Source organism: Leucopleurus acutus (genome assembly GCF_964270905.1).
Source record: "Leucopleurus acutus genome assembly, chromosome: 1".
Classification (NCBI taxonomy): Eukaryota; Metazoa; Chordata; class Mammalia; order Artiodactyla; family Delphinidae; genus Leucopleurus; species Leucopleurus acutus.
Genome location: NC_139142.1, coordinates 86,084,969 through 87,226,241, shown reverse-complemented (window position 1 = coordinate 87,226,241; position 1,141,273 = coordinate 86,084,969). Strand labels below are relative to the sequence as shown.

General features: G+C 40.6%; 25 protein-coding genes and 1 pseudogene across 44 annotated transcripts; 11 read left to right on the top strand and 15 right to left on the bottom strand.

The window, feature by feature from the left end:
• Positions 1–35,417: 35,417 nt before the first annotated feature.
• Positions 35,418–56,078, bottom strand: TERB2 (telomere repeat binding bouquet formation protein 2; the record flags this gene model as incomplete). Its single annotated transcript, XM_082845334.1, has 7 exons — positions 35,418–35,560; positions 40,890–40,978; positions 48,977–49,062; positions 52,581–52,642; positions 54,877–55,016; positions 55,799–55,880; positions 56,015–56,078. 7 exons carry the CDS (start codon positions 56,076–56,078, stop codon positions 35,418–35,420), a joined length of 666 nt encoding a protein of 221 aa, XP_082701460.1.
• A 5,968-nt stretch (positions 56,079–62,046) lies between these two features.
• Positions 62,047–76,720, bottom strand: TRIM69 (tripartite motif containing 69; the record flags this gene model as incomplete). Its single annotated transcript, XM_082845300.1, has 5 exons — positions 62,047–62,588; positions 71,904–72,028; positions 72,111–72,133; positions 72,908–73,210; positions 76,379–76,720. The coding sequence occupies 5 exons, from the start codon at positions 76,718–76,720 to the stop codon at positions 62,047–62,049; spliced, it is 1,335 nt and encodes a 444-aa protein (XP_082701426.1).
• Positions 76,721–105,700: 28,980 nt separating this feature from the next.
• On the bottom strand, positions 105,701–113,517 carry LOC309959972 (E3 ubiquitin-protein ligase RNF4-like). 3 transcript variants are annotated; one of them, XR_014326108.1, is made up of 3 exons: positions 113,329–113,511; positions 106,842–106,992; positions 105,701–105,959 (listed from the first exon to the last, which is right to left on the bottom strand). XR_014326108.1 is itself a non-coding variant. In XM_082836511.1 (2 exons), the coding sequence occupies exon 2, from the start codon at positions 106,727–106,729 to the stop codon at positions 106,163–106,165; it is 567 nt and encodes a 188-aa protein (XP_082692637.1). In that variant the 5' UTR covers positions 106,730–106,992; positions 113,329–113,517; the 3' UTR covers positions 105,701–106,162. The 3 variants fall into 3 exon arrangements, 2 of the variants coding, with proteins under 2 accessions (XP_082692637.1, XP_082692638.1); XM_082836511.1 differs by having other exon boundaries at positions 105,701–106,992; positions 113,329–113,517; XM_082836512.1 differs by lacking the exon at positions 113,329–113,511 and adding an exon at positions 112,955–113,199 and having other exon boundaries at positions 105,701–106,992.
• A 15,012-nt stretch (positions 113,518–128,529) lies between these two features.
• On the bottom strand, positions 128,530–134,769 carry LOC309962257 (beta-2-microglobulin; the record flags this gene model as incomplete). Of its 2 annotated transcripts, XM_082839932.1 has the most annotated exons (4): positions 134,655–134,768; positions 131,025–131,300; positions 130,419–130,446; positions 128,530–129,053 (listed from the first exon to the last, which is right to left on the bottom strand). In XM_082839932.1, the coding sequence occupies exons 1-3, from the start codon at positions 134,719–134,721 to the stop codon at positions 130,433–130,435; spliced, it is 357 nt and encodes a 118-aa protein (XP_082696058.1). In that variant the 5' UTR covers positions 134,722–134,768. The 2 variants fall into 2 exon arrangements, with proteins under 2 accessions (XP_082696058.1, XP_082696057.1); XM_082839931.1 differs by lacking the exons at positions 128,530–129,053; positions 130,419–130,446 and having other exon boundaries at positions 130,993–131,300; positions 134,655–134,769.
• A 13,537-nt stretch (positions 134,770–148,306) lies between these two features.
• LOC309970685 (beta-2-microglobulin) lies at positions 148,307–154,359 on the bottom strand (the record flags this gene model as incomplete). Of its 2 annotated transcripts, XM_082853191.1 has the most annotated exons (4): positions 154,244–154,355; positions 150,492–150,767; positions 149,886–149,913; positions 148,307–148,522 (listed from the first exon to the last, which is right to left on the bottom strand). In XM_082853191.1, the coding sequence occupies exons 1-3, from the start codon at positions 154,308–154,310 to the stop codon at positions 149,900–149,902; spliced, it is 357 nt and encodes a 118-aa protein (XP_082709317.1). In that variant the 5' UTR covers positions 154,311–154,355. The 2 variants fall into 2 exon arrangements, with proteins under 2 accessions (XP_082709317.1, XP_082709316.1); XM_082853190.1 differs by lacking the exons at positions 148,307–148,522; positions 149,886–149,913 and having other exon boundaries at positions 150,460–150,767; positions 154,244–154,359.
• A 10,772-nt stretch (positions 154,360–165,131) lies between these two features.
• On the top strand, positions 165,132–173,026 carry PATL2 (PAT1 homolog 2; the record flags this gene model as incomplete). The annotated part of the gene is made up of 13 exons (XM_082845241.1): positions 165,132–165,174; positions 165,774–165,994; positions 167,410–167,552; positions 168,065–168,136; positions 168,365–168,506; positions 169,792–169,912; positions 170,010–170,107; positions 170,321–170,374; positions 170,475–170,602; positions 170,742–170,901; positions 171,407–171,547; positions 172,215–172,312; positions 172,873–173,026. The coding sequence occupies 13 exons, from the start codon at positions 165,132–165,134 to the stop codon at positions 173,024–173,026; spliced, it is 1,575 nt and encodes a 524-aa protein (XP_082701367.1).
• A 3,509-nt stretch (positions 173,027–176,535) lies between these two features.
• On the top strand, positions 176,536–253,841 carry SPG11 (SPG11 vesicle trafficking associated, spatacsin). The gene is given in 40 exon segments (XM_082845342.1): positions 176,536–176,782; positions 179,088–179,272; positions 180,134–180,358; positions 181,807–182,008; positions 186,471–186,608; positions 186,796–187,244; positions 188,769–188,914; positions 193,556–193,688; positions 195,506–195,661; positions 196,066–196,241; positions 197,906–198,082; positions 198,956–199,027; positions 199,331–199,458; positions 199,778–199,964; positions 200,636–200,847; positions 204,473–204,676; positions 206,004–206,110; positions 207,931–208,076; positions 209,254–209,415; positions 211,751–211,817; positions 215,711–215,876; positions 217,056–217,261; positions 217,519–217,627; positions 218,546–218,705; positions 219,081–219,353; positions 219,993–220,193; positions 220,953–221,060; positions 233,953–234,115; positions 236,299–236,513; positions 237,187–237,940; positions 243,634–243,773; positions 244,528–244,726; positions 245,148–245,285; positions 247,450–247,583; positions 248,360–248,467; positions 250,256–250,424; positions 250,891–250,979; positions 251,129–251,284; positions 252,085–252,236; positions 252,708–253,841. Coding segments are annotated over 40 exon segments (7,323 nt in total). The 5' UTR covers positions 176,536–176,552; the 3' UTR covers positions 252,889–253,841.
• A 152-nt stretch (positions 253,842–253,993) lies between these two features.
• Positions 253,994–275,464, bottom strand: EIF3J (eukaryotic translation initiation factor 3 subunit J). The gene is made up of 8 exons (XM_082845315.1): positions 275,324–275,464; positions 275,134–275,237; positions 264,762–264,819; positions 264,165–264,256; positions 260,603–260,717; positions 257,535–257,696; positions 255,352–255,425; positions 253,994–255,006 (listed from the first exon to the last, which is right to left on the bottom strand). Exons 1-8 carry the CDS (start codon positions 275,358–275,360, stop codon positions 254,875–254,877), a joined length of 774 nt encoding a protein of 257 aa, XP_082701441.1. The 5' UTR covers positions 275,361–275,464; the 3' UTR covers positions 253,994–254,874.
• Positions 275,465–285,696: 10,232 nt separating this feature from the next.
• Positions 285,697–357,029, bottom strand: CTDSPL2 (CTD small phosphatase like 2). Of its 2 annotated transcripts, none has more exons than XM_082845257.1 (13): positions 356,671–357,029; positions 338,325–338,534; positions 321,802–321,940; positions 320,124–320,273; positions 314,233–314,445; positions 310,143–310,221; positions 309,734–309,845; positions 306,887–306,973; positions 296,414–296,476; positions 296,230–296,309; positions 292,787–292,913; positions 291,244–291,339; positions 285,697–290,613 (listed from the first exon to the last, which is right to left on the bottom strand). In XM_082845257.1, exons 2-13 carry the CDS (start codon positions 338,508–338,510, stop codon positions 290,548–290,550), a joined length of 1,398 nt encoding a protein of 465 aa, XP_082701383.1. In that variant the 5' UTR covers positions 338,511–338,534; positions 356,671–357,029; the 3' UTR covers positions 285,697–290,547. The 2 variants fall into 2 exon arrangements, with proteins under 2 accessions (XP_082701383.1, XP_082701384.1); XM_082845258.1 differs by having other exon boundaries at positions 320,124–320,270.
• Positions 357,030–365,624: 8,595 nt separating this feature from the next.
• GOLM2 (golgi membrane protein 2) lies at positions 365,625–478,689 on the bottom strand. Of its 2 annotated transcripts, XM_082854405.1 has the most exons (10): positions 478,192–478,689; positions 433,877–433,931; positions 428,056–428,158; positions 426,251–426,341; positions 422,196–422,340; positions 421,762–421,842; positions 401,078–401,176; positions 399,395–399,565; positions 374,399–374,566; positions 365,625–367,701 (listed from the first exon to the last, which is right to left on the bottom strand). In XM_082854405.1, exons 1-10 carry the CDS (start codon positions 478,516–478,518, stop codon positions 367,631–367,633), a joined length of 1,311 nt encoding a protein of 436 aa, XP_082710531.1. In that variant the 5' UTR covers positions 478,519–478,689; the 3' UTR covers positions 365,625–367,630. The 2 variants fall into 2 exon arrangements, with proteins under 2 accessions (XP_082710531.1, XP_082710532.1); XM_082854406.1 differs by lacking the exon at positions 374,399–374,566 and having other exon boundaries at positions 478,192–478,684.
• Positions 478,690–490,210: 11,521 nt separating this feature from the next.
• On the bottom strand, positions 490,211–490,939 carry LOC309958138 (MORF4 family-associated protein 1-like; the record flags this gene model as incomplete). Its single annotated transcript, XM_082833781.1, has 1 exon — positions 490,211–490,939. The coding sequence occupies one exon, from the start codon at positions 490,937–490,939 to the stop codon at positions 490,556–490,558; it is 384 nt and encodes a 127-aa protein (XP_082689907.1). The 3' UTR covers positions 490,211–490,555.
• Positions 490,940–548,072: 57,133 nt separating this feature from the next.
• On the top strand, positions 548,073–889,487 carry FRMD5 (FERM domain containing 5; the record flags this gene model as incomplete). Of its 6 annotated transcripts, none has more annotated exons than XM_082854359.1 (15): positions 548,073–548,174; positions 843,847–843,951; positions 848,965–849,007; positions 849,237–849,315; positions 857,946–858,043; positions 860,206–860,329; positions 863,306–863,393; positions 874,395–874,483; positions 877,526–877,589; positions 878,205–878,296; positions 880,891–880,965; positions 881,526–881,594; positions 882,490–882,596; positions 888,191–888,534; positions 889,410–889,487. In XM_082854359.1, the coding sequence occupies 15 exons, from the start codon at positions 548,073–548,075 to the stop codon at positions 889,485–889,487; spliced, it is 1,557 nt and encodes a 518-aa protein (XP_082710485.1). The 6 variants fall into 6 exon arrangements, with proteins under 6 accessions (XP_082710485.1, XP_082710483.1, XP_082710486.1 ...); XM_082854357.1 differs by lacking the exon at positions 889,410–889,487 and adding an exon at positions 876,847–876,933 and having other exon boundaries at positions 888,191–888,768; XM_082854360.1 differs by lacking the exon at positions 889,410–889,487 and adding an exon at positions 888,714–888,761.
• On the top strand, positions 865,039–865,194 carry LOC309974583 (large ribosomal subunit protein eL39-like; the record flags this gene model as incomplete). The annotated part of the gene is made up of 1 exon (XM_082859244.1): positions 865,039–865,194. One exon carries the CDS (start codon positions 865,039–865,041, stop codon positions 865,192–865,194), a length of 156 nt encoding a protein of 51 aa, XP_082715370.1.
• A 6,657-nt stretch (positions 889,488–896,144) lies between the features above and the next one.
• WDR76 (WD repeat domain 76) lies at positions 896,145–960,342 on the bottom strand (the record flags this gene model as incomplete). The annotated part of the gene is made up of 15 exons (XM_082850331.1): positions 896,145–896,756; positions 902,992–903,045; positions 904,665–904,817; positions 905,411–905,628; positions 910,756–910,914; positions 919,690–919,843; positions 920,699–920,742; positions 920,843–920,944; positions 922,813–922,939; positions 942,828–942,883; positions 944,180–944,272; positions 956,935–957,345; positions 958,500–958,566; positions 959,983–960,191; positions 960,325–960,342. 15 exons carry the CDS (start codon positions 960,340–960,342, stop codon positions 896,501–896,503), a joined length of 2,121 nt encoding a protein of 706 aa, XP_082706457.1. The 3' UTR covers positions 896,145–896,500.
• Positions 960,223–972,839, top strand: MFAP1 (microfibril associated protein 1). The gene is made up of 9 exons (XM_082846269.1): positions 960,223–960,419; positions 964,147–964,366; positions 965,515–965,644; positions 966,157–966,344; positions 966,866–966,974; positions 967,077–967,237; positions 968,894–969,053; positions 971,840–971,929; positions 972,026–972,839. The coding sequence occupies exons 1-9, from the start codon at positions 960,341–960,343 to the stop codon at positions 972,206–972,208; spliced, it is 1,320 nt and encodes a 439-aa protein (XP_082702395.1). The 5' UTR covers positions 960,223–960,340; the 3' UTR covers positions 972,209–972,839.
• Positions 972,840–974,593: 1,754 nt separating this feature from the next.
• On the bottom strand, positions 974,594–975,928 carry HYPK (huntingtin interacting protein K). The gene is made up of 4 exons (XM_082839465.1): positions 975,708–975,928; positions 975,314–975,369; positions 974,911–974,962; positions 974,594–974,759 (listed from the first exon to the last, which is right to left on the bottom strand). Exons 1-4 carry the CDS (start codon positions 975,867–975,869, stop codon positions 974,664–974,666), a joined length of 366 nt encoding a protein of 121 aa, XP_082695591.1. The 5' UTR covers positions 975,870–975,928; the 3' UTR covers positions 974,594–974,663.
• A 557-nt stretch (positions 975,929–976,485) lies between these two features.
• SERINC4 (serine incorporator 4) lies at positions 976,486–981,192 on the top strand (the record flags this gene model as incomplete). Its single annotated transcript, XM_082850323.1, is given in 17 exon segments — positions 976,486–976,587; positions 977,061–977,108; positions 977,112–977,220; positions 977,223–977,236; positions 977,412–977,590; positions 978,063–978,142; positions 978,272–978,365; positions 978,622–978,833; positions 979,018–979,070; positions 979,074–979,113; positions 979,214–979,235; positions 979,237–979,338; positions 979,736–979,797; positions 980,125–980,289; positions 980,428–980,581; positions 980,776–980,851; positions 980,855–981,192. Coding segments are annotated over 17 exon segments (1,602 nt in total). The 3' UTR covers positions 980,945–981,192.
• An 889-nt stretch (positions 981,193–982,081) lies between these two features.
• On the bottom strand, positions 982,082–983,681 carry SERF2 (small EDRK-rich factor 2). The gene is made up of 3 exons (XM_082833574.1): positions 983,610–983,681; positions 982,904–983,012; positions 982,082–982,285 (listed from the first exon to the last, which is right to left on the bottom strand). The coding sequence occupies exons 1-3, from the start codon at positions 983,614–983,616 to the stop codon at positions 982,222–982,224; spliced, it is 180 nt and encodes a 59-aa protein (XP_082689700.1). The 5' UTR covers positions 983,617–983,681; the 3' UTR covers positions 982,082–982,221.
• Positions 983,682–993,041: 9,360 nt separating this feature from the next.
• On the top strand, positions 993,042–996,109 carry ELL3 (elongation factor for RNA polymerase II 3; the record flags this gene model as incomplete). Its single annotated transcript, XM_082834263.1, has 11 exons — positions 993,042–993,173; positions 993,410–993,445; positions 993,793–993,905; positions 994,035–994,236; positions 994,326–994,405; positions 994,541–994,616; positions 995,038–995,221; positions 995,305–995,347; positions 995,474–995,645; positions 995,875–995,919; positions 995,999–996,109. 11 exons carry the CDS (start codon positions 993,042–993,044, stop codon positions 996,107–996,109), a joined length of 1,194 nt encoding a protein of 397 aa, XP_082690389.1.
• Positions 996,110–997,941: 1,832 nt separating this feature from the next.
• On the bottom strand, positions 997,942–1,020,720 carry PDIA3 (protein disulfide isomerase family A member 3). Its single transcript, XM_082842607.1, has 13 exons — positions 1,020,442–1,020,720; positions 1,014,375–1,014,453; positions 1,012,603–1,012,720; positions 1,007,929–1,008,036; positions 1,006,398–1,006,527; positions 1,002,374–1,002,490; positions 1,001,937–1,002,062; positions 1,001,177–1,001,359; positions 1,000,242–1,000,350; positions 999,565–999,693; positions 998,924–999,003; positions 998,508–998,565; positions 997,942–998,295 (listed from the first exon to the last, which is right to left on the bottom strand). The coding sequence occupies exons 1-13, from the start codon at positions 1,020,606–1,020,608 to the stop codon at positions 998,182–998,184; spliced, it is 1,518 nt and encodes a 505-aa protein (XP_082698733.1). The 5' UTR covers positions 1,020,609–1,020,720; the 3' UTR covers positions 997,942–998,181.
• A 488-nt stretch (positions 1,020,721–1,021,208) lies between these two features.
• CATSPER2 (cation channel sperm associated 2) lies at positions 1,021,209–1,035,775 on the top strand. Its single transcript, XM_082852282.1, has 12 exons — positions 1,021,209–1,021,736; positions 1,022,248–1,022,421; positions 1,022,615–1,022,683; positions 1,026,077–1,026,249; positions 1,026,769–1,026,924; positions 1,027,200–1,027,324; positions 1,028,569–1,028,747; positions 1,028,961–1,029,060; positions 1,029,360–1,029,416; positions 1,032,483–1,032,673; positions 1,033,040–1,033,207; positions 1,035,415–1,035,775. The coding sequence occupies exons 1-12, from the start codon at positions 1,021,559–1,021,561 to the stop codon at positions 1,035,444–1,035,446; spliced, it is 1,602 nt and encodes a 533-aa protein (XP_082708408.1). The 5' UTR covers positions 1,021,209–1,021,558; the 3' UTR covers positions 1,035,447–1,035,775.
• A 5,775-nt stretch (positions 1,035,776–1,041,550) lies between these two features.
• On the top strand, positions 1,041,551–1,058,267 carry STRC (stereocilin; the record flags this gene model as incomplete). The annotated part of the gene is made up of 29 exons (XM_082855646.1): positions 1,041,551–1,041,596; positions 1,041,904–1,042,689; positions 1,042,779–1,042,803; positions 1,043,552–1,044,806; positions 1,045,775–1,045,837; positions 1,045,948–1,046,058; positions 1,046,230–1,046,396; positions 1,046,565–1,046,751; positions 1,046,868–1,046,983; positions 1,047,252–1,047,384; positions 1,047,758–1,047,940; positions 1,048,224–1,048,262; positions 1,048,430–1,048,597; positions 1,048,770–1,048,835; positions 1,049,316–1,049,441; positions 1,049,750–1,049,808; positions 1,050,635–1,050,758; positions 1,050,872–1,050,984; positions 1,053,197–1,053,332; positions 1,053,744–1,053,940; positions 1,054,132–1,054,222; positions 1,054,442–1,054,598; positions 1,055,206–1,055,375; positions 1,056,012–1,056,167; positions 1,056,930–1,057,072; positions 1,057,264–1,057,412; positions 1,057,642–1,057,739; positions 1,057,836–1,057,983; positions 1,058,179–1,058,267. The coding sequence occupies 29 exons, from the start codon at positions 1,041,551–1,041,553 to the stop codon at positions 1,058,265–1,058,267; spliced, it is 5,301 nt and encodes a 1,766-aa protein (XP_082711772.1).
• Positions 1,058,268–1,058,553: 286 nt separating this feature from the next.
• LOC309957877 (creatine kinase U-type, mitochondrial) lies at positions 1,058,554–1,064,679 on the bottom strand (the record flags this gene model as incomplete). Of its 4 annotated transcripts, XM_082833414.1 has the most annotated exons (9): positions 1,058,554–1,058,787; positions 1,058,986–1,059,111; positions 1,059,315–1,059,449; positions 1,061,296–1,061,419; positions 1,061,529–1,061,614; positions 1,061,760–1,061,981; positions 1,062,357–1,062,452; positions 1,062,654–1,062,852; positions 1,063,479–1,063,627. In XM_082833414.1, 9 exons carry the CDS (start codon positions 1,063,625–1,063,627, stop codon positions 1,058,674–1,058,676), a joined length of 1,251 nt encoding a protein of 416 aa, XP_082689540.1. In that variant the 3' UTR covers positions 1,058,554–1,058,673. The 4 variants fall into 4 exon arrangements, with proteins under 4 accessions (XP_082689540.1, XP_082689543.1, XP_082689542.1 ...); XM_082833417.1 differs by lacking the exons at positions 1,062,654–1,062,852; positions 1,063,479–1,063,627 and adding an exon at positions 1,064,629–1,064,679; XM_082833416.1 differs by lacking the exon at positions 1,059,315–1,059,449.
• A 7,544-nt stretch (positions 1,064,680–1,072,223) lies between these two features.
• Positions 1,072,224–1,117,197, top strand: PPIP5K1 (diphosphoinositol pentakisphosphate kinase 1; the record flags this gene model as incomplete). Of its 5 annotated transcripts, XM_082854305.1 has the most annotated exons (32): positions 1,072,224–1,072,370; positions 1,072,804–1,072,999; positions 1,073,445–1,073,535; positions 1,073,761–1,073,846; positions 1,074,146–1,074,300; positions 1,074,433–1,074,534; positions 1,074,997–1,075,158; positions 1,075,313–1,075,434; positions 1,077,103–1,077,204; positions 1,077,427–1,077,513; positions 1,077,631–1,077,706; positions 1,077,850–1,077,959; positions 1,078,045–1,078,127; positions 1,078,296–1,078,427; positions 1,078,583–1,078,704; positions 1,079,075–1,079,257; positions 1,081,475–1,081,616; positions 1,081,802–1,082,025; positions 1,082,346–1,082,473; positions 1,082,685–1,082,799; positions 1,082,969–1,083,076; positions 1,083,689–1,083,805; positions 1,083,962–1,084,126; positions 1,085,956–1,086,105; positions 1,086,752–1,086,842; positions 1,089,717–1,089,842; positions 1,090,560–1,090,622; positions 1,094,118–1,094,300; positions 1,095,776–1,095,913; positions 1,112,565–1,112,678; positions 1,115,347–1,115,618; positions 1,115,745–1,117,197. In XM_082854305.1, the coding sequence occupies 32 exons, from the start codon at positions 1,072,224–1,072,226 to the stop codon at positions 1,116,279–1,116,281; spliced, it is 4,629 nt and encodes a 1,542-aa protein (XP_082710431.1). In that variant the 3' UTR covers positions 1,116,282–1,117,197. The 5 variants fall into 5 exon arrangements, with proteins under 5 accessions (XP_082710431.1, XP_082710428.1, XP_082710429.1 ...); XM_082854302.1 differs by having other exon boundaries at positions 1,115,347–1,117,197; XM_082854303.1 differs by lacking the exon at positions 1,090,560–1,090,622 and having other exon boundaries at positions 1,115,347–1,117,197.
• Positions 1,097,941–1,098,848, top strand: LOC309960415 (forkhead box protein K2-like; annotated as a pseudogene). Its single transcript has one exon. The product of its transcript is annotated as a forkhead box protein K2-like (transcript).
• A 2,777-nt stretch (positions 1,117,198–1,119,974) lies between the features above and the next one.
• Positions 1,119,975–1,139,106, bottom strand: MAP1A (microtubule associated protein 1A; the record flags this gene model as incomplete). Its single annotated transcript, XM_082839178.1, has 7 exons — positions 1,119,975–1,120,130; positions 1,120,467–1,120,687; positions 1,120,844–1,128,959; positions 1,129,181–1,129,321; positions 1,129,600–1,129,682; positions 1,137,809–1,137,910; positions 1,138,869–1,139,106. The coding sequence occupies 7 exons, from the start codon at positions 1,139,104–1,139,106 to the stop codon at positions 1,119,975–1,119,977; spliced, it is 9,057 nt and encodes a 3,018-aa protein (XP_082695304.1).
• Positions 1,139,107–1,141,273: the final 2,167 nt, after the last annotated feature.

Below are 1,141,273 nucleotides of genomic sequence, written 5' to 3'. Positions count from 1 at the left end.
GATCTCAAAAACAAAATTGTTTTTTGGATGATGAACATGGATCAAGCTCTGGAATGCCAATAACGACAAAAAGGGAAGTGGCGGGGGGAGCGGGGGGCGTATTACAAGGTATAACAGGCAGTGGGATGGATTTTGCAGGGGACTTGCAGAGTTAGTCCTGTTTTTGCTTTGAGACACCTCCCACAAGGTGTGGCTGTGCTTGGCTTGTTCCCCAGGTTGTTCCTGCACTCAGCTCCTGAGCAGGCCTCGGAGAGATGACTGACTAGGAGTTGCCTGCCTTCGCTCATGCACCTGAATTTAAAATTCAGCCTCCCCTCCTTCTCTTGAGGAGTTTCATCACAGTCTCCCAGAATGTGTTTCCAATGAAAGCTAAAGATGGAGAAAGCCCCAGGAATGGCTTAAGAGCTGAGGGCTACTTGAAGTGGACACTTCTTGAGTTTTAAATTAAGAAAACAGAACACCAGAACCAAAGCAAGAGTCACTAAAATAATGATACAACTGCCACACTTGGAGTGGTATTTGTTTTCTCCTGAGCAATAGGACTTTGAAACTCTCTTGAAGGTTGTTGGCTGAGGACCAAGAGATTTGGAAGGGCAGGAGATACCTTCAAAAATATATTCTATGACTAGGGCCCTTTATAGAAAAATTAACATGGTGAGTTGATAAGGATTCTTAAGAAACTGACATTTTTAAAACAAAAAAGCAAGTTGTTATTATAGTATTTAAACTTGTGATATTTCTACATAATTTCCTAACAGAGACCAGCATCCACAATGGTGAGCAACAGGTTTTTTAGGCATTTTACTGAATAAGGGATAAAATGCTGGCTTTGCCTTTGCTGGTGGCCTGCTTAGCACAGCTTCTCTGGGCTTCTGCCTAACTTTCCCAAACAGTACGGCACTTTTAGGCACTCTCTCCACTGAATATAACTTCAACAACTTGTCAGTAAAATTCTGCTGTGAAAACGTATTTGGAATTTAAAAATTAAATCACAGGATGCATATCTTCTGGGGGCACATATCCAGAAAAAGGGACACATTAGCCCACGGAACATCCTATCACTGATACAGGGTTACTTCAGATCTGGAATTTTACATAGTATACCAACAAGAAAAATCAGTGTGCTAAGGCGCCTTAGTGTTCCAAAGATCAGAACAGTTATAAAACTCTGATTTCCGGATTTCTCCATTTGGTCATCAACTATTCAATTACTCAAACCTGGCTATTTATAACAAAAGAAAGAAAGAAACAACAACAAAAAAAAAAACAAAAAGAAACCATGAGGTTTCCTGCAGACCTTGGAAATAAGGTTACCAATGAGAGTTAAACTAGTAAAATCCATATGTAATGGATGAGATTAATGGGCTTCCCCAAGGAACTAGTAATATACCTGCCATTAGCAGATCTCAAGAAAGGATTAAGAAGGGTTAGAAAAAGGAACTAAGAGGGCAGGAATTTTAATCTAGAACTATCCAGGGGAGAGAGGCGCTTGGTGGTAGTGGTGGCCGTGCTGCTGGCACAGAAGAGTGCAAGCAAGCGGACGTGGAGTTAAAGGTTACTCCCACATGTCAGCTGAGGATGATAACTTGGACTTAGACAAATGGTAGAAGTAGAGATGGAGTGAAGAGGATAGATTTATTTTTGAGGTAGGTTCCATGGGACTTGGTAGGGGATTGGCTTATAGAAGTTGAGGAGAATGTAGTGGAAAGGTCTACTCTCAGATTTCTGACATGATTAACTGGAGGGATGAGATATAATTATCTGATATAGACAGCACTGAGGGAGGAGAAGGTTTGGGAGAAAGATCAGGCAGGTAATTTTGGATAGGCCAAGTCTGAGATGCCTATGAGACATCCAGGTGAAATGACCACGTGATATAAGGGCATGTTTAATATAAGGGTCTGGGAAAGTCTAGGCTTGAAAAGTCTAGACTAAATTTGGAATCACTGATATATAGACTATATTTAAAGCAATAAGAGAAACGAGATAACATAGTGAGAGGGTGTAGCATGAAAAAAGAGACAGCTCAGGTCTAAGTTTTGAGCATCCAACACTGAGGGATGAGGAAAAGAAAGAGGGACCAGCAAAGGATCCTGAGAATTAGTGAAGCCCTAATAGGAAAAGGCAGTGTTTTAAGAAGGAAGTGGCCAACTGTTGAATACTTACGAGAAGTCAAGGTAGAAACCAAAAAGTATCTCGTGGATTTAGCAACAAGGAAGTTATTGGTGATCATGGAAAATGGTTTTAGTGCAAAGATGGGAATAGGAGCCATAATAGGTTGGGATCATTCATCCATTCATTCAGTAAATATGTAATAAATACTACGACATGCCAGTTACAAGATGTTCGGGAGACAATGAACAAGACAAACACAATCCCCACTTCAGGGAGGGGAAGTTATTAAATAGATAATCACAAAAGTAATGACTCATCCATAATAATGGTAAAAGCTATGAAGAAAAAGGTAAGCATACCACAAAAGTGTGTAACAGGGAAACTCAGTCTAGCTTGAAAGCAAGGAAAGTTTGCTCCAAGACAGTGATGTATAAGCTGTACTTGAAAGAATTAGGTAGTCACAGCAGTGAGACAAAGGAGAGAGTGTATATTCCCTGCTGAAGGAACCACACACATGGAATCCTCAAGGGGGAGGAGACCATCATTAAATGTCAGCAGTGGGGGAGGGCCACATTGAGCAAGGGGACCCAACCCAGGGTTATATATAGGTCTTCCAGTGTTTCACATTGTTAAAAATGCAGAAGTGCAAGAAGAAATGTGAGAATGTCTGTGGCTGAAGACCTCAGGGAAAAAGCTGGAAAATTATACTTCTCTAAGGTGAGGAGTTCACTTTAAGGTACAAAGTCCATTTTGCAGCAAGAACAGGGAGCATAGCTTAGTGGTGGAAGCTCCAGAACTGGTTTGGTTCTGAGAATCAGAGAAGATGGGTTGAATAAGGAATCCTGTTGACAAGGAGGCAATGGGAAAGAACTGGTAGGTTCTGTTATAAACATCTCAACAGCTGCCTATCTTTGTGGCTGGGAGAAGTAGGAGCTAAAAGAGCTCTTATAGACAATCTGGGTCATAGGGGAAATTCCTGTTAGCCTAGAACTTAGCCTTGTCCTCTTCCTTCATGTCATGTCTACAAATAGCTGGTCAGGAATAATTTACTTCATTCAGAAATTACTTATCCATAAAGGATTGTAATAGGAACTATACAAACATCATACAGGAAAAAAGGAAAGGGAAAAAATGAAAAGAACATTCACCAGAAAAATATTGTTGGGGGGCAAATGAAACTTGTGATAGAAGAGTTTGTCATAAAACTGAGGGCATCTAATGTGGACATACTACACACTGGAGGTAAGGAGGGGGTAAATGAGGGGGTGGCAGCTTGAGTGGGATGAGAAGGGCATCCTCACAGGGGAGTGGTAGTAACATGGAGTGTCAAAGCCCTAGAAAGGTGAGGAGGAGTCCATCTGGGGGGAGCACAGCTCAGGGTGAGGTGAGGGAGACTGAGTATGATGAAGAGGATGACCATGAGGAGGAACCAGTGTGGGGTGTGGGAGCCTGGGTAAGTTGGGGACAGCATGTGCTTTGGTGAGGGGGCAAATAAGTAAATATATCAAGGATGATGGGAGCAAGGTTTCACTGTTAGAGAAGGAAGTTACAAGTATGGAAAGAGAGGGAATTCCCTGGAGGTCCAGTGGTTAGGACTCTGGGCTTTCACTGCTGAGGGCACAGGTTCAGTCCCTGGTTGGGGAGCTAAGATCCCGCAAGCCGTGTGGCGTGGCCAAAAAAACAACAACAAAAACAAATACAGAAAGAGAGAAAAACAGAATGAACCCTGTGTGGTGTTGGATAAAATTGAAGAGATCAGTGTGAACTTATGGTTTTCAATACAGACAGACAAATAAATATAAATATCTGTATGTGTACACACACACTCCATAGTTCTGTCTACTGAAAGAGCTTGGGAACAGTGATACTCAACAGCAAAAAGCACATGTAACACCAAATCTTGGCTTCTAAATACCATTCTCCACTAACAGAAACTAGGTCTCCTTGAAGAAATGACTTAATCTAGGGCTGAGAAAGGAAAAGTATGCTGAGAAAGGAACATACAGGATGAACCTGTGAACTTGTTGTGGCAGAAAGTAAGGAAGTATTCCAAGAATGATGAAATATATTAAAGGTCACAGAAGCCAGACTGAAGACACTTCTACTGGTCAAATTAGAGAAAAATTGAGCATAAAAATAAATAATAATAGTAACAGATCATAACCCATTGAATAAAATAGGAAACCACAACTCCATAATGATAAAAATTAACACTTTGAAAGTTTGACAAAGAATGGGTAGTTACATAATCCAAAGCACTTACCCACAAAGTGTTAATTAATTATACAGGGAAAAGAGTAACTTTATAATGGAGAAGACTGGCATATATCACCTTAACCAAGTGATCAAAGTTGGTACCATAAGGAATGGGGCAAATTGCAATTCTGTACCACTTGATAGGACACAATGAGAAGAAAACATTAGTAGTAGCATTACTACTGAGATATTCATGCCCAAAATGCATGAAATGAATCTAATAATGAGAAAGTATTAGACAAGACCAAACTAAGCAACATCCTACAATAACTGGTCTTTAATCTTTAAACATGTCAATGTCATGGAAGTCAAAGAAAGCCTGAGGAAATATTTCAGACTGAGGGAAACTAAAAAGATATGCCACTTAAATGCAACACAGGATTCTGAATTGGATCCTTTTGCTATAAAGGACATTATTGGGACAACTGGTAAAATCTGAATGAGGTCTGAGGGTTAGCTGATAGTAATACTATATATCAATGTTAATATCCTAATTTTGAGGCGGCATCATGTTGGCAATTTATACTCCATGGGTTAGGAAATAAAGTACTTTGTATTGTACTTGTAACTTTTCCAGAAATAAAAATTTAAAAATAAAGATGAAGGGAAATTTAATAATGCACTTGCCTTTATAAGAAAACAGCATAAAGCAGAGATGAAAAGCTCAGGGAAGCAATCCTGAAATATTAGAAAGAAATGAAATGTGAGCTGGAAGACCTCAGGAAGGAAAGTAGAATAAAACAAAAACATAAATTAAAAAAAAAAAGAAAGAAAGCAAAATTGGAAGTATCACAAAGGAGAAAGACCCTGCCAAAAACACAGCAAAGGACATAGAGGACAGGATTGAGGACAGTAAGCAAAATGAAATGGAAATGAGAAGTTTAAAGGGATTAAAGCTTAAATGATAGATATGAAAGATAGGCAAAAGAGATCCAATAGTTGCATAATGGATTTCCTGATAAAGAAAACCAAAATAACAGAACAGAAAATCATTTCAATGTATAATTCAAGAATATGTTCCAAAAATAAAAGAACATTTGAATCTACAAAGATCACACCATATCCAAGTTAAAGTTAACATGGAAAGGTCAACTCTGAGAAGCAGTTACTTGGTCTCACAGATAAATAAAGAATCCTTTTGCACCTAGGCAAATAATCAAGTCATTTAAAAGGGGGGAAAAATTCAGGCTTAGCTTAGACATTTCCATAGAAATATTCATTGCTAGAAGCAATGCCTAGGAAGTCCTCAAGGAAAGTAAGTGTCGCCCATATATTTTATACCCAGCCAACTGTGGTTTACCCAAAAAGGCATAGTGAGACACTTTTGAACATGCAAGAACTCAAGAAATATTGTTTCCATGAGCCTTTCTTGAAGTAACTACTAGAAGATGAACTTAAGCCAACCGAGTGATGAATGAGAAAACTATGGCAAAAAGAAAAGGGCTATAGAGGGCAGGAGAAGGAGAAGAAAAGAAAATATACTAATTTCAGGGACTTCCCTGGTGGTCCAGTGGTTAAGAATCTGCCTTCTAATGCAGGGGACATGGGTTTGATCCCTGGTCAGGGAACTAAGATCCCACATGCCACGGGGCAACTAAGCCCACACGCCACAAATAGAGAGTCTGCACGCCACAACTATTGAGCCTGTGCTCTTTGGACCCCACATGCCACAACAAGAGAGAAGCCCACGTGCCACAACAAACAGCCTACACACCACAACAAAAAAAGATCCTGCATGCTGCACTGAAGATCACATGTGCTGCAACTAAGACCTGATGCAGCCAAATAAATAATAAAATAAATTAATTAAAAAAAAAGAAAATATACTAATTTTATTATTTATTCAAATTAGGGAATTGATAAAATAATGACTAAGAAATGAAGATTAGGTGTATAAGTTATAAAGACACCCACTGAAACAAAAATATAAGCTTTCCAAATTTTCAGAAAAATAAAAACACATACCACATTTTCAGAGTTTTTAAAGAATCTATGAATAGAAGGCGTCATATCAAATAATGTGACAGAACTAAGACTAACTATATGTCAATTTGATAAATATAAATGGACGAAAATAATTTACTAAAAGAAATTTACTGAATCAAAGCAAAATCCAGTTTTATTCCATATACAAGGGATCCAAAACAAAATAATTTAGAAATCTTTGCAATTGCAAACAAGAAGAAAGCAGAGGTTGTAATTTTAACATCAGGCAAGGTTAACATCAGGACAAACAGGTGTTAAAGGTGACAAATAATAGTCATTTATACTGATAAAGAATGCAATTCACATTAAGTTTACAAAGTTATGAATATATGTACCAAAAAATATAGCATCAACATGAATATTAATTAAATCATAAAACCACAGGATATACAAGGAAAAACAGAAACACAGTAGTAGGAGCCTTAAAGACTTTGGTCTAAAATGCATAATTAATAACATAGATAACATTTTCTAAAAGAAAATACACTTTCCTTTAAGTATCTATGAATAATTCACAAAAACTGACCATATATTAGACCAAAAAGAAAATCTGTGTAAAGTACAAATGGTACAAATAGTATAGATAACATTTTCCAAACACAGGCAATAAAAAAAGAGGGAACCCTTTCTAATTTGTTTTATGAGGCCAGCATAACCTTAATACCCAAATCAGACAAGGACATTACAAGAAAGGAAAATTACAGGCCAATCTCTCTCATAAATATAGATGCAAAAATACTGAACAAAATATTAGCAAATTTAATTTCAATAATACATTAAAAGCATGTGTGGTTCTTAAAAGCTCAACATGAGTTGATATGCAGTCAGGTTTGAACCACTGTTTACGTGGTATAAGATGTTGTCACCAGGCAACATAATAGTAAATTTCCAATTGAAATGTCAGTTTGGAAGCTTGACTTTTCACAGTCATTTTTCATAGTTACTTCATATTATGTAGGAAGAGGCTGAACTTTGAAATCAGACTTATCTGCAATGGAGTCACAATTCTATAATTTACCAGTTATGTTATTTTGGACACGTTTGGACAAGTCCTAGAGTCAGTTTTTTCAGCTCTAAAATGAGAATAACACTACTCCATAATGATCATTTGTGGAATCAATGAGACAGTACTTATATGGACAGTATGTTGGGTTGACATCCCAGTGTATCCTCGAACTTAGGATAAAATCAATAAGATCCAGATAAAAGGGATGAGATCAGACACCAGGAGAAACGACACAGACAAAGGGATTATTTGTGAATGTGTAATAGATGAGTCTTACCCAGATCAAATTAAAGTGACATGGGTATACTGTCATTTCAGAAAAATAGGATGGGACTGGATTAGGTTAAATTTAAATCTAAATCAGTTGCGTAGTAATGTGAGAAGAAAAAAAAATGTGCCAGCAGAAGGGGTACTTTGCTTCCAAAAACACCCTAGAAAGATAGTTTCCTGACCTGAAAGTATGAGGAGCCAGTCTCTATAGATGGGACAGCCCCATGACAGATGTAGAGGCATCAGGCCACAAAGCAGGCTGGCATCAGCCACTGGAACCATCCCCTCCCCCACTCCCTGGTTTCATGCTTCTGAAACCATCTTCTGGTGACGTTTTGACTTCCACACAGATTTGCCCACAGGAAGGGGAGGTACTGGTGAGCCAACAGTGTATCCAATCAACTCCCTTAGAGCTGTATGGGTGGAAATCTAAACATCCTAGACCAGGACCTTGTCCACCTCACTTCCCCTAGTGCCTTGGAGTTGCTGGTGAGGATACTTGGTTACTGTTTGTAGTTTCCATCTTTTCCTCCCACCCCAATCTACTCAAGTTACATGAAAATAAGGAGGGAAGAGGAGGCTTTGGTGATTCAGGTTTCTGGGGTGGCTGCTACATGATTCATCAAAGACAAGGTTGTGATGATGATTTTTCAGTTACCAAATACTAACCAGCCCTTACCCCTTCTGAAGGAAAACAGGATTATTAATTTTTATATGGTCACTGCTGGTTCCTTCTCTAATGTTTTAGATAAAAATCTTGTATTAACCAAGCTCTTTCTCCTTCTCATTGCCTAGTTCTAAGCCTCTCTTTTCTTCTCTTTCTTCATGTTTCATTATCTCCTGGGAATGCAGTTCCAACATCACATACTTCCATTACCTTTCTTCTCCTTCACACAGTGCTTTTCCCCACTGTCACTCAGAATACTTATCACGTTGATCTTGTGGATACCTCTTTCTTCATAGTTCATTTCCTGGTTTGACCGTCTTCTGTTGAACGATGTCCATCTCCTACCCAGCCCCATGCTATACTGATTTAACCACAGTCCCAACATGCCAGAGAGACCAGAACATGCTGCATTAACAAAACACCATGTAGGACTTCCCTGGTGGTGTAGTGGTTAAGAATCTGCCTGCCAATGAAGGGGACACGGGTTCGGGCCCTGGTCCGGGAAGATCCCACATGCCACGGAACAACTAAGCCCATGCGCCACAACTACTGAAGCCCACGTGCCTAGAGCCCATGCTCTGCAACGAGAAGCCACTGCAATGAGAAGCCCGCACACCACAACGAAGAGTAGCCCCTGCTCACTGCAAGTACAGAAAGCCTGCCGCAACAATGAAGACCCAACGCAGCCCAAAATAAATAAATTTATTTTTTACAAAACCACTATGTATTCTTTATAGAACAAAATGAGAAGATGTTTTCCTGAAGAGTGGTTGTTCTAATTTCTACATGTCCCAGACACCAATATACCTGCTGACTTTTAGAAGATGAAAATAAACTTCTCAGTTTCAACTCCCTCCATCACTATGTCAGCTTCTAAGGGTGGCACAATAAGGATGTAGATTTTGTTCTGTTTGATCAGTATTGTTTGCACTTAATTATCTTCATGGTCTCCAGCTTTAGCAGTTACATCAGCATTGATTTGTTTTCAGTACATGCAGAGCACCAACCACAAGACAAGGTGCATGACAGACTCCCTTGTCCTGAAAAAGATGACAGTCCATGGGGAAGGATCTCCCTTCCCCAAGAAAATATGCATCAACTCAAATGACTCAAATAGAAAAGTAGGGTGGAGCGTCACTGTTATTGCAAGAGGAGTAATAGAAATGCTCCTCAAAGCCAGCCTGTGATAGAAGCCAAGAGCGTGGGCTCTGGAGTTAGTCTCTTGCATTGGAATTCCACTTACCATTTGATTTTAGGAACTATATAAGCTCTCAAACCTCTTCTCTGTAAGATAGGGATTAATATAGTTTCTACCTCATAGGGTTGTACTGAGGATTAAATGAGGTAATACATCATGAAGTGCTTAGCACAGTAATAATAATAGCTAATGTTTCTTAAGCATTTACTTTATGCCAATGTGGCAGGCTGAATAATGGCCCCCAAATATATCCAGGTGCTAATCCCTGGAACCTGTGGATGTTACTTCATATGGCAAACAGACTTTGCAGATGTGATTAAACTGAGGATTTTGAGATGGGGGAAATTATCCTGGATTAAATTGGTAGACAGTAAATGTAATTGTAGGTGCCCTTAAGAGAGGGAAGTCGAGGGAGATTTTACCATCAGTGTGAGGACTGAAGCAATATGTTACACTGCTGGCTTTCAGAATGGAGGAATGTGCCACCAAAGATACAGCTCTAGATCCTGGAAAAGATGAGGGCATAGATTCTTCCATAGAGCCTCGGGAGGAAGTGTGGCATTGCAGACACCTTGATTTTGGCCCAGAGAAACTGATTTCATACTACTGACCTTCAGAACTGTAAGAGAATAAATGTGTGTTGGTGTTGGTGTTTTTTTCCAGCTTTATTGAGATGTAATTGGCATATAACACTGTGTAAGTTTAAGGTGTACAATGTGATGATTTGATACATGTTTATATTATGAGATGTTTACCACAATAGGGTTAATTCAGCTTTAGCTCATCCTTTAGCTCATATAATTACCATTTTGTTGTTGTTATAGTGAGAACATTAAAGCTCTACTCTCATAGCAACTTTCAAGTATACTTCAAGTTACTTGCTGTAGTCACCAAGCTGTATATTAAGATCTCCAAAACTTATTCATTTTGATTTGCATTATGTTTAATATGCTGTTGAATTTGGTTTGCTAGTATCTTGTTGAGAAGTTTTGCATCTATATTCATCTGGTCTGTAGGGACATTGGTCTATAGGTTTCATATCCTGTAATGTCTTTTTTTTCTTTTTTTCTTAATTTGTCCGTGCGGCTTGCGGGATCTTAGTTCCCCAACCAGGGATCGAACCTGGGCCCCGGGAGTGAAAGCCCAGAGTCCTAACCACTGGACCGCCAGGGAATTCCCTCCTGTAATGTCTTTATCTGGTTTTGACATCATAGTAATGTAAGCCTTGTAAAATGAGTTTGGAAGTGTACCCCCTTCTTCAAGTTTTTGGAAGATTTTGAGAAGGTTATTAATTCTTTTTTGAATGTTTGGAAGAATTCACCTGTGAAGCCATCTGGTCCTGGGCTTTTCTTTGTTGGGAGGTTTCGACTACTGATTCAGTTCCCTTACTTGTTATTGGTCTATTCAGATTTTCTATTTCTTCATGATTCAGACTTGGTAGATTGCATATTCCTAAGAATTTATCCATTTCTCCTAAGTTATCCAATTTGTTGGTGTATAATTTTTCATAGTAGTCTCTTATGATCCTTTGTATTTCTGTGGTATCAGTTGCAGTGTCTCATTTTCCTTTTATAGTTCAATTTATTTGAGTCCTCTCTCTTTTTTTCTCGGTAAATCTAGCTAAAGGTTTCTCAGTTTTGTTTATCCTTTTTTTTTTTTTTTTTTGCTGCACTGCACAGCTTGTGGGATCTTAATTCCCTGACCAGGGGTTAAACCTGTGCCCTCAGCAGTGAAAGTGCATAGTCCTAACCAGTTGACCGCCAGGGAATTCCCAGTTATGTTTATCTTTTAAAATAAAAAACAACTCATTTTTGTTGATCTTTTCTATTGTTTTTCTATTCTCTATTTCACTTATTTCTGCTCTGATCTTTGTTATCTCCTTCCTTTTGCTAACTGTGGGTTTAGTTTGTTTTTCTTTTTCTAGTTCCTTGAGGTATAAAGTTAGATTGTTTATTTGAGATCTTTCTTTTTTCTTAATGTAGGCATTTATGCCTATAAACTTTCCTCTTTGCACTGCTTTTGCTGCATCTCATAAGTTTTGGCATTCTGTGTTTGTTTCAATTTATCTTTTGATTTCCCTTTTGATTTTATCTTTGACCCACTGGTTGTTCAGGACTCTTATTTAATTTCCATGTATTTGTGAATTTTCCAGTTTCCTCCTATTATTTCTAGTTTCATACCATTGCGGTTGGAAAAGATAGTTGGTATAGTTTCAGTCTTTTTTAGTTTGATGAGACTTGTTCTGTGACCTAATGTATGATCTTGGAGAATGTTCCAAGTGTGCTTGAAATGAATGTGCATTCTGTTGCTACTGGATGGATTGTTCTATACATGTCCTCTATGTTCACTTGGTCTAAAATATAGTTCAAGTCCAATGTTTCCTTATTGATTTTCTGTCTGAATGATCTATTTAAAAATTTTTTTTAATGTATTTTTGGCTGTGTTGGGTCTTCGTTGCTGTGCATGGGCTTTCTCTAGTTGCGGCAAGTGGCGGCTACTCTTTGTTGCGGTGCGCAGGCTTCTAATTGCGGTGGCTTCTCTTGTTGTGGAGCACGGGCTCTAGGTGCATGTGCTTCAGTAGTTGCAGAACACAGTCTCAGTAGCTGCGGCACGCAGGCCCCAGAGTGCACGGGCTTCAGTAGTTGCAGCATGTGGGCTCAGTATTTGTGGCTCATGGGCTCTAGAGCGCAGGCTCAGTAGTTGTGGCGCACAGGCTTAGTTGCTCTGCGGCATGTGGGATCTTCCTGGACCAGGGAGCGAACCCGTGTCCCCTGCATTGGCAGGCGGATTCTTAACCACTGTGCCACCAGGGAAGCCCCTGAATGATCTATTCATTGTTGAAAGTGAGGTATATAAGTCCTTTACTGTTACTGTATTGTTGTCCATTCTTCCCTGCAGATGTGTTAGTATTTGCTTAATATATTTAGGTGCTCCAATATTGGGCATGTATATATTTACAACTGTTATATCCTCTTGATGAATTGACCTCTTTATCATTATATAATGACCTTGTCACTTGTTATAGTTTTTGACTTAAATTCTCTTTTGTCTGATATAAGTATAGCTACCCCTGTTCTCCTCATTTCCACTTGCATGGAATATCTTTTTCCATCCCTTCACTTTGAGCCTATGTGTGTCCTTGAAGCTGAAGCAAGTCTCTTATAGGGAGCATATAGGTAGATCTTGTTTTTTCATCCATTCACTCTATGCCTTTTTATTGCAGCACTTAATCCATTTAAAGTAATTATTGATAAGAAAGGACTTACTATTGCCATGTTACTCATTGTTTTCTGGCTGTTATGAAGTTTCTTTCTTCCTCTCTTGCTGTCTTCCTTTATGAATTGATGATTTTCCATAGTGGTATACTTGGTTCCCTTCTCCTTATCTTGTGTGTAACTATTATAGGTTTTTGTTTTGTGGTTACCCTGAGGCTTCCTTGAAACATAAATATTACAGTCCATTTTAAGCTGATGATAACTAAACTTCAATCATATGCAAAAACTATACCCTTTTATTCCCATTTTATGTTTTATGGTTTTTGATGTCACACTATACCTCTTTTTTTAAAAAATTAATTAATTATTTATTTTTGGCTGTGTTGGGTCTTCGTTTCTGTGCGAGGGCTTTCTCTAGTTGCGGCAAGTGGGGGCCACTCTTCATCGCGGTGCGCAGGCCTCTCACTATTGCGGCCTCTCTTGTTGCGGAACACAGGCTCCAGACGTGCAGGCTCAGTAGTTGTGGCTCACAGGCCCAGTTGCTCCACGGCATGTGGGATCCTCCCAGACCAGGGCTCAAACCCGTGTCCCCTGCATTGGCAGGCAGATTCTCAGCCACTGCGCCACCAGGGAAGCCCTATACATCTTTTATATCATGTATCCACTAACAAATTATTGTACTTATAGCTATTTTTAATACTTTTGTCCTTCAACCTTTATATTAAAGTGGTCAACATACCACCATATTATAGTATTAGAGTATTCTGAATCCGACTATATGCTTGCCTTTACCAGTATGATGTTTATTTTCATATATTTTCCTGACACTAGTTAGCATCCTTTCATTTCAGCTTGAAGAACTTCTTCCAGCATTTCTTATAAGGCAGGCCTAGTGGTGATGAACTCCCTTTGGTGGTACCTGGTCTGGGGGTCATGGTGACTCACTGACTCAGGCCATTGGGGTCCACATCATCTACAACTGCATGGCCCTTGACAAGGGCTATTGGGAGTCCGCAGAGACTGCAAGGGCTGTTGGGGTCCTCAGCAGTGCCTCCAGATCCAGCAGCTATGGACCAGGGCAAGCAGCAGTGATGGCTGGAGCTGATAGTATGCACACAGTCAGCTGTGGGGGCCAGCTGCTGGTGCCTGTAGTGGCAGGGGGTAATTAAACACACATGTAGTGGTTGTGACCAGGGCAGGCAGCAAGGGCCAGGGCCAACTGTGTACACACTGACACCTGCAGGGGCTCTGGCTGTCTGTGTGCACTACCATGGCTGCTGGGTCTCACCATGGGCACATGGCAGTGGAGCCCACCTGGGATTGGACCAAGGGCACACAGGTACGCAGTTGGAGGGGCTAGCAGATGAGTGTTGTGGTGAAGGCCAGTGACAGAAGACAGGGCCTGATCCAGGCCTACAAGCAGCTGCATGGTCCCAAGTCATTGGTGTGCTGTCCGTTGGCTGCATAGTCTCCTCATGGACATCCATAAAATAGTGGAGTCTGGTGACAGGCGTCAGGCCAGTGGCATGCAAGTACACAGATGGAGGGGCTATCCCCAAGTGCATGCACAGTGGCAGGGGTCAGCTGCAGAGGTCTAGCTTGGCGTCTTGCATTCATGTGCTGCAGAGGCCTGGACCGGCTGCCAGGGTACTTCCCGGGCTCCAGCGGGCAAGGGGAGGGACTCAGGAAGCTGGCATTAGCAAATGCAACTACCTGTGAACAAAAGCCAGTGAAATCTGCAGGGGATCCCCAGCAGATGTTGGGGCTGTTGGTTTCTTCAGTGTTGAAAGCTGTTGGGGTCACCTGTGGAGCAGGGGTGACCTGGGAACTGTGGTTGCTCTGACTGCATGACTGCTACTGGAATCCCCACTTTTCTTCCCTATTCCTAGCCACCTTTATACATCTCAGCTTTGCCAGTCTCTGAGTGGAGTGAACTGAAGCAGGTCCTTCATGTGATTCCCCAAAAGGCTGCAGAAGCTGGTTGCTCACCCTGTTCTTCCTTTCCTGGTGAGTCCTAGCTGGAGAGTTCTGTCTTGGTGCTGAGCAATGCTAGCTTGGGTGATGGGTTCATGCAGACAAATGAAGCTGTCTTCCTTCCCTTTTCGTGTGGTTATTCTCAAGTGTTTTGTTCAGTAGTCTTAAGTGGACTCCAGAGCTCTCCAGAGCTGTGTTTATTCATGGATAGCTGTCTAATTGTTGATCTTTGTTGGGGAATGGAGGCAGGAATCTCCTACTCCATCTTGGTGATGTCACTCCCAAATCTGTGTTGTTTTAAGTGAGTAAGTTTGTGGTAATTTATTACAGCAGCCATAGTAAACTAATACAGCCAGGCATTATTCTAAAGGCTTCCCTTATATTATTTCACCCAACTCTCACCTTTTCCCATCTCCTCATCTGTCAGGGAGAAGTGTATTAGTAAGTAGATACTTACTGATTTACCACCCTCAGTTTGTCCCACTACACTCACCCTGTACTCACATGTGCAGAATCTTCCTGACTTTTATTCTGGGATAGGGAGAAATCTGAAGGGCCTTAAGCCTAGGGCTTCCCTCACACCACTCCTACACCAATCCCATAACCCAGGGTCCAGAATAAGGTGGAAAGAATTTGAAACAGGAAAAAAAAATTATATTTTCATTGACTTGTTTTGTAAATCTGGATTTTTACATTACATCTGTATTTACTATTTACCTTAAGGTGGATTATGGTATAAGACGGATCTGTCTTAGACTTTATCCATCAGGCTTTATTCTAAGTAATATCCCAGGTTTGAATGCACAGGATGCCCCCCCACCACACACACACACTAACCATGGGTTAGTTCTCCTAGGAAAACCTGTCCTTTATGCGGTTGTGGGAGGAACAGAGGGCAGCAGTAGTGCTGTCCAACCTCTGACATCTCTCTGCCTTGTAATTTTGTTTCAAGAGAATTCACTTAACATGCTTCCTTGAGGCTTCTGCATGGTGATTTCTGATGGCAGATTTGAGATTGCATGCTGACTTTGCCTTAGTTAATCTCTCTGTTCCCTAGATTCTTCATCTATAGAAAATAGGATGGTATCTATTGTCAGGATTATTATAAGGATTAAAATGAGATGACATAAGCGAAAGTATCTTGGACACGGCAATCATGGTGACTGGTATACTTACAGCCCTTGTTGAGAAAGAACTTGGGCAGCCTGGTTGGTCCACAGTTGATTGGACCATGTGTGGGCACCCAATTCCCCAAAGTCAGCTAGATCCACAGGCTGATCAGATACTAATGATGTAGCTTAGTGGAGAAAGTTCTGCCTAAAAAGTAAGGTGGCAGCAGGTTGCTCTCTACAATCTGAAATGGGAAGTAAGAAGAGAATCAAGAAATTAGGGGCAGGAACTGAAGCTAAAAAGACATAAGGAGGGAGGAAGTTGTGGGGCCAGAAGCAAGTTGTGGTTCTTGAGTAGGGCTAAGTTATGACGAAACAGAAACTATGAGTATACAAGAGTAGTGAGGTCAAGAGGAGATATCGAATGGATGCTGATGAAGTCAGGAGAGGTGGTAACTCCCCTAATAAGCAAAGTCTTAGTAGATGAGTCACAAACAGAAGAACAGTACAGTGAAGATCTATTAACTCCTGTCACTGAGATTCCTAGAGCCATCTTGCTCCCAGAAGATTCCCTGTTCTTGGATTTCCATGGTTCGCCTATCTTCCTTATTGCTACATGCCATCTTAAAATAAACTCCTGGGCTTCCCTGGTGGCACAGTGGTTGAGAGTCCGCCTGCCGATGCAGCGGACGCAGGGCCCGTGAGCCATGGCTGCTGAGCCTGCACGTCTGGAGCCTGTGCTCCGCCACAGGAGAGGCCACAACAGTGAGAGGCCCGCATACCGCAAAAAAAACCCAAAAAACTCCTATTACTTGAGCTGGACTATTAATCCTTATTTCTTACAAAAGAGCTTAATTAAAACAAAAAGAATCCATGTGGTAGTTTCATCTCATTTTTAAAAATGGATCATGAAACAGTGGGGCCTAAGGGAAACAGGAAACTATTCCTGGCACAGGGAATACCTTGGAGAGAATATTAAGGGTGGTGGGCAGAATCTGAAAGCATTAGTCAGAGGGCTGTGGGAGATCAGAACCAAAGGGTAAAAGCAGTAGGGTAGGGTAGGGCACTTGGGAACCTAGATGCCCATGATGGGTAGCTTTACTGTGTTATCAAGGGCTGAAGCTCCTCCACTAAGACTTTGTTGTTCTCACACCCTCAGGGTTTTATTTTAGTAATGCATATCATCTTAAAGTTCTTTAAAGAACAGTGAGCAATTTGATATAAGTGCCACCCTCACCTTGGGCAAGCAGTATACCAACCTAACTGATTAATGATCAAAGGCCTTGTTGTTATTATGGAAGACTCCACCAGACCAGCCCCTTATCTTTGCCTTTCAGAAACTTCAAGGAAGCTGCTTGAAAGAAACACAGAAGACAAACCAACTCCCTGTCATGTTTGTCCCTGTGACCTTAGTCACAAGGAAATGCAGTAGGGAGAGAACCAACTTTCCCATCTGTGGCCTAACTCTGCCCCAGCCCAGACCCAAGTGATGACTGAAGTCCCTGAGGGTTTGGATCCAGGTCAGGAATGGTAAATACCACTGGGCCTGGGTCCTGGTTCAGTATCAAAATCTGTCTATGTGTTTTCCAAATTTTCTAGGTTCCCTGAACCTGGGGAACAGACTTCAGAACAGTGCTGCCCAACAGAAGTATAATGCAAACCCTGTATCTATTTTTTTATTTAATTAATTCATTAATTAATTTTATTTTTGGCTGCATTGGGTCTTCGTTGCTGTGTGCAGGCTTTCTCTAGTTGCAGCAAGCAGGGGCAATGCTTCATTGTGGTGCACTGGCTTCTCAATGCGGTGGCTTCTCTTCGTTGCGGAGCACTGGCTCTAGGCACGTGGGTTTCAGTAGTTGTGGCTCAAGGGCTCAGTAGTTGTGGCTCACAGGCTCTAGAGCACAGGCTCAGTAGCTGTGGGCCACGGGCTTAGTTGCGCGGCATGTGGGATCTTCCCAGACCAGGGCTCAAACCTGTGTCCCCTGCATTGGCAGGCGGATTCTTAACCACTGCGCCACCAGGGAAGTCCTGCTGTATCTAATTTTAAATTGTCAAGTAGTCACATTAAAAAGGTAAAAAGAGGGCTTCCCTGGTGGCGCAGTGGTTGAGAGTCCGCCTGCCGATGCAGGAGACACGGGTTCGTGTCCCAGTCCGGGAAGACGGGAGAGGCCACAACAGCGAGAGGCCCGTGTACAGCAAAAAAAAAAAAAAAAAAAAAATGGTAAAAAGAAACAGGTGAAATTAATTTTAAGAATATATTGTATTTGACCCAATATATTCAAAATATTATTTTCAACATGTAATCAATATAAAATTAATTCTTTGTACTAAATTTTCAAAATCCACTGAATATTTTATACTTAGGTACATCTCAATTCAGACTAGCCACATTTCAAGCGTCCAGTAGTAGCAACATCTGGCTGGTGGCTACTGTATTAGACAGCTCAGGTCTAGAGTAACCTGACTTGCTTCCTCCTTCCTATTCTTACCTCCTATTCCCATCAGGTGCAGGGATTTGAGGGGTGAGCCAGAAAAGTTCAGGGGCCTTGTTGTCACGCTGATGCTATGAGTCCAATAGGAAAAACAAAGCTGCTCGTCTTCTGAGCCATCATCATCTATTCCAGTGTCCCCCTACCTTCCCCCTCCTGAAATCAAGGACTAATGTTCTCAGAGAATTTGGTCTATACTTTATTATAGTACCTATTTCACTTTGCCTTACAGTCAGATGTTTATGTTTCAAACTTCTAAACAAGATTACTAATGTCTTAATGGCATTTTTCCTATTCTCTGTAATCTCTCTTCACTAGGTTTAGCACTTAGTCTCAATAGGTGTTTGTTGATGAATGAATGAGACAATTCTTACAAGATTGATGAACATGCTTTATGGAAGCCTTCGTTTCATCTGGGACCTCCAGATTCATACAACCCATTTCCTGATTAAACAATGAAGCCACTCAGGGCACTGTTGGTCTCAGCCTGAAAACTGAGGGAAACACTTGCCTTTATCCTCTGGGGTCTCATATTCATGAATTCAATTTAACAAATAGTCCCTGAACAGCTCCCATGTTCCAGGCACCATGCTGGGTGCTTTGGGAGCTGCAAAGATGAGTAAAAAATATCCTTGCCCTCAAGTTCCTAAGTATCTAGTAGAGAGCACAAATAATTATATACAATAATTATACACAAATAATTATAATTTTAGATTGAGTAAACTAAGTTCTATAAGTAGAATAAATAGTCCTGTGGGGAGAGGGGGTAAGAAGAGGCACTTGCAAAAGCTTCATTCAGACTTATCCTTTGAGATGATACTTGAAGGTAGGACAGGATTTGAACAGTTGGAATGGAGGGAGGGAAAGAAACAGCTTTAAAAATTTGACAGATGGGAAGAAACACAATGCAGAGGAGGTATGGTGAAGAGACTAATTAAGACAAGGAAATGAAATGGACTCCAAAGAGCAGGGTGGAAGAAATCACAGGGCGGCAGAGAAAAAAAAACCCATTAGAGGGGTTAGGGCTCCATAGGTCCTTCTTCTTTTTTTTTTTTTTTTTTTTTTTGCGGTACGCAGGCCTCTCACTGCTGTGGCCTCCCCCATTGCGGACACAGGCTCCGGACACACAGGCCCAGCGGCCATGGCTCACGGGCCCAGCCGCTCCGCAGCATGTGGGATCTTCCCGGACCGGGGCACGAACCCGTGTCCCCTGCCTCGGCAGGCGGACTCCCAACCGCTGCGCCACCAGGGAAGCCCCTTTCTTCTTTTTTTAAAAAAAATTTTTATTGGAATATAGTTGATTTACAATCTTGTTATTTACAAGACAGAAATAGAGTCACAGATGTAGAAAACAAACCTATGGTTACGGGTGGGGGGTGCGGTGCGGTGAGAGGGAGGGATAAATTGGGACATTGGGATTGACATATAAACACCTCCTTCTTAAACTCTTGTTTAAGAAGGCAATGCTGCGAAGAAGAACTCGCCTGGAGAGGGAGCAAAGCTGGGAATTCCAGGTGGTGAGGTAAGTCTGTGTCACAAACTCAGAGCGGCGGAGGCAGGGACTAGAGGTATGAAGAGCCCTCCGACCAAGGAAAGGGAAATCTCCTAAAGAATGTTACACAACCAGATCTGAGCAAAGCCCCAGAGTGACAAAGTATGAGTAGAGATCAGATAAGGCAAAAAGAACTTTATGTGACGTGGGCGATATTCTAGCTAGAAAGTACTGAATGCCCGGAGATCAAGGAGCAGTAAGAACAAGAATCAGACAACAGCCTGGGAGACAGAAGAAGAATGGAAACAGCCATTGACTGGGTTGGAGTATAAATTACAAGTTCTGACAGCCTTTTCCAAGCCACTAAAGTCGAGATTCATGCCTGGAGGTGTGTAGGCAGTTCTGCACACAAATATGGCAGGAAAAATTGTACACTGAGGCAGGTGTACAAAAGGAAAGCAGAAAGAATCTGATTTAAGGACAAAACTGATTTACTTTCAATTTTATTTTAAAATTTCAAATGCATCTAGTGCCCCCAACCACTTTTACTTCAGAAACACGCATACTAGGGCACCTGCAGAGCACGTTTTTGCATTCAGTGATACACACCCAGAGCTGTAAAGGAGACTCAATGGCTAGCTTACACTGAGCAGGTGACAACTACTAGGCCATGGGCAAAGTGTTTTTACAGGCATTATCTCATTTAATCCTCACAGTGTTACCTATGACATTATGTTATTATCTTCATTTCTCATATGGGGAAACAGGTACATAGCTTGGCAAGATCACAACATTAGTAACTCATGGGGCTGTAGGAAGATTTTTATCTTATAAATTCATATTTTTTATAGTTATAAGACTAATCAGATTTCCTCTTTTCTGTGTGTCAGTTTTAGTAAAATATATTTCCTAGGAATTTAGACAGTTCTTTTTTTTTTGCGGTACGTGGGCCTCTCACTGTTGTGGCCTCTCCCGTTGCGGAGCAAGGCTCCGGACGCGTAGGCTCAGTGGCCATGGCTGACGGGCCCAGCCGCTCCGCGGCATGTGGGATCTTCCCGGACCGGGGCACGAACCCATGTCCCCTGCATCAGCAGGCGGACTCTCAACCACTGTGCCACCAGGGAAGCCCTAGACAGTTCTTTTAAATCTTCAAACTTACTGGCATAAATTTGGTCAAATTTATCTCATAATTTTTTTAAGGTCTATTGGGTCTGAGATGTATTCCTCTTCATTTCTGCTATTGGCTTTATATGCTTCTTTCTCTTTTTCTTAACTAGTCTTGCCAGAAATGTATCAATTTAATTAGTCTTTTCAAAGAAATATTTTCTTGATTTGCTGGTCCCTTCTATTATAGGTTTGTTTCTTACTTCATTAATTTCTCCTCTTAACCATATTATTCCCTTCCTTCTATTTTCCTTGAGGGTTTTTGGTGATTTTTTTTCTAGTTTCTTGAGATGGATGCTTATTAGATCGATTTTTAGCCTTTGTTCTTGTCTAAAGTGTGTATTTAAGACTATACAACTTCCTAAAGCACACATCCCACATGTTTTGCTTGCTGCATCCCACGACTTTTGTATTTTATTATCATTTAGTTTAAAATATTTTCTAATTTCCACTGTGATTTCTTTTTTGATGCATGGGTCATTTAGATGTATTTATATCTCTTATTATTCAAATGTGAGGGTTTTCCAGTTATTATTTTCATTGATTTCTTGCTTAATTGCACTGTGGTTAGAGAACATACTTTGACTATTTCAATTATTTGAAATTTGTTGAGACTAGCTTTATGGCCCAGCATATGGTCTGTAGAAGATTATATTTTCCAGAGATGGCCACAACAATATCCCAATGCCACATACCCTTTTGCTATGTGACTTTGCCACTGGCCCATCAAGGGGCAAGTCTATGTTTTCATCCTCTTTAATCTAGGAAGGCCTGTAACTAACCAGGATAAAATAGCTGTCCTGGTAAATTTTCCTTCCAGCTTCTTGGAAGATGGGCACCATGTTAAGAAGGTTGACTACCCTGAGACCACCAAGCTGTGAAAGACTCAAGCCATGTGGAAAGACCTGGAGGATGAGATACACTGAGAAGAGAAAGAGAGGGCAAGGAGCACCAAGATGCCAGGACACGTGACTAAAGGAGCCATCTTGGATATCTGTCTGCAGTCACATAGGAGATGCCAAGTGAAAACCACCCATCTGAGCCCAGTCAACCCACAGAACCTTGAAAGATAATAATAATAAAGATAATAATAATAAAAAATTGCTGGGAATTCCCTGGCGGTTCAGTGGTTAGGGCTCTGCGCTTTCACTGCCGAGGGCCCCGGGTTTGATCCCTGGTCGGGGAACTAAGATCCCACAAGCTGTGCAGTGTAGCCAAAAAAAAAATAATAATAATAAATTGTTATTTTGAGTTCTACATTTAATGATAATTTGTAATGCAGCAAAAGTTATCCAGAACATGGTCAATTTGTTTAAATGTTCTGTGCATATTTAAGAAGAATTAAGAACTGTAATTTCAAGGTGTGATGTTCTATGTGTCAATTAAGCCAAGTTCACTGGTTTGTATATCCAAATATATATCCTTAATGATTCAGTTTGCATTCCATAAATTACTGAGAGAGGTATTTTGAAAAGCTCTCAATATGATTCTGTATTTGCCTATTTCTCCTTTTAGTTCTATAAATCTTTGTTTTATTTGAGGCTAAGTTATTAGGTTAGTATAAATTTAGAGTTGTATATCTTCCTGGTGAACACAATCTTTTATCATTCTTACTGAAGTCCGCGCACCCAGAGCCCATACTCTGCAACAAGAAAAGCCACCACAATGAGAAGCCCGTATAGCACAACAAAGAGTAGACCCCGCTCACCACAACTAGAGCCCACGTGAAGCAACGAAGACCCGATGCAGCCATAAATAAATTAATTAATTAATAAATTAATTAATTTTAAAAATCAAAAAATAAACAGGGCAATCTGACTCTGTGCTCTTAGCCACTCCTTTTTATTGATATTGAGATGTGATGCCCTCTCCAGTGCAGAGAGATGAGTGCAAGTATCATTTAGGAGCATGTTTGCTTGGCATAATGAAGAATGCAAAGTAGGAAATAAAAAAGAACAGATGGGTATTCCAGGAAAGATCTGTATATTTTAATAAAAGTATTAATAGCTTAAAGTGGGTTCCCCTGGTATAGACTAGTAACAAGATGATAGATACATCACTGGGCCACTAGGCCCTTCATTTGAGTCCTTCAGGGAATCACCCATGTTAAATAGGAAGTTATGCTAAATAGTATTTCTGGGAATAATTTGTACCTAGTTAAATTTTATATACACATAGGTGTGGAAGGTCCCTTAGAGATCAATTATTCCAGACCACTCATTTATAGTATTAACAGTTATTATCTTTGGAGGTAGAATTCTAAGGGCCTTTTACTTTTTATATTATTTATTTACATGCCATTTAATTTTTTATAGGAACACATCGCACATAATGAGAAAAATAAAAGAGTTAGTCCTGCTATGACAATTAAATGGGAGAAAGAATAGTCTTTTCAACAAATGGTATTAGAACAACTGAATATCCACATGCAGAATAACGAATTTGTACTCCTTCCTCACACCATGAACAAAAATTAACTTGAAATGAATCACAGACCTAAATGTAAGAATTAAAACTATAATAGTCTTAGAAGAGAACATAGGACTAAACTTCATGATCTTGGTTTAGGCAAAGACTTCATAGATACAAAACTAACAGCACAACCAACAAAATAAAAATAGAAAAAGTGGATTTCATCAAAATTAAAAACTTGTGGGCTGCAAACAGTGCCATCAAGAAAGTGAAAAACCGGTCTCTGGCGTTTGAAGCTGATGCTCACAACAGTCGAGCTCCATGCCATAGCAACAAGAGGTGGCTATGAAATTATCACAAGACTATGGCAAATCATCTCTAGGGATCTTATAAGAACTTCTTATGAAACAAGATTCAAATTGGCTTATTCTAAGAGGTAAACATACCATAAGACCTCTGGATCTGTTGCGAAAATCAAGGATAGCAATGTTGCTATGCCATGAAATGACAGAGTGAAAATTTTCTTTGACTCTCAACTTTGCTTGTCTGGCCGTGTGGCTGACAGGGTATTGGTGCTCTGGCCAGGTGTCAGGCCTGAGCCTCTGAGGTGGGAGAGCTGAGTTCAGGACACTGGACCACCAGAGACCTCCTGTCCCCACATAGTATCAATCGGCGAGAGCTCTCCCAAAGGTCTCTGTCTCAACGCTAGGACCAAGCTCCACTCAACAACCAGCAAGCTCCAGTGCTGGACACCCCATGCCAAACAGCTAGCAAGACAGGAACACAACACCACCCATTAGCAGAGAGGCTGCCTAAAATCATACTAAGTTCACAGACACACCAAAACACACCACCGGACGCAGTCCTGCGCACCAGAAAGACAAGATCCAGCCTCATCCACCAGAACATAGGCACCAGCTCCTCCCCCAGGAAGCCTACACAGCCCACTGAACCAAGCCTTACCCACTGGGAGCAGACACCAAAAACAATGGGAACTACGAACCTGCAGCCTGCAAAAAGGAGACCCCAAACACAGTAAGTTAAGCAAAATAATAAGACAGAGAAATACACAGCAGATAAAGGAGCAAGGTAAAAATCCACCAGACCAAACAAATGAAGAGGAAATAGGCAGTCTACCTGAAAAAGATTTCAGAGTAATGATAGTAAAGATGATCCAAAATTTTGGAAAGAGAATGGAGAAAATACAAGAAACCCTTAACAAGGACCTAGAAGAACTAAAGAGCAAACAAACAATGATGAACAACACAATAAATGAAACTAAAAATTCTCTAGAAGGAATCAATAGCAGAATAATAACTGAGGCAGAAGAATGGATAAGTGACCTGGAAGATAAAATAGTGCAAATAACCACTGCAGAGCAGAAAAAAGAAAAAAGAATGAAAAGAACTGAGGACAGTCTCAGAGATCTCTGGGACAATGTTAAATGCACCAACATTCGAATCACAGGGGTCCCAGAAGAAGAAGAGAAAAAGAAAGGGACTGAGAAAATATTTGAAGAGATTATAGTTGAAAACTTCCCTAATATGGGAAAGGAAATAGTCAATCAACTCCAGGAAGCACAGAGAGTCCCATACAGGATAAATCCAAGGAGAAACATGCCAAGACACATATTAATCAAACTATCAAAGATTAAGTACAAAGAAAACATATTGAAAGCAGCAAGGGAAAAGCACCAAATAACATACAAGGGAATCCCCAAAAGGTTAACAGCTGATCTTTCAGCAGAAACTCTGCAAGCCAGAAGGGAGTGGCAGGACATATTTAAAGTGATGAAAGGGAAAAACCTACAACCAAGATTACTCTACCCAGCAAGGATCTCATTCAGATTGAACGGAGAAATCAAAAGCTTTACAGACAAGCAAAAGCTAAGAGAATTCAGCACCACCAAACCAGCTTTACAACAAATGCCAAAGGAACTTCTCTAGGCAGCAAACACAAGAGAAGGAAAAGACCTACAATAATAAACCCAAAACAATTAAGAAAATGGGAATAGGAACATACCTATCGATAATTACCTTAAATGTAAATGGATTAAATGCTCCCACCAAAAGACAGACTGGCTGAACGGATACAAAAACAAGACCCATATATATGCTGTCTACAAGAGACCCACTTCAGACCTACAGACACATACAGACTGAAAGTGAGGGGATGGAAAAAGATATTCCATGCAAATGGAAACCAAAAGAAAGCTGGAGTAGCAATTCTCATATCAGACAAAATAGACTTTAAAATAAAGACTATTAGAAGAGACAAAGAAGGACACTACATAATGATCAAGGGATCGATCCAAGAAGAAGATATAACAATTGTAAATATTTACGCACCCAACATAGGAGCACCTCAATATACAAGGCAAATACTAACAGCATAAAAGGGGAAATCAACAGTAACACAATCATAGTAGGGGACTTTAACACCCCACTTTCACCAATGGACAGATCACCCAAAATGAAAATAAAGAAGGAACCACAAGCTTTAAATGACACATTAAACAAGATGGACTTAATTGATATTTATACGACATTCCATCCAAAAACAACAGAATATGTTTTCTTCTCAAGTGCTCATGGAACATTCTCCAGGATAGATCATATCTTGGGTCACAAATCAAGCCTTGGTAAATTTAAGAAAACTGAAATTATATCAAGTATCTTTTCCAACCACAATGCTATGAGACTAGATATCAATTACAGGAAAAAAATCTGTAAAAAATACAAACACGTGGAGGCTAAACAATTAACTACTAAATAACCAAGAGATCACTGAAGAAATCAAAGAGGAAATCAAAAAATACCTAGAAACAAATGACAATGAAAACACGACGGCCAAAGCCTATGGGATGCAGCAAAAGCAGTTCTAAGAGGGAAGTTTATAGCAATACAATCCTACCTCAAGAAACAAGAAACATCTCAAATAAACAACCTAAACTTACACCTAAAGCAATCAGAGAAAGAAGAACAAAAAACCCCAAAGTTAGCAGAAGGAAACAAATCATAAAGATCAGATCAGAAATAAAAGAAAAAGAAATGAAGAAAACGATAACAAAGATCAATAAAACTAAAAGCTGGGGGCTTCCCTGGTGGCGCAGTGGTGGAGAGTCTACCTGCTGATGCAGGGGACACGGGTTCGTGCCTCGGTCTGGGAAGATCCCACATGCCGTGGTGCGGCTGAGCCTGTGAGCCATGGCCACTGAGCCTGGGTGCCCGGAGCCTGTGCTCCGCAGCGGTAAAGCCCACAACAGTGAGAGGCCCATGTACCGAAAAAATTTTTAAAAATTAAAAAAAATTAAAAGCTTGTTCTTTGAGAAGATAAACAAAATTGATAAACCATTAGCCAGACTCATCAAGAAAAAAAGGGAGAAGACTCAAGTCAGCAGAATTAGAAATGAAAAAGGAGAAGTAACAAGTGACACTGCAGAAATACAAAGGATCATGAAAGATTACTACAAGCAACCATATGCCAATAAAATGGACAACCTGGAAGAAATGGACAAATTCTTAGAAAACCACAACCTTCCGAGACTAAACCAGGAAAAAATAGAAAATATAAACAGGCCAATCACAAGCACTGAAATTGAAACTGTGATTAAAAATCTTCCAACAAACAAAAGCCCAGGACCAGATGGCTTCACAGGTGAATTCTATCAAATATTTAGAAAAGAGCTAACACCTATCCTTCTCAAACTCTTCCAAAATATAGCAGAGGGAGGAACACTCCCAAACTCATTCTAAGAGGCCACCATCACCCTGATACCAAAAGCAGACAAAGATACTATAAAAAAAGAAAATTACAGACCAATATCACTGATGAATATAGATGCAAAAATCCTCCACAAAATACTAGCAAACAGAATCCAGTAGCATATTAAATGGATCATACACCGTGATCAAGAGGGGTTTATCCCAGGAACGCAAGGATTCTTCAATACACACAAATCAATCAATGATATACACCATATTAACAAACTGAAGGATAAAAACCATATGATAATCTCAATAGATGCAGAAAAAGCTTTTGACAAAATTAAACACTCATTTATGATAAAAACTCTCCAGAAAGTAGGCATAGAGGGAACTTACCTCAAGATAATAAAGGCCATATATGACAAACCCACAGCCAACATTGTTCTCAATGGTGAAAAACTGAAACCATTTCCACTAAGATCAGAAAAAAGACAAGGTTGCCCACTCTCACCACTATTATTCAACATAGTTTTGGAAGTTTTAGTCACAACAATCAGAGAAGAAAAAGAAATAAAAGGAATCCACATTGGAAAAGAAGAAGTAAAACTGTCACTTTTTGCAGATGACATGATACTATGCATAGAGAATCCTAAAGATGCTACCAGAAAACTACTAGAGCTAATCAATGAATTTGGTAAAGCAGCAGGATACAATATTAATGCACAGATATCTCTTGAATTCCTATACACTAATGATGAAAAATCTGAAAGAGAAATTAAGGAAACACTCCCATTTACCATTGCAACAAAAAGTATAAAATACCTAGGAATAAACCTACCTAAGGGGACAAAAGACCTGTATGAGAAATCTATAAGACACTAATGAAAGAAATTAAAGATGATACAAACAGATGGAGGGATATACCATGTTCTTGGATTGGAAGAATCAACATTGTGAAAATGACTATATTACCCAAAGCAATCTACAGATTCAATGCAATCCCTATCAAACTACCAATGGCATTTTTCATAGAACTAGAACAAAAAAATGTACAATTTGTATGGAAACACAAAAGACCCCGAATAGCCAAAGCAGTCTTGAGAAAGAAAAACGGAGCTGTAGGAATCAGGCTCCCTGAGTTCAGACTATACTACAAAGCTCCATTAATCAAGACAGTATAGGGGACTTCCCTGGTGGTGCAGTGGTTAAGAATCCACCTGCCAATGCAGGAGACATGGGTTCGAGCCCTGGTCCAGGAAGATCCCACATGCTGTGTGCAACTAAGCAACTAAGCTCGTGTGCCACAAATACTGAACCTGCACTCCAGAGCCTGCGAGCCACAACTACTGAGCCCACACGCCACAACTACTGAAGCCTGCATGCCTAGAGCCCGTGCTCCACAAGGAGAAGCCACCACAGTGAGAAGCTCGCGCACCACAAAGAGTAGCCCCCCCACCACAATTAGAGAAAGCCTGCATGCAGCAACGAAGACCCAATGCAGCCAAAAATAAATAAACAAAATTTTTAAAAGTAAAATAAAAAAATAAAAATTCTAGAATTAAAAATTAAAAAAAAAAAGACAGCATGGTACTGGCACAAAAAGAGAAATATAAATCAATGGTACAGGATAGAAAGCCCAGAGATAAACCCACACACATAAGGTCACCTTATCTTTGATAAAGGTGGCAAGAATATACAATGGAGAAAAGACAGCCTCTTCAATAAGTGGTGCTGGGAAAACTGAACAGCTATATGTAAAAGAATGAAATTAGAACACTCCCTAACACCATACACAAAAATAAACTCAAAATGGATTAAAGACCTAAATGTAAGGCCAGAAACTATAAAACTCTTAGAGGAAAACATAGGCAGAACAGTCCATGACATAACTCACATCAAGATCCTTTTTGACCCACCTCCTAGAGAAATGGAAATAAAAACAAAAATAAACAAATGGGACCTAAAAAAACTTAAAAGCTTTTACACAGCAAAGGAAACCATAAACAAGACGAAAAGACAACCCTCAGAATGGGAGAAAATATTTGCAAATGAAGCAACTGACAAAGGATTAATCTCCAAAATTTACAAGCAGCTCATGCAGCTCAATTACAAAAAAACAAACAACCCAATCCAAAAATGGGCAGAAGACCTAAATAGACATTTCTCCAAAGAAGATATACAAATTGCCAACAAACACATGAAAGGATGCTCAACATCACTAATCACTAGAGAAATGCATATCAAAACTACAATGAGGTATCACCTCACAGCGGTCAGATGGCCATCATCAAAAAATCTAGAAACAATAAATGCTGGAGAGGGTGTGGAGAAAAGGGAACCCTCTTGCACTGTTGGTTGGAACATAAATTGATACAGCCACTATGGAGAACAGTATGGAGGTTCCTCAAAAAACTAAAAATAGAACTACCATACAACCCAGCAATCCCACTCTGGGCATATACCCTGAGAAAACCATAATTCAAAAAGAGTCATGTACCACAATGTTCATTGCAGCTCTATTTACAATAGCCAGGACATGGAAGCAACCTAAGTGTCCATCGAGAGATGAATGGATAAAGAAGATGTGGCACATATATTCAATGGAATATTACTCAGCCATAAAAAGAAACAAAATTGAGTTATTTGTAGTGAGGTGGATGGACCTAGAGTCTGTCCTACAGAGTGAAGTAAGTCAAAAAGAGAAAAACAAATACTGTATGCTAACACATTAATATGGAATCTAAAAAAAAAAATGGTTCTGAAGAACCTAGGGGCAGGACAGGAATAAAGATGCAGACATAGAGAATGGACTTGAGGACATGGGGAGGGGGAAGGGTAAGCTGGGACGAAGTGAGAGAGTGGCATGGACATATATACACTACCAAATGTAAAACAGCTAGTGGGAAGCAGCAGCATAGCACAGGGAGATCAGCTCGGTGTTTTGTGATTACCTAGAGGGGTGGGATAGGGATGGTGGGAGGGAGACGCAAGAGGGAGGGGATATGGGGATATATGTATACATATAGCTGATTCACTTTGTTATACAGCAACAACTAACACAACAATGTAAAGCAATTATACTCCAATAAAGATGAAAAAAAAGAAATTAAAAAAAAGAGTCCAAATATAGAATGGCAATTTCATAAAAGCTTAATTAAAAAATAAATTTATACATAAAAAGAAAAAGGAAATTAAAAAACAACTGACATAGTGGGGGGAAGTATTTACAATTTATATATATAAGTGACTTGTATCCAGAGTATATAAAGATCTCTTATAACTTAATAATAAAAAGACAACCCAAATTTAAAATGGGCAAAGGAAGAAAAACATAAACAAACAAACCAAAACAACAAAACAAATAAAATGGGCAAAGGACTCGAATAGCTATTGGTTGGCAAACTTGGGAGCTTCCCAGGTAAAATCTGTAACTGGTCCCCCTACATGGAGGGTAAGGAGAGACCAAAAGAAAAGGCAGACCACTGCAGATTAGAAGATGGCAGTTTCAATAAGCAAGGGAAGTGACATATGAGGCTTGTTTTGTGTGGCCACAATACGAGTAGATCTCCACACCCATCCACTGGAATCTGAGAAGTTTATAAAGAGTCCTTAACTGGGTTCAGTCACGTATATTGTCCAGATGGTCTCAACAACACATTACTCTCTCAAGGATGCGTCCTTTTTTTTTTTTCTCTTTTTTAAATTTTATTTTTTGGCCGCACTGCATGGCATGTGGGATCTTAGTTCCCTGACCAGGGATTGAACCCAAGCCCCCTGCATTGGAAGCACTGAGTCTTAACCACTGGACCGCCAGGGAAGTTCCAAGGCTGTGTCCTTGAAAGTGGCTCCCACTGTGGGAACAGTGGGCAGAACAAACATTCCAAAGATAGGGGATGGGATGGTAAGCCACTGACCCCAGGTCCAGCTCACAGGTCAACCAGTGGTCACATCCTCTTGATGACCAACTATATCCCCAACAATAGACATCAATGAGATACCACTTCACACCCACAAGGATGACTATATTCAAAAAGATAGATAATAACAAGCATTGGTGAGGATGTGGAGAAACTGGAACCCTCACACGTTGCTGGTGGATATGTAAAATGATACAGCTACTTTGGAAAACAGTTGGCAGTTCATCAAAATGTTAAACGTAGTTTCCATGTGATCCAGCAATTTCATTCTTAGATATATACCCAAGAGAACTGAAAACACACATCTACACAAAAACTTGTGCATGAAATATTCATAGCAGCATTATTCACAATAGCCAAAAAGTGGAAACTCAAGTATCCATCAGTTGATGAATAGATAAATAAAATGTGGTATGTCCATACAATAGAACACTACTTGGCGATAAAAAGGAATAAAGTATTGATACCTCATGCTATAACATGAATAAACTCTACATTATGCTAAGTGAAAGAAGTTTGTCACAAAAGAGCATGTGTTATATGATTCCATTCATATAAAATGTCCAGAATGGGCAAATCTACAGAGACAGAAAGTAGATTAGTGGTTGTCTAGGGCTAGCAGTATGGGTGTGGGAGAGGGGCATAGGTGTTGACTTCTAGTGGGCAAGAGGTTCCTCTCTGGGGTGATGAAAAAGTTCTAAATCCGACTGTGGTGATGGTTGCACAACTCTGTCACTATACTAAAAACCATTAAGTTGTACCATTAAATGGGTGAATTGTGTGATATGTGATTATATCTTAATAAAGCTGTTAAAAAGAAAAAAATTACTATTCCATTAAATTGATACAATATGATTTAAGGTGCCATTCTATTAATTCATTATTAAATACTGAGGTCATTTTCAGTTTTTCCACACTGCTGAGTAACAGTGTAACCAAATATTCCATTTGAAAGACTATTTTCTACTAAAGCTGCTATAAATCTAATAGGCATGTAATGTCACTAAGGTCATCTTTATAACTTCAAGATCAATACTTTACAGATGTAAAGAACTAGTTATCTTCCACACAATTATCTTCCATAAAACAAGGTCAGTAGCCTGTTCTTAAGCCTCATTTATGGTTAGTTTGGCAGTAAGAGACACAAAACTATAGTGCCTTAAACAAAGGAGAAGCTTATTTCTCTGTCACATAAAGTTCTAAGGCTTCCCTGGTGGCACAGTGTTTAAGAATCTGTCTGCCAATATAGGGGACATGGGTTCGAGCCCTGGTCTGGGAAGATCCCACATACTGCGGAGCAACTAAGCCCGTGCGCCACAACTACTGAGCCTGCACTCTAGAGCTCGCAAGCCACAACTACTGAGCCTGCGTGCCTAGAGTCCGTGCTCCACAACAAGAGACGCCACCGCAATGAGAAGCCCGCGCACCACAACAAAGACCCAATGCAGCCAGAAATAAATAAATAAATAAATTTATTTTTTTTTAAAAAAAGTCTAGAGGTAGGCAACCCAGGGCTGGGGTGGCAGATATCTCCACAATGTCCTCAGGACCCCAGGCTCCTTTTAGTTTACTGCTTTGCAAATCGTAGAGTATGCTTTTACAGTTCAAATAGTAGGTATCACATCTCCATTCCAAGCAACAGGATAAAAGAAGTAGGAAAAATGAGTGGAAGGAAAAGGGCAACAAAGGGGACGTGCCAGATGTCATTAAGAAAAGTTCCCAGGGAATTCCCTGGTGGTCCAGTGGTTAGGACTTGGCGCTTTCACTGCCGAGGGCCTGGGTTTGAGCCCTGGTCAGGGAACTAAGATCCTACAAGCCACACAGCGTAGACAAAAAAAAGAAAGTTCCCAGAAGCCATTTCTACTGTGCATCCATTGACCAAAACATTGTTACACAGCTATACTTAATTTCAAGTAAAACTGAGAATATCATCTTTATTCTAGGTAGCATGTGCCCAGATAGAAATTAGGGGTTCTGTCATCATGGAAGAAAGGGTAACAAACAGACATTCAGAAGTTAGTAGCAGACTCTGCCAATGACTCATAGCTTATCTAATGACATAAAACCCTACCAAAAGCTAGAAAGAAAAATAATCTGATCACGAAGGATGAAATAAATAAGATGAACTAAGAACTACAGACTAAATAAACAGTATGAGGAATGACTATGCCTAATAGTGAAAAGCATCATAGGAGACATGATTGCAGAAGGGCAGAGAAGTAACCAAAAGTTCTAGTGTGGGGCAGCATTTTAAACAAAATGGGAGCCAGAGGCAATCTATCAGATACAGAAAGGCAAATAAAAAGAAACAGTTTAAATGATCAATGAAAAAATCATACTGCTTTTCACTTCCCATTTATGTTCCTTAAAAAACTAAAAATAGAACTACCATACAACACAGCAATCCCACTACTGGGCATATACCCTGAGAAAACCGTAATTCAAAAAGAGTCATGTACCAGAATGTTCATTGCAGCTCTATTTACAATAGCCAGGACATGGAAGCAACCTAAGTGTCCATCAACAGATGAATGGATAAAGAAGACAATAGATTTTTAACAAAACAGTTTATCTTTGCCTATTTTATTTGTTCACATGCTTCTAATTCCTGAAAGGCTTATATTAGCAACTGATTTTATTGCTTCTGGTTCTATTTCAAGCATATATATTGCATCTGACCTTTTCTATATACACTTAAAGATATAATCACTTCTGTTTGGGAATCACTTTTGTTGTAATTTTTTATTTACTTTGTTAATACATGCATACTACTTATGTCAGAAAAATACCGGAACATTCCCAAGAAATCCCAAGTACATAACTTGGTGTAAATTTACTTAATCCTTTTAATCAATTCAAGATACACAGACAGGGGCTTCCCTAGTGGCACAGTGGTTGAGAGTCCGCCTGCCGATGCAAGGGACACAGGTTCGTGCCCCGGTCTGGGAAGATCCCACATGCCGCGGAGCGGCTGGGCCCGTGAGCCATGGCCGCTGAGGCTGCGCGTCTGGAGCCTGTGCTCCACAACGGGAGAGGCCACAGCAGTGAGAGGCCCACGTACCGCAAAAAAAAAAAAAAAAAAAATACACAGACAGGCTTGGTTTTTACATAAGAAACATAATCAACTGGATGTGACTAAGATAAAGTGTTCAGGAGAGATAATATTTAATACGTTTCAGGAAAAAGATAATTGATACTTAGGTGTTCAGAAGAATTTAACCACAAATATGAAGATATATAAGCAAAAGTTACCATATGGGAAAAACAGAACTTTCTCAGCTGATGCTGAGATTAGTGTTAAAATTTTGTATTATGAATTTGAGTCATGAGAGAAAGTCCGGGGCCCACATATACACAAATGATCCAAACACTAAAAAATTTCATTTTCTTTAGATAATTCTACAACTGGTATGCACTTCCCAGAAGAAAGTACAGTTTTAATAAGATCATAGCTTCACAGGTATGTCATTTACAAGTCTCCAAAATGTAATAAACCCACCAGATTCTACATAGCATGATCATATGAATAAAGATAAGAAGCTGCCTCTTGAAATCACTAAATCTCAACACTATTTCAGCTTATTTAAAAGACAAGCCAAGCATGCTTGCTTGTTTCTGAGTCCCCTTTGCAGATCTGCTATTATAACTGACACAGACTACAGCATATACCATGTGGGAGAGTGGGGAAGCACTGGCCTGGAAAATCAAGAGGGTTGTGTTCCAGTCTTGGTTTAGTTCCCAGTTAGTCACTCTAAGCAAGACAACTTCTCAAGGCCTTCATTTTCTCATTAAAAACAAACAGGCTGGACTCAGTATTCTCTAAGGTTCTTTCCAGCGCTGTGATTCTATGGCGCCTTTTGGGTTCATTTCAGAAGACATAACACTTGTTTACATTAAATCACTTCTGATACATTTATTATCAGAAACTGTCCATACATGAAGTCTGAATTATTAAAATGTTTTACTTTTACTTTCTTACATATTTTTCAAGTCCGAAACAGTAATTCAAAACTCAACTATCGCGTTCTAATTTTTTAGTCAAAATAAGATGACCAGAATCATAAAACTTAGCATTCACAACATTAACCCTAGAAAAAATATGCATAATTAATAGAACATTAAAGCCAAAAGAATATCTGACAGAGCGAGAGAGAAATTAAGACTTCTTATGAAGTATGTTTCATTGACAATTACTCCATAACAACTGTGCACTCAGAATTTGTGGACATAACCTTACAAGCAGGGGAAAAGTCCAGCCCAAATGTCAAAACACAGAGCCAAATGAATCTGAATTTCCTAAAGAGACATTTTGAGGAAGAATGAATTCTTTCTTCTCCATTTCCCCATCCCTCTGTCCCAAAGAGGAGAATTTAAAATTATGTACTCTTTTGGCAATATTTTACAGAAAATAAATGCCGAGATAGAAGGACAATATTTAACTTAGTATTTCCTCTTCAATTCGTTTTTTATAGCAGACATGTTAATTTCATTTTGAACATGGTATGCCAAATAACCTGAACTTCCAGGAATGAAGTCATGTAGCTCCCCAAGAAATTTCTTCATGGCATCAATTGATATATAACCTACAGAATAAAATATATATATAGGAAATTCTATCATATTATCTGCTTTTCAATGTCTTTGATTTATTAGATAAGATTCCCAAAGAATGTTTTTAGAAAAGAAGTAAAAAGAAGAAATACCAGTGAGAAGATTCTCCGTGAAACTTGATAATTATCAGGGAACACTTTCCTCCCCCCTTCACCACTATCCCCCCAGGCTTCTACCTCCTTTTAAAACACAGATTCTTGATTTGCCACTTTGACTACAGAGAGTGTGATGTACAGGTTAGGGATGGAACATAAAAGTACCTAGACCAAAATAACTGGGACATGTGTCTGGCTTAGAATGTAATCACTTAGAATTACCTATCCAACTAGCTACTCACAGCACAAACAGCTAGCTCATCTTCCCTAGTAGAGCAAGCGACACTTTCCTGCACTGCTAACACTGAGATAACAGTCTTTATTAAAAAATTAATAGGAAAATTGTTATCACTGCTTGGTCAACAAAGGTTACAGGTGTGAGGAATTCTGATGTCATTAATAATCTGAAATAGATATGAGAATCAAAAAGAAAACCTAGAATGGGGAGAGCTTAAGGACTCAATGACTTTAAGCAATATTTCCTTGATAGCAGCTGTTCATCTGAGTGATAATGTTTCATGTGTAATATATGTTTGTGGTTTATACTAAAGTTGAAACCTGGTTTAAAAGTAGATACTGTATGAAAAAAATTCTGGTAGAGCTCAGGGATGACTGAATTTAGACCACGACCATTATCACCAGGTTATCTATACAGTTTGATTGTTTATAATAATAGATAATAAATTCACAGTTAATAAATTAACTATGAAGCCAATCATATAAAATAGACTCGTATCTTTAAAGATATTTCAATCATAGCCATTTACTTCAGAAAATCTTTTAAAGCACAATTACTATACTCCATATTGTTCATGGTCTTTGCCTAACAGCTAGATTTCTATGTAAAATAAACTAGCACATAAAAATATTAATGTTTAATTAATTGCACATATACACTGTGTGAAGTTTCTAAAGATATATATGAGGATACAAAAATTTAAAATAATTACCATATTAATAAAAATATTCCTGTAAGTTAAAGAAGGATAGGACATTTATGCATAAAAATGGATTATTGTAGCAGTTTTGGAGTAGTTAGGACTTTAGGCTGAAGTTCACATACACCCAATTTAAACTAGCTTAAACAAAAGAGGAGTTTACTGGAAGGACATTGCCATATCAGTCAAACTATGAGGAAGGCAAACATATTGCTGGGAGTTGGAAATAACAAACATATTGCTGGGAGTCAGAAATAACTAGCACCAGCTCTCATGGCCATGTCACTAACCTCCAGTTTTTTCCTCTGCATGTTAGTTTCATTTTCCTCTCTTGACACAAGCTGGCTTTCCGTACATGGTAGAAAACATGCCCGCTGATAGCTCTTAAGTTTTATATCTTAGAGCTATGGTCACTTGAATAAGAATGACATGACTTGTTGCATTCCATGTCTAGAAATCCAGACAAAGAACTGTGATTGGCCCAGCTCAGATCAGGCATTCACTCCCAAACCAACTGTTGCGGGTAGGAGCAAGCTCATGTTTTAGAAAATGTAACCCAAATGAATTGGGAAGAAGAAAAGAGAGTTCTTAGGAAACGCATTCTTGGTGGACAATTCCATATGAGTCTGTGGTAGCCAGCCCCCCCCCAGATGGCCCTGAATGATCCCTATCTCCTGGTATTTACGAATTTGTGTAGTCTCCTCCTACTTTGTACTTGGGTTGGTCTATATGACCAGCAGCACTTGGCAGAAGTAATGATATGTCACTTCTGAGAATAGGATATAAAAAAGACATGGCTTCTGTCTGTCTTGGGCACACTCTTTCTCCCACTTGCATTTCACACTCTGAGGAAAGAAAGCTACCATGTTGTGAACAGCCCTATGGAAAAGTCCACTTGGTGAGGAGTCTAAGCCTTTTGCCAAAACCCAGCAAAAATCCAAGGCCTGCCAACAACCACATGCATGAGCTTTGAAATGGATTTTCCAGTCCCAGCTGTCCCTTGAAATAACTGCAGCCTGGCAAACAACGTGACTGCAACCTTATTAGAGATTATGAGACAGAAGTATCCAACTAAGATGCTCTAGGATTCCTGGCCCTCAGAAACTATGTAATAGTAAGTGTCCATTGTTTTAAACTGCTAAGTTTTGGAGCAATTTGTTACACAGCAATAGATAATTAATACAGTATCTACTATAAGTTCCCAAACTTTTAATTATCAGAATTTTTGTTTAAAAATTTTTGCCTGCAAGATAGTTATCATTATTAGTAATTTTTTTCCTTTTATTAATCACACATGTAGCTGTTAATCAGAACTTTTTATCATGGGTAATAACCAGTGATATCAGACCTAGAGGATTTAATTCCAGTCAAAAACAAAAAACAGACCAAAAAAAAAATCCGTTGATATTTTATGGGACATTGGTAATGCCTGTATATATTTTTGGTTGTCACAACTTAGGGGTCACGGGGGTGGGGAAAGGTTTCTGGATGGGATACTACTGGCATCTAGTGGGCACTGGCCAGGGTTGCCCTCTCCAACAAAGAATACCTGTCCTAAAATGCTGGCAGTTCCAGGACTGAGAAACCCTGTTCTACAGTATAGTCCAACTTGTACTTTCTAAAACCAAATATCTAATTAGTTTTATTTTAAGAGATTTAACATTCACTGAGTTGAACTCAACCCATTGTGAGGAAGAGACAGTCAAGGTATAGTCACAAAAATTGATACCACTGCCTAAATTAGAACTCTCATTCACTACATTTTCAATTAACACAAGATGATTTTCCCAACAAGAAGTTATTTCTTCCTGTACAAGCAGATGGGCATGACAAAAAAGGAAGGACTGTCACTTTACCTCAAAATTAAAGACAAATGAATTATCTTTTTTTTTTTTTTTTGGCCATACCATGCAGGATCTTAGTTCTCCAACCAGGGATCAAACCCATGCCCCCTGAAATGGAAGCATGGAGTCTTAAGGGGCATGGAGTCTTAACCACTGGACCACCAGAGAAGTCCCTGAATTATCTTTTAAAAAATGAAGCTTTCTTCCAAGAAAGTGTTATTTTAAAATTTAATTTAGAAATATAAAGAAGGAAGATAATTATTCAATTGCACAAATTAAAAAAATCAAAAATTTTACTTCTACTGATAAAATCAATACCAGCTTACCACAGGTTAAAATTATACTTTAAAGATTCTACTAATGATTATTTTTACAGTTCTTTTTTAGTTTGCTTTTATATAACACTGTCATGTCTTTTTGAACAGTCAGATGGCAATGAAACATAGAGCAACATTGTTACTTGTCCAAAACTAAGCATTTGTCTTTATTGTGTGGCTGATTTTAATATTTATCATTGATCTTTATAATATGTTATCAAACACTTGGTAAGTCCAAATGAACAAAAGATATTTAGTACCTGGTGATGGAGTTGCCTGAAGCAAAATCAATACCAGTACTATACCACAACCATGGTTTAAGGTACCTACATTTTATCTGAATATGTAGGTGTAAGGATAAATCTAGGCAGCAATCAGCTACTCCCAGTCTTAGTACTTAAGTACAGTTGACTCACCAGTAAGGTTGGGGTTAAGGGTGCCAACCCACCCTGTAGTCGAAAATCCACTTATAATATATAGCTAGCCCTGGGGATTCAAGGTTCCTCTTATCTGTAGTTCTACATCCACAAACTCAACCAACTGAGGATTATGTAGAACTGTAGCATTTATTATTGAAAAACATCCTCTTATAAGTGGACCCTCATAGTTCAAACCCATGTTGTCCAAAGGTCAACTGTACTTCTACTTAGTTCATTGTCCTTTGGAGTCAACAATTGCTCCTAAGAGTTCCAAAACTGACTTTTCTACTATCACAATTGGATAGAAGTTTTCTTTGATGTCTCCAACACTCAGCCCAAAACTACACATTAAACGTTCTTTTTGAAGTGCTTTTCTGAAAGCTATTTTACATCACTCAAATGAACAGAAGAAAAAAAATAATAAAACAAATGTCTAGACAAATTGGTTAGAAGGAACAGTAATATGAGAGAAGACATTTAGGAATTTGTGAACTAGCTGCAAGAGGTAGTTTTGACACTGCTAAATAAAGAGAAAATGATAAATGTACAAATGATTTTATAATGAAATGTCAAAAAGCCTATACTGTTTAATTGCAGTGTCTTAAAAACAATTTTTTTAAAACCTCTATTTTTAAAATTATCAATGACCCTGCTGAATACAACCCAGATCAAATTATCCAAATATTATTTCCTTATCTCACCTCACGTAGCACTATCCAAATCCCAATGGTCACTTTTCAACTAGTTCCCTTGTTTGCACCCTCTCAATGTCAGCCTCAGTTAGCTGTCTTCTCTTTATGTTGGGCACTAGGAAACCCAAATATGGAGTCCATTGACACCTGGATGATCCATGAAAGGGCTTCTGGGCATAAGTGAGCCTCTTTAAATTACATGTAAATTTGTGTGTTATGTTTGTGTGTGTGTATGCTTAGGGAAAGGGACTTATGTTTCATCAGATTCTCAAAGGAAACTATAATTAGAATTGTCCATACAATTAATCTTCCAAATTGGGACACTTAAGAGTAAAGCAGAAACTAACACACCATTGTAAAGAAATTATACTCCGATAAAGATGTTAAAAAAATAAAAAAGAGTAAACGCTAATGCCAGGACAACACGCATAAACTGGGATTGTCTTATGTAAACAGGGGTGTGTTTTCACCTTACCCATAGACCAGGATTTTTTTTTAACATCTTTATTGGAGTATAATTGCTTTACAATGGCGTGTTAGTTTCTGCTTCATGACAAATTGAATCAGCTATACATATACATATATCCCCATATCTCCTCCCTCTTGCGTCTCCCTCCCACCTTCCCTATCCCACCTCTCTTGGTGGCCACAAAGCACCAAGCTGATCTCCCTATGCTATGTGGCTGCTTTCCAGTAGCTATCTATTTTACATTTGGTAGTGTATATATGTCCATGCCACTCTCTTACTTCGTCTCAGCTTACCCTTCCCCCTCCCCGTGTCCTCAAGTCTATTCTCTACGTCTAGGGGCAGGACAGACCAGCATTTTAACACAGAAAATATGGAGCCTGTCTTTGGATTAGTTCTGCAGATTAATTTATTTAACGTGCGAATGATGTCTTCTATTAGCATGTATAATAGAGGGGGCTCTACTTTGTACAAAATATTCCCTTGTTTCTTCCCTACTTGGGTTGACTCTAAATTTTATTTTAAATTACCTGTTACCATGTTGTTCACTGGATAATTCTGAAGAGGGAAGTACATCTGCTTTTCTACAACTGGAGTCCTTATAAAATGCTTTTCTGTGCTATAAAATATAGAAACACATAGAAAGTCATGTTTATATTTTTTTGGACTTGTTTTACAAATGAGAAATGATTCCAGGCAATATATATAGCAATCTAATTGCTCTGTGATCAGACTTCAGTCTTACTGGGTGAAAACATGAACTACGAACTTCTTTGTGCTTCTAAGTAATACAAGGGCCCATACAGATATTTTTGGCTTTCTGGGCTGCTTCATAAAACAAATATTTACTGAGTAAATACAGATGTGGGTCTTTTTCTCAATATTTTTGAAAGTATAATAATGCAATAATACTTTATAATTAGATAAAAAACAGATATACATATGTAATCTCAAATATGTTAAAAGAAAAGGCTCCATTTTAAATAATCACAGCATTTATTATTATTCAGTGTTCAAATAATTGGAACTCTATTAATTCGTATTTCCACAGTTTAAAATAAATAAAAAATGATGTCTGGGAAAATCATGAGGTATACTAAGTGACTTCTGAGTTAAAAAGAAGAAAAGTTAAATTATTCTGAGTGTGGTTGTATAGTATATAATTAATTATATTCTAATTTTTAAAGAGCTAAGCAGTTTTCAACTAAAATATCCTATTTTCTAACTGCCAAATAACAATTTACTATATTTAGACTACATATAATCCATAGGTAATACAATTGTATGAAAATAAAAACCTTAATAAAAAATTGGAGTCATCCTTATTTTCCTAAAAATTCTAAAATTACACTGAGTGATAACAAAGGTTTTACTTTCAATTTGTTTAAAAGTTAGAGTTCATCTAAACTCTTCTAAAAGAAACCATAGCTCAGTTAGGATGAGATCCTACAAATAAAGCAAAACAATATTCCCAGAAAACTCAGGGACTAAACAAGGATACCCATTATCATTGCTATTATTTGTCATGGCTCTAAAATTTCTGGCCAAGCAAAAAGAGATGAGGGAGGGGAGAGAAAGAAATGGAAGAGATACCTAGTGAAATGGAAGAGTTATATAGTGAAACGGAAGAAGAAATAGTTTCATTATTAACAAATGATATAAACGTGTACCCTGAAAAGCCAAGAGAATCAACTGAAATACTTTTAGAATCGTAAAGATTCCAAGTGGGTAAATATAAGACAAATACCCTCAAATAAATGACTTTTCTATGTCAGCAATAACTAATGAAGGAAGAAATGATCCAATCCACAATAGCAACAAAATTCATAAAAATCTAGGAATAACATAATAAGCAGTTTCTGATTCTATCTGTAGAAAAATCAGGAAACTTTACTAAGATATAGAAAAGAAAAATAAAGAAAAACAAAAAAGCATTGTCTTGGATAGGAATACTGAAAATTATAAAGACATCAATTCTTCTCAACCTTTAATATAATTCTCAATAAAATCCCAAAGGGATTTTAGTGTTTAAGAAAAAAATAATTCTAAAATTCACATGAACAATCACATGTTAGAAGATCTAATAGGAGGCAAGAACAAATTTACAATAGAATGAAAAAAAAACCTAGGAATAATCTTAAAAGAAGTATAAGATTTATATGAAGGAAATATGAAAGTGTTTTTTAAGGGCCACAAGAGAAAACTTGAACAAGTAAGGAAAAAAATACCATTTTCTCAGATAGGAAGATTCAGCATCAAAGTCTCCCTAAATTAATCTATATTTTTTTGTAATGTCACTAAAAATAACAACAGAAGTTTTTGTTTTAATATGAACAAGCTGGTTCCAAAACTCAGATGGAAAAGTAAACCAGGAAGAATAGTTAACTAAGAAAATTTGGAAAAGAGTAAGGAGGAGGAACTAGCTCTAGATATTAAATCATATTATAAACAACTGAAACAGAATGGCACTGTTGCATGACAAATTAATGGAATCGAATATAAAGTCCAGAAATAGACCCAGATACTTATGTGGATTTAACCTAGGAAAAAGGTGGCATTTCAGTAGAGTGGGGAAAAAGATGAATTATTCAATCAATAGCCAAGAGTAGGTAACTATCTGAAAAAAAAAAGAAGGTAGATCGCCACCTCATATCTTACACCAAGATATATTCCAAACGTATCAAAGATTTGAATTTAAAAATAAAGAAATCACTAAGAAGAAACCATAGCAAAATAATAGTAATCTTAGAGAAGACTTTCCTAATTATGACATAAAACTCAAAAAGCCATTAAAGAAAATATTCATAAGAATGAATACATATAGTAAAAAATTTCTGAATGCAAAACCCAACATTTTTAAAGTCAAAAGACAAACATAAGCTAATAACTGTAATTTATTTCACAAAAAATTAATTCTCCTAAACGTAAAGGGTTCTTGCAAAAAAATAAAAGTCAATAGAAAAACGTGCAAAGGATATGAACAAACAGTTCACAGAATAGGAACTATAAATGGTTCTTAAACATATGAAAAGACATTCAACCTCACTCATAATGGCAATTCAGACAAAAAACTAGAGTAAGATACCACTTTATATCTATCAGATTAGGAAAGACCAAAACATATGTTAGCACACTGTGTTGGAGAAAGTATAGAAGAAAGAATGGTGACTAACCATCCCAGTTTACCCTAGATTGAGGGGTTTCTCAGGACATGGGCTTTTCAGTGCTAAAACCAGGACAGTCCCAAGCAAACCTGGATGGCTGGTTACCCTAGCCTGGAAAAGGTACTTAAATACACAAACAATAAGAATGTAAACTGGTTTAACCTCTATGGAGGGCAATTTGACAATGATTGTATCAAGGATACAAAATGTATATGCCTTTTGACCTAGCAATTCCCCTTCTAAGAATTACCCTAAAGACACTCGCACCCATGCAAAATGACATTACATGATCAATCACTGAAGCACTGTTTTTAACAGCAACTTAGAAATTACCTGAAAGTCCAGTAAAATAGGAGACTAGTTAAATAAATTATGGTAAATCCATACAATAAAATAGTACACAGCACAAAAATGAAAAAGCTCTTTATGTAGTAATATGGAATGATCTCCAAGGTAAATTATTAAGAGAAAAAAGGCAAGGTGCTGAACAATGTTTATAGAATTACTATTATTTGTGAAGTAGTATATGCATATATAAGAAACTGATAACATTGGGGTTGCCTCTGAGAGGGAAACTGGCTATCTAGGAGCCAGTATATTTCATAGTTCCCCTTTTGTGTATCTTGGATTTTGAACCATATGAATATATTTCCTAAAAAATAATTAAAATTTGAAAGTAGAAAAATAATAAGTAGGCATGAAGAACTAAGGAAGAAATTTTTAAAAGGAGAGTATCACACTGGTCAGAATGGCCATCATCAAAAAATCTACAAACAATAAATGCTGGAGAGGGTGTGGAGAAAAGGGGACCCTCTTGCACTGTTGGTGGGAATGTAAATTGATACAGCCACTATGGAGAACAGTATGGAGGTTCCTCAAAAAACTAAAAATAGAACTACCATACGACCCAGCAATCCCACTACTGGGCATATACCCTGAGAAAACCATAATTCAAAAAGAGTCATGTACCACAATGTTCATTGCAGCTCTATTTACAATGGCCAGGACATGGAAGCAACCTAAGTGTCCACCAACAGATGAATGGATGAAGAAGATGTGGCACATATATACAATGGAACATTACTCAGCCATAAAAAGAAACGAAGTTATCTGTAGTGAGGTGGACAGACCTAGAGTCTGTCATACAGAGTGAAGTCAGAAAGAGAAAAACAAATACCATGTGCTAACACATATATATGGAATCTAAAAAAAAAAAAAAAGGTCATGAAGAACCTAGGGGCAAGATGGGAATAAAGACGCAGACCTACTAGAGGATGGACTTGAGGACATGGGGAGGGGGAAGGGTAAGCTGGGACAAAGTGAGAGAGTGGCATGGACATATATACACTACCAAATGTAAAACAGCTAGCTAGTGAGAAGCAGCCGCATAGCACAGGGAGATCAGCTCGGTGCTTTGTGACCACCTAGAGGGGTGGGATAGGGAGGGTGGGAGGGAGGGAGATGCAAGAGGGAAGAGATATGGGGATATATGTATATGTATAATTGATTTACTTTGTTATAAAGCAGAAACTAACACACCATTGTAAAGCAATTATACTCCAATAAAGATGTTAAAAAAAATTCCCTGTGCTATACAGTAGGTCCTTGTTGACGATCTGTTTTATATAGAGTAGAGTGTGTATGTTAATCCCATGCTCCTAATTTATCCCTCCCCCCACCTTTCCCCTTTGGTAACCATAAGTTTGCTTTCTATGTCTGTGGGTCTGTTTATGTTTTGCATATAAGTTCATTTGTATCATTTTTTTAGATTCCACATATAAACAGTATCATTTGAAATAAATAAATAAATAAAAATAAGAGGAGAGTAATGAGTTTGGTACTTACTTGCCTTGTCAGGTATTAAAATACATAAAGTTATATAACTTAAAAGAATATTATGTTTATATCAAAATAGATCCATAGATTAACGGAATAAAACAAATAGTCTAAAAACAGATCTCCAGACATTAAACACAACATATGAGAATGGAAATCACATCAGTTGGAGATAGATTTATTCTTAAAAAACTGGTGGAAAATTCTTATTTGTAAGACAAAAATAAACTTCGATCTTCACCTATTACCATACATCAAAATAACTATCTGCAGAATTAAAAACCAATTTGATACCTGAATGGGAAAGGACTTTTCTGAACATAAAAGCGATAGAAGAAACAATAAAGGAAAAGTGATTAGTTTAACAATGTAAAAACTCAAAGCTTATATCTCTAAAAAATATAAGCCAGAGAACAATCTGAGGAAATAATGTGACAAACTGGCAAAAGGATAATATAGCTAAAAATGTCAGACAAGTTGATAAGAAAAGCAATAAGACTCCCAATAGAAAATGGAGAAAGGATAAAAACAAGTCACAGAAAAGAAAATGTAAAATGCTAATAAATTCAAAAAGATGCAAACCTACTAGTAATCAAAGAAAAATGCAAATTAAAACAAGACGCTGGGCTTCCCTGGTGGCACAGTGGTTGAGAGTCCGCCTGCCGATGCAGGGGACACGGGTTCGTGCCCTGGTCCGGGAAGATCCCACATGCCGCAGAGCGGCTGGGCCCGTGAGCCATGGTTGCTGAGCCTGCGCATCCGGAGCTTGTGCTCCACAACGGGAGAGGCCACAGCAGTGAGAGGCCCGCGTACTGCAAAAAAATCCCACAAAAAACAAGATGCTATTTTTCATCTATTAAATTAGCACAAGCCTTCTTATTAATACTCAATATACTGATGAGGATGTGGTGAGACCAACACTGGTGGCAGTTTTAAATTTGTACTTTTGAGGGAAGCAACTGACAATAGGCATCATGGCCTTTAAAAACACTCATACCTCATTAATACCGTAAATTCCACATCTGAGAATTTACATTAAGAAAATTATCAAGGGAATTCCCTGGTGGTCGAGTGGTTAGGACTCTGTGCTTTCACTGCCAAGGGCCCGGGTTCTATCCCTGGTTGGGGAATAAAGATCCCACAAGCTACATGCCACGGCCAAAAGAAAAAAAAAAATCTAAAAAGTAGAGAAAGATTTATTTTTAAAAAGATGTTCATGAAGGTGCCACAAGAGTAACAAATTGTAATTTTTAAAAAAAAATTAAAGGAAGGTGGTTAAACAGACAATAAGATTAAATGCCATATACAGCCATTACAAGTCATAATATTAAATAAGGTTTTTCAGAATGGGGAACTGCCCATAGAATATTAAATGGAAAATCAAGAGACAGACTATATCTGCAGTCTGACCTCAACTCTGCTTAATGTGTATGTCTATATAAAGCTAGCAAGAAATGTACTAATGTTGATGGTGGTTATCTGAGTGGTGGGTTTGCTTATAATTTAAATTTTCTTTATTCTTTTCTTTTTTAGTAGTTTTTCTTTTTTTAGCATTTTCCATCTTGACAAATTACATGCTTTATATTTATAATAAAATAATTAAGAACAAGAAAAATAAGCAAAAATTCATGCCATTTTCAGAAGATCTGGGAACTTACTGGGAAAGGAAAACAGCATAGTGATTAAGAGTTTGGACTCTGGATCAGCTAGAGTCGGTGTCAAATTATGTTCACTACTTAAATAATATTGGGTGAATTATTTAGCTCTCTGAACCTGTTTCCTCAATTGTGAAATGAGGCTAATGCTATTTAACTATCTTATAAGGTTGTGAGCATCAAATGAAATACTGTGAACTGCTTAGCTCACAAATGTCTTGTATTTGGCAAGTGTTCAAAAACTAGCTCACCACTTAGTGTTCACTATCACTAGTAGCATGCCAAAAAAATAAACTTCGAGTAGGGACAAAGTGTATTTTATCTATGTTTGCACTGCACCCTCTGGTGGTTCTACAAAGAAAAAGGCTCTAACTAGACACCTACTTTGTCTATTTTTGTTGTTGTTATTGGAAAATACTGGACATATTTTCCCCAGATTTGTAAGCCCTCTTTGTATATTAAGGAAAATAGCCTTTGTCAAATACTTTTTCAAGTGTATATTTTTCTTTTGTCTTGGTTTATGGTATTTTTATTTCCATGTGCAAGTTTAAAATATTTTTGGTAGTCATATTATCAATCTTTTCCTTATGCTTCTGCATTTTGCAGGACAACCATTTCTTTTTTCTTTTTTTTTTAATTCTTTTTTTTTTAAATTTATTTGCTTGTGCCGGGTCTTAGTTGCGGCACTCGGGATCTTTAGTTGTGGCATGTGGGATATTTTAGTTGCAGCATTCAGGCTCTTAGTTGCAGAATGCAGGATCTAGTTCCCTGACCAGGGATCAAACATGGGCCCCATGCATTGGGAGTGGAGTCTTAACCCCTGGACCTACAGGAAAGTCCCAGGACAACCATTTCTTGAAAAAAAAAAAAAACATATATATCTGATGTCTTTCCAAGTCAAGTGAATCACTGGGAGTTACTTTACTTTTTAATTTCTATTTCCCATTCTTCTATTACAAGGTCACTTAGGATAACCATTTTCTTCTACTTCTATTTCATTTTTCTTCCTCTCCTTACCAGCTTCTTATCTCAGAAACCATAACAAGTTCAAAGGAGTGCTATACATAGAGATCCCAAAGACCTAGAATATGGATACTCAAACCCAAGCGGTGGATTATCTAGAAGTCATAGGACCATGAAGCAATAGTTTACTAAACTTAAAATAATTAAATATAAAACTTTGTGTTAAATCAGATAATAACTTATTTCAAATTAAAGAAAACAGGAGGTACAAAAGGTATAAAAAATTATGGGAAAAAACTTAAAATTAAAAAAACTATATAAATTAAACTCATTAATTCTTATATTGAAGAAAGATCATTTTTATTTCAGCAGCTAAATACCAGACTTTCATATAGTTAATGCTCCCTATGAACATATGAAAACCACTGAACTGGAAAATACGGAATTAGGACTAGATAATGAGTAAGTCTGAAACAAGGGGGCCTCTCAGAGATTGGACCTAACACGATGGCAAGTCCATGTCTGTTTGTCTTTTAAGATATAATTTTAATTTCTTAAACCAAAGTAGCCACTTTACGAACAATTTGGGAAGGAAAGGGGGAAATCACCCAGAACTCCCAATCCTAATAAAATTACTGCTAATATTTCTTTCTTTCTTATTATAATACATAGTTTAAAAATAATGTAACAGTGATCAAAATATACATAAAATTTTTGTTTATTTTCTGCAAGGATAGTCTAGCATAATAGTTAAATGCATGCATTCTGGAATTAGACTGACCCAGTTCAAATCCTGCTTCTTCCCATTTAGTAAAAGTTTGTATGACTTTGGGCAAATTACTTAATCTATATATACTTGATCTCTTTTTCTGTAAAATGGCAATGGTGATAATGATATCAATCTCATAAGACGACTGTGAAAATTAAATGAGATAAACACACAGTGTTCAAAGGTGTCTATACTTAATTGAATATCAGTGAGGTATACAAATTCAGTACCTTTTAGATAATTCTTTTTTGTGATCTGTTGCTAGTACACTGCTTTCCCTAAGGGACTTTATTTCATTTGGTGTTACTTCATCATGCTGAGGAGAGCAAAAGAAATCACATTTAAAAAAATCAGCACACCAATGATGCAATCAATAATTTTTTTAAAAAAGTAAAGAAAAAAATTGGCAATATATATCAAGAGTCACAAAAATATTTATACATTCAGGTCCATCCCATCTAGTTTGGTGGGAAAAACTCACAAAATTTTGTACACACACACATACACACACAGAATTATATTATATATTTTTAGAGATAGTAAAGAAAGAAGACCAAGATTTTTAAAATATCAGCTGTGTTTGTATTAAATAGTAAAACTGACTGATTTTATTCTCTTTTTGATTTTTTGAAATTTTCCCTAATGTGGTCATATTACTTTTTAGTTTAAAAAAATAAGGAAACCAAAAAAAGTATTATTAATTTAAACTTTCTTAAAATCCTTGACTTGAAAACTCCTAGGCTTCCTGTGAGCTACAAATCAAAAATATGAAGTAAGCTGAAAATTAAGTTTCCCCTTAAAAATTAAAGTGGAGTATTTAGCTATGAAGTTACAAAAGAACTAAATGTATATTAAGCTTTTCCAAAAGATTATGTGAAAGTGACTGACCTCAGATACTGGTACCTATCACATAATATGTTTACTTAATATGCCATTAGGAAATTTCTATATTTGGGTCACAAATCCACTCCAAACAATAATAATGTTCCCCAAATTACCTTCCAGGTTTACCCTTTATAAAAAATATTTATTTCTTTATTTGGCTGCATCAGGTCTTGGTTGCAGTGTGAAGGCTTGTCTGTAGCTTCTCTCTAGCTGTGGCACGTGGGCTCTAAAGCTTAGTTGCCCGTGGCATGTGGGATCTTAGTTACCTGACCAGGGACTGAACCCACATACCCTGTATTGGAAGGCGGATTCTTAACCACTGGACCACCAGGGAAGTCCCCAGATTTACCCTTATTATTGCCATTGAATGAAGTACCTTCTACTTACATATTCCATGGTTACATTATTATAATTGGATAATACTCAACATCAATCAATATTTGAAAGAACAAAATCCTTTATCGTATAATCATACAATTTCTAGAGTCAACAGTCAGTACAGGCATGTGCTACTAATTTTTTAGTAGAAAGAAACATTAGATTGGATTGGAGCTGAGAAAATCTGGTTCCACTTTGCTAACATCTGGTTATGTGAACTAAGTCAGGTCTTTACCTTCTTACCTCAGTTTTCTCATTTCTAAAACAGAATGATTAAATTAACGAACTTTAAGGGCCTTTCGGTATACTCAATAATTATTATCAAATAATAACTATTCTACCACCACTCATGTCCCTGGAAACACTCTGACAAGTCAAGGATTAGATATTTGATCCTTAGTACAACATAGCCAACGATACTAAAAGAGCTATTATTTTCAGATGATGACGCTTTGGGAAGAAATAACAAGTTAATGAAAGGAATACAAAATGCATAAATTAATTGCTGGGCTTTAGACATAGAGATTTTCTCTCTTTTTATTTTGAAAAAATTCAAGCTTACTGAAAAGTTAAAGAATAATACAATAAGTACTATATACCTTTTGCCCAGATTCACAAAGTGTTAACATTTTTGCCACCCTGCATGCCCTCTCTCTCTCATTTTTTATTTTTGCTGGACCATTTGAAAATATTTGCAGATATTATGACATTTCACTCAATCTTTAGCATGCATTTTCTAAAAAAACAACAACATTATTTTATCATTTTAATACCACTATCATAATTAAGAAAATTAACATTAACTCAATATCACCTAATATATACATTGCATATTTAAATTTTTCCGACTGTCCTCAAAATTTCTTTTTTACATTTTTTTAAATTAAAAAATCCACAATCCATTCAAGGTTCATACATCACATTTGGTTCTTATGTCTCAATCTAGAACAGTCTGCCCTGTTTTTTTTTGTTTTTTTATGACATTGTTTTAAAGAGTCTAAGCCAGTTAGTTGCTTTGTGACATGTTCCATAATCTGGAATTATCTGAGTATTTACTCATGATTAGATTCACAATTTTGAACAAGAACACTACAAGATAATATTGTGTACTTTTCTTTTTTTGGCACCATGAGGTGGGCGAGATCTTATTTCCCTGACCAGGATTCGAACCGGGGCCATGGCAGTGAAAGTGCCGAGTCTTAACCACTGGATCCCCAGAGAATTCCCTATATTGTGTACTTTTTATTATATCACATCGAGCTGAACATAACAAGAGGTTGTTCCAATATTGGTGATGCTAAATTTTATCAGTTGGTTATGGTGGCGTCTGCCAGGTCCCTCCATTGTAAAGGTACAAGCATTGCTTGCCTTTGTAATTAATAAGTAATCATCAATGAAGTGATCATTTTAGATCGTGATTTTAACACCCATTAATGACACTTGCCTAAACCAATTATTTTACTGGGGGTGGTACAGTGCGAATTTTCTATTCTATCATCCTTTCTTCGTTTATTACCTTTTATTCTGAAAGGAAATTTTCCCTTATCCCACCCTTTCCTTCCTTCCTTCCTTGCTTCCTTCCTTCTTCCTTTTCCACCTTTGTTCCTCCTTTCCTTCCTCTGTTCTTCCTTTTTTCTTTCTTTACGCTTTTGGAGTATCACTATGGAATCACGGATTTTTAAAAAAATTTAATGTATGGGCTTCCCTGGTGGTGCAGTGGTTAAGAATCCACCTGCCAATGCAGGGGACACGGGTTCAAGCCCTGGTCTGGAAGTATCCCACATGCCGCGGAGCAACTAAGCCTATGTGCCACAACTACTGAGTCTGCGCTCTAGAGCCTGGAAGCCACAACTACTGAGCCTGCGTGCCACAACTATTGAAGCCCGCGCGCCTAGAGCCCGTGCTCCGCAACAAGAAAAGCCACCGCAATGAGAAGCCCACCCACCACAACAAAGAGTAGCCCCCGCTCGCTGCAACTATAGAAAGCCCGTGAGCATCAACAAAGACCCAATGCAGCCAAAAATAAATAAATTTATATTTAAAAAAAATTAATGTATTATAATCCATTATTCTTTTTGATGCTCAAATTATCCCAAATTTGGCTTCGCATAAAGATTCTGAAATAAGTCACAAGCACAGGCAAATTTGAGGCAGGATGGCAAAAGCTAAAAAACTTTCAGTATTGCACACATTTATTAAGGGGTATTATTCATAACATTTAACAAATGGTACGACACAGGAATTAATCAAATAGCATCTACACTGGCGGTAAAGAACTGGTAAATACTGTGTACCTATTACTCCCTTAATATTACTGAGATTTCCAAGTTTTTTCAAATTTTCAAGTTTTTACATGAATAATTTTATTCATACAAAAAAATCTCAATTTTACTAAAGTACTAGTGTAAAAATAATGTCAAACTAGATATGTTCAATAAAAGCATGTCCTTTAAGTTCCTTACTCTGGGTCATTGGTGCTAACATATCACAAGTAAGCATTTTTAAGATTACATTGCTTTCAAAATTTTTTGAAACTGTAGATTCTAATCGAGCACCTTAATTTACTCTTACCTTTTCTATCAGAGAATGTTGGTCTTGTTCCCAAATAAAACTACCAATTTTTCTTCTTATTTCTGTAGTAAGAAAAACAAATCCAATACTGTTTTTTAAAAAGTAACTTTGTAGAATTTTCTGAATTTTGTTTAGGTTTCAAATTTCTAAGTCAGTATTATTCCACTTGCATCAAAAGTACCTAAGATGCTTGTTTAAAATGCAGATTCTTATTGAGCCAGATCATTGAGGAGAAGCTGGGGAATTGCATTTCTAACAAACTCTCCAGATGACTCCAGTGCATTATGAGAATCATTGTTGTAAACTTTCTTGGCTGTAATACATATCTTCATCTGATGTCAGTGTCTTTAGGCCAAGCATTATAAAGAAGACAACTGTCTAGTCAAAATAAAAGGCATAGGGCTTCCCTGGTGGCGCAGTGGTTGAGAGTCTGCCTGCCGATGCAGGGGACACGGGTTCATGCCCCGGTCCGGGAAGATCCCACATGCCGCGGAGTGGCTGGGCCCATTCCATGGCTGCTGAGCCTGCGCGTCCGGAGCCTGTGCTCCGCAACGGGAGAGGCCACAACAGTGAGAGGCCCGCGTACCGCAAAAAAATAAATAAATAAATAAAAGGCATAAAATTCCTGAATCTGTAGAGTGCTTCAAGAATTTACTTTGTTAAAAAAGAGGTTGGATGAACAACATGTCTAGTGGGCGTGGTAGTACAGGAATTCTACAATGCTCAGCATGTCAAAGGACTATGAAATTATCTTAAATCAATGATCTCAAAAGTTTCCACAGTAGCCCACTCAAGGACAAAAAGTTAACATTCCTCTAGACCTAAGCTGTCCAATATAGCAGCCACTAGACTAGATACATATTGAGATGTGTGGCTAGTCCAAAATGAGACATGCTGTAAGTTTAAAATAAACAATGGATTTCAAATCCAGTATCAAAAAAGAATGTAAAATTTATCAATAATTTTTATATTGATTATATATTGAAATGATAATATTTTAGATACATTAGGTTAAATAAAATATTTCTTAAAATTAACTTCATCTCTTATTAGTTTTAATGTGGGTATTAGAAAATTTTAAATTAGTGTGTGGCTTACACTTGTTTGCCTCTCACACTTCTACTAGACAATCCTGATCTAGGTGAATAATAATGCATACTTTTCATTTTTAAAAAGGATCATGTTTTCATTTAAAACAATTTTTTTAAAAAAATTGAATGCATTTTAATGTAAGATGCTAAACACAAAGACTTAATAGGAGTGATAATTTAAAATTAGATCAGATAGTCATTCCACAATATAAGTTCCCTGAAGGTGGGTATTCTTTGATTTGCAGTTTTTGAGTAAATCAATTCTCCTATCCAGTCATTAATTTATTTGCATAACCACTTAGAACAATTTATTTTTATAAATTATAACTAGGTCTCACCAGGACATCAACTATAGAAGGAACCCAATCTTTGGGGTTTCCAAAGCTCTTCTATAGAAACATTTTTCAAGTTTTTTTGTTTTTTTTTAAATACTCTGCTCACTGGGAATTTTTACTACTTTCAGTCTGTCTTTCTAGGGATGGACACATATACATCGAAAAACACATCAAGAATTGGACAATAATGCAAGACCTACAAAAATGGGATATTTAAAGTTAGTCCATAAAAGATAGGTAGGATTTGGACAGAACAGGATAAGAAAGGGGGTTCCAAGCAGGGAAAACTAAAAGGACCAATCTCAGAAGCAATTTATTCACTTGCCCTTTACTTGATAGGGTTGCTGAAATAATTAATGTGAAAGTACTTTCAATAATATAAAGAACAATATAAATATATGGGTTTATTATCACACTGAATCTTGAAATATCAGGAAAAACATCCAGAAAAATAATGGTGAGATTCAAAACTAGCAACGAACATTTATTATATACTCACAGGTCAGACTACTTAATATATTATCTGATTTTATCGTCAAAACAACTCGGGAGGTGACAAAATTAGTAAGTGTTGGATCCTAGCCAGTGAACACTGTGAGGACAAGATCTGTATCTTACTCACCACTGAATCCCCAGCACCTTGGCTGAAACGTGGCACACAATAAGAGCTCAATAAGAGCTCAGTGAACGTGTGAATGAATGATAAAGCGAGGATGCACACCCAAGGCAATCTGATCCAAAGTACATGCTTTTCTATTTATATTAAATGATACAAAACACAAAAATCTCTGAGAACAAAGATCAGTAAAGTTGGGTGACATAGCTGGATTTGGCAGTCTAACAGAGATTAGATGAAAGATCTTTGCTAACCTTTTTGAAGGCATTCAGGAGGAAGAATAAAATGACCTAAAGCCACCGAGTTTTTTATTTCAGCATTAGCTACTGCAGAGAGATAGCAGGCGTGAAAAACTGTAGCATTATCTTCTATGTAATCAAGACTCTGATATATTCTAGGAGAAAGAAAGGAAATATTTGAAATTATGCAATGAACAAGAATGTATTCAACATTTCAAAACAGAATAAATGAACAGAAAGAGAATTATTGGTAGGTAATCAGGAGACTGGGGGTGGGGGAGTGAAGGGGTGAGAAGGGGATCAGCCAGGACGGTGATCAGACGTCTGTTTTGTAAACATAATCGGACCGCAATGTGAAGGCGGATCACGGGTGGACAGATTGGAGGCACAGCAACCTCTCAGATAGACTACTGTGATTTGGGGGTAAGAGGTAATTTACGCTGTATACTAAGACAGTGGCAGGAAGAACAAAGAACATTTACAGGGGCACAATCCATGGTGTTTGGTCATGGATTAATTAATGGATTAATGGGGATAGGGGTTATTATTCAAAAGAAACCACCAAGGTTTTAAGTTTAAGAACACAGCAGCTGGTACAGGTATGAGAGGCAATCAGGAGATTTGGTTTAAACATGTTGAATATGAGGGTCCTTCAAGGCGCCACAGGGATGTGGGAGATTCAAATGGAAACACACCACTGGAACTCGGGAAAAGATCTGAGGACCAGGTAGGAAGCCATGCCATTGCGGCAGAAAAGAGAGGAGAAAGGTTAGCTATTCCCGCGCCTACTTCCTCCCCGCACATCTAGGATTGGACTGAAAACTTGCTCGTTTCCAGTATCTTCCTATTATCAATATTTATTAGTGGACTGCAACTTCTATCTCCAACTCCTGGCGCCTCATGACCCAAAAGGTACTGCCAGGTGGGCTTCAGGTACCTCAGCGTGTCTGGGTGTGAGGCATCGCAGCTGAACAAGAAATCGGCGGCCCTCGGGTCACTGACGGTCCCCCCTTCGGCCACTGTGGAGGCAAGAGCACAGGGTAAGCCCATCCTGCGGATGGGTACCTTGGCCCATCCTGCGGCCAAGGTACCAGAAGGAGGAGGGGGTGCTCCCCTCCCCACCTCACCCACCCGCTTCTGCCCAGCTTCCTACCCCAGAACTGCCTCAGGTTGCAGCTGACGCTGCGGCAGAACCAAGCCCGCTGCCCTTGAAACATGGCGCCGCCTCACACGCCTCACAAGCGAGGACGTGGGGGGGAGGGGGCCAGGAGCCGAGATCACTGATTGGTCGGACGTCTGAAGCCAGCTCCATGATTGGTTCTCAGAGTAATGGGCGGGGAAAGCCTGAGGCGCAACGGAGAAGGTTCCCGTAGCTGCCAGCCTGTGCGGACCAGCTCGTAGTATTGTGAGGAGGATCCTCAGCTTCCCCAGACTCGGTGGAGGACGCAGGTCAGTCGTGCTTGTGAAATTTAAACCCTAAGTATTAACAAAGTTGTTGTGCTGTGTTATTATTTTGAAGCAAAACTGATTTTATCACTTCATCTATAAATGTTTCAGCTGGAATCTCTAAAAGATGAAGACGTCTTAAAAAACAGTACCATTGGGGCTTCCCTGGTGGCGCAGTGGTTGAGAGTCCGTCTGCCAATGCAGGGGACACGTGTTCTGTGCCCCGGTCCGCGAAGATCCCACATGCCGCGGAGCGGCTGGGCCTGTGAGCCATGGCCGCTGAGCCTGTGTGTCCGGAGCCTGTGCTCCGCAACGGGAGAGGCCACGGCAGTGAGAAACCCGCGTACCGCAAAAAAAAAAAAAAAAAAAAATCATTGGACTTCCCTGACGGTCCAGTGGTTAACACTCCGCACTTCCACTGCAGGGGACAGGGCTTCTATCCCTGTTCCGGGAACTAAGATCCCACATGGTACATCCCACATGCCGAATGGTGCAGGCAAAAAACAAAAAAAAAAAATTAAAAAATAGCAATTCTTCAATATAGTCATATATCACCTGTGTTCAAATTATGTTTTCTTTATAGTTTCCCCATCCCCCGCCTTACATAAGTTTTAATAAGCTATATTTTTCTGCCGTTGGGTCCTCTTAATCTAAAATTTCAAAAATATTGATATAAAGTTGACCATAAAACCTTCTATAATATTTTGTAATGTCTGCAGGCTCTGTGGCAGTGGTTCCTTTTCCATTTCTGATATTAGTTACTGATGTTAGTGCCTTCTTTTCATTTCTTAGTCTCACCAGAAGTTTGTCATTTTTTTTTTTTTTTTTTGCGTTATGCGGGCCTCTCACTGCTGTGGGCTCTCGCGCCGCGGAGCAAGGCTCCGGACGCACAGGCTCAGCGGCCATGGGTCACGGGCCCAGCCGCTCCGCGGCATGTGGGATCTTCCCGGACCTGGGCACGAACCCGTGTCCCTTGCATCGGCAGGCGGACTCTCAACCACTGCGCCACCAGGGAAGCCCGAAGTTTGTCATTTTTATTAGACTTTTCAAAGAACAAACTTATGACATTTTTTATATGACTCCCATATATTTCTTTTGTATATCCTTAATTTCTGCCCTTATAATTTCCTTCTACTTTTTTTTTTGGCTTTAAATTGCTGTTCTTTTTCTAATTTCTTGAAAGAGATGACTGATTTTCATCCTTTGTTTTTCTAATATGTGCATATAAGACTTATCGATTCCCTTTAAACTGTGTGCCAGTTTTTCAGATGTCATTTTTCATTATCATTCAATTCAAAATATTTTCAGATTTCCAATAGGAGTTTTTTTGATCCATGGGTTATTTAAAATATTTAAAAATTTCCAAATACATGTGATTAGTTATTTTGTTATCGATGTCTGGTTTAAATGAATTAAGGTCAAAGAATATAGCTTGTGTGATTATAATCTTTTTAAATTGTTGTAATTTTCCTTCTGACTGAAGTATATGGTCAGTGTTCTGTGTGTGTTTACAAAGAATGCCCTGCAGCTGTTGGATGTTCTCAGGTGTTGGGTACACTGTTCTAACATATGTTCATTGAGTCAAGTTTGTTAATCATATTGTCTGATTCTTCTATCAGTTACCGAGAGAGGCATGTTAAAAATCTCCTAAATTGTTTGTAGATTTATTAATTTATTGTTAATTACTGCTTTATCTATACAGAAATTATGTTGTTAGGTGCATGCAAATTTATACTTGTTACTTTTAGTTGATTGAACAAGCATTGAAATATAAAACGCAGAACTTTAAAACATGTAGAATAAAACATAGGAGAATATCTCTCTGACCTCTGAGAAGGATTTTTTTGTAAATGAGACACAAGTATTAAGCCATAGGAGAAGATATTTGCAGTGCAAATAACCAACAAAGGATTGGTATCCAGAACATATAAGTAACCCTATGAATCAATAAGAGACAATCTGATGCAAAAATGGGCAAACATCTGTATAGGCATTTCACAGAAGAGGAAACTTAAGTGGTTAATAAAATTATGAAAAGATGCTTCAACCACAGTGGTAATTAGGGAAATGCAAACTAAAACCAGGAGATACCATTATGTGTACCCACCTTACTGATAAAAACTGAATTGTCAAAGACATAGATTAATGGGAACGCCCACTGCTGGTGGCAGTGTAAATTGGCACAATAGAGTTGACCAACTGTTCAGCATTACTTACTTGAAGATGTGCATACCCTATGTACCAGTGCTTATCAGGTGTAAACCTAGAGAATTCTTGCTCCCATTTACCAGGTCACATATCCAATAATGTTAATGGCAACATTGTTGCTAATAGCAATAGCAACAGCAACAATTAAAAAAATGAAACAACTAGAACCAACTACTTACCTATTAACAGTAGTTTGGATGTTTAAATTGTTGAATTTTCATACACTGGAATACAACATAAGTTTGAATTTTAAAAAAGCTAAGGAAGGCGTGCAACATGATTCCATTCATTTAAAGTTCAAAGAACAGACGTAATGATACTATACTTTCTAGGAATACATACATATGTAGAATGGAAAAAACTAAACAATACATTTGTTGGAAAAACATACCTATGAATTATTTGCAAAAAAGAAAAATCCAGACACAAAATGTAGAATAGTGATTACCTCAGGGCTGGGAGAGATACATAGGGGCCTTCAAAGGTTTTGATACTGTTCTATTTCCAAAGCTAGATGGTGAATTAATGAGTGTTTGTTTCTTCATATTATTCTCCAAACTGTACATATACATTGCATACATGCTTCTGAATGTATTTTACAAGGCATTTTCCTTTTGAGGTTCTCACCTCAGTGAATCCCAACACACTGACTGGGGCCTCTTTATACTCTACTTCATTTTTTGGTTACTATCAGCCTCATCTCCTATGGCCTGAGAGAAAACAGTATATAAGATAGCCCCAGTCATGCTTCTTAGTGAATACTATTCAGAGTCTATTTCTAGCAGGGAAATCCCGTATTGGTGTTTCATAATTCATACTTGTTAGAAGAATTCCTGCCTTTTTTAAAATGTTATTTTATTTATTTATTTATTTACGACTGCGTTAGGTCTTCGCTGCTGCGCGTGGGCTTTCTCTAGTTGCGGCGAGCGGGGGCTTGTGGTTCACGGGCTCTACAGCGCAGGCTCAGTAGTTGTGGCGCACAGGCTCAGTTGCTCCGCGGCATGTGGGATCTTCCCGGACCAGGGATCGAACCCATGTCCCCTGCACTGTCAGGTGGATTCTTAACCACCACGCCACCAGGGAAGTCCCGAATTCCTGCCTTTAATTATAGTCTGAGTTCTAAGTAGAGGGATTGTTCAAATTACTCAGTATAGAATAACCAATTATAAAAATAACGAATTATCTGGGAAAACTGGGGGAAAATTTGTGTCATCTGTGTTAAGACAAGTACTGGAGAGCTGAGGTAGTATATCAGAAAAAGTATTAAGGTTGACTCCTACAGATAGTGGAAAATATGTATACACCTGTGGCCTGTTCTAATTCCCCTGGTGATCTGAATAAAACATTCATTTTTTCTTTCCCTTTTTTTAAACACAGCTTTATTGTGGTATAATTTACATCTCAAAAAGTTGCCCATTATAAGTTTACAGTTCATTTATTTCTAGTATATTTATATAGCTATGCAACCATCAATACAAAACATTCATTTTTAAGAAGTATATTTTCCAAATCTAGATTAGAATTTATATTCATTCCTACTCATCTTTCATTATGTCCAACTTAATCTGTCTTTTCCTTAGAATTTTCTCCAATTCTGGTGAATACTGACCTCCCCTTTCTTTGAACTCTGTAGCACTCGTCTGTCCCCAAGGACAGGCTTTAGATATCAACTATCTAGAATTCTGTCTATGGCTTAACTAGACCCTCTTCTTTCTCCCAAATTCTTTGTCACATTACTTGAAATTTTACAGTGCCTAAAATCCCACCATTAGAATTATTTACTTATTTATATGGACTGTATATTAGCTAGTAAGTAGTATTGTGTTGATGTTAAATTTTCTGAATTTGATAATTTAGTACTGTGATTATGTAAGAGAATACCTTGGTTCTTAGAAGATACTTGCCGATGTATTTAGGAATAAGAATTATAATGCCTGCAACTTAATCTAAAGTAGTTCAGCAAAAATAACATTAGTAATAATTATACTCACACACAAAATCATATGGGGTGGATGTGGGGGAGAGAGACTAAGAAAATGTAGCAAAATGTTAATAACTGGTAATGTAGGTGGAGAGTATATGGGAGTTATCATATAAATATGTAATTTTTCCTCTACATTTGAATTTTTTTTAAAGATTAAAAAAGGAGAGAAATCATTTTCCTTTAGTTCAGTGGTTCCCTGCCCTAGCCACACGTTAGTAAGCTTTTACAAACTACGAATGCCTAGGCCCCATCTGCTAGAGATTTTTATTTAATTGGTCTTAGGTGGGGTCCAGGCACCTGAATTTCTTTTATATCCCCCAGATGAACCTTTTTTTTTTTCTTTTTATGCTTCTTTTATATCCTTCGAAACATCTAGCAAGGCTCCAGGCACAAAATAGGTCCTTATTACATTCCAGTTAAAATGAATTCATTTTTCTTTTTAAAAGGTAGTTTCTTAAATGTAGCCATAACATGTCATGGCTGTTTGCCCACATCAGCAGCTATAAATGTATGTATATTGTATATACCAACACTACACAAATATTACCTGTAGTTGTATGTATCCTTCCCACTGTGACAGATAGGATAGAGGGCTTTTATCCTGCCCAAAGAGCTGTGCTAATTGTAATTTTAGAGGGCCATACTGCAGGTCCTAAGTACTGCACCCCTGCCCCCCATCTCTCCCAAAAAACCTGTCAGATATAGAGCATGAAGCCCAGTTAGATGGGACTTCCAAAGGAAGGGAAATAGGGGTGGTTTATCAAGGGTACTGCTGAGATCAATAAGCCTAAGAAGTTTAGGCTTAGAAAGAAGGAACAAGCTAGAGGATGAGTATATTGGAGAGGACACGATGAAATATACGGGTATTTAAATTATAGGCAGGAATGACTAAAAGGATATAGTCAAAAGTAAATGGAAATACTTAAATGTATTTGAATACAGAAAAACAAGTGCTCCATAGGTAGGTAAAGCAAGAAAAAGGGACTGAGAAAGAGTCAGAGATTCGCTGGACTAAAAAGTATCTTGAGAGAATTCAAGACAAGAGTATAAACTAGCCCAGAACATTTTATTCTTTAAATCTCTGGAACAGTTTTTTTTAAATTACAGTAACAAGTTCCAGAAAATAAATGTGTTGCAAAATGTATATTAAAAGATAATTAAATAGGAAGAAGAGCACACATCTAAAAATTAATCTATGGAGTCATTATGTTGGAGAATAAGGACAGTATGATAGAATTTCTGAGCACATTTGAAAAGGGTTCCTGAGCATCACAAACTCAAGTTGCATTTTGCTCCAGTTATAATAGGATGATGATCATGCTCATGAGAATGGCTCCTGTGTCATAGTAGACCCCAGAGAGTTAGAATGACAGCTTGAAAAGCTCCAGTGAAATCCACTTAGAACAGTGAGAACAGAATTCAATTTGTGATTCCTCTTTTCATTATTCCAGAGTTCCCCATAAATTGGGAAGAGAAACCAGTGAGACTGGTAAACTATTTCAATACCTCTTTAATAATGCTCTGAATTTATACAATAGTATGACAAATTACTGTGGATGTAAGATATGCAATGGTTCTTTATTCTCTCCACCATCATTAAGGCAAGGGCAGAAGTAGGGATAAAGTTTCTCCATGAAGGTGCTACTGAAGGTGTAAATGTGGGTCATAGTTTTAGCATTGTAGAAAGATACCTGCCCTCCCTCATAATCCAGGTATATGCCCACCTTGTTGAGATTGTTAGTCAGTTTCATACTACAGGAAGGCAAATCCAGAGCCTTTAGATCAGTTTGGTTCCTTAGTCTTAAAAGCCAGAATCCTTGCTCAGGAGTTAGAGGACAGCTGCCCTTCCGAAGGATGGATTCTCTGACGACTCCAACTGTCCATTTTGTCTTCTTTGCTACTTCTACTTCCCAGTACCACCTTCCAGATGTGAAGCCTTTTGAGCCCAGCACAGCCACACTTGAGTCAAACCTCTCTGGATCATCAGGCATTACCTGCTTCATGTCACCATGCCACACACTGGTTTGGTTTTTGGAGAGCACTAGATTTGGGTGAGCAGTTTTAGGGTCCAGAGTTAATGGAGATAGGCCTAGTAAGAAAACAAGAGAAAGCAGGGCATGGGGGAAAAGGGATGAATGCAGGTTCCCATAGATAGTATTCACATAGGCACCAGTGCTTTATCTCCCCATGCCATATACTCTTAGACAGGCAGGTAATTACTTATATACTTTATATTGTTTTGATATCCATGTGGCTATATTCTAGACATTTTTATATTTGTGGTAAAAATCAGACTTTACTCTGAAGCAATTATTATACTCTAATAAAAAATGCAAATAAGATAAATCTGTACTAATAAATATAAGAAAATACAAATGCTGAAAGGGTAAAGATTAGGTAAGTGGGTCCTAGGAAAGCTTTCTAAGGGCAATAAGCATTTTAGTTTTGATGTAACATCTATGAGATGTATCAGGATGCTTTGGGTAAAAAAAGGCAAAAAAGGAATGAGTTAAAAACAGTAGCTTGCATAAGAGAGAAGATAAGGGCTTGCCCGTTAGAAGCAGGTGAGACTGAGCTAACTGGCACAGAATTTAGAGGACAATGGTGATAAGTTTACATTTGGTTTAATAGACACTGGAACTTTTGAGGTCTGGAATGGTTGATGCCACTGATAATCAGAATGTGGTTCACAAACTGTGTAGTTGCCAGTCTGTGACAGGATAGTACAGAATTGAGAGTAAGCTCTTGGAAACTTTCATAGAATTCTGACAGAGTAATTTTGTCAGTTGATTTTGTTAAAAAACTGGGCTTGCACTTTGTAATCTTTGTTATTTTAATTCCACTTTTTCAAATAATTAATTTATATCGTATTCTACAAACATAATCAGTTTTAAAAACTGATCCTTTATCACAGGTAATTTGAGAAGTATTGGTTTAGACAAATCAATGGACAGCAGTATAAAAAAGAATTTCTAAATGAAGAGAGATTGGAAGCATATCAGCAAGAAGGTGATACAAATACTAGATGTGAGGTAATTGAACCTTGGCACAAAATTTGATACAGGAAACACAAAAACTATTGTATGTTCACATCATGGACACAGGTACAAATATGCATACATTTGTTGTTAATGGATTTACTTATACTTGGAAGGAAGATCAGTCCAGTCTATCTCTCTCTTCTCAGAAAAGCTTGAATCTTTTCCATCATCCCAAGGATTTTTTCTTTCTAACAAGAGGCTTTGAAGAATCCTGAAAAGTTCCCATATAGGCTGAATCTTCTCTCTCACACAGATCCTCATCCACTTTGGGTTGTTACTTTTTCCAGTATGAGAACTAGGATTTCTTTGGAGGTATCATAAAGAATTCCTGTCAACCTTTTAAGAACCAGAGTCTGCTCTCATCACCAAACCTCTGACACCTCCAGCTAGCTCAGCCGGCCTTGGTTTTGAGGATTCCTAGGAGTCAGCTTTGCATCCCTGCTTTTCTTCTTATGCCATGTTCAATCCAACAGTAAGTTCTGTCAGCTCCACATTTAAAATATATTCTGAGCCTACTCAGAATATATAGACAAATAACTTCCACAAATACCACTGGCTTCGAACTACTGCAATAGCTTTTTAACTGTTCTGTTTCCACTCTTGCCTATCTGCAGCCTATTCTGCCCATAACATGAATGAGATCATCCAGTTCTCCTACTCAAAATGCACTTATGCTTCCCATCACCCAAGGTAAAATCCAGAGTCCTTACAGAGCAAACAAGACATACATGATTTACCCACTTCTCTGACCTCATTTCCCACCACTTACCACCCCCTCGCCCCATTTAGTTTGGTCCAACCACCTTTGCCTTTTGGCTGTTCCCTGAACATACTAAGCTCATTCCTACTTCAGAGACTTTACACTTTTCTTTCCTTGTCCCTAAACACTCTTTCCCCATATGTTCACTCCTTCACATCATTCAGGACTTTATTCATGCAAGTTCAATAAAACGTTAATGATAGAATCTAGGTAGGTGTAGGAGTGTTCATTGTAAAAGTCTTTAAACTTTTCAGTATGTTTAGAAATGTCCACAGTAAAACATAGGGAGAGGGGACTGTTTGCTCAGAGAGGTTTTCTCTGGCCATTCTATCTAAAATAGCATGTTCATCTGTCTATCACTGTTTGTACTCTTATCCTGCTTTATTTTCTCTCATGAATAATTATTTACTGAGTATACCATGCTTTGTTTTCTTCACAGTAGTTATCACTATGTGAAATTATTTACTTGTTCATTGTCTCTTCCACTGGAGTGTAGTCTCTAGAAGGGCAGGGACCATATCTGTTTTGTTTCCTCATATATCTTCAAAATTTGGAACTGTTCCTAGGTATTCAACTAACTATTTGTTAAACAAATAAACGAACTTCAATTAGAGTTCCATTTGAAACCTTGACACTAATTAATTTCACCATGCTTCATATTTCCTGTTATCCTTGGCATAAGTGCCCAGAATGTAGACTCCTCTAATGATTTATTCTCTACTGTACTTTTATCCCCACTCTTCTGTTCTTTACCTCCTCTGCCTTCACCCGTCCTTCCACTGTTCCCACCCAACCCTTTCCACTCTGCCCTTTAGAACTACCTCCCTAATTATCTCTCCTGTATCCTCAGTTTACAGAATTCTCTCATCACCTCCTTAATTTAACATAAATCTGGCTGGTTCTTCCAAAAAACAAACTAACTAAAAAACAGCTTCCAGAAGTTCATGAGACTATTCATTTTCTAAATTCAGATGCCAGAGATCAGGTTGCCACCACTGCTACTTCCAGACCCATACTCTACTCCTCATCCTCATGTAAAAACATCACTCTTCATTTGAGACTCTTGTCATTCCATTTCATATTTCCCTCTATCTCTATTTGATGCTATTATGTACAAAGTTCCTGGTTATACCCCCTGCACTTTGGGTTAACCTTACTTCTCTACCCCAAATCCAGCCCATCATCTCAAGTGATTTTACTATCTTTTATATATAGCTACTCTTCTATTCTTGCATGTCCTTGACTTTACTGCTGGTGACTTTTGACTCCATTACATCCAAGCTGTCCATATCTATGACTATATTCTGGATCTTGTAGTCATCAGGAACTATTCATTCTCTAAAATCTTCAATTCAGATATGCCATACTCTTATATTTTTTGAGCTTTCTCACTCTCATCTCTCCCTACAACCATTACTTGACTTCATTAACATCTCTGGTCCCCTATCTCTCTTATTATCTCTCTTTCCTTCCTGGCTTAAAATCCTTCCCTAAACAGTTAGCAGTGATAGCTTTGTTGTCAATAGCCTCAACACTTTTATCCTCTTATGCTATTTCTGCAGCATCTGCCATGCAACTCTCTAACCTTGGATTTATTCAACTATTCAAATTAACACCCCAATTCCTGACCATTGCAGGAGGAAAATCACAAAATTGTGCATACAGGTACCACTACAAATTCATTATTTCCACTCTATGCTTGGCCATCAGCACTGCCCAGAACTCTTATATTTCCCAAATCAGATCCTCTCCAGTTCCTCACAACAGCAATTTCAAACCTTCAACTCCCACCTCAAACCCCTATTCCACCACTTCCCTTCTCACTCCCAGGCAGAAGACTTCATCTCCTGTTTCACAGAGAAGCTACAGTACATCTTATAGGAATCCCTCAATTCTTCCCACTCATACTGCAAACCCCACCCCACAGAATTGTTCACTTCTACCATCTTTATCTCCTTTCCGGTTTCAGAGGAAACTGTGGAAAGTCAATACCTCTCTCTGCTGTAGCTCTCACTCTTCCCTACTTCCACCAATTATTCCCTTTCTTATACTGTTGATTTCTGCCTTTCTACAGGCTACTTTCCTTCAGCATGTTTTCCATTCATACATCTTCCCTTCTTAGTGAAACTTCTCAAATGAGTGATCTATTCACTTCATTACTGCCTCATTCCAAATTACTCCTGAACCCTACTAAATAACTTCTACTCATTCCACTCTTTTGAAATTGGCCTTGCCAAAGTCACCAGTTGTGGTTTAAAATATCTCTTTTCCAGTCATTTTCTAAATTGATCTTCGCATTTGGCGTGAATGACCATTCCCTTCTCTTTGACAGTCTCTTTGTTTTAGATTCCGTGTGGACTTCATTTCCTGGTTTTTCTTTTATTTCTGTTGCCAGAATTCCTCAGTCTCTTCTGAGGCTTCATTGACCTTCATCTGTTGTTATTCTCTATAACATGCTCTCTCTTTGACTGTATGTTCTCAGTTTCCTTAGGAAATCTCATTTACATGAATAGCTTCAGCTACCCCCACTCTATATTGATTATTCCAGCTGTGGCCTCTCTCCTAAGCTCCAGTTAGAATAATTACCCATTTGAATATATTCACTTAGTTGTCCTGTAGGTCAACACAACATGGCCAAAACTGAACTCACCAGCACCCTCCAAAATCTGCATCTCCTTTATTTCCATCCTTGACATCACCTTTCTCTATCCCTTACCACCAGTTACTGTCCTGTATATTTCAGCTCCAGGAATTCTGTCTCCAGAATCTATTCTTTATTTTCCATTCCCATTCCCATGCCTCTGGCTTACATCTTAATAATGTTTCACCTAGAGGGTTGCTATAGACTCTAACTTGGTCTTCTAGCCTTTCCTGAGGAGCAGAAACTGTCTTTTATTTCCATATCCTTGGAGCCCAACTTAATGCTTAGCATGTAGTAGGCCCTCTAGAAGAGTGTGTTGAATGAATGAGTGAACTTTGCTGATATTTTACTAATACACACAAAACTAAAGGAAATATATTAAAATATTTTAAGTTAAACAATTCCCTACCCTGGAATACATGAAAAGCCATATTGTCCATGGTTGCTTTTTCACTGCAATGGCATAGTTAAGTACTTTCAACAAAGACCAAACAGCCCAAAAAGCCTAAAATATTTACTGTCTGACCCTTTACAGAAAAAGTATCAGCCCCTATCCTAAAGCAACAGCCTCATTTATGAGGCAGGAAAGAAGAAAATATGAATCTGCAGAATAAGCAAAGGCCTAGAAATAAGAAGTATAAAGTATATTTTACCAGCGTTTGACCATGGTACATTATTATTAAAATAGCCATATATTAAATAAATCCCATTTGATTTTCTTAAATGTAAAGTTGTACCAAAAAGAAAAAAATCAGTTTGTGCTTTAAATGATTGCTAAAAGTGAAATTTGATTTTACAGGCAAAGAATACAAGAAGAAAAACACTGTGATCCTGAGACAGCTAGAATTTGCAGGGTAGAGTAACACAGAGGAGGGAGCTGTACATAGACTTTCAAACATCTACAAAGGGATTCCCTCAAGGCTGTGGCTGAATATTGCCACATGCATGCGGTGAAACTCACTAAGTCCAGAGAGCAAATCTCCAGAAAGCAGTAGGCCTAATAATTTCTAGAGCTCACACAAGACTGGGAATAGTTTTCAATTCTGTCAGCCAGAATGGAAAAATGTTATAGTATGTAGAACATCAGACAGAGTACTCAGAAGGTTAATACCTTAGAAAATTGACAAAGTTAACCCTAGATTAAAGGCTGCTCTTGAACCACTCTCACAAAGCTTAAAGGCTCAGCAAAGCTTAAAGTGTCAAAAGGAACAAAGTTATTTCAAATAACTTCACTAAATGCCAAAGTTAAATCCATAGAGCTTAAAGGATTACAACAAAATTCAGCAAATAGCAATGTAAAACTGATCATGTTTGATAGCCAGAAGAGACAAATCTCTCATGCAAAATTCCAAATAATTTATGTAGATACTCCACTCTCAAGGAGGAGGGAGCATAACTACCTACTCCTTAAGTGTGGGCTACACATAGTAACTTGCTTCCAAAGTATACAGTATGGAAAAGGGAGGGGGGAATAACTTTACAGTGGAAAAACTTGACAAACACTACCTCAGCTAGGTGATTAAAGCCAACATCAACAGTCGTAAATTATGTTGACAGTATGTATGCTTGATATGATGTGATGAAAATGGCACTTTAACTCTGTGGTTTTCCTCTCAATAACTCATAACCCTGGTCTTATCATGAGAAAATCATCAGACAAATTGCAATAATGTGGCATCCTACGAAATACATGACCAGTATTCCCCAAAACTGTCAAAGTCATCAAAAAACAAGGAAAGTCTGAGAAACTGTCACAGCCAAGAAGAGCTTAAAGAAACATGACAACTAAATGTAATGTGAAACCTTAGATGGGATCCTGGAATAGGAAAATGACATTAGGTAAAAAAAGAAGGAAATCTAAAAAAACTATTGACTTTAGTTAATAGTAATGTATTAGTATTGATTCATTAATTATAAATCATGTATCACACTAAATATAAGATAATAATAATATAAACTAGGAATGAGGTATACAAGAAGTCTCTGTACTATCTTTTCAGTTTTTCTGTAAATCTAAAAGTATTCTAAAAAAATTAAGTCAATTAAAAATTTAAAAAAATACCAGCCATGCAAAGCAGCAGGAAAATATGACCTACAGTCTCAAGAAAACTCACGCAATAACAACATGTTAGAAATTACAATAGTGGTGGAATTAGCAAAGACATTAAAACAGCTATTATGTATATCTTCCATTTGCATGAGAATGTAGATGAAACAATAACATGGTATGGAGAGAAACTGAAGATATAAAAAGACCCAACTTTTTGAAGAAATGAAATGTATCTGAAATGAAAAACATCTTGAACAGGATTAACAGAAGATTAGACAGTGCAGGTGAAAAGATGAGAGAACTGGGCTTCCCTGGTGGCTCAGTGGTTGAGAGTCCGCCTGCCGATGCAGGGCACACGGGTTCGTGCCCCCGTCTGGGAAGATCCCAAATGCCGCGGAGCGGCTGGGCCCGTGAGCCATGGCCGCTGAGCCTGCGCGTCCGGAGCCTGTGCTCCGCAACAGGAGAGGCCACAGCAGTGAGAGGCGTACCGCAAAAAAAAAAAAAAAAAAAAAAAATGAGAGAACGTGAATACCAAGAGAAGCTATTCAAAATGAAGCACAGAAAGAAAAAAGGCTAAAAAATGCTGAACATCAATGACAAGTGAGACAATTTTAGGTGGTCTGACATATGTAAAATTAGAGTTCCAGAAGGAGAGAAGAAAAGGTGGATAGGTAAAAAAAGCTCTTGAAGAAATAATAGCTGACATTTTCCCAAACTTGGTGAAAACAATAAACCCATTGATCCAAGAAACTCAATGAACCACAAACTAAATAAATAAAAAGAAAACACACCAAGATCCAGCATAATCAAACTGGTGGAAACAAGTGACAAAAAAAGTAAATCTTACAAGGAGAAAAGAGATAGTACATACAGAGAAATGAATATAAAAATGATAATAGACATCTCATCAGAAACTATACAAGTAAGATAACAATGGAGTGACTTTTTATATTAGTGAAAAGAAGTCCATTAACCCAGAATTCTATATGAGGGAATATATCTTTCAAAAAAATAAGGTAAAATAAAACTGTGGTGGTATCCAAACATTGTCAAGAGAAAACCCAATATGTAGTGAAAGATGAAAAAAGTGACATAAAAATGAAGATTGATATTAAGAGAAACAAAAAGTCTTCTAGATCAGCGTGGACAGTACTCCATATGGATGAACCAGAGGCCAAAGGGAGGGAAAAAAAAGAAGCTGAAGGCAAAGCGAAAGAAAGAAAAGGGGAAAAGCAAAGCAAAGGCAGTAAAGGCAGTGAAGGGTTTGGCCTGGTAGACTCTTAAAAACAAAAAATGTCACATGGGATAGATCTTTGATTAGAATGTATACATTAGTTTCAGCTTCCACTAAATGAAAACTTTATTTCCATATTTTAACTTGGCCTTTTTTAATTTAAACGCAGCGTAACTTCTCAAATTTGTTTTGGGAACTTTAATAAGATATCTTTTTTTTTTTTTTTTTGCGGTACGTGGGCCTCTCACTGTTGTGGCCTCTCCCATTGCGGAGCACAGGCTCTGGACGCCCAGGCTCAGCGGCCATGGCTTACAGGCCCAGCCGCTCCACGGCATGTGGGATCTTCCCAGACCGGGGCACGAACCCGTGTCCCCTGCATCGGCAGGCGGACTCTCAACCACTGTGCCACCAGGGAAGCCCCCTAAAATATCTTTTTTGATGGAGTTAAAAAAATCAAAAAGATCAACATTATCAAGTTTTAGCAAGGATTTGGAGAAACCAGGACTCTCATTCACTGGAGGTGGGAATTAAGACGGTACCACCACTTAAGAAAAAAAATGTGATAGTTTCTTATAGTTAAGCATATACCTAACATACAACCTAGCAATCCCGTCACGAGATATTTACCCTAAAGAAATTAAAACACAAAGATTTGTAAACAAATGTTCAGGCAAGTTTATTCATACTAGCCATAAACTAGAAACTACCCAAACGTCCATCAGTTGGTGAATGAATAAGCAAATTTTGATGTATCGATAAAATACCGTGATTGATACATGCAACAACATAGGTGAATCTCAAAAAGCATTTTGCTAAGTGAAAAAAGCCAAACAGAAAAGACTACATAATGTATGGTTCCACTTATATGAGATTTTAGAAAAGACGACTAAAGTGAAATAAAGTAGATCAGTGAGTGTCAGTGGCTGAGGCTAGAAGAAAAGGATTGACTGCAAAGGGGTATGCGGGAACTTTCTGGGATGACAGAAATTTTCTATATCTTGATTTTGGAGATGTTTACATAAGTGTATACATTTGTCACACTCATCAAATTGTACTTTACAATTGGTGAATTTTATTCTGTGTTAATTATACCTCAGTACTGTTTTTTTTTCAGTGTCAGTTACCTGGAAAAATTAACAGGGATAGATTTGTGATTTTCATTAAATCAGTAACTACAAATAATAATGAGTCTATATGAAGTCTATAAAAAACTTTATTTAGAGCTTTATTTCTGTAATGATTTTTATAGATCTCTAAACAGTCTCCTAAGATGAGATAACTCCATGTTATAAACGTCAAGCACAAGAGGAACTGTATTCATACACACGATGAGTATGTACAGTAACCTCCTCCTCCAGGGCAGAGATGCCTCAGGGAGTTACATAACTGTTTTAGAAAAACATTAAAATATTGGTTGTCACATTTGATAGAACAATCAAACAAAATGGTAGGCTGAGAAGTAATTTGGACATCAGACTCTGTTTACCAGTACAGAGTCATAAATTCTTAGATGATGGTAAGAGAAGAAATTCAGTCGTACCAACTAGCCTTCTTTTGGCTAAACTTCACCCCTCCCTCTGTCCAGACTCTAATGTACTATTTAGGGCCACAGAAGACATCCCACAGATGAAACATAAAGTGGGAGCCCCAGGAACAAATAACTACTACCCACTGATACCTGGAGAGAGAGTAGACTGCATTTCCCTCCACATCATATACTGGATGGGACCTTTGAACAGGCCTGGGTTCAGCTTTCTGGAGATAAGCTCTCTGGGTGTCAGCACCCTCATTCCTTGCTCCAAGCTGCAGGGGACATAAATCATTTATTCTTAGACATCCTCCAGGGACTGAAGGAAGGGCATTAATACCACAGGGAAACACTTACCTATCCAAGAGAGGTGTGATGTCCTAGGAGAGGAAAGGAGAAATAGAAAGGTTAGATGCCTGTTCATCAGCTCCAGAAATTTCTTTGGTCATACTGGCCACCACCAGAATTTGATGGTCAAAACTGTGATCCTATGCAGATGGTCCCCATCCCATTGCCACCAACTCCTCTCATCCTCCATATGCCTTTTCTGATCTTCATCCTTCATCTATCCCAGGATAAACTGGCTTACTTTGCTCTGATTTTCTAGAGTTCCCTTTTACAGGGAACAAGAAAGAAATTAAGGTTAAGCTATTTTTGCCTACACTGCCACATAGTCTCAGGAGAAAAACACAGTAGGTATTCCAACGCCAAGGCCACTTTTCCTTTCTCTGGCTAATCAAGCTTCTGATCACTGAGGTAGTAACCAATGCCACTTTAGAGGTGAAGCGTGAGGAAGCAAAAATTGACCAACAGCTTTTCAAACAGGTCAATTTATGATTGCTGAGAGCCAGTAAAAGATACAACTTTTTGGCAACATTCTTACTTTTGAGAAATAAAGCTTCAAATTTCTTTATGGAGAAATATTAAAACATGCTGTTTTAATGGCATTTTATTATCTTCTTTTCTAGGAGTATGAAAGTAAAGCTTTCAACTGAGTATAAGGTAAAAGCAGCCTCCTGCTTTTCTCCCAAGGAATCTTAAAAGCACTACAGCAGTTTTTTTACCCTCCTGGAGGGGAAAATCTGCTTCTACACCGTTTCCAACCCTCTTTCCCCCTCTATTGTACCCATAGTCATGTTGGTATGGAGTCTCACTTTGAGAAAGTCGAAGGAGTTCTGCTGTTCCATCCGTGCCTGGATGCTCACCAACATCTCCCTGGCTAGGAGGCACTGTTCTTGAATGTGGCTCAGATTCAGCTCCATCTCCTCATTCAAGGCTTTCCCCTCTTCTCGGAGCTCATTTAAAGCGTCCTTTTCTTTGCTGTGCAGAAACTGATGCAGCTTTAGAAACTCTGAGGAGATGTGTTGCTGCAGATGTAGCTTGTTTTCCTGGAAAACTCCATGATCATCACGATGGTAGTTATTGAGATTGACACTTGAGGATGGGGGCCCACACCACTAACACTCATACAACTTGGGAAACATTATAACAGAAAAATGCATGCAAATGGCTGACTATCAACATTCAACTGTATGAAAAGGAGCCCTTTGGGAGACTTACTCTGTCTTTCCCAGCTAGTTTAATAGTTCAGCACGAAATAGTCAAAAGTCATCCTAGGTTCCTATTACAGTACTGAGGTGGTAACCAATGCCATATTAAATAAGACCATGGGGTTAATCAAACATTTTTAAATGAATGATAATTCCCTTTTATCCAGAAGTACAAACCAATATCTACCAAGTGATTCTGTTAGACTGGGTCCATATGAGGCTGGAAGAACTGTCCTTTTTTAAGAAATGAGAACTAGGGGAGATGCCATTCCTGCTGCCAGGACAATATAGAAAAAGCAAGAGATGGGCAATGTCTGAAGCACTGAAATTGATAACTGCTACACTGGCATCTCTTTTCTTAGGTGACCTCAACATCCTCATGGGTACGCCATCTGACATCCTGGCTTCTCAGTTCCTCATCATCATTTCTAGTGATTTTTACGTTTATCTATTCGTTCTTTTAGTCACATTGAGGATTTTATCATCCCCAGCAATTGTACCATCTCTAAAATTACTTTTTATGCTCAGTTACTCAGGAACCCCTATTGCAACAATTATTGGGTCTCATTGAAACATCCTGTTTATTGACCCCTTCATTTCCATTCATCAACTTCTCTCTCTTCGTGTCCCCTATTATCCAGCTTACATTCTATGGTCAGTCATTATAATTGCACTCTTAAAATAGTCTTAACTCTCCCTGTCCTCTAGGTCAGACTTTTCCATTTTTCCTTTTACCTATTTCACCACTATCTCTCAGTCTTATTTGTTGGTTCTGTCTCCTCTAACCAAGCTCTAAATATTAGATTACTTGATATTCTTCCTGGGGCTCTTTCCCCTTCTCATTCTACACTCTCTTTCTAGGTAATAGCCTCTCCTTTCACAACTTTAAATACAATCTATATGCTGACTTCTTATTTTCATCCTAGTGCAACTTCTGAGCTCCAGATTCCTATATCCAACTGTCTGTTTGATATCATCACTCACCTCTCACATCTAATCAATCCCCACATGCAGGTAATTTTTATTTCCAAAGCATATGCTGAAGCTATTTATTTCTTTTGATCTCTACTGCCTTTCTAGTCCAAGCCATCATCATTCTCTGGGATCACTGCCGCAGCCCTCTGCTAACCATTATCCTTGTCATTGTCTTTCTCCAATCCATAGTCCACATAGCCACCAGACTGATGCTTTCCAAATGAGATGAAGCCATGTCCTATTTAAACCCTTTAATGACTTCTCATTATTCCCTGGATGAAGTTCAAAATTCCTAACATTATCTACAAGGGCCTACATGATTGGCCCCATATCTGCCTTTTCAGTCTCATCTTGCTTACCATGATCCAGCTTAATTGGCCTTCTCTCTGTTTAACATAACAACTAACTTCCTGTCTCAGAACTTTTCCGTATGCTCTTTCCTCTTCACAGAACATTTTCCAGGCAATTTCCTTCATATTCACCTGACCCAGTTCACTTGGCTAAGGATAACACTTATCCTTTCAATTCTCAATTTTTAATAAGTGGCTTCTTCAAAGAACACCCAGTCTAGATTAGGTTCTCCATTTATATGCTCTAATATACCCTATATTTTCATTTATAGTAGTTACCACAGTTGTTTTATTGTTATTGGTGGGATTGTTTAATTAACATCTATCTCCCACCATGGTAGGAATATAGTGTCTAGTATAATACCTGACCCACTCAATAAATATTTGTTGAATGAATGATGTTGACTGTAATAGCTGAACTAGGAACTCTTACAACAAGAACAAGATTCTCTTGAGACATCATTTCCATCTATCCTTCTTCTTTCCCTCATTGTACATATTTCTTCTTCCAGATGCCAAATGCCAGAGAAGACACCCCTCTACAGAATAATTAATGAAGAAACAGAACTCCAAGTTTATTCCCCCAACCTAGGAACTGATTTGCCAAGTCTCTAACCATTAACCTCCTGTGAAGTTGAAAGTATAAGCAATAGTTTTATTTAGTTTTAGGGAAGCTAGGAAAGATCAAATCAGATGAGAAAAGCCAGCAATCTGAGAGACCTGGGTTCAAAGGTGCCTGGTATGTAAAGGTACCTTTCCACTCACATAGCTGAAGTTACAAGGAGGGTATATTCCGGTTGTATCTCATAACCCCTCTACCCTGCTCCTCACCTTGTGAGCAGCAATAGCATCTTTCTGCATGTTCCTCAGGGACTGAAGTTCCTTCAGGGTTGCCTCCAGTTGACCCTGATGGATAGTAAGCTCCTCCTGGGAATACCATGTAGAATTAACACAAGGTAATTGAGAGATAAAGGGCCATCTCCCCCAAAGCCCCAGGGTGTCAGGGGTAAAAAAAGCAAGCTCTTGTTACAAAAGTCTCCTTTAGCCTGTATCGTAATTCCTGTCTCTTCCAAAAATTGTGAAGAAAATTACAAGCAGCAGAAAAACTTAGTTTTATCCTCTTATTAGCTAACTTCAGGGGTTTGAAGAAGATAACAGAGCTCTATATATTTTCTGCTCTAGTTACATTGTTCTCACTCTCTATACTTTTACTTGCATTGTTCTCACTTAAAACACTCATTTCTTCCTTCTGCCCATCCAAATTCAAATAATTTTCCAGTTCAAGCTTTCTTTCACCATGCCTCCCCTGACTATTTCAGTTTTCTCTAATCTCCTCTGAAATTCTAAATATTTGTGAATTACAAATGTGACAAAAATTTAGCTCACAACAGTAGACTATCTTATATTGCTTTGGTTGTTTTATTCATTTTAAACTGGACTAAATTTCAAGACTTTTATAACAAAAGCAGTATCTTATATGTCCATATTCTGTACAGTGTCTAGTAGAATGCTGTCGTGGCAGGGTTTGGGTAAATATTTGATTGACTGAGGGAGTAGACCAGAGCTCCTTCACTGCTTTCCTATAATTGGCAACTATAGAAAAAGAACTTTGCAAGATATATTGTATTTTTTGAGCACTCTGAGCTTTCTAGTAATCATCTGAATAAAGGGGTGGTGTTGGAAGAGAGAAGAAGTCCAACAAAAGATTTTTCCCAGCCTTCCTAAGGAATTGCTCAAGATTGCTCAAAACCCAGGGCTCACCCACCATGAAGAAACGGACAGCATCAGAGATCTGCAGGAATTCGTTAGACTGCCCCACAGACAATCGAACATCTTTGCATTGAAAGCATATCAGTTTCCTGTCTGGCTTACTGAACAGTTTCAGGTTCTCTCCGTGCTCTGGGCACTGTGGATGGCCCTTGAATAGGGGTAGCTTCTTAATCTTCTCTACCAGCTTCTCCAGTACAAGGTTAAATGTACAGTTGCTGTATTGACATAGCATCTTACACTCAGGACAGAATGTTTCTTGTGCTTGCTGCTTCCAAAAGTTTTGGATACAAGACTGACAGAAGTTGTGGCCACAGCTTAGCATCAGTGGATCACAAAACCAATCATTACACAGTGGGCAGTGTAACTCCATAGTAATATCTTGTATCTGCACTTTAGAGGGTATCTGGGTGATGAAATCATTCACTTCAACGTAGTTGTCTGGGTCAATGTTGACAGAGGGGTTGGAAGATACCTTTGGAAAAGAACAGCTAAAATGAGTTTCTGTTTCTCATTGCCCATTTCAGCATTCCAGGATAGTGGGCTCTATTCCTAAAGGAGCTGAGAATTGATGCAGTCTGAGTAAAGGCACCATAATCTCTTCTTTGAAAGTGATCAATAAATTCATTGTTATCTAACATCATAGTTTATTACTACTCCCAACATTATTGAACTTTAATAGAGAACCAAGGCAGAAGAAGAATGAGTACTCAATCAAAGAAATGTATTTCGTTGTACATCGCTTCTTCCACCCACTTTCTCTATGTATCAGTTGAAAGGTTTACTTCCAACTTCTGTTCTACTAGTTATTACCTTTTTGTTTTGTTTTGTTTTCTGGAAGTCATATGCAAAGAATTGGAAGATCAGTCAGATTCCTCAGTCAATGGCATAATATCACCAACTATAATATCATCCAGGCCCTCCACCCATCCTTTTTATTTGTTTTTGTTTTTGTTTTTGTTTTTTGCGGTACGTGGGCCTCCCACTGCTGTGGCCTCTCCCGTTGCAGAGCACAGGCTCCTGACGCGCAGGCCCAGCGGCCATGGCCCACAGGCCCAGCCGCTCCGCGGCACGTGGGATCCTCCCGGACCAGGGCACAAACCCGTGTCCCCTGCATCGGCAGGCGGACTCTCAACCACTGCACCACCAGGGAAGTCCCACCCATCCTTTTTAAAAAACACATTACAGAAATAACATTTATACAGAAAAATGCAGAATCATAAGTGTACAGCTCAATAACTTTTCACAAAATGAACACATCTGTGTAATCATCACCCCAATCAAGAAACATTTTCAGCATCCTAGAAGCTCCCCATATGCCTGCTTCAAGTCACTATCCCTCATCAAGGTTGACCCCCATCCTGACTTCCAACACTATACATTAGTTTTGCCTGTTTTTGAATTTTATATAAATGCAGCCATGCAATATATACTCTTTTGTTGTTGGATTCTTTGGTCAACATTATATTTGTGAGATTTATTCATATTCTATATAATTGTGGTCCATTCATCCTCGTTGCTGTATAGTATCCATTGTGTAAATATACCATAATTTATTTCTCCATTCTACTGTTGATAGACTTTTAGGTAATTACCAGTGTGGAGCTATTATAAATAGTGTTGCTAAGAACATTCCTGCTCATGTTCTTTGGTGAAAAAATGTTATATACAGACATACCTTGGAGATGTTGCAGGTTGGGTTCCATACCACCACAATAAAGTGAATATCACAGTAAAGTGAGTAACACAAAATTTTTGGTTTTTCAGTGCATATAAAAGTTATTACTGTAGTCTATTACATGTGCAATAACATAATGTCTAAAAAATGTACATACCTTAATTAAAAAATACTGTATTGCTAAAATATGCTAACCATCATCTGAGCCTTCAGCGAGTGGTAATCTTTTTGCTAGTGGAGAGTCTTGCCTTGATGTTGACAGCTGATCAGGGTGGTGGTTGCTGAGGCTGGGGTGGCTATAGCAGTTTCTTAGAATAAGACAACAATGAAGTTTTCTGCATTGATTGACTCTTCCTTTCATGAATGATTTCTCTTTAGCATGCAGTGCTGTTTGATAACATTTTACCCACAGTAGAACTTCTTTCAAAATTGGAATCAATCCTCTCAAACCTTGCCACTGCTTTATCAACTAATTTTATGTAATATTCTAAATCCTTTGTTGTCATATCAACACTCTTTATAGTGTCTTCACCAGGAGTAAGTTTTATCTCAAGAAACCACTTTTTTCCTCATCCATAACAAGCAACTCTTCATCTATTAAAGTTTAATCATGAGATTGCAGCAATTCAGTCACATCTTCAGACTCCACTTCCGATTCTAGTTCTCTTGCTGTTTCCACCACATCTGCAGGTACTTCCTCCACTGAAGTTTTGAAACCCTCAAAGTCATCCATGCAGGTTGGAATCAACTTCTTCCAAACTCCTGTGTATGTTAATATTTTGACCTCTTCCCATGAATCATGAATCTTCTTAATGGCATCTGGAGTGGTGAATCCTTTCCAGAAGGCTTTCAATCTACTTTGCCCAGATCCATCAGAGGAATCACTATCTAAGGCAGCTATAGCCTTACAAAATGTATTTCTTATACGGTTAAGACTTGAAAGTCGAAATTACTCCTTGATCCACGGGCTGCAGAATGGATGTCATGTTAGCAGGCATGAAAACAGCATGAATCTTACTGTACATCTCGATCAGAGTTCTTGAGTGATCAGATGAATTGTCAATGATATTTTGAAAGGAATCTTTTTCTGAGCAGTAGGTCTCAACAGTGGACTTAAAATATTCAGTAAACCATGTTGTCAACAGATGTGTTGTCATCTAGGCTTTGTTTATAGAGCACAGGCAGAGTAGATTTAATGTAAATCTTAAGGGTCCTAGGATTTTCAGAATGGTAAATGAGCATTGGCTTCAACTTAAAGTTATCAGCTGCATTAGCCCTTAGCAAGAGAGTCAGCCTGGCCTTTGAGGATTAGAAGCCAAACATTGACGACTCCTCTCTAGCTATGAAAGTTCTAGATGGCATCTTCTTCCAATATAAGGCTGTTTTATCTACATTGAGAATCTGTTGTTTAGTGTAGTCACCTTCACCAATGATCTTAGCTAGATCTTGTGGATAACTTGCTGCATCTTCTACATCAGCACTTGCTACTTCACCTTGAATTTTATGTTATGGAGATGGTTCCTTAAACCTCATGAATCAACTTCGGCTAGATTCAAACTTTTCTTCTACAGCTTCCTCACCTCTCTAAGCCTTCATAGGAAGAGAATTAGGGCCTTGCTCTAGATTAGGCTTTGACTTAAGGGAACGTTGTGGCTGGTTTGATCTTCTATCCAGAGCACTAAAGCTTTCTCCATTATCAGCAATAAGGCTGTTTCACTTTCTTACTATTCACATGCTTATTGGAGTAGCACTTTTTTTTTTTTTTTTTTTTGTGATTTTTAATTTTATTAATTTGGATGGAGTAGCACTTTTAATTTCCTTCAAGAACATTTTCTTTGCATTCACAACTTGGCTAACTGGCACAAGAGGCCTAGCTTTTGGCCTATCTTGGCTTTTGACATGCCTTCCTCACCAAGCTTAATCATTTCTAGCTTTTGATTTGAGGTGAGAGACATGTGGTTCTTCCTTTCACTTGAACACTTAGAGGTCATTGTAGGGTTATTAGTCAGCCAAATGTCAATATTGTTATGTCTCAGGGAATAGGGAGGCCCAGGGAAAGGGAGAGGGACAAAGGAATGACCTATCTGTGTAGCAATCAGAACACAAACAACCTTTATCGATTAAGTTCCCTGTTTTATGTGAGTGTGATCTGTGGGGCCTCAGAACAATTACAATAGTAACATCAAAGATCCCTAATCACAGATAACATTATCTGTGATAATAAATAGAATAATAATATATAATAAATATAATAATATATAATACCTCAGATAATTAATATAATAACTTGAAAGTTTGAAATATTACAAGAATTATCAAAATGTGACACAGAGACACAAAATGAGCAAATGCTTTTGGAAAAATGGCACTGATAGACTTGCACAGCACAGGGTTGACACAGACCTTCAATCTGTAAAAAATGCTCAATGCTATTAATAGCATTCTTGTTTGTGTCTCTTTGTGAACATGTGTAAGCATTTCTCAAGGATCTGTACCTAGAAATAGCATTGCTAGATCATGGGATATGTAACTCTTTACCTTTACTAGATAATACCAAACTGTTTGCCAAAATAAATGTAGCAATTTACACTCTACTAGCAGAGGATGAAAATTTTGGTTGTTCCATAACCTCACTAACACATATTATTGTCAAATTTTCTATTTTTTGCCAAACCAGCAGGTATGTAATGGTACCTCAATATAACTTCAATTTGCATTTTTGTGATTACTAATGCAGTTGAACATTTTTTCATGTATTTGTGGATCCTCTTTTGTTAAGAGAAGAAGTGTCCATTTAAGTCTTTTGTTCATTTTTTTCTAATGAGTTGTTTGTCCTCTTATTGATTCAGAGTAGTTCTCTATATATTCCAGATACTAGTTCTATTTTGGTTGTGTTGTAAATATCTTTTCCCACCTCTCAGTATATGGCTTGTCTTTTCACCCCTATTATAGTGTCTTCCCATGAACAGAAGTTCTTAATTTTAGTGTAATTTGGTTTATAAATCTCTTCTATTTTATACTTTGCCTAGATTAAAGGTGAGTCCCTACAGAGAATATCTGTGTTTATTTCTGCTTGGAGATCCAGATTACTACCAGCCTCCACTATTTTATGTTAGTATTATTGGTTTCAAATCTCTAGATCATAAAGGGATTGTAAATTTTAAGCCTAACCCTGTATGAGGGCAAGCTTGTGGTTAAAAATTCTCTAGGGACACTCTTGTTTATCACTCAGACCCCAGATCAAGATAGTTAAGTTTTTTATTTTTTTTCTCTTTGCTACTCCTTCACTGAGGATGTAGCTCTTCAAATGTTTTACCTTTATTCAAGGTTCTCAGGTCCAACTACATACTTGATATGGGTCTAAAGATGGTTAAATCTGGGTTTTCCTGAGATACACAAAAGGTCTCAGTGCAGATACCGCTCTCAGTAACTCCAGCCCATCTCACTGCTTTCCAAGTATTCTTTGGAGTTTCTCTTTACTTTCTTTTACACTCAAGTATGCATTACAGAGGATGTTTGTTACAGCTTAACTGGCATTTCTAGATGTTCTATAGTGGTAGGTTTTCCAGGATAAATGGTTCACAGTTTTGCCAGAAATGGAACTTAAAATGTATATCTTCAAGTAATTTTTAAAGAAAGTCTGAATAGGGAGTGTATTCCATTGGAATAATTTCACTTCCAGTAGTAGTAACCCTATTTTGTCCTAGCATTTGAATGATAGCTTGTGTAGGTTTAGAACTTTCAGTTCCAAACCTTTCCCTCTGAGTACTTTATAGACATCTTCCATTATTTGCATTTAGTGTTACGGATGAGAAATCCAGTGCCAGTTTGATTCTCACTTCCTTTAGGAATGAGTTTATTTCCCTCTAGAAACTTGTAGGATTTTCTCTTTATTTGGAAATTCACAAATTTTTAGCAGGATGGCTCTAAGTTTATTTCGCTTTTCAGTATTTCTCAGTATTAAGTGATCTTTTTAGCCTAAACAATCAAAACATTATTTAGCTCAGATAATTCTTATTTAACTTTATTGGTTATTTCTTCCTTTTTATCTTCTGTTTTCTTCCTTTAGACTTCATATTAGATGGACATTAAATCTACTACATCTAACATCTTTGTCTCATAATTTTTATTTAAAGCTTCTTGCTCTCTTTCCCTCCACCACCCCTTTACATTCTAGAAGCATTCTTAAATTTGATATTCTAATCCACTAATTCAGTTTTGGCTGCATTCATTCTGATATTCAATCCTTTCTCAGAGCTATTTTTGGCTAGAAGGCAATCATGTTTTTAACTTCCAAGACTGCTTTCTTGTTGTGTAGTTATTCCTTTCTCAAATATTCCAGGATCAAGTTGTTCTCTTTAATCTCTATTGAGATGTAGATTAAAATTTTTTTAGTTCTCTTTTGTTTCCGGTAGTAACTCTTGTTTCTTTGTTCTGGTTATTTGTTCTGCTGGTGAGCTTGAGATTTCTCTTTCATATTGCAGGTATTACTCAAAATTTCTGATGATTCTTAAATATCCATTTTATAAATGAAAGCCTAGATCTATTAACATTGCAGTTCTGTGGGTCTCTTTGGCATATAAGAAGTTAGTGCAATAGTAGATTTAAGTGAATCAGTTGGAATGTGCCAACAGATAAACATCCCTTCAGTGTGTGAAGGTCCCACGTCTGTTGTAAGAATTTGAAGTTACCAGGAACACTGTCCTGTTCTCTCTCCAGCTTTCACTCCTACACTGAGAGCATATTCTGAATTGTTTAGAGAGAGGCTCTTGCCAGCTGTACCTGGCGCTAACACAAAGCTGGTTTACACAGAGACAAGAACTGGTCTATCTCTGCCAACCTCTCAATTAATACTCAGTTGAACTTTCTTTAGCCTTATTCTACTGTAAGCACAGCTGACTTTGAACTTAAAGTTATTAAAGTGTTTTGTCAGGATCTAACACTTCAACAGTCTCTCCTTCTCTAGAGTTCTGCCACAGATTTTTTATCAGTTTGGTTTCTATACCACTAAATCCCATTTTCTTTATATCATGCAAACATTCCCCAGTGTTCTTGGTCCACTCGTAGCAATTCACTGTGTTCTAGCACAGTTGTGGATTTATTCTTTGTTATATATATACTTTATGAAATTTGTATGGGATTTTTGAGAAGGTGGACAGTATGTGCAGCCTGCCATCTTGAACTGGTAGTTCAAAGTAATACATTTTAAATCACAGAATTTCAAGCTTTAGTACTCTTTTACTTTTATTTTTTAAGGAGACAAAAGACTGTATGCAGAAAATTATAAGACACTGATGAAAGAAATTAAAGATGATACAAATAGATGGAGAGATATACCATGTTCTTGGATTGGAAGAATCAACATTGTGAAAATGACTCTACTACCCAAAGCAAACTACAGATTCAATGCAATCCCTATCAAACTACCACTGGCATTTTTCACAGAACTAGAACAAAAAATTTCACAATTTGTATAGAAACACAAAAGACCCCGAATAGCCAAAGCAATCTTGAGAACGAAAAACAGAGCTGGAGGAATCAGGCTCCCTGACTTCAGAGTATACTACAAAGCTACAGTAATCAAGACAGTATGGTACTGGACAAAAACAGAAAGATAGATCAATGGAACAGGATAGAAAGCCAAGAGATAAACCCATGCACATATGGACACCTTATCTTTGATAAAGGTGGCAGGAATGTACAGGTACATGTAAAAGTATGAGATTAGATCACTCCCTAACACCATACACAAAAATAAGCTCAAAATGGATTAAAGACCTAAATGTAAGGCCAGAAACTATCAAACTCTTAGAGGAAAACATAGGCAGAACACTCTATGACATAAATCACAGCAAGATCCTTTTTGACCCACCTCCTAGAGAAATGGAAATAAAAACAAAAATAAATGGGACCTAATGAAACTTCAAAGCTTTTGCACAGTAAAGGAAACCATAAACAAGACCAAAAGACAACCCTCAGAATGGGAGAAAATATTTGCAAATGAAGCAACTGACAAAGGATTAATCTCCCAAATTTACAAGCAGCTCATGCAGCTCAATATCAAAAAAACAAACAACCCAATCCAAAAATGGGCAGAAGACCTAAATAGACATTTCTCTAAAGAAAATATACAGACTGCCAACAAACACATGAAAGAATGCTCAACATCATTAATCATTAGAGAAATGCAAATCAAAACTACAATGAGATATCATCTCACACCAGTCAGAATAGCCATTATCAAAAAATCTAGAAACAATAAATGCTGGAGAGGGTGTGGAGAAAAGGGAACACTCTTGCACTGCTGGTGGGAATGTGAATTGGTTCAGCCACTGTGGAGAACAGTATGGAGGTTCCTTAAAAAACTACAAATAGAACTACCATATGACCCAGCAATCCCACTACTGGGCATATACCCTGAGAAAACCAAAATTCAAAAAGAGTCATGTACCAAAATTTTCATTGCAGCTCTATTTACAATAGCCCAGAGATGGAAACAACATAAGTGTCCATCAACGGATGAATGGATAAAGAAGATGTGGCACATATATACAATGGAATATTACTCAGCCATAAAAAGAAACGAAATTGAGCTATTTGTAATGAGGTGGATAGATCTAGAGTCTGTCATACAGAGTGAAGTAAGTCAGAAAGAGAAAGACAAATACCGTATGCTAACACATATATATGGAATTTAAGAAAAAAAAATGTCATGAAGAACCTAGGGGTAAGACAGGAATAAAGACACAGACCTACTGGAGAACGGACTTGAGGATATGGGGAGAGGGAAGGGTGAGCTGTGACAGGGCGAGAGCGAGGCATGGACATAGATACACTAACAAACATAAGGTAGATAGCTAGTGGGAAGCAGCCGCATGGCACAGGGATATTGGCTCGGTGCTTTGTGACCGCTTGGAGGGGTGGGATAGGGAGGGTGGGAGGGAGGGAGACGCAAGAGGGAAGAGATATGGGAACATATGTATATGTATAACTGATTCACTTCGTTATAAAGCAGGAACTAACACACCATTGTAAAGCAATTATACCCCAATAAAGATGTTAAAAAAAACCAATAAATGCTGGAGAGGGTGTGGAGAAAAGGGAACCCTCTTGCACTGTTGGTGGGAATGTAAATTGATACAGCTGCTATGGAGAACAGTATGGAGGTTCCTTAAAGAACTAAAAATAGAACTACCATATGACCCAGCAATCGCACTACTGGGCATATACCCTGAGAAAACCATAATTCAAAAAGAGACATGTACCACAATGTTCACTGCAGCTCTATTTACAATAGCCAGGACGTGGAAGCAACCTAAGTGTCCATCTACAGGTGAATGGATAAAGAAGATGTGGCACCTATATACAATGGAATATTACTCAGCCATAAAAAGAAACAAAATTGAGTTATTTGTGGTGAGGTAGATGGACCTAGAGTCTGTCATACAGAGTGAAGTAAGTCAGAAAGAGAAAAACAAATACCATATGCTAACACATATATATGGAATCTAAAAAAAAGGAAAAAAAGTGGTTCTGATGAACCTAGGAGCAGGACAGGAATGAAGACGCAGACGTAGAGAATGGACTTGAGGACATGGGGAGGGGGAAGGGTAAGCTGGGACGAAGTGAGAGAGTGGCATGGACATATATATACTACCAAATGTAAAATAGATAGCTAGTGGGAAGCAGCCGCATAGCACAGGGAGATCAGCTCGGTGCTTTATGACCACCTAGAGGGGTGGGATAGGGAGGGTGGGAGGGAGATGCAAGAGGGACAGGATATGGGGATATATGTATACATATAGCTGATTCACTTTGTTATTACAGCAGAAACTAACCCAACATTGTAAAGCAATTATACTCCAATAAAGATGTTAAAAAAAGAAAAAGGAAAAAATAAAATAAAATAAAGGTACAATAATAGAAAAAAAATTTTTTTTTGCCCATGCCACACAGCATGTAGAATTTCAGTTCCCTGACCAGGGATCGAACCCACTTCCCCTGCAGTGGCAACGTGGAGTCTTAACCACTGGACCGCCAGGGAAATCCCACTTTAGTACTCTTTTAGATGCTGCATTCCTGGCTATACTCTAACTATACCACTTACATGACCACCTCTCTCTCTTATGTATAAGGCTAAGGGCCACAAATCAAGGGCAAGTTGTGGGGGAAAAAACACACAGAAAAAGTAAGGGGAAGAAGAGAGAAGGGCAGGAAAGAGTCTTTTCTGGCCAATTAGCACCCAGATTCTGAGTGATTTAAATAAGCCAGTCTTTTTTACTCTCAAGCTGATCTCTGGAGCCAACAAATATGCTCTCACTCTACCTAGACTCAGGTGTCCAAGTCCAAACTCAGTGGACCAAGCAGGCACTATCATTACCTAGTACTTCCCACCCCTCATTTTGAGAAGAGAACTCAGGAAGAAAATACCTTCTTTCTCTGTAGTTCTGAACACTTTGGGGATTTCAATTTGTAGAGCCAGCAGAGGCTTCAGATAGACTTTAAGAACATGAGTCAATAAAACAAGAGTAGCTTTGATAGGTCACACAAAGCATTAAACTGAAAAAGGATCCCAACCCTTCCCTTTTTTTTTTTTTTTTTTGCGGTACACGGGCCTCTCACTGTTGTGGTCTCTCCCGTTGCGGAGCACAGGCTCCGGACGCGCAGGCTCAGTGGCCATGGCTCACGGGCCCAGCCACTCCGTGACACGTGGGATCTTCCCGCACTGGGGACACGAGCCCACATCCCCTGCATCGGCAGGCAGACTCTCAACCACGGCGCCACCAGGGAAGCCCAACCCTTCCTATTGATTAATAGTAACCATTGCACACTTTTCTACAGAAGAACATTGAATTGGGCCTTTAGCAGCTGCCTGATTCATTTTATTTCCTCACTTGTACTAAATATGCTTAAGCTCTGAGTTTTAAATTTAAGTACAAAATGCAGTAGATTAAAATTTTCAGTTCAGTACGGACTTCACTAAATATGGCAGAGGAGGAAGTCAAGGGAGAACTCCAAAAAAACGACTAATAAACTTGCAAAAACTGTCAGAATCAACCTTTGCAGAACTCCAGGACCTAGTAAAAAAAAAAAAATATATATATATATATATATATATATATATATATAAAACAAGTAGGGAAAACTAAAGGAAGAAAGAAGCTGCCACATTGTAGTAAGAATGTACTGTAGTGTTTTCATTCACTTACCATCCCTCACTCTCCAAATTGGTGGCAGCCATGAAGATGGCAGTTGCACTCTTGGTGCAGTTTGCTAGTGCCAGAGGAAATATGTACTTTATTTTCAAAGAATTGTGGTAGTATTTTCCACTTTGGTGGCTCCCTCAAGGGTCAGAACAAGGGCTTGCCTTTGTTTTGTCCAACCCAGAGAGTTCCCAGGGCTGGGGCAGCTCCTGGGAGGTTTTTGCTGAATGTACTTAAAGGCAAAAGGATTGGATACAGCAGCCTGTGGGAAGGGATAATAGGACAAGCCCAAAAAGCCTTGGAAGGAAGTTAGAAAATAAGATGTGTGGGGCATAAGAGCTTTTAAAAGCTCCAGTGTGTACTGGGGAGTCAAGAAGCCCAAGTGCATGCCCAGGTCTGGATATGTGTACAGAAAATGCCTGAGAAGACACTAAGCTTTCACTTCTGGCTGACCGTCAGGCTCCACATGAGTGAGAAGTAAAGGCTTAAACAGAGTTGTAAGTGGCCTGGCTAAATGTTGAAGGAGTGCCCAACACAGAGCCAATTGGTAAAGACTGGAAGATTCAATTTTATTTTATTTTTTTCTCTTCTTGGGTCCAAGCATTTGAGCCAAATTTTGTCAGAACACTAGCTGACCACTAAGTTAATGGAACATAAGTTTCAGTGGCCACACATGACAGAGATAGCAAACTGTAAGAAAATAGTTTAGAAAAGTCACTAAGTGAAAAACAGCAACCCAAAATAAGCAGGAAAAAGAAAACCAGGTAGGGAGAATTTCATTTCCAGAGTTGCCACATTATAATATTCAAAATACCAGTTTCAAACAAAAAAGCCATGCAAAAAAACAAGAAAGTATGACCTATTCACAGGGGAAGAAAAATTGATAGAAAATTTCCCTAAGGAAACCCAGGATTTGGACTTACTAGACAAAGACTTTAAATCAACTATCTTAAATATGGTTAAACAGCTAAAGGAACCATGGACAAAGAACTACAGGAAGCCAGGAGAACAATGTCTCATCACATAGAGACTATCAATAAAGAGACAAATAATGAAAAGGAACCAAATAGAAAATTTGGAAATGAAAAGTACAATAACTGAAATTAAAAATTCACTGAAGAGTAGAAAGAGAAAAGAATGACCAAAATGAACAGAGCCTAAGAGACCTTTGGGACACTATCAGGCATACCAACATATGCATAATGGAAGTCCCAGAAAGAGAGGAGAGAGAGAAATGTGTGGAAACTATATTTGAAGAAATAATGGCTGAAAAGTTCCCAAATATGATGAAAGACATGAATCTATAAACATCCAAGGAACTCAACAAACTCCAAGCAGGATAAATTCAAAGAGATCATGCCAAGACACAGTATAGTCAAACTGTCAAATGACAAAGACAAAGAGAATCATGAAAGCAGAAAAAAAAAAAAGCAGCAGTTCATCATGTACAAGAGAGCCTTAATAAGATATACTGCTGATTTCTCCTTCAAAAACATGGAAGCCAGAAGACAGTGGGATGATATATTTAAAATGTAGGGAAAAAAATGTTAACTAAGAATTCTATATTCATCAAAACTAACCTTCAAAAATGAAAGAGGAGATAAACAAAAACTGATGGAGGTAATCACTAGTAGACCTGCTCTACAAGAAATGTTAAAGGGAGTCAGTCCTTCAGGCTAAAATAAAAGGACACTAGAAAGTAACTTGAAGACATGAAGAAATAAAGAACAATGGTAAAGGTAAACATAGGTAAATATAAAAGACAAAATTGTTGCAGTTTCTGGTTTTTAAACCCCTACATGTATATATGTCTACCGCGGGCCTCTCACTGCTGTGGCCTCTCCCGTTGCGGAGCACAGGCTCCAGACGTGCAGGCTCAGCAGCCATGGCTCACGGGCCCAGCCGCTCCGCGGCATGTGGGATCTTCCCAGACCGGGGCACGAACCGGTGTCCCCTGCATCGGCAGGTGGACTCAAAACCACTGCGCCACCAGGGAAGCCCATGCAGTTTCTGGTTTTTAACTGCTTTATCATTTAATAAATTCATAAAACAATAATTATAAGCATACATTAATGGGCATACAATGTATAAAGATGTAATTGGTGACAATGACAACATAAAGGGGGAAGTGGAGCTGGGAAGTAACAGAGTTTTTGTGTACTATTGAAACTAAGTTGGTATTAATTCACACTTGATTAATGTGAATTGAATTTCTAGCTTGCTTGTTAGAAAATTCAAATACTAATTTTAATCCCCTGAGTAACCAATAAAGAAAAATACTAGACAATATATAAAAACAATATATAGAAAAAGAAAAGGGAATCAAAATGGGACACTAAGAACAAATTTATTTGAATGCAGTAACAGAATTTAGAAACAAAAAAGATATTACATGTAGAAAATAAATAGAAAAATGGCATAAGTGAGTCTTTCCTTATCAGTAATTACTTTACATGAAAATGGATTAACCTGTGATTCAAAGGCAGAGATTGAGAGAATGGATAAAAAGAACATGATCTAACTATATGCTGTCTACAGGAGATTCACTTTTTTTTAATAGTTATTTATTTATTTATTTATGGCTGCTTTTGGTTCTTTGTTGCTGTGTGTGCCTTTCTCTAGTTGCGGCGAGCAAGGGCTACTCTTCGTTGCGGTACGTGGGTTTCTCATTGCAGTGGTTTCTCTTGTTGTGGGGCACAGGCTCTAGGCGCGTGGGCTTCAGTAGTTGTAGCTCACAGGCTCTAGAGTGCAGGCTCAGTAGTTGTGTCGCACGGGCTTTGTTGATCTGCGGCATGTGGGATCTTCCCAGACCAGGGTTCAAACCCATGTCCCCTGCATTGGCAGGAGGACTCTTAACCACTGCTCCACCAAGGAAGCCCAGAATAAATAGGTTAAAAGTGAAAGGATGGGAAAGATATTTCATACAAATAATTACCAAAAGAGAAATGGAGTGGCTACACCAATATTAAACAAAAATTGACTTAAGACAAAAATTGTTACAAGAGAAAATAAGGACATTATATATTGATAAAAGGGTCAATCTATCAAGAAGAGATAACAATTATAAACATATACACACTTAACAATAGAGCACCAAAGTATGTGAAGCAAAAACTGACAGAATTGAAGTTAGAAATAGGTAGTTCTACATTCATAGTTGTAGGCTCCAATACTAAGCTTTCAATAATGAATAGAACAACTAGACAGAGTATCTATCAGTAAGGAAATAGAGGACTTGCCACGGAGCAACTAAGCCTGTGCGCCACAACTACTGAACCTGTGCTCTAGAGCCCATGAGCCACAACTACTAAAGCCTGTGCGCCTAGAGCCTGTGCTCCGCAACAAGAGAAGCCACCACAATGAGAAGCCCGCACACTGCAACGAAGAGTAGCCCCCGCTCGCCACAACTAGAGAAAGCCCATGCACAGCAACGAAGACCCAACACAGCCAAAAATAAAGTAAATAAAATAAAAAAGAAATGAAAGTAGGGACATTACCACAGAATGTACAGAAATAGAAAAGAATTATAAGAGAATACTATGAAAAGCTGTATGCCAATAAATTGGATAACCTAGATGAAATAGAAAAACACAGAAATTACCAAAACCGACCCAAGGAAAAATTGAAAATCTGAACAGACCTATAACAAGAGATTGAATCAATCATTTAAAACCTCCCAACAAAGAAAAGCCCAGGACCAGATAACTTCACTGGTGAATTCTACCAAACATTTAAAGAAGAATTAACATCACTCCTTTCCAGACTCTTCCAGAAAATAGAAGGGAACATTTCCTAACTCTTTCTATGAGGGTAGCATTATCCTGATATTAACACCAGATAAAGACATCACAAAAAAAGAAACTGATTTTAGTTTTCTTTTCACAACATAGTGAAAAGGCAATTCACAGAATAGTGGGAGTGGGGGGCAATATTTGCAAATATATATACCTAAGGGTCTAGAATCCAGAATATATAAAGAACTCTTACAAATCAACAACAAAAAGATGCTCAATTTACAGATTAGCAAAGGACTTGAACAGACATTTCTCAAAGATAGACAGATGGCCAACAAGCACATGAAAAGATGTTCAACATCATTAGGAAAATGCAAATGAGAACTACAGTGATATCCCACTTCATACCCACTAAGATTGTTATATTTTTTCATGGAAAATAACAAATATTGGTGGGGATATGGAGAAATTGGAACCCTCGTATATTGCTGTTGAAAGTGTAAGATGGTGCAGCTGCTGTGGAAAACAGCTTGTCAGTTCCTCTAAAAGTTAACCAGAGAATTACCATATAATCCAACAACTCTCCTCCTAGGTATATACCCAAAAGAGTTGAAAACAGATATTCAAACAAAAACTTGTATGCAAATGTTAATAGCAGCACTATTTGCAGTAGCCACAGATGGAAACAACCCAAATTCCATCAGTTAATGAATGGATAAAATGTGGCATATCCATAAAATGAAAGGTTATTCAGCCATAGAAAGGAATGAAGCACTGATATCTGCTACAACAACATTATGCTAAATGAAAGAAGCCAGACATAAAAAGTCACATATTATATGATTCCATTTACATGAAATATCCAGAATAGGTAAATCCATAGAGACAGAAAGCATATTAGTTGTTGCCAGAAGCTGGGGGACGGAGAAGTGGGAAGTGACTTCGTAATGGTATGGGTTTTCTTTGGGAGGGCGATGAAAATATTTTGGAACTAGATAGAAGTGGTGGTTGCACAGTGTTGTGAATGACCTAAATGTCACTGAATTGTATACTTTAAAATGGTTAAAAAATAATAAAATGGTTAATTTTATGTTATGTGAGTTTTACCTCAATTTTAAAAGATTGAAGCTATATCTGACTCCAGAGCAAGAATTTTTATATTGACAGTATCCTGCATTGAAGAATGCTGTATTATAGCTACTATTATCAAAAAGTAGCCACCAGAAGTGGCTTTGAGCTCAATACCTAAGAGTCTGATGAAGTAAACATTGAATAATTCCAGCTCTGTTCTAATGACCATACTTGCTGGGGCATAGAAGTGGGTAAGATAGAGGCTCTGCCCATGAACTGCTCATATCTGGGTTTCCACTAACACTTGTGGGCCAAGGCAAAGTACAACTAGAAGTCCCTGGCCCATTCTTCTTCCCCTCCCAACCCCCTCACCCTGTGCCATACCTCATAAGCATGTGTGTGGAAAACCTAGCCCACACAACCAAGCTCCATACATGTACACACACCCCTACACACAACTGCCCTTTAGGCACACAGTTGCCTATGGGAGCTATGGAAGTCCTAACAGTGGACTCAGAATCTTTTGGACAGATAATTTTAGAGTCCTGGGTACATGTCATGTAATTTAAAGTAGGAGAGAGCATGGGCTCTGTGGTCTCATGGACTCTGTATCTTGTAAAGAGGAACGTAGTTGGAGAAGGGTCAGAGTGGGAGCCTTAAAGCATAAGCCAAAGGAAAAGCCCTTCATTGCCCCGGTCTAGGGGTGGTACTTCCCTACCCACTCCACTCACCCTTTTCTGTCTCATCTGAGCACCAGCCATGGATAGAACCTGTTTCTGCTCTGGAATTAGCAAGGAGAGGCTGGCCTGAAAGAAAGTCTGGTGTTTCATCTCACAGGTCACATCTTTACCAGAACTGAATTTCTGTAGCCTCAGGGACCCTGTGGGGTTTGTCTGACTTAGCTGTGTGGAAGACCTTGCTGTCACCATTGACTTCCCAGATTCCAGGAGTTTGGACTCTACTTCCTGCAGAGTTTTCTGCCAGAATTCCTGAAGTGACCTTGCCCACCTTAGACTTTCCAATGCCAGGATCCACTGCTCCCAGCATATTCCATTACCAGCTCTCTGTATTCTTACCTTTTCCTAAATGCTAAAGATGAAAAGCTATGATCCTGGGCTTCCCTGGTGGCGCAGTGGTTGAGAATCCGCCTGCTGATGCAGGGGACACGGGTTCGTGCCCCGCCGCGGAGCAGCTAGGCCCGTGAGCCATGGCCACTGAGCCTGGGGGTCCGGAGCCTGTGCTCCGCAGCGGGAGAGGCCACAACAGTGAGACGCCCGCGTACCGCAAAAAAAACAAAAAACTATGATCCAGGAGTATAAAAATGGGGACTGAGATGAAACCTCCTCAAAGTAGGAGGATCATTTGTATCAATATAATAGAGATAAGTACGTTTTAGGAGAGCATAATAGATGGGTCCCTGATGCATGACTAGGGGGTGTGGTCAAGGGAAATATATAGGATATCTAAGATGGGACTTAAAAGATCAAATCTTGGGCAGACAAAAGTGAGGAAGATTATTATGGGGGGAAAAGAAATGTTAAATGTACATACACTATTTTTCAATTTGCATATTGTGGCCTCTGAAGGATGAAAAACTTAAATATAGACTATTTATTCTGAGGCAGAATCCCTGAGGATTGGTCCATGGGTTAGTCTCATGCTCTTGAAAGGAAAACTAGAACTCAGAACTTGCTCTGACACTCAAGTCAGTGGTAGAATTGAGGGAATCCAAAGAATTCTAACCCTAAGACCAGCGCTGTCTCCATCTTCTGTACATCCCCTTGAGAATCTGAGTGTCCAGAACTCCTTATTCTTCATTTCTAACCCTCCATTCCCAGTCATAACTTTGTGTTTGCCTCTGTTTGTGAGCTTAGTTTCACTCATAGATCTATTCTAGCCAAGGGAACATGGCTAAAATTCCTTTGCCTCACCATCCATCAAATTCCATACTCATTGATGACTCTTTTGCTCTCTTTCCATACCTATATCTTCACCTCTTTCTATCCAAATTCTTTAGATTGAGTCCCTAGACCTTTACTCCCTAGTTTCCCACACTGCCTGTGTTCCTTACCCCTGATACCTGATCTTCCCAAACCGGGGTCTTGCCTGCCTGAACCGAATATAGCCATTTTCTCTTGGAATATTACCTCTCGTGTATTCTCTGCAGTCTTTCTGAAACTCCTATCAGACAAATGTCAGAGTCTCTCACTCTATCCCACATTCCTCTTAATTTCCTTCTCATATTCTCTAACTCCATAGTTCTCTGCGCTTTGCTCTGGACATTTCTCCCCACTCTTGTTTAATGGATGCTACTTATATTTTTGTTTCTTTAAACACTGAATGAGGTGAGTTCTTCCTGAGTCAGCTGTTTGCAAGAGACTTGCAAGAGGGTGGAGGCAGTACCATATTTAAGGCCATTTTCTTTATGAAATAGTATTTGCATGAGTTCTTATAGCCCTTGCTGTTTCCCATGATTAGCATTTCAGGGTTGCTTACAATGCAGAGTCTATGTCCTTCACTATTCCTCACCAACAGACTGCTTTCTACAAATATAGCTGTTTGTCCCTTTTCAGCTTCACCTTCCCTGTATCTAAGTCTTTGTGTCAAATGGGTGGGAAAAAAGCCCTTACTTCAGTCTGCTTGCCTGTTCTTATTGTTCAGTACAATAAGGACTTGTGGGTCTTGGGTCACTTTCTTTGGAGAGCTATGTCACTCTCACTTTGTATAAAATCTGCACCCTTAGGCATCCATTATCACATTCTTGTTTGACTTTCACTATATTGGGCAGTTCTTACTCATAGGTTGTAGTCCAGGCTTACAGGTGTTTCTAGTTACATCACAAATAAAGTTTGTCTATTTTTCATTCTCCTTGTAGTTTTGAGTTAAAGAAGGATGAATTTCTGAGAAGAGGAAAAAAAATCACTGTTTTTATTCTGCCGCTTGAAAACCAAAGCTTCAACTGTTTTTCACAATTTATCCAACCTTTTTATGTATTTAGAGAAGGGTTGGGGGGAGGGAAGGGGGAGGATATTTCAATATGTCCTCCATACACATCTTAACCAGATTGAGTAAATGAACTTTCAGCAATAATCAATATGGATGCCTCTCTTCAAAGATTGCAAGTTGAATTTCCTTCCAGCCACAGGAATGGGGACTCAAAGTCAATATAAACAGTGTTATAGAAAAGGCTATGCACTGTTCTTCGCACAACTGAGATTCACCCCCAATACCTACTCGATACATTAATCACAGTTGCTGTCGTTCCCATAGTTCATGCTAAAGGTCAAGCCTGCACATAGCTTGTGGCCTCCAATCCTTCTCCCGGGCCACAGGTGATTAAAATACAGGTGGGCTTCTGACTGATTCCATGGGCTGTTCAACAACTCAATGAAAAAAGATGATCTGGGCAAACCAGAACCTCTTGCAAATTTAGCTATGGAAACAAAAGAGAGAATCAGAAAATTGACAGTCAAAGCAAAAGCTTATAAAGATTTCTATGAGGTAGAGTTTGGGACAGAAAGGTCATGGCATGGAGAATCATAAGGAAACAGAATCTAAGAGATGAATTTTAAACAGGAGGCAAAAAAATGCAGAGGTGTAGGGTGGAAAGAGTCAATTAGTTGGTAGAGACAAGAATTACACATAGAAACAAATGTGGAGAGTGGCTCTGTTATGTTAACCACAGCACTGTCCTTTGGCTTTTCCTGGATTCCTGTACCTAACACAACACCTTGCCATAGTAGGGCCTCAACAAATGTGTTTAGAGGGATGGATGTTTATCCTCAGGATAAGTGAGGTTACCTCTTTGCTTAAGGTAACCTGTCTGAATCTCTGCTTTGTTACAGACCCTCTACCCCAGCACTCTATAGAAACTGTTTTCTTAAAGCTTGCCATGGAGTTTGCTAAACACTCATTTAATGACTTATTCTTCATTCTCCTCGATTTATTGAGTCTCTCCTTTGGCTCTTGTGGTGCAGTACTGTCCTAGTTCTCTTGCCTCTGACCACTCCCCTGCCTCAGCTGGTTTCTCTTCCTTTTCTTCTCTTCCTGAGTAAATAATCACCAAGGACTTTCTTCAGCTCTCTTCTAGTTCTATACTCTCTTTTTACCAAGTGAGCTATTCATGCCCATAACTTCATGTATAGCTGCTATAGAGGTGACTCCCAAATCTGAATCTCTGGGAGCCCACATCTCCGAGCCCACAACTGGGTCCTTGAAACTCAACACGACTTAAACAGAACGTGTCTTTCTTTGTAAATCAGTTCCTTCTTTTGACTTCCCTATTTCTATTGCACTATCAGTATCTCAGTTTTGAAATCTGAATTATCTTTGGCTGTTTTCTTCTTCATTCTCCATCGTCTAATCAGCTACAGAGTCTAGTTAATAATGCTAATAGAAATAATAATTGCTAACCCTCCTCTGCCTCAAAAATCTTCTGTTGCTCTCCATAACCTACCAAAATAAGTTTTTTAAAAGGGCCCCAGAGTTCAGAATTCTCTACAACATGTTGCAAACTCATTTCTAGTCTTTATTTCCTATGGTTCTGTTGTACAGTGAGAATTTTAAATTTACCATCCCTTTACATATTAATGATTCATTTAATTCCATTAACTAAAGATAACAAATGATTTTCTAAAAGATTATTCCTTTTTTTTTTGTACTTGGCTGAATGGAAGTGAAGAGGAAAAAATATGTTTATTCTCCACCCTCTCTCAATATGTGCTCGGAAGATCAAACTCAGAAAATTATGCCCATCAGGGAATATGAAAGGACAAAAAACATTGCATTTTAAGCCACTCAGACTATCTTGAAAACTTTAAAATTAGATGCATTCTGTATAAGATAAAACTTGTAGAAGAACCTGGCCAATTGAAGGTGATTTAAGAGAAAGTCTTGCCTACTAGAGCCAGTTTTTAATCCTTGTGTATGCAGTATCTTTTGGAAGTGGATGCCATTTAGGAACTTTATTTCATGTGTTTTATAAACACAAACAATAAATGCTGGAGAGGGTTTGGAGAAAAGGGAACCCTCCTACACTGTTGGTGGGAATATAAATTGGTATAACCACTATGGAGAACAGAATGGAGGTTCCTTAAAAAAGTAAAAATAGAACTACCATATGATCCAGTACCCCCACTCCTGGATATATATCTGGAGAAAACCATAATCCAAAAAGATACATGCACCCCAATGTTCATTGCAGCACTATTTACAATAACCAAGACATGGAAGCAACCTAAATGTCCATCAACAGAGGACTGGATAAAGAAGATGTGGTACATATATACAATGGAATATTACTCAGCCATAAAAAGAATGAAATAATGCCATTTGCAGCAACGTGGATGGACCTAGAGATTATCACTAAGTGAAGTAAATCAGACAAAGACAAATATGATACCACTCATATGAGGAATCTAATTTTTTAAAAAAATGATACAAATGAACTTATTTACAAAACAGAAACAGTCTTACAGATAGTGAAAACAAACTTTTGGTTCCCAAAGGGGAAATGTAGGGGGAGGGATAAATCAGGAGCTTGGGATGAACGTACACACACTACTATGTATAAGATTGATAAGCAACAGGGACATGCTGTATAGCACAGGGAACTGTAATCAATATTCTGTGATAAGTATAAGAGAAAAGAATCCAAAAAAGAATGAACATATGTTTATGTATAACTGAATCACTTTGCTGTACACCTGAAACTAACACAACATTATGCCAACAAAAGTAAAAAAAATTTTATTATTATTATTATTTTTTTTTTGCTGTACGTGGGCCTCTCCCGTTGCGGGGCACAGGCTCCGGAAGCACAGGCTCAGCGGCCATGGCTCACGGGCCCAGCCGCTCCGCGGCATGTGGGATCTTCCCGGACCGGGGCATGAACCCGTGTCCCCTGCATCGGCAGGCGGACTCGCAACCACTGCATCACCAGGGAAGCCCTAAAATTTTTTTTTAAAGTAGATAAGTGGGGCTTCCCTGGTGGCACAGTGGTTGAGAATCTGCCTGCCAATGCAGGGGACACGGGTTCGAGCCCTGGTCTGGGAGGATCCCACATGCCGCGGAGCAACTGGGCCCGTGAGCCATGGCCGCTGAGCCTGCGCGTCCGGAGCCTGTGCCCCGCAACGGGAGAGGCCACAACAGTGACAGGCCCGCGTACCGCAAAAAAGTAACTGGTGGAAATGATAACTCAGAACCTAAGGGCTCAGTGTCACAATCTCTTGTTGATGAACTTTAGTGAGGTTTTTTACCTTCCTTGTAGTAAATAAACATTTTCTTTTATCTGTACAACAATCAAGAAAACACTAAATTCAGAATAGCATTTATTTTTAGCTCCGAAGAGATCTTGAAGGAATTCAATTTAAAATGTTTAATCAACTCCACTTTAAGTATAAAATACCAAGTGTGATAGTATAATGAGCAAATCAAGTTATACATAATAAATTTTTTCAATCTAAAATAATAGTGATTACATTAATAAGGAAAGTACATTTTTGTATAGTATTTATTTTAATTTTTCTCAAAAGTTTTTGGTAGGTTTCATCACTTTTCTACCAAACTCTCTTCTCTAAATTCTCAATTATTCCAAGGCCTAGAGAGAGTACAGAAGCTATAAGCTGCCACAGGTTAACTATCCCCCTGAATTTTCTTTCATGCTGTAAAATCCATACCCTCTTCTTTGATCCAGTTTTCCACATTATGCTCCAGAAATCAGCTAAGTTAGAAAAAGGTAACTCACCTCCATGAAGCTCTATCATCAGGCCACCACCAGGGGACAGAGGCAGGCACTTGGACCAGAGCTCAATAGGCCTAGGATGGTTGCAGACCAGAAGTCTGTGACCTGTTAGTTTGCTAAGAATGGGCCCAGAGCATGACAGAAGGAGGGAAAGTTCAGGAGCTGGGAGGCGGGGAAGGCCAGAGTGAGGTCTGACAGATTCCGTGACAGTTTGTCAGTTGCTTTGATCATCATTAGCTTAAGAGAAAGAGAAACCCTGACTGGAATGGCCTACCTGCCCACCATTTTTTGTGAGGGAGGGGAAGGCAACTCATTTAGATCCAAGGTGGCAGTCTAATCTTAAGGGTCACATATCCCCATTTCTGGCCTAGGGCACTCTACGAAAGAGGAAATAATCATTATCATCTGCCTGGAAGTCTAACACATGAGAAATAACCACCTTATCCCTGCTCACGATTTCATCACAGCACTGAGACACCAGCTAAGTGGCTTTAATAGTTATTCCACCTCTCAGAGCTCACATTCCATTGAAACAGCTTGGACTCTGTCTCTGAGAAAGTAACAAATGCCTGGAAAACTTCAGACCATAAGGAAGCAAGATGAGAAAAGCTTCATTTCAAACAGCTTTCTTTAGCAGTTTTAGCTCATAGCAGTACATACCTAGACTGTGCTCCTGAGTGACTTATAAAGAGCCATCATGGAACCAGTTTTTCTTACAGTAATTCCTCTAACTCAATATATTTTCTTGAATGTCTAGCTCCTCCCTAGCTGTCCAGCCTTAATGCCTACAACTCTTCCACCAGTGTGTGGGATTGCCCAAATATGCTATGCTTCTGTGGCTTTGTACATGTTGTTCCTTATTCTGGGGATCTTCCCTCCCTAACCCCAATCATTATCTCTTCAGTAAACTCTTCCACAACCAGTCCCCCAAGATATAACCCCCTCACCCATCCCTTGTAGAAAATATTTTGCTGGCTGTCTACCACAGTTTCTCAACCTCAGCCCTATTGACATTTTGGGCTGCCTAAGTCTTTGTTGCTGGGGCGCTGACCTGTGAACTTTAGAAGGTTTAGCAGCATTTCTGGCCTCTGATCACCAGTATCACCACCACCGCCCCCCCCCCCCATGTTGTGAGAACCAGAACTGTCTCCAGACATTGCCAAGTGTCTGTTGGGTATATGGGAGTGGGACCCACCCCCAGCTGAGAATCATCACTTTACACATTTCTGTAGCACCCTAAACCTTTGTACATGCTTGTACATAATTATTTTAATTGTTTGATTGCATGTCTGCCCCTTCCCTAAGTTGTGAACAACTGCTGGGTTGTGCTGTGTCTTGCTTACCTTGACAGTACATGGCATTCATTGGATCAAATTCTTTGTCAAATAAATGGCTATGAAATGCTGATGATCACCTAGAAACGATGTCCCCAAGTAAAAAAAAATTTTTTTTGTTGCATCTTGAATGTCTTGTTGTTGGCTAAAATGTTTAACAATGTCTAGTAAAGATGATTGTATGAAAACCTGAAGTCTGCACATTCTTGAGTCTTTGGCCCTGGGGCAAGAGCAGTGGGCTAGAAGAGAGAAGCCTTGGGCTTCCCTGGTGGCGCAGTGGTTAAGAATCTGCCTGCCAATGCAGGGGACACGGGTTCGAGCCCTGGTCTGGGAAGATCCCACATGCCACGGAGCAACTGAGCCTGCGTTCTAGAGCCTGTGCTCTGCAACAAGAGAAGCCAAGACAATGAGAAGCCCACGTACCGCAACGAAGAGTAGCCCCCACTTGCCTCAACTAGAGAAAGCCCATGAGCAGCAACAAAGACCCAATACAGCCCAGAATAAAAACAAACTAATAAATAAATTTATTAAAAAAGAAAAAAAAGAAGAGAGAAGCTGTGTCTCCCACCAGAACAATGAGTAACTTTGGCTGATGTTTAACTCCTCTGGGCATCAGTTCTTCCACCATAAAATATGAGTTCCTAAGACTCCCCTTCCACCTCCAAAGTTTGTGATTCCACATCCTATGTAGCAAGAGTCCCAAATCTCACAAAAAGGCACTTCGAGCTTTTATTTCACTATTTAAAAACGAAGTTTTGTGCAGCGGGACAGTGATGTTTAAGAAACTACATACCAGGTTTTACCATATAATTGGTACCAGGAGATGGGAAACAAAAACAAAGTCATAAACCAAAGTTACTTTTCTTTTCCAAGCCTCAATTTTATCGTATATAAAATAGAGATGATAGGGAATTGCCTGGCGGTCCAGTGGTTAGGACTCCATGCTTCCACTGAAGAGGGTATGTGTTCAATCCCTGGACGGGGAACTAAGATCCCACAAGCCACATGGTGTGGCCCAAAAATAAAAAAATTAAAATAAAAATAGAGATAATAATACTTACCTCATAGGATTGTGGTGAGGATTAAATGAGATGATGTATGTAAAGTGCTTAACAGTACCTGGCACATAGTGAGCACCCAATAAATGGTCATAGCTATTATTATTGTTATTGCACTAACATTCGTATAGAAAATAGTTTACAAAACTAATGCCCCTTCAAATTAACTTTGTCTTGAAATATAACAAGAAATGTAAGTAGGTATTAATCTTCAAGGACTCCATGGAGCTGAATATAAATTAAAAGTTCAATTTTCCATCTTCTAGACTCCAAGGAAGCTACTGAGAAGTCAGTTATTTACTCTTTTATGCCTCGGCAGCACCTGGCAGATATTTCTATCATAGCTTTTATTTCACTGCATTATTTCTTTTATTATAACTATTTTCACATCTCTTCCCCACTAGCTGTGAGCTTCTTGGAGACTGTCTTATTCATCTTTTTAACTATATACGTCTATCACACTATCAGAATTTAATAAATACTAGGCAAATGAGCAGATGAATGAAAGAATTAATGAGTGGTCCATGCCCAGCAATGCACTGCACCTTCTCTTTTCTGGCTGGAGAATACAGCAGCTGCTACTTCTGTGACTTGGCCTCGTTCAGAGGAAAGGAAGAGAGAAATTTGTTCTCTAAAGGCTCTCATCTCAGCAGGGAAGCCAAGTGCTGTCGGTAACTGCTACCTCTATCTTGTGACACCATGCTGGCCGCCCCTCTGCCCTCCCTTTAGAGGGTCAGTGATGCTGGCAGAGTCATACCTGGGGCCACATGCCTTCTCCATGCCACTCCACAGGAGAAAGGACTATGCCCTGTAGGATCTTTTTGCCTGCTGAAAGCTAAGGGGGCAGGGAAGGGCCCATGTCCAATGCTGCCCTGATTAATGTTCCCCACACAAGAGGGTTATCATGTTAGAGCTGTCTGTACATAGTCCCTGGATAGTGAAACAAAAAACATTTTCTCAAAGTTGGAAATCCATCTGCATAATACCATGAAACTGAACTATGAAATTGGAGATGGAAAAAGAAAACATGTTTTACTTTCAAAATACTATGTACTAACAAATGTCTAAAACTGTGATAAATAAGGAAACCAGTAGGAGAGAACCATTGGGAGTGCCTGTGCATTTGTGCAAGTGCCGCTGCTGTTCCCTGCTCTTGTTGCAGGGAAACTACTGTTTTAGAGACAAGACACTGAGCCAATGATATCATTGAAACCTACTTCCCTGGGATAGTCATCTCAGTATGCAGATTTTAATATGAAATCAGTGGGATCTAATTGATATAGCTAAGGAAAGGATCTAAAAGTTTATCCATCTTAACAATTTTAGGTTCTCAGAGAGTAACTTGTTTCTTCTGGCAGGTGTGCTTAACATTTGCTGCAGGGATGAATTCAGTGTGGATCAGACAATAGAAAGACCAATCCTTGCTGAAAGATGCCTCTGACTTCTCCACTCTGTCTCTCTTAACCCTTTTCTTGAACAGCTTGATTTTAATCAGTGATTGATGAAATCCTCACATATTATAGCTCAAGAAGTTTGGCTTTAGTTCCCTGCCGTAACCTCAGGGAACATCAGGAAACAGCTAATTTAAATTGCCAGATTATCTCACTGTGAGGCTAACTTGTTCTAAGGCTAGATCAGTCATAAAGTGGATAAATTTGATTGTCCAACCTCTTCTAATCCATTTCTACTCTGGTCAAATGAGCTTCCACTTTTCCAGAAAGGTACCTGAAAGCTAAATCCAAACCGCCACAGCTGTTCTCTCAATTCCTATCATTGCTACCTCAGACCAACAGCCGTCTCCCAAGAGCTGCCATAGCTCAAAAGACTTGCACAGCCCTGCTGGCTGTGCTAAAATGAAACTGCTAACATCAAGGGCAAGAGAGTACCAGTGCATTACCACATTCTTCAGACCAAGGGTACTTTCATCCTTTTTCTTATACATTTCAGAAAATTCACTTCTATTTTGGGAGGAAAATCAACACCAGGACCTTTCCTTCCTGATCCTACCTCCATGTTTTCTCCCCAGTTTTCAAGCAGTATCTTCAACCCTCACTGATATCATGCTGAATCCTTAAGAATCCTTCTCTGGAGGCTCTTTTTCAGAGCCTTTAATGGTTCCTTAGCAACTGTAGAATAAAATCTAAACTCCATAACATAGCACACAATGCTCTACTCAGGATGTGGCCTTAATATTCTTTTCTAGCTTTAGTTCTTACTTCTTCCCACAGCCATGTACAATAGTCAGCCAACCTATTCACACTAATGTGCCTGTGGCAGCTCCCTTCCTTCAACTTTTGTTCTTACATCCTGTTGGGTTCCTGCTGTTGCCTAGATGTATGTGTGAAGTGCCTTGTACTGTGCCTGGAAAATAGCTATTGTTTAATAAATAGCAGGTGTCATTATTAATACCTTCTTGCTTCAATTCTTAAGAAAAATAAGTCATACTCCCACTAAAATAAACCCTTGACCCTTGCCTAATGCTTATATTCCAAATTTCCCTATCAAACTTTCCTCCCAGATGATCTGGGCTAGACAATGAAGTAATAAAAGTCAGTGTCCCCAAACATATCTATGATGATAGTAATCAAAAAAGTGGTTGCCTGTGGGGGATGGGGATAGACTAGATGGGAACTTTCTGGAATGATGGAATTGTTTTATATGTGTGTGTGTGTGTGTGTGTGTATGTATGTGTATATATATATATATTTTTTTTTTTTTTTTTTTCTGACAAAGCAAAAGACTTTACTGAGAGGGCGCACCCAGGTGGAGAGCAACAGGGTAAGGGAACTCAGGAGAACTGCTCTGGAATTGTTCTATATTTTGATTGGGGTGCTGGTCCTGTGAATGTACATAATTGCCCCAGCTCATCTAATTATACACTTTAAGATCAGTGAATTTTTCTGTCTGTAAAATTTATCTCAATTTTTCAGAAAAGTCAGAATCCCCTCTATTTTTTCCCTAAAGCAGAGGTCAAAAACTCAAATGTCTACATGAGTTTGGTAGATAAGGTAAAAATGTAGTGGACTGGGTAGAACACAATAGGGAGGGTCAAGGGCTGCTGGCAAGCTGGAGAGAGTATGCTCTTTTTCCAGATCACATGGGCAATATATGCAAAAGCAGAATCTGTATATTTAATAGGCACCTCTCAGGTGTTTCGATCATTAGCCAAGTTTGTGATACACTATGCTATGTGACAGAGCAATTAACAGTCTCCAAAGTGGAACACACAAGATGTCCTATTGAAATGCAGGAAGTTCTACATCTAATATTTAGAACTTTTTTCTTTTAAAAAAATTTTCATGTTGTTTTTCTTCCTCGTTTTATTTTATTTTAATAAATTTATTTATTTATTTTTGGCTGCATTGAGCCTTAGTTGCTGCATGTGGGCTTTCTCTAGTTGCGGCGAGCGGGGGCTACTCTTCATTGCGGTGCACGGGCTTCTCATTGCGGTGGCTTCTCTTGTTGTGGAGCATGGGCTCTAGGCACATGGGCTTCAGTAGTTGTGGCACGTGGGCTCTAGAGCACAGGCTCAGTAGTTGTGGCACACGGGCTTAGTTGCTCCACAGCATGTGGGATCTTCCCAGACCAGGGCTCAAACCCATGTCCCCTGCATTGGCAGGCGGATTCTTAACCACTGCGCTACCAGGGAAATCCCCTCATTTCATTTTAGAAAATACAAGGAAACCCACGGAAGGAAGTATACCCATTTATCTTGCATATCCTGTGCTAAGACAAGCAACTGAAGTTTGGAGTATGAGCTATTGCAGAGAATGCAGTGTGTAGAACAGACATTATGCTGGGATGGGCATTGCTCCATTGGCACAACTGAGCCTCCATGGAGGAAAGCAACACTGCTACAACCATTGAAAGTAAGGAACAAGCTTTACTGCACATTTCATCATGAGGGAAAAGGAGAGAGCACAGTAGAAATCATGTCCTCTCTAATTCTAAAGTACAGATGGAATTGTGAGTCCTTTGTGATTTTCTTCAAAAGAAAAAAGTGTGTGTGTGTGTGTGTGTTGGGGGTCTGTGGGAAGCAGTGATGAGGTCTTCTCAAGCCTGTGACCCAGTCAGGCTGCAGGAGCAGCTAGGATGGTGATGCAGTGATGTATTTGTTCAAAGAGAAGCAGACCAACTTGTTGATTAGCTGACCAGTATGGTGGAAGGCAGGCACACCTGTAAGCCTAGGATGAAGGGAGCCTCTCTCTGGTGTGGCAGGTCAGAGAGCACAGAACCACAGCTCTAGATTCCAGTGTGTCTAGGTGACTCCTCAGGCTGGTTTCAAAGGCCACCAGGAGTCCCAGCAGGACATGGTACCTGATTGTATACCTACCTCCACCTTGCTGGTTGGAGAGATGGTCAGAAAGGACTGACTTCCTTTTATTCCAGTGGAGTCAGGATATTCAGAAAAACCAGGAAGATATCACCCTGCCTGCTCCATTAATTAAAATAAAGTTCCCATTACTCTAAGCAAGACTCAGTATAATAGTTGCATAAACAAGAATGAAGTTTATTCATCTCTCAAGTAAAAGCCCAAACTTGTAGGTCGCTCTGGTTTGCAAACTTGTTGGTCTCTCAGGTTCCTTCCATCTTGTTCCATCATCTCTAGGATGTTGCCCTTATTTACATGACCCAAAATGCTCACATGTGGCCAATTAAAAATTGATTGTTATGAGAAAGAAAGGAAAATTTGCTTTGAGGACAACCACCAGTCTCTGGCACACTATGACAACCAAGTCCAGTCCTGCAGCATGAAACAAAACAAATCAAAAGGTAGTCTCATTGTGTGTGGGAAATGAAAAAAAAATTTATATACTCCAGAGAACAATTTTTAAAATCAGGCGTTTTTAACTCAGTGCACTGAATGCCAACAACCCACCACTTCTGCACAAGGACATGGAAGAATCTAGCTAGCTTGTCTGTCTGTCCTGAGCAACACAGCACACATCATATATAGATGCGGTGGTACAGATGGCAGCTGATTTTTTTCAAACAAACTGGGCAATTTCTAGTATATTTAAGGGAAGTGCAGAGGCACTGACTACAGAAGATGTGGCCACATTGTGTAGAGTAGATATGTCGTTTACTCAGTTCAATCTCTAAGTACCCATCCCTACAAATTCGACACCAGATATAACCAGGTAGTGTGCAACTTAAAGTTTCTTCCAGGGCATTATGGTAGGCACTGTTGGTCACAGATACATCTCTGTCCCTCATCAACCCCTCCTTATCACTGCTCACCACACAGCTGCCAGTTTGGCCTTGGAGTGACCTTGTATTTCCCCTTGGCCTCCTCCTTTCTTCAGTAATCACAACAGAGTCATGGTGAGTTAGGTCAATCACTGCAGGTTCTAGTGAGTCACAAGTGAGGTCAATTATTTCATCACTTTCCCCAAGTTCTATCAGTTCCACTTCCAAGATCACCTCAGGAGTTGTGCCTCCTTCCCCAGATGTACCGAATTCTCGTGCTTGTCTAGAATTCACCCTAGTACCATAGCACATTCTTGTGTTCATTGTGCTTTTTGGATCCAGTATTCAGAGAAATAAGTGACCTGTGCCAAAGTTTACAGTGAATGCTAAAGTCCTCAATGTCCCACAGCTCTTGGCCAGTCAGTCTCTGACTTACATAAGAATTTATGGTCCACATTTTCTGGTATATTTGAACTCTGATTCTGGTTCCATTCCTGTCTCCATATCCACAACTGCTGTGTTCCCACAGTGGGGTGGGGTGAATCTTCTGGGAGCCACTTATGAGAAAGCTCAATCTGAATTTTTAACTGAAAAAAATGAGACAAAGATTAAGCATTAGTAGTACTTAAAATAAGATTGACAGCAGTATAAAGTATATAGATAGAGAAAAATGTGTACTCAAAAGTTTTTGATAACTCTGCATTCTCCAGAATAGGTCACAAAACAAGGCCACAAAACAAGTCTCAGTAAATTTAAGAAAACTGAAATTCATATCAAGCATCTTTTCCAGTCACAATGCTAGGAGACTAGAAATCAACTACAAGGAAAAAAAAAGACCACACAAACACATGGAGGCTAAACAGTATGCTACTAAACAACCACTGGATCACTGAAGGAATCAAAGAAGAAATTAAAAATATACCTGGAGACAAATGAAAACAAAAACATGATCCAAAAATCTGTGGGACGCAGTAGAAGCAGTTCTAAGAGGGAAGTTTATAGCGATACAAGCCTAACTCAGGAAACAAGAAAAATCTCAAATAAACAACCTAACCTTACACCTATAGAAACTAGAAAAAGAAGAACAAAACTCAAAATTAGTGAAAGGAAAGAAATCATAAAGATCAGAGTGGAAATAAATGAAATAGGGACTTAAAAAATAGAAAAAAATCAATAAAACTAAGAGCTGGTTCTTTGAAAAGATAAACAAAATTGATCAAACTCTAGCCAGACTCATCAAGAAAAAAAGAGAGAGGCCCCAAATAAATGAGAACAGAAATGAAAAAGGAGAAGTTACAACTGACACCACAGAAATACCAAGTATCATAAGAGATTACTGGGAACAATTATATGCCAATAAAGTGGACAACCTAGAAGAAATGGAAAAAATCCTAGAAATGTACAATCTCCCAAGACTGAACCAGGAAGAAACAGACCACTTTACCAATAATGAAATTGAATCAGTAACCAAAAAACTCCCAACCAAAAACAAGCCCATGACCAGATGGTTTCACAGGTGAATTCTACCATTAAGAGAAGAGTTAACACCTATCCTCCTATCCTTCTCAAACTATTCCAAGAAAAATGCAGAGGAAGGAATGCTTCTGAACTCATTTTACAAGACCAGCGTCACTCTGATGCCAAAACCAAACAAATATCAGAAAAAAGAAAATTATAGGCCAACATCCCTGATGAACATAGATGCAAAAATCCTCAACAAAATATTAGCAAATCAAATTCAACAAACCTTAAAAGGATCATACATCATTATCAAGTGAGATTTATCCCAGAGATGCAAGGATGGTTTGATATCCACAAATCAATCAATGTGATACATCACATTAACAAATTGAATAATAAAAATCATATGATCATCTCAATAGATGCAAAAAAATAAGGTTTTGACAAAATTCAACATTTACTTATGATTAAAATCTTTCAGTGAGAGAGTGGCATGGACTAATATATACTACCAAATGTAAAATAGATAGCCAGTGGGAAGCAGCCACATAGCATAGGGAGATCAGCTCGGTGCTTTGTGACCACCTAGAGGGGTGGGATAGGGAGGGTGGGAGGGAGACACAAGAGGGAGGAGATATGAGTATATATGTATATGTATAGCTGATTCACTTTGTTATAAAGCAGAAACTAACACACCATTGTAATGCAATTATACTCCAATAAAGATGTTTAAAAAACAAAAAACTGTCAGTGAAGTGGGTATAGAAGGAACATACCTCAACATAATAAAGGCCACATATGACAAGCCCACAACTAACATTATACTCAGTGGTGAAAAGCTGAAAGCATTTCCTCTGAGATCAGGAACAAGACAAGGATGCCTACTCTCACCACTTTTATTCAACATAGTATTGGAAGTCCTAACCATTGCAATCAGACAAGAAAAAGAAATAAAAGGAATCCAAGTTGGAAAGGAAGAAGTAAAACTGTCATTGTTTGCAGATGACTTTATACTATATGTAGAAATTCCGAAAGACACCACCAAAAAACTACTAGAACTCACCAATGAATCTGGTAATTCTAAAATTTGTATGGAAACATAATAGACCCTGAATAGGCAAAATAATCTTGAGAAAGAAGAACAAAGCTGAAGGTATCACATGCCCTGGTTTCAAACTATACTACAAAGCTACAGTCATCAAAACAGTATGGTACTGGCACAAAAACAGACACATAGATCAATGGAACAGAACAGAGTGGCCAGAAATGAACACACACTTATATGGGCAATTAACCTAGGACAAACAAGGCAAGAATATACAATGGAGAAAAGATAGCCTCTTCAGTAAATGATGTTGTGAAAACTGGATAGCTACATGCAAAAAAACAACTGGATTACTTTCTCACGCTATACACAAAAATAAATTAAAAATGAATTAAAGATTTAACTGTAAGACCTGAAACAATAAAACTTCTAGAAGAAAACAAAGGCAGTAAGCTCTCTGACATCAGTCTTAGTAATATGTCTTTGGATATGTCTCTTCAGGCAAGGGAAATGAAAGCAAAAATAACCAAATGGGACTGCATCTAAGTTTTTGCACAGCAAAGGAAACTATTAACAAAATGAAAAGGCCACCTACGGAATAGGAGAAGGTATTTGTAAATGATATATCCAATAAGGGGTTAATATCCACAACATACAAAGAACTCATATAACTCAACATCAAAAAAACAAACAACCTGATTAAAAAATGGGCCGAGGGTCTAAACAGGCATTTTTCCAAGGAAGACATACAGATGGTTACAGACATATGAAAAGATGCTCAACATCACTAATCATCAGTGAAATGCAAATCAAAACCACAATGAGATATCACCTCACACCCATCAGAATGGATATTATCAAAAAGACAGCAAATAGGGCTTCCCTGGTGGTGCAGTGGTTGAGAGTCTACCTGCCGATGCAGGGGACACGGGTTTGTGCCCTGGTCCGGGAAGATCCCACATTCCGTGGAGCAGCTGGGCCCGTGAGCCATGGCCACTGAGCCTGCGCATCCAGAGCCTGTGCTCTGCAATGGGAGAGGCCACAGCAGTGAGAGGCCCATGTACCTCAAAAAAAAAAAAAAGACAGCAAATAACAAGTGTTGGCAAGGATGTGGAGAAAAGGGAACACTTGTGAACTGTTGGTGGGACTGTAAACTGGTACAGCCACTATGGAAAGCAGTATGGAGATTACTCAAAAAATTAAAAATAGAACTATCGTGTGATCCAGCATTTCCACTCCTGAGTATTTATCCAAAGAAAACAAAAACACTAATTAGAAAAGATATATGCACCCCTGTGTTCATTACAGCATTATTTACAATAGCCAAGATATGGAGGCAACCTAAATGCCCATCAATAGATGAATGGATAAAGAAGTTCTGGTATGTATGTGTATATATATTGGGTTGGCCAAAAAGTTCATTTGGGTTTTCCCATAAAATATTACAGATTTTATATATATATATATATATATATATATATATATATATATATATAATGGAATATTACTCAGCCATAAAAAAGAATGAAATCTTGCGTTTTTGACAACATGGATGGACCTAGAGGGTATTGTGCTAAGTGAAATAAATCAGAGAAAGACAAATACTGTCTGATTTCACTTATATGTGGAATCTAAAAATCAGAACAAATGAACAAACATAAAAAAACAGAAACAGGGCTTCCCTGGTGGCGCAGTGGTTGAGAATCTGCCTGCTAATGCAGGGGACACAGGTTTGAGCCCTGGTCTGGGAAGATCCCACATGCCGCGGAGCAACTGGGCCCGTGAGCCACAGCTGCTGAGCCTGCGCGTCTGGAGCCTGTGCTCCGCAATGGGAGAGGCCATGACAGTGAGAGGCCCACGCACGCGATGAAGAGTGGCCCCCACTCGCCACAACTAGGGAAAGCCGTTGTGCAGAAACGAAGACCCAACACAGACAAAAATCAAATAAATTAAAAAAAATTAAAAAAAAAAAAAACAGAAACAGAGTTATAATTAACAGAGAACAAACAGGTTGTTGCCAGAGGGGCAGTGGTGGGGGAGGAAAGAAATAGATGAGGGAGATTAAGAGGTACAAACGTCCAGTTGCAAAATAAATAAGCCATGGGTATAAAATGTACAGTGTGTAGAATATAGTCAATAACTATGTAATATCTTTGTATGGTGACACTATAATAATGGTGACTATTTTGAAATGTATAGAAATATCATATTGTGTGACAGGAACTAATATAGTGTTGTAGGTTAACTATACTTCAAAAACAAACTCATAGAAAAAGAGACCATATTTGTGGTTACCAGAGGCAGGGGTTTGTGGGAGGGGAATTCAATGAAGGCAGTCAAAAGGTACAAATTTACAGTTATAAGATAAATAAGTATAGAGATGTAATGTACAACATGATAAATATAAGTAACAGCAGGATGTTATATATAAAAATTGTTAAGAGAGTAAATCCTAAGAGTTCTCATAACGAGGAAAAATTTTTTTCTATTTCTTTAATTTTGTATCCATATGAATTGACGGATGTTCAGTAAACTTATTGTGATTATTGTTTCGTGATGTAACACCTTAAACTTATACAGTGCTGTATGTCAATTATATCTCAATAAAACTGGAAGAAAAAATAAGTGTTGGCGAGGATGTAGAAAAATTGGGACTCTCATATACTGCTGTTGGGAAGGTAAAATGGTGTGGCACTTCTGGAAAACAGTCTGGCAGTTCCGCAAAAGGTAAACATAACTATATGGTAAACATATAGTTACTATATGACCCAGCAATTCCACTCCTAGGTATATACCCAAGAGAATTGAAAACTTCTGTTCACACTGAAAAGTTGTACATGAATGTCAATAATAGTATTATTTTTATTTTATTTTTTATTTTAAAAAAATTTATTTAATTTATTTATTATTTTTGGCTGTGTTGGGTCTTCATTGCTGCATGCGGGCTTTCTCTAGTTGAGGTGAGCAGGAGCTACTCTTTGTTGTGGTGTGCGGGCTTCTCATTGCAGTGGCTTCTCTTGTTGCGAAGCACAGGCTCTAGGTGCCAGGCTTCACTAGTTGTGGCTCACGGGCTTCAGCAGTTGTGGCGCACAGCCTCAGTTGCTCCATGGCATGTGGGATCTTCCCGGACCAGGGCTCGAACCCATGTCCCGTGCATTGGCAGGCAGATTCTTAACCGCTGCACCACCAGGGAAGCCCAGTAATAGTATTATTTTTAATAGCCAAAAAGTGGAAACAACCCAAATACTCATTAACTGATGAATGAATAAATAAAATGTGGTATAGTCCTACAATGGAATATTATTCAGCAATAAAAAAGAAATGAAGTGCCAGTACTTGCTATAATGGATGATCTTTGAAAACATCATATCAAATGACAGAAGCCAGTCACAGAAGACCACATACTGTATGATCCCACTTATATGATAAATCAAGAATAGGCAAATCCATAGGGACAGAAAGATTAGTGGTTCCTTAGGGCTGGGGGTGGTTGGGGAGAAATGGGGAGTGATGTCTAATCGGTACAGTGTTTTTTCGGGGGGTGATGAAAATGTTCTAATATTGAGAAAATGGTTGCAGAACTCCATGAATATACTGTAACCCACTGAAGTACATTATAAATAGGAAGATTTTATGGTTTGTGATTTATACCTCAATAAAGCTTTAACGAAAACAAATACCTTAAGATGCCATAGAAATATTACACAAAACAGTGTGAGATATCTAAATTTAGACAAGCCCTGGAACCTGGGAGCCCCAGAAGGAAATGGGGAGAGCCCAGAGGAGGCTTTGACGAATACAAATACCTTAATAAAGCTTTAGCAAAAACAAATACCTTAAGATGCCATAGAAATATTTCACAAAACTGTGTGAGATATCTAAATTTAGACACAAGCCCTCGAACCGGGGAGCCCCAGAAGAAAATGGAGGGAGCCCAGAGGAGGGTGCAGTGCTCAATGCTCCACCCGATGGCGCCGACCTACTTACTGAGTCAGTTCTTATCTTAGACCCCACAAACACCTGTCTCTCATCGGATCACTTACCTTCGTGACCAGCCTGCCCCTCCTCCGGTCTGCATTCAGGGAAAGACAACCTTCGGGGTGACACCGGGCAGCCCTGCAAAACAGTGCCCACCACCCTCGACTCCACCCAGGCAGCCAGCAGCTCATCAATGACCTAGTGTTTTGTCCGGTTGCGCCCTGTGAGCTATCCAGTGAGAATAGAGCAGGAAGCCTGCGCTCCAGCGGCCTGCCACTTTCCGGCCCCTCCGCTGCTTGTCGGTCCGCTCCGGACCGAGCCTGAACCAGCCGAACCTGGCGCCTAACTACACTGGGCAGGGAAAGAGCACCAAGGAACCAGAGGCCAGGGAAGAAAAGGAGAAATCGAGGAAGGGGGCGGCGCGGGAGCGGGTACTCACGGTGAACGCGCCCAGGCTGGCGGCAGCGCCCAGTGAAGAACAGAACCAAGGTCACGGAGCAGCAGTCGCGGCGCTTATTCCCACCCACCCGATGGCAGCAATCACTGGGGTTTTCTCTCCTTTCAACCCGCTATTTTAGTTTCTCAACTGACCAATCAAAATCCGAGCCCGTGGTAGCTCGTCACAAGTCTCTGGGCAGAAAGAGCTGTTCCAGGTTAGAAAAGGGGACTTTCCTCTCCCCCTCCCCCTCCCCCTCCCCCTCCCCCTCCCCCTCCCCCTCCCCCTCCCCCCTCTCCCCCTCTCCCCCCTCTCCCCCCTCTCCCCCCTCTCCCCCCTCTCCCCCCTCTCCCCCTCTCCCCCCTCTCTCTCTCTCTCTTTCTTCCTCTCTCTCTTTGAAAAACCTGCTTATACCAGCTCAGTACCAAGAAGTTTTCCCTTGTATCTCCTTGCTGTGGTTTTAGGTAATTTTATGTTTTCTAGTGGGCTGTGAAAATAAATAACCACTGGAGATAAAAGCAGTTGCCTAGAGCTTTACATTTTACAGAGCTCTTCTTATCACCATCCTCTTCTCAGAATAACCCTTGAACAGAATCTCAGAGTAGACACTCCATATTCATTGAATGAATGATTGATCAAATAAATGAGTAAACTTTCTGATGTAGGGATGATTCTTCCATTTTATGGATATGGTGACAAAGAGTCAAGACAGTAATAATGACTTTTCCAATTTCTTTTATGGGGTTACGATACAAACTTAAACAGTAATATGACTTTTCCCATTCCTTCTGTGGAATTAGGATTTCAACTCAAATTGGGGTTCAATGGCATTCACACTTCAATGCCAGCTGCTTAGAAACTTTGAACTTTTATTGGAAGTTTGGGATAACATGTGTTGTGGGCCCAGTAGAGGAAGTTACCAGGAAGCTCACAGTAGCTAACTGATGCCCCACCCATGGTCTATGAGCCCATCCCCAGCTTTTTCATATTTTGCTGCTATCAGCTGCACCTGCACATTACCCCAGTCCTGCAAATTACCCTCAGGCACTGGAGTGAGCTGAAAGTACCTGGGAGTTCTATGTTTCACCCCACTTCACCCTCCTGGCAGCCTATAGCCAAAGCCAGGCTGATGTGGAATACCAAAGCCCAGCTCCTTTGTTTCAAGGCAGGACAAACTCTGATGTCTATTCCTTTATTCTGAACTCCCACGGGCATAGGTTGAGTGTAGGACTTCTGAAATCACACCCTCATTTGGCTTCTTCCCATTCCCTATCCTTCATCCCCCATGCCCTTATAGGTTTCTCCTGGAAGCCCTTTCTTTTTAAAAAAAAAAAAATATTTTATTTATTTTTTTATACAGCAGGTCCTTATTAGTCATCACTTTTATACACATCAGTGTATACATGTCAATCCCAATCGCCCAATTCATCACACCACCACCACCACCCCCCCACTGCTTTCCCCCCTTGGTGTCCATATGTTTGTTCTCTACATCTGTGTCTCAACTTCTGCCCTACAAACCGGTTCATCTGTACCATTTTTCTAGGTTCCACATATATGTGTTAATATACGATATTTGTTCTTCTCTTTCTGACTTACTTCACTCTGTATGACAGTCTCTAGATCCATCCACGTCTCTACAAATGACCCAGTTTCATTCCTTTTTATGGCTGAGTAATATTCCATTGTATATATGTACCACATCTTCTTTATCCATTCGTCTGTCAATGGGCATTTAGGTTGCTTCCATGACCTGGCTTTTGTAAATAGTGCTACAATATACATTGGGGTGCATGTGTCTTTTTGAATTATCGTTTTCTCTGGGTATATGCCCAGTAGTGGGTTTGCTGGGTCATATGGTAATTCTATTTTTAGTTTTTTAAGGAACCTCCATATAGTTCTCCATAGTGACTGTATCAATTTACATTCCCACCAACAGTGCAAGAGGGTTCCCTTTTCTCCACACCCTCTCCAGCATTTGTTGTTTGTAGATTTTCTGATGATGCCCATTCTAACTGGTGTGACGTGATACCTCATTGTAGTTTTGATTTGCATTTCTCTAATAATTAGTGACGTTGAGCAACTTTTCATGTGCTTCTTGGCCGTCTGTATGTCTTCTTTGGAGGAATGTCTATTTAGGTCTTCTGCCCATTTTTGGATTGGGTTGTTTGTTCTTTTCATACTGAGCTGCATGAGCTGTTTATATATTTTGGAGATTAATCCTTTGTCTGTTGATTCGTCTGCAAATATTTTCTCCCATTCTGAGGGTTGTCTTTTCGTCTTGTTTATGGTTTCCTGGGCTGTGCAAAAGCTTTGAAGTTTCATTAGGTCCCATTTGTTTATTTTTGTTTTTATTTCCATTTCTCTAGGAGGTGGGTCAAAAAGGATCTTGCTGTGATTTATGTCAAAGAGTGTTCTTCCTAGGTTTCCCTCTGGGAGATTTATAGTGTCCGGTCTTACATTTAGGTCTCGAATACATTTTGAGTTTATTTTTGTGTATGGTGTTAGGGAATGTTCTAATTTCATTCTTTTACATGTAGCTGTCCAGTTTTCCCAGCACCATTTTTTGAAGAGACTGTCTTTTCTCCATTGTATATCCTTGCCTCCTTTGTCATAGATTAGTTGACCATAGGTGCATGGGTTTATCTCCAGGCTTTCTATCTTGTTCCATTGATCTATGTTGCTGTTTTTGTGCCAGTACCATATTGTTTTGATTACTGTAGCTTTCTAGTATAGCCTGAACTCAGTGCGTCTGATTCCTCCAGCTCCGTTTTTTTCCCTCAAGACTGCTTTGGCTATTCGGGGTCTTTGGTGTCTCCATAGAAATTTTAAGATATTTTGTTCTAGCTCTGTAAAAAATGCCATTGGTAATTTGATAGGGATTGTACTGAATCTATAGATTGCTTTGGGTAGTATAGTCATTTTCACAGTATTGATTCTTCCAATCCAAGAAGATGGTATATCTCTCCATCTGTTGGTATCATCTTTAATTTCTATCATCAGTGTCTTATAGTTTTCTGCATACAGGTCTTTTGTCTCCCTAGGTAGGTTTATTCCTAGGTATTTTTTACTTTTTGTTGCAATGGTAAATGGGAGTGTTTCCTTAATTTCTCTTTCAGATTTTTCATCATTAGTGTATAGAAATGCAAGAGACTTTTGTGCATTAATTTTGTATACTGCAGCTTTACCAAATTCATTGATTAGCTCTAGTAGTTTTCTGGTGTCATCTTTAGGATTCTCTATGTATAGTATTATGTCATCTGCAAACAGTGACAGTTTTACTTCTTCTTTTCCAATTTGTATCCCTTTTATTTCTTTTTCTTCTCTGACTGCCGTGGCTGGGACTTCCAAAACTATGTTGAATAATAGTGGTGAGAGTGGACATCCTTCTGTTGTTCCTGATCTTAGAGGAAAGACTTTCAGTTTTTCACCATTGAGAATGAAGTTTGCTGTGGGTTTGTCGTATATGGCCTTTATTATGTTGAGGTAAGTTCCCTCTATGCCCACTTTCTTAAGAGTTTATATCATAAATGGGTGTTGAATTTTGTCAGAAGCTTTTTCTGCATCTATTGAGATGATCATATGGTTTTTATTCTTCAGTTTGTTAATATGGTGTATCACATTGATTGATTTACATATATTGAAGAATCCTTGCATCCCTGGGATAAATCCCACTTGATCATGGTGTATGATCCTTTTAATGTGTTGCTGGATTCTGTTTGCTAGTATTTTGTTGAGGATTTTTGCATCTATGTTCATCAGTGATATTGGTCTGTAATTTTCTTTTTTTGTGGTATCTTTGTCTGGTTTTGGTATCAGGGTGATGGTGGCCTAACAGAATGAGTTTGGGAGTGTTCCTTCCTCTGCAATTTTTGGAAGAGTTTGAGAAGGATGGGTGTTAGCTCTTCTCTAAATGTTTGATAGAATTCACCTGTGAAGTCATCTGGTCCTGGACTTTTGTTTGTTGGAAGAATTTTAATCACAGTTTCAATTTCATTACTTGTGTTGGTCGGTTCATATTTTCTATTTCTTCCTGGTTCAGTCTTGGAAGGTTATACCTTTCTAAGAATTTGTCTGTTTCTTCCAGGATGTCCATTTTATTGGCATAGAGTTACTTGTAGTAGTCTCTTAGGAGGCTTTGTATTTCTGCGGTGTCTGTTGTAACTTCTCCTTTTTCATTTCTAATTTTATTGATTTGAGTCCTCTCCCTTTTTTTCTTGATGAGTCTGGCTACTGGTTTATCAATTTTGTTTATCTTCTCAAAGAACCACCTTTTAGTTTTATTGATCTTTGCTACTGTTTTCTTTGTTTCTGTTTCATTTATTTCTGCTCTGATCTTTATGATTTCTTTCCTTCTGCTAACTTTGGGTTTTGTTTGTTCTTCTTTCTCTAGTTCTTTAGGTGTAAGATTAGATTGTTTACTTGAGATTTTTCTTGTTTCTTGAGGTAGGTTTGTATAGCTATAAACTTCCCTCTTAGAACTGCTTTTGCTGCATCCCATAGGTTTTGGATAGTCATGTTTTCATTGTCATTTGTCTCTAGGTATTTTTTGATTTCCTGTTTGATTGCTTCATTGATCTCTTGGTTATTTAGTAATGTATTATTTAGCCTCCATGTGTTTGTGTTTTTTACATTTTTTCCCTGAAATTGATTCTAATCTCATAGCATTCTGGTCATAAAAGATGCTTGATATGATTTCAATTTTCTTAAATTTACTGAGGCTTGATTTGTGACCCAAGATGTGATCTATCCTGGAGAATGTTCTGTGCGCACTTGAGAAGAAAGTGTAATCTGCTGTTTTTGGATGGAATGTCCTATAAATATCAATTAAATCTATCTGGTCTGTTGTGTCATTTAAAGCTTTTGTTTCCTTATTTATTTTCATTTTGGATGATCTGTCCATTGGTGTAAGTGAGGTGTTAAAGTCCCCCACTGTTATTGTGTTACTGTCGATTTCCTCTTTTATAGCTGCTTTACATCTTTATTGGAGTATAATTGCTTTACAATGGTGTGTTAGTTTCTGCTTTATAACAAAGTGAATCAGTTATACATATACATATGTTCCCATATCTCTTCCCTCTTGCATCTCCCTCCCTCCCACCCTCCCTATCCCACCCCTCTAGGTGGTCACAAAGCACAAAGGTGATCTCCCTGTGCTATGCAGCTGCTTCCCACTAGCTATCTATTTTACATTTGGTAGTGTATGTATGTCCATGCTACTCTCTCACTTTGTCACAGCTTACCCTTCCCCCTCCCCATATCCTCAAGTCCATTCTCTAGTAGGTCTGTGTCTTTATTCCTGTCTTAGCCCTAGGTTATTCATGGCATTTTTTTTTCCTTAAATTCCATATATATGGGTTAGCATACCGTATTTGTCTTTGTCTTTCTGACTTAATTCACTCTGTATGACAGACTCTAGGTCCATCCAGCTCATTACAAATAGCTCAATTTCATTTCTTTTTATGGCTGAGTAATATTCCATTATATATATGTGCCACATCTTCTTTATCCATTCGTCTGATGATGGACACTTAGGTTGTTTCCACCTCCTGGCTATTGTAAATAGAGCTGCAATGAACATTTTGGTGCATGACTCTTTTTGAATTTTGGTTTTCTCAGAGTATATGCCCAGTAGTGGTTTTGCTGGGTCATATGGTAGTTCTATGTGCAGTCTTTTAAGGAACCTCCATACTGTTCTCCATAGTGGCTGTATCAATTCACATTCCCACCAGCAGTGCAAGAGTGTTCTCTTTTCTCCACACCCTCTCCAGCATTTATTGTTTCTAGATTTTTTGATGATGGCTATTCTGACTGGTGTGAGATGATATCTCATTGTAGTTTTGATTTGCATTTCTCTAATGATTAATGATGTTGAACTTTCTTTCATGTGTTTGTTAGGAGTCTGTATATCTTCTGTGGAGAAATGTCTATTTAGGTCTTCTGCCCATTTTTGGATTGGGTTGTTTGTTTTCTTGTTATTGAGCTGCAGGAGCTGTTTGTAAATTTTGGAGGTTAATCCTTTGTCAGTTGCTTCGTTTGCAAATATTTTCTCCCATTCTGAGGGTTGTCTTTTGGTCTTGTTTATGGTTTCCTGTGCTGTGCAAAAGCTTTTAAGTTTCATTAGGTCGAATTTGTTTATTTTTGTTTTTATTTCCATTTCTCTAGGAGGTGGGTCAGAAAGGATCTTGCTGTGATTTATGTCATAGAGTGTTCTGCCTATGTTTCCCTCTAAGAGTTTGATAGTTTCTGGCCTTACATTTAGGCCTTTAATCCATTTTGAGCTTATTTTTGTGTATGGTGTTTGGGAGTGATCTTATCTCATACTTTTACATGTACCTGTCCAGTTTTCCCAGCACCACTTATTGAAGAGGCTGTCCTTTCTCCACTGTACATTCCTGCCTCCTTTATCAAAGATAAGGTGACCGTATGTGCGAGGGTTTATCTCTGGGCTTTCTATCCTGTTCCATTGATCTATATTTCTGTTTTTGTGCCAGGACCATACTGTCTTGATTACTGTAGCTTTGTAGTATAGTCTGAAGTCAGGGAGCCTGATTCCTCCAGCTCCGTTTTTCGTTGTCAAGATTGCTTTGGCTATTTGGGGTCTTTTGTGTTTCCATACAAATTGTAAAGTTTTTTGTTCTAGTTCTGTGAAAAATGCCAGTGGTAGTTTGATAGGGATTGCATTGAATCTGTACATTGCTTTGGGTAGTAGAGTCATTTTCACAATGTTGATTCTTCCAATCCAAGAACATGGTATATCTCTCCATCTGATTGTATCATCTTTAATTTCTTTCATCAGTGTCTTATAATTTTCTGCATACAGGTCTTTTGTCTCCTTAGGTAGGTTTATTCCTAGATATTTTATTCTTTTTGTTGCAGTGGTAAATGGGAGTGTTTTCTTGATTTCACTTTCAGATTTTTCATCATTAGTGTATAGGAATGCCAGAGATTTCTGTTCATTAATTTTGTATCCTGCTGCTTTACCAAATTCATTGATTAGCTCTAGTAGTTTTCTGGTAGCATCTTTAGGGTTTTGTATGTATAGTGTCATGTCATCTGCAAACAGTGACGGCTTTACTTCTTTTCCGTTTTGTATTCCTTTTATTTCCTTTTCTTCTCTGATTGCTCTGGCTAAAACTTCTTAAACTATGTTGAATAAGAGTGGTGAGAGTGGGCAACTTTGTCTTGCTCCTGATCTTAGTGGAAATGCTTTCAGTCTTTCACCATTGAGGACGATGTTGGCTGTGGGTTTGTCATATATGGCCTTTATTATGTTGAGGAACATTCCCTCCATGCCTACTTTCTGGACGGTTTTTATCATAAATGGGTGTTGAATTTTGTCAAAAGCTTTTTCTGCATCTGTTGAGATTATCATATGGTTTTTATCCTTCAGTTTGTTAATATGGTGTATCACGTTGATTGTTTTGCGTATATTGAAGAATCCTTGCATTCCTGGAGTAAACCCCATTGATCATGGTGTATGATCCTTTTAATGTGCTGTTGGATTCTGTTTGCTAGTATTTTGTGGAGGATTTTTGCATCTATGTTCATCAGTGATATTGATCTATAGTTTTCTTTCTTTGTGACATCCTTGTCTCGTTTTGGTATCAGGGTGATTGTTGCCTCGTAGAATGAGTTTGGGAGTGTTCCTCCGTCTGCTATATATATATATATATATATATATTTTTTTTTTTTTGTGGTACGCGGGCCTCTCACTGTTATGGCCTCTCCTGTTGCGGAGCACAGGGTCCAGACGCGCAGGCTCAGCAGCCATGGAATGGGCCCAGCCACTCCGCGGCATGTGGGATCCTCCCAGACCGGGGCACGAACCCGTATCCCCTGCATCGGCAGGCGGACTCTCAACCACTGCGCCACCAGGGAAGCCCCCTCTGCTATATTTTGCAAGAGTTTGAGAAGGATAGGTGGTAGCTCTTCTCTAAATGTTCGAAAGAATTAGCCTGTGAAGCCATCTGGTCCTGGGCTTTTGTTTGTTGGAAGATTTTTTTTTTTTTTTTTTTTTTGTGGTATGCGGATCTCTCACTGCTGTGGCCTCTTCCATTGTGGAGCATGTGGGATCTTCCCGGACCGGGGCATGAACCTGTTTACCCTGCATCAGCAGGCGGACTCTCAACCACTGTGCCACCAGTGGAGCCCTGTTGGAAGATTTTTAATCACAGTTTCAATTTCAGTGCTTGTGATTTATCTATTCATAGTTTCTATTTCTTCCTGATTCAGTCTTGGCAGGTTGTGCATTTCTAAGAATTTGTCCATTTCTTCCAGGTTGTCCATTTTATTAGCATAGAGTTGATTTTAGTAATCTCTCATGATCTTTTGTATTTCTGCGGTGTCAGTTGTTACTTCTCCTTTTTCATTTCTCATTCTATTGATTTGAGTCTTCTCCCTTTTTTTCTTGATGAGTTTGGCTAATGGTTTATCAATTTTGTTTATCTTCTCAAACAACCAGCTTTTAGTTTTATTGATCTTTGCTATTGACTCCTTCATTTCTTTTTCATATATTTCTGATCTGATCTTTATGATTTCTCTCCTTCTGCTAACTTTGGGTATTTTTTGTTCTTCTTTCTCTAATTGCTTTAGGTGCAAGGTTAGGTTGTTTATTTGAGATGTTTCCTGTTTCTTAAGGTAGGATTGTATTACTATAAACTTCCCTCTTAGAACTGCTTTTGCTGCATCCCATAGCTTTTGGGTCGTCGTGTCTCCATTGTCATTTGTTTCTAGGTATTTTTTTATTTCCTTTTTGATTTCTTTAGTGATCACTTCGTTATTAATTAATGTATTGTTTAGCCTCCATGTGTTTGTATTTTTTACAGTTCTTTTTCTGTAATTGATATCTAGTCTCATAGCGTTGTGGTCGGAAAAGATACCTGATACAATTTCAATTTTCTTAGATTTACCAAGGCTTGATTTGTGGCCCAAGATATGATCTATGCTGAAGAATGTTCCATGAGCACTTGAGAAAAATGTGTGTTCTGTTGTTTTTGGATGGAATGTCATATAAATATCAATTAAGCCCATCTTGTTTAATGTATCATTTAAAGCTTGTGTTTCCTTATTTGTTTTCATTTTGGATGATCTGTCCATTGGTGAAAGTGGGGTGTTAAAGTCCCCTACTATGAATGTGTTACTGTCGATTTCCCCTTTTATGGCTGTTAGTATTTGCCTTATGTATTGAGGTGCTCCTATGTTGGGTGCATAAATATTTACAATTGTTATATCTTCTTCTTGGATCAATCCCTTGATCATTATGTAGTGTCCTTCTTCGTCTCTTCTAATAGTCTTTATTTTAAAGTCTATTTTGTCTGATATGAGAATTGCTACTCCAGCTTTCTTTTGGTTTCCATTTGCATGGAATATCTTTTTCCATCCCCTCACTTTCAGTCTGTATGTGTCTGTAGGTCTGAAGTGGGTCTCTTGTAGACAGCATATATATGGGTCTTGTTTTTGTATCCATTCAGCCAGTCTGTGTCTTTTGGTTGGAGCGTTTAATCCATTTACGTTTAAGGTAATTTTCGATATGTATGTTCCTATGACCATTTTCTTAATTGTTTTACGTTGGTTTTTGTAGGTCCTTTTCTTCTTTTGTGTTTCCCACTTAGAGAAGTTCCTTTAGCATTTGCTGTAGAGTTGGTTTGGTGGTGCTGAATTCTCTTAGCTTTTGCTTGTCTGTAAAGCTTTTGATTTCTCCATCAAATCTAAATGAGATCCTTGCTGGGTAGAGCAATCTTGCTTGTAGCTTCTTCCCTTTCATCACTTTAAGTATATCATGCCACTCCCTTCTGGCTTGTAGAGTTTCTGCTGAGAAATCAGCTGTTAACCTTATGGGAGTTCCCTTTTATGTTATTTGTCATCTTTCCCTTGTTGCTTTCAATAATTTTTCTTTGTCTTTAATTTTTGCCAGTTTGATTACTATGTGTCTCGGCATGTTTCTCCTTGGGTTTATCCTGTATGGGACTCTCTGCGTGGAAGCCCTTTCTAAATACTAAATCACTTACATCCACTGGCTCAGGGCCTGCTTCTCCAAGAACTCAACCTAAGACATTTACTGACTCTTCAGATGATGAAAATGGTATGCAAAGTTGTAGATTGCTTAGCATACCAAAAAACCCACTTCAAATAACAGTATGGCATTGTGTGGCATCAAGAGTCCTCTCTGTTTTTTCTAAATGAAAACAGTAAAAAGAGGAAGTGGGCCATGGGGGAGGGGAAGGCTGCACATCACTGCGGTCTTTAGTTGGGCCTGTGTGCTATAGAGATATAAATATCTCCTTAGTTTTGTAGACTTTTTAATCATCTATGTTGTGGAGGACTGAAGAAGATGAATAACTGTATCCAATTAATGAGAGAAGTTGTGTTGAATTTAGTGCATAATAAGTACTTGATACATAATCAAACTGTGATTTTTAATTGTATTTACTAGTTGTTGTTTTTTTCTGTTAGCCCTTCTTATGCTCTCTAAAGTATCAGAATAGTGGGGTGTTTTTTTTTGCGGTACGCGGGCCTCTCACTGTTGTGGCCTCTCCCATTGCGGAGCACAGGCTCCGGACGCGCAGGCTCAGCGGCCATGGCTCACGGGCCTAGCCACTCCGCAGCATGTGAGATCTTCCTGGACCGGGGCACAAACCCGTGTCCCCTGCATCAGCAGGCGGACGCTCAACCACTGCGCCACCAGGGAAGCCCCAGAATAGTTTTTAATGCATAAAGTTTCCAATTAAGGTACTCACAGATACTTTATTTCTTAATATAACTGGGACCCAAATTTTAGTCTTCAATTTTTTTTTGTAAAAGCCTAGAATTCAAGGAAAGATGAGGCTAATTTTTGGCCCTAAAATCTTGATGGCTACATCGCAGACAAAATACTCATTTTTATTAAAGAAAGGCTTTGAGTTTTACCTCAAGAGTTTACAACATAAGAAATATAAGTAAAAAGCAACAAGCCCAAACATATTGGGAGAGTAGTTGTTGACAAAAACTAGAAAAGAACATGTACCAGTTCTCTGTATTGTTTCCTTTTATGCCATGTTTTCATTTGGGACAGTGAAAAAAAAGTGAGATATAAAAATTATTATTTCAAACAATTTTTAAGTAAACATAATAATAATGACCATTTTTTAAATGATAGAACAAAAATTAAAATCTCCTGAAAAGCTAACCACACCAAAATGAACACTGATAAGTGATCATCTCTGGGTGGTGGGATTAACAAGTTTCTTTTCTGCCTATACAAACTTTCTATTTTTAAAAATAATGAGCATACACTCAAATAATAAAAGATGTAAAAATTCAGATCATATAGAAGTATGTAGAATTATATTTTAAAAGTCTGCCTCCATCTTCTCCTGAAATCTTAGCCCCTACCCCCAGGTAAACATTGTTAAGAGGTAGTTGGATACATTTTTGGACCTTTTCTTGTTGGTGTATGTGCTTAGAGAGGTTGAGAAAAAAAGTTAAAGTTTAATGTAGTTTGTTTTAAATCTATATAAAAATTGGGTCAGAGGTAGCACCTCAGCTTGGAGTGCCTGAGATGGCAAACGCTGATGCTCTGAAATGGGGGATGAGCAGGATGACCACCACAGTTGCCAAGATCTGAGCACCATTCTTGAGGAATACACAAACCACTAAGTTACAGTCACAGTCTCATCTCTTGATGTTTCCTTGTAGGTCTTTGGATTAGCAGAGCAGTTCCAGGTTAAAATTGATGAATTCGAACTCACATTTCTGAATTTCTTTAGACTCTCTCTTCCAGGTGTGTTTTTTCTCCGTTTACCTTGGTGAATTGCCTTAAGCCATGGGTCCCACCCTAAAGCTTTTTCTCACTATTGCTTGCTTTGGTCAGTTAAGGTAGGGGGTCCCCTCAGGCTGTCCCTTCAGTTCTAGAACCTGCATCCAATCATATGCTGTCTTTCTCTAGTTTCTTGGACCTTTCTAAATTCTTCTAAATGGGGAATTATAAGGAAATGCAAGGAGAACTATTTACCAAAGGTTAAATTTTAAAAATAGCCATAACATAAAATGGAGAGTGATGGGTACACATTGAGAGAATCCAATGGAGTCCAAAAGGTGGTAATCCTGTTATAAGAGATTACAGGAGTTTATGATATTTTTTTCTTTATTTTCACTATTTGATGAGGGAGACAATTTTAGAACAATTATAAAATCAATTTCCTAAAAGAAAAATGTTATATATCAATTAGCCAAATAATTCTTCAAATAATCAATTTGCCCCAAACTGAGAGACAGCTTCTTTGGGCCCTTTTATCAGCACAGCCTGGGGTGAGACCAGCCCCCTGCCTGGGAGAATGGTGGAGTATTGTGGGTTCCACCCTCCTTCCATCTGGCCAGGCCATGGTAGGTGGTGGTTGGCTCAGCTGCCACATCCCAGTGTTTAGAAGAGCAGGACACAGGCTCTATTGTTGGCCATGGTGAGCAGGATGGAAACACCACTGCTCAGGGTCTGACCCTGCCATTTCCCCTCTACTCCTCCACTCTCATCCCACCCCAAAATCCTTCCTCCTTCCCCCCGATATATATGGTTTCAGAAAAACACCAACTGACACCAAGGAAAATGGATTTTAGCAAATTGATTTTCCAACACACTAGTCAGCTTTCTCTTCTTTATTTACCCCTCATCCATGCCTTGAGTAACAACTATTCAGGGCATTGCCTACCAGACCTGCTATGGTGTGTGATACAAATATAAAATGCATGTGCTTGTATATAATGGCTTCCAATATAGATTTTCTAGAAACTGCTTTTTGTTTCAGCAATATAGCATGGTTCTTCTTCCATGTCAGTATATAAGATCTAATTCTTTATTACTGAAATTGAGACTTTTTAATCTGCATTGCACAGTTATATTTAATAAGCTTAATTAAGGTCCAGTATTTCTCCTCTTTGATCAACCTCTTCTTCTGAAATGGGGGACTAAGCCATGCTCCAAAGGGGCATTACATTGAACCATTAGCCAGCAAAGCAGCTTTTCACAAAATTGTTCTGTTGAGTGACATGGAACAAAAAGTCCTTTATGATTTAACCCAATAGGTCTCAACCTTGGCTGCACATAAGAACTATTCAAAACCTTAAACAAACAATACTGTGAAAACTTATGTCCACAGAAATCTGCACGTGCCATTTATAGCAGCTTTATCCATAATTGACAAAATTTGGAATAAACCAAGATGTACTTCAGTAGGTGAATGGATAAATAGACTGTGGTACATCCAGACAATGGAATATTATTCAAAGCTAAAAGATGAGTTATAAAGTCATGAAAAGACATGGAGGAACTTTAAATGCATATAACTACGTGAAAGAAGTCAATATGAGGGACTTCCCTGGAGGTGCAGTGGTTAGGAATCCACCTGCCAATGCAAGGGACACAGGTTTGAGCCCTGGTCTGGGAAGATCCCACAAACCGTGGAGCAACGAAGCCCATGTGCCACAACTACTGAAGCCCGTGTGCCTAGAGCCCGTGCTCCACAAGAGAAGCCATCGCAATGAGAAGCCCACACACCTCAATGAAGAGTAGCACCCCCCCCGCCACAGCTAGAGAAAGCCTGCGCACAGCAACGAAGACCCAATGCAGCCAATAAATAAATATTTTAAAAATAAAAATTTTTTTAAATTAAAAAAGTCAGTATGATAAAGCTACATACTGTATGATTCTGGATAAGGAAAACTATGGAGACAGTAAAAAGATCAGTGATTGCCAGGGGTGGGAGAAATTAATAGGCCGAGCACATAGTAATTTTAGGGCAGTATAATGATGGATACATGTCATTATAGATAGTATATACCTACAGAACAAAACACCAAGGGCAACCTTAAATTATGGACCTTGTTGATTATGATGTGTCAGTGTAGGTTCATCAGTTGTAACAAATATACCACTCTGGTGGGGGATGTTGATAATGGGGGAGGCTATGCATGTGTGGGAGCAGGGGGTAGATGTGAAATACCTGCACCTTCCCCTCAATTCAGCTGTGAACCTAAAACTGCTCTAAAAACATAAGGTCTTAATTAAAAGAAAAAAAACCTAAGAATAATACTGATATCTGGGCTCCATGTGATTTAGTTGCTCTGGATTGGTGCCTGGAAAGCTGGCATTTTTGTTTTTTTTTAATAGACTTTATTTTTTAGAGCTGGTATTTTTTATTAAGTTCCACAGGTGATTCTAATGTGCAACGAGGGTGGAGAGTTATCAGTCTAAATAAGGCACCCCTCAATCTGCTCAGCTGAGTTCCTACAAGTCTTCACCCAGGTACCCTTGCTCCACTGGTTGGAATTATCCACACCTGTCATAGCTCCATACATCTTATAATTTTACCTCCTTACCTCAGGCCCCATTTACCAATTGGAAGAACCACTACCCAGTAAGTCTCAGCACAAGCAAATGCCTTCCTTAACACTTACCTAAAGTTTCTGTTTTTGCATATTGGAAGTTAGTTAGGCAGAAATATAGATGAATATTGGAGAAAAGGGAGCACAGTTGGTGCACTGTTGGTGGGAATGTAAATTGGTACAGCCACTATGGAAAACAGTATGGAAGTTCCTTAAGAAATAAAAACAGAGCTACCGTACAATGTACCTAAGGATTTTTGTTCCCTGAACACATTTTCCTATCACCTAGTTGTTTGAGCATAACTATGCTATACTCTTTATCAGGATATATTTTAATTGTTCAAGTGCATGACTACCCCTCCACTAAGGCAATTTGAGAGCAGTGTTATGTCTTATTCATCTCATCAGTACCTAGCACTAACTCACTCAAATTCATGGTCAGATTTTTTTAAATGCACAAAGCTGGTCATCAAGTATAAATTATGCCTTGAAATTTTTTAATCTAGTATTTTTCATTTAGGTATATTGCTTGCTAAAATAAGAAATCCTCCAGATACTTTTGCTCCCTCTTAAAGTCTGCACAGTCCTCATTTCTTAGCCCAGGGAACAGAATTCTGGTGAAAAGACAGAAGCCAGGTCTTCCAGCAGATAGCTGTGTCACCCTAAGTCATTTAACTTCTTGCAGATGCTGTTCCTCATTTGTAAAATGCAGATCACTGCTGCCCCTTCCACTGTGAGCCAAACCCTATACATCAGGAGTTCACACTCTTTTCCAAGTGATATTTGAAGATCATTTCCCTGTTTGAACAAAGGGGTTAGAAGAGGAGTGATATATAAGTACTAAACACATCAAGTTTTACCAGCATTTTAATTAGTGAAACGAAATAACATAAAAACAGGCACAACCATGTCTCATACTAACAGATGTTAAGTAAATATGATTTCATATGACAAAATGTCATCCGCTATAACAAATTTCCAATAATTCTGACAATTATCTTTCCAAAAATTTTCCAAAATTCTAAGAAACATTACAAATTGGAGGTTTACTCTAAATATGCATAGTTATCTTACTACCTAGTTTTGTGTGCAAAAGACAATAAAGACTTTAAATTTGACCAAGATGTTGATGCTGAACATGAGAGTTCTTTTCTCCCCACCTCTAAGCTGCCAGCACCCCAACTACAACTACATGCCAAGACAGGTCAAACATGGAGACATAGTGCACAAAGAAAAATTATAAAGAAGATGAATTTGTCGTAACATCAATATAACTTCTGATTTATGTCCATAAAGCATAAAAGCATATCAGTATTAAAAAGCAAGAAAACAGAATTTGGAATTAATCCAATCCAAATGAGGCATCCTCAAACCTGAAAAAAAGAAAAAAAGGGTTATTAGCAAATACATTTATTTTATTTGGATTACAGATAGCACTACCAAAATTCACCTAACCTGTGCTATATAAATGACTGTTGGTAAAAGTAATAGCTGCAGGCAATTTTCCAGACTCATTAAAAGAGCATATCCTACTAGTTTATCCCACTGGTTCCCCCATAACCTTAGAGGAAAGAATGCTGGTACTATAGTTCAGATCCTGGCTCTACCATTTAGTAACTGTGTTGACTCTGGGCAGGTCACCCAAACTCTCTCATGCTCTCGAAAATTACCTTCCCTGTCCTACAGTGTAACAGGAAACTTGAATAGGTTTTCAGTGCCAAGATACCCTGTGGAGTAAAATTTCCCAGAAAAGCTGGATTATCTGCCTCTGGCCTCCAACTGAAGATGCAGAGAAGTCTAATTGCTTCCTGTTTCATGCAGCTACAGATACTTGCAAGATACGTCTGTTATAGTAGCTTTACATTAGGTTACAACAATCTGTTTCCATTTCTTTCCTCTATTGGACTGGGAGCTTCTAGAGGCCACCACAGTGCCCACACACTTAGGAACGGTGTATCTGCAGAACCATGTCACTCTTCCCTTCTGGCTGAATAACAAAGCAACTGCCATGCAAAGGAAGGGACGGTTCACTTTTGAAGGCACAGAGATGCCCAAGGCAGAAATGGCAGAAGAAAGAGCAAACCCTTGAAGGTGCTGTGGGTAACCACAGCCTCTGTCCTGTCACAGCACACCTGTAGCTCTTCTGTCCTCCCTTTAGAGGGTCAGTGATGCTGGCAGAGACACACCCAGGGTCACATGCCTTCCTCATGCCACCCCACAGGAGAAGGGAATGTGACCCCGTGGGGTTCTTCTCTGCCTGCTAAATTGCTACCCTGAGGAATGTCCTCCAGACAGTGAGGGTTATCATATGAGAGCTGTCTATAACAGTCCCCAGGATAGTGACATTAAAAAAAGATTTTCTGGGGCTTCCCTGGTGGCGCAGTGGTTAAGAATCCGCCTGCCAATGCAGGGGACACAGGTTTAAGCCCTGGTCCGGGAAGATCCCACATGCCGCACAGCAACTAAACCTGTGCACCACAACTACTGAGCCTGTGCTCTAGAGCCCGCAAGCCACAACTACTGAGCCTACATGCCACAACTACTGAAGCTGGCACGCCTAGGCCCGTGCTCCACAACAAGAGAAGCCACCACAATAAGAAGCCAGCCCACCACAACAAACAGTAGCCCCCACTCGCTGCAACTAGAGAAAGCCCGCACGCAGCAACAAACACCCAACGCAGCCAAAAATAAATAAATTACTTTATAAAAGAAAGATTTTCTTAAGATTAGAAACTTACCTCCATGATGCTGGTTACTGGTCTCGATCTACAGAAAAGAAAATGGAGAAAGAAAAAGAGAAACAGTTAAGTTTCACTTTTGAAATACTATGTACTAACAAATGTCTAAAACTGTTATAAATAAAGCTGGCAGAAGAGCCCACTGTCCCTCACCATGAGTGCCTCGTTAAGAAAAACCCAGCAGGTCCCCACCTTGCCTACTAGCCTTAGATCCCAAGCCAGCCAGAGAACTGAAGGAGTCTAGGATTGGAGGGCACTACCATAGCAGGACTTACAGACAAGACCGGTGCCTTCCTGAGACTCTCCTTGGTCCTGAGTATCCCTGAGGCTATCAGGAAGGCCCAAGGAAGCCAGTAGGGAAGAATCATTGGGAGTGCCTGTGCACTTGTGGAAGTGCTGCTACTGCTCCCTGCTCTCACTACAGGGAAACCACTGTCTCCGTGACCACGCTGTGCAGAGATCTCTCAGAAGGTGCCACTAATCAGAGCTTTAATAACATTCCCTGATAATCCCAGTATGCACATGTTCTTATATCAAGGCAGCTTTATGCTGTGGCTATGTTCAGATACAACTGTCAGCAGCTAAGGAAGGAACTTGAAAACTTACCCCACTTAACTGTCTGGGGCTCTCTGAGAGTAACGTGTTTCACGCGGCAGCTGTACTGATCCACTGCGTTGGGAGTGAACTCAGCGTGGACCAGAAGGTAGAAAGACCAGTCCTTGCTGAAAGACAGGTCTGATTGCTCCACCTCCATCTTCTCCCCATTCTTCAGCAAATCAATCTCAATCTGGGGTGGATGGAACCCAGACACATAGCAGTTCAGGTAATTTGGTTTTCCATTCTCTGCGGGGTGTCGTGAGTAAACCTGAACCTTCGGAGGACCTGAGGAGCAGCAGGGGAAGACAGATGAAATTGCAGAGTATTTCACTTGGGGCTACCTTGGTCTAAAGCTAGATCAGGCCCCAAGTGTTTCTATTTGATCCTCCATTTCTCCCAATTCCATTTCCCCTCATGCCAAATGAGCTTCCATTTTTCCAAAAGGCAGCCTCCATTTTCTGGGATAAACCATGACTTAGTATCTTTCCCACATAATTCCCCTACACGTGCCTTTCAGGCTTTTTCTAGCAGATTTCTCTTAACATCTTCTTCAGTGTCAGTGAAGATTGTGCTGTATCTTTAATAATCTTTCTGTGGAGAATCTCAAGAACTTTTCATTGGCTCCTCAGCACCCACAGAATTCCTTATCACTCAAAAGTCTACAGGATTTGGCCGTAATCTACTTATCAAGCTTCATTTCTCACTTCACACTCCCTCCATATTAGCCACATCAAAAATTCCCGTTATTGGGCTTTCCTGGCGGCACAGTGGTTGAGAGTCCACCTGCCAAAGCAGGGGACACGGGTTCGTGCCCCGGTCTGGGAAGATCCCACATGCCGCGGAGCCGCTAGGCCCGTGAGCCATGGCCACTGAGCCTGCGCGTCCGGAGCCTGTGCTCCGCAACGGGAGAGGCCACAACAGTGAGAGGCCCACATACCGCAAAAAAAAAAAAAAAAAAAAAAAAATTCCCGTTACTGTACGCTGTTTCAGCCCAGTCAATTTTTCCCCCATGTTTACTCCTTTTTTTTTTTGCCTCCTGCCTAGATCCACACCGATCAGACTTCTCAATATGTGCCTAGTACAGTGCCTGGCACACAGCAATTGCTCTGTAAGTGGCAGGTGTAATTATTGTTACCTCCTTGCTCAGGTTCCTAACAGAGTCAACCCAAAGTATATTTCTACAAAACACAACCTCCTCATCGCGTCCAGAGTTTATATGACAAATCTCTATCTGAATCTGTATCTGATTTCATGAGCTAGAAAACAAAGAAACAAAACTGAAACACCTACAGGAGCTGGCAAATACCTTAAATGAAGTTGTTGGGCTGGGTAAGAACAATAGGGAAGGGTGAGGACTATGGCAAATGGGAGAGAACATACTCTCCATTAGGACCAGCTGGAATAATGCATGTGACAGTGGAATATGTATTTTTAATTAGCATGCTCAAGTGATTGCCATAATTTGCCAGGTTGGGAATATTGCATAATGCTACAGAACAGTGGCTTCCAAAATGGGATGCATGTCTAGACCCTCCAAGGGGATGTGTAAAGAAAATATTATAAACTCTATTTCTATATTTTTCTTCCAAAGTGAAGTGTTGCTGCTACTGAATATACAGACTGATATAAATATATGTATATAACCACTTAAATACAAATACACTCAGGGTACAAGATTATAAAGTTCAGCTCATCCTCCATGTCCAGTGGCAGAGAGAAGGTGGAGTACCAGGCCACTCTGACCAGATGTATCTGTTTAGAAATGTCCCATCATCAAAGAAAAGGTCCCTAGGCCCACCAAGAGCTAGACTGGACATACCATGAAGCCCTGATATTTTTTCATAGTTCAAAGTGAAGATAATTCAGAAACCTCTTTGCATTTGAGCTTCTAATAATTAGAACATGTAGGTGCTACAGTAGTGAGAGCACAGGTTCATCCCACCTGGAATTCTCTCTTTGAGCAAGCTAGGCAGTTTGTGGGTTTTCTTTTTTTTTTTTTTTTTTTTGGAAGAATATCACAATAGTGGCTTCTAAGAAGAGGAGGTGTATCAGACAGGCCTGGGTTTGAATCTGCCCTCAACCACTTACTGGCTAAGGTTTTTGGGGAGAGTTATTTGAGTTTCTGTAGTTTAATTGAAAAATTATCTACACCCAGAGTAAAATAAAACCCACATAGGGGAAAGAGCAGAAAATAGATCCCCCAGAGGGAATCACAATTACATGTTTCTTGTATACGTTCCAGAAATGGCCTTGTATATCTTGCAGGCATGTATTACTTAGGAAATTTTCAAATTCAGATAGTTTTTAATGTCGGCTTGCTATTTTTCTACAGCTGTATGCAACCACAAATATCAATAATAGTGATAATACACACATTATGCTTCTTTTCTAAATAAATTTTAAACTAACTTCCTTTTTCTCATGAGCAACAACAAACAAACACACACACACACACACAAAAACCCGCTTCACAGAGCCTTTTGTGAGAGAGAAAAATCTGAGGGTCCGGTATATTGCAGGGTATTTAGAAGGTACTGAGTCAGTATCCATGGTGTCCCTGACAGACAGCTTAGGTAAGCATGTTGATTGCTCTTATCCCTAGTTTTACAACCTTTCTGAATGATAAACCTTCGCTTACTCAAAACTGAAAGTACATACTCAGTTCATCTTGGAAAGAACCAGGCAAGGAGCCAAAGGAGGAGCCCTCTGTGAAGAAAGGCAACAGGGGCCCATGTCCGCCCAGCCTGCTCCCGAGAATCTCTCCCCAGAAGGCTGTGAAAAACGCACGGATTACAGGCAAAGGGCTCACGACCCCCCAAATGCTCTGGTCAGGCTCTACTGTCTGCCATAAATCCCCTGCGTAATTAAGTTACTTCAGCTCTTCTAGCTTCCCTTTCCTCATCTATGACAAGCTGATGATAAAGGCATCCTGTTTACATCGTAGACGCATTTCACAATTAAATGACATACAGCCCATAGCGCAGGTCAGTAAGCCGCCAACGGGTAGCTCTATGATTATTATTAAGAGCGACAGGTAGCGGGAACAAGAGAATGAACGACGTGAAGCGCTATGTAAACACCTCAGGACATTCCACAAGAGTCGCGTGCAACTTCCTCGCCGTGGTTTGGTCGTCGCGGATTTGGGGAACGTGCAGAGAGGCAGCTGAACCTGGCGGGCGCCTGGAGGAAGCTCGAGGCCCTCGGGCTCCCAGCGGACTGATACACCCTGGCGGCGACTCCCCCAAAACCCACGCGTGGTCTCCACCCATTCGCAGCCCCCAACCCAGCCCTTTGGGAACCGCCAGCCCGCCCTCCGCTCCCGCTGCGCGGGAGAAGCCAAAGGCCCAGCGAAACCAGCGGAAGAGAACCCCTCCCACACCTCGGTCGCTCTGTCCCGACCCACCCGGTGCGAGCATGCCAGAGGTCCCCTCCCCCCATCCCGGAGAAGCCGGCGTCCTGGACTCGCACCCCCGCCCCCACTCCACACACCCCCACCGCCTCCACAGCCCGAGAGAAAGCCTCGTGCTACTCCACCGAACCTTGGGATTGGGACCGGGGGGTACGGAGTTAGTGCCCAGTGGCTGCGAGCGGGACAGGGACGAGCTGGTGGAAGAGGGAAAGGGAGGAGGGGACACTCACGCTGGACGGCGTCCAGGCCAGACAGCGAGAAAAGCCCGAGCAGGACCAAGGTTACGAAAGGAGCCATCGCTACAGGAGCAGCTCCGGTATCAGAGTGAGGACCTGGTCCCGCGCCCGCACTTATAGCCAGGCCCAGGCCGCCAATCAGAACCCTGCCCGCCGGGCCGTCACCGGTCTCCTAGCGAGCGAGGCCCTGGCAGGTTAGAAAGAGGGACTTCCCGGTTTTCAGTTTCATTTTCTGATAAGTCTCGTGATGCTTAGGAAGGCAGGGTTGAACCGGGTGGATTCGCTGTCTGTACATTGGCGCCCTCTTTATCAGGGGTGCGCGCCCAAGCTTGGGGCGCGGGCCGCCCACCCGAGAGCTTCAGTCCGGAGGAAACTTCGCTTTTCGGAACAGCATCAGAAACGCTAAGGCACTTGCTCCCCAAGCATGCCCCAGCGAGTTAGGAGCCTAGAACCTGGTTTTCGATCGGGAAAACTGAAGCCCAGAAAAATTAATGAGAGTAAGGACAGAGATTGAATGGTACTGGGCAGAATCAGAACTTGGGTTCACAATCACAGCCCGGAAATACGCTGTAGGGCTTCGGGATTCTTTGGGCAAGAAAAGTCGTCCAGAAACCTCGAGGCCTCATGAGGACAGCTCAGAGAACCGTCCAGAGTGAAGGAGGACCTTCTTGCTTCCTGAGTCCCTTCAGGGAAAACCCTGTGTGGAGAAAGTCTGGCCTGTATCTTGCCTCTGTAGTTTAGGTAATTTTCTTTGTTTTGTTGATTTGTAGGGAAATGACCCCTGATAGTAAAAGGTAAAAGCAGTAACTGCTTAGAGCGTTAGACTTTACCGATCCCTTGAGGAACATCATTCCCTGCAAATTACCACACTAGAATGGTGCTTGGCATGGAGTAAATAGTTGGTAAACTGACTGAATGAGTGAATGGATGGATGGATGGAAGGATGGATAGATGGGTGGAAGGATGGATGGATGAACCTACGAATGAAAGAACGAACGAACATGTGAGGGAATACGTGAGTAAACATTAGGATGTAGGAATTACCCCGTTACATTTTTACGGATACGAAAACAAAGGCTAAGTGTTAGTTTTCAGATGGGCCTGATTCATTTGTCATTCGTGCTTCAGACACTTGGAAGATAGAGAACTGGGCAATTTTAGTGAGAATTTGGGTTGCATCTGCTGTGGGCCCAGCCAAAGAAGTTAGGCCTACTGACTCTAAGAGCGTGTCAGTGTTAGACTCCTTAAGGAAACCTCCACTCCAGAGATACCATAAAAAGATGCTGACATCACCTGGTGGCTGAGAACAGGGATCTTTTCTGAGTGGAACACTCAGAAGAGGAAGTGAACCATGGGGAGGGGGAGGGGCAGAGATCTTGGAAATCACCCTGGTTTGCACTTGAAGGGAGTTGGGGGGTGCTTCCCCAAAGAGCTCAACCAATGTCATCTGGATTTCTTTTACATGTTTTTAGAGGTTTCAACTATCCCTACTGTGGTGTTTGTGTCTAAACTAGAAAAAGGATACTCTCTGCAGACCTAATGAAAGGAGATAATGGCACAGAGAGAGCCCCGGGGAGCACAGAGGGAGTGTTCAGTAATGATTAAGAAGTGTACTATGATTATTGATGCTAGTTTCCTATTTTTTCTACCAGCTCTTTATAACTCTCTCGAAATGAAAGAATAATGGTTAGGCATAAAGTTATGAGTAAAGACACTCCTGCCCCTCCCTTTTGTTTGTTTGTTTGTTGTTAACTCATTTAAGGGTCTTAACGCCTGGAATGTTAGTGTTGAATTGTTTTCTAGTGCCTTGGGAGCATAGGAAGAGACAGGGCTGGTGGTCACCTCTATATTCCTTGTTTACCACATCACAGACAAATACTGGAGTACTTAAAATTCTTAAAAGATAGAATCCGATCTATTCACTTGGAAAACCAGTTTTTAAAACACTTTTACAAAAAAACAGTGAAGACAGAAAAAATTATATTTTTTCAGGTTTTTTTTGTTTTTTTTTTTTAAAAAGGAGACCACTGTTTGCCTAGGAGGGCAAACTTCTGGAAATGTACAAACATGGCCTTTTAACAGTGTTATCTCCCATTAGTGGGATGAATGGCAAAATTTTTTTTTTTTGGCCTAATGACTTTTCTAAAAAACTTTTGTACAATAAATGTTATTCATAATAGTAAATATTTTCTGAATGTGGAAGAACTGGGACTTCATACACTCTTTTTGGGAATGGAAAATGGTACAACTACTTTGAAAAACAGTTTCAGTTTTTAAAAAAGTTAAACATATGCTGGCCATATGACCCAACCACTCCACTCTAGGTATTTACCCAAGAGAAAATGAAAGTGTATTTTCATGATGAGGACTTGTACAAAACTGTTCAAAGCAGCTTTATTGGTAACAGCCAGAAATTGGAAACAATCCAAACTTCCATCAACAGGCGAATGGATGAACAAACTGTGACAGCTATCCATACGATGGAATACTATCAGCAATAAATAAGGCATGGAGGCTTCCCTGGTGGCGCAGTGGTTGAGGATCTGCCTGCCAATGCAGGCGACACAGGTTTGAGCCCTGGCCTGGGAAGATCCCACATGCCGCGGAGCAACTACGCCCGTGAACCACAACTACTGAGCCTGCGTGTCTGGAGCCTGTGCTCCGCAACAAGAGAGGCCACGACAGTGAGAGGCCCATGCACTGCGATGAAGAGTGGCCCCTGTTCGCCGCAACTAGAGAAAGCCCTCGCACAGAAACGAAGACCCAACACAGCCAAAAATAAATTAATAAATTTTAAAAAATCATTGAATAGACAAGGCATGAACTATTGGTACACAGAATAATGGATGAAATAATGAGGCTGAAGGAAAAAAGCAAGACAAAAAAAGAGTACGTGCTGTATGATTCTTTTTATTTAAAACTCTAGAAAAAGCAGACTAATCTATGTAACAGATGGTTGGTTTCCAGAGGGTGGAGGGAGCATCAGGAGCCTAAGGACACTTTATCCATTATCTTGAGTATGATGATGGTTTCTCAAGTGTATACATGTAGTAGAACTTATTAAAGTGTATACTTTAAGTGTAATTTATCATATGTCAATTACACCTCAGTAAAGCTCCTTTTAAAAACAAATAACCTAATAAGACTCCACGCTTCCAGTGCAGGGGGCATGGGTTCAATCCCTGGGCAGGGAAGTTCCACCTGCCGCGTGGCGCAGCCAAAGACAAAAAAAAACACAAGAAAACCTAAAAGCAAAGGTACCTGTATCTTTGTTAGGCCAAGGAAGAATGAAGTCCTTGAACAGAAAGAAAAAGAAGGATATTGAAGTGGGGAGAAAATCGGAATAGGTTAAAGCTCAAATGAGTTGGGTTGCACCTCAGTGGATCTCAGTCAGCACTTTTCTGGGGTGAACTCATCAGACAGCCAGAAAATCCAGGCCCCCTGGAAGGAGAGGAAAAAGCACACTTAGGGCATTTGTGCCTGGGCTCTTTCAAACGTTATGTCACTAATCAAAGTGTGGTACATGCATCACAACATCAGCAGCACCTTGGAGCTCTTAGAAATGGAGACACTCGGGCCCATCCTAGACCTACTAAATCAGAGCCTGCATTTTAACAACATCCCAGGTGACTCATATACACATTAAAGTTTGTGAAGCTGCTGACCCAAACTATACAATAATCCAGAAGGTCTTTCTTTTACAGGTAAAGAGACAGTTTCAGAGAATTAAGATGCTCGTCCACGTTAGCTCTGAGCTATGATTCAAATGCTGGTCCATGTGATTCGAAAGGCCTCATAATGTCCACTAGACAACCACTTCTGAGAAGGGGTTCTTGCGAAACGGTTCATTGGGTGGCTTGGATCAGGGCAACGATTAAAAGCATATGAGAAGGTGCAGAGAAGCAGGAACAAGTAACACAATGTATGGTAGTTTTTATTTAACTCACATTTGTTTTTGTCTGCCCACAAATATAATATATGCATGTGCTAGAAAATTGGAACAATCAAAAAACTATAGGGAATTCCCTGATGGTCCAGTGGTTAGGACTCCAAGCTTCCACTGCAGGGTCCCAGGGGTTTGATCCCTGGTTGAGGAACTAAGATCCCACAAGCTGCGCAGCGTGACCAAAATAAATAAAAATTTTTTTAAATTAAAAATAAAAAAAACTATAAAGAGGAAAATTAAAACCACAGTGACCCTCCAACCCAGAGAGAACTATCGTTAAATGGTTTAATTTAATGAGTCTGAAGGTGGTTGCCTGCTCAGAAGTCCATCCTGAAAGCATGTCTTTATGTGTATAACTGAGTCACTTTGCTGTGCAGCAGAGATTGGCACAGTGTTGTAAATCAACTATACTTCAATTAGAAAAATAGAATTAACAAAAAAGTCAGTCCTAGTTAGATCTGTTTTGGGGCTGGCAATCCTCAGTCTTCTGTGTTAAATTCCATTGAATACAGCCAATGTCAATTGAGTGCAGGCTTTGTGGCAAATGGAAATACTGTAAGGATAAATCAGAAGATTCCAGACTGCCAACCAGGAGAATCCAATCTAGAGTTCAAATCAGCCCAATAATTAATTTATTAGCAGCCACCTAAGGTGTTCATGCCGACTGAATGCTCAGATATGTGCTGTTACGTAACAGGCAACAGACCCAAAGGAAATGGGACACAGAGGGGAGCCGTTTTGTTTCCTGATAGTTTCGAAGTCAGATGCCATACAAAGGAGGGAAAAAACCTCACAAGATCCCGGGAAGGCAAGTACTATTCTCACTAATTGAGGGAGAGTATGTGGGAAGCCTAAAGTTGAGACAGGTGAAGTATCTCGTTGGTGAGGAATCTCTGCCTCACAGGCTTGTGTGTAACCACCACGCTCTTCCAATTGTCAGGGTGATTTTATTGGGAAAACCACACAGACTTGGTATAAAATAAATCAAGCAGTACAGAACTATAAACAGTAGTAACCGCAGTGTTTCAAGCACTTTTTATTTTTAATTACAATTCTGATACATGAATGTATGTCTGTTGCAAAACTACAAACAGGTCTACTGAGTGAAAGTGAAAGTTGCCTTCCTGTGTCTCTTCCCATCTCACTGTCCTCTCCTCAGGAAACATTGTTAAGCTTTGGTGCCTATCCCTTCATGGATATATATTGTATATAGTTTGGAAGGTGAGGAATTTTAAAATTATAACTACAGAGACTGCTATTGTTATGTGTTAAGAACTCAGTGCTCACTAAAAGCATAAAGGGAGTTAGAGGTAGCATCGGCCCTCAGCTTGGATGGAGAGAGCGTTAGGGAAATGCTGAAGCCAAGACCCGCTGACACTGTGGCGACAACAGGACAATCCCAGGGGCCAAGGATCGGGCACCGTCCCTGGAGAATGCTACGCCCAGTGACTAAGTTACTGGCCTCCTTTCATGGGTGTTTTCCTCTCATAGGTCCTTGGGTCTGCATCTCAGAACCTACTTAAAACTGCAGAATTCCTACTTGGATTTTCTATCCTGCCTTGGATTCTATTCAGCACTATTAAAGACGAAGACTCTCCTTCAAATGCCCTTTTTCCCTTTTGGCAAATTCCTGTACGCCTCACCTTCTCACTTTCCACATTGCTTGGCTGACACTTGCCTCTGGCCAATTGCAGTGTGTGGTCCTTTCTGGCTGTCCCCTGCTATGCTGAAGCTGCATCAGATCCTTTCCTCTCTACTCTCTGGTGTCTTGGACCTTTCTAAACTCTTCTCCTAAAAGAGGACTGTGAAGAAACCAGTGCCTTGAGAGTTGCGTGGGTGAAGTAGGCTCCACCATCTCCCCGAAGAAGCCAGGCTATGAACAGTGGGGAGTGGCTCAGAGAGAATTCATTCAGCATTTATTGGGGGCAAGGGAGATTCCACAAAATTTGGATCATTCTATAAATACTTACTGAACTTGCTTATTTCCATTTCATAATATATCATCGATACTATCCATGTCATTATGTACAGAGCTGCCTACTTATCATTAACAATATTATACTTTTCTCCTTACCATACCTTGTGGTAGGGAGACTAATGCCTCTCCCCCTCCCCCTCCTCCCCCCCAAAAAGGATGTTCATAGCCTAATTCCTGGAACCTGTGAATGTTACCTTACATGGCATAAAGGGCTTTGCAGGTGTGATTAAGGTTAGGGACCTTGAGATGGGGAGATTATCAGAAATGATTGGGGTCCGCCCAGTGTAACCACATAGGACTTAACAGCAGAGAACTTTGGGACTTCCCTGGAGGTCCAGTGGTTAGGACTCTGAGCTTCCACCTCAGGGGGCACCAGTTTGATCCATGGTTGGGGAACTAGGATCCTGCATGCCTTGCTGAGTGGTAAAAAAAAAAAAAAAGCAGAGAACTTTCCTGACCATGGTCAGAGGGAGATGTGACTACAGAAGTACGATCAGGGAGATGCAGCATGCTGGTTTTGCAGATGAAGGAGGGAGCATGAGTCAAGGAATGTAGGCAACTTCTAGAAGGTGGGAAAGGTAAGGACATGGAATCTCCCATAGTCTGCAGAATGGAAAGCAGCCCTGCCTTAATTTTAAGCCCGGGAGACTTGTGTTGGACTTCTGACTTACAGAACTGTAGGATGATAAAGTGTGTTGTTTGAAGCCATCAGGTTTGTGGTAATTTATAACAGCAGCAAGAAAAAAAGAAACAAACCCCCTTTGTACTGCTGCAGAATCCTACAGTTTTGGGCCTTGGTTGCCAGGAGCCTAGCTCAGTGTAAATATTTGCCTTTTCAATGTTGTCTTTACCTGTCGGTTAACCAGATCTGGCCACACAGCGCATTTTGGGTACTCTTGTGTGAGGGAGGGCTATCATCAGCTCAGCAGCTGAGGGGGGAGGAGTTTTGCTGTAGCCTGGCTTGGTCAGGAGCCATGGTCCTCCCCCTCCTACCACTGACCCGACTGACCTGGGTCAGCCCCAGTGATGTGGGCCCAGCTGGCCCTGCCATTTCTGGACTATTTCTCTGACACCACGCACCCAGTGGGCCAAACCACTCCTGCTGTACCTGCTGTTGCCAGTGCTGAGCAGGGAAGGAGAGTAAGAAGAGGAACCCTCTAGTCCCCAGGACAAAGGTGCCCCAAAGCTTTGGCTTCTTTCTTCTTAGCCTGGCCCCAGCCTATCCATCAGGCCTCAGTGTTCACAGCAATCATTCAGGTTCTACAGACTTTTACTATCACCTTGCTAGGTGCTGGGCACTGGGCTGGTCTGGGGAAAACTCTTTCTTCAAAGAATTCATGGACTCTGGTTTATATACCTTTAATAGATTATGATTCCAGGAAAGCAACCTGTTCCACGTGGAGGGGTCAAAGAGCCTGTGAACGACTTTGGAGCCAAGAAAAAGAATGTGGACTTAACCTTTAGACCATGATGCTGGTGCCAGTTGAGCTGGGGTTTTGTTTTTGTTTTTTCCTTGTGGTTTTCTTCTGAGCATTTTTTGTTTGATATTTTAAAAAACTTTTCCACTAAGCTTAATATTTTTCCAATTATAAAATTAATATCCATTGTGAAAAGTTCACACAATGTAGGTAAGAATAAAGATAAAAATTTAAATCACCTGTTAACCCTCCATCTAAAAATATCCACTGCTAATGAATTGATGTTTGTTCCCAGACTTTGTCTATTCATATACAGATATAAGCATGGATATATATGTTTGGAAAGATGTAATCATTCTGCCCATATTTCTTTGCAACAGCTTTTTAATTTAATGATGTGTCATGGACAATATATCTCTTTCTATAATAAAAGATGTACATAGTTTTTTCATACTTTCATTGCATTTCATTATATGAATATTCCATATTTTTATCCAATCCTGTATTGGGGATGTTTCCAGTTTTTTCTATTATAACTCATCCTGCACACTATGAAACTGCCCTCTGGTCCATGAACTATTTAGTGGTCATGGTAGTGGTGTCAGCCATTCAGGTTTTATGCTAATCCATCTATTTGAAAGTAAGCAGAAAAGCAGAACTTACTCCAATCTATTTAACATTTTATAAAGGGGGCTGAAATGCAATAAACTGTCACAGTAGAGATTATTAATAGTCTTATAACCATGAAAAAAGCTCTAACTTGCATTTTTAACGTAGAGAATTAGCCTCACTTTTAGTTTTATTCAGAAGTTCTGTAAAGCCTGTGTGTTTCTGCTGAACACAGGATGTGGGCACAGAACCCAGAATCTCTGAGGGGCTAGATGAGGCGCAGATGGGTCTCAGGTTTTGCCACCAGCAGTCCCGAAGTGCTTGTTTTTGTTGTTGTTTCTTTTTCTTTTTACTCCTGAACTTCTGAACCAGTTTTCCATTTACAGCAGCCAAGAAGATATGGGATTATCTGTGTAACTCATGCAAAAGTGTTTTTAACTTGAACATCTGGCTTCTACATTCTGAGTGTAGTACCCATGAGTGGGTAGCCAACTCAAGCTCACGGGACCCAGTGAAGGGCAAGCATCACCAGGTGGACCTTAGGGGTCCACAAGCACCCTGCCCTCAAGCACTGAGAACTTGGCTGCTCAGTAATTGCCTCAAGATCCACCCAGGGATTTCCTATCCAATTTAATGGAGGAGAGCTTAAGGATTGAGAGACCATAACTTCACACAGTTCGTATTGAGGGTGTGGAAAACAGGGATCCTCTTTTTAAATATCTGCTCCCCAATACTGATCCCAACAAACTGTACTCACAACCATGGATGGTTAAAAATGCACTTTAATTCTCTTGACCTTTGTAGGGTTTTCTTTCTCATGAATTAGTGTTCTGTCATTTCTACCAGGATGCAGTGGTTGGGGATGCTGGCCCTTTAACAGGGGAGCAGGGGAGGGGCTGGGAATTTTTTTTTTTTTTTTTTTTTTTTGCGGTACGTGGGCCTCTCACTGTTGTGGCCTCTCCCGTTGCGGGGCACAGGCTCCGGACACGCAGCCTCAGCGGCCATGGCTCACGGGTCCAGCCGCTCCGTGGCACGTGGGATCTTCCCGGACCGGGGCACAAACCCGTGTCCCCTGCATCGGCAGGCGGACTCTCAACCACTGGCGCCACCAGGGAAGCCCTCTTCTTTTTTTCTTTTCTTTTTTTTTTAAAGAGGATGTATTTTGGTTTTTTGTTTAAATTTTATTTATTTCTTGGCTGTGTTGGGTCTCGTTGCTGCTCTCAGGCTTTTATCTAGTTGCAGCGTGGCAATGCGCAGGCTTCTCATAGCGGTGGCTTCTTTTGTTGTGGAGCATGGGCTCTAGGCAGGAGGGCTTCAGTATTGCGGCGCATGGGCTCAGTAGTTGTGTCTCGTGGGCTCTAGAGCACGTGGGCTTCAGTAGTTGTGGCGCACGGGCTTCGTTGCTCCATGGCATGTGGGAATCTTCCTGAACCAGGGATCGAACCTGTGGCCCCTGCGTTGGCAGGCGGATTCTTAACCAGTGGGCCATCAGGGAAGCCCTGACTTGCATTTTCCTAATGACTCATGTGTTGAACATGTTTTCAAGTGCTTATTGGCCATTTATATATGACTTTGTAGAAATGTCTACTTAAATCCTCTGTTTACTTTGTAATTGAGTTATTTGTTTTTATTGTTGAGTTCTAAGAGTTCTTTATATATTCTAGACCTTTCTGAGGTATATGATTTGTAAATATTTTCTCCTATGGGTTGTCTTTTCACCTTCTCGATGGTGTCCTGTGAAACTCAAAAGTTTTTAAAAGTCAGTTTTTACCTTTTTCAGGTCACTTGCGCTTTTGGTGTCACGTCTAAGAAACCATTGCCTAATCTGAGATCATGAAGATTTTTTTACAAGAGTTTTATAGTTTTAGCTCTCACATTTAGGTCTTTGATGTATTTTGATTGTTTTTTGTGTATGGTATGACTAACAGACCCAACGTCATTCTTTTGCATGTGGATATTCCATTTTTCCAGCACCATTTGTTGAAAAACTTACCTTTATATACTACAGAATATCATTGTAGAACATTGAGTAATAGAGGAAAAAAGGAAATTTGTCACTTATAAATCTATTACTCAAAGTGATCTTGTTTACTTTTAGGATTATTTCCTTATAGTTGTTTTTTCTTAAATATTAATGTTAACAATCAGGTGTTATCTAGTTAATCTTATCAATTTTATAGGTAAGTACTGTTATTATTTCCATTTTACAGATGAGGGAACACAGAGAGGTTAGGAATTCCAATTCAGATGTACTTGGGCAGTAAGTGGTAGTGCCAGGATTTGAACCCAAGCGGTGTGACTGCAGAGCCTCTGCACTTATACAATGTGCAGGCATGTGTGAGTTAAATTATTATTTTGTGGTATTACAGCACTGTTCTAGCCTTAGTCTCCCCCTACATACAAATGAGTGAACATGTATGATTTAATTGATAACAACAATAATAACTAAACACATACTCTTGTTCCCACCATCCAGGCAAGAACTCAGGTATCTCCAATATCTTTAAATGTGTGCCCCTTCTGTTGAATGTGTGTGCCCATCCCCATTCTATTCCCTTACCTTGCCAGCCTCAGAGTTAACTACCATTCTGAAATTTTCTACCATTCCCTGTTTTTCTTTATCTGACTTACTCCATATAAATATATACCCAAATAATGCTATTTAGTTTTGGCTACTGTTGAGTTTTGTATAAAATGGAATCACTGTATATATTTTGGGGGGACTTGCTGGGTTTTTCTTCACTCAACATTTTTTGTGATTCATCCATGTTAATTTTTATAACAACAATTCCTTCAGTTTCACACCTGCATAGCATTCCATTGTCTGAATGTATCTTTATCCAACTTTAGATTGTTTCCATTGTTTGCTGTTAGAAACAGTGTTGGAATAAAGTTTCTTTTTTTTAATAGATCTTTATTGGAGTATAATTACTTCACAATACTGTGTTACTTTCTGTTGTACAACAAAGCGAATCAGCCATATGCATACACATTTTATACATATATTGCAGTCCGTGTGCAAGAGTTCCTCCATGTTAGTAGTAGAATTGCTGAGTCATAGGGTATGTGCATCTTTAATTTTACTACATAATACTCTAGTTTTCCAAAGTTGTTTTATCAGTTTATGCTCTCAACAGCAATGTAATAAGTTCTCATTGGGGTATGTCTTTGCCAACACTTAGCATATCCAGATTTTTAAAACTTTTGCCTATCTTTTGGAATGATGGGTTTTAATTTGCATTAATGTTAAACACCATATATATATGGTGTGGAGTTTTTTGTAAAATGACTGTTCAAGTCTTTTGCCTATTTTTCTCTTGGGGTGTTGCCTTTTTCTTAGTGGTTTGTAGTGTTTGATATATTCTAGATACCAATCTTTGTTATAGGTATGGTGAATATATTCAATCTGTGGCTTGACGTTTTACTTTTTTCGTGGGGTCACTTAATGTAGTTCTAAATTTTAATGAGATCAATCAGTCTTTTGCTATATGCATGTAATTTGTGACTTCTATGTTGAGGTCATAAAAATGGTTTTATATTTTTTTCCTATGTTTAAAATTTTTGAATCTTGCATCTAAATCCTTTTCCGTTGGAACTTACATTTGTGCATAGTGTGAGGTAGGGACCTATTTTCCCCCCACATATTGATAACCATTTGTCTCAGCACCGTGATTGTTTTTTTTCAGAAGTCCTTCCTTTTACCATTGATCTGGAATGTCTTATATGTCAAGTTTCCATAGATGCATGAGTTTGTTTCTGGGCTCTTTTCTATTCCATTGGTCTTTGTCCATCCCTGGGCCAATTCCATCCTGTTTTAATTATAAATCTCTCACTTTATTATTCTTCAGGTGTGTCTTTGTCTTTCTTCCTCCATTAACTCTCTTCCATATTTTAGGATCAGTTTGTCAAGTTTCATGAAAAACTATTAAAATTTTGTTAATAATTACATTAAATCTATATATCAAGTTAGGAAGAAGTGATATCTTTAGGATATTTAATCTTCCTATCCATAAACATACTCTCTCCCCATTTTTTTGTCTTCATTAATTTCCTCCAATAAAACAATTCCTACAATTTTTCCATTAAGAGCTTCCATTAACATCTTTTGTTAGCTTTACATTGGTGTATGCATTTATATTTAAAAACTGTATACATTTAAATATGTGTGTATTTAAATTTAAATACTATTATTTGAACATATATAGCATATATATTTATACTTAAGTACTATGTATATTGCTACTATAAATTAAATATTTTTAATTTACATTTTGTTACCAGTATAAATGCATTTAACTTTTATGTTGATTTTTCTGTCCAGCAAATTTAAATTCTCTTATTCAGTTAAATTCTCTTATTAATCCTAATAATTCATCTTTTATACCTTATTGACATTTCTATATAGTTAATCTATATATAACATCAAAATAATATAATTTTGTTTCTTCTCTTCAAATCCTTATTCATTTTACTTTTTTTCCTTGTCTTAATTTGCTGCTGGGACCTCTAGTATAATATCACTCAGAAGTAGCACTGGGCCTCCTTATCTTATCTCTGATTTTACCTGTAAAATACCGATATCTCTCTATTAATGTGTGCATGTGTCTGTTTATGTGTGTTAAGAAAACCCTTAGAAGTCTAAGTAAATTAGCCTATTTTTCCTCCAGCTATGAGTTTTTTATCATAAACTCACTGAGTGTTGAAATTTACTTGAACACTTATTCTGAAGCTTTGAAATAAGCATATAAATCATCTCCTTTAATCTGTTACTGTAATAAACCACATTAATTTTATGATTTTTAATGTGAAATATAACATTCCTTTAAAATGTGCAGAATATATGTACATTTAACAAAAAATTACAAAGCAAAATCTCTTGTAACCACCATCCATGTCAAGAAATAAAACATTACCTGCACTCCATAAGCTCCTGTGCCCGCTACTAGTTAGATATTAAATATTCAGTTTATGTGCTTATTTTTTGATTTCTTTTTACATAGAACTGATACATTTCTTTTCCTCTTCCTTTCTTCTCACATTTTAGGCCTTCTCTCTGCCTGAAGTGCATCATTTAGAATCTCCTTTAGTGAGGATCTAAAGGGTACTGAAATCTGACTTTTTATCTAATGACGTTTACTTTGCTGTAATTTTTTAAAAGATATTTTTGTTGTGTATGGAATTGTATGTAGGCAGTTGTTTTACTACATTCATGATTACTTTCTGCTATGTTCTGGATCCCACTGACATTGAGAAGTCAGCTGTTGTTCCTTTGAGAAGCTGAACACAGTGTTCTACCATTGTTTTAATTAGTGAAACAAACAAAATAGGCACAACCAAGTCTCTCTCTAACAGATGTAAGAGGTAAATATGAATTTTATATGGCAAAATGTTTTATCCACTGTAATAAATTTCCATAATTCTGAAAATTATCTTTCAAAATTTTTCCAAAATTCTAAGAAAAATTACAAATTGGAGGTTTACACTAAACATGCATACTATCTTATTATGCAGTTTTGTATGCAGAAGAGACTGAAGAGTTCAGATTTGACCGAGATGTTGATGTTAAACCTGAAATTCTGTCTTTCCCACCTCTAGGCTGCCAGAGCCCCCACTACAGCTACCTGCCAAGACAGGTCAAATGTGGAGACGTAGCGCCCTAGGTAGAATTATAAAGAAGATGATATTTGCGGTAACATCAATACAACTTCTGATTTAATGCATAAAGCATGAAAACATATAAGCATTAAAAAGCAAGACCAGAATAACGGAATCACTTTGCTATACAACAGAAGTTAACACAACATTATAAATCAACTATACTTCAATAAACTAAATTTTTAAAAAAAAGAAAAATAAAAAGCAAGACAACAGAATTTGGAATTAGTCCAATCCAAATGAGGCATCTTCAAACCTGAAAAAAAGAAAAAAAGGAGTATTAGCAAATACATTTATTTTATTTGGATTACAGATAGCACCACCAAACTTATCTAACTTGTGCTGTATAAATCACTGTTGGTAAAAGTACTAGGTGCAGGTGATTTTCCAGATCCATTAAAAGAGCATATCCTACTAGTTTATCCCACTGGTTCCCCCACAACCTTAGAAGAATGAATGCTGGTACTATAGTTCAGATCCTGGCTCTACCATTTAGTATCTGTGTGACTCTGGGCAGGTCACCCAAACTCTCTCATGCTCTCGAAAATTACCTTCCCTGTCCTACAGTGTAACAGGAAATTTGAATAGGTTTTCAGTGCCAAGATACCCTGTGGAGTAAAATTTCCCAGAAAAGCTGGATTATCTGCCTCTGGCCTCCAACTGAAGATGCAGAGAAGTCCAATTGCTCCCTGTTTCATGCAGCTACAGATACTTGCAAGATACGTCTGTTACAGTAGCTTTACATTAGGTTACAACAATCTGTTTCCATTTCTTTCCTCTATTGGACTGGGAGCTTCTAGAGGCCACCACAGTGCCCACACACTTAGGAACGGTGCATCTGCAGAACCATGTCACTCTTCCCTTCTGGCTGAATAACAAAGCAACTGCCATGCAAAGGAAGGGACGGTTCACTTTTGAAGGCACAGAGATGCCCAAGGCAGAAATGGCAGAAGAAAGAGCAAACCCTTGAAGGTGCTGTGGGTAACCGCAGCCTCTGTCCTGTCACAGCACACCTGTAGCTCTTCTGTCCTCCCTTTAGAGGGTCAGTGATGCTGGCAGAGACACACTCAGGGTCACATGCCTTCCTCATGCCACCCCACAGGAGAAGGGAATGTGACCCCGTGGGGTTCTTCTCTGCCTGCTAAATTGCTACCCTGATGAATGTCCTCCAGACAGTGAGGGTTATCATATGAGAGCTGTCTATAACAGTCCCCAGGATAGTGACATTAAAAAAAGATTTTCTGGGGCTTCCCTGGTGGCGCAGTGGTTAAGAATCCGCCTGCCAATGCAGGGGACACAGGTTTAAGCCCTGGTCCGGGAAGATCCCACATGCCACACAGCAACTAAACCTGTGCACCACAACTACTGAGCCTGTGCTCTAGAGCCCGCAAGCCACAACTACTGAGCCTACATGCCACAACTACTGAAGCTGGCACGCCTAGGCCCGTGCTCCACAACAAGAGAAGCCACCACAATAAGAAGCCAGCCCACCACAACAAACAGTAGCCCCCACTCGCTGCAACTAGAGAAAGCCCACACGCAGCAACAAACACCCAACGCAGCCAAAAATAAATAAATTACTTTATAAAAGAAAGATTTTCTTAAGATTAGAAACTTACCTCCATGATGCTGGTTACTGGTCTCGATCTACAGAAAAGAAAATGGAGAAAGAAAAAGAGAAACAGTTAAGTTTCACTTTTGAAATACTATGTACTAACAAATGTCTAAAACTGTTATAAATAAAGCTGGCAGAAGAGCCCACTGTCCCTCACCATGAGTGCCTCGTTAAGAAAAACCCAGCAGGTCCCCACCTTGCCTACTAGCCTTAGATCCCAAGCCAGCCAGAGAACTGAAGGAGTCTAGGATTGGAGGGCACTACCATAGCAGGACTTACAGACAAGACCGGTGCCTTCCTGAGACTCTCCTTGGTCCTGAGTATCCCTGAGGCTATCAGGAAGGCCCAAGGAAGCCAGTAGGGAAGAATCATTGGGAGTGCCTGTGCACTTGTGGAAGTGCTGCTACTGCTCCCTGCTCTCACTACAGGGAAACCACTGTCTCCGTGACCACGCTGTGCAGAGATCTCTCAGAAGGTGCCACTAATCAGAGCTTTAATAACATTCCCTGATAATCCCAGTATGCACATGTTCTTATATCAAGGCAGCTTTATGCTGTGGCTATGTTCAGATACAACTGTCAGCAGCTAAGGAAGGAACTTGAAAACTTACCCCACTTAACTGTCTGGGGCTCTCTGAGAGTAACGTGTTTCACGCGGCAGCTGTACTGATCCACTGCGTTGGGAGTGAACTCAGCGTGGACCAGAAGGTAGAAAGACCAGTCCTTGCTGAAAGACAGGTCTGATTGCTCCACCTCCATCTTCTCCCCATTCTTCAGCAAATCAATCTCAATCTGGGGTGGATGGAACCCAGACACATAGCAGTTCAGGTAATTTGGTTTTCCATTCTCTGCGGGGTGTCGTGAGTAAACCTGAACCTTCGGAGGACCTGAGGAGCAGCAGGGGAAGACAGATGAAATTGCAGAGTATTTCACTTGGGGCTACCTTGGTCTAAAGCTAGATCAGGCCCCAAGTGTTTCTATTTGATCCTCCATTTCTCCCAATTCCATTTCCCCTCATGCCAAATGAGCTTCCATTTTTCCAAAAGGCAGCCTCCATTTTCTGGGATAAACCATGACTTAGTATCTTTCCCACATAATTCCCCTACACGTGCCTTTCAGGCTTTTTCTAGCAGATTTCTCTTAACATCTTCTTCAGTGTCAGTGAAGATTGTGCTGTATCTTTAATAATCTTTCTGTGGAGAATCTCAAGAACTTTTCATTGGCTCCTCAGCACCTACAGAATTCCTTATCACTCAAAAGTCTACACGATTTGGCCGTAATCTACTTATCAAGCTTCATTTCTCACTTCACACTCCCCCCATATTAGCCACATCAAAAATTCCCGTTACTGTACACTGTTTCAACCCAGTCAATTTTTTTTCCTTATGTTTACTCCTTTTTTTTTTTTTTTGCCTCCTGCCTAGATCCAGACCGATCAGACTTCTCAATATGTGCTTAGTACAGTGCCTGGCACACAGCAATTGCTCTGTAAGTGGCAGGTATAAATATTGTTACCTCCTTGCTCTGAGACCTGATTCAACCCAAAGTATGTTCTTGCAAAACACAACCTCATCATCCTACCCCAAGTTTACACACCAAACCTCTACCTGATTTTTTTTTTTTTTTTTGCCATACGCGGGCCTCTCACTGTTGTGGCCTCTCCCGTTGCAAAGCACAGGCTCCGGACGCGCAGGCTCAGCGGCCATGGCTCACGGGCCCAGCCGCTCCATGGCATGTGGGATCTTCCCGGACTGGGGCACGAACCCGTGTCCCCTGCATCGGCAGGTGGACTCTCAAACACTGCACCAGCAGGGTAGCCCCCTCTACCTGATTTTATATGTGATTTCATGAGCTTGAAAAAAAGAAACCAGACTAAAATGCCTGCAGAAGATGGCAGATACCTTAAATGAACTTGGGCTGGGTAAGAACAATAGGGAAGGGTGAGGACTGTGGCACATGCGAGAGAACATACTGTCACCATTAGAAAACCAAGTGGAATAATGCACATGGGAATGGGCTTTGCATTTTTAATTAGCATGCTCAAGTGATTGCCATAATCTGCCAGGTTGGGAATACTGCATAATCCTACAGAACAGTGGTTTCCAAAATGGGATGCATGACTAGACCCTCCATAGGGATGTAAAGAAAATATTATAAACTCTATTTCTATATTTTTCTTCCAAAGTGAAGTGTTACTGCTACTAAATATGCAGACTGATACTAATACATGTTAATAATCCACCTTTAAATACAAATACATTCAGGGTACATGATTGCAAAAGTCAGTTCATCCTTCATGTACAGAAGGTGGTGGGGTAAGGAGGAGAACCAGGCTATTCTGATCAGATGTATCTGTCTAGAAACATCCTATCATCAAAGAAAAGGTTCCTAGTCCCACCAAGAGCTGTACTGAGAATCCTAATGAACACTGATTTTTTTTTTTATCAATTTTACCTTTTTTTTTTTTTTTTTTTGGCTGTGCTTCGGGGTTTGTGGGACCTTAGTTACCCGACCAGGGATTGAACCCGTGTGCTTGGCAGTGAAACGACTGGAACACCAGGGAAATCCCATGAACGCTGATTTTTAAAAAATAAATTTAAAAGTGAAGATAAATCAGAAAGCCCTTCACATTTCAACTTCTAATAATCAGGACATAATAAATGCCACAGGAATCAGAGCACTGATTCATCCTGCCTGGAATTCACTCTTCGAGGGAGCCAGGGAATTTTCTGCAAGAACATCACAATAATCTCTTCCAAGAGTGGGAGGAGTATCAGAATCTGGCCTCAGCCACTAATGGCTCTGTGACTTTGGGAGAGTTATTTGAGCTTCTGTAACTTAATTGAAGAGTTAATGTATGCCCACAGTGAAATAAAACCCACACAGGGGAAAGAGCAGAAAATACACCCCCTAGAGGCAATCGCAATTACACATTTCTTGTATATCTTCCAGAGACGGTCTTGTGTATGTTCCAGGCATTACTTCGGAAATATTCAAATTAAGATAGTCTTAATATCAGCTTGCTGACATTAAGTTTTTCGAAAGACTTACATAGTCATCACCAAATATCAATAATAGTGATGATACAGACATTATGCTTTATTTTGTAAATAACTTAAACTAACTTCCTTTTTCTCATGAACAACAAACAAACAAACATACACACAAACAAACAAACAAAAAAAACCCGCTTCACAGAGCCTTTTGTGAGAGAGAAAAATCTGAGGGTCCGGTATATTGCAGGGTAGTTAGAAGGTACTGAGTCAGTATCCATGGTGTCCCTGACAGACAGCTTGGGTAAGCATGTTGATTGCTCTTATCCCTAGTTTTACAACCTTTCTGAATGATAAACCTTCGCTTACTCAAAACTGAAAGTACATACTCAGTTCATCTTGGAAAGAACCAGGCAAGGAGCCAAAGGAGGAGCCCTCTGTGAAGAAAGGCAACAGGGGCCCATGTCCGCCCAGCCTGCTCCCGAGAATCTCTCCCCAGAAGGCTGTGAAAAACGCACGGATTACAGGCAAAGGGCTCACGACCCCCCAAATGCTCTGGTCAGGCTCTACTGTCTGCCATAAATCCCCTGCGTAATTAAGTTACTTCAGCTCTTCTAGCTTCCCTTTCCTCATCTATGACAAGCTGATGATAAAGGCATCCTGTTTACATCGTAGACGCATTTCACAATTAAATGACATACAGCCCATAGCGCAGGTCAGTAAGCCGCCAACGGGTAGCTCTATGATTATTATTAAGAGCGACAGGTAGCGGGAACAAGAGAATGAACGACGTGAAGCGCTATGTAAACACCTCAGGACATTCCACAAGAGTCGCGTGCAACTTCCTCGCCGTGGTTTGGTCGTCGCGGATTTGGGGAACGTGCAGAGAGGCAGCTGAACCTGGCGGGCGCCTGGAGGAAGCTCGAGGCCCTCGGGCTCCCAGCGGACTGATACACCCTGGCGGCGACTCCCCCAAAACCCACGCGTGGTCTCCACCCATTCGCAGCCCCCAACCCAGCCCTTTGGGAACCGCCAGCCCGCCCTCCGCTCCCGCTGCGCGGGAGAAGCCAAAGGCCCAGCGAAACCAGCGGAAGAGAACCCCTCCCACACCTCGGTCGCTCTGTCCCGACCCACCCGGTGCGAGCATGCCAGAGGTCCCCTCCCCCCATCCCGGAGAAGCCGGCGTCCTGGACTCGCACCCCCGCCCCCACTCCACACACCCCCACCGCCTCCACAGCCCGAGAGAAAGCCTCGTGCTACTCCACCGAACCTTGGGATTGGGACCGGGGGGTACGGAGTTAGTGCCCAGTGGCTGCGAGCGGGACAGGGACGAGCTGGTGGAAGAGGGAAAGGGAGGAGGGGACACTCACGCTGGACGGCGTCCAGGCCAGACAGCGAGAAAAGCCCGAGCAGGACCAAGGTTACGAAAGGAGCCATCGCTACAGGAGCAGCTCCGGTATCAGAGTGAGGACCTGGTCCCGCGCCCGCACTTATAGCCAGGCCCAGGCCGCCAATCAGAACCCTGCCCGCCGGGCCGTCACCGGTCTCCTAGCGAGCGAGGCCCTGGCAGGTTAGAAAGAGGGACTTCCCGGTTTTCAGTTTCATTTTCTGATAAGTCTCGTGATGCTTAGGAAGGCAGGGTTGAACCGGGTGGATTCGCTGTCTGTACATCGGCGCCCTCTTATCAGGGATGCGCGCCCAAGCTTGGGGCGCGGGCCGCCCACCCGAGAGCTTCAGTCCGGAGGAAACTTCGCTTTTCGGAACAGCATCAGAAACGCTAAGGCACTTGCTCCCCAAGCATGCCCCAGCGAGTTAGGAGCCTAGAACCTGGTTTTCGATCGGGAAAACTGAAGCCCAGAAAAATTAATGAGAGTAAGGACAGAGATTGAATGGTACTGGGCAGAATCAGAACTTGGGATCACAATTACAGCCCGGAAATACGCTGTAGGGCTTCGGGATTCTTTAGGCAAGAAAAGTCGTCCAAACCTCGAGGCCTCATGACGACAGCTCAGAGAACCGTCTTGCTTCCTGAGTCCCTTCAGGGAAAACCCTGTGTGGAGAAAGTCTGGCCTGTATCTTGCCTCTGTAGTTTAGGTAATTTTCTTTGTTTTGTTGATTTGTAGGGAAATGACCCCTGATAGTAAAAGGTAAAAGCAGTAACTGCTTAGAGTGTTAGACTACCTACCCCGTGAGGAACATCATTCCCTGCGAATTACCACACTAGAATGGTGCTTGACATGGAGTACATACTTGGTAAACTGACTGAATGAGTGAATGGATGGATGGATGGAAGGATGGATGGATGAACCTACGAATGAAAGAACGAACGAACATGTGAGGGAATACGTGAGAAAATATTAGGATGTAGGAATTACCCCGTTACATTTTTATGGATAGGAAAACAAAGGCTAAGTGTTAGTTTTCAGATGGGCCTGATTCATTTGTCATTCGTGCTTCAGACACTTGGAAGATAGAGGACTGGGCAATTTTAGTGAGAATTCGGGTTGCATCAGCTGTGGGCCCAGCCAAAGAAGTTAGGCCTACTGACTCTAAGAGCGTGTCAGTGTTAGACTCCTTAAGGAAACCTCCACTCCAGAGATACCATAAAAAGATGCTGACATCACCTGGTGGCTGAGAACAGGGATCTTTTCTGAGTGGAACACTCAGAAGAGGAAGTGAACCATGGGGAGGGGGAGGGGCAGAGATCTTGGAAATCACCCTGGTTTGCACTTGAAGGGAGTTGGGTGGTGCTTCCCCAAAGAGCACAACCAATGTCATCTGGATTTCTTTTACATATTTTTAGAGGTTTCAACTAGCCCTACCGTGGTGGTTGTGTCTAAACTAGAAAAAGTAGGATACTCTCTGCAGACCTAATGAAAGGAGATAATGCACAGAGAGAGCCCCGGGGAGCACAGAGGGAGTGTTCAGTAATGATTAAGAAGTGTACTATGATTATTGATGCTAGTTACCTATTTTTTCTACCAGCTCTTTATAACTCTCTCGAAATGAAAGAATAATGGTTAGGCATAAAGTTATGAGTAAAGACACTCCTGCCCCTCCCTTTTGTTTGTTTGTTTGTTGTTAACTCATTTAAGGGTCTTAACGCCTGGAATGTTAGTGTTGAATTGTTTTCTAGTGCCTTGGGAGCATAGGAAGAGACAGGGCTGGTGGTCACCTCTATATTCCTTGTTTACCACATCACAGACAAATACTGGAGTACTTAAAATTCTTAAAAGATAGAATCCGATCTATTCACTTGGAAAACCAGTTTTTAAAACACTTTTTTAAAAAAAACAGTGAAGACAGAGAAAATTATATTTTTTCAGTTTTTTTTTTTTTTTTTTTTTTCAAAGGAGACCACTGTTTGCCTAGGAGGGCAAACTTCTGGAAATGTACAAACATGGCCTTTTAACAGTGTTATCTCCCATTAGTGGGATGAATGACAGCATTTTTTTTTTTTGGCCTAATGACTTTTCTAAAAAAATTTTATACAATAAATGTTATTCATAATAGTAAATATTTTCTGAATGTGGAAGAACTTCATACACTCTTTTTGGGAATGGAAAATGGTACAACTACTTTGAAAAACAGTTTCAGTTTTTAAAAAAGTTAAACATATGCTGGCCATATGACCCAACCACTCCACTCTAGGTATTTACCCAAGAGAAAATGAAAGTGTATTTTCATGATGAGGACTTGTACAAAACTGTTCAAAGCAGCTTTATTGGTAACAGCCAGAAATTGGAAACAATCCAAACTTCCATCAACAGGCGAATGGATGAACAAACTGTGACAGCTATCCATACGATGGAATACTATCAGCAATAAATAAGGCATGGAAGTTTCCCTGGTTGCGCAGTGGTTGAGGATCTGCCTGCCAGTGCAGGCGACACAGGTTTGAGCCCTGGCCTGGGAAGATCCCACATGCCGCGGGGCAACTAGGTCCATGAGCCACAACTACTGAGCCTGCGTGTCTGGAGCCTGTGCTCCGCAACAAGAGAGACCGTGACAGTGAAGGCCCGTGCACTGCGATGAAGAGTGGCCCCTGTTCGCCGCAACTAGAGAAAGCCCTCGCACAGAAACGAAGACCCAACACAGCCAAAAATAAATTAATAAATTTTAAAAAATCATTGAATAGACAAGGCATGAACTATTGGTACACAGAATAATGGATGAAATAATGAGGCTGAAGGAAAAAAGCAAGACAAAAAAAGAGTACGTGCTGTATGATTCTTTTTATTTAAAACTCTAGAAAAAGCAGACTAATCTATGTAACAGATGGTTGGTTTCCAGAGGGTGGAGGGAGCATCAGGAGCCTAAGGACACTTTATCCATTATCTTGAGTATGATGATGGTTTCTCAAGTGTATACATGTAGTAGAACTTATTAAAGTGTATACTTTAAGTGTAATTTATCATATGTCAATTACACCTCAGTAAAGCTCCTTTTAAAAACAAATAACCTAATAAGACTCCACACTTCCAGTGCAGGGGGCATGGGTTCAATCCCTGGGCAGGGAAGTTCCACCTGCCGCGTGGCACGGCCAAAAACACAAAAAAACCACAAGAAAACCTAAAAGCACAGGTACCTGTATCTTTGTTAGGCCAAGGAAGAATGAAGTCCTTGAACAGAAAGAAAAAGAAGGATATTGAAGTGGGGAGAAAATCGGAATAGGTTAAAGCTCAAATGAGTTGGGTTGCACCTCAGTGGATCTCAGTCAGCACTTTTCTGGGGTGAACTCATCAGACAGCCAGAAAATCCAGGCCCCCTGGAAGGAGAGGAAAAAGCACACTTAGGGCATTTGTGCCTGGGCTCTTTCAAACGTTATGTCACTAATCAAAGTGTGGTACATGCATCACAACATCAGCAGCATCTTGGAGCTCTTAGAAATGGAGACACTCGGGCCCATCCTAGACCTACTAAATCAGAGCCTGCATTTTAACAACATCCCAGGTGACTCGTATACACATTAAAGTTCGTGAAGCTGCTGACCCAAACCACAACAATCCAGAAGGTAGGTGTTACTTTCTTTTACAGGTAAAGAGACAGTTTCAGAGAATTAAGATGCTCGTCCACGTTAGATCTGAGCTATGATTCAAATGCTGGTCCATGTGATTCGAAAGGCCTCATAATGTCCACTAGACAACCACTTCTGAGAAGGGGTTCGTGGGAAACGGTTCATTGGGTGGCTTGGACCAGGGCAACGATTAAAAGCATATGAGAAGGTGCAGAGAAGCAGGAACAAGTTAACACAATGTATGGTAGTTTTTATTTAACTCACATTTGTTTTTGTCTGCCCACAAAAATAATATATGCATGTGGTAGAAAATTGGAACAATCAGAAAACTATAAGGGGCTTCTCTGGTGGTGCAGTGGTTGAGAGTCCGCCTGCTGATGCAGGGGACACGGGTTTGTTCCCCGGTCTGGGAAGATCCCACCTGCCGCGGAGCGGCTGGGCCCATGAGCCATGGCCGCTGAGCCTGCGCGTCCGGAGCCTCTGCTCCGCAACGGGAGGCTGCGTACCGCAAAAAAAAAAAAAAAAAAAAAAAAACTATAGGGAATTCCCTGATGATCCAGTGGTTAGGACTCCGAGCTTCCACTGCAGGGGACCCAGGGGTTGATCCCTGGTTGAGGAACTAAGATCCCACAAGCTGCGCAGCGTGACCAAAATAAATAAAAATTTTTTTAAATTAAAAATAAAAAAAACTATAAAGAGGAAAATTAAAACCACAGTGACCCTCCAACCCAGAGAGAACTATCGTTAAATGGTTTAATTTAATGAGTCTGAAGGTGGTTGCCTGCTCAGAAGTCCATCCTGAAAGCATGTCTTTATGTGTATAACTGAGTCACTTTGCTGTGCAGCAGAGATTGGCACAGTGTTGTAAATCAACTATACTTCAATTAGAAAAATAGAATTAACAAAAAAGTCAGTCCTAGTTAGATCTGTTTTGGGGCTGGCAATCCTCAGTCTTCTGTGTTAAATTCCATTGAATACAGCCAATGTCAATTGAGTGCAGGCTTTGTGGCAAATGGAAATACTGTAAGGATAAATCAGAAGATTCCAGACTGCCAACCAGGAGAATCCAATCTAGAGTTCAAATCAGCCCAATAATTAATTTATTAGCAGCCACCTAAGGTGTTCATGCCGACTGAATGCTCAGATATGTGCTGTTACGTAACAGGCAACAGACCCAAAGGAAATGGGACACAGAGGGGAGCCGTTTTGTTTCCTGATAGTTTCGAAGTCAGATGCCATACAAAGGAGGGAAAAAACCTCACAAGATCCCGGGAAGGCAAGTACTATTCTCACTAATTGAGGGAGAGTATGTGGGAAGCCTAAAGTTGAGACAGGTGAAGTATCTCGTTGGTGAGGAATCTCTGCCTCACAGGCTTGTGTGTAACCACCACGCTCTTCCAATTGTCAGGGTGATTTTATTGGGAAAACCACACAGACTTGGTATAAAATAAATCAAGCAGTACAGAACTATAAACAGTAGTAACCGCAGTGTTTCAAGCACTTTTTATTTTTAATTACAATTCTGATACATGAATGTATGTCTGTTGCAAAACTACAAACAGGTCTACTGAGTGAAAGTGAAAGTTGCCTTCCTGTGTCTCTTCCCATCTCACTGTCCTCTCCTCAGGAAACATTGTTAAGCTTTGGTGCCTATCCCTTCATGGATATATATTGTATATAGTTTGGAAGGTGAGGAATTTTAAAATTATAACTACAGAGACTGCTATTATTATGTGTTAAGAACTCAGTGCTCACTAAAAGCATAAAGGGAGTTAGGGGTAGCATCGGTCCTCAGCTTGGATGGAGAGAGCGTTAGGGAAATGCTGAAGCCAAGACCCGCTGACACTGTGGCGACAACAGGACAATCCCAGGGGCCAAGGATCGGGCACCGTCCCTGGGGAATGCTACGCCCAGTGACTAAGTTACTGGCCTCCTTTCATGGGTGTTTTCCTCTCATAGGTCCTTGGGTCTGCATCTCAGAACCTACTTAAAACTGCAGAATTCCTACTTGGATTTTCTATCCTGCCTTGGATTCTATTCAGCACTATTAAAGACGAAGACTCTCCTTCAAATGCCCTTTTTCCCTTTTGGCAAATTCCTGTACGCCTCACCTTCTCACTTTCCACATTGCTTGGCTGACACTTGCCTCTGGCCAATTGCAGTGTGTGGTCCTTTCTGGCTGTCCCCTGCTATGCTGAAGCTGCATCAGATCCTTTCCTCTCTACTCTCTGGTGTCTTGGACCTTTCTAAACTCTTCTCCTAAAAGAGGACTGTGAAGAAACCAGTGCCTTGAGAGTTGCGTGGGTGAGGTAGGCTCCACCATCTCCCCGAAGAAGCCAGGCTATGAACAGTGGGGAGTGGCTCAGAGAGAATTCATTCAGCATTTATTGGGGGCAAGGGAGATTCCACAAAATTTGGATCATTCTATAAATACTTACTGAACTTGCTTATTTCCATTTCATAATATATCATCAATACTATCCATGTCGTTATGTACAGAGCTGCCTACTTATCATTAACAATATTATACTTTTCTCCTTACCATACCTTGTGGTATGGAGACTAATGCCTCTCCCCCTCCCCCCCTCCCCCCCAAAAAGGATGTTCATAGCCTAATTCCTGGAACCTGTGAATATGTTACCTTACATGGCGTAAAGGGCTTTGCAGGTGTGATTAAGGTTAGGGACCTTGAGATGGGGAGATTATCAGAAATGATTGGGGTCCGCCCAGTGTAACCACATAGGACTTAACAGCAGAGAACTTTGGGACTTCCCTGGAGGTCCAGTGGTTAGGACTCTGAGCTTCCACCTCAGGGGGCACCAGTTTGATCCATGGTTGGGGAACTAGGATCCTGCATGCCTCGCTGAGTGGCAAAAAAAGAAAAGCAGAGAACTTTCCTGACCATGGTCAGAGGGAGATGTGACTACAGAAGTACGATCAGGGAGATGCAGCATGCTGGTTTTGCAGATGAAGGAGGGAGCGTGAGTCAAGGAATGTAGGCAACTTCTAGAAGGTGGGAAAGGTAAGGACATGGAATCTCCCATAGTCTGCAGAATGGAAAGCAGCCCTGCCTTAATTTTAAGCCCGGGAGACTTGTGTTGGACTTTTGACTTACAGAACTGTAGGATGATAAAGTGTGTTGTTTGAAGCCATCAGGTTTGTGGTAATTTATAACAGCAGCAAGAAAAAAAGAAACAAACCCCCTTTGTACTGCTGCAGAATCCTACAGTTTTGGGCCTTGGTTGCCAGGAGCCTAGCTCAGTGTAAATATTTGCCTTTTCAATGTTGTCTTTACCTGTCGGTTAACCAGATCTGGCCACACAGCGCATTTTGGGTACTCTTGTGTGAGGGAGGGCTATCATCAGCTCAGCAGCTGAGGCGGGAGGAGTTTTGCTGTAGCCTGGCTTGGTCAGGAGCCATGGTCCTCCCCCTCCTACCACTGACCCGACTGACCTGGGTCAGCCCCAGTGATGTGGGCCCAGCTGGCCCTGCCATTTCTGGACTATTTCTCTGACCCCACGCACCCAGTGGGCCAAACCACTCCTGCTGTACCTGCTGTTGCCAGTGCTGAGCAGGAAGGAGAGTAAGAAGAGGAACCCTCTAGTCCCCAGGACAAAGGTGCCCCAAAGCTTTGGCCTCTTTCTTCTTAGCCTGGCCCCAACCTATCCATCAGGCCTCAGTGTTCACAGCAATCATTCAGGTTCTATAAACCTTTACTATCACCTTGCTAGGTGCTGGGCACTGGGCTCATCTGGAAAAATTATTTTCTCAAGGAGGAAATGTTTAAGATGTTTTACATGTTTACTTGTTATTTGTTTTTCTTCTGTGAATTTCCTGTTCATAGTCTGTCAACCAAAGTCCCTGATCACTCAGGACAGACACTGCCTGATGTAGCAGAGAAGGAGTTTATTTAAAGAATATTGCGGGACTTCCCTGGTGAATCAGGGGTTAAGAATCTGCCTGCCAGTGCAAGGAACATGGGTCGGGAAGATCCCACATGCCTTGGAGCAACTAAGGCCGTGCACTGCAACTACTGAGCCTGCGCTCTAGAGCCCACGAGCCACAACTACTGAACCTGCATATCACAACTACTGAAGCCCGTGCTCTGCAACAAGAGAAGCTACCTCAATGAAAAGCCCACACACCGCAACGAAGAGTAGCCTCCGCTCTACGCAACTAGAGAAATCCCGCGGGCTGCAATGAAGACCCAACACAGCCAAAAATAAATTAATTAACTAATTTTAAAAAATAAAAAAATGAAGAATATTGCTAAGCAGAATGTTATCAACTGCTAAGTAAAGGATACACAGAAGTTAATTTTATTATTCTCTCAACTTTTTGTAGGACTGAAAATTTTCAAAATAAAACACTAGGAGGAAGAGGATACTGAGGACACAGAGGCCCACAAGTGTTCAGAAAGTGATTGCAGCCCAACCTGGATCTGTCCCGTTCTCTGACTATGCTCCCAGCTCTGAGGACAATTGACACCGCTATCTGGAGGTTCTCAGACAACTTGGATGAGTCCACCTCTTCCAACAGGATGGGTGACAAGAGCCAGCCTGCTCCTGAGCTAGCCTCAGCTCTTCTGTACAGTGACTTTCACCTCAGTGGAGATCAACTACCACGTTTCAGATAAAGCAGGAAAAGATATTGATTTTCATCTTGCCTCTCCAGGAATGAAAACCTCAGTTTATGAACAGAGAAAATCAGGTAGAGTACACATGGTGGACACTAAGTTTGGTGAATATACATTCAGCACCATTTCTGAAAGGTGACTTCCTCTGAATTAATCCTGGATAATATGAGGGAACAGGACCAAGCATAGGAGGAAATATATGATAGGCACAGATGAGTTGGATAGGAAACCAAAAGACATCCTGGAACCATCATCAGAATCAAATCACAGCTAAGCAAATGTAGTCATATCCATATTCTGCTTAGAGCATTTAAAGCTCATGATCAAAATTTACAAGGAAGCAACTTCGATAGAGTTGAGTTCTGATCCATGAACAATTTAATTGTCATGGTAGTACTGTCAGCCATTCAGGTTTTATGCTAATCCATCTTTTTGAAAGTAAGCAGGAAGGTTGAACTTAATACTCCCAACTATTTAACATGAAAAAAAAAAAGGGCTTCCCTGGTGGCGCAATGGTTGAGAGTCCGCCTGCCGATGCAGGGGACACGGGTTCGTGCCCCGGTCCGGGAAGATCCCACATGCCGCGGAGTGGCTAGGCCTGTGAGCCATGGCCGCTGAGCCTGCGTGCCCGGAGCCTGTGCTCCGCAACAGGAGAGGCCACCAACAGTGAGAGGCCCGCGTACCGCAAAAAAAAAAAAAAAAAAAAAGTTCTGCATACAGCAACTGAATCTCCCCCATCACCTGGTCTCTATAACAACCTGATAAATCACTTCTGGAACCCTGAAAGTCACCATTTTGCCCTTTTTAAAAAAATTAATTTATTAATTTATTTTTATTTTTGTCTGTGTTGGGTCTTCTTTGCTGCGCACAGGATTTCTCTAGTTGCCGCGAGCGGGGGCTACTCTTCGTTGCGGTACTGCAGGCTTCTCACTGCAGTGGCTTCTCTTGTTGCAGAGTACAGGCTCTAGGCACGCAGCCTTCAGTAGCTGTAGCACACGGGCATAGTAGTTGTGGCTCATAGGCTCTAAAGCGCAGGCTCAGTAGTTGTGGTGCACAGGTTTAGTTGCTCCGTGGCATGTGGGATCTTCCCAGACCACGGCTCAAACCCATGTCTCCTGCATTGGCAGGCAGATTCTTAACCACTGTGCCACCAGGGAAGCCCACCATTTGGCCATTTTGATAATAATACCAGGGTAAATGATTAGGGAGTTATTGAGAGAAACAGCTGAATAGCATTACCAAAAAGGCCTGAACCCAATTAGATATTTGAAAATAATTTCAATAACTTTCAGGCTATTTAAATTTTTTCCCTCACCCATATGGTTCTACCTACAGCAAAACTTTTGAAAAGAATATTTTTCTTTAGAGGCACCAAGAATCATGGCCCTATAACCATGACAATAGGGCCCTAACTTGCATTTTTCATGTAGAGAATTAGCTTCATTTTTAATTTTATTCAGAAGTTCTGTAAAGCCTGTGTGCTTCAGCTGAACACAGGATGTGGGCACAGAACCCAGAATCGCTGAGGGGCTAGATGAGGCGCAGATGGGTCTCAGGTTTTGCTACCAGCACTCCTGAGGTGCTTGTTTTTGTTTCCTTTCCTTTTTAGTCCTGAGCTTCTGAACCAGTTTTCCACTTACAGCAAGCAGCCAAGAAGATATGAGATTATCTGTGTAACTCATGCAAAAGTGTTTTTACCTCGAAGATCTGGCTTCTATATTCTCAGGGGTCCCTCCTCAGTAGGAGTGCTTAGTAGACTCAAGCTCATGCTGACTCAAGGACACGGTGAAGGGCAAGCATCACCAGGTGGACATTAGGGATCCACAAGCACCCTGCCCTGAAGCACTGAGAACTTGGCTGCTCAGTAATTGCCTCAAGATCCACCCAGGGATTTCCTATCCAAGTTAATGGAGCAAAGCTTAGGGATTGAAGAGAAAAGAACCTCACAAAATTCCTATTAAGGGTGTAGAAAACAGGGATCCTCTTTTTAAATATCTGCTCCCAAATAGTGATCCCAATAAACTGTGTTCATAACCATGGATGGATAAAAATGCACTTTAATTCTCTTGCCCTTTCAAGGGTTTTCTTTCTCATGAGTTTGTGTGCTGACATTTCTACCAGGATGCAGTGGTTGGGGATGCTGGCCCTTTAACAGGGGAACAGGGGAGGGGCTGGGAATCTTAAAGCCAGGGGCGGCGAGCCTGCCTGGCCCAGGCCGCCATGGCTAAGCTAAGCAGGAAGGATAGCCACAGTCCTGGGGTGGGTGTCGCCACCCAGGCCGCTGTGAGCCCCCTCCCTGTGCACAGACTGAGGCTGGTGGTGACCTCCAATTCCTAGCCCTGCTCCTCTTCTCTGTCCCTTTGCAGGACAGCTCCCTAGAGCTGGGCTAGTGAGGTCAGAGGGTGGAGGTTTAGGGCAGTCTGAGAGCCCCGGGTCCTGCTCCTTGAGATCTGGGTCAAAACTTTTCTGACAACCTTGCTGGGGGGAGACCTTGGCTGTTTGGGTGCCACGCCATCCTTACCCAGGACAGGGTCTCTGGGTCTCTTCCTTTTCCCAGGTTTACCTTCCAGAGGCTGACAGTGCTCTCTCGCCAGAGGAAACAGCCATGGAGCAAGTCTGCCACCCCGAAGAGATGAAATGCCTTCAAGGTACTATCACCAAGTGGTCTGTGGTATCTGATAAAAGGCCCGGGAGTGCGGCAGTTTGATGGTCTGGTTCAGTGGATAGACATGGGTTTGGATGTCTATCGGTTTGGAGTGATTCCCAGCGACATCGTGACGGTGACTGAGATAACTTTTATGGGCCCTGTGTTTTCCTCCCCTTCAGAGAAAAATGATCAATACCGGCCTTGTATGGTTATCCTGAGAATTAAATGAACAGATAGATGTAAAAATCCCTGGCCCACTAGGGTTAAATTGTCATGAGTCAGGGCAGCTGGAACTCGGTTAATCAAAGAGGCACAGAAAGGGCTGTCAGAGGAGGCGAGCAGGTGGAGAAGCCTTTGGTGGGACTAATGAGGCAATGGAAGAGGGGATGAAGAAAGTGAAAGTGAAACAGCCAGGTTCTGTTTGCTCTAGTGGAGATGGTTAGAGGCGCCCTGGGGTAGTGAGGCTGAGTTGAACTCATAGAACAAGAGAAGATGTTTGAAGATGGTGCTGGACATGGCTTGTGAACCGAAGTGCTACAGAGAAGCATCCTCTCTAGACCAGACCCTTCCCAGCTGAACCCCTGTCTACTTCCTCCTCAGGCACGCACTTAAACCAAAGCCCAGGCAAGTCCTGTGACCCCTTGGCTCTTAAGGAAGTGCTGGTGTGTGCCTCCCAGTTGGAGGAAGAGGAACAAAATGAAGAAGAGAGGGAGGAGGAGCTGGACCCAGATTTAGCCCCTGACCTGGAGGGGGAGGAAGAGGAGGAGGAAGAGAATGATCTCGGGGATCCAGCTGTCCTCAGCGCTGTCCGTAACATCCAGGTACCACAGCAGGAAGACGTGGGGGAGGGTTGTCCTGAACTGTCTGCATCTCACAGGCTGTGGCTACACATCTCTCTCCTCTTCTTCACCCCTTTCTAGGTGGGCTAACACTTTCTATTTCAGGCTTGAACCCTAGTAAAGACTCTCTCCTTCCTTCCCTCCTTTCTTCTGTCTCCTACTTAGTTTCTGATGCTGCCCTCACCTGAATCCAGGTCCTAGCAGGGCTGTGCATCACCTAGAGATGCTGGTCTTGCTCCTGGTGGTGAAAGCGAGTCATCTTTGACCCTGGGCCCCTATGTCTTCCCAGTCCATCCCTGGTCTTTATTCCCTTGGATTCCCCTAGCAGGTGGAGAGACCCAAAGGAGTCCCATGTAGAAATGAAGTTACTCAGACCCTGGTTCAGCTTAACTCCTAAGATGCCAGTCTGGCTTCCCTTCAGTGGAAGGAGAGGGGTCCTGATTGTATTGACTTTGAAACTGAGGGAGGGCCAGGCTGCCACTGTCCTGGGTATTGGAAATGGTTGGTCCTGCTGCTCCCCTCCCCCCATTAACACAGGTGAATGTAGATGATGCCACAGGGGCTCATTCCAGCTTGGGGTTTCCTCCCTCTCATTCCAGAAAGGTCTTCTCAGCTCCCCTGGAATCAAGGCCCCTGGTGTGCTGGGGATGTCGCCTGCTTCCTTGCACTTTCTGTGGCAGGTGAGTCACTCCAGTCTCCATCCTGTGAGAAATAGGCTGGGTGTTGAGAAGCAGCATGCCGCCTGTGCCTTATTTCCGTTATGTTCACTGTGCCCTTGACCTTGCTCTGGAGATGCAGCGCCCAAAGTGAAGTGTGGTTAGGAAGGGGGAAACGCCCCTCATGCGGGGTAGCTTGGTAAACAACAGAGGTGGTACTGGGACAACTGGCCTTCCTATGAAAAGGATAAACTATTCCATCTTACAGAATATAAGCAGCACTGAGCCTAGTGCTAGAAAGAGCATATGGTCTGGGGTAGAGCAATTGCCAGAAATCTAGCAGCGGGAATAGAAGGGAATTGCAGACTGAGGAGGGCTTCAGAGGTGTCCGAAAAGAGCTAAGCATGGCCCCAGTGGCTAAAGACAAGATCTGAGTGAACGCTCAGAGAGGAAAGGGCAGGGAGTTGACTCACACACAGTGGGGAAAGCACAGGCCCCCACATTGTCGGGGACCGTGGAGTTGCTCCCTAGGAGGTGACAGACCTGTTGGAAACAAGAACGGGCTCCACAGTCTGGTGTCCTCACAACTGGCTCGAGGGGCCCCAAGATGGCAAAATGTTGAGTGAGGTTATTGAAGGAAAAGGCAGGTGAGACCATAGAGGCAGAAAGGCAGTCAACAGCAAAAGCAGGATTCTGTTGGTGGAGATGCCCTTCTCCCAGACCCTGAAATTCCTCTCCCAGACCCTGGACTACCTGGCACCACTTCCTTTCCGGCCTGCCTTTCCCAGCACCAGCGCTGCAGCCCCGCACTTCGGACCTCGACTGCCCTCGCCAGACCCATCTGTCCTCTGCAGCCCGTCGACCTCGTGGCCCCTTAGGCTCAGGTACTGGTTCAGAGTGCCCGGTGTCCCAGGGTCCAGGACAGGCTGAGCTCTTCTCCAGAAGTCTCAGGAGGTAGTGGCTGAGGAGGCATGGCTGCCCCTCTACCAGCTGCCACAGAAAATACTTAGAGAAACTCACTAAGAGAAGGATGTGGTAGAGTGCAATTCCTTCCCCTCACAGGTAAGGAAATGGAGGCCCAGGGACTTATCTGAGGTCAGCCAGGACGGCAGAACTGAGAGTAGGACTCAGAAGTCCTGACAACCAGGCCAAATGATTTTATATTGTGTCAGGATTTCCTGTAGCCAAGTTTCAGGGAAAACCATATCCTGGAGGGGGAGGTAAGCCCTGCTGAGCTAGGATAGGGACGCTTCATGTGGCTGATGCTTGGGCAGGGTCCTAAGCAGGTAGGGTCCCTTAGATGTCTGGCTGAGGTTCCCAGAGGCTAAAGGAATGGGGGCAGGGGGCTGAGAGCTTGCTCCCACCCAGCCCAAGTTTTCTTTCTACGTCTTCCCAGTCATCTGACCCAGCTCCACCCTCAGCACCAGCGGATCCTGAAGCAGCAGCAGCAGCAGGGTCGACCACCAAGGTAAAACCGAGAGGAGAAGCAGGATTGGGGGGGGGCCCTGCATGCTGGGGTTTCCCTTGTGACAGAGCACCTCCCCCAAAGCCCCACCAGTTAAGCCTCTCACACCCTGGCCCACCTCTGCACTCTGCTGTCCTCCCCCGACATCCCGCTCCGAGCTCTCCACTCCTTGGGGGAGTTCTCTGTGGCAGGGGTGGGTAGGTCTAAAGGGACACTCCTCCTGGCTTGAAGTCCCCCAGCCAAGAAGCCTTGGTCTCAGCAGCCAGACCCCTATGCTAACCTCATGACCCGAAAAGAGAAGGACTGGGTGGTAAAAGTGCAGATGGTTCAGCTGCAGAGTGAGAGCCCCCGCCTGGATGACTATTACTACCAGGTGAGCCCCAGGGGCTCTGCCCAGCCTCTGACCTTGGCGTCAAATGGGCCTGACTCCGTGGGTCCTCTGAGATTCTCCCTTCCCCTCACAGTGGCCACGTCCCTTCAGGTGGGAGGAACGATCGCTAAAGGATGGGGGTCATATTTCTACACTTGACATCCAAACTCCTTCCCCTTCTTCTCCTAAATTTCAGCCACATGGGATTAGTGATGATTCCCCAAACACACTCTGAGGTTTCTGTCTCCGTCCTTTGCTGAGAATTTCTCCTATTCAGTCGGCAAATGAGGACTCTTTCATCTTTGTACACTTTGGTTTCTCTCAGAAATGACTTGTTTAAAATAAACATTCATCTACTTACTTTTTACTTTTGAAGATCTAAAACACAGGGAACTTTTATAAGTAATGGGATTCAATTTCTTGAATTGAACAAATGCTGGCAGGCATTTGGACTCCTTTCTGTTTGCTTCCTGTCTGCCCTTTGTCCATGAGTTTTGGGTTGTCTAAGTTGTATTTCAATTTCTCTTCAACCTCCATGAGACCCCTACCGAGGTTTCCGCCTTTATCTCCTTCCTATTGACATTACTTTCTTCCTTTACTTCCCACCAGCTTCAAAACCCTCTGCCTTCTGCCAGGATTGCTTGAATGTGATCATCTTCCACTCTTGACTTTTAGACATTGCTCCTCAATGAAGGAGCTGTATTTAAATTCTTGTTTGTCTCTCAGTCAGTGGCTTTATTTTAGTTCTGGATTTCACAGTCTTCCTTAAGATATTAGAGCTGCTGCACAAACCTCACAGGCGTAGAACTGGCCTAGAGGCCAATTGAAGTAGTGTTCTCGCTGTACTTCAAGCTACTGATTGGTCTTCGTACCATCAGATAACTGATTTTGGAGAGCAGAGGTAGGATCACCAAATTAAAATGGGGAGGGGGAAGGATAACGGTGTCCCATGTGTAACCTGGAATAAAGATTGCAGGAAGGTTGCAGACCCTGGGATACGTTTGCTTCCTGGCTCTCTGCTTTGCTCTCTGCCCTGTTCTCTGCCTTTCCATCAGATCCGGTGGTGGTACTAGCTCTTCAAGTCCTTAGGATGGGGACCCTGAAACAGGTGGCATGAGGCCTAGGGTGCTTTAAGATGCATTATAGTGGCTACTATAAGGGCCTAAGGTGCCAGGAGCATTTCTGGAATGAATGCTGTAGGCAAGGGTGTATTAAGAGGTTGCATTGCAAAGCCCTAACTCTAAGTTCAGCCAATGAGTATACATTTGACTAATCCATGGACTCTCAGGAATATTATCAGAAACTAGAGAAGAAGCAGGCAGATGAAGAGCTGCTTGGGCGAAGGAGCAGGTTTGAGTCTTTCAAGCTGGTCACACCTTACATTCAGAAGGCGGAGGCTTATGAGTCAGGTAGGACCGGGGCTGACCTGCTGGGTTGGGGTGGACAGCTGGGTAGACACAGGTGGAAAGCAGAGGGGCACGTGCCTGTCTGACTCCTTCCATGCAGTGGTTCGAATCGAGGGTTCCCTGGGCCAGGTAGCTGTATCAACGTGTTTTAGCCCTCGCCGAGCTATTGATGCTGTGCCCCATGGAACTCAAGAGCAGGTAGGAGCATTATCTTCCTACAGCCTTTTTCTCTCCCCTGTTTTGGAGAAAGGTCTGGGACACTCTCATGCTTGAGTTCAGGTCGTGACCTAAGAGTGAGGAGCAAGAGTGATCGGGCTTTGTGGTCTAGCCTTTCCAGATCACGTTCTAGCTCACCTAGGTTTGGGCTGCTGCTGTGGAGGCGTGGCTAACAGCCAGGGACTTTTTCTCTAGGAGACAGGAGCTGCAAGCAGTCAGAGGCTTCAGGTGTTGTACCGGATTGAGAAGGTGAGACATCAGCCTTAGCAGTGAATTCCTTACCTCCCTTGAGAACAGGATATACTCACATTGACCCCTGCTTCCTCTCTCCCCACCCTCACCTTCCCAGCTGTTCCTTCAGTTACTAGAGATAGAGGAGGGCCAGAAGGATGGGCCCGCACAGCCCTGTGAGCAGCAGAGCAACCAGCTTGAGAAGCTCTTCCAGGCCTTAAAGACCCAGGAACAGAATAATCTGGAGTGAGTGTGGGAGGGTCACACCTCAGCCCAGGAAGGGACGGCTCAGCAAAGACAGCGGCTTAGCTTCTGCCTCTCCTTTCTGGCCTGTGGCCCTTTGCTCTATGCGGATCTCTGCAATGCTCTCCTATGTCACCTGTAGGGAGGCAGCAGATGGCTTCCTGCAGGTGCTCTCCGTGAGGAAGGGAAAAGCCCTAGTGGCCCGGCTGCTCCCCTTTCTGCCCCGAGATCGAACTGTCAGCCTTCTTCTGGCCATCACCCGCCATCTGCCCCTCCTTGTCAAGAGGGATGTGGCTGATCAGGTACTGTGGCATCCGGTGGAGGAGAGGACGGTTCTGTGGATGGGTTAGGAATGTTTACTCCTCCTCCTCTTCCCCTTCCTCCTCCTTCCAATCCCCTCCCCCAGAGAAGCCAGAGAATGTGCTGGGCAGTGAGGAGTGTTGACCCTGCTACCCTCAGGTGAGGGGGTTACAGAACAAACTACCACAGGAACAGCTGATCATCTTCAGGCAAATGAAGAAAGGAAAACCCACAGGCCTATGGTTACACAGGTGTGAATGTGCTCTGGAGGTTGAGAAGCTCAGGGCCTCCTGATAAGTGGTGAGCCCCATAGCTACTTTGCTTAGGGAAGGCATCCTAGACAAGTGGGTATTGAAGGACCAGTGTTAGGAATGGAGACACCTGAGTGGTGTTAGGCCTGGTAGGTCTGACCTGACCAGAAGGGGCCAGAGGCAGGTGAGCACGGAAAGAGACCGGAGGTGAAGTTGTCGAGGAGTCAGAGAGAGGCCCTTACTGACCTTCTTGCAGGCCCTGCAAACGTTATTCGAACCTCTGGGCAAATGTATCAGCCACTTGACCTTCCATGAACTCCTCCAAGGACTTCAGGGACTCATGCTGCAACCACCTGGCTCCTCAGAGCGGCCAGTCACTGTGGTGCTGCAGAATCAGGTAACACGCGTGGGAGGCTTTTGTCTTTCCACAGGTGGCTCCAGGTGCTATCTGGAATGGACCCAGGGTGGGGCTGCTTTTTTAACAAGCTCCCTGATGGTGGTGCTGCTATCACCTCTAAATCAGAAGTCACCAAACATTTTTGATAGTGAATCCCTTTTACCAAAAAAATGCTGAACTATACCACCTGTGTGTGTTTATAAATCATGTACGTGGAACACTATACTTACCTTAGGTACATAATAAATACAAGATGAGACTCTAGATGTGAAAGATCTCATATCTTCTAATAACCTAGTGGATTATCTTGTGAACCCCTCTAAAGATCTTTGCCTGAAGGAATGCCTCTTACAATGGGCTCCACAGCCTACCCACGTCAGATTCCTGGGTCTGTTCCTGATCTATGGTCTCTGATCCCGGGGATGGAGCCCACAAGGGTGCATTTCATCAACTCCCCAGAGGAATCTTTTGGACTATTCAGAGCAGTGGTTTCCTTGGAAAGGGCTCAGAGTTCTTGGCCAGCCAGTATAAAACTTGATGGGTTTATGGGTGTTGGACTCCATTTGTGCCTGTGAACTTGCCCTTTTAGTTGGGAAACAGCAGAGCCAGGGAAGCACTGAATGCCTAGGGTAAACTAACTTTACTCTGGATACTTTATCACTTGCAGTTTGGAATATCTTTGCTCTATGCCCTGCTAAGTCATGGAGAACAGCTGATATCCCTGGATTCTTCCCTAGAGGAACCCAGCAGTGACCACACAGCTTGGTAAGATCATAAAAGCCTTCTAAATACTATTTCAGTACCCTTGGGATGTATAGGCTGAGCCAGATGAGGTGTTTCCTGAGTGGTTTATTCAAGCACCAGGGAGGAGGTTGGACAGAGAAACAGAGTTGTAGCTGTTCTGCCTTTTTTTTTCTATAGTGCCCTAGAGCATTGTCCCCCATGGAAGGCAGTGTAAGATAGACTCTAAAGCTTGTCCCTTTAATTACTCACAGACCTAGGTGTGAATTCTGCTTCTGTTACTTATCAGGAACATAACATTGGGGCCCATTATTTTACTTTCCTTAGCCTGTTTCCTCATCTATAAACTAGGGATCTAAGGATAAGAGTACTAACCAGTTAGAGATCTAAAGATTAAATGAGATGGAAGATGTGTGTAAAGCACTAAACATTGCCTGGCACATACCAAATGTGCAAATGTTCTCTCAGTTGCTGGAGGTACAGAGGGTGATAGCGGTGGTAGAAAGACAATAAGAAACCTGGGCCCTGAGCCTATGTCCTGCGTGCATACAAAGATGCTGATGTATTACTTCTCTGCCCTCCAGGACAGACATGGTAGTTCTCACTGCCTGGGAGATAGCTCAGATGCCCACAGCCTCTCTGGCAGAACCCCTGGCCTTCCCCAGCAACCTTCTTCCTCTGTTCTGTCACCATGTGGACAAACAACTGGTACAGCAGCTGGAGACTAGGATGGAGTAAGTGACTGTGGAAACAAGGTCATAGCCCCCTATTCAAGCCCAGACTAGGTTCTGTCACTTCTCTACTACTTTATTTATTTATTTATTTATTTATTTATTTATTTTTGGCTGTGTTGGGTCTTCGTTTCTGTGCGAGAGCTTTCTCTAGTTGCGGCGAGCAGGGGCCACTCTTCATCGCGGTGTGCGGGCCTCTCGCTGTCGCGGCCTCTCTTGTTGCAGAGCATAGGCTCCAGACGCGCAGGCTCAGTAGTTGTGGCTCACGGGCCCAGTTGCTCCGCGGCCTGTGGGATCTTCCCAGACCAGGGATTGAACCCGTGTCTCCTGCGTTGGCGGGCAGATTCTCAACCACTGCGCCACCAGGGAAGCCCTCTACTACTTTTAAATCAAGAGTAGGGAGGATAACTTGCTTTTAGAAGTATTTCTAGACATTGGTACTTATTGAGTAACCAGTCTGCTCCAAGTTAGGGTCATGGGGCCTGTTTCTTCAGCCAAACCTTTCCATTTATTCCCAGGAACTTTGATTATTTATCATTCTAAGCTATCTGAGGGTAAGAACTAGTTTGAGAAGATGAACTTTGCATTAAAGAAGTATTTGAGGGATAACTCAAATGTAAATAAGATGTAAACACACAAACAACATGTAGGTCATCTCTCAGAACTTACCATCTGCTGGAAAGAGACATATTAATCACATCACACAGTATTTTAAAGGGAATTCACCTCTTCTCTTTGTAGGTTTGCCTTGATCTACTGATCAGGTTGTTCCGGAATACGTATGTGGGAAGAGTTTAATGATCAGACATTAGTTGTGTATGGGTTTTGCCTAAAGCGATCCAGAGAGTCTGAAGACAGTTGTATGCCTTGATATATTGGTGAACCCTGCCCAAAACCTTTTCTTATGCTTCAAAATCTATGAACTATGTGCCTAAAAAGGCATGGCAAAATGAGGTATAATTAAAAAGATAATAGAAAGAAGCGTGGCAGTTTGTTTGTAAGTTAAGAAAACGGCTTTCATTATATCTCCTATGCGTGAAGCTTCAAGTGTCCTTAATGTAAGGGACAAGTCCTTGTTATGTCTAACAATAGACCTTGGAAACTGTTCCACTGTTGCCATTTTTTGTAAGTAGCCCTAGCTGAGCTAAGAGTGTTTTATATAAATATCTCCTTTGAGATATGGGATGTTTGTTTTACTTTGACAAACAAGGTCATGCACTCATCAAAAAACACAAGAGTCCCTTTTATGAACCAGGTACCATTTTAGGTGGTTGAGAAACAGTGGTGACCAAGGAAAAGCCCCTGCTCTTCTGAAGCTTACATTCTGATTGGACAGGGACTGACAGAAGACATCAAATAGTGATAAATACCACGGTGAAAACAAAACTGGGGGATGAGTGACTGGAGTGGAATGGAAGGCCTGTCAGTAGAGGTTACAATTAAGCTGGAATCAATGACAAGTATTCCATGCAGAGGCACTAGTGAGCACAAAGCCCCCAGAGTGAGAATGAACTTGGTGTGTTTCAGGAAAAGAAAGGAGGACAGTGTGGCTGAAGTATACAGGTAAGGGGGGGAGGGTGATAAGGTAGGAGAGAGGTAAGCAGAGTACACATCTGTAAGCCATGGTTATTTTTTAAAGTCTGGATTTTTACCAGCTGGGAAGTCAGAATTTTAAACAGGGAAGTGACATAACGTGATTTTGTTTTGTAGAAGATCATTCTGACTGCTGATTGTTAGGGGAACAGGATAGACAGCAGAGAAAAAAATGTTCAGAAGTTCTTTTTCCAAAGCTGGGGCAAGAATGGAAGAGCTTTAGGGACAGAAAGAGAAGAAGTTTGGAAAAGGTTTTGGAAGTAAGAGTTGACAGACATTGCTGATGGGCTGGATAAGGATGGTGGTGAAGAATCCAGGATGACTCCCAGGCAGAGTGAATGGTGGGTGCCCTAGACTAACGTGGGGAACACATGGGGAAAAATGCATTGCGAAGGGTTATAATCAACATTTTAGACGCTTTAATATGTCCTGTTAGAAATCCAAGTAGATATATCAAGTAGGTGAAGAGCAGTCTGGAGGTGAAGGAAAAGGTCAGGGATAAAGACACAAAAGTGGGAGTATCAGCACACAGATGTATTACAAGTTAGGAGTGAGGAAGAGATGATGTAGGAAGAAAAGCCAACATAGGGGACTGAGGAGGAGTTATCTGAAAAAAATAGGTTGAAAATTACGGAAGTGGTGCTACCAAAGTTGAAAAGAAAGTACTTTAAGAAAGGAGTGTGTAAGCTTCCCTGGTGGCGCAGTGGTTAAGAATCCACCTGCCAAGGCAGGGGACACGGGTTTGAGCTCTGGTCCAGGAAGATGCCACACGCAGCAGAGCAGTTAAGCCCATGGGCCACAACTACTGAGCCTGTGTTCTAGAGCCTGCAAGCCACAGCTACTGAGCCCACGTGCCACAACTACTGAAGCCCGCACGCCTAGAGCCGGTGCTCTGCAGCAAGAGAAGCCACTGCAGTGAGAAGACCCGGCTCACCGCAACTAAAGAAAGCCCACGCACAGTAACAAAGACCCATGCAGCCAAAAGTTAAATTTATTTTTTAAAAAAGAGTGTGGAATGAGGAGATGTGACAGAGGAGGGAGGCACTGACTACAGAGTCAATTTGAAATCTTCTGAAAGGGTAGCAGAGCAATTGGACAGTAGGTAGTAGTCTATGTAGGTTAAGGAACGATTTTCTTTTAAAGAGTGATATTACAGCATGCCTGCATGATAATGAAAGCACTGCCATTAAGTGGCCGGGGCAGGGAAGGGTGGAGAGTAATGAAGGCGAAGAAAGTTTACAAAGTCCTACAACAGGAGGAGGATGGAAATCAAAGCACAGACAAAGGAGGTGACCTTTGATAGCTGTGTGACCCCATCTGATTGTGGAAAAGTATGTGTTAAGAAAGGCACTGCTGTCCTTTAGGAGACCATTCCAAAATGCCTACTCCCCACCTCTTCTCGCCCCCTCTGCTGGCCGATCTTGGATTATACCTCCCAGAGGAAAGAGTAGTAGGAAACAGGAACTCTACCACTTCCACCCACCCTGTTCCCCTGGCTGTTACAATGGATATTATTTGATGTCAGCATCAAGTCAGCTCCCTCATCATGGATCGGTCAAATACCAAGGACGTTGCACCACTCAGGGCCTGTAAGCAAAAATAACAGCCCAATAAGAAAAGCGAAGAGTGGCAGGCACAGGCCTCCAATAGAGAGGAGGCAGCAAGGGTAAGAAAGCAAAGGGTAATGCTACAGAGTGAGAACAGCTGCTACAGCCACCTTAAGCCGCTAATGGAGGCCCTCAACTCTCTCAGCAAACCGTGGGCCAGAAACAAAGGCAGCTGTGGCTTTGCTGGAGTGGGTGGTGCGGAGAACTTAACCGGGCAGACTACGTCAGCGCATATCTCCCCGCGGGAGTCACGAGGCTGACAGCGGGTCGGCTACACTGCGCACGCGCAGGACGCAGCGGGCTGTAGGGACCGGAAGGACCGGTGCGAGCGGGATGGCTGCAGACAAGGGGGCTGGAAGCGCTGAAGCCGTGGAGCGGGTTCTACCCGTGTTGTTGGTGCCGGTCCCCGCCGAGGCTACAGGGCGTCTGGGATCCCGGGCGCAGTTGCACAGGGAGCAGGAGGTTCTGGGGAGCTTGACGGCTGCAGGCAGCCTTCACGTGCTTCCCTTGGCGCCCGGCGGCCGGGGCGGGGGCGGCTGCCGCCTGGAAGGCCCTTTTCGGCAGTAAGTGCTGTGGCCGGGCCTGGCCTTGTGGAGGGAGTCTGAAGCCTTAGCTTGGCTGGCGCCTCTGCTCCCCTCCTACCTTGGAGGTAGCGGGAGAGGGATGACGGTGGAGGGCAACGCCTCAGAGGCAGGCCCGGTTCCTTCTCGGAACGTTTTCCTCTGTTTGTCGCGTCCCTGCACCCATTTCCCGTTCCGGGTGGGTGGAGACAGTATCCAGATCCTCTCCGGATGTGGAGAACCTGTAATGAATCCTAGCTTGGACGCTTTTTAAATTCATTTAACACAGGTTGATTAATCGTCACTTTGCCGTGCTCCACGCCCATTTTCTTCAGTTAAATCTGTTAAAGATGCCAGCTGAGGGGCATCATCTCTCATTTGAATCATCCTGTTACCTTTTCCTTATCTCTGATACAGATAGCTGTTTCCTTCGCATTTGGGCTTCCCCTCCCCTCCACCCCCCTTCAAGGACAGAGCCTGCGTTTTCTACGCACTTACTAGTGTATTCACTCAACAAATACTTATTATGCGCTTTCTGTTCGTTACCTAGGAGCAGTGCCTAAAAGGTGTAATAAGACAGTTCTTGCATGTGAGGTTGTATGGTTGGGAAGACAGAAAAGAAACAATTTCAATCATGTATTACTTTCCACATATGTAACTCTTTCATTAAGTTTGAGAGTGCCTTCCGACGCTTTGGACTCTTTAATAACAAAACATTTTAGAAATGTTAACGATTTTGAGTAGCCACAGAGGAGTTCTGGAATATCCAGGTCCTATAAAAGTGCCTCACAGTAGAGATTCGTTTGTTCAATCACTGAATGTTTTAACCTGTTTTATGTTTGTCTTCTTTATTCCTGATCTCCAGTTGCTAGGAAAAGGAATCCCTCCTTACCATAAGTTAGTTGATTCAACAGTATTAAGTACGTATGAACACGGCCATATAAGGAAAGGAATGAGGCAGAGAGAGAACCTCACAGAAGATAAGCAGAACAGACATAAAATAATGGGGGCTTTTGTAAGCTATAGCATGAAATTAGTGGGGGAGGATCAAGAAGGGCTACTTTTTAGTTTTTTTAGTTGAATTGAATTCAGTTAAAATAATTCGTAGGGTAAAAATAAGGATAAGTTTATAGTGTACAGAATTTGCTTCCTCCTTTTCTCCAAGTATGTATGGTCCTTTGTATGTTGTTGAAATCACTGTACATTCTATATTATGTTCACTGAAAATTCTCTTTCCACGTGGCAGTATAGTCCCATGTACTAATGATGATACTGGTTTCACAGTATTCAGCCTTTTAAATATATCTTAATTTGTTTAACCTTTTTCATATTTGACATCAGATTTCAGTGTGAACAGTCAGGAATTGGCTGTTTATGAAACATCATTCTAGGTATAAAGACAAATATAAAATGTCAGTGTTTTTTTCTAATAATAACATAGTAGCACCAAGTCCACTGTTTTTAGATATAAAACTTACTAATTCTGTAGAAAAAAAGCTTTTTTTAAAAGATGAAACTTTATCAGCATGGTAACCTCATCTCATTCCATTGCATAGTTTTCAGAATTGGGGCTCTCTTTTTTCTCTTTTAATGTAACTTAATTTTATTATTTAATTTGAAGCTGTAGCATCATTAGCCTCTTTCCATCCTTGTTAGTCATGTTGGTATGTTGACTTTACACTGCTTTAAGTATTCTATAACTGCACTTAAAATTGAAAATTTAGTTCCTCAGTTGCACTACCCACATTTCAAGTGCTCAGTAGCCACATGAGGTTGTTGGCTACTGTATTGGACTTTGCAGATGTGTAGAACACTTGCATCTCATGGAAAGTTTCGTTGGACAGAGCTATTGTATAATATGCCAGTTTAGAGTCTTCAAAGTCTATAAATGCAAATAATCGCTTTCTTTTTTTAAAGTTATTCAAAGCACTTATGTTAGCAAAACGTAATTTGTTAATTGTGAAGACCACCTCTTACAAATAATAGACATATTTGGTTGTTGAAACATATCCTTGATCATGACAGTTCCTTTAAACATACCATCAGTCCAGATTTAGGATGAAGGAAAAAAGCAGCCACCATTTCTTGCTCTTTGCCCCCTTTTCACAAATGACTCCTATATTCTTGTGTTGCCCTGAAGGGGCTGGAAGTTCTAGAGCAGTTTACATTCCCTTAGGTTGTATATAGAAGTAATGCTATTAGGTGAACCAAAGAGTTGTTCTCTACTTCTTCTGTCCTACCTTCACCATTGTGGGTAAGTATTATTGTGGATATAGAATATAATAAATAGTCTAAACTTTTTCCTTAGGTTTGTATGGGAGGACTCTCATAACAGTGGGACACCAACAGACAAGCCCAGACTGCTTGCTCTTAGTGAAAATAATGCACTGCTCATCTGTGAATTTAGTTTGAAAGATGGAAGATGTGATGCAACCATTTCATATAGCTATACTGAGGAGACATTGCAAAAGCTCGTTGAAGATCAAATTATCAGTAAGTATTTGCAGGTGGTCTTTTAGCATGTTTGAATTTGTGTATTACTATGTAATTTTATGTATTTCAGGAAAAGCTCTTATAGAGGTGAAGTCAGGGAGGGATATTTGTCCAGTATAGTAGGCACTAGCCACATGAGGCTATTAAGCCCTTAATGTGCTTAATATCAATTAATATGTCCTTTAAATGTCAAATGTTGATACATTCCAGATTTGAAGACTTGGTACTAAAAAAGTAAAATATCTCACTAATAGTTTTTGTATTACATGTTGATAATGATATTTTGAATATGAGGTAAATAATATGTAATAAAATTAGTTTCACCTGTTTTCTTTTTCAGTGCAGCTACTAGAAAATTTAAAATTACATGTGTGGCTCACTTTGGTGACTGACATTATATTTCTGTTGGATAATGTGCTGATCTAGACTGGTTACAGACCTGTTTGCTATGTCCCATCCTGAGGGCTGCAGGGAGCAGAAATCAAAGCACTCAGGCTTCTATTTTTAAGGCAGTTGCATTCTCGCTACCCTGAATATAAGGTTCCTTCTTTTCCTTTTAAAAAAAGAGTCTGTGATTGTTCTTATTTAGTCTCATGGGTACGTAGGCTTTTTTGATGATCTTCTGGTGTGTTGTCACACTCTGGCTGTAAAGAGAAGGCACAGAGACATTGTAGGCCATCTTTATTCAGTTCCTTACTTACCTTCCACTTGCTTAGGTGAGTTTGACCAATAATTGTCTAGAGTTGGACTAAGTTAAATGCTGATTCTTTTTTGTTTTACCTGTTTGTGTTAACAGAATCAAATTTACCAGTTGTAAAATTGTAACCAGTGAGTTTGACGTAATATCCTTTTGTTTTATAGGTATTTCCATATTATCTTTGAGAATTCTGTCATTTCACAGTAACACATCATTATTGTTCATCAATGAATATATCATCCTGCACATTATATTTCCTGAAAGAGATGCTGAGATTAGGGTACTCAGCTGTTTCACATTATCCTTACCTGCACAGGCAGTGGACAGGATTATTGACACACAGCTCTGCAGAGGAATTCTTTTTGTTTTGAGTCGTTTAGGCTGGCTCTGTATCCTTGTTGGTAAAGATGTTGATGTGTTGGGGAGGAGAATACCTGGAAAAATGAGCCTTTTTATAGGCTTTTAGTTTTAGGGACTGGGCTGTAGGTAGAAAGATTAATTTTTCAGTAAAACTTTCAGGGAAAAAGATCTTCATGAACTTAAAATACTCAAACTACATTGCTTTATATTCCATTCAAATATTTTTCAGTTTATAAATCATAATCATCTTGTCCAACTTATTTATGTTGTTTTAAAATTATATATGTTTTGCATTACCCATTTATTTAAAATATACTTATTAAATATCTACTTTGTGCTTGTTCCAGGGGAGATTTAGATGACTGCTTATGATACGATACACACATTTTCATGTGTGAATATAACCTATCTCTTACCGTCTCTGATGATGATTCCATCATATTAGGGAATCAGATGGTTTGCATAACTGTTTGAAATTTGTTTTTGGAAAACTATCACAGATTTTCTGTCTTTAGCAGATTCATAGGTCACCAGCAAAATTATTTTGAAGATTATTTGAAGAACGGCCCGTTATGTGTTTTTGGAACTTTCATTTCTGCATTAAAGAAGTAATTTTTCTATTTTACATGTATCATAGCCTGTGTTAAAATTTATTTTGTAAAAATTGTTATAGAATGTTGGATTAACTTCATTTTTGCTGCCAGGTTACAGAACTGAGCTGTCTGACGTGGTAGGCAGTAGGCATATGTGGCTGTTGAACACTTGAAATTTTTTGGCTAGTGTGACTGAGGAACTGAATTCATAATTGTATTTAATTACTTTAGATTTAAAGTCTGATACTTGATTGAGTTATTGGAGAACTCTTGAGTATGTTTGGAACAACTCTGGCTGTTCCAAGCTCTTAAATATAAATTTTTGAAGTCTAAATACAGACCAGATATTTCCAGTGAAAATTTAATTGTCCAAATTGAGATGTGCTATAAGTATAAAATAACTAGGGTTGAACACTTATGTGAAAAAGATGTAAAATATCTCAATTTTTTTATATTGATTACATATAGAGATGATATTTTGGATATACTAGGTTAAATGAAACGTTCTTAAAATTAGGTTCACTGGTTTCTTTTTACTTTTTTAATAAGGCTGCTAGAAAATTTACAGTGACAAATGTGCCTCGCGTTGTTTCTTTTGGACAGCACTGTTGTAGAACACTAGTGGAAAATATTATTGTTGTCTCAGGGCCTGGCACAGAGTGGAGATTCAGCAAGTATTGTTGAGTGAACTCTCTATCAGGTTGTTTATTGGTTCCCCGACTTCATAGTCACCTGGTTAATATGATGGGATTTTTAGTGTCCGTCTTCCTTCTATTATTATTCCTACAAGGTTGGAGCAGTGAAGTCTATAACTCTATTTCATCCTGTGTTTTAAATGGTTAGGCATACTTAAGACTGACGTTTTCTTTAACTCTAACTCGAAGACATTTTTGACACTGTGGATGGTAGACACGTAGCTCATGTGGATTTGGCACTTCCTCAAGAAGATATGTATAATGAGCAGCAACAAGAGCCAGCCAAGAGTTCTTCCTTTACTTCATTGAAAGTGTCTCAAGACCTAGATGTTGTAGTGATTGTCAGCTCCTCCAACACTGCAATTGCTCTTAACTTAAATTTGTATTTCAGGTATGTAGATTACTTCCTTCTCTGATTTCAGGTAAATAATTAGAGCCATAAGAGGTTAAAAATGTACTTGTTAGCTTCTTTTTATTCTTTTAACCAGTTTTTTTCCCTCTATTTGCTTGATCGTGTTCTAGCTACTACCTAGTGAGCTTGTTACTATATAAAAGTATGTACAAGTGACCACTGGCTACCTTTTTATTTCTGGATACGTATCCAAGTTTGATTTTGATTTATGTTTATTATTATTATATATGGCTTATATCATCATAAATGAAAAGTAACCAAGCACAATTTTAAAAGCCCTTAGCTATTACACATTATCTACTCACTTCTTAATACTAGAGTAGAAGAAAAATGGGATTTACCCTGTGTTAGAATTGCGTCTTACGTGGGTTAGGGTCCTGGCTGCCTAGGGGATCACTTTTCACTTAAGGACTTTGACAAGATGTATTAACTGTGCTTTCTCCATTTTAGAATTTCCTCAGGTGTTTCCTTTTGAGGACCCACACACTTCCTAAATATATTAGTGAAAATTGAGTATTTCTTTGTGTAGCTTTTTGATTTAGAAATTCTAATTGCTTCTGATTTTATAATGTTTGAAAGGAATGTGTGTGTATGTGAATGTGCATACACACACACACACACACACACACACACACACACACACACAGCACCCTGTTTATTGAAACTTGCAAGTAGGGTAATCCACATTTATGACTTTCAGTATTAAGGGACATTTCAAACCATTAGGATTTTTGGTCCTAACTTAATATGAATGAAACAAATATATCCTTGAATAATTGGGAATGCACTTTGATGGGTTTATTGCTCATTGTCTGGATTACAAAAAAGGGTTCATTTCATCTTCACATATCAGCCAGAACTTCTTACTACTGTGAGTTTTTCATTTGTTTTCAATGGCCTTTTAATACTTTTTTTTTTTTTTTACTCTTTTGAGCAGGGATGATTTTCACATTTTCAGACTGTGTGCTTGTGTATCAGTAGGCCATTTTCACTGACTGAAATATATCCTGTATGTGTAGAGTTACCTTCTAATCAACTTCCGAAAATAATTTGACAGGTGAGGGGGAAGGAACGCCCACTCAGCTACTCTGATCCTTGAGTGTAGGGTTCTGTTCCTCCAGATGTTTTGGCAACACCCCAAGAGAAGAGCACTGAAGTGGGCACCAGGCACATCCCTTTGAACAAATTTCATTGAACTCAGCCACTGTAACATCAGCCAGTGAAGAGCTGCTGTTCTGTTCCCTATAGTCAATTTAGGGATCTGTCCTGTCCAACTAAATGAGTGATCGCCATTTGTTAATTATTTACATGAGTACTCTTTAATTAGTATAATTTCTTGAGGAAGTTGACTGCATGTTTATTTTCTAAGTGTACTGTGAAATCTAACTGTTTTTTTACCATTCCTGCCTCCTGACCCTAGTTGTTCTTTCCTGCCATACAAAAAGTCAGCCACCCCTTTTCATTTTATCAAGTTCTATTCATGCTTTGAGATCCACTTCTTTAATGAAGTCATTCCTTACTAAAATCCCTTCCACTTGTAAATTTCTACTCATCTAATAATTTTTCTCTCCTTTGGACTTCTGTAGCACTTTTGCTTTGAACTACAGTTTAGCACTTAATTGTGTATAGTCTTGTATTATTTCTCTAATTTTTTGTGTTTCCTACAGAGTTTGTAAGCTCCATGTAAGCTCCTCATGGTTTGTTCATTCAATTCACTGTCAATGACTTTTCCTTCCAGTTTACCCAAGCTGTCCATTCCCATAGTCATACCCTGGGCTTTGTCATTATATGAAACAGCTCCTCCCGCAAATCACTCTTCTACACATCCCACTCTGAGCACGACTTGCCAGACTGTACAGCTTGCTTACTCAAGTACCCCCCCCCCCACTTCTCTTATCTGACCTCACTGGAATTTCTAATATGCTGACTTCCCAAGTGAAGACAGGAGCCCCCTCTGTCTTCACTGCCCTCCCTTTACAGCATAGATTCTGTGACCTGTCATTTCAGTCACTTTCTTGAATGAGCCCTAAACTCTTGTTCCTGCCCTGTGATAGCACTTGATCTGACAAATCTTTTTTTTTATTCTCTCTTCTCGTTCCCTGCACTCAAGCAACTGAGCACTTGTGAGAAAACCACAGAGGAAAATTGATACCGCTATAAGTTCACATTCACTGTCTTCTGTGGTCTCTCATGTTGCCTGGAAATTTTACAATGACTTTTCATGAGTCCATTCTTCTTTTTTTTTTTTTTTTGCGGTACGCGGGCCTCTCACCGTTGTGGCCTCTCCCGTTGCGGAGCACAGGCTCCGGACGCGCAGGCCCAGTGGCCATGGCTCACGGGCCCAGCCGCTGTGCGGCATGTGGGATCTTCCCGGACCGGGGCACGAACCTGTGTCCCCTGCATCAGCAGGCGGACTCTCAACCATTGCGCCACCAGGGAAGCCCATGGGTCCATTCTTTACAACGTTTTAAACCTCCATTTTCCTCAAACCTTTATTCATCTCTTTACCCCCAACTGTTCTTGGATGACTTTACCTCCAACTTTATAAAGGAAGTAGAACCCATCTAATGGGCACTCCTTCAGTTTCTCACATTAAATTGCAAACCCACTTTCCTGCACTCGTCTTCTCCATCTTCTGTCCTGTTACAATGGAGAGATTCCCTCCTCCTATGAAGGCCAGTCCTTCTGTGTGTACTCTGGACCCCATTCTTTCCCTCCTTCTCAGGGACCGTTTTCTGTTTCCTCTCTTTTCTAGATCTCTAGCCTCTTTTAAGTATTAGATCCACATCCAGCTAATCACGGTCCTAGCCATTCTAGCTCCTGAGTGTGTCTTGAATCTGCCCACTTGTCTTAACTCCTCTGTCATCACTGTGATCTATTCTGCTATCATCGCTTACCTGAACTAGCTTACCAGCCTCGTAATTGGTCTCCCCATATCTGTTCTTCCCCCCTCAAATCCATCATCTACGGAGTAGCCAGAGTGGTGGTGTTACAATGCATGTCTTATCAGAGTATAGCCAGGTATGAACATCTGGGGCAGGGTATGTATCTTTTGTTGGTGCGGAAACTACCTTCTCCATGGGTCATGTTTTCTCACTGTCACCCTGCCTTCTCTAACATCATCTCCTTGACAAATGTATATCAAGCTGTTACCTTCAAATTGTTGAAAGGGTTAATAATTTAAGTGTTCAGGAGGTTTACATGCATCCCATTCTCCCCACAGTTACTCTTCTGTGTCTGATCATATGGCTTCTCTGCATAAAACCCTTATTTAGCTTCTTCCCGCGCCCCCCTCACCCCAAGATAGAAGCTAAGAATCCTTAGTAGCCCATAAAACCTGACCGCATCTGGCTCTTGCCAGGCTCTCCAGCCTCATCTCACACCACCTTGCTTCTCATTCACTATGCTTTAACCACCGTAGCCTTCTTTGTGCTTCTGCAACGTGACAGCCCTCTTTCCACATACACTCTCCATCCACACCTGCACTCATACTTTGCTTTCCTAACTTTTATGTATTCCCAGGGTCTCAGCCCAAGTCTTAATTTGTGGTGATGGTATGGTGAGTGATTAAAAACCTGGGCTTATGGTCACATTCACCTGGTTCACATTAAGCTCCACTGTTTGAGCCTTACTTTCTGTATCTACAAAACTGGCTTCTATTTACCTCATAGGGTTGTTGAGAGGCTCGAATACCTTAGTTTAGGTAAAGTTTTTAGCACAACATCTACAATGTAGCAGATAATCCATGCTTTTATCTCTACATAAAGCTAACTTCCCTTAAGGGTCAAATTTTTTTTAATTGACATAAACATTATATTAGTTTCATATATACAACATATGTGTGTGTATATTGTGAAATGATCACCACAATCAATCTAGTTGACATCTACACACATAGTTACAGGTGGGTCAAATTTTTAAGGTTTACTTTATCAATCTGCCTTAAGCAATGGAGGTAAGGAGTCTGGGTCAGGGAAACTTATTGTCTATACTCTTTCTACTCTGTAACACCTCCATCCCATACCCCCTTCCATTTTAAAAAATATATATATTTATTTTATTTTTGGCTGCGTTTGGGTCTTAGTTGCAGCGTGCAGGCTTCTCTCTAGTTGTGGTGCACAGGCTCCAGCACACGTAGGCTCTGTAGTTGTGGCGCTCAGGCTCCAGAGCGCATGGGCTCTGTAGTTGCAGCACGCAGGCTCTCTAGTTGTGGCGTGCGGGCTTAGTCGCCCCGCAATATGTGGGATCATAGTTCCCTGACCAGGGATCAAACCCGCATCCCCTGCATTGGAAGGTGGCTTCTTAACCACTGGACCACCAGGGAAGTTCCCACCCCCACCCCCACCCCCACCGCCCTTCCATTTTTAACAGGAGCAATAATAACACAGATTTTGTTTGATCATCATTTTTTTTTACCATGACTATTGTTTTTAAAACATAGGCAATACCCAGGACACCTACTATGTGAAAGAACACTAGAAGACATTCCTATTGAAGGCCCTAAGGGGATAGATGAAGATGATCCTGTTAATTCTGACTACAACATGAAACTGACCAAGTTTTCCTTCCAAGTTGATCGGTACAGAAACCTCCTTTTTGGATTTACTTTATTATTTCCATTTTTTGTCATGCTGACACTGTACCTTTTCACTAAAAGTCTTTACAGAGGTAGACACTTTTATTTTCCTAATTGCATCTTTGCTTGATTTACTGCTTTACTTTGTGCCTTTCACTGTCACAGATGTAAGTTCTGCCCTATCTTCCAGGTCTTGGAAAGCCCAGCTGTCATCACTGAATGAAACAATAAAGAACTCCAAGCTGGAAGGTACCTGTTGTGCTCCGTGGTTCCAGGATATTTTGCATTTGGAGCCCCCTGAATCTGGTAACCACAGTACCAGTGTGCCAAACTGGGCCTTCACTCCACAGGATGTAATGTGCAGCCAGTATAGTTTTCCACAGAAAGGTCCTGCCAAGACCAGTGATTCAGGAAGATCATGGAAAAGAATACACATCAGTGAACAGGAGGAACCCCTTGAGCTTACATGTATGTCTGTGACAGGCTTCACTGCGCTGTTTACTTGGGCAGTTGAAAGGACGGGCTGTACCATTGTCCTGTGGGATTTGGAGACCCAGAGCATGCAGCGTTTTTCGCTGGGCAAGAAGTGTATTCCTGTAGACAGTGGTGGAGACCAGCAACTGTGCCTTGTTTTGACAGGTGAGAATGTCTTGTATCAGGTTGAAATCCATGCTGAGAGGTGCTCTCTTATCTGTTTTACTTCTGCTGCCCGGGTGGTGGTGGTGCCTACTCCTCTAAGCCTAGGCTTTGATGGAGAAAATTTGGTGTTACTCTCAGTAATGTTGTCTCATGTGTTTTTTTTTTTGTTTTTTTTTTTTTTTTTGTGGTACGCGAGCCTCTCACTGTTGTGGCCTCTCCCGTTGTGGAGCACAGGCTCCGGACGCGCAGGCTCAGCGGCCATGGCTCACGGGCCCAGCCACTCCGCAGCATGTGGGATCTTCCCAGACCGGGGCATGAACCCGTGTCCTCTGCATCGGCAGACGGACTCTCAACCACTGCGCCACCAGAGAAGCCCATGTGTTTGATTTTTAATTAAGGTTATTTCTGCTCAGCTAAATGCTAGGACTGAGTCAGGAAGAGTTTAAGAGTAAGAAAGGTTGGTTTTAACCCAGCGAGTCATTCATGAGACTTCAGTCTGTACAGGCAAAGGATGCAAGCTGTTTGCTCGTGGGCCATGCATGAACTCAGATTCATTTTGTTTGGCCTACACTACCTAGGCTTTTTTTTTTTTTTTTTTTTGGCAGTACGTGGGCCTCTCACTGTTGTGGCCTCTCCTGTTGTGGAGCACAGGCTCCGGACGCGCAGGCTCAGCAGCCATGGCTCACGGGCCCAGCCGCTCCGTGGCACGTGGGATCTTCCCGGACCGGGGCACGAACCCGCGTCCCCTGCATCGGCAGGCGGACTCTCAACCACTACGCCACCAGAGAAGCCCTACCTAGGCTTTTTAAAAAAGATTCTATTTATTATAAACATGTAAAATTAGAGGGTTTCACACGAAATCTGGAATTTCAGTTGTTACTGAAAAATTAAAAGCTCTGCCGCACTGCCCCTCATCCCTCATAGTAATTTATGGATTGGAGCCAAATTTCAGTGCTCTTAGATGGGTTAGTTTCTTTCAGGTTAGGTTTTCTTGCACTTCTTCTCCCCCCCTGTTTGGTCCCATAGGCATTTGGGTTTGGTGTGTCAGATATACATTGATTCAGCATTTATGCCATAACCTCCTATAAAACTACTGAGTGTTCTCATTGAACTAACCATGTGTTTCTTCTTCAGTATCTCAGTTTTGGTAATCATGTATTTCTTTGTGTCAAGAGCATGCTATTAATTGTTTTATTTTAGTAAACCAGAAATGTGACATCTCGGTAAATAGTTAAAGGTTCCAGGTATTGATTGTGCAATATAGTACAATGTAGAAAAGAGAGATTCAATGTTATTTCATAGGATGCATTGTTCTTATGAGCATTTGTCTTGCAGTTACTGTTTTAAAAAATAACATTCTTTGAAAAATTATGATGAATTTATTACTTAAGGGCATTAGTTACTAGTACCCAATAAATCTGTTTGTAATTACAGTGCTAAAGTATTGAGTAATTAGAAATTCCTGTCATAATCCTGAAACCTAACTCCTAATAATTTATTAAAGCTAACTTTTTTTTCTTACAGAAGATGGACTCTCTCTGATTTTGTTTGGTTTGACTCAAGAGGAATTTTTAAATAGGCTAATGATCCATGGAAGTGCCAGCACTGTGGACTCTCTTTGCCATCTCAATGGTTGGGGGAGGTGCTCCATCCCCATACATGCGCTAGAGGTAACAGAATTAAATGTCTGTAGAACTTTGCTTGGTTATTTTCTGTCATCTACCCTTACTTGACTAACAATTTCGGAGATTCATTTAACCTAGCGGCAAAGGATCTGTGGCCTCTACCCATCCATTTGCTTAGTTTTGGCTGTTTTGTTACCCTAAGTTTGCTTAGCAGTTTACCTTTTTGGCTTTAAAAGATAAAAGATTATAATAAACACTATTTAAGAAAAAAAAGTTACAAGAGTTGGAGGCAACAATAAGCTGATGAGAATAAGTGAAGTGGAAACAAGCTATGGAAAGCTTGAGCAGGAGTGATCTCTTATTCCTACTGTATAGCCCCTAATCCTCTAATCCAGCTGTGGTAGTGACATACCTGAATTTATGTAGCATTTTATAGTTCACAAACAGTCTTTTTTATGCATTCTCTAAATTGTGCTAAAATAACCATATGGGACGGGTTGGGTAGTTTTTATTCATTTCATTTTACAGATGAAAAACGTAAGGCTCAGAAGGGTTGAGTGAGTGGCCCATAGCCATACTAATAAGGCAGGGTCTAGAATCAAAATCAGGGCACTTTCTACTGTACCACACAGCCCAGCAAGGTCGAAAACTGGAAGTTAATAATGTTATGTACCAGACTGCTTTTTAGTGGCAGCTTTATTGAGATATAATTTACATACCATAAAATTCACCTATCTAATGTACAATTCAGTGGGTTTTAGTATATTCAGAGTTATACAACCATCCTGTCTAATTCCGTAACATTTTCATCACCCCAAAGAGAAACAGCATACCCATTGGCAATCACTCCCAATTCCTCACAAACCCTAATTTCCAAACAGTTGATCTCGTTTCTGTCTCTGGATTTGCCTATTCTGACAATTTCATATAAATGGAATTATAAAAAATGTGGCCTTTCATGACTGGCTTCTTTCAGTTGGCATGTTTTCAAGGCTCATCCATGTAGCATGTGTCAGTACTTCATTCATTTTTATGGCTGAATAACATTCCATTATGTGGATAAAGCAGATGTTTTTTTATCCATTCATCAGTCGATGGACACGTAGGTGGTTTTTCCTTTTTGGCTGTTAGGAATTATCCTGCTATGAAAGGTGGTGTACTAGTTTTTGTGTCGTCATGTGTGTTTATTTCTCTTGGGTATACACCTGGCAGTGGAATTATGAAGTCATTTAACTTTCTGAAGAACCACCAAACTGTTTTCACAGTTTCACAGTGGTTACACTATTTTACATTCCCACCAGCAATGTATGGGAGTTCCTGTAGCTCTCCATTCTCACCAAAACTTGTTATTGTCCAATTTTTTATTATCACAGCCATCCTACTAGCTCTGAAGTCAAAGTGAAGTGGTATCTCATTGTGGTTTTGACTTGCATTTCCTAATGACTAATGTGTTGAACATGTTTTCAAATGTTTATTGGCCATGTGTGTATCTCTTTGGAGAAATGTCTACTTAAATCCTTTGTTCATTTTGTAATTGAGTTATTTGTTTTTATTTTTGAATTCTGAGAGTTCTTTCTATATTCTAGACCTTTATGAGATATATGATTTGTAAATATTTTCTCCTGTTCTGTGTGTGGGTTGTCTTTTCACCTTCTTGATGGTGTCTTTTGAAACACAAAAGTTTTTAATTTTGATGAAGTTAGTTTACCTTTTTTTTTGTTTTTTGGGGTTTTTTTTTTTTTTGGTCAGTTGGGCTTTTGGTGTCATATCTAAGAAATGAGTGCCTATTCTGAGGTCATGAAGATTTACTCTTATAAGAGTTTTATAGTTTTAGCTCTTACGTTTAGGTCTTTGATGCATTTTGATTAATTTTTATGGTCAGTGGAAGGGACCCAACCTCATTCTTTTGCATATGGATATTCAATAGTCCAGCACCATTTGTTGAAAAACTTACCTTTATATACTACAAAATATTTATTGTAGAAAATTTGAGAATAGGAGAAAAAAGAAAATTAGTCTCTTACAAATCTATTATTCAGAAGGAATAGTGTTTACTCTTAGGTTATTTCCTATAGTTTTCCTAAATATTAATGTTAATAGTCAGATGCTAGCTCATTAATTTTCTTATCTATAGATAAATATTGTTTATTATTTCCATTTTATGGGTGAGGGAACACAGAGAGGTTGTGAATTCTAATACAGATATACTTGGACACTAAGCAATAACACCAGGGTTTGAACCCAGGCAGTGTGACTGTAAAGCCTCTGTCTTTATACATAGTGTGCCCGTGCAGTGAGTTTAATTAGGATGATGTGGTATTACAGCATTGTTTTGGCCTTAGTCTCCCCCCACATACAAACGAGTGAATTTGTTGAGACTCAGGTATAGCCTAGTAAGTACTCAGTTTCATAAATGTTCCATGTGTGTGAAAATTGAATGTGCATTTTCCAGTTGTCACAATGGTACTTCAGTCAGAAGTAGTTAGAATTTTCATACTTTCCTCAGTTTCTCTTAACCTCTCTTAACTCATGTCTTTGGATAATTCCTTTATATCACTCTTTCTGCTCATTACTTCTCTTTTCAGCTATATCTAATCTGGTATTAAATACATCCACTGAGTATCTGGTTTCAATTTTTATTTTTTTAATTTCTAGAATTACTATTTGGTCATTATTTTTAAATGTGTTATTTTGAAATTTTTCAAATTTATAGAAAAATTATAAAAATAATAAAATGAGCATCCGTTTACCTCTCCCATTTACCGACTGTTAACATTTTGCCACATTTGTTTTAACTGTATGTGTACTTCTTATTTTTGCTGAACTATTTGAAAGTTGCACACTTTGTAACTTTTCATTCTAAGTACTTTAACATATATCTCCTAAGAGCAATAATATTCTTATTTAACCATACATAGTATAGTTTTTCCTTTCACTACCTAGTGCAAAGGTGTGGTTTGTTTATGGCCTCCCTCTGGTGGAGTAATTTTTCTAGTTCATCTTCTTTTGGAGATTGTCACTGTGCATAGACCCTAGGTTTATCCTCTTTCTTCTTCCTTCACACATAACTTTCACCAATACCTCTCACCTAGCCTGCCTGGCCTAGCACCCAGCACTTCAGCCCATTGATTCTCAGTGTGGTCCCCAGACCAGCAGCATTACCATCTCCAGCAGATTTATTAGAAATGTAAATTTTCAGGCCCCAACCCAGACTTAGGGAATCAGAATCTCTGGGGAATGGGCTCAGCAATCCACATTTTAACAAGCTCTCCAGGTGATTCTTAGGCACAGTGCTTTAGGCTAGGCATGGGAAACTTTTTCTGTCAAGGACCAGAGAATAAATATTTTAGACTTTCCAGGAAGATTTCTGTTACAAATACTCAGATATGCCATTATAGCCATTGACAATAGGTAAATGAACGGATGTGGCCGTGTTCCCATAAAACTTCATTTACAAAGACAGACAGGAGTTGAATTTGGTTGGTGGGCCCTGTTTTTCAGCCCCTGCTTTATTTAGGTCGTCAGAGATTTGTTTATACTCTCTGAGGATTTTTCTCTTTCTTTCCAGTTCAACTGAGCGTTTAAAGGTATATTTTATAAACACACACACGTAATTGACCCTTGAACAACAAGGGTTTGAGCTGCGCAGGTCCGCTTGTATGATGACTTGTTTTCAATAGTGAGTACTACAGTACTGCACAATCCAAGGTTGGTTGAATACATGGATGTGGAACCTCTGATTCAGAGTGATGACTGTAGAGTTATACGTGGGTTTTTCACTGCACGGGAGGATCAGCGTCCCTAACTCCTGAGTTGTTCAAGGGTCAACTGTATATATATTTTTAAATCTGTGATTTTTACGTGTTCTTTATAGAAAACTTTCCTCAGATGCCTACTTTAGAAATGGGAGTCTGTATTTAGCCTGCTTTTTCAGTTTAACTTTTTATCATACTGCTTTAACATTTTAATTAAAATAGACGATAACTGTGAGGGTGATCCCTGAGTACCTAGCTTTGAATGGTGTTAGAATTACAGAATGGTAGAACTAAAGCAGAACTGAAGTTCAGAAAGGTTACAGAGACTTGCCCCAAGTCATATGGTCATTGTCAGAATCCTCACTAGAACTCAGGTACTCTTGCAAGATAAAGATAGCCTTGTGGGGACTTCCCTGGTGGTCCAGTGGTAACGAACCTGCCTTCCAATGCAGAGGACGCGGATTCGATCCCTGGTCAGGGAACTAAGATCCCACATGCTGCAGGGCAACTAAGCCCGCATGCCACAACTACTGAGCTCACGTGCCGCAACTAGAGAGCCTGCGTGCCACAACTACAGAGCCCACGTGCTCTGGAACCTGCACACCACAGCTACAGAGCCCACGCGCCCTGGAGCCTGCGCACCACAACTAGAGAGAGAAAACCCGCATGCCCCAACTAGAGAGAAGGCTGTGCGCTGCAACGAAGAGCCTGTGCACTGCGATGAAAGATTCTGCATGCCTCAATGAAGATCCCACGTGCTGCAACTAAAGACCTGATGCAGCCAAAAATAAATAAATAAATAAACATAAATCTTAAAAAAAAAAAGATAGCCTGTGTCTCTGTGTTAGTACATTAAGTTGTAAAGTTTAAAAAATCTGTATCCCAATTTTTTTTCCTATTGTAATTTTTTTCCCATTTTCTCCCACCTCAGGCAGGAATAGAAAATCGTCAGCTGGACACAGTAGATTTCTTTTTGAAGAGCAAGGAAAATCTTTTGAGTCCATCCTCAAAATCTTCTGTACCTGATCAGTTTGATCACTTTCCATCCCATTTATATTTAAAACGTAAGTAGTGTAGAGACTTCTACATTTGTATTTATCATTTTTCCTTTTTAATCACTTTCAAATTATTGTTGTGTTTTCTGATGACTTATTTATTTGCCAGGAGTCAGTCATAACATTTTATTTACTTTCTGGAATCTTGAGATAGTTGTGAGAATCTATAAATGTTCTTATCATATGCGTTGATTATTCATATCCTGTACTGTGCTTTGTATCTTTGGTATGCAAAGAAGAGATGATCTTTCAAATTCAAGAGCATTTTATTCAAAAGAGAATAAACTTCATTTGCAAAAATTTCCAGCTCTTGCAGTTGTCTGAGATATTGATGTATAGTGGCAGTGCAGCTGGCTGAGTTGGGGACTGGGACTTGTTATAAGACTTTTCAGCCTGACTCTTCTGCTTTTTTGCTACATTAGCAACACTTCTTTTCAAGACTTTGGCTTTCATTTTTAATAAACGGGAGCTCTGCTTTTCTTCTTGGACCAGGTAGTCATGCAAATCCTCTCTTTAGAGGACAGGGTAATAAAGTGTGTTTTCCCTTGTACATAAAGTTTTATAATCTGCTTTTTTTTTTTCACTTGATAATATGTTACATCTTTCTTGATAATGATAGATATACCTATTATTTATGGTGGCATAGAATTTCGTTGTATGGGCTGTACCATAATTTACCCAACCAAACTCGTATTACACATTAGGTTGATTCTAATTTTTACTATTATTGGCAATGTGCTATAAATGCTGTGTGTTTGTGTAACTTCACATATGTACAATTATTGGGATTAATTTCTAGATGTGGAATTTACAGGTCAAAGAGACACACAATTTACATTCTTAAATTTTTTTATAAATTATCCTCCAGAAAAGTTTCACCAATTTGTACTCTTAAGTGGAGAAAATGACAACCTACTTTTTCTATCAATTTAACGTTAGTCCTTACTGACAATGTGGATTAGAAATTTTATTTTTTAAAAACATTCTCTTTTGTTTTGCGTGCAGAGTTTGGTCTCCTCCCTCTTGAATTGCTAACTTTTTTATGCTCCATTGTTTTTTTTAAGTCTGCTTGAATTTATAGAGAAAGGCCTGGTTTGTGGTGTTGAGGGGGACTCCATCAATGATTATATGGTCATTACTCACTTCTGCTGTTGGGTGGTCGGTGATTACTCCTTACTCCACTCTCAGCTGCACTGCTTTTCCTTAAAGAGTGGGGATGGATCTGGAAACAAGAAGCATAGGACTAACTTTACCTGCTTTCTCAGGGTAAAATCCATGTTTCCCATCATTCTCACACAGGTAACAATTCTAGAGGTGGGGCCAATGCTAAGATAAACAGGAATCATTTTATTTATTTGAAGCTGGCAAATAGAGGATTCAGGGGCCTTGCTTTCACCTGTGTGTTTAAGAGAATGGTTTTGGAATCAGACAGGCTTAAATTCAAATTTTGTCTGTACTTTCAAATTAGCTTGGACACGTTATTTATCCTCGCTAAACCTCAGTTTCCTCATCTGTGGAAAGGGGGCTATAACACCTACCTCTCAGGTTGTTAAATGGAATAAATGAGATAGCATTTATAAAACACCAAGTACAGTACTTAAAATATAGTAGTTGGGCAGCAAAATCGTAGTTACTAGTCGTACCGGTAAATGATGACTAGTAGTAAGTAGAGTAGCTAAAGTTTGCAAGTAATGAGACTTCATGAAAGTTTTGTGAGCTTTTCGAGAATAAGACATTAGTCTTTGTCTTATGGTATTTCTGGATAGGTTAATTTTACTGGGAGTATCCTGGTGTTCTTCATGTTCCTTTCTTTGATTTTTCCTCAGATGTGGAAGAGCTGACACCAGCATTGGATTTACTTTGCTCAGCAATTAGAGAAAATGATTCTGAAACCCAGAGCAAACACTTTTCGGAACAGTTGCTTAATCTTACACTGTCTTTCCTTAACAAACAAATAAAGGAGCTTTTTATTCTCAATGAAGGTAAGAACAGCAGCAAAGAAGGGGATAATTAGCCCATTCTTATGTCAGGACAGAGATATAAGTGGTCCTATTGCGTGAGAGCGCGTAAGCCGGGGAGTGCCGTTTGCTTAGGTTGGGTAAAGTCAGTGTGTAACTGAGTGAGTGAATTGGGTTTTAATACTGGGAAATTTGGCAGAAAGAACTAATCATTGTGAAGAGGGTGAAAAGGGTTATATTAAAACATGGACGTACTTGTAAATAGGAGAAAACGCAGAGATTTTTTTGTTTGACATGAAAACGCTGAGTTTGAATTTTGCCATTTTGTAAACTTCTTTATAATAGCTCAGAGTTTATTCTGTCTGTGCGCACGCACACACACACACACGTTTATGTATATGAAATTGGCACATTGGTGTTTTCCATAGGGCTAGATGAACATCTACAGAAAGGAGTGAACATTTTGACCAGCTACATTAATGAACTTCGAACCTTCATGATAAAGTTTCCTTGGAAGCTAACAGATGCTATAGATGAATATGATGTAAATGAAAATGTCCCCAAAGTAAAGGAGAGCAATATATGGGAGAAGCTCAGCATTGAGGTAAATATGAGTAATTGTCACTTCTTTTATTTGCCAGACTTAGAGGATCTGAGAAAATGGTAGAAGAAACAGAATTTAGAATCTGAACACTTGTGATTCAGAATCTTTGGCAAGGGTTTTAGGTTTTATAGATTTTTGGATCTCTGGGCACAACTTCAAATTTATGTCTGCAAGTTTCATTTATTTAATTCAGAACACAGATAGGCTCCCTCTTTATGCCAGATCTGCCCATTTGGATCCAGGGACAAACACCCGACCCCAAACTCATTGTGAACTGTCACTCCTTCAGTGTCTAGGGCCTGGCACTTTGGACTTATGCATTCTGCCTGACCCTTGAATAAATCAAATTGCTGCTGTTGATTCTATCTTAGGAAAATTTTATGACATTATTGCTTAGAAGTATATTTGAGTCTTATCTCAGATTCTAGTTAAGATATTTTGTAAATTAAGTTTCCTGTATTTATCAACTTGCCTTTCTTTGTATAGTATAAGTTAATACAGCCAAACTCTGATTCTTTTTTCTGACTAGGGACTGGAAGAATTCCTCTAACCTCTTGGAGAGTGTTGGCATTGGAAAGACAAAGGCCAGAATAGCTTAACCCAGAGGATCAGAATTGATAGGGTTTGAAAGTTGATAAGGCTGAGATGCTGCCAGGTTCACAAGACTGCTCTTCTTGGGGTGGAAGGGTAGGGAAGTACCTGCTGTGACTGCATTTTCTGTCTCTTAATCATTCTCTAGCCAAAAATTACTTGATTTTCTTTCCACTCTTTAGGGCTTCCCTCTTCCTGTCTCCTTTGCAGGTTTCATTCATTTCCTGTTTTCCCCTCTTTTAATGTGCTCCATGGCTTCATCCATGGTCTTCTGTTCTTTTTACTCATATTCATTGATTTCTAATTTTGGGGGAGGTTACAGTCCACTTTGATGAAAGCAGTGGACGCTGTCTCCAAAAACATGCATATGAATACATGTTCTTTTTAAAATATGTATATCTTCCTAAAATATATATATGATTATATCACCCTTGCTTTTAAGATCCTTCAGTGGCTCTGCATAAGTTTCAGGATAAAATCCATCTCACACACACAATGCCCTTTATGATGGAGCCTTTGCTTTTCTTTCAAGTCTCGCCTGCTACTCTCTTCAGCTTTTTCTCCAGTTATATTAAGTATTTTGGAGTTCTCTGAATGCTTGATACTGTTTCTTGCCTTTATGCCTCTGCATATAATATTCTCACTTTTTGGAACACATGTTCTTTTTTCAATAAATGTATGTAACACATACTTGTCTTTAAAACTTTTACTTTATCAGTCATCTCTACTAGGAAACCTTTTTTTTTTTTTCATCTCTCTTATTTAGATGTTCCTTTTCTGGACCCTCCTCTCTGGAACCCTGGGATACCTATATCATCACCCTTATCATACAGTACTATAATCAGTGCTTTATTTGCATTTCTTGTACTAGTCTAAAACCTCCTAGAGAGCAGAGTCCATCTTTTGGTCAATTCATGTCCCCTGTGCAAAGCCCCAAATCTAGTAGAAGGTTTTCGGTAAAAGTCCCTTATTGAGGTACTCAGTAAATGTATAAGTCCCATGCTGATAATCATAATAAGGTAATAAAGAGGAACTCAAAAAGCAAATATTTTTCTTCCTTCCTTCTTTCCTAGGAAGTTATTGCCAATGCCATTTTAAACAACAAAATACCAGAGGCACAAACTTTCTTCAGGATTAACAGTCATTCTGCTCAAAGACTCGAGGAGTTGATTAGAATAGGCCTAGATTTGGTCTTTGACAATTTGAAAAAGAATAATATAAAGGAAGCCTCTGAGCTTTTGAAGAATATGGTAAGTGGCATAATCTGTTTGTTTATAAAGTCTCTAATGTAAGAGAAGTTCTCTTATGTATTTAATATAATTTCTGGTTGATATAAAAATTGATTTGTATTCATAGATGTGTCACAAACTAAGAAATTTGTGTAACTTTTACTAAGAAATTATGACAGTAATACTGGGAAACATTCTTTGGTACTAAGAACTTTCTTAAAGAAATTTTTGATTGGAATTTCCATCATTTGTTCTCTGTTAGATTTGGTACTTTGGTTGGAAGGAGACAGTATTTCTCATAAAAGGTTTCACACATGTCAGAGCATGCACAGGACCTCATTATTTGTTGGGGGACATTCTTTATTGTCTGTGTGACCTCTTATATCTCCATTTGAACTTTCCAATGGCTTTTACCTTTACTTTGTGTTCCATGGTTTTACTTCATTTGAGAAGGGAATGTCCTAGAGGTGGGGTTCCTGGACAAAGCTGAGATCTGGGCCTCATCTGCGTGGTTGAGGTCTTGCCCATGGTAACTTTCTGGAAGTTCAGAGGAGTGAAACTATGTAAAGGTTGTTATTTACACAGACTTTTGTCTTCAAGTGAATCATCATAACAGATAGCTGTAGTTTTGGTACTATGGTAGCCTGGCATTATCCTAAATTGTTCTGTGTGCTGCCTTTCTTCTGGCAAACAAAGTGCCTTAAAGACTTTAGGGATAGGCAGTAAATATGCATGATAAATGTAGAAAATGAATGTTTACAAGAGCTGAAAAGTTGTGGAATTCTAACAAGGCATATGTCTATAATAGAGTACTTCTGTATTTAACATATATTTATGTTCAAAATAGCTCCATTACAAAATGTAAGTTTTCTTGATTTTCTATGTTTACTTCAGGGCTTTAATGTAAAAGACCAGTTGCTCAAGATATGCTTCTATACAACTGATAAAAACATACGGGACTTTTTGGTAGGTAAAGGTGAGACTAAGTAGTTTACATTTTCTAGTAAATGTTGGTGAAACTTCAAAACGAATTATTTTAATATTGAACTAATACCCAGTAAGTAAAAGTATGACAACTCTTTTGTCTTTTTAAATGATCATTTTGCATTTGTGGTAAAGGAAAATTGATGCGAATACATACATTGCCTCAAAAATTCAAAACACAATTCTTAAATGATATTTAAAATCATGACATTTGTTTTGCAAATGTTCTTGATTTTTGTGAGGTCACTGCTTTAATTACTTTTTTTAAATTACTTTTTATTCAAGGTTGAAATTTTAAAAGAAAAAAATTATTTTTCTGAAAAAGAAAAAAGAACTATAGACTTCGTGCATCAAGTTGAGAAGTTTTATTCAGGACATTTCCAAGAAAATATGCAGATCCAGTCTTTTCCCAGGTAATCTCATTAGCCCCCTTTTTATAACATGGGAAGAATATTGTAGACAAGGCTTAGCTTATAACTGTTAGCATGGCCTTCTTATGTGGAACTGAGCTTACATTCCTTATGAAGATAAAATTTGTATCATCTAGAAGAGACTTAGGAATTCCCTGTCATTTCAATATGTGCATAATCAGATATATATTTTTAAGATAATAAATACAAAATTAAGAGTATTGAATTTTGTGTTCCCCAAAAGAGTAGAACTTCTTGAACAGAGAAAAAGGAATGATACTTTTTCCTCCAAAATTAAAAAAATTTCTTATCACTCTTTTAGGTATTCGATAAAGGAACAAGATTTTTTCAAGCACAAGTCTGTTTTGGACTCATTCCTGAAATATGATCATAAAGATACAGATAAACTTAACAAGCAAGATCACAGAATTGTGTTAACTTGGGCTCAGTGGTGGAATCAACTAACACAAGAATCCATCCTTCTCCCCAGGTTAAGTCCAGAAGGCAAGTGTGAAAGAGCCTAAAATCTGAGCATAGTGAATGAGGATTAAATAAGGCATTGGTATTTGAATATTTTGGTGTGTCCTCATTTTAGAATTCCTTTTGGGGAAAAAATATATTCAGTTACTTTAAAATGCAAGTCATTACATTGAGATTGAGCCCTTATTCTTGAGGTTTTTGTAAGGGATTTATAATGTGATAGCGAAAGAGAAAAGTCACGTGGTTCAGTGAATTGAGATTTCAAGGCTAAGAGTTCTCTTCCCAGCCTCAGAGTGACATTCTTTGTTTTTCCAAATAGTCTTTGGTTTCTTCCTATTTAAACTGAGGATCTGTATCATACCAGGGCTCTGGGGAATAACTAACACTGGCAAACAGTGGTAATTCATAGGGTGTCAAATTCGTGTTTATTATTACAGCCAGAGTTTTTATTTATATTAAGGAAAAGAAAAGGGAAAAGAGGGCTAATATATCGATTATAAAATGAACAACATCACAAAAAAAAAAAAAAAGAACACCACCACAAAAGAGGAAAATAGTAAAAGAAGCAGAGGGCCTGAATAATTCATCTGTTATATAGATATTTGTCCAGATCATCATATTTACTCAATTAGTGTTGAGCTTTGTGTCAATAATCATCATTCATTGCTATTTTAAAATGTATTTTCTTCTTAATGTAGAATACAAATCATATTCTCCCGAAGCCCTCTGGAGATACCTCACAGCTCGCCATGATTGGTTCAGCATTACCTTGTGGATTGGAGAATTTCAGACCCAGAATAGATTTGCCTCACTTCAGCAGAACAAATGGCCCCCTCTGACTGTGGACGTTGTTGATCAGAATACTCGCTGCAACAACTACATGAGGAATGAAATTTTAGATACGCTGGCCAGGTACTGTAAACTGTGGGGATGTGTAAAAGGAAGAACAATAAAATACAGTGGTGCAACTTTTCCTCTGAAATGCCATAAATCCAATGCAACATTGTTTCATAATATTGATATTTTAAAATTGAAAGGGCATTATTGTATATTGAGGTTTTAAAATCACATGTATTTAACATTAGGTGGTGAATAGGCTCTCAAATTCTACATGAAGGTTCTTCCCAAAACACTGTATATGCTTTGGGGTAGAAATGGTAAGCTATCCATGGGGATACAAGGACCAAGTGACAAGAGCTTGCGATGAGGATACCTTAGTATCCTATAATGTTTCCCACTCTTCTCAGTACTATCACTGCACCCGTACGCCATGTATGGCCTTGAACTAAAGAGGACAGCTCAATTAAGAAAACAGGGGAAGTATCACTTGAAGTGATAACTGAAGACTTTAAACTTTTTTTAAAAGTTTATTAATTTATTTATTTTTGGCTGTGTTGGGTCTTCGTTTCTTTGCGAGGGCTTTCTCTAGCTGCGGCAAGCGGGGGCCACTCTTCATCGCGGTGCGCGGGCCTCTCACTATCACGGCTTCTCTTGTTGCGGAGCACAGGCTCCAGACGCGCAGGCTCGGTAGTTGTGGCTCACGGGCCCAGTTGCTCCACAGCATGTGGGATCTTCCCAGACCAGGGCTCGAACCCGTGTCCCCTGCATCGGCAGGCAGATTCTCAGCCACTGCGCCACCAGGGAAGCCCAAGACTTTAAGCTTTTAATTCATTTCTAAAAATAATTGTTAGCTTGAATCATGTGAACTTGCCGTTTGTAGAGGTGAAAAATGGTTGAATATCAGCAATTTTATAGAGCTCAACCTATCTCCCTAAGCTGTCAAAATAATGAGACTTAACATATTTGTTAATTTTTAAGTTTCTTAAAATTATTTCCCATGTATTCTTTTATATTTATACTTATTGGGGAAGTATAACTGTACTGTCCTATCCAACTTAAAGATGTGGAGAGGGAGATCTAAAGAAGTTAAGAGCTTTGCCTAACCCAGTTACTTACAGGCTTCAATCATTTTACCCCTGACTTTCTAGTCACTGTTCTTTTCATTGCACTAAATCCTTTTCTTCTTGTTTGCTAAAAGTAGACTTTTGTATAACTTGTATGCTTATCAAATATTTTGCTTAATACTTGATTGTTTATAAAGATAATATGTATGTGTTTTAACATGAATTATGACAATAATGAATTAGTGAGATCTACTGTATTAACAGATTAAAGGGAAAAAATCATACCACCCTGATAGATACAGAAAAGCATTTGATAAAATTCAACATCTATTTATAATAAAACCTATTAGCAAACTAGGAATAGCTGCAAACTTCCTTAACTTTAAAGAGATGTTAACAAAAAATCTTCCAACTAATATTATACTTAATGGTGAAACATCACAAGCATTCTCTTCAGATTTGGAACAAGACAAGCCTGCTATCAATTCTTCCCAAGTTGATCTTTAGATATAGTGAAATCTCAATGAAAATCCCAGCAATGGATTTGACAAGCTGATTATAAATGTTTATATGGAAATTCAGAGGGTCAAGAACAACCCTGAAAAAGAAGAACTTGCCCTACCAGATATTAAAACTTATCTAAAGCTATAGCAATTAAGACAGAAGAGTGAGCATAGAAACAGACTTTTTTTAAAAAATTATTTTTATTGATTTATTTTTGGCTGCATTGGGTCTTCGTTGCTGCGCACGGGCTTTCTCTAGTTGCAGTGAGCAGGGGCTACTCTTCATTGCAGTGTGCGGGCTTTTCATTGCTGTGGCTTTTCTTGTTGCGGAGCACAGGCTCTAGGCATGCGAGCTTCAGTAGTTGTGGCATGTGGGCTCAGTAGTTGTGGCTCATGGGCTCTAGAGTGCAGGCTCAGTAGTTGTGGTGCATGGCACCACATGACATGTGGGATCTTCCCAGACCAGGGATCGAACCTGTGTCCCCTGCATTGGCAGGCAGATTCTTAACCACTGTGCCACTGGGGAAGCCCTGAAACAGACATATATGTATGCTCACCTTATATATGACAGAGGTGGCACTGCAGAACAGTCTTTTTGGAGGAAAGAATAGTCTTTTCAACAAATGGGGTTGGGATAACTAAATAGCTATATGGGGGAAATGAAATTGGACCCTCTGCCTTATATCATGCATAAAATCAATTCCAGGTAGATTTTAAAACCTAAATGTAAAATGTAAAAATTATAATACTTTTAGACGGTAGGGAAGAATATCTTCATGACCTTGGGAGTAGGGTGGGCTTTCTAAGAGGCCTGGCAGGGCAAAGGAAGACAGCAGTTACTGAGACCAAGGGAGCTGCCTGGCAGGAGTTGTGTCTCTTAGTGGAGAATGTTAGCCAACCTGCTGTCACCTCACACAGAGAGCGCCAAGGTATCCCCATCCTCCCTTTTTCTTTAATTCTTATCTCCCGATGGGAGTCTCCCATAGGAGACGAAACCAAAACAGAAACCTGAGGGCACAGGAGTCTTCTAGAGCAACCCATACAGGTGAGCCTCCAGGGACGCAGAGCAGGAGAGTAGAGCTTGGATCTGGAGGGGAAAGATACCAGCACATACAGACATTTCACAAAAGAGGAAGCACAAATGGCCAATAAACATGTGAGATGTTCTTCCTCATTTGTAATCATGGAAATGGAAATTTATTTTACCAAAAATCTAGGAACAATGACCATCAAAGTTAGAGCAGATAAGTAAAATGTAGTATAATCGTACAGTGGAACACTATATAACAATGAAAACTAAAAAACTATAGCCATAGGTATCAACATGGATAAATCACACAAAGTTGAGTAGAAGAAACAAGACAATAATATATCTAAGATGTTCTCTTCTTATATAAAGTTTGAAATAGGCAAAACCAAACCTTATATTATTTGGGGTTACACACATGGGTGGTAAAACTATATGGGTGAATAAAAGTAAGGGAATAGTTATCATGAAAGTAAGGATAGTGGTTGCCTCTGAGGGCAAAGCACATATAAAGGGGGAGGAATACACAAAGGACTTCTAGGTACAGTGTTCTGTAACCTGGGTGGTGGCTATGCAGTGTTTCTCTAAACTCCACATAATATGTTCTCTATACTCCTTTAATGGTATGTATGATGTATTTAACAGTAAACTTATAAAAAATAGTTAAATGCAAATTTCTATTCTTTAGTGGTTGGTCCATTTAAATTATTCTGCTTTAATTTCTTAATGATTTTGTTTGGATATTTTGGTGAATTCCTCAGTGTGTAAAGCATCTAGCTTCAAGATTTAACCACTGTTGCCACACTGGATTGTACAGTTTCAGTAAAAACAAAGTAATCGAGGTGGCTTAGTTTAGGTTTTTGAAATATTTAATATAACTCGAGACTGTCATTACTACATTAAAATACTACAGTGGTGCAGAAACCTTTATTGGAAACTAGCAAAATATGTGTGTCTGAACATATTTATGGGGTAAGAATTGGCAGTATTAATTTGTAAATACTTTTAACTAGTTGAGACTACTTAACAATGGAAATGATTTGGTCTGCTCTGAATATAGCAACTTTTTAACTTGCCATCTTTTATTTAAACCTGCCCAATAGGAGTGGAATTTTTCTTTCATCTGAACTAGAAGACTTTGAACTCTTTCTCAAAAGACTGAACCGTATTGGGGGCGTGATGCAAGATACCCTCCCTGTTCAAAACTATAGGTCCAAAGATGGTTGGGATTTCCATTGTCACTTCATTCTCTATTGTTTGGAACACAGTCTGCAGTATCTTCTTTATGTCTTTCTTGACTATTACAAGTGAGTACTAAGAATTAACTTGTCCTTGAGCAGGCCTTCATGTTCCCTCTTTCCGTACTACTTCTGAATGTGACTTTTAGGAAAATGTTAAGCATTCTCGTGAGGAATACTGATCTTTTTGAAGTAGTTCCTCCCACTCTAATATTTGGTACATCTTTTAGTTCAATACTGCATTCAACTAAATGCTTATTATGTGTTTTTTGGTGATGTTAATTCTGTAACATCTCTGTTAACCTTTTAAATAACTAGAAATTAGAAAGAAATGCTTTACAAGTTTAAAAGAGGGAGGATTCTAAAGGTTAACTTGGACTTCTTTGATATTTTCATTACCAAGCAAATGTTAAAAACTTTGAATTCATCGCCACTGCAAGGTATCTTAGAAATGCTCTAAAGCTTATATTTAGATAGACAGATATCAATATATATTGATATCTAAGATCAACCTGCAGTATCGTTATCTGTGGCCAGTGTTAATTGCTATTGGGTCAGTAATAATAAAAATAGTAGTAGTCTCTAACATATGAGTGCTTACAGAGTTCTTGACACTAGGCTTAGTACTTTACATGCATTATCTCATTTAATCTTCAGAAAACCCTGTGAGGTGGTTACTTACTCCTCCATTTCACAGATGAAGAAACTGAAGCTTTGAGAGAGACTAAGTGCCCTATTTAAGGCGTACAGCTAGTAATTGGTAAAGCTAGATTTAATTATACTTATGTTTGATTCCAGAACCCATATTCATGTGCTAAGGAGAACATATTTATTTTATTTTGTGTAGTAAAGACTAGGAAGTCAAGCAAAGGGTGTATTTCTTGTTTATATCATTAAGACTTACTTTGAACACAGAAATGTTTTCCTGAAAGCTACTGGCAAGTGAAAGTTTAAAAGCTGTATTTTTAGAGGACCTGTTACGAGCCTTAACTGCTTAGTCCCAGCTTCTCTTGTAGTTATGTAAAGGTTTTCAAAAACCTCTTAAGTTTGAAAAAGCTAAAGAGCTTTTGTTGTTAAAAAAAAAAACCAATACAGCGTATCTTCAAGTGCAAAGATATCTGGTGGTAATCTTATACAGAGTTGGTAAAATTTCATCACAGTAGGAAATACATTTTAAGTGATATTATCCCTGTCTCTAAAATTCTCTATTTCCAGATCATAAGGCATATGTAAAACACAACACAAGACTGGGATTATATTGTGTTATATTTACTTTTTAATTACAAAGTTCTTTTTTTTTTATGCTAGTTATCACCTGAGCAAACATGGTTGTAATTGTCTGTCTTATCCTCTATGTTAATCAGATAGTTTTTTTGTTTGTTTGTTTTATATACAGACTTAGTCCTCCAAATTGTCCCTTTTTGGAAAAAAAAGAATTACATGAAGCTCACCCTTGGTTTGAATTTTTAGTTCAGTGTCGACAAGTTTCCAGTAATTTAACAGGTATGGGTATATTGTATTAAATAATAAAACTTGCTTTGGATAAGTAACTGGTCTGTTGAATGGAATTTAAATTGCGAACTCTTTGAATAAACTGTCTAGCTGTAGACAAATATTTGACCATAATCTAGACTCAAGCTTTATTTAAAAAGCAAAAGACCAAAAATGTTAGCCTCTTGACAGTGAAGAAAACCAGACTTGGAGCCGATAGCATGTGTGGTTATGTTGGCTCTCTCTTACCCTACCAGTTCATCACAGGTTCCTGCTCTTTGGTAGACTGACACCCTGTTTCCATGAGGAGGTGGTCTGTCTTCCAAATGGCTGCCCTGAATCTTTCAGTAAGGAACTCCAATTGGAGTGAAAATAAATCCATAGTATATGTGGGATTGTTGTGTCTTCTCTAGTGGAGCCAATGATGGAGAGCCTTGCTCTGGTTATAATCAGGTAGAAAAACCCTGTGACCCCTGAGGGCTTAGTGGGTGTTATTCTAGAGGTTCAGGAAAGGGGACAGGCCAAGCCACAACATACGCAAGGAGTGTCAACAGCCAATCTTTCACTTTTATGTAATGCCTGATTTCTTTCCTAATGAATAACTTTTTTCATAATGTGGGTTGAGGGATTTTTGGTTTTGTTTTATTTTTCTGGTGATCATAAAGTAACATGTTTCATTGTTAAAAAAAAATAATTAAAAAAATAGGAAGACAACTATCAAGATAACACCTCAACAGGTAGATAGCTTAAGTGAACAGGAAGATAACTATCCATAGGGAACTCTTGATATGTTTTAATATATTTTGTTCTAGTTATTTTCTCTATACTTTTTTTAAACCTAGTCAATATTGTATTTCATTCATCCAACAAATATTTATTTATCCCCTACCTGTGACAGTCTGTAAGTGCTAGGGATATAACCAGAAACATCTATGTATTTGTATATTGTGTTTTTTCATATAGTAATTATAACATAAGAATTTTCCTATGTTCTTAGAGACAATGACCATTTTATGTCTACATAATATTTCATTGTATAGAAATACTCTTATTTAATTTACTATCCTCTCATTTTTTGACATTAAGGCTGTTTTCAATTTTTCCTATTATAAATAATAATCTTGAGTATATTTGAACATAAAATTTTTGTGCTTGTTTCAGATTATTTCCTTAGTACAGATAGGTTCCTGGATATAAAATTCCTGGGTCTGGGGTTATGTGCATTTTGAAGGTTCTTTTTTTTTTTGAAGGTTCTTGATATAAGGCTAGATTGCTTTCCAGGAGGGTTACACCATTCTTTTCTGTAAGTCCCAGCTTCTGTGCACACTGACCAGCTCTGTGCTTGAGGATGAATATGTTTAAAAATCATTGCTGATTTGATAGGTGATATATGGCATCTAATTACTGTTTTAATTTGCATTTCTTTATTGCTAATGAATTATATATTTTTATGTATCAGACAGTTATATTTCCTTGTTTGTAAAATGGTTATTTCTTTTGTCCATTTATCTGTTACAGTCAGTATTTTGGGCTTTTGTATTGATATGAGCTCTTTGTTGAAGGCATTAATTGTTAGGTTGTCATCTGTTGTTGATTTTTCCCCTTGTTCATTACTACCTTTCAATTTTCTTTGTTTGAGTGGAAGTTTTTATTTTTATGTGGACAAATCTTTCTTTTTTTTCCTTCGTGACGTTTTCCCATTGCTCTTAAACTTAGAAAATCCTTCTTACTGTGGATAGAGTTAAAAATTAAGTTTCTTTCTCAGAATTATGTAATCCTTAGTTTAGTATTTCTCTCTCTCAAGGAGAAAAATGTACTCTCTTATTTTTCAGATCCCAAACTGATCTTCCAGGCTAGCCTTGCAAATGCTCAGATACTGATTCCCAGCAACCAGGCCAGTGTAAGCAGTATGCTATTGGAAGGACATACCCTCCTGGCCCTTGCTACCACAATGTATGCCCCTGGGGGCGTCAGCCAGGTACAGACAGCACTTTTACCTGTTATGGCAAAATAGGACTGATTTTAAATTTAGCAGAAATATCGGTGGATTTTCTAGGTCTCAGTTGATATTAAAATATAACCACTTACAAGTATTTCATTAGATTAAAGAGCGTAAAGCAAGGGTGAATTTTTAAACTTTATATCGTATCCTCTTAAGTTGAAAGGAGACTGCTATAGTCAGCCCTCGATATTCGGGGGTTCTGCATCCACAGATATGGAGGGCTGACTGTACTACAGTATTTTATATGAGGGACTTGAACATCCTCGGATTTTGGCATCTGTGGGGGTCTTGGAACCAATCACCTGTGGATACCAAGGGGCGACTGAATGTTGTATAGTGATTTTTTTCCCGTTTATTTGTTCTCTAATACTCCAGGTTTGTTTTCAGGATAGAATCAAGATCTAATTGCTCCTTGGAGTAAGTATACTTTAAATCTGTGACTTGGGAATTATTCTCTGTTATTTGACCTCTTTGAGAGTTAAAAAGGAAATCATAATTTTTAGCTACCCTTAAAAACTCTTTTGAGGAATCCAGTGAAAAGTTGCCCGTCTCTGCTTTTTTGAAAGTGTAGTGTGGCTGGTTAGAGGGAACTTAAGAATGCTGTTAAACATCTAATCTGCAAAAGTTTGTTACTGATGCTAGCTTAATTTAATACCACCTCTTTTAGATTGTTGCAGTATACCTTAACTTCATGGTTATTTATGCTTCCTGGTTTTGATCACCTGTCAGAAATCAGTCAGAATAACTTGAGACCTGAGAGGAAAGGACCTAAGAGTCATCTAGTCTAGTAGGTTTTTTTCTTGTAAAATATTTACTATTTAATATCTGAAATTTTTAAATATTGTAGTAGAGCCTTTTTTCAAACAGCTTTTCCTTATGCAGTTTGAAAACCGCTGATCTAGCTGAACTTTCTAATTCTGTAGATGAGGAAACTGAAGCCTGCCTGATATTAAATATCTAGACCAAGGTCATACAGCTAGTTTGTCTTAGAACCAGAACTAGAACTATTGGCTACTGACTCCTTGTCCAGTGCTCTTTTCACTACCACCTATTATATCAAGCTAATCTTGTTTCACAGGCTACTTATGAAAAAAGGACTTAAATTTGGAGAAGAGAAAAACATTATTCTATACCATGTTATCTTTTTATTTAGGTTGTTCAGAATGAAGAAAATGAGAACTGTGTGAAGAAAGTAGATCCCCAGCTACTGAAGATGGCATTAACTCCTTACCCCAAGCTTAAAACTGCTCTCTTCCCACAGTACACTGCCCCTAGTGTCCTGCCACCAGATATTACACTCTACCACCTGATTCAGGTACAGTATTTAGGAGTATCAGTCAGCATTCAGCCAGGAAAACAGGAACCACTCTGGGTCTTCCAAATGGAGGACATTTAATATAGGGAATTACTTACACAGAATGATAGCAAAATGGAGAAACCAAACGTGTGATGATGAGACAACCCAAAAATTAACAAAGAAGGAAGCAGTCAACACCCCCTAAGGCTGCAAGAAAGTGGTGTTGTCTGAACCCAACAGCTGTAGCCTCTCTGGGAGCTAAAATCACAACCGGGCTACCTACTGGGAGCTGGGACGAGAGGGTAGGGCTGGAACCATGCAAGAGATGCCCTAGAAAATAAAGAAGGGGAAAATATCTTGGTTTCTCCCCTCTTGCCACCTTTAATCTCCCATGTTGTCTCTCATGGCTATACCTATCTGGTAGCCAGAGGGCAAGTGAGTTTGGGAAATGCAGTTCTCCGCAGTTCAGGGCAGAACATGGGAAAGGTAGAAATGGATCTGAGAGCAGACAGATAGTTGGCCAGCATACTTGTCTGCTACTTTCATTGAAAGCTGCTTCATTCTACCACTGATAATTTCTGTCTCTTCTCAGTGAATAGGGCTGTTTATTTATTTAAGTCACCTTTAGGACAAAGACCTCTTTAAGAATGTGAGAGACTTCCCTGGTGGTCCAGTGGTTAAGAATCCACCTTCCAATGCAGGAGGTGCGGGTTTGATCCCTGGTCAGGGAACTAAGATCCCACATGCCGCACAGTCAGCTAAGCCTGTGTGACGCAACTACAGAGCCCGTACGCCTCAAGTAGAGGGAAGCCCACGTGCCATAACTAGAGAGCCCACATGCCGCAGCCAAAAACAATAAATTAAAAAAAAAAAAATGTGAGAGAGCGATGAACCCTCTTCCCAGAAAAGTTGCACATAATTTTGCTTATATTTCAGAGGAATTCACAGATTCCCTGAAACCTATCCTGGGATCCTCAATTAAGGACACCTTCTTTTGCTCATTTCTCATTTCAAAAGGCTTTTGCTTTTTTTCCTGGGTACCAATATTCCTATAGTGTCTTCAGTTCAATCTAAACTCTATAATCCTATGAAGGTACAAAACCTCTCTTACTCTAATGTGAAATTTTTTAGGGTACAGACTGGTGCTACTTAAAAATGTAGTCCCCAGGCAGGTGCCAGTCCATGAACTGCTTGTTGCTTGTATGTGTCAGCAGGGTTGGTTTTTTTTTTTTTTGGTTCGTTTGTTTTGTTTTGATTTTATGTAGCAAGACTTTCTCAAAGAAGGAAGCAGTAAGCTAGATTTATATTTATCACAAGCTTCTTATCTCATTGCAGGTCAGCACTTTGAGTAACATTGGTATATAGACTAGATATAAGTAGATTATATAAAAACATAGTTTTACTACCTAAAGTGGATTCAATCAGCCTAAAACATAAGAGGTTTCAGGTTGTTCTTTGTTCTGTTTTCAGGTTGACTGATGCAGTTATTTAGTCCTGTTGTTTTAGGAAGAGTATTCCTTCCTTAATAGACCACAAGATTCTCCCTTAATTTAAAATTAAAGCTGCTTTGGAATTCCATGGCGGTCCAGTGGTTAGGACTTGGCACTTTCACTGCCATGGCCCAGGTTCAATCCCTGGTCTGGGAACTAAGAATTAATAAGTAAATACATACATACATACATACATACATACATACATGCATACATAAATACATAAATAAAATTAAAGCTGCTCTTTTCTTAGCCATCCAGATCTTGGCCTAAGAGTTCTGTTGTCTCCTATATCCCTCCCACCATCTATTTACTGTCTTTGCTAAACCTTTGGCCTACAGATTTCAAAACAGCCAGCGCTCCTTGCTCTCAAACCTTTTCTGACTGACCTGATCTTAGTTGGCTGTTTTTTCTTTGCTGTTGTTAGTGATGATTTGTTCATCACATTCCTTTAACCCTTGATCTAGTTGTCTCACTCTTTCCTGACCTGCCTCAGCACACCTTGTATTTATGGTGGTAACATTTTCTAGCCTCTCAGTCCTCTTGCCTTTTGATTCCAAAGGACTTCTAAAGCCATTTTTACATTATAATTGATGCTGATTCTATCAAAAGAGAGTATACTTTGCAGACACAGTTTGAAGTGTGGAGAGTCTTTAAAAGGAACATAGTTCTATTTTTATTAATGTAGAAAAATGTCTCATATGCTCTGTGTTCGGAGAATTCATGTCTAGAAGGATAAAAGTTTTTAATTGCCCTGAAGAAGGGAAGCCGAACTGCCTGTGAAGCTCTTTCATATGATTTTGTTTACTTCACTTTAGAATCAATTAACTTTTAACTCTGATTTGACTTTTCCCCTTTTTCAGTCATTATTGCCCTTTGATCCTAGCAGATTGTTTGGCTGGCAGTCTGCCAACACACTGACTATAGGAGGTAAGTCATTATGGATTCTTCTTGCTTTAGAAGCATTTCAGCAGTGTTGACAGAAGTTCATTTTTGTAAAGCCAACCTAGTTTCCCCCCTGCTTTCTATTTTAAAAATAAAGGCATATTCCACCGGAAAACATTTTCTTTTTTCTTTTATTTTAATTGAAATATCGTTGATTTACAGTATTATGTTAGTTTCAGGTGTACAGCACAGTGATTCAGTTGTATATATATTCTTTCTCTGATTCTTTTCCCTTATAGATTATTACAAAATATTGAATATAGTGCCCTGTGCTATACAGTAGGTCATTGTTGGTTATCCGTTTTATATATAATAGTGTGTATATGTTAATCCCAACCTCCTAACTTATCCCTCCCCACCCTTTCCCCTTTGATAACCATGAGTTTGTTTTCTGTGTCTGTGAGTCTCTTTCTGTTTTGTAAATAAGTTCATTTGTATCATTTATTTAGATTCCACATATAAGCTATATCATATGATATTTATCTTTGTCTGACTTATTTCACTTACTATGATAATCTCTAGGTCCATCCCTGTTGCTGCAGATGGCATTATTTCATTTTTTATGGCGCGCTCTCTCTCTCTCTCTATATATATATATATGTCACATTTTCTTTATTCATTTATTTGCTGATGGACATCTAGGTTGCTTCCATGTCTTGGCTATTGTAAATAGTGATGCAGTGAACTTTGGGGTGCTTGTATCTTTTCTGATTACACAGAAAATTATACAGAAAAAATCAGAAAAAATCTGATTACACAGAAAAAATCTACATCTGTAACTCTATTTCTGTCTTGTAGATAAGTTCATTTATACCTTTTTTTTAAGGTTCTACATATAAGCAATATCATATGATATTTGTCTTTGTCTGACTTACTTCACTCAGTGTGACAATCTCTGGGTCCATCCATGTTGCTGCAAATGGCATTATTTCATTCTTTTTTATGGCTGAGTAATATTCCATTATATATATATGTACCACATCTTCTCTATCCATTCCTCTGTTGATGGACATTTAGGTTGCTTCCATGTCCTGGCTATTGTAAATAGTGCTGCCGTGACCATTGGGGTGCAGGTATCTTTTAAAATTATGGCTTTCTCTGGATATATGCCTAGGAGTGGGATTGCTGGATCATATGGTAGCTCTATTTTTAGTTTTTTAAGGAACCTCCATACTGTTTTCCATAGTGGCTGTACTAATTTACATTCTCCCCAACAGTGTAGAAGGGTTCCTTTTTCTCCACACCCTCTCCAGCATTTATTATTTTTAGACTTTTTATGATGGCCATTCTGACCATAGTAAGGTGATACCTCATGGTAGTTTTGATGGAAAACATTTTCTAGGAAGCTGAATTGAAAACATACTGTGAGTTAAAAGTCATTGTATGAGGTCACTAGTGCTTTACTTGCTGGGGAATGTAATATAGACCTTCTGCTTAAATTTCTCCCTTTCCAAAAATCCTTGTTCACTTGCACTATAGTATTATAAAGGTTAAGAGCATAGGTGTTGGCATTAGACAAATCCTGGCTCTACCATGTAATAGCTGTATGACCTTGGGCAACTGATTTAACTTCTCTTCAGTTTTCTATAAAATAAGTAAGTGACAGTGTCCACCTCACATGTTACATGAGAATGAAAGGAGACAAGGCATTTAAAAAGCTGTTGCAGTTCCTGACACATGGTAAGCACCAGATGCGCACACACTGCCATCCTCTCTAGACCATAAAACTTCCCCTGATTTTTTTTTTTGTGTATTGTTCTTAAACTCTGCTTTTTCTATTTCTTTTTTACTTATTCATTTTGAATTAGCCTTTAATATCATATTACCTGTGGTGCCTCTGCCTACATTACTCTAAAGGAGGCTTCAAATTAGTACTTTTCACATAATATATACCTTGTAATATATACCCTGTAAATATTTATTGACTTATGTAAAAGTGCATTTTCTAATGTGTCAGTTTTATAAGTTCAAATTTCAATATATTGAATTTACCTAGTGTCTAGTGCAGTGCCAGGCCTATAATAGATATTCAATCGATATTTGTTCAGTGCAGGATAAAGTAGTGCTTATTGCATTTTCAAGTGAAAATACTCATTCTAATCTCAGTGAGGTTACCGGAGAGTAGACAGAATCCCCTGTACCGTTCTAATGCCTCCAACTCCATCAGCCAGAGTCCTGAGGCCCTGGTGGAGATGGAACACTCTACTGGGTACACAGAGGAAGCTGAAGGCATGTTCCCTGCCTGATTTTTAGAAGTTTAAAGCATATTTGAGGAAATAAAGCACAAATTAAATGAAACAATTATCATGAAGACATAATACGGATTTTTTAAATTGGAGAGTTGTATTTAATTAGAATGTTGACTTCTTTTATCATATGGTTTTACCACTGAAAGTGGCCACAAGGCAACTGCGTGGTGATTTGGCTTCTGCAGCAGGCCAGAGAAAAATTTCTCTTCAGGTAGAATTTTCTCTTATACAAAATCTCCATACAAGCCACCAAACCACTAAAAATTCAGGGTCTTATTTGAATAAAAACTCAAGTTTGTTCATTCAGCTTTATATGAACTCAGCAAATATTGAATGAATGAATGGTTTTATATGTAATTGTAAGTTACCAGAGTCACTCTGATCTTACAAAGAATACAGATACGGCGTGTGACAGTTTTTTAATCTCAAAGGAGGTATACTTTTAAGTAATAGCTTTATAAGATGACAGACTCCTCTAAAGTCTTCAAGTCCCGTTTTTTTAATAAGAGCTAAGTCACAATATAAAAAGCCCTTGGAATTCCATGGGAGGGATACGACTTTATTTCAGAAATAAGCTTTGAACTTTGAAAATAAGAGCAGATGCACTGTTAACAGTTCAAAATGTTTTGTCTCGTTCTTTTAATAGGTAGTAAGCAGTTAAGAAGCAGTTAACTGTTCCTATCAAGCCCTAACTTTGTTTCATACCAACTTTTCACATCCAAATATCTTTTGACTTCGTATTTTTCTAAAAAGATAAAAAAAAATTTTTTCTGCTTTTTTCATGGACACAGAGGAACTTTGACTACTCTGCTGGTCTTGGAAAGTTGGTATCATGATGTAGATAATAAGGTGCTCTATGAATCCAACATCAGAAAGTACAGGTAGTGATAACAGAAGTTTATTAGGAGGGTATTAATATGGAGAAAAGGATGTTCTTCTCAAAGTATTTGTTGGAGAAAGGTACAGTGAGTTGGCCTTGGTGAATAGAGGATTCATATAAATATGAGCTGCATGAATGAATTAAAAAGCTATACTTGCAAATCGTTAGCAGAGATTTTGTAGTTAAAGGGTTATTGCCACTGTGAACTTAATGGATCATCAGATACAAAATTAAAGCATCTAAAATAACAAGTAAGTTCAGTAGGGGAAAAGCATAGTTTATAAGTTTTGCTTTGGTTTTTTTTGCAGTACGCGGGCCTCTCACTGTTGTGGCCTCTCCCGTTGTGGAGCACAGGCTCTGGAGGCGCAGGCTCTGGAGGCGCAGGCTCAGCGGCCATGGCTCACGGGCCTAGCTGCTCTGCGACATGTGGGATCTTCCCAGACCGGGGCACGAACCCGTGTCCCCTGCTTCGGCAGGCGGACTCTCAACCACTGCGCCACCAGGGAAGCCCCTGTTTATAAGTTTTTATGCAGCTTCTCAGGTACACATTTTTGTATAAAATGAGGGCTACCTCCACATATTAAAATAAAATTATTACATCTTGGTGGTTCAAAGTGATACACAGTGGTACAAAATGATTACAGCAACCAGTTTTCTTTTACCATTGCAGAGTAAAGTTTTCCACATGCAGATCTGAAACTAATCATGGTGAGGTGCAGAGGATTAATACTGCTTCACTTTCCCCCCAGATGCAGCGAGTCAGCTCCCACATTTCTCTAGCCCTGACCTGGTTAATAAATATGCTATAGTAGAACGTCTGAATTTTGCTTATTATTTACATCATGGACGACCATCGTTTGCGTTTGGTACTCTTCTGGTTCAGGAATTAACCAAGAGCAAGACTCCCAAGCAGCTGTAAGTATTTAAAACATAATTTGTACTCTTAATAAAAGGCATATCTGTGTACTTTTACACGTGCATATAAATGCATATAAAAAACCTATTGGAAACATACCACAGTTAGTAATTATATTTGACTGGGGAATTATATATATATGTACTTTTTCATTTGTGCTTTTCTGTATATCCCAGGTTTTTGGCATTTAGCTTGTCTTACTTTTGTGTTTTTTGTTTGTTTGTATTTTGGCCTGCGCCATGCAGCTTGCGGGATCTTAGTTCCCCCACCAGGGATTGAACCCATGCCCCCTGCAGTGGAAGCATGGAGTCCTAACCACTGGACTGCCAGGGAATTCCCTTACTTTTGTTAATAGGAAAAAAGATTAAAATATATTTTAAATAAGATAATAAATATATCTGAAAACCATGTTTTTAAATAATGATCCAGGAGCTTGCCAAATGTTAGCAATTATTGTAAAGAGGGAATTCTATAGTGAGATGTGAATTCTGTATTTAAGATCTTGGTCTTTTATAATTCACTTTTATAAAGCACAGAATTGGGAGGAGTATTTGATATAATCAGCAGCTAAATACAGATATATTTTATTTATTGTTTTATAGTTAACAAAATAATGCATCTTTATGTTAAAATATTTAAGTAGGTCAGAAGGGTGAAAAATGAAAGAAAAAAGTCCCTCATTCTCTCATCTTCATTCTACATGGTATATAAACATGGTTAATTTCTTGTGCATCTTTCCTCAAACTTTTTCTATTCATGTAAAAGTACATATATGAGTCATTTAAAATGTATGTGCTTTATGATGTCAAATTTTAGGTGGCATTAATTTTCTTGGTAGTTTGTGTACATACAATTAATAAGATCATAAGTTGGTAGTCTTTCATAAGTTCTATTCCACGTTCCCTGAATAAAGTTGGAAGCAAAAATAATTTGGACTATGAGTAGGCATTTTAGAGAAGGTAAAATATAAGGGAATAGGGGGCTATGGAGCCAGAAGGAGACTAAAAGCTACCTAGAACCTAAATGGATGTATATAAGGGGTGAAAAAGGGAAGGGGGAGGAAGTCAAAAATCGCATGCATCTGATGCTCCAAGTATCACTGATGTAATTCAATCTGCTTTTCCTGGTGAGAAAAAATGTTCACGTGCTCATGTGATTTTGATTCCTTTCTTTTTCAGAATCCAGCAAGTAGGCAATGAAGCCTATGTTTTAGGGCTCTCCTCCTTCCACATACCATCAATAGGAGCTGCCTGTGTTTGTTTCTTAGAACTGCTTGGCCTCGACAGCCTCAAGCTCAGAGTTGATATGAAAGTGGCCAATATAATTTTGAGCTACACGTGTAGAAATGAAGATGCTCAGTACAACTTTATCAGAGAGTCTCTAGGTACAGCACCTTTATGTCATTTGTTTTGTTGAGAGGACAAGGGACAAATAGGTCTAAGGCATTGAATTGTGAGTGATTGGGGAGGAAACAGTTATCTTCTGTTTCATCCTTCTTCTGCAGAATTTTTGCACTTTATCTCACTTTATTGGGCCCTTTAATGGGTTTCTGAAATGTCTCTGGGCCATACTCTTCAAACAGAACTGCCCAGTTCCCGACCTTTTCTCTTGACCATATTTTGTTGTTTATATTTCTTATAGCTGAAAAACTATCTAAACTGGCTATGGGTGAAAAGTCAACCATAGAAGAATTGCTTGTTCTCTTAGAAGAAGGTATATGGGACAGCATTCAGGAGCAGGAAATAAAGAGGTTTGTGAGTTGCGATCCCAGCCTCTTTTCTAGCAAGCTTTATTGTTCCAATCTGTGTTTGCCTAGTCTTTCTTCCAACACATGTTTTCACCAGACCTTATCTTCTTACTCATCGAGCACATAACAGATTTCAATTGCATCTTGCCATCAGTAAAAGAAGGGTGAAGATAATGATTCCCTCTTTACAGATAGAGTTTCCAAGAGGTGGAGAAGAGCTTTGTCTCCTCTACTGTGCTGCTGGTCTGAGAAGTCTCTTAAGTGTTACATGTTGAAATCATTTCAGAAGGAGCAGGATAGATGTCACAAAATTTGACTCTTAAGTGATGTCCTTGATTTTTTTCTTGCTAATGTATGTCCATATAATATATGGAAGGTGAAGTGACCGTCTGTCCACAAAAGCCCCTCTCCTTATACATTTATGTCATCTTTCCTCTGTGCTATTCTCCACTGGGGCTGACCCGCTACCCCGACCCTGGGAATGCACCATTCTCGTGTACCTCCTGTCACTGACTGTTCTCAGCAGTTTCCTTCTCAGCAGGTACCCTCCCCTTAGCAAGGAAGCCCAGGCACCTATCAGGGCTCTGATACTCTAAAGTGAATCATGCAAGAGAATTAAGCACTCAGACAATTTCTTGAGTGACTATTTTTCTCAGTTCTCCTAAAGATGGTGCATAGCTGGTTTGATAGATACTTGGTTGATAAAAAAGGAATGAATTTTGCCAGTATACTAAGAAAGTTATTGTACATTATGGGTGAAAGAGTCCTTTTTTTTCCCAAAGCAGTCTAATAAGTATTTGGTATTTGTTGAAAGGCTTTTTAGAGAATATACTGTAGTTTATTTTTTACTAAGTTTCCAGTTTAAAGCTACATTTTAATGAGTTTTTTCCTCTTACCCTCCACCCCCACTCCCAATTATAGGTTATCCAGTGAATCCAGCAGCCAGTGGGCATTAGTGGTACAATTCTGCAGGCTCCACAATCTGAAACTGAGCACATCTTACCTTAGAGAATGTGCCAGAGCAAATGATTGGTTACAGTTTATTATTCACAGCCAACTCCATAATTACCACCCAGAGGAGGTAAGCAACCGATTGCTGCCAGTTTTTCAAGAAGAGAAATTGGAACACTTCTCAGAAGACAGTGTTCTTTCTGTTGTGTATACATAGGCTTTTGTTTGCTATGATACTGTTATTTTTACTAAGATTTCAGTGGGTTGGCTTCAGAGGACTAGTCATTACTACTAAAGAGCTGAAGGAAGAGTTTTTGTGACTCCAGATTGAATATGGAAACTTACTCAAACACAACAACTATGTAAAATTATATGGTCACCTCTGACGCAGTTCAGGGTGAGAAAGAACAATTGTGCCTATGCTTTTCTCCAACATTTTCAGCTCCAGCTGAAATTGGAAGTTGGTTGTCTTTTTTGATCATCAATCATCTAATATGTTTTCTAGGTGAAATCTCTTCTCCAATATTTCAGCCCTGTTCTTCAAGACCACTTAAGACTGGCTTTTGAGAACTTGCCCTCAGTGTCCAAGTCTAGAATGGACAGTGATCAAGTCTGCACCAAGTCCCCGCAGGAACTGCAAAGAAACAAAGTAGAGATGACTGATTTCTTTGAAATTCTGCTTCAGTGCTCAGAGGTGCCAAACTCCTGGTGCTGGCTCCTGGCAGAAGCAGTGAAACAACAGGCCCCAATCCTTAGTGTCCTGGCCTCATGTATCCAGGTGAGAATCTTGAGAAGCCTACATTAGGGACTCAGAGGGCAGTAGAAAAAGTGGGAAGAGACAGGGAAGGCTGATAATCAGGGAGAATGTGAGGTGATGACAGTGAGGCCCTAGCATGTGCTTCCAAGGTCACTGCCACTTTTTGTGCTTCCCCAGCTTAGGCTTCAGGCCATCTAGTGCATTTCCTTGTGCCTCAATGTTCAGTCACTTAAGTGATCAGAGCCTTGGCTTCCGGTTGGCAGTCATAGAGAAGGATGCTTTGGTGGACCGACCACATCTATGTCTTGAGCAGGAAAGAGGGATGCTCCGAACAGTCCCTTGATCAGCAGTTCTGTAGAGGACAGTCTTGTTTTCTTATACTTAGTACTTTGCTGACCTCCACATATATCCCCTCGGTTTCTTGGCCTTTTGACCTACTGTACTCTGCAGGACAGTTTATAACTGGTTGTTCCCTTGGTTGTTCATTAGAGTTTGTTTCATGTTTGAAGGATTTTCAAGTCATTTTAACCAATTTAGTGAGGTGACTTGTTCTAAACAGGAAATATCCATCTGTAGTTGTAGCATTGCTGGAAGCTTCTGCAGTCAAGTAATCCATGTGCAGTCATTATCTTATTTTGAAAAGTTCTTATCCACTGGCAGGACGCCAGTGCTATTCCTTGCCTCTGTGTTTGGATCATCACTTCTGTGGAGCACAGTGTTGCAGCTGAAGCAATGGGACACATTCAGGACTCAATGGAGGGCCATACTTGGGACCTTGAGGACCTCTCAGTCATTTGGAGGACATTATTAACACGGCAGAAGAGCAAAACTCTCATCAGAGGTTTCCAGCTTTTCTTTAAGGTAGTGTTAGTTCATTTCTTTCCTCAGTTTAAAAGGGTTACTTCAGAATATCCCCCGTTGGCTTTTAAAATTATTCCTATCTCTGGGATTTGTTTTTTTAAGCCAACAACAGATAACGATATTAGAACTATCATTTATTTAGCACAGTGCTTTATATGTATTATTTTAGTCGATTCTAACAATAATCCTATATAAAGTAATATTTTAGAAGAATGTTATGAAGTGATATTATCCTCATTTTACAGAGTGATATACCAAGGCTCACAGAACTTAAGTAACATGCCCAGGGTCTCAGAGTACTTTAGTAAGTGGTTTACTTATGGTTCAGATCCATAATCTCTAATTCTAAAACTGCTATCCTCTGACCAAAAAGCTCCCACCAAAGTGATGGAAATGTATGGATTAATGCCACAAACAAGCAGTAGGTTAACAGATCAGTGGAGCCCATTACCCAGGAGTGTATGTAGAGCTGTCTTAGCAGCGTCTAATGGAATATCTCCTGCTCATGTGTAGTGGACCAAGTATAGACTGGAGTATGGACTGTTGAGTAGGTGTACCTGGCCTGAGTATCTTTTTTCCAAAAGGAAATATAAATTTAATTTCCTTTCTTTTTAATATATATGATTTCATTCTACTACAAAGCTGTTATTAATAGTTTTGTTTTTTACTTTAACCTCTCCTATATTGGCATTACTCATTGAGAATGTAGTATTGATTAAGTGTCAGGATTTTTAACTTCATTCAAACTGTTCCTCAAAGGAGTCCCCATTACTCTTCATGATGGAGATGTATGAACTGTGTATGTTCTTCAAGAATTATGAGGAAGCCGAAGCTAAACTTCTGGAGTTCCAGAAGAGCCTTGAAACTGTAAGTTGGAATTATAGTGCTCTTTCTTGCTGATCTGAAATTGGCTAAAGTGGCCTCTCGTCTGCTCGTAGTCAGGATGTGGCAGCAGTTGAATAGCTGTTACGTGGCATAATGCACACTGAATCATTTGTATTGTTCCAGAGATGGAGAGGCAGGACAGGAGTTGCAGGGACCTTGCTTACAGCACATCAGTTGCCATGGATGACAGAGAGGTTTCATCCCGTGTGCTAATGAACTCTGATCAGTATCCTGATGCCGCAGCCAAGCTCAGTGGGAAAGGGAATAATGGTATCCACTGTGGATGCTACAGAGGAGTGTGGGGGTACATGGGCCATGTTTTGCCAATCCACAATAACTCCAAGAGCATTGAGAGTGAGGGGTGTTTAATACTGCTTTATTCACTGTGACAGAAAATAATGGTTTTTTCCATCAACACTCCTTGTGGTCTCTGTCCAAATGATGCTGAGCCTTATGGTCAATTTCAGGCTTTACCTATTCTGATGCTTGTTTCAGACCTATTTACATGTGGAGCTAATTAACCCTATGGAAGAAAGAGGAAGCTGTAAAAAAGGAAAATATGCCTTGGTCCTGCTTGGGGTTTCAGCACTTTTGCCCTCTCTATCCCAAAAAAGCTTTATGATAAATGAGACAAAACCATATACTGATTTTACCCAACAAATACATCACAGTGGAACTTGTGTATATGATTTTCCTCTCAATCACATTCGTCTTAACTGTAATGAAGATTTTAAAGTTTTATTATTCGAAAATACGGAATCAGTTATTCAAATATGCCTGAAGTTCCTAAATCACAGAAAATAGGGACATTCATTTCCTTCATCTGTCACTCTCCATGCTAGAGCCATACAGTATCTTCTTTTTTTAAAATTATTTTAAAAAATTGTGATAAAATACACATAACATTTACCATCTTAACCTTTTTTTCTTAAAGAAACAGGCGTCTTTTTTTAAATTTTAATTTATTTTATTTATTTATTTTTGGCTGCGTTGGGTCTTCGTTGCTGCACACAGGCTTTCTCTTGTTGCAGCGAGTGGGGGCTACTCTTCCTTCCGGTGCACGGGCTTCTCATTGCGGTGGCTTCTCGTTGCGGAGCACAGGCTCTAGGCTCATGGGCTTCAGAAATTGTGGCATGCGGGCTCAGTAGTTGTGGCTCGTGGGCTCTAGAGCGCAGGCTCAGTAGTTGTGGCACACGGGCTTAGTTGCTCTGTGGCATGTGGGATCTTCCCGGGCCGGGGCTCGAACCCGTTTTCCCTTGCATTGGCAGGCGGATTCTTAATCACTGCACCACCAGGGAAGTCCTATACCATCTTAACCATTTTTAAGTACATAGTTCAGTGGCATTAACTACATTCACATTGTTGTGCAACCATCAGCACCACCATCCATCCCCATAGCTCTCTTTTCTTTTTTTTTTCCCATAACTCTCTTTTCATCTTGTAAAATTCTCCACTCTCCCCTCCCACTAGCCCCTGTCAATCACCATTCTACTTTCTGTCTTTATGATTTTGACTAACTACCTCACAGAAGTGGAATCATACAGTATTTTTCTTCTTGTGGCTGGTTTATTTCACTTAACATAATGTCCTCAAGATTCATCCATGTTGTAACATGTGTCAGAATTTCCTCCCTTTTTAGTGCTAAATAATATTCCATTGTATTTATATATCACATTTTGCCTATCCATTCATCCATCGGTGGACGTTTGGGTTGCTTCTATTTTTTAGCTTTTGCAAATAATACTGCTATGAACATTGTGTACGAATATATATAGACCTTGCTTTTAATTTGTTTGGGTATCTACCTAGAAGTGAAATTGCTGGATGACATGGTAATTCTATTTCTGATATTTTGAGGAACTGCCATACTGTTTTCCATAGCAGCTATACTATTCCCACTAACAGTACACAGGCTTCCAATTTTCCACATCCTCTTCAGCACTTGTTTTCTGGGTTTTTTTGTTTTTTGTTTTTTTGTGGTACGCAGGCCTCTCACCGTTGTGGCCTCTCCTGTTGCGGAGCACAGGCTCCAGAGGTGCAGGCTCAGTGGCCATGGCTCACGGGCCCAGCCGCTCTGCAGCATGTGGGATCCTCCTGGACCGGGGCACGAAACCCTGTCCCCTGCATCAGCAGGCGGACTCTCAACCACTGTACCACCAGGGAAGCCCTGTTTTCTGTATTTTTGATAGTAGTCATCCTAATGGGTGTGAGATGGTATCTCATTGTATTTTTGATTTGCATTTCCCTAATGATTAGTGATGTTGAGCATCTTTTCATGTGCTTATTGGCCATTTGTATATCTTCTTTGGAGAAATGTCTATTCAAGTCCTTTGCCCATTTTTGAATTGAGTTGCTTGTTTTTTTGGTTGTTGAATTTTAGGAATTGTCTATATATTCTGGATATTAATCCCATGTCATACATATGATTTGTAAATATTTCCTCCCATTCTGTGGGTTGCCTTTTTACTCTGTTGATGGTGTCCTTTGATGCACAAAATTGTTTAAATTTTCATGAAGTCCAATTTGCATATTTTTTTTTTGCTACCTGTGCCTGTGGTATTCTAGCCAAGAAATTATTGCCGAATCCAGTGTTGTGAAGCTCTTGTCCTGTGTTTTCTTCTAAGAGTTATATTGTTTTAGGTCTTACATATTTAGGTCCTTGGTCCATTTTGAGTTAATTTTTGTGTAGGTTGTTAGGTAAGGGTCCAACTTCATTTTTTTGCATGTGGATATCCAGTTTTCCCAGCACCATTTGTTGAAAAGACTGTTCTTTCCTTATTGAATGGTCTTGGCACCCTTGTCAAATATCATTTGACCATGTATATGAGGGTTTATTTCTGGGCTTTCTTTTCTTAGCCATTGGTCTATATGTCTGTCTTCATTGGCTATTTTGATTACTGTAGTAGCTTTGTAGTAAGTTTTGAAATCAGGAAGAGTGAGTCCTCTAGTTTTTTTAGTTTTTTTCAAGATTGTTCTGGCTATTTGGGGTCCCTTGAGATTCCATATGATTTTAGAATTTTCTGTAATAACAAAATGTCATGGGGATTTTGATAGGGATTGCATTGAATCTGTAGATTTTGGGGATAGTAATGAGATTTTAATGAGATTTATAGTAAGACTTCCAATTCATAAACATGGAATGTGTTTCCATTTACTTATGTCTTTAGTTTCTTTCAGCGGTGTTTTGTAGTTTTCATTGTACAAGACTTTTACCTCATTGGTTAAGTTAATTCCTAAGTACTTTATTCTTTTTTTTTTTTTTTTTGACTGCACCATGTGGCATGTGGCATCCTAGCTCCCTGACCAGGGATTGAACCCCCATCCCCTGCAGTGGAAGCACAGAGTCTTAAACACTGTACCTCCAGGGAAGTCCTATTCTTTTTGATGCTATTGGAAATATTTTATAATTTCCTTTTCAGATTGCTCATTGTTTGTATATAGCAGTGCAACTGATTTTTGTGTGTTGACTTTGTATCCTGCTACTTTGCTCAATTCATTTACCCTTAAGTTTTATGGTGGAATCTTTAGGGTTTTCTATGTAAGATCATACCTGCAAACAGAGATCATTTTATTTCTTCCTTTCCAACTTGGATGCGTTTTATTTCTTTTTCTTGCCTAAGCACGCTGGCTAGAACTTACAGAACTGTGTTGAATAGAAGTGGTGAAAGCAGGCATCTTTGCCTTGTTCCTGATCTTAGAGGAATGCTCTCAGTCTTGCACCATTGAGTATGATGTTTGTTGTGGGTTTTTCACATAAGGCTTTTATTATGTGGAGGTAGTTTCCTTCTATTCCTAGTTTGTTGAGTGTTTTTTTTTAATCATGCGGTGGTGTTTAATTTTGTCACATACTTTTTCTGCATCAATTAAGATGATCATGTGGGGTTTTTTTTTCTTCATTCTGTTGAAGAAAACTGTGACATATACATTGAATTTTGTATGTTGAACCATTCTTGCATTCCAGGAATAAATCCCATTTGGTTATGGTATATAATCCTTTTAATATGCTGCTGAATTCAGATTGCGAGTCTTGTGTTGAGGATTTTTGCATCAGCGTTCATAAGGGATATTGGTCTGTAGTTTTCTTGTAGTGTCTTTATCTGTCTTTGGTATCAAGATTATGCTGGTTTCATAGAATAAGTAGGGAAGTGTTCTCTCCTCTCCAGTTTTTTGGAAAAGTTTGAGAAAGATTGGTATTAGTTTTTTAAATGTTTGGTAGAATTCATCAGTAAACCCATCAGGTCCATGGCTTTTCTTTGTTAGGAATTGGTTTTGGTTTTGTTTTGCTTTTTTGGTTGGGAGATTTTTGACTACTGATTAAGTCTCCTTACTAGGAGATTTGGTCTATTCAGATATCTATTTCTTTGTGATTTAGTCTCGGTAGGTTTTGTGTTTCAAGGATCTGTCCATTTCATCTAGATCATCCAACTTTTTGGCATACAGTTGTTCATAGTACTCTCTTATAATCCTTTTGATTTCTGTAGAATAGGTAGTAATGTCCCCACTTTCATTTCTGATTTAGTAATTTGAGTCTTCTTTAAAAATGTGTTGTTTAATTTCCACAATTTTGTCAGTTTTCCAGTTTTCCTTTTGTTACTGACTTCTAACATCATCTCATTGTAGTCAGAGAAGATACTTCATATGATATCTGTATTTTAAAATCTATGAGACTTAATTGGAGTTAACATATGTTCTATCCTGGAAAATATGCCATGTGAACTCAAGAAGAATGTGTTTTTTATTGTTGTTGGGTAGAGTGTTCGGTGTATGTCTGTTAGATCTAGTTGGTTTATTGTGTGAAGTCCTCTCTTTCCTTACTTGTCTCCTGTCAGGTTATTCTGTCCATTATTGTAAGCAGAGTACCGGCATACCTTTGAGATATTGCAGGTTCAGTTCCAGACAACTGCACTAAAGTGAATATCGCAATAAAGTGAGTCACATGGACTTTTTGGTTTCCCAGTGCATATAAAAGTTATGTTTACACTATACTGTAGTCTGTTAAGGGTGCAATAGTATTATGTCTAAATATATATATATACATACCTTAATTTAAAAACACTTTATTGCTAAAAAATGGTAGTTCTAAGTTCAGTCTTTTAAGGAAACTCCATACTGTTCTCCATAGTGGCTGTATCAATTTACATTCCCACCAGCAGTGCAAGAGGGTTCCCTTTTCTCCACACCCTCTCCAGCATTTATTGTTTGTAGATTTTTTGATGATGGCCATTCTGATTGGGAGGTGATACCTCATTGTAGTTTTGATTTGCATTTCTCTAATAATTAGTGATGTTGAGCATCTTTTCATATGCCTCTTGGCCATCTGTATGTGTTCTTTGAAAAAATGTCTGTTTAGGTCTTCTGCCCACTTTTTTTTTTTTCTGCCCATTTTTTGATTGGGTTTGTTGTTTTGATATTGAGCTGCATGAGCTGTGTGTATATTTTGGAGATTAATCCTTTGTCAGTTGCTTCATTTGCAAATATTTTCTCCCATTTTGAGGGTTGCCTTTTCGTCTTGTTTATGGTTTCCTTTGCTGTGCAGAAGCTTTTAAGTTTCATTAGGTCCCATTTGTTTATTCTTTTTATTTCCATTTCTCTAGGAGGTGAGTCAAAAAAGATCTTGCTGTGATTTATGCCAAAGAGTGTTTTTCTATGTTATCCTCTAAGAGTTTTATAATATCCAGTATTACATTTAGGCCTTTAATCCATTTTGAGTTTATTTTTGTGTATGGTGTTAGGGAGTGTTCTAATTTCATTCTTTTACATGTAGCCGTCCAGTTTTCCCAGTACCACTTATTGAAGAGACTGTCTTTTCTCCACTGTATATTCTGCCTCCTTTGTCATAGATTAGGTGACCATAGGTACGTGGGTTTATCTCCAGGCTTTCTATCCTGTACCATTGATCTATATTTCTGTTTTTGTGCCAGTATCATAGTGTCTTGATTACTATAGTTTTGTAGTATAGTCTGAAGTCAGGGAGCCTGATTTCTCCAGCTCCGTTATTTTCCCTCAAGACCACTTTGGCTATTCGGGGTCTTTTGTGTCTCCATACAAATTTTAAGACTTTTTGTTCTAGTTCCATAAAAAATGCCATTGGTAATTTGATAGGGATTGCATTGAATCTGTAGATTGCTTTGGGTAGTATAGTCGTTTTCACAATATTGATTCTTCCAATCCAAGAACATGCTATATCTCTCCATCTGTTTGTATCATCTTTAATTTCTTTCATCAGTGTCTTATAGTTTTCTGCATACAGGTCTTTTGTCTCCCTAGATAGCATTATTCCTAGGTATTTTATTCTTTTTGTTGCAGTGGTAAATGGGAGTGTTTCCTTAATTTCTCTTTCAGATTTTTTCATCATTAGCATATAGGAATGCAAGAGATTTCCATGCGTTAATTTTGTATCCTGCAACTTTACCAAATTCATTGATTAGCTCTAGTAGTTTTCTGGTGGCATCTTTAGGATTCTCCATGTATAGTATCATGTCATCTGCAAACAGTGACAGTTTTACTTCTTTTCCAATTTGTATTTCTTTTTCTTCTGTGATTGCCATGGCTAGGACTTCCAAAACTATGTTGTATAATAGTGGTGAGAGTGGACATCCTTGTGTTGTTCCTGATCTTAGAGGAAGTGCTTTCAGTTTTTCACCATTGAGAATGATGTTTGCTGTGGGTTTGTCGTATATGGTCTTTATTATGTTGAGGTAGGTTCCCTCTATGCCAACTTTCTGGAGAGTTTTTATCATAAATGGGTGTTGAATTTTGTCAAAAGCTTTTTCTGCATCTACTGAGTTGATCATATGGTTTTTATTCTTCAAGCTGTTAGTATGGTTTATCACATTGATTGATTTACGTATATTAAAGAATCCTTGCATCCCTGAGATAAATCCCACTTGATCATGGTGTATGATCCTTTTAATGTGTTGTTGGATTCTATTTGCTAGTATTTTGTTGAGGATTTTTGCATTTGTATTCATCAGTGATATTGGTCTGTAATTTTCTTTTTTTGTAGTATCTTTGTCTGGTTTTGGTAACAGGGTGATGGTGGCCTCATAGATGAGTTTGGGAGTGTTCCTTCCTCCGCAATTTTTTGGAAGAGTTTGAGAAGGATGGGTGTTAGCTCTTCTCTAAATGTTTGATAGAATTCATCTGTGAAGCCATCTGGTCCTGGACTTTTGTTTGTTGGAAGAATTTTAATCACAGTTTCAATTTCATTACTTGTGATTGGTCTGTTCATAGTTTCTATTTCTTCCTGGTTCAGTCTTGGAAGGTTATACCTTTCTAAGAATTTGTCCATTTCTTCCAGGTTGTCCATTTTATTGGCATATAGTTGCTTGTAGTAAGTAGTCTCTTATGATCCTTTGTACTTCTGCAGTGTCTGTTGTAATTTCTCCTTTTTTCCTTTCTAATTTTACTGATTTGAATCCTCTCTCTTTTTTAAAAATATTTATTTATTTGGTTGCACTGGGTCTTAGTTGCAGCTGGTGGGCTCCTTAGTGGTAGCATGTGGGCTCCTTAGTTGCTGCTTGAGGACTCCTTAGTTATGGCTCACCAGCTCCATGGTTGCAGCACATGGGCTCCTTTGTTGCAGCTCATGGGCTCCTTAGTTGCAGCTCACCAGCTCCTTAGTTGTCGCATGCAAACTCTTGGTTGCAGCATGCATGTAGGATCTAGTTCCCTGACCAGGGATCGAAGCCGGGCCCCCTGCATTGGGAACGTGGAGTCTTAACCACTGCACCACCAGGGAAGTCCCTCCCTTTTTTCCTTGATGAGTCTGGCTTAAGGTTTATCAATTTTGTTTATCTTCTCAAAGAACCAACTTTTAGTATTATTGATCTTTGCTATTGTTTTCTTTGTTTCTATTGCATTTATTTCTGCTCTGATCTTTATGATTTCTTTCCTTCTACTAACTCTAGGGGTTTTTTTGTTCTTCTTTCTGCAGTTGCTTTAGGTGTAAGGTTAGATTGTTTATTTGAGATTTTTCTTGTTTCTTGAGGTGAGATTGAATTGCTATAAACTTCCCTTTTAGAACTGCTTTTGCTGCATCCAATAGGTTTTGGGTTGTTGTGTTTTCATTGTCATTTGTTTCTATGTATTTTTTTATTTCCTCTTTGATTTCTTCAGTGATCTCTTCGTTATTTAGTAGTGTATTGTTTAGCCTCCATGTGTTTGTGTGTTTGTGTTTTTTATAGTTTTTTTTCCCTGTAATTGATTTCTTTTTTTAAAATATTTATTTATGTATTTGGCTGCGTCGGGTCTTAGGTGCAGCGTGCAGGCTCTTTATTGCAGTGTGTGGGCTCTCTAGTTGTGGTGTGCAGGCTCTCTAGTTGTGGCGCATGGGCTCCAGAGCACGCAGGCCCAGTAGTTGTGGTGCACGGGCTCTCTAGTTGTGTTGCGCCGGCTCCAGAGCACACAGGCTTTCTAGTTGTGGTGTGCAGGATCCAGAGCATATGGGCTCAGTAGTTGTGACATGTGGGGTCTCTAGTTGTGGCACAGGGGCTCTAGAGCACGTGGGCTCAGTAGTTGTGGTGCACTGGCTTAGTTGCCCTGTGGCATATGGGATCTTAGTTCCCTGACCAGGGATTGAACTTGCGTCCGCTGCATTGGAAGGCAGATTATTAACCGCTGGACCATCAGGGAAGTCCTGCCTATAATTGATTTCTAATCTCGTAGTGTTGTGGTTGAAAAAGATGCTTGATACAATTTCAACTTTCTTAAATTTACTGAGGCTTGATTTGTGACCCAACATGTGCTCTATCCTGGAATATGTTCTGTGTGCTGTTGAGAAGAAAGTGTATTCTTCCACTTTCTAGTGGAATGTCCTATAAATATCAAATAAGTCTATCTGGTCTACTGTGTCATTTAAAGCTGTGTATCCTTATTTATTTTCTATCTGGATGATCTCTCCATTGGTGTATGTGGAATGTTAAAGTCCCCCACTATTATTGTGTTACTGTGGATTTCCCCTTTTATGGTTGTTAGCATTTGCTTTATGTATTGAGGTGCTCCTATGTTGGGTGCATATCTATTTATAATTGTTATATCTTCTTCTTGGATTGATCCCTTGATCATTATGTAGTGACCTTCCTTGTCTCTTGTAACAGTCTTTATTTTAAAGTCTATTTTATCTGATATGAGCATTGCTACTCCAGCTTTTTTTTGATTTCCATTTGCATTGAACATCTTTTTCCATCCCCTCACATTCAGTCTGTATGTGTCTCTAGGTCTGAAGTGATCTCTTGTAGACAGCATATATATGGGTCTTGTGTTTGTATCCATTCAGCCAGTTTGTGTCTTTTGGTTGGAGCATTTAATCCACTTACATTTAAGGTAATTATCAATGTGTATGTTCCTGTTACTGTTTTCTTAATTGTTTTGGGTTTGTTTTTGTGGGTCTTTTTTTCTCTTGTGTTTCCCACCTGGAGAAGTTCCTTTAGCATTTGTTGTAAAGGTGGTTTGGTGGAGCTGAATTCTCTTAGCTTTTGCTTGTCTGTAAAGCTTTTGATTTCTCTGTTGAATCTGAATGAGATCCTTGCTGGGTAGAGTAATCTTGGTTGTAGGTTTTTCCCTTTCATCACTTTAAATATCCTGCCACTCCCTTCTGGCCTGCAGAGTTTCTGCTGAAAAATTAGCTGTTAACCTTATGGGGATTCCGTTGTAGGTTATTTGTTGCTTTTCCCTTGTTGCTTTTAATATTTTTTCTTTGAATTTAATTTTTGTTAGTTTGATTAATGTGTGTCTCGGCATGTTTCTCCTTGGCTTTATCCTGTATGGGACTCTCTGTGCTTCCTGGACTTGCTTGACTATTTCCTTTCCCATGTTAGGGGATTTTTCGACTATAATCTCTTCAAATATTTTCTCAGACCCTTTCTCTTTCTCTTCTTCTTCTGGGACCCCTATAATTCAAATGTTGGTGCATTTAATGTTGTCCCAGAGGTCTCTGAGACTGTCCTTATTTCTTTTCATTCTTTTTTCTTTATTCTGCTCCTTGGCTGTTATTTTTACCATTCTATCTTCCAGCTCACTTATTTGTTCTTCTCCTTCAGTTGTTCTGTTATTGATTCCTTCTAGTGTAGTTTTCATTTCAGCTATTGTGTTGTTCATCACTGTTTGTTTGTTCTTTAGTTCTTCTAGGCCCTTGTTAAACATTTCTTGTATTTTTTCGATCTGTGCCTCCATTCTATTTACGAGATTCTGGATCATCTTTACTGTCAGTACTCTGAATTCTTTTTCAGGTAGGTTGCCAATTTCCTTTTCATTTATGTGGTCTTATAGGTTTTTACCTTGCATCTTCGTCTGTACCATATTTTTTTGTCATCTCATTTTTTTTGACGGGTGGGGCCGTGTTCCTGTCTTGCTGGTTGTTTGGCCTGAGGCGTCCAGCACTGGAGTTTTCAGGCAGTTGGGTGGAGCCGGGTCTTGGTGCTGAGATGAGGACCAATGGGAGAGCTCACACCGATTAATATTCCCTGTGGTCTGAGGTTCTCTGTCAGTCCAGTGGTTTGGACTCAGCACTCCCACCACAGGAGCTCAGGCCTGACCCCTGGCCTGGGAACCAAGACCCTGGTCACACAGGGATTCCTCTCGTCCCCTTAGGTGTCCAAGGTCCCTCACCAGCACCTGACTGGTGCCCTAGATATGAGGAGACATGAACTCTGCGTCCTCCTACTCCACCGTCTTGACTCCACACCCTGCATTTAAGTTTCTTTCATGTCTTTTTCATAGCTTGATAGTTCATTTCTTTTTAGTGCTGAATAATACTACATTGTCTGGATATACCAGTCTATTTATCCATTCAGCTACTGCAGGACATTTTGGTTGCTTCCAAGTTTTGGCAATTATGAATAAAGCTGCTCTAGACATCCGTGTGCAGGTTTTTCTGTGGACGTAAGTTTTCAACTCATTTGGGTAAATATCAATACCAAGGAGTACTCAATCATATGGTGAGAGTATGTTAGTTTTGGAAGAGACCACCAAACTGTCTGCCAAAATGGCTGTACTGTTTTGCATTCCCACCAGCAGTGAATGAGAGTTCCTGTGTCTCCATATCCTTGCTAACCTTTGGTGTTGTCAGACTTCCAGATTTTGGCCATTCTAATAGGTATGTTGTGATATGTCATTGTTTCATTTGCATTTCCCTGATGACATATGGTATGGATCTTCTTCTCATATGCTTATTTGCCATCTGTATATGTTCTTTGGTCAGGTATCTATTAAGCTCTTCGGCCTATTTTTTTAATAGTGCTGTTCGTCGTCTTATTGTTTAGTTTTAAGAGTTCTTTGTATATTTTGGATAACAGTCCTTTATCAGATGTACATTTTGCAAATATTTTCTCCCAGTCTGTGGCTTGTCATCTGATTCTCTTGACATTGTCTTTTGTAGGGCAGTTTTTATTTTTAATGAAGTCCAGCTTATCAGTTATTTCCTTCATGAATTCTTCCTTTGGTATTTTATCTAAAAAAGGCATCACCATACCCAAGGTCACCTAAGTTTCCTCCCATGTTATCTCCTAGGAGTTTTATAGTTTTGCATTTTACATTTAGGTCCTTCCAGGTCTCTTCTTATTCTTGCTTGTCTGCCCCTGCTGCAGTCCCCAACCAAGGGGCAGTGCAGCTGCTCCATTGTTACCTGAGCTCTTTACTTTCATATATTTTTTACTTTAACCAGTTCCATCGTCTGTCTGACATAGACCCTCTTCTTAGAGCAATAGAGGTAGGGAAACAAGTAAATAAAGACTAAGAACTAATGCTCTGAGGGCTTCCCTGGTGGCACAGTGGTTAGGAATCCACCTGCCAATGCAGGGGACCGGGTTCGAGCCCTGGTCCAGGAAGATCCCACATGCCATGCGCCACAACTACTGAGCTTGCACTCTAGAGCCCGTGCTCCACAATAAGAGAAGCCACCACAATGAGAAGCTCGTGCACCACAATGAAGAGTAGCCCCCGCTCGCCACAACTAGAGAAAGCCTGCGTGTAGCAACGAAGACTCAAAGCAGCCAAAAATAAATAATTTTTTTTAAAAAAGAACTAATGCTCTGATTCAAGCTTAATGTGGCTGCTTCTTGGGGTCATCTTCCTATTAATATTTTTACCATTTGATTGAAATGACAAAAGTTCAGGCTTACTAATTGAGATCCTTCTCTAATGATAGTATAAACTACAAGCAAACTAATAGAACCAGCTCAGCAATGTTAAGCAAGTCTTTTTGTTTTTTTTTTTTGTTTTTTTGCGTTATGCGGGCCTCTCACTGCTGTGGCCTCTCCTGTTGCAGAGCACAGGCTCCTGATGCGCAGGCTCAGCGGCCATGGCTCACGGGCCCAGCCGCTCTGCAGCATGTGGGATCTTCCTGGACCAGGGCACGAACCCGTGTCCCCTGCATCGGCAGGCGGACTCTCAACCACTGCGCCACCAGGGAAGCCCAAGCAAGTCTTTTTAAGAGGTCTTCATATGTGAATTTCAAATCTTCTGGACTCAGGGCAGGACTAGACCCCTCTCTAAAGAGGCTGCTAAGTGAAACATGTCTGGTTAATTTCACAGCCACTCACAGGACTGTTACTGTCACTAACTTGGCAGTATTTGCATTGCTTCACTCCATTCAGTCTTTAGGTCTCTTTCCCATTTTTGACTTTCACACACAGCTCTCTACAACAGGATGTCCCACAAAGAGACAAACTACAAAGCTGCCAGAGAGGGCTTATTTTTGCTACTCCTCTGAGCTGCAATACAAATTACTGCTGTTTGAAAAAGACCTGAATAAGCATCCTCCTTTGTGATAGGAGATGCCTTTGATGGTACCTTGGCTTTCTTAGACATTCCCAAGTTCAGAGGTTTTGATTTGCTGTTCCTGAGAAACCACTTTCCTGACCCTTTTTTTTCATAGCTTGAAACGGCTGCCACAAGGGTCCACGCTATCATTCCTGCCCCATGGCTGAAGGAGCATGTGTATTTTCTTTTGAAGCTTATGCTGCAGCAGTGTAGGACCCAGTATGAGCTGGGGAAGCTTTTACAGCTGTTTGTTGGAAGAGAGCATCTCTTCTCTGATGGTAAGACAATACTTACAGGTAAGTTGCTGTTAGGACGTTAGCTTACTGAATCCTGAAAATATTTTAGAAGGGCATTCAGGAAATTAAAATGCGTAGGATATAAGACATTACAGTCCAGAACGGGGTGTGAAGAAGAGGTTACAGGAAACTTCAGTCATGGTTAAAGCATTTAAAACAGCACAACAGGATATAAAACAAGTAATACAACTATCTACTAATTCTAAGCAAATAGCCAAATTTCCCCGGCTAACCTCTATAATACCCTGTCACTATTATTGTTTTCTTTGACAAGTAACCTTAACATGTCATCGTTGCTCAAGGTCACAGATTGTTTCAGGAATGCCTAATTCATTTTGAAGGGTTTAAGAGACAAATTGTGTCGATTTTTTGCAGATTCCTCCAGACATTGGCAGTCTCTAAGCTTGTTGCTGATTGAATGAAACCAATATTGCCTTACCCTCTTTTCTACTTGTTTGATAATTTCAAGTTTTTGTTGAGTGATAATGTTGTTCTTTTACGCTGGATTCTGGTATTTTTCACTACCAGGGTTATTTTATCACATTTAAACTCACAGATGTTCAACTGGAAAGCTCACATTTGCACAGAACAGGCGCAGAATGCCTGGGCTTCATGCCCGTGTTGTGGGCTGTGGGGCTGATGACTAGAAGGGAAGGGGGGTGTTTCCAAAATGCAGTGTATATAAGCTACTGTCAGTTACTACATAGGCCAAACAGTAGGTCCTTTTAATATAAGATACTTTCATTGCTCTTTAGTAACTTTAATTAGGAAATAAATTTTCTGTTTTCTTGCCAGAGTTAACCCTATCCTTAAAAAATTACAAGGATTGTCTACATTGTTAACCATTACTATAATGCTTCTATTCACGTAATTAAATTCTGTTTTTATAGAATATTTGTATGTGTATATCATGTATGTGCTTAGAGAAAAGAAAGGTTTTTTAAAAGACTTATGTTTTATATTATGCCTGCAAAGAAACCCAGCATGCTCGTACTGGTGGTTTTTGTGCAAGGTGTCTCACTGTCCCTGGAACTACCTAAATCAGACCACAGCTCAGCAGGTGGCATCGGGAGCAGGCTCCTATAGAATGTTTTTCATGCCCCTCCTTCATGGTAGGGCACACGTAGGCTCTATGCATACTATGCTTGGGAGTAGGAGCAAACCCAGCCACATAAATTATTGGCAGAGAATTCCTAATGTTACTAAGGGTACGAATTTGTTTGATTTCACTTATATGTATAATCTAAAGAGCGAATGAACAAACAGAAACAAACTCATAGATACCAGGAACAAACTGGTGGTTGCCAGAGAGGAGGAGGGTGAGGGGATGGGCAAAATAAGTGAAGGGGATTAAGAGGTACAAACTCCCAGTTATAAAATAAGTGAGTCACAAGGATGTAATGTACAGCATAGGGAATATAGTCAATAAAATTGTAATAACTTTGTATGGTGACAGTAACTAGATGTATCATGGTGATCATTTTGTAATGTTCAAAAATATCAAATCACTATGCTGTACACCTGAAACTGATATAATATTGTAAGTCACTTATATTATACTTTGATTTAAAAAAGAGTCTCTCTTTCTTTAAAAGAGACTTTCCTGGGGACATCAGGAAGTGCTTAGCTGGGTCTCCCTGGGTTAAGTTAGATATCTGGAGGAACAAGTGGTGCTCCATTCTGAAGACAGTGCACCACAGGAGAGCTTTGGCTGTTGACCACCTGCATTTTCAGCTGTCCTAGAAGTTCTGTGTCTTGATCCACATGCTGCCTGCAGTGAATGAATGGGTGAACAATTATAAAAACAAATTTGTTCAAGGTAGGAGAAAAATCTGGAAAAAGATGGAACTAACCTGAATGAATGGCCAAATCTTCCCAAGGTTAACTGAGTTGCTACTACATAGCAGGCCACCAACTTCTGCCTGGTATATAAAGCCAGATTTATAGATGGAGACCACGTGCTAATCTTAATAGTTCTTACTATATAGGAGCTGCCTTTGGCTTCCTCTGTCAGCCAACCAGAGTAGAAAAATAGGTTTTTATTTTCCCTTTAACTACATTATTATGTTAAATATAAATATTCTCCCCTCATATTTAGTTACTCTTGAAATGCCATAGCAGTATTTTACTGATTAAATGCTTATATCTGCTTCTCTTTGGCACAGGTCCAGATGTGAAGAAGCTGTGTGTCCTTAGCCAAATTTTGAAGGATACATCCATAGCCATTAATCGTGTAATTATTACCAGCTACAGCCTTGAGAATTTTCAGCATGAATGTAGATCAATTTTAGAAAAACTGGAGACAGATGGATACTTTGCTTTGGCCAGAAGGGTAGCAGAACTAGCTGAGCTACCTGTGGACAACTTGATTATTGAAGAGGTATGATTAGTCTTTTAAGTTATTTAAAATCTTAGCTTTGTGAACCAGCATTAAACAGAGAACTAAATGACGTATGTGATTTACCAGTGATGATACTTTTTCACTTTTTTTTTTTTTTTTTTTTTGCGGTACGCGGGCCTCTCACTGTTGTGGCCTCTCCCGCTGCGGAGCGCAGGCTCCGGACACGCAGGCTCAGCGGCCATGGCCCACGGGCCCAGCCGCTCCGCGGCATGTGGGATCTTCCCAGACCGGGGCACGAACCCATGTCCCCTGCATCGGCAGGCGGACTCTCAACCACTGCGCCACCAGGGAAGCCCTACTTTTTCACTTTTGACACAGACATTACTTTCAGAAATGGATGAGCCTAGAATGCCCATTTTTGACGAATGTTTGCTTTAATATAAGGTTAGCTTACAGGACATGCTACAACTATTTTACTTTGAATAGAATTAAATATAAGGTGGCTTCCTCTTGAACCTCATTCAATTAGATAAATTTAGATTTGTTTTTCATACCTTAACTTTTCAGATAAAATATCCAGGATCATCTGTAGCCAAGTCCCATGTTCTCTAACTTGATTTGGGTTTTAACAAGTACGGTATACCGAGGGAGCATTAGCATTTATATTTCTTTATCCAGGAAAGGCTAAAAATTGCTGTGTTCAATTTCACAGATAACACAGGAAATGCAGACCTTAAAACACATTGACCAGTGGTCCCTGAAACAAGCAAGAATTGATTTCTGGAAAAAATGTCATGAGAATTTTAAGAAAAATTCCATTTCAAGCAAAGCAGCTTCTTCCTTTTTCTCAGCCCAGGCTCTTACGGCATGTGAGTGCCCAGCTGAAGAGGGACCAAGCAGCACTGAGGAGCGCCATCTGCTCCTCACTCTGGCAGGACACTGGCTTGCCCAGGAGGACCTGGTGCCTTTGGAGGAGCTGGAGGAGCTAGAGAAGCAGATCTGGCTCTGCCGCATCACCCAGCACACCCTCAGGAGAAGCCAGGAGGAAATAGGCCCCGGATGTTCTCAACAGATTTCAACTAGTGGTGAACTTTCCTTTGAAAGCTTAGCCAGTGAGTTTTCATTCTCTAAGTTGGCTGCTCTGAACACATCAAAATACTTAGAATTGAATGGCCTTCCATCCAAAGACACTTGTGAGAACAAACTGAACTGGAAGGAGCAGGAGTCCCTAAACTTTTTGATTGGGCGCCTATTGGATGATGGCTGTGTGCATGAAGCAAGCAGAGTATGCCGATATTTTCATTTCTATAACCAAGATGTTGCCTTGGTGTTGCATTGCAGAGCACTAGCTTCAGGGGAAGCTAGTGTGGATGACCTGCACCCGGACATCCATGCTCTCTTACAAAGTCCTGAGCTGCTTGAGGAAGAAGAAGAACCTGGCGTTCCTCTAAGGAAAGTCCAAAGCAGTAAGTGAAGGAGATCAAACTGCCCTGAGTCCTGTGAGGTGCTGTTGGCATTCTCTCCAGGAAGAAAGGGTCCCTTTTGGCATACCAGTTACACTAAATTAAGGGTAATTCATAAACTAGTTAATTAGTCAATGAAGTAGGAACACCTATGTCTTTTTTTTTTAACCTAGAGCTCCAGTTTATCACACTTATTTATCTATTTACTTATTTATTTATTTGGCTGCATTGGTCTTAGTTGTGGCACGCGGGATCTTCGTTGCAGCATGTGAGATCTTTAATTGTGGCATGTGGGATCTTTAGTTGCAGCATGCGGGATCCTTTAGATGTGGCATGCAGAATCGTTAGTTGTGGCATGCGAACTCTTAGTTGCAGCATGTGGGATCTAGTTCCCTGACCAGGGATCGAACCCGGGCCCTCTGCATTGGGAGTGCAGAGTCATAGCCACTGGACCACCAGGGAAGTCCCACCTAGGTCTTTTAACTAGCTAAGTAACAAAGTTAGAGGGAATCTATCTGACTTGTGGCTACTTCACTGAAATTTATCCTATGTAAATAATCAGGTTTCCAATTGTACATGATCACATATAGAAATATAATTGATTTTTTATGTTAACCTTTAATCCTGTGATCTTGCTAAACTCACTTATCCTAGGAGTTTTCTTATAGATTCCTTGGGATTTTCTATGGAGATAATCATATCTGTGAATAGAGGCAGTTCTTTTTCCTCCTTTCCAATCTGTTTGCCTTATTTATTTTTCTTGCTTTACTGCTCTAGCAAGGACTCCCGGCATGATGTTGGATAGGGGTGGTGAGAGTGGACATCCTTGCCTTGTTACTGACCTTAGGGAGGAAGCATTCAGTCTTTCATCATTAAGTGTGATATTAGCTGTAGGTTTTTTGAAGACACCCTTTGTCATGTTGAGGAAGTTCCCTATTTGCTGAGAGTTTTTATCATGGATCAATGTTGAATTTTTTCTGCATCCATTGATATGATCGTGTTTGGTTTTTTTTTTCTTGTTTAGACTAGTAATACAGTAGATTACATTAATTGATCTTTTAAAATATTGAACCAGCTTTTTTGTATTCCCAGGAAAAACCTCACTTGGTTATGGTGCATTATTCTTTTTGATATATTACTGGAATCAACTTGCTATTTTGTTGAGAATTCTTACATTTATGTTCATGAAGAATATTGATCTGTACTTTTTTTTTTTAATACCATCTTTGGTTTCTGCATCAGGGTAATGCTAGTTTAATGTGTTTCTGGAAAACATTACATGGAATTGGTGTTATTTCTTCTTTAAATGTTCAGTAGAATTTACCAGTAAAACCATCTAAACCTGGAGATTTTTGTTTTGGAAGATTTTTTTTTATTTTTATTTATTTACTTTTGGCTGTGTTGGGTCTTCGTTGCTGCACGCGGGCTTTCTCTAGTTGGGGTGAATGGGATCTGCTCTTCATTGCATGTGCAGGCTTCTTATTGTGGTGGCTTCTCTTGTTACAGAGCACAGGCTCTAGGCTCACAGGCTTCAGTAGTTGTGGCACGCGGGCTCTAGAGCACAGGCTCAGTAGTTGTGGCACACCGGCTTAGTTGCTCCGCGGCATGTGGGATCTTCCCAGACCAGGGCTTGAATCCATGTCCCCTGCATTGGCAGGCGGATTCTTAACCACTGCGTCACCAGGGAAGCCCTGGAAGATTTTTAACTACAAATTTATTTCATAGTTATATGACTAATCAGGTTATCTTTTTCATCTCAGGTGAGTTTTGGTAGTTTGTGGTTTTTGAGGAAACCTTTTCTTACCTTTGGGTTATTTGCACACTTTTTAGTCATCCATTTTAATTTGTGATTTTGACTGTATAGCTTTGCATCGCTTTTTTAATTGGTTGCTTTATGGGTTACATTATACATTTGTAACTTTTCACAGTCCACTTAAAATTATATTTTAAGGGTAGAAACCTTACCACCATGTAGGTTATTTTACTTCTCTCCCTTTAGGTGTTAGTTGCCTTGTTATATTACACCTACATACACTGAAAATCTCATCAAACAATGCTAGATTTTTTGTTTTCAACCGAAAAATATATTTTAACAAACTCAAGAGGAGAGTAGTTTATTATATTTACTCAGATATTTACAATTTTTGTTGCTCTTCCTTCATTCCTGATGTTCCAAGTTTCCTTCTAGTTTCTTTTTCCTTCTGTGTGAAGGACTTCCTTTAGTAATTCTTTCAGAGTTGTCTGCTGGAAACAGATTCTCTTAGTTTTACTTCATCTGAGAATGTCTCTATTGCACCTTCATTCCTGAAGGATGATTTTTGCTGGATATAGAACCTTTATTATTTCTTTCCACACTTAAAAATGTTCTGCCGGGGTTCCCTAGTGGCGCAGTGGTTGAGAGTCTGCCTGCCGATGCAGGGGACACGGGTTCGTGCCCCGGTCCGGGAAGATCCCACATGCCGCGGAGCGGCTGGGCCCGTGAGCCATGGCTTCTGGGCCTGCACGTCCAGAGCCTGTGCTCCGCAGCAGGAGAGGCCACAACAGTGAGAGGCCCGCCTACCGCCAAAAAAACAAACAAACAAAAATGTTCTGCCACTTCCTTTCGACTTCTGTGGTATTTGATGAATAATCTGCAGTCATTCGAATCACTGTTCCCCTGTAGATAATGCATTTTTCTCTTGTTGCTTTCAAGATTTTTTTCCTGTCTTTTGTCTTCAGCAGTTTGGTTATAGCATGACTGGACATGTATTTTGGGGGGCTTATGCTATTTGGGGTTCACTGAGTTTCTTAAATATGTAGCTTTATCAAGTTTAGGTAGTTTTCAGACATCATTTTTTTCAAATATTTTTCCAGCACCATACTCTTACTCCTCTCCTTATGGGACTCCAATGACTCCAATGAAACAAAAACAAAAGTTATTGTTTCACAAGTCCCTGAAGCTTTGTTCAGATCGGATAATTTCTATTTTTCTATCTTCAGTTTCACTGACTCTTTCCTCTGGCATTTCCATTCGCTATTAAGATTTTTTTTTAATTTCTGTGATTTTAAAATTTCAGTTCTGCAACTTCCATTTTATTCTTCTTTATACCATTTATTTCTTTGCTAAGACTTTCTGTTTTTCTGTTTATTTTAAGAGTGTTCATAGTTGCTTGTTGGAACATTTGTAGCTGCTTTAAAGTCTTTTTCAGATAATTTCAACATTTATGTCATTTTAGTGCTGGGTTTCATCGTTTGTCTTTTCTTTGTCTTATATGAGTTGAGATCTTCTTGTATTTTTGTATGCTGAATAACTTCATGTTGTATCTTGGACATTTCGAATAGTGTGTTATGGGATGCTGCATCTTGTTTAAATCCTATGAAGAATGTTGATATGTTTTTAGCAGGCAATTGACCTGGCTATGTTCAGACTACACGTTCCAATGTACTTTCTGTGGGCTGTGGTTGTAACATCAGTTCAGTTTTCAAATTCTTTGTGGTGCTGTTCAGATCCATCCTATATGTGCCATCCTGTGGTCAGTCTGCAACCTGCGTAGTGGTCTGTCTGTTGACTTAGTTCTCAAAGTCTTTGATATGTTGGTCGGGATCAGATCCATACATGCAAAGCGTAGGAATGAGCCCTAATGTTTATAAACAACTTTATTGTGTTGCTTTCCTGAATCTCTCTTCCAAGTACTTTCTGGTTGCCCGAGGCTTTCCTTTTCAGTCTTCTGGCCAAAGCTGGAGGTTTAGTTACCCCATCCTGTCATGTACTTTCCTGACTGCCCGCATCTAGGGCCAGCTGACAGGAGGATAATACAAAAAGGAACAGGGATTCACTCTGCCCCCTTAGGACCAGAGCATCTCTGATCGGAAAAGAAGGTCCCTCTCTGAGTTTTGGCTCTTGCCAACTGCTGCTGCAGCCCCTCCCACCACAGCTGAGTGGTTGCTTAGGACTTAGGACCAGAGAGAATGGGCTGTGGGAGTTCCCTTTCCGCTCCTTGAGCCTGTTCCGGAGGACGTCTCCTGGAGCCCACTCTCTTTGTGAGCTGTAGTGCTTGGTTCTGGGTTTCAGGCAGCGTTGCATTCAATCTGGAGATTCCTAGAGGGGAGAAAATGGTGATGCAGGTTATCTTCGATCCATCTGCTACTATTTGCTCTTCAGAGTCCTCATATAGCACTGCATGCACTGTGTCCAGGTTTTATATTGAGGTCAGTCAGTGGGAGAGACCTAGAACTGAAAACTCTAATGAAGGATTTTAAGCAGGGGAATAACATGGTCTGAGTTGCTTTTTATATTTTTGTGTTTAAAGCATATTTTTAAAAGAGTAATATCTTAAAAGCAAAAGTATTACATGCTTAATATAATAAATCACACAATACAGAAGTGCATAAAGTAAAAAGTGAAAGTTATTTATCCATTCAACACCACGCCCACCAAATTCCCCAGAATAACATCTTTTACTTGCTTGGCGTACATTATTTTCTACATGTGGGCTCGCACATGTGTGCGTGTGTGTGCACACACACACACATTTATTTTCTACAAAAATCCAGTTATATTGTTCTGCAACATTTTTCCCTGTCAGTACAGATAGATTGACCTCATTCTTTTAATAACTGCAGGGTATTCTACTATATGAATGTACTATGATTTTTTTTAAATTGGAGTATGGTTGCTTTACAATATTGTGTTAGCTGATTCACTTTTCTGTACAGTATAGACTATATGTATACATATATCCCCTCTTTTTTGGATTTCCTTCCCAGGTCATGTACTATGATTTTTTTTTTTTTTTTTTTTTTGCGGTACGTGGGCTTCTCACTGTTGTGGCCTCTCCCGTTGCGGAGCACAGGCTCCGGACGCGCAGGCTCAGCGGCCATGGCTCACGGGCCCAGCAGCTCCGCGGCATGTGGGATCTTCCCGGACCGGGGCACGAACCCGTGTCCCCTGCATCGGCAGGCGGACTCTCAAACACTGCGCCACCAGGGAAGCCCACTATGATTTTTTTAACAATGATTTACTGATACACATTTAAAATTTTTCAATTTTGTTTTTGCTATTAGAAACAGTGTTATATAAATATTCTTTTCTACTTTTTTCCACTAACGGAAACCCTTTCTCAAATTAAGAAAGTTTTATTTTAGGCTAAGAGCTTTTTTTAAAAAAGCAGGAATGGATTCTAATTTTACTGTGCCTTTAAGGTATCTGGCAGATGATCCTTGATTTTTGTGATTTGCATTTTAGAATGTGAAGAATGCTGAGTGTGTGGAAGATGGAGTTGGGGAAGAAGGGAGGCTGACGGCAGGAGACAGTAACACCTCTTAGATGCAGGGTGATAAAGGCTGGGACTAAGGTGGTGACTGGAGAGATGTTTTGGAGATACAGTCTGGTAGACCTGGTGATTATTTGACATAAGGGGAAATTGGGAGGCAGTGTATGTGGAGGACAGTCTGGCAGGCATCTTTGGTGATGATCTCTAGAGTGTTCATTAGGTGGCTTTGAGTCTTTGAAGTATCCTGGGCTGGGGATTTCCTAGAAGGCGGCAATGAAAGAAGTTTAAGTGGGGTGTGAGCCCTGTTAGAAGTGGTCCCAGACCCAGGGGGAGTCAACAGGGTGCAGTGAAGGAAGCTGTGAGCAGAGAGGTAGAGTCATAGGGGGCCGAGGAGAGACCTTAAAAGCCCCTTAAAGCCCCCCTCAGACCTGTGTTTGCTTCCAGCTTCAAGTTTGGACAGTCAGTCATTTGTGATACTGCCCCCCAGTGATGAAGTGGTGACTACTCTGGAAACTCTGACAAGCAAATGCCTCCATGGGAAGAATTATTGCCGGCAGGTCCTCTGTCTCTATACACTTGCCAAGGTACGTGCCAAAGGGCTGGGTCTCCACAGGAGCTCCCTCTGAGAGGGAGGGAAGGGAGAAGGTGAAGGTGGATTTTGGACATTGCCCTCGGTCAGCCCTTCAGATGATAATCATGACCTGGGAGTAGAGCTCTTGTCAGGATGTTGGCCCCTATAAATCCATCCCTGGGGAATAGTGGTGAGCTTTCCATATGGGAAAGAGCCCAAAATAAGTTTTAAAATAAAATTAAATGGAATGTAATGACTGTAAAACAGGAACCAGAGCAGCCAGGAATTGTTCTGGCTTTGTGCTGATTGAGGGAGAAAAAGAGTAGATTCTAAGTGCAGTGGAAGAGCACGAGAGAAAGCAAGCCGAGCACTAAAAGCCCTTCCTTGGACAACAAGGCTCAGAGACTTCTTTGGAAATTGAGGGTTTCCTTGCTGCCACGGGAACAATAAAGAAGGGGCTCTGCCTTTTATTCAACTTCCTTAGGTTTCATAACATATGAAAAGCTCAGTGTTCAGTGAGAGATCAGTCACCTGATGTTTTCTGAAGACAAGCCTTTCTCTTGCTTGGATTCACCTCATTGGCAAAGCAATTTAGAAAGGGCTAGAAAACAGTGTTTGCTTCTTCTAAGGTTTCTGCTCAGGATGAGGGATCTTTAAGCTCAGAAAACCATGGCGTCTGTCCACATCAGATTTCAGGAAAGGCTGTCTTCTGCTGGCTTTCTCCTGGTTCCTAACGATGGCTGGGATTGGCTCTGCCTTCCTCTCAGGAGTTGGGCTGTTCCTACACAGATGTCGCTGCCCAGGATGGTGAGGCCATTCTCCGGGTAATCTTGGCCTCTCAGCAGCCTGACCGATGCAAGCGAGCTCAAGCCTTCATCAGCACCCAGGGCCTCGAGCCAGACACAGTGGCTGAACTTGTGGCTGAAGAGGTGACCCGGGAGCTGCTGACCCCATCAGAGGGAACAGGTGCCCTACCTTTCAGGCCTCCCCAGCCTTTCAGATCACATTCTCAAGTTCCCAGCATTAAGGATTTGATGTTATGCTCATATATATCTTATATGCTGTCCTTTCAAGTTGCCAGGTTGCACTTGTAAGAGGAGAACACATTGCATTTATTTTGTTATTATTGCTTTTTGTTTATTGTTGTATGATTATATTTAGAGTAACTGTGCCTTTCTCTGAGCTAATGAGCTCCTGCTGTCCTGTAAGATGGCATCTCACCTGAGATATTTGACCCCAGCAAGAGGAGAGCTGCCCGGGAGCGCCTTCACCATTACCTCCTGGTGCCCAGGCCTGGGCAGAGTGGGCCTCCTGCTCTGGGGCTCTTGTCTTCCTTTCATCTCTCTCAAGGTAAAACTAGCACCTTTCTCCACATCTTTCTGTATAGGACATAAGCAGACGTTCACCCCAACAGAGGAAAGCCAGACGTTTCTTCAGCTGACTGCTCTGTGTCAAGACCGCACCTTGGTAGGCATGAAGTTGTTGGATAAGATTTCCTCCGTTCCCCATGGGGACTTGTCTTGCAGTAAGTTCTTGGCCACTTTCTTACATGTTTTGGGCCCAAGCAGGTCTCTAAGAAGTCTTCTGAGGTTAAGTCTTTTCAAAACTCAATTTGGATCCTTGTTCCTTCTCTGGATCCCTACTCTTCCAGGATTGTTTGTAAGTTCTTAGTAGAAAGCCAGAAGTTCATTGAAGAAAAGTTAGAAAATATATATGGCAAAGCAGCCCCAAATTTAAAATCACACAAAAAGGTAACCTTTTAACATTTGGCATATTTAGCTTATTTTCTTCTTACATTACCCTGAAAAATGGCTGTTATTGTCCCCATTTTAGAAGGAAACTGAAGCTTTAGAAAAGTTGATTAATTTATAACTATTAAGTGGCAGAGTTGGCATATGAATCGTCTGTGTGATTTCAAAGCCTGCTCGCTTTTCAGTGTTGTTGTATGCATTCAGTAGTATGTGTCCCTCTCATCTTTTTCTATGCAAGTCCATAGGTTTTTTCAAAAATAGCATTATACTGTGTATACTGTTTATAATTACCAATATGCTGTCATTAATATCTTTCCATGACACTATTCTATATAATTTTTAGTCGTTACATATTATTTCTCTTATATGTAATTAAAAAATGTATATACCATATTGTAGGACCTGTAGATTGCTTCCAATTTTCTGCTGTTTTAAACACTGTGATAGACATGCTTATAGGCAAATCTGTGTGCACATCCATGGTTATTTCCCTAAGACAAATTCCTGATTCAGGAGTATGCCCATTTTTAAGGCTTTATATATATATTGCCAAATTTACTTCAGGAAAAAAAATTCACTTTCACTCCCTCTTAAGCAGTGTGTGAGAGTATCATTTCCTGGAACCCATTATACTCTGCAAATTTGACTGACGCGTAAAAGGCATTTTACTGATGTTTTGTGAACACGTGAGATTTTAAGAGGTTGAATACGTTTATTTTATTATTATTTTTTTTGTGGTACGCGGGCCTCTCACTGCTCTGGCCTCTCCCTTTGTGGAGCATAGGCTCCGGACGCGCAGGCTCAGCGGCCATGGCTCACGGGCCCAGCCGCTCTGCGGCATGTGGGATCTTCCCAGACCGGGGCACGAACCCGTGTCCCCTGCATCAGCAGGCGGACTCTCAACCACTGCGCCACCAGGGAAGCCCTGAATAGGTTTATTTTTAAAACAGCCTTTTGGGAATTCCCTGGCGGTCCAGTGGTTAGGACTCGGCAATTTCACTGCTGTGTGCCTGGGTTCGATCCCTGGTCAGGGAACTAAGATCCCACAAGCCGTGCAGCACGGCCAAAACATAAATAAATAAAATAGCCTTCTGTATCTCTTCTCAGTCCAGTTCAGCAACATCTACTGAGTACTGACTGTGCGCCAGGCACTCTAAAAACAGGGGTATGGTGAACAAGTTAAGCAGCAGTCCTGGAGCTCACAGACTAGGGGTGTCATTCACAGTAAGCATACTGATGGGGCCAAAGGTTTTTTTTCCTTTCCTTTTTTTCCTCCCAAAGGTTTTGGGAGGAAATGTGCAAACCAAGACCAGAAGCATTAGTAGCCAGTAGGTTTGGGGAGGGCCCCACAGGTGCAAAGGCCCAGAGGGCACAGCATATATTAAGGCTGAGAACCCCTCTTCTGTCTTCCAGCATTGCAAATATTTTTCCCAGTTTGCCTTTTAATCGTGCTCATAGTGATTGTGTATAGTAGTTTTAAATTTGTGTGCGTCACATCTCAATCTAGAAAGCCTCTAGAAGCGCAGAGCATCAAATAGCACTTGATTAGGCCCTAAGACCCTCCACTCAGCTACAGAGAATGCCCTCGGACTTGTATTGGCAGGTACTCCATCAGTTTGTCTGCAGAAAGTTTCTCCATCTTTAGAAAGCTAGCGTTCTTTGTTCTCATTTTTTGAGCCTTTGGGAAATGCTGTCACTATATGCAGACTGTCTGAGGAGAGAGTTAATCCCTGTGCTGTCACTGAGAGGACTGACTTCATCAGGGGGCCGTCCCAGAGCTAGAACTGGTGAGGTCAGGGATCTCAGAGGACTGGTGAGAGAGCCTTCTCCAGACAGGCCCAGCTGTACCAGGCCCCTTGACCCTCCTGCCAGGTACAGAGCTAGACAGGGGTTAGCCAGGGTTGAAAGTCCTGTCTTAACAGTGCCCAACCCACCCAGCCACAGAGCTGCTGATCCTGGCTCATCACTGCTTCACACTGACATGCCACATGGAGGGCATCATCCGAGTCCTGCAGGCCGCCCGGCTGCTCACAGACAACCACTTGGCCCCCAATGAGGAGTATGGACTGGTGGTAAGTCACCCCCTCACCTTCACCCTCCATCCTGAGGAAACCTTTGATAGAACAGATAGGCTGGAGACTATCAGCTCAGAGCTGATGTGGTCTTAGGGAATTTACCTATCTGGATACCACTACCTACTTGGTAGCTGGCTGGGCAGTTCAACCCTCTGCTCCAGGTTGTGATTTCTGTCCAAATCAGAGATTGCTCCAAAGGAATAGAAATCAAAGAGGATCCCTGCCATGCTCCAGGACTGTCATACCCCCTTACCAAGCAGTTCGCTTTTCTAGAGGGCTAAGACGGCAGTTACTTCCCCCACAAAACAAGGTTCAGACCTGCCTCTTATATCTAAATTGAAAATTGAAATGAGCTGACAACTCAAGCTTCCTGTACCTCCCCCCAAATCCTCTAGGCTTGAAACTGACCCAAGTGTGTGAGCAAGCCATTGGGTGCTGTAATGAGGAGTGGTGGGAAGAGGAAGAGTGCCTGCCCAGGAGGATGGCACTTCGGCACTTGATAGTCACGTTTAGAGACAACAGAGGAGGGGACGGCCAGCCAGTGGTTTCCCAATGACTAGCATTTCTGAATCCTCCAGAGAAGGCCCCTGTTGGGTACATGGGATGGGAAGGAGGGGAGACAGGCAAGGAGGAAAGGAGTTAAGTATGGCAGCCTGGCCACTAACCCTTCTTCCCGCCAGAGTTCGGTATTTGAAAGCAACCAAACTTGGGGTAGTGGTCTGGCTCAGAGAACTCCAAGCAATGCTGATGGAAGCTTCCCTCTCCCTTTGTAGGTGCGTCTCCTCACTGGCATTGGAAGGTACAATGAGATGACATACATATTTGATTTGCTGCATAAAAAACACTACTTTGAAGTGCTGATGAGGAAGAAATTGGACCCGGTAGGTGTACCGTATTTTTGAGCTGCAGTATGACATGTACTACTGACACTTGGGAGTCTCAGGTTTTCTCAGGATTAATTCCAATCAGGATGGACTCCCGGGATATAGAGGGAGGGAATTAAGGGCCTCCCTAAGACATATACTGTAACCAGTAGCTTAAGGTTACAGAGCTCAGACCAGTTTAGAGTGGAGAGTTTTCAGGGGACCATGAAAAAGTGTGTTGTCGAGAGCTATTCAGAAGTGAATGCCAGGGTCTGGGTCTAGAAAGCTGTGGAGCTATTTATGATGACGACCAGGAAGGAGGCTGGGAAGCAAAAGCCTGACTTGCCAGGCCTTTGGTCTCTGGGCGCTTGTCTGTCCTCAGCATACTATGTGACACCAGGCATGCACTCACAGAGCCTCTGTTTTCAAGTTATTCATTGACTGATTCATTGTTTTCACCCATTTCACCTCTAAAGATTTAAAAACCTATGGGACTTCCCTGGCGGTCCAGTGGTTAAGACTCTGCGCTTCGGGGAACTAAGATTAAGATCCCACATGCTGCGTGGCAAGGCCAATAAACAAATAAATAAATAAAAACCCAGGTGCACTTTTGACATCTGGGAACTGGGGCCCAGCCAAGCAGGATTAAGAGACAAAACAGAAAAACTCTCCTCAATGCTGGCCTAGTTTCAGGAAAGGAGCAAGTCCTGGACATAGGGACACCTTCAGGATTTTAAAAGCTGTTTTTGAGGCATTTTTCTTCCTGCATTTAAATATTCGTTTAATAACTTTGTTTCTGATTACAAAAGTAATGAATATTCAACGTTAAGACGCTTAACGGGTGCTCACTTCGGCAGCACATATACTAAAAATTGGAACGATACAAAGACGACTAGCATGGCCCCTGTGCAAGGATGACACGCAAATTCGTGAAGCGTTCCGTATTTTTTTTTTTTGTTTTTGCAGTACACGGGCCTCTCGCTGTTGTGGCCTCTCCCGTTGCGGAGCACAGGCTCCGGACGCGCAGGCTCAGTAGCCATGGCTCACGGGCCCAGCCGCTCCGCGGCATGTGAGATCTTCCCAGACCGGGGCACGAACCCGTGTCCCCTGCATCGGCAGGCGGACTCTCAACCACTGCGCCACCAGGGAAGCCCGCGTTCCATATTTTTTTAAAAAAAGCCACCTGGAAAACAGAACACGAAAAAAAGCCCTGTGTGTCTAGCTACTGTCTGCAGACAGCCACTGCTAACAATTTGGTATAGGCCCTTTCTTTGCACATATACCCACAAACATATACATACATGTTCACATATTTTTATCAAACTTCTGTCATGCTGTGCAGATAGGAAATAGCCTGCTTTTCTCAGTTAATAATAAGCATGAATAATTTTCAAGTCAACATCGGTTTTAATGGCTACATGGTGTTCTCTTAGATCTTATTCTGGACATCTGGAATATTTCTAATTGTTTGCTATTAAATATCCTTGTTACATCCATCTTAGCACTTTCCTCTGCCTGCTTCTTTAGGGATAGAGTCCTAGAAGTGGAATCGTTAGACTAATGCACGTGTGTACATTTTTAAGGCTTCTCGCCTCTGACAGGTCTTACCATTTACACTCCCACCAGCAGAGATGTGCCTGTTTCCTTATACTCAGGATAGTATAAACTTTTGTATTCATTTTTGCTTATCTTTTCCTTTTCCTTGGGAGTTTCTGAGGAACTTTCAGAATCAAAGGACTAGGCCAGTCCTGCTTACCTTGCAATACATGGCTGAGACCTTGGTATCCCCCGCTTTTTTCTGGGCAGAGTGGTACCCTGAAGACGGCCCTACTGGACTACATCAAACGCTGCCGCCCTGGGGACAGTGAGAAGCACAACATGATTGCCCTGTGTTTCAGCATGTGCCGGGAGATTGGGGAGAACCATGAGGCAGCTGCCTGCATCCAACTGAAATTGATTGAGTCTCAGCCCTGGGGTGAGCAGAGGTCACAGCAGCACCTCCAGGGCAGTGCTGCTGGCCAGGGAAGGTTCTCAGGGCTAAGCAGGGCAAGAGTCCATGGGACTAATACCCACCTCAGCTTCTAACATTTATTTAGTGGGGCCCCAGGGGGCAGAAAGGAGACGGAAGGGGGGTTGGAAGGCATTTTACCCCTCTTGTAGCCAGTGCATCCAGGGGTGTCACCTGTCAAGAACCAATGTATGTTGATGCCGTGTAAGCCTGCCTTGCTGTTTCAGAGAGAAATTGAACTAGATGGGGCAGTGAATCCTACTCCAGTGTGTGTGTGTACTTTTGGCCCAATAGCCTTTACCTGAGTGAGACATACCTGCCTCCCTGTGAACATGAGCTGGGTTGTTTCTATAGTCCACCCTACTACTGAGTGGGATGAGAGTACCCAGCCTTGGGAGTCAGACACACCCAAGTTTCCTTTACTCCCCTACAGAGGACAGCCTCAAGGATGGGCACCAACTGAAGCAGCTGCTGCTGAAGGCCCTGACCCTGATGCTGGATGCAGCAGAGAGTTATGCCAAGGTAACCATGAGAGTCTTACTCCAGACTGGACTTGGGGCTTGGTGTCTGCAGTAGGAATAATTTTATTTTGTTCCATTGCTGGAGGGTTCACGGGGGAGATGATGGCAACAAAGTCTTTATCTGTGCCTACTGCCACCCTTATCCCTCAGGACTCCTGCGTGCGACAGGCCCTGCACTGTCACCGGCTCACCAAGTTGATAACACTGCAGATTCACTTTCTCAACACCGGCCAGAACACAATGCTCATCAACCTGGGCCGCCACAGGCTGATGGACTGTATCATGGCCCTACCTCGGTTCTACCAGGTGAGCAAAGAAGAAAAACCTAGCCCGTGCTGCCAGCATCCTCTCTCCTGCTGTCCTTGTCATAGGACCCAGAAGCTGAGTGGTTTACCTAAGGTCTCAGGGCTAGTGACAGAACCAGGACAGTCCAGCTCTCCAACTGCCTTTCCATAGTAGTATTTCTTACCAGCATATTGTCTGGGCAGAGGTTGGAGAACAGTGAGACACACTGTCTCCTTTCCCCACGCTATTAAGCCAGCAGAGAGGCAGACATCTTTGCACTTAAGATAGTTGAGGTTCAGGGGAACATCCCTGCTAGTGGTCCTGTGAGCATCTCTTAGCCCCAGCATTTCCAGACCAGTGCACTTGGGTTAGCATAAAAAGTCAGGGCTTCTGAGAGGCTGGTTCTAGCCCTTTAACAAGGAGGGATGGTTATCAGGGAATCAGCCCTTTCACTGTTCCTTAGAGAGTTGAGTTAGTGAGAAAAATATTCATCAGCAGTTCTTTTAACCCACTGTGAGGAAGATTAAAAACACTGAAGGAAGGGGCTCCCCTGGTGGCGCAGTGGTTGGTTGAACAGTGAGAAGCCCACGTACCGCAAAAAAAAAAAAAAAAAACACTGAAGGAAGGTGTTTGGGGTGTCAGGGAAGGGGAAATAGCAAACTTTTCACCAACCCTGATACATAGAGTCTTCTAACATTATTGGTGATGATAATACTGTACACTCATAGAGTGAATATGAAGTCATTTTGTAGAGCAGTTTGCCTTCAGTTTTACATCAAATAGGCTCTAATGGTGTCCTCCTTCCCCTCCATCCTTTTAAGGCTTCTATTGTGGCTGAGGCCTATGACTTTGTTCCTGATTGGGCTGAAATTTTATACCAACAAGTGATTCTTAAAGGAGACTTTAATTACCTGGAAGAATTTAAGCAGCAAAGGTTATTAAGATCCAGTATATTTGAAGAAATTTCAATAAAGTAAGTATTAAAATGCCTCTGCTTTGAGCTCAGGCACGGGTAAGAATTTTATGACTACGTATAACATGCCTATAGGCTACCCCTCTGCTTGAGATGGCAAAGAGATGTCAAGAATACCCAGAAAGATGATCTTTTAACAAATTCATGCAAACAGATGAATGAGAATAGTTTGTTTATGGTGCTCTGTACTTAAAATGGGAGAACTACTCAGCTTGTCTGAGGTGCCAAAAACACTAAACATCAGAGGTCCCCTTTCGAGTATTGAAATTATTCTAATTAAGGCCAGCATTAAGATACTCATTTTTAATGAAATAATTTCATTGTCTATCAAGCACTCCCTAATAGTCTGAATGAATGATTCCTCAGATTCAAGCACCTTCTCCTCTATAGACAGTGAATAAGTATCAGAGCTGGTAGCCCTCGTTCAAGATGCAGTTATCTTAACCTGTACGTTCTTGTTTCTTTGTCTAGATGTAAACATCATCAGCCTACTGACTTAGCTGTGAAAAACCTGAAGAAGTTACTCACATATTGTGAAGACGTCTACTTGTATTACAAGCTGGCATACGAACACAAATTTTATGACGTTGTAAATGTGCTTCTGAAGGACCCTCAGACAGGTTGCTGTCTAAAGGACATGCTAGCAGGTTAGCTGTATTCAGATGACATGAGGATGGTTACTGCCAAAAATTCATACATGCCTGTTTTCTTATACTGAAATGAGGTACTGACAGATGTTTGTGGTCAGACTATAGAAATGCCATGTAAAACCCCAGGACTGACCATACCAGTCCTTTGTGAATAGTGGGTGAAGAAGGAGACTTTTCACAAGGAAATTCCTATTTGAAAATAATTATTCATCTATACCATTTTATATAGATATTGGTATTAAGATCAAAAGTCCATCTTCCTCAGGATAGCTTCTACTTTAGGAGATGATACAATATTTAGTAAAGAATGCCTGTGCCTGCAGATTCCAGTTTCAAAGGAATTTAATATTATTTACACAGTTAAGGAACAGATGATACATTTCCATTTATTAGAAACTGATCTCTATAATAAAATAGATTTTAAATTCAGTGTATGTCATTATTACTGCTAAGGAAATCTTAGCCCTTGTCTACCTTAAAACAATCTTTATTGGCTGTAATTATTGCTGTGTAGTCACTGCTTTCTGTTAATTCCTCAAATCCTTCAGATGGTCCTGTCTTCCACTTAGTGGTCTACAGAGCTTTGATTGAGGATCCTACTTCCCGTGTAAGAGAAATTTAAAATATTTTTTGCTCTGTCCCTACTTTTGGTTCTGTGGCAGTTTCAAAAAAAAGACTCCAACCACAGATTTGGTTAAATTGCTTAAAAGAAAATATATAATAGAGACGATCACCCTATCTCTGCTTACAGCCACAACCTGAGTTATAAGTTCAATTACTCCAAATAAATAGGTCTTCTAGGTACTTAATTAGGCCTTAGTATCTAAACAACCAACCAATTTCCCCAAATAAATAAGAAGAGGAAGGCAGCTCTATGCCTTTGTTGCTCTAGGGTGACACTATTAAGGACCTCACATCATTTTTGTTTTAAAACTACATCTACTTATCAAGCACTTATTAAGCTTTATAAGTATACAGAGAACTCTAGTCCCAAGAGCTTTGTTCTTTACTCTCCAAAAATATCTCTTGGGAGGTAACACAAAATTTAAGTCCTCACAATAGTGACTTTATTAAATTAGTTGCTTTATAAAACATTGCAGATGTCATAATTGTTAACATAACAATTTACCAAACTGTAGTTAAGTGGCGCAGTTTGCTAAACACGTTTTATACAGGAAAGGAAATGCCAAAACCCTGTTAAAGCTGATCCACTGCAGCCTCAGAGAACAAAGGAGATTTGTTTCTCAGACACTTAAATCAGACAAATAAAATAGGTAAGGAGTTTCCCTCCCCCATCTGAAGCACTCCAGCAGTAGAATAGTCTGATAAATAGAAACTAGACAGTCTAGCATTCAAGAGATTCCACAACTTGGTAGTGCAATAATGGAGAGGTTTACCTTCTTCAGCTTCCAAGTTGGAGGGTTTTGGTCATTTAATTTTTAAGTATCAAACTAGTGCTTTTCAGCCGCCGTATCTTCACTCTGAGATAAGCAGTCTTCTTCACAATGTATTTTTAATATCCTCACGCTCAATTTTAAGACAAAGCAACTTTAATACTAGGTGCACACCACATGCCCTTGCAGCAGACTGCTTTTCTTGACAAGTTATGAAGTAGTTCAAGGAGGTATGGTTAAGGCTGTATTACTGAATGGTGCTGGTAAATACTACACAATTTTTTGTCATGTTGCAACCTTTGTTTCCAATTTAGTGACTGCTGCTATGGAATCAGATAGCAACAACATTATTAGGTCTGTTTTTTAAACTATGATTTAGTAGCAATGGAGGTTCCCAATTTTAACCCCTTGGCAGCAAGATCCAAGTTCCCTCATTTGCACATTAGCACCTAAGTGTCAAGGGGTTAATAACCAGCACAAAAGATACTGCACTTCTGATTGTAGCATTTGGCAGAACTGAAAGGAAAGGAAGTTGTGCTACATGTTGAAGGGATTGTGGGCAACAGAAAGAAGACACCAGGAGAAGATAAAATGTCACATGAAGTCTTCAAAATCTTGTACGTATCCTCCATCATAACCACCATAATCTGCCAGATCATCTTTCATGGTAGCCTTTAATCCCCCTCCGGGAACCACACCTTTCTTCTTCTTTTTGGCTTTGCTTTGCTGAAGATAAAAAGAGAATTAATTCATGAGATTTTATCTACTGTGGGCATCTTATATGGTACAGCAACCCTCATAGAGTCAACAAAGCTCTGCTTCCAGAAAAAACTTAGTTCTCTAAGGGAGATCCCACACCTGACCCAGAGAAATTTCTATTATTAATTCAGGAGAACATGAACATGTCTGTAAACAAAAGGATGGTAATGGCACTCATACTCCTGTTCTATTCCAATATAAATGGTATTGGCGAAGTGCTTGACTTCTCAGGCTCCTACTACACTTGTTGAGAATATTATGCCTATACCCCATCCTTGTGTAATACACATTTCCCACGCAGCTAGCTCTTACCTTTTCTTGCTTTTGTTTTTCACTGCAAAGTACAGTCAATGAATTGGTAATCTTTTTCAAGTCATCAATTTCCACTAAAAAAAAAAAAAGCATACCAGTAATTTTTAAGCATTTTGGAGAATAAGTAAAAGCAAAATATACATTCTTCCATCTAATTTGTCCATCATTAACTTCGGTAACTTGGAAAGGCTATTAATTTCTCCTGTTTAACATAACACGATGGAGAATCATTCAGTCTATGGCTAGGCTCACAGAGCAGAACCGTTTAAAGTAAAATGGCAAACTCAGCAACAAAAATTTATAATGAACTCTAATTATAATGACACTGCTCACCAGCGAGAAACTAGAAATGTCTTTATACCTCACAATGCTCCCTACCATTTTTCCTTATCCGGTCTAAATACGCAGAGAATAACCATGACTTATGGAAATAAACATCCTTGATGCTCAGTGAGGAGTAGCTGAATGACTATGTAACGACAATTCTTTTTTTTTTTTTTTTTTTTGCGGTTCACGGGCCTCTCACTGCTGCGGCCTCTCCCGTTGCGGAGCACAGGCTCCAGATGCACAGGCTCAGCGGCCACGGCTCACGGGCCCAGCCACTCCGCAGCATGTGGGATCTTCCCGGACCGGGGCACGAACCCGTATTCCCTGCATCAGCAGGCAGACTCTCAACCACTGCGCCACCAGGGAAGCCCATGTAACAATTCTTAAACCTACAGATGATAACTCCCCACCCCTTGGGGTCTCCATTTTCTAGCATAGGAATGAGAATGAAAGTGGTAGTTATCTCAGAAATCTAAGTGCCCCACCAGGAAATAAGCCCATTTAGTGGACAACACATCCTTCCATCCTTATAAAAATATAAAGCTGGAAACAGACATGAGTTTTTAGCTACCCAAAAAAGTGTTCAGTCTGGTTAGAGAGCACCTTCAAAAACAGTAAAAATAGTATACGGAAAATAAAATACCAACTATGGGTATATCACTGATAAAATTCAGAACCTTCAGCTTAGTAATAATTTCCCAAAGAAAACCTAACTTAAAATTCATTGTGTAGGGACTTCCCTGGTGGCACAGTGTTTAAGAATCTGCCTGCCAATGCAGGGGACACAGGTTCAAGCCCTGGTTCGGGAAGATCCCACATGCCGTGGAGCAACTGAGCCCGTGCACCACAACTACTGAGCCCACGTGCCACAACGACTGAAGCCGTGTGCCTAAAGCCCGAGCTCCGCAACAAGAGAAACCACCACAATGAGAAGCCCGTGCACCGCAGGAAGAGTAGCCCCCGCGTGAGGCAACTAGAGAAAGCCCTAGTTGCGTGCAGCAACAAAGACCCAATGCAACCAGACTAATTAAAAAAAAAAAAAAAACTCATTGTGTAGAATTTATTTTTCTCAATCTTAAAACAGCAGACAGGGCTTCCCTGGTGGCGCAGTGGTTGAAGAGTCCGCCTGCTGATGCAGGGGACGGGTTCGTGCCCCGGTCTGGGAAGATCCCACATGCCGCGGAGCGGCTGGTCCCGTGAGCCATGGCCGCTGAGCCTGCACATCCGGAGCCTGTTCTCCGCAACGGGAGAGGCCACAACAGTGAGAGGCCCGCGTACAGCAAAAAATAAAAATAACAGCAGACACTAGCAAAAGCAGTCCTTCCCACCTTAGTGGTATACCACCCCAGGTTGTCACTCCCATACCCCCTGCCCCTGAAATATATGACTCAGCATGAAACCAAATCCATGGACCCAGAGAATGGGTGTCAGCTCTGCTGAGCAACTTGCACCTGGCCATGGGCTTCCTCATTTATAAAATGAACAGACACTCGCTGTGGTCTCACTCAGCTCTAAAATTCTGTATGATTTTCCCCAAAAGACACTTTGCTAGCCGCCGCCTCCAATATATAATTAGATAAAATAAGAAACTAGTGTTTTATTAGCTGTTGTGCCAACAAGCACAGATGTCTCTTTGGGAAGCCACTGTAACACTCAGAAAGCACCCTCAAAAAACAAAAACAAAACCACTCAAACTCAATGTATATCTGCAGAACAACACTCCCAAGCTAACTGCTAAAAAGCAAATCTTAAATATATTAGAGCATCCCCTCCCCTCAAAAGTCAATCTCCATTCTCCTAAGTATGATGTGCCCCTACACATCCATTCACAGAGGCCAGAGATTAGAATTACTTACATGAAATACACACATCTCGAACTAAGGCTTCCAAAAAACTGGCATAATATAGTGATTTTTCATATTGTGTAATTTTATCTTTTAGTAACTTTCCAAACTCTGTGAAGTCATCCCTTGAAGATGGGTTCATAGCATCTATTCCATAAACTGTATTATTAACACCTGTAGGAGAAAGGGGACACAGAAAATATCAAAGATTTTTTTACTCGAACTAAGGCTTAAAAAAAACTGGCATAATATAGTGATTTTTCACATTGTGTAATTTTATCTTTTAGTAACTTTCCAAACTCTGTGAAGTCATCCCTTGAAGATGGGTTCATATCATCTATTCCATAAACTGTATTATTAACACCTGTAGGAGAAAGGGGACAGAAAATATCAAAGATTTTTTACTCAAACTAAGGCTTAAAAAAAACTGGCATAATATAGTGATTTTTCACATTGTGTAATTTTATCTTTTAGTATAACTTTCCAAACTCTGTGAAGTCATCCCTTGAAGATGGGTTCATATCATCTATTCCATAAACTGTATTATTAACACCTGTAGGAGAAAGGGGACAGAAAATATCAAAGATTTTTTTAAAGTTTAGAAACTAATTAGATACCTGAATAACCCTGTTATTTCATTCTAAAACAGAGGTTCTTAACCTGAGTCTATTGAAATCCTTGGACAGAATTCAAATGGTCTGTACGTAATTACTGTATCACAGGTTATTTCAATATTTTGATACCTATTTCATTATAACAGGTTTCCTTTGTAAGTAAAATCCTGTGTATTTTATGCATTTAAAGACAGTATATTAAGAAGGGGCCCAAAGGCTTCACCACACTGCCAAAGGAGTCCCTGGCACAAAAGTGATGCTCTTAAAGCATCTGTCCAAGAACAGCCCACAGAAAAGTTGGGAGAGAAAGAAAAAAGCAAAGCAAACTAAGATGGTTCCTGTGAAAGTATCCAGCTAACTACAGAAGCTAAAAAAGAGGAAACCATGTGTTAAATCCCAATAGAAAAATTAACCTGGCCTAAAAGGATTCCAGGCGATTAGACACTATGCTTCTGTATACTCCTCAATTATCAAGTAAATTAGTTGTTAACAATAACATTGATCTAGTATTTTGGTATGAGAAACACAACATTAAAATCCTATTAACCAAATGATCACCATATGAATACATGTTTTTGCCTTTTAATCTATAACTGGTGTTCCATCTTAGAATTTATTACCACATAAACCCTCCTCTTTAATAAACACATGGGTGGCTTTTACCATTCTACAAAGACAGGATAGTGGCCAAGTGCTCTCTGTAATGAGATGAGTGTGGTTAAGACATGCCAAGCACTCACCAGTGGAGCATCCATAGCAACTCTTGAGATTGCTAAAGACCCACTGAGAGATAAGGTCATACTTCCAGTGAAAAGGAGAATGATCACTACAGTCAGCCTGCTTGATCCATTTTAAAGAAGAGGAAGGAGAGGGGAGGAAAAAATCAAAATAACTAGATCCTTCTTGGCTCTAGGTTTCATTTAAAAGTTATTTAACTGTTTCAGGACTTCCCTGGTGGCGCAGTGGTTGAGACTCTGCACTCCCAATGCAGGAGGCCCGGGTTCAATCCCTGGTCAGGGAACTATATCCCACATGCATGCCGCAACTAAGAGTTTGCATGCCGCAACTAAGGAGCCCGTGTGCCACAACTGTGACCCAAAACAAGCAAATAAATATTAAAAAAAAAAAAGTTATTTAACTGTTTCAACACAACATTCTACTCTGAAAAGCACTCAATAGAGACAACAACAAACTCGGTTAAATGAAGTGAGAACTTTTACTTATTTCTCTGACTGTGTTTCTTGCATTACCCTCTGTGCCATGTAACTATCCTCCTGGAACACTCTGAACTTATCTATTTACAGAATCCTGAACATATCTTTTATCTTACACACTAACCACAGCTGCAGGCATGGCACACAGAAATGGAAGTCCTCTAAAGATAGGGCATGGTGAAGGCCAAGAAGGGGTACAGAGAGAAAGGACCTTGAGCACAAGAAGGCACAACCAAAGCTGAATGCCCCACCGGGACCAGCATACTATTGTCTAAATCTTATCCAGACTTAAGACAACAGGGCAGTCCTACAGTCCGTTCAATATTTAAATCTCGAAGCTACAGACGTCACATTTCACCCAAATTTCATCCAGCTGATGCACACAGTTAAAGCAGCAGTATACTTTATTTGGGTCCAATGACTTTTTTTTTTTAAATCTTTATTGGAGTATAATTGCTTCACAATGGTGTGCTAGTTTTTGCTCTGTAACAAAGTGAATCAGCTATACATACACATATATGCCCATTATCTCCTCCCTCTTGCGTCTCCCTCCCACCCTCCCTATCCCACCCCTCTAGGTGGTCACAAAGCACTGAGCTGACCTCCCTGTGCTATGCGGCTGCTTCCCACTAGCTATCTATTTTACAGTCGGTAGTGTATACGTGTCCATGCCACTCTCTCACTTCATCCCATCTTACCCTTCCCCCTTCCTGTGTCCTCAAGTCCATTCTCTACGTCTGCGTCTTTATTCCTGTCCTGCCCCTAGGTTCTTCAGAACCATTTTTTTTTTTTTTAGATTCCATATATATGTGTTAGCATATGGTATTTGTTTTTCTCTTTCTGACTTACTTCACTCTGTATGACAGACTCTAGGTCCATCCACCTCACTACAAATAATTCAATTTTGTTTCTTTTTATGGTTGAATAATATTCCATTGTATATATGTGCCACATCTTCTTTATCCATTCATCTGTCAATGGACACTTAGATTGCTTCCACAATTACTTTTTATCTTAATCACCTTTTATACAATACTCAAATTATTCAAAAATCTGAACATGTATCTCACTCTACCTTAAGTAATGAAATCTCAAATATAAACAAAAGAGATTAAAAACTGTTTTCTACTATCTAAATTAGCCAGTATCATGTTTCTTCAAAAAAGGTGTTTTCTGAATTTTCGTAACTACTAAGACTTCCATAGTATCACTTGGAACTTCAATACTGCACTGTTATCAAACCCCCACTTACCAAAAGTTTCTTTCGCTAATTCGAGGTCTGCCTCTTCCTGTAATTTCTTTAGCCGCAGTTTATCTGCTAATTGTTCGTCTGGTGTTAGCACTTTAGGTTCTTCAGGTTCTTCTAACTAAAATGAGACAGCAATGAAGTTTTAAAAGGGCTGGGATTATAATGGACCCAGAACATTTCTGTATTGTATGAATTTTTTTTCTAGACACATATAAATAATAGCAAACACTTATAAAGTGTTTACTGTATTTCAGGCATTCTTTTAGATATTCTTATCCCAATTTTACAGGAAAAATACCTGAGGCACAGAGAGGGTAAGCAACCTGCCCATGGTAACAGAAGGTTAACTCAGGTGGTCATGTGACAGAGTTCAGATTTGAAGACTGGGTTTATTTTGTGGTAATGTTTTTAATTAAGGAATTGAGACTGCAGACAAGTTGAAAATGGCACTCTCACATACTTTAGCTAAGACTGTATATTGAAACAACCTTTCTAGGGTAACTTGGTAATATTTATCAAGTCTTAAAAATATTCTTATATGCTTTAATCAAATAATTCCACTTGTAGGTATTCATCTTAAGAAACCAAAGCTGCATACAAATATTTAACCAAAAGGAGGTCAAATGGGGTATTATTCATAATATCAAATAAATTTAGAGATGATCTAAATGTTCCACAACAGAATGGTTAAATAAAGTATATGGCACATCCATATGACAATACAATGTAGACAGAAAAAATATTTTTTTCGAAGAATTAGAAAAACATTTCCCCCCATTTATCTTTTTGTTCCACTTCTCTGAGATGACAGTTAACAGTTTAGTTTATATCCTTTCTATATACTGTAATATAATTTTCTACAATATGTTACTTACTACAAGGGGCTTTCTTTGATAATATTTATCAAAGTGGGAAAAAGATGAAGGGAATTTGTGCCATTCATCGTTATCCATGCCTGTGCAGTTTGAAGAGTTTGATTCAGAAGTCCACTTCTGAAATAGGTCACATTTTATTTCTCATGGAGAAGATGAAATAAGAAAGGTCATGGGCTTCCCTGGTGGCACAGTGGTTGAGAGTCTGCCTGCCGACACAGTGGACACGGGTTCGTGCCCCGGTCCGGGAAGATCCCACATGCCGCAGAGCGGCTGGGCCCGTGAGCGATGGCCGCTGAGCCTGCGCGTCTGGAGCCTGTGCTCCGCAACAGGAGAGGCCACAACAGTGAGAGGCCCGCATACCGCAAAAAAAAAAAAAAAAAAAAAGAAAAAAAAAAGGTCATGATGCCAAGTTAGGAAATCTCAGAACACTTTCTCGAAAGAAAAAGGGAAATATCTCAATTGCCTTAGTAGACCTGAACATCATTTCCTGCATCAAAATTGAATATATCTTAACTCAATACTTGACCTAAGATAAAATTAATTTACGCAAACTAAGGTTTCTTTACGTTGGGACTAATATCAAGATACAACAAAATAAGTATAATTCTAACTTCAATGACCAAGAAAGATCAAATCAATACAACTTCTTAGACTGAGCTATAAGAATCCATTGCTTGTTCTGATCATATAAACACACATGTAGGGACTTCCCTGGTGGTGCAGTGGTTAAGAATCCGCCTGCCAATGCAGGAGACACGGGTTCAATCCCTGGTCCGGCAAGATCCCATATGCTGCAGAGCAACTAAGCCCGTGTGCCACAACTACTGAGCCTGCGCTCTAGAGCCTGCAAGCCACAACTACTGAGGCCACGTGCCACAACTACTGAAGCCTGCGTGCCTAGAGACCATGCTCCGCAACAAGAGAAGCCACCACAATGAGAAGCTTGCACACTGCAATGAAGAGTAGCCCCCATTTGCCGCAACTAGAGAAAGCCCTCGTGCGGCAACAAAGACCCAGCGCAGCCAAAAATTAATTAATTAAAAAGCATACATGTAGGTATTTTTAGATATACAAATTATTAAAAAGCATCTAAAATGTTCCTGACTTGGGGAAAACAGACATTCTCACACATTGTTGGCCATGATAATTTGCTACTAAAAAGGAATTTTAGTAGCTGATTCCAGGCCTAGGGGAGTCTACCAGATAAGCCAGGCATTACTTTTTTTTTTTTTTTTTAATTTTTATTTATTTTTGGCTGCATTGGGTCTTTGTTGCTGCACGCGGGCTTTCTCTAGTTGCGGTGAGCGGGAGCTACTCTTCATTGCAGTGCGCGGGCTCTCACTGCGGTGGCTTCTCTTGTTGCGGAGCACGGGCTCTATGTGTGCGGGCTTCAGTAGTTGTGGGTCATGGGCTCTAGAGCGCAGGCTCAGTAGTTGTGGCGCATGGGCTTAGCTGCTCTGCAGCATGTGGGATCTTCCCAGACCAGGGCTTGAACCTGTGTCCCTGCATTATTGGCAGGCAGATTCTCAACCACTGTGCCACCAGGGAACCCCCGGGCATTACTTATTGTGCCAGAAAACAAGGAACCTTTCAAAGACTAATGGAGTTCTGTCAAAAGGATGAAGATAGGAACAGCTTTGAGGGACCCCTACTGTCCAATGTTGGGACAATTTAAGCATCAAAAAACAAAATCACTGTGGGCTTCCCTGGTGGCGCAGTGGTTGAGAGTCCGCCTGCTGATGCAGGGGACACGGGTTCGTGCCCCGGTCCGGGAAGATCCCACATGCCGCGGAGCGGCTGGACCCGTGAGCCATGGCCACTGAGCCTATGCGTCCGGAGCCTGTGCTCCGCAATGGGAGAGGCCACAACAGTGAGAGGCCCACGTACAGCAAAAAAATATAAAATAAAATAAAATAAAATAAGAAAGCTTGCCATGATCTATGGCAAGATTTCCATGATATATTAAATAAAGCAAGATGAAAACTATAAAAATTGGGAGGAATATGACTATACAGTTGTATACAAATGTACAAAATCACCTTGGAGACATCATAAACCAATATTTACTTATGGGATAGAGGGAGAGAAACAGGACAAATGAGTGAAGAGTTGGGAGTGCTTCTTAATACCGTTCTGATTTTTGAATCATGTAAATGTGTTTTCTATTCAAAAAGCAAGTAAATTAACACAAAATTCCTGATATTGCTCCAAATAATCAAGAACAAAAACATTTATACAGCACATGGCAGAGAAATGGACACTTTCTGTATTCACTCAAAATGTACACTGCAAAAAAAAAAAAAGACTAATCACAGCTAGAGAGAACTGCAGGCACTGACAAAAATCACTGACTATGGTCACAACACAGTCATGTTCCAAAATGTCTGTGAAAACTTAAAAAGGCATTCTAATACATACAGCTTCTGGGTTTGGTTTTTGCAAAAACCACAAATTCAGTTTGTTTGGGATCATCTTATCTGACAGTATCCATTTATAGTCCTTACAAAGCCCTTCAAATGATTAGGTAATATTGCCTATTAAGATACTGCACCACTACTGATGTGAGAATTCTATATTTTAGAAAATAAATAGTACTACTTATTAGGTAATATTAGGTAATACTGCCTGTTAAGATGCTGCACCACTACTGATGTGAGAATTCTGTATTTTAGAAAATAAATAGTACTTACCCTCTTTTTAATTTCTTCTTGCCTTTTCTTCTGCTGCCGTTCTTTCTCTTTTATCTTCTCTGCTGTTTTTTTCTTTTCTGAAATTTTTACTTCTGAAAGTAATGTTTTAATCACAGTTATCTTGAATACTTTCCAGTTTATGAATGAGACAGACATGATACTTATATACTTCAAGAGACCAAACCTCACCCAGCTCCAATTTCATATGGTGATTTCCTGGCAAATAAGAATAGGAAAGTTCTGGGACTCTTCCTTTCTGTTCTCTAATCTGACCCCTAAGATCCAAACATCTCCCTTCTTATTTCCCTACAGTCCTTTAGGCAGGACTTAGATCATTCAACTATGATGCCTTATTTTTTACTCTCTCCTTTAACAAAAGCACTCAAACAGAAATTTGGCAGGTATCTAATCTGATTATGTTTTGAGGAGAGAGAAGAGATACAGGGAGAAGAGAATGAAGTGGGAACGGAAGGATGTTTGGTTTCTAAAAATAACTAAAATTTCTGATTTTGTAGGCATTTTCTCATTTGTCTTAACATAAGCGTCAGATGTTCACTAAGATATAAAACCAAAAATGGAAGAACCCCAATGGCTTACCTGGTTTTACTTCTGCTTCTTCTTTTTTTTCATCATCATCATCATCATCCCAGTTATCCTAAAGAAAAGGACCTCTGTTAATAATTCTTGCATGTTTACTTTTCCACGTGATCTTTATTATTAGCTTGTCTAACTCCACAGAAACAAGTTTGTTGGGGGTTTTTTTTGGTGTTGCATTAAATTTATTAATTAATTTTGGGAGAACTGACATCTTATAATGTTGAACTGCCCTAGCCAAGAAAAAGGGCTATCTTTCCATCTGTTCAAGGCTCCCTCTGTACCTTTCAAGGAGTGTTTTAAAGTTTCTCTTAGAGGTTTTGCACATTTCTCTTTAGGTTTATTCCGAAGTATTTCATCATCTCTGTTGCCACTGTAAATATGGTTTTTTTTTCCTTTTATGTCCTCTAACCAGTTACTATTTTAGTATAGAAAAGCTATTGGTTTTTGTATGTTAATTTTATACCTTGCTACCTTACTAAATTCATTTCACTTAAGTTAGTTCCATCATTGATTTTCTAGGGTTTTCCCAGGTGTACTACCATATCATCTGCAAACAAGAGATAGCTTTATTCCTTCTTTATCAATTCGTGTGCCTCCACAATTGATTTTTCTTATCTAACTGCACTGGCAAAACCTCTAGTACAGTGTGAATGAACAGTGGCAGAGAAAATGGGCATCATTGCTTTGTTCTTCTCTTAATGGAAATGCCTCTAGTGTTTTCCCCATTAAGTGCTACGTACCCCACCACATTTATGCAGTAAAATTTAATCTTTTCTTTTATTCCCTCTGGATTCCAAGTCAATTAGAAAGTCTTTTTTTTTTTTAAATTTATTTATTTTTGGCTGTGTTAGGTCTTCGTTGCTGCACGCGGGCTTTCTCTAGTTGCGGCGAGCGGGGGCTACTCTACGTTGAGGTATGCAGGCTCCTCACTGCGGTGGCTTGTCTTGTTGTGGAGCACGGGCTCTAGCCGCGCAGGCTTCAGTAGTTGTGGCTCGCGGGCTCTAGAGCGCAGGCTCAGTAGTTGCGGTGCACAGCCTTAGTTGCTCCGCGGCATGTGGGATCTTCCCGGACCAGGGCTCAAACCCGTGTCCCCTTCATTGGCAGGTGGATTCTTAACCACTACACCACCAGGGAAGCCCAGAAAGTCTTTTCTTAAAGCAAGGAATTTTCTTCTAGAACATGTATGCTTTCACTGTTTTTTCATTTAGATCTCTGATCCACTGGAGGTTTTTCTTTTGTATGGTGTGAAGTATAGATCTAATTTTATCTTTTTCCAAATGGTTACCCACTGTCACAGCACCATCTATTGAAAAGTCCACCTTTCCAATATGTTCTAACGATAAATGGAGTATAATCTCTAAAAGTTGTGAACCACTATGTTGTACACCTGAAACTTATAATATTGTAAATCAGCTATATCTCAATTTTAAAAAAAGTCCATCTTTGCCCTGTGATTTACCATATACTAAATTTTCTTAGGTACCTAGTCTATTTCTGTTTTCTATTCTGTCGCACTGGTCTGTTGTCTCTTCACGTACCAGCACCGACTGTTTTGATTAGAGGCTTTATCGTATGTAAGCTGGGGCTAGTCACCCCTTGCAGGTTTTCAGGGTTTTTTACTGTTTTCCTGGCCATTCTTGCACATTTGTTTTTCCATATGAATTTTTATATCAACTTGTCTAACTCCACAAAAAAGCTTCTCCATTAACAATTAAAACACAAGACAACCAAGCCAAAACTAACAGCCTCTCTTAAATAATTCAGTTGTTTTAAATGAAAAACTGAGCAGTCTTTATACTTCTTACTTCCCCAAATGTAAAAGCATCCAACATTCTAGCTAATGGCTTGATTATTTCAAGCAATATTCCATACAACACAACCCTGGTTAATGAATTAAATCTTTATAAAAATTTAAGCCCAACACTATAAATCAACTATACTTCAATTTTAAAAATTAAATTAAAAAAAAAGTTAATCCCAGTATTAGAAAAGTCAAGAGCTGATCAACAGCTTCATGGAACCCACTCCCTAACTTGGGCGGGGCACTTTAAGGTGGATCTATACTGTCTTTACAGTCACAGTCACTGGGCAAAATATAAACCAATTATCAAACAATCTTGTAAAGGCTCCACAGAATTTAGAAGGTTTAATAGACAAAGACACAGCCCTGTGTTTAAATAGGCTTTAATCTATAGGTAGCCTGACCACTGTCTCAACAACCGCCAGGCACACCAGGACACGCCCACTGGAAGCTGAGCCACAGCATGGCAGGTGCAAAGCAGGAGGCCCTGATGCTACTGGAAGAGGCAGAAGCTGACTAATGTGCCATAACTATGACACCAAGCTTCTGGTTTTTAACAAGACAGGTCATAAATCTGAATCAACAGCCTAGGTATATAAACTAACCAAGCCTTGATTCTTAATAAAAATCTGTAAATCCAAAGAAATAAAAAATCCTGATTAAGGCTGCCATGGGGTCTGCAAGCAGTGGGAAGAACTTTGTACAAAAGCATTTTTATAATAACTTTACCTTCGCAATTTAACCCTTAGTTCATAGTTAACAAACAGAATGAAAGCAAACCAGCTAGTCATTGTTTGAACATCTAAGATACTAGATTAGAAATTAGACAGCATATGTTTATATTACCCTGCTGGTTTGCTTAAGTGCTTGTATCAATACACCATAGTACAAAAGGAACCAGAGAGCTAAATATAAAAGTTAACTACTACCAGGAGTTTTTTGTCATTTTAATCTTCACAGAACACAGGAAAGCTGGGTCTGTGAGTGATATGCTGCTTAGATGGTGCTTCAGATAAAAGGACCAACTGCTTACTTCCAGGGGATGTTTATTTATAACTCCCTACTAATAACAGTGATGATGATAATAATAATAGATAGCATTTACTGAGGGCTTACTCTGCACCAAGCACTGTGCAACGTACTTTATGTTTTATTTTTACTTTTTAAATTTTGGCTGCACAGAGAGGCTTGTGGGATTTTAGTTCCCCAGCCAGGGATTGAACCTGCGCCCTTGGCAGTAAGAGCATGGAGTCCTAACCATTGGACAGCCAGGGAATTCCCCAAAGGATTTTACATATAGTAACAGTTAACCCTCACAAAAGTTTTGTAAGTAAGGTGGTGTTATCCCTACTTTACATGTAAGTACACTAAGGCCCAGAGATAGCTATCCCACAATCCGAATGGAAAAATAATGAAGGAACCTGTTTTGAACAGGCCAAAGTTCCTTTAAAGCGTCATATTAAACATGACTTCTCACCTGAGTGCTGAAGTATAAAATATATGTCTGGGAACTAGGTCCCTCCATACCAAAATTTGTTCTTTCAATTAGTTCTGGAATGAGGTCCCCTGGAATTTCAAGGAACCCCATATCAAAGAGAAGGGTTACAGTACATACTAAGATATGCCCAGCTACAAATATGTCAATTATTCATTTCAAATTGCCTGTGCTAGATTTCCACTAATTTTAACAAATGAGCCTAGCAGCCTCTGGTACTAGGAGGCCAAGAAGGGAGAGGTATAGCTGAAAATGAGCAGCTCCATCCCAGTAACTCCAACTTGGAGAAACAGCACAACAGAGTAACATTTCTGTTCAATGCCGATGTGCCTCAGTTCCCTTTACCAGTAAAACATCACCCCACCCATATCACTGCTCCTTCAGTATCTCATTCGCACTAACTCTATGCCCCACCTCTACCCCGCCCTGGTTTCCCTATCAAAGAATAAACCTTATTCCAGACAGTCACTACATTGTCCCATCAGTGCAAGCATAACAAGGCTACAGAGAATTCCACCACAGAATGGATTTCAGTAGCAAAAACAGTGGTTCCTAATAAGTCCTAGAAACAACCATGACATCTGCTCCTCAGTTCATAAAAGGACCATGAAAGGCACCCTCACCCCAGACTGCCTGAAACAGTAATAACTGCCCTGAAGTTATTCCTATACTGGGGACAAGTTCCTAAAGAAGGGAGCATAGTGATGTCAGCAAAAAGAGCCTGGCCATACTTCCAAATAGATGCAATCCCAAAAGCAGAAGGCCAGGAAGCTTTCCCCCAGAACTTAAAGAGTTTTTGCATCCTTAGTTATAAAAGTAAATGTATAAAAGTAGAATGTCTATATCTGCCTAATTTTCCATAAACATCAGGACTTTGTAAATACTGACAATAAATTCAGATAAAATGTAAGAAGGGTTCCAAGAGAAACACCTAAAATGAACACTTAAAATAGGGAGTTAAGTCTATAATTTTGTAAGCCCTAAATGGTTGTTTTTGGTTCAAGAGATTACCTATAAATACCCAGTTAAATTCTTTACCCAATTATCATTGGTAGCCAATAACTCTTCCAACTATAATATCCGATCTATCTCCAAAAGTATTAACCAGGCTGCTCTCCTAAAATGGCCAGCTTCCTCAGAAGAGAGGCTGTTGATAAACTACTCACTTATCTATACTCATGTTCTACAGACACACACCCAGCATCATTTGAGCCATTTCTCTGAAAGAGATGGCTGCTTTTCAAGTTTAAAATCTGCTTCCCAATCAAATATGACTAAGAACTGAAAACATAACATAAAAAATTTAAACCCTGCTTTCTTTATTCCTAATAATGCAGTCAGTAGTTGGCCAGTCTGTCATTTTTATAATGTACAACTACAGAATGTCACATGCAATGAGAGAACACATTTAGGGCTGAAAATGTTTTCCAACTTAAGCAAGATATATTTATAGATCGTCAAATAGAAGTAGCTTCAAATGAGCAGTAAATGTCTTCTGTCCCATAGCAATAGTCCATTAACTAACATATACTCCTCCCCCTTTCTTCTTTAGTTTGGTTTAGATAAAGCATAATCTCTTGCAGTAAGAGTCATTTACTGGTGTTCTGTAAGCTGTACCAACCTGCTCTGAGAAGCCTCAGAACTCTGTAGTGAGCTCCTGCCACGGCTAGACCTGCCAGGAAACTTTAGTTCTTAAAAGAAGCCCAAATATTCTTCCATCACCTCAGAACTATGATGGTCTCTGGAAGCCAAGGTACCTGCCTCAATAAATTCTACTTCACTTAAGTCAATTCATTAAGTTTTTAACACCCTACTATGGCTCAGCACTCTGCTGAATTCCATCTTAATGCTGACCTGTCTCTTATTTGGAACTGTTATCAATTCTACTTTAAATTCCTGGCTAAGCTAGATCAAGAACAAGACACTGAACTCTAAACAAGTGGCTTATTTATTTTCAATGGTCCAGCACGACAAATATATTAGGTAAATATTTTTCAGTATTTTTTTTTGCCTTTTAAATTCTTAAGATGTCATTTATTGTGTTTTTCTTTAAAAAAGGAAAAAACAAAACAAAAATGTAAAATGAGATTCAAATTGCAAAACAAAGGCGAATACAGAGGCACAAGTGGAGGAGTTTACTCGATAGAAACAAGGTAGCCGAGTCTAACTATGGCGAACTGGGTGGGGGGCCGGGAAGGGGTAATGGATGCCTTATTGTAAAAATAACCATCCTAACTAAAAACTTACTAGTTTATTAAAAAAACTGTCAGGGTATTGAAATGATATAATTGGTATTTTCTTCAAAATAATCTGGTTGGGGGAGGAGAGCAGTAAGTGGGGATACAGAAGATAAAAGATTGGTCATGGTTTTTAAAAATTTTATTTTTCTTTATTTTATTTTTTGGCTGTGTCGGGTCTTAGTTGTGGCACGCAGGCTACTCTCTAGCTGTGGTGTGCAGGTTCTCTCTCTAGTTGTGGCGTGCAGGCTCCAGAGTGGGTGGGCTCTGTAATTTGCAGCACATGGGCTCTCTAGTTGAGGCGTGTGGGCTCAGTAGTTGCGGCACACAGGCTTAGTTGCTCCGTGGCATGTGGGATCTTAGTTCCCTGACCAGGGATCGAACCTGCGTCCCCTGCATTGGAAGGCAGATTCTTTACCACTGGACCACCAGGGAAGTCCCTGGTCATGGGTTTATTAAACTTTTCTTTCCACTTCTTTGTATGTTTAGAACTTCTCATAAGTTACACACACACACTTCCAGATACCCATTTCCTAGCAAAATGCCACCTTCTGAGAATTTCCCAGCAATCTCCAATTTCTTTGAAATACAGATGCCCTACTTCAGAAGTACTGTTTCCAACGCTTAAAAATGTCCTTACTCTGGTAGATATAAACTATTAACCAGGATAGGATCCTCACAGACAGTTGAATGGGCATGATGTGGCAGGCAGTTTTCAACTAAGTCAGCTCTCTAGGATCTTTTTTTGTTTGTTTGTTTTTGTTTGTTTGTTTTTGCAGTACGCTGGCCTCTCACTGTTGTGGCCTCTCCCGTTGCAGAGCACAGGCTCCGGATGCGCAGGCTCAGCGGCCATGGCTCACTGGCCTAGCCGCTCCGCGACATGTGGGATCTTCCCGGACCGGGGCACGAACCCGTGTCCCCTGCATCAGCAGGCAGACTCTCAACTACTGCGCCACCAAGGAAGCCCTCTCTAGGATCTTTTAAAGAAATTCTGTAATAACATTACAGAAGCAAATGTCTGAGATGATTGATCACAGCCAGAAGTTTTCTCAAAACAAACTCCACACCCTTTGAATAAATCTGGCTTCTAATCTGTTTTACTGAAATGATGGGATACTAGTAAAATGGAGTAAAAGTTGTATTGTTCCTGCGTGCAGTGGGTAGGTACTCACTGCCTTCTTTCTTTCTTTTTTTCTATCTATCTATTTGGCTGCGTTGGGTCTTCGCTGCTGCACGTGGGCTTTTCTCTAGTTGTGGCGAGCGGGGGCTACTCTTTGTTGCAGTGCACGGGCTCCAGGCGCACAGACTTCAGTAGTGGTGGCACGTGGGCTCTAGAGCGCAGGCTCAGTAGTTGTGGCACACGAGCTTAGATGCTCCACGGCAAGTGGGATCTTCCCAGACCAGGATTGAACCTGTGTCCCCTGCACTGGCAGGCAGACTCTTAACCACTGCACCACCAGGGAAGTCTGTGCCTTCTTAATCAACATAGCCTACACATCATTCCAGCAATGGGGAAGGAGTCCAGAGATATATGCCAAGAAAATAATTCCTCCCACTGCCTCTACATAACATCAGGATAGTACAGAAAGGGAATATAAAGCTAATGTGACAGGAAAGTACGCTCCCTAGTTCTTACCTTTTCACTGGGAAGAAGCATAGACTCCCCCCCAACCATGAATATTAAAAATTCTACAGTTTCACCTATACGCACTGCCACTTTCAGACAGCTATCTGAAAAGTCAAGGGCAGCAAAATGCTATATCTACTGAAAAACAGTAAACTACTGAAGCAAGTTACTGTAACGAGGACCTCAGTTTTCCTTTCATTTCTCAGGACACTACAAATGACATTAAACCTATACTCTTAAAGGTTAAACACTAGATGCTGACATAAACTGAAGAACTTACTGTTTCTACATACCTTACTTTTGAAGGACTTTTCAAAAATTCACATACTGTATTATTTAAGGACTATGATTATTCGATCTCATGGTAACTAAACCTTGTTAGCATCTCCTTACAAAAGGATTAAACGCTAAAACATTAGAATTCAGAAATTTGGTATTATAGGTATCCCTCACTTTTTAAAGTTCACTTTATGCCACTTCGCTTTTTCGAATGACCTTTATTAATAACTGTGCTAAGTGAAAGAAATCCAAAGAGGATTTTCGCTTTTATTACAAGTGAAAATAGCATTCGTTTTTGCACTGAGCCATTATAGAGGTAGCGTGCACCCAAGCAGCAAGAGTGGCACCGCCAAGGCCAAGCTCCTTCTCCACCAAACTACTCAGCATCTCAGCATCAAGCTGCCATAGCTTTGAACTGTGTCTGCGAGCATCTGTGCTTTACCTTGATTCATCCTGTGCATTTGTTAGCAAGATGTGTCCTAAGGCAATTGCTTCTTTCAGCTTAGGGAAGGTTTCATAGGAATGCTCTACTTTTGGATAGCAGGGAAAACCTGTACTCACTACCATTCAAGGTGACAAATTTCAAGTCTAGATTGGTAACCTCTGAGCAAGCAAAAACTTGCTTGATAACCATGGTCATTCAGTTCAAAACAAAAAATTCACAGTAAACAGCCACCGTGGAGAGAACTTACTCCTACTGAGCTTAAGCACAAAAAAACATGGCACAAAAATAACCCCAGCTACTTGATCTAAACAGCCTAAAGATATTTTCCATTAGCCAGAAAAATATTCTCTCTTGCAGAGAGAGAGAATTAACATTTACTGAGTGCCTACCAAGTGCCAGGCAACTCTGCTTAATGCTTAATATTATCTCATTTAAAGTGCATAATCCTCTGAGGTAGCTTCTGTAATGACAAGATTGGGAAATGGAAGAGAAAGAAAAAAGTATTAAAAAACTGGTTCATGACCACAAACAGAAAATGTCAAGGCAAAAATATAGATCCAGGTCTGTCTATTCCAAACTACTAGGAATCAAACTACTCCATGAACACCTTAACTTGGAAATCTTGAAGAAACTCAACAGAAATAAACCAGCATTTCAACATGGAAATAAAATGGACAAGTTCAGCTTTCTACTCCAATATCAACTTCAAAGTTTATGTAAAAGAAATAAGCTACTTGTATAAAAGAAAGAAATTCTGCACTAAAAGAGTGCAAAGAGGTGAGATGACCTTTAGGGTACATAAGATTTACCTTTTTGTAAATAAGATTTACAACTTACAAATCTCCAAAATTAGTTCCAAGTGGTCAGAATTATATTTATCAGGATTGACACCATTTAGATACAATAATTTCAGTCAGTCTTCTTCATGATATCAGTCTAGACTACTTCATTCAAACTTCATTATCTGATAATTCTTTTCTGATTTCTCTAGTCGTTTCTTCTCACTTATTCCCAATTTTCATAACAGATGTCTTAACTCCTACATCCACTCTGCACAGAAAAAGTGAAAGGACAAATCTGAACTAAAGACTCAAAACAGAAAATCTGCTACAATGTAGGGAGGTAACTAATATCTTACAATGAGGCTGATAACACAATCCATTCCTATGTCTATACAACATTTAAATGAAGCATTTAAGTATCTTCACAATAGTATTGCTCATTTATTAAACCCAAGATTTGCAAAGCTCGCGTCATCCCTGAACCTCACAAGCTGTTCAATGAATTGGACATCCACCTCATCAGACTCAGGTAAAATGTAACACAAGCAGTATTAACACAAAATTCAGAGTGATTACCTAGCTTAAATTTTTTTTCAACCCAAGCAGAAAGATTTGTAGGGTTGTTAGCATGAGCTGAAGGGTAGAAGTTAGAAGAGTAAAACATTCACCAAATGAATCGAAACCATAAACCACCATTTTCCAACTCATACTAAACCTTATCTTCACAAAAATAAAAAGATTTTGAGAAGTTTGTTAGTAAGAGTCTTAACATTCTGTGCTTGAGACTTTTGTAGCTACCTGAAAAACAAAAACGAATGCAGTAGTCATAATGTCATCTGAAGCCCCCAGGAGTTCTCAAAAACAAACGAAGACGGTAAATCAGGTTCAAATCTACAAGGCATAGGAAAAACAACCAACCACCAAAAAAACACAAAACACTGACTCCCTCGTCTTCTCCAACCACCAAATCTTCACTATTTCCTTATGCGTTCGTGTGTAAATGAATAATAGGTCGCTGTGTGGACTACCCAGGTTTCTCATCACTAACTGCTAGCTATCTCAGTACTCAGTTCATCCTTTTACCACAGGATGGGAGAACGGAGGCTAAAAATTATTGCATTTGTGTGGGGAAAAAAAAAAAGGTGGCTAAAATTAAACCACAATATTTCACTCATCTAACACCTCGAACAAACTCTACAAATGGGTCTTCGGGGATATAAATGAGTTATTGGCCCTGGGGAGACCTGAGCTTGAAAGGGCAGGTGGGTTGCAAGACTTTCCATATGGGATAAGCCAGGGGCTCCATTCTCAGCTTCCCAGTCTCATCCCCGCGAGCAACTCCAGACCGCGAAGTTTGCACGTGGGCCGGTCCAGCAGCTGCTGTCACCTCCCGTCGCCAGTTGGCGGGTGGGATCCAGGCCGGAGCGCAGACCTTCAAAGAAGGTCTGGGGCTAAGGCTAGGGCTGGGGCCAGCGACTCGTTAGGGAAGTTCAACAGACCACGCTGCCCGCCTCCGGTCCATATGGCCGGCGAAAGGAGGGGAACAGGGCACCGCCAGGCCCTACGCTCGAGCCTAGACCCATGGCCCGCAGGCCCGGGCGGCGCCCCTGGGCCCACAGTCCGTCCGCCCGCCCGTCGGCGGGCAACTCTGCCCGCGACAGCGACAGCCCGCTCCAACACTGCTCGGAGCCCCGGCCCGCACCCACCTTGACGTCCTCATCCTCGTCCTCGCCTTCCCAGCGGTCCCCGCCGGCGGTGCCGCCGCCCCCCACCTTCCGCACCGGGTCTTCCACGGAGAACGTGTCCGCGTCTACGGAAGAGAGCGAGCCACGTTAATGCTTGCCTGGGTGTGGGGCCAGCGCCGGCCCAGGCCCTGCTCCCGGAACTTCTCCTCACCCCAGGAGTCGGAGTCCCCCGCCGCTGCCGCCGCCATCTCGAGCCGGGTGTAAGCGTGTGCAAGTAGAGAGCGAGCAAAGAGTTAGCGCGGCGGATGTGAGTCACTGGATCTGCTCTCGTTGACCGCCGCAGGGCACGCTGGGACCTTGGCTGACTGAACGCCAGGGCCCAGGCCCCGCCCCTTCTGGCGGCGGCTGGGGCGACGTGCGCGCGGGCCGGAAGGGGCGCGGAATGCGGCGGGCGAGGCGGAGCGTCCTGTACTCCACGCCCCGGGGAGGTCCTGTGGGATAGTGGGGTGGGGAGAGAGGAAGGGGCTGAGGGAAGGCACCCAATCCTGGCCCCTGGGAAGGAAATGTAAGTGCGGGAAAGTTAGCAGGGCGGTACCTTGCCTGGCGCTGGGCTCTCGCCTGCCCTCTCCACCCCTCCCCTACCAACCCCATCCGCTCCCCAACCAGTCGGATGCGCCCTTCCTCTGGTCACACGGATCGCCTCTCGCTGCCGCTGGCTGACACCTAGGAGACCCACAGCCTCTCCACGCCGCACTCAGAAGCGGGCTCTGAACTCCACGCCCACCTGTGGGGGCGGTGGATTGGCCTCCCCGATCACTGGAGGGCGCGGTTGCGCTGGGCGAGGTGGGGTCCCTCTGGAAGCCGGGGTACGCAGGGCTCCCGGGAAGAAGCGAGCGGAGAGGGCCGAGCTCCTGGCAGCCTTCCCAGCCAGGGTGCTCAGAGTCAGCTCCTGGCACACTTGCCTCCAGTTCGTCACGAAGGGATCGAAGGCAGCCCCAGTGCTCAAGGATTTTCCCTTCCTTTGAGCTCCTTGAAGCCAATACATGATTCATTCTTTCGCAGAATAATTTCGGAACTCGGTCTGCGCTAAGCGTAAACTCTAGCCTTGCCCTAAAGGAGCGCACAATCAAGTAGCAAAAATAGACATGTAAACAAATTTCGACACAGTGCGATGACTGCAACAAAAAGAAGCATTGCGAGGTTAAATGTAAATGGGTAACATTAACCTCGGGGGGCGGGCGGGGAGCGGTAGGCCACTTGAAAGGCTTCGGGAGGGTAAGCACTGCAGTAACGAGTTTTAAAGACCAAGTGAAATTTGCTCCAGTGCATTTCCCGTAGAAAGATTGCATGTGGTCCCTGGTCTGACTGAATGGCGCAATTGGAGATAAGCTGAACAGGTAAAGTGATCGTAATAAAGGGTTTAAGATGGGTTAACCTGCACTCTGTCCTTCGGGCCATTGGGCTCCACTGCAGGATTTTCAGAGGCGTGCAGTTTCAGATATTTTTATTTTGTTTTTGTTGTTTTCTTAATTTATTTTTGAATATGTAACACACATACTTGGTACAACGTTCAAGTTATAAAAGGGTATACACAGTGATCAGCCATTCTGTTTTTTCTGGTGGCAACTATTGTTTCCCATTTCTTGTGTACCTTTTCAGAGTCTACAAATAGTACACATTTTATAAAAGATGGTCTTCCAAAAGATATCCTACAGCCCACTTACTCAAAGTTTGTTCCTGATCAGCAACACCTGGGAGCTTGTCAGAAATGTAGAATCTCAGACTCCATCCCAGAATCAGAATCTGCCTTTTAACAAGATCCTCAGATGATTGTATGTTAAAGTGTGAGAGGCAATGCTATACAGCCATCCATTGATAAAGAGGGATTGGAAGGAGGTAAGACAGAAGGCAAGGAAAGACTAGAATGTAAGGTCCCTAGGGCACAACCTGTCTTTTATTAACAGTTATATCTCCAGCATTTGGCACAGTATCTAATACATAAGTAAATATTTTATGAATTAATAGAGAAGAACACCATCCTAAAGCAAGGCAGTGGCCAAAGAGGAAGGAACCAATCAGATAAATAGTTAAGGGTCAGAATCAACAGAATTTAGTGACTCTGATGATTAATTTTATGTGTCATCTTGGCTAGGCCATGGTACCCAGTTTTTGGTTAATCACTAGTCTAGTTGTTGCTGTGAATGTATTTTTTGTTTATGATTAACCTTTAAGACGCAGATTTTTAGTAAAACAGATTACCCTCCATAATGCGGATGGGTCTTATCCAATGAATTGAAGGCATTAAGAAAACACACCCAGGGCTTCCCTGGTGGCCCAGTGGTTAAGAATCTGCCTGCCAGTGCAGGTGACACGGGTTCGAGCCCTGGTCTGGGAAGATCCCACATGCCGTGGAACAACTAAGCCCGTGTGCCACAACTACTGAAGCCTGCGTGCTTAGAGCCCGTGCTCTGCAACAAGAGAAGCCACCGCAATGAAGAGTAGCCCCCGCTCGCCGCAACCAGAGAAAGCCCACACGCAGCAACGAAGACCCAACACCGCCGAAAATAAATAAATTAATTGATTTTTTTTAAAATTAATTATTTTAATTTTTTTTAAAAAGGGGGGCTTCCCTGGTGGCGCAGTGGTTGAGAGTCCGCCTGCCGATGCAGGGGACGCAGGTTCGTGCCCCGGTCCAGGAAGATCCCACATGCCGCGGAGCGGCTGGGCCCGTGAGCCATGGCCGCTGAGCCTGCGCGTCCGGAGCCTGTGCTCCGCAACGGAAGAGGCCACAACAGTGAGAGGCCCGCGTACCGCAAAAAAAAGAAAAAGAAAACACACTGAGGGACTTCCCTGGTGGCACCGTGGTTGGGAATCCGTCTGCCAATGCAGGGGACACGGGTTAGAGCCGTGAAGATCCCACATGCCTCAGAGCAACTAAGCCCAATGCACAACAACTACTGAGCCTGTGCTCTAGAGCCTGTGAGCCACAGCTGCTGAGCCTGTGAGCCACAGCTGCTGAGCCGTGTGCCACAACTGCTGAAGCCCCTGCGCCTAGAGCAAGCTCTGCAACAAGAGAAGCCACTGCAATGAGAAGCCCGTGCACCGCAATGAAGAGTAGCCCCCGCGCTCCACAACTAGAGAAAGCCCACGCCCAGCAACGAAAACCAAAAAAATAAATAATTAATTTTTTAAAAAAAGAAAAGAAAACACACTGAGGAAAAAGGGATTCTGCCTACAGACTGCCTTTGGACTCTGCAGCATCAGCTCTTCCATGGGTCTCCAGCCTGCTGACCTGCCCTGCAGATTTGAGACTTGCCAGCTCCCACAATTACGTGAGCCAATTTCTCTTTCTTTTTCTTCCTTCCTTCCTTCCTTCCTTCCTTTCTTTCTTTCTCTCTTTCTCTTTCTCTCTTTCTTTCTTTCTTTCTTTCTCTGCGCTGCACAGCTTGTGGGATCTTAGTTCCTCAACCAAGGATTGAACCTGGGCCCTCAGCAGTGAAAGTGCCATGTCCTAACCACTGGACAGCCAGGGAATTCCCTGTGAGCCATTTCTTAAAATAAATCTTTTTCTATATATATACACATGCTACTGGTTCTGTTTCTCTGAATAACCCTGACTAACACAGTGACTGACTGGATATGGAGGAGGAGGGGAAGGGAGCTGTAGAGGATGATGCCTTTGGAGATTGAGTGGAAGTAACATCCATCTATAGGTGCTCAAGTCAAAAACCTGGGAGCTATCCTTGCTTTCGTCCTCTCACTTACCCCTTAAATTTAGTCCATCACCAAGGTCTGTGAATTACTTCCAATGTTAATCTCGAATCCATGTCTCTTGCTACCACCTTAATCCAAGCTTTCTCTAGGCTGTTCTCCTATAATATGCTTTCAGTTGGTTTTCCTTCTTCTACTCTTCCCTCTCCACAGTCCATTCACTATACACCAGGCAGTTTATTTAAAAAATGTAAATTAGATCATCACACCCCTTCCTCCTAGTTGAAATCCCTTTAGTGGCTTCTTGGTGTTTGTTTGTTTTGGATTTAGATTCAACTCCTTATGATGGCCTACAAGGCTCTGCATAATCTGACTCCTACCTCCCACCAACCCCCTTATGATGCCATTCCGTCTCATTAACATCATTGTTACTGGCCCTCTGAGGCTACTAAGCCTTTTCCTATTTTTGGACTTTGTGCTTGCTATTCTTTCTGTCTACAGTGCTCTTTCCACACCTTTACATGGTTGGCTTTTCTTCCTCCAAAATTCAGGTGTTACCTTTGTAGAAAGTTCTTCCCTGTTCTCCCTCCAGCAATGGGCCTCTCCCAGTTACTCATCTTGTCACTCTGGTTTTGTCATAGCATTTATCACAATTTCTCATGACCTTGTTTCCTTATTTAATATCTGTTTGGAGCACAGGTATTTTGTCTGTGTTCTTTGCTACTGTATTCCCAGTGCCTGGCATGTAGTAAATGCTCCGTAAATGTTTCTGAAGATGCCTGAATGGTGTTTCTCATCATAATAAGGAATGAGGATAGGTTAAGTTTTGACTTAAGACCTTAAGTTTTGACTTTAAGATCTTGACATTCCTCTGAGGCATCCAAATAGAAATGTCTAGTATATATTTGGAACTAGAGAGGTCTGAGCCACAGATAGAGGATTAGGAGTTATCTGATGATGGGGGTAGATGGAATCAAGTGAAGTAGAGGCCATCTGAAGATAGGATAGAATGAGAAACCTTGAAGGACATCAACATTTAAAAGTAGCCAGGAGAAAAAGGTATATAAAGGATAGTAAGTTAAAAAAAAAATTTGTATCCTTCCAATTCTACTACATTTTTTAATACAAATTTTAAAATACTATGCAATATAGTATATTTGAAAATTCACTGTTGTAAGTCAGGAGACCTGAGTTCTAAACATTCAAATGATCAGATTATATTGAACTGAACACTGGACACTTATGGTGAGGAGTGGGGAAAGCTCACAATGATTTCTCCTTTTCTGGAAATCGTCCTAGTATACAAGAGTAGGTGGGCTCCCCAAGCCATTCTACTCCCTTACCATAGCTGATTTGAGAAGGGGGGTCAGAAGCAGATTATCTATGAATCTAATGAAGCTGTAGCTTCAGGGCCCCTCATTGCATAGGCCCCTTCCATTCTTCAAGAAAGCCCTCCAAATTGTATATGCTTCAAGCTGTATAAAATCTGAATCTGCCCCTAGGTGGGATATAAATAACCCAGTGGAACCATCAGATTATCTGGTAGCTAGTCTCCAGAGATGGCCCTTTAATGAATAGTATCCAAGCCCTTATATAATTTTTGAGTCTGGGGTAGCCCTATGATTCATATTTAACCGGTAGAGTAGGACAGAAGTGACACCCAAGGCTAGGCTATAACAAGCCTTGCAGCTTCCACCTGTGCCTTTTGGAATGCTCACACTGGTAGAAGCCAGCCGCCATTGAAGAAGTCTTATTACCCTAAGATTGCCATGCTGTTTCAAGATAACTTTACAGAGAGCCTGTTTAGGGAGAGAGAAGTATTCAGCCAGCCCCTGGCTGTTCCAGATTATCCCAGCAGAGATGCCAGACACGGGAGCAAAGAAGTCATCCTGGACATTCAGTCTAGTTGAACTGTCAGATGATTCCATCCACAGCTACCCTTTTTTTTTTTTTTTTTTGCTGTGCAGCTTGTGGCATCCTAGTTCCCTGGCCAGGGATCAAACCCGGGCCCCCTGCAGTAGAAGCTTGGAGTCCTAACCACTGGACCACCAGGGAATTTGCAATCCACAACTACGATTTGATCACAACCACAGAAGACCCCAAGCAAGAACTGTCCAGTTGAGCCCAGCCAGCCCAGAGATCTGTGAGAGATAACTTCTCTTAAGCCTCTTAAGTCTTGAGGTGAATTGTTATACAGTGATAACGGAAAGATTCTCTTTCCCAGGACTTTAGAATTTGGAACTCAAGACTCTCAGGGCCTGGGAGTTGGTGGCAGATGACAGCAGCCTGAAGGAAAGACCTCCTGATGAAGTGATGATTTCCCAAGCGACCTTACTTCCTCTTGCCTTCCCTTGAGGTCCAGTTGTCCAGCTCCTCCTTAAATGCCATGAGGTACCCCAGTATCTTTCCAGTAAATTCCATTATTGGCCTCAGCTAAAATTTTTAACGAATACATCATAGTAGTCTTATCTGCAGATAAGAAATCTTGAGAGGCTAAGCTCTGCTATACTTAAGTCTGTTTGGCACATAGTGGGCACTTAATAACTGTTGAATGACTGCATGAATAAATTTCTAGGCAAAACTGGTTTTTTCCTCAAAGAAAAACTCGCCCATCAGGCCATTGTTTCTCCTCATGAAAGGTAGTCTCAAAAGAAAATTAATACAGCTGCACCCCAAAGAAAGCTGCTTTTTTAATATATTACTAGTAAGCCCACAGCATTATAGCAATGACCTGAACTAGGAAATAGTAAATAATTGGCTAAGAAGGTGCCAGATTCAATCGAATATCCCAAGGTGAAGACTCAGGAAAGCAAGCCTGTGTATTTCTGAAGTGGTAGTACAGTCATCTGTATTTACTTGCCTGAAGATGTTCTAAGACAATGTACCTTCAAACAAACAAAAAATGTTAACAGAAAGAAGGTGAAATATAGGGGAGGTGAGGCCAAAGAACAAGATTTGGACAGTCCCCAGAGAAAAGGCTAAGCTGACCTGCAGACTTCTGGCAGATACCTAGCAGAGATGAAGATGAGGGCATCCTGTTGACTTGATATTAGCCGTTATGATTCTCTTTCAGTAGACCTTTTTTCTGGTTCTACCCTTACCAAGCTGGCATCGGACTGTGATTTAGTTTCATAAGGAGGTAAATGAATGGAATTGATATTTGGCCTAAAAATTAGTGTTTTGTGAGTTTAGTTAGTGTGAACCAATTCCTCTGAATTTCATCAATTCTGAGTTGCACATTCAGAATCAATTTTCTGGACTTATAAATTGAAGTCCAAACTTTGAAATATGAGCTCATTCATTATATCATGTATTCAACAAATAATTATTGACGGCCTACCCTGTACCAAGTACTATTCTAGGCTCTGGGGTGTTAACTTCGAGGTATTAAACCACATGCAATTGAAAATAGGGTGTGAGAGTTGGAGGTGCTATGCAAAAAATACATGGGCTATATGTATGCTTCATTGATAAAGTTTTGAAACAGAAATTGAGAATAGAATTTATTCACAGAATTGTGCATGCTGCTTTTTGAAATAAAGAAGCTGGGAGACAATTGTCAAGAACTCTGTGCTGTAGACTTCGATTATTCCTTAAAACTAATCTGTGAACTACACACTAATCTCTAGGGAAACCCTATAATCACACATAACACTATTCCCATCTTACAGATGAGCAGAGTGACTGATCAGTGTTTGTTGAACAAATTAACATTAAAACTTCTGCCTTTAAGAAGCTTCATCATTAAAGCCATAGGAGAGTAAATGCCAGCAGAAAAGAAGCAGGGCTGCTTATGGCTTATTTTTAAGTGAAGTGCCTTAAGCACCAGACTCAAAATCTCCTAAAGATGAAATAAGGCCAGGCTGAGGAGGCGGTTTTAATTGCAAATAGCACCAGATTAAAACTCATTTATAGGGACTTCCCTGGCGGTCCAGTGGTTAAGACTCCGCACTTCCAGTGCAGGGGGCACAGGTTCCATCTGTGGTTGGGGAACTAGGATCTCACATGCTGGCCCGCTTGGCCAAACCACCCCCCCAAAAAAAAACACCACTCATTTATAAAATACCAAAATCACTGATTTGATTTACATGATTTGATGTAGAAACAACTAATGACTTTTTCAATTTTAACCCTCCTCCCCTAAAGAGCCTACCCAAGACATGAAATGACAGCATCTGTCTCCTTTCAACTCCTATACATTTTTCCGTACTTAACTTTTATATGGTGCCATAAAATCCTAGAGTACCTTCCCATTTCTATCATTAAACTGGGCAAGCCATACTTTCCCTAGAACTTTACCAATCTCCGACCTCAGATTGTCCATTACGATGCTACCCAATACATTAATATGTTACATTACATTACATTACATTGGGTTAATACATTAACCCAATATATTAACCATATTATCGTGGAGAAAGGAAATTCTTTGTGTGGAACGAATTAGGTCCACGTCTGTATTTCTTCAAACTGGTCTCCCACTCAATCTATTCCCTATTCAGCAGTCAAAGTGACCTTTTTAAAACAAATCTGATTATTTACCCCCTTGCTTAACTTTACCCCCTCCCCCAGCCAAGCCTGGCTTAATATTCTTTCAATAAATGTTCTACAGATCTCAACTTAATACTTCTTCAGCCAATCCAAGCCTGACTTCAGATTAGATTGTGTTATTAGCCCTCAAAGCCAGTCTTTTCGTTCGTGTTCCTTTTCCCAGCAAATGTCAGTCTCCACTGCTAGCCTGTTAGCTTGAGGGCAGTGTCAGGTTTGCTTTCTTCTGCCATCCACAGAGCCTAGCATAGTTAAGGCAGTGTTTTTAAACGACTTTTACTGTCATCAGAAAGGCTACCTACAGCTACCTTCAACAATTGTCATACATCAAATATAACATTAAAGCTCAGTATATGGGAGCCACTAAAAGCTCTAGTTCATTTGGTTCACTGATTACTAAGAGACTTCTAACTCGGCAAGTCATTTACATGAGCCTGCTACCCCAACTACTTACTTCTCAAGCCATTTAATACTCACTCTTTAATTTCCTCATCCTCCATTTCTTCCTTCGCAGTTAGCATTATTTTCATCCGAAATGTTCTTAACCAGGGGTCCCCAACCCCCGGGCTGCGGACAGGTACCGGTCGGTGGCCTGGTAGGAACCGAGCCGCACAGCAGGAGGTGTGCAGCCGGTGAGCAAGCGAAGCTTCATCTGTATTTACAAGCTACTTCCCGTCGTCGCTCGTATTACCGCCTAAGCTCCGCCTCCTGTCAGCATTATGGTGAGTTGTGTAACTATTTCATTATATATTACAATGTAATAATAATAGAAATGAAGTGCACAATAAATGTAATGCGCTTGAATCATCCCGAAACCATCCCTCCCGCCACCACCAGGCCGTGTTAAAACCGTCTTCCACAAAACTGGTCTCTGGTGCCAAACAGGTTGGGGACCGCTGTTCTTAACAATCATAGGTGACCTCTCCATTACCACTTCTCCAGTCTTTCTTTCCAGACTGCTTGCTGCTCATGTCTTTCTTAAAAAATCTCCCTGACATCTGTGGTATTACAATAACCTGATTCTACTGCTCATTTCTGCCCCCTCTAGCTTCAGACATCTCCCAACACCCTGTATAGATCTCACACACCCTCAAGAAAATTAGCTGCTTTAACATTTCAGTTCTGGTAGTTATCTGTATACATGTTTCACCACCCATTTTACAGAGGGACAAATCAAGGATCAGAGAACTCCTTTGTCTAGTAAGTGGATGAGTTCTTAAGTTCTTGAATTCAGGTCTTTTGACTCTGAACTTTCCTTTTTATTACCCATACTCCTAAGTCAGCTATTCCCAAGTCCAGTCATTTATTTCTAAAGGCCTACTGCAGTGACACTCAAACCAGTCTGTGTGCACTACACTCCTTTGAAGCTCAGGGAAAATAGTTATCAAGTCTCATCCCAGCCAGGAACTGGGGGGGTGAGAAAAATGAAGAGATGTTGGTCAAAGGGTACAGACTTCTAGTGGTTTGAGGATCTAATGTTCCAAGGATCTAACGTATAGTATGGTGACTAGAGTTAACAATACTGTATTTAAGTCTCATCACAGAGATTGGGGTGGGACCAGCTTGCTATTTTGTTGTTATACTGGTTCGAGTTATTTAGCCCATTACACAAGTATAATTTCATTTTAGCTCACCATAATCTGGTTCTTTCTTGCCATTTTATCTCTACTTTTTAAAGCTAACCACTTCATTATTCAGGTTTTATGCAACTTCTGCACTTCTGGTAGTTCCAGAAATTAAGAATGTTATTCCTCCTAAAGTCATTACTTTGAGTAATGGTAATTAAGAGAGCTAGATTCTAATCCCAGCTTTGTGATCTTGGGAAGACACTTTTCTAGACACATTTTACATCTGTAAAATAAAGATGTACACTTAGAAGATGGAATTTCCTTCTAGTTTAAATATTGAATTGTTAAACTCTAGGGCCTAGTTTGTACCACAAGCTTTTGCACTGAGTTAATATATTCTTTTATAAGAACATTTTGTTGGCTACATTCATTTTATAAACTAGGGAAAGCTCTGTATTTATGTACAAACATGATTATACAAAAATGCCAATGCCTTGGGAAATAGCCTGTGGTAATACTTAAATTCAAGTCTCCTAGAACAGCGGTGTGGTCTTGGGTCACAGCCCTCTCTGAGCTTGTTTCCTTATCTGTTTTTTCCGTATCTGTAACCTGCTCTACGTTCCTTACAGATCATCGAAAGAGAAAGCAATGTGAAAAAATTGTGTACTTGTAAACAAAGCACTATACAAATATAAGTTGTTAGATATTATATTGTTTCTAATGGCTGATAAAATATCACCAAAGAAAAGTGCTTCCATAAAAGTTTTATTTATCCCCACAACAACCCTGTGAGGTAGGGTGATCAGGGCATTTGAAGATGAGAAAACTAAATCTACATTACTTGTTCACGGCTATACTGCATAGTAAATATGTAGAAATTAAATTGAATATTTTAAATGTCCATGACTTTATATAGATTCATGTGGAAAAAGGCAGAGAGAATATTAACTCCCCCCTACCTTAATGCCAAAAGGACACTGCCTTGAAAAATCCCATTTCAAAAGATGAAAGTAGTATTTCATTGCTTATTTCTACAAAGATTTATAAAATAAAAAAATAGTGAAATATTTTACAGTTAATATATATAATGGTCTCATTCAGGGATATGTCCTTCAGCTGTGTATATGATCAACTATTCCAAGTGCTAGAAAATGCAAACTCTTAAAAAGTATGAAAGACATGAATGATAATAAGCAGTAACCTCAATCTTCTTTATTATTCCTCCATGCATCTTGAATAAGTTCTGTGAAATCTGGTCCCAGTTAAAAAAAGAAAAAAGAAAACTCTACCACAAAGAGATGTCTGGTAAACTTAATTTTGTTGCCTATTCTCAACTCCCAAACCACTGTCACATTAAGTAAAGTAGTGATTTCCCAAATCTATGAGAATCACTTGGAGAGCTTTCAAAAAATACAGAACTCTCAGGCCCCACTCTAGACCCAGTGAGACAATTTGTTAGAGGTCAGGCCTCAAGAATCTGTATTTCAAAAGCTCCACAGAGTAATTCTAATGAAGAGTCAGGTTTGGGAACCAGTGATATATTTTAAAATACTAATAACTAATATAAAAACCATAAAGTAAGTATAAACTTGTTGCTCTCATCTCCCCTTTTAAAAATTTCTCAAAACACATAATCCCAGAACTCTTGCCTCTGGGCAAGTAATTTCAATTCAAGATACAGAGAAACATTTTATAAAAATGTATCCTAGTGAATGAGACTTGGATTCCAATAATAATTTAAATAGCATTTAAATATAAGATACTGAGTTCTGTGGTTCTTATTCTGAAATTTTTTAAATGTATTTTATACAGGTTCTTAGCAGGCTTTTAACTCAGGGGACGACATGAAAAGTAATGACATAATCAAGCACATAAGCACTGAAAAAATACTATACTCAAAAACAGCTCATGAGAGGAATAAGAAAGTGAATGAATGACAACCTAAGGCCTTTTGGCCCATACATTTTTGTTCCCAGTCCACTCTTCCCCTATAAGGGGAAATAAAATAAACACTCTTTCCTAGTTACTTGGCATAGTTATTTGGTGGGTGACTATTAACACTAAGTTAATTTAGAAACACAAGTTTAAAAGAGATAACAAATAAATACCTAGGAAGACAAAGAGAAGTCAGGTCAGAAAACCTTAACTAGCTAATGATGTAGTATATAACACCATCATGTTAGGACAATTAAATGAAGGCTTCAGTGTCCTTTACATTTCAGCTTTATGTGATTGACACAAGACGTGGAAAAGATCTGGTCCTTATGAAGAAGTCTGTGCTCGCTGCAAAGATTTGTAGGAATAATGAAATGCTTTCTTCATTGATGAGATGAAGTCTCTGTTTTTCAGCAAGTTGACTAAACAAAACAGTAAAAAACAAACTTCTTTAGATGGTTGAATGCAAATAATACCTAGTTGAAAAAGTCATTGGCCAAAGATAACTTTTTTAAAAAAATGATTCTATGTTTAACCATCCCCCCCAAAACCCAAAAACAAACAAACCAGGAAAACCAAAGTAATATAAAAACACAATGTACACATCCATTTTCACTGACAGTTACAAGAAAATAGCCATTTATAGAAGTTACAATGCTTTCAACAAATGTCCCCAAAATTTTGGGAAACAAGATAAAGCCATCAGGTAAATAAATACACATACTAGCTAATATAAAACAATTTATGCTTTTAAATTGTTGTCAACTCTCTTTTAAGACCCAAGGAGAAATATGGTGCTATAAATCTGATTAGGGCTACATATATTACATGGAATTAAAAAACACAACTGATTAAAACATCCTAACAATAATACAAATATTTAAAAGAATGTCTTTAAAAGTCAGACATTTACCACTGGAAATATCACAATTATAATATGTACTTCAGAGTCGTAATGTGTATATAGGTCACTTTTGCTGTGTCTTATCAGGTATCCATCTCTCCTGCATTTACTTGTCAGTTTTTAAGAGTTCATGTTTTCTGTGTGAACTGAAGAGGCTGGGCACATCTCAATTCATAAACACCTCCATTTAACTAATGGAAGTGTTTAAGGTAATATCTACCAACAGATAAAGCAAAGAAGGGGTAATAAGATAACACATTTTAAAGTGGAGGAAGCTGGATAACTGTCTCTATAACTTATTTTAAATTTTGTATTAATAACAAATTTAAAATGACTCAAATCAAGTAATGAAGAAAAAGAGACTGAATTGATCTCAAGAAATTTTCTCAGGCCATATAAAATTCTCCCTTAGTTTATTTCTTTACAGAATCTTGTTAGGCTTGATTCATTTGTCAGTCAACTTAAAGGAGCTCTGCTAGCAGGGGATCAAAAACAGCTTTACCAATAAAAGATGATTAAAAGTTGTTTTTAAAGTGCCTATAGGCACAGTGGTATATATAGGTGCTTACATTTCCCTTTTAGTTGTGGGAAAGCCCGTTGAGACTGTAGTTACTTAATCAGAAAAGCTTTCAGCAATTATAATGCAAGCTGAAAGTTTAGATCCTGTATAGGTTTTGGGTTTTGCTGTTTGAACATAAAAAGGGAGCAAGGAGAAATGTAACCAGGTTCACAATTTTGAGCAAGAGCATATGTAAAGGTAACATATGTACATTTTATTTCAAGAAAGACAGAAGACAAACAGCATAAAGATGCCCAGATGCCCTAAAGATAAATACATTTCAAAGATTCTCATTAAAATGAATCTGTAGTATTTTTTTCCTGCAAGCAAAATACCTTTCTTTAAATTAAAAACAAACAAACAAAAAAACCCCCAGTATTCTGAATTGCAAATGCTTTTGCTTTTTTTTTTTGCAGAAAATCTGCCATGATTATTTTTTTAATGAATAAGGATTTTCCACAAAACAGGCTTGCTCTACATGCTAGATTTTTAAACAGTTCAGTGACACAATATGCTAACTACATACACAACAGATAATATAGTAAGAAAACACTCAACCTGATGAAAAGTTAAAATCTTCATTAATACACTGAAAATTGACATAACTCATGCCTTTAAAATCAAAAATACAAAAATTAAATGTTTTCCTAAAAAGATTTCCTTATTTTAAGGATTCATTTGAAAATGAAGCTGCATGTAATTTGTACAATAAGTTGTACAAGTAAACAGGTAATATACATAAAAAATTAAGTGACATACTCCTCAATTATCAGTTGTCCACCTTTAATTTCCAATACTGTACTTTCTTAACAAGCATACAAAATATCAAACTTCTCTTTAGAAAAAGTGCCGTTCTTTGACATCCTTTACACAAAAACAGTCTGAGCCTGTGGCATGATAATGCAGTTGAGAGGCAAAGCATACTAACTTTTACAAATTCTACCTTCCATAAAAAGCCTCCCGAAAAAGAGATTACACGCCACTATAAAAATATCAACCTCTTGTGGTAGCTGCATTAGAGAACCAAGGCTTGAAGACTATTTTCATATAGCATAGAAAACCACTATGAGAACATATTAACTGCATTGGTGGCTTGGGAGTTTACTGTGCCACAGGATTATGCATAGCTACTGTAAGGTACCAAGACTGTTACACAGAGTTTTAATTGATTGTAACTGAGAGCATAACAGAGGTACTACCAGCCCATGCAAAATAACTAAAAATACTGAATCACTGTGCTGAATACTTCATTCCTGGAGAAAACCAAAGGCATCAGTAACCAAATCAAGCCCAACAGGTGACCAAACTCCTTCTCCTCAAAGATTGGTGAGCACAGTGAAGTCTGAGGTATACCTTTTATCCATCAAATCTGTGTGCCACTGCAAGATATTACCACTTGGGGACACATGCCATCACAATGGTTTAAATCTTTTGAATATTAGTCATTCATATATTCTTATCTACCCAGTCTCTTGATTTTTGAAAAGATTTCACCTACAGTAGAATATTACAGAAACAAAATATAAATGCATGTTCTAAATGAAACTTACATGGACTAAAAGTAGAGAATATTTTTAAACAAATATACAATATGCAGGCAGACAAAGCAGGAAAACGGCCATTCAAATGTATAATAAAAAACTAAAAATTGACTATTTCCAGAAAACTATGAAGCGCCTCAACTAAAAGGAATGCATAATGAAATTCTAATCTAATACAGGTCAAAAATGTAAAAAGGTTATAAACCTTAACAGGAAAAATAAAACAACTTTTACTGGCCATTCCTGTTGAAATGAGAATTTTAAAGTAACAGAAAAGTGGCTACAAACCCACTTAGAGCACCAAACAGAGAGAAAATAAAAGTCCATTTTCATCTCTGTTATTATCATAAAATCCTGTGTGACTACAGGTCAAACTGCTGGTGGCAGAAACAGAATTCTTTATAAACTGCAGATGTCCTGTACATAAAAAAATTTCACTGGAAGTTGCACTAGTTCTAAAGACTCTTCTGTTTTAGCCTACCTACTGTATGTATTCAATCTGAGATAAAGTCTCTTTCTGTAACCCTTGATTATTATTGGGCACCAAGATAAGAAAAGCAAGACGGGGTACAAAAATGCAAAATTTCAACAGTAATGGCAATGTTTTTGTCTTAGTCCAAAAGGGTCCTGCATTCTCTCCCCCTTCAGTGATTTGACAAGTCTTTGTACTTAATCTGGGGGCAGCAAATCATGCAAGCGAAATCGGTCTCTGATGTGAGGTCGAACATCTTCATTCTGTGTGGAGAAATAGACATTTTAAAAGCCACGTAATTTCAAAGACATGATCCTCATAACATTATGAACACTCTTACTTTGCAAAGAAACTATACCACCATTTATCAATATTTTATAATTTACATTATTTTGTTTGCCAAATAAAAAGATACTACACAGAAGCAGTTAAATTTAGATTAAAAAAAAAGCCTATCATTAATGTATTAATTTTGTAAGACCAATTATGCAATAAGAGGTCAAACCAAAAGATAGGTAAAGCATTCAGCCAATGAATTCTACTTTATATAGTAGTTTTAAAATTAATCCATGGACACAGAGGAAAAAGTTCCCAGAATAAAGTTTCAGTACCATAAGCATTAATTCTAGACCTGAACTACAAAATCAATTTAGTAACAACTAGTTAGCAAGAGGAAGTCTGGTAAAATAAAACATTCGATATATAAATTTTTAAATACTGATAAACATAATTTTAATATAATTTATAAGTTTCAAAAATGCTTGTAATCTTTTTTCAATCTCTGCCCTAATGTCCCACCATGTTGACTTAAAGTTAGTACACATAAAGCAACTGAGAAGATTTCAACAGAGTTAAAGCAACAAAAACCTAACAAAATGATAAGATATACTTACCAGTTCTACTAGCTTCTCCAGAAATGGAATCAATTTTAGAAGTTCATTGTCATTTTTATCCATAAACCAGCTTTCTATAGGGATTCCATTAGATAGCTAAAGTGAAAAATAAGTAATTAACTCTTCATTTACATTTTGCCTACTTTGGAAAAGCTTAAAAGTAACAGATTTTAGTAAACATTAATCAGTAAGTTCCTTTGAAAAAAGGAATGCCATCAGAGTTTATGTCTGTCATATTCTTTGACAGCTTAATAGTGCAAGAGACAGATGTTAAGGAAGGAACTGAAACATAATTGGTTTTTCAGAGTAATTTATTCTTAGTGTATATAAAACTTAATAAGAAATATTCATTAAAACAAGTTTTGCATTAACGTAACTAAAAACATTATTCATTCAAGAAATATTATTAGTCAATGCTAGGCATTTTGAATAAAGGAATTTTACCAATCTCAACAGAGAATACTATTAGAAAGCATATACTCTTACACAGGGACTGTGTCCCATTATTTTATTCCCAGCAACTAGCAAGATAACCTGAAACATAGTAGGAACATAACAAATTGACTCAATGGTATTTCATTGGTCTAAAAACAAAAATACAAACCATATTTGTTTTATAGTAAATATTCTCTAGGATAAAATATCTTTTAACATTTATGCAGAACACTGTGTTTGAGATGGAGGATAACTGAAATTATTTTATTTACGAACCAATTCTTAAAAACATTATTTCAAAATGCAAGTGAATAAAAGTAGTGACCTAAACTGAACATACTTCAATACCATATGCAATTTTCCCCCTTATATTCTTTTTTACGTTTTATTATGGACATTTTTGAAACAGAAAAGTTACGGGCAAAGCTTGTTTCATCTACACCCAACCCACTTTCCACCATTCCAATTCTGCACTGATTTATTCTGAAGAAAATCTCAGCCATATCACATGAACATACTCATAATGTAAAATATATCTTGCAAGGATGGCTAATCTCTTGTCGGTCTGTCTATCATATGCTGTGCTGTGTGGCCTACGGGATCCTAGTTCCCTGACCAGGGATGGAACCTGGGCCCTCAGCAGGTGTAGGTGCTGAGTCCTAACCACTGGACTGCCAGGGAATTCCCTCTAGTTGAATTTATATTTCTAAGAATCATTGACAAAGGGTACAAACATATTGACAAAATAGTCTAAGAAAATATTTTGAAATGCCAAATCAAACAGACCAGAAGAACATGGTTAAGCTATTCATAATTCTGAAACATGTTTATAATCAAATTACTGATTTAACAATAGATAAGAATGCTATTAAATGATATATATCTTATAGCCCCTTCTTAGGGATTTACTACTTCAGATTTACTACTCAGATTTTTATGTATGTTGTACTTCATTTAAAAGAAAAATTTCCACAAGGAATATACTAATTTGGCATTCCTAATTCTAAAAGATGACACTAAACAGGGAAATTCCACCAGTGAAAATTCTGTTATCCCATCAAATCTTTTGGCAGCATTTGTCTGAGTTTGTTTAGCAACCTCTTCCTACCTGATATGCAAAGGCTTGTGGTGAGTTGTCAATTATTATAGTTTTTGAAAGATCTCTTCCAAGGATATTTAAGTCCTTTATATAGTTTCCTTGTACACAAACACAATGTTCGCGGAAAAGCCGGTGCCTAAACATAAAAGTAAAAACAAATTAACTAAAAAAAAAAAATATATATATATAGATATATATATATATGTAAAAAGCACAACATATACTGAAACACATATACAATACACATACCATAGGCTTTTCAAGTTAAGCCTTATCATTTTCTCTCACAAAGGAAATTCAAATGCAAGTGTGGGCCTAAGCTTTGGGCTACAGTTTTATTATAAAAATTCTTAGCGGGCTTCCCTGGTGGCGCAGTGGTTGAGAGTCCGCCCGCCGATGCAGGGGACACGGGTTCGTGCCCCGGTCCGGGAAGATCCCACATGCCGCGGAGCGGCTGGGCCCGTGAGCCATGGCCGCTGAGCCATGGCCGCTGAGGCTGCGTGTCCGGAGCCTGTGCTCCGCAACGGGAGAGGCCACAGCAGTGAGAGGCCCGTGTACCGCAAAAAAAAAAAAAAAAATTCTTAGCAATTATTGAAACCTTACAACCAAATATTACCATGCCTTAAAGAACTTTGTTTTATCCCAAAATGTTATATTAAATGATAAAGAGGGATTAAAAACTCTGTAAATTGTTTTTGTAATTTATTTACCCAGGAAAGCTCAGTTCAGATGAAGCATCTGGTTGTCATCGAGGTCCTGCTTTTTAACCAATTTTCCAGATGGTTGACTGAGGCACAAGGAGGTCAAGTGACTTGCCCAAGGTCACACAGTAAGTCAGTGGTTAGCCCCGCATTGGAACCCAGGATCCTCCTGGCTCCCAGTCCTTTGCTCTAACCAGAAGACCACACAGCCTCCCTATCCCTGCACATGCCAGAACAGAAAATATAAGAAGGAATGTTTCCGTGTTGGCATTTTTAAAAAATGTTTTTAGTTTCTCTTATAGTTTTTGAGGAAAGGTGCAGAGGCCAAAACATTCCATCATTTCAACTTTTCCCAAACACCCATCTTTATTTTAATTGCATGCGTGTGTGTGTGTGGGGGGGTGAGAGATCATTTGAAAAAACAGGGATTGAATGAAAAGATGAATTCAGATTTAAGTATTACAAATGTAAACTTATCTTTCACCAATGAAACTGAAAAATGCTATATCATTTTAAAAAGGTATTAAGGTTTTATAATAATATTTATATACTTGTAATAATTAATCTCCATTTAGCACTCAGAATATTAGATTCTGAATATTACTAATAACTGATACAGATCACCTTGAAATACTCCACTTGCATACGTTAATTCATTTGGTAGTTTGGCTTCCTTGTGTCTTAATCCCACTATACAATTTTTCAGGAGCTAGGGCTTACACATACCTATATTTTGAATTATCCAATTTCAAGAAAGGGGCATTTTCTACCAACAAAATCTGCCATAGCTCTAACAACAACAAAACTGATATTTTAATCAGGGCCAATGGTGATGGAAAAGTGGAAGAATTTTAAAACCAGACAAAATGTAGTATAAACAGTTCTTTTTCCCTTATTACAAAGAATGCTTTTAATTAAATGTTCATGAGTTAAATGATCACCTACCTCTGAAAGGTTTAAAGACAGTCCTACTTTGAAAAAAATAAGACTAGGCAAAAGAATTTAAGTCCTGGTTGGACCTAAGTAAGATTCCATATTTTATTTGTATAAACATTTAGATACGAGGAAATTGGAGAGGCAGGTACAGCACATAACTGCAAATCACTATTGATAACTCTTCTCCAATAGCAGCAAATTCACCAGACACAGGAGACAGCTGAATATATATATATGGATACTAATGATTATTTTAATTAAATTATACTAAACCCCTTCCAGTTATTCAGGAATCTGAGGGTCAATAGCATGTATTTGCAGTTTTAGAAAGAAACTACTTTTGCTAGTCATCAAATTTGCATTCGGACTCACGGGATTCAGAGATCACAGGAATTTCTGAGTCTACCTTGTCACCAACATAGATGATTCCCTAAAGCACTCTAACGCATTCAATATACTGTTCAAAAAGTTTTTCCTGTTTTAACTTTTTCAAAATACAACTAGATAAAACAAGTTTAAACTCCCAAATGTGTAGATTTTATAAAACTAGTTTAAAAGAGGGGTTTTAATTTGTAACGTAACTGTGTGACTATGATTTGTCCCCTAGTAAAAATGAAAGCTCCAAGAGGGAAGGGCTTGTGTTGCTCACCACTGTTCCCTGGAACATTGGAGGGGCTGAATAGAAATCTTCAGAATAAATGAAGTCATGAGAGCAAAATCACTTGTATGCTTTTATAAAAGTTAGGTAAAATGAGCATAAATTATAATATACTTTTATGAAACACACACATTTTCATTTGTGTGTCTGAAGCTTGCTTATATGGAAGATAAAATGGAAACTGACTACAGGACACATTTTGATCCTTTAGATTAAAAAAAAAAAATCACATTCTATTTACAAGGGAAAAATCTCCTAAATGTGGACATTAGGAAAAGCCTTTCACCATAGCTGAAACCACTCAATAATACAGGTACTTTTAACAGTAGAAATTAAGTTTAGGATTTTCCACTAAGACAGTATGGGAGAAAGTATTCAAGACAATGAACACCCAGCTATTAAAGCTTTTAGGAGCCTTTTGTGGCATCTCAGCTCTTGATCAAAACTCAAACATTAACTCCTATACCTTAGAGGATGCAGCAAGACTGCTGAGTCTTGGTATCTCACTTCAGTTGACAGAAATAATGAAACTAATTTTCAAATTGTTTTAAATTCCCATCTAACCAGGAACACACTCCCATCTAACCAGGAACACACTGCATCTGCTGGCTCAGGACACACAGAAGGAACTGAGTCCAGATCAGGAAAACCTGAGTGACTAAACCAACTGCAATTTCCAGTTAGATTTCATGTAACATTTTCTTTCCATGGAAGATAAATTTGCTCTTGAAAAAAGCAAAAGAGTTTAATTTGATCCTTTTTGTTAAAATTAACTTTTATTTCTCTAAGCCATTAAAAAGATGACAACACATGCATTATCTCAGAGACAGAAGGAAGGGAAAACATCATGCACACAGTGAAAAATTCCACATACCCCCAACCTCCTCCCAATCCCAAAAGAAGTGAGGATACAGATGTACAAGTGAATAAATACATTTGATCTTTGTATCCTTTAAAGAACATCTGTCTGGAGTTAAATAATTAGGAACTCTTAAAGACTTTTGGGGCTTAAAAAAAAATTCCCTTATTTTCCCCATTTAACACACAAATCTCTATATATGCAGCCAACTGAAAATGGCTATCAAAATTAAGTAGAAGCATAGTAATTTCATAGATCAGTGTGACAGACATTTCCACTATTTCTTAATTAAATTTACCTGACCAGTTGCTTTTTAGGGTCTAGTATGTTCAGTAACTTGTCTGCATACACCTTCTTAGAAGCAGTAAAAAGAATGATCTACAAATTCAGGGGAAAAGAAGTAATCATTATACATGATCTAAATATGGGTACTATATTGAATAAAATAAAAATACTTATATAATTAGCTTAAGTATATTTACCTCATACATCTGAGACATTCTTTCCAGGAATTCCCTGAAGAATGGTCTTAATCTCACGTAAACCTGAAAAAATACAAAGATAGGCTTCAGCAAACAAACATATAAAACAGGAACAACTTATTTATAAGATATGTTCTAACTTTGGATATAATTTAAAAGTTCATATGTTAAAGTAATACAAAAGTTTACTAAGTACCACTCAACCAATATATTTCACATATACCAAAAGGTACTTAAAACAATCTTTTGGTAGGGTAATAATAATCGTTGGTGATCATTTCACTTTTTAATAGTTAAATAGCAGCATATAATAGTACTTCATGGAATATAATTTTAATAAACATTTAAACTAAAAATGGCAGGTTTCCCTCTGAGATTTTGATCCACCAATCAGCTCCATCTTCCAGCCAGGTAGCATCCATCCAATTATTAGGCAGGCTGTATATCCACCTCTAGCTGACCTGTCTCAATGACCTTCCTCAATAATTACTCAGAATTTCTTCTTAACAATCACCTGCTAAGAGTACCTTTATTTTAAATTTCTATTAAGGTAAATAATGTTCAAGAAAGAGATGTCTGGATTGGTGGGTTTAAATAACTGGAATTTTTCAGAAATCAATCTTGTTCTATACTTACTGATTCAGATGTGGTATCTAAATTAGCGCTACTGGGCTACTTGAGATTGAAAATATAACAGTCAAATACACCAGTTATCAAAATCAACTGACAATATCAGGAAAGACTACAGTACCCAAAGAACTGACTTAAATACATTGTTTTCTTATTTCTGTCTTCTTTTTGCCTACATTTAATGTAGCTCTTGTAATATACTCAATATTCAAAAAGCACAGAAATATAAGCCATGAGCAACCACTAAAACTGATTTACGAAAGAATTTGACTCCTTTAAATTGTATTTATTTTGTGACAAAAATTTATAAAAAGAAAAGTTTGTACTCTACTCAAAGGTGATCATTAACATCAAAAAACATGAACAACAAATACTTATAGAATGCCTATGTACCAGATTCACTTGATTCAGATTTTTTTTAAAAAGCTGTGGTGGCAACAAATTCAAAATTTAGGCTTCATGGAATTTAATTTTGTTGTCAATACACATCTAAACAAAAATGCCCTTATGATAAAAATCTAGTTCTAGGAATGTTTTAGGGCAGAACAGGGAAATCAGGCAAAGGATATTAGGAGGTAGGGACTATGTACTACCAGTCTTTGTAAGTTCTGAAGCCCAAAGGGCGTAAGACAATGCCAAATATATAGTAAGTACATGATAAAAATCTGTTAAGTAAATTAAATATAATTGCCTGAACTTAAGCAATATAAACAAAATAGAGAAAGAGAGGCAAGACTACATACTACACAGGGACAACTACTGAATTTCCTTAAGAACTGATCACTTGTGGAAGACCAATTTCAAACATTAATATGCTAATAATATCACTCTATCCCTGCCTACAGGCTAGAATAATAAAGGTTTACTCATTTTTAAGCCTATTAGGCAGTTTATCTCAGCATCTTGACTAATCAAAAACCAAGTAAGCCACACACCCCCACCCCTAGCAAATAAATATGACGAAATCCTTAGTATCCAATCCCTATCACTTAGGATGAGGTATAAAATTTTTAACTAGAGTTGTGCTTCTAATTAATTTTAACATTTACATTGTAAAATATTTGGTATAGTTTGGTTTAGTTTTCAACACACCTTATTTGTTTGATAATCCAAGTAACTGATAGATTTAGATACATTACTACCTTAACTGACAAAACCCCACAATTAGGCCAATACTTTTTTTCAATTACCTTATCTCATGGAGGATGATAAACCATGAACCATCAGAGCCTTCTGTTTATTGCTAAGAAGGCTTATCAGTTAAATGCATTTAATAACCAAAAATACTTCATTTTTGCGTATGTATAAATGTTTTCATTTGCTTTCAATATCCCTGCTATCACTCGCTCCATATTGTAAAGTAAAATAAGCAGGGCCTCTACAATTTGGGATTTGTCTCCTTTGAACACTAAAACACTTCCACTGTAAAGGAATACTTCTATTTAAACAGTATTATCTAAGCATAATAAGTGGAGCACTGTACAAAGGTGACATTTTCCAACTTCTTACACAGTGACTTCCTGATTATATCAAAACTATAACTTCATTATGCATTCTACTACTTTGACTATACTTAAATATAAAACACATCTTAAAATTTGATATTACTTTCATAATGTACCTGTTCACTGGGGATGAAAGGTGGCACTGAGATAGAGGAATATAATGCTAGAGTGTTTCCTTACCATGAGAACAGAATAACTGTTGACTGTAAATGTTCCTATTCTCAGAACAGATTCACCATTTGAAACACAGGAAGGTGTTTCAGGATTAAAAGACACAGGCAGAAACTGAGATGGTTAGCGGGGGGTGGGGGTGGGGAAGGAATGTAGAAAGGTACAAAGTAACAGCAAGCTAGGATGTGGCTGGGACCACAGGAGGTTCTGCCATGTGCTGAAAAGGTAAAATCTCAGAAAGAAAAATAGAAGTAGAGACATAGGGCTTCCCTGGTGATGCAGTGGTTAAGAATCTGCCTGCCAATGCAGGGGACACGGGTTCAAGCCCTGGTCTGAGAAGATCACACATGCTGTGGAGCAACTAAGCCCGCGCGCCACAACTACTGAGCTTGTGCTCTAGAGCCCGTATGCCACAACTACTGAGCCCGCGTGCTACAGCTACTGAAGCCCGCGTGCCTAGAGCACATGCTCCGCAACAAGAGAAGCCACCACTATGAGAAGCCCATGCAACAAAGAGTAGCCCCCACTCGCTGCAACTAGAGAAAGCACGCGTGCAGCAACAAAGACACAACATAGCCAAAATAAATAAATAAAACAAAAAATTTATAATAAAAAAAGAAATAGAGACATAAGGCCAACAAGGTCTAACTCATTTGGATGGATATATTAAAGCAGAAATATATAGAAGTTAAGAAGCACTAAGCACTGTCCAGTAGGAAATAAGAACAGTTTTAAGGTATGTATAATACAGTGAGACTACGATCACTTATTGTATTAGGTCAGAGATATACAAACATACAGATACACACATAGACATGCTTCCAAATGCTTCAAAATCTATTCCACAGATGCTCTTAACTCCATTTTTCTTCTCCTAACCTTCTCATAACAAAGATTCCTGTCCCAAGCTGCCTACTTCCTATTTTCTACATTCTTCTACTACTTAGTACTTCAGAAACCATCCTTCTTCAAACCTGCAATTCTTCAAAATGATATAGTCTCTTAAATGTAAGACTAGGCCATATGTTTCATTTCAGGCTGGTATACATATATTCCTCCAAATATACAGCAATTATTCTATCTACACAACACATAGTTTTAATCTATCACTAAACCAAATATATTTTGAAAAAGTCAGTTTTAAAATAATGCATAATACTATAATAATGAACAACTGTTATACAAAAATACCATACCCAAAACATGTCTTAAATAAGACTGCCTACTACCCAAAGATGTTCATGTTATGAAATGTTTATTATGTAAAATTTTTGTACATTTCATGCTCGTGACTCTATTTTGTAACTGGAAGTTTGTACCTCTTAATCTCCCTCACTTACTTCATTATATGTTCATGATGTAAACTTTTAAAACAAAATCTACTAGAATAATGTCTGCAAAATAGTGATAATGGAACTAATCTTGTATAATATATTGTGGGCTGATTTTACCAAAACTTAAATTTTATATAGAAAAATGATAAATATATTATAGAAAAATAATATTACATTAACAGTATACTAACACTACTTGATTTGAACAATATCTGACAGTCAGCCTGTACTTTCTTTAGTACAAGAGGATGTCCTATAACTGTGCATGTAAGATGATCCTAACAGGCAATAAATGGTTAATGGAACTAGATTTAATAGTCATTAAAATAGCAAGCCAGTTATAAATTAATTATAAATATTTTCTGACAGTCTGCCTAAAGTCAAATTCATGTCTAAATATGCAATGTCAAGTTATATACACGAATTTCTGACTATTAGTTTACCAAACCATTATCTAAGTTATCTAGGTAACTTTATGAGCACGACCAAAAAAGGGGGGTAGGGGGAGAAAACATCCAAAAGATAAGCAATTTCAATTTGTGGGCAAAATTGAAAAAAAATTTCTTACATGTGGATCTTTTTAGGAAAAATATTTCTAAATGGTTTTAAGCACAGATAATATGACCCTAACATATTCAAAAAGAAGTATCTTTAATAGTTTTTCCATGAAATCCTTTGAACTTACTGCTACACTGTTGCAGGAAGGAAAACAAAAAGATAAATTTGGTGGTATTCACCTACTTAAGAGTAGGCACCTTTAAATAAAAAAGATGATTGGTGGATGCTATCTATTTAATCAGCAGTAATAAGTTAAAACAGTAGAAAACTAACAACACTGAACAATGTGAAGAAGAGATGCTACAGGTATTAGCAGATACCACAGGTATACAAGGGGCTCTACCATTTTTTTTAACCCTTCTGCACACTTCTGTTTCTTTATCTATAAAATGCATATAATAACAGTACCTATATAGTGTTGTTTATTAAATAAGTTAATACATATAAAGCACCTAGAACAGTGCCAGCACACTGAGACTCCTAATAGCTATTATTACTATCCACTTTATTATTTAAAAGTAATCAGCCATAAAGAGAATAGCTGGAATGAGTAGGATTTTATGGGGGCAGAACTGGGCAACCTCAACTCAAAGAGAAAGCCATATCTATACTTTTAGAAGACGTAAAGTAAGTCAACTGATTACTTAACTATTTAACTTAGTTAACATTGTCTTAGCATCAATACCAGATCATAGAGACAAAACCCAAACCTTCTCCATAGAAAGAGGGTTGCTCAGATAGGCCTTGTGGAGGCCTCAACTTCATAACCCATTGGGTGATTTTACAAGTCACCTTTTGCTTCACACAGTTCCAATAAGAGGCTGCTGGGGATAGTATTTGTAGGTGGATCAATCTGAGGATGAATAGGTAAATACTAAAACATCAGAACCAATAAAAATAAAAACAAACAAAACCCCCAAACTAAAACCTTCTGCAAAACCTTATACTGTATTAAATAGAAATAAATTTGAAAAGATATTTTCTTATGGAGTCCCAAAGGGATAAAGTGCTTAATGTATTCATACAGAAGGTATATTAAAAATTAGCAATGAAGCATACTTTTCAAGTCATGGCCATTTACATACATATATAATATATATACAATATACATATATAATTTTTGAATTTAAATATGTATGTACACATATTTGTGTATATATATAAAATATTAATGTGTTTATCTTAAAGTCAAGTTTACTCATTTTAAGAGCAAAAAAAAAAACCCCACAAATGTTGCCTTTAAAAACAAATTCTAAATTTTGAAGCCTCCAATTTAATATGCTTAGTAATCAACTGTCACATCTCCTATATTTGCAAAATATTTTTAGTTACTGAACAAGAATTTTCTGTATTTTTAAATGAACTTCTTCTAATTTGAAGATACATTTATAAAGAATACAAACCATGATGAAAAAATTAGTGCCAATGACTAGCTATAAGGATGGAAAAATTACTTTAAAATTATTTAAAATATTGACTCACAATTAGTTATCAAAATATTCTTCCCTACCAGATATAAAATATTACTTTTATCCTCAATACTGTGTCGATGACCCCAGATGTTTTAAGGAACAAAATACATACTACTTTTTTTTTTTTTTTGCGGTACGAGGGCCTCTCACCGTTGTGGCCTCTCCCGCTGAGGAGCAGAGGCTCCGGACACGCAGGCTCAGCGGCCATGGCTCACGGGCCCAGCCGCTCCGTGGCATGTGGGATCCTCCCAGACCGGGGCACGAACCCGTGTCCCCTGCATCGGCAGGCAGACTCTCAACCACTGCGCCACCAGGGAAGCCCTACATTCTACTCTTGTACAATAAAATTATGCTTTATGAATGTCAAAACAAAATGCCTCTTATTTAGTATCAATTTAAGCCAGAGCTTGAGGGGAGGAAAAACTTCATTAGGTGTTTACTAACAAAACTCTTCATTTAAACGATTGCTTTTTTCGTCGTGAAGCAAAAATAATGCTGACTTTTCTTCCTAGACTGTGGAAAAGAGATAGATGCCACTGACCCTCTACTTCTATTTTTCTGTGGTATAAAATATTTGAGATCCTTATGAAATTATCCTAGGTTGTAAGTTTCCCAAGAAAACAAACTATAATAATGAGGAAGAGGCTGAGCTTTGCTAACATGGGGCTTCCCACCCACCTCTCCCCCCAACTTTTCCCATAAAGGCAACCTCTACTATTAAAACAAAGCATCCTTTAGCAAGTAGCTCCCTACAGGATCCTATCTCTCCTTGAGTGCTTACCACAATCTGATTTCTGGACAGCTGACCCAAAGTTTGTTGATTTTACTGATCTTCAGAAAGCCACTGACTGGCTAAAGTCTTATTGGTGAACAGAGTCAAAAATCAGATGCCCCTGCCATACTTTACAGAATGAGGAGTTGGACAACACAGTTACGTTTGGTTGCACTGTAGTGAAACATATGAGGCATCTTCTTTTTGTCTTCAATTAGCCACGTTTGGGCTGAGTAGCTCTATTACATCTTCAAAAAACTGAGCTCCAGTTCTTGATGGAGACAGAGGAAGGTCATTGAGGAGGTGGTTCAGCTCAAGAGCTAAGTGAAAAATCTGTCTTTTGATTCAGTCCTGCTTGTGGATAGAAGTCATCTTCTGGATGGAAGAGGGAGTGAGATGACCTAGAGTCTTGAATTGGTGGATCTGCAGGAACAGAAACTAAATACAGTGGAGACCTCTTAACTGAGTAACACCACGAGATGGATTTCCTGACAATGTGTCAATATAAGCTAAATATAAAAATTAAAACATGTGCATTGGAACTGATCACGCACTTGTTTTTCCAGATATCAAATGCATTTGTACCATTCTATGAATAAATACGTTTCCCAATATCTAACTGTAAAACAATTCATGGAAAAACTACCAATTAAGGGAGAGGAAAAGACCCATTCAAACAAAAATCCATATACTTTGCCTTTGTGAATGCCACACCCTCACTTTAAAAACTCAGTTCTTCTTTCAAATGACTTTTTCTCCATATACACAAACTACGATCTGTCTATCTGTATAGTGTCAGTGGTAACATATACCAAAATTTTAATTTGAGTTGGATCTTTTAGGTTTATCTCCTAGAGAAATGGAAATTCAAATACATTCAAGGTATTAATTGAGGCTTGAATAATCTACATCCTCATATATTCTAAGTCTTGCATTAACTAGGTTGAGTCCTACTTATCAATCAAAAGAAGAATGTGTATCATGAAGTAAGGCAATCTTTAAACGTGAGTAGTGACCACCTTAAATTTCCCTCAAACTTTCATCTGAATAAACCTAAGAAAGCCCATAACCAGGTTACAGTGGACCTAATTTTAAATCTCTCTATATATTAACAAGAATTTTGATGAACATTTGATTACTTACTTCCACTTATAATTTGAATATGTAAATTTATTGCATATACTCTCATAATTATTAGACCAAGGGTCAGCAAACTATGGCCTTTGGGCCAAATCCAGATCATCACTTATTTCTGTAAATAAAGTTTTAATGGGACACAGTCATTGCTTATTCATTATGTATTGTTTAGGACTACTTTCATGCTACAATGGCAGAAAAAGTAGTTGTAACACAGACTGCAAAACCTAAAATATTAACAACTGGCCCTTTAAAGGAAAAAGTTTGCCAACCCCTGATACAGACCATTATCAAAATATACGTAAGACAACTTATATTTTAAATTGTTTTGAAAGAAAGAGAGTAACAAATAGAATTAACATTAGATATGGTTCTACTATAACAAACTTACCATAAACAAAAAGCAAAAGTAACAAAAGTTCCAAGAGGAAATTTATCTAGCTTTGAATCAGATGAAGAATTTGATCCTATCTTAACATTACCATTTTATTTTTAAGAGTATATACATAAATGTTATGGAATTGACATATTCAAGAGTATATAAATGCCATGAAACTGTTCCCCCTTAAAAATGGTTAATTTTATGTTGTGAATTTCATCTCAACAAATTATTTTTTTAAGAGTATATACAGTATTTTACAGGTTTCTACCTTTAAGTGGGCCACATTATACTGTAGTGGTTAAACATGTAAGTTACATCTTACCTAATAATGTGGTTTCTCCAAAATCTCTTAGATCATCCCAGACCCTTGTGTATATTTCTTCTTTGCCAGTAGATGGAGACAACACCACTGAAAGTTTAAAAGACATCATTCCCTGTTTAAAGGGAGCTTGCTGGTCTGAAAACTGGGGGAACCCTAACCCAAGATTTCTTCAAAGTTATTTTTTAAAAAGCAGACAGAATGGCTATGCCAAAACTAGAAATTCAGTATTAACTATGGACATCCTCAAAACTTACTGAAAGGGAACTAAACTCTGTACATGATGTAGTAACTAAATCATTTTAAAATACAATCATCTCTATAATTTTTAAGATTCAAACTTCCTGCTCATTGCTCCTGATTTAGGTTAGCTCATTTAATTTTCCTGTTTCAGAAAGTATAACTCAGATATATAAGAAAAAGAGTTCTTTGAATTCCACAGAGGTAGATGCAGTACATATGAAGTTTTTTTTATATTAGTCATATGCACTGCTAGGAGCCTTTTATTCAAAGTAAGACAACTGTCTGGATCCACAGGAAACAGTAAGAATTTTATAAAGAAGAGAACTAAAGAAGAAATGGTGGAAGCAATAAGAAAAAAATTCAATTTTATGGTCACACTGAAAAGAAATACACTCATGAAAGGGAAATCAAACTCATCTACTCTCCAAGTTTCTTATTTCACTACTAAAAATTATGTAAACAGACCAAAACCATCTATCAGAAATAAATTTCAAATCTGGAAGCTTAAGAAATCACATCAAAATAATTATTTATAGTTTTCAGTAACAGTTTTCTTTTCCAAATTCAAAAGCCTGAAAGCCATTGTTTTTAAGGGCAATTTTGAACATAAAAACAAGGTTATCAAGCTAAAAAGAGAGAACATATTGCCATGCTATTTATATTTGCCACAAGACTCCTGTCCTTGAATTACACTAAACAAGAACAACCTATTTGGCAGAAAATGTCTTAAGAAAAAGATTTACCTTAAACAAATAATATACAGTTAAAAAGGAATTCAAAACCCTAAAATCCCTCATTTTTATGTATATTTTGCTCATCCTCTGATCTATATCAGAACTAAAATCAGTTTACATAAAAGGGAAATAAATATATTGATAGTATCCAGATATTACCATACCTACAGTACCTTTCTAGGTTAAACCAGAACTGACAATAACTGCTTAAATCTTCTTATGACTGATTACAAGATAATGTAGGTAAAGTAGATCCTGAACCACAAACTATTTAACTCTAAAATTTTATGATTTCCGAGCTATAATAACTATCATGTGCCAAGAAAACTATACACATATTCTAACTGCCTATTAAGAGCACATAAACAACCATAAACACCTTTTCATTGTTCACATGGTAAATGTTCTGTGACTTTATTTAGTTAATCCTTGGGTTGGCTTCCACCTGACAAACAACAAAGTTTTTGACCCTTTCCCAATCCTTCAACAACTGGTTTATAAGAAGGTAATGCTAGTTCAATAACAACCTCCATGAACAGAAAGGCACGTCGTAGTTTTTGAAGTGTATTCACATATATTATTTCAAATTATATAATAGGAAAATCTGAAACATAAAGTAAAACCTATGGTCAACACACATAATCTGCAGTGAAATGTAAATGGTATTTGTATTTTGCACTGTTACCTGTCCATCGACACAGAGGAGGAAGAAATACTTATACTCTAATTTTTTAAGTAAAGCAGTAACTAGAAGAGTGTCCTGGAATTCTGTGATTAAAATAAAGTAGATCTACTACACTGCAACCTACACACCATATTACTACAAAAGGCAATAAAAATGACCAACAAGGAATAAGGTTTCTTCCTATTAATTGGGTTTTGGAAAAACAACAACAACAATGCCAAGTGTTAACCTGGCAAGCTCTCGGGGACCTAAGATGTCAGTGTTCCTGCCTCCACCTGCTGGCAAACAGGTTATGAAACTAGCAGAGAGCAATGGGTAAAAAAAGTTCACATTTTTTTGGTAACATTTATGTTGTTTTATGTAGTTATTTATTTAGCATGATGCTACTTTGTGTTACTAAATCATTAAAATACAGATGAAATCCATTAGGAATAAACACATTAAATTTCACCAAAAAAAAAAAATTTACAGAAGATTTCTTGGTTCAAAATATCTAACAGGCCAAAACTCAAGTTAAAAAGTTTTAATTACCTGATAAATGACATCTTGGAAAAGGACTGGAAAAGTAAGTGCTGCATCTTCTAGCTCATTTAAACTACAGTGTACTAGTGTTTCATCCTTAAAATAAAAAGGACATATTGAATGAACCAAGATATTACGACATTTCAATTGATAATTTTATGTATTCATGCTCACCAAAAACATTTATTAAAGCACCCATTCATACATGGAATTTTATATTTATAATACATTATTGTGTGTGGCATAGCAATCTGGGATAGAATTTTCTAAGTCACTTGTTCTCACGTGTGGCTGCTAGAACAGCAAGCAGCATCAGCATCATCTGGGAACTACTAGTTAGAAATGCAAAACCTCCAGCTCCATTTCTTATCATTCAAACTCAGCAAGGAGTAGGGAGGAACTCAGCAATCTATGTTTCAATAAGCCTTTTAGGTGATTAGGATGCATACGCATGTTTGGCAACCACTGTTCTGAGTCCTGCAGTTGCCAACTTTCTGTTAAGTAAACCACATATAAACTTTCTTAATTTTTTTTTTTACAATTTGCCAATGGAAGTTTAGTATCTAACTATTAAAAATATATATCTTCTATTTATATATAGCTCCTTATTCTTAAACCTTTTATAAAGAATTTTATTTTAGAAAATGGATATTTCAGTATCTGTTGAACATCTTTCATAGACATAAACATTGTTTAACTAAATTAGCAGTCAATCAAGACTTCTTTCTCATCTTTGATTACCAAGCCCTGTTTTCTCATGAGTAAAAGAAGGTAAGGATCATTCAACGTAAGGTATGTGCAAATATGTATATTTCTCAAATCCTGAAGGATAAAAAAAAAAAAGGCTTCCATTTGTAGAAAGTGACAACACTTAAAAAAATAAAGCTGCTAGTAACTACCCCCCAAATTTTTCAATGTGTTTAAGATGAATTAAAATGAAACACAAATGCTCATACCTTGTGATTTCCACATCTTATTAGCTGGAGTGTTTCTTTTAACCTAAAGTTAAACTGTGAGGAGGCAAAGAGCAAAAAACACTCTAGATATGCCTCATTTTCTTTTTCTTTTTTTAACATCTTATTGTAGTATAATTGCTTTACAATGTTGTGTTAGTTTCTGCAGTATAACAAAGTGAATCAGCTATATGTATACATATATCCCCATATCCCCTCCCTCTTGAGCCTCCCTATCCCACCCCTCTAGGTGGCCACAAAGCACCGAGCTGATCTCCCTGTGTTATGCAGCTGCTTCCCACTAGCTATCTATTTTACATTTGGTAGTGTATACATGTCAAAGCTCACTTTGTCCCTGCTTCCCCACCCCGCCATGTCCTCAAGTCCATTCTCTACGTCTGCATCTTTATATCTGTCCTGCCACTAGGTTCATCAGAACCATTTTTTTTTTCGATTCCATATACATGTGTTAGCGTATGGTATTTTTTTTTCTCTTTCTGACTTACTTCACTCTGTATGACAGACTCTAGGTCCACCCACATTTTCTTTTAATAGCATATCAGAGTACACAATTCAAGGTATTCCCTTAGTATCTTTAAAAAAGGTATTCTCTTTCTTATAATTGAATCATAGGTAATTCTACTTTCTTCATCTACAGCCTATCTAAATTTTGATCATTCTTCTTTACCCAATTCTGTAAAATTACTCATTTATGCTCACCAATTCTTATCTTTCCCTCTCTATTTACCTCCACATTGGATTAAAAATTATATGGCCAAACTTGCTATCATGACATCAACTGCTAACATAAAAATCTAGCAAAATCTTTTTCAGTTTCTGTATATCAAATCTAAACTACTCATAATCAGTTTCAAAATTTCTCTTTTTTTGCCTACTTATCCTCTAATAAACACCTTAAATACTTAGGCCTTCTGGATGCCTATTTTATTTATATCTCTTTGGCTAGGCAAAGGCTAAGGTGCTCAACTCTCAAAACAACTATATATGCTAGTTAAGATTTTAAAAATATGCTTTTCCTTAAGATAAAAAAATTTTTTTTAATAAGAACTAAACCACATTTCCAACTATAGGTTACTAGTAACAAAGGCTTTTAAATAGTAAAATGTTTTCCAGTATTATATAATAGATACATATTTTTGCTAATATCAAGAAATTGCCGGCAGATGGTAAATAATGGTGACCATATATTAAATTTGGTTAGGAAAAGATAAGAGATATTCAGTTTTCAAAGCTCTTCTGGTACCCTAAAAAAATATAAATTTTAAAATTCACACCAAGAGAGCATATTAAAGGTTTTATTAGTCAGCATTAAGAAGTCATGCTTTTGAGAGTCTATTAATAAAGTTATTAGTATTAGATAATACTAATACTTAGTATTAAGTATTACATAGATTGCCCCTCCCCCCAAAAAAGGAACAAGAAAAGGAGCATGGTCTTGCATGAGGTTAACTCATTAAGACCTAGGTCCTTCAGGGGAACATGACTGGGACTCCCCCACCCCCCAAAAAGGTTGAAATCTAGCCATGAAATTAGAATTTATTGGGAGATTAAAAAACAAAACAAAGGGTATAGGAGTATGGGGGCAATAATTAATTTAATTTAAATAGAAAAATAGTGAAATAGCGGGGGTTGTTGGGGGAGAAAAAGAAAAAGAAAGCCTAATTTATTTTCAAAGGGTACTGGAAACCAACAAATTGGGGAGGCCCTGGCATTAGACTGTGCTTAAAATAAAAACATTTCAGAACACTTAAGACATGTTTTTATAGTAAATGTATGTGTAAGGCTATTCATTCACTTGTATTCTTTTAGGTATTTTGGGCTAGTATTTTTAAAAAGAATTTAACGCCTTTATTTTCCCTAACTCTACAGATAATATACTTACCAAGTCTAAAACTAGGGAGAATTCTGGTGTGCTTCTTGTCTTCAGTGGAAGGGCAGGTTTCCTATTTAGTTGTTCTTCTGTCAGTGGTGGAACATGTTTGATGAAATAATAGCTATAAATCAAATTTTAAGAAAATTTCAACATTTCTACTTTTTTGTAAATATAAAACATATTACTAAATTCAGCCCATCTTTAAGTTTTTAATTAAATAATGCATATTTAAACCTAGTAAACCAAACTTATAAAACACATAAGTAAAACTGAAAATATACAAATGAGTATTTCAGTAACTCAGCAAAGTATTAATACCTACAGGTCAAATGCTCTTTGCAATATACCATTTAGCCACCCCTCTACACATGTACTTTCATTCCTTTCAAAGAGAGAAAGGAAAAAAAAAAAAACTCACGGGTCAAATACTTCCCAGTCTTCTTCATAGGTGGCCTCTGCGTGGGCTGATGAATAACCACTATCTGGAGTTACTGGTGCTATTTAACAAAGTGAAAAACAAAATGTTGCTTTTACTCACTTAATGCTTCCATGAAGTACACATTTTTACTGCTTTTATTAAGATCTTCCTGAAGCCCTGTGTATTTTAGGTTAAAGATAAGACAGAAATAATTTGTAAACAGTATTTAAAAGTAAATTTATAAACACATAGATCTAACTCTGGATCCAAAGGAAAAATTTACCATTACATACAAAGTGGCAAGTTATATCATGGCTAGCAAAATTTAAATCCCTAACAGCTAAGAGAAAATTTACTACTTACACTATTTCCTACTATTTACTACTTACACTGTGGAGTGTATTATTAGGAAAATACACTCCACAAAATTTCCATTTCTAACTGGATGATGTTTGTATGTATAACCATAAAAATTTCATGGTGCTCATAGCAGTAATACTTCACAAAGTGCACAGTACATACAGGCAGTCAATATATGTGTGCTGACAACAGATCCCGAAGGTAGTTTTAAACCTAAGATCCATGAACAGGCTTTAAGAGGTCTACAAACCCCTACACTTATGAAAAAATGTTTTATGTACATTTTTACAGGATTCTCAAGGTTGTCTATGATCTTAAAAGTTAAGAAATTATGCTGTATATAGAAATCAGTGCTTTAGAAGACCCATTATTTTACTTCTCATTTACAAGCAACTTAAAAATAATCAAGAAACAATTCTGTATTCCACGACACATAGTCCATTCTAAGTTTGAATTAAAATTTGATCAATTGATAAAGCTTTAGAAATTATGTTAGGAATTTTCTAAGACAATATTTACAACTTAAATTCACTGAGACAATGTTAACTTACAAGCTAAACAGGTAATGCCTTGGAGATGAAAGTTTAAGGTGGATGCTAGAGACTGAATGTTTGTGTTGCCCCAAAATTCATATATTGAAACCTAATCCCCAATGTGATCGTGTCTGGAGATGGAGTCTTTGGGAGGTCATGAGGTCATTAGGTCATGAGGGTGGAGCCCTCATAAATGAGATTAATGCTCTTTAAAAAAGACCCCCAAAGAGCTTGCAGAGCTTCTGGCATAAGAGGACACAGTAAGAAGACAGCTATCTATGAACCAGAGAGCAGATCTTCACCAGACACTGAATCTGTTGGGGCTTTGATCTCAGATTTCCTAGACTCCTGAACTATGAGAAATAAATTTCTATTGTTTATATGTCACCTAGTCTAATGGTAGTTTTTTACAGTAGCCTGAAAGGACTAAGACAGTGGGCCTCAATAAAAATTGCTGTACTCTATAGGAATGGAATACTGGTGGATAGTAGTCTTTCAGGATAAAAACTTATGTTTTTTGCTATTACCATGTATTAATACCTTCTGAGACAGAGCCAATACAGTGTGTATGTTCAATAAATGACAACAGATGTAAAGCAGAATTTTTGTTCATTTATAACAACTTTATGCCAGTAACGGTTCATTAGCACAAGGGGACAAATGGAAAAATATATCTTCCTACCACTTTACTATTTCAAATTCCTATTAATCTCAGAGAAAGGGGGACAGGAAGTAATTAGTATTCGAGCACCTCCATGCTAAGCATTTTTCATATTTCATCTCATTTAGCCTTCAAAGCTCTAAATTATTATTGCCATTTTAAAGCTAAGAAAACTGTCTCAGAGAGCTTAAATAAGTTATCTAAAGTCACACAGATAAGTAAATGGTAGAGCCAGCCTCCTTCCTTCTTGTTCTCTCTGGCTACGTTCTTGAAGTTGGGGAAAAGTACCACTTTTGTCACTCATACTCATATTTGAAGATCAGCAAAACTTTTACTTCTTCCTTTCATGATCCTCCCAGAGTAACTGCAATGTGCCACCTCAATATTTTGCTCATTTATTTGTAACAACACTCACCACACTGTACAGTAATTTTTGTGTATACTTGGCTCATCAATCAGATCATATACTCTTCAGGGTCAATAAGCACATCTTAGTCATCTTTATAAATAGTGCCCATCACAAAAAGTACGTGTTCAATTAAATGTTAGAAAAACGAATGAATGAGACAAATGGAGTAAATCTTACTATTCCCCTCTAGAAACTAAAGTTATAGAAATCCCTTCCCGGTAGGCACAGTTGTCAGAAAAAAACGAGTACAAAGGTTTATATAGAAGCACAAAAAACAGAAAAAACATCAAAGAAGTCAAAAGCCCCGGCTTCGGGGCTTCCCTGGTGGCGCAGTGGTTGAGAGTCCACCTGCCGATGCAGGGGACACGGGTTTGTACCCCAGTCCGGGAAGATCCCACATGCCGCAGAGCGGCTGGGCCCGTGAGCCATGGCCGCTGAGCCTGCACGTCTGAAACCTGTGCTATACCTTATCATTCACTAGCTTGTAACAACAGGCAAAGTAATCAGCATTAGATTTGCTTGTTAGGTTCAGTATTATTCTTAAATTATAACATTATAATTAAACATTATCAATATTAACATTTTATTTGTTATTGATTGATTGAGTGCCGCACCACACGGCTTGGGGGATTTTATTGGGTTGGCCAAAACGTTTGTTAGGGTTTTTCCCTCAAGATCTTACAGAAAAACCCAAACTTTCTGGCCAACCCAACAGTTCCCCAACCAGGGACTGAACCCGGGCCCTCGGCAGTGAGAGCACAGAGTCCTAACCACTGGATGGCCAGGGAATTCCTTATTTGACAAATTTAAAATAAACCTTGGACTTTCCTGGTGGCACAGTGGTTAAGAATCTGCCTGCCAATGCAGGGGACAGGGGTTCGAGACCTGGTCTGGGAAGATCCCACATGCCTCGGAGTAACTAAGCCCAGCACCACAACTACTGAGCCCACGTGACACAACTGCTGAAGCCCACGTGCTCTAGAGCCCACGCGCCACAACTACTGAAGCCTGCACACTCTAGGGCCCGTGCTCCGCAACAAGAGAAGCCACCACGATGAGAAGCCTGCGCACCGCAACGAAGAGTAGCCCCCACTCACTGCAACTAGAGAAAGCCCGCGCACAGCAACGAAGACCCAATACAGCCAAAAATAAATAAAATTTAAAAAATAAATAAAATAAACCTTAACTCTATTATGTTGCTTTTCTCTTCATACTGATACAGGGTTGCACTGTATATAAGTTTCATAGTTGTATGCATTTTTTCTTTAAATGTTATCATGCTGTTTCAATGATTTTTTTTCAAGTTTCCCCTTTATATCAGAGAGATCATCATTTTGCTTCCTTTGCCAAACTTATTTCTCAACCAATATATATGTACTAGGCTCTCTCAAATATCTGGCACCACAAGGAAAAACAAACAAATCTAAAATAAAAGTCTAAGATCTTCTCCTTATGGGAAAAGATGTCCATCCTCAGTTTTATTTCTGCTTTTAATCATAATGGAATACAATTTCATCTTTTAGCCTTATATGTCTATCTACCACCTCAGAAGTGGTCTATCTACCACCTCTATCTAACCCTCAGAAGTAACAAATGCTGACCTCACATGTTTCTACATTTCCATAACAACTGGCTCAGGGACCTAACAATTATGTTAGGGCTTTAAAAGCATCCAGGATTAGGCTGCAAAGTTTGTGTATAGGAGAGACCCAAGAACAGAAGCTTTTTCTTTGGGAATGTCATCTGTATATGAAACAAATCTGAAGGTATGAGACTACCTCTATGTAGGGACTTCAGACCTTAAGGATCTAAGACTCGTGCAATTATAATAAATATGTTCATAAATGTAAGCATATTATTTTGTTAGCTGTGTTAAATTTCTCTAAGTGGTAAGACCAGTACACATAATTAAACTGTAAAGTGACTAATATGCAGTAAAATAACCTTAAAAAAATTCAATTTCAAAATGACTGGATTTGGGGGGAAAAGTTTTATTTCCAGTTTTAATTTTATTAACTTCAAGGAAGAAAAACTTATGCATTTAATCTGCCTATTTAAGAAAAAATACAGTAGTATTTTTACAAACTATTCATGAAAATGTATAAGAAAAAAAGGAATCTTATTTACCTGTAAGGGGTGGGATATCACGATTAACTGTTTCTTCTGCTTCTTCTAAACCATTTATTGATGACCTCACTTGAACTGCTTGATTTGAGTAAGCTGCTCCATTAGTTGATGTAGTAGTACTGGTAGTGATTTCATCCACCTGTTCCATATCAAGCTGTTTTACTATCTCTTCAGCTTCCACAGCCTGTCCTGGGGAATCAGATCCTGATGTTCCTGAAATCATGATTAATTGTACATTAATCGTCACTTAAAAGCTCATAGTGGGTGGGGAAAGATGGGAACAAACTTAAAACAAGTAATAAATAAGCCTTAGCAATCTAATGCACAGTATAGTGAATACAGACAACATTGTATTATAATCATCAAAGCTGCTAAGAGACTAGTACTTAATTACTCCAACCACTAAAAAGAAAGAATAATTATATAACATGATAGAGAGCATATGCTAATTATCACTACGATGATGATCAAATTACAATATATAAATTATCAAATCAACATGTTGTACACTTTAAATTTATACAATGTTATATGTCAAATATATTCAATAAAAATTCATAAATATTTAGAAAAACTAAATGGAACAGAAACAAAGCTGAGGATACCATTATTTAGTGACTCTTTACTAGACATTTCAAAAATAAGGAATAAGACTATTATAAGCTAGAGTAATATTTGTGAGCAAAGTTTTTCTTAAGAGTGTTCAAATAGCTTAGAAACACCCATTTATAGTCAAACAAGTCAATTTAGAACTTTAAAAATTTTAAATGAGATATAATTAACATAACATTGTGTAAGTTACAGGTGTACGTATTGATTTAATACTTTATATACTGCAATATGATTACCAACTGAGCGTTAACTAACACCTCTATCCTGCCACATAATTATTTCTTTTTTGTGGTGAGAACATTTAAGATCCAGTCTCTTAGGAACTCTGAAGTATATACAGTTGACCCTTGAACAACATAGGGGTTGGGGCACTGACCCCCATGCACTCAGAAAACTGAGAATAACTTTACAGTCAGCCCTCCATATCCACAGTTCCACATCCTCAGATTCAACCAACCACAGATTGTATACTATAGTATTTATTGAAAAAAATCCTTGTATTAAGTTGACCTGTGCAGTTCAAACCCATGTTTTTGTTGGGTCAACTGTCATATAGTATTTTTCACCACAGAACTTCTCTTCATTAAAGCAAATATCATTTATTAAGTGCTTACTATGTGCTGGGCAATACACACAACACACACACACACACACACACACACAAAATTTTCCATTATCCTCAAACAGCTCCTGATCTTTCTAGTACTAAGCATCCTAGCCATTTTGTGCAGTTGTAATTTTTAAACCAGAGACAGTTCTCTAAAAATGAGCTAACTGTTCCCCTAACCATGAGAACCTTTTTATTCAAAGACACAAGAACAATTTCTCAACGAAATTCCATCTCAATAACAAAGACAGAAGCTAGTTTCCTCATTATATTCAACCATTCCCTAGATGAACCCACTGCCCAATTTTTCTTCCACTATGGACTGACCCCAAGTCTCCATTTCTTTATGAAATCCTCCGAATGTCACTGTCAACAACAAAATCAACCGCCAATAACTCTCAACTTCCTCACAGAATATTCTTTCTCCCTCATTGCCTTACATTTAACCTCTTTCCAAAAGACATCTTTTCCTGATACCCTTCCCTCAAAGCTGTTTATTCTCCCATACTTGTTACTCAATCAGAATTCATTTACCTCCATTGCCGCCACCAGACCATTGGTTTTCCACTAATGTGTAAAAATGTTTGCTCCTTTGAGATTGCTGTCACCTGGCTACACAATTCTTCGCTTATGCCCTCTGCTGTCACCTACCATCTATTGCCAGCATCCTCTCTCAATCTCAGAGGAATTTAACACCTAGATACCAGTTTACTGCTCTATTAAATGCCTATATAGTTATTGCAGGTGATGTCAATGACTCATCCAATAACTAACTCTCAAAGGTCTTGCCCTATTTAGCCCCATCTACATTCGTAATGCTCTTTAGTAGTTATTAACATGGCTAAAACCTGGACACTATCACAGAGAAACTGTTCACCTCTGAAACCTATAATTCAAATAATTAATCTCCTACCATGACCTCCTAATCTTCTAATTATCTATCTATCTATCTAATATTTCTATTACATGTGATCTTCACGTTTGATAAAAGCCAATCTCTTTTATCCAAACACATCCCTCAATGGCTTCTTCTCCACCCTCCTCATCTAGTTAGACTTCATGGTGTATTATTTAAACCACTCTCAAGCCAGCAGCCTCACTGTCCTCGCTTCCTTGTCTTTCCACTGTCATTCATCATAGAAATCCCTCTTGCATCAATCTAACAGGCTTCTCAGGCACTAGACCCAGGTAATAAAGAAAACAATAGAATTATAAAGACTGATTGTACTCCAAGTAAAATCCTCTAATCTTAGCTACGCCTATAGCATGCTGCTCAGTATTTCTGTGTGTGAGTCATTCAGCTTCTTTTACTTATACCCAATAGCAAACATTCTAAACCTTCATTCTCTTCAATCCCTGCCACAAGGACCATCTCAGCAAAATGATACCATGTCCTCCTTCAAAGAAAAAATTCTATCAAACATGAACTACTGCTGCCCAAACGTTCTTTCCTCCAGCATCAGAGAAAAATGTCTATTCTCCTTGTTTCAATTCTAATCCTTCTACCTGTTCTCTTGATCCCATCCCTATCAGTAGATCCTAGAAACTTTCTTCATTAGTTTTCCTTTTTCCCTTATGTTCAACCTATTAGACCCTTCCCTGAGGCTTAACAACATGTTTCCTTCTCACAAATACAAAACATCCCTTGAGGCTTCATGACCTCTCTAGTTTTTCTCATATTCAGGTTCCTCATAACAGTAATCTATATGTGCTGATCCCTTTCTTACTCTCCATTTCACTCTTTTAACCCATGGATTTGGCTGCCAACTGCAATCACTCCTCTGAAACTCTTCTGGCAAACGAAACCAATGACCAGTTAATTACCAGGTTTAATGATACCTTTTCAATGCTCATTTCCTTTCCTTCTATCTTTACAATTGTTTGACCCTGGGTTTGACAGTCTCTTCTTTTGGCTTCTATGACTCAGTTTCTCCTGGTTTCCTCCATTTCTCCTTTGTTGGCTTCTTAGCTTTGTCCAGTCCTTAAATGTCTTTCCCCAAGATTCTGGTCTTAGTTTGATGAACCAAATGGACCATTTAGTCCACTGGTTTCAATTAATATTTGTAAGCTGATAATACCATGCTCTACTGCTTATTCAGATTTCTAAGCCCCATACCTGAATGACAAATTGTTAGTAGACATTTTTATTTGGTTGTTTCAAGGCCTCTCAGGCTCAGCATGGCCCAAATTAAATTCAATTATCTATCTTCCAGGAACTTACTTTTCTCTCTTGAAAATCTAATGTGTACATCTTACTCTCTCTCTTCCTTCACCTCCAATCTGTTCCCAAAATTTGTCCATTTGTATCTTTGATCCTTCTTTTCTTCTCTAATACTACAAGTAAGGTTGTATGAAGTCTCACATGGACTACAAGTCTACTAATGTTCTCCCTGCATCCAGCCTCTTTAGAATTTAGCCTACATGCTACTGCCAAATAGATCTTTAGAAAACACAAATCTGGGCTTCCCTGGTGGCGCAGTGGTTAAGAATCCACCTGCCAATGCAGGAGATACGGGTTCGAGCCCTGGTCCGGGAAGCTCCCACATGACGCAGAGCAACTAAGCCTGTGCACCACAAATACTGAGCCTGCACTCTAGAGCCTGTGAGCCACAACTACTGAGCCTGTGAGCCACAACTACTGAAGCCCGCACGCCTAGAGCCCAGGCTCCGCAACAAGAGAAGCCACCGCAATGAGAAGCCCGCACACTGCAACAAAGAGTAGCCCCCACTCGCCGCAACTAGAGAAAGCCCACACACAGCAACGAAGACCCAACACAGCCAAAAATAAATTAAAAAAAAATAAAATCTGTAAACTTAAAAAACAACATAAATCTGTTCATATTACTCACAGTTTAAAACTTTTCATTCATCCCCCCATGACTAAGGATAAAGTTCAAAAACCCTACAAAATTGGCTCTATAATCTGACTTCTTTATAATTGTCCTATCTTATCCCTTCCCATGCACTCCTCAAATCTGATGCTCCATCTGTGACAAACTAATTTGTTTCTGAAATACACTGTACCTTTGCTTACACTGCTCCTTCTACATGGAATGCCCTTTACCATCTTTCAAGATTCAGCTTTTCTATGAAGCCTTTTGTGAGCCACCACCCAGAATACAGGACCATTCCATTCTTTGAATACTGTTCCATACCTCTCTCAAGGCACCTATAAAAATTTATTATACTTATCACAATGGCTGGAACATAGTAGATGCTCAATATTTGTTGAGTGAACTGGAATCTTCACTCCTCACATTTAAGTATAATTACCTTTTCTCATGGATTAAGAGGCTCAAGAGTTTAAAGAACTGGTCCAGCATAACATAAGTAAACAGTGGCAGCTGGGAACAAATTTAAAACAAGTTTATCTAACTCCAAAGCCTGTTCTTTTCCCACTACCCCAGCATTTCCAAAGATGTTTTAGGAGGCACTAGTTCTAAAAGATGTTAAGATGTTAACAGATGTTCCATAGAAGAGTACTTGGTCAGATATGTCTAGGGAATACTGGGTTAAACAAAGTTAAAGGTAGTTTTTTGTTTCTATTCTAGGACTTCACAGTCCTTTAATGTGCTAATATACATTATTTCTGCCCTTACATCATCTTGATTTTACAGTGCACCATTCTGCCTTTTAAAAATTGCTTTATCATCCAGAAATCAGGCAACAGGTATTTAATGCCTATTTCCCATGTGCCCAATACTGTATCAAACAACATGGTAGATGTAAAAATAAAGACATGACCTCTTGCCCTCAAATAATCTAGAGACTAAATTATCATGTATGAAATTAGACATTAATTATCAGAAAAAATAGGACACCAGATAATTTTAAAAAGATATTTTGAGAAAGAGGCCATTTTTAATTTTTTTGCAAAGGCATACAACGGGAACCTTCAATTCATGTGAATTAGGGTAGTTTTACTATTTGTCTAAACTGAAGATTCCCTACGGGGGAAAAAAAACAAGCAAATGATAATAAAAATAAATTGTATTACCAAAAAAAAATCTGGTTTCAACTCACTCAAAATATTCAACAAATTCTACTTTACTAATCTAGAATATTGAAAATGCTTCTCTCTAAAGATGCAGAAGTCATCCCAACGCAGAAAAAATAATACTTTCCCTCCAGCCCAAAGTTTATCATCTAGCTTTTCAGATAGTTAATTAAACATAACCTACATTTATTTCAGTCACTAAAAAAAAAAAAAAAAAAAAAAAGCCTTTTAGGAGCTGTGTATTTTGGGGACTTCCCTGGTGGTCCAGTGGTTAAGAATCCACCTTCCAATGCAGGGGACTTGGGTTCAATCTCTGGTCAGGGAACTAATAAGATCCCTCCTGCTGCGAGGCAACTAAGCCTGTGTACTACAACTACAGAGCCCACATGTCACAACTGGAGAGAAGCCCACGTGCCGCAATGAGGAGCCCACACACCGCAACAGAAGATCCCGTGTGCCGCAACTAAGACATGATGCAGCCATAAATAAATAAATAAATATAAAAGAAAGAAAATATATTCTTTAAAAAAAAAAAGTCTGTGTATTTTTAACGAGACTGAAAACAAACATAAGATGCTAACAAAAATATGCCCCAAAAATCAAACAGATCTTTTAAAAAGCCAGGAAAACGATTAATCTTTTAAACCCAAATTATGGTTAATGACTTATATTTACCATTTTTATTTGCTGGTGAAAAAAAGTTGAAGACAGGAGAAAATATGGTCCCCAACAATGTAGTCCTTGGAGGACTGCCAGAGGAAGGATTATCTTCTAATTTTCCATTTTGTTTTACATGTTGATTTGTCATTTCATAACTACCAGCTTCTAAGAAAGAAACAACAAAAATAGTTGCAATCTAGAAAACATGACTTTCATAAATATGTTCTAAACGATTCATTATAAAAATAACTTTTTCCCTCAAAATACATAAGGAAAACTGATGAACATTAATGTTAAAAAGCTTATTATTTCAAGAAATCCTGAGGTAAATCACTTGTAAATCAAATGATCTTTATAACAAATTTATTTATAATGGTTTATAAATGCTAAAATTTACTGAGTTTTTACAAAGTAGATTTATATCTGGAATTACACAGACTGAAAGTCTTCAAATCAACACAGTGTAACAGAAAATGAAATAAAACTCTTTGTAAGTAAAGCAAGCAAGTTACAATATGAAAAACACAAATGCAAGATTTTGTCTTTGTTTATTTACATTTTGGGATGCTGCCTACTTCACAAAACTTACCCCCCAATCTATTTCTAATGAGTAACAGCTAAATAAATAGAGGCAACTATTTCTACTGAAGCAGAAGACTATATATACAGCAGTGTCAAAAACTACTTATGGATATTGTGAGGCACCATTTCAGAGTAGTTAGGAAGAATAACCAGTTTTTTTTTAAAGTTTCTTATAAATAAAAAAAATGTAATGGGTTTTGGGAAAATATAAAATACAAATGTCTTAATAAATCATCCTTGACCCTCCACAACTTTAGCACATTTCTTTCCTTCTTTGTTAGTGCTCTTTTAACTTGTTTATCCCTTTTCTCCCTTATGGTCAATTCTAACAATGGAGATACATCACTGCATTAAGAGGAAAGAGGTAGGGAATTATTATCACTGCTGTGTTTAAAACAGTATTGGTTAAAAGGTAGCACTCCATGCTCTAAAGTGCTATTCTGTATAGGTTTCTCTGCTTGTCCATCTTTTTTTTCTCCTTTTTGACTTTGAGGAGCTTGTCAGCAATACAATAAGGTACTGATCTAGAACAGGATTTATAAATAGCAACACTATTGGCTTTTGGGCTGGATAATTCTTTGTTATGGGAGGATGTCCTGTGCATTGTAGGATGTTTAGCAGTGCCCCTGACCTTCACCTGCTAGATGCAAGTAGCAATCCCTCCACAGGTTGTGACAAACCAAAAAGGTCTTCATACACTGAAAAGCGTCTGCTAGGGGACAAAAACACCCCTAGTTGAGAACCGCGGACCTGAGAGCTCCAAGCCCCCTCTATAGCTCTGAAATTCCATAATCCAGAAACAAATTCTTTGTACATATTTCAAATAAATTAAGTCACAATTATTACTGCTTTAAGAAATGAGTTTCATATACATTTTCATGCTAAACACTATAAAGCTAGTTGCTCTGCCTCTGTCACTTTAATTCATCAAAGTAGATTTACATTAGGAAGGTAAATTTTTATTTACTTCATGCCACTAATATTTAATACAAAGGAGATTACAAAAATAAGGCAGAAATTGCTCAAAGTAGATTTTTAAAAACAGAACACAAACATGTCAAGTGAGAACTCTGCTTACACCTAATAAAGCAATATGTAAACATTAACAAACCTCCATTTACTTGACTTTTCCGTCTTACTCGAGATATCTGTTTGTTAGGCTTTTCTCCTGCTCTTGGTGTTGATGTGATCAAATTATTATCTATATCACGTTCAATTCTACTCCGTTTTGAAGGATTTTCTCTCTCTTCCTTAAGATATAAGAGGGAAAAACATGCATTGAACAGAGTCATTCTGCTTTACAGGTTACTTTTTTTTTTTTTGCCACACCACGCAGCTTGTGAGATCTTAGTTCCCTGACCAGGGACTGAACACGGACCCATGGCAGTGAAAGCACCGAGTCTTAACCACTGAACCGCCAGGGAATTCCCTACAGGTTACACTTTTAAAATGATAAAATATGACACGTACCCCCATGTTCACTGCATTATTTACAATAGCCAATTTTATCCATTATCAATTGATGGACACTTAGATATGGTTGTTTCCATATATTGGCTACTGTAAATAATGCAGTGAATATATATATATATGCGCATATAACACACACAGACACACACGTATACATACATACATAAACAATGGAATATTATTCAGCCATAAAAAAGAATCAACTCTTGCCACTTGCAACAACATGGATGAACCTAAAGGGCATTACACTAAGTGAAAAAAGTCAGACAGAGAAAGACAAATACCATACGATCTCACTTACATGTGGAATTAAAAAACAAAAACAAACAAAAAACAAAAACAGCAAGTTCACAGATACAGAGCACAGACTGGTGGTTGCCAGAGGCAGGGAGGTGGGGATGAGTGAAATGGGTGATAGGCGTCAAAAGGTACAAAAGGTTATAAAATAAATAAGTTGCAGTGATATAACGTACAGCACGGTAATTACAGTTAATAATACTGTATTGCATATATGAAAATTGCTGTGAGAGTAAACCTTAAAAGTTATCAGAGAAAAGAATTCTGTAACTACGTATGCTGACAGATTTTAACTAGACTTATTGTGGTAATCATTTTGCAATATATAAAAATACTGAATCAGACTTCCCCGGCGGTCCAGTGGTTAAGATTCCACGTTTCCACTGCAGGGGCACAGGTTCAATCCCCGGTTGGAGAGCTAAGATTCCACATACCGTGTGGCGCAACCAAAAAACAAATTGAATCATGCTATATATCTGAAACTAATATAATGTTGTATGTCAACTATGCTCAGATTTTTTTTTTTCTTTTTTGCGGTACGCGGGCATCTCACTGCTGTGGCCTCTCCCACTGCGGAGCACAGGCTCCGGACGCGCAGGCCCAGCGGCCATGGCCCACGGGCGCAGCCGCTCCGCGGCACGTGGGTTCCTCCCGGACCGGTGTCCCCTGCATCAGCAGGCAGACTCTCAACCACTGCGCCACCAGGGAAGCCCAGATTTTTAAAAAGATAAAATATGTTGTAATATGCTTTCTCCTCTTTTTTCATTTCCAGGAGAAACAAACAGAATTAATACCTAACAGTAGAAGAAAACACAGAAAAAATCTGACAGTCATAAGAGTATTTATTAACGTTATTACAATACACAAATATAATTACAGCATCCTCACAATTCAGATTCTTTCCCCAGGGTCCATTAAATTTTCATGCTACTGAAATACTGAATCTCACAATGTGGTCTAAGTTTCCAGCAATTTTCCTTACTTTTAGAATTACTCAAAAGAACAGGGGTCATTTCCTTGAGCGAACCCCACTGGAATTTGCTGGCATTATCACATAGTCCCAAAAATGACACAAAATTAATAGGGCCTGCCACTGCCACACACCTAATGTCAATTCTCAAAATGTCCAAATTAACACTAAGGAGTCTACTCCTTAACAAAGCTCTCTATTCATTTCCTTATATGGGGCAAATCCACATGACCAGTTTACACTATTTTTGCAATATAGACTTATCATAGTTTGACTTAAAGATTTTTTGACTTTACAGTGATGTGAAAGCAATACGTATTCAGTAGAAACTGTACTCAGAATTTTTAATTTTGGTCTTTTCTCGGGCTAGCCATTTGCAGGTACTATATACTCTTGTGATGCTGGGCAGCGGCAGCAGTGAGCCACAGTGAGCCACAGCTCAAAGTCAGCCACTTGATCATGAGGGTAAATAACTGACACACTTATAACCATTCTGTATCCATGCAACTATTGTTTTTCGCTTTCAGTATTCAATCAATTACATAAGACATTCAACACTTGTGATTTTGCCCAACTGTAAGCTAATGTAAGTGTTCTGAGCATGTTTAAGGTAGGCTGGGCTAAGCTGTGATGTCCATCCAGTAGGTTAAGTGTCTTAAGTGCATTTTCAGCTTACAACATTTTCAACTTACAATGGGTTTATCAGGACTTAACTAAAATATTATACTCCATGCAATAACCTGATTTTTCTCCATTTATACATCCATCTTCCTCATCTGTACAATTTTTCTAGAGTCATCCATCACATGAGCAATCTTCTTCCATTACTGTAATACTGGCCTATAATTCCTTGCTGTTTTAAGGAAAGTACCCAAAATCTTTTGATAAGGATTAGATTTTTCCACAACAAATAATAATACAGTATACTACTATGCATTTTCTGTAAGTTGAATATTATTATTTCTGAAACAAACCTTGATATTGTAAATGGCCCAAATTACAATTCCCTACCAGGATCAAAATAGAAAAAAGATAATACTGTATCATCCAATACAGAATTTTACATTTACTTACCAGTTTCTCTAATTTTAGGTAGGTTCATCAAAACAATCTCATTAGCACAAAATAAAGCCTCAGTGATCCACAACATAATTCCTCAAATTTTTACTGTTTATTATTCCCCTGCATTTAAAAATGATGAATAGAAAGCCTCAAATCCCAAACACTGGATCTTTATTACAGGAGAATTATAGGGGCTCTTTTTATAAAGTCCTTCAAGAACAGAAACAATGCTGTAAAGCCTCACTACACTAAGCTCCAGCATTTTCTTGAAGTTTCTTAGTACATCTGGTATAATGTAAATACATACATACATTCCTGGAAACTTTGCACTCTGCAACCCTAAAAATAACAAGGCTTATGGGGAAAAAAATGGGTCCAGAAGGGTAGAGAGGGGTACATTGGGGCAGATCAGCCAATGCCCCTGTAACTCTGTAACCACAGCACTAAGAAAACCAATGATTGGAACCTCCAGAGATAACTTGCACACCCCAGTTAAGCAGCTAAGAGCAGCTGAAATGCTTCCTCAGAGCTTAATATAAAGGTATTAGAAGCAAAGAAGTAGAGGGGCTTCCCTGGCGGCGCAGTGGTTGGGAGTCCACCTGCCGATGCAGGGGACACGGGTTCATGCCCCGGTCTGGGAGGATCCCATATGCCGTGGGGCGGCTGGGCCCGTGAGCCATGGCCACTGGGCCTGTGCGTCCGGGGCCTGTGCTCCGCAGAGGGAGAGGCCGCAGCGTTGGAAGGCCTGCGTACCGCAAAAAAAAAAAAAAAAAAAAAAAAGAAGTAGAAACGAGGGTTTATGGGAGCTGAGAAGTGGAGCTTTAAGCCAGGAAGACTGCTAAAATGGACAAAAAAGGAAATGCAAACTGCCATATGAAAAGAAGAGTCCCTGCTAGACCAGGGTGTACCTCTCTGAAAGGGAACCCCTTACACAGCTTACCACTTTTAATTAAAAACTCTGTGCAGTATAAAATTCTACCCCCATTATTCAGGATCCCCCTGTCCAGTTTAGAAAAAATCACGTATAAACCAAAACCCACCCATGTTATACTGAAACTACTTCCCTATTTACCAATAGTATATAAGCTAACTGATAATATGCAGGTGCCCCATATAACAGAAAAGGTTATACTGTGGTCAATTGAGAATATATTCAAATACTTGAGCTTATATCTCTAAAGAGAAAGAGGAAGCTGTTAAGATCAGGATTCAAGGTCTGAAGTCATTGACAATAAAATTCCACTCTTCAGAATAATGCATTCAAATGTCTGATGATGCTCCAATTCTGAAATGTGTCACCAAATCCTACTCTTCCTTAAACATTCAAGTATATAATTTGGGGACATTTTTGGATATAGTATGATTTTTAGAAGAGAAACTAGGAAAAACAAGATTTCTACATTACTGTACATTTTTAAAATTTAATAACCCTACAATGTCTTGTCTGGAATTTGTATTTTTCAAAGTTGCCTCTTAAGATAGGCTTTTAAAGGGAAAATCTTGGGAAGGTCGTATTCTTAAATCTCTGAATCTCAAAGGAAAAATACAGAGAACTAAAGAGGCAACAAAACCCCAAAAGCCAATTTACAACAAAAGCAGGAAACAAGGTTTCTCCCCCAAACTCCAAGCAGATGAGAACAAACCAACAGTCATAACACTGGAGTAACCATCTGTACCAGTGCAGAAGAAAGCAAAGGAATGCAACATGGCATGTGACACATCTGAGAACAGGAGAAGCCCCAAATAGCTAACAGGCAGATATTCAATTGAAAGCATGGCAGGCCAATTTAATGACAGCAGATGAAATAAGAGGGACTTTCCTGGTGGTCCAGTGGTTAAGACTCTGCGCTTCCACTGCAGAGGGTGTGGATTCGATCGGGGAACTAAGATCCCACGTGCCACGCAGCGTGGCCAAAAAAAAAAAAAAAAAAAAAAAGCACACGAGAACAGACAAAAATTATACCTTTATTTCAAAAAAGACAAAAAAAGTTAAGTGATATGACATATACATCAGAGTTAGAAAAAACTCAGTAACAGAACAAAATAATTAGAAATAAAAAAAAATTTTGGAAATAAAGAGTAAACTAGAACAGACATAGAAGTGAGTAAATAGAATAGATTATGCCTTTAAGAGAAAGAGAAGGTAAAATGGGGGAGGGGGGCTGGATTTTAAGACATCAAAATGTGTCAAGCACTGAATATGGACAAAGAAGATCCAACAGACAGAAAACAGTAGGCCGAGACGGAAGCCAAAACAAGAGCATATCAGAAAGTTTTCCTCAAATAAAATATCTGAAATTACATACTGAAAGAGTACACTAGTTTATTTATTTATTTATTTTTGGCTGCAACCACTGCGCAGCTTGTGCAATCTTAAGTTCCCCAACAAGAAACTGAACCTGGGCCCTCGGCAGTGAGTCTGGAGTCCTAACCACTGGACCACCAGGAAATTCCCAGACTATACTGTTTAACTAAAACTATCAACCCCAAAAAACAACTACCAAGATCCTAAACTTAACAGAATTTAAAGGAAACAAATCCTTTGGAGAACAAGGCAAAATCCATTTATCTACACAGGGAAAATTAGAGTACCATCAAACTGTGAAAGCAATGCTTCTTATGCTGGAAGAAAATGGAATAATATTTTAAAAAATCAAGAAGAGAAACTGTGAGACAAGGATTTCATATTCAGTAAAACTGATTTTTAAGCACAGAACTCAGATAATAGTGCCCATGAGTGCTTTGTGTGGCATCTACCAGAAATTGAGCTTTCAACAACAAAAATGACTACAGATCATAACTAGAGGACTGAGGATAAGCATTAAAACCTGTGTAAGATAAATGAAGATTAAAAGATAGTATGTAGGACTTCCCTGGTGGCGCAGTGGTTAGGAATCTGCCTGCCAATGCAGGGAACACGGGTTCGAGCCCTGGTCTGGGAGGATCCCACGTGTCGCGGAGCAACTAAGCCTGTGAGCCACAACTACCGAGCCTGCGCGTCTGGAGCCTGTGCTCTGGAACGGGAGAGGCCGCGACAGTAAGAGGCCCGCGCACCGCGATGAAGAGTGGTCCCCGCTCACCACAACTGGAGAAAGCCCTCGCACAGAAACGAATACCCAACACAGCAAAAATAAATAAATACATACATACATACTTTATCAGGCCACGTGTTGTAATTAAAAAAAAAAGATAGTATGTAATGGCTACAGGCTCAGAATATATAAACTGTTAAGAAAAATTGGCAAGAGATAGTAAATATATAAATTTTTTAAATTGTTCACTTTAAAAACATTCTGAGACAGAAAAGTTAACAATTCATTTCCAGCTGATCTTCACAAGAAATAACAAATGAAGTTCTTTAGGCATAAAATAAATAATACCAGATGGGATCCTAAATTTGCAATAAGGAATGAATACCACTAAGGCAAATCTATGAGTAAATACAAAAGATCTTTGTGTTCAATATTTCTACTGTGCCTTTACTGTCTTCAACACTAATACCTGCTATAATCTCTGTAGTCTCATTATGATCCAATAAATTATTCTGAAGTCTCAAAGTTTTATTTTTTTTCTCTCTCTCTATGTATATACGGAAACATAGTAAGAGTACTCTTGTTTTGCTTTGCAATATTATTAAATTTGGTTTTTAAAATTTCACCTAAAACAGTTATTTTAGAATTTAGTAACTCTTTTTAAATAAAAGAAAATTTATAATTTATAACTAAGAATGGATTGTTGGATTGAAAACTGGAGCTGGGCGACTTGTAAATTCAATCCATTACTGCAAGTGATAAAAAGAAACCGACATAGAATTCTCTAACTCATGAAAGGGGGGAATATACTCTAAGAAATAACTGAACGAAACTGTAAATCACAAATGAAAATATGATAAAACTAATGTCCCTTTGGCTGTAAAATTAAGTTGTCTTATGCAATAGAACATATTCAAATAGAATTATGGTGCCGATTCAGTTGCATTTGAGAACGATCATTCCGTTTTAAAAACAGAAACTCAATATTTTAAATGTACACATGATGAGATCTTTAAAAGCCAAAAAGTTATAGCTTTTCAAACTTAAATTACAAAACCCAATGAGATATCTTAAAAAGTTATCATATTGCATTGTTCGAAGAAGTGTACATAACTTATGAGAGACTTATAAACTCTTGCACAGTAGTTTGTGCTGAAGCCTGCTCAATAAAAGTCGATAAAAGAGGGACTTCCCTGGTGGTGCAGTGAATAAGAATCCACCTGCCAATGCAGGGGACACACGTTCAAGACCTGGTCCGGGAAGATCCCACATGCTGTGGAACAACTAAGCCTGTGCGCCATAACTACTGAGCCTGTGCTCTAGAGCCCACAAGCCACAACTACTGAGCCCGCAAGCCACAACTGAGCCCACGTGCCACAACTACTGAAGCCCACGTGCGTAGAGCCCGTGCTCCATAACAAGAGAAGCCACCACAATGAGAAGCCCCCGTGCTGCAACAAAGAGTAGTCCCCACTCACCACAACTAGAGAGAACACGCGTGCAGCAACAAAGACCCAACACAGCCATAAATAAATAAATATATAAATTATGAATCTGGAAGGTCTTACCTTCCAGATGAGTGTATGTTTAAAAAAAAAGTCAATAAAAGAAACAGGCACTTCCACTTTCTCATGATAAAGTAAATCACTGAATTAAACACTTAACTGTAAATACAGAAAATGAGTTAAAATCTGGTGTGTTGAATTGTACTTTAGCCTTACTAATGTGGTTGGACTTTCTGTTTTGACTGTACTTGTCTGATACTAGTATCAACTAATCATCAAAAATTGTCTTTACTGTGAATGCATGGTAACAAACACAAGTGGTAAATTATTTTTTTACATCTCAATTTATCCTAGAATAACTTGTGCCAAAATTTGCAATGACTGTGCAAAAAAAAATGGTTTATAACTACTGCCACCTTAGCACAAATCAAGGCACTGACACCCAATAGTTATTTTTCACTGCCATGCACCCGCATGGGGGAAAAAAGCCAGCTCTACTTAGGAAGGTCCATGATGAAGCTGTAAAATTAATTAAATCTCAACCCTTAAATATGTGTTCAATTCTATATGACAAGATGGGAAGTACACACAAAGCGTTTCTGCTGCAAACTGTGTTTCCACAACTGTCTTGAGAAAAAGCATTTGTGTGACTGAATTGTAAGCTGAATTAGACCACTTTTTCTGATAGAAAACTATCTTTACTTGAAGTAGATTATTTTCTGAAAAGTGAACAAAGCAAGCCTGTCACTTCAAGAAAAACCGATACTTCTTGCTGCCAACAATAAAATTTGAGCATTCAAGCAAAAACTGAGATGTTTGAAAACTTGGACAAAGCACCATGAGACTGACAGCTTCCCAATACTTAAAGATTGTTCTGTTGAGATCAGTGGGGTTGTTCAGAAATGTGATTTTTAAGTATTAAATAATGAACTATGTCAATGTGGACACATATGTGGAAGATCTACATAATTCAGTGAACCAATATTTTCCAAATAATCAGTGCATGATGTTACAAAATCATATATAGATAAAAGATTCATTCCAAGCGCAAGACAGACCAATGAAAAGATCATTGTAGTGCTCTCAAATTCAATCTTGGAACAAGAACTTAAGATACTACACAATTTGTCAAGTTTTGGTATAATATCTGCAATTATCTACAAAGAATATTAAAATACTCTTCCCTTTTCTAAATACATGTATGATTTTCTTTATATGCTTCAATGACAACAAACTACCTTCTATGAAGCTTCGATTAAAGAGCTTTATAAAACTGTAATGTCATGTTTCCCACTAATTTCCTTTTTGTCTTTAGAAAATAGTTAAAATATTATTTGTATCAACATGTAGGGTTTAGAATTATAATTTTGATATTTTCAAAATTCCTCAGGTTTAATATCTAATGAGATATATTGACAGATATAACCCACATAAACAAATGTTCTTTAGGGTTTCCAATCATTTATAAGAAGGTTAAGGACCCGAAGTTCAAAAGGTTTAAGAACCACTTGCTCAAGAGGCACTATTAATGAAATCACAAGAGAAGATTTTAAAAGTCACCCCCAACAAATGAGAAAAAAATTTAAGCTGGAAGGTGGAGCTGACAAGTGAGAGCCAAAGGGTCCAGAGTTTCTTTGGGGAATGATAAAAGTGGTCTAAAATTGCCTGTGGTAATGTCTGCGTAACTTTGTGCATATACTAAAAGCAACTGAATTTATACCTTAAATGGGTGAGTTTTATGGTATGTGAATTGTATCTCAATAAAGCTACCATAAAAAAACACACATATATCATATAATCCAGCGATGCCAATCTTAGTTATTTACCCACGTTTAACCTAAATATATGCCCACACATGGATTCAAGACCGAAATAGTCATAGCAACTTCATTCATGATAGCCAAAAACCAGAAATAATCCAAGTGGATAACAAATTATGACATGTGGTATACTCATACAACAGAATACTACTTGGAGTACAGGAGAGGGAGGGGATAAATTACGGATACATGCAGTAACATAGATGAATCCAAAAACTTTATGTTGAGTGAAGGAAGCAAGACATGTTATATTCATAGGTCACTCTAGAAAAGATTTATACAATCTATAATGATAGAAAGCAAATCAATGGTGTTTAGGGTGATGCTGTGAGACTGCAAAAACTCCAAGGGTACTTTTTGGTCATGGGTGTACAATTCTGTTAAAATTCATGAAAACATATACTTTAAATCAGTGTGTCTTATTGTGTTTCATTATACCCCATAAAGTTAATTTTTAAAAAGTCAACATAGGAGAAAAAGTGGAATTCTAAAAGATAACTAATTCATCAAAAAGGCAGGATAAGAACAGAGTAACAAATAACAAATGGGATAAACACAGAATAAATAACAAGATGGGAGACTTTAAACTCAACCATATTAATAACTACATTAAATGTAAATAGACTAACCATGCCAATTTAAATATAAATACACGGTGGAAAAAGGTGTATCATGCAAATGGTAAGCAAGAAAACTGTAGGGCTTTATTAATATTAGGCCAAGTAAACCTCAAGGCAAATAATATTACTAGAGATAATGAGGGACATTTCACAGTGGTAACAAGAACAATTTACAACCAACAATCATAAATGTGTATGCACCTAACAGAGCTTTGAAACACATGTAGCAAAACTGACAGAACTGAAAGACACGGTAGACAAATTCACAATTAAGAGTTGGAGATTTAAAATAAGACACAGAAAACTGGAGTATTATCAACTAACTTGACCTGATATTTATAGAACTGCACTAACCAATTCCAGAATATGCATATTTTTTCAAATACATAAGACATTCACCAAAATAGTCTATATGCTACAAAATATCAAGACACCAAAGAAATGAAATCATACAGAGTATATTCTTGGATAACAATAATATTAGATTAGAAATAAACAATTAGAAGATATCTAAGAAATGCCCAAATATCTGATCTGGAAATTAAATAACACATTTCTACATAATCTATGGGTCAAAGAATAAATCACAAATAAGGTAACAAAAATATAGTCAGAGGACTTCCCTGGCGGTCCAGTGGTTAGGATTCCGTGTTCCCAATGCAGGGTGCTCGGGTTTGAACCCTGGTCGGGGAACTAAGATGCACCGCATGACACGGCCCCCCCCCAAAAATACACACACACACACACACACACACACACACACACACACATATAAAATCAGAATGTGCGGGAAAGCAGTACTTTGAAAATCATAGCTTTAAATACTTGACTTAGAAAAAAATTAAGGTGTAGTATTAATGACCTAAGCAAGGGGCTGGCAAGCTACAGTCCAAACGCCAAGTCCAGCACATTGTTTTTGTATGGCCAGCAAACCAAGAGTAGTTCTTATATTTTTAAATGGTTGGGGGGGGGAAAGAAAAGAACGATAATATTTTATGGCTCATGAAAATTATGACGAAAATCAAATATCAGTATACAAAGTCATGCTCATTCATTTATGTATTGTCTACAATGGAAGAGTTGTGTAGTAACTGCAATTACAGACAATATAGTCTGCAAAGCCTTAAGTATCACTTATCTGAAATATTCACAGGAGAAGTTTACTAATTCCTATTCTAAGCTCCCACTTCTATGAGTTAGAAAAGTAGAAGTAAATCAGATAAAGTAGAAAATAGTAAAAATAAAAAGTAGAAATCAATTAAACAGACACTGGAAAGAAAAGAGAAAATGAACAAAGACAGATGTTGGTTCTTTGAAAAAGTAATGAAACTGATAAAGCTCTAGGAGCAAAACGGATCAAAACAAAGATAAATCATAAATTATTCACATCAGGAGTGAAAAGAGGAACATATCATTACAGATCCTGCAGACATTATTAGGTTAATGCAGAAATACTGCAAAGACTTTACACCTAAAAATTTGACAACTTTGATGAATAGACAAATTCCTTGGAAAACACATGACCAAAACTGAAGAAGAAATAGAAAAGCTAAACAACCCCATATATATTAAAGAAATCAAATTTATAATAAAAGCTATTCCATAAAGAAATCCCAGTCACATTCCAGAAATCCCTCTCCAGAATTCATCAGTGCATTCTACTTATAATTTAAGGATGAGATAATACTTAGTCAACACAAGTTCTTTTAGAAAAAAAAAAGCAGCAGAGGAACAGTTCTTGACTTGTTTTATAATACCAGAATAATCCTGATCCCAAAATCTTAAAGCATTACAAATCAAAACTACAGACCAAAACCCTCATGAACACAGATGTAAAAATCCTTAAAAACAAACCCAGCAGCAAATCAAATCCAGCCATACAAGTTTGGTTTTCCATTCAAAAAAATTTATGTTCTACTCCACATTAAAAGAGGAAAATCTGAAGAATATCTCAATAGATACAGAAAAGTTTTTGATAAAACTCAACAACATAATAAAATCTTATAGCAAACTAGGAACAGAAGGGAACTTCCTCAAACTGATAAAAGATAACTACGGAAAACATTTAGCTAACATCATACCTAATGTAAACAAACTCTCTTCCCCTAAGATCAGTAACAAGTGTTTGCTCTCACCACTTCTACTAAACAATGTACTAGAGGTCCTAACCAATGCAATAAATGAAGAAAAAGAAATAAAAGGCCTAAAAATCAGAAAAGAACAAGAAAATTATGGTTATCTGGTATATGATTATGTATGTATAAAACACTATGAAATCTTAAAGAATAGAATGATTAAGTGAATCTAGCAATTTCACATAGTACCTGGTCAATATAGAAAAATAAATTATATTTATATATATTAGCAACAAAGAGAAAGTAAAAACTTTAATGTATTACATCATTTAAAACAGCATTGTAAAACATCAAATGTCTAAGAATAAAACTAATGAAAGGTGTGTAAGACCTTGATATTAGCAGGAAAAAATTAAGAACACCTATATTAACATAGAGATATATCACGATCATGAAGTGGCAGACTCAATATTGTTAAGATGTCCAGTCTCACTAAATGATCTACATGTGATACAATCTCTATTATAATTCTAGTAGGCTTTTCTGGAGAAACAGACAAGCTAATTCTAAAATTTACATGCAAGGGGACTTCCCTGGTGGTGCAGTGGTTGGGAATCCACCTGCCAATGCAGGAGACACAGGTTCGAGCCCTGGTCTGGGAGGGTCCCACATGCAGCAGAGCAGCTAGGCCTGTGCTCCACAACTACTAAGCCTGCGCTCTAGAGCCCACGAGCCACAACCACTGAAGCCCACACACCTAGAGCCCGTGCTCTGCAACAAGAGAAGCCACCACAATGAGAAGCCCACGCACCACAATGAAGAGTAGCCTCTGCTCGCTGCAAATAGAGAAAGTCCTTGTGCAGCAACAAAGACCCAATGTGGCCAAAAATAAATAAGTTAATTAAAAATAAAAATAAACGGTAAATTAATCTAGTTGTTAAAGAACTCATCTAGAAAGACGTTCTTTTACACAAACAAATGAGATTTAACTCTGGAAGGAAGAAAATTCCCAAATATAACTATGAAGCTTAGTAATACAAAGGTTAAAGAGAACAAAGTTTTCATCTAATCATGTTTTTCACACTAAGGAGCACAACCCATCAGTGGATCATAAAATCAACTTAAAACATGAAAATCACCTTTAAAAGGAGAATAAGAAACAACACCATAGAAAAGAAAAATCAGAACACATCAAGTATGTTAAGGGTGAGTTTTGTTTCATATGTATGAATGTAGTATATAAGATGTTACTTCTTTCTGTGGATCATAGTTAAAAGATCTAAAAACACTGATTTATGTAACAGGAAACTGATGACTCCTAACTATGACAGTGTAACAGTATTTAGGTAACAGAGAAAAAGACCATTTTGTTATGGGAAAACACTAGAAACCACCTATTTAGAAAGGAATAGAGAGATCACTGGTATAAAGCAAATACATTTTAGTTGTGAGGTCTTCTTTCACTTCAAATATATATTAGGAATCTCATCATGCTAAAAGCAGAAAGACTGAGTATGAACACTTCCTGAGTACTCTTACTGACAATTACATAATTCTGAAATGAGAGAAGTGGTAGATCCTTGAATCATAAAATCTAGATCTGAAAGACATGAGAGATTTCATTCATTCTATTACAGTCTGAGTTGTGTCCCCTAAATTCCTATGTTGGAGCTCTAACCCCAAAAGCCTGAAAATGTAGTCATACTTGGAGACAGGGCCTTTAAAGAAGTAATTAAAGTGGGATCATTAGGATGGGCCCTAATCCAAATATGACTAGTGTCCTTACAAGAAGAGATTACAAAACAGACAACACATACACCAAGTGGCAACCATATGACGCCACGGCAAGAAGGTGACCATCTGAAGTCAAGGAGCGAAGCCTCAGAAAAAACCAACCTGGCAACACCTCATTTTAGATTTCAAACTGCCAGAACTGTGAGAAAATAAATTTCTGTTGTTTAAGCTACCCAATCTGTGATATTTTGTTATGGCAGACTATTACGTACCCTAGTAAACTAATACACACCTCTTAGATGAACAACATATGTTTAAATTATCTAAATACTCTCATGGCTAATTTATGCCAAGTTAGGACTAGAATACAGATTAAAACTTATAAGGAAAATAAAAATAGGTCAGTGAGAGTAAACTGGCAAGAATACCAGCAGCCATTCAAACTGGAAATCATACAGTAAAGAAGAGCAAAAGAGTTGGCCCATATGCAGAGACCAAGTTTCAAAAAGCCAGACTCATAAGACAGGCATGAGAGCAATGTCAGACACCTTAGAAGAAAGACAACTCAAAGAGAAAGCAAGAAGACTTGTCTATAAAGTTCAATTCTAACCACATAACTTTAAAAGTCCAAAAGAAGAGAAAGGAAAGGTACCAAAGAAACCAGTGGCTGCATAGGGAGTTATCTAGCTAACTTGGATTTTAAAAGGACACTTGTAGAAATAAGAGAAGCAGTCTATCATCCACTCAGAAAGACTGAAGACAGAGGATGATGATACATGCAAAAAGTACTAGGGAAAAAAAAATTTCCTAGAAGAAGAATAAGCCTCAAGCTTTGAGCTGATGATAGAATATAAATAAATGACAAAATCAGCAGCATAGAAAGACTCAATTCTTATTTACTTTCATCAAGAAAGTTTTCAATCCTTACACAAGACAGGTGATGCTATAAAGATATTATCTAGCTCCTTTGAGACAGAATGGTATAGGAAAAAGAGCACAGATATCAGAGTCAAATTGTACCTGGGTTAAATCCCAGCATTGTCACTTATTGGAAAGGCAGTAGTGCATATTGTTAAATAATTGACAACAATTACTATAGAAAAACCCTGAGTGTTTTAATTGACATGGGCAAAAATTTGCTGACCAACAAAGAAGATCTAAAACTACTAAAGGAGAAAAAAGAAAGCATGACATGATATATGATATAATATAATATAATGCCACATTAGTAGAAGTATGTCCAAATCAACGGAAATAAATATGAACAGAAGTCAAAAGACATAGGAAAAACCAATGTTCGCTTCTGGTTGTTACCTTTCATGAACAACAGAAAAGGGTGACCAAGGTGGTGATCTATATCATATATGTCATATAATGAAAACTAGAAATATTTAGCCAGGACAGTGACTGAGGGTTTGTACTTGCACATGAAGAAAAAGAACCTATGAAAAAGTAAAGGGTATGGGCTTCCCTGGTGGCGCAGTGGTTGAGAGTCCACCTGCCGATGCAGGGGACACGGGTTCATGCCCCGGTCTGGGAAGATCCCACATGCCGCGGAGCGGCTGGGCCCGTGAGCCATGGCCGCTGAGCCTGCGCGTCCGGAGCCTGTGCTCGGCAACGGGAGAGGCCACAGCGGTGAGAGGCCCGCATACCAGAAAAAAAAAAAAAAAAAGTAAAGGGTAGGTATATTTTCTTCAAGATAAGGAAGAACTTTACAACATTTAGAAGTGTTCAGAGAATGAACTGACATACAGTGATGTTCTCATCAACAGGGGCTAATGATAACCCATACGGAATTTAAAGATTCAGGAATTCATGTTTCTGGAAGGAATTTTATCATTGTTATACAATAATACTAGAATACTTCTAGGCTCATGTAAATTAACTCAAAGAAACTTAAAAATTACATTTAAAATTAACAAAAGAAATTTTACTTATATTATTAGAAAAACAAAATAAAACCACCAAAACGAAAAAGAAAATTCTAACACAGAATACTTCTAAATCTTGGCCAATGGTTCACAGTAACTAGGCTTTTTTAGTTCTATGATGACAAAAATCTATCACTATGAATAAATCGTCACATTGGTTTATTTTTCTACTTATCAAAGTGACAAACTTATATTATAATAAGAAATTTATCATATATATAATAATCCCAAGAAAGAACATGAGTAGGCAACAGTGATAACAAAATCTACATACAATGAATGATAATAACATTATCATTAATACATTAAAATTTCTCAAAATGCTTTTCCACCTGTTTGCCATCCAATCTGAAAACAACTCTGAGGCAGACAAAGCAGTTAGTATTAGTCCCATTTTACTGTCTTCCTGAGGCTAAGAGGGGCAAATGCCTTTCCTCAGATCATTTAAGTTGGTCCAGAGTATGAAGTATGAATCTAGAGCATATGACTCCTGGGCAGTGTCCATTCTTTCTTTCTTTCTTTTTTTTTGGCTGTGCCACACGGCTTGCGGGATATTAGTACCCCGACCAGGGATTGAACCTGGGCCCATGGCAGTGAAAGTGCCAAGTCCTAATCACTGGACCGCCAGGGAATTCCCCATTCTTTCTTAATAACTTTTGTTTTCTCATCAATGAATAATACATTTTCATTGTACAAATGTTAGAATTCAGATAGATAAATCATCTCCCTAATTAGACAATGTATTAATATTAACAAGAAACTTTAACTTATCTTTGAAATGAAAAAAAATGGAAGTAAAAGAAATAATTCAAGTAAATAAAATTTTTTACTTCCCATAATTCCCATTTACTTCCCATAATTCAAGTAAATAAAAATTTTTTACTTCCCATAATTCTAAGTTGAGAAAACAGAAGGCTAAGTGGATCAGTTAAGTAGAATAAATAATGTTTTCTTGACCGACCATTAAATATTTTACATGTCAATACTCTTAACACCAAAATGTAGACACATTCCCTTAAATAGGGCTCTAGCAATATTAGATTTCTCATCTTTACATGCTTAAAGAAAACAACCTAAACTTCATTTTTAATGATATAATTAAAAGGTAAAACCATTACTTTGGGTGTGCTTCCTTTAATGAATTTTTTAATTGAAGACAACAAGCCAGTTTCATTCTTCGGTGGTTTTTCTCCTCCTGAAGGCAGGCTATCATCAACCTCTGAATATTTCCTCTTTGCTCTGGCAGTGCGTTGTGTTTGGATTTGATTTGATTGCTGAGAAGCTTTCCGTGTTCTCAGCCTCATCTTTTATGGGTGCCACATGTAAAACTATAAGAGAAAAATAATACAGGTTATTAAAATTAAACCTAGCATACCCATATGTGCCCAGCTTATATAATAAAAATATCTTGATTAAAAAGAAGTCCAGGTCTATAAGGGATTGAAATAAGAAACTGACATTTTATTTATTTATTTATTTTGGCCATACCACACATGACTTGCGGGATCTTAGTTCCCCAAGCAGGGGTTGAACCCAGGCCCTCAGCAGCGAGAGTGCGGAGTCCTAACCATTGGGCCACCAGGGAATTCCCAAGAAACTAACCTTTTAATTGAAACGTGTAGTGCTTTGAATTTTATTACATTCTCCCAAATAACCTTCCCACAACTTCTGAAATATTATATCCTATGATCTAATAGAGCGTGCATGTTCCTTCCAGAGCACTATGCTGCCTCCACCCATGCTGACCTTATCATTCATTTAATCACTCATTCATTCATTCAACAAGTATTTATTGGGCACTTACCACATTCTAGGCACTGGGCTAGGTAAGTGCCTAGTAAAACAAGATAGAGAAGGTTTTTACCCTCTGGAGCTTACAATGTAGTGGAAAAAAACCTTAGTCAATGAATGAATTAATTCCATGAGCACAATTCTAAATATCAACAAGTATACAAGTATCAATATAACAAGAATGACTGGATCATTCTGTGGTATTTGATGTTACCATATGTAATGATCTTTTTTTTTAAGTGTTCAATTCAGTGACATTTATTAATTTGCGGTGTTGTCCAACCATCACCATTATCTATTTTCAGAACATTTTCAATCACCCCCAGAGGAGACCCCATACCTATTGGCAGTCAATCCCCATTTCCCCCTGCCCTTAGCCCTAAGCAACCACTAATCTCTTTTCTGTCTCTATGGATTTCCCAATTCTGGACACTTCATGTAAGTGGAATCACACAATATATGGTCCTATATAACTGTTTCTTTCACTTAGGATAATGTTTTCAAGGTTCATCCATGTTGTAGCATGTATCAGTACATTATTCCCATTTACGGCTGAGTAATGTTCCATTGAATGGGTAAGACTACATTTTGTTTATCCATTCATCTACTGATGGACATCTGTGTTGTTTCTACCTTTTGGTTAAGTGTGAATAGTGCTGGAGTGAACATTCATGTACAAGTTTCTTTTTGACCACCTGTTTTGAGTTTTATTGGGTATGTAACCAGGAGTGGAATTGCTGGTTCATGTGGTGATTTTATGTTTAACATACTGAGGAACTGCTGTTTTCCACAGCAGCGGCACCACCAGCAAAGTACAAGGTTTTCACTTTTTCCGTATCCTCACCAACACTTGCTACTTGTTTATTTTTTTATTATAGCCATTTTAGTGGGGGTGAAGTGGTATCTCATTGTGGCTTTGATTTGCATTTCCTAATGGCTAATGATGTTGAGCATCTTTTCCTGTGCCTGTTGGCCATTTGTTTGTAATGACCCTTTAAATACCAAATTCACATCAGACAGAAAATATGAGGCCATCGATTTGAACTCTCTCATTTCACTGATGAGAAAATTAATGGCTGGCAAAAATTGTCCCAAGACTTAGAAGTAGTTGAGAACATTCCCTGAATTATAATCTGTGAAATAGAATACAAAAACTACTACACTAATAATTAAGAGATCTTAATTAGGTCTAATCCTACTTCAATCATAGCTAAGCTATAGCCACTTAAATATTTTTTCACCTGTATAATGAATACATTATTCATCTTACCATCTTGACGCTCAAAATGAAGAAGGAATTAGAAAAGCTATAAAGTGCAGAGAAGAGTAAAACTACTCACAACAGTGAATGCATTAGCAAAAAAGTCTAACCAGTTAAGCACTCTAAACTCCTAAAGGTGAAGAAATTCTTGGCAAAGAGTAGGGTCTTCGCAGACAAATTAGGAAGCTTAAGAAGTCGTGTCTTGGGCTTCCCTGGTGGCGCAGTGGTTAAGAATCTGCCTGCCAATGCAGGCGACATGGGTTCGAGCCCTGGTCCGGGAAGATCTCACACGCCATGGAGCAACTAAGCCCGGCACCACAACTACTGAGCCTGCGCTCTAGAGCCCGTGCGCCTAGAGCCCATGCTCCGCAACAAGAGAAGCCACCACAAGAAGCCTGCGCACCTCAACGAAGAGTAGCACCTGCTCACCGGAACTAGTGAAAGCCCGCGGTGCAGCAATGAAGACCCAACAGAGCCAAAAACAAAAAACAAACAAACAAAAAGTTGTGTCTTTAGTAATGCAACACAACAGTCACAGAAAAAAAGTTAGGACCCCTCCCTTTTTTAACATATAGAAACTACACACACACACACACACACACACACACACACACACACACACACAATCTACTCCAACAAAAAAGTCCCAACCTCAAAGCCTTCACCAGAGGAGTCCTAAAATATCTTTCCAAACAACCATTTGTTTTTCATCACCAAATAGTGTTCAGTTTTAAGCTGTCATCCCCAAATAAAACAAATACTGCCTTTTCTCCTAAAGAGTCAATGTTAACTTCTAAAGGGATTTACTCAAGGTATGTATTATTTACTTAAATAACTCTATTTACAGTGTATAAATTTTGTCTTAATTCCTTTGTTCTTCAGCACAGCACTCCTTAAAAAGGAAAATTCCCATAAAGCAAATGCATGGGGTAATTTTTCAAAAAGAAAGTTATTTGTATTCAATTTCTTTAAAAATCTGTAAAATTTTTTTTTAATATTTTCAAAAATACCTATGGGTGAACCTATCTTAAACCCAGAATCTTTAATGGAAATTTAAAAATTTTATGAAATAATATCTTCATATAAAGTAGGTCTTAAAAGACTAAACACATATAGCTAGTTCAGTCCAAGGGGTTCAGCTCATTAAAATTTAAATATTGGTCACCTGCTACCAGTATGGTAATAAAAGGATAAAAATGATACCTCTTCCCATGAGAATCAAAAAGTCTAACAGGTTAAGGATAGATACACATCATAGTGTATATATAAAATGCTAGATCACTCTTCATGGAGAGTGAAGATTTTAGGAAAGCTTAGGAGAAAGGTCCTCTGAACTTAAAAATAACCAGTCACTGGAAAGAAAGACAAGAGCATTTAAAGAAGGAGGCTGAAATGTAGAGGGTTTTAGTCCATTCCAATAATGAGTTGTAAAAGGTATACTTAATAGTTCTAAAAGGGTTGGAGCAGTCAAGCCCTCATGAACTTTTGAAACTGACCATCAAGACTAAAATCTTACAAAGTATGTTCCTTGACCACAATTATAAATCAAAAACAAAAGAAATCTTAAATAGTACCATATACTTGAAATTTTTTAAATTTATAAATAAATCATGAGTCAAACAAGAATTCACAAGGGAAATACAAAATATTTTGTAATGAAAATTAACAAAAAGAGAGCACATCAAAATTTCTGGGATGTAATAAGCAGCACTTAGAGGGAAATTATAAACATACACGTACCTAACAACAGAGTCCCCAAATATATAAAGTTAAAATTGTCAATCAAAGTGAAAAACAGGCAATTCAACAAGAGTTGGAGGCTTTAATACTCCACTTTCAAAAACGGATAGAATAACTAGACAAAAGATCAATAAGGAAACAGAAGACCTGAACGATTCTTGAGACCTAAGAGTCATATACATAGAACACGCCATCCAACAACAGAATACACATTCTTCTCAACTTACAAATGGAATATTCTCCATGAAAGACTACATGTTAAGACACAAAACAAGTCTCACCTTTAAAAGAACTGAAATCGGGTCTCCCTGGTGGCACAGTGGTTAAGAATCCACCTGCCAATGCAGGGGACATGGGTTCCAGCCCTGGTCTGGGAAGATCCCACACGGTGCAGAGCAACTAAGCCCATGTGCCACAACTACTGAGCCTGCAATCTAGAGCCTGCATGCTACAACTACTGAAGACCACGCGCCTAGAGCCCGTGCTCTGCAACAAGAGAAGCCACCACGATGAGAAGCCTACATACCACAACGAAGAGTAGCCCCCAGTCGCAACTAGAGAACGCCTGCACACAGCAATGAAGACCCAACACAGCCAAAAATAAAATAAATAAATTTATAAAATAAATAAATAAAATAACTGAAATCATACAAGTATATGATCTCCAACCACACTGGAATTAAATTAGAAATCACAAGGAAGGAAAGTTGAGAAATTAACAAATGTGCAAAAATTAAACAACAAACTCCTAAATAAACACTGTGTCAAAGAAGAAATCACAAGGGGAATTAGAAAATACTTCACAATGAATGAAAACAAAAACACAGCACACCAAAACTCATAGCATGCCCCTAAAAGCAGTGCTCAGAGGACAACTTATAGCTGTGAAGGCTAATATTTTTAAAAAGACCTCAAATCAATAAAAAAGCCTTCTAGCTTAAAAAACCAGAAGAGAAAAGCAAACTAAATGTAAAGCAAGCAGAAGAAAGAAAATAATAAAGAAATAGAACAAAAATAAATCAAACAGATAATTTTTTTAAAAACAATGAAGCCTAAAGTTGGTTCTTTGAAAAGAGCAACAAAATTGACAAATCTTTAGAACTAGACAAGAAGAAAAGAGAAAACTCAACCTACTAAAATCATCAATGAAAGAAGTGACATTAATACCAACTTCACAGAAATAAAATGGATTATGAGAAAATACTACGAAAAACTGTACAGCAACAAATTAGATAAACTAGATTCAATGGACACATTTTTAAGAAGACACAACTAAAATGACTCAAGAAAAAACAGAAAAAGACTCATAACAAGTAAAGAGATTTAATTAATAATAAAAAAATACTTGCCACAAAGAAAAGTCCAGGACCAGGTGGCTTCACTGGTAAATTTTACATAATGTTTAAAGAAGAAGTAACACCAATCTTTCTCAAATTCTTCCAAAAAATTGAGGAACACCTCCCAACTCAATCTATGAGGCGCATTACCCTGATACCAAAGTCAAACAAAGACACTACAAGAAAACTACACATCAATATCCCTTAGGAACATAGACAGAAATATCCTCAACGAAATACTAGCAAACCAAATCCAGCAGCTTAATAGAAGGATTACACACCATGACCAAGTGGTATTTCTCTCAGGAATACAAGGGTGGTTTAATATGAAAACTAATCAATCTAATACACCATATTAAAAGAATAAAGGAAAAACTCCACACAATCATCTCAGTTGATACAGAAAAAGTATCTGACCAAACCCAACATCCTTTTCCAATAAAAATACTCAACAAGGGGCTTCCCTGGTGGCGCAGTGGTTGAGAGTCCGCCTGCCAATGCAGGGGACACGGGTTCGTGCCCCTGTCCGGGAGGATCCCACATGCTGCAGAGCGGCTGGGCCCATGAGCCATGGCCGCTGAGCCTGCGCGTCTGGAGCCTGTACTCTGCAGCGGGAGAGGCCACAACAGTGAGAGACCCGCGTACCGCAAAAAAAAAAAAAAACAAACCTCAACAAACCAGGAGTAGAAGGGAATTCTTACCCAATAAAAGACATCTACAAAAGCCCCAGAGCTAACATCATACTTCATAGTGAAAACCTAAATGCCTTTCCTCTTACGACCAAAAATAAGACAAGGATGTCTACTCTCACTACTTCTATTCAACATTTTACTAGAGGTTCTAGTCAATTAAGCAAGAAAAGAAAAGAAACCTATGTCAGAAAGGAAAAGTAAAACTATCTCCTTGTAGATGAAATGCTCTTATACAAAGAATAACTATAAAAGCAATAACCATAAAAGGAAAAACTGAATAAACTTGGCTTAATAAACATTAAAAATTTTCTGTTCACCAAAAGACACCAGTAAAAAAAAATCAAAAGGCAAGCAACAAACTGATGCAATATTCATAAAACATGTATCTTGTAAAGCACTTGTATGCAGAATACAAAGAAATCCTAAAACACAACGAAGACAAACAAACCAGTAGAAAAAAATGAGCAAAAGATTTGAGAAGATATTTCATAACAGCTAGATAACTTGCCACAAGCATATGAAATGATACTCGATATTATTTATTATCAGAAGTGTAAGTTAGAAACATTAATAGCATACTAATCCGCATCTACTTGAATCGTAAAAAGTATTGTACAAGACTGACAACAATAAATGGTAGCAAGGATGTAGAACAATGAGGACTCTCATATTTTGCTGATGGGAATGTAATTTTGGTAAAAGTTGAGCACTTTCTAATAAACAACACATAGCCCTCTGATCCAATAATTTCATTTCTAAGTTTTTAAACAAGAGAAATATAAACATGTCCACAAGGTTCTTTTACCAAAATGTTCCTGGCAGCTTTATTTACAATAGCCCCAAACTGGGAACAACGAAAATGCTCAGCAACAGAAAGATGAATATTGTGGGTTTTGCTTTGTTTTTTACAGTGGAATAATAATCAGAAACAGAAAGCAACAATTACTAATATCATCAACAACATGAAAGAATCTCACAGACACTGAGCAATGGCAGACACAAAAGAGTATGCATTTGGTGATGGCATTAAAAAGGCAGAGGCAAAAATAATCTAAGGAGAAAAAAAAATCAGAATAAAAGTTGCCTTGAGGAAAGGAAATGTCCTATATTGTGATACGGGTGTAGATTTGTCAAAACTTACAGCTAAGATCTATGTATTTCAAAGTATATAAAATTTACCTAAATAAACACCTATAAAAAGTTCTTATGAATAACAACCAACCAGGTAGGAGTGGGTGGAGGTATAGATCAAAGAAGACAGACAAAGTGTTAATAACTACTAAAACCGAGTGATGGTTATATGGAGATTCACGATACCATTGTTTACTTTGTGCATATGTTTGATATTTTCCATTAAAAAATAAGAACAAAAATCCTGACTATGAGAGCTACTGACAGGGTTCAATATGAGGAAACTGCCGAATAAAGTCAAAACAGAGTAGGACAGAATCAAATGAGAAAAGCAAACAGAATACTAGAAAAAGACGGAAAGAGGAACATAAACTAAGCAATCTCAGAGAGCAGTCCTCCATATTTTCAAACACTATAAGAAAACAACAGAAAGTTCCACTTAAGCCAAAACCTATCTTTAACCAAAGCTCCTTCTAAAAGTTTAGGAAAACAAATTTCACATTAAAAAGTAACAGAAATCAGACCAGAGCCCATATAGTTATCATAAGAAGAAGAAAAAAAAAAAAGAAGCAGAATAAAATCCCTAATTTCCTACAAACAATAAAATTACAAAAAGTAACCCCATAAAGACAGATCGCAACTATAAACCACTTCCAAGGAAAGGTTAAAACCACTAATATAAGAACAAATTTAACTGGAATTCAGGGGGGTGGGGATAAAGTGACAGAAGTCAGAAAAAAATTAAAAAGTAAAAAAAAAAAATTATTTCATAAATGAAGACTAAAGAAAAAAGAACAAAGAAGTAAATGAACACAACAGATAGAAAAAAGAAGACATATTTCTAAACATTAAAAAAATGCAGATTCAAGAAAAACTGATCAAATATTGAAGAGAGTCAAAGATCAGACACTCAAAAGTACAAAAAGAAAACTTTCCAGAAACAGAAGTCTGAAACCATGTATTGAAAGACACAGACATGAGAATAGCAACCCAGAAAGACAAATACCAAGACAGTCTAGTATGAGCTACTAGAACTTTAAATTACTGAATTTTAAGAAATGGGGGAAAAATTCTTTGGACATATAGGCAAGATAGACATAGGCAAACTTTTTCTTACAGAATCAGAGAGTAAATATTTTAGGCTTACAAACCATAGGGTGAAAGTTATATGAAATTCAAATATCAATGTCCAGTGTCCACAGCCATGCTCACTGGTTTCCAAATTGTCTATGGCATTGCATAGCATAAGCAGCCAAAGACAATATGTAAATGAACAGACATAGCTGTGTACAAAAAAAGTGTTTACAAGCACAGGCAGTCAGCCCATGGGCAGTAGTTTGCAGACCCCTGATTTAGGCATACACTAAGTGACTTTATAATGGACAGAATATGAGACTATTTTAAATTTTTCAATAGCAACGCTTTATGCCAGAAAAAAATGGAGTAAAATGTTTAAAATAAAATAATCAAGGAAAGAACATGTAAACTGGCCTTCCCTGGTGGCACAGTGGTTAAGGATCCGCCTGCCAATGCAGGGGACATGGGTTCAAGCCCTGGTCCAGGAAGATCCCACATACTGCAGAGCAACTAAGCCTGTGCGCCGCAACTACCGAGCCTGCGCTCTAGAGCCTGCAAGCCACAACTACTGAGCCCACGCACCTAGAGCCCATGCTCCGCAACGAGAAGTCATCACAGTGAGAAGCCTACACATCACAACGAAGAGTAGCCCCCACTCGCTGCAACGACAGAAAGCCCACATGCAGCAACTAAGACCAAACGCAGCCCCACCTCCCGCCCAAAAAACAAGAACATGTAAACCAAGGATTTTACATCCAACAAAAATAACCTGTAAAGGGACTTACCTGGTGGCCGAATGCCAATGCAACGGACATGGGTTCGATCCCTGGTCCAGGAAGATCCCACATGCTGTGGAGCAACTAAGCCCGTGAGCCACAACTACTGAACCTGAGCCCTAGAGCCCGTGAGCCACAAGTACTGAGCCCATGTGCCGCAAGTACTGAAGCCCATGCACCTAGAGCCCACAACAAGAAAAGTCACCGCAATGAGAAGCCCACACACAGCCCCCCTCGCCACAAGTAGAGAAAGGCTACGTGCAGCAACGAAGACCCAATGCAACCAAAAATAAATAAATAAATTTATAACCAAAAAAAGAAAAGATAACCTGATCAGCCCCATATCTAAAAAAAATTAAATTGCAGGAAAAGTCTCCAACATAGAGAATTCCAGACCCAGATGACTTCACTGGAGAATCCTACCAAACATCTTAATAAAAACAAAACAAACAACAAACTCTTCCAGAAAACAGAAGGGAACACTTCCCAACTTATTTTATGAGGCCAGCATTACCTGACCAAAACCAAAAACAATACATACCAATTGGGCCAAGTACTGATCAGATTGCCTACATAATATCTGCAATAGTCTAATTTTATTACCTAAACATAAAATATAAAAGGAAGAGTTTTACACATACATATACAGCCTCATCTTGCTAACTCTACTACTTATGTTAGAAATTAACAATCCTCTAGGTTCTTTAGAGCTCCATTACTAGATAAATTCTTTTCTATTACCAGTAAAAATAGAATAATACAAGTAAAGATTGGGAAATGAGTACATCAGGGAAATAAATCTACTACTAATGAATGAAGTAGATACAATTTAAGTAGATTACATCACAAAACAAACACAGCAATGGATGCAACAACATTTTAAGCTTAAGAACTCATGACATTGGGGGGCGAGTATATAATGTAAAACATTTCCACTTTTCAACATTTGAACCAGATCTCATCTCAGGAATAGAAAAAGCTGATTGTTCAGCAATTTAAAACCAAGCAATTAAGTTTGCTTTCTATGTATCTGCAGCCCAGCTAAAAAGATTGGGCATGGGTGCCTCTTCCAAATTGCAACATTAATTCTTCTAGCTTTTGTATCATCTATAAATTTCAGACTATCATCCAACAGCTTTCTCAACACTTTCACTCTGCACCTCAAATTCAACTTACCCAAGGCTGAATTCACCTTTCCTATCCCACCTCTATTCCCAAACCTGCTCTTCCTTTTGTATATTTCCTGCTGTATTCCTTTTTAGTTCCCTGAGCAGGGATGGAACCCGAGCCTCCTGCATTGGAATTGTGGAGTCTTAACCACTGGACCGCCAGGGTAGTCCCCCTACTATATTCTTTTTTTTTTTTAAATAAAATGAGCTCAGCTTTTTTTTTTTTTTTGGCTGCATTGGGTCTTCGTTGCGGTGCGTGGGCTTCTCATTGTGGGGGCTTCTCTTGTTGTGGCTCTAGGTGTGTGGGCTTCAGTAGTTGTGGCATGCAGGCTCAGTAGTTGAGCCTCGTGGGCTCTAGAGTACAGGCTTAGGAGTTGTGGCACACAGGCTTAGTTGCTCCGCGGCATGTGGGATTTTCCCGGACCAGGGCTCGAACCCATGTCCCCTGCATTGTCAGGCGGATTCTTAACCACTGTGCCACCAGGGAAGCGCCCCCCGCCCCCCCGGCTCTACTATATTCTTAATCACAAGTAATCTGCCTAATCAATGAAGCCAGAAGCCATCCTAAACACCTAGTCATTCTTCCCCTCCCTTGTCCCCTACAATCACCAAATCCTCATGATTCTACCTCTAAAATATTTCTCAGTCTTCCCCCTTTAAATCCATCCTCTGCACTCTACAAATCTGCCTGTTCCATCCCACGAACTCTCTTTAAAATAAAGACTAAACTCTAGCAATATATATAAAACCCTCCAAGATCTACCTCTCCAAGTCTTTTTTCACTGCTATTTGCTGCCTCACTCTTTGCACTCCAGTAATAATAGTTTCTTGCCCACACTGCTGTATCATGCTTCTGCTTTTCTCTATACCTCAAATATTCCTTCCTTTCAACTAATTCTTATCCTCATCATTTAAAGCTCAGCCCAAGTACCATGCACCCCAATAAGTAACCACCCCCACATGCCCATGCCTGTGTAAACTGGTGATTATCTCTCCTTAGCTTTTAACAAATCGTACTGAAATAATCTATTTATATATCTTTAACTGCACTAAATTGTAAGAGTGTTGAAGGCAGAGATCTTATCTGTAACTCCAACAACCCGGTACACATGAAAGCTCAACCTTTGTTGAACTGAACTATAATTTTTCTCATTTCCCTCAAAGAGACAAGAGAATAGGGAAAAAAATATGTCACTGAAACACAAAATCCTCACTGCAGTAATCAATTCTTGCTCACAAAAAGAGCAAGAATAAAACTAAAAATATTCCTTCCTCATAAGATTTCCTTCCTTTTCACAAAATCCCTGACCCCAAGCAATATTTGATGCCAACAATTATGGCTGCAAATTGTCTTGTGCTAACAAGATTATAATAATGATACAAGCATAAACTCAGTTGATAATTCGCTGTTGAGGTCTTGAGTACACAATTTTCTATCAAAACAACAAAACAGCACATTATATATGAAGGATTCTTAACAAATTATCTAGGACTAATCTAATGTGCATTCTTTCAAACAAATTTTTGCTGAATAAAAGAGAGAAAAGGGAAACGAAAGTGGACAAAAAAATATGAATAAGAAAATTGTAAAAAGATCACAAATCAAACTTTAAAGGCAACAAAGTCTGGGTTTCCCCATAAAATTTAGGTATATATAAGTTATAAATTGCCTATATAAAGAAAATGTGCATGCAAAGTTCTGGAGTAGGCTCCTGAGGGAGTTACTAGAGGAAGAGTCCCTGGACTGGGAGGTATCAGTCCTGAATCTATCACTAGTTAGCTGTAACACTGATTAGACACTAATTAAGTCATGCAATCATTCTAGCATTTCATTTCCTCAACAGCAAAAGAAGTTATTGGACTTCAGATCTATGCATTTTACTACATGTAAATTTTACCTAAAAAGAGAGCTGTCACAACAGGAGATGAGTCATTAATTAATCTGAGCTGTTTTCATCCTTCTATCACATACAACTTATCTAGAAGCACCCTAATTAAGACCAACACTTACTACATGTTAAAAAGTCTTCAGATCGTTCATCATTAAGGAAACAAAGACTAGACGACCCTTTTAGTCTCCTCTAGCTCTAAATTTCTGAGTTTGTTAATTTATATTCTATTATAAATGGTATCACTACTCAATTTACACTCATGAAAGAAAAAGCTAAAAATCACTGCCTTAGTTGACACCAAATGACAAAAGTATCAGTATCTGTTTTCACTATATTTCCAGTTGAATAATCTGAAATCAACAGGTTCAGATACTACAACTGTCCACTTTTACTCTCCTTCCTTTACTACTTTCCCAAGCCCTTCATTGAATGACTTTACAGAAAGAAGAGATTTCTTGGTCCCTCCCACTTATCACCTAATAAAAGTCAAAAGTCAAATAGGGCAAGAGGATTAAGTAGAGGAGGATTATATAAAGCATCAACTCCAAGACAGGGAGATTCTTTTCCCTGAACCCTGCCCAACAAAGTATGTGATAAAGTGGTCTTTTCAGGTTATTATTATGTGATACATAACTTTCTCTCCTTTTTTAAACTAGATAATGGAATTCTTCAAAAACTACTAACTATAAACATAATCAAAAATATTTGGGAAAAAAAACTGCTATTGAGTTGGGTTGATAAAATTATGGCTCTTGGGCTTCCCTGGTGGCACAGTGGTTGAGAGTCCGCCTGCTGATGCGGGGGACACGGGTTCGTGCCCCGGTCCGGGAAGATCCCACATGCCGCGGAACGGCTGGGCCTGTGAGCCATGGCCGCTGAGCCTGCGCGTCCGGTGCCTGTTCTCCGCAACGGGAGAGGCCACAACAGTGAGAGGCCCGCGTAGCGCAAAAAAAAAAAAAAAAAAAAAAATTATGGCTCTTTTTCCTCTTAAAGTTTTCTTCAATGAACAACCACCAAAAAAAAAAAAAGTTTTTTCTAAAACCATGGTCAATTAATTTTCTCTGGGTTGTTAGATTATTGATGACTAAAATGCTCAATGAAAATATGAAATGATTTTTTAAAGATGGCATTATTTCGTTTGTTGATCACTGAAAATACAGCCACTCACATACATGTTATAAAATACTATTATCAGGACCCCAACTTAAAACTTTGCATGTACTCAGCAGAAATACCATTAGGGCAAAATCAATATTTGTTATGTACCGAATGAGACAGTATGTACTTCTGCTGAGGACAGACTTGTATTTCTCTCACCTAAGCTTTAAAGCAACAGTAATTTGGAGATTGTTCTAATTTTAACTAACTGCAGTAAGTATAATGTACACATCTTGTAAAAAGAAGTATTCTATTACACAGCATGAAAGAAATTCATACCAATAAAACTTTATAACAAAATGTGCTATTTTAGAAAAAATATAGTTATGAATTCATAAGAACTGAGTACTATAATATTCATTAGAAACTTGTCAAAAGTACATGGGAGGGCTTCCCTGGTGGCGCAGTGGTTAAGAATCCACCTGCCAATGCAGGAGACACAGGTTCGAGCCCTGGTCCGGCAAGATCGCACACGCCGCAGAGCAACTCAGCCTGTGCGCCACAACTACTGAGCGTGCACTCTAGAGCCGGCGAGCCACAACTACTGAAGCCCGCGAGCCTAGAGCCCGTGCTCCACAAGAGAAGCCACCGCGATGAGAAGCCCACGCACCACAGTGAAGAGTAGCCCCCGCTCACCGCAACTAGAGAAAGCCCACGCAATGCAACAAAGACCCAATGCAACCAAAAAGAAATAATAAAATTTAAAAAATCATATTAAAAAGCTATTAATGAGATTAAAAAAAAAGCACATAGGAAACCTGTCACTCCAGTGTATCACTTTTCATCATATTACTATCCTTTCTATGGAATATATTCCAATATATGCAATTTTTAAAATTTACAGGAGTTACCTGTATACATGCAAGTTACAATGTACTTATTGGATACATTAAAGAAAATTTGAAGAATAAAAACGTGAAGTTAATTTTGGCAGAATTTTCCTAAGAATGCTTTTTAAGTAGTTCTCACCAAAATTGGGCAAGGGGAGAGATATAACTACTCCTTCAATAAAAGCTTCTATTTCAAGAAAATTAATTTTATATTCAACTTACTCTCAGGCCAGTAGAAATATGGAACTCTCAGAACACATTAAGTTGATAATAAAAGAATCAATGAGATGTTGGCAAAAAGGAAAAATAGTTATTAATTAAAAATCTTTGAGTACCTGAAATAATTTCCTACTATTCTTATTATGCTACCTACCAAAGAAAAACTAATCATTATGATTGAATAAACCGAAGACAAAAAGTTTTAAGAAGAGTTTTAAGAATTTTTATCTAAATTACTAGTCAAAGAGGAGGTAAGATCATAATTCTCTAACAGAAGTGCCCTCTTGTTTGCTACTACTAAAAAAGTAAAATAAAATAAAGTAAAATGGTATATTACCAATGAGGGAAAAATGCATGATTGTTTGAAATGTGATTATATTTTTCAAATAATTTTTATCAGTACATCAGAAAATTAAAGGATTTTACTGTATAATTATCTTATTTAACAAAATACACTAAAGCAGGTACTTGTAAAGTCAGTGTGAAGTTAATCAATTTCAACTCAATAGAATAATCATATATATTTGGGGAATATCAGAAAGAAAGCAATTATTACTGAAACAAATAATCATAGTTGTTCTCAACTGAAAAGATACTTATTGGTTCTGTATATTTTTCTTTAACAAATAATATACTCTTCTTTTAATAAAATATATTTTGAATTCCTACTTAAACATTACTTTAACTGGTCAACACGAGAAACTTAAAATATCATGTCATGATGCTAACAGATTCTTAATATCCCTTTCTTATTTATTTTTAGCAATGATTCTGCCTTTTTAGTTTCCAATTTCTCCATATAGAAGTATTTAGTCCAAAGAAAGAAAACATTCTTCCTAAACTATATATAAGCCACTATTACTAAGTATAATCCCAATTATTTCTGAAGTATTCAAGTGCCTTCTATTAGAACAATTTTATGTTTCTTTAATCAAAGTAATAAACACAGTTCCTTGTCCTAAAATTATTATTATAGCTATTATGGAAACCTGACTGCTAGAACCTCAAGTCAAAGCACAGTTGATGATTCATGTTTAATCTAGATAAACTTCCTTTTCTATAATTTCTCTAAATGAATATAGGAGAGCCTATGATTACCATAAAACCTGGGGTCCCTAATATAGTTAACTGGCCTACTGTGACCTTATATTAAAGTTAAAAGACTTTTTATGTAAATATTTTACAACACTTTCTTTTTCAATGGCATTTTAGTGTTTTCCTTCACTCTTTTCTAAAAATATCATACTAAATGGGGACCTGCAGATGAGGTAAATAAACAAAAGGGCAGGCCAAAGCTATAAACCACGTTTGTCCTTAAGGTCCTACAATTCTTTTTGGGACCACACTTAGTCTCACTCCTCATTACTGTCAGTCAGATTCACAAGATTCCCAAAGGACCCCAAGAGGCCCAAGCTTCTCACTATAACTCTACTCCCACCATGCCTTTCTCCCTCAGACAATGTTCCTACATGCCACACCTCTCCTGATCACAGCCAATGCAAAGAAGCTTAATTCTGTTGTTCCACTGCCTCTGAACCCTCACCTGTTTGTGGTATCAGCAAATTTATTTGATAAACTAATCTGTGCTAATATTGCCAATAAAAGGCAATAGTTTAAAGTTTTTCTTCCAGAGAATTTGTAATTTTAAATGAAACATTTTAGAAAGAATTCCATAACACAAAGGAGAGACACAAATAAAGTTTGGCATTGGCAATTCTCAGATTATACCACACAGTCAACCACCTAGTCCACCTATTTGTAATGTAGATCCAATTATAATTTAATACAATTTAAATTAAAAATTAATGTAGTCATAAACCAGTAGTGAATATATGTCTGGCTTAGATATATGTCTCATGGCAAATGTAAAGTGGAAACTAAAAGTTGTACGGTTTTATCTTAAGTCCCATCTCTGTTAAATCTTCTCATCTTCAAAGTAGAGCAAATGACCCCTGTAGCCAATCCAGTTAAAATGGTCAGGTAACCTACACAAAAGAATTACTTAGAGAATATCATATATGAGGTCTTCTTAGAACATTTGGTATTTATGACTTAAAGTGTCTTTTCTACTTTATGCTTTCACAACAACTCAGTAAATTACAAATTTAGTTAGATATTGTTTATTGAGACAAACCACTTTTTCTTTATCGCATTAATCGAAAAATCTCTTATGAATGAGATAAATTTATACCATTTTATTCAATCTGCAATTAATCCTATAGTTACAAGTCTAGAGTCTAGAACATCCTTTCTGAACAAAAGAGCCAAGGTTTTTTTAAAATCAGAATTGGATGGATTCTGCTAATATAATAATCTTGTGAGGAATCCTCTTGACCAGAAATCTCAAACATCGGATCAGCTAGATGAATTTCAGAAAGATAAAACACCCCTAATTCTTAATTTCTTAATAGTGAGAAAAGAATAACCTTACTAGCTCAAATGAAGTGTCCAAGAGACACTACGTAGAATACTATAAAACCCACCAATTCTATTTGGTTTTTCTATGGAATCCTATTTAGAACTTCTGTACAGCTACAAGTCCACAAAGGTTAAGGACTATACCACTTAGAGCTTTCACAGCCTTTCAACGTATACTGGGAAGAATATTAAAAGAATCAAATGAATGAAGAATTAAAACAATTTGGAAGAGTTCTTGAAGACGAAGTCTACAAACAGTGCTCACTCAGCTATCCGTAAAACAAATTTTATTTAAAACATTAATGCTTCATAAACTACCCAAAAAGATCATTAAAGTACAGATAAAACCTACACTAGACCAATAATTTATTTTACATCCTTTTAAGTCAAATATTTGGCCCTATTTTTTAAACAAATTGACTGAGCAAGTATCCAGTATGCCCTCACCTCCACTTCCCACCCCCTGTTCTTTTGGTTTTGAAGATAAGTATGAAGTTCAACACAATCCTAAAAGACTGCTTCACCTAAGAGCTACATTTTGCCTTGACTTTCTTTATGACCTTGGGGGGGAATCTACTAAATGACAATTGTAATAATGTTTGTGTGTTCCTGTTTATTAATGAAATTTAATCCTAATATGCAAACAATAGTGAAGTCTTTTAAACTGAACCTAGAGAGCTGAAAGCCTTTGAGTTACAAACATCAAATGACGTGTAATGTGAACCACATTTTCAAAACTTAATTTAACTAGTTTAAAAAAAAAAAAAAAACTACAAAGGCCCCAAATTCAACAATATTGAAAAACAAATTCTGAAAAATACCAACAGTCTCCTTATTACTTCTCTTTATGGACAACTGGTCTGCAATGTGGAAAAGAACAAGCAGGAAGAATAAAAGTAGCTTTAGCCATTTCCTTGCTTTTATAAGGATAACAGCTGGACAACAAACGAAAACTTAAAACTTGGCAAAGAATGGAGAGAGAGTATATAAAGAAATCTACAACCTGAAAATTACGAAGATAAATCTTTTAAGTCACTAATTGTATACCTATGTTAGGCAGTAATCTTGGTATTGCCTTATTAGCATTGGAAAGGTAAATCCCTGCCTTGGAGGAACATCTACTAGGTACATTTCATTTCAGGATCTTAGTGCAGTTTACAAGCAGTATCTCTGTAGGTTTCCCTAAGGTACTCTAAAGTGCTTAACATCCTTCACACCTACAGCCACCACTCAAGTGAGAAGTAAATAAAGACGATTTACGTATACAATTATTTACCATGGAATTCTAGTCAAGAATACAAAAATAAGCATCTATACAGGCATTTGATACCCAAAGAAAGTGTAGAATACGAAGTACAGTAAGATTCACCCTTAATTAACCACTACAGAAACCAGAGGCCTTCCACATGGGCTGTTCTTTACCACCACTCTTAATTTGAAAAAGTTAACAATGTCAACTCAACATTTTAACAGTAGACAAACAGAACTTAGTGAAATCTCTTCTTCCAGATCCTCAAAAGGTATTTATAAAAACTGAGATAGAGCAACGCCCTCCCCCCGCAAAAGCACCCTACTAGAAAGAATGAAATGCCTAAAATGTCAGACGGGTCAAGGTTAGAAAAGCTGATCTAACCCAATTACCGGGAGGGACGACCACAGGTTTTGGGACTACGAACATGAGATCGGGATGGGGGTGGGTAGCAAAGTGAAATCTAACCCCAGAAATCACAACACAGGCCGCAGCCTGAGAGCCGAAGCTGGCGGGAAGTGAGCTCCCTTTCTGTTCCCAAGGGAAAGTCCAGAGAAGAGCGGCTCCACACAGCGGACGTACGAGGCGCCAACAGTGCATGACTACCAAGGCGCCGCAGCCGCTGGAGAACCCGGTTAAGAAGGGGAGGAGATCCCGGCAGACGGCCCTGGAAGAGGAGGACTAAGACTGGGAGCAGCGGCAGCGTCTGGACGAGTGGGATTACCTAACTGTGACGACAGAGAAGTGTCCTCAGGCTCCGGCGATGGTCCCAACTGCGCAACGCGTGGTGTCTTTCCCGCTTAGCCCGCAGCTGCAACAGAACCAGCTCCTTCAGCCAGTCGCCATTTCCCGCCTACCGACCTGCTGCACCGCACGGACGGGGACCCGGATGGAAAGCGGCCTCTCCGCGCAGGCGCTTTGACTTTCTCCTCCCCCTCCCGCCACAATTCCGCGAGGTGGGAGGGAAGGAATGCGGGCAGCCCCAGCGGCCAAAAAAAAAAAAAAAAAAAAAAAAAGCCACCTCCCCCCGCAAAAAAAAAGCCAACAAAACAACTTTACTTCCGTGAAAAGCGTTAGAGTTCCTGCCGCCGGAAGAAACGCAGGAGCTCGAATTCCTGACAAAAGCAGAACGCAGGGCCCTGGAACGGGATGAAGTAACAAGGACAAAATCTATCAGGCTATGGCAGTGCCTGGGGGATATTTGTACTTTAGGGGCCTCCGTAGCTGTGTGTAGTGGTCGCAAGGGGAGTAGGGAGTAAAGCGTTGGGAGCGGAGAGGCGGGGACCCGAAGGACGGTTTTTTTCCTCCCGCTGCTAACGGAACTGTTTAGGCAGAACTGGGAGGGGGAGGGCGCCCTCGCCCCGGAGGCGGGGCTTAGGAACGCCTCGCGCAACCTGGCGACTAGGGTTTATTAACCCGGGCTCGCCAGGTGGGTGGAGCCGAGTGGGACCGGGTGGTACTAACGGCTTGGCGCGCAGGAGGAGGTAGTGTGTAGACGGTGCTGCCAGAGGCCAGGTTAAGACGAATCTTTCGTCTTTCCTGGGATACTGGTGGCCCCTGAAGATCCTCTTTCCACCTCGTTACCTAGAGGGCATAGCAGTTGCTCGTGGGTCATAGAGACCCACGCCACGCGTGTCGGCAGTGGTTCTGCTAAGTCAGATCATTCAGATAAATGGGTTGCTACCTGCAGGCCTGGTCGAAGGGCTGCCAACCTCACGAGGTGAAAATATATCAATCTGGAGCGTCCAGTCCTAGCTGAATGGCAGAAAACCAAGCGTAGTGATTGGTATCTGTCTACTAAAACTCCGGACCACTCTCGTTATTCAATCAAGAAATATTTATTGTAAAACCATAATGTGTTAGAACCATACTACATGCAAGGGATATAACAGTGAACAAGGCAGACACAGACACTGCCTTCCCAGAGTTCAGTTTATTGAAGAAGACAAACAAGTAAACAGAATTTAAATACCGTGTGATAAAATGACTACAAGAAGGAGTTCATGACAGGCCTTTGTAAGAGCACAGGAGGTCTGGAAAGGCTTTTCATGAGATGATATCTAAGTGAGACAGAAAGACTTGATGTTACAAAGGAAGAGTGTCTAGGTAAAGGAAACAAGAGATGGAAAAGTCCAAATATGAGATTGCGTTGAGCATTTGGGGAAGTTGTTCTGTGCACCGGGGATGGAGAAGTTGAGGGGAAGACAGTGGAGAGAGATGAGGCTGAGAGGTAGGCAGAGAACCTTGTGATTCTGGTTGTTGCTGTTTGAAAGTGTGGAGCAGGTGGGTTGTCTTCTGAAAGCCTTATATTCTACAGATCCTGTCTGTCAGAGCTCAGAATTCATTTGGATCCTAAATCTTCCTGCTACAAGAATGCTCTGTATTGAGAGCCCGTGGTATACAGCGTGTAGAACTGGCAACAGTCCACAAAATAATAGGTTACTGTAAAACGAATTGAAAATCAACAGATAATTACTAATTATCCAGTGTGTATTGTGGAAAGCAATAGAATATAAACAGTTACCCCAACTGATTACTAAAATAATTATTAAATCAGGTTAAAATTGGAAATATTTCTGAAGAAAAAATTCAAGTAGTAATTGTTTCAAACCTTCATTCCTAAAACTTAAGTAAAATATGCTATTTACAAAGCGCTTTTATATGCATTTTGATTCTTGCAACAACTCTGAGGGATAGGTAGGTGATATTAGTCCCTCCATTCTTTAGCTGAAGACACTGAAAACTTTTTTAAAGGGGGGAAGAAAAAGGGAAAAACAGATACCTTATCCAAAGACAAGTGCAGTCAGCTAGTAAGAAACACAATCAGGTTTCAAGTCCTCCTCCTGCTCATTACATCACATCCTACTGTGTCCTATGACAGTGTTACTATTGTTAGATGTTAAGATTAGAAAGGTTACTGGTAGTAAGCCTAAATGCTTTTGCAATTTAGTTAACATTTTAACACCGTTTACATCCAGCGGTCACTTTCTGCTAGCCTTTTTTTCTGCAGCATCAAAAGATCAAATGAGATTATTTATGTTTTCCTTTCTCCTTAAATGGTAGTTGTTAATGTCATTAAGCTTCAATAGCCCTGTCCAAGATTTTAGAATAGAATAAAGGTTTAAAAATGTGGACTTTAAAAAAGTGTGAAGTATATTTAGATGCAAAGCATTAACCATAGGAAAAAAATAATGCAAAAAACTAGTGGCATGTATCTGTTTTTTGGTTTTTTAAATAAATTTATTTATTTTTGGCTGCGTTGGGTCTTCGTTGCTGCACGTGGGCTTTTCTCTAGTTGTGGCAAGCGGGGGCTACTCTTCCTTGCGGTGTGCAGGCTTCTCATTGCAGTGGCTTCTCTTGTTGCAGAGCACAGGCTCTAGGCGCATGGGCTTCAGTAGTTGTGGCACACAGACTTCAGTAGTTGTGGCTCATGGGCTCTAGAGCACAGGCTCAGTAGTTGTGGCGCACGGGCTTCGTTGCTCCGCGGCATGTGGGTTCTTCCAGGACCAGGGCTCGAACCCGTGTCCCCTGCATTGGCAGGCGGATTCTCAACCACTGTGCCACCAGGAAAGCCCCTGTTTTCTTTTTAAATTAAATTAAATTAAATTTATTTTTTTATACAGCAGGTTCTTGTTAGTCATCCATTTTATACACATCAGTGTATACATGTCAATCCCAATCTCCCAATTCATCCCACCCCACCCCCCACTTTCCCCCCTTGGTGTCCATACGTTTGTTCTCTACATCTGTGTCTCTATTTCTGCCTTGTAAACCAGTTCATCTGTACCATTTTTCTAGAGTCCACATATATGCGTTACTATACGATATTTGTTTTTCTCTTTCTGACTTATTTCACTCTGTATGACAGTCTCCAGGTCCATCCATGTCTCTACAAATGACCCAGTTTTGTTCCTTTTTATGGCCGAGTAATATTCCATTGTATATATGTACCACATCTTCTTTATCCATTCGTCTGTCAATGGGCATTTAGGTTGCTTCCATGACCTGGCTATTGTAAACAGTGCTGCAATGAACATTGGGGTGCGTGTGTCTTTTTGAATTATGGTGTTCTCTGGGTATTTGCCCAGTAGTGGGATTGCTGTGTCATATGGTAATTCTATTTTTAGTTTTTTAAGGAACCTCCATACTGTTCTCCATAGTGGCTGTATCAATTTACACTCCCACCAACAGTGCAAGAGGGTTCCCTTTTCTCCACACCCTCTCCGGCATTTGTTGTTTGTAGATTTTCTGATGATGCCCATTCTGCCTGGTGTGAGGTGATACCTCATTGTAATTTTGATTTGCATTTCTCTAATAATTAGTGATGTTGAGCAGCTTTTCACATGCCTCTTGGCCATCTGTATGTCTTGTTTGGGCATGTATCTGTTTAAACTGTTCAAAACTATGCTATATGAAAACATTAAAAATAATCCTATTTATCATTTAATCACTAAGTAATGTAATACAAGTATCTTGAATCTTCAACAGTCTTTCAGTAGATCCCTTATTCCAGAATATATGGAATATATATTTACCTTTTACCTGATATATAAGGCATGTGCACTTCAGAATCCATTCTAATTAATCCTATCTCTATGAGTTATATGTTTTTTATCACTCTTATAGCAACTCACTAAGAAAGTAATATTTATAATAAATATTAAAATATCAGAGCTGTCATCTAGCTCCAATTTTGCAATCACTTGATGGCAATGACCATCTAAAACATAACATGGTCAAAACTAAATTTAATTTTCTCTCAAACCTGTTTCTCAGTGTTCTCCAATTTACAGAATACAGTTTTTCTTTCTTATGTCTAACATCCAATCCATTGTAAATGCAATAATCTAAACCTTTGAAATATATCCTGAATCTAAACACTTTTCATCACCTCAGCTACCTCCCTAGTTCAAGAACCATCATTGCTCACCTGGAATACTGTAACATCGCTCACCTGTAACAGTCTTTAAAGTCTTCCTGCTTCATTCTTTAACCTCCTTCAATCTTTCCAACACAGTCGTCAGACTGATCATTTTAAAAGTTTTTATAAATTTTCCATCACCCTTAAAATAAAATCTAACGTCTTTACTATGACATGAAAAACCATTAGCTGACTCTTGGCTACCTCACTGACCACATTCCCTACCTCTTGTACTCCAGTCATATTGGCCAACTAACTGTTCTTTGAAAAAGTGTATTCTTGCATAAAGGGCTTTGTATTTGTTGTTTCCTCTGCCTCTAATTCTCTTCCCCCAGACCTGTGCTATTCAATAGCCACTAACCACATGTGGCTACTGAGCACTTGAAATGTGGCTAGTGTGGTGGAGGAAGTTAATTTTTAATTTTTTTTTTCAATTTTATTTTATTTATTTATTTTTTGCGGTACGTGGGCCTCTCACTGTTGTGGCCTCTCCCGTTGCGGAGCACAGGCTCCGGACGCGCAGGCTCAGCGGCCATGGCTCACGGGCCCAGCCGCTCCGCGGCATGTGGGATCTTCCCGGACCGGGGCACGAACCCATGTCCCCTGCCTCGGCAGACAGACTGTCAACCACTGCGCCACCAGGGAAGCCCTAATTTTTAATTTTATTTAATTTTAATTAACTTAAATTTCAAAATTAATACTTGAGTGACTGCTTAACAGTGTTTACATTTAGGGTAATGAAAAAGTTCTGGAACTAGATAGTGGTGATGGCTGCACAACACTGTGAATTTACTTAATGCCACTGAATTGTACATTTTAAATGTAAATGTGCAACGGTAAATTTTATGTGTTTTTTACTACAAGGAGCTGAAAACTTAGGTCCACACAAAACCTGCACACAAATGTTTACAGTAGCTTTATTCCTAATTGCCAAAACTTGGAGTAAACAATATGTCCTTCAGTAGGTGACTGTGTAAAAAACGGTGGTACATCCATACTATGGAATATTATTCAGCTAAAAAGAAATGAGCTATCAAACCATGAAAGGACATGGATGAATCTTAAAATGCATATTACTAAGTGAAAGAAGCCAATCTGAAAAGGCTATATACTGTATGACTCAAATTATATATACTGTATGACTCCAATTATATGGCTTTATGGAAAACTCAAAACTTTGGAGACAGTAAAAAGATAAGTGGTTTCCAGGGGTTTGGTAAGGGAGGAGGAATAAGTGGAACATAAGGGATTTTTAGGGCAGTGAAACGATTATGATACTATAATGATGGATACATGTCATTATACATTTGTCCAAATCCATAGAATGTACAAGTATTAATCCTAACATAAACTAAGGACTTTAGCTGATAATGATGTGTCAGTGTTGGTTTATGAATTGTAACAATTTTACACTGGTGCAGGATGTTGGTGGGGAAAGCTGTGTGTGTGTGTGCATGTGCGTGCGCACGCAGGAATAGGGTATGTGGTGACTCTGCTTTCTATTCCATTTTTCTGTCAAGCTAAAACTGCCCTAAAAAGTAAAGTCTATTTTAAGTATGCTTGGAACCTGAGTATGTAAATATACTTACAACTATAAGTTTAATGAACTCTAAATACCAATAAAATATTTCAGTGGCAATTTAGTGTCCAAAATGAGATGTACTGTAAGTACAAAATATACACTAGATTTCAGATTTAGTACAAAAGAATGTAAAATATCTCAGTAGTATTCTCTATTGATTTCATGTTGAAATGGTAATATTTTTGGTTAAATATCAGAATTTCACCTGTTTTTAAAGGTGGAGAAAAATTTAAATTATAGGTGACTTGCATTATTTCTATTAAGTAGTTTTGCACAGGTTATTCAAATGGCTTGTTCTCACACCACCTCTTCAGAAAGGCCCTCCCTGATTATCCTATCTAAAATAGCACTCTTCCATCACTATTTATTCAGATCTATTTTTCTCATAGCATTTATCACTGTGAGTATAGAAAATAATGATCTATCTCTCCCTCTGGCATATAAGCTCCATGAAGGCAGTGACTTTGTCAGTGTTGTATCCCCAGTACTCAGAACAGTTCTCTACTTAATAAGTAATTGAAAACATGATCCATGTTCTTTCATGACAGACTCTTTAGGCTTATGTGTTAGGGAATGGAGTGGACAGCATCTTGAATACTTAATATTTGAAAAATGAATCCCAAATCCACATTTCGGGGTCTCTCAGCATTTCAGCCCTCCATTTCCAAACACTTACAGAACAACTACATTTGTATTTCTTTAAGTTCATTCTATTGCCGTCTCCAATCTGCTATTAAACCCATCCAATGAATTTTTCATTTCAGTTATAGTACTTTGCAGTTCTAGAATTCCCATTAAGGTCGGGGAACTCCTATAAGCCGAGCAGCCAAAAAAAAAAAAACAAAGATACACACACACACACACACACACACACACTAGAATTCCCATTACATTTTTTGTAACTTTTGTTTCTGTGCTGAGATTCTCTATCTGTTCACTCATATTTTCATTTAATCTTTGAACATATTTTTAATACCAAGGCCATCTCAATTTTTCTAAATATGGATCACAATTTCTTGTGTCTTTGTACTTCTAGTAGTTTTCCATTGAATACCAGATATTGTGTATATCTTGTAGAAATTCTGAATTGTGTTATCTTCTTCTGAAAAGTGATGATTCTTGTTTTAGCAGGTACTTCAGTTACTGAGTGGTCACCTTAAACTAGTATAGGCTTGGTTTTATGCTTTGTTAGTTCTCATCTGTGGAAAGGAGTTTCATAAGTTCTAACTTGGCAGGACTCAAATCTCCATACTCTTGTCTCCCATGTCAATGGTGTCAGAGCATGTTAGGGCAGTCTACAGTAGGTCTTACTCTAGGGCATGGTCTTTACTCCTAAGGTGCAACCTTTCTAGTGTTTCAGCTGGATGCCACAGTTGTTAAGGAGATTTCCATCTTGTCAGGCCCAGACACCCAATGTCCCTTAGCACTCTTTTTATGCCAACACTGCTTGACCTCTGGTATCTGTTCCATTCTCAAGTTTGTCACAACTGCTATTCAGTACACATGAGGTGGTTTTGCTATGGTTATATACAGCCTGTCCTCAGCCATGGACTTGTGGGGACCCCTATATGGATTTCTGGGGCCACCTCTCTGAATTGCTTCCTCCTCTGATGCCCCATCCCATAATTTCCAGTATTTCAGCTGCTCCCCACTGTGATCTCTATCTTCCTGGCTTAGCACTCCAGCCTCTCTACACCGCTGGAAGCCCAGTGATTGTGGGGCTCAACTGCTTAAGTTTCCCTTATCTCAGAAATTTCAGTTTTGTGCTACCTGAAAACAGTTGCTCAATATATCTTGTCCAGTTTTATAGTTGCTCCTAATCCAGGAGGTCTAGGTAAGTTACTAAATCATAGCCAGAAGCAGAAGTCTCCCTTCCCTCAGATTTTTTGAAGTGGAACTAAGAGGAGGAGCCCCTTTAAAGTGGCAAAACTAGGAAAACATGACCCGCTAGAAATCTTGGTTAGAGTTTTGAGCAGGGGAGCTGGTCTGAGAGAATGAAGAACAAGTAGAGGGAAGCAGAAATGGGAGCTGGTGAAACAAGTTGGCAGCATTCAAGTCCTTGTTTCAATTGTCTTCAAGTCCAGGAGACACCTGCCCTATATGCAGTTTGCTTACATGGACCATTAAATTCCCCTTTTTTTTCTGGGATAGTTGGTTTAATTTTCATTTGGAACCCTTAGCGAGGAGAATCTTTTAAAAGGAACTAGATGTATTCCAATTAGAACTGAATGTTGATGGCCCACATGTGATGTTAAGACTCAGTAACCTAAACTTTGGAAATGTATTTGTGTCACACTGTTTGTCTTATTAAAACCATACAGTAAGACATGTGAAAGAACGGAAGTTTCCAAGGTCAGCCATTATGGGAAGTGACTACCTCCCTCATGTTTTTGTTTTTATTATTTTTTTAAACATTCTCTGCCCTAATATTCTAGCAAATTTTTTGTTACAGGATGATACAAATGAGAAGTCAAAAAGTCATACAATCTTATTTTTTTAAATAAAGGTATATGTTTGAGAAATGACTTTGAAGTCATATTTACATTTTCCCTGGAACCATCTTCCCATGTATATTTTATATTCTGCATATTCTCTTTATGGGTCAGTAACAAATAACCTAAACTTACGAGGTTCTCCCTAATCTTACCCCTTCCATACCTCTTTAGCCTCATTTGTCTTCTCCTTGCTCATGATACTCTAGCCTTACAACTGCAATGTTTCAGTTATGTGAAAACCTGATTATTTGGAACTTTATAGACCTTGGAACCTTGGAACTTTGTTTTATTTATAATAGCTCTTATCACTATTTAAAATTATCTGATTCAAGTATTTACCTGTATATTGTCTGACTGCTCCCACTTGAATGTAAGCTCCATGAGAACAGAAACCTGGTCTACCTTATTTACTACAGTATTCTTACTAAGTAGAACAACGCTGGGCACATAGGAAGCACTCAGAATTTGTTGAATAAACTAGCATTACAGTAAACAGTGCTAGTGTAAAAATTTCTGCCATTCTAGTTTAGCTTAGCTTAAAATGAGTTCTAAATTTACTCAAATTTTAGTGTTAAAATCTAACTGCATCACATGAGTGTGATGTGTGTATATGTATCAGAATCAGCAAAATAGTAAAACAAGTTTAATTTTTAATTTATTAGAACCCAGTAAGTGATGGTTTTAAAAGCAGAGTTTCCATCAAATTAACACTTAATTCAGGGCAAAAATACATTTAAAAAACGTAAATCTTAAGGCAGAAGTAAAACGTTATAAAACCAGCATGTCTAATACAGACTGTAGAATGTCAGAATTTTAAGAGATTCACATAGTATTTTATAGCACTAAAATGTTAATACAGTCAAAAATATTATCAATTGATCCAAGATTTCTCAGTTTATAAAATGTCTAGACTGATAATTGAAGAAATTTTGCTGTGTAAGTAATAGCTACCATATAACCAAGTGATTGTTTTTATGACAAAGGAACTAAGGCAGGAAATTTCATGGTTTTCATTTGTAAAGATTTTACAGTATTAAATATAAAGTATTACTAGGAATTTGTTTTAGATTCATCTTCCCACCCTAACTTCCAAAAGGTGTACATCAATTCCCTTTAACTCCACTTAAAAAAATCCTGTGAACTATCATACCTATTCATTATAGGCCTGACTCTACAGCAAAGCCATGAATTACTAACTTTGATATGGTAGAAAAAACAATTTTAGTAAGTCACTACATCTTTTCTGGGTTGCTAAATAATTTAAAACTGAAGTCTAAGAATTTCTGCACCTCCAATAATTGAACAACCTTTTTTTTGTTTTGTTTTGTTTTAATCTCTGTAAGTTTGAATTTTGACTAGAACCTGAGAACGGGGGCAGGGGGGGAAGCATCTCATGTTCATGTGCAATTAACAGTAGCCCTTCTGAAACACAGAGTTAACAAGCTTAAATTTCTCATGATCAAAACCTTTTATTTGGGGGGAGGGGGATAAGATTTAGAAGTTCTTTCAATCAGAAAACAAGGATTAGCTAGCTTACACGTTCTACTGAAGAGTGTCAAAAAAGACAAATGCATTTAAAATAATTTTGTAAGTCTAGCAAATATGAGGTTTATGGGTTCTTAACTAACATATTAAGTAAATACAAAGGTTCTTCATCTTTATTACAAACTTTTAAGCTATTTTAATAAAATGGCTGTAGATCTCACTGTACTTCTACTTATCTGTGCATTAATAAAAATCTGTTAAAATTGCTTATTTAATACTTCTGAAAAAGTCTAGTCAAATAAGATCACTAAAACTACCAGAGACGCTTTGAAATACTGATTGCAAATTCATTTCAAGGTTGATTTAGGCTCTTTCAGAATCTGGCATTTAAATCATTAATATCTTCACCAACTTTAACTCTGAAAATACAAAAATTTTAGCCAGTAACGGTTAAACCGTACTGGTATTACCTGAAAAAATAAAAATTGAAAATACATCATCGATCATGCATTTCACAATTTCATGAACTAAGTAAGGCAAAACTCATAAATATTGTTATGTCTTTGCAGGTTATCTCAGCTTCCATCAGGCCTCAGCTGAAAGCTTATCTGCCGAAACACATCATTACTCATGTAAAATAAAAAGAGTAGGGAAGTGATTTTGTACATTGCTGCCCAGTGTTTGGCTTTCAGGTTCCCCTCCTTCATGCAACTATTCTAGGTATGATTCCTTGAACAGCATGAGATGAGGGGTGGATAGAACAGAACACCTGTTGGGCTAACAAGCATGTATTAGTGTATTAAAAGTTTTCCAGTTGAATAATTGTTCTCTTTGTGGTTATGCTATGTGCAACATATAAACTGTACAATCATTTTTCCTGTTTGTCTATTTGTGGAAAGAATTAGGCTCAATAAAATGTAAAATATACATTAGTTTGCTTTAAATGCAAAGATTACAGTTTTGCTTACTTTGTTTTTGGCTCAACTGTAACATAACCCCAAAGTCTCTGCTATAATAATACAATATGAAAAGTTCACATATGTACATGGGTACATTCCTTCATTTAAAATTTTCCTTAAATCTATCTCAATGTATCTTTACAACTGATACAACTGATCTTTACAACAAAAGTCAAAATCGACAAAGTAGAAATGATTCCATTTTACAGCACTTTAGGTTTTCTGAAGTTTTCCTTTACGGCTTAAAGGGCATCATTGAAATGTTGCTTTCCATAGTCTGCAGGATCCATTTGCAGTTCTTGTTCTTCATCATCTGTAAGGAAAATAATCAGGTATCAAGAATATTATTTTTAAAATCACTTACAGAAATCCAATCAAATAATCTCTTTTATTTTTTTCCTTCAGCCTTAATGTAGTTTTCTACTCGTTATCTTACACCTCTGTAAATGCTGTTCTGTTTCTTAGTTGCTTGGCAAATGAGTGAAGTCTGTAACTGTTTTGGAAAATCACTTAATTTTAACAAATCTTTTGATGATAGAGAAAAAAGAAAGAAGGGAAGGAAGAAAAGAAGAAAAGGTGGGGGGAGAGAGAGAAAGGAAAGAAGAAAGGAAGAAGGGAAAAGAAAGAGGATGAAAGAAATAAGTAGAGCTAGATAGTTAGCAAAGCTTTAGGATTCCACAAGCACTGAAGAATTGATCCTTTTATGTAAATATATTATTTCTATATAGATGAAAGTTAGTCCTTTAAATTAAAGCTTTGGTAGAAATCATTCTTTATACATTTTCATGCCTTTAAAAACCAAACATTTTTTCTAATGGTAAAATTAATCCATAGTCATCAAGTAAAAATTAGAAAATAAAATAAAAGTTACTCATGATCCCCAAATTTAGCGTTTAAATGAATTTCTTTGCTATTCTGCAAATAGCTTACCAGCAACTTCCTAAATGGAGTATGTTAAAAAACAACCTTTTCTTTACTGAAAAGAAAAAAACTATCACACAATATTATTAGACACTAACATCCTCAAAGTCACTTTGAGTAGCTATACTAAACGACTCCATATAGTGCTTCAGAGTTCGACTTATTTGGCTATTGACAGGTTTTTCTGGGTCCTTCTCGGCTATCACCTGTCACTTCACTACTCTCAGCTTAACTACCAACAACAATTCTTCTCTTCCTTTCTAATTTTATAGTTATTTCTATCTTCAAGTTTTGAAATAAGACTGCTCAGAGTATTAAAATTAGTATTTTAATTAGAGCTTAAGAGGCTCCCTTTTTAGTACATTGTTGTTGTTTTTTTTGCGGCACGCAGGCCTCTCACTGTTGTGGCCTCTCCCGTTGCGAAGCACAGGCTCCGGACGCGCAGGCTCAGCGGCCATGGCTCACGGGCCCAGCCGCTCCGCGGCATGTGGGATCTTCCCGGACCGGGGCACGAACCCGTGTCCCCTGCATCGGCAGGCGGACTCTCAACCACTGAGCCACCTGGGAAGCCCGTACATGGTTTTTAATGACATCTTTTGGCTCCTCCACAGCCTTAAAAATAACTTTTGTTACTTTCTGGTTCACAGTTACAATTACCCAATAGTTTAGTTTTTGATATATTGAAGTATTACTATTATAACTGTCTGGGTGTATATTTTAAAGAGGGGTTGGATTCCAAATTCATATGTATACTATAGCTATCTCCAATCTATTCTTTTAGGTTTGATAGGTTTTCCACTCTCAGCTTCTCTAGTATATTGTATGGTAACATTTTGTTCAAGAAAGATGCCATGTGGTGTATGTACTCTGTATGTGTATTTGTATGTACCATGTAGTGTAAGTACTATGTGTAAACCTTCCATAATGACGTGTTCTTATTTCTTCTTTACATTTAGTTATTAGAAATGCCAAACAAACCAACTTTCTCTCACCTTTCAATAACTTTCCTGTTAAATTTACAGAAATTCTCTTTTAGAATTGCAGGCAATCATTCTTCATATTCTAGCAAATTGATCTCATATTTTTAATACTGTAATTCAATAGCAATGATAACCCCAAATCTGTTAGGTGCAAAGGCTGAAATTACATCCATAATCACATTTGTATTTTGAAAATATACTAATCATTCTCTTATCAAAGAACTCTTCATACTTTAAAAAATTATCTTGGTTTTAAAAAGGAAAATAATCACTGGCACCTCTCCAGAAAGCTCTCCTTAGGACCCATGTTATGGGACCTCACTGTATGGCTATAAACACATCTTTTAGGACTTTAGTAATTAAATGAAGACAATCACCATGGAGCAGTGGGAAAAGCTACTATATAAAGAATTTCTAGAAATTTACAGGAAAGTTATTCAAAGGAAAAAATGATGTTACTTTTTGAGATTTTTAAATAAATAATTGTAAAGAGAAAACAAGATAACAGCAAAGGTCTAGGAACAGAAAAACAGAACCCTAGTCCTGGCTCAGGCACTTAACAAACATGATCTAGTTCCTAAATCTCTTTAGACTTCTAATTACCTTCTTGGTAGACTAGGGTAACAACTATTTTTCCAACTTCAAAGTAAATTAATGCATAGGAAGGCAGTCTTTACTTCCGAAGTCCTCTATAAGGAGGAGTTTGTTGGTTTTATTAACTTATGCTCTTTAGCAAAGTTTTAATATGGTGCCTTCACATTGCTTTTTCATAATTTCATAGGACTTCTGATTGCCTTTCTCTTACATTGAGCTACCATTTACATTAACTAGAGTCTACTTTCAGTGTAGCTATTCCAACCAGAATTCATGTTTCTACCAACAACCTCTTTGCATTTATCTATGACAAAATTACCTAACCAAATCTGATATACAATAACAGCCACTAAATACAATTATATGGACTGATATTTTATTTCATTTTACAAAGAAGCAAAATCTGTAAATAACTCATCAACATAAAGTGACTATTAAATATAAAGATATTTATAATTTATCAAATAATTTCTAAATTCCCTCTTAAGTCAAGAAAGGACCACCTCCATAAAGCAAGCTCTACCAAGCAAGAATGCCTTGGGGAAATAAGGCAGTGAGCCTCCATTAAAATGTACAAATTAGGGTTTCCCTGGTGGTGCAGTGGTTGAGAGTCCGCCTGCCGATGCAGGGGACATGGATTCGTGCCCCGGTCCGGGAAGATCCCACATGCCATGGAGCGGCTGGGCCCGTGAGCCATGGCCGCTGAGCCTGCGCGTCCGGAGCCTGTGCTCCACAACGGGAGAGGCCACAACAGTGAGAGGCTCGCGTACCGCCAAAAAAAAAAAAAAAAAAAAAAAAAAAAAAGTACAAATTAATCCACAGGCCAAAGTGCAATTGTCCTCTAAAGCAGGCAACCCAGGGAAAAAACTCTACACTTGTTTTTACTTTTTAAAAAATTGTTTTATTCAACACTTACACAGTGCTTACAGTGTGAAAGATCCTGTTCTAAGTGCTGAATAAATATTTAAATCATACAATCCACATAACAATTGTTGAGTTAGGTAACTATATTTATCCCTAGTTTACAGATAAGGATTTCAAGGCATAGAGGTATAGGTAATTCACAAGGTCACAGAGCTAGTAAGTGGTGGAGCTAGGATTAAAATCTAGGCAGTCTGGCTCCAGAATCCAGGCACTTAGGCACTATGCTAAACTTCCTTCCATAGGTATACTTAGTAATGTGCATTTCATATTCTATTAAACAAACTTGGAACTTCTATGGCATTAAAGATAAGAGTAAAGGGAATTTGTAAACATCCATATCCTTTTTATAATAAAGAATGAATTAAAAGATATATCTATCAGATGTGTAGTGTTTCCAGAGTTAATCTTTTAGTTAACCTTTTCATTGGATCATTAGCAGAAGTCAGGGAAAAAATGTTTACACCAATGTAAATAAAATAATATTTCTTTTAGGATGCTTCAGGAAACCAGGAATTAAAAATCAAAATAAACCAGGATTGTAAACACAGGAAAAACAGGCTTCACTTAATTCTACAGAATTAAGTGAATCTGCAGGCAGTACTGACCCAAATGATCAATATGCACAAACAGGCATCAGAAATAAAGCTGGAATTCTTTAGCTCCCTATTGGCAGAGATGCTGTCAAAGCCTCCATTTCATAATCCAGAATTTCGGAGACCAAAATCAGTGTCTTTAGCTGAAGCTAGAACCTCAGTCCTGCAGCTGGAATGTCTAATACTAGGGACCCAACAGCTTGAGAAAAAACAAAACAAAACAAAAAAACACAACTGCTTCTAATACCAGGGAGAGCAGAGCAGAGCCCCTGCTGGTAGAAACATTAAAGTGCTTCTGAAGTGCATGCTTCAATTTTTGAAATCTCTGGCTGCAGAGTTTCAATGGGAGCATAAAGTTTCCACTTTTCTTTCTAGGGTTTGGGGGAAGATGTTATTTTAGATGCTGAAATATGAAACACATTTGTCCCTAATACTTGTGTTACAGTGAATCCACTATGAATGTGACCACAAAATTTTAGAACTAAGAAGGATCATCTATGTATTCTAGTTCAACACCCTTACATTACAGATGAAGAAATGGTGGCCCAGAGAGTATAAGTGACTAGAAAAGCAATACACAGCTGGTCTCCTAGTTCTAAGGCTAATGGTTTTTTCCACTCTACTGCCTGCTTTCGCTGAAAGTGCAAACTGACCTAGGAACCCAACCATTATTTTTACACTGAAGCTATGAAGAAATGCTTTTAAATACTCTATAACTTAATAATAAACATTTGGAATACATATTGTTGATAAACTAGGGAAGAACCATAATTCTCACTCTCCACTTTTTAGACAGTTAATACTATACCTAAAGAATCTCTGAAAACATGTTTAAAATTATTTGGTATTAAATATCCAAGTCTCCAGTATTCCTTTTTAGTCAGTTCACCCAAACTTCTCTCTCTGTATTTGCTGGAGCAGATGTTCTTAACATCTTTCTGTTCCCTATGATAAAGGAGTCCCTTAGTAGCTGCACTATCCTTCTGCTGCTATCATCTAGTGAACCTCAAAATGGGATTAAAAAAAATGTTAAATGGCAATCTCCAGCTCAAGTAAGATTCACTTGCAAATGAGGAAACCCCCAAATTTAACCATCCCCTCCCTACTTCATTGAGAATATCATCTTAGGTCATTTCCTTATATTCCTGAGAATCAATGGATTTATTCTCTTGTGAAAGGAAAAGGAGGGGTTGAATGAGGGTACCGGGGACCTAAAGTAGAAAGTGGCAATGAGAACTAGGGGTGGGAGAGGGAGAAGAGCATAGGAAAGAGAGAGAGAAGGCACTGAAGATAAATGTATCTATTATGGATAAAAATCATAAAAATATCAAATGAGAACTTCGTGATAAAAGTCATCAACATTAAGATAGCCAAAATATAAGAAATAATTTTCAATACCACTGAAATTAATTGTTCTAATAAAAACCTCAAAATTATACAATGAGATGATAGAAGCTTCTATGAAAGAAAAACAGAGAATGTTTAAAGTGTAAACCAAGCAAGATTATAAGACCAGAAGTTAATGGGTTATTAACCTAGTCACAGTTGTAAGAATAAAAACTCAATGAGAAAGGCATAAAATGATCCGTTAACAGTATTTATTGAGGGCCCTAGGTACGCTAAGGACTACTGTGGGGGTGGGGGCTGAATATGAAGGCAGAAAAGGATACAAACAAAATAGAAGGCAAAATAAATGAAAATTCCTGCCCTCCGAGAGCTTACAATCTAATTGGTGATACGATATGCATGCATGAAAAAGCCTTAAAACTAAGTTATAAATAATTGCAAATAAGTATAATCCAAACAAATTACAAAAGCAATGAGAAAGAAATGGTAAGATTTATGAAAAATGGATGAGATTGTAGAAAAATGGATGAGTACAATTTTTTCACTGATACCAAAAAGTGTTTGAGCATTTCTCATTAACATCCGTATATAACTCCTAGCATTTATTAATCTCTTTCTAATCCAATAACTATTCTTCCCAAACTAGAATGTACTAACAAAATAATGCCTAGGTGGAAGTTAGAGTCTCTAGTTTTCCTTTTTCTATTAACTATGTAGTATTCTAGGACAACTATATTTTCTTCTGAGTTTTACAGAAGCAATTCTTGTCAGGAACCTAAATAACATTTAATTACTTTAAAAAGAGTTAAGGAAGAAATCAAGATAGGTTACATTGAAAAATATTTCATGCAATGTATTATAAAATTGAATACTTCACACATTAAGTTCATAATCAATTTTTATAGAAAAGAGAAAAAGCTCCATAAATGCTACTAAATGATATAAGCAGGCAGAAAACAGGCCTAAGAACTTGCAATAAAGCAACATACTCTGATATGCATGCGTGGGTAGGGGTGCATGCAAACAAGTAGATTCTGAACTTTCACTAAGTTAAAAGTTCAGAAGGAACACAGTTAACAAGGAAAATATGTTGAATCTGTGTATTAAACACAAAACAGACAAATCTTCAAAAACTGATTGTTTAGTATAAATTTTAAGCCTCTCAGAACAAATTTCAAAAACAGCCTTCCTATGCTGAATCATTAGTGAAATAATCCTGTCTTCAGTGTGGACGAGACCATTCCCTTTGTGGCTGTCTGGTTAATATCTGTACTTAGAATGATGAAATGCTTTCAGATGAGAAATTGGAAAAAATATTTTTCTGGGAGTATTTGCCTTAGGTGAAGTCTAGAGCCATTTTAAACAATTTAATTCTAAAATTTCTGAAGAGTCTGAGTTTCAGATTGTAACTATAAACACTAATATATGTCACATAATAACTAAAAATGAAAAAAATTAAAATGATTTATTTAAAGGTCTACAAATACCACTCTCATAAAATTGTTTTCCAAAATAAAATTGAAAAACTGCACAGAACCTCTCTGTATTAAGACTGTAGTGCTATTAAGTGGGGAAAATTCTACACAAATTCAACCAAAAAACTTAGAGGTGGGTTTCACGGTCACAGCATGGAGGCCAGGCCCACGCTCACCTTGGACGTCTTCCTCTCCACCATCACCATCTTCTTCCTCATTGTAAGCCAGCTCAGCCTGCTTGTCTGCCTCATACTCACCTACGTTACCATCATCCCCATTATAATCCGCCAGTTTAGAGCCATGCTGCGGATCAACAGGGGATTCATTCTCATCAAAGAATCGGCCTGTGAAGTAGGTAGAGGATTAATTCAAGAGTGAAGAGAGAAGAAACGAAGGGACCTATACTGGAGGTAGACCAGAAAGTAGACAAGTGAAACCTGGCAATTTTCAGGATACTGGTTATAAAAAAAAGATACACTTTCTGAAGGTTATCCAAGATAAAAGGAAATAAGAATGAAGACCGAAAATAATTTTATTTAAGAATTTCTCTTTTGTGTTAATTCCAGTACTTGCTGCTTAAGGTTTGAATGTTTTCTTAAAGAAAAGGGCACAATTTTCAGACTTGTTTTCCTAATAACCAACAACTTCTCTGACAGAAGTATTTGTCTAATTTAACACTTTAGGAGAAGAATAAATAATTTTATTACTAGATACATTACATATTTGAAATCTGTAGTCATTTACTGCTTTGTGAAACATCACTTTCCACGAATAATTTTGATAACTTTTCTTATCAGAATAAATGAGTACCGTGTAAGCTAGTTTCTTTTTGGAAAATAAGACAAACTAACATACTGGAGGGCTATTTTAAGTTTCTTCACTAACAGTGATTCGCTATAGTCATGGATTTCCAAGGAGGGATGGCAAAGAGAGTAAACTATCAGAATCCCTAGTGGTATGTGTTTTGAAAAACATCCCAAGTAATTCTGATTTATTCTTTCTCATTTCCTGAACAATATTTCTAAAAGTCAATGACAGAGGAAGCTTAAGAAAGTTGACTGACATGAGGCTGTTATATTATATTCATAGCAATTAGAAATCAAGAAGAGCAACAGACATAACACCTACTGTAGAAAGCTATTCAACAATATTCAACAAATGGACATTGAAAATAAAAATGCTAGGCAAACTAAGGTGTGACTCACAACACAAGTTAAACTCTACTTTGACACTGAAGTGGCAAAAAAGTAAATTTTAGTAAATCCCTAAAATATGAATAACATTAACTTACTGATGATGTAAGAATTTAAGACTTTTTTAGAAATTATAAACACTTTCTATGATAGGTTTAAAAATTTTCAAATTATATTTTTAAAATCAACATTGCAATGAGACAAACTTCCTCTGCTTGGAAAGAAAAGTTAAGTACAAAGAGAAAGAATTATGGAGGTATTGGTCAATTCTACAGATGGCTCACCACATCATCAAGCCAATATATTTCTAATTGCTGTGTAAAGAGTCATTCAGGAAATATCAAAATACATAAACAGCTTATACAACTCAATATCAAAAACACAAACAACCTGATTAAAAAATGGGCTGAATAAACATTTTTCCAAAGAAGACATACAGATGGCCAACAGGCACATGAAAAGATGCTCAACAACGCTAATTACTAGAGAAATGCAAATCAAAACCACAATGAGGTATTACCTCACACCAATCAGAAAGGCTGTCATCAAAAAGTCTATAAATAATAAATGCTGGAAAGGGTGTGGAGAAAAGGGAATTGTTGTGCCCTGTTGGTGGGAAAAAGTAAATTGGTGCAGCCACTGTGGGAAACAGCATGGAAGTTCCTAAAAAACTAAAAATAGAGCTTCCCTGGTGGCACAGTGGTTAAGAATCCACCTGCCAATGCAGGGGACACGGGTTTGAGCCCTGGTCCGGGAAGATCCCACATGCTGTGGAGCAACTAAGCCCGTGCGCCACAACTACTGAGCCTGCACTCTAGAGCCCGCGAGCCACAACTACTGAGCCAGCATGCTGCAACTACTGAAGCCCGCATGCCTAGAGCCCGTACTCCACAACAAGAGAAGCCACAATGAGAAGCCTGTGCACCACAATGAAGAGGAGCCCCCACTCACCACAACTAGAGAAAGCCTGTGCACAGCCAAGACCCAACACAGCCAAAAGTAAATAAAATTAATTAATTAAAAACCTAAAAACTAAAAATAGGGCTTCCCTGGTGGCACAGTGGTTAAGAATCTGCCTGCCAATGCAGGGGACACGGGTTCAAGCCCTGGTCCTGGAAGATCTCACATGCCGTGGAGCAACTAAGCCTGTGCGCCACTGAGCCTGCGCTCTAGAGACCACGAGCCACAACTACTGAGCCTGCATGCCACAACTACTGATGCCCGTGCACCTAGAGCCTGTGCTCTGCAACAAGAGAAGCCACCGCAATGAGAAGCCTGCGCACCACAATGAAGAGTAGCCCCCGCTCACCGCAACTAGAGAGAGCCCACGTGCAGCAACGAAGACCCAAGGCAGCCTAAAATAAATTAAAAAAATAAAACAAAGCAAACCCCCCCCCTAAAAATAGGGACTTCCCTGGCAGTCCAGTGGTTAAGATTCTGCACTCCCAATGAAGGGGGCACAGGTTTGATCCCTGGTCGGGGAACTAAGATCCCACATTTGGCACTGTGTGTCCTAAAAAAAAAAACAAAAAAAAACCTACCATATAATCCAGCAATTTCAGTCTTGGGTATATATCTGAAGAAAATGCAAACACTAATTCAAAAAGATACATGTACCCCCCAATGTTCATAGCAGTATTATTTACAATAGCTAAGATACGGAAGCAATCTAAGTGTCCATCAATAGATGAATGGATAAAGAAGATGTGGTATATATATATACAATGGAATACTACTTAACCATAAAAAAGAATGAAAATTTTGCCATTTGCAACAACATGGATGGACAGGGAGGGTATTATGCTTAGTGAAATAAGTCAGACAGAGAAAGATATATACTGTATGTTATCACTTATACGTGGAATCTAAAAAATAAAACTAATGAATATAACAAAACAGAAACAGACTTGCAGATACAAAGAACAAACTAGCAACAATGAAGACCCAATGCAGCCAAAAATAAATAAATAAATTAAAAAAAAAAAAAGAACAAACTAGTGGTTACCAGTGGGGAGAGAAAAGGGGGGAGGTGCAAGATAGGGGTAGGGGATTAAGAAGTACAAAGTACTATATATAGAATAATTAAGCTATAAGGATATATTGTCCAACACTGGGAATAGAGCCAACATTTTATAATAATGTTAAATGGAGCACAATCTATAAAAATTTTGAATCACCATGTTGTACACCTGAAAATAATGTAATATTGTAAATCAGCTATACCACAATAAAAAAAATAGTCTATCAGGAAAATAGTTAAAAAACAAATCATACTCACATAGGCTTTTTTTTGGCGGGGGGGGCAGTAAAAAAAAGGGGGGACTGAAGTAAATGGGGATAATGAAAAAGAGCATAAAGTCATCTTAAATCTATTCTAGAATAGAGTTGGGTATGTACAATAAATAAATGGAAAAGTTGATAAAAGAGTTAGAGAAAAGAAATGAATATACAAGAGTTAAGAAGGAAAAAGAGTAACAAGAGAAGAACAGGTAAGCTATTTGTGAGAAAGACCCTGTCTCCTAATGATAGTTATACAAAACAAAACATTTTGGTGTCTTTTATTATTATCTGTTTCTCTAATGATAACATAAATGATGCCAATGTAAGAAAGAAAAAAGGGAGATTTATAGAAATCTATATTTTCTTTTTTTAATATGCAATATTATGGACAAAATACCTGGAGCAGTTAAATCATCTTTATGCAATGTGAAATTGCTTTTTTAAATATATAAACATTTTGATATGGTACTTACTAGTGAGTTTCTCAAGGTACACTATTTCCTCCAAGAAAATATTTTCATTTTTTATGAGAATTATGAAATATAGAAGACCAAAAAATTAGTCTAAAAAAGTTATTGCAAAATATAGTTAATTTAACTAATATTATAAGGACATGGTATATTAATCAAAGAAATGGTCGACCTGTACCTATTATAATATTCCAACAGAACAATTTACAAAGTTTCTTCTCTTTTTTTAAAAGGTGTTTGGTGTTCTGACTAACCTGAATTCAGTCATAAAATTTCCATACTACAATTACAGTGACCTACAGAGATAATAAGAAAATCACTAACAAGAATGGATGACCACAATAGTAATTCATACAGTACAATAGACAACAAGAGACAATAAAACAGAGCCAACTACATAAAATTGCCAGTCAAGTTGGGGATATCAAACTTCACAGTAGACAGTGAATGAATATGGCTGTATAAATAAAATGCATGATGCTGATCAATATAACAGACTGCTAAATTATATATTAGGCATCATATTTGCAAAAACTTATACAAGGGAGAAATCAGTGTGGGTTAGAGCTAGAAAGGAAGGTTTCAAAAAAGAGGCAATCAGGTTTCTATAGTGTAGTGGTTATCATGTTTGCCTCACAAAAAAGAGGCAAATATATTGGACCATGACAGAGAGAAGGAAAGGAGCATTCAAATAAGAACGAAGATAGAGTATTCAGGAGACAGTAAAGAGATTAATTTGACTGGATTTATATTAGGAAGCAGAAAGATGAAGTCTGAAAGATGAAGTTTGAATCGGGAATAATTATGGAAGACCTTTAAAGTCAGAGATTTTAAAAGGCTTCCTATATCTACTTCACAAGGTCATTGTACACTGCAAGGAAAGGCTTGTCTTCAGGACTGGTCCTTGGCTTGATTGTGGGATATAACTTCTGAGCCCTTGAGCCATGCTTACCAGTTTGATTGGACAAATTTATCCTAATGAAGTGATTCATGGTGAATATTTGTTTTTGCTAGGTGGAGGCAGGCAGGTCTAGAGTCTGAATAGCTGACCTCAGTCACGTGGGCACTACACGACTACATGAGGATACTACATGAATGACCCCCAATAAAAACCCTGGACACCAAGGATCACATGAGCTTCCCTGGTTGGCAACACTTCACATGTGTTTTGTCACACTTCTTTGCTGGAGACTGGAAGGAGACACCTGGAAGCTTACATCTGCTTTTTCCTAGACCTTGCTCCATGAGCTTTTCCATTTACCAATTTTGATCTCTGTCCTTCTGCTGTACTAAACTGTAACTGTGAGTATTATAACTCCTCTGGGTCCTGTGAACTCTTCTATTGAATCATCAAGCCTCAGGGTGGTCTTGGGGGACTCCCAACACAGCATCTTAATATATCTGTTCTGCAACTTGCTTTATTCCCTCCACATTATGCTTTTGAGATTTACCAACGTTGATAAATGTAGCTTTATTCATTTATTTTAACTCCTATGTGATTCCACTGTATGTCTGGTACATACACCTTGATATTATCATACTGATGATTATTTGTTTTCAATTTTCAATGTAATAAACAATAAATATTCTTGTACATGCCTCCTTATATATAAGAACGTTTGTAGGTAACATATTAGGTGCTAAATTGCATGGTATGTACATCTTCTCACACTTATGATCGATTTTTTTGTTTGTTTTTTTGTGTTTTTTTTTTTGCGGTACGCAGGCCTCTCACTGTTGTGGCCTCTCCCGTTGTGGAGCACAGGCTCCGGACGCGCAGGCTCAGCGGCCATGGCTCACGGGCCCAGCCGCTCCATGGCATGTGGGATCTTCCCGGACCGGGGCACGAACCCGTGTCCCCTGCATCGGCAGGCGGACTCTCAACCACTGCGCCACCAGGGAAGCCCCGATCTTTGGATTAACAAAAGTTCTTAATTTTAATAAAGCCCAATTTATCATCTTTTTCATTTATGGTTAGCTTTTTGGGGGGCTTATCTGGTTTTAGAAATCTTTGCCTACTCCACATCATGAATATATTCTCCTGTTTTCCTCCAGAAGTTTTATTAGCTTAAAATTTTAAATCTGCAGTCTATCTTGAATTTAATTCTGTGTATTGTGTGAGATAGGGGAGCCAAGGTTATTATTTTTCCATTTGGCTATCCAACTGACCCAGTACTATTTATTGAGAAGACTATCCTTCCCCCCATTGCATTGCAGTATCAACTCTGTCATAAATCAAGTGACCATATATATGTACTCAGTTCCCGTATTCTTTGTTCTGCTCCATTGGTCCATTTGTCCATTCTTGTGCAAATACCACACTGTCTGAATTACTTTATCAATAACAGTTTTTATAGTAAGTCTTGATATCTGGTAGTGGACATCAATAAGTTTTTTTCTCCTTATAGATTGTCTTGGCTATTCTTAGCAAGACACATATATGTATAGCTGAATCACTTTGCTGTATACCTGAAAGTAACACATTGTAAATCAACTATACGTCAAATAAAAAGTTACCTGCAAAAAGCTAAAGACGGTTCTTTTTAAAAATTTCATTTTATATGTTTACTGCTGACATGTAGAAATGCAATTAATTTTTTTTTTGCAATTAATTTTTATATTAATCCTATATCTAATAACTTTGCTAAATATATTTATTTAATAGTTTGTAAACTGGTTTTGAATTTTCTACATAAAAATCATCTTAATATCAGTTTTGTCAGTTTTATTTCTTCCTTTCTAATCTCTATACTGTTTATTTTCTTTTCTTGTACTTTATTTCATTGACTAGGACCTACAGTGAAAAGCTGAATAAAAGTGATGATAATGGTTATCCTAGTCGTCTTCTGGATTTCAGAGGAAATTTTTTTTTTTTTTTTTTTAAGTATCAGTTGTCTTCCAGTGCTCTGACTCTTACTTTATTTATTTATTTATGGCTGTGTTGGGTCTTCGTTTCTGTGCGAGGGCTTTCTCTAGTTGCGGCAAGCGGGGGCCACTCTTCATCGCGGTGTGCGGGCCTCTCACTGTCGCGGCCTCTCTTGTTGCGGAGCATAGGCTCCAGACGTGCAGGCTCAGTAATTGTGGCTCACGGGCTTAGTTGCTCCGCGGCATGTGGGATCTTCCCAGACCAGGGCTCGAACCCGTGTCCCCTGAATTGGCAGGCGGATTCTCAACCACTGCACCACAAGGGAAGCCCCCTTAACCATTTTTAAGTGTATAGTTCAGTGGCATTAAATACATTGACAGTGTTGTGCAACCATCACCACCATCTATGTTCAGAACTTTTTTCATCTTCCCAAACTGACACTCTGTATGCATTAAACAATACCCCCTTCCCCACCCAGCCCCCAGCAACCACCATTCTGTTTCTATGAAATTTAACTACTCTAGGTACCTCATATAAGTGGAATCACAACAGTATTTGCCTTTTGTGACTGGCTTATTTCACTTATCATAACGTGTTTTTTTTTTTTTTTTTCGGTACGCGGCCCCCCCGCGGCCCCCCCCCCCCACCCCGCGGCCTCTCCCGTTGCGGAGCACAGGCTCCGGACGCGCAGGCTCAGCGGCCATGGCCCACGGGCCCAGCCGCTCCGTGGCACGCGGGACTCTCCCGGACCGGGGCACGAACCCGCGTCCCCTGCACCAGCAGGCGGACTCCCAACCACTGCGCCACCAGGGAAGCCCTATCATAACGTTTTGAAGGTTCATCTATGTTGTAACATGTGTCAGAATTTCGTTCCTTTTTAAAGCTGAATAATATTCCATTGTACATATATGCCACATTTTGTTTATACATTCATTTGTTGAATACTTGGGTTGCTTCCACCTTTTGGCTATTGTGAATAATGCTGTTATGAATATGAATGTACAAATACCTGTTCAAGTCCCTGTTTTCAATTCTTTGGGGTATATACCCAGAAGTGAGAAGCCTCTTTTATAGTCCTTTTATTTTCATGTTTTTTACATGTTTGTGTTTAAGATTTAGTTGTAAACACTATATATAGCTGGATTTGATTTGCATATCTTTTTATCATCTCTTATAACAGGTAACTTTAATCTGTTTATATTTATCGTGGTTTTTGTAGTATCTGATCTTAGTTCTTTGATTTTACTGTTTGGATGCCTTTCTTTGAATTTTCTTCTTCCTTTCTTTCAATATTATCTCCTATTCCTCCTCTACCCACTGAGTACATCTTCATTTTGTCCTTGCTGTCCTAATTAGCTGGTATAATAGTCTATGTTGATAGTTATTTTCTACTCATCAGGATGAAGATATTATTCTATTATTGTCTGGCATTTAATTTGCTGATGAAAAATCTGCTGTCAATATAATTGTCACTCCCTGGAAATAATCTATATTTTTTGGTATCATTTAAGATTTTTCCCTTTATTTTTGGATACTCTGAGGTTTTCCCACAATGCCTAAAAGCAAAGACTTTCTTCATTTATCCCAGGCATATCTGATCTAACAATTCATGTCTTTCTTCAACCTCAGAAAACTCTGAGCACTTTAAAGTTTTCTAATATTGATTATCTACCATTTACTCTATTCTCTACCCAAAACTCCTATTAGACACACATATATATTCTGTCTCTCTTAACATCTCTGTCACATATACATATGATATATACTTATCTCTATATCTATGTCTTTGCTACTCTGTGCTACGTTCTTGTTGAATATCTCAGTACAAGATTCCTAATCAGTCAGTCAACTATGTTCATGGTCTATCTCATAAGTTGATTTTTTATTTCAATGATTATACTTTTCATTTCTAAAATGTATAACTGATTTTTATAGCTAGCTGTTTTTGTTTTATTTCTGCCTGTTTCTTAATCTCTTCTTTTTTTGAATAAGTTATTTCATCATCTCTCTTTGAGGACCCTTAAACACAAAAATAATTTTCATGTTTCAATTGTTGGTATGTTGGCTCTCTTAGCATTAACATTTTTCATATATTTGGGGGTTTTGGTTTGCTGATTAATTTTCAGTGTGGATGTGTGTATGGGGGGCGGGGTATTTGTGTTTTTTTCTCTTCTACCCTCTCTGTGTTCACCTATTCATTTTATTGTATTTTATTTAAAATAAAATTATTTTATTTTATTATGTATTCATTTTAGAGATGTCCCAGTTCCCCAGACTAGGATAAGATTTTTAAATCACATTTCAGTTTCTATACCATGATGCTATTTGGGATAGCACAGATTCATTACAGAACTAATAGTGATGTGGTATGACCATGCAGTATGGTCATAAGGCTGCATCTGCAGGTTTCTGGCTCCATAAGCCTTCAGGTTGTTAAACACTGTAGTTCTTGATGGCAGTCAGCAACATTTATTTTCTGCTTCCTCTGCCAAGGAAGATGGGGCCTTATTTAGATTCTGGCATTAAGCAATAAGCCTGGCTCCCATTATATTCTTTTGCTCTTAAGAGTCAAATTCCTTGAAGCCTCATTTCCAGACCTGGAATCTAATAGGTCTAATCATTCATTTCCTTTCATCATCGTGTATTTTTGTTTCATTTCTTTCTTTTTTTTTTTTTTTGTGGTATGCGGGCCTCTCACTGTTGTGGCCTCTCCCGTTGCGGAGCACAGGCTCCGGACGTGCAGGCCCAGCGGCCATGGCTCACGGGCCTAGCCGCTCTGCGGCATGTGGGATCTTCCGGGACCGGGGCACGAACCCGTGTCCCCTGCATGGGCAGGCGGACTCCCAACCACTGCGCCACCAGGGAAGCCCCTGTTTCATTTCTTGACCACAGTAATTTTTAACATGTTTTTGAGATTATCAATATCCTTTTAGTTCTCTCTTTTTACATTTTATCTATTGTTATCTGTGTGAGCAGAGTGGATATCTCAAAGGTGATAAACCCACTAAGCCATCTAGATCAGAGGTTGAAAAATACTTTAAAAAAAAATCCATACATAAAATGATGTACTCTCTGATACACTACCTTGTCTCACCAAGTTGTTCAGGGGAATCATTAACCACAGTTAAATAAATGAATTTCTGCTGCTACTCACCCTGGAGCAGGCATACAGAAAAGCCCATATTGATCAACAATCACCACCTACTGTTTTGAAAGTCCTTGTGACTTTCAGTACAGGGCTGACATTTGAAATGAACTGTTTTCTCAATTCAAGGCATCTAAATATATAGAGTACAGCCCTCCTAATTGGCAAACAGGTGGGTCTTCCATGAATTCTCCATTTCAACTACTTTGGAGGATGTCTGACTATTTCTTTGAAGTGTGCCTCCAGGATACTCTGAAGTATCCCCTAAACTATATTTTGTATCACCATATAGACTACATTCTACATTTTAAATTAAACCAACACAAATATATTTTCTAAATAATGGCAAAACATGCCAACAAATTACCTAGCCATTTTTGTATGATGTGGCAAGACAAAATTAAATTTATTAAAAATGTATCAATATAAGTGTGATATATTAAGTTATAAAATATGCTAAATTTAAAACTGTCAAAAAAAATTGTTGTGGTTATTGTATAAAATCTAAGATTTTTCCCCCTATGTCCAGTAGTCAGTTTCAACAAAATTTTCAACTTGTTCTAACAGCATATCATTTAGTATCTACAGGATCAAATACTTTTATATTCATTACCTATTTACACTTCTATTATTTGTACTTATTGATCTCTATATATACCTTTGGTTTCTAGATGAAGTAAAATTAGATGACGATATGGACTGAGATTATAACTGTCTCCATGATGCAAAAGGAGTCAGGACAGAAAAAGAGATTTCTTCACATACTCAGACACTTTCTTCCTACTCCTACTTCGTACCTTTCATTTATCAATAAGGCCTCATTATGATAACAGTGTTCTGTCTCTGGCATTTTTAACACAGTACCTTTTTTCTTGAGACTACCATCTCCTCATTTACCATTTTTCAATATTACTTCTCAGTCTAATACCCATTGCTCGCTAACTTTCAGGTAATACTTCCCTCTCAAGCCCAGTCTAACCTCATGTACCTTTCTATACTGCCATGAGGTTAACTACAAGGTTTCTAACATACAGCTAAGCCCCTGCCCTGGATCAACTACAAGGTTTCTATTCTATATTCTCATGTTATAGAAAGGGGTCACAAACTCAAACGCCTCCAAGTATCAGACAAGCAAGATAACTGGATGTATTATGTCAAAGTGGGATTATGAGAAATGGGACAAGGCAAGTTTCATTCTAAACAGAATAGTCATAACCAGTTCCAGTGATTATGTCAAACAATCTGGTTTAAGAGAATTAGAGACTGGGAATTTTACATGAAATCTCTTGACTTTTAAATACTGGCAACTATTTCAGATTTTTAAAAATCACTGTGTGGACTGAACAAAACTAATATGCTGGCTGGATGTGGTGAAGTCTCATCAGTTTTCAATCTCTGCAAAGAATTATTTTTGCTATTTAACAAAGTTTTGGAAACAGAACATATAGATCTAGCCTAACACAAGATCACTTTCTTCAAATTCCACTAAAGCCTGGCCATTCCTATAAGCCTTAATCTCCCTAATGAACAAATACACTTATCCCTCATCTGCTATTCTAAACATTCTCTTTTACCTATTTTGAATACAGATGGAAAAGTGAAGTTAACAATTAAAACTATAGAGGGAACTCCCTGGCAGTCCAGTGGTTAGGACTACATGCTTTCACTGCTGAGGGCCCAGGTTCAATCCCTGGTCGGGGCACTAAGATTCTGCAAGCCACACAGCATGGCCAAACAAACAAACAAAAACAATTAAAACTATGGAGAAAAAAAATGCCCTTAATGCTTATTCATGAAGAATAAAGTCAGAATAAAATGGCAAAATATTTTTAAAAGACAATAGAAATGGAAATTTAGTATATAAAAACTTAATACACACAACGAAACAACAGAGGAAAAATTGTGGTTACAAATGCATAGTGTTTTGCCTAACAGGCGTTTGATAAAAGTTTGTTTATAAGTTAATATATTAGTAAGAAAGAATTAAGTGTGAAGAATTAAGTATCTGTCCAAAAACTTAAAAGGGGAATAAAGTGACAAGTCACAAATAGCAAAGAATAAAATAAAAGGCAGATTGAAAATTAAAAAGTGGCAAAATTAGTAGTTGGGTTTTTGGAGAATAAAAAAAAATTTACAATCCGTAAACTACAATTTAAAAAAAGAAAGACTATAAAAGATTCAGGACTAAGAATTTTAGAATAAAGAAATTAAAAGTAGGGAACTTCTCATGTATTATATAATTTATGACCAAGTAATCATTTTGATTGTGTGACTAACTACAGAAATATAAAATTCCAAAAGTAATGCAGTAAGTTTAACAAATGTTTACTATGTACATGCAAGGCTGGGAAAATAAAAAAGAATAAGACACAGTTCCTGCCCTTGTGAGTTACCACTCTAACAGAGAAGACATGTATACAAACAGTTATAGGATTCAGGACACACTACCCAACATTGAGGTCCTTTAATCTTTTGTTTTCCAGATTTAAGGAAACCCTTTGCTCATATCTCTTAAGCTATCTATAACACAGCAATTTGGTGTTATTTATCTTTATTCACAAAAGTATACTTTTGTGAATAAAGATAAAACAACTACTTTTTCTCCCTACCTAATCCCTCCAGAATTCAGGAGCTCTTAGTCAGAAATCTTGTTTTCATGGCAATATAGTTATTTTAAGTTCAGTAAGAATCTGCTCTCCTTGTAATAGAACACAGTTGGAAACTTTGGCTATATTACCAAGGCCCTGACTAGAATGTCATATTTGAGAATGATGCATAAAATCTGATATGACCAGACAGCTTCATGGAACTAGGGCTGGGTTTAAAGTGTCAATACTTATAAAGTGCCCCCATCCCCCCTCGGAAAAACCAGCTGATACCTGGTATACAAAGTTCCCAGCCTTACAGATGAATAAGGAAGGTCACTTCCTGGCAGGCCCAGGAACTTCAGGATATCTTGTGAACCTCAAGAAGATAGGAACTGTCTCTAGGTACTGCAGGCGAAGTCTGAAGGCGAGTCTCTGGCTTGGCTTCCTCACCTCCAGAGGCTTTTAAAAATCCAATCTGAGAATCCTTATGAAAAGTTCCAGCAAAGAAAACTCAAAAGACCTATGTGGTCAATCACTATTCTTGTACTCACATAAATAATCAGGCCAAGTTTAATGAGACTAGACTTATTTTGAAAAATAGTCTTTGATTATCTTTGATAGAAATGGGGTGACTATAGAGAGAAAAATGATGCTTCAATAGAAAATGACAGTAAACCCTTGTGGCTATTAAATACTAGTCCTATTTATTGTCTTTAAGATCTTGTTACCTACCTGCAAACTAGACTAGATGCGGAATCCTTTTAGTTTCCTTCAATATCTGGCTGCAACTCTCCAAATTAAAGTTTCCAATTTTTCTCACCCCTTCTAACTTTGAATCATTAAAACTTAAAACTGTCCTTTTCCCAAAGCCTTGCAAGCTGAAGATGGACAGTTTGATATAAACTTCAGAGAAATCACCACAACAGTTTATGTATGGACAACCTTTGTGCCTGTTGCCATTTAGGCCACTTAGAAAGTTCAACAGATCACCTGATGACATTACCAGATATTCAAGGAAAAGCTGTTATATTGCCAATGCAATATGAAGCATCTGAAGATGGTTCAGGTCCAACATCTAGAAAATCTTCTTGATTGACTGTCTTCTGGACTAAAAAACCAAGTTTACAGTTTGTACCAACGATTAACCTTTGTTTTTCTTATGTTTCCCTTGAAATACTCAGGACTGAGACTAGTTCAATGGGTTATGGAGCAAGCTAACAACTCAGTTTCTGGATTGTGAAACTTCATCTGGAACTTTCAGACAGGGGAATGACAGGTTTCAGGACATGCAACCTGAAAACATAGCACCTTGAAATATCAAATATTTCAAGCTGAAGGAATTTGAGAAATGGCATGTGCAGAAAGGACTTTCTGACCTTCCCCTGAAGCAGGTCATAAAACCCTCATGTGAGTGGTATCCTCCCTATACCTGGAGTAAAGGAATATCCTTATATCCAAGACAGAAGAACATCAAGAAGAATCTGAACAAATGAGCCTTGCTAAATTTCTCCCAGTTTACTACACTTACTTCATATCCTTTGTCCTATCATATCTTTCCTCTCTTCATCAAGCCTATTACAAAAACATTCAACGCTAAGTATTTAGCATTGACTGGAAAAGGAATAGTTGGTCCTAAAATCTGCCTGTACCATAGTGAGATACCAGATTGCACTATCTAATTATGTAACAGCTAATAAAAAAACCCCAAAAGATTTGGAAGGAATATTCAGCTGTCTAAGACTCCCATTAATTTGGGCAAGATAAATACATTTCTTTTGAAGACTGAATAACAAATTTGTTGAAGGGTTCTCAATTGGAGGGGGAAATGGAATATTACTCAGCCATAAGAAGGAACGAAAATGGGTCATTTGTAGAGACGTGGATGGACCTAGAGACTGTCATACAGAGTGAAGTCAAAAAGAGAAAAACAAATATTGTACATTAACGCATATATGTGGAATCTAGAAAAATGGTATAGACCTTATTTGCAAAGTAGAAATAGACACAGACGTAGAGAACAAATGTATGGATACCAAGAGGGAAGGGAGAGGTAGGAGGAATTGGGAGATTGGGATTGACTTATATACACTATTGATACTATGTATAAAATAGATAACTAATGAGAACCTACAGTATAGCACAGGGAACTCTACTCAGTGCTCTGTGGTGAACTAAACGGGAAGGAAATCCAAAAAAGAGGACATATATGTATACGTATAGCTGATTCATTTTGCTGTATGGTAGAAACTAACACGACATTGTAAAGCAACTACACTCCAATAAAAATTAATTAAAAAAATAATAAATTGGAAGGGGAAATTAGCCTAATAATATAGATTTGCACTTCGAACACTAATCTAGAGGAAACAAAGAGTAGGCAAATATGTTCCCAATTCTGAGTTAATTATTTTTATTTTATTTTTTTTAAATTTATTTATTTTATTTATTTATTTTTGGCTGCACTGGGTCTTCATTGCTGCATGTGGGCTTTCTCTAGTTGCGGTGAGCGGGGTCTACTCTTCATTGCAGTGCGCGGGCTTCTCACTGCAGTGGCTTCTCTCGTTGTGGAGCACAGGCTCTAGGCACGCGGGCTTCAGTAGTTGTGGCTCGTGGGCTCTAGAGCGCAGGCTCAGTAGCTGTGACACCCGGGCTTAGTTGCTCTCTGGCATGTGGGATCTTCCCGGACCAGGGATCGAACCTGTGTCCCCTGCATTGGCAGGCGGATTCTTAACCACTGCGCCACCAGGGAAGCCCTGCGTTAATTATTAACTCGGAGGGCAGAGCCCATGAAGTTCCAGACATGAATAATGATCACTCATTTGTATCAAATCTATAACTTCTTTATTGGCAAAGGAAACCTCTTCTTTATGAATGGGTCACTCACTAAACACGTTTTAGACTTCAGAGATAATTCATGAAAAAAGGAAACTTTTGCAGCATATTGACATTCTCATTTACCATTTCAGTTACTTGGAGGTAAAACTTACCCTAATGTTAATCTAAAATATTAATCTTGAAAATGGATTTTTAAGAAAGAAGATATCACTCAAAATAGAAAAAAGACAAAAAATACTACATATACATTTCATTGATTCTAAGACGGACTTTTTCACATTTAATACTGCTAACATCAGGATACATCTTCAAATCAGTGATGTGTCATAGTGTAATTGGCAGGAACTTTTTTCCTTTCTTGGTGGTAAAAAAAAAAAAAAAAATGTGTTGGGACTTCCCTGGCAGTCCAGTGGTTAAGACTCCACACTTCCTTTGCAGGGGAAACGGGTTTGATCCCTGGTCAGGGAACTAAGATCCTGCAGGCTGTATGGCGTGGCAAAAAAAAAAAAAAGTGTTGAACTTAAAATTAATGACTTTCAGATTCAATGAAATATGTGATCTGTCTTCTGTCTTTCTCTGTTCAGACTGAATGGATATCTCTCCCTCTGCCTCTTTTTTCCTGCCTTTAAAAATGTATCTTAGGGATTTCCTGGTGGCGCAGTGGTTGAGAGTCCGCCTGCTGATGCAGGGGACACGGGTTCGTGCCCCGGTCCAGGAAGATCCCACATGCCACGGAGCGGCTGGGCCCGTGAGCCACAGCCGCTGAGCCTGTGCGTCCGGAGCCTGTGTTCCACAATGGGAGAGGCCACAGCAGTGAGAGGCCCGTGTACCGCAAAAAAAAAAAAAAAAAAAAAAAGTATCTTAAAGAATCTCTTACTTTTCTCTAATATTTGCATGAGTATTAAGTGCTGTGTGTATGTATATATATTTTACATATACATATTATGTAAACATAATTTTATAGTTAGACATATTATTATGGAATATGTTGAAATTAGGGAATTTGAAATTATTTCACTAAGGGGAGGAGACAAAAGAGAGGAGATTCTCAGTAAAAGCGTGGGTAAACTCATACAGTATTTCCATAATCATGTTTTGGTTTGTACCAATAGTTTATTGCACAATGACCTGGAGAGAGCCACCTTGATACTGACTGAAAACAAAACGAAGATTAAAAACTTTCTTGGGGGCCTTCCTGGTGGCGCAGTGGTTGAGAGTCCACCTGCCAACACAGGGGACATGGGTTCGTGCCCCAGTCTGGGAAGATCCCACATGCCGCGGAGTGACTAGGCCCGTGAGCCATGGCCGCTGAGCCTGCGTGTCCGGAGCCTGTGCTCTGCAACGGGAGAGGCCACAACAGTGAGAGGCCCGCGTACCGCAAAAAACAAAAACAAAAACAAAAAACAAAAAAAAACTTTCTTGGATATCATGTTCCAAAAACTTTTTATTCATCTTATATTTTTTCTCAGTTATATCCAAATGATGTCAGTAATAATAATGCCAATTTCTCTAAACTAAACCACTTCTGCATAAATCATTTTTATAATGTAAAATGATTAAATTTTCTGTACTACTACAGTAATTATTTCACATATATATACTTACTGTTTAAATTTTTTTAAAAATAAAAATTCAGGTTTAACCATTTATTTGGGTCTCCTTTTCCTTATGAAGGGCCCTGTGTCACATTAAATAAATTTGTAGGTTTTTTTTTCCTGTTAATCTTTCTCAGTTTAATTTTCAGACCCAGCCAGGGATCCTAAAAAGGTCATGGAAAAATTTTTCCTCCCCTTCAACAGTTAATTACATAATGATGTGGTATATACACTAATGATAATATGTTCAATGGATTGAAGTACAGTTGACCCTTGAACAACATGGGGGTTAGGGGTACTGACCCTCTGCACAGTCAAAGATCTACATATAATTTAAAGTTGCACCTCCATACATGCAGCAACCACATCCTCAGATTCAATCAACTGCAGACTGTGTAGTACTGTAGTATTTACTAGTGAAAAAATCCACATATAAGTGGACCCATGCAGTTCAAATCCATGTTGTTCAAGGGTCAACTATACAGTGAGAAGGGAATGATTGATTTGGTCAAGACAGTAGGGATATGAGAAGGGCTTTATCAAATAGATGCCAGCAGAGCACAGCTTTAAAGTACAATTAGGAGTTTGCCAGAAATAGAACAAGAAAAGGAACTATTAAAGAATTTTTCCAAAACTTTAAAAGTATAGAGGAGGTAGTGGGATACAGTGAAAAAACAGTGAACCTGAAGATAAGGGACCTAGATAATAGTCCTGGTTGTTCCACTATTTGCCTCAAGTAAATTAAACACTCTGGATCTAAATTTTCTTGTCTGTAAAATGAAGAAATCACATAATAGTGGAGTCTCAAACTTTAATGTTAATATAAATAAGGTCTAGGGTAGGGTCTGAAATCTTAACAATCACAGGTGATATGGATGCTGTTAGTCCAGAGTAGTGAGTAATAGGGCATTAGATTATCTCTAATGGTTCTATTAGGAAACCATTGACCAAAACCACCCACCTTGGCCAGACATGGTAATAACCACCTGCATGAGTAGTCTCACAACAGGAGGTCCTGCTAATGAACACAGTGCTGCCACCACAAACCAACCAGGAGAATTTGGTTCCCAAAGAAGGGAGGAGACACCAGTCCATAATATGTCCTGCCAACCTTCCAGAAACCCTCCTGCTGGAAACCATCTTGACTGAGAGATGCACACACCATCAGGAAGGGCCTTGAATGGGACCAAATATGGGCACAGGCAAGATGACTGGCCAGAGACAACCCAGAAAGCTAACCCTATTACCATAAAACCTGAGACTGCAAGCCAAGTGGCAGAGCAGTTACCCTGGGTTCCCTTACCTTGCTGCTCTCTGCTCGAGCACTCCTTTCCAATAAAGTCTTTTGCTTTGTCAGTAAATGCGTCTCCATGGACAATTCATTTCCAAGTGTTAGACAAGAGACCACTCTAGGGCCCTGGAAGGAGTCCCCCTTCTGGTAACAGTTCCTTGTATATACCTTAAATATTTGTTTTCTATTCTATTCTATTTTATTTTTCCTTTTTGGTCACTGCGCAGCATGCAGAATCTTAGTTCCCTGACCAGGGATGGAACCTGCACCCCCTGCAGTGGAAGCACGGAGTCTTAACTGCTGGACTGCCAGGAAGTCCCAAATGTTTATTTAAAATAATTCTTCTACTATATAGAAACTTTTAGGCAAATAAGATTTTGAGAAGGATAAAACCAAAGAAGAAAACAGTAAGGATTAAAAAAAAAGGATAAAATTGTAATTAAAACTACATTTGAGGCTAGTCATAGAACTTGATAAACTGACAGTGAAATTCTTCTGGAAGAACAGAGAAAAATTTAGTTTTAAAAAAATTTTAAGGTAGGTTCAGATTATTATAAAGCAATGTAATGAATGTGTATTGCCTATGTAATGAAGCCTCCATAAAAACCCATGGAGATTTGGGGAGATTGGCATGCTTGGAACAGGCATGGAAGCTCTGTGCTGTCCTATGCAACTCTTCTGTATAGCTCCTCCTGAGTTATAGTTTTTATAAGCTGGTAATCTAGTAAGTAAAATGTTTCTCCGAGTTCTGCAAGCTGCTCCAGCAAATTAATTGCACCCAAGAAGGTGGCTGTTGGTACCTTAGATCCTCATCCAGTCAGTTAGAAATATAGGCAACAATCTGGACTTGTAATTGGCATCTGAAGTGGGGGAGGACTGAGCCCTTAACCTGTGAGATCTGAGGCTATCTCCAGGTAGATAGTGTCAGAATTGAGTTAATCTGTAGATACCCAGCTGGTGTTAGAGAATTGCTTAGTGGTGTGGGAAAAACCCACACACATGGGAACTGGTATCAGAATTGTACCATATGCTAGGGATAAAGACAAGAAATGGAAAAAAATGGAAATTCTAGAGAGAGATAAAAATAGTGAAATAATTTAATGTGAGTTTATGTGTGTACAAGATAAACCAGAAGTAAATATCACAAAGGGAAAATAAATAATAATCCTCGGACAAATGGTTATCAAGATAGAGAAAACTAAATTTGGATCATTGTATATTCCAAAGAGGTCAAATAATCCATTCGTGGTAAAAAAATAAATAAATGAAAATTGAGTAGTATATTTACAGCCAGAAAAAGGACAGATGATTTGCAATAAAAGAAATGAAAGTTGTCGTAAGAGTCAAGATGGATATGTTGGAATATACACAAATAAAAACCTATTGTGTTAAATTCAGCTAAGTTGTAGGATACAAGATTAACAAACAAAAATCAGTCATTACTGGAGAAATGTGGAGGAAAGGGAACCCTTATGCTCTTGGTAGGAATGTAAATTGGTGTAACCACTACAGAAAACAGTATGAAGGTTCCTCAAAAAATTAAAAATAGAATTACCATATGATCCAGAAATTCCATTTTGGGTATTTATCTGAAGAAAATGAAAACACTAACTTGAAACAGGCACCCCCATGTTCATTGCAGCATTATTTACAATAGCCAAGATATGGAAACAACCTAAGTGTCCATTGGTGGATGAATGGACAAAGAAAGTGTGGTATATATATGCAACGAAATATTATTTAGCAACAAAAAAGAATGAAATCTTGCTATTTGCAACAACATGGTTGAACCTTGATGGTATTATGCTAAGTGAAATAAGTAAGTACCATATGATCTCTTTTATATGTAGAATCTAAGAAAAAGTAAAACAAACAAATAAAAATCAAGCTCATAGGGACTTCCCTGGTGGCACAGTGGTTAAGAATCCGCCTGTCAATGCAGGGGACACAGGTTTGATCCCTGGTCTGGGAAGATCCCATATGCCATGGAGCAACTAAGCCTGTGAGCCACAACTACTGAGCTTGCGCTCTAGAGCCCGCAAGCTATAACTACTGAAGCCTGCATGTCCTAGAGCCCAGCCCGCGAGCCCGCATGCTGCAACTACTGAGTCCACGCACCGCAAATACTGAATCCTGTGTGCTCTAGGGCCCACGTGCCGCAACTACTGAACCCATGTGCTGCAACTACTGAAACTCCTGTGTCTAGGGCCCGTGGTCTGCAACAAGAGAAGCCACTGCAATGAGAAGCCCACACGCTGTAATGAAGAGTAGCCCCCGCTTGCCACAATTAGAGAAAGCCCACAGCAATAAAGACCCAATGCAGCCAAAAAGAAAAAAAAAAAAAAATCAAGCTCATAGATACAGAGAACAGATTGGTGGTTGGCAGAGGTTGGGGGTGGGGACATGGGAGAAATGGGTGAAGGGATGTCGAAAGGTAAAAAGAAAAAAAAAATGTAGTTGATGTAAAATACTCATAAAATGTTTGAATCATATTCAAAATATTGATTTTTTATATATATATACACATATGTTTATGTATATGCTAATGTATATAACATAGGTATATTTTTACAGTATATTTAAAAACACTATTATTTCTAAAAGAGTGAAAATAAAATACCATTCTAAGATGAACCCAAATATTAGCAATTCTTAGAAATTTGCATTAAAAATTTTAAAACCAAAAGCCAAGTAAACAAATAAATCAGTCATATTTCTATGCACTAGCAATGAACAATCTGAAAAGGAAATCAAGAGAACAATTTGATTTACAATAACATAAAAAAGAATTAAATGTTTAGGAATAAATTTAACCAAGGAGGCATAAGACTGGTACACTGAAAACTACAAAAACTGCTGAAGAAAATTAAAGATACCCTAAATAAATGGAAAGACATCCCATCTTCATGGATTGGAAGACCTAATATTGTTCAAATGATAATACTCCCCAAAGTAATCTACAGATTTAATGTAATTCCTATTAAAATCCCAACTGTCTCTTTAGTAGAAATAGACAAGCAGATCCTAAAATTCACATGGAATTGTAAGAGATGCCAAACAGTCAAAATAATCTTATAAAGAAGGGCAAAGTTGGAAGACTCACAGTTCCCAATTTCAAAACTTACTACAAAGTGACAGTAATCAAAACAGTGTGCTCCTGGCATCTGGTCTCAGTGGAACAGAATTAAGAATCCAGAATAAACCCATACATGTGTGGTCAACTGATTTTCAACAAGGATACCAAGACTGTTCAATGGAGAAAGAAGGTGTCTTCAACAAATAGTGCTAGGACAACTGAATACCGATGCACAGAAGAACATAGTTGGATCCTTACCTCATACCGTATATAAATATTAACTTAAAATAGATAAAAAACTTACATATAAGAGCTAAAACTATTATTGTTGTGACCATTTTGCAATGTATACAAACACTGACTCATCATGTTGTACACCTGAAACTAATATAATATTGTAAATCAATTATACCTCAAGTTAAAAAAAGAGCAAAAACTATGAGGTTCTTAGAAGAAAACATGACCTTTTTGATTTGGCAAAGGTTTCTTAGATATGACACCAAAAGCATGAACAACAAAAGAAAAATAGACAAACTGGACTTCATCAAAATTTAAAACTTTGTGCATCATAGAACACTATCAGAGAGTGAAAAAACAAATGATAGAATGGGTAAAAATATTTGCATATCATACATCTGATGAGGGTTTAGTATTCAGAATATATAAATTATGCTTAAAACTCAACAGCAAAGACAAACAACCCAATTTTAAAATGGGCAAAGGACTTGAATATACATTTCTCTAAAGAAGATATACAAATGGTCAACAAATACTTGAAAAGATGCTCAATGTCATTAGTCATTAGGGAAATGCAAATGAAAATCACAATGAGATACCACTTCACAGGCACTAGGATGGCAACAGTAAAAACAACAGCAATAGTGGAAAGTACTGATAGTGTTGACAGGGATGTCGAGAAACTGGAGCTCTCGTGCATTGCTGATGGAACTGTAAAATGGTGCAGCTGCTGTGGAAAATAGTTTGGCAGTTTCCTATAAAGCTAAACATAGAATTACCATATAATCCAGCAATTTTACATCTAGGTACACAAAGAATTGAAAACAAGTGTTCAACAAAAGCTTGTAAATGAATGTTCATCGCAGCACTATTCACAATAGCCAAAAAGTGGAAACAATCCAAATACCCATCTACAGATGAATGGATAAACAAAATGTATTCATACAATTGCATATTATCCAGCCATAAGAGAAATAAAGTCCTGATACCTGTGACAACATGGCTGAACTTTGAAAACAGTACGCTAAGCAAAAGAAGCCAGACACAAAAGGCTACATATTGTATGATTCCATTTACATGAAATATCCAGGATTCCAGGTGAATCCATAGAGTCAGAAAATAGGTTAGTCATTGCCAAGGACTGTGGGTAGGAGAAAATGGGGAGTGACTGCTTAATGGGTACAGGGTTTTCTTTTGTAGTGATGAATACTTTCTGGAACTAGACAGTTGTAATGACTGCACATTATAAATGTACTAAATACCGCTGAATTGTGCACTTTGGTGAATTCTATATGTATTTTACCACAATTTTAAACTTATTTTTAATTTCTAAAAAAATCATTTGCATGATATAATAAAGTCTCATATCACAAAAGGCAGAAGAGGAAACTGCAGTAAAGTTAATTTATCAAAGGTTAGCATCTGAATTATTGATAAAGATTTGACAGAAAGGTATAGGATCAATCTCCAAAGTTATCAGGCTCAGTGGTCAAAACTGATGCACAGATTATATACCAAGATATAATTATAGTATAATTCCTCACATAAAAATGGACAGGCCACCAGAAAGTAAATGCCTATTAAAACACCCTTAAGGAATCATTATATTCTAAATGCCTTACAAAAGAGTTAAAAAGCAAATGTGGCCAGGCCTTAGGGAAAGAAATAAATGTAAACATCTCTAGTGACATTGTAAAACTGTTCTAGAGAACAATCTGACATTATGTAACAGGAGCTATAAAGTTAGTCAAGTACTTTGACCTAATAAATTCAGTTAGGGGACTACACTTTCAAAGGAATACCCAAAGTAGGAGAAGCAGGAAATAATTTGAAAAAAAGATATTCATAATCACGACATCTAACATAAGAAAATACAAAATAATTTAAATAATCAAAGAGTAGAGCTAAATGAACTATTATTATTGCCTAAACACAATGGAATATATGCATATGTCTACGTGTGTGTATATGTATATATGTATATTTTTAAATCACAACTACATAACTATTTGATAGGTTAAAACACAGGTAAGAAATAATGCCAAAGTAAATCACAAAATAGTGCTCACATTGATTTCAACTCTATATATACATTGAAAAGAATTCAGAGTAAGATTTTAAAACTCAATAGGCTCTTTTAAAAATAAATTGTAGGGAATTCCCTGGTGGTCCAGTGGTTAGGACTCCATGCTTCCACTGCAGGGAGCACGGGTTTGATCCCTGGTTGGGGAACTAGGAACCCACATGCCACACGGCACAGACAAAAAAAAAAAAAAAAAATTGTGGAATGTAGTAATTTCCTGGTGATCATTTTCCAATCACATTCTTTACCCAAAGACTGGTTAAAAAAAAGAGAGGTAAGACAACAATAACAATTTTTATAGAATAAACTATAAGTAGAAGAAAATCTTAAGTGATCAAATTAAGATATTTTATCTTAGTAAGATTCTGACCTTACTATAAACCTCTTTTTGTTGAGATAAAAGTTTTGAAGCCAATTCCCCAACAAGATTTGGAGGAAATATTTTTTCACTGTATTTAAAATGTTAACCATATTCTTGTAAATAAAAATATTTTTTATATAATACTTTAGTCAAGATACATGGATATGCTTTAAAATGTCAAGGAAGGAAAGTCAATTAAATGTACACAAACTATATATTCATATAGATGCAGAAATATGAATAACTGTCATAAGACCAATTTAAAAATGTAACACTGTGCAGTTATCACAGTACAAACAACCTGTGTACAAGTAAATGCCTAAACACTGCTCTGAAGAGTTGTTGCCAAAGAAGCCATCATTAAAAGTAAACAAAAGCAAACTGGAGCTTTCAGACATTCTGTCTATTCAGAAGTTGAAGGGAAGAAGCCTTAAAAAGCAGAAGTAGTGAAAAGTACAGTTTAAGAGAGCTGGTCTAAGAGCCACTGTCCTGTTCCCAATTCTGTCTACTACTGGAATTTTTTCTTATACATCTTGAAAATCTACCAATTAGAAAATTATGCAGATTAACAGGTATTATCCATTTATCATAATCAATACCTCTGAAACAATTAAGCAGTCAAACATTATTACACAGTATTATGAGTTTGTTCAATTTCTTTCACTTCTAGCACCTAAATGAAGCAAACTGCAATTGGAGGGAATGGAAAAGGAAACAGCATTGAACTTTCTACCATGGCAGTCTTTATTTCTTCCAGAACTCATTTTTCAAAACTCTTTATCTTCCCTCCTTTCTAATCAAAGTTTTCATATATTAGCCTAACAAAATATATCTTCTCTCACTTCTCAGAAAAATTTTACATTCATAAGAACTAATAGCATTTTTTTAAATCAACTCACCTGAAATTTATTTTTTAACACTGGAGAACAAGAGAAGTTTTTGAAAGTGTTCTTTAAAATATCTCTATCCATTTAAAATCTACTTTTCTTTTAAATTTTGTAACCGCCATACTTTCTCTTTGTATATATATAACTTCACTATACATCCATTAGTTAGAGATTATAATAATGAAGACCTTAATTCAGACTTGTAAATAAATATATTATATTTAAAGAAATCTTTTCAGCATAATATTCATCAACTGATTCTTACTTTGCTTCAATTTATGGAGATCACCGGCTCGATCCTTAGTAGCCTGCTTTAGAATATCTGCTTGAATTCTGGGTTCACTCTCCAAGTTAGGGCCTGGAATTAAATGTTGAAGAGGATTGGAAGGCTTCTGTTTTGAAGTTCTGGGGTTTCCATTGTGGTTTACATGAGAATCTATGGCATAAAAACATCAAATTAAGGTCATATTTTGCAGAAGAATTTCATAAGATGTACCTGAGAAAAGGTAAGACACTGTTATCTGATACTGGGTAGTCAGGTAGCTTTTTTTTAAAGTTTTATTTAATTTCTTTAATCAAATCTTATAACCAATGTGATTTTAGTTGTGTGAAGTTTACTAATCATTCCCAGGTGGGTATCTTTAGTATTGATTATAAACCTATTCATCAATGGAATGTATATCAATAGTAGAAACCCAAAGATTAAAATGGCAGTGATACCTGTAACTTTTCTTCCCTCCAAATTCTATATTGCTGTCAGAAATCTCCAAAATCCAATAAGGCTTTTAGAATTTCTAATCTTGAAGTCATTTTCATCTACACAGCGACATAACTGTTAACTCTTGATTCTTTCTTATTAGTATCTCCTGGATATAACTTTTCTTTCCCCCACCTCCCTTTTTAACTCATCAAAGCCTTGATTTAGATCTTTATTACAATTAATTTTAATTATATCAATTCTCATTTTAGGGGAATATTTCTGTAAAATTGAGTAGGTATTCAGTAGAAAACACACAGATAAGTACAGAGTAGGGAGTTTAATACAGGTGGAACTCATTTTATAGAAGGCCTCTGTGAGATAAATTTGAACACATTTTGGAGAAGGTAAATACATATATACCGGTAGTGATGAAAGGGAACGTAGTCCAGAGTGGCAGAACAAATAATTCTTCCACTCTTAATAGTCCAGTAGACAAAGTTCATTTTGTAATGATCTCTCCCTGAGCTTTTTTCTTTTTTTTTAATGAATCAGTTATATATACACATATGTTCCCATATCCCTTCCCTCTTGCGTCTCCCTCCCTCCCACCCTCCATATCCCACCCCTCCAGGAGGTCACAAAGCACCAAGCTGATCTCCCTGTGCTATGTGGCTGCTTCCCACTAGCTATCTACCTTACGTTTGGTAGTGTATAAATGTCCATGCCTCTCTCTCGCTTTGTCACGGCTTACCCTTCCCCCTCCCCATATCGTCAAGTCCGTTCTCTAGTAGGTCTGTGTCTTTTTTCCCGTCTTACCCCTAGGTTCTTCATGACATTTTTTTCCTTAAATTCCATATATATATCTGTTAGCATACGGTATTTGTCTTTCTCTTTAGGACTTACTTCACTCTGTATGACAGACTCTAGGTCTATCCACCTCATTACAAAAAGCTCAATTTCGTTTCTTTTTATGGCTGAGTAATATTCCATTGTATATATGTGCCACATCTTCTTTATCCATTCATCCGATGATGGACACTTAGGTTGTTTCCATCTCTGGGCTATTGTAAATAGAGCTGCAATGAATCTCCCTGAGCTTTTATCAGTCGTTTGATAATATACAAAGTTAAGTAGAATAATGAATGATACTTCACTGTGCTGCTAAATGACATCTTTTATTCACTATGTAACAATACATGACCAGAAAAGTGATTTTTCAAATGGAATTTTAAGAATAAGATTTCATACCTGGAACCATATTTGGGGAGAGAGGTTGTCCAGTTGGAAGATGGGAGATTACTTGATGACTTTCATATTGAGAAAAGGAAACAGGCGGTTTCTTTAAAGCTAAAATTAAAAACAGATCCATATTATTCCCCGTGATATTATGGTTTCTAAATACCAACCACCATGAATCTGTTTACATTGCACTAATCCTATGATGCTTACTCTAATTTTGTAATCCTTATAATTGGTATATTAACTAATTAATTTATGGTTACTAATTGATATTTGCACCATCCATCACAGATTTTGATGATCAATAAATCTGACCAGAATACAAGATAGGAATTCTGTCTTGTTCATCACTATATCCCCAATACCTAGAATAGTGCCTGGCATATAACAGGAGCTCAATTAAAATTTGATGAATGAATAAATAAATGAATCTCTTCAGATACAGTGAGACCTTTTTATATGGATAGCATAAATAAAAATTGACATTTATAGATTAGGCAAAGCAATGAGAATATGCTACTCTAAGCTGCTCAGATTTTAAATAAAAACTAAATATGACTGATTCAACAAGTTCAGATTTTAGTTTTGAAAAGGGAGTTTTTTTTAACATCTTTATTGGAGTATAATTGCTTTACAATGGTGTGTTAGTTTCTGCTTTATAACAAAGTGAATCAGTTATACATATACATATGTTCCCATATGTCTTCCCTCTTGTGTCTCCCTCCCACCCACCCTCCCTATCCCACCCCTCTAGGCAGTCACAAAGCACGGAGCTGATCTCCCTGTGCCATGTGGCTGCTTCCCACTAGCTATTTTACATTTGGTAGTGTATAAATGTCCATGCCACTCTCTCACTTTGTCACAGCTTACCCTTCTCCCTCCCCCTATCCTCAAGTCCATTCTCTAGTAGGTCTGTGTCTTTATTCCCATCTTACCCCTAGGTTCTTCAAGACCTTTTTTTTTTCCCCTTAGATTCCATATATATGTGTTAGCACATGGTATTTGTTTTTCTCTTTCTGACTTACTTCACTCTGTATGACCGTCTCTAGGTCCATCCACCTCACTACAAATAACTCAATTTCGTTTCTTTTTATGGCTGAGTAATATTCCATTGTATATATGTGCCACATCTTCTTTATCCATTCATCCAATGATGGACACTTAGGTTGCTTCCATGTCCTGGCTATTGTAAATAGAGCTGCAATGAACATTCTGGTACATGACTCTTTTTGAATTATGTTTTTCTCAGGGTATATGCCCAGTAGTGGGATTGCTGGGTTGTATGGTAGTTCTATTTGTAGTTTTTTAAGGAACCTCCATACTGTTTTCCATAGTGGCTGTATCAATTTACATTCCCACCAGCAGTGCAAGAATGTTCCTGAAAAGGGAATTTTTAAGTTTTGTACAAAAAGCTTTACTAGCCAAGATGTACTTACTTAGAGTTGGGACTTTCTTCTCCCTTAAGAAATAAAGGCAATAGGGAAAAAGATCATTTTTCACTCACTCCACTGCAACCTTGGGCAGCTTAATGTGACAGAAAGGCAGAGAGCAAGAAGGAAACTAGAGAGAAGGCAAACAGATAAAGAGAAAAAAAAATAGAGAGCCCATCTATAAGATATGGTTAGTGGCACATTTTATTCTTCTAAAACTTTGGTGTGGCAGACACGATGCTTTGTGACCCCATTTCATTATATTTTTCCTAGGCACAGAGGAAGATAAGCCTTCCTTACTTTTATGTGCCACGAAACTGGGTTCTAACCATAAGAATGTAAGTGAAACAGAATGTAAGTGAAACAGAATGAGCCACTTCCAACTATGCCAATAAAATCTTCTGTGCAAATCACCTACAATCTCTCTTCCCTTCTCTCACAAATTAGGAGGCTACATATGAAGATAGTGGCATCAAATAATGGAAGAGGACACTGCTTAGAGAGAGCTGCAAAGAGAATCATAAAACCTGCATCAGTCTGTAATGTGAACAATAAATGAAACTTTATTGCTTTAAGCAATTGCAATTTGGGGATTATTTGTTAATACATAACAGCCTCGTCAGTCCTAACTAGTATACTTGGGTTATTTTTATAATCCTCAAAGTTTATTTCGGTGACTGTATTTCATTTATTATTATATAGATTTCTAAACTTAAGGACCCAAGAAGTTTAAAATTCACTCTAAGAAAGCAACCCATTCAAATTTACAGAAAGTTGAGGTTTTCTATATCTTACTGTGTTCCCCCATTTCCTTGTTCATATTGCCAGCTGCAATGCCCAACACCCACCACTGCACGTAAGACAGCTAAATAACAACAATCAGCTAACATCTTTAAAGAGCAGTACTTTCCCAGGTTTAACACCATTTTGATTTGCTAACAGACTCTGAGGACAACTAAGCATCTGGTAGATATACTGGAAAGAGAAGTCAGTCACAATGTACAAACTTGTGGATCACTGTTGGACCCTAGCTGGCTCCAGTACTATATAAACCAAAAGACAAGATTCAATACTAAACAGATTCAAAAGACAAGATTCAATACTAAACAGGAAGTGATCATACATGTTCTTAGCTTTATTTAATAATGCCTCCTGCCCAAGAACAAGGTGACTATTCAGAGGCAAAACTATGAAGATTTAGATGGGTAGAAAAAGCTGGATTAAAAAGAGCCTTTATATATGGGTTTGATCCCCGGTTGGGCAACTAAGATCCCACGTGCCATGTGGTGCAGCCAAAAAGAAAGAGCCTTTATAAAACATCCAGAGGAGTTTAGAACTGATATACAGGCATACCTTTGATATTGCAGGTTCAGTTCTAGACCACTGCAATAAAGTGAATATCACGATAAAGCGAGTTGCATGCATATTTTTGGTTTCCCAGTGCATATAAAAGTTATGTTTACACTATACAGTAGTCTATTAAGTGTACAGTAGAATTATGTCTAAAAAATCAATGCGTACACACCTTAATTTAAAAATACTTCATTGTTAAAAAATACTAAACATTACCTGAGCCTTTAGCAAGTCATAATCTTTTTGTTGGTGGAAGGCTTGAAATATTGCAAGAATTACCGAAATGTGACACAGAGACAATGAAAAGAGCAAATGTTGTTGGGAAAATGGCACTGATAGATTTGCTTGACACAGGATTGCCACAAACCTTCAATTTGTAAAAAAACACGATCTGTGAAGTACTGTAAAGCTAAGCACAATAAAACACGGCATGTCTGTAGCAGAAACTATACAGTCAAGCCTTGACATCCATGGGGGACTGGTTCCACGACACCCGACCCCACCCCCATGCTCAAGTCCCTTAGTCAGTCTTCCTTATCCATGGTTCTGCATCTGAGGATTCAAACAATCACGGAGTACAAATATAGTATACAATCTGAGGCTGGTTGAATCCACCAAGGAGGAACCTGAGGACGTGACTGTGGTAATATGGAGCCTTATAAGTTTGACGTGAATTACTACATTTCTGTAAAAATTTAGAAAAATAGAAAACCAGAAAGAAATTTAAAATGAGCTGTAATTCCACCACTTAAAGATAACCACTGCTACCATTTCAAGATTATCTGTTTTGTTTTTTTCTGTACATTACACCATATACCATAAACAAAATTAGGATACCATCAAATATACTATCTTATAATCTGATTTTTTATTTAATATTTTACATACATTTTTCTATGTCATCCCATTTTCTTTTACAGCATTCCTAAATGGTAGTACTGAATCAAAACTTCCAACTTACTAGGTTTGGCTAGAAAGATCTGGGTAAAGAATTGCCACAAGGACTTTAGAGTGCCATAAACTGCATCAGCTAAGCTAGTTGGTGGATAGACTTTTACTACTTAGGAAAAAGTAATGTGTGTTCTGTAAACACTTTGGTTTCTATGCTTTCACTGTGACTTTTTTGTTTATTTTCCTAGAAAAGTTCCTTTAAAAAAAACTCCAGCCTTTTTCCTTTGTTGAACTAAGGGGAGAGGTGATTTATTTATATCTAGGACAAGACAGAGGCTTTCCTAGGAGCCAGAATTAACAGTTACAGTTAGTGGTACCAAAACAAATGAACATCCGGAAAATTACCAGTGGACTTGGACACAAAATAAGACTGCTAATCTTGCTCTCCGATTTTGGATAGGATTCTTCAGACTTTTTTCTATACACATACAAGTATCTAATTTTTCCTCCACAAAAATGAGATTATATTGTACGTGCTTCCTTGTAACCTGCTTTTTTTCATTAAAAAAATCATAGGTATATTGGGAATTCCCTGGCAGCCCAGTGGTTAGGACTCTGCACTTTCATTGCCGGGGGCCCAGGTTCAATCCCTGGTTGAGGAACTAAGATCCCACAAGCCACATGGCGTGGCCAAAAAAAAAAAAAAATCATAGATATATGTATATGTTAATAAAAACAGCTCAACACTATCTTTTTTAATGACTACATATCACATTTATGGATAAAACACATTTAATGAACTAATAAGCTTACCTATAACATTTATATGGTCTTCAATTTATCATTATAAATAATTTTATGGTGAGAATTTTTGTAACTACATGATAGAGTGAGCTCTCAGGGAAGTACTAAACACTAGGTCAATGACTATGTGTACTTATTAAACAAATTAAGAGAAACGATAAATGTGAGCTCAAAGACAACTGAAGTCTGGGAAAGAAGACACTGAAAAGAATGCAAACAATTATGTATGATATTAAAGTTATAATCTGTGATATACTTTACTCAGGTCCTCTCCATTGACGACCACTGAGAGCCAGGGGAAAACATACAAGTCAACAGAGAATAGCATGCTGCTATCAGATAATATCATGAATAACTAGGCTGTTAAAATATATATCATTGATAAAGCCATTATTAAGTAAAATTACCAAACATAAAATGGTAAAACCTATTTAACATAAAGATAAAATACCGGTTCATTGCAGCTCTATTTACAATAGCCCAGAGATGGAAACAACCTAAGTGCCCATCATCGGATGAATGGATAAAGAAGATGTGGCACATATATACAATGGAATATTACTCAGCCATAAAAAGAAACGAAATTGAGCTATTTGTAATGAGGTGGATAGACCTAGAGTCTGTCATACAGAGTGAAGTAAGTCAGAAAGAAAAAGACAAATACCGTATGCTAATACATATATATGGAATTTAAGAAAAAAAAATGTCATGAAGAACCTAGGGGTAAGAAAGGAATAAAGACGCAGACCTACTGGAGAACGGACTTGAGGATATGGGGAGAGGGAAGGGTGAGCTGTGACAGGGCGAGAGAGAGTCATGGACATATACACACTAACAAACGTAGTAAGGTAGACAGCTAGTGGGAAGCAGCCGCATGGCACAGGGATATTGGCTCGGGCTTTGTGACAGCCTGGAGGGGTGGGATAGGGAGGGTGGGAGGGAGGGAGACGCAAGAGGGAAGACATATGGGAACATATGTATATGTATAACTGATTCACTTTGTTATAAAGCAGAAACTAACACACTATTGTAAAGCAATTATACCCCAATAAAGATGTTAAAAAAAAAAGATAAAATACCAGATACGCTAGAGCACATAGCTTTTATCCTACCACTATGATACTGGGTTTTGTCTTTTTTATAAAGGAGAGCTATCAAATATAGAAATTCAATCTTTCAGCAATACTTTTTTTTTTACATCTTTATTAGAGTATAATTGCTTTACAATGGTGTGTTAGTTTCTGCTTTATAACAAATTGAATCAGTTATACATATACATATGTTCCCATATCTCTTCCCTCTTGCGTCTCCCTCCCTCCCACCCTCCCTATCCCACCCCTCCAGGCGGTCACAAAGCACCGAGCTGATCTCCCTGTGCTATGCGGCTGCTTCCAACTAGCTATCTACCTTACATTTGGTAGTGTATATATGTCCATGCCTCTCTCTCGCTTTCTCACAGCTTACCCTTCCCCCTCCCCATATCCTCAAGTCCATTCTCTAGTAGGTCTGTGTCTTTATTCCTGTCTTACCCCTAGGTTCTTCATGACCTTTTTTTTTCTTAACTTCCATATATATGTGTTAGCATACGGTATTTGTTTTTCTCTTTCTGACTTACTTCACTCTGTATGACAGACTCTAGGTCTATCCACTCATTACAAATAGCTCAATTTCGTTTCTTTTTATGGCTGAGTAATATTCCATTGTATATATGTGCCACATCTTCTTTATCCATTCATCCGACGATGGGCACTTAGGTTGTTTCCATCTCTGGGCTATTGTAAATAGAGCTGCAATGAACATTCTGGTACATGACTCTTTTCGAATTATCGTTTTCTCAGGGTATATGCCCAGTTAGTGGGATTGCTGGGTCATATGGTAGTTCTATTTGTAGTTTTTTAAGGAACCTCCATACTGTTCTCCATAGTGGCTGTACCAATTCACATTCCCACCAACAGTGCAAGAGGCTTCCCTTTTCTCCACACCTTCTCCAGCATTTATTGTTTCTAGATTTTTTGATGATGGCCATTCTGACTGGTGTGAGACGATATCTCCTTGTAGTTTTGATTTGCATTTCTCTAATGATTAATGATGTTGAGCATTCTTTCATGAGTTGTTGGCAGTCTGTATATCTTCTTTGGAGAAATGTCTATTTAGGTCTGCTGCCCATTTTTGGATTGGATTGTTTGTTTTCTTGTTATTGAGCTGCATGAGCTGCTTATAAATTTTGGAGATTAATCCTTTGTCAGTTGCTTCATTTGCAAATATTTTCTCCCATTCTGAGGGTTGTCTTTTGGTCTTGTTTATGGTTTCCTTTGCAGTACAAAAGCTTTGAAGTTTCATTAGGTCCCATTTGTTTATTTTTGTTTTTATTTCCATGTCTCTAGGAGGTGGGTCAAAAAGGATCTTGCTGTAATTTATGTCATAGTGTGTTCTGCCTATGTTTTCCTCTAAGAGTTTGATAGTTTCTGGCCTTACATTTAGGTCTTTAATCCATTTTGAGCTTATTTTTGAGTATGGTGTTAGGGAGTGATCTAATCTCATACTTTTACATGTACCTGTCCAGTTTTCCCAGCACCACTTATTGAAGAGGCTGTCCTTTCTCCACTGTACATTCCTGCCTCCTTTATCAAAGATAAGGTGACCATATGTGCGTGGGTTTATCTTTCGGCTTTCTATCCTGTTCCATTGATCTATCTTTCTGTTTTTGTGCCAGTACCATACTGTCTTGATTACTGTAGCTTTGTAGTATAGTCTGAAGTCAGGGAGCCTGAATCCTCCAGCTCCGTTTTTCGTTCTCAAGATTGCTTTGGCTATTTGGGGTCTTTTGTGTTTCCATACAAATTGTGAAATTTTTTGTTCTAGTTCTGTGAAAAATGCCAGTGGTAGTTTGTTAGGGATTGCATTGAATCTGTACATTGCTTTGGGTAGTAGAGTCATTTTCACAATGTTGATTCTTCCAATTCAAGAACATGGTATATCTCTCCATCTATTTGTATCATCTTTAATTTCTTTCATCAGTGTCTTATAATTTTCTGCATACAGGTCTTTTGTCTCCTTAGGTAGGTTTATTCCTAGATATTTTATTCTTTTTGTTGCAGTGGTAAATGGGAGTGTTTTCTTGATTTCAGTTTCAGATTTTTCATCATTAGTGTATAGGAATGCCAGAGATTTCTGTGCATTAATTTTGTATCCTGCTACTTTGCCAGATTCATTGATTAGCTCTAGTAGTTTTCTGGTAGCATCTTTAGGATTCTCTATGTATAGTATCATGTCATCTGCAAACAGTGACAGCTTTACTTCTTCTTTTCCGATTTGGATTCCTTTTATTTCCTTTTTTTCTCTGATTGCTGTGGCTAAAACTTCCAAAACTATGTTGAATAAGAGTGGTGAGAGTGGGCAACCTTCAGCAATACTTATTAAGTGCGTACTATATGCTAAGCACTGTTCTAAAAAGCTGGAGATTCAATGGTGGACAAAACAGACCAAGTTATATAACAAGTAAATTAAAAAGTATGTACATGGGGTGACCCAACACGGGAGCCTGCCTGGGCTCTTTGGTAGGGCTGGTGGCGGACTCTGGGAGGGCTCATGCTGGGGGTTGCTTCCCCAAACTTCTGCTGCCGGTTTCCTTGTCCTCACGGTGAGCCACGGCGACCCCCCACCTCTGCAGGAGACCCTCCAACACTAGCAGATTCCACATATAAGCGATATATGATATTTGTCTCTCCATGCCTGAGTTGCTTCACTTAGTATGATAGTCTCTGGGTCCATCCATGTTACTGCAAATGGTATTATTTCTTTCTTAATGGCTGAATAATATTCCACTGGTATGTACCACATCTTCTTTGTCCATTCATCTGTCAGTGGATATTTGGGTTGCTTCCATGTCTTGGCTATTGTGAACGGTGCTGCAGTGAACACTGCGGTGCATGTATCCTTTCGAACCATGTTTTTCTCTGGGTGTGTGCCCAGGAGTGGGATTGCTGGATTGTATGGTAGCTCTAGTTTTGGTTTTTGGGTAAACCTCCATACTGTTCTCCATAGTGGCTGTACCAATTTATATTCCCACCAACAGCATAGGAGGGTTCCCTTTCCTCCACACCTTCTCCAGCATTTGTTGTTTGTAGACTTTTTGATGATGGCCGTTCTGACTGGTGTGGGGAGATAACTCATAGTGCTTTTGATTTGCATTTCTCTAATGATTGGTGATGTTGAGCATCTTTTCATGTTAAAGACAATGTATTTTTAACTATATTCACCAGATCCAATCAGCCCTTGATTTATTTCTATTGTATTAAAATGCTACTTTACACATGAAACTAATATAAAATTGTAAATCAACCACACTTCAATAAATTAATTAATTAAATGGTACTTTAAAAAAAGTATGTACAGAATATAATATAAATGTCAGAGTGAAAATGTTATGCATAAAGTAATACAGGGACGTGTGAGAGAGAGTAGTGGGACATTCTATTTTAGTTGGTTGGTCAGGGGAGGTATTTCTGAAGAAGACATATTTGAGCAGAGGTATGAATGAAATGTGGAGGAAGACTATTCAGGCAGAGATCAGTAAGTACAAAGGCCTTGAGACAGGAACATGCACAGCACATCTGAGGAAATGCAAAGAAAGCAGTGAAGGGAAAGCATAGAAATGAAGTCAGAGAGGAGAGGAGGGGCCATATTAGAGACAACGAACAATAAAAAATGTTAGGATAGGTAGTTTGGGGGCTGAGGGCTGGTACTAAACTGGTAATTCCAAAGGAAGCAGTAATAGTACTAATTATAATAATAGTAGCTCCCACTTTCTGAATACTTAGTATGAACCAGGCAATAATCTCATGTCACTCTCAAATCTATCTGAGATAGATATCCCCTTTCACAGACGAGGAACTGAAACTCACGACAGTAGAGATGAGACATACTTCTCACTTGACTTAAAAATTCAAAGTAGTCATTTCTGGAGAACCTGGCTGATATGCTTACAAAAGGTAATAGGAAGTTTAGGGCTAATCCTCCTCAACTTCTCTATTAGCCCTCAGCTGCAGCCTTTACCCTGAGAACCAAAAGAGAAGTATATTTGCCTTTCACTCTCATTTTCTTATTTCAGTGACAGCTACAATCTTTAAAATGTTCACATTCCTAGTTTTCTGCCTTACAGGGCTTCACAACCCAGTGCCTGTGACGATGGAGAAGGAATATGGCACTAGTAACCAGTGGTGCTCAAATCTGGCAACACTTCAGTTTTACAGATACCACCCTGGACATACTGAATATCGGGATGGTACCTAGGTATCTGTATTTATTAAAAGCTCCAAACGTGGTTCTGTTGCACAGCTAAGAGAATAAAAGATAGAATAAAAAGCATGGGCTTTAGAGTTAGACCAGGGCTCAAATCATGGCTCTGTAATTTATTAACTGTAAGACTTTAGTGCCTAATTTCTTAAAGCCTCAGTCTTCATCTGAAAAACAGGGATAATGCCATCTGCCCTGCATGATCAATGTGGAGAATAAATGAGAATATTTGCTAATAGATTATGACAGATGCCTAGAAAATAGTAGGTGTTCAACATATACTAAGTATTTAGAGTTGTCAAAGTTAAGCATTTATCACTAAAATGAAAAAAGAATCCAAGATTCAGGTTGAGGAAACAAAAACATTTAAATGTAAAACTACCAGCCCTAACCAATTTATTGAGCCTCCTGATTACACAGTTTGCTCACACTTAGGAATCCTGAGGAATGTTTACTTATAGTAATGTTTTTGGAAGTTCACGAAACTCTGATCAGTAATTACCCATTAAAATAGTAATCATTCAGAAGCATGACTACTCAATACAAAACAATGATGTAACATTCTTATGTTATTTTGTTCTGCGTACATAAACAGATGTAACATGCTTGTAACTACTCAAATATTGACCAGTGGAGCCATCTCAGCTCTCTAAGAAATACAGGTACATGTCTATAGAGACTATTAAAATGATGTTCTCACATGGCTTCTAAGACCTGGTCTGTGAACTCAAAATTCCTTCATACTTAAAAATCCATTTATATAATTTAAAAAGAATAACATGGACTTCCAATGTTAGCCATGATGTAATAACCAGTACTGGACTTACCCTCTCTCACATCCTAAACAATTTTTTTTTTTTTTTTTTTTTTTGCGGTATGCGGGCCTCTCACTGTTGTGGCCTCTCCCGTTGCGGAGCGCAGGCTCAGCGGCCATGGCTCACGGGCCCAGCCGCTCCGCGGCATGCGGGATCCTCCCGGACCGGGGCACGAACCCGTGTCCCCTGCATCGGCAGGCGGACTCTCAACCACCGCGCCACCAGGGAAGCCCCTAAACAATTTTTAATGTGGACAAAATAGATAAAGCATTGGACAACCAGAGTACAAGACCAATTCTTGAAAGAAGCGATATACATGAGATGAACAGTCTCAGTGAGCAGAGGAAGCAGATTGGGCTGCTGAGGTGGCTGGAACCTGTAGGACAGAATACTATAGAGAAAGAAGCTGTGTGAAATGGGGGACAGAAATCTGCATGGATAGTCCCCTTGGGTCTCTGGCCAAGACTTGGGCTGTGTATACATACGGTGAGACTCTATGGGGCCTAACACACAGTACCTGCTGCAGGGTTGAGAGTTGAACAAAAAAAACAGAGGTCATGTAGCACTTGGAGACGACTGGATCTCTGGCCCACAGTACAGAATCTTCACTGAGCATCTTGGGCATTCAAATGAAATGCTAAAAGTCTACTTTAAAAGAAGGGATCACACCTTAGAGTTAAGGGCCATGTCCTCAGACTAAGAACAAAATCAACACTGACCTGCCCAAACAAAGCATAAAACCAAGCCTAACAGATTTAACTGTCTGCAAGAAAAAAACTCAGCACCCTTTAAAAGAAGACAACAAAATCCATTCATACAGTACACGATAAAGTTACTAAGCATATAAAGAAATAGGCAATACCACCCGTAATCAAGAAAAAAAGCAATCAACAGAAACAGACTCAAAAATGATCCATTTGTATAAACTAGCAAACAAGGACTGGTAAACAACTGTTTTACACACACAAACACACACACACACAAAGATTTAAAGGGAAAGATAGGGATATCCAACAGAGAAGTGGAAACTAAAACAAGAACCAAATGGAAATTCTAGAGCTGAAAATACATCTGAAATGAAAAACTACACTAGATGGGTTCTGAACAGCAGTCTAAACACTGCAGAAAAAGGGGTCAATGAACTTGAAGACAAATCAAAGACATTAAAAAGTTGAAAGAGAAAAATTATTGTAAAAAAATGAACAAAAACTTCAGTGACATGTGGGACAATATCAAGCAGTCTGCAATGCATGTACTTTGAGTCTTAGGAAAAGAATAGGGCAGAAAAATTTCTAAATAATATTCGAATTTGAATAAAGGCTGAAAATTCACCAAATTTGGTGAAAAATATCACCCCCCAGATTAAATAACCTCAGGGAATTCCAAGCAGAATAAGTACAAAGAAAAACGAGACCAAGGCACACCTTAGTCAAACTGATAAAAATGAAAGCTAAAGAGAAAAATTTTAAAGCAGTTAGAGAAAACGAATACACACTAATACAAAAGCACAACAGAAAGAATAACAGTTGACTTAGACTCATTGTTGGCTAGAAGGCAATGGAACTGTGTCTTTAAAGGGCTGAAAGAAAAAAAAAACAACAACCATATTTCTATATCCAGTAAAAATATCCCTCAAAATGAGTATGAAATAAAAATGTTTTCAGATAAACAAGAGTTGGAAAAATTTGTTGCTAGAAGACCTGCATTTCAAGAAATGCTTAAGGAAGTTCTTCAAGCTGAAGGGAAAATGATAATCAAGATAGAAATTAGAATCCATGGGAAGGAATAATGAGCACTGTTTAAGTGTAAGTATGTGGTAAATATAAGAGAACATAATATTTTCTTCTCCCATTTTCTTAAAAGGTTTTTTAAAAAATTTATTTATTCATAATTTTGGCTGCCTTAGGTCTTTGTTGCTGCACGTGGGCTTTTCTCTAGTTGCAGCGAGTGGGGGCTACTCTCTGTTGCGGTGCACGGGTTTCTCATTGCGGTGCCTTCTCCTGTGGCAGAGCACGGGCTCTAGGCACGCGGGCTTCAGTAGTTGTGGCTTGCGGGCTCAGTAGTTGTGGCTCGCAGGCTCTAGAGCACAGGCTCAGTAGTTGTGGTGCACGGGCTTAGCTGCTCCGCGGCATGTGGGATCTTCCTGGACCAGGGCTCGAACCCATGTTCCCTGCACTGGGATTTTTAACATATAGAAATACCATATATGATAACAACCGCACAAAGAATGAGGCAAAGTAAATGGAATTATATCTCTGTAAGGTTCTAACATTTTACATGAAGTAGTACGATACTATTTCTAAGTATACCATGATACGTATAGGATGCATATAGTAATCACTAGAATAACCACTAAAACACAATACTTTAGAAGTATAGTTTTTAAAAAGTGAGAGAAACAGGTACCAATTAAACCCTCAAACTCACTGAGTCCTATTCTATCCTATTCTCCCTGGATGATACTTGCTGGTTCAAGGCTATTTTGATTCCTTTTTTCTTAATTGTGGCCAATATAAATTGTGGCCCCATAAAATATGACAGTGAAAGAAATGTCTTTCAATTATAAACCAAATGTATCATTAGAAGTTTATGTAATTATGTACCTTTACTAGCAGTTTCCAGGAATATGTACAATTTGATAATGTGCTAGTATTTCTCCCCTACAACAACAATAAAAAATGCCCAATTTTACCTGATTTGTTTCTTCTATAACAGGGATCTTTGAAAACTTTTTCTTAAAGGGCTAGATAGTGAATATTTTAAGCTTGTAGTCCATACTCAATTCTGCTGTTCTAGCACAAAAGCAGTCACTGACAATACACAACAAATGAGCATGGTAATATTTCAGTAAAACTATTTATTAAAACAGGCAACCAAGCTGTAGTTTGCCAATTTCTGTTTTACAAGATGCCTAAAAGTCTATTTACAATGATTTAATTTGTTAAAATATTTTAATGTGTTTTTATAAATTTAGATAATTTTTCCTCTAAAAGCTCTAAACTTTAGAGAAAGAACCTTTGCCCCCCCCAAAAAGATTAACTACACTGCTTCTTTAAAACATAATCTTCTTTTTTCTCCTCTCAAATATCACTATAATTATCTCTCTTTAATTTTTAAAAAAATATTTATTTTTGAATAGGTATTTAATAAAATTACCTCATAAAATTTTGAAACCAACATTCAAAAGGTTATATAATGAAAAGTCCCCTTTTCATCTCTATCCTCAGTCTTCTTCCCCAGAAACAAACCCTATTACTAGTTTCAATTAGAGCAGCAGTATCCAATAGGACTTTTTGCAATTATGGAGACGTTCTATATCTGTGCTGTCCAATACAATAGCCAGTAGCCACGGTTACTATTAAGCCCTTGAAGTGTGGCTAAGTTTGACCAAGGAACTGAAATTTTAGTTTTATTTAAGTTTAATGAATTTAAATAGCTACATGTGACCAGCGGCTAATGTACTGATATTAGGCAGTACAGATCTAGAGAATCCTCTGAGAGCAGTGGTGTTCTACTTTGGCTACATAATACAATCACTTAAGAAGCATTTAAACATTCAGAGCCCTAGCCGCAACTCAGATCAAATATATAAAAATCTCTGGAGTGGGGCTCAGGCATCGGTTTTTTTTTTTCTTTTTTAACTCCCCAGTGATTCCAATATATGGCCAAGGTAGAAATCTTCTGTTCTAGAAAATTAATTATCTTATAAATAGAGTAGCTCTACCTAGAAAGAAAAGCAAACTTTTAGAAAACCAAAAAGGTTTTCTTTATAAATTATTAATTATAAAAGAACTTCTGACTGCTTAGGTACATAAAAATCTTTATAACTTTATGGGGTTTTCCCCAAAGTAAACCATTAGAGGCAATTTTTACTGAGATTAACTAGATCTTAAAACTAGAAAGAAGTTTCCAAGTAAGAAATAAGATTTTCCTCTCTGTTGATATGCATGATATGGAAAAGGTATTTGCATTACATACTATTAAGGAACTCTTAAAAATCAATAAGGAAAGTACTAACAATCCAATAGAAAAATGGGCAAAAATGATTACCAGGCAAATCACAGAAGAAGGCAACAAAAATGGCCAATAAACATATGAAGAGATGTTTAACGTCACTCATACCAAGGCAAATTTAAGGTACCATGTCAGATTGGCAAAAAGTTTAAAGTATAGCAAACCCAAATATTAGTTGAGGATGTGGATAAACAAAAACTGTCATATATTACTAGCAAAAGTGTAAACTGATATAAGTATAGTAAAGCTGAAGATACTCTATAATGCAAAAATTCTACTTTTAAGTTCATATCCTTGTGCACAGCTTTGCAACCACTGTGCTCGGAATTGTTTACAGACTACCAGTGTGTTGAGCTATTGATCTCCTCAACCCTCAGTGACTGGGTAGGACTTGGGACAGCTAGATCTCTAGGCCTGTCCTCCAGTCAGCAACAAGCTCACCTTTTAATCTCAATGTACTAATCAAATACTAGAAGTATCCAGAGACTCTCAGGTACACAAGAAGATATATATGAGAATGTCCACTGTAGTATTTGTTTGAAATAACAACAACAAAATAAACACCTGGAAGTGGCCTAATTGTTTATTATATATGAATAGATAAATTATGGTATACTTATACAGTGAAATAATTATAACTGTTAAAAAGCCACAGGTATAACGCAGGTAAGTCTCAAAAGCATAATACCGAGGGGAAAACAAAGTTGCAGAATCATATAAACAATGACATCATTTATTTAAAGTTTAAGAAAGCAAACAAAACAATACTTCATAGTTTTACAGATGTTTACAAGTGCAGTAAAAGTCGAAAAACATGTATGGAAATTGATACACACCAATCTCAGCACAGTAGTTACCTCTGGGGAAGAAGAGACAGGATTGAGATCTGGAGGGTACACAGGGAAGCTTCAGTTTATCAGTAATGTTTTATTTCTTTAACGATAACATCAATAACAGAAATATCTGAAACTAATGTGGCAAAATGTTACATTATCTTTTTGTGTTTTTTTAAAGGGCACTGGATACTTGAGTATTCACTATGTTATTTTCTATCTTTTTCTGTATGTTTGGAAAGTTTCTGAATCTAAAAAAGTTTAAAAACTAGTGATATAAATATGTAACTGCCTAACATCACAGGTGCCTAAAATATCCAGGTCAAGAAGGTAATGGGTTAAACTACAAGACTCCTGTAAAATCTTATAACTAGCTCCAAATCAACATTAAAAACAAACAAAACAGGGTCTTCCCTGGTGGCGCAGTGGTTGAGAGTCTGCCTGCCGATGCAGGGGACACGGGTTCGTGCCCAGGTCTGGGAGGATCCCACATGCCGCGGAGCGGCTGGGCCCGTGAACCATGGCCGCTAAGCCTGCGCGTCTGGAGCCTGTGCTCCACAGCGGGAGAGACCGCAGCAGTGAGAGGCCCGCATACCGCAAAAAACAAAACAAAACCAAAACCCATTAAGGTTTAGCTCTATGGCTTTGGAAGCTGAGAAGCTGAAGCATCATGCTAACCATAGGCACATGCTATATACCCCATGACTGTTTCAGAGCTGTATTTTAAGATAGTTCAGCACTGCTCTGCTATAGCTTCTAGTACAGTCTTGGCTATCGTAAACAAAACTGCTATTAACACATAAGGGTCTGTTTTTAAATTACAAGGATGGAAAAAAAAATACAAGGATGAACTGTTCTTCCCTCTACTTCCTCTGTGGGATTATTGCCTCTATAGTCATTAGGGACTCCACATACACACCAGAACTTGTACTGGCATTAAGAATTATGACATAGATTACTTCAGGGAGAAAAGACAATACTCAGTAAAAGGAGTGACAAGGAGATAAAAATATGTTTCTAATAATATAAAATAATCATGGTAATAACAACAGCAGCTAAGATTTATATAGCACAGGCTATATGCCAGGCACACTGTTCCTGATGCTTTACATTTAAACCTCACATCCACCCTATGAGGTTGAAACTGTTATCCTATTTCACTGATAAGGATAAGGGCAAATAAATGATCACATGCCTGTTAAAAGATAGAGCCAAGGGTCTGAATCCAGCAGTTTGACTCTAGAGACCATTGCCCCACTGCTAAAGATATTCTGGTAATTCAACCATACACATTTACTGGGACCTTGCCATGTGCAAGGCATTACCATACTGAGAGCTCAAGGTACGAAGGTACAACATGGCTCTCCTTTGTGTTTGCATCTAACTAGACTCTATAGCTCAAAGTTTCTTTTCACCAGTGACTATATCAAAATAATTTTTATACTCAAAACACTTCTCTAAATAATTAAGGATAACTGTTATGAACAATGATTCTCAAAGCAAACACCAACAATTCAAAGAGTTTCAAAAATTAATCCAAAAGACTTCTGGTTTCTGGTTCTGCATACAAGGAGCTCAGAAGTTGCCACTCTATCCTAACAACAAGAAAAAAGCTAAACAGTCTGAAAAATCAACAACTCTTCTTGGGTCCATAAGAAAGAGTAGGACACAGGGAAAACTACTACCACCATGATTAGAGGGACAGGCAAATATGGGAGTCTTGGTTTACAAGAGACACTAATGAACAGAAACTGCCATAGAAGGCAGTGACAGGGTACCAAAACCTGAACTGTAACTAATTAATTGCCAGAGGCTCAGTATGGGCAACTCATAGTTAAAACTCTAGGGGGACCCAGTCACAGAGCGGCTCCCTCAAAGCTGTGAAATTTATCTCCAGTAGCTCAGCTAGGTTCCCATAGTAAATACGGAGAAACATCCCCTCGGGCAGGGGGAGGGCAAAAGGAACCATTTTTGAAATACACCAAAGCACTCAGTTCTCTGTCTGCCCTCTGCAGAAACTAGTTGAACAGCGCCTAAACTGCTAGGGCATTATCAGAGTCTAAGTGGCCTGGGGAAGGGAAATACCCAACTCCAGCCCACTCTAGCCACCCTGTCTCACCTAAGGGGGGAGGAAAAAAACTGAAACACTTGTGAAGTTCAGAGTCCAGAGACACAGGCTTGCTAAAAGCCTGGGACCTAACATAGGACTACAGAATGCTTTCCCTCCCCGACACCTCACCACCACATTACTAAAGACCTATTTACAACAGTTTCTTTTCCCTGGTATATCATGTTAAGGTATCCAGGAAAAATTACAAGGCACACTGAAAGGCGAAAAATGCAATTTGAAAAGAGAGAGTAAGCTTCAGAACCACACACAGCAGAAATGTTGCAATTAACAGACCAGGAATTTAAAACTGTAATTAATATGCTAAGAACTCTAATGGATAAAGCAGACAGCCTGCAAGAATAGATAGGCAATATAAGTACAGAGACAGAAATCCTAGAAAGAATCAAAAAGCAATACTAGAGATCAAAAACACTGTAACAGAAATGAACAGTGCCTTTGATGGGTTTATTAGTAGACTGGAGAAGGCTGAGGAAAGAAGCTCTGAGCTAAAGGATATATCAATAGTATCCTCAAAAACTGAAAAGCAAAGAGGACAAAGACTGGAAAAAAACAGAACCAAATACCTAAGACAAGTACAAAAGGTGTAACATATGCATAATGAGAATACCAGAAGGAGAAGAGAGAAAAGAACAGAAGAAATATTTGAAATCATAATGACTGAGAATTTCCCCAAATTAATGTCAAACCCCAAACTACAGATCAAGGAAGCTCAGGGAACACCAAGCAGGATAAATGCCAAAACAAACAAAAACTAAACAAAAAAACTGCTCCACAGTATATCATTTTCAAATTACAGAAAATCAAAGATAAAAAAATTAATTCACTTGTACACTGTTGGCGGGAATGTAAATTGGTGCAGCCACTGTGGAAAACACTATGGAGGTTTCTCAAAAAACTAAAAACAGAGCTACCATATGATCCAACAATTCCACTCCAGGGTAAGTATCCAAAAGAAAAATACCACTAATTTGAAAAGATACACATACCCCAATGTTCCTAGCAGCATTATTTACAATTACCAGGATATGGAAGCAACCTAAGTGTCCATCAACAGATGAATGGATAAAGAAGATGTGGTATAGGCAATATAGGTACAGAGATAGAATAGAATACTACTCAGTCATAAAAAAGAGTGAACTTTTGCCATTTGTATCAATGTGTATGGACTTGGAGGGAATTATGCTAAATGGAGTAAGTCAGAGAAAGACAAATACTATATGATATCACTTACATGTGGAATCTAACTAGTGAATAAAACAAAAAAGAAGCAGACTCACAGATATAAAGAACAAACAAGTGGTTACCCGTGGGGAGAGGGGAGAGGGGAGGAGCGATATAAGGGTGGGGGAAAAAAAGGGGTTATTATGGGATTATATGAAATCATGTGTGTGAAACTTCTGAAAATTGTGAAGCACTACAGAATTTAAAGAATCTTTCATTTAGTTAGAAAAAGTAAGCACAACGTAAAGAGAAAAATCAATCTAAAACTCGGTGAGCCTAGGACTAGAGTAAGTACCGCAAAAATTCAGAATACATAGTCCTTGCTTTCAACATTTCTTTAAATTTACATCTAAGCCAGTGGTTCTTAAACTTTAGCAAAGATCAAAATCACCTGGAGAGCCCGTTAAAACACAAACTGCTGGGCTATATCTCAAGAATTTCTTATGCAGCAGGTCTGGAATGGGACCTAAGAATTAGTGTTTCTAACAAGCTCCTGGGTAATGCTGATACTGCTAGTCCGAGGACCACACTTTAAGAATCACTGGATAATTTCATTGCCTTATAAACAAATCATGCTCATCCTTACTCTTTATTTTTAAACTCACGTTCTTCCTCTTGTCCCGACCTTTATTTCAAGGGAATATACTGTGAATTGGAAACTCAAAAGAATATAATAGATACGAAAGAATTTGAGAAGATAAAAAAACTATACAAATGAAAGGACTAATACTTCATGCATTTGGACCTCAGACACTCAGCAGTTTCAGCCACATACAATGAGCTATATAACCACAGAAGTGATCACAGAGATGGAAAAGGAACAAAAACAGCTAAGAAGGACCAAAGATGTGCTGTTTCTTCCTATTTTCCACCATAATATACTGCAGTCAGCAGGGAGGGGTACTTATGATAGCCAAGAAAAATAGAAAAAACTGAATGTGATTAGGATAGCAGCAGTGATACAGACCAAGTGGAAATGGACAAGAAGTAGACACATTAATGGAGAAAAAGATATACACTGAACAGAAGTAGCCATAAAACAAGGGAAAAAAGTGAATAAGCTGTTTAAAGTGTCGGGTGATTAACTGAAAAGAAACGCCAAGTCCTAAAAACCTATATAACGGTATTACTATGCCATATTAAAGCACATCAACAACACAGCAATCTAGGAACATTTAGCCTGAAAGAAATAAGCCACACATACTTTTAGTAAACATAAGTAACTAACATAGCATAACTGTCATGAGAAATAACTCTGAGTCATCAAGAAAAAGTTCAAATACGTTTGACGCTTTTTTTCTTTATGCTTGACTCTTAAGGCAAAAACAAGTACTTTATACATTTTAGCAAAATTTTTCATAAAAATATATCCAAAACATTTATATCTTGGCAACTAATGGGGAGTTAATTAACTGGAAATATCAATCAGCCAGATATCTGTGACTCTTCTCAGGTGTTACTCAGAAAAACAATAGGCACATGATGGGCTTCCCTGGTGGTGCAGTGGTTAAGAATCCGCCTTCCAGTGCAGGGGACACGGGTTCGAGCCCTGGTCCGGGAAGATCCCACATGCCGTGAAGCAACTAAGCCCGTGCACCACAACTACTAAGCCTGCGCTCTAGACCCCGCGAGCCACAACTACTGAGCCCACATGCCACAACTACTAAAGCCTGCGTGCCTAGAGCCCATGCTCTGCAACAAGAGAAGCCACCGCAATAAGAAGTCCATGCACTGCAATGAAGAGTAGCCCCAACTTGCCACAACTAGAGAAAGCCCATGCGTGGCAACGAAGACCCAACACAGCCAAAAATAAATAAATAAATTTATTTTAAAAAAAACAAACAATAGAGTCACATGAAAAATAACATGATCACTTCAGTTAAATATTCTATTAACTTTTACTTACCAATGGGAAGATCTTCAGCTTTTGCAAGGTCATTCTCTTCTATTCCAGGCATTCCTGCATCACCACCTCGTTTGATTTGTTCTGCCCAAGTAACAGTAACAAAAAATATAATTTTATATTTTTCATTACATAAATTGAAAATATTTTGAAGGAATGTAATAATCAGTTTGTAGAGCAATAGGCTATATCAAATGAATATCTTTATATCTTGCTTTGGACATAGTTGTAACTCTATAAACTTACTGTTTTTTCTTCTCTATTAAAGGATCCAAATTTGAAAAAGACACCTAATCATAATGGAAGTAAAATCAAACAATATTCTTTATGATTCAATAATCTATTTCAAAATGAGAAAAATAATAGTTTTCTATTAACACAAACTATTAGAAACTATTTCTATTAGTTTTTCTATTAACACAAAATAACAGTAATACCTTTCCCATGTGGAATATGATTGCTTGAGGGTTCTTCATGCTTGCCTGCAGCATTCTCAGCAACTTTTGGAATGTTTTTAGGTACCGCCTGATGGTTTATATCCAATCCATTTCCATCTTTTGATTCAAACTTGTGGGCCTCTTGCTGTTAGATTAAGATTTGGTAACAGTAAGTATTTTTCAGTTCAAAATGTGAAACTACTGAAACAACTATTAACTTAATATTCTGAAACAATTCATTTTTTTGAAATACATACCATGGGTCTAAATTCTAAACACTTAGAGATGTGGGATATATTATTTTCTGTTCAGTTTTTATACCTGATATGAATTCAGAGAATAAGTAATATTTTTTAAAAGTCTCTATCATAAATGGCCTAAAATTTTAGGCAGAGATAATTCCCTTTGGCTATGCTGACAATTCTCTTTGGTGATTCCGTGAGAAGACAGTCTTGCTGAGCACTGTAGGTTGCTGTGGAGGCCTACAGTTTGGCACAGTCTTGGGTGCTGTGGGCAGAGTGGATTCTGTATAGGCATATGTTGTAATCGAGTAGGATAGCAGAGAGCAGGAGGATGGCACACAGGTGTCCCCTCAAGTGTGATAGATGGCTACTGACATTGTCAGGCTTTTCCCCAAGTTGAAACAGCAAGGGTAGAAAACAGGCAAACTTCTTCCCAGGTGCACTGGCCACTCAAGCATACGAAGGAATGGCAGAACAATGCACAAGTCAGTGCTCCCTGTAACCTGCTTCAACTAACCATATCTCCTCCTTGGAAACTTGAATCTTCAGGTTTATGATTAGGTCTGACTCAATTCTGTGGGGGGCCAGTTTCCTCTTTTATATTGGTTGAGTTGCCTCAGAGGAAAACTGGGAGAGGCAAGGAGTCAAGTACACATGCTTGGGTTGCCATATTAATATTTAATGCATAATAATATTAACATTAAATGTTCTGTCAACTCTAAAGCATTATGCAGTGCAATCATTGGTAACATGATAAAAAACAATAGTACTAAAAAATCTATAGAAAATCTAGAAAAATAGGAGGCAAATTGTAAGAATTTGTCACAATAAAGAAGAAAGGGTGCTTTGACAATCAGGTGTAGGTATACCAGTCTATCTGGCAGATAAAATCAACAACAAACATTTGCACTGTGTTTCATAGTTTACAAATTGCTTTCAAGTCTATCCTTTAGTGGAGACAAATGAACAGTTTTGGGAAAAACAAAATAAAACTGAGGCTTAAAGAAGTTTAAGCAGCTTGTTCAAGATTACAAAGCTAGAGAAGTGTGGAAAAGGGATTCAAACCACAGTCTTTCTCACTCCCACAGTTTTTGGGAACTTGGTAAGCAATAGCCAATTCTGAGAGCTTAATTGCTGATGAGTGAAACGATAAACTGAAATTTCTGAACATGTCAGTATGAAGGCCAAAGGTGAGAAAATCGTTGAGGTACAACCTGAGCAGCCATCCTGCATCTCTGTGCATTTTTGCTATAATGCTACATCATAAGGCTACTTCCATAATATTCCACTGCTTTTTGATGTGGATAAAACAAACAATAATAAACAAAACTTAAAAGTCAACAAACTACTGGTCAAAAATACTTTTCCATTTAAAACAGTTAATAAAGATGTTGTCCCTTTGATGCATTATTAACGGCAATACCTTTACGTGAATGGACGATATTAAATACTATTAACAAAATAAGATGGCTTCCTAAATGCAGTACTGTTGATTTGGTAAGGGGGCCACCTAATTGCTTTTTGGTTTTTAATAAATTTATTTGTTTTTTTATTTTTGGCTGTGTTGGGTCTTTGTTGCTGCGCGAGGGCTTTTCTCTAGTTGCGGAGAATGGTGGCTACTCTTCATTGCGGTGCGTGGGCTTCTCATTACGGTGGCTTCTCTTGTTGTGGAGCGTGGGCTCTACATGCGTGGGCTTCAGTAGTTGTGGCACGTGGGCTCAGTAGTTGTGGCTCGCTAGCTCTAGAGTGCAGACTCAGTAGCTGTGGCACACGGGCTTAGTTGGTCCGCGGCATATGGGATCTTCCCAGACCAGGGCTCAAATCCATGTCCCCTGCACTGACAGGCGGATTCTTAACCACTGCACCACCAGGGAAGTCCCCCAATTGTTTTTTAAATAAACTTCTTACTCTGAAATAATTTAGATTTACAGAAAAGTAATTACCCATCTCCCAATTTCCCTAAATGTTAACATCACATTAGCACAGCACATTTACAAAACTGAGAAACCAACATTAGTGCATTATTAACTAAACTCCAGACTTTACTTAGATTTCACCACTTTTTCCATTAAGACCTTTTTCTGTTCCAGGATCCAATCCAGGATACTACACTGCATTTATTTTATTTTATTTATTTATTTATTTAATTTTTTACTACATTGCATTTAAGTTCTCAGGTCTTCTTAGTCTCCTCTGGTTTATAACCATTTATCTTTGTAGCATGAAAGCAATAAACAAATGAGTGTGGCTGTGTTCTAATGTATTTGTAGACACTAAGATTTGAATTTCTTACAACTTTCCCATGTCATAAAATATTCTTTTGACTTTTTAACCATTTTTCAATGTAATGACCATTTTTTGCTGATGGGCAGTTAAAAACAGGCAGGAGGCTGGATTTAGTTTGCTGACCCCCTCCCCAGAGTAATTTCCAAAACAGGAATGTACTTAGTTTAAAAAAAAAAAAAAAAAAACCTCAATACAACTTATGCTTGTTTCATATAGCTTACAATGGATTTGTTCCTATGAAAAACAACTCAAATTTCACAGAATCAACTAGTTATAGTAGTCGAAGAACAGAGAATGAGGATGAGGAGTAGATTAGGCAGCTGGTATGTCACCCTACAAAGGAGAAATGCTCTTAAGCATCTCCATTCCTCCCCACCTTGCTACATTTAGGGCAGGATAAGTGCAAAGAAGAACTGGAGTAGATATTAGCTAATTAATAATGTAAAAATAGCCTAATATAGAAGAGCAGAAAGGGAGAACTACACTTGGCAGGAAAAAGGAAAAAGCTTATATACGTGCTTCTTGGGAGAAGAGAAGAGAGCAAATTCATCCCATTATTTATATACTGGGCTTGTAATAACACAATTGCAACAGCAAGCCTCTTGTCCCCTTCCTTCCATGTTCTGCTATGCTCCTCTAACCATCCAGTATCTCAATAATACCTTCTGGCTGCCCTCAATGCCACCTAGGCAGCTCACTCAGGCCTGCCATCTTCCAGCAATCTATCCCCATGTCTCTTCAAGGAAGACTGCAGATAGGCAGCAGCCATTCCACTTTATAGATTAAAAAAAATGATGCCCTCAATATCATGCTGCAAAATAGTGAAAGAGCAAAGAATGAAAACCTGGTTTCCTTAGCTTCTAGTCCTTTAGATGAGATGCTGCCAAAGACCAAGAAAAATACTTTTCACTATTCAATCTCTCTTAACTCTAAATCACAAGACTTTATACAAACCACAGCTAGTCAGATTAGATTATAGTGTATAAAAAAATGAATGTCCTAATGACTAGTAAACTTCAGACAAATTCCCTCCATTTCTAGCAGGACTTTCATAATATATATCAACTGGAATTGTATGAACTAAAAGAATTTGCCACCCCCAAAATATGAATCAAAATAGTGGCTAGTGTTTCATTTCTGTGTTTTAAGAAAGGAATTCAGAATAACAAAGACTGATAATTAAGGAAAAATTTTCTCAATTTTTTTCTATTTCTCAAAAGCATAAAATAGCAAATAGCTGATTTTCAAGTAAAATGATCATCCACTTTACAACCTAAGACATAAATAGCAAAAATTATTTTTAAAAGTCAGATAAAAGATATTTAGCTCAAAATTAGTTTTAAGAGTTGAGGTTATACTTTTGTAAATGTCTAATTTACTCAGCAGTAAAGCCACTGCAAGTCACTTTTAGAGTTAGGCAGGCTAAAATACTTAAAAATATAATGTTTTATAACAAAAATACAAATTTTAACTTCTAAATTTTAAGATTTATAACAAGAACATATTTTAAGTATTTTTAAAATTTACCTTTTGTTCCTGCAAAAACTGGTCTGCTAACTTTTTAATATTTTCTTCATGCTGTGCTCTTAATTCCTTGATCTGTTGTCCACACTGAAAACTAAATTACAAGTCATTCTTTTAGACTATTATTTTGGATTGATTCTCAAAGATGTCTAGAAGTTGAAAACATACATTTATAAGGATAAAGCATTCAGTTAGCAGGGGAGTGGGTAGGGAAGGACAACGAGCAGACATAAAAATAGCTCACAGTCAAAATTCTTATAATATTTGAACCTTTAACAGAGGATAAAAATAATGATAAAACTAATTAAAAAACAGAAATTAGAAAGATGAAAATTTATTTTTATAAATTGCATTTATAAAGAAACAACTGTCAAAGTCAACTTCAATCATAGAAGAGAAAAACACTTTAGAAGAGAAAACTGTAAGACCAATATATAGCAATAGATAAGAAAAGCTAGAATTATAAGAGTTGATAAGGAGTGGCAGCAGATGATTCATCAAATAGTTAGTACTTTCAACGCAATAATAAAAGCCTAAACCATAAGAAGAGCAACAATGGAAGAAACTAATAAAGAAGAGAGAATGCAACCAGCAAGAGAAAATGTAAAGGAACAAAACACATAAAGATTGTGAATTTCCACTGGACGAGTAGTCAAAGAATACAAATAGATCATTCATGCAAAAAGAAACAAAGAATACATACACAGAAAAATGTTATCTTCCACCATTTAAAATGCAAATTAAACTTCTTATATGTATATATAGTACTATCTTATTACTATGCTAGCAAAATTAAGTTAGAAATATAAAAGCCAATGTTGGTGGGGCTACAGGGAAACATTTACATTATAAATTAGTATAGTCATTTTACAAAGCAATCTTTCATATATGTGATAAGAGCAACAAGATCAATAAAACATTCCACCTCAGAAGTTCTATATTTGAGAATATAACCAGTGAAATAACGTAAGAGGGAGAAAATGCTTTTTGCACAAAGATTTTTATAGTTGATAGTCATAACAGTGAGAAAAGGAAAACTCCTACAATGGTCCAGCAGTTGGGAGAGATTAAACAAGCTTTGGTACACTAACATGCTGGAATAATATTTCTTTAATCCTAAAGATATATGTAAAATTACTGAATACTATTAGATTAAAATACATATATGTAAGTAGATGCATATTGATAACCTACAAGAGTAAGAAGTCAGAAATGGATAAACAGTTTAAAATACAGTGAATCTTTCTAATTTTTGGTGTATAGACCCAAAAATACCTTTAACTGTAAAACTGATTTAATACACAATAAACCTTTTTAAAGAGTAATTCTAGAAAGGCCCCTAAGAGGTTTCCCAACCTCATCACCAACAGTGCAGAGGTGTAAGCAAAGGGACTGAAGTGCAGAACAGGAGAAGCAGCTGGTGCTTAGTCCCTCAGCTATTCTGGGGATATCTTCCACTGCCAGCTTTATCTTCTGGATTGACCCTCAAAAAGAACCACAGAATCTTCTTTCAGTCTTTGCCACATCTCATTCAATAAAACTCAGACCTTGAAAGATTTTCTGTCTCACAATGAACTCTACTACATGGGTAGATTCAACATGCCTTGTAAGAGATACTTTCATGTTGTTCAGCATATCAAAATAAAAGAGTGATTTCAAAGAGGCATAGAAAGATAACAGAAAAGGAACTTAAAAGACCTAGTAAAATGAAAGAAGAGAAGAAAAACAAAAGCCAGAAAGGAAGAAATGAATTGAAAGTTGGACAAATATTCAAGATTCATAAATATTTGTTGCACGTAGCATCTTACCTCTCATATTCTAACCTCTTCACGAGGTAAGTACTGTTCTTCCTATAGTCCTGGAGCTGGTCTTCTTGTCGAAGAAACTCCTGACGAAGCTCAGCGAGTTGCTCTATCCACAGAAGGTAAAAATCAAAGGAATGAAGTTTACTTTACTGCTTCCCATTGAGAAGGTATGGGATTTTCAAAAATTATATACAGGAAGTTAAATTTATATAATTAGTACCACATTTAATTGCCTTTCACACACATGCATGGGCAATAAAACAAGATAGCCTCAGTGGTTTCACATAAATCAGAAATATTAAAAATATATACATCTTTTCACATTATGTAGACAATACGCTAAGTTGTAGAAATAGTACAAAAAGAACTATCTCTCTAAACTTTACTGCTTTATAAAAGTAGAGAAAAAATCATATTTTTTAGGTGTATTGGATATGGGTACAGAATTCAATTCATTCTAGATCATACTTGATTCCCAAATTAGGTACCAATCATTTTAGATCTCATTTCTAGTTCTGCTACTGAGGTTTAAGGTCCACATATACAAAAATTCCATTTTCAAAGCTTATAACCTCCAGACTACAGCTAAAAGTTTTAGCTGTAATGAATAACACGAAATTTCAAACTGGATAGTAAATTAAAAGCTGGACCAGATCCCCTTTGGCAACCTTTAATCCATCATCACTGGCCCCACATTTTCTAGTCACTCCCTCTTTATCTAACCCTACAAATAAAAGAAATTCAGCCAGAAAAGAGAAATGTCAGTTTCTTGGATAGAGGATTAAAAAATTAGCCAACAGCCTTAGAAGTTAAGCAAAAGTAGTAAAGAAAGTTTTAATTTTTATAAATGGGAACAGAGGTCTATTCTGTATAAGCAATAATGACTTATTAAGATTAAAGTATAATATCTAACCATAATGTACAATATTATAACTATAACATAACATCTACTTTTCATAGAGGGCTTACAGAAATAATCTTGTCACTTTAAAGGCACTCAAAAAATGCTTGTGATGTAAGTTTTTAAAAAGCAGATATAAACATATATTTATAATATAAAATATATCCATGTAAAACAGATGAGAATAAAAATACATCAAAATGCTACCAGTGATTAATTACACTTAGTGGTGGGATTCTGAGCATATTTTTTTCTCTACTTTCTAAATTTTATTGTGGAATCATAACTATGGTGATGACAAAAAGTAAAAATGTTAAAGTCACATGAACATTTGTTGAAGTATATAAAGTTTAATAATATGCATAATAACAGCTATTGTATAGTATTAATAATCAAATATGAAAAGTAAATGATTTACATAAAGTGCTTATAGGTAGTAAATATGCTTGCCTATTCAAGCCACATTTTTATTATTATTTTTAAAATTTATTTTTTAAAATTAATTAATTTATTTATTTATGGCTGTGTTGGGTCTTCATTGCTGCGCATGGTCTTTCTCTAGTTGTGGCGAGTGGGAGCTACTCTTTGTTGCGGTGCACGGGCTTCTCACTGCGGTGGCGTCTCTTGTTGCGGAGCATGGGCTCTAGGCACATGAGCTTCAGTAGCTGTGGCATGTGGGCTCAGTAGTTGTGGCACACGGGCCCTAGAGCACAGGCTCAGTAGTTGTGGTGCATGGGCTTAATTGCTCTGCGTCATGTGGGATCTTCCCAGACCAGGGCTCAAACCCATGTCCCCTGCATTGGCAGGCGGATTCTTAACCACTGCGCCACCAGGGAAGCCCTATTATTTTTACTTTAATTGAGATATAACATTGTGTAAGTTCAAGGTGTACAACATGTTGATTTGATTCACTCACGTATTGTGAAATGATTACCATCATAGCATTAGCCAACATGTCCACCATCTCACATAATTACCACTTTTTTTGTGGTGAGAACATTTAAGATCTACTGTCTTAGCAACTTTCAAGTATATAATACAGTGTTGTTAACTATAATCACCATTCTGTATATATATCACCAAAACTTATTCATCTTATAACAGTTTGTACCCTTTGACCAACATCTCATTTTCCCCACACACCTCCCAGCCACCTCCCAGTAGAATGGTAGCCACCATTCTACTCTCTGTGTCTATGAGTTTAGTCAAGTCACATTTTAAATTTCTCTTCTTACTCTATTAATTCTCCAATATATAAACACGGTTGATTTCTGTAGTTTTTCACATTACTCCCACCCTAGATAAAAGTAACAAATCTGAGGTCAGGTATCCCTGAATAACATATTCAGCTTGTTACCTGATCCCTGGTCCCATTTACTAAGAAATAGAGGGCTAGAGGTAGCAGAACTCTGGCCTCAGCTATGGATGTTGAGTCTACAGAAACAATGAGACCCCAGCAGGAGGCAGTGACAAAAAGCCTTGTAGTTTACAGACAGTGTTAGCCAGTTCCCTGAAACTGTACTCAAGAAGGAAATATTTTAGAATTGAAAGTTACTACAATTAAAAAAAGAAAAATCAAATCAGCACTACCTAGTAGCTACTAGGGAATGGACCTCAACTGGTGGTCAGGACTAATTCAGGCTTCTTTTTCCTACACAGTAAACTAACTGAAGCAGCTAAGTTTACCTTCAGAATGAACCTGAGGCTTAGTATGATGTTAAGATTTGGGATGGCTTCTCTGCCTCCCCACAAAGTTTCTCACTAACAATATTTGAAATACCTTTATCAGGAAATAAAGTTTTCATTTTTAAATGCAGATAAAAGGCTTAAAATTCAATTGACAGAAAAATAGAACATCAGTATGAGTTAGTTCCAGTCCATGTAAAATATCAGATTCTAACCTATTTGAATACACGGAAAGGATTATAAAGCATGCAGCAGATTGATGCTTTGAGTGGGCCAAAATAAAGACTTGAAAGGGGACAAGTAGAGTTCTCTAGTGGTATAGTGGTTAGGATTCGGTGCTTTCACTGCAGTGGCCAGGGTTCAATCCCTGGTTGGGAAATTGAGATCCTGCAAGCCGCGTGCCGTGGCCAAAAAAATGGGGGCAAGGGGAGTAAACAGATCAGAAAGCAAAACTAAAGACAAAATTTTCCTATATCACAATTTTACTTTCAACTGATTGCCATGTGTTTTCTTCATTTTAAACCCAAAGATACTCTGTGTCTAGTGTGGCTGCTCTAGGTCACCACAGCAGGATGCTCAGAGTAACTTTTTTTTTTTTTAATTTTTGGCTGCGTTGGGTCTTCGTTGCTGCACGTGGGCTTTCTCTAGTTGTCGCAAGTGGGGGGGGCTACTCTTCGTTGCAGTGCACAGGCTTCTCATTGTGGTAGCTTCTCTTGTTGCGGAGCACAGGCACTAAGCTTGCAGGCTTCAGTAGTTGTGGCACGTGGGCTCAGGAGTTGTGGCTCGTGGGCTCTAGAGCACAGGCTCAGTAGTTGTGGTGCATGGGCTTAGTTACTCCGCAGCATGTGGGATCTTCCCGGACCAGGGATCAAACCTGTGTCCCCTGAATTGGCAGGGGGACTCTTAACCACTGCAACACCAGGAAAGTCCCCAGAGTAACTTAATATGAGATCAGGTCCAAGGTTGATTGTGCAGGGTAGTCTAGCTCTGACAGTAATATCAGGGTATGCTATAGAAAGACATGGCCATAATCTCTCAATTTAACTTCTAGGATGATCTTTTAAAGCCAAAAAAAAAAATTTACTTCTGGAAATTTTTTATTGCAAATTTTCTTTCAGTAATAGGAATAAAAATAAGGTAAGCTATTCAAAATAAATCAGTGTATAGTAGAATGTTAATTTACTTTCTCAGGCATTAAAAACCAACCCTAATCCTCTTATTTCCAAGAAAATATTAAAAGATTTTTTTTAGGATCTTGATGTGTATTAATTCCATTATATCCGACATTAATGTCAATGAAAATAGTCAAATACGGATTTTACTGTCAACTTGTCAAGAAGTTTGTTTCAGCAGAAAGAGTTCCCAGGGTGCAAAAGTCACATTAATGAAATTCAATCTCAAGCATCCAAGCTTCAGTAACTGCACTAAAACCAAAAGTTGCATGGTATGAGTTCAAATCAAAGCTTTTTTCTCTGCTAAAGATTATCATCAAAATTTCAAAACATCTCAAGATCTACTTCAACACATACAGCAAAATAAAGATTTTTACTCAGTAACATAGGCTGTCATTTTCTCTGACATGTACTAGCAAAACCCATAGGACTTCCTTTTCAACTGATCTATTACTATTTAATAAGAAATATACTTTGATGACAAGCAAAATCATTTGTAAAAATTGCAAGCTGGAAGCAGCACTGACAGTGTGCCATCTTCTGTGTCATCCTGTGCACTCCTGTGAGTCAAAAAGAGTAGAATATGGACACAAATGCAACAACAATTATTGTGGCCAACCAGAAAGTAAATTTTTAACAGAAAATCAAAGCTGTTCTAAATCATAGATAGTAAAAAATTAATAATTCCTATGTCTGGATTATAACATACAAATGATATTTCCTAATGGATTTGCTAGGTGAGAAGCAAAACTTACATAAATTACAAAGTCAACTTAGGTTGACTTCTTCAAGAGGATGTTTGAAAATATATTACCTGGGATTTCCCTGGTGGTGCAGTGGTTAAGAAGCTGCCTGCCAATGCAGGGGGCACAGGTTCGATCCTTGGTCTGGGAAGATCCCACATGCCGCGAAGCAACTAAGCCCGTGCGCCACAACTACTGAGCCTGTGCTCTAGAGCCCGCAAGCCAAAACTACTGATCTCGTGCGCCCCAACTACTGAAGCCCGTGAACTCTAGGGCCCGCATGCTGTAACTACTAAGCCTGTGTGCTGCAACTACTGAAGTCCACGTGCCTAGAGCCCGTGCTCCACAACAAGAGAAGCCACTGCAATGAGAAGCCCACACACTGCAATGAAGAGTAGCCCCAGCTCATGGCAACTAGAGAAAGCCCACATGCAGCAACAAAGACCTAACGCAGCCAATAAATAAATATAAATAAATTTGAAAAATATATGTATATATTACCTAATTCTATCTAAACAGGTTTAAAATGGTTATAAAGATATAGTTATGAAATTAGAGAGCAAGTATTACCCACATATATAAACTCAGAGTCACTGCATGCAAAGTTTTAAAATATATAGGGTTGTAATCAAAAGGTATGAGGGAGAAGCGGGATAGTCCTCAGACCCCAAACTCCAAAGGCCAGTGACAGTGTGAAGTAATGTAAGCAGACGATAGAGCTTGTTCTCTTTACCTATTATTTTTCATAAGAGCTTTAGTCATCTCCTATCACTTCATCTAAGTGAAAAAAAATCTGTCTTCTTACTTTCTTTCTATCTATCTATCTACCTACCTACCTATCTATCAAATCCGTCTCCAGGTTTCTTCCCAGTTTTTGTTGCAGGTTTCTTTGATCCTGGGGTATCTAAAACATTAAGTTTGGAGGATCTTTCCAACGTATCCCTAGATCTGAGTGGATTATTTTAGCAGACTGGACACAGTACAGAGGAATCATCCCTAATCTTTTCCCTAGAAATCTGACCGTCTCCGAAGTTACACCTCAATTTTCTTTGAGGATTCTTCTAACATTTCATTGCATGAACTCTGTCTACAGCACAAGATTAAAATGCAGACCTCAAATATTAACTTGCACTTATTATATATAAAGCAACATTAAAAATTTTTCATTATATCTTAAGACAAAAGGATAAATGTTTTGCCATCAGAGGAGCTTTGTTCAAAAATTCTATTTCATTTAGCTGTTTAACTTGAGGATTTCTTAATTCTTCAGGATTTTAGACATTTAATGACCTTTATCTTTAATCTGTAATTAAGTTTCTTACCCTTTAAATGATGTATGTCTGCCATCTGATATGATATGTTGTTCTGCAGTTTAACCTGAAAAAAAAATCATTTTCATTTTACTAAAGAATATGTAGTTTTGCTCATATTTACTTTTGTTCTCTCATATTCACTTTGAGCTTGATCATAAGTACAAAAGAAAAATCCTTAAGTTATGCATACCACACCACTTTCCAAAAAGAATTAGAAATAAGTTCTGATTTTGTAATACTCATTTTAAATTTGCACAAGAATATTCATTTTACTTAATATATAGTATAACAATTTTCAAAAGTTTTTAAGTTTGATTCCAAAGGTGATTTGGAGGATGAGACCATAGGAAAAAGAACAAACATCTTCCTTTCTTCATCCCCCAAACATTCAGAGGGTACCTTCCTTTGGAGAAGAACCACCAATGCTTCTCCAGCTCTTTTTAGGGTAAAGGCAGTCTGAAATCTCTACCTAGAACTTGAACAACAGTGAAGAAGAGCACCTTTATCATCAAAGCTGTGTGGATGAAAGGCTCTTGGTGCTGCAGCCAGGAGTCAGTGCTGTGCCTCTGAGGTGGGAGAGCCAACTTCAGGACACTGGTCCATAAGAGGCCTCCCAGCTCCACATAATATCAAATGGTGAAAATCTCCCAGAGATCTCCATCTCAACACCAACACCCAGCTTCACTCAACGACCAGCAAGCTACAGTGCTGGACATCTTATGCCAAACAACTAGCAAGGCAGGAACACAACACCATCCATTAGCAAAGAGGCTGCCTAAGATCATAATAAGTTCACAGACACCCCAAAACACACTACCAGACGTGGACCTGCCCACCAGAAAGACAAGATCCAGCCTCATTCATCAGAACACAGGCACTGGTCCCCTCCACCAGGAAGCCTACACAACCCACTGAACCAACTTTAGCCACTGGGGACAGACACCAAAAACAACGGGAACTATGAACCTGCAGCCTGCAAAAAGGAGACCCCAAACACAGTAAGATAAGCAAAATGAGAAGACAGAAAAACACACAGAAGATGAAGGAGCAAGATAAAAACCCACCAGACCTAACAAATGAAGCGGAAATAGGCAGTCTACCTGAAAAAAAATTCAGAATAATGATAGTAAAGATGATCCAAAATCTTGGAAATAGAATAGAGAAAATGCAAGAAACTTTTAATAAGGACTTACAAGAACTAAAGATAAAACAAGCAATGATGAACAACACAATAAATGAAATTAAAAATACTCTAGAAGGGATCAACAGCAGAATAACTGAGGCAGAAGAACGGATAAGTGACCTGGAAGATAAAATAGTGGAAATAACTACTGCAGAGCAGAATAAAGAAAAAAGAATGAAAAGAACTGAGGACAGTCTCAGAGACATCTGGGACAACATTAAACACAGCAACATTCGAATTATAGGGGTTCCAGAAGAAGAAGAGAAAAAGAAAGGGTCTGAGAAAATATTTGAAGGGATTATAGTTGAAAACTTCCCTAATATGGGAAAGGAAATAGTTAATCAAGTCCAGGAAGCACAGAGAGTCCCATACAGGATAAATACAAGGAGAAACACGCCAAGACACATATTAATCAAACTGTCAAAAATTAAATACAAAGAAAACATATTAAAAGCAGCAAGGGAAAAACAACAAATAACACACAAGGGAATCCCCATAAGGTTAACAGCTGATCCTTCAGCAGAAACTCTGCAAGCCAGAAGGGACTGGCAGGACATATTTAAAGTGATGAAGGAGAAAAACCTACAACCAAGATTACTCTACCCAGCAAGGATCTCATTCAGATTTGATGGAGAAATTAAAACCTTTACAGACAAGCAAAAGTTGAGAGAGTTCAGCACCACCAAACCAGCTTTACAACAAATGCTAAAGGATCATCTCTAGGCAAGAAACACAAGAGAAGGAAAACACCTATAACAAACCCAAAACAACTAAGAAAATGGGAATAGGAACATACATATCAATAATCGCCTTAAATGTAAATGGATTAAATGCTCCTACCAAAAGACACAGACTGGCTGAATGGATACAAAAACAAGACCCATATATATATTGTCTACAAGAGACCCACTTCAGACCTAGAGACACATACAGACTGAAAGTGAGGGGATGGAAAAGAATATTCCATGCAAATGGAAACCAAAAGAAAGCTGGAATAGCAATTCTCATATCGGACAAAACAGACTTTAAAATAAAGACTATTAGAAGAGACAAAGAAGGACACTACATAATGATCAAGGGATCGATCCAAGAAGAAGATATAACAATTGTAAATACTTATGCACCCAACATAGGAGCACCTCAATAAATAAGGCAAATACTCACAGCCATAAAGGGGAAATCGACAGCAACACATTCATAGTAGGGGACTAAAACACCACAATTTCACCAATGGACAGATCATCCAAAATGGAAATAAATAAGGAAACGCAAGCTTTAAATGATACATTAAACAAGATGGACTTAATTGATATTTATAGGACATTCCATCCAAAAACAACAGAATACACATTTTTCTCAAGTGCTCATGGAACATTCTCCAGGATAGATCATATCTTGGGTCACAAATCAAGCCTTGGTAAATTTAAGAAAACTGAAATTGTATCAAGTATCTTTTCCAACCACAACGCTATGAGACTAGATATCAATTACAGGAAAATATCTGTAAAAAATACAAACACATGGAGGCTAAACAATACACTACTTAATAACGAAGTGATCACTGAAGAAATCAAAGAGGAAATCAAAAAATACCTAGAAACAAATGACAATGGAGACATGACGACCCAAAACCTATGGGATGCAGCAAAAGCAGTTCTAAGAGGGAAGCTTATAGCAATACAATCCTACCTTAAGAAACAGGAAACATCTCGAATAAACAACCTAACCTTGCACCTAAAGCAATTAGAGAAAGAAGAACAAAAAACCCCCAAAGTTAGCAGAAGGAAAGAAATCATAAAGATCAGATCAGAAATATATGAAAAAGAAATGAAGGAAGCAATAGCAAAGATCAATAAAACTAAAAGCTGGTTCTTTGAGAAGTAAAACAAAATTGATAAACCATTAGCCAGACTCATCAAGAAAAAAAGGCAGAAGACTCAAATCAATAGAATTAGAAATGAAAAAGGAGAAGTAACAACTGACACTGCAGAAATACAAAAGATCATGAGAGATTACTACAAGCAATTCTATGCCAATAAAATGGACAACCTGGAAGAAATGGACAAATTCTTAGAAATGCACAACATGCCAAGACTGAATCAGGAAGAAATAGAAAATATGAACAGACCAACCACAGGCAATGAAATTGAAACTGTGATTAAAAATCTTCCAACAAACAAAAGCCCAGGACCAGATGGCTTCACAGGCAAATTCTATCAAACATTTAGAGAAGAGCTAACACCTATCCTTCTCAAACTCTTCCAAAATATAGCAGAGGGAGGAACACTCCCAAACTCATTCTACGAGGCCACCATCACCCTGATACCAAAACCAGACAAGGATGTCACAAAGAAAGAAAACTACAGGCCAATATCACTGATGAACATAGATGCAAAAATCCTCAGCAAAATACTAGCAAACAGAATCCAACAGCACATTAAAAGGATCATACACCGTGATCAAGTGGGGTTTATTCCAGGAATGCAAGGATTCTTCAATATACGCAAATCAATCAATGTGATACACCATATCAACAAACTGAAGGAGAAAAAACATATGATCATCTCAATAGATGCAGAGAAAGCTTTCAATAAAATTCAACACCCATTTATGATAAAAATCCTTCAGAAAGTAGGCATAGAGGGAAATTTCCTCAACAGAATAAAGGCCATATATGACAAACCCACAGCCAACATTGTCCTCAATGGTGAAAAACTGAAAGCATTTCCACTAAGATCAGGAACAAGACAAGGTTGCCCACTCTCACCACTATTATTCAACATAGTTTTGGAAGTTTTAGCCACAGCAATCAGAGAAGAAAAGGAAATAAAAGGAATCCAAATCGGAAAAGAAGAAGTAAAGCTGTCACTGTTTGCAGATGACATGATACTATACATAGAGAATCCTAAAGATGCTACCAGAAAACTACTAGAGCTAATCAATGAATTTGGTAAAGTAGCAGGATACAAAATTAATGCACAGAAATCTCTGGCATTCCTATACACTAATGATGAAAAATCTGAAAGTGAAATCAAGAAAACACTCCCATTTACCACTGCAAAAAAAAGAATAAAATATCTAGGAATAAACCTACCTAAGGAGACAAAAGACCTGTATGCAGAAAATTATAAGACACTGATGAAAGAAATTAAAGATGATACAAATAGATGGAGAGATATACCATGTTCTTGAATTGGAAGAATCAACATTGTGAAAATGACTCTACTACCCAAAGCAATGTACAGATTCAATGCAATCCCTATCAAACTACCACTGGCATTTTTCACAGAACTAGAACAAAAAATTTAACAATTTGTATGGAAACACAAAACACCCCGAAGAGCCAAAACAATCTTGAGAACGAAAAATGGAGCTGGAGGAATCAGGCTCCCTGACTTCAGACTATACTACAAAGCTACAGTAATCAAGACAGTATGGTACTGGCACAAAAACAGAAAGATAGATCAATAGAACAGAATAGAAAGCCGAGAGATAAACCCATACACATATGGTCACCTTATCTTTGATAAAGGAGGCAGGAATGTACAGTGGAGAAAGGACAGCCTCTTCAATAAGTGGTGCTGGGAAAACTGGACAGGTACATGTAAAAGTACGAGATTAGATCACTCCCTAACAGCATACATAAAAATAAGCTCAAAATGGATTAAAGATCTAAATGTAAGGCCAGAAACTATCAAACTCTTAGAGGAAAACATAGGCAGAACACTCTATGACATAAATCACAGCAAGATTCTTTTTGACCCACCTCCTAGAGAAATGGACATAAAAATAAACAAATGGGACCTCATGAAACTTCAAAGCTTTTGTACCGCAAAGGAAACCATAAACAAGACCAAAAGACAACTCTCAGAATGGGAGAAAATATTTGCAAATGAAGCAACTGACAAAGGATTAATCTCCAAAATTTACAAGCACCTCATGCAGCTCAATAACAAAAAAACAAATAGCCCAATCCAAAAATGGGCAGCAGACCTAAATAGACATTTCTCCAAAGAAGATATACAGACTGCCAACAAACACATGAAAGAATGCTCAACATCACTAATCATTAGAGAAATGCAAATCAAAATTACAATGAGATATCATCTCACACTAGTCAGAATGGCCATCATCAAAAAATCTAGAAACAATAAATGCTGGAGAGGGTGTGGAGAAAAGGGAACACTCTTGCACTGCTGGTGGGAATGTAAATTGATACAGCCACTATGGAAAACAGTATGGAGGTTCTTTAAAAAACTACAAATAGAACTACCATACAACCCAGCAATCCCACTACTGGGCATATACCCTGAGAAAACCATAATTCAAAAAGAGTCATGTACGAAAATGTTCATTGCAGCTCTATTTACAATAGCCCGGAGATGGAAACAACCTAAGTGTCCATCATCGGATGAATGGATAAAGAAGATGTGGCACATATATACAATGGAATATTACTCAGCCATAAAAAGAAACGAAATTGAGCTATTTGTAATGAGGTGGATGGACCTAGAGACTGTCATACAGAGTGAAGTAAGTCCTAAAGGGAAAGACAAATACCGTATGCTAACACATATATATGGAATTTAAGAAAAACAATGTCATGAAGAACCTAGGGGTAAGACAGGAATAAAGACACAGACCTACTAGAGAATGGACTTGAGGATATGAGGAGGGGGAAGGGTAAACTGTGACAAAGTGAGAGAGTGGCATGGACATATATACACTACCGAATGTAAAATAGATAGCTAGTGGGAAGCAGCCGCATAGCACAGGGAGATCAGCTCCGTGCTTTGTGACCACCAAGATGGGTGGGATAGGGAGGGTGGGAGGGAGGGAGATGCAAGAGGGAAGAGATATGGGAACATATGTATATGTACAACTGATTCACTTTGTTATAAAGCAAAAACCAACACACCGTTGTAAAGCAATTATACTCCAGTAAAGATGTAAAAAAAAAAGAAGAAATAGTTTTTGAGTTGAATATTGGTTAATAGTATGGTTTTTCGAAATCTTACCAGAAGATTTTCAACCTATATTAAGAAAAGAATTGTTTGAATCAATTAATGTCAAGTCAAAAATAATTATTGTTTATCAACATCCCACAGGATGACAGATACTACACAGGACTCATTGCTGTAGTCATTGTCCTCTATGTGCCAGTATACAAGAGCACCAGGAACTTAAAGTGTACCAAAATATGACTCAGTTTAAGGCTCACCACTTAATTTAAAAATTAAGACAAGGCCTTGGATAGCCAGCATATCAAAGAACTACTTTGTCTCAGTTCTTGCTTAAACAGGTTTCATCTAATTGTAAAATGCAACTAAAATACTATAAACAGGTTATCTTGTCAACCTCAAGAGTAACATTATTTTGAAAGGTGCAGACTGATTCATACTGATGAAAAGCAGCACCATGAGTGGCAAAATGATTATGCTAAATACCACTTCAATCTGTAAAGAAAAAAACTTTAACTTTTCATCTTGAAATAATTATAGGTTCATAGGAAATTGCAAAGATAGCACAGATAAATCTGATATACCCTTCACACAATTTTCCCCAATGGGTACATCTTATACAACAATATGACATCAAAATCTGGAAACTGACATTGGTACAATGTGTATGTATATAGTTCTATGCCATTTTATCATATGTATAGATTCATGTAAACACCATCAAAATCAAGATACAGACCTATTCCATCGTCACAAGTATCTCCCTCATGCTATCCTTTATAGTCAAACCTATCCTCTTTCCCCACTATACCTGATCCCTGGTAACCACTAATTGGTTCTCCACTCCGTAATTTTGTCATTTCAAGAATATTATATAAATGGAATCATATAGTATGTGACCTTTTGAGATTTTTTTCAATCAACATAATGCATAGTTGTATACATCAATAGTTCATTCCTTTTTATTGCTGAGTAGTATTCCGATATGAATGTACAATAGTTTGTTTAAGCATTCAACTACTTTAGAACATATTGGTGGTTTCTAGTTTTTGGCTATAACAAATACAGCAGCTATGAAAAACTGTGTACAGATTTTTACATGAATATTAGTTTTTATTTCTCTGGAATAAATGCCCAGGAGTGAGACTGCTGGGTTGTATGGTAAGTCTATGTTTGGTTTTTAAAGAAACTGTCATGTTATTTTCCAGAGTGTCCATGACATTTTCAACTATGTTTTAAGAACTTATTGTGCCATGGTACTGGATGGGAGAGTATAAGACAATGAGAAAACATGAGAGCAGTCTCAAAGAATCAGTAGGCAAGGTAGCACCTAAAATAGTATAATTACTGTAGGATTTCAGAGATGATTCCTACCTAATATGATCAGGAAAGTTTCTTGGAAGGGGTCTTATCCGAATTAGGCATTGAAGGCTAGGTAAAACTCTAAATAAGTAGAAAAAAGCATTTCAGATAGAGGAGGTGGCATAAGAAAAGTTACAGAGGTAAGAAAGCATGAGACATGTATGAAGACCCCACCAAAGTACTGTTTGGCTAAAGCACATGATACAGGGAAAACTATAATAATGAAGAAGGTTGGGAAAAAAAAGACTGGAGGGCCCTTCCACTGATATGAAATGTCCAGACTAGGCAAATCCATAGAGACAAAAAGTAATTAGTGGTTGCCAGGGGCTGAAGGGAGGGGGAATGAAGGGTGACCTCCTAATGGGCGTGGGGTTTCTTTTTGGGGTGATAAAAATGTTCTGGAATTAAATAGGGAGATGGCTGCACAACTTTGTGAGTATACTAAAAACCTCTGAATTGCACACTTTTTTTAAAAAAGGGCAAATTTCATGGTCTTTGAATTATATCAACATTTTAATGCAAAAAATAAAAATGCTGAGGGTACTATGGGGCACCATATAGGAAACTGGGGATAAAATAATGGATAAACACTAGGCACTCAAGTTTACTATTTAGAAGACACAGTCAAGTAGACAGGCAATTATAGTAAAATAAGTGCTATTATTGGATTCTACAGACAGGATGGCAGAACTTAGTAAAAGCATTTAAACCCAGACTTGGGGAAATGAGAGGAGGTTTCTGGAGATGATGATAACTGAAATAAGTCCAGCAGGAAGAATAGTGGTTAGCCAGGTAGAAGTAGGGAGAGGGTAGGGAAACATGTGTCAAAATTTCAAAGTGAAAAACACTGCACATCAGAGAAACTGCAAGCAGTTCTAAGCAGTTTTAAGCTTGGAACAGAGAGTTGGGGGAAATGACAAGAAATATGTCTAGAAAGATAAGCAAGGTCCACATTACAAAGCATCTTGCCAAGGAATGTGGATACATTCCACTGGCTATGGTCAACTTTTAAAGGACTTCAAACAACGTAATGAAACCCAATTTGCATTTAAAAAAGTCAATCTGGCTTCAGTATGATGAGTGCACTAGAGAGACAAGACTAGAGAGACCAGGTTAAGAGAGTAGGAGAATGGGGGACTACTGTTGTTTTTCAAGTGAGAGAAAATGTTCCTTTAAGCCAGGGGTGGGCAAATTATGCCTGCGAGCCAAATCTAGCCTGCTGTCTGCTTTTGTATGGATGGCAAACAAAGGATGGTTTTTACATTTTTAAATGGTTGGAGAGAAAAGCCAAAAGAATATTTCATGAATTATATGAAATTCAAATGTCAGTGTCTATAAATAAAGTTTTATGGGAAATAGCCCCATCCATTCATTTCCATATTGTCTATGGCTGCTTTGGAGCTGCAGTGATTGCAAAAAAGATCATATGGACTGCAAAGCCTAAAGTATTTACTATCTGGCCCTTTATAGAAAAAGTTTGCCAATTCTTGGTCCAAACTAACAGAATGAGAACAGAGAGATAAATATATGTGAGAGATATTAAAGGGGAACAATGAATAGTCTAACTGATTGATTAGATAGAGGAGTAAAAGAAGAAACATTAAGGATGATGTTTAAATTTCTAGAGTAAGGGGACTAAGGTAAGACTGCAATACTCCATAATAGGGAAACACAGGAGAAACAGACTTGGGATGGGAGGGAGAAGTGGGGACATGATTCTTTTTCAGATTTGGACCTACTGAATTTGAGGCACTTGTGACACACCCAAGAGATCTTTAGTAGGAAGTTGGACATATGGGTTTAGAGCTTGGGCATAGATGATTTGAGAGTTATTCGCATACGGATGGCGATTAAAGCCATGGGAGTGATATCACCGATGAAAAGCTGCAAGAGGCAGCAGGAAAATCTGATACCAACAGCTATGTGATCTGCTGACTACTAAGAACTGCTTTCTAATAACTTCTAATTGGCCTATGTCTATTTTCTTTCCCGTTTCTTTTACAGTAGTCCCCCACCCACCCCAATCCGTGGTTTTGCTTTCTGTGGTTTCAGTTACCAGCAGTCTGAAAATTCCAGAAATAAACAATTCATAAGTTTTAAATTGCGGGCTGTTATGAGTAACGTGATGAAATCTGGGTGACACGCTCCGTCCTTCCTGGGATCCCTAACCATCAACATCACCCGCTCCCAACACCCAACCACTCACAGTGCCATGGCTCGATGATCCAAGATCACCCAAAGCAAGTGATCCTCCTTCTAACCTATCAGCAAAAAAGTCAATAGTAGTTTAATGCTACGTCATTCATCTCATTTCATCTCACCACGCAGGCATTTTATCATCTCACATCCTCAAAAGAAGGGTGAGTAAAGTACAAGATATTATATTTTGAGAGAGACCACATTCATGTAACTTTGATTACAGTATATTGTTATAATTGTTCTATTTTATTATTATTAATCTCTTACTGTGCCTTATTTAGAAATTAAACTTTATCGTAGGTATGTATGTATGTATGTACGTAAAAAACATAGTATATATAGGGTGTAGTACTATCCATGGTTTCAGGTATAAAATGCAGGTCTTCGTATGCATCCCCCGAGGATAAGGGGGGGATTATTGTATTTTCATGATCCAATTTCTTTTTACATTTTTTGCCCCTCCGAAGAACATAGCCATCCTTTATTTTTGTTTTCAACAAGTTTGCATTACTTTGTTTATCCATTTTTATGATGCTCTTCCAGCTTCCTGTACTCTATTTTAAATTTACTTTTGAAACAGCTAGAGAGATGCTATTCTTTTTCTTTTTTTAATTATTAATTAATTAATTAATTTTGGCTGTGCCAGGTCTTAGTTGCGGCCTGCGAGATCTTTAGTCATGGCATGCGAACTGTTAGTTGCGGCATGCATGTGGGATCTAGTTCCCTAACCAGGGATTGAACCCGGGCCCCCTGCATTGGGAGCATGGAGTCTTAGCCACTGGACCACCAAGGAAGTCCCCTATATCCTTATACTCTTAAAAATTTTTTTAACGGAGATGGGGGAATTCAATCTACAGACTTCAAAAATAGTAAAGGATATTATGAGCAGTACTACTGTATTCTTATCACTTTAATTTTCTCTTCAATCTTTTTAATTGAGAATGGAGATGCTGATCCCAATGGCTCGTATATAAAGTCCTCACATTTCAAAAGCTGCTCTGGAACAATATATTTTACATGGTATTAAAGAGAAAATCACAGCTTGTCTAAATAAAAGCCTTTCTTAATCCAAACAGAATGAATTTATTTCCCACCTCATTCTTTTGCCATGCAAGGATTTTCCAGTTAGCTTCTAAGACCCACTTTATGGCATATTGTTTCCTTGGCATCTCATGTTCTCTATTATTCCTGTCAGTCTTTCTTTGCACAAAAATCTTATATTCAGCGTTCAGTATTATCAGGTACCAGTTCCCAATTTCTCTCACTTCCTATTAATACTAGTTTCAGTGCTATGGTTATCTCACCTTCCATATGCCTTTGAACAGAGGCACCACAGATTTGCTCATAGATCTCTGGTAGATCATTAATCCCAGTTCTCTTCCTTCTAGAATAATTTTATTATGTTGCTCAGTTTTAGAATCTAGATGTCTGCTACTAAATTATCTGTTCATCTTTTTGACACTGCAATATTACAGGCATCTGGTATCTCTTCTCTCCACATATACAACTCAATCCCCAAAATTCTTATCTAGCTCCTAAAACAGTTTGACAAAGAATTCCTCTAACTTTCAATCTTATTCTTTTAAGGCAATCTGAATGTGTTTTTACCTACCATGGCACTCCCTTGTATTTTTGCAAAATCTAAGAATGTAAAGCAATGACTTAATTTTGGCTTTAATCTTATGTTTTCTACCATCTTGGATCTGTTTAAAGACTTCTTCCACTAGGCTTCTGATTTTTAATGTTTTCTTCAATGTCTTCAATCTGGTTTTCTTTACTTTTATGCTTCTCATTAATCATTTCTGCATATAGATAGGTCTCTTTAGTTCTTTAACTTCTTTGGGTTTAACCCTCTGAGATCCTTCATTTCTTTTAAAACTTCCACCACCTCCTCACCTTCAAAAGGAAGCTGATCATTCCTCCTCATAGTTTTAATTTCCTTGTGTTCTACCAGGAATTTGCTTATGTTCTAAATTACTCTATCAAAACTTCCGAGCTGCTGAGAAATTAATTTGAGTTCTCACTACTGCATAATTAGAAAAAAGGTATTTCACTTTACCACATATATGCTCTGTTGAACTGGCAATGCTATAAAATACAGATGGTCCTCTGCACCCACCATTTTATATAAGGAACTTGAGCATACATCTCTGCACAGGGGCTCCTGGAACCAATTCCTTCAGTACCGAGGGACGACTATACTTTCTTTTCTTTCTAAGTATATTCCAGACAAGTAACAGTATATAAACCCTAAGAAGTATTATTTAATCCTTATTTTATAAATGGATTCTCATTGGCTTCTTAGGTCCTTTCTTGGTTACTTTCAGACTTTTCCCATAATATCCTTATTTACAATACGCAAGAAAGATACCAAATAATCGTTTTCTTTTTAAATTTCTTTGGGGATGAGAGATAGATGTGTTTAGACAGACACACACACACACACATACATTCACAAACACAGACCCATCTCTTTGCCTAATTTACATCTATGGTCAGATAGACTCCAACCCAGATTCGAATATATCCTCCAAACCCCCTCAATGCTCAAAATGCCTTGCCTGGCTTCAGAGTCTACTGGAGAAAGCTCATATTCAGTCCTTTCAAAAACAAAACGTTCTTTTATCACATGCAGCCCTATTTCCAACCAGAATGTCACTTTGTCTCTTTTCTACCCCCAAGGTTCATCAGAAATGAGAATTCCATGAGAACAGAAACTGTCTCTCGTTCATCCCTATGTCCAGTGTCTGGCATACTGCCTGACCCCAATAAACACTCAATAAGTGTTTGCTGAATGGCTCCTTAGACTTTTGAGTTCCATATTCTTTGTACTACATGCTATCTTACCTGAAGCTGTACTTTAGCCCTATTTATATAATTCTAATTATCCTTCAATACTGCTGAACTACCTCATTTATTTCCCTTTGTTATCAACTTCACTGCTGTAGTTAGGCTTCACTTTCCCTCTCTCCTTCTGTAATACTTGTTTCTCCGGGATTTGGAGTCCATCTATAACAGGCCGATTATCCATGCTTCCTTTGGCCTTTTCCATGTTAATCTCTCAAAATGTGTTTATGACCCTTCCTGCAACCTCTTTTTTCCTTCTTCTTCTGAGGCATGTGTTCTTTATCTCTTTTTTTCAGTAAGAATTATCCTCTCCTGATATTTTCCTATAGCACTTCTTAGAGCTCACCCTCAGCTACTTCATTTATTTTCCTCTAATCTTTGTTCCTCTAATACCTAAAACTTAATCTTTATATTTCTACCCCCTCTTTTCTGAAGCTCTCTTAATGCTTTCCCCATCCCACACGGCTACTGTGAATTAAGTTTGGCAGCTGTTACCAGCTCACTTGCTCTGCTTTTCTTTTCATTCTGGGACCTTGAAAATGGCTCAGCTGTGCATGCTTCACTTTCATTATGACCTGTTCTCAGGCAATCAGCACAACTATGACCACTGATCCCAAAGATTACATACAATTGGCTTTTTAGAGATGTCATTTCTGGCTCCTTTTTCTCCACACTAGAAACATTTTTCCTGATTATATCTCATACTCAGATGATTTCTGGAAACAAAACTATTTTCTGTAATATAATTGCCAAACCTGGCTGATGCTCAGAATCACCTGAGGAGCTTTAAGAAATATATATCCTTGCCTCCCCAACCCCACTTCAGTCCGATTCAGCAGTCTGGGGATGAGTCCAGGAATCTTTTTTTCTAAAAAGCTAAAGTGATTCTGATAAGCAGCCATGTTTAGCAATTACTCATCTATAGTATGTCTCTGGCTGGCAACTATACCAGCTGGATCAAAATGGAATAACATTAATAATAACTATTAAATGCTTATTCTGTGCCAGGCCTTGTGCTAAGTGCTAATCAAATATTATTGCATTTAGTCCCCACAACCACCCTCTGAGGTGGACTCTCCATTTCACAGATGAGGAAACTGTGCTCTATATCATACGCCTACAGTACATTCTGGATATTCTCCCAAGCAGTCCCAGACCAAAGTCTGTGCTTATGACCCTCATGCATATACTAGATCAGTAGTTAGTAGGTGTCTATAACCTTTTTTTCTTATTCCTCATACATTGCACACATGTAATTCAGTCAACATTCCAAACACACTTGCAACTTTTACTTGATCTGTCAGAGAATTAGTCTCTCTTGAAGCAAGTTTTAGTTTAAACTATACCCAGTTACATTTTTAAAGAGAATAAGATAAGCAAGGTCTTTGGTCTTAGTTGCCTACAATGAATCACTACAAAGGTTTTTTATTCACTCATTCTTTTTTTTTTTTTGATAAGTCATTTATAATGCATTTACTGAATATGCACTATGTGCTAGGCCTGAGGATACAAAGTATTTGGTTTTGGTCTGTTAAGAAGAGTCACAAAAAATCACTAAAGTTTGTTTATTCATTCATTCTGTCAGCCAGTCATAAGGAAAGCATTAATCGGACACCTACTAAGTGAAAGACAGTGTAGAAGGCCTAGAAATACAGCAATATACAAGAAACAGGAGAGAGGTCTGGATAAAGGATACACATTTTGGAGACATCAGCGTAAGTGAAGTTTTCTGAGTGATTATGATTACTTAGGAAGAGTAGAATGAGAAGAGGATCTCAAATAGAAAACTATGAACTATAACACTTAATGATGAATAGGAGAGAAGCCAGTAAGGGAGACTAAGAACTGAGAGAAGAAAAACGGGAGAGTCTAGAATGATGGAAGCCAGGAGCACAGTGCTAGGTAAAAAGATGCTGAGAAATTAGGTATAAGGAGAGAAAAATGCAAATGTGGACAAAGACAATTCTCTGTTCAAGAAATGTGATTGGGAAGGGGAAGAAAGACTCAGGTATATTTTAAGTGCTGAGGAGCAAGTATAGATAAAGGGATTGAATATAAGAGGGAGGCTGGATTAATAACAGGACGAGGTCTTTGAAAAGGTAGAGGAGATTGGACCCCGAGAACAGGTGGAGAGGCTGGTCCTGGAGAAAGGATGAACCCTTCTTTATTCTAACAAGGAGGAAAGACATATGGGTGGAGATGTAGGTATGCCTGCAGATTTGGTAGGGTAGTAGTTCCTGTTCAATTCTTGGTCAAGCAGGAAACAGGATCACCTGTTGAGTTCAAGGAGAAGAGGAGTTTAAGGCAGGCAGGGTCTGAGGAGGGTAGAAGTTTGAAAGTTGTTGGAATGAGTGTGTTGACTAGATATATGTAATCTGTAAGGTGCTGATGAAAATCCAGTTGGGGTAGCTGATCATAAATTTCTGTAAGTACCAGTATGGTTGTATGAATTTCTCCACCTGCACTTGAAATAGACATGTAAAAGAATAATGGCAAGAAACTAAAACAACACACCATTGAATCTTAGCTGTATAGAGAGGAAAGTAAAGAATGAATAGGGACACTGGAAAGGAAGAAGAAAAGGATCAGCAGTCTAGGTGAAGTTGAAAAACAAGTATAGTTTGTGCGGCAGTTCTAATCCTTTTTTTTTTGTTAACATATTCTCCCAAGAATATGCATGTTTGAGGTTCACAAACTTTCAGTTTCAAGGATTTGAAATCTTATGTCAGGTTCATGTTACAATGAATTAATAATTAAGGCCTTTGGTAGTCATTAATGTTGGCAAATATTTCTAGCTCTCATCCCAGGCACTTTGTAGGATTGCTCCTCCCCATTCTTCTGAAATTGGGTTAAGGGAGGGGGAATGAAATGTGAGCAAAATGACAGGAATCGCTTCCAGGCATAAGCAATTATAGGGAGCACAGTTCATTATTCTCTCATTCTACCAAAGCCACCAATGTTTCAGATGGTGACTGCTCAGTCCTCTAGGGTCATAAAAAGACAAAGACACAGAGCAATGCCTCCAGTAGACCCACAAAGGGCATGATGAATGAGTGAGCAATTTTAAGCCACATAAGAGGATGCAGATGGAGGACTATGAAAGGGAAGGAGAGAATGAGAGATAGGTAGGGAAATCAAGGCAGATTTGGAAGGGAAAGCAAGGCAGACCTGGAAAGTATGAGAGCAAGAGTCTCCTCCCCACCTGCCATATCCAGCCCATAAGACATTTCCATTTGCACATCCACTAATACTTGAAACTTGAAATGTAAAAAAATCAAAAGAGTTTCTCCACAAATTAGCACCCTTGTCAACTTTCCCATTACTTTCAGTGGCATCATCATCCTTTTGGTTCTCCTGCTTCTTACCTCTTCTCATCCTATTCACCAGTCCATTAGTGCATACAACTACATGCCTTCATATGCTGCACAGGCTATCACCAAGTCCGGGGAATTCCCTGGTGGTCCAGTGGTTAAGACTCAGCACTTTCACTGCCACGGGCCCGGGTCGGGGAACTAAGATCCCACAAGCCTGTGCGGCATGGCCAAAATAAAGAAATAAATAAAATAAATAAAAGCTATCACCAAGCCCTGGCAATTCTTCTGCAGTTTCTCTCAGATCTGACCCTTAACTTATTCTGTGTTCATGGCAACCACCTACATGGACTATTCTCATCTAGCTGCACTAGAATATAAACTCCATAAGAGCAGAGAACTTACTTCTTTGGTCACCCCTGTATCCCCTGGAATACTGCAGGTACTCAACATTATTACTGAATAAATAAATGAAGAGATCTAATCTATCAATTGTCTTTTCCCACTTTTATTTATTTTCTAGCCATAGTGAGAAACATCTTTGGAAAAACTTTGTTTTCCATCATCTTTCTTCTAGTCAAGATCTAACAATAGAATACTACTGACCCTAGCATAGACTATAAAATTCTTCTACTGAGGATTTAATGCCTTCCATAAGGTGGGCACCACTTTCTCTAGCCAGTTATCAGAAATGATCACTTTGACATAGTCAAGTTAGTTTTAACCATCTCTAATAATTAAATTTCTCTTTCCTATGTCCATTTATCATCAGCAAATGGAGTATCCTTCCCTTTCCTTTTTACTACTACAAATTACATTGCCTCCTTTAAAATCAGAACCAAAACTTAAATTGATTCTACAGTAGCATGATGTTAATTTTTACAGATAAAAATGTCATTACATTCACTGTCCCCCATCCTTCCAACAAGCTCCCAATTTTTTACGCTATTAGGCCCTATTCATACCTTCCACTTCCAGGTTCCCTCTAATTTAGACATGTCCAGCTACCTCCTGCCAAGACTACCCACTACTGTTGCCAAATCCTGTTTTAGGTCTTGAGGGCACATTTAATTTCTTCCTATGTTGATTATTCAGTATATATTTATTGAGTACCTATTTTGCATAAGTCACTGTTCTAAGCACTGGGGATACAGCAAATCAAAAATAGAAAAACATTCCTGCTCTTGTTGATGGGAGTGGCTACAATAAACAAAGAAGTTACACAACACATTAGAAACTGATAACTGCTGTGGAAGAAATACATTAGAGATGGAGAAGTGGGGGAAGGCCTCACCAAAATGGTGTTATTTGAACAAAGACTTGCAAGAGTGAGAATTACCATGTAGCTCTCTGGAGAAAGAGTGTCCTAGGCAGAGGGCATGAAGCCCTACCACAGGAGAATGATTTCTATTTCACAGAACAACAAAAAGGCCAGTGTGGTGTGAATGTTGTGAGCAACAAGAAGGGTAGTAAGAGACAAGGTCAGAGAACTGTGAGCAAAGCAGATGGTATGGGGCCTGTGGACCACTGTAAAGACCTGGACTTTTTCTGCAGTTGAGATGGAAGCCACCGGAAGCATCTTGGGCAGATAAGGAGCATGATCTAATTGACATTTTAACATGATACTGTGTTGAAAATGCATTGAAGTGGAAGCAAGGAGAGAAGGAGGCCAGATAAGCCATCACCAATACTCTAAGCAAGAGATAGTGGTAATTCAGACTGGGGTGGTAGTAATGGGGGTAGGGAGAAGTGTTTGGATTCTGGATATATGTGTTGTAACCTGGGCCAACAGAATTTGCTGGTAAGTTGGAAGTGGCGGTGAAAAATAAGGAGTCAAGAAAAACTCCAAAGTTTCTGGCCTGATAAAGGAAGGAGTTGCCATCAACTTCGTTGGGGATGGCTGTGAGTAGAAGATCTGGGGTAAGGGAAAGATCAGGGGTTTGGCTTTGGACAGGTTAAGTCCAAAACTGTACTTGCCATCCAAGAGGAAATAATGGGTAAGGAGTTCAAGATGAGTAGGAATATCAAGCCGAGAATTCAAGAGAACAGTTTGGATAAGAGATATAAATTTGGAAATCAACAGTATATAGGCGATACTTAAGTAGGTGTTAGTAGGAGCTCTCCAAGAGACTGAGTAAAGATAAGGAAGAGGTCCAAGAACTAAGCTGTAGGGCATTTCCTTTGAGGAGGAACCAGAAAAAAGTATGAGAAGGACTGGCTAGAAGGCAGAAGGAAAGCTGGATTTCCGGAAAGCCTGTTTCAAAGAGGAGGAGAAGGAAGGAGTAACCAACTAATCAAATGCTGCTCATAGGTGAAGTAAGATGATGACTATGAATTAACAAGTGGATTTAGCAACACTGAAATCACTGGTACCTTGAAAAGGACACTGGTGCTATGGCAGGGGCAAAAGCCTGATTAGAGTGGATTTAAGGGGAATGTATTTAAGCTGTTTCCAGCATAGGCTGCGAGAGGAATTCACTTCCACCAATAATCCTTCTACTTAGCAGAAGGCCAATAGGATTTCAGCTCACTTTCTGTGAAAGTTACCTCAGTTGATCATACTCATTACTTTCAAGTAAAAAATTCTATGGTGGAGTTAGTCCTTGGTCCTCTGAAACGAATTTTTCCAGAAATAACTGTATTAGAAAGCTCACTTCAGTTCTTAGCACCTAGAGTGAGCATACATCCTTGATTTTCTAAAGGTTCCAATTTAATATAATTTTGTCCTGTTAATGAAGGGGATTCTTTGTATGTGCAATTAAACATGATTTAATTTTATGCCACTATAAGAGTTTTCATATTAAAATTTTTTCTCAAATAAAAAAGAAATTCAGGGGACTTCCCTCATGGAAGAGTGGTTAAGAGTCCCCCTGCCAATGCAGGAGACATGGGTTGGAGCCCTGGTCCAGGAAGATCCCACATGCCGTGGAGCAACTGAGCCCATGCGCCACAACTACTGAACCTGCACTCTAGAGCCCATGCTCCATAACGAGAAGCCACGTGCCGCACAAAGACCCAACACAGCCAAAATTACATAAATAAAATAAATAAATTTATTTTTTTAAAAAAAGAAATTCATTTTCAGCCAGGGGGCTGGGACAAGGGGAAAAGGGGAGTTTTGTTCATTGGGTATAGCATTTCAGTTCTGCAAGATGAAAAAATTCTAGGGATCTATTGCACAATATGCATATAGCTAATATTACTGTGCACTTAAAAGTGATTAAGATGGTAAATTTTATATTATGTGGGGTTTTTAAATCACAATTAAAAAATTCTTTTACAGACATCATATCCTGCTGTCAAATAAATCTCTAATTGGAGGCATTGCAGGTACCAGAACAATATTTGGGGAGTAAAATGTGTTTTGTTTGGGGAAGGGGCACCATTTAAGGAAGTAAAACCTGTTAAGAAACTTTTCTCACTAAGCTGTAATATAGTTTCCTCCTTTCCTCCAGTTAAAGTAAGAGATACTGTACGGCATTAGGGCAGCAGCATAAGCTATAAGAATGGGTTATTTATAAGCAGAATATGTATAAGTACTAAAATACCTTGCAGAATTTTATATGAAAGTTTATATCCATATTCTTTAGTCATATAGTCTTTCAAGTTTTTTCCCAGGTCTTTTTAGTTGGAACTCTCTTTCATCCCTTGATCTTAGCTGCTCTTCTCTGGATCTTTCTTAAAACTTAAATCATGTAATCAATACTGAACAAAGTTTTGCAGGTATGGAAAGACTGTGATTATACAGAGGCCCAATAGCATATTGCTTAAAAGAACAAGCTGTAAGGTTAAATTGCCTGAGTCTGAATTCTGAATCCATGACTTATTGGCTCTATTACCTTAGACATACTGCTTAACTTCTCTGCACTTCAGTTTCCTTATCTGTAAAATGAGAATATGATCTGCCTCATCAGAGACAAACGAATGTTTACAATATCTCCTCCTCCCCCTCACAAGTAGTAAGTTCTTCATAAATGTTAGCTATTATTATTATGTAAAAGAGTAGAATGTCTACTTTATTGTTCCCAGGACCTAGCACAGCAGTCCCCAAAATTTAGCCTTTTTGTCTAAAGTAGTATATTGGAAATTTCACAGAATTTCCCAATTTATTACTTTATCCCCACTTCCTTTTTTTGATAGCTCAGAGCTAATTATCCTATAAGTACTGTGGATTATTTTCTCCTAAATGCTTCCACTGAATCTTCATTTTTTTCCCCCAATGCATAGTTAATGATCTTTCTGTGGTTTATCCCCTTCAACAGTACCATCTGTACACTGTGAACTTTTTCTAAATCATTCATTAAAAATGTTAAATATGACCAGTTGCAAAAATGATCTCGTCCTCCACCGTTTATTATTCTCTGAGAAAGTAACCATGGTACAATGGAAAAAATACTGGATTAGAAATCAGAAGACCTAGGTTTTAATTCCAACAATAGGTATGAGACCAGAGGAAAATCACTTTTAAAAGCTTTAGTTTTATCTATACAATGGGAACTACAAGCCCTATCTACCTTATGATTTCATTGTAAATATCAAATTAACCAGCCTTTCAGATCTATTATTCTCTATTCTTGCTGCCATTGTTTTAAAATTAGGCCCATAGTTCTTGCCTAAAATTCTGCAGTAACATATTTCCTAACTGATCTTGACTTCAATTTCTTTTCTCTACAATTATTCTCCATACTATGCCCATAATTATATTTTCAAAATACAAATTTGATTATATTGTTCCCCATCACCAAGAGGGTGATTAGTATGGCATATAAAGATTCTAAGAGTCTGACTGTAGACAGCCCAGAAATAAACCCCCACATATATTGGTCAACTGATTTTTTTTTTTATGGTGCAAGATACTTATTTTTTTATTGGAGTACAATTGCTTTACTATGTTGTGTTAGTTTCTGCTGTACAATGAAGTGAATCAGCTATATGTATACATATATCCCCTCCCTCTTGGACATCCCTCCCCCCCATCCCACCCATCTGGGTCGTCACAGAGCACTGAGTTGAGCTCCCTGTGCTATATAGCAGGTTCCCACTAGCTAGCTTTTTCACACATGGTAGTGTATTTACATCATTTGGTAAACTGATTTTTCAATGCTAAGACCATTTAATGGGAAAGAAGAGTCTCTTCAACGAATGCTGCTAAGACAACTAGATAACCACATGCAAAAGTATGAAGTTGGACCCTTACCTTGCACCATACAGGACGATTAACTCAAATGGATCAAAAACCTAAATTCAAGAGCTAAAACTATAAAACTCCTAGAAGAAAACAGGGGAAAATCTTCATGACCTTCAATTTGGTAATGGTTGTTTAAATATGACACAAAAAGCACAGGCAACAAAAGAAAAAAATAAAACTATACTTTATCAAAATTTAAAACTTTTGTATATCAAAGGACACTATCAACAGAATGAAAAGACCACCCACAGAAAGGAGAAAATATCTGCAAATCATATATCTGACAAGGATTTAATATCAAGACTACATAAAGAACTCCTACAACTCAACAGAAAACACATCAAAAATGAGCAAAGGACTTGAATAGAGATTTCTCCAAAGAAGATAAAAATGGCCAAGAAACACATGAAAAAATATTAAACATCATTAGTCATTAGAGAAATGCAAATCAAAACTACCAATACCACCGGGATGGGCTATTACTTAAAAAAAAAAAGAAAGGGAAAATAACACGTGTTGACAGGGCTACGGAGAAACTGGAAACCCTGTGCATTGCTGGTGAGAGTGTAAAATGGTGCAGTCACTGTGGAAAACAGTTTGGTGCTTTCTCAAAAAGTTAAACATAGAATTACCATATGACCCAGCATTTCACTCCTAGGTATATACCCAAAAGAACAGAAAATAGAGATTCAGACAGACTTATACACCAGTGTTCAAAGAAGTATTATTTACAATAGCTAAAAGGTGGAAACAACTCAAGTGTCTATCAACAAAAGAATGGAAAACAGAATGTGGTATAAACATACAATGGAATGTTATTCAATCGTAAAGAGGAATGAAGCTCTGATACATGCTACAACATAGATAAACTTTGAAAACATTATGCTAAGTGCAATAAGCCATACACAAAGGACAAGTGTGGTATGATTCCATTTATGTGAAGTATCCAAAATAGACAAATTCATAGAGACAAAAAGTAAAATACAGGTTACCAGAGGCTGAGAGAGGGGGGCAGTTATTGCTTAATGGGTACAGAGTTTCTCCTTGGAATGGTGAAAAAGTTCTGGAAATAGGTAGTGGTGATGATTATACAATGTTGTGAATGCCACTAAACTGTAAACTTAAAAATGGTTAAAACAGTAAATTTTATGTTATGTAAATTTTACCACAATAAAAAATTAATAATAAAGAGTCTGGCCCTAAAGAGCTTTATCTGCAGCCACAAATTCCCTTCCTTCTCACCAACATGTACCTTGCATTCCACTCTCCTATTGAACTGCTTGACCTGTGAAGGTACAACATACTTTCAAGCTTTCCTGGCTTCATTTATGTTCCTTCTGTCCTTACCCCTTTCTAAGTTTGGTGAACTACTCTTCATCCATTAGGATTCATCTTTAGTGAATCTTTTCTTTCCTGACTTCCTGAAGCAGTTAATCAATTGTTCCTTAATACTTTCAAATCCCTTTGTAAACAGTTCTACTGTGGCATTTAATCATGCATTACGAATTACTTCTCTATGTGTATCTCCCCCATTAGACCAAGTTCCTTGAGGACTAGTAATTTTTTTTAATATTCTTTATTTAAAATTGAAGTATAGCTGATTTACATATCCACTGTTGAGGACTAGTATTGAATCTTATTTTTCTATCCCTAGCACATGGTAAATACTCAACTTTCCCATATAAATGACTTACGCATATAATGTGCTTTGAAAAAATCACAAAGCACTGTATCAGGAAAAGGACTTATTTCATTTTACCCTTTGTGAATTTATTTTAAGTTAGTTTCCAGTTTATGCAACAAGTCCCTGATGATACGCAGTATACAAGACAACTCAATTTTTTTCATTATGCTCCCATTAACTAATCCTAAGGTTTTCTTCTCTTCATATAAATGCTAAATTGAACCAGGAGAATATTTTTGAGTTTCTAAATGAACAAAATACTAATCTAGATGTACTATCATACGTTTCAAAAAAAGGATACATTCTATGTATGCCAGAAAGATAATGAGTTGATAATGAGTGCCTTTACATCAGAATATTTTGATTATGTCTTCCAGAAAAGTAGTGTAATCAGATATGTGGATAATATCCGTGGTAGCCCCAGCACATATTTACACATGCTTTAAGAGCCAGTGCAGGGGCTTCCCTGGTTGCGCAGTGCTTAAGAATCCGCCTGCCAATGCAGGGGACACGGGTTCAAGCCCTGGTCTGGGAAGATCCCACATGCTGCGGAGCAATTAAGCCCCATGCACCACAACTACTGAGCCTGCACTCTAGAGCTTGCAAGCCACAACTACTGAAGCCCATGTGCTTTACAGCCTGTGTGCCGCAACTACTGAGACTGCGTGCTGCAACTACTGAAGCCCGCAGCCTAGAGCCCGTGCTCTGCAACGAGAAGCCACCTCAATAAGAACCTGCGCACCACAACAAAGAGTAGCCCCTGCTTGCCACAACTAGAGAAAGCTCTCGTACAGCAACGAAGACCCAACACAGCCAAAAATTTTTTTTAAAAAAAGTTTAAGAGCCAGTGCAAACTGCTGAATCAATCATCAAATATTTACTGAGTCCATACATAGGGCACAGTACCAAATATGTTAAGTGTTTACAAAGTTTAGACTATATATATATATATTTTTTTTTGCGGTACGCGGGCCTCTCACTGTTGTGGCCTCTCCCATTGCGGACGCGCAGGCTCAGCGGCCATGGCTCATGAGCCTAGCCGCTCCGCGGCATGTGGGATCTTCCCGGACCGGGGCACGAACCCGTGTCCCCTGCATCGGCAGGCGGACTCTCAACCACTGCGCCACCAGGAAAGCCCTAGACTAGATTTTTATAGTCAAGAAATTCACAATATAAAATTGGAAGACATGAAAAAACAGATCCAGTATAAATGTTCAGATATGGTTATTCACTCAACAGTTATTTATTAACTAGGTATAAACCAGGTACTTAAAACATATGCAGATTAAGAAATATGGACTCTTCCTCAAGAATCTTAAACATTTATTAAGCAATATTATGACAGGGACTGTGGGAATACAAAGATGAACAAAACATACAGACCTATTTGGCCCACAATCTAGTTATGGAGAGACAATCATAAGTAAATAATTACAGCAATTAACACTGGTGACTCTTCCTCAAAACTCCTTCCCTTGACCTACATGCCACCACAGTATCCAGCTTTTTCTTCCTCTCTCTGGCTACTCTTTCTCAGTCATTTAAACCTGCTCCTCCTCTACTATACCCTTATATGCTGCAAAGCTCTGTCTTAACATATTCATCATCTTACTCTATAACCTGGACCATTCCTATGACTTCAACAACGAAAATCTTTTCCTAGCTTGTCCTTTCTACTGAGTTCCAGAAGTGTATTTTCAACTGCCTACTAGATATTTCATAGATTCCTCAAACTCGACTAACCTAAAATTGCACTGTTCTCAAACTAACTTCTAATCTAAGGTTCCTACCTCAGGTCATGGCACCACAACCAGTATCACCAGTATCACAGAATTCATCTTTGCCTCCCCATCACACATCAAATGTATTACAAAATTTTGTTAATTCTATTTCTCTCCATTTCTGTGCCTTAATGACCCAGTATTTCTCCATCACTGTACCGCTGGCATTTGGTGTGAAACATTCCTTCATTGTTAGGATTCTCTTCTGCAATACAGAACATCTAGCATTCCTGGCTCCACACCTAAATGCCATTAACACTCCCCAGTCATCAGTACTAACAAAAATGCCTCCTGAGGCTGGTATTGCCCAGGTTAAGAATTATACGGTGCTTACCTGAAGACTCCATTATCTCTCATCTGTACTACTAAAAATATTCTTTAATAAAAATCTTATATTTATTTTCCCTACATCTACTTTTTCTCCCTTCTAATCAATTCTCTATTCTGCAGCCAGAGTAGTGTTTTAAGCTCAATTTGCTCAAGTAATTCCTCTACTTAAAATCCTTCAATGTTTCTGATCTTAGGAGAGCATTTGGTCTTTTGCCATTAAATATAATGTTAGCTGTGGGGGTTTGATAGACATCCCGGATGAATACGAGGAAGTTTCCTTCTATTCCTATTTTGCTGAGAGCTTTTATCATGAATGAGTGTTAAATTTTGTTAAATGCTCTCTCGGCAAGGATATCCAATCCCACTTCTATTTAACAATGTACTGGAGGTCCTAGCCAGCACAATAAGGCAAGGAAAAATAAAATAAAAAGCATCCAACTGGAAAGGGGGAAAAAACTGTCTTTATTTGCAGATGACATGATCCTGTCCAGAAATAATTTTAAAGTATCTACCAAAAAAGCTACTACTAATGAGTTCTAATGGCTTTTTGTAGAATCCTTAGAATTCCTTAGATTCCATTAGTGCTAGAACTAATAAGTTCTAGTGCAGGGAAATGACCAATATATAGAAATTAATAGCACTTCTATACACCTGCAAAGAAGTGGAAAATGGAATAAAAGACACAATTCCATTTTTGATAGCATCAAATACATGAAATACTTGGGGATAAACATAATAAAATATGTGAGTCTGGAACACTGAAAATTATAAAATGTTGCTGCAAGAATTTACAGAAGACATAAACATAGATATACCACGTTTATGGATTGGAAGATTCAATATGGTTAAGATTCAGTTCACTCCAAATTGATTTATAGACTTATTATGGGTTGAGTTGTATCCCCCAAAAGATATGTTTGAGTCCTAACCCCCCCGCCAATACCTGTGAATGTGACCTTACTTAGAAATAGTGTCACTGCATATGTAATCAAGTTAAAATGAAGTCACACTGGATTGGGTAGGCCTTAATCCAATATGACTAGTATCCTTATTAGAAAAGAAAACAGAATTAGGGAAGAGAACACCATGTGTAGAGCCAAAGACACACAGACATTTTGGGAAGACAGCCATGGAAGATGGAAACAGAGACTGAAGTTATGCTGCCATAAGCCAAAGAACGCTTGCAGTTATCAGAACCTAGAAGCATCTTCTCCTAGAGGCTCCAGCGACAGCATAGCCCTGTCAACACCTTAATTTTGGACTTCTACTCTCCAAAAGTGTGAGATAATAAATTTCTATTATTTTAAGCTATCCAGTTTGTGGTAGTTTGTTACAGCAGCCCTAGGCAATTAATACACATAGTGAATACTCAAAAGTTATTTGATTTGTCGGCAAGATAACTACTCTTATATAATAATATATAATTTTATATATTTTAAAACAATATATAGATATAGGTATATAATGTGTGGCAATATAGTTTATTGGAAATGACTTTTGAAATCAAACAGACCTTTGAGTTTAGAATTCTGCCATTCTCTCACCTGCTTGTTTCTTCCACCATAAAATGAGAAGGATTAATGGAAATACATAAAAGCCTGTCCAGTACAGATTTTTTTTTTATAAATTTATTTGTTTTTGGTTGCGTTGGGTCTTTGTTGCTGTGCGCGGGCTTTCTCTAGTTGCAGAGAGCAGGGGCTACTCTTCATTGTGGTGTGCGGGCTTCTCATTGTGGTGGCTTTTCTTGTTGCAGAGCACGGGCTCTAGGCACGCGGGCTTCAGTAGTTGTGGCGCACGGACTTAGTTGCTCCACAGCATGTGGTATCTCCCCAGACCAGGGCTCGAACCCATGTCCCCTGCATTGGCAGGCGGATTCTTAACCACTGCGCCACCAGGGAAGCCCTCCAGTACAGATTTTGACATTTAATAATGTTAGTTTCTTTATTTCCTGGGTGCATTGGTATAGTTAATCTTGAAGAAATTTGGTCTTTTTTTTTGGCCACGCCACGCAGCTTGCAGGATCTTAGTTCCCCAACCAGGGATGGAACCCGTGCCCCCTTCAGTGGAAGCATGTTGTCCTAACCACTGGCCTGCCAGGGAATTCCCTGGTCTTGTATTAAAACACTAATATATTAACTGAAAAAAATATATTGATCACATAATGTACTCTGTACTACAAAGTTCTTAGAAACATGTCCCCACTTTTCTTTTTTTGGCTTCCTTTCTTATTTCCATATTTCTCTGCCTTTTCTTTTTCCCATGATAAGGATCAGAGTAATCCCAGGAGGTTTCATGGAGATCATAAAACTAACTGATTCTTGAAAAATGTTGGCTAGGATTCAGTTATGCAGAGAAAACCTAAAAGAACATTCAAGGAGATTCCTTCCACCCACTGCATAGAGGAAAAGAAACAATTCATGTTCTATAATGTGGCAATGTAGTATATGTCCTCTGAAGCAACAGGGAGTACTTGTTTAACTGTGACTTCATAAAGCAAAAACTGTTTTTTGTGAATGAAGACCTAAGGTTTCCGCATTTTGGCTTCTTACTTGGAAGAGAATTAATGCTCCCTTTGACTAAAGTTTTTGTCCATCTTGGCACAGGCAAGGCATGGAGTAATTTTAGTTTCTCACAGTGCTTCAATTTTCTCTTTCTGATTCTTAAAACTTTATCTAACTTTCTTGCTTTATTTTTTCCTGGCCAGGTAGCTCCTTTTGAACAGTGTTTCCTCAGAGATTTTTATCAGTTGCCTTCCATGTCCCATTCTTCCTCTCTGCCAAACTATGTCCTTCCCCTAAGGATGACTTCAAAACTTATCTCTAGGAAGACTTTTCTATTTAATATGAAATAATTTATTTTCTCTTTACAATTTCAAACTTACATATCTAATTTAAATCAACTTGGGAAAAAAATTCTTCTCATTTGATGATTAACAAAGGCCTAATCCACTAACATTTTCCACTCTTAACTATCTTAAGTTAAGAGCTTGACTATCTTTAGCATTTTGTACTGTAGATCTCTCTGGTCCCTCCTTCCTGCAACTTTTCTCCTTAGCTTCAATAACACCCATTTCCTCTCATCTGATCCCTCTCCCACTCAATGTTTATATACCCTGTGCTTCCATTTTTAACCCCAATTTCATTTCTTTATTTATATTTGAGCCTCTATTTGGGGTCAGTTCCTGTGCTACATGCTGTGGATACAGCAGTGACCAAATGAACAAGAGACAGATACAGTATACGGAGTTTACAATCTAGCAGGGAATATGAGGGGAGGTCCTAACATCGCTTAAGGGGTTGGGGAAGACATTTCTGAGAGAGTTTTAGTTGAGTCCTAAGAAAGATTAGGCTTTAGTGAGGTAAAGAATTAGTGAGAGGTTTGAAGGAATAAGGAGCTTGGGAGAGATGAGAAGAGGGTTCTGAGTATAGGGCACTATGTTTCAAAGCACAGAATAGGGAAAAACATGGAAAGTTTGAGGATCTGAAAATTCAGTATGTGGTGTGGAGGGAGCTAAAAGAATAATAATATTTGATACTGGACTGCAAGGCTGAAGTCATACTGTGAAAATATCTGTGAGCTATGTTAAGGGCAATAGGAAGCCATTGATTGGCTTTCCCACAGTTCTACTGCATGTTTTAATTTTTATTTTTTAACAACTTAGTTCTTGTATAATTTACATATAGTAGACTGCATCTATTTAAAGTATGCAATTTGATGACTTCTGATAACTTTATACGTCTGTGTAACCACCACTACAATCAAGATATAGCACATTTTTACCACCCCCTCAAAGTTTCCTCTTGCCCCTTCGTCTTCCTTCCCTCCACCTCTGGCTTCAAGCAACAACTGTTCTATTTTCTACTATTATGGATTAGTTTGCTTTTTCTAGACAATTATGTAAATGGAATCACAAGTATGTACTTTTTTACATTGGTCTTCTTTCACTCAGCATAATGTTTTGAGATTCATCTATGTTGTTGAGTGTATCAATAATTCATTCCTTTTTATTGTTGAGTAATATTCTGCTATATGAATTTATCACAATTTGTTTATCCATTCATCCGCTGATGAACATTTGGGTTTTTCCAGTTTTTGGTTTTTGTGAATATAGCGACTATGGGTATATGTGTATAAGTCTTCGTGTGGTCATATGTTTTCATTTCTCTTCGGCAAATACCTAAGAGTGAAATGGCTGGGTCATATTTATAACATAAATACTTAACTTTAAACTTATATTTAACTTTATAAGGAACTGCTAAGTAGTTTGCTAAAGTGGTTGTACCATTTTATACTCCCACCAGCAGTATATGAGAGTTGTAGCTACTCTACGTCCACACTAACACTTGGTATTGTCAGTCTTTTTGTATTAGTCATTTTAATGGATATGTAGTGGTGTCTCATTGCAGCTTTAATTTGCATTTTCTTGATGACTAATTTTATTGAGAATCTTTTCATGTGCTTATTTGCTATTCATAAATCTTTGATGAAACGTCTGTTCAAATTTCTTCTCATTTTAAAAAATTGGGTTGTCTTATTATTGAGTTGTAAAGGCTTATTTCGGACGCGCAGGCTCAGCAGCCATGGTTCACGGGCCCAGCCGCTCTGCGGCATGTGGGATCTTCCCGGACCGGGGCACAAACCTGTGACCCTGCATTGGCAGGTGGACTCTCAACCACTGCGCCACCAGGGAAGCCCATGTAAAGGCTTTTTATATACTCTGGTAAAATTTTTTTCTTCCAGTTTTAGTCAGATATATGACATACAGCACTGTATAAGTTTAAGGTGTACAGCATGATTTGACTTACATACATCATGAAATGATTATCACAATAAGTTAGTGAGTGTCCATCATCTCATATAGATATAAAATGAAAGAAATAGAAAACATTTTTTTTGTGATGAGAACTTAGTATTTACTCTCTTAACAATGTTCATATATATAACATAGAGCAGTGTTACTGATATTTATCATGTTATACATTACATCCCTAGTACATAGTGGATGTATTATAACTGGAAGTTTATTTTGATCTTTTGACCACCTTCATCCAATTTCCCCTCCCCCCACCCCCTCCCTCTGGTAACCACAAATCTGATCTCTTTTACTATGAGTTTGTTTGTTTGCTTGTTTTTGAAGTATAAATGACCTACAACACTGTGTTAGCTCCTGTTGCACAACATAGTGATGTGGCATTTCTATACATTTCAAAATGATCACCACAATAAGTCTACTTACACTATGTCACCATACAAAGATAACACATAGTTATTTACTATATTTTCCACACTGTACATAACAATCTATATCTATGTATAGATATGATTATTTTAAGTTGCTGATCTCTTAAGTTCAAACGCATTTTAACAACCCTGCATTTTTACTCCCTGCCCCCACATTCACTGGTTTTGACACCATATTTTACATCTTTTTCTTTTGTGTATCCCTTAAACTGCTTATTACAGATATATACGATTTTACTACTTTTGTCTTTTAACTTTCCTACTAGCTTCATACATGACTCATTTACTACCATTATGGTATATTTGCCTTTATAGAGAGACTTTTCCTTTTGTAATTTTCACGTTTCTAGTGGTGGTCTTTTATTTTTCGCTTAGAGAAGTCCCTTTAACACTTTTGTGTAAAGCTAGTTTGGTGGTACTGAACTCAAGGTTTCTTCTTGTCTGTAAAACTTCTGATCTCTTCATCAAATCTGAATGAAAGCCTTGCCAGAGAGAGTATTCTTGGTTGTACGTCTTTCCCTTTCATCACTTTAAATATATCGCGCCACTGTCTCCTGGCCTGCAGAGTTTCTGCTGAAAAGTCAGCTCTATGGGAGTTCCCTTGCATATAACTTGTTGCATTTCCCTTGCTGCTTTTATTTTATTTTTTAACATCTTTACTGGAATATAATTGCTTTACAATGGTGTGATAGTTTCTGCTTTATAACAAAGTGAATCAGCTATACATATACATATATCCCCATATCTCTTCCCTCTTGCATCTCCATCCCTCCCACCCTCCCTATCCCACCCCTCTAGGTGGTCACAAAGCACTGAGCTGATCTCCCTGTGCTATGTGGCTGCCTCCCACTAGCTATCTGTTTTACATTTGGTAGTGTATATATGTCCATGCCTCTCTCTCACTTTGTCCCAGCTTACCCTTCCCCCTCCCCGTGTCCTCAAGTCCATCCTCTAGTAGGTCTGCATCTTTATTCCTGTCCTGCCCCTAGGTTCTTCATGACCTTTTTTGGGGTTTTTTAGCATCTTTATTGGAGTATAATTGCTTTACAATGGTGTGTTAGTTTCTGCTTTACAACAAAGTGAATCAGCTATACATATACATATAATCTCATATCCCCTCCCTCTTTTTTTTTCTATTCTTTTTTTTTAACATTTTTATTGGAGTATAATTGCTTTACAATGGTGTGTTAGTTTCTGCTTTACAACAAAGTCAATCAGCTATACATATACATATATCCCCATATCTCCTCCCTCTTGCATCTCCCTCCCACCCTCCCTATCCTACCCCTTTAGGTGGTCACAAAGCACCGAGCTGATTTCCCTGTGCTATGCAGCTGCTTCCCACTAGCTATCTATTTTACATTTGGTAGTGTATATATGTCACTGCTACTCTCTCACTTCGTCCCATCTTATCCTTCCCCCCACCCCATGTCCTCAAGTCCATTCTCTACGTCTGCGTCTTCATTCCTGCCCTGCCCCTAGGTTCATCAGAACCATTTTTTTTTAGATTCCATATATGTGCGTTAGCATACGGTATTTGTTTTTCTCTTTCTGACTTATTTCACTCTGTATGACAGACTCTAGGTCCATCCACCTCACTACAAATAACTCAATTTTGTTTTTTTATGGCTGAGCAATATTCCATTGTATATATGTGCCACATCTTCTTTATCCATTCATCTGTCGATGGACACTTAGGTTGCTTCCATGCCCTGGATATTGTAAATACTGCTGCAATGAATATTGAACCACTGATCTTTTTATTCTCTCTGTAGTCTTGCCTTTTTTAGAATATCATATGGTTGGAATCATATAGTATGCATCCTTTACAGACTGGCTTCTTTCACTTAGTAATGTGCATTTAAGTTTCATTTCTTTTTAATTGATTAATATTCTTCCATTGTCTAAATGTACCACGGTTTATTTATCCATTTACCTACTTAAGGACATCTTGTTTGCTTCCAAGTTGTGGCAATTATGAGTGAAATGATATAAATGTATGTGTGCAGCAAGTTTTCAACTCCTCTTGGTAAATACCAAGGAACACGATTGCTGGGGTGGTACGATGGTACAAATGTAAGAAACCCCAAAACTGTCTTCCAAAGTATCTGTACCATTTTGGATTTTCAGCAGTAATGAATGAGAGTTCCTGTTGCTCCATGTCCTCACCAGCATTTGGTGTTATCAGTGTTCCAGATTTTGGCCATTCTAATAGGTATGTAGTGGTATCTCACTGTTGTTTTAATTTGCGTTTCCCGATGACATGTGATATGGAGCATCTTTTCATATGCTTATTTGTCATCTGTGTATCTTTTTTTTTTTTTTTGCGGTACGCGGGCCTCTCACCGCCGCGGCCCCTCCCGCCGCGGAGCACAGGCTCCGGACGCGCGGGCCCAGCGGCCACGGCCCACGGGCCCAGCCGCTCCGCGGCACGCGGGATCCTCCCGGACCGGGGCACGAACCCGCGCCCCCCGCATCGGCAGGCGGACTCCCAACCACTGCGCCACCAGGGAAGCCCTGTGTATCTTTTTAAGTAAGATGTCTGTTAAGCTCCTTGGCCCATTTTTAAATTGATAGCTGTGCTTTTTAGAGATGTATCTCTATAGCCCCATACATTGCACTCTTCTACCCATACCCTATGACTTTACTTATATTGAAATTACATGTTGTCTTCTCTCACGCTAGGCCATGAGCTCTTTAAGGGCAGGAACTGTGGCTGATTAATCTTTTTATTTTCAGCATGCTTCCCAGCTCCTGGTATGTCTGGGTGTTCAGGAAAGCTTTGTTGGACAGAACTGAACTCAGGCCAGTTGTGAGGTGTACTGTATCCTTGGTGACATGGGTGGGTGGGGAAGGCTGGAATATGGGATTACATTTCAACACCAATTCTCTGATGCTGACTGGGTTGATTCAGTTCTGACACTAACTACCCAACTACCCAGAGTTAACACAGTCCCCACAAGTTAAGGACACAGTCCCACAGGATTACCCCTTCCCATATCAGACCCCAGCCACAATTTTCAGGTATCTCCAAGAAACCCACACTTCTGCCTGGCTGTCTACAAATTGGGGGATTTGTATGATCTCCTCAGGTTTGGAAATATTTTAGAATACCTCACAGAACTCAAGAAAAGCAGTAAACTTGTGATTGCCCTTTTACTATAGAGGATCCAAATGAATAGCCAGATGAAGAGGTACGTAGGGCAATAGCATGGGGGAGAAGAGGGTACAAGAGCATCCATCCCTGTGGAGTCAGGGTGCACTCCAGTACATCAATATATTCATCAATGAGGAACCTTCCCGAACTTCACTGTTCAGAGTTTTTAATTGAGGTTTCACTGCGTAAGCATTATTTTTTTTTTAAATTTTTTTTATACAGCAGGTTCTTATTAGTCACCCATTTTATACACATCAGTGTATACATGTCAATCCCAATCTCCCAATTCATCACTCCCACACCCCCGCCGCTTTCCCCCCTTGGTGTCCATATGTTTTTTCTCTACATCTGTGTCTCAATTTCTGCCCTGCAAACCAGTTAAGCTGTACCATTTTCTAGGTTCCACATATATGTGTTAATATATGATATTTTCTCTTTCTGACTTACTTCACTCTGTATGACAGTCTCTAGATGCATCCACATCTCTACAAATGACCCAATTTCATTCCTTTTTATGGCTGAGTAATATTCCACTGTATATATGTACCACATCTTCTTTATCCATTCGTCTGTCAATGGGCATTTAGGTTGCTTCCAGGACCTGGCTATTGTAAATAGTGCTGCAATGAACATTGGAGTGCATGTGTCTTTTTGAATTATGGTTTTCTCTGGGTATATGCCCAGTAGTGGGATTGCTGGGTCATATGGTAATTTTATTTTTAGTTTTTTGTTTTTTGTTTTTTTTTTTTGCGGTACGTGGGCCTCTCACTGTTGTGGCCTCTCCCGTTGCGGAGCACAGGCTCCAGATGTGCAGGCTCAGTGGCCATGGCTCACGGGCCCAGCCGCTCCGCGGCATGTTGGATCTTCCCGGACCGGGGCATGAACCTGTGTCCCCTGCATCGGCAGGCGGACTCTCAACCACTGCACCACCAGGGAAGCCCTATTTTTAGTTTTTTAAGGAACTCCATACTGATCTCCATAAGGGCTGTATCAGTTTACATTCCCACCAACAGTGCAAGAGGGTTCCCTTTTCTCCACACCCTCTCCAGCATTTATTGTTTGTAGATTTTTTTGATGATGGCCATTCTGACTGGTGTGTCCCTTGCTGCTTTTAACATTCTTTATCTTTAATTTTTGCCACTTTAATTACAATGTGTCTTGGTGTAGTCCTCATTGGGTTGATCCTGTTTGGAACTCTCTGTGCTTACTGGACCTGGATGTCTGTTTCCTTTCCCAGGTTAGGGAAGTTTTCAGCTATAATGTCTTCAATTATGTTTTCTGTCCCTTTCTCTCTCTCCTCTCCTTCTGGGACCCACACAACGTGAATGTCAGTATGCTTGATGTTGTCTCAGAGGTCTCTTAAACTGTCCTCATTTCTTTTTTTTTCTTTTTTCTGTTCAGCTTCAGTAATTTCCACTACTCTGTCTTCCAGCTCACTGATCCATACCTCCGTATCATCTAATCTCCTGTTGATTCCTTCCAGTGTATTTTTCATTTCAGTTATTGTATTCTTCATCTTTGTTTGGTTCTTTATATTTTCTAAGTCTTGTTAAAAACTTCAAACATCTGCTCATCCAATCTTCTCCCAAGTTCCTTGAACATCTTAACAATCATTACCTTGAATTCTCCGTTGGGTAGATTGCCTATCTCCACTTCACTTATCTCTTTTGGGGTTTTATCTTGTTCCTTCATTTGGAAGATATTCCTCTGTTGCCTCATTTTGCCTAATTTACTGTTTTTATTTCTAAGTATCTGTTAGGTTGGTTTCATTTCCCAACCTCGGAAAAGTGGACTTTTGTAGATGTCCTATGCGTCCCAGCAGCACACTCCCCTCTGGTCACCAGAGCTATATGCTCTAGGGGTGCCCCCTATGTGGGCTACACGGGCCCTTCTGTTGTGGTGGTCTGTCTACTGCAGGCAGTCTGGTAGGTGTAGCTGGCCCCCAGCCCTGTTGGCTACCAGGCTGTGCCTTGTGTGGAGGCTGCTGGCCACTGGTTGGTGAGGCTGGGTCACGGGCTACTAGCTGAGGGCCCTGGGGTCCTAGGACTAGTGTTGGCCCACTGGTGGGTGAGGCCAGTTCCTGACACAGCTGGCTGCAGGGTCCAGGGTGTCCCAAAGCTGGTGTTGGCCCACTGGTGAGTGGGGCTGGATCCTGGGGTAGCTGGCTAAGGGGTCCAAGGTGGTATCAGCCTGCTGGTGGCTGGGTTTGTGGCCCAGGGGGTGCCAGGGGCTAGTGCTGACTTGCTAGTGGGCTGAGTGGAGTTCCCAGGTCTCTGGTTATAGGGCCTTGGTGGTCTAGGAGCGGTGTTGGCCTGCTGGTGGGCAGGGCTGGGGCCAAGGGGGTATTAGGGCTGGTGCTGCCCTGTTGATGGGTGGGCTGGGTCCTGGTACAGAAGACTGCCTTGATATAATTCTTCTATCAGATAAATGTATCGTGAATATTTCTTCCAACCCATGACTTGCTTTTTCTTTCTTTCTTTTTTTAAATAGTGCCTTTTGAGGAGGAAAGTTCTTAATTTTGATAGTCACATTTATCTGTTTTTTTCTGTATGGTTCATGCTTTTTGCACCCTCAAAATCCATGCCTATCCAAAGTCACAAATATTCTCCTGTGTTGTCTTCTAGAAGATTTATAGTTTCAACTTTTACATTTAGGTCCATGATTCATTTCAAGTTAATTTTGTATATGTTGTGAAGCAGCACAACAGTATACAACACCACACCCACCCCACCACCGTAAAGATATCCAGTTGCTTTAACATCTTTCGTTGAAATGTTTCCCCATTAAATTGTCTTGGCACTTTTGCCAAAAATCAATTGACCATATATCTGTGTGTCTATTTCTGCACTCTACTCCGTTCCAGTGATTTATATGCCTATTTTTTTCAATAATTCCACACTGTCTTGATTACTATATCTTTATAATAAGTTGTGAAATCAGGGAGTATAAGTCCTCCTACTTTGTTCTTTTTAAAATTGTTTTGGCTATGCTAGGTTATTTGCACTTCCATATACATTTTAGAAACAGCTTGTCAGTTGCTACAAAAAAATAAAATAACTTTTAAAAGTCCGCCAGAGATCTTAATTGAATCTTATATTAGTTTTCTACAGCAGGGGTCCCCAACCCCCGGGGCAGGGACCATTACTTGTCCACGGCCTGTTAGGAACCAGGCCACACAGCAGGTGAGCGGCGGGCGAGCAAGCGAAGCTTCATCTCCTGCTCTGCATCGCTCACATTACCGCCTGAACCATACCCCGCCCCCCTCCCGTCTGTGGAAAAACGGTCTTCCACGAATGCAGCCCCTAGTGCCAAAAAGGTTGGGGACCACTGTTCTAGAGCCATTATAACAACGTACCACAAACCCAGTGACTAAAACAACTAAAAATTTTCTCTCACAATTCTGGAGGCTAAAAGTCCAAAATTAAGTTGTCTGTAGGGCCATGCTTTCTATTTGAAGGCCCTAAAGGAGGATCCTTCCTTGCCTCTTTCTTAGCTTCTAGAAGTTGCTGACAATCCTTGGCATTCCTTACCTTATAAATGCATCACTCCAATCAAGGCCTCCATCTCCACATGGCCTTCTTCCCTGTATTTCTTTTTTTTTTTCCCCTGTATTTCTTTATGTATCCAAATTTCCTCTTCTTATAAGGACACAAGAAATTGGATTAGGGTCCACTCTAATCCAGTAACCCATAACACTTTGTATCAGCACTAAGGACTATCAAGAGATTATTGGAAAATTTTTAAAATATGGTCCTTCCTCAAGCAACTTAAGATTTTGTTGAGAAGACAAAGTCAACACCTAAGAAACTATTAGTGAAAAATGAAAAACAAAATAAATTAGTGTGGCTCAAACAATAAATGTTACTTGTGTACAAAGAAAAAAAAAAAGCATACTCCAGGTCAGAAGTCCCAGAGGGCTTCATGGTCGAAGTACCAAAAGATTAGTATAACAGAGAAACAGAAAAGAGGCAAGAGATAAGAGTCATTAACAGGAACAAAGGTACAGAAACAGAAATTAATATGACACAGAAAGGCAGGTGGGGAGACAAAGGTAAGCAAAGCAACATGTCTGGAACACAGTTTGGGTCAGGAGACTGGGAGACGAAGGTAGATGGAGGCACTCCATGGAAGACCTTAAAGGTTAGACAGCAGAATTCTGATTTGACACAGTGAGTGATACAACTACTCTGAAAGTAAGGTTTGAGGAAGATCAGGTTTGATTAAGGGGGAGAACTAACTGAAAGAAATAGAGTCCAGGGCAAGGAGGCTAGTTAGGAAGCTCCTGCTTCCTTTCCAATCAATTCTCTATTCTGCAACCAGAGTGATGTTTTTATAAACTCAATCTGATCAAGTAACTCCTCTGCACCTTCACTGAATATGAGATGCTGAAGGAATCAAAGATGACACCAAAATTTCTAACCTCCACCTTAATAATAGTTGCATGAGCTTTATAAAGACCAAGAAGGTAGGAAAGGGATATATAGTTTGGAGAGGAGGTATGAGTTTTGTATGGCTTATGAATAATTTGAGGTAGCAATTAAACAACTGCTAGAATTTGGCCAGATTATGATGGGGGAGGCAGAGGCAAAGGTAGGAATTTTCATGTGCAGCATATTAAAGAACTGTACAAGGCTGATCTTCAAATTACAGAGGGATAGGCAGGCTTCAGGGAGTCAGCTGAGACAAGTATGAGAGGAGTTAACTAAGCCTAATTAGAAGTGGACCAGGAAAGGTGGCAGGGGTGGAGTCAGACAACCAGGAGCAAAGGGTGAGGCAGGCTGGCTAGAGCTGGGACGGATCTTAAGCAGGAACCCAGACAGAATCCCATCCTGGAAAGAAGTCAGGACAGAAATAAGGAAGAGGTTGTAGAATAGTAATAGCTAACATAACACTTATTAAACATTTCTTTTTTTTTTTTTACTATGTGGTAGGCATTGTTCTAAACATTTAAAAGAATTTATTCACTTAAACTTCACAAGAGTGAGAGAGCTAACTATTACTGTCCTTATTTTACAGATGCGGAACCAAGGCACAGAGAAGTTAAGTGATTTGCCCGGGGTTCTACACATAGCAAATGGCAGGCCAGGATTTGAAACCATGGTAATGAACATCTACTCTGTGCCAGGGTTTTTACATATACTTATTTGGTATGTGTATGAGTGTTGTGTACACACACAAACGCAACGAGGATTTTTTTGGAAAAAAAAAGTAATATGCTACCCACCCTCCTTTCTGGCACATGACCTTTCCCCTATTCAAGCAAAGGTACAATATATTACTGCCATCAAGGAGGATTATGGTTGTTAAAGGGAAAAAGAGGTCATTTACTGTTCAGCTTCAAACCTAAAAACTGACTTTTTTTTTTCATCTGTAATAAAACAACAGTTTTGGGAAAGTCTTTTTCTACATTCTAACAGCTTCTTTTATTTATCAAGAGCTTGACTTGGCCCACCTGGATCACGTAACTTTGGTACAAGATACAGGCAGGAAGAATTCAAGTTAGGAAAAGAGAAATAACCAACACCTAGGAAATAGAAGAAAGGGTTTTTCTCGCAGAAAGAAGAAAGAAAAAGCAGTGTGTGTGTCACTGATTCCCCCTTGTTATGGGCTGAACTGTATTCCTCCAAAACCCATATACTGAAGTCTCAATGCCCAGTACCTCAGAATGAAACCTATTTGGAAATAAGGTCTTTAAAGAGGTAATTAAGTTAAAATGAGGCCATTAGGGTGGGACTGTAATCCAATACGACTGGTGTCCTTATAAGAAGAGGAAGAGACCCCAGGGATGCAGGAGCACAGAAGGACAACCATGAGATGAAAAAGCAGCAAGAAGGTGGCCATCTGCAAGCCAAGGAGAGGGGCTCTAGAAAAAACCAACCTGCTGGTACTTCAACCTTGGACTTCTAGACTCCATCAGAGTTTATGTTACATCAGAACATAACTTTCTGTTGTTTTTAGCCAACCAGTCTGTAGTATTTTGTATGGCAGCCGTAACCAACTAATACACCCCTCTAGGCTGAAACTCCTTAGGGAGGAAGGCAAAAAAATAAGGTAAATGTGGGGGGAATCCCAAAGAAGTGGAGCTTATTTCTCACTTCCATGGACAATTTCAAGCTCCCTTAAAGAATTTCTGTGTTCTAACAGCCCAGATAACAGATTGAAAATGGCAGGATAGAATAATAAATTAGAAGATGTCCAATGTCACCTTTCCGATTCCTGTGGAGCAGGGATTCCTAGATTCCCAAAGATAGCCTGACAGTTGCAATGAGTACACCTAGCACCTAGACTTTGGTCTCTAATACCATTTTCCAATAAAAGGAACTAGGGCTCCATGGAGAAGGAGTCTAGGACTGGGGCAGGAAGTATATAAGATAAGCCAGAAGCATCTTGTAGTGCCAGAAAGTAGGGGTTTGTCACAATGATGGGGTATTATGTCAGAGGGATACAGGAGGCAAATGAAAGAGCTCCCAATGGCCAAAGTTGGAACGATTTGAGCAACAAAATAAAGTAGCACTGGATTATAACCTAAAGTATAAAATAAATATCCATGAATCCATACTGATATAAATGACTGAATAAATAAATAAGGGAGAAGAGATAAAGGTCCAAGTAATTTATATGCAGAAGAATTCCAAGTAATTTATATAGATACTCTGCCCTTAAGGAGATAGAACATAACTCCCAATTCATTAAGTGCACATAGTAACTTCCTTCCAAAGAGTACAGCATGGAAAAGGAGAAAAAGAGAGTAACTTTACAGTGGAGAAACCTGACAAACACTACCTCAAGCCAGGTGATCAAGGTTAACATCTAGTGATAAGTCATTTTGAGAGATGTTCCCTTGATACGATGAGTATGGCACTTTATCTCTGTGGTCTTCCTCCCCAAAACCATTACCTGAGTCTAATCCTGAGAAAAGCATCAAACAAATCCCAACTGAGGGACATTCTACAAAACACCTGACCAGTGATCCTCAAAACTTTCAATATCATAAAAAACAAAGTCTGAAAAACTGTCACAACTAAAAGAAGACTAAAGAGACATGACAACTAAATGTACTGTGGAACCCTGGATGGGATCCTGGAACAGAAAAAGGGCGTTAGAGAAAAACTGAGAAAATCAAAATAAAGTATGGACTTGTTATTAATAATGTATCAATAGCGATTCATTAATTATGACAAATGCACCATATTAATGTAGGATATTAATAACAGGGGAAATTAGGTGTGGGGTATGAGGAAACTGTACTATCTTTGCAATAATTCCATAGATCTAAAATGTTCTAAAATAACAGTTAAAAAAAAAATGGTAGCCGGAGCACGGACTGCCTTGCCAACACCCCCTCAAAACACATCATACCTAAGGCAGCTAGCTCATCAGGGCAAAGGGATTTTTGGTATGGAACATCTATGGAGTGGAGGGGGGAAGGGTATATAGGGAGGTGATGCCGCCATAAGATCCTGGTCTCCAAAAAACTGTGAAGCAAGTAGCTAGTCAGGCAACCAAACACCACTGTTGATACTTAAGATAAAGACCCTTGAGGAACCCCAAAACCACGTGCAGATTTGAGGTCACTGCCCACATTGCCCTGGGGACACATAAGATTTAACCTACATCTCAGACACTACGGTGACAATGAGAATATTAACAGTCAGGATACCTTACTTAGGCTGCAGCTAAGGAACTCTCAACTTGACTGGCTTCAACAATATGGAAATTTTTTTATCTCACATAACGAGTGCCAATATTCTATTGTAACACCCCACTCTGCCATCTTCATTGCCTCAGCCATTCCTTAGCTAATTCTCGTGGCACTCCGGTTGCCTCAATTTCAGGTATCACGTGCAGAAGCAACACTATCTGGCAGAAGAGACCATCTCTTCATTTTGAAGAGTACTGCTCAGGTACTTTGTAGAATGTCCCTGAATATGAGTTTGTCTGATGCTTTCTTATGATTAGACTGGAGATTTTTGATTTGGGGTAAGATAACCACAGACGCGCAAGTATGACTCTTTTAAGGAGCAAGGAAACTTCCCTTCATGACTCACTAGCCAGCCCCTTCCTAAACTAATCACTGGGAATAATGAAATTACCATAATCAGTTTAAACCAATCAGGACTTACCCCTGAGTCACAGAGAAGGATATATACCAAACAAAGGGGGTATAAATGATTATTGAGGGGGCCAGCACCAGCGTGTACTATATAGGTAAAAACCCTGAAAGGCAGAGAGAGCCTTTACTTTAAAGAGACTACATTAATGATTAAACATTAAAACAAGTCTATTTCAAAATGGAAGACACTTTTAATTGTCAAATTTACTTCAACACTATCACCACCCAAAGGGATTTTAGATCATTTATAGAAAATAAATCCCTCCTCTCAGCTATTGAGGGAGTGGCAGGAATAAAGGAAACACCTCTGAAAGACAAATTTCATCTATAGTTCATCTAGACCAAGACAGCCCTTTCTATTAGTAACTCAAAGCCTCCTCATTAACCCCAGGAACATACACTCACAAGCTCTCCAACGAAGATGCTATAGCTAGTTCAAAATATAAAATTGACATGCAAAGAAGAGGTACAGATTTGTGAGCCAGCTGCATAGAATATATTAGCCAAACAATAGTTAAGATACCTGGGGCAACATTTCCCAAACTAGTGTGCTTTGCTACATTTTTTTGTACCATGGTAACAAGTAGGCCATGAAAACAGTAGTCGGTGATCAAATTAACTGATAGAGACTAAGTTAAACAAAATTAAATAGGCTTCTTTACTAATACATTTCTCAGAGCCTTTATATGCTAGCAGGCATTATGAATTCCAAGACGAGGGTATACTGCTTATATTATTTAACATTTCCCTCCAAAAAGAAGGCTTTTCTCCTGACCATCTACAAACAATTTCTAGGACAGCATTCTGTTTAACACCACCTTGAGAAATACTGCTGTAAGGGGAAAGCAAAGGCCCAAGAATAAAGTCCATTACTATTACGCTGTTGAAGGGGGGAAAAAAAATCCATCAAAGAATATAGTGAAGAAGGCAGGAAGCAAAGCCAGAGAGTTCAATGATACAGAAGCAAGAAAGGAGATAGTTTCCAAAAAGCTAGAGACAATCAATTACTGAGAAATTAAATAGAATGAGAATAAAAATGTTTTTTTGGATTTGACCAGGAAGACTGACACCTGTGACCTTCAAGAGAATAGCTTCAGAAAAGAGGAGGAAAGAAGGATGGCATACAGAATAAAAAAATTAGGATGGGGATGAAAAAAGAAATAGATGAAACATTTATAGACCACCCATAACCGGAGTTTAGCAGTGAAAATTTAAAAAGACATTGGTTGGGGCTTCCCTGGTGGCGCAGTGGTTGACAGTCCGCCTGCCAATGTAGGGGACACGGGTTCGTGCCCCGGTCTGGGAGGATCCCACATGCCGCGGAGCGGCTGGGCCCGTGAGCCATGGCCGCTGAGCCTGCGCATCCGGAGCCTGTGCTCCGCAACGGGAAAGGCCACAACGGTGAGAGGCCCGCGTACCGCAAAAAAAAAAAAAAAAAAAAAAAAAAAAAAAGACTTGGTTGATTGGGAGAAGGGAGTATATGGAAGAATAAAAAAATTTTAGAACAGCGAACACCTACATATGGTTGAAGGTAAAAGTGAAAACCTACTGAAAGAAACTGATAATTACAGTCCAGTAGATGGAAGAAATGGAATCCTGAGTATAAATTACTAAAAAAGACTTATCTTTCTTTCCAGACTGGAGAGAATTTGAATAGTATGCCTAACCATTCCAAGACTGAAGACCTTGTTTTAATACTACAAAATTTCATGGATTTCTGCCTATTCCACCCAAGAGAATTTTTCAGTCTGTAGAGTTCAGTATGTAGTATGTTTGTAAGTTTGCTGAGCTCTTGCCCCTCTCAGAAGCTATCTGTTATGGTGAAGGTGTAGGTCATAGAAAAGCACTTACCTGAGGGCTTCAATCTTCATGAAATAAGAAACAAGGTAGAGGTCGGTGACAATAAGGAAGTTGGGAGCTCAGGATATTTTAATTTATAATGACTTACTACAAATGATTTTAATATACAAAATAAAAACTTATAATAGGAACACACACAAAAAAGGGGTCCTACCAAAAGGAGGGTCCAGAAAGAAAGGCATCTACTTATCCCACCCAGAAATTTACTGTGGTAAATCAACAGAAGTTGCATAGGTCATAAGTTAATAACATAGTTCCCAATATGCTGGTGAGAACAAAGACTATTCGGCGGCGGGTCTAATCACAGTCTAGCTTTAAACTTTTAAAATTTAAACTTAGTATGGCCTTCCAACACCAACCCTAATAGTCAGGCATACAAAATTTCATTTTTATTTCCTTTCAAGATCAATGAGGACAATGACATGAGATTCTGTTGCTTAGAACTTATTTCTAGGTTCTACCTTTTCGGCTAATTTCACTAACCATTCAAACTGAGTACATCATTTTGGATTATCTATGTCCAAGTCACAAGTGGCTCACATATGGCTCCAGAGCCCATCATAACATTTTCATCACAAAAAAGGCAGTAATATCCGACTCTCTGCTTAATACATAGCCCTATAGAGATGTAAGAAAACTCAGACTGCTTTAAAAAATATATGGTGACCATCGTAAATAGAGGAGTTAGAGGAGGCCCCATCCTTTAAATAAATAAATTAATAATAATCAGTGTGCACGGAATAAAAGATAAGGTAACACACCAAATCCGGCAGCCTCCAGATTTGTGTATCTGTAAACGTAAGGCGGCCGACCACATAGGCCAGATGATTACTACTGCCAGCTCAGCAGCTGAGCTTGGAGAAGAGGCGGCATCCACACACAGGCCACTCTTGAGAACCAAAACTTACAGCCAGTTTCATCTGGCAGGGACTGGAAAATGTGGCAGTGATTAAACCGGTTAAAGTCCGACAGAAATAGGGTTGTTAGCGGTAAGGGGAGCCTCCGAGGCTTCAATTCTGGAAGGCATAAGGCAGCCACGGCTGGGCGAACACCCCCACCGCGGAGCTGAAAAAAACTGGGGGTTGAGGGGAGAGGGCTCGTCCTTACCTTGTCATCCTCGCATCTTTTCCCGAGGCCCTCCCTGGCCTGCAGCCGGCTGCTGAGCCGGCCGTAATCGGCCTCTTTCTGGTCAATCTGTTTCTTGTGCGAGTCCACCAAGAGCAGCAGGTCCGAATTGCGCTTCTCCAGGCGCCCGCGAGCCACCTCGGTGCGCTGGACCTGGCCCTGCAGCTCGGCCACCTCCTCCTGAAGCAGGACGTGGCGGGAGGAGATTCTCCAGTAGTTGAAGGCGAGGACCGCGATCACCACCAGCAGGACCACCAACACGAAGGAGGGCAGGCGGCCGGCCCGCCTGTTCGCCCCGAAACCCACCATGGGGCCGAACCAGGCTGTACCCCGGTGCCTCGGCGCCGACGCCTGCAGGCAGACGCTCAGGCCGAGGTGGCTGAGTTGCCTGGGGTACACGGCCCCAGGGCCGGCTGAAGCCGGAGGCGGGCCGATTCGCCCGCCCGCGAGCCGGAGAAGGGGGCGGGGCCGCAAGCCGCAGGCCCCTCCCCGCCCCCCCCTTCAAATCCTGCCACAGCGCGTTCCGCAGGCGCTGAACTAGACCCCGCACCAGCTGGGCGGAACCAAGAGAACCCAGCTACCCGAACCCCAGGTCCAACGCTTCAGGGTTAGGGGGCGGGGAAAAGAGCCGGAAGGGGGTGGATTTAACTCTGGCCCCGCCCATTGGCTGGGTCTGGGTCGCCAAGGGGGCCATTTCCTAGTTTCCGCCAACGCCCCCTCTTCTCGCGAGAAAGTGGGCTTTTCTCGCTCTTCGCAGTCTTATCTCGCGAGGGTTATCTCAGTCTGGAAGAGTGTTGTGATGATTTTGGCGGTCTGGGTTAGTACTTGTATACCTGAACTGGAGCCCCTTCGGCTTTTACCTGCTCAATCCCCTTGACCCATGGTCTAGGGAGTGCCTACCATGCCATGGCCCTCGTGAGAGTTTTTGCTTTTGAGGACATCTGAGGTTGCGGCCGCTATGTAAGGAAAACTTAGGTGAGCTGCGGGCAGAAGGGGCGACTAGATTTTGTATTTGCTTCAGTAGGTTTTCTTGCTTGTGCTAACGATGTGGAGAGAAAACAATAACAAGAAAGAAAAAGACCATGAAATTGTGGTGCCCCAAACATTACGGGGGAAAGCAAGAGAAACTAAGTTTTATGACTGAAAGAGGTGGTACCAGCCTGGTCTCCAAGGTTACTGCTTTCACTAATGGAAAGAACTTCAGAATGTATGAGCCCCTGTTCCTAAACTCACTGCTGCTTTTGCCTTGAACTGGGCTTCCAAGTAGAAAGTCCAGAAGCTGCCCACAATGAATGATAACTTATGCTGTTACTGACAGCAAGCACGGTCTGGGTTAGATATAGTAGCTCTCTTACAAATTGTTTTTGCATACTTAGTCTCATATTATCGTCTCAGCAACACAGTTTTACAGATGAGGAATCCAAGACACAAAGATGTACCAGAAACTTTCTCAAAATCCCATATCTTGTTTGAGACAGAATTAGGCTTGAATTCGGGTCATTGGTCTCTAACATCATTGCTCTTTGCATTATACCAGGCTAACTGTTGCTATATGTTCGGCATTAATTACAGTGATGCAGAAAAAGCCCTCACCTCTTTCGTGTTTTCTGCGTATTTGTCCTCGCATAAAAGTTTTTTTTTTAAACACCTTTCGCATAGAAGTTTTATAAGTTATTTGGCTCTATCCTGTTTAAGGGGAAGATGGAGTTGGTTTATTTTTCAGACCTCAGGTTCAAGAACGAACATAAACCAACCAAATGCAAGAACTTTGGTATTTTCATTCAAATCAGAGTGGTATGATTTTGAAGTAAGAAGACTTGTTATCTTTGAATAATTATTCTATGTCTCCTGTCCATTTCAAAAATAAAGTTTCTTGCCTAATAGTCCTAGAGTAGCCTGGAAGAATTATTGCACCCTGAAAGAGGGATGCTTTCTCTCTCACAAATACAGGAAAAAAACACCAAAATTATTAATATTTAATCCACATCAAACTTGAGCCCTTTGCTCTGGCTTCATAAGATCTAAAAAATCCCCTCCAGTCTCAAAGGACAAGCAGACCTTGGCAGAAGGGAGCAAGGCAAAACTGGGAAATCCTCGTCTATCAATTTCATATTGACTTTGCTTTGCTTAGCCAGCAGTTGAAACTGTAAAGTGACATTAAACTGCTTAAGATGTTTCAGATGATCTTTCCAAAAGTGTTTTCATTTTTATGTGGGATTCTAGCATGTAGAAGTATAATATTGTACAAAACACATTCACATACTTTTTTTATCAGATGCTTAAAAGAACTATTTGGTACCATTATTCCATTTTACAGATGTGGAAGTAACTTGCCCAAAGTCATACATCTAGTAAGTGGCAGGGCTGAAGCTTGAAAATCCTCTTTCTACTCCTCCCCCAGGGAGAAAATTTTTTTTATCTGTTTTGATGGTTACCTCTTTGAGTTCTTCCCTCTACTAACAAACCCAATCCAGATATCATGAAGACAGTGTATAAGTCCTCTCCTATAGATGGTTCTGGATTAGGCTTTAAACTAATTGAGGTAAAAGTCAATTCCTTAAATCAGATGATCGAGGTTAACAACAACAGTGGTAAGTCATGTTGTTAGCATGTACCTTTGATAGGATGTGATGGAAGTAGCACTCTGTGGTTTTCCTCCCCAAAACTCATAACCCTATCTAATGGAACTCTGGAACTCTGTAGTATTTTTACAGGTTTTCTGTACTTCTAAAACTGTTCTAAAATTTTTAAAATTAGTTATAAAAGTTCCTATTTATAAAAAATCTCCATAAAAAGATTTATGATATCAAGTATGGATATAAATATATTCATATAATTGGAAAGGCAGTATAATCACAGATAAATAATGTTTTAAGATTTAATAGAGGACGTCCCTGGTGGCACAGTGGTTAAGAATCCACCTAACAATGTAGGGGACGTGGGTTCGAGCCCCTGTCCATGGAAGATCCCACATGCCATGGAGCAACTAAGCCCGTGCACCACAACTACTGAGCCTGCGCTGTAGAACCTGTGAGCCACAACTACTGAGCCCATGTGCCACAACTATTGAAGCCCCCACGCCTAGAGCCTGTGATCTGCAGCAAGAGAAGCCACTGCAATGAGAAGCTTGCGCACCACAACAAAGAGTAGCTCCCGCTCAACGCAACTAGAGAAAGTCAGTGTGCGGCAACGAAGACCCAACACAGCCAAAAAAAAAAAAAAAAAAAAAAAAAAAAACCCTTTCTAAAAAAAAAAAAAGATTTAATTGAAGCATAAGACTCTATTACCCAGTGGCAAGTGAGGTTAAATCATAGGAATTTTGCTTTTATATGGAGCTCATTTTCTTGAGCTCAAAACACTGTTTGGCATATATTGTCTTCAATATATGTTGACTCAAAAAATTTGACTTCCTGGATTTGAGCAAAGGAGTAGTTATTTTATAGCATATTCTTCAATATTTAGGACATTGAGTAGGACTAGGTTAGAGAAGGTAGCTTGTAGAAATAGAAAATACACAGATGTGTAGGCAAGTTCTTTCCATTGTAAATAAAAAACAACCTAACTGGTTTAAGCAATAAATAAGTAAAATTATATATGTGTGTTTGTGTGTGTGTGTGTGTGTGTGTGTGCATAGATAGATATATACTAGGGTAATTTACAGTACTATTAGAAGAGCACCAGGAACTGGGGTCTTTCTGTTTCCGCCCTCTTCTTGGCTTTATTCTCTCCTACTTCAGATGGCCCTTTTCCTTGTAGACAGGAAATGTGGCCCCAGCATCCATAGGGACACATCCTGCCAGTTCCGTGATCTGAGAAGCAAAGGAGTTCAGTTTTCTAGCTGTCAGTACAAAAATGACCAAGTAAAGGTTCTGGTTGTCCAAGCCTGATCGTGTGCACGCCACTTGTACTTATCACTGTGCCCAGGGAGTTGGGGGATTATGATTGGCCCAACATAGGACACTCCTCTATTGCCAGTGAGCAGTCTGATACCAAGAAACAGAAAGAGAGTTGGGTAGAACTAAACAAATAATGTCGTGGCTTCTGGGCTCTTAGTTCCCCAACCAGGGATTGAACCCGGGGCCCCGGCAGTGAAAGTACTGAGTCCTAACCAATGGATCACCAGGGAATTCCCACAGTTTTCTTTTTCTTGACATATATTACCTCCCTTCCAATTAAGAACAGTCAATGACTGAATAAAGACATGGTGTCACCGGTTGGGTTCCCCAGGAAACAAACACTGAGATGGAAGTTAGGAAGGTTTTTTTTTTTTTTTTTTTTCAGGTACGCGGGTCTCTCACTGTTGTGGCCTCTCCCGTTGAGGAGCACAGGCTCCGGACGTGCAGGCTCAGCGGCCATGGCTCACGGGCCAAGCCGCTCCACGGCATGTGGGATCTTCCTGGACCGGGGCACGAACCCGTGTCCCCTGCATCGGCAGGCAGACTCTCAACCACTGCGTCACCAGAAAAGCCCAGGAAGGTTTTTTAAGGGAGTGTTCCTGGGATCACCACCCAGAGAAGAGAAGGGAAGGGAAGGGAGGAAAACAGGATGGGCAGAGGGAGAAGTTGGGCTGCTATAAAGTCTCAGTGAAAGTCTCAGCCAACTCCCTGAAGAGCTCTGAAGCTGGGATGTCCCTTCAGAGCTGTCCTGCGTTGGAGGGGTCCAGACCTTTATACCCCCAGATCAACCAGGTTTTGGATGGCTAGGGGAATTGACTTTTCCCTAGCCATCCAAAACCAGTCACAGGAAGGGGTATGATGTCATGCATGGAGGTGGTGCTATGATGTGCCACTCAGATCCCATTCCAGGAATGAAGGACTTTTTCCCCCAGCTGCTGGGAGTGCTGTCAACAGATGTCAACAGATAGCCCTCAGCTATCAGCCCCCTTCAGAATTACCTCAGCTGAAAAGGGTTACCTTGTGAAGAGAGTGCCCCCTTCCCATGGCAGCCAGTACTAGTCAAGAGAAAACACAGTCGTTAAGTTACTTCCCTTAACGACTGTGTTACTTCCCTATGTCAAACCCATTTCCTACAGTTGTATAGCAAGAGGCAGTATACTGTAATGGGTAATGTGGGCTCTGGAGTAAGAATGTGTGAATTAAAAGTCTCTCTTTGCCTCTTAATAAGTTTGTAACATCAAGCCAGCTACTTAAACTCAGAACCTCAGTGTTCTCATTTCCAAAATGGCCTATCAGTTAGGATAAAGTTTGGCTCCATTGAAGGGGAAAAAAATAATAACTTAAACAAGATAGGGTTTTCTCCTTTCTCACATAAAATAAATTGAGAAGCAGGCCATCTGGGACTGGTATGGCAGGCTCTTTCCAGCTCAGTGCTCTGTCATCCCTACAGTATGGACCTCATCTTCACTTCCAGACATGACATTCTTGGTCCAGGAAGCAGGAAGGAGAAAGGGTATGCCCTTCTCCAACTATTAAGAAGACTTCTCCAAATGTACATTTCCACTTCTCATTGCTCTGAAGCTAGTCACACAGTCACCACCCTGAGACCAAGGAGGCAAGGAAATATATCTTACAGCAGCAATGTCCTCATTTGAAAATTAGGGTCTTTTAGTGAAGGAAAAGGGAAGAAAAAGTATAAGGAAGCAAAAACAAACTCTGTCACAAAGGGGGGTAATCCTAATGCTTATTTCATATGGTTGTTGTGTGAACTAAATGAGTTAATACATGTGCAGTACTTAGAACAGGCACTTAACAAGTATTCAATAAATGTTGCTACTACTGCTGCTGTTACTAGAGCAGTGGTCCTCAGTTTGTGGTGGGGGCATGAATGAATCTATATGTTCACTAACCTTTGTCTATATATTGAATAAATAATTTCTACGAAATCTCACTACTTTTTTAAAAAAATCTGAGATGCTATTGTGATGAATAAAATAAAAACTTATTTAAAATTACTAGTGACTTCATAACCTTTTCCATTATATATTTTCTTAATCAGTGGACACTGAAGGTATAATTACTGTCACATGAGTATCTGTACAGTTTCTGACATTAAAAAAGAAGTTCTTAGGTCAAAATATTGGTAATTTCGGGACTAAAGGGCTGTGGTTTTGGTAGGACTGCAACCCAGCATCTAGTAGCCTTTCCAGCCTTATTTTTTTCCCTGTATCTCATGCCCTAGCTCTAAGGATATCCTGTTTTTCATGCTATCTTATGTTTCTGATGCTTTGTTTGACTATTTCATACTGGAAAGCTTCCGTAACTTTCTTTTTTCACTACCATTTATTCATTAATTTCTTCATTATTAATAACAATGTTACAAATATCTCAGATACCCATGTGATCACAATTATATTATTACTATAATAGTTGATTGAGAAAATACTTAATTGAAAAGTTTATTATGAAGTGAGTAATGCTTGTTTTTTTTAATTGAAGTATAGTTGATTTACAGTATTGTGTTGGTTTAAGGTACACAGCAAAGTGATTGAATTATATCAATATATGTATTTCAGATTATATTACATTATAGGCTATTACAAGATATTGAATGTAATTCCCTGTGTTATACAGTAAATCCTTATTGCTTATTTATTTGATATATAGTAGTTTGTATCTATTAATCCCATGCTCCTAATTTGTCCCTCCTTTCCTCTCCACTTTAGTAACCATAAATTTGCTTTCTATAAGTCTTTGTTTTATATATAGATTCATTTGTATTATTTTTTAGATTCCACATATAAATGATATCATATAGTATTTGTCTGTCTGACTTCACTAAGTATAATATTCCCTAGGTCCATCCATGTTGCTGAAAATGGCAATATTTCATTTTTTATGGCTGAGTAATATTCCATTGTATACATACACGTATATATACGACATCTTCTTAAGCCAATCATCTGTTGATGTGCACTTGGTTTGATTCCATGTCTTGGCTATTGTAAATAGTGCTGCTGTGAACATTGGGGTGCGCATTTCTTTTCAAATTAGAGTTTTTATTTTTCCAGATATATATCCAGGGGTGGGATTGCTGGATCATACAGTAGCTCTATTTTTAGTTTTTTAAGGAACTTCATACTATTTTCCATAGTGGCTGCACTAATTTACATTCCCACCAACAGTATACAAGGGTTCTCTTTCTGCACACCCTGTCCAGCATTTATTATTCGTAGACTTTTTGATGGTAGCCATTTTGACTGGTGTGAGGTCATACCTCATTGTGGTTTTGATTTGTATTTCTCTAATAATTAGCAAAGTTGAGCATCTTTTCATGTGCCTGTTGGCCATCTGTATGTCTTCTTTGGAAAAGTGTCTATTTAGATCTTCTGCCTATTTTTTGATTGGGTTGTTTGTTTTTTTGATATTGAGTTGTATGAGCTGTTTGTATATTTTGGATATTAACCTCTTGTCAGTTGCATCATTTGCAAATATTTTTTCCAATACTGTAGGTTGTCTTTTCATTTTGTTGATGGTTTCCTTTGCTGTACAAAGTCTTTTAAGTTTGAATAGGCCCCATTTGTTATTTTTGCTTTTATTTATTTATTTATTTGCTCTGGGAGACTGATCTAAGAAAATATTTCTATGATTTGCATCAGAGAATGTTTTGCCTATGTTCTCTTCTAGGAGTTTTATGGTGTCATGTCTTATATTTTGGTCTTTAAACCATTTTTTTTTTTTTTTTTTTGCGGTACGCGGGCCTCTCACCACTGTGGGCTTCTCTTGTTGTGGAGCACAGGCTCCAGACACGCAGGCTCAGCGGCCATGGCTCACGGGCCTAGCTGCTCTGCGGCATGTGGGATCTTCCCGGACCGGGGCACGAACCCCTGTCCCCTGCATCGGCAGGCGGACTCTCAACCACTGCGCCACCAGGGAAGCCCCCTTTTAAACCATTTTGAGTTTATTTTTGTATATGGTCTGAAGAAGTGTTCTAATTTAATTGATTTACATGCAGCTATCCAGCTTTTTCAACACCACTTGTTGAAGAGATGATCTTTTCTCCATTGTATATTCTTGCCTCCTTTGTCATAGATTAATTGACCATAGGTGCATAGGTTTATTTCTGGGCCTTCTATTCTGTTCCATTGATCCATATGTCTGTTTTTTGTGCCAATACCACATTGTTTTGATTACTGCAGCTTTGTAGTATAGTCTAAAGCCTAGAAGGGTTATCCCTCCAGCTTTGTTCTTTTTCCTTAGGATTGCTTTGGCAATTCTGGGCCTTTTGTGGTTCCATATAAATTTTAGGATTGTTTGTTCCAGTTCTGTGAAAAATGTCATGGGTATTTTGATAGGGATTGCATTAAATCTGTAGGTTGCCTTGGGTAGTATGGCTTTTTTTTTTTTTTTTTTTTTTTGGCTACGTTGGGTCTTCACTGCTGCACGCGGGCTTTCTCAAGTTGTGGAGAGTGGAGGCTTCTTCATTGCGGTGTGCATGCTTCTCATTACAGTGGCTTCTCTTGCTGCAGAGCATGGGCTCTAGGTGCACGGGCTTCAGTAGTTGCGGCATGTGGGCTCAGTAGTTGTGGCTTGCGGGCTGTAGAGTGAGGCTCAGTAGTTGTGCATGGGCTTAGTTGCTCCACGGCATGTGGGGTCTTCCCAGACCAGAGCTCGAACCCGTGTCCCCTGCATTGGCAGGCGGATTCTTAATCACTGCACCACCAGTGAAGTCCCAATATGGCTATTTTAACAATATTAATTCTTCCTAATCCAAGAGCCTGGAATTAAATGAAAAATTTTAAAATTCACTATTGTGGCACTTTGTTATTGGAATCCTACTTTGTTCAAGGCTTTATATCATAAAATGTGCATTAATTAAAATTGACTAATTAATTAATTAAATATTATTTGAGTGCCTGCTGTGTACCAGATAGTGTTGCTGGTAGGAACAGTTGCAGAGCATACAGCAGAGACAGAAATGTCCTCCTGAATCTTTCAGTCTCTTCTTCCTTTACCAATACCCAACAAGGAAACTACTCAGTCTACCTCCTTTAAAACACCTCCTTTTAACACCTCCTTTTGACACCTCCCATGCCTTGCTGCTCCCAAGTAGAAATGGCCACTATCTTACTGTGCCTCCACGATGTTCTTTAGATTTCTACCATAGCAGTTTATTTTTCTGTGACATATCTGCCTCCTACTAGACTTTTAGTAGGTGTTTTTCTGAAGGACCATATTAACTGATAGTATGGAGTAGGCTGTGATTTTGTTTTGACCTCACATCATTAGGTTTTCTTCCCCTTCTCCAATGACTGCTCACTTCTTTCTTCCCAGTTTCTTTGGATTTGTCTAAAACACTTTCTGAATACTCTCAACCATTTCACCTTTTAAAAAAATATTCTGGAATTATGGAATTTTAGAACAGGAAGAGATTTTAGAGACTGCCTGATTTAAAACTTCCAGTTTATAAGTGAAGATGAAAATCCAGAAAAGTAGTGTGACTTGCTCAAAATCATTCTAATGCTTAAAGACCAACCTCGGATTAGAATCCAAGCTTTCTTCAAGATCTAGTATAAATCTTCTCTCTCTCTCGCTCTGAGATCTTCAAGTTCCAGCTCAGCTCATGTCTTTCTCTTCTGAATTATGCACTAATTGTCCACAAACTGCATCACTTTGGCAATAATCATTTAACCTTACATTGTTACTCTACTCTTTCACATTGGTGTATCTTGCCTGGCCAGTTAGCTATGAACTCCAAAAAGCACACATTTTGTCACTTTTATTTTCTCTCTTCTTAGCAGGTAGCACAGTAGATAGTAGACACATAGTAGGAATTCAGTAAATATTTTTACTAATTAATCACCACTTCTCACATACCTTTCCAAAATATAGTGGGTCTTGTTCCTTAACATTTCGCTTCTATTTCCTTTGTAATTTTTAAAAACCAGACTTAGATTCTCGGCAACCAATGAAAAGACGGTCAGGCCTCTGCTCAGTCTGCTGCAATGTGTTTTTTTCTGGACTTGGCAGAAAACCCAAGGTTTCTGCCCTATTTTTTTTGTTTGTTTGTACTGCATTTCATCTAATCTTCTAGCTCTTGGTGGCTTTCTCTGCTAGACATTGTTCTGTAATGACCCAATTAAATATGGCCCCATTTAATATAGTGGAACTTTATGTGGGGCTAATTTCAAGTGATCATCCTGTAATTTTCCAAACCTTTATTTGTTAATTTTGGTTCCCTGAAACAGTGTACTTGCTGCTGATGCTAGTATGGCAACACAATAAATCCTTTTGCACTGATGTTCAGGCAGAAGACACAGCTGTGAGGAGAGCTAGCCATGTGTCATATAGTGCCCTTTAAGGGATCCTTGTTTATCCATTGTCTGAGCTTTAAGTAGAAGCTAAAAGCTTTTTTTAAAACCTACATAATTTTTCACTGAATCTGTTAGTTTCAGCATGTTGTTTGTGTTGTTTTCAGCAGTGCAGTCCCCTGATCTATATCAAGTAAACATGATGATGGATTGAACTCACTTCACTGTTCCTGTTCAGGTAGTATTTTGACTTGTCAGTATCTTGGAGAGGTAGCACATGACATCCCAAGACAGAACAGAAGCCAGTGTTTGCAAAAGAACACATTTTTCAGCACAGTAGTATAGTAACTTTGAAATACTAATATGTTTTGAAATATGTCTGTGAACACTTTCTTATTAACATTATATCAGTGTACACAATGTTCTTTCTTTTGACATCTGGGCATGATTAGGGTTATTTAAAATCTATATTAAAAATCATTGGTATTTTAAAGAAAATCTGTTCATTTCCATAGCAAAGTAACTTATGTCAAATGATATGTGATTAGATGATGCCCTGTGTACCCTGTGCTATTTCATGCCTTTGTGCCTTGAACGCACACCCTTCTCATTCTCTTCCCTTGAAAGCACTCCCTTCTCATTCTCTAAGCCCTTTGTGATCCTGTTTGAATGTCTCTTCGCCAACGATTTCTTCCTTGTGTCCTGCTACACCTAACATACGTGATATTACACTTATTATACCTGTATTACAGCTATTAGTTTACATATTTATCATCTTGTTAGACTGTGAGATCCTTAAAGATGAGAATTTTGTCCTGTTTATCTTTCCATCATCTAGTGCTGTGTCTCACATATATTATGTTTAATGAATGAATGAAAAAGATTTATTCCCTCTGGATGTAGTTGGCTCATCCTTAGTCACTCTACCACATATAAGGAAAATCCTAAAAGTCTAAATATTTCTTGTTTTTTTTAAAGAATGGAAATAATTTAATATTTTCTCTTCATAGAAATAATTAAACAAAATTTTTGTGACCTGCTTTTTCACTTAAAAATACCTTGGAAGCAACTTTCCATGAATCAAATTAGCACTACATATTCACTTTTTTTTTTTTTTACGTCTTGTCTTTTTAAGCAAATGAATACTTCTATTAACATGGTAAATTTTTTTTTAAACACACGGTGGGTTTTTGACCTCAAATACTTGTCAGGTCTGCTACTGAAATGAACTTACAGCTAGACAACTTACAAATCTTGAAGAAACCTCGTCCCTGTTCAGTCTAGGGTCCAAAACAGACAGCTCTTGCTTTTCTTCCCCAGACCCTCAAGGGCCTTTGCAAATATCTCTTTCATTTTATGTCCAGAATTCCCTGAAATGCATCAGGGTATTACATCGATTATACGGAATACCAAGATCTATCTTGTCTCCTATTCTAGGTTCCATGTCACATAAAGCTAAGTTAGGTTGTCCAAACAATATGACCAGACAGGTTACATCAGTGTGCCGCATAAAACTTAAAATTTGAACAAAATACATCTCTCCTCCTTTGTTCTCACAGAGAAATTAAAGTCCCCAAGTACAATACCATCCTTCAGCCCTTCTTCTGATTCATCAGTCCTAGCCAGATCAGCCCCATTCACATTCCCAGTTGGCGTCTGATCCCTTCTTCAGCTTCTTTAGCAATCGCTTCATGGAGTCGTCTTCTAGAAATAATGCAGCTCCTTCAGCACCTTCAGAGCTGGAGAACTCCAACTCTGAGTCTCATCTGTTACACACAGACTCGAAGTTCCAGAGAGCTATCAGGTCACACAAGAAAGAGCAAAGCACCTCAAAAATTTAGAAATAACGAAAGCCCAGGAACAAATGTGACTGCTGCAAGAGCTTACAATCTAGGCCCTAATTCTTGAGAGCATTTTCCAAATAAAATTTACCTCCCCAAAGAAAAACATTTAACAGTCAAACCTCACATTGAGGTCATTAACCACAGACCATAGCAGAAACGTGGTGTAAGTGAGGACAGAGCGTAGACAGAGAAAAAAAGAGAAAACAAAAGGCTCTCTGGCTTCAGCTTCTCCAGGGTGTCAGCCAACCTCCATCAGTTGACCAGAATCCATTGGCTGTAAACGGCTGACCCTCCTTCAGGACGACTCGCTCTTCTCTATCCCCCAGAGCAGCTCCACCAGCATCTCTGCCATCTTCGCGATCTCCTTGGCCTTCTCCTCCACCTTCTTGCACCATTTGGTCCCTCTGCCCTCGACTCCGTTGTCCGCGTTGTGCAGATGGTTGAGCGTGCTATCCTCTGAGATCTCCACCTGCGTCTTGATCTGGATGAGCATACTGTCCATCTCCCACAGCTTGCTCCCGTTCTGCAGGTAGGCTCTCCTGTGCTCGCGGGTGAGCGCCGTGATGTCCTCGTGCATCTCGTTGATGACCGGGAGCAGGAACTGCTCGAAGTCCTCCTCGGGCTCCATCACCTCCACCTCCTCCGGCTCTGCCAGCTCTGCGATGTCCAAGGACCGCATCTTCCCCGCTATTCCGGAACCGCAGGATGCAAATCGGGCGCAAAGAAGCAGAGGACCTACATATTCACTTTTGGTAAATGCATAGAAAGATGTATCTTATTTTCTTTAACCAATCCCTATAGATGGACACCAAGTTTTTTAGGTAGATTCTTATGGTTGCATGGAACAAATACCACTCTTCCAGGACATTTAAAAAATATAAATAAGACCCTTTTCTCAAGGAAAAGGAGGGTGTATTATAAGGATGTATATAGATTGGAAGTAGAACCAGAGGTGCATCTATCAGGAATGGAGCTCTAGGAACCACCTTCTCTTTCCGGTGCCTCTATCTTTCTTTTCCCCATATTTCCCTAATAGTCCCTTCTTCCTCAGAGTGTTTGCTTCCTCTAGACATCCACTGGCACGTAGTTATGGCTTGGCTCACTCCAGACTCTTAATGTATGCCATTTCTTCAGCTTCTGTTCCTGCTTCTCAATCTGTAGAAGTTCAAATATTTTCATCCCACACCCAAAGGATGGTCTTGTACATGCACTCCACTTTGGATCCCCTGGTGTAGAGACTAGAAAAAGAAGTGGCAAGAGATGAAGATGAAGAGATAAGTGAGGGCCAGATTACTGAGAAGTTCATATTAAGGGGTCTGGATTTTTACCTAAGAGTAATAAGAAGCCATGAAAAAGTTTTAAGAGAGAGTGATGCAATCAGATTTATGATTTAGAAAGACTTTTCCAGCCAAGTGTGTTTGTGCCTCAAGTATATAGACGGTATACAGAGGGCCAGTTAGGAGACTGTTGTGATAATTCAGGTGAGAAATGATAGAGTCAGGGAAACAGTTTTTAATTTCGGCCACTGGATCACTCCTGGGCCATTCACTGAAATAGGGAACCCTGGAGAAATGGTCAGAAGTTTCTTTGTAAATTAACTTACAGCCATTTTTATAGCTGCAGAAATCTTTCCAGCTGTAGAGAAAACTGTACATCGCTTCACTACCTCCTTGAAGATCTTCACCTGACAACTTCAGATCTTTCTGTTTTCTCAAATCTATGCAAGAGCTGTATGGGGATGTAGTTGTCTTCAGTTTTAAGCTGTGAATCTCACTTTCACTCCTCTGGCTTTATCCTCTATCATAATGAAATCAATTTTCTTGACTGAATACCATGTCATACCTTTCACCTCTTCCTGCCAGTGTGTAAGAGATACAGAAGAAAAAGTACAAAAATTTTCTTCTGATAATGAACTCATAAAGTGTGATCATCCCTGTGCCCCCTTATTTCTTCTTCTTCTTTTTTTTTCACTCTCTGGGAGGCTGCTTTGGAGGAAACATCTGTCCAGGCTGTTCTTCACTTCTAGGAAATATTAGGGATGGTTGACTGAGACTTTGAGAAATGAATTCCACAGGAAAAGGAAACAAGGTTTCTGGTTTAGTCAGCTAGCTTAGTTAACAAGACAAAAAATTCCCTTAGTCCAGGAGGGGAATAGTAGGTAGCACCTGGAAAGTTTCATTATGCCTGGTGCTCTGCGCATCTGCCTTTTATTCCCCAAGCAGGACCTATACGAGCAAGACTGATGGCCAGTTCTCCATCATGCTTGCAGCAGGAGACCTCTCTCCACTGCCTTTCTTCCTTTTCCTCTTCCACTGAGGGGTAATTTTTGAATGGGAGCAAATTAAGTCTAAGAATTTACTACCTTAAAACACTGCTTGTTAGAATAAATGTTTTATTGCGTCTCTGCCCTTGGGGTAAGATTAAGCGTAGAATATATGTCTTAGCTATAGTATTATTTACATATAACTTTGGGTAAAGTAGCAAGACCTGGCCCATCTCACCTAAATCCATTGAATTATTCCTTCAAATCGTTATCCAAGGATTAACAAGTATTTGCCTCTTGATTAGAACTTCTTTAAAGATTGTTTATATGTCCTAGATTAGAGCTTTCTTAATGGATACATAGAAACACCAATTCCATGGGAATGCTCAAAAAGTAGATGGGGGTGGGGAGCATGGGTCCATGGGGCAAATCATTTGGGTAAGCACTTCATTCTCAACCTTCCTCTTGAAGATTCACAAATTACATCAAGTTATTAAAGTCCTGAGAAGTTTTATAATAAAGAAACCTATTAACTTTTTAAACAGTTTCATTAAGATACAATTTACTTACCATAAAGTTCACCCATTTAAAATGTATAATTCAATGATTTTGGTGTATTTTCAGAGTTTTGCAACCATCACCACTAATTTCAGATCATTTTCATTATCTCAGAAGAAACCCATAAGACGTCATTCCCCATCCTCCTGCCCCACAAGGTCTAGGCTTATTTTCTTTTTCTACAGGTTTGCCTTTCCTGGGCATTTCATATAGAGGGACTCATACAGTATGTGGTTCTTTGTGACTGTCTTCTTTCACTTAGCCTAAGGTTCACTTAGCTGTCTTCTTTTTTTTAATTGTTTTGGCTGTGTTGGGTTGCTGCATGTGGGCTTTATCTAGTTGCAGCGAGTGGGGGCTACTCTCTGTTGCGGTGCGCGGGCTTCTTATTGTGGTGGCTTCTCTTGTTGCAGAACACGGGCTGTAGGCACGCGGGCTTCGGTAGTTGTGATGCGTGGGCTCAGTAGTTGTGGCTTGTGGGCTCTAGAGCGCAGGCTCAGTAGTTGTGGTGCATGGGCTTAGTTGATCCGTGACATGTGGGATCTTCCCAGACCAGGGCTCGAACCTGTGTGCCCTGCATTGGCAGGCGGATTCTTAACCACTGCGCCACCAGGGAAGTCCTAGCTGTCTTCTTTCTTAGCTGTCTTCTTAACATAAGGTTTGAGGTTCATACATGTTTGTAACCTGCATCAGTACTTCATTATTTTTAATTTATTATTTATAAATAATGCTACTATAAACATTCATGTACAAGGAAACCTATTAACTTTGCATGTGTTGAATAGCAAGATGAGACTGTAGCCATATGCCTGTGAGCATTTAGACATCATAAACTGTCATTTGATGAGCTAAGCTGTCACTGGGAAAATATTGTATCAGCTTAGGCTTAGGTTGTTCTTCTTCCACAAAATAATGTATATAAATTATATCAAAGGGAAGGAAATAATATATCAGATGTGCTATAATGTTACAAAAATGTTTGCATGCTTACCACTTTATAATATTTCTAGTAGAGAAGAGAGGAAACCTATCTTTTAGTGCTCCAGATGAGAAGAAAGAAGTAGTGGTTGGATGTCTTCACTGTCAATCTTTTTTTTTCTTTTGGGCGGTACGCGAGCCTCTCACTGTTGTGACCTCTCCCGTTGCGGAGCGCAAGCTCCAGACGCGCAGGCTCAGCGGCCATGGCTCACGGGCCTAGCCGCTCCGCGGCATGTGGGATATTCCCGGACGGGGGCACGAACCTGCGTCCTCTGCATCGGCAGGCGGACTCTCAACCACTGCGCCACCAGGGAAGCCCTTCACTGTCAATCTTGATTAAAAGAGACGAAGGCAAGTCATCCGGGAGGCTGCAGTGACCAGGTCATGTCTTAAGGAAAATGTGGGGTCAATCTCTAGCTCTGCTTTCCAGAGAAAAGCACCAGGAGCAGGTGGCTAAAAAACCAGTGTGGGTAATATCCAGTGATTACTTAATGCTCTCGTGAGTAAAAAAAAAAATCAGGGAACTATGTTTAAAAACCATTTTAACTGGGCTTCTCTGGTGGCGCACGGGCTTCCCTGGTGGTGCAGTGGTTGAGAATCTGCCTACTAATGCAGGGGACACGGGTTCGAGCCCTGCTCTGGGAAGATCCCACATGCTGTGGAGCGACTGGGCCCGTGAGCCACAACTACTGAGCCTGCACGTCTGGAGACTGTGCTCCTCAACAAGAGAGGCCGCGACAGTGAGAGGCCCGCGCACCGCGATGAAGAGTGGCCCCCGCTTGCCACAACTAGAGAAAGCCCTCGCACAGAAACGAATAACCAACACAGCCAAAAATAAATATAAATAAATAAATTTTAAAAAAATCATTTTAACTGATGCCTGCCTCTTCGAGAACTGACATTTTCACTTAACTGAACCTACTAATTAATTTGGGTCTTGGTTTAAAAATCCTCCTCTTTTTTTTGCCATATCAATTGCCAACTTCCTTGGAATTAATGTTCCATGGAGCATATTTAGGAAATGCTGCTCTAGTTGCCTCTGTTTTTAACATCATTCCATGAGCTAATCACTTCTCTTTGGGTCAAAAGCTGTGATGTTTTTCCAACAACAATCATTTGAGTCTTCATAAAACATCAAATACAGAACCTAACAACCTGGCCATTTCCCTATATTTGTGTCCTAGGACAGTTCAGTTAGTTCCTAATGTATTCCTACCTAGGGTCAAAACGATTTATGCTCTTTAAATGAGTAGTCAAAGTCCTGAAATTTAAAAACTGATCTAACATCACTCTTAAAGGAAATGTGGATGAACTGAACTGACAGTGTACACGGTGGCCAAAGTAGAGCTATAAACTCCAGAGATTAGATTACTTTATTTATTTATTTATATTTATTTATTTATTTTTGCAGTACGCAGGCCTCTCACTGTTGTGGCCTCTCCCGTTGCGGAGCACAGGCTCCGGACGCGCAGGCTAAGCGGCCATGGCTCACGGGCCCAGCTGCTCCGCAGCATGTGAGATCTTCCCGGACTGGGGCACGAACCCGTGTCCCCTGCATCGGCAGGCGGACTCTCAACCACTGCGCCACCAGGGAAGCCCCTAGATTACTTTAAATCATATCTTTTCTAAAAGAGAACAGGGATATAAATTCTAAAAGCAGGTCATATAATACTATTGAAAGCTGTTTACAACGCATATTCTTTTTTTTTTTTTTGCCATTATTTTTTTTTTAACATCTTTATTGGAGTATAATTGCTTTACAATGGTATGTTAGTTTCAGCTTCACAACAAAATGAATCAGTTACATATATACATATATTCCCATATCTCTTCCTGCTTGCGTCTCCCTCCCTCCCACCCTCCCTATCCCACCCCTCCAGGCGGTCACAAAGCACCGAGCTGATCTCTCTGTGCTATGCGGCTGCTTCCCACTGGCTATCTACCTTACGTTTGGTAGTGTATATATGTCCATGCCTCTTTATCGCTTTGTCACCGTTTACCCTTCCCCCTCCCCATAGCCTCAAGTCCATTCTCTAGTAAGTCTGTGTCTTTATTCCTGTTTCACCCCTAGGTTTTTCATGACATTTTTTTTTTAAATTCCATATATATGTGTTAGCATACGGTATTTGTCTCTCTCTTTCTGACTTACTTCACTCTGTATGACAGACTCTAGGTCTATCCACCTCATTACAAATAGCTCAATTTCGTCTCTTTTTATGGCTGAGTAATATTCCATTGTATATATGTGCCACATCTTCTTTATCCATTCATCTGATGATGGACACTTAGGTTGTTTCCATCTCTGGGCTATTGTAAATAGAGCTGCAATGAACATTTTGGTACATGACTCTTTTTGAATTATGGTTTTCTCAGGGTATATGCCCAGTAGTGGGATTGCTGGGTCATATGGTAGTTCTATTTGTAGCTTTTTAAGGAACCTCCATACTGTTCTCCACAGTGGCTGTATCAATTTACATTCCCACCAACAGTGTAAGAGGGTTCCCTTTTCTCCACACCCTCTCCAGCATTTATTGTTTCTAGATTTTTTGATGATGGCCATTCTGACTGGTGTGAGATGATATCTCATTGTAGTTTTGATTTGCATTTCTCTCATGATTAGTGATGTTGAGCATTCTTTCATGTGTTTGTTGGCACTCTGTATATCTTCTTTGGAGAAATGTCTATTTAGGTCTTCTGCCCATTTTTGGATTGGGTTGTTTGTTTTTTTGTTATTAAGCTGCATGAGCTGCTTATAAATTGGTCACCTTATCTTTGACAAAGGAGGCAGAAATGTACAGTGGAGAAAGGACAGCCTATTCAATAAGTGGTGCTGGGAAAACTGGACAGGGACATGTAAAAGTATGGGATTAGATCACTCCCTAACACCATACACAAAAATAAGCTCAAAATGGATTAAAGACCTAAATGTAAGGCCAGAAACTATCAAACTCTTAGAGGAAAACATAGGCAGAACACTCTATGACATAAATCACAGCAAGGTCCTTTTTGACCCACCTCCTAGAGAAATGGAAATAAAAACAAGAGTAAACAAATGGGACCTAATGAAACTTAAAAGCTTTTGCGCAGCAAAGGAAACCATAAAGAAGACCAAAAGACAACCTTCAGAATGGGAGAAAATATTTGCAAATGAAGCAACTGACAAAGGATTGATCTCCAACGCATATTCTTTACTATAGCAAATTTACCTTTCTAATTATGTGTTTACAACACTGCTAAATTTTTCTAATAAGCCAATTGTTCTCATCGTTTTCATTGTTGTTATTCTTTGGCACACATGAAGGATGATGATCACTGATGTGACAGTGTTCTAGGGTTATCTGCAATTGCCAGACAAGCTGCAATTCTATCCCTTTATTTCCAATTCATGAAAACATATTAGAATGCAGTGATGTTATAAAAGGAACTACTACTTACTTTTTCTGGTAGGGAACTCAGCTGGGTTTAACCAAGCTAGTAGTCCTCTTTGAAAAAAGATCTCAAACAAGTCAAAATCAGAGCCAGACATATTTCCAGTAAATTAAGGATGAGATGAGATGGGAGTAATCAAGGTGCAATAGAAGCCAGATTTCAAGGAGAGATTGCCTCTTAGAAAGAACTCATCCCAGAGGAAGAAGTAATTAAACACTGCCTTTCTCAGTTTAGACCTCTTGCCCTTTGGACTGACCTTTTAATTATTATACTTGTACCACTGATAAACCTTGTACTACAGGAAGGGTTATTAAATGACCATTACCACAGAATCAGAGAGCAGAGCAGTGAGGGCATCACCACATGGAAATGTTCACAGCTCATCCTTATTTGGTTTCTACACTTTATCTGCCCAAGCCTTGCTATTTTTCGTTAGGTTTCAAAACTTTCCCAATGTTGCTGCTACCATGCGTCTCCATTGCTGAGAGTGAGAGACATTGAGTCCCATATTGATTCTGAAATTTAAAAAATTTAAATTTTTAAAAATTTAAAAAGAGCAAGGATTCTTAAAAGTGACCCTAATGGCATTTTGGGACAGTTAAGTCTGTGTAGGGGGCTGTCCTGTGCACTGTGGGATGTTTAGCAGTATTCCTAGCCTGTACCTGCTAGATGGTCAATAGCATCCCCTCAGTTGTGACAACCAAAAATGTCTCCAGACATTGCCAAATATCCCCTGAGGGGGAAGATGACCCCCAATTTGAGAACCACTGTGATAGAGGCGTGAAATGTCCTTTACCTTTTAATTAAGCTGAGAGAAAGAGAAAATGTAATTAAAATAATATTTTCTAAGGAAACTCTGGGGGAGAAAGCAAAATACAAAAGCATAGCATTAATAAATAGCTGTGAAGGTTATTCAACATTGATATTGTACATCATGCCACTGAATTGTTCACTTAAAAATGGTTAAAAAGGTGAACTTCATGTTATGCATATTTTACTACAATTTTTTAAAAAAGCATAGCATTGGTCAAGTATAGAGATTTCTGAATCTAATTGAACTAAACTTTAATGACAGATGAGCATTATAGTATAGTTTGTCACGTACCTAGATTGAGGTTCTTTCCCTTGCCTTAGCGTTGTCTGAGGAACTCTATCTGAAAGCCCATTTCTTTTCTTTTTTTTTTTTTTTTTTTTTTTTTTACGAAGCACAGGCTCCGGACGCGCAGGCTCCGGACGCACAGGCTCCGCGGCCATGGCTCACGGGCCCAGATGCTCCGCGGATTGTGGGATCTTCCCGGACCGGGGCACGAACTCGTGTGCCCTGCATCGGCAGGCGGACTCTCAACCACTGCGCCACCAGGGAAGCCCTGAAAGCCCATTTCTTAGGAAGCAAATACTTTAATATCTGTTTTGTGCCAGGTATCTGAGGCAGATCTCCTAGCATCAGATTAGGACATTAGGCTGCTGATTAGTTTATGGTTCACCATCTGAAAGGACCATTATAATAGAAGGGAGATTGGAGATCATCTTGTTTTACAGGTAAATACAGTTGAGGTCAAAACAGGTTCAGTGACTTAAGCAGGATCTCGGAGCTCCTTGAAGGACGCGCTCCTTGAAGGATCAGGACCGAGATATCCTGCTTAGAGTTCAGTATTCATGTTGCCAAATCACTCTAAAGCCTGTCCATAGAGATATATTTTTATCAGAGACTGCCAGTGCCTTTTGTGAATTATAGTCCTTTTTATAAAGGGGGAAAGTGTCTAATGGGAAGAAAATGAATGCAGATTAACTGGAGTGAAATCATCTAAATATGTCATTGAGAAGTGACTGAGGAGCAACAGCTTCTGTTCTGAGGAAATAAGATATACTAGTTCTACACAGTGAGATGGATATACATGTGCAGTGTTTTAAAAGATTTTTGAAGACTCACTTTCAAAAAACCCTATTTCAACCATGCAGTTTAATTTCTGTTCTCTGGGCTTTCGCAGCAGTGTTTCCTGGCTTTGTTCACACTGCATCCTGACCTGGAGGTGCCTCCCCCTCTTCAACACCTGCGGACACCTTCTCTTTACTTAAAACACAGATCAAATATGAAACCTTCCCTGAACTTCAGTTTCCCTCCAAGAAGGAATTAAATATTTCCCTCTCCATATTTCCATAGCAACTTACATACACAGGCATTTCACCTACAGTTGGTTTTCATATTGCAAACTGGATGTAATTAAATACATAGAGAACGTGAATTGCAGTGCCTAGACTGGTTGCAGGTTCTATAACATGATGGTGCTATGGAACTGCTGCTGCTTGTTGCTATAGAAACGTAAGGCTGAATGAATGGCTGGCGGCTCATTTTGTGAACTGGGCTGGAATTTGTTTTGCATCTTATTTCACTTGTGTCTCATATCTTTCATTACAATGGGTAATAAAAGTGATAACAGTGTGTATAAGAAGTCCTTGTTAATGATAATATTGTGTAGAGCTATGAAAATAAAGGCCATGACTTATGCAAAAGTCAAGGGTAATAAATTCTTTGAAAAGATATGCAATGTCATTAGAGCTGCTGGATTTCATGTCATTAGAGTAAATGTTAATAAGATTTTTAAAATTATCTTTCTGGAACATAAGTGCTTGGAAAATTTCAGGGCCAAAGATGAAAACAGAAATGGAAAAGCTTCAGTGTGTGAAGTTAAAGGGCCATGAGAAAGGTTCAGGTTTGTTTTTGTCTGTTTTGATCAACCAGTCTGTTATTTTTAGGCCACAATAACAAAAACATCTTCATTGCTGAAAATACTGAAGAAAAATAACTATTATTTTTCTTTGTTATATCTCAATTCTTCCCATTGAGACAATCACTTAAAATTTTTTGTTGAAATATAGTTGATGTACAATATTATATAAGTTACAGGTGTACAATATAGTGATTCATAATTTTTAAAGGTTTTACTCCATTTATAGTTATTATAAAATATTGGCTATATTCCCCATATGGTACAATACATCCTTGTAGCTTATTTTATACATAATAGTTTGTACCTCTTAAACCCCTACCCCTATATAGCCCCTTCTCCCTTCCCTCTCCCCACTGGTAACCACTAGTTTGTCCTCTATATCTGTGAGTCTGCTTCTTTTTTGTTATATTCACTAGTTTGTTGTATTTTTTAGATACCACACAGAAGTGGTATCATACAGTATTTGTCTTTCTCTGTCTGACTTATTTCACTTAGCATAATGCGCTCCAAGTCCATCCATGTTGCTGCAAATGGCAAAATTTCATTCTTTTCTATGGCTGAATAGTATTCCATTGTGTGTGTGTGTATATACATACATAAATATACCACATCTTCTTTGTCCATTCATCTGTTGATGGACACTTAGATTGCTTCCCTATCTTGGCAATTGTAAATAATGCTGCTGTGAACACTGGGGTACATGTATCTTTTCAACTTAGTGTTTTTCAGTTATATACCCAGGAGTGGAGACAATCACTTTTATAATGCACTTTTTAGATAATATAACATTTAGTAGGAACCCAACTAATTCAAATAGCAGAATGGTATCTTTATTTGCTACTCACTTAATCCTACCTTGTAATACTTTGTGTATCTCTCATCCTTATAAGATTATAAGCTTCTTAAGGGCAGGAATCATGACATGCATCTTTGTATGCCATTCTTCCCTTGGCTTCAGAAAAGGAGCACCAAACCTAACATATAAGTGGTCAATACTTTTCTCCCCTCTATGGAATATAACGGGGATTAAAAAGATCCTGCTTTTTAAAAAAACCTTTTTTGTTGTGAAATAGAACTCTCATTTAGCAAAGTGCACAATACAAAAATGAATAGCTCATCAAATTATCCCAAAAATAAACACCCATGTAACCACTGCCGAGCTCAAGAAAAAGAACATCACCAGCAACTCTCTCTCAATTACTATCTCCTTTGTTCTCCCAAGGGTAACCATTTTCTTGACTTCTCTAAGCATGTGCTCTAAAACACTGTTGTTCAGTCTTGCCTGTTTTTTTCAAACTTTCTACAGATGGAATAACACATTATGTATTCTTTGGTATCTAGTTTCTTTTATTCATCCTTATGTTTGTGAGATTTATCCTTAACGTAGGTATAGTCTGTTCGTTTTCATTTGCTGTATATCATTCCATTGTACAAATATATCACATTACATTTTTATCCATTCCACTGCTGATGTCATATTTGGGTTGTTTCCAGTTTGGAGAGGTTACAAATAATACTTGCATGAACATTTATGTACATGTCTCTTTGGTATATATATGCACACATTTCTATTGGGTATCAGAGTGTTGAATTGCTGGGTCATGGGATATGTCCTTAACTTTAGTAAAGTCAAATTGTGGTTGTATCACTTCTGCCAACAGAGTATGAGAGTTCTTAGAGCTTCACCTCCTTGCCAACAGTTGTTATGGTCAGTCTATTTAAGTTTAGCTATTCTGGTGAATATGTAGTATTATCCATTTGCAGTTTTAATTTGCATTTCCCTGATTACTAATGAGGTTGGGCAAATTTAATATGTTTATTGGCTATTTGATATCCTCTTTTGTGAAATGCCTGCTCAAATCTCTTGCATACTTTTCAACTGGATTGTTTACCATTTTCTTATTGATTTCTAGTAGTCCTTTATGTACTCTGGATACAAGCCCTCTGTCAGTTATATACATTGTAAAGTTCTTTTTCTTTTTGCCGATTGTTTTTTCATTCTCTTAATAATGTCTTTTGATGAACAGAAGTTCTTAATTTTAATTTCAGTCAGATTTATCAACTTTTAAATTTATGTGTCTTGTTTTTGGTGTTTCCTTACCCCAAAATCATGAAAATGTTCTGTATTATTCTCTAGAAACATTTTTTGACTTTTAAGTTTAGATCTGCAATCCACCTTGAATTGATTTTTATGTATGGTATGAGTTAAAGGTTAAGTTTCCTTTTTTCTCCCCAAGATTCAAGCATCATTTATTGAAAAGACTGTTCTTTCTGCACTGCTCTGCAGTAGCACCTTTGTTAAAATCAAATGTTGATCAATGCATGAGCTCTGTATTCCATTCTATTTGTCTATCCTTGCACCAACACCACACTGTCTTAATTCGTAAAGTTTTATACTGTGTCTTTATATCCAGGAGATTAAATTCTCTTTTCTGGTTCTTCACAAGGGCCTTGGCTGTTTTTGCTACTTTGCCTTTCTATATAACTTTTAGAATCAGTGTGTCAAGTGGCGCTTTCATTTCTCTCATAAGGCTGACTTTCAGCTAAGTTTCTCTGGGATGATGTTTAGTTAGAACTTTACTGGCACTAGCACTTTGAAAGGATATGATATAGTGGAAAAAACATGGGCTGTGGAGTCTGACTTGAGCTGGAGTTTATCCCTGCCACTCTGTCTTAGTTGGGCCATTAGAAGGGTTTGGGCTACTTTTTGTCTGTCTTGATCAACCATCTGTTATTTGTAGTCCGCAGTAACAAAAACATCTTTATTACTAAAATTACTATTAAAATTCAACACTGCACAGGTTTGTTGACATCACGATAAATATTTCTCAGCCCAGCTCAGGAATGTGTCAAAGCTATCACAACAATGCTGCAGACATCGTATCAGTCAACTCTGAGCGTCTTTACTCATGTATCATAACTGTAGCTTGTGCCTCGACTTTTTAAATTTAAACATTTGTAGTTGCTTATAAACCAATTAAAAATTTTTCCTATTATCTTTTTACCATACTCCCAGGACAACATTTTGACTCACAAGACATATATATCATATATTGAAATTATAAAGTTATGATGAATACCCATGAATCTAACATCTGATATCCAAACTACGTACTCCTCCTCTATTATGTTAACTGGCTGCTTACTCAAGCATCTTTGAGAACTTGGCCTCTCTAATTTCTATTATTAGATTATTTATTTATTTGTTTATTTTAAATGAAGACTTTCTTTTTATTTTATTTCGATTTTTCTGGCCGCCCTGCGTGGTACGCAGGATCTCAGTTCCCCCACCAGGGATGGAACCCTCGCCCACTGCAGTGGAAGCGCAGAGTCTTGACCACTGGACTGCCAGGGAAGTCCCTATTATTAGTTTAATATTCACTTAAAATATTCTCAAACTTAGTGTAGACAGCTGCATCCAGCTTCAATATGTGGTTATTTTTCAGTTCATTAGTGCTATGAAATCTGTGAACATATTTATTTAGAAGAATTGGCGGGCAGGCAGTTTTGTCTCCAATTCTATTTACACCTCTAAGTGTCTGTGTGTAACTGTGGCTGCATATGGCCTCTTACACACATTCAGAAATGGATCCCAGTCTCCCCCCTTTCTCTGTATCTCTCTCTCCTTCTCTTTCTCACACACATATATATTCAGACACACACAAAGAAAAGGATCTAGAAAAAAAAAGATAAAAACAACTCTTATCTGATCCACTTACCATCTGCCCTTTCTATCACTGAAAAATTGGGTAAAATGTTCAGTCTTGTACTCATTTCCCTCTTTTAGTCCCTATTCTCTTATTCGTGCTGGGTGGGAGACAAAGTGGGTGTGCAAAAAGGCAGTCTCTTATTTCCCACTGCATGATTTCCCTTTTCAGTCATTCCATGCTGCTGTCAGCTGACAGAAACCGTCAAGAGACTCTGTTTTATGGTTATGCAGAGAACTCTGAACATTTTGTGGGAGGTGTCTCATAGGAGAAAAGTAGAGAGGCTGTCAGCCACTGCTATTATTGCCATCCTTTCACCAGGTGGCAAAGGTAAACCTGTTCTGTCAAATAGCCCAAAAGCTTATCAGAGAGGAAAAGACTGATGTGTTTATATCATCTGAGCTTATACAACATGCTCAATTAATTCATGGGATGTTTTATTTTTGAATTTGGCTCTTCAGTTTCAGGAACACATGTCTTTATGGTTGTAATCTTTTGCTTCCCCCTTACCTTGATATATGCATATGTATCTGTGTGTGTAATTATGTGTATATGTAATATACATCTATATATGCATCTGTATAGCATAGTTCAGTTCAATAGGCATTTATTAAGTACTTACTATGTGCCAGGCATCAAGGATGCAGGATGAATAAAATATGGACCCTGCTCTCAAGGAGCTTATGATCTAATAGTATTTGTCTTTCTGAAGGGAAGATTTCATACGTAGTGATTGTGTTTGTTAAGTTATACCACACAGAGTATTAAAACTTAACAGGACTTTCCTTCAGCTATAGGAAGCAGAAGAGAACTAATTTGTATATTATTTACATACAGCTTTTACTTTTAAAATTAAATACAAAATAATTTTAGGCTTACAGAAGAGTTGCAAAGATAGCACAAATCTATATTCCTTACATCCTTCCTATACACCTATATAAGAATTCCTATATACCCTTTTCTTATGTTCCTCTAATGTTGGCATGTAGCCATGGTACATTTATCAAAACTGGGAAATTAACATTGGTACATACTATTAACTAAACATAGACTTAATCTGGATATCAGCAGTTTTCCACTAATATCCTTTTTCTGTTCCAGGATCTGATCTAGGCTCCTACATTGCATTTAGCTGTCATGTCTCTTTTAGTCTCCTCTAATCTCTGATAGTTCTTCAATCCTTCCTTGTGTTTCATGACCTTGACACTTTTAAGTATTGCAGATCAGGAAATTTGTAAACTGTCCCTCAATTTAGGTTTGTCTGATGTTTTCTCATTATTAGATTGAGGTTATAAATTTTTGAGAAAAATCTCACAGAGACAATGTCCCTAACACATCCTTTATCAGGGGTACGTGATATTGACATGTCTTATTACTGGTGATATTAACCTTGATCATCTGGTTAAGGTGCTGTCTGCCAGGTTTCACACTGCAAGGTTACTACTTTTTTCTCATTGTAATTGAGAATTGGAATTTTGTCTTTGTAATATTCCACAAATATTTAAATTAATAGTTTTAAATTTACAGGAAGATTGCAAAAATAGTACATAGGGTTCCCATATACCCATTTCCCCCTATTGTTAACATCTTACATATACATTTGTCACAGCTATTGAGCCAACATTGATACATTACTATTGACTGAACTCCATACTTTATTTGGATTTTACTGTTTCACTCAATGATTTGATTGATCTTGCCTGTAGCAATTGTTACTGTGGTATTCTAATGGTGATTTTCTATTTGCCTCATTTTTTCTACATCATTAATTGGAATTCTTCTGTGAGGAAGAATTGTTCCTTCTCCCCCATTTATTTGTTTATTTACTTATTTAATCATTTATTTATATCAGTGTGGACTCATGGATATTTATTCTATTCTTCAGGTTATAATATAATGCTATTATTATTTATTTTGTTTGATCAAATTCTTCCAGCTCTGGCCACTGGAAGCTCTTTCAGGTCACCTCTGTGTCCTTTGGACATGCTCCTATCTTTTTTCCTTTTTTGTGGGGGAGCCCTTCCTTACTTTCTGGCACTGTGTTTGCAATTTTTATGTAAAGCTAATAGACACTGTCATTTAGGAGGCTATCTTTTCGTTAAATACTTATTAATTTCTTCCTTGGTTGACATTTTAACTATTTTTCTTTCCTTACTCTTATCATTCAAACATTATGAATATCCTAAATTACACTGGAAGGTCAAGGTGTGGAAAATACACTGAGAAGGGAAAGAGGGTGAGATCTATGTGGACAGGGCTTGCTTTCCTATTCCTTCCTTTATTTACAGTTGTGGGCAAGTTGCCCAATCTCTCTAAGTCTCAATTTACTCATCTATAAAGTGGTGATGATAGTACTAATATTTACTTTGCAGAATCATAAAGATTAGATGACTTAAATTTAAATTTACCTGGTGGTCCAGTGGGTGAGACTGCGCTCCCAATGCAGGGGACCCAGGTTCGATCCCTGGTCGGGGAACTAGATCCCACATGCCACAACGAAGATTCTGGCGCAGCCTAAATAAATAAATATCTAGATGAGTTGTGTCTTAAGATAAAAAAGTACCTTGTTATTTATATAAAGGTTATAGAGTTATCTCTGTATCATAGCACAAGGGCACTGTATCCTATCCTTTTAATTATTTGGTACTGGTTGTTAAGGAAATGTTTTTATGATTACACAGAGAGGTCCATTCAAGTGAGAATAATGAACAATTGAAATTGTACTAGCCAAAAAAAATGTGCCTGGAACCAGATTAATGTATTTACTCAGATGCAATCTCATTTCTATAACTCTATTCATTCGGAAAACCCGAGGATTATACTAGTAATAAGCATGACCCATCTGTCTTTCAGACATAAAATGAAGCCTTTGTCCTTATTAAAATAAAACTATGTCAGGATCAAATTCGTTTTCCTCCAAAGCCGTGCAATATGTTTCCTCAACCAATATAAAACATCATACAGAAGCAATTCAAGTTGTGGAGTCTGGTTGTTTGCTCAGAGCAATCACCCACCTGTTCATCAGTCAGTGAGATTTTTTAAATTAATTAATTAATTGTTAAATAAATAAATGAAGACTGCGTTGGGTCTTCATTGCTGTGCGCGGACTTTCTCTAGTTGCTGCGAGCGGGGGCTCCTCTTCATTGCGGTGCGTGGTTTCCTCATTGCAGTGGCTTCCCTTCTTGCAGAGCATGGGCTCTAGGGCGCGGGCTCAGTAGTTGTGGTGCACGGGCTTAGTTGTTCCGTGGCATGTGGGGTCTTCCCGGACCAGGGCTCGAACCTGCGTCCCCTGCACTGGCAGGTGGATTCTTAACCACTGAGCCACCAGGGAAGCCCCTGACTTGACCAAATTCTTGATGGACAGCGAATGACACTGAAGATCAAATAAGTGTTCTATGGTGCAATATTTGAAAGAAATTCAACATAGAACATTATTAATCCTTTAAAAAATGTTTATTAGAAGCACACAGTGCCCCCGATGGTTTAGTAAATCTAAAATAACCCAGTAATATACCATCTAATCTTTTGTATGTGGTAAACTAAAAATTGGGGCTAATACAGTGATGCTATTGAAAACCTCCAGCTTCTGATTCTAGCCTCACTTTGACCCTTTTCCCTCTTCCATGAAGTCTTAGGAATGGCATGAGGACAGTGATTTTGAAGGGATCTGCAGCATTGTCTATAAAGCAAAGAACACAGACCAAGAGCCCAAACTGGTTTACCACATAGTAGCCAGAGGGTCTCCTCTTGACTCCAACTCTGGCCTCATATTTCTTGCCTGCATTTTTTACTATTTTCAGCACAAACACCAAAGGATTTGAACTTCAAACTTCTCAAATTGAACCGTGATTGCTACATATCTGCAGTAGTAAGTTCACCCCTTACTAGTGGTCGATAGTTCACCCCTTCCTTGATTTTTATGGCTGTGGAAAAACGGAACCAGGCTGCACTATGACATTTCAGCACTAAGTGGAGCCAGACACCCAACTGCCTTAAAACTTACAAATCAGCAAAGAGCACAGCCCCCTTAACCTGAAAATCTGACTTTGCTGGGGTTTTACAAATGGACAGAACTGGAGTTTTATGGTGAATCATCTGTTTAGTGTATTTGAATGCTCAGGCCTCAGGGGACAGACACCAGGTAAACAATTTGTTTAGCTCATCTCACGTGGATTAAAGAAAATGGATCAAGTAAATACCAACTAACCAACTTGTTCGTACCTCATGATTCCCACACCCTCTACCCTTTGTTACAAGCTTCTGCAAGACAGGGGGCTAGCCTTTGATGGTTCAGATTCTGTTCTGCAAGACTAGAATGGGCCCATTTGGGGAAGAGCCCTGGGTAATAGGAAGATTTGTGATAGTGTTTGGGTAATGCTTTTGCAAGTAACTATGTATTTGGCATAGGGACAGATTTGTCCAGTGCAGACTACTGGGTTGTGGGAGTGGGAGCCTGTCATGGGGTGATGAGTATCTGTAGGTGACTGATGGAGAATAGAAAGAGTCACAAGCCAGTCTCATCTAGAAACTTGGCACAGACTGAGCCACCATTTAATTCTTGAGAGACCCTGAGAACCTAAGTATAAAAGAGATGAGCTTCTTGCAATTATTCTTCTGCTTTCTGCCTTAGTTTCCTTGTCAGTGAAAAGAAATAAGAATGCTTATTCCCACTTCCACTTCTATTTAAGGATACGGTGAAATGGGGTTACAAGGTTTAAAAATCCCTATTTTTCAGCTTCTGGAGACTAAGCAGACTTTATCTTTTTTTTTAAATTTTATTATTATAAGCAGACTTTATCTTATGGGTGAGGAACTTGGTGTGATATGCCACATTAAAGTCAAATGCATGTGGAATCTGGGGGGTGGGATGAACTGGGAGATTGGGACTGACAAATATACACTACTAAGTATAAAACAGATGACTAATGAGAACCTACTGTGTAGCACAGGGAACTCTACTCAATTCTCTGTGGGACCTAAATGGGAAGGAAATCCAAAAAAGAGGGGATATATGTATATGTATGGCTGATTCGCTTTGCTGTACAGCAGAAACTAGCACAGCATTGTAAAGCAACTATACTCCAATAGAAATTAATTTTAAAAAGTCAAATGCATGTGGAATCTAAAAAATAAAACAAACGAATGAATATAACAAAACAGAAAGAGACTTACAGATACAGAGAACAAATTAGTGGTTATGAGTGGGGGAAAGGGAGAGAGGGCAAGATAGAGGTAAGGGATTAAGAGGTACAAACTACTTTGTATAAAATAGTAGTAAATAAGATAAATAAGCTACCAGGATATATTGTACAGCACAGGGAACATAGCCAATATTTTATAAAAACTTTAAATGAACTATTATCTATAAAAATATTGAATCATGTATGCTTGGAACTAATATAATATTGTAAATCAACTATACTTCAGTAAAAAATTAAATTAAAAATTAATTAAATAAAGTCAAGTGACTATTGGAAGCCCAGTCCTGAGCTTGTCCTTACAGGATGACTGATGGACTGAATGGACAAATGAAGTGCTTCCGGAGGCTTTCTAATCCTACTTTCCTTTATTTACACTTTTGTTCAATGAACACTTACAAGTGCCTACTTTATGTCAGGCTTCTGTTTGGCATTGTGAAGCCAGCCATGAAAACCTTACTCTCTTTCCACAAGAGATTGTCATCCATGCGTGGAGACCAATAAAATTGCTAACAGTTGTAGGGGAATAAAGCAGGTGCTATGACAGTGTGGGAACGGGGTTCTGTGGGGATATAGTCTCACTCAGACTGAGGTCAGAGAAAGCTTCGAAAAGACTGTGGCATTTGAGTCGAACCTTGCAGAATATAAACGGACAACAAAGTGGAAAAGCTCAGAGGCATAAAACAGCCTACAGCAATATCTAAGCTACAACTCAAAAGAGCATATAAAGAAGGGCTAGAACGAGTAGTACAGAACAGACTTGCCCTGAAAGGGATCACAGAACTCACAATGAGATCCTGTTTGTCCATTTACTAATGCATCGTTTCCATTTGACTTATTAAAGGAGAAACTTCTGTGGACATTCTCTTCCAACTTAACGGTTGGAAGGAGTGGAGTAACTGTCTATGGCTAAGTCCCTAAGGAGAGCAAAGAGAAGTGAGCTTGCTAACACTATTAGCTCAGGCCCTTTCTCTCTCTTCTTTCACTGTCAATCTCCTAAAATGTGTGGTCCACAGTCACTGTCCCTACGTCCTCCTCTCCCATTCTCTTAGTAACTTCCTGGACTTTGACTTCCATCCCTAAGAGCGTTTTCTATAAGAAAACCAGTGTTATTTTTTCTGTCAGTTTTATTTAGTTCATATTCTCTCTCTCTCTCTCTCTCCTTTTTTTTTGGCCGCGCTGTGCAGCATACAGGATCTTAGTTCCCTGACCAGGGATTGAACCCATGCCCCCTGCATTGGAAGCTCAGAGTCTTAACCACTGGACCACCAGGGAAGTTTCCATATTCTCTTTTCAGCAATATTTATTCTGATGACCACGATCTCTGATGGACAAACCTCTCTTTAGTGTCTTTTGATGGTTCATCACTCTATTTCCTTTGTCTGTCAGCATGGCTTCCCCCTTTTGTCCCCACTGTGTGTGCCCCTAAAGCAGTGTCCTTGGCCTGGCTTTATATTCATTCTCTTGCTCATTTTTATGCCCTCCTAGTCTTCTATATCTTCCCCTCCCAACTTCTAAGACTTAACTTTAACCTGTGCTTAATTCAAAAGTCATGATAGTATGCAGGTTAAAAGCATGGATTCTGGTGTCAGAATGTCTGAGTTCAAATACTGGCTCTGCCACTTACTAGCAGTGTCACCTAATTTCCCTATCTGTAAAATGTGGATAATAATAGAACTTAACTTCATTGGATTGGAGGATTAAATAGGCTCCTGTGATATGCATAGAATAGTGCCTGTTACATAGTAACTACTATATAAGTATTAACTATCATTATTATTATGTTCTAGATCAAGTTTTTAATCTGCTTTTAGTACATCTCCACTTGCATGCCCCTTGAATCTATTTCTTACTTTCAGTTCTACAGCTTCTTTCTTCTCCTTGTAGAGAAGTGGCTAAGAGTATGGTCATTTGAGTCAAACATGGGTTAATCTACTTCTTACCAACCATATGACCTCCTGTAACATACTTCAACTCTCCAAGCCATCTCCTCATCTGTATCTATATCATACGATTGCTGTGAGAATTAAATGAGGTAGTATATGTGAATAAGATGATATAAACAAAGTAAACAATTAACAAATAGTAGTTATTCCATTGTTGTTACCACCAGATCTTCTGCATTTAGCACAAATACTACATCTTCCACAAAGCAGCCTCAGTGCTCCACCCACAGTGCTTACCTCCTGCTTCTGAATGTTTGTAGCATTTGTGATCTGTCCCACTTATTTCACAGTTAGCTTATTTCACTGTATATTGTCATTTACCATTTTGTTAATTTGTCTTCTCTTCCTGGTTTAAGTGTAAGCTCTTTGAAGATAGGGACCTTGTCTTACACCTCCTGTAGCTTTATTATCTAGCCCAGTGTTTGGTAAATAAACTGTGATGGATAATCTGTATTCTTGTCAAATTTCAAATGCCAAATTGGAGCTGATTATCCACTCCCCATCGCAGTTCCCCTGACTCTCTGTTAAGAACCACTTCGATTGAAACTGGACCGCCAGCAGTGGAAGGGCCGAGTCCTAACCACTGGACGGCCAGGGAGTTACCAAGAACCACCTTTATTTCTAATCTCCTAGGTCAGAAATCTTTGACACTGCTCATGAATTTCTTATGTACAGAATCTTCCTGAGTTCCATTAATTCTGCATGTGCTTGGCTCAGTGCCTAACACATAGTACTTGATCAATAAATGTTGAATAATGATTGAATAAAAATTACTAGATTTTGGTCTTCCCTGGTGGCACAGTGGTTGAGAGTCCGCCTGCCGATGCAGGGGATGCCGGTTCATGCCCTGGTCCGGGAAGATCCCACATGCCGCGGAGCGGCTGGGCCCGTGAGCCATGGCCGCTGAGCCTGCACATCCGGAGCCTGTGCTCCGCAACGGGAGAGGACACAACAGTGAGAGGTCCGCATACCGAAAAAAAACCAATTACTAGATTTTAATTTTATATGCTTTAGATTTGCCTCTTTTCTTTATCTCTAATGATACCACCCTGGTCCAGACCCTCATTGACTGTGTCCAGAATATTGAAATAGCTTTCTATCTGGCTTTCTAATTTTCTTCTTTGATTTTAATATATAGTTTACCTGTTACTGCTATACAAATATTCCTAAAATACCATTTCTATGCACAAATATTACCTCATTTAATTCTCACAACGACCCTATGAAGATGGGTTCTCTACTGTTTGTGGAATCAGCTTATCCTCTGAGGCTAGTTTTCAAGGTCTTCCGCAGTTTGGTCTCACTCTACTTATGCCAGTATTTTCTCTCACCAATACCCCTCACAAACTCCATGCTCCATCCCAAGCTGATAGCACTAGTTCTACGTATTTTCCTTCACACCCCCTCCTGATATCATGCCAAACCCTGCTTTAATCAACATCTCAATCATTAAACACCTTTATCTTTTTTAAATTTTTACTTCAAAATTTATCCATCTTTTAAAAAGAAAATAAGATCCCATCAGAAAACTTTCTTGGACTGTCGTAACCTTCATTTATTTCTGTCTTCTTCATATAACTCCCTTGTAAACTTACATAACTTCCATATAAAATCTTTATTATCCTATTTACCATTTAAGTATTTATTCCAATTTATTACTATATAATTATTTTATGTGGGTTAGTTAGCAGAGTCTGCCTATTTGTATCATACATCTGTTAAGAGAAGAATACATGAGTTATAAGTCTTTGTGTGTTCTTCTGTGTCTACGTGAGCTGAGTATACAGTAGAAGCTCAAAAACACTTGGTTGATAATATTGTAGAAGTTAATCTGATGAAGTTGGTATTTCAGGAACCACAGCTTTCTCAAATCTTAATCCAGGATAAGATCTGTGATGTTTCCAAATAATTTAATCAAATGTCAAATTATATTGTCTCTAATACTGACTAGAAGGTAAAATATCATGGTATCATTTATTTTAATAAAAACAAAGTTTGCCATTGATGAAAGCTCTCTCACAGATTTATCCTCTGTTGTATGAATGTGATACCTAAAAAAAGTTTCATAAAAGAGAATGAGAAATTACAGAAACCAAACACCATTTAAAGTTTCTGTTTCTAAATGCCAGATCAACAAGTAAACTCAAGGATGTTCATTTCAATCCTTCTAACACTAATACCATGGAGAGCTCATGGCTGCTCTCCCACATGATGCATCCAGGTTCTGGACATGCCAAGACCTTAGAATTTAAAGGAATCTGTTAAGTCCAACCGCAGTGCTAGTTGTGGTTTTTGTTGAATGCTAAGAAGGGCATTCTGCTATGAGAAAGAAAAACAGAGACTATGAAGTGTTTTCCTTTTAAATCCTGGTAGAAATCTGAGGTTCTGTGTCTTGACATAGTGTGCTACACTGTTTTATTCAGTTATGCTTTAGGGAAATAGTGCATGTATTTGTGTAGGCAAAGGGGGAGCTTTAGATGCTATCCTCTTTCAGGCTATCCTCTATCTCTCCTTGAGTATGTGGAAATTACCTGGACAAGGTTTCCTGTGCTTAAGTAATCCTTATCTCACCTTTATGGTTTTCGCCAACTATTTTTCCCTTAAATTGATTATTTACATACATTTACCTTAAAAGAAGAATGTCTCTATATCACTCCTGAAAATAAAAAAAGTTTCTATTTTCATAAGTAGAATGTAACCATGAAGATAAATGTAACAAAAACAAAACCTTTTCATCAAATTCCAGCTAGAGACTTTTGGTCTCTGAGCCCAAGACTTGACTCACTCTTTGTTACAAAGGAAGATTAGTAGATCTTAGAGAGGTGTTAACACAGATTGATGGGACTTCCCTGGTGGTCCAGCGGCTAAGACTCTGCACTCTAATGCAGGGGGCCTGGGTTCAATCCCTGGTCAGGAAAGTAGATCCCACATGTATGCCACAAATAAGAGTTCGCATGCTGCAACTAAAGATCCCATGTACTGCAACTAAGACCGGGCACAGCCAAAATAATTAAACAGATATTTAAAAAAGACATATTGATGTTAAAATGAAATTTTTGTTCGTGCCAAAATCAATGTTACTAAAAGAAAAGTGGAAGGAAAATAATTTTCTCATTGCCCAAGTTAGTTATGATGTCATCACTGCATATCACTTAAAATTATCTCCAGCATGCCCCAGCTTGGGATACACTAGACTAGAAGAAAAATTTAAATTGAATCACTTTTTTAAAAAACTGAGGGAGAATCCCAAAAAAGAGTTATCCTTGCGCCGTCAAAGACTGTCATACACTTCTATTTTCAAATCTGTAAACACAATTTTGTTAGTTTTCATTTTTATTTTAGGATCCCTCATTACAAAGGCGAGGGCTAAGAAAAGAAGGCCTTTCAATGTACCTACATCACCTTTTCTGAAAACTCAGATAAAATTCATAGAGGTCATTTACCTACTTAGAAGTTAACAAATATAATCAATATTAAGCTATAAACCAAACCTTGGTTGTAAGTCCACTACAAGCTGAAGGGAAACAAGTCAGTAGAGGTACAAGAGAGAAACATTTTAGAATTGTAATAGAGCAATTGGGAAAAGACAGGAAGGAGAAAAGAAGTGCATTAGGAAACCTGGGTAGGTCCAAGTAAGTTTTCTATTATTATTATTATTATTATTATTATTAACCCCACAGGAAAGCCATTTTAATTTCAATATTTAACGAAGACTTTCTGAGTTACAAATTAATGCTGACCAAGTAGGAATACAAGTCCATGTTTGTAAAAGTTGGCCCCATCAGTGACTTTGTTTTTTTTTTAACATCTTTATTGGAGTATAATTGCTTTACAGTGGTGTGTTAGTTTCTGTTTTATAACAAAGTGAATCAGTTATATGTATACATATGTTCCCATATCTCTTCCCTCTTGCGTCTCGCTCCCTCCCACCCTCCCTATCCCACCCCTCTAGGTGGTCACAAAGCACCGAGCTGATCTCCCTGTGCTATGTGGCTACTTCCCACTAGCTATCTATTTTACGTTTGATAGTATATATATGTCCATACCACTCTCTCACTTTGTCACAGCTTACCCTTCCCCCTCCCCATATCCTCAAGTCCATTCTCTGGTAGGTCTGTGTCTTTATTCCCGTCTTACCCCTAGGTTCTTCATGACCTTTTTTTTTTACCTATTATTTTTTAAAAGGAGTTTTCAAAGTAGGATGGTCTACTGTCCTAGTTTTCCTGAGACTGGGAGATTTCCTAGGACATATGACTTGTATAATTGGGAAAGTCCTGGCAAACTGAAAGAAGTTGGTCACCCTCTTTCAAAAGCTTCCTTCAAGCATACATAATAAGCAGCAGAGAAGTAGACGTTTTCCTCCTGTGGGTGTATGAGATTATGCGTATAGAGCATCTGATAGACTGCCATTCCCAGAGTCCAGAAATCACTTTGGGAATATTAAGTATCCAGCCTTTTTCCTAAAATTATAATTCAATTTTATTGAATAACGAAAGGGATGTGTCCTCTTCCAACACTTTCCCCCTCTATTTACTATCTGTCATCTAAGTGCTAAGTGCCACACACATAGTAATCCTTTTAGGGATTTTGGGGCATTATCTGTATATGGTGGAAAAGTAACCAAAGGCATTTGAATAGGAAAACTCTCCACTTCAGCATGGCAGTGTCTTTTCACAAATCATCTACTTGTCTTTTGAACTCTTGACAATTTATGACAATGTAATTAAATTAATCACTGAAATGCCTTCTCTGTGCAAGGCATTTTGTTAATTTAATTCTAAGGTCTTTTTATAAACCACATGTAAAACTGAGTTATACATTTCTACTTCGTTGAAAATCAAGATTTGAGGTTTTTCCAGATCTGTGCCTTGAAGATATCAATTTTCTATAGGGAAATAATTACCATGAAATTTTAAATTGTACATTTTCCAAGCACGTCTCATTAAAACTCTAAAAAAGTTTTTTAGGTGGAAAATACAATACAGTATTAATATTCCACAATTCACTATATAGTAACATAATTTCTTCTTCTTAATGACATTCTTCTCATTCATTTATTGCATTTTTTAAAAATTAGTGAACACCTTCTTTGGGCCAGACAGTAGTAGGAACTCTGGATACAGGAACAAGACAAAGTCCCTGCCTTTGTGGAGCTCACGTTCTGGTGCCCTTGAGACATTTACAGTGGGAAGAATAGGAGAAAAAAAGTCTCTAAGGCATGAAGCTTTGACTACTTAGGAGAAAAGGATTAGCTAGCCAAACAGATCTTGTCTATTTTTTAGTCTTCAGACCTTGGGGACCAAAGGAAAGGAAATCAGAATAGTTTAGAACAAGAAATGATTCATATTGGAAGAGAATCAGAATAAGAAGAAAATAAAAAGCTAGACTCGCTACCCTTTCTGTCTTCCTTGGAGTAGAGTTCCACAAAAAGCAATCATTTGATATGGACATAAGGTTACCATCTCTTGTCCCTGAATCTTTTCTGAAGTTCTTGATAAACAGCTTTGTTTAATATATCTTGTTTCTTAAAAAAAAAAAAGTTTCACTATTCATCTATTACACACCTTCAACTTTGCTTTCATGGATAAGCTGCTATGTCCATGAAATTCTTCAGAATATCAAGAATTTTACTGGGCTGATTTTTTCAAGCAAAATTTCTTTCTGTTGTTACAGGGCCTCACCTCTAAATAAAGAAAGAAAACTATAGGTCATTTTGAGATTCTTTTGGCAAAGAACACAACCACTATTATACACAATAATAATATATTTATTAAGCATCAACTATGTGCAGGAAATTAAAGATAGTAGAAAAGATAAGTAAGGCACAGTCCTTGGTCTTAATGAAATTACCATTAGTGTGTCATGTGCTAGGGACTAGTGGAGTTGAAAAAGTATTCAGGAGGATTCTGGAGTAGGCAGAAATTATTATTCTGTTTTTCCTTACTAACAAAACTCTGATTTTGACCAAGAGTTCACCCTTCCATATGCCTCAGGAAAAACAAATCCAATTCTATATTGGATGCTTGATTAATCTAAACTGATCAGGATAATCCCTTCCCTTTTCATGTAACTGGCTTAAAAAGAGATATGTGAACCAATTCTAACAAGTCATAGATGTTTGTTGGAAGCTTCTGGAAAAAGACACTCTTACTGTTCTGGCTGCATGTTAAGAGGTAGGATGTAGCCTCGATAGCTATTGACAACTATCTTAAGACCACTGAGGAAGAGGAAAGGGTAGCCTCAGAATGAAGCTGATATTAAGAAAGACAAGCAGATAGACGGAAAAAACTTGAGTTTTTTTTTTAAAATAAATTTATTTGTCTTTATTGATTTTTGGCTGCGTTGGGTCTTTGTTGCTGCATGTGGGCTTTCTCATGGTTTTGAGCAGGGGCTACTCTTTGTTGCGGTGGGCGGGCTTCTCAATGCGGTGGCTTCTCTTGTTGTGGAGCACGGGCTCTAGGCACACGGACTTCAGTAGCTGTGGCATGCGGGCTCAGTAGCTGTGGCACGCGGGCTTAGTAGTTGTGGCTTGCAGGCTCTAGAGTGCAGGCTCAGTAGCTGTGGCGTACGGGCTTAGTTGCTCCGCGGCACGTGGGATCTTCCCAGACCAGGGCTCGAACCTGTGTCCCCTGCATTGGCAGGTGGATTCTTAACAACTGCGCCGCCAGGGAAGCCCAAAACTTGAGTTCTTGATCACATAATTTTTCCACTGGGTTAACCAACCCTGAAAGCTTCTCCCACATCACTCTGGTTTTCCAGTTTTGTGAGCCAATATACTTTCTTATTAGGTCAGTTTGAATCAAGGTGAGGTTATTTACAGAGAACATCCTACTTGGATGCAGGTTCCAACTTTCAAAGACTTATAATCTAGTTGCAGAGGCAGGACTTACCATATTTCATTGATTCTGTGATGTATTTCCTTTACCCACACATTAGCATCTCTGAAATCAGGATGTATCTCTGAAATCAGGGTAGTGTCATAAAATTGTTCTCAGCCAAACGGCAGCCTTAACATAGTTGTCAATGCTTGTGCATGCGTGCATGACCTTCGTCATACCATTCATATTACTAATGTTTTAATTATAGGTATTACTTGAAATACATATATTAAGTTTAATTGCCATTGAAAATTAATCATAATTACATCGTGATTTAGAACTGAAATAAAAGCTTATTAAATCTGCAGAAATGCACAGAAACAGCAGTGAAACATACATTTTATATAAATGGAGCAATATTCATCCTTGGAGGAATTACAATTCCATAGTTTCTTGCAAATACTTTATATAGGACCTAGGAAAGAAAGATACCCACAAATATATGAAACTGTATACACTCTGTTACTGAGATGCATGCAAAAGGAATGCCCATCATACGCCAAACAAAGCACCTGAAAGTAAGAAAAAAAAAGTCAAATTCTTTAGAAAAGATGTAAGAAATTTCAAAGTTCTGAGGGGCTTGTGTTACGAATTCATGCATAAGGCACTGTGCCATAGAAAATAGAAATATTATCAGCCGTCTTTTGCTTGTAGTAATCTAATTGTCAAATTGGTTTTTTAGGTAGATTGTGGTTATACCAGCTGTGTATGAAAATTCATTTTCCTGAAATAGGGGAAGAGTTTTTAATTATTCAACTTTCTACTATTATTTTTGTACTCAAAAGCCAGGTCAGCGGGACTTCCCTGGTGGCGCAGTGGTTAAGAATCCACCTGCCAATGCAGGGGACACGGGTCTGAGCTCTGGTCCTGGAAGATCCCACATGCTATGGAGCAACTAAGCCCACGCACCACAACTACTGAGCTTGTGTGCCACAACTACTGAAGCCTGCGCACCTAGAGCCTGTGTTACATAACAAGAGAAGCCACCACAGTGAGAAGCCCGTGCACCGTAAGGAAGAGTAGCCCCCCACTCGCCTCAACTAGAGAAAGCCCACGCACAGCAATGAAGACCCAATGCAGCCATAAATAAATAAATAAATAATTTTAAAAAGCCAGATCACCTTCGTTTCTTTACATAATTGAGGCATTTTGTTCTTTAAATGAAAGAGCAGCACTGTTACTGGAGATAATGTTATTCAGCCCTGATAAAAATCTGTTTCAAATACTGCATGGTATCACTTATATGAAGAATCCAAAAAGAAGTCAAACTCATAGAAAATGAGAATAGAAAAGTGGTTGCCAGGGTTTTTGGGGTGGGGGAAACAGGGAGAGGTTGGTAAAAGGGTACAAACTTTCAGTTATAAGATGAATGAGGCCTGAGGAGCTAATGTATAGCATAGTGACTATAGTTGATAACACTATTGTATAATTGAAATTTTCTAAGAGCGTAGAACTTAGATGTTCTCACACACACGCACACACACACACACACAAACACACACACACACAAAAGAGAAAAAGAAAAAGAAAAGACAAACATGTGAGGTGATGGATGTGTCAGTTAACTCTTTGGGGGGAATTCTTTCACAATATATACACGTATATCAAATCCTCACAATGTAAGCTTTAAATATCTTACAAGTTTGTCAATTATACCTCAATAAAGCTGAAAAAAAAAACCCCTGAGAAAACCACTCGAACTTTGGAACTTGCACCTCTCAGCATAAATTTAGCTGAATAGATCCTTTCTTCTCTTGGAATTATCATCTGTAGTATCCATAGGATAACCTGCATTCCCTTGGAAATGTTTATGTGCAGCAGGACAGAGGTTTCTTTATTGCTTGTGTGTTTAAAATGCTTACAGACATATTGAGAGTGTGGAGAGACTGCTATCTACTGGAACTAGATCTCTAAACAGTCCCTAAGTGATCTCTCTTCCACTTTTCTCCTTCTCTTTTATTTAATTCTATACGATGGAGAATATCCTCTAAAGCCAGATCTGATCCTCCTGCCTGTGGAATAACACAAATACCTCAGTCTGATATTCAGTTTGATAAAGCCAGCCTGCCTTTCCAGCTTTGTCTTGCACCATCCCCTTCCAAACATGCCATACCTCAGTCACAGTGGAGTACTTGCCTTTGCCCAAATCTACCTGTAGTCTCTTCTCGGCATACCTTGGCTCCTCCTTCCTTGTGGAATCCTTTCCCACCATTCTTCCTGTTGGAGTTCTTCCCATCCATCATGGCTCAGCTCAAGTAGTGCTATTTTACATCTTCTTACCAAGAGTTAATGTTTCCCTTCCTTATTTTCCTATCACTCTCATTGCATGTCATGTCCCTCCTACACTTAGTTTATCTTGTATTAAAATTAAAAGTGGGGTGTGTGTGTATGTTTGCTCAACTAGACTGTGGTTCTTCTGAGGGCGGTGAACAAATTTTTAATTAATTTTATTCATTCAATAGTGAATGGAGGTAGCCACTGTCTTAAATGCACTAACGAAACTTCTGGTCAATCAGAAAAGTCAGACATTGGGACTTCCCTGGTGGCACAGTGGTTGAGAATCTGCCTGCCAATGCAGGGGACATGGGTTCGATTCCTGGTCTGGGAAGATCCTACATGCTGTGGAGCAACTAAGCCCATGCACCACAACTACTGAGCCCGTGCACCACGACTACTGAAGCCCGCATGCTCTAGGGCCTGTGTGCTTCAACTACTGAGCCCACATGCTGCAACTACTGAAGCCTGTGCACCTAGAGCCCGTGCTTCACAAAAAGAGAAGCCACCGCAATGAGAAACCTGTGCACCACAACAAGGAGTAGCCTCTTCTCGCTGCAGCAAAGACCCAACACAGCCAAAAATTAAAAAAAAAAAAAAAGAAAGAAAGAAAAAGAAAAGTCAGACGTTAACCAATAATTATAAGTGTGTTCAGTATAATGATGGAGAAATGCAGGTTTTAACAGGAGTATACAATAAGGGGACATAATTTAGTCTGGGGAATTAGGGAATGCTTCCTGGAAGAAGTAGTGTTTAAAGTGAATTGTAGGAATTGCTAGGAGAGTAGGAAATAGCTAGGTGAAAGTGAGAAGGAAATTGAAAAAGTAGACGGGAACAGTATCTAAGATTTCAGAAAAAAACGATGTGTTCTAAGTACTGAAAAAAGTCAGGGTTATGGAGATTTAATGAAGGAGGGGGAGTGTGGCATGACATGAGACTGATTGAAGTAGGCAGGGGCTTCATCATGCAGTCCTAATAATTTATTATTTTATCCTGGGGGGAGTAGGAAATAATTGGAGTTTTTAATAAGGGGAATGAGGTCAGAATTATGTTGTTAAAAGTGCACTTGGCCTTTAATCCATTTTGAGTTTATTTCTGTGTATGGTGTTAGGTAGTGTTCTTATTTCATTCTTTTATATGTAGCTGTCCAATTTTCCCAGCACCGCTTATTGAAGAGACTGTCTTGTCTCCATTGTATAGTCTTTCCTCCTTTGTCACAGATTAGGTGACCATAGGTGCACGGGTTTATCTCTGGGCTTTCTATCTTGTACCATTGATCTATATTTCTGTTTTTGTGCTAGTACCATACTGTCTTGATTACTGTAGCTTTGTAGTATAGTCTGAAGTCAGGGAGCTTGATTCCTCCAGCTCTGTTTTTCTTTCTCCAGATTGCTTTGGCTATTCAGGGTCTTTTGTGTTTCCATAAAAATTGTATAATTTTTTTGTTCTAATTCTGTGAAAAAATGCCATTGGTAATTTGATAGGGATTGCATTAAACCTATAGATTGCTTTGGGTAGTATAGTCATTTTCACAATATTGCTTCTTCCAATCCAGAAGCATAGTATATATCTCCATCTGTTTGTGTCATCTTTGATTTCCTTCATCAGTGTTTTATAGTTTTCTGAGTACAGGTCTTTTGCCTCCTTAAGTAAGTTTACTCCTAGGTATTTTATTATTTTTGTTGTGATGGTAAATGGGATTGTTTCCTTAATTTCTCTTTCTGATCTTTCATTGTTAGTGTGTAGGAATGCAAGAGATTTCTGTTCATTAATTTTGTATCCTGCAACCTTACCAAATTCATTGATTAGTTCTAGTAGTTTTCTGGTGGCATCTTTAGGATTTTTCTATGTATAGTATCATGTCATCTGCAAAGACCTAAATGTAAGGCCAGATACTATAAAACTCTTAGAGGAAAACATAGGAAAAACACTCTTTGACATAAATCACAGCAAGATCTTTTATGACCCACCTCCTAGAGTAATGAAAATAAAAACAAAAATAAGCAAATGGGACCTAATTAAACTTAAAAGCTTTTGCACAGCAAAGGAAACCATAAACAAGATGAAAAGACAACTCACAGAATGGGAGAAAATATTTGCAAATGAAGCAACAGACAAAGGATTACTCTCCAAAATATACAAACAGCTCACACAACTCAATATAAAAAAACCAAACAACCTAATGAAAAAATGGGCAGAAGATCTAAATAAACATTTCAGCAAAGAAGACATACAGATGACCAAGAGGCACATGAAAAGATGCTCAACAGCACTAATTATCAGGGAAATGTAAATCAAAACTGCAATGAAATATCACCTCACACCGGTCAGAATGGCCATCATCAGAAAATCTAGAAACAATAAATGCTGGAGAGGGTGTGGAGAAAAGGGAACCCTCTTGCACTGTTGGTGGGAATGTAAATTGATACAGCCACTGTGGAGAACAGTATGGAGGTTCCTTAAAAAACTAAAAATAGAACTACCATATGACCCAGGAATCCCACTACTGGGCATATAGGCTGAGAAAACCGTGATTCAAAAAGACACATGCACCCCAATGTTCACTGCAGCACTATTTACAATTGCCAGGACATGGAAACAACCTAAATGTCCATTGACAGATGAATGGGTAAAGAAGATGTGGTACATTTATATAATGGAATATTACTCAGCCATAAAAATAATTGGGTCATTTGTAGAGATGTGGATGGACCTAGAGTCTGTCATACTCTACAGTGAAGTAAGTCAGGAAGAGAAAAACAAATATCATATATTAACGCATATATGTGGAATCTAGAAAAATGGGACAGGTGAGCCTACTTGCAGGACAGGAATAGAAAGGCAGATGTAGAGGACGGACGTGTGGACACAGGGAGGGAAGGAGAGGGTGGGATGAATTGGAAGGTTAGGTTTGACATAAATACACTACCATTTGTAAAATAGCTAGTGGGAACATGCTATATAGCACAGCGAGCTCAGCTTGGTGCTCTGTGATTGCCTAGTTGGGTGGGATGGATTGGAGGAGGGAAGTCCAAGAGGGAGGGGACATGTGTATGCGTATGGCTGATTCACTTCGCTATGCGGCAGAAACTAACACAACGTTGTAAAGCAATTATACTCCAATTTTAAAAAAAAGCACGCTTGGCAGCAATATGAATAGATTGGAGACACACGAGTAGATGGGGAAGGCCATTTTTTAAAAAAATTTAATTTATTTAGTTATTTATTTTTGGCTTCATTGGGTCTTTGTTGCTGTGCGCGGCTTTCTCTAGTTGTGGTGAGCAGGGACTACTCTTCGTTGCAGTGCACGGGCTTCTTATTGTGGTGGCTTCTCTTGTTGTGGAGCATGGGCTCTAGGCTCGCGAGCTTCAGTAGTTGTGGCACATGGACTCAGTAGTTGTGGCTCGGGGGCTCTAGAGCGCAGGCTCAGTAGCTGTGGCACACGGGCTTAGTTGCTCCACGGCATGTGGGATCTTCCCAGACCAGGGCTCGAACCCGTGTCCGCTGCATTGGCAAGCGGATTCTTAACCACTGCACTACCAGGGAAGCCCCGGAAGGCCAGTTTTTTGTTTTGTTTTTTGGCGGGAGGGGAGAGGTTGGGACTAGTTTTATTTGTTTGTTTTTTGTAATAATCCAGGCAAGAGACAATGGTGACTTAGATTATTAGATCTTTTTATGTCCTACAATATTGAATACAAGTGCTTGTTTCCAGTATAGTTAAGAAATGTTTCTTGAACTGAAGTAAATTAATTGACACATCACATATAAACCACAAGACAGTGTCAGGAAGGCATTTCAAACTGTTAGGCATTCTTCTCCAGATGACCTCCTCAGGTCTGTGAGCCCCAGGTCCGATCAGCCCAGAGCAAACCATTCCTTCTTAGGTGACTCCTGGAGATTCTGTATCAGGAAGAAAATGCTGTAGCTTAAACTACTGCCAGCCACATTTTAAGGGAAACTTCCCTGCAAAGGTCACTTGTTAAGTATTGGTGGAAATGACATTCCTTTCAGCTTCGAGGAAGGACGCTCATACTTTCTCATTAGCTGGCTCTTGCTTTGGTTGCTAATGTTTCAAAATATGCAAATAAAATGTCTCCCTTAGCTTACTGCATAAAAACAACAGCTTATGCTTTTAATCTTTTGTGAAGTTAGAAGATCAGTCCAGGTGTGATATTTGATTATCTTGTGTCAGAGATTTTTTATGCTTAGTAATTTTTTTTTAAATTTCAAGATAACCATTTATCACCAAAAAGGAAAGTGTATATGGGTATGCATAGGTGCGATTCAAGAAGAAAAGTAAAGGAAAATTCTTCTTTGTTACATTTTTACCTTGAAATGAACATAATTATAACATATTAGAAAATATTTTAAATATTTTTTAAAAAGAAAAGAACATATGAGCAGATATCAGAGGACAATAACCAGTTATCTAAGGCATAATTATTCAGGGCAGCTGGGAGATATACCTATGTCTATATCTATATGCTTTCAGATACCAAATATTACAATATAATTTTTTTATTGGGGTATAGTTGTTTTACAATGTTTTGTTAGTTTCTACTGTACAGAAAAATGGAGTTCCCTGTGCTATGCAGCAGGTTCTCATTAGTTATCTATGTTACACATATTAGTGTATATATGTCAATCCAAATCTCCCAACTCCTCTCACCCCCCCCCCCCGTTTCCCCCTTGGTGTCCATGCATTTGTTCTCTACATCTGTGTCTCCATTTCTGCCTTGCAAACTGGTTCATCTGCACAATTTTTCTAGATTCCACATATATGCGTTAATATACGATATTTGTTTTTCTCTTTCTGACTTACTTCACTCTGTATGACAGTCTCTAGGTCCATCCACGTCTCTACAAATGACCCAGTTTCGGTCTGTTTCATGGCTGAGTAATATTCCATCGTATATATGTACCACATCTTCTTTATCCATTCATCTGTCTTAGGACATTTAGGTTGCTTCCATGACCTGGCTATTGTAAATAGTGCTGCAGTGAACACTGGGGTGCATGTGTCTTTTTGAATTATGGATTTCTCAGGTTATATGCCCAGTAGTGGGATTGCTGGGTCATATGATAATTCTATTTTTAGCTTTTTGAGGAACCTCCATACTGTTCTCCATAGTGGCTGTATTGATTTACATTCCCAACAATACAAGAGGGTTCCCTTTTCTCCACATCCTCTGTAGCATTTCAATGTAATTACCTTTTGATTAAGTTTCTTTTCATTGTGACAAAACAAAAAAAGTTAATCCCTCCTTCAAACCTAGTGTTTTTATCTGTACAATGGGGATAATAATATGTACTTCATGAAATTGAAAGGATTAAAATTTTTAAATGTTATATTTTAAAAGTACATAAAATATTTGATGAATGAAATAATATATAGAAATCATACTAAGATGCTCTGCATAGCTAGTCTCTTCTACTCAACCTGAAAGATTTGATATTATTAGGAATGATTACATTAGAGATTGGATTAATGGAAATTTTTAGACAAAATTTTCTGGCTTTATTGAAATATAATTGATATATAATATTGTGTGTAAGTTTAAGGTGTACATGTGTTGATTGATACATGTATATATTGCAAAATGATTATCACCCTAGCTTTAGCCAAAAGTATTCTCACATCACATAATTACCATTTCTTTTTTCTGGTGAGAACATTTAAGATCTTCTCTCTTAGCAACTTTCAGGTATATAATATAGCATTATTAACTATAATCACCATGCTGTACATTAGATCCCCAGAACTTATTCACCTTACAACTGTAAGTTTGTACCCTTTGACCTAGACAAATTTTTAAATAGTTGCAATTAGTCTTTGGTTCACTTGTCTGCTCCTTTTCATTCCTCTGCTACTCCCTGGTTCATCCTCTTCCATATTCCTGGTGTCCTCATGATGATTTCCGGTTGCTCATTGCTTCCTTCTGCAGCCTTTTCATACCTAACCGCTCCCAAGGTATTTCATGATATACTCCAAAATGAGTTATCTTTTCCCCTAACCTTATTTAAACTCTCAACCTCTTCATGGGGCTGACTTTAGCTAAGTGTTAGGAAGAAAGTACTCTTACTAAGCTAATTTGAATCAAAGCATTGGTTAATTTAGTCTTTATGAGTATATTTAATTTTGAAAAGAGAAAAGTCATTAATCTTACTTGTGTCTTGGTAGTGGAATTTTAAACTCTGTAAAGGAGATTTTTTTAGGTCAGGTAACAATTTAACTAGCAGTAGTTCTCAAACTTAGTTGCACATTGGAATCATTTGAGAAGCTTTTTAAAAGATGCCTATTGCCAAGACCCTACTCTCAGAGATTCTAATATAATTGGTCTGGAGTGTGGTCCAGGTATTGGAATTTTTAAAGCTTCCCAGAAGGATTCTAATATGCAGCTAGGTTTGAGAACCACCAGGTTAGAATGAGTGCCTTGATTTAGCTTTCAATACTAAAAAATTTCCATTTTTCTGTTATGTGAGTTCCATACATATTAATTGCTATATCTGGTAAAATGAAGACTGGGAAAAAATTTAACTGAAAGATAATAGAGAATAATTATAATTTAAGTGTCATCAAATCCAAATCCCACATTTTACTAATGATGAAACAGACTCAAATGATTAAGGTTACACAGTTAGTTATAGAGCCAGGAAATCTTTACATGGCAAACAACAGGATATTTTTAAATATCCTAAATGCTTCTTTTTACTTTTAGAAATTTAATTTATTTACTAATGGACTAAACTTACTTTAAAATAAGATACATTATGCAAATGACAAAAATTCAAGCAATGCACAAAGATATAAAATGAAAAGCAAATCTCCAAACCCACTTCAAATCTCACTTTCAAAATTACTTTTTTAAAAATAATTTCTCCACGAAGAGTATAACCATTACTTTCCACAAGGCGGCAGTATTGCTTACTCTTCAACAATCTCCCCGAAGGCCTGATACTTCCCTAATTGTCCAAGGTGGGCTATGAAGACTCAAATCCTCCCAGAGACAGAATCAATTGGGCCCTGGTACTAAAATGCCACATCAAAGCCGGATTCCTGATTCACAGTGAAATGCAGATGTGAGCAAAGAACTGCACCGGACAGAGCTGTAACTGTGTGGAGAAACATTAGGAATAGATCAGGGACTGAGGAAACAAATGGAAGCACAGGGCAAGGTGCTGTCTGGAAACCTTCCAGTTGCCTCTCTCTGTGGAGGTACTAGAAGGGCTGGGGTCCTGTTTTGTGAAAATGTGCATCCAACTCTGTCCTGCACAAAATTATCCCTTTACAACAAACTGGTCTGAGGCTGTAGGACCCAGTCAAGGGCTTCTATGCTATCCCTACAGCTCCAGGAGTCTGTGGGCTACTAGAAAAAAGCCTGGATCTTTTGATAGTGTCCTTGTAAAAAATGCTGAGGGGATCATGTTTGGGTTTCCCAAACCTGGTAGATTCCCAGCCAGGAACAGGTGATAAAAATCACAGATGCTCTGGTTTTTGTCATTAACTTCTAGAGACATATGATGTAAGGAGACTGATTTTTAGACTTTCTATGTGGTATAATGTATCTACTAGAATAAAAAGTTTATTACTGTTGACATCTTTGGGATCCTAAGACAATGACCCTTCTTTGTGACGTTCAGGAATAGGCTTCTCCATGACCTAGCAGGGACAGAACTGAAGAAAGTCATAAAATGATTAGATCTTAGGAAGAAAAACTCTTTTTATTTTTTTAAAAAAGTGTTCCTTTATTTGGCTTTGCCGGGTCTTTGTTGCAGCATGTGGGATCTTTTTACTTGTGACATGCGGGACCTAGTTCCTTGACCAGGGATCGAACCCCAGCTCCCTGCATTAGGAGTGTGGAGTCTTAACCACTGGACCACCAGGGAAGTCCCAGAAAGACTCTTTTTAATGTCCTCAAAGCCTTGAGATTGTTGAGGCAGGGATGGGGCCTGGGGCAAGGAATGGACTATGAGAGAGAAAGGGTTATGGGAGGGAAGCTCTGTCCCCAAGGTGAATCCAGACAAACGAAAGGGAAAGAGATATATGACAAGCACATGATGGAATTTGCAAGATAAAGCTCTAATAACTTCAGATCTATAGTGATCTATTAGGGATCACTTGGAGTAAAGGGTTTATTCTCCAACACAGAACATAGAGCAAGGACCGAGAACTCGGTTTTTATTTTTCCTAATCAAAGGACTCTCTAAAACCGTCCAAACGCTTAGACCAACTTGTAGTTCAAAAGGTCTTTTGGTAACCAATGGCAGTTGGCGTGCCTAATCGCAACAAGAAACAAGACAGACATCATGTTAAATATTCCTCGTCATAATGTCAATTCAAGTTAAAATCCTTACTTTCCACAGGCATTATTCCTTTCAGGGCCCCCTAGCTATATCTAAATGATATGCCTGATTTTAATTATGAAGTTATATTCTTTTTTGTTTTGTTTGTTTGTTTGTTTCACTGTATCCAAACTTAATCCTAGATTAGGGCGCTTGGCAATGTGTCCAGTCATCATGGTTTGTAATTCTGACCATTTCCTTCATGAGGCTTGGAAATCTTATATAGTCCTGGCAGAAATTTGATTGATAAACAAAAGAAGTGAGATGTTGACCTGCATTTTCTGGGTTTGAAGCTACAATAAGTTTTGCACAGGGTATATAATGTAGTTAATGAGTATTTCCAAACCTCAAACTGGAAATATGAAACCTGATCAAAAGTCAGCGAGGAAAATCTGATGTGCTCCAAAAGACAATTAGGAGTATCCACTAAAAGGATTCTTGACAATAATGCAATCAGAATGCCATGATCGTTGCTACGGAGTTAGTAGAACCATGAAAAATTATTTTAAAAAATGACCACTGAGTTCTTTTAATTTCACCTTAATTCAAGTAAAAGATAGATGTAAAAACCAAGAAGGGAATAGCATTGCCAGTGCCATGCCATGCCCTTCCTTGCCCTGAAACCAGGTGCATGGTAACCAGGAAAGATGCTCTTAGTGATCAATAAGAGCGTTTGTAACCCTTTCTTATTGTCTGAGAGGATTTCCTGCTTTGTATATTGCCCATCAATATCTGGTTCCCCTTCTTGTGGGAGGATTAAAGTCTGATGAGCTCAGGTGTCACCATGTGACTTACTCTGGCCATTGAAATGTGAGTGGAGGCTTTGGGGGTTCCTCTGGCATAAGTTTTTTTTTTTTTTTTTCAAATACAGGACTTCGTTTATTAATAAAGTAATCATTATTATGCTTTTTGGAAAAAAAGTCTAAAAATGTTCAGCCTTCATGTTAATGTAGGTTAGGCCACCCAAAAGACAAAGCAAGATAACATTAAGTCATGGTCCAGGGTTACACTTATGAGAAACAAATACAAGACTTATGGGACTTGATATATAAAAACAACCAAAGTAAACTGTATTTCAAATTTGTTTATATAAAAACACATTAGGGGGACTTCCCTGGTGGCGCAGTGGTTAAGACTCCACGCTCACAATGCAGGGGGCCTGGGTTCGATCCCTGGTCGGGGAACTGGATCCCGCATGCATGTTGCAACTAGGAGTTCGCATGCCACAACTAAAGGAGCCCACATGCCGCAACTAAGGAGCGGTGCAACAAATTAAAAAAAAAAACAAAACAGTAGGAACTTCCTCGTTGGCACAGTGGCTAAGAATCTGCCTGCCAATGTAGGGGACACGGGTTCGAGCTCTGGTCCGGGAAGATCCCACATGCCGTGGAGCAACTAAGCCCGTGTGCCACAACTACTGAGCCTGTGCTCTAGAGCCCGCGAGCCACAAGTACTGAGCCCATGTGCCACAACTACTGAAGCCCACGCGCCTAGAGCCCATGCTCCGCAACAAGAGAAGCCACTGCAATGAGAAGCCTGCGCACTGCAACGAAGAGTAGCCTCCGTTCGCCACAACTAGCGAAAGCCCGTGCACAGCAACAAAGAACCAACACAACCAAAAAAAATTTTTTTAAATATATATATATATAAAAGATCACTTTAAAATAGTGTCCATCTTTTCTTTAAATGAGCATAGACTAATCTGCAATCATGGCATAAGTTTTTAAGAGCCAGAGCATGCTTTTTTTTTAATGTTCCCTCTTTCCTCTGCCATGATTACTGGTAATATTCCACAAAGAAGTTGCTCCAGCAGCCTGGGTGCTGGAGTAAAGATCATGATGTAGAGCTGGGATCCTTTCCTGGTTTCTAATGCACATGTTGTTGCAAGCAAGGTGTATACTTTTTTTGTTTTAAGCCACTGAGATTTTGGGTTGTTTGTCACTGCAGCGCAACTGACCCATGCAACTTCATTGATTTGTTCAGTCTACTACATACATTCTCAGTGGGAATACTACTGCCCCCAAGGGGGCAAAAATTGGTTCTTAGAGGGCAAAAGAGCACAGATATACATGCAGTAACAAGTATACAATATATCTGTGGTATTAAATTTTCATGGGGCTGGGGGTGGGGGAGACCTAGGGAAAAAAATGTCTAAAAAGGCTCATTAGGAGGCAATAATGAAATAATGGTTGAGAAACATTGGTCTTTAAGGCAAAAAGTAATGGTCAGCCTGTCTTTATAAAGTCTAATCCAGAGGTTCTCAACTCTGGTGGCACATTTGAAGCTCCTGGAGAGCTTTTTATTTATTTTATTTTATTATTATTATTTTTTTGTTTATTTTTGGCTGCTCTGGGTCTTCACTGCTGGGCATGGGCTTTCTCTAGTTGCGGCGAGTAGGGACTACTCTTCATTGCGGTGTGCAGGCTTCTCATTGCAGTGGCTTCTCTTGCTGCAGAGCACGGGCTCTAGGCACATGGGCTTCAGTAGTTGCAGCGCGCCAGCTCAGTAGTTGCGGCACATGGGTCCTAGAGCACGTGGGCTTCAGGAACTGTGGCTTGTGGGCTCTAGAGCACAGGCTCAGTAGTTGTGGTGTGCGGGCTTAGGTGCTCCGTGGCATGTGGGATCTTCCTGGACCAGGGATCGAACCCATGTCCCCTGCATTGGCAGGTGGATTCTTAACCACTGCACCACCAGGGAAGTCCCTGGAGAGCTTTTTAAAAACACTGATACCCACATGTGGTTCTCAGAGATTCTAATTTAATTGGTAGAATCCACACATTGGTATTTTTTTTAAAGCTCCCAGGTAATTCTAATTTGCAAACAGGATTAAGAACCACTGGACCAGACATTATCAAAGACAAAGCAGCATTGCTTCCCCTGGGAGAGGTGCCACACAAATAGAGAAATAGCACAGTGCACTGGAAATGGCTGGCATGGAGTACAACTCACTTCTATTTTAGAAGGGCTATTCTGGCCTCACACCAGGTAACAAAAAGCTGGATTCATCAAGAAGAGACAGCAATGTCCAATTTCTGTATTTTATCTTTCCCATTTCATGACGCACTATTTGAATGCAGAGGGTCCTTTATGACTCATTTGGAAAACATAAGAAGGGAAAAAATATGGCTGTAGTTATTCCTGGGCTAGTACCCATAGTCAGCATTTTCTGCACAGATGCAATTTGGAAATCATCTCTGTCTTCAGCTCCTAAAATTTAAAATTCTTACTGAGTTAAAAGCTATTCAGCATGGAACCTTCTTTATCCTCTATAACTAGGGAAACTCTAGATGCCAGGGGGACACTTTCACATAGATTGTGAAAATTAAAACTTAAATTAACTTTTTTAAAAATTAAGAAGATAAAACACTTTCTCCTTCTTAGAAAGGGGTCTCAGTGGCTAAATGACAGTGACGAAGGATTATCATGGCTGAATTTGGTCATTAGATGTATCATCACTTATTCTTTCCTGAAATATCACTTGGAATTGACAATGATATGGCTGTATTTTTTTTCTTTTCTTTACTTTTCTTTTTTGATATGGCTGTATTTTAATGAAGTGACTCCATTTCCAGCCAGGAAGTCAAAATTATAATGTGTTGATTAGCAAGTATATGACTTTATATTTTCCTTTTACACATCTTCACAGGAGATAGCATTTACATTGTTCTCATTTATTTGGAGGTTCTAACTAAAGGGTGTAGATTGTCTTTCTTGATGTTATTCTTGGTCACTGAGTACCTAGTTTAAGAGCAAGGGTGGAGATATTTGCAGGCATTTCTTGTGAAATTTCTTGAAGCTGGAAAATAAAATTTCTAGGAAATTCTTCATGAGAAGGAGAGAGTCAGCATCAGTTGTACAAGTTGACAAATGCTCACGACTAGCTTGTCAACACTTTGTTGATGATTTTGGCACAGGCAGAAAAGAGAAAATCAAGTGTTTAAGGTTACCTTTAGAGACAAGGATGGATTTGAGATGCAGAGAGGGATAAAATGTGGATCCAAGAAGGTTTAAATGCTAACTGATCTGTAGTGCTAATTCTAATCTAATTCTAATTCTAATCTAGTTCTAATCTAATTCTGAAGAATGGCAACAATGTGTTGTAATGAGTCCCTTTCAAAATGCCTACCGGCTCCACTTACTAAAGCGGGGAGAGCCGCTCAGTGTCATATGATGCTGCTCCCCTAGCCATAGCTGATTGGACAAGGAGTAGACATGTGACCTGAGGTTGGGCTAATTACATTCTCTCTCCTGGATATTTGGAATTGGGATGCAATCTCTAGCTAGTTTTTCTTGGGCAATGGAGCTAGTAGGTGATAAAGAGCTGGGGCTAGACTGCCATTTTCTACCAAGGGGATGCTGAAGCAGAGAAAGCCAATCTTCAAAGAAAAAAGATATTACTGAGCTTAGAAGAGATGAAAAGAATACCTTTAGTTCCTGACTTTCAAGTTCCATGTCAAGTCCCTTGGCATGTGAAGTTCCATGTCAAGACCTGGCTGTCCCACCGGCTTTGGTTCCACTAGATACTCCTGTATCCTTTTAATAAGCATCACCCCCTGTGCTTGAGTTAGTTTGAGTGGGTTTCTGTTCCTTGCAAGCAATTATTCCGGATTACGACAGTGTTCTTCTCCACAAAGAACAGCTAAAATCTATGAAAGACATAGACCACATTTACTGCAGACGTTCAGCTTCTTAAAATTTTGCTTGAATTATCCACATTAGTCTTCTGGTGGATGAACTGGCTGTTTAGTATAACGGATGTGGCAGGCTTTGTGAGCAAATGGGTCAGAAAGAAATGCTGAATGCCATGAAATCTTTGGAACAATGGGCACATGTTTTACCATACATGTTCTAAACAAAAGGGCAAAGATCCAAACATGCAAAACCTTATGGTTGCATTTTTCCTTCTTTAACCTAATTAAGCTCTTAATAATATAGCTAGATTTAAAGGAGATATGCATAGCAATTTAATGTCTCCATTATAAAGGGTTTGAAAAGATGCTAAGATGGATAGAATAATCAGCTCTATCAGTTCCATTAATTTCTAGCCCCCTTTTGCTTCTGCTTTAGACCCCTGACACCAATTATGCAAATTTGCTCACACAGTGCCTGGTTGCTTTTGCATAGTAATTTAAATGTAGGTGTCTTATGAAGACAAAAGGAAATGCACTGTCCTTTTCAGAATTTAGAATTTGAACTGATTCACTGATTTTCTTCCTGTGGAATTACCAGGCAGCTGGAGAAACAGCTGGACCAGTTTCTGAACACCAACAAAAAACCTCAAGTCTGAATTACAATAGGGGTTTTTATCAGAATTTTATAGTATTGTTTAATAAATACAAAACACACTTTAGTAGTAATTGGCTACTTTCCTGTTTACATTAGCAAATGAATTATGAAGATGAAGCCAAATGCGCTAAGAGTTGCTTGATTCACAGAGAGAAATCATTTTGGACTTTATTTTAAGGATTACAGAGTCCATTTTGAAGGAGGATCTAAATTAAAGCCCTTACCTAACCTGTCTTAGTTTCCTAGGGGCAGTATAGCTTAATAGTCCTTGAGGATTGCTTGGGTTCAACACCCAATTCTACTAGCTATGCGACCTTTGGTAAGTTATTCAACCTCTGTGTGCTTTAATTTTCTCATTTGTGAAGTGAGGATAAAACAGTGCCTACTTCATTGAGTAGTTGTGAGGATTAAGTGGGTTAGTTTATATGAAGCACTTAATACAGTGCCTAGCATACAGTAAGTGTTATTAGTCATTATTGTAACCCCAAATGCAAAATCTTATGTTTGCCTAAAATTTCAGCCAGTGGAACTAATTATTCCGATTAGTGCAATATCCTTTCAAACCCAGTTAGTGACTCAAAAGTAGGGAAATAGACATATGTTTGCCTTTTTACAGGCAGACCAGCGTGGGTAAGGAGGGGTATAGAGTCATGCATGTATAAGCTGCCTTGATCTCAAAGATCAGGCTTCCTACTTCCTTATGAGAAACACATTCTTCCCAGGAGGTTGGCTGGATGACTGTCTTATCTTCAGACAGGGCCAGCACGTTCTGGTTAATGGTAAGTAGACAAGGTACACTGGGTCAAGATAGGTACAAGGTGGACCCAACTGCAGATTCTGGGAGGAAATCCTTGCCTCACTGATACACATCAGAAGGGCGTGGAAATAAGGAAGTGAGGGTATCTTGGGGAAGTGGTTGATAATAAGGAGAAATAACTCGAAGTTAGAGAGTTTTTCTGAGTTGGATATCACAGTGCTAGGTAATACAGGAGAGGGACTATTCAGAGATCTAGACAGACAGCCTGCTGTTTGTCCTTTTTTTTTAACATCTTTATTGGAGTATAATTGCTTTACAGTGGTGTGTTAGTTTCTGCTGTGTAACAAAATTAATCAGCTATACATATAGATATATCCCCATATCTCCTCCTGTTTGCATCTCCCTCCCACCCTCCCTATCCCACCCCTCTAGGTGGACACAAAGCACTGAGCTGATCTCCCTGTGCTATGCAGCTGCTTCCCACTAGCAGCCTGCTGTTTGAATCAGGGCTGTTTGCAAATAGCAGCATCTGGAATGGGAGGGACTATTAAGAATACATTAAACCCTTTCTCAGAGGGACTGTGATTTTTCGGTGTATCAAGATGAGGGAGCTAATTAAAGGAGCCATAAGGGAATTGAGATACCAGAAGTAGGGGCCGGATCTCACCAATAGGACAGAACTCTGTGTCAGAACTGGAGCGTGTGACTGGAACCATAGCAGCAATGGCAGATTACACTGGTTGTTGGGATAAAGATTGGTTAGGATGGTCCTAGGGGTGGTTTGGGTAGAACCTTCATGTCCAATGGGTCTACCCGTATGGATAAGGATAAAAAAGGCTGGAAGGGGGAGGGAGAAAAGAACACCAGGATGTTTATGAAGGAGTGAGGGAGTCCTTTAGGTAGTTTCTTTTGTCTTCTAAACTTTGAGTCACAGAAAGCACCATTGATCTTCTGGACATTTTCTCATTTAAGGAATGGTGGTCTTAAAGAATGCCTTACATCAGTCTGGGCAACATCTCTGAGTGACGGGTAGGAGAAAAAAATAAAAAGAACTGTGTTCCCTACAGAATTACTAGGCTTCTCCTGGCAATAAACTCTAAGAGATTGGAAGTTTCCCCCCCTACTCTCTCTCTCCCTTTCTCTTATGTCCTTAAAATATCTGCTTCCTAGCATGCAAGGAAGAACTAGGCATGACATAAAAATCTACTTTGAAAATTCATATTTTTGATTACCAGATTAGGGAAGCACAATGGCTCTTGGAATCAGAATTGCACTAGTTGCAAAGGAAAATGATCTTCTATGAGAGTTGGGTGCTGCGCAAATATCCTTGTGGTTGCTCTTGAGTTAATAAGCCTCCCTAACTATCATTGATTATAACTACTTCCTGTTGCAGAAAAGAATTCCTTTTCATAACTACAAACATAACCTGTTGCCTAAATTATGTAAGTAGAAACCAAGCACATGGAAATCAGAGACTAAAAGTGAGCATTTGATATTCAATTTACATTTCTGAATGAATGAGATGCTCAATGTGCATTACAAGATAATGATGATGACAATGGTTAGGAATGAAGGAGGAAAAGGAAAGGGAAAGGGACAGAGAAAGGCAAGAAACAGCTGTAACCCTATGGCAGTTGGCTTACCAATTACTGCTGCTGAAGCGACTACAATACACTGTTTTCAATTATTCAGAGGCTGGTTCTCCAGTTTGTATATCACCTCAGGTTTTTGCTTCAGATGTCCCCTTCTACCGATTGCCCTTTAGTCATCCGTTTAATGGCTATTAATCCACAGGGAAGATGAGGGAACAAAAGAGATTAATGTTAGCTAAAACTTTCCCAGTGTTTTCTTCATTTCATTCTCACAGCAACTCTGTAAGAGAGGGTCTATTATCCCTGTTTTACAAATGAGGGAACCGAGGCCTAGCAATAGTCCCAAGGTCACAGAGCTAGTATGGAGCAGAGCTAGAATTTGAACCATGGGCTGTCTGAAACTAGAGACATGCTCTTACCCATTACATTCTCCTACTTCCACGCTACTCAGACTTCTAACTTGTTTCCAGTCATTGTAAATGTTCCCAGTGCTTTATAGTTTACAAATGTTTCCTTCCCTCCCTCCCTTCCTTCATCCTTTATTTTGTGTGTGTAAATGTGTACTACTTTGGTTTATTATATTCATTTTCTTCTTGTATCTTTTGAGTTCTTAAGCCTCAAGATGCCCCTGTGTTGCAATGTTTTGCAGTCAAAACGTTCTATAAGGCCTATTAAAGAAAACAGCAATTTCCTAGGCCCCAATTTTCTCAGTCCCCTCCCCCAGAGGCAATAGCTGTCAGCTATTTCTGCTGTTTCTTTTGGTATTTGTCTCAGTATTCCTAAATAATATGCTTATATTGCTTACTTGTTGATTTATTTTAAATTAGGTGTTTTATGAAAGATATCTTTCAACTACCTCAACCCCAGCCTACCCCAATCACACACCTACACACTTTCCTATCCATTCTTTCAATATAGTTATATCATTATGTTGGTTAAGTTAAATCAATATTTATGTTATTATGACTATGTAAATGCCTACATACTATGATTACCTTTCTTTTTTGTTTTTTATGGAGTTATACATGCTTTGTTTTTATTTTTCACTTACTTTGTTTTATTATAATTATCACTACCTCATAACCAAATTCTCCCCCAAAGGTGTATTTCTTTTCAATATAGTCAGACACATTAGGTAGTCTATAAATTTCACCTTCTTTGAAACATCTAAGAGCCTTCTGATTTTCTCAATTCGAAAGGATACATGCACCCCAATGTTCAGTGCAGTGCTGTTGACAATAGCCAAGACATGGAAGCAACCAAATTTCCATTGACAGAGGAACAGATAAAGGTGATGTGGTACATACATATACACAATGAAATATTACTCAGCCATCAAAAAGAATGAAATATTGCCATTTGCAGCAACATGAATGGACCTGGAGATTATCATACTAAGTGAAGTAAGTCAGACAGAAAAAGACAAATATCATATGATATTGCTTATATGTGGAATCTAAAAAAAAAAAAGATACAAATGAACTTATTTACAAAACAGAAACAGACTGACTTAGAAAATGAACTTATGGTTACCAGGGGGAAAAGGGGGGTGGCGGGGGAGGAACAGATTGGGAGTTTGGGATTGACATGCTGTATTTAAAATAGATAGCCAACAAGGACCTACTGTATAGCACAGGGAACTCTGCTCAATATTCTGTAATAACCTAAATGGGAAAAGAATTTGAAAAAGAATAGATACATGTGTATGTATACTGAATCACTTTGCTGGACACCTGAAACTAACACAACATTGTTAATCAACTATACTCCAGTATAAAATAAAAGTTTAAAAAAGTAAAATAAATAAATAAATAAAAATTTTATTTATTTATTTTTGGCTGCATTGGGTCTTCATTGTTGTGCATGGGCTTTCTCTTTTTGCAGAGCACAGACTCTAGGTGCATGGGCTTCAGTAGCTGTGGCTCATGGGCTCTAAAGCGCAGGCTCAGTATTTGGTGGCGCATGGGCTTAGTTGCTCCGTGGCATGTGGGATCTTCCCGGACTAGGGCTCGAAACCCGTGTTCCCTGCATTAACAGGCGGATTCTTAACCACTGCACCACCAGGGAAGTCCCATCCATTTTGACTCTGATTCTTCGAGTAGACTCGCTTCACAACTGTCATTCTGGGATCAAACTTGACGGCTATTCTGAGAATTTACATGTCTCTTTCTTGTGTTAGATCTCATTTCCAGAATCCTACGTCTTAATCAGCTTTTGATAATTTTTTCTCTTTTTCAGTAATGATTCCAAAATTTCAGTGGCTAACAACAAAAAAGATTTATTTCTCACTTTCATTAGATATCCTCTGTAGGTTGGCTGCAGCTCTGCTCCATGTTGGCTTCTTCTCAGGACCCAGGAGCAGTCCTGATCTGGCCCACACCAATCTTTTGGGAGAGAAAAGAGCAATGATATCCACCATTTCCACTTACTTTTAATTGTTCAAAGCAAACCAGTAGCCAGGTTTGATGTCACTGGGATGGGAAGTAAAATTATAACCCTGATAGAGAAGGGCAGGGAATTTTTTGAACACATAACACAATCTACTATGTGTTCCTATTTCTCGGTTTGCTCCAACATTTTTGGAGAACCATCCTCCAGTAGCTTCCTGAGGAAGGGTGCATAAGAGTTAAATTTCTTGAGATCGTGTATTTCTAAAATGTCTTTTTACCCAATTGACAGCTAGTTTATATTAGCTTTGTATAACTTTTTTCCCTTCTGGAAGTTTATTTTTGTTCCTAAAGTTCTGAAATTTCACAGTGGTGTGTCATGGTGTGGATTTGTTTCCATACATTGTGCTGGATAGTTGGTAGACCCTCTAAATTTGGAAATTCATGTCCTTCAGTTTAGAAAATTTTCTTGAATTATGCCTTTGATAATTTCCTGCCCTCCACCTTTTTTTCCTTATTTGTAAACATGTTTATTTTTCATGTCTCCTATTTTATTTTATATTTATAAAGGTTCTTTTTAATTATCTGAATGTGTTTTTTTCCTAAATGGCATTTGGTACTTATTTCAGGAATGCCTTATCTTCTCCTGTCTCTATTAGGATATTTACTAATAATTTGCTTTTTGAACATTTTCTTTTTTCTGCTTAGTCTTTTCATCCTTCAAGTTGCCTGTTTCCTTTTCGTTTTGGTCTCTACATTTTATGTTAGAGGAATTACTTAAACTCCTTAAATTTCTGGTGATGCCACCCCCAGTTCAGCAACTCTATTTTGCTCTCTCCAGAGAATTATTTTCCAATAAATAGACAAAAGAAGTCTCTTGGCTGCTTAGAGTCAGGGAAGGGAACTGTTTGTTAAATGGACTTTCAAACAATCTTCCTGTTTTCAGTCCTGTCTCCACTTCCTAAAGCACCTGTTGCATCAATTTCTAAATATTTTGTGGGTTCTACGTGCAAATCAGATTGCTTCTCAGCTTTCTCCTTTGCTGGATATGGATTCAACTTTCTTGGGTCTGCTCAATTATTACTCACCCATATGCTTTCTGGCTCCCAAAATGTTATTACTGTGGTTCCTCTTCATTCACATTGGTCACGTAGGTTTATGTTTTTTAAAAATCCCTTACTGTGGTTTTAACAAATTTGGAGCAAAAGTAGAGGTAAATGCATGTGTTCAACCTGCTATTTTTAAGCAAAAGTCTTATGACTCTGAGAACAACCAGGGAAAACATTATCATCCCCATTTTATAAATGAGAAACAGAATTCAAATGACTTGTCAGGATTACACAGCATATAATGCTAGATCTAGGGCTTGTATTCATTCTGGACTTTTGACTCCAAGTTCAATGCTCTTTCCACTAAATTCCTAAAAAAGAAGGTTGTATAATGTAGTTGTTAAAAGCACAGTCTTTGGCACCAGAGACCTGGGTATGAGTCCAGGTCTTGCTTCTTCATAGCTGTATTCTTTTGACGAATTGTTTAGTCTCACTACAATGAAAATTCCTCATTTATAGAATGGGGATGATATCAATAGCACAACCTCACCATAGTGTTGTGAGGATTCATTTAGATAATACATGTAAGGTGCCCAGCAGAGCTTCTGGCATATAGTAAGTGCTCCCTTATTACTATAATGGAAAAATTGAAATGATAAGATATAATAATGATTTGCAGTTTTAATTAACTGAACTATGTTCAGGGAAACTTTTAAATTAATTCTGCAGACATTTACTGAATAATTAGCATGTGCACTGTGGAATGTTTATTCTTGCTTTCTCTTGTATTTGAACCTCTTTATGAAAACATCTTTGATTAGTAACTACTCCAAAACTAGTTGAGCTTGGATGACAAATTTCTGAGTAAGGAAAGAAGAATTAGGCAGGGTCACAGATTTTCTATCCATCAACCTAATTACCAATAACAACAAAAAATGCATTTACAAAGTCCAAAATTCACTAGCAGCTAAAACAAGGTAAAGGACGAAACCTTACACATAAATGAAAAAAATTTTAAAGGCGACCAATATGAGAAACAGTATTCTGGTTCAGTCAGGTGTGGCTACTCACCCTGCCCCTATTTCTCAGAAGCAGAATGAGAGGGGAAAAGGGTGGGGGATTTTTAAATTATTTTTTTATTGGATTATAGTTGATTTACAATGTTGTGTTAGTTTCTGCTGTACAGCGAAGTGAATCAGTTATACATATACATATACCCACTCTGTTTTAGATTCTTTTCCTATATAGGTCATTACAGAGTACTGAATAGAGTTCCCTGTGCTATACAGTTAGTTCTTATTAGTTGTCTATTTTATATATATAGTAGTGTGTATATGTCAATCCCAATCTCCCAATTTATCCTTCCTCCCGCGGGTGGGGGATTTGACAACATTCTGAGGTTCTCCCTCATGCCTTCACTAATGTGTGAAGAAGAATTCTTAGGGTGTAGATAAGCAACCTTGGGGAGGGTGGAGAAATGGGGGAATCTAAGAAAACTGTTTTAGAATGGAAGCCACCATAAACCACCATGGGACCTCAGCAGTGACAATAAGGGCCTCCAGAGCTTTCCACTTCCTCTTTCCACTTTCCAGCTCACTGGGCTGAGCAGGACTGATACAAATTACACAAGAGTGTAATATACCCCGGCTGGTTAGATTGGGCTGGGTTTAGCCATTTACTGACTCCCACAAGAGAGCAGAAAACTAAGGGCAACACTCAGCACCAACTTCCCTCTTTTCTCCCCCTTATCCCGCATCTTCATTTTAGAGCAAATTGACTAGAAAACACCTCCAAACTGGGGGAAGAAATACTGGCACATATCAGAGCAAATTGAAAGTCTGAAGAGTCTGTCCATGCTGAGCATGAACTGGATAAAATATAAGGACATGACTACTATTCAAGCATGGTAGAAAGAAACATGATTTTTGAAAGAGAGGTGAAGAATCTAGTTTAGATGGAAACAGCTGTTAAAGGAAAAACCAGAGCTGGATGGTAAAGTGTTTAAAAACAGATTTTATTCAGAAAAACTATTGTAATAAAGGAAAATAGTCCTCAGTATAGAACTGGGCTCAATTCTGAATACAGCAAGGAAAAGTGGGAATTTATAGCTAAGGAGCAGGATGGGGATTGGGGGGGGTGGAGTTGGGGGTCAGTGAATGAGAAATTACTAAGAGGAAGCATCAGGCATAAGGGGGGATTCCACCTAAACCAACCTAGCAATATTCTTGCTGAAGGCAGGCCAAGGTGATCAGACATTATCTGGGGGATGATAGGCTATGAGAAATTTGGTAAGACGTTGAGGATGATTGGATATTGAGTTTGGGGGATTCTGGCTAAACCGACTTAACAGGATTCTTGCTAAAATTAGGTATACAAAGACAGACAAAAGTCCAAAAGATGGAAAAAAGTCCAAAAGTCGAGGCCTGGTTAGGAAGGGGATCCATAGGGGCCAGACTAAAATTTGGTCAAGGACAGACTCTTTGTTATAACCCAGAGAAAAGAAGCATATTCCTTAAGACTATTTTGTTCCATAGACTCAGTAAGAAATAATATTCAATACAATAAGAGGTCCAAGATGAGATGTTAAACAATAGAATGATTGAGAACCAAAATAATATCATTACAGATCATATAAATAAATTTCAACAGCAAGGAACAAAATAAAATTGGCTGAATATTAGGTTAATAGCATGGAGGAAAGATTTGGGACAATCACAATGAATAAAGAGGGAAAAGGCATAGAGATTTAAGAATTTAAAAGAAATGAAAGATACAGTCAAATATAATCCAATATTGGGCTAATTGGTGTCCCAGAGGAAGAGAACTCAACAAATTAAAAAATAATAAGAGCTATTGTACCAAAAAACCCACCATCTTACACCAGGGAAAATTGATTTAGAACAATTAACATAGAGGTATGTTCTGATTAAGTTCTTGAACTTCAGGGTTAACTATATAGAGCCTTCAGCCATCTTAGAAGAAAAGAAAATCACCTATAGTGGAAAAATTTTGACTCAACTCAGACTTCTCCATAGCAAATGTCAGGAAAAAACAGACATAGGAGCCATGGCTACAAAATTCTGAGAGAAGGAACGTGAACAAAATGTGAGCCACAAGTAGTATTTCTGTTCAAGTATTTGTTCAAGGCAACAGGCAGACAAAAGAAGGACTCAGGGAATGTGGCCATTAAGCATTCTTGAACAAACTACTTAGCAAAGAAATCCCACCTATCAGGATGTGAATAAAAGTAAAAAACCCAGAATGATGTTGCTAAGATAAAAGGATTGGTGGTAAGCACTGAATCTATTTGAATACAGAAGTGAGACTAAACAACTAGAGTAAATATGGTTGCCAGAAGCTGTTAAACCCTGACAAAATAGAAATAATATAAGCCACAAAAATTGGATGTTGGTGTACAGAGGGTGGGAGGAAGTATAATAATGTTAATTATTTCATTTTCTGAGCAAGTAGTCAATTGACACTATTAATCAAGAAATATGGGCTATTCTGATTTCTTCTTGTTTATATATTTTCTTTGCCCATATTTTTGGGCTATTTCTCATGTCTTTGCTGCCATGCCCCTTTATATCTTTTTTTAAAACCAACGTGCATTGAATATTAATCTACATAAACTGAATACTTAATAAATGTTGCTGAAGTAATTTTGTAGACTGCATGGGACTGTAAATTCTATGAGGATGGAGAATATGTTTTATTCATCTTTGAATTCTCTCAGTACCTGGCATAGGGACTTGCATATTGTAGATCACTAGTAAATTTTTTTGAATAAATGAATTAATTTGCTTTGTTTCATATACATTTTGTTGCTAGAACAATGGCTGGCTGGAAATATAAGGAAAATGAACCATAATTGGAGAATATGATAAAGGCTGTCACCCACATCTGAGAGACCTATTATAAACGCTTCTGATGCCTCATTAAAGACATTCTATTGTTTTCAGAATGCATTTTCCCCCCAGTAAATAATCTCCGTTTGCTCTAATTTAATCATTCATACAGCTATAGGAATGATCATTTCCAAACACAGATCTGATCCTGTCACTTCTCTCCTTAAAAACCTCCCATGCTCCCCTACTGTCTGAAAAACAGAATCCAAATTCCTAAGCATGGCATTGAAGGTCCTATATGATCTGGCTTCAGTCCATCTCTTTCCAGCCAATTCATCTCACATGTTGTCCATCCAGGGGTACTTGCAATTTTGGGAACATGCTATACACATTTGTGCTTCTATATCTTTGCTCATGCTGTTTCCTCTACTTAAAATGTCACTTCTCATCGCATATCCTTCCCTTCTCCTCCTGTCTGCAGCCATCATGACACTACTCCATTCCTTAGGACCCAACTCCATTGCTTTTTCTGTTAGGCTTTGCTGTCTCCCACGTGTAAATAATTGTACCATTTGTTGTTCTTCTGCAGTAATTCGTTCATGCTCCATGTATCATATCATACCTAATTGTACATATATTGAACACACTCTCCTAGATTGTGAACTTCTTCGTTTGTACATTTCCTTTTCCCATGTTCTTTGGTCTGTGTCTTACGTATTCTAGAAAACCGTCACGGAGTATGTGCCTGACACATAGTAAATGCTAGATAAATGTTTGTAGTTTGGAATTTAAAAACCACATGCATTTCTTATATTTCCATATAAAGATAATTCTTTTAAGTAATGAGGGCTAAAGTGAAAATCCTAAGGGTTGGTAGAAGGTAGAAAATCTGTCTCTTAAACTGTGGTTTTCTGTCCTGATAAAAGAGAAGCCTTCAGAGGTAGACTGCTCTGGGAAAACTCTGTGAATTTTTTAGTTCCTCAAATTAAAGCAAGTATACATGTATTACTCTTGGAAAACTATAAAGTAACCATTAAACTGAATGTAGATGCTTTAGGCTGAGAAGCAGTGCTCCATTTGGATACATAAATCTTTGTGTGTAGAGCAGGAGCATGGCTTCCCCAGACATTGTTGCAGAAGAGAAGAGAACTGTTTCTTTCTGTTGATTTAGACCATGTATGTGTCAATATATTGTTGTTTCTGTAGAGATGTGGATATCCTTGTTTGAGCCCATGCCCTTAGGAGAACAGATGCTGAGATCTAAAGGATATAGGAAAGCAAAGACAGGCATGATCCTTACTGTTTCCTGGAAAAAAAATTATGCAAAGGTACTGAACTGGCTTTGGTGAGGCTCTACCTGCAAAGACTGAGGACCTACATGTAAAGACTGAATAACTTAGTCTTTGTGAGAAATGTGCTGCTGCTGGACTGTTATATTCTAAGGTGATAACCCAGTTGGGTCAGAGATCAAGGTCACACCCCTGGGGATGTAGGGTGGGGTTTCCTCTGAAGGAGTAGATATTCCCATGGTTAGTCATCCTAGGGAGAAGTTGCACCTGGGACAGAAAATGGGAGTTTGAAAGTGGACCTTTAACTGGGTGAGGAGAGTTGTTTTCTTCTCTGAGCTTTACAGTGGTTGGGCCCGTATGCTCAAGACATGGTTAGGAGAACTCTTGATTGAGAGGGGAGATGTATGGACCCAGACATATGGACCCAGGCTGGAAACTCAACAGTAAGGCAGGCCTGATCTAGTCCATAAGGTCTCTGAGAGTAGTCATGTCATTCTTATGTTTGTGATGTCCTGGGGAAGAGAGGGCACTGCCCCTTCCTGCCAAATCCCAAGGCAATGCTGAAGATTGCATTGGCTGGAGAGAGCTCAGTGTTCCAGAACATCAGGGTATGGGACATCTGAAGCAGAGGCAGAAATAGTTCAGTTATTTCAGGAATATGTGGGTGACAGCACCTCTCCTGGGGACTCCTCCATAGTAGAGAAGGGAGAGGAACTCTAAAGGGGGCTGGCTGACATCCTGATAATTTGGAAGGTGGGAACTCAGAAGTATTGTAGTTGGGGTTTTTTTTGGGGGGGGATTTTATTTTAAATATGACCTCCTTTATAGTCAAAAACTTGAATGCTACGACACTCTGATTCTCAAGGACATATGAGGCCTTTTATTGAACAAATCCTTTCCATCTTGGGCATCCTGTTCAATAGACTTGAGAAAACCAAAGGTAAACAAAGTATTCCTCCATTTGATTTTATATGAACCCTCTCTTTTTAGTTCCCCTTAGGCCTCTGTTCTCAAGTCTTATTGTAGAGGCATACAAGAAACCAGAAACCGATAGATTCTTGCTTTTCTTCCATTATTTGTCCATCCTCTGTTTTCTTTACAAAGTGTTCTGTTTCAGAGAGTAAGGGAGAGTTTTAAGTTTTTTCTGGATATTATGCATAAGCATGGATGAGTATCTGACTGGTCTTTCAATGAGGAGAACATCTAAGCTGACATGATTTTCTTAGGCTGAGCAGGAATGTTATTTGATGCATAGGCATAGCAGCCACAATCTTATCCCTGTTGATTGTATTTGTGGTCATACTTTGAAAAAAGGCTGCATTCAGTTCTGTAGAGCTTTTCTGGATTCATGGTGCTTTGTCTTTTTATTCTGACAGCTGATTATTTGCATAACTTGTTAAAGAGGCCTCCCTATCATCACATTACTGGCTTTCCTCTAGCTTTTTGGATATTTTTTCTTGCTCTCTTAGATTTTACATCAAATAGCAACTTTTCCTTCAACAAAAGTTCTGCCTGTCTGAAATCTTTTATCATCTTCTCCCAACTACACAACAAAGCTGAACTCTGTAGAATATCACTTTGACACATTAATAATTGCACTTGTCTCTAAGACCTTCCTGAAATTCTCTTAGTTTCTTCTCTTGGGGTTTAGATGCTGTACAGTATCTATCAATTCCATTTACTTCATTTAAAAAACATTTATTGAGTATTATGTTGCAGGCACCAGGCTACCTGCTGGAGCTATGAAACAGAGGAGCTCACATCTGGTTTTATGGCTAGAATACTTGGCTCACTGCTTCTAGTTTCTAAACTAACTCATCCAGGATTGCATTGAGAAGAAGAACCTCATCTTATGGCTCCTGAATGCCATAGGGGAGAATGTAACTAATGAGGAGAGCAATCCAGGTTACTGATGTGATAAGCAATCCAAGATACAAAGGGGGGCAGGGTGGGTCACATGCAAAAAAAAAAAAGGATAAATTCTGGAGTCCAAAGACACTAGGGAAGAAGCATACTTTAATGGTCGGGCTTTTTTCTCAGTTAATATTGGGTTTTATTTTTGTTGTGTTATACCTACAACCAACAGTGTAAATGAAAATAACAGGAAATTATGTGTATTTCATTATTTTCAATTAATATATTTATTACAGCATTAACGTTGTTGATTTGATCCTTTTGTAACATTTCCTTCCATCAAAATTTTTTGAGGGAGAATACTGTCTCTTAGTGAAATTTTTATAAAGAACATGAGGTCTTTAGATATGAGGTCAGAGAAGGCAGGAGACAATTTTTTTTCTTTGTGATGTATACCTCCTTACATACTCTGGCGTTTTGTTCAGGAAGTATGAAGACACGATAATTCTAGTTCTAAAGGTGTAAGGAAAGGGTTGATCCTTTCCTCTGTATTATACCGGCGGAAGGAGCACGTCTCAGTCTCTTCCTTTTGTCTTCTGAAAATAAAAGGAAGGAGGCAAACGGTGTTTGAGTGGAGGGTTTTCTAGGGGTTAAACCCTGGTGCTTCAGACCCTCTGCGAACCCGGCAGGTTTTCCTTAAGTAGCTCCTGTAAAACAGATGTTCTCCAAAATAAGAGGGGTGGAGCAGAGGAGACCGTCGGGCTGCCTTGCGATACAGCGCAGGTGGGGGTAGCCGCCTGGTCCAGAGCCGAAGGTGCTTGCATTCTGCAGGTGCAGGGATTGTGAGCTCTCACCGCTCCGGCTCCCGAGAGGCGAGAACCGAGGTGTTGCAGAGTGTGGGACTTGGCCCCTGAAGCAGAAGCCAAATGTATTCCACACAGCTGACAATGATCGAGCCGGGTGCCCACACCTGGTCCGGGGGCGGGGAAGTAGCATCTACAGGAACCGCAGGGAGAGAAGGAGCCCCTGGTTTGGGACGCCAGAGGGCTGGTCCGGCTTATCTCGGTCCGACTGCTTTCCCGTGATTGCTTCCCCAGCTTGTCCATCATCGCAGTGCCCTATTTCTACTGGCTCTACTGTCTGCCACTCGGTTCCGCCGCGCTGACCCCCATTGGGCCCCTCCGGCCGAGGCCCCGCCCCACGAGCAGGACACGGGCAGTAGGGCGCGGAGGAAAGAGAGCCGGGCGCTTGCTCTGGGCTGTGGGGAGGCGGTGGCGGAGAAGGAGGAGGAGAAGGAGGAGGAGCTGGGTCAGCAGGAGGCAGCGGCGGCGTCCGCGCTGGGGTGATGGTGCAGGTGCTTGGGGCCGGTGCGGAGCTGCCTGGCTGAGGGGCGCCTGGTCCGGGGTCCGCAGCGCCGCCGCGTCTCTCCCGGGGGCGGGTGGGCGGGAAGATGCTGAGCAGGTTGATGAGCGGCAGCAGCAGGAGCCTGGAGCGCGAGTACAGCTGCACCGTGCGGCTGCTGGACGACAGCGAGTACACCTGCACCATCCAGGTCAGTGCCGCGCCGCCCCGCCCGCGGGACCCCCTCGTCCCCCGAGTCTGGCCAACTTGGCCCGCGCCCGCGCGTCGCTCCAGACCCCAGCGCTTTGTCCACCCCTGGCTGCGGCGGACGGCCCCGGTGCAGGGCGCCTCTGCCTGAGCCCCAGTCCGGGGCTGGGCACTCGGAGCTCGGCGCTGCTCAGAGGCGAGTCCTCGCGTTCTGGACCCCCACCTCGCCCCCTGCCCTCTCCCGAGGTGAGGACGCTCTATCCTGGCTCCTTGAACCCGCCGGTGTGGGGAGCACCTTCCTCGGGCGTCGGGAGGGAGGCTCTTTCCCCGGCCGCCCCGTCGGGGGGCGCAGGTTTTGACTCTCTGGCCCGGCAAGGACGGCTGGCGGCTTTTCTTACATCTCTTTGGCTGGAACGATAATGGTGTATGTCATAATTTGCCCCCCGCCCAGCATTTGTGAGTCAGAGCTCTCAGAAGGTAGAATTGAACGCGTAGCCCATGCGGAGTGGCCTATTGAAGGGGATACCAGCCCTCCGGGCTTTAAAGACTTAGGCCCCCCTCTGGCCTTTCTCTCCCCAAATCTTATTCAGTTGGGCAGTTCTGGGGGGCGTGAGGTAAAGATTTAGCAACAAGTCCCAGCGATTTGAGGGTTGGCGTTGGTGAGAATCGGTGACTTACAAAAAAACGCCAACAATACGATAAGGCTGCACAGCATTTCTTCAGAACCTGGTATTTTTGAAGGGATTTTTACAACCTCTCGCTGCGTGGCACGTCAGGAGTAGTAGTCTTTCCCAGGAATGCAGTCACAGCCCTCTTCCTCCTTTATAAAGTAAGAGATAGAAAACATTAACAATGCTCCGGTGTTTAGTTCACCAGCCAGGAGGATCCTGCGCTCACTGCCGAAAACTGCCCTTTCTGGAGAAGCAAATTGAGCTGGACCCAGAGGGTCTCACCTGATCCCTTGCCTTTGCAGCAAAAAACCCGAGAGGGCTTCTCACCTCAGATGTGGCAGACAAAAACTGACGGCCGGGGTTCTACTCTCTTTGTCTCTTTCCCCGCCCCCCTCCCCCATTAATTTTTTTCGCTGACAATGCTCAATAGCGGAAAATAGCGGTGGGTGAGAAAGACGTTGGATAGTATATGAGAGCAACTGCTCTCTGCTGACTCCGTGCTCAGGTCAGCCTTCTCTCCACTTTCCTTATTCTCCCACCTCCAAAACCAACTCTGGGCATGAGTGCTGACTGCTGCCAAAGATCTATGAGGGTAGAGAAAGAGAACAAAATCTCTTTTTCAGGCCACTTAAATACAGATTAAGCAGTCATAAAGATGCTAGCCATCAAATGAAAGGATTTTTGTAGTTGAATATGATATAGAGATGTTGTGTATTATTTCCTTACTGAATGAGTGTCATGCTACTTTTTGTTTCTATTGTATCTTTATGTGTCATGTACAGTTTTTTTTTTGTTTTTTGGTGGGGGACTCAGAGGAAACATGGATTGAGTGGACATCCTTACCATTTGAATACATTGTGCAGAGCTTTTAAAGTCTTTATGCTTTGTTTTAAAATTTAAAGCATTTACACAATAGCATATCAAGGGCAGTGTGAGATTTAGACTTCATGAGTCCTAAAAATACTTTTGGGATATATGGTGAAATAAAATTTCTGGGACAGATCATTAACTTTTGCCAAGATATAAAGTACAAATGAAACACAATTCATGTCACCTGTCCATTTAGTGATAACCTTGTGGTTTTCAGGTATCACAAAAAGGCAACTAGTTATTTTTCCCAGATAGTGGAAAACCCAGTTGGCTTATTGGTATTATACTTGTGGGTGGTTTTTATTACTGTTGCGAAAAATATTTTTAAGTTGAGGAGGACTTATTGGATTTATGCTTGCTATATGCTACTTTGGTTGTATTTATTTTCCTGCTGGTCTTATTTTACATTATTACAATTTAATATGTTATAAAAATGTAGGCCACTTAAAAAAATTAAGCTTGGCGTAATATGACCATACTGTAGTAAGTGTTCACTATCTAGATATGTTAATGATTGTGCATTGTGATTCTTGCATGAAATTTAAAAAACACAGGAATTCTAAAGTATATGTAATATTGTCATTCTTTGGCACTACTATTGTGAATTGCTTTTGTTTTTACCCACGTGAGGAAATGTGGAAAATAAGACAATATTTTATGTGAAATTAATATTTTGCGCATACACCTTTTTTTGAGCATTAGAGATAGAGCTTTTCTTAGCAACTTTTCCCGCTTGTATATTTCTATTGTGTGTGTGTGTGTGTGTGTGTGTGTTTGTTTGTTGGGGGGGTGGAGAGAGAGAGGGAGGGAGAGAGAGCGAGCACATATGCGCTTATTTGTCAGACATTGGGCACAGGGTCTTTTAAATCAGTATGTGAGCTACTTACTGGGTTAAAGCAGTATTTACAACATTTAGGAATTGCAGTACTGTATATTAAAAAAAATTGGTGATAATTTGACCTCCTTTTCCTAAAAGTATTGTATGGCATATTTTTCTTTAAATAAGGTATTTATTTTAGAAAAATTTCAGTGCCTCTTGAGATCATCAGAGACCACTTAGGGTATTACAGAATCAGAAATGTATCACTGGGTTAGAGTCATAATAGCTACATTTGGTAAATTTCAGTTGTAGGAAATTCTATCAAAGTGTTGGTCTAGCCTTTCATATTGCAGCAGTTATACTGATCTGGCATTTAGGATGTGATTATTAAGGTAATGAAAATGCCTTATATCTTCTCAATGAAGGTTGCCACAGTTACCAGACTATTCTTTTATTCTTTCTGATATGCGAATGTAGTTGTAGACCATGAGAAATGAAAGTATACATAGGAGGGTTGTAGTATAATTGCTCCCCTGTGAAGAACATTGTTAACAGCTCCCTGCCAGTTTTGAAGGTCATTGCCTCATAAATGCAGATCTGGTCCATATTTTTCACACATCTGTTTCATTTAAGCACATATTTATTTACTTACCACATTTACTATCTTACTTTGTTATTTTATTTGGGAGAAAATAGGAAAAACGAAAAGGCTACCTACTATCTTTGAACTCTCCGAATGGAGTCATTTAGGTGCTTAGGCATGTAATATATAAAGAATAGATTTTTAACTATCTTTCAGGTTATAACAGCTTATAAAATATTAAGAATATATTACAGAAATGCCAGTAGAAATATGTATTGAAAAATATATATTGCCAAGTCAGAATATTAATCACTTTTTTTTGGTTATTGCTGAAAAGTAAAGCTACCCTAGAAATGAATTTGATTTTACTGGGAACACATTAAAATAACAACTGATTAAGCAGCTAGGATAGATTAGTTTTTGCAGTTAAATAAGGTGCAACCATAAATGAAATGTGTGTGCAGAGGCAGTTCTAAGTGGAACCAAGATGTGGATTTGATTGTGGCTCAGCCATTTAGTAACTGTGGGACATGGAGTAAGGGAGAGAATATTGAGGGAGAGAACACATGCATTGATCCTTGCACCTGCCAGGCACTTCTCCTGTATTATTATCTCATTTACCTCACATCAGTGTTATGGATTGATTTTATACCCATTGTACCAGCTAAAGAAAATGGGATCGTGGATTGGTGGGAGGGCCTATATTTGTTGAATGGCTAACTATGTACTAGCCTTTGTAACTATGTACTAGGCTTTGTGCTAGGTGCTTTGCTTATACCTTACATCAGCCGTTGAGAGGTAGGTGGTATTATCCTCATTTTACAGATGAAAGATAGTCCCAGATGACGGAACTTGCTCAAAGCTAATAGGTGGCTGTACTGTATTTAAACCCCAGCCCTTTTGTTTCTAAATCCCATCGTTATTCCCTCTATCCATTCTGACTCCTTAAGTTACTTCACCTGTCTGTACCTTAATTTCCTCATCTATAAAATGGAAATTTAATACTTATTTCACAGTAAAGAGAAAGTTATTTGGAGATATCACTACAAATAATAAGGAACATTTAAATAGACTAATATACTGTACTTATATTGTGCCTTATTCTATTCAGTTCAGAAATAGAATTGAGAAATGTTTTACTGTTTTAGAAAAATAATTGAACTTAAGCTGTAAGTCCCCGTAAAATGATTTCTGATTAATTTCAGTAAAATTGTGAAATCCAAGACTGGCATAACTGAAATCTTTGTTAGAACTCTTCTTTAAAATCAAGAGTTCAGGTTTGCTTTCCTTCTATTCTACCAAGTCTTTGGCTTTAAAGAGGCATTTATTGCTTGGACCGTGATTTGTCTTTTCTAAGAACTTCTGCTTCTTGGTAAGTGGAATCCTTGGTTTCATTAATGCAAAAAGGATGTTCTTAGAGAATTAGGATAATTTTATTCACAGAGAAAAACACAAGGCTGTTGTATTTTCATGAATATTGTTTTTTAAAAACTTTATTTTAAAAAGTAATTATGCTGTCTCAGGATCTCTGTTACAATAGCAAGTCAGTTAGAATCTAATTCTTAAAACTAAGTTCCAAAATTAGCCTTCTAGGATCCTAAAAGCACTTGTATTCTGTTTCTTAATTTGTATATTAAAACACTTATTGTATAAAACTAATGCAAATCAGTCTTTTCAGTACAGAAGGTACATTCTAGATGTGTATTTATGCTTTCATTCTTTTTCTTTTTGAAGAAGTCCTGTTTAAGAAGTGTCATTGGCATCCAAGAGAACCTAGATGCAATCACTACAACAGATTTTACTCAAGGGTATTTGTATGAACTTGCATTCTGTTAAGTGCTTGGAATGAATATGCTAGATGAGGCAATTCAACATAGTGTACAGAGCATGTGATTTTGAGTCCTCTGTTTATACATTGTCCAGAGACTCGTGTATCATGTATCGTGTATCATGTCTGTGATAGTAATATCATATTTAAAAAAGGAAATGTTTGCCAAAATAAAATCAGACAACCTGAAGGCAATAAACAGTCATTTTTCATATGTTTGTAGTGGTTTATGTGTAATTCTTAAAATGTGTAATCCAAAATAAATAGCAAGGCATTAGCTTTAGAGGCAATTTACCAATGATATAATAGTTACTATATTAAAATATTTTGGATTATTTTAAGAACTTTATTTTCTGATAGATTATACTTTAGAATTTATAAAGGAGAGAGTAAGAGGAAGCTATAAATCTTAAACCCCAAGAATCACAGCACCTAGTTCAGTGCCTTACATAGTTCAGTAAATACTTTTTCTGATTTGTTTGTGCTACATCATTGCTGTGTTAACTACAACACTTTAAAATTTCTTCTGCCTGAAAACAATAAACATTTTCTAACAATTGTATAACCCTTTTTGTAGTTTCATCCCATCCCATTTCGAACCGTTTTTCTCTGTAGCCCCTCTCTCTCTGGTGAGAAGTACAGTATGTAAATGTGGTATTTTATGAAGCCTGCTAACTTTTTGCAGTTATCCTTTGTTGAATTAGTGGAGCTTCAGCCCACAGCTCCTATGATTTTTTTTGTTTGTCTGTTAGGATTTCAAGCCTTTCAGGTGCCCTCACTTCCCCCATCTCTGCAGGTTTAGAAGGCTTACAGCAAATGAATACTGTGTAGTACGGTGCTTCATGGAGCGTTAGAGGTCTGGCAGAATTAGGGTATTGAGCATACGGTTCACCACAGCCACAGAACCTTCCTGCACTCCTTTCCTCCAAGTCAGTACTACATAAAGCAACCTCCTCACAGACTCATTTTCTAACCTGTTATCTGGACAGGAAGTGAACCATGCTTCCCAATCTGTTTCTAAATATGTCTATTTTATTTTATTATTTTTTAAAATTTATTTATTTATTTGTTTTTATTTTTGGCTGTGTCGGGTCTTCATTGCTGTGCTTGGGCTTTCTCTAGCTGCGGAGAGCGGGGGCTACTCTTCATTGTGGTGGCTTCTCTTGTTGTGGCTCACCGGCTCTAGGCGCACGGGTTTCAGTAGTTGTGGCTCACGGGCTTAGTTGCTCCATGGCATGTGGGACCTTCCCGGGCCAGGGATTGAACCCGTGTCCACTGCATTGGCAGGTGTATTCTTTTTCTTTTTCTTTTTAACATCTTTATTGGAGTATAATTGCTTTACAATGGTGTGTTAGTTTCAGCTGTATAACAAAGTGAATCAGCTATACATATACATATATCCCCATATCCCCTCCCTCTTGCGTCTCCCTCCCACCCTCCCTATCCCACCCCTCTAGTGGTCACAAATCATGGCAGGTGGATTCTTAACCACTGTGCCACCAGGGAAGCCCTATGTCTATTTTAAGTTGAATGCATCTTCTCTCTGATAGCCTCATCTGTAACATTCTGTTGGACTCTGCAGATCCTGTTTCTTGGAGCAGCCTCCTGTGGGTCACTCTTCCTCAGCTGTGCCTAGCCAGAGCTTGTACAAGATATGTGAATATCATGGAGGATTGGCAGCAACTTTATAGCTTCTGTATCTCACCTACATGGTGCTCAGGGAGGAGGGTGCTGCTCTCCAGGAGGCCCAGTGGCAGTTGTTGCCCCTCTGTTTTATGGCCTTGATCCTTGGGGCTCAAGCCAACCACCTGAATGGTTTTCTTATGCAGCTGAGAAATTTGGAGAGTGCTGAAGCATCTCCATCCTATGCTGTACAGTGAGTGGTATTTCCCCTAAGAAAGCAAAACACCTTGTCATACGTCCATCCTAGCCATTGAAGCAGACCTTCCGTTCCTTTAAGACCCTAGGCCCTGGTGGCCAATAGAACTTTTGAAGCTTTTACAAACATTTTACTTATGGTAGAGCCAAAGAAAGACTAGGGAGAGCAGTTTCTCTGGGAGGATAATCCCCAGATTTAAATCATGGAACTCTTGCCTCCCAAGGCCATCACGTGACGCTCATTACTGTTGTCAATATTTTGAACAAGATAGGCCCCTGTATTGGTCTTTCACCAATTATAATTACTGTACTATTTCTAGGGATGGTGTTTTACTCTGTGGTTTTTCCAGCTTAATTGCATCATATCCTAGATTTGGAAGGTAGGAACCTGTAAGGAATCTTAGGTTCAGATTCTCTAGGTTTTTGCTTGCTACTGTCAGAGTAAACATCAACTGTGTGAATCAAGTCCTCTAAGGAGATCCTTCCGTGCCATGCTCATACAGGCAAAATAATTGGGCCACATGCTTGGCAACCACTGAGTTTGTGTACAATAGCTCCATTCACTTGTCTACAGAAAACACCCCTTTGACAGTGATTATAGCTTTCATCCCCCTCCTCTACTTCTGACTCCCTGCATTACCATGACCTCATCTGTTGGTCTGTATTTAGAGGCACTCTGGACCACTCCAGAAATGCTTTAGGACTTGTTCTTGTATGTTAAAGATCATTTCAAGTTAGGCAACGACTGCCCACCAGGGGAAGCCATTCGGGATCAGGACCAAACCTAGCTATTCTTAGGCCTTATTTGAGCCATCTTACTGTGTCACAGCTCAGGGGTTTTCTTCCTTTTGTAGAAATTGTGAACCTTGTGAAAAGCAAGGAGAATAGAGTGGGGGGGTTAAACCTTCTCAGTGGTTTAAAAGTGTGGTTCCTGGATGAGCAGCATTAGTCTCACGTGGGTACTCGTTAGAAACGCAGATTCTTGTCCCCACTGCAGACCTAGCAAATCGGAAAGTTGGGGCCTGGAACTCATCAGTTTAAGTCTTTCAGCTGAGTCTTATGCTTGCTGAGGTTTGAGAATAGCTACTACTTGGTCACACAGATATTTCGTAGGTAACATTGATGAGTATTGTTGATTGACTGGATATAAAAAATGAGGGAGAAGGAGAAGCCAAGAGTGAATCTCATATTTCTGACTTTTGATTTATTTCTGAATGGCCTTAACTGATTCTCTACCCTTAAAAGGTAAAAAGTTATTTGCAGATATGCATATCTGTCTTCAAGTGGGCAGGATTCTAAAGATGGTTCATAATTCCAATTTGATGCTCTTATATTTATTGGTTAGTTTTATTTTTTGTCTTTCCTGACCTACAAACAATATGATTATTTCATATTTGTATACTGTTTTTCAAAGAAATCTTCACAACTTAAAGCACTGGGGGAATAGGAGGAGTAAAGCTCCCTGTCGTCCAAGGACTTACAACCTAGAGGGGGATTATAAACATGTAAATAGCAAACTATAAAACATCACAGAATTCAGGGCTGGGACAAGGTGATATGCTGTGGCAGTGCACATGTGGGGGACTTGAAATTAAATATTTCTCAAAGGAGGTGAGATTTGAACTAGGTCATGAAAGATTGCCAAAAGCAGAAAATGGGCTGTGTGGATGGGTAAAGGGCATTCCAGGCTAAGGTAACAGCAGGCTACTTCTAGGTAGAAAAGCTAAAAATGTAAAGCCAAGTATGCTTAGTCTTTCCTTTACTATGTTGATTTGACTTACTCTGGTACAGTTGAGTCAAACGACAGAAATCTACTTGCCTAGGAAAAATTACTGTCAGCAAATTTCAATCATTCTTGACGTGCTCAGAGGAATCAGTCTAAACTAAAAATAAATGCATAAAGCTGGCAATGAATTAAATCTAATTCCAAAACTGTGTAACACAGATTAAGATTCTTCACAAAGCAATGGCATCATATAAAGAAAAGGTAGATTGGGATATCAATCTTAATTCTGTGACTGCAGCAACTAAGTATGAATTTTATTTTCAAGAGACGTCATCAGTTTAGTTATCTGACAAAAAAAAAGAGGGTATCAAATTCCAACATTCAGCTGTTGTTTGAAAATCCTTTGACTGATACAGTGTAGCCTAGACTGTGCATTAACAGTTAGGAAATGTAACCCGTGGAGCCCTAAAAGGCACTTTTCAGCATCTCTATTCCCAAACCTAAGTGGCCACCCAAAATAGCTTTTCTGGAGGACAGAGGAGTGCTTCCCTGGATTCTCGTGTGAGCCACTGCCTGCTGGCTCCAAAGTTCCCAGCCCTATACAGGGTGCACTTTTAGCACTCAACACAGTGCCAAGCTGGAGCTTTGGGGATGGGAACCTCCAAGAAAGCACTGTTTGGCATTTGGGCAATCAATGTTCGGCAGAATGCCAATGCTAATAGGTTATTTTGCTCTGGAAGAGGAGAATAAGGAGGGATAGTCTAAAGACTGATGAATAGGGGAATGACTGACAATACAAGCACTCCATTTTGTTGGCAAGTTTAAGGAGGCTTGCTGTGAAATGGTATTATGGGAGCCAGTTAAATTAGCAAAGGCCCACAGGCCCAAGGCCTGAAAGAAATAGTGGTACCTCAAACAGCATGCCCTAGGGCACACTCAAATGTCTGGCCACTTTCATTGAATTTGTGGTAGGAAAAAGCCAAATCATTAGGAATCTTCTCAGTCTGGTACTCCCTCCAGGCACTGCATAATCAGGCAAATTATCCTTTGCCTCTAGGCAGGTGCACAGCCTTATTTCTCTATAGCTTGATTTAACTCAAGGGCCTCTAGTCTGGGTCCTAGCCTAATTCTGAGGACACCTAAGAGGAAGAGTTGGCTTCAGGAGTCCCAGAGGATTCCAGATACTCTAGTGAGGAGGTGCTACTAAGATTCTTATTTTGTCAAACATGAGCCAAGCAGGTAAGAACATTGATCACAACACAAGGAAGCAGAATTAATCAATTCACCTAAGGATCTCAAGTACTTCTGGGGGATAATTGAGGCTGGAGAAGGCATCCAGCCTGTCCTGTTTCAGATTTTTGCCTCTAGAAAAATCTAAAAGCCCCAGGAGTTATTACGGAATTGGAGGTTTGTACGTCCGGAGGACCTATGGACTAGCAATGATGTGTGGGATGTTATAAGACATGTTGAACCTACAATTTCACAGTATACACTCATCTGTACAACAGAATATCCCATCAGCTCTTTGGGAGGCCACTCAGGAAATTTGGCTGTTGAGAGACAAAAATCTGATCAAAACAGAAGGTAGTTCTAGTCCTACAGTGCAGCTTCTTCAATCTATGTCCAGTTTCAGGTTCTGGTACATGTGAAGTAGGTTAAAAAGAAAAGTGAATGAGAGTTTGCTTGGTATAGCTGTAGGACATAAGTTACTGAGCTAACTATTGTAATGTCAGATTTTATAAGCAGAATAGCTAATCAACACTTTCTTTGCTTATTTTTAAATACACCTTGGATAATTTAGACAATCTTGTTTAAATGAATACCCATAGTACAGAAAGCACATCTAGGAATTGTCTTCTAATAATTTTTATGGTAAAGGAGAACACATATTACCTGTATTTCAATTTTTGATTTTGGGTATACTAGACAGTCTGATTATTCTAAGGAGACAGATAGAATGCTATTATATTGTCTTGCTGCAAATTAGATCTTTTAGTGTATCATTATAAAATATTATGGACTATTCCTACTGATAATGTATCTCATATAATATACCTTTAGCTTCTGGTCAAAAGAAAATGACAAAAGAAGTAGAAAATCTTTACTGTCTCTTCTTGGTTTCCACAATTTTATTTCCTACCATCTTTTCTGACATGATAGCTCTTCTGTCCATCTCTTATTATGTCCTCTGTTTTATGCTGATTTATACTTTGGGCCATTCGTTTAATACAATCTCTTATCACCACTTCTAATTGGCATCACTGCCAAGTTATACATTTGCTTATGGTCAGATTCTTTGTGTGGTGGCCACACCTTCTGTTGGTGGGGGGAGGTGTTAAAAAAAGATATAATCATAGTGTATGTATATATACACTGAGGCATAATGTGATCCATATCCTTTAATTTCATTATTTAACACAAAAGTGTATATTTTAGTTAATTGGAATTTGAGACAAGACAAACAAATGAAAGTCTGTATTGTATAAAATGGTATCTTGAGGCTGGGCTGAGTATTATGTGTTTAGAGTTTTCTATTAACTTTTTTGCAGTTTTTTATACTTAATGGATTAATAGACCTAATGAGACTCTATGTCTACTGTGACTTCAGGTCTGGTTCTTTGGGAATGGATGGACATGGTAGGGCTGCCCATGACCAGGAAAGTCTTTACTCTGGACAGCTAAAGTCAGTGAAACTGGATGGAGAGTTACAATAGTTGACTAAAGGAAGAAACAAAAGATTAAAACCAGAGAAACAGTTGGGATAGAGCAAGATGAGCCTTAAGCAGAAATACCTGGTCAGAATTTGGAGGGAGAATCTGGAGAAGAAAGTTGGGGATAATGAAAGAATATTGAAGATCTGTGGGTTGGCCAAAAAGTTCTTTCGGGTTTTTTCTCTAACATCTTACGGAAAAACCCAAACGAACTTTTTGGCCAACCTGATATTTTTTGTTGTTTCAGCTGAATGTGATAGAAGAGCTTAATGGTTTAAAGGAGGCCTCTGGGCTTGGCCTCCATGTTGGGGTGATGTTTAAAATATTCAACAATCAATGAGTCATGGTGAATACCTACCTCACTGACCAAGACTCTGCCAGAGGGCACTGAAGTTGGGTCTAGCGCCCTCTGCTGCGCCAGACACTAAATATTTAGTGCTGAATCATGGGAGGTGGGGTTGGGATTGGTCCCAGGGCAGAAGGGAGAAGCCTCTCAGGGCAGAGGCTATTTGCCAACTGATAGAGATTTCAACATTTTAATGACCGGCATGGTCTTATCGATAGCACACCAAGCTGAATTCACTCCTCACTCCCTCAGGCTTCTTCTGTTAGGTGGGATGAGATGGGAACTTCCAAGAGGCCACAAGAGCTCAGGTGTTTCTGAGGTAAGATAGGGATCTGGATGAGTTCAGTTTTCCTCTTGGAACTCTAGCCTCAGTGATGGCAGGAATCAGAGCTCCTACATTGCCTTCCCTGGCTCTCCATTTGTGCTTGCCAGATATGGGGTCCCTAAAGGTCCAAGTTTTACCCTCCTGCGGAGTGGCGAACCAATTCTGACCTTTCTCATGCTTCCAAAATGCACCTCTGATCATTTTCCTTTTAAAATCCTTCAAGCTTTTCCCATTGCCTACTGGCTTACAGCCTTTTAGCTTGGCATAGGAGGTCTTCCATCATCTCTCTGCTGCCTCCCTTCCAGCCTTATCTCCTATCATCCTCCATATGCATTTTCTCCTGCTGCATGAATCATCAGCCTCTCATTACCTCCTTATTCCAGGGTAGACTCACTCCCCAGTGTTGCTGGGCAGTGCCTTGGGGGACCTTATTGTAGCACTTACCACATTGAAATGTAAATGTTCACTCACATGTTTTCCTCTCCCTAGACTGAACTGTTGGAAGGGCACAGATTATATCTTTGTACAGTTAGTAGGTAAGGTCTCATGTTGGGGCCCAAGAAATGTTGATAATAGATGTGCATGAATGAAAAATGTTATCTCTGATAAAGGGGATTATTAATAATGCAAATGTAAGGTTACCTCTGACTTGAACTAAATAGATTTTTAAAAATGAACAGTGATTTCCCTGGTGGGGCAGTGGTTAAGAATCTGCCTGCCGGGCTTCCCTGGTGGCGCAGTGGTTGAGAGTCTGCCTAACGATGCAGGGGACACGGGTTCGTGCCCCGGTCCGGGAGGATCCCGCGTGCCGCAGAGCGGCTGGACCCGTGAGCCATGGCCGCTGAGCCTGCGCATCCAGAGCCTGCGCGTCCGGAGCCTGCGCGTCCGGAGCCTGTGCTCCGCAACGGGAGAGGCCACAACAGTAAGAGGCCCGCGTACGGCAAAAAAAAAAAAAAAAAAAAAAAAAAAAAGAATCTGCCTGCCAACGCAGGGGATCCGGGGGTGAGCCCTGGTCCGGGAAGATCTCACCTGTGGCGGAGAAACTGAGCTCATGCGCTGCAACTACTTAGCCTGTGCTCTGGAGCCCACGAGCCACAACTGCTGAGCCTGCGTGCTGTAACTTCTGAAACCTGCGGGCCTAGAGCCTGTGCTCCTCAACAAGAGAAGCCACCACAATGAGAAACCCGTGCACCACAAAGAAGAGTAGCCCCCGCTCGCCACAACTAGAGAAAGCCTGCACGCAGCAATGAAAACCCAACGCAGACAAAAATAAAATAAATAAATTTATTTAAAAAAATGAACATATCGGATTTTCTGGTCTTTAGAGATACGTTATGGTGACTTCAAAAGGTGGTGATTTAGTGGTGATGGTTGCACAACTCTAGGAATATACTAAAAACCTCTGAATTGTACACTTTATAATGGTAATCTTACGTTGTGAATTTTATCTCAATTCACACATCAATTTCTTGGTTTTGACAGTGTACTGCAGTTATGTAAGTTACCACTGGGGGAAGCTGGGCGAAGGACACATGCGACATCTTTAAACTATCTTTACAATTTTTCTATTATTATAATAAAAAGTTTTAAAGAGTGATTAAATTAGTTTTCCTGAGCAAATATGTTTATTATTTAGTTAGAATTTATGGTTTAGAATGACTGTAGAAAGTTTTCTCACTTGATTAGGATCCAGTTACTTTTTTTTTTTTTTTTTTGCGGTACGCGGGCCTCTCACTGTTGTGGCCTCTCCCGTTGCGGAGCACAGGCTCCGGACGCGCCGGCGCAGCGGCCATGGCTCACGGGCCCAGCCGCTCCGCAGCATGTGAGATCTTCCCGGACCGGGGCACAGACCCGTGTCCCCTGCATCAGCAGGCGGACTCTCAACCACTGCGCCACCAGGGAAGCCCAGGATCCAGTTAGTTTACAAAATTATGTAGGATTATTTATAAGTAGATAGATACATTTTAACATATGATACTTGAAAATATAGTAAGTTCAATTATATTCTAATAAGATAAATTAAGGGTTTAGAAATATCTCAGTAGTCTTTTTTGCATCCTTTTTTTCCTGTGATTTTCTGTTCCTCTCCTTATAATGTTTCCCTGACATAATTAATTACAATTAAAATGAATGTACTGACAAATTATGCATATCATAAATGGTGCCATTCTTATGTGTTAGAGAGTTATGTAATGACCATATTATGTATCTTAATTGTAATATGTGTTAATTGATCCATTTAAAAATTTATTGAGTACTTAACTGTGTTTCTGGGCTCTGTGGTAAGCACTTTATATGCATTCTTTCATTTAATCCTACCTATTTAATAGAAAATATTATTGCCCCTAGTTACAGATGAGTACAATAAGGCTTAGAGATGTTAAACAGCTCCCCCAATGTTACACAGCTAGTCAGTGTGGGAGCTGGGATTTGAACATGGGTCTCTGACCTCAGAGTTGTTCTAACACACTGCTCTGTGATGAAGCAGGCAGTATAGTCCAATGGGGAAAACACTGATGTTGGGGAGTCAGGAGACCTGTGTTAAATGCCTGACTCTGACTGGTTAACTTTGAGGCCTTGAGCAGGTAACTTAAGCTTTAAGATGCAACTTAACCTCTCATCTGCAAAATGAGGAGGCTCAAATAGAAGACCCCTCAAGTCTCTTTTAGCACAGACATTTGTCCATGGCTCAGTAGTGTTTTTCTTTGTGTTCCCTCTGTGAAGGATATTCTTTATAAATGCAAATGTTCCTTTTAAAGTAAGAGATGTCAGAAAAGAGGTTGGTGACTGCTTCAGTCTATTATCTGGCCCTAGGTTTTGCAGAACACAAAATGTAGTTTTATCTACTCATTCAACACATTAGATTCTGGGGGATTGACTCATGCTAATCAAAGTCATAAGAATTTTTTTTTTTTGTAATCCAGAATCTGTTTGTTAATTATATAGTAGGGTACTGAATACTAGTTTCTGTCATTGTAGGCACTTCTGTTAGCATCAGAGACTTTGGAAAACCAAATTAAAAGCTTTTTTGGAAGGCAAAGAAAATCAAATCGTTTTGAGGGATATTCTTCTAGGTTGTGTAAAAGCCTTATAAACTATCTCTGCTCCATACTAGAGTTCTAGTAATGATGTATCTACCAGAATCAGTTTTTCTATCTCCCTTGAGAAGTACTTACTAAATGCTGATAAAGTCTTCTCTTTAGCCCTCCCCCATTTCATGAAGATTATGCATTAACATATGTTAATAATACATCTTCAAATTTTCTTTTTTTTTTTAAAGTTACATCCAGTCTAGAGGATACTCTGTTTACTTTGATTAGGCTTAGGTGTTTCTCAGGACTCTATTTGAAATGCCATTTTCCCCCCTAAGTTAGTGGACTTAGCCAGAGAACTTTCTTTAATTTTGTCTGTATTTCAGAGGGAGGCCTTTTTTTAAACTTTGATCTCAAATTTTAAGGGGGGTTCTGCCATAGTCCTCATATATCACTCTATCATAGACAGTATTATCTTGATGACATCAATAGGAGGCATACTCTACATATGCTATGCAGTGTATTTTAAAGGTTTCCACTATTTTTTTGCTCTCAAGTTTCCAAATAGTGTTTTCTGCATTTTCTATAATGTAAACTTGCCTTTTATAAAGTCCGTACTTGATTTACATAGACTAAAAATTCACTCTTTTATAGGTGTACAGTTCTTTGAATTTTTTTTTTTTTTTTTTTTTGCGGTACGCGGACTTCTCACTGTGTGGCCTCTCCCGTTGCGGAGCACAGGCTCTGGATGCGCAGGCTCAGCGGCCATGGCTCACGGGCCTAGCCGCTCCGCGGCATGTGGGATCTTCCCAGACCAGGACACGAACCCGTGTCCCCTGCATTGGCAGGCGGACTCTCAACTACTGCACCACCAGGGAAGCCCCTCGGTAAAGGTTTTAATTTCTCCATCAAATCTGAATGAGATCCTTGCTGGGTAGAGTAATCTTGGTTGTAGGACTTTCTCCTTCATCACTTTAAATATGTCCTGCCACTCCCTTCTGGCTTGCAGAGTTTCTGCTGAAAGATCAGCTGTTAACCTTATGGGGATTCCCTTGTGTGTTACTTGTTGTTTTTCCCTTGCTGCTTTTAATATATTTTCTTTGTATTTAATTTTTGATAGTTTGATTAATATGTGTCTTGGCGTGTTTCTCCTTGGATTTATCCTGTATGGGACTCTCTGTGTTTCCTGGACTTGATTATTTCCTTTGCCATATTAGGGAAGTTTTCAACTATAATCTCTTCAAGTATTTTCTCAGTCCCTTTCTTTTTCTCTTCTTCTTCTGGGACCCCTGTAATTCCAACCTTGTGCCCTTTTGTGGTCAGTCTCTTCCTCCTTCCCTGGATCTGTGTCAGCCACTAATCTGGTTTCTGTCCTTATGGTTTTGCCTCTTCCACAATGTCATATAAACAGAATCATACAATATGTAATCTTTTTTTTTCTTGCGGTACGCGGGCCTCTCATTGTCGTGGCCTGTCCCATTGCAGAGCACAGGCTCCAGACGCACAGGCTCAGCGGCCATGACTCACGGGCCTAGCCGTTCCGCGGCATGTGGGATCTTCCCGGACCGGGGCACGAACCCGTCCGTGTTCCCTGCATCGGCAGGCGGACTCTCAACCACTGCGCCACCAGGGAAGCCCAATATGTAATCTTTTGAATCTGGTTTCTTTCACTTAGCATAATGCTTTTTTGAGATGCAAATTATATATCATAAAGTTAATCTGTTTAAGGTGTACGATTCAACAGTTTTTAGTATTTTTACAGAGTTGTGCAGTCATCAGCATAATCTAATTTTAGAACACTGATATCACTTCCAAAAGAAACCTTGTACCCATTAGCAGTACCCTATTTCCAGTCTCCCTCCTTCCAACTCTCTGCCCTAGGCAAACTCTAATCTACTTTCTGTCTATAGATTTGCCTATTCTGGACATTTCAAATAAATGGTATCACACTATATATGGTCTTTTGTAACTTTCACTCCCTCTTCCCAACTCTCTGCCCTAGGCAAACTCTAATCTACTTTCTGTCTATAGATTTGCCTATTCTGGACATTTCAAATAAATGGTATCACACTATATATGGTCTTTTGTAACTTTTACTTGGCATAATGTTTTTGAGGCTCATCCAGGTAGTAACTTATATTAGTACTTCTTTTTTATTGCCAAATAGTTTCCCATTGTGTGGACATATCACATTTTGTTTTTCCATTCATCAGTTGATGGAAATTTGCATTGTTCCACTTTCTGGCTTTTAAAAATAATGCTATGATCATTTATGTACAAGTTTTTGTGTGGATATGTTTTCATTTCTCTTGGATATGTTATGAACATTTGTATACAAGTTCTTGTGTGGAAATATGTTTTTATTTCTCTTGGATAGATACCTAGGAGTGAAATTGCTGTGTTCTGTGGTAACTTGATGTTTAACGTTTGAGGAATTGCCAAACAGTTTTTCAGAGTGACTGCATGAGAGCTCCAGTTTCTCCACATTCTCTCCAATCATCACTGTTGTCTTTTTGATTATAGCCATTCTATGAGTATGAAGTAGGATCTCATTGTGGTTTTAATTTGCGCTTCCCTGATGACTAAAGATGCTGAATATCTTTTTATGAGTTTATTAGCCATTTGCATATCTTTTTTGAGGAACATCTATTCACTTTTGCCCATTTTTAAAATGGCTTGTCCTTATTATTGAGTTGTAAGAGTTCATTATATATTCTGGATGCAGGTCTTTTATCAGACAGATGATTTACAGATATTTTCTCCTATTCTGTGAGTTGTCTTTTCATTTTCTTGATGATATCTTTTGAAGCACAAAAGGTTTTAATTTTGATGAAGTCCAACTTATCAATCTTTTTTATTGCTTGTGCTTTGGGTGTCATATGTAAGAAATCACTGACCTAACCCCAGAAAATTTTCCTGTATTTTCTTCTAAGAGTTTTGTAGTGTCAACTCTTACATTTGGGTCTATGGTCCACTTTGAGATAATTTTTGTGTGTGATATGAGATAGGGATCTAAATTTATACTTTTACATGTTGACATCCAGTTGTCCAGCAGCTTTGGTTGGAAAGACTATTCTTTCCCCATCAAATTATCTTGGTCCCTTTGGCTGAGGCTCAATTGACCATAAACGTATGTGTTTATTTCCGGATTCTTCTATTCCATTGATCTATCTATATGCCAGTACCACACCACTGTCTGGGTTAGTTCAGCTTTGTGGTAAGTTTTGAAATGGGAAGTGAATCCACCAACTTTGTTCTTTTTTTTAAAAATTAATTTATTTTATTTTATTTGCTTTATTTTTGGCTGTGTTGGGTCTTCGTTGCTGCATGCGGGCTTTTCTCTGGTTGCGGCAAGCGGGGGCTACTCTTCTTTGTGGTGCGCAGGCTTCTCATTGTGGTGGCTTCTCTTGTTGGGAGCACGGGCTCTAGGCACGCGGGCTTCAGTAGTTGTGGCACGTGGGCTCTAGGGTGCAGGCTCAGTAATTGTGCCACACAGGCTTAGTTGCTCCGTGGCATGTGGGGTCTTCCCGGACCAGGGCTCGAGCCTGTATCTCCTGCTTTGGCAGGCGGATTCTTAACCACTGCGCCACCAGGGAAGCCCCCAACTTTGTTCTTTTAAAAGATCATTTTGGGGACTTCCCTGGTGGTCCAGTGGTAAAGAATCCGCCTCCCAGTGCAGGGGATGTGGGTTCAATCCCTGGTCGGGGAACTAAGATTCCACATGCTACGGGGCAACTAAGCCCCCATGCCACAACTACTGAGCCTGCGTGCCTCAACTAAAGAGCCTGCGTGCTGCAAACTACAGAGCCCATGCACTCTGGAGCCCACGCACCACAACTAGAGAGAGAAAACCTGCACGCCACAACTAGAATGTAGTCTGGTGGAAGGAAAGATTCCGCATGCCGCGACGAAGATCCCGCGTTTTGCAACTAAGACCCGACGGAGCCAAAAAAAAAAAAAAAAAGATCATTTTGACTATTCTTAATCCATTGCATTTCTATATGAATTTTAGGGTTTGCTTATCAATTTCTGCAAAAAGTCCGGGTGGAATTTTGATAAGAATTGCACTGAATCTGTAGCTCAATTTGGGGAGTGTTGCGATCCCCTTAACAATATTAAGTCTTCTAATATATGAACATAGAATGTCTTTCAATTTATTTAGATTTTTTAAAACAATGTTTTGTAGTTTTCAGCGTAAGCATAATGCTTTTGAGATTCCTTCATGTTACTGCATGTATCAGCAGTTTGTTCCTTTTCATTGCTGAGTACTATTCCATTGTATGGATAGATCACAGTTTGTTTATCTGTTAACCAGTTGATGGATATTTGAGTTAATTCTATTTTTGGCAGTTACGAATAAAGCTGTAAAAGATATTTGCATACAGGTTTTCATTTCATTTGGGTAAGTACCTAGAAATGGAGTTACTAGTTGTACATAAGTGTGTGTTTACCTTTATAAGAAACTGCCAAACCGTTTTCCAAAGTGGTTGTACTATTTTGCATTCCCACTGGCAATATATGAGAGTTCCAGTTGCTCCAAATCCTCAGCAACACTTGGTATTATTAGTCGTTTCTTTTTTTTTAAAAAAAACTATTTTGATAGGTGTGTAGTGGTATTTCATTGAAATTTTCATTTTCATTTCTCTAATGACATATGCTATGGGACATAAAATTCATGAAATCCTAGACTTTTGGAGTCACAATAAACATGAAAGAGTTCATTACTGGTTTTTATGCAGTGTTCTTCAGACATATCTCATGGGCTGTCTGAGGCTGGGGGAGTTAGGGGACTGAGGAGCATTCTGATTGGGTGTGGATCTGAGTTCCCTGACCAGAAGAGCTCTACTTTTATCATTTTTTATATTGAATTTCCATGTAACACATCACTAGAAAAAAGATACCTCTGTGAAACAAATAATGTTTGAAAGCTAATGAACTCACTCTCTTTTTTAGAGGACAAAACTGAGACCAAGAGAAGTAAATTGACTTAAGCTCATATAGTTAGTTTGGAGTAGGCTCATAATCCAGTGATCTTTATTCTACATTATATTATCTTGTCATAAATAAAATTCTAGTATTTGTTGGCCCATGGAAGAATTATGATAAAAAGCATCATCAAGATTTATTAAAATCATAAGTATTTAAAAAACAAGTTTCTTTTATGCTGAAAAATAGTACATAGAAACTAAGTCATCTTTCGTGAGTTAGTTGCACTAAGGAAGTGTTTGTTTTTCTTTAGGAAACCAGTTTCTAGTACAAAACCTTTTAAAATTATGTGCTTGGTTTCTAAGTGATGTAGAAAATGTGGCACTACTGTCAGAGGTTATAAATGACAATACATTATGGAAATAGGTGACGGAACAAGCAGGGATTTGCCTTGGGGAAACAGACATTATATTTTCTTATCAGTTTTGACAAACACCGGCAGTGGCTCATCAATGTTGAAAGGGTAAAATTGAATTCATTAGGCGCAATCATAATGGTTAGAATAAGTTATATTTTATAAGAAGCATTCAGTTCTGAAATCCTTCCTTTATTGAGGTTTTTCTAGAAATTACTAGAGTGTGAAAGCAATTCTCTATTGACAGTTCTGAGATTGGCTGCAGGACTGATGAGTAAGCAGTGCATGGTTAGATTGAGCAGAATTTTATTAGAATGCCTTTGGTGGATTTGAGTAGAAGTTTTATTTAATAATGGTATTGTGAAAGGTGCATCATATTTGGATTCAGAAAACTTAAAGTCAAATCTTAGTTCTGCTTCATACTACCTCTGTGACCTTGAATGAGTCACTTCTGTGACTTTTTCATTTTTTTAAAAAATTCAGTTAGAAAGGATGACAGTGATATCTGCCCAGGCTACTTCCCAGAGTCATATGAGGAGAGAAAAAAATAAGAAAAACATATAAGGTACTTTGTAAATTTTAAAGTATTGCTCAGCTATAGTATTATTATAAATAATAATTTTTAGAATTGTGATATACAAGGTTTTTAAAGTGGTTTTTCTTCCTGATATTTGGCCACAATTTACTTGCATTCTTTTTTTTAAATTGAAGTATAGTTGTTTTATAATGTGTTTCAGATGTACAGCAGAGTGATTCAGTTTCATATATATCTATTCTTTTTCAGATTCTTTTGCTTACAGGTTATTATAAGATATCGAATGTAGTTCTCTGTGCTATACAGGAGGTCCTTGTTTACCTATTTTATATATAGTAGTATGTATCTGTTAATCTCAAACTCCTAACTTATCCCGCCACCCCCCTTCCCCTTTGGTAACCATAAGTTTGTTTTCTATGCCTGTGAATCTATTTCTATTTTGTAAATAAGTTCATTTGTGTCATTTTTAAAGGTTCTACATATAAGTGATAACATATGATATTTGTCTTTCTCTAACTTACTTCACTTAGTATGATAATCTCTAGGTCCATCCATGTTGCTGCATTATTTCATTCTTTTTTATGACTGAGTAATATTCCATTGTATATATGTACCACATCTTTATCCATTCATCTGTCCATGGACATTTAGGTTGCTTCCATGTCTTGGCTATTGTAAATAGTGCTATTATGAACATATGGGTGCGTGTATCTTTTCGAATCAGAGTTTTCGTCTTTTCCAGATATATGCCCAGGAGTAGGATTGCTGGATCATATGGTAGCTCTATTTTTAGTTTTTAAAGGAACCTCCATAATGTTTTCCATAGTTTCTGCACCAATTTACATTCCCACCAACAGTGTAAGAGGGTTCCCTTTTCTCCACACCTTCTCCAGCATTTATTATTTGTAGACTTTTTAATGATGGTCATTCTGATTGGTGTGAGGGGTTACCTCACTGTAGTTTTGATTTGCATTTCTCTAATAATCAGTGATGTTGAATATCTTTTCATGTGCCTGTTGGCCATTTGTATGTCTTCTTTGGAGAAATGTCTATTTAGGTCTTCTGCCCATTTTTGGATTGGGTTGTTGTTGGTTATTTTGTTTTTTGTTTTGATATTACGCTGTATGAGCTGTTTGTATGTTTTGGAAATTAATCCCTTGTTGGTCACATCATTCACAAATATTTTCTCCTGTTCCATAGGTTGTCTTTTCATTTTGTTTATGGTTTCCTTTGCTGTGCAAAAGGTTTTAAGTTTAATTAGGCCCCATTTGTTTATAATTTGCATTCTTTTTGCCTCTGTCACATGTCTCTAGTTTCTGGGGGAAGTTCTGCTCTGTCCTTAGTCGTCTTCTTTCTCTTTCAAATAGGTGACCCTTTCTCACTGCTGTCTATTAGAAAAGATGACTGTGTTAGTTTTTTCTTAAGGACAAGATGAGTTGTTTTTTTTTAATTTTGTACAGATATTTAGCTTAAGAAGCCTGGCTGAAGTATTAAAGCTATAAACTGCATGTAGGTTTTCTTATTTGGTATTGAATTTCCCTTCCTCATGGTTGTAGAGTTTCTTGTACTACTGCCTTTTCTCTGGGCTCTCCGCTTCCTTTAGGTGTGTTTGACACCTAATATACTTTTGCCTTGGTCATGCCCATTTGTTGGTTTGTAATGGAATTCATGATACCTTATCAGGATTTAGTTTGTGGACATGAATGGTGGAATCATATATCTCAACTCCCCCAATACTGACAAAAAGAGATTTCATTTGCTGATCTGACTCCTGTGTCTTAGATGGAGTTAAGGGTCTTTGTCAGTCTTCAGAAACCGTAGACACTGGAAACAACTTTCTTCTGTGTTGGTGAAATGGAAGTATTTTCCGTTTCTGATATCTGAAGCTGATGAAGTTGTAAATTGTAGTGTTGTTTCTTTTTCTTCCTGGTTAAGAGAATAGAATTTTACCAGAGGGTTTTCAAAGTCATTTTGAGTGGCCACTGTCTGTCTTATTTCTTTTTATTCAAGTTAATTTTTAAAAAGTTGTATATTTTAAATATTACTGATACAAATGAATATCTTGGAGAACAGTCATATCTGGCATAAAATACTGTTTCATTGTTAGGAGATTTATTTATGATTTTTGTTAGGCTTGCCTTCATCATTTGGAGTAATATTTTTAAAGTAACAAAACATTTCATTTTTTAAAATTAGAGGCTAGTTTTTAAAAAGTCACTGAATTTAATTCTGAATTAAAGCAAAGGAATAGAAATACTAGTGTGTTCATGGTTTATTTAGAGTTACTACTGGGTTATGTTATACTTTGTATTTTAGAAAACACCATTTGTGTACTTCAATAAAAAGGATATATAGGTTACAAGTTTGAGATTAACAGATACACACTACTATATTTAAAATAGATAAACCAAAAGGACCTACTTTATAGTACAGGGAACTATATTCAATATCTTGTAAAAAGCTATAATGGAAAAGAGTTTGAGAAAGTATAGATGTACATGAAACTGAATCACTTTGCTGTATACCTGAAACTAACACAACATTGTAAATCAACTATATTTCAGTAAAAAGAAAAATTATATATAGGGATACTGTGTTAAAAGGCAACAGATAGTCATTTAAGGAATATTCTTTTCAGTGATGATGTTCTAGGGTTATTTTGTTCATGACAGTCTTTCCTGAGGGTTGGGAAAACAGAGCCTGGGATGGAGTAGATGAAGGTGCCTGTGCCAGTTGAATTCCTCATTGAGAATTCAAAGGTTGGCATATGCTGTAATCATTCATATGTAGGGGAAAATCATATCTTGGCCTAGAGAAATCTAATTTCTAAAAATACTACAGGGCCAGCATTTTCAGTGTGCATTATTGTATGCTCCATAGTATATTAAAAACAAAAACAGAGATGCTGGGTCCCTAAATACAGCCTTGCAATTATAACCAAAAGCTTACAGTGTTGAATACTAAGTAGATCAGAGAAATTCATAACCAGCAAAATCGGGCAGTTTGAACAGCTTGATCAGTAATTTGGCTGCCAGTAGAATGACTTCTCTAAAATATCACTTATCAGACTTAATTATGGCGGGAATTATAATGCAGCTTTCATATTTTTCACTCATGTATACATTAAATTGTATTCCAAAAGTGTCACAATTTTGTGATAACAGTGTATTTTGTGTTTAGATGTTTTACACAAAAAATGTGCATTAACGTATTTTAAGAAGAGCAGGTTCTTCTGCTTAGGGCTATAGTGCTTAGGGCTATACTCACCAAGCTGTGAGTACTGTAGATTTTAATAGTTGTGTGTGTGTGTTTTTAACATAGCAACATAAATAGAATATATCAATTAAAGCATTATCAGCTAGAGTAATACAGGTATATCTTGAGTCACAGAATAGATGACTTTCTAAAAAAACTGATTGTAAATGGAAGCGTTTTTAAATGAACTATTCATGAAAATCTGTAGCAAATCCTGTTGTTAAATGAAAAATCATATATAAAGTAATACATAACTCAACCTAGTTTTCATGGTAAAGGTGTTGTATAACCAGCTAGGTAAGATAACTCTTTCTGGAATAGCAGACAAAAGCCAGTGGTTTATCTAAGGGCATAAGCTCCATCAGAAGTTGCTGACAGGGGTCAAAGACAGCCTGCTTTGTTTGCAAGAGGTCCTGGGCCTCGAAATGCTTTGGGGGCCAAAAAGAGACTGACAGTAACTGTAAGGACTCTAAACTCTACTGAAAGGGAAAAATCTTGGGAAAATGGAGATTTATTTCCATGTTTAAAGAGACAGCTGAGAACAATTAGGTAGTCTTAAAAAATGGTGGGAAAAGCAAGTTTTGGGAAATCTGTATTTGAGAAGAAAACCTCCAAAAGTAATATTTAAAAATCAGAAGGGAAAATTTATACACTAATCCTGTATTCTCTCCAGGCATAAAAGGGCCTGTAGCTGCTATATACAAGGCAATAGGCAAAAGACTGAATATTATATTCCACCTCTGCATGTGTTTCAGTAATGATAGTATTTTTTTTTCTATAATATGAAAGGAGTATTAGTACTATATATAAATAGGGAAATAGCTATAGTTACCATATTTTTAAAAAGTATATTCAGGGCTTCACTGGTGGCGCAGTGGTTGAGAGTCCGCCTGCCGATGCAGGGGACACGGCTTCGTGGCCGGTCCGGGAAGATCTCACATGCCGCGGAGCGGCTGGGCCCGTGAGCCATGGCCGCTGAGCCTGCGCATCTGGAGCCTGTGCTCCGCAACGGGAGAGGCCGCAGCAGTGAGAGGCCCGCGTACCGCAAAAAAAAAAAAAAAGTATATTCAGATAGTCTAAATTTGGTATTATCAGAAATTATGTACAAATAGTTACCATATTTTTGGCTAAAAAAACTCCACATTTTGTCAATGTGTTGTATTGGAACTCACATATTTTGATGAGTTGTCTCAAGCAAGGGTCTCCAGAAATCTGCTGCTGTCAAGTAAACCCCTATAAAATCTGACACAGCAGGTCCTGGAGTGGCTTCATATTACACCTACATTTACTTGGAGGAGATGTGTGCTTGAATATTTTCAGGATAACTGTTCTCAGCAGCTCTCTGCCAGCCCCTTTCCCTCCTTTCAACTCTATTTTCTTAGGAACTTCATTTCTCTCAGCTCCCCCTTCTACATGATGATCTTAGGTCTCAGGGATTTTTTTAAAAAGGGGTCTTTTCTACTCAAAATATTTTTGGGGGATTCCAGTTCCAAAGGAATCACTTGGTTAAAGGTAATTTTCCTGTAGGGTCTGGAGGAATGGAGGAGAATCTAAGGGACCATTTTATATTTTCTTTTTTTAATTTAATTTAATTTTTATTTTATTTTTTTTGCGGTACGCGGGCCTCTCACTGCCGCGGCCTCTCCCGTTGCGGAGCACAGGCTCCGGACGCACGGGCTCAGCGGCCATGGCTCACGGGACCAGCCGCTCCGCGGCATATGGAATCTTCCCGGACCGGGGCACAAACCCGTGTCCCCTGCATTGGCAGACGGACTCTCAACCACTGCGCCACCAGGGAAGCCCCATTTTATATTTTCTTGATGGAAGACAAAGGATGTAGAGTGTCCTGAAGGAGTACATGCAAGGTGAGTATAAGAAATGATTAAAGCCTTTCAGGAAGCCTGGAGTAATTGGAGTTGAAGAGAGTAAGTTCAAGTGTAACACAGAAGTAAGTGGTTTATTAGGTACATATGTTTATACTTGTCAATTTCTATTGAATAAAATGAAAGCTGCCTCATCCAGGGCTCATGCATTTTCCACGTGAGTTCTCTGGCCATGATTACATGGAAGCACAGGAGAGATCAAATAGAGCAATTTGAAGTAGTAAGTGATAGGGAGGAGTAGCCTAGGAGATCCTGAAATGGTATCGATCAAGGAACAACAGGGAGAGGAGAAACCTTTGAAGTAAAGGAGGCCTGTAGCAGCAGGTGAGTGTATGATGGAGTAGCACTTATTTAGTCGGCTTGGCAGAAGAGGAACTAGGGCATTAAGATCAGCACCTAGGAGGGAATCAGGGAAAGGGTGGGTAGAGGTGGAGTAAATGTAAAATCTGGATTATCAGACATGAACTATCTTGGGGAAATCAGTCAATTCCAGTTCTTTGCATTGTCCCAGCCTCTAAATATAATTGCACCTACAATTTGAACTCTTAACTCCCATATACATTTAAATTGATTCCTGGATTCTGATTGGGCAGTAAAGATACAGTTTATGCTCACTTTCAAATAGTGGAGCTGTTTTAAAAAAACAGGTTTTACACCAAATTAACTGTTCTTGTCATTACTATTATAATTTCCGTTGTGTTTGCCACCAAAAATAAAACTGGCTCTAACACACAAAAATCAAACACAAGAATTCTGAAATTCCTTTTAATTTGGCAGTGAGCAAGTCTGTATGCATGTGATTTTTCCCACTAGTCCTTGTGAGAACTTAATCAAATGAGTGATCTTCTATGTGTGAAAGAACTTTAAACTCAGAAGGATCCTCATACACAGTGTGGACTTCAAAGTTTTAGAGATTAAAAAAAAAGATATTAATTGCATTATAACATTAATTTCCTCTTAATTGAGAAATCACTTAGCATGAGACTTATGTTTAAACAGCTGTATAAACTAAGTCATGGTCAATTCTGTTTAGTGCATTCATTCTCTTGCTGCAAGAGGTGTGCTTTCTCAGTGCAAACAATTTAATTTATTCTAACGGTTGTCCTAGTAGTTAAGTAAATTATTCCCCCTTTTTAATGAAGAGTTGCTTATCTATTATTGATTGGCAATAGAGTTTCTAGTCACTTTACTTGATTAGAAGATTGAACTGTTAATTGATATTAGCATCAGATTTCTTAGAACAGAGGATAAATAGGATCAGTGTTCTGCTTTGTTGAACATGGACTTTCAGTGACTTAACTACAAATTTGAAGTTAAATTTTATTAGTACTGTGCCTCATTAAAGTGCTTAGAATGCCTCAGAGAGAGGGGACTTGGAATGGATATCATTGTCACCCATAAAATACTCAGTAAATATCTCTTATATGCTAGGCACTAGGCCAAGTACAGAGGATGAAGAATGAAGAAGAAAGTCAGGGCCACCAGGATCCAGGTGTCTGGGGAAGAGAGCATTGTTGCTGTACGCTCCTTCTTGGACCATTGTCAGTAATGCAGATACTCTTCTCTGCTGAGCATTTTTCTTAATCCAGTGCACCTAGGCAGTCCATACCAGTTGCTTGGCAGTGAAACCTGTCGGCCCGTTTGTCTACTTATTATTATATTGAAAAGTCCAATTGGTAAAGACAGATTTATTAGGAAAAAATTACAAATTAAGGAGTTAGTTGGATTGAAAAATGCCAAAAGATATTAAACCTTTGGTCTTTGCTTCAGTTGGAATGATTCATTGACTTTCAGAAATATCTGAGTTTAGATAAAAGCAAACTCAAAAGGCAGTTTCTCACTTTGGAAAAACTTTAATTTCTAAATTAGCAGTAATAGGAATCACTAGAAGAAATTAGAAATATTTGTTTAATCTTTGCATGGGGAGAGCTTTCTAAGCATAAAGATAATGGAAGAAATAAAAAAGAAAGAGATCAGGGCTTCCCTGGTGGCGCAGTGGTAGAGAGTCCGCCTGCTGATGCAGGGTACACGGGTTCGTGCCCCGGTCCGGGAGGATCCACATGCCACGGAGCGGCTGGGCCTGTGAGCCATGGCCGCTGAGCCTGTGAGTCCGGAGCCTGTGCTCCGCAATGGGAGAGGCCACAACAGTGAGAGGCCCGCGTACTGCAAAGAAAAAAAAAAAGAAAGAGATCAAAAGATATATCACATGAAAATTAAAATTTTCTTCATGTCAGAGACATCAAAAACAAAAGCTAAAAGGTAAGCAAAAATTCAGGAGAAAACTTTGTAGCTAATATGGTAAAAGATTTATATCCTTAGTAATAATAATAAAAACTCCACATATAAACACTAAAAAATAACCCAATAGCTCAATGGGGAAAATGCCACAAAGTGGACAGTGCAGTTGGGAATTACAGTTGGCTAATAAACATGTGAAAAATGTTTACTTCACCTTCATTCATAAGCAGAAAACTATAAATTAAAATGAGATGCCAGGTATTATGATTTAAGTTAGCAAAAACTAAAAAATAATTCTCAATTATGGTAAGAATACACTGAGTAAAAGTTTAAATTGGTGCAGTCTTTTTTGAAAAGATTGGCAAGTTTATTCCTAGGTCACTCTCCCAAGGAAATGATTAAAAATACAGGAAAATAATATTTATACTAAGGTGTTCATTAGAACATTATTTATAAGAGTGAAAAAATTAAACTTATATATAAAATAGAAGAATGGTTAAGTAAATTATGGTATGTCAGAAGATAGAATAATTGAGTTAATCATGTATACAAGGATCTGATAATTTGAAAGATAATTTTATAAAAATTTAAATGTGTGTTATAATCTAAACTATAGAAAAATATCAAAAGATACACTAATTTCCTGTGACTGCTGTTGTTACCACAAACTTGGTGGTTTAAAACAACAAGCATTTATTCTCTCATAGTTCTGGAGGCCAGAGGTCCAAAATTAGTGTCACTGGGCTGAAATCAAGGTGTTGACAAGGCTGTATCTCCCTCCAGAGGCTCTAGGGGAGAATCTGTTCCTTGCCTCTGCCAGCTTCTCGAGGCTGCAAGCATTCCTTAGCTTGTGGCTGCATCACTACAGTCTCAGTTACACTGCCTTCTCTTCTGTGTGTAATCTCTCTTGCCTCTGTTGTATAAAGACACTTGTGATTGCATTTAGGGCCCACCTGGATAATTCAAAATGATCTGCTGAATTTAATTTAACTTAATCAATCTTATAAAGACCTTTTCCAAATAAAGTAACATTTTCAGGGATTAGAAATGATATCTTTGGGGGCAATTATTCAGCCTATTACAGAAGGTTATACGTCACAATTTTGATGGTTATTATCTCTGGGTGTTGTGATTATGGAGGATTTAAATTTTATATCTTATATCCTTGTCTTCCAGGAAGACTCAGGGAAGTAATATTAACTCCATGAGCTTCTCTCAAACTGTATCAGATATGATTTAAACCTTTTTGAAATCTTTGACTATCAGGTCACTCTGCTTGGAGGTTCAGAAGGGATTTAAAACATTAGAAATATGACTTTTTTCCCCTTCAGTTTTATGATGGTTATTTGATTTAGAAGTTATACCCTATCAGGACAGATAAACAGAACTCCATTATTATTTGTCCTCCTATGGATTGCTTTTCAAAGACTTTTAACCACTAAACTATATTTACTAATAATTAAATTTTCCCATTTTAATTAATGAAGGACATATATACATGCCAACTAGAATTTCTGATCATTATGAGTAGCCAAATACAAAGAAATCTTGAGTCAATATAGAATTTTCACTGGGCTATTTGAAATATTGAAAATACCTCATAGATTATCACTATTATGCTCTTTACTGGTAGTGGCTTTAATGGACATCTTTATTCCTAAATGTTCTGAGAACTCTGGGTTGGGAGCACCCTTAGAATTTATTTCTTAAAATATTTTAAATAAATATTTTAAGTTATTCTTCTCTTAGGGAAGTGTAGTATGACTATAATCTACAAAATTAATCATTGAATCAAAAGTTAAACTTGTAAATTCCTCCATCATCTTTGATAAAACCACCTCTGCTTTTGTCAGTGTCCTTTAACTTTTGGACATCGTTCAGAATTTCTTTTTATATTATTAGCTACCCCAATCTACCTTTCATCTTCAACTCACTTTCTACTTTGCTTAAACTGTCTTCTAACTTTAGAAAGAAGCAAGTGTTCCATTTCATTTTGATGGACAGATAGCAATGTGGTGAAATTTTAAGATGTAAAGACAAGAAAGCTTAGCTGTGTTTATAACTGTAGATGCAAATAAGATCTCATCCGTTCATTTCTGCTCGAATTTGGTAGTTCTTGAAGTATCTTCATTCATTTCCAGAGCCATGCTGGAGTTGGGTACCCCAGGTTGCTGGAAGGTTGAAATTATTCCCATCCAGCTGAAGATTTCTATCACTAACATTGCTGCAGTTGCTACTATTATGAAACCCTGTTATTCTCTACTCCTCTGAATTCCCTAAGTTCTTTCTTTAAGAAGTAAAGAAAATGAGGGGGAACTTGAATATTAGGTTTGAGACTATATAAAAAATGGTTAGCTTGTGGGGTAGAGAGTGGATTTCAATTCCTTAGTTTACTTTGTTTTGTTAAAGGTCAAGGTGGCCTTTGATAAGTCACATATAACAAATATAAAACGAAATATAGCAAATACATGTTACATTTTACAGTAGAATTGTAACATGGCAGGAAGATTTCCTGCCTCAAGTAGTAAGTGTGATATAACCAAGTTCAAGATCTCATTTCTGCGGTTTATTGAATGCTGCAGTATCTAGCTTTCCCTGATTTTATACATATTGGATAATATCTCCATAATTTATCCAGAATAGTATTATTTCACCAATACTAGTTATTTTAAGTGAAATAAATTGACTTTCCTTAGTATGGGTATAAATATGTACCCTGATTACCTGGGGATTTTAATTTTATTATTTTTAACCTTAAATTACATTTAATTATGATCAATGTCTTTGACTGGAATCCATGTGCTTGGGAAATATGCTTGCAAAATGACCACAAAATAATAGGGTTAAGCAAATCTATAATTTTGAAAATCTCAAAAAGCATTCCAAGACATATTAGAATGTTGACAAGTCTTGACAAGGATGCTTATTTTTAGTATGACCAGAGGGAAGTAGAAGTGGAGAGGTCAGCGTTTATGTCCAAACCGCATCAGCAGAATTAGGGTTAGAATTCTTTGTTTCACATAGAAGTGTTAAGATTTTTTTTCTGACCCAGTATTTCTTCTACATATTGAAACGTATATTAACTGTATCTGTTTTAATACTTAGGGGTCAAATGGATTGTAACAGCCTTAGGCCATATGTTCATAAACTTGAGAGTCATGAAAATAGATTAGGAGAATGATTTTTCTCCTATAGGATGAATTACCACAAGATGAAAACAGCCTTGGAATTGCTGTCGAGTTAGGAACCTAGTTAATTTAAGAGAGAAGGTGTTACTGAAGTAGCATTCTGCTTTTTATTGCATCCTGCTATAATGATACTGCTAGGCATAGGAGAAACAAAAATGTACATATATATATTTGTTGAATTTTTTCCCCTGAAGAATTTTTCTTATAATTTTCTTGGAAATTGGGAGGGATGCTGTCTTTATTTTCATAAATGCGCCAAAAGGAGATATTTGAAGAAAAATATATACATCTGAGCATATATCAGTTTTAAAAATAAAACGTTTTATGCTAGAGAAAATACCATACTTCCTCTGTTTTGTCCTAAGATTCCAGCCATTTAAGCTTCCAGAAGGTAGAGTATAACTATTTTGATAAATTTCTATGTTTCAAAAAAGGTTGCTGTAGGAGAGAGCTCAGATATCCATCAACTGGTGAATGGATAACCAAACTGTGGAACAGCCATAAAGTGGAATAGTACTCAGCAATAGAAAGGAACAAACCATTGATTTATGCAACAACATGATGAATTTCAAACGTGTTTTGCTAAGTAATAGAAGCCAGACACGAAAGGGTTTTGGACTATATAATTCTATGATACGACATTCTGGAAAAAGCAAAAATATAGGGACAGAAATCACATCAGTGATTATCAGGGGCTGGGGCCTGGGAGAAGGAATTGACTAAAAACGTACAAGGCAGCTTTTCTAGATGGTGGAAACATTCTGTATGTTCATTGTGATAGTGGTTATATGATTGTAACATTTGTCAAAGCACATTACTTAAAAAAGGTGAATTTTACTTTTTGTAAATTGTACTCCACTAAATCTGACCAAAAAAGTGTAAGGTATACTGAGAGGGTCCTCAACAAATATTAATTTATGGGAATTAGATTAATATCTGCTACCTGCCAGCCATTAGCCCATTGTATCAAAGTTCTTACTTGCAAGCAACAGAACTGACTTTGGCTGATATTAACAGAAGAGAAATTTATTGATAAGACATTACACAGCTCAGAAAACTTATAGGGAGGATACAAAGCAGGTTTGGAAAATGGACAACAGCAAGGGAAGCTAGAGAGCACCCAGAACCAAGAATAACACTGTGGAGCCTGTCTGGAAAAGACACTGCTGTCTCTGTCTCTGATGCCATAACTTGCCCCACTGTCACCAAGGGTACCGGAAACTAGGTACCAGTGTCACATTCCTGCCATTTCTGCCCCTGTACACTTGATATTGGTGCTGCAACTGTCTTAGCTGCCTGTGTCTGCCACCAGCATGTATTCTCTTTGGTCCCTCCTCCTTCACTGTCACAGCTTCAGAGTCAAGGTCCAGGGTAGAAGTGTTTGGTTGGCCAAGCCAGAGTCATATGCTGTATTCCAGCTGCAAGGAAGGCTAGGAAAGTGAGTGTCTGATGTTTTCAGTTTCTACAGTATCTCCCACCAAGACCCAGAAAGTTAGAAGGCAGTTATGCTGGGCAGAAAAATCCATTATTTCTATGCATCCATCAAAATATGAACTAAATTTTAAACTTTGCTTTCTGTAGCCCTTATCCTGCTAGTGAATAGGCTAGCATTCTGTTAATTTTTATTATTGTATGATGCTGTTTATGATTGTCACAGTCAAGTTTCATATATTTGATCTTTAGGCTAATTTTTGAAAGACTTTTCTTTTTTTCTTAGAGCAGTTTTAGATTTATAGCAAAATTGAGAGGAAGGTAGAGGGATTTCCCATACACATGCATACCTTTCTCCATTATTAAGCCTGCTTTTTTTCTTTTAAAATTTTATTTATTGAGGCAACATTGGTTTGTAATATTATATTTCAACACTACAGCGTGCCTACCACCAAAAGTTTAGTTTCCATCTGTCACCATACTGTTGATCCCCTTTACCCATTTCTCTCACCTCCTCACCTCCCTTCCCCTCTGGTAACCAATATTCTGTTCTCTGTATCTATGTGTTTGTTTTTGTTTGTTCACTTATTTTCATTTATTTGTTTGTTTTTTATATTCCATGTACAAGTGAAATCACATGATATTTGTATTCTTCCATCTGATTTCTCTCAGCATACTACCCTCAAGCTTTATTCATATTGTCACAAGTGGCAAGATTTTATCTTTTTTATGGCTGAGTAGTATTCTATTGTATATATATACCACATCTTTATTTTATTTTATTTTTTAACATCTTTATTGGAGTAAAATTGCTTTACAATGGTGTGTTAGTTTCTGCTTTATAACAAAGTGAATCAGTTATACATATGTTCCCATATCTCTTCCCTCTTGCATCTCCCTCCCTCCCACCTTCCCTATCCCACCCCTCTAGGTGGTCACAAAGCACCGAGGTGATCTCCCTGTGCTATGCGGCTGCTTCCCACTAGCTATCTATTTTATGTTTGGTAGTGTATATATGTCCATGCCACTCTCTCACTTTGTCCCAGCTTACCCTTCCCCCTCCCCGTATCCTCAACTCCATTCTCTAGTAGGTCTGCATCTTTATTCCCGTCTTGCCCCTAGGTTCTTCATGACCATTTTTTTTTTTTAGATTCCATATATATGTGTTAGCATATGGTATTTGTTTTTCTCTTTCTGACTATTTCACTCTGTATGACAGTCTCTAGGTCCATCCACCTCACTACAAATAACTGTTTTGTTCCTTTTTATGGCTGAGTAATATTCCATTGATATATACCACATCTTATTTATCCATCATAAATGGATAAATTTATCCATTCATATGGTTGTTTCCATATCTTGACTATTGTAAATAATGCTGCCATGAACATAGGGGTGCATATTTTTGAATATTTTTTTGTATTCTTCAGATAAATATCCAGAAGTGGAATAGCTGGGTCATATGGTAGTTCTGTTCTTAATGTTTTGTGGAGTCTCCATATTGTTTTCCATAGTGGCTACTTCAGTGTACATTCCCACCAACAGTGCATGAAGGGACATTCCCTTTTCTCCACATCCTCACCAGCACTTATTTCTTGCTTTTTCAATAATGTAGGCTGATTTTAGTTTAAAGAATAATTCTGAATCTGCAAAGAATGACCAATAATATGTGCTTCAAACATGGTGAGTAGTCAGTAAATGTTGTTAAACAAATCCATAAAAGTTAGAAAAAGTATATTTTCCTATAACCAAAAAAGTGTGCTTAAAGATACAAAAATAATCAGTACACAAAGAGAGTGTACCGTGATCAAGTGCTGGAATCTCAGGCTAGATCATCATTTGGAAGTGCATTAGTAGACTATTATATCAGACGATGAAATGAGAAAAATCTTGGACTTGTCTTCTCTCAATCTGCTAAGATGACCACCACATACATGCACTAGTAAGGAAGGATGTTCCGGGAAACCAAAGAAAACATGATGGGGGTGGGTAGACATTGTGTGGAAGGAAGTGAGGCTGTAGAAATGAAAGGTGGAGAGGATAGTGAGGAGCAGGAGATAGAGAAGCCTCTTGTCTTGCTTTCCTAAGAGACGGTGCCCAGGTTAAGGAGCAGCATAAAATGGAGCATGCAGATTTGAAAGACTTCTTGCTGGAAGAAAGGCAGAGATAGAGAATGTGGGGTTAAAAATGGATAATGATGTCTGTAGACATTTAATTTGGCTCTTATGACATGAAGTGGAGGCACTTGACTAGGCAACCTTCAGGGCCTCTAATCAGCTGCACATTCACCCCATGCAACAAGAGAAGAGGCCTTGTTAAAAATCTTAGCACAGTGGAGAGGAGAGGGAGACAGCAGCTTTTGACCCTAACGTGAGACTCTGCAAAAGTTCTGTTCATGAGACATTCACTTTCTTCTCTTTCAGATCTGGTTAAGAATGAACACTTGGACGTTTCACTTCATGTGGATTTAGTTAGCATCTTGGCAATCTTACTTTTTTTCTGAACAATGTGTTTGTTGTTAGTTTCATGATGTTGGTTGTGTTTGTGCTTTGTAACTTATTGCTGTTTTCCCATATACAAATAGATCATTTATGCACTTTCTGAGGTCTTACCTTAATCCTGACTTTCTAAATGTTCTTAAATGTCCCAGATATATATCAGCACACTTTGTTTACTAGCATTTGCCTTTTAAAAAGTGAAATATAAAAGACATAATTTAGTTACCATACAATTCACCCTTTATTTTAGAATATTCACAAAGTTGTGTGTCTATTTCTGCATCTCTTAGACTGATGAGGTAATGTTAATTTTAGAATATTCACAAAGTTGTGTGTCTATTTCCACTTTATATTTTTATTTTCACCACCCCCAAAAGAAACCCTTTACCTATTAGCAGTTACTCCCCATTCCCTCCTATCACCGGCTCCTGGCAACCACTTATCTACTTTCCATCTCTATGAGTTTGCCTGTTTGGGAAATTTCATACAAATGGAATCATGTAGTATGTGGCCTTTTGTGAATGACTTCTTTTACTAGCAAAATGTTTCCAAAGTTCACCTGCTTGTAGCCTGTATCAGTACTTCATTTCTTTAAAAAAAAAATTGTGGTAAAACATAAAAAATACAAATTTTATCATATTAACAATTTTTAAGTGTACAGTTCTGTGGCATTAGGTACATTCACATTGTTGTACTTCATTCCTTTTTATTGCTGAATAATATTCCATTGTATGGATATACTACATCTTGTTCATCTACTCATCGTTTGGCAGACACTGGATCATTTCCACTTTTTGGCTGTTATGTTCTGCTATGAACATTTGTGTACCAGAATTTACTTTCAATCTGAAATATTTCAATCATGGTGAAGAAGATTGAACTTGGGACTTGTATTTTAAGTGCATCTCTTAGACTGATGAGGTAATGTTAATGTATTCCTGGGCAATCACCTAACTTCTCTTGGTCTGAGAGCAGGTGGTATTGTCCCCATTTTCTTTCTGGTTTTTTTTTTTTTGGGCCGTGCCATGCGGCATGTGGGATCTTAGCTCCCCAACCAGGGATCGAACCTGTGCCCCCTGCAGTGGAAGTGCAGAGTCCTAACCACTGGACCACCAGGGAATTCCTGGAAGTTGGCTTTTAGAAAAGAGGGAAAGAAAGGAGGGATGCTTGGGCAGCTGTAGACTGAAATTCGAAGTGAATCTTTGGGCTCCACACAGTTTCCTTCCTCTTTCTGTTGTCATCCCTTATTCTCTCATCGCCAGCGCTCTCTTGCCGCCTCATTACAAGAGTTCCATATGACCCAGCAATCTCACTACTGTGCATATACCCTGAGAAAACCATAATTCAAAAAGAGTCATGTACCAAAATGTTCATTGCAGCTCTATTTACAATAGCCTGGAGATGGAAACAACCTAAGTGCCCATCATCGGATGAATGGATAAAGAAGATGTGGCACATATATACAATGGAATGTTACTCAGCCATAAAAAGAAATGAAATTGGGCTATTTGTAATGAGGTGGATAGACCTAGAATCTGTCATACAGAGTGAAGTAAGTCAGAAAGAGAAAAACAAATACCGTATGCTAACACATATATATGGAATTTAAGAAAAAGAATGTCATGAAGAACCTAGGGGTAAGACAGGAATAAAGACACGGACCTACTAGAGAATGGACTTGAGGATATGGGGAGGGGGAAGGGTGAGCTGTGACAAAGTGAGAGAGAGGCATGGACATACATACACTACCAAACGTAAGGTAGATAGCTAGTGGGAAGCAGCTGCATAGCACAGGGAGATCAGCTCGGTGGTTTGTGACCACCTGGAGGGGTGGGATAGGGAGGGTGGGAGGGAGGGAGATGCAAGAGGGAAGAGATATGGGAACATATGTATATGTATAACTGATTCACTTTGTTATAAAGCAGAAACTAACACACCATTGTAAAGCAACTATACTCCCAATAAAGATGTAAAAAAAAAAGAGTTCCCACTGCTCCTCCTCTTCCTCACTTTCCCTCGAAACTCTCCTCTAGTATGATTAATTGTCAGCTTCTTTCAACCACCTAAGTGACCAATAAACCTATTTTGCTTAGTTTGTTTGCTTTTGGTGGCAGGAGGTGTGTGTATATGTGTTTATTTGTTAACTTAAATGAAGGTGTAAATGATGGAAATGCTTTGTAATCTAAGGGAGAGATTTTGAGGCAGGACAGGTTTTCTTCATTCATACCACTCAACCTATTGCACCTGTTTACTGAAAAAAGACACTTCAAGTAGGGAAGGAAAAGAGGAGTCTGAGGTTCTTATAACCCTTTAAGAAAGTGTCTCTACCTAAAAATTCCAGGAAGGAATGGCAGAACGTGAGGCTCCTAAAGGTGACAGTTCATTACAAAGTCACAGAAAGCAGTCTCTCAGCTGAATCCCACTTCCAGAGAAAATAATCATTGTAGTGGAGAGTGTGTAGAAGGAGGGGAAGGTATGGTGGAGTAGAGGGCAGTTTTGGAGTTTGGGACATTTAAATAGAAGCAGAACTAGTTAAGATCAGTCCCATCTCTGATGGAGAAAGAAGTTGATCACCGTATGCCATCCCAGTGCCTTCCTGGAAATTACCAGTGGTAGTAAGTTATACAATCACTTATTGTTTGCTTAATTACCATGCATCACAGCAATGATTATGCATTGCAAAATTATTGTGTTTTATTTTATTAGAAAACTGTACATAACCTTTTTAGCTAGGCATGTTGCTCAATTACTCTCAATAGAAAGCATTACTGGTGGGTAAGAGTATTGATATGCAGGTGAGACTTTGTGGTGCTCTTTAAGTCCTAACATGTTTTTTGGCAACATTTAACGAAGCAATGTGCTAGACCCTGAGGGTGTTACAGTGAAAGCCAAGGTCTTAGCCTAAACAGGCTTATGATTAGGTGGGTGAATATCAAATCGCCATAATAAACTGTGCTAAGTATTCAGAGGTATAGACAGGATATTTTGGGACACTTGGCTCAGCATGAGAGTGGTCAGGGTAGACTTTCTAGAGGAAGTAACAGTTGAACTGTCTTGAATAATAAGTAGGAGCTGTTTGGGCACAGAAATTGGGGGAGGGCTTCCCTGGTGGCACAGTGGTTAAGAATCTGCCTGCCAATGCAGGGGACAGGGGTTAAAGCCCTGGTCTGGGAAGATCCCACATGCCGCGGAGCAACTAAGCCCGTGCACCACAACTACTGAGCCTGCGCTCTAGAGCCCGCGAGCCACAACTACTGAGCCTGCGTGCCACAACTACTGAAGCCCGTGGGCCTAGAGCCTGTGCTCTGCAACGAGAGAAGCCACCGCAATGAGAAGCCCACGCACCACAACGAAGAGTAGCCCCCACTCGCGGCAACTAGAGAAAGCACAGGTGCAGCAATGAAGACCCAACGCAGCCAAAAATAAATAAAAAAAAAAGAAAAGAAAAGAAATTGGGGGAGCCGTGGGACATTACAGGTAGAAGGAATAGCATGGGCACAGGTAGAGGCGTCTTTGCCTACATGTGTTGCCAACTCAGGAAGGGACCAATAAGTATCCATGGGATGGTAAAGGAGATAAAAAACAATACATTTGATCCTGCTGACAAAGAGCACATGGTTTACTTACTAGAGATGTATTTATTCTTTTGTGCCACCAGGGTGTCCTTTAGCAAATTACCTGCCTCTTCCATTGTGCAATATGGTACGCTAGTGGCTTGATAAAATTAACACCCCCTCCACAAGTGAGCAATTTACTTTCTTCTTATAAAATCAGGGCTGGTAAATTGCTTTGTATTCTTTTAGCTGGTTATATAGGGTTTTTTTTTTACAAGTTGTTTTTTTTTTTAAACAAAAATCCAAAGAGAATTTTATGGACAAAGAATCTTCAAACAAAATGCTTAGATATTCCTAGTTATCATGAAAATGTGCTTAATTGGTGATGATGGATTTAATATTTAATAGTTTGAAAAGCTCCATTCAAACTTAAATGTCCAACAATAGGGGACTGATTGAATAAATCATGATATATTCTCAGATACTATATAGCCTTAAGTATGAAGTTATGGAAGAATGTTATGACATAGATGCTCACCATGTTGCTGAATGTCCAAGAGTGGTCTACAGATGGGTTAGTGAGTAACATGGTATCACTTTTCTAAAATGTGTATTAACTGGTAAGCTCCAGGCCTCAGTAGAAGAATGGAAGAATGAAACAGGTCCTTTTTATGTTCTCCCAATGATAATAACCCATCTTGCCCTTTCCTTCTTACCAACCTGTCAGATTCTGGTCTATCCTGTAATAGCTCCCAGTTATTTCTGAGAGTCCTAAATGTGCCATATTATTCGTCTTTGGCTCACCCTTGTTGATAGATGCTACCCTTGATGAGCCTCACTGAAGGTACTGCTGAGAACCTCAGGGCCTTGACAGAGAAGCTGCCTCTATTCAGCATGAGTCTATGAAATCCCTTAATTCTGGTGTGTCAGAGAATTGCATGTTCTTTTCAGAGGTGGGGAAAAGTGGCTTCCTCCACAGAGAGGGGGTTTGTTGCAAAAGTCCACAGACCTACTTAAGAAATCCTGCAATTCCTCTAACTGCTGGTCTTCGTCCTTTATTCACAAGCGTTCAAACTTGGAAGATCACAGCAGAAGTTACCGTGCTCCCCAGTCCACCTGCTTTCGCTCTCTGGGTGAATGGCATCATCATCTGCCTCCTTGTTCCAGTCAGAAACCTGAGGCATTCCAGACTCATCCCGATTGCTCACGTTTAGCCTCCAAATTTTCTTTATTCTTTTGTCTTTCAGTCTTGGAAATCTGTTAATCCTTTTTGTCTCCACTGCCTCTCCAGAGTTCAGGCCTTCATTTCTCATCTGGATTATATTAATAGCCTCCTAATCATTCATGAAGCTTCCAAGTCTTTCTCCTCTTCTGAGTTAGCTTCCACACTCCATTAGCATGGAACACATAGCCCTTTAGGGTCTAGCCTTGATATGGCTCCATCCTTTTCCCTGCCACTCAGTCTCTCTATAGATACCTTATTTGGTGTTTCTACTCTCTCAGACATCTGTGTCTTTTAAAAAATTTTTAATAAAATATATATAACATAAAATTTACCATTTTTAAATGTACAATTCAGTGGCATGAAGTACATTCACAATATTGTGTAACCATCACCACTGTCTATTTCCAGAACTCTTTCATCATCCCAAACAGAACTGGTGTGTCTCTTTTGCCTCACTGCATGGCACGTGGGATCTTAGTTCCCCAACCAGGGATGGAACCCATGCCCACCGCAGTGGAAACGTGAAGTCCTAACCATGGCACCGCCAGAGAATTCCCTGAACTGCTGTGTCTTTTCCTCTAAGTAGAATGCCCTGAACTGCTGTGTCTTTTCCTCTATGTAGAATGCCGTGTCCCCCCACTCCCACCCCTGTTCCTCCTAAGGATCTCTCCAGACTTGAATCAAATGCCACCTTGTCTGAGAAACTTTCCACGATTCTTTAGACTTGAGTTTGGTGTATACTTTTTTGTCTTCCCATGCCACTCTGGACATACACCTGTCATGACACATCTACAATATTATGATTGTTGGCTTATGAGGCTCTTTTCCACTAGACTTTGAGGTCTTTGAATGAAAAGTCTGACTTTGAATAAAGAGTCTTTTTTCTCTGCATCCTTAGCTTCTAGCGTTGTGCCTGCTGTGAATAAACGATTGGACTCAGCTTCCTATCAGCTAGGCAAATTAGCACTTGCTCACATGCTAGCACTGAATGAAAATCAGGCAGCAGGTCTAAAAGAAATTTCATAAATATAGGCTCCTTCTCCTTTTCATTAGATATTCATGGAAATTTGTTTTTGAGGGCTGCTTTGAGTATGTAATTTCTCAGGCAGTTAGACATAGTCTCCTATACTTATGATTTTAATGGGTGAGTGATGGGTTGAGTTAGGAGTATACAGTAACTGGGTAAGGGGGGATGAGAATTAGGGAGAGTAAAAATATTACAAAATGCTGAAAGTATAATATGTGTGGTCTTCAATATCCAGAAGAGTGAGTTTCCAAGACTGCTTTTTGTCAGGTTATGAGGTATAAAAGAAGGAAATGGATGTCTTATTTTGGTGCTATTGGATGGAAAATCAGAGAGAAGACACTGGAATGAGTCAAGGTACTAGGCAGGGTTTAAGGGCACAGCAATTTCTTTTTTTCCTTCTGTCCAATTTTTTTTTCCGAGAACAGGAAAATAGATAGGGACAATTCTTAAAAGACAGAGCCACTACTAATTCTGTTATGGCGTCCCTAGCTTCTCATGGTAGTAGTTCAACGTTTCACTTCTGGTTATACCTCACCCTGATGTGAGATGCTTTGTCAGAAGGAGTGGGACAGAGGCTCCAAAATTCCTAGAATAAGGGTTTCCCTGGTGGCGCAGTGGTTGAGAATGTGCCTGCTAATGCAGGGGACACGGGTTCAAGCCCTGGTCTGGGAGGATCCCACATGCCGCAGAGCAGCTAGGCCCGTGAGCCACAACTACTGAGCCTGTGTGTCTGGAGCCTGCGCTCCGCAGCAAGAGAGGCCACGATAGTGAGAGGCCTGCGCACTGCGATGAAGAGTGGCCCCCGCTTGCCACAACTAGAGAGAGCCCTCGCACAGAAACGAAGACCCAACACAGCAAAAAAATTAATTAATTAATAAAACTCCTACCCCTGACATCTTAAAAAGAAAAATTCCTAGAATAAAACTTAGATATGTGGATCTGTCATTCATGCACTTTTATTTCACTTCCTTTTGCCTTAAATTGAGTGGAGTAAAATGCTAAGCATACCATTTAAAATCCTGTTCAGCCAGCTGCTCAGCTAGAAAGGTCAATCTTCATCACTCCATTTACACTGAACAAACATATTTGTGGCAGCAAGAGAAGAGATCTGAATCAAGAAAAAAAATAAAGTCCAGTAAAATGATTCAGTTGTCTAATCAAGCATCTGACTTGAACATAATTTGAAGGGTCCTTGAAGTTTCTTTTTTTTAAAGGCTTGAAATCAGAAATTTGCAGTTGACACAACATGAGTCATGCAGATCTGATTGAGATTCCTGCGTTTTCTTTTTCTTTCAACTCTTGAGTTGTACTCTTTCATTTTCTTTCCTGTTTGGAGTCCAGTGGAAAAAGGAAATGAGAGTAATTTAAAGTGAAATTATATGGTACATTTGCATATTGTAGAACTAGTGGTATTTTGGATTTGCAATTTATGATATAAATGACATTGCAGTAGTTGTTTTTCACACAATACGTTTAGAAATTTCTGTTTCAGCACATTGAAAAAGTAGTGCCTTGGTAGTGTGACTTACCTGTTTAGGACTTTTTAAGTCATCATTGTTACTTAGATTCTTTTTTTTTTCTTTTTTAGCTCTCTAACTTAAATACCGATAAAACAACCTGATTGTCGTTGTAAAATGCCTGCGTCTAAGAATTTAGCCTAATTCACCTACTAGTAATTTAGGGCCACATTGTGCATTGATGTAACTGAATGTCTTTTGCTCTCCAAATATGTCATTTAAAAAGTAAGTAACAACTCAGAAGAAGGGTGTTCAACGTGGATCCTTTCTTCTAGCATGCTTAGCAAAAGCATTTGGTTTAAGGATGTTCTATATTTTCTGAACAAAGCTGATGTTGTAATTTTGTTGATTTATTTATCTGAAAGTGTGTATAATTTAGACGAAATGCTTTTCAAGAAAGAAAGCATGTAGGCATTGCTGCCTGCAGGGTACTATAGTGGTACTAATAATTTAAACATCTATTAGGACTTTGATATAATCAAATGATCCACAGTTATTTAAAGAGGAGTAATTCTGAAGATTTAGTCCTTAATGTGAGGGAACCTCATAGATCACAAATATAGAATATGTCTTACACTGATGCTGATGGATTATTCTTGAACATTTGGCCAGTGGGGAGTGCTTTGGATCCTTTAAGTGTTTGTTGACATGAACTGTGTTTTGTAAATAGAGGTTGAGGATGGGGACTTCTGAAGAAAGGAGGCTTCATGCAGAGACTTAGGAATGAAACGTATCTGAAGGCATTTGAATTCAGCTCAACATAAAAATAATGTGTGCAAAAATTATTGTGTATGTTTAACATGATGTAGAAGATGTAATCATAATGACATTTTAAAATTTGAGAATAGAATGAAAAGTTGATCTCTGTCCCATCCCTGACCTCTCGTCTCCCAGCTTGCTTTCTCAGTGGCAGCTAATGTTACTAGTTTCTTGCATATCTAGAAGTGTCAGTTTAAAAGATGTTTTCCCAGTGTTTATCACAGTGCCAAACAAAATCCCATTTTCATATTTCCAAATAACGGGAAGAATGTGACTTAGCTTCAGAAGCAAGAGCCTACCTGGGGCATATAGGTATTCTTCAACTTTAATACATTATGTGTTACTGGAAACACATATAAAAGTCAAATGTGTGAACCTCAAAGGAAAGTTTGAGTGCCAAAGCTACTACAAAATCCTGAACTTTGTGCTTACTTTTTTTTTGCGGTACGCGGGCCTCTCACTGCCGCGGCCTCTTCCGTTGCGGAGCACAGGCTCCGGACGCGCAGGCTCAGCGGCCATGGCTCACGGGCCCAGCCGCTCCGCGGCCTGTGGGATCCTCCCGGACCGGGGCATGAACCCGTGTCCCCTGCATCGGCAGGCGGACCCCCAACCACTGCGCCACCAGGGAATCCCTGTGCTTACTTTTTAAAGAACAATCTTTGATGACCCATATTTACAGTTTAAAAAATTATTTGTACATGTACTTTTTGTTTTGTTTTGTTTTTGCAGTTGGGCATTTAGTTGACTGGTTTTTGTCCATTGAGACAAAACATGGTCTTTTTCAATACACTTAAGGTTTTCATCTTTGCCTCAGTGGTTCTGCCTTTATGATAGTATACTGTTTATCATTACTATCAGCTCTTTTTTTCTCCTTTCCTTTGGAGAACTTTCGGCATATTTCATTACACTCCTTACTGCATCTAGACAATGGTCACTGTAAAAAAGTGGGGGAGGAATCAAGTTAGTGAATTTAAAAAATTTAACCTTTTGAGACCATAGAATGTTATTATGGATGCAGGTTTAGGGATATTTTAAAATTGAGAAGATAATTCTAGGTCAGAGTTTCCCAAACATGTTGACCATGGAACATTTTAAAATGTAAAAATGAAATATATGAGATGTATAATTAATGCATGGATTGACATATAGCAAAACTATTTTACAGAGGAGTTAGTTATTGCAAGAAATGATCAGAATTTGAATCTTTTGCTGTTTTCTTTGTTATAAATATATAGTGTTAATCCACAAGCAAAGATTTTAATTAAGAACAAAAAGAATTAAAATATTGCAAGATAAAAATATTTTATAGTTTTTTTTTTTGGTTTTGAAATATAACCTAAAAACCACATTAAAAATGAAAAGAGTATTTTTGTATTTTATACATATCCACTGTTTACTCTTAGGAACCATGTTGCTCAGTCTGATTCTCATAGCAGATGTAGCATCAAACCTATTCATTAATTTTGTTGGGAGTGTTTTCTTTTTGTAAAATTTATTTTCTTTTATTTTTTGTGGGAATCTTAGTTGCAGTGCGCGGGGTCTTCACTGAGACATGCGGGCTTCTCTCTAGTTGTGGTGCACAGGTGCTTTTCTCTCTAGTTGTGGTGCGTGGGCTCCAGGGAGCATGGGCTCTGTAGTTTGTGGCACGCAGGCTCTCTCTGAGGCGTGCGACTTCAGTAGTTGTGGCGTGCAGGCTTAGTTGTCCCGTGGCATGTGGGATCTTAGTTCCCCGACCAGGGCTCGAACCCGCGTCCCCTGCATTGGAAGGTGGATTCTTTACCACTGGACCACCAGGGAAATCCCGAGAGTGTTTTCTTACAGCATAAGAACATTTCAGAAGAGATTTTTATAACAAAGGGGAGAACATGAACTGCAGGTTTACAATCATCTACTGCTCTTGAAGTATGCAGCTCTGAAAATCATAAATTGTTTCATGTTGGACAGCTCACCTTCCAATTTTTTAGAAACCAAGTGCTATGATTATTACTTTCACATTGAAGGGGTCTGGCTTTTTGCTCACTTGGGTCATCATGTATGGATTATGAACTAGCCATAGGTCTGTGGGGAATAACTAAGAGTGGTATAAATATTCAATGTAATAAATAAAATATCACAAATATATGCTGAAACAAAATGACAGGATTCACAACATAGACCAGCATTTATTTAATTGGCAATACATGTTCTGTGTAACTCTTTGTTGGAAAATACTCTGGGTAAATGACAGGTCAAACTTTCTTGGCATTGTCAGGTATTTTGCTATTGTGTACCATTTCTTTTTCTCCCTCACATTTTAAAAATAAACTTTTAAACCAAAGTACAGTATTTTTTATACATATATATTTATATAGGAAAATACAAATAATAAATATATAACTAGATGAGTTATCACAAAGTAAACATATCCATGTAACTAGCATCCAGATCAAGAAACAAAATATTACCAGTACCCTGAGAAGCCTTCCTCATGACTCATCCTTCTCCCCCATTACTGCCTTTTTTCCTACCAAAAGGTAATCGCTAGCATAATTTCTAATAACACGTCACTTTCGCCCATTTTAAATTATTTTATTATGTGTTCTTTTGTATCTGTTTTTATCCTCAATGTAATATTAGTCCAATTTATCTATGTTGTATATGTCTGTAGTTTATCTTAATTACTGTGTTGTATCGCAGTGTATAATATACCATAGTTTTCTATGGACTTTTGGGATATTCTCTTTTTAGAGCTATTACAAATAATCCTGCTATGAATATTCTTATACATATTTTTGGTGTGTATACATGGTATATATATCTAGGAGTAGAATTGCTAGGTCATACAGTATATTTATATTCAACTTTAATAGATCCTACCAAAGCTTTCCTATGTGGCTTTACAATTTAAGTTCTTTTCAGTGGTGTATGTCTGCTACACTACATTCTCACCAACACATGTTATTATCCATCTTTTATTTTAGTTGTTCTGGTAGGTCTGTGGTGGTGTCTCATGTTCGTGTTAATTTTATATTTCTCTGATACCTAATAAAATTGGACATCTTTTCATGTTTATGGATGTCTTTTTAGTGAAGAATCTGTTCAAATACCTATTTTTCTTTTTACATATAGCTTTACTGAGGCGTAATTCACATACTACACTATTCACACATTTAAAGTGTACAATTCAGTGACTTTTAGTATATTCACAGAGTTGTATATCCATCACCACATCAATTTTAGAATGTTTTCATTGTGCGAAAAAGAATTGCTCTCCTTAGCTGTCACTACCCAACCCCTCCACTCAGGACTCTCCTCCCTGACCCACTGGGCCCGTGGCAACCACTAATCTACATTCTGTCTCTATAGATTTGCCTATTCTGGACATTTCATCTAAATGGAATCATACAATATGAAGTCCTTTGTGACAGGCTTCTTTCACTTAACATAATGATTTCAAGGTTCCTCCTTATTTCAGCATGTATCCAGTACTTCATACATTTTTATTCCTGAATAGTATTCTGTTGTATGGATATGCCACATTTTATTTACACTTTCATCAGAAGGTGGGCATTTTGGTTGTTTCTGCTTTTTGGCATAATTGTGAGTAATGCTGCCATGAACATTTGTGCATCAGTTTTTGTGTGCTAGCATATGTTTTTATTTCTCTTGGGTTGTGTATTATTTCTTAAAGATTTGTGTACTGTGTAAAGGTGTTTACCGTTTTGCCTAGATATATATTTAAAATAAATTTAAAAATAAACATTGCTAACATCTATTATGTTGAACACACATTTTTGTGGAATACGATTGTTCCAAGGAGCACGGTTTGAGAAAGATTTCTAAGTGGTCGTGCTCTTCAGTATGATGGGATGTGAGGACAACAAGGGTGTGAGCCAGGAATCAGAGAGTAGTAAGTACCAAGTATTGGACTCTCATTTCACAGAAGATATTTTAGTTTGAATTTCATTGTTGAAGGAACCGTAGTCAATACTGTGTGTTATTATCTTCTCTTGGAATGGGATAGAGGGTAAATAAGGATTTTATAGAGTCCAGAAGATCTAAGAAACAGCCTTTTAAAACAATTAGGAAAGAGCTGTGTGATTTCTAGAATTTTTCTGTGAGGTATTTAGGGCTTTTCATCTTTCAAAGTTGTCATAAATTTATAGAATTTGCTTCATACAGGCCTTTTCTATAATGCATCAGAGTATGAATTATCAGAATTCCAATGTCAAATAGAAAAGACATTGTATAGTGGTTGCAATAAAGGCTTTATCCATAAAGTGTTGCCTGTTTTGCAATGAAAACAGTTCACTAAAACTTAATTAGCAGTATATACCAAGCAATTTTCACTCAGAAGCATCTTATAAATCTGCTCTGATTATAAATCATAAATACTGTTTTACACTATTGAGTATGATTAAAACCCAAATTAATCTCAAAGAAAAAGCTTTGGTTCCCTAAGTAGCCAAACATGTAAGCAGATAAAGAAGTAACATGGTGATTAGGGAAAACTAAAAACTTGTGTACTGTATTGGTTGGTCTGTTCTTAACACCTGTTTTCTAAGTCATGTTAAAAGACAAAGTTATTTCAAGTTAAGTTCACATCATAGTGAAAATTCAATTCCATTCCCATTGTGCAAAATCATAATGTATTAATTTTTTACATGGTAATAGAGCATTAAATTTTAAGTTGCCATTTCCGTATGGTAAACTTCTTTAGTATGATGTATTTTTTTTCTAATAGAGATGATTAAAATGAAAGACAAGGAGCCAATTATATTTTATTAGTGGCCAAATGTGTTCACTAAATTCCATGTGTTAAATATTGAACTTTCTCATTCAGTTTGGCAGCATTATCCTTGGTAACCATGTGTCCCTGCGGCTTATTAAACATAATTGAACCGCTAGTGTGTGATCAGAACTGTAACTGTGAGTAACATGCTGACGAATCCCAGACTCGAAGCAGTGACTTTTAGGGTTGGGTTTCTTAGAACTGAAGTCCTGTTCAGATAAGTTTTACACTGAAATGGATTTCACTCCCAAATTTTGTGTTTTGTAGTGTATGTTTCATCTATGTTTCCACTTACCTTTCCTGCCAAACCTTATCCTAAACCCTTACCAGCAATTAAGCCCTGGTAGTTTTAGTGATATAAGAACACCACGTTTATGAAACTCTTGTTCTAGCAAATGCAATAGTGAAAAGTAATATACTAATTGAAACAGCGATTTTAAAGAGATGCTGGATTTTTTTTTAACATCTTTATTGGGGTATAATTGCTTTACAATGATGTGTTAGTTTCTGCTTTATAACAAAGTGAATCAGTTATACATATACATATGTTCCCATATCTCTTCCCTCTTGTGTCTCCCTCCCTCCCACCCTGCCTATTCCACCCCTCCAGGCGGTCACAAAGCACCGAGCTGATATCCCTGTGCTATGCGGCTGCTTCCCACTAGCTATCTACCTTACGTTAGTTAGTGTATATATGTCCATGCCTCTCTCTCGCTTTGTCACAGCTCACCCTTCCCCCTCCCCATAGAGATGCTGGATTTTACAGAGTTAAGTGCTAATGAGCACCCAAGGTGATGGTGCCATAACGGATGATCATTTCTCATTCCCACCTTAGCCTATGGTGAGTAGTTGGTGCGCTCAGTTCTGTACAGCTATCTGCCAGCTCTCTGATGGCCTGGAACATTAGGACCGCAGGACAGATGTTTGCAGGAGGCCTTTATGGGTAGGTCTATGAACCAAAATCAGTAGTGAAGCAGCAAAAACAGAGAAGTAAACTGCTGTAGTTTATATATCTTCGTGGGAGTCTACTCCAGATATTTTTATTGTAAATCTTAGTAAACTGAAAAGAGTAAGAGTTTTCTGCCTCCAGAACAACTTATTGGGATAAATTCATCAGTCTGTGATGGTGTGACTCTCGTCAGGTTTCAACCAAAACTCTTTTCCTCTCTTGCTTTCCAACAAAGATCGGCTTTCTTTGCAGCCTGCCACAGTAAGGGAACAAGCATGGGCTTCCTCAGTCTTCTCACAGTTTGGAAGGCTTGGATATCATATGAACTTGACTCACTCTGTTGCAAGTTCCCCCTTCTAAAAGGATTTTGTTTGGAGAAAATGAATGGAATGTCTTAAATATAACAGTGGAATATTTATGAATTATGCAAGCATTCAAATGTCAGTTGCTGGGGACTTCCCTGGTGGCACAGTGGTTAAGAATCCCCCTGCCAACGCAGGGCACATGGGTTCGAGCCCTGGTCTGGGAAGATCCCACATGCCGTGGAGCAGCTAAGCCCGTGTGCCACAACTACTGAGCTCGTGCTCTAGAGCCCACGAGCCACAGCTACTGAGCCCGTGTGCCACAACTACTGAGCCTGCTCTCTAGAGCCCACGAGCCACAACTACTGAGCCCATGTGCCACAACTACTGAAGCCTGCACGCCTAGAGTCCGTGCTCCGCAACAAGAGAAGCCACTGCAATGAGAAGCCCATACACCGCAACGAAGAGTAGCCCCCGCTCACTGCAGCTAGAGAAAGCTCGTGCGCAGCAACGAAGACCCAATGCAGCCAACAAAAAGAAAAAAAAGTCAGTTGCTTATGGGAAAATGTGTTTGAAATAGATTTGTGCTAAATGGTGGTTATGTTTTCAGTCTAGTCCACAGAAACCATTTAGCTCAGGTTGTACCTGTGAAGAGAAGTTGTTATCATCTAGGATCTTTTAGGGTGCCTGAACCACCAAGTCCTCTGGGCCCAAGACACTTGATAGCTTAAAGCTTTGCATCACGTGAAGTCCCATGAGTGAAACAGTGGCGACTCCTAAGTGCATTCCTTCCTCTGCTCACTGATTCATTGCCAGACCTTTCTGTCTCCTGTGTCTCAGCCTTGCCCATGTCTAGTTGGATAAGAGGCAGTGAGCAGTCAGCCCAAAGGCTGATAGAATCAGAGGCTGAGTGGGCCTTGTTTATTTACAAGTTCCTTTTCCAGAGGGGTTTTACTTAAAAAAAAAATTTATAAAAACAACATCTACTCTATAGATATCTTCAACTTACAAAGCTCCTGTTCTTAAGCAGAAGCTATGTTTTTTGGGTTTTTTGGTTTTGTTTTGCCTTTTTTTTTTTTTAAGGGAAACAAAGAGAAGAGAAGCCCTGCAATGACATGTGAAGAACACTGGCCTGGGAATCAGTACAGTCAGTTCTTAATTCTGACTCTGTGCTCCACATTTGGAGCTTGTGCCAACCCCTAACCTCTGTTTGTGCATGTGTAAGAGGCAGAGATGTGAAGGAAGGATCTAAGGACTCTTCCAGTTCCCAAATACTATGACCATAGGGCCCAATGTGTTCTACACCTTCCTAGAGTTGTAAGGCTTTTGTGAAATGTCATTGCAGTGTCTGATGATGGCCAGTGAAGCTCGAGGAGGATGAAAAAGAATGAGTCCTACTTAGAAGAGTGAGACCTTAGAAAGCTGTGATAGTGGAGCCTCATGGCCTGGTTCTGGTTCCAGTTTCACTATGAAGTAATCATGAGACTTCAGGCTCTTGAACTCTTTGGGTCTGTTTTTTCCTCTTTAATGTTTAAAGTTTAGGTGGTTGCATTAGGTGGCTTCTAGATTATCCGTCAGCTCTCAGATTCTACTGATATCTCCAAGGAAATAGGTATTGAATGGTAATCCTAACATCTAAGTGATTCAGTCTTCTTTGCAAGGCTTCTGGTGTAAAGGAAATCACTGCACAGAAGCAGACAAAGTACAAAATTATGAACACCTACTGTATTAGACACTGATAGGCTCTGGGAGACTTTCATAGTCACACACAGTAGCTGACTATAATGTTTAGGTATAGGAGTTCTGTGTTTCCATTTCTCATTTACAATCAAGAAAAAGAGCTTCAGGCAAAGATAATACTGTCTATTATCCAGTATTGCACCGGACCCCTCTCATGTAGTTTGTTGGGAAATATCATGTTTCTTTGGTCTCCAGAATTAGTTTTTACAGTTAATAATTCTCTAATAATATCTTGCTTATTAATGGAACCCTTGGAAAGGTGCTTTAAGTAGCAAAATGTTTATTCTAGCTCATGGTTCTATATGGTTGGTGAAAATTTTGGGCTGTGTGTCCCTCTCTGTATACACAGTATCTTTATAGACAGCTGATTTCTCAGTCCCAGAGTGAACAGTCTGGATTTTTGAGACACTAAGAAAGCTAGATGGAAGTAAATCTTGTAAGTGCTCGTGTGAATTCAACATGAAGATCAAATGAGAAGTGTTTCAATGTTGGCCGTGTGAGGATGGCAGAGTATTTTCTAATCTCCAGTTTCAGTGTTTGGGCTGTACTGTGCGTGATACTTTCTTTGTGGTCAGGCAGGGCACCTCCTGTTATCTTGGAGCTGAGTTTTATAACTCTTTCTGGGTTTGGAACACATTGTTTACCCTCCCCTTAGGAAGAAGTACAGAATTTGTCCAGTTGTATTCCAGTACACCTTCTCCTAATTTAACTAATCAAAGTAATTCTTATTAATTCAGTTAACCTTTTATATTTATAACCCTCCCCATACTCTTTTCCTTTCCCGAGGGACTCCATTTCTTAGAGTTATCATTACGAGAATGATAGATTTTAAAGAAAATTTCTGGCCTACACATTGTGGAGATGTGTATACATATTTTCATAATTGTAAGTCCCCCACAGAGATCCTAGTAATTACGTTATAACTGTGTGGAGTCCTCATAATTTGTTTTTTTGTAATTTATGCTAATTTATAATGAATATACTTATAAAATTCTTAATAAATTGTTGTGAGCACCTAAGAGAAGAAGCACAAGTTATTTATGCTACCATGGATTCACCAAAACCAAGTTATGTCGGACTCATCTCACTTCTTCTTGGAAAGGTTTAGTAGACCTATCATGGAAATGCAAAAAGCAAAGTTTAGCTAGAACTCAGTAGGACATTTACCCACATGTCATAATATTTTTGAAGGCCAGATGGAAAAATATGGACTAACTGCTAATATAATTAGGTAGATTAGTATTAATCAATGGAAGAAATTGTCTGTTATCATACCCCTAGGGTTCTCTGTTTAGAACTTCTTGATCAACATATTTATCAGTTCTTCAGATGAAGCCTTCTATCAAAGACATGCTTATTGATTTTGTGAATGACGTAGTGTGGGAAGGGATAATGAATATATTTGATGATGTAGGAAGATATGGAAACGGTCCCCAAGGATAAAGACAACTGGCTTAATTTAATGATAGCATTAAATAGATTTAAGAATAAGGCCCTGCACATGGAGGAAACAAAAAAACCCTATACAAATGAACCCAGAATATGAGAGACTTGCTTAAGTGTAGCAGGCATGAAAATGACTTAGAGGTTTAATAGGTGGTGCGTACAGTGTTCATCAGTCCTATATTGTAGTGACCAAGTAAAGCTAATGTGGGCTTAGGTAGACTGTGTTACTGGAAGTCTAATAACAGGACTGGGAAAGTGATGCTCCCACTCTACAGCTTCCAAATTACAAGGAGAATTCAGTTTGAGTACAGAGTGCCCTTGAGGAGAACAATTAGGATTGTTTAGAGCCTAGAAACTGAATCAAGAAAGAAAGTCAAAGGAACCACAGTGTTATAATTCCTTTGGAAACTTCTACAGTTTTGCTTTCACATTTAGGTTTTTTTTTTTTTCTTCTCCCATTAATTTTACTTGGCTGTATGGTGGGTATCTAATTTGCCATGTACATAGCCAAGTATCCCACCAACTTTTATTGAATAGTCTATTTCCCCCCTCAGTTTGGAGTATCACCAGTGTCCAATATCCAATTTCTGTGTGTGCACTTGTCTTTCCATTGGTTTGTTTGTCTATCCTTAGGCCAGTATCTCATGATTTTAACTATTTTACCATTTTCTTCAAAATTATCTTGGCTATTCTTGGCTTTTTATTCTTCTTTGTGAATTTTAAATATTTATTTATTCATTTGGTTGCGCTGGATCTTTTTTTTTTTTTTTTTTTGCGGTACGCGGACCTCTCACTGTTGTGGTCTCTCCTGTTGCAGAGCACAGGCTCTGGATGCACAGACTCCGGACGTGCAGGCTCAGCAGCCATGGCTCACGGGCCCAGCCGCTCCGCTGCATGTAGGATCTTCCCGGACCGGGCCATGAACCCGTGTCCCCTGCATCGGGGGGCGGACTCTCAACCACTGCGCCACCAGGGAAGCCCTGCGCCGGGTCTTAGTTGTGGCAGGTGGGCTTCTTAGTTGCAGCAGGAGGATTCCTTAGTTGCGGCTTGTGGGCTCCTTAATTGTGGCATGCGAACTCTTAGTTGTGACATGCATGTGGGATCTGGGATCTAGTTCCCTGACCAAGGATTGAACCCAGGCCCCTGCATTGAGAGCACGGAGCCTTAGCCACTGCGCCACCAGGGAAGTCCCTTCTATGTGAATTTTAGAATGAGCTTGGTGAGTTCTATAAAAATTCCTTATTGAATTTTTACTGGAATTGTGTTGATTTTTTTAAATGGAGTAATTTGAGGAAAATTGATATAATTATTCCATCAATTATTCCTGTTTATGAACATGATATATTTCTATCTTTAACTCCTCTTTGAGTTTTTAATACAGTTTTATACTTTTCTTTAGCAGATTCTTACACATAATTTGTTGAATTTATTTCCAGTTGCCTTATAGTGTTTGTTGCTTATACTTGATTTCTTTTTTTATTTTTATTTTTTATTTTATTTTTTTTCGGTACTTGGGCCTCTCTCTCTTGTGGCCTCTCCTGTCGCAGAGCACAGGCTCCGGATGCGCAGGCTCAGCGGCCATGGCTCATGGGCCCAGCCGCTCCGGGCATGTGGGATCTTCCCGGACCGGGGCACGAACCCGTGCCCCCTGCATTGGCAGGCTCTCAACCACTGTGCCACCAGGGAAGCCCTTTGATTTCTTTTTTTTAAATGACATTTTGAGTTGGTTACTACTGGTACTTAAGAACTCTATCAATTTTTTTAAGTTGATCTTATATCCAGCAACCTTGCTGAATTCTCTTTATTAATTCTGATTGTAGATTCCCTTGGATTTTTTATGAGAGTAATGATAACATGCAAATAATGACAGTTTTGATATATCCTTTTAAATTCTTTTATCTTTATTTTTTTCTTACTTCATTACACTGTCTGGGACCTCGAAAACAATGTTGACTAGAAGTGGTGATGGTGGATATCATCATTCTATTCTTGACTATTCCTCTTTACCACTTTAGTTGCATTTTCACAATGTTTGATATATATTGCTTTCATTATTGTTCGGTTCTAGTATTTCATAATTTCTATTTTGATTTCATCCCTATGAGTTATTTTTTAGTACATTTAAAATTTTCTAAACATATGATCGTTCTCTATTTACTTTTTATTGTCGATTTCTGATTATCTGTATTGTGCTTGAGGAATGTGATTAGTATGGGATTTATTCTTAGAAATTAGTTGATGCTAGCTTTGAGACCTAATATGTAGTCAATATTATAAATGTCTTGTGTGTGCTTAAAACCAGTGTTTTTTCTTTTTCTGTTTGGTATTGGGTTTTTTTTGTGTGTGTGAGTGTGTGTATGTAACATCAAACTTAGTGTTGTGTTAAATTTGCTGTATCCTTAGGGAATTTTTGTCTGCTTGATTTGTTAGTTTCTGATAGCACAATGTTAAAATCTCTCACCACAATTGTAGTTTTGTTACTTTCTCTTTGTTAATTGCATAAGTTTCTGTTTCCTATACATTTGAGAGCCTGTATTATTAATTGTATAAGTTCATTATATCTTCTTTGTAGAGTGTTCTTTTATTATTATATAATGTCTTTTTTGTTCTTATTTTTGTTTTATATCTTAAGTTCTATTTTGTCTGTTAATATTGCTTTGCCAGCTTTCCTTTGTTTAATATTTACCTGATAAATTTTTTCACCATCTATTTTCAAATTTTCTGGATCATTTTGCTTTAGATGTGTCATTAATTGGATTTGTTAACTAGTCTGATAGACTGTCTTTTAATAGATGAGTGTGTCTGTGTTTGTGTGTGTGTGTGTAGAGAGAGAGAGAGAGAATTGAACTCGTTTTTGCCATTTTTACTTTCTCTTTATTTTCTTTTATATTACTCTTGTAATTTAGATTGATAAAATTGTCAGTATCATTTTTTTTTGGTTCCTCCACTGATTTTAGAATCCATAGATGGCATTTCTGTTCTTATCGTGGTTGTTCCTAAGTTTTTAATATTCACACAACTATAGAATTTTATATCAGAGTTTAAAAGGATCTTGGTATACTTGAACATTCCCTTCTTTTCTAGCTCCACTTGTAAAAACTGCTTTATTAAGATATAATTTGCATACCTTACAATTCGTACATTTAAATGCACAATTCAGTGTTTTTTAGTTTGCTCATAGGGTTATGTAACCATCTCAACAATCTAATTTTATAACATTTCTGTCCCACTTAATTCTGTACGCTTAAACAGTGTCTGGCCTACTCCCCATTTCCTCTCCTGTCCTCCCAGTCCAGGCAACCACTGACTTCGATTTGCGTATTCTGAATATTTCATATAGATGGAATTATATAATATGTGGTTTTGTTTGTTACTGGCTTCTTTCCACTTAGCATAATGTTTCAAAGGTTCATTCATGTTACCACTTTTCTTTTAATCATGAAAAATTAGTTATTTTATTTATAGTCTATAATTAGGTACATTTGATAATACATTTTCTTCTCTTTATTTTTGTGTGTGTCGGGTTTTAGTTGCAGCATGCGGTATCTTTTGTTGCTGTGCGTGGGCTTCTCTCTAGTTGTGGCGTGCGAGTTTTCTCTCTCTAGTTGTGGCACGCGGGCTCCAGAGCACATGGGCTCTGTAGTTTGCAGCACACAGGCTCTCTTGTTGAGGCACGCGAGCTCAGTAGTTGTGGCGTGTGGGCTTAGTTGCCCCGCGGCATGTGGGATCTTAGTTCCCCGACTAGGGATCGAACCCGTGTCCTCTGCATTGGAAGGCAGATTCTTTACCACTGGACCACTGGGGAAGTCCTGGTAATACATTTTATCAGTTTGTGGGAGCATCAGTATATCTTGATTCCTTTTTTGAGCTCTTCTTTCTGAAGTTCATCCTAAAATATATCAATTCCTTACTGAGAATCTGTGACTGGAAAACTCAATCTTTGTAAGTCTTAAAATGTCTTTATTTTGTCCTCATTCTTATGAAGATTAACTGGGCATTGAATTCTGGTTTGACAGTTCTTTTCTCTTAACACTTTGAACATATTGAACAATCTAACTCCATTACCTTCAAGGCATCTATTATTGTCGATAAAGTATCTGCTGTCAGTCTAATTGTTATTTTTTGGGTAGGTAATATTTTTTATGGCACCTTGATCTTCTGCAGTTTCACAATTATAGGTCTCGGTGTGGATTTATTTGTATTTATCCCGATTAGTACTGAGACTGCACTTTGAATGTCTGTGTTTTATGGCTGTCTTTCCTTTATCTCTTTGAGGATCCTAAACACATTTATTTTAAGGTCATTTCAGACTGTTCTATTATTTTCATTTTGTCTTGAGTGAATTGATTTCTCAGTAGTTGATTTTTTTTTGGTAATTGTGGTGTCAGTTTTCTTCATGTATTTTGGAATTTTGGTTTGAGAGCTTAACTTGAGTGAGAATTATTACCTATCTCACCTTACCCAGTCTTGCCTAACAGTTTTGTGGTTGCCTCCATCTTGTTCCACTAGGTAACTCAGGATTCCTGATCTTCATAATAGTCATGATAATGCACATCCAGCCATTGAGCTAGCAAGTGGCTGGCTTGGATCCTGCCTTTTTTGGTGTATAGTTTCACATAAACTGATTTTTTCAGTCTCATTTCTGGAGTTCTGCCCACTCCCTGATTTTAAGCAATGAGCCTGGCTCCAGTTCCATGCCTTAAGTGAGGCACTTTTAATTCTCATTAACCTACAGAAGCTGAATTCCTGGCCCTCTGCTTGATTCCAGACCTGGAGCTCATTAGGCTTCACTCACTGCTTTATGTTTCTGTTCCATTTGTAGTCCCTGGAAATATGTGTTTTAACTAATGTATTACAATAGAATTAATATGATTTACTGTCATCTCCTTGTATGACATTTATGGTAGGTGGAATAACTGAGTATCTGTTTGAACCTCCTTCTAGTATGCCTTCCTTTACCACAGAGACTGAAAAGTAAAAATTACCACATAGGTTTCCTTACATCTAGGGTGTCTGATGTGATTCAGATTGCACTAATCATATTCAGTTCTATGAGACTTGAATTCAGAGCTGAGTTAAGTGTAGTATATAGTATAGGGATAGGATATAGTACACGTGGCATCACTTTTGCTGGAGCAGATCCAGTGGCTTAAATTTATGGCTATTTTTGGTCCCCAAGTTGCAGCCCTTAGTTTGTTACAGCCAGCATTTCTGGCAGCAACTTCCTGATCTCTAACTGAAGCTAAGGCATTGTGTTCTTAGAGCCAACAATCACATTGGTGGCTGCCTAATTCCTGGACTGTGGCTAAGGAGGTATAATCTGGGCCAGCACTCGGCACAGGTGCACCCTGCTTCCTTAACTTTCTGATGGTGGCAGAGGTGGCAGTTCCCTTGGCAGGCCAGTTCTGTGTGGATTCTAATACTTGTTCCTTAAAGTTCAGTATAGAGGCTATTCTTCCAACCCTCCCAATTATTGTGTTAGCATTTAAGTATTAAATCTGATTCTGCTTAAAATACTAGAAGATTTTCATATCTGCAACTGAATCCTAGCTAATAAAGCAGCTAGGATTTTACATTTTTTACCTTTTATTTTTTGTGTATTGCTGTTATATGAGTAGTGCAGTAATGCGGGGGTCGGGGGGTGGGGGAGTAGGGAGCAGTGTGGCCTCAAAGTGTGAACTTACACAACTGTCTTATTCAGACTCTCTGTTTCTAATATTTTTCAATTTCAAGCACTTTCCTTTAGGTCCTCAACATGTAAAACTCTTTTGATTTGTATAGTTGTCTGAACCATAATATTATGAAACTGAAATAAAATGGTATTTGTTACCCCTAAGGAGAAAGAAGACAGTATGTATTCAAGATTCCAATACAGTCTGATTGGCCTAAAGAAACTTAGAAGATGTAACACATTTTTCTACCACTGGAACGTAATGAAAGGTTATGCTCTTTGAAGACTATGATGAATTAATATGACCAAAAAGTTAGAAAACACCATATAGGAATAACTAAATCTTACTCTCCCTGTTTTCTTTCTACTTTTATATTTTATCGTAGCCAGACTGCTAGTTATATACCTAGAGAAATAAAACTCTTCTCTAGGATTTATAGAATAAAAATAAATATTCACTCTAGCCATCTTTGTGAAAGGGTTCTGGGATTTCTGACATTCTGTTTTTATTAAAATGTTATTTGCATTTTTTTAGGAAATCTTCTATTTCATAATTTTCCTGGCATGACTTTGTGGTTACCAAAACTTACCTGTATCAGGTTTGCATTTTAAATAATATTGTGACTCCTGTCCAGGAAGTAGGCAGAAGTATCTTTAAAATGTTATGCCTCATCTACAAACACGTCTCATTGTTCCCTTTCATTTGTAGTTATTTAAAAAATTATGCCAGACTCATAACACAGAGAGACATGTTTATAATACAGTGAAATCTAAAACAATTAGGCCTTAAAAACATGTCTACATTATAATTACAACTTTGAAAAATTATTTATGCATAGGACTAAGGACTGGAAAGAAATATGAAAACAATTGGAAAGAGATGATGCATTCTGGAGGGCTTGTTTTGTTCAGAGTAGGCTTGTTTTGACTCCTAGTTTCTGCAATCTGCCTTTCCTCTCCTCCGTTTGTGAGAACTAGGAAAACATTTATCTCTAGGTTTCTGGCACTCTTTTTTGTCAATTGTAAAAAATTATTGAGAGTAGTTGTGCGAACAACATATCTACATTTTTTTCGATATTCCGAGATGTCATTTATGTAGACTTGGGGACTCAGGCTCATTTAGCCACAGTTATCCCTGTTCTGGAGTTCCAATAGCTCTTCTTAGATGCATAGAAAGTAGGGGGAATAAGGGAAGGAAAGGACCACTGTGTGAGGCAGAGAAAAAAGAAGCTCTCAGTTTCTGTTTGTCTCTCTCCTTATCCAGATTGAAACTCCACTTGGCAAGGATAGAAAAACCTTGATTAGAAAGAAATTAAACAAACTCAAGTAATAAATTCCATATATTTGGTAAGGGAGCACTTCATTCATCGAGCACCTACTGTGTCCCGGGTTCTGATCCAGGCACTGAGCATGTAACGGTGAACAAAGCAGACAAAATCTTTGCCCTCATAGTACTTTTGTTCTAGTGGAGTAGATAGACAACAAACAAATAAATATAGAATATAATATTCAGTAGTGATAATACTTTAAAGAAAAATAAAGCAAGGTAAGAGGATAGAAATACTCTTTAGATAATCACTGAAGGCTTTTCTGAGATGGCATTTGAGCAGAGAGACTTGACTGAGATGAGGGTCTGGGCTATGGGGGAGAGGCCCTGCAGCCTGAAGCAACAACAAATGCAAAGGTCCTGAGTTGGCAGGATACCTAAGTGAGAAACAGCAAGAAGGCTCCTGTGACTATAGAATGAGGGAGCAAGGGAAAGTGCAACAAGAAGTGAGGTTAGAAACATTAGACCAGATAGCTTTTTGGATAGACAGAAAGTTTAGGTAACTTTAAGGCTAAAACCTGGCTTGCGTTCATCCTTTGGTCAGTAGAGGTCATCTGTGCCAAAGAAACAAAGCCCTATTTATTTATTTACTTACTTACTTTATGGTAGTGACATTACTGTGAAATTTGTAGCATAGAAATAAGAATTTCTTTTCAATGTTAACACCAACAAGTTTATGCCAACAGGTTTCCTGCTTGTCTGAGTCAAGGTTGTAAGTAAATCTGTATATCTGTGTACCCTGTGCTTCGAAGTTCTAATAATGAAAAGCTACACAAGAGATGCTACGTTCTCTCCCTTCTATTTTATTTATTTATTTATTAACATCTTTATCAGAGTATAATTGCTTTACAACGGTGTGTTAGTTTCTGCTTTATAACAAAGTGAATCAGCTATACATATACATATATCCCCATATCTCCTCCCTCTTGCGTCTGCCTCCCACCCTCCCTATCCCACCCCTCTAGGTGGTCACAAAGCACTGAGCTGATCTCCCTGTGCTATGTGGCTGCTTCCCACTAGCTATCTATTTTACATTTGGTAGTATATATAAGTCCATGCCACTATCTCATTTCGTCCCAGCTTACCCTTCCCCCTCCCTGTGTCCTCAAGTCCATTCTCTGTCTGCATCTTTATTCCTGTCCTGCCCCTAGGTTCTTCAGAACCATTTTTTTTAATTCCATATATATGTGTTAGCATACGGTATTTGTTTTTCTCTTTCTGACTTACTTCACTCTGTATGACAGACTCTAGGTCCATCCACCTCACTACAAATAACTCAATTTCATTTCCTTTTATGGCTGAGTAATATTCCACTGTATATGTGTACCACATCTTCTTTATCCATTCATCTGTCGAGGGACACTTAGGTTGCTTCCATGTCCTGGCTATTGTAAATAGACGTGCAGTAAACATTGTGGTACATGCCTCTTTTTGAATTATGGTTTTCTCAGGGTATATGCCCAGTAGTCGTTCTCTCCCTTTTAGTTTACCCTCAGTGGATCCAAACAATTATAAACCAGTTTCTATCCTATAATTTGTGTTAGCTACTCAAAGTTTGGAAGAAATAGGTACCTTCTGAAGTGCTAATCTTACAAATTCCCAAATAGGCTTCACAACTCTACCAGATGATACATATATATTATGGAAAGATTTCTTCTAGAGTCATTTGCTGGAATTTTGAACAAGGTTCACTTTGCCTGGACTGCACCAGACTTACCCCTTTTCTTTTTAGTTTCCCAGAGTCACCTGAGAAGAGCTTTCCCTTTGTGGGTGGTATATAAGTTTCACTTGGAACTACCTTGGAGTAGTAAGACTGAAGTATAATCCTTGGAAAAAGAGGTAGACAAGAATGTAATCAGGGTTCTGAGGCAGGGATCTAATCTGCATTGCCCGTTTGGGAAAGAAGGCTACGAAGGTGAAGCAGAGCCGTTGAGGTCCAGTGGGCAAGTCCTGTTGCCTCCAGGGATTGACGGGGATGCCAGTCTCTCACGGGTCTCACTTTGCACGGGGGCACAGATGTGGTAATGACAGGTGGTAGCAACCTGCTGGGGCATGGTGGATTTACAGGGGAGAGGACGGTTCTGGTAGTAGTGTAGCCCACTTGGAGGTAGTACCATTGGCTGCAGGAGGAGTGATCTTACTAATCACCAAGCAAGGCTCAAGTCATCCCATCATCTTTCAAGGGGAAGGGAGGGATTTGTGTGGGAGAGAGCATCAAGTAAGGGATATCTTAGCTGACATTGTGGATATTGACATTGAGGATCCTTGGTTGAGCTCCCCAAGCTGGGGTTCCTTAAGGAACACCTATTATAAAAGTTACCTGAGTCATTTGTGTCACCCGTGGCTCATTTGTTCCTTGCCAGAAGTCCACGAGAAGGGTCTTATTCACTATCCTGGGGAAATACTGCAAGTCAAAGCTTCTAGACTGACCTTCCTGCTGGAGGAAGAACAGTGCTGTGAAAATCAGACAGCAAAAGGTTCTTCCTTCTGTTCTTGGCTCTAGTTAAGTCTATTTTTGTGGTGTGGACTGTTGTGAGGAGCTTTATTCTTAAAGCTTATCCTGCAGAATCTCTTGATGTCCTTGGAAATGACTTTAAGCTGTCTCTTCTTGTTTGGAGCTAATGGGATATTGAAGCGGAAATTGAGTTATATTGTCATCTGGGGACTGCAGGGAATCTCTAAGGATTACTTTCACTCTTTGTTTATTTTAAATAAAAAAATGCCTTTGAGGTATGGATGGCAGGGTAAAGACACAATTACAGGAATTGCTGTCACTCCTCACTGGATTCTTCAGTCACAGCACAAAGTTGTTGCTATAGTTCCATAGCCCTGGGGATAATGTCTGTGATTCCTTTGCTTATTACATTTTTGGGACAATGCTTCTTGCACTTGCAAAGTCTGACTTATGGTAAATCAGAATGGTCAGATTCCAAGTGTATGAAATGGTAATTAAAGTGAACAAAAATTGGGGTTTTGACTTTAGAGGCAAAATTCCTTTTTACTAGATGGAGTTTCTTGAATTGACTTTTAAAAATGGCATGTAAGTAGGTATCTCTTGGTTCATTTTACGTTGGGGAAAAATGTTCAGCATCTTGAACATTTTTCCAATATAATTGACTTTGATCCTTAAGGGCTATTTGGACTAGGGTTAGCCTGTGGTCTCAGTTGTGTTATCTTTTTCAAAGTAAAACTTGTTTGAGATCTTACAATGTAGAAATATTTTATGCCCAATACTGTTGACTTTTGTTTCTGTAAGAGTGTTAGATCTCGACTAACATTCAGCTTCTATATCTTAATCAACTTCATAATCCTGTTCCTTTTTCACTGATACTTCTTTGTGAAACTTAATTTCTTAACTCTTTAGTACTAAATAATACAGACATAAAAATAGTTGCCCATCTTGGACATTTTTTGATGAGTACCCTTTTTTTCTCAGGATAATCATTAAAATATGAGTTTCTACAAATTACTGCCATGATCCCATCTGTACGTTGGGGGTGAAATTTTTACCTTTTCTGTTCCTTGGTACAGCTGCTGAAGAAATTAATCAAACATGGAAGTATAAGTAAAAATGGAGGCAGAGTGGGAAAAGCCAGATTCCTCCAGCTGCCTCCTTCATAGTACTAAAAGCTTGTTCTCTTAGAATGACAATAACATCTGGTGGGTTATTTTTATTAACGGGTATCATTAGAGAAATAAGAGCCAACAACAATGAAGTTGGGATTGTTTAGTAGTCATGGAAATGGGGGGTGGTAGTGGTTAGTCAGTGCTTTTCCGTTTCTGGAATGACCACTGACCACTCCAGATTGAGATTTGGATATTTCTCTCTTATGACTTCCATAATAAAAAAGCATTTATTAAATGACTCTGTGTGAAACATGTTCTGTTTTGTGCTATATAGAGAGAGTGCTCCTTTCTGGTTCTTTGTGATTTGAAGTGAACAATCACAGAATGAACACTCACTAGGATCAAACATCAAACAGATACTTGAAGTGCTTATAATGTGTGAATGCAATAGCCCCCAGTGATTGGTATGAGGGAATTTTATTAGTTTAATTTAACAATCCAGTGGCTGGATGTTCCCTTCATTTCTTGTTACTTAGGAACATTTTTGTAAAGAAGACTGATTTCCACAACGATTTAAGTAATGGCAGGTTGAAGGATTGGTTGGCTGAGAGTAGGAGGGACACAGTGTGTGAGACTGCCAAGAGACAGGATAGAATGATGGGCTGGCAAAGAGAAAGAGGATTAGAAACATTCTAATGAGGAAAGAGTCTATAGGAGAATAAGAAGAGCTGAGGGTCCTTGAAGTGCAGTGACAGGAGTGTGAAACTCAGATTAAGGAGTTGGTTCCTGGTCAATAGGGTAATGTAATGTTCCTGCAAAAGTTTCTGAAGGGATCTCACCAGTGCAGAGGGAAAAGAATCTGTGTTTTTTTAGACTCCCACATTTTATTAGGAGCTGTATGACACTTTCTTGAATATATCATAGTCTCTAGAACTGTGGCATTTAGTCTCAGATAGCATGCTCTAATACAGATCACATACAAACTTACACTATTTTAAAGATTTATTGTATCAATTTATGCATTTTAGTTTTTTATCATGAGGTTTAAGAAGAAGGTTAAATCAAAATTTGTAAAAAGTAAAACCCGTCATAGGGGAATGCTAGTATCTCTAACACTCAGCCTGGATTTTGAAGCTGTCAGTTGGAGCCATATTTCTTTTTTTTCTTTGTTTGCGGTACGCGGTCCTCTCACTGTTGTGGCCACTCCCGTTGCGGAGCACAGGCTCCGGACGCGCAGGCTCAGCGGCCATGGCTCATGGGCCCAGCCACTCCGCGGCATGTGGGATCTTCCCGGACCGGGGCACGAACCCGCGTCCCCTGCATCGGCAGGCGAACTCTCAACCACTGCGCCACCAGGGAAGCCCTGGAGCCATATTTCTTGAGATTTTTTTTTTTAACTGACCTAGCTGGATTGTGTCATTTTAATATGGTAACATATATATAAGATAGAAGGACAAAATGAACCTCTTACTGATTATCACTTGGGAGAAGGTTCAGAGAGGTGAACTTTTAATGATACTTTGGTGTACTTATGATACATTTGTCCCACAAAATCATTGAAGTAGCTGACCTGACTTATATTGGTTTTTTGATAGCATCTGATTGCAACTCTGTGGGAATTTCTTCAAGTGAAAGGTAATTTATGGAACTTACTGATAAAACCACTTACATTTTAAAAAGCTTCTTATTGCTTTTAGATACACTCAGGAAAGGCCAAGATGTCCTAGGCTTCACTGTTAATGTTGTGCTTACCTCATAGTCAGTGGTGGCACTGTAGCAGTGAGTCAATTCAAAATGACAGGAAAAAGAGGACTACTATGGCAAGATTGGTGCCGGTGCTTTATTCAGTGATCATTGACACTCAAAAGAGGTCATAAAAATGATGGTGGACTTTTGAAGATTGATGAGAAAGAGTGAGATTTTATCATCTTCATATTCTTTTTTTTTCTTTAGGAGAAAAGAGCTTTTATTTCTTCTGAATGTCAAATCAAAAGTACTTAGTATTCATCAGACCACCCTTCTCCCTTCTAATGTCTAAGAATTTCAGGATCTCAGAAGTTATAGCTGAAACTTTATCCTCAATTCCAAAGGCCTCGAGGTAAAATAAAGGAATTTAAAAATCAGCTTAAGGGCTTCCCTGGTGGTGCAGTGGTTAAGAATCCGGCTGCCAATGCAGGGGACACAGGTTCAAGCCCTGGTCTGCGAAGATCCCATATGCCGTGGAGCAGCCAAGCCCGTGCACCACAGCTACTGAATCTGCACTCTAGAGCCCGTGAGCCGCAACTACTGAAGCCCACGCACCTAGAGCCTGTGCTCCGCAGCAAGAGAAGCCACCGCAATGAGAAGCCTGTGCATCGCAACGAAGAGTAGCCCCCGCTCGCCGCAACTAGAGAAAGCCCGTGCACAGCAACGAAGACCCAACGCAGGCAAAAATAAATAATAAATAAATTAATTAATTAAAAAAATCAGCTTAACCTCAGCATTTAGAGAGAAACTGAACAAATCATCTATCATCTACCTTGGAATCACTTAACAAGAGCACAAGGTACTAGGGCAATAATCAAAATGACTCTGTGAAAATCAGTCATATCAGATCCATTTCCTGTTCTATAACAGAACGAAAGACCCATAGACAAGGATGAAATAGTTACTTTCTTTTTTTTAAATAAATTTATTTATTTTATTTACTTTATTTTTGGCTGTGTTGGGTCTTCGTTGCTGAACACAGGCTTTCTGTAGTTGTGGTGCTCAGGCTTCTGTTGTGGAGCACAGGCTCTAGGCACACGGGCTTCAGTAGTTGTGGCACGTGGGCTCAGTAGTTGTGGCTTGTGGGCTCTGGAGGGCAGGCTCAGTAGTTGTGGCACACAGGCTCAGTTGCTCCGCGGCATGTGGGATCTTCCCGGACCAGGGCTCCAACCTGTGTCTCCTGCATTGGCAGGCGGATTCCTAACAACTGTGCCACCAGGGAAGCCCTAGTTACTGTTTCTTAATTTCAGTAAGCTTTCCATTCTGACTCATGAGACATTTTCATTGAAAAACTAGAAAGCACCCTTTCATGAGTGTAAGAAACTGCACAGAAAAAAAGAATACAGTAAAAACAAAATTTATTTAGATTTTTCCAAATTAATTGCTGTCCTTTGTCACCAGATGTATTTTTAATTTCTGTGTCAATGTCTGTCTTACTGATATATTGTAGGTTTTATAACCATTCTCCTACTGAGGGGTACTTGTGTGATTTCTAGTTTTTCACTATTCTAAATAGCACATCTAAGAACATCTCTACATAGATTACAGTCATCCCTTAGTATCCACAGGGGATTGGTTCCAAGATCCCCATGACACCACAATCTGTGGATGCTCAACTACCTTGTATTAAATGGCATAGTACAGTCGCCCCTCTGTTTCTGTGGGTTCCACATCTGTGGATCTGGAGAGCCAACTGTATTTTTCTTTCTTCTTCCCTTCTTCCTTCTCTCTTTTCTTCCTCCCTTCTTTCTTTTTTTAGGGTACTGAATATTTCTTTACATTCCTCATATTGCCAGTTGGAATTACTGAATCAAAAAATATGAACAATTTTATAGTTCTTACTGATTATGCATTACTGATTATTTTTCAGAAAGATTGAATTGACTAATAATGTCACTAAGTCAAAATACAGTTCATTCAACATCAGATTTTATAATTTCTATTTTGTTAGTTAAGCAGTAGTACTTAAAACCAATTTTAATTAGCATTTCTTTAATTTCTAATGGTGTATTTTCCCACATGATTACTTTCTCATTTGTATTTTCTTTTTCAAAATGTTTTCCTTTGACCACTTGTGAGCGATTTTTAGATGTTGTCCTTATATAATTGTATACTTCTTTTACATTTTTGGACAGCAAATCACATTTTCATTTATCACATTTCATTTATCACATTTTCTCAATTTGTATTCCTTTTTGTTTTTCTTTATTACAATTTAGTAAACTGATGTTTTTATTTTTTTTCTGTGAGATATCTTCTTAATCACCACAAAAGGTTAATTTTCTGGTTTATTTTATTATTTTTAAAAATATTCAGTCATACACATATACAGATATACTAGGCAAGGTATGGATCCAAATAAATTTTTTGTACTAATATTCAGTTATTTCAACATTTCTTAAGTGGTGAGTCCTTCCCCCAAATGTTGGGTTGCTACTGATTTCTCACTTGCTATGTATTAAATAAACAATACCAAATAAATCTGTCCCATTCCATGGGTCACTTATTCTCAAGTCTGTGTCATACAATTTTGATTAATGTTCATTTTATTGTATCCATAAATAATTCTTTTTTTCCATAAATAATTATTGCCATCTTATTTTCCATGTTTCATCAGGCTGATAATCAATGAAAATACAAAAATATTTTAACTGGTATTAAATTAAACTTATTTTTACTTTAGGAGTTGTATCTTTACAATACTTAGTCTTATCAGCTTGAAGTATAGCTTTTATTAATTAATGTCTTCTTTTATTCTACCACTAAGTCTCTTTCCTTAAATAAATGTCTTAAATTTTGTTAAAATAATGTCTGTTTCAAGGTTTTTTACCTTTTGTTAATGAATTTTTATTTTTCACTACATCTTTATTAATAGTTACATGTCACTATAATTTAGGAATGCAATTTGAATAAATGTATTTTATATCTTATAGTGAGAAGTATGGTATTGACTAGACTATTTTAACTATCATATAAGGAATATTTTTAAAAAATGTTCTCCCATGAAGCCTAGAAATACCCAGGAAGGGTACAGCAAGTTATAGAATTTACCAAGAAAGGGTCTGACAGAAGGTGAAGAGGGGAGGGTATAGAAGTCAGGAAACAAGCCTTAGAGGTTTGGTGATCAGACTCTTGTCTACCTATTAGAGACTCCCCGTCTTAGTTTTACTACATTTAGACCAATGATCATTGGCTTAAAGATTGAAACTAGGCCAATAGTTCAACACTAGTGCGGCAGTACTTTTTTAGTGGTCTTTCTCACTTTGTGAAAGTCCTTTTCTCCCTCTGATAGTTGTTTGTTACTCTTTTTCTTCCATAGCCAACCACCTTGAAAGATACCACCTTCTCTTGCTGTTTTTTCTTCCTTGGCATTTATTTACTTCACACTCACCAGAATCTGGCCTTTGCTCCCACTCTACTGAAATGCTGTAGTTAATGTCGCTAGTGATCTTCTAACTACTAGATGCTGGAGGTGCTTTTTAGCCCTTATCCTAATTGACCTTTTTGCAACATTTGACACAGCTAACAACTTCTTCTGTGATGCTTTCCTTTAAATCAATCTAAATATTTCTTTCTCTTTTTCTGTTCATTCTTTTCCACTTCTCTGAGTTTTTTTGCAAGTTCTTTTTCCTTCCTACATGCTGGGGATTCACAGAGGTCTATACTTGAATTTCTGTTTCTCATTCTATACTTTCTTTCTGGGTAATCTTACCCTTGGCCTCAGTTTCCACTACCACTTAAGACACTGATGACTACTGAACCTATATGTTGATTGAGTTCAGGCTGTGTTCCCAAGCATGAGGCGTGTACACTCAAACTCAACACGTCCAAATTGAACTCATCATCATACCTCCAAAATCCTCTGCTCTGACATAATCCCTATTTTGAGGCAGTGTCTTTATTGTCCATCTAGTTACCTAAGCCAAATCTATTACTTATCCTATAATCCTTCTTCTGTCTCACTTATGCATCAATCTGTTACCACATTTTGTCAGTTTCATCTTCGAAATCTCTCTTAAATCTGGCCCTCCCACCCTACCTCCTCTGCCACTATCTTATTTCAGGTCTTCATTATTCTTGCCCAAACTACAGTGGCCTCTTACTTAGGCTCCTTGCCTCTAGACAGTTCTTTCCTAATTAACCTGTGCAATGATTACAGAGAGATCTTTCTAAAATCCAGTATGCTTATGCCATTCTTTTTCTTGGAATCCTTTAATGGTTTCATTATGGTCAGAATAAAGCCCAGACTCCTTAGCATGATCTATAGGTCCCTTTATGATCTGAGTCCTCTGCACCTGTCCACATTATGTCCTGATCATCCCTGACAGGTGTTCTGTGCTCCAGCCATATTGAATTATCTGTACATCTCTTGACCATTCCTACTTTGTGTTTGCACATTCTGTTCCCTTGAGATATGTTCCCTCTTCTTTACTTAGTCACATCCTTTGAGAGGCTCACTCATTCATTCAATAAATACTTTTTACTACTTGCTATGTGTAAAGTACTATTCTAAATGCCAGAGATAGTAATAAATAAAACAGAGAGGAGGGGACTTCCCTGGTGGCACAGTGGTTAAGAGTCCGACTGCCAGTGCAGGGCACACGGGTTCAAGCCCTGGCCCCGGAACATCCCACATGCCACAGAGCGACTAAGCCCATGTGCCACAACTACTGAGCCTGCGCTCTAGAGCCTGCGAGCCACAACTACTGAAGCCTGTGCGCCTAGAGCCTGTGCTCCGCAACAAGAGAAGCCACTGCAATGAGAAGCCCACGCACCACAACGAAGAGTAGCCCCCGTTCACCGCAACTAGAGAAAGCCCACGCGCAGCAACGGAGACCCAACGCAGTCAAAAAACAAAACAAAACAAAACAAAAACTTATTAAAAAAACCCCCAAAACAGAGAGGAATCTTTCTGGAGCTTTACCTTCTAGTAGAACTAGAACTGAGTTAGGTGCCTTTGTCCTCTCACAGTGCCTTACTCCTCTTACAGTGCCTTACTCTTTTTTTAAAACATTTTTTCTTAAATTCAGTATGAAGTAGATGAAGTTAGTCTCTGTGATGCTGGCGTTTCTATCAAGGGCCTTTCTTCTCATATCCTTCCCTGGAGATGGCATCATTGCTAATGCATAAAAATTGCCCTCTCTCTCATCCATTATCAAAACCTGTTCTTATGAAAGGACCTTAAATTTATTCCTTTTATAGAATAAAAATGAGAGTTTAAAGTATTGTCTCTCTCAGAGATATTCTATTCCAAAAGGCCAGAGAAACCTTATGCTTGCATCAAATTGCTTAAGATCAAGTTTAAATTTTGGAGCAATCTGCATTTTTCAATACTGTTAAAACTGAAAAAAAGAGAAAGAAAGAAAGAAAAAGGCATCCTGATATAGAACCAGTTAGGTTATGGTGGGTAGTCACTCTGAGTCTGAAGTCAGTGGCCTTCAGTTTTTAACATTGTGACGATTTCATGAGGAACCTTGAGCCCATTCATACTATTTTTTTTTATCCCTAGTTGTCAGCTAGGGAGAAAAATACTGTTTACTTCCTTTTCTTGGATCTTGGGAAGGTTGGTGAGCCATTTTGAAGGAAAAGTGCCATATAAATCTAATAAATGATAATAAATCAACGAGAATAATTTAAAACTATTCCTAGAGGACAGGCTGTATACAAAGTTCTCTGTAACACCTTTGTGAATCACATTGGGGATCTGATTGAATCTGAGTTTGTGACTGCCTAGTTTATGAAGATTATCTGCTTGGGGCTTGGGTTTGAATTGTATTTTGAATGAGAGAAGTAAATAATCTGATAAATTGAGGTAAGAATTCAGTGAAGTGAAACATATAAGGGTAGGAAAGGAAGAAGAGATAGGTTCTTGGAAAAGTGAATATGGGCAAAAGTGATTGAATATGGATCTAAGATATTGCAGAAATGGTAAATGGGGTTCCTATGATAAAATAATAGAGAGTATTAAGCAAGGTTGGCCTTGTAGTGGTCAGAGGAGGAGACCATCAACATGTTTTGGATTTTTAGGAGCACCAGAAAGACATCTCCCTCTGCCCTAAAGTATATTTTCCATTTACTAGGCTAAACATTCTTTGAAAGATGTCTTTGACCTTGTGCAATGCAAATGTGTGTAGAAAGAAAAACACCTTATGCTCTCTATAAATTAACTTGGTCTGCTTTGAAATTTGGCTTAGATGCTGCCCTGGAGTTATGTACTAATATGGAGTTGCCTGTGACCTATTAAAGAAATTTAGGTACCAGAGTTTTCATAATTGCTTCTTTAGTTTCTTCCTCATAGTTTTATTCTAAATCACAAGTGGAGAATTACTAGAATATATGAACCCGCCTCAATCACTACCCCTAGTAAACTTCGTTAATCTTTGAGATATTTGTTTCTGCAAAGAACAGTGACAAAAAATGAAATGGAATCCAGGTTAACTAATTTTTATTTATTCCTTCCTCCAGTTCCTCAAAGCAGACTGTTAAGGCTGTGTGTACGTTTTAGAGAGAGGGTAGAAGACATATTAATGATTGAAAGCTGCTGCTATATTTAGAAATGCCTTTTATTGTTTGGAACATACGTGTCTTAGACAAGGGAAGAAGTACACATAGCTGCTAGAACCCCTGACTATACCTACACCCTGTTCCCTTCTACCTCTCCTGGCCACCCCAAGTCCCTCACCTTCATGAAATACTAAGGCCCTGCTGGATCATCTCTACAGAGTTGCATACAGAGAAGCACAATCCAGCAACCAGGAGGAATTTAAAAGGGATCTCAGTCTTGACTTGCTTCTCTCAAAGAATATGAAATAAAAGTCTAGTTATGTTTCTCGCAATCCTCTTTATTCTTTTCTCCAGATTCTTTACCTTAGGGCTGCTCAGACACCCCTCCCTCACTAAAAGACTGAGCTATTTCTAGCACCTCAACCTGATTTTTTTGTTCTCAGCTACTCTCTCCAACTCTTTATTAGATGGGCAAACTTAGTCTTTCTGGCTTCTTTAATTATTTTTCTCCATTCCTTGCCCATTATATTACATTCTCTACATTACGTTGTCTGCAACAAAGGTGAATCCAGAAACTGACAGAATAAGCAGGAATTCTTCCTTCTTCCCTCTCTGGTTCTGCCCTTCTCTGTCCATTCTCTGGATTCTGAACCACAATAAGTCCTGGGAAACTGGGCAGTACAAAATAGAACTTTCCTTAGAGGGCTGTGAAAGGGGTTAGGGCAAGTTGAATGTGTGGAGACAAAATGCATTTTAGTTTTCTCCTCCTTCTCCGAGGAGGAGTACATTCACACTTTAATAAATCTTGTTGTGGTCATATAAGGTTGCTTTGAGGATCCCGGAATTCTATTTTCTGGGTCCAAGAGAGCAAGGATGCAGACAGAAAAGAAGAGAGCAGTAACCAGCGGCAGGGGAGGGGGGAGCATAAAGGAGATAGTGCTGACCTTTTCTCCCTCTCTCCCAACCTTATTCAGTTGCAAGCAACAGATTCCTTCTTTAATCCTTTAGCTGTTTAATGGAAGTCTTTTATGCTGGCAGCATCACGTCTAACTGGCACATTCAGATCCTCCGACTGTTATAGCCTCATAGTCAGGGTGGAGGCTCTGCCAGTTGTTAAGCAAAAAAAATATCTATATCTGTATCTCTGTATATATCTATATATCCTGAAACATTCTTCCATATCCCCAAATAAATCATCTTTCCTTCTCTTCCTTATGCCTGCCACTTCCTCTGGTTAGCACATATTATAAGACGCTGTCATATTGGAGAAGGCTAGCCGTCAGATAGGGGTGATGGGAGAGGGCCTGAATTGTCAACAAGGGATAGCTTAGACCCTTATGCTAATATTAGATGCTTTGATCAGTCATTAGCATAATCTGGAGAAGAAATGACCCTGTTTTACTGTACCTGGTGTACCTTTTCATCCTGACGATCGCCTCAGAACCTCCATATGCTCCTCATTCAACTGACTCTAAATTTGAAGCCCCCTGAAACTGCACCTACCTTCACAGCAGTTTTTTCCTACAAGTGTTTAGAACTCAGTTTTCCTCTGATCTTGTTTCTCTGATCTGAATCCACCTGCTTCCTATCCTTTGAGAAATTCTCAAAATTTATGATCTGCTTAGCAGCACTGCTTTCACTGAAATTCTGAATTTATTCTTTTAAAGTATTTTCTTTCATCTCATTGGGTTTAGGATAGGAAGGTGTTCAGATGTGTGTAAAGCCTATCATCTCGATCCAGTCTTAGTTTTTATTATTTTACATATATTTCTGTGGTTTTGCTTAATGTCACCCTTCTATGTGTGATTGACTCAAAACATTATTAAAAATCTGAACATTATTTATAGTTTTCTTTGCTAGAAAGAAACACATTTCCAGCTCAAGCTTATTAAAATGTATAGAATATGTTAAGTTGATTTTGTAAGGCAGTCCCAGATTTAAAAGAATAAAGTGCATAAATGTGTGAGTAATACAAATGACTACTATTTTCATGGAGATAAAAGTTGACATTGATAACAAACTTTCTTACTGCTTTATATTACATGTGACTCGTGGACAGTTTTGATAGATCTCTGATATGATAAGAGTGCATTGCATTTGTATAATTTGACTTATGTCCCAGTATTTTTTGTTTTTAAACATTATAACACAAGCATTTTTCAGAGTTGCAGAGCAGAGTTCAAACTGGCAGACTCCAGGCCAAATCCAGGCTATTCTCATGTTTTGTTTGACTCTCATAATAGTGGCTCACTCGGTGTTGTTGTTGTTGTTGTTTTAGATTGAATTAATTGCCAATGTGTGAATGTCAAAATATTTCACAAAGAGATCCTGACTTCCAGATGCTTTTGAAAAATCAGAAGATTTGGCAGCACTGGGTCCACCTTCCCCCATGGCAGTAAATGACTGGAGCTGAGTAGTGGCTGCCCTTGTTAGCTAGGAGTTCACCATAGTCGTCATCATTCCCTGTTGTCTCTTAAACCAGTCTGCTTCTATCTTCATTCTTTCTTTCCTGATCCTGTGGGCATATGAGTTTGTGACCCCTGCTCTGTGTAGTCTTTATAACCATTGTTTTAAATTATTATGAAATACCTATAGAGTAAGTATACTATTATAATGATCAGTTTCCTTTTTTTTTTTAAAGTGTATATAATTCTGTGATTTTCAACTTTGTAAACATATTTTCCCACATTGGCATTATACCCTAGATGCAGAAGTATAGATTCAGAAGAATGAGAACAGTTATATGGTTCTTGATAAATATGCAAGTACCTCCTCAATAAAGATCGCTAAGGCTGGCTTCCCACCCACGCTGTCCTGGTGGGGATCACATCTGTTTAGTCTGGTTTTTACTTTTGTTGATCCAATTAGTAATCAAAAGATGGCTTGATGAACATAGAATCAGAATAAAGGGCTCCAAGTAGTCTTCTTTTTTAAATTTGATTTTTATTTTATATTGGGGTGTAGTTGATTTACAATATCATGTTAGTTTCAGGTGTACAGCAAAGTGATTCAGTTATACATATACATATATCCACTCTTTTTAAGATTCTTTTCCCATATAGGTTATTACAGAGTATTGAATAGAGTTCCCTCATTTATATATGTATATATAGTATACATTAATCCCAAACTCCTAATTTATCCCTCCCCACCGCCTTTCCCCTTTGGTAACCATAAGTTTGTTTTTGAAGTCTGTGAGTCTCCAAGTAGTCTTGAAAGTACATTTCATTATACTTCAGTGGAGACTGATATGTTAAAGTTGCTTTTATAATACAGAACACCTGTCTCTCAAAATCACAATGCCTGCTGAGTCAGTATCTGTTTCCCTTGGACACAGCAGGGTAAATAGCACCAAATTCTTCTTTGTAACACCTTCCTCACCTTTCTAAAATATCCACTTATACTGTTATCTTCTTTTAACACATTCTTGCTTCATATAAATTTCAATAACATTAGGTTACAACTTTATTTTAAATAAATCATTTTTGCTGAGATACCAAATCATCTTATTGGACTTGGGGTAGAGGAACCCAAATGGCCTTTTTATGATCGATGACTTTTACAGAGAACTAATGCCATCCATTATGTTTACCCTTTGTAGATTCATGTTCAGTTTTATCTTCCAAGCTTTGGGTAATCTTTATACCGGCATTTGTTTAATACTTCACAGTTCCCCAAATAAAGTTCACATATATTATTTTATCCCTTTCAGTCCCTTTGTCAGTCCTCTGAGACAGAGTATCATGATCCCTATTTGTGAAAATGAAGAAACTGATGATCAGAGCATGTAAGTGACTTGCTTAAGGTCAAAAAGACAGTATGTAATGGAGTTGAGAATTAAACCATGATTTTCTGACTTCAAGTCCCTGTATCCAAAGTAAGCAGTAGTCTGGAGTCCAGGAGATCAAGTAGAACCCGACAGTGATCTCAGTGGTTCAGAAACTAGAAGGAGGCATGATCCTAAGGTGCAGATTGTTCATTTGAAGGTCTTTTGTGCTCCTGCTGTGACAGCAGGGTTGTCTGGTTATAAGTGGTGGAGAACTCTACAAGAGGGTTTCTCAGGGAGGTAGTTGCAGCCTGTTTGTGAGAGTCCTGCAAATTTGGTATGTTTTGGTCCTGTTGGGGTAGCTGCAGGGCAAAAGCTGAAGAGAGATTTTCTTACAGAACCATTCCTAGAAAGCCCCTCTTCTCATCTGGCTAGACACAAAGATACTCGCTAGTAAAGCTTAACTTGTCCCTGAAGCATTTTTATTTTAAAAGATGATTTAGAGATAAGACAGAAGGGAAAAATCAGAGAGGGTGGGATGGTAGATAGGGGATTCTTTGCTCATTAAGGTTTTTTTCAATATTTTTTCAAGATACTGGGAAGATAGAGTTATGAATTTTAAAATAATGAACAAAATGCCTAATATAAGGAATTCCTATATTCCCTTTAGGCTTTTATTGTCTTAAAATTATTTCTAAAAGCATATAATAGATTTTTGTATAAAACTAATTTTATTATAAGTTCATTCTAATTCCTGTACACCTAAGATAGTCATTACAGCAAAACTGTTAAATATAAAAATGAGGTCTATTTCTGTCTCCAGGGACCTCTGGCATTTTCATATGAAGAGGGAGGGAGAAGTATTCAACAAATAATTTTTCTGGCATATGGGTCTCCAAGTTGGTGAATATATTTCCTACCTTGTTATTACACCCCAAATGACTGAGAATGGAGCCGGGGGGGATGAAGTGCATCCATTTCTTTTGTAGAGATTAGAAACAAGATGCTTATTGTCCTACTTCTTCAAAATGTTCAGAATATGTGATTAAGAACAACTCTAAATGCTTTAGAGTTGAAAGAAAGTTGGAATCTGGCTCCTCTAGGCCTAGTGACCTTGAGATTTACAAAGAAGCTTAAAGAAACCATATGTCTCTATTGAATGGTATGTTTTTGAAATCTTTCAAATGTATCCGTACATTTTAGCTGAATTAGTTTATATTCAGAGCATATATAAATCATAATTAGAACTCAACTAATCTCTATTGCAGCAAAATCATCATTCTAATCTTGGTGGTTGAAACCTTTGTAGGGATGGAAAATTGTTTTCCATGAAGTCTGAAGTGACTACTAGATTTGTATTTAGCTTTAGTAAAAATTTCAGACTACCTTCAAACCTATGGAACTTTTCAACATGCAAGTTATTCTAAGGGAAAAAACCTTCACATGATCTGCAAATGGTACCAAATGCATTTCCAAATGCTACCAAGACAAACAGACATGTCTTCATAAATAAGAAGTGTCCTATGGACATTAAAAATTCTTTATATTTTTAGATCTAGAGGTCTTCTTCCTATGAGTCTTTTTTAGCCTTAGGGTAACTATCATGAAAGGATGCATACACAGTCAGTATCTCAAGGATACTGCTAGCAGCTGCATCAAAATATTCTTAGGGATTTTGTTTATTGACAGGATAAAACCTGAAGATCAAGAGAAATAAATTGATCAGGGCCTTGCAGGAGCAATTTATCACTCTGCAATACCTTTGGCAGTTTCTGAAAATGCATGCTGGCCGGAAGTTGTTTAATTAACCAAAACCGTCAGATCATTTGCTTGGTTCTTGTAGAGTCAGTGAAATATGTGACTGGGTAATGGAGTCTGTCCAAGAAAAAATGAGCTAAGCACTGTGCCTGGCCCTGTCCCTGTTGCAGATGGAAGGCCAGATGAGCAGGGGCAGTCAGTCGCCAATCATCAGGCTCATATATATGGAAACACATGCACATACATACACATATATATGCTACATATATATATATATATATGTATACATGAGAATTAAAATAAGAAAGAAAAGATATTTTGTAGTGCATAACAAGACCTTATATTTTCAGTGGATTACATTCCTGGAAAAGGCATTCTAAGTGGAAATGATTTTTAATTTTAATTTGGTTTTCCTTTCAAAGTAACATTATTATAGGGGTTATGTTCTTGACTAGAGGAGAGATACCTGAGTCTCTATACAATTGGCTATAACTCTAATATATAATCAGCTATTAATGATAGAAAAGCATAATAATAATAGCCAAGCACTTTTCAAAGATAATATATTTTCTCATTTAACATTGTTATCTTCATTTTGCAAATGAGGAAAGTAAAGTTTGGAGAGATTCAATAATCTGAGGAAGATCATAGGGCCAGGAAGTACTACAGCATGGATTCATTAAAGGGATTAGAAAATGCTTATTCCTCGAGAGTTTCAGGGATAGAGATATAAAGAGCAATGAGAAAAATTGAGGCTAGGTGGATTATAATGGAAAAGAAGGCGTGCTCTGTGCTTTTGCTGAATTGAAAGCAATAATGGGATGTCTTTGCCAGAGGGTTGTATGAGTGATTTACTTTGCTGAATGGCAGTAAATTGAGGACTGTCTGTACTATAGTTGTAAAATATATGAAATTCTGCAAAACGTAGCTAACAGGAAAGAATGTGTTTTGCCTGGGTAACAATGGTAACATCTTAAAAATAGCTTGGGGCATCATAATGGATAAATACCTGCTTATTATTGCAATAGGATGTGTACTCTATGGTGCAGATTTGTTCTTGGTGCATGATGACATCAGGCATATCTATAAAATAGATTAGAAGAGTGAAGGTAATTATGAAATGACTATGAGCTATTCTATGAGCTGGAGTATTCTAGAATAGTCAGGATGGGACAGACTTATGCCTAGTATGTAGAAAACTGGATAGAGTGTTACTCTTATACCACCAACAAGAAAAAGATAATGTAAAAACCATAACTTTTCTTGAACCTATCAGATAACTGTGGTTGCAAGGCAATCAACTAGCCTGAAAGCTAGGAATATATAGGTACCTCCAAGGAGAGACAGGATGTGCAACCACTGTCTTACCTGTGGCAGAGCATGGGAGGAAGATGGGACCACTACATAAGTGAATAAGAACTCAGCAATAAATTTTAACAAATTATTAAAGGTGGAGTGTGGGCTAGGATGAGAGTATAGAACACCTAAGAGTTGCAGACACAAAGGGTATTTGTACCTACTTATAGTTCATATCCAAGGTCTTCTGCTGTATATTCTTTGGAAAGTTTTGGAAAAGAGGTGGGAGACCAGGGAAATCCTCCCTCAGTTCTGCAGGACTGGGGAGGGGAGTAGTTGCTGCAGTGGAAAAGATACAAAGCTCTACCCATACCCTTCTCTAAGAAAAAAAAAGCCTTCATTTGTTTGGAGAAAACAGCAAACCCTGTTGCACCCCAGGGGCATGTATAAACCTACTGTGGCTGGGGAAAAAGGAAATAAAGTACCCTCTACCTGTGGGGGAATAAGCGGAAACCATCTGGGGCCCAGACCATTAAAGGTCTCCTACATGATGTATTCAATAAAAAATATTATGAAACACACAAAAAAGCAAGAAAAAAACAGCCCACTGTCAAGAGACAAAGAAATAAACAGAAGAAGACTTAGAGATGAGCAAGATGTTGGAATACTTATAGAGGGAATTTAAAACAACTACGATTAATATGTTAAAGGATCTAGTGGAAAATATGGACAACATAAATGAACAAGCAGGGGGTTTCAGGAGAGAGATGGAAACTTCAAGAAAGAATCAAATGGCAATGGTAAACATAAAAAACACAGTAATATTAATGAAGAATGCTTTTCATGAGCTCATCAGTAGACTTGCCATAGCTGAAGAAAGAATCAGTGACCTTGAAGATAATAGAAATTACCCAAACCAAAAACACCAAGAGAAAAAAGAACGGAAAAAAGCACTCCAAAACAGAACAAAGCATCCAGGAGCTCAGGGGCAATATCACATGGTCTAACATTCTAATGTACCATATAATTGGAATCCCAGAAAAAAAAAGACAGAAAGAATGGGCAGAAGAAATATTGGAAGGCACATGATTGAGAGTTTTCCACAACTGGTGAAATGGAGGATGTTAAACCATGGATCCAAAAAGCTCAGAAATCCCAAGTAGGATAAATGCCAAACACAATACACATATCCTACCTAGCCATATCATATTCAAATTTCTGAAAACCAAAGATGAAGTGAAAATCTTGAAGGCAGCCAAAGAAAAAGGGCACATTATATACAGAAGCAGAGATATTAATTAGAGCAGACTTCTAGTCAGAAACCTGGCAAGCCAGAAGACAATGAATAACATCTTTAAAGTGCTGAAAGAAAAAAAAGTCTGTCAATTCAGAATAGACTTTAAGTGAAAAACTGACACAAGAAACAAAGAAGGATACTAAATAATGATAAAGGGTCAGTCATCTAGGAAGACAGAACAATTGTTTATGCACCTAATAACATCAGAGCACCTAAATATATAAGGCAAACATTGACAGAACTGAAGGGAGAAATAGACAACAATACAAAAATAGTGGAAGATTCAGTACTCCACTTTCAATAATGGACAGAACATCCAGACAGAAAATCAATAAGGAAACGTTGGACTTGGATTATACTTTAGACCAAATGGAACTAAAGTCATATACAGAACATTCCATCCAACAGCAGCAGAATACACATTCTTATCAAGTGTGCACAGAACTTTCTCCAGGACAGATCACATGTTAGGTTACAAATCAAGTCTTACAAAACTTAAGAAGACTGAAATCATACTGAGTATTTATTCTGATCAAATGGAATGAAACTGGAAATCAATAGCAGAAGGAAAACTGGAAAATTCACAAATATGTGGAAAGTAAACAAAATACTCTTCAACAACCAAAGGGTGAAGAAAAAATTTAAAAAGGAAATTAGAAAATATCCCAATACAAATGAAAACAAAACGCAACATACCAAAACATATTGGATGCAGCAAAAGCAGTACTAAGAGGGAAATTTATTGTGATACATGCCTACATTAAAAAAGAAGAAAGATCTCAAACAATGCAACTTTACACCTTATTATGGAGCTAGAAAACTTCTTAGACTCCTTAGTCTTTAGAACAGACTAAACTCAAAGTTAGCAGAAGGAAGAAAATTATACAGATTAGAGCAGAAATAAGTGAAATAGAAAACAGAAAAACAATAGAAAATCAGTGAAACCAAAAGTAGTTTTTAAAAAAAAAAAACCAAACCCTTAGCTAGCTAAGAAAAAAGGAGAGAAGGGTAAATTAATAAAATCAGAAATGAAAGAGGAGACATTATAATTGATGCCACAGAAATAAAAAGAATAATGAGATTACTATGAAAAACTATATGCCAAAAAACCCAGATAATCTAGAATAATTGGATAAATTCCTAGAAACATGCAGCCTATCAAGACTAAATCATGAAGACGTAGAAAGTCTGAACAAGCCTATAACTAGTATGGAGATTGAATCAGGAATCAAAAACCTCCCAACAAGGAAAAGCCTAGGATCAGATGCCTTCACTGGTGAATTCTACCAAATTAAAGAAGAATTAATGCCAAGCCTTTTCAAACTTTTCCAAAAAATTGAAGAGGAGAGAATATTTCCAAACTCATTTTTTGAGGCCAGTATTACCCTGATACCACAGCCAGACAAAGACACCATAAGAAAAAACTACAGGCCAATATCCCTGATGAATATTGGAGGAAAATCCTCAACAAAATACCAGCAAACTAAATCCAACAGTACATTAAAAGGATCATACAGCATGAACAAGTGGGATTTATCGCTGGGATGCCAGAATGGTTCAACGTACAAAATCATTAACAGAATACATCTCAATAGATGCAGAAAAAGCATGTAACGAAATTCAACACCCTTATGCAAATACAACACAAAATGGTTTAAAGTCTTAAACATAAGATATGAAACTGTAAAACTCCTAGAAAAAACATAGGGGAAGAGTTTTATGACATTGGTCTTGGCAATGATTTCATGGGTATGACACCAAGAGCACAGGCAGCAAAAGCAAAAATAGACAAGTAGAACTATATCAAACTTAAAAAAAAAGCTTCTGCACGGCAAATGAAACAATCAACATACTGAAAAGGAAACCTATAGAATGGCAGAAAATATTTGCAAACCATATATCTGATAAGAGTTTAATCTCCAAAATATGTTAAGAAACTCCTACACCTCAATAGCAAAACAAACAAACAAACAAAACTCCACCTAATAACCCAATTAAAAATTAGTTAAGGGGCTTCCCTGGTGGCGCAATGGTTAAGAATCCGCCTGCCAACGCAGGGGACACGGGTTCGAGCCCTGGTCTGGGAAGATCCCACGTGCCACGGAGCAACTAAGCCCATGTGCCTGCACTAAAGCTTGCACGCCTAGAGCCCATGCTTCACAACAAGAGAAGCCCTGCAACGAAGAACAGCCCCCGCTTGCCGCAACTAGAGAAAGCCTGTGCGTATCAACAAAGACCCAGTGCAGCCAAAAATAAATAAATAAATAAATAAAATTTATTTAAAAAAATAGTTAAGGACTTAAATAGACATTGCTCCAAAGACTACAAATGGCTAACAGATACAAAGACTACAGATGGCTAACAGATACATGAAAAAATGTACACCATCACTAATTATCAGAGAAATGCAAATCAAAACCATAATAAGATATCATTTCACACCTGTCAGGATGGCTATTATAAAAAATAACAAAAGACAACAAGTGCTGGTGAGACTGTGAAAAAATTGGAACCCTTGTGCACTGTTGGTGGGAATGCAAAATGGTGCAGTCACTGGAAAACAATATGGAGGTTCTTTGAAAAATTAAAAATAGAACTACTGTATTATTTAACAGTCCCACTTCCGGGTATTTATTCAGAAGAATTGAAATCAGGATTTCAAAGAAATGTTAGCACTCCTGTGTTCGTTACAGCACTATTTCCAATAGCTGTGATACAATCTAAATATGCATCAACAGATGAATGGATAAAGAAAATGTATTATATACGTACAATGAATTTTTCAGACTTTAAAATGAGGAAATTCTGCAATATGCAACAACATGGATGAATCTTGAAGACATTATGCTGAGTGAAATAAGCTAGTGACAGAAAGACAAATACTGCAAGATTACACTTATATGAAATATTTAAAATAGTAAAATTCATAGAAACAAAGATTGGAATGGTGGTTGCCAGTGGCTGAGAGAAAGGAGGCTTGGGGAGTTACTAATCAACGGACATACAGTTGCATTAAGCAAGATGAATACATTTTAGAGATCTTTTGAACAACATTGTACCTGTGGTCAACAATATTGTACACTTAAAAATTTAACAGGATAGTTAAAAAAATTTAACAGGGTAGATTTCATGTTGAGTGTTCTTACGACAATTAAATAAAAGTTAGAAAAGGGGAAAAAAGATAACTTCTTTGTTATGTATATTTTACCACAGTATAAGAAAAAAGAGGAAATCAAGATTTTTCAAGAGGATACAAAATAAATGCACAGAAATCTCTGGCATTCTTATACACTAATGATGAAAAATCTGAAAGTGAAATTAAGAAAACACTCCCATTTACCATTGCAGCAAAAAGAATAAAATATCTAGGAATAAACCTACCTAAGGAGATAAAAGACCTGTATGCAGAAAATAAGACACTGATGAAAGAAATTAGAGATGATACAAATAGCTGGAGAGATATACCATGTTCTTGGCTTGGAAGAATCAACATTGTGAAAATGAGTCTACCACCCAAAGCAATCTACAGATCCAGTGCAATCCCTATCAAACTACCACTGGTATTTCTCACAGAGCTAGAACAAAAAATTTCACACTTTGTATGGAAACACAAAAGACCCCGAATAGCCAAAGCAATCTTGAGAATGAAAAATGGAGCTGGAGGAATCAGGCTCCCTGACTTCAGACTATACTTCAAAGCTACAGTAATCAAGACAATATGGTACTGGCACAAAAACAGAAATATAGCTCAATGGAACAGGATAGAAAGCCCAGAGATAAACCCACGCACATATGGTCATCTTATCTTTGATAAAGGAGGCAAGAATATACAGTGGAGAAAAGACAGCCTCTTTAATAAGTGGTGCTGGGAAAACTGGACAGCTACATGTAAAAGAATGAAGTTAGAACACTCCCTAACACCATACACAAAAATAAACTCAAAATGGATTAAAGACCTAAATGTAAGGTCAGACACCATCACACTCTTAGAGAAAAACATAGGCAGAAGACTCTATGACAGAAATCACAGCAAGATCCTTTTTGACCCACCTCCTAGAGAAATGGAAATAAAAACAAAAATAAATGGGACCTAATGAAATTTCAAAGCTTTTGCACAGCAAAGGAAACCATAAACAAGACCAAAAGACAACCCTCAGAATGGGAGAAAATATTTGCAAATGAAGCAACTGACAAAGAATTAATCTCCAAAATTTACAAGCAGCTCATGCAGCTCAATAACAAAAAAAAAACCCAATCCAAAAATAGGCAGAAGAGCTAAATAGGCATTTCTCCAAAGAAGATATACAGATTGCCAACAAACACGTGAAAGGATGCTCAACACCATTAATCATTAGAGAAATGCAAATCAAAACTACAATGAGATATCATCTCGCACCGGTCAGAATGGCCATCATCAAAAAAATCTAGAAACAATAAACGCTGGAGAGGGTGTGGAGAAAAGGGAACCCTCTTGCACTGCTGGTGGGAATGTAAATTGATACAGCCACTATGGAGAACAGTATGGAGGTTCCTTAAAAAACTACAAATAGAACTACCATACGACCCAGCAATCCCACTACTGGCCATATACCCTGAGAAAACCATAATGCAAAAAGAGTCATGTACCACAATGTTCATTGCAGCTCTATTTACAATAGCCAGGACATGGAAGCAACCTAAGTGTCCATCGACAGATGAATGGATAAAGAAGATGTGGCACATATATACAATGGCATATTACTCAACCATAAAAAGAAAGGAAATTGTGTTATTTGTAGTGAGGTGGATGGACCTAGAGTTTGTCATACAGAGTGTAGTAAGTCAGAAAGCAAAATCAAATACCATATGCTAACACATATATATGGAATCTAAGGAAAAAAAAAAAAGGTCATGAAGAACGTAGGGGTAAGATGGGAATAAAGACACAGACCTACTAGAAAATGGACTTGAGGATATGGGGAGTGAGAAGGGTAAGCTGTGACAAAGTGAGAGAGTGGCATGGACATATATATACTACCAAATGTAAAATAAGTAGCTAGTGGGAAGCAGCCGCATAGCACAGGGAGATCAGCTAGGTGGTTTGTGACCACCTAGAGGGCTGGGATAGGGAGGGTGGGAGGGAGGGAGACGCAAGAGGGAAGAGATATGGGAACATATGTATATGTATAACTGATTCACTTTGTTATAAAGCAGAAACTAACACACCATTGTAAAGCAATTATACTCCAATAAAGATATTTTAAAAAAAAGAATAATCAGGATGAAAAGAATGAAAAAAAATAATGACAGCAATACTTCATAGTTAATGTGATTAGACAAGGTTCAAGCCATGTCCCTAGAGTTTAGAAATTAAAATTATTCAAGGAGCATAATCATTAAGGATAATCACATACAGGAATAATAATATCAAAATTAATAACAACAGTAGCTAACATTTATTTAGTATATGTTATGGGTCCAACACTATGATGAATGCATTAGCAAACACTTTTTTGTAAGGGACAGTAAATATTTTTGGCTTTGCAGGCCACATACACTTTCTTTTGCATATTACTCTTAGTTTTTTGGTTTGTTTGATGGTTTGGTTTTGTTTTTACATACTTTTTAAAGTGTAAAAACTATTCTTAGCCTGAGGACTATACAAAAAGCGTCTGCAGGCTGAATTTGGCCTTGGCCTGTAGTTTGCCTATGCCTGGTCTTGACGTTGAGTTTTTGACCCAGCACATATGACTGCTTAACAAAATTCAAACCAGTTGTATATCCCTGAAAAGTTTGTAGAAAAGACCAAAGCCAAATGTAAGTTGAAATTTAATTGTCATATTTCCATGGCTTTTGTGGCTGTAGAAAGGGTAATATCACAACATTAATGAAATAATTTAAATCATCTACCACCCTAGCACTGTAACCAAGTTCGTATTACTTTCCAATCCTGGCCTTCATGCAGCATATTTTAAGGACACTAACTTTTAATGTATTTTCAGCATGTAAAAATAACTTCAGCATTCCTATTTTTAAAATCTTATCATTTTTTATGATCTAATAGAATGTTAAAATTTTTATCAGTTGGATTCCAATCATGCAGCTTCATCAGAGCTGTCACTTTTTTTTTTCTTCTCTAATCACATAACATTTGAGCAGCTTTTTTCAGCCAATGATTATAAGGCAAGAGAGAATAGAGTTCCACAGAGGAGAGTCCTGTAAAAAAAAAGAGCACATGAGGATTGAGAATGTCAAAAAAGGTGGGAATGGGGTGGGATAGAATTGTCAAAATGGTGCACTTCATACCTAAAAGATCAATTTCTATTTAAGATTTTGTTCAACTTTTGGCCTTCCGTGTCTTTCTTGTTTTTGGTTTTGTTTGTGCAGTTACTTGTAGCTTCTTTATTATTTCTCCTTAGACTAGTGCTGATGTACTTTATTACCACTCTTCCTTTTCTTTACCTTCCTGTCTCCAGCAGTTTTCTCTAGCTATGGCAAGGTTGTATCTCCCTTCCCGTCTTAGATCTTTTCATTTGCCCATCACCCTTCCCAAATACTTTTATTTTATGAATGAAGATACATTTTATAATTTAAGAAACAAATGAAAACTCCACTATACCATATATTGTGGTCTGGGGCTCTTGGGGGTCCCTGAGACCCTTTCAGAGAGTCCTTGGAGTCACAGCTATTTTCATAATAATGCTAAGAGTTATTTACCTTTCTAACTTTCTTGAATTAATACATGTTTTATTACAAGTTTATCCATTTTAATTTCTAATATGGTAGATATTTATTGATATCGCATATAAACAAAAGCTTTTAAAATCCTTAATTAGTTTTAGCAGTGTAAAGGCATCCTGAGACCAAAAAGTTTGAGAATGGCTGGTGTATCCTATCCTATCAGCAAACATTGATTAAGCACCTTTGTATTTTCAGGCAGAGTTCTAGTCCCTTGGAATAAGTGGCAGAACTTTCCCTCAAACATCTCACAGTTTAAAAAGGGAGAGGTTGGCAAAAGGGTACAAACTTTCATTTATAAGATGAGGGACTTCCCTGGTGGGGCAGTGGTTAAGAATCCGCCTGTCAATGCAGGGGACACGGGTTCAAGCCCTGGTCCGGGAAGATCCCACATGCCACGGAGCAACTAAGCCTGTGCGCCACAACTACTGAGGCTGCTTTCTGGAGCCCGCGAGCCACAACTGCTGAGCTTGCAAGCCACAACTACTGAAGCCCGTGCGCCTAGAGCCCGTGCTCCGCAACATGAGAAGCCGGTACAATGAGAAGCCTGCACACCGCAACAAAGAGTAGCCCCTGCTCACCGCAACTAGAGAAAGCCTGCACACAGCAACAAAGACCCAACACAGCCAAAAATAAATAATTAATTAATTAATAAAAAAAGATGAATAAGGTCTGAAGATCTAATGCAAAACATGGTGACTATAGTTGATAACACTGTATTGTATAATAAAATTTGCTAAGAGAGTAGTACTTACATTTTCTCTCTCATACACACTCAAAAAGTGAGTTGGTGGATATGTTAATTAGGTGGGGGCCTCCTTTCATAATGTATATGTATATCAAACCAACCCTATGTACACTTTAAATATCTTACAATTTTATGTATCAGTTATACTTCAGTGAAGCTGAAAAAAAGAAGCACCTCACAGTTTGGTGGAGAAGACAGACACCTCAAGGAATAAGTATAGTTGGAGGCAGTAAGTGCAGAGATAATCATATATCATGGGAATCCAGAGGGAAGGACACTTAACTAATCATGATTATGGTGATGGTTGTAGAAGGGATCAGTGAGAAGCTGGAACCATATCTGTTAAGCCTTCCCAGAGGAGTTGACCACTAAACCACTGATTTTAGAAATCAGAATGAGTTAGCTAGGTGGAGGATTGTGATAGGCATTCTCAAGGAAGCAGCAGGAGCCAAGGAATGGAAACAAAGAAGAGTGCAGTGTGTGCCGGCAAACACAGCCAGTCTGTGTTATTGTGTGTTGGGTGGGTCTCAGGGAAGAGTGGAGCAGAGGCTAGAGGTGGCAGCTAGAGGCTAGAGAGATCTTTGCCATTTTTGGCCTGTTAGGAGTTTGGATTCCATCTTTAGAAGGAAAGGACCTTTTTAATTTTTTTTAAGCACATATTCAGTTTTAATGCTTCTTTCTATACTTGAAGAGTTTGGTTTATTAAAACAATATTAGCTAATTATTGAGTGTCAGGTTAACTTCTGAATATTTCACATATATCAACACTTTACAGTCATCCTCATTTTACATATGAGAAAATGAAAGCTCAAAGAGGTTAAGGATACATAGCCATCTAGAGGGTGAAATGTCCAGGCAGCCTTGCTCCAGAATCGGCACTCTTCACCGGTATGCTGTCGCACCTCTCGTATAAAAGAAAAGGAGAAAGGGTAAAGTTCTGAGAGGTGAACAGCTGGTTACAAAACTGTCCTCAGAAATGAAAACTAGCTCTGTGAATGTGCTAAAAACTACTGAAGTGTGCAGTTTGAAGGGGTGAAATTTATAGTTGTGTGAGTTATATCTCAATAAAGGAAGATCCTTATGTTGAGATGCATAGAGCTTTTATAGATAACTCAGATAATAAGTCTCTGGCTTATATTCTAATAATAAAGCCCTTTTATTAACATTCGTTGATAGACATTTAGCAAATGGGATCTTAAGAGGCTTCTGTGAAAATAACCCCTTGGGAGCTTCAAATGCAGGTTATGAGGTATATGTGTAAATTGGGTCACAGCCCCTACTTGGTTATATGTGGAAATTCAAAGGTTTCTGCAGTGAATGTGTATGAAATTAGCTTGTTCCATATTGTGAGTTTGTCTTTCTGCTTACTTTTATACTACTAACCTTCCAGTGCATTCTCTGCCTTGTGTTGTCCCTATATGGATTTATGTTTTTGCTTTAAAATCAACGGCTAATGTCTTTTGATGTTTGCTTGTAAATATTGGTTTCTCATAGGCTCTGTGATACCTTGAAACAATAGGCGGAAAAATAAGCTTTAGTACCTACTTGTTTTACTACAAATTGAAAAACATTTTTGCAAGTTTACTGTCTTTCTTTGGCAAGCATTTAACTTTATTTTTCTGTGGAACAAATTTAACCATAACTTTAAAAAACACAGTCATAAGCTTAATAGGAAGGAATTGTGTGGTAAATATCCACCATCCATTTAGTTCTAATGGGCAGTAATGTTAACATATTTTCTTGTTAAAGCTAATGAATGTAAAAAGTATTTCCATTTTTTGAAAGGCTAAATTGAGAACTGCTAGAGCTAAGTAGGATAGCCAGGAAAGCAGAATGACAGGTGACACATAAATAGTGGAAAGATGAACCAATCTTAAATTCCTCAACTCAGTAATAAATGACAAAACATGTTAGCAAATCTGCATCTTTTAAAAATTTTTGCAGCCATTTAAATCTAACTCTCACAGTTTCTTACAACTAGCACATTTGTTTTTAAAGACATCTTGCTTTTCAGACCTTTGAAATAATTTGAGTGATAGGCTCTTGCCTAATGTATATTGTAGTAATAGTGGTATTGATATGAATGTTTTAGCAACATTATACATAATAGCCAAAAAGTAGAAACAACCCGAATGTCCATCAACTGAGAAACTGGGTAAATAAAATGTGGCATATCCATACAATGGAGTACTATTTGGCAATATAAAGAAATATACGTTGCAACATGGCTGAGCCTTGAAAGCATCAAGCTAAATGAGAGAAACCAGTCACAAAAGACGACATACTGTATGATTCCATTTGTATGCAATGTCCAGTATAGGCAAATCCGTGGAGACAGGAAGTAGATTAATGGTTGTCTGGGGCTGAGGGAGAGTGGAGCTGGGAAATGCGTATGACTGCTGATGGGTGTGGGGCGGCTTCTTGGGATGATGGAAATGTTCTAAAACTGATGGTGGTAAAGGTTGCACAACCCTGTGTATATACTTAAACCCACTGAATTATATACACTTTAAATGAGCGAATTAGTCTGAGTTATATCGAAATAAAGCTGTTTGATCTGTCTATTCATCTATCTCTATCTCAACAGTTAGAGCGATAACTTGAAGACTGAAAAGTTTGAAAATGCATGTTGTGAGGGGAGGTAAAAAGCCACAGACTATAAAGTGCAGAATATGTCTAATCAGAATTATGCCATAAAACTGCTTCATAATTTGAATAGAAGGACGTTTTTCCCCTTGGAAGGTAAAAAAAACCCCTATGCCTTGTGGTCATTTTATTACTATTTAATTCCTATTTTCTCTCTTTCTGGAGAAACTTTGGATTCTGACAGGTCTATGTTGATCTGACAAGGTCTCAGAGACTAGCACTGTCGCAGCAGTGGATACCCGAGCTGGCTCTTTTCCTAAGGCTATACTGGCGTTTGGGCAAATGACATGCGGACAATGAATGCAGTATATCAGCCACAGAGAGGTTTTTCTTTCTGAGTGACCATATGTGTCTTCTTGTCCTAGCCAGGTCTCTCTTTCTTGGACAACAGAAGGAAAGCCTCCCAACCATAACTGCTGGGATTCTCTTCTATCCCTCTCCCAGTGTCCCAGGGTATGAGGGTAGGCACAGCATTTGTTCCAAAGTCATCATCTCCTTTTGTCCATTTCCCTTCATTCCTTTTAGGTCTCCAAGGCTTGGACCAAAAGATTGTGATTGATGAGCATTCTGACTTGTTCACTCTTTCAGGCACACACAGTGGACAGCTGGGAGCCCAGCCAGGTTCTCTGTCCAGTTGCTTGTCTAAGTGATCCCCAAGTGAGTCAGTGAGCCCTTAAGTCCAACTCTAACCATCATTTGATTAGTAAAAAGTACCTTTAAATTCTTTTTTGTCCTCAAGACAGAATGAAAGTTTGCTTGGGAGTTTCTGGAAAGTCTCTTACCTTCAAACAAACAAGCAAATAAATTAAAACTACGTTTCATTTCAAGCTAGGTAAATTTCTTCCTTTCCTTTTCCTATCAAAAAGTAGTCTTCATTTTTTTACCCTAATTTCTCCATGGCTCTTTCAATTTAGCTTTTATTTCTATTGATTTGCTAGATCTGTTTACCAGAAATAACATTCTTATAAGTTGAGGACCTCCTTCACGCCAAAATCCCCAATCTGCATTCTACTTGACATTAGTGATAACATCCAGACGACTCCCTCCTTCTCAGAACTCTCTCTTCCTTTGACTGGAACTCAACTGATGCTTATTGGATTCAATAACATTTCCTCACACTGAAGCATCGAGGCTTACTTCTTACTTTTCAGCTGATCCATCTTTGTCTCTTGCAATGAACTATGTATTTCTCTCATCCCCTAACTGGAGTATTCTCTTAAGGCTCTACATGTGGGTGCATGACCAACTGCATCTGGTTTAAATCTAGACCTTGTGTTCGAGGGTAGTGGGTGTGTCCAACAGGTTAAAGGTACCTGCAAAGAATGGATAATGGTGCCAAGTGGACTGCTTCTTCCATTGAGTGTGATGTGGCAAGCACTATAAAGATCGATTAACAAGGCTTTTCAACAAGTCAGTATCACAAAGCTTTTCAGCCCTGAAGTACCTTAAGCCAGGGTTCTCTAGACTTCAGGGAGCTCAGAATCACTAAGGGTAATGGTTTAAAATAGAATTCTGGACCCTCTCCAAACCTGTGATTCATGCTCTCTCGAAGTGGCTCCCAGGAATCTGCATTTTTTAAAAAAGCATCTAAATGATTCTGATGCACTTGTTCCATTCATCATTCTCAGAGCAAGCAATGCCACAATCCCCTTTCCTTTAGTTATAGGCTACATCCCTAGAGAATAAGGAGGAGCTAATAGTAATTTGCAAAATATGGTATAAGTTGCCTAGGACCTGGAATATATCTATTTCTGAAATAACACAGTACTCACCACCTTATATTTCTTCATCCTCACCCTGGGAACAAGTACATTCATTGCCATTCTTTATAGTGAAGATCTAAAGAGAGCAGGCATACCAGTTCTATCAGTCTATTTCTACCTTCACAGGAGTTTCAGAATCATCTGTAAAAGGCCTGGAATCCAGAAGCACCCAAGAGAATTAGCAACAAGAAATATATAGTAAGTAGGTTAGTTAATGAGGTTATGGTGTTAGTGTTGTTTCACATCGTTTAAGATACTCCACTATGCCTGTAATAGGGGGAAAACATGTATATCCTCTAACACTCTGACTTGATTTGGTTTGATTTCCTACACTGCCCACTATCTACAAGATTTCTCTGTGCTCCCCTTCCTGGGGCAAAGCCCCATGGAGTTATATGTATAGCTGCTTGGTCACAAAGCTGGCTTCTCCAGCTTGGCATTGCAAGGCCTGAAGAACTAGTTTATTTACAGCTGCAGGAACTAGTTCTCTGGTCTAGACCCTTTAGTCTAATAAGTAGAAAGAATCCAGAAATATCAGGGTTCTGTCCCTTCAGCAAATTCTTTGGAAGGTAGACTCTCAACGTCAGAAGTCAAAGTGCCTGTGGTTCACATCTGCCTTAGGAGACACCAGCTCCTCACGTGATGTCTCATTGACATCGTTGTCACTTTATTTTGTTACAAGAGACCTTGGGTGTGATGTGAGGTCACTAAGATGAATAATGTAGGATTGGTTTTTAGTTCAGAGGAGCAACTTGTCAACAGCTTGTATTTTTATTATTTTATTTTTTAACATCTTTATTGGAGAATAATTGCTTTACAATGGTGTGTTACTTTCTGCTGTATAACAAAGTGAATCAGCTATAAGTATGCATATATCCCCACATCTTCTCCCTCTTGCATCTCCCTCTCACCCTCCCTATCCCACCCCTCTAGGTGGTCACAAAGCACTGAGCCGATCACCCTGTGCTATGCGGCTGCTTCCCACTAGCTATCTTTTTTTTTTTTTTTTTTTTTGCAGTAAGCGGGCCTCTCACCGCTATGGCCTCTCCCGTTGCGGAGCACAGGCTGCGGACGCGCAGGCTCAGCGGCCATGGCTCACGGGACCAGCCGCTCCGCGGCATGTGGGATCTTCCCAGACCGGGGCATGAACCCGTGTCCCCTGCATCGGCAGGCGGACTCTCAACCACTGCGCCACCAGGGAAGCCCCTAGCTATCTATTTTATGTTTGGTAGTGTATATATGTCCATGCCACTCTCTCACTTTGTCCCAGCTTACCCTTTCCCCTCTCCGTATACTCAAGTCCATTCTCTAGTAGGTCTGCGTCTTTATTCCCATCTTGCCCCTAGATTCTTCATGACTGTTCTTTGTTTTTTTTAGATTCCATTTATATGTGTTAGCATACAGTATTTGTTTTTCTCTTTCGGACTTACTTCACTCTGTATGACAGACTCTAGGTCCATCCACCTCACTACAGATAACACAATTTCGTTTCTTTTTATGGCTGAGTAATATTCCATTGTATATATTGCCACATCTTCATTATCCATTCATCTGTCGATGGACACTTAGGTTGCTTCCATGTCCTGGCTATTGTAAGTAGAGCTGCAAATGAACATTTTGGTACATGACTCTTTTTGAATTATGGTTTTCTCGGGGTATATGGTCAGTAGTGGGATTGCTGGGTCATATGGTAGTTCTATTTGTAGTTTTTTAAGGAACCTCCATACTGTTCTCCATAGTGGCTGTATCAATTTACATTCCCACCAACAGTGCAAGAGGGTTCCCTTTTCTCCACACCCTCTCCAGCATTTATTGTTTGTAGATTTTTTGATGATGGCCATTCTGACCGGTGTGAGATGATATCTCATTGTAGTTTTGATTAGCATTTCTCTAATAATTACTGATGTTGAGCATTCTTTCATGTGTTTGTTGGCAGTCTGTATATCTTCTTTGGAGAAATGTCTGTTTAGGTCTTCGTACCATTTTGGATTGGGTTGTTTGTTTTTTTTTGATATTGAGCTGCATGAGCTGCTTGTAAATTTTGGAGATTAATCCTTTGTCAGTTGCTTCATTTGCAAATATTTTCTCCCATTCTGAGGGTTGTCTTTTGGTCTTGTTTATGGTTTCCTTTGCTGTGCAAAAGCTTTGAGATTTCATTAGGTCCCATTTGTTTATTTTTGTTTTTATTTCCATTTCTCTAGGAGGTGGGTCAAAAAGGATCTTGCTGTGATTTCTGTCATAGAGTCTTCTGCCTATGTTTTCCTCTAAGAGTTTGATAGTTTCTGGCCTTACATTTAGGTCTTTAATCCATTTTGAGCTTATTTTTGTGTATGGTGTTAGGGAGTGATCTAATCCCATACTTTTACATGTCCCTGTCCAGTTTTCCTAGCACCACTTATTGAAGAGGCTGTCCTTTCTCCACTCTACATTTCTGCCTCTTTTATCAAAGAAAAGGTGACCATATGTGCGTGGGTTTATCTCTGGGCTTTCTATCCTGTTCCATTGATCTTTCTGTTTTTGTGCCAGTACCATACTGTCTTGATTACTGTAGCTTTGAAGTGTAGTCTGAAGTCAGGGAGCCTGATTCCTCCAGCTCCATTTTTCGTTCTCAAGATTGCTTTGGCTATTCGGGGTCTTTGTGTTTCCATACAAATTGTGAACTTTTTTGTTCTAGTTCTGTGAAAAATGCCAGTGGTAATTTGATAGGGATTGCTTTGAATCTGTAGATTGCTTTGGGTAGTAGAGTCATTTTCACAATGTTGATTCTTCCAATCCAAGAACATGGTATATCTCTCCATCTATTTGTATCATCTTTAGTTTCTTTGATCAGTGTCTTATAATTTTCTGCATACAGGTCTTTTGTCTCCTTAGGTAGGTTTATTCCTAGATATTTTATTCTTTTTGTTGCAGTGGTAAATTGGAGTGTTTTCTTGATTTCAGTTTCAGATTTTTCATCATTAGTGTATAGGAATGCCAGAGGTTTCTGTGCATTAATTTTGTATCCTGCTACCTTACCAAATTCATTGATTAGCTTTAGTAGTTTTCTGGTAGCATCTTTAGGATTCTATATATATAGTATCATGTCATCTGCAAACAGTGACAGCTTTACTTCTTCTTTTCCGATTTGGATTCCTTTTTTTTCTTTTTCTTCTCTGATTGCTGTGGCTAAAACTTCCAAAGCTATGTTGAATAAGAGTGGTGAGAGTGGGCAACCTTGTCTTGTTCCTGATCTTAATGGAAATGGTTTCAGTTTTTCACCATTGAGGACATTGTTGGCTGTGGGTTTGTCATATATGGCCTTTGTTATGCTGAGGTAAGTTCCCTCTATGCCTACTTTCTGGAGGGTTTTTATCCTAAATGGGTGTTGAATTTTGTCAAAATCTTTCTCTGCATCTATTGAGATGACCATATGGTTTTTCTCCTTTAATTTGTTAATATGGTGTATCACATCAATTGATTTGTGTATATTGAAGAACCCTTGCATTCCTGGGATAAACCCCTCTTGATCATGATTTATGATCCTTTTAATATGCTGTTGGATTCAGTTTGCTAGTATTTTGTTGAGGATTTTTGCATCTATGTTCATCAGTGATATTGGCCTGTAGTTTTCTTTCTTGGTGACATCTTTGTCTGGTTTGGTATCAGGGTGATGGTGACTTTGTAGAATGAGTTTGGCAGTGTTCCTCCCTCTGCTATATTTTGGAAAAGTTTGAGAAGGATAGGTGTTAGCTCTTCTCTACGTCTTTGATAGAATTCTCCTGTGAAGCCATCTGGTCCTGGGCTTTTGTTTGTTGGAAGATTTTTAATCACAGTTTCAATTTCAATGCTTGGTCTGTTCAGTGATTGGTCTGTTTATATTTTCTATTTCTTCCTGGTTCAGTTTTGGCAGGTTGTGCCTTTCTAAGAATTTTTCCATTTCTTCCAGGTTGTCCATTTTATTGGCATAGAGTTGCTTGTAGTAATCTCTCATGATCTTTTGTATTTCTGCAGTGTCAGTTGTTACTTCTCCTTTTTCATTTCTAATTCTATTGATTTGAGTCTTCTCCCTTTTTGTCTTGATGAGTCTGGCTAATGGTTTATCAATTTTGTTTTACTTCTCAAAGAACCAGCTTTTAGTTTTTTTGATCTTTGCTATTGTTCCCTTCATTTCTTGTTCATTTATTTCTGATCTGATTTTTATGATTTCTTTCCTTCTGCTAACTTTGGGGTTTTTTTGTTCTTCTTTCTCTAATTGCTCTAGGTGCTAGGTTAGGTTTTTTATTTGAGATGTTTCCTGTTTCTTATGTTAGGTTTGTATTGCTATAAACTTCCTTCTTAGAACTGCTTTTGCTGCATCCCGTAGGTTTTGGGTCGTCGTGTCTCCATTGTCATTTGTTTCTAGGTATTTTTTGATTTCCTCTTTGATTTCTTCAGTGATCACTTCGTTATTAAGTAGTGTATTGTTTAGCCTCCATATTTTTTTTACAGATCTTTTCCTGTAATTGATACCTAGTCTCATAGCGTTGTGGTCTGAAAAGATACTTGATACAATTTCAATTTTCTTAAATTTACCAGGGCTTGATTTGTGACCCATTATATGATCTATCCTGGAGAATGTTTCATGAGCACTTGAGAAAAATGTGTATTGTGTTGTTTTTGGATAGAATGTCCCATAAATATCAATTAAGTCCATCTTGTTTAATGTATCATTTAAAGCTTGTGTTTCCTTCTTTATTTTCATTTTGGGTGATTTGTCCATTGGTGAAAGTGGGGTGTGGAAGTCCCGTACTATGATTGTGTTACTGTCGATTTCCCCTTTTATGGCTGTTAGTATTTGCGTTATGTTTTGAGGTGCTCCTATGTTGGGTGCTTAAATATTTATAATTGTTATATCTTTTTCTTTGATTGATCCCTTGATCATTATGTAGTGTCCTTCTTTGTCTCTTGTAATAGTCTTTGTTTTAAAGTCTATTTTGTCTGATATGAGAATTGCTACTCCACCTTTCTTTTGATTTCCATTGCATGGAATATCTTCTTCCATCCCCTCACTTTCAGTCTGTATGTGTCCCTAGGTCTGAAGTGGGTCTGTTGTAGACAGAATATATACGGGTCTTGTTTTTGTATTCATTCAGGCAGTCTGTGTCTCTTGGTTGACGCATTTAATCCATTTACATTTAAGGTAATTATCGATATGTATGTTCCTATTACCATTTTCTTAATTGTTTTGGGTTTGTTATTGTAGGTCCTTTCCTTCTGTTGTGTTTCCTGCCTAGAGAAGTTCCTTTAGCATTTGTTGTAATAACGTCATATTTTTGATATCTGACTACTGTCCTGCTCTACTTTAATAGATACATCAAGGAGGTGGAAAGCAATCCACTTCTCTTCATCTGCAAAGCAAGTACCTTTACTATAAATAGCAAATAGTTGATTTAGAAACTCAAAAGATAATTTTTTACCATCTTTGTTGGAGTATAATTGCTTTACAATCGTGTGTTAGTTTCTGCAGTATACCAAAGTGAATCAGCTATACATATACATATATCCCCATATCTTGTATAAAGTTTTGTTTTGCATGGTTTGTAGACTTGTTGGGAAAAGGTGGCTTTGTCTAATTATGCCTGATATGTAGACTAATTACTCTAATATGTGGTTTTTAAAGGAATTAAATGCATGTACAAAAATGTAAGCAGTAAGGTATGGAGTAGGGTCTCCCTTTAAGTCACAGTTGTGACTGGGTCTCTTTATGAGGCATCAGAAATATCAATCAGATGACCGTGGGTGAGGATATGGCACATTTGCAGTTGGGGTTCACAGTCATCCAACTCTGTGAGTGAAGGGAGACCCAAGGCCCTGGCAGAAGCTACCTCCTGGACTGTTTTTCTGTTGTTGTCTCCTTTTGAAGAGAATATGCTTTCTGTTCAGTGAAGAGTCAAGTGACCAGGGAGAGTCACACACATTGGCGTTGAAGCTTAGACTTTTTATTTTGTCTCTCTTTTTGGTTACTCTGAACTTTTGGTAGTGTGACGTTTCTTTTTTTGGCTGCTTTAGGCATCTGGCTCCCGCTGATGCACATACCACAGGGTCAGGCCAGGTCTATACTGCTGCAGGGCCTTTCTCCTGTACTTTAAGAACATGACATTTTACATCAGGATGCAGTATACATGTCATTCAAAGGCCATGCCGCAGCTCCTGGAACACAAAGACTCACTGAGTTTGCCATGGTTGCGTGCAAATATTTGATAAGTCAGATGCCTGTCTGAAACAGTTTGTTAGGCTGTGGTTGGAGGAAAACAAGAACAAGCTAAAATCAGTTGTTTGGGAGGAATATTTGGCATGGTTTCTCTGCAGTTGGGCAAACATAATTTGTCCGTGTACTCAGCTGGGCACACAGTAGCAGTCCTTCTGTCCACAGAAGGAATTTGCACACATTAGACAAGTTACTGGTCCGAATCTCCAGGACATACATAGATCATTCCCATATGTGTATTTGTTTGTACACACACTTGTATATTATCTTAATATATAGCGTTGAAAGCAGAGCCTCCCCTGGGCTGCCTTGCGTTCTTCAGAGAGCCTCCTTGTAGTTGACACTTGCAACACCTTATACTTCTTCCAGAGTGAGTACACGTGTCAGGCTGCTGGGTGCTCTGCTTCTCGTCTGCCTGACCTGGACACTTTCATAGCCATGTCATTCCAGCAGTTCAGATCTGACCTCGAGTAAGTCTTATGGCCCTATCCCTCCCCTTGGTTTACTGTATGCTCACTCATCAACCTTGGCAAAGTGGATTTTACCATCAGTAGTATCCATTTATTTTAGAGAAGAGGGTAGTTTTATTGGACTTCTTGTTCTCACTAGCTTTTGTGGAGAGAAAAAAGAATCCTGTGTTCCATAAACTAAAATGATAGCATTATAATTTTGCATAAAATTGTCCATTTTTTAATTAACGATTATCAGTAAGTCTGTGAATAAACTCCTCTTTACATCTGTCCTTTCCTTTTTGGCGGCTGACTCACTATCACCTTTTTTTGTACTTTCCAAAGCAGACACCACACTTTGTGGTCTGGAGCCCCATAATCACAAGATGTGACAAGGGTCACTCACTATCATCCCTCCTTCTTACTGTCTCTTTTCTTGCTTCTGACGTTTCCCAGGGAGTAGTGGACATGTGGAAAACACAGTGCTGACTGTTTGCACAGTGACCTTAAGCACATTTGCAGTTTATGAAATGCGCTGGTCAAGGACTGCCCTTTTGAAAAGTCCTACAAAATTTATTTCGAAGAAATATGTGACTAATTAATTCTTCAATAGTACGCTGGGGAATCTGCTTCAGTATTTTTAAAGTGTACATACAGGAGAAGTGCTGCATGTGTGATCAAATAGATCACCTTGAGTTGGAATCATGGACATGATTTACTCTCACATTTATGGATGGCATGTTGGTCAGCCTTCCTGGGGTCTGTTTTGGGTTGAGGTGGGCTATCAAGGCCGGGCCATATCCTGTCAGGGCTGCTTCTGAGGGCAGCATACAATTGGAGGGGCTAGGGCAAGAAGGGGAGAACCTAAAGGGGCAGGTCGTTTATTATGGATTTCCAGTCAGCTATGCCAGGAGGAACAAGGTAGCTGAACTCTGGGAAAGCTCCAGAGCCTTGTTGCAGGAGGGTGCATTTGGAGAGGAGCCAGAGGGTTTAATGAAGGTCAGAAAATGTGAGCCAGAGAGACGATGAAGTAAAAAGGAGAGTCAAAGCCTGGTTCAGCAACATCTGACAGGGCCTTCCTCTTGAGTGTGAAGCTCAGGGGCCATTCTTAAAGTCTTGCTAAACTGTTTGGGGAAGCTGAGTCCTCTGGGGATGTTCATTATACAGAGTCCTCAGCCTGTTTCTCAGAGATTCTGACTCAGTAGGTCTGAGATGGGCTTCTGGAATCTGTGTTTGCCAGTGTTCCAGGTGAGTCTTATGATTGGGTAATTTGGGGAAACACTCTGCAGCTAGACTACATTCATTTTGTTAGATGGCTGCGCTGGCTAGCTCCTCAGGGGTCCAACGAGTGATGAAAAGTGAATCACTGCATCATGGTAATATGAAATCTGTGGATGTGATAATTCCATTGATGCTTTCTAAAGAGGCCATTTCAATGTGTCCCTCAATGAATTTTCCTAGAACTGTTTATCAGCCCACTTGAAATTTGTTAGATGAACTTGGTCTGATTAAAGACAGGAAAAATGGCTTCTCTGAACTCATGGCCCCTTCATGTTCCAAAATGTCTTTCGGAATATTCATGTCCATGTATCAGCAACTCAGAGTGAATACTAGCTGTAAAATGAAACAGGAATCATAGGCTTTGGATTTACATCATGGACATAAAACTTCTAAATATGTGTAGCCTAAAATAATTTGTGCTATAGTCAAAATAAAATGTTAAATGGAATGGAAAATAAACCTCTTAGCGTTCTGTACACTGATGGTGGACAACTTGTGAGTTGTAGGAGCTTGATTAACACTGGAGGGTTTCCAACACACTGGTAAGTGGGAATTTTGTGGCTCAGTACAATGTTTATGTCTTAGTTAGGACTAGCTGGCTATAGGTGTCTGAAAGAAACTTGAGCTAGCCTTAGCAGAAAGAGGGGTTTATTATAAGGATATAGGGGTTGGAAGACCCAAGAACAAGCGAGCAGATACTGCAACTAGGGAACAAATAGGAAGTCAGCACAGACCTAAGGGGTTCTTGTGTTCCTTCTTCCTATGCTTTTATTTGCACATCTGCTTCTTTCTTATCTATGTATAGACCTAATTTCTCTGCACCACTGTCCATTTGGTAGAAAAAGGACTACCTGATTGTACCCAAGTTACTATATTATCCCTGTTACAGTTCCATGCTCATGGAGACCTTCCTTGACTTTCTCATGGTTCTTACTCCAGAGTCTCAGGAGAGGAAATCTGATTGGCCTGGCTTTAGTTAGTGTGCATCCCTGGGCTCATGGTACATCTAAGGCTGCCAGAGTCCATATATCTCTGGAAATATGGAATGGAATGTGGAGATGCGATCCCTGAGAAAGGAAGATCCATGTGAGGTGACCTGCTCACCCCAAAACACAACTACTGCCATATATATTGTTGAAAATTTCTGTGATTTTTTTTTCCCAGTGGGGCTGGATTATATTGCTCCATTAAGATATCAGCATGGTGGCAGTGTTTTATCACCAAGGTATTGGTTCTCTTCTGTGCTTTTGCATACGCTAACAGATTTAGTCATTCCTGCCCTTCTTCACCTGACTGACCCCTATTCATGTTCAACTTTCATATTACATAACTCTTTTCAGGAGAAGAACTCATCAGTCAGTTTTCCTTGCTTCCGTATGCCCCTCCCTTCCCTTATCCCTGATGAGATAAAGTATTTTTGGCCTGAAGGAGGAAAGGAAAAAAGGTTTAGAAAATGTACATATCCTTGAAAATGAGCCCTAGGCCCTGTACTTCCTACCTAATTTGTACAAGTTTCCATGCTGATAAAAGAGAGCAAGACAGGGCTACAAGTAATACACAATTACTATAATATGAAGCAAAATGGAAGTTCCAGAAGAACAATATAGGAGGAGATAACATTAGGATATAGGGTCAGTGAAAGACTTTATGAAGGAGATTTCACTTGAGACAGGCCTTGAAATACAAGTTGACTTGCTGGAGGTTGAGGTAGCAGGAGAGAGAAGATTCTAGGTACAGAGGTCAGAATAAACAAGAGCATAGATGTAGCAAAATTCAAGGTGTGCAAAGCTCATTTCACTAGAACAGAGGATAAAGGTGCATTAGGAGAGTAATCTAGAAAGGGTCACTTAGAAAGGGTTTCCTTTTTTGGGCAATGGAGAGCCATTGACAGATTTTGGACAGAAGAATTACATCATTAGAATATGTGAGGTCAAAAACCTATGTGCCTTTTTCTCTGAATCTTTGGAGTCTAGCATTGTATCTGCTACAGAGAATGTGTGCTTAATAAATATTTGTGACTACATCAATGATCAGAACCATATTTTAGCAGCATTAATCTAGCAGTACCAGATGGAGTTATAGGGGAAGACTGGGAACTGCAGGAGCAGTTTGGAGGTGAATAAAGTAGTTTGGATGAGAATTAGTGAAGACCTCTCAGCTAGAACAGAAAGGATGGAGGCTTCCTGTGAGATACTGTGGAGGTAGAATCTGAAGGACCAGAGATACACACCAGAGGGAAGAGACCCTTTCAGTTAAGGGACTGGATTCCTAAAGAGATTGAGGACCACACAAAACCTACATATTACTGTTTTATGAGAGAAAAATATGAAATATTTTATTCACCTGACTTTTTAAATTAAAAGTTGAGAACATTAAACCTAGACCAATCAGAAGCAATTTTTAAAAACTATACACTTCAAGGTCTGCCTCTTTCCTATCCTTGTGTCGTCATACAGTGCGGCTCTCTGTTGATGTTCCATGGAGGAGGCCTGAACTTTATCCTAAAAATCTTTCATACATGGGCCCTCTTTGTATTTTCCCCTTCTCCTGTTGACTGAGGGGGAACAGGAGAGAGGGGAGGAGGGGCTCAGGCAGCACACTGTTCTAAAGAAAAATAACACAAAAACTGCCAGTTAAAAGAGAAAACTTCCTGTGGGCAGAAGGAAATTAAGAGTTGGAGCTGGCCTAGGGTTTCCTTTCTCCAATAACAACAACAAAGTTTGTGGAAAAATGAGTCTTTAATGAAACAGCCACCCTTTTTATAGGGGTAGAGGTTGTAAACCTCCTAAAGATACCCTTCTGGAGTTTAGCACTGTAGGGCGCTTTCAGTCACCGATTCCCATTTTTTCCCCCCTCTTAAAGTCTTGTTCACATTCATGTGCTGTGATTTATCTTCTTCCAGAGCCACTTGTGTTCAGGAAGGAGGAGGTAAATTACTAAGAGAAGCATTCATTAAGGATTGTATCGTAAGCCCTCTGCTAGGTAGTGGTGATGACGAGTCAGTTCTGGTTTCTTGCACTTGAGGAATTTATAACCCTGGTTAAGGAAACAGGGAAAAAAAAATATATATATATATATATATGAAGTAAGTAATATTACAAAGCATATACTAAGTGCCAAATAAGCCTGATTTCATACTGTTTGCTTCATAAATGGATCAGAACCACCAGTCAGGTACACCGCACCACTTAAGTGGATTTAATTTATCATTTTCTTCCCCTTAAGAAAAACACTTAAGGATTTCCTAAAGATCTCATTGAGAGAGAAAATCATGTTTGACAAATTAAATAGAATACAATTATTAATAGCTTACCGTTGCTGTAAATTGATCTCAATGGCTTGGTACTTGAATAATGAAACAGGTTCTTTGATTTATGTTGTAACTCCGTTGCCAAATGTTTCCATAGTTACAGTGCTCTTTGTGCAAGGTCCCAGAGCTGGTTGTGTTAAATAGTCTCAAATTGTCCATTTTCTCAGTTTGCATATTTGCAGTCTGTAGCAATGGAAAGAATTTAGTAGTTGTGCTAGGGATTCATAGTGCTGTTTTTAAAAATTCAAAACAAGGAGGGTAGAGTGATTAAAATATAGCACTTTCTTTGGAAATGAGTACAATAAGACTTAAAGACACACATCTTCAGGGGAAAATTGCAGTTATTCATCTCTCTGGTAATTCAGAGAAGGCTTCCACTGCATTTTGTCTTTGGTAAAAAAGTATCTTGAGCGGGCTGAGCTGGCTGTTGTGGCTAAATATTGTATGTGCTGAAATATAGTTACACGTCAAAGTGCAAAATCTGGCTATGATACACATAATTAATGCTGGTAACACATGTGGGGCATCTAAAGTGAGAAGTAATCATAGGTTTTTTTTTTATGTCATCTCAGTAATTTTACAGGTGAGCCTTCTGAAGCTCTAAGAGAGGAGTTAACTTGCTTATGGCCTTGTAGCTCAGAGGTGGGATCTGAAAGTGTCCACTGGTGTGTCTGACGTTCACCAGTACCACAGATTTTCAGATTCCTGGCATTGCCATAGTCTGCCTCCGGCTTTAACTCCAGAATAGCCGAGTTTCATGTGGAGACTGGAGTAGTTCCCTAACTCACAAATTTAGTTCAAGTAAAGTAAGTGATGGAGGTGAGTGTGCATGTGAGCCTGTGTGCATGCATACACACACTCATGCGTCCACTGCTGAGGGACAGTGTTGGCGGTCTTTGCTGTGCTCTCTCTTTAAGATGAAAGGAAGAAGGGTGGAAGACAAAATTTCATTAGGCTCTTAGGTCTAATCAGCTACTTTCTCATCTCTGTAGACTTATAATATGCACTGCTGATGTCTTGACTTAGCTGGCTGCATGCACCGTGGACATCCTCCAATGAAAGTGTTGCTATTCCTTACATCCCAATTATTTTCCTTCTGCCTGCTCTGACTGCTGAAAGCTACCCCAATAAAATGCCACCCGTTAGGAAGTGATCAACTTTTTAAAGGACAAACAAAGGCGTGCCTGTTTATCTCCTGGGATCTCTGGTATTGACAAGGAATGGTCAGTTCCACATTGCATATAAACTTATAACCGTTGTAATAGCTTTATGTCGGCTTTTTTCTTTCTTATTTTACATAGAAGAATGGACCTACAGAGAAACATTTCAAAGCATGTCTGAAATTGTGAAGTAGGTTAGCTGAGGGCAAAAATAAATGTGAGAAATATAGGTAGATCTGGAGTCCCAGAGGCACTGCCTTTCTTTTCCTTGTTTATACATTCTTTCTGTTATATCAGACAGCCAGCTTTTATTTTCTCTAGAATTCTATCTCTGAGTTTTTATTATAAGTATACATATAAAAATAGAATTAATATGAAAGTTTATCTACAATATCAGATGGATCAAGTATCCATTTGCTTTTTTACCCTAAGGGATTCCTTGAATAAGCCATTTTGGTTGGCCGTTTTCAGGAGAAAACCACTACTCTACTGAGTGGTAGAGCTTAATGGTTTAAAGGGGTAGGGCCTTGAAGTCAGACAGAACAGCATTCAAATCCCACCTCTGACAGTGCTGCTGTGTGACTTCAGGGAAGCTAGTTAACCTTTCTGAACCTCAGATTTCTCTTTTGTAAAACAAAGATAATAGTAGATCTTGTTTCCCAGAGTTTCTGTAACAATGAAAGGTCATGCATGTAAAGTACCTGTCATAGTGCCTGGCATGTGATATGGAATGAATAAATGGTAGCTGTTAGAGTCATTTTCCCTCCTTAACTCTAGTCCTCAGTACCTCTCTGGACACATAGGTTTTGAAGAAAGGAAGAAGATAACAAGCTAGAAGGGATGACCTGGAATAGTTGGTGCCACTCAGAGGTGTGCAAGTAGAATCAGACTTGTGGAAGAAGAATCAGGGCATCATTTCTCTCTTTCAAGTCCCAATATTGAACCAAAAAATACTTAGGTAAGGGAGTATTATACTTATCGTGGAGTGGCCTTAAAATGATTGAATTCTTACCACGTATTTATGATTCCACTTATATGAAATGTCCAGAATAGACAAATCTGTAGAGACAAAGTAGCTGAGGAGTTGCTTAGGGCTGGTGGGGAGAGGGTTAGAGGGAAGTGGGGAATGACTGCTAATGGGCGCAAGGATTCTTTTTGGGGTGATGAAAAATATTCTAGAATTGATTATGGTGATAATTGCACAACTCTGTGAATACACTAAAAATCATTGAATTGTATACTTTAAAATTAATTTTATGGTATGTGAATTGTATCTCAATAAATTTGTTTAAGAAATTGTTAGATTCTTGCCTGTTTTGTCAACTAGAATTCAAGTGCAGGTGGGGATATTGAGGAAAAGCCACTTGAAAGGTCATACAGGTAGTAGGTAGCAGAGTCAAAGTTCAGTGTAGCTCCAAAACCTGCACTTAAGTAGAGAATGGACTTGAGGACATGGGGAGGGGGAAGGGTAAGCTGGGACGAAGTGAGAGAATAGCGTTGACATATATACACTGCCAAATGTAAAATAGCTAGTGGGAAGCAGCTGCATGGCACAGGGAGATCAGCTTGGTGCTTTGTGACCACCTGGCGGGGTGGAATAGGGAGGGTGGGAGGGAGAGGCAAGAGGGAGGAGGTATGGGGATGTATGTATATGTATAGCTGATTCACTTTGTTATAAAGGAGAAACTAACACACCATTGTAAAGCAATTATACTCCATTAAAGATGTTAAAAAAATCAATAAACTCTATTTTGTCTGATATGAGAATTGCTACTCCAGCTTTCTTCTGATTTCCATTTGCATGGAATTTCTTTTTCCATCCCCTCACTTTCAGTCTGTGTCCCTAGGTCTGAAGCGGTTCTCTTGTAGACAGCATGTATACAGGTCCTGTTTTGGTATCCATTCAACCAGTCTATGTCTTTTGGTTGGAGCATTTAATCCTTTTACATTTAAGGTAATTATCAATATGTATGTTCCTATTACCTTTTTCTTAATTGTTTTGGGTTTGTTTTTGTAGGTCTTTTCCTTCTCTTGTGTTTCCTGCCTAGAGAAGTTCCTTTAGAATTTGTTGTAAAGCTGGTTTGGTGGTGCTGAATTCTCTTAACTTTTGCTTGTCTGTAAAGGTTTTAATTTGTCAAATCTGAATGAGGTCCTTGCTGGGCAGAGTAATCTTGGTTGTAGGTTTTTCCCTTTCATCACTTTAAATATGTCCTGCTACTCCCTTGTGGCTTGCAGAGTTTCTGCTGAAAGGTCAGCTGTTAACCTTATGGGGATTCCCTTGTATGTTATTTGTTGCTTTTCCCTTGCTGCTTTTAATATTTTTTCTTTGTATTTAGTTTTTGATAGTTTGATTAGTATGTGTCTTGGTGTGTTTCTCCTTAGATTTATCCTGTATGAGACTCTCTGTGCTTCCTGGACTTGACTGACTTTCTTTTCCCATGTTAGGGAAGTTTTCAACTATAATCTCTTCAGATATTTTCTCAGACCCTTTCTTTTTCTCTTCTTCTTCTGGGACCTCCATAATTCAAATGTTAGTGTGTTTAATGTTGTCCCAGAGATCTCAGACTGTCCTCAATTCTTTTCATTCTTTTCTCTTTATTCTGCTCTGTGGTAGTTATTTCCACTATTTTATCTTCCAGGTCATTTATCCTTTCTTCTGCCTCAGTTATTCTGCTATTGATTCCTTCTAGAGAATTTTTAATTTCATTTATTGTGTTGTTCATCATTGTTTGTTTGCTTTTTAGTTCTTCTAGGTCCTTGTTAAGGGTTTCTTGTATCTTCTCCATTGTATTTCCAAGATTTTGGATCATCTATACTATCATTACTCTGAATGACTCTATCATTTCCTCTTCATTTGTTTGGTCTGGTGGGTTTTTACCTTGCTCCTTCATCTGCTGTGTATTTCTCTGTCTTCTCATTTTTTTTTAACTTACTGTGTTTGGGGTCTCCTTTTCGCAGGCTGCAGGTTCATAGCTCCCATTGTTTTTGGTTCTGTCCCCAGTGGGTGAGGTTGGTTCAGTGGCTTGTGGAGGGGACTGGTGCCTGTGTTCTGGTGGATGAGGTTGGATCTTGTCTTTCTGGTGCGCAGGGCCTCGTCCGGTGGTGTGTTTGGGGGTGTCTGTGAGCTTAGTATGATTTTAGGCAGCCTCTCTACTAATGGGTGGGGTTGTGTTCCTGACTTGCTAGTTGTTTGGCATAGCGTGTCCAGCACTGTACTTACTGGCCGTTGGATGGAGCTGGGCCTTAGCGTTGAGATGGAGGTCTCTGGGAGAGCTCTCGCTGATTGATATTACATGGAGCCGGGAGGTCTCTGGTGATCCAATGTCCTGAACTCGGCTCTCCCACCTCAGAGGCTCAGGCCTGACACCCCACCGGAGCACCAAGACCCTGTCAGCCACACAGCTCAGAAGAAAACTTTTATTTCCCTTTTCCTTCCTGCTTCATCTAGTTTCACTTGCTCATAGGGTGCAACATAGAGGGCTCAGACCCAGCACTTCAGACCAGAGTTCCTAGTGCAAAACGGCTGTGCCTGGCACCTCAGGTCAGCGGGCGTGTGAGGAAGTGCTGTGCATAACACTCTTTAATCATTTTCAAATGTACAATTCAGTGGCATTAAGTACATTTACAGTGTTGTGCAACCACCACCACTATCTAGTTCTAGAACATTTTCGTCACCCCCAAAAGGACACTCCGTATTCATTAAGCAGTCACTCCCTGTTCTCTCCGACCCAGGCAACCACTAGTCTGTTTTCTGTCTCTATGGATTCACCCATCCTGGGTATTTCATATAATGGAATCATACAATATGTAACCTTTGGTATCTGGCATCTTTCACTTTGCATAATGTTTTCAAGACTCATCCACATTGTAGCATGTATTAGTATATCGTTCCTTTTTATAGCTGAATAATATGCCATTATATGAATGTACCACATTTTGTTTATCCATTAATCTATTGATAGGCATTTGGATCCTTTCCACATTTTGGCTCTTGTGACTATGAGCATTCATGCACAAGTATTTGTTGGAACACCTCTTTTTAGTTCATTTGCGTATACACCTAGGAGTGGAATTGCTGTGTCATATGGTAATGTTATATTTAGTTTATTGAGGAACCTTTAGTATCCCTTTAGTCATGTTAAGATATTGTATAACCCATAAAGATATTGCTACTTGTATTATAATTAAACACCTCCCTTTCTTTCCTAGAGCTAATTGGTCAGCAGGGCCTCTCAATTCTACCTCTGAAACTCCTTTTCTCAACTTCACTTAAGCCATCAGACTCTTAATGTATCTTACCAAACCAACTGATGATTGTGTGACTTGAGCAAGTTATTTATCCTCTCTGTCTCAGTTTCATTATTGATGAAATGTGGAATAATCTCTATATAGAGTTATAATAATTGAGATAATACATGTAAAGCTCTTTATGCTGTCACATGAGGACTCAGTGAATGGTAGCTATTATCAGTAGTCTTCTGACTTGTCTCTTTTCCCCAAGTTTGGTTTCCTCAGATCCATTAGCCATATTGCTGCCAGAATAATCTTCCTAAAATGCAAATTTGATCATGTCTCTTCCCTGCTATTTTCAGGTTTATTGAGGTATAACTGATAAATATTACTTTATGTCACAACTCTCTTTGTCTACAAGATAAAGTGCAGACTCCTTAGCTTGATTAAAGACCATATTATTTGGCTTTTCCTGTCCTGTGTGGACCCTTATATTTTCAAGACTATTGTCTGCACACCCACCATCCACAGGGTTTCCACAGCAATAGATCATTTATTTACTCTTCTGTTTTTTTTACTTAACGTTCTGTTTTGGTCTCTGACGAGTTTCCTTCTTTTCTTGAGAACTTAGCTATATATTTTAAAGTATCTTTGCTAAATTTTATTCTGAGTTTCACTGAGCTATGTTGGAGGAAGCTTTTCAGGTTCACTCTATTGTCATAAATAAAAAGTCCTTTTAATAGTTCTAGTCTCATCTCCTATCTCTCCCATTTGCCTTCATACAGGACTCCTCTGGGACTAGAACTGGGGTTGATTCATCTTTATATGCCTAGGGTCTGGAACACAGTGGTTATATAATATCTCTTTAGTGAATTAATGTGTATTCTCCAGGCTACAATGTTTATTTGGAAGACTTTTTCACTTTTAAAAATTCACAACAAACTAATGGCTGCAGTTGTTAAATAATGATCTATATAAATGCCAGCTGCTAAGTGAAGTTTGTGCATATGGGAACATTTCCCGTAGCTGTATTAGATTTTGAAGGGTAAATGTCTTCGTACTCAGATCACAGGCATTTATGTATCCTGATCCCGGGACGTGGTTTACGCATGCTGCTTCCCCAGATTGTGTACTGTAGTCACACTCTTTTAGCAGAATTATATTTATAATTTTTATGTCAGTGACGGCCTCTGAGTTTTATAACTCATGGAAGTATTCTTAGTGTGGCTGTCAGTTATTCACTAAGGACATAACAACAATTAATGTCTCACGTTTCTATAGTTCTTTTAAAAAACTTTATAGAAGTATAACAAATATCATACAATTCATGCATTTAAAGTGTACCATTCAGTGTCTTTTAGTATATTCACTGAGTTGTGCAGCCATCCCCACAAGCAATTTTAGAACATTTTTATGCTCCCCTGAAAAGAATCCTTGTACCTATTTTTAGTCTCTTCTTCCCTCAGCCTGGAAACCACTAATCTACTTCCTGTCTGTATTCGCCTATTGTGGACATTTCATAGAAATGAATTCATGTAAAATGTAGCTTTTTGTGTCTGGCTTCTTTTACTTAGCATGTTTGAAAGAGTCATCCATGTTGTAGCATGTATCAGTTCACTTTTGAGGCTAAATAATATTCCACTGTATGAATAGTCCACATTTTGTTTACCCATTCATCCATTAATGGCTATTTAAGTTGTTTCTACTTTTTATTTTTTTTTAATTTTTAAATTTTGGCTGCGTTGGGTCTTCAGTGCTGTGTGTGGGCTTTCTGTGAGCTGGGGCTACTCTTCATTGCGGTGCGGGGGCTTCTCATTGCGGTGATTTCTCTTGTCATGGAGCATGGGCTCTAAGTGAGTGGGCTTCAGTCGTTGTGGCTCAGGGGCTCAGCAGTTGTGGGGGCTGAGCACAGGCTTAGCCTGTGGGCTCGGGGGCTCTAGAGCACAGGCTCAGTAGTTGTGGCGCATGGGCTCTGTTGCTCCATGGCTGGTGGGATCTTCCCGGACCAGGGATCGAACCCATGTCCCCTGCATTGGCAGGCGGATTCTTAACCACTGTGCCACCAAGGAAGTCCTTGTTTCTACTTTTTAGCTTATATAAATAATGCTGCTGTGAACATTTGTGTAAAGTTTTTTTTTCTGTGTGTGGATATATATTTTCATTTCTCTTGTGTATATACTTGGGAATAGAATTGCTGGGTCATATGATACCTCTTTGTTTAACCATTTTAGGAACTGCCCGACTGTTTTTCATAGGTCTTTTAACTTAAGAAAATAATAAGTACATCTACTGATTTATCTTTATAATATCTTAGATATTTAAAAAAATTGTTCTCCTCTCCATTTTAGAAATGAGAAAACCGGGGCACAGGAAATTGAACTTGTTTGCCAAAGGTCACACAGCTAATAAGAGTCATGTCTTCTAACACCTGTAGTGGCCATCTTTCTCTTTGTGTTTCTCAGCTGCTATCTGTATCTGGCTGCAAATATAAGGTGGGGGAAACAGAGCTGGATAGCAATGCATTACAAGTATTAAAAAGTATAAATCTCATAAGTTAATATGATCTTAGTTATGTTAATAGAAACATCCAAATACATGTTTGAAAGAAGGGAAGATATAATCCTTTTGTCCTTAGCACTTAACTGTCCCATAGTTAAAATGTTAGTTTCCATCTGGGATGACATACATTAAGACAGGTACTGTCAACCTGGAGTTCGTTCAGAGAAGACAATGAAAGGCTTCAACACTATGATATAGGAATAAAGGCTATATTCTCCAGTGATTGGCATGGAGAAGAGAGAAGACTTACAAGAACATGATAGCTGTGGGAATTCCCTGGCGGTCCGGTGGTTAGGACTCTGCGCTCTCAGTGCCGAGGGCCTGGGTTCATTCCCTGGTCAGGGAACTAAAATCCCACAAGCCACACGGCGTGCCAAAAACAGCAACAACAAAAATTCTGAAGTGCTGGGGGGTCAGGAACACCATTCAGTCCTCAATAAAGGTCATTATAAAAAAAAAAAAAAAGAATGTGTTAGCTTCTTTCAGATTAGAAGATCTGTCATGTGAAACATTTGGAAAAAGGTTGAGAGCTGTGCTATCTTGCCCCAGAGGGAAGAAGCAGGAAGTTTCAAGGAGATAGATTTATTCCAACATTTATATCTGAATTCATATCAGAATAATTTCTGACAGTTGGAGTTAATTGCAAATGAATTGGGCCGCCTTGGGAGTTCTTGTAATTCTCCATCAATAATAGTATCCAAACAGGAGCAAGATGACTGCTAGTAGGGAATTCTGCAATGGTGATCCAGCATCCTGTGGGTTGTCTTAGATCATTTTTGAGGTTCCTTTCAACCAAGAGAAACTGGTTCTTTTATGTCTAGAGAAAACAAAGGTAGAGGAAGTTAACTACAGCCTGGAAAACGGTGGGCAAGTATAAGGTAAAGATGGGTATATTATCATTCTCTTGGAATTTGGTAGCCAAATCATAAAATTTTAGAGCAGTGAAGGACCTCATTGATCACTTTGGCTACGCCTCCTTATTATATAGATGGGGATACAGATACAGAGATTATTCACCGTACTCATGGTCAAATACTCAATTACTGGCAGAGTCTGGACTAGAATCCATGTTATTTAAAAATAAATTAAAAAATTTTAATTAAAAATAAAATAAATGAGAGAATTATTCATCAACAATTAAAAGAAAACACAAATAACTTGATAGAAATACCAACAAATCCAAGACTAGATTATGACAAGATCCTTAATATATTATTAATGAAAGCTAGGTATGTTCAGCATGTCTTTCTAACCTTTTGAGGACAAGATCAAAGAGTGAATGACAAGCTTTACCACAAAACTCACCGTGGTGCCGCTGTCAGAGAGAAGATATTGAACTGAATGAACCATTGATTTGACACAGTATGGCCCTTTAAACTGTGTTCTATGTCTTTGTGTTTCTTCTGTCTTTGCCTTTATCAATGTTTTTGAATGTCCTATTATTTTCCTAGTTTGATCCCACCAATCTTGTTTTATTCCAGGTTCACCTTTTTCTGAGTGTCTTGAATGTGTAACACGCACAACAAATGCATTAAGCAGCAAAGAATTCAAAACTTCTAACATTGATAACAGTAAAGCATTCAAGAACAATGAAATGAAAACAATGGGGAAAAAATCTTGGGCTCAGCTGAAGCCCTGCTAGGAGCATGCCAGCCAGTTATGAGGCCTGTGCAGGACCTACTGAGGTGGTCAGGTTATACGTAGATGTGCCAGACTATGGATAGACAGCAGTTCTGTCCCCCAAATTTAAACACATAGCCTGAAAGTATTGTAACAATTAGTAACCTTGTAAGACTGTCATGAGAAATGAAATCTAATCTTGATCATTTTTAAAAATATTTTAAGAGGAGTTTATCAAATAAATTTTCTTCCTTAAAATGGATGCTGTTTAGGGTACTGGGGACATCTTGATTCCCTTCTGCTCTTCCCTGTGGGATTTCATATCCTAATCTTTCCCATAGCATCCTAAAGAGAGTATTAGGATAGTTTGCATATTTCCAGGTCTCTTTTCACTGTTTGTTACCACAGGAAATATCCTGTGATACTTATACCTGTCCACTGAGGCCCAAAGGTAAAAGAAGGGCATTTTAATCCGTCTTTTAAAGCATACGATCAGAAAGTGTTTGAGAAGCCTGTTATGAATTATGAGCATTTTCAGTAAGTCATTGACAAACTATCTTCAGCCACCAAATCCTGTGAAATTTAGTTTCATAATTGCGTCACACTCCTTTGATACCCCTGTTGGAGTCAGTATTTACTGGGGAAAACACTAACTTAATTGCCAAACTTTCTCTCGCCTCCTTTCAGCACACCTGCAAAGTGCTTATCATAATGGGGATTACGCTTGTTCCAAACGCTTGTTCCAAGAAGAAGCTCTCCTTTTGAATTAGCCAATTAGCCGGTGTTTCATATCTTATCTTTCATTCCCACACCTATGAATTTTTTCCCTCCAAGTACTGACACTTATCTGTGAGCTTGTAAATTGAAAAGTATGTATTCCTTTGCTAGACATCTCATCACTGCATAATATGACCTTCAGCTATGCTTTCAGGAAGTGATTATTTATGTCTGGGTAAAAAAAATCTGCAGGCTGTATGTGGAAACTGATTTTTTAAAAAATTTTTTTACAGAAACCTCCCATCTTACAGTGTTTCTTTTCATATGAAACAACATAATCTTCAAACAGAAATAAAAGAACACTGGAATGAGATTTGTGCAAAGCATGTTTCTGAAAAGTCAGCACATTTAGCTGTCAGTTATGGACAAAATCACCAGAGATAAAAGCACTGATCCCTCCAGGGAGGAGGACTGATTGTTACATAGCAAGAATCCTGGCTGACCCAGCATGGTTCAGTGAGGGAATCTCACCACCAGAAAAGTCACCCGAGAGTACTTTTTTATTTTTTTAACATCTTTACTGGAGTATAATTGCTTTACAATGGTGTGTTAGTTTCTGCTTTATAACAAAGTGAATCAGCTATACATATACATATATCCCTGTATCCTCTCCCTCTTGTGTCTCCCTCTCACCCTCCCTGTCCCACCCCTCTAGGTGGACACAAAGCACCGAGCTGATCCACCCGAGAGTACTTTTAAAAAATGCACTTCTTTGGTTTTGCCATTTCAGACTTATTCTTGATTGGTGGATAGAGTGTTTTTGAAGGAGATTTGCTGCAACCTTGAAAGTCACTTTCCTTGCCTCTGTTCTGATGTGGGCTCATGGAGGAAGGGGCCCTTGACTTTGTTTTATAGAGTTAACATGAGCAAGAGAAAACTGGATGAAACTTTGATCAGTCTTAAGAATGACCATTTATGAAAATGAATAGTTTTATTGTCCCCATAGTACCAAGAAAATGAAAGAATTAATGGGAAAAGCAGGTTTTAGAGTAATTTCAAAGCCTACTGCCATTTTGCAGATCATGAAAGACCTTAGGATATTGGTGTTGATGTTTTGGGTTCACTTTCCTTCCTCATTGTCCGCTGAGGCTGTATATATGCAGCAGATGGACCAGATTGTGGCACAGCTGACCTATTAATTTTGACCATATTCATTATTGGAAACTTTCATTGGTTGTGCTGCAATTCACATCAGCCACTAAGATGGCCAAAATTAATGGATTTTTCAATGCCTTATAAGCCATTCAATTATGGCACCAACAGACGGACAAAATGTCAGTTCAGAATTTTATTTGAGAAAGGATATAAATCAGTGTGAGCCATACTAATAATTTTTTTATTAATCCTCTGAGTTCCTAAGCAAAGAGAAAGAATCTCAAACGATCTTAGTAAATGTGAAATACGTTCATTTTTGTATGTGAAAGAATATAACTAGTGACTTCTTTGTGTTTATTATTACGGGCTTATTGCTGGATTCCACCTAACAATCTCTTTGTTTCCTGGAACAGATGATCTCAGGTCTCTTAAAGAATCACAATACTGACTTGCCTTTTGATGTGTAGAACAGTGAATTTCGAGGTTATACATCCTTTCCCAAGTTCGTAGTTGCGGATTTTAAGCAGTCAGTAAAGGCAGAACATTAAAGGAGAGAAAATCCAGAACAAGCTGTTCAAAACTAATCAGTAGGAAATTATGTAAACTTAATTAACTAGGGCATCAAGGGAAGGGCTATGGAGTATAATGAAATATTTTTGAAATGAGGCAAAGCAGCCAAACTAAAACAAGGTTAGCTGAAGTTAGTTGAAGTGTTTCCAAAAGGAAGGGAGGGAATATCCTCTCTGCAAAAGGAGCACTGCTTGACCTTGTGCCTTATTTTTGGCTGTGAAACTCTGTGCCAGGATTCTCAAGAAGGGGTGGATGTACAAGGAGAGTCTGGAGCTGAGTGAATCAAAAAAGGGGAAATTCCTGGCTTGTACTTTTTATTGAATGATATTCATGCAGTAAAATGGCTTCTGAAATATAGACCTTATGGTCCAGCTGTAAACCTCTGACCTTCCATTTACAAATGAGCCAAAATGATTAGCCAGGATTTAGAAGAAATCTGTGTATTTCAGGTGTAAGTAGGCCAGATGGAGAAAGACTGAAGGTTCTGTCTACTGCTCAGATTCAGTTCAGTTTTTTTTTTTTTAAAGGGAAAATTTATTTATTTATTTATTTTTGGCTGTGTTGGGTCTTCGTTTCTGTGTGAGGGCTTTCTCTAGTTGTGGCACGCGGGGACCACTCTTCATCGCGGTGCACGGGCCTCTCACTATCGCGGCCTCTCTTGTTGCGGAGCACAGGCTCCAGACGTGCAGTCTCAGTAGTTGTGGCTCACAGGCCTAGTTGCTCCGTGGCATTGGAACTGTGAGGTACCATTGACATGGACGTGCTATAACCTGTCATCCTTGGCTTATAGATCTCCCCAGGGGAAATGTTCCAGGACAGTGAGCAAAAGAATGTTTTCTGGGGAAAGAATCAGGGCAAGAGCATTGTGATTTCAGACGTCACAATTTTTCCCTCTAGCAGTCTATATCCAAGAGCAAATCTATGCCAGCCAAGCAGATGAATCTGGCATTTCTGAATATATGTGATGGCTGGAATTAAGATTTCTGGTGACAACTATGGGCCTCTATCAGATACCCCTTTCTGGACATCTCAGACTGAGAGATGACTGGAAGAGGGATTGTTTTACACCCAGAGACCAGGAAACTTCTATTCTTATTCATAGAGCTTTTCATTTTTCTGAGTGTTTCCCTCTGCCTGTCAGGCCTTGTGTTCTCACAAATTCCTGCCCTCACACCAGGGGAGGGAATAATTGAATTTAGGTAGTTGGTTTTTGAGTTGGACCAATACTTTCCATATGGAACTTCCATAGAAGAAATGGGTCAAATAGAGGACACGCAGGGGAAGCAACTCTGAATGCTTACATGGACACATACATATTTGTTTTGATATGTTAGAACCTATGTAAAAGGAAAGTACTGTCTAAAATAAGAGGATAGTGTTCTATAGTCATATCATCATTTGAGTATTTATTACTGAATGTTTTTTAAAATAAATTTATTTATTTTATTATTTTATTTATATATTGTTTCTGGCCTCATTGAGTCTTCGTTGCTGCGCGCGGGCTTTTCTCTGTGTGACAAGTGGGGGCTACTCTTCGTTGCGGTGCGTGGACTTCTCATTGTGGTGGCTTCCCTTGTTGCAGAGCATGGGCTCTAGGCACGTGGGCTTCAGTAGTTGTGGCACATGGGCTCAGTAGTTGTGGCTCATGGGCTCTAGAGCGCAGGCTCCGTAGTTGTGGCACATGGGCTTAGCTGCTCTGCGGCATGCGGGATCTTCCTGGACCAGGGATCGAGCCCATGTCGCCTGCACTGTCAGGCGGATTCTCAACCACTGCACCACCAGGGAAGCCCTGAATGTTTTTTTATTATAAGTTTCAAAAAGCAGATTGAGTCAGAGCTCACTTAAATTAAGAGGGGAAACACTTGTTCTTTTATGATGCTTAAACTCTATATTTGGAAATAGAGGATTAAGAAACTTATATCCTTTAATATATGTAATAAACTACAACTATTCAAGGGTTGAACAGCATCTTGTTGGAAGCAATTTATTTTTCATTAAAACTGACACCACTTAGAATTTGCATTTTGAGGTCTACTTGTCTAAGACCTCATTTCTATCCTATACTTTAAAATTGTTGCTCTCCAAGCCAGGGAGATGATGTTTTCTGGGCCTGTGTATGATGGCTCTGTACCAAACCAGCAATGTCTAGTAACCTTCCAAGGCCTGTGTGGTTTTTTAGAGATTTATTATATAGAGGGAAGAAACAAGCGTGTTCTATTTTATACTATTTAGGACCTAAGAATCACTCTTTTCCCTCAGGATTCACTTGCACTGAGGCCTAGACAGAGAAAATCTGGCTCTTTGTCATCCTGAACTGCCCCAGTCCTTGCTTTAGCTTGTAGCCTGCAGCCTCAGGAGGGACCCCAATACTCCATTTCCTTGGTGTTTGAGGTATAAGTTCTAGATTTCTGAAATGTACACCTAGGAATTCCTGGTGATGGCATAAAAGCTGACATCATTATGAAAAGTGGGCAAGAGGTATTGTGCCCTTTGTGCGGAAGTTTAAAATTTCTTATATCCTACCTACAGTTAAGGGGGGAATCATAAATTAAAACACCACACCACCAACAACCAACTTCCCCATTAACAAATAAATAGACTTCCCATACCACAATTGGAAGGCACCTAGTAGATCATCCCCTTTATTAGACTGTGGCCGTGGGCTTCTCAATGTTATCCTTGTAATACTAAGGCCTAGAGGAAAACCTGGTACAGGTAAATAAACAATAAATATTAGCTGAAAGAATAATTCAGTGACCTAGCTCTGTGATTTGCACTTTTTTCTTTGCAAAGATCTTTTAAATTAATTTTGTTTCCCATGGCCTCCAAATTTTGAAAGATTTCCTGCTCTGCATTAGGTAATAATTTATTTGTTTTCTAATTTTATTGACCAAAGCCAACCAGGATTTCTGGTCAACGTGAGAAAATCATGGTTAGTTAGGACTGTAATCCCAGCTCAGAAAAAAAGAAATTTGACATTTTAGTTAGATGATGTAACAATTAAGTTTTTTGAAATAAAAGTAACTTCCAGCCCAGTATTACTTTTTGGAAGTCTCCTCTGAGTCTGAGCATGCAGACTGAAAATTAATGATTTAGTCTAACCTACTCATTTTATAGATAAACTTGCTAAAGTGTAAGGAGTTAGGGTGAAATGATTTATTGGTAAAGCCAGACTAATTGATTCCCATTTCACAGTTTAAAGAGTCTGGTTAAGATGGGTATATAGGCTAAGGCTTAGAGAGGATATTTAGAATGAGGCCTTAAGCACCTGGCTCTTTTTTTTTTTTTTAACATCTTTATTGGAGTATAATTGCTTTACAATGGTGTGTTAGTTTCTGTTTATAACAAAGTGAGTCAGCTGTACATATACATTTATCCCCATATCTCCTCCCTCTTGCGTCTCCCTCCCATCCTCCGTACCCCACCCCTCTAGGTGGTCACAAAGCACCGAGCTGATCTCCCTGTGCTATGCAGCTGCTTCCCACTACACTTGGCTCTTTTTTATGAATAATTTTTGGATTGTGCTGATTAAAATAGGTTACAGATAGAATCTCATTTTAATACAAACTTTATTATCTCACATCTAGTTACATATAATATAATTGCATATTTCAGTGATCTAGCTCATAGTTCATACTAATGTTTTATTGTTATGGATCACAAAGTTCTTCCAGGTTAAAATAATTCATATGAATAGATGTCATAGAGCAGCGGTCCCCAGCCTTTTTGGCATCAGGGACTGGTTTCATGAAAGACAATTTTTCCACAGACCAGGGGGAGGGATGGTTTTGGGATGATTCAAGCACATTACATTTATTGTGCACTTTATTTCTATTATTATTACATTGTAATATATAATCAAATAATTATACAACTCACCATAATGCAGGATCAGTGCGAGCCCTGAGCTTGTTTTCCTGCAACTAGATGGTCCAATCTGGGGGTGATGGGAGACAGTGACACCCGAAGTGTGTTGCTTATGTCCAGTCTACTCCGTAAGATGCAGCTTAATTGTCACTTGCCACTCACTGGTAGGGTTTTGATATGAGTCTGCAAGCAATTGATTTATTATGGTCTCTGTTCAGTCAAACCTCCCTGCTAATGATAATCTGTATTTGCAGCCACTGCCCAGCGCTAGCATCACCGCCTCAGCTCCTAGATCCCTTGCATGTGCAGTTCACAGTAGGGCTCGAGCTCCTATGAGAATCTAAAGCTGCCACTGATCTGACAGGAGGTGGAGCTCAGGCGGTAATGCAAGCAATGGGGAGCGACTGTAAATACAGATGAAACTTCACTCGCTCACCCACCACTCACCACCTGCTGTGTGGCCCGGTTCCTAACAGGCCACAGACCAGTACCGGGAGTTGGGGAGCCCTGTCATAGAGGATCCATTTTGTCCAAGAAGGATGTGGGAACACCCTCCTTATGGCCCCAGGAGAGGGCATTGCTTGAGGGTACATGTCATCAACTTGAGATCAGGCCAATGGCAGCCACAACATATTGACTCTTGAGAACAGTGGCATCAACCTTTGTAAAGCCTACAGAGAAAACCAGGGGTGAAACTATGCAGCGAAGCAAGGTCAAGGATTTGAAGTGGGTCAAGATTCTAGTGTCTATGTTGTTTTGCATTTTTGCTGTTATTAACATGTCAACATGATAATAGATGGTCAGTTAAGTTTGAGTGTCAAAATTATTATTATTATTATTATTATTTTTGCGGTACGCGGGCCTCTCACTGTTGTGGCCTCTCCCGTTGTGGAGCACAGGCTCCGGACGCGCAGGCTCAGCGGCCATGGCTCACGGGCCCAGCCGCTCCGCGTCATGTGGGATCCTCCTGGACCGGGGCACGAACCTGTGTCCCCCGCATCGTCAGGAGGACTCCCAACCACTGCGCCACCAGGGAAGCCCCTAGTGTCAAAATTATTAATCACAATTCCCTATTCATGCAGAGAATATGAGGAAGTCATACAATGGGGAGAGAAATACCAAAATTTACCTGAAAGATGAACTCTTTACAATTTTCATGTTTTAAAATGTTATTGAGGTATAATTTATAGATAATAAAAAGCACAGATTATTATTTTTTTTGCTAGCAAAAATTTGGGACAGTTTTATCTTTGAAAGAGGCAGTATCTAGCATCCAGGATCATAGTCCAATTAATGGAATGAACCTCTTCCAACCTGAACACAGTCTTTTTTTTTTTTAAGGAATTCCTTTATTATTTATTTATTTATTTATTTTTGGCTGTGTTGGGTCTTTGTTTCTGTGCAAGGGTTTTCTCTAGTTGCGGCAAGCGGGGGCCACTCACTATTGTGGCCTCTCTTGTTGTGGAGCATAGGCTCCAGACACGCAGGCTCAGTAGTTGTGGCTCACGGGCCCAGTTGCTCCGCGGCATGTGGGATCTTCCCAGACCAGGGCTCGAACCCGTGTCCCCTGCATTGGCAGACAGATTCTCAACTACTGCGCCACCAGGAAAGCCCTGAACACAGTCATTTTGAGGTTAGTATGACATAAAGGAATATATGTAACACAGCAAATTCTGGAGCCCTACAAAAGCAAAAATAATGAGTGCTTGTCACTGGAAGTTTTTATAATGGAGGTAAGCAGTAACCAATTCTGAAGCTGATTAAATTGTCTGTGACAACATTTCTTTAATAAATTTTACCGTTTTCACTTCTGAAGGACAAGATAGTCTAGCGATGTTTCAAAATCCCTTATTTAATTAACAAAGGAGAATCATGCAGGCACTATTGTAACAGACAAGTAGCAGGAAGGTGCAAACATTTGCAAGGTGGTGTGGATTGGTCTCTTCTTCCACCAGGCAGTCACAACACATAAGAGGCATACCCTGCTCTTTGTTTTGAGTGTTTTATGTCACACATAGGTTTTAGAATTATTAAAAGAGAACTGATGAGGTTGATAAGTCCAAAACATGTTTTCTATCTGTTTGTACAATAAGAACTCTTAAGAAATATCTTAAAGTTAAAAAGAAAATCCAGCATTAATAGTAAGGAAGCAGTTTTTGCATATAAGCACTTGTGTGTAGTGGAATATGAAAAGATTTTTTTTTAAAGTTTTCCTAATTGTTAAGAATATGATTAGTGTACCTTCATTAAGATAATGAATGACACAATTAAGATTCAAATAAAGCTTTATGTCCTGAAATGATGGAACAAAGCTTAAAGAGATGACATTAAACAAGTAAATATAAAATCCTGAACTTAAATTCCAAAAGTCAACTCTGTGTCTACAAGATGGAGACGATAGCATTTTATGGTAAAAAAACCCCAGAGATTTTAGTTAATTATAAGCTCACCTAAAGCAAAGTGGTAAGACAGTAGCCCCAAATGCTTATATTAAGTTACATCTAATACGGAGGAGAGAGTTTTACAGTACACTTGACTATTGTTGCCAGAACTTTAGTTTTATGTTCCCTTCTGGGGGTTACATTTTAAGAAGGATGTCAACCAACTGAGGCATACTGGACAGATGGTGGCAAGGTAATGAGGGGACTGAAAAGTTCCCGAGAGACCAAAGCAGAGTAACTGGGGGAAAGCATAAGTAAAATCATAGTTCTTGCCTCTGGGGAAAAAAACCTCAGAGATTATTTAATCTGGAGCTCTTACTTTTGACCTGAGGAAACTGGTTCAGAAAGCTGTGTCCTGAGTCATAGGACAAGACAGGAGCAGACTAGTTTCCAAAAGTGCTACATGATGAGAGAGCAGGTGCCAAATATGTGACATGCTGTGTGGAAGAGGGCCCAGATGTCTTTCATAGCTTGAAAAGGCAGAACCAAGACTAATGTTTAGAAGTTGAAGGAAAGATTTGAAATAAAAATAGAAGCAACAACTTCCTAGTGATTACAGATGCCTAAAATTGGAATAGATTGCCTTGAAAAGCAGTGAGCTGCCCATCACTGGGTATGTTCAAGTAAAGGCTGAGAATGTTGTTGAGGTGATTCCTTCTGTGCAGGAAAGGTTGGATTACACTAGTTTATTATTATAGCCCCTTTTAATTGCTAATAAGAGCTAACATTTATTGAGTACTTATGGATTGCTATGCTAAAGTAGTGTATATGTATTATCTCGTTGAGTCTTATAATATTGATGATACATGAGGAGGCTGAGGCCCAGAGAACCACTCATTTTTGCCTATGGTCACATGGTTAGTAATTGATGAGGTGGGATTCATATCCAGGCAGTTGGGCTCCAGAGCCAGTTTTGGTAATTTCTGTGCTGCAGCTGACCCTTAACTGCAGTTCTCTGACTCACATAAATATGTATTAGATTTATTTAGATCCTTTCTTTCATGACTTACAACATTTTTGAACGGAAGGAATCTCTCAATGAGAGGGCCCAGCTTGCATTCGGGGGTCTGGTTCCTTATGGGATTTAGTGTTATGAATGTGCCCTGCAAGCCTGTGTGCATTCACGGCCCTTGATAATAAATCTTCTGGAAACAGCCAGCCGTTTGCAGTTGCTGAGCCATTTCCGTAATGGTAGAAGTTATATTAAAGTACCATTTATCATTAAGAGAACTCATGTTCCCAAATCTACTCACTTTACATATATTTTTAAAAATTCTCCTTAGTAGGTATTCTGATGCCTGTATTATAAATGTGAAAACTGTATGTTAGATTTTGATCAACCTGACTCCAGCCCAAACTGAACTATTTTTTAATTGAACTTTTTATTTTGAGATAATTGTAGATTCACATGCAGTTTTAAGAATTAGTACAGAGATATCCAGTGTACTCATCCAATTTCCCCCAATAATACTTTGCGAACCTATAGCACAATATCACAAGGAGGATATTGACATGGATACAGTCAAGATACAGAACATTTCCATTACTACGGGGATCCCTCTTATTGCCCCTTTATTGCCACCTTCCTCTCGTCCACCCTCCTGTCCCTCACCCTGACGACCACTAATCTATTCTCCATGTGTATAATTTTTGTCCTTTTAAGAATCTCATATAAATGAAATCATACCTCATATAACCTTTTGGGATTGTTTCTCTTCACTCAGCATAATTCCTTAGAGATTCATCTAGGTTGTTGTAGTTAACAATAGTTTTCTTTTTATTGCCCAGAAATATCCATGGTGTAATGCAGTTTGTTTAACCATTACCTGTTAAAGGACATCTGGGTTGTTTCCAGTTTTCAGTACTATGAATGAAGCTGTTATAAACATTTGTGTAAAGGTTTTTGTGTGAACAGAGGCTTTCATTTCTCTGAGATAAATGTCCAGGAGTGAAATTGCTAGGTTATATGGTAGGTTGGTGTTTAGTTTTATAAGAAACTGCCAAAATGTTTCTTAGAGTGGCTGTACCATTTTACAGTCCTACCAACAGTGTATAAATAACCCAGTTTCTTTGCATCCTTACCAGCATTTGGTGTTGTCATTATTTTTTATTTCATTCTGAGAGATGTGTAGTGATATCTCATTGTGGTTTTAATTTACGTTTCCCTGGTGGCTAATGATGTTGAACATCCTTTCATATGCTTATTTGCCACATGTGTATTCTCTTCAGTGAAATGTCTGTTCTTTTTTTTTTTTGCCCGTGTCCTCATTGGATTGTTTGCATTTTTACTGTTAGGTTTTGAAAGAGCCTGAACTTTTATAGATATCCATTTCAACAATGTGCTCTTCATTACCTCTGTCATACCTGTCTTGCCAATACCCTGCTCAGGGTAACTCCCATAGCCTGACTTGTGTGACTTCTTATAGCCTGGAAAAGTTGTGGTTCCATTCTGAATAGATGTAGAACAAAATACAGGTTGTCTGAACTTACAGCTGCCTAACAATCTTTTTTTCTTAGATATAATTCACATGTCATAAAATTCACCTGTTTAAATTGTACAAATCATTGATTTCTAGTATATTCACAAAGTTGTACAACTATCACACTGTGTAATTCCAGAATATTTTCATCACTGCAAAAAAGAAACCTTGTTTCTATTAGCATTCACTCTGAATTTCCCCATTCTCCCTTTCCTCCAGTCCCTGGAAACCACTAATCTACTCTCTGACCCTGTGGATTTATGTGTTTTGAACATTTAATATAAATTGAATCATATAGTATGTGCCCTTTGTGTCTGGCTTCTCTCAATTAGCATAATGTTTTCCAGGTTCATTTTTAAGGTTCATCCATGTTCCAGCAGGTATCAGTACTTCATTCCTTTTCAGGACTGAATAATACTCTACGGATACATCCCACATTTTGTTTATCTGTTCATCAGTTATTATATATTTATTTCCACTTTTCAGCTATTATGAAGAATGCTGCTGTGGACATTTGTGTACAAGTTTTTGTGTGGACATACAATTTCATTTCTTTTGAGATATACCTAGGAATGAAACTGCTATGTCATATGGTAACCCTATGTTTAAGTGTTTGAGAAAATGCCAAACTCAAAATGGCTGCACCGTTTGACACTCCCACCAGCAATGTATGAGAGTTCCAAGTTCTCTACACCTTCACCAACACTTGTTATTTTTATTACAGCCATTTGTTTTTGATTATGATCATTCTAGTGGGTGTGAGATGATACCACATTGTGATTTGCATTTCCCTAATGACTAGTGATATTGCGTATTTTCACATAGACTTATTGGCTATTCGTAATTCTTTGGAGAAATGTCTATTCACGTCGTTTGCCCATTTTTAAATTGTTGAGTTGTAAGAGTGTTTTTTTATATATTTTGGATGTGAGACCCTTATCAGATATAGGATTTGCAAATATTTTCTCCCATTCTGTGGCGTGTATTTTCACTTTCTTAATGGTGTCCTTTGAAGCACAAAGGTTGTTAATTTGGAATAAGACCATTTTAACTATTTCTCCTTTGGTCGCTTTTGCTTTTAGGTATCTTAGCAATTTTTAAACTATGTTCTTTTACTCTTTGTTATGGCCCCTTTGATCTTTTCCAAGTGCCCCCCATTCACAGCAAGTACCCTGTCTCCCTAGTTCCTTTACGCAGATGAACTTGCCTCCTTCTTTCTGAGAAGGCTGCGATTATTTGCCATAATTTCCCCAACTTCCTTTGTCTCAACTTCATAAGTTTCTATGTATTTTCACTCTCCCTCCTCTTGTCACATCCTCCTTTGAAATACAAAGTTTTGCTTTTCCTTGTTAAGATGAACACCTCCACTTGGGCTATTTCATCCTCTCCTCTCAGACTTTGATTCAATGATTGGACTCTCTCTCCCTCCTAGCGTCTATAATCTCTCCTTCTCTACTTTTCTTTCTTTTCTGCCTTCATATAATCTCAGGTCTCTGTTTCCCCTTTAAAGAAAAATAAGGGGGGGGGACGTTCCCCAGTTTTATTTTTCCTTTAACCTAACAACCTCTTTTAACTTTTCCCTTTACTTTTTTTTTTTTTTTTTTTTGTGGTACATGGGCCTCTCACCGCTGTGGCCTCTCCCGTTGTGGAGCACAGGCTCCGGACGCACAGGCTCAGCGGCCATGGCTCACGAGCCCAGCAGCTCCGTGGCATGTGGGATCCTCCCGGATCGGGACACGAACCCGTGTCCCCTTCATCGACAGGCGGACTCTCAACCACTGTGCCACCAGGGAAGCCCTCCCTTTACTTTTAATCTTGAAGATGTTTCACCTCATCTAAAATATTGCAGTAACCTTCTCAATGGTCTCCAAGTCCCCAGTCTCCCGCTTTGACTCATCTTACACACTTTCCATCAGATAAATCTTCCCAAAATGAAGTTCTTAATCACCTAACTCTCCAGCCTAAAAACTTTTGATGACTCGTTTAATACCAAGTTATCTACAGGACTCCCCAGACTAATTTAATTCAAAGTCTTTATAACATCCTCTCAACTCTGACACATCTGGACAACTCACTCTGCCCTGAACACAGCCCCTTAGCTTCCTGCCTAATGTCTGCTCCCCAGAATACCTGTTTTCCTTACTCTTTTCCTATGAAAATTCTGTCTTTACTCAGAGACCCCTGTCTTTTTTCACCATCTCCTCCCCCTTCCACCAGAGGGCACTCTCTAATCTGTATACCCCTACCACATTGCAAACTTCTATGTGGCCCTGATTATTCTGCCTTGTATTATAGCTCTTTAAAATAGATTGTAAGCTCTCTGTAGGCAGAGACTAATAGCTTGTCTGTCTCTGGACCTTCTCTAGTAACCGGACAGGGCTTTAGATCTGTAGGTACTGAGTAAGTGTCTCTTGAATTGATGAAATTTGAATTGAAAACAAGAACCAGGGCACCCCACATCCTTGGAGAAAAATCTGGAAAAGATAAGGCAGAAAACATGAGGTAGACAGGGAGTGGTGAAGCTGGGCAAGTAATTTATGCTTTAGCTTTACAGTGAATCAGAATATAAGCTCAAAACCTCATTTTTCTGGATGTCAGTTTTAAAACTGATCATTGCATAGCAGATGTATTCTTTATTTTCAAAACACCAAGGGTAAAAATCCATATATATATGTGCATATATAAATATGCACACACACATACACACACACATATATATATATGTAGCAGAACCAGTTGAGTAAAATGATGTAGAGTCACTTTATGTGACAAGTTGAATAATCTGTTCAGAATCATGGCCCTAGAATTGTTAGGAAGGGTGTCATGTTCATCTCCCAATTACGGAGAAAGGAAGTAGCGAATTGCAGGAACTTTTATTCTAAGCTATTAATCTACTTATGCCTCTCTAAAGGGAGAGGTAGAGGCAACTTTCACATTTTCTTTATATCAAATTTATTGGATGAGAGAAAAATAAATATAATTTTAAAGACTTTTAAGGAACCTTTGCTTTATCTTCAGGTAAGAGTGCTTTCCAATTTTCTACTGCTACTTTTAAGTACATTATGAGTATCCATACAGTGAAGTACTATGTAGCAATTACATATGTTTTCACAAGGAAAGATGTCCACAATATATTGTGTAAAAAGAGCAAGTCCCAGAAATATATTCAGTATTCTCCCCCTTTAGAGCCTATTAATATATAGAAGATATATTTGTAAATGTATAGAAAATTATTTGGAATAATATACACCAAGCTCTCAACCATGGTTAACTCTGGGGAAAAGACTGAGATTGAGGGAAGGAATGAAGTAGGACTTTTTATTCTGCATATTTCTGTTTTATTTAAAATTATATGTGCTTTTATTTCTGTTTTGGTTGGGTTGGGTTTGTTTTTCTTGAAAAAAAGCTTCCTAAATACAAAAATATACAAAGATAATAAAACATATTCCCATGCACCAATCACCCAAAATGAAGAAATGTACTTTTTTAAATATTTGCTTTAGAAATATTTAAAAATTAAAATTATATGGTTGAAATCACCTATATTCTCTTCCCAATTCTATTCCTTTATTTCCCTCCCTGAGGTCAATAACTAGCCTCAATATCTGGCCATGTCAGTATCTTCAGATCTAGTTCAAACATTTTTAGTACTACTGTGGGCCCTCCATATCTGTGGGTTTCATATGTGCACATTCAACCAACTGCAGATCAAAAATATTTGCAGGGGGGAGTCCCCTGGTGGCCTAGTGGTTAGGATTCTGGACTTTCACTGCTGTGGTCTGGGTCCAATCCCTCTCAGGGAACTGAGATCCCACAAGCCATGCAACATGGCAAAAAAAAAAAAGGGAGGGGGGAATTCCAGAAAGTTTCAAAAAGTAAAACTTGAATTTGCCTCGTGCCAGCAACTATTAAAATAGCATTTACAGTGTATTTACAACTATTTGTATATCATTTACATTGTATTAGGTGTTACAAGCAATCTAGAGATGATTTAAAGTATATGAAAGGGTGTGTGTAGATTATATGCAAATACTATGTCATTTTATATAAGGGAAATGAGCATCCACAGATTTTTGTATTCATGTGGTCCTGGAATCAATCCCCCACAGATACTGAGGGAGGAATATATATAGTATCCAGTAATATGAATATTTCACAATTTATGACACCTTCCACAGGTCGATACTTGGGTTCTTCCCATATTTTTTTTTTGTCTTATGGATGGTTCTTCAACGGACATCCCTGTACATGTCTTTTTACATACCTGTGTGAGAGGTTTTCTAGGGCAGGGCTTCCCAAACTTTTTGTCTAAGTCAAAGACAGAAAAGGATTTTTGCATGGCAGACTGTGGTAAACAGATGAGAGGTAAATGGCAGGGTCTCTGTCTAAGCCCCACTGCCATCCTGAGGGCTGAAGGAGTCATTACTTAAGTACACCAGGACCATCTTGCCACATCACACCTTTTGAGAAATTCTGCTCTTGGGCCTTGTCTCTCAAACTTTTATTTTATTTAAAAATTTTTATTGGAGTATAGTTGATTTACGCTGTTGTGTTAGTTTCAGCTGTACAGCAAAGTGAATCAGTTATACATATACATATATCCACTCATTTTTAGATCCTTTTCCCATATAGGTCATTGAAGAGTATTGAGTAGAGCTCCCTGTGCTATACATTAGGTCCTTATTAGTTACCTATTTTATATATAGTAATGTGTATATGTCAATTCCAATCTCCCAGTTTATCCCCGCCCTTTACCCCCTGATAACCATAAGCTTGTTTTTTACATCTGTGACTCTATTTCTGTTTTGTAAATAAGTTCATTTGTACCATTTTTTTAGATTCCACATAAAAGTGATATCATATGATATTTGTCTTTCTCTGTATGACTTCGCTCAGTTATGACAATCTCTAGGTCCATCCATGTTGCTGCAAATCTCAAAGTTTTAAGTGTGATCTTGTTAAAATGGAGATTTTGATTCTGTAGGACTGGGGTTGGGTCTGGGATTCTGTGTTTTAGGTAGTGCTAACGCTTTGAGTAACAAAGCTCTATTGCTGTGTTGTCCAGTATGATAACCACTAACCACACATGGCTATTGAACACTTGAAATGAGGTTAGTCTGAATTGAGACATGTTGTAAGTATAAAATACACACTTTTAGTATGAAAATAACATATCTCATTTGTATTTTTATATTATTACACATTGATTATTAATTTCATATTGAAATGATACTATTGTGAAATGTATTGAGTTAAAGAAAATATATTATTAAAATTAATTTTCCCTATTTCTTTTACTTTAGTTTGGCTGCTGAGACATTTTGAATTACATGTGTGGTTTGGTTTACATTTCTTTTTTTTTTTCTTCTCCCCCACCTCCCACAAAAAAAAACAAAACAAAAAACAACTAATGCCCAGCACCTACCCCCAGAAACATGGACTCATGTTTTCTTTCTTTCTCTCTTTCTTTCTTTCTTCCTTCCTTCTTTCCTTACTTTCTCTCTCTTTCTTTTTCTTATTTTAAAATTTTAAAATTTAATTTTATTTATTTTTTTATACAGCAGGTTCTTCTTAGTCATCAGTTTTATACACATCAGTGTACACATGTCAATCCCAATCACCCAATTCATCACACCGCCATCCCCACCCCCCCGCGGCTTTCCCCCCGCTTGGTGTCCATACATTTGTTCTCTACATCTGTGTCTCAACTTCTGCCTTGCAAACCAGTTCATCTGTACCATTTTTCTAGGTTCCACATACATGCCTTAATATAAGGTACATGTTTTTCTCTTTCTGACTTACTGCACTCTGTATGACAGTCTCTAGACCCATCCACGTCTCAACAAATGATCCAATTTCGTTCCTTTTTATGGCTGAGTAATAGTCCATTGTATATATGTACCACAACTTCTTTATCCGTTCATCTGTCCATGGGCATTTAGGTTGCTTCCATGACCTGGCTATTGTAAATAGTGCTGCAATGAACATTGGGGTGCGTGTGTCTTTTTGAATTATGGTTTTCTCTGGGTATATGCCCGGTAGTGGGATTGCTGGATCATGTGGTAATTCTATTTTTAGTGTTTTAAGGAACCTCCATACTGTTCTCCATAGTGGCTGTATCAATTTACATCCCCACCAACAGTACAAGAGGGTTCCCTTTTCTCCACACCCTCTCCAGCATTTGTTGTTTGTAGATTTTCTGATGATGCCCATTTTAACTGGTGTGAGGTGATACCTCACTGTAGTTTTGATTTGCATTTCTCTAATAATTAGGATGTTGAGCAGATTTTCATATGCTTCTTGGCCATCTGTATGTCTTCTATTTACATCTTCTGCCCATTTTTGGATTGGGTTATTTGTTTCTTTAATATTGAGCTGCATGAGCTGTTTATATATTTTGGAGATTAATCCTTTGTCCCTTGATTCATTTGCAAATATTTTCTCCCATTCTGAGAGTTGTCTTTTTGTCTTGTTTATGGTTTCCTTTGCTGTGTAAAAGCTTTGAAGTTTCATTAGGTCCCATTTGTTTGTTTTTGTTTTTATTTCCATTACTCTAGGAGATGGATAAAAAAAGATCTAGCTGTGATTTATGTCAAAGAGTGTTTTTCCTATGCTTTCCTCTAAGAGTTTTATAGTGTCCAGCCTTAAATTTAGGTCTCGAATCCATTTTGAGTTTATTTTTGTGTATGGTGTTAAGGAGTGTTCTAATTTCGTTCTTTTACATGTAGCTGTCCAGTTTTCCCAGCACCACTTATTGAAGAGACTGTCTTTTCTCCATTGTATATCCTTGCCTCCTTTGTCATAGATTAGTTGACCATAGGTGCGTGGGTTTATCTCTGGGCTTTCTATCTTGTTCCATTGATCTATCTTTCTGTTTTTGTGCCAGTACCATATTGTGATGATTACTGCAGCTTTGTAGTATAGTCTGAAGTCAGGGAGTCTGATTCCTCCAGCTCCGTTTTTTTCCCTCAAAACTGCTTTGACTATTCGGGGTCTTTTGTGTCTCCATACAAATTTTAGGATGGTTTGTTCCAGTTCCGTAAAAAATGCCATTGGTAATTTGATAGGGATTGCATTGAATCTGTAGATTGCTTTGGGTAGTATAGTCATTTTCACAATATTGATTCTTCCAATCGAAGAACATGGTATATCTATTACTCTGTTGGTATCATCTTTAATTTCTTTCATCAGTGTCTTATAGTTTTCTGCATACAGGTCTTTTGTCTCCCTAGGTAGGTTTATTCCTAGATATTTTATTCTTTTTGCTGCAGTGGTAAATGGGAGTGTTTCCTTATTTCCCTTTCAGATTTTTCATCATTAGTGTATAGGAATGCAAAAGATTTCTGTGCAATAGTTTTGTATCCTGCAACTTTACCAAATTCATTGATTAGCTCTAGTAGTTTTCTGGTGGCATTTCTCTATGTATATATCATGGCATCTGCAAACAGTGACAGTTTTACTTATTCTTTTCCATTTTGTATTCCTTTTATTTCTTTTCCTTCTCTGATTGCTGTGGCTAGGACTTCCAAAACTATGTTGAATAATAGTGGTGAGAGTGGACATCCTTGTCTTGTTCCTGATCTTAGAGGAAATGCTTTTGGTTTTTCACCATTGAGAATGATGTTTGCTGTGGGTTTTTCGTATATGGCCTTTATTATGTTCCCTCTATGCCCACTTTCTGGAGAGTTTTTATCATAAATGAGTGTTGAATTTTGTCAAAAGCTTTTTCTGCATCTATTGAGATGATCATATGGTTTTTATTCTTCAATTTGTTAATATGGTGTATCACATTGATTGATTTACGTATATTGAAGAATCCTTGCATCCCTGGGATAAATCCCACTTGATCATGGTGTATGATCCTTTTAATGTGTTGTTGGATTCTGTTTGCTACTGTTTTGCTGAGGATTTTTATATCTCTATTCATCATTGATATTGGCCTGTAATTTTCTTTTCTTGTGGTATCTTTGTCTGGTTTTGGTATCAGGGTGATGATGGTGGCCTCATAGAATGAGTTTTGGAGTGTTCCTTCCTCTGCAGTTTTTTGTAAGAGTTTGAGAAGGATGGGTGTTAGTCTTCTGTAAATGTTTGATAGAAATCACCTGTGAAGCCATCTGGTCCTGGACTTTTGTTTGTTGGAAGGTTTTTAATCACAGTTTCAATTTCATTACCTGTGATAGGTCTCTTCATATTTTCTATTTCTTCCTGGTTCAGTCTTGGAAGGTTATACCTTTCTAGCAATTTGTCCATTTCTTCCAGGTTGTCCATTTTATTGTCATAGAGTTGCTTGTAGTAGGCTCTTAGGATGCTTTGTTATTTCTGCAGTGTCTGTTGTATCTTCTCCTTTTTCATTTCTAATTTTATTGATTTGAGTCCTCTCCCTCTTTTTCTTGATGAGTCTGGCTAATGGTTATCAATTTTATTTATCTTCTCAAAGAACCAGCTTTTAGTTTTATTGATCTTTGCTACTGTTTTCTTTGTTTCTATTTCGTTTATTTCTGCTCTGATCTTTATGATTTCTCTCCTTCTGCTAACTTTGGGTTTTGTTTGTTCTTCTTTCTCTAGTTTCTTTAGGTGTAAGGTTAGATTGTTTATTTGAGATTTTTCTTGTTTCTTGAGGTAGGCTTGTATAGCTATAAACTTCCCTCTTAGAACTGCTTTTGCTGCATCTCATAGGTTTTGGATGGTCGTGTTTTCATTGTCATTTGTCTCTAGGTATTTTTTGATTTCCTCTTTGATTTCTTCAGTGATGTCTTGGTTATTTAGTAACATATTGTTTAGCCTCCATGAGTTTGTGTTTTTACGTTCTTTTCCCTGTAATTCATTTCTAATCTCATAGCATTGTGGTCAGAAAAGATGCTTGATATGATTTCAATTTTCTTAAATTTACAGAGGCTTGATTTGTGACCCAAGATGTGATCTATCCTGGAGAATGTTCCGTGCGCACTTGAGAGGAAAGTGTAATCTGCTGTTTTTGGATGGAATGTCCTATAAATATCAGTTAAATCTATCTGGTCTATTGTGTCATTTAAAGCTTCTCTTTCCTTATTTATTTTCATTTTAGATGATCTGTCCATTGGTGTAAATGAGGTGTTAAAGTCCCCCACTATTATTGTGTTGCTGTCGATTTCCTCTTTTATAGCTGTTAGCAGCTGCCTTATGTATTTAGGTGCTCCTGTGTTGGGTGCATATGTATTTATAATTGTTATATCTTCTTCTTGGATTGATCCCTTGATCATTATGTAGTGTCCTTCCTTGTCTCTTGTAACGTTCTTTATTTTAAAGTCGATTGTATCTGATATGAGTATTGCTACTTCAGCCTTCTTTTGATTTCCATTTGTATGGAATATCTTTTTCCATCCCCTCGCTTTCAGTCTGTATGTGTGCCTAGGTCTGAAGTGGGTCTCTTGTAGACAGTATATATATGGGTCTTGTTTTTGTATCCATTCAGCAAGCCTGTGTCTTTTGGTTGGAGCATTTAACCCATTCACGTTTAAGGTAATTATTGATATGTATGTTCCTATGTCCATTTTCTTAATTGTTTTGGGTTTGTTTTTGTAGGTCCTTTTCTTCTCTTGTGTTTCCTGCCTAAAGAAGTTCCTTTAGCATTTCTTGTAGAGCTGGTTTGGTGATGCTGAATTCTTTTAGCTTTTTCTTGTCTGTAAAGCTTTTGATTTCTTCTTCAAATCTGAATGAGATTCTTGCCGGGTAGAGTAATCTTGGTTGTAGGTTCTTCCCTTTCATCACTTTAAGTATATCATGCCACTGCCTTCTGGCTTGTACAGTTTCTGCTGAGAAATCAGCTGTTAACCTTATGGGAGTTTCCTTGTATGATATTTGTCATTTTTCCCTTGCTGCTTTCAATAATTTTTCTTTCTCTTTAATTTTTGCCAATTTGGTTACTATGTGTCTCGGTGTGTTTCTCCTTAGGTTTATCCTATATGGGACTTGCTGCGCTTTCTGGTCTTGGGTGGCTATTTCCTTTCCTATGTTAGGGAAGTTTTCGACTATAATCTCTTCAAATATTTTCTCTGGTCCTTTCTCTCCTTCTTCTCCTTCTGGGACCCCTATAATGGGAATGTTGTTGTGTTTAATGTTGTCCCGGAGGTCTCTTCAGCTGTCTTCATTTCTTTTCATTCATTTTTCTTTAGTCTGTTCCGCAGCAGTGAATTCCACCATTCTGTCTTCCAGGTCACTTATCCGTTCTTCTGCCTCAGTTATTCTGCTATTGATTCCTTCTAGTGTAGTTTTCATTTCACTTATTGTATTGTTCATCTCTGTTTGTTTGTTCTTTAATTCTTCTAGGTCTTTGTTAAACATTTCTTGCATCTTCTCCATCCTTGCCTCCATTCTTTTTCCGAGGTCCTGGATCATCTTCACTATCATTATTCTGAATTCTTTTTCTGGAAGTTTGCCTATCTCCACTTCATTTAGTTGTTTTTCTTGGGTTTTATCTTGTTCCTTCATCTGGTACATAGCCCTCTGCCTTTTCATCTTGTCTATCTTTCTGTGAATGTGGTTTTTGTTCCACAGGCTGCAGGATTGTAGTTCTTCTTGCTTCTGCTGTCTGCCCTCTGATGGATGAGACTATCCCCATTAAGGAATTTTTGCTGAATAAAGATTTTCTTGTAGTAGTTTTAAAGTTTTACACCTCAAATTTAGACCTTCTACCTATCTGGTGTTTATTTTTGTATAGAATGTGAGGTAGAGATCAAATTGTAATACATATAATTTTGCATGTGTGTTTCCAAATGAAAAGCCTGTTATCTCACCCATTTATTGAACAGTCCATCGTTTCCCTGATTCTTTGAAATCTTTCCTCTATCATATGCCCAGGACCATATCTATTTCTCTGTATTGCTTTTTTTCCCCAAGATAGTTGAAGATAGGCTTTCAAGGTCACTAAAGTGATAGGAAAAGGTTAGAAAGTCATCCTAATAGTGATATGAGCAGTGGATTATGCCTGAGTTGACAATATAATTTTTCCTCCTAATTCACTTTTGAGAATGAAAGTGGATTCTTAATATAATTAAAATACATAATTTTTAAAGTATTTATTGACTGAAAAATGGTTTTATTACATTAGTGGACTGTAAAATAGCCTGTTCAAAAACTATTTTCCTGAAATATTTTTTTCTAAAGCACATATACACATATACATTAAAACAAAATTTTTAAAAAACTGTATATTGATTATCCGAAGTTGCAGAAATAACAATTAGAACAGTTATTCTTGGCATACTCACATACTCTAATTATTTTCTTAACTATGTCTGTATCTGTTAGCATGTCACTGGTCTTTTTCTGAATTATATATGTCGAAATGAACTTACTGTTTTTAGTATTCTTACAAAATTGCTCAGTTGTCTTCACAGTTACATTTTATGGCTCATAAATATTACCTTATTGACTCTTCTATATAAACCATAATATTATTAATTGAAAAAAATACTTCCTCTAAGATGCTGAGGTACTTGATAAACTCAGAACAAATTCTTTTAAATGGAGAATATTTTCACTTTTGTTTTTATATTAAAATATATAAGTACATGAATAAATTCATGCCAGTAAGTTTGACAGCTTAGATGAGATGACAAATTTCTTGAAAGACACAACCAAAGCTCACTCAGGAAGAAACAGATAACTGGAGTAGCCCCATATCTTTTAAAGGAAGCCAGCTGATAGTTAAAAACCTTGAATCCAAGCCAAACAAAAACTCTAGTCCTAGGTCTTCCCTGGTGGCGAAATGGTTGAGAGTCCGCCTGCCGATGCAGGGGACACGGGTTCGTGCCCTGGTCCGGGAAGATCCCACATGCCACGGAGTGGCTAGGCCCGTGAGCCATGGACGCTGAGCCTGCGCATCTGGAGGCTGTGTTCCGCAATAGGAGAGGCCACAACAGAGAGAGGCCCGTGTACCGCAAAAAAAAAAAAAGCAAAAAACAAAGCTCTAGTCCTAGATAGATATACTAATAAATTTTACAGTCATATACAAACTCTTCCTGGGTGGCTTTTTTAAAAAGAAACTGACAAACTGATGCTAAAAATCATATGGAAGTGCAAAGAACCTAGAATAGGTTCATAAAGGACTTATGTCCAGAATATATAAATATCACAAATCATTAAGACAATAAACTCAGTTTTTAAAATATGCAGAAGATTTAAACGCTTCACCAGTGGAAATATATAAATGGTCAATAACCACTTGAAGAGAACCTCAACACTGTTAGTCATCAGGCAAATGCACATTAAAACCACAATGGCAGCAATACACACCCACTAGAATGACTGTAATTAAAGGTTTATAATATCAAGTGTTGTTGAGAATCTGGAGGAAGTAGAGTTATTGTATACTACTGGCAGGAATGCAGTATGATACACCCTCTTTGGAAAGCAGTTTGGCCATTTCTTTTTTTTTTTTTTGCGGTATGTGGGCCTCTCACTGTTGTGGCCTCTCCTGTTGTGGAGCACAGGCTCCGGACGCACAGGCTCAGCGGCCATGGCTCATGGGCCCAGCCGCTCCGCGGCATGTGGGATCTTCCCAGACTGGGGCACGAACCCGTGTCCCCTGCATCGGCAGGCGGCCTCTCAACCACCGTGCCACCAGGGAAGCCCGGCCATTTCTTATAAAGGTAAACATACACTAAGAATATGACCCTGCAGTCCCACTCCTAACGTATGTCCACATAAAGACTTATATGTAAATGTGCGTATCAGCTTTAATCATGAAAGCCCCAAAGTGGAAATAGCCCATATGTTTTTTAGCAGGTAAACTGCAGTAAATTCATATAATGAAATGCTACTCAGCAGTACAAAGGCAGAAACTTCTGATACAGGCTACAGTATGGATGAATTGCAAGAACATTATGGTAAATGAAAGAAGCCAGAAACAAAGGATTATATACTGTACTATCCAATTTATGTGAAATTCTAGAAAAGGCAAAACCTTAGGGACACAGAACACATCGGTGGTTGCCAGGGCTGGAGAGCGGTGAGGGGATTGACTGCAAAGGATACAGAACTTTTTGGAGTGATGTGAATACTTTATGTCTTAATTGTGGTGATTTTTACATGATTGTACACAGTGAGTCAAAACTCATTGAACTATATATACTTCATTATTATTATTATTTTATAAATTTATTTATTTTTGGCTGCATTGGGTCTTCTTTGCTGTGCGCGGGCTTCCTCTAGTTGCGGTGAGTGGGGGCTACTCTTCGTTGCGGTGCTCAAGCTTCTCATTGCTGTGGCTTCTCTTGTTGCGGAGCATGGGCTCTAGGCACGCAGGCTTCAGTAGTTGTGACACATGGGCTCAGTAGTTGTGGCTCGTGGGCTTAGTTACTCTGCGGCATGTGGGATCTTCCCAGACCAGGGCTCGAACCCGTGTCCCCTGCATTGGCAGGTGGATTCTTAGCCACTGTGCCACCAGGGAAGTCCGCTACTAACTTTTGTTGAGGTATAATTTACATATAACATTGTATGAAAAATAAACTTTTAATTTTGGAATAATTTTAGATCTACAGAAAAGTTCCAAAGATAGTACAGAGAGTTCTCACTTATCCCTCACCTAGTTTTTCCTGTCGTTTACAGCTTATATTTCCATGGTACATTTGTCAAAATTAAGAAACCACTGTTGCTACATTACTGTTATCTTAACCAAACATTGTTTGGATTTCACCTGTTTTTCCACTATCGTTTTCTTTCTGTCCAAGGATCCAATTCAGGGTACCACACAGCATCCTGTCTCCTCAGTTTCTTCTGGTCTGTGGCAGTTGCTCAGCCTTTCCTTGACTTTTATGACCTTGACAGTTTTGAGGAGTATTGGTCGGGTATTTTGTGAAATATCCCTCAGTTTGGATTTGTTTGACGTTTTTCTCATGATTCAACAGGAGTTATGGTTTTAGGAAAGAATACCAGACATGTATTCAGTCATTAAAAAGAATATCCTGCCTTTTGTGACAACATGGATGTACCCTGGAGAGTATTACGCTAAGTGAAATAAGTCAGACAGAGAAAGACAGATACTGTACATTTTTACTTACGTGTGGAATCTAAAAAAGCTGAATTCAGAGAGTAGAATGGTGGTTGCCAGGGGCTTGGGTGTGGGGGAAATAGGGAGATGTTAGTCAAAATACATACTTCCAGCTATAAGATGAATAAGTTCTGGGGACTTTATGAACAGCATGGTGACTAATTAACAATACTGTATTATATAGTTGAAAGTTGTTAAAGAGAGTGGATCTTAAATGTTATCACCACACATACACACACACACACACAAGTAATTATGTGAGGGGATGGATGTATTACCATAACTTTATTATGGTAATCATTTCATTATATATATATGTATACATATGTGTATGTGTATATATATATAAATCTTTGCAACGTACACCCTAAACTTACATATATTATATGTCGGTAATATCTCAGTAAAGCTGGGGAGGGGGAAGAACCCCAGAAATGAAGTGTTCTCATTAAATAACATAAAGGGATATACATACATGCTATCAGCATGACTTATCACTGGTGATGTAAACCTTGTCACCTGGCCAAAGCAGTGTTTGCCCGATTTCTACACTGTACAGTTACTCATACCTGCCCCCCACAGGCTACCACCATACTATTTGTTATACTTCTTTGGAAGCAAGTCACTAAGTCCAGCTCACACTCAAGAGAGAGGAGGGAAGAATTCAGCTCTACCTCCTGCAGTGGGAGTGGCAGTATCTACATAAATTATTTGGAGTTCTTTTATAAAGGAAGATGTATATTTTCTCCCCCATTCATTTATTTACTCAATAATCTATTTATATCAGCATCAACTCATGCTTATTTACTTTCTACTTTGTGTTATAAACCAAACTATGTTATTTATTTTATTGCTCAGACTGTTTCAGCTTTAGCCATTCTTTCAGGTTGGCTCTAAATTCCTTTGACATGCTCCCATCCTTTTGATTTTTTAGTACTTCCTTACCTTGTGGCACTACTGTTTGCTCCAGGCTTATGTTGCATTTTCCCCCAGCCTTAGGATCATTCATTTATCCAAGGAACCCTGGTTTCTTTTATTGTAGAATGGTATTTAGAAACCAAGATCTGGGTGTGCTCACTGCTGCTAGAGTGTGACTGCTTCTAGTCTCCCTCAGCAGACAGAGCCAGGAAATGTCTCCATGCAAACCCATGTAAAAGCACATATCTATAATTATTTCTGCATCTATCTTCATATATTAAGCTGAACATGAGTTTATACTCATGTCTTTGACTCTAATAACATCTTTAACTCTAACCCAGTACTACATGGTTTATTCTGGCCTTCTTCCCTTGCTTCCTAACAGTAAAAAAAACTGGCTCCCACCATCCACCACTCCTTTACTTATTTGTTCGACTCCTCTGTATGTGCAGCTACTAACTTTTGATGTAAATGCCAATACTTCTTCAAAAGGATTATATCTTCTAGTTTTAGTATGGATGGTGATATCTCTATCCCTCCTATGGTAGATGGAAGATGTCAACAAATACTTTGTGTAGGGCACTTGCTCATGATCCACTTACTTGAGAAAGGAACTTGGGACTTAATTTTTCATTAAGCATGCACATTTTAAACGCTCATTGATGCTGAAAGGGTTTATTACAAATTTAAAAAGCATCACCAAGCAATAAAACACAGTCTTTGTTTACACCAGTAAAATAAATGACAAAAGCACTGTAGAAGGAATGCTCTACTGTTCAAATATTTTACAGCAGGACTGCTCAGGTTGTATTTTCTTCACGTATATCTAACCTGTGACTTAATATATTTCCCACTGACCCTGGAGGCCTGGTAGCTTTGTGCATCTCACAACACATGGATGGCGTGGGTTACAACATGATTGGCTGGTTTATCAGGCAGATGGCAGGGGACAGCAGCATCAAATACTTCTCCTGTGAACACTCAAGACAGGAAAGAATGAGTTGTGCCTAGCCACTTGTGTTCTTGCACACTTCATTTTACCAGCAGGCACCTTGCATGATGTCTTTGAAAGGGCAATGTTAGTTATTTGTATCAGGAAATGGTGGTGGAAAATGACTGCTGGTCATCATGCAGATTTAACAACATATGGGAAATGTATCTCACCACTAGACAAGACCATGGGAGAGGCTGAAGTTCAAAGCAAAGAGCCTGCTAAACCTGTCCCAGCCCATCCAAGTATATTTTATTGCAGTGAAAAATACTTTTTGAAAAGTAGATACTCTGATTCAAATTTCAAACTCTATGGAATTCCCTGATTGGCAGCTGTAACCTGGACTGGGTGACAGTCCAGGATGAATGATCACACATTTATGACCTAGCCGAAGTCTTAAACACTTTAAAGTACAGTGGATGATGATAACACTCTAGCCAAAGGGTCAGACTAATAGTGACAGACCATGGGTACCCTTTACTGCTTTTTTTTAAATAGATCTTTATTGGAGTATAATTGCTTCACAATACTATGTTAGTTTGTGTTGCACAACAAAGAGAATCAGCCATATGCATACACATGTCACCTTATCCCCTCCCTCTTGAGCCTCCCTCTCATCCTCCCTATCCCAACCCTCTAGCTCCTCGCAAAGCACCGAGCTGATCTCCCTGTGCTATGCGGCTGCTTCCCACCAGCCAATTATTTTACATTCGGTAGTGCATATATGTTGATGCTACTCTCACTTTGGCCCAGCTTTGCCCTCCCACCCCATGTCCTCAAGTCCATTTTCTATGTCTGCCTCTTTATTCCTGCCCTGCAACTAGGTTCCTCATACCTTTTTTTTTTTTTTTACATTCCATATATATGTGTTAGCATACGTTATTTGTTTTTCTCTTTCTGACTTCACTCTGTATGACAGACTCTAGGTCCATCCACCTCACTACAAATAGCTCAATTTCGTTTCTTTTTATGGCTGAGTAATATTCCATTGTATATATGTGCCGCGTCTTCTTTATCCATTCATGAGTCGATGGACATCTAGGTTGGTTCCATATCCTGGCTATTGTAAAGAGTGCTGCAATAAACATTGTGGTACATCTCTTTTTGTTTTTGTTTGTTTGTTTTTTTAAGTGTTTCAGAAAAACATTTTATATACTACAGACAAATTATTTTTATTATCTGCTAAAATAGTTTCCTAAGGCCATTTTCTTTTTTTTTTTTTTTTTTTTTTTTTTTTTTTGCGGTACGCGGGCCTCTCACTGCTGTGGCCTCTCCCGTTGCGGAGCACAGGCTCCGGACGCGCAGGCCCAGCAGCCATGGCTCACGGGCCCAGCTGCTCCGCGGCATGTGGGATCCTCCCGGACCGGGGCACGAACCTGTGTTCCCTGCATCGGCAGGCGGACTGTCAATCACTGAGCCACCAGGGAAGCCCTTCTTTTTTTCTCTAACATCTTTATTGGAGTATAACTGCTTCACAATGGTGTGTTAGTTTCTGCTTTATAACAAAGTGAATCAGCTATACATATACATATATCCTCATATCTCCTCCCTCTTGCATCTCTCTCTGCCACCCTCCCTATCCCACCCCTCTAGGTGGTCAGAAAGCACTGAGCTGACCTCCCTGTGCTATATGGCTGCTTCCCACTAGCTATCTACTTTACATTTGGTAGTGTATATATGTCCATGCCACTCTCTCACTTCATCCGAGCTTACCCTTCCCCCTCCCTGTGTCCTCAAGTCCATTCTCTACATCTGCGTCATTATTCCTGTCCTGCCCCTAGGTTCTTCAGAACCTTTTTTTTAGATTCCATATATATATGTTAGCATATGGTATTTGTTTTTCTCTTTCTGACTTACTTCTCTGTGTGACAGACTCTACGTCCATCCACCTCATTACAAATAACTCAATTTCATTTCTTTTTATGGCTGAGTAATATTCCATTGTACATATGTGCCACCTCTTCTTTAGCCATTCATGTGTCGATGGACATTTAGGTTGGTTCCATGTCCTGGCTATTGTAAATAGTGCTGCAATAAACATTGTGATACATGTCTCTTTTTGAATTATGGTTTTCTCAGGGTATATGTCCAGTAGTGGGATTGCTGTGTCATATGGTAGTTCTATTTTTAGTTTCTTAAGGAACCTCCATAGTGTTTTACATAGTGGTTGTATCAGTTTACATTCCTACCAACAGTGCAGGAGGGTTCCCTTTTCACCACACCCATTCCAGCATTTATTGTTTCTAGATTTTTTGATAATGGCCGTTCTGACTGGCGTGAGGTGATACCTCATTGTAGTTTTGATTTGCATTTCTCTAATAATTAGTGATGTTGAGCATCTTTTCATGTGCCTCTTGGCCATCTGTATGTCTTCTTTGGTGAAATGTCTATTTAGGTCTTCTGCCCATTTTTTAACAGGATTGTTTGTTTTTTCGATATTGAGCTCCATGAGCTGTTTGTATATTTTGGAGATTAATCCTTTGTTGTTTCATTTGCAAATTTTTTCTCCCATTCTGAGGGTTGTCTTTTTGTCTTGTTTATGGTTTCCTTTGATGTGCAAAAGCTTTTAAGTTTATTTAAGTCCCATTAGTTTATTTTTGTTTTTATTTCCATTACTCTAGGAGGTGGGTCAAAAAAGATCTTGCTGTGGTTTATGTCAAAGAGTGTTTTTCCGGGCTTCCCTGGGGGTGCAGTGGTTGAGAGTCCGCCTGCCAATGCAGGGGACACGGGTTCGTGCCCCAGTCTGGGAAGATCCCACATGCCGTGGAGCGGCTGGACCCGTGAGCCATGGCCGCTGAGCCTGCGTGTCCGGAACCTGTGCTCTGCAATGGGAGAGGCCACAACAGTGAGAGGCCCACGTACCGCAAAAAAAAAAGTGTTTTTCGTATGTTTTCCTCTAAGAGTTTTACAGTGTCTGGTCTTACATTTAAGTCTTTAATCCATTTGGAGTTTATTTTTGTGTATGGTGTTAGGTAGTGTTCTAATTTCATTGTTTTACCTGTAGCTGTCCAGTTTTCCCAGCACCACTTATTGAAGAGGCTGTCTTTTCTCCATTGTATGTTCTTGCCTCCTATTTCGTAAATTAGGTGCCCATATGTGCTTGGGTTTATCTCTGGGCATTCTGTCTTGTACCATTGATCTTTATTTCTGTTTTTGTGCCAGTACCATAGTGTATTGATTACTGTGGCTTTGTGGTATAGTTTGACATCAGGGAGCATGACTCCTCCAACTGCGTTTTTCTTTCTCAAGATTGCTTTGGTTATTCAGGGTCTTTGTATTTCCATACAAATTGTAAAATTTTTTCTTCTAATTCTGTGAAGAATGCCATTGGTAGTTTGATAGGGATTGCATTGAATCTGTAGATTGCTTTGCATAGTACAGTCATTTTCACAATATTGATTCTTCCAATCCAAGAACATGGTATATTTCTCCATTTGTTTATGTCATCTTTGATTTCTTTCATCAGTGTTTTATAGTTTTCTGAGTATAAGTCTTTCACCTCCTTAGGGAGGTTGATTCCTAGGTATTTCATTCTTTTTGTTGCAGTGGTAAATGGGAGTGTTTCCTTAATTTCTCTTTCAGATTTTTCGTTGTTGGTGTATAGGAATGCCCGAGATATCTGTGCATTAATTTTGTATCCTGAAACCTTACCAAATTCATTGATTAGTTCTGGTAGTTTTCTGGTGGCATCTTTAGGATTTTCTGTGTATAGTATTATGTCTTTGGCAAACAGTGACAGTTTTATTTCTTCTTTTCCAGTTTGGATTCCTTTTATTTCTTTTTCTTCTCTGATTGCTATGGCTAGGACTTCCAAAACTATGTTGAATAATAGTGGTGAGATTGGACATCCTTGTCTTGTTCCTGATCTTAGTGGATATGCTTTCAGTTTTTCGCCATTGAGTATGATGCTTGCTGTGGGTTTGTCATAATTGGCCTGTATTATGTTGAGGTAAATGTTGCCCAGTTTCTGGAGAGTTTTTATCCTAAATGGGTGTTGAATTTTGTCAAAAGCTCTTTCTGCATCTACTGAGATGGTCATATGGTTTTTATTCCTTAATTTGTTAATGTGGTGTATCATGTTGATTGGTTGGTGTATATTGAAGAATCCTTGCATCACTTGGATAAATCCCACTTGATTATGGTGTATGATCCTTTTAATGTGCTGTTGGATTCTGTTTGGTAGTATTTTGTTGAGGATTTTTGCATCTATGTTCATCAGTGATATTGGTCTATAATTTTTTGTGTGTGTGATACCTTTTTCTGGTTTTGGTATCAGGGTGATGGTGGTTTTGTAGAATGAATTTGGGAGTGTTTCTCCCTCTGCAATTTTTTGGAAGAGTTTGAGAAGGATTGGTGTTAGCTCTTCTCTAAATGTTTGATAAAATTCACCTGTGAAGACTTCTGGTCCTGGACTTTGATTGTGGAAGCTTTTTAATTATAGTTTCAATTTCATTACTTGTGATAGGTCTGTTTATATTTTCTAATTCTTCTTGGTTCAGTATTGGAAAATTGTACCCTTCCAAGAACTGTCCATTTCTTCGTGCTTATCCATTTTATTGGTGTAGAGTTGTTTGTAGTAGTCTCTTATAATCCTTTGTATTTCTGCAGTGTCAGTTGTGATTTCTCCTTTTTCATTTCTAATTTTTATAATGATTTGCATCCTCCCCCTTTTTTCTTGATGAGTCTGCCTAAGTGTTTATCAATTTTATTTTCTCAAAGAACCAGGTTTTAGTTTTATTGATGTTTGCTATTGTTTTCTTCGTTTCTATTTCATTTATTTCTGCTCTGATCTTTATGATTTCTTTCCTTCTACTGACTTTCTACTGTAATATTTTTTCTTTGAATTTAATTTTTGTTAGTTTGATCAATATGTGCCTGGTGTTTTTTTCCTAGGGTTTATCCTGTATGGGACTCTCTGTGCTTCCTGGACTTGGGTGACTATTTCCTTTCCCACGTTAGAGAAGTTTTCAACTATAATCTCTTCAAATATTTTCTCAGACCCTTTCTTTTTCTCTTCTTCTTCTGGGACCCCTATAATTCGAATGTTGGTGCGTTTAGTGTTGTCCCAGAGGTCTCTGAGATTGTCTTCAATTATTTTCATTCTTTTTTCTTTATCTGTTCCTCAGCAGTTATTTCTACCATTTTGTCTTCCAGCTCACTTATTGGTTTTTCTGCCTCAATTATTCTGTTATTGATTCCTTCTAGTGTATTTTTCATTGCAGTTATTGTGTTGTTCATCTCTGCTTATTCTTTAGTTCTTCTAAATCTTTGTTAAGCATTTCTCATGTTTTCTCAATCCGTGCCTCCATTCTATTTCCAAGATTCTGGATCATCTTTACTATCATTACTCTGAATTCTTTTTCAGGTAGATTGCCGGTTTCCTCTTCATTTATTTGGTCTTATAAGTTTTTATCTTGCCCCTTCATCTGTGACATATTTTTTTGCCATCTCATTTTTTTTTTTTAATGAGTGGGAATGTGTTCCTGTCTTACTGGTTGTTTGACCTGAGGCTTCCAACACTGGGGTTTGTAGGCTACTCAGTAGAGCTGAGTCTTGGTGCTGAGATGAGGAACTCCGTGAGACCTCACTCCAAAGAATATTCCCTGGGGTCTGAGGTTCTCTGTTAGTCCAGTGGTTTGCACTCAGAGCTCCCACCACAGGAGCTTTGGCCCAACCCTGGGCTCGGGAACCAAGATCTCACAAGCTGCCGGTTCACTTTTGGGTTCCTCCTGTCTCCTTGGGTGTCAGAGTCCCCCACCAGCAGCCGGCAGGGGCCCTAGTTGTGGGGAGACGTTAACTCCGCATCTTCCCACACCGCCATCTTGACTCCGCCTCCTTTACTGCTTTTTATCTTGGTCAACCCTGGGATTACCCCACAACTTTTCCTTAGGACTGAACCTTTGGGAGTATCCGTGGGCATTACAGTTTGCCTTCTTCGATCCCAGACTGATGCGATGATCTCTCCCAAATGCTTCTTGAAACCTCTCCAAAAAATCTGCCCCTAGAGTTTGACTGGGAGGGATTCAGAGTTAAGTAAGTATGATAATGAGAGGAGCTGGCATGTCTGGGTTGTGGGAGTTGAGAGAAAAGAAAATACAGTGATAAAATCACATTTGTAAAGCACATGGAGTAGAGAGGTGAAAGATGTAGGATTTCCCCATTGTTGTATCTTTGTGTCAAGAGCTGAAAAATGTGGGAGGATACTGTTGTACTCTTCTGACCTAATCAAAAGCAGCAGCTAGTACATAGTGAAAGCTTCAGTTGTGAAATGCAGGGGAGAATGTGGCAGTTTGGAAAGTTATATTGCATGTGAGACGTTATGTCCAAGGGCTATGGAGGATAGAGAGAGAATCATCAAATAGTTCCTTCCTTCACTGAGCTTATATTTTTAAAGGGGTTTAAAATGTTTTCACATAGGGTCCTGTCTCATTTACTGTCTAGAGCGCAGGCCCTTAAGCCAAGTATTCTTAGATTCAGATTTGGAGAATAAGTTAGTATGACAAGGATTTTTTTTTCTTATTTTATGTAATTAAATGGCTTCTGACCTTGTCTTCTTTTAGATCGCCCTTATAGAATTGTCATTTCTGTCTTCTTATCCCATTATGGAATGAAATTTCTATTGTGCGAAGTCATTAGGGAATAAGCCATTTGAGGACTAAAAAAATACGTTTTCCATATAGTTGAGGATTTGATGATTTATGTTCCCAATTTTTTACTTTAATTTTGAATGAAATTGTTTTAAGAGGTGCCTTTATTATTATTATTGGGGTATAGTTGTTTTACACTGTTGTATTAGTTTCTACTGTACAGCTGAGTGGAGTTCCCTGTGCTATATAGCAAGTTCTCATTATCTGTTTAATACATATTAGTGTATATATGTCAATCCCAATCTCCCAATTCATCCCACTACCCCTTTCCCCCACTACCCCTTTCCCCCTTGGTGTGCATACGTTTGTTCTCTACATCTCTGTGTCTATTTCTGAAGAGATGCCTTTTTAAACAGAGAATTTTTTCTTTTTTTGGCCACAAGGCATGTGAGATCTTAGTTCCCCAACCAGGGATCGAATCTGTGCCCCCTGCAATCGAAGCTTGGAGTCTTACCCACTGGATCACCAGGGAAGTCCCTAAACAGAGAATGTTTATCTTGACTTGATCTCTTCTTGACTCAGGGTCATGTTTAGGAATGTTAGTATTTTGTGCTGTGCATATATATGGCGTGGGGACATGGAGCTGATTGATGTAGTTTGCAGCTATGTAGCTCTGCACCGTGGACAGCCCCTTCTCCCCAGGGGCCCTTGAACTGCCTTGGCTGGCAGGCTTCTGGGTGGATGTGTGTGTCCTTAGGCACCTTTTGCTTTCTGTTTCTCCCCTGCCTTCCAGGGCTGTTGGTGAGCTGGTAACTCACCGCTGGTTTAGACTGTAGAATGAATTTCTTTTCTGCCTCTTTTGTAACTGGCTTTCTTCTGTGCCAGTGTCTGCCACTTGCAGCCTTGCCGCCTACCCTGTCATTGTTTGTAATCTCTGCTTCTGCTTCCGGTCTCTGTTGCTGTCTGACAGCTCTCTCCCCTTCCCTTCTTATCTTTTTCTATCCTTTCTCTTCTCCTTTGTGCTCATGGACATTATCAGCAAACCTGAGGAAACCTTTTCCTACGAATAGCCATCTGATCAGTCTGCAGCTCTTTAACACTTTGGGCTGTTTTTGTAGCCAAGTGTTCAGGGGCTGACTCTGAACGTCAAATACTTTAAGAAAAATGGTGCTTCTGAATTTGAAGCCAGTGACTTGTCGAGACTTGTCTCTATATAAATGACGTTTTATTCTACCTCTTGTGAAGTGTAGTCATCCTAGAGTGTATTTCTTGTTTACATAAGGTAGACTAATTTAGTGTTTATATTTCTTACTCTTCTTGAATGGATCCCATTATTTGTTTAGTTTTCCAGGGTACGGCAGCATATTGAATTGATATTCTCAAATGTTTGAGGCCCAGAGAAAAGGCCAGCTCTTCCATGAAGTCTTCCTTAACCTTCCTAGTACCTGTTCAGACTCTATCACAACATTTATTCACCTGGCCTCTCAGTATGCATGTTCTCTCTTTACCACGTTAGGGGCTGTTTGAAGTAGAGGAGGGAGTGGGTATATATTGGTGTCATTTTTGAATTTCCTTCTTTACTACTGCTCTTAAAACAGTACCTTGTATATAATAGTTGTCCCAAAAATGTTCTGTTGAATTGAATAACCCACTGTCTCTCCCAGATCCCTTTTGTAGTTTGTGACTGTTGCTAGTTGAAGGCCTCTCCCATTTGTGTCATTTTGCACTTGGTCACACTGAATCTCCTCTGCCAGTTGCCCAAATTCCTAAATTCTTCTTGATAGTCTGTCCCCAAAGAGTCTGGCTCTTTGCTGCTTAGGGGAATTTAGTGTCAAACAGAAACCAGATAAAGTTACTATGTAAGTCCTCTTCTACAGCCTTTTTAAAGATATAAATAAGTTCTTTACAATTCTCTGTCCTTAGGAATAAATGCTCATTTGTTCTTCACACATTTTTTTTTGTCTCTGAGCCAGTTTACTCCCCACAATAAAATAGGCCCAGTACTTTTTAAATAACTTTATTGAGGTATAATTCACATATTATACAATTCACACATTTAAAGTATATAATTCACTGTTTTTTAGTATGTTCACAGAGTTGTGCAACCATCCCCATAAACTAATTTTAGGATATTTTCATCATCCCCAAAAGAAATCCCCTGCCCATTATCAGTCAGTCTCCATTTCCCCAACTTCCAGTCCCAGGCAATCATGAATCTACTTTCTATCTCTATAGATTTGCCTTTGCTGGACATTTCATATAAATGGAATCATACCATATGTGGTCTTTTGTGACTGACCTTTTTCACTTGATACTACTGATTTTTAAAAATACTCTTATATTTATAACTTTCTACAGAACACATGTGGCCTTATAACTCTCATAACTCCTTCTGTGGCCTACTTTTATTGGATTTGTGATATTTGGTTAAGTTGCAAAATATACTGTCACACATCAAATAACACTGGCTGCTGATGGTATTGAAAATGGCCCTGTTTCAGAGCTAAGAGAATTTTGCACAAGATTCAGTTAAAGTTATATTTCATAAGGCTGTTCCAAACTATTGCTGTGATCAAATGAATTGGAATATAATAGGACTCCATGGTTTTCACACTGACCCATCTTCTCATGGGTTATGTGAGGCTTTGGATTGTGTAATTCCTAAGGATCATAAAGCACTGGAGCTGGAAGCAACCCAGCAGTCATTTGGCTTAATCTCTCTTTCTCTAACTCCTATCCCATTTCACAGATCTCAGAATGTTACAGATCCCAGAAGGTCAAATAGCCAGTTAATAGAGCCAGTCATAGCAAGATTAGAACCAGCGTATCTCAATTACTAATCCAAGCTTCTTTCCTTTACTTCTTTTTGGCCTGATTGCTGTTTTAGCCTGGGTTCTCTAGAAGCAAGAGCCTGAGGGCAGGAATTAAATGAAGATTTATTTGGAGGTACAATCCCAGAACACTGAGAGTAAGGGGAAAGAGATGAGAAGTAAGAAGCTATGAGAAACAAAGTAAAGTGATTGGATTGCCGTGACTGTGTCATGAGGATCCTCAAAGGGATTAAGCTGGTTGTTCAGCAAGTGCATATACTTGACCTCATGTGGTGTCTCCAGATAGGGTAGATGAACAGTTCGTGGGAGCAGGGAGGGAGAGGAAATGTATCTGCCTGGACCCTCTCTGCCTGCTGTTTCCGATTATCAAACGTCACCCTGTGGTGAGTTAAATTCATAGTTCTGAGTTGTGTCATCCTGCTTCACCAGTGGTCACTTGGAAAGCCAGATTCCATGCCCTGGTGTAGGATTTTATCCAAGTTTGGAAGTAACAGGAGAATCCGGAAACTCAGGGCATATGGCTAACTAGCCATCAATATGGGGGATCACCCCCTCACCCACGGTGTCCCTGGTTGGCTTCAGGGACAATGAAATAATGGTCTGGAGGGGAATTGAGGAGGTGCAGAAGCTATGTTTGATGTCTTGGCAAGATAGTATCCTTCCTAGCCTAGGTTTCTGAAGTCATTTATGAGCTAATATATCTGAAGGATTTATTTAGATTGACAGTAACAGTCTTTGTTCTAACGAGATAGTTTTTCACATTGTCGTGGTTGAGACTCTTCAGAGTACTGAATATTTAGAAACCTGTAACGAAAACCTTGAGTTAGGAAACTTGTTCTCTCGACCACCTCTCTTCTCTACAGTAAAGAGAACATCTGGAAAGGCTTTTCATAATTATAATTGCTCAGTACCTAGGTTTCTGTATCGTTTGCCCCACATGGAGAGATTTCCTCCGCCAGTTACATTCTTATTCTTCTCCAGCCTATATTGATATTTCTCCTGCTCTGACCACTTAAAGTTTGCTTTCCCTGTATTTACCCTACTCTCTCTCATTTATATATCACTTCAGAATTATTCTCTCCTAGTTTGATTCTATGCTAATTTGAATGTCCTTTACTTTTTGTAAATCCTCCCACTGCCTAGAATTATGAATGCTTGTTGACTGTCCAACCATGGGTTGGAGTATTGGGTTTATTTAGGCTAAGCTGTCCAGCAGAATCTGGACAGTGGACAAAGAGATGATTAAGTCTTTAAGCTTTTCAGTGAATAATTGCTAATGAAAAATTTAGTGAGTTTGAAAAGGTTTGAAGATGAGAGAGGATCACATATTAGTTAGTGAATAAGAGAGGAGGTTATTTCATTGTGGGGACAAATGGTAAGAAATACCAGAACAAGAAGGGCAAAAACAGTGGTTAAATGATAACTGTGGTATAGAAAATGAAGATCACACAAAGAAAAGGGGATTTGTAACAATGACATTTGTAGAATTAGAGAATGTCAGAGCTGGAGGAGACTCTAGATATAATTTAGTTCAGTCCACTTCGTACAAGTGAAAAAACTGAGGCTGAAAGAGGTTGAGTGACTTAAGGCCAAACCACAGGTTCAGATCCAAGTTTTTGAACTGAGGTTTTCAGTCAGGTGGTTGTTTCATACCTGCTTTGTACCACAAAGTACCACATCTACTATAAGCATGTTCCGTACTTCTTTTCCTGAAAAGCTTCTACAGAATTATTTTTACTATTTGGTGTTTTTTTTTTTCTTTTTACCACTGTACTCGATAAAATGAAAGGTACCTGAGTTTTTATTTACTTTTAATGTTTCCAAATACATTTGGTATTAAAGCTTAGAGTTTATGTAATGACTTCACACTGACAGTGTAGTGTCAGGTGAAGGGCTTCAACAAGAAAATCAAACCATCTTCGTAGCTGAGGATAGTATTAATAGTTTAATAAAAGCATTTTAATGGTTGCTTTTGTCATAAGCTTCCTTTCAAGGCCACATATAAACCCAAATCAGATCTTAAAAGAGTCCAGTGTTTGTCTGGAGTTCAAACAGTTGCTCTTGTATGATCCTTCTGCAGTGCTGCTATAACATGTTGGTGCCAACGGCGCCAGTTCTGGGCCAAACAAAATAAAATCCACCCCCCCATCCCCTGTCTTTATCCAAGCTATCCTAACCCTGTTCCTGGTCACAAGACTTTATGAGAGGAATGTGGGCTGAATTTCAGACCCCTATGGCCAGGTGCCTGGGGCAATTCACAAACTGTGAAATCTTAGGAGACAGCTCAACATTTTTGGAGGCAGATCCTTGTGTACCTTTCACCTTTGTGATTCTGGGATTACCATTATGAAAGCTGACATATTAAAATTGTGTCCTAAAGAGTTTGCATCTGTTTAAAATATGGGTAGAATCTAATTTTTAAAACTATATCCAGTTCTCTATAAAGAAGCTAATTTCATTTTCTGGAGGACACCCCTGTGAAAATAGCATTTAGCTGATGGTCACAATCTATTAAGGAAATAATTCTTTGTATTAAATGTTTCCTCATTCATTCAAATCAGTTTCTGTAATGAAGATGTTACTTTGTCACTTATGTTTAATTAGTTAATGTGTATTTGAAGAGAGTCTTGGTAAAATCTGGCAGATTTTTCCAAGTTACAGTGTTTCAGATTTTTGTGGTTCCAAATGGCTTTGGAGAGCACACAATTGCAGGGAAGGTAATAGGATGGAGGCCAGGATGTGGGCTGTTCCTGCACCTTAATTCTTTCTTCTCTCAGTGCCTCATTTTCCACCTATGGGCCAATAAGTGGGAAAATGAGATAACATTAAGCCAATCTTGTTCTTCATATCATTAATAGCTGTTAGTCCTTTACTGTAACTACTAGAGATTTTGTGTTTTTCAAATAATGAGTAATGGTATACACATTATGTTCTGTTAAGTGGTTGAACACAAGAAGGTAAACAACCGTACACATATCCCATTGGAGTGTTTTTTATAAAACACACAATTTTAATAGTAGTAACTAACATAGTTGTTGCTTACAGTTTGCCACTTGCTTTCACATATGTGATGACATTTAATCCTGACTACAACTTTGTGAAATAGGAATTATTATTAGTCTCATTTTGTGGGTAACTTGACTTCTCCAGTGCCACTTCTCTTCCATTCTGTATCCTTTCTTACGCTATTTTATCTGTGTTCATAGCTTCAGTTATCACCTAACTATATCAAATTTTTATCACTAACCCTGAGCTCTAGATTTTTTTAATCCAGTGATATTTTTGGCCTCTCCATTTGGATGTCTCATGAATGCCTCACATTCAACAGATCCAAAACTGAACTCATGGCCTCCCTGTCAAACTTGGTTCTCTTCCAATGTTTTCCTTATTAGTGAATGATATCGCCATCCACCATCCAGTTGTGCAAAACTAGAAACTCAGTTCTTGCCCTTAAACTGTTCTTTCTCTTGCCTCATACCCAAAATGTCAGAGTTCCCTCAACTTTGCTTCCTATGTAGTCCTCAAATCTGCCCACTTCTCTGCATCTCCACGGCCACCACTCCAATCCAAGCTCTCCAGCATCATCTCTTTATCCTGCTCCAGCAGCTTCGTGATTGGTCACCTCATACTGGAGCTTTTCGCCCACCCATAATCCATTCTCCACACAACATCCAGAATGATCTTTACAAAACACAAATCTCAAGATGTCTCTACCTACTTCCACCCTGCTTAAAACCTCAATGAATTTTACTTCAGGAACTTCCCATTCCTCTTAAGATAGAGGCAAAATCTTTATTTGGCAAGGACTTGTGTTCTAGTCCCTGCTTCCCTTCCATCCTCATCTTTTGCCAGGTTCCTGAGCTCCCTTCTCTGAGCTTTTTAATACACCATGTTCCCTCCAGCCACTGCCCATTGCACATGCTTTCCCTTTGTTTGGAATTGTCTTCCTTCTGCCTTTTACCTAGTTACCTGCTACTCTACCTGATTTTAGCTCCCTGAATCCTAATCCACAACAGATCTAGACTCCCTGCAGTACTCTCTCATGCTGTCTTTTACCTCTTCTTATGCACTTAGCACACTTGCATTGCTGTGATATTTTAAAATTTATATTCATCATTCTCACAAGACCATGAGCTTCATGATATCAGGGACTGTGTCTGGTTTTGTGTACTCTTACATCCGTATCAGCTAGGATTGTACCCAGCACATAGTAGGCCCTCAATGTGTGTTTATGAGTGAGTGAACAAATGAATTGGATATCCTCTAAAGCCTTTTCTGGTCCTAACATTCTATGATTCTGTAAGAGGCAGAGAAGTATACGGCTAGATAAGTATTGAAAGGAGTCTAATTGTTCACTCTTTGTAAGAAATGGTAACAATGTCTTTTGTTGAGATGGAAACTGATCCATGAGACTGGGGCTTCCCAGAGATCAGAGTAGAAGGCTTACTGGTCTCTAATATCCTTCCTAGGCTCTATCACAGGGTGGCCTGATCAACATTTTGATTCTGGAAATGGAGAGAAATATTGTATAAAAAGAAGTGGCTATAGAAGCAATGACACTCAAGTAACAACAAGTAGAGCTAGCACACAGTTTTTTGGATGCTAATACCTTTCTCCAGTAAAAGGAACCCAAGATCCTTGGAGAAATGGCTTGATTCCAGGACTGGGGCAGGAAATATACAAGATGAGCGTAGAGCATCTTTTAGTGCCAGAGAGTAAGGAAGCGCTCAAAAGAAACTCATATGGTGGGATATGTTAAAGGGACAGAGTAGCCAACTGAATGAGTTCCTAATGGTCAAAGCTGCAACAGTTTGAGCAACAAAATAAAGTAGTGTTGTATCATAACCCAAAGTATGAAATAAATGTACGTGAGTCTATACTGATAGAAATAAATGACTAAATTAATAAATGGGAGAAAATAGAAAAATCTGTAACTAATAAATGGTGATGAAAAGACAAATCTCCCATACAGGAGAACCCAAGTAATTTATGTAGCTACTTTGCTGTCAAGAAGGTGGAGCATAAATCTCTACTCCTTAAGCGTGTGCTGTACATAGTGACTTCCTTCCAAAGCATACAGCATGGAAAAGGGAGGAGGAAAAGAGTAACTTTACAATGTAGAACCCTGACAAACACTACCTTTGCCAGGTGATAAAGATTAATATCCACAGTGAAGGTAGTGTTCATAATACACACCCTTGATATGATACAATAAGAATGGCACTTTAGCTCTGTAGTTTTCCTCTCCCAAACCCATAACCCCAGTATGATCATGAGGAAGACTTTAGACAAATCCCAACTGAGAGACATTCTGCAAAATACCTGACTAATATTCCTCAAAACTGGCAAGATCATAAAAAACAAGGAAAATCTGAAAAACAGTCACAACCAAGAGAAGCTTAAGGAGACATGACTACAAAATGTAAAATGGTTCCTCGGATGGGGTTCTGGAACAGAAAAAGGACATTAGGTTAAAACTAAGAAAATATGAATAAAGTATAGATTTTGGTTAAAAATAATATATCAATATTAGTTCATTAATTGTGACAAATGTGCCATACTAATATAAAATGTTTTAATAGGAGAAGAAACTGGGTATGGGATAAACGTACTATCTTTGCAAATTCTGTGTCTCTGAAACTGTTCTAAAAATGTTTTAAATTATTTAAATGTTCTTTTAAAAATGTAGCTGAATATATAAACTAATTAGGAGATGAAAGATAGGGAAAAGTTAAAGAACACTCTGAATTTCAGGGTCAATTAAGAAATCATCAATTTAGGATCTAATTGTTTGCTTTGTCAGTTTATCTATTGCCCATTTGGGGTAAATTTGGGGAAAGTTTTTCTTAAAGGAAAATACTCTTTATTCATCAGATACCCCTCAAGTATAACTTTCCCATAATTTTTTGTTTCTAGCGTTTTTTTCTTTCACTTGAGCTGAAAAATTCTAAAAATGTAACCACCCCCTTTTTGGCAGTCTGCTGAAGTTGAGAAGAAACCATTTATATGGAAACTAGAATAGCTGGTATTCCAGACTAAAGTAATAAGCTTCGGCATTAACAATTCATGGATGTAATTTTTTGTGACGGTTATGCTTTATATTAATCTTCTACTGGTGTTTCTAAATTTGATATTTTAAAAACTCCATTCACTCAACTAAAATTGATTGTGTGTTCATGTACAGGGTGATATGGTGATCAGGAAGGTGACTTGTACACAGATCCTGCCCACAAAGAGTTTATAGTTTAGTGCTGGAGACATGACATGTTTATAAACAAATATACTATAAAGTAGAGGGTTGTAACTTTCCAATAAAGGTGTAGATAAAGTGCTATCCAAGATGATCAGTGGAAAAGGTTACTCCAAATTGAAGGGCTCATGAAGGAAATAGCAGTTTGACTTGGTCTTAAATAATTGCAGACTCCACTAAGGCAGAGTTTATGTATTATTAATTTGTGTACCTTTAGCACATAGTAGGTATTAAATAACATTTGTTGGATGACTGAAGAATTTGTAAATGCAGAGATGGGAAGGACTATAATGGGAGACATTATAGTCCTACCTATTGCTTCTAACAATGTGATATAAGACTAACGTCTGTGTATCGTATTTTTTCTTTGCCTCGTTGATTATTTAGTTGATAAATTAGTTAGTTTGATTCTGTCACTTTCCATTTCTGCATCTCAACAAATATATTATTTATGAATACATTATTTACAAAGGATTTTACAGTGACTTTCCAATGGCTAGGATATGGAATGAAGGAGCAGAGCCAGTCCTCTGTTCAATAAGGGGGCTCTATTTTTTAGGAGTCCACTGTCCAAGTTGAGATTTATTCAGGCAGCTTATACTTTCATTTGCCTTTCTTCTTTGGGCTACTTTAAGGCTTGTGGAACTCTCTACCAGATAGTGGTACAAATTCAGGGAGAAGTAATAAAAATCAAATGAGTCATCTACTACTTAGCAACTCTGGTCAGGGTTCTGGTGAAGAAGGTTAAAACTATATCTAAAATAAATATTGCATATCATCTGTGGATTTCAGTTATATGGGTTCTTTCTCTCATTTCTGTGGATTATTAAGAGGTAGCTGATAGCATATCTCAGCCATTTTCAGGAGGGTTTCCCTGTTGGTTGCACTATTGTAATTTGGTTTTTTAAGTGACCCAAGTTTTTTATCTACAGGTAATAGCAATAATGCGTGCTGCCTTTCCTTCAAGAAATACAAAGTGCTTTAACAGTGGATTTCTAGGGATACAGCTATAATAAAAACTAGCATAGATATGACACCAAAATCATAAGTGACAAAATAAAAAATAGATACATTAGACTTGATTAAAATAAGAAACTTTTGTGGTGCAAATGATACCATCAAGAAAGTGAAAAGACTGTCCACATAATGGAGGAGAATATTTGCAAATCGTTTAACTAATAAGGGACTTGCATCCAGAATATATAAAAACTCTTACAACTCAGTAATAAAAAGCCAACCTAATAAAAAATGGGTAAAGGATTTTGACACACATTTCTCCAAATAAGATATACAAATGGCCAATAAGCATACGAAAAAGTGCTCAATATCATCAGTTCTTACGGAAATTAAAATCAAATCAAAACCAGAATGAGATACTGCTTCACACTCCCTAGGATAGCTATAATTAAAAAAGTCGATAATACAAGCCTTGTGAGGGTGTGGAGAAACTGGAACCCTCATATATGATTGGTGAGAATATAAAATGGGACAGCCACTTTGGAAAACAGTCTGGCAGTTCCTCAAAAAGTTAAATATACAGAGAGTTACCATATGATCCAGCAATACAACTCATAGGTATATATGCCCAAGTGAAATGAAAACGTATGTCCACACAAAAACTTGTACACAATAATTGGAAACAACCCAAATGTCTATCAACTGAGAAGTGGATAAACAAAATATGGTATATCCCTACAATAGAATATTGTTTGTCAATAAAAAGGAAGTACCGATACATGCTACAACACAGATGAACATTGAAAACATGCTAAGTGAAAGAAGCCAGACCCCCAAAGGTCATGTGTTATATGATTCCATTTATATGAAATGTCCAGAGGGAAGAGATATGGGGACATATGTATATGTATAACTAATTCACTTTGTTTTAAAGCAGAAACTAACACACCACTGTAAAGCAATTATACTCCAATAAAGATGTAAAAAAAAAAAAAACAGGCATATCCATAGAGATTGAAAGTAGATTAGTGGTTACCAGGGGCTGGTAGGTGTTGGGAGGAATGAGAATTAGCTGTTAATGGTTTCTTTTAGGGGAGACAAAAATGTTCTAAAATTAGATCCTGGTGATGATTGCACAACCTTGTGAATATACTAAACACCACTGAATTGTCTACTTTAAATGGTGAATTGTAAAGTATGTGAAGTGCATCTATCTTAATAAAGCTGTTGTCCTCACAGTAGAGACAGTACTGGCATGCTAGACACCTACAGCTAAATCTAAATGTCTTTAAGAAAGGTTGCATCCAGTGTTGGTGTGGAAAAGTTATAGGGTAATCTTTTCTCAGCCTGCATGGATGCTCTACTTCTTGAATTTTAGAATTAAGGGAAATTGAATTTGGCTAACCTTAATATAGCTTTCAAATGTATTAAATGTATACATTGTGTTTCCAAGAATTAGCAAACTCCAAAAATGTGGAAAGGTTAGGAACTGCTTAGAAAAATTGTAGTGACCATTGCTATTCTTAGAAAAGCAATTACACCAACACTGCATTTCAATTCCAGAGCCAACAGAAACTGTGTCAAAGTAACCTTGCAAACACTAGGAAAGCTGCTAGGGAGGAAAATTGGGAAATTAAATTAATATTAGCCTCTTGAGTCAGTTCTTTTGTGTGTGGTCCATTGTAGTTTTCTGTTTGCCTTGAATTGGCTTTGGTAATTAGATGTTGAATTAAGGAAATAGATGGAAATGTGTACTATATGGAAATGACCTTGTAGCAATAAAGCTCATAATACATTTTCCATCATTTGTCTTCAGACATTTTTTCTGCATGTGTGATTTGTCTACTTCCATTCTTAATGTAATGTAATAGCACATCTGTAGCTGTTTATTATTTTTCCCCCTTTTTATTTTCTTTGACTTCTCTCCTACTTGGTCTCTATTCAGAGCTAAATTTTATTTTATTTTATTTTATTTTGATTCTTTTCTCTCTCTTTTTTTAAAAATTAATTATTTATTTTTGGCTGTGTTGGGTCTTTGCCACTGTGCGTGGGCTTTCTCTAGTTGCAGAGAGCAGGGGCCACTCCTCGCTGCAGTGCCCGGGCCTCTCATTGCAGTGGCCTCTCCTGTTGCGGAGCACAGGCTCCAGGCACGCGGGCCTCAGCAGCTGCACCGCATGGGCCCAGTTGCTCCACAGCATGTGGGATCCTCCCAGACCAGGGCTCGAACCCGTTTCCCCCGCATGGCAAGTGGACTCCCAACCACTGTGCCACCAGGGAAGCCCCAGAGCTAAGTTAAACATGCCAAAATCTTTTCCTTTTGTGGAATATTTGTACAGGGAAGAATGAGACACCCCCTCCCTTCTTCAATGAAAGGAGATCCTCGTTCATTCATTCAGGAATTGTCTATTGAGTGTCTACTCTGTACAAGGCATTAGGCGAGGTTGTGGGTTTTTCTAAAACAATCAAGGAGATTACTGCAAAGCTGAGCTCTGAAGTACATTTTAATGTTAACATCACAGTGCTATGAATGATGGTAGCAGCAAAGAGACAATACTGTTGTAGGTAAGAAGAAATAGATAATTCCATTGAACTCTCTGTGACAGAGTGACAAATGGCAACAGACCTTGTTCAGGCCCTAATCATGAGCTGAAGAATGACTGTATTTCCCAGGGGTGAGATAGTGCTTTGACCTGATGTTAAAGCCAGCTGTTCTCATATTCAGGATATAACAGCATTGTATTCACATATCAAAGAGAGTGGATGACAAATACTATATTTCTCCTTTCTACTCTTCTCCTTCTGCCCTTTTCTTATACTTCTAAATGTCCTTTCTGACCATTCTTATCTCAATTTTATTTCTCCTCCTTCCATATTACTCTCTGTTGAATAATAGGCTTTATTACTAGTTTTAGTGTCACTGATATTCCTTAACAAATCGTCTGGTTTTCCATGTTGAGCTTAAGGGACATATGTACATGTATGCACAACTATTTACCTAGGCATAGTCAACTTTTTATTCCTTTTTGCCATTTTAAGTTGTTTTAACTGTGGTTGATGTGGGTTGAGTAGTCTTTTGGTATGAATCATTTAAGCATAGTCCAAGTACAAGATATACACCAGAGGGGGAAGTGAATCTGTCATAACATGTTAGCCATTTCTCTCATGTTAGGAAAGACAGCATGACGGGAGAATGAGTCCTTGCCGTAAATGCCATATCTAAAAATCTAAGGTTAAATTGAAAAATATCTAGGAAAAATGGTGGAATTTGCTAATTATTCAGTAATGTCACTTGTAATCATCTTGGAGGAGAACGATTGCCTTCCTGGACACATCTGACTGTCTAATCCAAGAGAGACTGAATTCCACCTAATAGGATTTTATAAATTATTGGATAAGACTGTACTTTAAGCTGAATTGGATAGTTAACTAATTTTTCCCACTAACCAGTGAATATAGGTTTGGAAGGAAAGTCAGAGTAGTTCTAAACAAAATAAAGGAATTTTATTTTTCTTTCCACATCTGAGTCGTAGTGTGAGCTGTTTTGTATCGCAGTTATGTTTAAGGGGTGGCCAGAGGAAGTGTAGTCATCAAAGGAGTTTGAGACAGAATGTTCAGAGGTAGGAGAAAAACACAGGGCATGTGTTAGTGGGAAGTAAAGGAAGCAAGAGTTTAAAAAAAAAAAAGCTGTAGTCATTAATGTTGAATGGTGCTTAACAGGGAACATGATGATTGAGATGTGCCTGTTGGATTCAACAAGGAGGTCGTTAATGGCCTTTGTCAGAGCCTTTTAGTGAAATGTGGGGCAGGGATCCTCATTAAAATAGAAGAGTAATAGAAGATGATAAGGATGCTGACCAGCACTGCTTCTACTCACTATTGTACTGGAAGCCCATGAATAAAGGAAAACAAACAAAAACGTGTAAGGCTTAGAAAGAAACAAAAGTAATGTTACAGATGTTATGGTTTTTTTTAAATTTTCTATTAGAAAAATCCAAGAGAATCTACAAACTACTGGGTACAAGAATATATAAAAATCAGAATTTGATTTTTCTTCAAGTGCTTGGTATGTATTATCTTGTTTATTCCTCTTAGTAACTACAATGAAGTACAGTGATCATCCCCATTCTATTGGTAAGGAAATTGTGGTACAGAGAGGTTAAGCAACTAACACAGTCACACAGCCATGTGGGTAAGAGGATTTAAGCCCAGGTAGTCCAGCTGCAAGGACCCAAACTCTTAACCACTGCTCTCTACTGTCTTCAAGGACAGGGACAGAGTAGTTAGAAGAGACCCAGGATACAAGGAAAGTTTTTCTGTTTGTTTGTTTTCTTAGTTTTAAGATAGGTGAATGTTGAGCGAGTATGTGAGTGATGAGGATGAGAGCGACTGATTAATGAAACTTAGGTCTGAAGGAGACAAAAAAGAACGAGATTTAAAAAACCCTCAGGACACATTCATCCTTGGTCAGAGAAAGGATGCCTCCTCCTCTGACACTAGTTCAAGAGTGGTTATGTCTGAAAGAGATGCAGAGTTTGGAGTAAGGCATTTCTGGTGGTGTTCTATCCCGTTGACAAGTGCTGTCTGACTGGGTGTATTAGGAGCTATTCCTTTGATTTTTGTGACATGTGGCGCATTTTCTCTCGCCAGCGGCTTCTCTTAGGTCAGCACACATTTCTCACTTAGTTCATCCAAGCAGTGCCTTTAGAGAGAGTTTACTATGGGGAAGGTCTGTCAGGAACACACATGTGACATTTTTGAGTCATTCTATTTAGTTGGCTCCAGAACAGAATAAGAGCCTCTCAGCTGATGAATAAAAAGTACTGGACTGACCTCACCTTCCTGAGATGCCTGAGAATAGCACAGGGCTGCTCAGGTTTGTGATATAGAAACAGCAGATAGATTTTTCAGTATAGGATCAGAATTGTTCAATTGGCAAAGGAACAATGGGTTCAAAGGAAAATATAGTAAGGTACCAACCTCTAACAAGAGAAGCATCCACATAATTGCACATCACTGATGGTATAGATCCAAAGGTGTCTCCAAATTCTGTTACGTCTGTGGTATGCTGACAACACTAGTAGGCAGATAATAATCAACAGACATTCTTTGGATAAGAAAGTAAAATATTCTTTAGGAAATAAAACACATTCTGACACCTTCAAACAAACGCCAGAAGAATTTGGCAAAAGACATTGCGGCAAGTGCCAGAGTCTCAGTCAGCCAGGATGCTGGGTGCTTGGCTCACAGCCAGTCAGGCACATGTAAAGATTAAGGGGTACTTCTTTACACCGTCAGAGTAGCACTTAGGATAATGCTCCAGATGTATGTGTTCAAAATTTGAACTCAGACCAAGCCTCAGTGGTGTACACTTATTCCATGGTTGATTTCATTGCTTAGTGATTATAAATTTCTTAAGAAACTCTATGGCCTTTTGTCAGCATGCCATGGCAAGACAATAAAAAATTTAAACTATAGATTTATGTAGAGTATCCTCTGGGTATGGGTATTGTATCTTGTAACTCAGCCAGCTCTGGAAGAGCCACCTGTGGCAGCAATTTTTTTTTTTTTATAATGGCAGTTTGTACAGAACATGACCAGTGTTGGAAGAGTAACATTTTTTAAAAACTTATTTATTTTATTTATTTATATTTGGCTGTGTCGGGTCTTCGTTGCTGCGCGCGAAGGCCACTTGCTCTAGTTGCGGCGAGCGGGGGCCACTGTTCATTGTGGTGCGCGGGCTTCTCATTACGGCAGCCTCTCCTGTTGCGGAGCACGGGCTCCAGGTGCGTGGGCTTCAGTAGTTGTGGCACGTGGGCTCAGTAGTTGTGGCATGTGGGCTCTAGAGCGCAGGCTCAGCAGTTGTGGTGCACAGGCTTAGTTGCTCCGGGGCACGTGGGATCCTCCCAGACCAGGGCTCGAACCCGTGTCCCCTGTGTTGGCAGGTGGATTCCTAACCACTGTGCCACCAGGGAAGGCCAGGTCTTGGACTGAAGTCTGGTGGAACCTGCTGCGTGTGCTGGGAGGAATTTGGCAATTCTAGTTGTAGGACAAGGTCTTTGGCAAATATGGAAATGGAGAAAAGGAGGATTCCAGCAAGAAGCCAGTGGAAATGGGGACTCTTGGAGTAAGCATCATTCAGTGTTTCAGGGAGTCATCTTCAGGGCCTGAGATCACCAAGAGAGGGAATAGATACATAAGAGGACAAGGGGACATACAGTTCTCTAACCTGGGTACAGGGAAAGTAGACTCCTAATTACAAGCAACCAATTGCTAGGTTAGAGCTAGACTGAGCCTGATAGCAGAACTCATCAATATTGGACTAGGGCTTCCTAAATCTCTTCGCTTTCAGCTCCCAAGTTTCAGACTGCCCTAAAGCCTAGAGAAAGAGCTAAATCTGAAATAGCTGACGTCTCTGAGGATTTGGTTTGGAGGTTGGGGCCTGGGTGGAGGGACAGGGAAGTAGGCAAGCCCTACATCTCCCTGCCCCAAGCAATGCTAAGTAAGGGGGATATATTTTCCCTGAGATAGACAGATAAGCCCATTAACTCTCAAAGGAGTAAGAAAGGGAACACAGCTTTCTGTCTATAATCCCTTACTGTGAAATTGATGCAGAAACAGGTGCTAATGCAGGTGGTAAATGAGGGGAATGTGACTCAGTTTACTGGTCTATAGAAGTCTGTGAACTTGAGTGTAGGCCAAGTGGGCCGTCAGGGAAAATACACAGATGTTATTAGGGGGAAAAAACCATTTAAGTAACTAGTCAGATCATTATAACTAGAAGGCCTGAAAAACTAAACTACCTTGCTGGAAAAGGAGGGTTGAATGAACAGAAGTCATCCCTGCATGATTGGTGACCCTTAAGATCCTGTTGTGGCAAATTATATCACTATTCTTTTCAAGGAAGCCAGATTCAATTAGATACCTGCCTGAAAAGTATTTTTTCATTATCGAAATTGGGATCTTTTTCCCGCCCAGACTATTGCCAAGGAAGCAAGAGCAACAACTTCAACTCTACAGCCTGACTAGATTCCAGAACCCTGTGTGACCAGGCAAACTCCTGAAATCTTTCTAACCACCAGTTTTAGATATGCTGTGTCTGTGACCTATTGTGTTTTCCTGTATGTTGTGAGTGCTGCATGGGAAAATTTATGCTCTAGATCAAGTAGGTACAAATGAATCATAATCACCATTTACTGAACACTTATTAGATATCAGACACTGTGCTAAGCCCCAAACATGAATGATCTTATTTAATTTTTGTAAATCTTTAGGGACAAACTATTTTCCCTGTTTTGTAGAGAAAGCTAGACTTAGATCAAATAACTTGCCCAAAGTCACCAAGTTAGTAAAAGAGCCAGAATTTGAACTCAAGGAGTTTGACTGCAGTGCCTATGATTTTAATCATTATATTCTATTGCCTTTCCTCTTTCCACTTTTGAAATTAAGTCAGAACTAAAACCGTTTTTTAAATATTAGAAATGTTTACCTGTGTCGTTTCCTGAAGAAAAAAATCTTACAAAACAAAAGGAAATAAGGGGATAAATGAAAGCCTCTATTGAATATACACAGTGCAAATTATATCACATGAAAATATTAAGCATAGAGCTCACTAATGCCATATCAAGAAAGGGGCTTGTGGAAAAACGGTCATTTGTGATATTTGTGGAGACGCCTCTTAAAAGAGAATTTGTCCTTTATCATCGTTTGAAAAGCTTTAATAGTCTATTTTCTGGCCTGCGACAATATTTAAAAAGCTTCCAAGGGACCTGGTCAGTATGTGGCCTGCTTCTGGCCGTGTAATCTGTAGAACAGGGACAGAGTAATCATTTGAGAAATACAAAAGTTGTCCTTGTCTTTAGTTTCTCTAATGTCTTTGTAACATTCAGGTAATCTTAAAGTTAAGGCGGGGACTTCCCTGACGGTCCAGTGGTTAAGACTGTGCACTTCCACTACAGGGGGCACGAGTTCGATCCCTGGTGGGGGAACTGAGATACCACATGCCATAACACAGCCAAAAAAAAAAGTGAAGGCAGAAGAAGGTGTATGGTGATTGAGGAATACCATAGAAATAGCCACCAAATACCGGAGTACACAAAATAGAACAAGAGAGCATTAACATTATTAATTTTGTTTTAATATTTTCATTGGGCAATAATGGGATCGCTATAATATCCACAGTTTTGTTTTTTTTTCCCCTTCTTGCAGATGAGAGGCCCTGGACAGACTTTAGGTTCTTGCTTATTTCAAGAAATTCAAAAACAACCTTCATTTGCACTGTCTCGGATAATTGCTTTTGTCAGCCAGGGCAAGGTAGCGACGTGTGTGGCGGCACCCACCAGGCGGGCAGGGCCCAGAGCTCTGCTGCCGAGCACATGGGTGTCTAATCACTCTGCCAGGCCTTCTGATTAGGACACTCAGTCAAACTAACACCTCTCCTGCATGCTCAGGTCTTCTCCTTCCTTCCCTCTTTACACTGGCCCTTTTTGGAAAACTTCTAGTAAGAAAGCTCTTATCGTTTTAACAGAGAATAGATTTCTTCTCCCTCTTTATTTTTTTTTATTATTTTTTTCCTGAGATTAGATTTGTTTTTAATTTTTATTGGAGTATGGTTGCTTTACAGTGTTGTGTTAGCCTCCACTGCACAACAAAATGAGTCAGCCATACACATACAGACATCCCCTCCCTTTTGGACTTCCCTTCCATTTAGGTTGCCACAGTGCACTAGGTGAGTTCCCTGTGCTATACAGCATGTTCCCATCAGTTGTCCGTCTTATACATAGTGTCAATAATGTATGTGTGCCAATCCCAGTCTCCCAATTCCTCCCTCCACACCCCTTTCACCCTTAGTATCCATACGTTCATCCTCTACGTTTGTGTCTCTGTTCTGCTTTGTAAATAAGACCATCTATACCATTTTTCTAGATTCCACATATATGCGTTATTATACGGTATTTGCTTTTCTCTTTCTGACTTAATTCACTCTGTATGATACTCTCTAGGTCCATCCACGTCTCTACAAATGACCCTCTTTAGTTCCAAGCCATTCTTCTCTCTCCTGCCTGCCTCAGACTTCACATTCTTTTGTTCAGTATCCCTTGTCCAGCACTTCCATCCCCCTCCCTTCCATGTAAGCTCAAGTGTCAGTGTGACAGGAGACTGCAGGACCTCCTTCAAACTCTCCACAGAGTCAGACCATTCCAGCCTCTCCTCAGCCTCCTCCTTCACCTCCTCTTTTTGGGGAAACGGAGTGGGATCTGTGGTGTAGCTGAGCTTTGCTAACAAGGCAGAGTTGCCTGTGATTTAGCATTTAACTAGGAAGAGAAACATGCTCGCTTTTCCCCAGCATAGGTTCTGTTACCACAAAGCTTGAGCATGAAGCTTACGGGGAGCTAGAAACTTCACTGAGCCCATCCGTGTTTGCTTCACTCATCCAGGGCTTTGGAGTCATTAACACATTAAACATTTCTATAAAGCAGTGCTGCATTTTATCATAAATCATATCAGTAACAGTAGGTATTTTCAGCTGTACCTTATACTCCTGCTCAAGGAGAAGTAAATATAGAAATAAACAAATAGTAGAGGGCAGAATGAGGCGGCTTTGTGATTCTGCTCTTTTTCATATCCTGGGTGTAGGATTTCATTATGCAAATCTTATCGTAGCATCAATTTCCTCTGTCCCCCTCCCTTGGCACCCCCCCCAAGTTCAACAAAAATTAATTTCATTTAATTTTTAAAAAATTAGTGTTCTAATGACCACACATGTTCATTCTCATTTAGTCTTGTCTAAAATTATGCCAGGAATTCTGTTAAGGAAGTATATACAACAAGCATCAGCTATCAACTTTTTCATTTGTTTCCCATGTTCAAAACTCCCTGAGAGATCAGGCTACCCAAGGCAGAGTATTCATGACTCATTCATCCACTTATTCATTCATTACAGGAAATATTGGAGGCTAGCATATAAAAATGAATAAGACATAGTCCATACGCATGAGGAATTTATAATCCCAAGGAGCTTTTTCATTCATTGATTCATTCAGTACTTGCTGATTATGTCCTCAGGTGTTCTCACTTGCAGAACACTCTGGCTATGCATCAGAATTACCTGCAGAGCTTTTAAAAATTAGTATTGCTCAGGCCCCACCCTACTTAGAACTGCCAGGCATCTGTCTATTTTAAAGCTTCACAGATGATTCTGGTGTACAGCTAGGATGCTGAGAAACATAGTTCATTGTGGAAGTTCATTGTTTCAGTCAGCACACATCTCCACCTCAGTCCTGTATAACCTTGTATTTTATTTACCATGTTTTCTCTGTCATTCCTTGTGATGTTCTGTGTTATGAATCCTAGCCACTGTTAATGCCGACAGGCTGCGTAGCGCCAACGCTGAAATTGACTTGGGACAGGTAAAATCAAGTTGCCACTAAATGCCAAAGTTAGTTTATTGGTTCAGACATCACCCATTCTGGTTCTATAATGCTCACTGCTTTTCTGTTGTGACTGCAAGGTTGAATCCTGCACAGCTCTTCATGTTTTTCTCTTGAGGCAAGAGGATACTGCAGTTATCCAAAGGGCTTTGAAATGGGGAACCGGATGTAAGTTAAATATGGTGGTAGGAGCCATGTCATAAAGATTATAAGCTTGTTTTAGGAATGAAGTGGGGACTGTGTTGGCTTAATACCAAGAAGATACTGGCATTGTCTTTTTTTTTTTTTTTGTAATTAATTAATTTCGGGCTGCGTTGGGTCTTCGTTGCTGCCCGTGGGCTTTCTTTAGTTGCGGTGAGCGGGGGCTACTGTTCGTTGCGGTGAGCAGGCTTCTCATTGCGGTGGGATCTCTTGTTGCGGAGCACAGGCTCTAGGCACGCAGGCTTCAGTAGTTGTGGCACGTGGGCTCAGTAGTTGTGGTGCACGGGCTTAGCTGCTCCGCGGCACGTGAGATCTTCCCGGACCAGGGCTCAAATCCGTGTCCCCTGCATTGGCAGGCGGATTCTTAACTGCGCCACCAGGGAAGCCCCGGCATTGTCTTCTTAATTAAGTCTGCCTGGATGATATAGCATTACCTGTTGATCAGTTTCCTGTCACGGCCTCTCATTCATTCCTTCATTCAGTGAATATTTATTGAATACTTACATCAGGCACTGTGTTAGGGCTGCGGATATAGTGGTGAACAAAATAGAAGTGGTTCTACTTATTTCTTTGAGCCTTCCCAAGAGACTATATAGCTTCATAATTTTGTCAGTATCACAGTGTCCTTTCTCCTGAGCTTCTACCCGCTGATTAGCAGGGAAGACAGATTACCTAAATATCCAATCTCGTTTAAAGCTTAAGCTGATGCAGTGATCCAAACAGTCCCTTGAGGTAATATCACAAATGACAGGCCTGTCAGTCTCTGGGTCTCAGGGGCAATGTCCCTCATCCACCTGAGTGCTGCTTGCTTTGCTGGCATTACAGCTGAAATATGGCTGTAGGCTGCCTGATCAGAACCCGGTAGCACTCTTGCTGGCTGGGCTTCACCTTGGCTTCTACTGGTTGCACATTCCTGAGTCTGTGCTGCACCTGTCGTCCTCTCTCCTCTTGTAATCTTTCAGGGTCTGTGCCTTATATGACCTATGGGAGCTCAGGACACCTGAATCTCAGGCTCTTCTCTGCCAGCCCTGCTACAACACTGAGTCGCTGTGTCTGTGCCCCATGTGGTGGTGAAGGCCACCGGAGAGTTGATCTTGTCCTGGAGTCTTAAACAAACAAGAAAAGAGGACAGGCACTCAGCCTTTGGTTTCATCCTCTCTTAATAGACTCTGCAGGCAGAGGAAATGAAAGCTGCTTTGCCACCCTTGCCCCAGTCTCTCAGGGTCTGGAAGGACTGGGCTTTCTCTGACATTATATCCTCCTCCTTCCATAGACCTAAAGTGGCTGAATAGCTGGATGGAATATCTTCTCCACATTCTCTTTTATGTAGACTTGTTGATATAGCAAAGGGAGAGGTAAAGAATTTTGGAAAATCCTCTCGCAAGACAACTTGGCTTGCCAGGCTGCTGTCTTTAAGCACGTTGTAGATTCTGTTGTTGTGTGCAGTTGTTCATTCTCTGTTCCTGTTGCCATGTGACTTGTAGCACCTCCTACGAGAAGAGTACACATCCTTGCCCCAGTGAAGTGGGGCTGAGACAAGTGATTTTCATTCGTCAATGGCATGTGAGCGGATGTGATAGAGGCCACATCTGAGCAGAAGCTTTGAGAGTCAGTGCAGGTCTCTTGCACCACCAGCCCTCTTGTTCTATTCCTTCTGCCATGAGGGTGGCATGACCAAAACAGGGACTTCTTTGTCAGCCTGCGTCACAGGATGAGCTGACACTGGATGTGGCCAAGCTCCAATGTGAGTAAGAAATAAAATTCTGTTGCTATAAGCCACTGAGATTTGGGGTTATTTGTTACTGTAACTAAGCTGACTAATACACGCCATAATATTTTGCATATCAAAAGCCAAATGTCACTTCCTTCTTTCTATTTATAGTCCTTCTCTAATAAATCGTAATCTCTCCCCAAGCAGATGGATGCCTTGAGCTAGACAGGGTGAAGGTTATGCATTCAGAAAGGCAAAAGAATAAAGCATCTTAATTCTTTTCAAATTATTGCCAGGTTACATACATAAAGAGAGGAATTTCATATGGCAAACAAACTGTGATTTTTTGGTTTTGTTTGTTTTTGATTTGTGTGTGTTTTGCTTTTGGGTTGTTTGCTCCAAAAGAAAGAAGTAATCACCATTGTATAAATACATGGTGGTATATGCTATGCATACAGCACATCTAGGTGACAATTAGAAAGTGGTTATTAAAGAATAGAAAGTAACATTTTGAGGTTATGGTATTGTTACAGAGACGTAATATGTAGAAGAGGGTGCTAACCTCATACAGTGGCAGGTAAACTCTGGGCTGTGATCTCAGAGTTGTGGTCCATAGTTTGTGACCAACCACAGGATCCCTTCTGTCCTTATGCATGTGATTGAGTTCAAATTCCAACAGACAGCAAGGATTCTTCTTGCCATTTTTCATTCTGTTGTATTTTAGGGACTTGCAAGCAGGTAAGACTTATTTAGTGGTGAATACACCTGCTGTTCGTTTACTTATTCCAAAGGCAAACAAAAGAACTGGAAAACATTGAGGAAAGAACTGTTGGTCCCGCAGTGATTATTTTAGCTACATCTGTGCACACACAGTAGTCACCATGAGCAGATAAATTTTGGAAAAGGTAGAAAAACATAGTAGCTTTTTCCTTTAGAAATGCCTAGGGTTCTGCTGGATTTGAGGGATCAGAATTTCCCTGCTACTGTGGTTCATTTCTGGTTTTGTATACAGAACTGCCCACTATTTTCTGTTCGAGAAAAAGCATTTCGCCATGCTCAAACCTGGGATTTTCTAAGAAAAAAGGTGAAACTGAGCAGGACCCCGTGGGGCCCTCCTGGGTACAAAAACCCCTCTTTGTTCCCTCTTTTCTTGTTTGTAGAAAAAATTTAAAAAGGCTTTCTCCTAGGTCTTCCCTGAGTTCCAGAGAGCAGGCTCCAGCAGTTAATAGGACAACAGAGTCACAGAACTCTTAGTTCCTCCTGAAGAGCTATAGATAACAATCTAATGCATATCTTTGAGTTATTCTGCAGAAACTAAGACCCCCCACCCAGGTGGAGGATGATAACTGCATGCTGACCACAAGCACATAGACCCCAGACAGGTTGGAACCAGAAGGTTGAGATTCTGGAGACATCACCCTATTACCTCACCATCAACCAATCAGAAGAGAGTCACATACCCTGCAGCACTCACCCCAAATTTTGCCTTTGAAAACTCTTCCCCAAAAGAATTTGGAGTCTTTTGAGCATGAGCCACCCATTCTCCTTGCTTGGCCCTTGCAATAAACCTTTCTGTGCTCCAGACTCCAACATTTCTGTTTGTTTGGTCTCACTGTGCATCAGGCACATGAACTTGGGTTCAACAACAAGAATAACAGTCCTACTGTTATTGAAGTCCAACTTCATATACTTTGTCTTGATGGACAGAGTTTACAGCTGGACCTGATAACAGGTTTGTAGGTCAGTTCTCTCATGAGTACATAAATTATAAACTGTTAAGAAAACAGTAACATAAGGCCTAATTGTTTTTAAAGTAATTGATCACATACTGTGAATTTGGAAAGAAACAAACTAGCTCATGAGAAATATAGTAATAGATATTTTAGTATATTCCAGTACAGTCAAATGCTATTTTAAATTTAAGTAGATAAAAGTAGATAATAAGTGGAGCACTTTTTGTTCAAGACAAAATATATGAAAAAAATTTTTTTTCTTTTTTGCGATACATGGGTCTCTCACTGTTGTGGCCTCTCCCGTTGCGGAGCATAGGCTCCGGACACTCAGGCTCAGCGGCCGTGGCTCATGGGCCCAGCCACTCCGCGGCATGTGGGATCTTCCCTGACCAGGGCACGAACCCGTGTCCCCTGCATCGGCAGGCGGACTCTCAACCACTGCGCCACCAGGGAAGCCCAAAATATATGAAATTTGTTTCATTCAAAAAAGAGAAAATTAGACTGACAATGATTGCCTGAGCCTATATAAGCGAAGGCAATGAGGCAATGAGAAAAGGCTGGTTTTTTTTTCTGGATCAGATTTCAGAACTCATCTTGTTTAAGAAAGAAAATCATACCTGCTGATCCCCAGAAACTCAGTAAGTGCGCAGCCACCAAACCTGGCTCTTCAGAGCAGCAGACCCCTTGCCTGTCACTCATTTGGCATCTACATCTATTTGCTTTACCTGTACTTGTCAGATGTTCCATCTCCTATTCTCCTAATGCACCTTTCTCTGAGTAATTCTTGCACTGAGTCCTGTGCACCAAATTTTATTCCAAAGCCAACAGTATTCCATATTTATACTCAGAATGCTAATTAATGCATGAGTTACCTTTTAGTGCATAGGATACTCTTATAACCAGAAAAATGAATGCTCACTTCCTGAGTCTGATTTATTCGGTTGTCCCTATACCTTGGCAGACTGGAGATAGATGTATCTAATCTCCACGCCTCTGCTTTGTTTCCTAGAATGTTCTTCTCCTTCGTTTCTATCTTCCTCCAAGGCCCATTCTCACTCCATTCCTCCATGAAGCCTCCCTCACTCCCTCTGGACCCCAGCTGGATGTTATCACTCTCATCTCTGCATTGTGATAGCATTGAATTACTATTTTTCTCATAGGGAATGTTAATGATATTTGGGTCTATGTTATAGTTATTTGTATACATTGTGTATCTCTTCTGTTAATGTTGACGGTGATAGCAGTTACCATATTTTGAGACCTTTCTGTTTGCCAGACCCTGGGCTAAACACTTTATACCTCACAATAACTCTGTGAGTTAACTATTATTATCCCATTTCTGCAAATGAGGAAATTGAGGCTAAAAGAGCTTAAAGCAAGGTGAGCCAAGGTCATAGAGCTAAATATAGTAAAGTCTGTTCAACTCCAGAACCAATGCTTTTTTTTTTTTTTTTTTTTTTGCGGTACGCGGGCCTCTCACTGTTGTGGCTTCTCCCGTTGCGGAGCACAGGCTCCGGACGCGCAGGCTCAGCGGCCATGGCTCACGGGCCCAGCCGCTCCGCGGCATGTGGGATCTTCCCGGACCAGGGCACGAACCCGTGTCCCCTACATCGGCAGGCGGACTCTCAACCACTGCGCCACCAGGGAAGCCCTAGAACCAATGCTTTTAATCACTCCTCTGCTACTGAGTTATGAACTTCTTAAGGTTGGGAGTTGAGGGGGAATGGAGCAAAACACATTTACTGAATATCTAATCTGTGCCTGATGCTTGAGTAGGGGCTTTCAGGTGCATTATTTGTCATGTGAGGTAATGCTATCTTTTCCATTTTCAGATGATTATAGTTCACTGTAAACAAAATTTGAAAAGACAAGGAATAGACTTTGAGAAGATATTTATAGTACATGTAACTGGGAAAAGACCGAGAGCCAAAATCTAATCAATAAGGGGAAGACCGATTTCCCAATTTAAAACGAGCAGAAGACATGAACAGGAAGTTTACTGCAGGAGAAACCTATAATAGACAAAAACACATGAAATGAGAATCAGCCTATTTAGTAATTAGGGAAATAAAAGTTAGAACAATGAGATACCATTTCATACCCATAGCGTTGGCAAAAATTAAAACACCTGTTGAATGAGAATGCTCCTACAATGTTGGGTGCAAAAGAAAATGATGGAGAACAATTTGTGATGGGAAGATTATCATGCCCTGTGACCAGCAATTCCACTTCTAGATATATACCCTAGAGAAATTCTCCCAGGAGGCAGGTTCAGTGCCAGTATTATTTGAGGAATGGGTAAACCGTGGTATTTTCATAAAGGAAATCATAGGGAATTAAATGATCTGCCAGACATCTGGGGTTTTTTCCCCTGTATTTTTTCTGTGACTGAAGTATCTTATAACTTAAAAGATGAAACAAAACCTAGATTTTAGACCATGTTTTGTATATTGTAACACTTAATGATCATTTATTGAATTAAACATTTGTGTGCACAATGTTAACAGCAGTCATAGTATACTGAATGCTTACTTATTCCTAGGTGCTGTATGTACCTCACACTCTTTTCTTCTTTTCCCTACAACAACCCTGCAATGCAGGAATTGTTAGACTAGCTAGTAAATGAGGAAAATGAGGCCCAGGGAGGTAAAGTATGTCTTCTTTCTTGATCTTGCTGATTCTCAGAAATCCACAAAGTATTACCTTTGTCTCTTGAAAGCATCAATGCTCCATATCTTACAATCAGGAAATAACTTGATCTCTCAGAAGAGTCTAGTTTAATATTAGTAAAAATGAAATTCAAACACTATAAATGTTCTCAAAGAGTTTCATATTTGCCAATTCCCCTTATAATTTCATTTTTAGACCCTTGGAAGGATCTCTGCTTTGTTGAGAGCGTGAGAACCATAAATAAGTCCAACTTCCTTTAAAAGGGGCTTTAAAAATTCACTCTACAGTTTTAAAGTCTAGATGTAAACAGATGTTGAGGGAGGAACTTATTTCTGAAAAAAAAATACTTGAAAAGGTGTTGTGCTAAAACAGCATCTTTCTCACAATGAGACATGTTCCTCATCACAGGGTTCAGGATGCTTTGCAGTGGTCTGCCTGTTGCTAACCTCCCTGTTCTGGCAAAGCTGTTTTCTATCCAAAGCCCTTGGCTTTCTTATTCTTGCCTCTGAGCCTTTGTACATGCCATTTTCTCTGAATAAAGTGTTTTTCTCAACATCATAGCTTAGGACTCCTTTGTCAGGCTATCACTGGTAATGCCTCATTTGTAGCAATTCCTAAGACAAACTCTAGATGGGAGGTACTAGAGGATCTGGGGAAATTTAGGAGAGATGAAGATATCCTTGGATATCTATTGTCAAGGTGGTAGCTACATTTACAAGGCAGAGACATCTCTCAGAAACCCTTGATCACAACCTAGGAGTGTACATAATTGGTGAGGCCCAAAGAAGGGGACTTTTTTTTTAAATTGAAGTATAGTTGATTTACAATATTGTTTTAGTTTCAGGTGTACAGCATAGTGATTCAGTATTTTTGCAGATTATACTCCATTATTGGTTATTAAAAGATAATGGGGGGCTTCCCTGGTGGCGCAGTGGTTGAGAGTCCACCTGCCGATGCAGGGGACACGGGTTCATGCCCCGGTCTGGGAAGATCCCACATGCCGCGGAGCGGCTGGGCCCATGAGCCATGGCCGCTGAGCCTGCGCGTCCGGAGCCTGTGCTCCGCAACCGGAGAGACCACAACAGTGAGAGGCCCGCGTACCGCAAAAAAAAAAAAAAGATAATGGGTATAATTCCCTGTCCTATACAATAAACCTTTGTGGCTTTTCTATTATATATAGTAGTTTGTATCTGTCAGTTCCATACCCCTAATTTGTCCCTCCCCCTTTCCTCTCCCCTCTGGTAACCACAAGTTTGTTTTCTGTATCTGTGAGTCTTTTTCTGTTCTGCATATATATTCATTTGTATTATTTTTTAGATTCCACATATGTGATATCATACAGTATTTGTCTTTCTCTGACTTATTTCACTTAGCATAATATTCTCTAGATTCATCCACATTGCTACAAATGGCAGAATTTTATCCTTTTTTATGGCTAATATTCCAGTGTGCATGTGTGTGTGTGTGTGTGTGTGTGTGTGTGTGTGTGTGTGTGTGTAAAACATCTTCTTCATCCAGTTATCTGTTGAGGGGGCACTTGGGTTGCTTCCATATCTTGGGTGTTGTATATAGTGCTGCTGTGAACATTGGGGTGCATATATCTTTTCAAATTAACGTTTTCATTTTTTCTGGATATATACTCATGAGTGGAATTGCTGGATCGTATGGTAGTTATATGTTTAATTTTTTAAGGAACGTCCATACTGTTTTCCATAGTGGCTGCATCAATTTACATTCCCACCAACAGTGCAGGAGGGTTCCCTTTTCTTCACATCCTCTCAAACATTTGTTATTTGTTGACTTTTTGATGATGGCCATTCTGACAGGTATGAGGTGATTCCTCATTGTAGTTTTGATTTGCATTTCTCTAATAATTAGTGATGTTGAGGTTCTTTTCATGTGCCTGTTAGCCATCTGTATGTCTTTTTAGGAAAAATATTTATTCAGGTCTTCTCCCCAGTTTTTAATTGGGCTGTTTGGTTTTTTTTTTCTTTTTTTTAAATTGGAGTATAGTTGAGTTACAATGTTGTGTTAGTTTCAGGTGTACAGCAAAATGATTCAGTTGTACGTATACATATATTCATTCTTTTTTAGGTTCTCTTCTCATATAGATTATCACAGAATATTGAGTAGAATTCCCTCTGCTATACAGTAGGTCCTTGTTGGTTATCTGTCTTATATATAGTAGTATGTGAATGTTCACACGCTACTGATTTATCAGTAAGCTGCTGATTTATCCTTCCCCCTCAAATTTCCCCTTTGGTAGCCATAAGTTTGTTTCCAATATCTGTTAAGTCTGTTTCTGTTTTGTGACTAAGTTCATTTGTATTATTCTTTTAAAAACTAGGTTCCACGAATGAGTGATACCATATAATATTTGTCTTTCTCTGTCTGACTTACTTCACTTAGTATGATAATCTGTAGGTGCATCCATGTGGCTGCAATGGCATTATTTCATTCTTTTTTATGGCTGAGTAATATTCCATTGTATATGTACCACATCTTCTTTGTCCATTCCTCTTTTAATGGACATTTATGTTGCTTCCATGTCTTGGCTATTGTAAATAGTGCTCCAGTGAACATTGGGATGCATGTATCTTTTCAGATTATGGTTTTCTCCAGATATATGCCCAGGAGTGTGATTGCTGGATCATATGGTAGTTCTCTTTTTAGTTTATTAAGGAAACTCCATACTGTTCTCCACAGTGGTTATACCAATTTACATTCCCACCAACAGTGTAGGAGGGCTCCCTTATCTCCACACCCTCTCCAGCATTTATTGTTTGTAGACTTTTTGGTGATGGCATTCTGACTTCTGTGAAATGATATCTCATTGTACTTTTAGTTTGCATTTCTCTAATAATTAGTGATGTTGAGCATCTTTTCATGTGATTTTTGGCCATCTGTATGTCTTCTTTAGAGAAATGTCTATTTAGATCTTCTGCCTATTTTTGATTGGGTTGTTTGGTTTTTGACATAGAGCTGCATGAGTTGTTTGTATATTTTGGAGATTAATCCCATGTCGGTCGCATTGTTTGCATATATTATCTCCCGTTCTGAGGGTTGTCTTTTTGATTATGGTTTCCTGTGCTGTGCAGAAGCTTTTAAGTTTAATTAGGTGCCATTTGTTTATTTTTTATTTTATTTTCATTATTCTAGAAGGTGGATCAAAAAGATATTGCTGCAATTTATGTCAAAGTGTGTTCTGCCTTTGTTTTTTTCTAAGAGTTTTGTTATTATTTTAAAAAATGTTAACATCTTTATTGGAGTACTGTTGCTTTACAATATTGTGTTAGTTTCTGCTCTGTAACAAAGTGAATCAGCTGTAGGTATACATATATCCCCATACCCCTTCTCTCTGGGCCTCCCTCCCACCCTCCCTATCGCACCCCTCTAGGTGGTCACAAAGCAGCGAGCTGGTCTCCCTGTGCTATGCAGCTGCTTCCCACTAGCTATCTATTTTACATTTGGTAGTGTATATATGTCAATGTTACTCTCTCACTTTGTCCCAGCTTACCCTTCCCCCTCCCTGTTTCCTCAAGTCCATTCTCTACGTCTGCATCTTTATTCTTGTCCTACCCCTAGGTTCATGAGAACCTTTTATTTTAGGTTCTGTATATATGTGTCAGCATAACGGTATTTGTTTTTCTCTCCCTGACTTACTTCACTCTGTATGACAGACTCTAGGTCCATCCACCTCACTACAAATAACTCAATCTCATTTCTTTTTATGGCTGAGTAATATTCCATTGTATATATGTGCCACACCTTCTTTATCCATTCATCTGTCAATGGACATTTAGGTTGCTTCCATGTCCTGAATATTGTAAATAGAGCTGCAATGAACATTGTGGTACATGTCTCTTTTTGAATTATAGTTTCCTCAGGGTATATGCCCAGTAGTGGGATTGCTGGGTCATATGGTAGTTCTAGTTTTAGTTTTTTAAGGAACCTCCATACTGTTCTCCATAGTGGCTGTACCAATTTACATTCCCACCAACAGTGCAAGAGGGTTCCCTTTTCTCCACACCCTCTCCAGCATTTATTGTTTGTAGATTTTTTGATGAAGGCCATTCTGACCGGTGTGAAGCGATACCTCATTGTGGTTTCGATTTGCATTCCTCTAATGATTAGTGATGTTGAGCATCCTTTCATGTGTTTGTTGGCAATCTGTATATCTTCTTTGGAGAAATGTGTGTTTAGGTCTTCTGCTCAGTTTTGGATTGGGTTGTTTGTTTTTTTGATATTGAGCTGCATGAGCTGTTTTACATATTTTGGAGATTAATCCTTTGTCAGTTGCTTCATTTGAAAATATTTTCTCCCATTCGGAGGCTTGTCTATGGTTTCCTCTTGTTTATGGTTTCCTTTGCTGTGCAAAAGCTTTTAAGTTTCATTAGGCCCCATTTGTTTATTTTTGTTTTTATTTCCATTTCTCTAGGAGGTGGGTCAGACAGGATCTTGCTGTGATTTATGTCATAGAGTGTTCTGCCTTTGTTTTCCTCTAAGAGTTTTATAATGTCTGGCCTTACATTTAGGTTTTTAATCCATTTTGAGTTTATTTTTGTGTATGGTGTTAGGAATTGTTCTGATTTCATTCTTTTACATGGAGTTGTCCAGTTTCCCCAGCACCATGTATTGAAGACACTGTCTTTTCTCCATTGTATATTCTTGCCTCCTTTATCAAAGATAAGGTGACCATATGTGCATGGCTTTATCTCTGGGCTTTCTATCCCTTTCCATTGATATATATTTCTGTTTTTGTGCCAGTACCAAACTGTCTTGATTACTTTAGCTTTGTAGTATAGTCTGAAGTCAGGGAGCCTGATTCCTCAAGCTCCATTTTTCTTTCTCAAGATTGCTTTGGCTATTCAGGATCTTTTGTGTTTCCATACAAATTGCAAAAATTTTTGTTCTAGTTCTGTGAAAAATACCATTGGTAGTTTGATAGGTATTGCATCGAATCTGTAGATTGCTTTGGGTAGTATTGTCATTTTCACAATGTTGATTCTTCAGTCCAAGAACATGGTATGTCTCTCCATCTGTTTAATCCATCTTTTTCTCCATCATCTTTAATTTCTTTCATCCGTGTCTTCAAGTTTTCTGCATACAGGTTTTTTGTCTCCTTAGGTAGGTTTATTCCTAGATATTTTATTCTTTTTGTTGTAATGGTAAATGGGAATGTTTCCTAAATTTCCCTTTCAGATTTTTCATCATTAGTGTATAGGAATGCCAGAGATTTCTGTGCATTAATTTTGTATCCTGCTACTTTACCAAATTCATTGATTAGCTCTAGTAGTTTTCTGGTAGCATCTTTAGGATTCTCTATGTATAGTATCATGTCATCAGCAGACAGTGACAGTTTTACTTCTTTTCTAATTTGGATTCCTTTTATTTATTTTTCGTCTCTGATTGCCATGGCTAACACTTCCAAAAGCATGTTGAATAATAGTGGTGAGACTGGGCGACCTTGTCTTGTTCCTGATCTTAGTGGTTGCAGTTTTTCACCATTGAGAACGATGTTGGCTATTGGTTTGTCATATGTGGCCTTTACTATGTTGAGGTATGTTCCCTCTATGCCTACTTTCTGGAGAGTTTTTATTATAAATGGGTGTTGAATTTTGTCCTGAGCTTTTTCTGCATCTATTGAGATTATCATATCGTTTTTATCCTTCATTCTGTTAATATGGTGTATCACGTGGATTGATTTGCGTATGTTGAAGAATCCTTGCATTCCTGGGATAAACCCTACTTGATCGTAGTGTATGATCCTTTTAATGTGCTGTTGGCTCCTGTTTGCTGGTATTTTGTTCAGGATTTTTGCATCTATGTTCACTAGTGATATTGGCCTGTAGTTTTCTTTCTTCATGGCATCTTTTTCTGGTTTTGCTATCAGGGTGATTGTGGCTTCATAGAATGAGTTTGGGAGTGTTCCTCCGTCTGCTGTATTTTGGAAGAGTTTGAGAAAGATAGGTGTTAGCTCTTCTGTAAATGTTTGATAGACACCTGTGAAGCCATCTGGTCCTGGGCTTTTGTTTTTTGGAATATTTTTAATCACAGTTTCAATGTCAGTGCTTATGATAGATCTGTCCATATCTTCTGTTTCTTCCTGGTTCAGTCTCGGAAGATTGTGCTTTTCTAAGACTTTGTCCATTTCTTCCAGGTTGTCCATTTAATTGGCATATAGCTCCTTGTAGTAGTCTCTCATGATCCTTTGTGTTTCTGCAGTGTCAGTTGTTACTTCTCCTTTTTCATTTCTCATTCTGTTGATTTGAGTCTTCTGCCTTTTTTTCTTGATAAGTCTGGCTAATGGTTTATCAATTTTGTTTATCTTCTCAAAGAATCAGCTTTTAGTTTTATTGATCTTTGCTATTGTTCCCTTCATTTCTTTCTTTTTTTTTTTTTTTCCCCGCTATGCGGGCCTCTCACTGCTGTGGCCTCTCCCGTTGCAGAGCACAGGCTCCGGACGCGCAGGCTCAGCGGCCATGGCTCACGGGCCCAGCCGCTCCGCGGCATGTGGGGTCCTCCCAGACTGGGGCACGAACCTGTGTCCCCTGCATCGGCAGGTGGACTCTCAACCACTGCGCCACCAGGGAAGCCCATCCCTTCCTTTCTTTTTCATTTATTTCTGATCTGATCTTTATGATTTCTTTCCTTCTGCTAACTTTGGGGTATTTTCATTCTTCTTTCTTTGATTGCTTTACATGTAAAGTTAGATTGTTTATTTGAGATGTTTCTTGTATTTTGGGATAGGATTGTATTGCTATAAACTTCCCTCTTAGAACTACTTTGCTGCATCTCATAGGTTTTGCATCATTGTGTTTTGTTGTCATTTGTTTCTAGGTATTTTTGATTTCCTCTTTGATTTCTTCAGTGATCTCATGGTTATTTAGCCTGCATGTGTTTGTATTTTTTACGGTTTTTTTCCCTGTAATTGATATGTAGTCTCATAGCGTTGTGGTTGGAAAAGATACTCAATATGATTTCAGTTTTCTTAAATTTACTGAGGATAGATTTGTGACCCAAGATATGATCTATCCTGGAGAATGTTCCATGAGCACTTGAGAAGAAAGTGTAATCTGATGTTCTTGGATGGAATGTCCTATAAATATCAATTAAGTCCATCTTGTTTAATGTATCATTTAAAGCTTGTTTTTCCTTATTTATTTTCATTTTGTATGATCTGTCCATTGCTAAAAGTGGGGTGTTAAAGTCCTCTTCTATTATTGTGTTACTGTTGATTTCCCCTTTATGGCTGTTAGCATTTGCCTTATGTTTTGAGGTGCTCCTATGTTGGGTGCATAAATATTTACAATTGTTATATCTTCTTCTTTGATTGATCCCTTGATCGTTATTTAGTGTCCTTCTTTGTCTGTTGTAGTAGTCATAATTTTAAAGTCTGTTTTGTCTGAAATGAGAATTGCTATTCCAGCTTTCTTTTGATTTCCATTTGCATGGAATATCTTTTTTCCACCCCCCCACTTTCAGTCTTTATGTGTCCCTAGGTCTAAAGTGGGTCTCTTATAGACAGTATATATACAGGTCTTGTTTTTGTATCCATTCAGCTACTCTGTGTCTTTTGGTTGGAGCATTTGATCCATTTACATTTAAGGTAATTATTGATATGTTTGTTCCTATTATCATTTTCTTAATTTTTGTGGGGGTGTTTTTGGGGTCTTTTCTTTCTCTTGTGTTTCCTGCCTAGAGACTTGTCTGTAAAAGTTTTAATTTTTCCATTGAATCTGAATGAGATCCTTGCTGGGTAGAGTAATCTTGGTTGTAGCTTTTTCTTTTTCATCACTTTAAATATGTCCTGCCACTCCCTTGTGGCTGGCAGAGTTTCTGCTGAAGGATCAGCTGTTAACCTTATGGGGATTCCCTTGTATGTTTTTTGTTGCTTTTCCCTTGCTGCTTTTAATATTTTTTCTTTGTATTTAATTTTTGATAGTTTGATTAATATGTGTCTTGGAGTGTTTCTCCTTGGATTTGTCCTGGATGGAACTCTCTGTGCTTCCTGGACTTGACTATTTCCTTTCCCATGTTATATAGATTAACTATTTCCTTTCCCATGTTAGCAAAGTTGTCAACTATAATCTCTTCCAGTATTTTCTCAGTCCCTTTCTTTTTCTCTTCTTCTTCTGGGACCCCTATAATTTGAATGTTGGTGCGTTTAGTGTTGTCCCAGCGGTCTCTGAGACTGTCCTCAGTTCTTTTCATTCTTTTTTCTTTATTCTGCTCTGCAGTGTTTATTTCCACTATTTTATCTTCAACGTCACTTATCCATTCTTCTTCCTCAGTTATTCTGCTATTGATTTCTTATAGAGAATTTTCAGTTTCATATATTGTGTTGTTCGTCATTGTTTGTTTGCTCTTTAGTTCTTCTAGGTCCTTGTTAAGTGTTTCCTTTTTTTTTTTTCCACTCTATCTCCCAGATTTTGGATCATCTTTACTATCATTTTTCTGAATTCTTTTTCAGGTAGACTGCCTATTTCTTCTTCGTTTGGTCTGGTGGGTTTTTACCTTGCTCCTTCATCTGGTGCATATTTCTCTGTCTTCTCATTTTGTTTAAGTTACTGCATTTGCTGGCTCCTTTTCACAGTCTCTGGTTCATAGTTCCTGTTGTTTTTGGTGTCTGTCACCAGTGGGTGAGGTTGGTTCACTGGCTTGTGTAGGCTTCCTTGTGCCTGTGTTCTGGTGGGTGGGGCTGGATCTTGTCCTTCTGTTGGGCAAGACCACATCCAGTGATGTATTTTGGGGTTTCTATGGACTTAGTATGACTTTAGGCAGCCTCTCTGCTAATGGGTGGCGTTGTGTTCCTGTCTTGCTAGTTGTTTGGCATGGGGTGTCCAGCACTGGAGCTTGCTGGCCATTGGGTGGAGCTGCTTTAACCCCCTCCTGTCTGGGTGGGGAGCAGATGCCTGAGAGTGGCCTACATGCAGAGGCAGGGTCAGAACCAAAGCTGAACCCCAAGAGCTGTGCGAACAAAGAAGAGAAGGGTAAATTTCTCTGTGCAGCCTCAAGAGAAGTGGATTAAATCTCCACAGTCAACTTGATGAACCCTGCATCTGTGGAATACCTGAATAGACAATGAATGTTCCCAAAATTGAGGCAGTGGACTTTGGGAGCAACTGTAGACTTGGGGTTTGCTTTCTGCATCTGATTTGTTTCTGGTTTTTAGGTTTATCTTAGTTTAGTTTTTAGTGCTTTTTATCATTGGTGGATTTGTTTATTGGTTTGGTTTCTTGTTTTTTATATTATTTTTTAATTTTTATTTTATTATTATTATTTTTTTACTTTAAAAAATTTTTTTCCCTTTTTTCTCTTTTTGTGAATGTGTATATGTTTGTTTCTTTGTGTGATTTTGTCTGTGTAGTTTTGCTTTTACCATTCGGTTTGGAGTTCTATATGTTCTTTTTTTTTTTTTTTTTCCTTTGTTTTTTCTTTCTTTTCTTCCAAGCCAGGTGGCTGGCAGGGTCTTGGTGCTCCAGCCGGGTGTCAGGCCTGAGCCTCTGAGGTGGAAGAGCCGAGTCCAGGACCTTGGACCACCAGAGACCCTCCGGCCCCACGTAATATCAATCGGCGAGAGCTATCCCAGAGATCTCCATATCAACACTAAGACCCAGTTTCTAAGAGTTTTATAGTGTCCAGCCTTACATTTAGTTCTTTGATCCCTTGAGTTTATTTTTGTGTATGGTGTTGGAAAATGTTCTAATTTCATTCTTTTCCATGTAGCTGTCCAGTTTTTCCAGCATCACTTATGGAAGAGACTGTCTTTTCTCCTTTGTATATTCTTTCCTCCTTTGTCATAGATTAATTGACCATAGGTGCGTGGGTTTCTTTCTGGGGTTTCTATCCTCTTGCAGTGATCTGGGTTGTTTGTTTTTTTGATATTGAGTTGTGTGAGCTGTTTGTATGTTTTGGATACTAGTCCCTTGTCAGTTCCATCATTTGCAAATATTTTCTCCCATTCTGTAGATTGTCTTTTTGTTTTGTTGACGGTTTCCTTGGATGTTCTACAAAATTTTGCTCTTAAGTTTAATCAGGACCCATTTAGAAGGGTGCTTCTTCCATCTCCCCACTGCAACATTCCTGCATATCTACAGATCTAACAGCTATTGGACCTACAGACTCCTCCTACCCTAGTCTCCCATCTTCATTCTCTCCAGAACTTGCTGCATCTTTTTTTTTTTTTTTTACCAAATTCAGCATCTTTATAGAGTTTAAGCTTTGGGGCATTTTTTTCTGATCCCCATACAGCTGTTCTATAACAAACAGATATACCTTGGAACTTTCTGATACCAATCTGATAATTACTTGCTTATACGGAAAACGGTATGCTGCTATAGAAATAGTGCTAGAACGCTAGAGGATCTAGAGTCAGGGCTGGCTCTTCCATTTCATGTATGACCCTGAGCCAGTCTCTCTTTTCCCTCCCTACTAGAAGGAAGGCAAGCTCATTGGTGTGCTGGAGCCAGCCTGTCCTGGCTCACAAAATCTGTTAAATTTTCAGTAACATTGTCAGCTGTTGCTTTTCAAAAATTATTCAAGCATCAGAATATTCCTTATTTTATTTCCTGCTGTCTCTTTTGTAACTGTATCTATATATATATAATATAAAGTTTTTCATTTTAATCATTTTTAAGTATGAATTTCAGTGACATTAAAACAATTCTGTGAGTTGCCTTTTGTGAGCTAGTAAAAAACATGGAAATTATTAGAAATTAAATTATAAAGTTATATTTTAAAAATATAGGTGGAAGGGAGATGCAAGTGGGAGGAGATATGGGATATATGTATATGTATAGCTGATTCACTTTGTTATAAAGCAGAAACTGAAACACCATTGTAAAGCAATTATACACCAATAAAGGTGGTTAAAAAAAAGAAGAAAAATATAAATGCTCAAAACTTACCATTTTATGATTATCTATGCTCTTCAGTGTATTTACATCTATTACATCTGAATTGTGGAAATACTATACAGTGGTGTACTACTGTACTTTTTTTCCCAACTCTGAGTTCACTGACTTCATATTGATAGCATAAAATTGGTCATGGTAGGAGTATTTATAGCACTGAAATCATCAAACCTACAAATCAGCGTTTGCTTTATTGTTTTGTTGATGATTTAAATTTAAGAAAATGGTGGATAAAATGTTAATAATTTATTGTCTATGGCTATTACATAGCGAATAGCACAAAAAATTGAGAAAATATTCTTCTAATGTTTGAAAACTATTAATTTAGCAAAGAAGTCACTCAGACTATTGAGAAATGAGTGAAGTTCCAACATATGACTTTGTTATTTCAATTCTGTCTTATTAAAGTAAAGGAAATGTTAAATCATAAGTTCTTGGTGAACCTACGCTCAAAGAGCTGGTTGTTAAATATTGATAAATATACCACGGATAAAGCTCCATAAGAGCAGGAACTTAGTCTTGTTCATCACTGTAAACAGGGAACCCAGAAAAGTACCTGGCTTGTTGAACAAATGAAGACACTTAACTTCTCAGTGTCTCAGTTGCTCATCTGTAAATTAAGGACAGTGTTCCTAAGCTGCTTCCTAGGACAGTCTTCCTTTGAGACTGGGGTGAGGGAAGAGCCAAGGTGACAGTAAAGATGAAAGTGCTTTATAAACAAGCAGCACTAAACAAATGTAAAGTAGTCTTATTAAAATATGATGTGATATGATAACATATATTGAATATATATTTTCTTCATATGTTGGTTAGAGGACTCTTTAATGAAATAAGGATTTTTATATAAACCATTTGCTTCACCCAAAGAAAACATATATTCACTTTATTTCTTTAAATACTTGGCAGTCTTTTCTTTTGCCTGATTCAGTTCTAGGTGGTCTAGAAAATACCAGAGAAATATATTCCTTGCACTGAAAGAGTGTATGATCGGCTACTCTGCCAAGGACTCTAATTTTTTTTTTCTTAATGAGATGCCAAAGGTATTGTGAGCAGCCTTTCTGGTTATAAAAACTCTTCTTCTCCTGCCTTTAAAGTAGCATAGATTTTCTTCTCCAGGGCATCTTGGATGGTGATGTTTGATCATCATTAGTAAGCATTTAATAGATGATCACTGTGTGCACTCACTGTGCTAATAAGAATGTCAACATTATGATTTACAAACTTGGGTGAAATACAGCCTGTTGGAGAAGAAAAATAGGCAAGCAGAGAGGCATTAGAAATATATATCCATAGCAACTATTAGCCATCTCTCTGCCTCTTAACAGTCTGTTTTACTCTACCAAAAATTATTTCCCGGAATAAATTGTCTATGTCGGGAGGGACGTGGGGGACAAAGGGATAGTGCTGGCTTGAGATTTATAAGACAAAAGGCTCTTTCGAACTAAATGAGAAAAAAGAATGGAAAAGGAGAGGATTAGGGCTGTGGAAGCTAGGGCCCTCTCTTCCCACCCTATATACTTTGTCTCACCCCATAAAACTGGACTAGAATTCTTACGGGTGCAGTCACTGGCTGGTGCCAGTGGACTTGGTATTAAACAAGTGCATAGTTTGAGAAGTTAGTGACAGGACATTTTTAATGATTATGGCCCAAAGTGGTATTCTTTCTTTTCAAGGCTCCATATGCATAGACCCCAATCAGATTCTCCTGCTAAGACTTAATCACCCACCTGCCTAACCTTAATCAAATTGTTCCTCATCACTTTATAAAGAAGGCCATTAAGAGTAGCTCCACACTTTATTAAAGGAGTTGGCCCTCCCCCTTTTAAAAACCTAAATCCCACCGAGACATGGAACAGAGTTGTGTTTACAGCTTAACCGTTCCTTTGAGACAGAAATGATATTTTATATTTATGTATTACATTTATATTAACTTTGGTGAAAAGTGCCTTTTGAAGTTTATTTCCATTAAGCCTCAAAGTCTAATCCCTGGATCTAAACCACATTAAATACTTTGATGGCAGCCTGTGCTTTGAACAAGTATTTCAAATAGATAACATTAACCTAAATAATCCTGCTGCCTAATATATTCTCAGATAAAATATTGATTTAAATGCTAATATAGATGTACAAGATTCCATTTGCTTACTGCTCTTTCCTTATACACAAAAATGTATGAACATTTAGCCTTTTCTAGACAGTGAGACTTGTTCTGCAGCCTGCAGCAGGGTTTGAGAGCCATGTTTAAGTTCCCAAAGGCTTCATGCTATTAGATCAGTGACTTGCTAAAATCAGCGCTTGATTGATTTACAGTATACCCTGTGACCCATACTGATTAATATACAAAATAAGCAGTCAAATACAATCATGATAATAGAGTTAGATCTGAAAGGCCTTAACAGTTTACAAAGTACTTGCAGATACATGATCTCATTTGATCCCCTCAAAAATGCTGTGAAGTCGATACAGCAGGTATTATCATCATCCCTTTTTATCAAAGGCCACCCTGTTTCTAAATAATGGAGCTACACTTGAACCCAAGTCATCACGCTCCAGGACCTGTGCAGTTTCCACAATACCATGCTATGTCTATCACCTGTTTCAGGATATAGTGAAGAAATACATTATTTGCATATAAAAATATTAACTATGTTATAAAGACTGTGATGGTTTCTTGGAAAACACTTCAGTGGCATAGCAAATTCCTGTTACATGGCTTGGTACTTGTTGGTCTCAGTGTTCTAAGCAGTTTTAGTCATTTTTAGTGTTTTCCCCTTTCTGATCAGATCTGCCGCGTTTTGTCATCACTCTGGGTTTGCAGATGTTGTTTGATGAGATTGCTCTGCAGAGGATGAGAGAATGGTGAGGACACCTAGCATAGCTGATGAGCAGCTTGGTTTTGAGGCAAAAGAGAGCAATGCTTCTTTGGGTCCTGTGAACTGGTAGGAAACCAAGGGGTTAGTCTTTTCTGTTAGAAACTCTGTAAACGGAATTTCACCACATCTCGTCACTCCCTAGACCCGAATACTGTATTCTAAACCTTACTCTGTGCTCTAGCAAGATAATAAGGGTGATGCACATATAAATCAACCTTTCATTTACTTAAAAGGATAATCCTGCAGTAAAGGAGGAAATGACAGCTACTCTGATCTTCGAATACTGGGCAAAGGGAAACCGTTCCTAAGCACACAGTCCTTCAATATGACGTAACCTTTTTCATTTAACAAACAGTTTCCCCTAGTAATTCTTTGTGCTGGCAAACCATGAAAGGAAGCATGTGGACTTGGCAGTCCAACCCTGAAGTTTGTGTCTAAAAAATTACTGCAATTTATGTACCAAGGGTCCAAATGACGTTTGTCATTTGGCTGGGCATAGACATTTCTGAAATTAAAAAGGATGACCTTATTTCACTTAGTGAAATGAGATGAACTCTTTAATGGAACCCATTTTGAGTAGTTGTTCATAGGGCAGCACTGTCAAAAAAAAAAAAAAAAAGAGCTGAATTTATATTCTTCCGTATCATCAGAAGAAAATACACTCCTAAAATAAGTCTAAGATTTGCTTGGTTCTCATTGAGAACCTCAGAGTACCATTTTACAATTCCTATTCCTAGATGGTGATTTGGCACAGTTTTTTTCCTTTGAGGTAAAAACAGTGGTCCCAGTACAACTGAAGATAGTACTTTGCTTTTTATTGATATTTAGTAAACAATACCCACCTGTTTTCTTCTTGCTCCTTAATCCTTAGGAAGGCCTATAGTTACCGAGGTTGAATATGTTTTTAATATTCATTTAATATCACATGTATAACATGTAATTAGCAACTTATAGGAGCCTAATGTGTTTGTTTAGTTAACACTTAAACACCCATTGTGCATCACAGGCACTATGAATTTATTTAATCCTCCTACAACTCTTGAGGTAAGGACCCTTATCCCCATTTTACTGGGATACAGAGAGGTTAAGTACCTCATCTGACATCACAAAGCTAATAAGTTGGGAGCTGCGGTTTGAACCCAGGAGTTCTGGCTCCAGGGGCCTTGCACTTGACCACTAGGCTATAGTGCTTTGGCCTTAGATGGGCTGCCACAGGAAGACTCCTTTCCTCAGTGTTAGCCCTGCCTGAGACAAGTGCAGACTCTTTGCTACCTTGACCCCTACCCACTCCAGTCTCTGTCCTCACCTGCTCCAGTCATGCTAATGTTGAACATGTACTGACAAAATAGGTTGGACCAACCCTAATGATAGTCTCTGTTGAATGTGTCCCAAACTTTCCCATCACTCTCCTCTCATCATCCCCTTCCTTTCACCCCTCTTTCTTTATAGGACTTCCTATAAAGTGAGAAGTGAGAAAATGTCAAGGATAGCTGGTACTTAATTTGAGTTTTCTTTCAGAGCTGAGGGAGAAATTCCCGTTTGGCAACCAAAGTTAGAGGATGAACCATAGGAGAGGTCATTCCTGGTGACTAAGCTGGGACTCAGAACACATTTTCCAAAAGAAACATTTTTATATATGGTAGGTCATTTTTATGAGTTATTTACTTTCAGGACTGCATAGACCTATACTTCATTTATCTGTTGATTCATTAGATCATTTGTTCAGCAAGTTTTTAAAGAGCACCACGTGCAGGACTTCCCTGGTGGCACAATGGTTAAGAATCCGGGGCTTCCCTGGTGGCGCAGTGGTTGAGAATCTGCCTGCCAATGCAGGGGACATGGGTTCAAGCCCTGGTCTGGGAAGATCCCACATGCCGCAGAGCAACGGGGCCCGTGAGCCACAACTACTGAGCCTGTGCATCTGGAACCTGTGCTCCGCAACGAGAGGCCGCAATAGTGAGAGGACCTGCGCACCACGATGAAGAGTGGCCCCCACTCACCGCGACTAGAGAAAGCCCTCGCACAGAAACGAAGACCCAACACAGCCAAAAATAAATAAATTAATTAATTAATTAAAAAAAAAAAAAAAAGAATCCGCCTGCCAATGCAGGGGACACGGGTTCAAGCCCTGGTCTGGGAAGATCCCACATGCCGTGGGGCAACTAAGCCCGTGCGCCACAACTACTGAGCCCGCACACCTAGAGCCTGTGCTCCACAAGAGAAGCCACTGCAATGAGAAGCCCACGCACCACAACAAAGAGTAGCCCCCACTCGCCTCAACTAGAGAAAGCCCACCCACAGCAACGAAGACCCAACGCATCCAAAAATAAATTAATTAATTAAAACTAAATAAATAAAGAGCACCATGTGCCAGGTATTACATGAGGCGCTAGGGACCCAGATTGCCACCATTGGATTAAGTCCATGGCTTGGCTGGTCCGTAGAACCTAACGCATTATTTATAGCATTGAATCTATGAGAAAAGAAGCACTGATGAACTCTGGGAAGGTACCTCTTTCATAATGTAGGTATTGTCAGTAATGACAGTCTTAACTTCAGATATTTGAGAAAAATTTAAAGCTTGGAAATGCAAACTGCAAAATATTGACTTTTAGAAATCAATGTGTGCTTTCATTTGAGAATGAACTTTTTAAAAATATGATACCTTTCCAGTAACCAGTTAAACCTGGATTAATTTATATACCCAGCAAGTGGACATCCTATTAATTGAGATCAGTGAATGACACTAGTGGCAAATACTGTGATTCTTTCCCCCAATGCTTCTCAACATCATATCTTTTCAGTGCAGATGTTTTAGAAGTTGGTCACTGAATTTGGAAGAGCTATATCTGTGTTATGTTTTTCTTTCATCTATAAATAGAGTGGTTAGGCGTATTTAATTTGGTAGGGAAACTTTATCATTTAATGCCATTTTCTGTTACAGACTTGAAATGGCTAAATACACTTAAGTTCTAAGATGGTTTGTCACTAAATGTAATTAGAATGTGTAGCTTTGCAAAACCTAAAGGTGTCAAAAGAATGATGCTGTCTGCAATCTTTAGGGAGATTTAGAGTCTCTGCAATACCCAGGAAGACTTTGGAAGTATGCACACACATAACCATTCATTCACTGGTGCACATATGCGTACTTGTGGCACTGATATCTGCCTGTCCCACTTCTGTCCCAGCTCCCCTGATGCTCCGTTATCTAAAGGCTCAAGATCCAGATTTATTGGTTCATTAGGAGCAAATCCTGTCTGGAATGAGTCTTTTGCTTCCAATCCTGGCTGGTATTCAAAAAAGTATTTAGTCCTCTGGACCCTTGCATGAGCATCAGACTTCAGTCTGCCTATCTGATTCTGCCATGTGAGGCCAGTCTCCCTACCAGGTCTTTCTGCCCACCTCCAGATAGACTTGCACGGACTTCCCAACGATAGCCACCAAACACCGAGAACTGTTGTACTAAAGTCTTGACAGGAGCCATCCTGCCATAAACAGTTTCATATGTAGTTACTCCTCATCACTTATCTTCCATGTTCGGGAAGCTGGTCATAAGTGACCCCAATACCTGCATAGGCATTTCTGCATTAACACATTCACCCATCCTCTGGACTACTTTCTGTCTCTCTGTCTCTCTCTCAGTAGCCTATCATCCCACCTCTGTTTTGAATCTCCAGTGATCTCCACCTTGTCCTCATTTCCTGTTTCACATATAGACATTACCACACCACCTAGCACCTGTAGGGTATTTTTCCTTTATTTTCTTATCTATGTCAGCCTTGACTCTTCTAATGAGACTGTAAACTCCTGTGAGTTCAGAAACGATTTCAAATGCTTCTTTTGTGTTCCTTATTGTCTCTATCAATAATAAATACTTGTGGGAGGGAGGGAGACGCAAGAGGGAGGAGATGTGGGAACGTGTGTGTGTAGCTGATTCACTTTGTTGTAGGGCGGAAACTAGCACACCATTGTAGAGCAATTACACTCCAATAAAGATGTAAAAAAAATAATAATAAATACTTATTTCAGTAAGTAACCTTGATAATGTCCAGTGACAGAATAAAGAGTGATACAGTTTTTGAGCCCTTATTATATATTAGGCACCATGTACATTATCCCAGTTAGTCCTCACATCAGCTCTATGAAGAACTATTATTATATCCTTTTTCAGTTGACACATTGACATTACACAGTTAGGAAGTAGTAGGGGTATAAGGATTTAAACCCAGACCTGTCTGACTCACAGCCCATGAAAATAAACAACTACATTTCTTTGTGTTCGGTATATCTTTGCCTGGGGAACAAAATCTAGATAAGCAATAACCTGCTAGGAGCCTGGGGTTTCCTAGAGGGACTTACTCATTCGTTTTGTCAATATTTGTCAGTGTCTATTGAATCCTTAATAGGAAGAGGCTTTAGAAACTTGCACATAGCAGTGAGGAGTGTGGACAGATGGTGAGTTCAGTGAGGAAAAAGAAGAAGCAAGCAGTAAAGATAGATGGACGCTCACAAATATGAATTGAACAATTCATACGTTCCCTCTTTTTTGTTTAATTTTATTGGAGTATTGTCGACTTACAATGTGTGTTAGTTTCAGGTGTACAGCAAAGTGATTCAGTTATACATATACATATATCATTCTTTTTCAGACTCTTTACCCATATAGGTTATTACAGAATATGGTGTAGAGTTCCCTGTACTATACAGAAGGTCCACTCATACGTGGAATCTAGTTATAAAAATGATACAGATGAACTTATTTACAAAACAGAAACAGACTCACAGATTTCGAAAACAAATTTATGGTTACCAAAGGGGAAACCTAGTGGGGGGCATCAATTAGGAGCTTGGGATTAACATACACACACTACTATATGTAAACTAGATAACCGTTGCTCCCTCTTTAACCCTTGAACTTGAAACCTGATTTGTGATCCCACCACAAGTCTAAGCCCTACCAGCATTTCCTTAAGTCCCATACTCTGATCTCTGTGTGGCACTTCCCACTGTGACCTCCCACTCCTTCCTGAGCCACTTGCCTCCTTTATTTTCTGTGACAGTCTGCTGAGTCTCAGATTATTTCTCTGATGCCTACTCTTTTCGTTTTGTTGTCTGGCCCTTTTTCTCATCCTATATGCAGGCATTCCCTCAGGTTCTGTCCTTGACCCTCTTCTCTCCTCCTCCTAAACTCCCTCCCTTGTAGATCTCATGCATTTTCACGGTGTCAGCTCCCATTTGTATGCAGAACGCTCTCTCATCTGTAGTTTCAGCAATCCAGACCTCTCCCCAGGGCTTTAGCCCCACATGTCCAACAGCCTGTCAGGTAGCTTCACTAGCACTTCAGTGTGTCCAAAACCACACATCATATGTTTCTCTCAAGCCTTCTGTTTCTCTCCTGGGGACCCTATTCTTGAATGACATCAGCATTCTCCAAGTCACCTTTGACTCATCCTTCTTGCTGATCCCCACAACAGTCAGTGGCCTGGACCTGTTGATTTTATGTCCTAAATATCCGTTGCCTCTGTCTCTTAATTTCCATTCCCACAAACTTCATTACTACCTGATTAATCTCTCCAGAGAATAGTTCTGATCATCTTTAATTCTCTATTCAAAACTTTCAAGGATATAAAGTATTAAGAAGAAAGAAATGAAGAGAGGGAGACAGGGAGGAAAGAAAAGAGAAGAGGCCTCCTTAGCTGGCCACCCAAGGACCCAACCTTCACTCCTTCCTTCCTTGATCCACCAAGCACAAGCAACAGACAACGCTGCCAGTAGCAAATATTCTCACCACCTCTTCTAAAAACATGTATCTGTACCTCTCTTTCTCTCTTGAATTACAGTTATTAGCATTTATGTTTATCTCTACTACTAGAGATCTTGGGCTCTCATCTTGTTCACTTAGTACCCCCCGTACCCAGCACTGTGCTTTAACGCCTAGTAGATACTCACAGAAGTACTGAGAATGAAGTGTGACCATGACTATACCTGCCCCCAGTTACTGCTTTTTTGCTCAGCATAAAGGGTAAATGGAAGATTTCTCCATTGTATGTATGTTTGCTTTACCCCTTTTTTGCTTCTTCCCTTGCCTCTGTCATAAACATGGTTTGTGGGTTCTGATTTAGGGGAGAGGTTCTTGTACAGCTTCTTCTATGAGGTTAGCCATCACTGTCACTGTGGCCTTAAAGAACCTGAGTCATGATTATTTCTGGGCAACTCACTGGGTTCTGTAGCCACTTTGGTCTATTGCTGGGTGTCAGTTGGGGACAGAAGGCGGCTTGCTGCCCTCTGGAGTATTTCGGGTAATTCATAGCCAAGCCATCCGTAGCAGAAATTTCCCTCAGCAGGACAGATGCAGCCAATTCCAGAGATTGAATCTGTCCTCAACCACAGCCTGATCAATCTTAGTGGATAGTTCTCTTATAAATAGAAATGAATCCTTTTGGCCAACATGGTGCATAAATTGTGTAATAAATATTTCAAAATCCCTTAGAAGTTCAGGTTATGCTATTAGAGGAGTAGCCTCTGTGCCCTGACTAATATATTCACATTCCAAAAAGATACCTCATAAATCCCTGTTTATTCCTGGACAGGGTTCTTGTTCTTTTTGTTGTTTTTTTTAAACGTCTTTACTGGACTAGAACTGCTTTACAGTGGTATGTTAGTTTCTGCTTTATAACAAAGTGAATCAGCTATACATATATATATATCCCCATATCTCCTCCCTTTTGCGTCTCACTCCCACCCTCCCTATCCCACCCCTCTAGGTGGTCACAAAGTACCGAGCTGATGTCCCTGTGCTATGCAGCTGCATCCCACTAGCTATCTGTTTTACATTTGGTAGTATTTATAACTCCATGCCACTCACTACGTCCCAGCTTACCCTTCCCCCACCCGATATGCTCAAGTCCATTCTCGACCTCTGCGTCTTTATTCCTGTCCTGCCCCTAGGTTCTTCATTACCATTTTATCTTCCTTTAGATTCCATATATATGTGTTAGCATACGGTATTTGTTTTTCGCTTTCTGACTTATTTCACTCTGTATGACAGACTCTAGGTCCATCCACCTCACCACAAATAACTCAATTTTGTTTCTTTTTATGGCTGAGTAATATTCCATTGTATATATGTGCCACATCTTCTTTATCCATTCATCTGTCCATTGACACTTAGGTTGCTTCCATGTCCTGGATATTGTAAATAGAGCTGCAATGAACATTGTGGTACATGCCTCTTTTTGAATTGTGTTTTTCTCAGGGTATATGCCCAGTAGTGGGATTGCTGGTTTGTATGGTAATTCTGTTTTTAGTTTTTTAAGGAACCTCCATACTGTTCTCCATAGTGGCTGTATCAGTTTACATTCCTACCAACAGTGCAAGAGGGTTCCCTTTTCTCCACACCCTCTCCAGCATTTATTGTTTCTAGATTTTTTGATGATGGCCATTCTGATTGGTGTGAAGTGATACCTCATTTTGGTTTTGATTTGCATTTCTCTAGTGATTATTGACATTGAGCATCCTTTCATGTGTTTGTTGGCAATCTGTATATCTTCTTTGGAGAAATGTCTGTTTAGGGCTTCTGCCCATTTTTGGATTGGGTTGTTTCTGTTTTTGATATTGAGCTGCATGAGCTGCTTGTAAATTTTGGAGATTAATCCTTTGTTAGTTGCTTCATTTGTAAATATCTTCTCCCATTCTGAGGGTTGTCTTTATGTCTTGTTTATGATTTCCTTTGCTGTGCAAAAGCTTTGAAGTTTCATTGGGTCCCATTTGTTTATTTTTGTTTTTATTTCCATTTCTCTAGGAGGTGGGTCAAAAAGGATCTTTCTGTGATTTATGTCATAGAGTGTTCTGCCTATGTTTTCCTCTAAGAGTTTGATAGTGTCTGGCCTTAAATTTAGGCCTTTAATCCATTTTAAGTTTATTTTTGTGTATGGTGTTAGGGAGTGTTCTAATTTCATTGTAGCTGTCCAGTTTTCTCAGCACCACATATTGAAGAGGCTGTCTTTTCTCCACTCTATATTCTTGCCTCCTTTATCAAAGAAAAGGTGACCATATGTGCGTGGGTTTATCTCTGGGCTTTCTTCTATCCATTGATATATATTTCTGTTTTTGTGCCAGTACCATATGGTCTTGATTACTGTAGCTTTGTAATATAGTCTGAAGTCAGGGAGCCTGATTCCTCCAGCTCCATTTTTCGTTCTCAAGATTGCTTTTGCTCTTCAGGGTCTTTTGTGTTTCCATACAAATTGTGAAATTTTTTGTTCTACTTCTGTGAAAAATGCCAGTGGTAGTTTGATAGGGATTGCATTGAATCTGTAGATTGCGTTGGGTAGTAGACTCATTTTCACAATGTTGATTCTTCCAATCCAAGAACGTGGTATATCTCTCCATCTATTTGTGTCATCTTTAATTTCTTTCATCAGTGTCTTATAATTTTCTGCATACAGGTCTTTTATCTCCTTAGTTAGGTTTATTCCTAGATATTTTATTCTTTTCGCTGCAGTGATAAATGGGAGTGTTTTCTTAATTTCACTTTCAGATTTTTCATCATTAGTGTATAGGAATGCAAGAGATTTCTGTGCATTAATTTTGTATCCTGCCACTTTACCACATTCATTGATTAGCTCCAGTAGTTTTCTGGTAGCAGCTTTAGGATTCTGTATGTACAGTATCATGTCATCTGCAAACAGTGACAGCTTTACTTCTTCTTTTCCAATTTGTATTCCTTTTATTTCTTTTTCTTCTTTGATTGCTGTGGCTAAAACTTCCAAAAATATGTTGAATAATAGTGGTGAGAGTGGGTAACCTTGTCTTGTTCCTGATCTTAGTGGAAATGTTTTCAGTTTTTCACCATTGAGGACGATGTTGGCTGTGGGTTTGTCATATATGGCCTTTATTATGTTGAGGAAGGTTCCCTCTATGCCTACTTTCTGGAGGGTTTTTATCATAAATGGGTGTTGAATTTTGTTGAAAGCCTTTTCTGCATCTATTGAGATGATCATATGGTTTTTATTCTTCCATTTGTTAATATGGTGTATCACATTGATTGATTTGCGTATATTGAAGAATCCTTGCATTCCTGGGATAAACCCCATTTGATCATGGTGTATGATCCTCTTAATGTGCTGTTGGATTCTGTTTGCTAGTATTTTGTTGAGGATTTTTGGATCTATGTTCATCAGTGATATTGGCCTGTAGTTTTCTTTCTTTGTGACATCTTTGTCTGGTTTTGGTATCAGAGTGATGGTGGCCTCGTAGAATGAGTTTGGGAGTGTTCCTCCCTCTGCTATATTTTGGAAGAGTTTGAGAAGGATAGGTGTTAGCTCTTCTGTAAATGTTTGATAGAATTCGCCTGTGAAGCCATCTGGTCCTGGGCCTTTGTTTGTCGGAAGAATTTTAATCACAGTTTCAATTTCAGTGCTTGTGATTCATCTGTTCCTTTTTTCTATTTCTTCCTGGTTCAGTCTTGGAAGGTTGTGCATTTCTAAAACTTTGTCCCTTTCTTCCAAGATGTCCGTTTTATTGGCATATAGTTGCTTGTAGTAATCTCTCATGATCCTTTGTGTTTCTGCAGTGTCAGTTGTTACTTCTCCTTTTTCATTTCTAATTCTATTGATTTGAGTCTTCTCCCTTTTTTTCTTGATAAGTCTGGCTAATGGTTTATCAATTTTGTTTATCTTCTTAAAGAACCAGCTTTTAGTTTTATTGATCTTTGCTATCATTCCCTTCATTTCTTTTTCATTTATTTCTGATATGATCTTTATGATTTCTTTCCTTCCGCTAACTTTGGGCTTTGGTTAATTGCTTTAGGTGTTAGATTAGGTTTTTATTTGAGATATTCCTTGTTTCTTAAGGTAGGCTTGTGTAGCTATAAACTTCCCTCTTAAAACTGCTTTTGCTGCATCCCGTAGGTTTTGGGTCGTTGTGTTTTCATAGTCATTTCTTTCTGGGTATTTTTTGATTTCCTCTTTGATTTCTTCAGTGATCTCTTGGTTATTAAGTAGTGTGTTGTTTAGCCTCCATGTATTTGTATTTTTTACAGATTTATTCCTGTAATTGATACCTAGTCTTATAGCATTGTGGTCAGAAAAGATACTTGATACAATTTCAATTTTCTTAAGTTTACCAAGGCTTGATTTGTGACCCAAGATATAATCTATCCTGGAGAATATTCCATGAGCACTTGAGAAGAAAGTGTAGTCTGTTGTTTTTGGATGGAATGTCCTATAAATATCAGTAAAGTCCATTTTGTCTATTGTATCATTTAAAGCTTGTGTTTCCTTATTTATTTTCATTTTGGATGATCTGTCCATTGGTGAAAGTGAGGTGTTAACGTCCCCTAATATGATTGTGTTACTGTTGATTTCCCCTTTTATAGCTGTTAGCATTTGCCTTATTTATTGAGGTGCTCCTATGTTGGGTGCATAAATATTTACAATTGTTATATCTTCTTCTTGGATTGATCCCTTGATCCTCATGTGGTGTCCTTCTTTGTCTCTTCTAATAGTCTTTGTTTTAAAGTCTATTTTGTTTGATATGAGAATTGCTACTCCAGCTTTCTTTTGATTTCCATTTGCATGGAATATCTGTTTCCATCCCCTCACTTTCAGTCTGTATGTGTCCCTAGGTCTGAAGTGGGTCTCTTGTAGACAGCATATATGCAGGTCTTGTTTTCTTATCCATTCAGCCAGTCTATGTCTTTGGGTTGGAGCATTTAATCCATTTACATTTAAGGTAATTATCGATATGTATGTTCCTATTATCATTTTCTTAATTGTTTTGGGATTGTTATTGTAGGTCTTTTCTTTCTCTTGTGTTTCCTGCCTAAAGAAGTTGCTTTAGCATTTGTTGTAAAAGCTGGTTTGGTGGTGCTGAATTCTCTTAGCTTTTGCTTGTCTGTAAAGGTTTTAATTTCTCTGTTGAATCTGAATGAGATCCTTGCTGGATAGAGAAATCTTGGTTGTAGGTTTTTCCCTTTCATCACTTTAAATATGTCCTGCCACTCCCTTGTGACTTGCAGAGTTTCTGCTGAAAGGTCAGCTGTTAACCTTCTGGGGATTCCCTTGTATGTTATTTGTTGTTCTTCCCTTGCTGCTTTTAATATTTTTTCTTTGTATTTACTATTTGATAGTTTGATTAATATGTGTCTTGGCATGTTCCTCCTTGGATTTATCCTGTATGGGACTCTTTGTGTTTCCTGGACTTGATTAACTATTTCCTTTCCCACATTAGGGAAGTTTTCAACTATAATCTCTTCAAATATTTTCTTGGTCCTTTTCTTTTTCTCTTCTTTTTCTGGGACCCTATAATTCGAATGTTGGTGTGTTTAATGTTGTCCTAGAGGTCTCTGAGACTGTCCTCAATACTTCTCATTCTTTTTTCTTTATTCTGCTCTGCAGTGTTTATTTCCACTATTTTATCTTCCAGGTCAGTTACCTGTTCTTCTGCCTCAGTTATTCTGCTATTGATTCCTTCTAGAGAATTTTTAATTTCATTTTTTGTGTTGTTCTTCATTGTTTGCTTGCTTTTTTAGGTCTTCTAGGTCCGTGTTAAACGTTTCTTGTATTTCCTCCATTCTATTTCCAAGATTTTGGGTTATCTGTACTGTCATTACTCTGAATTCTTTTTAGGTAGACTGCCTATTTCCTCTTCATTTGTTAGATCTGGTGGGTTTTTACCTTGCTCCTTCATCTGCTGTGTGTTTCTTTGTCTTCTCATTTTGCTTAGCTTACTGTATTTGGGGTCTCCTTTTCGCAGGGTGCAGGTTCGTAGTTCCCTTTGTTTTTAGTGTGTGTCCCCAGTGACTAGGATTGGTTCAGTGGGTTGTGTAGGCTTCCTGGTGGAGGGGACTAGTGCCTGTGTTCTGGTGGGTGAAGCTGGATCTTGTCTTTCTGGTGACGAGGACTGCGTCCGGTGGTGTGTTTTGGGGTGTCTTTGACCTTATTATGATATTAGGCGGCCTCTCTGCTAATGGGTGGAGTTGTGTTCCTGTCTTGCTAGTTGTTTGCCCTAAGGTGTCCAGCACTGCAGTTTGCTGGTCATTGAGTGGAGCTGGGTCTTAGCGTTGAGATGGAGATCTCTGGGAGAGCTTTCGCTACTTAATATTACTTGGAGACAGGAGGTCTCTGGTGGACCAATGTCCTGAACTCAGCTCTCCCACCTCAGAGGCACAGGCCTGACACCCACCGGAGTACCAAGACCTTGTCTGCTGTATCACTTCCAGAGATGAGCTAAAGGAAGTACTTAAAGAAGAGATCAGCAAATCCATTTTTCAAAAGATGTCCTTGCTATCAATTTGTCAAGGATGTCTGAATCCTGTCTTCAGAGAGCATAGTAGAGACATGCTCTCCAGTTGAGACTCCTGGGCATATATCTGCTAGTGTTGGAGGGTCTCCTGCAGAGGCGGGAGGTGTCTGTGGTTCACCATGGGGAAAAGCACACTGGCCGCAGAAGTTCTGGGAAATACTCCTTGGCATTGAGCCCTCCTGGAGTCCACCATTAGCCCCACCCCTAGACAGCATTCTTATTTGAATTTCTGCCTTCTTTCCTACCCTGATGAATGACTTAGAAAGGAACATAAAGGTATTATCACCTTTTCCCATTAAACTGAGGACCTAGGGCAAGTTCTTGCACCCTGTACTCTGGGCCTCTCCTCTTAGTACCCAGCAGTACACAAAGCCCCATAGCCCCTAGGAACCCAGTGCCTCCAAAGAACACCATAACTTTAAAAAGCTAGAGAAAAACAAAAGTCTCTCCCATCTTTAAGATTTCTTTTCCACTCCTATGAAGTTTCCCTCACTCAAATCTAGTGATAACTTCTTGGAGTGGTTCTTACTTTCTGAAACATTATCATTCAGATTTTTTTGATGTACTGCTGGGGTCCACCTCCTCAGAAACCTGGAGGAAGGGGAGAGAGTGTGAGCTGAGGCAGCAGTGACTCATTCATTTGTTCTTTACTCATTCATTTATTTTTGATGGTTCAACAAACATTTTTTATGTATTATTTTCTAGGCACTGAGATTTGATGATGGGAAAGACATGGTTCCTGCCCTCAGGACACTGTTAATGGAGGTGTGCCACTAAATAGTGAAATGTAATGTTTCTTAATTTTTTTAAGTCAGAGTCTCCTTTGAGAATTTGAAGAAAGCATTAGCTTTTTCTTCCACCACTGAAAATAGATACACACAAACTTCTGTATACAAAAACCGTTGGTGAACCTGATATTAAAAATACCTGGCCTGGTAGGTGCTGGGAAATGCAGTGTGTTAGGTTGTTAATCTCCATTTTGATCAGTAGAAGGAGAACTGGAAGGTTTTGTGTGTTTGTTTGTTCTTAAAGAGTGCAAGATACTCAAGGACAGGGTTTGCGTCATGCACATTTGAACTGTGCACGATGCCTGGCACATAGTAGGTGCCCTATGAATACTTGTTGACTAAGTCAATAAACACTATCACCTTAGGTAGTTTCTCTGGGGCAAAAGCTATGGGTTTTTAAAAAATATTTATTTATTTTATTTATTTGGTTGTGCCGGGTCTTAGTTGTGGCAGGTGGGCTCCTTAGTTGTGGCTTGCCAGCTCCTTAGTTGTGGCATGCAAACTCTTAGTTGCGGCATGCACGTGGGATCTAGTTCCGCAACCAGTGATTGAACCCGGACTCCCTGCATTAGGAGCGTGGAGCCTTATCCACTGTACCATCAGGGAAGTCCCTGGAAGGTTTTTAAATAGTGCTCTTAAAATTGTCAAGTTTGTCAAATGTGTACATTAACTCCAACTGAAATTCTAGGCCCTCACAGTATTATAGAAATTAAAAGCAGAAGCCTTACGTGTAGATTCACACAGGTTCTATAAAAGCTATACAATTTTCTCTGGAACTTTTTTTATTTTTATTTTTTGCAATACGCGGGCCTCTCCCCCTGCAGAGCACAGGCTCCGGACGCGCAGGCTTAGCGGCCACGGCTCACGGGCCCAGCCGCTCTGCGGCATGTGGGTTCCTCCCGGACCGGAGCACGAACCCATGTCCCCTGCATCGGCAGGCGGACTCTCAACCACTGCGCCACCAGGGAAGCCCTTCTCTGGAACTTTTATTTGAAGTCCCTTGGATCACTGGTATGGTTGTGTTACTTATTAAATATCTGTCAAGGACACCTTCCTCCTTGGGAGAATATTAGTCTGAAGTATGAATATGAGAGTCATTGGCCCAAACTGCTGTTATAGGTTAAAGATCAAATTATGGTTTATAGGAAATCTTTAATCAAACTACACAGCCAAAATAGGAGATGAAGTAATTCTTGAGGCTAGGTCTCAAAAATTGATTCATTCAACATCACCAAATATTTGTTGAGTGTCTGTATGCCAGGCACCATTCTGGACACCTGGAATATATCAGCAAACAAAACAGACAAGAATTCATGCCCTCATGGAGCTTAAATTCTGGCAGAGATCCAGGGATGGAGGATAAGCAATAAATAATTAACATAATCAATGAGTAAATTACATGGTATGTGAGAAGGTGATTAGTGTTACAGAAGAAAAAAACTTAGAACAGCATGAGGAGGATAGACTGCTGGGGGGGTGGAATGTAATCTCAAACCCAGGAGTCAGGGTGAGCCTCATTGAGAAAGTGAGATTGAACACTTGTGGGAAATGAAGGAATTGTTTTTAACAGAGGATTCAGAGCAAAGGGCTTAAACGGCAGTGTGGCTGGAGTGTTTGACAAATAGCAAGGAGTCTAGCATGCCTGGAGTAAGACGACGGAGACGAAAGTTAGAGATGAAGTCAGAAAGGTTTAAGAGGCCAGATCATGTAGGGCCATTTTAAGCCATTGACTTTGGCTTTTACTCTGAGTAAAACAGAAGGGCATTGCAGGGTTTTAGCAGACGAGTGATTTACACTTTATTTTATTTTATTTCTGTTTTTAAAAAAATTTTATTAGAGTATAGTTGATTTACACTGTTGTTTTAGTTTCTCCTGTACAGAAAAGTGTATCAGTTATACATATATCCATTCTCTTTTAGATTCTTTTCCCATATAGGTCATTACAGAGTATTGACACAAGTTCCCTGTGCTATACAGTAGGTCCTTATTAGTTTTCTGAGTGAAATAATTCAGACAGAGAAAGACAGATATCATATGTTATCGCTTATATGTGGAATCTAAAAAAATGATACAAATGAATTTATTTACAAAACAGAAATATAGTCACAGGTGTGGAAAACAAACTTATGGTTACCAGTGAGGGAAGCGGGGGTGGGGCATGGTTGGGGATAAACTGGGAGACTGGGATTGAAAAAGACACACTACTATATATAAAGTAGGTGACATATTTTAAAAGGACAACTTTGGCTCCTGTGTTGACAAAAAACTGATTAAGAGGCAAGTAGACCAGTTGGGAGAAATCCAAGCCCAAGACAGTGGTGGTGGCTTGGATCAGCATGGTTGGTAGAACTGGAGGTAATGGGAAGTGGTCAGATTCTGAATGTATTTTTTTTTTCTCTTTATTGGAGTATAATTGCTTTACGATGTTGGGTTAGTTTCTGCTGTATAAAAAAGTGAATCAGCTATACATATACGTATATCCCCATATCTCCTCCCTCTTGGGTCTCCATCCCACCCTCAGTATCCCACCCTTGTAGGTGATCACAAAGCACCGAGCTGATCTCCCTGTGCTATGTGGCTGCTTCCCACTAGCTATCTATTTTACATTTGGTAGTGTATATATGTCCACGTCATCCTCTCACTTCGTCCCAGCTTATCATTCTCCCTCCCCGTGTCCTCAAGTCCATTCTCCACTTCTGCATCTTTATTCCTGTCCTGCCCCTAGGTTCTTCAGAACCTTTTTTTCTTTTTTTTAAGATTCTATACATATGTGTTAGCATACAGTATTTGTTTCTCTCTTTCTGACTTACTTCATTCTGTATGACAGACTCTAGGTCCATCCACCTCACTACAAATAACTCAATTTCGTTTTTTTTATGGCTGAGTAATATTCCATTGTATATATGTGCCACATCTTCTTTATTCATCTGTCGATGGACACTTAGGTTGCTTCCATGTCCTGGATATTGTAAATAGAGCTGCATTGAACATTGTGGTACATGACTCTTTTTGAATTATGGTTTTCTCAGGGTATACGCCCAGTAGTGAGATTGCTGGGTCATATGGTAGTTCTATTTGTAGTTTTTTAAGGAACCTCCATACTGTTCTCTATAATAGCTATACCAGTTTACATTCTCACCAGCAGTGCAAGAGGGTTCCTTTTCCCCACAACCTCTCTAGCATTTATTGTTTGTAGATTTTTTGGTGATGGCGATTCTGAACGGTGTGAGGTGATACCTCATTGTAGTTTTGATTTTCATTTCTCTAATGATTACTGATGTTGAGCATCCTTTCATGTGTTTGTTGGCAATCTGTGTATCTTCTTTGGAGAAATGTCTATTTAGGTCTTCTACCCGTTTTTGGATTGGGTTGTTTGTTTTTTGATATTGAGGTGCATGAGCTGCTTGTATATTTTGGAGATTAATCCTTTGTCACTTGCTTCGTTTGCAAATATTTTCTCCCATTCTGAGGGTTGTCTTTTCATCTTATTTATGATTTCTTTTGCTGTGCAAAAGCTTTTAAGTTTCATTAGGCCCCATTTGTTTATTTTTGGTTTAAATTCCATTTCTGTAGGAGTTGGGTCAAAAAGGATCTTGCTGTGATTTATGTCATGGAGTGTTCTGCCTATGTTTTCCTCTAAGAGTTTTATAGTGCCTGGCCTTACATTTGGGTCTTTAATCCATTTGGAGTTTATTTTTGCATATGGTGTTAGGGAGTGTTCTAATTTCATTCTTTTATATGTAGCTGTCCAGTTTTCCCAGCACCACTTATTGAAGAGGCTGTCTTTTCTCCACTGTATATTCTTGCCTCCTTTATCAAAGATAAGATTACCATATATGTGTGGGTTTATCTCTGGGCTTTCTATCCTGTTCCATTGATCTATATTTCTGTTTTTGTGCCAGTACCATACTGTCTTGATTACTGTAGCTTTGTAGTATAGTCTGAAGTCAGGGAGCCTGATTCCTCCAGCTCCATTTTTCGTTCTCAAGATTGCTTTGGCTCTTCGGAATCTTTTCCATACAAATTGTGAAATTTTTTGTTCTACTTCTGTGAAAAATGCCATTGGTAGTTTGATACGGATTGCCCTGAATCTGTAGTTTGCTTTGGGTATTATAGTCATTTTCACAATGTTGATTCTTCCAATCCAAGAACATGGTATATCTCTCCATCTGTTTATATCATCTTTAATTTCTTTCATCAGTGTCTTATAGTTTTCTGCATACAGGTCTTTTGTCTCCTTAGGTAGGTTTATTCCTACGCATTTTATTCTTTTTGTTGCAATGGTAAATGGGAGTGTTTCCTTAATTTCACTTTCAGATTTTTCATCATTAGTGTATAGGAATGCAAGAGATTTCTGTGCAGTAATTTTGGATCCTGCTACTTTACCAAATTCATTGATTAGCTCTAGTAGTTTTCTGAGGCATCTTTAGGATTCTCTATGTATAGTATCATGTCATCTGCAAACAGAGACAGCTTTACTTCTTTTCTGATTTGGATTCCTTTTTCTTCTCTGATTGCTCTGGCTTACACATTCAAAAGTATGCTGAATAATAGGGATGAGAGTGGGCACCCTTGTCTTGTTCCTGATCTTAGAGGAAATCGTTTCAGTTTTTCACCATTGAGAACGATGTTGGCTTTGGGTTTGTCATATATGGCTTTATTATGTTGATGTAAGTTCCCTCTGTGCCTACCTTCTGGATAATTTATGCCATAAATAGGTGTTGAATTTTGTCAAAAGCTTTTTCTGCATCTGTTGAGATTATCATATGGTTTTTCTCCTTCAATATGTTAATATGGTGTATCATATTGATTGATTTGCATATATTGAAGAATTCTTGCGTTCCTGGGATAAACCCCTTTTAATGTGCTGCTGGATTCTGTTTGCTAGGATTTGGTTGAGGATTTGTGCATCTGTGTTCATCAGTGATATTGGCCTTTGGTTTTCTTTTTTTGTGACATCTTTGTCTGGTTTTGGTATCAGAGTGATGGTGATCTTGTAGAACGAGTTCGGGAGTGTTCCTCCCTCTGCTGTATTTTGGAAGAGTTTGAGAAGGATAGGTGTTAGCGCTTTTCTAAATGTTTGATAGAATTCACCTGTGAAGCCATCTGGTTCTGGGCTTTGTGTTTTGGAAGATTTTTAATCATAATTTTAATTTCTGTGGTTGTGATTGGTCTGTTTATATTTTCTATTTTTTCCTGGTTCAGTCTCAGGAGGTTGTGCTTTTCTAACAATTTGTCCGTTTCTTCCAGGTTGTTCATTTTATTGGCATATAGTTGCTTGTAGTAATCTCTCATGAGCCTTTGTATTTTTGCAGTGTCAGTTGTTAGTTCTCCTTTTTCATTTCTCATTCTGTTGATTTGAGTCTTCTCCCTTTTTTTCTTGATAAGTCTGGCTAGTGGTTCATTAATTTTTTTATCTTCTCAAAGAACCAGCTTTTAGTTTTATTGATCTTTGCTATAGTTTCCTTCATTTCCTTTTCATATATTTCTGATCTGATCTTTATGATTTCTTTCCTTCTGCTATCTTGGAGGGTTTTTGTTCTTCTTTCTGTAATTGCTTTAGTTGTAAGGTTAGGTTGTTTTTTTGAGATTATTCTTGTCTCCTAAGGTAGGATTGTATTGCTATAAACTTCCCTCTTAGAACTGCTTTTGCTGTATCCCATAGGTTTTGGGTCGTCATATTTTCATTGTCATTTGTTTCTAGGTATTTTTTGATTTCTTTGTGATCTCTTGGTTATTGGGTAGCATATTGTTTAGCCTCCATATGTTTGTAGTTTTTACGGGTTTTTTTCCTGTAATTGATATCTAGTCTCATAGTGTTGTGGTTGGAAAAGATACTTGATATGTTTTCAATTTTCTTACATTTTCCAAGGTTTGATTTGTGCCCCAGGATATGGTCTATCCTGGAGAATGTTCCATGAGCACGTGAGAAGAAAATGTATTCTATTGTTTTTGCATGGAGTGTCCTATTAATATCAGTTAAGTCCATCTTGTTTAATGTGTTATTTAAAGCTTGTGTTTCCTTATTTATTTTCATTTTGGATGATCTGTCCATTGGTGAAAGTGTAAAGTGTTAACGTCCCCTAGTATAATTGTGTTGCTGTCGATTTCCCCTTTCATGGTTGTTAGCGTTTACTTTATGTATTGAGGTGCTTCTATGTTGGGTGCATAAATATTTACAATTGTTATATCTTCTTCTTGGATTGATCCCATGATCATTATGTAATGTCCTTCTTTGTCTCTTGTAATAGTGTTTGTTTTAAAGTCTATTTTGTCTGATATGAGAATTGCTACTCCAGCTTTCTTTTGATTTGCATTTCCATGGAATATTTTTTTCCATCCCATCACTTTCAGTCTGTATGTGTCCCTAGGTCTAAAGTGGGTCTCTTATAGATGGCATATATACGGGTCTTGTTTTTGTATCTATTCAGCCAGTCTGTGTCTTTTGGTTGGAGCATGTAATCCATTTACATTTAAGGTAATTATCGATATGTATGTTCCTATTACCATTTTCTTAATTCTTTGGGGGGGTTTTTTTTGTAGGTCTTTTCTTTCTCTTGTGTTTCCTGCATAGAGAAGTTCCTTTAGCATTTGTTGTAAAGCTGGTGATGCTTAATTCTCTTTAATTTTGCTTATCTGGAAAGTTTTTAAGTTCTCCATCAAATCTGAATGAGATCCTTGCCAGGTAAAGTAATCTTGGTTGTAGGTTTTTCCCTTTCATCACTTTTAACATGTCCTGCCACTTCCTTTTGGCTTGCAGAGTTTCTACTGAAAGATTAGTTGTTAACCTTATGGTTTTCCCTTGTATGTTATTTGTTGCTTTTCCCTTGCTGCTTTTAATATTTTTTCTTTGTATTTACTATTTGATAGTTTGATTAGTATGTGTCTCAGCATGTTTCTCTTTGGATTTATCCTGTCTGGTACTCTCTTTGCTTCCTGGACTTGATTGACTATTTGCTTTCCCATGTTAGGGAAGTTTTCCACTATAATCTCTTCTAGTATTTTCTCAGATCCTTTCTTTTTCTACTCTTCTTCTGGGACTGCTGTAATTCCAATGTTGGTGCATTTAATGTTGTCCCAGAGGTCTCTGAGACTGTCCTCAATTCTTTTCATTATTTTTTCTTTATTGTGCTCCCTGGCAGTTATTTCCACCATTTTATCTTCCAGCTCACTTATCATTCTTCTGCCTCAGTTATTCTGTTATTGCTTCCTTCTAGGGTTTTTTTTTTTTTTTTTTTTTTTGCAGTATGTGGGCCTCTCACTGTTGTGGCCTCTCCCATCGCAGAGCACAGGCTCTGGATGTGCAGGCTCAGTGGCCATGGCTCACAGGCCCAGCCGCTCCGCGGCATGTGGGATCCTCCCGGACCGGGGCACGAACTCGTGTCCCCTGCATCAGCAGGTGGACTCTCAACCACTGCGCCACCAGGGAAGCCCTAGAGTATTTTTAATTTCAGTAGTTGTATTGTTCATCGCTGTTTGTTTGCTCTTTAGTTCTTCTAGATCCATGTTAAACGTTTCTTGTATTTTCTCCGTTCTGTTTCTGAGATTTTGGATCATCTTTACTATCATTAGTCTGCATTCTTTTTCAGGTAGATTGCCTATTTCATCTTCATTCATTTGGTCTTGTAGGTTTTTACCTTCCTCCTTCGTCTGTAACGTATTTTTTTGTCGTTTCTTTCTCTTTTTTTTGAATTGTGGTGGTGTATTCCTGTCTTACTGGTTGTTTGGCCTGAGATGTCCAGTACTGGAGTTTGCAGGCAGTTGGATAGAGCTGGGTCTTCATGCTGAGATGAGGACTTCCGGGAGGCCTCACTCCGATTGATATTCCCTTGGATCTGAGTTTCTCTGTTAGTCCAGTGGTTCGGACTTAGAGCTCCCACCATAGGAGCTCGGGCCTGACCTCTCGCCTGGGAACCAAGATCCCCCAAGCAAGTGGCAGGTGAAGTAATGGTCCCTCAAAGACACAGACGTCCAAATCCCTGGAACCACCTGGGTGGTGTGTGGCGATAGACCCAGATCCGCTGGAGTGGCAGGGCGGCAGCCTGAGGTGCACAGGGTGGCCTAATGTCCTCAGGATCAGAGCCAGGTCATCTGCGCTGCCTGCACTGCCCAGTGCGCCAGGGACTCTACTTGGGCTTGATAGTCTGCACCCCGGATTCATGTCCAAGGCCCTGAATGTATTTTGAAAGCAGAAATGTCAATGTTTCCTGACAGATTAGATACAGGGTATGAGAAAGAGAGAGAGAGAGAGAGAGAGAGAGGAAGAGTCAGGGATGAATGCAAGGTTTTATCCTGAACAACTACAAGGATGGAGTTGCCATCACCTGAGATGGAAAAGGCTATGGGTAGAGCCCATTTGGAATGAAAGATCAGGAGTTTAACTTCCAAGGGTTATATGACTTGGGAATTCTTAGACTACTTTTGGTGCCTCTGGGATTTAGCTCATAAGTAAAGTGAGAATAATAGGAGCCAGGTCTCTCGCTGTCAGAAAAGGGAGTTACAAGTATGGCAACAGGGAAGACCGGAATAAACCTTGTGATGTTGCATTGCAATTAGGGATATTGTTGTGAATTCATGGTTTTTAATAGATAGATACATAGGTATAGAAATGGATATAAATATACACTCTCAAACATATTTTCTTAACTCCATCACTGAAAAGGCTGGAAAGGAATGACATTCCACTAACAGTGAGCACACAACACCTAGATGTAGGTTTTTAAATATCATTCTCCACTAAAGACATCAGGTACCCTGGAGAAACAGCTGATTCCAGGCTGGGGCAGAGAAAGGTTGAGATGAGCCTGGGACATCTACTGTGCCAGAAAGTACTCAAGTAATGATAAGGACATTACTTATGTCAAAAAGACACAGGAGCGAACTTAAAAAGATTCCATTGGCCAAATCTGGGACTATTTTAGCATCAAAATAAATAGTGATAGTAATAGATTATCACTCATATAATAAAATGAGGTCCATGAGTCCATACTGATATATAAATAAGTGAATTAAATGGGAGATAAAGAAAGCTCTTCTTTATAGTATACTGCCAGATGATAAATGAGTAAGGAATGGTAAAGTTAGAAAAATCACCATTTGACAAATATGAAGGTAATAATTGATTTATGCAAGAATTATCAATGGGTCCTAAACTAATGGATAAAAATTTGATGAGGAATAGCATCTCTACATAGCCTCAAAGCACTTATTGCAAAGGAAAATAGTAACTTTACGGTAGAGAGACCTGGCAGCTATCATCTAACCAACGTTCATTTCACCAGAAAGGGGACAGACTAACATCATGACCTCCTTATATGGTGCACTGAGAAGGACATAACATCACTTTTGTAGAATTCCTGCTAAAAATGTACAGCCTCGAACTACTCATGAAGAAACCTCAGACAAACCCAAATTAAGAGTCATTTAATGGATCTAGAGTTTCTTTTGCAAGATGAATAGAGTTCTATAGAAATTGGTTGCACAACTATATGAATATGCATAATACTACTGAAGTGTGTACTTTGAAATGGTTAAGATAGCTCTATATCAAAAAAACAATGCAATCCAAAAATGGGAAGAAGACCTAAATAGACATTTCTCCAAAGAAGATAGACAGATTGCCAACAAACACATGAAAGGATGCTCAACATCACTAACCATTAGAGAAATGCAAATCAAAACTACAGTGATGTATCACCTCACAGCAGTTAGAATGGCCATCATCAGAAAATCTACAAACAATAAATGCTGGAGAGGGTGTGGAGAAAAGGGAACCCTCTTGCACTGTTGGTAGGAATGTAAATTGATACAGCCACTATGGAGAACAGTATGGAGTTTCCTTAAAAAACTAAAACTAGAACTACCATATGACCCAGCAATCCCACTACTGGGCATATACCCTGAGAAAACCATAATTCAAAAAGAGTCATGTACCACAATGTTCATTGCAGCTCTATTTACAATATCCAGGACATGGAAGCAACCTAAGTGTCCATGAACAGATGAATGGATAAAGAAGGTGTGGCACATATATACAATAGAATATTACTCAGCCATATAAAGAAACAAAATTGAGTTATTTGTGGTGAGGTGGATGGACCTATAGTCTGTCATACAGAGTGAAGTAAGTCAGAAAGAGAAAAACAAATACTGTATGCTAACACATATATATGGAATCTAAAAAAAAAAAAAAGGGTTCTGAAGAACCTAGGGGCAGGACAGGAATAAAGACGCATACGTAAAGAATGGACTTGAGGACGTAGAGAGGGGGAAGGGTAAGCTGGGATGAAGTGAGAGAGTGGCATGGACACATATACACTACCAAATGTAAAATAGATAGCTAGTGGGAAGCAGCCACATAGCACAGGGAGATCAGCTCCGTACTGTGTGACCACCTAGACGAGTAGGATAGGGAGGGTGGGAAGGAGATGCAAGAGGGAGGAGATAATGGGGATATATGTATATGTATAGCTGATACACTTTGTTATAAAGCAGAAACTAACACACAATTGTAAAGCAATTATACTCCAATAAAGATGTTAAAAAGAAAAAGAATCAACAAAAAGAGTAAAAAAAAAAAAAAAAGATGTGGCACATATATACAATGGAATATTACTCAGCCATAAAAAGAAACAAAATTGACTTATTTGTAGTGAGGTGGATAGACCTAGAGACTGTCGTACAGAGTGAAGTAAGTCAGAAAAACAAATACCGTATGCTAACACATATATATGGAATCTAAAAAAAAACAATGGTTCTGAAGAACCTAGGGGTAGGACAGGAATAAAGATGCGGACATAGAGAATGGACTTGAGGACACGGGAAGGGGGAAGGGTAAGCTGGGATGAAGTGAGAGAGTGGCATGGACATATATACACTACCAAATATAGAGTAGATAGCTATTTGGAAGCAGCTGCATAGCACAGGGAGATCAGCTCACTGCTTTGTGACCACCTATGGGGGTGGGATAGGGAGGATGGGAGGGAGATGCAAGAGGGAGGAGATATGGGGATATATGTACACGTATAGCTGATTCACTTTGTTATAAAGCAGAAACTAACACACCATTGTAAAGCAATCATACTCCAATAAAGATGTTAAAATAAACAAATAAATAAAATGGTTAAGATAATAAACTTTATATTATGTGTATTTTACCACAATTTTTTTAAATCTTCAAAAGTTTAAGGAACATTCTATAAAATATCTTCAGTAAGTCATGAAAGGCGAAGACAAACTGTGAAACTGTCCCAGATGAAAGAAGACTAAAGAGACATGACAACTAAATACAGTTTGTGATTCTGGATTGAACCCTGGTTAAGGAGGGAAAAAATACATATAGTAAAATATCGGGACAATTGGCTAAATATGAACAAGGCCTGTAGATTAGATAGAAATATTGTGTCAGCATTACCTTCCTGATTTGGATAATTGCACTGTGGTTATGTTAAAGACTGTTCTTGTTCTGAGTAAACATCACAAGCATTGGGGGAGTAATGAGCCATTATGTTTTCATCTTACTCTCAGATGGATCAGAAAAACAATAATATATATGCATACATATATGGGCAGAGAAAGTATGCTTAAGTAAATATGGAAAAATGTTAACAATTAGGGAATCTGGGTGAAGGGAATACAGGATATCTTAGTACTATTCTTGCAAATTTTCTATAAATCTGAAATTACTTGAAAACAAAAAATTCTAAAAAGGAGTTCATTGTTGGACATGTGGAGTTTGAGATATCTAGTAGACATCTAAATGGAAATGTCACGCAGGCAGTACCATGTTCTGGAGTTTGAGATACAAGTCTGGGCTGAAGATAAAAAATTGGGGGTCTCCATTATAAATGGAGTTTAAGGCTATGAGAATTGACAAGATTACCAAGGGAGTAAGTTAAGGTAGAATAGAATCAAGAATTGAGTCCTGGAAGAGTTAACTACTTAATTTATATTTCCCTCAATAATGCTCTTTACTTCACTTTTAGTCAGTTATCCAAGATGAAGAACTTGGGATTTGTTTAAAAGCCAGTTGTGAAATGAGAAGAAACATTGTTAACAGCTGAGGAATGCAATTACTGTGTGTCTCCTATCTCCAGTATTCGATGACCCCAGCTCATTTTTTTCCCCAGATGTTTTGGTGCCTAGTTGCCAGCAGGTTGTCCACAGAGAATATCTGTGTTCTAGAAAGTGAAGTCATCTTGCATGGCAGATGGCAGCTGGATAGAAATAGGCCTGCCTGTTGCACAGCAGGGCAGAACTTCGGAGTGCAAACAGTCTTTCATTCAAATCACAGGCAAACTTTCGGATGCTAAAATCAGCCCTCATCTCACAAGCTCCTCTCATCAGTTTCCTGGTGGAAAGCAGCTGTGCTGCTGGGGATAGAAACCCCTGGCTATCCATAATTAGATCTGAAAGAGCACCCTCTTGTTTCCCCTTTAGTGTGCAAGCCCTAGTGTCAGCCATTGTGAACAGCAGTGGGATTTGGGGGGTTGTACTTAAAGTGAGTGAACTAGAGAGCCTAACAGTCATGACAGACATCCTCCCCGCCAAATGCTGGATCACATATGCATTGCCTCTGATCAGTCTGCTTGTTTGAAACTAATATCAAAGGCAATGTGTAGTGTTGGCACTAATCTTTGACAAGAAATGAGAAATAAAACCTTTGTTCACTGGTCCAAAGATTTGCTATCAGAGGACCTCTGTCTATCCTTTGATACCTTCACTGTGCCCTGGAAATTATTTCTATACTCATCTTCCAGGAAGCATCATTCTTTCCAACTGACCAATAACAAGCATATCTAAATCTCATAGAGCACTTTGTAACTTATAGTCCCTTGTGTATCCATTGTCTCATTTAATCTTGATAACAGAACTAAAAAGGAGTCTTATCCCCATTTTGTAGAGAAAGAAACATAGCTAAAGATCATATACCATTGGTAAGCAGCTGTGACTCTTTTCCCTGACGAATTGGTGTAGAAAGTATCAAAGTTTCCACATTGAACCAGTTAAGGAAATGTAGTTTTATTAATCACATTGTCTAATAAAGTCTCTCCAATGTGATAGGGAAAATACCTCACAGAAAACAGAGGAGAAAAAATTTTAAAGACCTACTAGATGCAGATGGGAAGTCTCAATCTCATGAATCTTGAGAAATGTATCTTTTGTTGTTGTTGTTGTTCAGAAGTAACAGAAGTCATTTGGGCTGAAATGATTGTTGCTTGTGTTGTGTATGACCATCCTGGTTTTTCTGAAAGAGTGGAGATATTTTCTTGTCATCATTGGCAAGTAGCCTCTAAATTATAGGGAGAAAACCTATCATTGTTAGACTTCACTATCATAAAGTCTTATCACTGGAAAACAAGCCTAAGGAATACAGTCGCTCACTTTGGTGATGGAGCTACATCAAGAAAACTCGGGGGAAGGAAGACAATAGGCAAAGAGACAATTTCTTGTGTGGAGAAAGACTAGGTTTCATCGGCAGTTCTGCCATCCTAGGTTGTTGGCAGTAGGCACCCTGAAGGGGATGTGATGAACTACAGGAGAATGCATTGGTAGGAATATATCCTTTACAGCTTTACTGCAGAATGAGGTATTTCTATTAAGTGTGATCCATTCTGCTTTCCTAGAACCAGAAATATGTTTTCTTGAGAAATGTCAAGAGTACTGTTTGTGTGTGATTTGGGGAGAGGAGTGGGCAGAGAACAGGACAACAATGACACCTGGTTTTAGAGCAAAGATGCTGTAAAATACTGATATATGTATTATTTTTTTAAAAAACTCTGTACATGATTCTAATGTGTAGCCAAGGTAGAAAATACTGTTTAAGAGCAGTGATTCTCAAGCTTTGATGTGCAAGTGAGTCATCTGGGGATCTTGTTAAATGGTAGTTTCTGATTTCAGTAGATCCAGGGTACAGCCTGAGCTTTTGCATTTTTGATAAGCTATCAGGTGATACGGAACACTTTGAGTAGCAAAATTCTACAACAAAGGTCCTCAAACTCTGGCCACACAGTAAGATCACCTGGAGAGACTTCTAGTATCCCGTTCTACATGTAAGGAGCTTGGAAATCACCATCCTGTCCCAAAAGTAAAAAGCTGAATAGACTAAAAATTCAACAACTCTTCTTGGATCCAAAAGAGAGGAGAGAATACAGCTCAAACTACTGCCTCCCAAGACTGGAGAGACAGGTGAATACGGGAGTCGCAGCTTACCAGAGCAGAAACTGTCAACGGAACCAGTGTCCTGGTAGAAAAACCTGAGCTATAATTGACAAATTGCTAGAGGCTCAGTATGGACAACTGTGAGGGTTGAAAACTCCAGGGGACCCATTACAGAGGAGGTCTCCCACAATTTTGTGAGATTTGCCACCAGGAGCTCCTCCAGGTTCACACAATACATGTCAGAGAAAAATTCCCTCATGTTTCCTGCAGAGGGGACTGAGGGGTGGGAGTGGAGGGGAGGAGGGGGACCATTTTTAAATACACCAGAGCACTCTCTTCTTCTTAATAAGGCTGACCCTCAGGAGAAACTAGTTAATTAGAGCCTAAGGTACTCAGATAATTTCAGAGCCTAACTGACCTGGGGAAAGGAAATACCCAACTCCAGCCCACTCTAGCTATCCTATTCTACCTAAAGGTGCTGGGGGGGGGGGGCGGGAGGGGAGAAAACTAAGAAATACTTCAGAAGTTCACAGTCCAGAGGCACAAGTTCACAAAAAGAATGAGACCTAATCACCTAATCACAGGACTTTAGTATGCTTCCCCCTCCATACACCTTACCATCACATTATTAAAGGCTTATTTACAGCAGTTCCCTGTACCCAGTACATCATGTCCAGCCATCAAGAAAAAATTACAAGGCATTCTAAAAGACAACAAGCACAATTTTAAGAGATAGAGCAAGCTTCAGAACCAGACATAGTAGGGATGTTGGAATGATCATACTAGGAATTTAAAACACCTGATTATTATGCTAAGGGCTCTAATGGATAAAGTGGACACCAGGCAAGAACAGATGGGCAATGAAAGCAGAGAGATAGGAATCCTAAGAAAGAACCAAAAAGAAATGCTACAGATAAAAACCACTATAACCAATAAAGAATGCCTTTGAAAGGTTTATTAGCAGACTAGACATGGTTAAGGAGCCATGAGCTTGAGAATTTGTCAATAGAAACCTCCAAAACTGAAAAGCAAAGAGAAAAAAGACTGGGAAAAAAAAAAAAGAACTGTATATCCAAGGACTGTGGGACAACTACAAAAGGTGTAACATATATAATGGTAATACCAAAGGAGAAGAAAGGAATAGAGGAAATATTTGAAATGATAATGACTGAAAATTTCTCTGAAATTAATGTCAGACACCAAAACATAGATCCAGGAAGCTCAGAGAACACCAAGCAGGATAAATACCAAAAAAACTACACTTAAGCATATGATTTTCAAATTACAGAAAAATCAAAGATAAAGAAACAATCCTGAAAGAAGGCAGAGAGAAAGTAGTCTTACCTATAGAGGAACAAAGAATTACATAAACTTCTCAGAAATCATGAGAACAAGGAGAGAGTGGAATGAAATATTTAAGTGTTGACAGGAAAAAAAAAGGAAAAAAACCCCGCCAGCCTAGAATTCTGTATGCTCTGAAATTTCCTTCAAAGTGAAGGAGAAATAAAGACTTTCTCAGACAAACAAAAATTAAGGGAATTTGTTGCCAGTAGACCTGCATTATGAGAAATGTTAAAAGTTCTTTAGAGAAAAGGAAAATGATATGGGTCAGAAATTTGAATCTACATAAAGAAAAGAAGACCATCAAAGAAGGAATAAGTGAAGGTAAAAATAAAAACTTTTCTTAATTGATCTAACAGATCACAGTGTTTGTATATACTTATATATATAAGTGAAATGAATGACAGCAATGATATAAAAGACAAGAGGGAGGAATTAGGATTATTTTAAGATACTGCCTGTGGTACAATTGACCCTTTATTTATTTATTTTAGTTGCGTTGGGTCTTTGTAGCTGTGTGCAGCTTTCTCTAGTTGCATCGAGCGGGGGCTACTCTTTATTGCACTGCGCGGGCTTCTCATTGCGGTGGCTTCTCTTGTTGCGGAGCACGGGCTTTAGAGCACAGGCTCAGTAGTTGTGGCACACAGGCTTAGTTGCTCCACAGCATGTGGGATCTTCCTGGACCAGGGCTCGAACCCATGCCCCTGCATTAGCAGGCGGATTCTTAACCACTGTGCCACCAGGGAATTCCCACAACTGGCCCTTGAACAACATGGATTTGAACTGCATGGCTCCACTTATATGCAGATTTTTTTCAATAGTGAATACTACAGTACTACATGATCCACAGTTTGTTGAATCCCCAGATGCAAAAGTGCGGATTCAGAGGAAATGCAGATATGGCAAAACTGTGTATACAGAGAGCTGACTGTATGTTATATGTGGATTTTCAACTGTGCAGAGGGTCAGTGCCCCTAACCCCCATGTTGTTCAAGGGAAAACTGTATATTGCAAACTCTAGGGTAACCACTAAGAAAAGTAAAAGTCGAGTATAACTGATATCCTAAGAAAGGAGAGAAAATAGAATCATATGAAATGTTCAATTAAAACCACAAAAGTCAGAAAAAGAGTGGAAATAAAAATACAAACAAAGAACAAGGGCAAGTAGAAGACAGTAACAAATATGGTAGATACTAATCCAACTATATCAATAATCACTTTGAACATCAGTGGTCTAAATGCACCTATTCAAAAACAGGGATTGTCAGAGTGGATCATAAAACAACACCCAAATGTATGTTGTCTACAAGAAACCCACTTTAAATGTAAAGACACATATAGACTAAAAGTAAATGGATGGAGAAAAATATACCATGCTAACTTGAATCAAAAGAAAGCAGGAGTGGCTATATTAACTTCAGGGCACACAGAGCAGATTTCCAAGAAAGTTATCAGGGATAAAGAAGGACATTACATAATGATAAAGGAGTCGATTTTTCAAAAAGATATGACAGTCATTAATGTGTATGACCTAACAACAGAGTGCCAAACTATGTAAGGCAAAAACTAATAGAAGTGCAAGGAGAAATAACTCCATTATTCTGGTTGGAAATTTCAGCACCCTTTTATCAGAAATGGAGAGATCCAGCAGGCAGAAAATCAGTAAGGACATAGTTGAACTCAACACCGTCAATCAACTATATAGAATGGACATCTATATACTACTTCACCCATCAAAAACAGAGTACGCATTATTCTCAAGCTCACATGGAACATTCAACAAGATAGACCACATTCTGGGCCATAAAACACACCTTAAAATATCAGAAATCATACAGTGTCTGTTCTCAGAACACCATGGAATTAAACTAGAAATCAATAACAGAAAGGTAAATCTCTGATAACATATGGAAATTAAACGACACACTTCTAAATAACACATGGGTCAAAGAAGAAATCTCAAGAGAAATTTGAAAACATTTTGAACTAAATAAAAATGAAACACAGCTTATCAAAATTTGTGGCATATAATGAAAGCAGTGCTTGGAGGGAAATTTTTAACATTGCATGTACTTATTAGATAAGAGGAACGATCTAAATTCAGTAGTCTAAGTTTCCACCTTAGGAAACTAGAATAAGAAAAATAAGCTAAGTTCAAAGTAAACAGAAGAAAAGAAACAATAAAAATTAGAATAGAAATCAATGAGATTGAAAACAAGAAGTCAATAGAGAAAATCAGCAAAACCAAATCCTTTTATGGACATTAAAAGAATAATAAAGGAATACTGTGAAGAACTCTATGCCCACGAATTTCATATCCTAGATGAAATGGACCAATTCCTTGAAAGACATGATTAGCCTAAACTCTCACAAGAAGAAGTAGACAATCTGAATAGCCTACATCTATTAAAGAAATTAAATAAATAAATAATAACCTTCCAAAACAGAAAGCACCAGGCTCAGATGAGTTCTACCAAACATTTAAGGAAGAAATTATACCAATTTTCTGCAATCTCTTTCAGAGGATAGAAGCAGAGGAAATACTACCTAAGTCATTCTATGGGCCAGCATTACTGTGATATCAAAACCAGAGAAAGACATTACAAGAAAAGAAAACTACAGACCAGTATCTTTCTTGAACATAGATGTAGAAACCCTCAACAAAATATTAGCAAATTGAATCCAAAAATGTACAAGAAGAATTATATGTTATGATCAAGTGGGATTTATCCCGGGTTTGGAAGGCTGTTTCAACACTCAAAAATCAATTAATCCTTCAGATCAACAGGCTATGAAAGAAAAATCAGATGATCCTATAAATACATCCAAAAAAAGCACTTGACAAAATCCAACACTCATTATCATAAAATCTCTCAGTAAATTCGGGATAGAGGGGAACTTTTTCAACCTATTGAGACTACCTACTAAAAACCTTCAGCTAGTGTCATGCTTAATGGTGAGAAACTGAAAGCTTTCCTACTAAGATTAGGGTCAAGGGAAGGATATCCCCTCTCACTATTCCTTTTCTTTTCTCTTTTTTCTTTTAATTGAAGTATAATTCATTTACAATGTGTTAGTTTCAAGTGTACAGCAAAGTGATCCAGATATATATATAGATATATAGATATATATATATATATACACTTTTCATATTCTTTTCCATTATAGGTTATTATAAGATACTGAGTACAGTTCACTCTGCTATACAGTAGGTCCTTGTTGTTTACCTATTTTATATATAGTAGTGTATATATCTTAATCCCAAACTCCTAATTTATCTTTCCCCCTGCCCCTGCTATCCCCTTTGGTAACCATAAGTTTGTTTTCTATGTCTATGAGTCTATTTCTGTTTTTTAAATAAGTTCATTTGTATCATTTTTTTAGATTCCACATGTAAGTGGAATCTTATACATATACATATATTTGTCTTTCTCTGTCTGACTTCACTTAGTGTGATAATCTCTAGGTCTATCTATGTTGCTGCAAATGGCATTATTTCATTCTTTTTTATGGCTGAGTAATATTTCATTGTATATATATATATACCACATCTTCTTTATCCATTCATCTGTCAGTGGGCATTTAGGTTGCTTCTCTGTCTTGGCTATTGTAAATAGTGTTTCTATGAACATTGGGGTGCATGTATCTTTTCAAACTATAGTTTTCTCCAGATATATGCACAGAAGTGGGATTGCTGGATGATATGGTTAACTCTATTTTTAGTTTTTTAAGGACCATAATGGCTGTACCAGTTTACATTCCCACCAACAGTGTAGGAGGGGTCTCTTTTCTCCACAGCCTCTCCAGCATTTATTATTTGTAGGCTTTTTCCTTTAAAAATTGTTTTTCATATTTTATTTTGTGGGAGCAGTGAACATAAGGAAACCAATTTTTCCACCTTTATTGAGATATAACTGATATACAACATTGTGTAATTTTAAGGTGTACAATGTAATGATTTGATATGTATATGTATTACAACATGATTGCCACAGTAAGGTAAGTTAATATGTCCATCACCTCACATAGTGACAATTTTTTTGTGTGTTGTGAAAACTTTTAAAATCTATTCTCTTAGCAACTTTCAAATATACAGTACAGTCTTGTTAACTTTAGTCACATTGCTGTACACTACATCTTCAGAACTTATTCATCTTATAACTGGAAGTTTGTACCCATCACTGCTCTCAACATTGTACTAGAAGTACTGGCTAATGCAAAGACAAGAAAAGGAAATAAAAGATGTATGGATTGGAAAGGATGAAATAAAACTGTCTTTGTTCACAAATGGTATCATCATCTATGTAGAAAATCTGAAAAAAAATTGATGAAAAAATTTCTGGAACTAGTAAGTGAATATACCAAGGTTTCAGGATATAGGGTTAATATACAAAAGTCAATCGTTCTATATATCAGCAACGAACAAGTGGAATTTGAAATAAAAACACAATACCATTTACATTTGTGTCTCAAAAATGAAATACTTAGGTATATATCTAACAAAATATGTACAAGATCTATATGAGGTAAACTATACAACTCTGGTGAACAAAATAGAAGGAGAACTAAATCAATGGAGAGATATTCCGTGATTCATTGTTAAGAAGACTCAAAATTGTCAAGATGTCCATTCTTTCCAACTTTCCAAGATGTCCATTCTTTCTATATTAATCCATATATTCAATGCAATCCCAATCAAAATCCCAGCAAGTTATTTTGTTGATGTTGACAAACTGATTCTACAGTTTATATGGAGAGGCAAAAGGCCCAGAATAGCCAGCTCAATTTTGAAGAAGAATAAAGTTGGAAGACTGGCACAGCAAGACTTACTATAAAGATACAATAGTCAAGACAGTGTGGTATTGGTGAAAGAATAGACAAATTGATCGATGGGATAGAACAGAGAACATAGAAATAAACTCACATAAATGTAGTCAAATGATCCTTGACAAAGGAGCAAAGGCAAGGCAATGGAACAAAGATAGTCTTTTCAACAATGTGGTTGGAAACCTGGTCAGCCACATGCAAAAAAAAGTGCGTAGATACAGACCTTGCACCCATCACAACAATTAACTTAAAAAGGATCATAGACCTAAATGTAAAATGAAAAAACTATAAAACTCCTGGAAGATAACATAGAAAAAAACTTAGATAACCTTGGGAATGGTGATGACTTTTTAGATACAACACTATAGGCATGATCGATGAAAGAAAAAAATAAGCTGGACTTTATTAAAAAGAAAGACTTTTGCTCTAGGAAGGACAGTGTCAAGAGAATGAGAAAATAAGCCACAGACTGGGAGAAAATACTTGCAAAACACTTATCAAACACATCTGATAAAGAACCAAAATATACAAAGAACTCTTAAAACTCAACAGTAAGAAAACAGCAACTCTATTGCTAAAATGGTCCAGAGACCTTGACAGACAACTCATCAAAGAAGATGTACAGATGGCAAATAAGCATGGGAAAAGATGTTCCACACTGTATGTCATCAAGGAAATGCAAATAAAAACAATGAAATACCACAACATCAAATGCTGGTAAGGATGTGGAGCAACAGGAACTCTCATTCATTGCTGGTGGGAATGCAAAATGGTACAGCCACTTTGGAAGACAATTTGGTGGTTTCTTATAAACTGAAACATACTCTTACCATACAATCCAGCATATGCGCTCCTTGGTTTTTACCCAAAGGAGTTGAAAGCTTATGTCCCCACAGAAACCTGCACACAGATATTTGTAGCAGCTTTGTTCATAATTGCCAAAACTTAAAAGCAACCAAGATATCCTTCATGAAGTGAGTGGATAAATAAACTGTGGTACAACCAGACAATGGAATATTCTTCAGTGCTGGAAAGAAATGAGCTAGCAAGGCATGAAAAGACATGAAGGAAACTTAAATACATATTACTAAGTGAAAGAAGCCAGTCTGAAAAGTCTACATACTGTATGATTCTAACTATATGACATTATGGAAAAGGCAAAACTATGAAGATAGTTAAAAGATCAGTGGTTGCCAGGGGTTAGGTGGATGGATGGATGAAAAGTCAGAGCACAGAGGAATTTTAGGGCAGTGAAAATACTCTGTATGATACTATAATGATGAATACATGTCATTATGCATTTTTTAAAATATTTATTTGGCCACGCTGGGTCTTAGCTGAGGCACACAGGATCTTTGTTGCCTCATATGGGATCTTTGCTGCCGCATGCAAGATCTTTAGTTGCGGCATGTGGGATCTGGTCCCCTGACCAGGAATGGAACCTGGGCCCCCTACATTGGGAGCGCAGAGTCTTAACCACTGGACCACCAGGGAAGTCCCACATTGTCATTATACATTTGTACAAACCCATAGAATGTATAATGCCAACAGCTAACCCTAATGTAAACTATGAATTTGGGGTGATCATGATGTATCAATGTAAGTTCATCAGTTGTAACAGTGTACTAATCTGTTGGGGGTTGTTGATAATGGGTGAGTCTATGCTTGTTGGGGAGCAGGAGGTATTTGGGAAATCTCTGTATCTTGCTCTTAATTTTGCTGTGAATTTAAAACTGCTGTAAAAAAAAAAAAGTTATAAAAATCACCTGGTGAGCTTTAAAAAAAGAGAACAATAGTGGTCCCTACTCAGACCTATGAAGTCAGAATCAATAAGAGATAGGGTTCAGCAAGCATGGGTATTTTTAAGGCTCCCCTGATGATTCCATTCTGTGGCTAGGTTTGGGCACCTTGGTTCTAAATCTGCATTGTACTAGCATCTAACCACTTGTGGGTATTTAAATTTTAAAAAATTCACTTTCTCAGTTGCATTAACCACATTTCAATTGGCTTAGATAGTGCAGATGTGGAACATTTCCATTAACACTAAGCTCTATTGGCCAGCACTAAAAAATCTAGAGCAACTCTATACAACAAACATGCTGAAAAGAGAAGTTCTCTTATTTCTAAAACTGTTGCATTCTCTTCTCTTAGTTAAAAAAAAAATCAAATTTCATCTAAAAAGAGGCTGGATAATAGTAGTTACTGTTTTATTTTAGTTTATAATAGTTATTTTCAGAGAGTCCTGTTCTCCCATCTCCTAGTAGAATCTTCTGTGAGCTTGTGAAAGAACACATTGGTTGAACAGTATTGTCCCTTCTTTGTAAGTAGAGATACTCATATCAGAAGTTGAAGCAAGGTTTGTACCTGTGTGATAGGGAGCAGGCTGAAGCATCTCTCTTTTAAACTCTAAAAGTGTTTGGTGACATTTGTATATTAATGTCAACATTAAATTTAAATGAAAAATTAAGTAATTAACCTTATTATAATTTTATAATTATTTCTTTTAAGAATTCACAACTTCCTCTTCAAATAGACAATTGGTCATTCTCAGGAATGCCCAACCAAAATTGGATTGTTTCTGCTGTAGGGACAATTCTCAAGTCTGAAACTACACATCAAATTAAAACAAAACAAAAGCAAGGAACACTGAGAAAAGCCTCCCATTAGAAGCCTGCTGAAAGAACAGTTTCAATTCTGATGTGACACTCATTTACGGAGAATATTTGTAGTCTCTACTTCTAAATCCAAATTTATAACAGAAAACAAATATTCTACTCCCAGTAGTATTTTTTTTAATCAAAGACACCTTGTCTTCAGGTACCTCATAGTTTAATGAACTTCTATGTCTCTCATATTTCATCTTGTTGGGAGCTATGGGCAGTCAGGGTTTGGATTTTGTCTATCACATGTTTTCTCCCTGGAAATCTAGTAATTGGAAGAAGGCTGCAGGGGGCTAGGACATTGTAGTGTATTAGAGATTTCATTATCGAGCCATCCCCTGAAGAATATTGGAGTAGATCTCAAGTTTAGCAGAGCTAATAGATAAATGGAGATCAGAGAATGGAGAACAGTTCAATGTCCTGTTTAAAAATATCAAGTATTTCCTCGCTTGGTCGCCCCGATCATTCTTAAAGGTGAAGAGATTGTGTGTTTCTTGTGGCAACAATTGTCTGGATTATAGTTCAAGAATTGTCAGTACTGAAGAGAGCTCCAAAGGTCCATTTTTGTCCTTACTGTGAATGTTTTGTCCTGGGAGGGTGTTTATAAGCCTGGTTTGGCTATAGGTTTTTGTGAATATCTATGCTTCAAACCCAAGCCAGGGCTCTGAAGCAGTGCTGGTCTGAGTGCAGAGAATGCAGCAGTGGCAGCAGCAGCAAGGACCTGTCCCAGGCACTCAGGGCTCATTTGTATGGATGCACTGATGCTGTGGGAGCTGCATACATCAAAGCTACTGCAGTCCCCACCATAGAGCCTCATGGAAAACAGGATTGTTCTACAGCTTTGCTTTCCCATCAGAGTTCCGCTTCATAATCTAACGCCCTTTAACTAGAGAGGATCTGGGACAAAGAGAGCTGAATGTACAAAGCAAAGAACAATTTAAGTACAGTGCTCAGAAATAATTGGCAGCTTAGGGTAAGATAAAGTCCCACAGTGGTACAAATCATAGCATCTTAGCCCTGGCAGAGACCTTAAAAGGTCATACAGACCATCTTCCATTGCCTGTCTTCAAAACTTAAACCATTCCAGGTGGATAAGAACTGATTCTACGTTTTAGGCCTTCCAGAAAGAAAATTACACGGCTCCCTTTGGAACATGTTCTGATATATAGTACCTTTTTCACTGTAAGTTCATTCTTCATTGAGCCCAAATCAGTCATATTGCAGTTAAAATTAGTTTTTATTTGTTCATTCTTTAGTGGAGAGGTATAATGACTAGTCAGTATCCCTTACATAAAAGTCCCTGAAGATCTGCCATAGTTAAATTACCACTTCAACCTTCTTTTCAGTGACAGAAATCTGTTTCCTTACATATTTTACTATAGCCTATTTTTTTAGTCTCTTACTTATTATTACTTTCATCTTCTCCTTCAAATTCTTCATGTCAGTCTTCAGTTGTAATATCTCAACTGGATCCAGTATTGTAGGAATATCTGACAAGTACTTAGTATAATGAGAAAATCACCTCATGATTCCTAAATACCAGAGGTTTTTGCTTTGCACAGTAGTGTACAGTCTCAGTAGTGTACAGTCTCAGTAGTGTACAGTCTCAGTACAGTGTGGTCTTAATAATCAGTGGGAAAATTATGATACATGAATGTGTGTCAAAACCTTTAAAATACTGTTCCTGTTGGTTATAAATGTATAGAGAAATAAAAAACACAGTCAAACTAATATTAGTATACTGTAATTTAAAACATTAAGAATTTAAGTGTTTTATTTCTTTGTAAAAACGTGTCCAGAGTCGTTCGAATGGTGCTTGCCTTCTTGTCGTGTAACTTACCATACTGGGCACACATGCTTTCCATGCCTTGGCCATTTGTTAGACTCCTTCCTAAGTTTGGATCAGCTTCAAACATTTTTTCCCTTGTGCTATCAGTGTCATGAAATAGCTCCAAGAGTTCCTTTAATGTGAAGTTTTTTGCCAGCTTCACTTCCTCTGGGACATCTTCTACTTTTCATCACAACCACTTTCCTCATTTACGTTGATTAGTTTGCCTTCCCTCAGTTCCTTTGGTGCATATCTAGTCTCTCGAATGGTAGCAGTGTCAACAATCCCACACTTAGCTCTTTCTTCTATAACACTGTACACATTCCAGCATTATCGCTTTTTTATTCTTTGCTGCACATTCGTCTTTGTTGGCCAATTCTGTTTTCCCATTATCAGGTTCATCACTGGCAGACAAGGAGACAACCCCACCGGACACTTTGTTGTTTGTGTGTGAACTTGACTAACAGGCCCACAGTGACCAATCACCAACAGACTTTGAAAGAAGAGATGTGATTTGTCACTGATCATGATGCACATTTGTTTTTTATGTTGTGATTTGTGAACTGAAGAGCTAGCAGTGAAATGAGTACCTTATGCTACTATCCCATGGAAGCTGAAATCTAAACCCTGTTCTTGGAGCACTTGTGTTATTTAGCTAAACTATTATAACTGAAATTCTTGCATTTTACAACCACACAAAATGAGAATGGCCTTATTCAATTCCTACATCTACCCCCAGGTTGGTGCTAATGTTCTGGTTCCTGGGTCAGTTTGTTATCCACTCTAATAACACAGGTCTTTTTCTGACATACAACCTTGCCAACTTCATCTTAGTGACATTTCTTTCTTCGCCAGGGGTACTATTGATACATTAGGTCTTTCCTCTTTGATTTTATACTTTTGGTTTCCACTAGAGAGCACTCCTTCAGTCTCTAAAGTTTTTTAGAATACTGATTCCCCTCCCAAGTTTATTAGCATTTGCAAATTAAATATTTCCCCACTCATTAATGTGAAATACTAATTATCCTCACAGAATGTCAGTTCCTTATTACCTCCCAGGTTGACCCAGCCAATTCAGAGTAATCATTTTGGTCATACAGTTCAGTCAGTTCTGTTAGCTTAAGGCCAGTGGTTCCCAGATATGGTTCATCATCGGGTTCTTCCAAGGAGCTTTACAAACAGCTTCCCAATCCCTGTAAGGGACTGGTGAAGGGCCTGGGAATCTGTATATTTGAATGCTCCCCTGTAATTAGCTAGGTTTGGTCTGTAATATAAACTATGTTTTCCTAGTTCTTAGTAACCTTATCATAGACTCATAGAACTTTAGAACTGACAAATACATTAGAGATCATTTTGTCAAACATACTCATTTTATAAATGAGAAAAGTAAGACACAAAGATGCCAGATGACTTGGCCATGGTCTCATAGTTACAGACAGAGTGCAGATTAGAACCCATGTTTCCAGACTCTGAATCTAGTACTGTTTCTACCTAATTTCCATCAGTTGGGTCACAGTCAGAATCACTGACTATCATCTTCAAGCTCCGCTATGGCAGTCTTTTTTTTTTTTTTTTTTTCTGGTTATGAGTGTATCTGTGCATTAACTTTTGAGGAGAGATGCTTAACTAAGGTTCTCTGTAGCGGATGGGACAGTGGTTGAGGCAAAGATTTTTGACGTAATAGGTGCTGTGGGCCCTGGAGAAGCTCTGGGAGCCTCAATTCAGTCCTGCTCTGGTGCTTACTCTCTGCCTGCTCTGTGTCTGCCCACTGGTGCCCAAGCTGCTGCTTCTGATGTGCTTAGATATCTGTTTGAGTTCTACACAGCATTTGTTTCTGGAGGCTGTTTGTGTAACTACAGATACTGCCTAACAGGAGAGGAGGAAGGCTGGGTGGGGTGGGAATGTCCTAGTCTGTGAAGCTTTCTCTATTTCCATCAGCCGTTCTTACAGCTAAACGAAGACTCTAGCCTTCAGGTTTGTTGACAAGGGAAAATGAGTCTGTCTGTAAGTCTGAGAGAAGAACTAAGGAGTCAAGCATATATCCCTTTGATATGTTTTATGAGTTCATGAAAAATGAGTGGGAACACTGAATAGAGTGTATGAACAGTTAATGTTTACATACTGAGCCTGGCATGAAAAAAACAAAAACAGAATTTGTCTACCTCCTAATCTCTCTGAGCTGCCCTGTCACAGGCAACGGGTGTTTGAAATGCTAACGTGTCTAGTAGCCATTTTGTAGGAGGAGGAGCTGCATAATCCTAGAAGCTGAAATCCGGGGACTTCCTTATAAATTTTCCCACCTTCTCTCAAACATGTGCTGCCCTCATCCCAGCCTCCTGCTAGGCCCCAGAGGATGAAAGATAGTATTTCACTGAATCATGGCATTTTAGAGCTGGAAGAGGTATTAGCATTCTGTTTCAATTCCACATTCTTAGTTTTCTCCCCTGAGACCCCAAGTGGTCAACAAACTTGGCTACAGTCACACGGCTTGTTCGGAGCTAGACTTGACTAGAGCTCAGGTCTCCTGATTCCCAGGCCAGTGTGGTTATGGCTGCATCATATTGCACATAAAAACATTCTCGGACTTCTTTTAATATGAAATCCTAGTGATTTGGCAATTGTGAATTTTGGTAGCTGTGACAGACTTTTAGAGAGATGGGACTGCATTGTTATAGCTGGAGAAGTCAGATCAATACTTTTCTACTAAATAGAAGATAGAATTTGGAAAGTATTCAGTGTGGCTGGAATTGAGATAGTAGGTCCCTGCGAGTGGCTAGGAGATGGACCTGGGCTCCTTGCCTAAAACCAGGGGCCAGAAAGGAACTGTCCAGTTTCTGGTAAGGGACTACTCACTTGGTGTGGGGTCCCAAAGTTAGGCTACTTGCAAAGTGCACAAGCCGCAAGCCAAGGAACCTAATGTGCAAACTGGTCCAAGGACTGAAGACAATAAACAAAAAAACCCAGCCATGCTCACAGCCTCTCCATTGAGATAACTTTTCAACTCAGGGCACCAGAAGGAGTCTCACAAAAGGCAGCTCTCACTGGAGATGAGCTCACAGAGAAAAAAAAAACAAACCCCACTTGCAGACAGAACCAAGAACCTACAGATAATAGAGCAATGAAAGGAACTTTAACATAAGTCTGCTTAAAATGTCAGGAGGTAAAGGAAGAAAGTCTTTATGTGAACAGGACATTAGGAAGGATGTTCTTCATTAGCCAGCTGATTCTAAGCAGGGGTATTTGCCTCAAAGGTAATGTTTCTGGGATTGATTTTATAGGCAAATCACAGATTTGAACCCATTGAGTATTCCTTGGTGGTGCTGATTTTCCCCCTTTTAAATCATTTTTGCCTTTTCCTAACTTCACCAGAACTGATGAATAAACACCATTCAGCTTCTAAAAGCACGCCCGGCTTCCCTGAGAGTGGGTTCCCTGTATAGACTGCCATTGGGATTGCTTAGTTCTTGGAAGAACCAGTTCTGCAGTGTCATCTCCTCCACATCTCTGGTGTGTTCCATCTCTGATTTATTCTGACATTTCCAGCTTAGTCAGTATTGCAGGCTGAAGCTATTAAGGTGGCAGACCCTACCTTCCACATTCTTTTACATGACTCAAGTTTCCAGAAAGTTCTTTTAAGAAGTTGAGACACTCCTATCTGGGCTACAGACTGGAACCGTGAAGAATTATCCGTGAGGACCTTTCATAGTAGCATACTCTTTTAAAAACATTAACAGGCCCTACTGAGAAGGTGCAGAAAAGGTTCCATTACTTGTTTAAGTTATGGCTCACCCTGAAGACTGAGACCAAAATGTACAGAAAACACCTATTTTGATTATGTATAGATGCATCCGATCCCAGGATAATGAGAAGGGAACAATCATCTTAAAAAGCTAGAAGATTTGAAAAAGAAAGCGGGGGAAATTTAATTTGCAAGTGAATGCTCAGTTTTATCTTTCCAAGTAAAGGTTAGCATAAATTAATAAAAATTTTTAACATCAAGTCATACACCCTGATAAACAAAGAAACATTACCTTCTGTTCTCTGGGAACTATACCAGCAGTCTATTTTAGGTAATAATTTTCTTTTTATTTTCTATTTTTTCTCTAAAAGCTTTTCAGTATAATTTGTGAAACATCAAAGTGTTCTTTAAGAACTTCTTAGTCGGGTTCTTGAAAGTCCCATTTTTCCCCCAGTGAAGTATGAAAACTGAGTCCTCTGAACAGAAAGTAAAGTCTGCCGGCAGGTTCCCTGTATGTATATAGAACCAGGTGTCTTCACCCCATTCTGTGAATCCTGTATAGTTCTCAGTAGTCCTGCAGTCTGCACACTATATTTAGTTACCTGATGTTTTCCAGCACTTTCTAGTCCCTGACCTTGCCTAAGCAGAGACCAATTCAGTCTCAAGTTGGTATTTTTAGCTGGTCACTAGTTCAAGAGTTTCAAAATGGTATCTGTCAAAGACTTTCTTCATAACATTTAGTGAGGACCAGAGATAATATTACTGGGTTTTCCTGGAAGTGGTGCCTTTCCAGTGAAACTTTAAAGTAAGATATGTTTAAAGGTCTTCCAGTGCTTCTTTTTCATTTTCTCCAAAGAAAAACCATCATGAGAAAAAAATAAAATAAAATAAATTAAAGGCTGTAGTGTCCTGGCTTCATTCTACATGAAAGTGTTTAATTTTGCAATAAGTAAAACCTTTTCTTCACTACTTTAAAATTCTTGGAATCCATGCTTTCTTTTACTTTTGAATTTTATTTTATTTTTTTTATACAACAGGTTCTTATTAGTCATCCATTTTATACATATTTAGTGTATATATGTCAATCCCAGTCTCCCAGTTCATTGCACCACCACCACCCCGCCACTTTCCCCCATCCATGCTTTCTTTAATGAGGTAGATTATATGGCATTTTATAAAGTTCTCTAACATCCTTATAAGATAATTTTTCTACTACTATGAGATATTTTTCTTTCCTCTCCAGAATACAAGATGATTCTAAGAGCTCACACAATCTTACTATTAATGTAGAAGATAGATATTCTTTAAGACTTGTGTAAACTTTGGAATGAAACTATGCTTTTTCCCCCTCTCTGTAGAAGTATTCTTTTTTTTTTTTTTTTTTTTTTTTTTTTTTTTTTGGCTGTATGGGTCTTCGTTGCTGCGTGCGGGCTTTCTCTAGTTGTGGCGAGTGGGTGCTACTCTTCGTTGCAGTGCACAGGCTTCTCGTTGCGGTGACTTCTCGTTGCAGAGCACAGGCTGTAGGCACCTGGGCTTCAGTAGTTGTGGCACATGGACTCAGTAGCTGTGGCTCACGGGCTTAGTGGCTCTGTGGCATGTGGGATCTTCCCAGACCAGGGATCAAACCTGTGTCCCCTACATTGGCAGGTGGTTTCTTAACCACTGCACCACCAGGGAAGTCCCTGTAGAAGTATATATATATTTTTTAGATTCCATATATATGTGTTAGCATATGGTATTTGTTTTTCGCTTTCTGACTTACTTCACTCTATATGACAGACTCTAGGTCCATCCACCTCACTACAAATATCTCAATTTCGTTTCTTTTTATGGCAAGTAATATTCCATTGTATATATGTGCCACATCTTCTTTATCCATTCGTCTGTCAGTGGACGCTTAGGTTGCTTCCATGTCCTGGATATCGTAAATAGAGCTGCAATGAACATTGTAGTACATGACTCTTTGAATTATGGTTTTCTCAGGGTATATGCCCAGTAGTGGGATTGCTGGGTCGTATGGTAGTTCTATTTTTAGTTTTTTAAGGAACCTCCATACTGTTCTCCATAGTGGCTGTATCAATTTACGTTCCCGCCAACAGTGCGAGAGAGTTCCCTTTCTCCACACACTCTCCAGCATTTATTGTTTGTAGATTGTTTGACGAGGGCCATTCTGTCTGGTGTGAGATGACATCTAATTGTAGTTTTAATTTGCATTTCTCTAATGATTACTGATGTTGAGCATCCTTTCATGTGTTTGTTGGCAATCTGTATATCTTCTTGGGAGAAATGTCTATTTAGGTCTTCTGCCCATTTTTGGATTGGATTGGTTGTTTTCTTGATATTGAGCTGCATGAGCTGCTTGTATATTTTGGAGATTAATCCTTTATCAGTTGCTTAATTTGCAAATATTTTCTCCCATTCTGAGGGTTGTCTTTTCGTCTTGTTTATGGTTTCCTTTGCTGTGCAAAAGCTTTTAAGTTTCATTAGGTCCCATTTGTTCATTTTTGTTTTTATTTCCATTTCTCTAGGAGGTGGGTCAGACAGGATCTTGCTGTGATTTATGTCATAGAGTGTCCTGCCTATGTTTTCCTCTAAGAGTTTGATAGTGTCTGGCTTTACATTTAGGTCTTTAATCCATTTGGAGTTTATTTTTGTGTATGATGTTAGGGAGTGTTCTAATTTCATTCTTTTACATGTAGCTGTGCAGTTTTCCCAGCACCACTTATTAAAGAGGCTGTCTTTTCTCCACTGTATATTCTTGCCTCCTTTTTCTAAGATAAGGTGACCATATGTGCGTAGGTTTATCTCTGGGCTTTCTATCCTGTTCCATTGATCTATATTTCTGTTTTTGTGCCAGTACCATACTGTCTTGATTACTGTAGCTTTGTAGTATAGTCTGACATCAGGGAGCCTGATTCCTCCACCTCCGTTTTACTTTCTCAAGATTGCTTTGGCTATTCGGGGTCGTTTGTGTTTCCATACAAATTGTGAAATTTTTTGTTCTAGTTCTGTGAAAAATGCCAGTGGTAGTTTGATAGGGAGTGCCTTGAATCAGTAGATTGCTTTGGGTATATAGTCATTTTCACAATGTTGATTCTTCCAATCCAAGAACATGGTATATCTCTCCATCTGTTTATATCATCTTTAATTTCTTTCATCAGTGTCTTATAATTTTCTGCATACAGGTCCTTTATCTCCTTAGGTAGGTTTATTCCTAGGTATTTTATTCTTCTTGTTGCAGTGGTGAATGGGAGTGTTTCCTTAATTTCTCTTTCAGATTTTTCATCATTAGTGTATAGGAATGCAAGAGATTTCTGTGCATTAATTTTGTATCCTGCTACTTTACCAAATTCATTGATTAGGTCTGGTAGTTTTCTGGTAGCATCTTTAGGATTCTCTATGTAGAGTATCATGTCATCTGCAAACAGTGACAGCTCTACTTCATTTCTGATTTGGATTCCTTTTATTTCTTTTTCTTCTCTGATTGCTGTAGCTAAAACTTCCCAAAAAAATGTTGAATAATAGTGGTGAGAGTGGGCAACCTTGTCTTGTTCCTGATCTTAGTGGAAATGGTTTCAGTTTTTCACCATTGAGGACGATGTTGGCTGTGGGTTTGTCATATATGGCCTCTATTATGTTGAGGTAAGTTCCCTCTATGCCTACTTTCTGGAGGGTTTTTATCATAAATGGGTGTTGAATTTTGTCGAGAGCTTTCTCTGCATCTGTTGAGATGAGCATATGGTTTTTCTCCTTCAATTTGTTAATATGGTGTATCACACTGAATGATTTGCGTATATTGAAGAACCCTTGCATTCCTGGGATAAACCCCACTTGATCATAGTGTATGATCCTTTTAATGTGCTGTTGGATTCTGTTTGCTAGTATTTTGTTGAGGATTGTTGCATCTGTGTTCATCAGTGATATTGATTGGCCTGTAGTTATCTTTCTTTCTGACATCGTTGTCTGGTTTTGGTATCAGGGTAATGGTAGCCTCGTGGAATGAGTTTGAGAGTATTCCTCCCTCTGCTATATTTTGGAAGAGATTGAGAAGGATAGGTGTTAGCTCTTCTCTAAATGTTTGATAGAATTGGCCTGTGAAGCCATCTGGTCCTGGGCTTTTGTTTGTTGGAAGATTTTTAATCACCGTTTCAATTTCAGTGCTTGTGACTGGTCTGTTCATATTTTCTATTTCTTCCTGGTTCAGTCTCAGACAGTTGTGCATTTCTAAGAATTTGTCCATTTTTTCCAGGTTGTCCATTTTATTGGCCTATAGTTGCTTGTAGTAATCTCTCATGATCCTTTGTGTTTCTGCAGTGTCAGTTGTTACTTCTCCTTTTTCATTTCTAATTCTATTGATTTGAGTCTTCTCCCTTTTTTTCTTGATGAGTCTGGCTAATGTTTTATCAATTTTGTTTATCTTCTCAAAGAACCAGCTTTTAGTTTTATTAATCTGTGCTATTTCCTTTGTTTCTTTTTCATTTATCTCTGATCTGATCTTTATGATTTCTTTCCTTCTGCTAACTCTGGGGTTTTTTCATTCTTCTTTGTTTGATTGCTTTAGGTGTAAGGTTAGATTGTTTATTTGAGATGTTTCTTGTTTCTTGAGGTAGGATTGTATTGCCATAAACTTCCCTTTTAGAACTGCTTTTGCTGCATCCCATAGGTTTTGGGTCGTCGTGTTTTCATTGTCATTTGTTTCTAGGTATTTTTTGATTTCCTCTTTGATTTCTTTGGTGATCTCTTGGTTTTTAAGATATATAATTGATATCTAGTCTCATAGCGTTGTGGTTGGAAAAGATACTTGATACGATTTCAGTTTTCTTAAATTTACCAAGGCTTGATTTATGACCCAAGATAGGATCTATCCTATCCTGGAGAATGCTCCATGAACACTTGAGAAGAAAGTGTATTCTGTTGTTTTTGGATGGAATGTCCTATAAATATCAATTAAGTCCATCTTGTTTAATGTATCATTTAAAGCTTGTGTTTCCTAATTTATCTTCATTTTGGATGATCTGTCCATTGGTGAAAGTGGGGTGTTAAAAGTCCCCTACTATGATTGTGTTACTGTCAATTTCCCCTTTTATGGCTGTTAGTATTTGCCTTATGTTTTGAGGTGCTCCTATGTTGGGTGCATAAATATTACAATTGTTATATCTTCTTCTTGGATGATCCCTTGATCATTATGTCCTGTCCTTCTTTGTCTCTTGTAATAGTCTTTGTTTTAAAGTTTATTTTGTCTGATATGAGAATTGCTACTCCAGCTTTCTTTTGATTTCCATTTGCATGGAATATTTTTTTCCATCCCCTCACTTTCAGTCTGTATGTGTCCCTAGGTCTGAAATGGGTCTCTTGTAGACAGCATATATACAGGTCTTGTTTTTGTATCCATTCAGCTACTCTGTGTCTTTTGGTTGGAGCATGTAATCCATTTACATTTAAGGTAATTATTGATATGTATGTTCCTATTACCATTTTCTTAATTCTTTTGGGTTTGTTATTGTAGGTCTTTTCCTTCTCTTGTGTTTCCTGCCTAGAGAAGTTCCTTTAATATTTGTTGTAAAGCTGATTAGTTGGTGCTGAATTCTCTTAGCTTTCGCTTGTCTGTAAATGTTTTAATTTCTCCGTCTAATCTGAATGAGATCCTTGCTGGATAGAGTAATCTTGGTTGTAGGTTTTTCCCTTTCATCGCTTTGAATATGTCCTGCTACTCCCTTCTGGCTTGCAGAGTTTCTGAAGAAAGATCAGCTGTTAACCTTATGGGGCTTTCCTTTTATGTTATTTGTTGTTTTTCCCTTGCTGCTTTTAATGTTTTTTCTTTTTATTTAATTTTTGATAGTTTGTTTAATATGTGTCTTGACATGTTTCTCCTTGGATTTATCCTGTATGGGAATCTCTTCACTTCCTGGACTTGATTAACTGTTTCCTTTGCCATATTAAGGAAGTTTTCTACTATAATCTCTTCCAGTATTTTCTCAGTCCCTTTCTTTTTCTCTTCTTCTGGGACCCCTATAATTTGAATGTTGGTGTGTTTAATGTTGTCCCAGAGGTCTCTAAGAGTGTCCTCAATTCTTTTCATTCTTTTTTCTTTAATCTGCTGTGCAGTAGTTATTTCCACTGTTTTATCTCCAGGTCACTTATCCGTTCTTCTGCCTCAGTTATTCTGCTATTGATTCCTTCTAGAGAATTTTGAATTTCATTTATTGTGTTGTTCATCATTGTTTGTTTGAGTTTTAGTTCTTCTAGGTCCTTGTTAAACGTTCTTGTATTTTCACCATTCTATCCAAGATTTTGGATCTTTACTATCATTATTCTGAATTCTTTTTCAGGTAAACTGCCTATTTTCTCTTCATTTGTTAGGTCTGGTGGGTTTTTACCCTCTTCATCTGCTGTGTGTTTCTCTGTCTTCTCATTTTGCTTAACTTACTGTGTTTGGTGTCCCCTTTTCGCAGGCTGCAGGTTCATAGTTCCCATTGTTTTTGGTGTCTGCCCCCAGTGGCTAAGGTTGGTTCAGTGGGTTGTGTAGGCTTCCTGGTGGAGGGAACTAGTGCCTTTGTTCTGGTGGATGAGACTGGATCTTGTGTTTCTGGTGGGCAGGTCTGTGTCTGGTGGTGTGTTTTGGGGTGTCTTTGACCTTATTATGATTTTAGGCCACCTCTCTACTAATGGGTGGGGTTGTGTTCTTGTCTTGCTAGTTGTTTGGCATTAGGTGTCCAGCACTGTAGCTTGCTGGTCATTGAGTGGAGCTGGGTCTTGGCATTTAGATGGAGATCTCTTGGGGATTTTCGCCATTTGATAGTAGGTGGTTCTGGGACGTCTCTGGTGGACCAGTGTCGTGAACTTGGCTCTCCCACCTCAGAGGCACAGGACTGATTCCTGAATGGAGCACCAAGACCCTGTCATCCACATGGCTCAGAATAAAAGGAGAAAAAAATAAAAAGTTATTAAAATAAAAAATAATTATTAAAAATAAAAAAATTTGTAAGGTAATTATAAAAAAGAAAGAAAGAAGAGAGCAATCAAACCAAAAAACAAATCCACCAATGATAACAAGCGCTAAAAACTATACTAAAAAAAAAAACAACGGACAGACAGAACCCTAGGACAAATGGTAAAAGCAAAGCTATACAGACAAAATCACATACAGAAGCATACACATACACACAATAAGAGAAGAAGGGGAAAAATATATATATATCGTTGCTCCCAGAGTCCACTGCCTCAATTTGGGATGATTCGCTGTCTATTCATGTATTCCACAGGTGCAGGGTACATCAAGTTGATTGTGGAGATTTAATCCGCTGCTCCTGAGGCTGCTGGGAGAGATTTCCCTTTCTCTTCTTTGTTCACACAGCTCCTGGGGTTCAGCTTTGGATTTGGCCCCGCCTCTGCGTGTAGGTCACCTGAGGGCGTCTGTTCTTCACTCAGACAGGACGGGGTTAAAGGAGCAGCTGATTTGGGGGCTCTGGCTCACTCAGGCCGGGGGGAGGGAGGGGTATGGATGCAGGGCGAGCCTGCGGCGGCAGCGGCCCGCATGACATTGCACCAGCCTGAGGCGCGCCGTATGTTCTCTCGGGGAAGCTGTCCCTGGATCACGGGACCCTGGCTGTGGCGGGTTGCACAGGCTCCCGGGAGGGGAGATGGGAATAGTGGTCTGTGCTTGCACACAGGCTTCTTGGTAGCTGCAGCAGCAGCCTTAGCATCTCATGCCCGTCTCTGGGGTGCGCGCTGATAGCCGCGCTCGCGCCCGTCTCTGGAGCTCCTGTAAGCGGCGCTGTTAACCCCCTCTCCTTGCGCACCACGAAACAAAGAGGCAAGAAAAAGTCTCTTGTCTCTTCGGCAGCTCCAGAATTTTTCCCCGACTCCGTCCCAGCTAGCTGTGGTGCACTCGCCCCCTTCAGGCTGTGTTCACGACGCCAACCCCAGTCCTCTCCCTGGGATCCGACCGAAGCCGGAGCCTCAGTTCCCAGCCCCCACCCGTCCCAGGGGGTGAGCAGACAAGCCTCTCGGGCTGGCGAGTGCTGGTCGGCACCGATCCTCTGTGCGGGAATCTCTCTGCCTTGCCCTCTGCACCCCTGTTGCTGCACTCTCCTCCGTAGCTCCAAAGCTTCCCCCTCCACCACTAATGGTCTCCGCCCGTGAAGGGCCTTCCTAGTTTGTGGGAACCTTTCCTCATTCACAGCTCCCTCCCACTGGTGCAGGTCCAGTCCCTATTCTTTTGTCTCTGTTTATTCTTTCGCCCTACCCAGGTACGTGGGGGGGTTTCTTACCTTTTGGGAGGTCTGAGTTCTTCTGCCAGCGTTCAGTAGGTGTTCTGTAGGGGTTGTTCAGATGTATTTTTGATGTATTTGTGGGGAGGAAGGTGATCTCTTCCGTCTTACTCTTCCGCCATCTTGAAGCTCCATTCCCCTGTAGAAGTATTCTTAGGGAAGCCCTATCTCAATAAATGGAACTTCCATCTATCCATCACCCCCATGGTCCTTCTATCACCAAGCCCCACCGATTTTACTTCCTAAAGAACTGTCAAATCCATCCACTTCTCATCTTTTGCCAGAGCCATTGAAAGAGCCTCCTAACTAGACTCCTTCTCATAATCTTGTTACTTTCTGATCACTCACAGTCTGATCCTGTCACTGCTTTGCTTAAAAAACTCTTCAGTGGCTTTCTTTTGCTCTGTGGATAATATCTCAGATCCTTAACATTGTCTCCAAGGCTCTGCACCAACTGACCTCTATCTCCTTTCGCACATCTGCCCCACTCGGGGCTCAACCATAGTCTTCCATTTTCTTGAAAGTACCTCATTCCTTTTTGATTCATGGCCTTTGAAAATCTGTTCTTTATACCTGGAGGGCTCTTCTCCTCATTCCCCTTTCACTTGGATATCTTCTATACTTCCTTCATATTAGAGCATTTCCTCAAAGACTTCCCTAAACCCCAGTCTAAGGCAGATCTTCCTCATTATTTCTATCCTGTTGTCCCTGTAGTTTTCCATTATGAAACTTACATAGTAGATTTGAGGATTTGTAGACTTGTGGATTATTATTGTAAATTCAAAGACAGCAGAGGTTATACCATTTTGCTTATTATTCTATCTGCAGCCACAAGCATAGTACCTGGCAGGGTAGGTCGTGAATAAATGTTTTTGAATGAATAAATTAATTAATGCCTCTTACATATAGTATATAATGAATAAATGAAATGAGCACCATCCACAACTATGGTTGGCCAGGGTCAACTCCAGCCCTAACTTTATTGAAACCCTTTCCTCCATTAAAATAGCATGTATTGGGCTTCCCTAGTGGCGCAGTGGTTAAGAATCCGCCTGCTAATGCAGGGGACACAGGTTTGATCCTTGGTGCGGGAAGATCCTACATGCCACGGAGCAGCTAAGCCTGTGCGTGCACCACAACTACTATGCCCGCGCTCTAGAGCCTGCAAACCACAACTACTGAGCCCACGTGCCACAACTACTGAAGCCTGCTTGCCTAGAGCCCGTGCTCCACAACAAGAGAAGCCACTGCAATGAGAAGCCTGCTCACCGCAACAAAGAGGAGCCCCCGCTTGCCGCAGCTAGGGAAAGCCCGCATGCAGCATCAAAGACCCAATGCAGCCGTAAATAAATAAAACAAACAAACAAACAAATTTTAAAAAATAAAATAGCATATATCTTCATTCTCCTAGGATGCTTCCAACTGGGAACCAGTCTTAATATCAAGAAGACTCTGATTTCTGATATATGGTTTAGGTGTTTATGTTTTCAGTGATTACTTCATTTCACATGTAAGGGGGAAAATGATCAAGAGACTAGAAGGGGTGTCAAAGTAGAACACCATAAACCAGGGAGTATTGAGAGACAGCCAGGGCCAGGTTCTAATTGAGTGCTTCCTTGGCTCTGATCTTAAGGGACCAAAACAACTTCAGTGGTGGCAGAAAAGACATTAGGAAGTGAATAGGGAAATGGTAAAGACTTAATGGGGGATATCGTGTTAGAGATAATGAGTTATTTTCACTAATACTAACTCTTCCTAAAGAGGGGTGCATTTGTTTTTCTAATAAGAATAATCTAAAGATTGGACGACTTACACCCAGCCAGCATTGCCCATTTTCTGAAGGAGTTCTGCACAAGTGGAAGGGAGAGCTCTCTGTTACAGGAACTGAGATAGCTGAGATTCTAGTTATTGTTAAGCAGAGGTGGGTTTTATTGACTCAGAGAAGCACTTAACTGCTAAGTGTAGTGAATTAGCTTTGATTTGGGGGGAAACATACTTTGTAGGGCCTAAATACCTTATTAAAAGCAATATAATACTACATAAAAAGAATAAACAAGTTTCTTGGGAAATCATGGTTATAACCAACTAAATTTATAGACTAGTATTTCAAAGTGGCAACTGGAGGAATTCAAATGGAACATCGGCGATTCTGGGCAGTGCATTGGGCTTGGAATTCAATCATAATCTGTTATTTCCTGGTTGCCTTACCCTAAATACTAAATACTCTGTTATCCAATTGGAGATTGGTTTTGTTCTTCAGGTCTTGATTTTCACATCATTGCCCAACACCTGTGTTGTTGTTGTTGAATAAGAAATATTCTGCCTTATCTCACTATTTTATCATTCTGGGGTACTTTCCAGGCTTACCTAACATTTGTGGAAAACAGTGGGTAAAAGTAAGCAGAGATCACTCCAGAAATTCTTAATGAAACAGAAAATTTACAAAAATATTCAGAGCATCTGCACTAATGCCTCATGGAAATCCATTTGGACTTTTAGGGCTGGAGAGAAAGAAATCACCCGACAGTTTTGTGTATCACCACCTAGGTTTCTTTCTGGTCAGTAATGGTGGTGATGTTTCCAGATTTGCTATCTCCTCCCCTGACCCCTGCCCCAATCCATGTGGAGTAAACTATTTTGAATCTGGAAGGAGGTTGCCTCTTTTAAGCCATGGAAGGCTGAGTTTAAGTCCCAGTCCCTTGACTTTAGTGTCTATCCCTTCTCCTGGGAATGGAATCCAAATCATTATGGGTCAGTATATACCTATAAAAGTCCAGGATTAGAGAAGCTGCATGAACATGCCATGGGAAGCAAATTGAACCCTTTGTGTAAGCAGTTTCTACAGTGCCAGAAATAGAATGTGTTGCCCTCAAAAGTACAGGCTTATTTATTTAGGGAACAGTACTTTGCCAATACAGGGAATTGTACTGCCAATTTAGGGAACAGTACTTTGCCAATACAGTTCCATATTCCTTTAAGCAAACTTCACATGTAAAAACTATGTTTATTCAATAGTGAGGGCTAAAGAACTTTTTGTTTTAAAGGCTTTTTTTTTTAAAGTTGGCCCATGTTTCATCTAAAAAACAAACTTCCTAGTGTAGTTTTTAAAACCTTTTTATTATAAAATAAAACACAGACATGGAAGACCATGTAAACCAAATGTATGGCTTAATACATTATTATAAGGTGAACACCACCGCTTTGGACTGAATGTTTGTTTCTCCTCCCAAATTCATAGGTTGAAACCACCATCCCCAATATGATGGTATTTGGAGTTGGGGCCCTTGGGAGGTAATTGGACCATGAGGCTAGGGCCCTCATGAATGGGATTAGGGCCCTTATAAGAAGTGACACAGAGAAATCACCTGTCTGTGCCATGTGAGGACACAGCAAGATGACCATCCGTAAACCAGTAAGAGGGCTGTCACCTGGTACCCTGATCTTGGATTTCACAGCCTCCACAACTGTGAGAAATATATGTTTGTTGTTTATGCCAGTAATTTATTAGAGCAGCCTGAACTGGCTAAAACAGTCATGAAGGTCATGAAAAAGAACTTTGCCACCCGTTTGATAGTCCCATCTGTATGCCCCAACTCAGTCATAGCCCTTTCCTTTCCTGATTAGTAACTACTGTTCTGACTTCTATAGAAATCACTTTTCCTTGCATTTTTATCATTTTATCACCCAAATGTGCATTCCTAGACACTATTTTAGTCATGTCCATTTTTCTTAATGCATTTTAAAGTATTTATTTAATTTCTAATTAACTTACAATTTTTTAGGGAAAATCTGTTGTATAAAAGAAGGTATACCTGAAGTCCACTTATCTTTCCCATTGTAGTAAAGGCATTTGTGGACTAAAATGTGTTACCCTCACTTTTGAAATTCACGGAGAATAGCCTAAGCAATTTGCTTGCCTTGTTTGTATGGGCATGTAAAGGGCATCCCCTGTAGGTATGACTGACTGTCTTCAAAAAGGAAAAGAAGAGAAAGAAAAGGGACAGCCCTGAAGAAGAAAATCTTAAGGGACAAGGAAATACATCCTCAGCTGTATTAGTGTAGCAATGTGAGAGTAAAAGGAGAGAAGGGAAAGGAGATAGTGTCGCATCCTACCAGCTCTCAATTTGCTTAGACTCTGACTTCTAGAAAGCATAAATATTATAGAAAGAGTAAACAGTAGATGAAAGATAGAATTAGGAATCAGGATGTGATCATTGCAAACATTCCCATACCCCATCTCAAAGGGAGATTATCAATATAAATTATACAGAAGAAATAAATATGACCAAATGAGTAGTTTGGATATAGGGCTAATGATATAAAGGATAGTCCCTAAAACTTCAGTTGGAACCACATAAAAGTTTTTAAATGAAATTAGATGTAATAATAAATAGCATCATTTTCCACAGCCCTTCGAAAGTGCAGGAACTTTTCCAATTTGCACATAGATTGTATTCCAAAACTTTATTCTAAATTGGTTCATAGAAACCTACAATATATTTCTCCAGAGACATAACATTGTAAGTGGTGATGTAATTTTTAGGTTAGCCCACAAAATATCATTGAACTCATGGGACAACTGATGAACTGTACTTTTGTGATGAAAAACAGCAGAAATACAAGTAGTACAGTACAGGTTGTAAAAATGAAACCCAATATTGAATAATACACTTATTGAAAATTTTGAATGAGGTACCTAATGAAAATCACATTATCAGAGGCTAATATGGAAGTTTTTAAAAATATATTTCTATATTTTATTTATTTATTTTTGGCTGCATTAGGTCTTCATTGCTGCATGCGGGCTTTCTCTAGTTGCGGCGAGCAGGGGCTACTCTTCATTGCAGTGCACGGGCTTCTCATTGTGGTGGCTTCTCTTGTTGTGGAGAATGGGCTCTAGGCGTGCAGGCTCAGTAGTTGTGGCTTGCGGGCTCTAGAGCGCAGGCTCAGTAGTTGTGGCACACGGGCTTAGTTGTTCCACGGCATGTGAGATATTCCCGGACCAGGGCTCGAACCCATGTCCCCTGCATTGGCAGGTGGATTCTTAACCACTGCGCCACCAGGGACGTCCGCTAATATGGAAGTGGATGGAAAGTTTCACAGTGATTTTGAAGTAGGCTTTTGGACATTTTCAGGAGCTGTATACATGACTCACTAATTTTTTATCTATCATTGCTGCAAGTCATGTTGCTTTCATGTTCATTGAAACCAGTATATAACTAGATCTTATTAGCTATAATTTAGATCATTTTTGTATTTACAAGTTGAATGAAGAGTGAGAGGAGGAGAAAGGAAAAAATGATTTAAATGTTTTGAGTTGGAAAAGAATGTATGAGGATATAGGAAAATAAAAAGAAACGTGTGGGAATTGTGGACACTTTTTATTTTCTTTATTAATCCTTTAACAGTAAATGTGTTTTACTTTTATAATGAAAAAAATTTTAATTTTCTTTTTAAAGAATGTGTAGTATGAGGAAGACATTGCAGAGGTGGTATTAACTAAATTGGAGTTCAGGAGGGAGATGAGTCATCTCTTTGCAGGGACAATTGAAGCTATAGAAGTGGATGGGAAATCTCAGACTTCATAGAATAAGGAAAGAGATTAGAAGAAGAAACCATGGGGAACACCAACATTTAAAGGATGGAAAAGAGAAAGAGCCTAAAATATAAAACAGGAGACACATCAGACAGAATAGTATCCTGGAAGCTGACATGGAAGAATGCTTAAGACGGAGGTATTTGTCTATGATGTCAATCCACAGAGATGAGGAAAGGCCAGGGGTGCTCACAGCCATGGCTAAAAAGACCAAAATCATCCCTTCCATGCTCCCAGGATTCTCTCAGTTGATTCCTGGTGAGGAAAAGATGCTCCTTGCTGACTGGCAAGATTGTGGGCACTCATAAGAATGTACCTGTTCATCAGCCTTATCATTACAGGCCCACAGCACTGTACAACCCAATCACAAATTACACATAGTAAAACTAATCACATATCCAATGCCAGGAGGACCATTTTCTTTCACCTACACAGGGCTTAAGTCACAATTAGCTTTCTTCCTCCGAAGAGTGTGATGAACAAACAGTATATGAATCAAGAGGATGCTAGCCTAGAGCAAGCAACCTAGGAAAAAAGTGTATGTCTGTTTCTGGGCTCTTTATTCTGTTGTGTTGATCTTTTTTTCTTTCTGTCAGGACTACACTGTCCTGATTACTGTAGCTTTATAAATACATTTTGAAATTAGGCAGTATTAGTCCTCCAAATTTGTTCTTCTTTTGCGATATTGTTTTGCCTATTTTAGGTCCTTTGTATTGCCACGTGAATTTTAGAATTGGTTTGTTATTCTTCAAAAAAGAAGCCTGCTGAGATTTTGACAGTAATTACACCGGATCCATAGATCTGTTTGGAGAGAATGGGTATCTTAACAATACTGAGTCTTGAAATCCCTGAACACAATATATCCCTGCATTTGTTTAGGTTTTCTTTAATTTCTCTCAGCAATGTTTTGTAATTTTCAGTGTAATTGTTAGAGTGTTTAAAATTGCTAATAACTTGCATGTGAAATGTTATCTCATTGAGGTTTTAGTGGAGGTCCCTGATCACCACTGAGATCAAGCATCTTTTGAGTGATTATTGGCCCTCAGGTTTCCTCTTCCCTGTATTGCTTTCATGTTGACCCTACATTTTATTTAGCAAGAACATCTCCATTTGGGTGTTCTTAGGGTCTCCTGTTTTTCATCTATCTTTTGTTTTTATTGATAGTTGAATTTTTTGTTGTTGTTTAGCTCTTGAATTCTGATATAGTAATTTAGACTTTGGGGCAAATACCTCTTTACATCTTTTCATTTCTTATTAACTTTATCCTCTCCTATTTTCTGCCAGTAGGAAGTTCCAGTCTTTCTCATGTGCCCTGGATGCTCTAGCTTAGATAACTTTTGAGAACTCTGATTTGAAAGCGAAGCAGGAGGTCACTTAACTTGTCAGCGTCCCTCGGGCAATGCCTAGTTTATCTCTTTGCTCAGCTAATCTGCTCATTCCTCATGGTTCACTGCGCTGGACATTCTGCGATTCTGTTCCAACTGAGCATATTAAAAGAGAGAGACAATTCCGCATCACTGGGCAGAACTTGGGCAGCCTGGGGTTCTCACCTTGGAGGCAGCAGGCACCTTGGCAGATTGCTCAGCAACTCTGGGAGAGGGTTGTCAGAAAGCACAAGAGCCTCGGTCATTGTTCTGTGAACTTGCTTTGAGCAGCAAAAGGGATCTGCAGATAACGGTTTCTCAAGAAAAATTCGGTGATTGATTTTATTGATGATCCATGTTTCTTTTTTTAATTAATTAATTAATTATTATCTTTGGGGCCGTGCCACGTGGCATCTTAGTTCTCCCAGCCAGGGATTGAACCCGTGCCCCCTGCAGTGGAGGCACAGAGTCTTAACCACTGGACCACCAGGGAAGTCCCTGTTGATTGATTTTAATTAAAAAGTTTGATTTCTGTTGGTTATAAAAGAGGCTTTCTGTGATTTCTAGGTCAGAGTCCCACGTGGATCTGGTTATGTCTTACAGAATATTCTTTATGATACTAAAGTTTGTAACTAATTACGTTTTGCTTTTCAATACTTCAAACATTTGTTGAGTACCTACTGTATGCCAAGCAGTGTGTCAAGAATCTACACTATCAGGGTGAAGACAGCATGGTCCTTCCCCTAAAAGGCTTAGAGATACCAGAATGTAGGTAGGAGTTAACTAACTCCAGTGCTTTCTCAGAAAAAGAAAAGGGAAGATAAAGGCATTCTAAGGCACAAAAAGCAAGCAGTCTTATAGAAACTTGGTCAGGAAGAGTAGATCTAGGGAATTAAATGAATACCTGCAACATGTGATTTCTAGACGACTGGAACCCAAAAAGAAATATTGAAAGAAGTTGGCAGTCAGAGATTTCTGTGCTCCCAGACCCTTGCTTCATGCTGTTCTCTTCCTAAAATGTTTTCCATGACCCTTTTTATTTGGCCACCTCCCACTCATCCTTAAGGACTCATCTTAGATTTTATTTCCTATGGGAAAGCTTTCCTCCTTATCTCCCATTTCAGCTAGGGGACCCTCTTATGTGCTTTCATAGCACCGTAACATATGCCCTTACTGTTCCACTTATCACACTGCATTGAAAGTGCCTCTTTATTTGTCTGTCTTCTCCCAGTAGACCACAGATCTATCTTGCTCACCATTGTATTGTACCGTGTTGTGTCTAGCACTGTATAAGGCATGTGGCAGGCACTCATTAAGTATCTGATGAATAAATGAATAAACAGTGAAGTGTCTGATAAGCAAATGAACAAACTGATGAACAAATGAAGGGTGAGGAGGGGGAGTGTTTAGCCCAGAGAAAGAAAAGGCCCAAATATAAGCATAAGGCTAAGGGCTCTGAAGCTGGAGGGGTACGTACTACTATTAGACAGCATCAGTAATTGGAGGAGTGTCTCATTTTCATCATGCTACTGATTGTTGTTGGCCCCAGTCTCCTCCACAGTTCAAGTTCAAGACTTGGCAAGAATTATCAAAAATTGATTATGTGCCTAGTTGTGTATTAGGTGTCCTGGGAATTATGGTCTCTCCCATAAAGTGCTTGCAGATCAAGCTGGTGCCTTCTGTTGTTATCTAAGTGAAGGGACTACTGAAAAAGACGGGATTAAGACACAGAGCTCCCTTCTAGAACTATTTGATCTATTAAGCAACACCTTTCAGAAATGGTTGTTCAAATGGCTGTAAATCAAACTCACCTAAAAGATGACTCTCCAACTTGGTGAAGTACCTTGTTCAAAGTCAATTCACCATAGCTATGACCTTTCCCTGGCTTAGCTGTGGAGTGACTTCCCAAGAAGTTAATTTGATATGTTTTAACAGGACCCTAACATACTGAAACAGTGGGCTAACATCAACAAAAAGAAATGTACTAGCATAATAAGTCTCACATTTAGTTCTAGCAATTGATTGCACAAGTAGAAGATAGTGGAGGTCTAGCTTAGTAAAGGAATGCTTGAAATAGGGTTCTAGATATCCACAAATTGAACAATGTAAGCTTCTCTTAAACCAAATACTGGCTTAGGTTTTTTTTAAGGGGACTATAATGTTCAGATCAAGATTTAATAGCTTTGGGGCTTCCCTGGTGGCGCAGTGGTTAAGAATCCGCCTGCCAATGCAGGAGACACGGGTTCGATCCCTGGTCCGAGAAGATCCCACATGCCGCGAAGCAACTAAGCCCGTGCGCCACAACTACTGAGCCTGCACTCTAGAGCCCGCGAGCCACAACTACTGAGCCCACGTGCCACAACTACTGAAGCCCGCGTGCCTAGAGCCCTTGCTCTGCAACGAGAAGCCACCACAGTGAGAAGCCCGTGCACCGCAACGAAAGAGTAGCCCCCACTCAGTGCAACTGGAGAAAGCCCTCATGCAGCCACGAAGACCCAACGCAGCCAAAAGTAAATAAATAAATTTATTTTAAACAAAAGATTTAATAGCTTTACTATCTCATAAAGCTCTAATATACTTGGACTATCATGTTCAGTATGATCTTCTGAGTTAACGAACATTAGCAAACCAGAGAATAACACAGGATATTGACCAAGATCTAGAAATAAGTCATGTGAAGATCCAGTTGTAAGAATTAGGTATTTAGCTTGGGGAAGGGAAGACGTGGAAGACATGGTATAGTACAGTGTCAAGTATCTGAAGGGGAATCTTGTGGAAGCCTGAGTAGAGGATATTTCATTTCTTTCAGAAGCAGAGCTAGGATCAGTGGGTTGAACTTACAGGAAGACATTTCTTCTCATTGTCAAAAAGAACTTGCCGCAGTTAACAGTACTCAGAGGTGCAGTGGAGTATGTATGTGAGCTGATGAGCTCTCGATCACTCAAGTGGAGAGTGGAAAGCCATCACCCTGAGATCAGGGCTGTATAGTTGTATAGGTTGGGTGGTACACAGGACACCTGGCCAAGGGGGCAACTAAGGCTGAAATCAGCCAGTGCTGCAGTAGCTGTATCATGCATCCTGGCATCGGTCCCACAGAGGAAGAGGCATCTTTTTATAGTTCACCAAAAGATACTCCAGGTCTAGCAGATACAGAGAGATTTTCTCATCAGGTGAGAGAACAGATTAGTAACTGCTAACTCCCTGCCAACTTTTATCGTTCAAGAAAGTAAAGTAAAAAAAAAAAAAAAAATCCAAGCAAACAGATTCCATTTAACCCAGAGGAGCATAATTTAATTATGCCTTTCAAAGTACTGATGCATTTGAAGGGCTCCTTAACTCTCTCCACATGACATTCTTTGCTGTGCTGTGCAGGAGGGAATGAGAGGGATGGAGTTCGGTGGTCTTCCATGCTTATTAGTAAGCTCTCCCAATAACAAGGTTTGAGCTCTGCTACATCCAAGGCATATCCAGTGCCTGTCATATCTTTCTTTGGAGATGAAGCACAGTTAAAATGTTTTCCACTGAAAATCCTTATATTTAAGTGTAAATTTTTAAAAGCAGGATATAAAATTGTACATATAATATCATTTCCACTCCGCTGCATAGAAATTTTCTTGAATCAAAGACAACAAAATAATAACAGAGATCTACTCTCTGAGGGATGGAATAATTGGTGAGTTTTATGTATTTTGTAAACGGAAAACAAATACTTTAAAACAATCTTTCCTTCACCTTGAAAAATATACATTTTAAATATTTCATTTCACCTTATGTCTCCACATATGATATAAGAAGAAAAACGGTCTCACTTCGCATGACCCAAACTTGTCTATTATACTGAGCTAATGGGTTGGGTCAGTTCGGTGAGTTACCCCTGGTATGCCTAGGTTGATCGTTGAAGTATAGTAGTATCTAGTAGCACAACAGAATTTGAATTTGATTCATCCTCCCACCCTGTCAGCAGATTACTCACCAATGGGATTCACACCTTCTACATTCTCAATTCTTCGATTGCATTACTACCACATACTACCAAAACAAAGTGCAATTAAAATCTTTGGGGGAAAAAAGACACCTCATCGACTGAGGAATTGATCCTGGAAATGACCTTCAGAAACAGATGGGGTAAAATGCTATATCCAAGAGGAGTGAGTTTTCCTAGATTCCATACATGTTGAAGCAGGAGAAGGCATAAGTTGCAAACAAACATCTGAGGCAGTACTTTCGACTCCTAAGCTGTGTTCTGTCTCCAGTGCAATGCTGGAAGAGGAGCATTTCAAAGACAAAGAATGGAAGCATGAAGCAGTTAGCAAGAGTAAATTGTTGGAACTGCTGGCAGCAGATAGGCCACGAGCATCAGGCCAGCAACCCAGGGTGTCTCTGATGTTTCTGGGAATAGAGGTTTATCTTAAATCTCCACCTGGTTCTTGTTTTAATTTTAGACCTCTCTTTATCTAGTTCATCATTCGCATTACAATGGAGTAATTGTAGAAAATTAAGCACAGAATCCAATTTCCCCTTTTTCTTCTACCCTCCCTTTTGTGATTTGCATTTTGTCAGGTGCAGTTTGTGTCTCAGCTAGGACACTCGTGTGACTGTGTGTGTGTGCAGCAATCTGCTTTGACTTCACTCTTGTGTATGATCCAGGCGCCTCACCAGCTAAAGGGTGTGTTCCAATTGCTAAGACACTGCCAGGACAGAGATTTGCCACAAGTTCCTGCAGACTCCCACTGAAAACGGATCCTCACTCTGGGGAAGGGACAGAAAAACTGGCAATAATTAAAGCCAGTTGGCAGGTTTTATGATGAAAGGCGCCGGCTGAGGGAGGAGGTACTTACATTAGAAAGTACAAGAAATAAAATTACATTGCTCCAACAAAAACATATTTATAACCATTATAGTTCTTACCTCCAGAAAATCTTAGAGGGTTAGTGTCATTCATCTCTTTTTTTTCAGTTGTGGCATGCGGACTCTTAGTTGCGGCATGTGAATTCTTAGCTGTGGCATGCATGTGGGATCTAGTTCCCCGACCAGGGATGGAACCCTGGCACCCTGCATTGGGAGCACGGAGTCTTACCCGCTGGACCACCAGTGAAGTCCCTTATTCATCTTTTCTTAACCAGGAAACTATCCAGTTAACTAGTAGAGGCCCTTCCTATTCCCACAGGCGCAGGCTTATCAGTGGCATACGTTCTATCTGGAACATTGTATGGATTTGGTTACAGGCCACATACGATCCTCTCAGATCCTAGTTACAGTTATTTATTTGCTAAGGCATTTAAAATGAGCCCCTTTTAAGAAGGCCTTTCAGTGTTTTTGAGCATATGTGACAATTTTCAAGAATCAAGTATTGCAATATTTATTTGTAGAAATCCTTCTAATTTATATGGAGAAATACCACCTGGGGAAAGGACCACATCTGTCTTGTCCATCATCTGCATCCTCAGAACCTCACACAGAACCTGGGCACAGTAGATGTTGATCAAATGAATGAATGAGTCTGCAAAGCTGTCAAATTCTGAATAATTAAAGAATCAGGACAATTTAAACCTCTTTTTTGGGTGTCTGTACCAAAGTATATCCTTCTCTCTAAATCTGAATTAAGGCCTCTGGATATAATCGATCAGTCCTTATTCACCCACAGTCCTATCTCACCCCAGGTAACATAAAATAATGTTACTTTAGGTACAAATTCAGAATAAAAAGACAACTTACAGGATTTGAGGTGAAAGTAAAGACTTTTCAGTGTCTTTCAGTTATTAACTTTAAAATTCTAAATAGAATTTTTTTCCTAAGCAATGTAAGAATAAATGATTGGGAAAAAAAAAGAATAAATGATTTTGTAATGATCATGCCCTTAGCAAAAGAAATCCTTTTGCAATTTTAGGAAAAGCTTGTTAAATATAGGAATATATTTTTTCCCTCTGAGTACAGAAAGAAAAACAGTTTTCCTTTAGCCAGTAAAATTGCCCTGCATATTCCATACACATTCAAACACAGTAGAATAACATAAATACAAGGCATTCTATTAAAACCACCTTTAGAAAAGCTACAAGCACCTCAGGTACAGTAAACGGACTGTCATCATTCCAACTTGGAAAAAGGAAACATACAGAATGAGAGTCAGAAGAACAAAAGAAATATATTTCATTTTTCATGTACCAGAGGTAGCTTGAAACAATGAAATTCCCAGGAAATTCTGAGAAAGGGGTCAGTTGCTTTGCTGTTCACTTTCTCACATCTCTGTAAGAAAAGAAGTGCTCTGCGAGGCAGCATACATCCTCCTCAGTTTTTCAGTTAAAGCTAAAGATAGAAAATATTCCATTTGTAAGGAATACAACTGATTTTGAGTTCTTCTTTAAAACATCAGCTGAGCCTTAAATGTAAAAGAATCATGATGTGATTTGGAGGATTTACTTCTAATAATCAGGGATAGGTAGAGTACAGATAGGTAGAGTACAGATGAGACTAGATTAGCTGTGAATTTATCATTGATGAAGCTGGGTGATAGGCACACAGGGGTTCATTATACTGTTCTCTCTACTTTTGTGTATGTTTGAAATTTTCCATTAAAAAAAAAACTAAACATATTAATCCTCCAAAATGGAAAAAAAATATTTTTTTTTGACATTGGCATGGTAAATATCAGACACATGGAATATGGAATCAGAAGTCCATTATATGCAGGTCTCAGTCCCAAAATGTACTAACAGTGTGGCCCTGTATTAGGTACTGCAGGTCTTCAAACCTCAGTTTCAACATCTAAAAAATGGAAACAATGCCAAACTTATCTAGCTCATAGGGTGTCATGAGGATAAATGAATGAATATTTCTGAAAATACTATGTAACTTGTAAATTTCTACAAAACGGTAAAGTTAAATAATTCTTTTTTTTTTTTTTTTTTTTTTTTTTTGCGGTATGCGGGCCTCTCACTGTTGTGGCCTCTCCCGTTGCGGAGCACAGGCTCCGGACGTGCAGGCTCAGCGGCCATGGCTCAGGGGCCTAGCCGCCCCGCGGCATGTGGGATCTTCCCGGACCAGGGCACGAACCCGTGTCCCCTGCATCGGCAGGCGGACTCTCACCACTGCACCACCAGGGAAGCCAAATAATTCTTAATTGAACTATAAACCTGTCCAAAGTTGTTCGTGCTTTACTTTTCCCACACTTAACTAAACCAGTTCCAGCCAGAACCAAGTTCACGTCTTTCTGTATCTATAGCAGCAGAACAAAACTGAAGTATCATCTTCTTCCTTCTGCTTCCATCAGAGATCTGAGCTGCTCCTCTAGTCAACTCCTAACTGACTTTCCTGCCTTCTTTATGGTCCTCTGCATCTTCCTGCAATCTACTGCCAGAGAAATCTTCCTAGAACACCACTTGGATCATGTGATTTCCTTGCTCAGAAACATTCCTGGATCCCCACTGCCCGTGAGATTAAATCCAGTTTACTTAACCACCCTTTCAAAGTCTTACTCTGTGGTGCCTTTTTTCCCCATTTCTCCTCTAGGGATGCAGTACCCTTTTTCTCCCTGTCTGCCCAGAGTTTATCAATCCCTAAGAATCAGTCTAAATCCTTCTTCCTCCAGGAAGTCTTCCTAAACCTTTCCAGACCATATAATGTCTCCTTTTTCTCAGTTTTAAATATATTTGATTTGGCAAGTAATTGTGTATTCCTTCATGATATCACTTTTATTGTTATATTAAATAGTTAATTATCCCTGTTGTTCCTTAACTTCCTTCGTGGCCTTTTCTATTAGATTACAAACTCTTAGAAGGCAAGAACTGTAACTTTTGTGTCTTTCTGCATCAAGGCCCAGTGCTTTGCATATAGCAGGTACTTTGATTAACCTTTTCAAATATTACCCTCTGCTTCCATCATAGTCCCTGGTGAGGCCAATAGTTAGCATATTAATACTACCCTCATTTGTATTTCTTTGGATCTTAAAAATGACCTCAATTTTTTTTTTTAATTTTGCATGATACCTTATAGAGTGGCATCATGGTGGAAAAGTTCAGTCTTAAGTGTTTCACAGATCTAAATTCAAATCCCAACCTAGAGACATTAGCTATGTGAAATCCTGTCAATTTACTTGACCTTCTGATTCCTTGTCTTCCTCAATCATATAATGGAAACGCAGTAATAATACTTGCTTTGCACAATTTGGCACAATAGATGTATAGTACCTGGCCAGTGATCCGTAAAAGACACATATTATCTTAGTGTACATCATATGGTTTTGACAGGTTGTCAAAGTGAAGGATCATGGTTCTATCTAACTCTTGTGGGTTAGGATACAGAAAACAATAGAACAGAGTCAGGAAAAGCCTCTACCCGCTTCTCCAAGCCCTGCCTCCGTGCTCTCTATTTGCTCTTGTGCATCCTTAGCCATAAGGATTATGGGCTAAATATAGCTGGAATCCCTAATGGTCAATTTAAAAAATCCTAGGTCCCCAGGCCATTTTTCATCCCATTCTGTACCAGGTGAGTCCCTTAGTACTTCTTTGGAGGCTCCCCTTCAACCTAAACCATAGCTCAGTCATACCCTCGTTTTTTCCTTGCTCCTTTATTTCATATCAACCCTAATTATACTTAGCTCTCCTGAATTCTTCTACCTGCAGTTACGTGAGGTTTGCGAGCTCTGAGTCTGAACCATGGGCTGTAAATCATCGTGTTTTCATTTATTTAGTGATCCAAGGTTGCTTCTTCCAGGCAAGACCCAAAGCAATGATAAAGACAGACTTCAGTCATAAAGCACAATGTTGTCAATACTTGAGGATATGAAACTAGCAAAATACAAGGTCAAAAGAGAATTATCATCATCTGGAATTGGCCGTTAGGTAATATTTTCTCTCCACTGAGGGCAGGCTTCTGGACATGTGCTTGCTTATGCATAAGAAAAAGAATCACTATGTGAAAAAGGCCAAAATCTAATATGCCATAATAGAAAAACCTTGTTATATCAGGATTCTGTCATTATGGGCATTTTTTTTCAATATTTAATGCTGTATTATTTCATGATTGAAAAAGAAAAAGTTCAGGACAAATGGCCATAAAAACATTAATTATCAAAGAATTGAATAGGGAAAATAACATCACAAGATTATCATGTTATTATATGTGAGGAGTTCTGATTGTGAGTCTGACCCACTGTATGGAATGACATTTCTGAGATGGAGCCCTTGTGGCTAATCTGTTTAAAGTTGATCTATAACCAGTGAATGGTCATCTTGCTTAATCTATGGTTATAACAGAAGTTACATTCACAAATGCTTTTAAAAGGGCAATTTTATATAGGTTACATTTTTTCAAACACAGTATTAGACTTCAATTTGTTCACTTTTGCTCCTCAGCCTTGAGTCATAGAAAGGGACTCAAATTCTAAATTATATTCGTTTTTCTACTGATATGTTTTTTACTTATCTTTTATTGATTGCAAAACAGACCGAAGGAGAACTGTTGGTTTCCATTATATGGATCTCTTTTTTAAAAAATAATCATCTCATTGAAGAATTTTAGTGAGTGTGTGAATGTAAATAACTTGCTCTTTCATTAGTACCAAGTAATGGGTCTTGCCAACTAGAACCCATTAAAAGGGAAAATAAATATTGACTAACTCCACTCATTGTATTTGCTGGTCTTTTAACAAGCAAGAAGGTCCAGAAAAAATTTCAGAGGATTGCCAGGAATCTCAATAGAGACAGTATAATTGTCAGTGAAGTCCCCTTGAAATCCAAAGGCAGCCATATGTCTGTGGATCTAAATCATACACCCATAGAATGATGGAGTATTAGTCCTGGCAGGGACTTTGGTAATCAGCTAGACCAGCTGATTACCAAAGAGACATAAGGTAGTTGGTGTCCCAGCCAGAGTAAGAACTCTTGGGTCTCATCTCCCAGTTCACCACGTGCTCACCTCACTACTTTATTTGCAAAGTTTTCCATGTCAACAATTAATATAAGTCAATTGTGATTATTTTCAGGCATGTAATAGCAGCTTTGCTAACACTACCTCAATATCAGTCGATTTCTTTGGAACTGCCAGGACTGTATTTGGTTTATTTTTAAAGCCAGGCAGTTCTTTAAACCTTAAAATATTTTGTTTTCAAAACCTAAAAGGCTCTTTATTTAGTCCATGATGAATATTTGACTAGTGTTAAATTTATCATTCTGGCAGTACACACATTGTACTTGTCAATTAATTGTGACTCATCAAAGAATGTTTTGATGTTGAGTCCTTGGCTAACAGATGGCTCTCTTGAGAGGAACTGAAGTAGTGAGCTATGAGGTCCAAGGAGAGAGACTTCTTACATAATTAGTCACTAGAGGTTGTTTGAATTTGTAAGAAAGCACAGTCTTCTGTGATGGTGGGGGCTGGGCTTTGTACTAAGGTAAGGAAGGCCTCTTCTTTTCTACTCTGTTCATAGAATGGATGGGAGTTGACAGCAGTGTTGCTGGTGTGCCAGGTGTGATTTGGATTGACATGAGTGGCCAGCAGAGAGGCACAAAGTCCAACACTAGGATGTTCTGTTTCTATAGGGTCTGTCATCCTGGAAATTCTTAGTCACAGAGACCACCACACAGGAAAGAACAGGCACTCGAGCAATAGTGGTACCAATAAGAACTTGGTAACAGAATGTGAAGCAACAAACCCTGCTTTTAAAAAGCATCATGTCAGAGACAACAGAAACATGCAAAAACATATCCCCTTTCTTTTTACTCTTTCTTTCACCTTTTCCTTTTTGTTTTCTTTCCAAGATTACTTTTCCCTACCTTTTTACTTAGGTCCATCAATGGTACTCAAGGCATGAGCAGCCCTCGGTACCACATTATTCAGCATCTATGTGCCAGCCACTATGTTAGCATGAATCTGGCTACATGAGAATTAGTCTGATAGTCTGAGTCTAGTGCGTGCACCATTGAGTCATTCTTTGGGATGGCATTTAGTGCTTCTTTAATTTATGTAAGAAAAAAGGAACATACATTGTATCATAAATGGGACGAAGAAAAACCTGAAAAAAAGTCAAATTCTCTTAGATGTATTCTAGAAATGATCACAAACAGCTTAACAGGTGACACACACCTAACCTCTCTGAGCCTCAGTTTCTTCATCTATAAAAGAGGATAATAATACATACCTCATGGAGTTACATGAGAATTAAGTAAAATGAAATTATCACAGTGTCTTGCCCACAGTGAGGACTCAGTAGGTGGTCTCTGAGTTTAGAAAGGGAAGTAAACTAAGTAAGTAGGCAGTGATGTTTACTTGCTTGCTAGCACAAGGAAACATGGGGGAAATGATAGGGAATCAAGGCAGACTGGTAGTTGAATTAATAATCAATGAGAAGAGGCTATTTTAAAAGGGTGTTTGGCAAGAACATGGCATTCAAAATCAAGTGATCATGCTTTCACTGTACATCACTGGAGTGTTACTTCAGTTTGGGGCTACAAGACTTCAAAGCACTAAGAGAAGAACTAAATTAAGTAATACAAATGTCTGAATGCCTTCTGGAATGTCAATAAATAACCGTGGAGAGAATCAAGGATTGGGGGTAGAGAAAATGGATGTGAGCCTCTGCTCAGCGTTTTCTAGGCACCTAACTAGAAATTATCACAAATACTTTAATAGGCAACACATAACCTCACTTAGCTTTCACATCTGTAAAAAAGATTAAAAATAATTTTTAAACCTCTGATAATTTCTGTGAATATGCTTTGCAAATTGCAAAACATTGTATGACTCACTTTTTAAGGCAATAATGGGGGAAGATATTTACTCCCCTCAAAAAAGGCTGACTAAACCGCCTCCTGATATTACAGGTAAAAGAATAAATAAGGGATAGATGATGGTAATTCTTGTTTTCATAGAGGGTAGAGTTGAAAGAAATGAATGGATAACTGTACAATCAATGTTGCAGAGACAAAAGAAAAAAAGCCTAAATATAAAGTTATGTAAACAGTGGCCAACAATGAGCATTAGTAATCCCCTCCTTGTTTATACCTTTCCTAAAATTCATAGACTCATAATTCCCAGCCTTTTTGGAAGGAGACACACACAGACACGGGAAGAGTGCTATATAGCATCTTTAACAAATGAAAATGGTTTAAAATACGTTTTGTTTGATGCTTTGGAGTGCTGCAAAGTTAAGGTTCAGAGACCATAATATAGGCAGTTTCATTTAGGGATATTTTAGTTGACATATGACCCAAGAATGGGATCATAGATTGAATGACTTTTTGAGATTACTTCAATCTATTTTTCTTAGTGGAGCAGATGTTTCTAAGTAACTGAGATGTTGAAAACTTTGGAGCAGAAAATATGTCATCTCACATCATGTGTATTTTAATTGGTTTGATTTCATTTATTTATTTATTTTTTTTACATCTCACAAAACAGCTGAATTTAAAAGAAGTAAATGAGGAAAATTCTGATTTCCCTGCTGATGAGCTCTTTGTATGAGAGCTGATTTAGTCCCTTCAATACTTGAAGGGACTTAAGGGGGGAAAACTGTGTCTGGATTAAAACATTAAAAATAGAAAACATAAATTCCAAGATTAAGTCCCTTGAGTTACTTGACATTTGAAGTAATTTCCCCAGAGTAATTTCCTTTGTAAAGGTTTATAAATTTATGAGAGAAAATACCTTATCCTAGGTAGAGATTAATGTGTCAATTAAGAATAAATAGGGATCAGAGAAAACCAAGCATTAGTTTCGAAATGGATCTACTCTAAGTGTGATGGGATCATATTCAACTTATTAAGTGAAACAGTGAATGTATGCCCTCCTTTCTTCTTACCCAAGGCTTGAATAAGTGTATCTGTGAGTGATTTTCTAAAAACTCCTTGTTTGCATGTACTAGTTACTTATCCTTATATCTTTGCCTTGTTTGTCGGGAACTTCCCACCAAAATACATGAACTCCAAATGAATCCCAAGTTATCCATCTGCAATTCTGAAAACACTTTGGTTCTCTCATACAGCCAAGACCTCAAGAAAACAGTCTCTGAGGTTGCCACCTTATTCTTGGTTATAACCAGAGTAGATACAACCCATTGGAAAACAAGCAACATACAGAATAGAAAAATAATGTGTTCCTTTACTGAAAACTAATGTATTTTTCCCAGAGATTGATTGCTCATGAAATGTATTAAGAAGTTGTATACTTAGCAAAACAAACCTCACTCAAGTTTTATGGTTTGCTAATCTACACACAAGAACAGCCCTTTCACAAAGCAGGTACCCTTCAGCAATTTTTCCATAATACCCTATATACACACATATGTATGGACATACATACAAACATACAAATCAGACTTTTAGGCATTCACTGTAGAAAACTCATAAGATCAACAAGAAATCCCTCATGATAACTGAATCTCTGTTGGCTTTCTTTTCTTGGTCAAATGCATAGCATTTTGGGTTTGAGATGATAACTTTATTTTAAGCCTGAGAGAGCAGTTGACTTGCCCTTGGTCTAATGATACTGAGCAGCTGCCAAAGCCTGTTTCACATCCACGGGAGAAGACTGTCCCCGGAGAGGGGACACATAACCATGCATGTCTCTTTCAAGATGTTTCTTTGGGTACCATGTCAAGAAATGACTTTCCAAGAGGAGAGAAGGATGTGTGTTTGGCTTTTTGATTACGCCTCTGTGCACAAAGGAGAGACTGTCTTAAAAAGCTGAGACTTTAAGAAAATTCTTGTTACTTAATTTGTATTTACAGTGCACTTAAAGCTCAGGACAAAATTTTGGTTTGTTTGATTTTTTTAAGCAAAAGATACCAAAGGCCAATAAGTGAACTCACATATACAATAAAATGACATTTTTTCTTCTAAGTTCCAGAATCAAAAGGGACATAATTTGCAGTGGGGGATGCAGGAAGGAGAGGCATAGTCCCTTTGGCTAATAACAATTATAGCTTCCATTTTCTGATGATTTATCATGTAAAATGCTTAGCAAACTTGGACTTCCCTGGTGGCACAGTGGTTAAGAATCCACCTGCCAATGCAGGGGACACAGGTTCGAGCCCTGGTCCAGGAAGATCCCACCAGCTGCGGAGCAATGAAGCCCGTGCACCACAACTACTGAACTGTGCTCTGGAGCCTGCAAGCCTCAACTACTGAAGCCCACGAGCCACGACTGCTGACCCCATGTGCCACAACTATTGAAGCCCGCACGCCTAGAGCCCGTGCTCCACAACAAGAGAAGCCACCGCAATGAGAAGCCCGTGCACCGCAACGAAGAGTAGCCCCCACTCGCTGCAACTAGAGAAAGCCTGCATGCAGCAACAAAGACCCAACGCAGCCAAAAATTAATTTTTAAAAAATGCTTAGCAAACTATCTAACACATACAAGATACACAATATTTGTTAAATGAATGAGTGCTAGGTGTTGTGCTAGCATTTTATATCATTTATCTCATTTAATTTCATATGAAGATGCATATATATCTTCATGATAAACATAAAGAAACTGAAACTTCAGTTAAATAACTCATCCACTGTTACACAGCTACTGAGCCTGGCAGCTGGGATTCCACACTAATCTGATTCCAAAACCTATACTTAATATATCACATCTACCTACACACACACACACACACACACACACACACACACACACACACACACACACACACAGTGTCTGAGTTCACTGTCTTTTCAGATTGTCACTTGTTTCAGACTGTCTTATTGCCTTTCCTGTACTCTCCCTGTCAGATTTACTCAACACTATTTTATATTCATTTGATCTCATTTCAAGACATTCCCTAAACCAGACCCTGTTGTACTAGAAAACGCCACTTTTTCTGGGAAATGTTCTTCCCGTTCTTCATGGAGCATCTTAAATTATGTCATCCCAGAATATCTTTCCTGAATATGTTGTATTTTCCTTGAGCCTACAACATACCCAACTCCTTTTTCATTTATTCATTATTTCAGTATTTATTACTCCCCCTCCACATTCACTAACCTCCTATTTTCATTTATCCAAAATTTTAGAATTATTGTTTCAGAACTAGAAGGAACTTCAGCAATCACCTATTCCTAACTCCCAATCAGTTTGCCCAGCTTTGCTTACAGCACATCCCTGAGAGAGGAAAGCTGTGCCTCTGCTTAGTTACTGCCATAGTATGTGAGCGCTCAGTATGGTCAAGGCTACCTGGAAGAATAGCAGGGAGGTACTGTGAGAGGTTCCAGCCTAGATAAGATGAAAATAATCCACGTCTCTTGAGCAGTATTCATGGAGCACTCACCATGGACAGGGCATTACTGCCAGGCCTTGGGGTGGGCAAACAGTGAGTAAGGCACAGTCTCTACCCACAAGAAACATAGTCTAATGATTATTCTTTGGAGGGGAATGAGCGTACTGCACAAATGTCTGTAAAAAAAGGCATGAGTTTAGAGGTGAATGTTTTGAGGCTTTAAAGGAAGGAAATATCATTGATAATTGGAAGGAATCAGAAAAGACTTCATGAAGAAAGGTAAATTTCATGTTAGGCCTTGCAGGATGGTGGGAACAGTCTTGCTAAAGGGACCCTCTCATCCCCTGCTAGACAAGGCTGTCTCATCAAGCTGAGGGAAGGTGGATGTGGCCAATGCCAAGCTCAATAGAAAGAGATGCTACAGAAACGCAAAGTAAAATGTCATAGTTATTGTTCAGATATGGCAAGCCAGGATGAGTCAACTCCCCTCCCCCACACACATTATCACCTGCTACCTATTTTGGGATGGCATCAGGGTGAGTAAAAAGCAACACCGTTCACCTTTTAGAGTCATGCTTTGGCTTCCCCTTTAATATTACTCATCGTACTTTGACCCCCAAATTCTCACTTTGCCTTCTTGCTCAGCCCCTGTATTTGGGGTAGGGAAGCACATAGGGCCAACTGAATAATCTGGGGTCTGTAAAATAACCTTTGAGTCACTGTCTCTCACAGTGCCTGGATGAGCCGGGGCGATGCCAAGTGCATTGATGAGCTTGCCCATCTGCTTTGGGCTTCAGCCTCCAGCAGGCCTCCATCTCCTAGGTAAGCGTACACACAGAGGCGTCTCTGGACCAGAAGGTCCTGGATCACAGTCTGTGCAGTTCTGTGCCAGTCCCCATGACAGCATGAGAGCAGGAAGGGACGAGAGGTGCACAAACTGAATAGCCCTCTTCCTGATGATATTTAATTGAATCTGGACACTGACAAGGCTTGGCTGAGTGGCTTTCTTCCCATCACGTGCCGCTCAGCTCTGCCAGATTTCTTCTGTAATGATCATTCCACCCAGGTAGCACAGAACTGTTTCATTGAATGAGACCTTGGGTGAGGATCAAGAAACCTGGGAATGGGTTTCAATTGTGCCATACCCTTTAGGCAAGTCACTTAACATCCGCAAATTACATTTTCTTCATTTGTAAATTAGGAAGGATACCCATCCTGCCAGTCTCTGTGAATTTTTTATCTGAGACTGTAAAAATCACACAATAGTTGAGAATGCCCTTTGAAGGGTTAAATATGTGCTGAATATTACGATTACTAGAGTCTTACTATTAACACACCCAAGTGCAAAAAATACCACCCATGCAGATAACAAATGAAAGGTACAATGTAGAAACTTTGCTAAGCAGTCTTTCTGTTTACACAAGGAGCGTAAATTGTAGCTAAGGTGTGAGGTTACTGTCCTGTTGTTATTGGCAGAGGAAGTTGGAGCTGAAATGTGAGGGAAGTGGGTGTGAAGGTCAGGTGTGTAAGGAGCAAAGAAGGATCTACAAGGCTTAGTGAGCAACATGGTCTATGGTTGATCAGTGACATCAACCGTATAGAACAGTAATCGGCAGTGTAGACCATAGGAGTAGAGATTCTCCATTTGTGTTTTCCTATTACTCTCTGACCAAGCCTTCTCATTGTTGATCTTCTTTTGGTTGTGGAATGGGAGCGATACTTGCTTCCTAAGTCTGCCTGCCTCTACCACCAAGAATTGGGTCTTGCTTGGACAGGGCAGGGGCGATGCTACCAGAGAGAAGCCCAGAAAGCAGGAGCGGGGACTTTGTAGTGCAGCAGTCCTGTCCCCTCTTCCACACTCTACCTCGGCAGCTTCTGTGGAGTTTTGCTTCCCTGGGAATGCTCTGAGAATTCTTTAGCAGAAACCAAGACCGTGCTGCAGTGTCCTCTCTCTCTCACGGCCCAAAGCAGAACTGCAGGTAGAGAGCAGTCATTCCTGAGACCACAGGACAAAGCCTCAGTGGAACTTCTCAGGGTCTAGCCCCTGGCTTCTGGGGTTCCCCAGCAATAGGAGGCAGAGGCCCGTCTTGCTGATTTAGATAATTTCCCAAGACCAGATTTAACCTGCTTCCAGCAGCACTTTCTTTATGCTGCTTTCTGCTGACCTACAGTCTTCCTCAAGGAGGCAAATAAACTATTTTTCAACTCCATCCACTTCTCCCGCTCTCTACCCTTCCCTGATGGATTGTCCCAGGTTCCAGCAAAGCTGCATTCGGCAGCCTCTGAGTGAGGTACACGCTGCCACCCGTGTCCCTTTGACTGTCCTGATTAAAGAGGACCCAGCTTAGAAGTTGCAGGCTCCCTTTCTTTTCATAGAACATTTTCTTGAGAAATGTCAGGAAAGTGCAGTCCTCATCCCTGAAAGCTATTCTGCGGTGCTGAAGCCTGGGTCACCCAAGCGTTCCCTCTGCGTGATGGCCACGCTCCCAGACTATCGAAAATGCAGCAGTGCACTGAGAGAGACAGTCTGCTGAGGTGTTGTTGGTTTGCAATACCCTGATAAGGAGATTTCATTCCCTCCTTGCTGGCAGAGTTATATAGAGTAATTACATAAGTACTGCTGTGACACTGGGTGGAATCTCATTAAAAACTGTGTAAAGAACAATTGAGTTGTGGTGGAGAATATTCATTTTATTCCAGTTGACTATAATCCATATAATAGAGCATTAGCCTGAGCACAAATGCTGGTGTTGCTCTGATACAATATATTTGGAATATATATTTAGTGCAGCATTTGCTTATGTGGAGCATGATAAAAAGTCGGTATGGGGCTTCCCTGGTGGTGCAGTGGTTGAGAGTCCGCCTGCCGATGAGGGGGATGCGGGTTCGTGCTCTGGTCCGGGAAGATCCCACATGCCGCGGAGTGGCTGGGCCCGTGAGCCATGGCCGCTGAGCCTGCGTGTCCGGAGCCTGTACTCTGCAACGGGAGAGGCCACAGCAGTGAGAGGCCCGCAAAAAAAAAAGTCGGTATGGGGCAGCTCCAGATTTTCCCGCTTGGGAAGGAAGCTGCTTGCTATGCTGAGCAGATTGTTATGTGACCCCACTCGTCCTGGAAGAGCCACTCAGCCAGCTTGGATGGGACACTGTATGGCAGTCTGACCACATGGCAACTCCGAACCACTCACACATATAGACAGATGCACTTACAGACTTTGGCCTAGAAGAATGCGCTCCATTCACAGTTTAGCCTTCCCCCCCAAGACGGGAGAGAGGCCTGGCCAGGATAGAATTTGTCATAGGTTAGTGTTTATTTTTAAAGAGATAGTGGGCCAGCCCTTTTTTAGTGTAAGGGTGTTTTTGGTTGATGGCATGTGAGCTATCCCTACTGAATATCACTCAGCATAACAAACAAGAGCCATTCTAAACAGTTTTCTGAATATGGCAGCCTAATACTCAAAAGCACTGAGGGGCAATAATATCCAATACAGTTATACACCTTTCTGTGTATAAGGTGCTTTCACATACATTATGTCATCTGGTGTGTGGAGAATTGAGTATCTATGTTTAATTATCCAGAGCCCAGATTATTTAATACCTGAAGTCTACATTATTTTACTTTAAATATTTTTCATCACAAAAAAATTACATCATGGAACATTGAGAAATTATGAGAAAAGTTCTCAACCTCAGCATCTTCATACACTAACATTGTAATTTGCTCTTATTTCCTTCTAGTCTTTTTTCTTATTCACTCTTGTGCGTGTAATCATAATGCTCTACATTGTTAAGTGCTTTTCCTCTGTAGGTCTCCAGACTGCCCCACTTGAATTTTATCTGGTCTCATACCATGTTTAAAGGAAAGAAACCAAGGTGAATCAATCTCTGTTTATATGAAGAGCATTATATTGTAGAGTATATATCCCTGTTGTTCAAAGTCAGTGTCACTTTGCTCATAATCAAAGTACCAAAAAGATGGTTAGGGGAGCATTCATTCTGTTAAGCACCCAGTTTCCCTCTCTGGTTATGAAAACATCTGGGCAAGGCAGCTGGAGAAAACCACTTGAGAATCTGGGATTTGCTGTTTCTGGTAAGGATGCCCCAGCTGCGCCTTGTTGTGCAAGATCTCTTCATCATCTCAGGATGCCAGGTCCCAAGCTGAGCTCACTCGGGGGACTCAGCTCCATCGAATGGGAGTGCTTGGCCTCTGCCTGCGTCATTTAGGAGCTGCAGGTAAAACTGAGGTTAAGAAGCACAGTAGATGCCTCTCTCAGTGTGACCCTGCCAAGAGAAGAGTGTGTGTGTGTGTGTGTGTGTGTGTGTGTGTGTGTGTCCGTCCCCAAGCATTCCTGAGACAGCTGAGAGGGCACAAATCCATCATCCCCAGGGACCTGTCATCAGCTTCCATCCTGGTGTAGTTCAGGCCTGGATGTTCATCTGTGTGAATACATCTTTTAAAGGGTGAAGCCAATATGCCCCCCAGACTATATCTGACTTTAAAGGGTGAAGCCAACATCCCCACTGCTCCCCTTTTTCTTGAGGAGAATAGGAATAGGTGTAGGATCTCCCTGGTCACACCCCTCCAGCCTCACCCCTCCAGCCTCCCTGTCCTGCAGAAACACTTCAAGCACACAGGGCCTCTAGACCAGATATTTGAGTGGGTTTCTGCAGGCGCTATACCAACTGCTGCTACCTCTGCTGGGAGGGCTGAGGCCACGGAGCAGCAGGCTTATAAGACAGTGTAGGACAACCTCCTAGACCTCCTGCACGCCAGGAAGGAAGAAGGAAGCAGTTAGAGACACTGAGCCATCCTTGTGTTGAGCAGCTCATCGTTGCGATGGCCAATACAAGTTCCAAAGCCCCTGGCTCCCTGACAGGTGCCTCCGTGCCAAGCCATGGCCTCCAAGCAGCATGCAGATGTATTCTTTCTTCTTTCATCCCTTTTTTTCCTTTTAAGTAAGCAGAGCTCCCTAAAGCGCACTTACTCTCCAAATATGTACACGGCAGGATGTGAGAGATCACTTCTGTCTGTAATGGATGCCTTGTGTCCAAGGTATTTTCCTGTGTATCGTGCTGTTCAATTTAGGACTCCTAATGCATGATTAATGTGTGTTTAAACAGTCATTGCCTAATCAGACTGCTTCACCTTTGGGACACTGGTAAGTATACAAAGCAGACCTACAGAAAACACCATCAGCTTGTGCAGAATAATCCCACAATTCCAGTGTTATGCAAGGAGTGAACATTCTGAGGCTCAAAAGGTACCCATCCAGTGCTATGGTTTCCACTGAGCTGCATATGACTTCTCAGTTTTCAGAAACTGGATTTCAGAACCATTTGTTTAATTCAGTATTTGTTGAACATCTACTGGGCAAGGCTCCATGAGTTCCAGAAAGGGGAATTGGATGAGGGCCCTACTAAAGGGAGCTTACAGTCTAGTGAGAAACAGAATATGTTTATGAATAGTTACAGCACTGAGTGGAAAGTTAGGAGGGCCTTAAGACTGATTTAGAAAAGGGATGGAAAGGCCATTGTGAAGGGGGCCTCGTGTGGACCATGAGTGTAGATGGCAGCAGATGGGACTGAGGGGAAGGCAGGGAGTAAGGAGCTTGCAGTCACTGCGGGGGTGTCAGAAGCCTTGTAGGGGCTTTGCAAGACCTGTCTGAGTCATCCACACAGGCAGGAGGAGGTAAACTCGGTCGGGGGCCTGCAGTGCCCCCAGCTGTGGGCCTCCTTGAGTTCTTGCCCTGCGGGCTTCACCTACTGGCCACTGGAGCCCTATAGCTGCTGCTTTTGGCCTGTATGGCTGTGAAGTGGGAGAAGTGTCCCAAAAAGAGGTCCCCAAATTCTAGATATTTATTCACAAAAATGTGATTTGAACCTAACGATCTGTGGACAGATGGCAAATAAGAAAGAGACTAAGGTGGCTGACTGAACATTTTAGTCATTTTCATTTCATCTCGTTTGCAGCCCATCCAGGTCCTTAGAAGATGTGCTTGTGACTCACCACGGAGTCTGAACCCTTAAAGTGGGTCATGCCTGAAAAATGGATGAGGACTCTTGCTCTGAGGGATGTTAGTGAGGGGACAGTGTCGGACCTGTCCTTTTCTGAGAATTCTTAGAACTGCTTGCATATAAATAGAGTCTGAAAGAAATGGAAACTTGGCTTGAAGATGTCTTATAGGGAGAGAGTATTGGTATGTGTGTGTATTTATACGTACTTTGAAAAAAATTGCACTCTCTTTCTGGAAACTGCTTTAGAAGTTAGGCTTATGATTGCTACATGATTCAACCACCAAATTACTGAAATGTTCCCCTCAAGGGGTATTTGGCATTTTGTAAAAATTTTAGTATAATGAAGTGAATATGTCAAAACTTCAAACATTTTAAATTCTTTCACTTATTCACGTTTGAATTTAGAAGAAAGGATACCTTCAGGTAGGTTTCTTTTTCTTCCTTGACTTAAAAATAATAGTGGGTGTCTGAGACAAACACCCCAGAGGACTCGGGACTTCTACTACGATGTCCTAACAGATTTCCCAGGTAGCAGCCAGGTGTTTGAGTACCACACATTTTCAGTCCCTTTTATCCTGTCAACTAATTTTTGGTTATTTTAGTAAATGCCATATGGCACAGTGATTATGTATTTGGGTTCTATGGTTAAACTGCCTGGTTTCAACTCCCAGCTCAGTCACTGACTGACTATGTGATAATTATCACATTACCAACCTTCCCTGTGCTTTAGCTTTCCCGTCTGTCTAATGGGCTTGATGATAGTGCCTGTCTCATATGGTTGCTGTGAAGATGAAGGAGTACATTAGTGGAGCGCTTAACATGGGGCCTGACACATAACTAGCACTCAGTCAGAATTGGCTTTTTTTCTCCTTCCCTCCCCGCCTCTCTCATTTGTCCACCTGCAGGAGGATAAACACAAGGATGGTTATTTATAAAACATCAGCCTGGCCACTTTTTAGCTTTTGCTAACAGCTGGGGTAGAAGGTTTTAAGTGCTAGAGGTATTTGAAATGTGGTTAGGGTTTGCGTTGTCTCTTAATTTTCAAATATCCCAGCTGCCTCTGCCTCATCAACAGGAAAATTTAATTTATCAAAACTTAAACTTTCCCAGGACTACACTGTCTATCTGGCATAATGTGCAGCTGTGCTTTCTCCCTGGATGTGCAGTTTCTCCCGTCTTTGCCTTTCTGAATCTCTCTGTCAGTGATTCAACTCGCCAATTCCCTTGACTCCATCTCCCGTCTTCCTTCATCATTTGTTCATTCTTGGTTTTTCTTTTTTCATGCCTTCCTTATTCCTTGAAACCTCCTTAAAACCAGAGATCATAAAAACCATCATTTTAAAATCAGAATTTTAACTTTTGAATGGATTTTCTTTTGTAAATTGCTTCTTATAAAACAACACCTAAACTCTATGGGAAGGCAGTTTTAACTGTCAATTTTTGCCTAACTCGAAATTATCAGCATGAAATCGAGATGACAGCTTCTAAATATATGGAGTTTAGAGCACAGTATAAATGGAAATTTTTGTAGCCACGCATGGCTTTTTGTAATCTACCAATAGTATATTTCCTAGCTAATATTCTTCACACATAGGCTCAGATCCAAGATAAATATCCAGCCGCCATCCCTGGGTAATGCTTGCTAAAAATGAATCATTCAAGACATTTATGCCAGGAAATTTAGATTTTAAAGGATATCATATGATAAAACAGAAGTCACTTAAGTACTAGTATTCACTAAATTCTACTCAAGTGATAATTTTAAAAGCAGTCACTTCTACAGATATTTTTTTTTCTTTTGGACCAGTTCACCCCAAATTGACAAGGTGTTTAGGAATTTAAAAGCTCGTACTCTTTAGCATATGGGTGAACCAAGATAAGTAGTTTACTGTTTGAAATGGTGTCATTCAGTGTTTTAAAGACTGAAATTGCCTATGAGACTTCCAAAGTATCTACTTTAATTAGCTTCAGTACATAAATTAACCAAGTCATCATTCAGAGGGTCTCTATCTTTAAAAATGAGCTGGAAGAGTTTGAGGAACAGAGAGGTGGCCATTTGATCGCCATATGGGCAAAGAGGAGAACAAGACGAGCCCGAGACCCTCTTCCGCCCCTGGAGCCCCTGCCCCATCTAACAGGACCCTTCCTTTAAACAACCTTTTCCCTCCACTGCCCCAGCCTCCAGACCTTCCCTCCCGAGCACAAGACAACCCAGCCTCTACTCCGTTTCCTCTCCCCAGTCACTCCCAGATGTATCTTTCATGTTTTCTTTTGCATTTTACATTAATATGTTAGCAACATCCCAGAGGCTGTGTGCTGGGCGAAAGAGAATGAACAGTGTCTCTGAGCCTGAAGTTCCTCATCTGAAAGATGGAGAGGATTAGAAATAATGTGTGTAAATTAGAAATAATGTGTGTAAATACAGCGTCTGGCACACGGTTAGCTCAGACTCTGCTGTCCTGAAATGCTCCCCTTTCCTTCCAGTTATTTCCACATGTATATGAATATGCAACTATGACAGGAGAAAGCTATTAATTTATAACTGTTTACAGTCATGCTACACACCCACACACGTATACACACCCCACCACACAATGAGGAAAAGAATCCTACTGTCCAGCAGCTCGACTACACTGTCTTTGTTGTGATGAGCAGAGAACTGGAGAGAGCTGCAGGTTTGAAGCAGTCGAGAGCTTTGCCTCAAAAAAGAGAGAGAAGGGAAGAGAGCGAAGGGGCTGGATGAGACTGGAAGAGGGAGACATGAGGAGGGATTTGAGTAGCTGCTTGAGGAAGTGAGACTTGGGGGAAGACATTTTAAAAGTCACTTGGGGGAAAGTTTTACTCTCTGTCGTGCTGTGGATCCCTTGTTCCACTCCCTAAGAAATGTTCACAAAGGCTGCATTACAGTTCAGGATGTTTGGAGTTGGGTGCATGTGGTTCAGCATACGTGATATTGAAGGTGCTTTTGGTATCAGTGTCCTCGCGGTTGGCGCAGAATGGGAGTGTGACAGGTTCAGGTTCCAGCAGCCTCTTCCTTCCTATTTAATATTTAATGTTACAGGCCAATGTAAGTTCGTATTTTTAAAAAATTAAATTGAGACTTCCTGAGTGGTAATTTAAATCACTTCCCCTCTGCTTGCAAGTGGCTATGACTTTGGCTTTTGTGTAGTACTCTTTCTAGTTCTTTGGGTTCAGGAAAATTTTTATTTAAAAAAAAAATAGCATCAGAATTTTTAGTGAAGGAGGTTTCTGCTTCCTTTAATGGCCAAGTACTTCCTATTAAACCCACTCTCCACAGACAACAACTATAAATGCTGGACAAACTATAAAACACAACTACTTTAAGGCACTGGAGCATGATTGGAAAGCAGCAGAAACTGAAGGAGGGTCTACTCTTGGGAGAAGGAGACAGCAGTGGGCAAGCTTCCCATTCTTTTATGGCTTTTAGCTTGAGGGCATGTCGCATTTGGTGTCATGTAAGGCAGTTGAAACTAATAGAAACCCACAGTTTCTATCGAACCCACAGAGGTCAGAGTTTGGGTCAACCACAGCAGCTGGAAAGTGAAGAGGAAAATCCCAGAAAGGAGAGATGCAGATAAGGGAACCCCAAATTTTGTGCATAAATTCTGCCTAAATCTCTGGCTGACCCTTGACTATGCACGCCTGGGACAGACTCCAAGGATCCCAGCTAAGCCTAAAAGAATCGAAACTTTATATCCTCTCTAGGTAGCATCTCCTTTTTTAAACAATGCAAATAAATTCTTGGTTTATTGAGCATTTAGTTTGGTGTGTGGCTGTGTGCTGGGGAAATTTAAATATTGTTGAAATTTGACTTTGAGACTATCATTTCAGATACTAGTTGAAATTCCATACACATACGAAACCATAACACACATGTATATGTGAAAACATTAAATAACACAAGGCCACATTCAGTGCCAAATGTCTGCCATACACAAAGTGGGACTTTGCCCTGAAAGAGTTGTATTCGTTTCCTAGAGCTGCTATAACAAACAGTCATAAACTGAGTGGCTTAAAACAACAGAACTTTACTTTCTCACTGTTCTAGAGACTAGATGTTTGAAATTAAGGTGTCAGCAGAGCGATGCTCCCTCTGAAAGCTCAGAAGACTCCTTCCTTGCCTCTTCCTAGCTGCTAGTGGTTACTGGTATAACCCTGCGTCCATTTTCATATGGCTCTTCTGTCTGCGTGTCTGTCTCCACGTGGGCTTCTTATAAGGACACTATCCGCTGGATTTAGGGCCCACCCTAATCCAAGATGACTTCATTTTAACTAAATAAGTCTGCAAAGACCTTACTTCCAAATAAGGTCACATTCTGAGGTTCTTAGGTAGACATGAGCTTTCGGGGGGGGAATGCTATTCTACCCAGTACAGAGGGGAATAAAAAGTATTGTGAAATATCCAGAACTTTAAGTTCTGGGTCTAATTAATCCTTAAGTATTAAAGTACTCTCTGTCTTATGGAACACTATTATTCAGGAAAGTGTATCGTGTGCTATGATTACCTAATTACTCATGACTCATCTGCATTTTAACTTTTATATATGTCATCATTGGAAGTAACAACAATTTATTTTTATCGTAAGCATTTAAAATTAAGATACCGCTAATTAATCCTGGGCTTCTCCTGGCCCCTTCCTCCTTCCATTGTTCCAAATGAGTAAGGTTAAATGAAGCAGGGGGAGAATAGTGTTATAAAGCCCTTGACAAAATCTGTTCTCTAAAGCAAGCCATTCCATTAAGGAGACCTAAATTTAGATTGTCAAAGCCCCATAGACTGAAAAGCAAGTTGTTAAAACTTATAATGAGTTTCAGTGTTGCTACATTTGGAAATGTCTGCATCTCAGCAGTAGCCCTTGTACTAGTATGCTCTAGAAGAGGGAGGGGACAGTAAAGGACTCTTGTCTTTGAGGCTATAATTTCAGATATTAGTTGGAAGTCCATGTTTTTAACCTTCACTGATTCTTAAATTGTAAACTCCTAGCAGCTGTAATTTGTAAAAAGCATTGGGGCAAATCCCCTAATGACAGATCAGAGATGACTGATTTAAAATATTTAATTCAATTTAGAAGAACCAAAGATGAAGCATCCTCTTCCTCCTTCTCCCTCAACCCCTATGCCAGCCACCCTGCCTTTTTCTTAACAATATCCCTGGAGTTAGAGAAAATTCAAATGAAGCTTTTGAGATTTAACTTAAAGTGAAAACATTTTTTTTGACATCTTTATTGGAGTAAATTGCTTTACAGTGGTGTATTAATTTCTGCTTTATATCAGTTATACCTATACATATATCCCCATATCTCTTCCTTCTTGCGTCTCCCTCATTCCCACCCTCCCTATCCCACCCATCTAGGTGGTCACAAAGCAGCGAGCTGATCTCCCTGTGCTATGCGGCTGCTTCCCACTAGCTATCAGTTTTACATTTGGTAGTGTATATATGTCCATGCCACTCTCTCACTTTGTCCCAGCTTACCCTTCCCCCTCTCCATATCCTCAAGTCCATTCTCTAGTAGGTCTGCATCTTTATTCCCGTCTTGCCCCTAGGTTCTTCATGACCATTTTTTTGTTTGTTTTTTAGATTCCATATATATGTGTTAGCATACGGTATTTGTTTTTTTCTTTCTGACTTACTTCACTCTGTAGGTCAGACTCTATGTCCATCCACCTCACTACAAATAACTCAATTTCGTTTCTTTTTATGGCTGAGAATATTCCATTGTATATAGGTGCCACATCTTCTTTATCCATTCATCTGTCGATGGACACTTAGGTTGCTTCCATGTCCTGGATATTGTAAATAGAGCTGCAATGAACATTGTGGTACATGACTCTTTTTTTTTTTTTTTAAGTATCAGTTGTCTTCCAGTGATCTGACTCTTACTTTATTTATTTATTTATTTATTTATTTATGGCTGTGTTGGGTCTTCGTTTCTGTGCGAGGGCTTTCTCTAGTTGCGGCAAGCGGGGACCACTCTTCATCGCGGTGCGCGGGCCTCTCACTATCGCGGCCTCTCTTGTTGCGGAGCACAGGATCCAGACGCGCAGGCTCAGTAATTGTGGCTCACGGGCCTAGTTGCTCCGCGGCATGTGGGGTCCTCCCAGACCAGGGCCCGAACCCATGTCCCCCGCATTGACAGGTAGATTCTCAACCACTGCGCCACCAGGGAAGCCCCATAACTCTTTTTGAATTATGGTTTTCTCAGGGTATATGCCCATCAGTGGGATTGCTGGGTCATATGGTAGTTGTAGTTTTAGTTTTTTAAGGAACCTCCATACTGTTCTCCATAGTGGCTATATCATTTTACATTCCCACCAACAGTGCAAGAGGGTTCCCTTTTTTTATTTTAACATCTTTATTGGGGTATAATTGCTTTACAATGGTGTGTTAGTTTCTGCTTTATAACAAACTGAATCAGTCATACATAAACATATGTTCCCATATGTCTTCCCTGTTGCGTCTCCCTCCCTCCCACCCTCCCTATCCCACCCCTCCAGGCTGTCACAAAGCACCGAGCCAATATCCCTGTGCCATGTGGCTGCTTCCCACTAGCTATCTACCTTACTACGTTTGTTAGTGTGTATATGCCCATGACTCTCTCTCGCCCTGTCACAGCTCACCCTTCCCCCTCCCCATAACCTCAAGTCCGTTCTCTAGGAGGTCTGCGTCTTTATTCCTGCTTTACCCCTAGGTTCTTCATGACATTTTTTTTCTTAAATTCCATATATATGTGTTAGCATACGGTATTTGTCTTTTTCTTTCTGACTTACTTCAGTCTGTATGACAGACTCTAGGTCTATCCACCTCATTACAAATAGCTCAATTTCGTTTCTTTTTATAGCTGAGTAATATTCCATTGTATATATGTGCCACATCTTCTTTATCCATTCATCTGATGACGGGCACTTAGGTTGTTTCCATCTCCGGGCTATTGTAAATAGAGCTGCAATGAACATTTTGGTACATGACTCTTTTTGAATTTTGGTTTTCTCAGGGTATATGCCCAGTAGTGGGATTGCTGGGTCATATGGTAGTTCTATTTGTAGTTTTTTAAGGAACCTCCATACTGTTCTCCATAGTGGCTGAACCAATTCACATTCCCACCAGCAGTGCAAGAGTGTTCCCTTTTCTCCACACCCTCTCCAGCATTTATTGTTTCTAGATTTTTTGATGATGGCCATTCTGACTGGTGTGAGATGATATCTCATTGTAGTTTTGATTTGCATTTCTCTAATGATTAATGATGTTGAGCATTCTTTCATGTGTTTGTTGGCAGTCTGTATATCTTCTTTGGAGAAATGTCTATTTAGGTCTTCTGCCCATTTTTGGATTGGGTTGTTTGTTTTCTTGTTATTGAGCTGCATGAGCTGCTTGTAAATTTTGGAGATTAATCCTTTGTCGGTTGCTTCATTTGCAAATATTTTCTCCCATTCTGAGGGTTGTCTTTTGGTCTTGTTTATGGTTTCCTTTGCTGTGCAAAAGCTTTGAAGTTTCATTAGTTTCCATTTGTTTATTTTTGTTTTTATTTCCATTACTCTAGGAGGTGGGTCAGAAAGGATCTTGCTGTGATTTATGTCATAGAGTGTTCTGCCTATGTTTTCCTCTAAAAGTTTGATAGTTTCTGGCCTTACATTTAGGTCTTTAATCCGAGGGTTCCCTTTTAGCCACACCCTCTCCAGCATTTATTGTTTGTAGATTTTTGATGATGGCCATTCTGACTGGTGTGAGATGATATCTCATTGTAGTTTTGATTTGCATTTCTCTAATGATTGCTGATGTTGAGCATTCTTTCATGTGTTTGTTGGCAATCTGTATATCTTCTTGGGAGAACTGCCTGTTTAGGTCTTCTGCCCATTTTTGGATTGGGTTGTTTGTTTCTTTGATATTGAGCTGCATGAGCTGCTTGTAAATTTTGGAGATTAATCCTTTGTCAGTTGCTTAATTTGCAAGTATTTTCTCCAGTTCCGAAGGTTGTCTTTTCGTCTTCTTTATGGTTTCCTTTGCTGTGCAAAAGCTTTGAAGTTTCATTAGGTCCCATTTGTTTATTTTTTATTTTATTTCCATTTCTCTAGAAGGTGGGTCAAAAAGGATCTTGCTGTGATTTATGTCATAGAGTGTTCTACCTATGTTTTCCTCTAAGAGTTCGATGGTGTCTGGCCTTACATTTAGGTCTTTAATCCATTTTGAGTTTATTTTTGTGTATGGTGTTAGGGAGTGTTCTAATTTCATTCTTTTACATGTAGCTGTCCAGTTTTCCCAGCACCATTTATTGAAGAGGCTGTCTTTTCTCCATTGAATATTCTTGTCTCCTTTATCAAAGATACGGTGACCATATGTGCGTGGGTTTATCTCTGGGCTTTCTATCCTGTTCCATTGATCTATATTTCTGTTTTTGTGCCAGTACCAAACTGTCTTGATTACTGTAGCTATGTAGTATAGTCTGAAGTCAGGGAGCATGATTCCTCCAGCTCCGTTCTTCTTTCTCAAGATTGCTTTGTCTATTCGGGGTCTTTTGTGTTGCCACAAAAATTGTTAAATTTATTTGTTCTAGTTCTGTGAAATATGCCAGTGGTAGTTTGATAGGGATTGCACTGAATCTATAGATTGCTTTGGGCAGTATAGTCATTTTCACAATGTTGATTCTTCCAATCCAAGAACATGGTATATCTCTCCATCTGTTTGTATCATCTTTAATTTCTTTCATCAGTGTCTTATAATTTTCTGCATACAGGTCTTTTATCTCCTTAGGTAGGTTTATTCCTAGTTATTTTATTCTTTTTGTTGCAATGGTAAATGGGAGTGTTTTCTTAATTTCACTTTTAGATTTTTCATCACTAGTGCATAGGAATGCAAGAGACTTCTGTGCATTAATTTTGTATCCTGCTACTTTACCAAATTCATTGATTAGGTCTAGTAGTTTTCTGGTAGCATCTTAAGGATTCTCTATGTATTGTATCATGTCATCTGCAAACAGTGACAGCTTTACTTCTTCTTTTCTGATTTGGATTCCTTTTATTTCTTTTTCTTCTCTGATTGCTGTGGCTAAAACTTCCAAAACTACGTTGAGTAAGAGTGGTGAGAGTGGGCAACCTTGTCTTGTTCCTGATCTTAGTGGAAATGGTTTCAGTATTTCACCATTGAGGATGATGTTGGCTGTGGGTTTGTCATATATGGCCTTTATTATGTTGAGGAAAGTTCCCTCTATGCCTACTTTCTGGAGGGTTTTTATCATAAATGGGTGTTGAATTTTGTCGAGAGCTTTCTCTGCATCTGTTGAGATGATCATATGGTTTTTCTCCTTCAGTTTGTTAATATGGTGTATCATATTGAATGATTTGCATATATTGAAGAATCCTTGCATTCCTTGGATAAACTCCACTTGATCATGGTGTATGATCCTTTTAATGTGCTGTTGGATTCTGTTTGCTACTATTTTGTTGAGGATTTTTGCATCTATGTTCATCAGTGATATTGGCCTGTAGTTTTCTTTCTTTGTGACATCTTTGTCTGATGGTGGTATCAGGGTGATGGTGGCCTCGTAGAATGAGTTTGGGAGTGTCCTCCCTCTGCTATATTTTGGAAGAGTTTGAGAAGGATAGGTGTTAGCTCTTCTCTAAATGTTTGATAGAATTCTCCTGTGAAGCCATCTGGTCCTGGGCTTTTGTTTCTTGGAAGATTGTTAATTACAGTCTCAATTTTAGTGCTTATGATGGGTCTGTTCATATTTTCTATTTCTTTGCTGGTTCAGTCTCAGAAGGTTGTGCGTTTCTAAGAATTTGTCCATTTCTTCCATGTTGTCTGTTTTATTGGCATAGAGTCGCTTGTAGTAATCTCTTATGATCCTTTGTATTTCTGCAATGTCAGTTGTTACTTCACCTTTTTTATTTCCAATTCTATTGATTTGAGTCTTGTCCCTTTTTTTCTTGATGAGTCTGGCTACTGGTTTATCAATTTTGTTTATCTTCTCAAAGAACCAGCTTTTAGTTTTATTGATCTTTGCTATTGTTTCCTTCATTTCTTGTTCATTTATTTCTGATCTGATCTTTATGATTTCTTTCCTTCTGCTAACTCTGGGGTTTTTTTGTTCTTCTTTCTCTAATTGCTTTAGGTGTAAGGTTAGGTGGTTTATTTGAGATGTTTCTTGTTTCTTAAGGTAGGATTGTATTGCTGTAAACTTCCCTCTTAGAACTGCTTTTGCTGCATCCCATAGGTTTTGGGTCGTGGTGTTTTCATAGTCATTTCTTTCTGGGTATTTTTTGATTTTCTCTTTGATTTCTTCAGTGATCTCTTGGTTATTAAGTAGTGTATTGTTTAGTCTCCAAGTGTTTGTAGGTTTTACAGATTTTTTCCTGTAATTGATATCTAGTCTCATAGTGTTGTGGTCGGAAAAGATACTTGATACGATTTCAATTTTCCTAAATTTACCAAGCCTTGATTTGTGACCCAAGATATGATCTATCCTGGAGAATGTTCCATGAGCACTTGAGAAGAAAGTGTATTATGTTGTTTTTGGATGGAGTGTCCTATAAATATCAGTTAAGTCCATCTTGTTTAATGTATCATTTAAAGCTTGTGTTTCCTTATTTATTTTCATTTTGGATGATCTGTCCATTGGTGAAAGTGGGGTGTTAAAAGTCCCCTGCTATGATTGTGTTACTGTCAATTTCCCCTTTTATGGCTGTTAGTATTTGCCTTATGTTTTGAGGTGCTCCTATGTTTGGTGCATAAATATTTATAATTGTTATATCTTCTTCTTGGATTGATCCCTTGATCATTATGTACTCTCCTTCTTAGTCTCTTGTAATAGTCTTTGTTTTAAAGTCTATTTTGTCTGATATGAGAATTGCTACTCTAGCTTTCTTTTGATTTGCATTTGCATGGAGTATCTTTTTCCATACCCTCACTTTCAGTTTGTATGTGTCCCTAGGTCTGAAATGGGTTCTTGTAGACAGCATATGTACGGGTCTTGTTTTTGTATTCATTCAGCCAGTCTGCTCCAGATTGGAGCTTTGAATCTTACATTAAGGTAGTTAACGATATGTATGTTCCTATTACCATTTTCTTAATTGTTTGGGGTTTGTTATTGTAGGTCTTTTCCTTCTCTTGTGTTTCCTGCCCAGAGAAGTCCCTTTAGCATTTGTTGTAACGCTGGTTTGTTGGTGCTGAATTCTCTTAGCTTTTGCTTGTTTGTAAAGGTTTTAATTTCTCTGTTGATTCTGAATGAGATCCTTGCTGGATAGAGTAATCTTGGTTGTAGGTTTTTCCGTTTCATCACTTTAAATATGTCCTGCCACTCCCTTGTGGCTTGCAGAGTTTCTGCTGAAAGGTCAGCTGTTAACCTTATGGGGATTCCCTTGTATGTTATTTGTTGTTCTTCCCTTGCTGCTTTTAATATTTTTTCTTTGTATTTACTATTTGATAGTTTGATTAATATGTGTCTTGGCATGTTTCTCCTTGGATTTATCCTGTATGGGACTCTCTGTGCTTCCTGGACTTGATTAACTATTTCCTTTCCCATATTAGGGAAGTTTTCAACTATAATTTCTTCATATATTTTCTGCATCCCTTTCTTCCTCTCTTCTTTTTCTGGGACCCCTATAGTTCGAATGTTGGTGCATTTAATGTTGTCCCAGAGGTCTCTGAGACTGTCTTCAATTCTTTTCATTCTTTTTTCTTTATTCTGCTCTGCAGTAGTTATTTCCACTATTTTATCTTCCAGGTCATTTATCCGTTCTTCTGCCTCAGTTATTCTGCTCTTGATCCCTTCTAGAGAATTTTGAATTTCATTTATTGTGTTGGTCATCACTGTTTGCTCTTTAGTTCTTCTAGATCCTTGTTAAACGTTTTTTGTATTGTCTCCATTCTATTTCCAAGATTTGGGGTCATCTTTACTATCATTATTCTGAATTCTTTTTCAGGTAGACTGCCTATTTCCTCTTCATTTGTTAGGTCTGGTGGGTTTTTACCTTGCTTCTTCATCTGCTGTGTGTTTCTCTGTCTTCTCATTTTGCTTATCTTACTGTGTTTGGGGTCCCCTTTTCGCAGGCTGCAGTTCGTAGTTCCCGTTGTTTTTGGTGTCTGCCCCCAGTGGCTAAGGTTGGTTCAGTGGGTTGTGTAGGCTTCCTGGTGGAGGTGACTAGTGCCTGTGTTCTGGTGAATGAGGCTGGATCTTGTCTTTCTGGTGGGCAGGTCCACGTTTGGTCGTTGTTTTGGGCTGTCTGTGTCCTTATTATGATTTTAGGCAGCCTCTCTGCTAATGGGTGAGGTTGTGTTCTTGTCTTGCTAGTTGTTTGGCGTAGGCTGTCCAGCACTGTAGCTTGCTGGTCATTGAGTGGAGCTGGGTCTTGGCGTTTAATGGAGACCTCTGGGAGATTTTCGCCGTTTGATATTATGTGGAGCTGGGAGGTCTCTTTTGGACCAGTGTCCTGAACTTGGCTCTCCCACCTCAGAGGCACAGCCCCGACACCTGGCTGGAGCACCAAGATCCTGTCATCCACACAGCTCAGAGTAAACGGGAGAAAAAAAAGAAATTAAGAAAATAGAAGGTAAAATAAATAAAATAAAATAAAGTTATTAAAATAAAAAATGATTATTAAAAAAAATTTTTTAATTAAGAAAAGAAGAGCAACCAAACCAAAAAACACATCCACCAATGATAACAAGTGCTAAAAACTATACTTAAAAAACAAAACAAAAAACGGACAGACAGAACCCTAGGACAAATGGTAAAAGCAGAGCTATACAGACAAAATCTCACACACAAGCATACACATACACACTCACAAAAAGAGAAAAAGGGACAAAAAAATATACATCGTTGCTCCCAAAGTCCACCTCCTCAATTTGGGATGATTCGTTGTCTATTCAGGTATTTCACAGATGCAGGGTACATCAAGTTGACTGTGGAGGTTTAATCCGCTGCTCCTGAGGCTGCTGGGAGAGATTTCCCTTTCTCTTCTTTGTTCACACAGCTCCTGGGGTTCAGCTTTGGATTGGGCCCCGCCTCTGCGTGTAGGTCGCCTGAGGGCGTCTGTTCTTCACTCAGACAGGACGGGGTTAAAGGAGCAGCTGATTCGGGGACCCTGGCTCACTCAGGCCCGGGGGAAGGAGGGGTACAGATGCGGGGCGAGCCTGCGGCGGCAGAGGTCAGCATGACGTTGCACCAGCCTGAGGTGCTCAGCGCGTTCTCCCGGGGAAGTTGTCCCTGGATCCCGGGACCCTGGCAGTGGCGGGCTGCACAGGCTCCCCAGAAGGGAGGTGTGGACAGTGACCTGTGCTCGCACACAGGCTTCTTGGTGGCAGCAGCAGCAGTCTTAGCGTCTCATGCCTGTCTCTGGGGTCCGCGCTGATAGCCGCGGCTCGCGCCCATCTCCAGAGCTCCTTTAAGCGGCGCTCTTAATCCCCTCTCCTTGCGCACCACGAAATAAAGAGGCAAGAAAAAGTCTCTTGCCTCTTTGCCAGCTCCAGACGTTTTCCCGGGCTCCCTCCCGGATAGCTGTGGTGCACTAGCTCCCTTCAGGCTGTGTTCATGCCGCCAACCCCAGTCCTCTCCTTGGGATCCGACAAAAGCCCGAGCCTCAGCTCCCAGCCCCCACCCGCCCCGGCGGGTAAGCAAACAAGCCTCTCGGGCTGGTGACTGCTGGTCGCCACCGATCCTCTGTGTGGGAATCTCTCCGCTTTACCCTCCGCACCCCTGTTGCTGCGCTCTCCTCCGTGGCTCCGAAGCTCCCCACTCCGCCACCCGTGGTCTCCGCCCGAGAAGGGGCTTCCTAGTGTGTGGAAACCTTTCCTCCTTCACAGCTCCCTCCCACTGGTGCAGGTCCTGTCCCTATTCTTTTGTCTCCGTTTTTTCTTTTTTCTTTTGCGCTACCCAGGTACGTGGGGAGTTTCTTGCCTTTTGGGAGGTCTGAGGTCTTCTGCCAGCGTTCAGTAGGTGTTCTGTAGGAGTTGTTCCACATGTAGGTGTATTTCTGATGTATTTTTGGGGAGGATGGTGATCTCCACATCTTACTCTTCCGCCATCTTGAAGCTCCTCCTTAAAGTGAAAACACCTGTCATAGCTAATTTGACAATAAGTATAAGTGCCAGTCATTCTCTTAATATATCTCTTGAATAAGAATCTTAGAGATGAAAATATATTGCCTCCAGAACGCCTGCTGATGGGCTAAATCTTGAGATGTACTGTGTTTCCTATGCCTGGAATTGACTCTGCTTGGTGTGAAAGTTTTCACCAGTATACCACTTGAAGTTAGTGCTGAGACTCAGCTGCTGGGACAAGAGGAGCATTCACATAGGTTTTTGTGCACAATTAGTTTCAGTGCTACTCGCCAGTCTAAGGAAAGGGCAGTTGGAATGGGGTTGTTAGATATACTTTACTACTTTTATTTATTTATTTTATTTATTATTATTATTTTTTTGCGGTACGTGGGCCCCTCACTGTTGTGGCTCCGGACGCGCAGGCTCAGCGGCCATGGCTCACAGGCCCAGCCACTCCGCGGCATGTGGGATCTTCCCGTCCGGGGCACGAACCCGCGTCCCCTGCATCGGCAGGCGGACTCTCAACCACTGCGCCACCAGGGAAGCCCACTACTTTTATTTTTACAGCTTTTATTGAGTCAAGATTATTTCCTTGAGTGCCTGCTATGTTTCAAGGATTAGGCATACCAGAGAAGTAAGACAAGGTCCCTGTTCCATCCACCCTGCCTCCATGACAAATTAGTAGATCATTACAACATACGGAGAGGGAGGGTATGCCCAGAATGCTATGGAAGATCAGAGGAGAGCATCTAAAACTAACTTTAAAGAAATGTACAAATCTCTGTTTATACAAACATGACTTACATGCCTTGAAAATTGAATTCAATCATGGTACCTATAAGAAGGAAATGTATTCTAGCAAATATTTTTTTAAGATAAGATTTGCCAAAAACAGTGTGCTCTAAAAATAAATCAATGTAATGACTGATCTAGGAAATCTTAATTATTTCCTTAATTAATTCAATAGTCAGAGCTCTGAAAGAATTAATGACCCATTCACCAAAGTCATTGTGAAAATGCTCAATTTAAAGATAGCTTTTCAACCTATTCTCCCAGCCTCCTTGCTGAACTGAAATTGTGGAAATTGTCCTCCGTTTCTACTCATTCACAGCCCTCTTCAAACTGGTCACTGAAACACTGTTTATTCTGCCACCTAAATATTTCTTTAATCCATCCCATTTTTATTCTCATCACCATTATCGTAGTCTGTTTGTCCATCAAACCTCATTTGGATTGTTACAATGATTTTCCGTCTGGTCTTCCTGCTTCTAGTCTTACCATCTTCTAATCCTCCTCCACCAACATGAAATCTACTTACATCTTATTCCCACTTAAAATCTTTCCAACCTTTGCCATCATTGACAGAATAAAGCCCTTAGGATGGCATATGTGGCCATTGACCACCCAGCCCTTGTCTGCCTCTCCGTATTTCACCTTGATCTCTTGCAACAGACCTCCTTGTGCCATGGCAGGTGGTAAAATTCCTAGAACATGCCCTGCTCTGGACATGCTGTTCCCTATGCCGTTCTCCCACTCGCAGGCTGGCAAGCTCTATGCATCCTTCAAGACTCAGTTAGTAAATCCTTCTCTTTGTGAGGTCTTTCTGGTAGTCTCATTCCATCACACTATCCCTGTACCTTGTACAATACCTCTGTTATGACATATATCTCCTCACCGTAATTTGTGAGAAATTCTTCCCCTCCCCAAAATAAGGTTCACCTCTAGTTAATGGAAAATTGAGGGGATCACCCCATCACTCTTCATCTTTGGAGTCCTCCTGGGCAGGGAGAATAGGTGTCAGTAATATGGCCTCAAAAGATTTCTTACTTGAAGTTCAGGGAGGACTTGAACACACTGAGGGGCTGCTCCAGAGCTTATTCCACTGACTGTGTCTCTTACACAGTCTGATGTCACATGCTTTCCTAAGTAAGTACCTTTGATGAATTGAAAAGAGCACCTCAGAGAACAACATATAAGACACTCTGCCTGGGGAGAAAGACCCGCAGGGCCAAGTAAACTTGCCAATGATGCATCGTTTTGCTGAGGCAGCAGCTTTTCTTGTCGTGAGCCGACGACTTCCTCGGGCCTATAGATGTCATGTTAAACTTTAACGATATCTGGGCTTCCCTGGTGATACAGTGGTTGAGAATCTGCCTGCCAATGCAGGGGACACGGGTTCGAGCCCTGGTCTGGGAAGATCCCACATGCCATGGAGCAGCTGGGCCCGTGAGCCACAACTACTGAGCCTGCGCGTCTAGAGCTTGTGCTCCACAACAAGAGAGGCCGCAATAGTGAGAAGCCCGTGCACCGCGATGAAGAGTGGCGCCCGCTTGCCGCAACTAGAGAAAGCCCTGGCACAGAAACGAAGACCCAACACAGCCAAAAATAAATAAATAAAATGTAAAGTTTAACGATAATCTGGAGCGTACAAAGGAAGAACAAAATAGGGACTTCCCTGGTGGTCCAGTGGGTAAGACTCCACGGTCCCAATGCAGGGGGCCCCGAGTTCAATCCCTGGTCAGGGAACTAGATCCCACATGCTGCAGCTAAGGTCCTGCATCCTGCAACTAAAACCCAGCACAGACAAAATAAAAAATTTTTTTAAAAAATTGATAACAGCCTTTGGGGATATAGAAAGAGTGCATATGACCTCTCGTGTTACACCCAGCTCTTGCCTCAGCTCCCCCAAATACCTAGAGATTTGGGATTGGTTACCAGCTGATCTCTAATCTCCTGGATATAAAGATTTGGAAATGTTCTGATCCAAAAAAAAAACCTAAAAGAAAAGTAAGAAGAAATCTGGCTTTAAATGCTGCTTATTTCTTATTCATCATCTTCAAATATTGTCGACTGAATTACTGGCTTCCTGTTAGGTTTTGAGGATTTTTCCCCTTTGTGTATCTTCATGGAGAAGCCTGGCATCTCCACTTTTTCCAGCAGGAGTGGTTTTCTGCTTGAAGCAGGCCAATAGTGCCCAGGTCTAAGAGATCTAAAGAGTCAGAAAAAAATTCAAGCAACGGGCTTAGCTCTGCATTTAGACATAGAGTCAGAGGATTATAAATCCAACCCAAAGCTGCATAGAAGTATAGAGCTGTAGGTTGCTCCCGCAGGGGACATACGAGAAAAATCGAAGGACGGCAGTTCAGCATAATGGAAGGAGTGTGAACTTTGGGGCAAGGTAGGCCTGGATTTGAGCCCCACATACTAGTTGTGTGGTCTTAGATATGTCATTTAACTCCACTAAGCCTTGGTTTCCTCTTTGGTAAAATGGGATTAATAGAAACCTTTGTTATGGAATTGTTAGCATCAGAGAGAATGCTTGAGGAATGCTTTGCATGTTTCTCTTAAGAAATGGTAGTTATGATTTTGGGTTTGTGTTGAGAGTGATCTGATAGACTCTGATGTTCCACCCAATCCCCTGGGAGTGCTGTTGGCAGTGGTCTACATCCAGTGACTGCTCAAGCAGGGGTGTACAAGGCCTGGCTATTTTGGTTCAACTTGAAATAACTCTGAAGGACCATTCTAGCTCCAGAGCTCTCCATAGTTCAGCCTAGTCGACACTAGGCCTGCATCGCAGCTCACCTTCTCCCTCGGCCCACTCCAGCTTTCTTTCATAACTTTCCATGGGTGTCAATTCCGAGAGCACTCCTTAAAAACATCCTGCATGCTAAACTCCATCCCAGAGTCACTTCCTGTATAACCTGACCTGTGACAAACGACAAGGCAGGTATCCAATCCTATGTTATTAATCACCCATTGATCTGAAGCCCAAAGAAGATCCTGGGCACCTTGGCTAGGTGTCGGGAAATATTTTAGAAAGACAGGCAAAGCATCAGAAAAACTGTAAGGGAAAGAGGGAAATACCTAGAGACATGTGGAAGTTGCCCATGGGAAGGTGTCTGATAATTTACAGAAATTAAAAACATCCTAGGGCTTCCCTGGTGGCACAGTGGTTGAGGGTCCGCATGCCGATGCAGGGGACACGGGTTCGTGCCCCGGTCGGGGAAGATCCCATATGCCGCGGAGCGGCTGGGCCCGTGAGCCATGGCCGCTGAGCCTGCGCGTCCGGAGCCTGTGCTCCTCAATGGGAGAGACCACAACAGTGAGAGGCCCATATACCGCAAAAAAAAAAAAACATCCTAACTCCTATTCCACATGATCCCAGGAGCATGAAAGTGTTTTCCAATATCAACTTCCTGAAAGGAACTTGGCTCTGAGATTCACATCAATATAATTACACATACGTAATGATTAGTCTTTTCCAGTATCGAACTTTTAATTCCCTTTTCTATGGCAAGGACCCAGCTAGAGACCTTCCTGGAAGCAGAGCTGTGTTTCCCTTTCCCATGATGTGTGTGGGTGACCAAGCAGTTATTTTGGAGCCGAGCTGTACTGCAGGCCACTTTCTGTTGCCTGGTGGCGTTTAGGCTGGGAGCCCCTTGTACCACTCAGGTGCAGGTGGAGTTCTAATCAGGAGGCCGGACAAAAGGTAATACTTGGGACTCCAATCCTGGAATAATTTCTAGGGTTAAGTTTGACTCTGCTTTGGACAGGGACTCCATCTCCAGGAGCAGTCTTATCCCAACATGATCCTTCTCTGTTCTTTCCTACACTGATCTCACTGGGTATTAGGAGTTGAAGACCCAGGAGGACCTCATCAGGGAAGATGAGCTACTGCTAATCTTCAGCTAATAGCCTGGTCATATCATTTAGTAGCTAATCAACAAACACTTCCTGAGGATCAGGTACAAGGCCCTGGGCTGTGCACTATGAGCGCAAACACTGGGGAGCACACTTCTACCTCTCCTGGTAACAGACAGGAACGGGGACATGAACATGGAGAGGCAGCAGTAGGACGGGTGCATGGTACACATAGTGAGTGCCAGGAGATTGGAGGAAAGAAGATGGCTTTTCCCAAGTCACTTTTTCAGATGTCTCTAAATCCCATGTCTCTGCAGTCCTGAGAACGCTCAGGCAGTGCCTTGCCCATGGGAGGCCCTCAATAGATATATACTGAGTTGGGCATTTTTCCCAGGGGTTTGTCATCCATTTTTTGGCCTTCAAATGACACAATATTCAGTTTGCAGCAGATGTGCAAAATTTTTTTCAGGGGTGACTTCTCTGCGCTGCCGTACAGCCCTCAGGGGACTCTTGGTCTCAGTACTGGCGGCCTTGCTGTGCGGAGGCACAGAGATGACAGGGATGTGCCAGAGACCTCGGGTGTGCTGAGCTCACGGCTCCCGCCTCTCCTGCATTCACCCCTACTCTTCAGGCCGAAGAACTGCTGAAGGAGCTCTGGCACACGTCCACAAGTCTTGCCACCTCCGTTTGCTCTCTCCACCATACTGCAAGGCCTGGACCGTGGTTTCACCTGATGTCCTGGGGAGGTGATCACCCCGCCCCACCTCCAGTGCATGTGAGGAGATACATTTCCAAGCCCAGGAATTATTCATAGACCAAGAGGTACCTGTTGCTGCTCAGCCACTGGAGTAATTATATCTGGAAGAACCCTCAGGAAACTTAAGCTCAGGGACTGGGAGGGCACTTACCTCAAAGCACATCCTTGACTTTTATCTCAGCCCAAGTTCAGAGGCTCTGCCTCCGGGCAAATTTAGGATAGTGTGGGATGAGGTTGGAAGGAACACCTTATCAGCCCCTTCCCATCTCTGTCATTCTCTATCCCTTCTTTACTAGACAGTTGAAGAGTTCTCAATCTTATATTCAGGGTCATGCAAAGAAAACTTCATTCCCCTCCCCAACCCCAGACTGTCACCCCTAAGGCCCTTTCATACAGAAATTCAGGAACCCCACTGCCGCCTGGGTTGTAGTCTAGGAAACAGTGGGCCTGGGGAGGACAGAGGGAGGCACAGCCTCAGCATCCAACCTGAGAAGATCCTGCAGCAGTTCCCTCTGTGTGAGGCTGGAGGTGTGCACTGGAGGATCTAAGAGGATTTTTTCCGTAGTTTACAGCGGAATGTAAAATGACCAGACTCATAGTGGGATAACAGTTTCACATAATGGTCTTCACTGTCTGAGGCCTGCTAGAGGCAGTTTCCAGAATTGAATGAATTCTGTTTAGTTACTCTTCCCATTTACTTTGAGCAATGGCCCTGAGTTTTTCAAATTAATTAAACTAGTGATAAATGTCTTAATGAACATTCACCTTGTAAAGCTACCTGATTACCCTTTTTGTTTTTTTTTTTTCACTTATTTTATCCTCACTTAAGAGAAGATGGACCTGGAGTGTGATTACTGTGGTCAGCTAAGAACAGAATCAGAGGCTCTGGGCACATAAAGGCATAAAGGAACACAAGGTCATTTACACAGAGGGAAACTGAGACTCAGAGAAAGAAAGGACTTGCCCAAATTCTCTTGGGCTCAGAATTTGCTTTTCCTTACTCCCTCACGTCCCTGCTGCCCCAAACTCCCGGCTCAAAGCTGAACACAGAAGACTTTCCTCGCTGGCATGGAACATCCTCGGGGCATCTATCCCATACCCATCTACTTCCCCACCCACTGATGGAGGAATGTTTGGATCCTCGCCCAGGAAAGAGAAAGGAGAAGGCTGGTCATGACAGCCAAGACGGAAGTCTGACTGAGAACCTTAAAGAGCACAGATGCAGGAAGGAGGCAGCAGCAGGCACGGGTCTGGGGCAGCCCCCAGCCCACCTGCTTCCTAGACGAGAGACCCTAGAGGCCAGGGAAGGAAATGTTTTGGAACAGACTCCCTGCCACTGATGGCAAAACTGGGGTGAGAAGGGAGCTCTTTCTCTGAATTAGGTTTGATGATACCTGCCAGCTTTATTTTCTGATGATGTAGCTCATGGCAAAAGGGCAGTGAATTTTGTGCTACTAAGCCATTGAAAGTAAATGGTGATTGGGGACTTGAACTTTCCAGCCAGAACTGGGCAGCTGCCCACTGTCATGAAAGGTAGAGTTTGAAAAATCTGGCAGGAAGGAGCAGAATTCCTCTGTAGTATTGAACCCACAAGCCTAGTGCTCTGAAGTTGGTACTCTTGGTACGTGAGAACATGAAAACTGAATAAAAAGTGAGAGTTGTGGGACTTCCCTGGCGGTCCAGTGGTTGAGACTTCGCCTTCCAATGCAGGCGGGTGCAGGTTCGATCCCTGGTCAGGGATCTAATATCCCACGTGCCTCATGGCCAAAAAAAACCCAAAGCATAAAACAGAAGCAGTATTGTAACAAATTCAGTGAAGAGTTTAAAAATGGTCCACATCAAAAAAAATCTTAAAAAATAAATAAATAAACTGAGCACTTAAAAAAAAAGGAGAATTGTGTTGACAAAGCAGGGGCACAATTCTAGAGCGGTATTTGTCCTGGAGTTCAAACATCCACTTTTTCTCCCCCGTATCCCTGCAGTCCTTGCCCCGAGAGCTGCTAGTGACCAACAGGTGCTGGAGAAGGGTGGATCCAGTCCCATGATCCCCAGACCATCAGCATGGGCATCACCTTGATCTTGCTAAGTCCCATCCCAGACCCACTGGGCCAGATACTCTGGGAGAGGGGCCCAGCATTCTGTTTTAACAGCTATCCAGGTGATTCCAATGCAGGCTCCAGTTAGAACCACTGGTCCAGAGCATGGTATGGTTCTGAATTTGCTTATTAAGGAAACTATTTTCAAGAGAGCTAGCCATTGCCTCCTACCTTACCTCCCCGCTCCATCCCCCTCCACCACTGGGACAGCTGCTGTTGGGAGATCTGGGGTTTGCCCTATTGCTTTCCCAGGCCTCAGCATTTGTAAAATAAACCATCTTTCCACCACCCGCTTGGTTTCTGGCCCCAGCTGTCTCACTCCTCTCCTGGGACTTCCAGTTTTGTTGTTCCAGTGAGGTTGTCTCCACTTAAATGGTGGGAAGGGGGTCATTCATCAGTGTGGCTTTGTACCATCAGTGGGACCACAGACCAAGAGCCGGGCCCTGGACCCTACCTCAGAGGCTTCTCTGCTCTGATGAGAGACTTTTCAAGGGAGGCCCTGGTTATCCTTCTCAGGAGAAGCAATGAGAATGACCTGCCTGGTCCTAGCTAGGGACACCAGCAGCTGTGAGTGACTGAGTGAGCTCTGGGGAACTTGGGACTCCAATCCAGGAGCTGTGAGCTCTGCTTGTTTGTACCTCCCCCTTTACCTGCCAGCAGGATGAGCAGTCACCTGCGGACTGCAGGGGGAAGAGTCTGAAGGTACAGTTCACTCTTGTAGCTTTAATGCCAAAGAGAACCAATTATGGTTTTTGAAAGAGATCGGCGCTCTGGATTAACTTAAATACACTTTTCCAATTTTTTTTTCTTTTTTTTTCTAATTAATGCCAAGGCATTGAAAGGTATGGTGGTTGTTGGAACTGTGTCGTGTCTCATTCCACCTCACTCACTCCTTCCCGAGTGTTAGGAGCGTGTCAAGAGCGTATCAGAAGAAGCTCTGCCTTTGTCCCCGTGGAATTAAATACAGCTGCCAGGCCTCCGAGGGGTTTGGGTGGATGGCATATATTTGATATTTTATACTTTTCTTCTGACCTAGTCTGGGGAAAATAGCCTTGGGATATGGAGAAGATGCAAACCTGTGCCTTGAGAGCCCTGCGGGGGCAGATTTCCAAAATAGTGGCCAACCCCTTAAGCTCGGGGACACTGCACAGGTGGACGTGTAGCCAGGACCCACCTGAGCATTCTTGTCCAGGGAGGACTGGCTTCTGTTCCGTGAGTACACAGCCCCATCGCTAAGGCTGTGTTATGTTCAAGTCCATTCAGCCTAAGGGAAGAAGGGGTCACAGGAGGCAGAGGAGGTTGGTAGGGAAAATACACAGGGTTTTTATGTATATTATGTCTCTTGTTTTGAGCCTCACAATAATCCTTTGAGAGATGTAGTGTTAATCTTGTTTTGTAGCTAAGGAAACGGAAGCTCAGAAGGATTAAGGGACAGGTCTGAGGTCACAAGCTGAGAAGTGGCAGAGCAGGGCCTTGCCTCCAAGCCCAGGGCTCATCCTCAGTGAACCTTCCCAGGGCCCTTCCCCTCTCTGCTCTCTTTGCCTCCACGTCAGCTCCAAGGGAACGTGAGTGACCTGATAGGGTAATTGAAAAGGAGACTGCACCAGGACTCAGAAATCCTGGACTCTTCATTATTGGATGTGTCCAGCCTAGAACCCACCACATTTGTTGGTACTGGCCAATAAGCAGTTTTCTGCTGAGGGGCAAGGAGACTGGGGGGAAGGCTGCAGGATTATGAGAACCAGTGAGGATGCTGAGCTTGACATGGTGCTCCTGACCCTGGCCACCCAGGCCACTCCCCTTAACCCCAGAAATTCCCAGGCTTGACAAATAGCATGTGCAATTGCCCTTTGCAAAAAAAAAAAAAAAAAAAAAAGGCAATAAAATGTGTTGTCAAACTGTCTTTAGGGTTGGGTGCAAGGGGATGTCTATTGTATTTCCTTTTTAAGTAATTTATTTTACTGAAGTATAGCTGATTTACAATGTTGTGCTAATTTCTGCTGTGCAGCATAGAGATTCAGTTATACATATATACATCCTTTTTCATATTCTTTTCCATTATGGTTTATCACAGGATATTGAATATAGTTCCCTGTGCTATACAGTAGGACCTTGTTGTTTATCCATTCTATATATAATAGTTTGCATCTGCTAATCCCAAACTCCCAGTCCTTCCCTCCCCCACCCCCCTGCCCCCGGCAACCACAAGTCTGTTCTCTATGTCTGTGAGTCTGTTCCTGTTTTGTAGATAAGTTCATTTGTGTCATATTTTAGATTCCACATATAAGTGATATCATATGGTATTTGTCTTTCTCTTTCTGACTTACTTCACTTGCTATGATAATCTCTAGGTCTGTCCATGTTGCTGCAAATGGCCTTATTTCATTCTTTTTATGGCTGAGTAATATTCCTTTGTATATATGTAGCATATCTTTATCCATTCATCTGTCGATGGACATTTAGGTTGTTTCCATGTCTTGGCTATTGTGTATAGTGCTGCTGTGAACATACGGGTGCATATATCTTTTTGAATTATAGTTTTTTCTGGATGTATGCCCAGGAGTGGGATTAATGGATCACATAGCAACTCTATTTTTAGTTTTTTGAGAAACTTCCATACTCTTTTCCATAGTGGCTGCACCAGTTTACATTCCAAGGGGTTGTCTATTTGCCCCAAAATGCTGGGCTTTCTTTACAAATTATCTGAAGCAACGTTGTAGGCATAGTTGTATGAGAGGGTGTGCGTGTATGTGTGTGCGTGTTTGTGTGTGTGTGTGTGTGAGAAAGAGAGAGAGAATATGAGCTTCACACAAATACGAAGTGTTGAGTTTTTTTCTAACAAGCCAGGCTGAGTTTTCAGTAATTCTATAGCTATGATATGACTAGTCCACTGAGGTATTCAGCACTGGCTGGAAAAATACAACCGAAATTTATTCCATCAATAGCAAGAAACAGTGACGCTTCTAAGAGTCACTTTACTGTAAAAGTGGCCTCACCACGAGAAAGAGAGACGAGTTTGCTTTCCTTCAGGCCCAGCTCAGGTTTCTTGTCCTTCTGGTAACTTCACCGGATACAAGGAATCCACATAGGAATGGGGACGCCTTGGCTCTTTAAGCATCGTCACTGATATCTCAGTAAGTCCAGCCCTCTCGTTAGCCCTGCTCTTACAAGCTCTACGACAGCAGGTTTGAGGATCTGCTCAGAGGGTCTTAACTGCCCTCGTTGAGTCTGGCTTGGACCATCTGTGCTAACAGAACACGTAGTCCTCCCTCCCATGCCGTTGACTTGCACACAGTGACCTCCACATTCCAGACGGAATGTGTTTTGCCTGCCCCACGTGCATGTCCTCTGCCTAACACAGCATGTGGCGCCGAGCTCAGCCAGTTCTCTGACCCAAGCAAGGACTGCCAACAGGGCTCCCTGAGGCCCCATGCCTGGCATCTGAACCTACACATACCTATTTGCATCATGAAAAGCACCCAGTTCCCTCAGTTTGCATGTAGAATGGCTGGTTATTGGTGCAAGAAGGTGCTGCGTTTGTTAAGGACTAGCTGGGGCCAGTGGCTGCAGGAGTCTGGGTGACCACTGTTCCTCTCTCCCTCTGATCTCTGCCTTCCCTCCTCAGGGCCGGACCTCTCCCCCAGGAGCCACATGGCCACCTGGCTCCAGGGCACCCTCCTGGTGCTACATTCTAGGTACCAAGTACCTGCATGGGCCCCATCCTTCCCAGCCTAACTGCCAAGCTCTGGAGTCCATCTCCTCTGAGAGTAGGGAGCGAGGGCCTGCATGGGGCTAAGCTCTGGCCCTGCTGCGCTGGGGGCAACCCGCTATACGACAGAGTACAGCTGCATTTCTCCCTGCAATTACCCTCCCTCATCTTCTACCAGAGCGAGCTGGCTGCTTTTCTAGCCGCAGCCTCAGCAGTTCCTGGGCAGATTTTGTTGGTTTATGACTAAGCAAGAAAAGTGGGCTCCTGGGCCAGAAGCTCGGCAGGAGTTCTGTCCCTTCAAAGAAAATGTAAATTGGCATGGAAGGTGCAGAGGTTAAGAAATCTGGGGCCCTGCTGTTAGCATTCGTGCCCCTCTCCTCCCTGAGCCTCAGAAAGCCAGGCCGCTTGTAGTGTGCGAACACAGGGGCAGGACCGCACCCCAGTGATTGATTCACACTTCTCGGCTCAGCGTACTCTGCCCTTGGCCCTGAGAAGATGAGCTAATGTGGCTGTTCCTCTGTGACATTAAAGTGCTTTTTTTTTTTTTTTAATTTATTTATTTATTTTTGGCTGCTTCGGGTCTTCGTTGCTGCGCGTGGGCTTTCTGTAGTTGCAGCGAACGGGGGCTACTCTTCGTTGCGGTGCACGGGCTTCTCATTGCGGTGGCTTCTCTTGTTGTGGAGCAGGGGCTCTAGGTACACGGGCTTGAGTAGTTGTGGCACATGGGCTCAGTAGTTGTGGCTCGTGGCTCTAGAGCGCAAGCTCAGTAGTTGTGGCACGCTGACTTAGTTGCTCTGCGGCATGTGGGATCTTCCCAGACCGGGGCTCGAACCCGTGTCTCCTGCATGGGCAGGCGGATTCTTAACCACTGCGCCACCAGGGAAGTTCCGACATTAAAGTGCTTTTACACAGCGCCTGCTCCTGAACCTGGTAGGCGGCTGCACACACATGCCCTTAGACGACACGGATAAGGAAAGCCAGCAAGTCTTTGGCCTACAAGAAGTGTAAATGTAAAGTTAAGACAGAAAAGAGGCTGGGATGCCGTCCTACCCCTAGGGTGCCGGGTGCCTTATCCCTCCCTCTCCAGTCCCCGAGGACAACTTGTTCAGCTCTTGCTTCCTCCCCCAGGCACCCCCCATCCTGGCATGGCCTTTCTACACCCCCGGACTCTTGTGCTTTTGGAGGGCAGGTGCCCACCTCCTGCAACCTTCCACCTCCCCTCTGCCTTCTTGAAGGGCCGTGAAACCACGGCCAGCTCCCCTTTAACTGCACGTGGCCCAGGATCTGAGAAAGTTGTGATGGCTCGTGCCCCCTTCACGACTCAGGTAGTTTTTACTTATAATCTACCTGCCTCACAGGTAAGCTGGATTGAATAAGGCCCAGTGAGTGGGGAGCTTTCTACATGTTAGCTCCTCTTCTCTGGATGCACCACGCCGGAGTCCCTGGGATTGACCCTGTGATGGGTTAAAAAAAAAAGCGGTTCTCCTACCCAAGGGTGTTGACTGTGAGGCAGAAAATGCAATTAACCTTGACCAGTTTAGGTCACCGGCCCAAGCCTGCTTACTGCTTGCTGCTTCAGTGCCTTCCCTAAAGAACAGACAAACCATAGAGAACTAGAACCAGGCCCTCCAGGAAGAAGCACCAATATGAATTCTCCTGACCTCTGAGTTTCAAAATGATTCTAAGGGGCTCATGAATCATTCTGAGCACCATAGAGAGAGAATTAAAAGGATGCATGTGTACGTACTATTATTTTCAAACGTGTGTAGGTGCTATTGTGGTTCATAAAATGTACATTTATTTTTTAGATGGGTGCTTAATACATTTGTTTTGACCCACTAATGTCCTTGTGAAGAGAATAACCTCTGAGGTTTAGCTGGATTCGGGTGCTCTGCCTCAGCTCGCTTGTCCTGAAGATAAACGGCCTCAGGCTTGGAGCCCCGACTTTGTGACTAAACAGTAATCACCTGTCAGCGTGAGTGCCTGTTTCTCCAGTATAATCAATGGCACAACACTGAGCACACAACATATGGGTTAGCATAGCACCAGGGCAACCGCCAGCAAAGGGAAAAGGAGACAGAGCTCACTGGACTTTGCCGTCCCACCAAAAGAGAAAGCTGGCTGCCAGAGAATATTCCAGAAAGCCCCAACTTAAGGCAGGGAGACCACGGAGAGGGAATCCTAGGACACGGCTGGCATCTGGAAGTGCAAGGCCGGAAGTTTTAAATTCCTAAACCCTAGCCCCTGCCAGAGGCTTGCTGTAGAAACCCACCACGAGGGTCCACCTTGTGACCTTCCCCCCAAAGACTTCCTGGGGCCACTCCACCAGCCACAGGAGTGGGTGCTCCAAGGGAGGGGCGATTGCAACTCTGTGTGAGAGGTGTCCCAGCGGCTCTCAGTAGATCCTGCCTTTGTGTTTCTTCTGGGGTTTTAAACTTCATGGGATTCCGCTCTAAGGAGGAGCTCTGCTCCTACCTCTCTCCCTTCCTTCCCTCCAGCCTTGGAGACACAGCAAGGGCAGATGCTTGTCTTCATTAGTCTCCACAAGAGCCTCGTAGCTCAAAACCATGCCTCCACCACGGGTAAGTGGGAACCTGAGGGAACTCTGACTTCATGGTGGGGAGCAGGGGTTTCACCAGATGCTGAGAAATAAAGATAAAAAGATCCTTTTTCACTGATAAAGGGAATGTACAATGGGATGTGTCTTTTTTTTTTTTTTTTTTACAACTACCTAAAGAGAAAAGCCATGCTTCCTTTTTCTTCCTGTGAAGTGGAAGAACTCTGAGGTTGGATCCGCTGAATTTAATGTTCTTACCAGCTAAGAGCCCTACAAGTGTATTTGAGCTGCCAACCCATGAGTATGAGTTGTTTTTGTGGAAGACATGATTCTTTTTTTTTAACATCTTTATTGGAGTATAATTGCTTTCACACAATGGTGTGTTAGTTTCTGCTATATAACAAAGTGAATCAGCTATACATATACATACATCCCCATATCCCCTCCCTCTTGCGTCTCCTCCCACCCTCCCTGTCCCACCCCTCTAGATGGTCACAAAGCACTGAGCTGATCTCCCTGTGCTATGCGGCTGCTTCCCATTAGCTATCTATTTTACGTTTGGTAGTGTATATATGTCCATGCCACTCTCTCACTTCATCCCAGCTTACCCTTCCCCCTCCCCGTGTCCTCAAGTCCATTCTCTGTGTCTGCGGGAAGACATGAGTCTTATCAAAAGTCCATGTGATTTCTGTCACAGAGGTGCAATTTCCCCATGGCTGCCCCAGGCTTCTGCTAATATGGCTGTTGTATGTAAGGAAGCGAACTTCTTCAGCCATTAAAACTCACACCAGGAGGGACAAATTAGGGGTATGGAATTAACAGATACAAAGTACTATTTATAAAACAGGTGAACAACAAGGATATACTCTATACCTCAGGGAATTATACCAATTATCTCGTAATAACCTGTAATAAAGTATAATCTGCAAAAATACTGAATCACTGTACTGTTCACCTGAAACTAACATAATATGTAAATCAACTATACTTCAATTAAAAACAAAAAACTCACCCCAGCTGATCACAGTGTAGTAGCCAGCTTGGTGCAAAGGACAATTTGTAGGGAAAAATATTCATAATATGCAACTGTCTCTTAGTATTCCATTTCAATTGCTTTGAGAGAGATAACAGTACAGGACATGCTGCTTGAGACAGGGTTAAGCATATTTTCTCTGTTTCCAGAAGAACCTTAAAAATGACTTTAAACTCTTCCCACACTCTGGGGCATCAGTAAGGAAAGAGTTGACAGCCCCTGCCCACAGTGACAGTTGTTGACGGAGTCCTTTGAAAGACCTGGTTTGTGGCCCACTGCCCCGAAGTCCCCGTGTGATTCATAACAAGGCTCTGTTGTGAGAGTAGCTCTTGCTGGTGGGAGACCGAAGGGTGTAAGAATGGGGCCAGCTGCCTCAAGGTTATGTTGTGGGCGGGAGTGTGAGGCCGGCAGAAGAGCAGGGGGGGTGCCCACGTGGCACCATCTTCCTTAGTTGAGCTGTCCACTCACTCATCCTTCCAATCCTGCAAGGGTAAGCTTCTTAAGATACTTGCTGAGAGATTTGATATCCTGCCCTAGTTCTCCTTGGAAAAGTATAGGGTGAGCTGGCAGAAGGGACAGAGGTGAGGGGTAAACCTTTTGAGGTCTTAAAGATCTGTCCATTCCAGGAGCAGGGCCAGGTCCTTCTGTAATTACCCGTGGCCTTGGGCCTTGTCATAGGTGAGATAGTTTGGATCTTATAAGACCACCTTGATTTGCATGCGGAATTAAACACAGATCCACCAGAGATGAGCATCTCAGCTGAACTGCGGAGACCACTGGGGTCAGGCCCAGAGATGCTGTCTTGCAGAGCTCCAGCGGTTCTGACACTTCCCTGCAAGTCATTCTCCCAGCCCATCAGAGATACCCAGGCAGGTCCCTGAGGAGAAGGTTATGGGTTTAGAAGTGGCCTAATTTCTTGACATTCTGTAAAACCTTTTAGCCACCCCTCCACCTTCTATCCATTGATTCCACAAATAATTATTGAGGACACACCTGCCATATGCCAAGCCCTGTGCTAAATTCTGGGGGAGGGCTCCTACCCTCATGAAAAGTATGGTGTAGAAAGGGAGCAGATGATAAATAAGTAAACAAATCAACAAGATAATGACAGACTGTCAGTGCCATGAAGGAAATAAACAGGATAAATGAATGAGATAGACAGTGACAGGGAGGGGCTGTTCTGTAGGGAAAGACCTCTCTGCAGCAAGGACATTTGAGTTGAGACCTCAAGGAGATGAAGAGCTGGAGGAAGGGCATCCCAGGCAGAGGGGGTACAAAGACGCAGAGGCAGAAAAGCCTTGGCATGCTCAGGAACAAAGAGATGGTGGCCGGAGAGTGGTGAGAAGAATGATTTGGGGTGAGTTCAGAGAGGAGGCAGGAGCCAGGTCGTGTAGGGCCTTGGAGGCCGTGGTCAGAGCTTGGATTTTATTCTGAGAGCAAGAGAAACCCCTTGCTGACAGTGTCACACAGGAGTGGCAAAGTCATTAAAGATCACTGCGTGCTCGCTGCAGTTAAGAGCCGTGAGGCATATCTATATGTGCTGCTATAGAGTCACAAGATACCGTAATGGGGAAAAATCCCAAGAAGCAGAATACAGTATAAAATATGCTGCTAATGTCTTTTTAAAACAGGAGATGTATATGTATATAGGCTTGCCCGTGTATAAAGTAACCTCATTAAGGATACCCAAGAAGCTGGTGAGGGTTTGCTTCTGGGGATGGGGAACTGCAGCACAGGTAAAAGGGAGACTCTTCATAGTATATTCTTTTGTATGTTTGAATACCTTACTATGTGCCTGTATTACTTATTCATTAAAAAAAGACAGTTTGTCTAAATCGCGGTCACCCTGGCCGCCACGTGGAGAAAGGGTGAGCACAGAAGCAGAAGACTGGCTAGTAGGCTCTGGCCGTGGTCCAGTTGCGAGGTGGTGGTGGCTTCACCTAGGGAGTTGGTGATGGGGATGCAGAGAAGCAGGAGGATTCATGATGCACTTTAGAGGCAGAGCCAGCTGGACTTGGTGAGTTCCACACGACAGTCCAGAGGAACGCTGTGTGCATTATAGGTGGGAACTGGGCCTACCTGACTCTTATCTGCCTTCTCTGACATCTTTGTGGAAGGAAGGGTTCTTGGGCTCCTTCCAGGTGCTGAAAGCCTCAGAATTCCTGAGAATGTTGAATCCATCACAATATGGAGGACATAGTCATGGACATGTGCCCCTTTCACATCCTCATGCAACTGTTACAAACGATTTTTAATGACCATCAAAACACAGTTACACTGAAGAAGCCCGCCCATTTCTCAACGGAGCTTGCTTTCTTTGCAGAGAGATGCCAAAGGCCAATACCTGTTTGACCTTCTTTGCCACCACCTGAATCTGCTTGAGAAAGACTATTTTGGGATCCGCTTTGTGGACCCTGATAAGCAGCGGGTAAGTCAATATTCGAAGCACAGATGGAGGAGAGGGTTGGTCAGTAAGCCTGAGGCCCTGAACTGTCTGTCACTCATGTTCGGAGTTTAGCCGCAGGAGTCGGGGACCAACCGGACCCTGCAGTTCGGTGTCATCTCTTCAGATCATATTGTGAGACGTGGAAGACCCCCGTAGCAGAGCTCAGCCGGAGTGGTCCATCGTTTTTTAGATGCTGAAATGGCAGCCTCGAGAGCTGAAGTGATTTGCCCAAAGCTGCCCAGTTAGAGTCAGGGCAGCTGGGCGGGTGTTGTGGTCTCAGAGCCCAGGTCACAGGCTGAGGCTGTCCTGCCCCTCTCTAGTAAATGGGCTGATTCGCCTTGTTCTGGTTAGGAAGGGTCTCACCTGAGTGCCACAAGAACCCCATCTGGGCAGGACAGAGATGGAGCCGAACTGACGTGGGCTTTTCAGCCCTTGCAAATCCTGCAGTTCTTGTTCTGCTCTACACAACGTGGGCGGCTCTACAGACACAAGGCATTGACAAGGACTGTGATATTCCGGACAGATACAGAAACAAGGCCCCTGACTACTCCAGCTTCATCTCCCCGACTGTCTCCACCCTGCTGTGGCCCCACCAGATGATACTGTGGCTCTCCACACAGTCAGTCTTCTCCTCTTCAGAGCCTTCGCCTGCACAGTTCTCCTCTGGAACGTCGCTTCCCCTTTCCTCACTTCTCTACTCTCCACACTTTCCTTCTGGCTAACTCCTTCTCACATGTAAGGTCTCAGCTTAGGCTTTGACTTCGTCCCGGAAGCCTTCCCTAACCCCTACTCTGACTGAGGGGCCCCTCTGATGTGCCCCCATGTACCCTGTTCTACCCCTATTGGAGTAGAACTTATTACACCATGCTGGTATCGCCTGTTTGATTACCTGTGTTCCTTGCAAAAATATGAGTTCCACGAGGGCATGGACTTTATCTCATTCATCACTGTAACCCATGGAACTAGCACAGGGCCTAGAATGCAGTGGATGCTCAATAAATATCTGCTGAAGGGATGATGAGTGGGTGAGTTAGTGGGTTATAGTGCCATGTTCCTGCCCTCCACTTGCCCAGCTACCCTTCAGGCCCACGCCTGCAGTTCCTATAACTTCCGTCCATCAGCCCTTTGCTCGCTGTGGGGAGGTTCTCTCTGGCATCCCCACCGAGTGGGAAAGTATGCAGAAGCGTTCAGGCCTCACTGCCTCCCTTCCCCACACCCACTGTCGTCTACCATCCTCCAAAAGCACTGTCACCACGAGCCCCAGAGGGCCCCCCTTTCATGGGTCCACACATTTTTTTCATAGCTCCAAACATAAGCTTCATCTCTGTCACCACTGGGGACCTTGGAGCCCCGGAGGGCGCAGCCTCCCACCAGTGCCCAGGGCCGCAGGTAACTCCCTCTCCAGGCCAGAATCAGGTGGTGTTTTTTGTTTCATTCATTCATTTATTCATTCATTTATTAATTATTTGGCTGCGTCAGGTCTTCATTGCTGCTCCCAGGCTTTCTCTAGTTGCAGCGAGCAGGGACTACTCTTCGTTGCAGTGAGCAGGCTTCTCACTGCAGTGACTTCTCTTGTTGCGGAGCACAGGCTCTAGATACACGGGCTTCAGTAGTTGCAGCACGTGGGCCCGGTAGTTGTGGCTCGCAGGCTCTAGAGCACAGACTCAGTAGTTGTGGCGCACGGGCTTAGTTGCTCTGCAGCATGTGGGATCTTCCCGGACCAGGGATCGAACCCGCGTCCCCTGCATTGGCAGGCGGATTCTTAACCACTGCACCACCACAGAAGTCCCCAGGTGTTGTTTTGTTGTTTGATGCTCTGAGCCGCTGTGTCTCCAGGTCACATTTAGGGTTTTATGCTGAAGACTTGAGCTGTAGGAAAGAAGCCAAAGCCTGAATCTGTTTCCTTTGACAAGCCCTGCCCCACTTTGCTGCCATGTTTCATTCCTCCTGGCTCAGCAGAATTTTGAGCATCACCAGTGTTTGAGGAGTGTTGAGGTCAGCCCCTCACCCTGTAAAGGCCCCACTGTCTTGGCATAAATAATATCCTTAGCTCTGGACGATAGTATAAGACCCCCCAAAGTGCCACGACACCAGGAAGCTACATGTCCTCACATGCTCTAGGTGTCTGTTCACTCTGTAATGGTAGAGTCTTAGACTGTTTTTACAAAGGGATTTTGTTGTTGTAGTTTGTTTAGTTTTGGGAGTCAGAGCTGTTTCTCCTTAAGAAGGAAGACCAGTTACCCCAAGGTCTCTTCATCTCCCAAAGACAGTGGCATATGAAGAAAAAAGGGTAAAATGTATCCTGTTCATTATTTTTTAGTTGGATCAGCATGTGCTTGAGGAGGATAAGAGAGTATGTTAAGATGACAAAGATTAAAAGCCAAAGGAGACAGGAAAATAAGGAAATGGGGAAAAGGAGAAATAAACTTTCACGGAGTGACTCCTTCGTGCCAGGCTCCACGCTGGGCGCAAACCTAGATCTTTCAGCCAATGGACGTTGAGTGATGAGGTGCATCAGGCACGAAGCTAAGAGCTTCACATGTGTTATTCGATCCTTACCACGAATGAGATGAGTATCCGCAGTTATACCATCCATTCTCCAGATGAGTGGACGGTCTCGGACAGGTTATGGAACTTGCCCAAGGCAAGTGGCAAAGCCTGTCTCCTGCTCAGACCTGCCTGATGCCAGAGCCTGTGTGGTTTCTGGGGGTTCCATGCTGAATTCATACCCTAAAGTGACACGATTCTGTGCTTTTATTGAGGGTTTAAGGAGAGCAGGGAGGCTTGAGAGGGTCCTTGAGAGCTGTGGGGAAATGGACCTGTAAAGAATTGTCCTAGGTCTACTGATTGCGATAGAGATGGAGGAGATGAGCTCCCTGCCCTGCCCCACCCAGACCTCTTCCCCTGAGCACCAGGGTGGCAGAGCCCAGCGCTCACATCCGTCCCATCATCGCTTGCTCTGCAGGGGTCTCCATGGGGTCTGGGATTTCTCTGGTCCCTCCTGGAGGAGCTGCCCTCACTCCCCCTCCCCTGTTCCTGGCTCAGGCCCTGGTCTCAGACTATTCTCACCCTCTCCTTCAAGCCCCCAGAGTCTGAAGATTGTACCACCTTGGCTCCTTCACCCAAATGCAGGAGGAAGCTCCGCTCTCTGAACCTTCTTTTTACTCTTCTCCTGACCCCTCCTCTCCAACCCAATGTTATCAATTTGCTAGTGATTCTGGGACCCAGATATAGGCAGACAGCTGCAGAAGGTAACTCTGGCCATCACCATATTTGGGGGATCCTGTCAAGATTTCTCTACCAGACCCTCTCTTGGACAAGCTTTCCACCTGCTCGTGGTCTCCTCCAGCCTCACTCCTTTCTGGAGCTCACACTCCAGTACAAACTAAAGTCTTCTCTCCAGCTATTGCCAAGGAGAATAGCCTTTTGTCATTCAGCCTCTCTGCCTTCTGCTGATAATGGATCTATCACTGCACTTAGCTTCTATCTATCTTCGTTTATTTATTTTAATCTATCGGTCCAGTGCCTCAGGGCATTTAGTTTTCTGAGTCCCCGACACTTGCTGTGTTCTTCTCACTGTCCACAATTCTGGTGTGCTCCGCACAGACAGGCCTCCTCCGCCTTCACAGGCATGGTCTGGAACCCCAGTTGTTTCCGTGCAGTTTCATCTCCTGCCTTTGCTCCCCTGTGAAGCCAAGCCGCGGTGGGCCATGTAATGTGAGAAGGACCTCTTAACCACACTGAGTGGCTCTAATGAGTTGCCAGCCTCGTGGGAACTCAGATCAGAGGAAGCAAGAGAGCAGGATGTCAGCCCAGATTATCCATGTGGAGCTGACGGGAGAACTGGCTCTCGGTGGGTCCATTAACTGTGTGACCCACGGCCCAGCCCAGAAGGTGAGAGCTGGGCATCGAGGGAGGCCAGGATGCGTCTGCGTGGCCCTGCCTGCTTTCCTGCCAGAGGGAGGACTCTCCCAGACATTTTACTAAATAGAAGTAGTCAGAAAAGAGGGAGGTGTGGACCTGGTTCCTTCTCCTGTTCTACAGCTGCACATTGAACACTGAGCTGGGCACCAGCGATACAGTGGTAAACAAGAAAGACTTTTCTGCCCTCACAGAGCAGTGGTTTTCAGCTACTTCCAGATAATCAGACCCCAAATATCAGCAGTTCTAGCTCTCTGCAAGTTAGCAAGGTTCCTGATTATCATAAAAGCAACAAACATCAATAGTGCATTTTATAAGGCATCCATGTAGAAGTGGGAAACTGATATAGAACGTTCTCGTTGCTTCCTTTCCCAAACGTAAGTACCATGGGAAAAAATGCATTGCTACTATGTCCTGCCTCTGTGAAAATCCAGGGGAAACAGGATACTACACATTGATTGCGGTTAGTTATCTTATGAGACTTAGATTTTAAACATCCCTGGATGCCAAGGAATCCTGAGGATGTATTCCCTAACACAAGGGTTGGCAATGCGTTGCTCAAACAAAGATCAAATATACACCAGCCATCCCTGCCTTCTCAACATTTATGAAATTCCACCTGCCAGTGCTTTCTAGAGCTGCTACCAATAGCCTCTGTGTGTCATCCTGTCCCCACTGCATAACACAAACACAAGCCCTTAAAGGGAGTATTTCCCTACTAAAAAGCCAGGTGGGGCTCTGTCCCCATCACACATATGTGCATTCATTTGTGCCTACGGGCCTGCCAGAAACATGGCTTGGAACTCTGGCGCCCTACGTTGGAAGGCGGCATTGCCAGGGAAGCCCAGAAATGGCATCTGAAGCTGGATCTCTTCCCCCCTTCACAGCTGGTTCCATGGGGAGCTTATTTCAGAAAATCATATCATTCTGTACTCTCCAAGCCTACATATCACAAGCTTCTGAGCTGCTTTCACCCTGGGCTACAATCTGTCTAGTTTTTTAAATTGAATAAAACAAGTTATATTTGACACTGCTTCTCATTAGGGCTTTCTTGTTCTGTGTTCTCTGTTTCAGCATTGGTTGGAGTTTACAAAGTCTGTGGGGAAGCAGTTGAGATGTAAGTATTGTCCATGAAAAGACGGAAGCCTCACCCCTGGGGAGGGTGGGAGGAAACCTCCCACTTGCAGTGAGTCTTGGGAATTTTCCACTGTTCGAAGTGTAAGTTGGCCCTAAACATGTGAAGATTTTCTTCAGATGGTTCAGAGACCTGTGCATCCCAGTGGGGCGGGGAGCCCAGTCATCCTCCTGGGAAGGTCTTCCCGATGGGCACCTCTTTTTCTCTGCAGCCCAGCCTCCATTCACCATGTGTTTCCGCGTGAAGTTTTACCCTGCAGACCCTGCTGCCCTGAAAGAAGAAATAACCAGGTAAGGCTGAGCCCATGTCCCTCAGCCTCTAAGACTTGTTGGAGAGGATAGGAAAGAGGGACTGTAGCTTCCTAGATCCTCTACTTTGGAAGCTCCCAGCTCTGATAGGCAAGGAATTCTTCCTAAATATAGCCTTACTTCTATATTTCATTTCCACATGCTCTCTTTGCTCATCCCCTCAGCAGAATTGCAACGGAGTGAGCTTCTTTCCTTCAAGAATACTTCCTCTTAAACTGGTCATCTGCAAAGGGGTCTGGAGTAATGAATTAATCAAAAGCATTTGTTCTTTTACCAATGATGTGGCCACCATGGATGTTTTTGGAGACGGCCGTGTTGCTTCTTATGTGGGGGCTTGAAATAGACTCCAGCAGCCTGATGTACTTGGGAAATGGTAAAGCAGGACACTGAAAAATGAGCTGGGAAACACTGAAGATTTTAAATCCAAGTGGGTGACCTCCCATGTGCTTGTGGATCAGGCCCGTGATAAACTCTTCACTGTGGGGATCGTGTTCTGTGGCAGGCAGCTACAGGGAATGAATCCTGTCTCACCCAGCACCACTTGGGGATGAGAAAGAACCTCTGTGCCCACACCATCCTACAAGAGGGTCAATGAATTGGAGCTTCAAAGCTCCCCCAAGGGTTTTGTGTATCTAAGCCAAATTCACTCTAAAAGTCTGATCTCAGAGATTTAGAACTCTCTGAACTGGGATCCTTAATTTTTATATTAGAAAGATGTCATTTGGACATTAGCAAAACCTTGATGTTACCTTGTAAAGGGTGGAGCCCTAGGTGAAGAGCTGATGCCAGGGAATCCTAGAGCCGGGGAAGAGACAGCTCTGCCAGCTCTGCCCCCGCCTCCCTAAAGCCTTACAGACAGCAAAGATTGGGACGAGGCCATTGCCAGCGTAGAGACTGCTTGTCCTCTAAGGCCTTGAGACCTATTTCTAGATGCTGAACTCCACATGAGCCCCAGTGGAGGTTGAGGGGAATCTTGCGAAGGAATCAAAAGGATCAGGAAGGTTGTTTCCTCCAGATGCTCTGAGCGCACCCACCACCCACTTCAAAGCACTGAGGACAGTGAAGTGTGTAGTTACAACCAAGTCTCGTGCTCCTTACTGGGCACATGGAAACTGCAGGCTCTGCTCATCCATGTGGAAGTGGATGTGGCCCCTACTTTGCCTGTGAAAACCAAGCTCATCCATATTGATGAGCAATCCTGTAGCTTTAGGCAGGAGAGTGAGGGTAGAACCACTGTGTTTAACAACTTAAACAGAGAGGAGTTTTGGTAAAGCACTAGCCTGCCCTGCTCACGACTTCCAGAGCGCTTGCCACAGTTCTGTACCTGCCCCTCCTTCCCCGCTTCCCTCCCCCTCCCCCCTTTCCTTTCCTTTCCTCCCTCCCTCCCCACCTTTCTCTCCTGAAAGAGGTGATGGTGCCAGGGCAGACCTAGAAGTCCACGCTCCTGTCCACATGTCAGGGCAGATTTAACACATCTTTGTTGAGAGCCTAGCACCTAGCCTCCTAACACCTCGCGTCAGGATCACCTTTTCTGCACCCACTGGACCAACAGTAAGGATGAGAGGGTTTGGTCTAACAACTCAGAGGGCTGCCAGTGACAGCACGACAGACACACGGCTTTCTGATTTGATTAAAGGACAAAAATATATAGTTCTCTTGGCCCTTAGGAGGAGGTCTTTTTCTTTTTTAAGATTTCTTTTTAATGTGTGGACCATTTTTAAAGTCTTTATTACATTTGTTACAGTATTGCTTCTGTTTTATGTGTTGGTTTTTTAGCTGTGAGGCATGTGGGATCTTAGCTCCCTGACCAGGGATCAAACCACACCCCCTGCATTGCAAGGCAAAGTCTAAACCACTGGACTGCCAGGGAAGTCCCAGGAGGAGGTCTCAACAATACAATTTTCTAAAACAAATGTCACTACATGATACTAATGTACAGACCCTCCTACCCAAGGAGCAGCATAGACCAGGAGGCTCAGATCCTGTTTCTGCTACTTCTTGGCTATGTGGCCTTGGACATAAAATAGTTAACTTCTCTGACCTTCAGATCCCTTATTTATAAATTGAGGATAGTAATAGTACCTCCCAGCTTCGTTGGGAGGATTAACCACTACACGGGGTCTTGTACTTCTTAATACACCCCCAGGGAGCCTCCTGGCACTGAGCGAAGGCTCACTGTTTACTGCCAGGTCGATCACATGGTCCGTGGACCTCAGGTGCTCTGCATGGGGCACAAGTACAGTTGGTTCTGGCTTTTCTCCCTTGTTTATGTGATAATCCCCACTCCTTTTCTGTCCTAGCTAGAGTCCTAACACTTAAGCAGCTAACTTGTGAGGACTGGGAAAGCCATGGCCAGGCCTCTCTCCAAGTCAGCAAACTTCAAAGACACTGGCAAGCATGTGAGCTCCTGCCCCTTCCGCATGCAGCTGTGCCCATCATCCTCGACTATTTTCCCCTTGCTCTCTGCCTCACCAGCCTTCCTTCCCTAGAGGGCATTTTCCAAGCGTTGTCAGGTGTGCGGACCTCAGGGTGCCTGGGCCTGATTTGGAGTCTTTGTGCCTCCCCCTCCCTGAGGCGTTCTGTGGAGGCCCTGGTCTTCTCTGCGTCTTTATCCTCATTCACATCCCTGCTGCTCTTAAAAGAGTGGGTACCTGCCCCGGCCTCATTCAATACCCATAATTCATTACTGGCTTAGAGCTCTCCACCCCACCTTCCTGCCAAACTAATTTAGCTGTCAGTGTGGTTTTTTCCCTGGCAATATCAGTCCTAAATTTCGCTGCCGTCTCAGCTACTTCCATAAAGCCAGGCTTAGAGGAGGGGATGAAGAAGAACTGTGCTTCAATTTATCTCTTGGACTCTTCCCAGATGATAAATTTAGTTGCCAAATCCTGATTAATCTCTTTTGTCATTTTTTAAATAAATAAATAGATTTTCTTGTCTGAGCTAGAGACAAGGCAGAGAAGATGGGGATTAGGCACCAGATAGGCACCAGATTTAGCTTTTAACAAGGGCTGCAGGTGTTCGAACTCATTGAAAGATCAAGTAATAGAAGGAAACTGAGTGCACATGGGGCCCCGCCTTCCAAGGAAGCAAACTGCCTGACACATGTTTGAGCAGGTGCTCAAAAAATGTTAATAGACTTTTCAGGTCATTTATTTTTTTAAAAAAAGTTAATAGAGTTTATAGGTAATGTATTCCATCAGTGAACATCACTTGAGCCTAGCTTAGGCTAAGATGGGTTGGCAAACTTTTTCTGTAAAAGACCAGATAGTAAGTATTTTAGGCTTTGTGGGCCATATGGTCTCCGTCGCAACTAATCTGTTCTACCATTGTAATGCGAAAGCAGCCACAGACAGTACATACATGAATGAGCCTGGCTCTGTTCCAATAAAACGTTATTTTATCTCACTGGGGACTCTGGTGGCAGGTTTAGTGTGCCAATCCTGGGAGAAGGAATCAAAAAGATCTGAGTTCAAATCCCAGGTGGTTCTTTAACTAGACGTGTGACAAGGCAAGCAACAATATCTCTGATCACTCCCTTTCCTCATGTATGAGACAGGGATAAAAACAGTAGTCACCTCATAGAATTGCTGAAAGAGTGCGTGTTAAACAGTACAGTGTGTGGCACACAGTATGTACTCAGTAAATCACTGCTATATTGTCTCTCTCCACTGGAATGTAAGCTCCATAAGAGCAGGGACTCTGCTTTGTCCTCTGCTGTATTCCCAGCACCTGTGGCTGTACCTGGCACATGTGTGTGCTCAGAACTAGATGGATAGATGGATGGGAGGTTGGATGGATGGATAGAGGGATGGTTGAATGGATGGATGGATGGATGGATGGGTTGGTGGTTGGATGGATAAATGGATGGATGGATGAATGAATGAGTGGATGGGTGGGTGGGAGGGAGGGTGAATAGGCACAGGATGTATAGGCTTTCTAGAAGAATATTAAAAGTGACAAAGCATAATCTCTAACTCCAAGGAGCCCGCAGTCTAGTTTGGGGGAGGAAGACATACTAAACAGGATCGTAGTTAGGAAAAGGGATGGCAGAAAATAGAGGAAACCAGGGGCAAAGAATCTAATGAAGGGAAGACAGGGCCAAAGGATCTTTTGGAAGAAACTCTTCAGGAGCTGCCAGTGCTTTCCAGAGTTCAGAACCTTTAATTGTGGAAACATCTCTGGATTCATCCCCATCCTCTGACATCAGAAATCAGAATGCCAAAGCCAGTTCCTTGGATGTACATGTTCCAGAAATACATAGGTTTTTCTTGGTCATCTTTTTTTTTTTTTAAAACCCTGAAGAATCTCTCTCTCTTTTTTTTTTTTTTTTTTGGCTGCGTTGGGTCTCTGTTGCCACATGCGGGCTTTCTCTAGTTACGGTGAGCAGGGGCTACTCTTCATTGTAGTGTGCGGGCTTCTCATTGCAGTGGCTTCTCTTGTTGCGGAGCACGGGCTCTACGCGCGCGGGCTTCAGTAGTTGTGGCTCACAGGCTCCAGAGCGCAGGCTCAGTAGTTGTGGTGCACCAGCTTAGGTGCTCCGCGGCATGTGGGATGTTCCCAGACCAGGGCTCGAACCCGTGTCCCCTGCACTGGCGGGTGGATTCTCAACCACTGCGCCACCAGGGAGGCCCTCCTTGGTCGTCTTTTAGGCTCTCACGCACTCTGCCTTTGGATGGTCCTCCATCAATTTAGGACAACCTGGCATTTAAACAAAAATGGAGGTGAGGTAAAGCCTCTTTGAAGCCAGAAGGAGATAGGCAAAGTTTAACCAAAAAAGTGTCCTAAAGAGAAAGCTTTTTGTCTTAAATCTGGTCTAAAGCTGATTTCTTTTTCATTCCAGTGAGAATGTCTCTCTGATGACAAAGAGTTCCCCTGACTTCATTTAGGACCCTTTTCTCCCTAACCATAGCTCACTGAATCACCATGCGGGTTCTGTTTCCTCAGCTGTAAAATGCGAGAGTTAGGCTCTGTAACTCCTACTATGAGGGTCTGAGACTGGGGAGCCCAACCAGCCTGCTCATTATGAGCTGCTCATTATAAGCAGGCTGATCCCTTGCCTGGCAACTCAGTGGCCCTGATGCCAATGCCTCAGGCAACAAGATAGTCTTCCTTAGGCCCTTATGTCGCAGGGGAGAACGTGCCAGGGCCTCTTGGGAATAGGTCTAAGGATGCTATGAGTCATGTGGGATGTATTTCCGTGACCAACAACACTGAGTCATTGGTTACCTCCTTAAACGAACAAAACACAAAGCTTGACGGAAGCTGCTGGGGGAGAAAAGGGAGGGGGGACCCCTAGTGTAACTGTCAGTTGATTCTTTCCTGAGCTCATCTCGTCCTCTGCAGACTGTGGTGTGTTTCTTTAGGATGTTGACTTGCCCCTCCATCCCCTCCCCCTCCAGTTGCTGCACCATATTGCTTGACAGTGTTCCCACGGCCTTACCCTTGACCTCCCTGTAGCTTTTCTACCTTCTGAAGTCTGAAGGAACCCCGCCCAGCAGCGGAAAAGCCTTGTTTCCTTTCCAGCTCACCTGAGGCACCTGTCATGCACCTATCGTGGTTCTCACTGTGAGGAGGAGCGTGTCCCCCTTGGAGCTCTAGAGGAGCCTTTTCAAACCCAGCAGCACCCACACACTGACTCTCACATGCTCCTCCCCGAGGTGGGGGGTGTTGTCCTCACCACCACATTGGGGACCACTATCCAGAGCCTTTGAAATATCGCCTTCAGTCCCGTACGTGCAGCCCCTGAATGTTGGACACAGACAAGCAGAGAGGTGTGGGAGGAGTGACGCATGAACTCAGGCCCCGGGAGTGATCTGTAAGTAAGAGGCCAAAGGCTTGCTGCTACATCCTGCCAAAGCCGGTGGAAGGTGGGAGTTGAAGCAGTGAGAGGCAGAGGAGCGCTGCCCCCTTCCTTCCACACACCTGTGGCATTTCTTCGTGGGAAGCAGAGTGAAGAGACGCTTGATCTGGTAGATCCGACTTAAAAAATGACTACTCATTGCACGATGTCTTTTTCCTTCAGTTTTCCTTGGGGCCGAGTGGGAGTGGTTGGGATAAGAAGGGGAGTTCTTGTTAACTTCCGGACCACAGTAGTCACCTTCCCTTTGGTTTGAGGAGGGCAGTCCATCCTGATGTGGTTAGAAGGATGCTTGCGAATTTTCTTAGGACAGTGCTTCATAAATTTTAATCTATGTACAGATCGCCTGGGGATCTTGTTAAAATGATTCGGTAGGTTTCACATTGGCCTAATTCTCCATTTCCAACAAGCTCCCAGATGCTGCTGATATCCCTGTCGTGTGGGCCACACTTTGAATAGCAAAGCTTTAGGAGAAAAGAAGGTTTGACTGCTCCTTCGTTTCTATTTAATGACTTGAATCACCAAGCCCCGAGCTCTCAGAGTCACGTGATGGTGCCCCTCCTCACCCCAGAAGTTGTGCTGTTGTTGGTCCTCTTTCTTTTGAGCATTTTCACATGATCAAGTGGGCATGGAATCCTCTGTTTTATTCTTCAGCCTGAAAACAGAAGCAATAGAAACACCTCTAGTTGTCCAGGGAGTGCCCAATTTCTTTTTGGTTCAAACTGATGGAATTTAAGGGAATTTTACCATATTCCCATTACTCCTGTGAGGATGCTGTAGTTATCTACGGCTGTTTAACAAAATGCCACAAAACTTCACTGAAAAGTATTTCTCATCTCTGAGTGTCTGTGGGTCAGGAATTCAGGAGCGGCTTAGCTGGGTGCTTCTGGCTCAGGGTCTCTCCTGGGGTTGCAGCCAAGCGGTTGGCTGGGCCTGTGGTCATCTGAAGCCTTGACCGGAGGATTCACTTCCAAGATGGTGTACTCACACGGTTGTTGGCAGAAAGCTTCAGTTTCTTGCTAGCTGTTGGCAAAACGCCTCAGTTCCTCACCACAGACCTTTCTATAGGGCTGCTTAAGTGTCCTCGAGCAGAGTGAGTGATCCAGGAGAAGGAGAGTGCAAGGAGGAAGCTGCAGGGACACTATGACCTAGTCTCAGATGTCAGACACTAACTACCGCTCCTTCTCTAGTCTGCTTGTCAGAAGCAAGCCACTGAGTGTAACCCACCCTCAAATGGAGTGAATTAAGCTCTACCTCTGGAAATGAGGAGTATCGAGGAATTTGTGAACTTTTTTTTTTTTAACCATGCCACACGGCTTGTGGGATCTTAGTTCCCCAGCCAGGGATTGAACCCACGACCTCAGCAGTGAAAGTGCAGAGTCCTAACCACTGGACCTCCAGGGAATTCCCTGTGGACATATTTTTAAACCACCACAGATGCCCCCTGCCAAGGACCCACTGTGGTAGGTGACTCACTTAAGGGTGTGATACCCCTGGCCTCTGCTCTTCTCAGGGCACCTGTGAGGTTATGAACATCAGAGACCCCGCTCCTTGTAAAGACCTTTCAGAATGGAACGTCAACAGTTCCATTCCATGGCAACAGAGTCCACCCAATTGCTTGTGAAACTACAAAGCAGTTATAGTGCAAAGAGGGTAGAATAACACAGTGATGAAGAGCCAACCTCAGTCCTGAATTTGAATCCTGGTTCTGCCACTTACCAGTTATGTGCCCATGAGAAGATCACTTAAGGCTCAGTTTATCTTTAAAAAGGGAGATAATAACAATATATATCTCAACGTGGTATGCGAAAATTAGGTGAGATGCTGATGTCAAGTGTGTAAGTCCTGGACTGGGAAATAGTAAGTGCTCAATACACATCGGCTACTATCAGCTGTTCTTGATAGCCTGCTTCCACCTGAGGTGAGAGCTTCCTACGGTTGAAGAAATATTAGCCACAAGTTTCTGCATTTCCTTCACCGGTGCCTCTTCTTACACCTTATTCAAATTCTGAGAGGTCTGGTTGACCTCTGCCCATAATGAGGGCCATTCCACGTATGGACAGATTGAATTGGCAAGCCGAGGCAGAACCCTCGCTGGGGCTAGTTCCTTCACCACCTCTCTGCTTCTTAAGAGGCAACGTCAGCAAGGAGAGAGGCCCCATCAGCCCCTCTCTTATGACAGAGGTTTCTTTCTCGGCACTGAATTGAGCGGGGCCGGCTCCTTCCAACTCCCAGCACTGGGGGACGATGCTTTTAACCAGGAAGTGCCATTTTTGTTTTGGTTTTTTTTTTTTTTTTTTTTTGCGGCACGTGGGCCTCTCACTGTCATGGCCTCTCCCGTTGCGGAGCACAGGCTCCGGACGCGCAGGCTCAGCGGCCATGGCTCACGGGCCCAGCCGCTCCGCGGCACGTGGGATCTTCCCGGACCGGGGCACGAACCCGTGTCCCCTGCATCGGCAGGCGGACTCCCAACCACTGTGCCACCAGGGAAGCCCGCCATTTCTGTTTTGAGCTACAGAAGGAAACTGACAGGTTGTTTTGAATTGAACTTCAAAATCAGTTCAGGGCAAAGTGCTTGAAAGAGCCTTCAGGGAAATGAAAAATGTTATTTGTTCTGTGGTATGTTTTGAGATTTTTGTTTTAATGTAGTAAAAGTGTCCCGACAGAGATTTTGATAGGCTTATATTACATATTTATGTCTTTAAAGCAATCAAAGAAATCCTTTATAGTTCATTTTCTGTTTTCTCTCCAGGTATTTAGTCTTCCTGCAGATCAAAAGGGATCTGTACCACGGCCGCCTCCTCTGTAAAACATCAGATGCTGCCTTGTTAGCAGCTTATATCCTTCAAGGTAATGACTTTTGACAGGACAAATTTGCCTTTCATGCTAAGTACTGATTACATTATTTCAGTTACTGCAGATGACTACTTCTTGGATATAAACAGTATCTAACTTGAAACAGAGCCCGAGTTAAAAGACTTTGCCTGGACTCCCTAGACCCAGGAAGCTCTGACCACGCAACCTTAAATCGTTTGTACCTCAAGTCTTTCTGGCAGCCCCTTCAGACTCTGTTCGGGGGGGGGTGACTTTCCTTGCACCCTTGGTCGATAAAGTTATTGAGACTCTGGAGAGTAATCCAAATCAGCTTTTTCTTGTCTTTTTATTCAAATCTCAAAGATGTGAAGCGCCTTGGAATTCTGGTATCTGTTTCAGAGACCTTTCCATTCAGAGTGCTCTAAGTTAAAAATGTTTCCAAGTAACAAACCCATTTTCTAACATGCAAAGAAGGCAGAGTTGGGGTTGTACTCAGCCAATACCCAGACTGGCGGTTTTTGCAAAACAGTGGGAAAGGTACGTACTCTTCGTATGTGATCCTTTCTCCTTTCGTGAAATGCAGGGGACTTCTGAGTATTCTAAGTTCGTAGACTTCTCTTAGTCCTTTGGCCTGAAGCTGTCACTGGGTTATTTTGGACCATAGCACTAAAATCATGAAGTTTCTATCAAAGAATCTGAATTCATAATCAGAAATCTGTGAACTCCAGGAAGCTACTTTGTGAACAGAACCTAAAAAAAATGCTTGCCAACAAGAAACTAAAGTTCTTCCGGCAAAAAAAAATATCACAGCTGCGTTAAGAGTGTAAAAGTCAGCCTATTGCAACTTTGACTTCTGAGACTCCTGTTTTTAAAAACCTCCTAAGCCTGAAGTCTAGAAGGTACTTGCCAACTTTAAGGTACCCAAAGATACTCCTTTCATTTTTTAAAGGAAAACCTGGTCCCATCTAAGTGAAATTTTAAACTCTAGTTTTACCCTGACAACCATATTGAAATTTTCTTTTTAATTTAAAGAAGTTATTGATATCCAACATTGATGTTTCCCATTTGGAGCTTTCTAAGTAAAATCATAATAAATGACTCCGTGGCTCAAGATCACTTCAGACTTTAAGCCCAGGGAAACCTTTAGTCTCTTGCTAAATGACAGAAATTCCCAAGTAGTCTGGAAGGCACGATGAGGAGACCTGTGCCACAGAACAATATTCAGTTGTGAAAAAAGGGCACATTTTCCTCTTAATATTTACTCCCCACTCAAGACTTCTCACCTGCACTGGTTGTGGTTCTCACTAGGGGAGGAGAAAAGACAACCACAAAGCAGCTGAACTTCTTAACATCCTTCCTCCTGACACCCACAGTGTTCCCTGTGGAATGCTGCATGTGGAGAAGGCTGGATTCTGACCTAGGGACACATTGTAGGGAGTAGCGTGGGCCCACTGGCCACCCCAGATCTGAGATCTCAGCAGCTTTGGGGATGGACTCTGTGAATCTGCAGGACGAGAAAGCCCCACCCCCTGCTGGGCACGGAGAAGTCAGCCTTAGGACCTGGTGCTCCTGAACTCAGCGGCACTTTCTGCTTATAGCCAGTCTTCCCACTCTGCAGCCCTCTCCAGGGGGCCTGGCACCTGTTCAGCCCTCAGTGAATGTTTATTCAGATGTATTCACTTGATCTGATTTGATTGGGACTGAGAGTTGAGTTCTGAGTTTGGGTCACGGTTCATTCATCATTTTGCTGTGTCCCTGCTAACATCCTCAAAACGAGATGTAGTCTTTGGAGGTGGCTCAGGCCCAAAAGCTTCTGTCTTTCTGATCAAGCTCACAGTTTCCTGTGCTGCCACAAAGAGCATTGTTCTCAGGCTCTCTTCTGGGAGCCTGTGGGCCATGGTGCAGGCTTCTGCTCTTTTATTGCAAATTTACATGCGGTGACCTCAGAACGCAGGGTCAGCTCTACCTTCTCTACTTGGCCTTGATATCAACTCAGTGTGCACACCTGGGAGAACAAAGGTGGGCCTGCTCCTGAGGAACATGCCCTCTGCCCGACTCACAGCTGTGCTCGGGATCCACTGTTCTTTGCAACTGTGGTGCAGACTTTAGCTTTTGCTCTCTGTGCTCATCTCTTGTTGTTTTGCCAGTGATGATTTACCTATCTCCACAACTGTTTTCCTCTACTTTCCTTTTGCAAGCGGAGATTGGGGATTATGACCCAGGAAAACACCCTGAAGGCTACAGCTCCAAGTTCCAGTTTTTCCCTAAACATTCAGAGAAGCTGGAAAGGAAGATTGCTGAGATTCACAAAACAGAACTCAGGTGCGTGACACTCGGTTCAGGCCAGGCCACTGTCTCCCTCACAGCCTGAGCACACAGCCTCTGCACTGCATCCTCTGCTCCTGCAGACCCAGCCTTCCTGACTCTGGGATGTACCATTTTCAGTGATCCACTGACAGTACAACCTCAAGGCTCCCTCTGCAAGAACAGTGGTGTAGGCTGAGGCTCAAAGGCAAGAGAGAAGCTATATAGGTAAGGAAAATGGAGAAGGACTGGCCTCTGAAAGGTATTTGCTTCACTAAGATAAATGAAGAGACAGAGGGAAGAATCATGAACTGGGGAAAAGGAAAAGGAAAACGTAAACAGCAGAAGAGGGAAGAGAGGAGGGGTTAAGCGGGGATGTGAAAAATGGGCAAGCCTCCGACCTTGGTCCGTGACAGTGACAGGTGGCTTCTGGATCAGTGGATGGGACCACACAGGGCTGGCCTGATTCATAGCTGGTGTGGGCACCTTGAGAGCACCTCGTTCAAGGGTGTGTCTTCAGCACTGCTTCGTCAACCCCACACCCCTGCACTGAGGGAAGGAGGGGAGAAGCAGCTGGAAGCAGGAGGCTCGTCCTCCTCAGATTCTCCTAGGTCACCCAGAATGTGCCACATCCCATAAAATAGCATCAATGCATCTTCTCACCCATATGAAATAGTGTTTTCGACAAAGGTTGGTTTTTAAAAAAGCAACAAAAGGGTGTTTAGGCTCTACTTTGTACGGCACACTGGAGCACAGATTCCCCAAACTGATAAACTAAGAAAAAATTTATATACAATACAGCATTGTAAAATAAAACCTGCTATTAATACAGTGCAATTTAAAAAAAAATCTTTTCAGATGTTTGTGTAACTACCTTTCTGGGGAAGGACAATGTCCAAGGGGTGGGAAAAAGATATTTCTAATGATAACATTAACCTTAAACTAGTTCCCACCTGATGCCCCCCAAAACAAAAAATCTTCACCTTCACTCAAAGATTTTACCAACAAATACGTCCCCAAAGCCTCTTTAGCCTTATAAACAGACCTCCTGCCCACTGTGTGTGGTTGGACTGGTCCCCACCCTCCAGAGGAATGGAGACACCTACCAGAGGTGGAATCCTAGCCGCCTCCCACCCCTCTCCCTGTGCAGGTGCTGCCCCAGCTCCTCCCATCACTCTTAGGGAATAGTGGCCCCTTGTGGTACAGGTCAGAATAAACACATCTGTGAGGGCTCCTGGCTCATTCAAAGGAGAGATCAAGGGTGCGCTGGGACAGCCGGGAGCCCCTGCCAGGAGGGTTTTAGGAGATGTCAGAGCAGTGGGGACAGTCCTCCAGAAACCTCATAGAAGTCAGGGGATCCCCCAGGAAATGATGCCCACGTTGAGGGTCCCAGAGGGTTGAGGGTGAATGCAGCCCACGGAGCCCTCCAGTCTCCACACAGGGAATAAGGAGGCTCCCTGGAAGGGGTAGCGGTGCTCAGCTGCCTCTGGTGCCCAGTCCTTTGCCTGCTGCGCCAGCATTTTCCAAAAACCTTCCCTGTGTCTCAGGTGCGCTGGTGGGTGTAAACATCTGCATTCTACAAAATGCCTCCTTACACAGGTACTACTTACACAGGCTTAGCCTCATCTTCATAATGTAAAACTGTGTCTGTGTTTCCTTTCTGCAACTCTAACATGCGTTCCTTGAGGGCCCAGACTGCACTATAGTTTATGGTGTATTTCATACAGGGCAGCACAGAAGCCGCTGAGGTGCTGATTGATTGATGCGTCTCCAGAAAGACACTAGAGGGAATCTGGTCTGCTTCTCCCTCAGGCTGGCTTGTCTTCCTGCCCTGCCGTATTACTTGAGGCAAATGATGAACTTAGAAAGTTTCAGTCCTGCCCAGCAGCCGTCAGAGTTGTTGACTTGACAAACTGCCCACACCTCCTCACACTGAAGCCAATCCCACATCTGTAGAAGGAGGTCAGCTTCCCAGGGCACTGGACCCTGAGAGAGCCTGTGGTGATCCTGCACTGGTTCTGTGTGGAGCCCATCCACGCCCCTGCTAAAGAGGCAGCCAGGAGGGGAGTGATGCTGAAGGCCCCTTCCTCAGATGGCTTGGTGCCAGCGCTGGTTTCTTCCTTTTTTCTGCTTGTTTCCTTTTCACAGTCATCACCCTGTGGGCAGACGGAGCTATTGTGGAGTCTGGAGAGCTCAGCACTGTCTTCTGTTGCATCTCTTTATCCTCCATTCCTGTGTTCCCATTTGGTAAAGGAAGAGGGTTAGGCAGCAAGATATACAGGTCCCTTCTTTGTGTTTCAGTCTAGATCAGATGGCCTGCAGCCAGCCTACAGATGTATTTTTTTTCTGCCCCCATAGTACTTAAAACCGAAATGCCACATAAAATTCGGTATCTGTGAATTCTCTTTAAAAATCACACCTGGGCTTCCCTGGTGGTGCAGTGGTTGAGAGTCCACCTGCCGATGCAGGGGACACGGGTTCGTGCCCCGGTCTGGGAAGATCCCACATGCCGCGGAGCGGCTGGGCCCGTGAGCCATGGCCGCTGAGCCTCTGCGTCTGGAGCCTGTGCTCCGCAACGGGAGAGGCCACAACAGTGAGAGGCCCACGTACCGCAAAAAAAAAAAAAAAAAAAAAAAAATCACACCTAGCAATGATGGTGTGACTACAATCCAAGACTGCATTCCAAGACTATAGCTGAGGAGCAGCTGCCCTCATTAGACGGGGTGGCACTCCCAGTTTGCCCTAGTCCCCACCACTCCCTATTGTATTACACTCAGCCCATGTCATTCATTATGTAGCCTGCCTCACTCTGAAGACTTCCAAGGTTTTGACCCTAGATAACAGTCTCTGAAGTCGGTCCTAGGACGGAGCAGGGAGCACACTCTATGGAAAAATCGGAGTGTGAGACACCCTGACCACTTCCTAATTGAGTTTACCTCAGGGGAACCTATGGGAGCAGGAAATCCTGAAATCATCCCATTTTCTTTATTCCAGTGGCCAAACACCAGCAACATCAGAGCTGAACTTTTTAAGAAAAGCGCAGACGTTGGAGACATACGGAGTGGACCCTCACCCGTGTAAGGTAAGACCCGCCCCCATGGCTGGAGACTGCGCTGACCTTGCCTTCTCTAGGCAGGGGTCCCCGGTCCGTGGCCTGTCAGGGCCGCACAGCAGGAAGTGAGCGGCGGCGAGCGAGCGGAGCTTCATCTGCCACTCCCCATCGCTCGCGTTATGGCCTGAACCATCTTCCCCCCCGCCCCCGTCCATGGAAAAATTGTCTTCCACAAAACTGGTCCCTGGTGCCAAAAAGGTTGGGGACCGCTGCTCTAGAGGGTGACAGGCAGGGAGGGGCCACACGCCTGTGCCACCCGCCCCTTCAATATTGGGATGATTGGCTTTTTTAGTGACAGACACCAGAGAAAATGTCTCATTGTGAAAACTCCTCTGGATTCCACGCTGCATAATCTTGTGGTGCCACGTCGATGTCAGAGGGTCCGAGGCAAAGTCCATCTAAATAACAAATTGGAAACCGGGGCCCCACTTTGGCAGCAGTGGGTAATTTGGTGGAAGTGAAGAGAAGAGGAATGGGGGAGGCCCCCCACAGGGAATGATCAGAGGCTGCTCAGCGCACTGCCCACCCTTCCCTGACCCGTAATCTAGTTTCTTTCCAAGAGTGGGTTTTTATTGACTGCAGCGGCCTAAGTCACTGTGTGGAACTGCAGTGGAGTCACGTTTAATTCCCTTATGCGCGTGTGAGGGCGGGACAGGAACCAGCCAGGGAGGCTCTGCCCAGAGAGGAACCTCTGTGATTACTCACGTGAGTCTGGCATTTCAGAGACGAGCTCGGGCAGCCACTCGAGACTGTGGAAAGCAGTGGAGACCCGTGGCCTCTTCCTGTCTCTCTGTGGCCGGGTCCCTGCGCTTCATCTCCTCATCCCAGCTGCTCTGACACTTCTGGTCTCTGCCTCAGTTTCCCCAAATCTTTGCCTCTCTCTTTCCACTACTGGAGAGACCCCAGTATCACAAGTAAAACTGATTCTCAAACACTGACCTCTTCTTCCTAATAAGTGAGGGGCACCATAAGTTTCCCCCAAAAATTAATAGAATGGAAACCGAGGAACCCAGTGATGTGGAGGCAGAGTTGCGTTTCCCTTGGCCGCTTGGTGAGGAGATGGTGATGTTTTTGTTGCATAGGATCTAATGCCGAAACTTCAAATACGAACTTTGAGAACATTCTGGCACTCAGAAACCTGGTCACCCTCCCAGCTCCACAGTTCCCTATCTACCAGCACAGCCTACTGAAGATAACCCCTGTGCTCTTGGGGGCCAGCACTGTCAGAAAACACATTCATGCCATTTTATACCAAAAAAAAAAAAGAAGACATATGGATATTTACAAATGAATTAGCAAAGCTTCCTGAATAATGCCTTGTGTACAACCGATGTAGTTTAACTTGCATAAATTCCTCAGATACTATCAGCAGGGGGCTGCAGAGGACTGACTGACAAGAGCGTTGGAGTCAGCTGGCCTTGGCTCCGGGGCCGGTCTCCTCCTTCCTGGGGCCTTCAGAAACTTCCCTGAGCCTGGCTTTCCTCATCCGTGTTAAAGTCCTCAGCAGATACTCCGCACCTGTGCTCCCTGAACTGCTGAGTCACTTCAGGGCCTGAAAAGACAACAGCTGCCTTCTTCTCTTCTCCGCCATCCTATGTGCGGCTGGATTTGCTCCATGTCTTCTCACAAGACTTTCAGGATCAAGCAATTCCTGGCCAAGAAACAAAAGCAGAATCATCCCATTCCCCAATGGATTCGAATGAAAACTGGTAATAAAATGAGGTACAACTCCAAGAGAAGACATTGGAGAAGAACCACGCTGGGTCTGTAAGGAGCCTCGCATATGAAGTGGCGCACATTTATGCTGCGTCAAGGTCACTTTCATCTTACCATATCACTTTGAGAACATCACTACCGTCTGACCAGCTGGGTGTGTTTTATTGGGAAAATTATTTTTCTCTTTGCGCGTTTCTGCACTAGTGCTTTGGTTTAGTAGTAAATATGTGAGACCTTTGGTTAGAAGGAAAAAAAAAAAAGACATAGCTGCCTAAAGATAGATATGGTCAACAGAAGATGTCAGGTCACCTCTGCATTTAACCCCACATCTGTCCAGTCCCCTTGAGGCCACACAGAGTGCCCACCTCTTCAGAGATGGGTCCCTAGGCAGGGCTGTCACCTGATGGCACGCAGAGGTGGGCTGACAGTGAACCTGAGCATGACAACTGAGTGTAGCAGGGTGGGGATTCTCTGCTGTTGCCTATGGGGGTCTGGAAGCTACAGCGGCAGCCAGCTTGGTGTCCAGCCCAAATCCACATGCACCTTAGGACTGCGGGGGTCCTGGCTCAGGCCTGTCTTTTGACGAGTCTGTCCACCAACAGACACAGAGGTGAAGAGGCTACAGGAAGGAACCGGCTTTCACACCAGGCACTGCACAAGGCCCAATCCCATATATCATATCATTTCATCCCCACGGCACCCACTCCTAGAAGGAGAGAGGGAAGAGAGGTTTGTGGCACACCTTCCCTAGCAGGCCCACTGGAATCCTTTCACATTATTTTCTTCTCTAATCCTCCTGCCAGCACTGGGAGGTGGATATTATTCTTCCTGATTTACAGACAAGAAGATGAAGAAGACGAAGGTTCCAGGAGGCCACAGTGTACAAGGCCCTGAGCGGCAGAGCAAGAATATATGAACTAAGGTCACTTCCTGTTGCTGTGTCTCTGTAAGGAGCAGAAGCCCCCAGGAGGCTTCCTCTGGGGAGAAGGTGGGAGCAGTCATCTTGCTGGGATTCCACTTGTTCCTGGGCCCCGTACTACTTGCTTACCCGGGGCCACGTCAGGGCCCTGCTGCAGACCCCGCGGCTCATCTCATTAGGCTCTGGCTCAGGATTCCCTCGGCCCTCCTGAGGAAGGAGAACAGTTTGGGAGCCTTTACTCTTGTCATTCAGGAGAGTCACTTTGGTGATAGGCTACCAAGCCCTCGCCTTAATGTTGCTACAAGGAGAGCCGAAATAAGCTGGAGTGCTTGGTGTAATAAATACTGATGATTTCTACTAACAGAGAGGCAATTACTGGGGCCCTGGGAATCTGGGGCACACAGCCCTAGGGAGGACAGAAGAAGAGGAATCGTTTCGATAATTAAATGAGATCAGACCAACGCTTCGGATGGGCTCTGTTCTCCTGGACTGATTAAGAAGCTGCTGTTCTTTCTGATGGTTTCTTTCTGCCCAGAGGGTCCTTGCCTGGCCCTGGGACTAGGAAGAGGATATCCTACCCACTCTGGGTGGGACAGCCGGAGGGCTCCAGTAGCTAGCTGTCTTACACTAATACCCAAACTCTGAACTTGCACAAGCTGTCCTGAGCTCTCTGCCTTTCCCCTGACCCCCAGCTCCTGGCAGGAGCCCCTAGCAGACCAAGCCTACAGCTGCTGGATGAGGAGGATGGAGCAAACCACTGACAGCCCAGTGTTGCGTCTGCTCCCCGGCCCTGACACCTCTCCAACCTCTCACCATCTTGTTCCTTCCAGGGGGCCTGGGACTGGTTGTTTGCCTTGGGTCTCCTGCAGGCCCAGACTGTGGCCTCCTGCCCTGTCAAGGATTTGAAGTGGTCGGACCCACCACATGAGCCCAGCCTTATCATGAATCATGAAGGTGCCATTTATTGAGCGCCTCCACATGCCAGCCACTTACACTATCTCATTTAACCTTTTTTTTTTTTTTTTTTGGCCACGCCGCACGGCACGTGGGATTTTGGTTCCCCAACCAGGGATCGAACCTGTGCCCCCTGCAGTGGAAGCGTGGAGTCTTAACCACTGGACCACCAGGGAAGTCCCAATCTCATTTAATCTTTACAACAACACTGCCAAGAAGACATTCTTGGGCTTCCTTGGTAGCGCAGTGGTTAAGAATCCGCCTGCCAGAAGACCTAAATAGACATTTCTCCAAAGAAGACATACAGATTACCAACAAACACGTGAAAGGATGCTCAACATCACTAACCATTAGAGAAATGGAAATCAAAACTACAACGAGGTATCACCTCACACTGGTCAGAATGGTCATCATCAAAAAATCTACAGACAATAAATGCTGGAGAGGATGTGGAGAAAAGGGAACCCTCTTGCACTGTTGGTGGGAATGTAAATTGATACAGCCACTATGGAGAACAGTATGGAGGTTCCTTAAAAACCTAAAACTAGAACTGCCATACGACCCAGCAATCCCACTACTGGGCATATACCCTGAGAAAACTGTAATTCAAAAAGAGTCATGTACCAAAATGTTCATTGCAGCACTATTTACAATAGCCAGGACATGGAAGCAACCTAAGTGTCCATCGACAGATGAATGGATAAAGAAGATGTGGCACATATATACAGTGGAATATTACTCGGCCATAAAAAGAAAGAAAATTGAGTTATTTGTAGTGAGGTGGATGGACCTAGAGTCTGTCATACAGAGTGAAGTAAATCAGAAAAACAAATACCGAATGCTGATACATACATATATGGAATCTAAAAAAAAAAGGGGTTATAAAGAACCTAGGGGCAGGACAGGAATAAAGACGCAGACGTAGAGAATGGACGTGAGGACACGGAGAGGGGGAAGGGTAAGCTCAGATGAAGTGAGAGAGTGGCATGGACATATGTACACTACCAAATGTAAAATAGATAGCTAGTGGGAAGCAGCCACATAGCACAGGGAGATCAGCTCCGTACTGTGTGACCACCTAGACGAGTAGGATAGGGAGGGTGGGAGGGAGATGCAAGAGGGAGGAGATAATGGGGATATATGTATATGGATAGCTGATACACTTTGTTATAAAGCAGAAACTAACACACAATTGTAAAGCAATTATACTCCAATAAAGATGTTAAAAAGAAAAACAATCAACAAAAAGTAAAAAAATAAATAAAAGATATGGCACATATATACAATGGAATACTACTCAGCCATAAAAAGAAACAAAATTGACTTATTTGTAGTGAGATGGATAGACCTAGAGACTGTCGTACAGAGTGAAGTAAGTCAGAAAAACAAATACCGTATGCTAACACGTATATATGGAATCTAAAAAAAAAAATGGTTCTGAAGAACCTAGGGGTAGGACAGGAATAAAGATGCAGACATAGAGAATGGACTTGAGGACATGGGGAAGGGGAAGGGGAAGATGGGACGAAGTGAGAGAGTAGCATTGACATATATACACTACCAAATGTCAAATAGATCGCTAGTGAGTAGCAGCCGCATAGCACAGGGAGATCAGCTCCATACTTTGTGACCACCTAGAGGGGTGGCATAGGGAGGGTGGGAGGGAGATGCAAGAGGGAGAGGATATGGGGATATGTGTACACATATACCTGATTCACTTTGTTATAAAGCAACAACTAACACAACATTGTAAAGCAATTATACTCCAATAAAGATGTTTAAAAAAAAAAAAGAAGAATCCGCCTGCCAATGCAGGGGACACAGGTTTGAGGCCTGGTCCAGGAAGATCCCACATGCCGCGGAGCAACTAAGCCCGTGTGCCATAACCACTGAGCCTGTGCTCTAGAGCACATGAGCCACAACTGCTGAGCCCACATGCTACAACTACTGATGCCCGCGTGCCTAGAGCCCATGCTCCACAATAAGAGAAGTCACTGCAATGAGAAGCCCGTGCGCCGCAACGAAGAGTAGCCCCCACTCGCCGCCACTAGAGAAAGCCTACGCGCAGCAACAAAGACCCAATGCAGCCAAAAATAAATAAAATAATAAATTTATTTTTAAAAAAAGAAGACATTCTTGTCTTCTTTTTAAGATGAGAACACTGAGCTCTGAGGAACTAACTAACATGTCCAGTGTTAGTAGCAAGGATGATACTGGGACTCAAACTTGGAGTTGTGGAGTCTCAGTGCTGTGCTCTTTCAGTTATCATTCATGGTCTTCCATCTGGAGAGGTGGCATTTATTTAGGAACAAAGTGGGACTCACTGCCAGTTCTGATCAAGAGAGGACAAAAGACCTACGAGACTACTGAAATCATCACAGAAAAATGTAATGTAAATTCACCAAATGGCTTTATGTCTGTTTTGTATAGATAGACCAGGAGAAAATTGATTTCAGCAGGGTCTAGGTTAGGTCAACCACACAAATAAAATGATAGTGTCATTCCCTTGCTCTTAAAATAGGATCATTACTTTCATAATCCAGCTACCAAAGCTCCTCTCTAAATAAACCCGCTCCCCATCTTGACACGTTGCCCTTGACCTCAGAGAAGCAGAACAAGAAGCATCAGTGATGACTTGCCCTCACCCTCAGGTGGGCCCCTCTTGGCTACTGCGGGGAGCGTGTTAGGTTTACTGCCAAAATGAAGAACTAAAGCCACTTAAGTGGCAAGTTTCTGCCCAGATTCCCATTTCTGAGCTGTCACGGGTTGATGCCACGCCTCTTCCAGGGTGCCTGCCTCCTCCTCCTCATTTCCACTCTGGTTTCTTGTGGCTGTGTTTCAGTGTATTAAAACTGGGTGGTTCTCATGGTTGATTGAATGTGAAGGTCCCCAGCTATGAGCCCTTTCAGGTATGGGCACCACTGTCTGGAAGAGCATATGGAATCTTCTTCTCTCAGGTTTTTTAAGAATAATAGAGGCTTCATCCACCCAGACTGAATTAGTTTCAGTCGTGCTCCAGAGAGGGGATGGCTGACTTGAGAGGCATAACAACCAAGAATGCTGTGGTCCTGACTCAGACACATCCAGGATGTCCTCTGGGGAGCAGCAGACAGAAGCCTACTTCATTGTATCCAGAGGTAGATCTGGGCAAAGATGGCCAGATGTCCCTATTTCCAAGAACCAGTCAGTACTCTGATTTCCAAAAATCCTTTTCTAGACAGAGTGATCATCTTAGGGTGAACATTTGATGCTGATGTATTGATGCGGGTCAAGTGTGATGGTGGGTTCCATATGAACATGAATGACTGTGCGAATCCATCCCCTCCTCAAGGAAAACACAGTGGCCTTGTCCTGGCAGTACATCATCTAGGCCATCTCCCTAAAATCGGATGGAAGTATCGATAGTATTTCTTGGAGTATGTATTATTGTCCTCATCTTACAGATGAGGAAACTGAGGTCCAGAGAAGCAAGTAGAACCAAGGCTGAAGCTTCTTCCACAAGGATGAAAAATGGAAAATAGATTTGTCACCTCACAACCATAGAAGCAAACTAAAGTCTTTTGACTGTTAACTGATGTAGAGCGGTCCTGGCGATATCTGCTGTGGGGCTGTCAGGACCTGAGTTTTTATTCCACCTCCCAGATAATTAATGGCTCCGTCCTGTGGGTGCTGATTGCATTGGGATGGGCAGGGGACAGGGAGGAAAGATAGAATCCAGCCTGATAAGATGGAAGAGCTGAGGAGCAGCTTACTGCCACCTGTGTCACTTCTCTCCTCATCCTCATTTCCTTCTCTTTCTGTCACATAACTTGTCCTTCCACATACAAATCCAAAGGGCAGGCTCACAAGGAGAATGGCCTGTTAGACGAAAGAAACTGGGAAACTTGTGGCTGCCTGTTTGTGTTTTCACGCTGGTCCACGCTCTTTTTTTTTTTTTTTTCGGGTGTGCTGTGCAGCTTGGGGGATCCTAGTTCCCAGCCAGGGATTGAACCTGAGCCCTCAGCAGTGAAAGCAAGTGTGGAATCCCAACCACTGGACCAGTAGGGAACTCCCTGGTGCTGGTCCAGATGTGAGGTTTCTTGTTGTAATTCCAATCCCATGCCTCATGTGCCAGAGACGAGTAGCAAACATCCAAGCTGCCCGCACTGTGGATGCCCATGTGCCAGGGCCTTGCAGCTCCACCTGCAACTGTTGCATTGGAAGCAGTTTGGATAATTGCTCTCTTCACATGGGAGGATGGATTGGGATTGCACAAGGTGCTATTATTACTCATTGGGATAATAAGTAATACTTATTGGCGTCTAATAGGGATTTACTCCCAGTTTGTTCCCTGTTCCAAATCAGCCAGTCTGGTCAGGAGAGACTGTTCCCCTCTAACTCCAATACCTGCCTTCACTTGGAGGCCGGCCCTGTGGTGTCCGGGTGGTGCAGATGGCCAGCACCACCCAGTTCATGGGAGGACCTGCCCTTCCCTTTGCTCTGGCCAGAGACAGGCCTGTCACTGCGATGACTCTCACAGATGTCCTTCCCCTCCTGCCCACTTCACTTTTCCCCCGGACCCCCAGTGTATCACCCACATCCCCCTTCTCCATGGTCCCTAACAATGAGTAACTTCTCCCTTTCTACCTCAACCTTCTTTTCCTAAATAGCAAAATTTAAATCCATCAGCATCAGGAAAAATGGTAAAATGTTAGGCTTTTTTAAAAGAGATTCTGTATTGAGTTCAATAAACTCAGCTAATCAGTAGCAGCTATAATATTATTAACAACAACACAACCATTAGCGTGTATTGGGTGCTTACTGAGCACAGCCTAAGAGGCAGATGATATCATCAACCCTGACTTGACAGCGAGGGGCCTGAAACACAGGGCAACGAAGGGACCTGGCTGAGGCCACACGGGCGGTGAGTGCAGAGCCAGGACCTGGGCCGACTGACCCAGAGCCCATGGTTCTGGCGCAGGTGCTCTTCTACCATTGCCCACAGGGGCCTGGAGTGCGAGACCTGGAGGGAGGCCTTCCCTGCCCACTTCGCTGCTTCCCGTCCCTCCTCTACCATCCACAATCCATCCACAAGCCTCTGCAGGCCCTGCCCTTCCTTTCCATCCTTCCGCCTGTTCTTCCTTCTGGGCCTGTCCTTCAGCGAGCAGCAGAAGACACCTTCCGCCCTCTGCCCCACCGTGCCCTCCCCTCGTTCTGCTCACGTGTGGGCTTCCCCCCCGCCGCCGGCAGCCACACTGGTCCCTCTGGCCCCCACCTAACTGCCTCACACATTCTCCTGATAAACGTCTGCTGCAGGCCTGTTCTCTGAGTACAAATAAGGTAAGGCCTCCACCCTCGAGTCTCTGTCTAAACCCGCAGTTGTAGGCCTTGCTCGGGTCCTGCCTGCACAGTGAGCTGAAGGCCTCCCGGTGCCCACCCTCCAACCCTGTGCGCAGAGCCCTCCCTCACCCACCGCCGCCCCCCCCAGGCCAGCCTGCCCAGTTAGTGCCAGTGCCCCCTGTGAGGGACAGTGTTTGTGTGCAGTGCTGGCGCTCAGCTGTTAGCACCCACCACCAAGCCCTGATGACAGGCAGGGGGAAGCCCAGCCCCGTGGCTTCAAAGTATCTCCATTCAGGTTATTTTTAAACAGCATTTTGCTGTGCCCATGGGTTGAATGACACTGTGCTTGCAGCCAAGTGTTGGGGTCACGACAGACCCTGAGGAAAGGACAGTAACAACTATGCATTAATTCAAATGTCTGCAAAATATATATTTAGTTTATTCCCTGGGCCCAGATGCTAACACCTGTAATCCTGACTCTAAGAGATAGCTTTAAGGCAAAACTGCACTTTTCCTTGAGGCAAGGCTCATGAGGCCCTGCAGAGGCCCCACTGTTCTTAGGACTGATAAGGCTGAAGATCTGTGCCAGGGAGGCAAAGCCTGAAGGCGGGAGAGACTAGGAGAGCCTGACAGCCACGGCCCACACTTGCACCCATCACACCAGGGGCCTGGCCCCGACCCCATGGCACTATCTGAGCTGTGGCCCAGACAACTGGCCTGTATGCCCATTCGATCAGCAGCCTGGCATAATTTTCTGGCCACCTGAACACACACCCTGACAGAGCAGATTCTCACCTGTGGCCGCTATCAGGTGAGAGAATGTAATCGTCACCCAGCTTTCTGTGCCCCATCCCAGGCTAGAAAAGACCTGGGCCTCCTGGAGCTCATTTCCCACGTGCTGGAACCAGGACCTACAGCTTCTGCACCTTCTCCCCTCTTTGCCCAGTAGAACCTTAAGCCTTGTGTTTACCAACTGATAGTGACAGGTGACCAGGAGGCCTCTTTGTTGGTTCAGGCACCACAGGGCTGGCGATAGCTGTTCCACTTGGCCAGTTGCTTCTTATATTTTCTTCAGCTAAACTTTCCTGAGGGAGCCCAGTGTGTCAGGCCATCATGATAATGATAACTGCTATTCTCTCTCTCACTCACACAGAACAGCTTTCTCGAAATATAATTCACACACACATCAAAAAAATCCATCCTTTTCAAAGTGTGCAATTCGATGGTTTTTAGTCCATTAACAGAATTGTGAAACTTGTGAAACAATCGCCACTATCTAATTTTGGAACATCTTCATCACCTTCAAAAATAAACCCTGTACCTATTAGCTGTCACTCCCTATCTCCTCTTCCCCACAGCCCCTGGCAACCAGTAGTGTACTTTTTGTCTCTCTGGATTTTCCTGTTCTGGATATTTCATATAAATGCAAGCATACAACATGTGATCTTTTGTAACTGGCTTCTTTCACTTAGCATAATGTTTTCAAGGTTCATTTGTGTTGTTACAGGTATCGGTACTTCATTCCTTTTTACTGCTGAATAATATTCCATTGTGTGGATGTACCACATTTTGTTTATTCACTTATCAGCTGATGGACATTTGGATTATTTCCACTTTGCAGCTGGTATGAATAATCCTGCTATGAACATTCATGCACAAGTTTCTGTGTGAACATAGTTTTCAATTCTCTTGGGTACATACCTAGGAGTGGAATTGCTGGGTCATATGGTAACTCTACGTTTAACAATCTGAAAAACTTCCAAACTGCTTTCCAAAGTGACTGCACCATTTTACAATCCCACCAGCAATGTGTGAGGGTTTGCGGTTCTCTTTGGATATTCACCACAGCTTTCTAAGATTGGTATTATAATCTACAACTTACAGTTAAGGCCACCGAGGCTCAGAAAAGGTAAGTAACTTGGCTATTACTTCCAAATGCCAGGCTCTTCCCCCTGTGACCAACGGCCAAGTATTAACCCTGTATCCCCAGTGAACAACTGTGTTTCTCACCCTTTTCCCTCTATGCCTGCATCACCCTGATGAGAAATCTTTATGTGTTACAGGATGTGTCAGGAAATGCTGCATTTCTGGCCTTCACTCCTTTTGGGTTTGTTGTTCTGCAAGGAAACAAGAGGGTCCACTTCATTAAATGGTGAGTATCTTTATTTCCAAAACAGGCTTTTTATACCTCACCAACTGGGGAGGGCTGTGGTTCCCATGTCCTATGTCTGTGATTGGGCGAGTTCTGGTTCTGAGCCCTCTCCAAAGCCTTGCATCCATAATGGTAACTGATGAAGGTAGTGGTCTCTTCTAGGGATCCTATGCTTCCGCAGGGGTGTTCCTGAGAGCCAACAGCCTCTCCAGAGAGAGAAAGGGTATGGAAAGTTGGTTTCTGGGTAGGATGAGACGTCTAGAGCTGGAGCCAATGTTAGGGAAGCAAAGTTCCCATGAGAACTGAGTCCTTGGGACTGTCCCCTGCTGAGGACCATAGCATCTGCAGGGATGTTTACTCCTTACCCACTCTCCTAACGAAGGAGGGCTTGCAATGACCCCTGCGGCAGATATAAGTTACCCTGTTGCTCTGGCAAAACACCCTCCTCGGACCAAACCCCACGGTGGGCCCTGCCTGCAGGAGCACAGATGCTGCTCTGTCTCCCGTCCCTCTTGAGGGCTTAGGTGTCCTCAGCCTCCAAGAGTCACATCCCCACTCTTTCTTCCCTCCCCCGCCTCTCCCGCTCCCAGTTCTAGCAGGCAAGAGCCACTGCTGCAGCCACAGCTGCTCGGAACTTCTTCCTGTCCGCCCACCTGTTGGGGTCTGTTCTGCTGCGTGGCTCTGTGAGCTGATGCAGCAGACTCTGGTTTGTTGATGGACGTTTGGCTCTCCTAGAGACCCGTTTTCTGGCCCACGCAAACATCTTGCAGCCTCATGTTGTATACTTTACTAAGCCCCTGTGATCTCTGAACCTTCCTGGGCCTTAGACTGCCAAGTCTAAGCTGGCCAGCTCCTCTCAGGGGCTTGGACAGGTGTCTTTCCCTGGCCCAGCAGAGCTCAGCCAGGGAAGCCTGCTCCTGTCTTGTTTCCTCCACCTTCTCAAGAAAAGCTAGCGGGGAACCTGATGACAGAGCTGCTCCCTGGTGAGCTTTCTGCTGGGGATGCTGCAGGCCAGCTCTCCTGCGACATCCTCTTCAGCTCCCCTGTTACCTTGTGGACAGACACCCCCTTTCCAGCCCTTGTGGCTCTTGTGAAGCTTGGCGACATGATCAACCACAGCGCTTGTGAAACTGCTCCCCAGACATGCCCGGCCAGGCCCCATTCCCCAGAAAACCCCTTCCCAGGGCAGCCTGCTGCACTGGGCTAACCGGTATGCTCCCCAACACGCCCATTTGCTACCCCTTCTCAAGCTGGCCCACTCACTGCACTTCTTGGGTGAAGATGGTGAGGGTTTGGGGTCTTCTGTCCAACAAGATACTTTTCAGAAAAAGACAGTGAACAGGGTCAGGCCACTGCTCTCCCAGGGAGGAGCACTTGCTCTTTGGAGACCTCTGGGTCATCTGATGTTCCTTAGAAGGCCCGGATCCTGGCCACACTCCAACCAGGGTAGCTGTCTTTATGAGGTGGCTGGTAGGGGGCATTTTAGCTAGAAACAGGTAGGACACACCGGGGCCTGTAGTCCCTAAAGTATCCTTACCCTCCAGAAGCCCTGCTGCTCACTGGGTTGTCCCAGACCCTTTTCCTTCTATAGCTTCTCTCACAGCCCATTTCTTCAGGACGTCTCTTCATATGCCTCAACTTTAAAGTAATAGATGTAAATTTAATCACACTTCCAATAGAAAATTTCCTACTTTCCTATCTTGCTTGTTGAAGCCTAGGATGATCTGTGTGCTTGTTTATATATCAATCAATTGATATTTATTGTATTCTGTATGTGTATGAGAGATTGATTGATTGGGAGGGAATCTAACAGGGAAGGAATCCCATGTGGCTTGTACTAGCTCAGAACTGGTGGTCAGAAGTTGTGAGCTCTCATCCTGACCCAGCTATGATTTCCAGGGAACAGGTGACCTTCCTCTGTCCCCTGAGTTTTGTCCAGTAGTAAATTGGGTACATTGTTTTCACTACCTTTCTGCTACTTTCTAGGATATTGAGGAAATCTCCCTAGAAATCACAAAGAGGAAGAAGCCAAGTGGAGGCAGATATGCATGGTCAGACCTCCTTGGGGGGGTCCCAGTTGGGTAGAAAAATAAAGACTCTGCCCCCAGTGAGGTAGGAGGGCCGTCAGGCTCCAGAGGGTAGCTGTGTCAGGCCAATGGAAGGGAAGTGAGGAGTTGACCAATGCTGAGGCCTAGTTCTCTGGCTCTCAGGGACATCCACCTAAGACCCCAGTCATTTTTCCATTTTGTAAATGTAACCAAGGCTGAGAGCAGTATGTGGAGGTGAGGTCTAAGTCGTGCCATGTACAGTAACCATGTCACTTCTTCTGATTTGTGTCTGTCCTGCGGGTGGATGTACCCCAGTATCCTGTTTGCCTCTTTTACTGCAGCCATTCACTGGGCTGGTGGCTTCAAGGATTTTTCTACAAAAACCCCTAAGCCCCTTTCCTGGTCAGTACGCTGCATGACTGTTCCATGTAATCTGTTCTCTCTCTTTGGTATGTTGCCCTGCCCCCCCTCCCTGAGATCGTTTGACATTTGTCTGCATTAAACTGCATTTTCCATCCAGTGGCACAGTCACCTGAAAGACTCAACTCCCTCAGAACCTGGTCGCATTGTTTTTCATTATTTGCTGTTATCTTGAACTTTGGCCTCATCAGCTACCTGTGGCATCTTACATTTGACAGTCCCATCAAGATAATGCACCTGTGTTATGAACCAAATCCCGAAATGGCCCAGGACCACTCTACCTAGACTCACTTCCCATGCAAACGTTTCCCTTTTACAGCCACTGTTGATGAGCCCGAAATCCTCCTATCACCCTATTATTATAGTGTGATTGACCAGAAAACTGTGGATTGAACTGTTTCAACAACTGTTCTCTAAGGCCCCTGCGCTGCTGTCTTGTTTCAGTTCTAATTTTGGCTAAAACTGTGTCTGTGCCTGGAGCCCCTTCCAGTCGGGGTGGGCTGTGCATCTACAAGACTTAGCTGTGAGCGAGCAGCCCACAGTGAGATGACGGGCGTTCTCTTTGTGCTTCTAGGAATGAGGTGACCAAGCTGAAATTTGAAGGAAAGACTTTTTATTTGTACGTAAGTCAGAAAGAGGTGAGTGCTGGCTTCCTTCTCTTCAGGGAGGGCTGGGGCACTGGGGTGGCTCCTGATGGCCAGGGCTGAACCAAAGTGGTCCATCCAGGCAGAGCTAAGCCCCCTGCATGCCAAGCCGGGACCAAGTTCAAGGCTGGAGGTGAGGAGACATGAGATGACGACAGGTGGCTGTAGGTCCTGGAGCACAGGGACTTCCTCAGGGATGCTGGTGACCCTCAGAGGTTCCATACCTCCAGGAAGTACAGAGTAAGATTCTTTTGCTTCCATATGAAAATTCCAGGAAGATAATACCAAAAAAAAAAAAAAGAAAGAAAGAAAGAAAGAAAATTCCAGATGAGAGTGCCACTTTCTCTGGGGAGGGCTCACTTGGTTCAAGCAGTGCCAGCAGAGACTTACTCTGATTGGACCTGCCAGGTGTGCCCTTCTGCACTGAACTCAGCTCTGTCCTGTGGGTGCTGCAGGCTTCTCTTCCGGCCAGCAGCCCCTTCCCCGTCTGAAGCCTCTCCCTGAGAGCACTGGGGAGCCTTCAGACAGCTCAGGGCTCAGTGTCCTGGGCCTCTTCACCCTTTGCTTTGCCATCCACGCTCAGCTGTTTCTATGTGGGATTTTTTGTAGGAAAAGAAAATTATTCTCACATATTTTGCTCCAACTCCAGAAGCCTGCAAGCATCTCTGGAAATGTGGGATAGAGAACCAAGCCTTCTACAAGTGAGTGGACACCTGGGATGGGAACTGCCTTTATCAGGGCCAAAGCCATAGAAGCTACTTTCAGAGGAACACTGGGCAGGAAAGTTTGAGAAACTCTGACAAAGGAGACATGAGATGACAAGGCTGGGCTTCCTTATAAAACTCAGACCCCTTTCCGGGTGGCTGTCTGTACCACCTGGAGGGTCAGAGCTGATGTCTGGGAATGTGTGTCAGCGGAGTTGCCCAAGGTGTCTACCTTGCGATGTTGTTGGACAGCCCCCAATGGCAAAGCAGTTCTGGGTCTTTTCAGGGTAAGGCTTGGGCCAGAGAAAGCCCACAGGTGCCTGACTTGAATAAAGCTGGCCCCTTGGAGCCATTCAGAGCCCAGAATACAAGAGCTCCATGAAGGAACAGGTGCAGCCCAGAGCAGCTCCCTAAGCCTTGGAGAGACTCTGGGGCCCGCTCCCCAGTGGGTGGCCTGGTGCTGAGCTGGGGTTGATACCAGCCCTTCCTGGTGTGTCACTGACAGAGGTGTTGCCAGTGACAGGCCAAGTGCTCAGGAGCCGGGGGTGGGGTAGCTGGAGGAAGCAAGGACTTGACTGTTACTGAGATAGCAGCTTTGGGGCAAAGGAGAGAGCTTAGCTTACCAAATGATTTTGTAAAGTATATTGAGGCTTTTGTGCCCAGTTTTCTTTGATTAAAAAAGTTGTTATAAAAGCATTAGGGAGCAAAGAAATAGCCCATCGAGAAACTGGGGTGATGCCAGATGAAGTGTATTTCGCTAAAACCCTTGGTCTTGTTTTTAAAATAGAATGCCATGACTTAGGCTTTAATAAGCTGCATCTTAATCAGAACAACATAAGACAGAATGTGTGGTATACTCCTCTCCTGACAGGCCATAGTTCTCCCTCCAGTAACCTGAAGGATCCAGAGCAGAATTGCTCTGGGCTGGGAGGGCACCATCTTCCTCCCCACTCAACAGACTCTGCTACCTGCTGACTGCTGTGGGATGCTGGCCCCCACAGGCTGTTTCTTGGGCAGGCTTTCTGAGTTGTATAATCAATTCTGTGCATTTGATACCAGAATCAGGGGTGAGTTGAATGGGCAGCCTGAATTCTCACCTGAGTGGGCTTCTTTCTTCTCATGGAGAAGACACTCGGAAGACTTTCATGTGGTCACCTTTCCCTCCTATTCAGTCCCTGGCTGTCCAAGGAAAGCCGAGAAAACATTTCAGCACCATTTCTGGAGGCCCTCCTTTGTTTTTCCGTCTGAGCCGTGGGAACAGAATTGTGCTTCTGAGCCTGTGACCAAACTCAGTTTCTGAGTCTTTCCTTAACAGATTGCCCACATCCACACTGGAAACCAAGGCCGCTTTTCACTGTTCTCCATGACTACTAATTAGGTGTTAAAAGCCTCTAGCCTGGGTCAGACCCTCATTTATGCCAAGTCGCTAGCAGGAGCCACTTCGGCCTCACTCAGAGTGTCTGTCATGGGCAGATCCCTGCCCCGCTTTTGGCCTAGTGCTTTGAAGGGAGCCGGTCAGGCTCAAGAAGGTGCTCAGAAAAAAATAACTTTACGTGTCTAACACGTATTAAATATTTTAAACCAAAAAAAAAAAAAGAAAAGAAAAGGAATGTGCTCAGACAGGAGAGTAAGTAGGCTCGGAGCCTCATGGAGCCCTGAGACAGGTGGGGATGGTGTCCCCAGCACCTGCTGTTCATGGATTATAGGGACAACTCCCTAAATATTCACTGCCCGCTCAGGACAAAGGCTTCAGACCAGTTCGGTTCCCAGCTGGGTTAGCACTACAGGCACCCAGGACGTGTTGTGGATGGGGTCAGGTCTTAGGAGATTCAATCTGGGCAGCTCTGCCCATGCTTCCCTTTCTAAGTGAGAGGAGTACAGGGATCAGAGCAGTCACTCAAGGGTGGCTTCCAGAGTCTCCACCTCAGCTGTTCACAGCCTTGAAAGTGGTATTAATGGGCTTTCTGGGGGAGGGCAAATGGTTCCAAGTTCAAACAAATGGTGGAACTTTTATTAAAGTTCAGCTAGTTTCTTCATTTCACGACTTCTCAGAGTCTCTAATGTGACAATATACTTTAGGTTCGCTCCAAGAAGGAGATGGAATAGGAAGGGCACTACTCTCTTCTCCACCCACAGTTACCCAGACATGGACATGAATTCTCAAATACTAGGACTGGAAGGGACTCCTGAGGTCAAGCAGTCCCAGCTCCACCATTTTATAGATAAGACTGAGGCTAAGAGAGGAAAAATTTGCCCAGGGTCACACTGCTAACCAGTGGCCTGGCTGAGATTCAGCAGGTGGCATTCTCTTTCCCTAACATTTATTCTCTCAGTCCCCATGGTGAACCCATGAGGCACTCTTGGGGAGCCCTCACTCTCCTAACGTGGAAGTGGATTGCAGCATGCCTGTCCATAGCACTGAGACCGTGAACACGGCCCTCAGGTGCTAAAGGAGTCAGAGACAAGCAGGGCTGTGAAGGGCCTTTTCCTGAGGGGTTTTTTCAAGTAGCCTTTGGAAGGAGCTGGGGACACAGCCTTAGGCTGTAAGGCATTGCAGACCATCTCTCACACCGGACTTTGCCTTGCTGCAGGCTGGAGAAGTCAAGCCAAGTCCGCACAGTGTCCAGCAGCAATTTATTCTTTAAAGGGAGCCGGTTCCGATACAGGTAAATAGTGACAGTAAGTAACCGTTATGGACCTATTTTCAGACCCTTCTCTGGAGAAGGGTGGCCCAGTGGTCCTTATCCTGAGAACAAAGACACTGGGAACCTCCAGAGAAGTGTGAGGTTTCCATCCGATTCTCCTGTCTCCTAACCTTTTGACTATTTCTTTCCTTCCCTGCAGCTGTTTGCCTGTAGGGGTTAAAATGTGTGTCTTCTCCTGCCCTTACAAAAGCAGCAAAATAAGAACTGTAAGAGTGATTCCTTTCATTTCTATCTAAAGATTTCATTTTTTTACAATATTTCTGGAACACGCTGGACAATGAGGAATCATTCCTAAATGAGGATGGAAGATCCCAAAGACCGCAGAGACAGAGAGCTGTCAGGACGCCTTAGAGCTCTTTACCCCAGCAAGCAAGCCCTACTCAGTGGCCTAAACATTGAGAAGGGGTAGGCCAAAGAGGCCACTTCCCAATTCAGCTCAATTACCTGAGATCTTACAGAGGAGCTCAGTCCTGGAACACTGTCTCATTTCTTGCTGCTTGTTCTATTTATACTACTTATAGTGGCCGAGTTGCAAAGGAAGTGATGGAGTCCAGTGCGAAGATCAAACGGGAGCCACCAGAAATACACAGGTAGGCACCAGGGGCTTATCCCCAGACCAGGTCCAGCTCAGATCTCAGACTCTTAAAAGAGCCAGCAGTTTGAGTACTGTGAAGATTCTGGCCATGATGGCTTCCAAACAGGGCAGCAGGGTGAAGAGACCCATCTCAGTCAACGGCATGGGAACAGGATGACCCTGGAGAATGAGGGAAGGTGGGCTAATGCAGATAGTACATCAGACCCAGGAGCCACCTTCCTGGGTAATTCTCTACCATCATCCCAAGTCCTGAAATTGGTCATAGACCTTGGAGGACATGCCCAAGCAGCAAGATTTCATTGGCTCTGGAAACAGGGCATTACAGGAAGCCAGTCACACTAGGTCTGAAATAGTTTCAGGATCCATGCTTTATGTTTAACTGTAAATCATAAATTTCCAGGAGGCCATCTCCTAAAACCTGGTAAGACTGAGGGAGAATATGATTGGCCAAAAGGTCTGGGGTTTGCCAACCAGACTGACCTCTGGGAATGGGAGCATTACTACCTGCCTTCACACGGACCCCCCTGCCCTCTGTGGGAAGTCAGGGGAGGCCGCATATCAGTCTTAGGCACATTTTTAGGAGCACCGCATATCCTGGGGCCCTACTCTCTGACAATCCTGCCCAGGGACCAGTGGCACCACTGCCACACTAAGGAAAGGTTCGGGTAGGTCTGGGATATAAGGAGGTTGACAAGTTTGAAGTAGTGTCTCTGACTGGGATTCAGGGACTAAAGGCAGAAAGCAGGTATTAAAGATTTTTAAAAACAAAACAAACCTTAACACAGCCAGGCAATTCTCAGGCAATTCTAGTAACCAGTCCTCAACTCTGAGTCCTGACCACATTTGTCAGTGCACTAAGTCAACAGAATTCTTTTTTTCTTTAACCTCAGAGCAGGGATGGTCCCCAGCCGCAGCTGTCCCTCCATAACCCATGGCCCAAGGCTGAGCAGCGTCCCTAGGACCCGGAGAAGAGCTGTTCACATCTCCATCATGGAAGGTGAGCATGAGCTCTGGAGATGACCTGGGGTTCCTCCAAGTTGTCACCTGGACCGGTTCCTCACAGGGACCTTGAAAAGAAGTGAATTTGCACTAGAGACAGCAGCAAGTTTCTCCAATGGTAGGGAGAATGTTTCATCCAGTCAATGGGAACACCAGCTGGGTGTCAGGTGAAGGGTAATCCCATCCAGCCCTGATGAGCTGTGGTCCAGGAGGGGTTTGTAGATCTGAGAGTATTAGACTAACCCTTTGGAAGAGAACCATGATCAAAGGCCTTATTTATGTGAGTACCTTAGTTGCTCCATTTGTAAAACCCCATGGGTTTCAAGGAAGCTGATGTACATGCAAGTACTTTAAAGAGATGAAAGCATTTACTGGGTAGGCAGCTAGCACAATGCAAAGAGCCCTGGTCAGGAAGTCAAGGATGAGGTCAAAATAGGAGCTCTGCCACACATTTTCTGGGCAGGTTGCTTAACCTCTCTGAGCCTGTTGCCCCCACTGTAGAAAGGGGTGGGGGGTGGGGGAAGGTGCCTTGGAAACTCCCAAGTATAATGGCTATGCAAGGTATGGAATTATTGAGGGCTGGCCATCATCAGACACAGCCCCCTGGTTTTCCCTCCTATCTTAGGCTGAGTGGGAGAAGTGAGCCCAGCTCTCTTATTTTGGGGTGTGCATCTCAGGAAAGTGGACTGTCTTCTCCTCTTTTGAGGAAACATAACTTTCTCCCCTCTCTGTGGCCCTTGTTCCCGTCTGTCCTGAGGCTGAAGCCACCAGGTTCATCCCAAGGCTCTTGCAGAAAGTCGGGACAGCTGTCCTCCCAGAGAAAAGGCCACCCCCTGGGGGAAGCTGGCCCTAATGCAGGTATCGCATAGGAGAGCAGCCTCAGGCATTACTGCTCCCCAGCATATGGAAGAATGTCCAGTAAAACCAGCATTCCCAGAAGAGGGAAGACTGAGGCCATCCATGTGGGGATATAACTCATTTGGAGTAGCTGCCAAGCAGGGTTAGCAAAACAACTCAGAGGTGGGGAGAACCATCCTCAAGCTCCCCCAAGACGAGCTGTGAGGCTGCCTCAGTTCCCAACCAGCTCTGGCTGTGCCTTCAGCCTCCTCCCAGAACCTGTCTTCTCCCATTGTAGCAGCAGTAGGCTCCTCAACATCCAAAACTGTCACCCATGCTTACAAAATGCCAGGGGAGGGTGCAGAAAGCTATTAGAGCAGAGACCCCCCCACCCCAGGGCCAGGGCACGGCCTCAAAAGCTTAGGCTCAGAACTTCACACCTGGCAGATTATAACACAGCAGGCCTCCATCTGCTACTCCCCAAGCCAACGTGCTCCTTACACCCCATGCCCAGTGGTGCCTATAGACAAGCACAGTCTTCATCCCCGGTCATGGCCCTCGAGGCCCATTAAGACTCAGAAGAGCGTGGGTAGAAGCTCAGAACTGCCCTGGCAGGAATGAAACTCACAGGCAGAATGTAATTCAGGGTGAGGAGAGGCAGATGGACATCTGGTTTGGATGTGAAAAAAAAATACAAGATTTTAGCAGTTGAGCGGCTCTATCAGTGCAGGGATCATCAAGCCTAGGGAAATAAAGAATGGATTATTTCAGGAGGTGAGAGTTCAGCTGCGTCATCTCTCAAGAGGGGGTTTTGCCTTTAAAGCACCTAACACGGCTGACCCTCACTGTTCACCCCAACCAGGCAGGGAAGGGTGAGAGGGACTTAATGGGGACCTCAGAGGAAGGACACAAACCATCAAAACGCCCAGGAAGTTATGGACATTTGAAATTGGTTCACGCTCCATCAGGGATTGTCTTTCCTATAGTCCATATGGCACATAATTAATATCACAGAAACCATTTGCCTTTTCCAGGGGAAAGCTTTGTTTGCTATCTCCAAAAACAGTGGGGAAAATTGCAAAAAACATTAACGTAACGTTACAGTTTGAATGAAACCATGTAATCTCAATGAACTGAGACCCTTAAAAAGAAGACTGCATTGGTTGGCCCTGCCCTCTGCTCTAGGGGATGCCAAGATAACACATGTTATTAGCACAGGCCTGACCCAGAGAGGACATTCAGGTATGTCAGTTCTTTCACCCATTGTGCCCCATGGGGCAGCCAGACAAATAGCGTAGATCCCAGTGGAGGAGGGGACGCAGCCCATTTCCAGCCCCAGAGCCACCGCCTTATACTTCAGAGCCACCCAACCCAAAGCCATTTTCTTTGTAGCTTCACATCCTGGATTTTCTGGGACAGTCCCGATTTCCCCTACTCTCTGGGATTATTCCTTGCCCTCTCTGTTCCTCACCCTCTGAGAGGTCTGGGGCCCTTATACGAGCCTCAGGGAAACAGCTACTGGCTGGGAAACCATTACCTTTTATAGCTCTAAGTCCTTCTGACTGAATCCAGTCCCCTGATAACGCTGGCCTCTCAGAGCTGCTCTTTCCCTGCAGCTCAGTCTGCTCTGAGACTCTCAGAGCCAACCTTTTCTCTCCAGCATGGGAGGCACTGCGAAAGGGCTGCTATGGCGTGAGATCAGTTGGTTTCCCATCCTTTCCCTCTGTACCTTCCCCGCCTGGCTGGTTCCCATGAAGAGATCAGCTGATTTCCACTGAAGAAGTACCTGCCTTCCTGGGCCACCATGGGGAAGAGTCTGATTAAGATTCACACCAGAGTCCGAGTTCAGCTCCGGTTGACTAATCACTGCCTTCGGCCCCTGAGTGTGCGCATCCTGAGGATGGGGCCCCGGCTCCAGGGTAGGCTCCTGACCACTGTGCCCCCTGGCCCACTGGGAGCCACCTCTGGGCAAGGCGATCAGCTGGAGCACCTCCAAGGTAAAAAGACACCCTCTGTTTTGCTGTGCCACTCACCCAGATCCCACCCACGGCACCCACCCCATCCATCCCAGAATAACAGGTTTGAGGCGAGTGGTGGTTTCTAGTGAAACCTGAAATTCTGTACAGGACTAACCTAGCATAGGAATAACCTTAACTTTATAGGTGAGGTCTGTTGGGGGAACAGAAGACTAACATTTACTGAGTAATTTTGTTTGTCAGGCTGTCTACTTAGAAATACGTATGTAGCCATTATCTTGTTTACTGAGAGCACCAACAACTCACTATAATGTGGCTTCTGGTGTCCCTCTGATTAGCTCTTTCTGATGTCACAGCCTTTGCCCCTCACCTTCCCCAGCAGCCTTAGGGCTGAATTGTAGGCCAGGCTATGACTGCACTAAGTGGCTTCCGGCAGCTATGCTGGTCATACATTGGAAGATCTGGCAGTCAGAGCTGTCCTTGTGAGGGGACAGCCCTTGAAAGGGTGTGAGGTGCCCTGTGCAACGGGGCTGAGGTTCCAGAGAACAGGGAGCCAGAAGAGTACTTGGGAAAGGAGCTGAGCCAGCAACATGTAAGATCAGAGCCTGGAAAGGTTTGTTTTATCAGAAACCCATTTCACACTCCCAGGTACGTGTTTCTCATGCTACACACGTGCAAATAGGGGAAGAAGGGAGGAACACTGGGGAAAACAGAAAACAGAGGAACATCAAAGGCTCTGGAACAAGGGACAGGCTCTTAATTTCACCTTATTTCACAACAGTTTCTTGGGCAATTGGGACCTAAGTCTAAGGCAGGTGCAGGCTGTTGACTTAATTCATCCTGGCCTGTTGTTCCACTCCCCGGAATCCAACTGCATGATCATTAGCACCATGGAATAGAAAGAGGCTTGGATCCTACCCTTGTCTTTGCCAGTAACAACCAACCACGTGACTGTAACCTCTTGCCCTCACCACTTCATGAAGTTGTTTAAAGATAAAATGGAAGTGCTTCAAAAAGTTTTAAACATTATACAAATTTAAGTATCTTTTTTTTTTTTTTTTTTTTTTTTTTTTTGCGGTACGCGGGCCTCTCACTGCTGTGGCCTCTCCCGTTGCGGAGCACAGGCTCCGGACGCGCAGGCTCAGCGGCCTTGGCTCACGGGCACAGCCGCTCCGCGGCATGTGGGATCTTCCCGGACCGGGGCACGAGCCCGTGTCCCCTGCATCGGCAGGCAGACTCTCAACCACTGCGCCACCAGGGAAGCCCCAAATTTAAGTATCTTATAGCATAGGGACAAAGGAAATACAGCCAGGACCGTGCAGCTTCTGAAAGCAGGAGCCGAGAGCTGCTGCTAATATACTAATGGTGAGGTGGTGGGGAGCAGAGACGGATAGCAGGGGGCTGCCATCTCCCCTGCCCATGCCAGCCACTCGTTCGTAACCCAGGGTTCATTCCTATGGAGAATCTTTTACTGTGTGTATGCCGAGACAGGCTACAGCAGGCTGGGCAGGCAGGCGGCCTGGCTGCAACTGGCTACCTACCAAGGAAGACGAGATACACTATTTCTGAAATGTTACTGGCACCTTTTAAAAGAGACCTTGGGGCTTCTGAAGCCAGCCCAGAACCAGAAAACTCCGTAATTGGCCCTGGTTAGGTCTTACCTTTACTAGCTGGGTGTCCAGCTGTCTGGGGCAGTCAGGGTCGATTTCAGAGCAACAGAAGGGGACGAGCTTCTCTTGATGTGGACCACAAAAGCAGGGAGAGCCACTCTGGAACCACCAATATGGCCAGGAGTAGAAAATACAGACACTGAACTTGAAAACAAGAAGCCATTTCCTTGGGAGCACTATGACATGGGCCACACTTGGTGACTCTGAGCTCTGACATCCTCTGGCCTGGGTGGCTGCTGTTTGGTTGAGGGGGGTAACCAGCTCCTGTTCTTCCCTACTAGAGCTTTGAGCCCTGGAAAGAAAGAAATGTTCCATCTAAGAAAGTAAAGAGATAATGAGTAGTTTTAGGGGCAGAAGACCCTTCCTCCTAACTAATGTAAGAGAATTTCCCACTGATGCAACAAGATCGTCTCAGAGACCACTCTGTACTCTGGAGTAGCTAAAGCAAGGGGAGCTGTCAGCCTGTTCTGGACCCGGCTCAGTCTAAGGTGAAAAGAGAGGGAGAGCACTTAGGAAGAGCAGATCAGGTTTTTACCTCCCACAAAGTCAGGACAGCTAGAACTGGGTGGCTGAGGAGCCTGATAGCAGCTGCAGAAATCCAAAAGATGAGCTCATGAGCTCAAGGAGCTGTGTGCCGGCTTGTTAGGAGGACACTCGGCTCCAGAATCTGTATTTGATGAGGCCCAGCTGGGCAAAACACAGTCTCCTCCACATTCCTGCCTCTCAAGGCCCTCGGCTCCCTGAACCATGACCCCAGCTCTGGCTGGGTCAGGGGTAGTCTGCGATTCTCTTTCAAATTGGGCTAAAGCCAGGCCCAAGACACCAAAGGCAAGAAAGGCAGAATCTTTAACCAATATGGCCAAAACTATAAGCAAAAAGAAAGAAACTTGCAACCAATGCCACTCTGGTTCCTGCTGCTTCTCTTGTCCTATTCTTGATGCATCAAAACAGAGTGCAGTGGCCATTGCTGCTGGTCACGTGGGGCGTGCAAAGGGGCTTCTCCTAAGATTTTAGTGACCAGATAAAGCAGGATAGGTGCTGCCTCCGCCTGACAGCGAAGTGGGTGCTGGCACACAGAAGGCCTGCTCATTTTCCTTTTGCCTTTCCAGGTCTCGAGTCCCTACGGGACAGTGCCCACTCCACCCCGGTACGTACCTCCTCCCACGGGGACACTTTCCTGCCTCACGTGAGAAGCAGCCGGGCAGACAGCAATGAGCGAGTCGCCGTGATCGCGGATGAGGCCTACAGCCCTGCAGACAGTGTGCTGCCCACCCCTGTGGCCGAGCACAGCCTGGAGCTGATGCTGCTTTCCCGGCAGATCAATGGGGCCACCTGCAGCATTGAGGAGGAGAAGGAGTGTGAGGCCAGCACCCCAACTGCTGCAGAGATGGAGGCCCTTGGGGGAGAGCTGAGGGCCCTGTGTCAGGGGCACGGCAGGCCAGAGGAGGAACAGGTGAATAAGTTTGTTTTAAGTGTCCTCCGTTTGCTCCTTGTGACCATGGGACTCCTCTTTGTTTTGCTCCTCCTCCTGATCATCCTTACCGAGTCCGACCTTGACATTGCCTTTTTCCGCGATATCCGCCAGACCCCCGAGTTTGAACAATTCCACTATCAATACTTTTGTCCCCTCAGGCGATGGTTTGCCTGCAAAATCCGCTCAGTGGTGAGCCTGCTCACTGACACCTGAGAAGGCATGAATCCTCCCAATAACTAGCCAGGTGGACCAAGGAGCCCGGCTACCCATTCCCAGCAATGGGACCCATCGCGGAACCATCGGCACATGTACCAAGTCCTCCTCTCATGACTCAAAGTCCACAGCCTAGGAGGGTCGTTTCCCAGAAGAAGAAAGGGATAGGCTCATGCCTTGTCTAAACTAACTGGGAAAACTCATTTCCTTCAGAGGTTCTTTCAAGAAAGGCTCGGCGACTCTGTTTCTCATCCTCCCAATTTGCAGGATAAAATTTTTGGTTTTGAATTTTGATTTTTCATAGATGTGTATTATTTTGAAAATATCAAAAATAATTTATTTTATTATTACTGATTCTCGCAGTAGTGTCACCTAGTAGATGGGACACTAGTTGGAGACTAGAGAGCTGTTGTCTTCTGTATTCTGCAGGAGCTTTCCTACTCAGTTCCAGTAGACTCATCACTGCAGCCTCAGCGGGGCAAGCCAGGGGTCTGGACAATGGGGACTGTCTAGGTTTTCTTCCCAGACAGAGCTTTTAAAAAAAAGTAAACATCCGTGTAGAATGATTAAATGGAAAGTTGCTTCTTATGACGGTCTGAGTTGGATTTTCTTTTCCTTTTATTTCTTTCAAATCTGAGCAGAGTGGGCATCTGAAGGGACCACCACTACAGCAGCAGCAGCAGCAGCAGGGGTGGGGTAAGTCTGTCCCCTTAGACTAGATCCTAGTGGGCATCACCATGAGTTTTGTATAATGAACTTAGACTTCTGTGGGGGTTTTTTCTGAAGACCCTCAAGACTTTTATAGTGCTCCAGAAGCATTAGGTGAATTCGGTGGTGCCAGGGATAGAACTGTCAGAAATGCAGGACTAAGTGTAGTTAACAGAAACCAGAGCTAAGGTACCTGAGAGACCGTTGAGGTCACAGAGCAGTACTTATTTTGTACAACACCATCCCCCCCAAAAAAGACTATTTCAATTTATATTTTAACAACAAAATGTATTTTCTTATCAATTCATATTTTGTTTTTACTTTATGGATTAAGAAAAATAGAGCCTGACGAACTTAAACGACACAAGGAAGAAACTGATCCTGAGAATAAAAAGCTTCAGAAAATAGAATTCCAAGATCAACAAACAGCCTGGGAAGGGACCAGGAAAAGAATCTCTTTAAATAGGAGTTCTAAGAGATGCCTACAAAAGAAGGTGAATGTGGCAGAGACCAAGACTTAGATGTAGAAATACTGCCCCCTAGCGTCATCCTCTGCACTGGGAAAATGAAAGTTGTAGGAAAGCACTTACCATCCTTGCCGAGGCTCCATGCAGAAGAGCAGCATGTGGAGGGTGAGTGTGGGGTCCGAGGCCCGAGCTCTGCAACTCTTACAACCACTCACACACAAGATCTTGTTTTCATCTCAGGGAGAGATTTCTAAGTCATCTGGGCCTGAGGACTTACGTAAGGACAGTCAGTGGACATATTCCTGGGACCCACATAACAGTGGAGCAGCTGCTGACACCCTATGATGCTGGGGAGCCTCAAATGCAGAACAGAATGAGTCACATGTAGATCTGCTTTCCCCTAGTTGTCCTCTGAGACAGCAGAACCATGTCCATATATAGAATCTAATAGCCATGGATAAACGGAGTTTTTCCTTTTTTAAGGTTGGGGGTGGTGCTGTGTTTCAAAATTTTAATTGCCCTTTTATCTAGACCAGGGGTCGGCAAACTTCTGCTGTAAAGTGCCAGATAGTAAATATTTTTTTATTTTGGTTTTGTGGGCCATACTCTGGCAACTACTCAACTCCGCCATCTTATCACAAAACAGCCATAGGTAGTACATAAACAAAGGAGCAAAGCTGTGTTCCAATAACATTTTTATTTATAAAAACAGGCAGTGAGCTGAATTTAGCCCACAGGCCATAATCTGCCAACCCCAAGCTAGACAATAAAACTGCTCCTTACCAGTGTGTAAGCAGAAAGAGGGTCAGCTCTGCTCCAATTCCTGACATGTGTTAAAGATCCGGGATCACTTCCCAGTAGACGCACTGGGGTTGCTTGTTTAAAGGGTGCTCGAACAACCAACCAGCAAAGAGATGTCTGATGCCAAGATGAGCAAGATCAACCACTGGAATGCTAAAACGCAGCCAGAATCTAAGGGAAGAGGGCCTGTCTGATCATTTCCATACCAGCAGAAATTTGGGCAGAATTACAAACATCTATTTTCAAAGTGACAAGACAAACTATGAGGGAGAGCCTAGTAAAGATTAGGGATCGCTTAGAACCAACTAGCCACTGCCACTTGTCATCTACACAGGAAAGGCTTTATTAGCACAGGACTGGAGTAAAACGGAGACTCAGAGAAGAAAAGGCTGTCAGGAAATAGGGGGCTGGTTTTAACCTGGATATCTACTGTCTTATGCAACATAGCAGATTACCTTTTAGTGTAGTGTTCCTACCTCAGTCTGTAGAATATGGTGTTTCTATGCAGTGAGTGATAGCCTCGACTCTGACCTTTCATATTCACATTAAAGAAAGATGCAGTATTCCATATCCTGGTACGTACTTGTGTCTAGAGTTCTAACAGTACAATAGTCCATGCCACTTCCTACAGCTGGATTTTGCTCTCTGAACAGAAACTTTTGGGTTATTTTTTTCCAGGGCTTATCCCACAAAATACAGATAGAAAAGTTTCCTTCAATTTGCTTTTCAAATAGTGCTTGAATAACAAACTTCCTTTGTTGGTGACTAGTCTTTTTTGGTATCTCCCCATCATTAGAAATTGTTCAAGTTTTTAACCTGATTTTACTGTGTTCCACTATGTCTCCTATTTTCTCTCAAAACTAGTTTTGATCTCATTGTAGAAAAAGCAGTGGTTTCCACAGCTTCATCTATCAGAGGAAATAAAACTCTTACTAAAGAATAGTGTACTGCATCTTTAAGCAGTAGAAGGTAAACTACCTGCAAATGTGAATTTCTTAGTTTCATTAAAAATATATATAGTTGTTAACCTCTTGTGTGCCAAAAATTATAAGTTACATTTTCCTTCAAAGCAATGTACTTTTTTCTACATATGCAGTATGTAGTTAGCATAAAATCATTGGTGCCATGAAAATTATTTTTAAACGTAAATAAATATTTAAATATCATAGAAGAGTGGACTCTTTTTTTTTTTTTTAACTTACAGCCTATCTCACTTTCTCCTCCTTAAAATTAACAACACATAGATAAAAGGATACCAGTGGGATTTACACAGCTGACTGCTGTCTGCGACTGGAATTATTTAAAATAATCATTTTGTTTATAGCCATCTATTATCCTTGTTCTTCCCCCCAAAATAAATACTATTAAGAACTTAGAAGCTGTAAGTGTGGAATAATTTTGGAGATGAATTGGACCACATTTTTCTGATGAGGAAAACCAAGAAATGATTTTCCCAAGGTTACACACAGTCTCAGAGCCCAAAGGAGAATCTAGATGGTCCAGCTTCTGCACCAGTGTTTGTAAGCCTGGAGTAAGAGAGAGAACAGCAAACACTTCCTATGAAGGGAACAGAATGATATCACCACTACAATTACAAACCTCATATTTACAACTTAACAACATACATTCCTTTAACACTATCTCATCTGATTCTGTAACCGTCACTCTAGCTATGGACTGGTAATGGTCTTCTAAATTCCATGAGGATAAAAAGTGAGACTAGGGTCCACCCTACTAGCTTATTATCTAATCTTCCTATTTTCAGTTCTACCTGCCTTCCAACCCTCCATTCTGCCACTAGATCATTTTCCTAAAGCACTGATCAGGTTATGTCACTTACTTCCAAATTTTAAGAGGTTCCTATTACCTTTAAAATGATATCCAGGGACCTCCCTGGTGGCGCAGTGGTTAAGAATCCACCTGCCAATGCAGGGGACACAGGTTCAAGCCCTGGTCCGGGAAGATCCCACATGCCGCGGAGCAGCTAAGCCCGTGCACCACAACTACTGAGCCTGAGCTCCAGAGCCCGTGTGCCTAGAGCCAGTGCTCCACAACAAGAGAACCCACTGCAATGAGAAGCCCGCGCACCACAACAAAGAGTAGCCCCTGCTCACTGCAACTAGAGAAAGCCCATATGCAGCAACGAAGACCCAGTGCAGCCAAAAATAAATTAATTAATAAAAAAATAAAATGATATCCAGTGCCCTGTCCCCAGGGAAGTTGGTGTTTTTTTTTAATGACAGGAGTCTCTTAAAGTCGCTTAAAGTGATCTGAAGAGTAAAAAAGCGTGAGAACCACTGGATGCAAGTGGTTTCCCATGATCCTACAGACTTACAGCTACAGCCCTTTTTTTAAAAAAAATAAATTTACTTATTTATTTATTTATTTTTGGCTGCATTGGGGTCTTCGTTGCTGCTCACGGGCTTTCTCTAGTTGCGGCGAGCGGGGGCTACTCTTCGTTGCAGTGCGCAGGCTTCTCATTGCAGTGGCTTCTCTTGTTGTGGAGCACGGGCTCTAGGTGCGCGGGCTTCAGTAGTCAGGGCACGTGGGCTCAGTAGTTGTGGCTCATGGGCTCTAGAACGCAGGCTCAGTAGTGGTGGTGCCCTGGCTTTAGTTGCTTCGCGGCATGTGGGAGCTTCCCTGACCAGGGCTTGAACCCAGGTCTCCAGCATTGGCAGGCGGATTCTTAACCACTGTGCCACCAGGGAAGTCCCTACAGCCCTTCTCTGGATAACTAATGACAACTCACCTATGCACATGTCCTTTCAAGGCCCCTGCTTAGGGTGCCTCAACCACAACCAAGCCCCTCTGCACCTGAACACACTTCTGGTTTTAGCTCATGAACAGGCTTCCTCTACACACCCCTACAACATGCTGATGGAGTGGAGTAAAACATACAAAAGATACTTTTAAAACATTTCCTCTTGCACGGGTTCCATTTTAGGAAAACATACCTTAAGATGTTTTACTCCTCGCTCTGTGTAACTGTGCTAAATATTATCTTCCTCACAAAATTCCACCTTTTCATTTGAAAAGTCAAACATTTACAGCCACATGAACCAGAATTATGGGTCTATGCTGTCTTAAAACTAAAACTCATTACTGGCCATCAACTCTGTACTAACAAGGAAAAACAAAAGTACTAAATCAGAAGGGACAGCCTAACAAACGAGTCTATGCTGTCTTAAAACTAAAACTCATTACTGGCCATCAACTCTGTACTAACAAGGAAAAACAAAAGTACTAAATCAGAAGGGACAGCCTAACAAATGAGCCTAAGTTTTTGGAATCTGAAGACAGAGTGCATATACTTCTTCCTCTCAAGTTTGATACAGAAGGCACATGTTTCTGCCCTCCTCCTCTTCTCATGTACTGTACACTGGCTGAAAGTATTTAAACCTTTGTATCCACAGCCCTAAAGCTCTCTGCTTTCCTGGAGAACTATCTTTACAAAGTCTTCTCTGTGGAAAGGTTAACTCAAAGGACAGAATACTAAAATGGGTCTTAAGCAATTCAGATTCTATCAGTTCCTAATCATTTGTGGTCTCTCTTAGTCTGACCAAGTCTCCATCCACCCCAAATGAGATCATCTCCTTCCTCCTTAACGTCACATTAAAAAAGGTCAGGCATCTCAAAGAAAATAACTACAGGAGAATTCAGAGCTTACATGCTTATGAGATGTTATAAAGGCCAGCTAACAAAAAAGGTTTATCCGGAAGGGAGAGAGCAATCATAATACACACATAATTACAGAAGCCACACAGCTTTAAGCGAGTCTCTGGGAGAAGTGCCTTTCACAACAGAATACAGTGTAAGGATGTCCTAAGGGAGGCAACTGTCCTTTACGTGCTTGCTAGATTTAAACAATTGCTCCTTTATAGAGCTTATCACCAAGAAACAAGTCCCCCACTCACCGTCCTTCTCTCCTTCCTGCACCGCCTCAAGAAGACAGAACTCTGTTAAGTAGAATGGGATATAAATAGCACAGCTGATGAAGCTACAATGGCAAAAGAAACCAGAAAAGTGAGAAACATCAAGAATTTGCTAACATTTGGTGCAGAAGCCAGGCAATTAGCACCAAGTATACCACCAAGTATTCAAAGCTTAAGTGATAGTACTAATTTGATTGAGAGTAGTTTTCAACATCTTAAAAGAACAACTCCCACAGAACTAGCTACTCTAGAACCTGTAAAATTAAGTGGCATGGAAAAGGGAAAGGGAGCCTAAAGGTTTCATTTACTATTTCCAGGACAGTTTAAATATACCTCAACCTCACATGACCTTACTTTTTGCATTTCATAAATTAATATTTCCACCTTGCTTATCAATTCCTGTATTCATATCACCAAGAAAATAGAGAAATCCTATTCCTTCTAAACTCCCACAATGTATTAATAAACTAAGCCTCAAAACTTATTTAGACTTTAATTACAGAGAAGGAAATTATTTAAGAAAAAAATGTTCTTCAAGGAAATGAAACATGTCACTTTATTTCTGTGATATACAATTATGAAAAGTTAATATTTCCTCTTAGAAATCAAACATATTGCTGAAGCTATTTACAACAGGCTTTCAGTAGTAGTTTGGCAATGAAGAACAATGGAAAAAGTTGGATAGGTAAGGTCACACAGTAATATTAGTCACTGATTTAGTAATATCCAACAACAGACACATTCAAATTGCCATAGCTTCTGAAAAAAAAATTTTATGAAGGAATTCCAAAAATGGTATTTCATAACACTTCCCCAGGTTATTGAATCTCCTCTGGAGAGTTTAAAGACAGGGACAGATAAGGCTGTCTATGACTTTCTAAGTCAGGCGCTTTTACTTCTTTAACCATGACCCACAGTACCACAGTAATAAAGAAATACATTTTACATCAGAATATACGTATGCATGTATACCTACAAATATGTATGCATATGGAACTAAGTTTCACAAAAGAATACTTACTCTAAGTTTGCTATTCTTTACTATTTCTCTCCTTTTCATTTTTGTAGACACTGTTCATGGCCACTTAACTGATTTCATGTGAACAGCTACAAACCACAGTCTGGGAAACACTGGTCTGAAGGTAATCTCATACTGGATTACAACAATCAGGTAGATCCAAACCCTGTGCCTACAAGCCCTGGGTTTCCTTAGCTGTGTCTCAGGAGCCATGTAGAGGAGCGGGAGGGAAAGGGTCAACACACACAGACACAGGCCCTGCCCAAGTGAACCAAAGCTTCTCAGCAATTTCTTGGGATTTCATGTAAGATTTAATTTAGAGGCAAGGGGGAAAAAAGGTGCTCAGTTTAAAAACTCAAAAGTTTCAAAGTCACTGAGTTAGATGACCTTTCAGGACCCCTTCCAGTGTATGAGTCTAGAAATAAATATTTACTGCAAACTATAAAAAAAACCCACAAATCTATATATCACTATAGAATCAAAACCACAAAAACAACCAAAATACTGATCACTCAAAGCTTTATAATTTATGTTAGAATTTCTCAACATTCTGCCTGATTAAAAGTGCTGAAGCCATCACAGTCTCCCCTTTAATTCCCTTGCCATCCTATAGAAACAACCTCCAAGGCTTCTCTTACTAAAAGTACCTTCTGCTCACAGTTCTTATTAACAAAGCAATTTTATATTTGCTAAAAATAGAACATATTACCAAGTAAACAGACTAAGCCACGTGAATTACTGGGCTCCTTAGACACTGATTAATTTGAACAAATCAGTGTTGTCAAACCAAAAACTCCACAACTTTCTTAATTCATAAAAACATGTATCCTCCCACTGGAGTTACCACCAGCCAAAATATACCGAGTTGGGTGCATAGCGTTGATGGAACACACAGAGGCAAGGCATTCTCCACCAAGAAAAGAGTGCACCCACTTTCCTCTCTCATGGAAGATTTCCACTCGCCGTGGCTGGGCCATGCTGCCGACTATGATACAGTCTTCTTGTTTAGGGTCCCACACAGCTTGGAACCTGGTCAGCCATCTCCCAGTAATGGTGTTGTGCCTAGTGAAAAAAAACGATTTTTTAAAGGACAGTAGTGTTAAATAACTCCAGGTAGCATGGGCAGAGGGTTAAGATGGCATTGCTCCTAAATGCTGATATTGTCTGCCAAGTTTCTTTTCATTAAGTTACTGCGTCACCAACAACCTAATCTCATCCTTCATGCAAGACTGAAACTCAGGACAGAGATGATGTATTCTGCATTTTTGAATCTCCAGCGCTGGGTATAGTGATTTGTGCTCAGTGGATGATCACTAAATGTCTATTGAAATGGCACATTTTTTGTTCACTATTTACTAGCTCAATGGACTCCCCTCCTTTTTTTTAAGCACATGCAAACAGAAGAAGACCTAGAACAAAGAAATATATAATCTAGGTTTTTGCTGTTTTAACAGGATTTGCTATTTCCCATATTTGTATTCCCCTAATAACCAAACCCTGAAATCATTTTATATTCCATACAACCTTAAAGTTAAAAATACATCTGGAGCTCAAAGAAGAAATCACATGGGAAATTAGAAGATATCTGCAGACAAATAAAAATGAAAATACAACCTACCAAAATCTACGGGATGCTGTGAAAGCAATAGTAAGAGGGAAATTTACAGCAGTAAACATTAGAAAAGAAGAAAGATCTAAAAATCAACAATCTACACCTCAAGGAACTAGAAAAAGAAGAACAAACAAAACCAAAAGACAGCAGAAGGAAGGAAATAATAAAGATTAGAGCAGAGATAAATGAATTACAGAATACAAAAACAACAGAAAAAAATAAACTAGGAGTTAGTTTTTTGAAAAGATCAACAAAATTGACAAGCCCTTAGCTAGATTAAGAAAAAAAAGAGAGGAAATGCAAATCACTAAAATAAGAAATGAAAATGGGATATTATAACTGATGTCACAGAAATTAAAAGGATTATAATACTATAGACAATTATACACCAATGAACTGGACAATCCAGAAAAAATGAATGAATTCCCAGACAAAGGACTTCCCTGGTGGTCCGGTGGTAAAGAATCTGCCTTCCAACGCAGGGGACACAGGTTCGATCCCTGGTGGGGGAACTTAGATCCCACATGCTGAGGGGCAACTAAGCCCACACACAACTACAGAGCCCACACACTCTGGAGTCTGCACGCCACAACTAGAGAAAAGAAAACCCACATGCCACAACTAGAGAGAAGTCCGCACACCTCAACGGAAGATCCCACATGCCTCAATGAAGATCCCACGTGCTGCAACTAAGACCCAACACAGCCAAAAAATAATTATTTTTTTAAATTCCCAGACACATACAATTTACCAAGACTGAATCATGAAGAAATAGAAAATCTAAGTAGAACTATAACTAGTAAGGGGATTAAAATAATAACCAAAAACCTCCCAACAAAAAAATCCCAGGACATGGGCTTCCCTGGTGGCACAGGGGTTGAGAGTCCACCTGCCGATGCAGGAGACACAGGTTCTTAACCCAGTCCGGGAAGATCCCGCATGCCATGGAGCGGCTAGGCCCGTGAGTCATGGCCGCTGGGCCTGCACGTCTGGAGCCTGTGCTCCACAACAGGAGAGTCCACAACAGTGAAAGGCCCGCATACCGCAAAAAAAAATAAAAAAATTTAAAAAAATCCAAGGACCAGATGGCTTTACTGGAGAGTTCTACCTAACATTTAAAGAAGAATTAACACCAGTGCTCCTCAAACTCTTCCAAAAAACTGAAGAGGAGGGAACACTTCCCAATTCATTCTGTGAGGCCAACACTACCCTGATACCAAAGCCAGACAAGGAACCTACAAGAAAAAAAAAAAAAAGCCTACAGACTAATATTCCTAATGAATATTGATGCAAAAATTCACAACAAAATACCAGCAAACCAAATTCAACAGCACATTAAGAGGATTATACACCATGACCAAGTTGAATCTATACCTGGGATGCAAGGATGGTTCAACATATAAAACTCAGTTAATGTAATATACCACATTAACAGAATGAAGGACAAAAATCATAAGATCCTCTCAACCAGTACAGAAAAATCATTTGACAAAATTCAATACCCTTTCATGACAAAATTCAATACCCTTTCAACAAACTAGGAATAGACAAAAACTATCTCAACATAATAAAGACCATATATGAAAGGCCCGCAGCTAACATAATACTCAATGATGAAAAACTGAAAGCTTTTCCTGTAAGATGTGGTAAAAGGCAAGGATGCCTACTCTTGCCATGTCTATTCAACATAGTATTGTAAATTTAGTAGGACTAGAAAACTGGGTAGGACTAAAGACTACACAAACACACAAAAAAACTATTTAAACAATTTCAGCCAATTTACAGGATACAAAAATCAACACACAAAAATCAGTTGCATTTCTACACATTAAGAATAACCAATCCAGAAAGGAAATTAAGAAAACAATCCCATTTACAATAGCATAAAAAAGAATAAAATATTTAGGAATAAATTTAACCAAAGATGTGAAAGCTTTGTATACTGAAAACTACAAAACATTACTAAAACAAACCAAAGAAGACACAAATAAATGGAAAGACATTGTGGTTGTGGACTGGAAGACTTAATATTGTTAAAATGTCTATACTACCCAAAGTGATCTATAGAATTCAATCAATGCAATCCCTATGAAAATCCCAATGGCATGTTTTACAGAGATAGAAAAAAATCCTAAAATTGATATGGAAACTCAAGGAACTACAAACAGTCAAAATAATCTTTAAAAAGAACAGGACTTCCCTGGTGGCGCAGTGGTTAAGAATCCACCTGCCAACGCAGGGGACACGCATTCAAGCCCTGGTCCAAGAAGATCCCACATGCCGCAGAGCAACTAAGCCCATGTGCCACAACTACTGAGCCTGTGCTCTAGAGCCCACAAGCCACAACTACTGAGCCCGCATGCTGCAACTACTGAAGCCCATGCACATAGAGCCCATGCTTCGCAACAAAGAGAAGCCACTGCAATGAGAAGCCTGCACACCACAATGAAGAGTAGCCCCTGCTCGCCGCAACTAGAGAAAAGCCCACGCACAGCAACAGAGACCCAATGCAGCCAAAAATAATTTAAAAAAAAGAACCAAGTTGGGGGCCTCATGTTTCCGGATTTCAAAACATACTACAAAGCAACAGTAATCATGACAGTGTGGTACTGGTGTAAAGACAGACACTACAGACCAGTAGAACAGAATAGATCCCATAAATGTACATGTACATGGTCAAGTGTTATTCAACAAGGGTGCCAAGACCACAAAATGGGAAAAGGACAGTTTCTTCAACAAATGGTGCTGGGAGAGCTGGATATCCACATTCAAAAGAATAAAGTTGGACAATAATCTTATATTATATACAAAAATTAACTCAAAGTGGATTAAAGACCTAAACATAAGACTTGAAACTATTAGTAAAACAGAGAAGAAAACATAGGGGGAAAGTTTCAGGACACTGGATTTAGCAATGATTTCTTCAGTATGACACCAAAAGCACAGGCAACAAAAGCAAAATCAGACAAATCTACATCAAACTTAAAAACCCTGTGCATCAAAGGAAACAATCAACAGAGTGAAAAGGCAACCCACAAAATGGTAGAAAATATTCACGAATCATATATTTGATAAGGGGTTAATATGCACAATATGTAAGGAATTCCTATAACTCAACAACAAAAATTATGCAATTCAAAAACGGGCAAAAGACTTGAATAGATAGTTCTCCAACGAAGATACACAAATGGCCAACAAGCAAATGAAAAGATGTTTAACATCACTAATCATTAGAGAAATGCAATCAAAACCACAATGAGATATTACCTCCTTAGGATAATCACTAACAAAAGAACAGACAATAAGTGTTGATGAATATAAAGAGAAATTAGAACCCTGGTGCATTACTGGAATGTAAAGTGGTTTGGCTGCTATGGAAAAACAGTACAAAGGTTCCTCAAAAAATTAAAAATAGAATTATCAGATGATCCATCAAAATCCCCCTTCTGGGTATATATCCAAAAGAATTCAAAGCAGGATCTTAAAGAGATATCTCTACACCCATTTTGTTCACTGCATTATTCACAATAGCCAAGAGGTAGAAACAATCAAAATGTCCATCAACAGATGAATGGATAAAGAAAATGTGGCACATACATACAGTGGAATATTATGCAGCCTTTAAAAGAGGAAGGGACTTCCCTGGTGGCACAGTGGTTTAGAATCCGCCTGCCAATGCAGGGGACATGGGTTCAATCCCTGGTCCAGGAAGATCCCACATGCCGCAGAGCAACTAAGCCCATGTGCCACAACCACTGAGCCTGGGCTGTAGAGCCCTCAAGCCACAACTACTGAGCCCGTGTAACACAACTACTGAAGCCCGTGCGCCTAGAGCCCATGCTCTGCAACAAGAGAAGCCACTGCAATGAGAAGCCCGCGCACTGCAATGAAGAGTAGCCCCGACTCGCCTCAACTAGAGAAAGCCCGTGCGCAGCAACGAAGACCCAATGCAGCCAAAAATAAATTAATTTTTTTAACATCTTTATTGGAGTATAATTGCTTTACAATGGTGTGTTAGTTTCTGCTTTATAACAAAGTGAATCAGTTATACATATACATATGTTCCCATATCTCTTCCCTCTTCCGTCTCCCTCCCTCCCACCCTCCCTATCCCAACCCTCTAGGTGGTCACAAAGCACGGAGCTGATCTCCCTGTGCTATGCGGCTGCTTCCCACTAGCTATCAGTTTTACGTTTGGTAGTGTATATATGTCCATGCCACTCTCTCACTTTGTCACAGCTTACCCTTCCCCCTCCCCATATCCTCAAGTTCATTCTCTAGTAGGTCTGCGTATTTATTCCCATACCTAGAGTCTGTCCTACAGAATAAAGTAAGTCAGAAAAAGAAAAACAAATACCATATGCTAACACATATATATGGAATATAAGGAAAAAAAAGAAATGGTCATGAAGAACCTAGGGGCAAATATGGGAAAAAATAAATTAATTTTAAAAAATTAAATTAAACATGAGGAGATCTTGTCACATGCTAGAATATGGATGAACATCGAGGACATTATGCTAAGTGAAATGAACCAGTCACAAAATGACAAATACTGTATGATTTCACTCATATGAAGTATCTATAATAGTCAAAATCATAGAAATGGAAAGTAGAAAGATGGTTGCCAAGGTCTGGGAAAAGGGGGAAAGAGGAATTAATATTTAATGGGCAGTTTCAGTTTTGCAAGATAAAAAAATTCTAGAAGTCTGCTGCACAACAACGTGAATATACCTAACACTATTGCACTGTATACATATAAATAGTTAAGATGCTTAATTTATGTGTTTATAACCACAACTAAAAATAAAGTAAAAAAATTTTTTTAATATATTTGGGGCTCTTTACTGCTCTCCAAAGCAAAAAGCAAAGCACTGCCTTTTTATTCTTTATATTGTAACACCATTAGCAACCCTTTGTAACTGAAGAAGTATGAACAATGGAGAACCACATCTCCCTCTGCCACTCAATGACCCTATCTCTACTGACCTGTGAATCATCACACTAGATAATTTTTTTAAAATATGCATTAGAAACCAATAAACTAGAATTAATAAAGTTTGAAAAAGGAAATGAAGAGGGAAATTCTGTGAAAAAGAAAACAAACATGCTTAAATATAGCCTCTATAGACTATAAAACTCATGAAGCAACAATCAACATACATTGCACACCCTGTCCCCAACTTCATAAATACTAATAAAGAGGTAGGTCTAGGAAGAAGGCATTGCATAAAGTTTGATGTAAAATACATACATTAAAAGTAGCAGATGCAAAAAAAGGGTAACCAAACAAAGTAAGTGGGAAGGTGGAGAGGCCCTCCAAGCCCAGAACAAACAGGTGCAAATAAACAGAGCTTCAGCTAGCCTCACCAGCAAGTAAGTCTCAATAGGATAACATGAGTAATTCAGGTTGGAATAAAGTCACTCACCTTAACCAAAAATAACCACCCAGAGGCAGAGAACAGCTACTGACTAAAAGAGATTGAACCTCTTTACAGAAACAGGAAACCTGGAAGCAAGAACCCTTCTGTATAGGATAGGAACTAGCAACCTGGAACACTGGAACAATGTGATACAAAATCAGACCTATTACATCTCCTTGACAATCAGATGTCCAATGTATGCACTCCAACAAAGACCTCATAGTAATCCAGGGTCTACTTTATTTGGCACATAGAAACCTACCTGATGGTGGTGAGAAGAGGAATCTTCGAGGATATACAGCTGCTGTCAAAGATTCTACAAAACAAAGAGCAAGAATAAAGAAGCACACTCTTTATTGTTTCTTAATAATTTTCTGAAATATTATCAGTATATTTAACAAGGTTTTCACTGGTTCATGATATGAAATATGATTGTTATCTTAAAATATATAGGATCAGGCTCTAACAAATCTCAGCTAATATATTTACAAAAGTTACAAAGAATATTATTAAATTCAGTGCTTATAGTTTAGTGTGGAAATTACTTATTTAGACATTATTACTCCAAACTTAAATGTACATTCTAAAGTGATAATCTAGACTCTATATTCAGATTCACAGTAATATAATTCATACATAAGGGATGTAGTCTGAAAATGCAAAAATAACCTAAAAGTGTATGCATGTATCAAGGGAGACTCATCAGTTGAGGGCGTGATAGTGTCACTTCCAGATTCTGGCAAGACTAAGACTGTCCAGTGACCAAGGGGAGGAGTTCTTGTGGGGCAACTGGAGGTATCCAGAAGCCTCCACTAGGTACCCTGGCAGACAGAAACTAACCGAATCATCACCACCTCCCCCTTCTCCTTGTGCCTAGCTATTCCACTGAAATTTCTTGGCACTAGAGCTTATTAACTAATTAGATTACTAGAAAGCCAAATCACTAATGGTTAATGTAACAAGAGTAAACTCTACAGTGCAAATGAACAGGAATGGGACAAATAAGTAGCGCTTAAGACAAAGAAAACTACATGGGTGGAAAGGGGACACTGAGCTGCCACTGTCTGGTGACTAAATCTCTTAATGTATTACCTGGTAATACTTACACACTTTACTAGAAATTAACTGGGTACCTGTCACACACTATAAACCATGTTCTTCCCAACAGATGGGTCTAAACAAAAATTAGGTGCCTTTCTAGAGCCTGGCCCACAGCATACATTTAACAGATACTTGTTGAATGAATAATGAACGAATTCCAAAATCGCTTAAGGTAAAACTCTCATAAACAGAGAATTGCTTGCAATGTTAAGCAAAATCAAGGATTTTAGAAGAGAACAAAATCATTTCCTTTGTGATTGCATTAACATTCTCCACATCTTTTTTAATTGGCATTATTTTCTATTTTTGTTCAATTGGTTTATATTACATTTTAAAATCCATTTTTAGGAAGTAGCTATAGAAAGTATCAAAGCTAAAACCATAAAATTTTATCCAGTAGTTTGTATAAAAGCCCAATTTTTGCTACCTTTTCTGCCTGCCCATGGCCTGGGGCTCTGCAACTTCGATTCAGCACTTCACTTGTGGGGTAGACTCCACTATCTCCAAAGTAAGAGCTTCTCCCTATGCTAAAATTATCTCCCTTCCAAGATATCACAAGCCTGATTTCATCTGATTTCAGTGCTAAAAGCAAAGACTGACATCACTCTTCAGGGTAGCTACAGACCTTCCCTGCCAATCTCAAGGAAATCTACAGATCCCAAAACTGCTGAAAAGCCATTAAGTACAGGTCATTGATCTTTGGGAACCTAGACATGACTATGAAACAATAACACTAGTGATTTAATAAGGAGCAATAGTCAACAAAGCTACTGTTTAACACAGTAACTACAGACTCTAGATTCCTTAACAAGTATTTCTGTCTTCCCAATTTACCTCAGCTTACAATCAGCACATGTGGTTACTACTCTGTTACCAGTAAGAGGTGAAAAATAGGCAGAAGCGATGCTCTTTGTGTGTTCAGTCAAAGAAATCAAAGGCTTGATTCTACTGCGATTCAGGCACCTTGCATCATAAATATGAATATCCCTGTAAAAGGAGGAATAATTCTCAGTGTTGTCACAGTACACATAGTAAGACTCTACAATAGCACTGAACATAAATTAGACACTCAAATACTCACAACATTGAAGAACAGTTAAGACAGAACCCTCTAATCTTCTATATTAATTTAAAAAACACTGGTATAGAGTAAGAAATAAGAAAAATTTCAAAATTATAGCATATATATGTAACCAGGTGGGTACAGAGAGACAAGATTCTAGCTGGTTTTCTAATCTATCCAAGAAACAAGTTAACACAGACCAAGAAGTTATAGGTCACATGGAACTTTTATATTTTTTACGTACGTTCTTCTCAAAAGACTAGAAGTAAACGCATGAGGCCAAGGAAAACAAAAATGTATATTTTTTCAACACTTGCGCTGTTTATTAAATCCAAAAGAATCTCTCATTTTAAAAATAATCACGTTAAAAAAAAACAAAAATGCTCAATCAGTGTAGAAAGGAAAATTATTTGGTCTGTGGGTATTACAAAAAAAGTCAGAAGTCTTTGACCACCAAACTAAAACATTACTCCTAACATTAAAAGGCCTAAATCATAAAATTTCATGAAGGACATACCTTAATCCCGCAGTGATAAAATACTGTCTATGCACTGGGTGGACATGTACAGTTCTTATTTTGCTCAAAGAAGAATTGATAAGTTTCTCACAAGAAGTTCCAGGCGTCCGCCTATCCACTAGTGACATACTTCCATCCCAGTGACCTACTATTAAAGTGGAGGCGTCTTCTGCCAAGAAGTCAAAGGAGGAAAAGCTACTTCTTTCATCTCTATATACCTAAGGATATAAGTAACAATCAACTTATGTAACACTCTTCTTTTAAAGAAAGCCAATGCATAAATGCTTTGTTAAAAGAGCAACAAAACACTTAACCCAAATAACCTCATTTATCCTCCCATGATCCCCACAAGAAGCATAGGGCAAAATGGTAATCCCCTTAGATGGAAACTAAGGCACTGATCAGCTGTGAGACTGCAATCAAACAGCCCATCCACCCATGTCAGGGCTACATCCCAAATCTCTTAAATCCAATAAACCTCAGATGCAGATCTACCCTGTGAAACTTACTAGGAAATGGACTGAATCTGAATCTTACCCAGTTGAAATACCTTAATATACCAAGTAACTTTGCCAACTAAGTCCAAGGTATATGGCTTGAATGCTCACCTACTCTTGGTGGAAGTGTAAATAGATACAAAATTTTTACAGCAATCAGGACACATCTATCAAAATATTTAATGCTTATACATACCCTTTGACCCAGTAATTTCACTAAGATATATATAAGGATGCTTGCTGCCAGACTGCTTATAACAGTAATAAAAAGCAACCTAAACGTCCACCAAAAAAGATCTGGTTAAATCATGATGGTACATCTCTACTTTGAAATACCATGCAATGCTAAAAAAGAATGAGGTAGATTTGTGCTATTAACTGTCCAAGATATACTAGTAAATTAAAAAAGCAAGTTGCAAAAAACTATGTATATAGTGTGAACCCATTAACGCAAAGAAAAAAATCTGTATCTATATGCTTGTAAGTATATGTGTACTTTCTGGAGGCATACACAAAAAATACAAAGGTTACTTTGGGAGAGTGGGAATGGGGAAAGGGCAAATTTAGTTTGCACACCCCATTTACTGGAAGTTTGTGGGGGTTTTTTGGTTGCACTGGGTCTTTGTTGCGGGCTTCTCTCTAGTTGTGGCGTGCAGGTTTAGTTGCCCTGCGGCGTGTGGGATCTTAGTTGCCCGACCAGGGATCAAACCCGTGTCCCCTGCATTGGAAGGTGGATTCTTAATCACTGGACCACCAAAGAAGTCCCCTACTATAAATATTTTATCATGAGCATGTATTATTGTTATAACTTTTTAATCACTTACAATCCACAATGTTGTTACTTTGGGCTCAGGGCTCACACATATAAGGAATAAAAAATAAATGTTGTAGAATGTGTCAGTACTCAAGTAAGAGAGAATTACCACAATTCTTATCACTTAATCATGAATTGCTACTGACTTTTAGTTTTAATAACAATATTACTATAAACTGAGATTAACAAATAAATACACCAAAGGTATCCCAACCCCTATACCAAAAAAAGCCCAATATACACAAATGAAACTTGAAGTATTCAGTCATTATATTAAAATGGTTAAGTGCAGGGGATCTGGAGTCAGAGAGACTCAAGTGCAAATTCTAGTTCTGCCTTTTATGTCCTTCAGCAAGCTAACAAACCTCTTTACCTCAGTTTTTTCAACTGTTAAATGGGGAGAACATTACCTATTTCATAGGGTGTTATTAGGCTTAATAATATATATAAAGCACACTCAGGTTAGTACCTAACACAAGGTAATTGTTCAATCAGTAGTATCAGAAGCAAATTACTGATACATGCAATATCATGGATGAATCTTAAAAACATTATGCTAGGTAAATAAAGCCAGACACAAAAAGCTACACATCATTTGATTCCATTTACTTGACATTCTAGAACAGGCAAAATTATAGGGACAGTAATCACATCAGTGGTTGCCAGGGCCTTCAGGAACGGGGAGAGGACTGACTACAGAGGGTCATGAGGTAATTTTTCCAGGTGATGGAAATTTTTTATGTCTTGATTGCAGTGGTGGTTAAACAGGTATATACAATTTGCCAAAACTTATAAAACTGCACACCTAACAAAGGTACATTTTACAATATGTACTGTATACCTCAATAAACCTGACTTTTAAAAAAATAAATAAGTTGATAACTCTTACAACTCAATACTGAAAACACAGATAACCCAATTAAAAAATAGGCAAAAGATCCAAATTTCTCTAAATAATTACAAATGGCCAATAAGCAGATGAACATGCTCAGCATCATTAATCATTAGGGAAACGCAAATCAAAACCACAATGAGATACCACTTCATACCCACAAGGTTGGCTATACTCACCAACAACAACAAGCGTTGGAAAAGATGTGGAGAAATGGGAACCCTCACATACTGCTGATGAGTATGTACAACAGTGAAGCCAGTTTGGGAAACAGCTTGGCAGTTCATCAGAATGTTAAACATAGAGTTACCATATGACCCAGCAATTACACTCCTAGGTGTATACCCAAGAGAAATGAAAGCACACAAAACTTGTGTATGAATGTTCATAATGGCATTATTCCTAATAGTTAAAAATGGAAACAACACAATTGTTCATCAACTAATCAATGGATGTGTAAAATGTGGTACAGCCACACAAGGGAATACTATTCAGCCACTAAAGAATGAAGTACTGACACATTCTACAACATGCATGAACCTTGAAAACATTTCGATAAGTATAGAAGCCAGTCACAAAAGACTATAAACTGTATGATTCCTTTTATATGAAATGTCCAGACAGGCAAATATGTAGAGACAGAAAGTAGATTAGTGGTTTTCTAGGGCAAAAGGGGAAATCGGGAGTACTTGCTAAGCAAGGGGTTTCTTTTGGAGGTGATAAGTATTCTAAAATTAGATTGTGGTAAGTTTCACAACCCTATAAATACACTAAAAACCACTGGATTTTACACTTTAAATGGGTGAATCAAATGGTATGTGAATTATATATCTCAACAAAGTTGTATTAAAAAATAAGTACAGGGCTTCCCTGGTGGTGCAGTGGTTGAGAGTCCACCTGCTGATGCAGGGGGACATGGGTTCGTGCCCCGGTCTGGGAAGATCCCACATGCCGCGGAGCAGCTGGGCCCGTGAGCCATGGCCGCTGAGCCTGCGCGTGAAGCCTGTGCTCAGCAACGGGAGAGGCCACAAGAGTGAGAGGCCCGCTTACCGCAAAAATAATAAATAAATAAGTACAATCAGTTATTATTAAGTGGCTGATAAAACATAGATGTACCTTCAAATTTCAAACTCCAACCTTCCTGTAAGAATATAAACAAATACAAAACAGAATGTGACTTGCATACATAACTATATGGTATGCATTAATAACCAAAGTGCTACCATTAAACAGTTTAAAGAGGACTTTTCACAAAAATTATTTCATTTAATCCATGATTAACAGCCCATCCATTTCCAATAAGGATTTTAAATATCAATGTTGCTCTTAAAAACCTATTTTTAAAAGGTAAAAATAGAAATTAAAAGAAAAAAAAAGCAAAGACACCAGTAAAAAAAGAAACTGTTTCTTCTAATTGTCAGTAATTAGGAAATCAAGTCTGACCAGCAACACATTAACAGTCTTGAAAAGTCTTTTTTTCATATGGTTAAAAACAGACTTAAAAGAAATTAAACATCCTCATTTTTAAAAGAAAACTCAAAAACTATTAGCTCTCAAGAAGAGAGAAAAAGCCTTCCCAACTGTAAGAAAGATCATTTTAGGAGTTCAGTGAAGAACAAAAGCAGTTACGTATTATACTATAGCTATTAAAATAATTTAAAACTCTTTTATAAGTAATTATGAATCATTTATACATAGAATATTAAAATAATTACAAAGATAGAATGCGTTAACTTTGAATACTGGCTTACATAAAAAAATTAAGGCATAAAATTAGATCATCAATTAGTATTTATGATGATAAGCCATAATCAGTGATGATACCCTGTTTTCTTCATTGTCTATCACATATAAAATGCTCTTATACTGAGGACCTCTAAAAACTTTAAAAGTCCCATTCGAAATAAGCTAAAGAATGAAAACCTACATCTAAACTATCCTAAATTTCACAAAGATTAAAATCCATATAAAAAAAGAGTTTGATTTGTAGGAATTCTCTTAATGAGGAAATCTGATATGGTTAAGCAAATCTGAAAGCTCACTTGAAATATGTTTGTTGTAACATTAAGTAGTAGATATTTAAGTAGTAAACCAAAATGTAATCACTGGGATCCAATATTGTGAGGATTCCTCAGGCCTTTGGAAGCTTCTGGCCTACCCAACCAGAGATCAAACCAATTTGAAAACCTCCAAGCGGTAAGTAGTCTGGTTAACTTGGCAGGCTATCTCTGGGAGGATGGACGGTCACGAGTATGAGACCAACATCTTTCAACTATTCTTAAACTTCAACTTCATCTTACCTTGCAGGGGTTAGACTAGCCCAGGAAAAGACCTTATCCTCAATAGGTGGTTATGAATAAACCTGGCCTAAGATGTTCTGAATGAACCCGCTTAGGTGTCCATTTCTTGCCAGAGTACAATTATATGACATCGAATGGCAGTTTTTCATTCTAACTTCACCAGATAAAAACAGCTGAGCTAATCTCTCTACCATCAGCTATACATGGCATATAAGAGATGATAAATCTTAGCTAGAAGACAAAAAACCAAATTTTATAGTTTCTGTGTTATATTACTGGCCAAAAGTTTTGGACAATGTATTATAGTACTGTTATGTGATGAATTTCTCTAGTCTTTTTTGTCATATCTAAGACTCATCCCCACAAAATTCATATCTGCCAAGGCTAGAAATAATGAACAAAAGTATAATAATATTCCAATATTTTTTCCTGAATAAAAGAGGACAAGTTTTAAGCCTTAAAATAGAAGAATAAGTTATTTTATTTAAAAGCTTTCTGCAAAAATAAAAAATAAGAGCAAAAACTTACTATGTACCAGGCTCTGTTTTAAGTAAATGCTTTATCTACATTAACTCATTTAATCCTCATAACAATCCTATAAGGTAGATACTATTACCATTCCATTTCAAAACTAAGGAAATTGAAGCACAAAGAAGTTATGCAACTTACCGAGTTCACACAAATAGTAACAGATGGGATTTGAATTTAGGCAGTGTAGTTCTAAAGTCCCTATTCTACACCATCTCACCCAGTTTGATGGTATAATATAATCATTCATGTGGCATTTCATAAGGAATCCAGAATATCACCTGAGGTCCATATGCAAACATATTAACATTTACCTCCTCAAAAACAGCTCTGGAAAAATCCCCACAGCGTAATGTGCCATCATAGCTCAGTGACAGCAGGTGAGCTGGATTGGCAGGCGAGAAGTAAAGACAGCTAACTGGTTGACTATGGGGTTGAAAAATATAAACTCCATCTTCTTTAGGTTGGTGAGTCTGGAATAGAGTTGGGGGGTGGGGAGAGAGACAAAAACTGGTGAAAAGCAGTAATATTTTCTACATCATTATGTCATTAAACTATTTGTTTGTATTATATTCAGTCTTAGTCTATAATTGTACCCACCTTCCCACTCAGAAAGTCAGAAGTAGAAACTTTAGACTCTCACTAAGTTACTTTTTCCTAATTTTCAATCCAACAAAATTAAGTCACATTTATTTTAATAGTTTCCAGCTTTTTGCAACTAGCCAACTAGTTTTTCATAATACAGAGGGAAAAAAATTACTGCTTATAATGACTTCAGTTCATAAAATTCTCAGGAAATGTGAAATTTACTTTTATTTCACATGCAGGATAATTCCTTACTACCAAAACTTCTATCAATACCACTCCCACTTTGCTTGCTAAGTGTGCTTCTATACGAGTATGTCATTCTCAGCTCAATTTTCATAAGGTGTTTGGTCCTGGCACAAAATGATAGTTTTAAAAATATTTTAACCCCTAAATGCCCCATGAAAAATGCATGTGCTTGAGGGACTTCCCTGGTGGCGCAGTGGTTAAGAATCTACCTGCCAATGCAGGGCACATGGGTTTCAGCCCTGGTCTGAGAAGATTCCACATGCCGCAGAGAAACTAAGCTCATGCGCCACAACTACTGAGCCTGCGCTCTAGAGCCTGCAAACCACAACTACTGAGCCTGCGAGGCATAACTAGTAAGCCCACATGCCACAACTACTGAAGTCCACGAGCCTAGAGCCCGTACTACACAAGAGAAGCCCCCGCAACGAGAAGCCCATGCACAGCAACGAAGACCCAACCAAATATAAATAAATAAATAACAGCCAAAAATAAATAAATAAATAAATTTATTTTAAAAAATACATGTACTTGAAGTTCAGTAGTGATATTACTACTTCTAAGGATTATCGTTTCCACAACTGGATTAACAACTCCGAAATCATCATTTTTTGGCTTTTGATGTTATATTCTTATGCGGTATGTCATATTATGAACCAGAACAACTTTCATCTCTAAATCTAGCTTAGTCGGCTCTGAAATACTCAAACACTTTTGTTTTTGCCTTTTTTATTTAAGTTTTTAAATAAAGAGAAAAAAATTTAAAGAAAATAAAGAAACATGAAAAGAGAAGGAAGGAAAAAAATTACAATCACACAAACTCCTCCTCCTACCCAGAGTTAACCACTGTTAACATTTTGGCATATTTGTCTATAGCATATATTTTTTAGAAAAACAAAACTTTCCATTGTTATAAGGAACTCAAACAAATATACAAAGAAATATACAAAGACAAAAGTTTTGAAAAACCATTCAAAACCCAAAATTATCATTAAAATACTAAGTGATCATTAAAGATGTCTTTACATGTACTTACTTATATAGATAGAAGGACAGAGAAGAAATTTAGAGAAAAAAAAAGGCCACTTTAAGTAGTATTAAATTTAACTATACTTTAGGGGCTTCCCTGGTGGTGCAGTGGTTAAGAATCCACTTGCCAATGCAGGGGACACGGATTCAAGCCCTGGTCCAGGAAGATCCCACATGCTGTGGAGCAACTAAGCCCATGTGCCAGAACTACTGAGCCTGCACTCTAGAGCCCTCAAGCCACAACTACTGAGCCCGTGTGCGACAACTACTGAAGCCCACATGCCTAGAGCCCATGCTCTGCAACAAGTGAAGCAACCACAATAAGAAGCCCACGCACCAAAATGAAGAGTAGCCCCCGCTCGCCACAACTAGATAAAGCCCACGCACACCAATGAAGACCCAATGCCGCCATAAATAAATATAAAAAAAATTTTAACTATACTTTAAAATAATAAAAGAAAATCAAGCTGAAGGAATTTTTGAACTTCGAGTATTTCTTTACAAGAGCTATCTCCTAAGAAGGAAAAAGTAGAAAATATAAAGCAGTTTTAGTCATTACGCTTTTTTATTTAACTATATATGTCTCAATTTTAGACAATTTCTATTGACTGAGAACATTATTCTCACTCCTCCTCCAATCTCCCCTTTCTCCATCTCTATATTTTTTTTGTTTTTTCCAGGTTAACAACATTCATATCCAGTTCTGTAACCATAATTCATATGGCTGTTTAATATTAGTTCTGTATTTAAATATTTATTTATTTATTTCATTTTTTTTTTGGCTGCGTCAGGTCATAGTTGCGGCACATGGGATCTTGATTGCAGCACGTGGGATCTTTCATTGCAGCACACAGGCTCTTCATTGTGGCACGCGGGTTTCTCTCTAGTTGTGGCGTGCGGGTTCTCTCTCTCTAGTTGTGGTGCGTGGGCTCTGTAGTTTGCGGCACACAGGCTCTCTAGTTGAGGCCCGCGGGCTTAGTTGCCCCATAGCATGTGGGATCTTAGCTCCCCAACCAGGGATCGAACCCACGTCCCCTGCATTGGAAGGCAGATTCTTTACCACTGGACCAGGGAAGTCCCAGTTCTGTATTTAAATGGATTCAATACTCATCATCAATTTTTCTGTCAAGCTTCTCCATTCCTGAATCCTTAATTTTGATTTACTTTCAACTGGCCAAGATTTGCTATCAAGCAGCTTTTTCCAGATGAGCTCACAGGTCTTCAATTTCTTGAGTTTTTTCAGATGTGAAAAGACCTACTTGCTGTCTTTACATTAGAATAATATCTTGGGCTGGGTATTTATTCCAGGCCACACTTCCTTCTCTCAGAACTTTGTAGACATTACATGAAATGTTGCTGTAGAAAACTGAGGCAAACCTGGCTTTTCCCCTTGAATATAATTTGTTTTTCCTGCCTAAAGAATTCTTTATCATTTAAGTCCAAATCTTCCTAGAACATGGCATACACACTCAAATCTGTCAATCCAATTCTGTCTTTTCAGAAAAGTTCTCTTTGAATATATTTTCTGTTACATTTGTTGGGTCATCTTTGACTGGCTTTCTTTTCCTTTTTTTTTTTAATGAATTTATTTATTTATCTATCTATCTATCTTTGGCTGCCTTGGGTCTTGCTACTGCACACGGGCTTTCTCTAGTCATGGCAAGTGGGGGCTACTCTTCATTGTGGTGCACGGGCTTCTCATTGCAGTGGCTTCTCTTGTTGCGGAGCACAGGCTCTAGGAACATGGGCTTCAGTAGTTGTGGCACACAGGCTTCAGTAGTTGTGGCTCATGGGCTCTAGAGTGCAGGCTCAGTAGTTGTAGCACACGGGCTTCGTTGCTCCACGGCATGTGGGATCTTCCTGGACCAGGGATTGAACCCGTGTCCCCTGAATTGGCAGGCAGATTCTTAACCACTGCGCCACCAGGGAAGTCCTGGCTTTCCTTTTCTATTGGCTTTTCTCATAAAACTTTTTTCATCTGTGTTTGAGATTACCTCAGATATTTCCTTTAATATCTATAATTTCATTTTCAGCCATGTCTATTCTGTTCCTTTTGTCTAATTTATTAGTTTCACTGATCTTCAAATTGTTTCTTTAGTTCTACAGTCTCCTTTTTCATTTCATTCTATTGTTTTATCACCTTATCTTTGAGTCTTATTTTACCAAATTAATGTTGATATTAGCTTGCTCCACAGCAGCACTGTCCAAAAGAACTTTCTGAGATGACAAAAATGTTTTATGTATGCACTGTCCAATATGGTATCCACTAGTCATGTGTGGCTATTAAGCACTTGAAATGTGCCTGGTGTAACTGAAGAACTGAATTTTCTATTTTAATTAATTTAAAAATAAATACATGTATCCCCCACTTTTCAAAAGTTCACTTTATGCCACTTTGCTCTTACAAAACACCTATATTAGTACCTATTTTTGCTAACTGAAGGGAATCCAAAGAAGATTTTTGCTTTTGTGAGAAAAGGTGAAAAATGAAAATAGTATTCAATGTTTGTTTTGTAGGAAGTTGTTACAGAGGCTTTATGTATAAAGCTATACATCTGACCTCTACCCACCTGTACAGCTTCCCCCTATTCCACTCATCCCTTCTCTTTATGCCTCTGCTGTTTATGCTCTAGCCACAGAGGCATTCTTTCAGAGGCATTCTTCAGGTCCTTAAATGTATCAAGCCGGCATCCTCCTGCCTAAGGTCCTTGACATGCTGTTCCTCTTGTGTGAAATGCTCTTTTCCCTTTCTTTGCTTGGCTTACTCCTACTTAGCTTTCAAATCTCAACTCAATTCTCACTTCCTCAGGGAAGCCTTCCCTGATCCTCAAAATCAGGCCAGTTTCCCTGTTACGTGTTTTTATAACACTACTTTTCCTCCACTCCATTAATCATAGTATATAATTCACTCCACTTATCAAACATGTAATTATTTCATTCATGCTGCTTTTGCCACTAAATTCTAAACTCCATAAGGACAGAGACAATCCTTCCTCACAAATATGGATGGGGAGTCATTAGAATAGTACTTAGGGGACTTCCCTGGTGGCTCAGTGGTTAAGAATCTGCCTGCCAATGCAGGGGACACAGGTTTGAGCCCTGGTCCGGGAAGATCCCACATGCCGCAGAGCAACTAAGCCCATGCACCACAACTACTGAGCCTGTGCTCTAGAGCCTGTGAGCCACAACTACTGAGACTGCGTGCCACAACTACTGAAGCCTACACACCTAGAGCCCGTACTCCACAACAAGAGAAGCCACCGCAATGAGAAGCCCGCGCACCGCAACAAATAGTAGCCCCTGCTCGCCGCAACTAGAGAAAGCCCACACGCAGGCTTGACCTGATACAGCCAAAAAATAAAGACCTAACACAGCCAAAAAATAAATATAGAAATAAATTTATTTAAAAAAAGAGTACTTAGCACAAAATACTCAATAAGTGTGGAATGAATGAATGGGTGGGGTGACCGAATAAATGACAGCTCATCTTTTGATCCTAGGTGAGACTAGGAATCTGACAGAAGGTTAAGAGGAAAACTGAGGGACTGCCAAGACAATACAATGAGGTAAAAGTCTTTTCAACAAATAGTGCTGAGACAACTGGATATACACATACAAAAAGATGAACTTGGGCCCTTACCTTACAGCATATACAAAAATAATTCAAAAAGAACAATTCAAGATGGATCAGTGAACTAAATGTGAAAGCTGAAACTATAAAATTTTTACAAAAAAACACAGGAGAAAATCTTTAAGACTTTGGGCTACGCAAAAGATTTCTTAGATATGACACCAAAAACACAGTCCATTAAAAGTTTGATGTTCCACCCACAGCTCCTCTGCCATCTCCCCCAACCCCGCCTCACTGTATCTCAGGAGAGAGGGGCGCGGGTTCTCGGACTGGTACCAAAAAGGAGGAGTCAGTATTACATCGTCCTCAGACACTCGCGCTTCTGTTGGTCCTTCTCTGGGCCTGCTGTGAAATCTGAATAGGAAAGAAAAAAAAAAAAGGAAAACCAAACAGCTCGGGGGAAATCCTTGATGCCATAGCTACTCAAAGATACTCTTCTCCCTCTCAGGAGAAGATGGACGTTGGAGTTGGACACGGTTAATAAAGGCCAGAAACATACACCAGTGTGGACTCCAGGAGGGCAACTCGGGTCCTCCTGCCGTGTCTCAAGCACTGGCTCGCCCAGAGGGTGAAGAATTCCTGCCCCTGTTTGCACGCTCTCTTGCCTCAGTGTGTAAGCTCCTTGTACAATCTAGACCCAACTTGTATTCTGTGACCCAGAAAATCGAATGATTTTTTTTTTTTTCCTCCATAATCCAAAGGGGCAGAGGTATGGGGGACTGGCAGGGCTCAGTGAGCAGGGGCTGTAATAAAATGTGTGGGCTCCTTAAAAAAAAAAAAAAAAAAAAAGTTTGATGAATCGGACATCACCAAAATTCAAAAATTTGCACTTCAAAAGATAGCATTAAGAGGATGAAAAGAAGAAATATTTGCAAATCACATATCTGATAAGGATGTGTATCTAGAATATACAAAGAACTCTTACAACTCAACAAGAAGACAAACAACCCAATAAAAAATTGACAAAAGATTTGAATAGACATTTCACCAAAGATATCCAAATGGCAGGAAAAGATTCTCAACATCATTAGTCATTAGAGAAATGCAAATCAAAACCACATGGAGATACAACTTCACTAGGAAGATACCACCCACTTGAAAGGCTATAATCGAAAAGACAGATAATAATAAATGTTGGTGAGCATGTAGAAAAATTTGAACCCTCATACATTGCTGGTAGGAATAGAAAATGATGCAGCCACTTTGGAAAGCAGGGTGACAGTTCCTCAAATGTTAACCAGTTACCATATGACCTAGCAATTCTACTCCCAGATACCTACCCAAGAGAAATGAAAACACAGACCTACACAAAAATGTGTACACAAATGTTTATAGTAGAATTATTCAGAATAGCCAAAAAGTGGAAACAACCCAAATGTCTGTCAAATGATGAATGGATAAACAAAATGTGGTAAAATCAAACAATGGAATACTATTCAGCAATAAAAAAAGAATGAGGTGCTGATAGATGCTATAAAACAGATAAACCTTAAAACTATGCTAAAAGAGGGACTTCCCTGGTGGTCCGGTGGTAAAGAATCCACCTCCCAATGCAGGGGACACAGGTTCAATCTCTGGTTGGGGAACTAAGATCCCACATGCTGTGGGGCAACTAAGTCCACGTGCCACAACTACAGAGCCCACGAGCCCTGGAGCCTGCACACCACAACTAGAGAAAAACCCACATGCCACAACTAGAGAGAAGCCTGCGCGCCACAACAAAAAGCCCACGCCTCAATGAAAGATCCTGCACGCCTCAACAAAAGATCCCGCATGCCTCAACAAAGACCCCACATGCTTCAACTAAGACCCAATGCAGCCAAAATAAATAAATTAATTAATTTAAAAAAAACTATGCTAAAAGAAAAATGCCAATATAAAAGACCACATATTTTATGATTCTATTTATATGAAATGTCCAAAAAGTGCAAATTTGTGGAGATTTGCCTGGGGATAAAGGTAGAAACAGGGATTAAATGTAAGTAGCCACGAGGAATCTTATAGGAATGATGAAAATGTTCTAAAACTGAATTATGGTGATATTTACACAACTCAATAAACTTATTAAAAATCATTAAACTGTACATTTTAAATGTGTAGATTTTATAAAATGTTAATTATACCTCAATAACGCTAAACTTTTTTTTAAAAAACGAGGGGAGTTTCGGAGTGAGCACAGGATAGCCAAGATAATGGTTTTAGACTCGCTCAGTCTGTTAATGAGATAGCCAGGTGTCCTGAAAAATTAGAAAGTTGATAAAAATATTGGACTACAGACACCCAATAATAGATTTTTGGAGTCACCAGAAAAGACATGACAAAGGGACTTTCCTACATATCTTCAACACACCCTGAAAAGATCTTCACTTGACTATGCTAATTCTCTATTTTTCCTTTTCTAAGTTCTTCAACAAATAGTCTATCCATTGCTTCCATTTCTTCTTCCACCCCATACTTTTTTTAATCTCCTAAAGTCTGTGTTCCTTTCTTACCTTATTGTTGAAGCTATTCTCTCAGCTCACTTATGATACCTTATTTTCAAAACTAATGGCCCTTTTTCTGTTCCCATTCTTTTTAACTCATCTAAAAAAAAAAGCCCTGTCAAACTCCGATGCTTGAAATTCATCTCTTAGCTTATACAACCTTATACCATTTCTGGTCCTCTTCCCACTTCTCTGCTTCTGTTTTCTTTACCAAATCCTTTCGCCTCCTACCCCCACTCACATTTTATCAAAATAAGGGAGAACCTATGCTCCCAAAATAAGAGAGAATTTGGTTTTCATTTCTTCTCTTCTCACTTACAAAATCCATTTTATTTATTAACCCCAAACCACTGCAAGTCACCATGATTTCTCCATCTCTATTAATTGTCCTTATGGCATTTTTCAGGTCTTTGTTCTACTTCCCCAATTAAAAACTAAGTTCAGAGAACATTAACTCGGCTTTTTTCAATTCTGTAAACACTGAAAGCAATCAATGCATTATTATATGTACAATGAATGAAATTCAATATCTGTTTCTAACTCACCAAAAAATGACTAGGGGGCTTCCCTGGTGGTACAGTGGTTAAGAATCCACCTGCCAATGCAGGGGACACGGGTTCGAGCCCTGGTCCGGGAAGATCCCACATGCCGCAGAGCAACTAAGCCCATGCGCCACAACTACTGAGCCTGCGCTCTAGAGCCCGTGAGCCACAACTACTGAGCCCATGTGCCACAACTACTGAGCCTGCGTGCCTAGAGCCCATGCTCTGCAACAAGAGAAGCCACCACCATGAGAAGCCCACGCACCGCAATGAAGAGTAGCCCCCGCTCGCTGCAACTAGAGAAAGCCCACATGCAGCAATGAAGACCCAATGCAGCCAAAAATAAATAGACAAAAACTAAATTAATTTTAAAAAAAAATTACTAGGATCATCCTAAGAAGATCCTTGGGAAGATATTTTGATCCAGCTTGGAAACTATATTTTAAACATAATTAGAAACCTAAGAACTTTGTATGATCTTTTCATATACACATTTAAAGTTGTAATAAACTTTCCTGGCAGGAATTTATGCCCAGATGACTAACGATATTCAAGCTAAAAATGTTAAAGTTCTACAAAGCAAATTTAAATTCCTCTAGGTTTCTAAAATTTGGAATCACAGAGCACAAAACTATAAATCTCAAGTAACATCTAGAAACACATGGCTCTAGGCTATTCTTTCGCAGACTATTTGCTTCAAATGTTACTTCAAAACAATTAATAATAACTTACCAAATCCCAAAGCCCAACTTGTCCAGATCTGGCCCCAGCTGCCACCAAAGTTCTAATTTCTGATGGGTGGAGAGCCATTGAGAATATTGGGCCTTTGGTAACTTTATAAACAGTATCTTCACTAATGATCATGCCATTTAAATTGGCTTTGTAGCTGAGAAGATTAAAAAGTTAAATTTTAGAAGTAAAACCAAACTCAGTAGTCAAAACAAGTAAAAGATGATTCGAAAAAGTAAAATCACAATTAGTAAATGTGGGAAAATATTCAACTTCCTGGCAACCAAGGAAATCAAACTAAACAATGGGGTACTATTTTTCACTTATAAAAGCTAAGAGGCTATAGTTAAACATACATTCATATATATTGCTAACAGCAGAGTAAATTCATTTAAGATTTTCAGAAATTTTTTAAAAAGATTTTGGAAAACAATCCGGCATTTCCTAAAAGCCATGAAAATGTCCATAATATTTGACACATTAATCTCACTTCTGGAATCTATCCTAAGGAAATAATCCACTATCACAATATAAATTTCAACACACATACAAACAATCAAAACTAAATAGAAAACAATTTCAAATACCAAGGGAGTAAGAGGAGGTTAAGTAAATTCTACCTGCTAAATCAAATATTATGCAATTATTCAATAAATTTAAAGACTCTAGTAACATGCAGCCACAATGTTAATAGAAAAGCATAATGCAAAACTGTACATATATTAGAACATAAAAAAGTAAAAATGTATGTGATATCACTCATTTATTAAACACTGAATGAATATATACTATGTGAAATGCACTTTTCTGGTTATTGAGACAAAATCCATGCACTCATGAAGCTTATTGCATATGGTGATACACGAAAGGAAATATACAAAAACAACAGTTGTTAGGGTAGAAATACGATGGATAATTTTTCTCACCTCTTTCAAATTTCCTGTAATGGTATAGTCTTTAAGTTATAAAGATCCCAGAAAATGTAAAACAAAGGCAAGGAATTTTAACTCACCTTTTAATGCTAGATAACTCCTTCTCAGTGTTTTTACTTCTTGTCTGAAACAATGGGAGAAACCAAAGCACTAAGTTAATATATGTACTAAAATATGCTTAACAGATGATTCTAAAAGCTTGGGCTTACCCTCCCAAGTGACACCTTGCTCACTTCTGCCCAAGTCTGCAGAAATCCTTTAAATAGTTCACTGTTATCATCTCGATTTTCAGAAGTCATTTCTAAAGGCCCAGGAGGTAACAAAGGCTGTTATAAAAAATAAGAAAAAAAAGTTGGTTGTCGCTCTGCCCTAGAATGTAAGCTTAAGATTTCTTACTACTTTACTTTCAATACCAACAACAGTGGTGACACATAGTTAGCATTCAAAAACAGTTGTTCAATGAATGAATGCCAAGTATCCTGTAAAGTAATAACATGTATTATCTCATTTAATCCCCTTAATAATCCAGTGAATGAGATATCACATTATAAAGACAGTGGAATGAAACTTAGAGAAGTTAATTTGTCCAAAGTTACACTGCCAGTACCTGGGAATTGATTCAGATCAGTTCAATTTCATACCTCAAAGTTATTACTCTATGTGTTTTTTATTTTTTATTTTTTTAACTGAAGCATAGTTGATATACAATGTTGTGTCCATCTCTGCTATACAGCAAAGTAACTCAGTTATACACAGACATTCTTTTTTCATATTCTTTTCCATTATGGTTTATCACAGGATACTGAATATAGTTCCCTGTGCTATACAGTAAGACCTTGTTTACCCATCCTATATATAATAGTTTACATCTGCTAATCCCAAACTCCCAGTCCTTCCCTCCCCCACTGCCCCCCTCACCCGGCATCCACAAGTCTGTTCTCTATTTCTGTGAGTTTCTGTTTTGTAGATAGGTTCATTTGTGCCATATTTTAGATTCCACATATTAAGTGATATCATATGATATTTGTCTTTCTCTTACTGTATGTCAGTGTTTTTTAAATCACAGGTTGTAACCCATAGGTCATGAAATCATTTTAATACATTACAACCAACAGTGTGTTTTAGTGACTGAGAAAAGAACAGACTAGGAAATACAAAAGTGTATCACATGTAGTAAGGATAAGTATCATTTCACAAAAGTTTTGTTTCAGGTGTGTGTGTGTGTGTGTGTGTGTGTGTGTGTGTGTGTGTGTGTGTGGAACGGGTTCAATGTAAATGTATTTCTTACCATGGATGGATGGAGGCTTCAAAAAAATTTGAAAGCTACTCTTCCCCTAGTAACTTAATTTGCAATTAGCTCTCAAAGCACCAGGCTAATCTTCCAATTTATAATTAAGCACTTACATACAAAGTATTAAAAACAGTAGGTGCAATAAAAAAAAAAAAACCAGTAGGTGCTCCTGAATAAAAAATATACTCATAATCTTATTTAGACAATAAATTTGCTAAATAAAACTCTTTCCACTCACTGATAGCGTAAAATTAAACTACAGTAAGAGAACCCCATCACTACTGACATACATTATTTATTACTAATAATATTAATAACTACCATTTATTGCTTACTAAGTCCTTAATATAAATGTAAGAAACTTTATAGATACTATTTCATTTATCCCTCACAACACCTCTTTGAGAGGTTTCTGCTATTGTTGCCATTTTAAAAATGGGGAGGGCTTCCCTGGTGGTGCAGTGGTTGAGAGTCTGCCTGCCAATGCAGGTGACAAGGGTTCGTGCCCCGGTCCGGGAAGATCCCACATGCTGCGGAGCGGCTAGGCCCGTGAGCCATGGCCGCTGAGCCTGCGCACCCGGAGCCTGTGCTTAGCAATGGGAGAGGCCACAACAGTGAGAGGCCCACGTACCGCAAAAAAAAAAAAAAAAAGGGGGAAACTGGGGCTCAGAAAGACTAAGGAATTTACCCACAATCCCACACAGGGTAAGTCTGCAGAAATATAGAATCCAAGCCAGTCTCTTATGAGTTTGAAATCTTACTCATTAAACCATACAACAGCCAAGTATTAAATTAATGATGCACAAATTAAACATAATTTAATGACTTTTTACTCTACTTTCAAACACTTCAAATGTTTGAGTATTTTATTGGTTAATATATTGTATTTGCACTCTTTCTTACATTTTCATCTGCTACTAATATTGGCTGGGTTGGAGTTGCTGGTAATGAAACTCCTGAAGGATCAACTTTTAGTAATCGCATTGACCTTCTACATCCAGTCTCATTTTCTTTCTTCTTAGGCTTCTTTCTAAAGGAGTGGGGGAAAAAATCATGTTATACTCATAAAAGTTATATGTATTTATTAATATCAAGGAGATAACATCTAGTAATCTATCTCACAGATATATTCACACATTGCAAAGATGTATATACATGGCTACACTGATTTTTTTTTTTTTCTTCGCCACACTGCGCAGCATGTGGAACTTTCCCAACCCAGGATCAAACCTGTGCCCCCTGCCATGGAAGCATGGAGTCTTAACCACTGGACCACCAGTGAAGTCCCTACACTGATTTTAATTAAAAGCCTGGAAACATCATAAATGTTCATCATGGGGAAGTGAGGGGTATTAAATAAATTATGACATACATATCTAGCACAATATTATGCAGTCATAAAAAAAGAAATAGATTTTTGTATGCTGATATGACATGAACTCTAAGATACAAGAAGCAAAAACAAGGTCCAGCACATGTTGAATATGGTTCCATTAGCTTTTGTTTTGTTTTGTTTTTTTGTTTTTGTTTTTGTTTTTGTGGTACACGGGCCTCTCACTGCTGTGGCCTCTCCCATTGCGGAGCACAGGCTCCGGACACGCAGGCTCAGCGGCCATGGCTCACGGGCCCAGCCGCTCCGTGGCATGTGGGATCTTCCTGGACTGGGGCACGAACCCACGTCCCCTGCATTGGCAGGCAGACTCTCAACCACTGCGCCACCAGGGAAGCCCCCCATTTGCTTTTTTACAAAATATATACACATACATTTGTAATTGCTGAGATTACCTATGGAAGAATACACATGAAACTATTAACAGTGGTTTCCTCTAGGGAAAAGGCCTGGAGAACTAAGATCCAGGATAGGAAAGAGACTTAAATGTTTCATTGCATTGCCTTCCATATAGTTTACTTTTAAAAATCATACACATACCTTACTTTTTTATGCATTATTTTTTTTATTTTAAAAAAGTAGTTCAGAACTTCCAGTTTCCAGTTCCAAATTTAAAGAGCTTGAAAGTCACTGCACTGTCTATCAAGTAAAAAGCTGAAGAGACTGAAAAATCAACTCTTCTAGGATCCTTAAGAGAAATGAGGGCACAGTAGAAACTGCTGAGTCTACTATTGGAAAGACAGACAGGCAAATGCAAGAAGTCATGGCTTATTGGAGTAGACTTAGAAATGGAAACCATCATGGGAACCAGCAGCAGGGTAGGAAAGCCTGAACTGTAATTGACCAATTGCTGGAGGTTCAGTGTACACAAGTCTGAGAGTTAAAAACTTCATGGAAAACTAGACAGCTACATGTAAAAGAATGGAACTAGAACATTTTCTTACACCATATACAAAAACAGACTCAAAATGGATTAAAGGCGGGCTTCCCTGGTGGTGCAGTGGTTGGGGGTCTGCCTGCCGATGCAGGGGACGCGGGTTCGTGCCCCGGTCTGGGGGGATCCCGCATGCCGCGGAGCGGCTGGGCCCGTGAGCCTATGGCAGCTGAGCCTGTGCATCCGGAGCCTGTGCTCTGCAACGGGAGGGGCCGCAGCAGTGAGGGGCCTGCATACCGCAAAAAAAAAAAAAAAAAATTGGATTAAAGGCTTTAATGTAAGACCTGAAACCATAAAACTCCTAGAAAAAAACACAGGTACTACACTCTTTGACGTTGTTAGCAATATTTTTTGGATGTGTCTCCTCAGGCAAGAGCAACAAAAGCAAAAAATAAACAAATGGGACCTAATCAAACTTAAAAGCTTTTGCAAAACAAAGGAAACCATCAACAAAATGAAAAGGCAACTGACTGAAGGGAAGAAGATTTGTGCAAATGATATGTCCAATAACGGATTAATATCCAAAATATATAAACAGCTCATACAACTCAACATCAAAAACAAAAAAAAATCTGATTAAACAATGGGTAGAGGACCCAAAGAAGACATAGAGATGGCCAACAGGCACAAATGAAACGATTAGATCATCAGGGAAATACAAATGAAAACCACACTGAGATATCACCTCACACCTGTGAGAATGGCTATCATCAGAAAGACCACAAATAACAAGTGTTGGCAAGGATATGGAGAAAAGGTAACCTCTGTACACTGTTGGTGGGAATGTAAATTTGTGCAGCTACTGTGGAAAACAGTACAAATGTTCCTCAAAAGACTAAAAATAGAACTACCATATTATCCAGTAATTCCACTCCTGGGAATTTATGCAAAGAAAAGAAAAACACTCGTTCAAAAAGACACATGCAGGACTTCCCTGGTGGTGCAGTGGTTAAGAATCTGCCTGCCAATGAAAGAGACACGGGTTCGAGCCCTGGTCCGGGAAGATCCCACATGCCACAGAGCAACTAAGCCCGTGCACCACAACAACTGACCCTGTGCTCTAGAGCTCATGAGCCACAACTACTGAGCCTGCGCGACACAACTACTGAAGCCCATAAACCCTAGAGCCCGTGCACCGCAAGTATTGAGCCCATGCACCACACCTGCTGAAGCCCGCGTGCTCTAGGGCCCGCATGCCACAACTACTGAGCTCGTGTGCTACAACTACCAAAGCCCGTGTACCTAGAGCCCATGCTCCGCAACAGGAAAAGCCACCGCAATAAGAAGCCCACGCACCGCAACAAAGAGTGGCCCTCGCTCACTGCAACTAGAGAAAGCCTGCACGCAGCAACAAAGACCCAGTGCAGCCAAAAAAATACACGCACCCCAATGTTCATAGCAGCATTTTTTATAATAGACAAGATATGGAAGCAACCTAAAAGTTCATCAATAGATGAATGGATAAAGAAAATGTGGTATGTATATATATATATATATATATATATATATACACACACAATGTAATACTACAGAGCCATAAAAAAGTGAAGTTTTCCCATTTGCAACAACATGACTGAAACTGGAGGCTATTATGCTCAGTGAAATAAATCAGACAGAAAAAGACAAATACTGTATGTTATCACCTACATGTGGAATCTAAAGCATAAAACAAATGAATGAATATAACAAAACAGAAACAGACTCAGATATAGAGAACAAACTAGTGGTTACCAGTGGGAGAGGGAAGAGGGGAGGGGCAAGATAGGGGTAGGAGGTTCAGAGGTACAAACCACTTTGTACAAAATAAATAAGCTACAAGGATATATTTATAGCACAGGGAATACAGCCATCATTTTATAGTAACTATAAATGGAGTATAATCTATAAAAATTTTAAATCACCATGTTGTACACCTGAAAATAATATAATATTGTAAATCAACTACACTTAAACTGTACTGCTATGAAACCTAATATGAAGACCAAAAATTTGAAATGATCTCTGGCCCATGGCCTTAAAAAGACTGTAACCAGTTCCTTTTAACTTAAATGTTACCACTTTAGCTTAACAATGAGGTATAAAACAAAACCAAGTATACTTGTTATATACTTGGTTAAATACTGGTTAAATTTACCAAAGACTCCTCCAGAAGTCTTTGGTAAATTTAACATTCAATATTAACTTTTATAGTATTAAAATATTATAAGTAATGTGCCAATTTCAAAGTCCTCTAAATCTTTTGTCACAAAGATATTTATAGCACTGTAAACAGAACTAAAGCCTGATATCATATATTATTAAAACTGACATTTATCTCCAAAAGAATTTGACCTATGGTGACTGAACTCCGAAAAAAGTAAAAAGACTGGTATTTGGAGAAAAGTAGATCTCTCACATTACTTAGTCAATGGCAGTTCCATTGTAATTTAGCCTTAATCTTTTTGCTGAAATGATCTAAATAAAAAAAGATCCATAATAAAAATATTTTTTAAAAAAGAAATGAGCTATTAAGCCATGAAAAGACATGGGGGAACCTTAAATGTATAGTACTAAAAAAAGCAGCCAACCTGAATGAGACTACATACTGTATGATTCCAAATACATGACTGACATTCAGGAAAAGGCAAAACTATGGAGACAAAAAAGATCAGTGATTGCAAGGGGTGAGGGTGATAAGGGATGAAAAGGCAGAGCACAGAGGATTTTAGGGCAGTGAAATACTCTGTACATTATAATGATAGATATGTCATTAAACATTTGTACAAACCCAAAGAATGAACAACACCAAGAGTGAACCCTAAGGTAAACTACAGATCTGGGGTGATTATGATGTATCAAGGTAGGTTCATCCTTGGTAACAAACGTATCACTCTGGTGAGTGATTCTGATAATGGGAGAAGCTATGCATGTGTCGGGCAGGGGATGGAAATCTCTGTAACTTACTCTCAATTTTGCTGTGAAACTAAAACTGCTCTAAAAATAAAATCTTAAAAAAAAAAGAAACCTCAAGGGGGCCTCACCCCCACAATTTTGTAAGATTTATATCCAGGAGCTTGACCAGGCCCTCAAAGTAAATATCAGAGAAAATCTCCTCATGCTTCTAGCAGGGGGAAGAGAAAAGGAAGAATGTTGAAATAGGCCAGCACTCTGTTCTGCCCTCAGGAGAAATCAGTTAACCAGAGCCTAACCTGCTAGGGTATTGTCAGAGGCTAACTGACCTGGGGAAGGGAAATACCCAACAGCAGCCCACTCTTGCCATCTTGTCCAACCTAAGGAGAGAGGAAAAAAACTAAAACACTTGTGAAGTTCACAATCCAAAGATATAGGTTCAGTCAGAGACTGAGAACTAATAACAAGACTACAGAATGCTCCCCTCCCCCAACATCTCACCACCACATTGCTAAAGACCTATTTATAACAGTTACTTTTTCTTGGTACATCATGTCCAGTTATCAAGAAAAAATTACAAGACACACTGAAAAGCAAAAAACACAATTTAAAGAAACAGAGCAAGCTTCAAAACCAGACATGGCAGAAATGTTGAAATTATCACACTAAAAATTTAAAACAACTGTGATTAACATGCTAAGGGCTCCAATCGATAAAAAAGACACCATGAAAGAACAGATAAGCAATGTCAACAGAGGGACGTAAATACTAAGAAAGAACCAAAAAGAAATGCCAGAGATCAAAAACACTATAATAGAAATGAAGAATGCCTTTGATGGGCTCAGTAATAGACTGGACATGGCTGAGGAAAGAATCTCCGACCTTAGGGATATCTCAATAGGAATCTCTAAAACTGAAAAGCAAGGAGAAAAAGACAAAAAACAGAACAGAATAACCAAGAACGTAAATAACAAAAAAGTATAACATATAAATAATGGGAATACAAGAAAGAAAAAAAGTAACAGAAGAAATATTTGAAATAATAACTGAAAATTCCCCCAAATTAGTGTCAGACACCAAACCACAGATCTAGAAAGCTCAGAGAACATCAAGCAAGATAAATGCAAAAACAAAAATGAAAACAAACAAAGAAATCCTACAACTAGGCAATTCATTTCCAAACTACAGAAAAATCAAAGATAAAATCCTGAAAGGAGCCAGAAGGAAAAACCACTTTACCTACAGAGAACAAAGATAGAAATTAAATCTATCTTCTCAGAAACCATGCAGGCAAGGAGAGAGTGAAAATATTTAAAGTGTTGAGAGAAAAGAAAAACCCAACCTAGAATTCTGTACCCTGGGAAGTTATCCATCAAAGGAAAAGCAAATTAGGAACTTCTGAGACAGTGAACACAGAGAGATGCTAGAAGAGTGATGCTCTCAGAGAGAGATGGAAGCTCCGTGCCATTTCCCTTGCCTGATGCATCTATCCCATCTGGCTGGTCCTGAGTCATATCCATTGTAATAAACAGCACAAGGTGAGTGGTGCTCTTGAGAACCTTCTGTGATTACTACTCACACCTTTTCCAGGGACACTTTCTTAAAAGGACCAACAAGCATCCAGTTTACTCAGATATAATCCCAGATTCATGGAGTTGCTGCTGACCAGATTACACCTGTATCACTAAGACTGGAGTTTCCAGACAAAAAGACAAGATGGCACAGTAGAAGGAACTGAGCTCACCTCTTCTTACATAATCACCAAAATCACAACTAACTGCTGAACAACCATCAACAAAAACACGCTGGAAGCTACAAAAAGATACCCTACATCCAAAGACAAAGAAGAAGCCACAAGGAGCTGGTACAAGGGGCACAATCACAATAAAATCAAATCCCATATCTGCCAGGTGGATGACTAACAAACTGGAAAATAATTATACCACAGAAGTTCTCCCACAGGAGGGAGAACCCCACATCAGCATCTACAGCCTGGGTTTCTGGCAATGGGAGAAGAAGCCCCCAGAGAACCTGGTTTTGAAGGCCAGTTTGATCACAGGAATTCCACAGGACTGGGGAAACACAAATTCCACTCTTGGAGGGCACACACAAGGTCTCACGTGCACCAGGACTCAGGGAAAAAAGCAGTGACCTCATAAGAGACTGTGCCAGACCTACCTGCCAATAATGGAGGGTCTCCATTGGAGGCAGGGGTGGCTGTGGCTCACTGCAGGGACAAAGACACTGGCAGCAGTAGTTCTGGGGAGTACTCATCAGTGTGAGCCTTCCTGGAGGCCACCAATTTCTCACCAAGACCTGGCCCCACCCAACAACCTGAAGCTTCCATTACTGGGACCCCATGGCCAAACAACCAACAAGGTGGGACACAGCCCCACCCATCAGCAGACAGGCTACTTAAAGTCTTCCTGACCACACAGCTGCCCACTAAACACACAGCATGACCCAGCCCTGCCCAACAGAGGGACAAGACTCAGCTCCACACCCCAGTGGGCAGTAACCAGTCCCTCCCACCAGAAAGCCTGCACAAGCCTCTTAGACAGCCTCATCCACCAGGGAGCAGGCAGAATAAGGAAGAAGAAATACAACCCTGTAGCCTGCATAATGGACACCACAATCACAGGAAGTTAGACAAAATGAGACAGCAGAGAAACATATCCCACACTAAGGAACATGATAAAAGCCCAGAAGAACAATTAAATGAAGTGAAGAAAGGCAATCTACCTGAAAAAGAATTCAGAGTAATGATAGTGTAGATGATCCAAGATCTCAGAAAAAGAATGGAGGTACAGATTCAGAAGATACAAGAAATGTTTAATGAAGAGCTAGAAGAACTAAACAACAAACAAACAGAAATGGACAATACAATAACTGAAATGAAAAATACACTAGAATGGGGCTTCCCTGGTGGCGCAGTGGTTGAGAGTCCGCCTGCCGTTGCAGGGGACACGGGTTCGTGCCCCGGTCTGGGAAGATACCACATGCCGCAGAGCGGCTAGGTCCGTGAGCCACGGCCGCTGAGCCTGCGTGTCCGGAGCCTGTGCTCCGTAACGGAAGAGGCCACAACAGTGAGAGGCCCGGGTACAGGAAAAAAAAAAAACAACACTAGAAGGAAGCACCAACAGAATAACTGAGGCAGAAGAAAGAATGAGCAAGCTAGAAGAAAGAATGGTGGAAATCACTGCTGCAGAATAAAATAAAAAGAAATGAGGAAAGATGGTGGAGGAGTTAAGACGTGGAGATCACCTTCCTCCCCACAAATACATCAAAACTACATCTACATGTGGAACAATTCCTACAGAACACATACTGAATGCTGGCAGAAGACCTCAGACTTCCCAAAAGGCAAGAAACTCCCCACATACCTGGGTAGGGCAAAAGAAAAAAGGAAAAGCAAAGACAAAAGAATAGGGATGGGACCTGTACCTCTGGGAGGGAGCTGTGAAGGAGGGAAAGTTTCCACACACTAGGAAGCCCCTTCACTGGTGGGGATTGGGGGGTGGAAGTTTCGGAGCCACGGAGGAGAGCAGAGCAACAGGGGTGGAGAGGGCAAAGCAGAGAGATTCCTGCACAGAGGATTGGTGCCGACAGTACTCACCAGCCTGAGAGGCTTGTCGGCTCACACACCGGGGTGGGTGGGGGCTGGGAGCTGAGGCTCGGACTTCAGAGTTAAGATCCCAAGGAGAGAACTAGGGTTGGCTGTGTGAACACAGCCTGAAGGGGGATAGTGCACCACAGCTAGCCGGAAGGGAGTCTGGGAAAAAATCTGGACCTGCCTAAAAGGCAAGAGACCATTGTTTCAGGATGCGCGAGGAGAGATGATTCAGAGCACCGCCTAAACAAGCTCCAGAGACAGGTGCGAGCCGCAGCTATCAGCAGGGACACCAGAGACAGGCATGAAATGCTAAGGCTGCTGCTGCAGCCATCAGGAAGCCTGTGTGCAAACACAGGTCACTATCCATACCTCCCCTCCTGGGAGCCTGTGCAGCCCGCCACTGTAGGGTCCCATGATCCAGGGACAATTTCCATGGAAGAACACATGGCATGCCTCACGCTGTTGCAACGTCACACCGGCCTCTGCCACCACAGGCTCTCCCTGCATTCCGTACCACTCCCTCCCCCCAGTCTGAGTGAGCCAGAGCCCCCTAACCAGCCGCTCCTTTAACCCGTCCTGTCTGGGTGGAGAAGAGATGCCCTCAGGTAAGCTACACGCAGAGATGGGGCCAAATCCAAAGCTGAACCCCAGGAGCTGTGTGAACAAAGAAGAGAAAGGGAAATTTCTCCCAGCAGCCTCAGGAGCAGCAGATTAAATCTTCATAGTCAACGTGATGTACCCTGTATCTGTGAAATGACAACGAATCATCCCAAAAATGACACAGTGGACTATGGGAGCAACTGTAGACTTGGGGTTTGCTTTCACTATCTCATTTGTTTCTGGTTTTATGTTTCTCTTAGTTTAGTATTTACAGCTTATTATAACTGGTAGATTTGTTTACTGATTTGGTTGCCCTCTTCCTTTTTACATTTTATATAATTTTTTTCCCTTTTTCTCTTTTTGTGAGTGTGTGTGTGTATGCTTCTTTGTGTGACTTTGTCTGTATAGCTTTGCTTTTGCCATTTGTCCTAGGGTTCTGACTGTCCGTTTTGTTTTTTGTTTTGTTTTGTTTTGTTGCGGTACATGGGCCTCTCACTGTTGTGGCCTCTCCCGTTGCGGAGCACAAGGCTCTGGACACGCAGGCTCAGCAGCCATGGCTCACGGGCCCAGCTGCTCCGCGGCATGTGGGATCTTGCCAGACCAGGGCACGAACCCATGTCCCCTGCATCGGCAGGCGGACTCTCAACCACTGCGCCACCAGGGAAGCCCCATTTTGTTTTTTAGTATACTTTTTAGTGCTTGCTATCATTGGTGGATTTGTTTTTTGGTTTGGTTGCTCTCTTCTTTCTCTCTCCTTTTTTTTATTACTTTTTATTTTTTAATTTTTTTCTATTTTAATAACTTTATTTTACTTTATTTTTTTTTCCTTTCTTTCATTCTTTTTCTTCTGACCCATGTGGCTGACAGGGTCTTGGTGCTCTGGCCGGATGTCAGTCCTGAGCCTCTGAGGTGGGAGAGTGGAGTTCAGGACACTGGTCCACCAAAGACCTCCCAGCCCCACGTAACATCAAACAACAAAAGCTCTCCCACAGATCTCCATCTCAACGTTAAGAACCAGTTCCACTCAATGAACAGCAAGCTACACTGCTGGACACCCTATGCCAAACAACTAGCAACACAGGAACACAACCCCACCCATTAGCAGAGAGGCTGCCTAAAATAATAATACGGTCACGGACACCCCAAAACACACCACCGGATGTGGTCCTGCCCACCAGAAAGACAAGATCCAGCCTCATCCACCAGAACACAGGAACCAGTCCCCTCCACCAGGAAGCCTACACAACCCACTGAACCAACCTTACCCACTGGGGACAGATACCAAAAATAATGGGAACTATGAACCTGCAGCCTGTGAAAGGGAGACCACGAACAGTAAGTTGAGCCAAAATGAGAAGGCACAGAAATACAAAGCAGATGAAGGAGCAAGGTAAAAACCCACCAGACAAAACAAATGAAGAGGAAACAGGTAGTCCACCTGAAAAAGAATTCAGAGTAATAATAATAAAGGTGATCCAAAATAATGGAAATAGAATGGAGAAATTACAAGAAATGTTTAACAAGGAACTAGAAGAACTAAAGAGCGAACAAACAAGGAAAAACACCACAATAAATATAATAAAAAAAACTCTGGAAGGAATCAATAGCAGAATAACTGAGGCAGAAGAATGGATAGGTGACCTGGAAGATAAAAGAGTGGAAATAACTACTGCAGAGCAGAATAAAGAGAAAAAACATCAAAAGAATTGAGGACAATCTCAGAGACCTCTGGGACAACATTAAACACACCAACATTTGAATTATACAGGTCCCAGAAGAAGAAGAGAAAAAAAAAAGGGGACTGAGAAACTAATAAGAACCTGCTGTATAAAAAATAAAATAAAATTCAAAAATTCCCCCCCAAAAAATTAAATACGAAGAAAAAATATTAAAAGCAGCAAGGGAAAAGCAACAACATACAAGGGAATCCCCATAAGGTTAACAGCTGATCTTTCAGCAGAAACTCTGCAAGCCAGAAGGGAGTGGCATGGTATAATTAAAATGATGAAAGGGAAGAACCTACAACCAAGATTACTCTACCCAGCAAGGATCTCATTCAGATTCGAGGGAGAAATTAAAACCTTTACAAACAAGCAAAACCTAAGAGAATTCAGCACCACCAAACCAGCTCTACAACAAATGCTAAAGGAACTTCTCTCAACAGGAAACACAAGAGGAGGAAAAGACTTAAAATAACAAACACAAAACAATTTAAAAAATGGTAATAGGAACATACATATGGATAATTATGCTCCAAACAAAAGACATACACTAGCTGAATGGAAACAAAAACAAGACCCAAACATATGCTGTCTACAAGAACCCACTTCAGACCTACGGACACATACAGACTGAAAGTGAGGGGATGGAAAAAGATATTCCATGTAAATGGAAATCAAAAGAAAGCTAGAGTAACAATTCTCATATCAGACAGACTTTAAAATAAAGACTATTACAAGAGACAAAGAAGGACACTACATAATGATCAAGGGATCAATCCAAGAAGAAGATATAACACTTGTAACTATTTATGCACCCAACATAGGAGCACCTCAATACATAAGGCAAATGCTAACAGCCATAAAAGGGGAAATTGACAGTAACACAATCATAATAGGGGACTTTAACACCCCACTTTCACCAATGGAAAGATCATACAAAATGAAAATAAATAAGGAAACATAAGCTTTAAATGATACATTAAACAAGATGGACTTAATTGATATTTATAGGACATTCCATCCAAAAACAACAGATTACACTTTCTTCTCAAGTGCTCATCGAACATTCTCCAGGATAGATCACATCTTGGGTCACAAATCAAGCCTCACAAACTTAAGAAAATAAAAATCGTATCAAACATCATTTCCAACCACAACGCTGTAAGATTAGAAATCAATTAAACGAAAAAAAAGTATAAAAAAACACAAACAGGGGCTTCCCTAGTGGCGCAGTGGTTGAGAGTCCCTCTGCCGATGCAGCGGACACGGGTTCATGCCCCAGTCCGGGAGGATCCCACATGCCACGGAGCAGCTGGGCCCGTCAGCCATGGACGCTGAGCCTGTGCGTCCGGAGCCTGTGCTCCTCAACGGGAGAGGCCACAACAGTGAGAAGCCCGCGTATAGCAAAAAAAAAAAACCCACAAACACATAGAGGCTAAACAATGCACTGCTAAATAACCAAGAGATCCTAAAGAAATCAAAGAATAAAGAAAAGAATACACAGTAACAAATGACAATGAAAACATGATGACCCAAAACCTATGGGACACAAAAAAAGCACTTCTGTAGGGAACTTTACAGCAATTCAATCTCACCTCAAGAAACAACAAAAAACTCAAATAAACAATCTAAACTTACACCTAAAGCAACTAGAGTAAGAAGAACAAAAAAAAACCCAAATTTAGCAAAAGGAAAGAAATCATAAAGATCAGATCAGAAATAAATAAAAAAGAAATGAAGTAAACCATAGCAAAGATCAATAAAACTAAAAGCTGGTTCTTTGAGAAGATAAACAAAATTGAAAAACCATTAGCCAGACACATCAAGAAGAAAAGGGAGAAGACTCAAATCAACAGAATTAGAAATGAAAAAGGAGAAGTAACAACTGACACTGAAGAAATACAAAGGATCATGAGAGATTACTATAAGCAACGATATGCCAATAAAATGGACAACCTGGAAGAAATGGACAAATTCTTAGAAAAGCACAACCTTCCGAGACTGAACCAGGAAGAAATAGAAAATATGAACAGATGAATCACAAGCACTGAAATTGAAACTGTGATTAAAAATCTTCCAGCAAATAAAGGCCCAGGAGGGACTTCACTGGTGGAGCAGTGGTTAAGAATCCGCCTGCCAATGCAGGGGACATGGGTTCAAGCCCTGGTCCGGGAATATCCCACATGCCGCAGAGCAGCTAAGCCCGTGCACCACAACTGAGTCTGTACTCTAGAGTACATGAGCCACAACTACTGAGCCCACATGCCACAACTACTGGAGCCCACGCACCTAGAGCCTTTGCTCCACAACAAGAGAATCCACTGCAATGAGAAGCCCGCACACCGCAGCATAGAGTAGCCCCTACTCGCCAAAACTAAAGAAAGCCCGCACGCAGCAACGAAGACCAAACACAACCAAAAATAAATAAATAAACAAACAAACTAACTAAAGGCCGAGGACCAGATGGCTTCACAGACGAATTCTACCAAACATTTAGAGAAGAGCTAACATCTATCCTTCTCAAACTCTTCCAAAATACAGCAGAGGGAGGAACACTTCCAAACTCATTCTACAAGGCAACCATCACCCTGATACCAAAACCAGACAAGGATGACACAAAAAAAGAAAACTACAGGCCAATATCACTGATGAACATAGATGCAAAAATCCTTAACAAAATACTAGCAAACAGTTTGTCCTATAGTTTCTTAACTATAAATGAAAAATGGATCTTGAAAATTACACATATTGGTTTTTTCACTTGATATGTCTGATTTTTGCTCCTCCAAAAAAAAAAAATACTAGCAAACAGAATTCAACAGCACATTAAAAGAATCATACACCAAGGGCTTCCCTGGTGGTGCAGTGGTTGAGAATCTGCCTGCCAATGCAGGGGACACGGGTTCGAGACCTGGTCTGGGAGGATCCCACATGCTGTGGAGCAACTGGGCCCGTGAGCCAAAACTACTGAGCCTGTGAGTCTGGAGTGTGTGCTCCTCAACAAGAGAGGCTTTGACAGTGAGAGGCCCGCACACCGTGATGAAGAGTGGCACCCACTTCCCACAACTAGAGAAAGCCCTCGCACAAAAATGAAGACCCAACACAGCCAAAAATTAATTAATTAATTTAAAAAAAAAAGAATCATACACCATGATCAAGTGGGTTTTATCCCCGGAAGGCAAGGATTCTTCAATATACACAAATCAATCAGTGTAATAAACCATACTAACAAATTCAGGGAGAACAACCATATGATCATCTTAAGAGATGCAGAAAAAGTTTTCAACAAAATTCAGCACTCATTTATGATAAAAACCCTCCAGAATGTAGGCACAGAGGGAACTTACCTCAACATAATAAAGGCCATATATGACAAACCCACAGCCAACATTGTTCTCAATGGTGAAAAACTGAAACCATTTCCACTAAGATCAGGAACCAGACAAGACTGCCCACTCTCACCACTATTATTCAACATAGTTTTGAAAGTTTTAGCCACAGCAATCAGAGAAGAAAAAGAAATAAAAGGAATCCAAATCGGAAAAGAAGAAGTAAAACTGTCACTGTTTGCAGATGACGCAATACTATACATAGAGATGGTGAGATATACCATGCTCTTGGATTGGAAGAATCAATATTGTGAAAATGACTATTCTACCCAAAGCAATCTACAGATTCAATGCAATGCCTATCAAATTACCAATGGCATTTTTCACAGAACTAGAACAAAAAATCTTAAAATTTGTATGGACACACAGAAGACCCTGAATAGCCAAAGCAATCTTGAGGAAGAAAAGTGGAGCTGGAGGAATCAGACTCCCAGACGTCAGACTATACTACAAACCTACAGTAATCAAGACAGTATGGTACTGGCACAAAAACAGAAATATAGATCAATGGAACAGGATAGAAAGCTCAGAGATAAACCCACGCACATATGGTCACCTTATTTTTGATAAAGGAGGCAAGACTATATAATGGAGAAAAGACAGCCTCTTCAATAAGTGGTGCTGGGAAAACTGGACAGCTACATGTAAAAGAATGAAATTAGAACACTTCCTAACACCATACACAAAAATAAACTCTAAATGGATTAAAGACCTAACCGTAAGACCAGATACTATAAAACTCTTAGAGGAAAACATAGGAAAAACACTCTGACGTAAACCACAGCAAGATCTTTTTGACTCACCTCCTAGAGTAATGAAAATAAAATCAAAAATAAGCAAATGGGGGTTCCCTAGTGGCGCAGTTGTTGAGAGTCCGCCTGCCAATGCAGGGGACACGGGTTCATGCCCCAGTCTGGGAGGATCCCACATGTCGCAGAGCGGCTGGGCCCGTGAGCCATGGCTGCTGAGCCTGCGCGTCTGGAGCCTGTGCTCCGCAACAGGAGAGGCCACAGCAGTGAGAGGTCCGCATACCACAAAAAAAAAAAAAAAAAGGGACCTAATTAAACTTAAAAGCTTTTGCACAGCAAAGGAAACCATAAACAAGACGAAAAGACAACCCTCAGAATGGGAGAAAATATTTGCAAATGAAGCAACTGACAAAGGATTAATCTCCAAAATATACAAGCAGCTCATGCACCTCAATATCAAAACAACAAATAACCCAATCCAAAAATGGGCAGAAGACCTAAATAGACATTTCTCCAAAGAAGACATACAGATGGCCAAGAGGCACATGAAAAGATAATCAACATCACTAATCATTAGAGGAATGCAAATCAAAACTACAATGAGGTATCACCTCATACCAGTGAAAACGGCCATCATCAAAAAATCTACAAACAATAAATGCTGGAGAGGGTGTAGAGAAAAGGGAACCCTCTTGAACTGTTGGTGAGAATGTAAATTGATACAGCCACTATGGAGAACAGTATGGAGCTTCCTTAAAAAACTAAAAACAGAACTACCATATGACCCAACAATCCCCCTACTGGGCATATACCCTGAGAAAACCATAATTCAAAATGACACATGTACCCCAATGTTCACTGCAGCACTATTTACAACAGCCAAGACATGAAAACAACCTAAATGTCCAATGACAGATGAGTGGATAAAGAAGATGTGGTACATATATACAATGGAATATTACTCAACCATAAAAAGGAACAAAATTGGGTCATTTGTAGAGATGTGGATGGACCTAGAGTCTGTCATACAGAGTGAAGTAAGTCAGAGAAACACAAATATCATATATTAATGCATAAATGTGGAATATAGAAAAATGCTACAGATGAACCTATTTCCAGGGCAGGAATAGTGACGCAGACGTAGAGAACGAACATGTGGATGTGGCGGGGGTGGGGGGGAGGGTGGGATGAACTGGGAGATTAGGATTGACATATATACACTACAATGTGTAAAACAGATAGCTAGTGGGAACCTGATGTATAGCATAGGGAACTAAGCTTGATGCTCTGTGATGACCTAGATGGGTGGGATGGGGAGGTGGGGGGTGGGAGGGAGGTCCAAGAGGGAGGGAATATATGTGTACATATAGTTGATTCACTTCGTTGTACAGCAGAAACTAACACAACATTGTAAAGCAATTATACTCCAATTTAAAAAATAAAAGAGGGGACTCACTACAGATCCTATGGACATTAAAAAGGTAATAACGGAATAATATGAACAACTCAATGCCCACATATTTGAAAACCTAGATAAAATGGACCAATTCCTTAAAACATACACTTTGCCAAAACTCATACAAGAAACAATTTGAAAAGGCCTGTATTTATTAAAGAAATTGAACTAGTAATTAATAACCTTCCAAAACAGAAAGCATCAGGCTGATACGGGTGCACTAGTGAGTTCTACCACACATTGAAGGGAAAAATTAAACCAATTCTCTACAATCTTTTTCAGAGGACAGAAGCAGAGGGAATACTACCTAACTCATTCTATGAGGCTAACATTACTGTAATATCAAAACCAGACAGACATTACAAGAACAGAAAACTATAGATCAATATCTCTCATGAGCCGAGATGCAAAAAACCTCAACAGAATATTAGTAAATTGAATCCAACAATGTATAAAATGTATTATAAACCACAACCAACTGGAATATATCCCAGGTATGCAACACTAGCTCAACACACAAAAATCAATTAATGTAATCCACCCATCAACAGGTTGAGAAAAAAAATTGCATGATCTTATCAATAAATGCAGGAAAAGCATTTGGGAAATCCCAGCACCCATTCAGAATAAAAATTCTCAGTAAACTGAAAATAGAGGGGAACTTCCTCAACGAAATAAAATCTACAAAAAACCCTATAGCTAACATAATATTTAGTGGTGAGAAATGCCAAGCTTTCCCACTGAGATCAGGTACAAGGCAAGAATGTCCTCTCTCAGCACTCCTTACCAATACTGTCGGACTTCCCTGGTAGCGCAGTGGTTGAGAATCCACCTGCCAATGCAGGGGACATAGGTTCGAGCCCTGGTCCAGGAAGATCCCACATGCCGCGGAGCAACTAAGCCCATGCGCCACAACTACTGAGCCTGCACTCTAGAGCCCGCGAGCCACAACTACTGAGACCACATTCCACAACTACTGAAGCCCGTGCACCTAGAGCCCGTGCTCCACAAGAGAAGCCACCGCAATGAGAAGCCCGCATATCACAAGGAAGAGTAACCCCCTCTCGCCGCAACTAGAGAAAGCCTGCGTGCAGCAACGAAGACCCAACACAGCCAAAAATTAATTAATTAATTAATTAACTAACAACAACAAAAAAATCGCACTGTGCTGAAAGTTCTACCTAATGCAATAATAGAAGAAAAGGAAATAAATGGTATAAAGATTGGGAAGAAAGAAATAAAACTGTATTTGTTCACAAATGACATGATAGTCTATTTAGAAAATTCTAAAGAATGGATAAAAATATTCCTGGAAGTAATAAGTGATTATAGCAAGGTTGTAGAATACCGGGTTAATATACAAAAGTCAACTGATTTCCTATATACCAGCAAGAAACAAGTGAAATTTGAAATTTAAAATACAACCCATTTAAATTATAAAGCAAAAAAAAAACCACTTCGGCATAAATCTAAGAAAATATTTATAAGATTTATATGAGGAAAACTACAAAACTCTGATGATAGAAATCATAGAACTAAATAAATGGAGAGATTATCCATGTTCTTTGACAAGAAGACATATTGTCAAGATGTCAGTTCTTCCCAACTTAATCTATAGATTCAAAGCAATCCCAATCAAAATCCCAGCAAGTTATTTTGCAGATATTGACAAACTGATTCTACAGTTTATACAGGGAGGCAAAAGACACAGAAGAACTAACACAATATTTAAGGAGAAGAACAAAGTTAGAGGACTGATTACCCAATGTCAAAACTTACTTTAAAGCCATAATAAGCAAAACAGTGTGATATTGACAAAAGAAACAATTCAACTGTCCATCAACATAGCACATTCATACAGAAGAAAACACATGATGAAGTAAAGCTGTACACATCAACATGAATGAATTTTAAAACATAAAGATATAAAAATGAGCAAAATAAAATCGCAGAATATAAAAATGGCACATTATATGTCAATATAAAAAACAGGACAAAATAAGCAAAATACTGTTTAAATATACATTCACAGGTGGTAAAACTATAAATAAATGCAAGGAGTGATTATCACAGAATTCAGCATAATGGACTTCCTTGACAGTCCCATGGTTAAGAATCAGCCTTCCAATGCAGGGGATGCGGGTTCGATCCTTGGTCAGGGAACGAAGATCCCACATGCTGCGGGGCTACTAAGCCCGCATGCTCTAGAGTCCACGCACCGCAACTACAGAGAAGCCCACGCACTGCAACGAAAGATCCCGTGTGCCACAACTAAGACCCCACACAGCCAAATAAATAAATAAATAAGAATTCACATAATGACTGTTATCTGGAGGGAGGGCCTTAAGAGGTACTATAAATTTCTATTGACCTGGATGGCAAGTACATGGATGGGTGCTTGAATTACTATTATTTTTTCAACTATACAAATACTTCATATGTGGGAACTTCCCTGGTGGCACAGTGATTAAGAATCCGCCTGCCAATACAGGGGACACGGGTTCGATCCCTGGTCTGGGAAGATCCCACATGCCACGGAGCAACTAAGCCCATGTGCCACAACTACTGAGCCTGCACTCTAGAGCCCACTTGCCACAACTACTGAAGCCCGTGTGCCTAGAGCCAGTGCTCCACAACAAGAGAACCCACTGCAATGAGAAGCCCGTGCACCACAACAAAGAGTAGCCCCTGCTCGCTGCAACTAGAGAAAGCCCACACCCACAGCAACGCAGATCCAATGCAGCCAAAAATAAATAATAAATTTTTTAAAAAATAAATTGATTAATAAAAAAATACTTCACATCACTTCTTTGTATATGTAATATATTTAGTAATTTTTAAAAACTTAAACCCCTCCAGATTGGCATAATGCCAACTTTACAGATAAGGAAAGAAAATTACATAAATTGTCCAAAGTTAATACCATAGCTGTAAGTTGCTGAATTGAAACTTGAAATCATGTTTGCCAAATTTCAAAAGCTATGCTCTTTCCTCTATATTACATAACTTCTGCTCTATCTACTGGATACTAATACTTATACAACTACTAAGTGCTGGAATTCTGTGACTTAGATGAGAAAAACACCATTAATGTTTGCTAATAGGGCTTCCCTGGTGGCACAGTGGTTGAGAGTCTGCCTGCCGATGCAGTGGACATGGGTTCGTGCCCCGGTCCGGGAAGATCCCACATGGCGCGGAGCAGCTGGGCCCGTGAGCCATGGCCGCTGAGCCTGCGCGTCCGGAGCCTGTGCTCCGCGGCAGGAGAGGCCACAGCAGTGAGAGGTCCGCGTACCGCAAAAAAAAAAAATCTTTGCTAATAAAAAATATGCAGAACCGGTGCTATTATCTTCCAGTGTTAATGATGTTCCTCCTGTAACAATTTTTCACACTCGCGGATACCTGGTCATAATTAAAGGTTTAGCTTTTCTCAAGCTAGCTAACCTGCATGAGAATCAAACCAATTAAATGATGCTACATTTCATTAGCATCTAGCACTAAAAAAATGGTCTACTGATGCCAAGATTTTCAGTTTCTTCTCTTATACATAAGCCCTGCTAAAATGAAGAGGAGAGAACTTAACCTGAGGAATCCTGGAGTTCAAATCCTGAAGTTTCCACTTAAGAACTACTTTGACCTTGAGCAAATTATCAGTACTTTACCTCTTTGAGCCTGTTTTCTATCCCACAAAATTTTTGCCAGAAATAAATGAGATAATGCAGTATAAAAATTTTAGGTCACTGCACTGTATTTCATAGATGTGCAACAAATGCTCATTTCCTTCCTTTATTCTAGGAATGGGAAAGAAAAAACAAATTGAGAAGCAAAAAGATAGCCAGAAAAATAAAGTAGAAGAATCTTTAAGAACAGTTTCTCAGGCAAAAATAAGAACAATTTAGTGGTAATAAAGATTTCCCTCCATTAGCAGCAGTAATAAATATAAACAAAATTCAGCTCTCAAGATTCTATTTCCTGTATAGTCCTTTGATGAAGATGAGAACTTTACAGTTATTAAAAGGTAGCATTCCCTCAGAGTTCCTATAAAGGATTAAGATTAGATTAAATTAAATTACAGAGTTTCTGATCTGCTATTTATTTTACTATATTGAACCAGTTTTTCAAATTATAAAACAACTCAGCAATATATCATGGTACAGGAAATGTAAACCAAATCTTTTACCTTTTGGATTCAGGAGGCTGTCTCTTCTTTATCATTTCACGGAGTCTTGCAGCTGACTGCAAAATACACAAAACATACACATGTAAAAAAACACTATCTTATAACTACATAGCTTACCTTCTAAAATATTAGGTATCTGCTACTGTTTCCACACTAAACCAAGATCTATATAGCAACTAAAGAACCGTGAGATATGATACCTGTTCTTCTAGTAGACGTGAGGCAAATACACTATCAATAATAAAGACAAGTATATAATACTACCTAATGTACTGACATTCTGATACCTTGGACCAAGTTGCTAACAAGTTTACATCATTAAACATTAAACATTTATCAAATATACTACAAATTTAAAAGTTTAAATTCTACTACAGGCAATTCTACTTTGGTGTTTTCCAGAAAAGTTGCAGGTTATACTTCCACAAATCAAATCAGAATTTCTGTTAACTAAAATCAAAATCAGGGATACTTTTGTCTAAATTATGAATTTTCAACTGTTAGTGACTCAACAATTTAGTCCCTTATATTAACTCACCCTCCCTCCCCTCAAGATGCAAATACACACTGAATATTTAGGAATCTGGTATTCAGAGAAACCAAATAGTTATTTAATAAAGCCAAGGATTTAATGTATTTTGGGGGAAAACATCACACACCCTCCTAAACAGCTATTCTCTCATACATAGAAATTTTACCCCAGTGTGAAGACCTTCAGTGTAAATTATACCTTTAGTAATAATGATTATAAAACATTAGCATACTTCTGGCCACTTATCCTTAAAGTTTCCTATACAAAGCATATTCCCATATATTCTTTTTTTTTTTTTTTTTTTGGCCTTGCCACACTGCATGAGGGATCTTAGTTCCCTGACCAGGGATTGAACCTGCACCCCCTGAAATGGAAGCTCGGAATCTTAACCATGGGACTTCCAGGAAAGTTCCTCGCATCTATTCTTAAAGTTTAAAAAAAAAGCCGTCCTCTCTCTCCTCTACCACACATCCCTTAACCCATCCCTCCTACTTCACCTTTAACCTTTAGTTAAAGCAACCTCTTGGAACATACCCTGTTTCTTTGAATCCAAGACAACTATTCATAAGACACCATTATCTTATGTACTACCAAAAAAGGGGTGAGGGGAAGCTGCCAGTTATAGTTTTAATATGCCAATTTCAAAAAAAAATGTCTTGGAATCAATAAAATATGGTAAACTCTTTCTATTAAGTGAAAATCTTGCTCCTAGCTTTACCCTCCCTCATTTGACACTACGAAACCTGATACTATGAGTATTTTATCAACCTACTGGCAAGAGGAATAGTATCTCAGTTTTAATTAGAAACTCCACACAAACCTCAGACAACTGAAGAGAAGCAAAAAAGTTTGCATTTTCTGATATGTTCTTCAGTCTCTTCTTTTCGTATGGTGACAATCCTGAAAAATCATCCTATGAAATTACACCAAAAAGATTCTGTTACTTTATATAATCCATAGCAAAAGTGCCTCGCAAAACTAGTTGTTGCATTCTCCACATGTATATTTTCCTTCGAATTGCACCTACTCTAATTATTTTATGTTATCTTACCAAATAGGACATAATCTTTGCTGCATTGAATATTGAGATAAAGAGTCTGAGTTTGGGATAATCACAGAATATATGTATGGCTTCCCAATTAAATAACAAGTGATCTGATGTCGGAAGTCAGGTGGTGTAACCTAATAGCACATTACTTCCTACTGGCCGTTAATTGTACTATTTCTCAAAGTTATCTTTTTATTAAACAAAACAAGAAAAAACTCAATAACAGAAATTTTAAAATTCATTGAAATGGTTAAAGAAATTCAGAAAAGAGAACAAAGAAAGAGAAACACATGGGCAAAAAAGACAACTTTGAACTAGAAAATCTTGGAGGTCCAATATCCAACTAATAGTTGTAGGGGGAAAAAAGGAGCAGAGAAAATGGAGAGAAAATCATTAGATAAATAATACAAGAAAATTTCTCAAAACTGAAGAAATGAGTTACCAGATTAAAAGGGCCTGACATGTATGCAACACAGTGAATGAAAAAAGACTCAAGCCTAGGCACATCATCACAAAATTTCTCAGTTCCTGAGATGGGTGAGTTAAGAGAAGATCCCAAAAGCTTGCAGAGGGAAAAACAGACCACAAAGAACCAAGAATCAGAATGATACTAACTTCTCAATATTGAGGAAGCTAGAAAACAATGGAAGAATGTGTTAAAAATGATAAGGAAAAATTATTTTCAACTTACAATTCTAAATCCAGTTAAGCCAGCAATCAAATAAAAAGCATAAAGACTTTTTCAGACATGCAAACTATCTTTCATACACCTGTTTTCAGGAAGTTACTATAAGCTGCACTTCATCAAAATGAGATAATAAACCAAGAAAGAGAAAGACAGGATCCAGGCTACAGAAGCTCCAACACAGGACAGATAAAAGATAAAAGAAATTTAAAGGAAAGCAGTAAAAAGAAGGCCAAGAAAGAGTAAAACAGTCCAGAAAGAAGTAGGAAGATGGAGGGCCCCAGAAAATATTTCATGAATAAAATATATATATACACATGAAGCCATTAGAATTATGTGATTTACATTGAGAGAAATTTTGCAACTCAGGTAAAGCTTGGACTATACGTAATAAGGATCTGGGAAGGGAAAACATGGGGTGGGGGGAGAAGGGGACAGCACACATGTTTAAACTTCACTTTCCATAGTAAGTCAATAGATAATGTGGGGGAGAAAAGCTAAAATGGCTTAAAGTGCAATTTGTCTGTTGAGCAGCAACCACAAATAGAGAGGTATGTGACAGAAAATTGCTGGCTGTTTTGATTTGTTCCTGTGTATACATGTGTGTACATATGGAATTACCTCTATGTAAGATACATATACACACACACGTGGAATTATATGATGTAAACACATATGTACATGCATCAATTTGACCAAAATAAAGATTTTTCTCACACACACATAAAATAACAGTGGCAGCAAAGGTTATTTTGACATTGCCTTTAAAATTGCTTCTCAGAGAAAAACATCACCACCATCATCATCAAGAACTTCCTAAGAATCTATTTCAAAATGGTGCATTTGGAGATCAAAGAAACAAATTTAAATGATTCTACTTACCACAGGAAAAATTAAGAAAATTAACAAAAATCATCAGACATTTTTTTGAGGTATATGTAATTCAAACTATTCTCACCCATTACACACCCCTCAAAAACTTGCAACATCAAACACTGAGCAAAGAATATCAGACAAAGTAGGCTGTCAAAGTAAATATATTATAGAAAATAGATATCTTTTTAATTCCATTATCTTGACACTTGAGAAGTTACTGCATCTATAAAACAGGAAAAGAAATACTATCTTTAAAAAAACGAAAGAAGGAAAATAACTTGAATTAAAAATATGCTTGGGGGCTTCCCTGGTGGCGCAGTGGTTGAGAGTCCGCCTGCCGATGAAGGGGACACAGGTTCGTGCCCCGGTCCAGGAAGATCCCACATGCCGTGGAGCAGCTGGCCCCGTGAGCCATGGCCGCTAAGCCTGTGCATCCGGAGCCTGTGCTCCGCAACGGGAGAGGCCACAACAGTCAGAGGCCCGCGTACCACAAATGCTTCATGCCAAAAATTTACAAACTGTATGAAAACAAATACAACATTCCCCAAATGACAAAACTGTAGAGATGGAAAACAAATTAGTGGTTGCCAGGGGTTAAGGATGGTGAGAGGGAGGGCAGTGGGCAAAACTATAAAGGGGTAGCCTAACAGAGATCTTTATAGAGATGGAGTATTTCTGTATCATGATTGTGGTGGTGGCTACATGAATCTATACATGTGATAAAATGATACAGAACTATACACACACCTTATACCAATATGAATTTCTTGGTTTTGATATTGCAATGTAGTTATTTAAGATGTACTCATTGGGGGAGTTCCCTGATTGCCAAGTGGTTAGGACTCTGCACTCTCACTGCCAAGGGCCCGGGTTCAATCAAAAAACAAACAAGATGTCCTCATTGGGAAAAACTGGGTGAAGAATACATGAGACCTCTCTGTACTACTTTTGCAAATTGCTATGAATCTGTAATCACTTTGAAATAAAATTTTTTAAAAATATACATTTCTCAGCTAACATCATATTTAATGGTGAAAAACTGAAAGGTTTTCCCCTAAACTTTGGAACAAGATAAATATGTCTGCTCTAGACACTTCTGTTAAACATTTTACTGGAAGTTCTAGCAAGGACAATTAGACAAAAAAGGAAATAAAAGACATCCAGATTGGAAAGGAAGAAATATAACTATCTTTATTGCCAATGACATAATCTTATACGTAGAAAATCCTAAAGAATCCACACAAAAAAATTAGAATAAATGACTTCAGCAAAGTTGTAAGATACAAGATCAACATACAAAAATAAGTTGTATTTCTATAATTATCAATGGTCAGAAAATGAAATTAAGAAAACAATACCATTCATAATAGCATCAAAAAGAAAAATATACTTTGACACAAATTTAACCAAAGAAGTGCAAGGCTTGTACACAGAAAATTACAAAATACTGAAGGAAATTAAAGAAGATCTAAGTAAATGGAAAGACATCTCATGTTCATAGATTGAAAAACTTAATATTGTTAAAATGGCAATACTTCCCAAATTGACCTACAGATTCAGTGCAATATCTGTCAAAATTCTAAATGTCATTTTTGCAGAAATGGATAAGCTGATCCTAAAATTCATACGGCAATGCAAGGGACACAGAATGGCCAAACAATCTTGAAAAAGAAGAACCAAGTTAAAAGACTCACACTTCCTGATTTCAAAACTTAACTACAAAGCTACAGTAGTTAAAACAGTGTGGAACTGGCAATAAGGATAGGCAGATAGATCAACTAAATAAAACTGAGTCTAGAAATAAACCTATATACCTATGGTGAATTTGTTTTCAATAAGGAAGTCCAGACCATTCAACGTGAAAGAAGAGTCTTGACAACAAATGGTTGTAGGACAAAAAGATATCCATATGCAAAAGTATGAATTTGGACCCCATCTCATATCACATACAAAAATTAACTCAAAATAGATCAAAGACCTAAATTTAACAGCTAAAGCTATAAAATTCTCAGAAGGAAATATAGGTATAAGTCTTCATAACCCTGGCGTAGGCAATGGTTTCTTAGATATGACACCAAAGCACCAGCAACAAAAGAAAAAATAAACTGACCTCGAATTAAAATTTTTAAATGAAATTTAAATTTAAAACATTTGTATGTCAAAGGACATTATCAAGAAAGTGAAAAGAAAGTCCCAGAATGAGAGAAAATATTTGCAAATAATATATCTAATAAGGACCTAGTGTCCAGAATACATAAAGGACTCTTACAATTCAACAAGAAAAAGACAACTTAGGGGCTTCCCTGGTGGCGCAGTGGTTGAGAGTCCGCCTGCCGATGCAGGGGACACGGGTTTGTGCCCTGGTCCGGGAAGATCCCACATGCCGCGGAGCGGCTGGGCCCGTAAGCCATGGCCGCTGAGCCTGCGCGTCCGGAGCCTGTGCTCCACAACGGGAGAGGCCACAACAGTGAGAGGCCCACATACCGCAAAAAAAAAAAAAAAAAAAAAAAAGACAACTTAGAGGAGACCTTCAAGATGGCAGAGGAGTAAGACATGGAGATCACCTTCCTCCCCACAAATACATCAAAAATACGTCTACATGTGGAACAACTCCTACAGAACACCTACTGAACGCTGCCAGAAGACCTCAGACTTCCCAAAAGGCAAGAAACTCCCCACACACCTGAGTACGGCAACAGAAAAAAGAAAAACAGAGACAAAAGAATAGGGACAGGGCCTGCACCTCTGGAGGGAGCTGTGAAGGAGGAAAAGTTTCCACACACTAGGAAGGGCAGAGGAGAGATTTCCGCACAGAGGATTGGTGCCGACCAGCACTCACCAGTCTGAGAGGATTCTCTGCTCGCCTGTTGGGGTGGGTGGGGACTGGGAGCTGAGGCTCAGGCTTCGGAGGTCAGATCCCAGGGAGAGGACTGGAGTTGGCCATGTGAACACAGCCTGAAGCGGGATAATGCGCCACAACTAGCCGGAAGGGAGTCCAGGAAAAAGTCTGGACCTGCCTAGAGGCAAGAGACCACTGTTTTGGGGTACGAGGAGAGGAGATTCAGAACACCACTTAAACAAGCTCCAGAGACGGGCGCAAGCCATGCCTTTCAGTGTGGTCACCAGAGATGGGCATGAAACACTAAGACTGCTGCCGCAGCCACCAAGAAGCCTGTGTGCAAGCACCTTCCCTCCCAGGAGCCTGTGCAGCCCGCCACTGCCAGGGTCCCGTGATGCAGGGACAACTTCCCAGGAGAACACACAGCACACCTCATGCTGTTGCAATGACATGCTGGCTTCTGCCACCACAGGCTCGCCGCACATTCCATACCCCTCCCTCCCCCCAGCATGAGTGAGCCAGAGCCCCCTAATCAGCTGCTACTTTAACGCCATCCTGTCTGAGCGAAGAACAGACGCCCTCAGGTGACCGACACGCAGAGGCAGGGCCAAATCCAAAGATGAACCGCAGGAGCTGTATGAACAAAGAAGAGAAAGGGAAATTTCTCCCAGCAGCCTCAGGAGCAGCGGATTAAATCTCCACAACTTGATGTACCCTGTATCTGTGGAATACCTGAATAGACAACGAATCAACCCAAAATTGAGGCAGTGGATTCTGGGAGCAACTATAGACTTAGAGTTTGCTTTCTGCATCTAATTTGTTTCTGGTTTTATGTTTACCTTGGTTTAGTATTTAGAGTTAATTGTCATTAGTAGATTTCTTTATTAATTTGGTTGCTCTCTTCCTCCTTTTTTTATATATAGATTTTTTTTCCTTTTTCTCTTTTTGTGAGTGTGTACGTGTATGCTTCTTTCTGTGATTTTGTCTGTACAGCTTTGCTTTTACCATTTGTCCTAGTGTTCTGTCTGTCCGTTTTTGTTTTTGTTTTTTAAGTACAGTTTTTAGTGCTTGCTATCATTGGTGGATTTGGTTTGGTTGCTCTCTTCTTTCTTTCTTTTTTGATTATTTTTTCATTTTTTTATTTTTAATAATTACTTTTTATCTTAAGAACTCTATTTATTATTTTTTCTTTCTTTCTTTCATTTTTTTCTCACTTTTCTTCTGAGCCATGTGGCTAACAGGGTCTTGGTGCTCCAGCTGGGTATCAAGCCTATGCCTCTGAGGTGGGAGATCAGAGCTCAGGATGTTGGTCCACCAGAGACCTCCCAGCTCCATGTAATATCAAATGGCAAAAGCTCTCCCAGAGATCTCCATCTCAACGCTAAGACCCAACTCTACTCAACAACCAGCAAGCTACAGTGCTGGACACCCTATGCCAAACAACTAACAGGACAGAAACACAACCCCACCCGCTAGCAGAGAGGCTGCCTAAAATCATAATAAGGTCACAGACACCCCAAAACACACCACTGGACGTGGTCTTGCACACCAGAAAGACAAGATCCAGCCTTATCCACCAGAACACAGGCATTAGTCCCCTCCACCAGGAAGCCTTCACAACCCACTGAACCAACCTTGGCCACTAGGGGCAAACACCAAAAACAACAGGAACTACGAACATGCAGCCTGTGAAAATGAGACCCCAAACACAGTAAGTTAAGCAAAATGGGAAGACAGAGAAATACACAGCAGATGAAAGAGCAACATAAAAACCCACCAGGCCAAACAAATGAAGAGGAAATAGGCAGTCTACCTGAAAAAGAATTCTGAGTAATGATAGTAAAGATGATCGAAAATCTTGGAAATAGAATGCGGAAAATAAAGAAACGTTTAACAAGGACCTAGAAGAACTAAAGAGCAAACAAACAATGATGAACACAATAAATGAAATCAAAAATTCTCTAGAAGGAATCAACAGCAGAATAACTGAGGCAGAAGAACGGATAAGTGACCTGGAAGATAAAATAGTGGAAATAACCACTGCAGAGCAGAATAAAGAAAAAAGAATGAAAAGAATTGAGGACAGTCTCAGAGACCTCTGGGACAACATAAACACACGAACATTCAAATAATAGGGGTCCCAGAAGAAGAAGAGTAAAAGAAAGGGACTGAGAAAATATTTGAAGAGATTATAGTTGAAAACTTCTCTAATATGGGAGAGGAAATAGTCGATCGAGTCCAGGAATCACAGAGAGTCCCATACAGGATAAATCCAAGGAGAAACATGCCAAGACACACATTAATCAAACTAACAAAAATTAAACTCAAAGAAAAAATATTAAAAGCAACAAGGGAAAAGCAACAAATAACCTACAACGGAATCCCCATAACCTTCCAAGAAACAAAAGCCCAGGACCAGATGGCTTCACAGGAGAATTCTATCAAACATTTAGAGAAGAGCTAACACCTATCCTTCTCAAACTGTTCCAAAATATAGCAGAGGGAGGAACACTCCCAAACTCATTCTACAAGGCCACCATCACCCTGATGCCAAAACCAGACAAAGATGTCATTAAGAAAGAAAACTACAGGACAATATCACTGATGAACACAGATGCAAAAATCCTCAATACACTACTAGCAAACAGAATCCAACAGCACATTAAAAGGATCATACACCATGATCAAGTGGAGTTTATCCCAGGAATGCAAGGATTCTTCAGTATACGCAAATCAATCGATGTGATACACCATAATAACAAATGGAAGAATAAAAACCATACGATCATCACAATAGCTGCAGAAAAGGCTTACAACAAAATTCAACACCCATTTATGATAAAAAACCCTCCAGAAAGTAGGCACAGAGGGAACTTACCTCAACGTAATAAAGGCCATATATGACAAACCCACAGCCAACATTGTCCTCAGTGGTGGAAAACTGAAACCATTTCCACTAAGATCAAGAATAAGACAAGGTTGCCCACTCTCACCACTATTATTCAACATAGTTTTGGAAGTTTTAGCCACAGCAATCAGAGAAGAAAAAGAAATAAAAGGAATCCAAATCGGTAAAGAAGTAAAACTGTCACTGTTTGCAGATGACGTGATCCTATACACAGAGAATCCTAAAGATGCTATCAGAAAACTACTAGAGCTAATCAATGAATTTGGTAAAGTAGCAGGATACAAAATTAACACACAGAAATCTCTTGAATTCCTACACACTAATGATGAAAAATCTGAAAGTGAAATTAAGGAAACACCCCCATTTACCAGTGCAACAAAAAAAATAAAATATCTAGGAATAAACCTACCTAAGTAGACAAAAGACCTGTATGCAGAAAACTATAAGACACTGATAAAGAAATTAAAGATGATACAAATAGATGGAGATGTATACCATGCTCTTGGATTGGAAGAATCAACATTATGAAAATGACTATACTACCCAGAGCAATCTACAGATTCAGTTCAATCCCTATCAAACCACCACTGGCATTTTTCACAGAACTAGAACAAAAAATTTCACAATTTGTACGGAAACACAAAAGATCCCAAAGCCAAAGCAATATTGAGAAAGAAAAATGGAGGTGGAGGAATCAGGCTCCTGGACTTCAGACTATACTACAAAGCTACAGTAATCAAGACAGTATGGTACTGGCACAAAAACAGAAGTATAGATCCATGCAACAGGATAGAAAGCCCAGAGATAAACCCATGCACATATGGTCACCTTATTTTTGATAAAGGAGGCAAGAATATACAATGGAGAAAAGACAGCCTCTTCAATAAGCGGTGCTGGGAAAACTGGACAGCTATATGTAAAAGAAAGAAATTAGAACACTCCCTAATACCATACACAAAAATAAACTCAAAATGGATTAAAGACCTAAATGTAAGGCCAGACACTATAAAACAAAGGCAGAACACTCTATGACATAAATTACAGCGAGTTCCTTTTTGACCCACCTCCTAGAGAAATGGAAATAAAAATAAACAAATGGGACCTAATGAAACTTAAAAGCTTTTGCACAGCAAAGGAAACCATAAACAAGACAAAAAGACAACCCTCAGAATGGAAGAAAGTATTTGCAAATGAAGCAACTGACAAAGGAGTAATCTCCAAAATATACAAGCAGCTCATGCACCTCAATATCAAAAAAACAACCCAATCCAAAAAGGGGCTGAAGACCTAAATAGACATTTCTCCAAAGAAGATACACAGATTGCCAACAAACACATGAAAGAATGCTCAACATCAGTAATCAGTAGAGAAATGCAAATCAAAACTACAATGAGGTATCACCTCACACCAGTCAGAATGGCCATCATCAAAAAATCTACAAACAATAAATGCTAGAGAGGGTGTGGAGAAAAGGGAACCCTCTTGCACTGTTGGTGGGAATGTAAATTGATACAGCCACTATGGAGAAGAGTATGGAGGTTCCTTAAAAAACTAAAAATAGGCCTTCTTTGGTGGCACAGTGGTTGAGAGTCTGCCTGCCGATGCAGGGGACACGGGTTCGTGTCCCGGTCCGGGACGATCCCACATGCCGCGGAACGGCTGGGCCCGTGCGCCATGGCCACTGAGCCTGCGCGTCCGGAGCCTGTGCTCTGCAACGGGAGAGGCCACAACAGTGAGAGGCCTGCGTACCGCAAAAAAACAAACAAACAAACAATTAAGGACATTAGGTTAAGTGAAATAAGTCACAAAAAGACAAATACTATATGATTCCGCTTATATGAGGTACTTATAACAATCAAATTCACAGAGACAGAAAGTAGAATGGTAGTTTTCACAGGCTGAAAGGAGGTAGGGGAATGGGGAATGGGGAGTTATTTAATGGGTATAGAGCTTCAGTTTTACAAGATGAAGAATTCTGGACATTCGTTTTACATCTATGTAAATGTACATAACACTACTGAACTGTACACTTAAAAATGGTAAAGATGGTAAATTATACATTGTGTATTTTACCTCAATTAAAAATTTTAATTTTTAAAAAAGACAAACAATAATAAGTATTGTTGAGGGTATAGAGAAATTGGATTTTTCATAGTGGTTATGTAAAAATGGTGCAGTCACTTTGGCAAACAATTTGACAATTCCTCAAAAAGTTAAACACAGTTACCATTTGACCCAGCAATTTCACTCCAAGGTATATACCAAGAGAATGGAAAACATCACACAAAATCTCACAAGTAAATGCTCATGGCAGCATTATTCTTAAGAGCAAAAAAGTGAAAGCAACCCAAATGTCCATCAACTGATGAATGCATAAACAAAATGTGGTATATCCATACAATGGAATATTATTCAGCCATAAAAAGGAATAAGTACCAATACATGCTACATGAATGAATGATGAAAACATGGTAAGTGAAGCCAGACCAAAAAAGCCATATATTGTATAATTCCATTTATATGAAATGTCCAGAACAGGCAAATCTATAGACAGAAAGTAGATTAGTGGTTTCCAGGGCTGAGGGAGGGAGGAATAGGGTTTGTAGTCACTGCTAACAGGTATGTGGTTTCTTTTTGGAGTGATGAAAATTTCTGAAATTGGATAGTCGTGATGGCTGCACAGCCTTATGTATGTATACTAAAAAACACTGAATTACACAATTTAGTAAATTTTATGTTATGTGAATTCTATCTTAATAAAAAAATAAATATATGCTTGATGACAGAAACCAGATATTCACATAGTCTTAAAGTATCTTCCTCAAAGTATTTAGTAATTACAAAGGGAAAAATAGTAAGTTTACATTAGAGAATCCTGGCAGACACCACCTTAGCTAAATGATCAAGGTCAACATCACCAGTAAAATACCAACACCATGTACACCCTGATATGATGCACTGAGGAGGGCACTTTCATTTCTGTGGTATGCTTCCCCAAAATGCAAAATCTTACTCTAATCATGAGAAAACAGCAGATAAACCCAAATTGAGGGAAAATTATACAAAATAACTGCCCAGCACTATTGAAAAGTGTCAAGGTCATGAAAGATTGAGAAACTGTTTCCAGATCTACAGAGACATGACAACTAAATCCACTGTATGATCCTGGACTTGATACTGGAAGAGGAAAAGGATATTAGTTGGAAAACTGGTGAAATCCTAATAAATTCTGTACGTTAGTTAACAGCACTGTACCAAGGTTAATTTCTTAGTTCGATAAACATTCTATGCTATGTATGATATTAACAAAAACTGAAGACGGGTGAAAGATATAGGAGAATTGTCTTTACTATTTTTGCAGCTCTTCTGTAAGTGTAAAATTTTCTCAAATTTTTTTAAAACTGTTCAGAAATGCTTCATGACATTAAAATATTTAATAGAAGGACTGAGAGATGAAATTTAGCAAACTTCCCAGAAAAGGAGAATAAAATTCTAGACTTACAGGCACTTGTCTTTGATGTGACAGAAGCCATCCTTCACCTGAGAACAAATAAGCTTATAAACTAAATACTTTTCCTAAAGCATGGTACCACAAAGCCTTAACCATTTTACCCCAAAAAGATAATTATCGAAAGGGAAGAGAACAAAAGAATGAAATGTTCTATAAAAGATGTGACCTCGGGCTTCCCTTGTGGTGCAGTGGTTAAGAATCCAACTGCCAATGCAGGGGACATGGGTTCGAGCCCTGGTCCGGGAATATCCCACATGCCGCAGAGCAGCTGGGCCCGTGCGTCACGGCTGCTGGGCCTGTGCTCTGGAGCCGGCGAGGCACAACTACTGAAGCCCGAGCACCTAGAGCCCGTGCTCCGCAACGGGAGAAACCACCGCAATGAGAGGCCAGCGTACCACAACGAGGAGGGGCCCCTGCTCACCACAGCTGGAAAGGGGCCGCGCGCATCAGCGAAGACCCAATGCAGCCAAAAATAAATAATAAATAAATTTATTTTTTTTAATAAAAAGATGTGAGCTCTTTCAGCTTGTCCTAAGAAAATATATGCTGAGCATTTATGACTGACTATCTCCAGTCCTACCTCATGTTCTAATTTCTGACCCTGTTTACCTTACATCAAAATAAAATCTGTTTTATATTAGCCTCATATACTCAGAATCTTACAGTTCAAGAGGCCAAAGAGATAATCAAATCCACTGGTTCTCAAAGTGCAGTCCTGGACTGTTGTCTCTAGGAAACCATTTTAGACATGCAAATTCTATACCCACTTCAAAACTTCTGAATCAGAAACTGGTGGTGGAGCCCTGCACAGGAGCTTTAACAAGCCTCCCAGGTAATTCTGATATAGGCTAAAGTTTGAGAACCACCAATCTTATCCAATTTCCTCACAGTAGAAGTGATCTGCTTAAAGGTACAAGGTTTCTTAGAAGCGGCCATGACTAAAACCCAGGCTTCCAACCCCCAGTCCAACGCATTTATGACTTAGCCCACCCTGTCCCACCACAGGTCCTAGTTCATTACAACACCGCCTCAATTATCCCATCTCCCTTTCCCTACCATCATTTTCTGTTCTAGTTCCATCAACTTTTCATCATGTGGTAGGGTTTTACCTTGTCTTGCATAAAATTTGTCACTTTAAATGAAGTACAACACTCCCGGCAGGCAATATAAGCCAAAAGAATTAGATGCTTAATTCCTTAAACTGATGGAACTATTATTTTAAATAGAATTAGTGTTTCTCACGTATCTTCTCTACTCCATCACTTGTCTCCTTTACATAATTAAAGGAAATATTCAGCACATGAATGCAATCAATTAATGGTGATTTTCCTAACCTGACATGGAGTCATTCAAATGCTATATGTCCCACAACTCAGCTTCTTCTGGTACACTGTGCATAAATATGTAAAGTGAGCATGACACCATAAAGTAGAAGCTCAAAAATAAATGCAATAAGCTGACAGGAAGAAAAAGGGAAGCAGAGTGAAGATTAAGTCAATCCCCTCTTTCACAAATCGAAACCAAGAGTAAAATTAACCCAAGGAAGTTATGTTATACATTTAAAGAATAAAATTTCAGTTAAACATAAATTAGATGACAAAATAATCTGTTTGAGCTAATGAGACCCTTGATAACCTTAGCTTATCAGAACTTAAAAACATACTTTTAAATATGAAAAATTTGAATAAGCTAGTAATTAAATTCTTACCATGCCTGGTGTGGTACCTTCATCACTGTCTCCATCCTGGCTGCTTTCTGTATCAGCACTGAGAATCACTGTATCTGAAGTGCTCTTGTATTGCCACTTGTTACTTTCAGCATGAACATCTAAGGATGATTTTTGCAGAGTGGATTCTGCCTTGGAAGATGTGGCTTCCATCTTTGGGGTTAAAATCCTTCTGCAAGTTTTCTTTACTTCAGCCTTCTTACATTTCTTACATGCCACTTCATTGTTAGAATTCTTATCTAATAGGGATTTGGAGCGCTTAAGTTGATCTGGCTTGTAGCTACTGAGTGAAAAGGGAACAAGATACACCTTAGCTGTTTTTCCTAAAACTGTAGTCTGTACCGGTCTCAGAGACACATAAGCGATGTTTTGGTTTTCCTTATATTCATTCACCTATTCAGGTCAATAAAGGAAAACAGAGAGTATTAAAATTCCAGGTTTTAAGCCTTTTCTTACAGATCTGCATAAATAAATCTAATTCCTATTTCATAATGACAACACAAAGCCAAACTGATAGCCTGTAAGGAAACCTTTTTCCCTCAAAAATCTAGATACCTAATTCATTAACCTGAATAGAATTATTTATTATACTGGACACATTTCTTACCCATGAGTCGTCCAGACCAATAATAAAAATGACGACAGGGGCTTCTGGTGGCGCAGTGGTTGGGAGTCCGCCTGCCGATGCAGGGGATACGGGTTCGTGCCCCGGTCCGGGAGGATCCCACATGCCGCGGAGCGGCTGGGCCCGTGCGCCATGGCCGCTGAGCCTGCGCGTCCGGAGCCTGTGCTCCGCAGCGGGAGAGGCCACAACAGTGAGAGGCCCGCGTACCGCAAAAAAAAAAAATAATAATAATGACGACAATTTGTAACTGAGGAGACTGAGTAACTGGAATTGTTTCAAGAGTGGGAAACTGACCATAACGACTGCAAAAGCAAATGCAGGCTTCCGGATCCCAGCCAGACACTATTTTGGGGGTTATTGATAAGCATCTTCCTCAATGCTGAAGGTCTACTTTCCAGAGGAAAACCAGGACAGGCATCCCGCTTATCTTTTAAAGCAACACCCCCAAAAACCCGTTAAACTGAGAGATGCCCCAAGGAGCAGGAAAGTTTTAGAGTCAGGAGGTGCCGGGTGGCAAGTCCTCCCATCCTCCTCGGCCTATGCCCGGCACACCCCTCACGAAGACTGAGGCAGGAACACACCCGAAAGGGACAAGCCTTTTCTCCCATTCACCTGGAGTCGCTGTCTGAAGCCCACCTTTTCCTCGGCCTCCGCGCGCGACCCAGACATCCTCCCTCCGCTTAGCAGCTGGCGTCTTCCCGCCAAGATTGCGGCGGGAGGCGGGGATGGGTGGAGGTGGGAGGGGTGGGGAGGGGTCCGGGGAGGGGGAGGCCAGGGCGGCGCAGGAGGGTTCTGATCCCAGCCGGTGGGAGGGGGAGAGAGCACTGGGCGTTACATTAGTCTCTTAAAGAGGCAAGGTTGCCAGCCTCACCCCAAACTCAAATTCCTCAGGGAATAGAAAGGACCGAATCGACATTTTTACCTTGGATCCCGGTGATTTTGATACTGCTGATGCCAGTATCTCACTTTGAAAAACACCTGAGCCTCTCCTAAGGAAAAACCACCTTGCCTAGCAACGTGAGCCTGGAAAAGACTCAGGAGCACTTAAATACCATATGAAATAGAGAGGAAATGAAATCAATATATATGCAGCCTTTACCTCAGCCCCTAGTTCCTTGTAATCCCACCACCAGAAAATTATGCCCAATGGCCACCGTATTTTCTTCCTAGGAATAGAAGCATTTTGATTTTTTTTTTCAAGAGCTGATAACTTAAGCTGGTTTAAACTTCACCCACCAGTTAACTAAGTTGGTTTAAACTTCGCCCACCAGTTAACTAAGATTTAGTGATGACCTTACAAAGCCCAAAGACTGGGGAAATGTTTTAAATAACTTTTGTATCACAAAGCATCATAAATAAGATTTCAGGGCACTGTATTTCTTATAGTCACTGCCATATTAAACTTTTTTTTTTTCCTATTTTCTGGGTTGCCGCGAGCAGAAAAAATTGCCTTCCCAACAGATTTACTCCCTCTGGATAGCATAGTTTTGGAGCTGATGAATTTATAACAAATTTCTATCTACTCTTTTACAGTCCTTTTCTTTATAGCTCAAAACTGCTCCCTTGATTGGTTACTTGAGTTATCCACTGTTCCTTGATCGAGACTTGCCCAATTTCATTTCTTCTCCCAGCTGAGGCCCAATTTTAGGATACAGGTGAAATAATTTGAGAACAAATCCTATTAACAGCACCTTTAAAGCCCTTCAGGAACTTGCACACTCCTTGACTCAAAAATTACTGATAAAATCAAACTTTTCATAGTGTCTGATATATACCATGTTATTTCTGGACTTCAAGACTTTGCTCAGGCTGTCCCTTCTCTCCCCACCACAGCAGTTATAAAACCCTTTCTACAGTGACTGTGTTCTGACTACCAATTAGGCTATGTTTTTTAACACAACCCAACTAGTAAATTGGGATTATTTCAGTTACTCTTCTATAAGCCCTTCAAGACTTACTAAATGAAATTCAAGTTCCTGGAGGAAACAAGCCTTTCAACAATATTCCATACTCCTTAGAGAAAGCTAAGCGTGGTGCTTAATAATTACTTATGGACTTTTATATACAAACATTTCAGCCAGGAATATGTTTTAATAGGCAGTCTCCAGAAACGGAAAGAACTGTAAAGCCTAAGAGTGTTCGGATTTCAGGCACTGTTCTAAGCCGCCTGGGGGATTTTTTTTTTCTTGCCACTTGCCCTCACGTGACCAAAAAATACCTCACCACAACCCGCTCAGCCTCATCAACTGAGCTAATCAGGTGCTATTAACAGGATTTCTATTCCGATTAAACGCTAACTCTGAGCTTTCAACAACCTGGACAAACCGCCCTTCACTATCTCCTCAGTTTCTTATCCCTCACTACCCGATTTTCCTTGGCTTCAAACCAACTCTAACGAGCGAAACCTTTCATTCAGCCTTTCCTCGCCGCAGGGTCTCAACAGCAAAGCCCAGCGGAAGCAACTTCCCGCCAGAAAGTGCGTCCAAATACTGCGAGACTGAGGAGGCCAGGGCGGCCTATGAACGTGCGCAGTAACAGACTCGACGTTCTGGCCGTAGGCGCCCAGACGTCCTCCACAATCCCACAATCCTCTGGTCGCATATTTCCGGTTTTTCTAGCTCAGCCGGAAGTGGTGTCTCTATCAGTGGCGCAGCAGTGTACAGTGGCCTTAGTGGAAGAGGTTTTTTCTGTTCGTTGACGTTGTTCTGTTCTGTTCAGTTTGGAATCGGTCAAGTTTGGGGAGTCACTGCCGCTGCCGTCAACATGTCGGTCCCAAGCTCACTCATGAAACAGCCGCCCATTCAGTCTACGGCTGGGGCCGTCCCGGTTCGCAATGAGAAAGGTACTGTGCTGAGCGGCTTTCCAGTCGGATCTTACCTCTTTCCCCAGCATATTCCAAACCTACCCCGGGCCCACCACCTCAACCCCAGCGACCCTTACGATCTTGCCCCCTATTTCTTCAACTTTCCCTATCAAACTCGCATCCAGTCGCGTTGCTTAGGGGAAACAAAAGCTGCTTCCGTCTCATCCTGTTACTAGAGCCTGTGTGCTCTCTCCTACAGCAAGCACCCTGTTGCCTTGGCCTCCACCAATAAGTTAGACTAATAAATACAGTGAATGCCTGCTGTTTGCAAGGGGTTGTGTGGGATACAATCCCTCTTTTGTTATCCATAGTCTGTTTTTGATGCTTCTATAACTCTTGTCGTTGTTAATTACATGTCCATTTCCCTCTACTGCATCATAAGCTCATAACCTCTTGAGGCAGGAACTCTGTCTTATTAAACATTTTATCCCTTCAACCAACGCAGTGCCTGTATTTGTTAAATTGAATACAAAATGGTGTAAGACAGTGGTGTAAGGAACTCATAGTCTACTAGATGTGAGACATGCAAAAAGAGGCACATTCTAAGCAGCTGTATGGTCTTTTGCACCTATAATACCTGTCACATAGGTGATACAAACGAAGTGCTTAGGGAGGGCAGAGAAGGAATAATCTCTTCAGATTGGGGTATTTAACTTGATCTTTAAAGGATGGGTGCAGATGGATGAAGGAAAACTGTACCTGTTTGGGAAGTCAGACTGAAAGTTAGAGTTTTTTCAGTAAAGTATTTGAAAACTAATGTCAATTCTTTTTTTAAAAAATATACGGTACCTATTCTTGTGCAACCTGCCTTTTTTTTTTGACTCAACATGTTTTTTGAGAAGTATTCTTTGAATACATGAAGATCTTATTCATTCATTTTAACTATTTATGAGTTCCATTATATAATTAAACCACAGTTTGCTCCCTGCTGAGGGACAGTGTTGTTTTGTTACTTTTTCTCCTGTTACAAACAGTGCTTAAACATGTCTCTTTAGTGCACTTGTGTAAGAATTTCTCTAGGGTAGGGTGAACCTACATTGACACATCATTATCACCCAAAGTCGGTAGTTTACATTAAGGTTCACTCTGGTGTTGTACATTCTGTAGATTTGGACAAATGCGTAGGGACATTTATCCATCATTATGGTATCACACAGTATTTTTACTGTGCATTTAAGGTTACTTCGTATCTTTTCATGGCTTGATAGCTCTTTTTTTTTTTAATTGCTGAGTAATATTCCATCATCTGGATGTGCCACGATCTATTTACCCATTCACCTAGTAAAGGACATCTTGGTTGCTTACAAGTTTTTGCAGTTATGAACAAAGCTGCAGTAAATATCCGTGTGCAGGTTTTTGTGTGGACATAAGTTTTCAACTCCTTTGGGTAAATACCAAGGAGTATGATTGCTGAATCATACGGTAAGAGTATGCTTAGTTTTGTAGGAAACCATCAAACTATCTTCCAAAGTGGTTGTGCCATTTTGCGTTCCCACCAGCAGTAAATTAGAGTTCCTGTTGCTCCACATTCTCACCAGCATTTGGTATTGTCAGAACTCTGGATCTTAGCCAGCCTAATATGTGTGTAGTGGTATCTCATTGTTTTTTTAATTTGCATTTCCCTGACATATAATGTGGAACATCTTTTCACATGCTTATTTGCCATCTTTATATCTTCTTTGCTGAGGTGTCTATTAAAGTCTTTTACCTCACCTTGTTCTTCACAATTGTCTTGGCTCTTTTTGACCTCCTGTTCTTCCATATGATTTTAAAATCGCCTGAGAACAGCTTTTAATGAAATTGCATTAAAATTATAGATCACACATTTATCGATCAACTCGGGCACAGTTGCCAACTTCTCATCCTTGAACATGATATATTTCTCCGTTTATTTTGATCTTTTATATCTTTAAATACAATTATATATTTTTCCTCCTAAAGGCCTACATCATTTGTTGATTTATTCCTTAGTATCTTACAGATTAGTTGCTATTGTAAATAGTATTTTTTAACTGTATTATCTAATTATAGGTAGCCAATGTACAGGCACATTTATTTTTATCTAACGTTTATCCAGCATTCTTCTTGAATTTTTTTTAGCTTATCTGTTGGTTATCTTGTATTTTCTACATAAGTAATCATATAGTCTGTAAATTGTGGCAGTTTCTTCCTTTTCAGTTCTTACCTTTTATCTCCTTTTCTTATTGCTTTAATTAAAACCATAATATAACGTTGATTAGAAGATATGATAGGGACAACCTAGTGATGCCCACTGTTTTTTAAAGGAATGCCTCTAATGTTTTATCATTAAATATAATGTTTGCTGTATCTGTTGTTAGATTATGTCACTTTAAATGTATAAACTTTATTTTTTTTATTTTGTTGTGATTTCTCATTGTTTGGTTTCTTTTTCCGGTACGCGGGCCTCTCACTGTTGTGGCCTCTTCCATTGCGGAGCACAGGCTCCGGACGCGCAGGCTCAGTGGCCATGGCTCATGGGCCCAGCCGCTCTGCAGCATGTGGGATCATCCCAGACCGGGGCACGAACCCATGTCCCCTGCATCGGCAGGCGGACTCTCAACCACTGCGCCACCAGGGAAGCCCTCTCATTCTTTTTTTAATATTTATTTTTTTAATTTTTAAATTTTATTTATTTTTTTGGCTGCGTCGGGTCTTAGTTGCGAAATGTGGGCTCTCTCGTTGAGGCACGCGAGCTCAGTAGTTGTGGTGTGTGGGCTTAGTTGCCCTGTGGCATGTGGGATCTCAGTTCCCCAATCAGGGATTGAACCCGCGTCCCCTGCATTGGAAGGTGGATTCTTTACCACTGGACCACCAGGGAAGTCCCATAAATATATAAACTTTAAATAGTACATTACTTTTTTCCCTGTTAATTTTCTAAGGTTAAGCCATGCTTGCAGTCCTGGGCTAAATCCTGTTATGTCACTATAGCTTAGAGGGGTTTTTTGGTTAGTTTTTATATTGCCTGAATACATTTGCTATTATGTTATTTAGTATTTTTGTATATGTTCATAAGTGAAATCCACCTAAAATTTTCCCTTGAATTGTACAGTTTGGTTATCAGGGTTATATTCTTCTTATAAAATATGTTGGTTAGTTTTCACTGATTTTCTGTTCACTGGAATTGTTGGTATTTGTAAAAGACAGATAATCTACTCTTGCAGGTTTGATAGCACATAAGCTAAAAGAAAAGAAGGTAGAAATAAAGATCAGAAGATTGCGTTATATGGTAATTTATAAAAGCTGCCACGGAAAAGTCTCAAACTAAAAGAATGAACAGTATTTTAATTTTATATTCCCACTTAAGTCATCCTTACTGTGTGCTGGGCACTATTACAAATAATTCGCTTAAGCACATAGTTGAGGTGGAATAGCATGAATTTGTGTTGGAGGTAGTCTCCCTATTTGGGGGGACTTTTTCTATTGTTTCACTGCCCGCCTTCCTCCACTTCATTGTACCCAAGCTAAGCCTCATTATCATTAGTGTTGGTGTTCACAAGAATGCCTTCGCATGACTTGGCCTTTGTAGGAAAACAGCATTAGATGAATAGATGGTTGGGTAATGGCTCTCTTCTTCTCCTGCTTGGACTCTGGTTTGCCAGGAATACAGGGCTCTACCTGGAAAGGCCAAGGGTTGAAGGACATTGGGAAAGAGGCTACTGAAACATAAGTTATTTTTCTCACCTAGGTGAGATTTCGATGGAAAAAGTGAAGGTAAAACGTTATGTGTCGGGAAAGAGGCCAGACTATGCCCCTATGGAGTCCTCAGATGAGGAGGATGAAGAGTTTCAGTTCATTAAGAAAGCCAAAGAACAAGAAGCAGAGCCTGAGGAACAGGAGGAGGATTCATCTAGCGACCCTCGGCTACGGCGTTTGCAGAACCGTATTAGTGAAGATGTGGAGGAGAGGTAATGACTAGGGTTATGTTTCCCTGGACCTGAACCCCTACAGGTTAATTAATAGGAACAACAGCAGTAATAGCTAATACTTGAATAGTACTTACTATGTGCCAGGCACTGTTCCAGGTATATTACATTTACTAATTCTTGTAATCCACATAATAACCTTATGAGGTAGGTACTGTTATCCCTATTTTTACAAGTGAGCAAACAGGCACAGTGGGGTTAGGAAAATAACTCATTAAGGTGATGGAAAACACAGACCGTTGGTTGGTTTGTTGAGGAGTCTTTTTAGCACAAAGATGTTTTATAAAATTTGAGAAATTTGATTTTATCCATGCATTTATTCTAAAGGCCAGTGAGGAGAAATGACACTGATGAAGTAGGAAAAAAGGACTGATGTCGAAAAGGGAGCCTCGCAATGAGGGGTTTTGTGTATTGTGTATTGACTGAGACATTACCTTACAGAAGAGGCCAGAGGCCCCAAATTTTCACAGTTCACATTGTCTAAAGGAGTTTTTTCACAGAGCCCTGGGCCCAAACAATTCTGTTTATTTTATTAAGTAGTTAGATCCAAATGATTTAATAAATATTTATGTCCTAGCAACTTAGCCACTTGAAAAATATAATATGTATAAAAGAAAAAACATTTTTATTTCGTTTTTACATAACCACAGTTACTTACTACTGGGGTTTGCGTGTCTCTTGGGCACTGACAACTTCTCAAACCTTAGAGTCACATTGGCACTGTCACTCATTTCCTGTTGCATATTGACTTCATGCAGTACTTGCTTTTTATCACAGCAGCCCAAAAATCCCAGTTTTACTAAGATATATCATTGAAAGGAAACATAGTGTGATCTACTGTTGAAATTGTGAACTACCTTGAGCTTTAAAATATATCCCAGTGCACCCATCTACGTTTGTTGCAGTGCTCCAGGGTGCGTCAGCATACATGTAATGTTTTGGGTCCAACTTGACTATTTGTTCTAACAGTTTGAGTTAGTTTCTTTAATCTGCCCCTCAGTTTCCTCATCTCAAGACTTCAGTACTAATAAAAGCAAACATAATGTCCAGGTGCTCTGTGACTAAGGAAATGTGGTTGATGCCTCTTCGTTTTTGTGAGGTTGGTGTTACACTTGGACACTGTCTTTCAGATTGGCCCGACATCGGAAAATAGTGGAACCTGAAGTGGTTGGAGAAAGTGACTCCGAAGTGGAAGGAGATGCTTGGCGCATGGAACGAGAAGATAGCAGTGAAGAAGAAGAGGAAGAGATTGATGATGAGGTATAATTTCGGAAAGTGGGAAGTTCTTTCTGGATACAAGAAAAAGTTAGGGCTTGTGCTCCTTTGATGAGGCCTTAAAGGCGCAAGATATCTGCTTTTGGCAGAAGTCTGATCCAGTGTTCCCTGCTTATTGGGGATAGGATTGAAATAGAATGGTACTAAACATAAAATAGATAGCTAGTGGGAAGCAGCCGCGTAGCACAGGGAGATCAGCTCGGTGCTTTGTGACCACCTAGAGGGGTGGGATAGGGATGGTGGGAGGGAGGGAGATGCAAGAGGGAAGAGATATGGGGACATTATGTATAACTAATTCACTTTGTTATAAAGCAGAAACTAACACATCATTGTAAATCAATTATACTGTAATAAAGATGTTAAAAAAAAAAGAAATAGAATGGTACTAAGTTGCATTTACTCATATCGGAATTTGTTGAGCTTGATGAGGTTAAAATAAAAAGACATCTCAGAGCACAGGCCAATTAGCTGACTGGCTTGGACATGTAACTTGACAGGAAATAGAACGGCGCCGTGGCATGATGCGTCAACGAGCGCAGGAGAGAAAAAATGAAGAGCTGGAAGTCATGGAGGTGGAAGATGAGGGACGTTCTGGGGAGGAGTCAGAATCAGAGTCTGAATATGAAGAGTACACAGACAGTGAAGATGAGATGGAGCCTCGCCTTAAGCCAGTTTTCATTCGGAAGTAAGTATCTCACAAACCAGGCCTGAATCCTGGAAATAATTACTGCTTTCCAGGTCTGAAGATGGAAGCCTCTTTTCCCTCTCCTGCTCTTCTGAAATGTAAGCACCAAGGAAAAGTCTTCTGCCCAGTGCCCCAACTCGGCAGGGTATTTGCTAAGGAATATCTTGTTAGCAGGGAGACTGAGTTTGTTTTCACATCTTCTTTTCCACTTAAAGAAAACATACCTGCCAAGGTGTTATATTCTTTTAAACACAAAATCAAGCTTGAAGAGCAAATTCCTATTCCTTTCCTAATGGCTAGAAATCCTAGAGTCCAGCAGATTTCTTGCTATTCAGGCAATTCTCAAAGATGATGGAATTTTGATGCTCTGAAAACCAAGAATGACTCCCATTTTGGGCTCTTTGCAAATAATAGAGCCAGAGATTGTTGGGCTTTGTCTGGTTTGGATGGGACTTAATTTAGGGGAACAGAGACCTCCACTCTAAGGGCTTTGGGTAATTAACAGGACCTCTGTGCCGCAGGAAGGACCGGGTAACGGTTCAGGAACGTGAGGCTGAAGCATTGAAACAGAAGGAGCTGGAACAGGAGGCCAAACGCATGGCTGAAGAGAGGCGCAAGTACACACTCAAGGTACTGGAGGTAGCTGTGAGGATTGAATGCAAGGAGTTGTGTGCTTAGGTCTGTCTGAGGAGAATAAGGAAGTCCAACAGTTGAACTGTTCTCCCTATCCAGATTGTAGAAGAAGAGACCAAGAAAGAGCTGGAGGAGAACAAGCGGTCCCTGGCTGCACTGGATGCACTCAATACTGACGATGAAAATGATGAGGAGGAATATGAGGCGTGGAAAGTTCGGGAGCTAAAGAGAATCAAGAGGGACAGAGAAGATCGAGAAGCGTGAGTAATAGGATGGGCCTAGAGTTAAATACCACTGGTGGGACAGGTTCCTAGTAGGGTAGCTCTGAGGATCCACACCTACTATGAGTTCCATTCTAGCTTCCTTTAGGGTTCCTGCAACTGGGTGGGTTCCCCATACATTGGAATGTGGCTTTTACAATAAAATCAGGAAAAAGAAACGCATTTTGTCCATGTTTCTCCACAATAGAGTGCCAGCTGATACTCCCTTTAGTAGTTTCCTAGTAGACACACACAAGTTACTCACTGTAATCAGTTATCTGTTGTTGCATAACAACCCAACCCAAAAGTAAGTGACTTGAAACAATTATTTCTCATAATTTTGGAGGTTGGCTATGCAGTTCCTCTGCTAATTTCACCTGGGTTCTCTTACGCAGTTGCGTCCAGCTGGAAGATTGACTGGGCTTCACTCATGTGTCTGGTAGTTGGCTCTGTCAGTTACGATGCCTCACTTCTTGAGTAGGCTAGACTAGTTTCCTTACATAATGGTCTCAGGGCAGCATTCTAAGAGGGCAAAGTTGGAAGCTGGCAAGGTCTTTTGAAGCTCACATATCATTTCTGCAAAGGGACATGCATACTGTGAGGGGAAGAATTTGTGGCATTTAAATAATCTACCACAATCACTGTGTTAGAGCAGAATCATTTCTGAGCTGCATCACCCATTCCTAAAAATTGATAGGAATGAGAGAGGGTAATCCCAGATTATAATCCTCAATAGAAGACTCTGTCCTCAGCCTGCAGTTTCTAAGGTTTTTATCCTGGGCGTCAAGGAGTCCATGTACCCTTTAACATTGTATGAAAAATTATGTTTATTTGCACTTTTTGAAGAAAAGGGATCTATGACTCTCCACCCCAAAAAAAGGGTTAAAGTCACGCAGTTTAATTAATGAGGGTGATTCTTGGTTTGTGACATATAAGCACATTACTAAAGAAATACCAGTAAACTCTTATACAGAGTTATTTGTTTTTTAACATATAAATTTATTTATTTATTTATTTTTGGCTGTGTTGGGTTTTCGTTGCTGCACATGGGCTTTCTCTAGTTGGTGGCAAGCGGGGGCTACTCTTTGTTGCGGTGCATGGGCTTCTCATTGCAATGGCTTTTTTTGTTGCAGAGCACGGGTTCTAGGCACCCAGACTTCAGTAGTTGTGGCACACGGGCTCTAGAGCGCAGGCTCAGTAGTTGTGGCACACGAGCTTAGCTGCTCCGCGGCATATGGTATCTTCCCGGACCAGGGCTCGAGCCCGTGTTCCCTGCATTGGCAGGCAGATTCTTAACCACTGCGCCACCAGGGAAGCCCCCAGAGTCATTTTAAATTCTTGATTTTTTTTAACTAAGAAGGCTTTTTAGGGAAGGGAAATTAGTAATGTTATAAAATCAAGCAGTGGTAGTATGTCTAAACCTCAGAAAGGCTAGAATCAACTTTCAAAAGTTTGCAAAACCTGGTCTTGCAAGCATAATGAAGACTATGTCACCCTCTTATTTATTGAGCTCCCGATCTTGATTCCTAACAGGTAATAACTAGAATTGATGAAGATGAATGATGGTTGAAAGGAGCTGGGACTGTGTCATATTCAGATAACTGGGTCTTTCTGAAGCTAAAATGATACTAATAAATAGTTTTGTTCTCTGGACAGGCTTGAAAAGGAGAAAGCAGAAATTGAACGCATGCGAAACCTGACTGAGGAAGAGAGGCGAGCTGAGCTTCGGGCAAATGGCAAAGTCATTACCAACAAAGCTGTTAAGGGCAAATATAAGTTCTTACAGAAGTATTATCACCGGGGTGCCTTCTTCATGGTAAGAAGTGAAAAGAGAATGGGAAAATGGAGCAGTAGGAATAACTCCCCATTTCCCTGGTCCTGGGATGTTACTTCCACTTGCCAGTGGTCAGCTTTCTCATTTGCTTTTTGCCTCTGAAGAATACAGCACCAAATAGAGGAAAGCATTGGCAACAGGATTTTAGATGTAGCAGCAACTGTTCTCTTTTGGCCCCAGCTCTCAGAAGGAGGAAATGATGTAATAGAAGAATTGAGGAACTGAAATAGTGATCTATATAGATACTAGACTGTTTGGGTTCCCCAAATCACTTAGATATCATTATCCATAGCTGAGTGAGAAATTTTGGTTATGAGAAAACCAGGCTCTGCAAAGAGCTTTACATTAACTCATTTTGGGTGGCGTAAGTTTAATTTACTTCATTCTGAGCTGACAGAAAGTGACTAAGTCTAACCAAAAAAATTGTTAATTATCTAACCATTATGTGTAATGCCATCATCTTTTTTCTTCATATAAAAACCAAAGTCAAAATATCAGTCTGTTAACCCTGTATAAAGTGAAAAGGACTTCTTCCAAATTATTTGGGTTAGCACTAGTGATAATTCCTTAATAGAGAGATAGCAGGAAAGGGAATGGGAGAATTGGTTACATTTATTACTCTAATAGCATGTGGTTTGTCAAACTATTTCCTGATGTTAAAGAAGTTTTTATCAAAAACTAGACTAGCTTTTTCAAATGCTGTATAGCAAACCTTAAATATCCCTACTGCAGCTAATTCCTGCCTTTCACTGTAGAAAAATTTTAAAACTTCACTGGAGGATTCCTTACTCCTCTCCCTCCATAATCGGTTTCAGTCTATCTGCTCAGCAGGAAATGTTTGCTTATTATGTAGTTTTCCAGCCCATGTGGTTTTCAAGATATGAGTCAGTGGAGATTATGAATTACTTCTTATACTGCTTCAAAGTCATAAAATATCATTGCTTAAGCATTTCAGCAGCTTTAATAATCAAGCTCCTTAAGGAAGCAGTGCATTGCTGACTGTGACACATAAGGAGAGGTTTATGTGAGTCTTTTGGTGCACATACTCAAATATCAACTCTTCTCATCTGGACAAGGAGAGTGAAGTTGAAATGGCTTCTGAGATTAAATGAGGGACTCTCAGACTCTAACAAGGAGAAAAGTTGGTTTCATGAAAACTGTTTAATTGTCCTACCTTTAAATTGGCCTTTCTATAGCTGAAGGGAAAAAGATTACTCCAAAAGTATGTTTGGTTAAAGGACTCAGCTCTTCCATGAAACTTTCCTTAACTAAAATGGTACTATTTTAATTCTTTCAGCACATATGTTTATGATCTGTATCATAACATTATAGTCTTACTTATATGTTGATTTGAAACTATTCTCTATAGTTATTTTATACAGTTCATTAAGTAAACCTTTTGAGCATTTACTGTATGAAGGGTACTACTGTTAAGCACAGCTACAGGTTATATAATCCTTGCCCTCAGAAGGCTTACAATCTAATAATAGAGCTAAGGCAAATATCTACTGTAACATAAGGAACAGTGAAAGTACTAAGGGACTTCTGAAGAGAGAGGTGTTATATGTGGTAGAAGATTGAAAAGGGTAACATCAAGGAGGTGACATTTAAGATATATAGACTTCCTGGAACTTCTCTGGTGGTCCAGTGGCTAAGGCTCCACGCTCCCAATGCAGGGGGCTCAGGTTTGACCCCTGGTCAGGGAACTAGATCCCGCATGCTGCAACTAAAAGAAAAAAAAGATCCTGCATGCCGCAACTAAGGATCCCACACGCTGCAAGGAAGATCCCACGTGCCGCAACTAAGACCCAGTGCAGCCAAATAAATAAATAAATCTTTTTTTAAAAAAATTAAGATGTATAGACTTCCTGACATTCAGGGGGGTAGGAAGACATTCCATGTAAAGGAACAAGAAATGGAGGCAAAAAGTATCATCTGTAAAGGCAAAGGAGTAGATTAAGGCTACACAGCATTTGGCCTTGACTAGTACACAGAGGAACTGTGCTTATTTAATAAAGTAGAGAACCATTGAAGGTTTTTGAGCAGGACAGAGGTATAATGAGAGTTGTGTTCTAGAAACATTAATCCCATGAAATGTGTAAGATTGATTGCAGGGAAAAACTATAATAACCCAGGTAATGAGAATCTAGGTAATTGAGAGAATGTTGGTCCTATTAACAGAAGTTAAGTCAGGAAGAGGCTGATTTGGAAAGGTTAGGGATACAGTTTTCACTTTAGATGTGAGTTTGAAATCCCAGAATACCCAAGCTAAGATGTGTATTGGGCAGTAGAAGAATCAGGATTGGAGATTTGAGAGGCCTGTATGAAGTTGAAATCATGTGAGTGAATGAACATGTTGAGTGCAGAGAAGAATACAGCCAACCTTCAGGAAATGTCTATACTTAGGAAGGAAAAAGACAACACAAGGGAAAAAAAGATTATCATCTCCTCAACTAGATGTAAGCTCTTGGTTCAATAGGTTCAATACCCTCTGCTTTCTTTTTATCCCTTGTTGTAAAATTTAAAAAATTTGTAGTTTGAGGGACTTCCCTGGTGGTCCAGTGGTTACGACTCTGCGCTTCCACTGCAGGGGGCATGGGTTCGATCCCTGGTCAGGGAACTAAGATCCCGCATGCAGCACAGCATGGCCAAAAAAAATTAATTAAAATAATAAAGTTAAATGGTTTTAAAAAATGATCCCTAAAAAACAATGTAGTTTGAATATATGAGAAATAAAACCACAAGATTGATAAGACTCTTTTCTACAGGATGAGGATGAAGAAGTATACAAGAGAGATTTCAGCGCACCTACCCTGGAGGATCATTTCAACAAAACCATTCTTCCCAAAGTCATGCAGGTATGGGGTACCTTAATGACATGAGAGAGAAAAGTAACGTATTGAGGGCTGTGACATGATATGTCTGGTGGTATAACTCATCATCTGTCCTAACAGGTCAAGAACTTTGGACGCTCTGGTCGTACCAAGTACACCCACCTCGTGGATCAAGACACCACCTCCTTTGACTCAGCATGGGGCCAAGAGAGTGCCCAGAACACAAAGTTCTTTAAACAAAAGGCAGCTGGGGTACGAGATGTATTTGAGCGGCCATCTGCCAAGAAGCGGAAAACTACTTAACTTATTCTTCCAACTATGGGACACAAGGGGAAATCTCAGCATCTGGTCCTTGATTGTTTTTACTACTATTTACATGGCCCCTGTATCCAGCCTGCTGAGCCTACTGCCATACTTGTGACACTGGGCAAACCTAGTCTTTGAGGTGCTTTGTGAGGTTTGGACTCATGCTGAGAAACCTGCAGAAAAGCACTGTCCAGGTAGGATTAGAGGCTCCCCACTTAGGACTATTTCTGAGAAATCTTCAACTTCATTATTGCTCTGGCTTCCCATATTCACTTGGGACTGTTCCAGGTTTCTTTTTCCAGCCCTTAGCTTGGGTTAGAAAAATGGATGGGCATGTAAGCGGACAATATTACTTCTACTGTACAGGAAATCTAAGCTCATTGAAACCTGTTTTGCATTTTTGGGGTAAATTTTTCTAGATGAACATTACTTTTTGATCCATTTATGTGTGTGTATGTGTGTCAAGAAATAAAAGAATCATACACCAAGAGGTTTTTTAGCATACCAGAAATAAAATGTGCAGGCTGACAAGTATCTACCTATTAACTAAAATAAAAGACAGCAAGGAATTATCAGGCAAATTATGTTTCACATTTTAATCATCTCCTTTGATCTCAGAAACCAGCACAGATGCTAGACAGGCTGTATTGTAAGTGGCACCTAGATTTATTCCATGAGCAAATGTGTACGTGGTTGTCCTTGCTGTCTAAACTGTAGCTGTATATAGAACAAAACAGGACACATGAAATGAGGAATCCATATAGCATACTGGTATCTTCTTGCCCAGCTCATATATCGAGGGCATAGTGCTCTGAGTTGCAATGTAGCGACAACATGTTAGACGTCACTGGCAGAGTTAAATTTAATTTTTTCCATTTAATATTTACCACATGACCACCGTGCATGTGGCAGAGCATTAGGAGTCCCAGGGGTTATAAGAAATGACATTTAACCAGTGGGAAGACTATCTCTAAATTGCATTAAAAAATGAGAAGAGGGGGGACTTCCCTGGTGGCACAGTGGTTAAGAATCCGCCTGCAGGGCCTCCCTGGTGGCACAGTGGTTGAGAGTCCGCCTGCTGATGCAGGGGACACGGGTTCGTGTCCCAGTCTGGGAAGATCCCACATGCCACGGAGCGGCTGGGCCCGTGAGCCATGGCCGCTGAGCCTGTGCGTCCGGAGCCTGTGCTCCACAAAGGGAGAGGCCACAACAGTGAGAGGCCTGCGTACCGCAAAAAAAAAAAAGAATCCGCCTGCCAATGCAGGGGACACGGATTCGAGTCCTGGTCCAGGATGATCCCACATGCTGCGGAGCAACTAAGCCCGTGTGCCACAACTACTGAGCCTGCGCTCTAGAGCCCGAGAGCCACAGCTACTGAGTCCACATGCTGCAACTACTGAAGCCCATGCACGTAGAGCCCGTGCTCCACAAGAGAAGCCCCTGCAATGAGAACCCCGTGCATTGCAACCAAGAGTAGCCCCCGCTCACCACAACTAGGGAAAGCCCACGTGCAGCAACGAAGACCCAACTCAGCCAAAAATAAATATCTCATTTTAGAAAATGAGACAGACAAGGTCTTTTCACAATCTTTAAATGCCCCACTAGAAGAATCACTCATAAATCCTTAAATGTCCTAGAATAAAAATACGAGTGCAAATAATTACTGTGAGGTAATAAACAGAGATGAATATGTCACTTGTATGTGCCAGAAGGAGATACAATCTGAGAATTATCCTAGAGCCAAAATGAGAGTGAGAGCTACATTCACCTGCTCATGAATTCTTACAACAACCTATCAGATCTATGTATCATTTTATAGTTGAGGAAACAAGCTCAGCAAGGGTGAGTTGGTGATCAAAAATTTGATCAACTTTTAAAGTAAAATTGCTTTCTCTCCAGGTTAGAAAATGGAATCCAAGGTGTAAGTGTTGTGGTTCAGAAAATATTAAATCAAAATCTTTCATAAATTCTATATAAGACATAATCTTTGATAACTTCTATTGTAGTTACCATGTTCCCACCTCAGTACCTAAATTCTAACTCACAGTGGCTTATGAACTGGATTGGTGACTTAAAACTATATACAGTGGTTCCTAGGCATGTACTGGCCTTTCAGCTGTTCATAAGCTACCCTAGAAACACATGCCATGGAGTACAGTACACTTTGCTGAGACTCTAAGTGTACGTTGAATGCTGTTGAGAACTAGTCATATGAATGAGCCTGATCTGCCACATAGCATCTGCATCTGAACATGAGGCACTCTTCTACACTGATCCTTCACATAGGTTCATTAAGGGTTATACTCCAACATGTAAATTTCCCACAATAAAATACAATATGATATACATTGCACTTGATCCAAAATGATAAAACTGCAACTTGGAAAAAAAAAAAAAACGACATCTTTATTGAAATAAGTTAATGCAGTGGGTAGGTCTGAGAAAACACAAATCAGTTGGTTAGGGCAATAAGAGCCTCTACCACGTTGCCCATGTGTTCCCTCAAGCTCCGTTCTGCTGCTGCTCGCGAGATCTCCATCTCTGTCATCTGCAGGAAAAGGATCAATGATTTTACCTAAGTCTCCTCCCGGGCATTAATGTGCCAGCAAAACATGAGGACTCTACTTGTTTGGGGAAACAACCCAAATTTGACAAAGAAATCGCCCCCAACCATACACTAGTTAGACATTACTACTCACTATCAGCTCCAGATCTTCCTTCTTGATAGTGACTTTGGCCAGTTCCTTCTCCCTGCAAATATTCATGTACTTAGTCCTCATTCTTTACCTCCATCATAAACTCCCAGAAAGGATTTTTCCAGCTGTGCCTTACAAATAAATGACTCTTGATAAACACTGTTGACTGAAAATACAAAACGACTCCCACCCTCTCACCTAACGTCCCATCCCATCCCTTGGAATATTTACAGCAGGCAGCAGGTGTTGCCAGGAGGCCTTTCCTTCCACCAACAAGAGTAAAGTTGTAAATCTTAGATCTGCAGAAATGGGTGATACAGTTGAAGAACAGTACAAGGTACAAAGGCCTAACGATGGCTTTTTTTGTCTGGGGGAATGAGAGGGGCCCGTAGGTAAAACGACTTACCGCTCCTGTTTGGCTTTCTGCTCCCGGGACCGTCTATCCCCAATCACGGACATGGCCTACAGGAAAGAAAGATCTAGTTACTGCTCTGCTTACCCACAATTCCTAATAATCTAAAATACCAGTAACAAGCGGGTGAGGTGTGTATTCACGATGACGAGCGTACCAGGAACCGGGACCTACGTTTAATTCAACTCTGTGCACCTGAGACCCATTTTAAACCCAATCTCCATCAAGTTCCTTTTCGCAAGCGGCGGGCTCCAACGACGGTTCAGTTTCCTTCTTGCCTCCTCCCACCATGGAGATGGAGACCCATCCTGGAGCTGGGCTTCCAGTTTCAGCCTCCCAAGCCCCTTCTGCTCTCATCCCTCCCAGACAGGCTCCCGGCCAACCTCACCGTCTCCAGATTGGAACTCTGGATCTCCTTCTCTTCAGCATAGTCGGTGACTCGCTCCAGGTCCGCCGCCCCACTGTCATGTTTCCGTGGCTTCTCTGGAGGCCGCTCCGGGCCGCTGGTCTCAGTCTCCAACTCTAGCTCCACGTCCCCCTCTGTCGCCATGTCGATCCCACCACGCCGCGCCAGAGGCCCGGCCCCGCCTCAGGAAGACTTCCGGTAACTGCCTCGCAACTTCCGCCGGGAGAGGAGGAGGCGGGACCGGCCGTGGGCCACACCTTCTTTGGTGCTCTGGTTCTAGAACTTCAGCGAGGAAACCAGTACGCCTTTCAGACTTACTTTCGGGCTTCTAGTGTTGCTTTCTGCCAGGCCGTGTCCCAGACCTAACCCGTCACCACTCCAGGCCTTCCTATCCTTCCCTTCTCTTCACCTAGGTCCAGCCCACACACCCCAAGGAATTCTGTTCAAGATGGATGACGTCTAATCCTAAACCAATTAAGAATGCTAATCTACAAGCCAGATATGCAAACTACTCCCTAATCTGGGGAGAACAGACTGAGTGGCCCAAGGACCCTGGGGAGAAAGTAGTTTCACAGGGACATTTGCATTTACCACATCCTGAAGGTCGGTGTTCTTTTCCTGATGTCCCTCCCCATTCTGTCTGAAACTGGGTGACCAGCCCCGGCACAGCAGGAGTCCAATGGGCTGAGGACAAAAGAAAGCTACTACTTTCTCATCTTCCTTCCATCTGGTGGACCTGGGCCTAATCCCTGGGATAAGGATGGTGGGTGCAAAGGCGGTCACAAGCTCCAGCACCTCCCTCCGCCTGGCACAGCAACGCAGTGGAGTCAGCAGTGTCACAGTGAGTCTTCCCTTCTATCAGGTGAGAGGGTACTGGAGCAAGCGCTATCTGAAAAAATGGAAGGGAATGGTGGCTGAAGCTGGGGAGGAAAACCCATGGGAGCTGATAAAGATGATAGGCCTTCCTTTCACTTGTGAGGCCCTTCTGCTTCTTTGCCTCTAAGACTACTGATCATTAAATCTCTCCTCCCATGTACCCAGTACCGGATATTTAGATCCTGGGAAAGATTAGAGGCCAGATGTGACTTAGGCTTTTAGAAAGTTCTGCTCAAGCCTGCAGTTAAGCTCTTATGATGAAAGCTCTACTTGATGTCAGTGGAAGGCAATCCTAAATAGCTTGGAACCAGACAGTCTGAGAATTCCTGAGTGAAAGAGAAGAGAAGGGAGGGGGAAATTTTGGAATTCAGCCTCTTGGGTTAACCTCACATGTACATTAATGTAAGCCTTTCCTCAGCAAATCTGCACCTTGCTGCCCTGCATCTGCTCTCCCCTCAGGTGCTCTGCTGTGGGCCTGCTCCCTGTACCTGCTGCTGCCATTCTAGGTGACCCCCTCTCACGGAGTCTCCTTGTAGCCGCCTGTTCTACATCCTCCTCCATGTGGGGACCTCAGCAGTCTGCTGCCTCCTGCTGTCAAGGATGGTAGTGCAAAGAGTCTGGGCAAGGCACATGGGGTAAGTGGGAGGAGGTTGGGGTGCAGCAGGACAGGATAAAAGGAGAAACCCTGAGATAAACAAGAGATTCAGGTTGGGGGAAGGGGACAAATGAGTGGACATACCCATAAGAAGAAGGTACTTCTCTATGCATGATGACTTGCCCAGGCATTTCTCACATGTACCTTCCCTCCAGATCCAGATGCCCTCAGGGCTGTGTGCCCATCTGTTTGGCCACTCTCACTGCCCAGTGCTCAGCGGCTCTGGGGTTGTATACCGAGTATGTACAGGAACTGCCACCTTTCGCCTGCTGCAGGCTGTGCCGTTGGTCGACCTCCACTCCCCCACCAGCCTGAGAGCACAGCTGCATAAGAGGTGTGTGTGTATTCTTTGGGTGGGGAGGGGATGAGGAGGGAAGTAGAAATAAGCTGAGTAAAGGAAATTCCAAGATGAAGTAATAGCACTGTAAAAAGACAGAAAACAGGTTTAAGTCCCTGCTTCCACTATACTTGCTGTGTGACAACAAGCCACACACTTATCCTCTTTGACATTCTAGTTTCTGAAATGGAGATAACAGTGGGGTTACTATATGCAAATCTTTTGTCAACTCTAAAACATTGTCTGGATGTTTTTATTTAGGTATCTGAAAGTCAGAATTTGGAATGGGCTGTGATGGGCCCATCTCCAGCCCCTCTCACATGGGACTGGTTCCTCCCTTCCTATACTTAGTTGTCTCTTCTCTCCCTTCCTATAGTTCTGGCTTTCTCCTTTGCCTTCCTCCACTGGCACTGTTCACTCTCCTTTGCCTTTTCTTCTGAGTCTGGTTTTCTCTTTCCCTCTTAACCAGCTTCTGGCTCCTCAAGCTGCTGTTCCTGCTAGGTCTCTGTGCTGTTGCCTTCTGCATGCCTGATGAGCATCTCTTCCCAGGTACCTTCCATCTCATCCTGATCAGCGGAAGTAAGCTAAAATATTTTCTAAGAAAAAAAGAGGGTAGGAAGAGGACGAGGAGTAATGATATGATCAGCTACATTTCCCCCACTGGTGCCTCACTTGCAGCCTGGCATTACATTGGCATCTGTAGAGGCTTCACATTCATCCTGCTGCAGTTGGTGCTTTTTACAGCCTTTGCCCGTTCCTGGAACAAGAACTGGTAAGGAGGACATAACCCTAAAGGCTTCCTGGGAAGTCTGACATTACTAGACCCAGTTGGGTGGGGCAAAGGACATGACAGGTTGATGGTCCCAGAGCTTACCACTAAGCAGTATCGAAAAACTCAGGAATGTGAAATGACTGTGGGCCAGGTGGGATGGGTAAGTCTCACCAGTCTTTTGGAAGAGGGGAAATAGTTGATAATGGGTAAAAAGAAGAGTTGGAGCACCAAGCCATTGCCCACCTCCCACCCCTAGGCAAACAGGTGCAGCCCAAGACTGCCGCTGGTTCCTAGCTGTGCTGCTGACCACCCTAGGATTCTACAGCATGGCAGGTTTAGCAGCTGTGCTCCTGTTCCACTACTACACACACCCAGATGGCTGCCTGCTCAACAAGATGCTGCTTAGTCTGCATGTTTGTTGCTGTGGTCTCCTCTCCTTCCTCTCCATCGCTCCCTGCATCCGCCTCAGTGGATACATGCCTTGCAACATTCCAGATTTGGGGGACCTTTGGTACAGCAATTTCATTAGCCTCCCTACCTCAGTCAATTCTCTGCTTCCCCCAAAGGGTGGGGGGACAGAAGTACAAGTGAGGGTAGAAGTAAAGGAAATTACTACCCTGTAGGCTAAAGCAAGGATTCACATTCTCCCCAGAGCAGCTCCACTCTGGCCTTCTACAAGCCTCTGTCAACAGCTGCTATATCATGTAGCTGACATTCTCTGCGCTATCCAGCCATCCTCCAGAGAGTGGTAAGGACAGGACATGGATTTCCCCATGCTAAAACCTTTTTTGCTCCTGCCAAATACCTATTTGTTCTTACCACCTTTCTCTTCTGTTGCCCCTTCTCAGTAATCCTTCAAGGACAGAATCACTCTGTGCCTGCCTGGCCTGAGTAAAATGGAACCCCAAACACCAGATACTTCTCTGGCAGTGTTGAGTGCTGGCATCATGTATGCTTGTGTGCTTTCTGCCTGGTGCATAAAGGTGTCAAGGGAAAGGCGTGAGAGAAGGGAGGATGCTCAGGACAGGGAACGATGGTCAGGAGACTGTCTGGGACCACGGTTTATTTAAACTTTAGAGCAAGATAAGAGGAAAGCTCCCCATGAACAAAAACAACTTCTAAGAATAGCACTTGTCAGATGATCTGTATGAGATGAAGGGGGTAGGGGAAATGACTTGAGAATTTTTAAATATATAAAGACTTCAAGGCCCTCACATGAAAAGATTTCTAAATCTTTGGCGGAAAAGGGCTCCAGGAGCACAGTACCCTCCTGAGAGTTACTAATATGGACCAACCAGCTAGCAGTAAATGCCCTCAGGCAATCCTGCTATCTGACTGGACCAGCTTGAGAACCATCTCTTCCTTCTCAGCAATGAGGCTTCCTACCTTGCTGAGGTATTTGGGCCCTTGTGGACTGTCAAGGTTTACAGCTGTGAGGTCCAGGTGAGGATGGAGAGCACAATATCCCCAATACCCCTCCCCCCTCACACATAGTCACAGACACACACACATCCTATCAACCTCTACCCAGAATGCTCAGATTCTAGCTGCTATTACCTTTTATTGAGTACCCACAATGTGCTAGGCACTGTGCTAGATACTTTACATACATAATCTCATTTAATTTAATCCTCACAACAACCCTGTGAGGTAGGTATTTGCTCCATTTTACAAATGGAGAAATTGAGGCACAGAAGGTTAAACATCTTACCAAAGTTCCCATAGCCAGTTATATACTGAAGCTAGAATTTGAACCCAGGTGTGCCTCCACTTTTTACACCACACCAATCTTTTCAAAGAAGAGGAGTTTCCTATACTGTTACCCAGACATTCTTTCTAAAGTCATTCCAAAACATGCTGCCTTTTGTTTTACAAAAGCCCTCACTCTGTTTCTGCTGCCCTGAAACAGTGCAGCCAGAGGAAGGTGAGTGTCAAGTGAGGATCCATAAGTGTAGATTTCTGCAGAGTGCCAAAGAGCCCTCAAGTGCCTTCACAAAAGATGGGGAAGGAGGGAAGAGGTGTTTCAGCAGCACTGCTGCCAGCAGTCCTTTCCTCTCTCCAGGGCAAACAGGTGGGGCTGCCAGGCCAGCTAACCAAGAGACTGCTCCAGCTCCTCCAGTGCAAGCCCAGCAGCTTTCCTATAGCTATTCTGCCTTCCACTTTGTCTTCTTCCTTGCATCACTCTATGTCATGGTTACCCTCACCAACTGGTTCAGGTAGGATGGAGACGGGCCTGGGACACTCTTCTGAAAACCTAGTTGTTTCAGGGAAAGAGCAATTCAAGGCCAGTCCCAAGTTCTGAGGACACACACATGGGTCTACCATATACCATACTCTTCGGTGGGGTGGTAGGACAGATCTAAAAGTCATGGCCCTCCAGATTCTCTAACCAGACACTTTAGTTCCACAGCTATGAGGGAGCAGAACTGGAAAAGACTTTCACCACGGGCAGCTGGACTACCTTCTGGGTCAAGGTTGCCTCATGCTAGGCCCGTGTACTCCTCTATCTGGGGCTGCTACTGGCACCATTCTGTTGGTCCCCAACCCAGGACCCCCAGCCTCCTCTTATCTTCAGGTGACACTGTCATGGCATCAGTATTGCCAGATAACAAATATCCAGTCTAGGTACTTTTAACAAACTGGGGTTCCCTTCAAATTGTACCCCTAGTCTTGACTCACAGGAGCTGTCCAGCCCAACAAATACCTCAAGGACATAATGGGTAGTCACCTCCCTTTAGGCTAAAATCAGTAGTATGTCTGACTTGAAAAAAGTGGCCATACACACCCTAATGCCCTGGGCAGAGTATCTGACACGCTGGAGCTACCGTTACGTCTTCACCCCAGCTCAAGAGCCTGACTCCCAAGTCAGCAGCTCAGGAACCAGCAGACAGTGCGGCACCAGCTCCTTCCTGGCTCTCATGGTGGAGATGGGGGCAGGGAAAGACCAACAGGGACTGAAGACTTACTTGGCTCTGCCCTTGGAGATAAAAAGGAAAATAAGGAATTCAGCCCTGGGTACAGGGATTTAAGAAGCCCAGAACCCTAGAACAAACCAGGACACAGGAAGAAAGGAGCACAGAGACTACCCTAGGTTTTAATCCTGATGTTGAGGTCAAAGGAAATGGGACGACAAAAACCACCCTCACATAAGGAATGACAGAACAGAAGAGAATGTGAACACTTGAGAGCAGCTAACCATGGGAAGTCAGTGAGCAGCAGGATCTGGGCCAACTTCCAAGCAGGCAAAACTGAGGAAGAATGAGGAAGAGGGGCATAAATTTAGGTCTTGCAGCCTTCCTTCTTAGGACCTCAACTCCATCCGTAGGATGATGTTCAGGGTCTGAGTGGGGGACAAAAAAAATCACAGAAAAGAAGTCCCTAAGGCTCTTAGAGGATTTCTCTACCACATACCCAGAATACCTGTTTGTTGCAGTACAAAAAAGAATTTTTTCCTGTGATGTTTCACTTAGTCTACATATCCACATCCTTTTAGAGTCTGAAGTTCTCTCCCCTCTTGGTGGGAAAGGGCAGCCATTCCTCCATCCCCATCCCCCCAAATCCCCAGTCAAACCAGGCGCTCAAGGAATTACAAAGCTACTTTTAATACTTTGGGGTGAGCCCCACAGGAATAAAAAACACTGGGAAGGGGTAACCCCCTCACCCCCAGGAGTGGCCCAGGGGGAGAGAGGCTACCTGAGGGGAAGGAAGCACAAAAGGGACTCGCTGCAGACTCAGGGCAAAGGGAATGCCATCGGTGCTGGGACCTGTGAGCACTACAGGAGAAAACGCGAGCGTGGTAGGACTGGCTCCAGGCACACAGGCGAAGGGCAAGAGGGTTGGACACGAAGCCACAAAGCTACTTGGGTTCCTCCTTCTTCTCGTTTGCCTTTTTCTGCTTCTGCTGCATGATCTCCGAGTCCCTGGGGGTAGAGATGATGGGGCACTGGGAGGTACCAGAGGGCAAAAGGGACAAGATGCAGGGGGATGAAGGGCACAAAGGATAAGATGGAAGTGGATGGGACAAAATTCAGCATGTGGCTGCTGTATTCCCACCCTAGGAGAACAAGAGGAAGAGAGCTGAGGCTCAAAAAGCAATCAGTCTCTATCTGGCTATTGCCCGAGGGGTCAGAAGTCTGGCCACACAGGCCCAAGGCTATTCTGTACTGAGTACCACACCCAGCAACACCAGTGAGAAGGCTGGGAGAAGGGAGGACAAATGAACAGCAAGGAGGGCCAAAAGTACTGGGCTGTCATAACCACCACTGCGTTTGAAATGTGAAGCTCCCTGCCCTTGCCCTTAAGGTCAGACCCGGGGGCACTCAGAAATCAGACCGAGGGCAGCACCCGCCCCAGTCCCTTCCTATAAGGCTGTGACCTAACAATTTAAAGGGTGAGAGGAATAAAACCCTAGAGGAAACAATGCACTCTGCCCCTCATGACTAGTCCAGATGTAAGCTCTGAGCTAACTCTTTCCAGGTACAACCCTTGGCCTAAACCCAGGTCTCACCCCACCCCTCCCCGCCCCTCCCTGGGGCTACCTCTGCTTGCGGGCAGCAGCAGAAAGCCCGTCATCTCGGCGCTTTCCCTTAACCGAGTCGCTCTGCTTTTTCATATTCTTCTGGCGGGCGAGCTCGCGCTGGTTACCGCCTAGAGAAAGAAGATAAAAGGTGAGACAAGAGGGCCTTTCTGGCCACACACCGGCGACCCTCTCCCCTCACCGGACACTCGTACGGTCCAACACTTCATTCCCGGGGCGCCGACACCGGCCTTTTTCGGGGCCTAGGCTGCAGATTGGACGGAGGGGGTAGCTGCCACAGGGCAGGTCAAAGTGGGGAGTGGACGGAGGACGGTCCTGAGGAGCCTGCTAGAAGCGTGCTTCGAATTTCGGGGCAGCATGGGGGCCCAGACAGGGGGTGGCGGTATGTGTAGACGGTCTGGGTCTCTGTGGGGGAGGGGCAGGGATCTGGAATGGGGGGATCTGGGTCTATCACAGGGGCGCAGGGCTTCTCCCCACACCGCAGAGCGTCGGGGAGGGCCTTTGCCTGACGAGGTGGGGAGGTTCTCAAGAAGTGTCTCGGTGGGCAAAGGGTCGACTTCCGGGCTCCAAGTGTGAGGGTCGCTAAACAGCGCTCCCAGAAAAAGGTCTCGTTGGGGAAGCCAAAACGAGGTCAATGCCGAGGTTCGGCAGTCATGTTTAGGATGGAAAAGGAGAAAAGGGCAAGAGGAGGGGGTCTCAGTGCTCACGGGTCATGGCGACGGCAGCAGCTCCGGCCTGCCTCCGTTGCGTCCCCTCGTTCAGTACGACGTTGCAGGCCCCGCCCCTTTCTCGAAGCGTAACGAAGTTGTCTTTTCCTCCCCGCCCCTTCGCGCCCGGGAGCCGATTCCCATTGGACAGGAAGAAACACGTGGAGGCCGCGAGCCACGCTGGAGCTCGGGCGGATAACGGGCGGAGGTTCGCAGGCCGAGCGCGCTGCGTGGGGCGGGGCTTTCCGAACAAGTCGTTAGGTCGGGAGGGGAGAAAGTAGGCCAGGTCACGTGGGCAGAGTGGGTGGGGGTGGAGGGGTGCGGGTGGCTAGGTGGCGCTCCCGCGGGCTTGGGCACGTGACCTGGCAGAGTGCCCTCATGCGGGGATGGTTTGGGACAAGGACAGACTCACTCAGAGGGAACGTAGGGGGAACAGAGGGCTGGGGGTTCGTGGGGGCTGAAATGGTCCGGCCGGTGCTGTTACCAAGACTCTTGGACTAAACTTGCCCCTGTTATCTAGGATCCCCCCCAACCAACCACCTGTTTAGATACTTGAGTTTGCATACTATGTAAAATCGTGTACAAACGCAACTTCAGAAACCCGTTTCTAACCACGTTGTTCCCCCATCCCAAACTCCTCCAGTATAGAAATTCGCATCCACATCCCATATGTCCTAAAACTTTGGTCCTGTTCATATCCCCATAGAAGCTTCAAATATGTAGCTTGGAAGTATTGGAGGACCCAAAAATCACGGACTATGGAGTTGGATCAGGGACTAAGAGATTGGAAAATCCACATACTATGTCCATTTCTCCCTCCGGCATTTCCCCACTGTACTGTACTATCTCCACCATCTCCACCAACCACACCTGGTTTGTAATTCGCAACTGAATAGGGCGGGAAGCTTAGATTTCCCACTAAAATCGCTCTCATTCCCAGTTTCACTAATCTGTGTACAACACTCCCCACCAGTCCCGAGGAATTCACGGGATAAAGGAGAAATGCTTAGGAAATCTCACAGGAAAGGACTGGTTGTAAATTTTAACATCTGATTCTCTCCAGCTAGTGCCCACAGCAGAACCAAGCTGAGGCTGGCACTTCAGACTGGCTTCTTTCTCAACATAGAGCTGAGGGAAGACAATAAACCTCATTCAGTACCATCCTCACAATTTTTGCCATACCCAGGTATCACTTGAACTACTACTATTTATTACTTTAAAAATTTTTACCAGGGTTGTGTTTGTTTTTTGTTTTTTTTGGCTGTGCTGTGTGGCTTGTGGGGATCTCAGTTCCCCCACCAGGGATTGAACCTGGGCCTCTGCAGTGAAAACACCAAATCCTAACCACTGAACCACCAGGGAACTCCCTGTATCAGTTTCAAATGAAGGATATAACCCAAACTTCATATTCCTTTAGTAAATTTAAAATCAGTATCACCTGCCCACAAACAGAAAGTAACTATAAAAAGAAATACAATGAAAAGGAAATATATTATTAAATTCTACCAAAATAACATCAATGTCAAAGCTACTGAAACTGGGGCCTGCCCTCTCTTTCTCAGAGAAAGAAATTAACAAGTGTTATAGAGGTAATAAGGCATAAGTCTCCCAAACTGAAGCTTTTTCTTGACATCATCAGAATATTGAAAAGCATTTAATTTTTATACTTTCAGTGTTACTTACTGCTATGTCTCTATACTACTAAAATTACTTCTTATATCACCAGTAGCATATATCCCACCCTTTGGTACATACCAAATGTAATAGATCAACATTGGTGGCACACATAACAATGTGCAAATTCTGACTCTGCTACTTACTGGATTTGATTTTGGACAATCATTTTTTCCATGCTTCAATTCCTTTATATGAAAAATGGGAATAATATCTACCCCTTAGTGTTGTGGAAAAGATTAATATAGATAACTTAATATAAAGGACTTGGCCCATAATAGGCACTTGGTTAATAATGTCCTCTCCATCTCCCTTTGGCAAGTCCTAAAACCTCTTCATTCTCCAAATTCCTCTAACTCCTGAGTAGTAGCCAGTCTCTGAAATGGCCCCTAATGATCCCTCCCTTCTGGTATTCACATCCTTGTGTAATCCTCTCCCACACTAAATCAGGGTTGGTCTATGTGACCAATAGAATATGGCAGAAGTGATGGTATATCACTTCTGATGCTAAAAGACATTGCAGCTTCTGCTTTCCTTTCTCTCGGATCACTGGCTCAGGGAGAGCCAGCTGCCATGTCAGGAGGAGAGGCCCATGTGGTGAAGAACTGTGGCCACTGGCCAACAGCCAGAGGGCAGAGAAAATACCTCCACTTTAACTTAGCACGAGGTTGAGAGTTAGGGACCCAAGGCTCTGAGAGAAGGAGGTGAGGCAGGATTTAGGGACCCCACATATAAAGTGAGAAGATGAGGAAACTGGACTTCAAGGGTGGGAACAGCATCTGCAGACCTATAGCAACAGACTGACCACAGTTCACAAAAAGAATTTGGACTATCTGGCTTCCTAGCCCCCAGGTTCCAATGGATCCCCTTGCATATAGAGAGACTACAGAACCAGCCCCATGGAGAAAACGGAGCTAGCCAGGGATGAGTGAAATAGTGCAGGATGAGGAAGCAAGTTCTCTTTTGGCACCTCCTACCTCTTTATCAACTCCAGCTGCTCAGGTGGGTGAGAGAGTGGAACAACCCTGTAACCAGTCTCCTCTTATTAACTCGCCCCACTCTACCCCCATGCTCAAGAGTCTATTTCCAATCCTAACAGAACCTAGGCTGGTTGCCACACCTCCCTCCAGTCTAACTTTTCCAGTAATTGCCAAAGAAATCACTCATTCTTTCAACAAATATTCATTGTGTTATGCACCAACAATGTACCAACTACTGCATTAGTCATTAGGTATACAGTGATGAACAAAACATGTATATCTCCATACTCAGGGAACATATAGTGTAGAGAAGAAGAAACAGCTCTCTCTCTGTATATAACACATATATAGGTATTCCTCTGTGTGTGTGTGTGTGTATATATATATATGCTAATCAATTGTGATAACTGCTTTGAAAGAAATGAACAGATTTTACACAAGGATGATATTCAAAAGAGTTAACAGGGCACACAGCATAAGCACCTATCCACCAAAATAGATGTCAGTTTAACCTGAATAAAGACTATCTGTGAACAATTTTTCTACCTCTCCTGGTAAATCATACAACTGCTGGTTCTGTGAAGGGAGTATATCTGTAGACCCTAACTTTGATTAGAGAAGTGAAGCAAGTGATAACTGGGCTGAGGCAAAAGGAGGAGGATTTAGCCAGGGCAAGGGGTGGGGGGAGGCGGGAGAGAACATTTTAGGAGAGGAAACAGCATGTGTGAAGGCCCTAAGGCCCTGCTCCCTCAGGCCATCCCATCAAGAGCCACAAGGTTAGTGGATAGGTAGGTAGTAGGTGAGTCACTAATGCCTAGTGAGCATGCTTTGAAACTAGGTCAGGGAGAAGGTAGGGTAGTGAAATGATCTGAGTCACTCCTGCTAATACCACTACTCGGTAACATTAAGTGAGTACTTATTAAGTATATTAAGCTTACTTTTCTTATTTGGGCCTTACAATGACCTTTTGAGGTGTCATTATTCCCTTTCTACATATTTAGAAACTTTGGCACAGGCAGGTTAAATAACTTTCCCAAGGAAGCACAGGTAATAAAGGGTGGGGCTGAGAGTTTAAACCAGTCACTGCTCTTCAGCAGCAAGATGTAAATTTTGAAGAGATCACTCCGTGGAAGGAAAGTGGATTAGAGCAGGTAAATGGAAATGGGGAGACCAGTCAGGAGGCTATCACAGACATCCAGGATTCTAGGCCTAATTGGGTAACAGATAATTGAAATGCAGTTCAGACCAACTGGGGCAAAAAGGGGAATTTGTTGGCTTACATAACCAAACTGGGTCATGGGCTGGGGTGTGAATGACTAAAACCAATGACAGGGGGATGCCTCCCCATCTCTTTGCTTTATTTTCTCAGATCCAGATCCCTTGACATGATAGGAAATGGCCACCAATGGTCCCTGCCCTCACATATCACAGAGTGACCAAGAGAGGGGGTCTGAGTCTCTTCCTTTAAATTCAGTTTTTAAAACCCCAGGACAGGACTCTGATGGTTTAGGTGCCTACCTTTGTGGTGAGGAGGTGGTGTGGGGCAGGATATAATGAGAGTAGCCCCCACCAGAACCATATGGTTAGTATGGGGAAGGAACAGTTTTATCAAAGAAAGGGAGTTTGTTCCCCAGAAAAGGAGGATGCTAGACAGATCAAACAAAAGATGTCCATTACATCAGGGAACAGAAGATAGCCACTTGGACCAAAATGGTGGCAGAAGAAATGGCAAAAGTCTGCAGCTTCAAAATATATTTTGGGTATTCAGTTAGGAAGATACCATTGATTTCTGGGTTCTTCATCAAATATTAAGTATACACCTATTAAGTGCAAGACACTTCTAGGCAGTGGGTATACAGTGGTGAACAAAACTGACATGGTCTCTGACCTCATGAAGTTAACCCTTTAGTGGGGGAGACTTACAATTCACAAGTAGCCAAACCAAACAGTATGAAGTTACAACTTGTGTTAAGTGTTAAAAGAGAAACAAAAGTGCAAGGACAAAGAATAATAGGAGAGACCCACTTCTGTGGTGACTTTTTTTTTGGCCACGCAACGCAGCTTATGGGATCTTAGTTCCCCGACCAGGGATCAAACCCAGGCCCTTGGCAGTGATAGCATGGAGTCCTAACCACTGGACCACCAGGGAATTCCCTGCGGTGACTTTTCAACTGAGGCCTGTAGAAAAAGTAGAAGAAGGCTCCAGAAGTGCAGCTGAATTCCAAACATTAATAACATCCCTCCTTTAACAAGGAAGAGCAATACAGTTTTAGGAAATTCTTTCCCTCCCTATATTCCAAAAGTGGTCCTGAATGGCTAAGTCAATCAAAGTAAACTCATCACTCTTAGCATTACTGGCTCAGGATTGCCTAAACCATGCATGATATTCACCTTGTGACAGTTATAGGTTTAAGAGTTAGCATATGACCTAAATTGGCCTTATCAGACCAAAGGGAAGGACTTTTGTTCCATTGTGGAGACAGACAGTGCTCTCTCCCACTGACTTGAATAAGGATTCACATAACCCTTACTGATTTTGGCTTCTGTGACCTTGAAGGACAAGCCTTAGGTTGAAGCAAAGTGAGTGGCAGGAGGAAACTTGGTCCATGATGATGCTCTTGGGCCACTGAATACATCAACTATAATATTTGTTCTCTCACTGAGCTTCCTGCTATGAGAACCACCATACGTATTTGTTTTTTGTGTAAGCTGCCTTGAGTCAGATTTCTGTAACTTCTGCCAAATACATTTTAAGAAATACACAAACAATAGAAATAGCATATGCCAAGGCCCTGAGATGGGAAAAACCTTGAATAATTAGAGAAATTACAGAGATCACATAATGAAATGATCCAGTAAGATTATCTTAAAGTGCAACCAGCCCTCTCCATGCATATTAAGCTTCTAGTCAGATTTTAGTGCCTTGCTTGTAGAGATGAGTAGATAGCTGAAGATCAGCAAGCATTGGAAAAAACACTTTTAACATAAAAATAGGCCAAAACAAAACAGAAACAGAAAATAAGGTCTTAGAGGATTAGAAACAATTCCAGAAACAAAAGAAAGTGGGAGGGTGACCATAATTAGTAACCTTAGAAATGAAGGGGATATTGAACAAAAACAGGGGAGCTATAAAAAACAAACATTCAGAGAATAATAAAGAGCTCTTGGAAATTAAAAATATGATAAAAGCATTGGAAGATAAAACTTGAAGAAATAGTCAAGAAAATTGGGCAAAAACATAGTGATGGACAGGAAAAAATTTAAAAATTAGGCAATCAGTTCAGGAGGTCAACATCTGTATTATATGAGTTTCAGAATGAGAGGGGGCCCACTGAGTGCCCAGCACAAAGAATAAGAAAAGATCGATGCCACAACATACTAGAACACTGGAGTCACAGAGAAGATCCTAAAGGTTTCTGAGATACAAAATAGGTCACATACAAAGAGAGGAAGAAGAATCAGAATGGCTTCAGACTTGTCAGCAGCAACACTGGAGTCCAAAAGACAGTGAGTGATGTCATCAAATATCTGAAGAAAAATAACTAACAACCAATTTTTTTTTTACCCAGCCAAGCTATCAATTAAGTAGAATAGAATAAAGACACACAGTCTCAAAGGACTTACCTACCATGCACCCTTTCCAGGAAGCTATTGGAGATGTACACCAAAATGAGGGGGTAAATCAAGGAAAAAAGTAGTAGAATTCAGGAAAAATTGGCATCCAATATAGGAGACAAGGAAATCCCCAGGCTGTTTGAAGGGAGACCCCAGGATGATAACTTTGCAGCAGACTTAGAGAAGCAACTATTTCAGAGTGGAACAGGAGAATGAAAGGGTCTGGAGGTGTATATATAAGGAAAAAATGGAAACTTATAAAACTGATAAGTTTTATAACTGATAAAATTGATAATATAACTGATTATATTTGAATATATGAGGAGGAGATTTCCACTTCTAGAGGAGCATATTAGAATTAATTGATATAAAAAAAGAATTAATTGATAATAAGTACATACAGGGGCTTCCCTGGTGGTGCAGTGGTTAAGAATCTGCCTGCCAAGTCAGGGGACAGGGGTTCGAGCCCTGGTTCAGGAAGATCCCACATGCCGTGGAGCGACTAAGCCCGTGCGCCACAACTACTGAGCCTGCGCTCTAGAGCCCACAAGCCACAACTACTGAGCCCATGTGCCACAACTACTGAAGCCCGCGTGCCTACAGCCCATTCTCCGCAACAAGAGAAGCCACTGCAGCGAGAAGCCCGTGCACTGCGATGAAGAGTAGACCCCGCTCTCCGCAACTAGAGAAAGCCCACGCGCAGCAACGAAGACCCAACGCAGCCAAAAATAAAATAAATTAATTAAATAATTAAAAAAATAAGTACATACACAACTAAGTAAACAAACCAAGATAGGGATAATTATTAATATCAAGGGGGAAACATACAAGAAAGGAAATGTAAACAGTGCACTGTGTCACAGCTTGTAAATAATATTTACACACTCATAAAATGTAAACATTCATTATTGATCTAACAAAAGTAACATTACTACACTAGGAGGTTGAAGAGAGAAAGTACATGCATATATATGGAGAGGATGGGAGAGCTAAAGTCCTCATTTTTAAGATAGAAACCAATGGCTAATATCTGACACTTAAAAAGCCAGAAATGGCATGATACTTAGAAAAAGCAATAAATGCTAGAAGAAACAGTTAAAAGAGTTTTAACTTCCTTTAAGCAGTAGAAAGCAGAAAGGAATAAGGGATAAATATTTTTTATTATGTCTTGTATGGAACTTATATGTACATATATAACTTCCATAAAGACAAATAAATACTATAAAAACCCAACCATGGGGCTTCCCTGGTGGCACAGTGGTTAAGAATCCGCCTGCCAATGCAGGGGACAAGGGTTCAAGCCCTGGTCCGGGAGGATCCCACATGCTGCGGAGCAAGTGGGCCCGTGTGCCACAACTGCTGAGCCTGCGCTCTGGAGCCCACGAGCCACAGCTGCTGAGCCTGCCTGCTGCAGCTGCTGAAGCCCGCACGCCTAGAGCCTGTGCTCCGCAACAAGGGAAGCCACCGCAATGAGAAGCCCACACAGAGTAACGAAGAGTAGCCCCCCCTCCCCGCAACTAGAGAAAGCCTGTGAGCAGCAACGAAGACCCAACGCAGCCAAAAATTAATTAATTTCTTTTAAGAAGTCAAATTTAGGAGGGCTTCCCTGGTGGCGCAGTGGTTAAGAATCTGCCTGCCAATGCAGGAGACACGGGTTCGAGCCCTGGTCTGGGAAGATCCCACATGCCGCGGTGCAACTAAGCCCGCATGCCACAACTACTGAAGCCCATGAGCCTAGAGCCCATGGTCCACAACAAGAAAAGCCACTGCAATAAGCATGCGCACCGCAACGAAGAGTAGCCCACACTCTTCACAACTAGAGAAGGCCCGCGCGCACCAACGAAGACCCAATGCAGCCAAAAATAAATAAAATAAATAAATTATTTTTTAAAAGTCAAATTTAGGGAGTTCCCTGGAGGTCCAGTGGTTAGGATTTGGTGCTTTTATTGCTGTGGCCTGGGTTCAATCCCTGGTGGGGGAACTAAGATCTCAGAAGCTGTGGGGTGTGGGCAAAAAATAAAAATCAACTTTATTGAGGTATAATTTACAGACATTAAAATAGATACATTTTAAGTGTGCAATTTGATGAGTTTTGACAAATGTATAGATAATTTGAGTTAGGGTGAAGGGCATTAAGGTCATCTGGGATTATGCCCGTCCAGGAATTTAGCAGAGGTATCCTAGCTAGGAAAGAGAACAACACCAGGGCTCTAGGGAGACATACCCAAACAGGGACAAGTGGCGACACCAAGGGCCGACATGAGATTGGTCCTGGGGTTTCACTGCACCAAGATCTGGACCTCCAGAATGTCTGGAAACTTCATGGCACCTCTTGGTCCTCCTGAGGGAGTGAGCCTGCTCCCTTTCACACCAGTGTCCAACAATCTCACGTGTATAGGCCAGGAAGGGAGACCTGGGACTGAGTTCTCCCTCTCCTCTGCCCTGCAACTTTCCTGCCACCAACCACGGCCCCCATCTCTGCCCATCGATGGGGGGCGCTCCGGCTTGCGACAGCCAAGCTTCACTGCTGCCAAAAACGGGCCCTGATTTTCTCTCCATTCATAGTTAGAAACCGGCTTCGGGTTCGCCGCAGTACGTCGGGCAGGGAAAAGCAAAAGCTCTAGGCCAGGTGTTGGCGTCGGGAATCCCCCTTCGGGTCCGCCAGCCTCCGGTCCCTTGGGGCTCTTGGCGTGATGGGCTGGGCCCGCCCAGCAATCAGTCGCTGTCGCTGTCTACCGCCCCTCTGCGTCTAAAACCCTTGGGGGTTGCAGGTTCAGCTTCACTTAGAAACCGAAACTCTTTAAGTGTTCAGGTTAGGTGGAAAAACTGAGGCAGGACTGGGGACTCTAGTGAGAGGTCTGAAGCTGGCTGCAGACTTTCTCCCCGGAACTGGGAGAGCACCTTCCGAAAGCCCAATAAGCGCATGCCAATCCAAGAAGAAACCGCTGGGGTCGGTGCTAACATCTGGGGGAGAGCGAAGCGCCACCCAAGCGAGCGGGAAATCCCAGAGGTGGGGCTGGCTGTGGGTGGGGCCTGGGGTGGGGTCCCGGCGGGGGGCGGGGCCTACCTGGGTTACCGGGTGTGCCAGCCTAGCCCTGCACAGCGGAGGTGGTAGTGGCCCTGGTCTGTGGCTCCCGTCCTATTTGCTCTGAACCTCGCAGCCATGGAGGGACCCCGGGAGCTTCTGAGTAGGAAGCTCCGGCTCTGCTTCACCCCCGCTGCCCGGACCAGCCTCCTGCTGCTCAGGCTCAACGACGCGGCGCTGCGGGCGCTGCACGAGTGTCAGCGGCAACAGGTACGGCCGGCCCGGGCCCCATCCTCTCCATCCCCTACCCCTCGGTTAGTCGGGCCTCAGCCGGCGACAGTGCCGAAGGGGCCTGGGGATGGGGAGCAGCATCCTCGGTCTCCGGCCTCCCCACCTCTCCAAGTGAAGCCTGCGAGGCAGGTCCCCCCACCCCACCCCCACCCCGGGCACCCGACGCCGGATCCGGGACGCTGTTTCACCTGCTCAAGTCTGTGCTCTCCCTCCAGGTTCGGCCAGTGATTGCTTTCCAAGGCAACCGAGGGGTAAGCGCGGGCCTGGGGTGTGTGGAGGTGGAGTGCAGGGAGAACAGACATGGGCTCCAGGAAGGTACCATCAGGGCGGGAGGCTGAGGGCAGCCAAGGTCTGAGGAAGTTTCGAGAATTGAACCCCAAATGGGGCGAGAGGCTGCTGGGTTGTGGTCCCAAGAGGCTGCGGTTGAAGAGACTGTGCCGTCTTAGCCTCCTGAGGAACTCAGGCCCAGCTGCACCTGGTGTGCTAATGAGCCCCGTGGGACCCATCGTCAGGCTTAGGCTGGCTCAGGGAGGAATGGCATTCATAGTAGGAGGAGGAACTGACTTTCATAGAGCTTACAGTCTCCTTTCACCCACAGTATTTGAGGGTCCCACGTCCTGGCTGGTCCTGCCTCTTTTCCTTCATAGTGTCTCAGTGTGGCCAGGAGGGCCCTGGTGGTGGCTTGGATCTTGTGTGCCAACATTTAGGCAGGTAAGGGGAATAGGTAGCAGGTAAGAAAGAGTTTGTGCAAAGTCTGGGAAGGGGATATCCAGAGGTGCTTCAGAGATCTCCACCTTCCTGTTTTTTGTTTGTTTTTTGTTTTAAACCACTTCTTTCCAGATCTGGGCCTAACCGCCTCCACTGCCTGGGTCCACTCAGGGAGCGCCTCACTATTTGGGCAGCCATGGATTCTGTCCCAGCCCCATGTTCAGTTCAGGGACACAACCTGACTGAAGATGCCAGAGATCATGAGAGCTGGCAGAACATGGGAGACTATTCTGCAGGAGACACAATTTCACAGCCACAGATGGCACTAGAAGAGGTAAGGCCAGAAACTGCAGGGAGTTGGGATAAGGTGGGGCAAAGCCTGAAGCCTAGGGAGCCAAGTGCCCCTGCCACTTTCCCTGCCAGGTGGCAGATCCACTGGCAAGCAGCCAAGGACAGTCACTCCCAGGATCCTTGAGGGAACACATGGCACAGTGGGAAGTGAGGTACTTGGGGGCAGGGTGGGACTAATCTGGGAAGCCCTGTTATTGTCTTCTCTAATCTCCACCCTAAATGCTGTAAAAAGGGATCTAGCCCTACCCTTGGCTTCATCTCTCCCATTCCCTCTTCAAAAATCCTAGGAACCAGACCCATCTTCCAAACAGAGAGCCTGATCAGGTACTGCCTTCCTCTGCTAGCCAGAAACACGTGGACAAGGTAAGTTGTAATAGCAAGGGTGTTTCAAAGAGAGTTTTGTGTCCAATGAGGCTAAAATTTAAAAATTGGGACCTTATCATTTTCATGCTCCCAGAGCTCATTATATGGAAGTAATTTTTATGTTTTTTAATTTTTATTTTATTTTTTTTTGCGGTACGCGGGCCTCTCACTGCTGTGGCCTCTCCCGCCGCGGAGCACAGGCTCCGGACGCGCAGGCTCAGCAGCCATTGCTCACGGGCCCAGCCACTCCGCGGCATGTGGGATCTTCCCGGACCCGGGCATGAACCCATGTCCCCTGCATCGGCAGGCGGACTCTCAACCACTGTGCCACCAGGGAAGCCCAGAAGTAATTTTTAAGAGAAGGACAGAATAGGAGGCTTCTGGCTTACTGTTCATGTGACCAAGATATTTTCTCCAACAGAAACGTCCAGCACCTGCAGCTACTGTAAAACTAAAAGAAAAGAGGCTCAGATCTCTGTCTCTAGCTCCAAGTCCCCTACAAGGGCTGCCTAGTCAGGAGCTACAGGAGAGAGAAGATTGGGAGCAAGAAGATAAAGATGAAGACATTAGCCCCAGGCTGGTGCACAGTCCCTCAGTTCAAGCAGGTGAGTTAATGGGAGGAGGGTGAAACTGCCATAGTGGGGGAAAAAAAGCCTATCATTACCTTCATGTCTTGCTTCCTTCCTAGACTCTGAATCCCCAAGCCCTGAAGAGGTACCAGATTACCTCCTGTGAGTCCCCTGCCATTTCCAATTTTATCAAGCCTTGTGCATATGAGATATTAAGGTAAACTTCCTGGGAGCTGGAAGCTTTGGGGGGCAATGATATTGAAGGTGACAATACTCTGCTCCTGGCAGGCAATACAGGGCCATCCACAGTGCAGAACAGCACCATGCTTACAAGCAGGACTTTGAGACAGATTATGCTGAATACCGCACTCTGCATGCCCGTGTTGGGGCTGCAAACCAAAGGTTCAGAGAGCTGGGAGCAGAGATGAAGAGCACTCAACGAGGAACTCCAGAATACAAGGTAAGGGCTGGATGGGCCCAGGCTGGCCCCTGAACTCTACTGGCCGTAAACTCCTGGCTAACTGCCCATAATCCTGTTTGTTCAACAACCAATGTGACAAGCAAGCCAGTTTTGAGGGAAAAATTAGTCTGTATAATTTGGTAGAATGAGAAGGGAAGTTCCTTCACTCCCTAAGAGAACTGGAGCTTTTTTCTTAAGGTTAAACTTGGTGCTAACATTTTCTTTTCAGATGCTGGAAGAAAAGATAGTCCAGGAATATAAAAAGTTCAGGAAGGTAAGACCAGGCCTGGGAATGGTAGCAAAAAGGCAGAATTGACTTTTTTTTTTTTGACATGGATGCTTTTTCTCTGCAGCAGTACCCAGGTTACAGGGAAGAAAAGCACCGTTGTGAGTACCTGCATCAGAAATTGTCCCACATTAAAGGCCTCATCCTGGAGTTTGAGGAAAAGAACAGGGGCAGCTGAAGATGACAGAGGGCTCTTTGCCCAGTGTGCTATGAAGGAACAAAGCAGCTATTAACTAGTGTACAATTGTCTGCTCTTCTTATTGCTGAGTCCATGGTGGGACGTAGGAGAGCTGCTCTAGGTTCTTAAGGTTTTTCATATTGCCATATTTAAATTTTTAGGGCATGGGCACAGTGCCAAGACTCCACAGCTGTGCCCAGGAGACTAGGAAAAGTAGCAGAGACTTGGCTTCTCCACCTTTAGTTCAGCCAAGTTATTTTTAAATCCTGAGAAATTATACCATTTCCAGGACAAGATACCTTGAGAACATCAGAATTTACTTGGTAGCCTCCCTGAAGAAACAATGAAAACTTTTGGTAACAGAACTAAAGGAACTTGTAATACAACTGGATATAATGGGAAAGGGCTTGGGTGTTACCCATGTACTGAAAGTGAATTATTTTACAAACATGGCTAAAAAATTAAAACTGATTGCTTCTGTGTCAAGTTTATGTTTTCCTTGAATCCTCCTACCCTTGGCTGTGTATATGAACCAGTTCTGGGGCTCCCTAAAAATTCAGATCCCCAGATCCCAGCCCAGGTCTTATGAATTAGAATCTCCAAGATTATGGTTAGGCATCTTTACTTTTTCAAAGCACTATGGATGATCCTGATATATATTTTGCTAAGTGGCTCTGTCAAATCTTGTAATTCAGTGGTCCCCAACCTTTTCGGCACCAGGGACCGGTTTCATGGAAGACAATTTTTCCACAGACTGGGGCAGGGGGCGGGGGGCAGGGGGCGGTGGCGGTGGTTCAGGCGGTAATGCGAGCGATGGGGAGCGGCAGATGAAGCCTCACTTGCCGCCGCTCACCTCCTGCTGTGCGGCCCGGTTCCTAGCAGGCCACCGACCGGCCCAGGGGTTGGGGACCCCTGTTGAAATTGGTAACTAGAGGATACAGTAGGAATAAAGCTCTCCTTTTCCAAACATGGAGGTTGAGGATCACCTGCAACTGGGGCTATCTGGAATTATCCAGTAACTGAAATCTATAACTGTGGATAGGATTTGGATTTACCCACAAAAAGGAAGAGGGAAACGGTTCAATTCATTTGAACCAAAGATCACACCAGTCGTATCCTTTTCGTTCCTCACTGTTGCATAAGAAAGTGGATGTTTCACTTACAACGAGGAATGATACTGCCTTTCCCAGTTCCGCTGGAGAAGGAAGTTAATGACCACACCCTGGGCTTTGGGGGAGAGAGCTGTACCTGGCAGTGTCAGCAATTCTTGAAACAACTTGGATGGAACCCCAACCCACACAGGGCATTTCTGGGCAGAGAATAGCCCTTGGGAGATATAAACATACTCAGCTGCATGGCAAGGATAAACTGCAATCCATCCTTAGGGCATGGGCAGGCCAGAAACAGCCCAACAAGAAAGGTCCCTCACCTGTTCTAATCATCAGGCTAGGGTCCTGTGCAATAAACACGTGAGGATAGAAAGAGATGAAATCTGGAAAGGAATTACAGGTGACAACTGGGTCCACACCCAGTACAGTACAGCTGTATTGACCATTATGGCAGTCACTAGCCCTACATGTGACTGTTTAATAAAAATTTAAAATATGGTTTCTAGCTACATTTCTAATGCTCAATAGCTACAGGTATTGGGCAATGAAGATTATAGAACATTTCTATCATAGCAGAAAGTTCTACTGGACAGTGCTGGTCTAGAGAACCTCTGCTTCCCCACCTCATGGAGAAAAGACAGTATAAAGGGGGCGCATTTATTGTCACTGTTCCAAATGTACAAAAAAAATTAGAAAATAACCCCCACCTCAATCCCCCCCCAACATTCCCCCCAACACAAATAATTTTTCCCAAAACCACAAACATAAACTGGTTCTGGTATTCTCATAAACAGTGCAGCTAAGAAACAGCTTAGAGAAAATTTTAACAGGATTCAGATTATATCCATTCTGTCCTCTCAGCCCTGAGAGGTAATAATCCGATACGGGTCCCAGTCCTCCCCAACGGTTTTCCCATCTCTCGTGGAAGAGTCCTTTTACAAAGTGTTGTGTTTGGCTGCTGCTTTAGAGATCCTCCTGTGCCTTCTTCTTCTTCTTGGGTTTTTCTTCTTGAATTACAGGGGGGTTTGTAGCCTCTCGCTTTAGATAGCTAATAAAATCACTTAATTCACGGCCACCCTGAAAACAGAAAGATAACTCTGAAAATTTAACCTTTCAAAGAACTGTGGATTTTCTTTTTCCCCAATAGGAAGACTTGAATTTTTAAAAGCACATTAGCAACCACATATATGGACCATGAGTTGAATTTCCAGTTACATAAACTCAAAGAACTGAACATGTGTCTGTGTGTGTGTGTATGTATTTGTGGGGAGATGAGACAATGAACTTACTTCATATTTCTTTGGATTCAGTTTCTTATTGGCTGGAGAGAAGTAGATGGTAGGAAAACTGGGAAAAGAAGAAAAGAGTTGACAAATTTCAGATTCCAGAGTAACTCTGACATACACTTTCCTAATAACTGCTTCTAGGAGTAACTTCTCTTCATGATTTCTAATCTGACCAGATACTATTTTCCATTGGTGGCTACATTACATCCTATCAAAACTCAGAAATATGAAAGCTCACAAGGTCTGTGGCAGCCATGTGGGCCAATGCTGCAGAACTTTAAGCCAGGAAGGCATTGGTGGTTCTGTGCTCAACTGGAATATGAGGACTCTCCAAACTATGCGCAATACAGAAATGGTTTACAAGCTTATTTTTTCCTAGCAGTTACCTAGATACTTTTACTAGTTTTTAATCTACTTACCCTCTGACTTCATATGGAGAAGGCACATCATTGGCTGTGGCATCCATCTTGGCTATGACAATATTTGGGTCTTTTCTGAGCTGTTAATAAAAAGGTTAGATCTTGAAATTTCAAGTTTTCAGTGACTGAGGGACACAGTCAATTTAGGACTTAAAACAACCTCATTCTTTAAAAGCTTGGATAAGTTTTGCTACTGAGACAGGAAGAGTAGTGATACATGCACACAATATCAAACTTTCCATAAACTTCCCTTTTCTCTCTTGGTTCCCACACATTAAGACTCTTTATACAGACACCTTCAAAATTACCTGGCCTAAATAAGATATTATAAGGGCTAAGCCAAGTGATATAAGATGAAGGAACATAATGAATTCATATAAGCCACTATCAAAATTCAGATGCCAGGATCCTTTTAACCACAATCTAGATTGAGTCTGAGGAGTGGAAAGGTAAAGCAGGTATCTGAGGCACTGCACAGGCTCAGAGGGCAGTCAGGAGAAAGTGAGTAAACAGTAGAGAGTTGAAAAAAAATCTACCAGTACTTAGGTTCTGAACTAATAAGGGTAACTAAATAGCCAATGCTGACTATGTATGTAAACTTCCCAACTCAAATTTAACTTCAGAATATGGTTCACACTTACCTTCTCTCCCAGTTCTTTATACTTAGGCTCCAGATTCTTACAGTGACCACACCAAGGAGCATAAAATTCAATCAGCACATCTTTATTTTCATCATTCACTATTTCATCAAAATTCTCTGCTACCACTACCTGGGAAAGAGAGAAGATTCTCTAGCTGGTAAGGCAAGTTGAACACATTCATGAGCTATATTTGTTTCTGGACCCAATCCCTCTCAAATTTGTTGTGTTGCCATTAAAAATATGAAACCTAACTCATATTTATAGACTTTATTAAGATATTACCATTCCCCAGAAATCAACTCATTCCCATGTCTGTCACCTGTCAGACTAAGTTCAGGAAGTCACAGGAAACAAGTGCTACCCAACTCTTGCTTAAAATAATCTCAGAACAACAATATTAAAGCTATTCTTAAAACTATTCTATTAGGGGTTAGCTTGCTCTGCCCTGAAGAGTAACCTAGCCCCAATACAAATATCATCAGAAAATTCTACTCCTGCCCCTACTAAGCATAATGAACTCTGACAATGCTTATTTTATGATGAGGGAGGTGAGTACAAACAAAAACAGAAACTGAGTAGCCAACATGGTCTTCACTTAGCACTTCCCAGTATTTTGGGAATAAAGAAATGAGGAGAGACAGCTATGTAGAGGCTTGGGGAAGTTGTGTGCGCCTCACCTTTACGGGCCCATCATTGCTCTCTGGGATAGGCTCAGACTTCAGGTATCTCTTCAGGTTGCCATCAAAGTAATCCTGAAGGAATCTCTCAAGAGCCTTGCCATCGCGCCTGGTATTAGAAAAACAAGGATCAGTTTTGTTAACTTGCTCCCACCACTGAGAAAACTAAAAACCATTTCTTAGAATAGTTTCTACATAGTTTAAATTTCAAGGCTAGGAAGTAACTGGAAGTTTAAAAAAAAAAAAAGACAGAGCCCTTGTTTCTCAATATGCAGAACTACAGACTGAACAAGAAAGCAACCACCTTCTTGTATTTCTAGTGTGTTCTTTGTGGATTAGAAAGGTCAGAGAAGGAAGAAAACATTGGTCCTTCTGGAAATTCAATTCTGCAAAAGAACCAGGTCCTATTTTGTTGCTCTGGAGAATAATGCCTATCTTTTTTTTTTTTTTTTTTACTGATTTCACTCACAGGAAGATTTTCTCTTGTCTTAATCTCCCGAAGTCTCAGAAGGTGATAGCCAAAACTGTCTGGGGTCTTAAGATCTTTCCAATACCCTGAGTTTACTTTAGGCCAATGTGGTATTCCAAGAAGAAAAGACATTCTGTGGGGATGGGAGGGGACTGGGTTGGTCTGAAATTACATCAATCTCAAAGAGACTGTCTAATGTTCTCTATTTACTATTTTTAATGGCAGGGTGGAAATAATCATGTAAGAATTCCAAGCTGCCATCCTTTTGTTACCTTTCAAAATTTATTAAGAATCATGATCCTTAAATTATCTATAATTAATTGAGAAAAGTGACCGTCATATGTCTTGATTACAAGACCTAGCTTCACATTCCAATGTTCTTCTTTATAAATCCTCAGTAGTGTAAAAGCCTTTAATAGTTTCTTTGCAGAATCAAATCCCAAACCCACGCTAACTTGTAACTCACGAGAACTCCTCCTGCATGACAAACTTCTCTCCTTTTGCAGTTCTGATAGCAACAACAGGAATCTCGCCAGTAGTGCTTTCCAAGCCAAAATCAGAAAGTTCATGGCTAAAGGTTTTGCGGCTAGCTACAGCAAAGTTGAGTTTCTTCCCAGCATCCAGGAATTTCTTTGCCACCATCATCACTCTATAGGAAACAAGAGATATTTATGCCAAGATTATACCAGGGTGGTAAAGCACTTCTAAACCAAGAAGCAAGAGACCAGAAAGCAAAATTTCATAGTCCCTGCAGCCCTCTGGAAACAGTCTGAACTTGTGTCCTTGGGCACTGACATAGGATTATGGTATACTCCAGTGTCTTACTGAACTTCACTGCCAAACTGTTGGTACAGTCCATTCCCACTGAAACTTGTTATATTATATAACTATAAAATATCACAGGCATAATAACTAACCCAAAAAGAAAATTTATAAGGATAAAATACACTGAGGGTCTCAATGGGCAACAAGGCACAATGTGTTAAAGGACATTTTAGATAACATTTGCATCTTTTATTGTGAGGTCAGGAATCAGCTGTGTCACACGGCAAAGGAACACCTATGGAAGATATGCCTAACAGATTTTGGAAATAGTTTATTTATCCTTACAGCTTCAAATCCCATTTTCTTATCTGTTCTCACATCACACATGGTAATAGGATAGTTAGAAGGAATTGTTTATGCACTGGGTAAACTTATTTACAAAGGGGAAAAATTATTATTACCTGTTTCTCCAGTAGTTGGAACCTTTAGCATTCTTTTCATAGTCCACATCATAGTAGGCCATAAGTAAGTCCTTGCCCTGTATCAAATCTTTATTGTCTTCTGTCATGTGAGGGCAGATACCAAAACTGAAATGATACAATCCATTATCAAATTTGGCTGGTTTATAGCTATGTTATGGAATTATCATAAAGTAACTGACAGCACTTAAAAAGGAAAGAAATTTTCAATATATAGGATAAGTACCGAGTAATGTAACTTATAGGACCACAATAGGAGTTCTAGGACCCAAACATTACTACTTTAATATAAACTCAACTATTATCATTACAATCCCATGAATGAGGCTATTTAATCTAAAACATGGCTCTGCTTAATAACTGAGATAAACAAACTAAAATGAAGCCAAGAAATCCCAAAAGTATAAAGAGGTACTCACATGTTTTCCTGAATAAATTTTTTAATCTTTCCACTGGTCATTTTCTGCTCTGTATATGCCACAGTCCTGTCCTCAAACTTGTTCATCAGATGTGACGGACGAAACAAGGTGATACCCCTTTAGAAAAAAGTCTTAGTAGGTAGACAGCAAAAGAACTGTCTCCCACCTTTTATTTAAAGCTCAGACTATCTACACTTGCTGCCACTTCTAATATCACCATTTAAGCACATAAGGACTCTTTTCTGGGACCACAGCCTTGGCAACATGACCTTCTCATCAACGCTAAGGAGCTAACCACCTTAATTTCAAGTGTAATAATTGGGTATGATGATTTAATAAACCTGGGTTGCAAAGTTAGAATACCTTGGTTCTAATACTTGCTCCACCACTAACTTCAAAGACCTCGGGCCAGGTATCAATTTAATTCTTCTGGGCTTCAGCTTTTACATCAGTACAAAAGGGGGTTAGAGTAGATAATTAATTTCCAAACCTTTAAAAACAAAACCCAACTTACCCCAAAGCCCCAATATGTACAAAAAAATAAAGCAGAACTTGCTCTTATTGGAAGGTACCTTGCCCTGCCAGTCTGATTGAAAATTCAACCTTCACATACAGTAATTCTCTCTAATTTTCATTAGAGAAAATATATTTAAGATTCCTCCCAGCTGTAAAAATTCTATAGGTAGGTATATGATTATAGATAATATTTAGCTTGAGTCCATTAAAAATTTTTTTGTTCTAGATTTCTCTATATGAATAAACACAGTTTACAAAGTTTTCTCTTCCTGGTACTACGTTGCCTCTCTCCCTAAACCAAGCTTTCCTCATTCCACCAGAACACTTGAAGGAAATTCCTTCTTTTTTTTTCTTTTAATAAATTTATTTATTTTTGGCTGTGTTGGGTCTTTGTTGTTGTATGCAGGCTTTCTCTAGTTGTGGCAAGCGGGGGCTACCCTTCGTTGAGATGCGCAGGCTTCTCATTGCGGTGGCTTCTCTTGTTGTGGAGCTCAGGCTTGAGGCATGTGGGCTCAGTAGTTGTGGCTCGCGGGCCCTAGAGCGTGGGCTCAGTAGTTGTGGCACATGGCCTTAGTTGCTCCGCGGCATGTGGGATCTTATGGGACCAGGGCTTGAACCCGTGTGCCCTACAGTGGCAGCCGGATTCTTAACTGCTGTGCCACCAGGGAAGCGCCCTTCTTTACTTTGTAACCCTTTGTTCAGCTAAAACTGAACCCAATTTGGTTCTGAGTCACAGGTTTATATCTAGTACAAGCGTTCCCAGAAAATATCACTATTCTAACTATCAATATCTTGCCTTGGGCTTCCCTGGTGGCGCAGTGGTTGAGAATCTGCCTGCCAATGCAGGGGACACGGGTTCAAGACCTGGTCTGGGAAGATCCCACATGCCGCGGAGCAACCGGGCCCGTGAGCCACAATTACTGAGCCTGCGCGTCTGGAGCCTGTGCTCCGCAACAAGAGAGGCCGCAATAGTGAGAGGCCTGCGCACCGCGATGAAGAGTGTTCCCCACTTGCCACAACTAGAGAAAGCCCTTGCACAGAAACAAGACCCAACACAGCCATAAATAATTAAATAAATGAAAATTTAAAAAAAAAAAAAAATATCTTGCCTCTTGCTTCTCTTCCATTCCTCCTCCCCACACTATACACACCTGTATACAATTTTATCACTTGTTTTGGGCTAGGTGTCAGCACCTTTAAGTCCTTATATCCCTCTCTCCACTCTTCCAATGTTAACCATTAACTTTATGTCAGTTAAAACACAGGCATTTTCATAGTATACAAGGAAACTACATAGCAAAAAGGGACCTAATATAAACACGCTGGGCAACCAAGAAGGTGACTATGTCTCAGATTTTTTTTAAAAGTATAGTTACCAATTTCAGAGCAGTTATTGTCAAAAATTGAAATCAGTTCTAAATGTGATCTTTAATGATGTTATGGCATTGGGGTACACATGAAAAACTTAAGACACCCTTCATATAAGGTCTACACATGAAGAACTTAAGACACCCCTCATATCAGGTCTTCTAAATAAGACTTCTGATCAGAGGCTGAGAGGCCAATTTTTTTTTCCTTTTTTTAAAAAAGATTTATTTATTTATTTACTTGGCTGCCCCGGGTCTTAGTTGCAGCACGCGGGATCTTCGTTGCAGCATGTGGGATCTAGTTCCCCAACCAGGGATCAAACCCAGGCCCCCTGGGTTTGGAAGGACAGAGTCTTAGCCACTGGACCACCAGGGAAGTCCCGCTGATAGGCCACTTTTTTTTTTTTTTTTTTTTTTTGCGGTACGCGGGCCTCTCACTGTTATGGCCTCTCCTGCTGAGGAGCACAGGCTCCGGACGCACAGGCTCAGCGGCCATGGCTCACGGGCCCAGCCGCTCCGTGGCATGTGTGATCTTCCCAGACTGGGGCACGAACCCGTGTCCCCTGCATCGGCAGGCGGACTCTCAACCACTGCACCACCAGGGAAGCCCTGATAGGCCACTTTTAATGACAAGTGTGAGAGGCAGACACAGTGAACAAATCTAAGGGTAACAGGCTGATATGTGGTGTGCTTAATGAGCCACAAGTGGCTCCACATCATTTATAGACCTGGTGTCTCTTAATCTAAAAGGCAGTAGGCCTCATGGTTAAGCCCAACAACGTTGCAGCTAGACCTTCTAGCGGCAAAGGTTCAACCCTGGTTCTGCCATTTACGGCATGTGAAGCTTAACCTCTTTGTGTGCTTTCTCCTCTGTAAATGGAGATAATGACAGCTCTGTCTCAACAATTTGTTAAGAGGATTAAAAGAGTTAACAGTACATGGCACATAGTAAACACTGCAATATTTTGTTAAATATAAATAACACTAACCCTTGTCACACTTTTCTTTTTACTCTATATGCTCACCTTGAGTGATCTCATCTAGTCCCATGGTTTCAATAACCACTTACATGTGGTTGACCTATACATCTTTTAACTCAGTTGAGAACTTTTCCTGAATTTTAGTCTCATTTATCCAATTGTCCAATGGGTCTTCACCACCGGGATGTCTCAAAACTACTCAAATTCACTGTGTCAAAATAGAACTCATCATCATTCCCCCCAAATTTGTTTCTCTTCGTCTTCTTCATAGCTTGATGATGATTGGCCCAGTTATCCAAGTCTTTAGAAACCTAGACTTACTGTAGATCTGCCCTTTTTCACACTTGGCTAGGGGCCAAATCCTATTGTCTACATTTTTTATACACACTCCTTCTTCTTCATTGCCCCTAATACTGCCTTAATTTAGATTCTCAGATGTCACCCTTAGTTTAGCCTCTCTTGACTGCCTTGCCATCCCTCCCCTTTCAAACCACCACTATATGGGTGCCAGTGTCTTTTCCGCTGAAAACACAAAATTAATCACATTACTGTCTAGCTCAAAGTCTTTCAATGGCTCTCAAATATCTAAAAGATAAAATCCAAATTTTTCTGTATGGCACTTAAGGTTTTCTATAATTTGGTCTCTGCTTACCTCTCCAAGCTTACCTTTCACTATGACCTCCATCCACGAACAATACTCCAGCAGTACTACAGGTCCCAACACGCTTAGGTTGTTTCACATCTCGGGGCCCTCTCTCCTGCTGCTCTATCTGGAATAATCTTTATCCCCCACCATAACCTGCCTGGAAAAACTTATCTTTCAAGATATACCTCAAAAGTCACCTCCTCTACGACATTTTTTGATACTACTCCCCACCCCCCCCAAAAAAAAATCATTCCCTCCTCTGTACTACTGGTACACTCTGCCTAATTTCTACCATAATACATATAATGCTCACTTACACTTGTATTTTTAAATATATTCACTGTCTCCCATTACCAGTTGCCCCTCAAAGGCAGCAACAGTTTCCAGAACTTAGCTTACTGCCTAGTATGTGCTCAATAAAGCTTTTGGAAAAACTAGGCTTAAAAACCACCAGTTCACACAATAGCACTTGGTCAAGGTGCACATTTACAAGGGCATTTAACTCAGTTACTTACTCTCCATCATCATCATACTTGTTCACCAGAGACTCAACACTGGTGTGTGCAAATCGGTAGTTATCCCTCAAGTTGCTGGCTGCTTTTAGAAACTCAGAGTGAGCGTCACTGAATAAATCCTTGAAAAAACCTATATAGAAAATGTCAAACACGAAGAAGAAACAGTAAGTGCTGAGACATATTCAAAACTTTGAAATTCTTCTATTTTTTCAAAGTCTTTATCTTATTATGGATAAGCAAAGCAAGATAGATAGGAGGATTGGGTCTGCTTTGCCATGAGTACTGAGGATATTTGATGAAATATTTAGGATAAGAATTCTTTCTCTACCCTTAAAAAACAACTTTTTTGAGGAAGCCAAGGGAGAGAATTTGTTAGGGTTCAAGTCTTAATTCTAGTTTTTCACAGTTGAAAAATGTGAGCAAATTGCCTATCTCCTTAGAGTCTCAGGGACTATTTCAGGTGTCAGAGGATTAAATAAGGTAGTATGTCAAAATAAAGTGTAAATTAATTCACCGTATTTTTTTCTATGTCTTATTTGTCTTTAGAACTTCAAATCTAGTGAAGTGCCCGAAACCTCAGTGTTTATTAAATGTCTACTTATGGTTAACTCCTTGTAAAATATACAGAATCAATATCCAGATAAGAAGTGACTTTTAGTCAAACTTAAATGATAAACCATCCTCTACTGCCAGAAAGTCAGTTTTATTACAGTAATTAGGAGATTAAGAGAACACACGCTTGTATGTTTAAATTTATTATTATTTTTTTTGCGGTACACGGGCCTCTCACTGTTGGGGCCTCTCCCGTTGTGGAGCACAGGCTCCGGACGCGCAGGCTCAGCGGCCATGGCTCACGGGCCCAGCCGCTCCGCGGCATGTGGGATCCTCTCGGACCGGGGCACGAACCTGTGTCCCCTGCGTTGGCAGGCGGACTCTCAACCACTGTGCAACCAGGGAAGCCCTAAATTTATTTTTTAGTCAAATGTATTATGCATTACATTTAAAACAAAACAAAACAAAAAACACTCAAGATGTAGAATGTGTTTAATTGGCTCAAGTTATTTTAAAAATAATGACATATTGCAACACCCAAGAAAGCAAAGATTGCTGTAAAAACATACACAAATCCTAGCAATTTGATCTTAAATTGTAAATTCCCCTACAACTATGAAAATAGCAGACAGAGGTTTATCATTTACTTACATCCTCCCACCTTAAAACCCCATTTTCAGTTTTAAGTACTCTATTATTTGAGTTAAATCTCAGGAGTTTAAGAAGTGATAGGAAAAACTGAAGCTATTCCTATTTTCTTTAATTGACATTAAATCTTTACACCTGAAAGAATACCAGGCCACTCAAATAAAACACCAATTTTTTCTACATTATAGTAATGCTGACCTAATTTTGTGAGTTGTCTTTTCAGCTGCCCCCAAGGTTTCCCAAACAGTTTTAACTTCATTGTTTACTCAGACATAGAGGGCTTTTGAAACCATGTTGATGATTTTGTGGCATAATCAAATTTGCTACTCACCCACCACAGAAGCATCTTTATCACTAATGAACTTTTCAAATTCTTCCTCAGTCCTGAGACCAACTGAAGCTGGTCCAGCCTGCTTCTTCAGGTGGCTGACAATTCCATCTTAAAAGACAAGATGAAAGATTATAGCAACACAAATTTATAATTTTTGAAAAGGTAATCATTCACATGATTTAAAGTTTAAAAAGTTCAAAAGCATATACAATGAAGTTTTCTTCCTATCCTTCTCCTTGTGACCCAGTTTCTTCCCTATAGGATAACATTTCAGTTTTTTGTATATCTTTCCAGACATATTATTCACAAACAAGCAATTACATATTTATTCTTTTCTTTTCTCCTCAAATGGCAGCACACACATATGCTGTTCTGTATTTTGTTTTTGTCATTTAACACAGTTTAGAGATAATTTATGTCAATATACATAATGAACTACCTCAATCTTCTTTATAGCCACGTGGTGTTTCATTGTATGGATGTACCACAATTTATTTAACCAGCCACAACTGATGAACATTTGTTTCCAATTTCTTGCTACTGTAAATGATTCTGCAATAAACAACCTTGTACTAGCATCATTTTACACATGACTGAGTGTACCTGTAGGGTAATTTCCTAAAAGTGGATTCACTGGGTCAAAGAGTACATGCATTTATAACTGTTTAACTGCCCCCCCAAAGAGACTGTACTTATTCATATCCCTGCCAGTGATGTATTAAAGCGTTTATAACAATACAGATAATACCTTTGTGCATGTTGTTCTCTGCCTAGAACAATCCTTCCCCAGATATCCACCTGGCTTCCTTCCTCACCTCCTCCTTTAGGTCTTAACTCAAAATGTCATCTTCTCGGGACCTCCCTGGTGGCCCAGTGGTTAAGAATCAGCCTGCCAATGCAGGGGACACAGGTTTGAGCCCTTGTCCGGGAAGATCCCACATGCCACGGAGCAACTACGTCCGTGAGCCACAACTACTGACTCTGTGCTCTGGAGCCCGCAAGCCACAACTACTGAGCCCACGTGCCAATTACTGAAGCCCGTGCGCCTAGAGCCCATGCACCGCAACAAAAGAAGCCACCGCAATGAGAAGCCTGCACACCGCAACGAAGAGTAGCCCCCGCTCGTTGCAACTAGAGAAAGCCCGCACACAGCAACAAAGACCAAATGCAGCCAAAAATAATAAATAAAAACAAACAAACAAGTCATCTTCTCAAGGAAGCCTTCCCTAACCATTCCTTGTAAACTAAAACCTATTCAACCGCCAACACTCCCTTATCGCCTGCTTTATCTTTCTTACAGCACATTTCACCCATCTAATACTCTATCCTTATTTATTTTTGTCTGTTTTGCTGATATATACCTAATACCTAACACATAACAAGTTCAAGAAATATCCATTTTGCAAATGAATTAAACAAACAAATCCTTTATTCTTAAGTGGCACAGTCACATGTAGCCTTGCATTTTAAAAGTAGAAAATGCAGTGCCTTAGCTATCTTGTTTCAGGGTTTAACTATATACAGGTCAAACTATGCCACGACCCAGATCCACCCAAATCACATTTTCCTATTTAGGTGAAATGCGCTAGGTAAGTAAAACTGTTTAAAAATAATAATCACATACAAAAACACAAAAAATCTTTTACCCTTTAAGTCTAGTTGACAGACCATTATTCTATTTTCTTCTGGGCTCCGTGCTACACCTCTCCCACCCCTTTCTCTTCTGAGAACTCTAAGGATTTGCTGACCGACTGAGACAGAGTACTGTTTAACTGTTTCAACATGATTGAGTCTATTTTGCTTCTTTTAGAGGTTTTTCTTTCCTTCTCTCTCCATTCATGATTTTTTTTCCTCTTAAATGTTTTCCTCAACTCCTCACAGAGGAGGGGTTGTGTCAATAGGTAAATTGATATCGGATATCAATTTTTTGGCCTGCAAGGGGACTGTAATTACTATATCACAATATAAATTATTATAAAGAACTTTACCTCAGGGCTATGATGAAAAGTGTTACGTTTCTCCCTGAGTATTTAAAATTCTCTGGAAGCTATAAAGGAGGGCTGAGTAACCAGTTGAAGCAGGAAGGCAAACAGCATAGTTCGTAGAATACATGAATAAAATAATCCATCTTAAGTAGCCAAACATCTGATCACCTAGTCAGATGCTGAGAAATACTTGAGTTTAAGAAATCTATGTACAGCCCAAGTGAGATTATCTGCCTAGCAGCAGTCTGGTTGGGTTCACATACAATATAGTTTAGACCTAAGTCCAGAGAAAAACATATCAATAATTCTAACTGCTAACTCTACCCTGAGCTAATAAAATCTGAATCGTAACATGTGTTCATTAATGCTTTTAAGATCAGGAAAAAAAAAATGAATATTTTACGTTTTGTTCTTAGACATATCAAATTTTGAGTGTTGGCTAAATGACCTCAGTTGGGCCAAAATATTTATTCATGCATTGAAGAGTTATTATCTACTACATGTGGAGAACCTAGGTACTGGGGATAGAGTAATAAATAAACCAAACAAGGTCTCTGATCTCTTGGAGCTTACAATATAAGTAAATCTCCAAATAAATCCCCAAATAAATAATATAATAAATCTTCAAATAAGTAAACAATTTAAAATATCAGATAGTAACCAGTGCTATGCAGAGAAGAGGATGGTAAGAGTATGACTGGGTGGCTACCTTAGGTTTGGTGGCCTGGGAAAGCATCTGGAAGAATTTTTTTTTTTTTTTGGGGGGGGGCCGTGCTGCACAGCTTGTGTGATCTTAGTTGCATGACCAGGGATCGAACCTGGGCCACTGCAGTGAAGCGCCGAGTCCTAACCACTGGACCGCCAGGGAATTCCCTGGGAGGTGAAATTTAAGCCAGGATCTGAATGAAAAAAAGGAGCAAGCATGCAAACATGGGGGAAGATCATTTCAGGCTGTGGACACAGCTAGGGCAAAGGTTCTAAAGTGAAATAGTCTTAAGTCTTAATAGTCTTAAGAGTTAGACAGGAGCCATCTTATGTACAGCTTTGTATACGGGTATCAATCATACATGCTGAAAAAATTCCACATCACCTAAAATGCCCAAACTGAACGAACCCCTTTCCTCTCACCTTTTCATAATAAAAAGGTAAAATATGCCTAATTATTTGATAGACTCAAGATAAAACTATCCAAAACATACTTTCTCATTAATTATGGGCCCTATGTAGAGCGCCAGCCCACTTACTTCCCAAACTTCACCCGTCATCCTTGCTAATTATATTCCAGCCACAAGGTCTTTCTGTCCCTTGAACATATCAAGCTCAGTTATGCCTTAGGGTCTTTTTGTACCTGTTTTCCCTCTGCCTGGAGAGCTCAGGTCCACATCTTCTCGTGGTTAGCTCCTTCCTATCATTCAGGTCTCAGCTCAAAGGTTACTTCCCTGATCACTCATAATGTGGTACTCCCAACCCCAATCACTATCACATCAGTTTTATTTTTCTCCTCTAATGCTCTTATCACTAACTGAATTTATCTTATCCACATATATTATTGACATTAAAAATTTTTAAATTGTGGTAAAATATACATAACATAAAATTTACCATCTTAACCATTTTAAAGTATACAATTCTGTGGCATTAAGTACATTCAAATTGTTGTACAACCAATCTCCAGTACTGTTTTCATTTTGCAAAACTGAAACTCTATTCATTAAGCAACTCCCCACAGCCCTTGGGAACCACATTCTACTTCTATCTCTGTGAAACTGACTAGGAATCTCATATAAGTGGAATGACACAGTATTTGTCTTTTTGTACTGGCTTATCTCACTTAGCATGTCTTCAAGGTTCACCCATGTTGTAGCACATCAGAACTTCCTCTTTAAGGCTGAATAATATTCCACTGTATTATATACAATTTACATATAATTAATTATTATTAATATACTACATTTTGTATATTCATACACCCACTGATGGGACACTTGGGCTGCTTCCACCTTTTTGCTATTGTCAATAATGCAGCTATAAACATGGGTATACAAATATCTCTTCCAGACTCTGCTTTTAATTCTTTTAGGTATATACCCAGAAGTGGAATAGTGGATCATACAATAATTCTATTTTTTTTTTTTAGGATACACCATTCTGTTTTCCATAGCAGCTGCATGCACCAGTTTATGTAAGTCCACAACAACAGTGCAGAAGGGTTCCAATTTCTCCACCTCCTTGCCAACACTTGTTCTTTTTTCTTTTTTTTTTCTTTATAGTAGTCATCCTAATGGATGTGAGGTGGTTATCTATATATATTTTTAAACTTGTGTGTTGCCTTCTTCTCTTCATCTCCCAGAATGTAAGCATCACGAGAGTAGGAACCTTGTCTGTTTTATTTATCAATAAATTCTGGGCACCTAGTATATCTGGAATATCTGGCACAGAGTAAGTACTGAATAAGTATTTGTCAAATAAAAAAATGCTAGTAAACCTTATAAATCAAGTTCAAGTATTTTCTACATTACTTGCATAATCTGTTCAGTTAGAGAAGTCTTTTGTTAGCTTCCAAACTGACCTCTTAGGTGAGGAATTTTTAAGACTTAAAGTATCTTGTATAGAAAATGTCAGGTTCCCACTACAAAGAACAGGGTACTTAAACAGATCCAGTTTCCAGAATGTAATCCAGGATCCTTACCAGCAGTCCTTGGCCCATCATAAGCACCTGCTTCTTCACCATCTCTAAATATCTTCAGGGTTGGATATCCACTCACTCCATACTTATTACAGGTGTTTGTGTTGGCAGTACAATCAACCTAAAGATTAAAATACATGAACCACTTGTTATCCAAAAGCCTGCTGCAGGCTCTTCCTATATTCCCAAAATATTAAGAGTGGTCAAATCAAAATATCAAGCAATTTTTGACACATCCTACAGAATATTAGATTTTAAAGGCAGACTGGTGCTTGGCTAGCTACCTCAGAACCACCTAAGGAACTCTAAAATTTAGATTCCTGGGCCTCATACAAGATGCACAAATGACTATTTAAATTCTGCCCTTAGAGTCTCTATTGTCTAAAGCAGTGTTCTCCACCTTTTTCCTGCCCCTCAGAATATGCAAAGGATAAATCACTTAAATTAGAAATAGTGGCTTACTTTGATAATGATTATAATCAGTGGGATGTATCAATATATACCCCTTAGGTGGGTTGCGGTATATTTGATTTGGCAAGTCACCTACGGTTACTAGCAAAGGTACTGATACTTAAACATGCTCCCTGAGCTTAGTCTTGAATCTGGGCTAAACTATAACATGATAGATCTAGTGAGACCTATCAGGAAGAAGAAAAACAACTTCCATCTATTTAGCCACTTATTCGAAACTAGGTAATGCCATCAGCACTTTGCATGTATTATCTCATTAATCTTCATAAGATTCTGAGGTATGATCCCAATTTTTTTCTATGGCAAGCTGCCACAGAACATCAGGATTAAAAATAGTTTTCAAAAACAGTCCTGGGCTTCCCTGGTGGCGCAGTGGTTGAGAGTCCGCCTGCTGATGCAGGGGACACGGGTTCGTGCCCTGGTCCGGGAAGATCCCACATGCCGCGGATCGGCTGGGCCCATGAGCCATGGCCGCTGAGCCTGAGCGTCCGGAGCCTGTGCTCCGCAACGGGAGAGGCCACAACAGTGAGAGGCCCATATACCGCAAAAAAAAAAAAACCCCAAAAGCCAAAACAGTCCTATATATGTATGAACTATTTATCTGAGGCTGGCCGAGATGTGAACTTTTAGACCGGAGCAACTAGGGGTTTACTACATAAAATTCGGGAAGCATTAGTTTGACTGTAAAAGCAAATACTAAGTTTACAGTTGACCCGTTAGTTAATACTTATCAACATCCTCTTGTCATCTTCCTATTCCCATCATTGTGAATAGCGTATAGTAATTTAGGGAACTCATTCACTCATTGATAATTTTCCTCTAAACTTGACTATTGTAATTTTACTTTCCATGTTTGCCCCCCTTTTTTTTTCTTTTTTTGCTGTACGCGGGCCTCTCACCGCCGTGGCCTCTCCCATTGCGGAGCACAGGCTCTGGACGCGCAGGCTCAGCGGCCATGGCTCACTGGCCCAACCTCTCTGTGGCATGTGGGATCCTCCCGGACCGGGGCACGAACCCCTGTCCCCTGCATCAGCAGGCGGACTCTCAACCACTGCGCCACCAGGGAAGCCCCCCCTTAATTTTTATTTACCATATATTTTACTTCTTTCTTATGCCAGCATTTCCCTTAGTTTCACTACTTGTAATCTTTTGAAACCGTAATTAAGTCAGTTGTGTATTTGCCCAGAAACTAGTGTTCCCTCTTCTTCTTAGCACTGTAAGAATAAAGGAAATCAATGTTAATTTTTACCTACTACTATTTAAAATACCTCATTTCCTTTAATGAAGAATCCATCTATACTCACCTTTGCTAATGGGACTATTCCTTTTAATCTGGTAGCTGCAGCTTCATATTCTGGGGCAAGCTTTTTGCAGTGTCCGCACCTATACAGATATGTTGAAGAAAAAAGGCAAATATATCCTGTAAGGTTGTTAATTTTGTTTCTCTGGGAAGAATCTCAAATTATAATACCACTTTTGACTAGTAGCTGCTTCCAAAAGCAAAAACATCACCTGAACAACATCCAGTACTGATAAGGTAAATCAGAGCTCTCAGAGGTAAAGCTACCTTCTCTAGCCTGAGGTCGACTCTATAGGACTGGCTCAGTCCAGAGCAGCATCTATGTTCTCAAAAGTGCAATGGGGTGGCGATGGCGGGGGTAAATTAGGAGTCTGGGATTAACATATACACGTTACTATATATAAAATAAACAAGGACCTAGCACAGGGAACTATATTCACTATCCTGTAATAACCTATACTGGAAAAGAATCTGAAAAAGGATAGATATATATATATGTATAACTGAATCACTTTGCTGTACACCTGAAACTAACACAGCATTGTATATTAACTATACTTCAATTAAAAAAAAAGATTAAAAAAGTACAATTGAGCCCTGAAAACTGTAGTCAGAAGTATAAGCCACATTAAAGAGGGAAAGGGCTCAAGCCCTTTTGACCAATTAATGAGGATAAAATAAAGGGCAAGACAGCAATAATCCCGTTCCTGGTAGCATTTCCTAAAGGAAGGTATGTATTTTTCCTTAGAAAACCAGCACTGTGGTTCTTAAAAATATAGTGGTTGAAACCTTGTAAGGTCCCAAGTATGATATTAACTCTTTAAGAGTCACGATCAAGTACTTTTTCTCCATTCCTCGAATATGACTCTTTGACCAGAAACCCAGTTTGAGGGGGGTCAGTCGAATAAGGCCCAAAAGGTGCTCATTTGATATACTTTAGCAGCTCGATGGAGGCTTTTTTCCTTCTCAGCTGAGTTTCAACATAGCGTGAGAATGACATATTTAAGACAGCAAGCTTGATTTTTACAGCTACACAGTTCACCTGACTATAACTACTGATGAAGATAAAGCATTATGTCAGTTAGAATATTTTCCCATAGGGCCATCATAAACACCTGTTCCTCTGCCCAGAGAGCCCTAACAGTCCCACAGGCACACTGTACATGCAATGTGGGTAGGGGCTTATCAGTATGCAACTAGCACCAGCTATGTATCATCTCTTCAAAAGCCAACGACTTGCAGAAGGATCACTGGGAGAACGTGATTAGTTCTGTGACCTCCTCACAGACAGCAAATATAGAATTAGAAAACAGAAGGAAGGAAACACAGAAGAAATTTGAGCTGACATTTCATAGCCGAAGTCTCAAAATTTATTTTATTAAGTAATGGATGGGTAAGTAACTTAGAAACATTCTGCCCCCAAAACTTGTTTAAAACAAAGAATTCTAAGAATTTATATTCTTCTAGGTCTTTAGAAGTCCTATTCAAAAATAATCATTAGAAAGCTTAACTGAAAGAGTGATATAAAAAAAGACTATAATATTAGATGTTGCTTAGGGTCACATACATATTTACTAAAAGTATAAAAGAACCAAATGATAAAGACCAAATTCAGGATGGCCAGTGTGTAAGATGGGGAAGGGGTACACAAGGGACTTCAACTGTACTGGCTTTATTTTTTAGACTGGGTGGTGAATAAATGGTATTCCTTATACTGTGTTTCACAGATGCACCTTTTACCATATCTGAAATTGGGATGTGTCTTGCAATCGTTGTCATAGTTTCATTGGTAGCATTTCTCTCTTCGTGAGACATAAAATATATTCATTATATCTTCTGTATTCCATAGTAAATTAAAAATTCATGTACGTGAGTTGTAACAAAACTACACAAATTCCAATTGATTTAATAAAATAACCAATTTATCTAATAAACCTAAGCTTTTGGGAACATAAGGGTGCAAAGGTTAAAAATGAATGTGTGTTAAAGAGAGTAAGAATTGGATCTGGGCCTTAAAGGTTTAAGGCTTCAGACAGGATGGGGTAGGGTATTTTAGAGAAGGGGAATAGTAGAGCAACGTTAAAATTACTAGTGAGAATGATGCATTCAAGAGAACTATGGAGACTTCCCTGGTGGTCCAGTGGTTAAGAATCCGCCTTCCGGGCTTCCCTGGTGGCACAGTGGTTGAGAGTCCGCCTGCCGATGCAGGGGACACGGGTTCGTGCCCCGGTCCGGGAAGATCCCGCATGCCGCAGAGCAGCTGGGCCCGTGAGTCATGGCCCCTGAGCCTGTGCGTCTGGGGGCCTGTGCCCCGCGGTGGGAGAGGCCACAGCAGTGAGAGGCCCGCATAGCGCAAAAAAAAAAAAAAAAAAAAAGAAAAAAAAAAGAATCCGCCTTCCAATGCAGGGGACGTGGGTTCGATCCCTAGTTGGGGAACTAATCCCACATGTCGCAGGGCAACTAAGCCCGCGTGCTGCAACTACTGAGCCTGTGCGCTCTGGAGCCCACGCGCCGCAACGAAGAGCCAGAGCAGCCAAAAAAAGAAAAAAAAAAGAAAAGTAATTAGGAATAAATTTATCAAGAGAGGCATAAGAACTGTACACTGAGAATTACAAAATAATGGTTAAAAAAACAGAACTATGAAGGGCTTTTTTTTTTTGGTTAAGAGATAATAAATGTGTTATATGTATTAAGAGATTTCTGTTGAATACATATGTAGTAATTGTTAAGAAGACAGACAACAGATTTAAGAAGTTTCACCTCAACTACCTTTAAACACCTGAAAAGAAAAAAAAATAGTACAAAATAATTAGGCCAGACCAGTGGGTCTCAAAACAGATGCATATAAAAATATCCATTAAGCATTAAAAAAAAAAAAAAAGGGGGACTTCCCTGGTGGCACAGTGGTTGAGAATTCGCCTGCCAATGCAGGGGACACGGGTTCCCCTGGTCCAGGAGGATCCCACATGCCACAGAGCAACTAAGCCCATGTGCCACAACTACTGAGCCTGCGCTCTAGAGCCCACGAGCCACAACTACTGAGCCTGCATGCCACAACTACTGAAGCCCACGTGCCTAGAGCCCGTGCTCCACAACAAGATAGGCCACCGCAATAAGAAGCCCGTGCATCGCAACGAAGAGGAGCCCCCGCTTGCACCAACTAGAGAAAGCCCACGTACAGCAACGAAGACCCAACGCAGCCAAAAATAAATAAAATTAAATAAATTAAAAAACAAAACAAACCAAAAAGACCTGTGTGCCTAGGCCCCACCCTGGGACTTACTGAATGATTCCTCTAGGAATCCAGGAGATAACCACAGGTGTTAGAGGGAGTGTGTGTAAGTGGCAAGGTTGGGACTGAAAACCATTGCCTTAAGCATTGTTAATATCCACAACATCATCAAACGTCCAAAGGGAGGACCTGTCTAACAAGTTCCAATAAGGCTGGAAGAGACTGTCCTCTTTAAATTCACCAGGAATGGAATTTAGGTGGATTTTGAAGGTGATCATCAAGTTTTACCACTACTTCTTTCACCTACTACTAGATAATACTAAAACACAAATAATCCCATTCACCTTCAGGGATGGCACCCAGCAGTTAATAATGACTCCCAACATATACTCACCCAACAATCATTACTTCATCCCTGTCATGTGCCTCATGCTACTTTAGCCTCTGATAGAAAAAAAACTGATATAGTCCTTTCCCTGTAGGAACATCAGTCTGGCAGGGGTGATAATATTATTAGGTCCCAATAGAGAGGAGGTTAGTTGAACACTTAGTTGTTCAGGGAAGGAAGAAATCACTTTTGAGCTAAATCTTGTTGAAAAGATCAACTGGGGGTTGGGAGGGGAGGGAATTCCAAGTAAAGGAATCAGTATGTATAAGAAGAAATATTAAATATTCCATTTTATACTATCCACGTAGTCTTTTTCTATATTCTAGAAACACTGTGTATCAAATATCATCAATTAATACTACTGTCCTAGAGGGCAGGGCACAAATCTACAACACAGGTAGATGCTGAAGACTTAAGACTGACTAGTAAATATTCAGAAATTATCACAAACATTTAAATAGTTCTATTTACTTCCAGAGAAATTCAGATACTCCCATTCTTACAAACTATATAGATGATTGACTCCATAATGGAAATATTAGTCTACAGAGTCAGCTGTAAAGAAATCTTTCACTTTCACTTGTAAAATGAAAGTGGAAAAAATACCCTAAAACAAATGAGAAAAACAACTTGTTCAAAATGGGTCCATTTTACTCTTAATAAGGATTCTTTAACTGTTCCTATCTAACTTATAACAGGAATACAAGGCAGTTAGAGAGCATTTCCAGCTGAGATATTAATAAATAAAAGAGTTGAATGTGGAGAAATAAGGACATCATCAACAGACTTCCTTGATTCCAAATTACTCATTCAGAAAACTGATCCTTCTTGTAGGCATTGTGGAGGATGACTTTACCTTCCAGACCAATTACATGGAGACACCACAGCAGTGATCCACCCAACTTTAGGGATACTTTAGTGCATGATGGGATATGTAGTTTTTAGGAAGCACATGCAACAATTTAAAGTAGCATAGATCACTTTCAATCGGGGGGAAAAATCTGCTTTAAACTAATAGTCTAATAGCCCACAATTCTCCAGCAATTCACTTCATGTGGACCCCTGTAGTCACAGAGGCACCTCCCAGTTTTGATACAACTCCATACAGCCATTCTAATTACAGTAACACCCCCTCAAAGCTAACAGCATGGTTACATGATTGGGAAGAGTTGTTTCTAAGAGAATGTGATTTCTAGTGACGTGTAAAGACCACCTATGATGTGTAATCAGTACTGCCAGTTAGTCGCGGTAATGCCCTGGATGCAAAACCTGTCAGAAGCTGAAAACAAAATGTGCTGCCTCTAAGCACACCCTTCTGGCTCAGGTGGTCTTCATTACAGGACTTCTAGTGTAACCCTCAAGTCAGCTGAGCCCCTGCAGAGTGAAGACCAGAGTTAGAAGCAAGTGAAAGTTATCCACTAACTTTCTTTTACTGAGACTTTTGAATACAAATAGTTTTTAATTAAGGGTCACTGTGGCAGGAGAAAACTTAAGTACTGTAATTAGCGTGGTTATACTGAGCTGTCCCCAGCGTTAAGATAATCATTGTTTGCTATGGTAAAGATGTGGGAGTTAAAAAAAAAATAACAACGCTCAGGTTTACTGGGTCAGAAATCCTATTTGCTCTTTCCCCACTCCCACCCCACCCCCAGCTTTTTATTTCCAGTTAGTTCTATCCTAAGTAATCTACATCCTAGTTCAGTTAAAGCACTCTCAAGTGGAGTATTTCTCCAACACTGATTACTTTCTCACTGAGGTCTTCTTTGGCATTTTTCAGAAATCCTAATTAAAACTGACCATTTAGACAGATCCTGACGGAATTACTCGGTTCACCTACTCTTTTTAACGGAATTCTGATGGTGCTGAGAAATGATCAGTTTAATGGAGAAAGTGTGCACCTGGCGATGGACAAATAACTGCCTTCCTTAAGAGAGCACTTATGACCATTCTGCAGCCACTCTGACCTTGGCTAGAAGCCAACGGCTGCGTGGGGCAAGAAGAAAGGAAGTATCCTGGGGGCCCACGGCCTCTGCACTTGGTGAAACGTTGGCTTCCAATATAAGGCCTTGAGATGCCTCGTCTATAGAATGGAAAACAGTAAAACGGACTCACCCAGAAACTCTAAAGATACCAGTCGAGGGAGGATGGGGTGCAGGGGGTGAAACCCTCTGCAGATAGGAAGTGCCGCAGGAGCACCGAGGTAAGGATGTGGCCCTGCGCGAGAGGGGCCTTCGCGTTCTCCTTCTCGGATCTCGCTCCCAGACCATCAGTACCGACGTCTCTGCTCTCCGCGAGGCAGCTCGGCTCCCCGGTGGGTGGAAAACCTGCCGGCCTCAGCCGGGCTCGGGGGAACGATGGAGGGCGCCGGCGCTGCGTAGGCCCTACCGTCCCCGCGCCTTCGCCCCCTGCCCACCCGGCCCTCCCTCTCCCGCCCCGGCTAAATGGCCTCACCAGGGGGCGAAGAACTCGACGAGCATGAGGCCTGCAGAGCCCGTGTCGGAGATGCGACTCTCGAAGTTGTCGTCCGTGAGTTCCAGCACGTCAGAGGCAGCGGCGAGGCGGGCCGCGGCGAGGAGCAGCGCCAGGCCCGGGAACAGCGCTAGGCGGCGGAGGCGCATGGCGACTAGGTGAAGCGGTGGCGGCCAGGAGGGTCAGGGTTCGGCGGGGACTGCGGAGGCCAGGCAGAGAACCACGAGCCTTCAGGCTGCGCTCGCGCGTCTGGCCCAGTCGGCCCCGCAGCCGGAGGTCCCAACCCCCCAGCCCGGCTCGGGCCGCAGTGTGGCAGCCGCCGATTGGCTGTGCGGCGCCTGCGTCGGGCGGGCGGGACCAGCTGGTAACGGCCGAGTGGCCGGAGAGCGGGCCTGGGCGGAGGCGACGGGCGCCGGGGCGAGTGAGGCCGGGAGGGTGCTGGCGCCCGGGCCTGGTGCTGGGGGTGGGCCCGGGGCGAGCCGGAACCCAGGAGCGGTCGGGCTGGCGGAGCAGGACTTGCGGCGCTGGGAGCCGACCCTGAGCTCGACCCGCGTGGGGAGAGCCGAGCTCAGGAGGCGTCAGAGCCGGAGGCGGAGGAGTGAAGTCAGGGCTGAGTGGGCGGAAGAGAGCCTGGGCAAAGGTGAGGCCCAGAAGTGGGAATTGAGAGAGGGAGCTGGCACCCGAGGGAGCGCGTTGGAGTGGACACACTTGGGACGGGACACATTTTCAAAATGTCAGGCTGTTGCATTTTGTCCAGTTCCTCTTAACTCGGTCTTTCTTTTGGCGGCAGTCCTAAGCCCTCCCACTGACCCACCTCATCGCATTACCTGATACCCTCAGGTCCAGGTGGTGCCTGAATTCCTCTTTGTCCAACCCCGGGATTCCTGCTCTTTGTGGCTGCTGCTTTTAACTAGAAATGCTGTCACACAGGTGAAGGTGTCTGTCCACTTAGTCAACTACGCAGATTCTCTGTAATGACTCCTGTCTCATTTGTTTCAAAAAGCCTTGAGTCTGGGTACAATGTTTGTCTTCTTAAGGGCAAAGAGGTTGGGAGGAAGGGAAGAGAACCTCTAAGGCTTGGTGCAACTCCAAAAATGAAATGACACTCGATTCTTTTATTTTCTTAACAGGCATGGCCACTTATCACCCAGTAGGACACATGCAACTGCCCCGGGCTGATGCCATTCGTTCCCGACTCATTGATACTTTCTCTCTCCTTCAGCATCTGCACGGCTTGAGCCAAGCTGTGCCACGGCACACTATTCGAGAGATACTTGGTCAGCAGCCTGTTTCTTCACTAGGATGAATTTAAGACTCCCATCCACACCCTCCAAAGAGTAGGAAGCAGAGAGGCAATTTTAAGGGTAGAAATTTCAGGGGAGATTGGTTTGGTTGCTAGTTTGGAAGTTACACCAAACTTGATAAATCAAAGGCTTTATAAATAAAACTCTGGATCCAGGAGATGGAACCCATGCCGCTCACTTTTAGGCCTAGGGTAACTATTAGCCCTGGCTGACTTGGAAGTTTCTACCAAAGACACTTAAAACTTTGAGGGTTGAACCTGCAGCCTTTATTCTGGGCATGGACAGTGTTGGTCATAAGCAATAGGTGAGCTCGTACTCCAAAATAGTATTAGTTGTTGTGTGAAGGAGCAGCAAGGTAAGCCCCTGCACTAGGGGGCCCATTATGTAACCAGTGTTCCTGCCCCCAATCCTACCTGCTCCTGATACTCGCAAAGACTTCTTTTTATATTTATCCACTGTCCCTTTTTTTAAATGTTTGGTGTAGATCCTTCCTGTCAGAAGAAACTTATGTTGGGAGATCAACACCAGCTTGTGCGCTTCTCCATAAAGCCTCGTCATGTAGAACGGATTACACATGCCCAGAGACTGATGAGCACCCTTCGAGTGCGCTGCAGCGAGAGTCCACCGCTTTCCTTGTGGGCTGGATGGGTCCTTGAGTGTATCCTTTCATGCCACTCATTTTTATCCCATGGCTTTACGGTCTCTCTTGCCTCATCATCTGCCTATTGACTTATTTTTCCCTTCCCAAACTCCATTTTCTTCTCATTCTCACCGGTTCTGTTCTTGCCCTAATTATGTCACCTGCCTAAACCAAAAAGAACTCCACTCTGTGTTTTCTTAAGAGAAAACAGGTTCTCTCTTCAGAAACTTTATCATCTTCCTCATCTTTCTGAATACAATTGTACTGATGGTTGAAATAGGTGAGAACTCACGCTGAATGAAAGGGTGGGGGTCATTTTTCCTTTTAAGTTGATCATTTTACACATTTGAATGTTATTTGAATTGTGATAGGAACAATTATATTAAGTCTCTTGGAGTAGGATTTGTGCAACTGCTAAGACCTAGAAACATTTGAAGGGCTCTCAAGTGTAGTAGATAGAAGGTAGTGTAGACACTTAGAGGTGGGGTGTAGTAGTCTCACAAGGAATTGGAGACGGGAAGACCAGTTGCATTTCTTGTGTTAGTCTAATAATTTGAATGAATCTTTTCTAATAGAGATATCAGTACCTATCAGCAAGTGATCGAACATTTACATTTTTACAAATATGTTTAGAAAGATTAAGTACAAATAAGAAAACTCACAATGTATGTAAAGTTACAACTAAGATATTAGATGAGCCAAAAAATGACTTGAAGAGTAGATGACTCTAAAACCAATCATAAATTTTATGAAATGTATTAAAAGCAAAAGAATGTTTGGAGAATCAATGACCTCATTTGATTATCATCTCAAACTGCTCAGAAAGGACAGTAGAAGTACTCACTTCCTTGTTTCATCCTCACTATCTTGGGGAAGTTTCCCACTTTAAAAATAGTCTTTTGGACTTCCCTGGTGGCGCAGTGGTTAAAAACCCACCTGCCAGTGCAGGAGACATGGATTCAAACCCTGGTCCGGGAAGATCCCACATGCCACGGAGCAACTAAACCTGTGCACCACAACGACTGAGCCTGCGCTCTAGAGCCCTAAGAGAAGCCCGTGCACCGCAACAAAGAGTAGCCCCCACTCACCGCAACTAGAGAACGCCTGCGCAGCAACGAAGACCCAACACAGCCAAAAAATAAATAATAAAAATAAAAAGTAAATTTAAAAAAATAGTCTTTTAATGGAATCAGGTCAAAGGCATTTAAATACACAACAGTATTTGGTGTCATTGACCAACTGCGGTATACTATATGCTTTGAACTGTTTTATTTCCTCTGCACAGTGATGAGGGTTTTAAATTAAGTCACCCACATTTCCTATTTCTTGTTGTTAATGATAATTGGCAAGTATTTGCCCTGTGGGATTAGAGATATAGATTTCAGCCTTGGAATAAAGTAAATAGCAGTAAATATATGGGATTCCCTGGATCTGACAGACAAATCAAAATAGAATAGCACTAACCATTCTTTTTGGTGAAACAGCTGAATATGAAACATGATCACTGTGCCAGAGGATAGGTGAATTGCCTGAATGGGAATCACCTGGCAAGCTCATGAAAATTGTGTCTTATTAAGTACATTCTCATGGTAGAAAGGCAGGAGGGATATTGCAAAGGGAAATAATTTGTGACTAACAGATTTCTTTGAATAGACTGATTCGTGTGGTAAACATTAAGACTTTGTTTAGACTTTTAAAAAGCAATTTTCCAGATCATAAAGAATGCTGTTATAGATAAGGAACAAACAGTTCTCTAGATCAAAGCTCCCCAATCTTTTTCATCTTACGATTTTGTTTCCCAGAAAAACATATATAACCTTGAAAACCTCCATAGTAATTTTAATCATTTTATTTTATCACATTTTTTCTGTGATATGGAGAAGCAAGTTGAAGTAAAAATGATAATTTAGACTAACATGTTGCTAAATATTAGATTTTAGTGTTTATTATTATATAATTTTAATAATCATAAAATGTAAGCAAATTTTTACTTTGCCATTTTATAAGTGATCATGCTTTTTTTAAGAAAATATATAATTTGTCTACAAATGAATTTTTAAGTGACATTATATATTAAGTTCGGTTTGGGGATCAAATACATTTAATTTATGGGTTTTTTGTCTGTGTCAAGTGGCTTGCAGGATCTTAGTTGCCTGACCAGGGATTGAACCTGGGCCCATGGCAGTGAAAGCACCGAGTCTGAACCACTGGACCCTGGACCCGAACCAATTCCCTATGTATTATATTTCTAAATTTTCTGTTTCTTTTAAAAAGTTTAGATATAACGTATATTAGTTTTAGGTTTACAACATTGTGTATTGTATGTTAAATACATGTTATATGTTAAAGTGTAGGTGCAAATTTAATTATGTGTTTGGGCATAAAAAAGTAGAAAAAAAATCTTCTTCCACAATGATATTGGTAATTCTGCTTTGCACTTTAAACATCAATGGGCTTATTTTTATAATTTTCATATTTTGTTTCTAAATGGTGAGAAGGTGAGAAAAGAAAAAAGATTTGGCTCATTTGCAAGCCCTTCTCTGAAAATAACACATTGTGAGTGTGAATAGTTCTTATTTCCAACAAAAAACTGAGTACAACATTATTATAATTTAAACACTGATTTTTGAGGTTCTAGAGATATCTTGATGTGCCATATAAAATTTTCTATCAGATGAATGCAATTTATAGAATCTGATGAAGATTGTCTTGAGATAAACTTGCAGAATTATTCTTTTGCTCTTCATTAAGTTGTATTTCAACATCAGTGTTCCTTACTTCGTTAATGTAATTAGCCAAAACATTGCTAAAAGCAATAACAATTTAAAACTGTAAGTGTCAAAATCTACACAGCCATTTGTGTTGTTCAGGGTGTTTGAGTATTCTCTTGTCTCTATTAACTGCCAGGCATATCAGTCATAGTGCATTTGGAGGCTCTCAGATTGTTCTGTTTCAAAGAGAAAATTTTATTTAGCTTTTAAACCTATTTTGATCTCAGTGCTTTTTTTTACAGCATGATATACATCTATTAAATGTATACAAGAGGTGAAGAGGGTTGAAAGATGAAAGCAAATGAGTTAAGGAATTGAGGTCAGCAAATAATTAGGTTCTAGAGAGAAAGTATAGGATTCAATTTGCTTTGCAGCATAAAATCAATTTTAGGCAGAGTAGAAAGGGGAAGCTTTAAAAGTAACAAAGAACCAAGTAATTTCTTATTATAACCTAATATGCCCCATGAATCTGGCTTCTTGTTCCTAGATATGTTATAAAACACTTTCCATATCATGGCCCTACATTTGCGTTCTTTTCTCAAGGCCTGTTGCTTCTTCATGAAGTTTGGTACCAGGGTAACAGAACAGACAGGGTTGGTGGTCATTAAGAGAGCAATCCCTTGGTGGCTCTCTGACCCCAGAGTGGGAAGGCAGTAACTTGCAGCTGTTAACACGTACCAGTACCAGCAGGAGATGAATTGTAGCTATTTTTCATGTTCGATTCTATCGAACATTCTATCTATTTCACAGGCTGAAGCAACAACGGCATTAAGAAGAGAAACTCAAAAGAAAAATGGCATAGCAGTGGGCACAACTGTGGTTTTTAACAGTTGCTGATCATTCTCTATCATTCAGCTTCCTGCTTCTTTACCCTTTACTCATCCTTTGCTCTATTCTCACAGAATTGCTCGAATCCTCAAATACCCAACTGTGGCCACTGAAGCTGACTCTGGAGGTGGCAGCTTGGTTCATCTTGCTTGTTTTCATCTTGGAGATCCTTCTTATGTGGCTATCCAGCTTTTTCCTCTTCTGGAAGAATGCCTGGAATGTCTTTGACTTTGTTGTCACCATATTGGTAAGGATAGATATCCTGAGAAATGTGCCTATGTGAATCAAAGACAAGAAAAGTTAAGATACTTAGAGCACAGGAAGAAACAAATAGAAATGTACCTAACCTCCTTATTTTGATTTTTTTCTTCTCTAAAAGTCAGGCATGGTAGGAGTTGTTGGTATTAGGAGCAAGGAAGAATCTGATCACAACATTAACCCCAGCAATAACATCTACCAGTTACTAACCACTTCCTAAATGTCAGAAACTGTCCTTTTTTTCATGCATTTCTTAAAATTTGAGCTCCACAACAACCCAATGAGTTAAGCACTGTATTTATCCCCTTTTAATGGCTGAGCAAGTTGAAATGCAGGGTTTAAGTAATTTCTTATAGAAAGGCTGAATAGGAAACAGTCCCCAGAGAATGCTTTTCAAAGGATAATGACCAAGGAACTATGACAATGATAAAGATAAAGATAAAGAAGGGGCAACTGTGCGTGGGTGCTTTGGGGTATATTTTACTCATGATCTGTGTGTTTCCTACAGTCCCTGATTCCTGAGGTTGTGGTGCTGGTAGGGGTAACAAGCCATTCCGTATGGCTCCAGTTGCTGAGGATCTGCCGGGTGCTAAGGTCTCTTAAACTCTTTGCACGATTCCGTCAAGTTCGAGTCATTATTTTGGCCCTGGTCAGGGCCCTCAAGGTGATTTGACTGCTGCAGCTGTATCAAGTGGGCAAGGTGGATAAACATGGGGGTTTAACATGAAACAGTCTGGGTGGATGAAAGAAGGCAATGAAAGACCCTGTGAAATGTTGTTGATGAGAAAGGGCTAGGGACAGGCTGCTGTGTTCTAGAGATGACTGGGCTCAGGCTAGAAGTGAGGGTTTGGTGGGGGATTTCCAGGGTGGGTCTGACTAGGCTGTAGGTGGAGATCAGCCTAGTCTGGCCCAACTCTGACTCAAGGTCATGGCCTCTAGAGCATGACCTTCCTCTTGATGTTGCTGCTCATCTTCTTCTACATTTTTGCCGTGGCTGGTGTCTACTTCTTCGAGAATTACACCCGTTCAACTCGCCAGGACCTGGAGTATCACATGTTCTTCTCGTAGGCAGGACTGGGGGAAGCCTGGGTTGGGGGAGAGAGTTTGGGCATGAGACTGGGAAGCTAGTCCAAAGTACAGTAATACAAAAAGTATAATATATTGTAAGAAACGGGAATAGAACACAGTAAGGAGAGGTAAAGAGAAAGCAGAGGAATAGTGAGAGGTATTAGCTCCAATTTTGAGGATAGGTCAGGTACTCCTGGTTTGCTTTGGGTTTTGCAAATTCAAACTTACCCTTACCTTTAAATAGCAGTATACTCCATGGGTTAAGCCCTGGTTTCTGTCTCAGTTACCTCTTTTGAAAAATGGGATTAAAAGTAGTACTACTTCATAAGAGTGTAGGGATAAATGAGGTAATTCATTTAAGCATTTAGCACAGCATTTCACACATTGTAAGTGATCAGTAAATGTTACTGTGACCTCAAACATGGTCACTGGTTTTACCCCAGTCTCTTAAATGTAGAGATTACAGATGCACATACTTAAATTCTTTCAAAAGTAAAATCCTGATAAGCTTTTTGTCTAGAGGACACTGATTACTAGTAGAAAGTCAATTTGGATTTTGAGGAGACAGTGTTATTTGTGAATTGGAATCCAATCTTGTCAGCACCTCTCAGGTCTCTATCTTAGACTAACAGGTAGTTTTGTAAGAGTATTGACTTGGGGAAGTCCTAGAATTCATTCTGTTCAGGCTCTGATATTTTCAGTAATATGTATATTGAGGGATAAGAAGGAAAATTTAGATATCTTCCTGAGACCTTTTGTGATATATTCATTATCATTCATTATTTGGAGTCACATGTTTGTGTCACATATCCATCCATTTACTTGACTGTCAGTTCATGCCAGCAAACTAAGTAGGCACGATGTTTGCTAAATTTGTATGTGACTTTCCGTTAGGCGAAGTCCATAGAACAGTGGAGAATGAACTTAGAAAAAAATGATGTGTAATTGGTGATTCAATTTTTAAACATTCAGTTAATACCTATGTATTAAACACCTACTGTGCCCCAGGCACTGATGGAATGGTGAGAGCTATTCATAGATTATTCATGATAAAGGAAAACCTAATAAAACAATCTCAAACCGAAGAAAGATTAGGTAAAAAATTGAGTATGGTAGAAAAGGGGCTAAAGTCAGAGCAAACTACAAAGAAATGCTCTTATGTTGCTTTGAGAGTAAGAATGATAGTGTTTCTTAGAGAATTAGCTCTCTCTGTCTATACACACACCTCCTTTTTCTTTAGGGACCTGCTGAATTCCGTAGTGACAGTGTTCATTCTCTTTACTATGGATCATTGGTATGCACTGCTTCAGGATACCTGGAAGGTGCCTGAAGTCAGCCGTACCTTCAGCAGCATCTATGTCATCCTCTGGTTGTTACTTGGTTCCATTATCTTTCGAAACATCATAGTAGCCATGATGGGTAAGCATAGAAGAGGTGAAACTTGGTGAGAGGGGTGTTTGGGAAGAAATTAGAGCGAAAGCTAGGATTGGTGAATTACGGAGAGAGAGAACCTGATGTAACAGGAAGGTGTGGGGCCTGGAATGGATATTTCACTTGGTTTCTCCCCACCCAAGCCCTCTCCCCATGTCTAGTCACCACCATCTCCCAACTCCTAACGGCCCTTTGGGGCAGTTACTAACTTCCAGAATATCAGAAATGAGCTGAACGAGGAGATGACACACCTGGAGGTTCAGCACAAAGCCGACATATTCAAGCGTCAGATTATCCAGAGGTCTGCTTCCCCATTTTCAAACCCAGCTTTAGTTCATGAGGGTGCCCTGATCTCATTCTCTGTTTCCGCTCCTTGGCCGCAGTGCCATTTTCCCCTTTGTGACAGATTTGCCTCAGAGTTAGAATTCCCCAGCTCTAAAATATTGCCTGATTCTTTATCCACTGTCAGGGCTTCCCCACTCTTTTTCACTCCTTTACTACAACTTATTCTCCTCACTTGATGATCAGAATTCTTTTTTCCTTACTACACTCCTGCTTCAGTGTAACTCTCTTCACTCTTTTTTGTTTTTTGCTTTGCAGGAGACAAAACCTAATCCCCGAGGCACAGAGGTCAAGCGTTAGCAAAATGGATGCCAGGTTAGGAGTGTATATGTGAAGTGGGATGGACACACATGAAGGAGGAAAGGGTAGGAAACCGAAGGTGAAGATTGGCTTTGAGAGAGAATTCATTCATTCAATAACTATTTATTGTAGTGGGTTGAATGGTGGCCTCAAAAAAGATATGTCCATGTTCTAATTCCCGGAACCTGTGAACATGACCTTATTTAGAAAAAGGGTCTTTGCAGATGCAGTTAAATTTAGGATCTTGAGATGTGATCATTCTGGATTATCCAGGTGGGCCGTAAATCCAGTGACAAGGGTCACTGGATTTAAGAGACAGGAGAGAAGACATAGACATAGAGAATAGGAGAAGATGTCAAGATAGAGATAGAGATTGGAGTGATGCAACCACAAGCCAAAGGAAGCCAGTGGATGCAAGGCAACTGCCAGAAGCAACAAGAAGCAAGGAACCTTCTCCCTTTGAGATTCCAAAGGGAGTTATGGTCCTGTTGACACATTGATTTCAGACTTCCGGCTTCCAAAATTGTGAGAGAATAAATTTCTGTTGTTTTAAGCTACAAGTTTGTGGTAATTTTCTACAGCAGCCACAGGAAACTAATAAAAGTACCTTCCGTGAAACATGTTATTCAAGACCCTGAGGGTCCAGCAGTGGACCCTGAGTGATGGTGGTGAATAACTAAACATGTTATTCAAGACCCTGAATGTTCAGCAGCATGTTATTCAAGACCCTGAGTGTTCAGCAGGAGAAATAAGAAATCCATCAACAAATAATTATTGAATGCTTATTAGTTGCTCAGAGTATATCAGTGAACAAAATAAATAATAATGCCTGTTCTCATGGAGCTTATATACTAGTAGGAGGAAAGAGACAGTAAATAATAATCATATTAATAAGAAAATTAGCACATTAAAATATAAGCCTTGAATATAAAAAGAATGTATATATGTGTGTATAACTGAGTCACTTTGCTATAAGCAGAAATTAACACAACATTGTAACTCAACTAAACTTCAATAAAAAACAAATTTAAAAATAGGATAAGCATTATAAAAAAGTAAAAAGTAGAACAGGTAAAGGGGGATTGGAGTATAAGAGGGGGGTTGCATATGGGTTGTACTTTTTTTTTTTTTAAAGGGCTTCAAATGCTTGGCTTTTATTTATTTATTTATTTATTTATTTTTGGCTGTGTTGGTTCTTCATTTCTGTGCGAGGGCTTTATCTAGTTGTGGCAAGCGGGGGCCACTCACTATCGTGGCCTCTCTTGTTGCGGAGCACAGGCTCCAAACGCGCAGGCTCAGTAGTTGTGGCTCATGGGCCTAGTTGCTCTGCAGCATGTGGGATCTTCCCAGACCAGGGCTCGAACCCGTGTCCCCTGCATTAGCAGGCAGATTCTTAACCACTGTGCCACCAGGGACAGTGGGTCCCTGGGTTGTAATTTTAAACAAGGTAGTCAGGGTGGCCTCTGACAGTGGGTCCCTGGGTTGTAATTTTAAACAAGGTAGTCAGGGTGGCCTCTGAAAAGGTAACATTTGAGCAAAGACTTGGAGGAGGTCAGGGGATTACTATGTGGATATCTATGGGAAGAGTATTATAGGCAGAGGGAACAGCTAGTACAAAGGTCCTAAAACAGAAGCATGCCTGGTGTGTTTGAGAAATAGCAAGGAAGCTACTGTGACTGAAGCAGAGTAAGTAGGGGGGGAGAATGATAGGAGATGAGGTCAGAGAGGTAATGGGGACCTGATCCTGTAGGGCTGTGGGGACCACTGTGAGGAATTAGGCTTTGATTTCGGGTGAAATGGGGAACATAGCGGAGCAGTGACATGCAGTGACTTACATTTAAGAAGGATTAGTCTGCTTGCTGTGTTGATGATAAACTGAGGGAAGAATAAAATAAGAAGCAGAGAGATGAGTTAGGAGGCTATGCTGCTATACAGGCAAAAGGCGTTGATGGCTCAGACCAGAGTGGTACCAGTGGTACCACTCTGAGAGAAAAGATATTTTGAAGGTAGAGTCAACAGGCTTTCTTTTTTTTTTTTAATTATTTATTTATTTTATTTTATTTTTTATTTTTGGCTGTGTTGGGTCTCCGTTGCTGTGCGCGGGCTTTCTCTAGTTGGGGTGATCCGGAGCTACTCTTCGTTGCGGTGTGCGGGCTTCTCATTGTCATGGCTTCTCTTGTTGCAGAGCATGGGCTCTAGGCGCACAGGCTTCAGTAGTTGTGGCACGTGGGCTCAGTAGTTGTGGCTTGCAGGCTCTAGAGCTCAGGCTCCGTAGTTGTGGCGCATGGGCTTAGTTGCTCCACGGCATGTGGGATCTTCCCGGGCCAGGTCTCGAACCCGTGTCCCTTGCATTGGCAGGCGGATTCTTAACCACTGTGCCACCAGGGAAGCCCTCAACAGGCTTTCTTGATGGATTGGATGTGGGGTATGAGAGAAGAATTAAGGATGAAAGTTCTGACCCAAGCAACTGGAAGGGTTGATTAGCTGAGATGGGGAGGGCTGTGGGTGGAAGAGGTTTGGTGGGCAAAGAGTTCAGTTTTGATTGAATTTGAGATGTCCTTAGACATTCAAGTGGTGCTAAGTGAGTAAAAGTTGTATATACAAGTCTGGATTAAGGAGTGAGGTCTGGACAAGAGGCTTAAATTTGCATCTGGTAGGCATTTGAACTCAGCAGATGAGATCACCAAAGGAGCAACGGTAGATGGAGAAGATATAAAGAGCTGAGCCCAAGTTCCTTCTAATATTAAGAGATGGAATCGAGGGGGCAGAGGCTATAGTTGTGGTGTAATAGGCATAGGGCCAAGGGGTGGGGGGCTAAAACTTTGCAAAATAAGGTGGAGTGTGGAACGTGGAAGCCCGAGTAAGATTGAGCACAGACGTTATGTGGTGAGGGGCACTAATAGGGGTACATGACACGGGATAATTTAGGTTGGATGTGCTTAAACTTAGATTTTGGGAGCAGTTTGGCCTTCATTGCCTTAACTCCTAGCTTTAGGCCAGGGCCAGAATCAGAATAACGAAAGAACCAGCCATATTGTGTAAAAGTATTTGAAGCAATAAAATTTTGCCTTTCACTTACAGAGATGCCAATCAACAAGGGGAATCTTTGGAAGAGTCCAAATACAGTGCCACTAAAGAGAGTTCAAGAGCATCTAAGTCAAAAACAAAGAAGTCCTTGTCAAAAGTGAAGAAGTCTGCATCTTCCTCTTCCTCCTCATCTTCATCTTCCTACTGTTCCTCTTCTTCTGGCTCCAGATATTATGACCGTATTGGTAAGCCGAGGGTTTCTCCCAGTTGAATTCAGACTCCTCTTCTCCATGAGACATCCCATTCTTAATAGGAGCTCTCCCACTATGCACATTTCCCCATTTTCTCCACCAGTCCGATTTTCTGGCCTTGGTTACTTTCTTCACGCTTCTTCATTTCCCCTGTGCTTCTGCCGCACTTTGGAAAAGTATGGTTGTGGCTCTCTTTGTTTATTGTAGAAGTGGTGTCTTGGTGATACATACTTTTCTCTCTCTCCTTCCTATATCCTCTTTCATCCCTGCTTTCTCCTCGCCTGCCCCCATAGAGTTTATCAGCTTTTAACCAACTTCCAAGGATCTAGATATGTTCTTGAGAAGCATTTCTCCCTCCAGGTCAGTTGGACTGGGAGACTCATGTGCACCAGAATCTGCCTGGGCTAATGGATATGGATCAGGATGAACGTGTTGTTTGGCCTAGGGATTCACTCTTCCGATATTTTGAGTTGCTAGAAAAGCTGCAGTATAACCTAGAGGAGCGTAAGCGGTTGCAAGAGTTTGCAGGTATGGATTTAGGGCAGCCATGGAGACCAGGAGTTAAGTCCATTGGAGTAGCATATATAACTGGGGAGAAGAAGGGTGTTTGCTATTTTGGCACCTCAGCCTCTGAATTTCCACCTCACACCTAAAAAAGGCAAATTCACGGTTTAGTATGTCACATTCTGGGCATATGTCCAGATTTCTTCTAACCTAGTGAGGACCTGGCAACCCTGCTTCTCTGGTAGGGGACACCTAAATCCTGTTAGGTCTGAGAGCTTATTTCAAAAGAGAAGAGCATCCAGTTCCAGCTGCTGGAAATTAGGATAAGGTGGGCTCTCACTCTATTTGGGCAGCCTGCCCCCCCCTTTTTTTGTTTTTTGTTTTTTTTTTTGCGGTACATGGGCCTCTCACTGTTGTGGCCTATCCCGTTGCGGAGCACAGGCTCGGGACGCGCAGGCTCAGCGGCCATGGCTCATGGGCCCAGCTGCTCTGCGGCATGTGGGATCCTCCTGGACCGGGGCACGAACCCGTGTCCCCTGCCTCGGCAGGCGGACTCTCAGCCACTGCCACCAGGGAAGCCCCAGCCTGTGCCCTTTTGTACATGTTTCTTCTCTTTGAAGGTCACCTTTCAGACCTCAACAGTAAGGGCCTCAGGCTCAAGTTCAATAGCTATGGGGATTAGACAGTCAGCAGAAAGCCCACAAGTGCCCACTGTCCTCAAGAGGTTTATGAATTACAGATTCCTCTTCCTTTCAGTCCCTTCTAGAGTCAAGCCTATGCAGAGAAAATATGTGATCAAAATAGTAAAGTTTAGGACTTCCCTGGTGGTCCAGTGGTTAAGAAACCGCCTTCCAATGCAGGGGACGCAGGTTTGATCCCTGGTCAGGGAGCTAAGATTCCACATGCCATGGGGCAACTAAGCCCATGCACCGCAACTACTGAGCACGCGTGCCACAGCTAGAGAAGCCCGTGCACCTCAACGAAGATCCTGTGTGCCGCAACTAAGACCCGACACAGCCAAATAAATAAATAAATGTTTTAAAAAAATAGTAAAGTTGGGACTTCCTGTTGGTGCAGAGGTTAAGAATCTGCCTGCCAATGCAGGGGACATGGGTTCGAGCTCTCTTCCAAGAAAATCCCACATGCTGCAGAGGAACTAAGCCCGTGCGCCACAACTACTGAGCCTGTGCTTTAGAGCCCATGAGCCACAACTACTGAGACCGTGTGCCACAACTACTGAAGCCTGCCCACCTAGAGCCCATGCTCTGCAACAAGAGAAACCACCACAATGAGAAGCCCGCGCACCACAACGAAGAGTAGCCCCCGCTCGCCGCAACTAGCGAAAGACTTTGTGCAGCAATGAAGACTCAACACAGCCAAAAATAAAATAAATAAATAAATTTTTAAAAATTCTTTAAAAAAAATAGTAAAGTTTGATTTAAGCTGAGAACTACCTGCTCAAAATTATTTTCCCTAAATTTCTTATTTGAGATTTCACCACCTAGAGATTAATTTGGATCAATGAATTTTCCCTCTAAAATTACAAAAGTTAGGGGCAATTTTTTTTTAACAATTTAATGTGGATTAGTGTTATCCTCCTAATACCTAGCTGAAGTCAACCCCAAGTGAAAATATCAATGGGGGAAGAGGAATGTGTGTGTGGTGGGCACAGGAGAGCAATAAGAGGAATTTATAACATTGGAACATGGAATTTAGAGCAGGATGTCAGACAGGCTTTGCCTACTTCGAATATTGCATTGTTATCCTGCTCTTTCCAACTGTCCTCAGCCCTGCCTCCCCATTTGTTCTGGGGAGAACAGGGTGAAAGGGCGGCGAAGGTAGCAAGATGGCTTCCTTAATCCTGATTAATTCATCTGTGGCAAAGAGGACAGACTCATATGGCTTAATTTAGGGTAAAGATTAGTAAAACTTTTTTTTTTTTTTTTTTTGCCTCTCCCGTTGCGGAGCACAGGCTCGGGACGCGCAGGCTCAGCGGCCATGGCTCACGGGCCCAGCCGCTCCGCGGCATGTGGGATCTTCCCAGACCGGGGCACGAACCCGTATCCCTTGCATCGGCAGGCGGACTCTCAACTACTGCACCACCAGGGAAGCCCCAAGATTAGTAAAACTTTGAGTGGAAACCTAGAACCCAGAAAAACAGGGTCTTCACCAAACATTTGTATGTTCTGAACATTATTACCTCTCCAGCTTCACAGTCTGTTTCTTTACAGTGCAGGCACTGATGAATTTTGAAGACAAGTAAAGCTGACAGTGGATGGCTTCGCTATCTTTGGCAAAAATTAATGAAGGGAAGTGTTGGAAATGGAGAATTCAAAGTATAAATGTCTAATAAATCCTGCTGATAATTGTACAGTGGTCTGTCTCTGAGACATAGGGGATACTGAAAGATATCAGATCAGGTGAAAGTTCAGATGCCAGTGAGGCCCATGGTCCTTGGCTTTCTACCCTTTCCACAGCTCCTGAATCTCACTCTTTCTTTGGCTTTGTCACTATAGCCCCCACCTTTTCTATAGCATCTACTTCCTGCTAGAGTCCTAATTTCACCTTCTCCCTCACTGGTGGGTACAGGACCCTGGGGGTTGGGGGTAAGGAGACCCCAGGAGCTGTGAGTGTAACTAATTGAGAACTGTTGTTTACCTTGCTACTCTAAGAACATTGCTTCTCCTGGGCACCCTTAACTTCAATCAAACATCATTTTCATCTGTTTCTGTGCCAAAAGAGCGTCCCTTTATTCCATTTCCTTGCCTTTTCTAAGGGCATTGATTCTGTTCTGTAGGGGGCGGGGCAAATCAGTATGTCCCACAGATTTTTTAGAGTCAGTCTATCTCCTGTCAGAGTAGGAACACCTTTTATATAGAACATCACCGAAAGGGGATTATCCAATGTTTTAATGTTTCTAGTTACTGTTGACTTATTATCTAGAGGGCATCATGTTCCATTGTTGGATGACTCAAGTCTTTAGACATGTTTATTATTAAAAATTCTATCATTTATTGAGTGCTTAACATATATGAACATACACATGTATGAAGAATACATGAAACACTGAATGGTGTTCTTTAAAATGGTTAATTTTATGTGAATTAGATCTCAATTTTTAAAATAAAGTAAGAAAAGATTATTTGAAACCAATAACCAACATTATGTTTCAAGGAAAAGCATTTTAGTCATTCCCCATAAAATGTGGGACAAAACAAAAATATTTTAAAAATAAATGTCAATATATAATGTTGTATTAAAATCTTATAATAAGAAATAAATACTTGGAAAGAAGAACTACAAATACTATTTTTAGACACAATTGTATACCTAGAAACCCCAAAGGAATCAAATAGAATTAGAGATAACAAAGAATTTCCATTAAATACAAATAGAAGAATTGAGGACTGGAGAGAGAAACCTGGGAAGGAGGACCACTTAAGGGATAGGAGGAGGAGGAGCCAGAAAAAAGCCTGAGAGGGAAGAACTGAAGAGATAGGAGGATAATCATTCTAGAGTAATGTCCCTAGAATTTCAAGAAAGGAATGGTCCAGTAAGATCTGGATTGGAGCATCCATTGAACCCAGCAATCAGAATACAATAAATATAATAAAACAGAATAAGGAAGTATTTAATAAATCTTACATGTGCTATCCACAAAGTAAATGCTCATCGAGCAATATCATTGAGTGGCTTTGCTCAAAGTGTGGTCTGAGGACCAGCAGAATTGGCTTCACCTGACTTGTTAGAAGTGCAGAATCTCAGGTCCCATCCTCAGGGCCTGTTGAATCAGGTGTTACATATGCACATTAAAGTTTCAAAAAGCACTGCTTTATAGCTATGTGATGACTGATCCCTTCCTGCTTTCTATAGTTAACCTTCTCAAATGAATGGCCCGTGCATGCTGCCTCATTCTTTAACTCCTTCCTTAACGAAAATGATCTGGTTTCAATTCTATTGGAATGGAATTTATTCAACAAATTTGCATTTTTCCTATGTTCCTATGTTCCAGACACTGTTATAGGTGTTTGGATATGTCAATGAATGAACAAGACAGAGATCCCTGCCAGTTCTAACTAGCTCCCCATAAGATCCCCAAGTAATAAATAACTTCCATGAAGACAGTGATTAATCTCCCTCTGTTTTTTTCCCCAAATTATCTTTCCAGCAGCCCAGAGCCGTGTGATAACATCTGCTTAAAAACAAAACCAAACTTTTTTCTGACTAAATAAAAACATTTTAAGGTCTGAGGATCAAGCCCCACTGGCAATGAATCCATTACTCCTCCAGCTTCCTTTTTTATCCTTGCCCTAACCTAATAACCCTGCTATAACTTTTACCAGTATTCTCAAGTCAAGGAAGAGATTCAGGCTCTATGCCAGGTAAGTATGAAGCTTCCTCAGGAGCATTTTGGAAGTGAAGTTAGGATTTAGATATTGTGATACAATTGAATTTTTTCACATATGGTTTGTATTAAGCTTTTATTTTGGAACATGGTTTCCCCCTTTGAGCTTCAGTTATCACTCACACTGTCAAATATCAATGGATGGATACATAACTTTTTTTTATGTATGGTGTTTTATGTAAGGTGTTTCTGTTTAAGGACACCTTATTTAATATATATTGTTGATTCATTAGCATTGACCTCTGTCAACAACACTGTAACTCATGCTTGAATAAAGTTTATCAAACACACGTTTTCTCTGTAAGGTGCATCACAGCCTTCCTGTGCTTAGGAACACTAGAAAGCACTTCAGCACTAAGCTGGGGGACCATTTTAAACAGTGAAATCACCAACAAAAAGCACTAAAATGCTAAAATTGTGGCACTAAATAGATCATGAAAAGGACACTGATTTACAGTATGAGAAGAAGGTGGAGTATTGCCTTGTTTCCCATCCAAGTACTAACCAGGCCCGACCATGCTTAGCTTCCGAGATGAGATCGGGCACATTCAGGGTGGTATGGCTGTAGAGGAGTATTGCCTTGTTTGAACTCAGCTGGGAATGTACACATCAGTCGACTCAAATTTTTTACCACTCTGCAGATGTCTGTGAAGGATTGTGAAAATGCCATAGGTATTGATTTTGGGGTCACAAATAAATTTTAGTGAGCGGAGGAATCTACAACAGAACTCAAAAATGAGAATTTACTCTAAATGCTGTGTGATAATCTGGAGCTTTAGGCTAGTTGGCCTTATGACGCTGCCATCTCAGTGTGTGGTTTCTAGGTTACCTCAACAGGGAAGAGATTGCTGGAGCAATCATTCACTAGCTCTTAAATTCTTTCGTCATTCACTATCCATTAGCCAGAGCTAATCACCTGACCCCACCTAACTGCAAGAGATCTGGGGACTGCTTGGATCCTTAGTGAGCCATATATATCTATATTTAAGTTACAAAAGGCAAACCAAAAAGGGAGAAAAACAATTGCACTTTACAAAGGGAGGCCTCTGTTCTAGTCAGACAGAAAGTGCCCTGTGGTTGATTTGGGAGGTTGAGGATGCTTCAGATTTCTCAACTCCTTTGGCTCCTTGCAAGTATCTCCATTCCAATTGCCAGATCACAGAGCATTCCAATCACCCCACCAATCTAATCCATTTCACTTTAGCAACACACATGATTAATATCGTGCTCTGGACCCCCGTAATTTCAGTTTGTTGGCTCTGGTTTTCTCTCTTTCCATTTGCTCATCTGAGGATTGGAACTTGTCTTGCTTTTGTTGAACCTTACCATAGTATAAGCAGTAACTTGCTTGTATTGAATAAGGCTGATATCTTTTTTTTTTTTTTTTTTTAAAAATTAATTTATTAGTATTGGCTGTGTTAGGTCTTCCTTGCTGCATGTGGGCTTTCTCTAGTTGTGGCGAGCAGGAGCTACTCTTTGTTGCGGTGCACGGGCTTCTCATTGTGGTGGCTTCTCTTGTTGCGGAGCACGTGCTCTAGGCGCGTGGGCTTCAGTAGTTGTGGCACATAGGCTTAGTTGTTCTGCCGCATGTGGGATCTTCCCAGACCGGGGCATGAACCCGTGTCCCCTGCATCGGCAGGCAGACTCTCAGCCACTGCGCCAACCAGGGAAGCCCAAGGCTGATATCTTTGCTATAAATCCTAAGTACTTCATCCTCAGTTGGCAGATAGCCTGAATCCTTGGCAGCCACAGGATTGCATAACCTGATTGCTCCATCATCATGTGGAGTGCCAAGAATTTCCCCTCCTGGGTTGAGGGAGTCCTCATTGTTCCCCTCTCTGCTTGATTCAGCTAGCTCCATACTTGTTCTAAAGGTCTTTCACTCAAGACACTACTTCTTGGTGACAATTTCTGTATTAATTAGGACTCTTTAGTTTCAAATAAAAGAATTCATATTGAGCTAGTCTAATAATAATAGTAGTCACATTTAGTGAATGTTTCTTCTGTACCAGTGTCTGGCACATAATGGGTGCTTACTCTTTTTGAATGAATGCCAGGCACTGTGCTAAATACTTTAAATGCCTTATCAAATTTAATACTCATGACAACTCTATACTAGTATTTCTCCTTTTTACAGAAAAGAACACTGTGCCACAGGTTTAGAAACTGCCCAGGACACACTGCTAGTATATGCTGGAGCCAGGACTTGAGCCCAGCCATCTCATTTTTTGCTACCCTATTAGCAAAAAGGATTTATTATAAGAGGGTTGTTATAGAATCAAGGGTGGAAATTCAAGTGGATTGCAGAATGGGCTGGAGCCAGGAGCTAGAAAGCTGTTGGGAACCCAGGCCGTATTCTTCCTCTGATTCTCCTCTCTGCTTTTCACACTAGATGTACCTTTGATAAGCAAAGAGAAAATATTGGCAAAGTGATACAATAGATCATTTCACTGGTTCTAACTTTTTGACTCACCTTGGAAAATCCCAGCACTGCCCTCACCTCCTTTGATTGCGTGGGCCAAGGTATTCTATTTCTTTGGGCCTCCATTTCCTCATCTATAAAATGAGAAGTTTTTACAAGAGGATTCTTCAAGTCCTTTCCAGCTCTAAAATTCTATGATCGTGGGCTTCCCTGGTGGCGCAGTGGTTGAGAGTCCACCTGCCGATGCAGGGGACACGGGTTCGTGACCCGGTCCGGGAAGATCCCACATGCCGCAGAGCGGCTGGGCCCGTGAGCCATGGCCGCTGAGCCTGCGCATCCGGAGCCTGTGCTCCGCAACGGGAGAGGCCACAACAGTGAGAGGCCTGCGTACCGCAAAAAAAAAAAAAATTCTATGATCGTAAATGGACCTTCCAGGACAGAGGCACATTAATAATGGATTTAAACATATGGGTTTGGGCTTTAGAGAAGGATTCTAAGGAGAGAAGGACAGAATATGGTTTGAGTGGAGCCTGTGGTGAATTACTGTTTAGAACTGGTGTCAGGTAAAGGCCTTGGCGATATATAAACGGAGGGCAGAAAAGACTTCTCACCCTGACCAGATCAGAGAGATGGATCTCTCTGATCTATGAGCAGTTTCTGTGTGTGTGTGTGTGTGTGTGTGTGTGTGTGTGTGTGTGTGTGTATGCATGTGGGGAATAGCCCCCTTGCATAGTCACTTAATCTGGTTTATTTCTTTTCTCACCTCAGAATTTTCTAAGGGCTTTCTCCTGGGCCACAGGAAGAGAGCCAGAGGGCAAACCCAAACACTTGAATGGCCTAAGGAGCAAGTCACTCCTCTCTGTGTCTATTTTCTTATCCATAAGATGAGAGGTTTGGTCTGTGTTATCTCTGAAATCCTGCCCAACTCTTAACATTTTGTGGCTCTGGGTACTGAATCAAAAGCCCCTCTCTTCCTGAATGCTCCATCCTTAGACCAGACCTTTGTCTTCATTCCTCTTCTCTGTTTACACCTGGCTGCCCAGATCCGTTCTCCTGGCCCCCTTTCTTCTTCAATTCCCTCAAATTCTACTTGCTTTTTAGCTCCTTTGGGCCCTCTTTTGTTCTTATATTTCTATTGTTGTTTATTTAATATTATTTATATATATTTCTTATATTTCTGCAGACCCTCCCAGATTACACTCCTGATCTCCAGAACTGTTCCATCTCTATGTCTGCCTACTCCTATCTGCATCCTGGCTCCTCACTGAAGTTATATCCTTGGGTTCCTCTGAGGGCCCCCTGGGATCCCCTATCATTGGTCCCTCTGACAGGCACACCCTTCTCCAAAGCCAAAGGATCAGGTATTCAGTGGCTCAGGTGACAAACCTGCTGTCAGGTTACGGATATTGTTTCCTGAAAGACCACACTACAGTGTCAGTGGAGACTCAGGCTGCCTGCAGTGCCCTGCCCTCACCTGGCTATCCCACACAAGGTGAGAATAACCAGAACTCACCTCTAGTACCAGCGCTTACCTGGAAACATGGCTCTGAGCCTCTGGGCCCTGGTGCTGCTGCTATCCTGTGGAGGTGAGAGGAACAGTGAGCTGGGCTGGGGATGAAGGGGATGGTTGCTGGAAAGAGACTTAAGAATGCAGAGATTAACTGGTTTGAGAAAAAATAAAGGGGCAAGGAAGAGGGGCGGAGACTGGAGCTAAGGGAGAAAATGAGGGTTAAGAAATCAGGCCAAGACTTACTGTAGGGTGTTGAAAGGAACTCAGCTCACCATCTTTTTCACCTCATCTTTATATCTAGGCAGGGACTGGGCTCCAGGGCAGGGCTGAATTTGGGTTCCAGGCTTTTCCCTTTCAGTGATCTCTGGTTTCTCTTCTTACAGTGACTCTGGCCCCTACTGGGCCTCAGTCCCTGGACCCTGGTCTCTCCCTCCTGAAGTCTTGGCTCTCCGTTCTGGACCAGGCTCCCCAGGGGTCCCTCAGCCGCTCACGGTTCTCTGCATTCCTGGCCAACATTTCTTCTTCCTTTGAGCCTGGGAGGATGGGGGAGGGACCGGTGGGAGAGCCCCCACCTCTCCAGCCCCCTGCCCTCCGGCTCCATGATTTCTTAGTGACGCTGAGAGGCAGCCCAGACTGGGAGCCAATGCTGGGGCTGCTGGGGGATGTGCTGGCACTGCTGGGACATGAGCAGACCCCCCGGGACTTCCTGGGGCACCAGGCAGGTGTGCTGAGTGGACTTGCAGAGGTGCTGCTGGGAGCCTTAGTTCCCGGGGGACCCCCTAGCCCTACCCGGCCCCCATGCACCCGTGATGGGCCCTCTGACTGCGTTCTGGCAGCTGACTGGTTGCCTTCTCTGCTGCTGTTGTTAGAGGGCACACGCTGGCAGGCCCTGGTGCAGGTGCAGCCCAGCGTGGACCTCGCCAATGCCACAGGCCTCGATGGGAGGGAGCCAGCCCCCCACCTTTTGCAGGGTCTGTTGGCTTTGCTCACCCCAGTGGGGGAGCTGGGCTCTGAGGAGGCTCTTTGGGGAGGTCTGCTGCGCACAGTGGGGGCCCCCCTCTATGCTACCTTCCAGGAGGGGCTGCTCCGAGTCACTGACTCCCTGCAGGATGAGGTCTTTTCCATTCTGGGGCAACCAGAGCCTGATGTCAATGGGCAGTGCCAGGGAGGTGAGTGCTGCTGGGTCTGGGGCTGGGCTGTGGCAGGGCAAGGAAGAGTGAGACTGGGGTAGTTCTCTTCCTTACTCTTTCCCTCCTAGGCAATCTTCAGCAGCTGCTCTTGTGGTAAGTAACAGGAGAGGAATTCTGAGGGATTGGGTGTGGGACGTCATCAGCCTCCAGAGGGGAAGAGGAAACTGATGGGAGGGGTGTAGTTTACAGGTTTTTGAGTGTGACTATCGAGGTTGGTGTCCCAGCTCTACCTCTTCCTAGCCATGTGACCTTGGGCAGGTTATAGCTTCATTCTATGCCTCAGTTTCCCCACTTGGGAAATATGGATAATATTAACTACCTCAGAGTTTTTGCAAGGGATTAAATGAGTTGATACTATATGTGTAAACCACTTAGAACTGTGCCTTGCACATGGTGCTTGATAAATGTTAACTAATAAAGATGGGGTATGGAAAGAAAGGACGGGATTGCTTCCTCCACCCCTTACTGTTTCAGTACAACAGTGCCAGAGCACAGACGGACATATTCAGTTGCTGGGCAGATTTCCTGATCTGAGGCCAACCAAGGGTTGTGTTTAAGCTGCCTAAAAGCGTATGCAGAAAGGAGAAAGAAGGGGGCCGGGTGGACAGAAGGGACTCCAACTGCTCCTAGGTGATTTTTATGCCTTGGCGGGACAGATCTCTCTCCCCTTTCCCCCCATTCCAACATTTAAACCGGTAACACCAGTACTCCCAGCGACCTCACTTTTGGAAAAGCCTGTGCTTGCCACCCTCCCTGCAGGGCTCTGGGCTGGGGCCAGAAGTCTCAACCTGAGGACATGTAAACTGATCAGATGCTCACCTGCTCCTCCCTCTGCATACAGGGGCATCCGGCACAATCTCTCCTGGGATGTGCGGGCATTGGGCTTTCTGTCTGGATCGCCACCTCCACCCCCCGCGCTCCTCCAATGCCTGAGCACAGCTGTGCCTCTGCCCAGGACTTCCCAGCCCTCAGCCCACATCAGCCCTCGCCAGCGGCGGGCCATCTCTCTGGAGGCCCTCTGCGAGAACTCCGCAGGCCCAGCACCGCACTACAGCATTTCCAACTTCACCCTCTACGTGATCTGCCAGCACATTAAGCCTGTCTCCCCGCAGCCCCCTCCCAGCACTGCTGCCATCTGTCAGACAGCTGTGTGGTATGCAGTCTCATGGGCACCAGGTGCCCAAGGCTGGCTCCAGGCCTGCCACGACCAGTTTCCCGAAGAGTTCCTGGAGGCAATCTGTAGCGACCTCCCCTTTTCCACCCTGTCGTTTCCCAACCGCCGCTTGGTAAAGCGGCTCTGTGCGGGCCTGCTCCCACCCCCTACCAGCTGCCCTGAAGGCCTGCCCCCTGTCCCCATCACCCCAGAGATCTTCTGGGGCTGCTTCTTGGAGAACGAGACTCTGTGGGCTGAGCGGCTGTGTAGGGAGGCGAGCCTGCAGGCTGTGCCCCCCAGCAACCAGGCTTGGGTTCAGCATGTGTGCCAGGGCCCCACCCCGGATGTCACGGCCTCCCCACCCTGCCACATTGGACCGTGTGGGGAACGCTGCCCAGATGGGGGCAGCTTCCTGATGATGGTCTGTGCCAATGACACCATGTACGAGGCCCTGGTGCCCTCCTGGCCTTGGCTAGCGGGCCAGTGCAGGATAAGCCGTGGGGGCAATGATACTTGCTTCTTGGAGGGGTTACTGGGCCCTCTTCTGCCCTCTCAGCCCCCACTGGGACCGTCCCCACTTTGCCTGGCCCCAGGCCCCTTCCTGCTTGGCATGCTGTCCCAGCTGCCACGCTGTCAGTCCTCCGTGCCGGCCCCTGCACACCCCACACGCCTACACTATCTCCTGCGCCTGCTGACCTTCCTCCTGGGTCCAGGGGCCGGAGGGAAGGAGGCCCAGGGGATGCTGGGTCAGGCCCTGATGCTCTCCAGTCTCCCAGACAACTGCTCCTTCTGGGATGCCTTCCGCCCCGAGGGCCGCCGCAGTGTGCTGCGGACAGTCGGGGAGTACCTGGAACAGGAGGAGCAGCCGGACCCCCTGGACTTTGACCCCACTGACAGCTCCAGCTCTGGTGTAAGCAAGATGGAGCTGCTGGCCTGCTTCAGCGTGAGTGATCTGCCAAGGTGAAAGCTCCTGGAACAGAGGGAAGGGCCTCCATGGGAATTCTCTACTATATTACTGAGAGGCAGTAGTGTAGTGCAGCGGTTAAGCCCACAGCTCTGGAGTCATACAGGCTTGGGTTTACATCTTAGTTCTGTGATCAACCCTGGACAAGTTTTTAACCTCTCTGAGCAATATTTTTGTCATCTGCAAACGAATGGGGAGAATAATGGTGCCACTCTTTTTAGGGTGGCTGTAAGGATTACATCCGATAACACATGCTGTGGCCTTAGCGCTAGTATATGATATAAAAACAATATATAATAAATGTTATCTCATTATTCTTCCTGACTTTTTGATTTTCCCCCTTTGTGCTCCGGAAAGGAGAGGGATCAAGTTAGAGGACTCTAATTCTGTCCCTAGAGAGTGAGAATTGGAAACTGGCAAAATATAGGAAGATCAGGCAGAAATGAGAAAAACTCAGGGTGATTGCAAATTAGAAGAGTTGGGTTTCAGGTTCAACTATGCCACAAGTGAGGTTTTAGGCGAGTAATTTAATTTGGTTTTCCTGGGCTTCAGTTTCTTCTCTGTAGAGTGAAGGGGCTGGAATATGTGAATACCTTAGTTCATTCATTGAGTTCCGCTTACTTGTAAGGCACTTTGCTAGGTTCTGTAGGGAATATAAAGATTCCTTACTCCATGTTAGGGCCCACTTTCTCGAGTCCTGGGACCAGTGAAATGTAATAATTTGGTTCATATCTACAAGTATTTACTGAGCCAACTATGGCCCTGGCATGGGAAAGGCTATAGCAGACGTGGTCCCTGACCTAAAGGAGTGTAACATCTGAGCAGACACACATACTAGCTTCGGATGAAGGACAAGCATTCTAGCAAGTGGAGTTGGAGTGCCTGGGGAAGCCGCAGGAGGGACAGAGGAGACAGCTCTCTTGGCATCTTGTCTGTCTCCCCTCCAGCCTGTGCTGTGGGATCTGCTCCAGAGGGAGAAGAGTGTTTGGGCCCTGCAGATTCTAGTGCAGGTAACAGATGCGGGGGGGTGGGGGGGCAGTATGCGGGTAGACTGGGTGATAGCTGTGGCCTGAGGTCCCTGCCCAGTGAGGCCATAACCACCATGACCTCCTACTCCCAGGCCTACCTGCACATGCCGCCAGAAAATCTCCAGCAGCTGGTGCTTTCAGCGGAGAGCGAGGCTGCTCAGGGCTTCCTGACGCTCATGCACCGTTCCTGGGCCCAGATGCAGGTGGGCACGGAGGGAGAAGGGAACGAGGGTGGCGGGGGAAATCTAGGAATCAAGAGCACCTGGAACTAGGTAGGCAATGGGCTCGCTCTAGCAGAAGGAGGAACTCAGCCGGGGAGATGGCCAGAAGAGTGGGCATCCCCAGAGCCGGCATTCATTCCTGTGCCCCCACAGGTGCCACCATCTGAGGAGCAGGCCCTGGGTCGTTTGACAGCCTTGCTGCTCCAGCGGTACCCGCGCCTCACCTCCCAGCTCTTCATCGATCTCTCACCACTCATCCCCTTCTTGGCTGTCTCCGACCTGATGCGCTTCCCACCATCCCTGTTGGCCAATGACAGTGTGTAAGGACCTTGTACCACTCCTCCTGACCCTATCAGGGTCAGGCCAATCCCCCCCACCTAGAGCAGCCCCTTCGATTAAAACTGGGGAGTCTCCTTCCTGTCCATGACAGCAGGTCTCCACAGAGCCAGGGAACAGGGCCAAGGGCTAAGACCCATTACTCTCCCCAGCCTGGCTGCCATCCGGAATTACAGCCCTGAAATGAGGCCTGAACAGAAGGAGGCTCTGGCACGGCGACTGCTGGCCCCTGAGCTGTTTGGGGAAGTGCCCGCCTGGCCCCAGGAGCTGCTATGGGCAGCACTGCCCCTGCTCCCCCATCTGCCTCTGGAGAACTTTCTGCAACTCAGCCCTCATCAGGTATGTGGACGATCCTTTATTTGACTAGGCTGTTTTCTGATAGGTGGGATGGGAGTCAGTGGCATGTCTCCTAGTCCCACAGTGACCCCAACACAAGCTGACCTTCCCCATCTCAGATCCAGGCCCTGGAGGATAGCTGGCCAGCGGCAGGTCTTGGGCCAGGACACGCCCGACATGTGCTGCGCAGCCTGGTGAACCAGAGTGTCCAGGATGGAGAGGAGCAGGTGCGCAGGTGAGTGGTTGTGGGACCGGTGATCACGGCCAGAGCCGGGGAGAGGCAGGTACAGCTGCCATGATGGGTTGGGGTCCTAGAAAGGAAGGGGCAAGAGAGTAGGCAGTGGCCTCTGGCGGTGTAGGGCTCCAGGAGAGAGGCCTGTCTCTGGCATCCGTATTTCCTAGTTTAGCGGTTGGAGTGCTTGCTCCATGTACCCACATGGTCCCTGCCTTAGTACCAGCCTTAGTACCAGCCTCAGTGAAGGCCAGCTTCGTGCCCTCTTCAGGCTGGGGCCCCTCGCCTGTTTCCTGAGCCCTGAGGAGCTGCAGAGCCTGGTACCCTTGAACGATCCAATGGGGCCGGTAGAACAGGGGCTGCTGGAATGTGCGGCCAACGGGACCCTCAGCCCACAAGGACGGGTGAGCCCCTCGGCACAGGCCTACAAGACTCCAGGCTTCCCGTGGGGGGTGGTCTGTGTAGAGGATGTGCCCAGTCATCTCAACCAAGCTTGAGCACAGTTGGTGCCAGCCCTTGTCCCACCTTGGCTACCTTCATTCCTTACTTCCTTACTCCATGGCCATTCTTATCTGTTACCACCCCTTCGGGACCCTGCTCCATCTGGTCTATGACATCTCGAACATATCCTTTGATGTCTTGAACCCAATCTGCTCCTCTCCCATCCCTGGTTCCAAGCCATTATCCAGGCCCTGGGAAATCCAGATGTGGGATTAGAGAGGAGGCTTAAGGTTCACCTGTCTTTTCTCTCCAGTCCCAGACCTTCTTTGGTTACAGGTAGCATATGAACTTCTGGGGGTGTTGCGCTCATCTGGAGGAACTGTGCTGAGCCCCCAGGAGCTTCGAGTTTGGACCCCTCTCTTCCCTCAGCTGGGCCTCCGCTTCCTGCAGGAGCTGTCAGAGCCCCAGCTTAGAGCCATGCTTCCTGCGCTGCAAGGAACCAGTGTCACACCTGCCCAGGTGGGCCTATCTCACTCCCTGGCTTCCATCTGCCACCCACGGAACCTCAGTCAAGAGAATTACATTCAAGGATACCATTGGGCCCCCTGAAGCCTCCTTTTCCTCTGTCCCAAGGAGGACTCCCTCAACCCCCTTCCTCAGATGAAGAAGAGCCCAGAGCCAGGCTGGTCACTGGTGTGGTAGAGAGGGAGCTGGAAGTTTTGGAGGGCGGGCCCTAGGGACCTGCTTGGGACCTGGCTGCCAGGACCTTAGAGCTGTTGTTTCCTGTCCCATCCTCCCTTAGGCTGCCCTACTGCTTGGACGGCTCCTTCCTAGGCGTGACGTGAGTAGCAGCAACTTCTCAACATCCCCCAGAGCTCTCTGTCCACCCCACTTTCCCTGGCTCCCTCTCAGCTCCCCTCATACCTGCCGCCTTTCTGTACTGTGATTGTCCTCTTCCCTACCACCTGGCCCAGCTTCTTCAGGCCTCTTGTCTCTCTTGCTCCCCAGCTGTCCCTGGAGGAACTCTGCTCCTTGCACCCTCTGCTTCCAGGCCTCAGCTCCCAGACATTCCAGGCCATCCCTAGGCGAGTTCTGGTTGGGGCCTGTTCCTGCCTGGCCCCTGAACTGTCACGCCTCTCAGCCTGCCAGACCGCAGCACTGCTGCAGACCTTTCGGGTATGAGAGGAGCAGGGAGGATGGCCAATCAGGGATGAGGGCTCTGGTTGGGAGGAGGGCATCTTCCCTGTGCTCAGGGAAGGCCCCTCAAACCTCATCACTTTTACACACACACACACACACACACACACACACACACACACATACATACACGCATCTAATTCTCATGCAGGTGAAAGATGGAGTTAAAAACATGGGTGCAACAGGTGCCAGTGCAGCTGTGTGTATCCCTGGTCAGGTACGTGTGGTTTCTCCCGACTGAGCTCCCCTCCACATCCCAGGGATGTTTCATATGGCTGGTGCTGCCCCACATTCTCTCCCTGCAGTGGCCCCAAGAGTCCAAGCTAGCTCTGTGCCCACCAAGACATTCGTAGCTCTCCCCAGAGCCAGTTGCAGGACAGCATGACATCCTAGAATGTCAAAGCCACAAGGGTCTGAGAAATCTTCCAGGCCAGTCATCCTGTTTTCAGATAAAGGGACCAAGGCTCTGAGAAACTGAGGGAGTTTAGTCCATCAGGTGCCTAATCAACAGTGACACTTGACCACCACGGCCTTTTATGTGAGGGCTCTTGGGTGTGCCCTGTTAGAGTGGCACATGCCATTCCACCCTTCTCCTAGTTTTGGTCCCTTCCTGCCCCCATGGTTCCCCTTCTTCTTTGAGGCCTGAGTCCAGACCCTTTCACCTATCACTACACTGCTACACCCACCCCACCGGCAGCCTATCCCCACCACCTGGCCAGACTGCCTGCTGCCTCTGCTCCCACTAAAGCTGCTACAGCTGGACTCTGCTGCTCTTCTGGCTAACCGAAGGCGTTACCGGGAGCTGCCCTGGTCTGAGCAGCAGGTAATTCTTCCCACTACCCCAGAACTCCCTTCTCTCACTACTTTCCACCTCCCTCACCTATCCCTCAGGCATACGGCACATTATCCCTAGCATCCCTTATGATGTGACCTACTTTGCTCTTTCTTTTTCCCTCCTCCCTATTGCCTCATTTCTGTCTCTCTCTCTCTCTCTGTCTCAGCAGTGGGCATTTGGGAGAGTAGGAGGCTGGTGGGACCCACAGGGTGGAGAGGCAACAGTGGGTCCAAGGCATCATAGGTCCTTGGGCAATATCTCTGCTGGGAAGTGGCTCCTCTTTCTTTCTCCTATAGGCACAGTTTCTCTGGAAGAAGATGCAGGTGCCCACCAACCTGACCCTCAGGGATCTGCAGTGAGTAACTTGTGTTGAGCTGTGAGTTTAATTCAACTAACATTTTTTGAGTGCTTACCATGTGCCAGGCACCATGTGATATGTGGGGGAGTGGGGGTGTGAGGATCAGTGATGCATAGCCTCAGCCTGGGGGTCTTCTTCTGGCTCCTCCTCCCCTGACCCTCCTGCCCTTCCATAGCACAGTATCTATCCTGATTGGGTTCAGGTCCTAGCCCCATCACCTGTTTGTGATCCTGGGCAAGTCATTTAACCTCTCTAAGCTTCAATTTTTCCTTCTGTAGAATAAGAATTAAAATGGTACCTTCCTACTACCACAGCATTGTAAATCAACTATACTCCAATAAAAATTTTAAAAATAAATAAATAAAATGGTACCTTCCTATAGGTTGTGAAGATTAAATGAGATAAGGCATAAAAGGTACTTAATACAGTGTCAGGCCCAGTGTAAGCTTCTGGTAGACATTTGCTAATTAATCCTTCAGAGCCACTGACCAAGCAGGAATAAACAGGAGTTAAGTATCACCTTACTTCCACCCACAGTGAAAGAACCATAGGCTTCTGAAGACGTGGCTCTAGTCTCACTTTACCACATTTCTAGTAGAATGATGCTGGGAATGTCACCTGACCTCTGTAAATCTTTATTTTCTTCTCTGATAAACAGTGATGATGTTGTGGGAAGCCAGTGAGAATATCTATGGAAAGATATTTCTCAAACTGTAAATTACCGTAAATGAACATCTGTACTTGTGTTGAGAATGTTGATATCAAGGAGCAGACAGGCTGTGGCACGTGTTGAATGAGCATCTACCCACTCACACATCTACAGGGTTCTGGGTACTCTGGCAGGGGGCATGTCCTGTGAGTTTCTGCAGCAGATCAACTCAATGGCAGACTTCCTTGAAGTGGTACACATGATCTATCAACTGCCCACTGGGGTTCGAGGGAGCCTGGTGAGAGGGGTGCTTGCACATTAGTGGGAGCAGGGAGGCGGGGACGCTGGGTATAGAACCCAGCCTCTATGCTCAGCTCTGTCCTAAACCTGCTTCCCTACCCTGTCCTACAGAGGACCTGTATCTGGGCAGAGCTACAGAGGAGGATGACAATGCCAGAGCCAGAGCTGGCAACCCTGGGGCCAGAACTGAGTGGGCTGGACACCAAGCTACTCCTGGACTTACCGTAAGGCTACAGTTGGAGATACTGGATTCTCAGAAGGCTCAACCTAGGGTAGAAGATCTGCCCTTAGGAAATACCTTAGAGGTGGTGTTTTTCTGTCTGGTGGTTCCTTGACATAAGTTACGGCCTAAATCAGAGGATTCTTTTCAAAGTTGTGCTAGGGGAACTTTCCTGGTGGTCCAGTGGGTAAGACTGCATGCTCCCAATGCAGGGGTCCCAGGTTCGATCCCTGGTAGGGGAACTAGATCCCGCATGCATGCCGCAAGTAAGAGTTCGCATGCTGCAACTAAGAAGTCCGCATACCGCAACGGAGTCCGCATGCAGCAACAAAGATACCGCATGACACAACTAAAGATCCCACATACCACAACGAAGATCCCGCGTGCTGCAACTAAGACCTGGTGCAGCCTAAATAAGTAAATATTTTTTTAAAAACGAAAAACAAAGTTGCTCTAGGTATTGACTGGCTCCCCAAACAAGGCCCCAGTATGGGACACCTGAGGGTGGCAACATTGTGATGTGAGCTGCCAAGCAATATATATATATATATATGTATATATATATATTTAATATTTATTTATTCGGCTGCGTTGGGTCCTAGTTGCAACACATGGGATCTTCATTTGCTGCGTGCGGGAATCTTTAGTTGCAGCATGCGGGATCTTTAGTTGTGGCATGCGAACTCTTAGTTGCAGCATGTGGGATCTAGTTCCCTGACCGGGGATTGAACCTGGGCCCCCTGTATTGGGTGCATGGAGTCTTAGCCACTGGACCACCAGGGAAGTCCCCAAGCAATCTTATTATAACCTAGGCCACATTAATAGAGGTAGAATATTTAAAATGAGGGAGGTAGAAGTTCCCTGGTGGCCTAGTGGTTAGGATTCCGGGCTTTCACTGCCATGGCCCAGGTTCAATCCCTGGTCATGGAACTGAGATCCCACAAGCCACATGGCATGGCCAAAAATAAAAATAAAAATAAAAAATGAGGAAGGTAATGATTCAATTCTGCCCCACAGGACTGTAGTCTGCTTAGGGAACTGTGTTCTCAGAGGAGTAGGTAAAGATAAAATGTATGAAGCATGTGATAAATACCTTCAAATACCCCAGGGGCTATCAAATAGAAAATAGATTGGCATGTTTCTGAATGGCCCCACTGGGCATGACTAGTACCAGCGAATGTAAATCAGATTTTTACACAATATGAGGAAAATTGTGGTAGTGAGTTCCTGGCCACTGGAGCTATTCAAGCCTAGTCTGGATGGCCCCATAGCAGGAATGTTGTAGAGCAAATTCAAGTATGCATGAGGAGAGAGAAGACTAGATGAACCTAAGGCGGCTCCTAAACTAGATACTCTAGGAGTTTATGAGTATCTCACTCACAGGCTTCTTTTCCCATTTTGCCCCCATGCTCACCCCATTGCCAACTGAACTGTAAGTCAGAGTAGGAAAAAGCTGGTGTTGGTCGTTCTGGGAGGTGACTCCATCCTTACATGTTTATAGACCTTCCCACAGATTTTGGCTTTTGTACTACTTGTTCCAGTTCCAGACTTGGCAACCCTAGATAGAGTACCTGGTGTCACTTCTGATTTTTTGGCAAAATGGCTTTTTAAAAAATGCCTTTCAAACCTATTTAAATATATTGGTTCTTGGAGATCATTTAGAATCCCAAAGACCTGGATGAGGTGAAAGATCCTGGACCATAAGTTGGAAGACCCGCATTCCTCATTTGTGAAAAGAGAGATGAGAAAATACCTCTCTTACCCCCAGGTTTTGCCATAGGATCAAATGAGATAACGCCTAAAAGAACTTTGTCAATTGTATAGTGCTCTACGAACGAGAGGGGACCTTCTCACAATAAGTAGAGGAAGGGTCGTACTGTGGAAAACAGGAACTGAGAGGAAGACCCCACCATGTGATCTCTTTGAACCTCAGTGTTTAATAAAATGGGGGAGGGGACTTAGTGATACTTAATATTTGGGGCTTTTGATTCCATTAGATGAGGTAGGATTGTTTGTTACTTCTCAAGAAGACTGGAAATACGTCACTCCCTTTGTTCTCTCCCTGCAAGCACTGTGGTGGGAACTGGATCTGGGGCTTCCTTTCCAGGGCCACAGGGTTTGGTCTAGTGTTACCTCTTGTCTGGGCAATGTGGCATTCTGTGGTCCCTTCTCAACTTGGCTCCATTCTGAGTCCCCCCACTGTCAAACTGCTATAGGATCCGGTTGATGGACAGACTGTCCAGTGAATCCATTATGTTGGTGGTGGAGCTGGTACGAGGCACTCCAGAGCAGCTGCTGGAACTGACCCCACCCCACCGGGCAGCCCTGGCAGAAAGGGCACTAGAAAACTTGGTAAGAGTCCACACCATCAGACTCAGAACTGTAGCCTGGGCCATTCTTACCACTCAGACAATGCTCTCTGTCTTCTAGGCCCAGACCTGAACTTTTGCTGCCAAACAGGTTTTTGTCTACAAGGCCTTAGCCCCTAGATCTACCTCTGTGTTCTAGTCCTTGATAGTCTGCTTCATGTTTCTTGTCCATATCCCTTGGAGTATAAGAATTCCTTGGATTCCACCTCCCAGTCTTCCTGCCTGCTCCTATTTGGGCTCATTGTTTAGAAAAGTGAACAATGACAATGAACTTCATAGGGTCTTGGGTTGGGAGCTGGAGGGAGGCAAGGTCAAAGGTCTTGGTGTCTTGATCAAAGAGACTGGTCCTTTGAGACAGCAGTGCATTGTCCCAAGGCCTGATGCCCCTCTCCAGGCTCCAAAGGAGACAACAGTGTCAAGGGAAGTGCTGGAGACATTGGGTCCCTTGGTTGGATTCCTGGGGATAGAGAGCACACGACGGATCCCCCTACAGATCCTGCTGGCCCATCTCAGTCAGCTGCAGGGCATCTGCCTAGGAGAGCCATTTGCCACAGAGCTGGGATGGCTGCTGTTGCAGGAGCCTGTTCTTGGGTACGGACCTCCGGGAACTTCAGATTCTAACTCATTCTTCACCCACCCTCTCAACCACCCTTATCAGTGGCAGCCCATTCAATATGCTTGAGGTCCTTGGAGCCCTGAGTCCCCAGTCCCAGCATGTCTTTCCTCTTCCTTCTCACAGTTCACTCAGCATCCCAATCCCTGATCTTCTTTCTGTCCCTCAGGAAACCAGAGTTATGGAGCCAGGATGAAGTCGAGCAAGCAGGACGCCTAGTATTCACTCTGTCTCCCGAGGCTATTTCCTTGATCCCCAGGGTGAGGTGAAGGAACAAGGGAGGGAGTAAGAGCAGAGAGGGGACTGGGGAGCTGGTTCCAGGGAGCTAAGACCAAGGAAGTTGAGGGCAAAGGGTGTGAAGCCCAAATTTAGCAAGGGGGGGGGACTGCTAAAAAGAGCCAGGACTTTGGAATTACAGCTGTAGCAGCTGGCCCTGACCTGCCCGGCTCTGCCCACCCTCCTTCTACCTTCTCACCCAGGAGGCCTTGGGCCCAGAGACCCTGGAGCGGCTCCTAGAAAAGCAGCAGAGCTGGGAGCAGAGCAGAGCTGGACAGCTGTGTGCAGGGCCACAGCTCACTGCCAAGAAAGCAGCCCTGGTAGCTGGGTTTGTGCGGCCCACCGCAGAGGATCTCCCAGGTGAAACTCCCCACATGCCCATACATGTAGCATGGTGTACAGGAAAGAGTATCCAACAATGCAGTCAGACTTGTGCCCTTTAAGCAGATTTGTATAACTTCTCTCTAGGCTGGGGTTTTCTAACCTCTAAAGCAGAGTTGTGAGGGATGATCTTCAAGGTCTCTTCTAGTTCTAGGGTTCTATAGCTCTGGGAATTTATAACTCATTATATTTTTAGCCCAGGACTCCCCTTTCCCTGCTCGCTTATCCCTGTTAACAGCTAACTCAGCTCTAGGCTTGATTAAGCGTGGAGCTCTCTCCTGGGAAGACGCTTAGGATGGAGGAAGGTGACACTGTGGGGCTAGGGACCTGGGTTCCAATCTAGATCTGCCATTCAGTCCTTGAGCAACCCCGTCGGTCTTCCATCTATACAATGAGGGGCTTGTCCTCTCGTCACTTGTTCTAATATCGAGTCCTATAAATCTCACACTGTAGTAATCCCTTGAGCCATGCTGCCCATATTGCCCTGTCCTTCAAAGGTTGGGGGGGGGGTCATTCCATCTATAGCTATCTCTCTGGGCATACTTTAGTACTACACTGACCCCCTGGCCCTGCCTTCCCCCTTTAGAACCTGTGCCAAATTGTGCAGATGTACGGGGAACATTCCCATCAGCCTGGTCTGCAACCCAGATCGCAGAGATGGAGCTTTTAGACTTTGAAGACTGCCTAGCACTGTTTGCAGAAGACCCAGGACTTGGGCCTGAGGAACTACGGGCAGCGATGGGCAAAGCAAAACAGGTTAGTGATGGAGAGTCCAGTTGGGGTTGGAGGTGGAATAACATGAGGAAGCCGGCTGGGTGTGATATGGAACACAAGGGAATGGATAGCTGGGTGAGGGGTGGGGGACAGAGGAGATAAAAGAATTAGAGGGTTTGGATCCTGAGTAGGAAGTCAGAGGGGATGAATACTGAGGGAAGGAAGCTAGTGAAATGGGTAGAGGGACCAGAGAAGTGGTTACCAAACTTTAGTGTGTATCAAAGTCATCTAGGGAGCAGGTTTTTTAAATGCTTATTTGAGGATCTCATGCTAGACTCACCGAAGAAGAATCTCTGAGGATGGGGTCTGGGCATCTGCATCTTAACAGTCACCGCCCGCCCCCAAACCCCAAGAGTCTGGTGCACGTAAGAGTTTAGAACTCATGGACTAGAGTCTGCTATTCTTCACTACTGAGACTCTAGAGTCTTTTAATAACACCTTAGTCAGAGGAACCTTAATCCAGTCCTCTCATTTTACAGTTGAAGAAATTAAAGACCCAGAGAAGGCAAGTGATTTGTCCAGAGTTACACAGCTAAGGTCAGAGGCAAAACTAAGACCCAGCATTCTGACTCTTAATCCAGTGCTTTTTCCATTCACACTCTTCCTCTCTTTCTCTAGTTGTGGGGTCCCCCCGGGGGATTCCGTCCTGAGCAGATCCTGCAGCTGGGTCGGCTCTTAATAGGTCTAGGAGAGAGGGAACTACAGGAGCTGAACCTGGTTGACTGGGGTGTGCTGAGCACCCTGGGGCAGATAGATGGCTGGAGCTCCATCCAGGTAACATCTTCTCTCCTCTCTACCACCTTCCAAACACCCATCCCACAGATACAGGCCTCTAGGGCATATAAAGCCCAAGGAATTTCTTTCCTGTGATCCTGCCTGGCCATTCTTTCTATCTTTTCCTAATACCTCATACTAGTAGCCTTAGGAACTCTGTGATTTATTCACTCTGAGGCCCTGGACACATACTACTTCCTTCTGCCTCCTTTCCCTTTGGCCTTCTTTTTTTCCATCCTTCTCTTTTTTGGATCCTCAACCTTTCCCATGGCCATTGGATCTTCAGGTCTTTTTTTTTTTTAAATAAATTTACTTATTTTATTTATTTATTTTTGGCTGCGTTGGGTCTTCATTGCTGTGCGCGGGCTTTCTCTGGCTGCGGCAAGCGGGAGCTACTCTTGGTTGCATTGCATGGGCTTCTCATTGCGGTGGCTTCTCTTGTTGCGGAGCACGCGGGCTTCAGTAGTCTTGGCTCGAGGGCTCAGTAGTTGTGGCACGTGGGCTTTAGAGCACAGGCTAAGTGGTTGTGGCGCACGGGCTTAGTTGCTCCGCGGCATGTTGGATCTTCCTGGTCCAGGGCTCAAACCCATGTCCCCTGCATTGGCAGGCGGATTCTTAACCACTGCGCCACCAGGGAAGCCCGGATCTTCAGGTCTTAATAATAAAAAATCCAGTAGCACTTGTCCCTTCCCTAAGCAGTTGCCCATCCCTGACTTCCCCATGACTTCTCTCCTTACCCTGTGGCCTCCACCCCCACCCCAGCTCCGGGTTGTGGTCTCCAGTTTCCTGAAGCACAGTGGTCGGCACGTGAGCCACCTGGACTTCCTCCACCTGACTGCACTGGGTTACACGCTCTGTGGACTTCGGCCAGAGGAGCTGCAGTATATCAACAGTTGGGAGTTTAGGTCACCTGTGGAGGAGGGTGTGGGTGGTGGTGCTGAGGGAAAAGTGGGCTCACTGGGGAGGGAAGGATCATGCAGGAGTGGTCCCATGGAGGAAGGGATCTCACCTGAAGCCATTTCTACCATCAGCTCATGACCATGGACCCTTATCACCATGGCTGAATCCTTCTCCCTTCCTTCCCACTCTTCCACAGCCAAGCAGCTCTCTTCCTGGGCAACCTGCATCTCCCATGTTCTGAGGAGCAACTGGAGGTTCTGGCCCAGCTCCTTGTGCTGCCTGGTGGTTTTGGCCCAGTCAGTAACTGGGGGCCTGAGATCTTCACCGAAATTGGTACAATAGCAGGTAGGGAGACTTGGCCACTGCTGCTGCTGGTTGTCAGGGGTTGGTTTCCATACCATGGATGGACTGGTTGGAGGACTGCTCTGGAATTCTTAAGGTGGGAGTCTGAGAAGGTATTTAGGTAAGAGGTTGGAGATGTGTTGGGGAAGGTCTATGGTAGGATACCTTGGGATTATCTGGAGAAGGCCAGTATAAGATAACATTTGCATGCCCATCCCACTTGCTTCAACAGCTGGAATCCCAGACCTGGCTCTTTCAGCACTGCTGCGAGGACAGATCCAGGGCCTTACCCCTCTGGCCATTTCTGTCATCCCTCCTCCGAAATTTGCTGTAAGTATTGATGGAGTGGGGTCTGGGGTGACCACAAGAGAGCCAGGGCCCAACAAGGGCTACAGTGGATGTCCTGATTCTTGCTTCCACCCCTAGGTGGTGTTCAGCCCCACCCAGCTATCTAGTCTCACCAGTGTTCAGGCTGTGGCTGTCACTCCTGAGCAAATGGCCTTTCTGAGTCCTGAGCAGCGACGAGCAGTTGCATGGGCCCAGTATGAGGGGAAGGAGACCCCAGAACAGCAGGGTGAGTTCCCAACTGCACAGCTTGACCCACCAACCCCTGACCCAGAATCTGAACCCTAACTTGGTACTGGTTGGCTCACAGAACACTTCAGGGAGGTCCTGGAGTGAAGGGATCTACAGGCAGATAGTTTCCAAGTATCAATGGCTCCTGTGGAGCAGAGCTGTGATATTCTTTCCATTCTCTGTCTCATTATAGGTCGAAGCACAGCCTGGGGCCTCCAGGACTGGTCACAACCCTCCTGGGCCCTGGCATTGACCATCTACTTTCTTGGCAACCTGCTATGAGCCTGTCTCTGCACTTAAAGAGAGAGATTGTTGGGAAAGACATTTTAAGTAATAATGAATAAAGTGCAAATGGAAGTGCAATCTAATTATCCTCAGGAAGGAGGATTCCTGATGAGGAATATGGGTAAAATGCTAATGCTTTCCACCCACCTGAGAATCAGTGTTCCTGGCATGCCATATCTGGAGTCTCTTTCCATCACAAATAATCCCACTGCCTTTTTTTTCTTCTGGAGGCTAGTTCCTCCTCATCCCACCATTAGAAATAACACAACTGGAGCGTAGCCAGTAGTCTTTACTAGGACAGAGGGAGTGAGGGGGGAAAGGGAGGATCCAGAGTAAGGAGAATGGGCCACTGTTAGAATGGCAGAGGTCCTGGGAGTCTTGAGTCATCTGCTGGGGATGGGAGTTAATGCTTGTTGGGGAGAGGCGGAGGGACGCGGATATCCTGGCCTCTCTCCAGACGCCGTTCACAGTCAATCAAATAGTTTACTCCATCGATGACCAGCTGCACCAGCTCCACCTGAAGGACACTAACCCTTGATCTCTGCTTCCCACAATCTGACTTTCTTCCGCACTGATTTGACTGCTCTGGGAACTCGTTTCCAATTCCCTCCCCAATCAACCTGAATTTCATTTCAGATTCTATTACATTCCTGAGGCTCACTCCCTGTCACATCTCAACCCCCACAGACCTATCCCGAATCCCTAAGAATCTCACCTCTGACTTGCCCAGTCGGTCCAAATTAGAGATGTCAATGATGCCGCCTGTGGCAGCTGTGTCCACTCCTCCAGTTCCACGTTTTTGGAGTCTTAGGTTCTCTAGGATCTTTGGGAAGCGGCTATCCTAGAGGGGAGATAGAGATTGGGGGGCAGGGTCAACAGAGGCAGAGATTGGTCCGACCTGAAAGAGCCCTGAACCCACTCAGAGCTCTTCCCCTTGACTCTTTAGCTACACCATGTCTGCTCCTTTCCAAAATGCCCAATCCCTCCCACCCATACACAGCCACCTTCCTCCTTCACAACCCTCTAACTCCACAACTCCTTTACTTTGCTTAGCAGGGGCAGTTTGATGTGCACTCCTGCCCGAAGTCCAGTGCCTAGGTTAGATGGACAGGTCAAGATGTATCCCAAACGCTCATTCCACATGAACTCCCAGCCACGCTCCTGGATCAGCCGCTCCACCTGAGTGCAGAAAGGCTCTGTTAGTGAAAAGTCAGGGATATGCTAGCCTTCCCTTAGCTAGACCCACAGGAACTCTAGAAATATGTCTAGAAACAAAGACTTGGGATGTGAAAGAATGACACTGATTTTTTTTTTTTTGGTGGAAATGGCTCATTATCATGCATAAAAGATAATTTTGATGTTGCAAGCCCATAATGATGAGATTGTGCAAAAATATCCTGTGTGGAAGAAGAGAAACCTGAGGGAATGATGCATTAAGGATGATCTAGGGAGATGAACAGAGGTGGTAAACTGAACTGAGAAAAGATCGATTATTCAATGAGTTCTGCATGCATTGACATCTTTACTTTGCTAATGAGCCTAGAGCTTGGAAGGTTCTTTCAGCCAGAAAATGAGGTTGTAGGCTTTGCAACAGGAAGAGGCAAGGGAGCCTGTTAACTGTGGAAAGAGCACATGTGAGAAAGCAAGAGGAAGGTGAAAATGCAGCAGAAGAGCCGGATTCATAGTTGTGGAGGGTGGGGGAGGAGTGTGGGAAGCATGTTTTTGTTTCACGTAAACATCCTAATCATGAAGATGACTATTAGAGTTGAAGAGACTGGAGATCTGCCGGAGTTGATGGACATGAAGACCACTACCTAACCTGAGAAAGGGGACGCTGTTCCTAGTTCAGAAAGAACCATGGCATAGGGGTATATTGTATATGATGAACAAGGGGAAATTCTTCCATCTAGAATAGTAACAGCAGTTAACACTTAGGGAACACTTATTACAGGCCATGCACTTTACATGCATTATCTCACTTAAACCCCACAACTTAAAATGTAGGAAGTCTTACTCTCCCAATTTTACAGATGAGAATACTAATCTAATATGTTACCTATTACTTGCTAAAAATAACAGAAACTTCCCAGCCAAGATCTAAACGGAAGAGGAGCTCTCTCCCTTTACAAGTTCAAAATAGAACTGTATACATGAGAAAATACAATAAGGATTGGGTTTATGGGGATTTGTAATCTGGAATTGAATATGGAGACCTAATCCATATAGGACTGAGGATTCAGTTCAACTCCTCATGCAGAGCAACGCATTTTGGAACTTAGGCCATTCCATCCTCCACCTTCCCTGGTTTCCCTGCTACTCTCAGCTTAAAATCTAGACATGCTACTTTAGCAAGAATGACAGAATCCAGAGTTAAGGCCTACCTTGGCTCCCAACTGGGTGGTTACATTAGAATCATGAACATACCAATCTCTCACTCCTTACATCCATCCAGGCTTAAACCTTTTCCTTATCTGCACATCCCACCATCCCACACCACACCCCCCAGGCACTGAGCCACCATCTCATTTACTCCTTCTTTGCATTATTTGGCAACTGCTTTATTTACTTCCTTAGACTCCTGACATTCTTTCTCTCTTCCTATTCTTAGGGTGACCACATATCCTGGTTTTCCCTGGACAGTTCTGATTTATACCTCTTGTCCTAGAGTGACTGGTGGTGATCCTTTTCACCATCAAAAGTATCCTGGGTTGGTTGATAAATTATATGGTCAATCTACCATTTTTCTTTTTCTTTTTTTTTTTGTGGTACGCGGGCCTCTCACTGTTGTGGCCTCTCCCATTGCGGAGCACAGGCTCCGGACGCGCAGGCTCAGTGGCTGTGGCTCATGGGCCCAGCCGCTCCGCGGCATGTGGGATCTTCCCAGACCGGGGCACGAACCCGTGTCCCCTGCATCGGCAGGCGGACTCTCAACCACTGCGCCACCAGGGAAGCCCCAATCTACCTATTTAAATTTGTTTTTTCCTCAAGTCCTCCCACCTAGTTCCCTTATACACTCTTCTCCGACCTCTTTGAGGCCTCGGCAGAATCTTTCAAACACTTTCTTCATGTTGCCACCCTTCTCCATGGAGATGACCCGTGTATGATCCTCCTCATTCACCCAGATCAAGAAGCTCTTCTCATTGTTGTGCCTGAAGGCAGGAGAGAGGGAGGGACAGGGATTAAGAGGCAGGGCAAGAATTGGGGGAGATAGGAAAAAAAGGGCACTTATAGGGGCAGGGGATAAGCTAAGCCTCATACCAGATTCCACGAGCATCTGGCCAGTCTCGAGCCATTCCTGCTGCGGTCAATAATGGGGACACAGGTTTATCAAACAGGAAGTGGTCCTGGGGAGAGTAAAGGGACTTGGGTTAAGAATCCTCACAGTAGCCCCTGGGCTTCTCAGAGCCCATCTACCTCATCTGGCCCAGCCTCCCCTGACTCTTCTTTCCATCTGCCCCTCCCACCCAGCTCGCTCTCAAAGCCCCTCACATCAATTAGCTGCTGCTGCTCAGCCTCTGTCATCTCACTGAGCCGATAGTAGCGTCCAGCCAGGTCACCCTTCAGGCCACTCAGTGCCTCCACCACAACACGCTCCACCTCTCGTCGCTCTGCCCGGGTGCAGGCTGGAGGCAGGCTGAGACCCCGGATACTTCGGCCAGTTCTGACTCTTGTGGACAATACATACCTCTCATCAAAGTAGCCAGAACGGATCTGGGGAATCAGAGAAATTAATGTAAGTCACAGAAACACAGTGGATGGGAGCTGAGGGCCTTTGGGAAGGAGAGACCTTAAGGACTAGAGGGGTCCTCATTGCCTGCACTGGAGGAAGCCCATTGGGCAAGCACTCCGACCAAAAGGGCGTTGTAAACCCTCCCCCAAACCTGCCCACCTTGGGGGGTGGCCATTCTCATCCGCCCTCTCCTCTCTACAGAGGCTGCTCCTGAACATACAATTCTTTCCCCAGACAGACTAAAAGCTCAGCAGTATAATGACTATGAGTCAGGGTATAATTATGGTTGAAGGGACTGGAGAAACAGAATGTTGTATATAAGGCAATGCAAGTCAGAAGTGGAATATTTGACCTACCTTGCTGGCATCCAGGTCAGTGGTATGTTTCATCGTCTGGGGGTTATATCCATTGTGTCGCTCTTGGATCACAGGGTCAAACAGCTCAGCAAATACCTGAGGGGCAGTTCAGAGGAAGAGGGTGGTTAAGGAGAGGGAATCCCTTCCCAAGGTTTAGTTGTGGATTGATTTCACTGGGTGAGAAAACATGAGTATGGATGGTCCAGTCTTAAGGGTAAGTGAGGTCTTTAGGGGAAAGGAGCTGGGATTACTGGGGAGATAAATTGGGTCACGAGGGGAACTCTGGGGGCCCCCTACCTCATAGGTCTCCTCATCACCAGCTACCATGCCCACAGTCTTGATGAAGGGGTGGCCAGGGTTGTCCACGCCAGTCTGGATACATTGATCTAGCGTCCAACCAGTGGGTGTGGTCTTGTCGCAGAGCCGGGCATAGACTGCTGGGGTCAGGTGACTGGCCATGCAGTTGTTGTGCTTTCGGAGGTCTGGGTACTCAGCACTAGGGAGGGGGTACCAGTAACCATGGAGGGAGGGCACAGGGGGCCTAGACCTAGTGCACTCAGCTGGGAGCATGTCTGGCTTTGTTCCTTGGGAGGAGGGGAGGTTAGAGGGAGCTAAACCTTGGTAATCTCATCAGGGACTTTCAGGATCTATTCTTTCCCAAGAGTTCTAGCTTCCTCTGGCTGGAGGCTCAATTCTCTCAGACCTGCTCAGTTCTTTCCTCCCATGGACACGACATTAGGGATGGGGGGAGGGGAAAGACTAAGGAGGGGAATTCAGGAAACGGGAGAGAACAGCAGGAAAAGGAGATGGAGGAGAGCGGAAAGGATAGTTCCTGGTCTCTCAATTAGGAATTTGGGCAGGGTAGGTGCAGCCAGAACTCACAGGGCCAGAGCTGGCCTTGAGGGTGGGAACTGCGGGCTCCAAGTCCTCAGGAATGCTTTCACCTTATGGTTTTGGCCTCCATCCCCACCCCCACTGAGGTTTTCAGACTGTCCAGCGCCTGTACTCCAGAGCCTTCGTGACTATAGCCCTTCTCTATTGCCCAGGTCCCCATCTCCATCCCCGTCAGCAACTACCCGTCCCCCACCCCCACCCTCACCCGGGCGCCTGAGACACTGATACCTCGGGGGATACAGCCTCCGTCGTTCGCCGGCGGCTCGAACAGGTTCCGAGCGGAGAAGAAACCCAGCGGCTAGAGACCCAGCTCCAGCCAAAGCCAGGAGTCTGAGCCCCGGGCGGGCAGACAGGAGACGAGAGAAGGGACCAGCCATGGCTTGAGGGTCTGGTTACAGAATCCCGGAGTAGGAGCTGGCTCAGGGCAGGAACCGGGAGGGAGGATGCAAACAGGCTGACTGAGAGCCGGAGGTGGGTGCGAGGCTGGAGCCGAAATGGATGGAGGCTGGAGCGGGAGTGAAAGCCGGTGCCGACCAGGCTGCAGGAGAGGCGCAATGAGCTAGCGGCGGTCGGGCGCAGGAGAGGGAAGCAGAGCTGCAGTCTCCAGGGGTGGGGCTCATGCAGGCCCCGCCTTCCCGCCTGCCACGGCCCTAGGTGTGCGGGGGCAGAGGGCAGGCACCACCCACCAGGTAGATTAGGAGGACTGGAGATTCGCAGCCCTAGGCCGGGGAACGGGCCCACCTGAGATGAGGTCGCCCAGATTTCAGCACCAAGTAGAGGACAGCACCCAAGGGGACAGGAGAGACCCGAACACCCTTCCCCTAAGCCTCCCGGTTTAATAGGAAACCCGTTTCGTCGCCCTGTGGGTGTGAAAGCGTGACACTACCCAACCTCTTCTCGTTTTTTCGGCCTGCCTCAGCAACCTCTCCATCTTCCCAGGGGAGGCGGCCTCGGGGAACAGTGGAATAAACACAGATACCAGAGGAAGACAAAGAGAAAGCACACAGGCAGACGCTGAGAAAGACACCAGCTGCCTCAAGGTCACCTTTTCCTTAGAACCAGGAAGAGGACCAAAGCTCCTCCCTGTCACACCTGTGCTCTCCTTATAAGGTTGTGGAAGGATTCCGGAGAGAAATCAGGGAAACAGGAACTCTTACCCCATCTGTGCTGTGTTGCCCGCCCCCACAGTGCCCCCAAGTCTGAAGCCCTGCTCTGTCCTTCCTCCACTTCTCATGATCCCCCACTTTTCCCCCTCCTCTGCCCTCCTCCCCATCTCCTACTTCACCTTTGATCTTTTACTTCTCAGAGTCTTTTCCAGGCTCCGACCAGTTTGCTGCTCACAGGACTCCCTCTGAGTATTCTCGGCAGGCTTGCCTACCTGTTGTTTGTGCTGGGCGTGGGGCTGGAGTTGGGCAAGGAATTATTATGCTTCCTTCTCCTCCTCTCCCTTCTCCCCGCTCTCTGTAGCTCCCAGTTCCTGAGCTGAAGGGGAGTGTAAAGTGACGTGAAGGGTGTGGCGAGATGACGAGGTGTAGGACGGAAACAGGCAGGCACAGGTCCCCAACCGCCACATGTGTTTCCTCTCTTGGCTCCCTAATGCTGTTTAATCCAGACTGTAAGGAGGGGTGTCCAAGGGCATGGGGTCACCAAGGAATCTCTGCCTTCCACCTGGTCCCTTCTCCTCCCTCCTCACAAGGTGCATATTCATATTTGAGAGGGCTTTGTTCCCATATCTCCAAGTGTGACTTGAGTATGACTTGACCTTTGTCCTGGCAGAAGGAGAATGAATGCTTGGAGCTGAAATAGAGATGTGGGCTTCAGTATGCAGGGTCAGTTAAGATGGGGTAGGCATGGTGGCATTAGCCCATTCTTTCAGGTATTGATGACAAAATATTGGCTCCATAGGGTCCTGCTCAGTTTCACCCCTTCATGAATATGCATGTATCCTTAGCTGAAGACTTCCCAGATTTTGCTGTTCGGGGAGACGCTGCTTTGGGAGAGATCCCTGGTGTTCTCCTTACTTGTGGCAAGTAATAATAAATCCTTCCTTCTCCTGATGCCGAAACGAGATACAGAGACAGAGTTTTGGAGGAGAAAGAAATAGTAGCTTTATTCTTGGAGGGAACACAGCAGGCTAGCACCTCAAGAACTGTGCCCCCCTCCCTGTGGAATAGGGAGTGGTCTTCTAGTCAGGGCTCATGGTGGGGGGGGTGGGGGGTAGGTGATAAGGATCAAGGCAGTGACTGGGCTTACATTCTTCTGATGGGTTGGTGGTGAGGTAAGTAGGAGTCAGCAACATCAACCTTCAGGTTCCAGCTGCTCTGGGGTCTGTGGGCAGCATACCCACCTGGAGGGGGTTTCAGTATCTGCAAGACAGCTCAAAGATATCTTTGTGTGTGTCTGTTGGTGGGGAACCAGGACCTTACCCCAAGGCTGCACTAACTGTTTCTCTTGACTGTTTCTCTCTTGTCTTGCATCCTCTCACTTACCTGATTAACAACTGCTTGAACCTGCCTATTGGAAGTAGGGAAAGGTCATGGAGGCTGAATGAAGGCTATTTCCTGTAATCAAAGACATGGGGGACACAGGGAGTCTTTGTGCCCAGGAGCCCCACAGGGCCCTGCTCAGTATCATTACCTTGGTGTACCCACAAGACAGCAAGATACTTGTTAATCTTAAGGGAGAGGATCTGAGAAAAAGAAATTCCCTTCAAGTTGTCCACTGGCCTCACTGATGAGACCCCACTCCATCCCTTTACTCTCATTTCATTCATTCCTCTCAGGCTTCCCTAGTGCTCCCTTTCCTTTCTTCCTCATTTGTGGGTAGCCTTAGTAGCCAATTACCTCTCTTCCAGGTCCATCAGTTCCTTCTTCTCCTGGTAAGAGAGCAATAATCAGAGAATAGATGGAGTTCTGCAGTTGTGTTACCTGAAAACTGGGTTCACCTTTTGGTGGGTGTCAAGCCAATAAACCCAACCAAGCCAAAGATCAGGAGAAGGAAGGATTTATTATTACTTGCCACAAGTAAGGAGAACACCAGGGATCTCTCCCAAAGCAGCGTCTCCCCGAACAGCAAAATCTGGGAAGTCTTCAGCTAAGGATACATGCATATTCATGAAGGGGTGAAACTGAGCGGGACCCTATGGGGCTCAAAGATGAATTATTATGTATATCCTTTAAGAAATCAGGGCCCTGCCCCAAGACTGCACTGTTGTTTCTTCACTGCTCCTCCCTTGTTTCTGCACTCCCTCCCTTAAGATCATTAATTACTGAGACCTGTTCAAAGGCAAGCATTGTGGCCATACTTATATCACAAAATGGCTTAGGCCAAAATGGGTTCTCATATCAAGAAAGCCATTCCTGGTTCTCTTTCTCCAGTGACCCCCTAACCTATCTGCTTACACTAGGGACAAAATGGAGCAGGACGCTGTGGGTCCCTCCCAGGTACAAATCCCTTCTGTGTCCCTGTTTCTTGTTTGTAAGAAATAGGCTTCATTCAGCCTCCTTGACCTTTCCAGAGTTTCAAGGGCAGATTCAAACAGTTGCTAATCAGGGAAGGGAAGGGATACAGAAACACAGGAGGGACAATCAAAAAACTATAGTGCAGGGCTTCCCTGGTGGCGCAGTGGTTGGGAGTCCGCCTGCCGATGCAGGGGACGTGGGTTTGTGCCCCGTTCCGGGAGGATCCCACATGCCGTGGAGCGGCTGGGCCCGTGAGCCATGGCCGCTGAGCCTGCGCGTCCGGAGCCTGTGCTCCGCAATGGGAGAGGCCACAACAGTGAGAGGCCCGCGTACAGCAAAAAAAACAAAACAAAACAAAAAAAAACACTATAGTGCAGCAATTAAAGCAGGATCTTGGTTCCTCCCAGAGGAATATTCATAACAATATCCTTGAGTTCTTCTGCAGGAACTAACCCCACCTCCCACATGGAAGATGGTAACTTCAGGCTGAATAACAGAGTTCTGGAGCACCGCCCCGTTACCTCACCACTAACCAATCAGAAGAAGGTCACATACTTGCAGCCCTCACCCCAAATTTTGCCTATAAAAACTTTTTCCCCAAAACCATCAGGGAGTTAATGGGGTTTTTGAGAACAAGCCACCTGTTCTCCTTGCTCGACCCTTCAATAAACCTTTCTCTGCTCCAAACTCTGGCCTTTCTGTTTGTTTGGCCTCACTGTGCTTTGGGCACACAAACTTGCATTGGGTAACAGAACTTGGAATAGTCTTGACCAGGGAAACCTGAGTGAGGATGCAAAGATAATAACAATACAAACATACACAAAATGCTTTTATATAATCAGTACCCTATGAGTTAGGGTTTTCTAGTCCCACTCTCTCACAGGTGAGAAAAGAGGGGCTGAGGGAAGTTCAATGACTTGTCTAAGGCTGCACAGCTATTAAAGGCAAGAGGGCAAGCAGAGTGTGGAGATAGGAATCCACTTGTTCAGCCTTCCAAGTCCATCCATCGTCTTGTCTCCTCCATAAGTAAGTCTCTCTTCCTTCCCTTAACTTTCTGATTTGTTTCTGTCTCTGTTTTTGTCTCTAGCCTCCCTTTCACTCCTCTAGTCCATTAACATTTGCAACGTACATTTATTGGATCTCTACGTCTATCATATCCCGTTTTATTTTACAAAACGAACAGAAGACTTGGTTTTGTCCTCATGGAGGTGCAATGGCACAGACTCTGCCTCTTCCTCTACATCTCGCTTCCCCCCACTTCTTCTCACTGGAAATTCTCTGTCTAGACCAAGCATCTGGACTGTGGCGACGCAGTTAGAAATCAGAAAATGAACAACAGGTTGCACTTCCTCCCCAGAACCACTAGAGGCCACCATCCTCCGCGCAGAAGCGCCGGCCAACGCAGCCTGACTCTCCTGCCGGTGCGCGCCCTCCGCTGATTGGTGGCGCCGAAGAGAAGTCGTGCTTTGATTGGGCCGCTGTCAGGTGTCGCTGCCGGCAGGTTCGGGTGCGCGAGCGCAGGGAGGCGGGTGAGTGAGGGCCGGGGGCGGTGGGGGAGTGGCTGGGGGCTGGGGGCGGTATCTGAGGGGGTGGACTGGGTAGAGTGGGCTCCTTCGGTGCTAAGGGCCCTGGTTAGGAGCGGCTGGGGGCAGCTCTAGAAAGAGACCCAGCGGAGAGGCCTCAATGTCAGCGAAGGGAAAGTGAGGTGGGGAAGGCGGGGGCGGGCAAAAGGCTAGAGGAGTCGGGATGGGAGGTGGTTTTCGTGACCCGGAGCTGAGTGAGGAGAGCGCAGAGGAGGGGGTCAGCGAGAGAAGAGATGGGCGTGTGAAGGTCTGCGTGAGGAAGAAGGGGTCCTGCTGAGCCAGGGGAGTCTGCCGGGGAGAGGGTCAGGGCGGGCAGGTCTGTGTGAGGAGGCGTGGGAGTGGAGTCAGACCGGAGGCTCGGCTGGAGGAAGGGGTTGTTGCGGAGGAGAGAGAAGGTGAGCCTGGAGGGAAGGCAGGTTGGGAAGGAGTGGCTCTCAGACAGTCTGTGCGGGGGAGCGTTGAGGGTTCCATATAAATTTGTTACCAAGTGTGGTGACTCATCTGAGGGTTTGAAAGACTGTTTAAGGCTGGGGAGTCAATGAGCGACAGGATTAGTTGTATTGTTGATTGGATGGGTTGATTAGTGATGTAGGAGGGGGCAGTAGTTAGGGGAGTCAATGAAGAGTCCTTTTAGTAAGTTGGGGAAAGAAGGCAGTATGAGTGAGTTGATACCGAGAACAAGGGCATCAGCACAGTTCATCAGTGGCAGAATAAGGGTATGTATGAAGCATTAAAAAGTGCATCAAGAAGGAGAGAAGGGGTCCACTGTTGAAGGAGATAGTGTTTGTGGCCTGAGGAGTTTTAACTGTGTTGGAAGTATTCCCGCCTGACCCTGTACTGACCTTTCTCTTTCATCACTGATGGAGCCCTCCATCAAGTGCAGAAGTGCATGGTGGTTAAAGAAATTAGAGGATTAGGAAGGCAGCCCTAAATTCTAAGGGATAAAAAAGTTACACAGTTTACCCTTCCTTCAGTCCCTTCTCTAGATCTGATTTAACATAGATGTTCCTGAGAAGATTGCCCACCTGCCCCTCCCTCTCTCCTTACCTATTATACTATCTCCTGCTTCCTCCCCTCCCCTCGCTCCCTTCCACACTGATTCAGGCCCCAGTAAGACTGCCCTTTAGCCTACTGTAGAGTCTGAAGTTTAGAGTCTGAAGTTTTCTTTTGCAACAAAGTATTAGGGGAGAGGGGGAAGGGGAGAAGAGCACAGAAAACAGGGCAATGGCTCTTGGAACACCACATTAAATCCCAGCTTCTCGCAGCGGTACATCTAAATAAATCCTGGCTTATTTCATAGCTATTTCTGTCAGGCTTCTATTTCTGCTTTGTTAACTATGAATTTAGACCTTTCATCCCTCTTCAGCTCCATATTTGTGAACAGATTCTCCTTTGCCATTCAATTATCATCTCCTGTTATAGAGTTATAATAGAATTTCAAGAATGTGGCAGTGTACATTCAGTAGAAAACCAGGAAAGACCTAGTGGAAGAAAGTGTGGAGGGTTAGGAATCTTAGAGAAAGCTCCTGCTTCAGAGAAAGGATAAAGCGTGCAACAAAATTCTGCTTGCTTAAACTATACAGGGACCTTGGGAATGTCACAAGTCATGGAAATTGGGTCAGGTCACGAAAAAGGATTTCAAAGAAACAGGCTACAATCAGGAGGAGTGTGTATGTATAAGACCTGCAGTGTACAGCTGAAAACGTTAAGCCTAAGGAGAATGTTGTGCCCTCACGGTGGTTGAGCAACAGAGAAAAGCAGATGGTGAAGACTAGAAAGGTCAAGATCTATATAAAGATTAGCTATAACTTTCTAATCGAAGCTGCAAACTCACTTGTAATGGAAGGGTTTAAAATAAAAATACGGAAAGTAAATATTGAAGACTAAAAACCTATAAGACTAAATTACTCCATTTACTTAAGGAGTTTGTGGCTTTCATTAGAGCCATTGGTCAGTATTTCTGAGAACTTTTGCAGAATGTAGAAAATTGCAGATGTGACTTAATTTCATTTTTGGAAAAAAATAACAGATACCCGTATCCCCACAATTTAGTATTAACAGATGTTAACCATTTGTATATTTGCTTCAGAGTTTTCTTAATTGAAATAAACATTATAGATAAGGTTGTGAGGTTCCATTTGAATCCTTCTCAGTTCTGTTTTCCCCTCTGCTCAGAGGTAACCACTATCATGAATTTGATGTCTTTCTTTCCCATCTGTTTTTATACTTCTAATTATGTATACAGCCATAAACATATGTAGTATTTTTTATTTGTACAAGTGGAATTGTCCTGCATGTATATTTCTGCAGTTTGCATTTGGAAGCTGTCCATGTTATATATAGCTTTGATTCATTTTTTAAAAATGGAAATATAGTTAATTTACAATGTGTTAGTTTCAGGTGTATAGCAAAATGATTCATATATATATATATACATATATATATATATACACACACAAGGTATTGAGTATATTTCCCTGTGCTATACAGTTGGTCCTTGTTGTTTACCGATTTTATATATAGTAGTATGTATATGTTAATCCCAAGCTCCTAATTTATCCCCCTGATTCATTTTTAATAATTGCTGTTAGTCAACCATTTGTAAACACAACATTATATTTATCCATTCTTCTACTTGTGACATCTGAGTTGTTCTCGGTTTTTGCCATTACCAGCAGTAAGGTTATGAACATCCTTGCAAATGTCTTTTTATGTGGGAGAGTTTCTCTACAGCAGAGTTTCTCAACCTTGGCACCACTCACATTTTGGACTGGACAATTCTTTGCTGTGGGGGTATATCCTATGCATTTTAGAATGTTGAGCAGCATCCTTGGCCTCTACTCACTAGATGCCAATAGCATCTCCCCAGTTGTGACAACCAAAAGTGTCTCCTGACAAATGTCCTTTGCACAGTATAATCACAGTTGGTTAAGAACCACTGCTGCAGGTGTATGTATGCAGAAGTGGAACTGCCAGGTTGTTCTGACTCAATTTTAAGTCTTAAGATATTCTCACTGATAATGGCTCTAGGCAGGATATTTTTTCCATTGTAGCTTCTGGTATGAAGGACCTTGGGCTAGACCAGCCTTGTGTCTGTTGTACCCTGAGATGGTAGAGAGAAAATTGAAATTTCAGTTTGAGAATGGGTTGGAGCCTGTTGTATGGATGCCTGTATCCTCAACTTCCCAACTAGCACTAGACCTCTTTCCTTGAACAGATTTTCTGGAACTGAGCATCTCTCTTTTAAGGTAAAGCAGATGAAAGAGAGACGGGGCATAGGGGATTTTAATGTTCTGATTTAATGTTTAGAACATAGGGTGCCCTCAGTCAATGCTTTTTTGAGTTAATCCTTGGTAGGAATGAAGATAGGGGTTAAGAGCAAAGGCAAATGAACTCTCTTATTCCTCTGCTCTTGAATTAAATCACTGAGTTCAACACTACTGTGGGGAAGTGGAGAAGGGCCAGGAACATTTTGGAATGAGTCCAAAGTTGAAATGTCACTCTGACCTTCTCTTCTGGTAGGAATCAACAGTAGCCTTCCATGAGGAACTGCCTTTCCCATTTGCTGCTGGAGTTAACGGTTTTTCCTGCTGGCAGAATCAGGGACATGCCAGCACTGTAAGGGTTAATCTACTGATCCTCTTACCAGTCTCATGGTTGGGGGTGGGGTAAGCAGGGAGGAAAAGGGAGACCTCGATTTTCTCTTAGGGATCTTTAGTCATCTCAAGTCATAGCCCACATGCCTCCTTTCCTGTTGATCCTTCTCACCATAGCTTTGTTTCCTGTTTCCCCTAGTCCGCTTGTAGTTCCCTCTTATTTTCTCATTCCCCATCCCCCATCCCCATGCACTGCCATGGGGCTTGGATTCTGAACTAACAGGGATACATACCCTCCACTGCAGAGCGGGATGAGTGGGTGCTCCGGCGGGGATGTGGTCATTGCCGGCCAGTGAGGGCGAGAGCGCCACAGCCCACTTCTTCCTTGGAGCTGGAGATGAGGGGCTGGGCACCCGTGGAATAGGCATGAGGACAGAAGAGAGTGACAGCGAGCTCCTTGAGGATGAGGAGGATGAAGTGGTAAGACCAGGGAAAACGATGTAACTTGGTTCTGGGACCCCTGTCATAGTTGAGATTCCATAGGATGGAGACACCTCTCCCCATTCTTCCCAAATGCATAGACTCCCTGTCATAAACAGACCCTATTCTGATTAAGGGGAAGGGCAGCGGAGATTGGTTAGATTGCCTCTCTTTGAAGCCCCTACCCTTATGCCCTCGTCCTGTTGTCTCATTATTATTGGTTCTCCTACTCTTCTGCCCGAGTACACATTTCCTACTGTGGCAGTAGGAATACCTGCAGGTACCCCAATCTAGGCCTAAGTTAGGAGGTAACCTTAACCCCATAGGTCCAAAGTCCTGGCAAGAAACTCTGTGCCCTAAGGAGATGAAACAGTGTGTTCCCTGATAGGGATGGTTTAGGTGGGAAGTACCTGACAGCACTTCCTCTCTGTAGCCTCCTGAACCTCAGATCATTGTTGGCATCTGTGCCATGACCAAGAAATCCAAGTCCAAGCCAATGACCCAAATCCTAGAGCGACTCTGCAGATTTGACTACCTGACTGTTATCATCCTGGGAGAAGATGTGATCCTTAATGAACCTGTGGAAAACTGGCCATCCTGCCACTGCCTCATCTCTTTCCACTCCAAAGGTTGGTGTGTGTGAAGGAAAATGAGAAGGAATGGTGTTGGGAATGCTGGACTGGGAAATGAGGCTCTTACTGTCAAATAGTAAAGAGGCCATCAGCTCTTCCCAACACACTAGGGAACAGTGCAAAGGGGTTTGTTCTCCCTACATCTTGGAGGAGTTGCCGGTGGTAGTTTAAAGCCCATATTTGAACCTCAGGACAGCTCTAAGATTCTTAGGTCTCTGACAGAATTGGTCTTTGGAAGGACCCTAAAAATAATTTCTGTTTTACTTTTTTCTGATGGATATTCTAGACTTGGGAAGTTGGGCAGGAGGATGAGTGCTGGGTTGGATGGGTAGTGGAGCTCAGTGGCAACTAATAGCTTTAATATGTTTATTTCTCTTGCTGTTTTCTCACTGTCTCTTTCACTTTCTTCCTTTGGTCTCTCTATTTCCTTTCTCCATCCCAGGCTTTCCTCTGGACAAAGCTGTTGCTTACTCCAAACTTCGAAACCCTTTTCTTATCAATGACCTGGCTATGCAGTATTACATCCAGGATAGGTATAGCTTTCTGTTGACTGGTGGGATGGGTGGCCCTGAGATCACGCCTGTTTAGAGAACCCACTCTGGGAGGGGCAGAGTCAAAGAAACATGCTTAATTTTTGTACCATACCCTGTTGAGTTCTGTACACGGGTGTCTCCCAATTCCTGAATGAATGAAATCCCTAGCCTCTCCCCTGGTCACCATCCCCCACCTCTCCCAGCTAATTTATTCGGGGGTGACAGGAGGGAGGTGTACCGGATCCTGCAGGAGGAGGGTATTGATCTGCCTCGGTATGCTGTGCTCAACCGTGACCCTGCCCGGCCTGAGGGTGAGTACCTGGCCTTGTCCAGTCCTGCCCTGCTTTCTACGACTTAGCCCAGTTCTCCTTCCTCTAGACGTCTCCTATGTACCACCCGGCTCAGTGAGGCTTTGGTTACTGGATTATGGGTAGAGCTAGAGCCATGGGTCTTTGGGCAGAACCTTGGACCTCTTGTATAGATATTAATTACCATATCTATTATTAAGATATGGTCATAGCAATTTGAGGGTTATGGAGATTACAACTCAGAGAAGTGGGAGTTGGAAGTATTCTTAGGCCCTAGGAATGACCACACGCCTACCTTTCAGAGTGCAACCTGATTGAGGGTGAAGATCAGGTGGAGGTAAATGGAGCCGTCTTTCCCAAGCCCTTTGTGGAGAAGCCAGTGAGTGCAGAGGACCACAATGTTTACATCTACTACCCCAGCTCAGCCGGAGGAGGAAGCCAGCGCCTCTTTCGTAAGGTATGGGAGACATTTGGGCATTTGAGGAGGCAGAGAAGTAGAAGGGCGAGAATGAGGTTGTGGGGAGGGAAGCTGGAAGATTTGGGGACGAGTTAGAGGCAACTTTTTTTTTCCTTCCTTTTTCTCCTGAAGATTGGCAGCCGGAGCAGCGTTTACTCTCCTGAGAGCAGCGTCCGGAAGACAGGGTCATACATCTATGAGGAGTTTATGCCAACAGATGGCACAGATGTCAAGGTTATGGTGGATACAGGGATTTAAGAGGTTATAAATGTCTGGGTGGGGTGGGGTGCTTGGGAAGCAAGTGGAAGTGTATGGAAGTGGTCGTAGAAAATAAAGTATGAATGTGATGGGCTTTCATATGCAGGTGAAGGTAAGAAGTGGGGGAAGTAGGTATTTACATTGTTACTATCAGAGCAAGGGCAAGAGTGACATGGAAAATGGAATACTGTTGATAAGTTATTTCTTAGTAAGGACTAGGCAATAGTTTTGGAGTTCTGTGGAGAAACCTTCATAATGATACTAAAGTAGAGCTCAGTAAGAAAAATGTCAGTCTCCTTGTTCATAAAACTTGGAGATTTGTTAGTTTTGTTTTTGTTTTTGTTTACTGTGAAACTAGTCTACAGACATAGTGCTCATATTGTCTTCTCATATGCAGGGTGAGCTGTGGGCATACTCAGTGATGCTATGTACCTGCAGGTGTATACAGTGGGGCCAGACTATGCCCATGCTGAAGCCAGAAAATCTCCAGCTTTGGATGGGAAGGTCGAAAGAGACAGTGAGGGGAAAGAAATTCGATATCCAGTCATGCTGACTGCCATGGAAAAGCTGGTGGCCAGGAAAGTCTGCGTAGCTTTTAAGGTGGAGGAAGTCCCCTTGGCGGCGAAGGGGAGGGGGTGTGTGCTGGGGGCGGGGGGCGGGGTGGGAGGGATGCAGGAGAGGGGCTGTGGAATGATGGGGGTGCTGAGAAGGAAGAGTGGCTCTCTTGTTCTCATCTTGCTTTTATCGCCTGCAGCAAACGGTCTGTGGTTTTGACCTCCTTCGTGCCAATGGTCACTCCTTTGTGTGTGATGTCAATGGCTTCAGTTTCGTCAAGAATTCGATGAAATACTACGATGACTGTGCCAAGATTCTGGGGTAAGGGGCACAGTGGTCTGAGCTGGGGAGAATGGGCTTAAAGAAGAGAATTGGAAAGTTTTTACTGTATAGGCATGCCTCGTTTTATTGAGCTTCGCGGATACTGCGTTTTTTTTACATATTGAAGGTTTGTGGCAACCTTGTGTCGAGCAAGTCTGTTGGTGCCATTTTTCCAACAGCATTTGCTTACTTCGTGTCTCTGTGTGACATTTTGGTAATTCTCACAATATTTCAAATTTTTCACTATCATATTTGTCATAGTGATCTGTGATCAGTGATCTTTGATGTTACTATTGCAAAAAGATTACAACTTGCTGAAGGCTCAGATGATGGTTAGCATTTTTTTTTAGTCAATTTATTTATTTATTTTTGGGTGTGTTGGGTCTTCGTTGCTGTGCGCAGGCTTTCTCTAGTTGCGGCGAGCAGGGGCTACTCTTCGTTGTGGTGTACAGGCTTCTCACTGTGGTGGCTTCTCTTGCTTCAGAGCACAGTCTCTAGGCGCGCGGGATTCAGTAGCTGTGGCACGCAGGCTCAGTCGTTGTGGCTCACAGGCTCTAGAGCACAGGCTCAGTAGTTGTGGCACATGGGCTTAGTTGCTCCACAACACGTGGGATCTTCCCAGGCCAGGGATCGAACCCCTGTCCCCTGCATTGGCAGGTTAATTCTTAACCACTGCTCCACCAGGGAATCCCGATGGTTAGCATTTTTTAGCAATAAAGTATTTTTTAATTAAGATATGTACATTTTTTTAGACCTAATGCTATTGCACACTTAATATACTACAGTATACTGTAAACATAACTTTCATATGCACTGCAAAACTAAAAGAACTCATGTGACTCACTGTATTGCGATATTCACTTTATTGTGGTGGTCTGGAACTGAACTCACAATATCTCCGAGGTATGCCTGTATTTTAAATATCATAAAAACGGTTTAAAAGTGAAAAAGGTGGGAATGTCCTGGCGGTCCAGTGGCTGGGACTCCGAGCTTCCCCTGCAGGGGGCACGGGTTCAATCCTTGGTCAGGGAACTAAGATCCTACAAGCCATACAGTGCAGCCAAAAAATAAAAGAGAATATAGGGCTTCCCTGGTGGAGCAGTGGTTAAGAATCCGCCTGCCAGTGCAGGGGACACGGGTTTGATCCCTGGTCTGGAAGATCCCACATGACACGGAGCAACTAAGCCCGAGCGCCACAACTACTGAGCCTGCGCTCTAGAGCCCACGAGCCACAACTACTGAAGCCTCAGTGCCTAGAGCCCATGCTCTGCAACAAGAGAAGCCACTGCAATGAAAACCCACGTACTGCAAGGAAGAGTAGCCCCCACTCACCGCAGCTAGAGAAAGCCCGCGTGCAACAACGAAGACCCAACGCAGCCAAAAATAAAATAAATTAATTAAAAAAAAAAGAATATAGTTAAAGCCCCTACATACCCCTTACTAATTATATCCCCTTCCCTCCCACTGCCCAGAGGTAACCAGTCCTTTATTTGGTCATTCCCATTTATATATTCATATTTTTATTACATATATGGGGTGGCTTTTGCATGTTTTTAGATTTTATATTAATGTATTTTTCAACTACTTGTTAGTTTTTGTGAGCTTCATTCATATATGTAGTTCTGGTTCATTCATTTTCACATGGCTTCTTTGCATTTCTCCTTCTAGGAACACCATAATGCGGGAGCTTGCCCCGCAGTTCCAGATCCCATGGTCCATCCCCACAGAAGCTGAGGACATTCCCATTGTCCCTACCACATCTGGCACTATGTGAGCAAAAGTAAAAGTTAAAAATCTGGAGTAACCTACTTAAGGCATCTGTGTCAGACCAGTGGTTACTTCCTGACCCTGTGCCATCTGACTGGTGGAGCCTACCTTTATTCCTAATCTCAGATAGTTTTTCCTCTGTTCTTTGACCCATCGGGTAGGATGAAATGGGAGGCGGTGTGGGGTGGGACTGGGGAGAGGCTCTAACAACATTCCCTATCTTAGGATGGAACTTCGTTGCGTCATTGCAATTATCCGTCACGGGGATCGTACCCCCAAGCAGAAGATGAAGATGGAAGTGACACACCCAAGGTGGGCAGAGTATCCTAATCTAGACAAATAGGTTTTTGTGAGGGAAATGGGGAGGGGTACCTCCCAGAGGCTCTTGTCTGTCTCAGCCCATACTGAAGCTTCTCCTTATTTCTTCAGGTTTTTTAGTCTATTTGAAAAACATGGTGGCTACAAGACAGGGAAATTAAAACTGAAGCGGCCTGAGCAGCTACAGGTAAGGTGATGAATCTGGCTGGGAGGAGCAGTGCTACAGAAAGATAGAGGGTATGGGATTGGGGGCCTCAGTGAGAGACCAGGATGAAAGCCTAACCAGCCAGGACTTGGCCTCCTGCACGGATACCCTGTTGTTTCCTCCAGGAGGTGCTGGACATCACAAGGCTGCTATTGGCTGAACTGGAAAAAGAACCAGGTGGTGAGATTGAGGAGAAGACTGGGAAACTGGAGCAGCTGAAATCTGTGCTGGAGATGTGAGAAAGGGAATAGGAAAGGGGGGCCACTAGCAGTGAGAATTGGGTGCTGGGGTAGAAAGTAAACTGTGAGTTTATCCTGCAGGTATGGTCACTTCTCAGGCATCAACCGGAAGGTGCAGTTAACTTACTACCCTCATGGAGTAAAAGCTTCTAATGAGGGGCAAGGTAAGATGTAATACCCCCTTCCCATTACCACTCACATCTTTTATTCTTGAACCCTTAGATGACCTCTATCCCAAATTACCTTTCCGGGCTCCTCAGAAGACCTAACATTTAGATGTCCCCACTATTTTCCTTAGATCTAGACCTGTTCACTGCCCCTTATTCCCGCAGATCCACAGGGGGAGGCTCTGGCCCCATCCCTATTGCTGGTACTGAAGTGGGGTGGAGAACTGACCCCTGCTGGCCGTGTTCAGGCTGAGGAGCTGGGGCGAGCTTTCCGCTGCATGTACCCTGGAGGACAGGGTGAGTGTTTTGTAAATACCTAGCAGGGCTGAGATAAGATGATTAGAGAATAAGTTGGGGAAACAAGGGACAGAGACAATAGGGAAGTTAAAGGGGAAATGAGCATTCTTGGGTATTTATAGCCATCCATTCCTGGTCTTCCCCTTTGCCCCCAGGTGACTATGCTGGCTTCCCCGGGTGTGGGCTGCTTCGCCTCCATAGCACCTTCCGCCATGATCTCAAGATTTACGCCTCTGATGAGGGCCGTGTCCAGATGACTGCTGCAGCCTTTGCCAAGGTGCACACTACAGTTCACCCACAGTTCCAGCTTCCATTAGGTAGAGAAGCAGAGTTTGGAGAACTAGTTGGAAATTTCAGAGTGTTTGTGTGCCAACTCAGAGAAGTTTCTGCTTGTGTCTGACTGCATTCTTTTTGTTTTTAATTGGGGTATAGTTGCTTTACAATGTTGTGTTAGTTTCTCCTGTACAGCAAAGTGAATCAGCTGTATGTACTGACTGCGTTCTATACTACTGAGAATAATTAGTGGGGTGGGCCCCTTGACCTATACCCCAACTCCCAAGCCAGCTCTCATTGGATCTCTGGGACCATCGAGGCCTAGGGGAACTAGACTGGAAGGAAAACTAATAGATTCTGTGCTTCCCCTCTAGGGCCTTCTAGCTCTAGAAGGGGAGCTGACACCCATTTTGGTACAAATGGTGAAGAGTGCCAACATGAACGGGCTCTTGGACAGTGATGGCGATTCCCTGAGCAGCTGCCAGCACCGGGTGAAGGCTCGGCTGCACCACATTTTGCAGCAGGATGCACCCTTTGCCCCTGAGGATTATGATCAGGTCAGGCTCTCCTAGACTTTGTGCCCAACACAACCCAATCCCCAAATCCTAGAATTCTAAATAATAGTGATCAGTGATGGTACTTACTGTGTGCCAGGCACTGTTTTATGTGCTCTCCATGTATTGTGTCATTTAATCTTTACCCTTTGAGATAAGTATGGGTCCACAATCTGTCATCCACAGTTTTGGAAATGAAAAAGATTTTTATAACTTTGCCACCAAGATTCGTTTGACAGCAAAACCCGACATGGTAAGACTCTTTCTAATCCCCATTTATCCCATCTAGTGTAAATAGTCATACATTTTGCTACAGAAATAGAAAAGTGTTTGGTTATGTCCTAGGCCCTGCTGGAGGTATTATCTAACATGTGGCAGATGCACCGTATTAACTTCTTAAAGTCCCAAGAATTCTCAATTCCAAAACACAGCTGATCCCAAGGATTTTGAATGGAAGGATGTTTCAGTTTATCTGTTCCTGTATAAAAAACTACCCCAAAACTCAGTAACTTAAGACAAAAACCATTTTATCACCTTACAGCTCTAGGCTCAGCTAGTCTTGCTTAGGGTCTTCCCTAAAATTGCCCAGCTGCTGTCCAGATGTTGGGGCTGGAACCATCTGGTGGCTCAATTGGGATGCTAGGATGGCTGGGCTCTCTCCCTCCTTGTGATGTCCCTGTCCCTGTAGTCTCAGAGCCTCTCCTCTCCATGTGTTTTTCCCATGTGGTTCTTCTAGCAGACCAGGGATCAAATCCATGCCCCCGGCAGTGGAAGCATGAAGTCCTAACCACTGGACCATTAGGGAACTCCCCAGACGGATTTCTTAAATAGTAGCTTAGGACTCCCCCATACCAGAAACTTCCAAGCCTTTTTAAAGTGTAGGCCCAGAATTAGCACAGTATAACTTTATTATTTTTTGTTGGTTAAACAGTCACGGGCCAGCCCAGATTCAAGGGAAGGGGAATGTGACAAAGAATTAATGGCCATCTTTAATCCACTGTAAGAACTGTGGACCGGTACTACTTTCCCCCCCTTTACAGATGAGGAAGCCTAGGCTCAGAAGAACTTAAGCAGCCTTTCCAAGGTCACCCAAGGAATCTAACTAGAGAGCCCAGGCTGTTAGCCTCACAGTGTTAATCACAGTGGATGCCACTATCCAAGCCATTCTTTTTCCTTTTTCCTATGTATCCATGCCATGATTGACTGGGGATCATGTGCCAGACAATGATTTTCTACCATCCTCCTACTCACAGCTCCTCATTTCATAACTGCTGTGTAACCATTTTTGATAAATTCTTAAATAAGCAAAGTAGCTGAGCACATTGACTAGAGAATGGCATTTTCTGTGTTCTTCTCTGAGCAGGCCTTGATAAAGGGGCAGGATCTTGCTGCCTTATTTTCCAATCCATTGCTCAATGTCAAATCCAAAAAAGCTAAGGCATCTTTCCTTTTTCCTTGCTTCCTTTTGCCAGCAAGAATGGAACTTGTGAGGACCGAGGTAGAATGAGTACATTCAACCTGCAATCTCCTTTCCCCCTCCCCATCTTCATTGACTGTGACCATCCTAAATAAATGCTTGAGTTGGAACTTTGTTCTGAGACAGCACCTCTACTCCAGATTCAAGCTAGCATCTTGTTTAGAGGAGTAAGATAGTTATGTCTATTACCCACTCATGAAAACATTCTGTGGGGATTTTGGTTTAATCTGTATTCCTCAGCATTTTCCGTGCTTATTTTAGAACCCCCAAGAAAAGAACCTAGATCTATTTTATTTCCTCTGACTCCAAGACTTTTAAGATGACCCATTATTAGATGACTGTGTGCTAGAGCAGTCCCCTCATCTGAACTGCTAGTGTTCCCAGTAGCCTAAGAATGCTCGTTGGGGGCTTCCCTGGTGGCGCAGTGGTTGAGAGTCCGCCTGCCGATGCAGGGGACACGGGTTCGTGCCCCGGTCTGGGAGGATCCCACATGCCACGGAGCGGCTGGGCCCGTGAGCCATGGCCGCTGAGCCTGCGCGTCCGGAGCCTGTGCTCCGCAATGGGAGAGGCCACAACAGTGAGAGGCCCGCGTAGCGCAAAAAAAAAAAAAAAAAAAGAATGCCTCGTTGGGGTGAGCCAACAGACAGAGCTTATTTGCAGGCAGTCTCTCTGCAATAAGCTCACAGCAATCTAGGCAACTGGCACTGAACCTGTCTTGCTTTTCATCTTTCTGTTCTCCACAGCTGGCTCCCACTGGAAGCACTTCCCTACTCAACTCCATGGCTATAATCCAGAATCCTGTGAAGGTCTGTGATCAGGTATTTGCCCTGATTGAAAACCTCACTCACCAGATCCAGAAACGGATGCAGGACCCCAGGTCTGTAGGTGGGTTTGAATACTACTATCTTCCTTTCAAGATTTTGGGTACGGATGGGTTCCTCAGGCAATCCTGTGTCCTCTCCTAAGTGTCTGAGACACGTCATCCTCATCTCTCTGGTTCTGCTTCAGATTTGCTAGGGTCTTTTGTTAGAGGTGAAGCCTTTGGCTCTGTCTGTCTGTCTTCCTTCCAGACCTGCAGCTTTACCACAGCGAGACACTAGAGCTAATGCTACAGCGTTGGAGCAAGCTGGAGCGTGACTTTCGACAGAAGAGTGGGCGCTATGATATCAGTAAGATCCCTGACATCTATGACTGTGTCAAGTATGATGTGCAGCACAATGGGAGTCTGGGACTTCAAGGAACAGCAGAGTTGCTCCGTCTCTCTAAGGCACTGGCTGATGTGGTCATTCCCCAGGTGTGTCTCACATAAGGGATGGAGCCTGGGGCTAGGGGCACTGCAGAAGGAAGGAGAGAAAAGGCAGGAAGGAGGGGCGGTGTGGGAACCAGGGGAAGGAAACTTAGAGAAGGAATTAGTTGTTACAATTAGAGCTACAATCCTGGCTCTGAGGAAGCCCAAGAGGCTAACTGAGGAAAAACCTGGAGAGGGGGAATGTGGTGATGCTGGAAGAAGCCCTAGACCTGAGGTGAAGACAAGCATGATCTTGGACCTGGGAGTATAAGGCAAGAGGAAAACAAGATTCATTGAGGTGCTTATTCCTGGCCTGTGGCCCCTAGGAGTACGGGATCAGTCGGGAGGAGAAACTGGAAATTGCTGTGGGCTTCTGTCTTCCACTGTTGCGGAAGATACTACTTGACCTGCAGAGAACCCACGAGGATGAGTCTGTCAACAAGCTGCACCCCCTGTGAGGGAGGGCTGGGTGGGGTGCTGGATGGAGGGAGGGGCATGTCAGGGAGCTCTTGCGGGAACCCAGGCTGGGACAGCTTGGGGAACCAAGAACAGAAGGGGTCCTGGGGTGGAAAAGAGAGAGAAGTCTTTGAGGCGGGAGGAGGGAGTTTGTGGAGGGCTGAGAAGAGGACTGGCTGACAGTGTGAGTGACTTAGCTGCTGTCTCAGGTACTCCCGAGGAGTGCTCTCCCCAGGCCGCCATGTTCGAACACGTCTCTACTTCACCAGTGAAAGCCACGTCCACTCCCTACTCAGTGTCTTCCGTTATGGGGGACTTCTTGATGTAAGGATCCTTTTTCCTTCAGCCTATGAATATCTTTTCCCAGCGTTCTTTTACTCTCCTCCTCATGCTTCTTTTTTACTGCAAGCTTCCTCTGTTCTCCTCGTCTCCCTGCCCATTCCCTGACTCCCTCGTCCTTGGGCATTAGCTTACCTCTTCTTGTGTTCGGTAGGAGACCAAGGATGCACAATGGCAGCGAGCTTTGGCTTATCTTAGTGCCATCTCAGAGCTCAACTACATGACCCAGATTGTCATCATGCTTTATGAAGACAACACACGGGTGAGGAGCTAACAGGGCGGGGTGAGGAGAGGCCCCCTTCTTTCTTCTCCATCCCCTTTTAGGGAAAAACTTTTTTATGCTTAGATTCTGTAGAATCCAGTTAGGTGTGGTACCTAGGTGCAGCATGATAGAGAACATCCAGGAGGTTCCTCCTGGAACAGAAAACATGTTTTGGGTTGGTGTTGAGCCAGAGAGATACCAGAGAACATAGCTCTGGCATTAGGGAGGGTATGGAATTTGAACAATGTTACAATGAGTCTTTTTCTCTCAAACATTGTTACACATATACCTTCTTCATCTGGCTCCACAAAGATATCTTTAAATGTGCTGCTGTATGCACTGTAGCAAAGCTGAATTCCTGTGGGAGATGGATAGGGAGGGGGACAGTTGTAGAACTGGAAGTTGGCAAGTCCTGTGGAGGTTGAGAGTATGAGCATCCCGTAACACTAGACTGTAGTTAAAGGGAGCTATTACTGTAGAGGGGTGTAAGACACTGAAACCTCAGCCCTGGGAGGATGTGTCCTCTTGAGTTCCTCTCTGTTGTCCCTGCCTGGTCTTCCACCACCATGTCCAGCTTCTCCAACTGCCCTTTCATCTGGTGATGCCCTAAAGGATCCCTTATCAGAGGAGCGGTTCCATGTGGAGCTGCACTTCAGCCCTGGAGTGAAAGGTGTCGAGGAAGAAGGCAGTGCCCCAACTGGCTGTGGATTCCGTCCAGCCTCTTCTGAGGTGGGTCAGAGTGCTGGGATTTGGGACTGGAGGATTTAGGAACCAAGTGATGGGGAACTCGGAAACAGTACAGGGAGGTTAAAAGGGTTGGGGAGAATTGGATTAGGAGGCTGGAGACCATTAACACCTCTCCTGTCTATGCCTGTTGTTGGGTAGAATGAGGAGATGAAAACAGACCAAGGCAGCATGGAGGACCTGTGCCCGGGGAAGGCATCAGATGAGCCAGACGGAGCATTGCAGACCTCACCCCAGCCCTCTGAGGGCCCTGGCCTCCCAAAGAGATCACCCCTCATTCGTAACCGAAAAGCCGGCTCCATGGAGGTAATGGGAGGGGCTTGGGAGAAAGAAGTGGTGGAAGTGCTCATAGGACAATATCCATGAATCTCTGAATCCCCTCAGTAGAATTCTTAGGACCTTAAACAGAGTCTTCCTGCCCCTGATGGATATGTTTTACTTAATCTCTCTTTCACAGCTGGTCTCCCAGGAAAGCTCCTTTAAGCTGGTTGCTACTTCTGAGGTTAAAGAGATGCCAGTGAGGGATGCCTGAGAGATAAGGACTTTTAGAGATGAGATTGAGGAGGAGGCCTCTGGATGAATTTGAGAAGGCAGTTCTTTAAAAGGAAATATAGTAGAAAAGCGTGTACTCTGGGCTAAAATCCCAGTCTGATCAGACGCTGTGTGATCTTGGACAGGTACCTTCTCCAAGGCTAAATTTTTTTCATCTGTAAAATATAAGTAATACTCACCATGTAGATGCTTAGTAAACAGTAACAACGATAACAATACAGTTGATATTGAAGGCCAGGCCACTCCATCTCTTTGTTGTCTTGGGTAAATATTAAAGCTCAGATTGTAGTAAATATCACTTTACTAAAAATGGCACTTTAATTTAACCCCTTTAGGGTTATCTATACTCTCATCCCAGAAAGGGAATCAAGTCTTGAGGTCTATCTATCTCCCCTTTGTTCTGACGAGGTTTATCAGTCTGGGCCTGGGTTCTCCTAGTTCTGGTTCTATTTCTCTAGCCTAGAGGAAAAAGGACTGTTGTAAATCTCACATTGTGTCCTGGAGTAAAAACCAAAGTTTTGGTCTTTTCCTGGAGAGATCCTTTCCCTCTTTGGCCCAATGACACTCTTTTTGACCCCATGATTTATCCCTGTCTCAGGGACCATGACTGTCTATTTTGGGTCCTGCTTTGACAGATGAATCTGTTCGCTTGGCTTGGTGCCTGCTCTCTGTCTTAAAGGAATTGATCTTTCCATTTTGAAATATCTCAGAAGAATCTATAACTAGCTTACATAGGTTCAGACAAAGGTTTATGGTTCAGATTTTGGGGAATGCTGAGAAGACAAACTGCAGTCTCTCTTCTAGACTCATCCTTTTCTTCCTGATTATTTTAAGATGGACTTGAGGTCATGAATACTCAGAGTTTCCTTAGGTGGGGTATGCGTCATATTTTCTTTGAGGTGTAAGTTAACTTAGTATCCATGGTACATTAGTACACTGCAGACTCATGTGAATAGATCAAATGGGCAGAATGACATATGATCTTCCATTAATAAACTGCTCCTCCACATCCAGTGTCTTCCCCATTCACATCGTCTGCCAGTCTCTGGCACTATTATGCTGGACCCCCTTTTTTCTTCTGATTTAAGCAGTCAAGAGACAGGCAAAGCAGAGCTCTCAGTGTATCATCTCTCAGACTTGATGAAATTGACTTCTTTCAGGCCTATAGGAAGCTTTCTGTTGTAATCAGATTTCTTCCTCTCAGTTACTAGTGCTGCTTATACCATGGCTACCCAGGATGATGGTTGCCCAAGATATGCTCCTCAGCTTTGCAAGAAAATCTTCTCTCTGCTCTTTGGTCATACAACCTTTTAATATTAATATTTCCTCTCCATGTTCTATAAGTACAGGCATTGGTAGTCTTATTCTTATCAACTACGACCCTTCTTTCCATCCCTTCTTCTCTTGTCATCTTATATTTTTGGACTGGTTTAGAATACAAAATCTGTGACCTTCAGAGCAGCTGTGCCCTAGGCAATCATCCTCTCCAGCCTTACAACTGCCTCTGCCCAATGGGCCCAGGGCTTTGGGGAGCCTGGGGGTGTAAGGAGCCGTGACCGGCTTTCCACCCGGTCTGATTGCAGGTCATGAACATGCAGTGCACGGGGAACCTGGACCTGATCCCCTTGCGGGGACAGCGCCGCCGGAGGTCAGGGGACCTCCCCCGGCCTTCCCCAGCCATCGGCCTACAGCCCCGGGCTGTGTCCACCACTCACCTGGCATCCTGCACACAGGTGTCCCTCCATACTTCATCTTCCCTTATTGCTTCTATCTTTGCCTTTTGGGACTTAGGGACTCAGAACACTGTTGAGGGGTGTGTGTGTGTGTGTGTGTGTGTGTGTGTGTGTGTGTGTGTGTGTGTGTGTGGTGTGGGTTATGTGATTGAGCCCTTGTGGGCTTTTCAGAAATCCATTTCATGTCTCCAGGAGTGGAGGGGAGGGCTTTCGGTTCAGATAAGAAACTGAGTATGGCTGCCGTAGCCACAGCTGTCCCATGGAAAGAAGAGAGCGCAGCCAGACTTCTTATTGTGGCTGAGCTATTGTGATTTGCTTTCTGAGTTCTGTGGAGGGATATAAAAGATTAAGGTACCCTGCCCTGCTAAGCACTGAGAATGGTTGAATAATGATTTCTCAGATTTGGGATTAGAGGGCTGTAGGGACAGGCATCTTGGAAATAGAAGTGCTTTCTAGTATAGAAGGATTCCCTGGACAGTTTCCTCTGTAAAGTATACTCTTAGACTTTGCATTCCTCTTCCTCATAAAAATCCTTAAACTTCCTGACATTGCTTGGTTTTGTAGGGGCAGGAATTCAGGACCTGGGTTTTAGACTTCTCAGTTGAGGTGGCAAAACGGTAATTAATATAGAATCCTTCTTCTCCAGGTGCTTTCTGAGACTTCATCCTCGAGACCTGGTGGCTACCGACTCTTTTCATCTTCACGGCCACCAACGGAGATGAAGCAGAGTGGCCTAGGTATGGTTTTTCAGCATCTCTCATCTGTTGTTGGGAAGGGGTGTCTGTCTGTTCTTTAGAGTTTTATTGTGGAGAACCTTAGTCATGGGAGTTGGGGTCATCTAGTCAGTGGAATTGTTGGGTGGGGCTAGGGAGGATGAATTGGGAGAAGCCACATGTAGGTGTGAGCTTTGATCCCAGATGATTGTTTGCATTCCAGGAAGGTGTCTGTCTTTTGGTTTACTACACAACCCCCATTTCTCTGGCTGAAGGGCATTTTTCTGGCTTCCCCTCTTATTCTTTATCTGTCCCTTCAGTCTAGCCCAGACATTTAGGTTCCGTGGAGACTCTGACTCTTCAGAGTTATCAGAGACAAAGCTATAAATAGAGGCACTTGTGAGACGCTCCCTTCCCTCAATAACGGTCATATTCCTCATTTGGAGAACTTGTGCCATGTCTTCCTTTGAGACCTGTGTTTATTACATCCTTGCTCTGGCCCTTCCTACCTCCGTGCCCTCCCCTTCATCCTCTTTTAATCCTGTAATTCTTCTTCCTTCCTTCCTGAAAATTGAGGGACAAATCTGAGACTGGTGTAGTGGCAGAGGCTTCTCTCAGGACTTTGAGGGAATGTCTCTTGATTTTTTTGATTCCTGGAGAGGGGTGGAGAACATCATTCAACCTTTCCTAAGAACACAGACTGCAGGAAGGACCAAGCTTCAGAGGGTATTGTATTCTTTGGGAGTGGGGAGGGGTCCTTGGGAGGGACTATCTTTGAACACAGCACCTGTGAGCCATTAACCAGAACTGGCAGGTAGAGACAGTGGTGTGGGGTCTAGACTGGGTCCCCTGGCTCTTTCTATCTTGTCCTATTATTCTCTCCATTTAGCTCCTTTCATTTTTCTGTTGAAAGAGAAAGGTCTCCTTGGCACCCAATTTCTTGGCCCCAAAACGGTCAGCATTTGGACCAGAAATGGGAAGAAAGGTTTTTGGTAATTTTCCAGGCTAAGTTTATGGGAGTAGATTGCCTTCTACATCCCTAAAATGAGGTAGATGGTTTGGTGCATGAAAAATAAATGACAAATGTCTAGATCTGTGAATATGGACTTCTTTTCCCAGAAACCCCAGAAGAGAATAGGTTTCAGGTAGGTGGGAAAGAGGATAGGTGTGTCTGGCCCAGTTAAGGGGGAGTGCTGTCAAGAACAAGGCAGAGGCATGAGTCTGGTTGACAGATGGTGGTGGTAAGGTAAAGACTACCCCCTGAGATGATCCAAGACTGGACACGGCAGGATTGGTGGGACTATGCCAGTAAATTATTTCGTGGAGGAAGTAAATGTAGAACAAAGCTTGGGGGTGGGCTGGGATACAGCCAGCTAGTTCCAGCTTCTCTGAAAAAAGCAGACATATTTAGCAACCCTTATTTCTCTCTGGAACTCTATTCTTGAGCTTGTTTGAACATGAAACGTAGGAGAAATTGCTGCACAGAGGAGTGGTCCTTAATTCCAGGGTGGAAATTATCAGCCATCTGAACGTCTTGATTTATGTGGTGACCCTGAAATGCTGGGACCCCTGAAACGATATCCCCTCTTTGTGGGCGCAAAGGAAACTGACGTCTCCACTCTGTCCATTTCCCCTATGAATGTTAAGTTCCCAAGTCAAACCCAGGGTCTTGGCTAAGATGGATTTGGAAGTAGAGGAGAAAATCCCACAAACTGGAGTGTTAATCTTGTTTCCTCCTGCCCATTCTCTCCTGTGGGCTATAGTAGGAGACGGGACCATGGGAGTCCCAACCCTACTGTCGATCAGATACTTGGGACAGTGACTAGCTTGATTTATTTGCTTCAAGGATTTTTCAAGTTTTATTTACTCCACTTACTGTCAAGAGTTCTCTTTGCTTTCTTTGAACTTATGTGTGTGGGCATCTGGCTTTGAGCATAGGACTTACAAGACAATAAACTTTCGAGAGAAAAAACATCTTTTTCGCTGTTTTCTGCTCACGAGGTTCTCCTGAGTAGGGTGTTCAGCGGTTAGTAGGCATGTTCTGCATATAATCACCTGACCCTTCACATGCCTTTCAATTTGTGTCCATTTTCACTTCAGAAACAATGCTCTGTTTCTTCTTGATGAAAAAAATTACTATTTCTTTTCTAACTGAACACAGTTGGTCCTGAGTCAGGACACCTGGATTCTAGTCCAGCTTAGCTCCTAACAAACTGTATGACCTTGAACAAATGAGATCCCTTTTGAATGTCAGTTTCTTCATCTCTAAAGTACGAAGGCTGAACTGGATGATCTTTGAATCCATTCCAGCTTCAAAAACTCAGTGAGTCTCATACTTTCTTGGGAAAGGTAAAAAGGCCTAAGGGAAAATAGAAGGGAGGGAACGCTGGATGAAAAACTTAGGAGGAATTGGAACTTATGAGAACTTTGAATTTGAGTTGAGTACTCTAAACTTAGTCTCTAGTTTCAGTCTTTCCTTTTAAACAAATAAGGGAGTCGATTTCTGGGTTCTTCAAACCCTATATCCAGCATAAGGAGCACTGAATTAAATCTAGGGAGATCTAGAGGGATCTACCTATTCTTTGAGCATTCCTGAGAGCCACCTAGAGAGCATAGTTTATCCCTTTCAGTAGCTTTGAGTCCCCTAATATGACTAACCCTGTATTTGTAGTGGCCTCTTGTATCTGCCAAGTAGACTTTCAGGAGCATCCTCACTTTGCTTGCCCAGTGTGGCTGTGGACAGTAGTGAAAGCTGTTTGTGGTTATGTGAAGTGGCCACGTGGTGGTGGCTCTGAATGGTTATGTGCGTGTGTCCTGATGTTGTCATGTGAAATCGTGCGTACTTCTGTGTGGTAATTGCAGCTTTGCGTGGCTACTAATGCACTCCCGGCCTTACAGGCTCACAGTGCACGGGGCTGTTCAGCACCACAGTGCTGGGCGGCTCCTCCAGCGCCCCGAATCTTCAGGACTACGCCCGCAGCCAAGGCAAAAAGCTACCACCTGCCAGTCTGAAGCACCGAGATGGTATGTGGGTGGGTTTTGGGGGGCAACTCTTTTCTTCATTTGTCCACCAGCAAGAACACAGCTCAAGAACAATTCACACTTAAGATGGTGCTTGACACTAGCCTTACAACAAGTTTTCTGCATCAGTTATAGAGGGGAGAAGCAACCAAGACCCCATCCACCCCTCCATTTGCATTCCCTCTCGCCATACGAATACTACTTATTTATGCTTATCCCTTCATAATCAGCCACATACAGCCCTGCTACATCAATTTACTCCACCTTTGTATTCTTTCCTGGATTCTGGCCTGTAGCGGTAGGGACCAAGGAGGATGATCCACGGTCAGGAAGAATGCAGTGGAGCCTCAATTAAAATCTAGGAAATCAGGGATGGGGAAGTTGTTCAGCCAAGGGAGGAAAAATGATATGGAAAGAGATTGGGGGAAGTGATGAAAGTTTCTACAAAGATTTTATTTCTTTGTAAATGACCAGAAAGAGGACGTGGTGGTGAGATTAGGGTTGTTTGTGGGACCGTATTATGGTAGAGATGACACATGGATTCCTGAGAGGAGATTATCCAAAGGAAAAGATTGAAATGTGGTAGTAAGGAATCTAAGGGGCGGGGGTGGGAGCAGGTCGTATACTAACTGTAAAGAACAGAGTATATCGTGAGCAAATTCCAGAGCAGAGGGTGGGGACAGCGGTGGGTATAATCCCCGTGATGTCTTTTCTCCCCAGAGCTCTTGTTTGTCCCGGCCGTAAAACGATTTTCTGTGTCGTTTGCAAAGCATCCGACTAACGGTACGTTTGCTTCTGACTCAACGTCATTCCTCCTCACCATGTCACCTCCAGACACTTAACCTCTGAGTTCTGACACTGACTTTCCCTCTCCCTCCACTGTGTTCACACCCTGCTGTCTCTGAACCACTCACTAACTGTCGCTCTTGGGATATATCACTTGTTGTGACAGACCTTAGCCTTGGCTGCAGCCTGGCTGCCCGATTCCTGGGGCAACTCAAGGTCTTATTTCCATGGTCACCATCATCACCATTGTGTCACTTTTTTCAGCATCATCACCGAAACATGAATTAAACCTCTTCCTTTCCCATCACATGACTGCCAGGCTTTGTACAAACATGATACTGGTTCCCCTTCTTAGAAGGAGCGTAGTATTACCTATATCATCCCCATTTCTTCTCTCTATTTGTTTCCCCAACTCCTCAGCTTACGTAATTTTGATCTTCCTGTTTTTTCACCAGCTCTTTTGTTGGAGTGGATGACTAGTTTGCTTCCCTTTTGGAGCAGTGCTGCAGTTCCCAGTTCCCAAGCCTACCCATAAAGGCATTAGTCTTGGGTATATTGTTTTCCATCTCCATATTCCTATCTCCTCCCATTGTGTGTATTTTGTGTGGCTCTTGTGCTCCTGACATCTGCTTTACGTCACTACTAACCTAGGGTCTGAGCCTAGAAAACAGGAGTCCAGATTGATTTGGGATACAAGAAAGAACAAAAGGAGTAGGAGTTGGTAGGTAAAGGAAAAAGAATTGTGCCTTGAGGGTTTCCATGTGGTTTCCATGCAGCCCCAGCCTACTTATGGCACTGCAGTCTCCGAGAAGGGGAAGTGAAGAGTTGAGATGTCTACTGGAGATTCCGGGGGAGCTTAGGAATAAATAATATTTCAAGAATACTGAAGAACAGGGTCTGCCCACACTAAGGTGGGAGAGTTTAGAGATTTGCGTAAACCCAAAACTGAAGGGCTGTGGTCTCTTTGTAGGGTATGGCAGAGGAATCCAGGACTTACTCCTTGCTTTATCCTTTATATCCTTAGTTTCTCTCCGCATTGTATCTTGTCTTCAAGGTAAATCCAGTTTTGTTAGATACGATTTTCTTCTGTTCAAGAGCTAAGACTCCGAGGGAGGTAAAATTAGCTTGGCTTCCTGGCTGAAAAAACTCTAGGTGCTGATCACCTGCTCCTTAGGCAGTGGCAGCTGCTAGATTTTAGCCCAGTAAGGCCATACATCTCCATTAGGCACTGGTGAAATCTCCCTATGTTGACTAGCTTATACTTGCTCAGTTTATACCCCTACCCCCCACCTGCACTCCTGTTTGTGCCTGTGACAGGAGCTTCCCATTCAGAGTGGCCTGACTGCCTGCACAGTTAGCTTCAAGCTCTTCTGGCCTTCGTGCCACAGTCATCTCCAGAGTAGACCCTCAGGCACCAACCCCAACACTACAGCCTGGGATTTGGACTTATGAGACTTGTTACTTAGGGAACAGAAGATGGTACTAGGAACTTGGGCCCCTGACATCAGAGCTAAATCACAACTCTCCTAACTCTTAGGCTCTGTGAGAAAAGATCCAAATTCCTAAAGCAGATCCTCAAACCTATATACCTCTAGTTCCCTGAAGGCTTGGTTAGCAGCCTCACCAGTAAAGAAGAATTAATTCTACCAAAAGGGGGAGAGGAAGAAAGACCTGGACAATTATAGTGCAAGAGAGTAAATTTAAGATCTCCTCCAGCACCCTGCACACAACCTCAGGGCTCTGCTGGCCTTTGTTCTTCTTGTACTTGAGCTTGGAGGCTAAAGTGCCTGAGAAGCAGGAATCTAGGAGAAAAAGATTTGGAGCTATTATGTCTCTTGCTGAAGATTATCTAGATTTAATTTGGCCCTAGGACAACATGAGGGCTCTACCCCATGGCCAAATGTTACTGGACTGACCCAGCAATTACAGAGTGGATGCTCTGTCTGCAATTGCTTGCAGCAGATTAGTCACAACAATGTGCCAGCCTACTGTCCATCACCACCATCTCTTTGCCATGAGGTGTGGCTTTGAAATAGCAGCTGGAAGAACTGGACCTGGCTTTGGAAAGGAGGCAAGGCAGTGCTACTTCCTTGCTTTGATGGGAGAACACCCCTCAGCCCATCCCTCCCTCTATTCCTGATAAGCTTCTGTCACATCCTGTGACTACATCAAGTATATAAGTATGGCCCATTAGTAAACCGCATGCTGAACTTACCAAGGTGAACTAATATAGTGGGAAAGAGACTGTGTCTCTCCCTCATCCAGAATGTCAGAGTGTACCCACCCGATCTGCCAAGCTCATTCTCTTCTAGGGACCCACACAACTGTATGACCATTGGTACAGAAATCTCTCTTGACATCCAGACTAAGGTCTCTGGAAACCATAGTCTCATGGGATCACCCTGTGGAGCCCATTCTGGTCTGGGGGTTCTGAGCAGTCATCCTCAGCTACCTTGATCCTACTTTCTCTGTACCATATTCCTGTTATCAGTTAAGAGCCCGTACCTCTTCCCCAAGATCTTTTTCCTACTGTTCCTCTTAAACCCCCTTCCACATGCCTTTCACTGCCTTCAACCATTTGCAGCTGAATCGCATATATCCACAAAGTTTGCCAACCAGCTAAGATAGTAAGTAGTTTCGGATTAAAGCTTTTCCACTCGTCTAGCTGAACAAAGTGCAGTTAAACTCACCAGCAGTGGGAAGAAAATATAAAATTATCTCTTTTGGCTTCTATAATTGATACAGTGTCCCTTAAGACTTATGCAAACGTTTTTTTAAAAGTCTATGTATTTGAACAAGAATGAAGGATAATTAATCAATATTGGCATTTTCACATATTGATTCCGTTTTTTACATGCTGTTTTAAAGGACACCTGGTTTCCTGCTAATCTACGTCAGTTACCTAACCCAAGCCTTGTCTGTGGCTATCTTAGAGTCTGGTCCAGGGAGCCCAGCCTGAGTCCTCAGGAGCTTTTTTAGCTTCAAATTTTATCTTGATAACGTATACCACTCTTGACCCTCTTCTCTGAGTGACTTCAGATCTTTTCATCTCTATCCCAACCTCATAAATACATTCGTTTGAGAAACAAGCCCTAACTAGGGTTTGCCCAAGAATGATTGGGGACACTGGAGTTCCTAGCTACAGAACTGCCAGCTCACCCCATCCAGAACGATGTGACTGCTGTCTGCAAGCACTGACTGAATTGTGCACAACGAGAAAGGAGAGGGCCTGCTGTATGATGAGGTCTCACGTGCCCCTTCTTCTAGACTCACTTCTTTTAGACTTCTTTTAGCATGATGCCAATACTCTTCTCCCCTGCAAGACATGTCCTGTGGCTCTGACCATCTCTGCTTCTCTCTTACCTCACCTTGGAGCTGAGTGGCCCCACCTCCCAGGAATGCTTATGTCATCCAGTACCCCCCTTATTGTCTCTCCCTCTTCTCTTTCTTTATCTTTGTGCTTCCTGCCGTGGTTCCCCCAACCCCTCCAAGAGCTGCTGGATGACCAGCACCCTGTGGTCCGGTTGCTGCGCAGTTTTTCCTCTGACTGCACAGGGGGCTGGCCAGTCTCCTTGGATGCCACGCTGGCGCATCACCTGCACCAGTGCTCCTACCACCTGCGCCTCTTCCGGAACTGGCTGCGCTCAGGCCAGGATGATCCTGAGTGCCTCTACGGTACCCCCTGCCACCAAGCTGGCTGCTGCCACTACCCTGGCTGGGACTGACTGCTTTGCTTCTTGCACTTTTGGCAGGAGAGCCCACCTATTCCTTCCTCCTATTTACTCTAAGGTTATGTGACTTGCATTTAGTTGCTTGGATGGGATTGGGGCCAGGCTGCCTGGTAGCTGTAGCGTTGGCTGCTCCTCCCCTTCCTGTTCTCCTTCCTCACTGCCTCCTAATGTTACCTATTCCCAGTGCTATTTGGTACAGGAGTAGTCTCTTGCCCTGGAATCTATTCTTATCTCTATGACCCTCTACTACCACCATCTTCAAATCCAAGTGTTTTTCTAGCAGTTCTGAGAAGCTGGAGACTGTACCTCTCCTGCCCTCCTGCCACTAGAGTACAGGGGGAAATTGAGGCATAGCGGTCTCAATTGAATACTTGAAGAAAACAAGGGCTGAAGGTTAGAAGATGGTCAGGTATAATCCTTTTGAGTTATATAGGTTTTAATCATTGTCAGACAGGAAGCTGTGTCTTGAATAGATATTGCTGTCCTGCCTACCTTTAATCCATTTAAGGAGATATAAAGGAAGCATAGGAACTATTGGGGACTAAAAAAGTGGTTGAGATGTATGCTTCTTGATCCTCTAATGGGGGCATTTTTTTTTTTCATCAACAGGCCCTGGGATTAGAGTTACACATTTAGGTTTACCCTTCACCCTACAATGTAGATCTACATTGGAATTGTTGGGTTCAGAGCAGAGAATCGGTATTTATTCTTTTTTCTAGGGGGTTTGCCTCATTTTCCTGAAGGAATAGAGAAATACTAGCAAGTCTGGGGTCTTCAGTGAGAGCAGAGGAAAGAAGCTTTGAAGTGATGAAAATAACCAAGAAAGAACTTCCATCCCCCAACCTGTTCATACATGCGTTTTCCTGAGCTGAGCTTCATGTGTATTGCATGCCCTCCTGCTTCCAATATTCTAGCCTTTCTACCCATATCCTAAATCTGCATGAACCCCTCCTCAGATCCCAGCCCTCCTCCGTAATCTGGTTCTCTTGTACATGATCCCTGAAATCTGCTGTTTTTTCCCAGCTCCATGACCTCCCTACCTCTCATTTAGACCTACAATTTCACCCCTTACCTCTGGACCTTTGTTTTATTTCCCCCAGAAAGTACAAGAGGAGTGTACCTCATTGGGATTCTGTTGCGTTTTCCATGGAATATTTCAGGCTTTCCATAGGTAGGATAAGAGGTGATTTGATTCACCCAGAGGCCTTAGCAGGAAGACTTTTTAGAAAATCTGGAGGTGACAGAAATAGACTCTTGTAGGGGCTCTAAAGAGTTCCCTCTCCTGAGAATCTTGGATACCCCACACTCCAAAAGCCACAGACACTCCTGATGGTTCTCAGGGACCCTCCATGCTTCCTTGGCCAGTTGGGGTATATCCAGCAGGAATAACATTGACTTTGCCCATCTCTTTTCTAACAGGATTTGAAGGGTGCTCCATGGTGCCTACCATTTACCCCCTGGAAACACTGCATAATGCCCTTTCCCTGCGTCAAGTGAGTGAATTCTTGAGTAGAGTCTGCCAGCGCCACACTGATGCCCAAGCACAGGCATCTGCAGGTATGGAGAATACTCTTATCTTGTACCACTATCTCTGCCCCCACTCCCATGCTTCCTAGAACATGAGTAATAAATTAAAAAGATAGGCACTCTGAAAAAGTAGACTTGAAAAAATGTTTAATTGCATAGGTTAACTCAAAAGCATAGAACTATCACTCCTTCCAAAGTTAACTTATAAATTTAATGTGCTCTCAGTAAAAATAGTACTGTTTTTCTAAAGTCAGACAAATTGATTTTGAAGTTGTCATTAAAAAAAAAAACAAAAAAAAACAAGCAAGAATAGCCAAGGAAATCTTGAAAAGAAGAGCAATGAAGTCATGCTGGCCCTACCAGATTTTAAAACATTTTATAAAACTTCTATAATAAAAACAGTGTAGTATTGGTACATGAATAAACAGAGACCAAGCAAACAAAGTAGAAAATCCAGAAATAGTTGAAGTTAGCATTTAAAAATACTAGGGGAAAGACAGCCTTTAAGAAATGGAGTTGGAAAGTTAGTAGAAGGAAAGAAATCATAAAGATCAGAGCAGAAATAAATGAAACAGAAACAAAGAAAACAATAGCAAAGATCAATAAAACTAAAAGCTGGTTCTTTGAGAAGATAAACAAAACTGATAAACCTTTAGCCAGACTCATCAAGGAAAAGAGGGAGAAGACTCAAATCAATAAAATTAGAAATGAAAAAGGAGAAGTTACAACAGACACTGCAGAAATACAAAGCATCCTAAGAGACTACTATAAGCAACTCTATGCCAATAAAATGGACAACCTGGAAGAAGTGGACAAATTCTTAGAAAGGTATAACCTTCCAAGACTAAACCAGGAAGAAATAGAAAATATGAACAGACCAATCACAAGTAATGAAATTGAAACTGTGATTAAAAATCTTCCAACAAACAAAAGTCCAGGAACAGATGGCTTCACAGGTGAATTCTATCAAACATTTAGAGAAGAGCTAACACCCATCCTTCTCAAAATCTTCCAAAAAAACTGCAGAGGAAGGAACACTCCCAAACTCATTCTATGAGGCCACCATTACCCTGATACCAAAACCAGACAAAGATACTACACAAAAAGAAAATTACAGACCAATATCACTGATGAATATAAATGCAAAACTCCTCAACAAAATACTAGCAAACAGAATCCAACAACACATTAAAAGGATCATACACCATGATCAAGTGGGATTTATCCCAGGGGTGCAAGGATTCTTCAATATATGCAAATCAATCAATGTGATACTCCATGTCAACAAATGGAAGAAGAAAAAAACCATATGATCATCTCAAAAAAAAAAAAAAAAAAAAGGGAGTTGGGGGACTTCCCTGGTGGCACAGTGGTTAAGAATCCACCTGCCAATGCAGGGAACATGGATTCGATCCCTGGTCCGGGAAGATCCCACATGCCACGGAGCAACTAAGCCCGTGCACCACAACTACTAAGCCTGTGCTCTACAGCCTGTGAGCCACAACTACTGAGCCTGCATGCCACAACTACTGAGCCCACATGCTACAACTACTGAGCCCGCGTGCTGCAACTACTGAGCCCGTGTGCTGCAACTACTGAAGCCCACATGCTTAGAGCCCTGTGCTCCACAATAAGAGAAGCCACCGCGATGAGAAAAGCCTGCACACCGCAACGAAGAGTAGCCCCTGCTCACTGCAACTAGAGAAAACCTGGGCACAGCAAGGAAGACCCAATGCAGCCAAAAATAAATAAATTTATTTTTTTAAATATATATATATTAAAAGGAACCAAACAGAAGATCTGGGGTTGAAAAGCATAATAACAGAAATGAAAAATTTACTGGAGGACTTCTTAGAAGGTTTGAGCAGGCAGAATTAAAAATCAGCAAACTTAAAGATAGGTCAAGGCGGGCGCCGCCGTCAGTCATGGCCTGACGCTGGCACGCTGCGGGTGTCCCGCCCCTTGCCGCCACTTGTAGCTCGCCGGCCGGAGGCCTCGCTCGGCCGGCCCTCAGCTCAGTGGCGGCGTTGGAAGGCGGCCCGGGCCCTCGCAGGCCCATGGCAGCGGCCGCGGTGTTGCCGGGCGTGGGCGGGCCTCCCGCGGGCGGCGGCGCTGGGGGCGGGCGGGTCCTCACCGGGTGGCTGGGCAGTGGCGCGCCTCGAGGGCTGCAAGTTCGAGTACCTGATGAAGAAGCGCTTGGTGACCATCGGGCGAAAGTTGTCGCAGGGCTCGGTGGACGTGAGCATGGGCCACTCGAGCTTCATCTTGCGGCGCCACCTCGAGATCTTAACGCCCCCGGGCGGCGGCAGCGGCGGCCATCCTGGGGCGGCCCTGGAGCCGTCGGCGCAGCCCGGGCCCGATGCGGGTGGCAACTTCTACCTGCGCTGCCTTGGCAAGAATGGCATGTGCGTGGACGGCGTGTTCCAAAGGCGCGGGGTGCCGCCGCTGCAGCTGCCGCGCATGTGCACATTCAGGTTCCCAAGCACAAACGTCAAGATCACTCACCTTCACTGCCCTGTCCAGCAAGGAGAGGGAGAAACAGGAAGCGCCCGAGTCCCTGGTGAAGCCCGTGCAGGCTCACATCTCCCCACTGACCATCAACATTCCAGACACCCTGGCCCACCTCATCAGCCCCCTCCCCTCCCCCACAGGAACCATCAGTGCTGTGAACTCCTGTCCATCCAGCCCCCTGGGGAGCAGGGTCTTCAGGGTACAAAATGGGCCGTGTGGTACCATCTGACCTCAATTTAATGGCCGACAACTCACAGCCAGAAAATAAGAAGGAAGCTTCAGGTGGAGACAGCCCAAAGGATTATTCAAAGCCACCTTATTCCTATGCACAATTAATTGTACAAGCAATTACGATGGCTCCTGATAAACAACTCACCCTAAATGGAATTTATTCACGAAAAACTATCCCTACTACAGGACTGCAGACAAGGGCTGGCAGCTATACGTAGGCTGACATACGTATCTTTTTGAAGTTTGCACAGAGATGGTTTTCAAACTTTTCCTGAGGAACCCTTTCTTCAAAAGATACCTCCTCCAGTTGGCCAGTATACAAAACAGATGAACACAGTGCTGCCCTGTTTCAGTGGTCCACCTGTACTTCCAGCCTATTCCTAGGCTGTCTGTGAATCCAGGCCTCCTCAGAGGACACTTTGAAATCGGTGCATAGTATTTCCATTGTTTAGCTTTTTAATTTGTTTAATTTTTAAACCTCTACATTGTGTATGTTTTTCCTCTGCATGTCTGTTTTATGTGTGGCCATTTACTAGGTGTTTAGCAGGATCTCACTAATTAAGACAGTATGGGAAAGGGTAAGTTTGAAGTACGGAATGGTAAAAGCATAACAAAAGGGAGAAGAAATATACATTTACAAATTTTGAATTTATTAAGTAACAAGGAATGGCTACAGAATTCCTTTGAGGCTTAATGAGTAAATGATCCTTTGAAAAATGCATCTGTTGAACCATAACCATAATCAAGTGATGTGGGTGGGGTGGGGTGGGGGTAAGCCATTCTGTTTAATGGAGGGTAAAAACTTTTTTCTTCTACCTGCAGATGTATAAACATGTTATAATAAAAATAGTGTTCCAGCCAAAAGAAAAGGTAGGTCAGTTGAAGTTATCCAGTCTGAGGAGAAGAAATAAAAAAGAATGAAGAAAAGTGAACAGAGCCAAAGATACTGTGGGACACCATAAAACATACCACTGTATGTATAATGGAAATCCCAGAAGGAGAAGAGAGAGAGAAAGAGGCAGAAAAAATTTTTGAAGAAAAAATAGCTGAAAACTTCTCAAATTTGATAAAGACACAAGTCTATGTGTCCAAATAGTTCAAACTTCAAGAAGGATAAATGCAAAGAGATCTACATTGAGATACATTGTAATCAAATTGTCAAAAGACAAAGAGAAAATGTTGAAAGTGGCAAGAGAAAAGCAGCTTGTCACATACAAGGGATATTTAATAGATTAACAAGGCACTCATCAGAAACCATAGAGGCCAGAAAGTAGTGGGGTGTTTAAAGTATTTAAAGTGCTAAAAGAAAAAAACGTCAACCAAGAATTCTATATCTGTCGAAACTGTTCAAAAATGAAGGAAAAATTAAGACATTCCCAAATAAACAAAAGATGAGGGATTTTTTTTTAAACATCTTTATTGGAGTATAATTGCTTTACAATGGTGTGTTAGTTTCTGCTTTATAACAAAGTGAATCAGTTATACATATATTCCCATATCTCTTCCCTCTTGTGTCTCCCTCCCTCCCACCCTCCCTATCCCACCCCTCTAGGTGGTCATAAAGCACCAAGCTGATCTCCCTGTGCTATGCGGCTGCTTCCCACTAGCTATCTGTTTTACATTTAGTAGTGTATATATGTCCATGCCACTCTCTCACTTTGTCCCAGCTTACCCTTCCCCCTCCCCGTGTCCTCAAGTCCATTCTCTAGTAGGTCTGCGTCTTTATTCCCGTCTTGCCCCTAGGTTCTTCATGACCACTTTTTTTTTTTTTTAGATTCCATATATATGTGTTAGCGTACAGTATTTGATTTTCTCTTTCTGACTTACTTCACTCTGTATGACAGCCTCTAGGTCCATCCACCTCACTACAAATAACTCAATTTTGTTTCTTTTTATGGCTGAGTAATACTCCATTGTATATATGTGCCACATCTTCTTTATCCATTCATCCGATGATGGACACTTAGGTTGTTTCCATGTCCTGGCTATTGTACATAGAGCTGCAGTGAACATTGTGGTACATGACTCTTTTTGAATTATGGTTTTCTCAGGGTAGGGTATATGCCCAGTAGTGGGATTGCTGGGTCGTATGGTAGTTCTATTTTTAGTTTTTTAAGGAACCTCCATACTGTTCTCCATAGTGGCTGTATCAATTTACATTCCCATCAACAATACAGGAGGGTTCCCTTTTCTCCACAGCATTTATTGTTTGTAGATTTTTTGATGATGGCCATTCTGACTGGTGTGAGATGATATCTCATTGTAGTTTTGATTTGCATTTCTCTAATGATTACTGATGTTGAGCATTCTTTCGTGTGTTTGTTGGCAGTCTGTATGTCTTCTTTGGAGAAATGTCTGTTTAGGTCTTCTGCCCATTTTTGGATTGGGTTGTTTGTTTTTTTGATATTGAGCTGCATGAGCTGCTTGTAAATTTCGGAGATTAATCCTTTGTCAGTTGCTTCATTTGCAAATATTTTCTCCTATTCTGAGGGTTGTCTTTTCATCTTGTTTATGGTTTCCTTTGCTGTGCAAAAGCTTTGAAGTTTCATTAGGTCCCAATTGTTTATTTTTGATTTTATTTCCATTTCTCTAGGAGGTGGGTCAAAAAAGAATTTTGCTGTGATTTATGTCATAGAGTGTTCTGCCTGTGTTTTCCTCCAAGAGTTTGATAGTGTCTGGCCTTACATTTAGGTCTTTAATCCATTTTGAGTTTATTTTTATGTGTGGTGTTAGGGAGTGTTCTAATTTCATTCTTTTACATGTAGCTGTCCAGTTTTCCCAGCACCACTTATTAAAGAGGCTGTCTTTTCTCCATTGAATATTCTTGCCTCCTTTATCAAAGATAAGGTGACCATATGTGCATAGGTTTATCTCTGGGATTTCTATCCTGTTCCATTAATCTATATTTATGTTTTTGTGCCAGTACCGTACTATCTTGATTACCGTAGCTTTGTACTATAGTCTGAAGTCAGGGAGCCTGATTCTTCCAGCTCTGTTATTCTTTCTAAAGATTGCTTTGGCTATTCGGGGTCTTTTGTGTTTCCATACAAATTGTGAAATTTTTTGTTCTAGTTCTGTGAGAAATGCTAGCAGTAGTTTGATAGCGATTGCATTGATCTGTAGATTGCTTTGGGTAGTAGACTCATTTTCACAATGTTGATTCTTCCAATCCAAGAACATGATATATCTCTCCATCTATTTGTATCCTCTTTAATTTCTTCCATCATTGTCTTATAGTTTTCTGCATACAGATCTTTTGTCTCCTTAGGTAGGTTTATTCCTAGGTATTTTATTCTTTTTGTTGCAATGGTAAGTGGGAGTGTTTTCTTAATTTCACTTTCAGATTTTTCATCATTAGTGTATAGGAATGCAAGAGATTTCTGTGCATTAATTTTGTATCCTGCTAGTTTACCAAATTCATTGTTTAGCTCTAGTAGTTTTCCAGTAACATCTTTAAGCTGAAGGATTTTGTCAGTAGTAGATCTGCCCTACAAGAAATGCTAAAAGGAGGCTTTTTGGCTAAAATGACACTAAACAGAAATTTGAAGCCATATCAAAAAATAAAGAACTCAAAAAAAAAGAAAGAAAGAAGAAAAAAAATAAAGAACTCTGGTAAAAGTAGCTACACTGGTAAATATAAGAGCCAGCATTATTGTATTTTTGGTTTATAGCTCCCCTTTTTGTCTTTTTGTTTCATGTGTGACAACACGCAAATGAATAAACCAATCATTGTGTCTGTTTTAATGGGCACACAATGTACAAAGATATATGATAATTTATGACAATAACAAGGTGGGGACTGAGCTTTATAGCAACAGAGTGTTTGTATGTTATTGAAGCTAATCGCCATCAATTCAAACATTGCTATTGACCTTACAGAAATAAAAAGGATTGTAAGAGAGTACCATGAACAATTGTATGCCAACAAATTAGATAACATAGATGAAAAGGACAATTCCTAGAAATAAACTCTAAAAACCGACTCAAGAAGAAATAGAAAATCTGAACATACCTATAACAAGGAAAAAGACTGAATCAATAGCAAAAACTTCTCAACAAAGAAAAGTCCAAGACCAGATGGCTTCACTGGTGAATTCTACCAAATATTTAAGAAAAATTAGCCCCAGTCCTACTCGCCCTCTTCCAAAAAGTATAAGAGGAGGAAACACTTTCTGTGAAGTCAGCATTACCCTGATACCAAAGCCAGACAAAGACACCCTAAGAAAAGAAAACTACAGGGCTTCCCTGGTGGTGCAGTGGTTAAGAATCTGCCTGCCAATGCAGGGGACGTAGGTTCGAGCCCTGGTCTGGGAAGATTCCCACGTGCATCTAAGTTGCAGAGCAGCTAAGCCTGTGAGCCACAACTACTGAAGCCCATGAGCCACAACTACTGAAGCCTGCACGCCACAACTACTGAAGCCTGCATGCCTTGAGCCCATGCTCCACAACAAGAGAAGCCACTGCAATGAGAAGCCCATGCACCACAACGAAGAGTAGCCCCTGCTTGCCACAGCTAGAGAAAGCCCACGCAGCAATGAAGACCCAACATAGCCATAAATAAATAAATAAATAAATAAATAAATTTAAAAAGAAAAGAAAAGAAAACTACAGACTAATTTCCCCTATGAGTAGAGAGGCAAAAATTCTCAACATTCCCCCCCCACAAAAAAAATTCTCAACAAAATATTAGCAAACCAAATCCAACAGTACACATTAAAAGGATTATACTACACCATGATCAAGTGAGATTTATCTCAGGAATGCAAGGGTGATTCAACGTAAGAAAACATGTCAATGTAATACACTACATTAATAGAACAAAGAAAGAAAAAAACCAATCATGTGAATTGATGTGGAAAAGCATTTGGCAAAACCCAACACTCACTGAGCTAGGAACAGAAAGAAACTTCCTCCATGCTATAAAGGACATTTATAAACAACCCCTAGGGACTTCCCTGGTGGTCCAGTGGTTAAGACTCCGTGCTCACAATGCAAAGGGCTGGTGTTCGATCCCTGGTCAGGGATCCCGCATACTGCAACGAGAGGAGCCTGCATGCCACAACTAAAGGAGCCCAAATGTTGCAACCAAAGATCCCACATGCCACATCAAAGATCCCACACGAGACAGCGAAGATCCTGTGTGCTGCAACTAAGACCCGGCATAGCCAAATAAATAAATAAATATTAAAAAACAAAGCAAAAACACAGCACAAATCATACTCAGTGGTGAGAGACTGAAAGTTTTCCCTGTAAGATCAGGAGCAAGACAAGGATGCCCACTTTCACCACTGCTATTCAATATTGTACTGGAAGTTTTAGGGAGAGCAGTTAGGCAAAAAAAAAAAAAAAAAAAAAAAAGGACCTAAATCGGAAAGGAAGAAGTAAAACTGTCACTATTCACAGAGGACATAATCCTATATAGAGAAAATGGAAAAGAAACCCCAAAAGAACTACCAGAACTAATGAACAAATTCAACAGTGTTTCAGGGTACAAGATCAACTCACAACAATCAGTTGTGTTTCTATACACCAGCAATGAACAATCCAAAGGGGAAATTAAGAAAACAATACCATTTATAATAGCATCCAAAAGAATAAAGTACCTGGGAGCAAAATTTAACCAAGAAGTTTAAAGACTTGTACACTGAAAACTGTAAAACATTGCTGAAATAAATTAAAGAAGACCTAAATAAATGGTAAGACATTCCATGTTCATGTAGAATACATAACATTTTTAGGATGACAGTACTCCCCAAAGAGATCTCTGGATTAAATGCAATCCCTATTGGAATTCCAATGCACTTTTTTGTAGAAATGGAAAAGCTGACCCTCAAGTTTATATGGGATTGCAAGGGGACCTGAATAGTCAAAATAATTTTGAGAAAGAAAAAGTCGGAGGACTCACATCTTCTGATATTAAAACTTACTACAAAGCTACAGTGATCCAAACAGTGTGGGATTGCCATAAGGATAAAGTTAGAGACCAATGGAATAGAATCAAGAGTCCAAAAATAAACCCATACTTCCATGGCCAGTTGATTTTCAACAATGTTGCTAAGACCATTTAATGGGGAATTGTCTCTTCAATAAATGGTGCTAGAACAACTGGATACCCATATGCAAAAGAATGAAGATGGACCTCCCCCACCTCATACCATGTACTAAAGTTAACTCAAAATGGATAAATGGCCTAAATATAAGAGCTAAAACTGTACAACTCTTACAAGACATAAGATAAATCTTCATGACCTTAAGAGTTAGCTAATGGATTCTTAGACCAAAAGCACAAGCAACAAAAGGGGAAAAAATAGATAAATTGGACTTCACCAAAATTTAAACTTTTTGTGCATCAAAGAACATGAAAGAAAGGGAATAGACAGCCTATAGAAAGGGAGAAAATATTTGCAAATCATATATCTGATAAAGGTCCATAATATAACAATTCAACAGCAAAAAGACAAACAACCCAACTTAAAAGTGAGCAAAGGACTTAAATAGACACTTCTTCAAAGAAGATATACAAATAGCCAAGAAGCACATGAAATAATGCTCACCCTCAGTAACCATCAGGGATATGCAAATCAAAGCCACAATGAGGTACCACTTCACACCCACTAGGATGGCTATAATTTAAAAAGAGAAAGAGCGAGCAGAAAAGTGTTAGTAATGGTATGAACAAATTAGAATTTTTGTACATTGCTGGGGGAAATGTAAAATGGTGCAGCTCTGGTGGAAAACAGTTTGACAATTCCTCAAAAAGCTAAATATAGAGTTACTGTCTGACCCAGCAATTCCACTCCCAGGTATATATTCAAAAGAAATGAAAACAGGTACTCTAACAAATATTTACACACAAAAGTTTATGGTGACACTATTCACAATAGTCAAAAGGTGGAAACAACTGAAATGTACGTGAATGGGTAAACAAAATGTGGTATATACATACAATAGAATGTTACTGAACTATAAAAAGGAATGAAGTACTGATATATGTTGCTATATGGATGAACCTCAAAAACACGGCAAGTGAAAGAAACCAGACAGAAAAAGTCACATATTGTATGATTCCATTTATATGAAAGAACTAGAATAGAGATAGAGAGCAAATTGGTGGTTTCCAGGGGCTGAAGGTAGGGTAGAATGAGGAGTAACTTCTTTTTTTTTGCGGTACATGGGCCTCTCACTGCTGTGGCCTCTCCCGTTGCGGAGCACAGGCTCCGGACGCGCAGGCTCAGCGGCCATGGCTCACGGGCCTAGCCACTCCGCGGCATGTGGGATCTTCCTGGCATGAACCCGTGTCTCCTGCATCGGCAGGCGGACTCTCAACCACTGCGCCACCAGGGAAGCCCAGGAGTGACTTCTTAATGGATATGGGGTTTTCTTTTGGGGTGATGAAAATGTTTTGGAACTAGATAAGGTGGCAGTGGCACAACATTGTTGATGTGCTAAATGCCACAGTATTATACACTTTAAGATGGTTAGCTTTATGTTATGTGGCTTTCCCTTAAAAATTAATAATAATTTTAAAAAATCATGCAAGTACTAAAAGTAAGCAGGGGTGATGGTGATAAATTCCTTTATCACCTGAAAGTAAGGAGAACCTAATTCTGACTCAAACTCAAATTTGGGAAACAATAGGAAAAGATTGATAAACTAAGCCATGTAAACATTTTTTTATATGTTGTAAAACCAATAGCAACATCATAAGCAAGGAAAAATTTTTTCTGCAATTTATATCACATGTAGGCTTAATCATCCTAAAATACGGAGAACTTTTACATATCAGGAAAGAAAAGACCAAAAGTGTGATTTTTGAAAAAGGATAGTTTACAAAGAAAGAAATACAGGTGGCTGTTACACATGTGAAATGATGCTCAACCTCGATCATAAGAAATATGCAAATTAAAACTACACTGAGGGACTTCCCTGGTGGTGCAGTGGTTAAGAATCCGCCTGCCAATGCAGGAGACACGGGTTCGATCCCTGGTCTGGGAAGATCCCACATGCCACAGAGCAACTAAGCCCGTGCACCACCACTGAGCCTGTGCTCTAGACCCCACAAGCCACAGCTACTGAGCCCATGTGCCACAACTACTGAAGCCCGTGCAAACCTAGAGCCCATGCTCCACGACAAGAGAAGCCACCACAATGAGAAGTCCGCACACCACCACGAAGAGTAGCCCCTGCTTGCCGCAACTGGAGAAAGCCCACGTGCAGCAATGAAGACCCAACACAGCCAAAAATAAGTAAATAAATAAAATTTTTTAAAAATTAAAAAATAAATAAATAAAACTACACTGAGATATCATATCTCACCTATTAGATTGTAAAAAATCCAAAAGTTTGAGAACACATTCTCTTGACCACTCTATAACGAGAGAGGCAGTTCCATACACTGTTGGTGGGAGTGCAAAATGGTACAACCCCATATGAAGGTAAATTTTGTAATATCTCAGAGAATTACAGATACAGTTACTCTCTTATCTAATAATACAGTTTTAGGAATCTATTCTGAAGCTACTGTACACAAAGTTGAAATAACATTCGTATACAGTTATTGTGACATAATTTATGTTGTTTATTTATTATTTTTGGAAACAACCCCAAAGTTCTTCAGTACAAGAGTGGTTGAATAGACAGTGGTATGTCCACTCAAATGAGTACTATGGATCTGTTAAAACTAATGAGGAAGGTCTATGTGTTTTGATATGAAGTAATCTCCAGGATATATTGTTAAGTGGATAAAAAAAGGTGCAGAATAGTGTTGATAGTATGTTACCTATTCTATAAGGAGGGGAAATAAGGGGAAAATATACATATTTGCAAAAAGAAATGATAAAAGTAAACACCAGAAACTAATAAAAATGTTTACCACTGGACAGCAATAGGAATGGGGCTGAAGGGCATGAAGAAAAAGGAACTTCCTCTGAATATGCCTTTTTATAAACCTTTGACTTGTGAACCTGTAAATGTTTTTCAAAATATAAGACTAAATCAAAAGAAGTGAATCCTAAAATTGGAAAAAAAATGGAAAGAAATTACCCTAACTTTATATCAAAATAGTAACATAATCACACAGGGAAAATAATTTTTCAAATAACTTTGGAATACTGTACTTTGACTGTAAATCCTTTAGTGGAACAAAAAGAAATATAAAATAATTTTAATCCTCATTCAGTGGTTTAATTGTTAGTAGTGATATTGATACTATTTTGAAACATATGTCATATGCACACACACATATAATAGAGTAATGCAAATAAGTAATTATGTTTCTGTTATTAGGAATAAGAATTCTCAAAGTCAGATAAATTATATATAAATATAAATTCAGAAGATTTTTAAAGTGCTGTAATGTTAAATTTGAATTGAAAATATCAATATGAATTCCATTTTTTAATGCTTTTTCTGATATCATGCATTAGAAAGAGTATCAATGAGCTCCCTTGGCACCTAGATTTTGGTCTCTACATATCATTCCCCAGTAAAAGCAACCAGGATTCCATGGTTGGATTCCTGGTCTAGGCCCATGTTTTTTAACCTTCTTTTTTTTTTTTTTTTTTTACTAAAATCACACCCCCTCCTACAGAGCCTTTTTAGACTTTTTTCCTCCAATCACTCCCCGCCACCTGAAATTTTAATACCACAGATAAACTTTATGTCTGTTTATGTATTGTAGCCATTTGATGGACCACAAACCAGTGGAATATCTAAATTTTTTCACTTTCACCAAGAACCAATTTTATTGAGGATGCATGATCTAGGGCAAGGAAAGCACAAGGTGATCCTGAGGCATGTTGTAACAGAAGCAAGGAAGCAATCAAGCCTGAAGAGGCTCCCACTGACCAGAATTGGAATATTTTAGCATTAAAAAGAATAATTTATTGTAATTGATTAAAGTGCACTGAACATGTAAACATCTACAAGCTCATAATGAATCTTACAAAAAAGAGAACAAAAATAAAATAAAATAATAATCATCTGTCACTATTGATGAATACTTTTCACCAGCTCTTTCTTCTGAAAACTAATTAAAGGGAAATAAACATTTATCCTTCCTTTTCAGTAAAAACTGCAGTTTAATGTAATCAAATGGCCCCAGTTAAAGAGAGAAAGCTCTTCTTTACAGAAAATATGCCAGCTAATAAATACAGAATTGATAGAATTAGAAAATCACCACTTGACAGTCCTAATAAAGTAATTAAGGATCATCAGTGGATACTAACACAATTAGGTGAAATGTTGATCAGGTTCCACAGTGCCAAAGGATTACCTCTAATCAGAAGGGGAAAACTTTACAATGGTGAGATCTCATGGGCCCCACTTTAACTTTGTTAGTAAATTTAGCCTTAGTGGGATAATGAGACATTATGTTCATCCAGTATGATACAATATAAAGTACACAGGATCACCTCTTGAAGTATTCTTGCCAAAGTTATTTATTTACTTATTTATTATTTATTTATTTTTTGGCTGTGTTGGGTTTTCATTGCTGCGCACGGGCTTTCTCTAGTTGCAACAAGTGGGGGCTACTCTTTACTGTGGTGCTCAGGCTTCTCATTGCAGTAGCTTCTATTGTTGTGGAGTACCGGCAGTAGGTGCATGGGCTTCAGTAGTTGCAGCATGTGGGCTCAGTAGTTGTGGCATGCGGGCTCTAGAGCGTGCAGGCTTCAGTAGTTCTGGCGCACAGGCTTAGTTGCTCTGCAGTGTGAGATCTTCCCAGACCAGGGATCGAACCTATGTCTCCTGCATTGGATTCTTAACTACTGCACCACCAGGGAAGTCCCAAAGTTATTTAAACTGAATCATTGAACCAGTCAGAATGGCCATCATCAAAAAATCTACAAACGATAAATGCTAGAGAGGGTGTGGAGAAAAGGGAGCCCTCCTACACTGTTGGTGGGAATGCAAACTGGTGCAGCCACTATGGAGAACAGTATGGAGGTTCCTTAAAAAACTAAAATTAGAGCTACCATATGATCTAACAATCCCACTCCTGGTCATATATGCAGAGAAAACTGTAATTTGAAAAGATACATGCACCCCAATGTTCATAGCAGCACTATTTACAGTAGCCAAGACATGGAACCAACCTAAATGTTGATCGACAGATAAATGGATAAAAAAGATGTGGTACATATATACAATGGAATATTACTCAGCCATAAAAAAATAAATAATGCCATTTGCAGCAACATGGATGGACCTAGAGATTATCATAGTAAGTGAAGTAAGTCAGAGAAAGATAAATATCATATGATATCACTTATATTTTGAATCTAAAATATGATACAAATGAACTTATGTATAAAACAGAAATAGACTCATAGCCATGGAAAACAAATTTATGGTTACCAAAGGGGAAAGGGGGGAGAGGGATAAATTAGGAATTTGGGATTAACATATACACACTACTATATATAAAATAGCCAACAAGAACCTACTGTATAGCACAGGTAACTATATTCAATATCTTGTAATAACATATAGTGGAGACAAATCTGAAAAAGAATATATATACACATAACTGAATCACTTTGCCATACACCTGAAACTAACATTATAAATCAACTATACTTCAATTTTTAAAAAATTATCAAAACCTAAAAAAAATTATTAAAAATGTAAGCATTTGTTTTTACACTAAAAAAAGGAAAAGAAAAACACCTCAAATGGACTTCCCTGGTGATGCAGTGGTTAAGAGTCTGCCTGCCAATGCAGGAGACACGGGTTCAATTCCTGGTCCGGGAAGATCCCACATGCCGCGGAGCAACTAAGCCCGTGCACCACAACTACTGAGCCTGAGCTGTAGAGCCCGTGAGTCACAACTACAGAGCCTGCATGCCACAACTACTGAAGCCCACGCTCCTAGAGCCCGTGCTCCACAACAAGAGAAGCCACCGCAATGAGAAGCATGTGCACTGCAACGAAGACTAGCCCCCACTCGCCGCAACTAGAGAAAGCCCGTGTGCAGCAACAAAGACCCAATGCAGCCAAAAATAAAAAATTAAAAACAAACAAGAGGGCTTCCCTGGTGGCGCAGTGTTTGAGAGTCCGCCTGCCGATGCAGGGGACACGGGTTCGTGCCCCGGTCCGGAAAGATCCCACATGCCGCGGAGGCGCTGGGCCCGTGAGCCATGGCCGCTGAGCCTGCACGTCCGGAGCCTGTGCTCCACAACGGGAGAGGCTACAACAGTGAGAGGCCAGCGTACCACAAAAAAAAAAAAAAAAAAAAAACCCAAGAAAGAACACCTGAATCATTGAATCAAGCCTTTTGTATCTGTCAGTTTATAGGAAATACAAGGGATAGTGAAACAAGTTAAATGTTTCAGTGAGGAAGCAATCAGACAAATCCAGAGTGTGGAATGTGACATTCTGTGAGACAGCTGGCCTGTTCTTTTCAAAAAGTCACTATGAGGGACTTCCCTGGTGGCACAGTGGTTAAGAATCGGCCTGCCAATGTAGGGGACACGGGTTCGATCCCTAGTCCAGGAAGATCCCACACACCACGGAGCAACTAAGCCCATGTGCCACAACTTATGAGCCTGTGCTCTAGAGCCCGCAAGCCACAACTACTGAGCCCATGTGCCACAACAACTGAAGCCTGCACACCTAGAGCCCATGCTCCACAACAAGAGAAGCCACCATAATGAGAAGCCCATGCACCGCAACGAAGAGTAGCCCCCGTTCACCGCAACTAGAGAAAGCCCGCAAGCAGCAACGAAGATCCAATTCAGCCAAAAATAAATAAATAAATTTATTTTTTAAAAAAGTCAGTATAAAAAAAATAGGGGGGAGCTCGATTCTAGGTTAACACATTATTGACTGGGGGATTTTTGCAGAAACTAACACCTGTGGCCATAATACATCTCCAGTCAAAAATGTGTTAAAAGAGACTTTGGAGACATAATAAAATGGAATGCACAGTTCATGTTTGGATCTTACTATAAAAGACATTTTGGGAATAATTGGGGGAAATTTGAATATGGATTGGGTACTAAGATGATATTAGGGTATTTTTAAATTTTGTTAAGTTTATTAATGGTGTATGGCTATGTAGGAAAATTCCTTATATTTTAGAAATGAATACTGAAGCATTTAGAGGTGAAATGTCTCATACTGTTCGTCATTTATTTTAAAGAACTTCAGCATGAAGAAATAGATGAAACAAATACGGCAAAATGTTAACATGTTAAATATAGGAGATGAATATATAGGTATTGATTGTACTAGTCTTTCAACTACTTTTATTTTTTTTTAATATATTTATTTATTTTTGGCTGCGTTGGGTCTTCGTTGCTGGGCACGGGCTTTTTCTAGCTGCTGCAAGCGGGCACTACTCTTCCTTGCAGTGCGTGGGCTCCTCATTGCAGTGGCTTCTCTTGTTGCAGAGCACGGGCTCTAGGAGCATGGGCTTCAGTAGTTGTGCCATTTGGGCTTAGTAGTTGTGGCTCGCGGGCTCTAGAGCGCAGGTTCAGTGGTTGTGGCGCGTGGGCTTAGTTGCTCCGCGGCATGTGGGATCTTCCCAGACTGGGGATGAACCCATGTCCCGTGCATTGGCAGGTGGATTCTTTCTTTTTTTTTTGGCCACGCAGCACGTGGGATCTTAGTTCCCTGACTAGGGTTTGAACCCGCACCCCCTGCATTGGACGCACGGCATCTTAACCACGGGACCACCAGGGAAGTCCCAGCAGGTGGATTCTTAACCACTGCGCCACCAGAGAAGTCCCTCAACTACTTTTTAAAAAATATGTTTGACAATATTCATAATATAAAGTTTAAAATATTAAAAATGGTTTGTATGAAGGGTCCCTAGGAAATGCTACTTCTCAGTCTGAGGAAGTATAAGTTGGTTTTCACTTATATTGACAACCTGTGGTTCTTGAATTCTTCCTCATAGCCTTTTTTTTTCTTCCCTCTCTCTCCCTCACCTGTCCAGCGCTCTTTGACTCTATGCACAGCAACCAGACCTCTGATAGCCCGTTTTCTCCACCTCGCACTCTTCATTCACCTACCCTGCAACTCCGGCAGCGCTCTGAAAAGCCCCCTTGGTGTAAGTAATTGTTTTGGAACTGCCTAGAGAAGGCCAAGAGGGAATGGAGGGATTGGTGAATAAGAGACTCGTCACAGGAGGGAAACAAAGATGAGGGTTGAAGGACCAGGAGTAACCAGGCAGGGAAGCAGTTGCACTTGCTGTTTCCAAGATGAAGGGCGGATCTGTTTATTCTCTCTCATCCGTCGCCTCTGTCCTCCATGTGCCCTCTATCTCCTTGGAGGGGCTCCTTAATGGTAGTGGCTCAGAGGGTCCTTTAGGGAAGAAAAGATGAAGGCTGCATTCTCCTCAAGTCCCCATTTGGTCTCTACAGCTTTCTCAGTAGAAATGACTTGGGAGGAAACCTAGATATATAGAAAAGCTGGGGAAAAGAAACTAGAATCTGCTACTACTTTCTACCTGTCCCTTCTTTCAAGGTGTCTGTTCTCATTTGTAAGTTCAAGTTCAGGTGCTGCTTTTTCCCATCTCTTCCTTATAATCTCTAGCCTATCACTATTTATCCTTGGTAACAGTGTGAACAGTGGAGCCACAAGGAGTTCTTAGGGTAATTGTAGAGGGGGAGAGATACCAGTGGTGACCAGACAGGGGATAAGGCCCAGAGACACTGGCAATGGAAGAATCCTTCCCATATTCGTCCTACCTCCAGGGACTATCTAAAATCAAACATTATTTTAATTGGATAGAACTGAAGCAAAGATTCATATTTTTAGCATTGGGGCAAACAGTTGTAGAATTTTGCCCTTCTCCTAGCACCCTCTATGCAGAAGAAACTTTCCTTCCTGACACCAAGAATTCTTCCCCTGAATTTCAGATTATCCTATATTCCCCTTGCCATTGGTCCTTTTACCTCTGTCCAATAGTGTTTATAGGTTCTGTGCCCTAGAAATCTTATCTTTCTTCAACTTCTGTTTCTGTCTGAACTCTTTGATTTGTCGGAATCAAACTACTAGCTAAATATTAAGGCTACTTCTATCCTTGGGTGAACTCAGCTTACACATGTTTTCTTCTTTTTTAAATCTCAGTATCAGATGTATAGCCTCACTGGTAAACATTTTCTTTAGGGTCTGTCTGTCTGTCCTAAATAGGCCTTGTTGGCCCCAAACCACATTCCTCTTTTTTTTTTTTTTTCCACTTGAAGCATGCCTCATATAATCCTTTACTGCAGCGGTCCCCAACCTTTTTGGTATCAGGGACTGGTTTCGTGGAAGACAATTTTTCCACGGACCAGTGGGGAGGGGCATGGTTCAGGCGGTAATGGAGTGATAGGGAGCGATGGCAAGCGGCTGGCAGATGAAGCTTCTTTGCTAGCCCACCGCTCACCTCCTGCTGTGCGGCCTGGTTCCTAACAGGCCTCGGAAGGCGGGGGGTGGGGGGGGTGGGGGGTGGGGGGGGTGGGGTGGCGCTGGGGACCCCTGCTTTACAGAAAAGAGATAGCTGGCATTCCTTAAACTCAATGACTGTTGGAGCCTTTGCAGACTCAGATTTACCAACTTCCCTGGTTCTCATTGATGACAAGCTATTCAGGTGTCCCCGATTTCCAAAATCTATCATTATTGATATCAGAGTGCTTTAAAGCTACAGTACCATCAATTAGTATGATATTTACAAAGGGAAAAGTAGATTAGTCTCCTACTAGAGATTAATGAAGAGGTAGAAGTTGGGGTAGGAGTTGTCCCACAGTGTAACTGAAGACTCTAAGGCCTTCATTTACTACTGTCAAGATCTAGGAATTAGTTTTTGTATTTTATATGTATATAATATCCATAAGCCTGTAACACTGTATGTCCCAAGACTTAGAGGGTCTTAACCCTGGATCTGTAGATGGATTTCAGGCTAAAGTCTATGAACCCCAGGAATCATATGTAAAGATGAGGGGGAATATCCATATGTACATTTTCCTGGGAAGATAGTCCATGACTTTCATTAGAATTTCAAAGGGGGTCAGTGACCCCCAGAAAGGTTAATTAAGAACTGCTGCCATTAAAAAAAAAATAAAAGAACTGCCACCATTTAGAGATTTCATGGCAGTCTTCCATCTTTGAGTAAATCATTTTCCTTCCTATTATTCTGATTCACAAAGTTTTTCTACGTTTTCCTGCTTACTTGTCTCTTGGGCAGTAAATAAAGGTTACCTCTGCCCCAGAAATGTGCTTTAAAGAAATAATTCTTAACAAAAGATATACATCAGATTTAACTGGGAGTGTTTCAACATCCCACACCTTTACCCTAAATGTAGAATTAGAATCTCTGGAGATGGAATCTGGAAATATCTATTTTTTTAAAAAATTTCCCATAATTTTGGTATGTAACCCTAATTATGAACCACTGGTATGAAGTTTTCATATGCCTCCAAAGTAAGAATGAGGGGCCATGGGAATTTGGAGTTGGAATGGGGGTACATTTATGAAAGAACTGGATGAAGTGGGCCTCAGCACTGTCTCCTGAAGTCTTAGATGTCCCTTAGTGCCACTCCTGTACTATACCTTAGGCCAAAGCAACAGTTCCTGGGCTAGGCTAACTTAGGAGTCTCTGCATAACTTAAGAAGAATTCAGACCCTCTTTCCCGAAGACATGAGTAATATAGGCCGTCTGTTCTGGCATTTGAACTACATACATAGAACCTACTCTTCCATCTTGTCTGACTTGGTCTCCTGACTTTGCTTTGCAGACAGCAGTGGCCCTTCCAGCACTGTGTCCAGCGCTGGTCCTTCCTCCCCTACTGCAGTGGATGGTAACTGCCATTTTGGCTTCAGTGATCACCCCTCCCTAAATTCACATGTGACTGAAGAGCATCAAGGCCTTGGGCTGCTCCAGGAGACCATTGGGAATGGAGCACAAGAGCTCCCCATAGAAGGGGAACAAGAGCCTTTTGAACGAAACCAGTCCCCACAGGAACCACCTGTGGAAACCAGCCAGCCATGCCAGAAGGTTGCTGAGGAGGTCAGCCAACCATGCCAGAACATCCCTGAAGAGGTCAGCCAGCCATGCCAGGAAGTCCCTGACATCAGCCAGCCATGCCAGGAGAACCATGATGATGTTAACCAGACATGCCAGGAGGTCCCTCAGATCAGCCAACCATGCCAGAATGCCAGCCAACTGTACCAGAAAGTCTCTGAGGAAGCTTGCGAGCTTTGCCAGGAGAACTCTGAGGAGGTCAACCAGCCACGCCAGGGGGTCCCTGTGGAGGTTGGCAGGCGGGTCCCTGGGTTCCCTGTAGGGGTTGGTGGCCTGGCCCAGGAAATCCTCGTGGAAGTCGGCAAACCAGCCCAAGGGATCCCTGAGGAGCTCAGCCAGCCATGCCAGGAATTCTCTGGGGACATTGGCAGGCTGGCCCAAGAGGCTTCTGCAATCATTTTTTTGTCTCAGGACATCCCAGAGGTTGATAAACCATCCCAAGAGTTCCCTGGGGAGGGTGATCTGCATGTCCAGGAGGTCCCAGAGGAGGTGAATCAGCAGCAGTCCTATGTGGTCCCTGAGTTGATTGACCAGCTGTCTGGAGAGGATGTTCCTGAAGTCCAGTATCCATCTAGCAATGTAAACCCTCAGAGCCAGTCTCTAGCCCGTGACCAGAACTCACCCCTTCCACCAGCAACATGTGATTAATCATTTTCTCATTAGTGGTGTCACACATACCAGACATTTGAGCTAGCAAATTTTTCTGTTGGCTAACTCACCCGCCAGCATTAAGGCCTTGGATCTCACCAGAGGTGTCTGAGGAAGCAGTCCTCTTGGCATGAAGCATACCTGTGCCAGAGCTGGGCTTGGGGAGGAGCCAACTTCAGGTTAAAGCAGCTGTTGACTTCTCACCTAGCCATTAGACTTGAAAACGATTTCCTTCAAGAGGTAAATGGGTCTATCATTACCTAACTTTCTCTGATCATCCCAGGAAATCCCAGATTGGTAAAGGAACTGCCACTTAACTGCTGAAGACAACACCTGGGGATAGCAAGTGCAAAAGGGGACTCCAAGGTCTCTACTTTTCCGGAAAATATTCACAACTTTTCAAGGTACCCTTAGACCATATGCGCATTCAGGGGACTCTTGTCTTTGTTAGTATCCTCAGGTGGGCCCAGGATGGCTGTCTGAAATGTCTGGGAAAAAAGAGTTCCTTTCCCAAACAAATACCCATCATGGCCACAAATTTTTAGATTGGGCTTATGGATGTTTCCATATCATCCCCAGGTGCCCTCTCTGCCCTAGTCCTGTTCCTCTGGGCAATAGCTCTAGGGAAAAATAGGTATTAGATTGCTGTGAAAATTTCAGAGTAACTACTTAAAATGCTCTGGGGGTTCTTGGCCAATCTGTAAAGCTGGGCCTCCTTTTGTTGTGGGACTATATGGCTTAGGAGATATTGTAGTAGAGAAAAATCAGGTTCTATTTTAAGCAATCAGCAGAGATCAGTATTGTACAGACATGAGCAAAGATTATATATATATTTCTGTAGTCGAGTCAGGGACAGACTGGCCAAAGACCAAATACTCCAGGGTCCCCATAGGATTTGTCCTCATATCATTGTGTCTTTAAGGCCAGGTGTGATTATGAAGCTTTTCCCAAAGATCTGGGGATGGGGATGGGGATGGGGGTGAGTAGGAGGGGTAATGTGGTCATTGGAGTTGGGGGCCGGAACATTATGAGTGCTCAATAAATATAAAATAATGAGAATAGTCAACCATAATAATGGTGGTGATGATGTCCTTGTGAATTCAAGAATGAATGACTGGGGACTTCCCTGGCGGCACAGTGGTTAAGACTCTGTGCTCCCAATGCAGGGGGTCGGGGTTCAATCCCTGGTCAGGGAACTAGATCCCACATGCATGCTGCAACTAAGAGTTCGCATGCCACAACTAAGGAGGCTGCTGGCCGCAACTAAGGAGCACCTGTGCTGCAACTAAGGAGTCTGCGAGCCACAACTAAGACCTGGCACAACCAAATAAATAAATATTAAAAAAAAAAAGAATGAATGACTGTAGGTCAGTCAAGTCTGTGACTGAATTAATCTGAACCAGTCAAAAGCCATTGTAGTTGAGCAGGAATGGACCTTAAAAATATGGAGATTAAACATCCCAGGAGGTCCCTATGGCAATCAGCCTACAATCCCAAAATTTCTTAAATAAATAGTGTTACCGGGAAGAGAGGTTCTATCTCTGTGAAGCACCAAAGGGTACAGTGCCTTCTCACCAGATCGTTGGAATTACCCTCTTAATTTTTAACTGATGCTTGGGAGTGAGTGTCAGGAGTTGATATAAATGGCGTGTGCTTTCTGTACCCCCTTGATGTCTTTACACTGGGAAAGCCTAGAACACTAGGGGGGCTGGAATATCCCCCTCCGCATGTATTCACATTCACAACTTGGCCTTTCCTGACATACCCAGGACTATAAAGGGTTTCACTGTAGAGGAAAATCCAACATTTTATAATACTTCATGGAAAGCCTGACTGCACAGGTGAAGGCTGTTTACAACCTCAATAGGCTCTGGATCTCTTAGGATCCCTCAATTCCTTACCTCTTTGGTGTTCTCCTACGCAAGGTATCTGATGCTGGTTATTCGGTCCTTAGCTCTTGACCCCATGGTATGCAGATCCCCTTCCCAGGAGGCCCCCTGCCTTTCTTTCCTCCCCCAAACCAAATATATGTCCCCACCCTCAGTTCCTATTACCCATACTTGGGCATTCTCACCTATTTTCAGAAATAATGCTGGCTTCCCATAACTTTTTCTCCCTTCACCCGCCCTATATTCTCTGGCTTCCCTGGGTCCTGGAACTGCTTCCAGTCATCAAAGGCATCAAGATAAATGACCATGCTGGTAGAAGCAGAGAGTTAGAAGCCAGGGCCCAGCAACTAAGCAACGTGTGGAGTCAGAAAAGGCCTAAGCAGCACTACGGCGTCTGTAATGAACTTGATTTATTGTTAGAGTTGGAGATGGCTCCGTCACAGCAGCTGGGAACTGTAGCAGGGACGTGTGGGAGGGAGCAGAGCACAGCAGCACGAGAGGGTGGGAGCTAGGAAGAACACAGGTGGTCTCGTTTTGGTTTCCACACAGTCATTTGGCAGAGAAGCTGAGCCCTGAAGAGCATCTGGATTTCTCAGTCCCGCAGTCGTCTGGCAGGGCTGCTTATTGGCTTGCTTGGGGTGAGGTCCTCTCCTGGGGTGGTATTTTCGGCCTGTTTTCATCTCACTCAGTAGGAGTTAAGACCTAGCTCAGCTTCCTCTCCCTCTTTCTTTCCTCCCTCTCATTTTCCCCAAGTCCTCTGGCATGGCCTCCACCTCCCCGATCCTCTGTCCAAGAGTCTGGGGCTGGAAAAGCAGCCAGCGTTCCCATTTCAGCTGCAGGATGGCATAGTGGAATGTTGGGGGAGTCACACGTTGCTGGGGTGTCAAATGTTAGGATGTCAGGCAGTGGCTTTTTAACCCATTACACACCAGGCCACAGCAGGTGACCACATGCAGATAAGCCAAGCAGGTATGAGAAGGGATCAGGAGAGTTGGAATGGGTGGGTGAAAACTTCATAAGGTCAGGGAGCTTGGAAGAAGTCTGCGATTGGGGCTGGGCTCTCCTTGCTCCTTTGTGCTGCCCAGTAGGCCTGGTCTGGGCACAGCTCTGGGATGTGAATGGTATGAAGCAGGGGCCGGGAGAATAAGCTCCTTTCTTCTCTCACCAATCTGTTGGTCAAAAGAGCTTCAAGTTTTGGATTGAAACATTCAGATACGGAGAGAAGCAGTGGGACAGTGTAGCAGCAGCATACCCCCAGAACCCTGCTGGGACCCAGACTCTGGTGGGGAAGGGAATGGGAGATGGAGGAAAGGATGCAGCTCTGGCAACCTCACTGACAGTATCCTGCCCCCAGGTCACATAAATTACTATTGGAAATCCTTCCTTGGGATGCTAAATACATAGATTAAGATAAAGAGGTCCTTGGGGTTGGGGATATGATCTCCCTCCATGAGGGAGGAGGTTGCTCTCTGAGATCCATCCTCACTCCCCACCCAGCACCAGCATTAGGCAGTGCTAAGAGAGGGTGTCACTCCAGGGTTCTCAGGCATCATATGACCTTGTATCCTAATTTTGCACCCTCCCCCTATCCTAATCCTGTTACCTTTGGTTTTGAGACTCCTTTCAGGCATGGATGAAGGGGAGGCACAACCCCTCCCGTTTAGCCCAGCCTAAGTTCCCACTAGACATCCTGTCCCCCTCGCCCCCCTCAACTCCCATGTCCCTCAACCCCAAAGGACTCAGCATTAGCCATTCTCTAAGGGGGTTGTGGGAGCAGATCCTTGGGGAAGGGAGAGTGGTTCTTTCAGAACTCAATCTTGCAGGCTGGGAAGGACTCATCCTGCATGACCACGGTGCTGCTGCTCGCCAGGACCAGAACGTTCAGTTGTTGCTGCTGCTCATGAGTCTGCTGGTACCACTCACGAGTCACCTCCGTGTCGTGAGTAGGGATCAGAGTTACCTAGGTGGGAGACAAGACATGCCTGAGGTGAGGATGTGAAGTCGGGGGATGGGGCACCTGATGGTCCAGGATGTAGTCCCACTCCCGGAGAAAGAACTCAGTCCTTGTATTTTATTATGTTTTATTTATTTTTTTGGCCGCGCTGCGCGACATGCAGGATGTCAGTTCCCCGACCAGGGATCAAACCTGCGCCCCCTGCAGTGGAAGCGCAGAGTCTTAACCACTGGACCGCCAGGGAAGTGCCCCTCAGTCCTTTTATAAATAGAGACTGTGTTCCATTGCTGCCTCTGAGTAAAGTTTGACCAGACTACCTCCTTGGTGCTTCTTGCCACTCACCTGAAGATTCTCCCCCCACTGGGCCTTGCCCTCCAGCAGGGCGTCCAGCACAGCCCGGCTCGGCTCGCCATTGGCAGGGTCATTCCCACTGACCACATAGTAGGATGCACGCACTCGTCGGAAGAAGTCAAGGTCAGCAGTCTTGCCACTGCAATGATTCGGGATATAGGCAAGATCCACATATACAGGGGGGCCAGAGCTGCCCTTGGAACCCAAGGCCGCTGTAGAGACAACACAGGACTCATTGTAGAGGGAAAGTAGAACTCTTTTGGCAACCTTCTTCTTCCCTCCCACCCTCCCTCTCTTCCACTGGAGCCCTTGACCAGCCACACCCAGCCCCAAACCACAATCTCTCCCACTTTCCATGTTATACTTACTTGGTCCTGCCTTGAGTCCATTGATTAGGCCTTTGGACATGGGGCTGTGTCCATCCTTTTCCTCTGCTGGGGTGACCTGGCTTGGAGTGCTGCGTGGTCGGGGTGGCACCCGGGATGCTCGATCTGCAGTCCCTTTACCAGGGGTGGGTGAGCGTTTTCCCCGAAGATCCAGACGCTGGGCAGGAGACGCTGGCTTGGCCCTGCCTCTGGCCCTGCGGCCGACTCTCCCCTGTGTCTTCTCCTTCTCCCGTAGCCTCTCTACCCTTCCAGACTCTGAGCTAAGCCCCTCGGGGTCAGCCATGCACACATCAGGGCGGGGAGGGGCTGGGCGAGGGTCTGGCTGGGGGATAGGGGGTGGGTCATGGCCAGGCCTGGGATGGTGAGTCCCACTAAACCCACCAGCTTTGTCCACAGGCAGGAAGTCCCCATCTTCATCTGAGTCGAGGGCTGCCTCAGCTGTGATGGATGGACACTCCTCAGTTTCTGGTGGAACGTCAGAATCTGACTGCGAGGAGCCCGAGTCGCTGACTGACGTCGGGGGTGTCTCATCTGCCACGGGGCAGGGGCCCCCTGTGGCCCCTGCAGCCCCCACCCGACGCCGCCCCCCTCTCCCTACCAGCCGAGCTTCCTCAGTTAAGAGGTCACTGTCATCCGTGGATTGAGGCAGAGGTGGGTTCAGGAAGGACGGAGAGAGCTCCCCACGATGCGGCCGGGGCTCAGCAGCACATCCCTGGGGCCCAGCCTCCATCTCAGGGGAGACACTTCTAGGTTGGTCTCCAGAGGCCCCTCCAGGGCACCGTGGCTGCTCAGGGGAGAGCAGCGTTTCAGGCCTGGAGCTCCTCTCGGCTCCCTCAGGCCAGGCCCCACGTTCCCAGGCGGGACAGGCCTCAGCCTTTCCTTTCTCAGCCTCAGCTGGGGCAGGGCCTGGGGGCTTGGGGCTGGTTTCAGTTGGGCCATTGGTGGCACGATCCCTGGAGGGGCCCTGTAAGGGGCTTGGCTTCTTGGTGGCTGCCCCTGAGCACTCCAGGCGGCAGGGCAGGGTACCCTCATCCATGTCTCCAGGCAGGCTTGGAGCCAGAGCTGGGGCCAGGTCCAGTGAAGCTGGAGGTGCTGGGCTCAGAGCAGTGAGGTCCCAGAGGCCATGGGCAGCTGGTTCCATTCCTGGGACCAGCTCTACAGACCCTTGTTCTGCAGCCTCCAGGCCGGGAGGGAAGCGCTCAGCCACACTCGACATCACAGGTGTGGTGGCCTCAGAAGAGGAGCCTTCAGATAGGGCTGGTGAGGCAGGTCGCGGAAGACTGGAGAGAGGGGCCCCGGGAGAGCTGGGTGATGGGAGCTGGGGCAGTGAAGAGTCCAGGCTGGGGGCCTTGGTCACTTCTAGGTACTCATCATGCCGGGCTCTGGTGGGGGGCCCTGGAGCCAGAGCCAAAGCTCGGTCACCAGAGAAGGCAAGGGACCCACAGGGTGCCGAGCGGGGTTCTGCTGGAGAGGGCAGCTGTGGAGGAGCTGGCTGCAATGAGGAGAAGCCAAAGGCTGATGCAGGGAAGTCCAGGCTGGGTCGGGCAGGACCCAGGTGGGAGTCCAAGGAAGGGCTGGTATGTGCCTCACTTTCAGGCCACAGGGCGGAGGGGCCTGCAGGCATGGGCTGCGGGGGACTTGGGGACTGGGCCTCTTTCTCAGGCTGCTCCCGAGCCCCCTTCTCCAGCTCCAAGTCACTCGTGCTGTCATCCCAGTGACCACGGCCTGGTTCCTTGGGGGATGGGGTTCTCCTATCTGGGCTATGGCTCAGGATGTTACCATTAAGTGGGGGGCTTGGGCCTTTGCTCTGGGGGATAGGAGCACGGGGGGGTATTGCAGGTGGGGTGAGGCTGGGATCCACGCTTGGCCCTGGCTCAGGCTCCTGCTTGGGGGGTACGGTGGGTCCCGCCAGAGCTGCATAGCTGAAGGTTGGAGTGTCGAATTGGAGGCGATGGGGCGAGACAGGAGATGAAAGCTCCTTCTCTGCAGATGTGCATTGGCCAGCAGCCTCCTCCTTGGCTGAGATGTGTGGGGGCCAATCCCCAGCTGCTCCAAGTGGAGGCTCTCTAGTGGGGCATGCAGGGCCCAGCCCAGTGAGCATCATCTGCTCATAGATGTCTGCGTACTGGAAGCTTCGCTCATCGGGATAGGGTGTGGGCTCTCTCTGCTCTGGCTCGGTCTGCTCGGGCTCCTTAGAGGCACGGCTCGCGCTGGCCTCTGGGACCTTTGACCCGAGGGGGCTGCTGTCAGGAACCCCAACCCCACCTTCTTCTTCCCTTTCCCCTTCAGCCTTGCGGTAGTCCTTCCCTAGGGGGGAGTACGGCCCGCCTTCCAACTCAGCTGCCCCCTCCTGCACTGCAGCCACCACACTGTCATACTCGGCTGTGTCCCAAGAGAAGGGCGCAGGAGTGAGTGGCTGTGGGGCAGGTGTTGGGGGAGCTGGAGCTGGGGACAGGGGTGCAGGGGGCAGGGGTCTGTCCTTGGGCACCCATGGTGGGATGTCAGCCAGCCATGACGGGGTGGTGGGCTCATTCCTCATGGGTGGCATGGGCTTAGGCTCTGGGATAGGGCTCTCTTGTCCTGTGGCTGGCAGAACCCTCTGTCCAACCATCTCAGGTGGGGAGGCCGGAGGAGAGATGATCTCAAAAGGGGAGCGAGTCAGCTTGTCCTCTTCCTCTGGTGGCAGCCCAACTGGTGACTCAGCAAGCCAGCGCTCCACCTCCAGCTCCTTCTGTGGTGAGGGCTCCTGGAAGCCCTTAAAGTCTGAGGCCCAGGGACTCTTGGGTGTAGGCTCCAAGGGGGGCACTTCCTGCTCATCATCCGGCCCCTCATCGAGGAAAGTGCTCTCCCGCTCTTCTGTGAACCGTGGCCGGGCCCCCTGGCCACCCAGCTCATGAGGGAACCAGACCTTCCGCTCACAGCTCAGCTCCCTCCAGTATGTGTCCTGTTCCAGGACCACATCCTCTGTGCCCCTCCAGTACCTGTCCTCCTGCTCAGGAGATGTGTCCTCCCATGTCCGGGCAGGCTCCTTCTGTTCTCCAGCTTGCTCTCCTCTGGCTGGAGATGTTTCTTGCCACTCCTGGACCACGTCCTGCTCCTTCCAGTACTTCTCGTCCTGCTCCCGGGCCTTGTCCTCCTGCACTGGGCTCTCTTCCAGCCCCAGAGCTTTGGTCTTCTCCAGCAGAGCTTCTTCCTTCTGTCCCACAGCCTTGACTTTTTCTGGAGATTTTTCCTCTAGGATCTTCTCCTTTAGTGTCATGGTTTTATCCTCCTGCACAGGACTCTCCTGCTCCTGAGTTTTGTCCTTCTCTTCCAGAATCTTGTCTTTTTGTTCAACAGCCTTTGGACAAATGTTTTGTTCCAGAGCTTCACTCTTCTGTTCTAGGGCCAAGTATTTTTGTTCTAAAGCCTGGTCCTTCTTTTCCAAGGCCTTGTCCTTCTGTTCCGGGGCCTTGTCCTGCTCAGGGGCTTCATCTTTCTGTTCTAAGGCCTTGCCCTTCAGTTCAGGGACCTTGTCCTCTGGAACCTTGTCTTTATGTTCAGAGTCTCTGACTTTTTGTTCTAAGATTTCATCTTTCTCTCCTGGGACCTTGTCCTCCTGTTCCAAGGTCTTGTCTTTTGGTTCTAAGTCTCTGTCTTTAGGTTCTAGGTCTTTGTCTTTTCCTTCCAGGGCCTTGTCCTTTTGTTCCAGGGCTGTGTCCCTATGCTCTAAGTCTCTGCCTTTTTGTTCCAAAGCCTTATCCTGCTGTTCCACAGCCTTGTCCTTTTCTTCCAGAACCTCACCTTTGCGATAGATGGCTGTACCCTTCTGCTCTGTGACAGTATCCTTCTGCTCCAGACTTTTGTCCTTCTGCTGTAGGACTTCATCCTTTGGCTCAGGTCCCTTCTCCTTCTGCTCTGGGGGTCCGTCTTTCAACTCTGGAACTTTATCTTCCCACTCCATGGCAATATCCTCCATGGCAGGGCTTGGCAAGGACTCAGGACTCTTGGTGAGGGAGCTATCAGGTGTCAGAATGTGTTCACCAGGGCTTGTGATCATTCCAGGTGACTGCTTCCCATCTCCCAACAGTGTAGAGAGAGAGAAGGAGCTGGCAGGTAATTTTCTGTCAGGGCTGTCATCTGTGACGTCTGCCTGTGCAGCGTATCCACTGGTCCCATCTGTGGGAGGTGACACTGTGGCTGCACAGGCTTCTGGAATAGACACAGGGGCCAGGCGGTGAGAGGTGTCCTCAGTCTGCATCAGAGGCCCTTTTTCTTCCTTTCCAAGGGTTAGTTCCCCAAACTGGAGGGTGCCAAGGCTTTCTGGAGACAGCTGCTTAGAAGAGATATCCAGAGAGGTCTCCTTGCTGGGACTCTCTTCTGAGAGAGAAAGCGACCGGGTGTCTTCTGGAGATACCTGTGGCCAAAGGTCTTTGTGTAGGTGCTGCTCTGTCAGGCCACAGGGAGACCTAGGGACGGCTTCTCGGTCGGCAGTGTCTGGGGAGACCACGCTGAGGACAGAGGGGGACTCCACCTCTTCAGGGGAGAGGCCTCGGTCAGGAAACCGGAGCACCTCATCTTTCTGAGGTTCACCAGGTTCTTGGTGTGATGTTCTCAAATCTCTGGGAAGGGCTTCTGTTTCCAGAATCGGCCCTGTGGGCTCTCCCGCCTCCACAGTCTCAAAGACTATTGCTTTGTCCTCTTCTGGCAGCAGTTGGACAGTACAGCCTGCATGTCCTCCAACAATGCTGATGGGTGCTTCCTGGGCCTGGGGGCTCCTGGGAGGAGGCAACGTTCCCTCCTCCTCTGGTGTGCCCTCTTCAGGCCCTGGCTTGACTGTCCCTTCTGCAGCATCTTCCTTGCTCACACCTGGTGTACGCCTAGTATCTCCCCAGGAGTCTGCTTCCTGAAAGTCTTGGGGCTCAGACTTTTCTTCCACTGGGGACTGATGAAAGGGCGTGTGGGTGGCACTGGGTGGGCCAGATGGTGGGGGAGAGGCCATCTTCACTGTGCTGTCATCTGGGCTGAGGCAGCGCTCCTCCGCTTCTCCAACGGCTGGCTCCCCGGGATGTAGGGTGTGGCCAGGGGCAGCAAACATCAGGGGTTCATACTGATCGTGAAGTTTCTCAGACATCTGTACATTTGTGGTCTCCTCCTCTTCCTCTTCCACGGCTCTCTCTCCAGACAAGCCTCTCTGTACAATCTCTCCTCTCTTCTCTGACTCCCCAGTCACGGAGAACTCCTCACAGGGTGGTGATTTGAAACCTTTGTCTTCTTCCAGTGAGGAGGTGGGTGAGATGGTACCAGCTGATGGCACATAGTCCAGGCCCTGAGTGGCTTCCGTGTGGGAGGAGGGGATGCTTGTGACCGTGTCAAGCAGCAGGGAGCTCTTACCTGTCTCCTCTGTCTGGGGAGCTGTGAGTGAAGCCACGGATTGGTCCTCAGCCACAGATGTGGCAAAGGAAGAAAGCTTGTCACACTCAGTGATTGAGGTGGCCGAGGACACATGCTCCTCTTCAGCCAGAGGGGCGGCCACCATGTTGGGGGGGTAGGTGAGTTCCGACTCTGGCGCTCCATAGCCTTTGCTGGGGGTGGTGGGAACAGCAATGTCTGCAGGCTGGCTAGCCTCAAAGGGGCCAGGACCTTCAGGCCCAGGGAGGTCATAGGTACCTGTAGGAAATCTAGGTGGAGCTGCACGCTCCTCCGGCTCATCATGGATCTCCTCATCCGAGATAGTCTGCTCGGTCTCTGAGTAGCCAGGGATTGTCTCGTCCTGGATGTAAGAGACGTGCTCAGTGGCTCCTGCAGGGGTGGCCAGGCTACTTAGGAATGACGAGGTCTCCTTCTCAGGGGCCTTGCCTTGGAGTCCTAGTTCCTGCACCCCGAGAGCCTCCCTGCCCCTTGGCGTTACCTGCAAGGCTTCTTGCATATGTTTTTGGTAAAAACCCTCAGCCTTTGTCTCTTCCTCTTCCTCCTCGTCTGAAGGGTGCAGCTCCTCCATTTCCTCTAACTCGGCCTTCTCTATCACATCCTCCTTTACCTCAGGTTCACTTTCCTCTCTGGCTTCTTTTCTGTCGGGGATCCCCTCTGATTCCTTTGCCTTTTTATCCTCCCAGGGGGCTCTCTCTTTCTCTGTTTCAGCCCCAGAGTCTGGGCCTCTGTCCTTGCTGCCTTGTTCCTCAGGGATGTCTGGGACAGCCTCTTTCTCCTTTATCACAGGCTCTTCTGGTTCCAGCCCTGGGACAGAGGGTGGTGCCCCCGGGGCCAATGTGCTTGGGAGTCCCTCCTCTGCAGTGTCTGGGGGGAGTGGTTTCTCTCCTAGTCCTGTGTCCCTTTGTTCAGCCAGCAACCCCGTCTCCTCACGCTTCAACTCCTCGAAGTCCTGTGTGAGATCCTCTGGTGAAGACAAGGCCAGCTCCCTTGCTGGGAATGGTGCAGCCCCCTTTTGGGCTGGGGGTGTCCGGGGCTCAGAGGACAGCTCCTTCTCCCCACGGGCAGCCCGGCTCTTCTCCATCTTGACTCTGCCGGGGGCCTTGGCTTTGTAGAGGGTCTTACGTACCTCAGGGGTAAAGGGCTTCAGGTCTGGCTTGGAAATCTTTTTGACCTCAGGTTTGGTATCTTTCCTCTTCTCCTCCTTCTTGGCATCCTTCTTTTCCTCCTTCCTTCCTTCATCCTTCTTGAGCTCCTTCCTCTCCTTCTTGATCTCTTTCTTCTCTTTGTCTTTTTTCTCTTCCAGCTTTGATATCTTTTCTTTCAGGTGCTTCTTCCCCACCTTGTCTTTGATCAGCTTTCGCTTCTCTGCCTTCAGTGCCTCACTCGACTCTGTCCTCACCCTCTCAGGCTTGGCAGGCTTCTCTGGGGGCTTCTCAGATGACTCCTTTACCTTCTTCTCTGTCTTGGCTAACTCCTTGGCCAGTTCTGAGCGGGCCTCCTTGGCTCCCTCCTCGGCCACCTCCTCCCGTTTGGCCAGCTTGCCCACGGCTGTCTTGGTTGTGGCCTTGAGGCTCTCCTTGCTATCGGCCCGCTGTTTGATTTTGCTGGGTTTGAGGTTGGCAGGCACAGCCCCAGTGGCCAGCTCCTTCTGCGTGGCCACGGGGTAGCGCAGGAAGTCCAGGTGTCGAAGCTTTTCCAGGCCCTCCAAGATCTTGTTCTGGGGAGCATTCCCTGGAAAAAGCACGCGCACAATCTTCTCAGCGGGGTTGGCTGGTAGCCAAACCACCAGAGCAGTGATGGAGGTCAGGTAGGGCACCGAGATCTCAGCCTCCTTCCCAGTAGCCAGCACAATGCCTGTCTTAGCTTTACTGTTGCCTGCCCACTTTTGCATGAGGAACTGCATCTCCTTGCTATCCTTGACAGGGTTGAGGACGTACATGTCCAGGCGGCCCACACCCATCTTATGGAAGAGAGTCAGCGGCTCGATGGTGTTGCTGACCACACGGTAGAGGGGCTCGGCCTGGATGCCTAGGCGGTTTAAGTGCTGCAGAGTGAGGCAGGCCTCCTCAATGCTGCGCTTGGCCTTCCGCGAGGCATCAGGCAGCCGCAGCTTATCGGGCACGTTGAAGAAGACGACTCCAAGCTCGGGGGAGATGAGGTTCTTCACCCAGTCGCTGTAGCTGCTAGAGCCCTGGGACTGCTCCTCCTCCAGTTCTGCCACTTTGCGCTGCAGGAGTCCGTTGATGCCCGGCAGGTTGTCTGCCCCGATGTGTGTGAGCAGCACGGAGTCAATGCGGTCCAGGTGCCGCACCAGCTTCCAGAAGCAGGACTTGCGATCAGAGCCACCATCCACCAGGATGTTGAAACCATTAACGGCAAAGAGGGCAGAGTCCCCGCGGCCGCCAGGGAAGATGTAGCAGCATGGCTTGGAGAGCTTGAGGAAGCCCCCTGAGGTGGGGGGCTCCAGCAGGTCAAAGGGAGATGGCACATCCACGGTCTCAGAGACGTACTCGGAGAACTCAGCCACGCCATCCATGGTGGGCAGCATGGGCTCAGGGTTTAGCCGGAGGTGCAGGGTCTCTTGGGAACTGGATAGTCCCAGGTGGCTCCAATCACCCTCCCCTAAGCAGGACACAGTGAGGAAAGCCTGGATCCCAGGGTCTCTATTGCTGAGCAATTGGGCAATCTAGATGAAGGGGAGATAGAAGGCTGATCAGGTCATTGGGGTTATCGCAAGCCAACTCAGACTCAATCTGCTAATCTCCGTCTCTCTCTGAGGTGATCTCCTACCATTCTGCCAGCATCCCTGGTGGTCAAGGAATGTGGGATTTTCCCTTCCTTGGATCCCTCCCCGCAGCTCTAGTCCTACCCCATGTTCTGTTCCTCCTAGACACTCATAGAACTTACCGCTGGGTTTTGAAGGACCTGGGCAAAGTTTTGATAGGAGTAGGTGCCACTCTGTAGGATGAGGTCTCCCCCAGGCTCTAAACTTTGCCCACTCAAGATCAGTAGTTTGTGAGCTGATGGGCTGCTAAGGAGGTGGTGAACCTAGAGTGGAAGGAGAGGACTGGTCACAGAGAGAGGAAGCCCAGGGAAGGGCACAGAATGTTCCTGGTCCCCCTCAGTTCTGCAAGGACACGCTCCCCACTGGTAGCCCCACAGCACCTCCAGGATGGGGCTGGGATTGTGAGACAGCTTAGATGGCAGAGAGAGGATGGCTCAAAGCCAAGTCCGGGAATTCCTGGCCTTACAGCAGTAGCACTGGCAAGGGTGGGTTATGGCACTTTCGGCAGGCCCTCGTGGCAAAGCACAGGCCCTGGCCTTACCTCGGAGCTGATGCTGTCGGCACTGGGGTTTACCAGGACGATGGTCTCTAGGATCTCACTCTGGTGGCAGAGGGTCCTCTGGCCTGAGGGAGAGATGCAGGAATTTGTACTGAAGGAAGTGGGTATAGACTAAAATGGAGAGGCATTGTGTAAGGCAGGAGAGGAAAGAATGCACTGTCAGAAAATGGGGCTTAGGGGAAAGAGAAGCCTGCTTATCCTGAGATCCTGCCACTCTGGCTACTGCTGAGTAAGGTCTAGGGACTGGCTCCTGCAGCCCTTCCCTTTCAGGGTTTCCTCCTCCCCTCTCCCACAATGGCTGTCTTCTCCCTCCCTTCATCTGCCACCCCCTCTGCCTGGAACTCCCGCCTCAGACTGCCCTGGAGACAAGAACCTTTTGTCCCTGTCTGTCCCTCTCGAGCACTAAGCTCCTGGTGCTGCCTGGGGACCGGTGGGGGGGGGGGGGCGGGGGGCTCAGCTGAAGGGAGGGCCTCTCGGAGGATGGTCCTCACTCAGCTCTGTCCTCACTAGCTTGCCTCTGCCCTGGGCTTTCTTGCCACAGTGCCTGGAAATAAGGAGATGGGTGCTTCTGTGCAGTGAGTACAGACTCCTCATCCTCCTTTCAAACCCCCATCCAAGGCCAGAAGTCCCATTCGAAAAGACTCAGAGAAGTCTATGCTATCTAAACCCTTGGGGGTTGGTTACAATGCAGAGGAGAAATAGGATCTCTTGTTCTGTGCTCTGGTTCCTCAGAGGCCGAGCCTGCACTCACAAACATGCACACAATCGTACTGTTTCCACCACCAAAGGTTTCACAGCTCCCCGTCCCACCTCACCTTCATGTCCCCAGGCTCCAGAAAGACCTGGTTCACTCCCCACAACCCATCCCTTTCAAACAGTTTCTCCTCTCATCCTTGCACCTCTCCTGTGGGCCTTCTGTCATGGAGAGGGGAGTCTGGGATTCACAAACAAGAAACAGATAAGGCAGGAGAGGTTCAGAGTATTCCCCAGGCTATGGAGGAACATAGTACACCATCAAATCCCCTCTCTACTTCCCTTATCCAGGCTCACATGAAACACCAAGCAATGCAGCAAAGAAAAAAAGTGCCAGGTTAGACAGGAGATCCTGAAGAAGGATGCTGCCATCCCGTTCCTGCCCTTACCAACTGCAGCACACAGTGGATTTACCTTACAAACACGGAGTTGAACAGATGGTCTGGGGAGTGGGCTGTCTGGAGGATATTGGTGGGAGGACACATAACCTGTCCCCCAGACCCTCTTCTGTGACCCAGTGCTCTCTCCTCTTTCTGGGGCTCAGACAAGAGGACCCTGGGGCCAGGGCCTTTGTTAAGCGGAAGAGCGATGGTGCCAGGATCAGGCAGATCTGGCAGCACTGGGCTGCAGTTGCAGCTGCGGGGGGAAATGAACTAGGGATGGTGTCAGAAGACCAAGCCCCGCACAGGGTAGGTGGGGCCCATGAGGAGTTCAAGCGTTCTTTTCTATTAACTTGGGAGTTGAGGGACACTTTGAGGTCGGTTCAGAGGATGAGAAGCACCTCAGAGACACGCACGGGCAGGGCTTGGGCAGGTGAGGGATGAGGGATACACTATGGTTCGGGGAGCGGCTGGCCCTAGGCTAGCTCTAAGCAGTTTAGCTTAGAAGGGCAGTTCCTCTCCCCCCACACCCACCCGCCACACGCACCACGAACACACAAGGTCACACATTTGAACTAGGAGGGCCAGAAAGAGAAAGATCTGGGGCACGGATGGATTTGCTTTCTATCTACTACCCGCCTTCCCCAGTCTACCATTCCCTGCAGTCCCCTAGACTGGCTTATAACCATAGACCTCTCTGATCCCAGTACTTGCCTTGACGCAAGACCCTGCCCCTCACCCATGTGCTCTCAGGTTGTGACTGGCAACTACATGGTTTACACCTTGTGCTCCTCCTTTTCAGGCCTGGGGGAAAGCCCTGTTTCTCTCTTCTACACCCCCCCACCACCCGCGATCCCGCTGAAGGCAATTGACTTGTCTTCCCTCCTTCTTCGGAGAGGACACCTGGTGAGGCAGGGGCCCGTCCCTTTGCCAGAGATGGGGCTGGGGGGTGGGCTGCGGGTGCTGAGGCTGAGCGGGCGGGAGGGCAGGTGTCTCCGCAGGGAGGCGGCCGGGGAGGGGGGGCGCCCGGGCAGCTGCAGTCTGCCGCAGTGTGTGAGCGAGTGTGAGTGTGCGCGCTGAGCTCAGGCTCCAGCTCCGCCCCCACCCCCACCCCCCCACACCAGCATGACAAGTCATTTTCTTGGCTGCCTCTACACGGGGGGCGGGGAGGGGGGGACGCAGAGAGGGAGAAGGAACTGGCTTCTCTGTTCAGAGCCCCCATCTTGGGAAGGGAAGCAGAGATGAGGTGGGGTGGGAGGCCGTGACTGGGAACCTGTGGGGTTGACAGGACGGGGAATGCGGGGCAGCTGCTGCGGAGGGAGTGCTCTCAATCTCCGGAGCGGCCTCTCCATCCCCGGAGGGAGCCAGAAAGGGGGGCTCGCGGCCCAAGTTTCAAGCTCGTCGCAGGGAATGGGTGTGGGGAGCACGCTGCAAATAGGTTGGTCTGTGAGGAGGCGCATGCCACGTCTTAATGACCCTTTCCTTCCTTCTTTTCCATAGTGTCCCCACCTTCCCATACTTGGCAAAAACTCGCAGTCCCGTTCACCCCCCAGCATAAGAGCAGCTAAGCAATCTAGCAGCTGACACCCAGAGACCCTCCCATCAGGTGCCTTCCCATAACATCCGCCTTTCCCTCAGATTCTTCTGCCCCCACCAAAGACAGAGCCCCCAAACGCCACCAGAGCCCCAGGCCTCGGGGCAGAGCCAGTGACACCACCCTCTGCGGCTGCCCCTAGGCGGCTGGCTCCCAGCTCAGCTCAGCCCAGCTCAGCCCGCGAGGTGGCCTGTCACGGTCCTGGCCCCATTGGCTTCCACCTGGTTCTGGGTCCAGGCTGGCCCCACAGCCAGTTCATCTCCTCTCTCTGTTCCCCCACCCTGCCCACCCCGCTGGGCTAGTTCCAGACACACCAGATGAGGTATCAACTCCCTTCCCATTACCCGCATCCCACCTCCCTATCACAGCATCCCCCGTGCCCCACGCCAAGCCCTTTAGTTCGGTTCGGTTCTTACCCTGGGGTGTGGGAGAGAGACCCTCATCGAGGCTGTGGCTCCGGCCTCAGCCGGCAGCTTCGGGGACGAGTCTGCGGCACTAGGGGTGGGAGTGGGGGGGGGGGCGCTTGATGGTGAGGGCGGCGCCAGGGCGGGGAAGAGGGGCTGGTCCATGACGAGGCACTGGAGACTTAACTGTTTCTTTGCCTTGACAATGTCAGTGATCTGGTGCTTCTGCTTGGCTGGGACCTGAGGAGTTGTCTAGCAGCTCAGAGCTAGGGTGGTCTCCAATGGCCCACAGGGCCCTTCTCCTCCAACCTCGCTTAGTTAAGAAATATTCTTTTAGCATCAGCCAAAAGACCAAAGTCCTGTGCTGCACACTGGGGGGACGTAGGAGGTATGGGCTGCTTGGGCCCTCCCCCCTTCTCTCCGGAACCATCTGCTGCCTCTCCCCTCAGACTCAGGGAGTGACCTTCAATCCCTGGAGGAGCAGGAGACAAAGAGGCTGGGGGCCTGAGAGCATGGGGTAGGAGTGAGGGGGGACTACTTGAGAAGGCTGGGGACGACTGAAGGGAGGGAGTTGCGCTGAGCTCTGCTGGCTTCTGAGCCACAGCTGTAGAAATGGGGTGGGAGTGCAGAAATAAGTCTCATTTTAGGTTGGAGGGTAGTTTGAAATCCTGGAGTGGACACATGGTCCTTAGTCCATCTCTAGCCCATCGGGGGTGGGGCACAGGGGCCCTAAGACCGCATACAATTCTGTGCCGATGCAGCACAGCACAGCAACAACACAGGCACTGATACTTGGGATTCTCGGTCATTGGGTATGAAGAGGCATTTTCTGAAGATTCAGGGCACTTTCTGCCTTTCAGTGAAATAGTTAAAGGGATGAAGGAAAATCACCAGGGCCCCAGGCGTACAAGATTTTCTTACTCTTGGCCAATTATTAAAAGTCACAGAAAGTACTCTTTGGACTAAAAAGATCTTGTAATGACTTTGTAGGGTGTTGGGTCCCTGTTCTCCTTGTCTCTGCACTTCGCTATGTCTCTTTGATGTCTCCATTTTATAGGATCTTAATCCTTCTAACATTGGCCCTGTTTCCCTTAGTCTCTACCCCTGTCTCAGATTTGGTGACACGTGCTCTAGGACTCAAAGAGAGGACCTGGAGAGCTCCAGCACTCAGTTCCAACGGGGCAATGCTCATGTCCCCCTGCCCTCTTCCCTTCCATCATCCCTCCCCAGTCCTGGCCGATTCCTACTGCCTTCCTCACAATGACATCCACCCACTCTTAGCCCAGCACCAGCCCCACCCTTGCCCCTGGCTGCCAAGAGCAGCTTTTGAAGGTCAGAGAAGCCAAAATAGTCTCTGCTCTCAGCATCCCCATCCCCCCTAAACTGCCACCAGAGGAGAGGAGGAGCTGAGTCACCAGTGCAAGGGGGGGAGGGGGACTCCAGAGGGGGAGGAATCCTTGCTGAGATCCGGGGATGCAAAGCAGCAACATGGCAACAGCCCCACTTGGATAGAGGAGGCCAGCTACAGAGATATACAACACAAACCAGGCTGAGTTCTGAACATCACAAAGGGGAAACACCTCCTTTCTGCAACTTCATAGTTCTTATTTCCTCCCACCTCAAACCTTCCATCTCCTCCCTGCTTTCTGGAGCTTTCTGGAGTGTGCAAAGAGGGAAACTTGAGTAGACATGTAGCTTGAGAACAAAATAACATTTCTCAGCCCAACGCAGAGCCCACCCTTATTCTCAGCTGTTACCCCCAAGGGCCACACCCTGGGCAAGGTTCCAACTCACAGTGGAGTTTTCCTTCAGCCTTCACCCTCTGAACAGCCACTCACCACAACCACACCTCCACCCGCTGTGTTCCTTGGCTCTGCTGCAATGAAATGGTGAGACGCCAAAGATGAGAGGGAGGCCTGAGCTCAGACACAAAGTGAGATCGCAAGTCCTGGATTTGAGACCCCTCTCTACCATTTTACTAATCATGCTTTTCAACAAGCCACTTAAGCCCTCTGAAAGCTTGCTTCCTGAATTATAAAATGAGTGTAATATTAGTACCATCCTCCAACAATGCTATGAGGAGTGAATGACATAAAAGATGAAAAAGTCCTTCATTCCTAGAATCCTAAACCTGCAATGCACAAATACCACTGGAAGTCTGTCTCCCTTTTGTGGAAGATTTATGAGAGGTCACCTAGGTGATCAGGGAAATCCTAAACCAGAATCTCAACTCTAGAGTAACTTAGCTCCCAGGTAAACCCAGGTGCCTGGGAGGTGCCTGCAGGAAGGGACTTAAAATACTCTTCATGTCCCTCCTTTCCTATTTCTGACAGCAATGCAAAACCCAGTTCTAGGGGCCAATGAGCTGTTGTATTAATTCAGAATAGTCTTCATGTTTGCAGAAGTAAAGGAACTAACACTTCCTGAGTGAGTGCATCAGTGGTGATGCAGAGTCAGACAGAAGGCTTCCAAACTGGTCCTTCAGCCTGTGTTTTTTTAGTCCTAGAAAATCCATCATGAATTATAAATTATGAAGCCCTCTCCCTTTCTTATATGTGCCCCATAGTAGAAGTAGTATTAGAGTGTTATTTAAGATCAGTTTCCCACTGTTCTAATCGTTTCTGGGTTTGTTTTAAAATGCTCAGAAGCTCCAGATTTTTTTGCAGGAGTTAGAAAGGAAGGCTCCAAGTCACCACTGGAGACAAAAGTGGTGCAAAGCCTTTACCACATTTGACCACTAGAAGGAGCTGGGCCACTGATGCTCCATCAAACGGTCCCTTCCGTGTGTGTGTGTGTGTGTGTGTGTGTGTGTGTGTGTGTGTGTGTGTGTGTGTGTGTGTGTGTGTGTGTGTGTGTGTGTGTGTGTGTGTGTGTGTGTGTAGGGGATAGTTAGCAAGATAAATTTTTGTCACTGATGCTCCATCAAAGGGTCCCCTCCGTGTGTGTGTGTGTGTGTGTGTGTGTGTGTGTGTGTAGGGGATAGTTAGCAAGATAAATTTTTGTCACTGATGCTCCATCAAAGGGTCCCCTCCGTGTGTGTGTGTGTGTGTGTGTGTGTGTGTGTGTGTGTGTGTGTGTGTAGGGGATAGTTAGCAAGATAAATTTTTGTCCTCCTTTTCAACATTTTGGCCCAGGGCTTGAGGAGAGGTGAGAGGGATGGTGGCCCAGCCTATGGGGTGGGCAGAAAGGATTAAATCATAAGGTACTAGCATATTCCACTGAGCCCATCCCAGCAGCCTGGTTCCCTCTGCCTCCCCACTAATGGAGGCTGAAGGGAGGGGAAGTGTCTGCAGCTGCTCTGGGCTGTTGTTTGCGGGGACAGCTGAAAGAGGAGCCAGCAGGGGTGGGGCTGTGGCTGTCTTGGGCCTTGTGGGGTTTTCCAGGAAATTCTCCACTATTCTCCAGGGACATACACAGGCCACCATGAAAATGTCCAAACCTAAAAAAACTCAAAAGTAAGCCCTGATCTTGGGTATAATGGCCCTAAGCCTCTTGAGGACACCATGGTAAAACTCTTTGCTTGAGAAGATCTAGTAGGTGCTTGTATATCAGTGCTTGTTTCTGAGAGGTCCCTGAGAGTAACTACGCATCTCCCTGTAAGTGTTTTCCCAAGCATCCCCAAATCTTAATCTGAAGAATGGCTAGGTGTTTTGGTTTAAGTTCTATTCATTCTTACATCATTCCAGAAGGCATCCTACTCTTACATCCGTGTCCAAAAGGACAAGGTTGGAGAATTCAGTGTGAATTAATAACATCAGCAGACACTCCCCAAACTTCAGTTCAGTCATTAATTTCATGCTGCCATCCCTTTATCCAGCCTTGCACCAAAGCTCCTAGGATTAATCAAGTGGTAAAACTGTTGATTTTAAAATTATTAGAGCTAATGGAGGAAGCCATGAAATGAATAATACTAAACAGAAGGCAGTCTCAAAACAGTGACTGGTTACCTTCATAGGAAGCCAGTCACATCAAGAAGATGCCAGACTCACATTTTTAAAATGCTGCACATATTCCTAAGATAATGGAGCATTAGTCATATTAACCATGTCTTCTCTCTCCAGGAGCAGCAGAGGAGTAGGTGATCAGGGAAATGACCAACCATGTGGCAGTTAGCAGGAGGAGCAGGAAAAGAAGGGAAGTGACTATCTATTATGCTGGATAATTGAGAATTATCTGTATAAGATACGAATTCAGTCATTTGATGGCAGTGACTGTTGAGTTGGGTGGATTTATATTCTGTAAAGACACTGGTGTATGAATTGGTTTGTCAACATTTACCAATAACATGAGCAGATGCCCAGCACTTTTATAATGGGGTGTAGGGCTTTCTGCAGTCTCCCCACAGATATTGTCGTGGAATAATAACTCCTAAAATATTATTTTCTCAAATTCCTGACCATTTCTCCCACACAGCAGAATGGGAAGCTGCATCCTGTGAACTTTGATCTCAGTGCCAAATCTCAAAGTATGACTAGTTCTTGCAGCAGTAAATCCAGGAAACCCTGCTTCCACTCTGGATTTCATGGGCTCATCAGCCTTTGGTACAAGGTTTCTGCTCTGCTTGGACATCTGTTGACTGAGCCAAAGGAGGAGGCAGAAACCCTGAAACCTGGAGGATAGGCTGTGCAGCCTGAGGGAAACTGCTAAGCAAGGATCTGGGAAGGTGAGTGGGAGGTTCAAGGGTCTCTGCAAAGGGAAGCAAGGAGGCCAGGGCATACAGAAAGGGGAACAAACAAAAAAAAGGAATTTTTACTTGGGAGATGACTGATCACTCAAGAGGTACCACGTTCCCTTACTGTAAGTCAGTGGCTGTCCATAACCCACCCTCTTCTCAAGTAGAAATTACGTTCTCCAGGCTTCCTCCACCATCATACCATCTGTCTGCGAAGTGTACTGGGTATGTGGGAATAGTTAAGGAGCTTTACAACTTTCCTCTCAAGAGTCCCTCCCTCCCTGACCCAAACTTCCCACAAGGCCAGTTCTGCCAGGGAGAGTGGACTTCTGCTCTTCTGTGACCAGCCCTCACCCAAAGGACTGAGACAAATGACACTGGTCCTAACCTTTGACCTCTGAGGAGAAGTGAGCTAGATGCCGGGTAATGAAGAGTCTCAATTGTTGGTTCAAGTCAATGGATGATAAATCAATGTTCCAGGAGAGAATCCCTGTGAGAGAAAAAGAAACAAAGAGGGACCTAGATAAGGTCAGAGGGATTGGACTTGTGGGAGCATTTCCAAGCTCACAGAAGGGGTAAGGAGAGGGAGGGGATAAGGACGGCTGCCATGATCAGCCTCACTGATGTCTTTAAGAAATGTGGCTAGTGCCTATGTCTAGCTCCCATCCTGTGCCTTTCTTGGGCTTTGCTGAGCCAGAGGGAGAAGTGCAGAGTTTAGGCTAAATTTGGTCATTAACGAGTTTGTATGTAGGAATTTTCTTGCACAGTTGCCCAATTGTGATAGAAGTGACACCCAAGGGCCCATTCCCAGCTACTAGGGACTGCCTTCCCCATACAGGTAAGTAGGATTCTACACTCTCCTTCTGTGGCCCCCTCCTTGCCTCCACTCCCCCGCGGCATGCTTCCACCCGCAGGTGGCTCCGCAGCACTGCGCCACAGGCAGTGGAGGACTGAGGAGCTTGTGGCCACGAAGGTCACTCTCTCAGGTTGGCCGCTGGCACTGGGATATTTGAGATTTGTCTGCGGCGTTCAAAACGCACCCTGATCCTGTTCAGACGCCCTAAAGAAGAAACTAAGGTAGGGACGTGGACTCTCCAAGGGATGGTGACGACTTTCAGGACCTCTGGCCCAAGACACTGCGGGAAGGAGGGGTGTAACCAGAGGGCCCCCCACCCAGGCACTGCCCAGCTCCCCCCTCCCCCACGCTCCCGCCTGCCTCAGGGAGACTGCGAACGCCAGGGGGTGTGCGGGAAGGATGGAGATGTGAGATGTTGGCAGCTTGGGAGGATATGAACGCGTGACACAGAAGATGCAGGTGACAGGGGCTGATGATTCAGATTAACAGGGTGCGCAGATCTCAGGAAGTGCACGCTAGGGATGGAGGATGCACATGGCAGAGAAGCACGGGATGGAGGATGTTCCGAGCGCAGCCAGGACAGAAAGCTCACCTTGCTCAAGGTGGGCCCGAACGGCCCTCAGCTGATTCTCTGTACCGATATCGCCGATCACGATGAGCAAAGAGTGTTTCTGCAGGTCCCAGCGTGCCGCCGCCACCGCGGCTCCGGCCTCGCACAGCGGCTCCGCGGGGTTCTGAGCCAGCAGAGAGCCGGGGCTTCGGAGCCCTAGCCCGGGACTTGTCTCCATGGCAACGTCGAAAGGCCGCCAGGGCCCAGCCTCGGTCTCCATGGAAACTCCGTTGGAGTGCTAGGCCGGCAGCATCCGCTGCAGGGAGAGTGCGCGCGGTTCTTAAAGGCCGGCGGCAGGAGCCGCTCATTGGCTGCTGCCTGTCAGGGGGTGGACCGTTGGCGCCGCAGGGGCCGGGCTGGGGCCGCGTGCTCTGGCTCTGCGGTTTCGCTGTGCCTGGGGGGCGGGGGCGTGGCTGTCCCCCTTCGCCCCCAGTCGTTTTCCAGAGGGAGCTCCCACTCCGGCTTGAGTAGGGATGGGGGCTCTGAGGGCCGGGTGGAGGGGCGAGTCTATTGCCTCGGCGCCAGAAGAAGCTTCTAGTTAGGATATTTCCCGGATAAGAGCTGTCTGGCAATTCCGCAGCCTCGCCCGAACCGAGGGGAGCCATCTTGTCCCTCTCTGACTCTGAGTTTGTTTGGGTGCATCGTTCTTTGTCGGTGTGTCTGTATTATCATTGTCTGGAGCTTTTTTTTTTCCTTCTGTCACTGCCTGCCAGGGTCCTACATTGCATCCTTGGTGTTTCTGTCGTCATTGTCTCAGGCCCTGGGTGTGCTCTGGAAGGCTGTGCAGTATTGGAGGGACAGAATGACCTTCCGGCCCTGAGTCCCTGGTGAGTTGTTATTCCGAAGATAGTGGTTGGCTCATCGCCATCTCTGCTGAGTGCAATGAGCTCAGACTGCAGCAAGGGGGGTTTGAGTAAAACCCAGGAAAGACCTACCCAACTGCAAGTAATGTGACACAGTGAGTTGGGTAACCTTGGGAGACAATGGTATTACTTCCCCCAGGGAGTTCTCAAAATAGAAGGGGCAGTGTTTGAACCAGTGAAGAGGTTGACCCTTCCAAAATTAAAAACAAAACAAAACAAAACAGAAGAAAAACCAGGGGATGTGAAAGAGGACTGAGGAGGCTGGCACTGTTTTATGACTGACTGGAACATCCTTGTAAAAATGGTGTGGTGCTGTAAGTCTACCCTCCTCCTTTCCTCAGTGTGTCTCCACCACCTACTCTGCACTCCAGTGTCTTCTTTTACACAGGATACTGAATCATTCTGTATGTGTATGTATCAGGCAGAGCTTGTCTTTCACCCTAGGGCTCCAGCAGCACTTTTTGGAGTCCCATTTGCCTTATACTTTCCGGATGTACAGGGAAGAAAGGAGTACAGCACTTGATTCAGCAAGGCTGCATGTGAACCACTGGAGGCCTCCTCTGGAGGCCCTGACGAGGATTGGACAGTGTCTGCATTTTGAGTATCTCACAGCAGTCCTGGTTCCTATCATGGAACATGTATTTAGCAAAATATCCAATCCATTCTGCAATTTGGATATGGCCCTACCTGAAATGAACATAATATGTCAATTACATCTCAGTTTTTAAAAATTGACAGGGCCCTGAAAATCCTTTTTGTAGCAGAGAGGGAGAAATAGTACTGGCAGAACATAAGATGGTGGGGATGCCTCACCCTATATGACGCATGAGACAATGCTCTGCTACACCTCCACCCCACAATTTGCAGATCTGAATCTGGCAAAGAGCACAGAGAGATGTGCAGGTCTCCTCTTCTGCAATCAGAAAAGAGTGCCACGTGGAGGCAGAGCCAGAATAGGTTGTAGGGAGAGGAAGGGGATAGTTACCATAGCAACTGTAGAGATGAAGCCTTTAACTAGCACAGGGCCTCAGTATAATGGTCAGCAGCAGTTAACCATAGGCTCTGCTTTCATCAAGTCTGACAAAGAGGTTAGACAATAGATATGAATGGTATAGGGGAGGACCACACACTGATTAGATGGTAGGGGCAGAAATTCAGGCCTGTGATCTCAGACCCTGCTAGAACTGGCTTTTTTAATAATTAGAGCTGCAGGGGACTTCCCTGGTGGCGCAGTGGTTAAGAATCTGCCTGCCAATGCAGGGGACGTGGGTTCGAGCCCTGATCCGGGAAGATCCCACATGCCACGGAGCAACTAAGCCCATGCGCCACAACTGCTGAGCCTGCGCTCTAGAGCCCGCGAGCCACAACTACTGAGTCCGCGTTCCACAGCTACTGAAGCCCGTGTGCCTAGAGCCTGTGCTTCGCAACAAGAATAGCCACCGCAAGGAGAAGCCTGCACATCGCAACAAGGAGTAGCCCCCATTCGCCGCAACTAGAGAAAGCCCGTGTGAAGCAATGAAGACC

Bases quoted from the DNA above. Each gene is read 5' to 3' on its own strand.
- LOC309959972 (XM_082836511.1), bottom strand. From the start codon at position 106,729: ATGAACACAAGAATGTGCTATGGTACTAGGGTGAATTCTAGACAAGCA.
- EIF3J (XM_082845315.1), bottom strand. From the start codon at position 275,360: ATGGCGGCGGCAGCGGCGGGGGACTCCGACTCCTGGG. The intron at 264,257-264,761 runs GTAAGCCATTGG...CATTACTTTCAG, and splicing joins AGAAGCAGAAGTAAAACCAG to AAGTAAAAATTTCAGAAAAG. The intron at 255,007-255,351 runs GTAAGAGCTAGC...TTTTATCTTCAG, and splicing joins AAAAACAAAAGCAAGAAAAG to CAAAGCAAAGCCAAAAAGAA.
- CTDSPL2 (XM_082845257.1), bottom strand. From the start codon at position 338,510: ATGAGGCTGAGAACACGGAAAGCTTCTCAGCAATCAAATCAAATCCAA. The intron at 309,846-310,142 runs GTGAGTTTTTTT...TTTGATTTATAG, and splicing joins GACTGGGAAGTATTTGACCC to CTATTATTTCATCAAACATG. The intron at 296,310-296,413 runs GTAAATATACTT...CTGAATTTGTAG, and splicing joins GAATGTCTCAGATGTATGAG to ATCATTCTTTTTACTGCTTC.
- GOLM2 (XM_082854405.1), bottom strand. From the start codon at position 478,518: ATGGTGGGTTTCGGGGCGAACAGGCGGGCCGGCCGCCTGCCCTCCTTC. The intron at 421,843-422,195 runs GTATTACTGTTA...TTACTTGGGCAG, and splicing joins TCATATTCCACATGGGAAAG to AACAAATCAAACGAGGTGGT. The intron at 401,177-421,761 runs GTAAGTAAAAGT...TTTTAATTTTAG, and splicing joins AGCTGAAGATCTTCCCATTG to CTTTAAAGAAACCGCCTGTT.
- MFAP1 (XM_082846269.1), top strand. From the start codon at position 960,341: ATGTCGGTCCCAAGCTCACTCATGAAACAGCCGCCCATTCAGTCTACG. The intron at 967,238-968,893 runs GTGAGTAATAGG...TTCTCTGGACAG, and splicing joins GACAGAGAAGATCGAGAAGC to GCTTGAAAAGGAGAAAGCAG. The intron at 971,930-972,025 runs GTATGGGGTACC...CTGTCCTAACAG, and splicing joins TTCTTCCCAAAGTCATGCAG to GTCAAGAACTTTGGACGCTC.
- HYPK (XM_082839465.1), bottom strand. From the start codon at position 975,869: ATGGCGACAGAGGGGGACGTGGAGCTAGAGTTGGAGACTGAGACCAGC. The intron at 974,963-975,313 runs GTAAGTCGTTTT...GAATATTTGCAG, and splicing joins CAGAAAGCCAAACAGGAGCG to GGAGAAGGAACTGGCCAAAG. The intron at 974,760-974,910 runs GTGAGTAGTAAT...CTTTTCCTGCAG, and splicing joins AGGAAGATCTGGAGCTGATA to ATGACAGAGATGGAGATCTC.
- SERF2 (XM_082833574.1), bottom strand. The intron at 982,286-982,903 runs GTAGCCCCAGGG...CTCTACCCCCAG, and splicing joins GCTGCTGCCCGCAAGCAGAG to GGACTCGGAGATCATGCAGC.
- PDIA3 (XM_082842607.1), bottom strand. From the start codon at position 1,020,608: ATGCGCCTCCGCCGCCTAGCGCTGTTCCCGGGCCTGGCGCTGCTCCTC. The intron at 1,014,454-1,020,441 runs GTGAGGCCATTT...ATATCTGTATAG, and splicing joins GTCGAGTTCTTCGCCCCCTG to GTGCGGACACTGCAAAAAGC. The intron at 1,012,721-1,014,374 runs GTGAGTATAGAT...TTTAATCTTTAG, and splicing joins GAATAGTCCCATTAGCAAAG to GTTGATTGTACTGCCAACAC.
- CATSPER2 (XM_082852282.1), top strand. From the start codon at position 1,021,559: ATGACACTCGATTCTTTTATTTTCTTAACAGGCATGGCCACTTATCAC. The intron at 1,021,737-1,022,247 runs GTCAGCAGCCTG...TGTTTGGTGTAG, and splicing joins CACTATTCGAGAGATACTTG to ATCCTTCCTGTCAGAAGAAA. The intron at 1,026,250-1,026,768 runs GTAAGGATAGAT...TGTTTCCTACAG, and splicing joins ACTTTGTTGTCACCATATTG to TCCCTGATTCCTGAGGTTGT.